The sequence below is a fragment of the Odocoileus virginianus genome, chromosome 29, assembly GCF_023699985.2.
Source record: "Odocoileus virginianus isolate 20LAN1187 ecotype Illinois chromosome 29, Ovbor_1.2, whole genome shotgun sequence".
Lineage (NCBI taxonomy): Eukaryota > Metazoa > Chordata > Mammalia > Artiodactyla > Cervidae > Odocoileus > Odocoileus virginianus.
Window position 1 is genome coordinate 24,038,469 of NC_069702.1, and position 1,063,598 is coordinate 25,102,066.

At 41.8% G+C, this 1,063,598-nt stretch overlaps 15 protein-coding genes, 4 long non-coding RNA genes, 4 other non-coding genes and 4 pseudogenes across 69 annotated transcripts; 17 read left to right on the forward strand and 10 right to left on the reverse strand.

The window, feature by feature from the left end:
• Positions 1–16,154: 16,154 nt before the first annotated feature.
• Positions 16,155–53,215, forward strand: CCNI (cyclin I). The gene is made up of 7 exons (XM_020894687.2): positions 16,155–16,586; positions 24,021–24,177; positions 40,115–40,243; positions 43,035–43,109; positions 43,260–43,400; positions 43,941–44,171; positions 51,580–53,215. The coding sequence occupies exons 2-7, from the start codon at positions 24,064–24,066 to the stop codon at positions 52,021–52,023; spliced, it is 1,134 nt and encodes a 377-aa protein (XP_020750346.1). The 5' UTR covers positions 16,155–16,586; positions 24,021–24,063; the 3' UTR covers positions 52,024–53,215.
• A 5,848-nt stretch (positions 53,216–59,063) lies between these two features.
• Positions 59,064–153,327, reverse strand: SEPTIN11 (septin 11). 8 transcript variants are annotated; one of them, XR_011484585.1, is made up of 11 exons: positions 153,209–153,327; positions 105,250–105,364; positions 94,606–94,801; positions 86,778–86,964; positions 82,709–82,870; positions 80,140–80,236; positions 78,603–78,771; positions 70,310–70,442; positions 68,392–68,579; positions 62,255–64,823; positions 59,064–59,503 (listed from the first exon to the last, which is right to left on the reverse strand). XR_011484585.1 is itself a non-coding variant. In XM_070458264.1 (11 exons), exons 1-10 carry the CDS (start codon positions 153,233–153,235, stop codon positions 62,298–62,300), a joined length of 1,296 nt encoding a protein of 431 aa, XP_070314365.1. In that variant the 5' UTR covers positions 153,236–153,327; the 3' UTR covers positions 59,064–59,503; positions 62,255–62,297. The 8 variants fall into 8 exon arrangements, 7 of the variants coding, with proteins under 7 accessions (XP_070314365.1, XP_070314364.1, XP_020750342.1 ...); XM_070458264.1 differs by having other exon boundaries at positions 62,255–62,319; XM_070458263.1 differs by having other exon boundaries at positions 59,064–60,153; positions 62,255–62,319.
• On the forward strand, positions 84,376–85,913 carry LOC110137944 (small ribosomal subunit protein eS24 pseudogene; annotated as a pseudogene).
• A 139-nt stretch (positions 153,328–153,466) lies between the features above and the next one.
• On the forward strand, positions 153,467–173,628 carry LOC139032039 (uncharacterized). The gene is made up of 2 exons (XR_011484586.1): positions 153,467–155,321; positions 167,052–173,628. It is a non-coding gene; the product is annotated as an uncharacterized lncRNA (long non-coding RNA).
• Positions 173,629–182,938: 9,310 nt separating this feature from the next.
• LOC139032040 (uncharacterized) lies at positions 182,939–186,647 on the reverse strand. The gene is made up of 2 exons (XR_011484587.1): positions 184,394–186,647; positions 182,939–183,415 (listed from the first exon to the last, which is right to left on the reverse strand). It is a non-coding gene; the product is annotated as an uncharacterized lncRNA (long non-coding RNA).
• A 3,545-nt stretch (positions 186,648–190,192) lies between these two features.
• Positions 190,193–194,156, forward strand: SOWAHB (sosondowah ankyrin repeat domain family member B). The gene has a single exon (XM_020894680.2). It carries the CDS (start codon positions 190,563–190,565, stop codon positions 192,888–192,890), a length of 2,328 nt encoding a protein of 775 aa, XP_020750339.2. The 5' UTR covers positions 190,193–190,562; the 3' UTR covers positions 192,891–194,156.
• Positions 194,157–197,167: 3,011 nt separating this feature from the next.
• Positions 197,168–197,240, forward strand: TRNAW-CCA (transfer RNA tryptophan (anticodon CCA)). The gene has a single exon. It is a non-coding gene; the product is annotated as a tRNA-Trp (tRNA).
• An 18,950-nt stretch (positions 197,241–216,190) lies between these two features.
• Positions 216,191–216,376, forward strand: LOC139032070 (U2 spliceosomal RNA). Its single transcript, XR_011484620.1, has one exon. It is a non-coding gene; the product is annotated as a U2 spliceosomal RNA (small nuclear RNA).
• Positions 216,377–219,839: 3,463 nt separating this feature from the next.
• On the reverse strand, positions 219,840–219,911 carry TRNAA-UGC (transfer RNA alanine (anticodon UGC)). The gene has a single exon. It is a non-coding gene; the product is annotated as a tRNA-Ala (tRNA).
• Positions 219,912–232,385: 12,474 nt separating this feature from the next.
• LOC110137957 (small ribosomal subunit protein eS28) lies at positions 232,386–232,790 on the forward strand. The gene has a single exon (XM_020894679.2). The coding sequence runs from the start codon at positions 232,401–232,403 to the stop codon at positions 232,695–232,697; it is 297 nt and encodes a 98-aa protein (XP_020750338.2). The 5' UTR covers positions 232,386–232,400; the 3' UTR covers positions 232,698–232,790.
• A 38,646-nt stretch (positions 232,791–271,436) lies between these two features.
• On the reverse strand, positions 271,437–275,705 carry LOC139032042 (uncharacterized). The gene is made up of 2 exons (XR_011484588.1): positions 275,180–275,705; positions 271,437–272,920 (listed from the first exon to the last, which is right to left on the reverse strand). It is a non-coding gene; the product is annotated as an uncharacterized lncRNA (long non-coding RNA).
• A 4,750-nt stretch (positions 275,706–280,455) lies between these two features.
• Positions 280,456–598,960, reverse strand: SHROOM3 (shroom family member 3). Of its 6 annotated transcripts, none has more exons than XM_020894678.2 (11): positions 598,166–598,960; positions 489,548–489,702; positions 339,102–339,233; positions 321,567–321,698; positions 311,948–315,137; positions 303,801–303,874; positions 299,410–300,204; positions 297,634–298,140; positions 295,442–295,592; positions 285,441–285,713; positions 280,456–281,453 (listed from the first exon to the last, which is right to left on the reverse strand). In XM_020894678.2, the coding sequence occupies exons 1-11, from the start codon at positions 598,331–598,333 to the stop codon at positions 281,085–281,087; spliced, it is 5,946 nt and encodes a 1,981-aa protein (XP_020750337.2). In that variant the 5' UTR covers positions 598,334–598,960; the 3' UTR covers positions 280,456–281,084. The 6 variants fall into 6 exon arrangements, with proteins under 6 accessions (XP_020750337.2, XP_070314366.1, XP_070314369.1 ...); XM_070458265.1 differs by lacking the exon at positions 598,166–598,960 and adding an exon at positions 549,397–549,771; XM_070458268.1 differs by lacking the exons at positions 489,548–489,702; positions 598,166–598,960 and adding an exon at positions 457,298–457,825.
• Positions 381,978–382,268, forward strand: LOC110137956 (large ribosomal subunit protein eL37 pseudogene; annotated as a pseudogene).
• On the forward strand, positions 433,295–435,560 carry LOC139032041 (succinate--CoA ligase [ADP-forming] subunit beta, mitochondrial pseudogene; annotated as a pseudogene).
• A 7,398-nt stretch (positions 598,961–606,358) lies between the features above and the next one.
• CCDC158 (coiled-coil domain containing 158) lies at positions 606,359–682,804 on the forward strand. 18 transcript variants are annotated; one of them, XM_070458270.1, is made up of 25 exons: positions 606,359–606,503; positions 612,551–612,593; positions 615,221–615,394; positions 621,263–621,406; positions 625,277–625,494; positions 630,017–630,126; positions 630,240–630,567; positions 630,923–630,999; positions 631,962–632,072; positions 633,174–633,288; positions 639,163–639,282; positions 640,187–640,384; positions 642,085–642,567; positions 644,484–644,673; positions 646,516–646,668; positions 648,698–648,810; positions 651,804–651,962; positions 653,111–653,203; positions 653,971–654,096; positions 665,405–665,562; positions 668,648–668,707; positions 671,448–671,515; positions 676,850–677,008; positions 680,043–680,142; positions 682,605–682,804. In XM_070458270.1, exons 4-25 carry the CDS (start codon positions 621,337–621,339, stop codon positions 682,723–682,725), a joined length of 3,330 nt encoding a protein of 1,109 aa, XP_070314371.1. In that variant the 5' UTR covers positions 606,359–606,503; positions 612,551–612,593; positions 615,221–615,394; positions 621,263–621,336; the 3' UTR covers positions 682,726–682,804. The 18 variants fall into 18 exon arrangements, with proteins under 18 accessions (XP_070314371.1, XP_070314372.1, XP_070314377.1 ...); XM_020894672.2 differs by lacking the exon at positions 606,359–606,503 and adding an exon at positions 606,764–606,975 and having other exon boundaries at positions 625,382–625,494; XM_020894669.2 differs by lacking the exon at positions 606,359–606,503 and adding an exon at positions 606,765–606,975 and having other exon boundaries at positions 680,035–680,142.
• Positions 647,328–647,434, forward strand: LOC139032094 (U6 spliceosomal RNA). Its single transcript, XR_011484640.1, has one exon. It is a non-coding gene; the product is annotated as a U6 spliceosomal RNA (small nuclear RNA).
• Positions 682,805–685,374: 2,570 nt separating the features above from the next.
• Positions 685,375–690,055, reverse strand: STBD1 (starch binding domain 1). Its single transcript, XM_020894662.2, has 2 exons — positions 689,761–690,055; positions 685,375–687,234 (listed from the first exon to the last, which is right to left on the reverse strand). Exons 1-2 carry the CDS (start codon positions 689,954–689,956, stop codon positions 686,414–686,416), a joined length of 1,017 nt encoding a protein of 338 aa, XP_020750321.2. The 5' UTR covers positions 689,957–690,055; the 3' UTR covers positions 685,375–686,413.
• Positions 690,056–704,103: 14,048 nt separating this feature from the next.
• LOC110137940 (small ribosomal subunit protein uS12-like) lies at positions 704,104–707,881 on the reverse strand (annotated as a pseudogene).
• Positions 707,882–708,814: 933 nt separating this feature from the next.
• Positions 708,815–742,374, reverse strand: FAM47E (family with sequence similarity 47 member E). 4 transcript variants are annotated; one of them, XM_020894661.2, is made up of 8 exons: positions 742,216–742,374; positions 732,507–732,858; positions 730,522–730,661; positions 725,678–725,828; positions 722,031–722,231; positions 716,781–716,936; positions 711,626–711,703; positions 708,815–709,211 (listed from the first exon to the last, which is right to left on the reverse strand). In XM_020894661.2, exons 1-8 carry the CDS (start codon positions 742,353–742,355, stop codon positions 709,146–709,148), a joined length of 1,284 nt encoding a protein of 427 aa, XP_020750320.2. In that variant the 5' UTR covers positions 742,356–742,374; the 3' UTR covers positions 708,815–709,145. The 4 variants fall into 4 exon arrangements, with proteins under 4 accessions (XP_020750320.2, XP_070314379.1, XP_070314380.1 ...); XM_070458278.1 differs by lacking the exon at positions 742,216–742,374 and adding an exon at positions 737,083–737,246; XM_070458279.1 differs by lacking the exon at positions 711,626–711,703.
• A 28,170-nt stretch (positions 742,375–770,544) lies between these two features.
• Positions 770,545–846,989, forward strand: SCARB2 (scavenger receptor class B member 2). Its single transcript, XM_020894657.2, has 12 exons — positions 770,545–771,036; positions 795,067–795,224; positions 811,558–811,705; positions 813,000–813,188; positions 819,434–819,525; positions 825,563–825,682; positions 829,619–829,788; positions 833,908–834,026; positions 837,644–837,717; positions 839,693–839,744; positions 842,706–842,864; positions 844,323–846,989. Exons 1-12 carry the CDS (start codon positions 770,920–770,922, stop codon positions 844,359–844,361), a joined length of 1,437 nt encoding a protein of 478 aa, XP_020750316.1. The 5' UTR covers positions 770,545–770,919; the 3' UTR covers positions 844,362–846,989.
• Positions 846,990–851,929: 4,940 nt separating this feature from the next.
• NUP54 (nucleoporin 54) lies at positions 851,930–882,084 on the forward strand. 2 transcript variants are annotated; one of them, XM_070458284.1, is made up of 13 exons: positions 851,930–852,179; positions 852,857–853,018; positions 855,746–855,829; positions 855,921–856,064; positions 863,904–864,130; positions 865,691–865,878; positions 866,584–866,780; positions 868,485–868,539; positions 868,960–869,053; positions 874,725–874,832; positions 878,956–879,075; positions 879,394–879,504; positions 881,458–882,084. In XM_070458284.1, exons 1-13 carry the CDS (start codon positions 852,113–852,115, stop codon positions 881,584–881,586), a joined length of 1,686 nt encoding a protein of 561 aa, XP_070314385.1. In that variant the 5' UTR covers positions 851,930–852,112; the 3' UTR covers positions 881,587–882,084. The 2 variants fall into 2 exon arrangements, with proteins under 2 accessions (XP_070314385.1, XP_020750315.1); XM_020894656.2 differs by lacking the exon at positions 852,857–853,018 and having other exon boundaries at positions 852,012–852,179.
• A 1,995-nt stretch (positions 882,085–884,079) lies between these two features.
• On the reverse strand, positions 884,080–1,023,080 carry ART3 (ADP-ribosyltransferase 3 (inactive)). 13 transcript variants are annotated; one of them, XM_070458294.1, is made up of 13 exons: positions 1,022,974–1,023,041; positions 1,017,698–1,017,832; positions 919,759–919,836; positions 914,603–915,314; positions 893,573–893,605; positions 892,633–892,659; positions 891,635–891,664; positions 889,454–889,486; positions 888,846–888,878; positions 888,178–888,210; positions 886,382–886,414; positions 885,077–885,106; positions 884,080–884,467 (listed from the first exon to the last, which is right to left on the reverse strand). In XM_070458294.1, the coding sequence occupies exons 2-13, from the start codon at positions 1,017,773–1,017,775 to the stop codon at positions 884,337–884,339; spliced, it is 1,251 nt and encodes a 416-aa protein (XP_070314395.1). In that variant the 5' UTR covers positions 1,017,776–1,017,832; positions 1,022,974–1,023,041; the 3' UTR covers positions 884,080–884,336. The 13 variants fall into 13 exon arrangements, with proteins under 13 accessions (XP_070314395.1, XP_070314386.1, XP_020750309.1 ...); XM_070458285.1 differs by lacking the exon at positions 1,022,974–1,023,041 and adding an exon at positions 1,022,213–1,022,521; XM_020894650.2 differs by lacking the exons at positions 1,017,698–1,017,832; positions 1,022,974–1,023,041 and adding exons at positions 921,000–921,108; positions 1,002,841–1,002,975.
• Positions 968,794–970,961, forward strand: CXCL11 (C-X-C motif chemokine ligand 11). The gene is made up of 4 exons (XM_020894653.2): positions 968,794–969,039; positions 969,624–969,750; positions 969,861–969,933; positions 970,171–970,961. The coding sequence occupies exons 1-4, from the start codon at positions 968,919–968,921 to the stop codon at positions 970,192–970,194; spliced, it is 345 nt and encodes a 114-aa protein (XP_020750312.1). The 5' UTR covers positions 968,794–968,918; the 3' UTR covers positions 970,195–970,961.
• On the forward strand, positions 985,475–987,839 carry CXCL10 (C-X-C motif chemokine ligand 10). The gene is made up of 4 exons (XM_020894655.2): positions 985,475–985,602; positions 986,112–986,238; positions 986,463–986,552; positions 986,996–987,839. The coding sequence occupies exons 1-4, from the start codon at positions 985,548–985,550 to the stop codon at positions 987,030–987,032; spliced, it is 309 nt and encodes a 102-aa protein (XP_020750314.2). The 5' UTR covers positions 985,475–985,547; the 3' UTR covers positions 987,033–987,839.
• CXCL9 (C-X-C motif chemokine ligand 9) lies at positions 1,005,218–1,009,935 on the forward strand. Its single transcript, XM_020894652.2, has 4 exons — positions 1,005,218–1,005,367; positions 1,006,720–1,006,846; positions 1,008,141–1,008,225; positions 1,009,647–1,009,935. Exons 1-4 carry the CDS (start codon positions 1,005,304–1,005,306, stop codon positions 1,009,749–1,009,751), a joined length of 381 nt encoding a protein of 126 aa, XP_020750311.2. The 5' UTR covers positions 1,005,218–1,005,303; the 3' UTR covers positions 1,009,752–1,009,935.
• A 982-nt stretch (positions 1,023,081–1,024,062) lies between the features above and the next one.
• Positions 1,024,063–1,058,827, forward strand: SDAD1 (SDA1 domain containing 1). Of its 2 annotated transcripts, none has more exons than XM_020894644.2 (22): positions 1,024,063–1,024,313; positions 1,027,688–1,027,792; positions 1,028,265–1,028,363; positions 1,031,047–1,031,157; positions 1,032,632–1,032,703; positions 1,032,792–1,032,892; positions 1,034,053–1,034,110; positions 1,034,649–1,034,723; positions 1,036,171–1,036,272; positions 1,037,080–1,037,149; positions 1,038,233–1,038,336; positions 1,040,459–1,040,516; positions 1,041,701–1,041,759; positions 1,042,360–1,042,436; positions 1,043,746–1,043,843; positions 1,043,947–1,044,023; positions 1,044,725–1,044,854; positions 1,046,331–1,046,425; positions 1,046,516–1,046,706; positions 1,046,815–1,046,899; positions 1,047,668–1,047,829; positions 1,051,740–1,058,827. In XM_020894644.2, the coding sequence occupies exons 1-22, from the start codon at positions 1,024,224–1,024,226 to the stop codon at positions 1,051,785–1,051,787; spliced, it is 2,067 nt and encodes a 688-aa protein (XP_020750303.2). In that variant the 5' UTR covers positions 1,024,063–1,024,223; the 3' UTR covers positions 1,051,788–1,058,827. The 2 variants fall into 2 exon arrangements, with proteins under 2 accessions (XP_020750303.2, XP_020750305.2); XM_020894646.2 differs by lacking the exon at positions 1,024,063–1,024,313 and adding an exon at positions 1,024,488–1,024,610.
• Positions 1,032,944–1,046,355, reverse strand: LOC139032045 (uncharacterized). Its single transcript, XR_011484592.1, has 2 exons — positions 1,046,270–1,046,355; positions 1,032,944–1,034,266 (listed from the first exon to the last, which is right to left on the reverse strand). It is a non-coding gene; the product is annotated as an uncharacterized lncRNA (long non-coding RNA).
• Positions 1,058,828–1,063,598: the final 4,771 nt, after the last annotated feature.

Genomic DNA, 1,063,598 nt, shown 5'->3' on the forward strand with positions numbered 1-1,063,598 from the left:
GACCCCGAACAGGAAGCCTCCCTACCTACAAAAAGTAAAGTGAAAGACATTCAAAAGTGTGGAGATTTTAGTTACATTAGCAAAGGGGCACATTCAGCATTAGAGTCTTACTTATATTGGTTATATCTTGAATATGTTATAATGTTAATGTACATTCAAGGTATAGTGGCTAAAGAGTCATAATCTGGCTCTTTGTGACAGTACAGAGGTTACACTTTTTTGCAGGGAAATCAGCTTGGTTAAAACTCAGTATTAAAAAAACTAAGATCATGTCATCTGGTCCCATCATTTCATGGCAAATAGAAGGGGAAAAGAGGGAAGCAGTGACAGATTTCCTTTTCTTGGGCCTTAAAATCACTTCAGATGGTGCCTGCAGCCATGAAATTTGAAGATGACTGCTTCTCAGTAGGAAAGCTATGACAAACCTAGACAGTATGTGGTCCATAGAGTCAAAGGTTATGGTCTTTCCAGTAGTCATGTATGGATGTGAGAACTGGACCATAAAGAAGGCAGAGTGCTAAAGAATTAATGCTTTTGAATTCTGGTGTTGGAGAAGACTCTTGAGAGTCCCTTGGATTTCAAGGAGATCAAATCAGTTAATCTTAAAGGAAACCAACCCTGAACACTCTTTGGGAGGACTGATGCTGAAGCTGGAGCTCCAATACTTTGGTCATCTGATGCAAACAGCCGACTCAATGGAAAAGACCTGATGCTGAGAAAGATGGAAGGCAGTAGGAGAAGGGGCGACAGAGGATGAGATGGTTGGATGGCATCATTGATTCAATAGACATGAACTTGGGCAAACTCTGGGAGATGGCAAGGGACAAGGAAACCTGGCTTGCTGCAGTCCACTGGGTTGCAAAGAGTCAGACACGGCTTGGCAACTGAACAACAACAATAGAATAGTTATGACTACTGCACCTTGGACTGAGATCAGATCAAAAAGTTTTGCTTTACTTTTTTCTTCCTACCTGCACCCCCACCTCACTCCAAATACTAGTAAGAATATCAGGGGAACTAGGATGGACATTATACATCTGCCAAAATGCCAACTGCTAGCTTTTTTTTTTTTTAATGTGTTTATATTTTAAATTTTATTTTGGGCTGTGCTGGGTCTTCGTTGCTGCCCTCAGGCTTTCTCTAGTTGTGGCGAGCAGGGGCTACTCTCTAGTTTCGGTGTGTGGGATTCTCATTGTGGAGGCTTCTCTTGCTGTAGCTCTTGGGCTCTAGATGCAGGCTCAGAAGTTGTGGCAATGAACGGGGTCAGCTGCCCCGAGCTATGTGGGATCTTCTCGGACCAGGGGTCATATGCAAGTCCCCTTGCATTGGTAGGTGGATTCTTAACCACTGGAACACCAGGGAAATCCAACTGTTGCTTTTTAAAAAACAATTTTTTAATAGATCTAGATCATATTAACGTGGGGCAGAGTTTGCTAATCATCTTCTCAATATCCTTTATCTCCCGTACGACTGATAACAGTTTAAGCTTGATCCAAACATACCTAAAGACTGCATAGGAGATAGAATGTAAGCCGAAGTAATATATGCAACTTCTGGGCCAGGTGCTTCTTCACTCTTTCCCCTCCAAATGGGATGGCTTCAGTATATGATTGTGAGCTAGCTAATTCTCAAGCACAAAAATGAAGCTAACTCCCAAACAATGGGAAAGCAACAAGATGGACAAGGTTCTATATGATAGGGCCTCTGGTGTTTGTATTTTTGAGTATGTTGTTTCAACAGCCTAACCACTGTCCTAAACAAGATCATCATTATGCAGGCCTTCAGATAATTCTCTCCATATATATTGGCACCTGACATAAACCCAGGAGACAAGCACAGAATATTTCTAGAGCGAGGATTGACATCCCACTCTACAGTGAACCTACACAAGGGCAGTAGACAGAGGTCTGGGAGGTGAGACAGATGCACTAAGCCCTCCGTAGGATCTTAGAATAAAAGAGTATTTAAGAGTCCTTAGGAAAGTGGGAACTCTAAGTATGTCCTAAGAATATTTCTGAAAGTGTGATAAGAGGTACAATTTTAAGTAAGTTCAATATGACTAAATAAGGGACTTCCCTGGTGGTCCAGTGTTTAAGACTGAATTCCCAGTGCAGAAGGCAGTTCAATCCAGTTCAATCCCTGGTTGGGGAACTAAGATCCCACATGGAAAAATAAAACAGGAAGACTAAATAAGGAGAATAAAAGCACAAAATAGTTGACAAGTTACATAGTTTCCTGATGATGATAATTTTTTTTTATGATAATGTTTTGATTTTTCCCTCAGGGAAGAAATAATTTGGGATCTCCAAAAATGTATAACCTAGTAAAGACTAGAGGCCAAGGTCCTATTAGAAAAGCAACAGGAAGCGTTTGCTTTACTTAGAAAAAATTCACACCAAGCCACTGGAAAATGGTAGACTTGCCTATGAGTTTGGGGCCACTTGCTTCCTTTCCATCTGGTCTACCTCCAATTCTGAAGAACAGTAAGTATAAGCCCAGTCCAACACTGGGCCAGATCAAAAATGCCTTCTGAATTAAGAGCTCAATGACTTCCTGGGTAATTTCATTCCAGAGGTATACAGAAATTTCTAGTTTTGTTGCACAAAATATTTGTATAGTTGTTTCCAACTTTCCCTTAAAATCATGATCACTGCATATTTCCCGAAAGGCACATACTTGTTTTTGCAACATTATCTCCTGGCTCTGTGGTCAGCTTGATATGTAGCCCAAGGCCTTGTAGAAGGGCTTCCCTGGTGGCTCAATGGCAAAGAATCTGCCTGCAATGCAGGAGATGTGGTTTGGATCCCTGGGTCAGGAAGATCTCCTGGAGAAGGAAATGGCAACCCTCTCCAGTATTCTTGCCTGGGAAATCCCATGGACAGAGGAGCCTGGTGGAACACAGTCCGTGGGGGTCACAAAGAGTCAGACACAACTTAGCCACTGAACAACAAGACCTTGTAGAGAGTTGACACTCAGTAAATATTCGGCTATTTGTTTATTGAGTCAAGAGAGTTTCCCATAACTCCAGCTTTTATTAGTAAATGTGGTTGGCAAAATCAGCTGAAACCAGCAACAGTCTATACCATGCTATGTTGTGTTTCAATTGTGCCTTTGAGAAATGACGGCATGCTGAGTCTCAAAGAATTTGAAAGCTACTTAAAATTCACTTTTTAAAATGCCTAGTCTCAGAAGAAGAAGAAACAGAGACTCTACTGAAATGACATCATTTCATCAACTTAACCAGCAAATACAACATGGAGTGGTGTTGTTCTGGCCAGGATACTTCACCCCAGGAAATAATTCTTCCAAGGAGCTCCTCTGAGGATCTAATTTAGAAAAGAGACTTGACAAAAAAGCTACTTTGTTGTTCAGTCGCTCAGTGAGGTCCCACTTACCCATGGACTGCTGCACACCAGGCTTCCTTATCCTTCACTATCTCCCAAAGCTTGCTCAAACTCATGTCCATTAAGCGGATGCTGCCGCTCCCATCTCATCCTCTGTCGCCCGCTTCTCCTCCTGCCCTCAATCTTCCCCAGCATCAGGGTCTTTCCCAATGAGTCAGCTCTTTGCATCAGGTGGCCACAGTAATGAAAGGACTAGAACACCAGCAAAAAGAGGGCCCCTTCTTCACTTCACACCCCCTTCACCTAGACCAACGTAGATGCTGACCACAAGGGACCTGATCCAGCATCAGCCAGCCACTGAGAAGGGACGATTGTTAAGTCCAAACTCTGAGACAGGGACCCCCAAAGTGTTGTTCCAAGGTCAGTACACATCTGAAGAGAGCCTGCTGGGCAGCTGAGCCAAAGGAACCAAGCAGATAACAAAGAGATGGGATTCTTTTAAAGACTGTCAAAGGGATCTAGTGAACTCCTCTAGGACCTGCCAAGAGAAAAGAAGAATTTGGAGTGCTGGAGGAATTGGGGTGCCTGCAATTACATAGGGGGAGCTCAAAGCCAGAAATTCCTGTTGTCATTACATTTACCCCCCCAAGCTGCTGTGGAAGATAAGGATACACACTAACTGCAGTGTACTTTCTGAATTTGTTTTACTGAAGTTTTAAATGTAAAACAGACTTTTACATTACATGTTTATAATAAATGTATACATTTACTCAATACAACAAATAAGAGTATTGAGTAGACACTCTACCCAATCTTTTGAGAACCTTTCCTATTGTTGGTTTTTGTACTAATTTAAGGCTTTGCCGGAGGCTCAGTGGTAAAGAATCCAGCAGCAAAGCAGGAGACGCAAGGAGAAGGATTCCATTCCTGAGAAGGGAAGATCCCCTGGAGGAGGGCATGGCAACCCACTCCAGTATTCTTGCCTGGAGAATCCCATGGACAGAGGAGCCTGGTGGACTACAGTCCATGGGGTCACAAAGAGTCAGACACGACTGAAGCGAATGACCATGTGTGCACTTTAACTCTTAATGTTAGGCATAATTTTAGTATTATGATAAAGGATCCTGGTATTGTTAGCATGGGGGATTACATTTTTGTCTCACTTCCTCTGTTTAATGTATACCTAACTTATTGTGACTCAGCTGGTAAAGAATCTGCCTGCAATGGGGGAGACCTGGGTTTGATCCCTGGGTTGGGAAGATCCCCTGGAGAAGGGAAAGGCCACCCACTCCAGTATTCTGGCCTAGAGAATTCCATGGACTCTATGGTCCATGGGGTCACAAAGAGTCAGACAAGACTGAGCAACTTTAACTTTCAACTTTCCTTTCAACTTATAAAAATCAACAATACTCCCTAACATCATTTTATAAATTCAATTTTAATTTGGTGACTAATGAGAACTTGGTGAATAATCCCTTGGCTTTTGAACAGTTTTAAAACTAAAGCAGTAACATATTTTAAAGTCAGGTAACAAGATACTGATACATACAAGATGTATAAATATAAAAACAATGTTATTAGTAACATGGGCTTGTTTTTTTTCATTTGGACAAGATTCCATTTCTATGACCTTAGCTGTAACTTTCTACAGTAGAGAATATGGTGCATATATTATAATGCATGTGGGAGTAGCTGTCAAAGGAAGCCTGTTCTATATTCAACAATTCTCTAAGTAGAAAAAAAAAAACCTGACTTGGCATTCAAATAAATCTTTTAATATTCATTACCAATTTGTATGTACACTGTAAATTCCTGATAGTGGTCAGGAGGCCAAGTTACAATGGACTTATAAAAATTGATCAGTGGGCCTCTCTGAAAGTCTTGATGGAAGAGTTCTGATATTGTGGGAGGAAGGGAAAGTCCATAGAAAACTGCAGTTTCTTTATTTAGCATAAAGCTTGATTTCTCTCACAATATTTCTCCTGCATTATTTTTCCTCCTTACCCAACATTATTCTTAAACATTCAGAAGACATTTTGGATTCAGGAATGGAAATTATCTTATGGAGTAGTGAATTTTGGGTATGTAATTTTTAACTCTAAAATGCAGGTGGTTATATGATTTATGTCAAAATAAGCTGATCATTTTCTAAGATTTAAGTCAAAATTAGCTGGGTTGATGCAAAGAGTACGTTGTATGCTTAGATCTTTGGGAGACCTGGGTTCGATCCCTGGGTTGGGAAGATCCCCTAGAGAAGGAAATGGCAATGCATTCCATTATCTTGCCTGGAGAACCCCATGGACAGAGGAGCCTAGCGGGCTACAGTCCATAGGGTCCAAGAGTCAAACACAACTGAGTAACTCATAGTTACTGAGTAACTAACACTTTCACTTTCACTTTGGATCTTAGTTTCCATTATCGTGGCTCAAATGAGCAATATATTAAAAATAACTTTCTGAAATATGCAAAGGAACATAACTAAAGGGGATCATTCCTTTGGAATGGAGTACTTAAGAGAATTTATAAATATACCTCCACTGGCAATCTTTCAAGGCAAAGTAAGAAAACTATCAATATTTTTCCAAGGTGGTTTAAGTATAACTTTATTAAAAATAGAATGATTACATAAACTATCAAAATCTCCTATCATTGACATATTTGTGTTGATATAAAAGAAAATGAAAGAAACTGATTTTGGTAAAACCTTTATTTGGTCTCTCATGCTATTAATGAAAGCCTTCTCTGAAGATGGAATTCACACTTGACTGAGTTTGTAGGATGATCAGTATAGCAACAGGAGATAGAGGAGAAAGAGAAGGAACACAGAGAAGCACTGATGCATTGAATTTTCCTTTTTTAGGAAACTAGCTTCTCCTCTGAATGGTGTTGATGTCTTCTTCACTCACACAAAATCTGCTCATCAGCTGGAACTCACCAAACCACCTAGTGGTGTTATCCACCCCCCTGGGTGTTTTGAAGCTCACAAATTATATCCTGCTGTCCTTAAGAAGGAAAGCTGAAAATGGGCTATTATCTAGAGTCCAAACTTTAGCTCCCAATCTCTCTTACTTTGCTTTATGTTTTACCAGCAGGTCTCAGCTCCTATGTATTTTGCAAATCTGGTTCTGCCTTCCTTGCCAACTTGTTGCACCCTTTGCTCTATGGGTGTTCTAGATTTTGCTCTCTCCCAGGTGGCACTAGTGGTAAAGAACCCGCCTGCTAATGCAGGTGACGCAAGAGATGTGGTCTTGATCCCTGGGTCAGGAAGATCCCCTGGAGGAGGCCATGGCCACCCACTCCAGTATTCTTGCCCGAGGAATCCCATGGACAGAGAAGCCTGTCAGGCTAGAGTCCATACGGTCGCACAGAGTCAGATACGACTAAAGCGAAGCATTCTTTTCTCCTGGTAGGCTGTATCCATAGATTGACACTCCATATCACTTTCAGATGCTTCATAACACTCCCCAGCCCACTCCTTATCTGTATAATGTCCTCAATGGGGACTCAGACTGGAGTAGGTCAAAAGAATAAGTTGGGACCGTTGCACTTTTAAATTCTGAGGCTCCACAATAAAGTTTCCTGCTCTATGTTAGTTACAAAGAGAAATATCTCCAGCAGCAAGATTGAAACAGTTTTTCTTATGCATCATCATCAAAGAAATGACACTTGAACAATATTTATACCTTTGGAATCACCAAGTCCAGCTGGTCTACAAACTGGTTTCTCACCCTCATTTTCGTCTTCTTTCCCAATTTCACATTTCACTCTGGTAGGAGGTATGACTAAAAGGAAACACTGATAGCTTCCCTTGTGGCTCAGTTTTGGGGAATCTGCCCACCCATGCCGGAGATGTGGGTTTGATCCCTGGTCCAGGAGGATCCCACATGCTGAGGAACGGCTGAGTCAATGCGCCACAACTGTTGAGCTTGCACTCTAGAGCTTGTGAACCACAACTATTGAGTTCATGCACCTCAACTACTGAAGCCCACACACCCGAGAGCTCATGCTCCACAACCAGAGAAGTCCGTGCACCGCAGCTAGAGATTGGCCCCTGCTTACTGCAACTAGACAAAAGCCTGTGCAGCAACAAAGACATATCACAGCCCAAAATAAATAAATTAATTTAAAAAATTTTTTAAAAAGGAAACCTTCAAATAAGGCATCAAAGGGAAGAAAAGAGAGAAAGGTCTAAACAGGGGAGAAAAATACTTCTCAAATGAAAGTCATTTCAAAATATGTGAAAGGCAGATTGAGGGCAGGAGGAGAAGGGGATGACAGAGTATGAGATGGTTGGATAGCATCACTGACTCGGTGGACATGAATTTGAGCAAACTGCGGAAGTTGGTGATAGACAGGGAAGCCTGGCATGCAGCAGTCCATGGGTAAGAAAGAGTCAGACACAACTGAGCAACTGAACTGAATTACTAAAAACACATGGACTGAAAAAGGAAAACACTGAAAGGAAAAAATATAATGTTAATAAAAACCATGTTTGTCATTTGTCAAAACATGATTGAAGATCAAGCATGACAGACAAATATTCCAACATACATTTCCTAAATGAATTACAGTTATTTCACGGGAATACCCCATCCAGTATCACACGTTCAAGGTTATATTGCTCACAGAGAGCTATTGGTTCATCTTTTTAAACTTTTTAATTTTCTTCTTTACCTTCTTATTTTATATAGAAGTAAAGCAAATTAACAATGTTGTGATAGTTTCAGGTGGACAGCAAAGGGACTCAGCCATACATACACATGTATCCATTCTCCCCCAAACTCCCCTCCTATCCAGGATGTCACATGACATTGAGCACAGTTCCCTGTGCTATACAGTAGGACCTTGTTGGTTATCCTCTTTAAATACAGCAGTGTGTATACATTGATCCCAAACTCCCTAACTACCCCTTCCTCCATCTGTTGCCCCTGGCAACCATAAGTTCTTTAAGTCTGTGTCTGTTTTGTAAATAAGTTCATTTGTATTATTTCTTTTTAGGTGCCAAATATAAGAATGTCAAACAGTATTTCTCCTCCTCCGACTTACTTCACTATGACAATCTCTAGATCCATCCACGTTGCGACAAATGGCATTATTTCATTCTTTTTAATGGCTGAGTGATATTCCATTTTATATATGTACCACATCATCTTTCTCCATGCCTCTGCCAACAGACATGTAGGTCTGGTTAATTTTCCTAAGTCCAAAAAACTGCTTAGTATGACATTCAGGGCCATTTGTGATCTGGACCCCAAGTTGTCATCTTTGTAGAGGGTAGTATAATTTCATGTGTTGATTTCATGTGTCATCTTGGGTCAGCCATGGTACCCAGATACTTGGTCAATGATCATTTTGGAAGTTTCTATGAAGAGTTTGTTTGTTTTGGGATGAGATTTAACAACTAAGTTGGTGGACTTTGGATAAAGCAGATTACCCTCCATAATGTGGGTGGGCCTTATCCAACCAGTTGAACATCTCAATATAACAAAGGCTGGGCAAGAAGGAATTCAGCTAGCAGACTACATTTGGACCTGAACTGCAGCTCCTCCAGAGAGCTGCAGTATTCCTCTGCAAATTTTGGACTTACCAAGCCTCTACAGTCATAAGCCAATTTCTTAAAATAAAGCTCTCTCTCAAAATCCCTCTATACACATAGAAAAAAGACACAGACGCAGCCTCTTGGTTCTCTATCTCTGAAGAACCCTGCCCAATATAGTTAGTGATAAGACTGTAGACTCTGTAATCGAAATTATATGGATTTAAGATCTGGCTCTGCCATTTACTAACTGCATAGTGTAAACTGGGAAAGTTACTTTACCTCTCTAAACCCATTTTCTCATAATAAAAACAGGAATAAAAACAGCCCGCTCAACTCTTTAGCCATGGCCAGATTACATGTCATGAAACTTAGTATCTCTCTACTCCTTTGTTTTTGGGGCTCCCTGGCCTTTATAAATGTGTTTCTGTGTAGGGAGCAAAATGGTTACTTTTCCTTCCATACCTGCAGTGGTTTTAAAACTATGCTCATAGATTCTTTGATACTCCTCCCTTCCAAGTTTAACTCCCCTGCTCTTTACTACAGGCTGGATTTATTGAGTTGCTATTGCTTTTTTTTTTTTTTTTTTTTTTAGAATTTCTTTCTTTAGTTGGCTGTGTTGGGTCTTAGTTGCATGTTGCATCATGTGAGATCTATCCCTGTGGCACATGGATTCTCTAGCTGTGGCGCAAAGGTTCAGTAGCTGTGATGCAAGGGCTTCGTTACTCCCGAGCATGTGGGAGTTTAGTTCTCCGGTCAGGGATCAAACCCACGTCTCCTGCATTGCGATACGGATTCCTAACCCCTGGGCCATCAGGGAGGTCCCTATTGACTTGCTTCTACTAAACAGAATATGGCAGAAGTGACAGTAGAACAGGTCCCAGATTAAGTTATAAAATGACTGCAGCTTCCATCTCGGTCTCACTCCGTCTCTCTCTCACCACCTGTGAGGGAGCGGTCACGGGTGACTGCGGTCACTACAGCGGCCCTATGGAAAGGTCCGGGGCGATGCCCGAAGCCTCCTGCCGACAGCCAGCACTGAACTTGACAGCAGGTTATCCGGTCCCATGATGACGTCAGCTCCTGTCAACAACTTCATTGCAGCCTTCTGAGAGATCCTAAATCATAACCACCTAGCTAAGGAACTCACAGTTCTTGAGCCTCAGAAATGGTGTGAGATACTACATACTTGCTGTTTTACACAGCTAAGTTTCAAGGTAATTTGATCAACAGCAAGTAATTAATGCCACATTCAAGTCTATAAAAGCCTTTCCTGACCAACAAAGAATTTCTCCTCTCTGTTTCTTGCTTTGTACAAGGCAGGGAGCTCATGGAGGGTAAGCCATTTGGGAACTAATAACCAAACTCAATCCTGGCACATAAAGGGTTAGAAAAGTTAAGCTAACAATGAGTGTTTTCTATAGTCCTATGCTGATCTAAGCCTATTGTAAACATTATCCCATTTAGTCCTCATAAAAACCTAGGAGATATACTATTATTATCCCATTTTACAGTTGATGAAATTGAGGTGAAGTTATAGAGAAGCTGGTTAACTTGCTCATGATCACACAGCTAATAAATATTGAATTAAGAAATCAATGAATACAAGTTTCTTACAAACAGGACCACACATGCCTCTCTGAATCTCATCTAGTTTCTAGCCCAAAATTCAACTGGGTCTCAAATATTTACTAAATCACTGTCTGCTAATAAAAGAAGTTGATGCATGTGAGAAAGAAGTCTTGGAAACCCTGAGTGTGGATAATTTAAATTTATTTCCCAAATATAATTCTTTTCCTTCAGTGAGAAGAAATAAGGATTATAGTAAATATATGTTGTGATGAAACTAAAAATACACTTTGGAAGATGTTTACCTATATCTCTCCACACCTCCCACAAAAATGCTTCAGAAGAAATCATCTGTATTGGCAGTTTGATTACATAAGATACACAAAAATATTTTTTGGTGGTTCAGGATTCAAAACAGTTTGTGAGAGTAAAACGGTGTTATTTTAATGGTGTATTTTCTTCCCAAGAACAACAAGGAAAGAATGTTTCTACTGAAGTCTTTTTGATTTACAAATTTCAAACAAGGCTTCTGGGGCTCCTTTTAAGAAAGCATGCAACCAATGGCCCCTGCTGGTGAAGGCTTTCTCAATAAGCACCTACATACCAAGAAACCTGAGCAAGTTTTTATTCAGAGTTGGTCAAAGACTGGAAAGCAGCTTGCAGCTTCCTATTTTAGAACTTTTGACTTGTTTTCTTTGAGCACTTTCTCCCCGGTTAATAGTAAGTAGGAGGTATAAATAAACAACAAGGACCTACTGCATAGCATAGGGAACTATATTCAATATCTTGTAATCACCTATAATGGAAGAGAATTTGGAAAAGAATATATATACATATATAAAACCAAATCACTTTGCTGTGTACCCGAAACTAACACAACATTGTAAATTAACTACACTTCAACTAAATAATAGTGAGTAGGTGGTCTTTTATATTATTTGGTGAATGTGGACTCCTTTTCTCTTAATGTCTATTTGACAGGTTTACTCCTCTTACATTGTCTGTGTAGAGATTAAAGAAAACAAGTAATTGGGAGGCTGTAAAACGGATCTTGAAGCTAAATGCTAAAGATAAGTGATTATAAGGACAATAAATCACTCCTTTTGCTCTTTTGCTCTTTCTCCCTCTCTTTTTTACTTTTTGGTGTTTCTCTTATAGGATAGTACCTTCATAAATTGTCTGCTGAAAACATTACCCTAAAATTTCATTTAAGACAAAGGAGACTAGAAATTTCTCTCTTTAAAGATTAAACAAAGCCTTATCTTCTATATTCACAAAAAGGTAAGCAGCCTGTTTCTAATTATTTTTCTTGAAAGATTATAGATAGCAAACGACTGTGCTCCTCAACTTGATTCCCCTCAAGTTGTCCTAGATTTCTGGAGGGGTCTCACTTCACGCTATGTTGCATTTCAGAACAGAGCTTTTATTTTGAGAGCACTCTGCTTCTCAGCTTCCTCCTTACTCTGTCACTCTGCATTGGAAGCAAGGCACGTTTCTATTTCAAGATCCCATATTTTAGTCATGAAATAAAACAAATGTAAGAAAATGTTAATAACCTGTTTTCAAGCAGAACTCAACTCTCTAGAAACACAAATATGAACTACTCACTAAAAACTTTTGTTTGAATATTTGTTTTAAGATTAAAGGCAAGGCAAAAATAACCAGAGGGTGAGTATTTTTGTTCAGACTTCCACGCAAGCCAGAAATACCCCATAGGGGAGGCAGTAAAGAGTGGTAACTAAAAACAATTCAGACTCGGGAGTCAGACAAGGTGGAATCCTGGCTGTGCCTCTTCAAGCTGTGTGACCCGTCTTGAGGATTTACTTTACCTCTTATTTTATTATTGTTGTTGTTTTTCACTTCTTTATCTTCTGAAAAATGGGGATGACAAAAATACCTATGGTAGAGGAGTGCTGTAGGAATAAACACGAGAGAATGCAATAAAAGTGCTCAGTGCAATGTCTGGTACACAAAGAGTAATCAATATATTTTATTTATTAGTACTTAACATGCAGAAGCTTCCCAGGTGGCTCAATGGTGAAGAATCTGCCTGCTAATGCAGGAGACTTGAGTTTGATCCTGGGTGGGGAAGATCCCCAAGAGAAGGAAATGGAACTCACTCCAGTATTCTTGCCTGGAAAATCTCATGGACAGAGGAGCCTGGTGGGCTACAGTCCGTGGGGTCGCAAAGAGTTGGATGCGACTGAGCACACATACACACACCAAGTGCAGAAAGGTAGTTCATTATTTGGGATAAAATATTCCTAAAATTTTTTAATGAAAAAATATGAATTCCCTATCAATACAGTAGTATTAAAGTTTTCTTTCTATGCCTTATTTTCTCACAGAATTTCAAAGACTTTTCATTTGTTATAACTGCAATTCATTTTTAAAAATGATTATTAGTTATTAATAAAAAAGTGGTGGTGATTAAACGTAAATTCTTGTGAATGCACAATGAAGAAAAAGAATGTACATATTTTTTGTTAGAACAACTGGAACTAGTTCCTTACTTACCAATTAATTACTTTTAACTATATTTATAGTATTTAGATTAAACTGTCACTGGCAATCTTACAGACAATAAGACAGTTTTATTAAAACTAAGCTTCAGAAAGGCTAAGTATGTAATGAAGTGAGAGCTCTTAAATACTCCAAGTTACATTTTAATTGAGTCAACTCTTCTGCCAAGCACTTTGGCAAACTGGTATTCATCAAAAGCCATAAAAATGCAAATAACCCAGAAAAGGTTACACTTGAAGATGTTAATTGTTCTTTTTGTTTTTTCCCTTCATTTTTTCGGTAACAGCTTTCTTGATATCTAATTCACATCTCAGATAATTCACCCATTTAATGTGTACCATTCAATAGCTTTTAGTAACTTACTTAAGAGTTTGCAACCATCACCTCAATCAACTGTAAAATATTTTCTTTTGAAACCCCAAAACTTTTACTCATCATTTCCCAATCACATCTCCATTCTTAATCTTAAGCAACCACTAATCTACTTTCTGAGGCTTCCCAGGTGGCACTAGTGGCAAAGAATCCGCCTGCCAATGCAGGAGAGGTAAGAGACATGAGTTTGATCCCTGGGTCAGGAAGATACCCTGGAGGAAGACATGGCAACCCACCCCAGTATTTGTGCCTGGAGGACACAGGATGGACAGAGGATCCTGGTGAGCCATGGTCCAGAGGGTCACAATGAGTCGGACATGACTGAAGCCACTTAGCAGCTGCACAATCTACTCTTGTCTATAGATTTGCCTATTCTGAACATTTCATATAAATAGAATCATTATGCTAAGTAAAAGCAGCCAGCCACACAAGACTGCGCATTGTTCACAACGGTCATCCACGTTACACCATATATCAGTACCTCCTTATGGCCAAGTGTCATTTCATTGTGTAGACATTTGACCACGCATTCAGCAGTTGTGTGTGTTGTCCGTGTGGTCTCCCTTTTCGGTCATTATGAATAATGCCCTTACAAACATTTACATACAAGTTTCTGCATGAACATGTTTACATTTCTTTTGACTACATACCTGGGAATGGAATTGGTATTATTCTTAGAGTAATTCTTAAGCAATTTCACTGTTCAACAAAGAAAGGTATTATGCAAAATAAAATGTTGCCTGTGTAGAAGGAAGACCATGCAGCCATACAGACCATGCAAGAAAAAGGATGCATGTGCGCTAAGCCGCTTCAGTTGTGTCCGACTCTGCGACCCTATGGACTATAGCCAGCCAGGCTCCTCTGTCCATAGGGATTCTCCAGGCAAGAATATTGTAGTGGGTTGCCATGCCCTCCTCCAGGGGATCTTCCCAATCCAGGGACTGAACCTGTCTCTTCTGTCTCCTGCATTGGCGGGGAGGGGTGGGGGTGGGGTGGGGTGGGGGAGTGTTCTTTTACCGATAGAGCCACCTGGGAAGTCCGGGGTTAAAAAAAAAAAAAAAGCAAAGTACGACCCTCTAAAAATCCTTTCAGGGTTTCCCTTCCCTGTTCTGTCATAGGGACCTGCCCTCTGCCTCTGACCTCAGAGCTCTCCCCCTCAATTGTCTGAAGACCAGCCACACTGCTTTTAGAGATTTTTTTTAATATCTGAGATCCAGAGTCTTTGCATTTGTTTCCTCTGCTTGTATCACACTTTCCCCACTTAGATGACCAGTGGTTTCAAGTATCATCTTAAATGTCTCTTCCTCACAGAAACCTTCTCTGATATCCCTAACTAGTCTAGGATTAGGTGTTTCCATAGCAGCCTGCAATTTTCCATCTTAATATTTCGTATTGTTTATTCAGTCAGTAATCAAGTATTGAGAGCCTTTTACGTGCAGGAATACCGGGAAAAAGAAAACATGCAAGACCCCAGCCATCCTATACTTTATATTCTACAAAGGGAATGCAACGTACAAGGAAACAAATCAACCTACTGAGTGAATTTAGTTAAAGATAATTAGCTCCACGGTTTCCCTCTGTGTTTGGATAGTAAACTCCACGAAGGTAGAAGTTATTTGTCTTAGTTACTTCCAGTTTGCTAGAGCTTATTAGCACCTAGCTGGCTGAATAAGCTCAAAACAAATTTAAGTGACTGTTAAAAACAGGCATATAAAAAACAGAAATGGAAAACACTAATGTGTAAACAGTTCAGTTTGAGGGGGTTTTTCCTCTTTCAAAACTTTCTGTAATTCTACTATTCTTTTTATAACTACAACAATTTAAAAACATAAGCAAAAAATTACCAAAGTCTGTAAAGAAACCCCAAATAAAACACATTTATATGTTATCACACACTCACTAACAGACGTGGTAGTTAACCTACTCTGAAATACTCAGATGCGTTGGTTAAGAGTACAGAATTTCCTTGGCGCTTTACTAAGTAGGTTCCCGGCTGCCAGCAATGTAATTTACTGTTTTAAAAGAAAAGGTGCTTAAGAATGTGCTCCCCGCAATTTCCCCGATCTCCAATACACTTTAGAATCTCCCTCCACCCACGACGTGGCAGCAAAAAAACCCTGCAATTCTATTTTTATGTCAACGATGAGAACACAGAACTTTTTGCGAGGTCAACAAAGAATGCAAGACTTTTACACAACAGATTGCCGGCTTTTCCCCAAAAGATCCTTTTACAAGCCCTAGAGACAAAGATGGGCTGGATAAAACCAGGTAGCTCTAGGTTTGGCCAGGACAGCATCCAGATAAAACCCCACCCCCTAGCAGAGCGCTCAGCCTTGTCTTTCTTTCCCCCGGGCGCATGCGCAGCGCACTCTCCTGCCTCCGCACGCCTTTTCCAGCGAGTCGAGGGGGCGCTTACGTCACCGTGCCGTCGATGGAAAACCCTTCCGCTGCTCCACGGGAACGAGTCCACGCACCTTTAGCTTTCCTTACCCCGCTCCTACCCCAGTGCCAAAGACTTTCCCGGCCCGTTGCCAACAGTCCAGATTTTCCCCGAACTTCTGAGTACGTCCGTTGGACGGAGAGGGAAAAGTGGGAGGGTGAGAGAACAGACCAGGGTTGTTTACAGGGAGTGAGCGAATCTAAGAATCGGTCCGCGAGGGCGGAGCCGAGGAAGCCGGCACTTCTTTCTCTCCTCCCCTCCCTCCCCAGCCTTCCCCGCGAGCGGACGCGGCATCGCCTCTGTCTCGCTTTTTTCTTATTTTTCTCCCCCCTTTCCCCTTCCTTTTTTTTTTTCATTTTTCCCTCTTCCCCCCCTTTCACCATTTCCCCTCGGAGGCGCTTCCCCTGGGCAGGGGCAGAGCCGGTCTCACCCCCCGCCTCTCCCCGGCCCCCGCCGCCCTATGGCGAGAGGGAACCCCCTCCCCACCCGGGCACAAGCGGCGGCGGTTGGAGGAGCGGGACCGGCGGCGGCGGCCTCAGGTCCGGGGGCGTCATGGAACTAATTCGCTGACCAACCCACCGGCTGCAGCCGTGTGTCCCGCTCGAGCGCCAGCGCCCGCGCCCTCCGGCCCGCTTCCCCCTCTTCTCCCTCCTCAGTCGGCCCGGTCCTGGTCCCGCGCGTCTCGTCGCCGCGCGCAGAGGAAAATGAGGTGGTAACGGGCCCCCGGATGACCCCTCGTCACCACTTTGAGGTCTACAGTTCTGCCGGGGAGGAGGAAGAGGAGGAAGAAGAGGAGGAGAAGGTGAGGGGCGGGGGCGGGGGGGCGGTCCCCGCCACCCGCGCGCGACCCCCTCCAGCGCCGCGCGACCCTTCGGGGAAACCTACGGGATAGCCCCCACCCCCCTCACCAACAACTCGGCCCCTGCCCAGTTTGGAAACAGCTCAGCTGGGTTCCTTTTCGGGCCAGTTTTTTCTGTGAGCGCGTAACTTTTTTTTGTAGCTGCAGCAAATCGCTTCCTAGGGCGCGTTCTAGGCTCCGCGAGCCCGGGGGATACACAAAGAACGGGACACACCCCCAACCCTAGACCTCAACGCCCCCAAGGGAGCCGGAGGAAGATAGTTCACTTTGCAAAGCGGGCGGTTCTGGGGACGGGGCAGGGGGGCGGAGCAGATGATGGGGAGAACCTGCGGGAAGGCGGGGGAGAGAAACGTTACCCGGGGTTTTGGGTGGGTGGGGAGATCTGCCGAAGAAGCTGAGCTTAGAGTTTGCAGCCTAAGGGCAGATAAGAAGACCGAAAATTTGAAGAGGGCGGAAGGCCCTCTGCCGAGCTAGTGATTCCACTGCAGATCATTTGGGTAGGAGTTGCGAATTAGGTAGCAAAGTAGTGGAAAGGTATCTTTCCGGAGGTAGGATGGCATCAGACTGGAGAACTTTGGATGTCAAAGTATTCAACTTTTAGTCTGTCGGTGGGAGCCACTCCGCGTTTGAACAACAGCAGTGTGACATTATGATGTTAATAATAACACTTGTTGAGGCATATTATTGGACAGGCATGGTTCTAAATGGTTTGCAACTTACTGAATCTTCACAGGGGTAGGTGGTTCAGAAACGTTTTACAGATGAGGGAAGCTGAGGCTCCTTAAAAGTCGTTTCTCCTGCTAGATGACAGCCAGGACACGGTGGCCAGAATTCCAGCCCAGGCAGTCTGACTGTGCTATACAGTCTGTATCTCGGAAAAAATTAAAGTAGTGTTATCAGCTTCTAGCTTTTCCAGGTCATTTGTGGCAGACAAAGTAGAAGGGAACAGACGAATAAGAATTGACAGGATTCAGATTTGCTAGTCTGGGACCAAACACATCAGAAATTCCAAGCTTCTGAACTGGAAGTTTCTTAATACTGATGAAGAGCAGACTAGTAGAATCAGCGTGTTTTGGGAAGGTGCACTTGGGTGGTTTGCAGTTAAACTGAGTTAAATGAATTTTCATGGCAGTGTGACATAACTAGAATAGAACTCAAATGTTTCTTGGTTAAGATTGGAAGCTTAACGTGTGTACATGCTTTATTTTGATTGTATGCTACAGTCAAAGGTGAAAAGTATTCACCTTTCTCTGCATGTTTCTTCATCTTTAAAAGAGGCTTAATAAGAATACAAACTTAATAATATGCTTCCCTGGTAGCTTAGTCCGTAAAGGATCTGCCTGCAGTGCAGGAGATCTGGGTTTGATCCCTGGGTCCGGAACATCCCCTGGAGAAGGAAATGGCAACCCTCTTCGGTATTCTTGCCCAGAAAATCCTGTGGACGGAGGAGCTAGGCAGGCTACAGCCCATGGGGTTGCAAGAGTTGGACCTGACTTGGTGACTAAACCCCCACCACCAAAAATACCTTCTTTGAGTTTGAGGAGTTAATATGGCAATATTTTGAACAATACCTGGCCAAGTAATAAATACTTAATGTTTTTTAGCTAAGCACTTAACACGTGTAAACTATTATTATTTATTTAGCACAGTGCTGAACTCTGGAGAGTGTTTGCCATCAAGGTTAATAGGAGAGACCATCCTACAGATAATCAGTTATCACAGTAAAGTTATCCACTTTAGTAACCTTAACATTGATACTTTTACTTTTGTCATATCTGTCGGAATTCTCATTATGTTAGTAGACCCGAAGTGACCCTCTCTACAGGATCCAGATATTGAATATATCTGATCTGCAATAGCCAGATCAGATACTGCAGTTTTACTTTTCTGTAGCTTGGAATATCTGGCACATCCCCACAGATGTCCTCCATTCTTGTATTATTTATATCCCATTTTTTTGAAGTTTAAGGAAATATGAGATCTTTATTATGTTTCCCTATTGTGTTTTTTGTTGTTTGTTTTTTCTGTTGATACGGTGTAGGGCTTCCCTTGTGGCTCAGCTGGTAAAGAATCCGCCTTCAATGCAGGAAACCTGGGTTCAATCCCTGAGTTGGGAAGATCCCCTGGAGAAGGTAAAGGCTGCCCACTCCAGTATTCTGGCCTGGAGAATTCCACGAACTGTATAGTCCATGGGGTTGCAAAGAGTCGGACACGACTGAGCGACTTACACTTCACTTCACTTCACTTCACTTCACTTCACTTCGTGGCGTGTTACATTGATTTCTGAATGTTAAACCAACTTTACATTCCTGGGCTAAATCCCGCTTGGTTATGGTGTATAATCCCCTTTTTATGTTTTCAGATACAGATTGCTAGTATTTTGTTGACAAATTCTGCATCTGTATTTAAAAGAGATATATATTGGTCTACAGTTTTCCTACTGTAGTCTTTGATTTTGGTAGCAGGATCATAACTGTCCTCATAAAATGAGTTGAGAAAGACTCCTCCTCTTTATTTTTTGAAAGAGTTTGTGAAGAATTTGTCTCAATGTTTCTGTAAATGTTTGGTAGAATTCACCAGTGACGCCATTTGGGCATGGGGTTTTCTTTTAGTTTGTCTTAGTAATTTTAGAATGCTGGCAGATCCTGGTGAGCCACCCTCGTGAGAGTAGCTAAAGGAATGAAATAAGTTTTGACAAGAGTTAATCAATTACTGATTAAAATTAGGTTTAGAAGAAGTCTTAGAACCTAAGGAGTTCAGTCTGCATCCAGTATAGGTATTTCTTCTAAATACCTCTTGACACATGATTATCTAGTTCACGCTCTTGTTTCTGAGGTTGATATTTATGTTTACTTTAAATGAAGTTATAGTAAGTCTGTTTATTTCAGATTGTGGAGAATTTGAGAAAAGTACCACGGCAACAAAATTGGAATCTCAGAACGTCTCAGCAGAATATAACAGTAAATGGAATTTAACAAGATGACTTTGTTTAAAGAAAGAATGCATTTAAGGTCCTGAACAAGGATGTAACGTCCTTCCCCACCCCCAAAAAAGGCACCAAAAGCCCACGCATGATGAGGCAGGGAGGTAGAGAAGTTTGCCTAAGAGTGTACTTTAGAAAGTCTTAGAGTTTTAGCTGAACATAAATTTTGTCTTGGTAATTAAATAGCCTCTTAAAAAAAGTAGCTCATGATCTTAGGGGGCATTAATAATTGGTGCTAATTTTGAAGAGCAAAAATCATGTCACGTGAGGAACTCTTGAATAGTCTTTCATTTCTGCAGAAGATAAACTGATGAGCATGCTAACAGCTTTCAAACATTTGAAGGCTTGCTCTTTGAAAGAGATCAGACTTGGGTTTGTTTTGGTTATAGTTTTTTGGTTTTGGCCCCAAGGGTTGAAATGAACTTTTGATTCTATCTCTGTTTCATCAGGACACTGCTGTGGGCCCTATGGGTTACAAAAACATGATATTGGTAGATATGAATGCAAAGGAATTTATAAGGAAGATAGTTCTTGGAAGAACTTACCTTTTAGATGGACTTTTCAGGATAGTTTCTATTTTCCACTCTCAAGTTATTTAACTTGTTTCTTAATATAAAAAGCACTTCATGCTTGATATAGGAAATTTGCAAAAACCCAGAAGTTTAAAGAAGCAAAAAGAAAAAAAATCACTGTCCTGTTCACTGGAGGTAGTTTGCAGTAGGTTAAGCAGTAAGTCAGTGAAATATGTGGGGTGATTCATAGGAAAAGAGGATATTAGCTAGAGTTGGGCCAGAGGGAACACAGAAATTGAAGATTAGCCTTGTATATTTTGTCTTTTCTAATTTTAATTTTTATAAAAAAGTGGGGACTTTTCTACTTCCTTTTTGTCTAGTGTGTTAAAACTAGACATTAAAACATTTTTTAAAAGAATCCCTGGGTATACAAGCAACTCCTCCAGCTCAACTCCAGAAAAATAAATGACCCAATCAAAAAATGGGCCAAAGAACTCAACAGACATTTCTCCAAGGAAGACATACAGATGGCTAACAAACACATGAAAAGATGCTCAACATCACTCATTATCAGAGAAATGCAGATCAAAACCACAATGAGGTACCATTATACGCCAGTCAGGATGGCTGCTATCCAAAAGTCTACAAGCAATAAATGCTGGAGAGGGTGTGGAGAAAAGGGAACCCTCTTACACTGTTGGTGGGAATGCAAATTAGTACAGCCACTATGGAAAACAGTGTGGAGATTTCTTAAAAAGCTGGAAATAGAACTGCCATATGACCCAGCAATCCCACTTCTGGGCATACACACCAAGGAAACCAGATCTGAAAGAGCCACATGCACCCCAATGTTCATCGCAGCACTGTTTATAATAGCCAGGACATGGAAGCAACCCAGATGCCCATCAGCAGACGAATGGATGAGGAAGCTGTGGTACATATACACCATGGAATATTACTCAGCCATTAAAAAGAATTCATTTGAATCAGTTCTAATGAGATGGATGAAACTGGAGCCCATTATACAGAGCGAAGTAAGCCAGAAAGATAAAGACCATTACAGTATACTAACACATATATATGGACTTTAGAAAGATGGTAACGATAACCCTATATGCAAAACAGAAAAAGAGACTCAGATGTATGGAACAGACTTGTGGACTCTGGGAGAAGGCAAGGGTGGGATGTTTCAGGAGAACAGCATTGAAACATGTGTATTATCTAGGGTGAAACGGATAACCAGCTCAGGTTGGGTACATGAGACAAGTGCTCGGGCCTGGTGCACTGGGAAGACCCAGAGGGATCGGGTGGAGAGAGAGGTGGGAGGGGGGACTGGGATGGGGAATACATGTAAATCCATGGCTGATTCATATCAATGTATAACAAAAACTACTGTAATGATGTAAAGTAATTAGCCTCCAACTAATAAAAATTTAAAAAAAAAAAAAAAAAAATCCCTGGGATCTGAAGCAGATAGGTAATACAGGTACATAGTTGATAAAATGGAATAGTTATTCGAGGTCTTCAATGAAAAACAGCATTCCCCTGATGCTTGACTTCCCCACGCTCTGCTCTTCTCATTCCCTAGAGGTTAACCACTCTTAGCTTTTTCTCTTGTTATTTAAAAATCATACTTTCAGATAACTACTACTGTTTTTTGATGTTTGAGTTTTAGATATTTATGTTTTCTTTTGAAATATAAAGATGAGGCTCTCATTCTGCCTTCTAACTCCCCTCATCCCACCAGTGTAGTTTTATCACAGTGTTTGTGTTGAAATCTCTATTCAGTATTTTCATTATTATTGCTTTGTAAATATTGTGGTATATTAATATGTTTCAGTTCAGTTGCTCAGTTGTGTCCGACTTTACGACCCCATGTACGGTAGCACGCCAGGCTTCCCTGTCGATCACCAGTTTCTGGGGCTTGGTCAAACTCATGTCCACTGAGTCATTGATGCCATCCAACCATCTCATCCTCTTTAGTCCTCTTCTGCTCCTGCCTTTAATCTTTCCCAGCATCAGGGTCTTTTCTAATGAGGCAGCTCTTTGTATCAGGTGGCCAAAGTATTGAGCTTCAGCTTCAACATAGTCCTTCCAATAACTATTCAGAACTGATTTCTTTTAGGATTGACTGGTTTGATCTCCTTGCAGTCCATGGGACTCTCAAGAGTCTTCTCCAACACCACAGTTCAAAAGCATCAATTCTTCGACTCTCAGCTTTCTTAATGGTCCATCTCTCACATCCATATATAACCACTGGAAAAACCATAGCTTTGACTATACGGACCTTTGTTGGCAAAGTAATGTCTCTGCTTTTTAATATGCTGTCCAGGTTTTCATAGCTTTTCTTATATTATTATATTTTCTTATATTTACTTTCTTGCATAATCTCTTTCTGAATTTAATAACCTTTTTAGTTGCTTTGTTGTTCAGTCACTGAGTTGTGTCTGACTTTTTGCAGTCCCATGGACTGCAGCATGCCATAGGGTTGCAGAATCTGAGCATGCATGCACATACATGTCCATTGAGTTGGTGATGCCATCCAACCATTTCGTCCTTTGTTGCCCCCGCCCCCTTCTCCTCCTGGCCTCAGTCTTTCCCAGCATCAGGGTCTCTTTCTGAGAGTTGGCTCTTCACATCAGGTGGCCAAAGTATTGAAGCTTTAGTATCAGTCCTTCCAATGAATGTTCAGAGTTGATTTCCTTTAGGATTGACTGGTTTGATCTCTTTGCTGTCCAGGGCACTCTCAAGAGTCTTCTCTAGCACCACAATTCAAAAGCATCAATTCTTTGGCACTTAACCGTCATCAAATCTAATTACGTTTTTTCACATCCTTCCACAGTGTCTCCAGTTTATTACACACAGTTAAATCTCTGGTTTCCTTTTTTTTTTTTAACTTTAATGTAGAAACATCTCTCAGACTCTCAGATGCTTTGCGCTGATCTAGACTTTGCTTTTTAGACTTGCTCATTTTAAGAGTGCCAGTTACCTTGCATCCTGAGTCACTTCAGCTGTGACCGACTCTTTGCAACCATGTGGACTGGGGCCTGCCAGGTCCCTCCGTCCATGGGATTCTCCAGGCAAGAATACTGCAGTGGGTTGCCATTTCCTCCTCCAGGGGATCGTCCCAACCCACGAATCAAACCCACATCTCTATGTCTCCTGCATTGGCAGGTGGATTCTTAACCACTAGCACCAGTTACCTTACTGTTGAGCTTTCTAGATCAGCATTGTCAAGTAGATGTTACTGCCTTGATAGAAATGTTCCTTTTCCGCACTGTCCAGTGCAGTATTCACTAGTCACATGTAGCAGCTCAGTACTTCAAATATGGCTAGTGTGACTGTGGAATTAGATTTTAACTTTACTCAGTTCTGATTTTAATAGCTGCATGTGTAGCTAGTGGACACTATTGGGAAGCAGAGTTCAAGATGGTTTCATACTTAAGGGGATAGTTTCGTACTAAGTGGAAATGGTTTGTTTTTTTTTTTAAATGAAGAGACTGCTTAGCCCTTATCTGATTAGATTTTAAACAGGAATATTTGGGACAACAACTTCTAAAAATGTCTAGTTTAAAAAGCGTATGACTTAGTTTAGACACATTGATGTTTTGATAAAAATCCAAAGATTCTGTCAATTATATGGTCATGTTTTTGTCTCTTTATAACTGAGTTTCAGATTTAAAGGAAGAATGTTTTAGATAACTAATGATTATTGTAAACATTTTAATATATGGTACTTTAAAGAGCTGTAAAATCCTATATTGCCTCATAACATTTTTATTTTATGAATTGCTTAATAAGTACCAACATATTTATACAGTGCTATACTTACTATATATGTGTAATTAAATACAGAACATTGTTTTATATTTGCTTTTATAGGTAGCTACATCAAGCTGGGTGGCAGGCAGATCCATAGGATATCATGAAGTTTCCAGGGCCTTTGGAAAACCAGAGATTGTCTTTCCTGTTGGAAAAGGCAATCTCTAGGGAAGCCCAGATGTGGAAAGTGAATGTGCCGAAAATACCTACAAATCAGGTAAAGATTTCTCTCTTCACTCTTAAGATAGGTGGCTTTTATTACCACTATCATATGTAACAGTACCTTGACACTGCATTGGAGAAATATGTACAATTAAAGATATTCTTTATATGAGAAAAAATGAACTGTTTGCTTCTTTGTGTTATCTGGGTTACACCTTTAGGAAGATAAGCATGCCCCTTCCCTTTCCTTGTAGCACAATGCTTAGAGTAGGAAGCCTTCTCTATTTCTAGATACATAGTTCACCATAGAGGCCAAACACAATCACACCCTTATCTGTAGTGGTCAAAAACTTGATCTTTCATAAATGTTAGTAAAGAATTACATAACCTACTAAGGTCGTGTCAATGTTGAAAGCTTCTAGGGAGATAATCAGCAGCTTACCTCTTAATTACTGTTGGCTATATGCCTTTTCTCTTAGAACTTTCATATAATTAGAGTTTTAATTTTTTTAACAAATAGCTGTGAATATGTCTACTCCCCAGAATTTACTGGTATAACATGTCTTTATACATCATTTATCCCTAGTACCTAACTCTGTGCTTGGGATAAAGAATAATGGCCAATAAATTTTCAGTATGTGTAAGCAAATGACAATATCTAAGCTTCCCTGGTAGCTTAACAGTGAAGAGTCCCCCCTGCAATGGAGGAGACTCGGGTTCAATCCCTGGGTTGGGAAGATCCCCTGGAATAGGAAATGGCTACCCACTCCGGTATTCTTGCCTGGAGAATTCCATGGACAGAATAGCCTAGTGGGCTGCAGTCCATGGGGTCACGAGTCGGACATGACTTAGCTCTGAACCACCACACCATAGGTTATTGATGTCTGTGCTTTTTCTAAATCCAGCCTACTTTTATCTTCTTTCCCACAAGCTGAAGACATACATGTTTTGCTTTTAGTGTTACTTAATTGTCATTTAGGGAATTGGAAAATTAGTTAATCTGATTGAAAGCCTTTTATACGAGGAGCATTTGCATGTGCTATCAAATACATTTAATATCTCACTTAATCCTCTGAGGGCTTCCCTTGTATAGTCCATAAGATCACACACTCTTGATCCTTTGAAAAAGACAATAGTCCCAAATTGCTCAGGATTTCAACTAGTAAGTAGTAAAGTTATAATTTTGAACCTGAGGCATTTTTTGTCCCATTATACTTTTAATTTTTGTATGCTTGTATGATTCAGTCATTCAGTAAATGTTAAGTGTGATATTCTGAGCACTATTCTAGCTTTGGGGATACAACTGTGAGAAAAATAGAAATTTTTTCTCTTATGTTCTGACATTCTAATAAGCCTCAAAGCTTTATTACATCTGCTTTTAGAACCATTTTTTTCCCCTATTATCTCAAGTCAGCATGCAACCAACATGCATGATAAACTTTTATAACATGGTCTTTGAAGGTGATTTCTATCAGGATTATGGTATATTGCTATATTATCACTTAATCTGACCTATTTTTATAGATATTTTAATGGATATTATTAAGGCATAATGCCAGAGAACAGGACACTATCAGAACCTCTAAGACGGATCTGTTTAAGGTTTTGTCTTTGGTAATGCCACGTAGAAGCCCTACTTAGTGTTACTCACTCAGTCGTGTCTGACTCTTTGTGACTTCATGGACTATAGCCCGCCAGGCCCCTCAGTCCACAGAATTCTCTAGGCAAGAATACCAGAGTAGGTTGCCATTCCCTTCTCCAGGGGATCTTCCCAATCTAGAAATTGAACCTGGGTCTCCAGCCTTGCAGGCAGATTCTTCACCATCTGAGCTACCAAGGAATCCTAGAAGCCCTACTTGTAAAATGTGGGTGGGCTTGGTCTGATGGTGTTAGGAAATAAGATAGAGATGGGAATGAAGGGCTTGAGCCACTTGACAGAAGAACCTCAAGGACACTTATCTGTTCTAATTCTTTTATTTTCTTCTGCAACTCTCAGGGACCAGTTTTTCTACTTCTCTTTTCACAATTTCTTGTAACCGTGATTTTCCTCCTTTTTCACTCTTTGCATAAGAAAAATAGTCTTGTCTGTAAACCAACTTTTTTATTTTAGGGCTTTTTTTTTTTTTGGTGCTGGTTAAAGCGGAAAAATAAAATACTTTCAACTTTTTCTCCTCTAGTTTTCTTCTCCCCACCTCTACTTTCACCTTAACACTACTATTACAAGGTCATTTTCTTAAAACTTGCACCTCCTGTCTTGCAGTTTAGGACAGAGTGGTCATGCAAGAATATTCCACATCTATAACTTCCCTTCAGTTTGCTTCTACAGCACTCTGTTCTTCATGTATGATAGCACACAATATTATTATTTCCTGATGATTTGACTTTAGTTTACTGGCATATAATTGGCTCACAGTAAATGTTTGTTAAATGAATGTTTATTATCATTTTTTAATCATTCAGGCTAGAGAAGTTCTTTTATATATTAAGTACTTTCAAGTACACAACAATTTTGTTACAAATTCAGGGGAAAAAATTGAAGACTGGTTAAAGTGACATGTACTTTCAGATGTACTTTTTTTATATACATACAAAGATAAATCTGCCTCAAGCTGTTTATATAAAGGTGATTTTCATTAGAATTTTGAAAATCTAAGGATCCTTAAACTTAAAGGCCATCTAATTTTGTGTTTCCAAATGTAGGATCTTGAACCACTGGGCTCCTAGGTGTATGAGAATCACCAGGAGGTGTCTTGCAGATTCCTCTCCCAGACCTTCTGGGCTTGTGGCAACTATGGGAATTTGTATTTTAAAAAACATCATAGTTTTGTTATAGCTCAGTTGGTAAAGAGTCCACCTGCAATGCAGGAGACCCCAGTTCGATTCCTGGGTAGGGAAGATCCCCTGGAGAAGGGATAGGCTACCCACTCCAGTATTCTTGGGCTTCCCTTGTGGCTCAGCTGGTAAAGAATCCGCCTGCAATGTGGGAGAGCTGGGTTCAATTCCTAGGTTGGGAAGATCCCCTGGAGAAGGGAAAGGCTGCCCACTCCAGTATTCTGGCCTGGAGAATTCCATGGACTTTGTAGTCCATGGGGTTGCAAAGAGTTGGACACAACTGAGCGACTTTAACTTCACTTTATTAATATGTGTTAGGTCTGGGAAATACTGATTTGGTCTAATCACACAATAAAAAAAAGTTTTGACATCTCTGATAAGTGATCCTTTACTTTGTCCATTCCATCGTAGAAAAGCTCTACCAGTTACTGGAGATTTTTTCCTGAATTGAACCTGAAAACTGCTTCTTTCTATTGGCTACCTGTTGGTTCTAATTCTGTACACTGAAGCAGTACAGAATAAGTTTGTTCTGTATTGTCTACTTAAAATCCTGTTAAGCTCGAAAGGTCCTCTCTTCCAATTATATATCCTTTGTTCTGGAACCAGTTTTCACTTGACAAGGCTTCCCCTTTTTACCATCTACTTTTTTCCCTCTGATGCACTCTTTTTACCATGTTTCTTAAATCATGACGTTTGAGTTGTGTGAGCAGTAGAGTGAAACTATCACCTCACTTTATCTTGGCTTGATAACTTCATTAATATAGCCCTAAATTAAAAAAAATTTTTTTTGGCAGCAATGTCTTCTTGTTGGCTTATTATACTGAACTTGTTTTTAAAACCTTGCTGTTTTGTTTCTCTGCTTTTAAGCAGAATTTCACTTATCCTAGATGTACTTTTTAAGTTTTTGACTTACTTGCACTGTTTCATATTTATTCTTGCTAAGTTTTAAATTGTTGATGTTTATCTGTTGATAAATTGATGCTGGCCCATTTTTCTAGCTTTAAAATTATTACCTAATATATTGGAGCTTTTCTGGTGGCTCAGCAGTAAAGAGTCCACCTGCAATGCAGGAGGTGTAGGTTGGATCCCTGGAGAAGGAAATGGCAACCCACTCCAGTATTCTTGCCTGGGAAATCTCATGGACAGAGGAGCCTGGTGGGCTACAGTTCTTGGGGTCACAAAGAGTCAGACACGATTTAGTGACTAAACAACATCATCATCTAATATATTCAGTTTAGTTCAGTTCAATCGCTCAGTCTTGTCTGACTCTTTGCAACCCCATGAACTATAGCACACCAGGCCTCCCTGCCCATCACCAACTCCCGGGAGTCCACCCAAACCCATGTCCATTGAGTCGGTGATGCCATCCAACTGTCTCATCCTCAGTAGTCCCCTCTCCTGCCTTCAGTCTTTCCCAGCCTCAGGGTCTTTTCAAATGAGTCAGCTCTTCACATCAGGTGGCCAAAGTATTGGAGTTTCAGCTTCAACATCAGTCCTTCTAATGAATATTCAGGACTGATTTCCTTTAGGATGGACTGGTTGGATCTCCAAGGGACTCTCAAGAGTCTTCTCCAACACCACAGTTCAAAAGCATCAATTCTTCAGTGCTCAGCTTGCTTTATAGTCCCACCCTTACGTCCATACATGACTACTAGAAAATGATCGACTTTTGTTGGCAAAGTAATGTCCCTGCTTTTTAATATACTGTCTAGGTTGGTTATAATTTTTCTTCCAAGGAGTAAGCATCTTTTAATTTGAAGGCTACAGTCACCATCTGCAGTGATTTTGGAGCCCCAAAAAATAGTCTGCCACTGTTTCCACTATTTCTCCATCTATTTGTCATGAAGTGCTGGGACCAGATGTCATGATCTTAGTTTTCTGAATGTTGAGCTTTATGCCAACTTTTTCACTCTCCTCCTTCACTTTCATCAAGATGCTCTTTAGTTCTTCTTCATTTTTTGCCATAAGGATGGTGCCATCTGCAAATCTGAGGTTTTTGATATTTTCCCAGCAATCTTTTGATTCCAGCTTGTGCTTCATCCAGCCCAGCGTTTCTCTTGATGTACTCTGCGTATAGGTTAAATAAGCACAGTGACAATGAACAGCCTTGACATACTCCTTTTCCTATTTGGAACCAGTCTGTTGTTCCATGTTCAGTTCTAACTGTTGCTTCCTGACCTGCATACAGATTTCTCAAGAGGCAGGTCAGGTGGTCTGGTATTCCATCTCTTTCAGAATTTTCCACAGTTTATTGTGATCCACAATAACAGTCAAAGGCTTTGGCATAGTCAATAAAGCAGATATAGATGTTTTTCTGGAACTCTTGCTCTTTTGATGATCCAGCAGATGTTGGCAATTTGATCTCTGGTTCCTCTGCCTTTTCTAAAACCAGCTTGAGTATCTGGAAGTTCATGGTTCACGTATTGTTGTATCCTGGCTTGGAGAATTTTGAGCATTACTTTGCTAGTGTGTGAGATGAGTGCAATTGTGTGGTTGTTTGAACATTCTTTAGCATTGCCTCTTAGGGATTGGAATGAAAACTGACCTTTTCCAGTCCTGTGGCCACTGATGAGTTTTGCAAATTTGCTGGCATATTGAGTGCAGCACTTTCACAGCATCATCTTTCAGGATTTGAAACAGCTCAACTGGAATTCCATCACCCCCACTAGCTTTGTTTGTAGTGATGCTTCCTAAGGCCCGCTTGACTTCTCATTCCAGGATATCTGGCTCTAATATACTAACTTTTTCATTTTTGTACTATCTGTAGATTTGGTAAATAAATACATCTGTTTTGCCCCTAGGTTGGTTTTTTCTTTTCCTTAAGTAAACAGTTTCTTAAAGTATATATAGATCATAGAGTGTACAACTCATAAATTTTCACAAAATGACACTAACCACATTACTAGCACTTTCAGAAGCTCTTGTGTCTTATATTTACCATCATCTATCTTTTCCTCATAAAGAAACATTATCCTGTTATCAGAGATTAGTTTTTCTTTGTTTTGAATTATATTTATATATGGAATAATAAAATATGTTCTGGGCTTCTTTGCTCAGTATTATTATTTACTTTATTTTTTTTGTTATAAGATCCCATCATAGGGATTCATTTATCCATTCTGCTATTGATGGTCATTAGAGTCATTTTTGTGTATGTCTTTTGGTGAACATACTTGTACATTGCTGTTGAGTATATTCTTAGAGGTGGAATTGCTAGAACCTAGAGTATGTGTATTCTCAGGTTTAGCAGATACCACCAAGGGTATGACTTACCGAGCTGTTACACCACTTTTACACCCCCCCTTTTTTTTTCTCTTTACCCTTGAGCAGAGCATGAAAGTCCCAGGTAGCTCTGCATCTTTGTGAACCTTGATATTGTCTGTCTTTTTCATTTTAGTTATTCTGGTGAGTGTGTTACAGTATCACATTGGGTTTTAATTTGCATTTCCTGGGTAGCTAATGAAATTCAGCTTTTCATGTGCTAATTGGCCATTGACTGTCTTTTTTGGTGAACTGTCTGTTCACATCTTTCCCCTGGGTTCTGTTGACTTCCTTTTTAAATTGTTAGAAGTTTTTGTTTTGCAGGCTCTGTGTATTATACATATCTTCAGCTCTGTATATGTTGACTTTTGATAAATAGAAGATCTTAATTTTTAATGGCCAAATATCAGAAATTTTTTCCTTTTTGCTTAGTCCTTTTAAAGAAATGTTTGCCTCACCCGGAGTAATAAATTTTTTTTCCCTTTGTTATATGATGTGAAGTAGGAGTCAAGAATAATTTTTCTCCATTTAGAAAACCAGCACTATTGAATAGAAATACAGTTTGTGCCACTGCCCCTGATGTATTTTTGTTATTAATGATGTGACTGCAGTGTATGAGTAAATACATTCGTGGGTCAGTTTCTTGCCTCTCTTCATTGATCTGTTCACTTCTCTCAAATATCATGCTGCCTCGGTTATTATAGCATAATAATGTCTTTGGTGGCATATACTTTGTTCTTTTTCTTTTTTCGTAACAGTTGTCTTGGCTGTTTTAAGCCCTTTGCTCTTCTGTATGTAACAATACTTCTAATGCAGTTGTCAGTTTTCAAGAAACAAAAAAATTGTGGGGTGTTGGTTTTACTGAATCTGTAGATTGATTTGGGGAAGAGTGAACATGTTTATAATGAGTCTTCTAATCCATGAACATGGAGTGTTTCTCTATTTTTCTTTAAAGATGGTCTTCAGTTTCTTTTAATAATGTTTAATAATGTAGGTTTATCCCTGGGTATTTGAGACTTGTTGAGGACTATTACAAATGGTATTATTTTAAATTTTTTATGTGCTTGCTTCTATATGCTGGTAGATTTTTATATAGACCATACTAAATTAACTTACTTAGTAGTTTGCAGAGTCTTTAGCATTTTCTGTGTATTATACTCTGGTCATGTCACATGTGAATAATCATGGTTTTATTTCGTTCTTTCCAGTCCTTACAACTTTGTTTTTTTCCTGTTTTTCAGAATTAGCTAGGGTTTCCAGAATACTGTTGAAGTCTCCATTTGAGGAGAAAGCTTTGAATATTTTACCATTAACTCTAATAGTTGCTATATATTTTTAAATCTTTATCAGATTAAGAAATTCCTTTCTCTGCCTTAGTTTGCTTGGAATTTTTTTCATGAATAAGTGTTGAATTTTTATACATCATTGGATTTTATTAACATTTATTAACATTTTGGCTAGGAGTCTTGCATCTAAGGTCATGGGTAAGATTGGTTTGTAATGCCTTTGTTAGATTTTCATTATAAAGTTATGCTGGCTTTGTAAAGTGAGTTGGGAATTATTCCTGCTTTTTTCCCCCCAGTTCTCTCCATTTGTTTAAATTGATACTATTCCTTTCTTAAATGTTGGATGGTTTCACTTCAAAGCCGCTGGGGCCTAGAGATTTATTTATGGGTAAAGTATTTACTAATTAATATCTTTGGTAAGTCTGAGACTAATCAGGTCTTCATTTAAATGTTGTCTCAGTTTTGGTGAGTTGTGTTTTTTAAGGAATTCATTTCATCTAAAGTTTCAAATTATTTGTATAAAGTTACTCAAAGTATTCTCTCTTTAACATTTAAAGGGTCCATAGTGGTGTTCCCTTTTTTATTTCTTAGTTGGCATGTAGTTTTTCTTGATCACTCTTTCTAGAGGTCTGTCAGTCTTTCAATTCTGTTGCTTTTTCCCTATTGTACATTCTTTTTTTTTTTAAGTTTTGCTCTTTTTTCATTATTTCTGTCTACTTTCTTTATATAATTTTCTGTTCTTTATCTTGAGATATAGATGCTTTATCTCAAGAGAATTGTTTTCTTTTTTAATTCGTTTAGCACTGTAAAGCATCGCTGTCTACTCTTGCTGAGTTTGTTGTTAGATTTCATATTAGGTTCTTAATTTGAGTTGTTACATGTCTCAGTTCTAAAATTTCCCTTTTGGATTTTTTATAGATTTCATATCTTTAGTGAACATTTTCATCTTCTCATCCGTCTTCTTTCCTCTCTGTTTGTGTATCAAGCCCTTTTCTGATAACGCAAAGACCAAGATCTTTTTGCTGTCCCCCGTTTTTTTCTCTCTTGATTTTTATTACTTGGTCCTTTTTATTGTCATGCCTGGTTATTTTTGATTGGTTGCTGAACATCATGAGAAATTGTAGAGGCTCTAGATGTTATTTTTCTGCAGGAGGGGTCAATCTTCCCAGTGGTGGACAAACTGAAGAAGCTTGAATCCGTTGAAGGACTGTGCTGATGGGAGGCTGGGTTGCTGTTGAGTATGGCTTCATCCATTTCTGGTTGCCCCCAGCTCCTAGAGTAGCCAAGGAGTCCAGCTGAGAGCTTGGAGTGTTTACTGGTGCCCTTACTCCTGCGGGGTGCTCCACTCTCCCCTGAGCTCATTCTTACTGTTAGAGACTTTCTGCTTAGCCACTTAGATCCTTGTCCTTCCCAACTTCAGAATTTTATTCAGAAAATTAATTAAGAGGAAAATCAGCTGAGTGTCACATTCAGATCTCTGAGCCTCCCACTTCCCGCTAGGTTCTTGGCTCTTCAAGTCACCTCTTGCCTTGTAAGACTCCCCAGAACTCTGTTGGTTTATTTGCTCATACTTTACACCTCTTGCCATGCTCAGAAGACGGGCAGGTGCCTGAGAGGGAAAGCTGTGCGAGTGTTGACTCATCTCTAGTTGTTACTGCCTCTCTGGAATCGCGGCTCCTCAAGGCCGGGCTGTCCTAGCAGTTCTGATGCCTTTCTGTCGTTGTCGGTGGCTTTTCTAGCTGTTCTCCGCTAGAGTGGAGGTTTGCTGCTACCTGCTCAGTCATAGCCAAAAGCTGTAAGGTAATTTTTTAAAAGGTGTTGAACAGTTGTGACAGGAGATGATCTGGGAACACAGGAAAGTACTTAGCCCAATTTGAGTAATCAGGAAGTGTCTGGTAGGGAGTGATGGTTGAAAAAGCTCTTAAAGGATAAAGAAAAAAGCAAGTAAAAGAGCGAGAAGTGTGTTTCAACCAGAGGGAGCAGTGATATAAAGTAGCATTACAGGAGCAAGGAAGAAACCATAGACTGAAGTACTGCTCTTACGCATTTTAAGGCAGGAAGTGATGGAAGGTGAGTGAGGCTGGAGAGGTAGGTCAGAGAGGGATTTGTATGCCCTGCCTGGGGGATTATGCTTCATCTTTTAGGTAATGGTGAACCTTTTAGAGTTTAAAGCTAGACAATTTATGTTTTAATAATCAGAATAGCAGAAAGCTCTGTGTTTTGCCATGTTGAATCAAAGCATTATAAATTCTCTTTGGGATTAGTTGTTCAGTCATCATACTGAATTCTCTTAATCCTACTTGAGCAATCCATATAAGAGAAAACACATCTCTTGATCAGGAAATAATGTTTGGGGTAGGCAGACCTCTTTCCTTCCTTTCTTCTTCCTTCTTTTCTCCTTTCCTCCCTCCTGAATGTTATTACTTATTGCACAGAACTTAATTTTTTAAAACTTCCAGTAATATTATTGTTCAGTATATGTTTGAATTGAGTTAAAAAAAATGATCTTAGAATCAGTATCACTTCATTTAAGAGTGAGTCTTTGCAGACTTATCTTCTGTGGGGGTTTTTTGGTTTCTGTTAGTTTTGGCTAGGAATGATAATACTAGCCATGCAAGAATGCTTTCTTGGCTCTATTCTCAAATATTTTAATACAAAATATGTTAAAGTCCAAAGAGTGTCATGTTTTCTTTCATAATTATTTGCATTATAATTGGTTTGAAAGAACTATTTATAAGTAATGTTTTGTAAATTTGTTTCCTCTGGCATCACAAAGCACTAGGTATTTTTAGAGGAAGGAAAGGACAAAACTAACATTTAACTGCCGATTGCATTCTGTGTTTCACACAAGTTAAATCACTTAGTTGTAATATGTAAATCTCTCGCTGTGTTCCCCTGTGTTATACCTCTCCTTATAGCACATTATGTCCATCTTCTTTGAGACTTCTTACAGTTACATGTTTGTGTTATTTGTTTAATGTCAAATACAGATAGTCACATTATGTAATGTAATCGGTTATTTAGGGATTTTTTCCCCCGTATATCTGACCTGAAGGTATTGAATTAATGCTGTTTTTGCTCCTTATTGCTTCTTAGATCATTGTTCCTTCACTTCCCTAAAAGCCTACCCACTTTCATCAGATTGTATCACCATCTGCCTCCCCTTGTATTAATTTATTTCATTGTCATTGAATTGTTCAGATGGCTTAATTAACATTGCTTTTTTTTCTTTGCATTTTTAGATAAAAGCTCCCCTTTGTAGAAATTTAATTTCTCTTGAATGTTTAATTATCTCCATCTAAAAGTTTTGTGGCTGCTTCAGTTGGTTCCCTGGGACCTTTAGGGGCTCCTGGTCCAGCTCTTAAAAGTAACACCTCACGGCTCTGTGGGAAATGGAATATTTTAAAACCAGTACCCAGGAACTAGCTGTAGGGCTGTGTCTACTTCCTCCTACCTCTGGAGAAGCCATAGATCCAGATAGTATTTTGTTGACTTTTTCAGACTCCTGTGAGAGTGAGGATCCAACTACTGGCTTTAATAGCGTAACTCCAGGTTCCTCTGTCAAGTTGGAAAGTTATTTTCCTGTTACCCTATACTCCAAGCATTTGAAGCCCACAACTTCAGTCCCATGAGCAACCTTATGTTTCTTTTCGATTCATTGAATTGTATCACTAGTTGTCAGAGTATCTGTTCTAGCTGTCTTTTCCATCCACCTTGCTTTTTATTTGCAAACCTGAGGAGCTTAACACTAGGTTATTGTGTTGACATTAGTCCTGTTGACATTAGTTGACTGCACGTTGACATCAGTCCTGTCCTTCAGAGTAAAGTTCACAGGTTTAAAATACTTGCTTCTTCTCCTTGCCTTGCGAGTGATCACCCCCTGCCCTCACTCTTAAGGGACAAGGTGGTTGCTGTCCTTGCTCAGAGCCTTGTGTCTTCCTCCCGCACTGGGCCAGGCGCCCTTCCAGTGTCCTCCCCGCACCCTGCGCATACCTCTGCTCTCGTGTTACTGTATTCTATTAATGATCTCTGATTGTTTGCCTCATCATGAGGCTTTGCTTTAAAGTTTAAACAGGGAGATTTTCATTCTTCATTGTATTCCCATGGCCTGTCTTATGATCCACACTTAATGTTCATTAATATGAACTCAGTTAAATGTCTTGAGTATCAGATGTTTTCAAATTATTGTTCATAGTCTTAACACCAGTTTGGTGGTGAGATATTAATATAAAAGGTTGTAAACCATCTTTGTCTCATTTTCTTGTCAGTGTTTCTCGTGTAGTATTCTAGAGTCAGTCTTTATATAACAAAAGGAATTGACCAGGAAGCAAATATATATGGCAGTTAACCATCATAAATACCAGTGATGACTGAGTTTAGAGCTAAATATAAAAATTATGTATGTGTGATTAGTTGGTTTGGCCGCAAAGAAATACTTTACTTTTTGGGCCAAAGCTGAAAATTGACAGACAGAGGAGCTGGAATAAAGGAAGCTGGCCAGTGCAATATCAGAGGTTATAAGGAGCACCTGGCACTGTTCCTTGCAGCTGTAAAGAAAACCAAGAGGAAGGAGAGAAGAAATTCTAGCTGAAATAGCTATTTGAGGAGATCCATTGTCAAGATGTACAGCCTTTCATACTTTAATAATTCTTAATGCATCTCTCTGTGATAGAGGAATTAATTTCATAAAGTTGACTCTGAGTGATCAGGAAAAAGGTTTAAGCTGTGGTCTCTATACTTTCGGAGGAATGAGATAAATAATACATTTTTAAAGAGATTTCCATCCAAAATGGTTATGATGGTGAATCCTGCAGTGCTCAAGTTAAACCTTTACTTGTCTGGAACCCTCACTTATTGAAAATTGTCTTTTCCTCTAATCACAGAGGCATTTCTGTACTTTTTTGTGTTTACCTGACAGTAGTACTTATATATATCTGTTCTGTTTATTAGTAAATTAAGTATTATTAGGTTTTTTTTTTTTTATGGTTCCTACAAAACTGGAGAGTAAATAAATACTGCTTTAAAGTATGTACCTTTTAAAAATTAAGCCTAATACCCAAAACTTAAAAATAATATGTAGGAAGATTAAAATGATAATAATCAGTGTTTGTGTAGTAATCTCTAATGATAAATTCAGATTAATTTCCCCTTCAGTATCCCTTCATCATCTTTAAATGTATATTCATCTTTTGTCCCTGGTATCTTTCATTTATTCCTGTTCAGTTTAGTTTTGTCTTTAATGGACTATCAATCTGCTATCATGGCCCATTTAAGATAGTTTAATGTCTGTTTGCTGCCTTAGAAAGAAATTCTCTTATTCATACTAAATTTTCTTATTCTCAGGAATTGAGAAAACTTAATTCCAAAATTACTATTAGTTTGTAACAGTGTTACCTAAATTTAAAACCTTAATTTGATTTTATAGATTTGTGGTGTGATGACATTGTGAAAATTTTGTTTAATAAATAAGAGAGTATTGGATATTGATATTAAATACTGTAACTAGTACACCAAGTTCAAAAGAATCAGTTCTTACGTGCTCAGCCTTCTTTATGGTCCTACTCTTAAACATCCATACATGACCACTGGAAAAACCTTAGCTTTGGCTATATGGACCTTTGTTGGCAAAGTAATGTCTCTGCATTTTAATACGCTGTCTTGGTTTCTCATAGATTTTCTTCCAGGGAGCAAGCGTCTTTTAATTTCATGGCTGTAGTCACCATCTGCAGTGATTCTGCAGCCCAAGAAAATCAGTCTGTCACTGTTTTCATTGTTTCCCCATCTATTTGCCATGAAGTGATGAATCCAGATACCGTAATCTTTGTTGAATATTGAGTTTTAAGCCAACTTTTTCACTCTCCTCTTTTCACTTTCATCAAGAGACTCTTCACTTCCCCTTTGCTTTCTGCCATTAGGGTGGTGTCTTCTACGTATCTGAGGTTATTGATATTTCTCCTGGCCATTTTGATTCCAGCTTGTGCTTTATCCAGCCTGGCATTTGGCATGATGTACTCTGCATATAAGTTAAATAAACAGGGTGAGTGACAGTAGCCTTGACATTCTCCTTTCCCACTTTGGAACAGTTGTTCCATGTCCGGTTCTAAGTGTTGCTTCTTAACCTGCATACAGGTTTCCCAGGAGGCATATAACCTGGTCTGGTATTCCCATCTCTAAGAATTTTCCACAGTTTGTTGTGATCCACACAGTCAAAGGCTTTGGCATATTCAATGAAGCAGAATTTAGGTGTTCTGGAATTCTCTTGCTTTTTCTATGATCCAGTGGATGTTGGCAATTTGATCTCTGGTTCCTCTGCCTTTTCTAAATCCAGCTTGAACATCTGGAAGTTCTCAGTTCACATACTGTTGAAGCCTAGCTTGGAGAATTTTGAGCATTACTTTGATAGCATGTGAAATGAATGCAATTGTGCAGTTTGAACTCTCTTTGGCATTGCCTTTGGGATTGGAGTGAAAACTGACTTTTTTCCAGTCCTGTGGCCACTGCTGAGTTTTCCAAATTTGCTGGCATATTGAGTGCAGCACTTTCACATCATCATTTAGGATTTGAAATGGCTCAGCTGGATTTCCATCACCTCCATGAGTTTTGTTCATAGTGATGCTTCCTAAGGCCCACTTGACTTTGCACTCCAAGATGTCTCGCTCTAGGTGAGTGATCACACCATCATGGTTATCTGGGTCATGAAGATCTTTTTTGTATAGTTCTTCTGTGTATTCTTGCCACCTCTTCTTAATATCTTTTGCTTCTGTTAGGTTCATACTGTTTCTGTCCTTTATTTTGCTCATCTCTATAGACTTGTGTACTCTGGACATTAAATATAAACATGATCATATAATATATGGTCTGTTGTGACTGTCTTCTTTCAGTTAACACATTATTTTCAAGAGTCTTCCATATTATGGCATGTCTGTACTTCATTCTGTTTTAAAACATTTATTTATTTAATTTGACTGCTCCAGGTCTTAGTTGTAGCATGTGAGATCTTAGTTCCAGCATGTGGGATCTAGTTCCCTGACCAGGAACTGAACTTGGGCTCTTGCATTGGGAGCCCAAAGTCTTAGCCACTGGACTACCAGGAAAATGCCAGCACTTCATTCTTTTTTCTTGATGAATAACATTTCATCGTATGATATATCACACTTTATTTATATCCATTCATCAGTTGATGGGCATTTGGGTTGTTTGTGCTTCTTAACTATTGTGGATAGTTACTACTGTAAACATTAGTGTACAAATACTTGTTTGAATACTTGTTTGAAATTCTTTTTGGTATATACCTAGGAGTGGAATTGCTGGGTCATATGATAATTCTGTGTTTAAACTTCTGAGGAGCTGCTAGATTGTTTTCTGAAGTAACCGTACTGTCTTTCATTCCTACCAGGTGAATGAATGAGAGTTCTAATTTCTTCATATCTTTGCCAGAATTTGTTATTATTAATTTTTTTGATTGTAGTCATTTTTGTGGGTGGGAGGAGATACTACCTTTTGATTTTGATTTGCATTTCCCTGATACGTAATAATGTTGAGCATCTTTTCAAGTGCTCATTGGCGAACTACATATTTTCTTTGGAGAAATATCTGTTTAGACCCTTTACTCATTTTAACATTTGGTTTCTGTCTCTATTAAACTGTAAGGAGTCTGCATATTCTAGATATAAGTACCTAATTAGATATATGATTTACAAACATTTTCTTCATTTTGTGAGGAACCATTTCACTCTTCCCCTCCTTTACATATTGTTTGCTTTTGAAAAGCTGAAGATCAGTAAAGATGTTTGCTTAGTTATGACTCTGACAATAACTAAGTCAGCTTTGTACTCCATAGCCAGGTTATATGAGTTTTATATTTTCTGTAGTTATACTGGAATGACCTAAGTGATAAGTTGAGAAGAGAAGTTCTTGGAACATTTTTAATTCTTTGATTTCACATTAAAAAAGAGCAATGCTTCATTTACCTTAAAAACTGCATGCATGGCTCAGTTATTTATTTACCAAAGTAGCAGAAGGGTATATTTGTAAAGCAATTTGAAGTGAGCTGTCTCGGGTATCAACTTTCGGGTGATAGCTTTTTTTTGCTGGTTGAAATATTTATTACTGTGTTCTATCAGGGTGGGGCTCTTAACTGGGGCCAGTTTTGCTCACCGGGCGACATTTGGAAATGTCTGGAGATATTTGGGTTGTTCTCCTGGAGAAGTATCTAGCATCTGCCTAGCTTTGCTGGTGGCTCAGACGGTAAAGAATCCACCTGCAGTGCAGGAGACCTGGGCTGGGAAGATCCCCTGGAGGAGGGCATGGCAACCCACTCCAGTATTCTGGCCTGGAGAATCCCAGGGACAAAGGAGCCTGGCTGGCTACAGTCCACGGGGTCCCAAAGAGTCAGACACGACTGAGCGACTAAACATAGCACAGCAACTAATACATAAGGTTTTATCTTCCTTTATCTCGTTTTTTAGATTTTGAATAAACTTAAAAACATTTTCTGACATGTAAACACATATTCCATAGCATTTGCTAACCTTTTATAAGTGAGAATTGCAAATATATCTTGATGATAACTTGAAACTTGTTCTCTTTTATTTTTTAATTGTTCCCTTATAGAATGTTTCTCCATCCCAGAGAGATGAAGTGATTCAGTGGTTGGCCAAACTCAAGTACCAATTCAACCTTTACCCAGAAACATTTGCTCTGGCTAGCAGTCTTTTGGACAGGTTCTTAGCTACTGTAAAGGTAAATATTCTAGAATATACTTACATACAACTTCTGTTCTAATGGTTTATATGCTGCACCAGGGGCAAATAGTAGAATATTCTTCAAGGTGGAAAGGAGTGAAAGACCTTCTTAAAGATAACATATATATCTGTAACAAGACATGATGTCTTCTGTTATTGCTTTAAGTCTTCAGAAATGTTTCTGATTATATTCTGTAATTCTCTTTTGGCTGTAAGTATTCGTAGCTTACACTTAACCAATGAAATTTTTGATCTCTTTCTTTTAATGCAAACCATATAGCATTGGTAGAAAGTTTAGTCATCTTTTTTAACACACTGAATACTAGTTGTGAATAGTGAATCAGACTAGAAAAGTATAATAAGCCTATTGTATACTTTTCTGTCATTATTTATTGAATATCTTTTTTGTCGTTTTCTGAACAGCATATAAGTACGTAGCAGCATACATTTGGAGTATAACAAGATGAAAACTGAACTGTTATACATAACTTTGGTGTATTTTTGTTCAGTGGCAGCATTACAGATAAGTTTTATGTTATCCCTATTGGTATAATATATCATTGGTTATGTGATGTGAAATCGGTCATGGTAGGCCCTTAGCAGATTTAAAGCAGAAAGTCAGCATTTATTCAATAGCCAGACATGAAACAGAAAAGCATTTCAGTTATTGTTTGTATCCCTAGGAATATATATGTTGCAGGAACTATAAGTTCAGTGCTGAGGGTACTGTATTTTTTGTTATTTGGTATAACAAATAGAAGCCAAAGAATTATGGAGTGGAAGAATTTGGATGGCCATTCAGTTACCTTTTTATGTTTCAGACTTCTACTTTTGAGAGACTTAAATTATGGTGATCCTAATCGCCTGAAGTGTGGGTTAACTGTGAGATGCCAACAGTTATTTCAGCATCAAGTCCTCCTCCCTTCTCCCTGTTCCCCTACTCTAGCTAAGTTCCCTTTCACAGAGAAAGATACCTTGGGTCCTGATGTTACTAGCATCAGATGCTTACTTAGAGATGGCTAATCTATATTGAAACAGTTCATCTAAAACGTATTCATAGTTTAAAGCAGACCATAAAAGGATTGCAACAGGAATGGAGCCCCAAGTCCAGCTATGAACTTCTTTAAAAGTACAGACCTTGGGCCCTATCCCAGACCTGCTAAATCTGAATCTCTAGTAGGTGAAATCTGGATGTCTTTATTTAAATCAAGAAACTACGTCGATGATTCTGATGTACATCCAGGATTGAAAATTACTGTTTGTTTAACCAAAAAAAACCCAACATATTTGCTGTTGGGATTCTTTGTAGTACTAAATTTATTATTGGTGCCCTTGATTTGGGGGTTTCATTGCCTTCCCAAAGTTGCTAACTGTTGGACTGTCTGTAATGAACTCTGATTTCCTCAAGGATTTGGGCTTGATATGTTGTTACACATGGAGAAATAAGAGAACCTGAAAAACTATCAGAGCCACAAGATATGACTTCACTTTCTAGATCACTTGTTGGTATCTCTGTTAACCTCTAAGACTGTTTTCTCATCTGTAAAGCAAGATATAACATTTATGGCAATGCTTTCTAAACCATAATATTCTGATTAATATTAATAATTACTTTATTGATAGAATTGAACTGGCTTTTATTTCTCATACGGGCTTCCTTGGTGGTTCAAACGGTAAAGAATCTGCCTGCAATGCAGGAGACCCGAGTTCTATCCCAGGTTGGGAAGCTCCCATAGAGAAGGGAATGGCAACCCACTCTAGTACTATTCTTCCCTGGAGAATTCCATGGACAGAGGATCCTGGTGGACTACGGTTCATGGGGTGCAAAGAGTCGGACACGACTGAGCAAGTAACACTTTATTCTTATACAGGAAGAGGAATGGAAGATTCCTAGGCTGTGTGCCACTTATACTGAGGCATTGGTTGTTGGCTGGCCTATTATTAAATAATTAATCAAGGCTAAACTATCATAATTATTCATTTGGCCACACCATACAGCTGTGGGATCTTAGTACCCCAACCAGGGATTGAACCCAGGACACAGCAGTGAAGGCGCCAAATCCTAATCACCGGACCTGCAGGAAAATCCCTGTCCTGATTATTTAAAACTAGATTGGCAAATTTTTACTCTGCCAGTAGGGTAAAAAGTTATTATAGATAAGGAAAACAGGCAAAAGCCCTCCTAAGGGTGTCAAATCCAAGAAAGATTTTTCCCCACCTTGATTGATTCTGTATATATTTACGAGCCTTTCATTCTTATCGTGGAATTTGAATAGATAATTTTTTTGGTGAACATTTAATTAGAAAATTTAATTTGCTAGCATGTTGTCATTTTGTAAAGTATGTAAAATATATTCATAGCCTTCATTTAATATTCCTTTCTTAATTCCCCTAACACCTCGTATGTTAATCTTAACTGATATGACAGATAAAGAGAATAAAACCAGCTTTAAAAATACCCAAATATATTCTTAATTGGGAGAATTTTATATGTAAAAAAAAAGTCTTCTAAAATCAAGCTCACCTCTGAGGGATAGAAATTAGCTTTGGCTAACCAGCATTGGTTGAACTTACAAGGGAATGATCTTAGTATTTCCGTAGAGTATGTAATATGGCTGGGGTTATAAGTTATCTCTGATCCTAGAAAGCGGTGAATGAGACCCAGATTAATTTGAATTCCATAGGGTTATGTGTATACTCTCCTCGTCTGCATATCTAGTTTCAAAAAATAAACTCTTTAACTTTTTGACAAATCACTGAAGTTGCTTTTTCTCTCTTCCCCGTTTTAGGCCCACCCAAAATACCTGAGTTGTATTGCAATCAGCTGTTTTTTCCTGGCTGCCAAGACTGTTGAGGAAGATGAGGTAACTATATTCAAGATTATTCGTGTCTCTTTGTTGAAAGTTTTATCTGTTTATTAGCTTGTTTTCTGTTTATCAAAACAAAAACTGAAAAAATGAGTTTATTTTTTTCTGTCCTGCCCTCCCTGCCTCCTCCTCTTTTGCTTTGTATAGAGAATCCCAGTACTGAAGGTGTTGGCAAGAGACAGTTTCTGTGGCTGTTCTTCATCTGAAATTCTGCGGATGGAGAGAATTATTCTGGATAAGTTGAATTGGGATCTTCACACAGCCACACCATTGGATTTTCTTCACATTGTAAATTCACCTGAAGTCTTTCTGTTTCCTACTTGAGTATATAGTCCTATTTTAGTACTGGAACAGTAGATTGCCCACTCTGTTGGTGGGGGCGGGGAGCTGCACTGAGTCTGTGGCTGTTCCGGCTTTGGGATGCAGAGCACGTGGGCTCAGTTGTTGCAGCTCCCGGGCTCCAGAGCACAGGCTCAGTAGTTCTGGCGCACGGGCTTAGGTGCTTCACAGCATGTGGGGTCTTCCCAGATCAGAGATCAAACCCATGTCTCCTGCACTGGCAGGCAGATTCTTTACCCCTGAGCTAGCAGGAAAATCCTTTTTTGTTGTTGTTCTGATTTTTAGGAAAAGGAAAATTACTGCAATTAGCCAAGAAAAAATTAGAAATTAAGATATATATCAAATCACTGAAGCTAAAATTGCAAACTTAGAAATTGAGTGATACCTGAGAAGGTTACATCAACTTCTGTACATAGCTTATCTAGACATTTAAGTAACTAGAATGATGTTCTTGTGATTTTAATTTTAATTTTTTTTATTTTTTTTTAGTTCCATGCCATTGCAGTGTCAACTAGGCCTCAGTTACTTTTTAGTTTGCCCAGTCTGAGCCCATCTCAACATTTGGCATTCCTTACCAAGCAGTTACTTCACTGTATGGCCTGCAGCCAACTTCTGCAGTTCAAAGGATCCATGCTTGCCCTGGCGATGGTTAGTCTGGAAATGGAGAAACTCATTCCTGATTGGCTTCCTCTTACAATTGAACTGCTTCAGAAAGCACAGGTAGGTGTCAGTCTAATAAAATGGCATTCATTTTTCTCTTACTGGGAAAATAGGGTTAGCAGATAGTTACAAAACTAAGAGATATTTTAATCTTGTAATGGCAGCTCATTTTTAAGGGCAGACAAAGTATTATTACACACTTTAAATGTATGGGTTAGATGTCTTTTTTTCTTTTTTAAAGCCTAGACAGTATTTTCTTGATTCTTTTCACTCCTCACTCTAGGTTGTTGTTTAGTCACTAAGTCATGTTCAGCTTTGTGACCCCATGGATTGCAGCACCAGGCTTTCCTGTCCTTCACTGTCTCCCGGAGTTTGCTCAGAATTCATGTCCACTGAGTCGGTGATGTAGTCTAACCATCTAACCTTCTAGGTTGCTGAAAATCTTAATCTTAAAAGGTTACTAAGATTCTTGCTAATATATTCTCCATTGGGTTTGTATGAAGAACCTTCCTAGCTATTAGGTTTCATTACAGTACTTTTGTAGTTTACTCGTTTTTTTAAAAAGATAAGGCAAAAACATAAACTGCAAGAAGTTGCTTTTTAGACAAGCAGATAATTTATTGTTGGCTAGAGAAGGAAGTATTTGGCAAATAGAAAGTATATTCCTGAAGTTCTAGGACTTTCTGAAGTAGTTGCCTAAGGTTGGTGAGTAGCTTTATCTGCAAATTGATATAAAATGTTTGAGGTTAGTTAGAATTTTATCAACTATCTATATAAAAACTAAAAATTTAGTGGAGAAAATTATCATTCAAATGAAAATTTGAAATTCAAATGAAAAGTTAGTAATGGTTACTCTGTTAGCAACTATTTGGAGAGGATCCTTACTGGTTCTGTTCATGTCACTAAATGGAACCTACGAGTTTGGATCTGCTGCAAACCATACCCCTTAGCCAGCTGAGTCCATAATAAGACTTATGAGCATAGTTTCCCTTTTATATGTCCCTGTTTATTCTCATTTGGCAATACTTATTTTGATTTATTAAATTTTATTTAGAGAAGAGGCTGCTAAATTCTGAGCTTAAAAATGTTATGTAATATAAAACCAACTTCAGCAAACAGCTGCAGTCTTTGAGCTGATAAAACTTATTAAAGAATTCCATAAAAGAAAAATGAGAATAATATTTGAATTTGGTATTTTGTAAGACAGTTATAGTTGATAGATAACAAGCCATAAAAGCTAACAGACAAAAAAAAAAGTTAGCAGATATATAAAACATATTTCAGGGCAGCATCTCGGCTCTGAGAATTTCATGCTTTCATTTGTGAGCAGAGAAGGGCTGTCTTTTCATAAAAAGAATGATGATGGTGGTCAGAGCAATATATCAACTATGTGTTTTATTCTGTTTTAGAATAGCTCAGTTTTCCTTCCCTGGACACAAGATGTTAGTGTAACACAGGCTATTTCTCCTTACAAGGAGATACCTTCTTTTACTTGCATATGTTAGATTGAAATAATTGAGAAATGTTTTTTTCTATTGAAATAATGCTACAGTGAAAATAAACCCTGGGAGATAGTTGCTATTTAGTGAGAATTTTTAGAAACTAACATCAAAAACTACCGCTTAAGTGAATAGTGTGACACAGAGCACTTACTCTGCCTCCCTTGAGTGTTGGGAAAGGAAGTTAAATGTTAATCATTTACATTAGACTGTGGAAGTGGGGAAACATTAAGAGAAACTCCTACATTTTCCATCTTTACTGGAATGAAGGACATATCTCTAAATGCCTCTGTGACTCTGTGCTGTTTCCAAGTTAGTGCAGAGAAGATTTGCTATATGAAGAATTACTAGCACTGAGAAAGGACAAGCTTTGAACTGTAAATAATAAGAATATTGTAAATAGCATGTATATTCTGTAGCTTTGATGGCTTGTTCTCTATTGAAGAACAGTAGAGAATCTGCTTATTCTCTATTATAAGCCTTCTGGTGCTGAAAGAAAGTGTTCACCAAACTGTTCTCCCCAGGTATTATAAGCTTGGAATTTGAAGGAACCTTCTTAAAAATCAGATCATTCAGCTCCTTTATCTTATAGCTGCAGCCCAAAGAACTTGGGACTTTCTCAGAGACACACAAAACTTAGTAGTAAAGAAAACTGGAAGAACCCCAGTGCTTTATCCATACCATAAAAATCTTGAAGATTGCAGTCCAGTGGTTTTCAGAGTTTTCTTTAGAAATAGAACTCTTCCTCACTCCCCTCCCCCCAAATCTTGTACACACACAATCCCAAAATCCTAGGTAGTAAACTGTTACTTTGTAATATGTGTTTGGGGCAGAAGCCTATCAGATGCAGTCCTATTCAACATGGCCTCTTCCCCTTTCATAAGCTGATTGGACATAGTTTGAAAATGACTGTTCCAGTCTCTTATATATGTATAAAGTTATGTTACATTTATTGAGAAATCTATGGTCAAGGCATTGGGGCTACAGTGATTCCAGAAAAAGTCTCTGCTCCATGTAGTAATCAAGTTATAATGAGGAAGACAGTTAAAAACACACGTAAGATCACAGAACTTCAGAGAGTTTGAGACCTGGTCTTAGCAATTCTCTGAAATCCTAGTGGCCCAAATCTGTGCTTAGTTGCTCAGTTGTCTCCAGCTCTTTGCAACCACATGGACTGTAGCCTGCCAGGCTCCTCTGTCCATGGGATTCTCCAGGCAAGAATACTGGAGTGGGCAGTCATTGCCTTCTCCAGGCCCAAATATGAGTGGCTCTTTATTCTTTTACACTCAGTTATCTTTGCTAAGTTCACCTCTGTTCACATAGGAACACCAAGTCTAGTATCTTTGTAATTAGACCTGTGACAAAGCCATAGTAGTATCAGATACTCCTCCTGGATTTCTGGTTGTTGTATAGGAAGTTCTTGCATCAGATTGGCAAGATGGTGCCAGAATTACTTCTGACGTGTTTCCCAGTGTCGTGGTTTGAGAGGACTGCTGTTGGTCCATCACAGGCATCCATGCTGTCAGGGGGCCCATTGTCACCAGCTCTGCCTATGTCCCCTCTGGACTTCAGACAAAGTACAGGGAGTGTTTCCTGGCTTGAAAGGCAAGCTTTCTCCTGTCTCTTCTGGTCCCCTCGTCCCGCGCTACTGCCTCCACCACCACCCTTCTTCTCTCTTGTGCTGCCTATTGGTCGTCATTCTGAGCTGGCTAACCCTTTCTTCTTACTCCTCTCATTGCTCTGCTTCTGTGGCTGTACTCATGTTCTCCTCTTTCTGATTGATGCAGTCTGCCTTTTATCTCAGGATGTTAAATCTCCCCAGATAGCATGGTGGTCTTCTTGTCCCTAAGCAAGTTCCCTAGTCAAAGTATACGTTTACCTCTGTGGTGCAGTGTAAGAGTATGGAGTTCAAGAAGCAGGCCCTCCCCACCAGGGTCTTCTAGTCCTTCTTGAAGGTACCTTGAGTCTGACTCCTTATGGCACTAGGTATTTACAGGGCTTTATGCTATCCACCGAACCTAATGGGTCCATCTGAATCAGTTCTATCATGCTATTTTGATGCCCCTTTTCCCATCAGTAACCTGTTGGGATGTCTGCTCTGTAAACGTTCAAGGCTATTTGCCTTACCTCCTTGGTGAGCTGAATTACAGTTCTGTTTCTTTTTCTAGCAAGGGATACTTTAAAATAGTTACCATATTTGAATTGGGGGAGATGGTCCTCTTGAAAAATAACAGTAAGTGTTCTCTTGACACTCTGCAAATAGAACTTGTTCATTTTAAATCATTCTATGACAGAGAACTTGTCTGGTGTCTAAAGTTGCAGTAATTCCAGTGTATATGCTTATTTTGTTTCCTCCACTGTATCTCAGCAAGGGCCATATTATTTTATTTTCTTAGAACAAACTCAGGTTGCAGTAAAAGGAATTTATGTTGATGTATTACTTTGGACAGAGGATTTAACTTGGGTGGACCATTATTAGCTGATCTCTGTGTGCGTGCATGCTCAGTCATGTCCAGCGCTTTCTGACCCCATGGATATAGCCTGCCAGGCTCTTTCTTCTGTCCATGGAACTTTCGAGGCAGTACTGAAGTTGGTTGCCATTTCCTACTCCAAGGGATCTTTCCGACCCAGGGATCAAACCTGCCTCTTGCATTGGCACTGGCAGGCGGATTCTTTACCACTGCCCCGCCTGCGAAGCTTCATTAGGTGCTATTAGTTTTCAAAACCTTCAGTGTCTTTCTAGCCCCATTTTCTGCCAGTCCTCACTAAATATAACTCCCTATTTACTTACTACTTCCACAGAGAAAGTTTTTAGTGACATAGTCTTTTTACTTGAAAAACATGTTTTTTTTTTTCAGGCTGCTTCTGTGGTACTATGCCCTGTGACTAAGGCATTAGAATATTTGTGTTATTTTTACTTTTCTAGGCCATTAAGTGTCATTCATTTGTTGAAGAACAACACAATAAACCGGGTACTTACTTTTTAGAAAATTTTGTTACACTGTAGTCTTCTTTCCATATCCGAATTCCTTTCTCCCTGTTGCCTCTCTTGTAGGCTACTTGAGGAAGTGGGGTCCTGGCCTAGGGTGCCAGGCGCCTTAAGAACTCGGAAGCCCCATCTCTTTCCTCTGCGCTTTGTTCCACTGTGTTTTTGGTTTTAATCTGGCTGCACCAGGGCTTATTTGCGGCATGTGGGATCTAATTCCTTCACCAGGGATCAAACCCAGGCCTCCTGCATTGGGAGCACAGAGTCTTTTTAGCCCCTGGACCACCAGGGAAGTTCCATTCCGCTATTTTTAGCATGGCTTAGCTCATTTCACATCCCTGGGACATGATAAGCCATAGCCTACAGTTATACTCTTGAAAGTTATTTTAAGAGAGGAAAAGAAATTCGAGTACTAGTTAATAATATCTTGCCTGTTAGGGTGTTAGCCTTTCAAACTAGGGGAAAAATTGGTGAACAAAATAGATATGAAAAATGGTCATTTTCATATATAGTTTCTGGTAACAAATAATGAGTTTCTTTTAATGCATTTTATGATTATTTTAAAATTTCTCGCCACACCACCCTGTGGCATATGGGACCTTAGTTCCCCAACCAGGGATTGAACTGTCACCCCCTGCATGGGAAGGTGGAGTCTTAACACTGGACTGCAGGGGAAGTTCCAGCAAGGAGTATATTTAGAGATAAAAATAGTTTTGACACCAAATATGTTCTTGCAGAGCATGTTATTTTCCTTTATTTTCTCTGTGGTTTTGCAAAGTCATACTGTGTGCTACAGGGTTTTTTTTAGGTGTGAATAAGAATTGGTTGAGAAATGTCCAATGATACCTATAGAATACATAAGCCTGGAGAGTGATCACTGGTAGTTAGTCAAGATAGACTTCTGGAGGTGATGGCAGTGAGCCAGACCTGGAAGGAATACATAATACAGTTTCAATGTGAGGATGAGCAAGGGTAAAGTAAGAAAGGGCAAGGTTTGTGCAGAGTAGAGAGCATGTTTGTTTGGCAGGAATACAGAGCACAAATTGGGATATGTTAGGAGGAAGTAAGACTGGAAAGGCTTCCCAGGTGGTGCAGTGGTAAAGAATATGCCTGCCAATACAGGAGACTCAGGTTCGATCCCTGAGTCAGGAAGATCCCCTGGAAAAGAAAATGGCAACCTACTCCAGTATTCTTGCCTGAAAAGTTCCGTGGACAGAGGAGCCTGGGGCCTACAGCCCATGGAGTTGCAAAGAGTCGGACATGACTGAGCACACAGCTCACACAAGACAGGAAAAGAAGGTTGGGTCAGATTGTGGAGAGCCTTCTTAATACCAAACTAAAGAAGTTAGATCATTTCTGGTAGGCCCTTGGGGTGCTGAGGAATTAATTTAAATAGGGAGAAATATATGCTGTAGAAGAATTTTGACTAAAGTTATAATTGTAGGGAAAGTAAGGCAGAATGAGACTTTATCACAAGATTTTGAAGGCCTTCCATGTACAGTCATTGGTGCTAGAAACAAAAGTGGATCTGATACAGTGGCTACCTCTTGGGATCTTGTAGTCTGTAGTAGAAAAGCATAAATGGTTAAATAGACTATTCTAATATAGTGTATTAAGTATGATAACAGATTGATACAAAAACAGATGATCCTGGGGTTTGGGAGGGATAAGGGAAGTCAGGGGTGGCTTCAAAAAGGACTGATACCTGAATTATCCTGAAGGATAAGAAGGAGTTAGTGAAACTTCCTCATTAAACAAAAATCTTAGCAAAAATGTTTTCTGCTAGTGCTGTCAAGCCTGCTGTTTGCGACAGAAATACAGCTTGTCAAATGTTCTCATTTACTCTGTTTAAAAAAAAGAAAGTTGTTCAAAATTCTTAAGCCAAACAGCTGTCCCTTATTTAAATTTTTTCTTGCCTCTGGCTGCTTCTCTAAATTCTAAATGGATTCTGTTTATCTATACACTGAAAGTGTTAGTCACTTAATTGTGTCTGACTCTTTGCGACCCCATGAACTGTAGCCCACCAGGCTCCTCTGTCCGTGGGATTCTCCAGGCAAGAATACTGGAGTGGGTTGCCATTTCCTTCTCCAGGGGATCTTCTTGACCCAGAGACTGAACCCGGGTCTTCTGCATTGTAGGCAGATTGTTTACTTTTAGAGCCCAAAGGGGGTATATGTGTGTGTGTATACACACACACACACACACATATACAGTATGTATCTTTATAATATATATAAAAGGGGGTATGTGTGTGTGTCTGTGTATACACACACACACATATATAGTATGTATCTTTATAATATATATAAAAGGGAGTATATGTGTGTGTGTATACACACACACCTATATAATATGTATCTTTATAATATATGTAAAAGGGAGTCTGTGTGTGTGTGTATACACACACACACCCCTATATAATATGTATCTTTTTAATATATATAAAAGGGGGTGTGTGTGTGTGTGTATACACACACACACATATATATAATATGTATCTTTATAATATATATAAAAGGGAGTATATGTGTGTGTATACACACACACATATATAATATGTATCTCTATAATATAAAAGGGAGTATATATGTAAATCTATTATCTGTATGTTGGTCTTCACTAAAGAGGTTGGAGGAGGCAAAGAGGGTGAGGTGAAAGGCCTTCTGGACAGGGGAGGTAGCCTGAACAAAAATCAGATGTTGGATATATATCAGTGAAAAAAAAGAGAGTAATTTCTGCTTTCATGAAGCTGTCCAGCATATAATTGCAAATACAGAATTCAAGTTCCAAAGTGGTTTATATTGTAAATACAGATCTGGACACAAATTCTAAAAACGATGGGTTAGGCTGGAGGAATTAGATGAGTTGGAGGTAAAAGATGTGAGGAGAGAAGCCTTGGGGGAGAGGGCATGAGGAGAAAAAGTGGCTACCAGAAATGACAGAGCCACCTCCACTGATAATTTTTTTTTCTCCCCTGGCTCAGATGGATAGCTCCCAGCTGATCCACTGTCGGGAGCTTGTGGCACATCACCTTTCTACTCTGCAGTCTTCCCTGCCTCTAAATTCCGTTTATGTCTACCGTCCCCTCAAGCACACCCTGGTGACCTGTGACAGAGGAGTGTTCAGATTACACCCCTCCTCTGTCCCAGGCCCAGACTTCTCCAAGGACAACAGCAAACCAGAAGTGCCAGTCAGAGGTCCAGCAGCCTTCTGCCACCATCTCCCAGCTGCCAATGGGTGCAAGTATGCCTCTGCTAAACGCAAAGTGGAGGAAATGGAAGTGGACGACTTCTATGATGGGATCAAACGGCTCTATAATGAAGAGAACGCTTCAGAAAGTGTGGGTTCTGTGTGTGGCACTGATCTATCACGGCAAGAGGGACAGGCTTCTCCTTGTCCGCCTCTGCAGCCTGTTTCTGTCATGTAGCAGCAAGGGTTAGCTTCAAGTGCAAACTAAGGTAGACGACTCTGGGGAGGGGAGCATGGAAAACCAGGATAGGCTATGTAATAAGGTATATATCTTTTCAGGCTGATTTGAAACGAGCCAGAGAAAAAAACCCAGTTGATTTGTATGACTAATTATAATTCAACAATATTTAAGCACTTAAAGACCAAAAAAAAAGTCTAAAATTAAGATCAAAAAAATTTTAAGTAAAAAATTCCTTTGTGGTATTTGTCAATTCTCCCCTTTTCTCTGCTAAACTGTAATGTGTAGGTTGCCTTGTGTCAGAAACTCACGTTCAGTGTTGTTTTTTTAATTCCAGAATTCCTAGCTAGCAAACCTTGTCCCAGAATCCTGATTTAATTTTCCTCTAGCTTTTTGCTTGCTTCTTTGAATACTAAATGAATTTTAATGCATGTTGATCTATAGCCTGACTTCCGCTGATGAGGAAACCCTCAAAATTTATTTTTAGCAATTTAGTGAACTTCAGTGTGACAGCCGTGTTTAATCCATGATTCAAATTTAAATTAATCTGGAAAAGGTACTTCAAAATTGCCCCATATGAATCAGGTGGTAAAAAGGACTCCTGTTACCATTGTTGATTTTTGTCTCCTTTCAATTTCTAGAGTTTGGAAATAAAATTATTTTCAGTTTTTGTTTATCTTTGAAGCTTAAAGTGGCACGTGCTTAATAAGACACTCTTAGGTTTGTTGAAAGCATTTTTGACATTTGTGTAAAAATTTGTGGTAAAGACTATATCCAGGTGCTCACCAAAGAAGCATGTAACAACTAAAGTTAGGTTTTTTAAACTGCTCAGTTCACTCATTTATAATCAGCAGGAGAGACTAGATGTTGGGGCAGCTCTGTGATTGGGATCTGTAACGTGTATTAACTGAATTCAGTGCCCTAGTTTTATGTTAAGCCATTATTAGGATTTTTCTTGATCAGTTAACCCCCTGCCTCCCCAGCCTACCTGTATTTCTTGATCATTTAATCCCCTTGTCTCCCCAGCCTACTTGTATTTCTTGATCAGTTAACCCCCTGCCTCTCCAGCCTATCTGTATTTCTCTTAATGACTTCTGGATTCTGAGCTCCCTGTGCAGTCTAAAGAAGGTATTGCAGTCAGAACCATGTACTGATGATAAAAGCCACTGGTAGCAATAAACGTTGTCCTTAACCTTTTTATCTTTTTTTTCTGCTTGTGAAGAGGTACAAATTCTTGATGGTTAAGCACTGCTATTTCAACTACAGAAGATGACAGAAATACTAATATGCTTGCAGAAAATAAAACATAAAGGGGGGGATTTAAATGTGACTGAGTTTAGGGTTTGACATAATTTTTCCTAACATTTTCTAACTGGTGGACTGTGACCTTCCAAATGGTAAATTCTTAGCTTAAGGAACTGTGAGGGCAGGCATTTCCTATGTCTAGATAACCTGTCTTTTTTAAACCCACTGATTTTGCTCTGGTTTAGCAGAGCACAAGTATTCTCCAGTCTGCATTTGGCTTAAATTCTTGTAGTAGGGTTGGCTACCTGCTACAGTCCAATCAAGGGGGAAATGTCTTCTGACATCGAAGTACAGAGAGTGAAGATAGCATGAGGCTGACTTTGCAAATACACATTAAAACAAAATCCCACTTTTCCTAGTATTCATCTGGTTCTGTTCCTTAATTCACCTCAGTTGTGGGAGCTTCAAGAAGTCTACAACTGCACATGCTCATCATTAAAATAAATGGCATTTAATCCCTCCATCCCCTCCTCCACTTAAATGAATATTTTTGTTACGTAGAAATCTATGGATAATATTGAGTCTAGAATCAGAATATTTCCTTTGTGGTCCAGTTGCTACAGATTGTACAGAAGTTAGAAACATTTTAATTTTTTGATCTTGAGGCTTTCTAATCAAAAACTGATGGTAAGTCAGTTTGGAAAAAGGTATTGTTTTTATGGGAAACTGAATTGCAATGGTCAGGCTGCCAGGTCTCGTGCCTCAAAGCTTATTTAACCCTTGTATCAATTAAACAATAGTACTTGGGAGACCAGACCCTTCTGAGCACGCACCCTTTCAGTTTTATGTCCCTGCCACCATCCCAGAGACCTCTTGCAGAACTTTGGTTCTCTGGGACCTGAACTTGTGGATTAAGGCAGAAAAAAGCAAAACATGCTTGAACAGTGAGGAACTGTTCAATAATCCTTCTCATTAAGGATTCCTACTGTTAGATCCTGTTTTACTGGAAACTGTTGTCACTAGCCTGTCCACAATACTTAAATTTTGGCATCACACAGTTCTCTTCCAATATTTGGAAACTTGAGCTTTAGGGATCACAATTGCCTGGTACCTCTTGGTGGTTAGAAAACTTGTTATTCCATGAAGGATCTGCAACAGCAAGGGAATAAACATGATGGGGTAAATTAGTTTAATTCTAATAAGTTACTCTCTAATCCTCCAACAGAAGTGAACATGCGTGCTCTAGCTCTTGAAGCTCATACTGGGAGAAGTCAGGTATTTACTTCATTCTCTTTTGCAGGATTGGTGGTGGTGGTGGTGATCTGTGAAGAACTTTTTTTTTTTTTTGTCTTAGTGTCGGGGGGAGGGCTAGGAAAGGAGAGTACTCTCAAATGCCAGTTAAAAAGACTAATTCCAATTCTGATTTGTCAGAAATGTCCCTGGCCCTGTACCTCTGGCTCTGAAAGCGACTATAATGTAGCTCCTTGCTTGGCCAAGCTGATGAGAATCTGAGCCTACATTCCTACTGTCGAGAGAGCTAAGACATTGGTGTCTGCCCCCAAAATATTCTTTCTTTTCTCCTATGTTGTTAGAACCAATACATATATGTGTGTGTGTGTGCTCCCTATTCTCTACCTGGGTTTTACTCATTTGGAATTCTTGAAACAAGAAAGTAAGTTGTCCTTGAGCATTACTGCCCAGAACAGCACAATGTGACTAAAGCCACTGATGCTCAGCCATCATCATGGGAAGCCTGTTTTCCACTGGAAAGGGATATAACTGGCCAGTGTCTTTATGACCATCCTGGGACACAGCAGGTTGAGGATTAGAAAACTGTCCAATGCCACAAGGCCAAGAATTTTTAACAAGGTTCAGCTTCTGACATATCAAATATAAATCTTTGTGATATGATGAAGTTTTATCTAACATGTAAGACTCAAATTATTGAAATTAGTCTATAAACTCTTAACAGGAGACTGTCTCCTAAGCTTATTAGTATTTTGAGCTTTGGCCACTAGATGGTGCTTTTAGAAAAACAACATCTCTAAGTTTCAGGGAGAAACTGGGCTTACTGTGAGGGAATGAGCAGTTTAAGCCCTCACCTCTTGTTGCTAAGCATCAGCATCATGTGCAGTTGTAAGTTCACATCACTTAAGCCATGGGAGGCCTGTGCATGTGGGACTGATTGGAAATTACCAAGATCTGCCATGTTGGGACTTACATGTGGCTAAAATGTCTCAACAACAACAAAATTCTACAAATTAAAGATCCTAATATTCGGTGAAGTTGTTTGGTCCTGCAACCTAGAAATTGACTGGGAATACTTGAAAATAGCCAAGTCCCAAAAGCTTGCTGCTTTCATTTTCAGTTGGATTTGACCGATCATAGGACAGAAGATGGAAGTATAGGCTTACATGGTAAAGCTAGGAACAAGGAGTTAAAATGAGAGCTTCCCCTCACCGTATTAATAAGTTTACAGACCTTCCTCTGTTTACAACAGAGTTACATCTTGATAAACTCATAAGTTGAAAATAACCTTAAATTGAAAATGCATTTTGTGCACTTAATCTACTAAACACCATAACTTACGAACCTAGTCCACCTGAAGTGCTCAGTACAGTTAACATTAACCTCCAGTTGGGCTGAATCCATTTAACACAAAGCCTGTTCTGTAACACAAGAATCAGATATCCTATGGAATTTGTTGAATCCTGCGCTTAAGTGGAAAACAATGGTTGTAAGTCTATCAGTTGTTTTCTTTCATGAGTGTGTGGCTGACTAGGAGCTGCAGCTTGCTGCTACTGCCCAGCAAAATGAGTATCCGTACTGCATGTGGCTAGCCTAAGACAAGATCCAAATCCAGAACTACAGTTTCTTCTTAATGTGTATCACTCACACCATCACAAGGTCAAACCATATTAAGTCAGGGACCTGCAGTGGTTTGCGTGATGTAAGACCCATGTGTAGTCAAGTCCCTGTGCCATCTCTGGATCATTGAAAAGCTGCTCTAAGAGGTAACCAAGAACATCTACCAGATGGAGAAGTTTAAAGACAGCACATAACTCTAGGTTTTTCAGTTTCCAGGAGGCTGAACCTCTCCATTTCTCTCAACTCAAAGTATGAGTTTCATGGCAGATCAAATGTCAAAACTTTGGACCTTACATTACGCAACAGTAGGCCAGTGAACTTAAACTACTGAAAAGCAAGCAGGAGTGGTTTTGCTTTTCAGAATACTCTCTCTTGCAGTTTAGCCCAGAAAGGGCTTGCCTCTTACTCCCAAAGTTTGCTGTATGAGGTATATACATGCAATTCATAGCGTGTGGCTACACAGCCAGTGCCTAATGTTAGCCTAGTGTAGTGTAAAAGTATTTGGGGAAAGGGAAGGGTGGGGGAAACGGATGGATATAAGAAAGGGCAAGGAGAGCTGGAGCTGCACCTCTTCAGCGTTCTAAAAGCCCTGTGGCAGAGAGGGCATGGTTATGCAGAGTTTGTAGAATGCTATTCTGCATCCTCCCCCTGCCATACACACAGAAAAATTTTTTTTGGACAGGAACCAACCTTAAAGTAATAGCTTCATGCCTCTTGGTGCCATAATTTGCCAAGAAAAAAGCTTTTCTTTGGTGCCAATAAAGTTCCCGTAGTGGACTGATAGGCCATTTCACCTTACAGTACTGCAAATAACTGATTTGAGGCAGACATGAAATCCTCATCTGTACCTCCCATGATGTTCCACTAATAACCAAAAGATCTCATTTATTTACAGCTACCTGTCAGAACAGGAAGGTTGGGAAAGGAGGTGAGCAGATACCCAGGCTTGCAATTAGTCTTTTCATGTCAACACATTCAGCCCTGAGGCTGCCACTTGTTGGCTAGAGACTGATCTGAAAGCTGCATGGTGTCAATCACAAGGACCAAATACCATGGTCTTAAGGATTCAAGTGCAAGGATCTCCTAAGTGAGCCACATTGCCAACACTGTCTCCAAGGTGGAAAGATGGCAGTCATCTGCAAAGCACAGGTTTTTCATAGAACTGTCATTTAAGTACAGTGAAAATTATGTACTTAGTTTTCAGATGTCCAGAACTGTTTACCCATACGGGACAATGATGAGCAGAAAAGTCAAAATAACTAAGAAGATTAGGTAAGGTTGATGGGGAAAAGTACAGTCAAGCCTATTGGCTTGATGACCTAATTTTATCTGACTTAGCTCAGTGCATACTAATTCAGAAGATCAGGTTTCTCCTTTATACATGTGCTGTGCCAATCTCAGAGACCATCTAGGATACACTTTCAGCAATAAGGCAGAGTCTGTATCTGAAGTGAGGTTTTTTTTTTTTTTTTTGAAGACTATGAAAAAAAAAAAGACTATGAAAAAGAAAAAGCCTGTTAACCAAAATAGGTTCAGCTGGTTCAGTTCTCCTTGCTTTTCAACAATCTAGCTTAGGAAAAGCGAATAATGTTTATTTTTCATCTCTCTTAGTTGGTCAGCCAAGAGAACTTGAGAACCTACCAGTTTTATCAACACTTGCGAAAAAGAACCACCTGAAGTAAAATGGAGGTTAGCTGTGTGCTTGACCTGGGCTGTCCGTTATCCACTCTTCCTAGATAACTGAACAGAAACCAACCTGGATGGAAGAGCCAGTTCCCTCACCCCTCCCACTACGCTGTCACCGTTACACTTCCTCTAGCCTGAGGACTAAAAGGGGAACAGCAGTAATAGATTACACATTTCTCTACTTAAGGACAAAAATACTGCCTAATTTGAGTTTTAAATATTGCTCAAAAAATGTCTTTACAATCTGATGCAAAATTTGTTTTCAAAATGAGTGACAGGGTAAAGTTGATATTAAAATATTTAAAGGAGCTTAAAAATAAATCCAGTTACTGTGCTGAGAAATTACAGTGGTTTCACACAATAGGCTGTCTGTGTTCAACTTACAAGACTGATAATATGTCATACTGTAGCATGTTAAGGAGTTGATACCCACCCATCCATCCGTCAAACCACTGATCACATCTTAGCAGATATCTATCCTTGCAGATTATAGTGTAATATGGAGGGGACGACTCTCGACTCATATTTTAACTATTTAATGGCTCAGATGAACTTGATTTTGTTGCATTTAATAACAGTGTCTAAGTAAAGGAAGCCTCTCGCCAGTATTATCCAATTGGACTAAATGACCTCTTTCCAAGAATCAAATGATTCAAGAAGCAGGCACTGTTGCTTCATCATTTCACCTTTCAACCAAAGCATATGTTTATCATTCTTAAATAAAGGGGGGAACTCTCTTAAGGATTTTTACCAAATACAACTCATGCAACCAATATCCATCTACTATGGGGCTGAAAAATGATGGAAGCAAAAACTATTGACAAGAAATGAAAAGGTAGCAAATTGCATGTTCATGCTTTAAAATAGAAATGAATTTGGAAATGGCACCTTGACTACAAAAATTGCCCCTAAGAGGTGACTGCTAACAGAATAACCTAGCCCTGAATCCAGCCCATCACAAATGAGTCAGCATGAGAAATCACTGACTCAACAGCCAGAAGTGTGTGTTTGCATGTGGGTGTACTTTTAAACAGTTTTCAGCAATTTTTTTTTTCTCTTTTGGCAACCAGAGTGGAGAAAGCCACCTGGCTGACTGGCAGGCGTGGATGAGAACCATTGTTAACAACGCTCCTGTTGTCTGGGACAGGATATGTCCTTGGGGGTTTGTTTCCATGGTCCAGGACACACAAACTCTGGACAAGTGGTAAAGAAGAGCTTCACAATAAACAAAAAGGCAAGGATGGGCCAGAAAGTTATTTTAACGTACCTTTAAATATAAATTGAGTCCCAGAGGCAGAAAAATCACCTACCCAACACTGGCACATTTTAAACATGATTAAGACTTGCAGGTCAAAATCCCAGTGACAGCACTGGGATTTGTTGCTGTATTTGAGATGAGGAGAGCATCTTAAACACAATTCTGTGGCTTAAATGTCACTTAACTTTCCCCTTGAGCTTAAAATTGGCATAATTTTGATACTAAAACAAAGTCTGAATAATCAATACATAAAAACAAACTGGCTAAGTAGAAAAAAAAAATTTTTCCCCCCAAAACAGAATCCCAAATCCCAAAAACTTATATATAGAATGCAGGTAACAGAAAGAGTCAAATAAAACAACAATGGTTCCTGAATTTAAAGGAAGGATGCCCACTTCTCTCTCTCAAGAGGCAGACGGTCAGCTGAAAAATAAAAATATTGTATCAATAGAACACTCCAAATTTAAAACTTGCAGCCATCTTTGTTCATGCAATATCAAATGTTTAGAAAAATACCCCAAACTTCAAAACAACCCATCAAGCTACCAAGAGGAAGGAAAATTGTTGCCCCAATCTTATGACCTGATGGATGGTTGAGGGTCCTGATGGGACTGTTCAGAAGGTCGCTCATGGGATAGAGGTCTGGAGTTTACATGAGATCAAGTTTGTGGACCCTCAGACTAAGGTCCAGGCTGTCTTCAGTCCGTGAGTTCTTGGGTCAGCAGCTTCAAGAACATGACAGCTAAGCAAGATCCCAACACATGGCTACTTTGGGTTTTGGCCCGAGTTCTCGGTTTCACTCAATTTCCTTTTAAGGAGTATTATTATTACTGTTTTTGGTGATGATTAAGTCATTTTAGTAACCACTATGGGCAGTGGTCTGTAAACAGACATTGACAAATACAAACAGCAGTGCAATATTTGACCCAGACTTTAAAAGAACAGGAGGCGATGGTGGAAATGAGGTAACTCTTCCCCAACACGTGTGAACAGACAGCTCCTGCTCTTCTAATGCTCTATGTCCATTAGGAGAGAGTAGGGCTTGTCAACAGGATGGTTACATAAAGAAGAAGCTACAGAAGAGAAAAAAGAAAGGTTCAGATTCAAAGTTGATTCTTAAAAGGCTTTTTCTTAAAAAAAAAAAAAAAAAAAGGAGCTTCTCTACAACAGACTGAAAGAACAGTGATGTGTCAGTAAAGGGATGATCAGTTGAGGTGGGGAACAGCAGCAGCAGAACTGGCACCAGAGGCCGAGGAAGCGGAGGCTGCCTCGGCCGGGGCAGTGGGGTGCTAATCGGGGTAGAAGGGGATGGGGATGGGGGACACAGGGTGGCAGAGACGGTGTATGAAGTACAGAACACCACGTGGCAAGCATCTTGGAGGAGCTGGTGCTGCCCAGATGGTAGCATTTGAAGTCCAGACAAAGCAGGAAAGCATGAGGCTCTTTCATCCCTATTTCTTTTATCCAGTATTATAAACATGTGTACATTTGTATATCAAACAGTGACTAAAAAGAACTCACAAAAGGGCACACAGTGTTTGGGTAAAAATATATTTTCCCCCACTTTATGTTCTTGGCACTAGTGATATATGCATAGATTACCTGTCCACCACGCTCCTACCTTCACAGACACCAAATGACTGAGCAAGTTTGCTACGGGATTACTTTCATACTTGAAAAAAATGATATGCTTCACACCAATACAATTGTTTTAGTTTTTTAAAAAAGACAAGTGTCTAACATGCAGTTTACATATATGACAATTCTGCATTAACACGGAAAGGAGATTACACAACAGTTTTAAAAACACATTGGTTATTTTCCAACAGCAAAATGACAATGATCTACAACTACAGTTTAAGGCATATCAGCATATTTTAAAATTAAGGAATAGACAAAGTTCTAATGCTGTTCACAGCTTAATCTTCCATTTATTTTAAAAATTCCCTTCATACCTACATACAATCTAGACTTTGTACGTCATCATTTCCCCCTAAAGAGTCGGCACATGTGTATCCTGTCAATGGAACCAAGACTTCCGGAAGTTGAGACTTGACAACTTCAGACACTTGCGAATGGCAAAGCAAAGGATCTCAATGCACAGTTTTGGTAGGACCACACAGAGACGGTATGACATGAGTCGTAACAGCTGGAAACCTGATTCAACAGTCTGTATTATGAAACACTGATGGATATGTCAAGAAAGTGAGGAAACCAAGTCTATTTGTTTGAGGTGCACAAGATATGAGGTGTTATTGCTGGTGAGATCACAAAGCAGGGAAGGAAGATGAGTAACCTGTGCCTGGCGTGATGTTTAATGTTCCCTGGTTGAGGCGTCCTTTCTGGACAAAACCTTCACCAATTAATAAAGAGCCTAAGCTGGGAAAAGGTAGTCTCTCAACTGCCCACGAATTCTCATAAGTGCTTTTCCATCACATCCTTCTTAAAACTGTTACAGGTATCTAAAGTCCAGAGGAAGTAAAAGCCTGGTCGTAATGGTTGAATGAAAGATCTGGGGAAGGGGCAGCAAGAGCTGTCCTGGCAAAAAGAAAAGAGGTGATCCCTGGTAGTAGTTAGCACAAGGCAAAGATCATTAAACCAGGATCGCCAAAAAACTAAGCCGTCATAAAGGCAGTGTAACAGGGAGAAAAACTTTCTCTCGTTTTTCTCTAGTGGAAGGTAGTAGTTTCTCATTGTAGCTTTACTTACACAGTCAGAACCAAGGACCCTCTGGGACTTCCCTGGGGGTCCAGTGGTTAAAACGTCATGCTCTCACTGCTGAGGACTCAGGTTCAATCCCTGGTCAGGGAACTGAAGTCCTGCAGGTCACATGGCACAACCAAAAACAACAACAAAAAAGAACCAAGGACCTTCTGTACTATCCAGTGAACCCACAATGCTATGCAGAACACAGACGAGGATTAGTAATTTCTGACTTCTACACTGTCACCAGGGAAAAGTCAAATCTCTGTGTTTCTTGTGAAAAAGAGATAAATGTGAGCCATTGAAAATATAGTTTTCTTTCTTTAAAAAAAAAGAAAACAAAGGCTACTCAAACCAATACCTCCCTACCCCCATCCAGGAAAAAAAAAAAAAAAGAATTCCACCTATCCCATTTGTTTCTCTAATTAAAAAGCCAAAGAGATCTCAAAGGTTTCTTACTACTGTACTTACATGCAGAGGCGAAAGCATATCCAATTAGATTTGAGGGCATCACTTACTCCGTGCAGAGCCATGGGCTACTGTGAAAAAAGGCAGATACAGGAAGGAGAGAGGGCAGCAATAACAAACCAGACAGGGCCAGGGAGCAGGGGCAGGAGAAAGTTCAGGAGCAGCGCAGTTTAAAAAAAAAAAAAAGCTTTTATAGGTGTCTTTTGACTTTTTATTCCCTGACTCTCCATGATTTGTTTTTCTGTGAAAAATTTAATGGGGGGAAAAAAAATCAATCAACAATCTTGGAATCAAAAAGTCAGCTGGATGCCTTTCATGGTTGGGCTCACTTTAAAAAGGCTTTAGCGATGCATGTAAAATGGTTATTTTCAAGAGACGCATTCTTAGGATTTAGAAGTGTATTTCCTGTTACAAGGCACAAAAATGCGCACACAAGCAATGGTTGGAACAAGCATACAGCACTAGTATTCAAGCTTCCGTCTGGGGCACAGCGTCTGAGCAAATTCAGCCCACGGTTAGAATCAGCATGCCACCTAACGTTTGGCTGCAGCACAGCTAGCTTCAGACTAGAATCATTCAAAAACAAAAGCAAAAACATTGATCCAGGAGCTTCTAAAGCCTGTCTTTATACCTCTATTGCTGCTTCTGGTGGGCAGTTTCTATCCTAGCTTAGTTTGAGCATCCATGAAAACTGATTCCTTGCTTTGCCTAATTAAGCCTAAATCAGTTCATGGAAGCTCATTCCTTCTTTCCCATAAAAGTGTCATTGAGGATAAAGAGAAGGTTGAAAAATTTACTGAAATCAACTAGAGGCTATTTAAAAAAAAAAAATTTTTTTTTAAGTGTGTGTGTGTGTTCTATTTACTTAATGTGTGACTTAACATATGACTTAATGAAGACCCTTCTCCAGGGGATCTTCCCGACCCAGGGATTGAACTTGGGTCTCCTGCATTACAGGTGGATCCTTTATCATCTGAGCCACTTGGGAAGCCCATCTAATGGATGACGAGGGAGAACCAAAAGGAAAACGCAGGGGTGAAGGGTCAGATTCATAAGAAATGTTACTCTTTCAAGTAAGAAGTTGGAGACTATGGAGTCAGAGAGAAGCTGGGAGTGTTTTGTTTTTATGGGGGGAGGGGGGTAATTAAGAAACGGAAAGGATAAGCCTCAAGAAGGAAAAGTATAGAAAAGAAATTAGGTATGCTCCTTTCCATATAAATCTGGCATATGTAGTCTATGTCCTGAAATGTGACTAATTCCTAATTCTTGTTGATGGGGCGATGGGTCTTAAACGAAGAGGGCAGTTGAGCGAGTCTTGGTGAGGCCATTCCTTCAAGACAACTGGATTTGAAAGACCAGATGTTCTATTCCTTCATCCCTCTTTTGGCCAAATATCAAAACATGCAAGGAAATTGGGAGATGAAGTTGGATTTCTGCTTTCTTGACTCATGGGTTTGTGTTATGTCCCTTCCCATTTCTATCTTAAAATGACAAAGTCTCCTCAAACTTGTGCTGCAAGATGATACAGTTTATAACAAATGTTCTATTTTAAATATTTCTGGAAAATTTCTAGGGCTTCCCTGGTGGCTCAGATGGTAAATATTTCTGGAAAATTTCTCCCCAGAATTATTGAAAAATGTTATTTGAAGCACTGATATCCCGGAGTCAGTCATTAGGCCTTCGCCCTCAGCCTACTGAGCAGATTTAGGTGTGTTTATGAAAAGATGGGGTATTGTTAGTAGCAAACAGGTTGCAGAAAGCCCATTAATCTTAGTAGAAGACTCTTCTACTAAGAATGCTGTATGATCAGCCTTGGAGAGGGCTATCTGTGACAGGACCAAGGCTGCCCTGACACAAGTAAATATAATCTGTTTTCTTATTACAGTCCAACTTGGCTAGGACTTAAGATAGGGGTTCAGACATGTTTTTAAACCCATAAGAGGAGACAAACCAGTCTGAACAGACCCACAATCCAGGCCAAATAATGTTATTATAGTAATAATAAAAAAAAAAATCCATGCCAGGGTAAAAGTCAGGTAAAGTTTATCACCCATCGTTCTGCCTACATAGAAAGCTACCTTGGTTTGGGGCAGGTGAGGAGAAGAATCAGAAGGGGTTCAGAGCCTTTCCATCATGGAGATGAATAATCAAGAAAAGCAAGTTGTCAGGGCCATTCAGGTTTACAGTTCAGCTGCTGAGGTGGTGAGAAGTTTCCTGTCAGACGTACATGGAGGAATTTAGCCTCCTTCCCTTGGTCCCAAGCAACACACGAGTCACAGGACAGGCATGCTTGCTGCCGCCACTCTGAACAGGCATAAACGGCAAGTCATTTGCGTTTCCAGAAACAAATTCCCACTGCACATAGCTTTTGCTGTGACTCCCTTGTTCTCTCATTTTCCACCACCCAACAACATTCAGCAAAATGAGTTAATAGTTATATGGTGTCTGGGGAAGGGGGAAAAATAAAAATAAAACAAAATAAAAGGACACAGATGGCAGAGATACAATATTACTGCAAAAGCAGGTGAATGCGGACCATCCTTGGCTTGCCAGGCTTTATGTGAAGCTTGCACTGCAAGTTAAAAAACAAAACAAAAAAGTTAGAAATAATAATAAATTAAAAGAAGGAAAATTAGGAGCGCCAGCACCAGCATTCAGTGATGGTGAATGCTCATGCAATGATTATGGAATCGACAGAAATTAAAACCAAAAATATTGAGTAAGCTATATACTACATGACAAGCAAAAGCAAAATTTTAATACTGAATTAAAGAACACATGGTTAGTTTCCATTTGCAGAATCATTCAGATTCACAAGTGACTTCTTGAAACCATGACATGTTCTACTGGAAAGATTTGCAGTTTGATTTTTCATTTTCTCAAATAACACAAAACCATGATCTATTAGAATTTGGGCATCACAGCAGTACTGAATAGGAGCTGAAAATTCCATTTCTGAGCTGCTAGAGTCAGAGAATAAATAAATATACAATAAACGTCTTTGAACAAATAATTTGGCAGTTGGAATATAGTGGATGGAGGACATGCTATCGATCTACTTGGGAGGGGAAAAAAGAAAGGACAATCATTATGTGGTTACAGCTACAGCAATGCCAGCAGCGTTCCCCCTCTTGGGTATAAAGCAACGCCAAGTTCAAGATCCACACGTCTAATTTTAGGCAAATCCAAAACATGCAACTTCATTCCTTAGCAAGAATCAAAATATGTTTTAAAAAAGAAAAAAAGTGAGTGGATGATTGTGTAAACTGTCATTATCAGATGCCAGGTACAGTTTTAAAATGAGATTTTAAAACTTTCTTTTTGGAATGGATGCGTCTTTAAACCCCCAAAACTGCCAGCTGGCAAAGTTTTCAGAAAAGATGAACACTGTCTACGGAACAACTTACCCTCGGGCACTCCCACCACTGAGGTGTAGCCGCGAGCAGGGAAAGTGACTTGGTGGCCAGAGATGGCAGGAGGTGGGGTCCAGTTAATGGCAGTACCAGGGTTAGTTCTACCTTGTCTGTAATCTTAGGACATGTTATGTGATCTCATGCCACTACAGGTCAAGGAAGAAGGACAAAGCCTTACCTACGTTAAAGAGGGAGCGTGTCATTAGAATAGAAAAAAAAAAAAGAATTTCAAACTATTAGAAAAACTTAGTTAAGCTCTGAGGTGGAAGCATAGCAGGCGAATAAACACGCATCTCTTTTTAAATTTTCTCCCTCAAACAGCTCCCATGAGGCATGTATGGCGACTCCAGCATCTCCGCCAGCTACACAAGGAGGAAAGAGCCTCCCATGTATTTTCAAAGTACTGTCCTCGTTACCCTGGTCACTGTCTGTCTGTGGTCCTCTCTAACCAACATTCCCACTGGCAGTAACAGAATTGATTCCCCCCTCCTCCACTTTTACCCTTCCAGCCTCCAACTGGCAATTGCTTTCACTGTTCAAATGGGAAAGTGGGAAAAGCTTAAGCGCCTAGAAGAAGTTACCAAAAAGTTCGTGCTGTCATCAGGCACAAAATCTGGTGACTGTTGCGCACCAAATTAAGTCTAACTCCATTAATAATAACTGAGAATGTATAAATAAGGCTAAAATAGAATTCACACACACTTCACATAAACTTGAAAAGCATTATACATGGCTAAGGCCCAAGGCTGGGAAGAAAATAACCTAAAACGTTCTAAAGGATAAGAAAAACCTCCTTACACGGAGAAGTCTGTTAATAGACTCCTCCATGTTAATGAACATGGAGGCACGATGCTGATCAGCTCTTGGAATATTTATTGCTTAAAGGCACATTCAGTATAAGTAAGATATCCTTGGAACGATGCTGGTCTTTTATAAACATTTTTAGTCCTAAAACGTGTACCTTTACGCACTTTGTGCTTCAGGGTAAGAAAACTTGACTTTGGGTTACCTAAACCATGAGTCAGCAGCTTTTTTCTATTTCATTCATGCCTATAGATGTGTACACACACACACACACACACACACACACACACACACACACACACACACACACACACAGCCTATTTTTATCCTGGGTTGGTTTGGATCAACAAGGGTATGATGCCAAATGGCTTTCATTGTGTCTTCCCTGAAGGAATCACTAATCTCTGACTCTGCATGGGGATCATCACCATTGGTGACCAACACCACCCCCAACGTGTAGAGCTACTACAAAGCACATTCTTCAACTGGATTATAATCTAGGCAGCTGTCAGGCTCAGAATTAATCCAGCATGACTCAATTTTCAGCCCCTGGAGTCCTTCCATCACTTGGGTCTGTACCAACCCCATTCAACGCCACAGCTCACCTGCACTACCTTCTATTGCTTAGAACATCTGCTTGCTCCCTGCTCCCTTCACACGCTTGCTGGCTCAGAGCGTGGAAAGTCAAGGTCTGCAGAGAACTGCAAACTCTCTCTGCACGTCATTGGAGCAGAGCATGTTGGTTTCTACCACAGGCAACATAACAATATTCCTTGGGGGCGCAAGTCTGCACATGGACCGAGATGAAGTGAACACCTCACTACCGTGCTCACTGTCCACTGATCAGACTCGATGACCATGCAGGCTCCAGCCTGTCTACCATATTACGTCTAAGAACCTAATTTTCTGCCTGCTCCAGTGTTTTGAGTGTTTACCTAGTTGTCAGCCTCTCCCCTGGCACCTCAGCATCTGAGGGTGGAGAGCAGGAATCCTGAAACACGCTCTGAGTTGTCTCCTTGCTGCCCTCAGAGGGCCGCGTGTTAAACAAAGGAGGGTGGTACCCATGGGCTCCCTACCCAGCCGCCACTAAGGTTTTCTTCTAAGGTAACTTACTGACCACTGTGCTTACTGTCAAGACTGACAATAATTGTCATAAAATGGCACTCTCGAGTCTTTCAGGTGATTTGCCATAATGCTTCAAAACACAGGAGAATTTCAAGGCAGGCCCAAATCTCCCACTGGCTTCAGGCCACTGCTGTTGGAATATCATAGGCAGTGACAACTCGGGAGCAGAGTCTGACCCCTCGGCACATTAAATCACGGCTATATTAAAAAAATCTTTTCTTTGTGTGTGTGGACACAGGTATGTCTTGAGAGCTGGTGGAAGTGTCTTAATGGGATGGGCATTTTGATTTCATTTTCACAATAAAACAATTCATCATCCTGTTCAGAGGAAAACTAGTGGCCCCTGGCAGTTCTTCTGAATCTTTCATTTTGGGAACAAGACTGTCAATAACTGGCTTCTCAGGCCTTACAAGAGAGAATAGAAAAATAATTCTAACAATCATAATTTTAGGATGCTCTTTCACCAAGAGCCAGGAGGATTGTCTCCAGAGAGTAGTGAAGAGAAATACACTGTCTTCTCGAGAGTCCTAGTGTGGGTGCAGAAGATGCTACTGGAGACGACAGGTGACTCCAGTCCTGATTGCTTGATCGTGTGGTCAAGTTTTAGAAATGAGCGTTTGTGTACCCTTTAGAAATACTTTAAAAACCTTTATCGTCTCCCCTGCATTGTAGAGAAAATACTTGCTTTTATCTTTCTGGTAACAGACCAGTTTCCAGTCTGTAAATGGGGAAAGTAGAGACATGCAAGTGGAATAAACTGTTAGAGAGCCCCGCTGCGTGGGGGTGACACCTGCTTACTTTTTCTTATCCTTGTCTTTCTTGGTTTGCTGGGCCCCAGACTGTTGGGCCTGGGACTGGAGCAACTGGGCGGCTGCCTTCTTCTTCTGGAAATTGTTCACCTCCTCCTCCAGCTCCTTCTTCTTGTCTTCCACTTTCTTCTTCTCTTCTTGGTGCGTCCGCTTGAGGAGGTCGAATTTCTCATGGAGCTGGAAAGGAGAGGAAGAGAACAAGCTTGAGGGAGGAGCTGGGATGCTTGCTGGTCTAAGGCTGCTTGCATCTATTCAGAAACACACACGTGATGCTGCCTGTGGTCCAGGTCCCAGAGGGTACCATCTAGGGCTGAGCCAGGCAGAGGTGTGAAGAGCATCCTGTGGAGCCCTGTGCTCTATTGAGACTTGGATCCTTTAGGACGAAGGGAAATCTCTGTGCAGTTTTTCAGATAATAAAATACATATTCATTGTAAAAAGCATAAGGAAGAAAATTAAAATCATCCATGCTCCTAGTAAGAAACTCACCTGATGTTAAGAGTAGTTCATTACTTCTCATCCTTTTCAAAATAGGTAATATATATTTACTTAGAGACTGACATAATGACTACAGATAGATGTATACATACTATTCAAATAGGAAGAGCATGTGGAGAAATTTCTGAACCTTGACAAATTGAATTTAGAAAATTATCATGATGCAGAAACAAAAACAGGGGGAGATAGGAGGGTTGGGGAGGCAGGAAGAGAAAGGGAAGAAGAGATGGAGGGAACTGTCCTTACTGAATGATTCTAGATTTTTTACCCAGCATTCACTTGATACTTAAAGCCAACAGCAAATAAGGCTCAACTTTTCTTTCTCTGCAGCAAAACTATGTTGAGTACTTAGCTACTTAAGTAAACTCTAGGTTTCTCATTATCTACCATCAAGGCAAACCTATTTCTTTCTCTCAGTGGGATAAGTGTTACTCAGAAATCCATGGGGCCCAATTCCAACTGATGTCCATGCAAACACTCTTATAAATTTTAATATACCTCAGTTTATCTTTTAACAGGAGAAAATGAGTAATATTCATTAAGCTATATCAGCTAAAGAACTGGATCATTTTAAAATCTGAAGAGAATTGATTCCTTCATTCTGAACTCTGTGAAAACTCTTACTGTAATGAAAATACTACTTAAGATGAAAACAAATGACCACTCATCACCATGTGGAATAATTTGTATGTCTGAAAATGTTCACTGTTATTTATTTTACAATATACTATGCACACATTTAGCAGTATATTTAGGGTATTATGTATAAGAAACAAATGTAAATAAAAAGGATACATTTACATTTAATTAAGTGATCTTAAAAGCTTCCACACTACATTAATCTAGTGGCAACTAAATTAAGTTCTTGGTTTAATTTAAATAATAGGGGCATATGTGGTTATATAATCAAATATATGTTTATCTGTGCAGTTTTAGGCAGATTTTGTGTGCTTAAACTATTTTAAAGTGGTAATGATTCAGTGTGTTTGCTTAATTATTAGAAAGAACTTCCATATCAACAGTGATAGACGAAAAGCTCTAATCTGTATTTTAAGAAACTTCTCAAAATAAAACTAATATAATTAATAAATACTGCTTAAAAAATTTTTTTAAAGAAATAAAAAAGAAATCTAGGAAGCAGTTACCCTGGCCTGGGTGGAACTACAAGGGCTTTGGGATCAGGCCTAGAGATCTAAGATCTAGCTTTAGTCTTGGCTTTGCTACTAAGCAGGTAAGTGACTGAATAAACCCCTTAATCTTTAGGACACTCAGCGTTACCATCTGTGAAATAGGAATGAGACTGACTGACCTACTCTTCATACCAAGCTGATAGGCCACCCCTCTGATACAATACATGTATCAAGTGCTTATTTCCTCTGTGTCTCCCCTGGACACAGGACAGACGGCTCACCTCTTTCTCCGCCTCTTTAAGTTCAGCTTCTTTCTCCTTCACCCTCATGACAAACATCTGTCTCATCTCTTCTTCTTTCTTCTGAAGTTCTCCCAGAAATTCATTCCTTTTTGCTTCATATGTCTCCTGAAGACTATTCAAAAGTCACAAACCAAGGACAGTGTTGTGAAGTTGCATGATAAGAAATTTCAGTTCAGACAATTTCTACCCAACTTCTTCCCCAAGACAGATACGGCTGCCACTTACCAGGTTCAGGGACACATAAAATGGCACCATCTTTTTTTTAAATTATGTGAGGATCAGAAAGACAAGCATATAGGAACCAGAGATGTGGCCGTAAGCACAGTATAGCACTAACGTTGATGTTGTTTAGTCACTATCCTTTTGTGACCCCAGGGACTGTATGTAGCCCGCCAGGCTCCTCTCTCCATGGGATTTCCCAGGTAAGAATACTGGAGCGGGTTGCCGTCTCCTTCTCCAGGGGATCTTCCCCACTCAGGGATCAAACCCGAGTCTCTTACATTGGAAGGCGGATTCTCTACCAGTGAGGCACCAGGGAAGCCCCTAGCACTAATGGGATGTCTCTTACTGACCAAGCTGTCTGCTGTGCATACTCACAGGGGCAGCCTGGGGGGGCCAGTGTCTCCCAGATCAGTACCAGGCGGACACGGAAGACATGATCAGAATTTTAGAAGGTGGAGGGGGTGTGGGGAGAGACATGCATGGGCGCTAGAGCCGACATCAGCCATCGGCTGATCTGGGGTTCACAGCAGTTTACTGACCGATCTGAGGAAGGGCACAGCCTCTCGACTCAATGTTCTCTACATAAATGTGGATACAATGCCTTCCGGGGATATGATTATGGGAGGTGAATGTGGGTAGACCGAGGAAAGCATCTGACATAACATTAGTGCTGGATAAATGTCATCTCCCCCACTCAGCTCCCTCCAACCCCCAGTTTAGAAAACAGACTCAGTGAACCATTTAAAGAGACAAGACTATGTTTAAAGATATTACAGAAAATTACTACTCTTCAAGTGATATTATGAATTGTAAATAGAGCAGGGAGGAGTTTTACTTTATTTTAAACCTCATCCACCTCCTGACTGTCTACAGAACTTAGGGCCCGATATTTTAAAGCAAATGCCATGGACTCAGTTTCACCTCCAAATCAGAACAAATATATTTACAGAAAAAGCACTGTTGGTGACACAACTTAGAAAAACAGACACCCACACAAACAGAGAAACATTTGTGGGTAAATTATTATTTCTAGCTCTCCCTTGAACTATCCCTAGAACAAGAGTAGTTATAAGTAACACAAGTCTGCAGAACTGTCCACCTTTACCCAGGGACCAATTTCATCCATAGAGCTGGTTCCAAAATGAAAAGCACCTGTGGATAACCCCAGGCTCCATGCAGAGCCACCCCAGCATTCACACTTGTCCATGTAGAAGGAGAAAAAGGACACACAGGTGAAGGATGGGAGGGGGAGAACAGCAACATACTTACAAATGTCTTAATTAGGATTGTTTCTATTTCCATAATCAGTGCTTTTACTGGCTGCTGAAAAATAAGTTCTCCTGCCTTCAAGAGTATCAACACTACCCAGTAAAGGACAACTACCAGTTTCAAGTTTCTAGAGATATATTTGGCTTTCACATTATCTTAGAACAAAAAAGTAAGCGTAGCCAACATTAACAGCAATATTTGAACTTGACATTTAAGCTATACAGCCACAGATAAGAGAAATGAATGGATAATAAAGGTACAAAATAATTTTAAAATTTGATTTTCTTTGCTAGCTTCCAATAGACTCAACACCATTACTTGGGGTAAGAATCGCCAAAGGCAGAGGATGACTTGTCCCTGCTGTTAAATTTTGGGAGGGAACCCAGTTTTTGTTGATTTTAAGATAATGAATACGTCTCCCTTTCCTAACAAGCAGTGGAACACCCACTGGGTTCGCTAAAGTTTCATTTGGGTTTTTCTGTTAAGATGTTAGGAAAAAATCCAGATGAACTTGTTGGCCAAGCCAATTTTACAGAAACACTACCAAGAAACATGACCCAAAATGTGTCCCAGAGACCACTAACTTCAAGAAATCTTCAAAAGAAGGGATCCCAGGTTGAAAGAACAAAAGGAAGGTGCCGTGTGTGACCCTGACCTCTCTTTAGGAGAGCCCCAGAGTGCAGGGGCTCCCAAGCCCTGCAGCACGTCAGCACTGCCTGGGCAGGTTTTATTGGACTTTCCTAAACTCCACTCCTGGAGGTGCTGGCTCAGGATGTCCAGTGAAGGCAAAGCGATCTCTGTACTTCTTAAATGGTTCCAGGTGACTGAACAGTAACTAGTCTGCCAACCACAGCTTGTCTTAAGTGCTCTGAAAAGGCCTTTAGTTTAAAAACAAAACAAAAACCTGTTTAAGCTGATTAACCTTAGAGCCCCCCAAATCTGTTTAATCATGGAAAGTTCTGTTAAGTGACCCACAAGGAGAATCTCCTTTGGGTAACACTACTCGGAATTCTGAGAACTCTAAGAATGACCCTGCCTTCGCCAGTCCCAGACACAGCCTAGCCTGTTTCAGGAGATCCATTTTCAAACTGAGTCATGACCCAGTCGAGAGTCTTAACCCATCTGTTAAAAGGTTTAGAGACTAGGACAGAAAAAAACAGAATGCAGCGCAAACATGAAGAGTAGATATTGTTTCATGAAATGTGTATATTGAATCATGACGCAGAACATATTTCATAGTGAAGTTTGCAGCCCCAAGTTGGAAAGTATCCCAGAGAAAGGATAGAATGATGCTACTACAGCCAGACGATCTGAACACCGGCTGCTTATGAGATGGCTGCATCCGGGGATGGGAAGTGGCTCTGGAGCTCTGACACTGGAAATGACAAGCAACATGTTGAAAGAGAAACCCCACTCCAAGGAGTCCAATGCAGTAAATTTCTTAGACATGCATCCACAGATGACACTCCCCAGGCACCTGCGGAAATCCATGTGTGACCGAGAGACATTGGACACCCTCCCCAATGCCTCCAGCCAGTGACCCCCAGTCTAGAAGGAACTGGCCCTATAGTATCCGCTCAGATACCTACGGGGATGACTTTTGCAGTTTTTAGCTCTTCTAACTTCCTTTGTAATTGTACTTACTAATACCCTTTTCCAAGGGGAGAAGTGAATAATATTTTCATGAGGCTTTAAGCCAGCTTGAAACCAGGCTTTTCTCATTTTCTCTCAGCAGCTCTGGGTAGAAGATGGCTCTGCCCACAGAGGTCCAGGCAGAGGAGAACAAGCGCTAACACTCCAGCCCATCCTTCACTCAGGAAAGTCACGCAGCACGGCTCTCACCTGCCACGCCTCGTGGACCAGCAGGGGAGGGCAGGCTGGAGGCCCACACGTCACCGGGGTTAGTGGAGGAAATTACACACGAAAATGTGTCATCCTAAGCACACAGTGAAGCGGGTATTATTATCACCACCCATTTCACAGACGGAGAAACTCAGACACAGAGGAGCTTAGTAATCTGTGCACAGAGCTGGGATGTGCATCTCGGCCACCTCGCTCGGGTGGGAGCTCACCCCCCATGGTCGGAGAAGCAAGGCCTTGATGCTCCTAAAAACAAGTCAGTCTCCGGGGACTGAAAACCATGTGACCTCGAGAGAAGGGCAGTAAAGAGCACTATATATGACCTGACAGGTAGAGGGAAGGAGAAGGTGGCGTTTGGAGGTGTGCAAGGAGTGCTGGGAAGAGGGCAGTGGCATCCCAGGAGACGAGCGGCAGGGACAGGACCCATCCCCTTCTGTGCAACATCCAGGGCCCACTTCCTCCCCAAATGCCAGCCAGAAAGGGGCCCGGGTATGGGGGACCCAAATTCTTCTGGGAAGGCACGGGTGCTCTGGCTGGAGTGAAGCATGTGCTCCAAGGCTGCAGGGCAGCGGTGGAAAAGATGCGCACCAGAACAAACAGGAAGGGACCTCTCTGGTGGTCTCCAAGCTCCCAATGCAGGGGGCCCAGGTTCGATCCCTGGTCAGGGAACTAGATCCCACATGCTGCAACTAAGACCCGGTGCAGCCAAAATAAACATTTTTTAAAAAAAAGAAAAAGCAGGTTGACACCTGGAGATGTGTATGCACAGTGATAGAAAGATTCTGCCACAAGACAAAAGATGCACAACTCTGAATGCGGGCAGGTTGAAGGACAGTACCGGGCAGAGACTTGGCTTTTGTGCCTGGGACTCACTTCCAAGGCTCAGATGTGGCCTGGCCCTGTGCTAGCCTGGCTCCTGGATTGGTGTAATACTCAGGGGAGCCGCCACTCATGGGCCTCAGCTTTACAGACCTCTGTTTTATGAACACATGGTACAAACACAAGGGGCGCCCAGAGGGGAGGATGGCCTTCACTGTACACCCGAGAAGGAATCCTCTACTTCGAGAACATAAAAGCCTGGAGTCCTTCACTGATACTCCTCCACCCTCACCCTAAATGCACAGGGAAAAAATGTCTTCTATGAGCATCCAGGCGTGATGACTTCGATGGTGAAATTCCAGGAAATCCCTCAAATTAACTGTGGCTTTTGCTTTTCCTTAACTGTGTCATTGTTCACGCAGCGAACCCTCAGGATCAGGCCCACGGGAAGGGCCCAGGAGGCTGGAAACTCCTCCAGGAGAGGCTGGGCACTTGGTAAAGTGGTGCTTTCCAAGGAGAGGAAAACCAAGTTCCTTACAACCTGCCAAGACTTGTGATTTCAGAGTTGACTTCTGCATTCCAAGGATCTTGCCTGTACGAAGAGGGCCACCTGAGGTAGAGTGGGTGGGTCTCTAAGAGGTGAAACTGCTTCCAGGGTTCCCAGGGACTGAGGTGGTAGGAGGTGTTTATTTTTAGAAGGTCTATTTCTATTTTTTATTTTCTTATACAGGGGAAAGAGTAATGGCCTTGGTGATACAGATATATTGGGTTGGCCAAAAAGTTCATTGGGATTTCCATACCATCTTACATAAACCCCAAATGTTTTGGCCAACCCAATATTATATATTTCCTGCTTTTTTGTCCTCAAAAAGGAAACCTCAGGCCAGTAGAAATGGAACCAAATAGGGAGGGGGAGATGTGTGAATAAAGCATGTTCTCTCCAAATCTCAAGGAACCTCCATCACCGGATTGGGAGGCTGGAGCAGTGGGCTGGACCCGGCTCTGCCAGGCCAGGCAAAGCCTGCTGGACCCACCCAGCAATGCTCCTCATGGCAGGCACTACCCTGACCTTGCAGGAGAAACTTGTTCAAATGCACAGACAGGGGCAACAGCAGGAAACCCTGACCATCCAGGGGCCTGCGTTACAGACTCCAAATTCCAGAGTTAAAAAGAACACAGCTGTGCTGAACGCTTAACATCTGGGGACATAAATTACCTCTAACAGATGGTCACATGCAGTCTAACTTCTGCAGGCAGCTCACTGGCTCCAAGTGATGATCTACTAGTCTAGAGGCTGCCAAATTAGAGCCTGAGGGGGAAATGTGGCCCCTCCTGTTTTTCTAACTACAGTTTTATTGGAATACAGCTGAGAAATGGAATGTTTCCTGCCATATCAGAAAACAAGGATGTCACAGTCATCAGCAATTACAGCCCTTCAAGGTGAGCTGGTGCGCCCTGAGGGAACTCAGGAAGAATACCTGCGATCCAGCAGCCATCAGACTGCAGCCACTCCCCACTGTGAGCCCCAAGGGAGCTCTGGATGTGAAAAACACAGGATACTGGCCTGGGACAGCCAAAATGCAAATGAGAGGGACGACTTCAGTGATTCCAGGCTCTTGCATCTTCCCATACACAGAGAAGCACTAAATTCCTTCACTTGGGTTATCTGGGTTTCCCTTAATAAACAATAATCAGTTCAGACTAGCTGCCCTTTGTGGCAAAACTTCCATATAACCTGATGGATCCTCCTCTGGTCTCCTCAGAGCAGTTCTCCCAGGGTTACTTGAGATGCTGTCTCCTGGGCTTGAAGTCTTAAAAAGTCCCACCAAACATTAAAACATAACCTTTCACTTTTAGGATGTGAATATCTTTTTTACAGCCACCCAACCACACCTGTTCTTTTAGTTAGGGTCGCTGGCTGCTTTCATCCTAAAAGGGTGGAACTGAATGATTGGACAGCGACTACACGGTTCATAGAACCTACCACATTTATTTCCTGGGTGGCACATTCTGGAAAGAGTACTCCTACTAGATCTTATTGTGCCCTGATCCAGCCCAATTCCTCATTTTACAGATAAAGAACCTGAGGCCCAGACAAGTTAAGAAGTCCGGTGGTAGCAGGACCAAGACCTGAACCCAGACTGATGCCCCCTCACCCTTCAACGCTGCCTAGGTTTGAATGAGGGTGGAGGCACATGGGTCCCCTTGTTCTGCGGTTCCTTCTGTTCCATGTCTATGGGGGTGGGCGGTGGGGAGGGATGAGCAGAGAAAACCTCTATGAAACATAAAGATGGCCTCTGCCACTATCAACTACCATTTTCTTCCAGCTTATTAAGCAGAGCAGACTTGACTGTGTTGAGGCTATTTTGGGGTCAAGTTTCTATAAAGGCAGCCTACTCCAGTACTCTTGCCTTGAAAATCCCATTGACAGGGGAGCATGGTAGGCTACAGTCCATGGGGTCGCAAAGACTCGGACACGACTGAGCGACTTCACTTTTCTATCAGCTGAACCTGTATACACAAAAAGGGGTCCTCTACACCGCCTCAGAAAGCACGTTCCGGTGGCTGAAGAGGGTCAGTTTCAGAAGCCCCCAGGGCAGGACTAAATGGTGCAAACCTGGCTAAAAGTGAACATCTCAGTTAGAAGTCCTTTGTCTGGGGTCTCCATTCATTCTCGCAGGATACACAGGAGCTGTGTGCCAGGAAACCAGCCCAGATCTCACAAAACTATCTCTAAAGCGATTCCAAAAAAATAACCTCCTCCCATCCGAAAGGCAGCTCAGATCCCAGGGACAGAGTCTGCCCACACGGCACGCAGGCTGCCTCGGGCACACTGTGGAAGGTAAATGTGTGGCCAGCCGGCTCCTAGACATCCAAGTGTGAGTTACAGGTCAGCCACAAAAGCAAAGGAAAACAGTCGTTGCCAAGGAACTGTGGCCCCCAATTGGTACAGCCACAGAGCAGACTCCTCGTATCACCTCAACTCAAATCCCCTTTGAGAAACTACAAGAGGGACTTCCCTGGAGGTCCAATGGCCGGCCAGTGCAGGGGACACAGGTTCAATCCCTGGTCTGGGACGATCCCACATGTGTCAGGCCAACAGGTCCTGAACCTGTTCAGGCAACTACTGAACGAGAGTGTCCCAACTGCTGAAGCCTGTGAGCCTGGAGCCCGTGCTCCAAAATAAGAGAAGCCACTGAAATGAGAAGGCTGTGAACTGCAAATCAAGAGCAGACCCCGCTCAACACAACTAGAGAAAGCTGGCGTGCAAGAACAAAGACCCAGCAGAGTCATAAGTCAGTAAGTAAATACAAATTTAAAAAGAAAAGAAACCGTATGAGTTTAGTATGGAAAAGTGATTCTCTCCTGTACCAGGAGGTGGCCAATCTAGCCCAGCAGCCCCACCTTCCTCTGCCTGGCTGACCCTTCCCCACCACTGGGTTCTGACTGGGCCTGGCCTTTGCTGGGTCACTAACTCTCTAGCACACCAAGCCTGGGACGCAGAAGCCCACGGGGCTGCAAAGTCAGACACGACTCAGCGACTGAACGACAACAACAAAACTCTACATTAAGCTCCACACTCTCCCCTTCACATTCTGCCTCTTCATCTCCATCCATCAGCGGTGTGGGGAAATACATAACAAACGTTCCATAAGTTATTCCCTTTCCTGCTCACTCGTGTTCTTAGACCTGTATGGATTCACTGAAATCTAACAGTGCTTCCAAAATAGGACTGCTGGCAAGGTTCAACCTTAAATCTGGCTGGCCAAAATGAACAGCAACACCTTTATGAACGCCTGGACCAGATTCTATGCTTGTGTGAGTATAACAGGGTTCAAAACTCATGCCCATCACTTTCAACTTGGGCAGGCTGCAGACACTTTCGGGGCCTAAGCTTCCTCGTCGGTAAAATGAGGATGCAGTATGACACCAGGTGCATCAGTTACTCGAGATGACTTAAAGTGGTTATCGCAATGCCTGGCAATACATGCTACTAATCTGCACTCACCTGCCCACCCCCCCGCATGTAGGTAGATATCTCAATCCAGTGAGTGCTTGTGAGACTGCTGCCGGGGGAGCTGACTGCTAGGTGCCCACGTACCTGAAGGGCTTGCTGTCAGGGTCGGTGTCCTTGAAGCCCATCTCCTCGAGCTTACAGCGCCGATACAGCTCATAATGGCGGGTATGTGTCTGTTCTCGTAAATCTTCCATGTTCACACGGATCAACATCTCTCGCAGCTTCACAAAGTCACAGTGGTTTTCATTCTCCACTGCGAGAGACGGGGAAGAAGGCAGGGAGGGTTCTCAGCAGCCATGTCATCAAGATCTGAAGTGATGCTTCTAAGATGTTGTTACCATGGCTACTGAACCCTCTGAGGTCTCAAGGTCATCCGAGGATCCTCTACTGGATCCTCCTTCCACCCCTAACACAGACAGGATTTCTGACATCGGTGATGACTGTGCCTGATGACGAGGGTGACCGCTGAGGGCAAGGCACCCTGGGAGGAGCTCCGCAAACACTGTCTAGACTCTGTAACAATTCTGCCAAGCAGGCTATGTGACTCCTGCCCCCCAGATGCAGAGCATGGTTCTGATGAGCAGGCTGACCTCCCAGACAGATGGAGTAGAGTCTACATCTAGACCTTGTCATATCTGGTGATTTCTACCCCTCCATGCTGTCAGGACCTGTACAGGGCAGCTTTTATGTACCAGCTCCTTTAATTTTACCAACAACAACTTCTTGCTGTTGTTCAGTCACTAAGTCGTGTCTGACTCTGTGCAACCACATGGACTACAGCCCACCAGGCTCACCTGTCCTTTACCATCTCCTGGATTTTGCTCAGATTCATGTCCACTGAGTCAGTGATGCCATCTAACCATCTCATCCTCTGCCACCCCCTTCTCCTTTTGCATCACCAATATGAAGAACGTCTTCTTATTGCAGAGAATTTAGGAAGATTCATAAACACTAGAATTTTCCTATACGTCTCAAAGGTACTGTGCTTTCTCAGTTCTCATAGATTTGCTGCCTTTATTCAGAACAAGAGGACTGATAAATCTTAAACAGATGAAGGAACTTTCTTTCTGCAGCCACCTGACTTAATCCATAGCACTGGATAACCTCCTTCACAACACACAAGGGCAGGCAACAGAATCAGAGACCTTGCCCAACAAAGTGACACAGGAAAAAATGTCTTCAGGTTAGAGACTGTGGTCATGTCCCCGAGTGCCAATTACAGGTCACTTATTCTCATAATTCTCAGATACTGACTGAGAAAACATTTCATTAGAAGACAATTTCTCAGGAGATAATGGAGAAACAAGTATCATCTTGTTTGCAAGAAACTTTTTGCAGCTTCCTGATACTTGGCTGATGAAACTGGTTCAGACTCCCAGGGAAGAACTCTCTTTGCTCAGGAATTTATAGTAAATTCCCCACACCACCCAGCATTCCTGACGGGCTGCCTCATGGGCACAAAGGCTCTGCAGACACTTCTATTGTGTTCCAGCCTCCTCATTTCTTTCTTTCCTCCACGACTGCCAGCGGCCCCCTTCCACCCTCCCATGTCGAGTCCCCGCATGGTCACTCTGGGGGTGACAGCTGAGGAGCGCCTTCCCCGTGATGCCCATGTACATACCCTGCACCACACCCCAGGGGTACTGCCTGGCCTTTGCCATCTTGTTGCCGATCTTCACCTCTTCGGTGCTGCCGACTACTGCAAAAGGGAGGTGGACCTGCCAGCACAGAGGACAGAGCGGTTACCCTCCCCAGGCGGCGAAGATGGACCCCCCGCTGCCTCCAGACGCCCACTCCTCCCCCAGGCGTCTCCTTGGGGCGAGAGAAAAGGCGGAATGAAGGCAGACGAGGGAGGGGGCTGACAGCCCAGTGGGGGGTAGGTGTCATGGATCCGACGCCCCTGCAACCAGCTACCGAGGCTCTGACGTGGGCGAGACTCCAGGGGAGACTGGAGTCTTTACAATTATATACACAGTAAGTCAGGGACCGCCAGTTCCTGACGGCAGCCGCTGATCTATGTGGTTACAGAGCACTTGCCAGGAGGCTGGTAAGATGAAGAAATTTTTAATTTGATTTACCTTTAATTCATTTACACTTAAAAGGAAGCAGTGTGAAACAGTTTTCCCTTAATTACAACTTTATGGTTTTGGTAGGACTGCACTTCATGTGGCATCAAATTTAAATCTTCTTAAAAAAAAAAAGAGGAAGAAGCAGTTATGTCAATGTGGACATAAACATGAAGGAAAATTATCTTTTTTGTACTTATTTCATATTGAAAAACTTTGAAGTATGTGAGGAGTCAGGTAGGTAGGTGTCCAAGTAGGGATGTATGAAACTGTAAAACGTGCGTTGGGGAATTCCCTGGTGCTCCTGTGGTTAGGACTCTGCGGTTTCATTGCCATGGCCTGGGTTCAATCCCTGGTCAGGAAACTAAGATCCTGCAAGACTCGCAGTGCAGGCAAAAAAAGACGAAAATAAAAGAAAATACACAAGCACACACAGAAATGATATTTTTTTATATACTAGGTTAAATAAGTTCTTAAATTTATCTTTTTACTTTTAAAAAATGTGGCTACTGGAAAATTTTAAATTCCTTGTGTGGCTCACTCTATATGTCTATTGAACAGCATTGCTTTTGACAGTTGATCACTGCACAAAACTCAAGTGAGAAAATTACTGGCTCAGGCCTTGCACCCAGACTTACCTTGAGCAGAGATGCTATATAAGACACCTGGCTGACCATGCTCTGTGCCACATTGATTTATTTGGTAACTATGGCTACATTCTGGGGAGAAAACAGTGATTCTTTTTCCTATTAGCAGGTAAGAGTAACATTTGAAATGGCTGCTCTGCGATTGATTGCTGATAAATAATTAATCAGCAACTATTTACTGATTTACTACTCCCTGATGCAGGGTCCTTCTGCTACAGATAAACTGAGAAAGATGATGTTTTTAAAGCTGAATCCTCTCCCAGAGAGAGCTTGGCAGAACCCTTGGCCCAGGCTGCCCACGTGCTCCTCTGTCTGGTGCTCATGGTACTTATATTTTCTAGTTGATTTCACACTGTGGACGAAGGAAGCACATCTTCTTCCCCAGCGTCCGGAACTGCAGAGCGTCCCTTGAGTTGAGGGCAGCAGGACCCTTGCAGCCCACACTATGATGTCACGACCTAGGAAACCACCTGCCCCATCGGCGCTGATGGACAGAAGCGGCCACTGTCCCCTAGGATAACCTTCCCTTCACACGCTCTCATGGCCGTTTCCCAGGAAGCATCTCTCCTGTGTTTCTTCCAAGGATTCCAGACCCTTTACTATTCTGGCCACAGAAGCACGACAGCCAGAGGGGCCCACACAACTCAGGGTGACCAGACCTGGGTGGAGCAGAGCTGACTAACCTCTGCAGGAATGAGATCCTTCAGTGCTAAAGGCAACAATTTTCCAGAGAAGGAAAACATTCTATTCCCTTCCAAAGTCCTGGTCATGGTGGGGATGACTGGAGGGAGATGCTCCTCCCTAAGTGATAACAGCCCTATCTAGAAGTGATGTGCTGAACAGACGGAGGAAGAAGCAGTTCTGAGGAATTACTCTCATCTCCTAACTATGATGGCAAACAGCACAAATCTGGTTGAAATTTCGGTTAGGTTGACATCTCAGTGTTACTATTCACTAGATGGCTTTTACCAAATTATTTAATTCTCTAGATAAGCTTCAGTATGACTTTCTTTGTATAAAATGTCCACAATACGCAAATCTACAGGGACAGGGAGGCATGGACTGGTGGTTTTCAATGTCTGTGTGTGTATGTGTACTAAGTCACGTCAGTCTTGTCCAACTCTTTGCAACACTATGGACTTTAGCCCGGCAGGCTTCTCTGTCCATGGGATTCTCCCGGCAAGAATACTGGAATGGGTTGCCATGCCCTCCTCTAGAGGATCTTTCCAACCCAGGGATCGAACCTGCATCTCTTACGTCTCCTGCATTGGCAGACAGGTTCTTTACCACTAGCGCCACCTGAGAAGCCCCTACCAATGGCTGGGATGGTTAGAAGGCTGACATCTGAAAGGTACACAGTTTCTTTCTGGGGTGATGAAAACGTTCTAAAATTGATTATGGTGATAGTCACACAATTCTGTGAATACTAAAAACCACGGCACCATCATCACTGGATGGTCCTTCCGTGAGGACTTACACTCATCGTTGCATTAATCTCTGCCACCGTTTCTTCATCGGTAGGGAACTGATAGATCTGGACTCCATTGCTGACTAGTTCACTCATGATCTTACTCTTGAATTTGTGCAATTCGTTCTTGGCAATGGTGTCAGCTTTTGCAATTATTGGAATGATGTTCACCTGTAAACCAAACACAGCCATTTTTATTTAATTCCAACAGAAGAAAAACAGACAAGTGAATAAAATATAGAAAACATAGAAATGGAAATTGTACAACTTCACTTATAAAATAGAGATGATATTAAAAATTGCACTTTCTACCTAGATGCAAAATTCAGAAGATATGTGATAATCTTTTAAGTCCATCTCTGAACATTTTACTTCCTCCCATCTGGCACTGAAAGACAGCATCCTTGTAATTTCCTCTTCTGTGCCACCTCATTCTTCCTTACGGTGTGAAAGGAAGTGTTACTCTATGACAAAGAACGATAACAAAGAAGCCTGTTCTTTCAGTAACCAACCACTCCACTGGGACTCCTCCCAACTCCTTTAGGAGCTTGATTTTGGCAAGTTTCTAACAGTCCAATACCAAGGTTTTCAGTAGTTAGAATAGTAGAACATGCAGCTCTATGAGGATGGCATCCTTTCTTTCTTCTGATGACCTGAAAACTGCTAGGAGCAGGGAGCCTAAACGTTAACCAAAACAAAATGGTTTCACCTACTTTTAAATTTTTCAAAATCACATCAACTAATTCTCTCGAGAACCAGCTTCTATCACATTACTCTGTGCCAGAATGAGACCTAGTGCCAAAGACAAAACTCACTTTCAGAGGATCGGATACAGAGAACTCAGGATTTGACAACAATGGCAGAAAGCCCAGGGCAAGGACTGAGGGCCCTCCAGTTCAAGCCCTAAAGCCCAAGGTGGGCCACTCTTCTCCCAGCTTGCCCCAGCACTGTCCATAAGGCACATTTTAAAAAATTCAGTTTTAAAAAACAACTTCCTTCCACTCCCTGCTTGGTACAAAGGCTTCAATAAGATGCTATTGACATCTGATACTGAAGACCATGTGCTTCACCCAGGTTAGCTGGAAAGGGAACAGAAAGTGGTCCCAGCCAGAGAAAAGAGAAACTTCTGGGAGGTTTTCCGGGTCATGTCCGCATTCCTTTGCTTCTCCTTTTATCCCAAGAGCCAAATCAAAAATAAACCAGAATGAGATGACCCACTGATGGAAAACACCTATTCTTCCCTATTCCTCAACCCACTCCTCACCTTATCATGCGTGGGCTTCCTCCAGCAAGTTGCAGGCCAAGGCAGACATCACTGAGGGTTAGTGAATGTCTGAATCAGGACCTGCGCAACAAATTCCCCTGTTTTTCATATTGGCTAACTTTTGTGCACATTTGGTATTCAGTTAATTAACATGCACAAAATGGCAGAGGTTCATATTTTCCTGGCCAATTTGATGAGAGTAGACAGAAGAACCAAGCAAATTTAGATTTAAAATCTCTCCTTCAGAGGCAGGTGCTTGGAAATCTTCTCTGAAATTATCATATGTTTGCCTTAATTCTTTACTTGACTTGTACCAACAAACCTTTGGCAAAATCATTTTCAACTTCTCTCCAGCATTCTATCTCTACAATAATATTAGTTCTTTGAAAGCAGCTGAATCTGCTTTATAGTGATGGCTTTGTTTTTATTAGCTGCTTCTGCCTTTCCTTTCCCCTTTGAAATCAACTCTACGAAGCATAATCCTATTGTTGGATATCACCCTGATGGGGTCTACAAGCTCTGCCTCAGTGAGGAAGCCACCACCCTCTGCCTGCCTCCCAGCCCTGCTTTCAAGGGCCTGACAGTGCAGGGAGCAGGGTCCCCATGCCCAGGACCCCGCACCCTTAATGGCTCACTGCAGCTGAGATGAGATGAGGGAAGGTTTCTCTTTATTCTCCCAAGAATACTCCAGCTACAGGAGTCTTTTCTGGCTGGTAGAATATGTTTGTGTAAAGCAGTGTGCCTGTGCAGGCTGGGGCCTGGGGAGCCTGGCATGGTATCAGCACGCGGGCCTCCTATGGGCTGGTTCAGGCAGAGGCCTTGGGGACATGTGGATCTTCTCGGCAGTCTCTATTATGTCCCTCCAGGGAGAAAGCATCCTTTAAACAGAGCTGTTGGGACAGAAAATAACACCCAACAAAGCCCCGTAAAGATACTAAGACTTGTTACTGATCTCAAAAGCAGGTTAGAATCTAAGAGGAAACACTAGAGTAGAATTCTGTGGTTGTTCTCACTGCCATTTGCTGCTTCTTTATTTCACAATGTATTGTCTTTCTACTTATTTCAAAATGGAAAATCAAATTAGTTGTCAAGTACGTCATCAAATGCAGTCAAACTTAGCAGCCCCTTCTCTCAAATGTTGTGAAGTAGCGAGGTTATACATGTGCAAAGATCAGGCGTCAAACGCAATCTGAGATAATACTTCTTCTGAACACAGGGTACACATCTGTTTTAAAATCTAAGAAGTTAGACCAACCTTATCACATAGATAAAAAAGTAACACGCTTTTAAAAAATCTTAAACTTTAAGTTAAAGCCAAGCCTATATAAACCCTTCAAAGAGAGGTTTCAAGCAAGTTTCTTTAAAAACATAAATCATGAATTGTTCAATCTCCCTAAATTGAACCCTTCCTATGACCCTTTAAGGTGTCTCCACTATACAATTCCCCAGCCCTCAACAGAGCACACACTAGTGCTAATTTAAGAACTGAAGAGCTCTTTTCCTCCTTGGCTGCTTGAAGATCAGCCGTCATCACAAATGACACAGCAACTATCCAGACCAGTAAGTTCACGACCAACCAGCTACTTCAGCGGAAATGATGTCCTTCACCCTGGAAAGGCAACAGTCCCCAAGACAGAAATTCGGGAAAAGCTGGCCAAAATGTCCAAGACCAAATGTCATCTTTGTATTTGGATTCAGAAGCCATTTTGGTGATGGTAAGAAACTGGCTTTGGCATGATGTACCATTCCTTGGATTATGCAAAGAAGAATGAGCCCAGACACAGGCTTGCAAGACATGGCCTGTATGAGAAGAACAAGACCTCAAGAAAACAGTGCAAGGAACACAAGAACGGAGTGAAGAAAGTCAGGGGGACTGCAAAGGCCAGTGTTGGCACTGGCAAAAAGCAAGCTGGAGATTGGACGACAGAAGGAGTAAAGATTCTGCAATGACTGTATCTGTGGTGATTGTACAGATTTTTCATGAAAGAGAAAATAAATGAAGACTTCTTACATGAAAAAAAAATCAAAAACAACCCACCAAAGATACTTCGTAATAAGTTACATGATTTTGCTTTGTCCTAATATCCAGAGGTTTTGAAACATTTTTTTTCATACTGTTAAACCTTATGGTTCTGTAAGCCAATGAAAAGAAATACAGGGTTAGGAAGTAGAGGTGGGGATGAACAGGTGGAGACTTCTAGGGCAGTGAAACTACTCTATTTGATACTCTAGTGATAATTACATGTCATTATAAATGTGTCCAAGCCCACAGAATGTACAATATGAAGAGTGAACTCTTGTGTAAACTATTGACTTGGGGTGACAGGGATGTGTCAATGTAGGTTTTTTTATTGTATTAGTAACAAATGCACCATCTTGGGGGGATATTGGTAATGGGGGGGCTATGCATGTGCAGAGCAGGGAATCTATGGAAAATATCTGCATCTTGCTCTTAATCTTGCTGTGAACCTAAAACAGCTTCCCTGGTGGCTCAGATGGTAAAGAATCTGCCTGCAATGTGGGAGACCTGGGTTTGATCCTTGGGTTGGGAAGATCCCCTGGAAAAGGACATGGCAACCCACTCCGGTACTCCTGCCTGGAAAATCCTCATGGACAGAGAAGCCTGGTGGGCCACAGTCAATGGGGTCGCCAAGAGTAGGACATGACTGAGTGACTAAGCACACACAAAACTACTGTAAAAAATAGTCTTTAAAATAAAACACCAAATTACACCGAAAGCAAAGGTCCCCTGGGGCCTCTGGATAAAGGTGATCTTAGGGGAGAGTGGGTGGCACCTAGAGCAGCAGTGAGTACCTTACTGTCCAGCTTCTTCATGGTGACCAGGTCCAGGGATTTGAGCGAATGGCCAGTGGGGGCGATGAAGTAGAGGCATGCATGGATCCTGGTGTCGTGGTAGTTGAAGAGAGAACGTTTGATCTTCAGTTCCTCTTGCAAGTAGGCCTCAAACTGGGCATCGATATATTCCACAATTGGCTTATAGCTAGAATGCAGAAGACGGTTATTAAAGCACATTTTTAAATCAGCATGTTGCTAGTCTCAAACCTCTTCATACAATCCTCCAGGAAAGCCCTTGGTGGTTCCCTGTTCCCTAAGAGCTAAAGCCCAAGCTCCTTACCTTGGCAGCCCAGGCCTTTGGCCATGTGGCCCCTAAACATCGCCCCAGGCCCCCCATCCTTCTCCTTCCTAGTTCATGCTTTCTGCCCCTCATGGCAAGCTCTTGCCTGCCTCCAGGCCTTTGCTCATGCTAGATCCCCACCTGGAATGGTCTTCTTCCTGTTAATCTCCTGGCTAACATTCATCCTTTAAAACAGTGATTAGAAACATGTAGGACACACTGTCACTGCCCCCATGGTGCCCAGGAAGGTTTTGCTAGGAGACTGTGGTATTCTTCCCTGCTGGGCCAAAACTGAGCCTCAAAATCTGTCCCCAAAAAGTGACTTTGACAGGCTCTCCCAACTGACTGGCATTGGTGCCCAGAGGGAAACTCCTCTGTGGTTTTAGGATGTGGCATGATCTCCGGCTGGCAGCCTCTCCCCGTTCCTCTGCCCAGTCCTTTAGGGATGAGGGCTAGCTACTCTGCTCTCAAAAAGCCCTGAGCTTGCCGTGACCTCATCTATAAACCGAAGTGCCTGGTCTATTAGGATCAAGAGTCCTTCCAACTCTCAATTTCATGATTTGAAGGTAAACTCTCTTCTCACCAAATCGTAATTCAAATCTGTTTTGAATAATTACGCATGACTCTCTGAATTGACCACAAACACTATCATTAATAGCATCTGCGGGATATATATTCAATAAACCACATGTTCTCCAGGGATGAAGTAGTTCATTAGGTCACTACGGAAAAGCCACGAACTCTTCCAGGTCTCCAGAGGGACTGCTCAGAAGCTAGTGTCAGCAGCAATGAGATGGGGAGAATAGGAATAAAATGGGTTAATCCTTCCCCAGACTTACTACCTTGCTGAGGAATGATTTAAGCTTTAAGAAAAATAAAGACCTCTCAACACTCAACCTGCAGACCCATAAATTAAACTGAAATCCCTGAAAGGGAACTATAAATACTTTATAATGAGGATGACAGCAGATGTCCTAAAAGAAAAAACAAAACAAAAATTTATGACCAAAACTGAAAACAGAAAAAAGTTTTTCCTCTATTTTCCTTTGGTGATTTACTATAATCCATTGATTCAATCTGAGCAAAGCCTCTAGAAGTTTAAAGAAAAAGTAGACTGTGCCTAAAAAATCCTAAACATAATAGAAATTCCAATAGAAAGGATGAACAACTACTAAGATTCTTCTACATGTTCCAATTTTTAAATATAGGCAGGTAGGGCTTCTCTGGTGGTTCAGTGGTTAAGAAGCAGTACAATGTGAGGGACACTGGTTCGATCTCAGGTCCGGGAAGATCCCACATGCCATGGACCAACTAAGCCCATAACCAAACTACTGAAACCCGCATGCCCTAGAGCCTGTGCTCGGCAACAAAGAGAGGCCACTGCATGATAAGCCCACACACAACTAGAGAAGTCCCCACTTGCAGCAACTAGGGAGAACTCACGTACAGCAACAAAGACCCATTGTAGCCAAAAAAATAAACAAATACATAAATTAAAAAAATTTTAATATAAGCAGGTATTACATAACAATATTCATAATCATTATTATGATAGGATAGTTATGTAAAATGGTGGCTAGAAGCATGGACTCAAGTCAGACCAACTAAGATCAAACTCCAAATCCACAACTTTCTAACTTGCTTTGGACACGTTCCTAAATCTCTCTGGGTTTCAATTTCCTCACAGGTAACATCAAGGACAAAAATATCACCTACATCGGAGCTAATGTGACAAATAAGTGAGCGAGTATATGCAAAAAACTAGCACATAAAAGTGTGAGATATAACTATTTCACAGTAAATTAATAAACCACAAATAAGAGAAAAGCAAGACTCAGTTTTCAAAAGACAGGGAAAAAAAGAAAAAGGAAATGTGTACTGACCCAGATCCACGGTAACTCTTCGGCCACCGGCTCATGCCCTGGAGGGCGGGGGCCCAGGCCATTCCAACGAGGCCACTCAGGCCCTGTGAGTCCAGGGCCAGACCTTCGGGTCCCCTGACACTGAGGCAAGTGCTTGGGGAACCAGCGATCTCCCCAGCACCCTCTGAGCCCAGAAGGGAGGAAAGCAACTCAAGGCAGTTGCTCCTTCCTGTCCCCCCAGTTCCTGATTTGCAGCTTCCTAGCACCTCCCCCAACAGTGGTCCAAGAATGCTTCTTCTTTCTAGTAATTTCCTTTTCACCTTTGGTTTTGATTCTGTTCCTCCAAAATTATGGGAAGCACAGCACCTCTCCTTTTCCAGTGAAGAATGCTTTCTGCCCTGGATTCAGCATCTCCAAAGCCATCTCTTCTTCTCCTCTAATGTTTCAGGCTTCCTGCCGCCTTCCCCTGTTTAGGAGTTTGGGCCAATCTTTTCAATCTCCTTCTTTTCCCTGTACGCGGTTTCCTTGGAAAATTACATTTCCTCTTGTGTTTTGCTTAACCAGATCTCTTACCTAAGTTTCAGACCACTCCATTCAACTGCTTACCAGATATTTCCACTTGCTCTTCTAGCTAATGTGCCCAGAATCACACCTCGTCTTGTCCCCAAACCCTACAAGCCCGTATTCCTTAGCTCAGCAGATGGCAGCTCCGTCCATACCGCTGGCCAAATCAGAACCCTAGGTTCAACCCAGAGCCTGCCCACACAGAGCCCACCTCCCACACAGAGCCCACCTCCCACACACACCCAAGCACAAGATCCCACCTGTTCTAGCCTCTATAGCATCATAAACAAACGTATTTCAGGAAAACTATTGACCAAAATCACCATTCCCTGTGTTCCAGATTTCATTGTGTTGATGAAACAGCCTCTCTTGATGTATATAGTAAGTCAGCCTAGTGGCTCTGTTCTCCCTTCACATCCTTCAAATAAACTCTGCCCTCGCTCCGTCTCCTGTCCACGTGTTATCTACACTCAAAGTCATAAAAATAAGAAAATTGCATCCTTATTTTTGCCTTTTGCCAGTTTCGATTCTAACAGCGAGGATACCTATTTATAATCTGGTTTTGCCAATTCAAACTTCTTTGGATTGTAGCCATATCAAGCAGAGGAAAGGGGGCAGGTAAACCAAATCAAGTTGTCCGTTTTCACATAATTTCCTTAATTTAAGGCATGGGGAGATCCCTTTTTATCCTCCACTCCCCCCCCCCATAAATATCCAGCCATTAAAAAGAAAAAATGACAGTTGGTTGACCCTAAAAGTGATGGGAAAAAATATTTTATACAACGTTTTCTAGCCACCCAAGATACCCATTGACCATGCTTGCAAAATAGCCTATGCCACTGTTCAGGGACTGACTCTCCATTTTGCATGTGAACACATAAACAGATACCTACCATATATTTTTCTCTGTCCTGCTATCTACTAGCCAAAGCTAATCTTCCTTATCTTTATCAACTACCTCGACCAGAAAGTATGACTAAGACAGAATTTAAAGATCAAACAGACACTCCATCAGCACTTTATAACTCTGATAAAGATTTGGTGAGTTTGAGGAGTCTCTCAATGGACTTCAACTAGCTCGGCTTTTTGTGCTATCACCATTGTAGTTTGTAATATGCTACTGACATTCTAGCTCCCATCTCCCTAAATAAGCAGCAAACGAACTCTTCTATTTCCAGCACTACAGCAGATTGCGATTTCCCTTCCTTCTCCTCTAGACCTCTTTCCTTCCTCACTGAATAGCAGAGACAGCAGACAAGGATGTTCTTAGACCACGAAGAGTTAATCATGCTATTAAACAAAACAGGAAACCTTACCAGACCTCTCTTCCTGCCTCCTTCTAGTTAGCCTGGTCCAAGGCAGATAGTGATGCAGGAATGCTGACATGTCCAAAGCCTACATAAACAAACTGGGACATTCTTGAAGTCTTGCATCGATGGCAGAAAAGCTTGCCTAATCCTCAAAGTAGTAAAAATAATCATGGGTTTGGAGAAACAACACATCCCTTCACATATGTTTACATACTGATACAAAAATGCATACCCCACTTCCAATTTTTTGATGAAAGCAGACCTTATCCGAATGACCTTTTTTTTTTTAAAACAGCAGGCATTTGGGTTTATAGTCAACAGTGTCAACAATCTTTCTGGAGCACAGTTCTAAATGCCACTCACAGAGGTTATGCAACAGCTGTCAAGAAATTTCAAAAGAAAAAAAAATATTTGGTATCTAGGTTAGGTTAATATCACACTTCCTCTCTTCTAAGTCTCCTTGGAAACTATTATTTGACCCAAATGAGTCAGAAATTTTCTTAAAGAGGCCTCCAGCTGCAAATGCGTGCATCAGCCTTGTACTGGCCACCTACTGCTCAGGGCTGGCGAGTGAAAACCCAGCAGAAGGGTGGAGTCACATTTAACGGAGAAGGATAAAATGCAGTGGCAGTGTTGGGGCGATGACGGAGCGGGAATATCTCAACGAATCTTAGCAGCAAGATGCAGGAGGATGGTTCTCATTCCCGCCAGAAGGCATCCTGAAAAAGTCCGGCCGCTGTCTGCCCATCAGGCAGCGCACACGCCCGGCATTCCGCAATCGCAGGGAGCAACCTGCACAGGTCAGAGACGGAGACCCGCCTTGTTGGATGGGTCCTCCTGACCACGAGAGGACCAGGAGCCCCCCGGCTTGCTTCCCAGCTCCCACAATGCACTTGGTGCTCTTCTGCTTGTCATCAGGGTTTTCTCTTCATCTGTTTCTCTGACCATCACACAGAGCATTCAGACAAGACCCTCTCCATCATTCCTTGGAATTGAAGTCATAAATCAAGAGCAACTGCTCAGCTGCAGGGGCTGTGCTTAGCTGTTCCCCACTCAACACAATGTACAGACAGTCCATTTTGACTGATGCAAAATAAAATCTTTCTTACTATGTCTAACAATTGCTCCTGTTATTCCAGGCCAACGTTTACTGAAGAGCATATAAACTGCTCTATAGATAAACTAGAGTTCAGTGCTCAGCTAGAGCATGCGTTAAATATTTCTCTGTCATTACTATGGGTACATCTTTATATCAGAGACAGTTAAAATGTATCTACACAATATACAACTCTAGATTTTTTAAAAATGGTTAAAATTCCTCTTTAGAAAACACACATATACCATACACAGTTCAGAGGAAAATGAAGCACACAAATAAACAAAACCTGGTATGATACAAATGAAGTGTCTGAGCCCTAAGCAAACAGACTGTAACTTAATGTTCTGGTTGTCTTCTTCCCATTAAGTTGTCACTGCACAAAAATGTCTCTGGAAGCCTCCTTCTAGAATTATCTTTGGGCCTGGGACAGTTTAGCTTTCTCAAACTTTTTTTAGAGAATGAACATAAATATTTAAAATAATCATAAGGGATTCAAAGATTAGTGAAGAAGATGAGTGATCTTGAGATGAATGCATGGGTGCACATCAGGAAGATTTAAAAACTTAAACGCTTCCCTCAAATAAGGACAAATAAGGACTCAGAGAAAAGAGTTGAATTTGCCTGGCTTTATCAATTGAATAGGTCTGTTTTATAAAAATAAAACACAGTACTAGTTTATAATTAGGTCAAGTTTATGTCAACTAGTGAATACATAAGATAGACTTAACAGGCTTCCCTGGTGGCTCAGATGGTAAAGAATCTTCCCACAAGGCAGGAGACCTGGGTTCATTCCCTGGGTTGGGAAGATCCCCTGGAGGAGGGCATGGCAACCCACTCTAGTATTCTTGCCTGGAGAATCCCTATGGACAGAGGAGCCTGGTGGGCTGCATGCAGTCCATGGGGTCAAATAGAGTCAGACATGACTGAATGACTAAGCCCAGCAAGACTGACTTATAACTAATACCTTCTGTCTACATACAAACTACAGGATCAAAATTTTGAAGAAGAAAAAAAAGACATTTTACTTCTTAAGCAGGTTAAACATGTCTGTTTGCTACACTGACAAAGTAGTTTGTTATATACACATTATCTGGTTAGCTTAACAAACCCTCACTGGATAGAGAATGATCTGAATTCTTCACTGGGCTCCACTGAAATCACACTCATTATTCAGACTCAATGTGGCCATTCTGCACCCAGCAGGCCACCCAACTGTGAGCAGCCTACAGGAAGACCCGGACAAAGAACAAAGGAGCCACAGTGCTCACACCACGGCTCTAGCATCAATATTAAGATCCTGTGCCGGCTAGAAATCAACTACGATATTTCCCATTGAGCTTTCACAAACATGTTTTCTTCACTTTGGGTTTTAAGAGCAGATACCCCTGATTGCCAAAGCCATCAAAATACAGGATTACCCCCTAAGATTTTCACACCCCTCCTCCAGGCTCAGCCAATCACAGCGCCCTTCCTTAGACCCCACCTGAAAAGAGGCTGTATGCAGATCCCACTGTAAGAGACCTGAGAGTATCTAGTGTCATTCTCTTAGAGTGAGATAAACTGCCAAGGACCCACAGCTGGTTATTGGCAGAATTCAGACCACAACCTGAGTCTACTAAATCCTGGGCTCTAGTTTCTTGGGCAAAATCATTACTGACTCCAAGTTTTCACTCAGTTCTGTAGGAATTTGGGGATTAAGTCAAATATCCCAATCTGCCTCGGTGACTAGGAGAGCATGAGGGTGTGCATGCATGCTAAGTCATTTCATGTTGTGTCCGACTCTTTACGACACTATGGACTGTAGCCCGCCAAGCTCCTCTGTCTATGGGATTTTCCAGGCAAGAATACTGGAGTGGGTTACCATTTCCTCCTCTAGGGGAGCTTCCCAACCCAGGGACCGAAACCGTGTCTCTTACACCTCCTGCATTGGCAGGCAGGGTCTTTACCACTAGTGCCACCTGGGAAGCCCTAGGAGAGCAGGGCAGATGCTCATTTCAAAATCTTCTTACTTTTTAATGCCTGGTTTTTGTTTTGTTTTCTTGGCAGAGTTAAAGCAACAACATCAACAACAAAAAAAACCAAACCAGAAGCCACATTTCCCAGACCCTCTTGCAGCTAGTGTTCAGATGGGGTCTACTTCCCACCAAGCAGCTGCAGCCATACAAGATCTGGAGGCAGGGGGCACGTCCCCCAAGGCAGAGGCCACACACAGGGAAAGGGGTCCTTCTTGCAAGTAGTGATGAAGGCATTCAGTTAACAGGGACAGATTCAATGGAGGTTCTAGAGACCTGTCCCCAGCAGCACAGGTACCAAATACATAAGGTAATTTGTGGCAGGAGTTCCATTAACCCTAGATGTTTCTCTAGATTGCTTTTCTAGGTGGGAAAGCCCCCAAACCTGGTTCCATGGCTTTTCCGGGAAAATATTATAAGCTAGCTTATTCCTTCTACCAAATCCCTCTTCTGCTCACACTAGCTGGAATCAATTACATCAGTTGATTCTGACCTAAAGAACAGTCTAAGAAAATTTATCAGAGGACAAGAATGTCTTCTCTTGTAGCTGACAGGAGTCCAAGCCCCACAATGAGCAAATATTTAGTCTTTGCATTTACCCAGGATGAGTCTTGTTACCTCCTCATTCATTTACATCCCCACAAAATCCCAAGATGTACCTGTCATCTTTATTGATCTGATCTCCAAATCCCACAGTGTCAACGATGGTTAACTTCAGCCGCACATTGCTCTCCTGAAGCTCATAACTTCTGGCTTTTAACCGGACACCTGGTTCATTGTGAGTTGCTGGGTCACTTTCAAATTTGGTGTTGAATAAAGTGTCCATTAACGTGGATTTGCCGATGCCCGTCTCGCCTGCATGACCACAAGAGAGAAATCAAAGGAGGTGTCAGTGCCTCTGAGACATCAGTTGACATCATCAGGAGTGTTTTTTTCTTTTTTAAAAAATCATTATGTTAGTAAAAATTTTTGAAAAGTCAGTCTCACCAGATATCCCACCACAAAAAAATAACTCTTTCCATGTATGATCTATGGAATACCTCCCTAGAAAAGGCTTAATGGATTTCAAAAACCATTTGGCAGAGAAGATCTTGAACTTATAGACCAAGACGCTCTTTTTACCTCTGAATAGAGAAACAGAATGTAAAAAGCTTGCCTGTGGTCAGTTTGTGGTCATTTCAAAGACATAAACTGTAGCTCTTCCTCACCTAAATGCTGGCGTGTAAAAGTATCAATATAGTACTTAAAAAAAAAAAAAAACTATATTGCTGAGTTTCTGTTACTAGGAAAATGGAAGAGATTGATTGCATTTATATTGCCTTATTTACCATCTAATGTTGTGGGAAAGAATTACATTTTTTCAAAACAACACTCTTAACAAATAACAACAAAAATAACAAACCCAGCTACAATTGCTGAGCACTTACTTTGTACCAGGTCCTGTGACAAGAGCTTCCGATGTACTGTCTCATTAAACCCTAGTACTAATTCCTGTGGAATAAGTGCTACTGTTTCCTCCCTTTTACAGATGAGGCATTAAGGCTTAGATAAGGTTTAAGTAACTTGTCTAAAGTCATATTGTTAAATGGTAAAGCCAGGTTTCTAACTCGGGTTTGTGTGGTTCTAACACCTACAGTCAACCAATTCTGACACTGTTACAGAGAAAACTGACTGCCTAATATTTTCAGGTATGGTTATGAATCTGTGAGAATCCTTTGTATTATCTCCGTTTGTATTTCCCTATTCAGTAGATGGCAAGCATTTGTTAGATGTCCTGGTATTCAGGCTGATGTTTGTGACAATGAAATTGAATGATGTTAAATGACCTGCAAAGATGGCCTTACTGGTTCACATTATAGTTCAGGTCATCAGTTTTCACTGAGCCTCTAATATATGCAAATCAGAGTGGCATGTATTATATGAAAGCAATCAAATGGTAAGACCCAAATGTAGAGCCATGGAGAACTTTAACCTGATCTTTAAAATAAAACCAAGAAAAACTTTCTCTTAATACTAATTCTTGAGTCAAAAATAGTTGTCAAAGAGAAAGAACCCACCCACTTCTGTGACCGTGGTTGAGTGTGTGATGGTAGAAATCAAGAAACATTATCTACAGGAATGCATTTTTTAAAACAAAATTTGGAAAATTTCCCCAATTAGATTTCCAGCTCAATTTAAACATACCAGTATACTGTAGCCCTTTCAACAAATCTCAATCCCACGATGTTCCTAGGGACAATATCTCTCTTCTGAAGGGTTGCTGTAATGCCTTTTAGGATGGTGACAATTCCATAGGAGAAAAAAAGAGCTCTGGGATTGGCAGCCTTAGGGCAACCTTCCCACTGAAAAGACAAAATCCACTTACTAATTAGAAGTTCTGTATTACTCATTGCTTTCCAACATAGTACAAAAATGAAGTAGAATGGAATCTCTCTGTAACTGAACTTTCTCTAATTAGAAGCCTTCTGTGGTTTGCCACTGACTACCATGATTCATTTGTAGGATAAAAGTTGGTCAAGAACATTTGCCCAACTCTTCAGCTTTACCTATTGGATCTGATACACCTAAGATCAAAGAACTTCCTCCTTCATCCGTCTTCATTCAGCCAGTCTCTTTTCCAGCTTTGTGCCAAGTGTTGGGAATACAACAGTGAACTGACTGGATATGGTATGCTCCCATAGCTTAGAATCTGATCTGGAACATGACTGAATACCAAGCAGACTCTGATTTACTATTATGGGAATGGTATTTACATGCCTGCCATAACCAACTTCCTCTCACAAACAAGACCATGGTTTATTCCTTGGACCTTGCTGATGACCACAGATAACTGGACCAGTGCTATGCCCCTGTTGCCCCCTGGGGCACCCCCAGAGCTGCACCCATGGACATGCAATTATTATGCTGTGAGAATGCTCCATATTCAACAGTGATCTGTGTATCTAATCACACTTGTCTCTTTGGGACTTTGAATCTCCACACAGCATGATGGCAGGAGAAAGAAAAGATATACTGAGAGAAGTGAATAAGCAGATGCCATGAGGCTATAAATAAACAGAAGACATGCTGTTGACAGACCATTAGCCAGGCATATAGGAGAAAGAGAGCAGACAGATATAGTAGACGTTAGTATCTGAAATTCATTCATTTATAATACTTTTGTATTTACTATGTAACAAACAAAGGTGCTGGGGATAAAATGGTAAACAATAGCAACTGAAACTTCTTGAATATCTGTAATATCCTGAATGTTGTTCAGAATCTCCATGCAGTCTGGCTGTGTAGCAGTTAAGACTGTTTCTTATCTTCCTTATTTTCCTTAATATTCTAACCAAAAAGACTCATCAATAAAAATAATCAAAAGTAGGCTCTGTTTCCTAATGCTCAACAAGCTCATAACCATGACTGGTAACTTAACAAAATAACTCTTGAGCAAAATAAAGTTACTAAGCAATGGATACAGAAAACAGGGTTTTCACTCCTAAGATACATAGAATCTGGACAGCGATTCAGTATCAAAGGTACGCCAGTCATCTTAAGTTAAATACATGAGTATCTTTCTCGATATAGTAAACTTCTTTTCAGAATTTACTGGAGTGGGTAGCCTTTCCCTTCTCCAGGGGATCTTCCCCACCAAGGGATCGAATCCAGGTCTCCCACACTGTGGGCAAGATTCTTAACCAGCTGAGCCACAAGGAAAGCCCAGAGTAACGATCAAGGAAGAACAACAGAGCTATTTTATAAAATTTCCTCTATAAGGTCAAGGTTCTGACAGTGGGAAAGTGACCCATCTTACTTCGATCTCTTTCCCTCAGAACAGCAATAAAAACTACAATTTACATGGCAAGAATTCTAGGTTACCTGGACAGCACTGAAATTACCATTTACTAAGTTGAGAATTAGTTAAGCATATGTGAATCAAGAATATGATGCTTTTTTTTTTAAGGCAACATAATTTTAATTATTATTTGCATTAAGGTGGACATTATGAACCATTAGCATTCCCGGCCCTACTTATAGCACAGGGTTAATCAACGGGTTGGAAAAACCACTGTTCCTCTAAATTTCAGAGTGCTTAGCTTTCCATTTCTATGCTCTGTGCTTTTAAGAGCCCTAATTAGACACCACTACCCTAGCAGCGGTGCAATTCACCAAAAGTATTTCACGAAGAAATGACAGTTTGGGGAATAAAAGGAATTCTAGAGAACTAGGAGAGCTTTTCAATGTGTTCGTTGCTGAGGTCAATCTCGAGCCTCAGAAAAGAAGGCATTTTCTATACCTTTGAGGACACGCAAGAGCAAAAAGGCTTCTTTTGAATTGAGTTAACTGAAAGCCTACCTGGCACAGGTTCCAACTCAAACCCAACAACTGCAACAATATTTCCAGACAATTAATGACTAACAGCAACTCTGCAACATCTCAGAACCCCTGGCTTCCATAAAAAGTAACTGAAAAGTGGTCACAGTGATCACTTATACTGGAGACTTGCCACTTTGGTAGATTTTTCTGAGTCTGTAGGTTATTCTGTGATAAGTTCATCTGCCCAAACAGCTGTTAGAGTAATGCGAGATTTACTCTTGAAGGGCTGTCTGGGGCTTCTGCTTCTCCTGCTCCTGCCACAGCACAGTGGAAAGCAGGTCTGCCTCTCCCATTGTGTTCTCAGGCTTACATAAATCTCAAGCTCTAAGCTGCTGCTGCGGCTAAGTAGCTTCAGTCGTGTCTGACTCTGTGCGACCCCATAGACGGCAGCCCACCAGGCTCCCCGACACCTGGGATTCTCCAGGCAAGAACACTGGAGTGGGTTGCCATTTCCGTCTCCAATCAAGCTCTAAGCTGGACACTGTTTAAAAGCTCTAAGCTGGACACTGTTTAAAAAGAAAACGAAGGAAAACAAAAAGAGCACAGAGCAATGTATTATTAATTAGAAGGTAATTAACTGTAAACTGAGCAAATAGTTGATCGGTGATGCAGCATTTTTTACTCTGACTGCCAAAACTGGCTACTTGGATAATTATTATTATACCTACTCAAATAGCTGTGAATGAAGGTCTGTCTGTCTCCTCTAAACAGTCGAGGTTTTATTCTTGGATGGAGCCAGATAATCAGAGAGTTATGTTGTGTTATTTTAACTCCTCATAGAATCCCGTTTGATGAAGCACACTTTGGCTAATACCACCAGGGACTTGGAAGACCTGCATGTGACTCTCAGCATCGCATGGCTCAATGATCCCCAAGTGGGGGAAGCTCAGGAACCCAGGTTTAAATGGAGGGACAGCCACAAATGTCTTTTCTGAAAATTTACAAGAGAGATTTTTCCAGATAAACTGTGTTTCATCTGAGCAACTCTTTTGTTTTTACTTTATAGTTCCTGTAAGTCTGTCTTCATTAAACGTTTAACTTGTGTTTGGCACATAATATGTGTTTAACAAATATCCATGGACTGAATGGGACCCCATGCTCTGACCACACTGGCTAAGAGGTTCCTGAGAGAATCAACTGCTACAGGCAGATCTGACGGCTTTGAGCTCTGACTCCAACCTTCACTTTGTTTTCTGGGGTTAATTTTATCTTTATTCATTTATTTATTCACTCCACCCTTACACCACTTACAGCCTTTCCTGGAAAAGCAAGCTGGGATAAAAATGTTTAAGATCTGATTGCAAAATTCCACAGCTAATGATGACACTGTTGCCTTAGCTAAAATGATCTTAAACTCGTCTGCTTGCTATTTCTCTTCTGCCATTCTCTCAAAATGATCAGTGAAATTTTTAAAAAAAATTCTACTCTCAAAATGTGTTATCAATTTATTTTGACCCGACTATTGAACTGGTTGCTCTTCAAAAGCCGGGATGTCCCAGTATTTTATCCCTCTGTGTAGATGTACAAAGAACCACATATAGCAGGATCAATGGTGTAGTTTGTCACAGAGCTGGTGTCATTTTGGAAAAAGAATGACAACGATCAATAAATCTTGAATTGTGAAAAAAGGCTGGGTACTAATTTAGAAATACAGTGTGGATAAGAAAGCAAAGTTTATTTAATAACGCCATTTGCAGCAGCATGGATGGACACAGTGTCATACTGGGTGAAGTCAGAAAGAGAAGAAATAGTGTATGACATCCCTTATATATGGAATCTAAAAAGAAATGATACAAATGAACTTAGTTACAAATCAGAGACTCACAGTCTTAGAAAACCAATTTATGGTTGCGGGAGGATGGGGGGGGAGGGAGAGTTAGGGAGTTTGGGAAGGTCATGTACACACCGCTATATTCAAAACAGATAACCAGCAAGGTTGTACCCACTGTATGGCACATGGAGCTCTACTCAATGTCACCTGCCAGCCGAGATGGGAGGGGTGTTGGAGGAGAATGGATACAAATATATGCACCGCTGAGTCCCTTTGCTATTTACCTACCACAATGGTTAATTGGCTATACCCCAATACAAAATAAAAAGTTTAAGAAACAAAGGCTTTATGGAACCTGAAGTATAGTTTGGGGGATGAACTGGTGTGTTACAGGCAAGATGGAGGGTAAGGGAACTATGAACCCTTGGCTGTCTGATACCCGATTTAGCATCAAGAATTCTCTTCCAGACTTCGGTGGTTGAGAATCTGCCTGCCAATGCAGGGGACATGGGTTTGATACTTGGTCAGGAAGAGTCCACGAAGCACATTCGCAGCAACTACTGAGCCCGCACATCCTAGAGGCTGTGCTCCACAACTAAAGAAGCCACCACAATGAGCAGCCCCCACTCACCCCAACTAGAGAAACCCACGAAGAGCTAGTGCAGCCAAAAAAAAAAAAAAAATTCTCTTCCCAGTTAAGTGAACACTACTCTCCTGCTCTCTATTACATTTCTCTCCAGGACTGAGAGAAGATAGGCTCTAACAGAATTTAATTCAGTGCCTCTAAAACTAAATTAAGTGCACACCAGGATTAATTTCTGTCCTGATTTGTTTCCTCTCTCTTTGCAACCTGTAGACTCTGCCACAAAACAAACTTACCATTCTAAGACCTTTTAGAAAAACATCAGCGTCCTCACTAGGATCATAACTCTTTTTTTCAGTCTTTAATTTCCTTCCATATCTTTCACCCAAAATAATGATGCTCTAAACACCACGGGTGCACAGGCCATGTAAAACACATAAATGCACAGTAGGAAGACAAGAAGAGAAAGTAGCATGGATACTCAACTTAAATACGACACCCACTTCTCTAAGTGGCTGTCAAAACATTTGGATCAACTAGAATGCTTTTCGTAGACTCTTACTTTAAAAATGGAGCATTAATTGACACTGAGAACTGTTTTCTTCTACAGATATTTTGCTGTAAAGTATGTGTGAAGGGATTTGATGTGTCTTATCCTCTGAGGATAAGTACATTTAACTTAATGCTGACACCCCCTGTTTCTCAAAGAACTAATGCTCGTTCCAACCGAAGGGCTCCAAAGTGCTGTGCAAAAGAACATGGATTGCTAGATATACAGGCAGAGAAGGAGGGGAAGGACTTACCATGAAGCAAAAAAAAGGAAAATGCGAAAAACAGAACAGAATGATCTCATTTGTATAAAATCAAAACAAAACAGCACTTATACAATCATGAGAGACCTGTTTATATCTGCCCAGTGTGTGTCTCTCCCGTGCTAAGACTCCCTTCCACCCACATCTCCCCTCCTAGGGGACCCTCGTGTGTTGCAGGGTAGATAAACCCTGGATGACTCAGGCCTGGTGGATCAGACAATCCTGTGATCAGGCAAGTTGTGTCAGGGATGGCTTCTTCTTCCCTCTGGGGTTGCTGAGCTGGCGACACTGCCAGCAGCCATACCACCTCAGTGAAGAAAAAGCCCAAACCCAGTAAAAGCCACACAGAAGCAAGCAGGATCGGAAACCGGAGACGGAGCCCTGGAAATGCTCTTTGAATTCCTAGACCAGGCTGTTCTTAATTACGCAACTCGGTATAGGACCTTTGCAGTGTGTTTTGGGGTTGAGGAAGAGCCTTAACTCAGTTTAAACTAGATTTCTGCAATTCTCTGTGGAAAATTTCCTAATCCAAGACCAGTCAGAGAAAGGTGCAATACTGCTGGCTTTGAGGATGGAGGAAAGGGTCCAAGCATCAAGGAATGTGGGCAGCCTCCAGCAGAGGGGAAAAAAGGAAGTGTCTTCACCCCTTGAATTCCAGAAAGGAGAACCGCCTTGCAGAGGCCTTGATTTTAGCCCTGCGAGACACATGTTGGACTTCAACAAAACTGACATGCTCAATGCTCTGTGGTGACCTAAATGGGGAGGAACTCCAAGAAAAACTGGATACATGTATACCTGTGGCTGATTCACTTTGGGGTACAGTAGAAACTAATAGCATTGTAAAGTAACTATACTCCAATAAAAATTAATTTTTAAAAATTCACTAATGAAAAAAGCTGTAAAATAATAACTGGTGTTGTTTTCAGCCTCTGAAAATAACTTCCAAGTGTAGGAAATTTCTAGAAGAATTCTACAGTTTTATCTCTGTGGAATGAAAATGGGGGGGGGGGGGAGTAGGGATATTTTATAAATTTTTAACTAGAAATATGCATTATATTAGGGCACCCCTTGTGGCTCAGATGGTAAAGAGTCCACCTGCAATGCAGGAGGCCCAGGTTCAATCCCTGGTGGGGAAGATCCCCTGGAGGAGGGTATGGCAATCCACTCCAGTATTCTTGCCTGGAGAATCCCGTGGACAGAGGAGCCTGGTGGGCTACAGACCATGGAGTCTCATAGAGTTGGACACAACTGAGTGACTAACACACACACATGCATTATAATGGACTTCCAAGATGGTGCTAGGGGTAAAGAACACGCCTGCCAATGCAGAAGACATAAGAGATGTGGGTTCGATTCCTGGGTCGGGAAGATCCTCTGGAGGAGGACACGGCAACCCACTCCACTATTCTTGCCTGGAGAATCCCATGGACAGAGAAGCCTGGCAGGCTACAGTCCATGGGGTCTCAAAAGAGTCAGACGCGACTGAAGCAATTTAGCACTCATAATATTCAGTAAATGAAAAACTAATTTTAAACGTGGTTAAGAAATAATAATAATAATAATAATAATAATAAATAAATAAATGAACGTGGTTAAGAATGGAGTCCAAGGGGTCTCAAAAAGAGTCTGACACAAATTAGTGACTAAACAACAACCAAGAATGGAACCAGAGTAAACACCTAAGAATCTCAGGAGTCATCAACCACCCAGGAGAATCAGAATACCAGCTGCTTCCCAAAGGCAACAGCACAGCATGGACGTGTCTTGTGCGGAATTCCGAGTATCATTAATTGCGCTAGTAACACAATGGTGAGCCAATGAGCTAACACTTGGCACACCACACCCCAGGTCAAACCAGATCCCCCCAGTCTGGTTCTGCTGGACCAGACAGCAGGGGCTGGACCATAACTCTCAAATGCACTCTAGAAACTGATTTTGAAGGCAGGGCTGGGGGAGACAGACAAGAGAAGCCAGAATAGTAATTGGCCTACAATTTAGCATACTTTTCAATAGAAAAATCAACAAATTGCCAACAAATCACTATGCTAATGAAGAATCGCTCTGCTCAGCAATGAGCATTTAGCAGAAGAGAAAAGACAACTCATTTATGCCACTCTGTAACGCAAGCTGCCATTCCAGGGGGTCCCCTGCTGAATTTTAATGTGGGGAAAACAGAAAAAAGGAGAGCTGGCGGCTCGTGATCCCCTCCCTCCCCTCCGGTGCTCGAGACAGAATGCCACACAGAGAGCTGGCTGGTGGGCAGGTTGCTTTCAACGCCCATGCAGATGCCACATTCAACATGCTCCTCTCGAAGATTTTCAGAAAGGAAAATATCTACCCCTTCCTCTCAACAACTGACTTCCACTGAACACACACCTTTCTCTGCTAAATTCACTTCATTTTACTTAGACAAGAGAAGTAAGTCAGGTACATTCTGCCAAGCTTATGGGGGGAGACATACAGAATATATATTGGCTATGGGCAGAATTCCTTTTAGTTTGTCTTGAAGTCTATGCCCAGAGGACAATGGCCATGAAACAGTGTAGCCCGAGCCACTTCACAGCTGGGCAGCCTGGTCCTCCATCAAGAGTGACAGAGAGGCTGAATAAGGCCATGGTCTATTTCAGGGACATGTCTGCTTCCAAACAACAGGAGAGTCCTGTTTCTACTTTCCTCTTTTTCTCCACCTTCTTTCCTACCTTCCTCCTCTTGGTTTAAAAAAGATAAGGCTAAAGAAGAAAAATACCGAGACCAGAAGCATAGGCCAATACATCACATTTAAAGGCTATGAATAAAACATATTGGAGATGCAAACACATAAGTCAGATCCCTTTGGCCTTTTCCGATTTATCTACGAGGAATAAACGGAGATCAATTTCAGATTTCAATTGAAAGACTAAAGGTTAATTCAATAATTCAGGTGGAAAATTTATTTCAAGTATAAAATAGGATTTAAGATTGTCTTTTACTCTAAAAATTTTCAAGTATTCTCAGTTTATCAAAGTGGTTAAAGTAATAGCAGATTTTACTTGCTGTAGACAGAAGCTTATCTTTAAAAAGATTTCAATGGAGATTACTACTGCACCATATTCAGAAACCCTGGAAACAAATTTTTTAAATGCTTTTGAATGATCTTCCTGTGTATGTGTATCTCAGTTCCTTCTTTCAACTTCCTACAGTCTAATTAGGGGCTTCCCAGGAGGCTCAGTGGTAAAGAATCCGCCTGCCGATGCAGGAGACACGAGAGATGTGGGTTCAGTTTCTGGGTCGGGAAGATCTCCTGGAGAAGGAAATGACAATCCACTCCAGTATTCTTGCCTGGAAAATTCCATGGACAGAGGAGCCAAGTGGGTTACAGTTCATGGGGGTGTAAAAAGTTGGACATGACTGACTACTCATTGTCTAGTTAGGGTCTAAGTCCCTCCTCTATGAAAAATTAAAATAAGTGATTCAACAGCAATATTAAACTGATCATTGCTCGACTATGTAACATAAACAAAGATAACAATTTAAGAAACACTACGAAACTTACAAAGCATTTTATCTAAATATGTCTTTATCTTTGGGTTGGCCAAAAAGTTTGTTCAGGATGAACTTCTTGGCCAACCTAAGAACTGTGCAACATACATGGAATGGAGATATTATTGTCTTGCTTTACAGATAACAAGAGAGTAAAAATATCATTCCCCTTATTTCCCAAAACATGCCCCTCTGACAGTCACCTGCCGACACCTAAGAGTCAGACTCGTTGCTCAGCAGCAAGCGATGAGTCACTTACCAACACACAGGATGTTGAAACAGAATCCTTGAGAAGTCGATTTGTTGACCAGCTGGTCGGGGAGACTGTCAAATCCAACATGGCCAGAAAGGGATAAGTTTCGAAGCTCTTCATTCTGGAATGTCAGAGGGGAAACGTTGGAGAACCCATGACGACACCACCTGGGTCCCCCTCCCTCTCCCGTCCTCTCTTCTGGGCACACGGGGAAAACGGCGACCCCTCTGCGCCCACCCCCTCCCTGGCTTCTACACAACTGAAATGACCAACTCTAGAGCCATGCTCCTTCCACAAAACCACACCGACTCCCGAAGTACACCATCTCCCTCCCAGGCAGCTCAAGTATGGTTACAGGTGCGCCGCCTCAGGGGAAATACGCTTTCCAGAGGTGGCTGATACCGACATGCTCTAAGTGACACTAAAACTCCAACCCTTCAGACAGCCTCAAGCACTCAAGAAAACTTTTCAACCCAGAGGGAAAAAATTAAGGACTCTCTTCTAGACACAGGAGGGAGCTTTCAGAAGCTCATAGTGGAGGATGCATTCCCGTTACTATGCAGAAATTCTGTAACCACCATATTGAACTTATTGAAAATGGCGCAACACAGGGCTTGGTTCCTTCTCTAGCATGAGCTGGACAGGCTTTGTGGGGCCTCCGTGCTCTCGCCAACAGGCTCTGCACTCCCCACACCTGCTCAAGAGTCTACTGAAAGAGAATGGGGCTAGGGTAGTTATCACATTTTAAAAGCTGGATGACTTAGGCTGTATTATTATATGGTGCTAACTTCCTCCACAATGCTGAATGCATTCTGTAGGTATTGGAGATCATTTGTAAAACCCTTTCTTCCCAGGAAAACAGAGGCTACCTATGGCCCTTCAATTAAGAACCACAGTTACAGTATGGGATTCCAGAAACTAGTTATTAAAAGTCTTTCTGGTGTCTAGCTATGTTGCCAATGAGTTTTACACTCAAGATACTGAATTGGGGGTAAGAAAATGAGCCTCAGAGTTCCATTTTTAAATAAAGACGCAAAAGCCTTGCACAGAATCAACTGGCCCATAGTTTTTAAAAGATGGGCCTTCGATATCCTCCTATATGTGTTAGACAATAATGAGAGTGATGTCTTTGAATACTCAAAGGCTGAAACTCCATTTCCAAATCACTTCAATTACTAAAGAGATGGAGAAACGTGACTCCCTAAATGTTGGGATTTTAGTGCAAGGTCTTTGTGGACAAAATGACGTCTGAGGGCCTTGCTAGCGCTCAAATTCTGATTCTGGGAAGTAAGGTTGGAAAACACCACCACTTTCCCTGAATACCATGGTGGCAGCTGCAGGTTTGAGGTCACTGGTGCAGAGAACAGATGCCAAGGCTATGAATAGCCTCCTTGAGACCTGCCAACAGTGAATATGAGACTCAAGAGTGGGCTCTTATCCTTGAGCAGGATGGCCTGGCCGACAGCGCACCCAGCAGCTTGGGGAGCGGCCCCCGGCGGCAGCCGCTCTGGTGCCTGGCCAGGCCTCCCAGCACCACCTCAAGGCCCCCAGGCTACCACCTGCCCTTTCCTCTTCAGATACCTCAAAGGTTCAGGCAGCAGGTATTTTTAGGGTGTTTACCACATCCGCCAAGACTGAAGGAGGAGATCTGAAATGAGTCTGGGTTATATTTAGAACTCTTTCCACCACAGCTGTGCAGTGCGTAGCCGGCGAGGAGACACCATCACACCAGCCTCTCTCCTGATGCGCCCCGGCCTTCAGCAGTCAGCAAGCAGCAAGAAAGGAGACCAGGCAAGGAAGAACTACCGCCCGACAGCCCCTCTCCTTTTCTGCCACAATAATTCTCTTAATTTCTGGGGTGGGGGAGGATGGAGTGGTTTATTGCTCTGGATTCTGGATGGTTGTTGGGTTTTTAGATTCAGATATTCACCCAGGAGCCAATCCGGGGAAAGAATCAGAGTTAGTAATTATAGCTCTCATCCCAGAACCCAATGCTCAGCATCTCATATTCTCACCATTTCCAAAACACGAGAAACCACCCACACACCCACTGAGTATTTTTATACCCACTGAAAACCACATACAAAATGAAAGGTTATAAAACAGTTTGGTCTTAAAATTTTTTTTTACTTTGAATTTATGTCTTCAACGTCTCTGTCTTCTTTGTCATATAAAATATGTAAATTTTATAATGCCACTTCAAAAGTCCATTAGAGGACTGCCCAGCATTAAAGGAATCCTGAGGGCTGTTGCCCAGCGGTGGGTGATGGGGCAGTGGGAAATGGGAGGCTCCTCCTTTGGTTCACGAACAGGCTTTCACACTAAAATCACTGCAGGATATATGAGAGGAGTCTATTTAATTCATACAGAGCAGGTGAAATGAATTCCTGCACTCTGCACCTCATAGTACCACGCCTGTAGCTTTATGCCTTAGCTGTCTCGACCCAAAGAATGTGTGTGGGGCTCGAGTCTAGATATGATCGCAGGGAATCTCAGATATTCTCCTTCTTTACTGCTATCATATATTAGCAACGACTCTCAGAATTTTCTGTCTGGTACTGAGCTCTGTCTGCATTCCAGTTCTGAATTTCTACCCCAGGGCCAGTTCTCCCAGGTTGTCCTACTTGTACCTTACATTGTTCATCAAACTTGAAATCATCTTCCTTGATTACAAACCCACCCCTACTCCAGGGTTTCCTACTTCTCTTAACGGCACTAATTTGTGCTTGAGACCCACCCGTCTCATTCATTTCAAAGTGTTATTAATGCTGCGCCCTCCTCGAATTTATTCTCACTAATTTAGCAGCCTTCCAACCAGATCCCACTCCCTCTAATCCTCCCTCACTCTACTTGGCTGCCAAAGGGATCTTGGTACTCAAAGGCCCTCAATCCAGACTTCTTACTCTGCCTTCTCAGGAGCTTCTGTAGGCTGATTCAAATCTCTATTGCTGTCGAATCTCCCACTCCTCCCAGAGGAGGACCTTCCACTGTAGTTAAATGGAATTACTTACAGTTCCTGGGAGAGCCCCCGGTTTCTCCTCATCAGACTTTATTCATATTGTGATATTTCCTCTATCTGGGAGGATCTTATAGCCTCCAACACATCCCAACCTTCCACATCCCATAGAAATTTTATCTCCAATCTTGTCTTTACTGGGCTTCCCTGGTGGCTTAATCGGTAAAGAATCTGCCTGCAATGCGGGAGACCTAGGTTTGAAATCTGGGTCAGGAAGATCCCTTGGGGAAGGGAATGGCTACCCACTCCAGTAGTCTTGCCTGGAGAATTCCATGGATACCGGAGCCTGGTGGGCTACAGTCCATGGGATCAAAAAGAGTCAGATGTGACTGAGCAACTAACACACACCCTTGTCTTGACTATGAAATCTCAAGGTGAATTTCAGTAAATGCTCCCTTTATCAATAAAAGGAAAAATGATGAGTGGATAAAGGTGGTTAGAGCAATCTGGCATTCTACCACCATATAACGGCTAGCATTTATTGATCAAGGTTCCAGAAAAGCTTTAAACATGAATGAACTAAAGAATTTTAACAGTTCTATGAGGTAGTTAACTACTGTTACCCAGTCTCAACTGCCAGATGAGAAAACTGAGCCCACAAAGTTTAGTAACTTGCCCAAGGTCATACAGTCAATAAGGTGAGAAGCTGAAATGTGGACCCAGGAGGTCAGATTCCAGAGTCTCTGTTAACCACATGAAGATCTAAGTTCCTAGGTAGACAATACAATGATTTAAGCCACTATTGAAAGCCAATATATTAAACTAGAAAGAAAAAAAAGTTCTCTAAAATAATTCTCTGGCAACCATAAGAGGTGGAAGTTGAAAATTAGAATTGGCAAGTAGCTCTTAAGTATATTTTCATGGGTCCTGGCAATGCTGAGACTTTGATTTTTGCATCTACGGCACATGAAGCCAATAATAAAAGGCTTATTTTGGACCATTTTTGAGATGCAAGTGCCAACTTGGAGCCACCAAGCAAGTAACTATAAGACCTTAATTGATTCAGTCCTCCATTTGCTAATCTACCTCGGGAGGGGCTGTACTTGGGATGATTTCTAGGCCCAATCCATCCTGAAATGAGTTATGACTAAATTCTATAGTGTAAAATAACCAGTCTTTAACATGACAACCTCATTTTTCTCTTCCCAGATCTCTTCACAGTCTTTCAAAAAAACACTGCTCAAAGCACTAAGGGAACAAAAATACATTACTTTTGTTATTCATTGACAAATGCTCCTCCTGCCCTTCAGAGGCTTACTGTGTAGCAGTAGAGATAGGACACAAGTAGTATTAAGGATGAGAGAGAGAAATGCTGTGGGATGACAAAGGAGGAGTGGGAGCTTTTGGCATCGGAAATTCAGGGGCTATCTTTCAGGAAGGCTGGAGTTTTCCAAACCTACCAGGAAAATAAAAGTCCAGCCTGCAGAACCTGCCAGATAAACACTATCTTCTGCCCAAAGGGTTACTTTATTAGGAAAGTGGGTACTCTTGAAGATTACAGTCAACAAGTTTTGCAGAAGATGTCTAGCTGACTTCATTATGGAAATAATTATAAAACAAATTACATAAGAATGTGCACCAACACCTACATTCTGAGTGCTGCTTTAAAATATGTTCCACATTTCCAAATCTTGCTTAGTCAAAAATTGGATGGCACAAAGCTTGGAGTCAGATAGCCATGGGTTTGAATCCCTACCCTTTTTAGTCCCCGTTCCTCCATCAGTAAAAATGGTCCACTTGGCAAGGTGGCTGGAAGCAACTAAGGGAATGGTACATATGGGAGCGCCAGCACTTAATAGGTCTTCAGGAAACCTGGGTTTCCTTTCCCCGAATTAGGTGGGATGAAGAGAGGAGCTCTCCTATTGCTGCTGGGCCCCCAAAGAGTCAGAGACGACTTAGCAACGTTCACATCACACTTCATGCTGGGAGACTCTGCGGATGGGCAAAGCCCTCAGACTACCCAGGGAGGAAGAACCACTAACGGTATGAACAAAGAGGGGGATAAAAGAACACGGAAGAAAGAATGGGACTCTAGCATGAAGAAAACCCACCCTAAACAGGATGCTCATTTACAAATCTGCGGGAAAAGCCACAGAATTCCATTCCTGTTTGCAGGCATCAACATCCTCCAGGGCTGGAAACCATTAAGGATTCCTCAGCTTCACTCTTCTTTCTATTTTAGCCCAGCCCACAGCCTCTTGAAATTAACAAACTGGCTGTACCCAGATGGATTCTATTCACCATATTCAAACTGAAGGGTTAACCCAAAGTTACTGGGTGCCTTTTAAAACCAAAGGCTTCCACAGATGTGGTTAGCAGGTCCTCTACATCTGCTGATCTTAATCAGCCAGTGGGAGTAGGGGAGCATGTTACCAAGGTGATATGTTGTATCTGTTTTCATGTTTGTTGAAAACAATTAGACTTCATTTTGGGGGTTTTTATGTTTTTGGGGTTTTGTTGCCTTTAAAGACAGAAATTACAATTGAAGTTTAGAAAGATTCTGCCTATTTTTTTTTAAATTTAAGAGATAAAACTTTATTATGTATTAGACAGCTGGAAATTACATTCTTCGCAAAGCCTCATTTTATGGAGAATGAATTATATTGATCCAAGTCAATCTGTAAAATGAGATTTAATCAAATGACCTCTAAACAATGCCTTTGGTTTGCTAATTCTAAGATTTCTTGAGTTTGGAAATCAGAGATGCATAAATCTAAATCTGTCCTTTTGCTTGAGGAAAGGCCAACACAGGGGAAAAACTTGGTAGTATATCTTCCCTTGTCAGATCTAAGATGGCTCAAGTTTTACATGACCCTTAAAAAAGGGAGTTTCTGTCAGTTACTCTAGTCAACTCCAAACATAACAGAAACCTGTGTGTATCCCAGTGTTTTCCACATATATTTTTCATTTTTGCTTGCTTAACTATGGACCCACTCCCTATAACTGTCCTGCTTAAAAACTACCTTTTTCTTCAGCTATATCTGCAGTCTCCCAGAAATTTTTCAAAAAGTAGATTTATAGCCTCAAGACAAAACACAGAAAAGTCTTCTATGTAAGTTAATCATCTGTCTTCACGAAGAGAAGCAAATCTTTTTTTCATGCTTTCATTCATGCAACAATTATTTATTGAATTCTAGCACATGCTAGATACTGCGATAAATGCTAAGGTGATGATGGTGAGAAAACAAAGCATAGGTAACTCATGGAACACATGAGACAGACAGCAATGTTAATCAAATAGTCACAGGGACTTCCCTGGTGGTCCAGTGGTTAAGACTGTGCACTTCCAATGCTGGGGGCACAGGTTCAATCCCTGCTCAGGGAAATAAGATCCTGAGCTTTGCAGCTCGGCTACTAAAAATCAAAAACAGTCACATATGTATACTCATAAGCTACTGAAACTGCAAGATGCAATGCAACCTTCCAACTCATATGATTAACTAGTTATCCATTCAGTGAATCCACCAGCTTCTAGGATATAAAAACATGTATTTGGTCTGCAGTACTTTTCAATATTAATTTAGTAGACAACTCCTAAGGTCAGTTGACTTGCAAGTCTTATGTATTCAGAAGAATACAAAGAGTCGTTTTGCCCAGCATTGCCTGATGGGAGGAGGTAGAAACAGTGAAGATTCGAGTCTTAAGAAAATGAATGTCCAATTTTAAACAGAGCTGAGATGAAACTGTGGGGCATACTCCCTTTACTCTGTCTTTTCCCATAAAGAAGATGCTCACTCAGAGGAGAGGTACATATCCCTTCATTATATTAGTCTTTTTTTTTTTCAGGCTCTGTTTTAATATAGATCCCACCCAGCTGGAAACAGTCAAAGAGAAGAACCTATTTTTCTTCACAAAAAACCCTTGACTGAGGGCTTCCTTGGTGGCTCAGTGGTAAAGAATCTGCCTGCCAATGTAGGGGATATGGGTTCAATCCCTGGTCTGGGAAGATCCCACATACCGTGGAGCAACCAAGCCCTGTGCCATATATAGCTATTGAGCCTGCTATCTAGAGGCCAGATGCCATAACTACTGAAGCCCACTGGCCTGGAGCTTCTCATGCTCTGCAATAAGAGAAGCCGGCACAATGAGAAACCCATGCATTACTGCTCTCTGCAACTAGAGAAAAGCCCATGCAGCAACGAAGACCCAGTACAGCCAAAAATTTAAAAATTAATAAATAAAATTATTTTTTAAAAAAATCTTGACTGAGCACCAGCCACCTCCCAGTATTTGGAGAAATCCTGGCCTCACAAACTGCCCAAGAAGTAGGTTCTACCCAAGTGCCTGACTGTTTATTTTTGTAAATACATACATTTATCTAAATACATTCTAGAGAGCATTCAACTGGTTTCATATTCTCTTGTAAAGACAGGAAAGTTAGTGGGAAGATGGGAAACGCCCTTAGTTCTCATGCAAAAAAGGAAAACACTGGAATGCAAAGTATCAACCCAAACCACAACTATGAAGCCTGCGTTGAGCTGTTTTGAGGGCTAGGCATGGCTAGGGTCACTTCCATAATATGAAATAATATAAAACATCTGAAGCATCTCATTACCAACGGGGATCGCGTTCTTTAAGGATGACTTGGACAACATTTGCTACTCCGCTTGTCATCTATACTACAAAATCCCAAAATCAGAGCCAAGAAAGCCCCCAAGGAAATTGTCTCACACTAGCAGCAGAAGAGACAGCCAGGAAGAAGAGCGGACTGTTCAGAGGAAAACCATATGAGGAAAGAACTTGAGTGCATCCAGCAAGAAGTCGGGACTGAGAAAAAAGGCATCCAGGGGCCAGTACCTAAGTCACAGAGCCAGGGACGTCAGCTTCAACTACCAACCCAGGAGCCACCCTTGAAAGAACACCAAATAACCAGAAAAGATCTTGATTAATATTGAGTAACTGCCCCAATATCAAGTACCGTCTCTAAGCAACTGTCTCCAAAAGACGCCCAGCGGAAGGACAAATTTTGCTTTTCCAAATCCTAACAAAACTAACGCAGTGGAAGGGTTTTCTTTGGGGATTTCAGGATTATAGGGAAATTTTACTGCTATGTTTCTGTTAACATTAGAATTATTATTTTAAAAAAACCTCACATTTTTATAGCAGAAAATAAATATTAGATTTTAAAAATCAGGAAATGTAACAATAATAAAAATCTTTTCAAAGGGGCTAAGACTATAATTTTATTGCAGCTAATAGGTGGGTGGTAAGATGAAATATGAGTATTTATTTTTTCTAATAACAGAACCAAGTCACATAGAAAGCAATGAAGAGTAAGCAAAAAAATCAGAATAAGACAGTAGAAGGTACTTGATACATGAAGTCGGGAGACTTGGGGCAACTCTCCATTGTTTATCTGGGTGACCTGGGGTAAGTCATTTAACTTCTCAGCTTTAGTTTTGCCAACTTTTTAAAAAACTGAAATACAGCTAACTCACAATGTTGTGATAGCTAAAGGTATACAGCACAATTGCTTCAATTATACACATACACACACATAAACAAGCACACTGACATATATATGTTCTTTTTCGGATTCTTTTCCATGAGAGATTACTATAAGACACTGAGTATAATGAAGGAAATGGCTTCAATTCTCTCCAGTATTTCTTGCCAGGGAAGTTCCAAGGACAGAGGAGCCTGGCGGGCTACAGTCCTTGGAAACACAAAAGAGCTGGACACAGCTCCGAGACTAAACCACTCCCTGTGCTACACAATAGGTCCTTGTTGTCTGTCTATTTTACACGCAGTAGTGTGTATCTATTAATCCCAAACTTCTAATTTATCCCTCCTGGCCCTTTGGTAACCATAAGTTTGTTCTCTATGTCCTATTTCTGTTTTGTAAATAAGCTCCTTTGTCTCACTTCTTTAGATTCCACACATGTGATATTATGTCCTTCTCTGTCGTATATCTTCACTTACTTCACTCAGTATGACAATCTCTAGGTCTACCCATGGTGTTGCAAATGGCATTATTTCCTTCCTTTTTATGGCTGAATAATATTCTATTGCAACATATATGCCATATCTTCCTTATCCATTCCTCTGCTGACAGACACTTAGGTTGCTTCCATGCCCTGGCTATTTTAAATAGTGCTGCCAGGAACACTAGGGAGCATGTATGTTTTTTAACTATGCTTTTATCCAGATATATGCCCAGGAGTGGGATTGCAGGATCATATGGTAGGTCTATTTTTAGCTTCTTAAGGAACCTCCACACTGTTCTCTATAGTGGCTATGCCAATTTTGTCAAGTCGAAAATAAACTAGCTCACCAAGCTGTTGCAAGAATTAATTAACATAATTCTCTATCCTCAGCTCTTTTGACACACTTTTCTTGGATGATCTCATCCTGCCCACGATGTTAGTGACCAATCACAGGCTAACAACTCCCTAGTCACAACCTGCAGCCCTGCCTCCTTCCTGGGCATCCACAGTCCAGGTACTTCAAAGCCAACATCGAAAGTGGAATGCACCCTACCCCCCATTCTCAATTCACATCTGTCCTTCCTCTCATTTTCTTGGCAACCTCATCTACTCCAAGGTAATTAGAGGCCTCCAGGATAACATCAATTTGTGTGCATATTGTTAAAAACCTACATAAATGTATAGGCCTCCACCCCCTTGCAGAAGAAAAAAGTCTACTTTTAATCGTCTTAAACCCTCCACTGTCCTCCGAATCAGACAGTGAAGACTTCGGGAAGCTGTCAGTGTCAGGTTAGATTTTCTCCTCTGAGCCTAGATGTAATAACCACCCATCGCCCTTTTTTGGCTGAACCTCTCGCACCCAGCACTCTTCACTGACAAGAGTGCATACATTCTACCAGCTGATTTCTCTTTCTGAGCCTGGAAATCCAGGACTCAGATAGCCCTTTTTTCCTAACATCACCCCTGTTAAACCTCACCCAGATTTGTATCCAGTGTGATGTCTCAAGGAAATTGTATTTTCCGACCTCCTCTTTCTTAGATGAGGCAGGTCCAGCGCAACACATGGGGCCGGGCAGAGGGGCAGGAACACCCACCGCCTGGCCCACCCCACCAGACTCCATGAGGCTTAGAAAGCACACTACTGCTGAGTGAAGCCTGAGGACACACAGCCCTCATCTTCCTCCACCCAGGCCTCTGTTCCTCTCTGTCTTTTCTACCTCCTCCTCTCAAAGACAACAGTCCTTGCCCACACTTCCTCCAACATCTTGCTGCCTTCTCTGTGATAAATGGTCTCACTTTTGTCCCATTAGATATCAGATCTCTCACCTTAACAACTGGGACATATACTGCTTGAAAGCAGACCCCAGAAATGGATATGTGAAGTCAACAAAGCCCCCAGCTGCTGCCCACAGCCCTGGGTCCTGGGGGGGTGGGGGGAAGGGCAGAAGGAGGGGGGTGGGGAGCTGGCTTATTAGTAAAACAGCCTTGCAGCCAGGAACTACCAAGTGTGATGATCCCCAAATTGTAAGAAGGGGCAGTATTTTTCTTTTCCTTACGATGTTTCTTTTCTATAAGTCCACGTAAATTCTGAAAGGCTAAACCTAATTGGATGCCAAAAATTAATGACAACAGCAAAAGACGTTTTCTGAAGTTTCCAAAGACCGATCTTTCTATTTGAGTCCAAGTGACTAATGCCTGTAAGAGCCTAATGTTACAAAGTGCTGATCAGCAGAAAGTCTCCTGTTTGGGAATGAAGGGGCCCACATGTGCATTCCAGGGACTCTCACAAATTCAGCAGTGCTGGGGGGGAGGTGGGGAGAGCAATGTGACAAGGCCAGAATACTCAGAAAGGCACGATCTGATTAGAAACACATGCTACAGCTGCTCCCTCATACCACTCTGTCTCCACTCTCGCCCCAAGATAAAGAGAAGCCCTTCGCTCAGCCAACACCAAGGAAAGCTAAAGAAAAAACCCTGGAGGAGAGTCACTAACCATCTCCAAACCCTCAGCTTTCCAGTGGGATCCCAGAGCCCACCACCCTCTCCCAACACATCACCTACCTTGCAGGGGAGAAAACCATGCAAATTTACACAGCTGTGTGGTACTTTTTTGGGCCTTCTGCCCTGCCTTTTTCACTTCCCAGGTAGCGCTAGGGCTAAAGAGCCCACCTCCCAATGCAGGAGATGTAAGAGACAGGGGTTCAATCCTTGGGTCAGGAAGATCCCCTGGAGGAGGGCAGAGCAACCCACTCCAGTATTCTTGCCTGGAGAATCCCATGGACAGAGGAGCCCAGCAGGCTACAGTCCATAGGGTTGCAGAGTCAGACACAACTGAAGCGACTGAGCACTCAGGCATGTCCTGCCTTTACAATATGCTAGATCTTCCAGACAAGCTTTCTCAAAACAGTGATGCACAGGAGGTCTAAGATATTTAAGGGTCCAGATCACTTGGAAGTTTCGTTCTCAACTCCGTATGCACAGTTCTCCTCCTCGTATTCATACATCAATTCCTCCATCCTTCCTGTCTGAGAAATCATGTGGCACGGTTCACATACTTCTATTCACTGAATGTATTCATCAGCAAAAAATGAAACATGGATGGGACACTTCCTTCCCTTTGCCACCATTTCTATCACCGGATATCAATTAGCCACTTCCTTTTTGAAAGACACCATTTATTTCTGTCCCTTTCTGATAAATGGAAGGGGTGTTCAGTGACTATAAGGACCACGTAATGGCAGTCTCTGAGAAAGAAAAAAACCACCCAAGCCTGTTCTACAGCAGTCATAAAAGCACCAAGGATCTCCTCCCAAAGCATCTTCATTCACTCATCCAGGCTGATCTGGAACATCTTTGCATGCCTGCCAAGTCACTTCAGTTGTGTCCAACTCTTTGTGACCCTATGGACCCTGTAGCCCACCAGGCTCTTCTGTCCATGGGATTCTCCAGGGAAGAATACTGGAGTGGGTTGCCATGCTCTGCTCCAAGGGATCTTCCTGACCCAGGGATCAAACCTGCATCTCCTGCACTGCATGCAGACTCTTTACCGTTGAGCCACTGGGAAAGTCTGGAACGTTCTTGAGGGAAAGGATTCATTTCCAGGCCCTGAAAATTGAGAGCCTGTACCAAAAATGACCCAAGAGCCAGTAAAGATGTTATTAGGAAATAAACATACAAATTAACATCTGATACCACTCTGCAATATTACTAAAAAATCCTGGCCAAAAACCTCAAGCCTTCCTAAGGTAAATGTAACATCTTAATCTCAGTGCTGGCTGAAATGTGATCAGGACGGAAGAGAGGTTGTCTGCATTCACCTGGGGTATATCTTAGTTTCTTATTGCCATGCAACAAATGACCACAAAGCTGGTGGCTGGGAACAACACCTATTCATCAGCTCTCGGTGCTGTAAGTCAGAAGCCTGGGTATGGCGTGGCTGGATCCCCTGAGCGGGTATCACTGAAATCAACACACTGGCCAGGCTGAGAAGCTTGGGGGGGGCGCGGGAGGGGGAGGGCGGGGGGGTATGGAATTCCACTTCCAATTTCATTTGGGTTGGGAGAATTCAATTCCTTGCAGGTAGAAGTGAGGGCTACCTCTCCTTGCTGACTGTCAGCTGGGGTTGCGCTCAGCTCTAAAATGTCATCCACAGTCACTAGCCATATGGCTGCCTGTTTTCCAAGGCAGCAACAGAAAGCCCCTCATGTCCCTCTCTTATTTCAAAACTCTTTTTTCAGAAAGAGTCCAGTCCCTTTTAAGGGACTGCTTGAGTCAGATCCCCCCCAGGATAACCTTTGTATCTTGAGTCAACTGTGCCTTAACATAAGCTCATCAAAGGAGTGACTACCCCCTCATACCTCAAATTCTGGAGGGATACAAGGCATGGAAACCGAGGGCTTGGATCGTGGGCCACCTTAAGATTCTGCCAAAACTTTTGTGCACTAAAATGTTCCTATGTTCTCCTGTGTCATTTTAAGATAGAATAAAATAGTGAACGTTAGCACTTCCCTAACTGAAAACACAACCAAGTCTCCAGGGAGGAAAAACACAGAAATTAGTTAAAAAAAAAAAAAAAAAAAAAAAAACAGTCACAGTAAACTAGATCTCTATCAGGTTACCAAGGCATTTCCACCCTCTTTTACAGCAAAAGTGATAAGGCAGCTAACAACGAACTAGCTGGAGAGTCACTTTGCCTTTGGAGGAAGTCTTCCCCAACAACAAAAGCAAACTCTGCAAACATTTAGGGGGGCTGCAACATCACAAGAATTCTAGGAAATGCAAAAGTTTTTTAAGGAACTTAAGCATTATTTGGGAGAAAAGTCGTTTAGACAAAACAGAAGATGACTGTGACCTGTTTGATGATGAAATACAGTACAAAGGTTATCAGGGTGAGCCAATGGAAAGCAACATGGACCACGGCAAGAAAGTAAAGCTTATCTTAGAGGGGTCAGACCTCATCTAGCTCATGATAAGATGAAATAGATATGGTCAGTTGCAGAGATAGTCAAAGCTATGGTTTTTCCAGTAGTCATGTATGGATGTGAGAGTTGGACTATAAAGAAAGCTGAGTGCCAAAAAATTGATGCTTTTGAACTGTGGTGTTGGAGAAGACTCTTGAGAGTCCCCTGGACTGCATGGAGATCCAACCAGTCCATCCTAAAGGAAATCAGTCCTGAATATTCACTGGAAGGACTGATGCTGAAGTTGAAGCTCCAATACTCTGGCCACCTGATGCAAAGAACTGACTCATTGGAAAAGACCCTGATGCTGGGAGTTTCAGCAAGCTCTGGGAGCTGGTGATGGACAGGGAAGCCTGGCGTGGTGCAGTCCATGGGGCGGCAAAGAGTCGGACACGACTGAGCAACTGAACTGAACTGAGCTGAGCTGCAGAGAAGGAATGCAGATGGGAGGAGAGAAAGAAATGGAGTCTGTCAGGGGAGGCAGCAGGAAAAGAAAGAGGTCCCATGGGCCTGGAAATCAATGAATTGGAAAAGGCAAAGAATAATTCAGTGTAGAGGATATAAGACTTTAAATAAATCTGGCTCACATTTTAGTCTATTGGAAATAACCCTTAAAGTGAAGCATTACAAACACACATCTAAGCAACATAACTATACACATGTCCAGGATCTGTCACTGGGTGTCCCAGTGCCGAGGGAGGAGTAACAAACACTAGACGATCACATCATGAGAGCAAGAAAGATTTTTCTGTTCCCTACCACCCAGTGCACTTTGAATAGATCTTCCCACGAGAGCAGCGGCCCAAGGGATCTTGGATACAGTACTGCCTGCTAGCCAAGGTTTTAACCCAGATTACCAGCCTGGGCAATCTTCCAGTGGTAAGCTATTTGATGCAAACGTCCTTCAGAACATTAAAAAAAAAAAAGTGTATCTTGCAGAAAAAGTAATAGACTGACTCCTTTAACTATGGCCACAATTTCTGCCATCCTAATCAAACTAAAGCTTTCTTATTTCTTCCTACCCTGCTCTCTTTCTCAAAAAATAGAACCAATTAATCCCTAAAATAAATAAATACTCCCACCAGCAGAAGACAATCTTCTGCCTTCTAGAAGACACACATCATAGAAGAGACCGCTTAGCTCTAAGAGAAAGCTGGTGCAAGGTTTTTTTCCCCACACCTATTGCTGCGCTTAGGAAAGCAGACCCAAGAGGCCACATTAAAATTATCCTCTACTCTCAAAAGTTTCCTCTTGTTGGATGGCTTTAGAGGCTGGCTTTCTAGTCTTGATCAGCTAATGCAAAACAAACCTTCTTTTCACAGGCTGTCCCAGAAGAATGTTCCCACAGTCCCCTCCGTCCCTCCAGAGCCTCTTAAAGAGCCATTTTCATTATCATCATCATCACGTTATTTCTGAAGAATCAACAAGAACCCAAGTCAGATACTGGGAAACCTCTGCTACATCCAACAATCTGTTACAAATTCCCATCAGCTTTCAAAACTAGATGATAAAATACATGCAACAGCGAAGGTTACGTTTCCTCGATGTTGTTCCCACAAAGCCCAAAGGGGTCGGGTCGACAACCCAGATTCATCACTGAGATGGGGTCCAGCCCCACTTCAATGCTCCTAGGTTAACAAATGAAGAGCTGTGGGATCCGTGAATGGGAACATGTTTCTGACAGTCTTTGATAGCATGATTACAGGGAAGCATTAAGCTGAAATCGAAACTTGAAAGACTGTAGCTTGGCAAGAGACCCTTGCTGTAATTCATACGTTCTGAAGGAAGAAGAAACTGAGAAAGTTCAATGAGACCGGCGGTGAAAGGCCAGAATTAGCAAAAGTCTTCGGCACTGATCCAAGTCACAGCCATTAACCTCTTCCAGAGCCTTAGTGGTTCATTAGAATAATTATTATTCACATAGTGAAAATGAAAGGCAGGCAGGGAAAATAAGTGATAATTACACTGGCAAAAACAAGAAGAGCAACTCTGGCCCTCTGGAGTTGAGAAAGATCCAAGCCTCAAATCCCTCCCACATAGAGAGGGTCAGACCATATATCTTACTGTAATCATGGCTACACAGAGTTAAGCCCCTTTGGCCACAATTGCACCAACTGGACATACTTAGGTTGGTTATTACCAGGAGTGGGTTTTGTGCAGTGCGGCAGCTGCAACCACAAATGTAAGGAAATAAGGCCTGAGAGCTCTACCCCAGGATTCCTTCTCAGTCCAACTTCCTACCTACTCTTTAGCCCAAATATTAATAATTCAGAAGGCAGTGTGACAGCCCCAAGTCATCTGGCTGCTGGCATGCCCAAATACTCAAGCAATACACACTGTAAAACCAGCTCTATCTGGACAGTGGCGTGAATGAAGGTTTAATCCTCAAGAAGATTAGAACACTAATAAATGCACCTCCTCTTTCATCTCCGTTTCTGGGATCAACATGGAAAAGTTGATTGATATCTTTTAAAAGTATGAATTCAAAGCTGCCTGGAATACCTGAATCTTTGTTGTTTAGTCGTTAAGTTGTGTCCGACTCTTTTGGGACCCCATGGACTGTAGCCCACCAGGCTCCTCTGTCCATGGAATCCTCCAGGCAAAAATACTGGAATGGGATGCCATTCCCTTCTCCAGGGGATCTTCCCAACCCAGGGTTGGAACCTGAGTCTCCTGCATTGGCAGGCAGATTCTTTACCACTGACCCACCAGGGAAGCCCAGAATACCTGAATAGTGAAGGTTAAAAATTCAGAGTAGGGTGCGGCAAAAACAGGCGCTTCTAGGGATGGCTTAGAGCCTGGGGGTGTCGAGGCAAGAGATGGTTATTTTGACTGGTCTCTCTCTCTTTAGTTTTTTTTTCCTTCCTTAGTTTTCGCTTTTCAGCGCTTGCGAAGTCTTAAAAAAAAAAAAAATTCAGAGTAGGAAAAGAGGAAACAGGCTCTACCACTTTTCTAGCCAGAGAACTACAAGAAAGTTCTAACATTTCCTTTGATCAATCAACCAAAACTCAATCACCAAACTCGTATACAAAGACCACCACAGTGTACAGTTGAGCAGAAATGAATGAGATACACCAAGGCTGCCATACTGGACTGCCCTTCAAGCTTTTCAATACCATCCTCCTTCCACTACAGCCTGGTGGTTTGAACACTAAAGAATCTGCCTGCAATGCAGGAGACCCAGGTTCAATCCCTGGGTCGGGAAGACTGCCTGGAGAAGGAATTGGCAACCCACTCCAGCACTCTTGTCTGGAGAATTCCATGGGCAGAGGAGCCTGTCCTCTAACTTTTCCCTTCTCTTTTCCACTGCAACCATCATTTACGTAATAATTTCCTGAGCAGTTCTCTGCCACACACCACACCTGGACCTTTAAAACATCTTCCCATTTATTTAATCCTCGTAACTCTGAGGTAGATACTGTTGGCTCCGTTTTATAGATGAGGAAACCACAGCTCAGCTGAAAAGCAGAGGCAGCATTCAGACCAGTTTTTCCAGATTTCAAGTCCACCACCACCTACCTAGACTTTAAACTGGACAGCTGACTCTTCTCAAATACACCCAACTCTGCACAGAGAATGTCTCATCCTCAGTTCCACCTGTCAAATCCTACTCATCCTTAAAGCCCCAGGCAAAATGCTACCTACTTTATTAAGCCTTCCCTGTTCCTTGAATGAGACGCCACTGCTCTCTATTCTACAAGCAGTCACTGTATCTGGGTCATCCTGGACCTAGCACTATACTTAGTCTTCCACTGGTCCAGGCCCCTGGAAGAATGCAAATTTCCTGAGGACAGGAGCCCCATCTTATGTGTCTTACTTTGAACTTCACTTACCATTATGTCACCCTTAGCCTGGTCTGTGTTTTAGGATGAACAAATGCAGAGAATCAGATCTCACGGAGTTAACAGTCTTCCCCTGTCTTTCCCAACCAAAATAACTGCCATGCAGGAAGGAGCATCATTTCAAGCTGGGGGATTCGTGATGGAGGGAGTGAGGTTGAAGATGGCCCTTGGTAATTAGAAAAGATAGACAGTAACACTCTGGCCACATGCGTCAGTTTGATCCCTTCCCAGCACTTTGAAGGCTTCCCTGATAGCTCAGTTGGTAAAGAATCTGCCTGCAATGCAGGAGACTCTGGTTTGATTCCTGGGTCAAGAAGATTCCACTGGAGAAGGAATAAACTACCCACTCCAGTATTTCATTGTGGCTCAGCTGGTAAAGAATCCACCTGCAATGAGGGAGACATGGGTTTGATCCCTGGGTTGGGAAGACGCCCTGGAGAAGGGAGAGGCTACCCACACCAGTATTATGGCCTGGAGAATTCCATGGACTACATAGTCCATGGGTCGCAACGAGTCGGACATGACTGACTGACTTTCACTTTCAGCACGAGGAAGTCACTCATTGTGCATGAAGCTAAACAGTATAGGACACTTGGTCTCAGGAAATATACATATTTATTTATATAAATATATGTGGGCTTCCCTGGTAGCTCAACAGTAAAGAACCATCCCGCCAATGCAGGAGATGTGGGTTTGATCCCTAGGTCGGGAAGATCCCCTGGAGGAGGAAATGGCTACCCATTCCAGTATTCTTGCCTGGAGAACCCCATGGACACAGGAGCCCGGCGGGCTACAGTCCATGGGGTCGCAAAAGAGTCAGACACAACTGAGCAACTAAACAACAACAGATAAACACATATACACACAGATAAATATATGTGTGTGTGCCAGGCACCATACTGGGCACTTTACGGTGATCTCACTGATCTTCATCATCGTCTCTGATATTATTCCCATCTTAGAGTTGAGGCAACTGATGCTCAGAGATTTAGCTGCTCAGGGACACACAGCAAGTAAGTGATGGTTTAAAGCCAGGCAGGCTGCTTCCAAAGCGCTCGCCACTGCATTAGCAAGGCCGGAGAGCCGACAAAAGCGACTTCTGGTCAACCGTTTTATAAACCGCAGAATGGAACGTGTGTGTTGGCCACTGGGGGACATCCATAGCCTCACATGAGCACATTACATTGCCATCTCCTGAGATCAGTAAAAGCCGGGGAGGCAGGCCCACAACACCTGTGCCTGAACCCACCCGGTGGGGCAGAGAGAGAAAGTGATGGGAAGACTCAGGGGCGGGGGGAAGCAGGCAGCAAGGGGAGAGAGGATCTGAGAAGAAATGCCTTTCCACCCCCAGCTGTTGAGCACATTCTTGTATTTCTCACACAGAAGGAACACATCCAATGGGAAGATTGTAAGTTAAAGTCAAGCAGCCTACAGCCATCACTCCCTTGCTCGCCCGAAAAGCAGCAAAGATTATCCAGCCTCCCTTCTTTGTTTTCTCTGGGGGTGCTACAAAAGCCAGCTGCAAAAAAAAAAAAAAAAAAAAAAAGCCAGCTGCAGAGAAAAAGCAACCGAAGCTCACACAGAAGATGCAAAGAAGATGCACTGGAGGCAGAGAGGAAAGACAGGATGCCGTCAGCAGTCCTGACAGATTAAAACCACACGGCTCACATGTCGGATAAGCTCCCATCACTTCCTTCTTAGCTTCTCAGAGAGCACTGAGGAACGTGCACACGTGTGGCTGGACTGCCACGAAGCTTTCAGGAACAGGGCACAGACAGTATTTTCTGGACCCCTACCACCATGTGCAAGGAACTGGCAAGACATCCACCTCACTATCCTCAAAAAAGATGCCCCTTTGGGGATGAGAGAACATTTCCAGATTCATTCCCTCACCCTGTCCAGAGGGGAAGGCTCATCGCCCAGGGATTTCAGATTAGACGAGAGAGAAAACGATTCTCTCCTGATTTATCAACGGAATGCCATTATCCACTTCGTCTGAGCTTATATTAAAAAATAAAACTTTTAAAACTAGTGATAATTTTACCCTCAGGGAAATGAACATGATTCTAACGCCTACCCCGAGCTAGCCATTCGTTGGCAATTCCACTTAAGATTTACTTCAACTCCCCATTCTGAAGACATTTTAATTGCACCCACATTCCTTGACACCCACTTGTCTGTAGCTCACAATTTGGAACACATGCTCAAACCACCAGCCACGGTGGTATCAACACAAGACACCTGCTTTTTGATTTCCCAACAATCCATGAGGTTATTACTAATATAGTATTAGTTAATACTAATAACAGACCCAAGGAAACCATACTCAAATGTCATATATTTAGACAGTAATATTTCTGGAAGTGCAACAAATGGCAAAGCATTCTAAAATCAAACATTAATAAATTCAAAGGCACATATTATTTAATACCATTTTCTCCCCCTCCAATAAAAGTTGTTGGTTGCTTTCTCTTAAGCTTTTTCTTATGATCTAAATTTCTGTCCCACCAAATATGCTTTCTTTACTTACAATACTATACTCTTCTCTCCACCTCATTCCACATTACATCATGAAGCTGGACTTAACCGACCTTAAAACAAGTAAGCACCCACACATAAAAAGCTACTTTAGCCATTACACCAAAAATCTATCAGGGTTTGCAACCATACGTGAGCTAGGAGCCACTTGAAATGACAGCAAGTACCATTTCTCTCTGCTTTGGTTTCATCTTCTGTAACACAGATGAGGGGACAGGGGCTGCTGGGGAAGGGTGCATGAACACTCTCTAGTTCTTAAATCATGGGCTTTTATCACTCACAATGGGGAAAGAAGAAAAGGATGCCAGCACCCACAGAGAGTAGATATCAGGCTCCAAAATAAAACCCAACTAGAAGCAATCAGTCATCAAAACAGAAGTAAACAATATGAAGCCAAAGGAGAAGACACAACAGACAGAGGAATGGATCCAAGTCCAAGTCAAACAGAGTGTTACCCTGTCCAAGAAGCACGACTTTAGTTTTTGAGACCACAAAACCAGTCTATTATCTAGCAGAAAGCAAAACAACCATCCAGCCCTGTGGGCCAAGATCAACATGACACAGAAGGCCATGGGGGCCACCGCCACCAGACCATTCGCACACCAAGAGCTCTCTCACAACTCTGGCCCCACAGTGAGCTTGAGAGTTTCTGATTTTCCTGATTCTTACAACAGTGAGGGAATCATAAGCCTTAGCCCTTAGGTGAACACAAGCGCAGGAAGTGAAAAGTAACTGTGATGGATAGAGTTACAACTCATGTATCCAAACAGGTGTTTTTTTAGACTTGGAAGGATTCAAACAGGCCAAGCCAAAAAAGCAGAAGAGACTGAATGAGGGAAAAAACAGTTTCATTGTTTCCCCAACTGCTAGAAACCAGAGCTCTCTTTAAATTATGTCTATAAAATATCCTTATCATGTAAAGATAATAGAACACACACCAACATATCTAATGCCCAGCCCAAGAGACAGAACACTATGGAAAGCTTTGAAGCCCCAGGGTCCCCCACATGAGATAGTATTCCTCTCCCTAATGCCCACCACTACAGGCAAACACTTATCTTGAACTGGCGTCAAATCATTTGCTTCTAGTTGCTGTTGTTTTAATAGCGTTACTTTATACACCACTATCAGCACACAGGAAGAATCCTAACTTTAACCATAAGAAAAGCGTCCATTTTCTTCTCCAAACCACCTATCAGGAAATTCAACACTCCTCCCTAGAGGGAAATGAATGAGGATACAGGGCAGGGAGAGTTACTTTAAAGTGGGGTGGGAGGAATTGGGAGGTTGCCATTGACCCACATACAGTTACTGACACTATGTATAAAACAGATTCCTAAAGAGAACATACCCTATAGCGCAGGTAACTTTACCTAATGCTCTGGGAGTGACCTGAATATGAAGAAAGTCCAAAAGGAAGCGGATGTATGTGTATGTATGGCTGATTCACTTTGCTGTACAGTGGAAGCTAACACAACAGTGTAAAGCAACTATATTCCAATAAAAATTAATTTTAAAAAAAGTTAAGTAGTTCTCCAAGTGTGGTCAGAGACTTTCTGGCAGCTTTCCAGGAAACTTATAAGGGTATACAAGTTCCTTCTTTTCAACCACATATCTGTGAAGCTGGAACTTCTTCATGTACTTCAACCAAAACAATATATTGCATCAGAGTAAATGAAAAGCAGACCTGAAGACTCAGCTGTCTTCTATTAAGTCAACATTAAAAAGAATTACAAAAGTGTAAAACAATGCATCTCATCGCACTGACTGGCTTGAAAAATTTACATTTCATAAAACCATTATTTATGTCAACGGGCAACACAATTATTGTCACATAAAATGAATTAGTAAGTAATTTTTTAACATGTAAAAAATTAAGTATATCAGTGGACTGAAGTTGCAACAAAGCCCTACGGTAATAGCTACGGGAAGAACTCTGCTTTGACATAAAGTATGCAACTAATAAAAAAAGAGCTCCCAAACTGCCACTGTCACAGTATGCACTTGGGATGGCAGAGAGCTTTCAGAGGGTGTCCTGTGTCGTCTGTAAGGCATTAGCTATTCTCCAGTCCATAGGCTGGAGGTGTGCACGCGTGCAGCGCCCGCAGGAACTCGAGCTGTGTTATGCAGTTGTATTATGTAAGTCATTCCCAAGGACTTGTTTTTTTTTTTTTTACAAAGGGTGACTCACCATAAATATTCAACTGCATTGAAGACCCAAGTTAAACTGGATTCATTGCATCTTTAGCTCCAAAACTGTTAAGGTTTTTTCCACCATAGTCAGTGACCAGGGTCCCAAACATGAGATCAGCAACTGGAAAGGGATTTGGGCTTTCCTCTGCTGGGTCATGGGAAACCACCCAAGAATTTGCCTACAAACTACCTATCTAGAACACCTCTGGTTCTGCTGTCCTTGGGTTTGTAGGATGAACAGAAGTCAGAGGATTTGGCTCCTGTTCTGAGTCTCTGGGCTGTAAGCAGGTCACTGACTCTCCTGGGTCTTGGCTCCCTTCTCTACACTGAAAGAGCTGGATGAGATGATTTCTTTCAAAGTCATTCCTGCTTGAACGCTCTCTGAAAACCCAAGCCACAAAAACCTGCAGTGGTGTTCAGTATGCCCTCCACAGGATCTAGGACAGGGCTTGGCGGAGAGTCAGTGCTCAACATGGGTCACTGAACTGTGAACAGGCTGTAACTACCACAGCTAAGGCGCAAGTTCAACAAGAGGAGGGCGGGAGAGTCCACAAAGACAGCCAGGATGCTTTAATCCTGATTTCTGCTGCTAGAGTAATAACTTAGGAAAACTGCAAGTGAAGTCGCTCAGTCGTGTCCAACTCTTTGCGACCCCATGGCCTGTAGCCTACCAGGCTTCTCTGTCCATGGGATTTTCTAGGCAAGAGTACTGGAGTGGGTTGCTATTTCCTTCTCCAGGAGATCTTCCCGACCCAGGGATTGAACCCAGGCTTCCCACATTGTAGGCAGACGCTTTACCGCCTGAGCCACCAGGAAGTCCTAACTTATGAACACACTGCCAATTCTAGACGGGGGAGAACCTATTCTTGAGGCTTAAATGGGGGACTACATCTGGGTGATCAAGGGGACATGGCCATGGTGAGAAAACATGACCGTAAAGCCAGCAGCCGTCTTCCTGGGGCTCAAATAAACTTTCCTATTTTTCTAGAGACCGCAGAGATGTCTTCATCTACAAGGGGAAGTAAAAGTGATATCAATTCACTGAAACCCTCAGAGATAAGAATGTAAGATTTCCCTGAGGCACAATGAAATAGTAACAGGACCACTGCCCTGGAAATAGTGACTTATTGCTTTAAATCTATAAAATAGCGAACATTCATAAGGTACCATCTATCCACCAGGCACTATTCTCAATGCTTTCCATGCATTAAAGTTTACATCCTCAGAACCCTGTAAGTTAGAAGACATTATCCTCATTTTACAGAGGTGGACATTAAGTCATAAGGATACAAAGAAACCTGGCCAAGGTCTCATACGAAATAAGCAACAAAACCTGGATTTTTAACCTGCTTTAACAGTAGGGAATTATATCAGTGATTCACCTCAACACTAGTTCCATATAAACAGATTGTAGTTTCCTGTTTGCTTGCTGTGTGTCACATGTTCACTAAAGTAGAAGATTATGGGACTCCCCTGGGGGTCCAGTGGTTAAGACTCCATGCTTCCACTGCAGGAGGCTCGGGTTCAACCCCTGGTCAGGGAACTAGGACCCGCGTGCTGTGTGGTGTGGACAAAAAAAAAAAAATGTTTTTAATTAAAATATAAACAAAGTAAAACAGTATGTTTGGGTCAGCCTGATGAAATACATGCCAAGGTGGGGAGCGGACTGTTGATGAGGAGCCCTGGGGAGATGGCCATGCTGAGTCTCCCCTCACGTGTGTGGGGGTCGTATGTTAACACACACACAGGGCTTCCCTGGTGGTCGAGTGGTTAAGAATCCTCCTGCAGTGCAGGGGACCAGGGTTCGATCCCTGGCCGGGGAAGATCCCACAGGCTGTGGAGCAACTGAGCCCATGAGCCACAACTACTGAACCCTCGAGCTCTAGAACCCAGGCACCTAACAAGAGACACCACCCTGATGAAAAGCCCATGCACCACAACTAGAGAAAGCCCACACACAGCAATGAAGATGCAGCACAGCCAAAAAATACATAAATCTTAAAAAAAAAAATACACACGCCGACAAGGTCCATCCAGTCCCCTTGCACCACAGCAGAATGTAGTTTACCCATGGCCAGTTTGAGTAAAGGGCTGCTGGAGAGCCAAGCCAGGGCTTGGAAGGAGAGAATAACCCATTCGTCACCTTGCAGACCCTTTAGTGATGTCAGTGGCACTAGCGGTACAGAACCTGCCTGCCTATACAGGGAGAGGTTAAGAGTTGCGGGTTCGATCCCTGGGTCGGGAAAGAACCCTGGAAAAGGAAATGGCAACCCACTCCTTGGGTTTCTTGCCTGGAGAATCCCATGGACAGAGGAGCCTGGTGGGCTACAGTCTATGGGGTTGCAAAGAGACACAACTGAAGTGACTTAGCACATAGACACACACACACACACACACACACACCCCCTTTGCAGAAGGTACCAAAACCTGCATAAAAGAGCAGGGTCCGCAGAAGGGAAGTGGCTTTTTTTTTTTTAAGGGTTTCCAGTGGAAAAGCCCTTCAGAAACTTCTCACTCCCACCGAGAACAACAAACGCCAGCCCTGCCAGCAGATGCTCTATAGAGCTCAATTTCACAGCAGAACAGCCACGGTCATCAACATCAAGGACTCATCATGCATCATCTTCACAAGTACTTTATTATTAAAAATGTGTAACAATCACATCTAGATGGTTCTGAGGTCAGAAAACACTGAATTCAAATCCTGGTCCCATTTACTTACTTACTTTGGGCAGGTTACTTATCCTTCTTGAGCCTTTTTCCTCATTCAGAAAATAGTACACCACCTGCTCAGGAGTTTATCGACGAAATGAGATAATGCATATAAAGTGCTTAGGCACAGTGCCTGCTGTGTACAGTGAGTGTTCAACATCATTACCCATTATTTTCAATAAAATACTTAGATCGATACAGTTGGAAATAACCCAAGTGAAATGAACGTTAAAATGGGATCTCTTCCCCCTCAAACAACACGTTTCTAACTCAAGAGACCCCATCCCTAACTCAAGGCCTCCCTTGTTTGTCCTCCATCTAGTCTAGCCTGTACTGAACTGCTAATGACAAGTTAGGTGTTAACTGTCTCATCGAAGTTTCTTCAAATCACAGAGCACTAAATGCTGGTGCCCCTCTAAAAGGCCTGGATCTTGAGTGCCTTGTCACATCTTAGGTTCCAAGCTCTTCCCTTTCTGCCTCCTCTTTGAGTTGTTTCTAATTTATTAGTTCAGGACATCTCCCACTGGATGAATGGGCTCTGTTGCTCCACAGTTGCTACATTCTTGTCCCCTTTAAATTACTGAGCAAAAGACAAAACAGTTGTTAAACATAATTAAATGAACTTCAGTGAAAAGGGAGCTCAAGATTTCCCAGACAAGACACTCAAATACAAACCAAAAAGAAGACGGTGCAATTGAAGCTTCTATATAACAAGACACCAGAAAGAAAAGTAAAGATACAAGGCAGCCTGAGAGAAGATTATTTTCACATATAAAAAGGATGAATGTCAACAGGACAGAGAGAAATAGCCCAAGTGGGGGGCAGAGGAGGGGAAGGCAAAGAGGTGAAGAGGTCATTCACAGGGAAATGAAAACAAACGCCCCATGGCCACACGAAAAGAGCTTCAACCTCACTACAACCACGGTAGTTAAATATTATAACCACATAGAGGTTGCTGTTGTATCTTGTGGAGCCACTGGACATCTTTATTCAGAATTACTTTAGAAAAGAAAGTATGTCCCCATATTTTAAAAGGCCCATTATTTACAGGGCTGCATGAAGCTGGACAGAAAAAAGGAACTCAGGTGGAAAGTGACGACCACTTGGCATTTCACACCCGGACCCTCACTGGCTCATTCTCTCTTTTTTTTTTTTTATGTGGACCATTTTTAAAGTCTTTATTGACTTTGTGACAATTTTGCTTCTGTTTTTTATGTTTTGGTTTTTTTGGCCACAAGGCATGTGGGATTTTAACTCCCTGACCAGGGATCAAACCTGCATCCTGTGCATTGGAAGAAGTCTTAATCACTGGACTATCAGGGAAGTCCCCCAATCTTCCTTTAAGATAAAGAGTGTGCCACTGAATAGCCCTGAAGTTGTCCATTTTCAGATGTTTTCCTTTTTCCCAAGTGAATACTACCCCTCTAAAAATCTCATAAAAGTCTCAGCATATTCCTAAGTGTTGCACGGCACCCAGCCAACATTTAAAAATCATAACTAAATAGCATTTAGGGGAAACAAATGCTTCAATATTTTGTTCCAGAACAATGCATAAAGTGATTTAAAGTTTGAAAATAATTAGTGTTATCTTTCACCCACATGTATCTTGGGCAGGTCTACATGAAATCGATAGTGCCTTTTTTTTTTTTTTTTGGATGGTGCCATTTTTTAATGGGCTTCCCAGGTGGTGCGAGTGGTAAAGAACCCACCTGCCAATGCAGGAAATGTAAGAGATGTGGGTTCAATCCCTGGGTCAGGAAGATCCCCTGTAGGAGGGCATGGCAACCCACTCCAATATCCTTAGTTGGAGAATCCCATGGACAGAGGAGCCTGGTGGGTTACAGTCCATGGGGTCACACAGAGTAGGACATGACTGAAACGACTTAGCAAGCAGGCACACGCTCATCTTAAATGTGTCAACTACAAACTGGCACCTGCCAAGAGCATTTGATAGCAATTGAACAAGAAGGGCATTTGCCATCTGCTTCTGCAGGGATTGAATGCTGTGCTGCTTGCTGCTGCAGCTGGTGACCCATCAACACCCCCGAAGGGAACTCAGGGTGGAAAGTGAGACACTGTGCTCCGGGGAAACTGGGGCTTTAGAGAGATATTTTCTGGAACTGATTTCATGATCCAAATCCTTGCATCTCTTCCAGATCTAGAAAAGCACCAAACCCCTTCATGGTGACATCAGCTCCTTGTGACTAGCAGGAAATCTTTGCAAAGTACTTGATTACATTGAACTCCTCCCTCACCAAAATCTTATATATTGACCTTTCCCCACTACTTCTTTGGGACTTCTCTGGTGGTTCAGTGGGGGAAAAAAAAAAAATCCGCCTGCCAGTGCAGCAGATGTGAGTTCAATCCCTGGGTCAGGAAGGTTTCCTGGAGAAGGAAATGGCCACCCACTCCAGTATTCCTGCTATGATAATCCCACGGAAAAAGGAGCCTGGGCTACAGTCTATGGGGTTGCAAAGAGCCGGACACGACTTAGCGACTGAACAACAACAATGCTACCTCTTTGGAGCAGTCTCCCAGGCTCCAGTCCTCATTTTGCCACAAATAAAACTTAACTTGCAACTCTCACATTGTGTATCTTTTTAGTCAACAAATGATAGACCCAAGAAAAAAACTCTCTGCAATTGATACAAAAAGTAAAACAGCATGGAAGAGTATCCTAATACTGGCTGCAACTGCAAGTCAGTCGGGAATAAAAATTCCAGCTCCTCCACTTCTGAGCTGAATGACTTTGGGGCAGATGACTTCTAGGTCTCTTTGCCTTTCATTGAAAAGTATGGATAGTGTGTACATCATAGGCTTGTGTGGAGAAGACAATGGCAACCCACTCCAGTGTTCTTACCTGGAAAATCCCATGGACAGAGGAGCCTGGTGGGCTGCCGTCTATGGGGTCGCACAGAGTCGGACACGACTGAAGCGACTCAGCAGCAGCAGCAGCATAGGCTTGTGATGGGGAGCCTGGCTCCTACATCAGAGCCCCAAAGAAGTCAGTGGGGAAAGGTCAATATATAAGATTTTGGTGAGGGGGGAGTTCAATGCAATCAATAGGAAGCGTCTGGTACAGTCTTGCCTACTGTAAGCAATTCCATTGTAAACAATATTCAAAATGTTTCCCCCTATCAATTCAATGTCAACTCCACTAGACACATTTAAGGATGTCTATATAAGAAACACATATAGATGTCATACACAAATTTTAAAAATGTAGGGATTTATTGCCCCAATGAATCCTGTAGTCTCCGTTCCACAGGATAAAGACAACTGTGAATAACCACTTCACGCTATTATTTCTAGAACTTTCACCAACCACACTGGCAGCTCTCTGGAAGGTAATAAGTAATGAACATGAAAAGACTGAAAGCAGCCCACCAATTTCCACACAGAAGCGCGTCAGGGATCACTGTATACATATAATTTCAATAATTAGGAAAAACACGCCCAGAGGAAGGCCCTGAATGCAATCCCGAAGAGAACCAGCTATACCATTGACGGAGGCTGCCTCACCCAGTCTCTCTGCAGTATTTTCTGATGGGCAGGAATAAATTAGATTACTCTGTCAATCCCAACTGGTATGGCCTGAGCAACCCAGGGCTGTGAAAAATTGAACGGAGACAAGAAACAGGTGAAGGGAAAATTAAAATCTTCAGCCCACTGCATCTGTGTTCACTTCCCAGCCCTCTGAAGCTCCCTACTGTCAGGAGCTCAACCGTTAAATAATGATGACTGAGAATTCCTGAGAAAAATCGAGTGGATCGTTAAATTCTTTGTTCCATCACCTCCTTTTAGGATGTTCTGCCACAGTAATTTTTACTGATTAAGTCCTTCTACGTTAAGCAGAAACCTAGGTCTGTTATGGCTGAATTTATTATAGGCCTGTTATGGCTGAATTATTTTGAAGTGTTTACTGAGGATCTCTTTTTGTGCCAGGTACTATTCTCTACTGTATTTAAGATACAAAAATGAAAAGGACATGAAAATTGTCATGGTACAACTAGGTATCTGCTTATTACAGGACCCCAAGATAAATGAGAAATGAGTCCTCCCAATTCTGCCCGGACAAGGGGAAAGTTAAGAGGCCTGGAGAGTCCTGAAGGACGAGAAGGTGCAGAGAGTGGAAGAGCCGGGGATAGGCATTCCCGTGATGTGCAAAGACCAAGTTGGCATGAAGATGCACCTAGGACCCACGAGCAGCCTCACAGGGATTAGGGGAGCAAACCCTGCACCCCGAAAAGAAGAGAGTGGCGAGGGCAGTTCTGCAGAGATAAAGTAAGAGATTCAGCCTCTCTCATACCTTTTCCCTTTGGAAAACCTTTTATACCAATAAAAGAAAAAAAAAAAAAAAAGAGTTAGTCGCTCAGTTTTGTCTGACTCTTTGCAACCCCAAGGACTGGAGCCCGCTAAGCTCCTCTGTCCATAGAATTCTCTAGGCAAGAATAGTCAGTGGGGGTGGGGCGGGGAGCCATTCCCTTCCCCAGGGAATCTTTCAGACCCAGGGATCGAACCCAGGTCCTCTGCATTATAGACAGATTCCTTACCACCTGAGCCACCGGGGAAGCCCTATACCAATAAACGGATCCCTTAGTTCTACAGCTCAGTGAGTTAAGAACTGAGTAAAGGTGTGGACTTTAAGAGTCAAAAACGAGCTGGGATGTCAGAAGTGAATTTCTAACTAGTCCTCTGGTTCAGAGGAGTACAGAAAAATCCCATTTCCAAGCTGCTCTTTGTGGTGCTCGCTCATATTTATGCAGCTGCAGGGCACGCTGACCTTTATGAGCCATGAATTTGGTAGAGTTTGGCTTTCTCCTATTGCCTGGTTCTAGGGTGGATTTCTTTTTTAAAATTTCTTAAGAAAAAGGAGTATACATTTTCAATTCCCTTGATGCCTGACGTCAAAAGATTTATTCTATTTTGTCAGAGGTCTGAAATATTATTGAGATCACAACATCTCTGAAGTAAAAATTTCAGAGTTAAGCTTAAATGTCTCATTTTATACTTATTTTCAGAATCTGCAAAATGCCAAGATGCCACTTCTTTTACAGAAGTTGGTTTGACAACGGCAAAATTCAGTGGATTCGATTTAGAAAACTAGAAGAAAAAGTCTAAAGTTTAGAACACTGCTTTCTGTGGGCCCACTCACCACCCCCCATCATCACTACCATGGCCAAATCGGAGTTAGAATTAAATTACAATAACAGGGCAATGTTTTCAAAAGTTTCAAATCCTCAGTACAAATTGTAACATTACTATGACTGCCTATCAAACTATGCTGCTGTGGATCAAGACTTCCATTTCAACTGGCTTCTGCTGGCCTGAAAACTTAGACAAATCTAGCATCTGACTTCAGCTGAACAGTCTTTTCTTCAAGGCAAGGGAGACTTTTCAAACCAAACATAACATGTGGAAGGAAGACTGTTCCACGTGTGCACGGGGAGCTTTCAACCCACATCTCTCAGTAAAACTGTCCCAGCAGAACAGTGCTTGAGCCGGATAAACCGAGAAGGGCTGAATGGTCACTGACCATGGAAAATGCTAAGGATGGTTTTAGAAGACTGGGAAGATAGCCCAGTATAAGCTGGCCCTTGAACAACCCAGGGGTTAATCCTCATATAATTTATAGCCAGCCCTCCATACCAGTGGTTTCTCTGCATCCTTGGATTCACCAACTACAGATGTATAGTGCTGTAGTGTTTACTACTGAAAAATATCCACTTCTAAGTGGACCTGTGCAGTTCAAACCCGTGTTGCTCAAGGGTCAACTGTACTTAATTACCCTTTAGTCAAGTTACTATCTCCACTCACAGGAAACTAGCATTTTCGTAGTTCAGAAACAGCTGAAATCAACTAGTTCATGTGGTTGAACCCACCAGCAGGAAATTGGACACAATTAAAGGTAATTAACTGCCACATTCTTCTTCAATTTTCTTTCTTTTTGGTTGCACTGGATCTTTGTTGCTTTGTGTGGGCTTTCTCTGGTTGCGGTAAAGGGTGGCTTCTCTTGTTGCGGGGCAGGGACTCTAGGGCACACAGGATTCAGGAGTCGTGTCACAAAGGCTTGAGAGATAAGGCTCAGGAGTTGCGGCACACAGGCTCTCGTTGCTTCTCAGCATGTGAGATCTTTCCAGACCAGGGATGGAACCCATCTGTGCCCTGCACTGGCAGGCAGATTCTTAGCCACCGTGCCACCAGGGAAGTCCTGCCACATTTTTCTGTTGATGATCTAACTAGATTTTTGCTTCTTATAACCACTGGGCTTCCCATGTGATGCAGTGGTAAAGAATCAGCCTGTCAATACAGAAGACGCAAGAGACTCAGCTTCAATCCCTGGATCAGGAAGATCCCCTGGAGCAGGAAATGGCAACCCATGCCAGTATTCTTGCCTGGAAAATTCCATCGACAGAGAAGCCTGGTGGGCTAGAGTCCATGAGGTTGCAAAGAGTCAGACACGACTGAGTAACTCAATACACACAACCATTAGGGAGACGTAGTCTTTTGGAAAGAAGGGAATCAAGATTCAAAAAAACCATCACAGAAATTTTTATCAATAAAAATCTTCTGACGATCAGAAGACTCGTAAGTTGTTTTCTAAGTATTCTGTTCACCAAACATCTGCTTTTGTTTATTTGCTTGTTTTCCAAGACTCTGAATGTCACAAATAAGTCCTAGAAAATACATTTTCCTTCAGGCAGGAAGAAGAGAAGAAGGGGGAGTGCTGGCTTCCTGCTGGGTGGGGAAGGGTAAATGAGAAACTTCAGTCTCAGCTGAACTCCCCAGAACTCAACTTCCCATCTCAAAGGCAGGCCCTGATGAGGTGACCTCTAAAGCCTCTCCTGGCTCTAGCACTAACAATTTCTTGGAATCTGGTAACAGACCTTATTCTACCTATATCCACTTGTGTTTTACATCATCTGACTGCCAAGCTCATAAATTATTTCACAGCCTGTAAGGAACAGCCATTAACTGTCACTGGACCTCAACCAAAATGAAAAAAAAAAAAAAAAAAAGGGAAAAAATCCAACCCTATTCACTATGTATAGCAAGTATTTTCGCAGAGGAGTATTATGCATCAGACACCACACTTGCAAGAAGGCCTCCCATTCCCTCTGCCGTGGATCCTGGTCACACCACACAACTCTGGTTCTATTTCTCCCAAATGGATCAAACCTGTCTGGAGAGATCCTGCGAAGAAAACAATCTACAAGTTTTGCTGCTGCCTTCAAACTATGCAGACATTTTCATATCAGAATTCAAGGAATTGCTTCTGTTTTAAAAACCAGCACATTTCCCACACAAAGTGCTTTAATTGCTCAAAAGTTAAAGCATTCGAAAAGACATACCAAAATTTAAAAACTTGAATGATTTCTTTATTCAAATACAAGAAAAATAAATGAATTATTTCCGATGGAAATCAGACTGCAAACTGGCAGGCACAGCCCATGAACATGTGTATGTGGCCCACACAGTATTTTAAAATATTTGATTCAGTTGCCAGCATTTTCAGATGGGAATATTTCACCTCAAAGTCTTAAATGTCCTTCTCTTGAAAAATTGAAAACTATGACACCTCTAACACCCTCATTTCAACAGCTAAAATCAAGAGGTGGCACATGCTTGTGCATTTATAGTAATTTAATTGAAGAATCATTAGCCTCCAACTAATAAAAATTAAAAAAAAAAAAAAAATAATTGAAGAATCAGTGTTGTCCCTTTTGGTACTTTTTTCTCTCAAATAAATGAACCAAACAATCAAGCTTACCATGGTCAAAGATGGTTTGATGCATCAGTATCTCTCCCTTACTATCTCACCATGTCTCCCTTACTATCTCACCATGCCATAAATAATTCACTCCAGAACAAAACTGAGGCCTGGTGGCTCAGATGGCAAAGAATCTACCTGCAATGCAGGAGACTCGGGTTCGAACTTTGGGTCAGGAAGATCGATCCCTTAGAGAAGGGAATGGCTACCCACTCCAGTATTCTTGCCTGGGAAATTCCATGGACAGAGGAGCCTAGCAGGCTACAGTCTATGGGGTGGCAAAGAGCCAGACACAACTGAGTGACTAACACTTTAAAGGCTGCTAGATTGCTAGTAAACCACAGTAAACCATGGCTCATAACTAGTTTAAAAGAGAACATGTAAGGTAAACTTCTATTTTTTATTAGTGTTATGGTTACATTAAGTTCGACATTTTTCTAATGGTAATTAAGTATAAGAATGCTTGAGATCTAGATTATATGAATTTATTTTCTTTTTCAGGGCATGTTATTGCTAGATATGTTTAGATCTAATATAAGAGTTTTTCAAAATCTATAAACTTAATAATACATGAAAAAAAAAGAAAAGAACCTGCTACTCTTGCTAATTTTATGTCCTCTTTACTGAAAATAGTTGCTATATTCTCCTAATCAGGTCACAGTCATTTTAAAAGCCTTAACAGTTTGTCTCTATCCTGCATGAAAAGGACAGAGCAACAGATTTGACAAACCATTTCCCTAAATCTTGCCCTACCATGGATTCAAGTATCTCTTGTCAAGTGGAGATAAGGAGGCTCATTTCATGGGAGTATTATGTGCAAAACGGCATAAATCTTGACTCCTGGCAACATTTATATGTAGGGTATTAACCAGCTATTCACTGTCTCCACAAACCATGAGATAAAACCTAACTGGACTAGAGATGTAGATGATGAGATCAGACAAAGCTCTTCCCTCCCTCCCAGGAATGTGGTTAACAAAAGACCAAGGGAACACAAAGGGCAGACTCAGGGACACGGAAAAGGAACAGCATCCTGTCGCAACTCTGGGCTTGTAGTTTTTCAGAATGTTGCTAACATCTTTCATAGCTCTTCTTCTAGAGCATATTATCTTTCTCCATCAAAGGACAGCTGAGCCAAGGCCTGGGAGCATTTCTGATGATACACGAGATCCTTTTACCATCACAAATTCATTCCCCTTGAATCCTGAGATCATAAGTATAGGATTCCAAATTTAGAATATACATATGCTGCACTCTATCCTAAGGAAGAAAATCATTATTAGCCCCTAAATTGAACTACAAAAGCAGAGCAACAATTGCTGCTTTATGTTGTGAAGGAAAAATGCACTTTTAAGTATCACTGATGCCAGCATTATTTCCTTCAGTGTGACCATATGACCAAAATGTGCTTGCTACAAGGGCTTCTTTTATAAACAGAAACATAAAAAACAAACAGGTATTTCCTGTAATGATCTCCACCAGTAACAGGCATCAATTTTCAGCCCCAAAGATAAGATTTTCATAACTGACTTCTTCATACTCTTATAGAAACATTTCCCTCCCACAAGGATATTTGCAAAACTGCAAGCAGATTGAGAAATAATGTATCTGCTCTAACAGAGATCATAAGAATCTGCCATTCTGAAAAGTAGGTAGGCATGACAGAGGTCTGTTTAATCAAAGCTATAGTTTTTCCAGTAGTTATGTAAGGATGTGAGAGTTGGACCATAAAGAAGTCTAAGGGCCTGTGGAGAAAAGGGAACCCTCTTACACTGTTGGTGGGAATGCAAATTAGTACAGCCACTATGGAAAACAGTGTGGAGATTTCTTAAAAAGCTGGAAATAGAACTGCCATATGACCCAGCAATCCCACTTCTGGGCATACACACCAAGGAAACCAGATCTGAAAGAGACACGTGCACCCCAATGTTCATCGCAGCACTGTTTATCATAGCCAGGACATGGAAGCAACCCAGATGCCCATCAGCAGACGAATGGATGAGGAAGCTGTGGTACATATACACCATGGAATATTACTCAGCCATTAAAAAGAATTCATTTGAATCAGTTCTAATGAGATGGATGAAACTGGAACCCATTATACAGAGCAAAGTAAGTCAGAAAGATAAAGACCATTACAGTATACTAACACATATATATGGACTTTAAAAAGATGTAAAAAAGATGTTAATGATAACCCTATATGCAAAACAGAAAAAGAGACTCAGATGTATAGAACAGACTTGTGGACTCTGGGAGAAGGCGAGGGTGGGATGTTTCAAGAGAACAGCATTGAAACATGTATATTATCTAGGGTGAAACAGATAACCAGCCCAGGTTGGGTACATGAGACAAGTGCTCGGGCCTGGTGCACTGGGAAGACCCAGAGGGATCGGGTGGAGAGGGAGGTGGGAGGGGGGACTGGGATGGGGAATACATGTAAATCCATGGCTAATTCATTTCAATGTATGACAAAAACTACTGTAATGATGTAAAGTAATTAGCCTCCAACTAATAAAAATAAATGGAAAAAAAAAAAAAAGAAGTCTAAGGGCCAAAGAACTGATGCTTTTGAACTGTGGAGCGAAGAAGATGCTTGAAGACTCCCGTGGACAAGGAGATCAAACCAGTCAATCCTATTGAATCCTATTGAATATTCCCTGAATATTCATTGGAAGGACTGATGCTGAAGCTCTAATACTTTGGCCACCTGAGGCGGAGAGTTGACTCACTGGAAAAGACCCTGATGCTGGGAAAGATTGAAGGCAAAAGGAAAAGAGGGCAGCAGAGAATGAGATGGTTAGACAGCATCACTGACTCAACAGACATGAATCTGAACAAACTCCAGGAGAGAGTGAAGGACAGGGAAGCCTCGTGTGCTGCAGCCCATGAGGTCAAGAAGAATCTGACATGACTTAGCAACTGAACAACACAAGGAGTGACTTAGTGCTGCCAGCTTTAACTTAGCAAATCAGTCCATCTGGCAAGTGTGACAGAGAGCTCTGGACTCAATGTGAGCCCCCATCAAGCTAGCACTCTCTGGAACCAAGTGATGGGAGGAGACTGGGCTAAAGAAAAAGATCCTCACCTTCCTTTCCACCTTTTCACAGATCCTATGACTCTATAGCACTGTTGGCATTCAATTAAGCTCAATGATAAACACCGTATGTGAATAATGTTTGTTTAAATTACCCATGAACTCAAAGTTCACAGTGAAAGTGAAAGTGAAGTCGCTCAGTCGTGTGTCCAACTCTTTGTGACCCTGTGGACTGTAGCCTATCAGGCTCCTCCGTTCATGGGATTCTCCAGGCAAGAATACTGGAGTGGGTTGCCATTTCCTCCTCCAGGGGATCTTCCCAACCCAGGGATCAAACCCGGGTCTCCCTCTTTGCGGGGCAGACACTTCACCCCCTGAGCCACCAGGGAAGGCCTAAGTTCTCAGTCAGCACAGGTAAGCAAGTCCTGGTACAGCGACTGTTCAAAGTCTGGGCTCAAGCTTGGCTTTTCTGAATATGATACTGATGAAATGTTTCAAGCATACACAACATATCACATCTGTATACTCAATACGTAGCTTCATCAAACCATAGCTTTTCCCACCCATATACTTCACATCTTTATTTTTAATCATAGATACATTTGAAGATCCCTGAGTACCTCGCTGATACCATTCCCCTACTTCCCCAGATCACCTTCTTAGTTTTTAAAACAAAATGAAAAAAAAAAAAAGGGAAAAAAAATAAAACAAAATGAGATTGGACTGTGCCTAGAATTTACTTCAAAATAGTTTGGGGGACTGATGGGTGGGGAAGAGAAGAGAAAAGGGGAACTAAGATGAACTAAGACTGGTCTGGGTGATGAGAGAACATTACAATGAACACTTCCATCCCTACTCTGTGTATGATAGTTTCCTCAACAAAAAAGATTTCTAAAAATTGAGACAGACATCAGGTTGTAAATATCTCTAGACTATACTCCTAAAGGTTCCCTATTCACAGTGCGATAGCCACTAGCCACATGTAGCTATTTAAAGCAAATGAATTAAACCAGACAAAAAATTTAATTCTGTAGTTGTACCAGTCATATTTCAAATGTTAAACAGCAACCTGTGGCTAGCAGCTACCATAACTGATCAATGTAGTAGGAGAATGTTTCCATTGTCATAGAAAGCTCTACCTGACTGCTCTGGTCTGCAGCCTAGGGTGGTATCTGGAACCTCTATTTGGAAAGAAGAGGTATAACCAATAGTCAGAAGACTTGGCCTTAAGAGCATCAAGTCTGAGTCCTGATCTGTCAAAATAGGGGCTGATGGGCTTGGATCAAGAATAATATCTAATCAAACTACCTCACAATGTTATTTCAAAAATCACCTTTTACCCATTGAAATCTTATCACAGGAAAAATGTACGCAATTGCACAACTTCAACTAGGACATCACTGCTGTCTGTGCAGTTGAGTTTAATGGTAAAGCCAATGTGCAAATTAGCAACATTTCAAATGTATATTTTGAAATATACATATATTTTGAAAAGACCAAAAAAAACCAACAAAACTGAAAAATGATTCCAGTTTTAGTTTGAAAAAAGGAGAAATCACACATTTCAGCTTCCAATTTATTAAGTTTCTCCTCCCACTACCTTTATTTTAGAACAGAAAAACAACTTTTTACTTTTTTAAAAAAACACTTCATTTTCTCATGGTTGGGATTAAAAATTAAATCAAATTGCTGATGGAAGATTACCTAAGGTCAGTGGGGGGAATGAATGCAAAAATCCAGGCTGATGACTGACTATGGGCCAAGCTTTCATCTATATCTAATGAGGTAATTTCTTCTTCCCAGACAGACTGAGTACATCTTTATTTTTATTTCTTTACTTTTTAATTGTGGATTATGCCATGTGGCAGGTGGGATTTTAGTTCCCAAACCAGGGATTGAACCCAGTGCCACGGCATTGAGAGCACCCAAGTCCTAACCACTGGGCCACCAGGGAATTCCTTTCAAGATTTTGAATCTTAGTGACAGGGAGCTCCATTTGCCAAAAAAGATTTTTGCTTCTGGCTTGGTTTAGTGGGAGAATGAGAAGGAATAAGGTTTTGACACTTCACTCATGCATGGTGCTGGCCCAGGTTCAGTGTCTATTGACTTAAAGAAACAGGGAAACAGGAAAGACCTTTGAGGAATAAGAAAACAAAATCTTTAAGAAAGAAGAAGTAACATTCAGCAGTATCCCTAACTCCGCAATATGCCTACATAAATGTTTGTTATAGAAAGTCCCTGAGAATTCTCATCTCTCTCACTCTCACCGGGTTATATAAAATCCAATTTAGACTAAGGTCTCTTTAGCTATAAAAGCCAACTTTGGAACAGCAGCTAGTGACAACAAATTAATTATCAGTCATTTCAATGGCTGATCTTAATTTCATACTCTGCCTTAAGTTCATAAAATACTTTAGCATTCTGTTTTCTGAATCAGGAAAATTTGATTACCAGCAACTAAAAGGCTTCTTCAGCGGGCCAAGAGATAAAACTGTGCTTCAGGACCAACCAATATCCCCCAAGGGAGAAGTGATTCAAAGGTTGACTAAGGATTGGAAGAGTCTTTGAAAACAAAGAAGTACCTAATAGGTGAACAATCAAACCATTCCAGCAGTGGTGGCATAGTCTGACTGCCCACCCACACAGAAAGTCAAACCAAATCTCAGAGAGGAGCAAAGGTGACAAGTTTGGTGGGATTTGGAGAATGAATCCATTTGGCTTCTGTTTTCAAATATCTCTTCCACATCAGAAACCACCCCTGAGCTAAACTTCTACAAAGAGCCAGGATGATTTGAACAATTATCCTAAGAACTCCCGGGTAGATACATAAATTAATCTGGGCCCTTAAAATCGCCCAACATTAGTTAAAGAAAAACTCTTTCAAGAATTGCTACCTCGTTTTTCCAATCTTTATGGACAGTGTAACTCCCAAATTTCTTTTTCAAAAAGGTTTAAGCTTTGGCCCAAGTTCATAGTCCAGGCATATATCAAAAACACTTTTCGTAGCTGAGTAATATTGTAAACTAGATAGCAAGTGGGAATTTGCTATGTGACAACGGGAGTTCAACCCAATGCTGACAACCTAGAAGGGTGGGATGGGGTGGGAGATGGGAGGGAGAATCACAAGGGACATATTAGGTATACCTGTGGCTGATTCATGTTGATGGATGGCAGAAATCAACACAATATCGTAAAGCAATTATCCTCCAATTAAAAACAATTTTCTTTAACTTTCTAAACGTATTTAAATAAAAAAAGGACATCACAAGAAAACACACACACACATACACATCTTCCCTCATACACTCTGTATCTAGTTTCTGGGTAACAAAATATGTCACTGACTTGAAATCAGCATGATAAACAAGTTACAGCACAAACTAGGCTCGATGCACTCAGAAAAAGCACCTGCAAACTGGGGAGGATGAGAATTCCATTCCAAGGATCTAAGGAGGAAAATCATAGAAAAGTTTAGGGGACAGAGAGGCCTTTTTCCTAAGACCAGTTTTTATAGAAGTCTGAAGTCTGACCTCTAGTAAATAGTAAAAATCTGATAAAAGATCAGTTTGTTGTGAACCTTTTTTTTTTTTTTTACATCCAGAGTGCTTTGTTATGTTACAAAAGTAACATGCAAGCTCCCTCATCTGCATAAGGCAAAAAAAGAGGCACAAACCAGGAAACAAGGTGTTTTCACCCAGTTTTCCCCAAAAGGCAGAAACCTGAGACAAGAGCGTGTGTACACACAGCTATTTTGAAAAGTGATCCCAAGGAACAGGAGTGGGGACCTGGAATAGTTTAACAGAGAAAGAGGAAAACCATGCTAAAGGATGGAGCCAGTCACCCCTGTGGGCTGGGGCCCACGTGGACCCTCTGAGGAGCCCTATCTATTGTGTTTCAGAATTGTACAACTTAGTAACAAAAGATAGGAGTACTTTTCTACCAGCTTCCATCCCCAGCAGTCAAAGGTGGGCCCACAGAATGGTAGCAACCTTGGATATCCAGATTTGCATATAGGTCAGAATAGCTAAGCAGAACCCAAGTGGCTATAGCAGAAAAACTTGGGGAAGAAAGCTGCAGAGATGAGGTCTGTGCCTGCCAGAGTTCAGCACAGCACAGCTGGAATTAAAGAGGACTACATCAGTGAAAGCACCAGGTGTACTAACTCATTTAATCCTGTAAACCTTTGAGCAAGGTACTGTAATTATCTGGGGGCTTCCCAGGCAGCCCAGTGGTAAAGGATCTGCCTGCCGATGCAGGAAACAGTGGTTTGATCCCTCGGTCCAGAAGATCCCCTGGAGAAGGCAATGCCAGAGCACTCCAGTATTCTTGCTTGGAAAATCCCATGGACAGAGGAGCCCAGTGGACTTCCACCGTGGGATCACAAAGAGTCAGACATGGCTGAGCACGCACTATAATTATTTTACATATGAGGACTGAGAGGTGGCCTGTCTAAGGTCATAAAGGAGGTCAAATGGCAGAGCTGATACCCAAGGACTCCTCCAGCAGTCTGGCTCTAGAGCCCACCTTCTTAACCAAAACGCTGCATACAGTCCTCCATCCAAGTGGTCTGCAGGGACAACATCGGCGGCTGGGTGAATCTAGATACAGAGCGCAGACCACACTAGGCCATTCTATATAAGGGGCTTGAGCATCTGCATATTTGGGGGTCCACGGGGATCCTGGAACCAGTCCCCATGGACACCGAGGGAAACAACTATACTAGTATCTCTCAGTAGAGAGAAAACAACACAAAGAAGAAGGGGGTCATAGATGTATCTGCATTTAGGAACAGACAGGCCTGGGGAAAAAAAGACTGATTTGGAAGCATCCTAAGGGAAATCAGCCTATCAAGCAGCTGGAAATCCTAATGGCCTCAAAACCAATTCCCAGAGAGCAGAGTCCCAGAGCTGGGGCCAGCACAGAAGGTCTTTGAGAAGGTCACCGCCCATCCCTTATCTGGTGGTGATGCTACTTGGAAGTTCACTGTGGAAGAACAGGAACAGTAACACTCTCAGCCCTCAGTTCGTCTCGGCTGAACACTTTCTCCCTCTCTCTTCAGTTTACAAAATCCAGCAGGAATCACAGAAATCAAACAGACCGAGAGAAATCACTACTGACAGGGAGACAATTTTACAAAATAAGGACACGTGGCTCTCCAGAAGACGCCCTGACTAGGAAGGGGAACGTGTTAGTCACTCAGTCGTGTCCGACTCCTTGCAACCCCATGGACTGTAGCCCGCCAGGCTCCTCCATCCATGGAATTCTCCAGGCAAGAATACTGGAGTGGGTTGCCATTTCCTTCTCCAGGGGATCTTCCCAACCCAGGGATCAAACCCGGTTTCCTACACTGCAGGTAGATTCTTCACTGTCTGAGCCACCAGGTATGGTGAAATCTTGCTATTGAACACCCTCCCCCATCCCATCCAGCCTGGCCACGTGACCAGCAGAGCCCCTCTCTGCAGAAGACTACCCACCTCCATCCTGCTGAATTTAGAAATGACCATTTATTTTGGCCAGTGAGCTTCACATTGGAAGTGACTCCTCCAAGAGCCTGGAAAGTCAGTTCAGGGTTCAGCCTGCCTCCTTCTCCTCTGGTACCAGACTGGCAACGTCCAGAGAAGAGGACAGGACACTCCCTCAGCTGGGTCCAAAGGTCAGCTCAGCATGGAGCAGATCTCAGAGGAAGGAACAGACAGGGACTCTGCGTGAGAAAACAAACCTCTCCTGGGTAAGCCACCAGATCTTAGGAGCAGTTTGTTACCTCAACAGAACTGAGTCTCCCTGACCAACATAAACGGTAGGTCCGTATGCACGTTGGTTAAGAGCCATGGGTTCCAAAGCCAAATTCTCCCAACTGGTTGTACCAGATCAGGTGAGTGATGACTTCTTTGTGCCTCAGTTTCCCTGCCTACATTACTTCTTAGGAATTGTGAGGATTAAGAGAGAACTGTCTTGACAGTAATTTAAACAGAAAAACACTTAAAAAGTCAAGATGCTACACAGGTTTCCTGTACAGAGAAGTTGTGAGTCAAGCCTCTTCCTTGCAACAGCAGGTCTGAGTAAATTTAATGGGCACCCTTAATGAGATTCATGAAGTTTATACTGGCATGAAAATGGTACACAAAGGGAGATGAATGAAAATGGATTAAGTCTTAGGAGGACCCTGGCTTTTAAGACGTTCCTCCTGTCTTCACAGGATCCAATGGGTTTTTAGTTTTCTTTATGGACAACACACAATCTGAGGCGGGAGGAGTCCTGGCATTCTCCCCACCCCACCCTTTAGGACTCAGCTGCTTCAGTGTCTAAGACTTTAGTTCTACCTTTTGAGGAAGAGCTCAATACAGATAACTAGACAGAGGAAGACCTGGTGATACTGGATCCCTCCTCCTCTCCCTGCCCTTCCCATTCTTCCTCTGTTCTTTAAGGGCTAAATTTGGCCATGAAAGGAATCAACTCCCCCGAACCTTCCCTGAAACCTGAAGAATTAGTGCTCTGAAGATTTTCAGTGTCTTCTATCAACCAAGTGCAAGAATCTGGGATATTGTAAGTTGCGGGGCGGCTGGACAGCATCGAAAATACTGAAAATGCTATGCAGTCAATACCCATGTCCCGAAGAATGCACCACAAAAGTGATGTGGTCTCTTTCCATCACCTCTCCAGCCTCCTATCTGTCTACCAATCCCCCATCTTGAATGCTGATGTCCCTGCTACGCTGGATTTCCTTAGGAGGCTCTGCCTCACCTCAGAGCTTTGCACACGCTGTTCCCTTGGCTTGGAACACTTCCCCATCTCGTTTTCCTTGCTAAATCCTAGTGCTTGCTCATCCTTTAGAGAAATTTGATGAGAGCAGCAGGAACAGCATCTCAAGTACCCACATCATAACCTCAGCACCTGCACAAAGAAACTGCACATGAAGTATCTGATAAAGCAGATGGATTAGCCAAGATGAAGCCAGATAAAGCCAAGAATGACTACTGATGCATTAGGGTGTTGAGAGTGGTTTTGTTTTTCCATTTTTAACCTATCTATATTACAGTGATTCTGCTTCTATGACCAAAAAAAAAAAAAAAAGGTTAGAAAGTAAAAAAATTCATAAATTCTTTCCAAAGGAATGTTAGTCATCAAAAGTAGACACATTCTATGTCTGTTTTCACAACAATCTTAACGTAATAATTTTTTTTAAAAAGGCAGAAACAAAACTGCCCCTTGTCAGACCCCAAAGATGCCCTTTTGGAGCGTGAAGTCATTCCTACTTCTCCAGTGCACCCTGTCCTGCCATTCTAGCCCAGCAGACAAAGTCCATCGACACAACTCAACCTCCTGCATCCTTTGACCCAAGTGACACGCTCACTCTCACCCACTGGCATGGATCCAGAAGAGGTGGCTCTGATGCCTGGTCATATCAGGCAACAGACCTGATTTCTACCTCAGGCCAGGCCTGAGATAATGCAAATTTGCTTCTTAGAGCACTAGCATTCTTTTTAGAAACTTGTCTGTTTCACCTTAGCGCCAGTTATGTTTCTCTGCTCAACAGAAGCTGCACTGATGGGCTGCCAAGAGGCCTGAGCGGGTAGAAGAGGTATTGTTTAGTTGGAAGGGAGTTTTCTGTCAATCTGGATTAAAACTAACAAACCCAAAACAGAGGGGGTATCAATTATATTGCAAAGTAGCTCTCCCTGGGAAAAAGGATAGAAGCTTTAGATCTACTGGGTCTTTGCTTCAATAATGGTTCAGCTTGGCTGACCCCGGGTGAGACGGTCTAACTAAGGCTATGAAAGACAGTTCCCCAAAAATGATAAAATCCAAGAGCGGTCCCTACCCTGCTCCTCCCCCAACCAAGTGCAGGCCCTGTGAAAAGAAAGAGAGGCACAGAAAACTGTAGCTGGCTCCACAAGGAGTCAAAACCCGAGCATCATTATCAGTTGTGGCATCATCAATGAGTGGTAACAGACACTGAGTCTTCTGGTAATTAATCAAAGCAGGCCATCCGAATCATTCATTCTTTTGTCTGGACACAAGACATATGGTGGCCCCTGTGAAAGCTAAGCATCTGTTTCCTTCATTATATGAATGTCCAATTAGTCACACAGGGTCTTCCCAGGCACATAGTTTGGTTTATTTATTTTCTACATATATCCCCTCTTTTTTGAATTTCCTTTCCATTTATGTCACCACAGAGCACTGAATAGAATGCTATACAGTAGGTTCACATTAGTTATCTATTTTACGGTTGTTGTGGTTTAGTTGCTCAGTCATGTCTGAGTCTTTTGTGACCCCATGGGCTGCAGCCTGCCAGGCTCCTCTGTCCATGGGATTTCCCAGGCAAGAACACTGGAGTGGGTTGCCATTCCTTTCCCCAAGGGATCTTCCCGACCCAGGGATCAAAAACATGTCCCTTGCACTGCAGGTAGATTCTCTACCACAGTGTATGTATGTTGATCCCAATCTCCCAATTCAACAGTCTGGTTTCTTAGTAACAATTTATATGGTACGGGTTATGCTTGCTGGTATAAACCTCAAAAACTGGATGAAAATAACACTCTAAGGACTGTTATATAAGGACAATGGGATTATGAGTAGCTTTGGTCTTTTAATCAACTACTTGGGTCGATTTTTCATTGTGATGTAGAGACATCATTTCTAAAGATATTTTAAAAGATAGAAAAATAATCCACAGCTTTCAAAAGATTTACTCCTTCTCCAGGTCCAACAACCAGAGACTTCCATGTAGGGGCCACATCCTCAAGTCATAAAAATGGCAATTTTACTACAAGGGAAAATAACTTTTCATTGCCAGTCCTCACCCTCTGGCTGAAGACAGACCATATCTTAGGAACTGCCTATAAAAACCCTCAAACAGATAATAACCCTCAAACAGATAAGATCCTTCACCTGCATCATAGCTATTCACTCAGCAACAGGCTCGTAATTTCCTTTCTCCCTAAATGGCTTACATACTCTGTTGAAGTTTGTTTCTGTAATACACACAGACACTAAATCTTTCAGAAAATAAAAGCTCCAGGTAAGAAGGAATTTCTCAGTTGTTCACTATTGTATCCTGAGCACCTAGAAGAGTACTGGCACAGAGGAGGTGTTTAACAGTGTTAAAGGAGCTAATGAACAAATGTGATTTTCTATTCCTTTGGGTACAGTGAATAAACAATAATTAAACGTGTTTCTTGAAAAAGTTTCTTGATATCACAGAAGACTCTCCACCACTGGAAAAGTTTAAACACTTCTATTAGGCATAACGCAGAAAATATTTCTGCATTGTGGAGGAGGCTGGACCAAATGACCTCTAAAACCCCTCTAAACCCCCCAGACCCTATAACTTGATGAACACCACTCCCTGAGAGGATCAGCTGCTTAAAGCCTGTTACCAGGTAGAGTGAATTACCATGCTCTGATTAAAATAAAGTTAATAGCTGCCCTGGGACTTGGATGCCAAAATACTAACTCATCCAAAATGCGGACATATCCCTAGGGAAAAAATGCTCTTGCTAATCACCAGTCACACTCAGGAAACAGCAGATGTGCCTGAGGGGCCTCTGAGAGCCAAATACAAAATCCATTCTTGGGAAAATGGCGCAGCTAGGGGTCGAGATCAAAATGGAAATAAACAGAATCCACCAGACTGAAGCTCCTGTCGCCCAGCCAACAACAAATCCACTTGAGACGTCTCAGTTTAGCCTTGAAATTAAAACGGTTATAACTGAATACAACCACTTCAGAAGACAGAAAATATTACCTCTGGATATGTAAAGATTTTTGCTCAGTAAAATGTCGTATTTACCTGGGATATCAGATTAAGATGTTCAAGTCCAAGAATATCAGTCTCAAGTTGAGGGCAACTTATTTTGACTGAACTTTTCTTCAATCTGAATGAGAGAGGCAGTCTATAGGGAAAGGAGATGTATTCATGGTTTCCTAAACAACTAAACAACAACAAAAACTAATTCTAAAGGACTAACTAGGGACATTCCATCCACAATCATAACTTTTAAGTAATTCTTTTTTCTCAACACACCCTTCCCTTCTTTTGCTCAAATCACAGACTAGGTAAGGGAAAAGGAGCGGGCATCGAATTCTATCATCAAGGACTCTGCATAGAAGCCTTGGGGCTGGGTTAGGAGAATCTTTTGGTTCACTGGGGTTGTTCTGAAGACATAAGTGCAAATACTACACTGAGACAGTAACCGAATGAACCAAGTGAAACCGTTCAACAATTCCTTGCAAGCTGCCTGAAAAGACTGTAACTTTGTAGTCAACTCCTGATCACCCCTACCACAACTTGATCCAAAAAAAGTCTTCTGTTTTCAAACTGTAAGTAATTTAATCTTAATTCTAGTGACAACAGGGAATGTGCAGAGAAAGCAGTCACCTCCTCTGTGCACATATACTTTGTAAAGTCACCTCTGTTTTTGAATGAGCAAGGTCTTACACAAGAATTCTGAGGGATTAAGTTCACATCTGGTTGGCAGACCTGGTGTTGGATATGATTACGGCCACACAACTGAGTCTTAAATCCACATACTGTTCCTATTTAGCTGACATATATGAACTAACTAATTTATAGAAAATGGGCAGCAAATTATTTCTTCCACCTCCCCCTTGCCCCAAGAATGCACCAGCAATAGGTGTCACTGAAAGGCATCCTCCCCCTACACACACAGAATATTTGCATTCCTAGCCACTGTCCAATTATCTTGTTATTTTAGTTATCTGAATCACTGCTCTGGAAATGAGAGAGAGAGAGAGAGAGAGAGAGAGAGAGAGAGAGAGAGAGAGAGAGAGAGAGTGTGTGTGTGTGTGTGTGTGTGTGTGTGTGTGTGTGTGTTGGGGAAGGGGGTAGGGTAGGCGGATGGGGGTGGTAATTTAACCAGATGAACTTGACCTCTCTGGACCTCAATTTTCTCACCAGCAAAATAAAGGGATCAGCCCAGAGACTTTGCAAATTCCCTCAGTAACAACAATCTATGACCACTAATTATCAAGAGGAGGCCTGAATTCTGAAGAGTATGTCATTAAATATTAGAGTTTAAAATGCCTAGAAGACCCACAGTTACGCTTCAATAGGACCACTGCGCATGTTCCGACGGTGGAGAATGCCTTCGAAAACACCTCTGGCAGCTGAACCACCAAACCTGGTTAGAACCCGGAGAGGGGCTCCGCTAAATGAAGAGGAAGAGGTGCAAAAAGAGAGGGTGTCTGGGGGAGGAGTTGCAAGAAGAACCGGGAGCGGGGGTGTCTGAGAGCAGAGTCTTGCGTTTGGCACTTCTGGGTTTTCAGAGCTTCCAGGATCTCCCGGAGACTTGGGTCTATACCTACAAACCCTCCGCAGCCACCACCTGCAGCTCCACAGCGGTGAGCAGGCGAAGAGGAAAGGAACCGGCGGTGACGGAGCGGGAAGAGCCTCTCTCAGAGAGCCCACAAAGCCCGTGGGACGAAAATGGACTTTAAAGAGCGACAAAGAAAGGGGGAAACAGAAAGAAAAAGGACGCCGCCTTCCCCACCCGGCTCTGCTCCTTTCAGTTTAAAAAAAAAAAAAAGGAAAAGGCCGCCGCCGCCCCTTCCCTTCGCCCTTCACCCGGGATGCGGAGCCCGGCTGAAGCCGCGCCCTTGAAGTCCCGCTGCCGTCCAGGCCGGCTCCTGAGTCGCCCACTGAGCCCTGCACCCCCGCCCCGCCCGCTAGCCCGCGGCCTGAGCATCCCCCTCCCTCCCTCCCCGGCTCCCTCGCCCCAGTCCCAGGGCACCCGATTCTCCACGCACCCGCCATCCCTTCCTCTTCCCGCGCCCCCGCCTCCGGCCTTCCAACCGCAGTAAGACTTCCACCCACCCGGACAAGGGGGCCCTTTGAAAACTTTGTGTGTGTATCCAGGGCTTTTGTCCACATCCTGGGCAGGGCCCGGTTACCGGCGTGGGTGCCGGAGGGTGTCCGGAATCTCACAAGGCACTGGGGAAGCCACCACGGAAATCCCTCTCCTTTATTTTTGAGCCGGTTTTTGCCACCCTAAGACACGGCGCTTGGACTAACAATTCCCACGCCCTGGTCGCCCCTCGGCGCGGGGGAGCCGGGAGGAAAGCCCCGCACCCGGCGCCTTTCTCCACCGCCACGAGAGAAAAGCTGTGCGCAGGGAGAGGGAGGCAGCCGAGAAACACCGTGGCCAAAACGACCCTGTTAAAAAATAAAAAAATAAAACAGGAAAGGGGTCCTTTTTCTCCCACATCCCCAGAACCTGGGCGATCCACTGTTGCATCACGTAGTAGCCCAGCCTCCCGGCTCCTCGCCCTCCCCTTCGCCCCAGACGCGCGCCCAAATTCATGCACACACCCAGAGCCACCGCCGCAGCCGTCCCGCGCCCCCGCCCCGGCCCCCGGGGTCCCCGCCGATACCCTCCCGCCCAGCGGCAACTCCCACCCCCACCAGCGCCGGAGGAGAGGCGGACGAGGAAAGCGAGGCCCCACTCACAGATGGTCTCCCCACGGCCACGGCCATCGCGGCGGCGGCGGCGGCTCTGGCTGCGCCCGGGTGCTCTCCGCCAACACTAGCGGCTGCTGCTCGGGCTCCGGCTCGCCACCCCCGCGCCTCCCTCGCGGCTGCGCTCTGCTAGCGCCCGAATCCCGCGCGCCACCAGCAGCATCTGCTGCCCCCACGCCGCCGCCCCTCCCGCTTTATTAGAGCAACATGGCCACCCGCCTGGAAGGGACCATTTGCTTCCCCAGGAAGGGGTGTGAGCAGGCGCGCCCTGGCTGAGGCGGTGGGAGGGAGGATGGTGGGCGGGTCTCCAGCCCGGGTCAGCCAGCCCCTGGCCGCCCGGCTCGCCCTGCCCGAAAGGAGCGATCGGCTCCGAAAGGACCCGCTCCGGTGCCACCGGGAGCGCCCCCCAAGCCTGTGCGCTGGCCGCCACCCCCCGTTCCACCACGTGCTGGAGTCCGAGTAAAAGCCTGGGCGCAGAGGTCCCAGCCCTGGGTCCCGCCACGCGCTTCCCCAAGCTGGTAGCTGGAGGGGCTGCGGAGAGGGAGACGGGGCCCTGGGGCGAGACAGGTCCACGCGGACAGCATCTCGCCGAGAGTTAGCCCCGGGCAAGCACGCTCCCCTCGGAGGAATCGGCTTGAAAGGGGAGCGGGTCACTAGGGAGAGCGGCGGGCGACCGAGGTGGGGCTGGGCAGACCCCCGCGAGGGGAGAGTTGCCCCTCCACAATTCTTCTCTCCTAAGGGAGAGACTCTAAGGCAGGCAGCTGGAAGCTGTCACTGTCGCGTGCGGCCGGGTAGGCGACCCCACCGGAGAGGAAGAGGCCGGAGGAGTTGCAGCGTGCACCGCTAACCACCGCCTGCCAGAGAGAAAGAAAAGGACTCTCCAGCCGGAGAACGAAAGCAGCTGCTGACTGCCCTAGAGCGTGGGGGCCGAGGCCTCCCCCGGGTGTAACCGGAGAGCTGGACACAAGTGACAGCGCGGCCGGCCTTTTTTGATCGCTGGAGACCCGACCCCACGACCCGGAGGCGGGCGCGCAGGGCGGCGGCGGCGCCAGGCGGGTGACCCTGGAGCGGGTGCGACTCTGAGCGCGTGGGACTGGAGACTGCTTTGCGGTGGGGAAGGGTTTTTCCGGGAGGTGTTGGGGCATTGCTGCGTGTCTGTGCTTCGGGAAGAAAGACCGAGTCCCGCTGCACGCGGGGTGGCGCGGCGCCTCGGCCAGGGCTGGGCGGCGAGGTGTGTTTGGAGTGCTGTAGATGTAGGGTCGCGCGGGGGCGGCCTGACGACTCGGTGATCGAGGATAGCGACCGGTCGGGCAGAGGGAAACCGCTGGATCCCAGCGCGGGGAAGGTGTGGTGAGGCGATGAAGGGCTGTCTGTGATCAGCCCACGGGATTGCGCCCTTGGGGAAATCCTGGGCCTATTGAATTAGGTGAAAAGACAAACCGCCTCTTCAGACTGGGGCGCCTCAGAGTCTGAGCTGAGACTTCAACTACCAGGGTTTCTCGCGACCTTGGGTCTGCCGCTCCAGCTGTCTCTGCCCCCAAGGGTGCAGGATTCAAACTCGCTGCGCCACCTTTGCCCAAGTGTTGAGTGGGCGTCCCGCTGCTGCGAGACAGACGCTGGGTTGCCCCGGGAGGGGTCGAGGGGCTAGAGGCAACCCAGGGTGAAGTCCACCCGCAGGGTGCCGATGGGACAGCCGGGAATGAGAATGCGATGAAAGAGCTCTCAGTGAAAGGACTTCCCAGGTGGTTCAAGTGATGAAGAAACCACCTGCCAATTCAGGAGCCCCTGTTCCATCCCGGGGTGGAGAAGATCCCTTGGAGGGAGAAATAGCAATCCCCTCCAGTATTCTTGCTGGAAAATCCCATGGACAGAGGAGCCTGGCTGGCGAGCGAAGGTGGGGTTGCAGAGAGTTGGACAGGACTGAACACACACTCGGTGAAAGAAAGATAAGCAGCTCCTCAGTCTGTAGCCCAGACCCTCAGAGCACTAACCTCTTCAGTTCTGACCTGTGTCTTCCCCTAGGCTTCAGATCTTTGGAAGACAAGACCACCGCTTTATGTCAAGCAGACTTGAGGCACCCTATGTACTGAGCTAGGATTACCAGGTACATGGGTGCTGTGCAAAGGGAGGGGGAAGAAATACTTGATCCACACTTTCTGTGGTATATGGACATTCGGTTCCTTCTCCTGGAGGAAGGTTTTAAGAGCAACACTGCCCTGGACCAGAGGTCTCAGGTGAACCCGATGAAAAGATGCTCCAGGAGCTGTCAACCCCATAAGGGCAGCTGCAAACCAGCTCTCCATTTTGTGTTATATTGACCAAACCAGACTGCAGGGTTTTATTAATTGTTTTTAATTTTATTGACTTATTTTGTTTGCTTATATTGAAAGGGGCCAAAGGTAGCTCAGATGGTAAGGCGTCTGCTACAATGCGGAAGACCCAGGTTTGCTCCCTGGGTTGGGAAGATCCCCTGGAGAAGGAAATAGCAACCCACTCCAGTATTCTTGCCTGGAAAATCCCTGGACCTAGGAGCCTGGTAGGCTAGTCCATGGGGTCACAAAGAGTCGGACACGACTGAGGGACTTCACGTTCTTTCACCTATACTGAAAACAACTGATTATGTGAACTCCCTGACTTTGTTAGTAGGTTATTTTATGCTCCTCACTAAAGCTCAAAGTCATTTATTCCAAAGTTTCATCTGTTTGAGGAAACTCTTTCAGGATAAAATCATCAGTTAACCCAGTTTCTGCCTGAATTTTTTCACTGATGAGGGCAGTGCCTTAAACTGCCCCCTCCTTGTTTTTTTGGCAGGTAGGCATAAATATATTTAATAAATGTACAACTTAAGTCCTTTCAACCAAGGAATGCTGTTTCAGAATTTCATTTCTTATTATGAAGTTATTTATGTATCATTCTACAATCAGACTGGGCTTCCCTGGTGGCTCAGATGGTAAAGAATCTGCCTGCAATGCAGGAGACCCAGGTTTGATCCCTGGGTTGAGAAGATCTCCTGGAGAAGGGAATGGCAACCCGCTCCAGTATTCCTGCCTGGAGAATTCCATGGACAGAGGAGCCTGGTGGGCTATAGTCCATGCAGTTGCAAAGAGTCAGACATGACTGGCAATCAAGCATAACAACAACTACAACCTGACTACCTAGATTCAAAATCCTGGCCTTACTGCTTGACAGAGCTGTGTGACCTTGGGCAAATTACTTAACATTTCAGTGCTTTAATTTTCTCATCTTTAAAACCTGTTTAGTGATCGTTCCTCCCTAGTAGAGTTGCTAAGGGCTTAGATTACCTTTTTAATTCATTCCCAGCACTGTGCTAGCAACTAAAAAACTATTTTTTAATAGGATGCCTCTCTGACTCTTAACCAGTACACAGTCTGCTGAGAGACAGATGTTGAAGAACTCTAATAAATAGGCCAAATCTTAGAAAAGATATACGAATTATGGGATTTCAAAGCACAGAAGGAGCCATTCACTCTGCCTGTCAGAACAGGAAAGGCTTCACCAAAGAGGTGGAGGGGAGAGGGCGAGGAAGACATTCCAAACAAGGGATGAGAATGAGCAAAGATTCAGTGGCTTAGGGGGAATGATGCTGTGGCAAGGACAGGTACTTTGGCATTTGCTAGTACGTAGGAGGGAGCCTGGTAGAGTGGGGAGCACACCACACTCCATATTATCACTTACCAGCTTTGTCACATTGAGCATGTTAGCCTTTCTTCATCTCATTTTTTTCCTATTGCAAAATAAGGCAGTAACAGTGAGTCCTGATACAGGATATCCATGTTCCTGCCCCCAAGAGAGCCGGAACGTAAAGGGCTTTCTTTCCCTTAGGTTCAGTTAGCTGAGTTTGGGCAATGGGGAGCAACAGCAATACAGCAGAGGAGTCTGGTTACTTATTGCCCTAGGCTCCCTTGCTATGGGATGACTGCAAGCTGGCTCCTTCTGAAGCTCACAGTGACTAGGTTTTTCTAGGGTAACCCAGGATAACCTGGAGGAGGGATGGCAATTCACTCCAGTATTCTTGCTATTATTGTTCAAACCTTTCTAGAAATTTTTGAGACTGAAAAACAGCATTGGTACCATTAGTAACTACACTAGGACAATAGGCAAAAACCAGGACTTATGGTCACCCTAGCTATTATTATAAGACGTTATTAATTGAAAGATGATCATACTAATACACATCTTTTACTGGAGTATGAGTGTCTCAAGGCAAGAGTGCTTATTTGTGTTACATGAAGTCTGATATATTCAGTAAACATTGAGCTGTATTGGAATAGAGATGAGACTATTCCTTCTCCACGGTATCTTCCTGACCCAGGGATCAAACCGCGTCCCTTACATCTCCTGCATTGGCAGGCAGATTCTTGACCGCTAGCACTACCTGGGAAGCCCGCAGACATAAAGTCTGATACATTCAATAAATGTTGAATTGCATTGGAATAGAGATGAGGCTAGGGGTTACAAAAGACCGTTATTGCCATGCTAAGGATTTAGAAAAGATTTCCTGATGCTGGGAATGATTGAGGGCAGGAGGAGAAGGGGTGACAGTTGGATGGCATCATCAACTCAGTGGACATGAGTTTGAGCAAACTCCGGGAGATAGTGAAGGACAGGGAAGCCTGGCGTGCTGCAGTCCATGGGGTCACAATGAGTCGGACACGACTGAGGGGCTGACCACCACCACAAATACAGACAGACGTAAATTAACAGTTACTCAGGACTGAGGTGGTAGAGAAGTCATAACTAAGTAATAACTAAGGGGTATGGGATTTCTTTTTGAAATGATCAAAATGTTTTAAAATGTAAGGTTCCAGTTGTTGTGTTCTGTATCAGCAGTAAGTATATTCAGTGTTTTAATTTTTAGTCATTCTAGTCATTTTTCAGTGGTACCTCAATGTTCCTTTTATTTGCATTTCCCCGGTGAATGATGGTGTTGACAGTCTTTCCATTTGCTCATTTGCCATGCATGTACCTTCTTGGACAGTAAAGAAACTGCCGACAATGTGGGAGGCCATGGTTTAATCCCTGGGTTGGGAAGATCCCCTGGAGAAGGGCAGGGCAACCCACTCCAGTATTCTTGCCTGGAGAATTCCGTGGATGGAGGAGCCTGGTGGGTTCCAGCCCATGGGGTCGCAAAGAGTCAGACAAGGACTGAGTGACTAACACTTTCGCTTTCATACCTTCTTTGGTTATGTGGGGGTTTTTTGCTGTTTTTATTAAACTGTGTTACTTTATTTTTTTATTCTTATGCTTGCTGTATGTTTTACACATATTTCTAAGGTTTGTCATTTCATTTTCTTAATAGAGCAGAAAATTTTATTTGATGAGTATAACTGGTTTTTTTTCTTTTGTGGATTATGCTCTTGGTGTTTAAAAAATCTGTCCAATCTTTGTTTTTTTCTAGAAGTCTGTAGTTTTCGTCTTTACATTTAAGTCTATGCACAGTTTTGAGTTAATTTTTGTATACGGTGTGAGATATGGATGATAGTTTATTTTCTCACATATGCAATTTTTCCAGCTTCACAAATTGGAAAGATTATCCTTTCTCCACTGAATTGCCTTTGTACCTTAGTCAAAAATTGACTCATCATATGTATGCTTGTCTAGACTAATTTCTATTCTGTGTATTGGTCAATGTATCTATCCTTCTGCCAACACCACGCTGCCTTGGTTTCTGTAGCTTTCTAATAAGTCTTGAAATGAGGAAATATGAACTCTCCAACTTTATTCTCTTTCAAAATCACTTTGGCTAATCTAAATTGTTTGCCTCTTTATATACATTTTATAATTTTGTAAAGTCATACCAAAAAATCATGGGATTTATTTCAGATTGCATTAAATCTATAGAATCACTTAGGAGAATTAACATCTTAATACTATAGAATCTTTCAATCCATGAACATGATATTTATTCCCCCTGCTTGCTTTTTTAAATATTTTGATTTCAGAATACAGGTTTTACATGTATTTTTTTGTTTTTTTCCCCAACAGTTTTATCAAAATACAATTCACATGCCAGCTTGTTATTGTTCAGTTGCTAAGTCATGTCTGACTCTCTGTGACCACATGGACTGCAGCACGCCAGGCTCCTCTGTCTTCCACCATCTCCCAGAGTTTGTTCAAACTCATGTCCATCGAGTCGGTAATGCCATCCAACCATCTCATCTTCTGTTGTCCCCTTCTCCTCCCGCCTTCAATCTTTCCCAGCATCAGGATCTTTTCCAATGAGTCAGTTCTTCCCATCAGGTGGCCAAAGTATTGGAGCTTCAGCTTCAGCATCAGTCCTTCCAATGAATATTCAGAGTTGATTTCCTTTAGGATTGACCGATTTGATCTTGCTGTCCAAGGGACTCTCAAGAGTCTTCTCCAGCACCACAACGCTCAGGCTTTTTTATGGTCCAACTCTCACATCTGTACATGCACATATCGTACAATTTACTCATTTAAAGTACGCAATTCAACATTTTTTAAAAATAGATTGACCAGTTCCAGTCTCACATATTTCCTCCCTTTGTTTTCCTTCAGTCCTAAGGGTGATAATGATTTCTTAATTTTATTACTCTTTGGGTGCCTTGCCATCCCTTATTTGTTTGACTTCAGTGCTTCTCAAATTTTAGTACATATGAATCACTTGGAGATCCTGTTAAAATGCAGATTCTAAAATCAGTAGGTCTGGTGTGGGACCTGATACTCTTTGGGTCTGTCAGCCTCCCAGGTGATGCTGATGCTGCTGATTTGGTGATTATACTAGACGAGGAAGTGTTTACAGTTCTACCTTTTATTTAAGAGGTTCTTCTTTATTTATTTTTTATTTGAAACATCTGCTGTAATGTTTTTTCCCCATGGAGACTTTGGTAGATATATAAGGAAACAAGAAAAAAATTGATATTGTTATTCGTAAGCTCAATTTCTTTCCCTGTTGTTAAAACAATTGGTTAAACATTCATTCTAGGCAATGTTAAATTTACCAGTAACTCAAACTCTGCCCTGCTCCTGTTGCCTTTTTACTATTTGAAAATCAGGACAATATTTGCCCTTCTTCAGTCCTTGGCATTTCTTATTTTTCTCCGGTTTTCCAAAGCTGACTGACACTAATCTACAATCACTTATGCAAAGTCTTTCATAGATAATTCATTGAGGCCTGGAAAGTTTAACTCACTTAAAGCAATTGGTTGCTCACTTACCACATTGGATTTCAGTAACCTTTTAATCACGTTAATACTACATTTTTCATTTAAAAATTATTCTCTTTGAGAGAGGAAACAGAATTAAACTTGGGTAGCTTTTACTATTCTGTGTCATCTGATAGCATTATATCATCAGCATCAACAGGTGACTTTATTCTTCCTTTTCATCCTCTTATGACAAGTATTACTTAAAAGCAAAAAACAATTTTTGAAAAATTCTTGATTTTCTTTTTAAAAGCAAAATTAAGTCTGCAAGTATCAATCCTTGTAGGCTTGTGCTACTGGTTAATACATGCTCCCTTTTAAAATCTGATCTTATTAAGGAGCATCCTGTGAAATGATCTGCTCCCTGGAGTATGATGACTTGGCCTGCTGGCCACTCTCTTTGGCAGTCAGCCCCAGAGCTGGGTCAGTTCCCATAGTTCTGGCATCTCTAATTCTCAGATAATTCCTTTCTCCCTGTAGTCATATATTGTAATATCACTTATTATTCCTTTTTTGTGAGCCTAAAAAATTTACATAGTTGAAGTCCTTTTAACCATTAGATATTGACACTGGATTAGAACAGATTCATACATACATACCTGTATATTCGAGCAGCAATATCACTTCTACATTTTCACCTTTTGTCTCAACCTGTTTGCTATCCATCATTCTACCATCATCAATTTCTACCAGCTGAATAACTCTCTAGCCCATGGGATTCCTCTGCACTGTCATCTCCCTTCTTGTCAACTCCTTCCTTTTGAATGAAGTAAAATTTTCTCTACCTATTTCAATCATCATCAATATCCTGATTCCTCATCTATCAATATCTATTGGATTGCTTTCATTTCCTTTTGTTAATTTATCTGGCTTGAGGGCATTGCTTATGAATAGGCTAAAGTTCAGTCATGTGGGAAGGGGAGAGGGTAGCACTGTACTCCTAAGATGCAGTTGACTGCAGTTTACGGAATGGAGGCAGTGTAGTTCAGCCACATGACATCATAAAATATGTTTGGCCAAATGCCCATGAAATGATACTGAACATCACTAGTCTTTAGGGAAATCCAAACTAAACCACAATTATATTCCACCTCCTTGAATGGTGAAAGTTAGGAAAAATTGGCAATACCAATTGTTAGGGAGGATGTGGAGTAACGAACTCTGATGTATTGTTAATGAGAATGTAAAATATCCAACTACTTTGGGAAACAACTTGGCAATTTCTTATAAACATTAAATAATAAGTCATATGATTCAACAATTTCATTCAGAGGTATTTACAAGAGAGACAGAACTTGTACCCACAAAAAGAATATTCACAGCAGCTTTATTCATAGTAGCCCTGAAATGGAAACAATCCAAGAGTCCCTCAGCAGTTTAATCGGTAAATAAATTGTGGGCTATCTGTACAATTGGATATTACTCAGCAATGAAATAGGGGCTTCTCCAGTGGCTCAGCAGTAAAGAATCCACCTATAATGCGGGAACTGCAGGAGACATGGGTTTGATCCCTGGGTCAAGAAGATCCCCTGGAAGAGGGCACGGCAACCCGCTCCAGTATTCTTGCCTGGAGAATCCCACGAACAGAGGAGCCTGGCAGGCTACAGTCCATTGGGTCCCAAAGAGTCAGACACAACTGAAGTGACTTAGCACAGCCCAGCAACAAGAAAATAATCCACAGATAATGCAAAATGTGGATAGGTCTCAAAAGCAGTATGCTGAATGAAACGAACCAGACACAGAAAAGTGCATACAATATGATTCCGTTTATATAAAATTCTAAAAACCCAAACCATACTTACAGAAAACAAAATAGTGGTGGCCTGGAGTCTCAGGTAGGGTGGATTAACTTGAAAGGGTACAAAAGGAATTTTTGAGGTGATAAAATATGTTTTAATTCTTTTCTTAGAGCCAAACTGATGGATCTTTTTTTATTTTTTTATTTTTTCATTTATTTTTATTAGTTGGAGGCTAATTACTTTACAATATTGCAGTGGTTTTTGCCATACATTGACATGAATCAGCCATGGATTTACATGTGTTCCCCATCCTGGATCTTTTTTTAAAATTAATTTATTTATTTTTGGCTGCGCTGGGTCTTCATTGCAAGAGTTGCAGCTAGAGGGGGCTACTCTTCACTGCAGTGGGAGGACTTCTCATCGCAGCTTCTCTTGTTCGAGAGCGTGGGCTCAATAGTTGTAGCCCACAGGCTTAGTTGCTCCGTGGCATGTGAGATCTCCCTGAGCCGGGATCAAACCCATGTCCCCTGCATGGCAGGTGGATTCTTAACCACTAAACCACCAGGGACGTCCCCAAAGTGTTCTTTATTGTGGCTGTGGTGGTGATTACATGAGTGAATTAATTTGTCAGTTTACTGATCTCTGTACTGAAAATGGACATGTATTATTGTCTATCAATTATACATAATAAAATTTATTTTTAAGGTTACTGTACCAAGGTAGCTATTGTTACATCAAAAACTATAAGAGTAGGTCTCTTTCTCTAGAAGTAATTACATACCATCAAATGCCTGTTTAGATTTATTGAATATCTACTCTGTTAGGCATCAGGCAAGGTATTTTGCATGCATATTTCATTTAGTCATCACAACGTGCTTAGTCACTCAGTCATGTCTCGCTCTTTGTGACACCTTGCCCTATAGCCTGCCAGGTTCCTCTGTGCATGGAGTTTTTCAGGCAAGAACACTTGAGTGGGTTGTCCTTTTCCTCCTCCAGGGGATCTTCCCCACCCAGGGATTGAACCTGCATCGCCTGTGTCTCCTGCATTGCAGACACATTCTTTACCCGCTGAGCCATGGGAGAAGCCCAAGTCATCACAACAGCCCTCTGATAACTGCTCTATTTCACAGCTGAAGATAATGAAGCACAGAGACTTTAAGAAAATTGCCTAATGTACATTTATCATTGTGACATTAGGAAGTGGCAGAGACTCCATCTCCACCTTAACACTCACATCATTCTTCATGCAGCTCTTTGGAATTTTACTTACCAAGTCTAAGAGAATCACCAGCATTACTGAAACACTAAGAAACATAAGGTTTAGCATTTGAAGGAGCATCTTCAGATATGAAGAGACAGTTGGGCAAACCTAACGTGGTGGTTACTGAGGGTATGTTTATCACAACTTGGATCACCTCCATACATGCACTCAACATGCCTCACTATTGTTGTTTTGTTACATTATTTCACTTGACCCTTGAGATTCCCTTCCTTCCTGCTGCCACTATCATATCACACCCAAGGTCTGCTGATCCCTTTTATTTTTTTATTTTATTTTTTTTTTTTGCTGATCCCTTTTAATACTCTGATCCCTATCCAGACAAAACCCCTCCTCCGTACCCCTTTGCGTGGATTTCTGTTTGTTTTTTTCCGTGTGTGCTTAGTTGCTCAGCCATGTCCAACTCTTTGCAACCCTTTGTAGCCTGCCAGGCTCCTCTGTCCTTGAGATTTTTCAGGCAAGAACACTAGAGTGGGTTGCTATTTCCTTCTCCAGGGAACCTTGCTGACCCAGGGATTGAACCTGCATCTCCTGTGTTTCCTGCATTGCAAGCAGATTCTTTACCCACTGAGCCATATTGTTCCCCTTTAGCCTAACAGAATTGAACAAAACTTAAAACAAAACAAACAAACAAACAAAAAAGACTTTAATGCTAGTAGAGTACAAAAGGCAAATAAGCAAAGTAGATAATTACGATTAAAATCATCTGACTTACAAAATAGTCTTACCATCTGTTAATTAAATGTTTATCAGTCATGTACTATGGGAAGAAGAAGTTATTCACTATAAGACATTTCTGTTAAAAGGAGGATAGAAAAAGAAAGGCTCCTAATGCAAATGTGCATGTCTTCAGAAGGAAGGATGCACAGGAAATTGCTAATAGTGTTTGCTTCTGTGAAAGGGCATATGGGGCAGGTGTGGGCCAAGTTAATAAACATTGTGGGTGCCTCAATCATATACAATTTACCCAAATGCATTTGGAAAACTGACTTTTTCTCCAGGGATATCTCTGCTTGATATAAATATGGTTCCATTTTCTTGACAGTAACCTGTTATATGTGACCCAATTTTGTCTGGTGAAATGAGAGGATAGTATTGCTGCAAGCTTCTGGAATTATGCTTTTTCACTCTTAGGAGAGATTAACATGATGCTTCCCTGGTGGTTCAGACAGCCAAGGATCTGCCTGCTAATGCAGGAGACCAGGGTTTGATTCCTGGGTCAGGAAGATCCCCTGGAGAAGGCAATGGCAACCTAATCTAGTATTCTAACCTGGAGAATTCCACAGACAGAGGAGCCTGGCAGGCTACAGTCCATGGGTTGCAAAGAGCTGGACATGACTGAGTGACAATCGCTTTCACTTTTCATCAGCTTTTCTCTTCTGCTGGACACAAACAAGGGAGAATGAAGCCAACTGTTTCCATTTTACAACTATGCAAGAAATCAGCCTCAGGCTGAAGCCCATGAACTAGAGAGCAAAGTAGACAGGAAAAATCTGGTCCTTGATGATACTGTTAAGCTGCTAACTCAACTAACTCTTGAAGCCTATCTCACATTTCTTTGATAAATGAACTAATACATTTCCCTGTCATTTAAGCCAGTTTTGGTCAAGTGTCAAGTTTCTGCTACACGTAGCTGAAAACAATTGATGGAGATGGAGACTGTTTCCCTTCTATATACTTTCTATCTTTTCCTTTTTAAATCATGTGCATGCACATCTATTTTAAAAGATTGTAAGACTTTACTGTGTTCCAGGCATTGAGAAATAAAGAGTATTCGAGTGCCCTTTAATCTTAAAATCTCCTTAAGAGATTTGCTTCTTTCTCCTCAGTGAGGTCAACCATCCCAACTCCTCTACAAGGAAGATATGGATTTACACTTCACAGAGTTAATACAGGTTGGACTATATGAAACTGACATTTTTGTAGGTCAAGATGGTCAAATATTGGCAATTTTACAGAATAAATCACTAAACACAGTGTTCACGAAGAAGAAATTACACATAAGTTACACACATTACTAGGCTCATCAGACTCCCATGCCAATGCCCCGAATAAGCTTGGCCATTAATCAACTTTCCCTTAGGCTTTCCCCAGTTGCTGGCTATTTTCATCATTTCTACCCCTAGATAACAGAGAATTGATGGCAAAAGACCAGATCAGTACACATTCATGCTGTCTATTTTTTTTTTTTTTTAATTTTCTAGTGTCTGTCATTCCCTCTAGCTGCTATTCCATGGTTTCTACTGACAGAGAAAACCAAATCTTCCCAGCAGGAGTGCCCTGAAAAAGTGAAATTGAAAGTCACTCAGTTGTGTCTGACTCTTTGACCCTATGGACCATACAGTCCATGGAATTCTCCAGGCCAGAATACTGGAATGGGTAGCCGCTCCCTTCTCCAGAGGATCTTCCCAACCCGAATCCAGGTCTCCCGCATTGCAGGCAGATTCTTTACCAGCTGAGCTACAGGGGAAACCCAGGAATGCCCTATCCCCGCTAATATACAAATTGGCACATGTATCTATAGCTCACAGCATCCCTTTTCCTTTCCGAAGATGCTGGTCCCAGACCCTGCCCTGTCAATGGTCTGATGGTGAAGCAGAAAGTAAAAGAAACAAAAAGATACTAATATATCATGACATAGAGTATTGGTTAGCTATTGCTGCATAAAAAATTACCTAAAATGTAGTGACTTAAAACAATAAACACTGATTATCTCACAGTCTCTGCAGGTCAGGAAGTCAGAAGCAGCATATCTGGGTGGTTCTGCCTCAGGGTCTCTCATGACATTACAGTCATATTGGTGTTGGTTGGGGCTGCAGTCATCTGAAGCCTTGGCAAGGGCAAAAAGGCTGCTCCCAAGGCAGCTCACTCAGATACCTGGCAAGTTGGCACTGGTTGTTGGTGAAATGATGCAGTTCTTTCCCATGTAGATGTCACCATAGGGCTGATTGAATATCCTTGTAACATGGTAGCTGACTTTCCCCAAATAAGTATCCAAAACAGAAAAATGAACCAAGTGGAAGTTATGAGGTAGACAGTTAGGTAAGTCACACACACACTCTGCAACATCCCATTTGTTATCAAGTTATCTCTATTCAATATAGGAGGTGACCACACAGGGGTTACCTAGAGGCAAGAATTGTAGGGACTATCTTGGTGGTTGATGTAGCTGTAATTGTCTCCATTTCACTGATGAGAAAACTGATGCTTGTAGGGTCTATAGATATGTCAAAGTCACACATTTCATAAGAATTTGGTAGACACTGATGGGAAGCCAATGCAGGCTGACTTTCAAGCCCAAGCACTGGTTTCTTTTTTTTTTTTTTTCCAAGCACTGGTTTCTATGTCATCCTGCCCCTGACATACTATCCCAGAACAACTTCACATTGCTTTGTCACTGTTAAATTAGTGTTTAATTATTTTGTAACTTTTCAGTTTTCTTATAAGGATATACATATGATAGACCTTAAGTGAACAGTTACTTACATGTAGTACATCCAATAAAGTAACTTTTAAAAGTAAAAGGATTAACACCCTTATTACAAAGTTTTGGCATGGCTATTATGCATGCCCAATTGATATTCTAGTTTCAGTAGCAAATTGTATTAATAATTGCTATCATTATTAAGGGAACTGGAAGAGTGATTGGACAAGAATTAGACTGACCCTCACGGAGAGGATTGAGGAAGAAAAAGAAGCTAAGTCCATCAATTCTTTTTAGGGTTAATCCAAAACTGAGTCTGATCACCTCTGTTTTTCTCTGATCCTTATTATCATCAGCCTTCCCTATCAGATAAAATAGATTAACCAGAATGTGACTGAATTTAAATGTGTAATCAATCCTCTGGTTCTATGCAATGACAAAGTTTATATTTGTGTTTCGATTGAAAACTTTTTTTTTTTACTTTTAATTTTTGTTTAGATAAATTACATATGTGTATACATACAATTTATTTATAAGAATCTTGAATAATCTAACCTCTCAGAGAAAAGCACATTACTACGCTGTTATGTTTTCTCCTAAAACAGTGAATTTTTTAAAAAATTGAAGTATAGTTGATTTGCAATGTTATGCCAGTCTTTGCTGTATAGCAGAGCAACTCATCGCTTGCCAACAAAGATCCGTCTAGTCAAAGCTCTGATTTTTCCAGTTGTCACATATGGATGTGAGAGCTGGACTATAAAGAAAGCTGAGCACCAAAGAATTGATGCTTTTGAACTCTGTTGTTGGAGAAGACTCTTGAGAGTCCCTTGGACTGCTAGGAGATCCAACCAGTCCACCCTAAAGGAAATCAGTCCTGAATATTCATTGAAAGGACTGATACTAAAGCTGAAACTCCAGTACTCTGGCCATCTAATGCAAAGAACTGACTCATTGGAAAAGACCCTGATGCTGGGAAAGATTGAAGGCAGGAGAAGGGGACGACAGAGGATGAGAGGGGTTGGATGGCATCACCCATTCAATGTACATGAGTTTGAGTAAGCTCCAGGAATTGGTGATGGACAGGGAAGCCTGGAGTGCTACAGTCCATGGGGTTGCAAAGAGTCAGACACGACTGAGTGACTGAACTGACTGATTGAAAGCGACTCAGTGATATACATACAGACATTCTTTTTTTGTACCCTTTCCATTATGGTTTATCACAGGATATGGAATATAGTTCCTTATGCTATACACTAGGACCTTGTTGCTTATCCTTCTATATGAAATAGTTTGTGTCTACCAACACCAAACTCCCAGTACATCCCTCTCCCTCCCCCTCCCCTTGGCAACAGCAAGTCTATTCTCTATGTCTAAGAGTCTGTTTCTGTTTTGCAAATAGGTTCACTGTGCCATATTTTAGATTCCACATATAAGTGATATCATGTATTTGTCTTTCTCTTTCTGACTTACTTCACTTAGTATGATAATCTCTAGTTGCATTAAAACAGTGAATGTCTTTATATAAAAAAGGTGATGCTAAAAATAGTACTTTATCCTTTTTTTTCTACTTGACATCTTTATATTGTTGAAGATTCAAGAACATTACTTTTATAATAGTCCCTTGATTATTTCTGATTGCAGAGGTACTATGACCTCTGCAAAAACTTGGAAATTTCTGAAAAATACAAAAACAAGGATCACTCACAATCCTACCATTCAGATAGCCATTGTCAGTATTTCTGTATATTCACTTCTAGATTTTTTTCTACAAATATTTACATATATAGATAAATATAGTGCTAAGCCGTGTCCGACTCTTGCGATCCCATGAACTGAAGCCTGCCAGGCTCCTCTGTCCATGGAATTCTCCAGGCAAGAATACTGGAGTGGGTTGCCATTTTATATAGATAAATATATATTTGTAAAAACAAAAGGGGTATTTTGTTTTATAGTCACCTTTTCACTTAAAAGTATATCAGAACAGCTTTCCATATTAATGCATACAAGCCTTCATTACATTTTTGATGAGCACAACTACCCATTGATATCTAGATTATACCTATATTTCACTTTTATAAATAAGCCTGTGGTCAATAATCTAGCACATAGATCTTTCACTACTCCTTTAGTTATTTCCTTAGGATATATTCCAAGTGGTGATGCTGATGAATTTTGCAGGAACTTGGGAAAACCCCTCATCTTTAGCCACCTCCCTCTGCCTTCAGTGCTTCGAAATGACTCCCTCTACATTTCAGGAGTGGTGTAGAAATACCCCTGGTGCTTCTGGGCGTTGCAAGACCCCGTGCTCCAGAGGAAGCCCAGGGGCAGGGAAGGAAATAGAGGCAGGCAGAAGTGGGCAGCTGACTGGTGTGAGCATTGCCCCTCCAGCTGCAGTGAGCTGAAAGGCTCTGGAGCATGGCCTCAGCAGTATCTGCTGTAGAGCTGCTAGCCTGGTTTCATGTTATGTTTTTGTTTTTAAGTTTTTGGCTACTTCCCTCGGCATGTGAGACCTTAGTTACCTGACCAGGGATCGAATTCCCATCCCCTGCATTGAAAGGTGGAGTCTTAACCACTGGACTGCCAGGGAAGTCCCTAACCTGGTTTTAAAGTTAAATAAACTGGAATTCAGGAAGGTTACCTGCCCAAAGTTACATTTCAAGTGAGCGGCAGAACTGGGGATCCATTCAGGTCGATTACAACCCCATACTTGTTGCTCTTGCTAAATCACCTTAATGTTGTAGGTACACTCTGGAGATTTTGGATTAATCCCAGAAATTTGGAGCTAAGAAATACATTAGACATTTTTGAGTCCATAGCCCAGGATGAGAACTCAGGAGTCAGGAAGGCTTATTAGCCTCTAAGTCTGAGATTATAGAGCTGGATGGTTTCAGAGTAGGATCAACTCCAGACTGCCATACACTCCTCCTTCCACAACAGTGCACAGCCCTGCTCTGTAAATATATTTAACTCATTAAGAAAATTAAAAGATACATATCTACTTTTGTTTCAAATCTAATACACATTTGAGAGTTAAAATTACTGAATGGCCTCTTTTCTTTCAAGTAGTATCAAGAGCCCTGTGTCTAATGAAATCTTAAAAATTATTCCACATTTGATTATTCCTCTTCTTGCTGCCTCATACTTTCTCCTAGGAAGTCATTTCCCAAATAAAAGTGTTATGGCTGAAATTAAATTAGCAATTAAAAATAAATGAACTTGCTATAGTCTCTCGGTGCCACTTTGTATGAACTAAAGTGTTATTCATTTAGCAAACTAAAAATCGCCTGCATAATTTTATGCACATTCACCATTTCCTCAGGTGCTATGAACAGGGACTTCTGTAGTTTTAAAATACGAGGAAAGTAATCCAAGATGTTTTCTCTAGTGCAAAAGCAATCTATAAAGACCCATCATAAGACTGTAATGGCCATCATTTAAAATGGGGGGAAAAAATGTCATTAGACCATCTTTATCATTCGATGAACTAAATGAAAGAAACACAGTGGGATTTCCCTGGTGGTCCAGTGGTTAAGAGTCTACTTGGCAACGCAGGGGACACGAGTTCAATCCCTGGTCTGGGAAGATTGCATGCCACGGAGCATTGAAGCCCGTGTGCCACAACTGCTGGGCCCATGTGCCCTGGAGTTCATGCTCCACAACAAAAAGCCACCACAAAGAGAGGCCTGCATACTGCAACCGGAGAGTAGCCCCTGCTCACCACAACGAGAGAAAGCCTGCAGGCAGCACTGAAGACCCAGTGCAGCCAAAAATTAACTATTTTTTTTTAAAAGGAAGCACAGTAATTCTTATCTAAAATTACACTAAAATTAGACACATTGCTTGTATCTAGGGGAAAACAAATCTTTTATTAAAATTTTAGCTTGAAAATCAATGCCATATGTGGGGATTCTGATTTAACGCGAAGTCACACAACACGATTCCCCATAAGGAATCCACACACACTGACTAGTTATTTTCTTTATTATTTTTGCAGGTTTTAAAAATCCTCATATTATTTTTATTCATTTTATAAGTATTTAGTATATGCTCTGCAACATGAATTGTTTTGAGGCTTCCTCCTCCTTTTCCCTGACCCAGTGCCACAAAGAGCAGGATGTAACATCCTTCATTCTTATCTTATTGGAGTGATATAATTTTTTCATAGTGGACTTTTTCCTGTCCCTGTATGCATGTGCGCTCAGTCACTTCACTCGTGTCCGACTCTTTGTGACCCCATGGACTGTAGCCTGCCAGGCTCTTCTGTCCATGGGATTCTCCAGGCAAGAATATTGGAATGGGTTGCCATTTCCTCCTCCAGGGGATCTTCCCGACCCAGGAATTGAACCCATATCTCTTCTGTCATCTCTCTTATGTCATATCTCTTATCTCTATGGCAGGTAGGTTCTTTACCACTAGCACCACCGGGGATGTCCCTGTATAGTCTTGAGTATTTCTACCATCATATATATGAATTTCCAGGAATGTCCTTCTTCCTATGTAGGAGAAGAGGGAACAAAAAAAGAAGACCCAACAGGAGAGGATTCTTTTTTCTAAAGAATTAATGTAGTAAAAATATTTAAAGAAATATAAATGTTACATTTATACATATTTGGAGAGCAGCAGCATCTTTGTTTCAAGATCCAGGGAGATTTTTCCCCTGATGGAAATACATAATACATAATCATATGGCTAAAAGAGAGCCTCTCATTTCATCTTTTCACCTTCAGACAGCCATATCCCTAAGTCATTTTGGATAGACGAGCTTCATTTTCTGTGAAAAGGTTGGTAAGAAGAGAAAGTATCTTTTGAAAAGTACACTTAGTAAACATTTGTATTGGAAAGTACAATTCAACTCTAAAAATGTTAACAGTTTTATCTCTCACTTTGAGAAGTGCCTCAAAGTAACACAGTTGCTACTTTCTATCTGTTGTCAAGATTCTGTACTAAGTACTGTTCTGCAGTGTTCTCAGACTTCATAGATAATGAATGTCCCGTTCAACAAATGCTCCCTTCCCCAGAGCTATCCAGCAAATCTTCAACACCAAATGCATGTTCAACAATTGCATTCAAATCTGACACTACACAGACACCACAGATTAAGGGCTCAGTCCCCAAAGACTGCCCCCACTTCAGACTCTAGCTATAAATTCAGGGGGTCATCTGCACTTATAAGCCAGCTCAACTACTAATTTGGGTGCTTCTATGACCCCTCTGCAAGTTTGACAATTGGATCAAATGACTCATAGCTTAACTTAAGTTTCATAACTTAGGAAAGCACTATACTTAGAATTCATATTTTATTATAAAGGATACAACTCAGAAATAGCCAAATGGAAGAGACACATAAGGCAAGGTCTGGAATGAAGGAAGCCTGGGGAGCTTGTGCCAGGCTCCTGGTACATTGATATACTCACCAATCAGGAAACTCTCTGAATCTCCTTAGAGTTTCTGTCAAGGTTTTATTACAGAGGCATTATTGATTAAATCATTGGTCATGTGGTTGGACTCAATCTCCCCATACCATTAGCAGTCACTCCTCATTCTCCGCTCCCCCCAACCACCAGTAATCTACTTTCTGTCTCTATGGATTTGCCCATACTGCCCATGACATATAAATGGAAACATACAGTACATGGCTGTGATTGGCTTCTTTCACTTAGCACAGTACTCTCAACTTTCATCCATGTTGTAGCACATTATCAGTAATCTATTCCTTTTTATTGCCAAATAATATTCCATTGTATAGATATACCACATTTTATTTATCCATTGATCAGTTGATGGACATGGGCTGTTTCTACTTTTTGACTACTGTGAATAATGCTGCTATGAACTTTCACATACAAGCTTTTATGTGAAATGTGTTTTTATTTCTCTTGGATATATACCCAGGAATAGAGTTGCTGTGTCATATGGTATTTCTATATTCAGTCTTTTGAAGAGATACAAGATTGTAACAGGAGCACCATTTTACATTCCCACCAGTGGTGCATGAAGGACACTAGATCTTGTATCTCCCTCCACCCATGAAGAAATTAAAACTCTTGCCCTAGGTCCAATTTTTTAAAACCTGGGAAGAGATTTTATTTGGCCTGGCCTGGGCCAGATGCTGACCTGTTTTCTCATCTCTGTTGTTAGAAAAGGGTCATGTAAAAAGTATGGTTATCCAGCTTATGGCCATGGGAAGGAGTGTTTCCCTGGAAAGGGATATACTGCTATATAGAAGGCCAGGACAAGGACTTCCCTGGTGGTCCAGTGACTAAGACTCTCTGCTCCCAATGCAGGGGGCCCACATTCAATCCCTGGTCAGGGAACTATATCACACATGCTGCAATTGAGACCCAGCACAAAAAAATAAATAGATACTTTTTTTTTTTTTAATGCCTGCACAGAAACCTAAGATATAAGAATAGTGCTATCCTGTAAGGGGAACTGTTACTGTGTGGGAGCATTGGGTTGATACAATGCCTGGGAAGATGCCTCTGACATTTCAGTGGCATCAGGGCCTGGAAGCATAAATCCCCTGAAACATACAAAATAGCCTCACTCAATAAAGAGTTGTCCTGCCCAAAGGCCAATAATGTTCCAGTTGATCACCTCAGTTCTGTAATAACAAACTCATCGTTTTGTTAGTTGGGACCATGCCTACTCAAAATAAAATTTAATTTGCCAGCCTGCCTTTGTAACTAGATGTGGCCATGTGATCAAGTTCTGGTCAGTGACATGGAAATGGAAGTGATGTGTGTGGCAGACAAGAAGAGCCCTGACAGAAAAGAATTATGCCCTCTCTTTGCCACTCTTCCTTCCTGCAAGCTGGGATGCAGATATGATGGCTGGTACTGGAACAACCAACAGACTATGGATTGGAAATCCCATTTTAAGAAACTATGGAACAAGATGGGAAGAAACGGATGATCAGAGATTGTCATACACACTCTGGGCTGAGTGTGGTTATATGGGAAGAAATATACTTCTATCTTAATAAGTCACTGTTTTCTGTCATTCTTAGCTGAACCAAAGCTTATCTAATATAACTGTGTTCTACATGCCAGGCACTTTCTCTGTGTACCAAGTATCATTCTGTGAAAACACTTTACAGCATTAACTTAATGTCTCCTCATGTCAAACCAATGAGATAAGCACTTCAACCTACAAGCCACATTTTGAGATGGAAAAACTGAGGCTCAGAAAAATTAAACCTTGCCCGAGTTCATCATACATTTTACATGGAAGACACGACCTCCAGAGCCCATGTCTGAAACTATCTCACTGAGAAACCAACAAATGAATGATTCCCAGAATACACTGATGATGAAAAAACACAAATAACAGCAATATATAATTAATAAGCAGGAGAAACTATAATCAGAACCTCAGCTACCTCAATATAACAGTGACCATGCATGATAAGAAATAGGCCTTTTGAATTTGGGGGGAATCCAACTATCTGCAAGTGTGCATTTGCCAAGCATTTTTGTGACTGCCAGACTTTTGAGTCGAATGCTAAATTAGAATCTTTAGCACTCTTTCAATATGTGGCAATTGCAGTTTATAAATATCAAATTTTAATAAGTCATTTAGTAGATTACTAAGCAGCCGTTAGTTGTATGTGAAAATGAAAATCTGTGGAATAACACATCCCTCACATATAATGAATGAAGATTGTGCATTTGTCAAATTTATAGTCTGTCAAGAGGACCTACATACCATACCTTGAGAATCATTCTTATAAAATGCTGTATGCAAAATTAAGCCTCTTGCTTGAAATTTGTAGCAGTCTGTTTCTTTATATCTCATAATCGTCTCATATATTCCTATATCTCTCAGATCAGTTTGAAATTTAGGACACGGAATTTTGTGAGAGGATTAAATTCAGTTAACATTTGCAACACCCCCTGCTTGCAGCCGCGGGGCACTGGGGATAAAATGATGAGTGAGAGTGATCCTTACTGTCTAGAAACTCACAATCTGCTAGGGGAGACACTAACAAGACAAGTGGAACCAAGGAAGGTGGACCCTGAAAGTATGCTCTAAAAGGAGAGAGGGAAAAGTGATTATTTGCGCCTTTCAACATTGGGGAAGGCTTGAATAATCCTTAGCATTCTGCCAAATGGAGAAGAGAGAAAACACACAGAGAAAAAAGTTTAAAAACAAAAAAAGCACAAAGCTGTAGGAAAAATGGAACAGGATTAGGGAGTGACAAGTAACTCAGGGCAATTTATTTATTTAAAGTTACATGCATGTACAGCCATACTAATGACATTGTAAAGAAAAGAAAGAAAGTGAAGTCACTCAGTCATGTCCAACTCTTTGAGACCCCGTGGACTATAGACCGCCAGGCTTCTCCATCCATGGGATTTTCCAGGCAAGAATACTAGAGTGGGTTGCTATTGCCTTCTCCAGGGGATCTTCCCAACCCAGGGATTGAACCCAAGTCTCGCGCATTGCAGGCAGACTCTTTACCATCTGAGCCAGCAGAGAATATGTAAAAACAAATATAAATAGAACTTCTAAGGAAAAAATAAACAATTATGAAGATACTGCTAATTACAAACATGGGCTTCTTAGGTGGCTCAAGCGGTAAAGAATCTGCCTGTCAATGCAGGAGACGCAAGAGACAAGCATTTGATCCCTGGGTCAGGAAGATACCCTGGAGTAGGCACTGGCAACTCACTCCAATATTCGTGCCAGGAAAATTCCATGGACAGAGGAACCTGTCAGGCTGCAGTCCGTGGGGTTGCAAACAGTTGGACATGACTGAGCACCCACACAATCATGAACATGGTAAAATTAAGTAGTTTAAAAAGAGTGAGAACTAAAAGCTCATTAATTTGTTTTCTAACTTTGCAATGTTTAACAATAAGAAACTGAGCGATTTATTTGTACTTGTCTGGGTGCTTTGTTTTTTCCAGGACAGAGATATACTAGGAAAGGTTGTGAGAACTAGTAAAAGCATAATACTCTACTTGGGAATTTTTATGAGCCATCCCTTTCATAAACACAAAAATTAGAGTCACATCAGATTCTATTTATCCTTTGCACACCCACACACATAAAAAGATATGGCTAATCATAATGGTATTACCAACTAAAACTTCAAACTCCAATATATGCTTAAGCAGGAACCTGTCATTAAAGATGGAGACTGTATATCTCTATTTCAAAGGTTCTTTACCATAATTTAAGTTTTGAGGGCCAATTTTTGTCATATGTGGTTAGGAGTTTATTGTCTTAAGTCTAACATTGCTGAAGGCTCACATTAGATGTAGCCCCAGTCCCTTGGGCTTACTGTATTATTTTCTTGGCTTAAAGTTTAGTATTGTCTTTAACTCATAGTTTCTTTGTGAGAATTACGATTATTTTTATTTATTTGGCTGCACTGGATCTTAGTTGCGGCTTGCAGGATCTTTAGTTGTGGTAAGCAGGATCTAGTTTCCCAACCAGAGATCAAATCCAGGCCCCCTGCATTGAGATTGTGGTGTCTTAGCCACTGTACCACCAGAGAAGGCCCAGTGAGAATTATTTAAAATTATTTTCCTTCTTGGTTAAGATAAATTTGAAACTGGATAAATATCATCTGTAAAGCTACTCCACAGGCATGAAAATAGCAATAAAGCAACAGTATAACCTGAAAGCAAACAGCAAGGATGCCACTCTCAGCCTCTTTCAGTTGTAGAATGTTCCTTAGGGTACTTCCCTTACTGCCTGTGACATGAGGTCAGCCAAGCAAAAACAGCTGTGTCCTTCTGTAGCTTGTGGGGCATCTCCCTCACCAGTACACGAATGCCATGAGCACAGTACCAGACACACAGTAGACATTCAAAACACATGTGTTGAGTGAAAGCAAAAGGAAAAAAAAAGAGTAGATCTTTGCAGTCAGGTCTTGTAGATCTTGATCTTAGAAGCAATTAAGAACCACTGCAGAATTGTTTTGGAGCTTTGTTTATTTATTTATCGTTTTAGCAAGGAAGTGAATGATCAGATCTGGTTTTTAGGCTTATAAAGTGAGCAGCAGGGTGGAGAATGGGCTGGCGTTGGAGAGGGAAGAGTAGAGGCCAGGAGACTGGTAAGGAGGCTAATGCAATGATCCAGGTGAAAGATACAAGAACCTGAACTATGGCAGAGGCCAAGGGAATGGATATGAGATAAACTTCAGGAGATGGGGTTGACAGCATTTGATGACTAATTAGAAGAGAGTCAGGGGATGAGGAAAGTGTTTGGGATTAATTCAGATTGTCTAGTTTGGATGCTTCTGAGCTCAATAACACAGGAGGAGTGAGTCTGGGGGAAGGATGATGACGGCTGGTCTGGACATGCTGAATTTGAGCCTGGAGAGACCCAGCAAGAAGCAGGCAGTGTGAGACGAGAGTTCAGGAGGAAAGCCCGGGGGAGTTGGTGATTTGGAGGTGATAATTAAAATAATGTTTGATAAGATTTCTCCCAAGAGGAGGATATATTTGAAAGAGGGATCCATCCTATCACTTCTTAGCTTTAAAATTGTTGGCCACCTGTGATCTAAAAGATGAAATCCAAATGTCTCTCTTTTTTTTTTTGGCCCTGCTGCATGGCTTGTGGGATCTTTAATTGCCTGACCACGGACTGAACCCAGGCTACAGCAATGAAAGTGTCGAGTCCTAACCACTGAAGGGCTAGGGAATTTCCCAACTCCAAATGTCTCAATCTGATAGTCAAAACCCTGTCCAGTCTAGTACCAGTGTATCTCTTGCTCAGTCATTTGTTCAACCCACCAGCCTTCATAGAGAGCCTGGATATACCATGGTATATGCTAGGGACAGAGAGATAATAAGTCTTGGCTGTTGCCTTGGCAGGAGGCAGGGGTCTACTGGGGAAGAGAGACACTAAAACAGACCATTAGACACTTAGTTGCTCAGCTGTGTCCAACTCTTTATAACCCCATGGACTGTAGCCTGCCAGGCTCCGCTGTGCATGGAATTCTCCAGGCAAGAATACTGGAGTGGGCTGCTATTCCCTTCTCCAGGGGATCTTCCCAATCCAGGGACTGAACTCAGGACCCCCACATTGCAGGCAGATTCTTTACCGTCTGAGCCAGACCAGGGAAGCCCAAAACAAAACCATTAGCTTTCAGTAAAATCAGGATAGGAATAGGGATGATCTCATAGGGGTGTGGCAAGAGTTAAGTGAGTTTATACACATAAAGCCTTTAAAATGGTGCTGAATATGCAGTAACAATTATTATTGTAGGAGAGGCATATACTAGGGCTGGTGGTGTGGCCCCCTTGACTGGGCAACCACTGTGCCGAATCTTGAGGGGAATTTAAGCTAACCAGGATAAGCAAAGACCTTCCTGAACATCCTCCTGTTTCCTTGTGTAGTGGGTTGAATAGTGGCTGCCCAAAATATATGTCCAAATCTCTGGAGTCTGTGACTGTCACTTTATTTGTAAAAAGGTAAGGATTTGCAAATGTAAGTAAATTCAGGTTCTTATGATCAGATCATCCTGGATTATCTGAGTGGGCCCTAAATCCTAAATCCAAATCTTGTAAGAGATGGAAGAGGAGAGACACAGAGAAGAAAGACCAGGTGAAGATGGAACCAGAGATGGAAGTGAGGTGGCCACAGGCCAAGGAATGCAGGCAGTTACCAATTGTGGTGCTGGAGAAGACTCTTGAGAGTCCCTTGGACAGCAAGGAGATCAAACCGGTCAACCTTAAAGGAAATCAACCCTGAATATTCACTGGAAGGACTGATGCTGAAGATGAAGCTCCAATACTTTGGCCATCTGATGTGAAGAGCTGACTCATTAGAAAAGACCCTGATGCTGGGAAAGATTGAGGGCAGGGGGAGAAAGGAGTGACAGAAGATGAGATGATTGAGTGGCATCATCAATTCAATGGACATGAGTTTGAGCAAACTTTTGGAGATGGTGAAGGACAGGAAAGCCTGGCATGTTGGAATACATGGGGTCTCAGAGTCGGACACAACTGAGTGCCTGAACAACAACCAGTAGCTGGAAGAGGGAAAGGAAGATTCTCTCCCAGAGTCTCTGGAGGGAGGGTGGCCCTGCCAGAACCTCGATTTCCAATGTCTCGGCCCCTGAGCTGTGACAGAATAAACCTGTTATTTCATGACACCCACACCCCAGTTTGTGATATGCATTCCAGCAGCCCCAGGAAATGAATAGATCTTGCTATTCTGGGTCCTCTCCACAACTAATTCTTTATCAGTGGTGAACACAGTCCTAGCTCTCACAGAACCCGTGTTCTTGTTGAGGGGACCATATGAAAATGAACAAATACAGAAGATATTGTTAATAGCAGAGTGTTGGGTGCTGTGCAAGTCAAGCGCCAGAACTGTATATCCAATTGCCCACTTGCCATCTCTACTTAAATGTCTAATGGGCATCTCAAACCGCACTTTTCCCAAACATAAGTGCCTGGAAGTGGAAGCTGATTTATCCACATGGTCAGGAAAGCCCTCTGGGAGGAGGTGATGTCTGTAGGAATGATGAGGGTGACCAAAGGTGGGCGGTTCAGAGCAAGGTGCTCATGTCTTGCTTTATTTTTGGAAGGAAAACAGCCCTTGGGGATGAAGAGAGGAAGAGGATGAAGATGCAAGGGAGGGGGGCAACAGAAGGAGTAAAGGTCCCCAGGAGGCAGGGGGGATGTGGGGCTAAGATGAGAGAGCAGATCAGGGATCAGGGTCTTTGAAGGGAAACAGTAAGAAGAGACCAGGGGCTAAATGATGCTGGCTCTACTCAAACTTTCAGGGTCTGAAGCCTGGCTCTGCCACTTACTGCTGACAATATAGTAGGAAATTACATTATTTGGATCTTGAAGCCCTCCACTATAAAATAAGGATACTACTAGCTCCTACCTCGTAGAAATCTGTTGGGAGAAATAAATATATTCATAGGAGTGAAGTATTTGGCTCCACGTCTGGCACAGAGCAATGAATATCATTATTACTCCTGAGATCATGAGAAGAAACATCAATTTAGAGTCAGAATGTGAGCACTGTAAAGAACTCCACAATTATCTGTTCTAATTTCCTCATGAAGAAAGGGAGGCCCAAAAAGTTTGTACATTGGCCAATTTAGAGATAGTTACATGGGACTTCCCTGGTGGTCTGGTGGTTAAGACTTTGCTCCCAATGTAGAGGCTACAGGTTCGATCCCTGGTTGGGGAACTAAGATCCCATTTGCCGCATGTGGCCATACATAAATAAATAAATAAAATTTAAAAATTAAGGCAGAGTCAAGACTACAGTAGCTACTTGAAAGTCTGTGCCTTTTCTAGGTGAGCATCACAGACAGATTTGGGAATCTTAAGAAAGTAGGTGGTAAGTGAGTCTGGGAAAATAGACAACATCCTTCAGGTAGAACCCAGACAACAAGCAAAGAACATGGAAAGGAAAAATGGAAAGAAGAGTTAACGAGGGAGACTCAGAGTTGGGTCTGGGAGGTAAGAGAAGAACCAGGAAAGAGTAAAGATTGTAGAAGCCGAGGCAGAGATTTCAAAGGGAGAAAATAGTCAACTGGGTCAAGTACTCCAGAGAGTTGAGGAAAGATTATGGCTCTGGCGCAAAATGCTAGATTTGATGTCAACTTGATGTGAGCACCAGTTCACAAGACACTGAGCTCTGAAACTTGATTTTCCCATACCCAGAAAATCAGAATATACATGGAAAATCTGCTGACTCCATTAACAAACGTTTAGCCTGTATCTTGTCAAGTTGGCAATGGAGGGAGACTTTCCAATCAGGGAGGGTTCAGTGGACCTTCCTCCAGACCCTGAAATTAAGCTTACCCTTGGGGTGTCTCACCCTAAGGTAAATTACAGCCACAACAGCAGACTGACCTTAGCAGGACAAACAAGGATTTTACAGTTCCTCTCATTGCTATAATATGGCTGAGATGGGTCAGATATTTAAGCAAGATACTGAAGATTAGATCTCTAATGCTGGGGCTAGTTATAGATCTATTTTCTTCTCTTTCTAGGCTCCCTCTGTGTGTATGTGTGTTAGTTGTTCCATCGTGTCCAACTCTTTGTGACCCCCATGGACTGTAGCCCACCAGGCTCCTCTGTCCATGGGATTCTCCAGGCAAAAATACTGGAGTGGGTTGCCACTCCCTTCTCCTGGGATCTTCCCGACCCAGGGATTGAACCCAGGCTTTGCAGACAGGTTCATTACCATCTGAGCCACCTGGGGAAGCCCAGGCTTCCTCCATAGGAAAATTCAAATAATCCCATAACTTTTAAACACCATTCAATGCCCAAGACTCTTAAATTTATATCTCCAGCTCTGACCCCATCCTTGAACAACTGTCTATTGTAGATCATTCCTTAGGTGGCTAATGTTCATCCCAGACTTAACCTTTCCAAAAGGGAATGCGTGACTTCCTGTCCCTGATAGTCCCAATCTTGGTGAATTTATATTCAACCCACCAGCACATTCTCTAGGCTTTATCTCCAGAATATTTTCCATATCTCAATCCTTCTCTGCACCCAATACCTTGCCATTCCAAGCTACCACCATCTCTTGCCTGGCCCTCTGCAACTGTCTCCCAATTTTCTGTTTCTACTTTGCATCCCTGATAACCTACCCTTAACACAGCAGGCAGATGTTTTGTTACACATAAATTACATGCAGCTCTCTTGATTATAAACCCCCGATAGTCTCCCATCACACTTAAACTAAAACCTAAAACCCACTAGGCCTTGCAAGACCCAGACCCTGCTCATGGCTAAGACTTCTTATCTCACACTTTGCTTTCTCAATGTGCTCTAGCTTAGCCTCTGGTTTTCTCTCTGTTCCTCAAATTTGTTGTTGTTCAGTTGCTCAGTCATGTCCAACTCTTTGAGACTCCATGGACTGAAGTACACCAGGCTTTCCTGTCCTTTACCTTCTCCTGGAGCTTGCTCAAACTCATGTCCATTGAGTCGGTGATGCCATCCAACCCTCTCATCCTCTGTCGTCCCCTTCTCCTCCTGCCTTCAATCTTTCCCAGCATCAGGGCCTTTTCCAATGAGTCAGCTCTTCACATCAGGTGGCCAAAGTATTGGAGCTTCATCTTCGGCATCAATCCTTCCAATGAATATTTAGGACCGATTTCCTTTAGGATTGACTGGTTTGATCTCCTTGCAGTCCAAGGGACTCTCAAGAGTCTTCTCCAGCATCACAGTTGGAAAGCATCAATTCTTTGGTGCTCAGCCTTCTTTATGGTCCAACTCTCACATTCATACAACATTACTAGAAAAACCATAGCTTTGACTATTCGGACCTTTGTTGGCAAAGTAATGTCTCTGCTTTTTAATATGCTGTCTAGGTTTTTCATAGCTATTCTTCCAAGGAGCAAGCATCTTTTAATTTAAAATATATATGTAATTTTTAATTTGTCAGTTATACCTCAATAAAGCTTGGGGAATATACTGAACACTTGGTGGGATTTTTCTGTTGGTCCAGTGGTTAAGAATCTGCCTTCAGTGCAGGGGATGCGGGTTTGATCCCTGGTCTGAGAACTAAGATCACACATGCCACAGAATAACTGAGCCTGAGCACTCTGGAGCCTGCACACCACAACTAGGGAATCCGTGTGCTGCAACAAAATATCCTGCATGATGCAACGAAGATCCCAACACAGCCAAATAGATAAATATTTTTTAAAACAGTGTATGCTTGGGCAACTCTCCCAATTTAAAAAAAAAAAAAAAAAACATTTCCTTGTTAGGAATATACTTGATAATAAAGCATAAACAATTATAAACACATTTTTTTTTCTTTTTTGATAAGAATTTTGTGAAATAAGACACAGAGAACAGACTTGTGGTTGCTGGGGGGACAGCAGGGAAGGGATGGATGGGGAATTTGGGATTAGCAAATGCAAACTATTATATATAGAATGGATAAACAACAAGACCTTATTGTACAGCACAGGAAACTATATATTCAATATCCTGTGATAAACCATAATGGAAAAGAATATGAAAAAGAATATATATATGTATATAACTGAGTCACTTGCCTGTACTGCAGAAATTAACATATTACAAATCAATATACATCAATAAAATAAATTTCAAAGAAGAGCTTTGTGAGATAAATGTATCAGAATTCTTGTGCTCATATGATAAAAATTTATAGCAGTTCTACAAACAACCAGCATTTTTGTGTGTGAAGTGATATACTTCAAGCATCCAAACTATCAATCATAAAGAGTAAATAAGAAAAGAAAAAGAATTATCTTTTCATTCTGAAAATTCTGATAAGATGATCAAGAGTGTATCAGTTCAGTTCAGTTCAGTTGCTCAGTCGTGTCCGACTCTTTGCAACCCCATGAACCGCAGCATGCCAGGCCTCTCTGTCCATCACCAACTCCCAGAGTCCACCCAAATCCAAGTCCATTGAGTTGGTGATGCCATCTAACCATCTCATCCTCTGTCGTCCCCTTCTCCTCCTGCCCTCAATCTTTCCCAGCATCAGGGTCTTTTCAAATGAGTCAGCTCTCCGCATCAGGTGGCCAAAGTATTGGAGTTTCAGCTTCAACATCAGTCCCTCCAATGAACACCCAGGACTGATCAAGAGTGTATACTAAATAGAAAAAGTTGTCATAGAAGTTTATTGGGCAATTAATTTATAAATACATCATGCTAATTTATATGGAATTCATGGCATTTTGCTAGCTTTCTATAATATCACATTCAGTTCTTGTTTCATTTTTAAAATCTTTTGGTCACACCCAGCAGCATGTGGGATCTTAGGCCTCTGATTAGAGATCGAACCCACACCCCTGCTTTGGAAGCGAACTCTTAACCACTGGGCCATCTGAGAAGTCCCACATCACACTCATTTCTGACATAACGTTAGTTAGTACCTCTATTTGAAATGCTTTCCCATCCTGCTCCCCTCTCCTCCACCTTCACCTGACTGTCTCCTCATCACTGAGGTCTCCATTGACTGATATCTTCAAAGAGAGACCTTCCTTGTCCATCCTGGCCGGAATAGCTCTCCAGTCAATATCTTATCACTTGGCTCTTGTACCTGATCACTGACAATTTCTTATTTATTTTTATGTTTATCTTCTGTCTTTTCCCTACTGGATCTAGGTTTCCTAAAAGAGAACCTGTCTGTCTGGTTTATCATTGCATTCCAGCCCCAGAAATGTGCACACATGGTAGGTCCTCGATAAATATTGACGAAAAAATTAACGACTAAAGGCTCAGGACAGGAGAAGGGAAACAAATGCAGCGAACCCTGTATCATTAGATCATCTGACTTGTAAGTTAGTGCCCTCCACCTCAGCTTGTCGTCCGGCATAAAAATGCTTTCCCCTGGCTATTTCAGAGCACCCTGTGGAGAACCCAGGCTTGTAGAAGTCCAAATCTGAGCGAGACAGAGGAGAAGGAGGAGAAAGGGTGGGGACAGTGGGGAGGAGAAGAGAGAGGAGAAGCAGGAGGGGGAGAAGGAGGAGAGAGAGAAAGAGGGAGGGTGGGCTAGCACCCTGGTTGTCTCTCCTGCCTTTTGTGGTGCACCTTAGCTCCAGCTTTACCTGGTGAGCTGTCCGCCTACCTGGAGAGTTGACACTGGGCAGCTCCACCCTTCTGGGCAGAGATTTCCACTCTATAGCCACAGTAGAACTTTGGACAGAAGGCAAAGAACAAGCCCATTAGTATACATCCTACAAAACATACATATATATTAATAGCAAGGAGAGCTACTTCCTGCAAGACAATGATTTCTGTCCTACACACTTCCCATACTTGTTCTGAGGATCAAATAAAGGAGAATAATCTGGAATGGGACACGTATTTGTGAGTCACTATACTACACTGTTAGCAAAGCGATTGCTCCTGGCAAAATGCCATTTGTGTTACTCATACCGTAGTACTGAAGATTTACGTAAGTGATTCCATGGTATCCTCTCACTCCTAGATGATGTCACTATCCTCATTCAACACCCCAAGTCACAGTTCTGTGATGGATCTCCTCCAAAGCCTCTCACTTCCACTACATATGGTCAGGCTCTTAATCTTGTCATCACTTCTAAATCATTTTAATTTGAAAGCCTTAAGCCTCAAGACCTAAGAATATTTGATGTCCTACTTACAGGAACCTAAACTTCTAGTTCCATATACACTTACTGCCTTGTACCTACTTTTCACCCCCACCAAGATGTCCTCAAATACCTCCTCCCAATCTCTTAGCCCCCTAATTAATGCAATAGCCATTTTTCTTCTTTCTGTTCTCAGTGGAGAGTGGCTCTCTATCCTCTCCCAGAGAATCTCTCCATGTGAACTCTGGACTCCAGCCCCACCCCCACACCCTGTTTCATCAATTATTTACCCTCTCCTCTAGGTCTTTCAACTTATCCTTTCTTGGCTTTTTTCCCTCAGCATGGAGACCCGATCATATCTCTTCTAACAACTACCAAAAACAAATCTTAGGTTACAAGATCTGATAGTCTCCAGATCTAGAATTCTTTCTCCTCCTTTTTTCAGGGTCAAATCTTTCTCCCCCCTAATCACTCCACACCCCTCCATAACCTGAGGTCTGTCCTCACCATTCTCCTGAAACTGCTCCAGACCTGGCCCCAGTGACCTAACAGGCTATGGTCACATTTCACCTCTTATCTAACTTGGCATCAACTCTAGAAGGCTGCTCCCCCTTCTAGTTCTGTGCTTCCTTGATACCACTCACTGGTGTTCCTCTGCCCCCTCTAACTGCTCCTTCTAAGTCCCCCAACAGGTTTATTTCCCTTTTTCACCCTCACCCCCTTCTCTGCCCACTGCTGGCATATCTCTTTCTAAGCAATTTTATCATCACCTGTGGCTTAAATGATGGCTTATATACACTAATGGCATACATTCTTGGAGCCTTCAATCTATATAGCCAACTGCCTTAGACATTCCCGTTTTTAAGGCCCATAGCCATTTCAAACTTATTAAGTCCCAAGCTGAGCTGAGCATCTTTCTTGTTTTCAAAACTGACTTTTTGTTCTACATTTACTGTTTGTGTATATGGTTAACACATCTATCCATCGAGTTGGCCAGATACGTGAGAGAAGCCAGCTTGTTCCTCACCTCCGACTCCTCTGGCTCCAGATCCTATTGACTTGGTCCCATCATTCCAATCGATCCATTTGTCTCTTTCTCTGATACTGTTGAATATAGACCTTTTGGCTCCCTTTTCTGGATTATCTCAGTCATTTCCAGACTGTTCTTCCTGCTGGCCTCCGTCTCCCTCTTTCAGCCTAAAGATTTGATATTGCTTTTTTCCCCCTTTGTCATTGTTATTCATTTATGTCTTTTTTTCCTTCAGTGTCTTTTTCAAACTAAAAAGTAGTATACTCTTATTGTAAAATAGCAAATCACTTATAAGGCTGTAGAGAAAAGGTTAAAGTTACCCTGATCTAGTCCTCAAATCTTACTCCCAAATACACTTGCATTTCTTCTACTTCAACTTTTTTTTTTTATCTAAAGGTTTTATAGGTTTTTCTTTCTATTTTTGGCTATACTGTGCAGCATGTGGGATCTTAGTTCCCCAAGCAGGGATCAAATCCACATCCCCTGCAGTGGAAGTGCAGATTCTTCACCAGTGGACCACCAGGGAAATCCTTCTTCTACTTTAAGAGGCACATTTTTTCCCCTTATATTTTAACATCTCTGAAATCAAACTGTATCATACAGTCAGTGATGTCTGAGATTTGATTAAATACATTATTGCTCTGCAATGTGCTATTTTTACTCATTAATATGGGTCAGGATTCCAAACCAGCACTTATCTCCAGGACAATCTTTCTAAACATCAAATCTGGTTGGGTCACTATCCTCCCCCAAATTCTTCAAAGTTTCCCCTCCTCACCCCACCTCCACTTCCGAGGCCCCTCATCATCTGACTCTCTCCTACTTTTGCAAGTTTTGTTTCCAGCACATCTTCACACATCCTCTTCCTTAAAAGTATATCTATTTGCAGTTAGTTCCCCAAATAGACTGCTGAGCCAGATCTTGGTGCTTTTGCGCCTGTGTTTCCTCTGCCTCTTCCTCACCTCTTCTACTCCAAGTTGCCTGTTGTTGGAAAACTGTCCCCAATCCCCCGCAAGCTAAGCCTGGGTTCTTTCTTTACGTACTCTCAGTTTCTCCAGCATCAGATGCATGTCTTTGTTAAGTTACTTAACACACAGTTTTAAGCCTCTTCTCTTACTGTTGCTTCCATAAATCATTAGCTCTCAAGTACATGTTCTTCTTTATACTCATTTCCAGCAGTGCCAGGGCAACAGAAAGTGTTAGTTGCTAGGTTGTGTCTAGTCTGTGCAACCCCATGGACTGCCCATGCCAGGCTCCTCTGTCTAAGGGATTCTCCAGGCAAGAATACTGGAGTGGGTTGCCATGCCCTTCTCCGGGGGATCTTCCTGACCCAGAGATCGAACGTGGGTCTTCTGCTTTGCAGGCAGATTCTTTACAGTGTGAGCCGCCAGAGAAGGCCTCTGAGCCACTAGGGCAGCCCAACATGACGCCCCAAAAATATTTCTAGAAATAATGAACTGTATATGAGGGAAGCATAAAAATGCTCCCTGAGATGTGGTGAAGAGCATTCTTATAGACCATCACCTTAACCTGGGACAAGAGAGAAAAAGGAGGCGAGAAGGGGGACTTCCCTGGTGGTCCAGGGGCTAGGACTCCATGCTCCCAATGCAGAGCGATCCCACATGCCTCAACTAAGAGTTTGCATGCCACAAATAAATAAGTAAATATTAAAAAAAAAAAGAGAAAAGAGCGAGGAGAGAAAGTCTGGACACTAAACCACCTGGGCACCCAGAAAGCTAAATAATGGGGTTTTTCTTCCTTCCCCCCATTTTCTACTCCTCCAGACCTAATTCCACCCTCAACTAAAGACAATCTGATTTCAACAACCATGACTTTGATGACCCCTTCCTTTCTTTCTAGCCTAAGTGCTTCAAGTTCAAATCTCTATGTCATCACCCTCTCTTGCCACAAGTACCCTATCCAGTTTCAAAAAGTACTAAAGGGGGATTCTTTCCACTTGCCACTCTTCAATGCCCATCTGACTTTTCCGTTTGGCTTCCCTCCTGTCCCAGGTGTGGATACACCTGGCAGGTCCATCAAGATTCCACCAGGAAAAAAAAAATGAAAGAAGCTAAAGTTTAAAACAAAACCTTTATTTTAATAACTATTCTAAAGGCTTGAATATCTGGGCTTCCCTGATAGCTCAGTTGGTAAAGAATACGCCTGCAATGCAGGAGACCTCAATTCGATTCCTGGGTCGGGAAGATCCGCTGGAGAGGGGGATAGGCTACCCCTCCAGTATACTTGGGATTCCCTGTGGCTCAGCTGGTAAAGAGTCTGCCTGCAATGTGGTAGACCTGGGTTTGATCCCTGGGTTGGGAAGATCCCCTGGAGAAGGGAATGGCTACCCACTCTAGTATTCTGGCCTGGAGAATCCCCATGGACAGAGGAGCCTGGCGGGCTACAGTCCACGGGGTCACAAAGAGTCAGACACAACTGAGTAACTTTCACTTTCAAAAGCTTGATATTAATTAGCCTCCAACTAATAAAAATAAATGGAAAAAAAAAAAGCTTGATATTAATGTGGAGACCTCAGTGGGAAACACTTACCCCCTCTTAACCCTGGTTTGGGTTCAGATTCAAGAAAATGCCAAAAATAGACAAAAATGTTTCCCCATTCTTCTTTCTGACCTAAATAATTTAAAGCCAAGGATTCCAATTCATTCATGGAAAAGTACCAGGGTATGTTGGCGACTTAAACCAAGCTCAGCTAATGTGACCTATGTGTCAGTCAGTAAAACTGGCCCATGCTAACACAAGTTGACAATTGTCAGGCCAAGATACTTTCAATACCTTCCCTCAGCAAAAAGGACAGGGGCTCATGAAACAATGAAAAATAGTAGAGCAAAAGAAGAAAAAGTGGAAAGATGAGGGGAGTTCAAGAAGGAAGACTGACACTGACATGGAGGAGAAAATAGGAAATACGGCCAACAGAGGATATAAAAAATTAGCATATTTGCTATTACAGTTGGGGTGAGGATAAACAGTCACAACAGAAGGAAATAAGAAGGCAGCTAAAGAAAAGAATGGGAGAGGGCGGGGAATCAGATCGGTAAGTAGATAAAACAAGAAAAGTATTTGGGGCCTGTGTATAGACTAATAAAGAAACAGAACAGGACCAGAAGGATTATTTTCAGATGAACATGTGGACAGGTAAAATGTAGAAGAAGCAACTGTTAGGAAGCATGCTGTAATTCTACTGTCTTGAAGAGGCCAAGATTTTCATACTAGAGTCTGTCAAACTGTAGTCTATAAATGGAACTTCTCTGGTGGCTCACTGGTAAAGAATCTGCCAATGCAGGAAATGCAGATTCTACCCCTGGGTCAGGAAGATCCCTTGAAGAAGGAAATGGCAACCCACTCCAGTATTCTTGCCTGGAGAATCCCCATGGACAGAGGAGCCTTGTGGGCTACAGTCCCTGGGTCGGTCACAAAGAGTTGGACACGATTTAACCACCACAAAGGCACACAGGCAGTCTACAAGTGCATGTGGAATTAGGCAGTTTACAGCCCCTCAGTGGAGAATGACAGTCAAGCTGAAAGCTGGGAACAACTTGGTCGAATCCAGCCAGCCTGTACTGCTTTCACATTCTGAATGCCTGGAGGAAATGTGACATTTGGAGGGAACCAACTTCACCACTTAAGCCAACACAAAAGAGACTGTACAAATCTCTTCTGTTCATAAATTTTAGAGTAAATAAGAGCAAATTCACACATCAAATCTGATTTTTTTCAGCAGCTTTGCGTGAGATTACTAGGAAGGAAAAAGTCCTTCCTGTAACCAACCTGTAACCTTCAGAGTGATTTCTCCTTTCAGTACAGACTTGGGCGTATTGGGACCCTTAGGAGCCAACGTCCGGAGGAGTCGCCCTGGGGGTTATCCCGAGATCCAGATGGGCTTGCTTTGGATGCGAAATTTGTCCCCCACCCCACCCCCCGCACCTCGATGATGCTGCCTCCGGGTATCTGAAATTACTAGCCTACAGCATTAAGTAATGTGTGTTTGGAGAGACCGCAAGACGCTGGTTAATTTGCACCTTTTTCCCCACCCAGCGACTTCAGCCCGGACTTAACGCTGAGAAAGGAGCGAGCGAAAACAGCTCTCCTATTGTTTTCGTTTCCTACGTGGCCGAAACCCAGAGGAGTGGCGGGTCGCCTACCTGCCTTCCATGCCCCGGGCCGGGAGCGGCTGCGCGGCTCGCCGGCCACCTCACCTATGGCACTTTCTTCCCGGTTCGGACCCGCCTGACTCATCGGGGATGGGTGGCAGGGGTGGGGGAGACCTCACAGGGCGGAGGGACAGGAGGAGGCGGGCCGGGCCCTTCCCCCAGAGCCGGGGAGGAGGCGTTGCCAGGGCGCAGGTGAAGCCGGCTCCGGCCGATCCCGGGAACTTTCGCCGCGGGGATTCGCGGCGCGCAGGGCCGGCCCAGGGAGCCGCCTTCTCCCACCTGGGCGGCGCGCGGGGCCTGTGGCCTGGGGGAGCCCTCCAGCCTCTCGGCACGTTCTGGGTCTGCCTGCAGGCCGCGGCTGATGGAGGCGGGTGGCGCCACTCTGGGCGCAGGTGACACACGCCAGGCCGGGGTTTCCGCCGGCGCGGGAGAGCGCCGGGAGGGCGAGACGCAGACACCTCGGGGCCGGGGGACGACGGGGCCGCGATGGCCCGGGAGCTGAGCCAGGAAGCGCTCCTGGACTTCCTGTGCCAGGCCGGGGGCCGGGTGACCAACGCCGCCTTGCTGAGCCACTTCAAGAGCTTCCTCCGCGACCCCGACGCGCCCCCCGGGCAGCAGCAGCGCCGCCGCGAGCTTTTCAAGGGTTTCGTCAACTCGGTCGCCGCAGTGCGCCAGGACCCCGACGGCACCAAGTTCGTGGTGCTCAAGAGGAGGTACCGGGACCTTGTGGGGGAGGAGGAGGGGCTGCGGCGACCCCGCGACCCGCCCGCGGCCGCCGCCCCTGCAGGGGGAGCTGCGCCCCGCTCCCCGCTCCCCGCGCGCCGAGGGGAGCAGCCGCCGCAACCGCAGCCGGGGAGGCGGATCCGGCGCGAGGAGGCGCCAGCAGGTGCCGCAGCCCCGGTCGCCGACGCAGGTTGCAATGGACTCCCCGCGGGCGGCGCCCGGGAGGTGGCGCGGGGAGGCGGCAGGCCGAGGGGCCGCTCCGGACATCGGGCGCCGGTGCCCGCGGCCGCGGTGGCCGCGGCTGCTCAGGACCGAGCCAGGTGCGCGGCGGCGGAGACGCAGGGCCGCTGCTGCTGGGAATGCCTCCAGAACGGCCTGGGGGGGCTCCCGGACCCTGCCAGCGCCAGCGCCGCGGAGAAGCCGGCCCAGGACGACCGCGGGGCTCCCAGGCCGCAGCGGGAAGGGGCGCCCGCGGAGCCCCCGCCAGGGCCTGCCGCGCCCCGCTCGCCACCTGCCACCGTCGAGGCTGCTGCAGCGCCCGCTGTCTTGTCCGGCCCCAGTCCCCCAGGAGATCCGCCCGCGCCGGTGACCCCGGGCCCCGTGCTCTACTCCACTCTGCAGCAGCAGCAGCAGCGCACTCGCGAGTGGGTAGCCAGACACCCCCAGGTACCCGAGGCCCGGGACCACGGCCCCGTCCGAGCCTGGTCGGTGCTGCCAGACGACTTCGCTCGGCTGCCCTCGGAGCAGGGCTCCTGGGTCCAGGAATCTGAGTCAGCGCCCCTGGACCCCCCTCCTCCCCCTCAGTCTCTCGTCGCTCCCACTGTTTCGGAAGCCTGGTCCGGGGATTCTCCGCTGGCAGTCTTTCGTAGCATTCGATGTCAGCTGTCCCTCCAGGACTTGGAGGACTTCGTGGAACAGGAGAGCCACGGCAGCGAGGAGAGCAGCAGCGGCCCCAAAGAGTCCCCTGGAGGTTCCGAAGACGGGCTGCGTCTGGCCCTGGGAGCCCCAGATGGGAGAAGGCTCAGGAATCCAGCTGGGGCCCCTTCTCCGAAGGAGGCCAGGCCCACCAGGAGCCCCCAGGGCCTCAGGAATGTAGGAGATGCTCACACCTCTCAGCCGATCTCCACAGGAGCTGACGGTCCTGCAGGCGACCCCCAACCTTTATCCTGGCCAGCTCTCAAACTAAGGAGATCCCGAAGGAGAAGCTCTAGGGCGGGGAGAGCCAGATTGTCCTCCTCTGAGGAAGAGTGCCTTGAGGAGGATTTGCTGAAAAGGAGCCGCCGCCCTCCCCGGGCCAGGAAACCCTCCAGAGTGGGAGCCATGTCCAGCCCAAGGGCGGATGCTGCATTGACACTAGCTAATGCAGACGTTAAGGCTGCCACCTCCGAGCGGGATCATCCACGCAGCTGGTGGGCCCCTGGAGGGGACAGGCCCACAGCCTTGGTCCCCCACAGATCTTCCGAGCACAAGTCATCCCTCGTCCCCCTTGATGCCAGGGAGCATGAATGGATCGTGAAGCTGGCCAGTGGCTCTTGGATTCGGGTGTTGAGTTTGTTCTGGGAGGACCCCCAGCTGGCTTTGCACAAAGACTTCTTGACCGGGTACACTGCCCTGCACTGGATAGCCAAACACGGTGCCCTCAGGGCCCTTCAGGACTTGGTCTCAAGTGCACAGAAAGCAGGGGTTGCTCTTGATGTGAATGTGAAGTCCAGCTGTGGGTACACCCCGCTGCACCTTGCGGCCATTCACGGCCACCAGGGGATCATCAAATTGCTTGTGCAAAGGCTGGCGTCTCGTGTAAACGTCCGAGACAGCAGTGGGAAGAAGCCTTGGCAGTATCTGACCAGTAATACCTCTGGGGAAGTATGGCAGCTGCTTGAAGCCCCACGGGGCAAGCCCATTTTCCCCGCCTATTCGTTGGTTCGTAGCTCTTCCCCCACCAGGAAGGCCAAGAGCCAGGAAGTATCTCGACATGTCACCCGAAAGACTTCCTTAGCTGCACTCCTCAAAGGTCAGCACGCCAAATGGAAGCTGGCCAACCAGTATGAGAAATGCCCCAATCTGAGGGAAAGAGAAGAGGACAGTGACTGAGGGGAGCCCCTGTCTCCAGCATGGCCTCCACACCCCCATCCTTGAGCTAGTCAGTGAGAGAATCCGGGGAGAGAGGGGAAATTGCCAAGAAGTTGGTTGCGAGGTCAAGTGAGATGGCCTGCTTGTTTACCTCCGTGGATTCTGTGTCAGAGCATCCTGGGCCTTCAAGGTCATCCAAGCTTTCTAACGGTGAATGTAGACAAGAGTCAGGTGCCTAAACCTGGGTGTTCTTCCCCTTCCTTTGCCACCTGGGCACAGGTGGCCACGCCATTCTCCCAAGCAGCTACCCCAGGCCTTGACTAGAGAGGGAACAGATGTCTAACAAGAAGAGAGGCAATTCAAGGAACTGAGAAGGTTCAAACAAAATCCTTTCTCTGGCTAGGAGCTCTCTGGCTTCCATTCATTTGGAGAATAAATCTTGGCTGAGGAAAAGCACCAGGTTTGAAATCAGATGGCTCCTCTTTTTTCCTCTCTCTCTCTCTCTCTTTTTTTTTTTTTTGCATTCAGATTGGTGCAATAAAATTATTACTGGAAAGTAGAAGTTGCGCTAAGAGATTCATCTACCCCATCCTCAGGTTTTCCTTTGAATGCAACCTTTGGTGGCCAGTGCAAGAAAAGATTCATTAATCTTTTCAGAGAAGCAGTTGGGTAAGATCCATTTGTGACTGACATTCAGGCCCTGCTTAAAAAAAAAAAAATTCAAAACCAAGGGGAAGTTTCCAAATGTAAAAACTGTATGGCTCATTTGCATAGTGACTGCAACCATCTTTTATGGAAATTCCTTCTGTGACAAATGGCAGAATTAGCATTAGTTTTTAGTGGGTCTGAATGGCCAATATTCATACTCATGAAAAGAGAAATGATTTTGTTTTGGGGATGCAATAAGGGTTGTGAGGTGAATGCATCTCCACCAGGAATTCTCTAAGCTGCTAAATATAATTTTATTTGTACTAAACTTGTTGCCAATTAAGATTAAATATTAGCCTTGAGTTAGTGCTGTGTCTCTAATGGAAAGTGCTCTTTTTATTTGTGATGAGACTGATCTCTGTGAATCCATGGAATAAGAGAATGGCTAGTTAATAAACTGCAGTAGGACATCAAGATTTCAGAATGTCAATTCAAAGAGTGCTGCAAGATTAAGTGTCCAAATCGAAATAGTTAATTTTTTATGGAGATATTTTTATGTGCTGGGGCAATGTTGTTGTATTTTTAACGTACTTTTGTGTTTCTTCTGGCTTCCCCCCCCCATTAAAATGTCAACAGATATTTGTAGTTTATTGTTCTTATGCTGATTACTGTTAACTTTCTTCTTTACAAAATTGTGTCTCAGTGAATGTCAAATATTTTTGTTTCTTTGTAGTTTTACTTTATAATTTTGCTGAAATAAATATCTTTCTGCTCTATTAGAAAACAAACAAAAACAGGCAGAATAAATCTAAGGATTACTTTTCTCCAAAAAGGCCTATACTAGGGATGAAACTTTAGCAAATCAAATCAAGAAAGCTATAGGCGCAGATGGTAGGTATATGGTTAGGAGAAATGAAATTTTAAAAAATAAAAGATAAATATTTATGTGACTACCTTAATAAACCTGGTGATCTCCAAGGGTGGAAAAATCACAAAAATGTCAACTTCTTTTAAAAGTCAAGGAAATGTTTTTATTTTACCATGTGTGTTATTACAATGTCAATTTATTCAGCAAGTATGTTTTCCTTAGTGCTGTGGGATTTATAAAGATGAGTGGGACAGGACTTCTCCCCTCTTGAACTTAAAAATCTAACAAGAATATTTGCTGATTGATTTATACCATACCTTTCTCCCAAAGTATCTTTTTAAAGTTGCATTATATTAGGTATAAGCTTTTGAAATGAGACAAAGGGAAAAACAAAAAGATGCTACCAGCAATGAGGACAAAACCACTGCAATGCAAGAAGAAATTTTTTTTTCAAAGTTTCCTAAGTACAAAATTAAGTGCTCCAGAGGATTTCTGAGGAGAGAGTCCTTTGGGCTAAGAAAATCAGGGTGGGCTGCTGGAAGGCCAGGCATCTTTAGGTGAATGATCTTGGCTTTCCACAGAAACCAGCTGTGTTGGTTCTACCACATTCTTGACTGGCTGCCACGTGTGATTTCATAGCGCAGCACTGACTGATTGCTCAATGGTTAGAACACAGTCCCAGGTTCATTCTTACGAGGATCCATCAGGTCTGTCTGTCCACATATCACACCTCTGATCAACTTTCTGACGTGGTTAGCATGTATTTGGGGAGAGGGTGGGGCAGAAGAGGGTTTTGAGAGCAGAGTAAAGCACAGACCTGATGGAGTCACTGTTTTGCTCAAAGCACAGACTAGGAGGGCCGCCCGAGCCAATCTCCTACCAGCCTCTCCCTTCCACCATCCCACACTGACGCCTCACCACAACTATCAGAGTGCAAATGCCCTTACCCTCAAAGTTTCCGTCCTGGTGCTGAATTCGTTCAGCTTAGAATTCCTTTTGCTCCTTTCCTGGAGATATTGTATGTTTCAGAGGACAGCTCAGAGGTCGACGCCTCCATGAAGGCAACTCTTAGGGATGTATTTGGGGGACACTTAGCTGCTCATGACTGTGGGGGGTATGTGGCATCGTCTGCGTGGCAGCCTGAGGTGCTGTGGACTGAGGTGAGGATGGAAAGGGAATTTAAGGTCAAGATGGAAAAGATCTTTTATGATGTGTGTGTATGTGCGCTTAGTCGCTCAGTCGTGTCCCAGCCTGTGACCCTTTGGACTGCAGCCCACCAGACTCCTCTCTGTCCATGGAGTGTTTCAGGCATGAATACTAGGGTGGGTTGCTATTTCCTCCTCCAGGGAATCTTCCCAACCCCGGGATTGAACCCAGGTCTCCTGCATTGCAGGCAGATTCTTTATTCACTGAGCCATCAGGCTTCCCCGATTTTATATGTCAAGACAAATAGTCATTTTAGAGAATTCCCTGATAGTTCAGCGGCTGAAACTCCATGTTCCCAATGCAGGGGGCCCAGGTTAGATCCCTGGTTGGGAACTAGACTCCACATGCCACAACTATAGATCCCACAAGCCACAGCTAGAGATTCCCACATGCCACAACTAGAGATTCCCACATGCCACAACTAAGACCTGGTGCAGCCAAGTAAGTAAATAAATAACTCTTTAAAAAAAAAAGCCTATTAAAGAGAAAAAGAAGAATAGGCATTTTCCAGAAAGCCAAGGATTGTCCAATCTCCTCCAGAAAACCTTAGTGTAATTCCAAGTATGGAAACTTTCCTAATGTCTTAATCTGAAAGCAAATAAGTAGAGACATAAATTGAAGTACTGTATAGGATGTACTAAATTTTGAAGTTTCCCTTTCAGGTTTTCCTTACCTTTGATGTTAACGCTGCTTTGCTGGCAAATAGGGGTAGGCAATAAAATAATTTAGCAAATAAAAATTTATTATTAGAGGCAAACATTAGAAACTGGTGATAATCTTAGCTCAACCACTTGCTCTTTTGTAGATAAAACTGTAAAGTCGTGAGTTTTATATGTAATGTCTACTATACTGTTATCTTCTGCTAGCAAAACTGCTTTTGGTTCAACATTTCAGGATGTTCCACACAGCATGCCATGACTTCCAGAAGATTTGATTTTCTTAATACATTTTTAAAGTAACAACTTTGATCTATATTTAATAGTTCACATACCATACAATTCACCTAATTAGAGTACACAGTTCAGTGGTTTTGAGTGTGTTCACAGAGTTGTACAAAAATTAGCACAATAAATTCCTGTATATGTTTCAGAACTACCGACCCAGGGAATGAGGAGCCACTGACAGTTTAATGCAGACACGTATAGACTGGGGTAAAAAACAAAAAAATTCCTCTTGCTGCAGCCAAGGAGACCAACTAGCAGCAGAGATGAGTTAAGCCATTGTAGGGTTTTAGTTCCATATCAGAAATAGGATTGTTGACTCCATCAGCTGGATGAGGTGAATGAGTTTGAACGTCAAAGATGAGGAAAGAAAATTTTAGTTGGAGGGGCTGCCTTAGTTGATTAAAATCAGAAAAAATTAGGTAGGCTCCAAAAGGATCTCTCCATTTCCTCTCATCTCAATGCCCTAGTTCAGTGAGTAGACCTCTTCATTCCTGTGATGATGGTCTAGGTTCAAGTTGGCACTGGCCTAAGAGTATAAATTCAGTCTCTATAGGCTGCTATAGCACTGCAGTATTAGTGTGTGCTTGTGTTTGCTGACATCAAACAAACAATTAAAAATGTGTGATGGAGCTTCCCTGGTGGTCCAGTGGCTAAGACTCCATGCTCCCAATGCAGGGGGCCCAGGTTCAATCCCTGGTCAGGGAACTAGATCCCACATGCTGCAACTAAAGATCCCGCATGCCATAACTAAGACCTGGTGCAGCCAAATAAATAAGTTTTAAAAAAATAAATAAATAAATAAAAATAAAATAAAAATGTGTGATGAAAGGGTAGATTGTGTAGTATTTAGGGTCGTGGCAATGAGCTAGGGTGCCTGGGTTCCTGTTCTGGCTTGGACAACCTTCAACTTCTTGGTTTTCTCATTTTTAAGATTTTTTTTTTTTAATTATTTAAAGATCAAGTGAGTGAACACAAAGTCTTTAGAAAATGTCTGGTACATGGTAAATCCTCAATAAATGTTAGCTATTATTATTTTAAACACCGTTCAAAATATACAGTTCACTTAAATTTTCCATCTATGCTAAAGACAAAGAATTCTCTAGTTGATTAAAAAGGTGCTACAAGAATAAGATTTACTGATAAAATCAGACACTTTTCCTTGTTTCAGATATAAAAAGAGCTTTTATGTCTCATTTCACATGAAAAAGACTGTTCAACTATCTCTTGTGTGTAACAATCATGAGCTATTATGGTATGTCATTAAACAAAATTAGGTTTTAATTGAAGTCATGTAAACTATTATTAGCACCAGTCAAATTAGCAGCTCTGCTTTAGTCTGGAATAGAAACCCAGGCAGAGGTCTGAAGGGGTGAGGCTTATGGGGAGTCAAGTGTGTGTCTATGTAAAGCTACCATCACTCAGGAAATCTGAAATATCTAAATTCAACCATGCAGTAAACTTTACCAAAATTCCACTAACTTGGTCAAGATGGAGTCTCACTGATTTGAATTAAAAATTATTGATGTATTGAAATATTCTTCCTCTTTACTCTAGCACTTCTTGCTTCCTAGCTCCCAAGTTGGCCTCCTCTTTTCTACTTTTAAGACTTTTCTTAAAGGCATTACTGTATGTCAATTATGCCTCAAACAAGAAAACGATAGGACAAATAAGGAGAAAGATATTTTTGAAGTTACATGTTGGCATCAAAGCCAGAATTCTGTTTTTAGAGGGTCTAATTCTTCCATGTATTCTATTTCTCCTTTTGAAAAGAATGAAGAGACAGTCACTCAGTGTCTCACTCTTTGCAACACTCTACACAGTCCATGAAATTCTCCAGGCCAGAATACTGGAGTGGGTAGCCTGTCCCTTTTCCAGCAGATCTTCCCATCCCAGGAATCGAACCAGGATCTCCTGCACTGCAGGTGGATTCTTTGCCCACTGAGCTACCAGGGAAGAGTGAATATTCCCAAACCTAGCAGCTATTAATAGGTATTTTAATGCCGTCACACTTTCTGAAGCCATAACTGTTACTCTTACAGAACTTTATTAATTTAAATAAAACCAATTCAGTTTATATTCTCACACCATAAGATTTATTGTTTTTGTTTGAAATGTATCCAAGATTCTTAATGAAGGAAGGCATCTGCATGAAGCAGCTGACCAAGTGACCATGAAAAGTAATCCTAGGAGCGATCTGTGACCCTTTGAGAAAAGGATTAGTTCTCCAAACACAGGACACAGACCGACGTTGTATCAGGTGCCACCTCACCATAGCTCTATGTCCTTTATGTGCGTGTCCCCTTACACGTTCTGTGGTCTCTTGGGTCCAGGTGTTTTCCTGCTAAAAGCTTCTTTAAGACCACCTGGAAAAGCAGAGTGAAAGGACAGGTGGACTAGCATCACCTGGCAAGCTCGGATCATGGGCACAGGACTGTTTTTATTCTACCAGAGTTAACGTTTTCTCTTTATTGTGGTAAGCATCTGACTCAAATTCCACTTTGAAGATACTTCCTCAGGTTCAAAATTCCTTATGTCTTTATTTTCTATGAGTTAAGAAAATCCTTATCCTTTATAAATTTAAAGCCACAGCATCCAGATACTGGCTTATGATGGAAATTGGATTTGCAGTAATGAACTGTTTGGTGTTCCTTAAAAAACAAAACAAAACCACAATAGGAAGTTTACATAAACATTGTTACATTTTGTGATGTGGCAAGGTACCACAATACTCCCATTATCTGGTAGGTATGGGAAATGGATTGCTTTGAATAATAAATTATTCTATTTCATAAGAATTTCTCACATGTATTTCACATAATTAATAGTTTAAGAAAATTGAACTACAATTAAATACACTCAACACTAAAACCGAACACAAAGTAATTTATGGTTTCAAAAAGTCATACAAGATCCATAATGCTTTGTGATTATTACTATAAATATCAATTATCTTTGCATTTAAATACACAGAACTAAAGTCAGTTGATGAAAGGTTGAGTTTGATAAATTTTACATCTATTTCATACTTTAAAGAATTTTAAAATCATATAAATGATACATGTTTATTGTAAAGAAAAAATCGGATAACACAGATAAAGAAAAGAGAACAAGAAAACCAAAACTTACCTAATTTTACTACGTAAGGGTAATCACTGGTGATATTTTGGTGTGTATTCTTCCAGAATATATAACAAAAATGAAGCTATACTGTGCATAGCAACTTCCAGCCTATTTTATTGCTTAATATGTTATTATTTTTCCATTTGAATTGGGTATTATATACTAAGTTCAAGGTCAAAGTTTAGCTCTTTAAATGGCTGAAACTGGGGCAGTTCAGAATTCATCTGTAGAACAGATTTTGCTTCAGTGTCATTTCCTTTTCCATATAGGACTAGATCCTAAAGGTATTAAGTTTTAAATTATTTTAAAAATCATTCTTTGCATTCATTTGACTTGAAGCAATGATTTTGTTTTTCAGGCAGGAGGTCCCCTCTCCAGGAAACTGGTTGCCTGCTCCTGTTCATGGCAGGAAAACAAGAGGGTATTCCTGTTACACCCATCTGAAACCTGTGATTGTTCCGTTTGCTTGTGGGATAGTGGAGACATAAGACAGGTGTGAGCCAGATATGACTGAAGAACATTTATCAATACTATGCTTGATTGTTACTTAAAGTGGGCTAGATCTACCAGTATCACTGGTCTGGGTTTTTTTGTTTTGATAGCTAGGGAGAATATTTTAGAATGACTTTATCATTCAACATAAGAATGGGGAAGGGAATATAGTTATCCAAAAAGCTTTTTTTTTCCTGATTGTATGCATCTTTTACTTAAAGAATTTCCTGAAGATGAAATTTGCTCCTAGTTTTATTTTCTATTAATAATAATTTAAAAAAAACATTCAAACATAGTTACAAAAGATATACTTTAGGGAGTAGTAAGTTCTAATCATTTTCAATCCCATCAATTACTTTTAATTTACTTTTAACTGACTAATGCTAACTAGCATGCGTATTTTATCTTCCACTGTTCTCATTAACAGCATACTCCATATATTAAAGCAATTTTCCTAGCTTACATTTTTAATGGCCAGGAGGTATATCACTATGTTAATATATAATAGTTTGCTTAGCTATTTCTCTACTTTTTGACATGCAGATCATTTCTCACTATAATAGTACTGATATATCTTTTTGAAAATAATTGTGAGGTCCTTTCGTTTCTTGGCTATTTTCCCAGGTGCAATTTAATAGCTTACATTTACATTTACCACTGTACTTCAAAGGGATTGAGTCAAATTAAAGTGACATGAGCAAGGAAGTAAAAACTAAGGAAATCTGAATAAACTATAGACTTCAGATAATAAATCAATGTTGGTTCATTAATTGTAATAAATGTACTATACCTATGTAATATGGAAAACTATGTTGGGGGATATTTTAACTCTATGTACTATCTGCTGAATTTTCCTATAAATCTAAAGCTATTCTTAAAAAGCTTATTAATCAAAAAAAAAAAAAAGAAAAGAAAGTACAGAGCAAAGATGGTAAAACCTTAACATGGAACAGGAGTAAAGGGTAAATAGTTCTTTATACAGTTCTTGCAGCTTTTCTCTGTTTAATTTATTTCAAACCACAAATTTAAAAATATAACTTATTATCCCTTTTTTGGAACCACATCTATCCTAGATGCTCACCAATAGTTAATCTTGCAATGTAATGGAGGGGTTGTTATTATTATTATTAAATAAAATTGGTCCCACCAATGGGAATCTCAAATGGCCTGTTAATAGGCAGAATCTGGGTTCTCCACAACTGGGAAGGGGACAGATCTGACCAAGGATAGCCAGAGGCTGATTGTCTCCTGGCCAGGTAAATAAAGGTGCAAGTGCCATCCAACAGGTATATCCCAGAAGCCATTTGAGTTTTAAAAATATATCTTGAGCCTCTGTCCCCTCTAGTATCAGTTTTCAAAGGACCTGGCATTCCCTATAGTTTGTTGCCCACCCCCTCCTCCCTAACAACCCCCCCACCTTACCAACTTTGTAGAGGTACTATCTGGGGCTGGGAAGAGGTGGACCTGCATGCATGGACCAATACTTTAGCTTGTGGTTAAAAAAAAAAAAGTATCAAGAACACCAAAAAAGATGAGACTTTCACCAGTGGTCCAGTAGCTAAGACTCCAGCCCCCAATGCAGGGGGCCTGGGTTCCATCCTTGTCAAGGAACTAGATCCCACATGCTGCAACTAAAGATCCGACATACCTCAAATAAAAATTTTAAAAAGATCCCACAATTAAGACCCAGTGCAGCCAAAAAAAAAAAAAAAAAAAAGCAACAAAGAGCAGTTAAGAGATTTAATAGTTAACTGCAGTAAACAGATTTTACTGAAGCCTTTTTATTCCCCCTTACAAGCTCTTCTTTGTGGGTCTAACATTTGACCAATCATTGCACTTGAATTACACGTCTGCTAGAGAAGTAGAACTCTGGGCTGGCTACAAATGCAGTGAAATTCCCTTTAGAATTAGGTGAGAGCTTCCAGCACAGATTTCCTTTTCCTTTCATCACCGACTCCAAGCAGTCGGACATGTACTTGGCCAGGGCTGGGATTGTGATCACATGGAATATTTGGATGTCCCTCTTTCTCACCTCTAGGGCATCTCTGGGAGAGAGGAGTCCCTGCCAGACAGCCAGATTCTCACTGCACTGTCCAAGTTTTAAGATGATAAAATTACACTGAAGTGGGGATGAGATATTATCATTGTTTATCCAAAGTCTAAGTCTAAACAGTGACTGAATAGCAAAATTTCTCAGAATTAGGAAAGAGGGTTTAAAGTAGTTCTTTAGCTTGTTTGTTTTTTTTGTTAAATTTATCAAAGGAGCCAGTTTAGAAATGATAAGTGACTGCTCACCTATTGTATCATTGTCACAAGATGACAAGATACAAGACATTTGTCTGAATTGAAAACATAGGCATTTTCTCTACTTTTTCCTCAATTAAGTTCTGTTCGGTAGCTCCGTCGTGTCCGACTCTTTGAGACCCCATGGACTGCAGCATGCCAGGCCTCCCTGTCCATCACCAACTCCCGGAGACCACTCAAACTCATGTTCATTGAGTCAGTGATGCCGTGCAACCATCTCATCCTCTGTCATCCCCTTCTCCTCCTGCCTTCAATCTTTCCCAGCATCAGGGTTTTTTCCAGTGAGTCGGTTCTTCACATCAGGTGGCCAAAATATTGGAGTTTCAGCTTCAGCATCAGTCCTTCCATTGAATATTCAGGACTGATTTCCTTTAGGATGGACTGGTTGGATCTCCTTGCAGTCCAAGGGACAGCAGACTAAGGTGACATGCTCTGTAAAACTTCCAATTTGGGCACGTTCCTGGTGGTCCAGTGATTAAAACGTCGTGCTTCCAATGCAGGGGATGAGGGTTATATCATTGATTAACCTTGATCAACTAGGGTTCCACATGCTGCAGGGCAACTAAATCTGCCCACTGCAACTACTGAGACCATACACTCACTCCAGAACCCCTTGTGTCACAGTTAGAGAGAAGGCCCCTTGGCCACAATGAAGTGTCCTGCACGACATAACGAAGATCCAGAATGCCCAGTGCTGAATGAAGACCCAAATCAGTCAAAAATAAAAAGTAAATTAATTAAAAAAAAAAATAACCTTCCAGTTTGGGGTCATTGATGTCCCCAAATTACAGTTTGGTGAATTTTGCAGAATTCATCTTTCACAGCAGAGCTCATTACAGCTGGCCGCTTCTGCATTAGAAGTAGGTCAAGACCTTGGAAGATGATGGAAAGCAGGTTTTCTCACATGTGGTCTGTGGCTCATCTGCATCATTACTTTGCTTGTTAGATAAAAATGATGGATGCCTGAACTCCACACCAGATTTAACAAAGGCCAATCTTTGGGGCCTGGTCTGGGAAATCTCTCTCAACCCAAAAGCTCTGATGATTATTATGCTCACTGAAGTTTGAAGAAGAACTTTGCTTTACATTCCTCAGGCACTGTATGATAATTAGAAGTGTGGAGAATTATAGTGGTAAAGAACCTGCCTGCTAATGCAGGAGACTCAAGAGACTTGGGTTCGATCCCTGGGCTGGGAAGATATCTTGGAGGAGGACATGGCAACCCACACCAGTATTCTTGCCTGAAGAATCCCATGGACAGAGGAGCCTGGCAGGCTACAGTCTATAGCGTATATTCTAGGTAGTAGTTTCTTATCAGATATATAAGTTCCAAATATTTTTTTCCATTCTGTTGTTATCTTTCACTTCTTAATAATATCATTTGAAACAAAACTGTTCTAAGTTTAAAGTGCAATCTATTTTTTCTTTGGTTGCTAAACTTTTAATATTGTATTTAAGAAACCATTGCTAGGAATTCTCTGGCAGTCCAGTGGTTAGGACTCCACATGTCCATTACTGGGGACCTGGGTTCAATCCCTTGTCAGGGAATTAATGTCCCACAAGCCGCATGGCATGGCCAGGAGAAAAAAGAAGAAGCCATTGCTCATGAAGGTTTACTCCTATATTTTCTTCTAAGAGTTTTATAGTTGAGATCTTACATTTAGGTCTTTGACTGACATTGAGTTAACTTTTGTATATGACATGATGGTGAATTTTATGTGTCAACTCGACTGGGCTAAGGGATGCCTAGATGGCTAGTACAACCTATCTGGGTGGAAATATCAGGGTTTATCCAGAAGAGATTAGTATTTCAATTGATACACTGAGGAAAGAAGATCTCCTTCACCAAAGCAGATGAGCATCTTTCAATCCACCGAGGCCCTGAATAGAACAACAAAAAAAGGGAAGGGCAAATTTACTCTTCTGTTCAAGCAGGCATGTCCATATTTTCATGCCCTTGGACATTGGCACTCCTAGTTCTTGGACCTTTGAAGTCAGATTGGACTTATACTGTCAGCCACTGCAGCTCTCAGATCTTTAGATTCTTAGAACATTAGCTTTCCTGGTTTTTAGTCCTTTAGGTTTGGACTAGAACTGCAGCACTGGCTTCCCTAGGCCTCCAGCTATCCTCCAGCTTGGCCTCCATAATCTTGTGAGCCAGTCCTTCATAATGAATCTCTTTCTATAGATCTGCGTATATCCTATTGGTTCTTTTTCTCTGGAGAATCCTGACTAACGTAAATAGGATTCCAACTTCATTCTTTTGCACACGAATATTCAGTTGTCCCAGTACCATTTATGTAAAAGACTATTCTTTTCTCCACTAAATTGTGTTGGCACCCTTGTGGAAATCAGCTGACCAGAAATGTAATAATTGATTTCTAGATTCGACATTCCGTTCCACTGATCTATATATCTATCTTTACACTAATACCTCACTGAATAGATTACTAGAGCTTTACAATAACTTCCAAAATTAGACAGTGTGATTCTAACTTTGTTCTTTTGCAAGAATGTTTTGGCTATTCTGGGTCCCTGGAATTTCCATATGAATTTTAGGAAGTTTGTAAATTTCTGCAAAGAAAACAAAAGGCACGTGGGGTAGGGGGGGCTTCCCTGGTGGTCCAGTGGTTAAGAATCCATCTGCCAGTGCAGGAGACAAGGGTTCAATCTGTGCTCCAGGAAGATCCTACAATCAACAAGGCACCCAAGCCTGTGGACAACTACTGAGCCAGTGCTCCAGAGTCCACAAGCTGCAACTACTGAAGCCCGTGCAACTTGCAGCCTAGTGCTCCACGACAGAGAGAAGCCCCCGTAATGAGAAGCCCAAACACCGAAACTGGAGAGTAGCTGCCACTCGCTGTGACTAGAGAAAGCCCACTCACAGCATTAAAGACTCTTCAAAGCCAAAAATAAAGTAAAAGCAAACAATAAAACCTTAAAAAAAAAAAAGGCATGTGAGATTTCAGTAGGATTGCATTATCTATTGATCGATTTGGAGAATATTGCCATCTTAACAACATTAAAATTTCCAATCTATGAACATAAGATGTCTTTCAGTTTATTTAGGTCTTTCCTGAAGCACAAGCCCAACCCTATCATTTGAATCCTTCTAGGTTTCTAGAAATATGTTGGACCTTTTCAAAGCTTCCCGTGGATATCTTATTCCCTAACTTTTCTGTCTAATTTTTGGGGTCAATTTCTTGTTTGTCTCAACTGTTATCACTACCTGAGGCAGCTGTGATGTTAAATAACTGCTGTTGACTGTTTTTGACAAGTGTTCCTGTGGAAAAAGCTGTTCTGAGTCAGATCAAATAAAGACAAGTCCTTAGAGTTTTCCAGGGAACTGCCTGACATGTCAAATAATGACAATTCTCCGAGAAAGGTTTTCTAGGGAGTTCCAACCCCCTTCCTCCCTTTCCAGTGGCTGCCAAGATGCTGGTTTTCACTGTGAATGTGGTGCCATTTGTTTTCAAGACTATTGTAGAGCTGGGGAAAAGGGGAAGGAATGAGGCAAGTTAAAATTCCACAAAGTTCACTGTGTTTACTGACATTCATCCATTTTTTATGAATCAATACTCCCCTTTGGCTAGTTTCCAGAGTTCTGTAAAAGTTGTCTTTGACACTTATTGCCAGCGTTCGTGCTCTTTTTATGGAAGAGCAACTTTTCAGAGGTCCTTCCCCCACCATCCCCTCTATTGTCACTGCCTCTCCACTTCTAACTTGCCATTTATTTTTGAGGAAATCACTTAATTTCTCTGAACCTCTATTTCTCCATTTGGAAAAAGATGAAGGAAATAATTGCCCAGAATATAATAAAGATCTAATTACACACGTACACACCAGTCCACTGACGAAGCTACAGAAAACCACAAACACATGAGTGTAATTGCTGTGTCCCTTGTTAGCGAGGATTCAAGTTCTCCACATTCTATCCCAGGTCAATCCCACCTCTTCAACCTTTCCTGGTGTGTGAGTCCTCTCATTGTTTCTGATTGTTCAAACAATGTATCACTTTAGATAGTATTGATATTGAGAGCTGTCTCTCTCACCCTAGAGTCTAGACTATAAGGAATCAGGAAAGCTCCTTTGTCTCCCTTTGCAGCAGAATGCGGAATGTGTATGTGCATGTGTAGTGTCCCGCCAGGCTCCTCTGGCCATAGGATTTCCCAGGCAAGAATATTGGATTGGGTTGCCGTTTCCTTCTCAGGGGATCTTCCCGACCCAGGGATTGAACCTGCATCTCTTGTGTCTCCTGCATTGGCAGGGAGATTCTTTACCACTAGTGTCACCTGGGAAGAATGAAGAATAAGTCAAGAATTGCTGAAGTAAAGAGAAGTAAAGTGATTTGTCTGAGGAAGGCATGGCAACCCACTCCAGTATTCTTGCCTGGAGAATTCCACGGACAGAGGAGCCTGACAGGTCACAGCCCACAGGGTTGAAAACAGTTGGACAAGACTGCAACTACTTAGCATGCACACAGCTAACAATTTGAAGACTCAGTACTGATTACCTGGCCTGAATGACCTGCTATTTCCATTATGTCATTTGGTATCCCCAAAGGTTAGGGAGTAGGATCGACAGAGTTCTTTTGATACAATTTCTTCTCCATCATATGTGTTATTTTTAGAAACAGTGGGGAAAGATGGGCAATCTGACCCAAAGCCATTAAGATAGAAGTAACATTTTATTTACAATTGAAGGACTATTAGTTTCAGCTTAGTAAATGTAAGTAAGAAACTGATTTGACTTCTTTAAATTCTTGATTACTGGGACTTCCCTGGTGGTCCAGTTGTTAAGACTCCATACTTCCAATGAAGGTGATGTGGGCTCGATCCCTGATCAGAAACTAAGATCCCACATGGCACAACCAAAAACAAACAATTCTTGACTACTTAGTTTATTGGCAATTGCCGATAAAGTTTACAAAGTAGACTAGGAAATTTTCCTGGAAGTCTATAGCTACTAAGTTGCTACGGATCACTATTACTTTCTTCCTTTCAATCCATAAAGTGTGCATCATTGCCCAAATAGCCCAGATAATAATTGCACAGTTACTTTTTGACCTCATGTGACACTTGTTTGGCCTTAATTCACTGGTCCCAATGTTCATCCCTGGTGCTTTTTATGCCACAATTTTTTCATTATTAAGTTTACTTTATTCCTCTGTTTGCTGAATGTGCCTTAGAGTAGTTTTTACAGAAATGATATAAAGGTGGTAGATCTTCTGGGCCCTTGAATAACTGAGAATGCATTTCTGTTGGCTTCTGGTATGAATACCTCAGCTGGACACTGATGCTTGGATCACAGGCCCTTCCCTTTCAAGGTGTGGATAAAGGCATAACATTCTGTTTATTAATGTAGAGCTGCAACATTTCACAAGTCCTAGAGGAAAAATCTGTGTAGATTACAAGAGGGATGGTGCAGAAAGCCTCAAGCTCTGGTTTAAGACTTTTAAATGCTTCTGAGGGTATTTATTGATGTCTTTGAAAGTCTATTAAGCAGTAGTGACTCAGACTGGAGGATGTGGACAGAAGGTTGGAACAGTGTTCAATTTCCATGGTAACAGGAGTAAAACATCCCCAAATAAACTGTCTTCCCTTTGTTGTAGTTGCAGGTTCAACGGTTCTCATATACAAAGATCTGATGTCTAGTCTCCTCCCAACAATGGAAAGGTAGGGACGCTGAGGTCTCCTCAGACCCAGTGGAAGACAGAGCCCAAAGTTCATTAACTCTTGCAGTGGATCCTCCAAGCAAGGCCAATAAATGCCAGGATAACAATTCGTATTCATTTCTATGACCTAAGCAATGCATATGGCTTAGCATATCACACTAATAATAATAAAAAATAATAGCTAGCATGTTCTAAATATATAGACATCTTAATTCATATAATTCTCATGACAACTTTAGGAGGCTACCAATCGCTATTTTTTTCCCCCCAATTATTTTTATTAGTTGGAGGCTAATTACTTTACAATATTGTAGTGGTTTTTGCCACACATTGACATGAACCAGCCATGGATTTACATGTGTTCCCCATCCTGAACCCCCCTCCCGCCTCCCTCCTCATCCCATCCCTCTGGGTCTTCCCAGTGCACCAGCCCTGAGCACTTGTCTCATGCATCCAACCTGGGCTGGTGATCTGTTTCACACTTGATAATATACATGTTTCAGTGCTGTTCTCTCAGATCATCCCACCCTCGCCTTCTCCCATAGAGTCCAAAAGTCTGCTCTATACATCTGTGTCTCTTTTTCTGTCTTGCATATAGGATTATCGTTACCATCTTTCTAAATTCCATATATATGCATTAGTATACTGTATTGGTGTTTATCTTTCTGGCTTACTTCACTCTGTAAAATGGGCTCCAGTTTTATCCATCTCATTAGAACTGATTCAAATGAATTCTTTTTAATGGCTGAGTAATATTCCATAGTGTATATGTACCACAGCTTTCTTATCCATTCGTCTGCTGATGGGCATCTAGGTTGTTTCCATGTCCTGGCTATTATAAACAGTGCTGCGATGAACATTGGGGTGCACGTGTCTCTTTCAGATCTGGTTTCCTCGGTGTGTATGCCCTGCAGTGGGATTTCTGGGTCAAACTGTTCTCCATAGTGGCTGTACTAGTTTGCATTCCCACCAACAGTGTAAGAGGGTTCCCTTTCCTTCACACCCTCTCCAGCATTTATTGCTTGTAGACTTTTGGATAGCAGCCATTCTGACTGGCATGAAATGGTACCTCATTGTGGTTTTGATTTGCATTTCTCTGATAATGAGTGATGTTGAGCATCTTTTCATGTGTTTGTTAGCCATTTGTATGTCTTCTTTGGAGAAATGTCTGTTTAGATCTTTGGCCCATTTTTTGACTGGGTCATTTATTTTTCTGGAATTGAGCTGGAGGAGTTGCTTGTGTATTTTTGACATTAATCCTTTGTCTGTTTCTTCATTTGCTATTATTTTTTCCCATTCTGAAGGCTGTCTTTTCACCTTGCTTATAGTTTCCTTTGTTGTGCAAAAGCTTTTAAGTTTCATTAGGTCCCATTTGTTTATTTTTGCTTTTATTTCCAATATTCTGGGAGGTGGGTCATAGAGGATCTTACTGCCAATTGCTCTTATATCATTCCCACTTTATGGTTGAAGACATTAAGACAAATAAAGGACAAATTGTTAGCTCAGAGTTATACCCTTAGCAAGCAGCAGAGCTGGCAATAAAATTGGTTGAGTCTGCTATCAAAGAATCTGATTCTCTCCACCACACTATATTAATATATTAATATAATGCATAATACAACTTTATCAATGTAAATATATTTTTAAACAATTTTTTAAAAAGAATCTTTGGCCTCACTGCACAGCATGTGGGATCTTAAGTTTCTAGAAGAGGGATCGAACCTGCACCCTTGCGTTGGAAGAATGGAGCCTTATCCACTGGAATGTCAGGGAAGTCCCAATATAACTGAAATCCTTTTTACCTGAGTTGAACTGCTTATTCTCCTTGCTGTTACATCACCCTTTTGTGACAACTTCTGTTACTTATAAACACATTTCTTAAAATTGTACATACTGTGAAGGGGTTTATATGAGATAATCAGGGTTCCTCTAACTAAAATCCTGTGATCCTGTGAGATTTGTTGTAAAGAAAGATGTTATGCCTATTACAGTCATCCAAATAAACTGAAGTGATAAAATATATTAGAAATGCCAAGGGGAAACAGGTGCACTCACAAATGACATAATTCATTCATTGCATTTCTTTTTTTTTTTTTTTCCATTTATTTTTATTAGTTGGAGGCTAATTACTTTACATCATTGCAGTGGTTTTTGTCATACATTGAAATGAATTAGCCGTGGATTTACATGTATTCCCCATCCCGGTCCCCCCTCCCACCTCCCTCTCCACCCGATCCCTCTGGGTCTTCCCAGTGCACCAGGCCCGAGCACTTGTCTCATGCATCCAACCTGGGCTGATGATCTGTTTCACCCTAGATAATATACATGTTTTGATGCTGTTCTCTTGAAACATCCCACCCTCGCCTTCTCCCAGAGTCCACAAGTCTGTTCTATACATCTGAGTCTCTTTTTCTGTTTTGCATATAGGGTTATCGTTACCATCTTTCTAAATTCCATATATATGCATTAGTATACTGTATTGGTGTTTATCTTTCTGGCTTACTTCACTCTGTAAAATGGGCTCCAGTTTTATCCATCTCATTAGAACTGGTTCAAATGAATTCTTTTTAATGGCTGAGTAATATTCCATAGTGTATATGTACCACAGCTTCCTCATCCATTCGTCTGCTGATGGGCATCTAGGTTGCTTCCATGTCCTGGCTATTATAAACAGTGCTGCGATGAACATTGGGGTGCACGTGTCTCTTTCAGATCTGGTTTCCTCGGTGTGTATGCCCAGCAGTGGGATTGCTGGGTCATATGGCAATTCTATTTCCAGCTTTTTAAGAAATCTCCACACTGTTTTCCATAGTGGCTGTACTAATTTGCATTCCCACCAACAGTGTAAGAGGGTTCCCTTTTCTCCACACCCTCTCCAGCATTTATTGCTTGTAGACTTTTGGATAGCAGCCATTCTGACTGGCATGAAATGGTACCTCATTGTGGTTTTGATTTGCATTTCTCTGATAATGAGTGATGTTGAGCATCTTTTCATGTGTTTTTTTGCCATCTGTATGTCTTCCTTGGAGAAATGTCTGTTTAGTTCTTTGGCCCATTTTTGGATTGGGTCATTCATTTTTCTGGAGTTGAGCTGGAGGAGTTGCTTGTATATTTTCGAGATTAATCCTTTGTCTGTTGCTTCGTTTGCTATTATTTTCTCCCAATCTGAGGGCTGTCTTTTCACCTTGCTTATAGTTTCCTTTGTTGTGCAAAAGCTTTTAAGTTTCATTAGGTCCCATTTGTTTATTTTTGCTTTTGTTTCTAAAATTCTGGGATGTGGGTCATAGAGGATCCTGCTGTGATTTATGTCGGAGAGTGTTTTGCCTATGTTCTCCTCTAGGAGTTTTATAGTTTCTGGTCTTACATATAGATCTTTAATCCATTTTGAGTTTATTTTTGTGTATGGTGTTAGAAAGTGTTCTAGTTTCATTCTTTTACAGGTGGTTGACCAGTTTTCCCAGCACCACTTGTTAAAGAGGTTGTCTTTTTTCCATTGTATATCCTTGCCTCCTTTGTCGAAGATAAGGTGACCATAGGTTCGTGGATTTATCTCTGGGCTTTCTATTCTGTTCCATTGATCTATATTTCTGTCTTTGTGCCAGTACCATACTGGCTTGATGACTGTGGCTTTGTAGTATAGTCTGAAGTCAGGCAGGTTGATTCCTCCAGTTCCATTCTTCTTTCTCAAGGTTACTTTGGCTATTCGAGGTTTTTTGTATTTCCATGCAAATTGTGAAATTATTTGTTCTAGTTCTGTGAAAAATACCGTTGGTAGTTTGATAGGGATTGCATTGAATCTATAGATTGCTTTGGGTAGTATAGCCATTTTGACAATATTGATTCTTCCAATCCATGAACACGGTATATTTCTCCATCTGTTTGTGTCCTCTTTGATTTCTTTCATCAGTGTTTCATAGTTTTCTATGTATAGGTCTTTTGTTTCTTTAGGTAGATATACTCCTAAGTATTTTATTCTTTTTGTTGCAATGGTGAATGGTATTGTTTCCTTAATTTCTCTTTCTGTTTTCTCATTGTTAGTGTATAGGAATGCAAGAGATTTCTGTGTGTTAATTTTATATCCTGCAACTTTACTGTATTCGTTGATTAGCTCTAGTAATTTTCTGGTAGAGTCTTTAGGGTTTTCTATGTAGAGGATCATGTCATCTGCAAACAGAGAGTTTCACTTCTTCTTTTCCTATCTGGATTCCTTTTACTTCTTTTTCTGCCCTGATTGCTGTGGCCAACACTTCCAAAACTATGTTGAATAGTAGTGGTGAGAGTGGGCACCCTTGTCTTGTTCCTGATTTCAGGGGAAATGCTTTCAATTTTTCACCATTGAGGGTGATGCTTGCTGTGGGTTTGTCATATATAGCTTTTATTATGTTGAGGTATGTTCCTTCTATTCCTGCTTTCTGGAGAGTTTTAATCATAAATGGATGTTGAATTTTGTCAAAGGCTTTTTCTGCATCTATTGAGATAATCATATGGTTTTTATCTTTCAATTTGTTAATGTGGTGTACTACATTGATTGATTTGTGGATATTAAAGAATCCTTGCATTCCTGGGATAAAGCCCACTTAGTCATGGTGTATGATTTTTTTAATATGTTGTTGGATTCTGTTTGCTAGAATTTTGTTAAGGATTTTTGCATCTATGTTCATCAGTGATATTGGCCTGTAGTTTTCTTTTTTTGTCGCATCTTTGTTTGGTTTTGGAATTAGGGTGATGGTGGCCTCCTAGAATGAGTTGGGAAGTTTACCTTCTTCTGCAATTTTCTGGAAGAGGTTGAGTAAGATAGGCGTTAGCTCTTCTCTAAATTTTTGGTAGAATTCAGCTGTGAAGCCATCTGGTCCTGGGCTTTTGTTTGCTGGAAGATTTCTGATTACAGTTTCGATTTCCTTGCTTGTGACGGGTTTGTTAAGATCTTCTATTTCTTCCTGGTTCAGTTTTGGAAAGTTACACTTCTCTAAGAACTTGTCCATTTCTTCCAAGTTGTCCATTTTATTGGCATAGAGCTCCTGGTAGTAGTTCTTATGATCCTTTGTATTTCAGTGTTGTCTGTTGTGATCTCTCCATTTTCATTTCTAATTTTGTTAATTTGGTTCTTCTCCCTTTGTTTCTTAATGAGTCTTGCTAATGGTTTGTCAATTTTGTTTATTTTTTCAAAAAACCAGCTTTTAGCTTTGTTGATTTTTGCTATGGTCTCTTTAGTTTCTTTTGCATTTATTTCTGCCCTAATTTTTAAGATTTCTTTCCTTCTACTAACCCTGGGGTTCTTCATTTCTTCCTTCTCTAGTTGCTTTAGGTGTAGAGTTAGGTTATTTATTTGACTTTTTTTCATTACATTTCTTTTAAGAGCAGTTTGAATGTGTGTCTGTGTGTGCATGCGTAGGTATAAAAATCTGGTATTTCCACTTTTGGAGGATTACGTCAGTTAGCAACGTTGTAGCCATAAATAACAAAACTCTTGATGGGGCTTATGATGGCTTAAATGTATAGGGGTTTATGTTTCTGGCCCAGCATGAGGTCTAGAGGTAGGGTTACTGACAAAGTGGTCCACAGTCCAGCCTTGTTCAGGTTGGACCTCTGGGACACTTTTGCTTTCTTGTCTGGTCACAGGAAGACTACCTTTGGCAGCCACAGAAGTCCACCATGCAGACCCCTTGGTATAGAAGGAGAATTCACTGCCAGCCTGTCTTTCTGGATTCCTGGGTGGTGTTTGTGCTGAGCAGGTTATAGTGCAGGTCCGTTTCTGCAAGATGCTTGTCAATAGGACATTAGGGGATGGGCAACAATTGAATAAGGTCTGTAGATTAGAATATAGTATAGTATGTCCTTTGGCCACCTGATGTGAAGAACTGACTCATTGGAAAAGACTGTGATGCTGGAAAAGACTGAAGGCAAAAGGAGAAGGGAGTGGCAGAGGATGATACAGTTAGATAGCATCACACACTCAATGGACATGAATCTGAGCAAACTCTGGGAGATAGTGAAGGACAGGGGAGCCTGATGTGCTACCGTCCATGGGGTCACAACAAGTTGGACATGAGGCTGAACAACAACAACGATGAATCAAAGTTAATTACTTGATTTTAATCATTGTCCTGTGGTTACATATATTAAAAAAAAAAGTCCTTGTTTTTATTTTTAATATTTTGGCTGCACCATATAGCTTGTGGGACTTTAGTTCTCTAGACAGGGATTGAACCCAGTCCCCTGCATGGGAATATAGATTCTTAACTCCTGGACCACCAGGGAAGTCCCCAAATGTCCTTGTTTTTAGGAAGTACATACAGAAATCTTTAGAGCCAAAGGAACATTATACCTACAACTCAATCGCAAATGGTTAAGGAACAAGTGTAGGAAAGAACGGTAAAGCAAACATGGTAAATGTTAACATTTGGGGAATCTGATATACAGAAATTCTCTTTTATTTGCAACTTCTCTGTAAGTTTGAAATTGTTTCAAAATAAAAAGTGAAATATATTTTAAAAATTACTCAGATTTAAACTTGGTCTCACAACACTTGTGAATTTGTCAGGGATAGTGAGCGGAAACATATGATACACTGTTAGTTTACCCTTACTTAGAAGTTTCTCTACTAATTGATATAATGCCAATAATAAATTGCTACTCCTCAACATAAATTAAAAACAAAAATCCGGTGGCTTCCCTGGGGGTGCAGTGGTTTAGAATCCGCTTTGCAATGCAAGGAACACCAGTTCGATCCCTAGTCTGGGAAGACCCCACAGGCCTTGGTGCAAGTAAGCCCTGTGTGCCACAACTACTGAGACTTCACACCTAGAGCCAGTGCTCTGCAACAAGACAGAGCACCGCAGTGAGAAGCCCGCACCCTGCAACTAGAGTGTAGTCTGCACTCACCACAACCAGAGAAAGCCCATGTGCAGCATCAAACATCTGCCACAGCCAGTTAAAAAAAAAAAAACCCAAATTCCATTTTTAAAGCCCTACTCTTACAAGGGGTTTCCTTGGTGGCTCAGATGGTAAAGAATCCGCCTGCAATGTGGGAGACCTGGGTTTGATCCCTGGGTTGGGAAGATCCCCTGGAGAGGAAATGGCAACCCACTCCAGTATTCTTGCCTGGAGAATCCCATGGACAGAGGAGCCTGGTGGGCTACAGTCCATGGGATCACAAAGAGTCAGACCATGACTGATCGACTTTCACTTACAAGGGGAAATTGGCAAGAAGCAGAATTTGTTCAGATGTACTCCTGCTGACGCACCTGTCTCCCTGTTTCCCTCTGCTCACCCATGGACCTTATGTCCACCCTCTGGGCTCCGTGGTCCCATCCTTAGCTCCTGTCCGCCAGCCCCTTTGGTCTTAGGGCTTTGTGTTTGCCCAGGTTGAGGACCTTGAATCTCCTCTACATTAAACTCCCATTCTGATTGTGTCTTTGCCAGATAGTTCTGAAATAAATTCCTTGCATAACCCTGGACCCTAGAAGCTACCACTCCCTCCTGTCCATTGGTTCAGCAAAGCTTCAGCCATCCTATCCTCCCATCCCCAACCTGGAGAGGAACAAAACCCTTGTATTCATCCCCCCAACAAATACTTACTAAAAGTCTACTGAGAACCAGGCACTGTTTTAGGCCAGATTAAAACAGACCAAAACTATGCCCTCATATAGAACCTAAATTCTCATGAAGGAAAGCAGAAAACAATATAAATAAGCCAATATGTAAGGAAATGGCAACCCACTCCGGTATTCTTGCCTGAGAAATCCCACGGAGAGAGGGGCCTGGGGTTATGCAGAGAGTCAGACATGACTTAGTGACTAAACAACAACAATAGTTTGATAGATGGGCATAGATTCCTACCGAGAAAAATAAAGCTTGCCTTTAGGAGCCTGAGGTAGAGAGAGGTTCATTGTGAATCTTGAGAGGTGACCAGAGAACACTTTTCTAGTAGGAGAAACAGAATACCTGTGCCCAAATCAAGCTGGTACAAGTGAGTAAGTTCTTTCCAGAAAGGAGAAGTGTAATTGGACCTTCTTGGAAAATAAGTGATAGGATCGTCTGATAGTAAAGATAAGTACCTCTCTGAATCACTTCTCGGCCTTTTGGCTAAGATCAAGTGTAGTACCTCTCTGAGAGCTGACTTCTGATTTCCCTCTGGGTGGCCTGTGCGCTGCTACTATTCAGATTCCAGGGATGGGAAGATCCAGGGTGTAACTTGCTGTCTTCACCAAGGTAGTCTGTGTTGCAGTTTACAAAGGCATTTACAACATTGCATAACTGTTCCAACCGGTTCTAATTGTCAGGCACATGATCAGTGTCAGGGTCGGGGCTGGTGTTTGGTGGAGTTTGGACAGAGCAACTGGCCTCAGGAATGGAAGGAATGGAGCTTCTCTGTCTAGGCCCCTCCTGCCCCACCCCTACTCCAGCCTCAGGCCCTAAATATTACAGAGCCATCCTTAGGTTTCCCTGGACCCCTCATCCGGCTCGACCTTCCCCCATAGCAGAGACAGTGGTCTGTTCCAAAACTGTATCCACTCCAATATGACCTTTCATTAAAAATAAAGTAAAATAAAATGCAGGGCTTCCCTGGTGGTTCAGTGGTAAAAAAAAAAAAAAAAAAAAAAAAACCCGCCTACCAATGGAAGAGACGGGTTTGATGCCTGGTCAGGGAAGGTCCTACTTGCGGTGGAGCAACCAAACTTGTATGCCACAACTTCTAAACCTGTGTTCTAGAGCCGGGGAGCCACAGCAAGAGACGCCACCACAGCGAGAAGCTGGAGCACCGCAAACAGAGAGTAGCCCCTGCTTGCTGCGGTAAGAGAAAGCCCCCGAAGCAACGAAGACCTAACACAGCCAAAAATAAATAATTAAAATAAAACTGAAAAATTCGGTCTTTCGTGGTAGGGAATTGCAGAAGCAAGATAATCTGCTGAAACTATCTCATTCTTGGCTGTTCTCAAAGTTGAGTGTCCACATCAGATACCTAGAGGGCATAAAATGGTGATTCCTGGTCCCCAGACCAGATCTACTTAGAATCTCTGCGGTGGATCCAAGGAGCTGGTGTGGTCATGAAGATGGAAAATCTCTGTCCTTTTCCGTATCTTGGATGTTCCGGTGGCTTTGTAAAGCAGGCATCCACTTTCTACACTGTTCTGGTGGCTCAGCGGTAAAGAATATGCCTGTGATACTGGAGACCAGGGTTCAGTCCCTGGGTAGGGAAGATCCCCTAGAGAAGGGAATGGCAATCCACTCCATATTCCTGCCTGGAGAATTGCATGGACAGAGGACCCTGGTGGGCTATCGTCCATAGGGTCACAGAATCAGATGTGACTGAGTGATTAACACATTCACTTTTCACTGAGAAGACACACCTGGAAATTTATTATACAGATTCATTTACAAGCCCCATTCAAATATCTGAATCAGTATCTCCAAGACAGAGAGACCTGGGAATTGGTCTTTTAAATCAGCTCCTTGTATTTTTTTTTTAATTAAAAATTTGAGCAAGCTCCTAGATGATTAAAAAAAAAAAAAGGACAGGGATGGAGAACACACATCGCAGATAAGCCATGAATGGCTACCTTTGGATTAAATATCCAATTCCAGTTCAGTCTGCTGTGGCCAGTTAGGATGGGGTCACATGGTGTAAAATATGACCATTTATACCTTGGAAAGAAACGTCAGGAGTTCTGGAACATAACAAGGACAACAAAAAGCAAAAGTAGGACTTGCCTGGTGGTCCAGTGGCTAAGACACCAAATGCAGTGGGGTGGGGTTCAATCTCTGGTCAGGGAATTACATCCTGCATGCCTCAACTAAAGATCTCTCATGTTGCAACTAAGACCCAGTGGAGTCGGGTAAATATATAAATATTTAGCAAAGGTGCAATCTAAGTAAAGGTTTGAGGGGTTTTCAGTTTATTGCAAATGAAATTGGCAATTCTAAGATGAATGAAGTAAGAAAGGATGTGGAATAACGGGCGTTTACGCTGGAAACTGAGAGTACTAGTAGAGATCGCAGGCTGAGTTCTCAGTGGAGGACTTCATGTTTCCCTTTGCTTGCACTGTCCCGAGTGGATCCATGACTTTTACAACTAATGGAGCTCTGCCCTAATGGGAAGAGCTGCTCAGAAGCAAAGGAAATGGATACATTATGGAAACTCTGATTCCACGCAGCTATCCCCATAAAATTCCTAAAGGTCTTGCCAATGATGAAATAAGCTCTGAATATAAAAGTAGAAGGCCACTTCAATCCAGTGATTACCTGCTACAATGCCAAACTATTTGGGCCCATGACGTGTCATATGCTCCTCTGGACCAACTTGTTGGTTTTAGGACCCTTCGCACTATTAAAAAATGAGAATTTAAGAGCTTTTTTGTGGGTTATATTTGTTGATATTTACTGTACCTGAAATTAAAGCAGAAATCGTTAACATTTTAATTTATTTATTCATTTTAAGTTAACAGTAATTAATGTGTATGTTGAGTGCCAAAGAATTGATGCTTTCAAATTGTGGGGCTGGAGAAGACTCTTGAGAGTTCCTTGGACTGCAAGGAGAACAAACCAGTCAATCCTAAAGGAAATGAACCCTGAATATTCATTGCAAGGATTGATGCTGAAGCTGAAGCTCCAATACTTCAGCAAAGAGCTGACTCATTGGAAAAGACCCTGACAGTGGCAAAGATTGAAGGCAACAGGAGAGAGGGGCGGCAGAGGGTGAGATAATTAGAAAGCATCATCCACTCAATGGAAACGAGTTTGAGCAAACTCCTGGACATAGTGAAGGACAGGGAAGCCTGGTGTGCTACAGTCCATGGGGTCTCAAATAGTCGGACATAACGACTTAACAACAACAGTGTTGACATAAATATTTTTCATAAAAATGAAGCAATAGAACTGTCATTGTTTTACATTTTTGGTGAGTATTGTTAATGTCTGGCTTAATAAAAGACAGCTGGATTTCTCCTATCTGCTTCTGTGTTCGTCAGGTGTGACATCATATATGTGTAAGCCTCTAGGAAATGCCAGGGAATGCGAGTGAAAAATGAGAGTGGAAAAAGGCCGTAGTGACTCCCTCAAAAGGTTTGGGGGATTCTCAGATGTCCCGACTACATTCTGTGAATTGCTGCCGTAGCTATTGCAGTGAATAGGAATATAGGCCCGGCCTTGGAAAAGCATTAATTATTTTTCCTTCTTAAACATAAAGTTTCTTCCTTGATTCTTAACCTTTGCCTTTAGCTTCATAACTCTTTCCATCCCCTCACCAAATTCATTCTCCACTGCTAACAGCATCTTAAAATAATGAGTTGACATTTATAGAGCAGTTTTTACATGCCAGAAAGAAAGAAAGATAGTCATGTCCAACTCTTGCGAATCCATGAACTATAGCCTGCCAGGCTCCTCTGTCCATGGAATTCTCCAGGCAAAAATAGTGGAGTGGGTTGCCATTTCCTTCTCCAGGGGAACTGCCTGACCCAGGAACTGAACTCAAGTCTCCCGCATTGCAGGCAGACGCTTTACCGACTAAGCTACAAAGGAAGCTTTGAAGTGAAAGTTGCTCAGAAGTGTCCAACTCTTTGCAACCCCATGGACTGTGGAATATTCCAGGCCAGAAAACTGGAGTGGGAAGCCTTTCCCCTCTCCAGGGGATCTTCCCAACCCAGGGATCGAACCCAGGTATCCTGCATTGCAGTTAGATTCTTTACCAGCTGAGTAACGAGGGAAGCCCCAAAATGTGGAGATGCCGGGGATTTAACCCGGGGCCTCATACATGCAAAGCATGTGCTCTACCACTGAGCTACATCCCCTATCCTCTACATGCCAGGTCCTAAACAAAGCACTCTACATTCATTGTTTCTTTTCATTTCAACCTGTGAGATGTAAATATATATTTGGTCTCTGTCTGTGGTTCCTGGCACAGAGCGCCTAAAACCATTGACATTTGCTAAGTGATAAGAGCACTGGGAGGAGCATCTTTTGTTTAATGCTGGTCCCTAAATCCCTTGGAATTTCCTGGGTAACAGGCCTGTCTTTTGTTCTAGTCAGGTGCCGCTGGGTGGGCTCCTGCTTGGGGCCTGGTCACCAGAAAGATCAAGACAGGATCAGAAGCTTGGAATTTTCAGCCTCATCCCCCATTCTCTAGAGAAGGAAGAGGGCTGGAAATGGGTTGATGATCAATCATGCCTACGTGATGAAACCGCCACAAAAATCCCCAAACAACTGGGTTCTGAGAAACTTCTACGTTGGTGAATACGTGGTGCTGGGGGAGGGCACACCCAGAGGGCAGGGAAGCCCCCACATATCTGGCCCTACACATTCCTTCCATCTGGACGTTCATCTGTTTAGCCTTTATCGTATCTTTTTACAATCCACTGGTCAACAGGGAGTGAACTGCTTTCTTGAGTTCTCTGAGCTGCTATAGGAAATGAATTGATCCTGAGTGGGGAGGGAGTTATGTATAGCTCATCAGTCAGAAGCACAGGAAACAACCTGGACTTATGATTATCATCTGAAGTGGGGTTGGACAGACTTGTAGGACTGAGCCCTTCACCTAGGAGCTGATAGTATCTCCAGGCAGAGTATCAGAACTGAGTTAGGTTGTAAGACACGGAGCTGGTGTCACAGAGAATTATTTGGTGTGGGAAAAACAGCCACTCATCTGGTATCAGAAGTTTTGAGGGACTTCCCCATTGGTACAGTGGATAAGAATCTGCCTTCCAGTGCAGGGAACACAGGTTCCATCCCTGGTTCGGGAAGATTCCACATCCCAGGGCCAATGGGGGTGAGGGTGGGGGCAGCAACTAAAATCTATGCACAACTCCTGAAGCCTGTGAGTCTAGAGCCTGTGCTCCACAAAAACAGAAGCCACTGCAATGAGAAGCCCAAGCTCCTCAACGAAGAATAGCTCACTGAAATTAGAGAAAGCCTGCTCACAGCAAGACCCAGCGCAACCAAAAATTAATCAATTAAAAGCAAAATATATTATTGTGAAATAAAGGAAAAACATTTAAAAAAAATGTTCTGAGCGTGGCAATAGTGTGAGAGTTAGGGAGACACACAGGAGGAAAACTGAGGGTTTTTGTTTTGTTTTGCACAACCCCAGAAGACAGTTTTATCCTAGAGATAATTATTATCCCTAAATTACTGATGGGGAAAACAGCCCTGGAGAAAGGCTCTGAATTACAGATCAAGTAAGTTAAGGAATCAGGAATCTAACCCAGGGAAGCCCCTGTCATGAAGGAAAGTGAAGTGTTTATTGCAGGGCACCAAGCAAGGAGTCCTGGCTTCCCTGGTGGCTCAGCTGGTAAAGAATCTGCCTGCAACGCAGGAGACCTGGGTTTGATCCCTGGGCCGGGAAGATCCCCTGGAACAGGAAATGGAAACCTGCTCTGATATCCTTGCCTAGAAAATTCCGCGGACAGAGGAGCCTACAGGCTACATACAGTTCATGGGGTCACGAAGAGTTGGACACAGTGGGGAGACCAACACTTTCACTTTGAGCAAGGAGTCAAGGACAGTTAGTGCTTAAAAGACTCTGAACTCCCCAAGGCTTGCAGGGAAAGGTTTTTAAAAACAAGATAAGGGAGGGGGGTGGTGTCAGCTCAAGGACATGCTTCTGACTGGGGGTGAGGTAATTGTGGGAGTCAACATCATCAACCTTCTGGTTCCAACTGGTCTGGGGTCTTCGTCCTTGTGGGCAGCAGACAGTTAACTTCTTCCATCTGGTAGGGGTTTCAGTATTTGCAAAACAGCTCAAAGGATGTGACTCAGAATATCATGTATAGCCCTCCAGGAGGAACTGAAGGTCCTTGACTTTGTTTAATGGCTGAACTGTTATTATTTTGTCTTGCCTGACTGTTTTCCTTGCTGGGTTTTCTCTTTCCTCTGATTAAACTCACTTTGTGGAACTCAGGGAAGGCCTACAAGGCTACAGTTTTTCTACAGGGCAGGCAGAGGACAAGGAGGTTGGGAGAGTCTGTTCCAGGAAGACCCCATAGAATCCTGCTCAATTACAATTTTATGCATTCCATGTGCATTTTAAATTGTTTGAAGTTTTCAGAAGTTCAGCTCAGGAGATCACATGTCTATTGGGAATCCTTCAATTTGAAGTTTTCTGTTTTCCTGTGTACTCATCAGGGTTGCTCTATAATCTAACTTCAGAAAGTTTTCAGTCTTTGGCTAAATATTGGTTTTGCGGAAACCTGTTCTTAAACTCACTTTGCATTTGGGAGGAATATTTTCGTCAATACTTTTTGTTTCTGGCCATACCATTGTAACAGGAGGGAAAGGGGCAAGGCACAGCTTTTGAAAGAATGACATAGCCCAAGGACACAGCATAAACCAGTTAGAATCAAGTGGGACAAAGATGGCAGACAAGACTAGACCTTGATCCTCAATCAGCAAGTGAAATGGCACAACCAGAGGTGCCATGAGAGTTCCAAGGGACTGTCAAAAGTTCAGGGAGTGGGTGGTGGCCCAAAACCTGGAAATCTCCACCCCTTCCCAAAAATAGTTGGAATAATCCTCCCACAGATCCTGAAATTGAAACTACAATCCTCTGGCCACCTGATGTGAAGAACTGACTCATTTGAAAAGACCCTGATGCTGGGAATGATTGAAGGCAGGAGGAGAAGGGGATGACAGAGGATGAGATGGTTGGATGGCATCACCAACTCAATGGACATGAGTTTGAGTAAGCGCCAGGAGTTGGTGATGGACAGGGAAGTCTGGTGTGCTGCAGTCTATGGGTCACAGAGTCAGACACGACTGAGCAACTGAACTGAACCGAATCCTCTCACTCATTAGCATATGAAATTCAGCTCAGTTCAGTTCAGTTGCTCAGTTGTGTCTGACTCTTTGCTTAGTCAAGCTCATGTCCATTGAATTGGCGATGCCATCCAACTATCTCATCCTCTGTCGTCTCCTTCTCTTCCCGCCTTCACTCTTTCCCAGCATCACGGTCTTTTTCAAATGAGTCAGTTCTTTGCATTGGGAGGCCAGAGAATTGGAATTTCGGCTCCAACATCAGTACTTCCAGTGAATATTCAGGACTGATTTCCTATGGTTTAGGATGGACTGGTTGTATCTCCTCGCAGTCCAAGAGACTTTCAAGAATCTTCTCCAACACCACAGTTCGAAATCATCAATTCTTCGGTGTTCAGTTTTCTTTATAGTGCAATTCTCACATCCTTACATGTCGACTAGAAAAACCATAGCTATGACTAGATGAACCTTTATTGGCAAAGTAATATCTCTGCTTTTTAATACGCTGTCTAGGTTGGTCATAGCTTTTCATCCAAGGAGCAAGCATCTTTTAAATTTCATGGCTGCAGTCAACCATCTGCAGTGATTTTGGAGCCCCCCAAAAATGAAGTCTCTCACTGTTTCCATTGTTTCTCCATCTATTTGACGTGAAGTGATGGGACCAGATGCCATGATCTTAGTTTTTTGAATGTTAAGTTTCAAGCCAGCTTTTCCACTCTCCTCTTTCACTTTCATCAAGAGGCTTTTTAGTTCCTCTTCACTTTCTGCCATAAGGGTGGTGTCATCTGCATATCTGAGGTTATTTGTATTTCTCCCGGCAATCTTGATTTCAGCTTGTGCTTCATCCAGCCCAGCATTTCTCACAATGTACCCTGCATATAAGTTAAATAAGTAGGGTGACAATATACAGCCTTGACGTACTACTTTCCTGATTTGGAACCAGTCTATGGTTCCATGTCCAGTTCTAACTGTTGCTTCTTGACCTGCATACAGGTTTCTCAGGAGGCAGGAAAGGTGGTCTGGTATTCCCATCTCTTGAAGAACTTCCCACAGTTTGTTGCTTTCCACACAGTCAAAGGCTTTGGTATAGTCAATAAAGCAGAAATAGATGTTTTTCAGGAACTCTCTTGCTTTTTTGATGATACAACAGATGTTGACAATTTGATCTCTGGTTCCTCTACCTTTTCTAAATCCAGCTTGAACATCTGGAAGTTCACAGTTCACATACTGTTGAAGTCTGACTTGGAGAATTTTGAGCATTACTTTACTAGTGTGTGAGATAAGTACAATTGTGCAGTAGTTTGAACATTCCTTGGCATTGTCTTTCTTTGGGATTGGAATGAAAACTGACCTTTTCCAGTCCTGTGGCCACTGCTGAGTTTTCCAAATTTTCTGGCATATTGAGTGTAATACTTTCTCAGAATAATCTTTTAGGATTTGAAATAGCTCAGCTGGAATTCAATCACCTCCACTAGCTTTGTTTGTAGTGATGCTTCCTAAGGCCCACTTGACTTTGCACTCCAGGATGTCTGGCTCTAGGTGAGTGATCACATCATCATGGTTATCTGGGTCATGAAGATCTTTTTTGTATAGTTCTTCTGTGTATTCTTGCCACCTCTTCTTAATATTTTCTGCTTCTGTTAGGTCCATACCATTTATGTCCTTTATTGTGCCCATCTTTATATGAAATGTTCCTTGGAATCTCTGATTTTCTTGAAGAAATCTCTAGTCTTTCCCATTCTATTGTTTTTCTCTATTTCTTTGCATTGATCACTGAGGATATGAAATTATCCAGCCTATAAAAACTAACTGCACCACATTTCATGGCACACTCGCTCTCCGCGATGGCCCACACTCTGTCTATGGAATGTGCTTCTCTCTGAATCTGAATAAATCTACTTCTTACCTATCACTTTGTCTCTCACTGAATTCTTTCTATGATGAGACATCAAGAACCTGAGCTTCGTTAGGTCCTGAAACCAGGTACCGTGCGTTTTGACTGGGTTTGCGACCCAGACACGTGGGTTCAAGTCCCAAGCAGAGTTTTGGCTGGGTTTGAGTCCCAATCTGAGGTACATGGTTTCACCATGAATCTTGCAGGAACCTGGTTCCCTGACCAGGGATTGAACCCATACCCCCTGCATTGGAAACACAGAGCCTTAACCACTGGACTGCCAGGGAAGTCCTTGTTGTTACTAGCGTTCTGCTCATTTGTAGTGGGTTGGATAGTGTCACTCAGAAACTCAGGTTGGGATGTGACCTTATTTGGAAATGGAGTCTTTTGCAGATGTACTTAAGATAATTAAAATAAGGCTTAAAATGGTATCATACTGGATTAGGGTGGGCCCTAAATCCAATGAATGTCCTTGGAAAAGACAGAAAAAGACACAGTAATGTTGGGAAGGTCCATCTAGTCAAAGCCATGGTTTTTCCAGTAGTCACGTGTGGATGTGAGAGTTAGACCAAAAAGAAAGCTGAGCACTGAAGAATTGGTGCTTTTGAACTGTCATATTGGAAAAAGCTCTTGAGAGTTCCTTGGACAGTGAGGAGATCAAAGCAGTCAATCCTAAAAGAAATCAGTCCTGAATATTCATTGCAAGGACTGATGCTGAAGCTCCAATAATTTCACCACCTGATGAGAAGAACTGACTCATTAGAAAAGACCCTGATGCTGGGAAAGATTGAAGGCAGGAGAAGGGGACAACAGAGGATGAGATGGTTGGATGGCATCACCGACTCAATGGACATGAGTTGGAGCAAGCTCTGGGAGTTGCTGATGGACAGGGGAGTCTGGTGTGCTGCAGTCCATGGGGACACAAAGAGTCGGACACGACTGAGCGACTGACCTGAACTGAACGTGGGGAAGGGGGCTTCCTCATTGGCTCCGGTGGTAAAGGACCTGCCTGCCAATGCAGGAGACATAAGAGAGGCCAGTTCAATCCCTGGGTTGGGAAGATCCCCGGGAGGAGGGCAGGGCCACCCACTCCAGTCTTCCTGCCTGGAGAATCCCATGGAATGAAGTGCCTGGTGGGCTATGGTCCATGGGGTCACAAAAGAGTTGGACACGACTAAATCTACTTAGCACACAACACAGGAAAGAAAAGAAGGACATGCAAAGACGGGGACAGAGATGAGAGTTGGCTGCCACTGCCAGGGAGCCACCAGTACTAGGCAGGAGCATGGAAGGATTCTCCTTCAGACTTCCGGACTCCAGAATGGTAAGAGAAATTTCTGTTCTTTCACATCTCCCAGCTTGTGGTACTTTGTTACAGCAGCCCTAAAGAACTAATATACTAGCCTTCAAGACCTGGCCCCAAATTGACCTCCTTTCTATGACCTTCCCTTGTCACTTAAGATATAAGTATTTCTCCCTCCTCCGAACCCCAAGAATCCTTGCTGTCTGCACTATTCCTGAGGATTCAGGGTTTTGTTGTGTGTGTGTCAGCTTCTCCGGAGGGAAAGTTTGTTTTTTAACCCTTCCTTGAGTCTCTGGTTATCTCCTAACTCAGTGATGTTGTTGCAGGAAAAGTGGAGAGCAAGAGAATGGTCATGGCCCAGGTCTCAGGCGAGTTCCTGGGATGGCTGCCAAGTGAGGGTCCTTGGCTTCATGCAGGAAGGAATTCCACAGTGAGCCGACGTAGATTGAAAGCATGTGTTTATTCGAGCAGATTCACACTCCACAGACAGAGGTGTGCACCGTCTCAGAAAGTGAGAGTGGACCTGAAATACAGCCTTGTCATGCTAAGTCACCCCAGTCGTGTCCAACTCTGTGAGATCCTGTGAACTGTAGCCCTCCAGGCTCCTGTATCCATGGGATTCTCCAGGCAAGAATACTGCAGTGGATTGCCATTCCCTTCTCCAGGGGATCTTCCTGACCCAGGGAAAGAACCAGCGTGTCTTATGTTTAACCTGCAGTGGCAGGCGGGTTCTTTACCACCAGCATACCTGGGAAGCCCGAAATATGGGGTGGTTTGTTTTTATGGGCTGGGCAATTTCACAAGCTAATGAGTAGGAGGTTTATTCCAACTATTTTGGGGCATGAAAGTGAAGTCGCTCAGTTGTGTATGACTCTTTGCAACCCCACGGACTGTAGCCTACCAGGCTCCTCTGTCCATGGGATTTTCCAGGCAAGAGTACTGGAGTGGGTTACCATTTCCTTCTCAGAGGATCTTCCTGGTCCAGGGATCAAACCCAGACCTCCCGCGTTGCAGGCAGACACTTTACCCTGTGAGCCACCAGGAAAGCCCTGAATTTGGGGAAGGGGTGAAGATTTCCTGGAGTTGGGTCTCTGTCCCTTTTTTGACCTTTAATAATCAACCTCTGAACTGCGAAGGCACCTGAGGGTATGATTTAGCTAATGTGTTATGATGAGCTCATACTGAGGCTCGTGGTCTAGTGGAAGTTGACTTGTCTGCCATCCTGGACCTAGTTGGTTCTAACCAGTTTATGTCATGCCCTCAGTGGCTGTCATTCTTTTAAAGGTTATGCCCAGCCTTCTTCCTGTGTCAAGATATATTAAGCACATATTTTAAGTCCTTAATATGTGATTGTTGAATATAGTTTCCCCAATACTTTCTTTTCATTTAATGAATCCATTCAACAAATAATTATTGAGTGCCTACATGGTGTCAAACATTTTTTCTTACCTCTGGGATAAATCTGTGAACCAAAAAGACAACATTCAGTCCTTGGAAAGCTTACTCTCTAATGAGAATGTAAGTTTCTGTGTTGAAATCCACGTGCCCTAGCTGCAGGTTTTAGACTAGTTTCTGTAGCTTTTCGTGTCTCTTTATTGTCCTGAGCCAGTTTCTAGTGCTGGGACTATCCTGGCATCCTTTCAGGTCTTCTACTTGACTGCCAAGGACAGAGAAGAGGGGGTGAAATGATTTGAAGAGCTCTCAGTTCACGCAGAAAGTTTCTCTCTCATAAGCCACTCTTGTGTCCTGAACTTCTCTTTGCCCACTGAAACATGCTTGTAAGCTGTGTTGGAGCCAGCTTGTGGAGACCTTTTTTGTAGTCTGGATACAAGCCGAGAGAACAGGAAGGCACATACAAATCTGGGCACAGTGTTAGCTTTGGTCTAGAATCAGACAGGCGGCTGGTGCCACTTTTGCCAGGATCTGTGGCTCATCAGCTGTCCTCCGTTGCTGCCAAAATAAGGGATTCTTGCCTTTCTAAGTGGGTACAAATTCTAGGCAGCAGGACCACAGGTGTGGGATAAGTAGGGTGTATTTTCTTTAGGAGAAATATGTAGAACAAAGAATGGTGTTGTTCTCTAGTCTTATTTTGATGTTCAGCTCCAAGTAAATCTGATGAGAGCCAGTCGCTCTGTAGCTAACTGAAGGGTGAGGGATGGTGACTGTACAGAGAGAATGACTGTGTCAATCAACCTTCCAGTAGGCAAATGCATGTTTAAAGATTCATGTGTGCATGCTCAGTCGCTCAGTTGTATCTGACTATTTGTGACCCCATGGACTGTAGCCCGCCAGGCTCCTCTGTCCATGGGATTCTCCAGCCAAGAATACTGGAGTGGGTTGCCATTTTCTTTTCCAGGGGGTCTTCCTGGACCCAGGGATCGAACCCGTGTCTCCTGCCTTGGAAGGTGGGTTCTTTACCACTGCGCCGTCTGGGAAGCCCCTTGTATAAAGATTAATGCTTAGTTATTTGAGAATGTGGTGAAATAGCACTCAGAAACTGTTATTGGGAGGAAGTAAGGTAAATTAACACAAACTTTCTAATATGCATTTTGTGAACATGTTTCAAAAGCCTTAAAATATTTATCCTCTTTAATCAAGTAATTTTATTTTTAGGAATTTATCCTGAGGAAATAATCTTATATTTGTGCCAAGACTTACTCAGAAAGATCTTTGCAGTGTTATTTACAATAGTGAGAAACAACACAAGGTTCCACAACAGAATCGGTTAAATTAAAAATGCTAATCTATGTGTTAGAATATGAGCCATTAAAAATTATATTCAAAGGTTGAAAAATGTTCATTTTAAAATTAAGTGAGAGTTATGTGTACAGGAGGATTAACTATGGTATTCTGTATTCCTTGGGGGTATGATGAAATTTGTGATAATAGAAACTAAAAATTCTTGTTCTCAAAGAATGTTTACATCTAATTTCCTCCTCCAGGGGATCTTCCCAACCCAGGGATCAAACCTGCATCCTTATATCTCCTGCATTGGCAGGCAGATTCTTTACCACTAGTGCCACCTGGGAAACCCTTACATCTAATAGAAAATGCTTATAAGGTATTATTGAGTGGAAAAGACAAATTATCAAGCAGTGTGTATTGAGATATAGTAGGATTCATAGGATTTTAGTTTTGTAAAACAAATTAACCTTTCTGTTCATTTTATATATTGTAAATATATATATATATATAAATGTTAACTGTGGCTGTCAATGGATGGTGCAAATACAGGACCTACAGATTTTTTCTCTCACATTTCTTTATATTTTAAAATGTCTATTTAAAAAGCATGTAATACTTTTTTATACAAAAAAAAAATATTAAAAGGGAGGAGAGCCTTTTAAAAGAAGAGGAGCAGAGAGTCCGACAGGTTTCTGAGTACTGTTTCATAACTTACCGGCTACATAAACTGGGGCAAGTTTCTTTGACTTCCTAAGCCTCAGTTTTATGTCTGTAATAAGGGAAAAAGTTGCCTACTTTATGGGGTTTATATGAAGATTATATAAAACAATGCAGATAAAGCTTTTATCTGATATCTAATAAAGAGAGGCTTGGTAAATGTTATTTTAATAAAACCTGTTTGACTTCTGCTGTGGTCATGATAGCATAACTGGTATTGGTTAGCCTCCCTGCAGTAAATAACTAGAAAACTGGACAAAATGTGTAAAACAACTGTCCTCAGACATTGAACAACAGGCATTCAGAACTCTGATTCCTGAGAAAAATAAAACACATTTGGTGAGCCCTCTGATTTCCCAGGCTATCTGGACAATAGTACAGAGAGAGAAGTTGCAAGCAGAACAAAGCAGCCTCACTGAGACGAGGAGATGGATATATAAACAGATCAGAGTTGTGCAGGTTGAGGCAACAGGAATTTGGAGGGCAAGTTTGCAGAGCAAAAGAAGGTTTAGAAAAAAAGGAATTTTTAAGTATATTCATTTGTTGTTGTTGTTTAGTTCCTAAGTCATGTCCAGCTCTTTGTGACCCTGTGGACTGTAGCCCGCCATCCTCCCCTGTCCATGGGATTCTCCAGGCAAGAATACTAAAGTGGGTTGCTATGCCCTCTTCCAAGGGATCTTCCTGACTCAGGGATGGAACTCGAGTCTCCTGCATTGGCAGGCGGATTCTTTATTACTGAGCCACCAGGGAAGCCTATAAGTGTTCATAGGATCCCCTTAAGCCTTTGCCCAAATATTAGTCTGTACACGTGTGAGACTCCATAAGCTGGGCACATAGAATAATTACCGGAGAAATAAAAATTACCAAGAACTTGCAAAATAAGCAATAACAGAAGCTTGGAGAGTGTTGAGAGACATTCTAGTTCCAATTAGTTGGAACTCAGTAGACTCCAGAGATGCCACACCTTAGGAGCAAGGCTAGAGTAGTCCTAAAATGAAGGGGACTTTAGATCTTCCTAAGAAGAGCTTGAAGATAAACCTCAAAAAGACCAAGCTGACCCCCAACCAAATTAACTGCCTCCAAGAATAAAGCTCAGCACTTTTTAATGGAAAGCAGCAAAAATCAGACACTCAACAACATGACACAAAATCTAGAATCTGGTAAAAAGATTACCAGATATGTGGGAAAACATGAAAATATGATCCTTAGCCAGGAAGAACAAGTCAGTCGAAACAGATACATAAATGACAGAAATGATGAAATTAGCAGACAAGGACTTAAAGAGAGCTATTGTAAATATGTTTAAGGATCTAAAGAAAAGCTCTACGAACACAATGAGCAAGTGTGTGTGAGTGTTTAGTCATGTTTGACTCTTTGCGACCCCGTGGAATTTTCCAGGCAAGAATACTGGAGTGGTTGCCATTCTCTTCTCCAGGGAATCTTCCCCATCCAGGGATCAAACTTGTATCTCCTGCATTGGCAGGCGGATTCTTAACCACTGAGCCACCTAGGAAGCTTGAGAAACACAATGAGAAACATGGAAAATTATAATGAAAGAAACAAATGTAACTTCTAGACCTAAAAATCAAAGATGCGTAATTCACTAGATGGGCTTAGCAGATGATGGCGCAGGACAGAAGAACAAAAAGGACTTGAAGATACAGGCCCTCCAAAAAAGTTCAAACTAAAACTCAGAAAGAAAAGGAGAAAGAAAATATGTGTGTGCATACTAACATACATACAGAAACAGAACTCCAGTGACCTGTGGATCAACATCAAGCAATCTAACATGTGTAAATTGAGTATGGGAGAGATATCTAAAAAATAATAACTGGAATTCCAGATTTAATTGTAAAAACATATACTTGCCAAGAGACGCAATAAGGTCAGCAAACTCCAAACAGAATAAATAGGTACAAAGAACCACATCTTGATATATTTTAATCAATATTCTGAAAACTAATGGTAAAGTACCTGTATTAAAAGCAGCAAGAGAAAGAAAGACACATTACATTCAGGGGAACAAAGATAAGATTTTCCACTGACTTTATATTAAAAATAATGTAAGCCAAAAGACACAGAGTAGCATAGAAAAAGAGAAAAAATTATCTGAGAACTCTAATATGCAATGAACATAACTTTTAAAAATGCAGATGAAACAAAGATGTTTCTAGACAAATAAAAACTAATAGTAATTCTTGCTTGCATTATAATAGCTAATGATTAACATAAAAAGCTAATTATTAGAAAGTAATTATTACCTATAATACAAGAGATAGAAAAGAAAGTTCTTTAGTGTATAAGGAAAAAATTCCAGCTCTACACAAAGGAATGACGGTCACTGAAAATTGTAAATATGTGGGTAAATTTTTCATTAAATTTTTCTTTAAAAATAATTGAGTATTTAAAGCAAAAGTAATATCAATATATTTGGGATCAATAACTTTATGCAGCAGTTCAATTTTATTTGATGGTAAACTGTGATAAGGTAAAGATGCAGACTGCAAACACTACAGCAACCATTATAAAATTTTTAAAAGGTGTACAAACTAAAAGAGAAGATTAAATGACATATTAAAAACACTCAGTTTAAAAGAAGGCAGGAAACATGAATAAAAAAGAACAAAGAAGAGATGGGACTATCAGAAAACAAATAACAATATAGTTCTTTTAAAAAAATGCAACATCATCAACATTTGCATTAAATACAAATGGACTAAGGGGCTTCTCTGGTTGCTCAGTGGTAAAGAATCTGCCTGCTTATGTAGGAGACACAGGTTCAATCCCTGACCTGGGAAGATCCCACATCTTGCCGAGCAAATAAGCCCATGCACCACAACTATTGAGCCTGTGTTCTGGAGCCTGGGAGCCACAACCGCTGAAGCCCACGTGCCCTAGAGAACCATCACAATGAGAAGTCCGCACACCACACCTATGGAGCAGCCCAGCTCTCCCCCCGACCGCCGCCGCGCCGCCATCATGGACACGAGCCGTGTGCAACCCATCAAGCTTGCCAGGGTCACCAAGGTGTTGGGCAGGACCGGTTCGCAGGGACAGTGCACGCAGGTGCGCGTAGAATTCATGGACGACACGAGCCGCTCCATCATCCGAAACGTGAAAGGCCCCGTGCGCGAGGGCGACGTGCTCACCCTGTTGGAGTCAGAGCGAGAGGCTCTCGGAGGCTGCGCTGAACTTGTGACTGGGTGCTGGATGTCTGGGTTGACGCCATAGCCCACCAGGATGATCTGCTGTTAATAAAGCGTTTATATCGTATGTAAAAAAAAAAAAAAAAAAAACTATGGAGCAGTCCCCACTCACCACAGGCAGAGAAAAGCCCTTGTAGCAACGAAAACCCAATACAGCCAAAAGTAAATAAGAGTATGGTTTTTTTTTTTAAGAATTTTTTTTTAAAAAACAAAAAAAATATATAAATGGACTAAATATATCAACTAAAAGCAGAAATTGTTATACTGGAAGAGGATAAGATTCACATAGGTTGTCTAAAAGAAACACCCTCTAAATATAAGGACAGAGTTTAAAAATAAAAGAATGAAGTAAAATATACCTTGCAAAATATTAATCAAAATAAGGCTATGTTAAGGGCTATATTTGAACTTCAGGACAGGGACCCGTATCAGTGACAGAGGGACATTTTATAATGATAAAATGGTCATTTCATTACAAAGACATAACAGTTCTAAATGTTTTTTCACTTAGCAATAAGAGCTTCAGAGTATGTGAATTAGGGACTTACCTGATAGTCCTGGGCTTCCCAGGTGGTGCTAGTGGTAAAGAACCCACCTGCTAATGCAGGAGACATAAGAGACTTGGGTTCGATCCCTGGGTTGGGAGGATCACCCGGAGGAGGGCACGGGAACCCATTCCAGTTTTCCTGCCTGTACAATCCCATGGACAGAGGATCCTGGTGGGCTATACACCATAGGGTCGCAAAGATTTGGACACGAATGAAGCGACTTGGCACATAGCACTGGTAGTCCAGTGGTTAAGACTTCACGCTCCCAAATCAAGGGGCCTGGGTTCCATTCCTGGTAGGGGAACTAAGATCCTGCATACTGCCCAGGCAAAAAAAAAAAAAGGCATGAGATGAAAACTGATAGGATTTAAAGAAGAAATAGACAAATCCACAATTATATTTAGAGGTTCTAATACTCCTCTCTATACAATTGATAAAATAAGTAGATAAACAATGGGTAAGGATATATAATTGATTTGAAAACACTATCAAGATGACTTAATTGGCATAGATAAAATGCTATACCCAATGGTGGCAGAATACATATTCTTTTTAAGTACACATAGAATACTCACTGAGACCATATGCTAGGTTGTAAAATGTCTCAGTAATTTAAAAATGAGTATATTTTTAATGATAATGTAATTAAATGAGAAAAGTATACTTGTAAAATCTCCAAATATTTGGAAATTAAAGAATACATTTCTAAGCAACCCATGGGTCAAAGAAGAAATTATAAAAGAAGCTAGGAAATATCTCAAGTTGAATGATGATGAAAGTACAAAATATTAGAATTTGTGGGATTCATTTAAAGCAGTGCTTAGAGGGAAATTCATACTGTTAAATGCTTATATTAGACCCAAAGAAAAATTCTAAAATCAATATCTAAGAATTCCACTTAAGAAAGTAACAAAGAAGATCAAATTAAACTCAAAGTTAAGTTAGAAGATAGGAAATAAAAAGAGCAGAGATCAAGGAAATGAAAATTGGGCAAAAATAGAAAAATCAAGTGAGACAAATGTTGGTTTATTTTAAGGATCAATACACTTGATAAACCTCTAGCTGGACTAAGGAGAGAACACAAGTTACCAGTATCAGAAATGAAGGAGGGGATTTAACTTCAGACATAGAGCATTTATGCCAGCGCATTTGACAATTAAGATGAAATTGAGAAATTCTTTAAAATATAAATACAGAGACTGCTATACAGAGTGAAGTAAGTCAGAAAGAGAAAAACAAATATATATATTAATGCCTCTATATGGAATCTAGAAATATGGTACAGATGAAACTATTCGCAAAGCAGAAATAGAGACACAGGCGTAGAGAACAAACATATGGACACCAAGAGGGAGAGGTGGGGTGGGATGAATTGGAAGATTGGGATTGATATATACACACTTCTATGTATAAAACAGGTAATGAGAACCTACTGTGTAGCACAAGGAACTTTCCTCAATGCTCTGTGGTGACCTAAATGGAAAGGAGATCCAATAAAGAGGGGACACACGGGAGATCCAACCAGTCCATCCTAAAGGAGATCAGTCCTGCGTGTTCATTGGAAGGACTGATGCTGAAGCTGAAACTCCAGTACTTTGGCCACCTCATGCAAAGGTTTGACTCATTGGAAAAGACCCTGATGCTGGGAAAGATTGAAGGCAGGAGGAAAAAGGGGCGACAGAGGATGAGATGGTTGGATGGCATCACCGACTCGATGGACATGGGTTTGAGTAAACTCCGGTAATTTGTGATGGACAGGGAGGCCTGGCGTGCTGCGATTCATGGGGTTGCAAATAGTCGCACACGACTGAGCGACTGAACTGAACTGAACTGGTATGTACACATATAGCTGATACCATTTGTTGTAAATCAGAAACGAATGCAATGTTGTAAAACAACTATACCCCAGTGAGACTAAAAATGAAATAAAATGCAAATAGCTGGAACATAACAAGAACTGGTATATTTTAGAGTCTGATTACGAGGATTCGCAACTCTACTCTTCCACTTAACAGCTGTGTGAATTTGGGCAAATCCCTTAATCATTCTGTGCCTCGGTTTCTTCCTCTGTAAAATCAGGGTAATAGGGTTTTTGTAAAGGTTAAATGAGTTATTTTGTAAAGTGCTGTGCATAGCACTATGGAAGTGTTAGCTTTGATCATTTCTTAAATCTTAAATGGTTTTTCTAGATTGAGACTTATAATTGGTTCTGATGGTTTGAGTGAGAATTGGAGATTTGGGGGTAGTGCTAGAGCTTTTTTTGGTCAATAAGATGGACTATTAATGAATACAGCTAGAAATTTCATATATGGAGTTCAAAAGTCTATTGGCAGTCTAAGCTCAACATAGGAAATCAATCAACTTCAAAAGCAAAGAAACCAATCCTGATGTAACATAGTCCCCTTTGCCATGATCCCCCTAGCCCCTGACATCACTCCCTTCCCCACATAATTCTTGAAAGCGAAAGGGTTGACCTCATGCTGTGTGGGGAGAGAGATGTGTGTTCAGCAGTCAAAGTGCAGCTAGAAGTGGCTGTTGGAAACTGGAGGGCTTCCTGGGTCAGCTGGCAGACGGAAGGAAATACAGTTTATCTTCTACAGTTTCCAATCAATTAGGAAGAGAGCTTCTCATCCTAGTTCTGAAATACTGGAAACGTTTTGCCCATCCAATTTCCTGCTTCCGATGAGCCCCAGAGTCTGAGCCAGGCCGTGCACAGTCTCAGGTCACAGCTGTGCAGTGGGCCTGCCAGCCTGCCCCCATCCATCATGCTGAAAGCCCTGGCCAGAGGCCCGGGGCTCTCCGCCAGCAGGACTGGCAGCCAACAACACGCCGATGGCTGAGGCCGGCTCCTCCTGAGAGCCTCTGCCTGCTGCCTGAGGAGCCAGAGGCGGTCTCTGCGCTGCCCTGCTCAGCAGGCTGTGATCCCCCTCCTTTGCTCTGTGGGGACTCAGTCTCCACCGACCATCAGTTGGGTGGCAGTGCCTCAGGCAGAGAGGTGAGCCAAGGAATTATCCGCCGCAAAGGACCATGAACCCAAGCTGAATTTGAACATCTGTTTCCTATGTAACGCCCTTCAGAAAGCATGGCATTGTTGGCTTTCCAAATCAGTTCCCGGCAATCCAGGAGGGAAAAAATAAAAGACATCAGTCTTTGCAGTAAGGCTGGGTCTTCTCCGAGAGGACAACAGGACTTCTCTTTGATCCTTGGGGTCCTGAGGTATCCCCAGATTGTTGATGGCTCAGCTGGTAAAGAATCCGCCTGCAACGTGGGAGACCTGGGTTCAATCCCTGGGTTGGGAAGATCCCCTGGAGAAGGGAAAGGCTACCCACTCCAGTATTCTGGCCTGGAGAATTCCATGGACTATACAGACTATGGGGTCGCAGAGTCGGACATGACCGAGCGACTTTTAAAAAAAAGGGATCACGCAGACAGTTGTCCTGGCAGGGTCTGTGAATGTCGCTCTTCATGAGAAGCCTGCTGAACTTTTCCAGGGAAGGGAGAGAAATAGGCAGGCACTTTAAATCCTCAGAGAGCTGGGGCAGGGACTAACTCCTTAAGGCAGAGTATAGCAGTCAGTCTAGAGTCTGGACCTGCTGACCTGGTGAACATCCCATGGCCAGAGATTCCACAGTCATAATGATCAGGGCACTGGCGTGGGGTTACACAGGCCCTGGAATTTACAAGCCATGTGACCTTGGGCAAGTAATATAACTTCAAGGAATTTTTAATGGTTAAACGGAAATAATAATGCTAATTTATGGGGATATTGTGTGAAATAATGACCTGGCACTTAACAAAGCATTTAGATAGCCTGGTGTTGAGTAGATGCTTAGTATTATCAGCTATTTTTATTATTATCATTGTTAGGTTTACATCATCAACAGTTAATCCTCATGAAACACATCCTGTTTGGCACCTTCATTTTTACAGTTCAGTTTAGGACTTTCCTGGTGGCTCAGATGGTAAAGCGTCTGCCTACAGTGTGGGAGATCCGGGTTCGATCCCTGGGTCAGGAAGATCCTCTGGAGAAGGAAATGGCAACCCACTCCAGTATTCTTGCCTGGAAAATCCTGTGAATGGAGGAGCCTGGTAGGCTATAGTCCATGGGGTCACAAAGAGAGACCCCATGACACAACTGCACGCCAGGCCTCCCTGTCCATCACCAACTCCCGGAGTCCCCCCAAACCCATGCCCATTGAGTAGGTGATGTCTTTCAACCATCTCATCCTCTGTCGTCCCCTTCTCCTTCTGCCCTCAATCTTTCCCAGCATCAGGGTCTTTTCCAATGAGTCAGCTCTTCGCATGAGAGTTTCAGCTTCGCACGGAGTTTCAGCTTCAAGATCAGTCCTTCCAGTGAACACCCAGAACTGATCTCCTTTAGGATGGACTGGTTGGATCTCCTTGTTGTCCAAGGGACTCTCAAGAGTCTTCTCCAACACCATAGTTCAAAAGCATCAATTCTTTGGCTCTCAGCTTTCTTCACAGTCCAACTCTCACATCCATACATGACCACTGGGAAAACCATAGCCTTGACTAGATGGACCTTTGTTGACAAAATAATGTCTCTGCTTTTTAATATGCTGTCTAGGTTGGTCATAACTTTCCTTCCAAGGAGTAAGCGTCTTTTAATTTCATGGCTTCAGTCACCATCTGCAGTGATTTTGGAGCCCCCCAAAATAAAATTTGACACTGTTACCACTGTTTCCCCATTTTTACAGGATACTATAGAAGTATACTGATATAGTCAGTCTTCTGCAAAACTCACGGTAGTTCAAAACTACTTGGAAAAGGGACCTCGTTGGAGGTCCAGTGGTTAAGACTCTGTGCTTCTACTGCAGGAGACACAAGTTTGATTTCTGGTCAGGGAGCTAAGATCCTGCATGCCACATGGTTCAGGGAGTTGGGGTGGGAGAACAACTTGAAAAAAGTTCCAGAAAGTTCCAAAACCCGAAACTGAAATTTCTGTGAGTTGGCAACTATTCACATAACATTTACATTGTATTTACAACTATTTATATAACATTCACATTGTATTAGGTATTATAAATAATCTAGGGATGATCTAAAGTACACAGGAGGATATGTGTTACATGCAAATACTATACTCTTTTATATCAGAAACTTAAGCATCTGTAGATTTTGGTATCTAAGGAGGCCCTGGAAGCAATTATCCATATCGGGGACAACTGTATATAATATTACAGAAATATTCAGAAATATTCTCCAATAGAACATTAAAATGCATGTCAGGTTTTCTGCATAACATAGAAATATGTAATTCTGCCTTGAAAGAATTTATATCCTAGGAGATTTACGATGATCTAACACAAAGAGTCACATTCACTAGTTTATAATGGTGGGAAGTCGATTGGGAGGGGAAAGTTTTAGGAAGGAAACTGGAGAGTAGGGCCTCAGTAATCGAAATGACCATTCTACAGCTTTCCAGTTCCATCCATTCGTTCACTTAAATCATCTAGTCATTTATTTACTCATCAAATGTGTTAACCAGTGTTTGCTAAGGGACTTTGTAGGCCTCAGCCATTAACTTGCAATATGAAAGGCCTGGGGTGTTGCTGTCAGGGTATGGAGTGGGAATTAGTGCATGGTGGTGAGATCTGAAATGAAACACTCTGGTCAGCAAACTTGTTCTTGCTGAGACAGTGGTAGCCCCCAAAGAAGTTTTGAGGAGGGTAAAAGCTGGCTACTTCTGGGACTTCCCTGGCGATCCAGTGGTTAGGATGCCACACTCCTAATTCCTGGGGCCAGGTTCCATCCTTGATTAGGGAGCTAGATCCCATATGCTGCAACCAAGAGTTCTCCTGCTATAACTGAAGATCCTGCCTGCTGCAACTAAGACCAGGTACAACCAAATAAATAAAAAAAAAATTTTTAAAGATTGGCTACTTTCCCGTATTTCACTACAAGGTTATAATGAAAGCAAGTTTCAGACCAAGTCCTGCCACATATACTGACATAATTAGATAACTATTTGCTAGTCAACACACACAACAGTTCTTCTAAACGTTCTTGGAGTTTAAGTCCAAGATCTCAGCCCTTGGTGTTTCCACTAGTTGCACGTGAAAGGTTTGTTCCAGGAAGGCATCCATTGTTCTAATGGGCATCAGACAATCAGAAATTCTCACAAATCAGTGGCTCATTATGGAACTGGTTAGCCTCAGACACCCTCAGTAAAGATCTGGGCGCAGGCCTTGCCAGATTTCTACACTTTATTTGTGGAAGGATAAGGATTACTTTTATTATTTTCTAGCCACTCTATCTACTTAGAATTCCTTTAATTTCACCACTGAAAGACCATTTCTAACATCAGTTATGTGCATTAAAATATCATTACTGGGAATTTCCTGGTGGTCCAGTGGTTAAGACTCTGTGCTTCCACTGCAGGGGACACACGTTCCATCCCTGATTGGGGAACTAAGATCCTGTGTGCCACATGGCATGGCCAAAAAAAAAAAAAAAAAGAAAGTCACTACCTTCCTAATAAAAATCCATTTCTGACACTGAGTATAACTTTTGGAAAATAATTGGTTGTTGATTGAAGTATAATAACGCAGAGACTGGCTCTAGAGAAGGGCACTTTGATGAAATGCCAGCTGACTGCCGCTTCACTGCACTTTCTTAGTTAGTCCAAGGATTTTGGCTTAAGAAACACACATGTAGTATCACGTTGTAAATGCTTGCATGGGTGCTAAGTCACTTTCATCGTGTCCGACTCTGCAGACTTACGGACTGTAGCTCAAGAGGCCCCTCTGTCCTTGGGATTTCCCAGGCAAGAACACTGGAGTGGGTTGGCATGCCCTCCTCCAGGTGATCTTCCTGACCCAGGGATCAAATCCACATCTCCTGCATTGGCAGGTGGGTTTTTGTGGGGGTTTTTTTTGTTTGTTTGTTTTTAACCACTAGGGTCACTTGGGAAGCCCTGTAAACACTTAAATGCTTTAGAATAAATTACAGACACTAGAACACCTGGGGCAAAGAGGACTCACAGGATGATCTCAACATCCTTTGAGAACTGACGATCAGTTTCCTGAGCTAGAAATTTTTGTCCTTGAAGCACAAGAGGAAAGCTCAAATTAATCATGCTTAGGGAGCCTGATGTATAAAACCAGAAAGGCAATGTATTTGCTTACGGTGAGATCTCAAATCATTGTGCAGCTTTAATTTTGATGGGATAAATGCATTTTCCCCCTGGGCACTATTTTAGAGGGAAGCTATCATCACAAAGTTATTTGTTGAATATTGCAATTTGAACTAGAGGCTGTGATTGGCTCATCCACAACAGGTGTAGATCTGCCGGAAGTACTTGAAGTCTCTGAGGGAGCAGGTTGGAATGTTTTATTTTTTATTTTTGGAATGTTTTATATCTGGGGCTGAGCTCACGTGAATTTCAGGACATCCTCCAAGCCCACGTTCAGCCGTACCTACCATTTTGATCCCTGAATTGGGAAGATCCCCTGGAGAAGGAAATGGCAACCCACTCCAGTTTTCTTTCCTAGAGAATTCCATGGACGGAGGAGCCTGGTGGGCCACAGTCCATAGGGTCGCAAAGAGTCGGACACGACTGAGTGATAAACACGGTTTTGACAGAAATACTCACTTCAAGTTACACTTTAAAACCCGTAACCCTGGGTCTTCCCTGATGATCCAGTCATTCAGAATCCAGCTCTGATGCAGGGGACTTGGGTTCTATCCCTGGCTGGGGAACTAAGATCCCACATGCCTTAGTGCAACTAAGCCCAAGGACCACAGCTAGAGAAAGACTTTGTGCTGCAACCAAGACCGGGTAAAGCCAAAACAAACAAACAAAAAGTCTATCCCTTCCAGACTGATTTCTCTGCCCTGCCCTGCCCTACATTTATGGCTTTGGCTGGAACCAGAGCTCGGGTGTCACAACCTCTGGGCTGAAGAGGGCAGCTGAGTTGGATCCAGGAAGAGGGCAGGGTACAGGCCTCTCTCGACCTTAAGGAAGAAAACAAGAGCCTTATCTGATCTACAGGACTGGCCAAGTGGTTCTTCCTGGGGGTGTGGGTACAGACCAAGAGGAAAGGATTTTAGATTTTGCTTGAAAAAACCCAGACTGCGTGACCTCTGTCAGCACTTAGTCTCTGCGGCAGGGAGTTCTGACAGGCACAAGCTGCAATTCTACGGCCTCCTAGTAGTAGGTAGGTTTACATTCCAGGTAAAAAACACACTTCTATTTAGCACACTTTGCCCTTAGCTATTATTTTTGCCTGCCACCCCAGTCTGCACTGGTTAGCCTGAGCATGATTGTTCTAAATCAAAGGCTGTTTCCCCTGGAGAAGGAGGTCTGGGCACACCCGTGGCCCTCTATAGCAGCTTTTCTGAGTTCCTGCTCCCCTTCTGTCCATCTTGGGAACTGTGTCAGCATTTGGGGTTAGACTAAGAGTGGACGGTGGGGAATTCCCTGGCAATCCAGTGGTTAGCATTTGGCATGTTCACTGGCTGGGTTGGATCACTGGTCAGCAAACTAAGATCCCACAAGCCGCCCAGTGTGACCCCAAAAAAAAAAAAAAAAGTGGACTGTGCTGTTTATATTATTTAAATTGAGTGACTAGCTCCCTTCTAAAGCTCTCCCGGAAGCGGAAGAGATGGAGCTAAAGGGCAGACAAACCCCCGTGAGCCTCTCCATTTTTTTCTCTGCCTATTAGTGCAATGCTTTCCCACGTGGTTTCCCTGCTGCTCCACCTTCTGCAGTCCTCCCACCTCTGCACACTCATCTCCACACTCCTTTTCCTCCCTCTTTAGAGTTGGGCTAAATTAGGAGAGCTGCCTGGAGTCCCCTTCCCAGGAACAGGGGCAGGAAGGGGGCACCCACGACTGCTTCCTACCTGCAGGGGAATCACCCAATGAGAGTGCCTTTCAAACTCTGACCTGGCCTTCCTCTATACCCCGGTGTCCTCCCTGGCCCCAGGTTCTTGCCACTTAGCTCAGGGAAGGCAAATTCAGGCTTTGGCTCCCCGACAACAATATTTGAGCCCAGGAGCTCCTGCCTCAATGCACTGACTCTCCTGGGCTTGAGATGCTCACTGTTTCTTTCCTGTAACTCTGCACACTTCCTCCTCCCAATTTCATTCAGTTCTCAGTTTCACTGTCTTTGGAAGAGAAGTGCGATTCTAATTCCTCTTGTGCGATGCTAGTACATGGATGGCTTCTTGCTTTCAGCTTCCTGGCTCTGCTGAAGTGACCTTTGGAATTTCATGGCTCCCTGCCACAGACCTCCCTTCTTCCCAGCATCTGTTTAAACACCACGCTTCCGGTGGCAATGCCCTTTGCCTTTCTAACATTTTTGTCATCTGGCTCCAAATTCCAAAGGGAATTTTACTGCCTGTCAGGTCAGAAACCATGCCCTGTGGCTGGAAGAAAAGCCTATACATTTTCCTTGGATACGGGGTTGCCAAAATCTTAAAGGCTAGCACTTGGGAAAACTTTAAGACGTCTCCTTACAAACTGAACAAAAAAACCACAGCCTGTAGCCCAACGTTCGATGCCTTCCCACATGAGGGCCAGTCTGCCTGCAAGCCTTTCCTCCAGTCCACCCTCCCTTCCATCAGCTAATACTTGAAATTTTATCCAGGACCCTGGCTTCCTGGACTTTGCTTAAGCTCTTACCTCTGCCTGGATCACCTTCCCCCACTCCATCTTCTATTTCTGCATGGCACAATTTCTACTATTTTCTTTTCTTTTTAAAACATATCTATTTGTGTAGTTGCACCAGGTTTTAGTTGGAGCATGGGGGATTTAGTTCCCTGCCCAGGGATCGAACCCTGGTCCCCTGCATTTGGAGTTTGGACTCTTAGCCACTGGACCACCAGGAAAGTTCCTCGACTATATTCTAAGTATTAATGCCCATGCCTAAAAGTTTTCTTTGGTCCCTTCACATCTGACTTATTCTCTCCCCAAAACCTCTGCCCTTCTATTGTGTTATTTTGAGCTATAGCTTTCTTGATACAGCTATTGAGATATAAGTCACATACCATCCACTTAAAGCATACAGTTCAATGGTTTTTAGCATAGTCACAGAATTGTGCCACCAACTCCACCATCAATTCTTGAGTATTTTCATCACCCACCTCCATTTCACACTTTAACTGTCACTCACCAATCCACTCCCCTAAACCTTTCCCAAATCTTCTCCAGCCTTAAGCAATCATGGTCTACTTTCTGTCTCCATAGAGTTGCCTATCAGGACATTTAATATAAATAGAATCATATTGCATGTGGTGTTTTGGAACTGACTTCTTTTAATTAGAATAGTGTTTTCAAGGTTCCTCCACGTTGTCACTTGTATTAGCACAACTTCACCCAAGAGGCATATTTCAAAGACATTCTAACATCTCTGAAATAAGGGTTCGTCTTCACATCAAGGCTGTGTGTAGGGTAATTAGCAGCAGTCTTTCTCTCTTAGTAATATCTAAAATAAGGATGCACCTTCTAATCAAGGGCATCAAATTCAATGCAACGTTTTTTATCTCTGGCTTACTGCCTATCACAGTCTACTTTACAGTGATCTCACTTGTTTATGAGCTTCCCTGGGGGCTCAGATGGTAAAGAATCTGCCTGTAATGCAGGAGACCCAGTTTCAATCCCTGGGTCAGGAAGATCCCCCGAAGAAGGGAATGGCAACCCACTCCAGTATTCTTACCTGGAGAATTCCATGGACAGAGGAGACTGGTGGACTATAGTCCATGGGGTCGCATAGTCAGACACAACTGAGTGACTAACTAACAGTTACTTATGTGTCTGTCTTGTCTTATAAACTATAGGCTCCAGAAGGACAGTATCCTTTAAAGGATGTAGCAGAGTATTTGGCTTTCAAGAAATGCTCAGTAAATATGAAAAAGAGCTGATGCTATGTTCAGAGACATAGTCTCCAATAACAAGAAAGGTACAAGATCTTCATGCATACTTGGTAAGAATGAAGTGTTCTTACTGTTGTAAAGTTTCTGGTGACTGATATCATCTGAGCACCTGTGTGCCAGTTCCTGTGTTCTGAGAAGAGAGTGTTACAAAGACGGTCATGTTCCCACTCCTAAGGAACTCATAATATGAAAAGATATTTATATACATGGTTATACAACAAGGAGGACAGATAAATGTGGTGTAGGGGCTGCCAGTGCTATGAGACAGAGGTGGAAGAGAGAGAGAGAGGGAGTCCCATCTGTATTTGAGGCAGGAGGCAGATGCCACCCCTCAAAGGGTAAAGCAATTACAGATTCATGAATGTCAAGACAATACAGGACAATTAAGGGAGGAGACTGGGCCCTGCCCAGACCACATAGTCTCCCTGAAGTCAGGAGTCTTCTCTGACCACACATAACCAGAAAAGGCTCCTTGCAGGCCAAAGGGGAGTATTGTCAAGGGATGTTCTACCCAGATGCCTTTTCAGTAAAATCCATCTTGGCTAAGAGATGCGTGCACACACACAGGAGGATCTTGAGATCTACCAACTATGGACTGTGAACCAGGAAAATCACAGTGATTGGCCAAAGGAAACCCGGAAGAAATACCCCATAAAAGTGATTCAAACAGCCATGAGGGCGTGACTCAGTGGCTCTCTCTCCCTGAGTCTGCCCGTGTGTCTGCCCACGTGGACTGTACTCTTTTCCCTTCTAATAAATATTCCACTAGCTTCACTTCTTTCTGTCTTTGTGGGAATTCTCTTCTGCAGAACCAAAGGACCACTGACCACTGGTGTAGTGGCTAAGATCTGGTGCTCTCACCACTGTGACTTGGCCTCAACCTCTGGCTGGGAATGCAAGCCCTGTTCCAAGCCTTTGGAGGTCAAGACCACCGGAGAGCTTACTTAACTCTTAAGCACCTAGAATATGGGCTTTATAGTCTGACCGTCCTGGGTTTTGCCATTTCTCTGTAAACTCGGCCATGATATTGAACTCTCCATGGGTCCATTTTTTTTTTTTTTAATGTATTGATTTATTTGGCTGTGCTGGGTCTTACCTGTGGCATGTAGGATCTAGTTCCCTGACCAGGGATTGAACTCAGGCCCATTGCACTGGGAGCTCAGAGTCTTAGCCACTGGACCACCAGGAAAGTCCCCACGGCTCCATTTCTTTATATAATGGACGTTAAGAAAGTATATATTTCTTACAGTCATTGTAAAAGAGTCAAATGAGACAATGAGTGTAAAATACCTGGCATATTAGTAAGTGCTCAGATAAATGATAATTATTCTTGTGAATTTTATTTATTTAATTACTTTTGGCTATGCTGCCAGATCTTAGTTTCTTGATCAGGGATTGAACCTGGGCCCCCGCATCAAAAGCACAGAGTCCCAACCACTGGACTGCCAGGGAATTCCCTCTTGTGAATTTTAGATCATTAAACTTTTGGGGGATTTTCGAAGTTATTTAATCAACCCTTCCCCTGCACACCTAACTTTATGCTATAGCATCAAAATACTAAGAGGTTTAGTATTGTGGAGGAGGAGGTAGGACCAGGCGTCCTGGACGGGAGACCCTGGAAGACAGAGATGTTAAAATGCGGAGAATTTTCACAAGTGAGATGGGCATTTTGAAGGTGAGTTTGAGGAGGCCTGTTCCTCTAGCCCAGCCCACTGGCCCTCCTTTTTTTCTCCCCATTTGCAGCTACTTAGTGTATTTTAATGGAGACTTTACATTTACATATGTAAACTCTGCCCCGTATTTGAGCAGTTCTTGGCAGGAAAGTCTCAGCCGCTTTTGATAAGCTCTGGTTCCTTCTTGTTGTCTATTATTTTTCCCTTCTCGACAAACCTTTCTCTGGACTGTCAGGGGCTGAGCTTGCTGCATTTTTATTCCTCAAGTGTCTAGCATGATGCGCAAAGGAGTCTTATGTAAGTGTTTTTGGTTTTCTTATTTTAACTTTTTCTTAATACTAACAAGAGTTGTTGAATGAAAGAATGACTATTGAAATATTAACAAGGGCTGTTGAAAGAATGAATGACTACTGAAATACTGACAAGAGTTGTTGAATGAAAACATGAGTAACTATATATTCTGAATAAATAATGAATGCATTAACAAACAAATAGTTACAGGGTGGCCTTTAACAATAGGCTCGCAAAAAAAATTACATTTATTTTCCCAGGGGAAAATCAGGTATAGAGGAAAGCTAAAAGAATTGCGCTCATTTATTAACATTTCTTTTGAGTTTTAGGAATAATATTTTATTCATATCACTGTTTACTCAATGGAGCTAGAATGATTCAGTTTATACAGTTAGCTTCTTTCCTAATAGGTGCCTGGGAAACAATGTTTTTTAATTTTTATTTATTTATTTTTCTGCTAGTATACAGACTAATAATGTTAGTCCTGTGGCTTCCAACCTATGTCTAAAAGAAGATGATGAAAGATACACCAGGCCAAGAAACACTTTTGGAAACTGCGTCTATGCTCTTTTCTCCCTCTGGGTGTAGAGCCAGGGGCTGGTGGTCTGGCTCCAGGACCTGCTTATGGAGTTTAGCCACAAGTGATAAGGCCTCCCAGGCAGCTCCCACCCGTCTTCTAATCTGTTTAAGATCTTGGTCAAAGGTTTGTAAATTTCACCAGGATCTGAACCTTTTGAAGGTCCCAACCCCTCCTGCCCTTCCCAGCCTTTGTAACTTTGGTCTCTTACAAAATCCTTTTCACTTGGGTTAATGATCAGTTATTCAACAAATATTTGTATCAAGAACCAGTCTTTGTCTCTTAAGAGTTGATAGTCTTTGTGGGGAGATAAGTTAAAAGACAATTAAACCGCGTGAGTCAGCAATTCTATTTCTGAGTATATACTCAAAAGAATTGAAAGCACGGACTTGAACAGGTAATCTGTACACCCACATTCATAGCAGCATTACTCACAATAGCCAAAGTGTATAAACAACCCAAGTGTCCACTGATGGATGAATGGATAGACAAAATGTGGTATATACAGGGACTTTCCTGGTCATCTGGTGGTTAAGAATCCACCTTGCAATGCAGGGCACACAGGTTCGATCCCTGGTTGGGGAGCTAAGTCCCGCAAGCCAAGGAACAACTAAGCCCGAGCTCTGCAACTGGAGCCCATGCACTGCGAGGAAAGATGCCACATGCCACAACTAAGACCCAAAGCAGCCAAATAAATAAAAACAAATAAAATGTGGTCTATAAATACAATGAAATACTATCCAACCTTAAAAAAGGAGGGCATTCTGATACATGGATGAATCTGGAAGGCATTATTCTTGGTGAAATGAGGTCAAAAGAAGAGGACACACAAGATTCCACTTCTATGAGGTACATAACAGTATTCAGATTCATAGAGACAGAGTAGAATTGGTTGCTAGGGGCTGGGGGAGAGAGAACAGGGAACTAATGCTAAACAGGCATGTGGTTTCAGTTTGGGAAGATCGAAAAGTTCTGGGGATGGATGGTGGTGCTGGTGGCAGAGGTATGTGACTGCATTAAGGCCACTGAACTGTACCCTTAAAGTGAAGTCACTCAGTTGTGTCCGACTCTTTGCGACGCTACGGACTGTAGCCCACCAGGCTCCTCCATTCATGGGATTTTCCAGGCAAGAATACTGGAGTGGGTTGCCATTTCCTTCTCCAGGAAGTCTTCCCAACCCAGGGATTGAACCCGGATCTCCTGCATTGTAAGCAGACACTTTACTGTCTGAGCCACCTACTAGAAATAATACCCTTAAAAAATAGCTGTAATTCCAAAGAAGGCCTTCCCTTTACCACTGGTGGCTCAGTGGTAAAGAACCTGCTTGACAACGCAGGAGACGTGGTTTGACCCTTGGGTTGGGAAGATCCCCCGGAGAAGGAAATGGCTACCCGCTCTAGTATTCTTGCCTGGAGAATTCCATGGCAGGCTACAGTCCACAGGGTCCCAAAGAGCTGGACATGACTGAGCAACTAAACAGTGACAATGTTGTGAGTAAGCCACATGACTTGAGCAACTCCATCTGCTCATCTGCTGAGTCCACTGATACCTTTGTCTCTTCAGCTCCTTTTCCCTGGCTGGTCTGGAAGCTTTCCTTTCCCTTGGCCCTCAGTGGTGGCCTCTGGGGACTGCTGGGGGGGTTAGCCTGGTAGGGTAGCTGGTTACTGCTCAGTGCTGTAGGGACCCTGCAGCCAGTGTGTGGGTTGCTGAGGTCTGTACTGGGACCTAGGCAAGGAGTCTAGGCATAGAGGCTGAGGCTTGAAGCCTTTAACGGCTGTCACTTAGCAATGCAGGTGGGAGAAGATGGGAGCCTGCATCGGATGTGGGGTTGAAGAGATGGAGGGAAGAGATTTGCAAGAGCTTAGTGGTCGCCGACCAGAAGAGCAGCATACGGAGAAAGAGCACTCGAGGCAGACACCAGGTTTCTGGTTTGGGTGACACAGTGGATGAGAAGGCTGCTGCTGAGAGGTGGCTACAGTGGGTCGAATGTTTTAGGGGAAACTAAGACGTCTGTTTTCTGTTTTTGGACATGCCGAGTTTAAGGGGCTTGCAAGATATCCAAGGAGCCAGTTATCCTAAAGGAAATAGCAGTTTTAATTTTATACAAAGAAGACTCAGAAGGATCCATTAGAAGAACAGATTGAGATTTAAAAAAAAGAGAGAGAGAGAGAGAAAAGTAATGTTCAGAAATCTTCCAAAGAGAATATAGGACCAGATGTGCAGCTTGAATACTTTTGGCATCTTCCAGTACAAGTCTGATTTCTGATTTATGTTTATTTTCAGCAAGTAACCCACAGTCAGTTTGCTTCTCTTGGTTCTCATTAACAAAATCACTGATTGGGATCCAGAACTAGTTCTGTGGGCTTGCTGATTGAAAGCCAAGCCGTGATTTTCAGGGCTTAAAAGCAAAGAATAAGACCCTTTAGTTTTTCCACATTATAAAATGCAACCCCCTAATTTTATCTCATTGTGAATGGTTTCTTTGTTCTAAGCCTGACTTGCCTTCAAAAGGATTTTCATTGAGGGGGTATTTCTATTATTTAATTTGCTTTGTTTTTAGATTATGCATACCTCCCATTTTACATCTATTATCACTGTGGCTGCAAACTTCTGACATTACTTCTGGGAACAGTGACTGGCCTTGATCTTTCCTGCCTGGCCCTGCTTTCTCAAGGTCCTTGCAGGCTTGAAGATTCAACCACATAAATCATCAAGCTCATACCTGAGACCTTCCTCCATCTGCCTAAACTTGGCTTAGTTTCTCTTCGCACTTTAGGCCAGCTGTCCTTCCTCTTTTGAGACCCAGTGTAGAGAACGCTGAAGATAGAACTTTTGGGTTTTGGATACTGTCTCACTGCTAGTCAGTCTGTGTGACAAGAAACAATCTTGCTTTTGTGTACTATGTTGCAATATACCAGGTACTTTCCTGTGTGTTCAATGGCCCAGTCCTGTCCAACTCTGCGACTCCATGGATTGTAGCCTGCCAGGCTCTTCTGTCCATGGAATTTTCCAGGCAAGAATACTGGAGTGGGTTGCCATTTCCTACTCCTGACCCAGGGATCCTCCTGACCCTGAGATCAAAACCACGCTTCTTGAGTCTCCTGCATTGGCAGGCAGATTCTTTACCACTAGTGCCACCTGGGAAGCCCAAGGTACTTTTACATTCGTTATTGCATCATCACCTCCTGGGCCTCAATTTCTTCATCTGTGAAATGGGGATAAACATATCTGCTTATCAGAACACTTGTAAAGATCATGACTGATGAGATACAGAGTCCATGGGAAGATATCAAACATGATTTTAAAATATATACAATATTAAATTTACAGCTCATGTTTCTGAAACTCCTCAACAGTTATTCTCCTGGTCTTCTCTCCAGCAAAAGTAACTGGCAGCTCCTATTCCAATGCTCTTTTTAATATTAGCTATAGTAAACCTGCCACTCATCAAGTTCTTACCAGGGTAGATAATAATTGCATAAAGAATCCCTGTTTAGGGACTTTCCTGGTGGTCCAGTGGCTAAGACTCCTCATTCCCAATGCAGGGGGCCCAGGTTCAATCCCTGATCAGAGAACTAGATCCCACATGCTGCAAATCCGGCCTGCCACAACTGAAAATTACACATATTGCAACTAAGGCCCAGCACAGCCAAATACATAAATATTAAATAATAGAATCCCCATTTAGTTCTCAGTCTTGAAAGTAGGTACAAACATGTCCATTTTGCAGATAAGGAAACAGAGGCTCAGCAAGGTGAAAAGAGCCAACCCTGTTTCACACAATGAACACGTGGCAAAGACAGGATTGTCAACCAGGTTGGATGTGAACCTGGACTTCTGCTCTTAATTGTTACCATTCACCGACTCACTCAGCTCTCCACTTTTCAAAGCAAACTCTTCTTTCCTTCTTCCTCCGCCTTCCTCTATCTCTTTCCTAAAAGTGACTTTACTTCCAGGCCTTGGAAACTCCTATTTTGGAAACCACAAGTACATAAAAGAAACCTGCTTGGATGTTCTTCACCGACTTGGGGCCAGAGGGAGGTGAGGGGGTTAATGGCCAAAGGGAAAGCACAATTGCTGTTTGCTGCACCCTGTGGTCTTTATCCGGACAAGAGACGCCAGAGCAGTGGACCAGGTCTCGAGAAGAGAAGTGGATCCTCCTCTGCCTTTCAGCTGCCCACTCCCTGGATGCCTCCCTTTTGACTTGCAGGCTTTCTACCCCAAATCTTGTATGACTTGGGGGCTGGCCAGAGGTGGGAGGGTTTGGGAACCCAGCCGGAAAGGGGGATGGGGAGAGGAGGAAGATTAAGGAAAGAAAAGCAGCTGGAACTCATCTCCTGGGGACTGGCCAAGAAGGAGGCCCAGACCCTGGGAAATCTGCCTGTCTCCTGTCTCCTGTTACACAACCCCCTCCCAGCCTCTTCTGCAGCCTGTGTGACACAGGACTTAGCCCACTGGTGGCGGCTCCCAACAGAAGGTGCTTCCGCTGTCCCGGCAGACGTGGAGAACCCCGCTGGGAGAGGAGACGTGCTTCCAGGCTGCAAGGAGCTCCTTGCCAAAAGGGGGAGACGACCTTCCAAGTGTCAACACTGCAAATCAGAAAATTAAACAAACCCCTGGGTGGGCAGGACTCCAGTCAGCAAGGCAGTGTGGTGAGCAAACATGTGGGTATTTAAGGATGGGAGGACAATAAAGGTACTGATCTCGATAGAAGGCGAAGTCTAAACCTTCAGTCTTTTCTGCAAGACTCTGGTCTCCAGAGGAGCCCAGCAGAGGGTAGAAGCTGGCACGTAAGGGAAAGAATCATGGAAGGAGTTTGCTGGAATGAATCTGGGGTGAGAAAGATCCTCTGGAGGATCTTAAAGTCATTCCAAGCTTGTTTTAAATTTAGAGAAAATTAGGTCATCCTGGAATTATCCTTGGTCCGTACATGAGGTCAGTAGAAACTATTTTTGAAAATAGATTATGTCATGTCACTTCCCTGCTTGAAGTCACTGGATCTTCCATCAGAATAAAAGTAAATCCCAAAGCTCCTGCCTTGGCCTGCAGACTTCATGACAGGTCTCTGCTGATCTTTAACAGCTCATTTCCCACCCAACAGGCTCCAGCCCTGCTGGCCTTCCTAGGTTCTGAGAGCTCCAAACTCAGAGCCTTTGTATCTCTATTCTCTTTACCTAGAAAAATGTCCCTGGCCCCTGCTTCAGATAGTACTTTTTAAACTACAGGTCATGACCCATTAGTGGGCAGTGAAATTAATTTAGTAGGTCATAACCAACTTAAAAAATATTGTATAAAATGGAAAATTCTTAAAGAGATGGGAATACCAGACCACCTTACCCACTTCCTGAGAAACCTATATGCAGGTCAAGAAGCAACAGTTAGAACTGGACATGGAACAACAGACTGGTTCCAAATTGGGAAAGGAGTACGTCAAGGCTGAATATTGTCACCCTGCTTATTTAACTTCTATGCAGAGTATATCATGAGAAATGCCAAGCTGGATGAAGCACAAGCTGGAATCAAGACTGCCAGGAGAAATATCAATAATCTCAGATATGTAGATGACACCACCCTTGTGGCAGAAAGTGAAGAGGAACTAAAGAACCTCTTGATGAAAGTGAAAGAGGAGAGTGAAAAAGTTGGCTTGAAACTCAACATTCAAAAATGAAGATCATGGAATCCAGTCCCATCACTTCATGGCAAATAGATGGGGAAACAATGGCAGCAGTGACAGCCTTGATTTTCTTGGGCTCCAAAATCACTGCAGATGGTGACTGTGGCCATGAAGTTAAAAGATACTTGCTCCTTGGAAGAAAAGCTATGACCAACCTGAAAGTGAAAGTCACTCAGTCATGTCAGACTCTTGCAACCCCATGGACTATACGGTCCATGGAATTCTCTAGGCCAGAATACTGGAGTGGGCAGCCTTTCACTTCTCCAGGGATCAAATCGAGGTCTCCTGCATTATAGGTAGATTCTTTACCAACTGGACTATCAGGGAAGCCCCATGACCAACCTAGAAAGCATAATAAAAAGCAGAGACATTACTTTGCCAACAAAGATCCATCTAAAGATCCATCCATCCAAAGATCCAAAAGCTATGGTTTTTCCAGTAGTCATGTATGGATGTGAAAGTTGGACCATAAAGAAGGCTGAATGCTGACGAATTGATTCTTTTGAACTGTGGTGTTAGAGAAGACTCTTGAGAGTAACTTGGACTGCACAAGGGATCAAACTAGTCCATCCTATTTCCTTTTCAGGAAATCAATCCTGAATATTCATTAGAAGAATTCGTGCTGAAGCTGAAGCTCCAATATTTTGGCCACCTGATTCGAAGAGCCGACTCCTTAGAAAAGACCCTGATGCTGGGAAAGATTGAAGGCAAGAGGAGAAGGGGATGACAAAGGATGGGATGGTTGGATGACTTCACTGACTCAATGGACATGAGTTTGAGCAAATTCTGGGAGATGGTGAGGGACAGGGAGGCCTGGTGTGCTGCAGTCCATGGGGTCACAAAGAGTCAGACACAACTGAGCGACTGAACAACCAGAAATATAATAGAAAATATATAATAAGGATTTGTCTTATGAAATCTATGTGGATACATGTATTCCAGATTATGATATAAAGTACAATTCTCACTAATGAGTCTGAGTCCATAAACTTTGACATTCACTGGCTCAGGAGTTGGTTGTACATAACTCAGGCTTTTATTTTCCTAACAGGGGTAACTTTGATTTACAAGAAGCTTTCTCACCTCTTTGGAGAGGCACTACTATGAATGTTTGATAGAAGTGAATTGATCCTGTCCTCAAAAATGAATAACCAACTTTAACAATTTTCATGTATACTTGGAAGTTAATTAGTGTCTTCATGTTTCCACGTTGCATGTCTCTGTGGTATTAATAGGGAAGTGGGATCTATGATTAAGTTCTATAGCAGGCTTTGCTGTTTAGCCAACCCAACTACCTCTCCCAGACTCCTGTCTGCTTGCCATATGCTACTACAGAGCCTGGTAAAGCTAAGTATTTCACTCTCCAGACTCCCTTGCAGCTAAGGATGGCCACATGACACAGACCTGGTCAATGAGCTGCAAAGGAAAGTCTGTTCAAACGTTGTTGGAAAAGTTTTTTTTTTTTTCTTTTCTAATAAAAGAAGCTCTAGTTGGCATTGTCTATACCGCTCCTTCCTGCTTTGAACGAAGATGTGATTCCTATAGCCGTTATGGATCTGCAGCTATATTTTGATGATGAGGAAAAGTCCTAGGGACTTCCTTCATGATCAGATGGCTAAGACTCCATGCTCCCAATGCATGGGGCTCAGGTTCTAGCCCTAGTCAGGGAACTAGGTCCATGTGTCACAACCGAGAGTTTGAATATGGCAACTAAAGATCCTGTGTGCTACAATGAAGAGTGAAGGTGCCACATGCCACAAGCAATATATATATATATATTTTTAAATAGAGAAAGTCCTAGAAAACCAGAGATGCTGGGTCTGATAATTGGGAGTTCTGCAAGCTTTGCTCATGTCACATTTGTTGATGTCCCAGTGGCTAAAGCCAAGCTCAGAGAACCATACAAGACTGAAGATACCAGGAAACATGATTCATTGGAGTTGTTACTGTAACAAGCTACCATTCAGTTTCTCAAGACACTTTATTTCCATCTGTTGGAAAATTGTTATAGTGTATTCATTTTATTGGAACAAGACAGTTCACTGTTATCTGTTTTAAAAAAATCATTGTAGTAAATATGTAAATGTGTGATATCTAAAATGGACATAGTACCCTTTTAAATGTGGCATCATGGGGCAGTGCACAACCTGTACAACTCTACCTAGTGGCCCTAATAAATCTTATTAGCACACTTTGATTGTATTTGAGGGTTAGGTTCAAGTTTTATGTGTCGTTGGTGCTTCACACCTAAAAGCATGCCTGACATTTTAGGAGTATTTGTCTTCTGTCACTTTCTCCAAATTCCTTTTGCCTACTACAGAGCTGCTAGGGTTAACTTTTTAAGCAAAATAACAATAGCAACTAATATATTTTGAGTTAATATATTTTCTAGTATTCCAGACACTGTGCTAAGTATCTCATTTATTACTCACAGCTACTTTAGGAAGCAAGCAGCTTTATTATTCCCATTTTATAGGTGAGAAAGTTGACATTTAGACATATTATGTGGTGGTGATGGTTTAGTTGCTAAGTCATGTCTGACTCTTGCAACCCCATGGACTGTAGTCTGCCAGGCTCCTCTGTCCATGGGATTCTCCAAACAAGAATACTGGAGTGGGTTGCCGTTTCCTTCTCCAGGGGTTCTTCCTGATCCAGGAATCGAACCCAGGTCTCCTGCGTTGCAGGCAGATTCCTGTAATCAGGTATATTATTAATATGTGCTTGAGGACCAAGGACCTCACTGGGGACCTTAGGGAGTATATATGCAGACCGTGGGTTACAGTTTCTCGTTGTCCTTCACTCTCTAAGTCGTGTCTGACTCTCTGCAATTGCCAGGCTCCTCTGTCCGTGGGATTTCCCAGGCAAGAATGCTGGAATGGGTTGCCATTTCCTTCTCCATATATATTATGTAGACTGCCACAAATTTGCCAGCTAGTACAAGGCAGAGTAAAACTGAAACTCAGGTATGTTTGCCTCCAAAGTACACTGGGCATCCTCTGAATAGTATTTCTTATAGTGAGCTCTTTGGACCACCTCCATCAAAATTATCTAAGGTTCCTGTTAAAATGCAGAATCTTGGGCCCCATCCTGGACTTACTAAAGCTTGAACTTTTTTTTAACTAAAAAAATTTTCCTTGAAAGATATTTGATTTACAATGTTGTGTTAGTGTCAGGTGTACGTACAGCAGTGATTCAGTTGAATATATATGTATATATTCTTTTATAGATATACATATATTCTTTTTTAGATTCTTTTCCATTATAGGTTATTACAAGATATTGACTATAGTTTCCTGTGCTATACAGGAGGTCCTTGTTGATTTTATTCTTCTCTAGCCACTAGGGAAGCCCCATTTTATACATAGTAGTGTGTACATATTAATCCCAAATTCCTAATTTATCCCTCCCCCCACCACCTTTAGTAATCATAACTTTGTTTTCTATGTCTGAGTCTATTTCTGCTTTGTAAATATATTTATTTGTGCTTTTTTTTATGTTCATATGAGTGATATCATATGGTATGTATCTTTCTTGTCTGATTTACTTCACCTAGTATGAAATCTCGGAGAAGGCAGTGGCACCCCACTCCAGTACTCTTGCCTGGAAAATCCCATGGACAGAGGAGCCTGGTAGGTTGCAGTCCATGGGGTTGCTAGGAGTCGGATACGACTGAGTAACTTCACTTTCACTTTTCACTTTCATGCATTGGAGAAGGAAATGGCAACCCACTCCAGTGTTCTTGCCTGGAGAATCCCAGGGACGGGGGAGCCTGGTGGGCTGCCGTCTATGGGGTCGCACAGAGTCAGACACGACTGAAGCAACTTAGCAGCAGCAGCAGTAGCATGAAATCTCCAGGTTCATCCATGTTGCTGCAAATGGTATTATTTCATTTTTTATAGCTGAGTAATATTCATACACACACATACACACACACACACACACACATATATCTTCTTTACCCATTTAACTGTAGATGGACATTTAGGTTGCTTCCATGTCTTGGGTATTGTAAATAGAGATGCTATGAACATTGGGCTGCATATGTCTTTTCAAATTACAGTTTTCTCCAGATATTTATCCAAGAGTGAGGTTGCTGGATCATATGTTAGTTCTATTTTCAGTTTTTTAAGGAACTTCCATACTGTTCTCCATAGTAGCTGCACCAATTTACATTCCTACCAACAGAGTAGGAGGGTTCCTTTTCTCCACTCTCTCCAGCATTTGTTTGTAGAGTTTTTGATGATGGCCATTCTGACAAGTATAAGGTGATGCCTCATTGTAGTTTTGATTTGCATTTCTCTAATAATTAACGATGTTGAGTATCTTTTCGTGTGAATGTTGGCCATCTGTATGTCTTCTTTGGATAAATGTGTATTTAAAGTTTCTGCCCAATTTTTTATTGGGTTGTTTGTTGTTTTGATATTGACCTGTGTGAACTGTTTGTATATTTTGGAACTTAATCTTTTTTTGGTGGCATCGTTTGAAAATATTTTCTCCCATTCTATAGGTTTTTGTTTTGACTCAATGGTAAAAGAATCTGCCTGCAATGCAGATGTAAGAGAAGCAAACTTGATCCCTGGGCCCGGAAGATCCCACGGAGGAGGAAATGGCAACCCACTCCAGTATTCTTGCCAGGGAAACCCTAGGAACAGGAGAGCCTGGCAGGCTTGGGGTCACAGAGTCAGGCAAAACTGAGCACACACGCACGTACAACATGATAATTTGACACTTGTATTCATCGTGAAATGATCACAATAAGTCTAGGTAACATCTGTCTCCACAGTTACAAAATAATTTTTTTCTTGTGATGAGGACTTTTAAGATATACTCTCTTAGCAACTTTTAAATATGCAATACGATATTATTAACTGTAGTCCCCATACTGTACACCGCTTCCTAACACTTGTTTTATAACCAATAGTTTATACCTTAATAAGTTTTAATAAAAGTTTTTCAGTAAGGTCAAGTGCTTTAAAACAATAATAGTTCTAATGTAAAAATCATAAATTAATAATAAATTAGACCTTATACTTCAGACCAAAAAAGCAAACAAAAACACACAGCCGAAAGACACTTAAATAAAAGACAGGAAATAGGATGGAGTAAAAAGTTATTTCTCAACTTATAAAAAAAAAATTCAAAATAATTTGTTCTAAATGCTAATGTTGAGAGTAAATATAGATTCAAGAAGAGTTACTTGTTTTTATTTTATTTTTGTTATAGAAAATCATACATACACAAAACTAGAGACTGGAACACTGATTGTCGATCATCCAATAATTACCAACATTCTGCTGTTTTTTCAAATGATGCCTGTTTTCAAACACTTTCATTAATTCATAACAAAGGGCTAAAAGCCCTTATTAGGTTGATTAAGGAATACCCTAGTGTGTGATATTGGAAAACCTTCCTTGGTTTGAAAAGAATGACCTTAGCAGCTAGTATCTAGTCATCAGTGAAAGTAAAGTTGCTGTTGTGTCCGAATCTTTGCGACCCCGTGGACTGTATCCCACCAGGCTTCTCTGTCCATGGGATTTTCCAGGCAAGTGTACTGGAGTGAGTTGCCATTTTCTTCTCCAGGGGATCTTCCCGTCCCAGGGAGCGAACCCAGGTCTCCCACATTGTAGGCAGACACTTTACCCTCTGAACCAGTCAGGAAGTCATCAGTGGTGATCACCTAAAGGCAAGAATCAACAGTTTCCCACTCTAAGCATCTTTTGGGGAGGTGTGAAGTGTGTGTGGGGGTGGGGAGGGGGGTGTCAGGGGAGATGTCTTAGACTGCCCTGGCCTGGGGGCTGGGCTGATAGTTGGAGGGAATCAAACACCCTTTACTCTTCTGCTCCAACTCATTAGTGGCTGGTTGAAAGCTAGATAAGAAGAGTAATGATAATTGGGCCAGAAGTTTCTCTGAAGGGAAATGGATGTCAAAGGTTTGGACTGGCTTTTGACAAATTCACAATGAGTCTTACATTTAGACTTCTGTGGATGTCTTCTGAAAGCAACTCAATTATATTGTTTTGTGAGTCTGTAATTTAATGTAAACATTAAAAATATTCTACAATTTGTAGCTATTTGGCATTTATCAATTTTAAAAAAATATTCTGGGAGTTTCAACAAATAGAAGAGTCCTGGGGTGCTTTTTTAAATTATTTTATTTTATTTTTTTCCCAATTATTTTTATTAGTTGGAGGCTAATTACTTTACAATATTGTAGTGGTTTTTGCCATACATTGACATGAATCAGCAATGGATTTACATGTGTTCCCCATCCTGGACCCCCTCCCACCTCCCTCCCCATCCCATCCCTCTGGGTCATCCCAGTGCACCAGCCCAGAGCACTTGTCTCATGCATCCCACCTGAACTGGCGATCTGTTTCACACTTGATAATATACATGTTTCGATGCTGTTCTCTCAGATCATCCCACCCTCGCCTTCTCCCCTAGAGTCCAAAAGTCTGTTCTATACATCTGTGTCTCTTTTTCTGTCTTGCATATACCGTTACCATCTTTCTAAATTCCACATATATGCGTTAGTATACTGTATTGGTGTTTTTCTCCTGGGGTGCTCTTGATCCCTGCAAGACTCTAGACGTTAGAAGAATTCAGAAAATGTTGCTCTATTCTATTCAGTGTTGACCCTGTGTGTAGGGGTTGGGGGGGGGGGTTGGTTCTTTACAGGCGGCTCCTGTCTGAAGCTGGTGGAGATAGTGCCAAAGTTAAAATTAGGTCCAGGAGTGACCAAAACAAGAAAAAAAGACCAAGAAGCCTTTGGGTAAGGAGGCAGAAGACATTTGGTTGGAGAAACAATATGGAAAAAAATAAAGTGAGAGATGGGGTGGACATACTAAGATCAGACCTAGGAGAAACAGGAGGAGTTCTGTGGTCTCTGGGTCTACAACAGGAAATCTGGACTTTAATTCCAATTTGTGTGTGTATATGTGTGTGTGCCTTTCTTAGAAAGGAGAGACCAGGGCAGAGAAAAAGCCAGGGGCTTATTAATTATTTTCTTTTCTTTTTTTTAACTTGAAAGGACGTCCCAGGGTGCCTGCCCTAGGCTCAGGGAGAGCCTGAGTTGCCTTGTTTTAGGAGAAAAGCCCTGTCGCTTCCTTCTCCGCTCACCCCAGGCAGGCAGCTCTGGTAGCTCTTAGATCCCTGGAAGTGATACCCAGCTTCACGGTCAGGGGAACAAGGAGAAGAATTCAGGGATTCCTGGTAGGTGCGTTGATCCGCGAGGGGAAGCAAGGAACAAGAATTGCTGGGAGGTTCACCCTCCCTCCCCAGAACGGGGGAGGGTTCTGGAGAGCTGGTGGTGTTCGGGAGAAAGGGCGGCCTTTGTGAAAAGTGCTAGGTCAGCAGGATGCTCGGAATGACTGCTCCCACCGCCCTTTCGAGTTCTCCTTCTGGAAAGGGAAGGATGCACAACTGGAGGACTCGCTCCGCGGGACACCGAGGGCCTGTTAATCTCGGCCGGTGAAGGCTGTTGGACGGAGGAAGAGGACTGGCGTCTGGGAGACCCGCCAATAGAAAAAGCCCCTGGGGCGGCCCGCTAACACGCTCATCCATCCAGGCAGGTTAAATGACCGGCAGCTGGGTCGCCCGGCGACACAGCTGAAGGTTAGAGAGCCAAACAATGTGTAACCGTAACCGTGATGGTTTCTTCTACCCGTGATTCACAGTGGGGAGGGCGGGAGAATAGACTTGCAGAGAGAATGCCTCTTTTTCTTTCTTTTCTAGTAGCGTGTGTGGAGAGCCTGAGCAGTGGCAAGTCAGAAATCTAAAAATAAAGTGTCACAGACTTAATTCTTAATATTTCAAAACAGTTTCTGACTTGCACCACCTGACTGATTTCATTGATTATAAGCCGGCAAGGCTCTTGTTAGTGAATGGACATATGGTCTTGAGGGTGTTCCCCCCCCCCCCCCCCCCCAATATAGGCAGAAAACAGAACGTTGGGATTTGCTCTCTGACAAGTATATTTGACCAGCGGCATCCTTTTTTTTTTTTTTTCCCCCGTTCATGCATTAACAGAGGCCACATGGAAACGTGGATGAGGCATGGCATTCCAAGCTGTCAATAAATACCAAACATGAAAACCTAAACTACTTGTTTGGGATGAATGCTGTTCTTTGCCTTTTGATTCCAGCTCAGGAAGGCTGGAAGGAAGGGAGAGAGAGAGCGGGGCAGAAAGGAAGCCTCTTCAGGAGGGCATCTTGTAATGTGGTTCCTGCTTTCCACTCCCACTCACTGGTGACTTTCTTCTTTAGAAGTTTTTTTATCTTTGTTCTCTTTACAGCCTTTTTTCAACACTTTTCAGCTTACAGATGGGTGATGAGGCATGAAGAAGGTGAAGTACTCAGTGTGGGTCCCCATAGGAACCTGGTTTCAAGGAGAGTTTCTTTAGCCCTTGGGTAAAGAATCCACCTGCCAATGCAGGAGACACAGGAAACATGAGTTCCATCCCTGGGTTGGGAAAATCTCCCGGAGACGCAAATGGCAACTCACTTCAGTATTCTTGTCTGGAAGATTCCATGGACAGAGGAGCCTGGTGGGCTACAGTCCACGGGGTTGCAGAGTGGAAAACGACTCAGCACGGGACCTTCACGCCTGGCACAGGTTTAATCCCCCTCACCCACCCCCGCAGGCTACTTCCTCTCCTATTCCTGGGCTTTTGCAAGCACAGAGCCCATCTTGAGGTGGGCAAGGAGCAGAAACACCATTTGTTGCTGGCCTCGTGGCCATCAAGAGCCTCACATACGGCCTTTGGCCCTCATCTCCAGATGAGTACCCACATGGGGTCATTGTATTTGTGCATGCATGTCAAGAGCATTGGTTTATAGAAGGATCTTTAAAATACACCACCATTCGAATTCTTGTAACTGTTTTGGCATGTCTTCATTTCAAAAATAGGTTCAGAGCACGCACTGAAGTAATTTAGGCCTCTTTCACCCTCTGAGAAGACTTTAGTGCCCTGCATTCATCTAACACACAGAAGCAGAGAGTGATCGTTCCTGCGCACAGCACTATCCTGGAAGAACTAGGGTGGGGGGTTGAAATTCTTCACCTGAGTGGTCGTCCCCACTTAGAAGCCAAGGGAAAGACGAGGGAGTCTCCGTCGTAGGCGCACCCTTGGTTTCCAGGAAGATTTTTCGCCCTCTGTTTTCACAGCCTTCTCCGGAGCCACCAGGGGAGTCTGTGGGTTCAGTGCCGAGGTGGCTGGTCCCCGCCAGGCTCCGTCCTCCCCGCGCCCAGCGACCCCTCACGCAGGCCGTTGCGGGGTCTCCTTATTCTATTCCCTCCTCCTTGAAGGACAGCCGCCCCACTAACCACAGACGGCCCTTGTTAAAAGGAAACACGGCTGTTTCCCCTTTGAGATGATGCCCACGCCCGGAGAGCTGCCCAACCTGGGGTGGGGAGGTCACAGAGGGAGTTAGATGGAGCCGGCGCTGGCGACCGCGTCCAAGCAGCCCAGAGGAAACGCGGGCTAGTTAGAAGAAGAAAACGAGGTTGGGGACCTTGAGGAGTGGCTTTTCATCTTTCGGATGTGGGAGAGCAGCCGAGGAGAGGGGAAGGGGTCCGGGGTGCCGCCGGGAGACTGCGGCCTGCGGAGGGGAGGGCAGGGTCACCTCCATCTCTGGTCAGTGCCGCACCCCCAGCCTTGCTCCTGCGGTCACGGTCACGGAGACTGTCCCGAGGGCCCGGGGACTGCCCGCTGCCAAGCCGCGCTAGGGCCCGGGGACCCAAAGGTAAGAACTTGGGGTCTCAGCATCCCAGGGCCCGCGGGCCTGGGAGGAGATGGGCGGTGGGAAGAGAATCACGCCAGGAGTAGGGGGAGATCTTTTAGACCTTGTCACAGAGGGCGGTTAGCGCACAGGAGTGTAAATCAGTGTTGCCACGGTTATTTGTCTAAAGATGATTATTTAGGAAGGCCAAGCACCTGAAGGAGGGCAGGGGGACAACTATGTTTTTCTCATTGCTCTCTTACTGCCATCTAGAATAACTGCTGGGAACTAGAATGAGAGCGTCCACTGACTAAGTGCCTATGAGATATATAATGTACATATGTACGGTATATATGTAACGTGTGTATATATAATGTGTGTATATACCTTATATATATATGTTCATATATATTCACATATATATGAAGTCATCTTACCCTCAGCATAATTGCATGTTAGCCCCATTTTACAGATGATCAAACTAAGGCATGGAGTGATAGAGTAGCTTGCACAAGGGCACGTAGTTAACCTGGGTTTGAATATAGGTTGTCTGGCTACAAAACCTGTGCGTTAAGTCTAGTTCTGTAAATAGATGAGAAGTAAATTTTGAAATGAGAAATTGATTTACCAGGGAGAGTGGAAAGCCTTCAGAGATTGGGGAGTGCTTGAGTTTTTCTTAGGATGAAGGATCTTTGCTTTTATGCTCACATTTCTGCTCTTCCAGCAGTTGAGAGTAGGACCCCTAAAATTCTCCCTTGTGTTTTGGATTCCTGGTTCCAGGAGAGTTGGGCCAATTGCCTGCCTGACTGAATTCTGGAGCAGGTGGCTCAGGTACCCTTTAAAAATATATATTTACTTATTTTATTTTTGGCTGCATTGGGTTTTAGTTTCCTGGGCTTCTCTCTAGTTGTAGCACGTGGACTTAAATTGCTACAAGGCATATGGGATCTTTGTTCCCCCACCATAGATCGAATAGGCATCCCCTGCATTGAAAGTTGGATCCTTAACCACTGGATTACCAGGAAAGTCCTGGCTCAGGGACTCTTGTTTATAGTACAGAGAAGCAGCCAGTGAATAAAAAGGAGAAAACTAAGTTCTAGTATCTTTGTACAGAGTGATATTCTGGGTGAAACAAAGAGGTTAGGCCAAATTCAGCTGGACAAATAAGAACTGAATGGAGTTTGTTTTTGCCCACAGTTGTTTACGTTTCCCCAGTAGACTTTTCTAATCTCTTAGATACCAAACTGCTTTCTTCCTCTTTGTCTAGATCTGTAGAAGGGAACGGCAGAGGATGAGATGGTTGGATGGCATCACTGAGTCTATGGACATGAGTTTGAGCAAGCTCTGGGAGCTGGTGATAGAAGGGAAGCCTGGCGTGCTGCAGTCCATGGGGTCACAAAGAGTTGGACATGACTGAGACTGAACTGAACTGTACATGAAAACAGAACCGTAACTCATTCATGCATGTGTGTGTGCTAAGTCTCTTCAGTCATGTCTGACCCTTTGTGACCCTATGAATTGTAGCCCGCTAGGCTCTTCTGTTTATGGGATTCTCCAGGCAAGAAATACTGGAGTGGGTTGCCATGCCCTCCTCAATTCATTCATACTAAGGTGCAAATAGCTAATAGCATTAAATTTTCAACAAGCATTTAATGAGTCTACTCTGCAAGATAGATAGGTGGATAGATGGAATGGGTAGATTAGTCATAGAACAAGAATAGGAAAATGTTAGTAGAATCCAGGTAGGGAGCATATTGTTTCACTGCAAAATTCTTTATTTTTTGTTGATTGTTCAAAATATTTCAAGGCCTTGACAACTATATGGGAATGGGGAGGAAGAAATACTGGTAAGGAAAGAAATAAGACAGACCTTTGTCTTCGACAAGCTTTTAGTCATTAGAGAAGATAAAGTGTTAATCACTCAGTTGTGTCAGATTCTTTGTGACCCCATAGACTGTAGCCTGCCAGATTCCTGTGTCTGTGGGATTTCCCAGGCAAGAATACTGGAGTGGGTAGACATTCCCTTCTCCAGGGGATATTCCTAACCCAGGGATCAAATCCTAGTCTCCGGTATTACAGGCAGATTTTTTACCATCTGAGCCACCAGGGAAGCCTAGAGGAGATAAAGCACATATACACAAAAAACCGAGCTCTAACGCTAAGATATTTTGAGATCAGAAGTCAGGTTTTTACCTTTCTCTATGTTCTCCCTCCCTGCCTGCCCCCATCCAAGGCAGTGTATATGGCAGATTGGGGAAAGTTGGAGGAGGCGGTAGCTCTTCTTGGCTTTGAAATTTTTCTTTTAATTTATTTTTGGTTGTGCTGGGTTTTCGTTACTGCTTTCTCTAATTGTGGCACGTGGGGGGCTGCTCTCTAGTTGCGGTGTTCAGGTTTCTCTTTGCAGGGGCTTCTCTTGTGGAGTCTGGAGCACGGGCTCAAGGCTCACAGGCTCCGCAGTTGTGGTTCGGGCTTAGTTCCTCCAGGGCATGTGGGAGCTTCGTTCCCAGACCAGGAATGGAAGCTATATCCCCTAGCATTGGCAGGCAGATTTGTAATCACTGGACCACCAGGAAAGTTCCTTGTTTTGGCTTTTATGTCAAAAAGTCCAGACTTTTTAGGAGCAGGAAAAGACCTAGAACAGAAAGTCACCCCTAAAAGAGCAGAGAAGGAGTATTACTTCCTAATCCCTTCGATTATTAATAGAAAGAGATTCAAGAAACAGAGTGGCTCTGCTGGCCTGCTGGTTCATGCTAAGTAGTAGTTAAGTACTCAGTTAGAAATGACTGTGTCTGCTTTAGGAGAAAGTAACCACCTGCTTCTAACTTATGGATCCAATTAGGACACATTTGACAGTGATCGGGGTGCTATCAATAACTATACCAGGGTGATAAGCATAAGGCCTCACTGGTGGCTCAGACTCTAAAGGATCTGCCTGCAATGCCGAAGACCCAGGTTTGACCCTTGGGTTGGGAACATCCCCTTGGGAAGGGAGAAGCCACACTCCGGTGTTCTTGCCTGCAGATTCCCATGGACAGAGGAGCCTGGAGGGCTACAGTTGCAAAGAGTCGGACATGACTGAGCAACTTTTCACTTTCACAATAAGCATGAATCAAAGCTGGCCTGGCCCAGGTAAACTGGGATGTATAAACTGGGAACAGAGGCTGCCTCAGGAAAGAACTGAATACCCTAAGCAGGGCACGGCGGCATCAAACCACTGGGCCTGAAGGGGCCCTGCAAACAGGAGTGATGGATGGAGTCCCAGTGGTATCCTGGGTAACAATTCATTGATGGTGTTCTCCCCTCCCTCTATGGCCTTTGCTTAAGTTCCCTGGACCCCTGGCACAGCTCAAAGTGATGCTGGGAGAGGAGTGGGCCTAGAAGTCATCAAGATAAAAATGAATATTACTCATCTATTCATTAAACTTGGAAGAAGAGAGAAGGGACAACTAGCTAGATGGTAATAAACAACAAGTCTCATAAGAGCAGGGATCATGTCTGTCTTGTTCAACATCTTCTAGCAAAAGCATTTCAAAGTCAACTTTAAAAACTATTTGCTGAATAAATGAATGAATGAGTGAATGAGGTAAATCTGTGCCCTGGGAAGAAAGGTAGTGCTAATAATAGAAAACAGAGACAGGAAGTGAAATGGGTTTAGGAAGGAAGATAGTTTTGGTTTGAAAGATAGTTTTGCTTTGAGGGGGCAGTGGTATAAGCCCAGTATCTAAGTGTGAATCAGCTGGGCAAGTGCAGATGGAGCTTTAAGACTGAGGTCAGTGTTGGGTTTGGGAGCCAACTACATGGTGGTAGTGGGTGTCATGGATAAATTCAATCATTTAGGAAAAAACAGAATAACACTGAGCTTTAGGGGTAGGGGGGCTTCCCTGCTGGCTCAGATAGTAAAGAATCTGTTTGCAATGTGGGAGACCCAAGTTCGATCCCTGGCTCAGGAAGATCTCCTGGAGAAGGGAATGGCTACCCACTCCACTATTCTAGAGAATTCCATGAACAGAGGAGTCTGGTGGGTACAGTCCATGGGGTTGCAAAGAGGTGGACACAGCTTAGGGGTAGGGGGAGTGATGGAAACAAAGTCAAAGGAGACAGAAAGGAACAGTCAAGCTATTTGAATTTCAACAAGGGTCAAATTTCAGTCAAAGGAGTGACTCTCTAAGAGTGGAATATAACTCCCAGGAAAGGTGGAATGGAAGGGAATAGGCCTCCTCAGTTAGCAAGTAAACATTAACCACTGAGGAATGCTGTTAATTGTCTCCAGTATCCATTTTTAATTTAAGTTTTAGTAATATAGGACCTTTGCCCTCGCTGACTTCTCCACCCCTCCTCCATGACAATTTATTTCAGAACACTTTAAACATAAAACAAAAAGAATTGTACAATGAACACACATAGACCCACTACCCAGATTCTACCACTAACATTTTACTCTTCTTGTTTTATCACTAATCTATCCATGCTATCTCTCTCCACCCATCCATTTGTCTATTTTAGTTTTTGACAGTTTCAAAGAAAATTGCAGACATCCCCTACATCCTTCAACATATCTATTATCAACCAGAATTCAGTATTTACTTTTTTTTTATGTAAAATTTGAATACAATAAAATGCACCAATCTTAAGAGTATATTCACTGAGTTGGCCCCAAACATTTATTATAGAGGTTTTCCAGATACACAGCAAAGTTGAAAACTTTTATAACGATCCCTTACTCATCAACTAGATTTTACCATTAATATTAATATATACTTGCTTTATCATACTCTGTCCATCAGTTTCTCTAAATCCATTAATCTACCTTATTAAAAAGTTTTGTTTGACATTCTACAGTTCTTATTTCATTCTGGTCACACAGAATGTGTTTCCTTGACCCCACATTTTTAGAAATGACATAAGGTTTCTTCTGACAAGCAGTATCACTATGATAAAAAGAGAGTAAAAGAGAATGTGTAAGATCCCTATGTCCTGGTTTTAATTGGAGGGTTGCTTCACCATGTTGTGTTAGTTTCTGCCATATAACAACTAGAATCAGTCATAATATGTATATCTCCACCCCCTTGAACCTCCCTCCCCTCCCCCATCCCACCCACATCACAGAGTGTCGGGCTGGGCTCTCTGGGTTGCATGGTAACTTCTCACCAGCTATCCAATTTTATATGTGATTGTGTATCTATGTCGATGCTACTTAATGCATTTGTCCCATCCTCTCCCTCCCCCACTGTGTCCACAGGTCCATTCTCTACATCTGCGTCTCCATTACTTCCCTGCAAATAGGTTCATCAATACCATTTTTCTCGAGTCTGTATAAATGCCTTAATATACGATCTTTGTTTTCCTCTTTCTGACTTCACTCTGTATGACAGTCTCTAGGTTCATTCACCTCACTAGAACTGATTCAGATTTGTTCTTTTTTATGACTGAGGATTATTCCATTGTATATGTGTGTGTGTGTATACCACATCCATTTTCATTCATTCATCTGTAAATGGACATCTAGGCTGCTTCCATGTCCTGGCTATTGTAAATAGTACTGCAATGAACATCAAGGTACATGTGTCTTTTAGAATTGTGGCTTTCTCAGAGTATATGCCCAGTGGTGGGAGTGCTGGGTCATATGGTAGATTTACTCCTAGTTTTTTAAGGACTCTCCATAACTGTTCTCCATAATGTCTGTATCGGTTTACATTCACATCAATAGTGTAGCAGGGTTCCCTTTTCTCCACACCCTCTCCAACATTTATTGCTTATGGATTTTTTGATGACTGATGTGATACCTCACTGTAGTTCTGATTTGCATTTCTCTAGTAATTAGTGATGTTGAGCATCTTTTCATGTGTTTACTGGCCATCTGTGTGTCTTTGGAGAAACGTCTGTTTAGGTCTTCTGCCTATTTTTTTAATTGAGCTATTTGTTTTTTTGATATCGTGCTGTATGAGCTACTTATATATTTTGGAGGTTAATCCTTTGTCAGTTTTTTCATTTGCAATTATTTTCTCCCATTCTGAGGGTTGTCTTTTCATCTTGTTTTAAGGTATGCAGAAGTCCCTCTTTCGGGGGAAGACTAGGAGATGGACATTTCTGCCTCTTCCCTTTGCACTGAGCCCTAGGGTGGTAGCTGTTAAGAACTGTTCCTTGTTTACGACTATCCTGTTGAACCCATGAGCAGACACCCTGCTGGTCAACAGAGCCACCATGGGATGTGTCCTCTGGGCAGCTGCCATGAAAGCCAGGATGCCAGGTGTGTGGACAACATCCTTTTTATGGAGACACTGGCAGCCTGGGGCAGGGTAGATGAAGAGCATGGAATGGTTCCCATTGGCCTCCCTGGTCTCTGGAGAGGATTGCGGTAGGCCCCCACATGTGTTGGATTAGAAGCCTGACCCTCAAGCTATAGCTTTTAAGATCTGCAAATAGGCCTCTTTCAGAGAAAGACGGGGCTTTTCTGTCTGCTGTCTCTGTGCTGTGCCCTGGGTAAGATAGCTAGTGAGTTTGTACAAGCGCCTTAAACACTGTTCTTCCTTCACGATAGCCTGATGAGTCTTAGGGACAGGAAGCCCCTGTTGGCTTTCAGAGGTAGATAAAATTTGAGGGGCCATAAAAGTTGGGGAAGAAGGTGTGTAATCCAAACCCTTTACTCTTCATGGAAGAGTTAGGAATCCCCCACCCCCAGTTGTTGTAACTACACCCAGGGTGGGGTTTGGTGAGATTGTGTTTCAACCTCTCTAGCTTCTTTCAATGTGTGTGTGTCTAAGAGTGGCTCAACTAGTTTCTTTTGTCTTTTTTTTCAGAGGGAATTGTTCTATGTGTAGCTGTAGATTCAGAGGGAGGAGGTAAATTCAGGAGACTCCTATGTTGCTGTTTTGAACTGGACTCAATTTTTAAAAATCTATTTGTTACAGCAGCTTGAGCTACACCCTTGCCATAATAAAAAATAATCCCTGGGAGTTTCTATCATTATGATCTTCAGTAATTGTATGAAGGATAAAAACCAGCTACCTATTTTGTTCTCATTCGCTGTTGTGTCAGACTCTTTGTGACCCCATGAACTATATAGCCTGCTATGCTCCTCTGTCCAAGGGATTTCCCAGGCAAGAATACTGGAGTGGTTTGCCATTTCCTCCTCCAGGGGATCTTCCTGGACCCGGATGGAACCCACATCTGCTGCATTGGCAGGAGGATTCTTTACCACCGAGCCACCCAGGGAAGCTCAGTTACCTATTTAGTCAGTATCAAATAACTAATCTGTCATAGTTTCTCACTTTTCCTCATCACTGTTTTTTAAACTGAGGTATAATTAATGATCAGTATTATGTATAAATCTTAAATGTTTAGTTGGATGAATTTTGACAATTTCATATACCAATATAACCGCAACTCAAGCAGTATACAGAATATATCTGTCATCTTCAATCTCTTTTGTTCAGTTTGAATACATCAACTTCTCTTCATCCCCAGGCAATCACTTTATCATTTCTACCATTACATATTAGTTGGGCCTTTTCTTGCTAGTTTTGCCTGAGTTTGATATGAATGGAATCATACAGTATATACTTCCTGTATAATTTCTTTTGCTTAACATAATGTTTTTCATCCACATGGTTACATGTACCAATATTTTTTTTTTTTTTAAAGAAATGGATTGGTACTATTCCATTGTATTAATATACTGCAGTTTGGTTATCTGTTTACCTGTTGATGGAGGTTTGAATTGTTTTCAGTTTTTTGACTATTGTGATTCAAGCTGCTATAAACATCTTTTTCGTGGAGATATACTTTAATTTCTCTAGAGTAACTACCTAAAAGTGGAACTGCTAGATCATGGGGTAAATGCACATATACACACACACACACATATATATATATATTTGTAAAGAACTACCAAACAGTTCTCTAAAGTGGGAAAAGAATGTGTAAGAATGCCATTTACCTCATACACTAACCTGATCTTAGTCATTTTAGTGAGTGGGCAATGGAATCTCATTGTGTTTTAAATGTCTGTTTCTCTGAGAATTTGAAGATGTCCATCACCTTTCTGGGTGCTTATTGGCCATTCATATATCTTCTTTTTTGAAATGTCTCATTACTTCTTTTTGGAGACTTATTTTATTTAGTTATTTTTGCTATTCTGGGTCTTCTTTGCTGCACTCAGGCCTTCTCTAGTTGCGGTGTGTGGGCTTCTCACTGAGGTGGGCTCTCTCATTGTGGAGCACAGGCTCCAGGGCATGTGGGCTTGAGTGGTTGTGGCTCCTGGGCCCTAGAGTGCTGGCTCAGTAGTGGTGGTGCGTGGGCTTAGTTACTCAGGCATATGAGATACTCCTGGACCAGGGATCTAACCTGTGTCTCCTGCAATGGCAGGCGGATTCTTTACCACCGAGCCACCAGGGAAACACCGCCAAACTTTTTATTTTATGTTGGGGTATAGCCGATTAACAATGTGATAGTTTCGGGTAGATAGCAAAGGGACTCAGCCATATGTATACATGTATCCATTCTCCCCCAAACTAACCTTTGCCAAGCTCTTTAAACTGGGTCATCTTTTTATTGCTGATTTATATTCATGTGTTATGCATATTTGTATTTGTGCAGGATGGACAGAAGTCCTTTTGTTAGCTACCTCCCAATGATTTTTTTAAAAATATGTATTGATTTTGCCATGCCAGGTCTTAGTCGGGGGGGATCTTGGATCTTCGCTGTAGCATGCAGGATCTTTATTTGCGGCATGTGGGATCTAGTTCTCTAACCAGGGATCGAACCTGGGCGCCCTGCACTGGGAGCAGGGAATCTTAGCCACTGGGCCACCAGGGAAGCTCCCCTCCCACTGATTTCTGATCAATTCGATCTGAAGAGCTGTGGTTCTGCCTTTGTTAGCAGGTACGTGATATATCTTCTCTGCCATGCCAAAGCATGTTTCCAGAATAATGGCCCACACTTCCTGCTGTACTTCTCAAAGATGCTATTCTCTTAGCTACCTGTGGAGGCACATTATTTAACCACATCTTGAAATCATTTCCTTAGTTACTTATTCCTAAGCACATTATTCTTTAGTTAGCTTTTAACTGACATTTGCAAGGAGGCCTTACAATTTGTTGTTCAGCCCTGTTAATATATCACCTTCAAGTTTTACTGTTCAAAACCAAGAAGTCTTTGGTAAGATTTGTAGAAAAGGTCAGGGAAAAAATGGAAGATGTGAAGGATCTGCATCCTTACTGTAAAGAATACGTTTCTATTCAGGGTTTCAAACATGGATTAAAGTCATTATTCCTTAATTTGAGGAAAGTTTCCTGAGAATATTAAACAATAATATCAAAACATGTCTAGTGATATAGTATTATTATGTTGGTACAAATTCAGACCATGAATTTTAAAGCATTATAATTAGGCTCACACACTTCTTTATTAAGCAAAATAGGAACCATTACAATCACACATTTTTTCCAATGAGAAATAAGTTGGTTTATTCCTGTAGCATAAAAATCTGTGCTTCGGGATTTGATGAACTCTTGGAAAGCATTTTCGGCTTCCTGCTGGTTGTGGAAGTGTTTTTCCTGCAAAAAGTTGTCGAGATGCCTGAAGAAGTGACGGTTGGTTGGCAAGAGATCAGGTGAATATGGCTGATGAGGCAAAACTTCGTAGCCCAATTCGTTTAACTTTTGAAGCATTGCTTGTATGATGTACGGTCAAGCATTTTCATGGAGAATAATTGGGCCCTTTCTATTGACCAATGCTGGCTGCAGGTACTGCAGTTTTTGGTGCATCTCATCAATTTGCTGAGCATACTTCTCAGATGTAATGGTTTCACTGGGATTCAGGAACCTGTAGTGGATCAGACTGGCAGCAGACCAACAGTGACCATGACCTTTTTTGGTGCAAATTTGGCTTTGGAAAGGGCTTTAAGCTTCTTCTCAGTGCAACCACTGAGCTGGTCATCGCCGGCTGTAGTATGAAATCCATTTTTTGTCACACATCACAATCCTATTGAGAAATAGTTCATTGTTGTTGCATAGAATAAGAGAAGGTGACACTTCAAAATCATGTTTTTTTTTTTTTTTTTTTTCAGTCAGCTCATGAGACACCCACTTATCAAGCTTTTTCACCTTTCCAATTTGCTTTAAATGCCGAACGACCATAGAATGGTTGACACTGAGTTCTTGGGCAACTTCTTTTATAACTGTAAGAGGGTCAGCTTTGATGATGGCTCTCAGTTGGTCATTGTCAACTTCAGATGGCCAGCCGCTGTGCTCCTCATTTTCAAGGCTCTCATTTCCTCTGCAAAACTTCTTACCACACTGTACATTTGTTAACAGTTCCTGGGTCAAATGCTTTGGTGATGTTGCAAGTGGTTTCCACTGCTTTAAGACCCATTTTGGACTTGAATAAGAAAATGGCTTGCATTTGCTTTTTGTCTAACATTTCCATTGTTGTTCAGTCACTCAGCTGTGTGTGACTCTTTGTGACCCCATGCACTGCAGCACGCCAGGTTTCCCTGTCTTTCACCATCTCCTGGAGTTTGCTCAAACTCATGTCCATTGAGTTGTTGATGCTATCCAACCACCTCATCCTCTGTCACTCATTTCTCCTCCTGCCCTCAATCTTTCCCGGCATTGAGGTCTTTTCCAGTGACTCAGCTCTTCACATCAGGTGGCCAGAGTATTAGAGCTTCAGCATCAGTGCTTTCAATGAATATTCAGGGTTTTTCCTTTAGGATTGACTGATTTGATCTCCTTGTAGACCAAGGGACTCTCAAGAGTCTTCTCCAACACCATAGTTCGAAAGCATCAGTTCTTCAGAGGTCAACCTTCTTTATGGTCCAGCTCTCACATCTGTACATGAGTACTCTCGCATCCATACATTTCCATAGTCTAAAATATATGTAAAATAAACAGCAAATATTACATCATCAATTAAAAAAAATAGAGTGAGAAATGTACATTAAAATGATGTATAACATAATCACACTTATTTAAGAATGTATCCAATATCAAATGGTAAATTTCAACAATGCAAAACCCCAATTACTTCTGCACCAGCCTAATAAACTGAGTTGATTATTAAAGTCATCATTAAGCTTTTTGAGTAAATTCGGGGAATGTCTATTGACATCCTAAGCTGAAATTTACTTTCTGCCCACCTACCTGCACAGAATCCTAACCCTGGAAGGGATGTCAGACCATCTTCTTGCCTTTTAATAAACCTGCTTCCAAATCATTTCATACCAGGTAGACCTATATTTTATTTTTTTAATTGTCAGGGAAGAAGATGAATGTTCTTTTCTCAGTCCAGTGCCTATGAGTCCTCTTTGTTGGGTTGTTCCTTCCTATCCCCTCCGTGCCTACTACTGAAAAATAAAGCCAATTCCTATATTCTCTTCTCATGAGAGAAGGGAAACAGCTCCCATTCACTCTTATACATATTACAGTCATGTAAAGTCATCCTGTACCTGTCTCTCTCTTTTTTGTATGAGCTTGAATGCAGTGAAAATTTTTTCCTAAACTGGAAAAAAGAAACTCATCCTTAACTTTACACTTGGGTCATCTTCCCTTCTAGCTGTTAACTCATTCACACTATCCTAAGTTATCCACCCCCCCAAAAAAGAAAATTGGAATCATTTGGGAAATGAAAGAGCAGAGAGACGACAACTGTAGAGTGAGGTGGACAAATACAGAGAAAGAAAGGTATCCATGTGGAGACACATCAGATGCAGAGACTCACAGAGGTGTTCGGAGGCAGAGACAGGGGCAGACAGATACAGAACTTCTGTGCATGCATGTTCAGTCGTGTCTGACTCTTTATGACCCCATGGACTGTAGCCCGCCAGGCTCCTCTGTCCATGGAATTCTCCAGCCAAGCATACTGGAGCAGGTCGCCATTTCCTCCTCCAGGGGATCTTCTGACCCTGGAATCGAACCCATGTCTCGTGTCTTCTGCATTAGCGGGTGGGTTCTTTACCAGCTGAGCCCTGGGGAGGTGCCCAAAACATAAACTAGTTCTCCAGGAAACAATCCATGCACAGCACAGTCTCCGTGCAATGTGAGGATTTTAATGTGTGGATCTAAACTTGATCCACAGTGCGTTCTTCATGACAGAACTTCCACATGCTTCTTAAACAGGCCTCAAAACACTTTAGGTGTTCTGAGGAATATGAATGTGTGTCACACATTTAAAGAAAGTAAATGAGAAACTGCTTTCCTTTTGATACCTTCTACAAAAGATAGAAATTGTCCATTGATGTTTTCTTATCATCAGACGAATAGTTCTTATAGAAACAACAGCTACAAAATTTATGTGATACCAGAAGATAATGTTAGGGGAATAATCTAGAAGAATAAATCTGTACCAGTTACCAGTTTATTGCCTCTTAGCCTCACAGTCGCCCATTGCTCTGAGTCAGTGGGCGGTCACTTGAATCACCTTCACAGTGAGTGTGATGCTGGGCTTTCTCAGTAGAGGGCGCTAGAGGGCAGGAGAGGACTACCCTGCCGTCTGGGCTGCTGCCTGGTGCCGGCGTGGCGTGGGTGTGAGGATATTTGATGGAGTTCTGCCCCATCCATGGGTCGCCTCAGTCTCAGCTCTGTGGACTAGAAACGACACCCCATGATGGATTTCTGCTTGCATCCATGTCCCAGAGGCATCCTGCCAGCACCCACCCCCAGACCCTGTGCAGATAACCTGACTCGAGGGCCACTGAACGGCCACGCCCTCTGTGGACACCCACTCTCGGTGCGTAGCTAAGCTGCGGGCTGCCTTCTGCCTGCCCAGGGACTGCAGACCGGCCTCTGTTCTGGGAAAACCAGCAAACTTCTCTGATATCAGTGGACTGAGCTCTCCAAGGAGCTCTGAATCCCGGCCTTTGTGAGGGAGGTGGCGGGGCTTTCCAAGTTTATCTTTCCTTGGGTGGTACTCCTTAGCTCAAGGGTATTTTACAGAATTTTGTTATATTCAATAGACCCTTGTTTATCAGAATTCAGTAATTTCTTAAACTTCCACAGGTAAAGCAATAGCAATACTGAGGTTTTAGCAAGAAATGCGGCTACTTTTCTACTCGCAGAAGATTTGAGAATAATTTTTAGAATGACATAGGGATAAGGGAACTGGTTTCTTCATTCACAACTTTTTCTTACCTACTTTTGATTTTAGGCTTTTGAAATCGGGTGACGGCATCTTTTACTTCTCAAAGGAAACGAACATGAAAGTGAAAAGTGAATTCGCTCAGTCGTGTCCGACTCTTTGCGACCCCATGGACTGTAGCCCATCAGGTTCCTCCGTCCATGGGATTCTCCAGGCAAGAACACTGGAGTGGGTTGCCATTTCCTTCTCCAGGAGATCTTCCCAACCCAGGGATTGAACCCTGGTCTCCTGCATTGTAGGAGACGCTTTACCGTCTGAGCCACCAGGGAAGTCATGAACATAGTTTTGTTTCATTGGCTTGACTGTCAGATTCAAGTCAAGAGAAATTCTAACTCATAGATAGCATGAAACTAGTGGTAAAGCAATAGAAATCTGAGTGTGGTTCCCACTGACATGGCAGTCATAATTTCAGGTTAGTATAGCTATCATGTATGTGCTTGGGAAGATGGCTCAGATGGTACAATCTGCCTGCAATGCAGGAGGCCTGGGTTCAATCCTTGGGTCAGCATGGTCCCTGGGAGGAGGGCATGGCAACCCATTCCAGTATCCTTGCCTGGAAAATCCTATAGACAGAGGAGCCTGGCGGGCTGTAGTCCATTGTTGCAAAGAGACATGGCTGAAGTGACTGAGCATGCATGCACAGGTATCATGACAGCACTTCAGATTAGCGACATTGTGTGATACGCTGATTCCTTCAGGTGAAAAATAATTCGTGCACTTAAGCCTGAATAAGAGCTTGTATGTGTGTGTGCTTAGTCTTTGTGACCCCGTGGACTGTAGCCCACCAGGCTCCTCTGTGCATGGGATTTCCCTGGCAAGAAAACTGGAGTGGGTTGCCATTTCCTACTCCAGGGGATCTTCCTGACCCTGGGATCAAACCAGCATCTCCTGCATTGGCAGACAGATTTACCACTGAGCCACTTGGGAAGCTCTTAGACTGTTTAAAACAAATCGAGGGGAGAGTGAGTATGGGGAGAAAACCCTACATCACAATCCTGAGGATGATATAGTCATGGGGACAATATTAACTCAATAATGTAATTCATGAGAGTAAATGTGACAGGACTTTGAATTTCTGGGATTTTTATGACATGTATTTATGCCAGTCTAATTGTGATCCTAAATGACAGGTGTAAGAGGCTCTTGGATGTTCGAATACCTTAGAATAAACTGGGGAACTTGTTCAGGAGCAGGTTCCCATACTACTTGGTTGTGTCCCAGTAACTGGCCTTTTTATCAAGTACCCCTTATTCTGATGAAGATGCTGATTGTACTTTGAGAAACCATGACTGACTTAGTGCTTGAATGAGCTCCCTTAAGAAAAGTGAAGTTTAATTTAAAAATATGAATAAACTGGAACACGGTTCGTGTGTCCCTGATACTAAAATGGCCTTTATCATTTTACTCTATGCTTCGTCCCAGAGTTCAGGCAGTAATACCCCATCCCCAATAACCTGTTTCTGTGTAGAAAGGCCCCTTCATGTTCGATTCGCCTGGCCATGTCTGGCTGGAGATGGAAAAGTTATTTATGGCTGAAGTTCTTCCTTTTTCTTCCCAGCAGGAAGGTGAATAAAACTCATTTGTTCCAAGAAAGGAAAATAATTCCAATCCAACTGATTAAAGCCAATAATATCATGGAAAATTAAAGGGAAAAGTTTGGAATCATGTTAAGAATAAAAAGCTAAAAAAAAGAAAAAAAGAATAAAAAACTTCCCTGGTGGTTCAGATGGTAAAGAATCTGCCTGTCCCTTAGGTGACCCAGGTTCGATCCCTGGGTCAGGAAGGTCCCCCTGGAGAAGGGCATGGCAACCCACTCCAGTATTCTTGACTGGAGGATTCCATGGACAGAGGAGCCTGGCAGGCTATAGTCCATGGGGTCACAAAGAGTTGGACATGACTGAGTGTGGTGTTGGATTGGAGAAGACTCTTGAGAGTCCCTTGGACTGCAAGATCCAACCAGTCCATCCTAAAGGAGATTAGTCCAGAGTGTTCATTGGAAGGAGATGCTGAAACTGAAAGTCCAATACTTTGGCCACCTTATGTGAAGAGCTGACTCATTTGAAAAGACCCTGATGCTTAGAAAGACGGTGGGAGGAGAAGGGGACGACAGAGGATGAGATGGTTGGATGGCATCACTGACTCAATGGACATGAGTTTGGGTGGATTCCGGGAGTTGGTGATGGACAGGGAGGCCTGGCGTGCTGCGGTTCACGGGGTCGCAAAGAGTTGGACATGACTGACTGAACTGAACTGAACTGAGTGACTAACACTTGAGTGAAGAATAAAAAGCCAGCATTTTTCAAGGTCTCCCAAAAAACAGCCCAATATCTTAATAAAACATGCCCAAATAAGCTGTATGTGTGCCAAGTCACTTCAGTCATGTCTGACTTTTTGAGACCCCATAGACTGTAGCCTGCCAGGTTCCTCTGTCCATGGGATTCTCCAGGCAAGAATACTGGAATGGGTTGTCATGCCCTCCTCCAGGGAATCTTTCTGACCCAAGGATCGAACCCGCGTCTCCTGCAGCTCCTGCATTGCAGGCAGATTCCTCACCACTGAGCCACCAGGGAAGATCCCAAATAAGGTAGAACTCGTATTAGGAATGACTGTGATCTACCCTTAAACTCAGAAGTGACTCTGGATCAGACAGTAATGATGGAGTAATAGGAAGACTGGGATGTCCCAGACTGGTTTCTGCTTTATATGCCCCAACGAACCTCAGTTAAGCCCTCATTCCTCACCTGAATAGACTCTTGGGAGCTGACCCAAACTGGCTAATGTTCAAGTCTGAAAACCAGTTGCGCAAAACAAAACCTAAAATGATCCCCTGGAGCAAAAGAAAAAAAAATATTTGGTTTCGACAGTGCCTCTGGGAGGAACTCCAGACACTTTCACTACGGACCCTCCCTGCATTCTTTGGGGTTAAGCAGCCACAAGAAGCAAAACAGCATGAGAAAAGGCTGAGTCAGATGACATGTAGCAGCAAGCCCAGGCACTTCTCCAAGGGCCCAGGACATCGGAGGCCTCCCAGTGTTGTCCTTTCTTGGAACTTTGAAGGCTTCTTGAGTTACCAGCAGCAAGGCCATCCTTGCTGATTCTTGATTCTCATGAGATTTGCTCTCTCTGAAAGGACTGCATCCACAGGGACAATTATTGACTGAACAAACATTCCTGATGATGTCATTTGTGCCCTGAGATCTTGACCAACAACTTGCTCATGGTTGCTGTGCTCATGATTTTGGCTGAGGATACTCTTTGGAGGGAAAATGTGGCTTCTACTGTAGATGGTTGTTTTTTTAATAGTGGAGAAAGAATGTGAAGTAGGAAAGGGATAAAGAATAGGCTGATTTTCTAGTTAAAGTTAATAATGAAACCTATGTTAGAGATTCCTTCTCATCAGAGCACAGAGGTCAAGTCCTGTTATAAATATCACATCCACTTGCAAGTTAATTTCATAGTCACACTCGGTTCCTCACTCCTGTCACATCACAGAACATTTCAGTGGAGCAAAAGAAGGGATACCACAGAGTGTCATCACTTTTGGGTGCTTGGGGCGCCTTGAAGCATCACCTGCTGCTCTTCTCTGGGGGGTCACTTCCTTTGACACGTGTCAGTTAGAGAAGTGATGAAAAAGACTGAATGTGTACGATGTTCCCAAATGCTTAAGGAGAATTTAGAAGAGTGTTGGGGACTTCCCTGGTGGCTCAAAGATAGGGAAGCCATCTGCGCGTGGGGGAGACAGGTTTGATCACTGGTCCAGGAGGATCTCGCATGCCACAGTGCAGCCGGGCCTGTGTACCCCAACTACTGAGCCTGTGCTCTAGAAGCCCTAGAGCTACAACTACTGAAGCCCTCATGCCCTAGAACCCGTGCTCCACAATGAGAAGCCGCCGTTGTGAGAAGGCTGCATGCTACAGCAGGGGAGTGACCCCGGATTGCTGAAACTAGAGAAAAGCCTGTGCCAGCGGTGAGGACCTAGCACAACCAAAAATAATAAATAATGAAATCGGGAATTTTAAAAAGTGATGGGAGTTGGGACACCCCCCCACCCCCCCCCCATCCCCTGGGGAATTCCACTAGTAGCTGCCGGAGACATTTGCTGGTTACCTTTAACCTGTTTTGACCTCAAGACACCACCAAGGGTCAGCGAGGCACACCGATTGGAGTTGCTCTCAGGCTCCTGTGTTGGCCTAATTCTGGTGAAAGGTCCATAAGAGGCACTGTTTTATACTTCAAAATGACCACACAGTGTGGCTGTGGCATGCTGTCCCCGGTTCTACTAATTTCCTGGGCTTCTGGAGCCTTGAGATGCAAGAGAAGCTTTTGAAAACATTCCTGGGAAACCAAGGAGCAGTCTTGTAATGCAGTCTGACAGTGTAAAACCCCCAAAGAATGTAGCAGTGGTTTTGTTATGGTTCACAAGAAATCTGTGGGTGGGCTATTGATTTTAAGTTCATCAAAATACACCTGTATCAGGGACCAAAACTAAACATTTTTGAAGTGCTTAACCAGAAAACTTTCATTAATTAAACTGTACCAAGATATTCTATGAATTTTACCCTCCCAGTTCTCTCGGACTGGCTACTATCATACCTGTAGCCCAGATCAGCACAGGTGGCCCCCAGCTGAGGATTCAACACAGAAGCACAGCTGGGGATGACTGTTGCCATCTCCAGCAGCTGACAATACAACCTGGTCCCTGGCCCATCACCCCTGTCCACCATCCAGTCTATCTTAATAGACTTACAGCTTGGGTTCGCAAGTGTCCTCTCAGATGTGGCTACTGAAGCAGAACAGTGCAAAATCAGTCTTCAGAGTTTGAGGAGGGGAGTTTTCATAAGTGTGGTTGATGAGTCTGACATTTCAGGAGAAGAAACTTTTGTGAAAAGCATGATTAAGACAGCCTGCTAATATCTCTCACTAAATAAGCTGGATTTAGCTCAAATCTCATAGCAGGACAGCATGAACTCAGTTTTGAATTGACTTGGGTTCTAGTCTCCTTGTCAACAGGTTGGAGAGTTGTCCTCATCAGTGGGATTTAGCGTTCTCTCTGCCCCAGTGATAATGACAAGAAGCACTAGGAAAGGATGTGATGACCATGCTGCATAAAGCCTTCCTGGGAAGGAGTGTGGTGGTCTGCTTGTTGCAGAGGTAAAGTGGTGAGCTGGCAGCAGTGGCGGCTGGGACTTCCCCATACTCAATTTAAAACAAGCGCTGAAGCTCAACTCACAAGTCAGGAGTTTAAGAAAAAAAGTCTCCACACTCAAGGTGACTGTCTTTGGAATTCTTCGTTTCATTAAGGTTCTCACAAAATACAAAGCTCAAACATAACTGTCTACATCCACCACAGAACAGAATCAAGTAAGTGGTTAGCACACAATGATCTTTTTCATTTTTAAAAATATAAATAACAGTGTTCAAGGCTGGACAATTTTCTCCCGGGTGTGTTTCTCTTTAAGGCGTTACGTCGCAGGCCCTTCACTGATAAGTACCCGTACTTGTCATCAGGAAGCACTGCCACAGGCAGGGAAGGCCACTGTGGATGCGGTCCTGAGGGTGATTCCCACGGATCCGTGTTGCCTCAGCCTGTGAAAAACTAAACGATCAATCAGACACCCTCCGATCTGTGCTCACAGTTCCATTAATTTTCTTTCTACTACGAAGTAACGATAGAAAGCGGGTCACCTCCCAGTGGCATTCAAGCCCTCGGGAGATCAATCATGAAGGGCGAGAAGGAGGAGGACAGGCTTTTTCCTGGATGGAATTTTTTCCTTTTATCCAGAAAAAAAAAAAACCAATAACCCACAGAGCTTAATGGGCGGCTCGTACTGAAACATTTTTCAGATTAAATAGTGTTGAGAGAAGGGGCAGTCTTTGGGGTGGGTACTGGAGAAGAGGTTAAAGTGGGGAGGTCACCGCTGGGAAAGCACCGCGGCCAGTCCAGCCCCCCACGGCAGTCACATCGCCGGTAAGGCCTGGGGGCAGAGCCAGGGCCCCCGCCTTGGGCACAAAGTCTGAGGGAAGGCTCTCCAGCAGGCACCTGACCTGCTCCTGGCCCAGCTTGATCTTGTCGTCCAGCTCCCGCTGCTCGATGAGGAGTGTCGACTTCATTTTCACGAAATGCCGGTAATCCTGGAGCTGCTCCTCGGAGAGGTAATTGGCCAGGATGTCCAGCACCACACGCTCCCTCCGATCCACATTCTCCTTGAGCTCCCGGGCATCCTCATGCTGAGCAGACAGGACCTTCCTCTTCTCGTTGAGTGAGCTCTGCCAGGGCGAGATGAGTGGGTCAGCAGAGGGGCAGTGTGGGGGGGAGAGAGAGCCAAGTGCCTGCAGAGATATTTTTTTATAGGACAGGACAATATCTAAGGTGCTATTTCAACTGTCACTCTAAAGTAGGGAGGCGCAAGTGTTTTGAAAATCAGCTTATTACTCTTACAGTGCCTATGTATGGTCCAGCTTTAATCCAAGAGGCATTACATTCAACTGGCCGGGGTAATGGCTTTACTTTAGGTTTCTAGTCTTAAAAAAACAATCAAGATTGCACTTGTAGGGGGTCCTTAGAGTAGTCAAAATCCTAACGGCACGAAGTAGGATGGTGACTGCCAGGGCCTGGTGGGAGGGGAGAGTGGAGGACTTGTTTCAATGGAGTTTTGCGAGATGAAAAAAGTTCTGGAGATCTGTTACACAGCAATGTAAATACACTTAACACTACTGAACTGTACAGCTAAAAGTGGTCAAGACAGCAAATTTTACATGTGGTGGTGATGGTTTAGTTGCTAAGTCGTGTCCAACTCTTGCGAGCCCGTGGGGAGGTAGCAAGCCAGGCTCCTCTGTCCACGATTCTCCAGGCAGGAATACTGGAGTGCGTTGCTACTTCCTCCTACAGGGGATCTTCTCATCCCAGGGACTGAACCCTCCTCCCCTGCATTGGCAGATGGATTCTTTTCCACTGAGCCACCAGGGAAGCCTATGTGCTGTGGGTTCAGTTGTGCCCGACTCTTTGCGACCCTGTGGACTGAAGCCCCCCAGGGTCCCCTGTCCATGGAATTTTCCAGGCAAGAGTACTGGAGTGGATTGCCATTTCCTTCTCCAGGAATTCAGGTTGGGATCATCCCAACCCAGGGATCGAACTCGTGTCTCTCGTGTCTCTTGCATTGGCAGGTGGATTTTTTTTTTTAAGCACTGCGTCACCTGGGAAGTCCTTTATGTAGTTTACCATAATTAAAAAATTGAAGGGGGGAAAAAAGGCCAATTATCAAGGAAGTCAAAGTTATGGTTTTTCCAGTAGTCATGTTCAGATATGAGTGCTGAACCATAAAAAAGGCTGAGTGCTGAAGAATTAATGCTTTTGAACTGTGGTGTTGGAGAAGACTCTTGAGAGTCCCTTGGACTGCAAGGAGATCAAACCAGTCAATCCTAAAGGAAATCAGTCCTGAATATTCATTGGAAGGACTGATGCTGAAGCTATAACACTTTGGCCACCTGATTCAAAGAGCTGACTCATTGGAAAAGACCCTGATGCTGGGAAGGACTGAAGGCAAAAGGAGAAGAAGGCAACAGAGGATGAGATGGTTAGATAGCATCATCAACTCAACAGACGTGAATTCGAGCAAACTCTGGGAGACAGTGGACAGAACAGCCTAGCACGCTGCAGTCCCTGGGGTTGCATAAAGTCAGACCTGACTTAGTGACTGAACAACAGTAACTATAAACACTAATCCTGATGTATTTTGCAAGTGAGCAAGCACTTATGTATACTTAAGAGTATAGATGGCATTAAGTGTTGAGTTGAGCTCAATTCTGGAACTCATCGTCTTGCTCTGAGTATCTCCAGTGTCCCCTATCTCACAGACCTGTGGCATCCAGCCAGGTGACCAAAGAGGACTTGGAATTACCTTCTGTTCTGTCCTTCCCATCATCTAACACGCCTTGCTGATTCAAACTTATGCTCTAACTCACTCCCTGTTCTTTATCCCCAAGACAATGGTCTAAATTAACAGCCTAAACCCATCTTTCTAGAAGTCTCCCCATGGTAACATCCTTCTCCCCACTCCCTAGGCCGATCATGTAATGAAATGAGTTCAGGGCTCTCTAGGGTAAACTCTACAGTACTGACCCATAGGTCTTGGTGATGATTTTCTGCACTGGATTCTACTACCCCTCCAGACCCACTCTCCCCAGCCTGACTCAATGTCTAGTGAAGCTGAACCCTGCTGGGTGCTGGGTTCGGCCAGTGGCAGCCACGGCAGGAGCCTGGGAGGTGGGAGAAAGGAGACGCTGAGGCCTGTATTCCTGGCGCTCTCCTTTCAGGTGGCGGCGGCTGCAACCTTTCCTCCAGAGCTATGGATGCAGTTCTGATAAGGGCCCCTTCCTTCTGCTGCTCTGGGTCCAGAGGTGGTAATGGCTGCTCCACTGATGCTAGCCCCATGGGGACGGAGCAGCTTCATTGTCCCTTCTTGCCTATGTGCCAAGTCGTGTCCGACTCTTGCAACCCTGTGGACTGTGAGCCTACCAGGCTCCTCTGTCCCTGGAATTCCCCAGGCAAGAATACTGGAGTGGGTTGCTATGCCCTCCTCCAGGGGATCTTCCTGACCCAGGGATTGAACCCATGTATCTTATGTCTCCTGAGTTGGCAGGCAGGTTCTTTACCACTAGCGCCACCTGGGAAGCCCTTCTTGGTCTCCCTTAAAAACAAGTAGTCAAGGAATCACTCACTCTATGCTCTAGACACACCAACCACATGTAACTCAGTTCCTAAACACGCCATGGTCTGCCTGGGCTTTGTCCATAACATCCCTTCTAAATGGTGAAGCTCTTCCCATTAGTCCGCCCGGCGTTAAGAAAGCCCTCTGGACGCCACTCGAGCGGCACTCGTGTGAAGTCCCTCCTGACCCCAGCACCACACGAAGAGTGCTCCCGTGGCCCCGAGTTTACTCTGTGCAGCCGCACGCTAGACACAATCACTGCTTCTACACTGGTCGCCCACACTGCTGAGTGCCTTCGGGGGGGCCTGTTTTTAGCCAGTGTCAGCCCTAGCACCGGAGCAGCTGGTAGTTGACACGTTCTTGTTCACTGCTCGTGGATGGAAGGCAGGCAGGAGGGACAACACTTTTGAGGCAAGAACAGTTAATTTCTACGGAAACTGTCTGGAGACAAAAAAGGCCCAACACATATACACAGGAGGGCACTGGTCCGGGGTGGGGGCTGGGGGTCCTGAGTGCTCAGAGTCCCACTCCTAAATGCTTACCGTCTAGATCTCTTCTTTCAAAAGTCTATTTGCCAAGACATACCTTTCCTTTTAAGGCAGTACATTCGGAGAAATGATTGGGAAATCCCTAATTTCCAGGAGCCAGGAAGCAAGAGAGCTGCCTCTTACTGGCTGGAGTGCTGGTCAGCCGGTGTGGACGTGAAGTTGCACCTCTGTTTCTTGTCTGACCTTCTTGGTAAGTGACTCCCATGCGGGCAGGGATCTGATTGCTTTATTCAGAGAATCCCAAGTGCCTCCACCAGAAGGTGGCCCACACCAGACACACAGGAAATATCTGCTGTACCGATGAGCAGGGGAAGAGTGCTCTATAGCTCTGCAGTGAAGTTCAAGGAGGTGGATAACACCTGTGGACCACAGCAGGACTCCTTTCCTGGCTGCGTCGCTTACTGGCCTCCAGTGAGAACTCTGAGGCTGTGTCTACAGCGTCTAAGCCCGCAGTGCCCGACCCAGAGGGCGCCCTGGGATTCTGTGTCACGTCAGCACCGCTGTGGTCACGTTCTTCCAGGGAGGGGTGCAGTGACGACAGCGGGTACGTCCCCCCTCGGTGTCCCTGGCCCCTCACCTGCAGCTTCCCTGGAGCCTGAGCTCACGTTCCTGGGCCCTCTCCTCGTCCCCAACAGCTCTGTCATTCCTCTCTGTTGCTTTATTTTTTATTTGTATTTTTTTCCTCTCTGTTTTTAATGTCCATCTTCATTCTGCCTTTTGCCTTCTTCTGGGACAGAAAGGGAGGAAAGAAACTCTGGCGCCCATGTTTGCTCTTTCCTAGTAAGTATCCCTGAGGCTGAGGTGTCACGACACAACATCCTGGCGTGGAAGCTGCCTTCCCCTCTGTATCCTGCTCATCTGTATGCCAGACCCCCCTCCCTGCCCCAGAGAGATGGTGGTCTTCTCTAGAAGGACTCCTGTCTCACCGTACTTCTCTGTGTACATGGGACTCAGGGGAGGTAGGGAGGAGACTTGAAGGGAACTGCTAGGCTGCCTACCCTTTCCTCGTTGCTGGCGTCTTCACCGAGGCCGCTGAGCACGTTCTCCACGCGGGCCAGGCGCCCCGAGAGCGACAGGAGCAGGTTCACCACCTTGTCCAAGTCCCCAATGAACATCTTGTACTTGTCGATCTCATTGGGCTTGCAGAACTCACTGATCCAGGCCTCCACCTCCTCCCCCAGGGCGTTATTGAGCTTGATGTCCATCAGCAGGCTCCCCTTGGCTTCCTGGAGGGTCTCAAGCTTGTGGGTGAGGCTTCCGATCAGCTCCGCCTGTCATGAGAGAGGAGACACACAGCAAAAGTTAGCCAGCCGAGTGGTCAGAGGGATAAGCTTCACTTCTAGTCACATCCTCCCTGTCTTTTTTTTTTGACGCTCAGCTGAAGGCCCTCCCATGCTCTCTATGGACTGCCCCCAACCTTAGACCTCTGTCTCCTTTCCTGTCTCAGAACCTATTCAGTCCTCACAGGCTACGCACGATCACACGTCGCCTTGGAATGCTGTCCAGTCATGTCGTGCTGTGCGCAACACTGCCTTCCCAACTGGTTTGATCATGGCTCACTTTTAAAAGCTTTCCAAGACATGTTCTCATTTGAGCCTCACAACAATACCGCAGGCAGGCAAGGTATATATTCTTCTTCAACAAATAGAGCAGCCGAGACTCAAAGGAACTAGGGATTTGCCTAAGATTACAGAGCTGAGTATTAATCACAGATACCACTTGTGGAGCAATTACTATGAGCCAGACATGGTGAGGAAGTCTACAGATTATCTCACTGAGCCGTCCCAGTGGTCTTGTAGGAGATACTCCCTCATCTGTGCAGCGCACTAGGTGAGGAAATTGGGACAGTGGAGTGTGCTGAGTTTTAATCGGCAAATGAGCATTAACCAGTAAGTCTGTCCTCAGATGTTGGGGGTGAGTGGTGAAGAGAAGGGAGAACTCTTCTTCTGAGATGCTACTGAGCTTGGCTCCCTAATTTTCTCAGGCTCCTTCAATTTAAGTAGGGTTCACGATGTCCTTGAAATGTCTAAGTTCTGGCTTGAATGAAAGGTGAAAGGTCAGCAGTACTAGAAGGGCAGTTACCAAGTGAGTGGGGTTCAGTGGGCAAGGATGGGTCAAAGAAGGCTGAATAGCCACCAGGGTCAGCATCTAGCCCACTCAGTCTTTCCTCTGCAGACCCTGCCTTTGGTTTCTTAGCTTTAATTTTATTACAGTATAGTTGATTTACAATGTTATGTTTTAGGTGTACAGCAAAGTGTTTCAGTTAAACATATTCATTTTTTAGACTCTTTTCTCATACAGGTTTTCACAGAATAGTAGTGAGTAGTGTTCCCTATGCTATACAGTAAATCCTTGTTAGTTACCTACTTTTTGGTAGTGTGTATATGTTAATCCCAGTTCCTGATCTATCCTTTCCCCCGTTTCCCCCTTGGTAACCATGCATTTGTTTTCCATATCTGTCAGTTTCTGTCCTCATTTCTGTTCTCTTTATTCTGTTTCATGGCAGCAATTTCTACCATTTTGTCTTCCAGCTCGCTTATCCATTCTTCTGCTTTAACAACAGAATAATTGACTCCTTCAAGCATATTTTTCATTCCAGTTGCTGTATTGTTCATCTCTGTTTACTTGTTCTTTAAATCTTCTACTCTCCGTTAAACATTCTCTGGTATCCTCTTGATTTGTGCCTCCATTCTTTTTTGGGAGATCTTGGATTATCTTTGCTATCAGTAGTCTAAATTCTTTTCCAGATAGGTTGCCTCTCTCTACTTCATTTAGTTGTGGGCTTTTATCTTGTTCCTTCATCTGGAACGTATTTCTCTGTCGTCTCATTTTGTCTAACTTTCTGTGTTTGTGGTCTCCACTTCTCAGGCTGCAGGATCATAGCTCCTCTTGCTGCTAGTGTTTGCTCCCTGGTGGGTGAGGCTGGTCCTGGGGCTTGTGCAGGCTTCTTGGCGGGAGGGACTGGTGTCTGCCTGCTGGTAGATGGAGCTGGGCCCTGTCCCTCCAGTGGCAGGGCTATATCAAGGGGTGTGTCCAGAGGTGGCTGTGAGCTCAGCCTGTCTGCTGATGGGTGGGGCTGTGTTCCTGCGGGTTGTTTGGCCTGAGTGTTCCAGCACTGGTCTGGAGGCTGCTGGGTGGGACCAGGTCATGATACAATGGCAGACCTCCAGGAGAGTTCACACTGATCAATAGTCTCTGGGGCCTCTGCCACCAGTATCCTTGCTCCCCAGTGAACCACAGCTGACCCCTGCTTCTCCAGGAGACCTTCCAGGACTCGTAGGTAGGTCCAGTTCAGGCTCCTATGGCATTCCTTTTTCATGGTGTGTCCCAGTTGTGCATGAAACCTTGTGCGTGCCCTCCAAGAGTGGAATCTCTGTTTCTCCCAGCCCTGTGGAACTCCTGAACTCAAGCCCCACTGGGGGTTCCTCCTCTGGATACCAGATCCTCAGGCTGGACAGCCTGCTGTGGGGCTCAGGACTCTTACTCTTGTGGGAGAATGTCTGTGATATCACTATTTTCCAGTTTGTGGGTTGCCCACCTGGCAGGTATGGGGTTTGATTATGTCGTGAAAGTGTCCCCCGCTTCTGTCTTACTGAGGCTTCTTCTTTGTCTTTGAATGTAAAATATCTTTTCTGGTGGATTCCAGTCTTTTTGGTCATTGGTTGCTCAGCAGTTAGTTGTGATTTTGGTGTTTTCGTGAGAGGCGGAGAGCTCAAGTCCTTCTACTCTGCCATCTTTCCCAGAACCAAGGGGCTGCTTTTAGTTTGGGCGCTGGCTGGCCTCTTTCCCCAGCATGTGCCGGCCACTGTCCCCTCGATACACGCTGTGCAGATGCCTGGCCCGTGCACACTCCTGGGACGGTGGGGACAGTGCTTGGCGCCTGCTCGCAGGGCTCAGGCAGGCAGCTGCTGTCTGCACCCTCTTGGGACCTCAGGGGCAGTGCTTGGCACTTGCTCTGTTTTGTTTTTCAAAGACGTCAATGCTGGCAGAAGAATCATAGGTCTGCCTGTACAGGAGCAGGAGCTGACATGAACTCTGGGCTTCATGAGACAAGGATGGACAGAACGAGAAGAAAATGCCTAGAAGTGATGCAGGGAGGCTTCTGAAGGAAGAACCATCTACATTTTGCATTTTGGTTTCTGAAAGCTATTGGTGGGGCTGTAATGTGATCCATCACAGCCCAGCCAGATTGGCTAATATCAGCATCACTGAGCAGCCACATCAACCACTCCTGACCCAAAGGTTGCACATTTGGATAGTACTTCAATTTTTCATTTTACCAAGCCCTTAACATATGGAGATTTGGATTTTAAAATGTAGTTAAAGAGGAATTTGAATAACTGAAGGTAGCAAGGGAAAGTTGGCTGTATTCAATAGCCATTTCTCTGCCAGGCAGATCTTTTCAAAAAAACCTACCAACTTATACCCATGAAATTCAATGGGGAGAGAGGGGAGAGGTGTTTTGATTTTTTAAAAATAACTTACTAGTCTCTCAGGAGCTAATTAATTTGCAAAATCATCGACATTTAACCACTTCTCATCTGGCATAAACTGTTAACTCACCCGCCTGAGCTGCTATTTATAAGAGTTCTCGCTGGAAACACAGTTTAACAGTCCCTCCCTCCCACCTTGCCATCTGCAGGCTGAAATCCTGTTGAGCCCTGTCCAGCTCCTCACGGTTCCAGAGCCAACTCGGACACTGGACCAGGAGTCAGGAGATCTGGCTATGACAGAAATTCATTCTCAGGCCAGTCACTGGACTTTTTGTATCTGTTTTTCTCATCCACAGCACAGGCATCCTGATGCCTGCCTGAAAATAATCATTCTGTTTCGTTACAGAGCTCTTTCTCTATGCCAGACATCATTTAGGCGTTTTCCTATTTTCAATCACTACTCACAACAATCCAGTGAGATGGGTGCTGTTATCCCCCTTTTACTGATGAGGAAAGTGAGGTGGACAGCGGTTATGTCATTTGCCCATGCTCAGGCAGACAGAAAGAGGCAGCTCTGGGCTTAGACCCAGGTCACCCAGCTGCAGGATTCAGGCTTTTTGTTGCTACGTTAAAACAGCTCAGAGGAAAGTTGTGAGGCTCAGGTAAGATGAAGCAAGCACTTTGGAAAATATAAAAAGTGTTAGACATTCAAGTTGTTCCTCTTCTGTGCTATGGTTAAGATTAGGCAGCCTCTTGAAGAACAGGTACCAGTCAGTCACTTGGGTAGATGACCCTAGGGGAATATAGCCAACCACTCCCCACCTCCAACACTGTTTTGCCTTCTGCTCAGCAGACTTGTGCTGACAGGGTTGCCAGTAATGTCACTACTCACACAGTCAGCCTCAACCAATGGCCTGTCTTTGTCTAAACAGAGTAATTTACGACTCTTAAGGCTTCCCAGGTGGTTCAGTGGTAAAGAATCCATCTGCCCATGTGGGAGACCTGGGTTCGATCCCTCAGTTGAGAAGATCCCCTGGAGGAGGGCATGGCTACCCACTCCAGTATCCCCGCCTGGAGAAGTCCATGGACAGAGGAGCCTGGCGCGCTGCAGTTCGCGGGATAGCAAAGAGTCGGACATGACTGAGCGACTAATACAGCCCCATGGCCAGGGTTTGAGGACAGAGAGAAATTCAGGCTCCTGCTGGTAAAAACTGGGACTAAAGACATTCAACTCGAGAGTCCCAGCAGCAGCACAGGCTGTTCTCTTTAGCTGCGCTTCACTGGGGAGAGAAGTCGGGGGCACTCTCTGTCCTGAGCAAGCCTCCATCCCATGTTGTGTGGCCTGCCAAAGCAGAAAGGTTGGGGGGTGCCCACTGCCAAGGCAGATATTCTCAGGCACGTTCTCTGTCAAGAGTGGTTCTCGTTTTCTCTCAGGAAGGCTTGTGACCAGAAAGCTCTCACATTTACCTAGTTCGATCTCTTGGTTCTGAGGTAACAGGAATCCCTGACACATAAGAAGAAACATGGTTAAATTCCTCAGAATTCAACGCAGCTCCTCCTCCTCCCTCCCTGTGTTTTCCTATTTCTGTTACAATAGTCACCTCAGCCAGGAACTCCGGAGTCAGCCCTCTTTCCCTCTCTTCCATGCTCTGTGTGTAATATTAATCTGCTACCAGGCTGTCCCTTTTACTTCCTCTTTTGAAAACTAAAATCCATCGGCTTCTCTCACTGCTCCTTCTGCACCCCACCTCTGACCCGTATCATCACGTTCCTGGGCGGCTGTAACCCTTCCAACTACCCTTTCTCACTACTGTCTGAGTCCGCAGGTAGCTGCTACAGAGACTTTCCCGGATGCAAATCCGCTGCGTCTCTCTCCCTGATGATAAACCCCGGGAGGGAGCTGTTGGTGGGCAGATGTCAGAAGCCCACGTCAGGCCCCCTCCTCCATTCTAACAGCTACCACCCTGAGCCCGCAGAGCGGTCTGCAAGGATAACTGGCGGCTCGCTGGGGAGGGAGCAAGCCTGGAGGATGACCCAGATGGGGGTGAGCTTCCCGTTTCTCCCCCTTTTGATGTTCTAGCTCTGCCCTGGGAATAGCCTTAACACTGAACTGCAGAGATGGTATGGGAGCAAGAATGCTGAAAGAAGCCCTGCCTACTATGGGATAAAGCTTGCGGTGGAAATCCTGCTCTTCCCCTTCCTTCTCATTTTTCCCCCCCTTTCCCAGCCCTGTTCCCCGAGCTGACTCTCCTTGTACAGCCACATGGCGTGAGCACTTAAAACTGCAAGAGAAAAACCCTTCTTTCTGTCTAAAGAACTGGGAAAATGACCCATGGACCAAAACTGTGAGGGGGGTCTCCCCACTATTTCTTTCTCTCATTGAGGGGAGTCCCATGCAGACAGTACGGCCATGCAGGCTGCAGTGATATCGCGAGAACTTGTCTATTTCTAGCAGAGGTCCAGGAAAAGGGGCCTCTGGGAGCCAGAGGCTGGAAGGGGATGGGAGGAGGCATGGGGATACTGGGCAGGAGAGAGCAGGGAAGGGAGACCCCCCCACCTCCGTGTCTGCACTGCCTGGGTCCTGGCTCACCCAGAAGCTGCACGTGTAGGGCAGACCCAGAGCAGCACGGCGGAGGCTTTCAGGACTGCACTGTGACAGAACTCACCCGAGCCGTCAGCTCGGCCCTGAAAGGTGCCCGTGGGGGACGGACACGCAGGAGACAGCAGAGATTCTGAAAACTGAACGGACTCTGGGACGATACCCAGGGTGGGACGGAACTTGCAGCCTGAACCTCACTCGGCTGACTGCTTGCTAAAACAAAACAAAGAATCCACATTCTCCAGGGCATTTTCATAGAACCCAGTCTCATAATACTCAAAATGTTCAGATACCATATTACCCCATATGAAAAGAACCAGTAAAATGTGAGCAGCTCTCAGGGGAAGACCACCAACAGGTGCTAACCCTGACATAAACAAAGGCTGGGACTACTGAAGCCTTTAAAATAACTTTTGTAACTATGCTCCGTGGTAGAAATAAACACTCCTGAAATGAACAGCCAGACACTACAAGACAGTAACTGAACGGAAATTTTACAACTGAAAGCTGTAATATTTGAAATAAAAAAAAAAAATCACTGGCAGAATGCAGGAAAGTCAGTGAAACTGAAGATCAATAGAAATAATCCAGTTTGAACAAACTGACAGAAAACATTAAAAACATGAACAAATAGTTTCAGACTTGCAGGGCCATATCAAAAGGTCTAATATTTGAGTACTGGAGTCCCAAAAGGATAAAAGGAAAAGATTAGCACATTAAAAAAAAAAAAAAATTGAAGACATACTGGCTAATAACATCCTGAATTTAGTGACAGACATAAATTTATAGAATTAAGAAGCTTAGCAAACCCCAAAAGGACAAATGAAAAAAATCAGGCCCATGCACATCATAACCAAACTGCTGAAAAATCAAAGAAAGAAAAACTTGAAAGCAGCCAGACAAAAACAACACGTTGCATATAGAAGGAACAAGTATTCAATGGTTGTGCATTTCTCATCAGAAACGAGGGAAGCAAGAAGAAATGGGACAACATTTTGGGCTTAAAGAAAAGAATAATCAACCCAGAATTCCATATCCAGTAAAAACTCTTTAGAAATGACAGTAGAATATGAACATTCCTAGATGAAGGAAAGCTAAAAGAATTTGTCACCAGCAGAAAAATGCTTAAAAACAGAAACACTAAAGGAAGTTTTTCAGGCTGAAAGGAAGACAGACCAGAAGGAAGCTTGGAACTTCAAGAATGAAGCAAGAGCAACAGAAACAGGCAGCTGAGAGTCATCTGGGTCACTAGTGGTCTCCTGGGGAAAGCCAGTTCTAAGGAACAACAGATTCTTTTTGAAATATTCTACCAAGTCTCTAAGCCAAAGTCTTCTAGCCTTCAGAACAGAGAATCATGGGATCTGGTTAAGCAGATCTTTGTCTAATAGATATGGCAGAGTTTAGCCAAACAGCTGAAAGTATTAAACTGTCCTTAGACTTTATGTCTGTCAGAAGTTTACACAGTGAGTGTTTTATATTTTAAGTAATACTTATATAAAGCATGTTAGTCTCCAAGTCCTGTCTGACCCCATGAACTGTAGCCTGCTGGGCTCCTCTGTCCATGGGATTTCCCAGACAAGAATACTGGAGTGTGTTGCCATTTCTTTCTCCAGGGGATCTTCCTGACCCAGGAATCGAACCCAGGTCTCCTGCACTGCAGGCAGATTCTTTACTGTCTGAGCAATATTATAATTCATCATCCAGGCTATATAAATAAAAAGTATGTTAAAGGAGAATGGATTGGAAATGCTAACTTTAAGTTTTAAAATATTAATAAATCAGGACCTTTGTTTCCATCGACTCTTAGTGAGTTCCATGCCGAGAAATACATCTTCAGTTATTACTAACTTTAAACATTATTGCTTTGCAGAAGTTGGTGGAAGGCTATACTTGGCCTTAAAACAATCTTGACCAAGCATCACGTTTTTAAAACCATCCTTAGAAAAGCTTGTTATATATCAGGAACTGCATTTCAACTTCATGCTGCATCTATTAATAAATGCCTTCAACAACATCAATTAAAGCCTACATATTTCCTGTTTCCAGACCAGATATATAAATGCAAGTGACACAGACATTCTATTACACATTAATAAACCTGTAGTTCATTAAAACAATCTCATAAGGTTCTCCACTGCCGCATGATAAAATCCAAACTTTAGCATTTCAGACAAAGCCCCATGTGACCTCCATGACCTCCTGCCCCCATGAATCCTCCCTGCCATTCACGGCCTTTCTTTGTTATCCTCTAAATTTGGTAAATTCTGATTTAATCACAAGACTATTTTACATCCCCAATATCAAGCCTCCTTGATACTTGAAGGTATCGCCCTTCAATACACACTAGCTCCCAATGCTTTTTCACACCTCCGCTTCTTCTCCTAGGCTATACCCTTTGTCTCGAATGCCCCTTTCTCTTCCTCTCCTGACTGACTCTGATTAATTCAGCCTAAAATGCGACAATACAGGCATCAGAGCAGTTTTGTGTAAATAAAGAAGGTAATAAAGCACTAAGTAAAAAAACCACAGCCCACATCTGGGACTAAGACTTGCTCGACAAATAGTACCTAATGTCATTTCCTGTGAGGATTAATCCCCTATTCCTTCAATTCTCAGTCTAAAAATACTTCTTGTCACATAATCCTTAGAGAGGGTGATGATAAAGTGATGAAAAAGCAGTGAAAAGAATTAAGATGGAGAGGAAAAAGCAACAAATAATTTGCCACACTGCTACTGCAGGGCAGGGTATGTCTACCCGCAAAAAACAAAACAACTGTAAAATATTCAGTTAAAGATGTTATGGCAACTTAGTATTTATAAGGGTGTTTATATAGCCCCCTCTTTGGGATAAATATAGCCAGACTACAGCGAGGTGGTTTCTCCCTCCAATCCCATTGAGTGGGGGCCAGGAGACATGCTATGGAGCAGGCGTGGACGTGGGGAGGCCTTGGGCTGGGAGAGCCTGTGTTACCAAAGCAGCTGCATCATGTCAGCACGTTAGCCACGCGCTGTGAGTCGGCAGAAGAGAGGATGTCACTGAAGGAGGTGTTTCTAAAACCCCCAAATCCTCCTGCCCCATTGCTGCTTGCTCCCACGGTCTATATCCTCTGGTCTCGTTCCAACACATAAACAAGAGGGCTTAGGACACATCCTATGGAATAAATGAGACAGAATCACGTGAGAAGGTTTCCTGGAACCGGCACCACTGAGAAACACATTCCTGGCTCGGCACGAGGTGAGGTTTTTAACAGAGAGCCCCTTTCAGCAGACTGGCCTGAGATGTACGAAGAGCTATGAGCACAGGGGCAGGCAGCCCCTCTGGGGCTGTGGGGAGAGCAGCTGGGCACAGCTGGGCTGAGATCTCCAGGGCGTGTGGGAAGACAGCAGTATCACGGTCATTCTGAAAGTGCTTTACATTTAAAATTTCTGTAGGAGCAGCAACTGCTAACAACTCAATTCCAACACTGTGCTTTCAAGCTTTTCCCTGTGGTACAGGGGAGCCGATCTAAAGAGCAACCCTTCCTTTTCTTGAAGTATCTTTTGACAATCAGTCTCTTTTTCCTTAAAAGTTTCTAGACTTCCTAGTTTTCCTTTTGACTATGAAATACGAGAAGAAAATGACACAGACCATTGGCATTGGTTGGTCAACTGTGGAGTTTCGGGGACCCTGTGTTGAACCAGGAAGCAGGTGACCTGGGTTCTAGTCCCAGCTGTGTGGCTTGTAGGAAATACACCTTAATCTCTCTAACCCTTCACTTTTGTCATTTGTAAAAAGGACAAAGGCAGGACAGCTGTGAGGCAACAGCTCCAAGGGCCTTGCACGTGGAGAATCTCTGATGGCTCAGGGAGGTTGGTGATGTCACAGGCCTTCCCCTGGCTCCCACCCGCCACTGCTATAAGGCACCAGTAAGCCTGCAAGAACTCTCCTTCTGGGGGAGCAGAGCAAAGGCCCCCATTCTTTCTTTACCTTCTTTTCGTTGATGTCTGCCTGCTCCTCTTCCTCATTCACCTCTTCCGGCATAGCCTTGATTTTGTTTAGAAGCTCGGCCTTGGGAGCAGACACGCTGTAGTAGGCAGGACAGTTGACCAACATGCCCACCGCTTCCTTGTCGTCACTCCTGGGTCAGAGAGAACAAAAGAGTACAGCTACATGCAGCTTCATTTCATCACACGTCTGTCCATTTGGAAACGTGTAAAAAAATTCTGTGTAATATCTTCCCGGGGTTAGGATGACCTAATAAATATTTATGATTGACTGATCACTATGTGTGGGGCTCTTGAAGCCAGAGTACTTGGGATGGAAAACCACAAAGGGCAATATTACGATGGGGAGTGGACTGTGGACATTTAACCTTTCTGCTTGGTTCTCCTCTTGTGATAAATATCAGAATGACACTGACTTCCTGTTTCACAGAGAGACAACAGGGAGCCAAGACTTGGTCAATGTGACAGTGTTTTCAAGGTGCTGCACCAAACTCAGTTTTTAGGTTACTTACTTCCTACTCCTCTTTAGTTTCCGTAGTGTTTCTGATGCCTACTATAATTGTTGCTTGGACATTTACCAGTTTTCCTTTTTCATGAACGCTTGAGGCTCCAGGTAAGCCTGAAAAACCTGGAGCCTGCTGGTCAACAATGAACGCATACAAAATGTAAAACCTACTCACTGGTTAAAACAGCAGGGGGGTTTTCAAGGATGGAGGACAATCTAGAAGTTGTGGACCTGATAACTAAGGTCTTCGTTTTATTACAATCAAGCTCTCCCTCACACTCTATAGGTAAGATTCTCAGTTGAGTTCAGTCGCTCAGTCGTGTCTGACTCTGCAACCCCATGGACTGCAGCATGCCAGGCTTCCCTGTCCATCACCAACTCCTGGAGCTTGCTCAAACTCATATGCCATCCAACCATCTTACTGTCTGTTGTCCCCTTCTCCTCCTGCCTTCAATCTTTCCCAGCATCAGGGCCTTTTCCAGGGAGTCAGTAGCTAAGACCCTACTCACTGAATAAAGGACTCTGTGGGCATAATTAGTTTTCTCGGACATAATCCTGTGACATCATTTAACATCTAAACCATCCGTTTACTATGGAATTCAGAACCACCAGAAGGCTGTTTTCACTAATTTCCCAATTGGTGAGGTTATTCCTCTAAAAAATATAGGTACATTATTCCAGTTAGTGGGGGGTGGGGAAAAAAAAAAACATGGTAAAAAGGTCTTCTGATATGCCCTGCCTCCCCACATATTCGTTGCCTTACAAATGGGCTTCTTGGGCGTCTTATCGGATCACCTGAAGCCCCCAGTGGCTATCTGCAGTCTCACACACGACAGGATGATGCTCACTCTAACCAGAAGATGGCGCACGTCATCCTCCTGAAATCTTTGAGGAAGCTCTCCATGCTGCCAAAGCCAAGTGAGGATTTCACTTCTTAACTTTTGTGCTCAGGGATAATGCCAGGAAATGCTTTTCTAAGAATGTGTGTCAACTACTCTGGTCTTCCTATCGCGAGTGGCTGGAAGACAACCACCCATGGTGAACCGACTGGCACATCCATAAAAATTCATCTCTGGGTCCACGGGGGACCCAGTGGACTGCCCTGCACATTGTGTGTGCTTAAGAAGTGTTTGCTAAGCACATGGCCCTGCATAAGTCACTTCCTGTTAGTCTCTGTAAGAGACTGAAAGAGGAGAGGCTGGACAAGGTTACTGTTGAGGGCTTGGATAAGGCGATCAGGCCTCTGATAACCCATCAGACAGCCTGGAAACACCACATAGTTCTTCCCTTTCTCCCCTCCCCACAACTCAAAACACAGCGTTCCTGTAATTTCGTTAGGATCAGTTGGAAATTTCTAAAATGCAAGCCCAAATTTAGATGAAATGCCCTCTGATTTGTTGGTGGTCTTGAAGCCACCAACTGTGGAGTTTCAGCCTGTTGATTCATATAGTTTTCATTGAAAACTTGTAATAAAATTAAAAAAAAAACCACTCTAAATCTCTCCCATAGTAGCTTCAAGGAAATCAAACATGCAAGGAAAATACTGCAGGAACTCAGGAGAAATCAAAAGAAGGAAAAAGACAAATTGCTCACGGCCCCCTCATCGGATCATCGCCCCCACGGAAGCAATTTAATTTGAAGTCTGTCTGGGGACATTGCCAGGGACTTACCTCTTGGTCTCACATCCTGGGAAGCTGATGGTTTTCTGCACGGCCTTCCTCTTTATGCTGTTTTCCTTCAGCAAATTAACATCTCGAGGAAACAAACCTTCCATCAGGTCCATAGTTGTCTTCATTCTGGAGTCTGGGTCCAAAATGTCTGCCAGAGATTTGTCTTGGTGGATAATTTCCTTGGCCAGGGTCTCTGTTCTGATGTCTTCTGAGGTCTTCTGAGGACCAGAACTGACATGCTTTTCTAAACCTGCAGTCCCACTGGCTGGCTCGTGGATGAGGCTGTGGGTCTGTGTGGGAGGTGGCTGGCCTGGGCTTGGCTGCTTGCTTAGGGACCCAGCAGGCTGGGACAGAGCACCCGTGGTGGAGGGCGGGTTGGTCTCCTTGGCCTCGAAACTCTTGCCTGATGTTTGCGATCTGGAACCCAGCAGCTGATTATCAACCAGAAGGGCTGCACCAGGCATGGACCTTTCCTTGGCAACTGTCACCTTGGCAAGTTTGCTGGAGCTGCCAGGGATATTAAAAAAAAGAGAGTGGGTGAGGGGAGTCAGCAGAGGGTGAAAGAAGACAGAAGAGAGATTGGCACAGGGGTGCAGCTTCCCACACACGTCAGGAGATTCTGAGGTTGTCATTCCCACAAACAGCAGGGCTCTAAAGGGTCACAGAGAGGCTTTTAAGGGGGATGTGAGCCTTTTAAGGGGGATGTGACTTGTTAAGGGGGATGGATTGAACAGGAGTTCAGTTTTGGTGAATGTTGCTCTCAGATTCCAGAGCTTTATGAAAAGTGAACAGAGGATTATAGTGGTGTTTACAGGAAGTTACCACAAAGGTGCAGATGTATCTTCAGTGTTGTCCTAGGGAGTTATGTGTTGGGAAATGCTCCTTCCCCATTCTTCTGGCTTCCAAGAAGAGGTTTTCCCTAAACATTACTGACCCTCAGCCTTCCTCTTCATTCCTCCCTATGCATACAGAGTGATTCTGCAAAGAGAAGCTGCCCACAGCCCATCCACAGCCTCTTTTTTTAGAGTAAGGCTGCCGCTAGACTCGCTCTGGCATGCTCACGTGTGCTCATTGCGTGTATGTGCGTCTAGCACAGCCTGTGACTTAGGTGGGCAACCCTTTTTAATTTGAGGTTCAGAGTCAGGAGACTCACTTATACTCAGACAGAAGCCATACTCTCTAGGATCAGCTCTCTCAGTAATAAGAGTGATTATTTTTGTCTCCTGTATGCCTTTTCCTTCTGTCTTATTTCTTAACTGATTCAGAACTCTCAGCAGGGAAGAGGGATGCTGTTTATTTAGACTCTCTGAGCCTGCCACGCCCACAGAAGTAAACCTGGCCTCTTGGGTTCTGGCTTCTATTTCCACTAGTCTCACTCCTCAGCGCTGAAAGACTGCTAGCATAATGACTTGTTGCTGTGCTTCGTTATGTCTGACTTTGCAACCCTGTGGGCTGGAGCCCACCAGGCTCCTCTGTCCATGGAATTTTTCAGGCAAGAACACTGGAGTGGGTTGCCGTTTCCTCCTCCAGGGAATCTTCCCCACCCAGGGATGGAACCCGCATCTCCTGTATCTCCTGCACTGTAGGTGGATTCCTCACCGCAGAGCCATTGCGGAAGCCCTGCATAAGGACTACCAAGGTCAACAGATGAAACAGTTCTGTCATCTTGTGAAACTGACATGGCTCTCCAGGGGCCAGCAGAAGCAGCTCAGGGCAGCCTGCAGCATGGAAATCTTACCAGGGGAAATCTCCCCTGGCAGAGGTCTGCGATCTCACCTGGCGCAGGGCTCCAGGTAGCCTTCCTCCCACTGGGCCGGGCACACAGCTTCGGGGGGAGGTGGAGGGAAGTGGTCCAGGCCCTGGGCCGGGGATGCCTGGCTGGTTGTTGGTGGCTGGGGCAGCGGCAGCAGGTCATCGCAGCGGGGGCTGGAAGTGATGGTGGGGCGTGGGTCCCTCACAAACACCTCGTCGTCCTCACAGTCCTCTCGAGGTGGCGGGGAAGCCAGCAAGGCCGACTCGGAGATCCGGAGGGAAAGCCTGCCCGGCATGCCTGGGGCCCTGAGAGGCGTATCCGGGTCAGAAGTGCTGCTCGAGCTGGGGGCATCCCGTGGCTTGGGATAGTGCTTCGGGGGGTCCTCGGAGAGGCTCTCCTCTCTGACCGTATAGGTCCGCTTCATCCAGGGCGGGGAGGCCCGCATCCCTGCGCGCTCTTCCATCCCACGCTCAGGGCTAGGAGGTTGGGCCGGGCTGTGGCCGCCACCGCTTCTGGGGGTCCCAGCTGGTGTGGAGGGCTGGGCTGCGGCCTGTGAGCAATAGCTCGAAGGGCCAGGGGCTGGCAGGACTGAGATCAGAGGTGCAGCCCTGGTGTCTGGAAGATGCCTGTGAGCTCCCGAGGACAGTGGCGGAGGGCAAGGCGTTCTGCTGGCCTGTCTCGGAGGGTCCAGTGGCCCCGGACCCCCGTTGGGCACAGAGGTACCACCACTACCTGCTTTGCAGCCCGAATCCCCCCAGTGAGGGCTGGGATGGTGTCTGAGCGCTGGCATCTCTTCACGGCTGGAACAGCTGAATGGCCTAGAGCAGGATACAGTAACGTGGGTTAGCACTGATGAAAAGGGGCAAACGCTGAGCCCAAGGTGCATTCCACAGATGGGAAAAGCCTCTGATGGGAGAAGGACCCTGGAGAAACTGCACACTGCTTCCCCCTGGCTGCTCAGACAAAGAACCTAAAACTTTAAATGCAACGGCGGGATAGCCATAAACTCCTGCAGGAAAATGTCACAGGGCAAGCCTGGGGTCACAGGGCATTTCTTTTATTAATTCTCTCTCATCCCCCTTCCTCCATGCAAGGCAGCATTTGAGGACAGGCTTCAGGACATTTCTTCTGCTCCTTTTAGACCAAGTTTGGGAACCAGCTCCTGACTTCTCAGGGAAAGGATGCTCCCTCATTCTCTTGCCAGTGAGCCCCCACAGGGGTGGTCTGTTTGGAAAGTATTTGCATGGGCTGCTGAAACAACTTTCTCTTGGATTTCCAGTGTTCTCATTTCTCCAAATGGAAAGAAAGAAAGAAAGAAAGAAAAGGAGTGTCTCATCTAAGGAGCTAATAAGCAGTTTCCTCTGGAGAAAGAGACAGACCGTAATGAGCAAACAGCATGCACGGTGGTTTAAACAGCTGTCTTCTGGGCTCCAAGGAAAAACCCAACAATTCCCAGTACTTTTGTTATTGTGTTTGAAAGGAAAAAAAGGAAAACAAAACAAAGAAAACACGTCTGCAGCACTGCCTGCCTGCCATGCAAGAGTTAATGTGAAGACTGAAAAGTCTCCAGCAAACATCCATAGTTCATAAATCCCACATCTGTAGCTCGCCGCCTAGTGTGCAAGTGAATCTGGAAAGCAGATGGCACTCTTCATTCCACAGACCCGCGTCCTGAGGGGGCTGTGGCTCGGGCCTAGGCAGTCAGCACAGTCCTGGCCACAAAATCGTCTAAGGCCAGATGAGGGTTAAAGCAGAATAAAGAAGGAAAAGACTCCAAAGAGCCCAACTAGCTCTTCTCCTGCCTGTTATTTTCTCTTTAATATAAAACGTAGTAAGGTATCCATCTTCCACTCAGATGCAAACCCTCCTTCCCACTATACATCTTTTCATTTATAGGCAGCTTCTTTATCAGGAACCTCTCAATATCCAAGAGTGGCTATTCTGTCGTCCTTGGCGGGTTCCCAAATGGGTACACCAGAAACCCAGGGGTGGGAGATTCACTGAGGGTGTTCTCTACTCCCACGTCTTATTCATGTTGGGACCCACAGCCCCCCCAATTCTGGCACAAAGCACCCTCTCAATAAATGTCTGTTTGAACAAACAATGTCTCTTTTGCCCGCTGCTATTTAGATCGTAGGCCATGAATTATTTTTGAACTTAGCATCCTCTAATAGGACATGGAATAACTGGAATCTGATGTTTTAAGGACTAATTCATGTTGTAATTTCATATTGCTTTCTAAAAAAGGGGAGACGTCACTAAAACACACAATAAAATAATGTGTATCTTTTAAAGATCCAGCCAAAATAAACTTTGATATAATGTTTTTAGTTTATGCTTAATCTTCTTAGTTTATAGAAACTACATTTAAACTGTATATTTTTGAAGATAGTAGTTTAGTTAAATGCTTAGTTTGATTGAGAATATGTCTTCCTGGTGATTGTTTTCCAAGAATAAAGACTAGTGTCATAAAGATTTTGTTTCAGTCTCTTATAATCGAGTGTGAGACAAGCATCTACTGATATGTATTCAGCAATCATAGTATTCATGAATGAAGTTTGATTAGTCTGATTTTCTTCCTCATAGCATTTTTAAAAATATGGTTATAAAAATCCTATAACATAAAATTTACTACTTTAAATTCATTTTAAAATGTTCAGTTAAGTATATCCATATTGTTGCAAAACAGACCTCCAGAACATTTTCATCTTGTGAATCTGAAACTAGGTAACTAGTAAGCAACAACTCTTTTCCCCACTCCTCCAGCCCTTGTAACCGCCATTCTATTTTTCTACAAATTTGACTACTTTAGATACCTCATACAAATGGAACCATCAAGAATTTATGACTGGTTTAACTGGCTTAGCATAACGTCCTCAAAGTTCATCCATGTTGTAGTCTGTGACAGCATTTCCTTCCTTTTAAAGGCTGAACAATATCCCAGTGTATGCACATACCTCATTTTGTTTATCCACTCAACCACCTGTGGACAACTGAGTTGCTTCCCCCTCTTTGCTATCATGAATAGTGTTGCTGCGAACATGGGTATAAAAATCTCCCTTCAAAACACTGCTTTCAATTCTTTGGATTTATACTCAGAGGTGGGATTGCTTGGTCATGACAGATTTTTAATTTTTTGAGGAACCTCCATACTGTTTCCTATAGCAGTTACATCATTTTGTAATCCTACCAACAGTGCACAGGGGTTCCAATGCCTCCACATCCTCACCAACACTTGTTCTTTTGTTTTTTTGATTGTAGCCATCCTAATGAGTGTGCTTTCGACTTGCATTTCTCTGTGGATTAGTGATGTGCAGTACCTTTCCGTGTGCCTGTTTGTTATTTGGAGGAATGTCTATTCAAGTCCTTTGTGTAATCGGGCAATTTGATTTTTTGTGGTTGACTTTAGTTTCACCTTAGACTTCAGAACAGTCCTCTTTTGGCAGAGCTCTAGTTCTAGTTAACCTTCTCTTCTTTCTAGCTTTGAATCAATGCACCCAAACTAACTAACGCCCTTAGCCTCACCTTGACTCCTTGCTTCACTTTGGGAAGAGCTACAGGAGCAAAAGCAACTATACAAGGCTGCCCTTGGCAGTGAAGGAGGTAACTTAAAACCCACTTCCTGACCATGCTGCAGTTACCAGGCTGAATTACTGAGATGATGAATACAGAAAAAGAGAAGCAACGACTGAGTGAAACGAAATAAATACTAAAGAACTGGCCTAAAAAAAACCATGAGAGATTAAGTATATTACCTTTAGTTATAACAGATTACAGCAGACAGTCCTACAATGCTGCATTAAAATTACGTACAGACACGTGGTTCAGAGGAAACTCTCTTTGGAAATTCTTACTCATTAAGCTCCAAATGAATAGTTCAAAGATCCTACTTCTAAAAATTATCCACTATATTTTTTCAAGGAGAAATGATTTTGAAGGCAATTAAAAAAAAAAAAAAGACTTTCTTGCTGTCTTCTAAGTGCCTACAATAATGATTTGTCTTGTTATGTGAAGCTGTTCATGAATGGTCATGCTTCCCCTAGTGCTTTATTCAGAGACCTGATCCTGCGGGTCCCAGCCAGAAGAGATCAGCCACACCAGAGAGGACCCACTTGAGAAAGTCAGAGGATATGCTGGAGAAAGGCACAGCCATCAACCATTCTGATGTGAACATACGAGAAATCACCCACTGCCTCAACAGCACATGTTCAAAACCTGTTCTGAAGAGTACCATTCTTAGACAAAGTCATCTGTAGATAAAGAAGTTTCCCATAGCCTAGACAAACCAAAAAGGCAGCATCAGACACCATGAAACATCATAACATCTTAATTCAATTTCTAGTAGAGACAAACAGAAGCATTTAACTCCAGCAGCATTCATGAGGCAGAGAGCATCATAACTATAGACACATACCTGGAACCTGGGCCAGCCAAGTAACACGGATCCTTCATGAGACCAAAGTCATTGTTTTCCCCCAAAAGCACATCCTTAAAACAGAAGAGAGGCACAGCGTTATTACCAACAAATGGGTGTCACAATTTACCAAGGGGGTGCAGGTATAAAGGAGATGGAACATTTATTGGTGGTCCACTCTTTATTGTCAGGCTCATGGCAGCATTGTTACTTACGAACCCAGGTTATCCTCAAAGCCTCAGGAGGTGCTGTGAACCCCACTGCACTGATGAGGACACAGGCCCAAGAGGTTAACTTTTCCAAGGTCACAAGCGGTAGAACCTCAGTCTGTCTCATGGGGTGCCCCTCTTAACCAAGACATTTTCTAAACAAGAGAGGTCTGATGACAATTACCTTCAGAGTTCAGAAACAACTGCTATACTTGAAGTATAAAGATGAAAATTAATTCAAAGGGCAAAGCTTTCAAAATAGCAACAGGGAAATATGGGAGATGACAAGAAAAGGAGAGTTATTAAATTTAGCAAAATCCCAAGAATCAGATAGGAATCTGACTTGTAATCAGGTTGATATACATTCTTTCTGGGAAAAACATCTCATCCACATGTCATATCAGTAACTCTGGGGACACTTCAAGGGTAGTCATTATTTGTTTCTGTTTTTTTTTTTTAAGGAGAATTTGAACTTTATTTTTCAAAATTAAGATCAAATAATTCACATGTATTGTTATTTAATCAAATGTTAATTGGAGAAGAAATGCCTTTCTTTTATCTATGTTTTAAGCAACTTTCCATCAACAATAAAAGGAAACATAAGTAGTATATAAATTTTTCTTTCATTAAACTTCTTAAAAAGGGGAAAAATCTTAATTACACAGCTTCAATATTATAAATGATAATAATTTGTGATTTGTTCTTTCCCTAATTAGGTAATAAGAGTTCAGTTCAGTCACTCAGTCGTGTCGGACTCTTTGCGATCCCATGGACTGCAGCATGCCAGGCTTCATTGTCCATTGCGAACTCCCAGAGCTTGCTCAGACTCATGTCCATCGAGTCAGTGACGCCATCCAACCACCTCATCCTCTGTCATCCCCTTCTTCTCCCGCCTTCAATCTTTCCCAGCATCATGGTCTTTTCCAATGAGTCAGTTCTTCGCATCAAGTGGCCAAAGTATTGGAGTTTCAGCTTCAGCATCAGTCCTAACGGATTAAGACTCTGCCTGCTGTTCTAGGAGGGTTCATAATTTTCATCAATTGAAAAATATGAAAGCATATATTCTTAGATTCCAACTGAATTTTCTCTTCATTCAGCTGCTCTGCTGCTCTCTGGATTTTCTCACGACATCTGTTTATTTCTGACCTTACTTCCCGCATCAAGCGGCGACTCTCCTCCGCCTGGTGCTCGGAGAATATGATGTGCTGGAACAAAGACTCCAGACTCATCTCAGGCTGCGCTCCTGCTGCTCCCGTCTTCGTCCTTAAAATATTTTATAACCGAGTCTGAGGATCCTGCAACAATATGGTGGGCTGGACACCTAGCAGAAGGCCTCACTTCGCGGGTCTCTGGGAACTGAGCCTACGGTGTCTCTTGTTTCTGTTTTTAATACGGGTATATACTGGTTTCTGGTGGGTTATAGGTCAGCTTTTGATAGTGTAAAATCAGTTCATATGTACAGGTTCCTGATGAAGACCATGATGTTGCTCTTCATAAAACTCTCAATTATTTATGATAACAGGAGTCAGGTAGAAAACAAGAAAATTAAATCCACAGGTAATCCATAAACTTAATTTCAGCATTTCCCCCTTTATTCTGTCCAAAGAGCTAATTGCTTTTCATCCCCTTTCTCTTTCTTTCCTGCCCCTTCCCCCTAGTCAGTGGTAGAGGTAATAATAAGCAAGAAGAGCCAGAGGTGGGTGGGAACAGGCCCAAAGAAGAAACAAGCCTGAATATTACTAATAACCACAGCTTCCCCTTACTATGTGCTGGACATTCTGCCAAGTTCCTTATGATCCTCAAGTGACGTGCTTGGAGTCATGTCAGGCATCTGACATTTCTTCTGTAATTTAATCTATAACAATGGGGAGTGGGGCAGAAACTGCAGCTCAGAGAGGGTGAGTATAGTACCGACAATTAAGTAAGGAGCTGGGATTCAAACCGTGATTTCCTTAAAGCCTAAAGGTGATCTTTAGAATCTTAAGTTGAGTGGTGGCTGAGTTGGATGCAATAAGACATCAGTACTTTGAGAAAAAAGAATTCCATGAGTCTCTGATTTGCTCAAGTATCACTAGAGGGAATGGGAATTCCTACTCTTCACAAAACTTTACAGGCCATTTATAACAAGCAAAGACCTACTGCACAGCACAGGAAATTCTGCTCAATATTCTGTAATAACCTAAATAGGAAGTGAAGTGCAAGTTGCTCAGTCGTGTCTGACTCTTTGCGACCTCACGGACTGCAGCCTGACAGACTTCTCTGACCACAGAATTCTGCAGGCAAGAACACTGGAGTGGGTAGTTGTTCTCTTCTCCGGGGGATCTTCCCAACCCAGGGATCGAACCCAGGTCTCCTGCATTGCAGGCGGACTCTTTACCAGCTGAGCTATCAGGGAAATCCAGGGCAATAAATAGAGAATTTGAAAAAGAATAGGTCCAAGACAAATCACCTTGCTACACACGTGAAATCAACACAATGTTGATAATCAACTATACTCCAATATAGAAAAAAAAATGTACACATTGTTCAATGAAAGAAAACAAAACTAAACCCTTATGGTCTCTTTTAAAGTCTTTCTCAAAAAAATAAAAAAATAAATAAAGTCTTTCTCTACTCCACTCCCTCGCTCACAAGAATATTCAGCTTCACCAGTTATTAAGTGGAAAAGCCTCTAGGTCCCCTCAAAGCTAATAATGTTCAAATATATACTTCCATTCTATTACTTCCTTTAAATTACAGCATGTGCTTGATATTTATGAGGATATGCATAAAATAAAGGAACTGAGAGCCAGTAATAGTCCACTGAGAGAAATTTCTACATCTCCTGTCAATGGAAATACCATTTGGACTGAAGGGAAATTCCTTCCCAACCCAGTAGAAAACCCAAGGAGGATTCATTCCTGCTGCACATATTTGCTGTGATTGGGCATGTATGCACTGTCAAAGACGACTTGATTTTCTGTAAACTGGTAAGCAGTATAAACTACTATGACAATTTAGGAAAAAGCAGTGGCTATGGGGGAAATACTGAGTAATACCAACACTCATTAAGTGTGTTTTTTTGTCTCTAACTTTGTTCGACTGACTTAGAAGCACACCAGTTCTTATTCTTTATTAGGCACACTACACTTAAAACTATAAACTTAAATCCTGACAAATTCTGATTCTCACTCTTACTTTGAGTTCTGAATTAAGATATCCTAATATTTCTATGACCAATAAAACATGAAGACAATATTCATCTACTTTGGAATATCAACTTCAAGTATCTACCAAAATGAATTCGAAATTTAAAAAAATATTGTTTAAGTAGCAGTAACTGATAAAAATGTTAAAATGAAGTCAATTCACTGGCTAGAGTTTTCAGATATAAGGTGTTAACTCTCATCTCTCAGTGTTTTTTTATACCAGGAGGCAGCACGTATAGTGACTTAAAATCTCTGGAGTCAAAACCTCACTTCTACCAGGTAGGGCAAATTTCTCAATTTTTCTATGCCTTCGTTTCCTCATCTGTAATATGGGAATAACAATAGTATCTTCTCCTTTGCATGGATGTAGGATTAGTTTTATGCTTATAAAACACAGTGACTAGCACATAGTGTATATTTAATTAATAGTAGCTATTTGCAACTTTACATTTTGTGGAAAGTGATTGTTATTCATCCCCAAGCTTGAATGGGTGCTTGTTGAGAAGTACTAAAAATGGTTGGCAAGCTGTATCCTACAGAATCGAGACTATAATCCGACACTGTGGTGTTCCATGCAAATTTCCTCAGCAATGAAATGTTTGTCACATCTTCACATGGTCAATGTGCCACATAACAAGAAATGAAGATCTTTGAAAACAGTGAGAACCAGAACATCTACTTCAACATCTGGGAGGAAAAAAAAAATTCCCCACCAGAAATCTCATTTCTCCAAAAGATTTCTTTTTATAGCTTCTGCTATATTTTAGATCTATGCATTGAATGGGTATAAATTTCCATCTTCAAGGCAAAAATGTTTGAATTTTTTCCAGCTGCTTTGCAGGGCCTACCTAATTTAAATCAGTTTAGTTTTCTAAAGTGTCTTAGAAAACAGAAAGCAGCCAAGAATTTGATGGGCACTTCGGCTCCATCAGTAATATTCATTTGTTCTGAAATTACACTTTTCAAATTAAGAGGAATTAAAGGAGAGGGAACAAGAGGCGGTTTGTTCAGAGACAACCACTGCTGGCTAAGGGAAGGCTGAGTGTCTGAGCAGGTCTTGGGCTACAAGTGGTGGCAGCGTTCTGCAGCCATCATTTCAGACCCAAGAATGACCAAGTTTTATAAACAGAGAAATCAATTTCTGCGCTGACCTTGTTTTGGAAACAGAAACTATCCTCACTAATAGACCTTTGAAACGGAGCTGAATCCTGGTCCAAAGCTTGCAAAATCCTGTGCTATTAGCATCTGGCTGGCAGGAGCAAGCAGCAGTTGTTTGGGAGGCCATTGACTGAGCTGGCACCAGAAATAGACTCCATATTTTTGGTTTAACTCAGGCAGATGGTTTACTTTCTACAGGGTCATTTAAATTCTCAGAGTTCTCTAAAGCTGAGATGAGAAAATCCTTATTTAACACCTTCACCAAAGCTTAATGATAATGGTAAAAGTTCCTGGACTTTATTCAAATAAATAATAGTATCTTGAAATAATAACCACAATAATTACGTGGAGACTAGTTTTGTTTTTAATTAGTTCTACAACCTAGGCAGACAATGGATATATGAAGATGTAAGGGGCGGATCTTGCCAGGGAACAGGTCTCAGGGCAGGCACGGTGAGGCTGCTCAGCAAGGGAATGCAGGAGGAAGCCTGAGAACAAGGTCTTGGCGTAGCTGCCGTCTAGGGGGTGATAAACTATGTTCAGAATCTCTAGGAGCAAAGCAGCAGTATTTCACGTTGAAATATTTCATTCCGCCATCACATCCCCCACTTTCTAAATACAGCAGTGGCTATATTTAAGAGAACATAAATAATGTCATGTATTTATGCTGTCTTTCTAGAAAGTTTTTCAAATAATACCCAAGAATTGGGATTTAATTGGGATCATTTTTCTATATGGCCTATGTTTGAGCTCTATTTCCCAGTTTATCAGGTTTGAGAAATATTTGGAAGGGAAGGCAAAATAACATTCGGAACCATCCAACCACTTTCTCAGGAGAGAATGATGACATGTAGTGGGGAATAAACAATAGAAGATGATCTGGTTTTCAGCTAAACATTTCTATTTCCTTTAGAACATGGGGAGAGAAATGAAAATGCTTGCTCTGCTATGTAGTGAGCCTCCGAAGCCCATCAAACTAGCTGAAATGGCATGCTACATAAATGGACTGTGTTTTCTCAGTTCCCGGACCGGGGATCGAAACCGTGTCCCCTGCAGCGGAAGCATGGAGTCTTAACCCCTCACTGGACCACCAGAGAGGACCCACATATATGGATTGTTAAAGTGTTTTTAGAGGTAGGATAAGCACTGGAAATTAGCTCTGTTCAACATTCCAAGGGGAGAAAAACAGCTATTGGAGGCTTATGGAGGATTGCTTCTATAGATTCTGTGCTTATGTGTGTGGGGGTGGTGGTGGTTTATATTGGGGAGAAAATATTTCTTAAGAGAAAGTGTCTGGACGGGAGTGGTCTTTTCCCTCAGAAGGCTGTGTGTATGTGTGTTTCAGAAGCAGTGAAGCAAACAGATCACTCAGGCAGTGATGGCTAACTGTGAAGCCGTTTCCTCCAACCTATAATGCCTCTGCACACAACCCGCAACCCTTTGTCAACATCTTGCCCGTTCTTTACCGCCTGGTTCAAATCCCTTCTCTTTCAAGAGATGCTCTCTCCGATCCCCTCAATTAAAACTAATCGGTGTCCCTCCCATAGCATGTTATTTATGATCACTCGCAAAGCACTCACCATTTGTGTTATCTGTAAATAAGTACATAGTCTTTGCTCAATTGTAAACCCCAGAAAGGCATGACCTTTATTTTCCTTTACGTTTCCTTCAAACCTATAATGCAGTCCTGTTCATAAAACATGGGCTCTACAAATGCTTGCTGAATCACTGCACTCTCTGCTGGAGAAGAGAGACTGAAGGGTCAGTGGAGGGGTGTTCTCCCCGTGTGGTAACATACAGGTGACTCCCTCGTATCTTCTGACCTGGGAAGGGAATCACGAAGGAGGCCAATGATCGGCAGCGCCAGCCGGGCTTGAAGACAGGCTATGAGCTAGGGCGACTAACAGAGTCCTGGGCGTCAGAGCGCTTGGACTTTATCCCCAGCTCTCCTAAAATTTCCAGGGGAAAGTTCCTCATGATCTATCCACAGTTTGGAGCCTTTATGAGAAAAATCCTTTAATGTGAGAATCTGAAAGTCTGACATTCTCCTATCTCACCAAGATAGTATAAGGAAAGAGGCAGAGATACAAATTTGATATGGATAATATGGGCTTCCCCGGTGGCTCAGACGGTAAAGAATCCTCTTACAATGGGTTCGATCCCTGGGCTGGGGAGATCCCCTGGAGGAGGGCATGACAACCCACTGCAGTGTTCTTGCCTGGAGAAGTCCCATGAACAGAGGAGCCTGGTGAGCTACAGTCCATAGGGTTGCAGAGAGTTGGACATGGCTGAGCGATTAAGCACAGCACAGCACATGGATAATATATTCTACTACACAGGATTATTTTGAGGATTAATGAGATAATAAATGTTAAAGTGGGGCTTCCCACGTGGTGCTAGTGGTGAAGGATCTGCCTGCCAGTGCAGAAGGTGCCAGAGATGTGGGTTCGATTCCTGGGTCAGGAAGATACCCTAGAGAAAGAAATGGCAACCCACTCCAGTATTTTTGCCTGGAAAATCCCATGGACACAGGACCCTGGTGGGCTACAGTCCATGGGGTTGCAAAGAGTGGGACAAGACTGTGCATGTATCCACACCTAAATGTAAAAGCATTCTTAGTTGAGGGCCTGGAACTCAATAACCATGATCAAAGTCAATAATAATACCTATTTTGCCAATGCAAAAGTCCAACAGAAACAAAGAGGGTATGAAAATAAAACTCTTTAAAATGCTAAGACACAGCTTCTATCACACAAACTTGAAAAAAAAAAAAATACATTAAATGATATGGTCAGTGTCAGCAGAATAAACGGGAATACATTAAACTTGAAAAAAAAAAAAAAGAAAAAAAAAAGCATGAAAGATAAAAAGATAATCCGTAACTTTTCCTAATCTAATTCTTACACTGGTAAGAGGATGACACTAAAATGTAATTTTTACACATACATACTGTAGTCCATGGGGTCACAAAGAGTCGGACACAACTGAGCAACTGAACAAACATAACATGCACGTACTATATAAACATGTGTGTGAATATATATTATACACAGTTGTCTTCCAGTGCAGTGCAGTGCTGTCTGCACCTTTGACTCCCTGCGGCTACAGGATCCCCTGGGATGGATACCAAAATCTGCCTGATGCTATGTAAAATGGCATAATATTTGCATATAACCTACTTATAATGCAAATACTATGTAAGTAGTTGCTGGTGTGTTGGCAAATTCAAGTTTTGCTTTTTGGAACTTTCTGGAATTTTCCCGAATATTTTCCATTCCAGTGCAAAATCAGAAATGAGGCCTACTATGTGTGTGTGTATATATATATATATCTATAGACACACATATATAGATATCTATATTGATATGTATGTTTCCACCTAAGACACAACTCTATAGATACCCATGAATATCTCTATTTCTGTAAGGACCCCAGATCAGATAGGGGCACTAAGAAAGACATCCCCTTATGAAAACAAATGCTACTCTCTTGCATGCTAAAGGAGAACAAAGGGTGAAGGAGGGGTTAGAGGAGTCACACTAAGGCTTGGCGGACTGAAGCGGTAGTGCTAGGATCCGCGGGCTGCACGTACCTGGCGCTTGTCTGCGGTGGGAGATGACCGTGACCTCACGTGGACAGGGGCAGTCTGGACATCCGAGCGCTCCAGCAGGTCCTCGGCCGACATGGACTTTGCGGCCCTCCCAGCCGTGGCCCCCCACGGGGAGGGCTCCCCTGGGGTCCCGTTCAGTCTCTGGGGGCCCTTTGATCCACTGTTAGCTCCACCGAGCAGTTCTCTTGGCGCTGGGTCGCCGCGGTGCCTTTCCCCAAGGTGGCGGCCGCCGGCAAAGGAGCTGCTGCGATCTCGGGAGGCCCGCTGGGTCTCCCCAGCACTCCCCACCGCAGTGGCTGGTAGAAGGGCGGTCTCCCTGCGGGGCGGCAGGCTGGGCTCCCGAAGCGAGCAGAAACTGGAAGCCGAGGCGAGGCCCGGGCCCTCGGGCAGGAGGTAGGTGCTCTGGGCGCGCTCCAGCAGCCGCCCGGGCTCCTGCAGGCCGCAGCCGGCGCCCGCGGGCCGCTTGCCGGTCTTGCGCTGAATGTAGTCGGCCAGCGCGCTCTGCTGGAACTGCTTTAGCTCGGGGCCCGACAGGCTGAGGGTCGAGCACGCTCTGCCCTCTCGCTCGAAGATGCGGCGCCGGTCGGTCACCGAGCCCTCCACAAAATGCGGCCCCTTCCTCGGCGGCCCAGGGGGCTCGGGTTCGGGTTCCTCCGAGACCCCCACCTCGTGCATCTTCTCGGGCTCCGAGTATGAGCGCTTCTTCTGCTCGGGGGTCAGATGCCGGCGCGGGCCCCTCCGGGCGGCGGGGGGCGCGAGCCGGGCCGGGTCCCCCTCGGCCGGGGTCACGCTGTGCCGCTCGCGCGGGGTGTGCGGGGAGGCGGAAATTGGCGCCTCCGGGCTGCGCAGCCCCACGTGGGCCGAGGCGGGTCGCAGGCGCCAGGGCCTGGAGGCCACGGGCGTCCCGGGCTCGAGGTCCCGGCGTCGGAAGGACGTGGCGCCCAGGACGCGGGACTGCGCATCCTTGATGCTGTTCCGGTAGGCGCGGCTGAAGGGGGCGTCCTGCACGGGCGACTCGGGCGTGCGGGGCCTGTCGTCCGACCACATGGCCTCCTTCTCGGCCTCGCTGAAGAGCTGGAAGGTGCTCTGGCTGCGGAGCAGACGGGCGTCCCGCCTCGGGGGCTCCCCGCCCCGGAGTGGGGCACCCCGGCCACCCTCCGCAGCCCGCCTCGGCTGTTGACCACACGGCTGCCAGGAAACCTCTTCTGACTTTGGCTCCCCGTTTTTGAAGTGCTGCTCTCCATTGCCTAGGGGTTCAGTGGGTTCGGAAAAATGTATACGGCCTTTAGTCTCCTCCGAGTCATTCCCCAAAGTACTGGAGGCTGGGAGTGTCCTGTGGGGCCTGTAGTTAAAGCCGTAAGTAGAGCCGCCGGCACTCGGGGGCCTCTGGCCAGCCTGCTCTCGCTGCTCGATCTTGGAAACTTTCTCCAGCACGGAGCAGTGGGGCTTCCCGTGAAAGCCCTGCAGAGCGGAGCTGCTGCTGGAACTCAGCCTCCTCCGGCCCAGACTGGAGGTCTCCTGTGGGGATGGGGAGGGCGGCTCTTCATACGTTGGGTCTGAACTGTGGAATGAGGCCAAGGTTCTCCCCTCAGGCCTTGGATAGGACACCGACCTGTCCAGCTGGCTCTTGTGATCAGCAACAGGAGTCCTCCCAGACTCTTCTCCCTTGGTATCGACTGCGCAGGCAGATGAGTCTTCCAGATAGACTTCCTGGGCTGCTCCTCCGAGATCCAGGCTGCTTTGCCTTCTTAGACTCTCAGGAATGTTCTGGAGGGAGGAGAAGGGAGCGGCAGTCTTGCTGAAGCTGCCTGGCACACTCTGGCCCAGGCTGCCTCTGTGGAACCTCCCCCAGAGGTTGGCATTGTGGTCTTCGTGGGAATCCCCCTCCCAAGGCTCTGAGGGCAGGAAGGGTCTCTTGTCTTCACCCACTTGCCACGCCTGAACCTGAGGGGATTGGAGGCTGTGGTAATTGGAATATTTGTTGCCCTGGGTGCTCTTTCTCTCGCTGGGACGTGGGCTGTGGCCTTCTAGAGGTGTGAGAAGTCTCTTCTGGGAGGTCTCCTCCTTCTCAGGCACTGAGGGAAAATGGACTTTATAGGTGACACATTTGGCTGACGTTTCAGGTTTCCTCTCTACTAGGGACACTGAGTCCCGTTCTAGGGGCTGGCAGAAGGCGAAGCCAGGCCTGCTAGATCCGTTCTGGTTCCCATTCTCATCAACGGCAGCCATTCTGTCGCACGCTCCCTGAGGAGGTGTGTACCCACCCTCCTTGGCCAGGGCAGGGTAAAGGGTACCATTTCCACTCACAGAAGGCCGGGGCACCTGGGCGAAGTGTGGCTCCAGGGAAGGTACCGGGTAGATGCCAGTCGGCAGCAGAGGTTGGCCGGGCTGGGCCTTCTGGGTGTAATTGTGCTTGGGCTTCACTGGAGGGCTGCTTTCTGGGCTCTTCTCTAGCACAGTATGCAGCTGTTCCTCTATGAAGGGAGATTTCAGGGTGCCTGCCGAGTTTGCCGGAGGCCGGCAGAACCGTTTCTGATCTAAGCTAGACCAGGAGCTGGGCCGCTCTCGCTGCCGGAAGGCTGCATAACTGTCACTTCGAGCTGGGGGCAGGGGCGCACCCACTTTAGGAGGCAAGTTGTCCACAGCGGTCTCTAAGGAACCGGAGCACTGCTGGCTCCAAGAAGAGGGTGGCGCGCCTTTGCCTCGAGGAACATTATGGAATTTATCGTAGCCCTGACCATCAGCCGAGGCACGAGTCTCCCTACCTTGGAGAAGCAGCCCTGAAGAGTTTACCTCATACTCTGCTGAGACCCCCCTCCGGGGGTCATAGACCGTCTTAACATAGCGAATATCTGCCTGCCTCATCCCTTCTAGGAGGCCACCTCGAGCAGAAGTGGTGTCCATGGAGCCCGAATGCTCCCGGCCAGAGACGCCAGGTGGATACTCGAGGATGCTAGAACTGGTGGAGAAGGAGCTGTAGGCCGAGTCTCTCTTGCTGTGGAGGTGGCTGAGCTGGTCAATGCTGCTGGTGGACTTGGCCGGGGAGAGAAGGTGGCAGGGTGGGTATCCCCTGCCGGGCTCCAGGCTCTCCATGCTCCCCTGGGAGCTGCACCGGTCGGGGCTCTGCCTCAGATACGCGTGGTCATAGCCAGAGAGGTCACTGGTCGAGGAGCTGGAAGACAGGGAGGCAGGGCAGTCAGCGATGAGCTCTGATTGTTCAGGAGACTTCCAGGCACAGGACTAGCTTATAAATGGACTGTTGTGCAAGATGTTTGGTTTCTGGAAGGGTGGGTGAAAGGGCCATATTTGGGCCTTGCTCGGCCTCCCTATGTGTCGTCACTAGGAGTAACTGCCCAACACCATAACCTATGTGTCTCTAATTAATCACCCAGGCTCGCCAGGGGAGAAGTGGGGAGCAGGAGGACACCATGTGGGCCTTACGGCTCAGGCAACACGATGATGCGCTGTGCTCCGTGCTGGAAGTGACATTCTGCACGTGCCCAAAAAATGAGAGAGGTGGGCGAGGAAAGCGGAGGGCGAGATGAGTTAGAAGGACAGAGACTGACATTTTCTATCTCTTGGGGCGTCTGTGGGAAGAAGGGGAAAGCTTAGTAAGAGACCAGGCACGCGGATGGGTGAGGGAGGCTGTGCACATGTCCATGGTTTTAGTTAATATCTTTCCTTTTTATGGAGTTGAAGGGCTACTCCCTGGCAATCTTCCTGGAATTTCCACTGTACAAGAGACAATTTGTTTGTGGTAAGAAAGCCAAACACAAAACTGAATGAGAAATACTGAGAGAAACTGAGAGCTAGAAAAAGTGGATGAGAGAGGAGGAGAGGCAGGCTGGATAAGAAGTCTTAATCACGGGAGGCTCTCAGGTGCTGGGAGACCATCACCCATGAAGGACTTTCCAGAGTCTGGGCAAAGCCTCATACACTGAACAGTAAGACTTTCTCCTTCACTAGCTCCTCCAAAAAGTTGCCATAAAACAGAATTACTCATAGCTAACTTTAATTATAACCCCCAAATATACTTCACCCAGCATGGTGGGCCAGAGAGAATAGAGATATAGGAAGGAATAAGTAGCTCAAAAATCAAACAGCAGTCTCATTAGTTCAAACATTTGTGATTCACTATTCTCTAAAGAGGGCTTCCCTGATGGCTCAGTGGTAAAGAATATGCCTGCAATGCAGGAGACACAGGTTTGATCCTTGGGTCAGGAAGATTCCCTGGAGGAGGAAATGGCAATCCACTCCAGGATTCTTGCCTGGAAAATCCCATGGACAGAGAAGCGTGGTGGGCTAGAGTCCACAGGGTCACAAAAAGAATAAAGAAGAAAGAAGAGTTCTTGCCTGAGGCTTTTCATTTTTAAATGAATAGGCATTTAAACACTATTAAAATCCATGGAGCCTATTATTATATTTCTAGATCTCGTGTAAGTAAATATGGTGTACGGCTGAGTAGGTGATAATGCTTTGCTGGACTGTCTCCAGAGTATACAGGAAGAGACTAGAAGGATCATATTCTGAGTCAAAACTGGAGCAGAATTCAAGGAAAAGAAGACTACATTTTCAGCAATTCCCCCCGCCCCCGCCCCCCAGAATAATATTTCTCTATCAGGGCAAGTAAACTTACTGAATGGAACATCTTGCTTTGGCAGGGGCAGGTATAAATTCAAGGAGGAAGGAAGGGTTGATTAGGGAAGCCAGTCCTGGCATTCCATGTCATGGCATATGTCACTGCCAGCATTTACCCCCCCACCTCCAAATGAAGAGGATGTGCTGGAAATGCACATGACGTGACTGAGGATAATCCCCTATGACCCACTTGTGCTCCCGTTTATCTCCTCTAACAGAAGACTCAGAGTTAATACTTCGAGGGGACACGGAAGCAGTCGATCCCACAGGGCTGTTTTTGCTCACCAGTTCCATGCCAGTGGTAGACACTACTTAATCCTCCTCCCTGCTGCTAAGAATTTTAGCAGTCTTTGACTAAAAGGATAATCCAGATCTAATTTAGGAACATGTGAAAAAAAAAAATCAAAGTGAATAAACTGATGGGTTAACTGAAACACTACTGAATGGGAGGAAATGCCATCGCAAAATACAGATGGATCTAGAAATATCAACTCACTGGTAAACATAACTCGAGCCAAGCAGAGCCAGGGTAGAGTGGGTTCCGTCTTGCAGCCAAAGGACACTTAACCCACCAATCCTCAGAGGGAATGCATCCCATGAGGACCATTCTTACTCTTCACTGCTACTCAGGGAGTAGCTCTGTCTCCCCAAATCCTCATTTCCAAGCTGAGTGGGGACTAAGACCCAGTGACCAATGTCATGCCATGGAGTGCCCTGACATCACCCTCTAGGAACAAGCTCTTCTACCACATTCTGGAAGCAGTCATGCTGATTACCCCTGCCATTCCTGCTTCCAAGACGGCACTCTTGCAGATGGCCGACAAGAACCTGACATGCAGGTCTCCAATCCCGCAGCAGTTCCAGCCCACACAGAGACATCCTTTCTCTCAAGATGAGGGCGTCGAGCATGTCAGAGTTCTCACCGTGGTCTGACGACTTCTCTACCCTCGTTTTCCATCGCTCTTTTCCATCCCCTTGCTCACTGCACTGTGGCATAATGGCTGTTGATGGCATCTCAAACCCATGCAATATGTTCCCACATCAGGGTCTCAGGGCCTTTGTACTCACTGTTCCCACCGTAAGGAATGCGCTTCACCTGGCTCACTCGCTTCCTTTATTCATGACTGCATCAGAGAAGACTTCTTGCTACTCACTATCTTAAAAGTACCTCTTCTTTCCTTATTTCCTGCTACTCTGCTTTATTAACTTCACAGCACTAGTTGACATTACTTCTGCTTAGAAGTATTTTCTAAATACTTAAAACACAACAAAGAGCACATTATATGAAAATGTTTCCTAAAGTGTACTCCCAGAACATTAATAATTCCTCAGATGATAAAATATGTCTGGAAAATACTGGGCTAGATAAGGCAAATAATTATAATTTAAGACTTCTGAGTCCTTAATAAATTTGTTCATGTGATATTCTTCAAGGCAAATATACTAAGCAGTGCTTTTTTGAAGTTTTTTTTTTTTTTTTTAATGTGGACCACTTTTAAAGTCTTTATTGAATTTGTTACAATATTGTTTCTGTTTTGTAGTTTGATTTTTTGGCCACAAGGCATGTGGGATATTCTCTGACCAGGGGTTAAACCCGCACTCTTGCACTGGCAGGCGAAGTCTTCACCCCTGGACCACCAGGGAAGTCCCAAGCAGTGATTTCTAAACTTACATGACCCTAGAAAGTTTTCCCCAAGGAGCATCTAATGGATTATTATTCCATGGAACACACCTGGGGAAACAATAAATACTACTTTTTGATGTCTTGCTCAGTCTTCTACTCTCAATAACTAAAAATTATCTGAGACACAGTAGGTATTCCATAAATATTTATTAAAGGAATGAATCAATGAGCATGTACTGGTTCTTAGTATTCTGATGGTGTTATTTCAGCTTCTCGGGAGGGGACTAGACTACAGGATTTTTTGGAGGTTTCTTCTAAAGTACTATACTTTAGAAGTTCTAATACTTTAGGACCATCGTGAGATTTCTGTAGGACAGCAGAAAGACAGTGACAAGGATCTGAGAGAAAGCAGCTGAAACACAGTTTCAGTGAAATTCCAGATCTGAGCCAGTTTGCAGGCAGTGAAAATTACATATCTTCTCTCTCTTTGAACGTCTCTCTCCCTCTCTCCTCAGTCCTGCCCCTCCCCATCCCTTGAGCTCCCTCTCCTTTTTCTGCTTCTTAATGAGAAACAGATCCACATATTGAGGACTGAGGCTGTGTGAAGGCTGGCACAGGGATGCTGCCCACCAGACCACTAGATGCCACTGTGCCCCTCAGAAATGTACCAGGAGAGCTTCTCCACCTACAGCTGCCTAAGGGCAGCCCCTATAAGCAGAACTCAGAGCTGCAGACCCGAGGCATGGAATGAACAGACCACAGGATGCTTTGAGCTGGGGTAGAAGAAAATCCAAATGTATGTGTCATTTTGGGGGTAACCCAAGCTTTCCTTTCTCCTCCTGTACCCCACCCAGATCTTTTGTGTTGATAGTCATTGTGTCAGGGGAGGCTGCTCTGAAGCTTGCGTTAGAGGGCAGGGTGGCAGGTACAGTGCAGGCTCCACCTGCCTAAACCCCTCTGGAGGTTGGGATGAGGAAGAAACAGCAGGTGGAAAAGCAGAGCCTGTAGAATATTGCACTTCTGATGTCAACACTGCCACTCTCCTGGGGCCTCTGGGAGCTCACCATAGTTACTGTGGGCAGTGATTCTAGGCACCAATTGCAGTTGTCTTATTTCTGCCTTCAGCCCAGTGTGTATTTAGGTCACAGTATGACTTCAGATTTAAGGGCCTCCTAAGGTTAATGGGCTTCCCTGCTGGCTCAGTGGTAAATAATCGCCTGCAATGAAGGAGACCAGGGTTTGATCCCTGGCTTGGGAAAATCCCTTGGAGAAGGGAATGGCTACCCACTCCAGAATGCTTGCCTGGAGAATTACATGGACAGAGGAGCTTGGCCGACTCCGATATGGGGTCTGCCATGCAGTCGCAAACAGTGGGACACAACTTAGCAACTGAACATCAACAAAGGTTAGTGGTTAGGAGGGGTACCCTGTTAATACACTCCTGCATTTTATAAATGTGTACTGGTTCATGCCATTAACCTAGTTCATTATTATGTCTCACTGTGTCTCTGACAAGTTTTCAGTCTTAATTATTATAATTACTTTTCATAATTACTGAGTGTTCACTATGTTCCAGGAACTACACTAAGTGTCTTACATATCTTACTTTGTTTAATCCTATGATCCAATGAGATATATATTATTAATTTCATTTTACAGGCAAAGAAACCAAGATCAAAGAGGTTAAGTGCTTTGCTCAAGCTTATGCAGTAGGTAATGAAATTAAGATTGAAACTGAGGTCTGATTTATAAGCCCAAGTACCTCACCATCTGGTGCCCCTTCACACTGTTGGGCCCCCGCATCTAACCTTCTAAAAGCCTGTAACACGGCCATGCCCACAGAGCCAAAGCACTGTGCCTGCAGGGCTCAGATGGTGAAATTTTTTCAGGGTTACGGGGAGGGCTGTGGCCAAGGGAAAGGAGTGTCTGTAACAAGGAGGGCGACCAAAAAGTACCCTAACAGGCCATGCCCACCAGTCAGAGCTCTAGGATTTATTTGGCCCTTGATCTGAGCAGACGTGCGTCGTGGGGGTTCTGAGTCTTGGCCTCGCCAAATGCGTGGCCACCATCTGTTTGTTAAGTGATCCTTCCAGCAACATCCTCCCCTCCCTGAGACTGACCAGCACTTTGTACCTGGCCACTGAGCTGTGTCTGACTCTTTATGACCCCATGGACTGCAGCCTGCCGAACTCCCTGTCCATGGAGTTCCCAGGCAAGAATACTGGAGTAGGTTGTCAGTTCCTTCTGCAGGGGGTCTTCCCAACCCAGGAACTGAATCCGCGTCCTGTGTGTCCTGCATTGGCAGGCGGATTCTTCATCACTGGCACCACCTGGGAAGCCCTCCTGCCTCCCTACTATAACCTATGTCCAAGTACTTCCAAAAGGTGGCAAGCGACTGGGCCTGCCTCCCTGGCATCAGGAGATGGACTCCAATTTGCACGGCTCCAAGCCTGTAGTAAATGCAGGGGTGTCCTGACTTCATTCTTTAATGTGTCTGGGGGTGTTGGGGGGGGGGGTCAAGCTTGGCTCCCTTTTCCTCAGTCCCCTTCAGTTGTGTCCGGTCTGATTATTGTAATAAACCCCTTCTCCTGCATCCCTCGTGATGGCTCTGCTTTTTCCTGACTGGACCTTAACTGCTGGAGTGATAAGAGGAAAGATGACTCGTATAGCTAGTATAGAGGAAGTGTAGGAGGTTACGGGCAATGGCTTTGTGAAACCTGGCTTGGATTTGATTCATGACTCAGGTACTGAGCAGATGTTTGAGCCTGGACAAACCCATCTCTCCAGCTTCAATGTCCTGTCCTATCAAATGGAGTCAGGAAGACTATCTGTTTCAAAGGTGCATACGAAGGACCACATGAGATGATGCACACCATGAACAGTCCTCAGTGTGTTAACTGCTTTGACTGGAACTAAGTTGGATAACTGGCTTTAACAGAGAGAGGAAAACCAAGTGGGAAGTTCAAATGCTGAATAAAACCATTCAGATAAAAAATAGATACATATTTGACTAAAAGAAAGGATGTGAAGCATCAAGGGAGGGAGCCGTCAGTTTTTCTGCTATAGTGTGTAATTGAGAAATTCTGACTGAGGATCAATAAACCCCATAAATATCTCAAATGGCTAGTCAGTGTTTAAAATAACCCTGGCCTCCCTCCACGCCAGTCTAGCCCAGGAGGTGATGACTCATATGCGCGTCAAGGCTTTTAAGAGGATGCGGATAGTGGGTAGAGAGACTTAATACTTGGGGTGAGTGAAAGAAAACAATCCTTTCTGGGAACAGGGCATTTGAAAGCAAACCCCACCCCCAGCACCCGGGTCTCAGCTGCGCTCACTTACCTGGAGTGGTAGCCCTGGGGCCAAGGCGTGCCAATCGCGCCCTGAGATATCTGCATCATGCTGGCATCAGGTTGGTTCTCCCCAAGTTTGGTCGAGTGCCAAGAGTGGGGCCGGCCTGCAGGTTCAGTGCGTCTGGGGAGACACAGCACGGGGACCCCCGCGTTAGGAGCAGTCTCCGCTGATCTCTTCACCAGTGAGATTTATGAACTTGGAAGCAGAGACTGCTGTATCTCAGAGATGGAACACAGTCGGGTAAATACTAGAAAACAGATCTTACTGTTCATTTCTCTTACTAAACATTGGTTTTTTTTTTTTTCTGCTTTATTATTATTTTTATTTTCCTTTTCATTTTGACATGATTTCAGTTACATACAAATAGGGCAAACTTAAAGCTTTAACTCCTGCATAAACCCCCGTGCACTGTGGAGAGTGCAAACTGGTACAGCCACTATGGAAAACGGTATGGCGTTTCCTTAAAAAAATTTAAAATAGAGCTATGATAGGATCTAGCAACCCCACGACTGGGTATTTATCCAAAGAAACGGAAATCAGGATCTTAAAGGGGTACCTGTACTCCCATGTTCATAGCAGCATTACTCACAATAGCCAAAATATGCCCTAAATACACACAGAACTGACAAAGCTGAAGGGGAAAAGTGGGTGTTCTTCAGACTGCAAGGCTGAAGGTTGAATTTGGTAGGGAGGATTACACTATTGTACAAGTTCTGAGTCAGAGAGTGGCTGAACTTTATTTTTGGCAAAAAAAAAGTGAGATAATGTTTACCATTGACTTCAGGGATTTCTAGACTGAAATCTAGAAATTTCAGTTTACATGTATTGTGTACATTACATTTATTGTGTACTTCGGAGGTGCCCTGAAGTAGCATGGAGCTGCCCAGGCTTAATATCAGCTAGTATACCTCCTTCAGGAAGGAGCAGACACCTTGCTGAAAGTTCTGAATCAGACTCTGAAGCAGGAAAGGAGGCTGTGCAGAGAACAATGAAATCAATGGAGCGGTCTTATCTAGATTAAGTGAAAAAAAAAATTCTCTTTGTGCTTTTAAAGACAACAGTAAGGCTCTCTTAAATCAGGGGTCCCAAACCCCCGAGCCATGGACTGGTTACTGGTTCGTGACCTGTTAGGAGCCAGGCCACGTGGCAAGTGGTGAGCGGCATGTGAACAAGCAAAGCTTCACCCGTGTTTACAGCGGCTCCCCACTGCTTGCATTACAGCCTGATTCTGCATTATGGTGAGCTGTGTAATTATTTCACTATATATCACAATGGAATAGTCATAGAAATAAAGCACACAATAAATGTAATATGCTGGAATCATCCTGAAACCATCCCCTAGCCCCAGTTATTTGGGGAAAAACTGTCTTCCACAAAACTGGTCCCTGGTGCCAAAAAGGTTGGGGGCTGCTGTTTTCAATGTAAGCTGTCCAGACGTCTCTTCAATTTCTTTCCCTTTTATTCAAGGGGCATCCATAGACACTTTCTACATGGCAGCCATTATGCTGGCACTCGGGATACAAGTATCATTAGACCCAAATAGTTCACAGTGGTAGAAGAGATGGCCAAGCAGACCACTGTAATACACTGAGATGGGGTCCATAATAGAAATGTGTATAAGGTGCTCGGTAAACTCCAAAGAGGGAGTCACTGGGGGTTTCACATTTAACTAAGCCATGAAAGACTTCTCCAGATGGAAGGGGATGGGAAACGGATGGGAAGCACATCCAGGTAGAAGAAACAGCATAGATGCATGAAAATACAGAAGAACGTGGTACAAACAGCTTACATAAGTGGAGACGAGATGATGAGTGAGGGGCAGCAGATGAAGATAAAGAGGTAGGAGGATCCAGATCTTAACCAGCCTCACTGAAGGCAACAGACAGTATCCTATGGAATTGGAGGCCACTGAAGAGCCTGGGCCAAGGAGGGCCACGTTCCAATTTGAGTTTCAGGAAGATACTGCCAATAACGAAAACAAATCTGAGAGAGAGAGAAGACTGGAGGCTACTGGACTGGCCAACGTGAGAGATTAAATAAAGACCCAGCACTAAGGCAGGAGTGGAACAGATCTAATGCCTAGCCTAGTGAGTACTTGGATGTGGCTGGCGCAGAAGACTGTGGTCCAGAAGGAAGGATGGCCTTTATGTCTGCAGCCTGAGCTAGAATGGTAATATTACTCACCTATATAAAGAACTGTGAGATGAGGGGTGGGAGCTGAGTGAGGAAGGAGGGAGACACAGTGGGGTGTGCAATGTGAGGTGCCTGTGGGGTTGCAGTGGGGGACACGAGGCAGTGGCAGCTACAGGACTGGTGTCTGGGCTAAAGGTAGAAACTGAGGAGTCACGAAACACATGGCCTTTGAGAAAAGATAAGCTGCTTGGGCAGAGCGCCTAGGAGACTGAAAGGAAGTCCTTTAAAGATAGGCCTCTGAGAACTGTCCCAATTTTGGAGTGGAAAGGGGCTGGAGGGAGCTATCAAAAGGCTTCCAGAGGAGCAGGAGGAAAACCAGGAGGGCATGGGAGTTTCACAGAATCCTCCAGGGAGAGGGTGGGGAGAGAACAAGGACAAGGAACTGCCAACCATTCCAGCTGCTACAGAGAGGTTAGTCTGATGCCGTACCTGCACAAATGCACTTGATTTGATGGCTGATAAGTCTCTGTCATAGAATGACAGGGAAGAGGCCTGATCAGGATCAGGTAAGAGGTGAGTGAAAGCGAAGTTGCTCGGTCGTGTCCGACTCTTTGCGACACCATGGACTGTAGCCTATCAGGCTTCTTCATCCATGGGATTTTCCAGGCAAGAGTACTGGAGTGGGTTGCCATTTCCTTCTGCAGCAGATCTTCCTGACCCAGGGATCAAACCCGGGTCTCCTGCATTGCAGGCAGATGCTTTACGCTCTGAGCCACCAGGGAAGCCCTGTGAACTTACAGATGTTCAAGGTGGTTTTAAAAAAGGCAGAGGAACCACAGATCAAATTGCCAACATCCTCTGGATCATCAAAAAAGCAAGGGAGTTCCAGAAAAACATCTATTTCTGCTCTATTGACTATGCCAAAGCCTTTGACTGTGTGGATCACAATAAACCGTGGAGCATTCTGAAAGAGATGGGCATACCAGACCACCTGACCTGCCTCTTGAAAAACCTGTATGCAGGTCAGGAGGCAACAGTAAGAACTGGACATGGAACAACAGACTGGTTCCAAATAGGAAAAGGAGTACGTCAAAGCTGTATATTGTCCCTGCTTATTTAACTTATATGCAGAGTACATCATGAGAAACGCTGGGCTGGAAGAAGCACAAGCTGGAATCAAGATAATCAAGATTGCTGGGAGAAATATCAATAACCTCAGATATGCAGATGACACCACCCTCATGGCAGAAAGTGAAGAGGAACTAAAACGTCTCTTGATGAAAGTGAAAGAGGAGAGTGAAAAAGTTGGCTTAAAGCTCAACATTCAGAAAACTAAGATCATGGCATCTGGTCCCATCACTTCATGGGAAATAGATGGGGAGACAGTGGAAACAGTGGCTGACTTTATTTTTTTGGGCTCCCAAATCACTGCAGATGGTGATTGCAGCCATGAAATTACAAGACGCTTACTCCTTGGAAGGAAACTTATGACCAACCTAGATAGCATATTAAAAAGCAAAGACATTTACTTTGCCAACAAAGGTCCGTCTAGTCAAGGGTATGGTTTTTCCAGTGGTCATGTATGGATGTGAGAGTTGGACTGTGAAGAAAGCTAAGTGCTGAAGAATTGGTGCTTTTGAACTATCGTGTTGGAGAAGACTCTTGAGAGTCCCTTGGACTGCAAGGAGAGCCAACCAGTCCATCCTAAAGGAGATCAGTCCTGGGTGTTCACTGGAAGGACTGATGCTGAAGCTGAAACTCCAATACTTTGGCCACCTCATGCTAAGAGTTGACTCATTGGAAAAAACCCTGATGCTGGGAGGGACTGGGGGAAGGAGGAGAAGGGGACGACAGAGGATGAGATGGTTGGATGGTATCACCAACTTGATGGACATGAGTTTGAGTAAACTCCGGGAGTTGGCAATGGACAGGGAGGCCTGGTGTGCTGCAATTCATGGGGTCGCAGAGTCAGACACGACTGAATGACTGAACTGAACTGAACAGGTGAGTGAGAGAGAAAACGGAGATAGCAAGGGGAGATAATTCTTTCAAGAACTTTGCTCTAAAGGAGATAGACAGGGTGGTAGCTAGAAGGCTGGGGCTTCCTTAGTGGCTCAGGGTCATTGCAAGAGACATGGGTTCGATCCATGGTCGGGAAGATCCCCTGGAGAAGGGAATGGCTACTCACTCCAGGATTCTTGCCTGGAGAATCCCACGGATAGAGGACCCTGGCAGGCTACAGTCCATGAGTTACAAAGGGTCAGACGTGACTGAATAGAACAGCTAGAAGGCTAGAGGGGGCTGGGGAGTGAAAAGGATTTGTTCTTGATGTTTTATTTTAAATGATGAGAAGTACGGGCAAGTCTATGTGAGACAGGGAATGGATGCATGTGCAGCTGAAGAGAGGCTGCCGATCCTTAAGACTAATGAGGAAATAGGAAAGGATGGCATTCCAGAGCACATGAAGGGCATGAAGTACATGAAAGGCATGACTTCATGTGGAAGAGAAGCCAGATCCACTGGGGTGAGAAAGGAGGAGGCAAGGTGGTGGTGCTCATATGAAAGAGGGTGGGAGGACAGCTGAAAGGACTTAACGTTACACCTATTGTCCTCTAGAGGGACCAGTGAGAGGCTCGATGTGGTGGGTGGGGATCAAGGGGCATGACAGGTGAGGAGTGAAGTGTTGAAACTAACGATATTGAAAAGATTTAATAACTAAGATATGTTCTCTGCTCTTAAGCTTACATTCTGGTGGGGGGGACCAAATGAAGTATTTCTCTAATAAAGAATAAACTATAAAGAAATAATTCTTACAGTAAAGATAAAGTGCCCAAGACCTGCAATGCCAAGACAGGACATTCAACTGGGGAAGATGCTTCTCCAGAGCAGACTGCAGAGGTTGACTGCTTGCCTTGGATAAGGGGTGGGAGTTTCCCTTGAGGCTCAGCTGGTAAAGAACCCACCTGCAGTGCAGGAGACCTGGATTCAATCCCTGGGTAGTGAAGATCACCTGGAGAAGGGGAAGGCTACCCACTCTAGTATTCTGGCCTGGAGAATGCCATGGACTACATAGTCCATGAGGTCACAAAGAGTTGGACAGGACTGAGCGACCTTCCCTTTCAGGGGTGGAAGTGTGTGTGGGGAGGGTGCATAGATTTCATCACAGTTGTAACACATTAAGAACAGGATGCTTGTGAAACAAACAAATCAATAAGTCCTGAAAAACACAGCCCTTTCATTTGGATGCAGAACATATGTTCGGAGGTTTCAGAGATAAATCTTTGTTTTACAATAGTCTTCCAAAATATGCAATTTAGAGATGACATGAGGAAAAAGAACAATGAAAAAGATGACCAAATTACAGCCCACCAACATTCAGAGTCTGAATAAAGAGCAATTTGGTAACATTCAACAAGATAATTTTTAACTAACATATTCATCAAAAGACTGAAACACAACCTAAATGCTTATCAACAGTAGACCAGTTAAGTCAGTGTGGTACCTCCAAACAATGGAATATGCATGCAGCCATTAAAAGAACTGAGTAGTTCTATACATGTTGACTTGGAAATATCTCCAAAATATATGGTAAAAGGACAAAATTAAGACACAAAACTGTGCATACAGTATGCTGCTGAACATGGGGGAAACATACTTCTGTTTACTAATGTAAAGAATATTTCTGGAAGAATTATTGAGAAACTAGAACCAATCAATGACTGCTTCTGGGGAGAGACATTTATTTTTCAGGTATTTCCTTTTGTAACTTTTGAATTGTATACCATGTACATGTGTTACCTATTAAAAAGCCAAGTATTAAAAACTCATTTTTAAAATAAAATTCACTGTACCTGGAGATAACCAAAAAAAGTCAAACAGCTGTTTATTGACCTTTTCAATGATGCAAGTAATTTAATAAGCATTCCTAAAGAGCAGAGCATGCTTTACCTTTTAGGATCACTTTGATCTTAAAGAAGATAAGGAAATATTTTCCTAAAGCACATTACATCATGAGCATATCAATAAGAGTCAGAGGACCATTTAATTTTAAAATTGAGCAAAGTGTTTTGTGTGTGGGTGTAATTCAAACAAAGCCCTTGTGTTGCATTCCTAACCACAAACAAGGAAGCTTCATTGCGTGGGATGGGTAGGCTGATGAAACTGGAACCAGGCAAGTGACATTATGTCCTTCTTAGATGATTTTGTCCTAACACACAGAGAGATTTGAATGCAAAGCATGTTCTGGAGAAATCTACAATAAATTAGTTCATGTCTTTCGAGCAGTATTCACTCATCTCCTACCATGTGCCTTCTACCTTGCTGTGATTGTGGTTTTCGTTCAATTTAATTCAGACTTAAATTGAAGAAAGTAGGGAAACCACTAGGCCATTCAGGTATGACCTAAATCAAATCCCTTACGATTATACAGTGGAAGTGACAAATAGATTCAAAAGATTAGATCTGATAGAGTGCCCGAAGAACTATGGACAGAGATTTGTAACACTATACAGGAGGCAGTGACCAAAACTATCCCAAAGAAAAAGAAATGCAAGAAGGCAAAGAGGTTGTTTGAGGAGGGCTTACAAATAGCTGAGAAAAGAAGAGAAGTGAAAGGCAAAGGAGAAAAGGAAAGAAATACTCAACTGAACGCAGAATTCCAAAGAACAGCAAGGAGAGATAAGAAAGCCTTCTTAAGTGAACAATGCAAAGAAATAGAAGAAAACAACAGAATGGGAAAGACTAGAGATCTCTTCAAGAAAATAAGATACACCAAGGGAACATTTCATGCAAAGATGGGCACAATAAAGGACAGAAACAGCAACGACCTAACAGAAGCAGAAGAGATTAAGAAGAGGTGGCAAGGATACATAGAAGAACTACTCAAAAAAAGAGCTTAATGACCCACATAACGACAATGGTGTGGTCATTCTGGAGTGTGAAGTCAAGTGGGCCTTAGGAAGCATTACTATGAACAAAGCTAGTTGAGATTATGGAATTCCAGCTGAGCTATTCAAATCCTAAAAGATGATGCTGTTAAAGTGCTGCACTCTATATGTCAGCAAATTTTAAAAACTCAGCAGTGGCCACAGGACTGGAAAAGGTCAATTTTCATTAAAATCGTGAAGAAGGGCAATGCCAAAGAATGTTCAAACTACTGCACAGTTTCCCTCATTTCATATGTTAGTGAGGTAATCTCAAAATCCTTCAAGTATGTGAACCGAGAACTTCCAGATGTACAAGCTGGATTTAGAAAAAGCAGAAGAACCAAAGATCACATTGCCAACATCCACTGGACCACAGAAAAAGCAAGAGAATTCCAGAAAAACATCTACTTCTGCTTCACTGACTGTGCTAAAGTCTTTGACTGTGTGGATCACAACAAACTGGAAGATTGTTAAAGAGATGGGAATACCAGACCACCTAACCTGCCTCCAGAGAAACCTATATGCTGGTCAAGAAGCAACAGTTAGAACCAGACATAAAACAATGGACTGGTTCCAAATTGGGAAAGGAGTACATCAAGGCTGTAAACTGTCACCCTGCATCTGCTTATTTAACTTATATGCAGAGTACATCATGCAAAATGCCAGCCTGGATGAAGCACAAGCTGGAATCAAGACTGCCAGGAGAAATATCAATAACCTCAGATACACAGATGGCAGAAAGTAAAGAGGAACTAAATAGTCTCTTGATGAAGGTGAAAGAGGAGAGTGAAAAAGCTGGCTTGAAACTTAACATTCAAAAAACTAAGATCATGGAATCGGTTCCATCACTTCATGGCAAATAGATGGGGAAACAATGGATACAGTGGCAGATTTTATTTTCTTGGGCTCCAAAATCATTGCAGATGGTGACTGCAGCCATGAGATTAAAAGACGACTGTTCCTTGGGAGAAAAGTTATGACAAACCTAGACAGTATATTCAAAAGCAGAGACATCACTTTGCTGACAAAGGTCTGTCTAGTCAAAGCTATGGTTTGATGCTTTCAAACTGTGGTGCTAGAGAAGACTCTTGAGTCCCTTGGACTGTGAGGAGAACAAACCAGTCAATCCTAAAGGAAAGGAACCCTGAATATTCATTGCAAGGACTGATGCTGAAGCTCCAAAACTTTGGCCACCTGATGTGAAGAGCCGACTCACTGGAAAATAACCCTGATGCTGGGAGAGATTGAGGACAGGCGAAGAGCGCGACAGAAGATGAGATGGTTGGATGGCATCGCCAACTCAGTGGACATGAATTTGAGCAAACTCTGGGAGACACTGAAGGACAGGGAAGACTGGCGTGCTGCAGACCCCTCTTTGGGGTCGCAAAGAGTTGGACACGACTGAGCAACTGAACACCACCACCAGCTTGATGTAGGACAACTGGACCTCAGGGAGGTCACAGATGGCCTCAAGGAATTATAACCCTATTGGGGGTGGAGCCCTGAATGGGAGAAAAAGTATTAAACAGCATCAGAGTATTACTCATCCACTCAAAAAATACTCCAGTGCCTACTGAGTGCCAAGTATCATTCTGGGCACTTGACATATTTTCTCACCTAACCTTTGCACTCTATGATGTAGGACACTTGTGAAGTCTTACCCTTCCTCCCAGCCCTCTCCACCGTTTCTCTCCTCCCTCCAGCTAATCTCTGTGGTTAACTTCTTATCTGTCTTTTCTAGTGATTTGTTATGCAGATACAAACAAATAGAAACAGATCTCTTTCACTCCCTTCACAACAGGGAAGTTATGTGGTGGTCTGCTGCTGCGGCTTTTTCGTTGCTCAGTCGTGCCGACTCTTTGCAACCCTATAGGCTGTAGCCCACCAGACCCCTCTGCCCATGGGATTCTCCAGGCAAGAATACTGGGGTGGGCTGCCATTTCCTACGCCAGTGGATCTTTCGGCCACAGGGATTGAACCTGTGTCTCCTGCAGCTCCTGCATTGGCACGTGGAGTCTTCACCACTGGGCCACTGCAATTTGGTAGTTATCGCTAAATTGGCCCTTTTCTGCTTTAAAGCAGAAAACAACATGAATAATTAAATGTCACTGTGCAAGTGATTCTTAGAGGAGATTATATCTTCTTTAGTATAGAAGAATACATTATTTGTATTTGAACAAAAATGTCTTTTCAGGCATTTCTAGTTTATGGGAAAATGATGTACCTCAAACACAAAACCCATCATTTTCCAAAATGTTAAAAAAGAAGAAGAAGAAAAAAAAGGTGGTAACTGTTCTTTGGCAAAGGCATTGCTTTTGAGATATCCTTTAGCCCTTTTCAGCATCCCTCACCTCTAGTTTCTGTGACTACTGGGCTCCTCAAAGCTAGACTTCAGATTTTTTGGATTCACAGAAAAATCTAACAAGCAAACATTTCCAAGGCTTTCATAATTGCCTAACCTCTGTGTCTTTAAAAAGTGGCTCAGTGGGTAGAAAGGTATGCGTTAGGTAATATAACCCCATAGCAACACACAGTCCTTTCTGGAAAGAGAAGTTCTTTTTAAATGTCACATCCTGATAATATGCCCTGGGGACTTTTGGCTTTGGCAACTGAATCACAAGTAAGAGTGAAGTCTAACATCTAAAATTTGCATAAAAAGTAAAAGCCAAATCTTCTCTTCTAAGAAGTTTTACCCCATTCTTCCACACCTGTTCCAGCATTCTTTCACTACTAGTTTATCTCCTCCTCACCCTTCATTTTGAAACATTTTTAAGCTTAAATTTTATTGATGACCACACAAAACTATTACCATAAAAAAGAGGGACTAGCCACAGGGGTGGGTGGGTGTTTTTCACTTAGTCACCAATGGGTGATAATGCTGAAATGTCTTTTCTCACTATGCCCTCTTTCTTTTTCCCTCCCTCAACTCTGACATCTACAGAGAAATCAGAACAGTCAACTCTCCTTCCCACACTTCACAGTCTGCCTATAAGTGATGGCAGAGGTTGACACCAACAGGATCTTTGTTCTGTAATAGCATTCGTCTTTGTTTTTGACTTTCAAATTCAACTACAATATAAGAGCATAGAATAAATAGATAAGCATAAGCTCTAATTAACAACAGTTTCTTCTTCTCAACTCTCAGTTTGGAATTAGACATTTTTTTTGCGGGAGGAAGGAAGGAGGGACTGGTTTTTACTGATTTCTTCAGGTATCAGACACTACAAGTTAAATTTTTTCTTCCCTATTACTTCTTTGTGCCAGAGTATGTAGAAAGGGTAACCTTTACATCAAATACCAACCAAGATATTTCAAAAGCAAGCTAATTAATTTTTATACAGTGCTAAAGTATGAATTAAATTTCATTTGCCAAAACAAGGAAAGAAAGGGTGTATGGTGTGAGGTAGAAGCCTTATCTTTTGGTAGTGATTTTTTCTAAACACCATTCAATTAAAAAAATAAAAGAAATAAATGCTCTGCAAATCTCCAACACTAAAGACATGATTCTCTTTTGGAGTAAGTGTTATGCATTGTATTAGGCATTGTATTATGTTTTTCTCTTCTCTATATCAGTTTCTCTTTCTTTAGAGGAAGAGGACACAAATGAGGAATTAAAGGCAACAGTAAAACAAACAAAAGAGTAGAAAGCATTAATTATAGATAAGAACCTTAATCAATGGTCAAAAGAAGGATCTATATTTTAAAATCATACCAGAAAAGAAGGTTCATTAAAATTTTCAAATATTATTGAAACTAGAAGGAAAAGAATAATGAAAGTTTTAAGGCAAAGAGGCTGAAAACTTTATGAACACTTGCTCCAGCCCCTCAGTTCCTACTTGCTAACATTTGCATGATAAATTTTACGGCAAGGAGGAATTTAATTGCTACCACCATTCACACATAACCTGACACTATGGGGAGAAAATAATAAAACTTGGAAGAATGCTCTCTTATTCACCTTTAAGTGAAAGAATGCCAAATAAAACTTGAAAAACCAGCCCTGGATCCTTCTCTCGATATACGTGCTTTATAATCTAAGCAGTTCATTTTCCTTTTTACCTTTTACATGGTACAATGATAAAAATAAATAAATATTCAAGTCACATTGAGATCCAGGACAAGACCACAACTGGTGCAGCCACCTATTCTTTGCCATATCATATTTTAAGTAGAGGCATCCCTGAGGCAAGCACTGGCACAGCTCTAAATAAAATTTTCAAATCAAAGACTGTATAAGGACACAAGCTGAATTTGAATTATTGTTAATAAACGAAAAGATAGTCAAATATTTAAGCCTTCCATTGTGATGGCCGTCAATAAGGTACACTCAGCAATCTCAAACACTTCTTTCATGCAAACTCAAAGACTACGCCTTTCTTTTAAGACTGAGACTACAGTTGCAGATTCCTTTTCTTTATACAAATGTTGGCAAAGAGAATAGAGAACTTGGTTACAAGTACATAGATAAGTAGCCATTCCTTGTGAGAAACAGAAATTATGACTCTGAAATTCCCTGGGGAAATGGGGAAGGAAAACCACGAAGTTACACAACCGCAAAGCAATTGCTAACTTGAAAAAGATAAAAGTCACTCTAAATGCATACATCATAAGAAATACAGTTGACTGTACATGTCGGAGAGAGAATGACTGAAAATTCCCACACAGGACTATTGATAGTACACAGAATAATCAGAGGTGCTCAAGTAATGAGAACTTACAGAACAATTTAGAGAAATGGGCTTAAACTTAATACAGTATAGCACAACATCAAATAGACACCCGTGAAAGGCTTGTCAGCTGAGAATCCTGCAATGCAAGATTCTAAATCTCACTCTAACATAACCGTGGGCTTACCTTGTGGCAAAGAGAAACATCCTAGATAACAACCCTCTGGCCAACTGCACATCATACTCAGGGGTGGGATAAAAAGCCATTGCATTCTGCTACTGCTCTTTCTGCTTCTTCTGGGGCTGCCAAGGCTCCTCAATGATGCCAGCATCTCCCATCAGACAGCCTGAACCACCCAGAACTCACTAAGCTTCATGCAAGTGGGAGGGACTCATTTCCAGCCACCTCTGTAAATTGCCAATTAAAACTCAATTCCTGCTCTCTAAGAGGGAAGAAGAGAAACTGACCCATAGCAACTTCTGAGAAGAACCAGCATCTCAGACAGCAGCACACAGCTTAGGAATGCCAGAATTCTATTCTGTGGGCAGGAGGAGGAGAGGAGGAAGAAAAACCATCTGCTGATAAAATGCATCACACTGTACTCAGGAAGTTTCCTTTTTAATTGATCTTCTCTGCTGAACCCGAGCCCTCCTCCACATCCAAAAATGCCACTGTCTGCACAAATGCGTGTTAATGGATTTAAGCTTCCCACAGTTTGGGAGACTACTGAAGGAGGTCCTATACCAAACATCCACCGAGATTTCCTGAGACACACTGTTGGGGACAGAACTCACTGCCAACGGAAGTGTAAAGTACCAGCTGAGCTAAACTTGCTGCCCAAATGAGACGGAATAAAGAGTCAAAGCCTGAGTTTCTATGGCCCATTCATCTCAACAGAGCACACATCACCATGTCTGGTAAGCACTTACTAATTAGATGAGACGGTCATTACAATGATGATGGTGACTGGTGGTGGAGGGTGAGGAGGGGACGAGACGTTTATGGAGAAAGCACTGGCTTGGAAAATCTTGAGTTTTAAGCTGGAACATTTTGTCTTTTGAACTAACTCACTGGACTAACTCTAGCCTGAGGCTTGACAGAATTTAGGTAGAAGTTCTGCCAAGATAAGTTAGATCATAGGATTCCTATTGACAGGTTGGACAAGAGAATTCGGGATCCAACCAGGAAAAGAATAGGACTGGATCTGTGAGAATATTAAGCCCTGGACCACTAACAGCTTCACCTCTTCTTTAACTTGATGATTTAGCGGGTCCCTATACATACCTGGGAGGAGGGAGTTTTTCTTTTTGTTCTTTTTCTTATAAATAAGCAAGAAAATCCTTTATATTTTCTCCATGAAAAAGGAGCTATATATATCCATGACCCCCTGGACTTGGAACTGGCTCATGACATGATCCCAACCCTCTTCAATTTCCAAATCGGTGTAGGCTTCCACGGCCTGTCATGAATTAGACTTGCTCACTGCCCACTACTAACCTTTCACCTCAAAACCTGTAGACTCCTAAGATAATAAACACATCATTTCTGCTCTCTCTAAAGACATCAGTGTTTCACCCCTTCCCCTGTTTCAAAACAGGACTTAGCAAGGAGATCAAACCAGTCAATCCTAAAAGGAATCAACCCTGAATATTCATTGGAAGGACTAATGCTGAAGCTGAAGCTCCAATACTCTGGCCACTTGATGTGAAGAGCCAACTCACTGAAAAAGGCCCTGATGCTGGCAAAGACTGAGGGCAGGAAGAGAAGCGGGTGGCAGAGGGTGAGATGGTTAGATAGCATCACTGACTCAATGGACATGAATTTGAGCAAACTCTGGGAGATAGTGAAGGACAGGGAAGCCCGGCGTGCTGCAGTCCCCGGGGTCACAAAGAGTCGGACACAGCGGAGTGACTGAACAACAGACCACAGCCAACTTGAAAGAACTCTTAATGGCCAAAGCTGGAACAATTTGACCAATAAAATAAATAACCCACAGAATAAAGTAATATGAAGGAGTTCTTACTTATACAGATAGCTGAATAAATAAACAGAGGAAAGAGAGAGCTCTTCCTTACAGAAGACATCTAATTAGTAAATGCAGAAGAAATGAGGGAAACAGACTCATCTTTAGAACATTATAGTAATAATTGTCACAGGCAACATCCATCGACAGATGCTAAAAATCAGTGGGAGATAGTCTGAGGAGAAATGATGTTTTGCAGAGCCTCAAAACTACCTCCCCCCTACCCAAGATATGTGTCAATTGCAAGGAGACTGACAATAACTTTACAGTGAGGAAACCTGGAGACCTCACCTTTAACCAGGTAATCAAGATTAACATCACCAGTAATAACACATATTGACACCACGTAACACTGGAAATGACCCACTAAAAAGGACACATCGTGTCTGTGGTATTCTTGCCAAAGAGGCTTAACCTCTATCCAACCATGAAATGATACCAGACAAACCGAAATACTGGACAAAATAACTGGTCCATACCCTTCAATAAGTGTCAAGGTCATAAAAGATGGGGAAAGACTGAGGAAGTATGATGGACTAGAGAAGACTAAGGGAACATGCCAGTTAAACACAGTGCATGATCCTGGAATGGAAAAAGGATACTGGGGGGATGGGTGGGGGGGGGGTGGTATCTGACTAAAGTCTATCAAGGGTTATAGTCTGTAGTTAGAAGTACTACACCAATACTAAGTCCTTAGTTTTGATATTTACACTGTGGTTTTAAAAGATATTAACATTACAGAAAGCTGGGTAATGGGTGGATAGAAAACCTCTGTACTATTTTCACAGCTTTCCTGTGAGTCTAAAATTATTTCAAAATGAAAAGTAAGAAGCAAAACAGGCAGGATTTGAGATCTGAATAAACTGGATGAGAACCAGACCAATTTCCAAGTTCAGTCCTACATCAGTAAAACCTGGGTTGCAGAGATCTAAGAACATAGGAAAGAATTATGGGTGGACTATTGTAGGGGCTTATGATATACCTGTGGAGATAAGATACACACATGTAAAATCCTTAGAGGATAGTACGGTAAAAATTCCGGCCAATAGGATATAAGCAGGTAGGACTTTTTCAAAAGGAAAAAGTCTAGCTGCTCCCTTACAGTCTCCCTTCATAGAAACCCAGCATCATGAGCCAGTTTTAACCATGAACATGATGAAGGCAACCTCAGCTTATTTCAAAGCTATCCCTTCATGGTTATAAGCACAATCTCTGCATGGTTAGGATACCACCTAGATATACATTTAGGTTTGTCTGTTTTATCCAGCTGTTAAGGGGATTTTTTTATGAAAAATTTTTTCATAAAATTTTTCATTGTTTTATGAAACATTTCAATTGTTTCAAACTCAAACCCAGGTCTGTGTGAGTCCACTGTTCACCTTCTCAGCCCCCAGTTAATCTCAGTTCTACCTGCCTTCATCTACCTGGTGAATGGGCCCCACAATTACCAGCAAGTGCCTTGTGGCAGAAACTTAGGAGTCACACTCTAATATCTTCTCCCGCCCTCACCTGTTCTTGATATGTCTCCTAAATTCATCTCAAATCTGTCTCATCTCTTGTCCCATCACCTCTTGCTAAGTTCAAGTCTTGATCATTGTCTGCTCAGGCCACTACACTAACTTCCTAACTACGACTTTCTGGCCTGAAGTCCTTTGGCACTGATGCTACATTAACCTACACAGCTCGTGGAGTCTCGTGAAATAAAAGGCTCTGATCCTCTACATTCTGAAGATCCTAGGAGGCTGAAGGGAAGAGAGATAACCTCGGGGCTTCTGTTTCTTTGGGCTGTCCCTGGGGTAACCTTATACCAGCAGCTTCTCTCACAGATGGAGGCCTCTGCACATCTCAGCCTATCCTCATCTGGTATGTTCAAACTGCTTTTGAATCTTTCTTTCAAATGAAACCTTACAAAGAATCCTAATATAGACATCAGATACAAATGTTTGATTACATAAAATGTATTTTATGTATAGTTGCATATTCATAAAATGGGTCACTGAATAAATCTAAATTTATGTTTATTTATAATCAAGCTCACATGTCTACATGAAAGGACTGCCCCCAAACTGAAATCAGGATAACTGACAACAATGATAACTGACATACTGAGTGCTTATGATGGGCTGGGTACCACTCTAAATGTTCTATGTGCATCAGCACTTTCAATTCCCTCAGCAACTGAATGGCGAAGATTAGTTATTAAACACACTTTACATGTTGGAAACAGAGCTTAAAGAACTTGCCTGCAGTTATATTATATATAGATGTATTTTTTTATTGCTTATGGTTGCTTTACAATGTGTTAGTTTCTGTTGTACAGCAAAGTGAATCAGCCATCAATTTAGTTCAGTTCAGTTCAGTCACTCAGTCGTGTCTGACTCCTTGCGACCCCATGAATCGCAGCACGCCAGGCCCCCCTGTCCATCACCAACTCCTGGAGTCTACCCAAACCCATGTCCATCGAGTCGGTGATGCCATCCAGCCATCTCATCGTCTGTCAGCTAGACACATATGTATATCCCATCTTTTTCGGATTTCCTTCCCATTTAGGTCACCAGAGAGCGCTGACTATAGTTCCTCATGTAGGTTCTCAATAGTTATCTATTTTATACATGTGTGCGTGCGTGCAAACTCACTTTAGTTGTGTCCGATTCTTTGTGACCCTATGGACTGTAGCCTACCAGGCTCCTCTGTCAATGGGGGTTCTCCAGGCAAGAATACTGGAGTGGGTTGCCATGCCCTCCTCCAGCGGATCTTCCCGACCCAGGTACTGAACCCACGTCTCTTATGTCTCCTTCATTGACAGGCAGGTTCTTTACCTCTAGGCACCACACCTGGGAAGCTCAATCTCCCAATCCATCCCACCCCATCCTTCTTGCCCCTGCATTATATATTAAATGGCAGAATTAAGATGTGAATTCTAGGTAGACTGATTCTATGGACCCCATCTTACTATATTATACTGCCTTTCATGCTGGCACACAGACTTACATGACAGTGATGAAAAGGATGATACTAATGAGAACCACATCATCAATATACCAGCACCTAATATTTACTTCCTAACATTTATATCTCATTCCCCATGAGCAGGCTCTGTGCTAAGTGCTTTGAATACCTCATCTCATTGAATCCCCACAACTGTCCTATGAAGTAGGCTGTTATGCTGATTGCTGAGTGGAGTGACTGTGAGCTCAAACTGTCTGAATTTGAACCCACCACCTCCTAACTAGATGCCTTTACACTAGTGCAAACCTCACAGCACTGGGGTGAGAATCTAATGAGGTACGCAAAGCCCTAGCACACAGGACGCTCAGATAAGTAGTTGCAAGCTTTCTTAGGCCAACTTTGTAATCTCAGGACATTTCTCAATTAGAGATGAGAAATTTTCAATGAGTATCAGCTCAAAGATGAATCCACCTTGTTGTACAGTGTAACACACGAGTCATTTCCAAAGTGTAGGACATTGGTACATCTCTTTGAGTGTTTTTAATTACAGTTTTAAAAATGGCTGTGAATGTATTTTTTAAAGAGATATTTGCATCAAATGATTTGAGGGACCCCTCAGATTACCTGCCAGGAAGCCGACGCTTCTTCAGAACCTAGTTTGGAAACTGTCATCAGGATGGCTATCCTTCTGAATTCTGAGCTTCCGCTTGACCTCCTCACCTCTCTCACTCGTCTGTATTCGTGACCAGCCTCGGCTCTCATCCCCTCTTCCCGCAGCCAAGTCCCTCTTGCAGACCACTCAACAAGGTCCTCCATGCCTCTTACCTGTGCTTCAGCCGAGGTTTAACCCCTCCTGACCATGCCACTTTCCTGTGCTGGGGGTCAGAGGTGAGGTGCTCTGGGCCGAAGGAGTCAGAGGTGCCAGTGTCTGCAGGGCCTGGGTCTGCACATGCATCTCTGGCGAAAAGAGGAAAACAAGAAGTTGAGTGTGGTGGTGTTCACAGGCAGGGTGGATGAACGAATCCAACATGGATAAGGTATGAGAATTCACCGTGGAGCTGGCTTAGAGCAGTGCAACTGAGCGCAGAGGTCTAAGCCTGCACCCACCCAGGCGCTCTGTACTGGTGGGGGCTGTCAGCTTCTCCTATCTGTGTTTCTACAATAAGCAATAAGGTGTACTTCCCAATCTCAGAATTCTAGATTTTTCCAACCAAGCGGGGAGAAAGAGCATTGACCATTATGAAGAAGAACCCGCCTATAACTTAGGATCTGTGGGTGAATAAGTGAAAAACTTGAACTCACTAAAGGAGGTGGTTTCCTGAGACAAGTTTCTGCTGCCTCCCGACCCAGGGTAGCTGGAAGGAGAGCAGCTCCCAGAGCACCAGCCAACGCTGGAGCCCGAGCTATTTCAGATGGTTTAGATTCCACTGCGCTGGAGGCAAGCCTTTTGTGTGTCCATTTAAATCCACCCTCCCGCCCCCAGTCCCTAACACCATCTCCCTAACGCTTTTCCTCCATACACCCAGGGAGCCAGAGAAAAATGTTAAGCCCCAAGTGGCCAGTGCAGTTTCCCATGGGAACAGATGCACTTCCTCTCCTGTGGAGAGTCTTGGCTTTTCAATTTCCAAACACCCTGACTGCACCTTCAAGGTCTCCTCTTGATCAGAGTCTGTCTGTTCCCTGCATCAGGCTCTGAGGCAGGTCTGCCATGCTGGGTACCAGTGATATGCTTTCATGTCTCTTTGAGAGCCCCCACACCACTTCCTATAAGCAGAAATCTGAAGAAGGTGCAAATGCCTGCGGTTTCTCTTCTACACAGGCCTTGGGTGAGAAGTGGTGGGATCAGGCATGGTATTGATTTCTTTGTATTTCAGGGCAGGGAGGGAGATGATCAGGCAGTCAGCAGGGAGTTTCCACTTCTAAGCTTTGGTCTTTAGTTTTATCTAAGTGTAATCGCCTCCTTTATTACCTTACTTTTTCTCAATGATTTGAGGATGCCTGACTTGGAATATATTCAAGTCTTGGAAGTCTGAAGCCTGGTTGAGGTTCTGTCACTTGTGAGCCGAATGACATCAGGCAAGTAAATGGTTAGCCTCGGGCTCCTCATGGGGGACCTGAGAATATGGCAGAACGCACAGTGCAGGAGGAGCCTGGCCCTGGAGTCTGAGTCAAGTCCTGGCCCCAGCCACTGAGCAAACTCTGTGACCGTGTCCTCTCTTGCCTCTGTTCTTGCATCTCTGAAACAGGTGCAAAGGAACAACAGCTTTCATAGCGTCGTTGAGAAGTGCTGTGTTAGTTGCTCAGTCATGTCGGACTCTTTGCAACCCCATGGGCTGCAGCCTTCATCCATGGAATTCTCCCGACAAGAATCCTGGAGTGGGTTGCCATGCCCTTCTCCAGGGAATCTTCCCAACCCAGGATCAAACCTGGGTCTCCCACATTGCAGGCTGATGCTTTATCCTCTGAGCCACCAGAGAGGCCCAATTCAGGTAAAGCACATAGAATAATGTCTGTACCTATTCAGCACTGGAAAATCCCACGGACGGAGGAGCATGGTAAGCTACAGCCCATGGGGTTGCGAAGAGTCGGACACAACTGAGCAACTTCACTTTCACTTATTCAGCACTCAGCAAATCAGCTCCTATAATTATATGTATCCTGCGGAGTTGCTATCAAGCTTCTAGATAATGTCTGTTAACTGTCCAGCATACTGCCTACACATGGGGTATCTGCTTAATTAATGAATCATTTTCATTATTGTCTTCAACCTTCATTTTAGAGCTCCTTTCAGCCAAGATCTTTATGTAAAATAGACACAACTAAAAGACCTAATTTATGCTGGAAGTAACAGCAAAAAGAGCCTTGTCCGGAGTTAGCACGTCAGAGCCTTTTGCAGAATTCATCATGTGGTCTCTAATTAGGATTTCTCCTACAGCCCTAAGCCACAAGAAAAAGCTGTGACGTGCTAACTCCAGACAAGGCTCCTTTTGCCCCAGTGGCCATCTGGTTTAAGCTGAGGTGGAAAGTAGACTCAAAGGCATCTTATCAAATCCATGAACGTAAAGATGACACAGCACATCCACAGCCAGCCATTGGTAGAATCCATTTGGACAGCAAGCTTGCCTTTCCGGCTCTCCTCTAGACCCTGCTGCTGTCCGTGGGAGAAAACAAGAAAGACCAGGCCTAAGCTTTCACAAAACCTTTGTGGCATTGAATAACTTCCTCATTTCTGGGCCGAAACCACAGTTGCTGGCTCTGCCCTCTCTGCACAATGGCTGAGCCCTTTTCTCTCTCCTTAGCCCCTACCCCTCCCTGGGAAGCACCAAGGGATGGAAGGTCCAAGGTGCAGGCTGTCTGGAGTGAAGGGCTGGAAGGAAGAGGAGGCAAATAGGAAACAGATGGAAGCAAGAACAGGAGGCTGTTTCATTCTTTTAAGGATTTTTCACGCAGGATTCTTTTCAACCCTAGCAGAGATCAGCACCCCAGCAATGACCTCTGGGGGACCAGGCTGAGGTTAACAACCAGGCGTGAGGGCTCAGAAAACCTAGGTTGCGTGTTGCTGACGGTGGCACCCAGGCTAAGTCACAGCACAGCCTCCCTGCCAATCTTCACCTCCCCCCACCCTGGGTTGGGCTGGCTACGAGGCTCCCGTGTGGGCCGCCTAGATGCTCGACACCAAGGAGGAAGCAAGGCTGAAAGGAAGGCAGGAAGGATGACCGGCACCCAGAACACACCTTCTCTGCCTTAAACTCTTTCTGGAATAATCGGGGCAACAAATAAACAACTTTTAAACTCACAAGCTCTAGTGAAAAGAAATTCCATAGTGAATCTTGCTGGCCAAACTGGTGAGATGTTTTTGAGGGTTGTTTTTAATATTATTTCTTACTACTGTCCGGTCTGAGTACCACAAACTATGAACGAGGAAACGGAAATCAGAGCTGACCTGAAAGATTTACCAAGGGGCTAAAACAAAATGATTGTGATGCACTAGTCCAGTGTCATCTTTCTCTGCCAGATAAGAAGCAAGAAATCCAGGCCAACCACCTACGTATTTCTACTTTCTATGATAAGTACATTCATATTCCCAGCCCCTACTGTTCATACATGAATGTGAGACTTGGACCATAAAGAAGGCTGAGTGCCAAAGAATTGATGCTTCCAAACTGCGGTGCTGGAGGAGACTCTTGAGAGTTCCCTGGACAGCAAGGAGATCAAACTAGTCAGTCCTAAAGGAAATCAACCCTGAAGAAGGACTGAAGCTGAAGCTCCAATACTTTGCCACCTGATGAGAAAAGCCTATTCATGAGACAAGACCCTGATGCTGGGAAAGACTGAGGGCAGGAGGAGAAGGGGAAGACAGAGGATGAGATGGTTGGATGGCATCACTGACTCAGTGGACTCAAAAGAGTTTGAGTGAACTCTGGGAGATGATGAAGGACAAGGAAGCCTGCTGTGATGCAGTCCATGGGGTCGCAAAGAGTCAAACACGACTTAGCTACTGAAAAACAGCACAATTCAAAATGTATGAATATGTACTAACTGCTCTACTATTTGGTATTTTAATAGAGTCCTTAACCACTTTCTGAACTGAGCTTCAGCCAATACTGAAGAAGCAGTTCCAGATCGCCCTGTTCCTGTAGCTCTCTTGAACACCAAGGGGAGGTGTCTGGGGAGGGTCTCTCCAGATCCCTTTAGCTCCTGATTTCTACTCCATTTCCATGAGGATGGGCAGAGGGGGCTCCAATCTCCTCCGTGTGGGCTGTTACAGCCTTAGGAAGAGCTCAGTTCTGACAATCAGCAGTTTTGTTCTCTTGCTAATGTTTTGCCTGGGGAAGCTTACTCGCCAGCCACCTCCACTCCAGTCTCACTCCAACCCAGGGGCCAGCGCCACCTTTAAAAAGAAAACTAAGTGGATTATGTCATCTCTAATAATAAAACTTGTGTAGCTTCCACATGCACTCTGGAGAAAATCCAAGTTCCTTAGCTTGACTGTGAGGCCTGAGTGACCTGGTTCCTGCCTGCTCTTTAACACCTCCCCTCTCGCTTGCCCAGTCCTTGCTGGCCTGTCCTGAGCGCCCCGAGCCTGCCAAGCTCTCCACTTCACACATGCAGTTCTCTTCGCCTGGAATAGTCTTCCTCCTGATTCTCTGCTTGGCCAGCTCATCCTCAGCCTTTTGGTCCAGGGAGCACACCGCCTCCTCAGAGACCACTGCATCTGCCTCATACAGTCTCTGCCCAGTACCTGGTCTTTCCTGTCATTGCACCTGGGGCCGCAGGTAAATGTTTATTTGCACACGGATTGCACTGGACAGAAAGTGCAGCCAATTCAGGGTCCACGGCTGGCTTTTCTTCAGTTTTGTGTTTTTAAACCACTATATACCCAGGGCCTCAGTGAGTGGCTCATGATAGGCAGACAATGCAGATTTATAGAAGCAATCACAGTTGACTGTAAAGGGAAGAATTCTGTGATGCATCCAAAATGGAGCTCTATGCCCTTCAGCTTTTAAAGGCATTAAATTGTTTACACATTTGGGAAAGGTGGGGACCTCTTTTAGTCACTTTCTATATAAAGTTGTGAGGGCCTCCCTGGTGGCTCACTAGTAAAGAATTCACCTGCCGATGCAGGACATGTGGGTTCGATCCCTGGGACGGGAAGATTCCCCTGGAGGAGGGCATGCAACCCACTCCAGTGTTCTTGCCTGGAGATTCCCATGGACGGAGGAGCATGGCGGGCTACAGCCCATGGGGTCACAAAGAGTCGGACTCGTCTGAGCTGTCAAACAACAACAGCATGTAAGGTTGTGAGTTGATTCCTTTATAAAGTAGAATTTGTCTCTAACTGTTGGACCCTGTCACAGCAGCTGGCTTTCATGGAGTAGACAGGAACAGTGCTGGAGGATCACTGACCATGCCCTTCGCCCAACCGTTGGCACAGTTCAGCACCATCTTGCTGCCTTATGTTTCGAAGCTGCCAGAATGCTTTTTGAGATTAAACAGACAGAAGTGCATTTATACAGGGCTAAGTTGTCCTCAGAGTTCCCTGGAGAAATTCCTTTAGATTTAGGCGGGGTGCTTGCATGTATTCATTTTCATAATTTGCTCTGTGAAGTTGCATTTGTGGGTGCCTGGGTCTCTATGTTCTCTTTCTGCTGCTCCAGGTCCATCATGCAGGAAGCTGCATGTCATCATCTCTGCATCCTGTTTCCAGGCCTCTCCTTGTATCGGAACCTCGGGTTCCCCAGCCCCTTGCTTCCCTTCAGTCTCTGGGAGGCAGAGAGGATCTGGATTCTCCGCCCCTTCAGTGTGTGGAGGAAGATGTTAAGAACCCATGCCCGCTGACTCAGATTTCTGCTCTTGGCCTAACGCAGCTGTTCTTTGTTGGCTGATGACTGGGCATCTATCAAAGGTGTCACAAATGTTCTCAATGAACTGCCCTCTCTTGAAAAGCCCCTTGTTCCTATTACTGATCTTTTGGTTCCTATGTATTTAGATGGAACCTTTGGGTCACTGTCCCTTCATTCTTCCCCTCTCTTGGGGCTTCCCTTGTGGCTCAGATGGTAAAGAATCCACCTGCAATGCTGGAGACCTGGGTTCAATCCCTGGGTTGGGAAGATCTCCTGGAGAAGGGAAAGGCTACACACTCCAGTATTCTGGCCTGGAGAATTCCATGGACTGTACAGTCCATGGGGTCGCAAAGAGTCAGACATGACTGAGAGACTTTCACTTCATTTGCTTTTTAAATTATTACTTACCATCTAAGAAGCTCACTCTGTTCCCTCAGGCCTGTATCCTATTCAGTGAGTTCCACTGTAAGTGGCCCTTTGCTGTGCTGTGCCTAGTCACCCAGTCATGTCTGACTCTTTGCGACCCCGTGAAGCCCACCAGGCTCCTCTGTCCGTGGGATTCTCCAGGCCAGAATACTGGAAGGGGTTGCCATGCTCTCCCCCAGGGGATCTTCTTCATCCAGGGACTGTACCTGGGTCTCCCGCATTGTAGGCAGATTCTCTGCCATCTGAGCCACCAGGAAGTCCAAGAATACTGGGGTGGGTAGCCTATCCCTTCTCCAGGGCATCTTCCTGACCCAGGAATTGAACTGGGCTCTCCTGCACTGCAGGTGGATTCTTTACCAGCTGAGCTACCAGGGACACTCCAGGCATGCCCTTTATTTGTCCTCAAAAAAACCTCTCCTTTCTGTTCACCCACCTTGGTTTGGCAGTATGGTTATTACAGGAGGCCATGCATAACCCTTTAGCCGTGCACAGAGGTGCTTTGTAGGTCTCGGCCCTGTGTCTACCTGTACCTCCTGCGCCTCGTGTTGACGCTTTTTCTCACTTGATTTCCCCTGAAACCTCCCAAATGGAACAAGTGTACAACTTACAACACCAACATTCAGCATATTTCTGACCCTTTCCGAAACCATAAGCCTAACTATCTCCAGATCTTAAGCCAGTGACCCTCAATGCCAAACTTGCATGAAGACTGGAAAAGGGTGGGTAGGGGAAAAAGCCAAATGATTAGCCAGATCTTTTAACCTACCTATTACATACTTAATCTGCTCCATATTTACTTTGGACTGCAATGCTACCACCTCCAGGGCCCTATGACCAGTCCAGGGCAAGGGCCCTCGCTTATATTAAACTGGTGACATCTTTACCACTGGAGCGTATTGCCCCAGCCACAAACACTCAAGAGTGTGACCTTAAATCAACACAGTAAGTGGCAGGCTGCATAACCTGTATGAACAATGTGGATTCTGCAGCCAGCTGCTTGGGTTCCTATTCTGGCTCTGTCACCTAGCAGGTGTCTGACTTTGGGCAGGTCACTCAGTCTCTTGCACCTCAGTTTCCTCCCCTATAAATATTATAATGCCCATATCAAATGGTAGTTGTGAGGCTTGAATGAATGTGTAACACACTCTTAGAAGAGTGCCTGGCAGTGTTTCCTTCTTACCAATGGAAAGGAGATTTACATTTCTTGGACACATGGTGTGTACCAGATACTGTGCTTTAATAGGTTATTAATCTTATCATTTGAGACAGCAATGATCCTCATATAGATAAAGAAAGCAAAAAGAAATAAGACAAGTAGAAAGTAGTCTGGCCGGAGACCACACCACTCCTCATGCAATGCCTGAGGGTCCCAAGACTGTGCATGCTTTTTTCTTAGGCATCAGCCACATGCCAATCCACATGACCATTTCTGCCACATGACCCTTTTGCCATTCATATATGATGGAAAGCTATGAATGAAGACAAAAGACCAGAAAAAGTACCAAAATGTTACTACTGGGTGATAGAATTAAGGGTGGTATTTTTCTTCTCTTTTTCTGTATCTTGCAGATTGTTTACAATTAACATTTATGATTATAGTTATCAGAAAAAGTAAAATCAGCCTTAATTTTTTTTCCTCACTAGAATGACTCTCAGTCTAATTTCTCTGTATTTTTAAAGGAAAATCTTTGTCGGGAAATGACAGTGGATGTACTACCCTAGGAGTAAGTTTGGGCAATGAAAAGACTTCATGCCACTATTCCATCTGAGCCCTAGGACCTCATTGTAAAAAGGGGACAGAGTATTATCTTCCTGGTGACACAGCTGTGGGATCTGGTAAGCCTGGCACGTGATAACCACCACAAGAAGGGAGCTATTATCACATGATCCAAGTGGCCTACATGAGAGAGATGAGTATGGGAAGGCACCCAAGGGGTGTGTAATAGGATGCAGGTATAACGATTGGCTCTTTCATTCCTTAAAGAGGGCAACTGCAAATGTCCAAAGCATCTGGTGAGAGATATAAATGTTTAAAGTCACAGTTCTCGCATATAAGAACAGGAAATGAAAGGCGTTCCCTGGGCCCCTTAGGAACAGACTGGGGCAGAAGGCCCAGCAACCAGTGTGAAAGAAATGCTTTTCTGGAGCATCAAGGCTGACAGCATCAGCCTGAGGATTCTTCTACAAGCCTCGTTTCAGCAGAGGGAGCTTCAGGCACTGAGCAGGGATGGGACTCAGCGAATGTGTCTGCATGGCTGTTTTCAAAACACGATGAGGTTGGGCCCAGGTCTTTTTAGCCTCTGGAGTCCTCTCACCTCAGGCTCTAGAAGTGAGACCCCCTATCCTCCTGCAAGTGGGAGTGGGTGACGGACCCTGGCTCTGGAAGGGAGGGGACTGCAGTCTGTGGGAGGTGGGGTTTCCTTCTCCCATGCGGGCGCAGTCGCTCAGTCATGTCCAATTCTGTGACCCCATGGACTGTAGCCCACCAGGCTCCTCTGTCCATGGGATTCTCCAGGCAACTGGAGTGGGTTGTCATTTCTTCCTCCAGGGGATCTTCCTGACCCAGGGATCGAACCCAGGTCTCCTGCATTGGCAGGCAGATTCTTTACCACTGAGCCATCAAGGAAGCCCTTCTCTCTTCTGTCTACATGCAAACAAGTTGCTCCTATCCTAGACCTGCCTGGAGAAGAGGGATGTACGTGCAAAATGTAAATGGAGGTGCTCATTCATTGCAAGAAAATAGGTCCCTGGCTAAATTTGGTAACAGCTGAGGGATATTAGCAAAATGGAACTCACCCCCTTGTTTGTGGGGGAGGCCTAATCCTTACTTTGCCCAAGAGGATTACCGGGTCTTAGAAAGAAGCTCACATGCACTTTTTTAAAGCTCATGCTAACTGCATTTGTGACCACAGTATCTAAGATTCGTTCTGCTTTTTGGTGTAGATAACAGACATTCCATGCTATTTACATCCCTCCAAATCTCAAACCTAAATGTTTCCAACCTCTGCTATCACCCAAAGTGGGACTCTGTCTCCCAAGCTTTGCCGCAGCTGTTGCTTTATATTCTTTGGAAGTACATTTTTTTAAAAAAATTTTTTCCATTTATTTTTATTAGTTGGAGGCTAATTACTTTACATCATTGCAGTGGTTTTTGTCATACATTGAAATGAATTAGCCATGGAAGTACATTTTAAATGGAAGGCAAGGTACCCAAACTGCAGTCAACTTGTAGAAAAGTAATGGTCTGTGGTTTATATCTTTTCAAGGTGTTTGTAATTATGTTTCCACTGGCTAAGTTTCTACTTGTCCCCATCATTTTTCCTTTCTTTCGGTAACCATGTGCAATGCTGTGCTAAGTTGCTTCAGTCGTGTCTGACTCTTTGCAATCCTATGGACTGTAGCCCTCTAGGTTCCTCTATCTGTGGAATTCTCCAGGCAAGAATACTGGAGTGGGTTGCCATGCCCTTCTCCAGGGGATTTTCCTGACCCAGGGATCAAACCTGTGCCTCTTTTGTCTCCTATACTAGCAGGCTGGTTCTTTACCACTAGCACCACCTGGGAAGCCCTTGGTTACTATAGGGTTAAAGTAATACAATCCAGGGTTCTCTTTTTCTTTTTTATAATCCTGGGTGTCCCCACTCACCCCAACACTACCCTATCGTCTCCAGGTAATTCTGGACCCACTGACACATGTAAACTATAAAGACTGACAAAAATCTGTCTTTAGCTTAGCATGGCACTCTCAGAACATCATTTAAAAATATTACAAATTGGCAACTGTGTGTGTGTGTGTGCTAAGCTTCAGTTGTGTCCGACTCTTTGTGACCCCATGGACTGTGGCCCTCTGTCCATGGAATTTTCCAGGTACGAATATTGGAGCTGGTTGCCATTTCCTATTCCAGGGGACCTTCCCAACCCAGGGATCAAACCCACGTCTCATGTGCTCTGGCACTGGCAGATGGGTTCTGTACCACGGTGCCACCTGGGAAGCCCAGCACCTGTGTAGGGCTTCACAAAGTATTTTTACACAACAAAGTCAATTCTCATAATAACCCTATGAAGTGTTCTCCCTCTTTCATAGAAAAGGGAAACTGAGGAATGGGTATTTTAAGTAAATTGCTCAAGATCACACGGAGAACGGCACCCCACTCCAGTACTCTTGTCTGAAAAATCCCATGGACAGAGGAGCCTGGTAGGCTGCGGTCCATGGGGTCGCAAAGAGTCGGACACGACTGAGTAACTTCACTTTCACTTTTCACTTTCACGCATTGGAGAAGGAAATGGCAACCCACTCCAGTGTTCTTGCCTGGAGAATCCCAGGGACGGGGGAGCCTGGTGGGCTGCCGTCTATGGGGTCGCACAGAGTCGGACACGACTGAAGCGACTTAGCAGCAGCAAGATCACAAAGACAGTGGTGAAGCCAAGACTCCACACATTATAAGGCTCGGAAGCATGCCCTTAACCTTGATCCGAACATCACCTAGGGGCTCAGATACCTGTAGGTGGAGTGGACTCTAGAAGAGCACTGCATGATCCCAGGAAAAGCATGACTATTCTTCCAGTACTGGCATCCTCAGGAGCCACGGTCTGTGGTGGCTTCTATAGGTAACTTCTCACTTTCACTATCAGGGCTGCTTAATTTCCACCTGCAGTTACAGTTCCTGTTTCTGGGGCCAATGGAACTCACTGAGTAGGAATCTAGGCCTCAAACAGCACCTGATTTGAAGCTTCAAGACAAACTCTGAGCTGGCTGTGCTCTCCTCTTGAACCTTGGGGCTGTCCATGATCCCCAGGTTTCCTGAGCCTGCCTGGTCCTCCAAGCTGGAGGAAAACCTGCCGTGGACGCCAATTCCTTCCAGACCAGAGCCTGGTCTTGTTAACGTCTACCAGGCATAAACAGGTGATACCGGGCACAAAAGCTAAAACAAAAGCAGGTGGGAAAGTGAGTGGTCATCTTCTTCCGAATGAGCACAGCAGGTCCGACCCCCTCGCCTGGGTACCAGCACACAGAAGGTGGTGGCAGCAGGCAGGGGCTTGGCAGGTCCACCCCGGGCTAGCTGAGAGCAGGAAATACCCTGTGAGCCGCACATCACCCCTCGTCTCCCCTCCCGCTAGAATGCCAGCACGCCAAGCCTGGGAAAAGTACAGAATCCATGACAAAGAGAAGGTACTGGACTGTGACCCCATGCCACGAACCAGGGGCGGATCAGCGGCCTCCGCCCCAGCCAGACCTGGCTCAGTGGGGAGGCGGCCTCCTCTCACTACTGAATTCCAGCTGCTGGTGGTGAAGAGGTAACCATGGGAACCAACACAAAGGGCTTAAGTTGAGTGAAAGAGGCTGGAGGCGATGGGGAAGAAGCAGAGAGGGACCTTCGAGTGACGATCCTGCAAGTCTCCTCGCTTTAGCCCAGCACAGTTACTGTGGATCAGAGTAAGAGACTAGTGGAAACTGAACAAAGCCAAGCAGCCTCCAGGGCTGGGAGACAACCAGAGAGCTGCAGGGTTTCTCTCCAGATTTCTTTTCTCCCCTTCAGAGTGATGCCCCCAAAGTTTCATCGGCCAGGACTTTTGCCCTGAGATAACATGGCTCACTTGGGTGGACAAAACTGGTACACGGTGACGTTCCTTTAAATACAAGCAGCACTCGGTAAACGGGCTCCTCCGTGCCCCCTGGCTTCAGCCCGTGGCCCCAGCAGCACCCACTCTGCTTGCTGCGGGGCTTCCCCGGTGGGTTCTACACAGACCTGGGTGGTTGAGAAACTGGTCCGGAGGTTGGCTGACAAGCTACACTACAGAAGACAGCCATGGATGCTGAGAACGTTAAGAGAGCATCTTGCATAAAAACCTATACTCTGGGGGGGGGCTGGGAATTCCGTGAAAAAGGCTCATATCTACATAGGGAATCATGTCCGTATACTTGTTTAACTACCTTCCCCTCAAGGCACCCACATATTATTTTAATTGGCCAATGTGACTTCATATGGTCTTCATTAACTCAGTAGGGTTCTCAATCTACCACTTGGGATTTTTTCTTTTATAAAGTTCTAGCTCAGGGTTCTCCAGAATCTGGCAGTTGAGGAAACACCATGAAAATGGGGAATATAAAATATCCTGGGGCAACAGTTTAATGTTCCTCTTAATTTTTAAAAAATATAGCTGATTTATAATGTATTAGATTTAGGTGTACATCAAAGAGATTCAGTCATATACATATTCTAACATACATATTGGAGCTAAAGCTCCAATGCTTTAGCCACCTGATGCAAAGAGCCAACTCACTGGAAAAGACCCTGATGTTGGGAAAGATTGAGGGCAGGAGGAAAAGGGGGCAACAGAGGATGAGATGGTTGGATGGCATCACTGACTCAAAGGACATGAGTTTGAGCAAGCTCTGGGAGATAGTGAAGGACAGGGAAGCCTGGCGTGCTGCAGTCCATGGGGTCAAACAACAATATTCTAACAGATACACGTGTGTGTGTGTGTGTAATAGATTACAACAAGGGGATCTACATTTCTCTTTCAGGGCTTGGGGTACATTTCTCACCTTGCCTTGCTGTTAGAGACCAAGATAATACTGCATCTATGTCAGCTCCTACTAGGGCTCTACAAAATCTCAACCAAATCCACATTCTTTGTTCACAAGTCAGAGAGGGCCGCTGACAGGAACACTTCTGAGGGGCTGGGGAAAGACCCTGACCATATTCACAAGCGTGTCTTCTTTGAGTCCCCCTCCACAAGGTAGAAAGTAGACACATCAAGTATTTAAGATACACCCACTCTCCATCACCGGTGCTTACCTGCCCACCGCCCAACATTGTAGCCTAAGCACCACTTATTGGTGTCACTTTCTACCTGCAGTAATTAAATCTTAAAAATAATTTCACCTAAAAGGGAAAGGCAAATTCTGGGAGATAGTGAAGGACAGGGAAGCCTGGCGTGCTACAGCCCATGCGGTCGCAAAGAGATGGACATGACTTAGCAACTGAACAACAGCAACAACAAGAAGGGAAAAGTAACTGACATCTATTAACAACCTCCTCAGTCGAGAGGCAAGATCTGTGGGGTTGCAACCCTGGCACCTCCATGCCCTCAGCAAGCTAGTTCATCTCTCCTGTGGTTTTGGAGTTTTCTCACCTTTAAAGGGCTCAATAAGAGTGCCTATACCTCATACAAGTATGAAGAAGATACAAGAAGAGTTGGAGACAGAGTCTAACTCTTAGCAACGAGGCGATACACATTAGATTTTAATACCCACTAGGTGCCAGGATAGTTATTTTTGTAGTTTAATCCTTAAAACAGCCTAATCTGATAATATATATTAACACTTCTTTTATCACCATTTTGCAGATCTGGAAACTCAGGCTTTAAGAATTTAAGGACTTACCCTAAATTACTAGGCAGTAAAGCTCAGATGTGGGCTTCCAGGTGACCATAGTGGTTAAGAATCTGCCTGCCAATGCAGGTAGACTTAAGAGATGCGGGTTTGATCTCTGGGTTGGGAAGATCCCCTCGAGGAGGGCACAGCCACCCACTCCACTCCAGTAATCTCGCCTGGGGAAGTCCATGGACAGAGGAGCCTGGAGGGCTGCAGAGGAGCCTGGAGGGCTGCAGTCCACAGTGTCACAAAGATTCGGACACGATTGAAGCAAGTGAGCACGCATGCACCGGAGATCAGATCCAAACCCAGGCTGCTCTGCTTTCATGGCCTAAGACCCTTCCACAATTCTATACTGCCTTTACAGAAGACCATTTTGTTGTGAATTTTAGTAAGGATAAGAAGAAATTCTGGTGTCTAAGAAAACAGCATTAAAAAAAAACAAACAGAATTTTAAATCTCCACCTTAAGCAAGAGGCTTTTTTTAAACTACTTAAAAAAATTTTTTTTAAAAATTATTTATTTGGCTACACTGGGTCTTAACTGCAGCATGTGGGATCTAGTTCCCTGACCAGGGATTGAACCCAGGCCCCCAGCATTGGGAGTGCGAGTCTTAGCCACGGGACCACCAGGGAAGTCCCCGAACTTTTTTTTTAAACTAATAAAACCACCCTAGAGAGTGCCTCTGCTCTGGAAAAAAAAAAAAAAGTCCATGAGAAATGGCACACATTCACACAATCAGAGCAGCTATGAACCTTTGGGTGTAAAATGTTTTATTATTCATCACTGAATTCCCAGGGGTTAATATGTTCTCCGTAAACGTTTGGTAAATGCTTAGTGAATGAATTAAATCATTCTAACAACAAAATGCTTCTGTTGGACTTGGCAAAGTTTACATTGTCTTTCCCAAACAAATTATGAGGGGACACTTACTGAGTTCTTAACTAAACTAAATACTTTGATTACCTAACATTTCTTAAAACAACCCTATGAAGGAGGTATTTTATTATTGTCCAATGCTTCCGGGTTCAGATGCATTTAATAACTTGCCCAAAGTAACATACACCTAGAGGCAGAGATGAGATATATACTCTTGTCTATCTCCAGGAACTAAGCCCTGCCTCTAATTGAGTTAATGCTTCAAATACAATAAAATACATGTTTCAAATGCTCAGTTCAATGGAGTTTGATAACTGTGTAACAATCATTCAAATCAAGACATACAACATTTCCATGGCTCCAAAAGTCACCTCTTTCCAGTCAAACTCTCTCGATTCCCACCCCCAAGTAACCACTAACATCCATGGTCATAGATTAGTTTTGCCTGTTCTAGAACGTCATAAATAGAACTGCTTATCTATTCTTTTGCGTCGGCCTCCTTTCAGTTTAACATAATGGTTGAGATTCACCCTGGTTCTTGTGTTTATCACAAGTTCACCCCTTTTGATTGCTGAGTGGTATTCCCTTGGTGCAGCTGTACCGCAGTTTCCTACCTGTTTTCTGGTTGGTGGACACAGGGTTGTTCTCAGTTGTTGGCAATTATGAATGACATCGCCATAGCCACCCAGTACAAGCCTCTTTGTGGGCATCTGTTTTTGTCAGTTTGGGTAAATAGCTGGGCGTGGATACGTTGAGTCATAAGGTTGATGTATGTTTAACTTTATAACAAACAAGTTCTTAACCCCTGGACTCTATTCCTTCAGAATGACATAGCTTACTGACATGTTTGATTTCTTCTCTTATACGACAAATTCCTTGAGGACAGAGGACCGATCTGCAGTTGCTGGGCCTCCCACATAGCAAATGTTTGTCGAACAAATGAATGATCATTGTTCACACTCCTATTCCTTCTCTGGGTGTTACCAAAGTGTAAGAAAACATGCTTGGCGTGCAGGGAGAAATAGGACAACTGAAGGGATGTGAGGTGGGGGTAAAAAACCAGCCAGCCAGGAGACTCCTGACTTGCCCCCCACCTTTTTTTTTTTTGACATGACCTTTCCTAGAAAGTAAATCCCTCCCAGTGATCCTGCAGGGAGGGCAAGGGAAGGCTATTCCTGATCAAGTGCCCACGGAAAGGGAGGAAGGTGTCACTGAAATTGAGGTCACATGGTGGTTAGGATTACAGGATACTTCTGTCAAACCGGAGGGCGGAGGAAGTAGCAACCTCTGAGATTCTACCGGCAGAGCAGGAGCTCAGGAGGACAGCCTCCAACACAAGTTACATACAGGAATGCTTGGTTTTGGGGAAAGTACCACACAGTTTCTACATTGGAAATGGAAAGTCAAGAATACATTTGGAGGGGAAAGTAAAACGTTGATGTAAAAATGTAACCAGACTTAACACATAAGATGTGAAAGGGTCAATTGCTCAGTTGTGTCCAACTCTTTGTGACCCTGTGTACTATATATAGCTCGCCAGGCTCCTCTGTCCATGGGATGCTCCAGGCAAGAGTACTGGAGTGGGTAGCCATTCCCTTCTCCAGGGGATCTTCCCAACCCAGGGATCGGACCCAGGTCTTCTGCACTGCAGGCAGATTATTTACCTTCTAAGTCTTGGGAGGCAGAACTTTTAATTTCCATGAATCTGCTCATTTACTTGAAATTACGGAACTTGTGCTATAGTCAACCTAGAATGTCTTAGAAAATAAATAAATCATTGTTGATTTTCTATCCATCAACAGAAAAGGACTGGCAAGTCCTGGGGGTAAATTTAAAATCCTGTTAACCAAAGGAGAATCTTTTTTTTTTTTAACATAAATCAAAACAGGGCTTTGCCACATCCTGGGCTCAGGTGCTTCTGAGGCAATCTTTATTTCCCTTGATTCCAGGTTGCTGAGGACTGAAATTTGTTTAGAATTCCTCAATTTGGGGGTTCGGAGAAGTGACCTTGCCTGCCTTTATCCAAACAGTATTGCACCAAAGCTATCCTAGCAGATGGATGTTTATCCTATTCTTAAAATCTCCAGGGAAGTAAATTCTCTACAACATCCCTTGGTAACCTTCTCCAGGGTTTTATCAAGTGTACAGCAAGGAAGTTCTGATGCAGAAACCAATAAAAATATTAACTCTATGAACCTAGTTACCAGCCCTGGAAAGGCATATGTGTTTGGGCACTTTGCCTTCATGGTAGAGATGTATTTACAAAACAGGCTATACAAACAGAAACCATTTGTCTGGAGCAGATGTGGGAAGTTGATTCAAGAGAAACTGCCACAATAAATTCCATCCCATGAACCATGTGAATAAGTTATTGTTGGTTATAACAGTTTTTAAAGTATAAATTTATTTCCTTGTCAATTCCTAAATCCCTAAACCAGGTTTGTTAGCAATTTTAAAAACTCCAATACAGCTGCAAAGTTTTCAAATAACTAGGCTTCCATGAAAAAACTAGGCCTTGACCAATAGAGCGTAAATGTTATTGTTAAGGACAGTTTACTTCTGTATATGCCACCTTTTCTGCCATGATCATCAAACACTTTTGTAATTAAAACAAAAATTTTTTAAAGACAAAAATTAACCATCGAAATTAATTAAAATGTAAACCAACTTCCGGTGAGATTATCTGAGGCAAGATTAAGCATATGTCTGACCAATGTGCTTTTAGCTGGAAATGATAATATAACTAGCTTTAAAATATTAACTAGTTAGAAATAGGAGAAGCACAGAACTATCATTAGAAGCCCCTGTGCTAAGATTTCCTGCCTGACCCTGACATCTCAGAGCAATTTCACCATGGAGATTATATACATGTGGGCTTCTATTCCCTTCCTCTCCAAAAGCCTCCATGCACAAAAGTGCACCACAACAATAACACGATTAAAAAAAAAGAATGCCAAAATACATCAGAGAGAAGAAAAAGCCGATCACACCTCCCCCACCGGATGCTGGATGTATTGAAATTTCATTACCTCTCCCCCACCCCTCAGCAAGGCACTTTTCTCTTTCTGGCAGCTCACAGCAAAGCGTGTGTCAGGTATCATTTCATTTTTATGATTTAATTCCTGCACCATGACAGTGGAACACACCTTTAAAAAGAAACTGCCTTAAGAGGTGGAACAAGTGGAAGGGGGGAGGGGCAGGCATGCGCCTCAAAAGCACTCTTGGGATCTTTCCTACAGAAACAAATCCAGTAAAACCAAGAAAGGCCAGTCGTTCTAAACTCAGCAGGAGCCCTCGTAAGAAGCAATTTATCAAAATTAAAATATTTCACAGATCATTTCTCCTGAAAAGTTTTCATGCTGTCAATAATCTGCAATTCTTTTCCTCTCGGAGTAGCAGTTTCTGCCTCCCTAATAAAATTGTTTAAAAAAAAAAAAGGCCAAGGTCCAGGAGTGTCAGGAGAACCCTCGGAGGGCGCCACCTACCCCGGCCGCCGGCAGAGAAAGCCCGCCCGAGGACTCATCCTTGCAGGGAGGCTTCTCCAGAGTCGCGGCGGGGACCGAAACAGACACCCTTTAGAAAGCAGACGGCGGGGTACCCGCCCTCCCTCCGCCCCGCCCGGGGAAAGCGGACCCGAGCCCCACACTCACCATCGCCGCTTGCCGGGCCGCGGTCGCCCCCCGCAGCCGCGCGGGGCTCGGGGCCGACGCCAAGTTCAAACCTCGCCGCCGCTCGGAGGAGGCGGCGCGGGGCATCGCCGGCGGGGCCGGGCCGCGCTTAACAATGGGAGGCTCGGCCGCGCCCTGCGCCCCGGCTACAGCGGCGAGCCCGGGGCGCGGGGCTGCTGGGGGTGAAGCGGGGCGCCGGCCCGGAAGGTGCGGGGGCGCCCGACCACCACGCCTACCGGGCCGCCGGGGCCGAGCCGGAGGGGCCGCGCTCGCTCCGCGCTCGCCACCAGGTAATCGCACAGGAAGCCTCGCCTATTGGCCCGGCCGCTCAGGACGGGATTTGCATTTCAATGGCAGCGCTGGCTCCCGAAGGTTTGAAAAAGGATTCCGGGCTGCAAGAGCCGGGCTCCGCTCGCCGTCCCCCCGCAGTCCACGTCCTCGGGTCCTCGTGGTATTCAGGGGGCCGACGCACACACTCAGGCGCTGTTTGATCGGTTCACAGTCAGAAAGGTGTCTTAACTCCACCTCCCCGCCCATTTTGAGATGAAGGGGGGAAATCCCAGAACAAAATATCCACTTCAAAAAGCCCGCGCTCGCTTTTCAGGGGCTATATAGTTAGTAATTGAGCAAATGAAGCATGAATGAACAAGGTAAAAAGTTCACTTCTTAAAAAAAAAAAGAAAAACAAAGCTCGCATTACAAGGAAAATAGCCATCCTTTTCCTCCGTGGGTCCTTTTCCAGTATAAATCAACTGGAGAGATTCGGGTTGTTTCTGATCGTTAATGCTGTTCAAACCTCCCTTCCCAGTTCTTTTGTTTGCTGAGCATCATCTCTAGATGAGGAACAGGTGATTATTAACAGGTTATGACTGTAATCTTAAAGGAAATTCTGGATTCAGCTTTGCAAACTTTGGGGTCTTAGGCAGTATACACACCTGCATTTATTTTGCATTGAGATAGAGGTACTCCAAAATTCTTAAGGAGGGTATGGTGCTATTTTCAGTTTCATCTTTCTTTAAAGGCTCGTCCAGCCTCTTGCAATAGAGGTGGAAAAAAAAATTTTTTTTTCTGTAAAAAGTACGTTTCTTAATGGCTTTCACATGCATCTCCAGAGATTAACAGTAAGGTTCGAAATTGGCTTTTTCTCCCTCAAGCAGCACGCCTGTTAAAATTTTATTTTATATGTAGTAATTTTTTTATATATATAGTAGTTTTTATATATTATTTTATATATATCAGGTTCTATATTTAGGATGATAAATACACATATAGACATAGAAAAGAGAATGTCTAATTAGGTAGGAACTAGAAACCTCAGTTCCCATAGAGTTAATATTATTTGCCTTTACTTGGCTGTGCTTTTTATAATATCCTGGCACAATGCAGAAGCGTTAGGGGCTACAGAAACTACTAAATAAACCTCTTTATCGATATCTTCATGGACAGGCTTCCCCCTCCCCCAAGGTATTACCCCCCCTTGAAGTTGTATTTTGTTTGCATCATAGTATCACAGGCATGTACAAATATATATACACCTGCCACACAGCCAGAGGGGTACCCACCCACATTGTTGCTAGGTGTTAGAAGCAGGGAGGCTAATGTTGCCTGTTCTGTGTCCTAATGTCCTGTGGGGATCTACTTTTAGGTGGAAGCAGATGATGCTCAGAACTTAAGCTTTAAACAAGGTGGTCAGTCCTTACTGCTTAGAAAGCACGTTGCTGCTGCCTCCATGTTGAGGAAGTAAGCACCTATTAGCCGAGGACACAGCCAGGAGCTCTGTAGGCAGAAGAGATAAGCTCTCCTCCGCTGCTGCTCCTCTATACCTTCTTTTCTAAGTGCTCAGGGTCAGGTGAAATCTTGTAAGGCTGGACCAGTTTCCTCTACTCCTGTGTTAAACATCACTTTAAATTGGTGATTCAAAACACACTTTGGCCACTGAAAATAAACGCATGGTTGCCAAAGGGAGGAAGGGGGGAAGGGATAAGTTAGGAGCTCGGAATTAGCAGATACCAACTACTATATATAAAATAAACAACAAGGTGCTGCTGAAAAGCATAGGGAACTATATTCAATATCTTGTAATAACCTATAATGGAAAGGCTATATACATATTTGAATCACTTTGGTTCACACTGGAAACTAACACAACATTGTAAATCACCTGGACTGCAATTTAAAGAAAATGTTTTAGAAACACTTTAGATCCAACTTTTACCTCCCACATAGACTGCATGACACCAGTGAAATCCATCACTATGACAGGAAGTCCTGGGCTTCCGCTGTACCACAGATTCTGGAAAAACACTTTTTAACTTCTACCTATAATTTAGATGTATCACCAGATACTTGTAGATAAAAAGAAAACAAATTGTCTCCTGGGATCAAAGGTGAGATTGGAAATGAAAAAATATACACAGCAATAGAAAAATTAGGCAGACTGCTCTCTGTATGAGCTAGGAGTAAGTTCCCTCACCTGGTCCTTCAGTTCCCCTTCAAAATGGCCCAACCCTTCCTCCCAAAGCATAAATGATAAATGACCGTGAAATAGTTACACATATCAGGTGTATATTTGGATAAATGCCAAGACGGTTTCTGTCAAGTCATGCTGCCTTTTCGTTCCTACATCAAGATCACTCCCAGAAATAATGCATCACACTAGAATCCAGAGCATTTTATTTCTTCTAGTGAAAACAGATATACTGATCAAGAAATAAAGCTTTAAAAATACTAAAATATTTTATGCGGGGGTAACAAATATGAAAAATACACAACCTAATCTTAGAGAAAGGGTTTGCTTGGCCAATCAGCAACCTGCTGTTTGCATACTTTTTCTTTTGTTTAAAGTTATGATTCTTTTAAACATCTTTATTATGATATAAGACTTCCCAGGTGGTGCTAGTGGTAAAGAATCTGCCTGCCAATGCAGGAGACGAGATGCAAGAGATGAGGGTTCAATCCTTGGGTCAGGAAGATCCCCTGGAGTAAGAAATTCTAATCCAGTATTCTTGCCTGGAAAACTGCATGGGCAGAGGAGCCTGCCAGGCTACAGTCCATGGGGCTGCAAAGAGTCAGACACAACTGAGTGACTCAGCATGCACACACACACGCATTATGACATAATTTACGTACCATATGATTTACACTTGGTAAGAGGCACATTTTTGCCCTTTCTTCCCCAAGCCTTCACCAATTCCTTTTCTTCCCAACTCTCTCTTAAAAAAAAAAAAAATATATATATATATATATGTATATATTTGATGTGGCCCATTTTTAAAGTCTTTATTGAATTTGTTCCAATATTTCTTCTGTTTTATGTTTTGGTTTTTTGTCCAGAAGTATGTGGGATCTTAGCTCCCCAACCAGGGATTGACCCCTCATCCCCTGCATTAGAAAGCAAAACCAATGGATCACCAGGGAAGTCCCTTCCCACTTCTCTTAATTAGTTTAACCTGCAAACCCAAATTTCAATTTGAGTTAAATATGATAACCTATGGCACCCCACTCCAGTAGTCTTGCCTGGAAAATCCCATGGATGGAGGAGCCTGGTGGGCTGCGGTCCATGGGGTCACCAAGAGTCGGACACGACTGAGCGACTTCACTTTCACTTTTCACTTTCACGCATTGGAGAAGGAAATGGCAACCCACTCCAGTGTTCTTGCCTGGAGAATCCCAGGGACGGGGGAGCCTGGTAGGCTGCCGTCTATGGGGTCGCACAGAGTCGGACACGACTGAAGTGACTTAGCAGATGATAACCTAAAAATATTTAAAATCACATTATATTAATCTATACTGATTAAGGATCTGACATAATTCGAATGGTCTGATTCATTCTGTATACACATTTAAAAGTTTGTTTTTCCACTACGATTATCAGGTCTTATTACTGAGGAGAAACCTGTGAGAATGAGTGTCTTTTTCAAACAAAAAGCTTAAGACAGTTAGGATTACTGCCATATGTCTCTAAATTCCAATCTCAGCAGTTATGCTTTGAATTTTTAAATTTTAATTAGTCTAATACATTTAGTTATATCTTTAAAGAAACGACATATAGAAATCATATATGTGATTTGGATTTTGAATTTATTTCACAAATTTAGCTTCTTTTCAATATTACAGTAATAAGTTTTTAATATATATTGTACTTTATTAAATGTCACTTAGAAATAGTCAACTATTCAGGTGGCGGTGGGGTTAGTCACTCAGTCATGTCCAACTCTTTGTGATCCCATGGACTATAGCCCGCCAGGCTCCTCTATCCATGGGATTTCCCAGGCAAAGATACTGAAGTGGGTTGCCATTTCCTTCCTTAGGGGATTTTCCCAGCCCAGGAACTGAATCCAGGTGTCCCACATTGTCGGCAGATTCTTTACCACCTGAACCACCAGGGAAGTCCAGTCAACCATTACTTCTTAGCAATTCAGTTTGGCCTTTTTCCATTATTCCAAGTAAATAAAGTTTTCATATGAAGAATATAAGTATTTGAAACATAAGAGTCTTTGCTAAATAATAATAGTAACAGCAACTGCAAGCTCTTGCATAACTATACAATAAATTCCCTGGTTCATCTGTGCTCTTCTTTTGGATGTTGAAACCTTAGAACAACTGTCAAAATCTGTTGAATATTGAAAATCAGTTCTAGGGATTGTTTAATGGTCAGTATAAACACAATCAAGAAAGAATACGCTTGATTGATTCAGAGAGAAAATATTAGGAAGAACATATAGGTCCTCCCTTCTCAAATGACTATTTATTTGGGTTTAAGGTGAATTTTTCATAACTTCTAATGTAATCTTCACTTTGACAAATATTTTTATTTTTTTGAACCACTCACAGAAAAATGTGAAAAACAAGTAAACAACCATCCTACTGAATAAAAGGTTAAAATGGATATTGAAAGTAAGGAAATACATTTAAGACTGTTTTAAACCTGGGAAAGACTTTATTTCATGAAGTGATGATTGTAACAGGAAAGGGGGAAACTCTATATGCTTTCAGCTTTTCAAAGTTAGTTACCCTCTATCACACAGACCTTTCTCATAAATAGCCCAGTAAGCCTGGAAGTTCTCGGAGCTGACAATCTCCTCACTCTCTTTCTTTGTTGAAGGCATCTTCTGCTGCTAGCAGCTGATTCATACTGACAAGGGCACCTCTGTGTTTCCTGCTGTTCTTTGTAGCCTCAGGACCAGGGCCCCAAGTAAAGACCTTTATGCAACCTAGTTATTACCAAGAAAGCTATTTAGAATCTTGCAAAGGTCAGAACCTGAGGAAAATAGGGAAAGACTAGGTAGGCCAAAGTTCAGTTACTATCTGCAACACTACAAATGCATGTCCGTACAGCATCCCTGGCGGCTCTGCCAGGTAAAGAATCCACCTGCAATGCAGGAGACGTGGGTTCAATCTCTGGGTCGGGAAGAGCCCCTGGAGAAGGAAATGGCAACCCACTCCAGTACTCTTGCCTGGAAAATCCCATGGACAGAGGAGCCTGGCGGGCTGCAGACCATGGGGTTGCAGAGAGTTGGACTCGACTGAGCAACTAAGCATACATACAGCACTCACCAGCAGTATGCATGGTTTTGTGGATCAGATGTGGGATCCACTATCAAATCCAGGTCTATCTAGGCTCCACTATCAAATCTAAACAGAAGCAAAATGAAGAACAGAACTAGCAGAAGGACAGTTTTTGTCGGTGAAGGAAGACAGCGAGTTTTTGTCTCATGGAAATATAAGAGATAAAGGCCATTTTCAATGTTACCAGGGGAGGTTGGTTCACTGATTAAGCAACAGGTCAGCAGCCTCAAGTGATACTGGAGACAAGAATTGACAGCATTCTTTCTGGAAAGTCTAGGTTGAAAGACTAGAAACACATCCTGGAGACTGGAAGCAACCTAAATGTACACGTAGAAAGTGGTTAAATTAATTGTGAAGCATATCGTGCAGCATTTAAAAGGAAAGAGGTAGACATATATGGAGTGACACAGAAAAGGCACAGTGATTAAGGAACGTGCCCGGGGTCATATGGGTACTAAGACAGAGAGCTAGGATTCAAACCAGGATGGAAGACAGCTCAGCTCGAAGTGTTAACCACAAATACCTACTTAACAGGCTCATGGGTGGATTCACAGCATGATGCAAGATTTGTACTGTCTCTTTGAAAGAATAGAGAAGCATTTCCCGTATTTGTTTATCTCATTATATTTACCTGCTCCAGTGTAAGGTGATCAGTATAGAGTACAATGTAAAATCTGTAATAGGATAACATGCTTTTTCTTTTTAAACATTGATTTTCCTAATTTAAAAAATGGTACTATAACAAAAACTACTGTAATGATGTAAAGTAATTAGCCTCCAACTAATAAAAATTAAAAAAAAAAAAAAAATGGTACTGATTCTCCAGTACTCTTGCCTGGAGAATCCCATGGAGGGAGGAGCCTGGTGGGCTACAGTCCACGGGGTCGCAAAGAGTCACTTTTTGCTTTTCCACCACAAGGGAGGTCTAGAGAGTGCTGGTGTTTTAGAGCTGTGGACTCAGGGAGGATGGTATCCATTATTAATGCAATCTTTTCCTCACTGAAATGTCATCACAATGGAAAGTGTATTATATGTTTTTTAAAAAAAAATGAAAAAAGTGTAGTTTTATATCCAAGATATACATAAATTATGGTCATTTGGTTGATCAGAATTAACTACTGTAATATGAAGTCACTGTATCTGCAATAAAATCCTTTTCTATTAAAAAATGGATAATATTCTTTTTTTTAATTTTTTTTATAATATTCTTTATAAACATTCAAGTATTACAGAAATAACTGAGTGAATATTCCATATAATCCTAAATTGCTCTCCAAATCATTATCCATTCTTGGGTGAAAATTCCTCCAGCTCTTCTCTTTTATGGACACTGACATGTTATCATTATGTATGTTAATATTAACATTTTTTCCAATAGATGATCCCACATCTAACATGCTTCTAACATGCATGTTTTCTAACATGCATTTTCATTTAATAATTTCAGACACCTCTCATAGTGAAGGTGAAAGAGGAGAGTGAAAAAGTTGACTTAAATCTCAACATTCAAAAAACTAAGATCATGACATCCAGTCCGATCACTTCATGGTAAATAGATGGGGAAACAATGGGAACAGCGACAGACTTTATTTTCTTGGGCTCCAAAATCACTGCAGATGGTAACTGCAGCCATGAAATTAAAAGATGCTTGCTCCTTGGAAGAAAAGCTATGACCAACCTAGACAGCATATTAAAAAGCAGAGACATTACTTTGCCAACAAAGGTCCGTATAGTCAAAGCCATGGTTTTCCCAGTAGTCATGTATGGATGTGACAGTTGGATTATAAAGAAAGTTGAGTGCCAAAGAATTGATGCTTTTGAACTGTGGTGTTGGAGAAGACTCTTGAGAGCCCCTTGGACTGCAAGGAGATCAAACCAGTCAATCCTAAAGGAAATCAACCCTGAATATTCACTGGAAGGACTGATGCTGAAACTGAAACTCCAATACTTTGGCCACCTGATGCAAAGAAGCTACTTGTTAGAAAAGACCCTGATACTGGGAAAGACTGAGGGCAGGAGCAGAAGGGGACAACAGAGGATGAGATGGTTGGCTGGCATCACTGACTCAATGGACATGAGTTTGAGGAAACTCTGGGAGATGGTGAAGGACAGAGAGGCCTGGCGTGCTGCAGTCCATGGGTTGGACATGACTGAGCAACTGAACAAACAACAACTCCATGTCAGAAAATACAGTTTCATTTTGTTTCCTTTAAAAGTTGTGTGGGATTCTCAGAACTTTCTAAACTCACAGAAGAGCTTAGATAAGGGAATTTTCCCATTTACCTTTTCCTCTCCTCCTCTGCCTTTTCCTTCTCTCTCCTTCATCCATTTCAGTTCAAATACCACTTCCTAAGTGCACCTGCTAACTGCAGGGTATGGAGCGTATCAGGATGGATGAGGTCCTAGCCCGGACTTCAACGAGTTCAATGTACTGGGAAACTCAGATATCTAAAGAAATTATTTCAGTACCACATGGTAAGGATACTTAGGTCTTATGGTCAAGAGCATGAATTGGATTCAAGAGCTTGCTAGCAGTGTACAAGGTTAGTTGATCTCACTAAGCCTTAGTTTTTCCTCTCTAAAATAAGAATAATTACACCTCCCATTGGTTTTTGCAAAGATTATATGAACTAATCATTCAGTGTGTGTCTCTGGGAGGCAGGAGTAACCATGAGATGTTAATGGTTCTTATTCCCTCCAATGGATTTCCTCATAGTCCTGTCTTTCCTCCCAGTTAGTGTCACTCACTGACCAAGGAAGGGATGACTCAGCAGAATTTTTATATCATAAAAGAATCCAGGCTTAAGATCTGAAAGAATACTCAGAAAGAATACTTCCTCCAAAAGACATTACAGCTTTCTAGAATGAATAAAGAAGGGCAAGGAGAGTCAGAAGGAAAGTGAAGGAGAGCTAGAAGCTGGAGCCAGTCTAAATCCTACGTGACACAAGATGGAAGCTCCAGGTAGGCTAAATGATTTGAGAGCAGAAACTATGGGGGTTCCGATCCCAAGCAAGAGCCTGGAGAATTGGCTCAGTCCAAGAGTTGCTGGGAACTCAGCACAGAGGAGGAATCAAAGAAATGTCTGTGCAGTATAGCTGGGCAGGAGAGAGGCTCAGGCTTTCACCAATCCTCCCAACCCAGAGTGGTCCAGGAGAGGCAGAAGGTTTCTGGTAAACCCAAGGAGGGCACAGGTGCCTAATGGATCTGAAGAGGCTGCAGACACCACTACCCCAACTATACCAGCATGGGGAGATGGTGACATGGAGACCAAAGGGACAACTTCATTCGACTTCCCTACAACACACACACACACACACACACACACACACACACACACACCTGGACTTTGCCTAAGCACCTCACAACTCAGCTACAACCTTAGGAGCTGGAAAAGATGGATTGACTGACATTACTTGTGTCTCCTTGCTGAATGAGGTCTCAAAACAGAAATTATAGTCTATTTTTTTTTTTTTTTTAAGAAATAGATACATTTCTCCCATAATTGTGTTTTTGGCTCAAGATTTGTAACCACTAACCATGCAAAATGCTCAGCCGTGTCCCGGTGCCTAGCATACAAGAGCTCAAACGTGGTAGCTCTTTTTATCTCACTAAATAGATGTTTGTGCTGGTAGCAAATAGAGGAGAGGAGATTTATGTCCGGGAAGGATGTAGAGAAGCTGTTTGAGACAGGTTCTGTAGGATGTGCATGAGCTCACGTGGGTAGGAAGAGAGGAGGAAAAGGTCAGGATGGAACACGTTTGCGGTCCCGAAGTATCAAATAGCACAGACCAATTGGGGAACCGGAAGAAACATGGCAGGAATGGGCAGGTGGCAAATAGCGTAGCTACAGAGGCAGATGGTAGCAGGGAAGGCTTTTGGATCACTTTCAGGATTTAGACTTTACCTTGTAGGCAGTGAGAAACACTTTCCACTAGTGTCATGACTGGATCTGCACCTTCAAGAAGTCATGCTGGTGGCATGTGAAGGATGAACTCAATGGGAGGTGATGGGCTCATTGATTTTTACCACTAGAGTGGACTCCCACTCCTGTGGGTCCAGTGTTGCATCATGGTTAATAGTGCAGTTTCTGGGAGGACAACACTCAGATTTGAATCCTGGCCATAGCACCTACTATGTGACCTCAGGCTGATCATTACCAGCTCCACTGAAGCAATGTTCTCTTCTGTAAAATGAGAGCTAAAAACTGAACCTGCATCATAGGCTTGCTGGACTTTTAAATGTAAAATTTTATAAGATACACTTAGAACAATGCCTGGCATAAAGTTAAGTGCCTATTCAATGTTCAGTCAGTTCAGTTCAGTTGATAAGTCATGTCCAACTCTTTGTGACTCCATGGACTGCAGCACGCCAGGCTTCCCTGTCTTTCACCATCTCCTGGAATTTGCTCCAACTCAGGTCCATTGAGTGGGTGATGCTATCCAACCATCTCATCTTCTGTTGTCCCCTTCTTCTCCTGCCTTCAATCTTTCCCAGCACCAGGGTCTTTTCCACTGAGTTGGCTCTTCGCATCAGGTGGCCAAAGTGTTACATCTTCAGCTTCAGCATCAGCCTTTCCAATGAATATTCAATGTTAGGCTGTACTTATAATCACAGTTAACTTTGCATAGAGGATAATGATAACCATGTCAGAGAATGATGGTAAAATCTTCAACTCTGGATATTCATTTCAATTTTGGCCCACATTTCATGGGAGAAAAGCCACTTTGTAAATTCACTTGTAAAACGTGCAGGTCAAGCACAATTCAAACAATGAAATCTCACTAGCTTAAAGCTGGCAAAAGGGTTTTCCCTTTTAAGTCCCAAAGCTCTGACCAGGATTGACGTGAACTGTGAACAGCTGCCACCTCCTATCAGCGGCAGCAACCTTCCGGAAGAAGGTGAAGTGTGCTTGGAATGTGAAGGGCAAAAAAAAAAAAAAAAAAAGACATGTGATCTAGGTGACAATGAGAACTGTCAGCCCAGAACCCTGAAAGTTAAAACTCCAGAAGTGATGGGTCCTTAAGAGCATGGGTTCAGCTGAAGTACTTTCAAATACCAGCATGTCCTTGTCACCAGGACACTGGGAGGTGAAGTGGACAAGGGCAATCAGGGCTGAGCCAGTCAGCATTCTCAGCCTAACCTGGGCCTGTGCACAAGCGTGAACATTGTTTTCTATCAAACGAGCTGAGTGTCTGCATTGATGGTGCCCAAGAAGCCTAAGAGCTGAGGATTGAAATCTTCTCTGGGACATAACCCAAAATGTTTTGATGAAAGCTGTAAACCATTTTTTTTTTTCTTTCTAGAAAAATATTGATAAGTTAACGAAGATATAGATGACAATAAATAAGGACTGGGGAAAGGTGTGAAGAAAGGGAGGCGTAATCAATTTAGGGATGGAATGCAGTGCAATTTCTGCCATTGGTCTGCACCTTGTATTTTAACAAGAACTGCTTTCTTGTCTGAGTGCCTGCATGGTGGCTGGGTGGGGAAAATCGCCACTGAGACAGTGCAGGAGATGAGAGAGGAAAAGGAAGAAAGACTGGGCAGAGTAAACTTGGGATGAAAACAGCTGCATGCCTAGGGGGCCATAGGAGGGGCGTTTTATGGTCTAGTTGAGTATCTGAATCTAATCATATGTAATATACAAGTATAAAGCACAATGGGAAATAAAGATAGGTGATGCTGTGATAAACCAGCATACATACTGAACAAATGGTTTCTAGAAATGTGACTTGGAGCTCCCCTGGTGGTCCAGTGGTCAAGAATCTGCCTTGCAATGGCAGAGGCCACCTGGTTCGATCCCTAGTCCAGGAAGATCCCACATGCCTCAGAGCAACTAAGCCCGTGAGCCGCAACTACTGGGCCAGTGCTCTAGAGACCTCAAGTCATGACTACTGAGCCCATGCACCGCAATTGCTGAAGCCCGGGCGCCTACAGCCTGTGCTCCACAACAAGAGAATTCACTGCAATGAGAAGCCGGAGCATGCAGCAAACAGTAGCCCCTGCTCACCACAACTAGAGAAAGCCTGCTTGTAGCAATGAAGACCCAGCACAGCCTCCCCCATCAAATAAAACAAATAAATCTTTAAAAAAAAAAAAAGAAATGTGTCTCCCCCCCCCCCCCAATTATTTTTATTAGTTGGAGGCTAATTACTTTACAATATTGTAGTGGTTTTTGCCATACATTGACATGAATCAGCCACGGATTTACATGTGTTCCCCATCCTGAACCCCCCTCCCACCTCCCCCCAACAAGGAAATGTGTCTTAATGTCTAAAGGCACCATGATATTCCACTGCTTACGAACTCTGACCTATTTATTGTAAAAAGCTCCTCCCCTGACCAAGAGAATTCATCAAAGACACCAATAATTATTTCTTCATAATGATACAAAACATCAACAAAACCAAATTACTTATTCTTTAATTGATTTGGTCTTTCTATCATATCAGAATTTTAGGCCTCTCAAAAAGGATATTTTATTCATAGCATCAAGACATCTATTCTACTGACTAGGTTTTCTTCCTAAGTTTGTATTATAGGAAGTCTTGAAAGTGAAAAGTGAAAGTGGAGGTTGCTCAGTCTGTCCAGCTCTTTGCGACCCCATGGACTACACAGTCCATGGAATTCTCCAGGCCAGAATACTGGAGTGGGTAGCCTTTCCCTTCTCCAGGGGATCTTCCCACCCAGGGCTCGAACCCAGGTCTCCCACATTGCAGGCAGATTCTTTACCAGCTGAGCCACAAGGGAAGCCCTAAATATACATAAGTATTTTAAATATTTAAATGACATCAACATTGCCAAACACTGCTTTAAGAACAACCCAAGGTGCTACAGTAATATAACTTCAAGAGATAAAAACAAGAAAGGCTGTTAGGGTAAAACCAACTGGAATTTTTAAAATGTAAATGACTTTCTTTGATGATTTACTGTTAATAAAATTTAGGCAGCATGATATTTAATGTCTACATATTTTTTTAAAGGGAGTTAAATCCCTTAGGTTTTTTTTTTTTAATTACCTTATCTTCATTTGTAAAATCATTTTTGAAAATAAAAGTTTTCCACTAGCTAGTTGGCAGCTTCATTGTTTTTGAAGTATTGGGGTCTCTAGCTCTCCAAATAAAAACAAAGAAATGTAGCTTCTGTTTACTTTTTTGGCAATTTCATCTTAACTACTGACTTAAGCCAATTTGTCTCCCCTTATTTTTTAAAAAAGCTACAATGTGCTTTAAAAAAAAGATTCTAGTCACCAAGCACCACGATTAATAGTTCATTTTCTAGGCTCTTTTTCATTTGCTTCAAGTCACACAGTTTTATTTTATACTTTCACATGTAGATTCCAGCAAGAGGAAAAATTTTCTCTGCTTTCCAGTTTATTTGCTTTTAAGCACAACTTTCTCCCAGCAGGTGTTCAGGAAACTGTTCTACTCCAAGCCGGATATCAGCATTATTCAGCATACTTTAGTACTCCTGCCTAGGAACCAGAAGATAAGATGGGGGAGAAAATTTATTTTTAAAGTTCTTGTAATCAGCACCTGTGGGAGGTGTCCAGAGGGTGGTTGATTGACCAAAGGCAATAAGATAGCAGAGTCCTGGGCAGGTCCTTGCAGGCTACTGGCTGCCATTTCTTAGTGGTAGACCAGAAAGAGCTGAGCGTAGCCTATGAGTAATAGTAACAGTCACCATCTATTTTGTGCCCAGGATTAGTTTTACTTCTGCCTCGGGATTTATATACCTTATTTCTAACTTTTACAATGATACCTCAGGGCAGCTATTTCTAGTCCTGTTTTACAGAAGACAAAAGGAAGCTCAGATTTTATGTAACTTGCTAAGGTCAAAGTGTAGAAGGAGCAGAAATGAAGAGTTGAAACAGTTGCCTGACTCTGAAACCTAGGCCTTGTTTTCACACCATTCTGCATGACCAAGAGAATGCAGGCTAAGCCACTTTGATCAGAGGACACGGTCTTGCGGTTTCCTAGAGCAGGGGTCACCAACCTCTGGGATCTAATGCCTGATGCCCTGAGGTGGAGCTGATGTCATAATGATCGAAATAAAGTACATAATAAATGTAATGCACTTGAATCATCCCGAAACCATTCCCTCCACTCCCATCCCATCTATAGAAAAACTGTCTTCCACAAAACCAGTCCCTGGTGCCAAAAGTGCTGGGGACCACTATCGTAGAGGATGAAGGAAAATGGGTACATTTATTCTCTGTAGGTAAAGACTTTAGCGCCATTCAGAGCACCAAGAAAGCTACTTAAAAATACTTTTTGCCTATATGTCTAGTGGAATATGAGGAAAGCCTCAGATCACTCCAGAATGTTCTTCTTTCCCTTGGGTAAACGGAAAATTACTATTTTCCCCTTAAAAATTGTGCTTTTTCCCAAAGGAAGGACATTTCACTTTGCTTGATTCCATCCATACTGACTCACAGACATTTTTGTCAATGAGTCCAGTAATTACCATTTTGCAAGCATGCCTTGGTTTCCCTCCTTAGCACTTGACTCACATTTTTCATTGTTTGGGTGGAGATTCCTTCTTCAACCCCAATTTCTACTAAGGAAACTCTTGCCAACCTCACAGGACCTGCAAAATATATTCTTTACTCAATGAAACTTCTCTTATTCTTAACCAAAAGCAATTTCTCCCTCCTCTGAATGTTCAAAAATACAGCATTGAATCATCTTCTATAGCTCTTATCACATTTTACCTTGAACAGAGCCACTGGTGACATTAAATAAAAATCTCCCCCCTAGATTAGGTGTGTTAGGAAAGGGATTATAACTCCTTCATCTTAGATGACCAAAGTGCATGACACATGCTGGTATTGGGTGAATTAATGCTTCCAAGTCATTACACCCATGCCCATCACCTTGTTTTTATGAGTCCATGTTGTTTTTGTTCTCTTTGTTTATGTTAAGTCCTAGTCTCTTAAAACCTTTCCCCAAACTGTCTAGCCTTCCCCTCCCAACTCTTGGAATTTATGGACTAAATTTTTGGAACTTATACACAGCTTGGAAGCATTATTTGTTTTAATACGTGTATGCTCTGTATTATATCTACTCCTGGAGCTAGTATCTATCTGGATGATGCTATTATTGATATTAATAATCTTTTTCACTTAACAAACACTATGGTCTCTCTGCTGAGTGCTTTACTTACCTTATCACATCCCCAACAGAACTCAAGGGTTGCCTGACTCTGTTTCTTAGCCTGTAACAGCCTTCTCTAGTGTAATATACTCCAGGGTTTTGACAACTAGATGGACAGTAAGATTCTAGAAGGCAGGGACCACAGCCTTCTTACTCATGTCTGTTGCAGGGCATGGTAGAGAATGCATGTGTGTATGCTCAATCACTTCAGTCCAGTCTTGTGTGACTCTTTGCAACTCTATGACTGTAGCCCACCAGGCTCCTCTGTCCATGGGATTCTGCAGGCAAGAATACTGGAGGGGGTAACCATTGCTCCCCTCCAGGGATCTTCCCAATCCAGGGCTCAAACTGGAGTTTCTTGCATCTTCTACATTATAGGTAGCTTCTTTACACTGAGCAACCAGGGAAGCCTCATGTAGAGAATAAATCCTCAATAAATGTTCCATCAGAGTTTTGGAACTCTAGTGAGCTAACAAAACAAACAGTGCTTTAAAACTTGTTTTTTAAAAAATACCAGTGGAAATTTCATATTACTAATTATCAAGTGAGAACACTCCCTCTATCAGTTCATTAAATGGATGAGCTTTAGGCAAAAGAATGAAAGCCAGTGCTAAGCATCTTGTCTTTAAGCTTCCCTCCAGCTCCCTGCCGGCACCCCGCCTTGTTTATCTCTGGTCTATATTCACATTTGTGTCTGAAGAGGGCATCGGTCTCCTCCTCATGAGCTGGAATGAATGAAAAGATCTGATGGGAACTTAAAAGCTCCCCCACAGGAAACTGTCCGAGCCGTGATTTACATCCTGGGTTTCTTATTAACTAACTGCCAGGCTTCAGAAAACTGGAGTCAACCCAAATGGGGACCCTGGCAGCTGGCATGAAGCGTGAGACCAGAAACCAGCGAGTCACAGTTGCTAGAGAGTGGAGGGAAAGGGGAGGATGGGAAGGGCAGGAGGACATGGCTTCTGGAAATTTACAGGTGCTCCTGATAAGGAGGAAGGTTCTTCGTGATTAGAGGACAACTCGCACCCTTGATCCCCATGTTAGGGGGAGAGTCAGAAAGGCCAGCCTGCTAAGCGTTCAAGAACAAGGTTTGCTTTCTCCCTCACCAGGGCTTCCCTGGTGGCCTGGCTGATACAGAATCTGCTGCCAGTACAGGAGATGCAAGAGACACAGGTTTGATCCTTGGGTCAGGAAGATCCCCTGGAAAAGGAAACGGCAATCCACCTGAGAGACTACAATCAGTCACCTATCTCAGAATGTGTAGGAGAGAAGAAAAGATGAGCAACCTAGAGAAGTGTAAACAAGGGATGACTGTTCACGGAAAACAGCTATCTTTCACATTACCCAAGAAACACTTGAAAATTTTGACTTCCTGACATACCAGGTAATGCAGACATCGTACAGAACCAGAAGGCTCCATCTGTTCAATTCCAATTTAAAAATAACAGTGGTGGTGGTGGCTTAGTCGCTAAGTTGGGTCCGACTCTTGGGACCACATGGACTGTAGCCCACCAGGCTCCTCTGTTCATGGGATTCTCCAGGCAAGAATACTGGAGTGCTTCACCATTTCCTTCTCCAGGGGATCTTCCTGACCTGGGGATCAAACTCACGTCTCCTGCATTACAGGCGGATTCTTTACCACTGAGGAACCAGGGAAGTCGGAAAAACAATAGTAAAAGGGAGAGATGGGAGTTGTCCCTTCATGGGTACAGAGTTCCAGTTTTGCAAGATGATATTCTGGAGAATTGCTGCACAATAATATGAATATATGTAACTACTGAACTGTACGTAATGGCTAAGGTGGTACATTTAAAAAATATATATATTTATTTTTATTTATTCACTTATTTGGCTATACCAGGTCTTAGTTGCAGCATGCAAACTCTTGGTTGCTGCATGTGGGATCTAGTTCCCCAACCAGGGATCGAACCCAGGCCCCCTGCACTAGGCGTGAAGAGTCAGCCACTGGACCACCAGGGAAGTCCCAAGATGGTAAATTTGATGTTATGTTTTTTTTAACCACAATTAAAAATCTTTGAAAACTTAAAAAAAAAAAAAAAGAACAAAAAGGGAAAAGAAGACAACCAAATATATCACAAACAGGAAAATATATTACAGCTCCTTTGGCTGTCTCATCCCCCTTTTTTTCTCTTAGCAAGCTGCCTGGTGAGTGAAAGTTGCTCAGTCATGTCTTTGTGACCCCATGGACCCCATGGAATTCTCCAGGTCAGAATACTGGAGTGGGTAGTCTTTCCCTTCTCCAGGGGATCTTCCCAACCCAGGGAGCGAAGCCAGGTCTCCTGCATTGCAGGTGGATTCTTTACCCACTGAGCTATCAGGGAAGCCTCATTGTTATACACAAATATTCTTTCTCTTTATGTGGACAAAAGCGGGAGGGGGAAGAGAAATATATAGGCATTTGCAGAAACAGAGATCTTCCTCTGTCTTTGGAGAATATCTCTTTTTGAACCACTGGGCAATAGGATAGTTTAAAAATTACATTATGTGTAATAGGGGATGGCAAAGAAGCTTTTGAGGTCCAAAGAACAGATGACATTAAGTCTTTACTCAACATGCTAAGTTGCTTCAGTCGTGTTTCTTTGCTACTCCATGGACTGTAGCCCACCAGGCTCCTCTGTCCATGGAATTTTCCAGGCAAGAATACTGGAGTTGGTTGTCATTTCCCACTCCAGGGGATCTTCCTGACCCAGGGATCAAACTTACATCTCTTATGTCTCTTGCATTGGCAGGGGGGTTGTTTATCATTAGCACCACCTGGGAAGCTCAGTCTCCATCAGACTTTGTTTTAGAATCAAGTCCTTACTACTCAATTTCTGGACAAAAGTCTGATGGAAACTCATAGAGCTAACAATTAAGGACAGACAGGCCAATAGGAAAAGTAAGGAATCGAAATTTCTTCCCTTCACGATTCTTATTCCTATCCCCCAACACCATCCCCCCCCCCCCCCCATTTTTTCCTCTTTCTTATCCAGTTGGGAGACTAAGCTGTTTATATTGACTGCTTTGACTTTGGGAACGGACTGTTTTTGAATCTGGCTTGGTTTGCAGTTTTTTTTCTTTTGGAGATGGGTGTTTGTTGATCAAAGCGACAAACAACAATGTTGTTTTAATTTATGCTTCCTTTAGTTCTGCAAATTTGGGGAGGAGGGCTTTTTTATAAGAGGTAATGAGGCAGAATCTTCTTAATGAAAAGGATATTTTCTCACCAAATTAAAACCCATGTATGCTTAAAAAAATAATGAAATAAAAGTAGCTTTTCTTTAGAGAGTAAATAAATCTTAAGGCAGGAAATTTCCCACACAGTTTGAGCTTGCTGTTCCTATCAATACAGGCTGGGGAAGGGGATAAACAGGACATTTTCTTTTCCTTTTTTTGTTCCTAACTTGAAGTAACAGAATGATTTACAGTAAGAAGAGTCTGATCAAAACATTTAAGATGTAATGCCAGAGAGGATTAAAGAGAAGGGTCAGTGGGGAGAACAGTTAGGAAATGGAGTGGATGGGCCTTGTTAATTTCGTGTGGACCCTTCTTTAAAATCTCTTTCCTGATATAAGCAGCCATGTTTCTTTGCATCCTACCCATAATAAATCTATTTGACTCAATACAAAATATCTAAGTTACTTTCCAAATAAGATGCTAACTTTATTGTTGTTGTTGTTCAGTTGTTAAGATATGTCCAGCTCTTTGTGATCCCATGGACTGTAGCCAGCCAGGCTTTCCTGGCTAACTTTTTGAAAGTGTATAAATCAGGGATTTTTAGAGAATCCACAGATTCTTGCAACCCTTGCCATAACCCAGTTTTAGGGTATCTTCATCACCTCAGAAAGTTCCCTTATGCCTAATCCCTGCTCTCACCCCCAGCGTCAGGCAACTCCTGATCTGTTGTTTGTCTCTATAGATTTGCTTTTCTAAATATTTCAAATAAATGGAATAATACAGTATGTAATTTTTTATGCCTGGTTTCTTTCTCTTACCATGATGTGTCTGAAGTTCTGCTACGAGCATCTGTATACGAGTCTTCGAGTGGACAGAGAGAGGCTCTGCTAGTTTGGATTAAATGTAGCAGCTGGTAAGAAAAATCAAGAGCTCAAGGAAGATGCCCAGATTTCAAGCTTAAGCAACTAGTTGGATGATGACATAATTCACTGAAATGGGGAAGGTACCTCAGTACTGCATATAAATTAAAAGTGAAAAGTGAAAGTGTTATTCATTCAGTTGTGGCCAACTCTTTGTGATCCCATGGAAGTGGAATCATAAAGTATTTGTTCTATTTGTGCCTGGCTTACTTCACCGAGCATAATGTTAAGTTATGCATACATACCACGTTTAACTTATCCATTCATCTGTTGATAGACACTTGCTTGAGTGGCTTCTACCTTTGGCTACTGTAAATAATAGCCCTAGGAATGTGGGTGTACATGTATGTCTTCCAGTCCCTGCTTGCTTGGCATTTACTTTCAAAAAATTTCAAGATATAAGAGTTGGAAAATCTTTGCCATACTGAATCAGGCGGGAAGTAGGCAGGGCACAGCCTTCAAAAGAATAACACAGCCCTGGCTTTCATGGTGGTTCAATGGTAAGAAATCTGTCTGCCATTGCAGGAGACATGGGTTCAATCCCTACTCTGGAAAGATCCCACATGCCCAGGAGCAACTAAACCCACAATTACTGAGCCTGTGCTCTAGGGCCTAGCCCAAGTGCCCTAGAGCCCACGCTCTGAAATGAGATAAGACGCTGCAATGAGAAGCCTGCAGGCTGCATACTGCAACTAGAGAGTAGACCCTGCTCACCACAACTAGAGAAAGCCTGTGTGCATCAATGAAGACTCATCACAGCCAAACAAACAAACAAAAAAGAATGACACAGACTGAGGAAAAACAACATAAACTGGTTAGAATCAGCTAGGTCCAAGACGGCAGACGAGCTGACTCCCACTAGACCTTGAGCCTCAGTATGAGCTCGTTGTAACACATCAGCAAAACTAAACGACACACCCCCAGGCGCCATGACAGTTCCAAGGCCAACAGTAAAGTGAACAAGTGAGAAGTGGCCCAATTCCTGGAAATCTCCACCCCCTCCCCCAAAGAGCTGGAATACTCCTCCCACTCATTAGCCTGTGAAATTACGCACTCCTATAAAAACTGACAACCCCATACCCTGGTGCCACTCTTACCTTCTAAGATGACCCACCCTCTGTCTGGAGTGTTTCTAAATTAATCCACGTTTTATCGATCCCCTTGTCTCCCTCTCACTGGATTCTTTCCTCGATGAGACATCAAGAACCTGAGCTTTTTTAAGCCCTGAGACCAGGTATGTGATCTCAGTTAAAAGACAGTGGGTTCAAATCCCATTCTGAGGTACACCTTTTCAGTACTTTAACTCAGGAAGGCTGTAATAGTGCATCATCACTTGAATCATAGGTGCTCATGTGATCAGGTTAAGATCGTAATTACAAATACCACCTGCACTGGGTGAGGCCAAAACTTTAAGAGATACTGAGTTTCACTGGATTTTTCTTAAACTCTAGACCTACAATTCAGCAAACTGTTCGTTTTTCCTTTTTTGAGATTTTGATGATACCACCTTGAATCAATCAAAACTTGAGGCTCAAGTTCCTTATAAAATGTTTCCGATAATCTATGGGATCTGGGGCTCAGTTGTGTCTGACTCTTCGTGACCCCATGGACTGTAGCCCACCAGGCTCTTCTGTCCATGGGATTTCTCAGGCAAGAATACTGGAGCAGGTTGCCATTTCCTTCTCCAGGGGATCCTCCCAACCCAGTGATCAAACCCATGTCCTTCTGCATCTCCTGCATTGGAGGTGAATTCTTTACCACTGAGTCACTTGGGAAATGTGGGGTCCTGAGAGTAACCCAGTTCTCTTTGCTTTTGTGATAAGTGTTCACTGGGCACTTCATAATGTGCTAAAGTTTTCTGTGGTTCATCAAGTCAGACCGGTCTGCAATGAGACAGTTGAATTTACCAAAACAGCACTTATCAGGGAATGAAGCTAAGACATGGGGTCAGGATGTCACACCTGATGGCAGAGAGAGAGATTAGACACACACCAGCAAACTGCAGGGAGAGGTTTTGAAGGAAAGGGTAAACACAGTCCTAGTTGCACTAACTTGTATTTTACTCTCAAAAACACCACTGTTCTCCGCACACAGAGTATGCAGCTCTTGGAAAATAACAGAACAGGGCAATGTTTTCATTCTACCTAGCTCGTGAGAGACCTCTGAGAATTGCTAGGAAGTAAGTTAATAAAATCAGCAAGCTTAGATAGCCACGAACGTCAGAAAACACCATTCTAATCGTAAGACATGTAGCAAAAAGCAGCAAAATCCACAGAACAGTCCAGCATGCCAGGAAAGGAGTCAATCTCACCATTGCTGGAGGGAAAACCACATGGGCCTGGGCCTCGGGAACATGCTCCCTGTAATGGCTGTTCCTTCTGTTCGATTCCAAGCTCTACGACCAGAGTGCAGAGGGAAAGCCACAACTTCCTGGAACGCCTTCCAGAATGCCCCACCCTCCACTGGAATGGGAGGTGGGACAAGAAATTAAACACAGGGTATCAGTGGCAGGGAGATAAGAGATTAAATAAAAAAAAACACCACCAAAACCTGTACCCTAGCCTAGCCACACACATGGATTAAGTGCCTCATAGGCAGAGCTGTGGCCACTTTCAGATTTGGGGGTTCTGATGTGAAGAGCCAGCTCACTGAAAAAGACCCTGATCCTGGAAAAGACTGAAGGCAAAAGGAAGGCGGCAGAGGATGAGATGGTTGGATGGCATCACCAACTCAATGGACATGAGTTTAAGCAAGCACCAGGAGATGATGAAGGTCAGAGCAGCATTGGCATGCTGCAGTCCATGGGGTCTCAAAGAGTCGGACACGACTAAGCAACAACAACTCTAATATGAGGCCCATGGGCAGAGGCTCATTTTCATTCAAAGCAATCAGAGGTCCTGTTATTTAGGCAGTAAATCTATACCGCCTACCTCTGGATGGCATGGTCAGGGGCGGACTCCCAGGGGAGAACTGCAGAAACCCAGGCCCTTCTTTAGGAGGGGGATCATTCCCTCTGAATCAGTTAATTCTCACTCTAGGCTGTACCTGCAAAACTCTTGGGAGGCTTATAAAACCAAAGGGCCAGGACCAACCCCAAACCAACAAGTCAGAATTTGGGGCGATGATCCCATAAGGTAAGGTAAGGTGAAGTCGTTCAGTCATGTCTGACTCTTTTCGACCCCACGGACTGTAGCCTACCAGGCTCTTCCATCCATGGGATTTTCCAGGCAAGAGTACTGGAGTGAGTTGCCATTTCCCATAGTTAATTTTAAAGGCTCCACAGATGATTCTTATGTGCAGCTAAGGAATCACAGCCATTAGTCAACTTGGGCTTCTAGCTGTATAAACTCAAGAGGAATTATCAATCAACAATGTCTTGCATACATTTCATAAGGTGAAACAGAGGTCCCTTTCAAGAAATACAACTTAGGAAGCTCTATTAGTTAGCTAGGGTTGCTGTAACAAAATACTTGTCTTAAGCAACAGAAATGAATATTCTCAGTTCTGGGCACTAGAGGTTCAAGAATAAGATGTCAACAGGTTTATTTTCTCCTGAGGCCTCTCTCCTTAGCTTGCAGGAGGCCACCTTTTCATTGTGTCCTCGTGTGGTCTTTCCTCTGTGTATATCCCTTAGTGCTTCTTTGCATGTCCAAATTTCTTCTTATAAGGACAGGAGTCAGGTTGGATTGAGACTCTCCTTAACGGTCTCATTTTAACTTAAGTATATATTTAAAGGCCCTATTGCCAAATATAGTCACATTCTGAGATACTGGGGGTTAGGACTTCAATATATGAATTTGGGGGGTAGGAGGGTGGAGCCACAATTCAGCCCATAACATAAGTTCTTCAGACGACAAGGTGGCTATCCTAAATAAATTCTTTGACTTCACAAGTACCAAATGTTTCATTTACTTAAGAAGTCAAAATTTCCTGATGACTAAGCAAACCCATTAGGAAAAGAGTAATTTTTGAAATTATGTGTATACTGAGCATCCCACATGGTAACGAAGGGCTTACAGAGAAAACAGTCTTTTAAATGGCCAGAATTAATGCCAGGAGGTAGCTCACCTATTTCAGAATCTGGCTCATTATTTTCAACTGCTAGGACACAAGTGCTAGATATATTTGGTACGTGTAACCCAGGTAAGAAATTGTTTGAACGGTCTGACAAGGTGTCTTAAATGGCAGCTTGGGTGAAACAGGTGTCATGACTCTGGTTCCAATAGAACCAAGAAGGCAAATGGACTAAACTGAACCTGGGGGATTGGAGTGCCTAGAAGGCTCACGCCCTGTCTCAAGGGCCTTGCAGAAAGTGGGCTCACTGTTCCTTGAGCTACAATCTAAAAAAAAATAAAGGACATCTGGATTTTTCACATGAAAATTTCCAGTTTTCAATATTGAAAATGAATTCAAGTAAAAAAACACCACCATTCTGTGGGCCAAATAAAACATAGCTTCAGGAGAGTCTGGGCTGCTTTGCTTTTGGTGTTAAGCCATAGGGTGACCAGGTTCTACTCTTGACTTGGAAGCCATGTGACTCTGCCATCAGTTCATCTGGAATTCATCTTGAAAAATATGAGATGCCTTATGAGAGTTTCATGAAAGTCAGGTACACGATTCTTTCATTCTCTGTTGGAAGAAATGCAGAGTCCCCAAGTCCAAAAAGATTTCAAGCACAGATTCAAGAACTCCTAAGACCCTAGCATCTGAACAGAAGCAGGTCAATTTCACTGGCCCCTTTCCTCCTTCAATTAGTTTCAAGCCAACTGAAGATAACCTTTCCTGGAATGGATTTAGCTAGTTGAAAAGTTTTGATTTGGAACTAATACTATATGCAAATGTGCATATTTGCATATATATACTATATGCAAATATATGTGCATATATACTATATGCAAATTCAGGGCTTCCCCAGTGGCTCAGACAATAAAAAGACTTCATGCAATGCAGGAGACCTGGGTTCAATCCCTGGGTCGGGAAGATCCCCTGGAGAAGGAATAGCAACCCACTCCAGTATTCTTGCCTGGAGAATCCCATGGACAGAGAAGTCTGGTGGGCTACAGTCCATGAAGTTGCAAAGAGTCAGACACAACTGAGCACACATGCAAATTTATTGAAATAATGTATTATTTCAATAAATACTTTCTAGAATTCCAGAGATTGATGCGTGTGTGCGTGTTAAGCCGCTTTAGTCATGTCTGATTCTCTGCAACCCTATACTGGAGAATACTGAAGTGAGTTGCCATGCCCTCCTCCAGGGATCTTCCCCACCCAGGGATCAAACCTGAATCTTTTATGTCTCCTGCATTGGCAGGTGGGTTCTTACCCGCCTGGGTTCTTTTCCCACGGGCGCCACCTGGGAAGCCCGACAGAGATTTATACAGTGATTTAAATTGGCCACCTGCTGCGAAGAGCTGACTCATTTGAAAAGACCCTGATGTTGGGAAAGATTGAAGGCAGGAGGAGAAGGGGGCGACAGAGGATGAAATGGTTAGATGGCATCACTGACTCAATGGACATGAGTTTGGGTAGACTCCAGGATTTGGTGATGGACAGGGAGGCCTGGCGTGCTGCGGTTCATGGGGTCACAAATAGTCGGACAAGACTGAGTGTCTGACTGAACTGAACTAAATCAACAAACCTCAAAGTCCTTTTTCAGGAGAAAATACCCATCAAGAAGCAAGGGTAACTATCCACTGCAGGACAGTTAACAGAGTTCTACCCAGGAACCTAGGGACATAGCTCTGGGCTCATTTCTGAATAACCAACTCTGAATCAATTTCTCTGACCTTCAGTTTGACTATAAAGTTCTTGGGACTTTTCATCCCTAAGATCCATTATTCTAGTTACCAAAATTAAACTATTAATTCTCAATTCTGCAACCAGCTATGAGGCCCTAGGAAATGACAAAAATCAACTTGGTTAAATCACTTTAACCTGTGTCTAAGTATTCCAGTCTTACTGTTGCCAGCTAGAGAACTTGATCATGTTGGATGGGTATCAGAACTCGATGTAGAAGCACTTAGATGTTTTCAAATGCAGGGAGTTTTATAAATGCATAGAACACAAGTGGCAAGGGACAATTCTTGAAGCCACAGTAAATACAATTCATTAGCAGGAAAATATTTTTGAAACCTCTGGCTTTAAAAGCAACTGGATAGCTCTTTGCTCTCAGCGGCAGAAGCAAGATGACAAATGGAACGTCACTGCTTGGAAAGCATCAGAATAAGACGCACACACTGCCACCGCTGTGGCTCTAAAGCCTACCACCTTCAGAAGTCAACCTGTGCAAGTGTGGCTACCCTGCCAAGCAAAAGAGAAAGTATAAGTGGAGTGCTAAAGCTAAAGGATGAAATACCACAGGGACTGGTTGAATGAGGCACCTAAAAATTGTATACCGCAGATTTAGGCATGGATTCTGTGAAGGAACAACACCTAAACCCAAGCGAGCAGCTGTTACAGCATTTAGTTCATCTTAAGGATTTCCACGATTAGTCCGGCAATAGATGTTCTGTTTTTGTTTTTTTTTTTTTCTAAAAGCAAATGGATAATTAAAAGTGATGCTGGTTTTAAAATTTCATCATGGACTGCTGTGATAGGCAGAATTCTAAAGATGGTCCCAAGATTTCTGCTTCCTGGTTACTCGATCAAGCGTTAATTTAGATAGTACTGGGAAGAGAGTATGCAGATGCAATTATGTTTCCAAGTTGAATGACCTTAAGATACAGTTATTTAGGTGAGTCTGACCCAATCAGATGAGTCTTTTTAAAGCAGTAAGGAAGACAGACAGATTTAAACCAAGGGGCATGGAAGTGTAGGGAAGGGGGTGAGAAATCGATGTGTTTTGCAAGCTTGAAGATAGAAGGGGCCATGTGAGAAAAAGATATAGGCTGCCCCTAGGTGCAGATGGGCTACCCAGCTGGCTCAGTGGTGAAGAATCTGCCTGCCAATGTAGGAGATGAAGGAGATACGAGTTCGATCCCTGGGTCAGGAAGATCTCCTGGAATAGGAAATGGCAACCTACTCCAGTATTCTTGCCTGGATGATTCCTTGGACAGAGGAGACTGGAAGGCTACAGTCCATGGGGTTGTAAAGAGTCAGATCCAGCTGAGCGACTGAGCAGGCACACCGTAGGAGCAGAGAACTGCTCTAAATGACAGCCAGGGAGGAAACCACAGGAACTGAATTGAACCAACAATCTGAATGAGTCTGAAAGTGGATTTTTCCAAGAGCCTCCAGATAAGAACCCAGCCCGGGTGATACTTCATTTCAACCTTAAGACCATCAGCATAGAACCCAGCTGAGTCATACAGGACTCCTGACCTGTAGAACTACGAGGTTAATATATTCTTGCTGCTCCAAGACGCCATGTTTGTAGTAATTTATTACACAGCAATAGAAAACTAACACATGTGTTGCCAGCAACAAATGTCAAGAAGGTTGTGAAGCTACTGAAACTGTATTGTAGGATGGTGCCACGGCTTTGGAAAACAGTATGAAAGTTTCTTATTAGGCAAACATACATCTACCCTATGATCCAGCATCTCATCTAAGAGGATGAGAACATATGGCTACAAAAGGGCTTGAACACTAGTATCCACAGTAGCTTTATTCATTGGATACAGCCCAAATGTCCATCAACAGGAGGATGGATAAACAATGAACACAGACAACACCATGGATGAAGTTTAAAAACATTATGTTGAGCAAAAAAATACCATACAGAAGGGTACATACTGTGTTATTTCATGTGTAAGCTTCACAAGAGGCAAATCTAATCTCTGGTGAAATAAATCAGAATACTGGATGCTTGGGGGTGGCGGATGGACTGGGATGGGGCCTGGAGTTTATGGGGGTGATGAAAATGGTCTGTCTTAACAGAGGCGTAGATTACACAGGTATATACATTTATCAGGCTCTGAAAATGGAACTGTAACACTGAAGCATACCTTTCAGCTTGTAAATGAGATCTCAATAAAAATATATTGAAAAATAAATTTTAAAAAATTTAATCCTGTAATGTTATAGACTGGTTATTACTAAGGTGTTAATTGGTGGATCAGATGGTAAAGAATCTGCCTGCAATGCATGAGACCCAGGTTCCATCCCTGGGTCGGGAAGATCCGCTGGAGGAGGGAATGGCTACCCGCTCCAGCATTCTTGCCTGGAGAATCCCATGAACAGAGGAACCTGGAGGGCTACAGTCCATGGCGTAGCAAAGAGTTGGACATGACTGGGCGACTAACACCAGGAGTATCCATTTAAAAGCACAGGGGGGAAGAATTAATCCAGAGGTGAGGGCATATGGCCCTCTGAGCAGCTGGATGAAAAATTGCTGGGCAGTGAGGACTATCTTCAGTTCAGTTCAGTTGCTCAATCATGTCCAACTCTTTGTGACCCCACAGACTACAGCACACCAGGCCTCCTGATGGCCTCAAACCACTCCAGAGACTCAAATTGTCCTGTAAAAACCTACTATAAGTTTATTTTACGCCCAGGTCCAAAATGCTAAAATGGGCTTCCCTGGTCGCTCAGATGGTAAAGAATCTGCTCACAATGCAGGAGACCTTGGTTCAATCCCTGGGTTGGGAAGATCCCCTGGAGGAGAGCATGGCAACACACTCCAATATTCTTGCCTGGAGAATCCGCATGGACCAGAGGAGCCTGGCAGGCTGCAGCCTGTAGGGGATGCAAAGAGTTGGATGCGACTGAGCGACTAAACATACACAAACAGCAAAGATGCCAATGGGGCTGCAGTGACCCAAGCAGGAAGGTCTTTGAAGGGAGCTGAGAGCTAAGGGACAAGTGGGAAGTGCCCTGAGACTCCCGTATGAGGGAGATGGAGCTTCAAGCTCTCAGATCTGATGGCCAAGGGTCAGCAACCCACAGGGGTGGCCTCCATGTGACACCCAGCACACTGACCTCAAAGGCCTCCGGGGATATTGCTGCACATCTGCATTCCTGGCTTCTTTAGTATTAACACACTGGGGAACACACAATATGCTGTGATGGGCTGCTACAGGTCTTCTTTTTACTGAAGTAGAGTTGATGGATCAATATAATACTGTATAAGTAACAAGGGAACAAGGTAGTGATTCAAAATTTTTAAAGGTCGTACTCCTATAGTTATTATAAAATATTGGCTATATTCCCCATGTTGTACAACATATCCATGCAGCTTATTTTATACTTAATTGTTTCTACTTCTTAACTCCCTACTTCTATTCGACCCTTCCTCCCTCCCCTGTCCTCACTGGTAACTGCTAGTTTGTTCTCTGTATCCGTGTAAACTCATCTTTTCTAAGTTGGTGGAGAGGCTTCTCAAAGCTCATAGAAATGTCACTGGAAGATTACATATATATTATGTATTATATAATCCCATTTTTGTAAAATAAAATGTGCAAAAATGACAAAAAAAAAAAAGAAATGTCACTGGATTCTGCAGACTTACACTTTGGTACTTGGGAAGGGACTTTAAACAGAGCCAACAATTGTAGGCTAAAATTTTCTCAGTTTGACTGACATGGGTTTAAACTAAAATGACCAACATGAGAAACTGTGTTTTAAAATGTGGGCTGCACTTTTTCTAGGGGGCTCTAATGGTTATACAGTGGTGTGTGTGTGTGTGTGTGTGTGTGTGTGTGTGTGTGTGTCTGGAGGAGGGACTGTAAAGTAGTAGAGCCACTTGATTGCCAAGGTGTCCTCGATCTGTTGGACTCTGTCCTTAACAACTGCCATGGGTATGTGGGAAGTGATCGGTACTCAGCCCTCTCCAGAGGGGAAGTCAGTAAGGTCACATGAGGAAGCTGTGCTAGGGAGAGGAGAGGTGAGCTAAAGGATGGGCCTTGAGAATTCACAATGAGAGTTAAAATGAGACCAGTTAGTAAGAGCAGGCACTGGAATCAAACTTTCAGGTAGTCAACTGGGGAAGGAAGAATGGAATCTCGATGATATTCTTTCTTAGGTGAGTCTTTCGTTTGTTCATTTAATCATAACAATGATTTGGAAAAACTTTACTAGTGAGTCAATAATGGGTTTGGCTACATATACCATAAATCAGGACTTTCCAGGTGGCGCTACTGGTAAAGAATCTGCCTGCCAATGCAGGAGACCCAAGAGGTATGGGTTCAATCCTGGGGTCAGGAAAATCCCCTGGAGGAGGGCATGGCAACCCACTCCAGTATTCTTGCCTGGAGAATCCCATGGACACAGGAGCCTGGTGGGCTACAGCCCATAGGGTCTCAAAGAATCAAAAATGACTAAAGCGACTGAGAACGCACACACTATAAACTAGTTACAATGCTCTAATTATTTCTAAAAAAATTTTTACCAGGAAATGATGCAAAGTAACACTGAATCCACAGTTTTTGTTCTTTTATGTAAGTGTTAGGTATCTGACTCATCAGTTTTGCAACCTGATTGATTTTGATACTAAGCAGTATTTGATATTTTGGCTTTGAGTGGAGCTGAGACTATTCACTCCTTTTTCCATCCAAAGGTGCCAACATTGGCCATTACTTGGATGGGTGTGTGCACACACACACACACGGGTTAGAAGGGGTTGCTGCAGGAACGCTTACTAAACTCTTAGTTAGAATTCATTGTTCCCAGCTTGTGTCCCTCACTTGAAAATGAGGTCTTTGGGTGAATGCAGTGGTTTGTCTTCTTTATCCTTTATTCTTAATACCTAACAGAATATCTGACACATAGTTGATGGAAGTATTTTTAGTCTTGCTATTTCCTGTTATGTTCTCTATGGAGATGAAAAAACAGCCCTGGTTTTTCTTTTTCTACATGAAGACACACATTCATGGCTCAATCTCAAATCCAGCCACATAACCTTTCCTTGGCTTTTCTATCTTTAGACCCTCCCCCTACCCAGTGTTCTTTCAGAAATGAAGCAAGAGTTTCTGAACAACCTGGTGAATTCCAATTAGGGCAGGGAACACAATCACCAATGCTTGGGGTTTGAACACCTGGCATTTGGGTGGCCAGCTCCCCTCCTTCACAATCTGGTAGGTGCCAAGCACATGTAATGTGCACTCTCCTAATTTTTACAACTGTTGTGTGACTGTGGGGATAGATTACTAAGTGTGCGGAAAAGCCCTTGGTCACTGCAAAACAGGTTATCAGCTTCACTTCATGTAGAAAAGGTTCAGAGGTGAAGGGAGATATCTGAATCGCAAACCAATGGTTTCCCAACAACCCCACGAATGTACTGAACTCTACAAAAACAGGACTGACTCCAGGACTGCCCCATGTGACCACAAGAAAAGACCCAGGTGGCCACAATCTGAGAACTCGAGTCCTTGGAAAGGGTCCTGAAACCAGTACAGTCTGCAGGGGACCAGGTGTAACTTGGTCTTGACTTACTGGTCAGGCTTGGCGACAGTCTGTTCTCTGTGTTTGCGCGTATCGGGAAACCCAATAGTTACAGAGCTGAGAAACAGGCTTCCTCTATAATTAGTGCAACAGGCCAATGGATGTCACTGTTGCACCATGGAAACAGAATCTCAACCCTGATGGGACGAGGGACAGCAAACAGCAATGCACTCACTGCTTGGTTACTTTAACAGAGCAGAGCGCACCTTGAACCAAAGGGAAAGTACTTTAAGTGGATGGTCAGATGTTGTGGTTTATACATATATTCGATCATTCAGGTCTTCACTTGCAGTTCCTGGCTCACAGCTCCTAAACTCTTGGAATTTCCTAAGTGATACGAGCTTACAGGTGTCTCTTATTAGGTTAACGAGGTCTGGTTGCCAAGGCAGACAACCTTGTGATGAGAGGGTTGTAACTTTCAGTCCCACGCCTAGACCCAGAGGGCCTGGAGGTTGACTTCAATCACCAATGGCCAGTGGTTTAGTCAATTGGGCCTATGCAATAAAGCCTCCATAAAAAAGGATGTGTGTGTATGTGTGTGGGGGGGTGGGGGGCAGGGAGGTTTCAGAGGGCTTCCAGGCTGGGGAACCCATGGGTCCTGGGGAGGGTGGAGCGCCGGGAGAGAGGATGGAAGCACATACCCTCCCCTGTAGCTTGCCCTGTGTGTTTCTTCCATCCAGCTGTCCTGAGTTACAGTCTTTCACAATAAACCAGTGATCTAACAAGCAAAATGTTTTTCTGAGTTCTGTGAGCCACTCTAGCAAATTCACTGAACCCAAAGAGGGGTCTGGGGGCAATGCAGGAAACCCCTGTTGAACCCCTGGGTTGGGAAGATCCCCTGGGGAAGGGAATGGCAACCCTTTCCAGTATTCTTGCTGGAAAATCCCATGGACAGAGGAGCCTGGCAGGCTACAGTCCTTGGGGTCGCAAAGAGTCGAACATGTCTGAGACTAACACACAGGTAACAACCTGGACTTGTGATTGTCATTCTGAGTGGGAAGGGATCACTACAACCTCCAATTTGTAGTGTATAGATCAGAAGCACAGGTAACCACCTGGGCTGCATCTAGTTCTGAAGTGTGTGTGTTTGTGTAGGAATGAACCCTTAACCTACAAAATCTGATGCCATCTCTGTGTAGTGTCAGAATTGAGTTGAATTCTCAGACTTCCTGCTGGTGACAAGGAATTGCTTCTTGGGGTGGAGAAATCCCTATCACACACACATGCACATATAGGAATTGGGGTCAGAATGCCAAAAGAGATGGTAATTAATTCCACTTTTAATTTTTAGAGCTAGCAATGAGCAGGTACATTTGGGTTAAGGCAAAACATTCAAGTTAAGGCAAATAGCTTTGAACAGAGTAGGGCCTTTGGATGAATGTATCTGTCATCTACTTATCAGGGGAAAAGCTGGAAAAATAAATCAAACCAAGTCCTTGGACTTCAAATATTGGGTTTCTTCCACTCCACATAACTGCCTTTCACAATTAAACAATGCACAAAATTATTTTTAAAATTTTTTAAATTTTTAAAATACATATTTAAAACACATACTTAGAGTGAGACCTCTCATCATATCAATGGCCTGGCATAAATATTTTGGAAGGAATCCTCAACCCATATAATGAAAGCCCCTTTTTTTCCGATGACCCGAGACAGAAATCCCAGTGGCATTTCCTGGCAGTTCTTAATGTCTTTAGAGCTGTCACAGGTCATAGGCTATAATCATTCTTGGGTTTTCTGATGATGAGACCTGTCACTGCTGTCAGACAGGCTTAACTGGCCTTTAGGGACACTTTCTTAAAATATAAGTAAATTGGGCAACTAATCCTATACTTGTGTCTTGGTTCTTCTAGGAGCCTTGAAGTCTAGATTTGGAGAAGGAAAGGTTAAGGGAGCAATCCTGGAGAGAAGTGACACGGGAATTTCTTTGTGTTTATCTTAAAGACATACCACTCAATATTTAGCCCAGTAACAATCACCCCCATTTCCTGGCCAATAGTCATTCTTGGTCTTGGGCACATTTAATATTTTCAGATAGAAATGATAGGAGATCCTCTTATTGACCCAGAATTTATATATATGTGTGTGTGTGTGTGTGTGTGTGTATGTATACACACACTATATTATACTATTATATATTTAGTGATTTAATTTATATATTTAATGATTACACATTTATAACTATAAATTTATTATATATATAAATTAACAAGTATGAGTTATACTCATGTCCCTGGCCATGAGTCTGAAGAGACTGACAATGGACTATGGGTCCCAAGACTTCACTTGTAGGTGCCAGGAATCTGAGATTAAAGCTGCACTTAGGTGGGTGCCACTTGCATGTAATACCTGGTAGGCTGTTTCTTTTTCCCTTAAACAATTTGGAATGCACGAAAATGATACACAGACATTGGTTTAATTTTCATTGACATCAGCCACTCCTCTATTTAGTTAGTACTAAGCACCCACTAAGCATAAAAGCCAATGGTAACAGAGTTCACTTCTTTCTGACTAAAGTCATTTTCACCAGTTTAATCCACACTTAGCCAAAGCCACACAGCAGGACAAGACAGAAGTTAAGACAGCCAAACAGAGCTCAGGTCACGAGCTGTGTGACTTGGGGTTAACCATTTTCCTCCTCTGGGTTTCAATTTTCTCATCTGCAAAACGGAGATAAGAAGCTGTTGATATGATAGCATGTGACAATGGTTACCTCTACTCGGTTATTTTCTACATGCTAGACCCTGAGAGTGGCACCTTAGAACAAATGTGACTGGCAGTCATCCCGACTTGCTCCCTCTTTCTCTACGCTCACACCTGAAGAGTCACCAAGTCATCGATCTTATCTCTGGAAGATTTATCAAATCCATCCCCTCCTTCCATGGCCCTAGTTCTAGCCCTCATTATCCCTTGGCGTCCTAAATTGGTCTCCCCCCTTTCACTCTTGTGCCCCTTAAATCCATTCTCTGAATATTGACCACAGCAATCAGTTTACACAAAAGCATGCTACTGCCTCACTAACAGCCCATCAGTGGCTCTCCACCTTCCTGACCATGAAATTCTCCAGGCAAGAATACTGGAGTAGGTTGCCATTCCCTTCCCCAAGGGATCTTCCTGACCCAGGGATCAAACCTGGGTTTCCTGCATTGCAAGCAGACTCTTTACCATCTGAGCCACCAGGAAGGCCCAGCATAAAGCATAAGCTCTTAGACTGGCAAACAAGGTCATCCTGTCTATCTAGCCTGGATTTAGCATCCCCTGCCCAATACACACACGCTCTCTAGGCTGCTTTTCATCTCTGTATCTTGTTTATGCTTCAGTGTTGCAACACTGAATTACACCTCTGTTCCTCTTTTAAGACTCAGCTCAGTTTAGGCAACTCAGGAAAGCCTTCTCTGATGCCTCTGCTTTCTCAGCATACCTCCCAAGCTGGGTCAGGGGGCTCTCTGCCCTGACCATTATCATGTGCTTGCAGCTCCTGTACGTGTCTATTTCACTGCATCCGTTTGGCAATTTATTTATTTATTAGTATTTCTCCCTTGCTAGACTCTTCTCCATAAGGACAAAAAGCATGTCTTCTTCGTCCTTCTATCCCCATCACCTGGCACTGTTCCTGGCACACAGCCAGGGCTCAGGAAACAAAGGGAATGCAGGAGTGAAAACAACAGTGTGACGCCAGGTCATGCTTTTTGTGTACACCATGCCCCATCTCAAATATGCCCTATGTCTGAGACACTGGGTCTCAACTAGCGGTAATTTTGCTCCCAGGGGGACATTTTTCAGTGCCTGGAAACCTTCAGGCTATCACAACGATGGGGGCGGGGGGCGGGGGGTGGCAGGGAGAGTGAATGTGCTTCTAGCATCCAGTGGATAGAGGCCACGGATGCTGCCTAACAGTGCCTAGAACAGCCCTACCACACAACCCACAACGAAGAATTATCCAGCCCCAACTGTTAATATTGATAAGAGCCAAAATCGAAAAATCCTGATCTAGAACAGGATCTGGAATGTGGAAGATCTCAATACAGGATTCCTGATGCGGGCACCAGGGGCAGGAATGATAATCATGATATGTATATATACATCACATAATTGGACAGCATACCATTTTCAGTTTATTGAGCAGTTCTGTGTGATATTCACTCACTTCATAGCATCAAACCTGAGGGAGTTCCATTCTACTTTTACAAACACACTTTACATAAGGCAAAGTCCAGTGGAATATGACACATGGCCCTCTCTTTCCTAACACATACATACACAACCCACCTGCTCCAGGCCTGCAACCCTGAACAACCAGCTAGAATGCCTGGACCATGTTGGTAAATCTGTTAGTTCACCAGCTATGGTGGTGTCAAAATACACATACACACACACACACTCAAAAGTATTTCACATCTTGCATGAACTCCTAACTTGAACACCCTCTCCAATAAGCCCTGGCCTCCCTGGGATCGCAAGGGAACTGTAACAATGAAAACTTGAAGCTGTTGGGTGAGTTTTTTTTATTAGCCATCTGACACAGCACAGGTGAGGCAGTAGCCTGTGACATGGGACACAGGCTGACCCACTTCTCCGGGATCGTCGTCTCATCAATGACACATATACTAGAATTACTTATTCATCTTGGGCAATTCTTTTCATCCACGTGCATTTCACTACTGAGAGTTTGGAGATGAGGTGCACGTTGAAGGAGGCTGCCTAGAGGTAGCAAAACCAGGATGTAAGTTCTCAATTCACCAGAGTGACCCCTGCTTATAATTCAGCTGCATGACCCCCTGTCCGAACCCTGAGGCAAATTTATGACCAGTTTCTCATGGCTATCTTCAGCTCCTCTTTCAGCTGTCCTCTTATCAGTCCAGATGTCTTTTTGCGTTTGAGACGAGCCATTTTTCTTGTCTTACCAACTCCCCTTTTTTCTTTATCTATTCAAATTATTAAACTGCTAAAACTGACTCCCAATGCTGGATATGTTTGCCCTTGCTTAATACACACTGGCATAGAAGCAACGGGGTCCATCTTTTTGGTAATTAAATTTAACACTCAACTCAGCCTAGAATTTCCAAGCTGAGATGAGGCATCCCCTTCTGCCAACACAAATCATATGGTGAAACCCTAACTTCCAATAAAGTAGCTTTGAGTCCTAGTATAAGCAGGAATGACTTGCTTTATTTTTGAAAACCCTTTAAATTCTGAAATAATGGTTTTGTTCACCATTAAAATCATACCCCGGTACAAGTTCAGGGGAGGTTAAGCTGGACTCTGCAAAGTTTCCCTTCCCAAGGACCTGATTTGCTGAATAGATAACCAACATCCTAAAATGATGTGGTGTGGTGGAAAATTTCCCCTTGGCTGCAGTACCATTAAACATTACCTTAAGGGAGTTCAAGTAAATGTGCAATGAAGAGGCTTTTGTTGGTTAAGCTGAGGATATGGTATTCCTTAGCTTGGAGAATTAACTCATTTAGAATTTAAACAGAAAATGCAGCACTAGCCTGCTGATAGGTTTCTGGATGGCTTGTGAGCTACCCATCCAACTATCCTCAAAGTGGCAAAGGTATTACCCACTGATGTGCAAGTGTGGTGGGAAGCCTTTTCCAGCTCAACAGTTCCCTAACCTCTTACTTATTAGTAGTAGTAGTTTCATCACTAAGTCACACCTGACTCTTGCAACTCCACAGACTGTAGCCTGCCAGGCTCCTCTGTCCATGGGATTCTCCAGGCACAAATACTGGAGTGGGTTGCCATTTCCTTACTTATTATGTGATGTGAAAGACTGAATGTTTGTGTCCCTTGCCAAATTCATGTCAAAACCCTAACCCCAATATGGTTGTACTTGGAGATAACAGCCTCTGAGAAAGTAAGGTTAAACAAGGTCATAAGGCTGAGGCCCTAATTTAAAAGGATTAGTGTCCTTATAAGAGGCACCAAGGGAAGACACAGGGAAATCGGTCGCACTGCAGTCCATGGGGTCACAAAGAGCCGGATGTGACTTAGCCACTGAATAACAACAACAAAAATAACAAGAGAACCAAAGAGCTCATTTCTCCTTTCTCTTTCTGCTACACTTTTGCATGTACCCAGGAAAGGCCACGTGGAGATACAGAAGGTGGCCATCTACAAACCAGGAAGAAAGCTCTCGCAAGAAGCCAAGACCTGCTGAAACCTTGATCTTCATCTTGGACTTTTCAGCTTCCAGAACGGTGAGAAAATAAGATTCTATTGTTCAAGCCATGCAGGCTATGGTATTCTGTTACGGCAGACTGAGCAGACTAATACAGATGGTTATTATGAACTGTATTAAGAAGTGAACAACCTACCAGGGTTGCAATAATTACCATCCACAGCAATCACCTAATGACTGTTATTGTGTACATCAGAGGTCATCAAAACACTAGATTTTAGAAATTAAGAAAATAATCCCACTTACAGTTGCATCAAGAAGAATAAAGTATCTAGCAATAAATTTAACCAAGGAGGTGAAAGACACATACACTGAAAACTGTATAGTCACTGATGAAAGAAATTATAGAAGACATAAATAAGTTGTAAGATATTCTGTACTCAGGTACTGGAAAAATTAATAAAATTAATATTGTAAAATGTCCATATTACCTAAAGCCACTGATAGATTCAATACAATCCCTATCAAAATTCAATTGGTATTTTTCATAGAAATAGAACAAATAATCCTAAAATTGTATGGAACCACAAAAGACCCCAAATAGACAAAGCAATCTTGAGAAGGACAAGCTGGAGGCATCACACTTCATGATTTTAAACTATACTACAAAGCTATTACCATAGCATAAACTATAATCAAAACAGCATGATATTGGCATAAAAACAGACACACAAAGGAACAAAGTAGAAAGCTCATAAATAAACCCACACATATATGGTCAATTAATTTGTGACAAAGAGCCATGAATATACACTGCAAAAGGAAAATCTCTTCCATAAATGATATTGAGAAAACTGGACAGGCACATGCAAAAGAATAAAACTGGACCAGTATCTTACACGGTACACAAAAATCAACTCAAAATGGACTAAAGACTTGAACATAAGACCTGAAATCATAAAACTCTGAGAAGAAAACATAAGGGTAAGCTCCTTCACATCAGTCTTGGCAATGATTTTTAGATTTGACACCCAAAGCAGAAAAAAACAAGCAGAACTACATCAAACTAAAAATCTATACAGCAAAGGAAGCCACCAACAAAATTAAATGATAACCTATGAAACGGGAGAAAATATTTGCAAATCACATATCAGATAAGTGGTTAATATCCAAAATATATGAAGAAATCATACAACTCAATAGTAAAAGTCCCAAACAATCCAGTTAAAAAATGGGCAGAGGGTCTTCCCTGGTTGTCCAGTGGCTAAGTCTCCATGCTTCCAATGGGGGGAAGGTTTGATCTAGGTTTGATCTCTGGTGAGGGTAGAAGTTCCCACATGCCACAACTAAAGATCCCACATGCCACAGTGAAGATGGAGGATCCTGCATGTAGCAACTAAGACCCAGCCCAGCCAAATATATAAATAAATATTTTTTTTAATACGGGCAGAGAAACTGAACAGACATTTTTCTAAAGACATACAGATTGCCAATAGTACATGAAGCAGTGCTCAGTATCACTAATTATCAGGAAAGTACAAATCAGAACCACAGTGAGATCTCTTCACACCTGTTAGAGTAACAGTGTGGGGGTCCCTTAAAAATTGTAAATAGAGCTACCATAGGATGCAGCAATTCTAGGTGTTTATCTGAAAGAGATGAAGGCACTAACTTGAAAAGATACCTGCATTTCCATGTTCATTGTAGCATTATTTACAAGAGTCAAAGGAGGAAAGCGATCTAGAATGAATGGATTAAGAAGTTGTGCACGTACACACAATGGAATATCACTCAGCCAGAAAAAAGGAGGAAAACCTGCCTTTTGTGACAACATGGATGAACCTTGAGGGAATTATGCTAAATGAAAGAAGTAAGACAGAGAAAAACAAATACTATATAATTATATAATCTCATGTATATGTGAAATCTTAAAAAAAAAAAAAACACCTCATAGATACAGAGAACAAATTGGTGATTGCTATACACAGGGAATAGGGGGTCTGGGATGAGCAAAATGGGTGAAAGTAGTCAAAAGGTACAAAATTTAAAATATAAAATAATTAAGTGCTGGAGATGTGATATACTGCATAGAGACATAGTTAACAATACTGTATTGTGTATTGGAAAGTTGCTAAGAGAAAAGTAAAACTTAAAAGTTCTCATCACAAGAAAAGAATTGTATCAATGTGTAGTGATGAATGTCAGCTAAACTTATTGTGATCATTTCATAAAATATACATATATCAAATTATTATGGTGTACACCTAAAACTAATACACTGTTATATGTCTATTATATTTAAATTTTTTAAAATGCTCACTTTTAACTCAGGATTTATTTTATGTCAGATGAGGAATCAATTGTCAATTAATCTTATATGTACACTACTTTTTATCATTATCATTTAAATATATTTATGGATCATTTTACCTAATTTGCAAGAAAAGTTAGTTTATCTTTCATGACATTGTCTTATATTTATGTAATACATTTTTCCCAAGAAGTTCAAAGGATTTTTCTCAAAACTTCTCACTGGTTTTGATTGAAGCCCCAGGATCTGGGCAAAAGGTTGATTTCCATTGCCCTAGTTTTCATTAAAAATAATTTTGCTTTCTCTTGGTATTTGATGAGAGAAGCAGCTCTTTGATTTGGGGATCTTTTTAAAATTGACTTTGTTCTTTTTTAATCCCAACTGCTCCAGGCATCATTAGCTCATCTTAATAGAAGTTTCAATTTCCTTTTATCCCTTTGAGCTTGGATTCCAATGTCCTCAAAGCAGCACCTTTTAATTGGCCTGGAAAAGGTCACCGTTTCAAGGAAAGGAAGCCATATCATACATTTTACAGAGTCAATGAGGGTCTCTGAGATCAGAAAGGGATGGTTGCAGAGGGTGGATTCACCCTCCAGCAAATGTCTAGGTGGCATGTGATTACCTCCTAAACATTTTCAATGTAATCTTCCACATAATTACATATACCCACTCTCATTTCAGCACATTCCCTGCTACAATTAATTGGCCTTTATTTATTTATTTATTTTTTGGCCTTCATTTAAAATTCATTTGTCTTTAAGATTTTGTTCTCCTTTTTTAGTTTAGCCAGTGGCGAAGGGGCAGTGTTAATTTGGACAGTGGTTTCCTTATATGTAATAACTTTCAGTGACACTCTCCTATACAGACACCCCAATCATACACTTTTTAGAAAATGATACAAGGACACCTGATGCATTATCCTAATAAAAGGGCATCTGATGTATATATCTGATGTATTCTCCACCTTCAGGGACTCCCTACCACATGTTGTCTTGTATATTCTAGCAGTAATTTCTCCAAAGTCTAAAATGTAATCAAACCTTACATATACATGGACACAGTTTACCATCAAAGAAAGTTTTTGAGGGAAGCCTCCCTGATTACTTTACTTTCTTCTAGTGTTACAAAAGCTAATCTGGATCTAGAGTGGGTACCTAAATCCTGCAGTGGAGGAGGAGGCAGTAAACCTTTCAAGGATCTGAAAGAATTCAGAAACTTGACTCCATCAGGGCAGCAGTAAGGAAGGGAGGGGGAGCTGCTGAAAAAAATCCTGGTCTTTAAGGGGCTAGCCTTCCACTTCAAAGACTCACCGACGTAAAGAAATACTCTACAATATTTCATCTCTTTAACTATCAAGACACTCTTAAGCCTCAATATTTGGTACCCCAGGAGTCATTACTCAGACACTTATGAAAAGTTAAGCATTATTATTTCCACAGAATTCCTATCTTACAGAAGGGATCATGGGTACATATTATGGAAAAGTAGTATATTAGAAGGATGATACAATACACAATATACCTACAATACATCTAAAAATGTAGGTCCACAGGTTTCTTTTTTCTATATTATTAAAAAAAATAAATTGAAAAAGTGATTTTTTTAAAACAAACTTTTCAGGATAAAGTTCCTTAGTTTCCCCTTCTTTTGAAGAATTGGGTGAGATTCTAAGTTGAATGAACCTAATAGAAGGAGACCATCAAGAACAAGATAAAAAACTGTCCTCATCTAGTTTTCGCGGAAGCACTGTGTTCTGTTACATTCACCCACACAAGAGACTGACATGGACATTTTGGAACACAATCGAGGAAGAGAGATCTTAACAGCCCAGATCTCTAGATCATGACATGGAAGTAACAGGTGAAGGAATTAAATACTAACTAACCTAAAAAAGATTTGGCAGAAAAATGTTAACTGTCCTCAAAAGGTCAGAAGATGGTGAAATGGAAAAACCATTCAATATCTTTTATTTGGTTCAAGAAGGATAAAAGGACTGAAGTTATAATAGAATTCGTATAAAGAAGAATACCACTGTAATTTGAAGTGGCCTGAAAATAAAATCATGTGCTTTGGTACTTAGGGGTTCACTTTCCCAGATGGTGTTCAAGCAGAGGCTGGCATACCACTCTAGTGAGCTGCTGTAAAATGCATGAGACAAGAAACTGAACCGCCTGGATTTTTAGTTTCCTTCTAACTGTCAAGATCTATGAAAACACCTGCCTTGGGGAAGATTATTTGATGCAACAAAATTAGGTACAGCCAAATAATTCAAATACTAATGGTTTCAGGTATCCAGGATGTAGGATTTATCCTGTGTAGGCTTTCCTACCACAAAGCTGAAGAGTTATTTTATTCCATTAAAATAGATTGTCTGTTAAACCAGTCTACTTGACTTGTGTGTGTGTGCTAAGTTGCTTCAGTCAAGTCCAACTCTGTGCAACTCTGTGGATCCTAGCCCACCAGGCTCCTCTGTCCCTTGGAATCTCCAGGCAAGAATACTGGAGTGGGTTGCCATGTCCTACTCCAGGGGATCTTCTCTACCCAGGGACTGAACTCCCATCTCTTATGTCTCCTGCATTGGTAGGTGGGTTCTTCACCACTAGTGCCACCTGGGAAGCCCGTACTTGACTTAGACAAGACAAAGCAAAACTACAAAGTCCTCTTAAGGATGTTCCACCGAGACTGTTTATCTACACTCATCTACTTCAATTGGCTCTTCTGAAATGTCCGGGTGGGTTCTGTTGGGAGGAGGGATGCAGGCTTTATGCAGCCGTCGTGTCACTCAGCTGGGATGTGGAGAAGATTCCTCCACTCCCCCGAAGAGCCTTCAGCAGCTCTTCCCTTGGGGCCTCCATCAGCAGAGGAGGAACTAAATGAGGCTTGAGCCCTGAGAAGCATCACCTGACTGTTGAGAGGCAGTGGGTCAAACCCAGACCACCTCGTGACCTACAGGGAGGGGATGAAGAGAGAAACCGCAGGGAGGGAGGTGTTTCTTCAACAACTCCCTGTTCGTGCTGGTATTTGTGAAGTGTTAGTCACTCAGTTGTGTCCAACTTCTGCGACACATGGGCTGTAGCCCGCCAGGCTCCTCTGTCCATGGGATTCTCCAGGCAAGAATACTGGAGTGGGTAGCCATTTCCCTTCTCCAGGGGATCTTCCCAACCCAGGGATCAAACCCAGGCCTTCTGTATTGCAGGCACATGCTTTACCGTCTGAGCCACCACCTCACAGGTACTTGTGAAGTGCATCATAAACTAACTCTTACTCCACAATAGACCTCCACATGAGGCTACAGAGACCACTTCATATTAATCCATTTAGTTAAAAGACCTGTTAAAGAGATAGAGATGGTGTGTTGCTAAAATACACTTGAAGAGCCGGGGTTCAAGTTCTGACTTTCTGGTTTCTAATCTTGAGCAAGTAAATTGCTTAGCCTCTCCAGGCCTCAGCTTCCTCATCTATAAAATGGGACTAGGAATAGTGGCTCGCTCTCCCTGAGTCCTAGATAAATGATAGCTCCTGTTACGTTCACAGAAACAGAAAATTGAGTCCCTCCTGAACTTGCCTCTCCTTCAGTCCTGTCCAAGACACAAAAGGAACAATAGCGGCATTGAGCTAAGAATCTAGGTCACATCAGACCTGTGGCTCTGCTGATTGGAAAATAACATGAACCCAGACTGGGGCATGCTGAAAGGGAAAGTGAATCCTGTACAACTTTTAAAGGAAAATAAGATGAAACTGTATTTCCTGACATGGAGAGGTGTCCAAAATTATTAAATGAAAATGCATGTTAGAAAACAGTGTGATCATCTACTGGAAAAAAGGATTAGTATTAAATACATAATGGTAACTCATCAGCATCTATAAAAGAGAAGAACTGGAGGAATTTCCACCCAACAATGGATAATGATTTGGGGAGCAATTCAGGATTACATGGGACATTCACTCTATATCTGTTATCTGCTACATCTTTTATAAAGAACATTATGTATTTTTAAATTAGGAAAATCAATGTTTAAAAAGAAAAGGCATACTATCCTATTACAGATTTTACATTGTACAGTATACTGATCACCTTACAATGGAACAGGTAATTATAATGAGATAAACAAGTACGGGAAATGGTTCTCTATTCTTTCAAAATGACAACACACGTGCATTTTAGAACCTCTTTCATCATACCATGAGTCCACCCCGAGCCTGTTAAGTAGGTATTTGTGGTTAACACTGTGGGCTGTGCTGCCTTCCATTCTGGTTTGAATCCTGGCTCTCTGTCTTAGTAACCATATGACCTTGAGCAAGTTCCTTAATCACCGTGCCTCGGTAACTTGACCTGTCAAATGGGCCAACTGTAGTATCTCAATGCGGTATTGTAGGTATGAATTGAGATACTCTAGGAAGCACTAAATAAAGAGCTTGGCTGTCATTATTTTCTTCCTCATTTAGAGAAAATTATGGATTCCAATGATACCTTTATCTCAAGCAAAACAGCAAGCCTCCCAGAATCCTGATACTCATCCCCAGTGGTGCCTCTGTAAGACTGGGATTTTATCACTTAATTCATAGAATGTTGCTGTTATCTTCCTATGTAGGCTTCTTACCCCAACATCTCTTTCCTGGAACGGATGGATTCAGCTCTTTTGAGCTTTCCTGCTATCTCTTACAGTTTGGCTTAAATGGCTTCAGTAGCTTTCCACTGTTGAAAGCTTAAATGTCAAACATCTTCATCTGTCCCTTCATACGCTGGCTTCATCCTACCTTACATACATATATTTATTTCTTTTTCAGATTCTTTTACACTATAGGTCATTATAAGATATAGGGTATAATTTCCCGTGTTATACAGTTGATCCTTGCTGTTTACCTATTTTGTAGATGTTAGTGTGTATCCAAATTCCAAGTGTTAATCCCAAATTCCTAATTTATCTCTCCACCTCACATCGTACCTTTCTTATCTGTGACACAGCATTTCAAACACAAACCCTCTGCTTCAGCCACACTGTTCCCCGAGAACCATAAGAGCACTCCTGATTCTGAGCCTTTGCCACAGGCCATTGTTAACCCCCTCACCTCTTAACCACCTCAGCTCAAGATTCCAGCCAGTAACACTAGATTCAAGAAAGCTGGCCTCTCACATCCACGGTTACCTCTATCTTGAAGTCCTAGAGCATCTGACATCCTGATCCACGTTCTCACTGGAAACTCAATTACAGTCAGTGAGGCAGGTATCATATGTAAATTCAACAAGCATTTATGGATCAGACTTTGGGAACTGAGAGATGAAGAACACAAAGTCCCTATCCTCACTGAGCCCATGTTCTGTTAGAGAAGATTAAAAAGTAAGCAAATGATTGCTTGGCCATGAGTGGCCATGTGCTTTGTCAGAGGCATATGCAAGGTACAATGGTGGCCCAAAGACTGAAGTAGTAATGTTAGTTGCTCCGTCATGTCCGACTCTTTGCGACCCCATGGGTTGCAGCCCGCCAAGCTTCTCTGTCCATGGAATTTTCCAGGAAAGAATACTGGAGTGGGTTGCCATTCCCAAAGACAGAGACGAGCACCAAAGAATGAGTCAACATTAAGGGCTTGAAGTGTGTGGCTTCTCTTTCTCTCTCCCAACCAAATTTGTCCTTCCTCTGATCAAAAGTACAAAGCTGGATCTGAAATGTGTGAAGATCCTGTCCTACTTAAGGTCCCAAAATGACAGGCTCTGACTGGTTTCTCCTCTCTGGTACCAGCCTCTCCCTGGAGTATATTTCCATCTTCCCTGCTGCTCAGTTCACCTCTGTCTGCCTATTTGTTTCTTTAAAATGTGAACCAACTGGTCAAGTACAGTAATCTAATTCTGCATTTGGTCTGAGGCCAATGCATTGAGGGCATTCAATAAATAATGGTGCTTGGTGTGCCTTTCCTAGATTCTGGCTATGTAGGTCTGAGACGGCGCTGGGATCCTAGGCGGCAAGCTCGAGAGATGGTGGATGAAGGGTGGTAGAAGTCTGGAGGCCATGAAGGCAAATTTGTTCTGACTGTCTAACCCAGAGATTATACACCTATGGGGCTTGCTGAAGTGAAACCTACACATGCAAATATTATTCTACTGAGTCGGTTAGGGTGTGACCTTCTTCCTGACATAATTTTCCCAGATTCAATCTGGGTAAAAGTACATCAAGGCCTTACTCCCTATGAGCACACAGACCAGTGTTTACTTGCCTTCATTAAGGGAATTCTCTTTCCTGTGAGTGGGTGGTTCTGGGAGGGGCAAGGCAGGAGCCTCTGTTGGATTATCTGGGCAGTCCCAAGGAAGGAAGAGCATGAAGAAGACAGGAAATCCTCAGAATAGAATTTCCTTGACAATGTGTGTCTGCCTAACCATCAATCCATTCATTCTTCTTATCTACCAAGGGATTGGTGGTGAAGCTATAAGGATGAATAACATGAGTCCTCCTGGTTCAAGGGAGATACTCAAGAAATATTTATGGAATTAATGATTTAAGAATATGCATAAGCTTTACTTTGATTACCATTTCCTACTGGAGAACATTCTGTACTTTCTGTATGCCGCATGTCATCAGCCCACAGTTAACAGAGGCATCATAGCCAGCACAAAAAGGATCTTCCAGCATATCCCCTACATTCTTGAATTGAGATCCCAAATTGCCTCATTTTTAATGTTCTTCCCTACTGTCTTCTCCTAATCTCCATTTATGATTCCACTGTCTCCTTCTCCAGGCTTCTGAATGATAATTCAAATACTGATTGCTTTCAGGCTACACTGGTGGTTTCAACTTCACCTCTAGCTCTCCCTTCTAAGCCCAATTGTCTCAGACAGCAGGGGGCTGGAGAGAAGTCAATGGAGTTAGCTCCCCATTCTATCTAGATCACCTGGCTTGAGGGCAGTCAGGCTTGTCTGGCTGCATCTCCCATTCTCCGCCTATAGAATGGTGATGAGGCCAACTGGCCCAGGGAACGAGCAAGGGTTGGTGAGCTCATAGCTGGAAGGGATGATGTATCCAAGAACAAAGCAATATCATGAGGTGAAATTCTGATTTTATGGTTCATCAATACCAAGTCTCATATTGTTTCTGGCTTTTCTGCTTCTGTGATTTTTGGCACGTGACTTCTAAGGAAAACGTCCGGATAACAAGCACAACTCGTCTTCTCAAGCACAGACTCCCATATATAGAACGGACTTGGCACAAATCAGAACACCCGGGTTAGCTGGCTGCTAATCAAACAACGCCAGTAGATGAACAAGAACAGCACCTGGTTTGGAGAAGCACTTCTGAGGTGGGAGAGCATTTTCTAAAGTGTCACTCAGAGCTGGATTCAATTAAACGACAAGTTTGAAAAGAACTCGTATGTTACAAAATGAGAAATCCCCCTTGATGCTTAAAGATGCAGAATCTGGGCAGATTACAGCTACCACAAAAAGAAAGACAAAAACCACACACACACATACAAAGACACCAATGAATTATTTTGTTTCCCCTGCAGAGTATACAAAACAAATTCTTTGATCATGAAATGTGGAAGTCCCTCTAAAAGAAAACTCCCTTTTCTAGCTGATTGTAATAATCTGGCAGCAGACAAATATGTTAGTGATGTACACAAAAGAGCAGCTAAAATCTAAAACAAATACTGCTCTCATAAGTGGAATAACAATTGGCAAAAATCAATGTCCCGTAGAGTATGGATAACCGTAGTTGTTCCTCTATTGCAATGTTTAAGCATAAGAAGGAACAAGCAGCTATTTCTATTTTAAAAAAAAAAGAAAATTTTCAGAAACAGAATTCTTCTAGAGGAAAGGCCATTTAACCTAAAATCATCCCCCACATTGCCGGAAGATGCATTCAACATCCACGATGGTTTTGTGTGCCACGCAATACTTTTGATTTACCTAATGGAAGAAGTAAGAGTACTTTCTGTTGTATTACTGCCTTCACATTTGCCACCTCTCCCCAGAAGCCCTCATGGAGGAAAGCTGGCTAACAGGAAACAGAGGCCAAGGACTGCTCTCACTTACGGATTTTGCCGCCTTCTCGAGTTTTGGGTCCCAAGCCTGGGGAACATCAGAGCCAGGCAGCCGCCCTTGCTTAGCACCATATCCGAAACAGGCCAGCAACAAGATTGGGATGGGAGAGGAGGACAGCCCAGAGGGAAGAGGAAGAGGCTCTTACTCACCATCCACTCAGCTGGCACTGGTTCTAAAAACAACAGCACTCCCCCACGCAGGAGCACCTCCCCTCCGCCTTGCCTCGGCTCCCATTTGCTGTAACAGGCTGTGCTGCGGGCAAGAGAGGAGATCTGGACGAGGGGAGATGGCCAACAGGTGGGAAACAAACCAGAGACCCCAAGCACATCTCAAAGAAATATTCATTTCCTCGGGGGGTGTGCTGATTCCAGGGGCTTTTCAACAAAATGTAAACCCCTCCAGAGCAGGGACCGGGAAGTTATCTGTGGATTGATCAGGTACTCAGTACAGGGCTATAGGCTTCTACTTAGAATGTCTCCCTACAACCAGAACCTCCTGCCAAAGGTGGGAGCAGTTCTTTGAGACCCAAGTTAAGGACGTTTCTGAGACCCCCTCCCTCAAAAATCTGGCTTCTTTGCTGCTTCAAGGGTGGTTGTTGTTTAGCTGTTGTGTCCCAACTCTTTGAGTTCCCAAGGACCGTAACCCACCAGGCTCCTCTGTGCCTGGGGGTTTTTCAGGCAAGAATACTGGAGTGGGTTGCCACTTCCTTCTCCAAGTGATCTTCTCGGATCAAGGATTGAGCCTGCATCTCCTGCATTGGTAGGCAGATACTTTACCACTGAGCCACCTGGGAAGCCCTGCTTCAAGGGACCTGCCTTATTCTTATTCACTCTGTTCCCCTAAAGCCCATTCCAGTTTCTACCGAGACAAGGGTTCCTAAGTTCATAGAGTTCTGGGTTGTCTGTGTTACTCATGGCCTAATACCCCTCCCTCCTCAAGAGGTTAGGTCACTTTGGGGATTGGCAAAAGCTGTAAAGTCTTCAGAAGAGGTAAATACACCATCTCTCTTGATCTGATCCATGGGGACTCATTCCTACAATCAGACTGCAGGGAAGAAGATTTGAAGGGATCATTTCATTTCTACCTTTTTAAATTTCCTTAAAAAAAAATTTTCAGTCATGTAACCTTATTTCCTCAAGGTAATTTTGAAGTTTTGCAGATGAAGACTCAAGAAATGAAATAGGATGGTCTTCATGGATGACTCATGATATTTAAAGTGTTGAACCTACCTGGCCTGGTCCCATTGCATGATAGACAATTAACCTTTAACTTGATCCCTTGAAAGAATATTTTGACTAAAAGAATTTTTAATTTCTTTAACACTTTTGCCCACAGTATGAAAGCAATCCAAGCACTAAATGTAACTAGTGGCCCAGCCATCCAACCAATGTCTCTTTTTAGGAGTAAATAGAACATGCGATATCAGACAATTCATTTCTGAAGTTTCTATAAATTCAGTGCTAGTAAAAAAAACTAGGATTGAGAAAAGTAGAGCTTGAAGTCTCTCGTTGACTCACCTAACAGGCTTGGCAAAAGCTTTCTCTGATGTTCCCAAGAAGACAACCTCTTAGGTGTCCAGGTCCCAGTCACTCCACTCAACCTCCAATCCCAGTGCAGGCTAGGGGGTGTTGCCTAGTTCCCCTGGGCTATTCAGATGCCACTCATTGCAGAGATTCAGAGTCATTAAATCCTGCCAGACCTGACCTGGAGACCTGGGAGGGGAAAGGCATTAGAAGAGGCACTGAGCCCAGAACCTTGCATACTCCTTTCAAGACTCAACAACACACACTGATTTAGCAAGGTTCCTCCGGTCCCTGGCTTTGATTCATGATCTCCAGGCTCCGTAATGAGGGTGTCTCCCCGGCACAATTGAAAGGGTTTTGAAAGGGACTTCCCACAACCTCTAAAGTTTGGAATCATCCTGGAAAACACAGGTTCATCATTTGGGGCAGAATTTCTACCTTCATAGTTGTTTCTTCTTTATCAAATCTCTCATTGGCCAGTGGAGTGAGTGACTGTGAGGTTGCATCAGCTTCTAAAGCCCTATTCTTCTTCATAAACTAACATCAACCTCTGCAGAGACCACATGGAGAAAGGAAACACTGAATTTCACACAAGAAAAAGAGAGAAGAGGACTTTCCTGGTGGCCTAGAGGATAAGAATCTGCCTGCCAACACAGGGTACGCAAGTTCGATCCCTGGTCCAGATAGAGTCCATATGCCTCGGGGTAACTAAGCCCATGCACCACAACTACTCAAGCCCGTGCACCTAGAACCTGTGCTCCACAACAAAAGAAGCCACAGCAATGCGAAGCCCATGCACTGCAACTAGAGAGGAGCTCCTACTCCTCACAACTAGAGGACAGAAGGCCCAACAACCAAAGAAAAAAATTTAAAAAAAATTATTTTTAAAAAGAGAGAGAGAAGGAGCCTGAGTTACTCAGAGTAGTCTCTCTTTCTTCAGATGTTTCCTTCCCCTAAACATAACGATACTTCTATTGTCCTCATTTTTGCTACCAAGGTCCCATTCCTGATTACATTACCAGAGTGAGGCTGAGACCTCAAACTTTATGTTTTCAATAGACTTAGACCCACATGCAAAACAGTGAGGCCTTCTTTATCATGTGCATGTGCAAGTGCTGGGGTTCAACCCTTCCAGGGACATTTTTCCATGACACAGGATGAAGTGAAAGTTGCTCAGTTATGTCTGACTCTTTGCGACCCCGTGGACTCTTCAGTCCATGGAATTCTCTAGGCCAGAATACTGGAGTGGGTAGGCCAGAATACTGGAGTGGGTAGCCTTTCCCTTCTCCAGGGGATCTTCCCAACCCAGGGATCAAACCCAGGTCTCCCACATTGCAGGCAGATTCTTTACCAGCTGAGCCACAAGGGAAGCCCATTCAGAAAAGCACTGTCATATCTTCTTTCTTGTGAAAACTACTGGTTACTTAAATAAAACTGTATATTATATAGAACTATCTTTTTCCCCATTCAGGAGTGAATACAAATACTATAATTCTAGGGAAATAATAGGTAAACGGGATTGCTAGGCAGATTAGGAAAAGTGACTTTAAATTAGTAGTAATTTCAGGGATGAAATAAAAGCCTGCTTTTGAGTCTCTACCTAGACTTTCTGTGAAAATAACTACACAGGATGTCCATTAAATACTTACTAACTTGATTCCCCTTGGGTTCCTAATGGTCAGAGTATTTGTTAAACAACAAATGAACTTGTCCTTCAGAGTCAAAATTAAATGTTGTACATCTACACTTTCCTTTTGGAAAGCTTTTGGTATTTTTTGACCTGACAGCTAGTAAATGCGATGATTGATGGATTGGTTGCTTTTATTACCTTCCAGACAGACTCTTATTTTAGGTGTGGTCAAAGTGAAAATATGAGGAGTAATAAGCTCATAGGAGTAGTCCTTATCCTCTAAATTAGAACAACCTAGCAGTCATTGGAAGTGCCCAAGACTGGAATTGTTATTGTTTTAATCTGAAAATGACAACATAGAACACAGCCAACAGGCATGCAGCATTTTATCATGGGTGATGCAGCTTTAATTGGTATGTAGAAGGCATACCTGGGGAATTAGTTCTTGGACTATAAGCCAATCAGATCACTTTCAATATTTCTCAATGTTTAGTTTCATCTTATAATTAAGTAACAATGATCATTTCCTGGCAGCTAATGACTGGCTAGAGGAGTCAGAAGCTTCATTAGGTTTATAATTTATTAAATTCTAAGCTCCTCCTCTGCAGTGTTTCAAAAAAAGAAAGCAACCTCAAATTCCAAAATGATTAAAGATAACCTCCAACCATATTTCATATATATAAGTGTTCACTTGTTCGTCAAAGGCCAACTTTATTATTTTCTGAGTTAAAAATACCCACAACTGTGTGTTATTATATAAGCAGGAAATAATGATGTTGATGTAAATTTGATAGAGATCTATTAAACTATGTTAACACACACATACATGCACACATGCTAAAACCAAAGTAGAGTGCATAGCTCATGCTTCCTTTAAGATTCTTTCTGTGACAATTTCAAACCCTTGACTATTCATTAATTTGAGCAGTAGCATACTCTTTTATTTCTTGCCCACGTTTTATGCATTATAACTTCTGCGCACTTTTGTACCAGCACTGGTTTTATCAAATGTCATCTGCTTTTCTTTTCTGGAATCTCCTTTCCACATGCCTTGTGATAAAGGATGTTGAAGAGCTGGTTTCTGGAGCTTTCAGGCTGCCTGAGTTCCAAACCCAAACTATTATGTAAATATGATTTTTGTTATTTGGGTGAAAAGGAGAGCTATAAAATTTGAAATTTTGCTGAAATACAAGCATTTCCCAACTTAAGTACAAACTGTGTTGCAAGATTTCAATGGTAAGTTAGTTACCTGGATTTTAAAGAATGCAGTGTGACCTTATTGAAAGCGGTTGGTTATGATAGTCCCTAATTTGTGAGGTAAGGATTCAGTGAGTTGTTATATTACAGCTCTAAAACCACATTCCGTGTGTGTGTGTGTGTGTGTGTGTGTGTGTTCAGTCACTCAGTTGTGTCCAACTCTTAGAGACCCCATGGACTATACCCCGCCAGGCTTCTATGTCCTTGGAATTTTCCAGGCAAGAATACTGGAGTGGGTTGTCATTTCCTCTTCCAGGCGATCTTCCTGACCCAGGGATCCAACCTGGATCTCCTGCATCTCCTGTATTGCAGGCGAATTCTTTACCACTGTCCCACCTGAGAAACTCAAGCAGCACACTAAATGCTCTGTACATGCTGGTTTTTCATTATTATTGCCTCATGTTCTACTTGGTTCTGCTATAGGAAGCAGACCCAAGAAACTAGTGAAAGTGAAAGTCGCTCAGTTGTGTCTGACTCTTTGCAACCCCAAGGGCTGTATAGTTGATGGAATTCTCTAGGCCAGAATTCTGGAGTGGGTAGCCTTTCCCTTCTCCAGGGGATCTTCCCAACCCAGGGATCGAACCCACGTCTCCCGCAATGCAGGCGGATTCTTTACCAGCTGAACCACCAGGGCAGCCCAAGGATAATTAGAAGTAGCATGGATAATATCAGGGTGACTCCATGAAAGCTTAATCCCCCCAAGCAGACACTGTAGGTCAAATTTCCTAGGAATGTATATTAGTTTTGATTCACCATTCTCAAACCTGAGACTAGGAGACTTTCTAGCAATCTTAGTAATGGTCCTGCCTCATGCCAAAATCCCCAGCTAAAATGGTCATAGAAACCATCCATGTTATACTGAGTGAAGTAAGTCAGACAGAGAAGGAGAAATATCATATGACGTCTGTTATATGTAGAATCTAAAACCAAATGATGCAAAATGAACTCACTTTCAAAACAGAAAGATACAGAGATCAAATTTATGGCTGCCAGAGGGAAGGACAGAGGGAAGGGATAGTTAGAAAGCTTCGGATGGACATGTACACACTGCTATATTTAAAATGGATAACCAACAAGGACCTACTGTATATATAACACAGGGAACTCTGCTCAATGTTATGTGGCAGCTGAGATGGGAAGGGAGTTTGGGGGAGAATGGATACATGTATATACATGGCTGAGTCCCTTCAGTGTTCACCTGAAACTATCACAACACTGTTAACTGGCTATACCCCAATATAAAATAAAAGCTTTATTAAAATGTGGCAAATTTTCAATAAATGTTGTGTGCGTGTGTGCTAAGTCGCTTCCGTCATGTCCAACTCTTGGCGACCCTATGGACCATAACCGTCCAGACTCCTCGGTCCACTGGATTCTCCAGGACTGGAGTGGGTTGCAATGCCTTCCTCCGGGTGATCTTCCCAATTCAGGGATAGAAGTTCCAGAAAAAAGAGAAAGAAAGAAACCATGCATGTGAAGACACTTATCACTGTATCATCTCCTGTTCTGTCTTCAGCCCGCTGCGGTCCAGCTTTCATCCTCAGCACTCCTTTGCCCTGCTCCTGTCACGGTCACATCGTTCTCTGTTTGCCGAGGTCAGTGCTTTGTGATCATCTCATGAGATTCCTTGGCAGCAGCATTCAACACACATGACTGTTCGCTCCTTGAGAAACATTGTCCTTTCTCGACTTCCACAACACCACACCCTACTGAGTTTTGCCTCCTTCCAACTTGCTGACAGTTGCTTCTCACTTGCCGTTGCTGAGCCTTCCTCCTCTCAAGCTTGCTGTGCCTCGGGGTTTGGTCTTCACATCTTTTCTCTAGTTACAGTCTCTCTGATGAGTGAATCAGGTCCTATGACTTTACATAAATACTTTTTATATGTGGATGACTTTCAACTTTCTCTTCCCAGCTCTGACCTCTCCCTTGGACTCCAAACTCTTCTAAACAACTACCTACCCAGATATCTGATTGACTTATAAAGCACTCTGTGTTTGAGAGGATTTCCCTGGGGGTCCAATGGCTAAGCCTCCACACTCCCAATGCAAGGGACCCAGGTTTGATCCCTTGTCAGGGAATTAGGTCCCATATGTCACAACTAAGAGTTCACATGCCACAACTAAAAGACCTTGAGTGCCACAGCTAAGACCCAGGACAGCCAAATAAATAAATATGTTAAAAAATATGTTTGAAATAGAACTCTTGCTTCTGCTATTCCCTGGCACCCCCACCCCTATCCTCCAAACCTGCTGCTTTCCACTTGTCTCCATCTTAATTCCTTCTTTTAACCTTTTATTCAGTCCCTCAGTAGGCTGTGTGCATGTGTGCATGCTAAGTCGCTTCAGTCGTGTCCAACTCTTGTAGCCCACCAAGCTCTTCTGTCCATGGGATTCTCCAGGCAGGAATACTGGAGTGGGTTGCCATGCCCTCCTCCAGGGGATCTTCCCGACCCTGGGATTGAACTCGCATCTCCTGTGGCTCCTGCATTGCAGGCAGATTCTTCTACCGCTGAGCCACCGGGGAAGCCCCTCCGCAGGTTAGGTGATGCTGCGTCTGGTCTGTCTTGCATCAGAAATCTATCTTCAATCTCAACACTTCAGCCATCTCCATGGCTACCCTCCTAGAACAAGCTACTACCACATCCTTAGATTAGCATAACAGCGTCCTCATTGGTCTCCCTGTGCCTACACGTGCCCTTACATAGTCTAATCCTCAGAAAGGAATCTCAGTGTTATTTGAAAGGAATCAATTAAAAAATTTGTTTCCTGGCATGTACACACTGCTGTGGGCTTCTCTGGGGACTCAGCGGTAAAGAATCTTCCTGCCAATGCAGAAGATGCAGTTTGATCTCTGGGTTGGGAAGATCCCCTTGAGAGGGAAATGGCAACCCACTCCAGTATTTTTGCCTGGGAAATCCCATGGACAGAGGAGCCTGGTGGGCTACAGCTCATGCGATTGCAAAGAGTCAGACATGACTGGGTGACTAAACAACACCAAACTGCTGCATGCATGCGTGCATGCTAAGTCATTTTAGTCATGTCTGACTCTTTGTGACCCCAGGGACTGTAGCCCACCAGGCTCCACCGACTCTCCAAGCGAGAATAATGGAGTGGGTTGCCATGCCCTTCTCCAGGGGACCTTCCTGACTCAGGGACTGAATCTCGATCTCCCTCATTGCAGGTAGATTCTGTACCATCCAAGCCACCAGGGAAGCCCTAATACACTGCTATATTTATTTATTTGTTTATTTTTGGCTGTGCTGAGTCTTCGTTGCTACATGCGGGTTTTCTCTAGAAATACCTTACCTATCTTATTTACCACTGCATTTCCCACACAGAGGAAATGCCTGGCTGGTGGTGGGTACTCTGTAAATATCTGTAGAATGAATGAATGATTCCTAAGTGTAAAAGCAGTTAGTGGGGGCAGCACTTTAGTTGCGGCATATGGGCCCAGTGGCTCCAAGGCCTGTGGAACCTTCCTGGACCAGGGATGGAACCCACGTCCCCTGCATTGGCAGGCGGTCTCATCCACTGGCCACCAGGGAAGTCCCTCAAAGAAATCAATTTGATAATATTGTTGCCCTGCATAAAATCCTCCAACGGCCTCCTGCTACACTTGCACCACAATTCAATTCCTTCCTGGGCCCTATGAGGCCCTTCACCATGTGGCCCTAGCCTACGTTGCTCACGATGCTTCAGCCATACTGGCCTTTCATTTCCTTCAACAACCTGAGATTATTCCCACCTTATGGCCCTTCGGAGAAGGCAATGGCACCCCACTCCAGTACTCTTGCCTGGAAAATCCCATGGATAGAGGAGCCTGGTGGGCTGCAGTCCATGGGGTCGCTAAGAGTCAGACGCAACTGAGCAACTTCACTTTCACTTTTCACTTTCATGCACTGGAGAAGGAAATGGCAACCCACTCCAGTGTTCTTGACTAGAGAATCCCAGGGACAGGGAAGCCTGGCAGGCTGCCGTCTATGGGGTCGCACAGAGTCAGACACGACTGAAGCGACTTAGCAGCAGCAGCAGCATCACGGCCCTCGCTCTTGAATTCTCCCCCTGCCTGGAATGCCCCACACCTCCATATGGCAGGTTCCTTCATCTTATTTAGGGTTTAGTTCAAAATTCACCTGACCTTCTCTGACCCTCATACCTCAAGTAGCCCACCAATCTCTATCGTATGACCCTGCTCTATTTTTTTCACAGCACAAATTACTATCTGGAATTATCTTCTCCACTTATTTGTTTACTTGTCTATTATCTATGTGATCCCATGAGAATGTAAGGTCTATGAAAACAAATGCCTTACCTATCTTATTTACCACTACATTTCCCATACAGAGGGAAACGCCTGCCTTGTGGTGGGTACTCTATAAATATCTGTTAAACGAATGAATGATCTCTAAGTGTAAAAGCAGTTTGCAAATTCTATATAATGACCCGCTGGAATTCAACAACCAATCCAAATAATTTAGGTATTCATCCTAAATCCTTGTTACTACCACCATCATCTACAGAATACAGACAATAGAGAATCCTACACTGGAAGGAACCTCTGCCCATAGGACATCTCATTGGCATGATTTTAAGACCTAAAACTTAGGTTTCTTAACATATTAGAACTAATTCATCTATAAGTCCCCAAAGACATGGCTATTGTGTTGATTCTTATTCTGGAGGGTCTGACTCAGGCCCCAGGTTTCAGACTGTTTTTAAGCTTTACATGAACCCCTCCTCTGCAGGCTGCTCTGCAGGAGCTCTTGATTTACCTCCTGGGACTGGTCAAGAAGCCAGAAGGAAGTCTGAGAAAAACGCAAGAGATAAAGCCATGCCAGCAATCCCCAAAGTGATGTGAGCCGAACAATAACAAACAGTATAGCATGGACAGACATGGACTATGTACTGCAAGAGGTCTATAGAGTTCTGAGAAACACAATCATAGACTCATCAGCTTGGAAATAACTCATCACTTGAGCTTTTTAGACAGACTCCCAACAGTCTGAATTAAAATCCCAAAGTTCTGTGCAGACTGTCTGTGATTACAAATTCAAGAAATGATGAGACTAGGCTGATGGTGGCCACAGCACATACAAAAGATAGTATTCTACAATGATAAGGGCAAACTTACAATGCCTGGGAAAATAATGAAGTTCTTATTATAAAGGAAAAGTATATAGCGAGAACAGGGGCTTTGGCGCAGACCAACCAAATTTCAAACCTCAGATCTGTCACGTACCATGTCATCTTGGAATCTAGGTGTTTCACCCCCTTCTTACTGGTAAAGAGGGACCAGTACCATCCACCTATCACGGTTGCTGAGATGATCAGAGATGAAGCAGAGTCTGACATCAACTCCGCATAAGTGGAAGTTATGTTATAATTCTACCTAACTTAAACTGAAGTTATATTTCTAAATTCCAACAATTTCTTTTTCTTTTTCTTTTTTTCCAACAATTTCTTAACTGCCATTTCTTAACTGCAAACACTGTTATCAGACATTTTTATTTTCAGTGCAACTTGGAGGTGAGTAAAAGTGAAGTCGCTCAGTCATGTCTGACTCTTTGAGACCCCATGGACTGTAGCCCACCAGACTCCTCCATCCATGGAATTTTCTAGGCAAGAGTACTGGAGTGGATTGCCATTTCCTTCTCCAGGGTATCTTGCAGTATTTAAAACAGGCAGTGAGTATGTACATTTAAGAAGGACTAGTTTAAGGAAGAACAGTTTAAAGTCACTTTTTCAGTGGAAATGAAGCAACAAGGAACATGTGTGGAACTCAAACTTCAATACCAACAATTAGTGTTCAGACAAGTTGGATTACTTTTAAGGGAACAGATAATCCAGTCACTAAAGAGGCAAATTTTAAAATAATCTCAACCTAGAGATGGAAAATCCCATGATCATTTTTACCACTGGAAGCACTGTTCACTTGGAGGCAGTGATTTTTCTTTCTTTGGATTTCCTAGTGCTGTGGGTTACATGACTAAGGATTAGCCCTACTGGGGGCTACTGTTAGCCCTACTACTTCCTCATCACAACTCTCTTATGCTTAGCCTGAAATCTACATAATGCCTTTTCTGCCCTCAAACTATAAGAAGTTGACTCCTGCACAGTTATGAAACACCCCTGAATACACTCTGCCCCTCTGCTCCATCTCCTTCATGAACAAAATGGAAGGCTGGACTTCCCTGGTGGCCCAGTGGTTAACAACCCACTTTGCAGGCCAGGGGATGTGGGTTCGATCCCCGGTCTGGGAAGATTCCACATGCCTTGGAGCAACTGAGCCCATGTGCCACTACTAGAGGGCCTACCCACTGCACCTGTGACCCAATGTAGCCAAATAAGTAAACTTAGTACAATGAAAGATCAAGGGATTTTTTCTGCAGGTAAAGCAATCTGAGTGACACCCAGACTCAATTGAGCCTTCAACAAAGATTTAGTGACACCTCCTCTGTCCAGTGGTCATGGATGGATGTGAGAGTTGGACTGTGAAGAAAGCTGAGCACCGAAAAATTGGTGCTTTTGAACTGTGGTGTTGGAGAAGACTCTTGAGAGTCCCTTGGACTGCAAGGAGATCCAACCAGTCCATCCTAAAGGAGATCAGCCCTGAATGTTCATTGGAAGGACTGATGCTGAAGCTGAAACTCCAGCACTTTGGCCACCTCATGCAAAGAGTTGACTCATTGGAAAAGACCCTAATGCTGGGAGGGATTGGGGGCAGGAGGAGAAGGGGACGACAGAGGATGAGATGGCTGGATGGCATCACCAACTTGATGGACATGAGTTTGAGTAAACTCTGGGAGTTGCTGATGGACAGGGAGGCCTGGCGTGCTGTGATTCACGGGGTTGCAAAGAGTCGGACACGACTGAGTGACAGAACTGAACTGAACTGAACTCTGTCCAAGCACTGTGCTAGGCTCTGAGGGGAAAAGGTGAACAAAACGAACAGTCCTTGCTCCCAAGTTGCTTAAAGTCTTTTGTTGCTGTTCAGCTGCTAAGTCATATCTGATTCTTCATAACACCATGGACTGCAGCAGGCCTAAGTTACAATATCATGTGGTTGGTTGTAGGTTAAACAAGGAGGAGAATACTCACCCACTTTAGAAAGGGAAGCACAAACCCTCTAGAGAAGTAACCTGTGCCAATGTAGGAGGAGAGAGGAAGCATGTATGCTCAGGCATTGGAAGTGGATTGGGATGTGAAGCTGGAAAGAAGCAGCTGGTCAGGTACCAGGCTGGAGAAGAAAGCCTTGAATACTGTGTGTAAATCTTGACTTTCATCCCAAAGGCAATGTGGAATAAGTTATTCAAGAGAGGGATACCCAAAAGGAAAGGGAGGAGGGGAACAAGAGAGGGAGGAAAGGGAGAGAGTTTATCATTGTTGATAACGGGAAGATCTGTCTCAGGTCCCTCAAAGAAGAATGCTCTCGTGTATTTCATTTTGGCATGGCTGAATAACCAAGTGGCAGGCTATCTAAGGTTATTTGGGCTTTGTTTTTTTGAAAACAAATAATTTAAGGCTTACAGTTTTTCATGGAATTTTAAACCATATGTTTGATAGCACTTGTGAGAGCTGGACCATAAAAAGGCAGAATGCCAAAAAACTGATGCCTTCGAACTGCGGTGCTGGAGAAGACTCCTGAAAGTCCCTTGGACAGCAAGGAGATAAAACCAGTCAATCTTAAGGGAGATCAACCCTGAATATTCACTGAAGCTGAAGCTCCAGTATTTTGGTCATCTGAGGTGAACAGACGACTCATTGGAAAAGTCCTTGATGCTGGGAAAGATGGAGGACAGAAGGAAAAGAGGATGAGATGACTGGATGGCATCACCAATGCAATGAACATGAACTAAGGCAAACTCCAGGAGGCCAGGTGTGCTGCAGTCTATGGGGTCGCAAAGACTTGGACATGACTGGGTGATTGAACAACAACAACAAATGAGAACTTACTGTGGGGTGAACTTACTGAACCTGTAACCTTACCACCACTGGAGTTTGCAAATTATTGTGGCTTCCTGGGAAGGCAAGGATTTGGCTGATCATCTCATTTAATACAGGAACTGTATCCCAGAGTCACTGAATGAACTAGAAAGGTGACATGAAAATATTTCTGCTCTCCCTACACAATGCAAGAATGCCTGAATTATTGAGCAAGGTTTCCATGTCAGCTTTGGTCAAGAGAACCTTTTCACTTCCAACAATGATGTGTTATGTAATATCACTGTACCAAGGTTAATGTGGAGACAATATCATAATGGGAGAAATTATAAAGCCTATACTATTATTGCTTGTAACTCAGAAAACAAATCCCTTACAGACTAGTTCAACATTTTTTTTTTTTTTGCAAATATACCAACTCTTACCTGGCTTTAATTTAAACAATCTTTCCAACATTCAATATTATTATTAAATCCAGAAAGGATGTGAGGCGGTTCTGAGACATGCAACAAATATACTTTATTCCATATTAGGTCAGATGTGCTTTTTAACACACTGATTCATGTCAAACACTTGGTTCACATTTCTGTCTAGCTTCTTCAAGCCCAGGCCAACTTAAGAAACACCCTCTAGAAAAATGTGACAGAGGAGGGACCCAGGACACCACATTTTATCAGGGAGTAGTAATGGCCCCTGTTGGGAATTCTCATGCCCCACATCCACTCTTGGAAACCTGAACAACAAAACAGACTCAAGGCTTTTCCGAAGTTACTCAGGCTGGAGCGAACGTGGCTCATGCTTAATCTCCTGGGAAACCCAGAAACTTCCCAAGAATGAAGTTATGGCAACAAAGCGGGCAGCCGAGTGAACCCTGGGGCTGTAATATCCTTTCTTTTGCAGACAACAGCGCTTCAGTGTCAAAGCCACAAGACCAAGGGCGGGCACAGCATCCAGAAGAAAGCCTCTCTCGGGGACTCTCGGAAACACATCACAGATGGGCGGGCCTGGACGAGAGGGCAGAAGCCCGCTGAGACCTCGAATGCAGGGCACTGTCTGTAATAGCTTATGCTTCTGGCAGTCTCATGAGACGTGAAAGGGATAAGTGAAGGTTTTATAATACTTTTATTTATGTATTAAAACTACCAGATAACTCTTTTAGAATATCCATTTCCCTCCTACATAAATGTGTATTTTAAAAATATTTGATTAGGGAAAACAGAAATTAGCTACCTTGGAACCCCATGTACATGAATTACAAATATTAACAGTCTGGGAATGAAAAGCAAAACAAAACTAAATAAGAGCTCCTCTCAGAACTGGACCTAAGCTTTCTCCACCCTAGAAAGAAAATGCAGACTCTTCAGAGAAGGTACCTCTGAGCATCCAGGGAAATTATATGCTCCCTTCCCGCCCACCTCCACCCCCAAAGTTCTCTTATTTCAAATTCCAGGGGTGTTCTCCCAGTTTCACACTCCCAGCTCACAGGGCCGAAAAACACTTTCTGTTTCATGCAAATCTGTAGCTAAATAGGAAAGAACGCAAATAAAAAGAAAAAAAAAATTTTAAAGCATAATTTAAAAGACCATAGCTCTGTGTCTTATTTGTCAGTTATCAGGAAAAAAAGGTCTTTATTTTAAAAATGTTCAACTGGATAATTTTTTAAATATCACTGTTCTTAAGAGAAACATTTGTGTCCGTTGCATGAGAAAATGTAGAATGTTCTTGCTAAGTCCTTGAAAGGTCCAGGTCATCATTTGGACTACATCGTATATGAGGAATTCTAAGCAGGACCCCAATGCTTTCCTTCCCCCTCCCTTCCCAATAAGCTCTGTAGCGAGGAGTTAAGCTTTATAAACTGCTAAGTGACCAGACAGACAGACTGGCTCTGCAAGGTAATGTTTCCAATTTGACTCATGCTTATGGTCTTTGACCTTAACAGTCATTTGTGGTCCAAGTACCATCAGACATTCTGAAGGATGGTATACTCAGTGATAAGCTTAGACATTCAGACTTGGGTTGACTTCTTGCCTGGCTGTCTGCAGACGTGGGAAAGCAGGAGATACGTGCTGTAGAAAAGGAAGGAAGGAAGAGGAAAGAGAAAGTAGAGAAGTAACCAAAATATATTTCTTGAAGACCAAGTATCACAAACTTGAGTCATTAAAGAAGTTAAAAGCAGAAAATACATCTTATATGGCACTCTTTCCACTAAAATAAGCAAATAGAGCACTAAGAGAGTAAGCAAAGGCAAACTGTGAATCAAAACCCTCTGCCTAATGCATTTCCCAGGTTTCTTTCAGAGAGCAAATGCCAGTGAGAAACGGGTATTCAGGAACCCAGACACCACAGAGGTGAGTCATTTTCGTTAGACAGATAAGATCACCTGGCCCTCTTCAGCAGTTTTAATAGCTGAAGGCCCTCCATCTGACTCTGATTCTCAAAACCATAAACTGAGAAGGGAAAACTCCTCTGCTTTTAGCCATCATTACCCACAATTTAAGCAAAGATAGCATTTGCTCAGTTGCTAAGTCGTATCTCACTCTGGGACCCCATGGACTGTGGCCCGCCAGGCTCCTCTGTCCATGGGATTTCCCAGGCAAGGATGCTGGAGTGGGTTGCCATTTCCTCCTCCAGGGGATCTTCCTGACCCATGGATTGAACCCCAGTCTCTTGCGTCTCCTGCATTGGCAGGCGTAATCTTTACCACTGCACCACCTAGGAAGACCAAAGACAGCACAGGGAATTATAAAAATATTCAGAGCCACCAATAAGATTCACCATCACATGCATTCTTTGCTGGCAGACTCAGTTCTCCACAGCTTCCTTGCCTCCACCAAGGGAAAAATATGCCTTCCAGGTCCCATCTTTTGGTTCCTTTGCAAACACTCTGGAATATAATTTCTATTTGCTTAGGGTTCTGGAGAGCTAGAGAAGCTTTATCTGCTTGTGGGAAAGGGAATTAGCTGAATACCTAACGGAAACTTTGGTAGGAGGGCTACGGTGAATGGTTAAATATTTACAACATAAGAACCAGTTCATCTGAAAACAAATGTACAAGTGTCTGGCTTCATTCCCCGTCTCAGGAATCAAGAATGTTCCCTTGCTGAGAGCCTGCCATTTTGTTGGCATTCAAGTAAGAATCAACTTCAGGAAAAGAGGGTGGGAGTGAGCACAGGAACAACAGTCTTGCAAAGCGTTATTGTACTAGCTGAGTTCATAGTGATGTAGCTACCCTTTAAATGACAAATTCCTAAAGAAGAAAGGTCCAGGAAAAACCATGGATAATTTTGACATTAACTACCAGAGTGCCCCCATGAAAACTCATTAGTCTACTCATCTAAATGTCCCTAACCAAATAGGATACAAAGAATGTAAGATCTAAATTATATCAGATCTAAATAAAATACTGAAACTATATTCTTTAGGCATCTGAAACTTGTATCCCACCTAGGGTGGAAGGAAAAAGAAATAACAGGGGGAAGAAAATAAAGCTTCACTCAAACCACTGTACAAATAAATAAACAACCCCCAAGACGCAACATCCCAAATCAGCTTTGGCGCAAAGGTGGTGGTTTGGAGGATTAGGAAAGTGTGCAAAATGCTTCTTATTAGAGATCCTTCTCTCTACTGTTGGTGGTTTGTCTCATTCAGTATAAGTCAGTTGAACTCTGAACTGAGATTTCGGGAGCATCAGTCAGACATCCTCAGGTATCTTGCCTGCAACAGCTCACATGAACTGGCATCTGCAGTTCCTAACTTACTGATGACAGGTGTAGGCCAAGTGTGAGGCTCTCCCGGGGTGCTAAGACCCTGCCCTTGATTGACAGGAGGCTTAAAACAAACAAACATGGCAATAGGAGGCTCTTGGAGATGCAAAATTGAATTGTTGTTTAGTCGCTGACTCTTTTTGTGACCCCATAGACTCTAGCCTGCCACGCTTCTCTGTCCATACTGGAGTGGGTTGCCATTTCCTGCTCCAGGGGATTTTCCCGACCCAGGGATGGAACATGCATCTCCTGCATTAGCAGGTGGATTCTCCACAGCTGAGCCACCAAGGAAGACCAAAAACCAAAGGAGAAAGTCACAAAAAAAATCCCATTGACATCAGCTTTACTTTTCTGGGCTTTCTCCATCCGAAGAGACTACCTGGTGACTTGCATTCCCTTTCAAGGGCTGAATTAAGGATTCTCCTTGGGGGTCACCCTAATCCCTTCACACCACACAATGGTGCAGATAAGGTGCTATGTGCTGGCAGAATCTTAGCTAAGAGGGCTGAGAATTGACCCAGGGAAGAGTGATCCTTCATTTAATCATCTGTTGTGGGACAGAAGTAACTGCTGAATGATTTCGAAGATTCATTAAAGATGGGGAAGTGCCTCCAGGTTATGATGAAGGACAGAGAGTTATGGGGTTCCTTAGCCTGGTGACCCCACACTCCCACCTTCTCACTGCTTCTGATGCTGAGCATCTCCAAAGAGTCTTCTGTCCTTTCAGCCCTGCCTCCTTCTCCACTTGCATCTATTAACCCCCTGCAGGCAGGCTTTGGAGTTCACATTGCTCAAACTGCTCTCTGTCAAGTGACAAACCCAGCTGCCTCTCCTCAGTGTCCCCCACCTCCTTCAAATGTGGGCACTGCTAACCACTTCCACCCCTTCAATTTTCTCCCTTGTCTTCCAAAAGAGCTTGTTCTCATTACTTCTCCTTGCGGCCTCCAAATCCCAAGGTACATGGCTCTCCTCTCTCCACTGCTTCTGCTCCCTTCTGCAGGATCTCATCATTCTCATCTGTAATGGGCACCTTTCTGTAGATAATTCCCAAATCTATATACATTGCTTCAGACTCTCTCCGGCTTTGTCCCAATTGCTTACTGGACATTTTCACAAGTAGAGCCTTACACCAGTTCAAGAGCAAATTCATCATCTATATCCAAATGAAAAAGCCACAGATCCCCCTCCTGAGTAGCCTATTAGTCGCTCAGTCGTGTCTAACTCTTTGTGACCCCAGGACTATACAGTTCACAGAATTCTCCAGGCTGGAATACTGGAGTGAGTAGCCTTTCCCTTCTCCAGCTATTTACTACACCTTAGAGAACTAAACTCTTTGATAAAGCAAACAGAAGACCCCAGATGGTTAAATTCCATTTCTGTAACACAGTGAGGTAGTCAAACATATTAGCACAGGTGTGTAAGGATGAAGCCTGAAAAATCTGACTGTGGTCAAAGGTAAATTTCCTTAGATAACAATAATTTTCTTTAATCCTTTTATCAATGTATTATTCTGACAAAGCATCCTTGCAATGTCACCAACTTGGACAGAAAAACATTCAGCTGAAATATTTAAATATCATAAAAACACCAACATGGGCTATTATTTGAAGCAAATAAATTATTTAGGGAAAAATAGTAAAATTCGCTCCACCGGGTCAGCTCTGTAAGCCAGCTCCATCCTGCTGTATTATAATAATAGCAGCTGCTGCCATTGTGAACCTCACACTGTGTGTTCTGCTCAGTTCTCAACGTCTCGCATGCCCTCAACCCTCTTACTCATCCCATAAATTCTATGAGGTGGGCACTAGCCTTCCCTCCCCTTCACAGATGATGACATCGAGGCATTTTGGTCAAGGTCTAGTCCAAAGCAGAGCTAGGTCTCAAACACCGTCAACTGGCTGCAGCGTCTGTGCTCTTACCCACTAGTTGTATTTATTTAGATAAAACAAAAACTGCTCTGATTCAACTGTGAAGGTGATTTTTAAATACACATTCACCTAGCTTTTACTTCCTGAGATTTCCTACCAGTTCATATTGTTTCTATTGCCTATTTAACTTTACTGTCGGTTGTAGGTTAATTTCTGCATTGCATGCATGCAAAGTCACCTCAGTCGTGTCTGACTCTTTGCGATCCTATGGGCTCTAGCCCACCAGTCTCCTATGTCCATAGGATTCTCCAGGCAAGAATACTGGAGTGGGTTGCCTTGCCATCCTCTAGGGGATCTTCCTGATCCAGGGATTGAGCCTCTTATGTCTCTTATATCTCTTGCATTGGCAGGTGAGTTCTTTACCACTAGCACCACCTGGGAAGCCCCAATTTCTGCATTAGGGAAACCCAGTTGGTAGGCAACTGGTGACTACAGATGGTGACGGCAGCCAAGAAATTAAAAGACGCTTACTCCTTGGAAGAAAAGCTATGATGAACCTAGACAGCATATTAAAAAGCAAAAACATTACTTTGCCAACAAAGGTCTGTCTAGTCAAAGCTGTGGTTTTTCCAGTAGTCATGTATGGATGTGAGAGTTAGACTATAAAGAAAGCTGAGTGCTGAAGAATTGATGCTTTTGAACTGTGGTGTTGAAGAAGACTCTTGAGAGCCCTTTGGACTGCAAGGAGTTCCAACCAGTCCATCCTAAAGGAAATCAGTCCTGAATATTCATTGGAAGGACTGATGCTGAAGCTGAAGCTCCATACTTTGGCAACCTGATGCGAAGAACTGACTCGTTGGAAAAGACCCTGATGCTGGGAAAAATTGAAGGTGGGAGGAGAAGGGGATGACAGAGAATAAAATGGTTGGATGGCATACCAACTAGATGGACATGAGTTTGAGCAAGCTCTGGGAGTTGGTGATGGACAGGGATACCTGGAGTGCTGCAGTCCATGGGGTTGCAAAGAGCTGGACATGACTGAGTTACTGAACCGAACTGAACTGAATTGGTAGGCAAAGAAACCAGATGATTGTTTTTAAAACAGGATTTATGATCCAGGAAGCAGGAAATGCAGGAGGGTTGATCCTTTCAGAATTCCAAGCCAGAATATTAGATTCATAAACTCTCACAGCCCCATGGGATGCCCAGGTTCCTTTTAGAACAAGCCACCAAGCCACTGTTTGACCCTGACTCAAGGCCTCTTCTATTTTCAAACAACTCGAATTATTGGAAAAGTCTTCTTAAGGTCAAACCTGATATCCATCTCCCTGTAGCTCCTGTCCATGGGTCCTTATTCTGCCCTCTGAAGTCTAGTCCTGCTTTTGCACAGTAATCCTTAATATATTAAAGAGAGGAACCACCCCTTTGAGTTTTCTCTATTTTAAGATAAATATGCCCAGCTGTGATGAAGTTGGAGCGTTAGATTAGCCTGAAGTTCACAAAGTGAAGGCTTTATCTTCCTCATTTGATGCAACCATTCACATTTTATTATCTTCTACTACTTTTCATTTTATTATCTTCTACTAGTTTTTATTCCAAGCCACATCACGTGGCTTATGGGATCTCAGTTCCCCAACCAGGGAATGGAAACCAGGTCCCAGCAGTGAAAGTCCTGAGTCCTAACCACTGGATTGCCAGGGAATTCTCACTACTCACATCTCACAGGTATTTGAGACTGAGGGACCAGACAGTTCTTTGAATCTACTGCTTGATCAAAACTTCAAATCCCAGCGAATCCTGCATTTTACAGATTCAACTTAGTTCAGGCTATATCTATCCAATATCTTTCAATTGACTGCATAATGATTGGAAGAAGAAGGTTTGGCCATGAACACCTTTCCTCGGTCAAGGATCCTCCATGCCAGGGTGCCTCCCCGTGGTCCCTTCCCTTCTCTCCTTCACATGGCGCCACCAGTGGGTTCATGCTCAATCCCCTCTAAAATTCTTAGCTGTAAAACAGCCTTGAAGCAGCAGAATGATGATTTATTTTCAACTTCAAGCAGGATTTGTAAACACCATGATAAACGAGGAGAGGCCCCAAAGCTGCATTCCTCTAGCGGGTCCTCTTAAATGGAAACACACTGCGTTTCAGCATCACTTGGCATAAATCATTTGTTTCAAAGCTGGGCTGAACTTCCCCAGCATTCCTGTTGATCACCTTTCTCATCTGAAGCCCTGAAGAGCACATATCAGTTGAAATTACAGGTAACTGACCTGAACCTGTGTCCTAGAAGATTGGACAGCATAGATTTCAAATCCACTATACTTTTGGTTGAAAGTTGTACTTGCAATATGCACTAAATAAAGGAAATTTTTTTAGGAAACAGGAGAGTTTAGACATGTCTTCAAATGTGCTTGACCTTCCTGCGGTCTTGATCTTTTCTCCCCTAATGGAGCATTCATTCCCCACATTGTTCCCCTTCTCAGCCAGTTTTCTCCTGAGCACCCTGATGAGGTCAGTTCATCTCAGGGCCAACAGGCATCCCTCTAGGGATGACACAGAGATGAACTCAATCTTTTCTGGAGAAGGGGAGGGATTGGCAGGGGTCAACTGCAAAAAAACCATCTGGATCCACTCACAACCCCACTTCTGAAGGCCCCCAGCTCAGGACACAACCCACCCATGAGCTTCCTAAACCCCAGACCAGCATCTGCAAACAGAATTTGGCTTGCAGCATGTTTCAGTTGGCCTGCGCTGTGTTAGTATACACGGTGCTTTCAGTTTGAACGCTTAATCATCATTTGGGATCTTTCACATAAAAATCCAGATTTCTGGCAACACTGGGTCTGCATTCCTTTATAATAATAAGCCATCAGAGTTGAGCACCCACTACTCCCCTTAGAGAGTGCATACTTGCCCTGGTCCTCACCATTCCCCACCGTGTTCTCAGGAAAAGGGCATTTTACATTTTGAACTGGCCCACTTCGTTCGCTTGTGTTTCTTCCCTGGTTGGTTCTAGAGCCATTTAAGTTTGCAAGCCTGGTAGATATTCTGTCAAAGACTATCAAACCTGCTCTCCTATCTGTAAAATACTGAGGTTGGCCTTCCACCTCCAAGATTATATAATTCAGTGGCTTGCTGAGCAAAAGTACTATCGTGTTGTTCTTGATCCCACTTCCTCAATGTATGAAGGAGGACACAGCATGACCAATGACAGCTGTGACTGAATGACCATCTCCTCCAGCCCTCTCTCAGATATGGCCTTTCCCTGAACCTCGGTGTGGCCCTCTCTTCCTCGCCATCATAACAAGAGGAGCCCAATGGAAGTTGAAGATGAAGTTCAGGTTTGAATGGTGACTTCCATCCAAGTCCTAGCTGATTATTCTAACTTCCATGCCAGTCTGCCCATCTGCAGTATGTTCCCTGGACCTTCTAAGGGCTTTTTAGCAAAGACAAGGAAGGAGACATTAGTGAAACAGAGAAAACACTTCTCATGCATTATTGCTGCATGAGAACTTGCAAGGTCACAATGTGCCGAAATAATAACAGCTGGTGGTAAATGCTTTATGTGAGATATGCACAAGTGTTCATAAAGCATAAAACAGCATTAAATAACTCTTTTCCTTGGCAAAGAGGATGGTCAGTGGTTATTCAGGGTAGAAAGTTGAGGACTTGGAGATTCAACTTTCTCACAATGAGAGCCACACAAGAAGGAATGAGGTGACTTGTCAAGCAAGTACTGACTTCCCTGACCCTGAAACTATGCAACGAGAGGCTGGATAAGCCTCTGTCCTGTAGGAGTGTCTTGCATTGGATGCCGTGGTGGGGTGGGGGCTGGGGTAGTGTGTGGGAGTCCCCTCCAACCCCACATGCTGGCAGTTTTCCCTCTGGGTGTGTGTTTTTTCCTTTTTCTTTCCTATAACTTAGAAGCCCACTGACTTAGTTTACACACCTCACTAGATGCTAGGATGATTGATATTACATGCAATAGGCTCAAACTTGGTCAGTTATCCAACAGTGTTTGTTTTAAGAAGAACCTAAATTTATAATTTTGTGCTTTTCAGAGTCTTTGTGACAAGGGACTAAATCTTGCCTGAAATAAATGGCCTTACCACATGGAATTATTTTTCAGTATAGAGAATTTAATAATAACAGCAACTGGTATAAAATGTGAAGCCCACTAAAGCAAAAAGAAGACATTTTAAAGCCTGACTCCAAACCCGTTAGAGGCTATTCCCAGGTGGTGCACGGCAGAGAATCTGCATGTCAGTGCAAGAAATGCTAGAGGCAGATTTGATCCCTGGGTTGGGAAGATCCTCTGGAGAAGGAAATGGCAACCCACTCCAGTATTCTTGCCAGAGAAATCCCATGGACAGCAGAGTCTGGTGGGTTATAATATAGTCCATGGGGTTGCAAAGAGTTGGACATGACTGAGCAACTGAGTATATATACACACACACAAGTTGCTCTTGGGCAAAATGCAATTAAATTGTCCCAAAAATATTCCAGGAAGAGGATGTATCTTATTTAACATGTGACTGGTTCAGCCTGTATTGTACAAACACATTTTCATGGCCGAGTATCTAGACACTGGGTAAAGAAAGTAATCATTCCTTCAGGTATTCCCTTGAAACTCCAGAAGGTGGGAGCAGCAAAGAGACACTGTAAGGAAATCCTCCTTCTTCAGGTGGAGCAAGACGCCGGGCACGTTTGTATATCTGCTGTAGACTTCCTGGTACACCGTGCCTGCTAAGTAAACATTAAAGAACTGCTCTCCACCCAGCTTAATGGGAACCCAAGGGCATTATGACCTTAAGCAGTGCTTATCAATGGAAAGCAAACAGAAAAACACGAAGCAGTTTGCCCTACGCAGAGCCAGGTCTCCTAGGCAAAAACTGGGGGTCTCGGTCCTTTGGAAGGGCCAACATGCCCTTTCAGTGCTCACAAAATATTTCCAGGGATGATTTAATGTTACCTCACTTCTCTCTTTTGCTAAATTGACTCACAGAAGAGGTCCTTCCCTTTTGCCCCTTCACCTCTGCCATCATTCTTAAGAAAAAATCTAGCATTCCCGATAAGAAATAATCCAAACAACAAGATCATTTGAATTCCTCTGAAACCAATTCATCATGTAATGTTAAAAAATAAATCCTTCCCACTCTCCAAGTAAAATAATCAGGACAGAAACACAGACTCAGAGAGAGAGACAGAGGGCAACAAAGTTAATTGGAATTAGGGAGTTGAGGCCAGGAAGGACTTCAAAAATCACATTGAATTTCTGGATACAGATAGCAGATAGCTGTGGTTGCACAGCAATGTAAACATGCTTAACAACAATAAATTGAACTCTTAAAAATGGTTCAAATGGCCGATTTTATGTTCTCTATATATATCAGCCTGTTTGGACTGCTATAACCAAATACCATAGATTCGATGGTTTATAAACAGGAGAAATTTATTTCTCACAGCCTGGAGGTCAGGAAGTCCAAGATGAAGGCACCAGCAGATTTTGTGTCTGATGGGAACTCACTTTCTGTATCACAGCTGGCTGTAATCTCACACGGCAGAAGGGCTGAGAGAACTCTCTGGGGTTTCTTTTATAAGGGCACTAATCCCATTCTTGAGGGCTTCACTCTCATGACCTTCTCACCTCCAAAGGCCCCACCTCCTAATACCATCACATTGAGGATTAGATTTCAAAATATTAATTTTGGAGGGGCACATATTCAGTCTATGTCAGGATACTTTACCATGATTTCTTTTTCACAATTTTGTTTTATTTTTATCTTTTTTACTATGTTCTGTTTTCTTTGGGTTAATGCTTTTTTTTTTTTTTGGCTGCCCAGCAGGTGGGATCTCAACTCCCAGCCTAAAGATGGAACCCAAACTCTCTGAATTGGGAGCACGATTCTTAACCACTGGACCATCTGGGAAGTCCCAATCATGATTTTTTTAATGGGGAAAAACTCACCCTCAGGAAAGTCCTTCTCCCATCTCCATCCATGGTGGAGGAACCATGGTTGAGGTGGTGAAACCTCTTAGCAAGAGCTACTTGTTTGATCTGAACAACAGCTACTGAACCTGGTGGGGAGCAACACCTCACATCACCAATCAACAGAATTTTAGCCCCACCTCAGCTAGGTTTGGAGTAGGCTTGTCTGCTCATGAGAAGTGGCTCACAGCCTCCCTAACTCACCGTACAACCTGGATCTCTCAGTCAACAAAGAGGGAGGTCATCTTGAGATGTGGCTTGGAGAGGAGTAGATCTGGATCCCTCTGCAGGGACACCAAGAGCATTTTATTTTTTAATGTATGGAATTTACCAGGCAAAAATACTGAGTGGATTGCCATTTCCTTCTCCAGGGGATCTTCCTGACCCAGGGATTAAACCCAGGTCTCCAGCATTGCAGGCAGACTCTTTACCATCTGAGCCACCAGGGGAACCCTAATGGTTAATTGATTTATTTGGCTGTGCTGAGTCTTAGCCACTGGACCACCAGGGAAGTCCCTACCAAGAGCATTTTAAAATAAAACCCCAGGTTACAGAGGATAACATGGTAACATCAAAGATGGGTTGGAGTGGGGGTGGATCCCTCTGGAAAAAAACACATGTGCAAAACAAGAGTCACTGTTAGAGTGTATCAAGATATATGGCTATTTGAGAAATATATGAAAATAGGTGACATAAAACAAGCGGGTGCAGTTATTTCTGCAAATAAGGATGTTTAATCTCCAAATTTCACATTAATACATATAATACTAACCAGTCTCATTCTCTGTTTTTTGATACTTCAATTTCCTCATCTTCAAAGCAGAAAAACCCTCAGAACCCATTGTCACCTCTTCAGAAAGCCAAAATTACCAAAAGTAAATACCTGAGGAATTGCTACACAAAAACAACCTTTCCACAAAACGCTGTAACCTCACTCATACCTTGATGGTTCATTACTCAATGAGAGCAGAAAAATAAACATTTTCTGAAGTGAGGGTGGTTTTCTTTGGCTAGACAACCACCATATGGCAGTTATTTTCTGTCCCCATTTTACAATAACGAAAGACTGCACTGGCTTATTTGCTTTGGTTTGACAGATGATGGTCAAGTGTAGTATTAGGATTATACCCTCAGTGCCCTGTGTGAAAGAAAACAATGCACCATCAATTTTCCTTGCAGAAAATGCTTCTCCTTCCTTCTCTGGGGGATTCTTCAAAGCCCTTTGCCCTCTGCCCTCTAAAAGATAAATAAAAATAAAGCCAAATGGGTACCAGGTGGCAAAAGCTGCCTGAAACAAGTTTGAGAATCTAAACTCAAGGCTAGTAAGATGTTCACAGCTCAGTATAAACTACTGAAAAAAAAAGAATTAATGCTGTCTCTTTTGTTGTTAACGTCAGACTCTTGAATGGTGTAGGTATATGAACATTCTAGACTCAGCCTATTTAGTTAAGCGTTAGAAAGTCATAGATGGACATAAAGCAGTGTTGCCTGCTAACACTGTTCCTGCCATTTATTCCAATCCTGATGAGGATACTTGCAAGGAAAGGAAGAGTTTACAACACTATCTGGCTTTGCACATATAAAAAAACAAAAGCTTGATGTGTTGTTAGTTTTCTGAGAGCTGGATGGAGGACAGTCATTTCATTTCTGGTGGGCGTGCTCAGCCTTAGTGAGCCAAGGAATCATTTTCCCAGGCTCTCAGGACCTTACAGCCCATATACACCGTTTCTAGAATTTGGTTCTGTCCATTAGTGTCCTCAGGATCACAGTCCTACCTTTTTAAAAAATATGTGCAAAGCCTGGCGTGCATGCCTCAGTCCACCAGGTCACAAAGAGTAGGACACAACTTAGCGACTGAACAACAGCAACATGATAATCCTGTATTTACTTTTTAAAGGAACTACCATACTGTTTTCCTTAGCAGCTGTACCATTTTGCAATTTCACCAACAGTGCACAGGGTCCTCTTATTTTGCTTTTTTGATAGCAGCCATCCTAATGGGTGTGAGGTGGTATCTCATCGTGGCTTTGATTTGCATTTCCCTGGGGTCACACAGAGTCGGATACGACTGAAGCAACTTAGCAGCAGCAGCAACAAATTAGTGATGTTGAGCATATTTTCATGTGTTTACTGACCATTTGGATTTCATCTTTGGAGAAGTCTTTTCAAGTCTTTTGCTCTTTAAAAAAAATCAGATTCTTTTGCTGTTGAGTTCTGGGAGTTTTATATATGTGTGTGTGTGTGTGTGTATGTGTGTGTGTGTGTGTGTGTGTGTATTCTGGTTAATAGCCACATATGTCCATATGATGTATATCCATATATTGTATATGGCTTCCCTGGTGGCTCAGAGGGTAAAGCATCTGCCTGTGATGCGGGAAACCCAGGTTCAATCCCTGGGTCGGGAAGATACCCTGCAGAAGGAAATGGCAACCCACTCCAGTACTCTTGCCTGGAGAATCCCATGGACAGAGGAGCCTGGTGGGCTACAGTCCATAGGGTCGCAAAGAGTCAGATATGCTGTTGAGTTCTGGGAGTTTTATATATATATATATATATATATATATATATATATATTCTGGTTAATAGCTACATATGTCCATATGATGTATATCCATATATCATATATATATATATATATATATATATATGAGGTATATCCATATATGATATATTCTGGATATTAACCCCTTATCAGATACATAATTTATAAATATTTTCTCTCACATCCCTGAGTTTTTTATTTGAGATCTGAGAACCTGCATCTCTAACAAGTTCCCCGGTAACACTGACAATCCAGGGGCCTATACTTTGGGAGTTACTGCTTCAAGGCAATATTGTGAAACATTTCACAACCTTACCTAAACATCACATTATCGTTTTTGTTTACAGAAGATGAAATGGATACTCAAAGAGGTAAAACTTGCTCAAGGTTATTCCAACAAGTGGGAAAGCAGGGACCATCACCCAGTCCTCCCGACCTAGCATCATGCTGCACCCATCTCTGCCACAGTAAGTCAAATCAGGTTCACCAGAGAATATATTCTAATGACCAGGACAATGGACTTGAGGGGACCGGTAATGCTTTGCAAGTTCTATCTCTCTTTGCTTAAGTCAGGACTAAATTTCTGGACATCTTTCCTTGGATGTTATGTTCAGGCTTCATTAAGATGAACTGATAAAGCAAAAGGAATCTGTTTTACAGGAAGGAGGAAAATAGTAGCGGTGGGAGATGGGGGTGGGACACCGGGGTCTAGTATGGCTAGACCAGACAGACCTGATGAATGAACTCCCTCAAGAGCCAGATGTTTGGCTTTGGTAGATTAGGCAAGTGTTGTGCCTTTCTCCCAAAGCTGTCTGTGTTTAGACAGTTCCCTGATTGCAGCCTTCAGCCAGGATCACCACTAGTTCAGAGGGGCCTTTCTTTGTGTATAGGGGGAAGAGGCACCCGAGTGCCTGGCCAGGTCTGCTGGGGTGGTGGGTTTCTGTCCCTGAGACCTCTTTGACTGGACACGACTCAGTGAGCAGACAGAGATAAAGCATGATAAAGAGAGACACCCCTGATAAAGGTTCACATTACTATTGCTTAAAAGGCCATATCAGTTTAAGGGTTAGTCACTCAGTCATGTCCAACTTTTAGCAACCCTACGGATTGTATGTAGCCCACCAGTCTCCTCTGTCCATGGGATTCTCCAGGCAAGAATACTGGAGTGGGTTGCCATTCCCTCCTCCAGGGGATCTTCCTGACTTAGGGACTGAACCCTGGTCTCCTGCATTGCAGGAGGATTCTTTACCATCTGAACCATCAGGGAGGCCCAAAAGGGAGTATCTATATGTATAATATGTGTATTTATTAATATATATAAAAGGGAATATCTATATTAATAAATAACATATAGAGAGAGGGAATATATGGACTCCTGATTACTCACTTCCATGGATAACCAAGGGCTGGTGGCAACCTTATATCCATGACAACTCTAAGTATTTTTTTTTTTCCATTTATTTTTATTAGTTGGAGGCTAACCACTTCACAACATTGCAGTGGTTTTTGTCATACATTGAAATGAATCAGCCATGGATTTACATGTATTCCCCATCCCGGTCCCCCCTCCCACCTCCCTCTCCACCCGATCCCTCTGGGTCTTCCCAGTGCACCAGGCCCGAGCACTTGTCTCATGCATCCAACCTGGGCTGGTGATCTGTTTCACCCTTGATAATATACATGTTTCAATGCTGTTCTCTTGAAACATCCCACCCTCGCCTTCTCCCACACAGTCCACAAGTCTGTTCTATACATCTGAGTCTCTTTTTCTGTTTTGCATATAGGGTTATCGTTACCATCTTTCTAAAGTCCATATATATGTGTTAGTATACTGTAATGGTCTTTATCTTTCTGGCTTACTTCACTCTGTATAATGGGCTCCAGTTTCATCCATCTCATTAGAACTGATTCAAATGAATTCTTTTTAATGGCTGAGTAATATTCCATGGTGTATATGTACCACAGCTTCCTCATCCATTTGTCTGCTGATGGGTAACTAGGTTGCTTCCATGTCCTGGCTATTATAAACAGTGCTGTGATGAACATTGGGGTGCACGTGTCTCTTTCAGATCTGGTTTCCTCGGTGTGTATGCCCAGAAGTGGGATTGCTGGGTCATATGGCAGCTCTATTTCCAGCTTTTTAAGAAATCTCCACACTGTTTTCCATAGCGGCTGTACTAATTTGCATTCCCACCAACAGTGTAAGAGGGTTCCCTTTTCTCCACACCCTCTCCAGCATTTATTGCTTGTAGACTTTTGGATAGCAGCCATCCTGACTGGCTTGTAATGGTACCTCATTGTGGTTTTGATTTGCATTTCTCTGATAATGAGTGATGTTGAGCATCTTTTCATGTGTTTGTTAGCCATCTGTATGTCTTCCTTGGAGAAATGTCTGTTTAGTTCTTTGGCCCATTTTTTGATTGGGTCATTTATTTTTCTGGAGTTGAGCTGGAGGAGTTGCTTGCATATTTTTGAGATTAATCCTTTGTCTGTTGCTTCATTTGCTGTTATTTTCTCCCAATCTGAGGGCTGTCTTTTCACCTTGCTTATAGTTTCCTTTGTTGTGCAAAAGCTTTTAAGTTTCATTAGGTCCCATTTGCTTATTTTTGTTTTTATTTCTAATATTCTGGGATGTGGGTCATAGAGGATCCTGCTGTGATTTATGTCGGAGAGTGTTTTGCCTATGTTCTCCTCTAGGAGTTTTATAGTTTCTGGTCTTACATTTAGATCTTTAATCCATTTTGAGTTTATTTTTGTGTATGGTGTTAGAAAGTGTTCTAGTTTCATTCTTTTACAGGTGGTTGACCAGTTTTCCCAGCACCACTTGTTAAAGAGGTTGTCTTTTTTCCATTGTATATCCTTGCCTGCTTTGTCAAAGATAAGGTGACCATAGGTTCGTGGATTTATCTCTGGGCTTTCTATTCTGTTCCATTGATCTATATTTCTGTCTTTGTGCCAGTACCATACTGTCTTGATGACTGTGGCTTTGTAGTATAGTCTGAAGTCAGGCAGGTTGATTCCTCCAGTTCCATTCTTCTTTCTCAAGGTTACTTTGGCTATTCGAGGTTTTTTGTATTTCCATACAAATTGTGAAATTATTTGTTCTAGTTCTGTGAAAAATACCGTTGGTAGGGGACTTGGTCGGGCTGAGAAATGGCGGCCTCCGTGTTCTACAGCCGGCTCTTGGCTGCCGCCACGCTGAGGAACCACCGACCCCGGACGGCGCTGCCGGCCGCAGCCCAGGTCCTGGGAAGCTCCGGATTGTTTAACAACCATGGAGTCCAAATACAGCATCAACAGCAAAGGAATCTCTCTCTGCATGAATACCTGAGTATGGAATTGTTGCAGGAAGCTGGCGTCTCCATTCCCAAAGGACACGTGGCTAAGTCACCAGATGAAGCTTATGCAATCGCCAAAAAATTAGGTTCAAAAGATGTTGTGATAAAGGCGCAAGTTTTGGCTGGTGGCAGAGGAAAAGGAACATTTGAAAGTGGCCTCAAAGGGGGAGTGAAGATAGTTTTCTCTCCAGAAGAAGCAAAAGCTGTTTCCTCACAAATGATTGGGAAAAAGTTGTTTACCAAGCAAACAGGAGAAAAGGGCAGGATATGCAATCAAGTATTGGTTTGTGAACGAAGATATCCCAGGAGAGAATACTACTTTGCAATCACAATGGAAAGGTCATTTCAAGGTCCTGTATTAATAGGAAGTTCTCACGGTGGTGTCAATATTGAAGACGTTGCTGCTGAGACTCCCGAGGCCATAGTTAAAGAGCCTATTGATATTGTAGAAGGCATCAAAAAGGAACAAGCTGTCCGGCTTGCACAGAAGATGGGATTTCCAGCCAGTATTGTGGATTCTGCAGCAGAAAACACGATCAAACTTTATGACCTTTTTCTGAAATATGATGCAACCATGGTAGAAATAAATCCAATGGTAGAGGATTCAGATGGAGCTGTGCTGTGTATGGATGCAAAGATCAATTTTGATTCTAATTCAGCTTATCGTCAGAAGAAAATCTTTGACCTGCAGGACTGGACCCAGGAAGATGAAAGGGACAAAGATGCAGCTAAGGCAGATCTCAACTACATTGGCCTTGATGGAAATATAGGCTGTCTAGTGAACGGTGCTGGTTTGGCTATGGCTACAATGGATATAATAAAACTTCATGGAGGGACTCCAGCCAACTTTCTTGATGTTGGTGGTGGTGCCACAGTCCATCAAGTAACAGAAGCGTTTAAACTTATCACTTCAGATAAAAAGGTACTGTCTATTTTGGTCAACATTTTTGGAGGAATCATGCGGTGTGACGTTATTGCACAGGGTATAGTCATGGCAGTAAAGGATTTGGAAATTAAAATACCTATTGTGGTACGGTTACAAGGTACACGAGTTGATGATGCTAAGGCACTGATAGCAGACAGTGGACTTAAAATTCTTGCTTGTGATGACTTGGACGAAGCTGCTAAAATGGTTGTGAAGCTTTCTGAGATAGTGACCTTAGCCAAGCAAGCCCAGGTGGATGTGAAATTTCAGTTGCCAATCTGATCTGAGAATCCAGTGGTTGACTGAGGATGTTAAATGTGTTATAATTGTTAAAAATACTGTGTTCTGTATTACTATTGTTCCTTTTCTCTTCAGCGTGTGAAGCTTTGTAATTACCACCTAGGCATAAAAACTAAAAGCGTTTGGTCTGCGTTTATTTCTGTTCGAAAGGGGCTGTTTGTATAAAGAATGTGTAAGGCAGTTATCTAGTTTGTTCTGTTGCAGCTTTCTTTTTCACTTTTACAGAATATGCCAGTTTATTATTGCAGTATGCCAGTTTATTATTGTTGGGTACAATATTCTTCATTGATAAGAGTCTTATGAATAAAATAAATATGAAGATAAAGCTTTATTCTTTAGTGTTAGAAATGTATTATATCTCATAAACTAGTTTCATCAGTAGAGCAATGTATTAAAACAATGTTTTATATAAGAAGTGTTTATCTTCAGCACCAAATACTTAACTAAGTATATCAGTCACTATTTATAAGCAGATCTTTCAAGCACTCCCCAGAATATTTTAAGTATTTCGGTGAAGTAACTTGTGAATTATTTGAACATTATTTTAATCATTACAATACTCTTGATAACTTCTAGTTGTCATGATGATCCTGTTTGAGAGCCTGTAAGTTTGTATCAAATAAGGGTATATTTACTAAGGACTTGGCAGACAAAATTAACAATGTCAATTTAAATTAATAAAGATCTCCCAATGTGATTTGGATTAATTTTTTTTTCCTTTTTAAGTAAACACAGTAAAAAGTGATGTGTTTATCGTTGCACTAAATACCTCTGAGGAACTGATTTGTAGATTGTTTACTAGGCATGATATTTGCATATAATAAAGCGATCTAAAGATATTTCACTTGAAAAAAAAAAAAAATACCGTTGGTAGTTTGATAGGGATTGCATTGAATCTATAGATTGCTTTGGGTAGTACAGCCATTTTGACAACATTGATTCTTCCAATCCATGAACATGGTATATTTCTCCATCTGTTTGTGTCCTCTTTGATTTCTTTCATCAGTGTTTTATAGTTTTCTATGTATAGGTCTTTTGTTTCTTTAGGTAGATATACTCCCAAGTATTTTATTCTTTTTGTTGCAATGGTGAATGGTATCGTTTCCTTAATTTCTCTTTCTGTTTTCTCATTGTTAGTGTATAGGAATGCAAGAGATTTCTGTCTGTTAATTTTATATCCTGCAACTTTACTGTATTCGTTGATTAGCTCTAGTAATTTTCTGGTAGAGTCTTTAGGGTTTTCTATGTAGAGGATCATGTCATCTGCAAACAGAGAGAGTTTCACTTCTTCTTTTCCTATCTGGATTCCTTTTACTTCTTTTTCTGCCCTGATTGCTGTGGCCAACACTTCCAAAACTATGTTAAATAGTAGTGGTGAGAGTGGGCACCCTTGTCTTGTTCCTGATTTCAGGGGAAATGCTTTCAATTTTTCACCATTGAGGGTGATGCTTGCTGTGGGTTTGTCATATATAGCTTTTATTATGTTGAGGTATGTTCCTTCTATTCCTGCTTTAACTCTAAGTATTGAGAGTAAAAACAATTCATAGTTTAGTGAATTAATCAACTTTGGTGTGTACTTCATGTCATTACTTACACCCAGACCAGTGACCTATTCTGATGTAAAGCTGGTTATTTAAGGCCAGCCTTGAAATTCTATCCCTTATTAAGCATGAGAGAAAAAAAAATCCACCCCTCATAGACACCAAGCCCAACATATTCTTGCAAAACTTGGTGCTTTGTGTTAGACTCCACAGCTGCAAAGCAAAAGTGTGGTGGTTTGCAGGCATTTCTAAAGAGAAAATGTGGGGGTCCTCGGATGAAGATGGGGGCTTTATTCGTCTTCAGATGTTGACATTCCCCAGAGCCAGCACAACAAAAACAGAATTAAGATGCAAAGGGAATTCAGAACCTTCCTTTGCTATCCCAAGCCTGAGAATCTTTTCAAATTTAAATGAATATCTGTCAAACTAATTAAGAGAAGATGCAATGCTCTCATTCTGCGCTCATTAGAGGACAACTTACAGGTCATAAATTCTTCAGGCAGTGGGAGTGAATAGGTCTCTGCTTTCTTGCTCAAGATTCCCGGCTTTGTTTATTTCCAGTTTAGCCTGTTCATCTCCTAGACTCAGAGAAACTACAAAACATGTCTTATATCAAGTTTTAATTCCGTAAGACAGAAATGGACAAGATTATGATGAGATGTTGCAACTGATGTTTTTTAGTCAAGAAAACTTGGAGGAAATGAAGAGAAATTATTTATATCTGAGTGGCATCCTTTGTTTCTCCCGAGACGTTTTTATATTTATGAGTAGATTTCAAAACACACATGCACAAAGAGTGTTTCCCCAATTCTTGCAGCTTCTGATACTGAGACTCAATAAACTGATTTGGTAAAATATACTCACACTGTGTCAGAGTCTGTCAGACTCTGGGTAGAGATCAACATTCCAAAACCACTTCCTGGATTTATCGGACTCTTGCCAGCTACCCAGTCCAATACTATGTATTTAATTTAATGCATACATATTTAATTAATAATGTGGGTAACTCTGCAGGCAAAGTTTTACAGATATGAAGATTCAGAGCAGTTATCTTGCACCACACTGGTAAGCAGCAGTCAGTAGAAAATGCTTTCTACTTAAATGCTTAAAAATATTTGGGACTTCCTTGGTGGTCCAGTGGTTAAGACTCCACCTGCCAATCTGCCTGCAGGTGACATGGGTTTGATCCCTGGTCCAGGAAGATTCCACATGCAGAGCAACTAAGCCCATGCACCACAACTATTGAAGCCCTCGAGCCCAAGAGCCTGTGCTCTGAAAAAAGAGAAGCCACCGCAATAAGAAATCCTCTCACTGCAACTAGAGAAAGCCTGGGTGTAGCAACAAAGACCCAACACAGGACAAAATGAATAAATTTAATTTTTAAATTACTTGCTTATTTAAAATATATAGTATGGTCCTTTTGAGAAATTCTTGGAAGTCTGAAATGATAAAGAATGAGTCTGCATCTAAACTGTTATTTATTAGAAAGAAATTTAACTGGAGCTATTAGAATTTCCACTGAATGTCTTTAAAGATGGGTTTCCCTGGTGGCTCAGATGGTAAAGAATCTGCCTGCAATGTGGGAGACCTAAGTTCCATCACTGGGTCGGGAAGATCCCCTGGAAGAGGAAACGGCAACCCACTCCAGTACTCTTGCCAGGAGAATTCCCAAGGCAAAAGAGCTTAGCGGGCTACAGTCCATGGGGTGGCAAAGAGTTGGACACAACTGTGTGACTAGGCACAGCACAGTCTTTAAAGATACTCTTCAGAAAACAAGGATTTCCCATTTATTTAAAAGCCTATGTGCTTTCCTTATTTTTTTCTATGCTCTGGGATTTATGCCACTAAAAACAAATTGTTCCCTTCTTCAGTAATTCCATTAGACTTTCTCACTGGTGTTACTTGGCTGAGTTGTACAATGCCTCAGCCATGTGGGCAGTTCTATTTGACCATTTCCTGATCATTTCTTCCTTTTTCTACTTATATCTTAAATCAGATTGTTATCATTTCTGCTTAACCAAGTTACAGAGATGTGTTACACGTACTAGCTTTCTGTCAACATAAACTAATAGTTTAATGGGATGCTCTGCTCATTTGCTCAGGCGTGTCTGACTTTTTGAGACCCCATGGACTGCAGCCCAGCAGGCTCCTCTGTCCAGGGGATTTTCCCGGCAAGAATACTAGTGTGGGTTGACCTTTTCTCCTCCAGGGGATCTTCCCAACCCAGGGAATCGAACCCAGGTCTCCTGCATTGGCAGGTGGATTCTTTACCGCTGAGTTGCCAGGGTAGCCTCATAGTTAATGAGATACAGAATTTGAGGCTATGATTCTGATCAAATTCAAATCTAATTTATGGTGTTCATTATTTTTCAAAGTCTTCTTAGAATTTCTATAAAGTGAAAGTCGCTCGGTCGTGTCCAACTCTTTGCAACCCCATGGACAGTATTCTCCAGGCCAGAATACTGAGGTGGGCAGCCTTTCCCTTCTCCAGGGGATCTTCCCAACCCAGGGAACGAACCCAGGTTTCCTGCATTGCAGGCGGATTCTTTACCAGCTGAGTCACAAAGGAAGCCCAAGAATACTGGATAAGGAGAATTATTCTCTCCCACCATCAGGCAATAAAATAGGGCTTCAAAAACCCCTTTTCTGAGCTGAATGTCACTGACACATTGTTGTTTTCGGGGTAAATCTCAGCTCTCCATCGCTCCATTCACGCTTTTAATTAAGGTTTACTCTGAGAATGCCACGCAGACCATCACCTCCACAGCAGCACCCACACTGCTGAAATCAGCATGAAACAGAGCCATGCCAGCTTCCTACAGCAATCCTTTCACACATTCCCTCATACTGATGCTCTTATCACCATGGGGACATGACTTTTACAGCCCATGTTTCAGTCGCAGAAGAGGGTACTTAAATCAAAATCAGTTTAATGTTTATTGGCAAAGCTTTGTTGAACACTGAATCAAATGTGTATATACTTTGCCCTTGGGGAATTCAACTCCAAAGCCACATTACATTGATTTTGACATTTTTAGAGACAAAATGTACCTGAGATGTCAACTAGTTCATATTTTAAATTTATAGATGTGTAAATCCATATCTTTACATTTGAAGTATTTAGTCATTAATTTGAAATTCAATCTAGAGCAAATAGAACAGAATTCTCAGATCTTTTATTTTGAATATAATATCACTTATGTCTTATAAAACTTACAATTTTAGTGTTTCTACATTCTATTCATCTCCCTTCCCACTATTACTTTTAGGTAGTTATGATTTCTTGTTTCAGAGACTGTCCAACAATTACTAACATTAATCCTTGAAAAATAATGACTACTAATATGTCCAAGTCATTCCTTAGATGAATCATTCTTATTTTAACATTTTAAGAAGAAAATTTAGACTTTTGAGAGGTCATTTTGATCAAGTGTCTCTGTTTATTGGAATAACACACAGGCAATGTAGATATTTCACTAATAAGGAAGTACGTACCAAAATGACATAGTCAGGCTCTAGAGCAATCATGTGTCTTTACGTAGGAGGGCAAATGAGATCTGTTTCTAGGAAATAAATGGAGAAACCAAAGTCCTCTGTTGAGAGGGGAAGGAAAAGTAGGCTGAGGAACTACGGAGCCTTCCCTGTCCCCAGCACCTGCCTTTCTCACTTCTTTCCTGGGGATGGTGGGAAACTCTCCCAGATCTCTCCGGGGAAGCACGTGATTCATTTTGGGGAGGGAAGGAATCTGTTGCACACTGGTAATAAAATTTATGAAGCCAAAAAAAATCCACCAAAGTGGTGAACTCATCTTCACTTGTTTATGCACAGCATTTTGATCCTATCCTGCTTTAGGGACAATAGATATAACATGTCAGGAACTTGGCACAAATAGAACCAGAATATATTTGATACCAACACCCCTTAGAGCACTGTCATCTGCAAGTATTGCACCAGCTAAAATTGTTGAAAGCATCCTCTTTCAAGGCAACTGGAAACTCAAATTCTAATGTGTGTCCCACGTTGCCTGAAGATCAGGATGCATCAGAGGCCTGGGAATCCAATTTGCTGATCTTATTCCAGCATTTCACATGGTCATACTGCATAGAAAACCAGAGGATTCGGTGATACATCAATAAAGCTCTGTCCTGATAATTACAAAATATGTGTCTTTAAAAGATGACTGTCTCAAGGAACATGAGGTGATCAAGATTAGGCACTTTCCCACCACATTAGATTAACGCAAGCTGCAGTGGCTCCAATCCATCAGTCTCAATCGGCTACCTGCCAATACAAAAAGTTCAGGAAAAAAAAAAACAACCCTACCATTTATCAAGCACTTGCTTTGTGCTAGTGACATGCATTGGCACATCTAATCCTCACCATCACCCTCTGAGGAAAAAACTATCATCCTCATCGTGAAGATCAGGAAACTGAGGTGCTGGAAGAGAAGTGATCTGTCGAAAGTTCGAGAATCACACAGAGCCAGAGACAGAGCCAGGATTTGAATCCAGCCAGTCTGGCTAAGTCCTCTCCAGGGACATCCCTGGTGGTCCAGTGGGTAAAGACTCAGAGCTCCCAATGCAGGGAGCCTGGGTTGGAGCCCTGCTTCGGGAATCAGATCCCACATGCCACAACTAATACCCAGTCAAATAAGTAAATAAATAAAAATCTTTTCTAAGAGTCTTCTCTCCAAACGCATATCACACTTGCGCAATGAGTTCCACTGACATAACTGAAGATGTGCTAACATTCATCACCATGAAAAGTAATTTGCTTTCCTGCAGCCTCACCAAGAGGGATTCAACTTAAAGACCATTTTGTATCATTGGTTGAGTTTATTTATTATAATTAAATTTACTTCTGCTTACTATTTACCAATTTACTGCCACTAGGAAGCCTACATACTAGTAGGTAATCTTTCAAAGACAAAGCAAAAATTTTTGACAGAGAACAAGAGCAGGAAAGCTGACACAGGGCTGTGGCAGTCATTTATCATGAATTTATATAACTTTATAGCCTTCAATAAACATAGTTAAATGCATAGCAAAATGTGGATTAACTTTATATCTTGCAATTTAGAAATGAATAAAATATGGCAGGGAAAGCCCTTTGTCCAACCTTTTCTTTTTGAGATGATATGATTCCTATAGCACTTTTTAATTTTCTTTGAGTTAATCTTAGACTCACTGAGGACTTTTTGTATCTTGAGCAGCACTTATCTCAGGAGTTGAATTGGAAAGTACTCAATCAATAGTTTGTGAAATAATGGGCTTCCCTGGTGGTTCAGTGGTAAGGGATCTACCTGCCAAATCAGGAAACACAGGTTCGATCCCTGATCTGGGAAGATCCCATGTGTCGAGGAGCAGCTAAGCCCGTGAGCCACAGCTACTGAAGCCCTCTCACCTTTGAGCCCTGGGGTTCGGGGCGCCCTGGAGCCAGCCCTCTCAAGCCACCGCAATGAGAAGCCTGGATATACCAACTAGAGAGTAGCCCCCATTTGCTGCTACTAGAAAAAAGCCCACACAGCAGGGAAGACCAAGCTCAGCCGAAAAGAAACAAATAAAACTATTACAAAATAGATAAAATAGTTTGTGAAATTAAGATAATCAAAGAAAACAGAGAGGAAGGAATAAAAGGAAAGCTCTATGATTACTCCTGGATGGCTCCACACTTGGCAAGAGTTGGAGATGCCAACCTTCCCTCTCCTTGAAGAAGAGTGTTGAAACGTGACGGCACTTGTTCACCCAGCCTCCCTCTTCGGCTCCTTCCCTTATCACCACAGAACAGCTGTGTGTCCACAGAGGGCTAAACCTCAGTTGAAAAATGAGCACATAGTCAATCCAGTGGTTGCTTTTTTTCCACCCACAATCTTCCAAGCCACTGGCCTGACGATCTTTTGGACTGAGGTGCCTGATAATTTGAGAGTTGTGCAGAAAAAAGACAGCCCAGACTAAACCTATTGAAAGGATTAGCAGTTGTTTCGCTACATAGGCAACGGAAAATAATTTCAGTTCTCAGAAAGCAATTGGAAGGCAAATTTCTCCCTGAGAGACAGTCCAGTATTGGATAATAATCACCTGATATTCCTAACAGCATTATTTAACTCAGGATTTCTCAACTTGTGTCACATAGGCCAGATAGTTCTGTGTCGTGGGGGCTATTCTGGGCACTGTAGGACCTGACCTCTCTCCACTAGAGCCAGCAGCACAACCTCCCCACCGTGACAACCAAAACTACCTCCAGACCTTGTTAAATGTCCAGATTGGGTGCTTTTGGGGGTGGGGTTGGCGGGGTGGGCATGCAACCGCCTCCAGGAGAGAATCGCTAAATTTGTGACTATCACTGAATTCTCTTCCTTCTCTGTCATAGCAAACAAATTATGGACGGTTCATTTTAAACATTTTAAAAACTTCTCTTGGACTTCCCCGGAGGTCCAGTGGTTAAGACTCTGCATTTCCACTTCAGGGGGTGTGGGTTTAATCCCTGGTCAGGGAACTAGAGTCCCACATGCTGTGTGGCCAAAAAGAGAATGAATAAATTTAATAAATAAAGTAATAAACAAAAGTAGTTTTTAAAAAAGCTTTTTCCTATCTTTTTCAAAGGCATAATAGATTTCAGAGTAGTACAAAAGACAGACTTTCCACTTTTCCTGGTCTCTGATTCTCATGGTTACTTAACAGGGATTCAGTGACAATCAAGGAGAATAAGGTATGGGTGTGCTAAGTTGCCTAAGTCGTGTCCAACTCTTTGCGACCCCATGGACTGTAGCCCGCCAGGCTCCTCTGTCTGTGGGATTCTCCAGGCAAGAATACTGGAGTGGGTTGCCATGCCCTCCTCCAGGGGATCTTCCCAACCCAGGGATTGAAGCGGCATCTTTTAGTCTCCTGGGTTGGCAGCCGGGTTCTTTACCACTAGTGCCACCTGGAAAGGCCCAAGAACAATAAGTGAAGTGAAGTGAAAGTCATTTAGTCATGTCCAACTCTTTGCAACCCCATGGACTGTATAGTCCATGGAATTCTCAAGGCCAGAATACTGGAGTGGGTAGCCTTTCCCTTCTCCAGGAGATCTTCCCAACCCAGGGATCGAACGCAGGTCTCCTGCATTGCAGGTGGATTCTTTACCAGCTGAGCCACAAGGGAAGCCCAATAAGAGCTCACACCTAAATGTGTATTTCTCATCCCAGGCACGGTAACAATGTTAACTCCTGAATTCTCACCACTCCCCTTTTTACAGGTGAGAGACAGAAGCACACTAGTTGTTTGTTTTCAGTTACAGGGCAGCATGAAACATTTTTAATTTGTGAAAGCATAGCATACAGGCATTTATAAAAATATCACACCTATGGGCAATGAAAACTGGCATGACCATCAGGAACATTCCCGAGCAATGACCAGAGTTACAATCACTATCTTATCAAGACCGTTTCTTGATAAGGAAAATGAAGCATACCTTCTTTGGGTGCAACTGGATGAGAAAACCACAGGCTTAGTAGGAAATATTCTTCATTGATTTAATAAATGTAAAATATCAAAGGTAGCTTCACTGGTTGATTGTATCCTAGAAAAACATCTCAGTCATGTGAAAACCAAGAGTACCACAGTGTTTGGCCTTCTTCCCAGTGGTTCCTATAGACTAAGGGTATGCTTCTCTATCCCCAGCGTGGTCACCCTCATCTCCCAAGACACCTCAGGAAGCAGCAGGGGTGTCTGGGACCATTCCTTCTGATTCACGTAGCACGCACCTTCCTCTCCTTGGGCCAATATCAGGAAGGCAATGTTGCATATATTCACCACCTAACAGATGCTAGCCCAAGGAATAATCAAAGTCTGTAAAAGCAAATAGTATCTTTTCTTAATGTCTGAACCCTGGCATTAACAACAAGGATGACAGCAGCAACAACGGCCACTTCTACCACCACGTGTGACCAGCGTGCTGCCTGCCAGGCTTTATATTCATCACCACTTAACCCTCACAACAGCTCTATGAGTTGAGTCATATTTCCCCCATTTTACAGATGAGATTTATAAAGGTAAGTATCCTGCCCAGTGTGATAGAAAATATTGACTTGGTATTCAAACTTAGGACCATTTAACTCCAAAGCCTGAGCTATTATCCCATGGTGACAAACCCAGGGAGACAGAAAGAACCCTGCTTGCCCATCCACTCTTAGGAACAGAACAAAAAATACTTCCTCCAAAAGAACGGGGAGGGACTTGCCTGGTGCTCCAGTGGCTAAGACTCTTGGCTCCCAATGCATGGGGTCTGGGTTCAATCCCTGGTCAAGACACTAGGTCCTATATGCCACCACTAAGCGTTTGCATGACACAACTAAAGATCCCACATGCTATAACTAAGACCTGGGCAGCCAAATAAAACAAACAAAAAAATAGAAAGAATGGAGAAAGGGTTTGAGATACCCTAGGTTTATATCATTGACTTTAGAAAGAATGTGTGTGTGCTTAGTCATGTCTGACTCTTTGCAAACCCATGGTCTGTAGCCCACCAGGCTCCTCTGTCCATGGGATTCCCCAGGCAAGAATACTGGAGTGGGTAGCCATTCCCTTCTCCAGGACATCCTCCCAACCCAGGGATTGAGCCCCGGTCTCCTGCACTGCAGGCAGATTCTTCTCCATCTGAGACACCAGGGAAGCCCCTTGAAAGAAAAAAAGTGATGAACTAGCTGTCTGCAGCTGGGCATTGTTATCATGTAAAGACTGACCATCCACTGCAGGAGGCTGTGCTGTACTTGAAACGGAAGGAACCATTTCCTCTGATGCCAGCTGATCATTCTCTGAAGGGACCCAGCTCAAGACCAGTATGTTCTCCCTCAATCGCAAAAGCAACTCTTAAAGCCCTCTTTTTAATCTTTAACTATAGGCTCCTATAAGGAACTTTTTATGGTTACTCAACACTTAACACCTTACTACACACTGTGTCAAAGTTCTTGAGTTTATCAGTCTTTGCTGGGAAGCCAGAACCTTCCGCTGAGCTGTTGAAGTTAAAAAGCTAGGAGTGATTCTGACCATCTCCTCCTCCGTCATCCAGAGAGCCAGCCTGCCACCAGATCTACCTGTTCTACCTTCTAGATGTCCATCCCGCCACTTCCTCCCCTCTACTTGCCATAGCCTTGGTGCAGGCCTTCACTATTTCTCACCTGGACCAGTCCTTGCCCACTAATTTCTACTCCTCTAGACTTGCCATCTTCAAAACTACACTCCAAACTGTAGCCAGAATGGCCCCTCCCAAACACAAATCTGATTTTGCCCCAATCTACCATTTTTTTAAAATTAAAACATAGTTGACTTACAATATTTCAGGTATATAGAAAAATGATAGTTATTTTCAGTTATATACACACATACATATATTCTTTTTCATATTCCTTTCCAATGTATATTATTACAAGATATTGAATACAGTTCCCTGTACTATATAGTCAGTCCTTGTTGTTTATCTATTTTATATACAGCAGTTTGTATCTGCTAATCCCAAATTCCCAATTTATCCCTCCTCCTGCCTTTTTCCCTTCGGTAAGCATCAATTTGCTTTTTAGGTCTGCCAGTCTGTTTCCATTTTGTATATAAGTTCATTTGCATCATTGTCTTAGATTCCACACATAAGTGACATCACATGATATTTATCTTTCTGCTAACTTCACTATGATCATCTCTAGGTCCATCCATGTTGCTGCAAATGACATTATTTCATCTCCCCTGATCTGCCTTTTAAATTCCTCATTAGATTCCCATCACCTTCAGGGTCCTGTTAAAACTTATGAGGATTCTCACGTATGTCCTTCAGTCAAAAGACAGCAAATACATCCAGACAGCCCAAAAGGCACTTTGTGCGAATTAGACAAAGTCCCTGCCAACTCCAGGGGGTGCAGCTTCTCCAGGGAGCAAAGCCCAGGTGGGATGTCAGCCCTGCTCCCACCCTATCTCTGCCCATCCCTTTCGTGGGTCACAAGTGCAGCCTTGACATAAGGGTCTCTTCAAGCACCTTTTGGTTTCCTTTGTTTAGAACACCTTTACCTACTAAATCTCTCTACCTACCTCCTGTTTGCCATTCTGATAATCAAGACAATTATCCTTTTCCAAGAAGTGTTCACCTATCCTATGCTACCAGGATAACTTTATCCTAGTGTGCCTGTAATAGACTTTCCTATCCATATCCTCCCATAGATGCTGCATTCTGTGAAGCCAGGACCCTATCTTTCAGATTTCGGTGCCTAGAAAGCCTAGCACCGTGCCTGGGAGACTGCAGACCAAGAGCTGCCAAATGTCAAATGAACAATGCCTCTTGTTTTCTTAGTCTTGTCACCAAGTAAGACCCTCAGCAATTTGGAGCTTAGGCTATAGGGGGAGTCTGCTTCCTCAAATTACATAATCCCTACTCAAATAACCAGAAGCCAGAACTCATTTAGCAATCATTTCATTAACCCATGATTAAGAAGAATCTTAGATTTCAACTTCCTGTCCCCTCTGTGGAGTAAACTAATACGTCTGTCTTTCACTATTGTGTCTTTTACTGAATTCTCCACCACCATCATCAAATCCACTTCCCAGACTTTGGGCTCCTCTGGTGGCTCAAGTGGTAAGGAATCTGCCAGCAATGCGGGAGACCTGGGTTTGATTCCTGGGTTGGGAAGATCCCCTGGATAAGGGAACAGCAACCCACTTCAGTATTCTTGCCTGGAAAATCCCAAGGACAGAGGAGCCTGGAGGGCTACAGTCCATAGGGTCACAAAAAGTCAGACACAACAGAGCAATTTTCCCTCCACTTTACTCCCAGACTTAACAAGAGCCATCCAGCTGGATGGCGGGTGGGTGTGCTGGAGGGTAGGGGAATTGGAATTTGTGGTACCTTCTATTTTCTCTAGTGTTTGGATGTTTTTGTAATAAAAGTGAGTGAAAAGAAATACTAAAAATTAAATAAAGAGGGACTTCCCTGGTAGTCCAGCAGCTGGGACTCCGAGTTTCCACTGCAGGTGGCGTAGGTTCTATCCTCGGTCAGGGAATTAGAATCCCACGTTGGGGGGGGGGGGGGGGGTGCAAAAAAAAAAAAAAAAAACAACAAACAAAGGAATCCCATGTGCCACATGATACGGCCAAAAAATAGCCATGCTCACTGAACCACCGGCTCAGATTCTTGTATTTCTGCCTTTCTTGGAATCTTTGCCACGGGCCCTGTATGGCGTTCCCCGTTGGCCTGTCCCTCATGGCCACACTGACTTCATGCATGACTCCGCTCAGTTCTCCTGCTCACGCCCTCCTCAAACCCCTCACGTGTCCCTTCCTGACACAAGTCCAGAATTCTCTTCTCTATTCAAGCCAGGCCACAGGAAGCAGAGCCTGGAGACTTAAAATGTCTGTCGAATGCCCTCCCTTGTATATCTGAAATCTAGCTATTCTATTTGTGGGAAACGTACTTTTCAATAAGGTGCGAGCCATTTTAAGAAGGACCGGGCAGATACCACACAGTTTTACTCCGAGGTGTCATTATTTTCCTGCTCACAACTCCTCTAGGGGAGCACGGCCCTGATCAAGCCCCTGCTGAAGGCGTGAGGCCAGACCCGCTCTTCCTTGCCCATGAAAGTGAAGTCGCTCAGTCATGTCCGACTCTTTGTAACCCCATGGACTGTAGCCTACCAGGCTTCTCCATCCATGGGATTTTCCAGGCAAGAGTACTGGAGTGGGTTGCCATAGCCATTCACGTGGTTGGCCGTGGAAGATGGAGCCAGGGCCCGGGGCCTGAGTTAGGAAGGTGATGAAAGCTGGAGAGCTGGAGGCCACTGGTGGAGGACCCCTCGCTGCATGGTGAGCGAGCACCACACATGAGCGGATACAGGAGGACAGACACCCAGAAGTTGGGGGAAATGCTTGCTGGACTTGGTGGTTGTCACTGCAAATGATACAAGTGACACTGAACCTACGGATGAATTTAAGCGAAAATGGGAATTTCTCGGGAAGGTCAAGGAGGGAGACAGTCCCAGGGATTGTAAATATTTTCAGGTTCTCCCTCAAGCTCATCTTTTTGGATGTGTGTATATCTGTGTATGTGTCTGTCTGTCTGTCTCCATTTCAATGTTTTTCTCTTTCTCTTTTTCATATATATACTTTTCTCTACACTAAATAGGACTCTTCTTCACTGTGTTTGTGTGTGTCAGTGTGTTTGTGTGTGTGTGCTAGGAGGGTGGATATGGATGCAGAAAGTAAGCATGGAGCAGAGAACTTCAGTTTTACTTCATCCCATATCAGTTCAGTCACTCAGCATGTCCAACTCTGCGACCCCATGGACTGTGGCACACCAGGCCTCCCTGGCCATCACCAAATCCTAGAGTTTACTCAAACTCACGTCCACCGAGTCAAAGAGCTGCCTACTTGCTGAATCATAATAAAGGCTGGTGGTTACACATCTTACTATGTGTCAGGCAGTGTTCTAAGTGCTTTATATGTATTACTTCATTTAATCTATGCAACAACCCACCAAAATATCAATAGATACTTTAATTATTCTCTACCTTTCAGATAGGTAAACAAGGGCCAGAAACATTGAGGAATTTGTCCAACATCACAAACCCAGCAATGCCAAGGTGGGAAAATCACTGACACTTTCGACTCCCCCAGACTTAATCATCACATTAAGTGATCAAACATCTTTTTTTGGAGCTGGTCTGAGTGGGTTTACCTTCACTGCACCCAAATATTCCCCCAGGCACCAGCATTGGCCAAACTGGGGCTTCTTTTCTCTGCCCCTTAATAACTCTGTGATTCTCAGGGTCCATTTGTTAAATGTACTGTTATATGTTAAATGATGGTGGTGGTTTAGTTCCTAAGCCGTGCCCGAGTCTTGAGACACCATGGACTTCAGCTTGCCAGGCTCCTCTGTCCATGGGATTTGCCAGGCAAGAATACTGGAGTGGGTTGCTATTTCCTTCTCCAGGGGATCTTCCCAACTCATGGACTGAACCCACATCTCCTGCATTGGCAGGAAGGTTCTTTACAGACTGAGCCACCAGGGAAGCCCCCTAAGTGTTAAGTGTAGAATGTTCAGTGTCCAAATCCCACTCTAAAAATCCTGACTTAGTGGGATTCATGGTTCCTTGGTTTGCTTCTTCCCTAATTGTCATGCGGCCAATATTAGTTTGAGGTCTTTTAGGGGCACTGTTTCTAGTGTGATAGGACTTATTAATTAAAATATTAATGAGACTTAACAAAAGATGCAGCTGTTGACACTGCCTCATTGTATCCTCACCTCTAATTTTATCTGGTTTGTAACTTTTCAAAGTTTTTGCTTTAAGTGGCATCCTGCATTCACATACATCTCTGTGCCTCTGTGAGATTAAGAAGGCATTTCTATGGCCCTACTACTATTTATTCAAGTCACACCCTCACTCCCTCACTTATTCAACAAATATTTGAGTATCCGCCATGCCCCAGGCACTATTCTAGGCACAGGTATCAACAGTTTTTGTTCTCTGCCCTTATAGAGGGCAATAAAGTGTAATGATATGCCAGATCATTTTTTTTTCCTCTAAATCAACAGGAGTGCTACCACAAATGAAAAAGGTTCATAGGACTAGATAAAGCAGTTTTGGGGCACATTCAAATAGGATTTAAGGGCACAGATCCTGCTGGCCAACTGCCTGGGTTCAAACTCTCTTTCTCTCAACTGCTCTCTCACCACATGACCTTGAATAGTTCCTGAACTGGTATCACAATTGTTTAATAACTTGGTAAATAGGGATTAAAACTGTAGCTTTGTCCGTAGGCTTTTTAGGAGTGCATGTTTATCAGTTATTTAAAACATAAATTCATACAAGCATTTGTTCAAAAGGAAAAGCAAGCTATAGTCTATCCTACCCACTGATTATGACTAAGCAACTCTGCATCAAGTAGCAGTGATATGACAACACCCTGATATTTGAATCTGTAAAATGGGAGCACAGGACTGTCGATGTTGGGAGAATAGGGGCTTCAGGCACCCAGACCAACGTCACCACTGCAGGACCAGGGTCACCACTGCAGGAGGATGACCCATCTGACCCCTAAGTTGAACAGAGTTTCCACAATCATCTGTTTCTTGCTCTCGGAATCCTTAATTTAAGATGTCGGTTAAAGAAAATTTACAGTGACTTTCCCCGCAGAATTTAGTTTTCAATAAGCGTATCTTGAAAGAAAGCAGAATCACAAATTTAGAAGAGAACTTAAGAAACCAAGCTGCCCTCCAAATGCTGGAGAACCCCTTTGCCCCGTGGTTACCTAGCCTCCACTGGAATGTTCCCACCATGGAGGGTATACATTTTTAGCCTCTTTCTTTACCTGTCATCTCTAGTTACCATCAAGAATTTCCTTTTATTGTCCCCAAAGCCACTTTTCCTGATTCTGGAGCAAGGATAAGATAACCCTGATTCTAAATGATGGCCTTCAAATGCTTGGAGAAGAAGATTCCCTCTCTTCTAGTTTCTGAGCTAGGCACTCCTTGACCTGAGCTCCTACCAAAATTCTTCAAAAGTTCAAAGGAGGAGACACAGAGGTGTGTCCAAGAAGATAATTTTGAAAGAGGGTTCTCAAAGCAGCCAGCAAAACCAGTCTTGCTTCTGGGCTCAGGGGAGAAGGAAAAGACATGGATTCCTTGTTTTAATTACATCTGCACTAAGTTCCTCCCCACGTGGGATCCCGTGGCCTGAAGGAGGGATCCATATCAAAACTCAAACATGAGTTCATTGAGAGAGCATGTGAATTCAGTGGAATTCAACAGGATTTTTATAGCTGAAACTTAAACCAAATGGATCCAAAGACACCTGTCCCTAGAGAGTATGAACTCAGTGCTTTCCTAAGAGAGACAATGCTATAATTTAAACAGGCTAGTTTTTAAAAAGTAAGCCCTCATATGTTTGAAGATATAGAATTGGGACCCCCTTAGATGATAAAATCGAACAGCTAAGGGGCTGAGCGTGGGAATTTAATTCTCATAGTGACGATCCGCTTTAATCAGAACAACACTCTCTTCTATGTGCTCACATTATCCTATCTTTAAATCCTAGGTGGTGGTAATAATAAACAAAGGAACAATGGCTAATAATTACAGAAGAATTGTTACATGGTAGGCACTTAAGGCTTCAAACAAATTATTTCATTTAAACCCTGCGACAGCTCTGTGAAGTAAGTCCTCTTAGGGTTCACTCAGAGAAAAAGTCAAATGCCTTGCGGTGGTAGAGGGCCCTGACCTTTGCCCCCACTGCAGTCATCTGGTTCTTCCTTTCACATGCCATCTATACTGCCCCCAGGGCCTTTGCACTTGCTTTTCTCTCGGGGTTCTATCTTCTTCCCCAGCTTATCCCAAGGCTTAGGTTCTCACCTCCTTCATGTATTACTTCGTCTTCCTTCATCACTTTCCTCGTAGGCCTTCTCTCACCACCCTTCAAAAAATGACAATATCCCCTCTGCTTATGTTCCTTGCTTAAGGTTTTTCCATAGCAGTTATTTTATAACCTAGTTATTTAGGGGTTTGTCTATCTTGACCAGAATGTATGCAAGGATTTTTGTCTACTTTTGTTCATGACCCTAAACCCCCAGCGTGTGGAACACGGCTGGCACGTGGTAGACACTGCATAAATACTTACTGGTTAAATTTTATACACGAGGCAATCAATACAGAAAGGGTAAGGGGTCATGCTTTTCATAGAAAGACTAAGTTAAACTCGGAGTATACATCCTTTCCCCACGAGTTGGTCACACTATTTTTGACCATCAGAGGCAATATGTTAGATCTGAATAATACTCCCAAACAATACTAGCAATCAAAAATGTAAAGAAGCATTCCACATGTGTACTATATTCATGATTCTATATATGTGTAGGAAAAATCACTTGTCAGAATACTTTCTGATACTATAGAAACATTTTATTGGACAAGATTTGAGGATATATATATATTTATATCCTCTCCAGGTTTTTAAATGAAAATATACTTAAGACATATATGTGGAATATAGAAAAATTATACAGATGATCTTATTTGCATAGCAGAAATAGAGACACAGATGTCAAGAAAACACGGCTACCAAAGGGAAAAGGGATAGGGTGGAATGAATTGGGAGATTGGGATTGACATACATACGCTACTGATAGTATGGATACAACAGATAACGAATGAGAACCTACTGTAAAGTACATAGAACGCCCAGGGCTCTGTAGGGATCTCAGTGGGAAAGAAATTAAAAAAGACGGGACACATGTGTATGTATAGCTGACTCACTTCGCTGTACAGCAGAGACTAACGCAATATTGTAAAGCAAGTATGCTCCCATAAAAATTAGGAAAAGAAAATATAAATGCTTAAATATACAAAGATTTGAAAATGTATATATATACATATATATATATAGTCATCCTCACGAAACCATTTTCCCAGAGTTGTACAATAGCAAGAATGGCAGCTTATTATAGATGCCATTCATTCGGGGATCATTTCCTGAGTTCCTTTCATGTGATTATATTTAAACTTCCTAATAATGCAGAAATCCAATTTGCAGATGAGGAACTATTCTCTACCAGGTTGTGCACCTTCCTAAAATAGCCCAGTACAGGGCAGAATTTAGAATGGAATAGAATTCTTTTGTCTCCATCTAGAACGCCCACCCCTGCACTCAACAGCTGCTGGTTAGGCTTCAGGTATTTCACATTTTACAGGCGCTTCTATCCTGAGGAAGGAACTCAGTGACTATGAATGGCTAACTGAGAGCCCACCGACTGGAAAACTAAAAGCTATATATATTACTTTCCTCTCTCTCTTTTTCCAAAGTCTACTCTTACACAGATTTTAGAGACTCATAGTGGAGCCCCTACATTCACAGTAAAAGTAGGGTCTTTGTCTAAAGTTCATTTCGCTCACTAAACATCCAGTTTTATAAGGCTCACATTATTACAGAGGGAAAAAAATGCAGCTGCTGACAGGATCACTAAGAGCAACAAATACCAGGAAAATCTCAAAAGTCTGACCACTTTTTTTTTATTCTTAACCGGAGTTTTGCCAATGATTTCGCCACAGCTTTGAAAGCTTGTTTTCACCTCTACCCTTTTCCAAAAGAGAATTCCACCCCAGGGGAGAGAAAAAAATTAAGACCTCAAACCAAGTACAAATTGCTCATTTAAAGAACAGGAATTAAGAATGTGGGGGCTTTTCTTCCTTAAAAGCTCATCACTCTGTAGAAAGAATTCAAACTCTGTCTTTCTGAGCAGTGGAGCCGGTTTTGGGGTTTTGTGTTAGTTAATTTTAATTAAAAGAAAAGGGGGGGCACCATTCTTGAGAAGCTGTTGCTATGAGACTTCTGGGCCTCAACAGATGGCCACAGAGCAGTTCTCAGCCCCAGCTCCGGCTCTGAAGCCCTCCACTCAGGCATACCATTAACATTCCTGAAATACTTTCGGAGGCAAATGCAGGCCAGCCGCCTTCAGACTAGCTCACCCGCAGCTCCTCGGCCGACCTCCCTGGCCACTGGGCCTGGGCTGAGATTTGTTATAAATAATGAATGATCAGGCCTCTCTAGGAAAAGGCCAGAGTACTGACATTGCCGTCAGCGGAGGCTTTGGACAAACTTTACTAATACACCCCTGGGGGTCTTGAATCCTTCAGGTTAAGCAGGTGGGCGCACACGAGTGTGCAGACATTCAAACATACACACACACACATACGCATACGCACCTCACTCCACACCCAATTCAGTTCATTGTTGGGAAGCCTCTGACCCCTCCCCATTACAGTGGTCCAGTTGAGAGCAGCAGAGTTTTGGACTGAAGCCTTCTTAGTACCCAGAGTTGCTGAGGAAGAGGCTTAAGCATTTCTGATTTATCCTTCGACAGAAAGGAAGGGAGAAAAGCAAGGTGGGGCAGATTCTACGTTCACACTTCTTGGTGCTACTGGACAAACCATTCCGCATCATCACTTTTCTCATTCTTCCAAACTGGGATAATAATATTGACCTACATGCATCAGAGAGAGGAACTGATGAACCCGATTAATAAACAACTGTGAAATCACTGCATAAATATCAGTGAATAAATATCATAGGACCAACCTCCAGTGCTGCCAGGGAAGAAGATAAGGAAGGAACTTAGAGACGGCACTTCGGGGTCTAATCGTAGGGGCCGCCCCCACCTGGAGGGCTGGTCTGGATTACTGACCACAGGTTTTGGTGGAAAAGGTCTGCCAGTACCTGCATGGGCCACTCAGGAGCTTTGGGACTTGGAAAAAAACAAGTGATTCTCAACAGTCACAGCTTTTCAGGGTGGGGCTCATTTAAATTCCATCTCCTGAGTTGTTGCCACAAAACCAGGTCTGGAGTGTCCAAGCAAAGTCCAACCGAAGTGTCTGATGCCAGGGTCACTGGATCACCTGACGGGACATCAGAGCCACCAGTTTCAGCTCACAGACGTTTGTTAAGAGCGATCCTCCCCATGATATCAGATGACAGGCCACGAACACCGCACCACCACCATCATCCGACGCTCATTTTTAAATCCAACCTGTGCAACTAGGAGCAAAACGACTTGAGACTGCTTGTGTTCCCACCTTCCAAAATCACCCATCTGTTCTGACTTAAAGCTTCCCTCTCATCTCCAAATTGTGAACATTAGGATTGCTGGGAGCAATTTAAAAACACAAAACAAAACATGCCTTTTAGAAGCTCAGCCTAACAGGAAACGCACCTCTCTCCTATTAACCAGGGACGTGTTCATGAAGCCATCTATAGTGGGGTGGAGATGAGGACTTTTCCCATTTGTCTAGGGCTGTGGAAGCCCATCCGGCAAAGGGAAGTCTGGCCCAGTTGTTCAGCTTCTGAGCTCACAGCGCCCTTCATCCTCACTCCCCCCTACCCCAGTCAGAAAAGTCTGGGGCAAAGGCTGGAATCTGGGACTCTTTTGAGGGAGGAGAGGAGGAGAGGGAGAGGGGAGGGGAGGGCAGAGTCTGACGTGGACGGCTTCATTTGCATAGCTGACCCATTCTTGAGCAGAGTCGCGGGGGCACAGGCAGTGTGTCCGGCGGGGCAACACTATTGTGCCTCATTGTGTGTTCTCCAGAACACTAGAGGGGTCCATCCCCATGGCCCCCCGTGGACGAGGGAGCCTGGCAGTCATTCCACAGCTCCAGAAAGGAGAGACTGGGGAAAAAAGATAAATATAAGATACTTAATCCCTATCCCAATCTAACTCCACCAACGCTGTTCTCGGGATGAAGTGTGTGTGTGTGTGTGTGTGTGTGTGTGTGTGTGTGTATTAGTTATTAACCACTGTGTTAAATCACACATTCAGGGGTCCCTTTATACTCTGTAGATAGGTACAGGGTTTTCTACACTCAATATGAAATGTGCGGTTTTTGTAACCTTACTTCCTTTTTAATTAGATAGAGGTTTTGAAACTAGCTCTCTCTTCCCCTCTGTTTCTTTTTAGGACTCTGAGGTTATTAAGGACAGTGAAATTTTTTTTTTTTAAGATAGTGATTAGGGTTGAGATGGCATTCATCCCTCCCTATAGAGCAATGACTTATCCTTAAACCAGGAAACCAACTTGGATTTATACATTCTCTAGACTGTAATTCATAGGTGAAGTTAACATTCTGAACTTGAACTCAATGCTAAATATTCAGTATTTATTTAGCTTTCCAACATTTACTTGTCCTTTAATTCCCTCAATATTTATAATTCACTTAATATCTACCTACCAACTGAAATAATTTTTCAATCACCAACATCTGTACTATGGGGCACATACATTATATTTTAAATGATTTCTGTAAACTTGCATGATGACCACATTTCAACCCGTGGGCAATGTCATTTCTGATGCTTCTATTCATCAGAGCAGGCATTTTTAGTATTTATATTTAGTATTACAAATACATTGATCTTATTACAGGAAAATGTCTTTATAAAGAATAGTTAGCTAACAGCTGAGAAAGATGGAGACTTCCGACTGTCTATAAATAATGAAAGAAAAAAACATATTTCAGGATGATTAGCATAGATCTTGAGTATATGGTTTCTGAATGTTTATTGCCTGCTTTTCACCACCTCTCTCTGTTCTATTCCAGCTTACTATTTAAATGGAATCATTTAGAGATGGGGAACATCTTCCTCAGAACCTCATTAGATTTATAAATGGATCTTTACCCATATTCAGAAAGTTTTCATTTCAAAAAAATAAAAATTTTCTTCTTTATCACAACAAGCAGGCAAGGGTGTAAGCATTTGCCCACACCACTAGTCGTTTTACCAACCTTGGATTACTAAACCCTACAATAAAAGTATGCTGACACCAATCCAAGAGGAAGACAGGATGGCCCCGAAGTATCTGTCGATCAGCTTAAAAGTACATAAAATGAAGTCATAGAAGAGCTTAAGCTTAATCAGAATCATGGCTTAATATTCCAAAGCATCTCACTGTGACTCAGAGTCCTTCCGTCTAGAATCTGACTTTCTCTGGAAAATAAAGGTGAGGGGAAGTGAGCCAAGCAGTACAATTAAACCCCATGCTGGAGTGAAAGTTACTAACTCCTCTGTGCTGAGCAAGCCTTAAAAAGAAAAACCGCTTTCCTATCACAAGAGGGAAAAAGTTAAAGACAGCTTTAAAAAGAAGTGGGAATGAGAATTAGATGATAGCTCCTGGGTTGCACAGTTGGGAAGGAGCCTATGGCACAAACATACAAATTTGTTGGCCTTGATGAAAAGTTCCTTTATTCTATCATCACTGGAGCTCCTCATCAAATAGGAAGAAGTGCGCAGTGAGGAGCCAGCTGCCTGCAAGGATGACAGTGGTTTGTCAAGTACCCGCCCCCCAGCATGTACATCTTTATTTCTGTCTTGGTATCATTTTGCCAGCACATCTGACACTCCAATCACTTACAAGTTTCATCATAAAAGCCTAAACTAAAACAACTCCCCAGACCTTCTTTAGTTTACCTGCCCGATACAAGCATTTCTGTCGAACTAAATGGAGAAATTCGGTCGAGAAATACCTGGTTTAAAAGGGACTTACCGTAAGGAAGTCTAAGCCGGCACTTCCACTGTCCTCGATTGTCTGTTGGACATCTTCGTCCAGCATGACAAGGGGCCAAGCTGGCGGCCCGAGGGCCGGGGGGAGGTGACACAGAGACACGAATCCGGCCCGGAAAGAATCCCGGGGAAGCAGCTCCGGGAAGGCGAGAGCTAAGACACAGGTGTCAGACACCACCCAGGCACCTCCGCTGGGAACCTGCAATCAGGCGGCTGCCCTGATTAGCCAAGTACAAAAGGCAGTTCGGATTACTGCCCTCCTCCCAGCCAATCGCCGGCCGGCCTGCCTGACAGCGGCGGGCACCCTGATGTAAGGGGAAGGACACGCGGCCAGAGACCAGAACCGGTTCCTGCAGTGGCCGCGGGCACGCCGGCCCCGCGCACTCCGGCGCCCCGCGCTCTGCAGAAGCCGGCTCGCTGCTGCAAGCAGAGCTCAGTGGCGACGGTAAGCCCTCTCCTGCGGGTCCCCAAAGGTCGCTCTAGGGTCCTTCGACTCGCAAAACCACGATGTGAAGACGGTTAAATGGAAGGGAAGGACGATGGAATGAATGGCGCTGGGGGCGTCACTCACAGGCGCCCCTGTCGGCTCTTCTCCCGCCCCTTGCCGCCCCCACTCGGGTTTCTGTGCAGCTAAATAAGTTCAATTTTTAATTAGCTATGGTTTTTGCGAGCAACAGTTTCTCACAGAAGCTAGGAGGAGCGGAAGGAGACTCAACAGAAAGGACTATCTTTCTATCGTCATTGTTTCAGAGGACCACGTTCAATGCTGTTCAACCCTGGCAGACGCAAAAATTTATAAAAGGCCGTTCTCATAAAAAAACAAAACAACAACAGTAAATGCAGTACACTGGAGTGCCACGCGGCTCACCCTTGCAATCTTGGCAAAAAGAATTTCACTTAAACAGACCATCTGAGCCTCTGAAGCAGCAGGCCTTTGCAGTTGTATGGAGAAGCAGAGCTTGATTCAAGTTTCGGTATTTGCCCCAGACTGTAGGGGTCAGCTTGACAGTAGCCACAGACACAGAGAGAGAAGGGATAGGGCAAGCAGAAAGAGAACGACTCCAAGTGTCTGCGTTCCTGGTTATGCAAATGCATTTTCATTAGTTTAGGGCCGCCATGGTGGGAAAAAACAAAACCATGGATCTACGTGTAATCTGTAAACCTCCTTGTTCCAGAAACTTTAAAAGACTTCCAGGGACTTCGGTGGTCCCGAGGCTGGGTCTCTGTGCTTCCAATGCAGGGGACCCAGGTTTGATCCCTGGCCAGGGAACTAGATCCCACATACTGCAACTAAGACCCAGTGCGGCCAAATAAATTATATAAAAAATAAATAAATAAAATGAAAGATTTCCAGATCATTTTTTAGATGTGGAAATAAAGAAGGAAAGGGAGCACACGCACACACACATACCATTCTGACATCATAGGGGGCGTTATACTCTAAATATAGTAGTCATCTCCACTCCAGACACCAAGAAAGTCTGAAGCATCCTTGAGGATGTCAGTACATTTCGAAGGTGAGACTAACTTTATTTAGAGATTGTTCTGTATTAACTAGCAGGACTGTCCCTCCAGAATGCTTCACTTGAATTCCAGAGCTATTTCTATTCCTACTATATGAAATCTAAGGAAACAGGGTTGAAGCCAGTATGAGATGGGAACAGAGGTGGGAGTGGGACAGAGAACCCTCTTTCAGGAGAGAAAGCTCCTCTAGATCTTGCACCCTGGATGCATTCCTTTAGAAGTAGCCTTCTTTCCTTTGCAGAAGGCAAAATTCTTTTTATTTTCTTTAAAAACTTTAATTTTATTTTGGACTATAGCCAATTAACAATGTTGTAATAGTCTCAGACGGACAGCAAAGGGACTCAGCCATACATATACATGTATCCATTCTTCCTCAGACTCACCTCTCACGTAACAGGCTGCCACATCACAGGGAGCAGAGTTCCCCGTGCTGGAAAGTAGGTCTTTGTTGGTTATCCATCTTAAATATAGCAGGGTGTACTTGTCCATCCCAAACTCCCTAACTGTCCCTTGCTTCCACACTCCCCCTCCTCCCCAGGAAGGCAAAATCCTTATCCCAGTTTCATGTTTTCCTCCTCGACCCCACAGCCTCCCCAGACACCACAACTAAGTTGTGGGTCCTCCTATCACAGCTACTCTCACCAAACCAGAGTTCAAGGGCAGCCAGGCCACAAAATTCATTTTGAATGTGTCCAATGTAACAACCTGCTACTGCCGGCCAGGCGCTGGTCTTTCCAGTGCACAAGACAAATGGTTCTGCCCGACACGTGTTTATCACAACCAGCCATTGAGTGTGGGAATGCCATTCCCTCCACCAGTGGAACATTCCCACTGGCTTAAAGGGGCCAGGAGTCTACCCCCTCTTCATTTCACCAGTCATTTTTTAGTCTAGTTCTACACAACCTAAGCTCACTTCAAATCTACTCCCATTCAAGCTGCCTGTGACAATATACTCAACAGATTAGTGGCTCCAGGAACTACGTCATTGCATATGTCCTCTTGGGTGATACGTTACATTAGGAGAGACGATGTCTTTACGTAGTTCTTTGGAGAAACTAAAAAGAGCAGGCAAGTAAAGAGGAAAGATTGTACTCAAGCAATCAAATCAACTGTCCGTTCACAAATTATGAGATGGATAAGGGAACCATTGTTATATTTACAAAGAATGAATACCTATGTAGTATTAGACTGAACCATACAAAACTGTTAGTATTTTGACAATTTTTGGTAGACTATGACAGCAATTTCATGTGATTCAACCTGTAGCTGAACTGTAGTCAAATACTATATAACCAGCAGTTAATTATGTGGCAATAGGTGCTATGTTGTATTCTCTAATCACTGCAATTCTATAATGTAACACTGTGATTATTGTTACACTTTTACAGATGAGGCAAGGGAGGCTAAGTAATGCATTGAACACCTCACAGCAAGCACTGGAGTGGGGATTCAAGGCAAAGAGGAAATCCTTCACGCAGGAATGTGCAGCAGCCCCCCACCACCCCCAGTCTGGAAGAAAGACTCTCCACGCCATGCTGCTCCCCCAGCTCTTACTCTCAGCCCCATCTTCTATTTCCTGCTCCCTCTACTTCAGATTACTAGAGAATCTGAAACACTTTCACCGACACCTTCAGTTCAGTTCAGTTCAGTCCAGCCCCACAGTGGTGTCCGACTCTTTGTGACCCCATGGACTGCAGCACGCCAGGCTTCCCTGTCCATCACCAACTCCCGGAGTTTACCCAAATTCATGTCCTTTGAGTCGATGATGCCACCCAGCCATCTCATCCTCTGTTGTCCCCTTCTTCTCCTGCCCCCAATCCCTCCCAGCATCAGGGTCTTTTCCAATGAGTCAGCTCTTCGCATCAGGTTGCCAAAGTACTGGAGTTTCAGCTTCAGCATCAGTCCTTCCAATGAACACCCAGGACTGATCTCCTTTAGGATGGACTGGTTGGAACTCCTTGCAGTCCAAGAGACTCTCAAGAGTCTTCTCCAACACCACAGTTCAAAAGCATCAATTCTTTGGTGCTCAGCTTTCTTTATAGTCCAACTCTCACATCCATACATGACCTCTGGAAAAACCATAGCCTTGACTAGACGGACCTTTGTTGGCAAAGTAATGTCTCTGCTTTTTAACATGCTATCTAGGTTGGTCATAAATTTCCTTCCAAGGAGTAAGTGTCTTTTAATACTGACACCTTAGACTTCTCATTTGTCCCCTCCTATCTTCTTTAGCAATCAGCGGTGGAGGGCTAGGCAATCCATGCTGAAGAAGTATTGATGATCTAACCTGAAGGTGGAGCTATAGAACCCACAGTACTGAACCGGGAGGCGGGGGAGCTTGGCTTTCTTGTGACTCTGCCACTGACCCGCTAAGTGACCCTGAGCAAGTCATTTATCATCTCTGGGCTCTAGTCTTCACTAACCTAGAACATCGCTAAGTTTCTTCCCAGTACTAATATCTGTGGTGAGGAGGAAGAAAGGAATATAGTAGATGAGTTTTTGAAGAAATGTGGGTTTTTCTTTCTCCTTTTCTCTAAGAGCTAATAGCTCATCTCCTCAGGTACATCCTGCTGATTACCTTTAAAACACCCACAGGCAGGAGGGTTTTCTGTCACTCTGTTGATAAACTGCAGGCCGAGATATTTAATAGATGGCCTTGATTTCAGAACACCAGACTGCCACGGTATTTGTCCTTAATGATTTGCACATGTCTTTGTAGGGTACTTGTTCGTGGTTAGAGATGGGGGGTCTATGGAGAGAAAGCCTCACTAAATAATGAAGAAAATGTAGTTTTCTTATTTTCAATTTCTTTGTGTTTGCATCTGTGCATAACAGTTACACTGTTCCCCAGCAGTTGCAAGGTAGACTCATCTACTATGTCAGATTTGATGCCTGTAGGGCACTTACTTGCCTGTACTTTTATGGCACAGCCCAGAAGCTCAAAGTTCTTTCACGGAGTATGATTTTTAAAATTGAATGTCTGTCCTCAATAGCCTGTGATAAGCCATAATGAAAAAGAATGTATACAAATGTATAATGGAATTATTATGCTATATAGCAGAAAGTAACACAACATTGTAAATGAACTATACTTCAACGAAAGATAATATGAAATAAATAATAAAGGCATTTTCCATAATCTACCCCCACCACCACAAAATTTATCCTCAATACTCCCAGGAGGAATTGAAAGGATTTTATGAATGGAAGAAATGAAAACAGCCCCTTGTCCTCTGGTCTGCTTTCTTTCCACAGAGCACTCACCACCTAACATACTGCATAATCTACATATGTATAATGTTCACTATCAGAGAAGGCAATGCCACCCCACTCCAGTACTCTTGCCTGGAAAACCCCATGGACGGAGGAGCCTGGTAGGCTGCAGTCCATGAGGTCGCAAAGAGTCGGACACAACTAAGCAACTTCACTTTCACTTTTCACTTTCACACACTGGAGAAGGAAATGGCAACCTACTCCAGTGTTCTTGCCTAAAGAATCCCAGGGACAGCGGAGCCCGTTGGGCTGCCATCTATGGGGTCGAACTGAGTTGGACACGTCTGAAGTGACTTAGCAGCAGCAGCAATGTTCACTATTCCTTTTCTCTGCTCACAAGGATGTCAACTCCATGAGGACAGAGGTATGTCAGACCATGGCTGAGTCCCAAGCACCTAGAGCAATGATTGGTCATATATTAGATGCTAAGTAAATAGATAAACTTTGTAAAATCATGTAAGTGATTCAGGTTAAACTGTACCCTATACATCTCACTTTTAGAAATCACACTGTGTCATCAGAAAGAACAGGCATTATACAAAATATCACAGCTAAGGCAAGAAAAGTGAACAAACATATGGGTTCAGAAATAGTTTAGTCCAATTCTGCAAATTCCCACATAGAGATTCCAAACTGAAAGGAAACTGGGCAGTGAGCCTAGGGAGAAACTTAATAAGCTCAGTTTCTTTCTTCTAGTCCATTTTCCTTCAATTTCATGGGAAATTGTATTTGGTGCAAAAAACTCCAAGTGTGTCTAAAGTAGTCAGATCTGGACACAGAGCAGCTGAGCCATGCTCACTTTGTGTTTAAGTGAACATTTTTCAACCCCAATGTTGACATCAAGGTTGATGAGTAATGCCCATAGGCCTCTGAGTGTCATAAAAGATGTCAGTTAAGTCCAAAGTGTTATAACGCAATACCTTTCCTGTGCAATAATTGCAGGACACAAATCATCTATGATACAGAAATCAGAAAGCATGATATTTTCTCATTGCTAACATGACTGATGAGAGTCACCTTTCTTGCATTTAAATCTCTCTCCCTCCTATTGTGCTGCCTCTGACCACAGAGACCAACAGGCCTGAAGTTATCCTTTCACTCTTAGTCTTTCTCCTCTCTTCACATTCTCTAATTCTTTGGGGGAAAACCAAGGTATTTCATCACAAGAACGTTAGTGATCAGAAGGTAGTAAATAAAGGTATTGGGTTTGGTCATCCCTTCAAAGTCCCAATATCCTCAGTGGGGAATCCCAAGCTACCATTTAGTGCTAAGAATAACAGGCAGATGAATTACATTTGGATTCACATTTTATCCTCGAGGATAAAAAGAAAACTCTGGAGAAAGAGCATGCTGAACACAAATTACAGTATTCTTTGTTTTTATTTTTTTTACTTTTTATTTTATATTGGAGTATAGCCAATTAACAATGTTGTGATAGCTTCACATGAACAGTAAAGGAACTCAGCCATATGTATACATGTATCCATGCTCCCCCAAATTCCCCTCCCATCCAGACTGGCATATAATATTGAGCAGAGTTCCCTTTACTATATAGTAGGTCCTTGTTGGTTTTCCATTTTAAATATATCAGTGTGTACATGCCCATCCCAAACTCCCTGACTATCCCTTCCTTGCATCCTTTCCCCCTGATAACCATAAGTTCATTCTCTAAATCCAAATTATGGTATCCTTAAAGACTCATTATAGGCTTCCCAGGTGGCTCAGTGGTAAAGAATCTGCCTGCCAGTGCAGGAGACACAGGTTTGATCCCTGGGTTGGGGAGATCCCCTGGAGAAGGAAATGGCAACCCACTCCAATATTCTTGCCTGGGAAATCCCACGGACAGAGGAGCCTGGCAGTCTATGGGGTCGCCAAGAATCAGACACAACTGATCCCACATGCATAATGACTCATTTAAATCTCTAGGAAAATTACACAGCTAAAATAAAAACAATGAGTAACAGGCAACAATACAGACATATACATATTTATCAACAGTTTCTTAGCAGGGTGCTTACTTTATATCAGGGAGAATACTAAGTACTTGACATATTTTACCTCTTCCAACAACCCTACTAGGGAGGTACTATTTTTATACCCACTTCATAAGTGAAGAATCTGAGGCACCAAGAGATTAAAAACTTGCCCAGGATCACAAAACAAACGAGAGGTAATAACAAGGTTTGAACCTGGGCAGCCTAATTTCAAGGAATATGCTCTTAAACACTACTGTCTACACTAGATCTGTTGTGACTTAGAAGTGCGATGTGGATGGCATGCACAATGTCGAGGAGCTTGGGGTATTTTTCCAGCTGCCAGATTTCTCCCTAGGGAGACTATGCCATACCGCCCCCAGCCACATATCAGCCGAGTATATCAGTTGAACGGCGCCAGCCAGCAGTAACGAGAGAGGCTGTCAAGCAATTAGCCTGATGATAATTTGGTATAATAAAACCTCCTTCAAATCATAATTTAAACAGACAGTGTGGGGAACATTCTTCCTTTCTCTTTCCTAACCCTCCATCTTGTCTACAGTCTCAAAAGGCAGTTTGAATCGCACTGGGGCTGGCAAACCCACCCTCCTGGAAAAAAGAAAAACAAAATGTGACAGGAGACATACAGGCAGGCAGTCAGCACAGTGTGTGGTCTAGTTGGGTACCTTTCCACTGGACCACATGGTCTCCTCATAAAAATTAGCAAACAACGTGCTTTCTTATTGTTTAATCTCTAAGTCATGTCCAACCCTTTCGGTCCCATGGACTGTAGCCCACCAGGCTCCTCTGTCCATGAAATTCTCCAGGCAAGAATACTGGAATGGGATGCCATTTCCTTCTCCAGGGGATCTTCCCAACCCTGAGATCAAACCCAAGTCTCCTGCATCAGCAAGCAGATTCTTTACCACTGAGTCACCAGGAAAGACTTCTTAATTCTTCCACAAGAACGTGATAAATTTCAGTTCTTAATCAGGAGCAAAATGAAACTTACTGAATTTAGTATCTGACTAGGAGTTCATGCTTCGCATTATACGGACTGGTGGTAGTGCTTTGAAGGCTGACATTAAGTATCTAAGTTCTTTGATTTTTAAAACAATTTAATGTTAAAAGAATCTGCCTGCAAGGCAGGAGCCACAGGAGATATGGGTTCGATTCCTGCGTCAGGAAGATCCCCTGGAGGAGGGCATGACAACCCACTCCAGTATTCTTGCCTGGAGAATCCCATGGACAGAGAAACCTGGCAGGCTACAGTCCATGGGGTAGCAAAGAGTTGGACATGACTGAGCAACTGACACTTTCACTTTATCTATCTTTATTTACCTAAACTAATTTCCTGGGCTTATGAGAACACTGTCATGTATGAATATAGTTCTGAGACAGGAGGCATATTTGGATGTTTGAATTTGGATTTTTTCTCTCTCCCTGGAAATTTGTGCAGCGTGGAAATGGGATTAGAACAGTTGGAGCTACAGAATTTGCTACAGGGGGGGCTCCCTGGTGGCAAATGGATTGTGTAGAGGTTTCAGGGAACTTGCCTTGAAGCTGCGCTCTGCATAGTAAATTCACTGTTTTCACTTACACCAAAGCCATTTTCTAAAGATCCTTTCATTCATCCTTAACAAGATTGCTGCTGCTGCTAAGTCACTTCAGTCGTGTCCGACTCTGTGCGACCCCATAGACGGCAGCCCACCAGGCTCCCCCGTCCCTGGGGTTCTCCAGGCAAGAACACTGGAGTGGGTTGCCATTTCCTTCTCCAGCTTATGAAAGTGAAAAGTGAAAGTGAAGTCGCTCAGTCGTGTCCAACTCTTAGCGACCCCATGGACTGCAGCCCACCAGGCTCCTCCGTCCATGGGATTTTCCAGGCAAGAGTGCTGGAATGGGGTGCCATTGCCTTCTCCGTTAACAAGATTGAGAAAACATCAATTGTTTGTAGCGAGGAATATTATTTTATTGGGTGGACAACTGATGCATATTATTGGGAGGTGGAAAGGGGGATTAAAGCTCCACTGTCTGCCAATACCACCCTCAAGTTGCCACCTCTAAAGAGGATGGGTTCATTCACCTTGTGCCAAATGGCTGGAAGAGTAGCAACAATAAAGGGAGCTAGGAGGCGACCGATTCAAACCACTAGACAAAGCTCTCCCAGTGCCTCATCTTCTCAGCAAATGGGGAAAAGCTGATGGCTTATCATTACTTCTCATATAGAATATTACATGCAAAAATTCCCAACACTACATGTATATATATAATCTTTTACCTCAATAGCCACAGTGAGACTGACTATCCTATTTAAACTCCAGAGTCAGATTGATTGGATCAGTCTCTTCATCTACTTCAGGTAGTTCAGAAACTCCACTAACATCTGGTAAAATACCCAAATTTACAAGGAACATCTGTTTCCAGATTGAGATCTGAACTCTAACATCCAATATTACATTCCACGGACAACCAGTTGAGTTAGGCATGTGACCTTTCCTCAAATCAGTACCTGTTACTTAAGAACTTAAGCCATTTTTAACTCTGTACAGTTCAGTGGTTTTAAGTGCAATCATGTTGCTATGCAACCGTCACCGGCACCCATGTCCAGAACTCCTCTTACCTTACAAAACTGAAACTCTGTACCCATAAAACAATAACTCCCCGTCTCCCTCCCCCAGGCCCTGGCAACCACCATTCTACTTTTCGTATCTCTGAACAGGACTACTCAAGGTACCTCACACAAATGCGATCACACAGTATCTGTCTTTTTGTGACTGGCTTATTTCACTTAGTGCAACATGCTCAAGATTCCTCAATGTTGTAGTATGTCCGAATTTCATTCCACAGTCCATAGGGTCGCAAAGAGTCGGACACAAATGAAGCGACATAGCACACACGCGTGTGTACATTTGGTCTGTTGAATAAGCCTTTAGGTTTGGAAACTGTAAGAGGGGGAATGAGATAATTTGCTGTAATCTTAAAGCTGTTATTCTTTAGGGTACATCAGAACCACCTGGAAAGCTTGATAAACCATCAGTTACTAGGTTAAAACCCCAGCATTTTGGAGGAGGGCCCCAGATTTTGCATTTCATAGCAGGTCCTGGCTAGTGACCACACTTTTGAGAACCACTGTAATCCACCCAGGGTTAAGCCTGAAGGATTCCAGTCACCAAAGACTTCCCATAGTACAAAGTAGCAGTGTCACATTACCTTAATCCATTCATCTGCTGATGGGCACTGGGTTGCCTCCATGTCATGGCTACTATAAACAGTGTTGCTACAAAATTGGGTACATGGATCTTTTTGAATAAGCATTTTCCTGCCTTAGACAGGAGGCTTGGAGTTACAGAAGGAAGGAAGCATAGAGCAGAGTAAAAATAGCAAGAAAGTCCAACCCTTGCCATTCCAGGGCATTGTGGGAACATGGGAGACTGGTGATAAGTCATACCATCAGAACCAAGTTCAGGTTTCACGTCTCTGGTCTCAGGGAGAACAGGGCATTCATGCGAAGAATGAGAGGGGAATGTCCAGGGTATGAAGGAATCTTGGCTCTGTTGCTCCACTAGAGACTCCAGGAGAAGGTCACTGTAAAGAGGGCCTGGCTCAGCTCAATTTAGATGGATGTTGGATGCCATTCCAGAAGACTTGGAATGAGGCAGCTATGATGGATGAAATGGGTGAGATGAAGCCGGGGTGGACCCCTGGGCTAGGGGATATTGTGATGGAGAACTTAACAGATGCCAAGGTGTTTGAAGCTAATGGAAGCAAGACTGACTATGCCAGTGGGAGGTTGCCTGGGCTCTCCAGGGGCAGTGCCCAGGCCAAAACTGACCGTGGATTCACCAGCTGCAGAATTCTGCCATGGAGTTCAGTAGTGACAGGGGAGACTGCAAACAGAGCCGAGTGGCCAGGCGACGGTGTGTGCAAAGATCGTACTTGCCACTGCCAACCCCCTAGACAGTATTTCAGTGAAACAGTTGGGCAGTGAAGACAGAGGATGGCATCTAAGAGAAGGAGCATTTTATGTTAAAGCCTGCACAGTACCTCAGTGGACTGACTATTCAAATGACTGGATCAGGACAACTTTTAACTTGACTAGGACTAAAATTTATTGTTGACCAGCAAGTGTGAGATTGTGAGGAACATCAGATTAAGTTTTGTCAGAATAAAAGGCAACCCTTGTACACTGTTGGTAGAAACGTAAATTGGTGCAGCTACTATGGAAAACAGTTCAGTTCAGTTCAGACACTCAGTAGTGTCCCACTCTTTGCGACCCCATGAACCACAGCACGCCAGGCCTCCCTGTCCATCACCAACTCCCGGAGTTTACCCAAACTCATGTCCTTTGAGTTGGTGATGCCATCCAACCATCTCATCCTCTGTTGTCCCCTTTTTCCTACTGCCCTCAATCTTTTCCAGCATCAAGTTCTTTTCAAATGAGTCAGCTCTTCGCATCAGGTGGCCAAAGTATTGGAGTTTCAGCTTCAGCATCAGTCCTTCTAATGAATATTCAGGACTGATTTCCTTTAGGATGGACTGGTTGGATCTCCTTGCAGTCAAGGGACTCTCAAGAGTCTTCTTCAACACCATAGTTCAAAAGCATCAATTCTTTGCCACTCAGCTTTCTTTATAGTCCGACTCTCACATCCATACATGATCACTGAAAAAACCATAGCCTTGACTAGACAGACCAGTAATGTCTCTGCTTTTTAATATGCTATCTAGGTTGGTCATAACTTTCCTTCCAAGGAGTAAGCGTCTTGTAATTTCATGGCTGCAATCACCATCTGCACTAATTTTGGAGCCCCAAAAAATAAAGTCAGCCACTGTTTCCCCATCTATTTCCCATGAAGTGATAGGACCGGATGCCATGATCTTAGTTTTCTGAATGTTGAGCCAACTTTTTCACTCTCCTCTTTCACTTTCATCAAGAGACTCTTTAATTCTTCTTCACTTTCTGCCATAAGGGTGGTGTCATCTGCATATCTGAGGTTATTGATATTTCTCCCGGCAATCTTAATTCCAGCTTGTGCTTCTGGCTCCAAATTGGGAAAGGAGTATGTCAAGGCTGTATATTGTCACCCTGCTTATTTAACTTATATGCAGAGTACATCATGAGAAATGCTGGGTGGATGAAGCACAAGCTTCGGACATGACTGAGCAACTGAACTGAACTGAATTGAATACCTATTTCAAGCACATTACATTTATTGTGCATTTTATTTCTATTATTACTACACCAGCTCCACCTCAGATCATCAGGCATTAGATCCTGGAGGTTGGGGACCCCTGGCTTAGAACATCCAAAGCTAACATGTGAGAGCTTGTAAGAATTATTTCTTTAGAGGTGGCAGGCTAACTAGTAAATCAAAATTGATTCCTAGAGATGACATTTTGCATTTGACACAAATTAACCCACTTCTTCAGAACCTACTAAGAATCTTACAAATGTGAAGGCTCAGTGGGCCAGTTCAGTCACCTCATGTATATTCAATGTCCCCATACTTTTATCCCATGTCCTTAATTTTAAAATGTTAACTCCAAGAAATTTTCATTCTAATACCACTCATGTCATCTGTGTTTAGGGGAAAGGATAGGGGTGCCATGAACTATTACACCAAAAAGAGCAGACCTCTCACTATTGCAAGACTGTTCCAAAAGAAAATCAAAGACAAGCCTTTTCTGGACATTCTACTGAAAGGTCTGGAAGTTTCATTTGCAACTCTGTGATGTCTTGTAAACTCACAAGTGTGCAGAGAGGAAAAGTGAAAGACAGATTAAACAAAGGAAAACACTGTGGGTCTTACATTCCTGAATGTGAGCTTATTTTTCTGTTTGTTAGGATCTTGTGGAATGACTTGGAGTTTCTGACCTCTGCCCCTGACTTTGAGACAGTGATGGAAAGGGGATGAGGAGTCACGAAGCAAAGGTTGAAAGGGCCCCGAATCCAAACACACTCATGGGGATGGTGCAGTCACCCAGAGTTCCCACAGACCCCCGCGGGCCCCCAGGCCTCATCCAGTCCGCATTGTTGTTACGAAGGAGTCAGACGGGAAAATGTGTAAACAGAGCGACGCAGAGGCCATTCCTGCTTACTGACCTGGGCCAGGAAGACCTATTTTTAGAAACTGCTGCAAGCCATCATGCCCTTGGACAGGACGCAGACCGAACACTATTGCTATTTTTGAACATTACTGTGCACTGGGGTTCAGTTCAAAAATGTTTGTGAAAGAGCTCCGAGAAGACAAAAATCATCTCCAGTCTCTACTTAAGGTTGAAAATCTGAATTCTGAATTTCACTTACATACCATGGCCAAGAAGAGGCGTGGAGCCAGTCTTTCATCTTGAGGAATAACCATGGAATCGCTCAAATTGACACTGATCCCATCATCTGAGGTTCAGTGTGGGCCAAACAGACAAAAAAAGATCCACAGGAATGACTTCACAGTCAGAGGAAGGCTGTGGTGCGTCTCCTAGCAGCGCAGGCTGCGTGCTTCAGTGGACGATAGAATCACTTGGCCAGCTTGCTACAAAATCAGGCTCTCCCCCTGCCCCAGACAGTCTAATCTGGGGGGTACAGGCATTTGCATGTTAAATAGGAACCACAGCTGATTTTGATGCAAGTTGTTTAAATGTGTTTTACATGTTGAGAAACTGTTACAGGAAGATGACATGATACATGAAAGATGATGAAGAGTGAGAGGGGAGAATCATCACATAAAACAGGAACACACCAAATTATCAGTTCCTGGCGCTGAGGAAGGAAAAGCCATAAGATGAAAGGAAAGAAGAGCCTGGCCTTGGAGTTGTCACAGGGGCCCTGACATGGCTGACTTGTGTCAGCAAGCTTGGCTTCTCTTTCTAATTCTGTGTCTCTGGTCCTGGGATTTAGGTGGTAAAGAATTCACCTGCAATACAGGAGACCCTGGTTCAATCCCTGGGTCGGGAAGATCCCCTGGAGAAGGGAATGGCAACCCACGCCAGTATTCTTGCCTGGAGAATTCCTGGGACAGACCATGGGGTTGTAAAGAGTCAGACAAGATTGAGTGATTTTCATACTCACTTCCATTTCTGGGTGCCTCAACTCCATAAAGCAGGCAGCAGTTTCTCCAGAAAGATCCCTCAGGGGGGTCAGGAGAGGGGCTTTGTCAGTGACCTCTGATCCCCACCATCGTAAAATTCTCTTCCATCTACAGTCAGCAGCAGGTCACCTTTTCCCCTTGCTTTCTTCTGACAAATCTGATTTCAGTCCAGTTTGGGTTTGACTTTCACTGGCAGGAAACATAAGCCCAGCCCTGCTCCCTGAATCACGCTCTTTCGCCACATTTTCTGGACTCGGGGGCAGGGAAACTTAGTGAAGGATGCAAACACCTCCTCTCAGCTACTGGCTCGCCGGCTAGCACCTGAGTAAAGGGAGGCGTGGCCAGCCCAGGGCCCAGGTTTTTCCTTCACACGTGTGGTCTTTATTATCCCAGGCTTCATACAAAGCAACAATGATCATCGTCACTTCCCAGAGGAAATAAAAGGAAATCGGGAGGTGTAGGCAATGGGCCCAGCCCTCCCAGTAAGGGGCAGGCTGCTGACCAAGTCCTGTTCAATTGGAAGCCAGTGCCCATAACCACTGAACAGCACTGCCATGGAAGAGGGGACTGAAAAAGGAGTCCCAGCCTCGGAGCGACAGGTGACAGCGGAGCCCCTGACTCTGCTGGGGCTTCACTGGGGACACAGTAACGGGCAGGCCCTGCCACAGGAAGCATCCCCAAAGCCGGGCTCCCAGGACCTAACCCCCCAGGGAGGGCTGGAGAGCTACCTCACCCAGAGAAGCACGGAGTCGGGGGTGCACTCAATCTCATTTTACAGAGAGGAGAAAGCCTTCAAACAGGACCCTTCTTTGGTGAAAGGTGTGGTCGGTTTGGTGATGAGACTCTTGACCGTAAGGGAACAGGGATGGCAGCAAGGAGGAGCTCAGCCTGCCCACTGCAGTGAGCTCTTTTCTTTTCTTTTTTCTCGATTTAAGCATGCGTGTGTACATGCTAAGTTGACCCAGTTGTGTCCAACTCTTTGTGACACTATGGACCATAGCCTACCAGGCTCCTCTGTCCATGAGATTCTCAAAGCAAGAATACTGGAGTGGTTGCCAGGCCCTTTTCCAGAGGATCTTCCTGACCCAGGGATCGAAGCGGCATCTCTTATGTCTCCTGCATTGGCAGAGTTCTTTACCACTAGTGCCATCTGGGAAGCCCCTTCTTTAAGTATAGAGGTTTATTGGGTCACACAACCGAAAAACACTAGGATCTGACTGGATCAGGGCTTCCCAGGTGGCTCAGGGGTAAAGAATCCACCTGCCAAGCAGGAGACGCCAGTTCAATCCCTGGGAGGGGAAGACCCCCTGGACAGGGAAATGGCAACCCACTCCAGTATTCTTGCCTGGAAAATGCTATGGACAGAGGAGCCTGGCGGGCTACAGTCCGTGGCGTTGCAGAGTCAGACACGACTGAAGCGACTGAACAGCAACAGCAGCAGCTGACTGGATCGGTCTGGATCCGAGGCTCAAACAAAGTCATGAGGAATCCATCTGCATCCTTGTTTTGGGCTCCCTCTGAGTTGCCCTGACACCCAGATAGGGAGTCACCATGTGATGGTAAAGGTGGTTCATGGCTGGCAAGCTTGCAGCTGACCAGCTTTAAAAACCTCCACTGGGGATTCCCCTGGCAGTCCAGGGATTAAGGCTCTGCCCTTCCATTGCAGTGGGCACAGGTTTGATCCTCGATCCGGCATGCTGCGAGGTGTGGCAAAAAAAGAAAAAAAGAAACCCTCAGTTGAGAGAGAGTGCACACCCTCTCCAGTGACAAGATCCAAGACAGTCAATGTTTATATAGCAGCTTACGACACCAGTGAGGGAGAGACTGCTGTTACATCCACTTTACTGATAATAAAACTGTCAGAGGTTAAGGCACTCGACCAGCAAATGCTAAAGCTGGGATTCAAAGTCTGGCAACCTGGCTCAGAGGCTGTGCTCACATCCACTGGGCCGCACAGCTGCTACTGGGAACACTTTTGCTTTCATTGGGTATGTTTTCCTCCACAAACATTCACAGAGCACGTATCATGTGCCAAGGACCACTCCTGGCACCGGGGACGCCACACGGAACAAAATCTCTGCCATTGAGTTTATCATCCAACGAGAGGAAATGAAATGAATAACTTTAGGAGTCTGTGTCTCGTAAGTGAAAATAAAAAGGGTTGGAGACATGTAGGAAGAAAGCTGCAGTTTGTTTTTGGGTTTTTTTGGCTGTGACATGCAGCATGCAGGATCTTAGTTCCTCGACCAGGGATTGAACCCATACCTGCTGCAGTAGAAGTGCAAATTTTAACCACTGGAATACCAAGTAAGTCCCCTTTTTTAATAATTTGGGGGCTGCTGCTGCAATTTTTTAACTGGCTATACAGGGAAGGCTGACATTTGAGCAAATACCTGAAGGAAGCAAGGGAATAAGTCAAAGAGTAAAATTGATTAAAAAATTTTAACTTATTTTTTTTAATGTAAATAATACTCAGCTGCTAGTGAAAAACAATGATTCTCTTTCATCTTTTGCTCCTTTAAAGTCATGAGGGTGAAGAACAGAAGGTTATAAAAACATCTCACTCCAGGGACAGCTCCACAAAAGAGGATTTTCCGTGTCAAAGGATTTGTCAACTTCGTTCATTCATAATCAATAAATACCAAAGGCTGATTCCCAAGAGACACCTTTAAGGAAAGATTCAAAAAATCCTTTCAAAATAGATAGCCAGTGGGAGTTTGCTATATGACGCAGGGAACCCAGGTGCTCTGTGACAACCTAGGGGGGTGGGAGGTGAGGGAGGTGGGAGGCGGGTAGGAGAGGGAGGGGACATATGTATACCTGTGGCAGATTCATGTTGATATATGGCAGAAACCATCACAATACTGTAAGGTAATTATCCTACAATCAAAAATAAAATATTTTTTAAAAAGGTCAGAGTCACACTCTTCACGAAAACAATGAAGCAACCCTCCCCCATAAACCATAAATACACTGATCAAGCAACCGTCCCAGGGATAATTTCACACATCCTGCTTGCTAAGCCAACACAGCATCAGACAGGAGTTTAACAGCAGAATGAGGGGGTCTGGAGAAATGGCATCTTTCAAATGCACGGATGAACTATACAGACAATCTGGCAGCAAGTGGAAAGGGTGACGGTGGGTTCTAGATCAGTGGGCCGCAGAACAAAAAATGCTAGTGACAGAAGCAGAAGCAGAGTGAGGCTGGTCTTCCAGCCTTTTACTAAGGACACACTAGGCTCCTCAAAACTGCCACATGCTAGGATGCCAGAGATTTAACAGAACCGTGAGATGACAGGTGGCCCAGTCGTGTCCAACTCTTTGCAACCCCACGGACTGTAGCCTCTGTCCATGGGGATTCTCCAGGCAAGAGTATTGGAGCAGGTAGCCATTCCCTTCTCCAAGGGATCTTCCCGACCCAGGGATCAAACCTGGGTCTCTTGCATTGCAGGCAAGTTCTTTAACATCTGAACCACCAGGGAAGCTTTACAGAAGAAAGAACCTTAGGCGTCATGTCTAGCCAGACAGACCCAGGGGTTCCCAGCCTTTGAAAGCTAAGCACCTGCGTGGGGTTTTTAGTGTTTCTAAACCTATACTTTAAACCTCTTGCCAGGACCTTACTAGGCCACATGTGATCTTGAAGCAGTTAGAATTAAATAAGACATAACATTATTTAATTCCCTAGCATTTGGGCTTCCCAGGTGGCACTAGTGGTAAAGAACTTGCCTGCCAATGCAGGGGACATAAGAGACATGGGTCTAACTGGTGCTAAGACTATACAAAGTGTGATTTTTAAAAACAGGGATGGATGAAATAAATAAAACAAGCTCAAGTGCTCGCTTCACTGAGGGCTTCTTTTCTAAAAATTTTATTATTGGAGTATAATTGCTTTACAATGTTGTGTTAGTTCTGCTGTACAACTAAACAAATCAGCCATTCAGTTTAGCTCAGTAGCTCAGTCGTGTCCGACTCTGCAACCCCATGAACCGCAGCATGCCAGGCCTCCCTGTCCATCACCAACTCCCGGAGTTTACTCAAACTCATTCCCATCGAGTCGGTGATGCCATCCAGCCATCTCATCCTCTGTCGTCCCTTTCTCCTCCTGCTCCTAATCCCTCCCAGCATCAGGGTCTTTTCCAATGAGTCAACTCTTCCCATGAGGTAGCCAAAGTATTGGGGTTTCAGCTTCAGCTTCTAAAGAATATTCAGGACTGATTTCCTTTAGGATGGACTGGTTGGATCTCCTTGCAGTCCAAGGGACTCTCGAGTCTTCTCCAACACTACAGTTCAAAAGCATCAATTTTTCAGCTCTCAGCTTTCTTCACAGTCCGACTCTCACATCCATACATGATCACTGGAAAAACCATAGCCTTGACCAGATGGACCTTTGTTGGCAAAGCAATGTCTCTGCTTTTTAATATGCTGTCTAGGTTGGTCATAACTTTCCTTCCAAGGAGTAAGCATCTTTTAATTTCATGGCTGCACTCACCATCTGCAGTGATTTTGGAGCCCACAAAAATAAAGTCTGACACTGTTTCCACTGTCTCCCCATCTCTTTCCCATGAGGTGATGGGACCAGATGCCATGATCTTAGTTTTCTGAATGTTAAGCTTTAAGTCAACTTTTTCACTCTCTTTCACTTTCATCAAGAGGCTTCTTAGTTCCTCTTCACTTTCTGCCATAAGGGTGGTGTCATCTGCATATCTGAGGTTATTGATATTTCTCCCAGCAATCTTCATTCCAGCTTGTGCTTCTTTCAGCCCAGCATTTCTCCTGATGTACTCTGCATATAAGTTAAATAAGCAGGGTGACAATATACAGCCTTGATGTAGTGATGCTTTCTAAGGCCCAGTTGACTTCACATTCCAGGATGTCTGGCTCTAGGTGAGTGATCACACCATTGTGATTATCTGGGTCTTGAAGATCTTTTTTGTACAGTTCTTCTGTGTATTCTTGCAAACAAATCAGCTATATGTACATATATAGTCTCTCTTTAGCCTCCCTCCTATCCCTCCCCCCATCCCACACCTCCAGGTCATCACAGAGCACCATCTCTAGGGACCTCTAGATGTTGTCTTCACACTGTACATCTCATTAGATTAAGTTCGATGGCATCAAACCATCTTTCATTCACGGTTGGTTTCACGGGGGCACCATTCAGAAATGGCATGTAGAGTGACCACAGCAACTGCAGTGTGATGGCTGTGGTGCCACCCCCTCAAAACAGCAGCCCCAACACCTGCCAGTAAAGATGAGCTCCCGGAGCAATGGCACGTGATAACAGCTTGGGCCACAGGTGTTCCCAGGAGGGCCAGACAAGTGTGCCCCTGCCCACGCCCACGTGTCACTTGATCAGCTTTTTAAGAAGTGGCACTCCATACAGCAGTCATGAGAAACAGATGTCATAGAAACGGGACGGCAAAAACCACTACTGGAGCAGCCAGTGCCCTGCAGGCCTCTCTGGGTCCTGGGAGGTCCGGAGGCCTCAGCAGGGGCTCTGTGTTTGCACCGTGTTGTTATTCAGTTGCTAAGTCATGTCCAACTCTTTGTGACCCGTGGACTGCAGCACACCTGGCTTTCCTGCCCTTCACCATCCCCTGGAGTTTGCTCCAACTTCCATCCTTTGAGTCGGTGATGCCATCCAGCCATCTCATCCTCTGTCACCCCTTTTTGCTGCCCTCATTCTTAAGGCTCTGCTCTACTTTTTGCCTTTCTTGATTTACTTCCCCCCCGCCCTTTTTTTGAAATCACTCTTGTTACGTTTTACCTCCAGCATTATTATTTGGCTGTGCTGGGTCTTAGTTGTGGCATGCGGGCTTCTCTTTAGTTGTAGCACATGGGCTTAGTTGCTCTGTGAAGCATGTGGAATCTTAACTCCCTGACCAGGGATTGAACCTGAATCCCCTGCACTGGAAGGCAGATTCTTAACCACTGGACCCCCAGAGAATCCCCTGATTTGCCTTCTTGATTCTCCTCCTGCTATTATTCTCATGACCCCCTCATATCTGCGTATCTTTCTTCTCCCTGTCAGTTTCTAGCTACTCATTGTTTCTCTTTATCACTTTGACTTACGGCTTAAACCAGTGGTTCTCAAACTTTACTGCCCATTAGAATCATGAGGGCAGCTATGAAAATGTCCAACGCCAGGCTACAGTCTCTTATCAATTAAATCAGAATCTTTGGGGGAGCCAGGCATCAGTTCATTTGCTATTAACTCCTTAGGTAATTTTAATATGTAGTAAAGTGTGAGATGGACTATTTAAGTCATTTTTTTTTTGTTGTTTGTTTGTTTTGCTTTTTGGTCATGCTGCCCATCCTGTGGGATCTTAGTTCCCTGACCAGGGATTGAACTCACGCCCCCTCCATTAGAAGCACAGACTCTTAACTACTGAACCACCAGGGAAGTCCCAACTTTAAGCCATTTTGATGCAAGGATGCAGAACTACAAATTGGCTCATATTCTAAACCAGGATCATCCAAACTGATTTGTGCTAACTAATGTCCCCACATTTAGAACTGGGAGAAAGGATTTCCGCCATAACTTTTGTGTGATCTCAGCCTGAGACTTCATACCCTTTACAAAGGTTCAGACAGATATTTGAGCACCAGTTGTTACTGGTTGGGCATGGAGGGGTGACTCCTGCTTGGAATACATTTGTCAGAAGTAAGACCATGTTATCCCAGGAATGAAACGCAGTCTTTTATCATCAAACCTCCTTCATAGGGAAAAATACAGCATTCCTTTGTACATGGCTAGTGTTCAGTGCATAGCCGGTGAGCATATGTAACCCAATGAATTAAAATAGCAGTTATCATTATGTGCCACAGGAAAAATGTCCCTTTTCTTATTACAGTAAGGGAGTCTTATTGCATACCTCTTAGGAAACCTAATAATGTGTTACATGAATTTTCCACGGGAAGGAACAACTGGTCAGGAAATCAAATACTAGACTTCTAGACAGTGACATTCAAAGCTAAGACTCCAGGCAAGCCAAAAACTGCTCTGAGTCTGGTCCCAGCAGGATTGAAATACCTCCTCAAAGCATACTGAGCGAATTCCCATGATGCCAGGCCTCCTGGAAAAGCTTCTGGGGGTCGGAGGCCACTTCAGCTGCCTCCTTCCCATCCTCTCAACCACTTGCTCAAGTGGAAAAAATGCTTAGAGGGTAAGTTACCACAGTTCTCAGTTCTCCTGACTCCCCCTCTGGGGAAGACTAGTCCTGGGTCCTCTGAGGGGATGCAAACCCTACTGCGGTTTGGGGTTTGTGTTCCTGTCCCAGGTATCTGCAGCCCTCGCCTGAGTGAAAAAGCGCAGAGAGTAAAAGAGCAAAAGGACGAGCAAAGTATGAGAGCGGGCAGCGGGCGAGAGGGTCACCGCAAGGGCTGGAGAGGCGGGGGGCTGGAGGTGCGTATAAGAAGCTCAGAGCTGTCCCTACTGCCCGGGGATGTCCTCAGGGGGCACTGGTTCTTGCAATCCCCCACCCCAACAGAAGACTCAGCCACAGAGCACAGCATGAGGCCCCTTTTATACCCCCAGAGACAATTCTAGGAACTTACAAGGGAGGAGGGAACGGCAACCCACTCCAGTATTCTCGCCTGGGAAATCCCATGGACAGAGGCGTTCATGGGGTTGCAAAGAGCTGGACATGACTGAGCAACTAATACAGGCACAAGGGACAAAAATCTTTCTCATGTGGCTTCTGGTCCAGGGGAGATTTATTTGCTGTCACCGAGTGCCTGCAGCTTTAGGAACAGCTGTGCAACTGTCTATCAAAGGAGTATTGTTCCTGGACGTCCCTGGTGGTCCAGTGGTAAAGAATCTGCCTGCCAAGGCAGGGGACACAGGTTTGATCCCTGGGTCCGGGAAGACCCCATAAGCCTTGGGGAAACTAAGCCTGTGTGCCAAAATAAGAGATGCCACCACAATGAGGAACCCACACATCGCAACTAGAGAATAGCCCCGCTCGCCACAAGTAGGGAAAGCCCGCTCACAGCAACAAAGACCCACTGTGGCCAAAAAATAAGTAAATAAATAATTCAATCAATTAATTTTTTAAAAAGGATTATTGTTCCTTTTCTATTTGTCCTCAACTCCTGCCTGTCTACCTGAGAGTTACCTTTTGACATCATGATTTTCCCTAAAGGCCCCATCTTATGCTCAAGAACACTACCTTTTCAAATGACTCAGCCTGTGCTACATACATGTGCCCATATAACCTAGCCATTTTTAAATTTCATACACCAGGAGATGAAAGACACTTGTCTCAGAGCTCCCTTCTGCAATCTGAGGGTCCTCTTCTGTGTTCAGCCTCCCACCAAGGAGCTCTGATGTGTTTCAGAATCAGAATGATTCCTACTCAATTTCTGCAGAGAATGTGGTCTTTTTCTTTGAATTCTCATTCCGAACTTGGGCCTAGTTGTACTGTCTTTCAAACTACATTTCCTCTGAGCAAAAAGGGTATAATCAGAAACTTAAAATCCCTATGCCCTCATTTACACAAACAAGTCAAATTAGTGCCTTAAATAGGACAATCATAAGAAAAGGCTTACCTGATGGCTCAGACAGTAAAGAATCTGCCTGCAATGCAGGAAACCCAGGTTTGATCCCTGGGTTGGGAAGATCCCCTGGAGAAGAGAATGGCAACCCACTCCAGTATGCCGACAGAGGAGCCTAGCGAGCTACAGTCCACGGGGTCGAAAAGAGTTGGACACGACTGAACGACTGACACACACAGGGAAACGCAGTCAGGGATTTCTCAGGTGGTCCACTGGCTGAGGATCCAGCTGCCGATGTGGGTCGTCCCTGGAAGACCCCACATTACCCAGACCAACTAAGCCTGTTTGCCACAACTACCGAGCCTATGCTTCAGAGCCTGAGAGCCACAATTACTGAAGCCCAGGTGCCTAGAGACTGTGTTCTGCAGCAAGAGAAACCACCACAATGAGAAGCCAGGGCAGCCAAAAATAAATAAATTAATTAATTTAAAAAAAGAAAGAAACCTAATCGCAGAGGGATTGATCTGAGCTCGCGGTACCATGACTAGTATACAGCAGAGCTGCGATTGGAATCCCCATGCCGTGGACTTCTCTTCCCAAGCTGTTTGTCATCTCATATCTGAGAACTGGCAGCTTGAGGTGGCACAGGCTGGCTTAAAGACAGCTAATATATAAGAAAAAACACACACAACAGATGTTTTTCATGCTCTGGAAAACTTTCCACCCTCTCTTCAAACTGTGTTGCTTTAAAAATAGGGATTTACTTTTCAATTTGCTTTTCAGGGCTCTTAAAGAACAATTTCTTTAAATTGTTTTAGTTTCAAAAAGATGTTAGGTGGTTAAGCAAAGTAAGACTAAGATGCTTTAAGAATATAGCCACTTTTTAAAGTGAAAAGAGTAAGGCAGGTGTTGGGGCAGGTAGGTGGCAAAAATGTGTGCAGAACATGGGGAGGGGATAGTGATAATATGGAAGAAAGTGTTTCTTTCTTTCTTTTTAAATAAAATGTAACCATGAGTTGGAAAAGGAACTGATCTGCAAAAATTCCTTTTTTAATGAATAATTATTGGAATTAATTTTGTATTCTTCAAGAGGACCTTTAAAGCATGGTGCTCATTACCAGATTCTTCTTACAAGATCACTGACTTGCAAATCCTTGGCGAGTTACAGTCTCACAGCTCAATCCAGACATAAAAAGGTCATGGAAACCTGACACGGAGGTAGCAGGTGTGGGAGCCACCCATCCCATTCCATTCCGATTAAGTCATCCGCCCGTTTATAAAAAGAATTATGCTGCTAACCCTCAGAAATGTGGGATGGTCTGCTCTGGGAAGCGTGGGCCAAGGGTGGTGGTGAACTTAATCTCATCACCATTTTTGTTCGGATGGAGGCAGCGGCTGTAAGGCAACAAATAGGTTTATTTTCAGAGGCTAATGGAGAGCCTCCCGCCAGCAGGGTGCACAGGGCGGTGAGATGCATTTCCTCTGAACTCCCCAGGAAGTTCAAGGTCAGTGGGGAATCTAGTTTTTCCTAGATGAGTTAAAAATCAGTTTATTTGTTTTTTCTGGGTTTGTTTTTTTGCCTTTTTTTTTTTTAATTTGAAACTTTTTAAAAAAAATCTTCAAAGGCTTTTATTTTACTTTTTATCTTTTGGTGGTGCCAAATGGCATCTTAATGCCTTGACCAGGGATCAAACCTGTGGCCTTGCATTGGCAAGGAGGAGCCTTAACCACTGGACCACCAGGGAAGTCCCATTGCCTCTTTTGTAAGCATCACAAATATTTCTAAGGGAAAAGGCAGCCGGGTGAAAAGCACTAGCTCACTGCTTGAGATGCCAAAAGTTCCAAAACCTACTTCTCAGAGACCTCCATGCTCCTTTAGGCTACTTGCATGTGGCCTTGGGCAAGTCCCTACACATCTTTGGATGCAGTTTCATCATGTCTACCTCCAGGCAATGCTCTGGGCTGAAAGGGACAAGACCCAGATTTTCACTCTGGCCCCTGCTAATTCTGATGATTCAATTCAGGACAGGAATCTGAGTCCAAACGCAAGGCACGAAGCCTAGGAGTACTTGTATTTTAGACAAATGATTATTGTTTGCTTGTGTTAACAAAGTCACCCTCCTTTCTCCTCAATCTCACTTTTCCATAAAATGTGATCTTCTTTTACTACTCCTTCTCCTCAAACATATGTATTCAGTCAAATAAAAAAATCAACAGTCCCAGGAGTTCCCTGGCCCAGGTTCAATCCCTGGTCAGGGAACTGAGATCCCACAGGTCACATGGCACAGCCAAAAAAAAAGTTCCCTTCTAACATGTAAGCTCATCAACTCAGTTCAGTTCAGTCACTCAGTCGTGTCTGACTCTTGGCGACCCCATGGACTGCAGCACGCCAGGCTTCCCTGTCCATCACCAACTCCCAGAGCTTATTCAAACTCATGTCCATTGAGTAGGTGATGCCATCCAACCATTTCATCCTCTATCGGCCCCTTCTCCTCCCACCTTCAATATTTCCCAGCATCAAGGTCTTTTCTAAGGTGTCAGTTCTTCGCATCAGGTGGCCAGAGTACTGGAATTTCAGCTTCAGCATCAGTCCTCCCAATGAATATTCAGGACTGATTTCCTTTAGGATGGACTGGTTGGATCTCTTTGCAGTCCAAGAAACTCTCAAGAGTCTTCTCCGACACCACAGTTCAAAAGCATCAATTCTTCAGCACTCAGCTTTCTTTATTGTCCAACTCTCACATCCATACATGACTACTGGAAAAACCACAGCTTTGACTAGATGGACCTTTGTTGGTAAAGTAATGTAAGCTCATAGACTAAGTGAATGGGAAGGGGAGAAGCTATTCCAAATTTGCAAGGATAGTGGGAAGATTCAGGAGTGAGATTTCATTTTAAAAGGGGCTCACTTTTCTCCACCCTCTGTCTACTGTTTCGAATCATACATGCTGCCCAGAAAGGGCACTTCCCCACACACCCTTCCCATTCAATGGAACCTCTAATCGTGTGCTATGTTCTAGACAGGAAAATGGGCTTCTTGTAACAGGCAGTGTATTGCAAAACAGAAACAGACTCACAGACCTAGAGGATGAACTTATGGTTGGCAGGAGGGAAGAATGGGGAGAAGGGAAAGTTAGGGACTTTGGGATGGACCAGTACACACTGCTGTATTTAAAATGGATAACCAACAAGGACCTGCTGTATAGCACAGGGAACTCTGCTCAATGTTATGTGGCAGCCTGGATAGATGAGGAGCTTGGAGGAGAATGGATACATGTATATATATGGCTCTCTGCTGTCCACCTGTACTGTCATAACATTGCTAATCAGCCATACTCCAATACAAAATAAAAAGTTTAATAATAATTTTTAAAAAGACATTGGGAGGCAGCAAAAAATATATATAAAAAAGAAGCAATTTATTTCACAAATACACAATTTCTTTTCAAGTGTTCATTCTTCAATCACCTACACTATATAGTGAACGTACATATTTCTCATTTAATTCTCACTACAATCCTTTGAGGTGAGAATCAAATAAATTAAATGACTCGTTTTCCAGGCAGCATCAAGCCCGCATCACCATCTCACATGTCCTTTCTCCTGGAAAGGATGCATTCTACTTCCCAATGGCTTACATGAGTCTTGCAAAAAAATTACAAAACATTTACCATGAAAAATATCCCCAAAACTTTTCTTTGCCAAACCAACCATGGATACCAAATTTAGGAGTAGGATAATATTTGGCCAAGTTAGCACCTCGATGCAGAAGTTTGGGGGGTTGGATTTGCCAAGAAAAATGGGGGTTGGGGGACATTCTACTGAGGTTACAAATCCACTGGTTACAAGGCCTTTCTGAGGATCTGATTCAGGACAGGAATCAGAGCTCCAACTCAGAATGAAAACATGAGATTAGATGCATCCCCAGCAGTTAACCCTAACAGTTTGTCCTGAAAGGGAAACATAGCCTCCGATTTTTTTAATTTAAAATGTAGGTTATTTGCAAACAGCAGTGAGTATTCCCTGTACTGAAAGAACCTTGAATCACCCCAGGGATTTAAATGAAACCAGAAGACCCTTTCCTCTGTCTTTGCTTTCCATTCATTCTAAACGTTAGTGGCTATAGGACATGCTTCACAGATATCTGCTAAATAAAGTCTCCGAAGATTTTAGAGAGGGTCTTGAGTACTGACCCTTATTTGTGTACCTGTCTGCTTTCCTAATTTACATCCTTTGTACTGTCCTTCCTTCTTCAGTTTCCCTTCAACTAGGAGATGTATGTTTTCCTTTTTGAAGATCTTTTCTTTGGCTCACTTCACATTGTATCATTTCTTCTCCATTTATCCACCACTAGCTGCAGACCTCTGTGTATTCAGCAGCAGACACATTCTCTGTCCTAGAACATCCATGTCACCCATTCACTCCCTCCTCCCAGAGGACTAAACCCTGCCTTCTTTATGGGTCAGCAGATCTCCTAAGGCCACTGACCCACAACTCACTTGAAATTCTGCATTTCTCTTGTCACTGTAGCCTTTTAAGAAGGTGGTTTTACTTTTGATTGTTTTTAGTCACTGGGTAAAACACTCTCAAAACTTATATAAACACCACTACCCTGATCTGCATTCTTGACATATTTATGATGGATGAGGAAGCCTGCCAACCTGAGGTGTTGCCCCTGTCCACCCAAAACTAACTTTAAGAGAAAAGGAGGCAGGTACAGATGGAAATGCTGATATATATACATTTTCACTATACAAATGATTTCTCCAGGAAACAGATTCCCTGATCATGTTTCCTGGAAGCCACATATATCTTTTTTCAAAAATACAAAGATCACTTAGGAAAAAAAGGAAAGCTAGTCAATAAAATGGGCTTCCTGGATAGCTTAAATGGTAAAGAATCTGTCTGCAATGTGAAAGGCCTGGATTTGATCCCTGGGTTGGGAGGATCCCCTGGAGAAGAAAGAGCAACCCACTTCAGTATTCTTGCCTGGAGAATTCCATGGACAGAGGAGCCTGGTAGGCTACAGTCCATGGGATCACAAAGAGTCAGACACAAGTAAATGAAATATCACAAGTGATTCTCTGTCAGAATCAAGTGAAAGGAAATGAAATGACATTTCTGGACATGACATGACATTTCTGGACATGACATGTGCCAAGATATAAAGGTAAGACCTCAAGAAAGCAACAGCTCTACTAAATACAAAGCCAGATTAATCCAGAGTATAAGGGCGTCTACCCAGTTCTCTGCAATGTAGGGGCGGAATGTCCATCCAACATCTACCAGAGCATGTTCATAAATCCCCATCTCTAAATATGTGCTTCCCTGGGAGCTCAGTTGGTAAAGATGTATGAGGAGTAAAGACTACCTTCTTTCGGAGAGTTCACCCAACACATAATAGACGAGATAAGACAAATTCAAAAGGGATCTTAGAGACAAAATGTTTCCCACAGCAAAAGCACAGAGTGCAAGGACTCTTTAGTAACTTTATCGATCCCATTAACATATCTAAAGAAAGAATGTGTCAATCAGAAAGGGGATTCCGAGCGGAGGGCAGAGAAGTCACCAGATGGGAGAGAAGCGCTTTGGCAGAATGCTTCCCTGCAGTCCAGAGGGGAAAGGGCCCTGATTCAACAGCGCGGGCATCTGGCCCGCCTGGCAGATGTGTTCCTCATGGAAAGATGGGCCACCTGACCAACAGCGGGGAGGCCAGCACATTCTGGCGCCTCAAACCCACTCTTCAGTCTGAGATCAGCACGCAACCTCCTGACCTAGTTATGGTCAGACTTCCTATTTCGTTTTCCTGTGGGGATAAAGTATACTGATTCTTGGTCACCTTGGGATATTTATTCCACTTAGAGTTGCATTCTTCAAAATGAGCTAATGTGTTGACATTCTGGTGTATGTCTTTCGATGATGTGAATTAACATTCCTAAATTCCACGAGAGGGTGAGGGTGGGGGCTTCTTGATAACCAGGCAACCAGCATGTTCGGCAATAGGACGATACTCCATATCGCTGTCTGCCTCTAACCCAATTCAGAATAATAATGAGCAAACAGTGCACATTTTCTATGTACTTAGACTTTGTACATTAAATCTTCACAATTCCCTTGTGAGGCAGGAATTATTATTTCCTATTATTACTTTATAAAAGAGAACCTGAGGTCACACAATTTGCAAACAACAAAGCCAGATTTCAATCCCAGGACTGTCTGTTGCCTGTTCTGCTAGACAAAATAATTCAAACCTCGTGTCACCATCAACTAGAAGGCATAACCGGAAGCCAGCATGACCACTGTTCATAGTGGGAACCAAGGCAGCCCTCTTCAGGGGCTAATCGATAACCAGAGTCCCGTCAAAACATTCTGAGTGTGGATTCTGCCATCAATCCTCAACAGATACATGCTAGAGCTCTCAAACTGGCTTTGGGTTCCAATATCAAAGTGAGTTCAAAGCTTTCAATACTCTTCAGGATACATGGAATAGGCCTAATGGTCCTGAGCCTTCCTTACCCATCTATTTGAGAAATCGGTCACTGTATTCAGGATGAATGCTTGCTTTGCTCAAATACTGACCCACATATAATGCCTAGAGTTGGCCCAAAATAATAAAAATAATAGCAGCAACATCTGTTGTTACCAAGAGTAACCATGTAGAGTATTTATGTCACTCTAATCACCTTGTAAAGTAGGTATTTTAATCCCTATTTAAAAATAAGGAAACTGAATCTTCAATTAGTTCAGTTCAGTTCAGTCGCTCAGTCGTGTCTGACTCTTTGCGACCCCATGAATCGCAGCACACCAGGCCTCCCTGTCCATCACCAACTCCCGGAGTTTACTCAAACTCATGTCCATCGAGTCGGTGATGCCATCCAACCATCTCATCCTCTGTCGTCCCCTTCTCCTCCTGCTCCCAATCCCTCCCAGGATCAGGGTCTTTTCACATGAGTCAGCTTTTCACATGAGGTGGCCAAAGTATTGGAGTTTCAGCTCAGCATCAGTCCTTCCAATGAACACCCAGGATCTCCTTTAGGATGGACAGGTTGGATCTCCTTGCAGTCCAAGGGACTCTCAAGAGTCTTCTCCAACACCATAATTCAAAAGCATCAATTTTTTGGTGCTCAGCTTTCTTCACAGCCCAACTCTCACATCCATACATGACCACTGGAAAAACCATAGCCTTGACTAGACGGACCTTTGTTGGCAAAGTAATGTCTCTGCTCTTTAATATGCTGTCTAGGTTGGTCATAACTTTCCTTCCAAGGAGTAAGCGTCTTTTAATTTCATGGCTGCACTCACCATCTGCACTGATTTTGGAGCCCAAAAAAATAGTCAGCCACTGTTTCCACTGTTTCCCCATCTATTTCCCATGAACTGATGGGACCAGATGCCATGATCTTAGTTTTCTGAATGTTGAGCTTTAAGCCAACTTTTTCACTCTCCTCTTTCACTTTCATCAAGAGGCTCTTTAGTTCCTCTTCACTTTCTGCCATAAGGGTGGTGTCATCTGCATATCTGAGGTTATTGATATTTCTCCCGGCAATCTTGATTCCAGCTTGTGCTTCTTTCAGCCCAGCGTTTCTCATGATGTACTCTGCATATAAGTTAAATAAGCAGGGTGACAATATACAGCCTGACATACTTCTTTTCCTATTTGGAACCAGTCTGTTGTTCCATGTCCAGTTCTCACTGTTGCTTCCTGACCTGCATATAGGTTTCTCAAGCGGCAGGTCAGGTGATCTGGTATTCCCATCTCTTTCAGAATTTTCCACAGTTTATTGTGATCCACATAGTCAAAGGCTTTGGCATAGTCAATAAAGCAGAAATAGATGTTTTTCTGGAACTCTCTTGCTTTGTTGATGATCCAGTGGATGTTGGCAATTTGATCTCTGGTTCTTCTGTCTTTTCTAAAACCAGGTTGGACATCTGGAAGTTCACGTTTCACGTATTGCTGAAGCCTGGCTTGGAGAATTTTGAGCATGACTTTACTAGCGTGTGAGATGAGTGCAATTGTGCGGTAGTTTGGGCATTCTTTGGCATCTTCAATCAAGCTAAGTAATTTCCCAAGATCACATGAGTAGAAGAGGACAGCCCTAGAATTTGAACCCAGGCCCAATCTGACTCTGGCGCCTACGCTTTGAGCCGCTCTGCATCACTGGCCACCAGAGAAGCAAGACCTAGTTAGAAGGCCCCGAAGAGAAACCAGACCCAGCCCGGCACACTGCGGGAGTCACTGGAGCCTGGGGACACGGTGGGACCACACCCACAGCTGTTATTTTTTTGTGGTTGGGAGGAGCAGTTTTTCTCCTCAGCACAGCCTCAGACAGTGAACTTAAAGGAATAAATGAATGCAGGAGTGAATGGAACTCTAGGACAGTGGTCCCCAACCTTCCTGGCACCAGGGACGAATTTCGTGAAAGACAATTTTTCCATGGACCAGAATGGATGGAGAAATGGTTTGGGGATGATTCAAGTGCACATTTACTGTGCACTTCATTTCTAATCTGGGCTTCCCTCATAGCTTAGTTGGTAAAGAATCCGCCTGCAATGCAGGAGACTCCAGCTTGATTCCTGGGTCGGGAAGATCTGCTGGAGAAGGGGTAGGCTACCCACTCCAGTATTCTTGGGCTTCCCTTGTGGCTCAGCTGGTAAAGAATCCTGCATTGCAGGAAACCTGGGTTCGATCCCAGGGTTGGGAAGATCCCCTGGAGAAAGGAAAGGCTACCCACTCCAGTATTCTGGCCTAGAGAATTCCATGGACTGTATAGTCCATGGGGTCACAAAGGGTCAGACACGACTGAGCGACTTTCACTTTCTTTCTAGTCTTATGCCTCTACTGACTGTTCAGAAGCCCAGAGACTGTAGACCTTTGACTTAAGAGACTATGTGAGGCCTGATGAGACCAGCTTACTGTTGACATCTGAAAAGTGGCATGGCTTGATTAATGACTCCTGAAGTTCCAGCCAACTTAAACATCCGCAAATATTATAACATTTAGTTGCCATGTGAGGTAGCCAAAACCTGATTAATGAAGAAATACCTAAATGAGTAAGCCCAGGACTTAGTAGGTCAGGGTAATAAGGCTCAAGTGGCCTGGGGAAGTGGGACCAGCAGCATCTAGACTCCTCTGTAGCTTGTCCACTTAACAGCTCCGAAACCTTCAGGGACCTGCTTAACCATCTTGCCTATACAATGAGGATAATGATAGCTATCTCACAGATTCTGCGCAGACTAAATGAACATAGTTATATATGTTAATGTAAAACATCTCCAGCAATGCTTGGTTTGTCAATAATGATGGCAAAAAAATGTTTTAACTCCTTCCACAGGTAATTCCCTCCACCAAGAGGTGTTCTCCTGGAACTAGGAAGCTAACTTTAAGGCATCATAAACCAATCACAAGGTAAATCTTTTCCAACAAAGGTAACATCACTATCACAACCAGAGAAACAAAACAACCCAAACCAAAGCAGGAATTCACTTGTTTTGACATCCCCTACCCCGGGGGTAGGTCAGGTAAGTGGAATGCGCTCCAAGTCTCCAAGCCTGAGGCTGTCTCTCTGGTCCCACAGGGAGGCAAACACCTCATAGAGCTCTGACCACATCGGGGATCAGGGTCACTTTCCATCAAGCCCAGAAATGTGGAAAGTACAGTGAACCCTGCCAAGCCAACACCTGCTGGGAAAACTAGGGTTTCACAAGACAGACATATCTAAAATGTTTTCACAGGCCACAAGATGGGCAAGAAACAAGGAAAGTTACGTGGGGATGGGGGTGGGGGGTGGGGTACCATAAAATCCACATGGTGAGGTTTAAAGAACAGGCTCTTTATGGGAGGGGGAGGCCCAGGAGGAACCTGGTGCCCACCCGTCCTGCCTACCTGCGCACCACCAGCCGCAGGGTCTTGTAGGATCCTTTCACCAAGGAAACGGCCTCCCTCCGGGAGCTGCTCAGTGCCACCTCGTTGATGTTCACCACCTCGTCTCCAGCCCGCAGTCTGGAGCTCACCAGGTCCGCTTTGCCCCCTTCTTTGATCTGCTCGAAGAGAGGAGAATCCACAAGTGAGCAGCCTGTTTCCCCCAGAGCCCGCCCACTGGCTGCGGCCACGCCCACCCCCAGCATCCACAAGGCAGGGATGATTTCTTATCTCCACACCTTCCAGCACCCAGCACCCAGCCAGCCACAGAAGGCACTCAGAAACAGAGGCTGAAGGGCTGAAAGAACTCGATTTCCATCCAAAAGCCACTCACGACCTCCATCTTCAGCACCCCCTCCAAGTACCTCAAAGCAACTGTTTTATTGCTTTAGAAATTGCTTTCTTCATTCCCTTTTTTTTTTTTTTTGCCTAAAATTAGATGCCCTCCTCTGCTATTTGGGGGCTTCCCAGGTGGGGCTAGTGGTAAAGAACCTGCCTGCCAATGCAAGAGATGTAAGAGACACAGTTTCAATCCCTGGGTGGGAAAGATCCCCTGGAGGAGGAAATGGCAACCCACTCCAGTATTCTTGCCTGGAGAATCTCATGAACAGAGGAGCCTGGAGGGCTACGGTCCATGGGGTCACAAAGAGTGGGACATGACTGAAGTGACTTAGCGCACACACACAAAATTATAACTCACTGGATAAATAAGTGGTGGTGCATCCAGACAATGGAATATTATTTAGCACTAAAAAGAAATGAACTCACCAGCCATGAAAAGGCATGGAAGAACTTTCAAAGCATGTTAATAAGTGAAAGAAGCCAGTATCAAAAGGTTACATTTAGGATGATTCCAACTCTATGACATTCTGGAAAAGACAAAATTATGGAAACAATAGAAAGATCAGTAATTAGATAGATGGGCAGAATAGACAGAGCACATAGGATGTTTAGAACCATGAAATTATTCTGTGATACTATAAGGTTGGATACATGACATTATACCATAGACTGTACAACACCAAGAGTGAACCCTAACGTCAACTATGGACTTTGGGTGATAAGGATATGTCATTGTAGGTTCATCAGTCATAACACATGCACCACTGTGACAAGAAGATTGGCAATGGGAGAGGCTATGCAAGCAATCAAGGAGCGGGGGTACACGGAAGCTCTATCTACTTTCTGCTCACCTTTGCTGTGAATTTTAAAACTGATGAAATTCTCCAGGCCAGAATACAGAAGCTGTTCCCTTCTCCAGGAGATCTTCCCAACCCAGGGATGGAACCCAGGTCTCACACATAGCAGGCAGATTCTTTACCAGCTGAGCCACCAGGAAAGCCCAAACAGAAAATTACCTCACTGCAGCAACTGAGTTAACAAGGGTAGTGTTAGCCAATCAGTCGTGTTTGACTCTCTTTGAGATCGCATAGACTGTAGCCTGCCAGACTACTCCATCCATGGGATTCTCCAGGCAAGAATACTGGAGTGGGTTGCCATTCCCTTCTCCAGGGGATCTTCCCAATCCAAGGATCAAACCCAGGTCTCCTGCATTGCATAGAGATTCCTTACCATCTGAGCCACCAGGGAAGCATTTTTTATTAAATAAATAAAGTCTACTAAAAATCCTAATTCATTCAAAAAAGCGATTCAACACTCGCTTTATGCCAGAAGTTGTTCCAGGAGCTAAGGCTGTAACATTGGGTAAGACATACAGAAACCCTTTCTCTTCTGGAGCTTAAGGCAGAGGCAGAGAGCATACACTAAACAGAATAAACAAGTAACTGATGTTAGAGGTTGATGAAGTGGTCTTCCCTGGTGGTCCGGGGGTTAAGGATCTGCCTGCCAATGAAGAAGACACAGGTTTGATCCCAGGTCCAGGAAGATTCCACATACCTTACAGCAACCAAGCTTGTGAGCCACCACTGCCAAAACCCACGCACCCTAGAGCTGGTGCTCCACAACAAAAGAAGACACCCCAGTGAGAAGCCCACACACCGCAACTAGAGAGAAGGGCCTGATTCCTGCAACTGGAGAAAAGCCCACACCACAATAAAGACCCCGCACAGCCACAAATTAAAAATAAAATAAATGATAGGCAGCTTTCCTTTTTTAATTGACAAAGTGCTTTGGAAACCAACAGAGCAAAATAATGCTTGATCCTATGGCATGTCAGTAATGACAAAATGGAATTAAAAGGGACAAAAATAAAACAAAAACAAGTAAACAAGCCTGACCCATATAGCATTCTTTTTTCAATAATTACTCTCCAGAATTGCCCACATGTTCAAAAACCTTCAGTAGGCCTTAATATGTATAAAATAATCCAAATTCCTATAAAAATTTTGTAAATTGCATCCTTGCTAACTTTTGTTTTAGCATAATGTATGCTAAAATTAATACTTTATTTTTAAGATAGTGTTCATTAATTTATTATTAAATCACTATATTCATTAATTATTATGAAGGATAAAAATAACACAGAAAGTATGTAAAGGGAAAAGTAAGTCATACCCTGGCTCATTCCATTTTACTTTGTAAAGGTAACCACCATCAGGGCTTCCCTGGTGGTCCAGTGGTTAAAAATCTGCCTTGCAATTCAAGAGACACCAGTTCGATCCCTGGTCCAGGAAGATTCCACATGCCAAGAGGCAGCTAAGCCCTGTGCCAAAACGAATGAGGCTGTGCTCTGGAGCCTGTGAGCCACAACCACACAGCCATGTGCTGCAGCTACCGAAAGCAAGCTGAGCACCCTAGATCCTGTGCTCCGCAACAAGAGAAGCCCCTGCAGTGAGAAGCCCGAGCAGGCCAAGAAGACTAGCTCCTGCTCACCGCAACTAGAGAAAGCCCTCTCAGAGCAGCAAAGACCCAGCATGGCCAAAAGTACAAATACATATTAATAAATATTGATTATTTAAAAAAAAATAAAGGCAACTACTATTTACAGTTTAGCTTACGAATGTCATATACAGATGGCCCCTGACTTAACGTGGTTCAATTTACAATTTTTCTACTTTACAGTGGTGTGAAAGTGATACTCATTCAGTAGGAACTGCACTTCCCATTTTGAGCTTTCCCTGGGCTAGCAGCATACTCTCTCATGATGCTGGGCGGTAGCAGCAGCCACAGCTTGCAGTCAGCTAAGCAATCACCGGGATAAAGACTGATAGACTTAAAGCCATTCTGTGTCCTTACTACCCTCCTGCTTTCACTTTCCAGTATAGCAGTCAGTAAATTACATGAAATATTCAGCACTATTATTAAACAGTCTTCATTTTAGATGATTTGCCCAACTGTAGGCTAATGTTAAGTGTTCAGAGCATGTTTACGGTGGGCTAAGCTAAGTTCAGTAGGTTAGATGTATCAAATGTATTTTCGATGTAATAATATTGTCAACTTACAATGAGGGTATTGGGATATAACCTCATTGTAAGTCAATGAAGACCTGTGTGTGTGTGTGTGTGTATGCATTTATGTGTGTGTATATTTCTTCTTTTCACGAAAATGACATCACACTATACCCACCCCATCGACCATCTTTTGGCTTTTAACAGAGAGGCATTAAGCTGAGGTGGTTAAGAGTTTGAGGCATCAAATAGGTAACTTAGTTAAGAGGAAGTCATATATTCTCTCGAGTCTTCAGACTCCCATCTTAACAGGAGATAGCAATAGCAGAACTGCTATTCAGGCGGCTTGAATGAGATAAGCCGCTTGAATTGGTGAATGCGGTTCCAGTTCCTGGATTATGGTAAGATTTTATAAGTAGTAGCCATTGTTTTCAAAAGTCATATATATCATGAAAATACTTCCTTTTATACCAGATTCTACTATAACATCTTGGTACAATTCATTTAGCCATCCTTTCTTGTTGGTCACTCCCCTCTGCCTTTCTACCCTTTTCATCCCACTAAACTTCCCTGCCAACCTCTTGTAAATTCACTTTCCCCCAAACACTCTGGGCACACTCTAACCTCAAGCCCTACCCCAGCGGCTCAGTCACCGTCTACCTGGATCACTCCCCACTACCCACAGCACCATGGTTGCCTATAATAACTGCAGTATTCCCTCATGGTGAAGAGCTGGAGCTCTGGAGCCAGATAGTCTGGCTCTGAGGCTTCCCAGCTGCGTGCCTTTGAGCAGCTTATTTAACCTTACGGAGCCTCCGTTTCCTCTTCTGTAAGATGATAGGGTTTATCACAGTCTGTCATGAGGATCAAGTGAGTTTATCAAGCAAAGGGCTTGGCACATGGTGTGTGTGTGTTAGTCTCTCGGTCATGTCTGACTCTTTGCATCTCCATGGATGGTAGCCCATCAGACTCTTCTGTCCATGAAATTCGCCAGGCAAGAATACTGGAGTGGGTTGCCATGCCCTGCTCCAGGGGATTTTCCCAGCCCAGGGGTTCACAGAGTATGTATTCAATAAAGTTGAAGTCTATTGACTATGCATCCTTTGAGGCCAAGTTCAAACCCCATCTCCTCTAAGCCTTTTCTGATCTCTCATATATATCTCCCCACTCCCGTGCACCTACAATCTGTCCTTTAAGAAGTGTCCGCCCCATTGTGGGAGAACCAAATGAATAAAATATTACATAAACTGTGAAATGATATTACAGCAATAATAAACTAAATAGATAATTTACTAAATAGATAGTTTATTATTGTTATACTACTTGAACAAATGCTTGTGGTTATCACACTGTCTTTCGGCACAGCTATTTAAGTCTGTGCCTGTTCCCTGCCCACACATCCCACCCATCCCCAGATTGGGCTGTGAACTCTGAAGAGGAACTGACTCCATCTTTACTTAGCCCAGAATGCCTCCCCAGAGGTTTGCACACAGCACCACCTCGAAGTGATTCGTTCATTCAGCCAAGATTCACCGAGCATCTACTGTGTGCCAGGTTTGGAGCTAAAAGCTGAGGGGACAATGATGAACACCACAGATACAACAGTCCTATTTAAGTCCCAGTTTGTAGAATTAAATCCCCTCTCTGCTGCTCTACTATTTGCCAATATTTTCAATAAGATGAGAATGGAATGAGGCCTAGGAAATAACCAATTTCTTATACTAAAAAGGAAGTCAAGAAAAGCTTGTCTGTATAGTTTATATCATGTTTTTCTCATGACTGATTTAACGTGAAAGTAAACATTACCAGAAAGAATGACCCAAAGAGTTTCATTGTTGTTCACTATTCTGATAAACTATTTCTATAACCCTTTGTATTTACAGAGTTTCTCATAATCTCTTGACTTTGAACAGAGCTTTGAGGCTTAAAAGTGCTTACATTTTTAAAAAATTTGTTTTTTAATTGAAGTATAATTGCTTTATAGAATTTTGCTTACTTTTAAAAAGTCAGTAAAGATAATTATGTATAAAACGGAAAAAAGTTGGGGCTGGGATGATTTTTTGGAATGGTATGGCTTCTCGTGGCTCGAATGGTAACAGAATCCACCCGCAATACAGAAGACATAAGAGACACGAGTTCAATGCCTGGTTTGAGAAGATCCCCTAGAGAAGGAAAGGCAACCCACTCCAGTTTTCTTGCCTGGGAAATCTGATGCACAGAAGAGCCTGGCAGGCTACAGTCCGTGTGGTTGCAAAGAGTTGGACGTGTGACTGAGGGACTAACGCTTTCACTTTCACTTTATTTACCAACCATTAGTTGCTGCACTCAATATGCCAGCAAATTTGGAAAACTCAGCAGTGGGCACAGGACTGGAAAAGGTCAGTTTTCATTCCAATCCCTAAGAAAGGCAATCCCAAAGATTGCTCAAACTACCGCACAATTGCACTCATCTCACATGCTAGTAAAGTCATGCTCAAAATTCTCCAAGCCAGACTTCAGCAATATGTGAACCGAGAACATCCAGATGTTCAAGCTGGTTTTAGAAAAGACAGAGGAACCAGAGATCAAATTGCCAATATTCGCTGGATCATCGAAAAAGCAAGAGAGTTCCAGAAAAACATCTATTTCTGCTTTATTGACTATGCCAAAGCCTTTGACTGTGTGGATCACAATAAACTGTGGAAAATTCTGAAAGAGATGGGAATACCAGATCACCTGACCTGCCTCTTGAGAAACCTATATGCAGGTCAGGAAGCAACAGCAAGAAGTGGACATGGAACAACAGACTGGTTCCAAATAGGAAAAGAAGTATGTCAAGGCTGTATATTGCCACCCTGCTTATTTAACTTATATGCAAAGTACATCATGAGAAACGCTGGGCTGAAAGAAGCACAAGCTGGAATCAAGATTGCCGGGAGAAATATCAATAACCTCAGATATGCAGATGACACCACCCTTATGGCAGAAAGTGAAGAGGAACTAAAAAGCCTCTTGATGAAAGTGAAAGAGGAGAGTGAAAAAGTTGGCTTAAAGCTCAACATTCAGAAAACTAAGATCATGGCATCTGGTCCCATCAGTTCATGGGAAATAGATGGGGAAACAGTGGAAACAGTGGCTGACTTTATTTTTTTGGGCTCCAAAATCACTGCAGATGGTGACTGCAGCCATGAAATTAAAAGATGCTTACTCCTTGGAAGGAAAGTTATGACCAACCTAGATAGCATATTAAAGAGCAGAGACATTACTTTGCCAACAAAGGTCCATCTGGTCAAGGCTATGGTTTTTCCAGAGGTCATGTATGGATGTGAGAGTTGGACTATAAAGAAAGCTGAGGGCCAAAGAATTGATGCTTTTGAACTATGGTGTTGGAGAAGACTCTTGAGAGTCCCTTGGACTGCAAGGAGATCCAACCTGTCCATCCTAAAGGAGATCAGTCCTGAGTGTTCATTGGAAGGACTGATGCTGAAGCTGAAACTCCAATACTTTGGCCACCTCATGCAAAGAGTTGACTCTTTGGAAAAGACTCTGATGCTGGGAGGGCTTTGGGGCAGGAGGAGAAGGGGACTACAGAGGATGAGATGGCTGGATGGCATCACCGACTCGATGGACATGCGTTTGAGCAAACTCCGGGAGTTGGTGATGGACAGGGAGGCCTGGCCTGCTGAGATTGATGGGGTCGCAAAGAGTCGGACACGACTGAGTGACTGAACTGAACTGAACTGAACTGCTTTGATTCTCAAATCTCTCCAAACTCTCTGATTGATTCATGCGCTCTTCAGATTTTCTCACTGGAGATGATTTTAGACCTTTCCTCTATCACTGATCTTTTGCCTAAGCCTTTACCCTATATTTTCAGTTTCTTTTTTCCTCTTCCTCATTTTTCCTTTAAATACCCCTCCTCCATCATGAAACTGCCTTATCAACCCAGATAGAATCTCTCTCTTTCTCCTCCACACCATTTCTGCCTGCCTGGAGCCAAGCCACAACACTGCCTTTGTCATAGGTATTTCTGACCATGCTCTCTCCCCTCTTCTGGGTTTTAAACTCCTGGAAGCCAGAAACTCTTCTGTTCACAGATATTTTTTGAGCATGTACCAAGTGTCAGGCACTGTTCTAGGCCTGGGGAAAAGTTAAGGAAAGAAGCATACTTTATGTTCTCCTTTCCTGGAGTTTACATTTTAGCATATTCTTTTCTTTTGTTAATCGAAGTATAATTGCTTTACAATATTGTGTTAGTTTCTGCTGCACAAGGAAGTGAATCAGCGATATGTATACCTATGTCCACCCACTCCCTCCTGAGCCTGCCTCCCACCTCACCCTCATCCCACCCTCTAGGTCATCACAGAGCACTGAGCTGAGTTCCCTGTGCTATAGAGCAGGTTCCCACTCGTTATCTATTTTACACATCTATTTTATGTTATCTATTTTACACATTTCTGTTTTACACATGGTGGTGTATATATATCAGTCCTAATCTCCCAATTCTTCCCACCTTCATCTTCCCCCCCACCCCACGTCCACATGTCTGATCTCTACATCTGTGTCTCTATTTCTGCCCTGCAAATAGGTTTATCTGTATCACTTTTCTATATTCCACATTATATGCATTCATATACGATATTTATTTTTCTCTGACTTACTTCACTCTATATGACAGACTCTAGGCCCATCCAGTTTTTAATATATTTCATATCTTTGCATTAAAAGCCTTACATCTTCACGTAGGCAGTTCAAAGAACATGATAGTAGTGGTGGTTTAGTCACTAAGTCATGTCTTGTGACCACATGGACTGTAGCCCACCAGGCTCCTCTGTCCATGGGATTTCCCAGGCAAGAATATTGGAGTGGGTTGCCATTTGCTTCTCCAGGGGATCTTCCCAACCCAGGCATCAAACCCAGGCCTCCTGCATTGCAGGCAGATTCTTTACTGCTGAACCACCAGAAAAGCCCCTTCAGAGAACATGCAGTGATCCAAACTGCATGTATCCAGACAAGGCTGAGTTCCTTCTGTTCTTTGGGTGCTTCAGTCCATCCACGTACACAACTCTCCCTGGAAGGTCAGGCAGTTTGCAGTGAGTCAATGGAGTTTAGGAAGTTCTGCTTGATGCACGGATTCACCCAGGGGTTCTATTCCAAAAAAAATCAAGTCCCGGTCGGTCCAAGTGAGGCTGGCATTGAGCCAGCTGGGCACCAAATGTAGACCCCACATCTAACACCTTTTGACTAACACTTTAAGGGCTGCCATATCAATTTGTGGATTACTTGGGACCCCCACGTTCCCCTCTTCCTCCTCTGCCGCTGGTTCTTCTGCCACCTTCCTATTTGGTAGCATCTGTGTCAGTGGATGTTCTACCTGTTGGTCACTCAGGTAGTAAGCCTGATGGCTAAGACAAGACTGTGAGTTACCTTAATCAATATGATTGTCTCCATTTATTATCACAAATGAGAAACTGAGATACTGAGATGCGTTTTCTGATGCACTAACAGCATAAGTGATTTCTCATCTACTGAGGCTGACTAAATGCATAAATCTTATATTTATATCAATTATTCACAGTTTTTTTTCAGGTATGTAAAAAACAAAACCTTATTTTTATAGAGTTCAATTTCTATGTCAAATACTAACTTTTGGGAAAAGTCAGTCAATTTTATCACTTTTTGTGCATTTTAATTAAAAACTGTCCTATTCAAAACTTCTCTTCTCCGCATAATTTTTTTTCAGGATGTGGCAACTGGTTCAAGGGAGGATCATTGTCATCTGACATCGGTGGACCACCTGGCCTCTTTTTTTAATTACTATTAACGTATAGTGGTTAATAGCATATTATTAAAGAATGTAATGCCGATCTGTGCTGTATAGCAAAATGACTCAGTTATACACATATATGCATTCTTTCTTTATATTCTTATCCATTATGGTTTATTGCAGGATATTGAATATAGTTCCCTGTGCTATACAGTAGGACCTTGTTGTCATACTGTTTATCTAAAATCATTATTATGACTTAAAAAAAAACTTATATTTACAAAAGGTTTAACAATAATTCTCTTGAACTATTCATCAAAGAGGATTATACTTCTAACCTCATGCCCTGCTGATACTGACTGTCAGCAAGACTCAGTGAAAAATGAAGCTTATTATTTTAAACCCTTGGACCAATACTGGAGCAGCTAAAGAGGTCACTGGCGTTGTTTGTTTAATTTCACCTGCAGGGACTTTACTTATTCCAAGAATGTGATGGTCAACAAGTTAAATGACTTCAGATAATGTACCTTGTGCAACTGGGTGGGAAATCCCAAAGCTAACAAGGGGAGAAGGTGATTATACATCTGGAAAATTAGTAGGCTTCTTTCCTTCTCAAATTCTAAATGCATCCACACCTTTGGGATTAAACTAATTTTCCTCCTATGACCGTGTAAGGAGTTGGTTTTTTAAACATTTATAGTCTTTTACATTTCAATACATTTAGCACCTGACATAGTGCCAATCAGGGCTTCCCAGGTGGTGCTAGAGGTAAAGAATCTGCCTGCCAACGCAAGAGACAAAAGAGACTTGTGTTTGATCCCTGGGTCAAGAAGACCTCCTGGAGGAGAGCATTGCAACACATTCCAGTATTCTTGCCTAGAGAATCCCATGGACAGAGGAGCCTGGTGGTCTACAGTCCGTCGGGTTGCAAAGAGTTGGACATGACTGAAGCAACTTAACACGCAGGCACATAGCACCAATCATATAAGTGATTAATAAGCCTTTGTTGAGCACATCTGGAGAAGCTGATTTTAAGTAAATACAATACCAGGTGATACATTCATACGTTCAAAACATGATACAGGCAAAATATAGGCAAAGGGGAGAGTTGTGTATCAGTGTCAGCAAGTGGATGTGGGCTGCAGAGGAGCAAGAAGTCAGACCTGGGGACTTCCCGTGGTGAAGAATTAGCTTTCCAGGGCTTCCCTGGCGACTTAGTGGTAAAGTATCCACCTGCCAGTGCAGGAGATACGGGTTTGATTCCTGATTCGAGAAGATTCCACATGCATCTAGGCCCACGTGCCACAACTATTGAGCCTGTGCTCTTCAACAAGAGAAGCCACCGCAATGAGAAGCCGGCGCACCACACCTAAAGAGCAGCCCCTGCTTGTTGCAACTAGAAAAAAGTCTGTTCAGCAACGAAGGCTCAGCACAGCCGAAAAAAATAGAGAGAGAAAATAAACAGATAGTAATGAAAAGGATTAGCCTGCTAATGTAGGAGACGCAGCTTTGATCCTTGGTCAGGGAGCTGGAATCCCACACACCCTGGAGCAACTAAGCCCATATGCCACAACTACTGAGCTCATGGGCCCTAGAACCCGTGCTCCACAGGAGAAGCCACTGCGATGGGAAAGAAGCCTGTGCACTGACACGAGAGAGCAGCCCCTGCCTGCCACAACTAGAGAGAAGCCCATGTAGCAACGGAGACCCAGTCCAGCCAAAAATCAATTAATTAAAGAAGAAAAGTCCGGCCCTTCCTTTCCCCTCTCCAAGACTAACCCCTGCAGCCCAGTCTAAATGCGCAAGCATGAAGCTGCCACTTGGGGATGGCTCCTGTGTTCAAATACGTCGACTCTCTGCTCCATCCCCCAGTCCTGCTCTCCATCTTAGGTCATCACAACAGCATCAGCTGCAGCATCACTAGGATCAGAAACGCATCATGGGCAGCCACCTGGTGATCCTCTTGCAACTTCAATTAGATCAGGTCACTCTCCTCTGTAAGACCCTCGGTCTCCACACTCGGAGCAGAAACCAGAGTTCTCCCAGTGCACCGCGGCCCCTGCTGGGTTTGGCCTCCTCGCCTCTCCACCTCCTGCTGTTCTCCCCGCTTACTCAACTCCAGCCCGAAGCCCCCTGAGACAGGTGGAGTTTGTCAGGCAAGCTCTGGCTCAGGCAGGCTCTTGTACCTATTGTTCTCTCAGCCTGGAATGCTCATCCCTCACTCAGCCCTCTCTCCTTCTCCAGGAATTTACATTAATTCAGCTTCTAGAGGAATTTCAGCCTCTTCTCTTCCTTCCCATCTTTCGTTTTTTTTTCTTCAGCACTTCGGTCATAATCCAACTCACTATACTTTTTACTTCTGTATCTTGTTAATCATCTGTCTCCCCCACATCGGCTGCATGGGGCAGGGACTTGGGTCTGTTTTGTTCACTGCCGTGTCCCCAGTGCTCAGGACTGCATGGGGCACATAGCATTTATTGTATGAGGGAACGTCAGCATTGCTATCAACTGTTGTTATGTCTTCTGTGTTTCGGTAACTTTATTGCATCATCCAAAAAGTCACAAAGATTCTGTAAGATACTATGATCTCCTTTTGCGAGAAATGCAAACAGTAAAGACTCAGAGGGGTCAGATGACCTGCTCAGGGTTGCAGAATCAGTTACACAGTGGAGCTGGAGCTGAAGTTCAGAGCCCACACTCGCCAGCCTGCTGCCAGGAGAATCCCCCAGGTCTCTATCCCCAAGCTAACACTCCTTCATTTGTCTGCCTGATCCTTCACTCGCCCAAGAAAATGACACCCCACACTCCTGTGTCCTGACCGTTCTCTTTCAGGGATCCTAAGATCTCTGGAGCTAGATGATATGAGCTCACAGTTTCACAGCTTCCACAGGAGAAAGAGTTTGCAGTGCCCTGGTGCAGGGAGATGGCCTGGCCAAGTGCAGCTGAATATGTAATGGTGTGCAGCTGAATATGTAATGGTGTCCGTTTACAATTCTATCTGGGGTTTTAATTAAAATCGAACTCTTCTAGTAGACATCTACCACAGTTGAATTTCACCTGCATTCTAATGTCTGAATTCTTGAGTGATTTCTTTTCCTCTCCTGACTACTTTCATTCCTGGATGATGCCAAAGAAGGAGGTTGAGGAGAACAGGGGACTTCAATAACTCACAGTCAACCCAGTAAGACATACAATTTGTTTGCTGTTTTGTGAGATTGATTTGAGAAGAAATAAACACTCTATAAGTGGAAAAATTGTATCGAAGGAAGAACAAACTACAGAAAGATTAACAAATAAGTAAAGAAATATTGTAAGGATCTTTCAGACAAAGCTATTGGAGTACTGCTTTTCATTCTCCCACCTCCCTCTCCGCCCGATCCCTCTGGGTCTTCCCAGTGCACCAGGCCCGAGCACTTGTCTCATGCATCCAACCTGGGCTGGTGATCTGTTTCACCCTTGATAACATACATGTTTTGATGCTGTTCTCTTGAAACATCCCACCCTCGCCTTCTCCCAGAGTCCACAAGTCTGTTCTATACATCTGAGTCTCTTTTTCTGTTTTGCATATAGGGTTATCGTTACCATCTTTCTAAAGTCCATATATATGTGTTAGTATACTGTAATGGTCTTTATCTTTCTGGCTTACTTCGCTCTGTATAATGGGCTCCAGTTTCATCCATCTCATTAGAACTGATTCAAATGAATTCTTTTTAATGGCTGAGTAATATTCCATGGTGTATATGTACCACAGCTTCCTCATCCATTCATCTGCTGATGGGCATCTGAGTTGCTTCCATGTCCTGGCTATTATAAACAGTGCTGCGATGAAGTGCTTTTCATCCACTTAGAATTATCAGTGCAACTTGGTGGGCATTCTTGGTTTTAGACTGTACATAGAGTAGGGACAATCAGATAAAGTGAAATTTTAAAAGTTTCTCCCAGGAACTGTATGGGGCTCTGAAATGAGCAAGCACTTCTTGGACCCCAGAACTAATCTGGGAACTTAAAGAAACATCCCCCTGAGTTGCCCTGAGTGACATGAGAGTACAGGTATGATGCTTCCCTTTCTCATCACCTGCTTCTCATCTAACCCCAAATCACTAGGTTTATACTGTTGAAAACTCCTTTTTCCAGTTATAAAATGATGTGTATGGTAGTAGAAGAAAGAACCCTGGGTCAAGAGTCAGGAATGTGCTCACTCAGTTGTGTCAGTCTCTTTTGTAACCCTATGGACTATAGCCTGTCAGGCTCTGATCCATGGGATTTCTCAGGCAAGAATACTGGAGCTGGGTACCCATTTCCTACTCCAGGGAATCTTTCCGACCTAGGGATTGAACCTGAATCTCTTGTGTCTCCTGCATTGGCAGGTGGATTCTTTACCACTGCGCCACTTGGGAAGCCCAAGAGTCAGGAATCCTGTGCCCTAATCCAGACTCTGGTCTTTTTTATCTGTGGGGCCCTGGATGAGCTTCTTGTCCATAGCATGACCTGTTGGTCATCTATTTCCACTTAAGATGACCAACAAGGAAAATTCCAGTTTTATTTTAAATTGGAATACAACAGCTTCCCAGGTAGATTCGTGGTAAAGAGTCTGCCTGCCAATGCAGGAACTGCAGGTTTGATCCCTGGGTTGGGAAGATTCCATGGAGAGGGAAAGGGCAACCCACTCCAGTATTCTTGCCTGGGAAATCCCATGGAGGGAAAAGACTAGTGGGCTACAGTCCATGAAGTCCCAAAGAGTCGGGCCCGACGGAGCACCCACAGATACAACAGCTACTACTTAAAATTATATAATCACTTTCTTCTGTTATTTTCTTTTTCTTTTTTTAAAAATGTATTTGGCTGCTCCGGGTCTTAGTGGCAGCATATGGGATCTTTGACCTTTAGTTGCAGCATGTGAGATATAGTTCCCTGACCAGGGATCAAACCCAGGCCCCTTGCATTGGGAGTGCAGAATCTTGGCCTCTGGACCACCAGGGAAGTCCCCGTGTTTTGTTATTTCCTAAATACAAGGTATATCATTTATTTTCTAAGGTTTATCACTTGGATGGGAGGAAGGTAGAAGCAGGGTGTGTAAGAACTGGGGGCTCAAGAGGTAGACCACGTGGGTATGTATCTTACCTCCTGATAACGGGCATTCTTAGGCAAAATATGCAGCATCGCTTTAGCCTCAAAATGGAAACAAGAAGACAAACCACACAGAGTTGGTGTGAGGATCACGCGAACTAACACAATGAAGTGTCCTTACACATAGCAAGGGCTCCATAAAAGTGTTTCCCGAATTACAGGGTTTTGACGTTCTATTTAATAAATTTAATACTTTCCTGATTGTTTCCACCACAAGAATATAATTACAACTGCCGAGACCAAGGGGAAGACATTTGCTGGGAGGAGGAGAGAAGTTATTTACTTAGAGTCAAAGAACAGGAGTCAACTTGATTTATAAGTGAAATAGGAGACAGTCTTTTCTTTGGAGGGAAGCTTTTATTTCAGAGAAGGGTCTTAGGGCAGGAAGTTACCCAGTGACACCTTATGAAGCATCCAAATGAGATGCAGCCCCTGAAAACTTAGATGTGCCCACAACTCTTGATTTACTGCTCACTGGGCGGAAAGAACTGATTTCTAAGTTAGGGTAGAAGTCAAGCTTCACTGAAGCCACCTGAACCACTCAAGGATCATTAACTTGCAGTTGTGGAGGTCAGAAGTCTAAAATGAGTCTCACTGCGCTAACACCAAGGTGTTGTCATCGCTGTGTTCTTTCAAGGGGTGGGGGCCTCTAGGGAAGAATCATTTTCTTGCCTTTTCTAGCTTCTAAAGGCTGCCTCGTGGCTCTTGGCCTCTCTTCCATTTTCCAAAGCCAGCATTGGCCAGTTGAGTCTTTCCCATGCTGTCTCGCTCTGACACTGACTCTCCTGCCTCCCCCTTTCATTGATGAGGACCCTTGTGATTACGCTGGGCCTACCCAGATAACCTGGGGCTTCCCAGGTAGCTCAGCAAGTAAAGAATCCGCCTGCAATGCAGGAGACCTGGGAGGAAATGGCAACCCACTCCAGCATTCTCGCCTGTAGAATCGCATGGACAGAGAAGCCTGGTCAGCTGCAGTCCATACGGTTGCAAAGAATCGGACACGACTGAAGCGACTTAGCAAGCACGCAGCACCCAGATAACCTAGGAGAATCTCCCCAGTCTCAAGTTCAGCTGAATAGTAACCTTAATGCCACTTGCAGTCTTTTTTTATTTGTCTGTGCTGGGTCTTCGTTGCTGCACTTGGACTTTCTCTAGTTACAATGCGCGGGGGCTACTCTCTAGCTACTCACAGGCTTCTCACTGCGGCGGCTCTAGGCGCACAGGCTTTAGGAGTGTGCAGGGTTCTTGGGCCTTCGAGCACAGGCTCAATAGTTGTGGCTCACAGGCTTAGCTGCTCTGTGGCATGTGGGATCCTCCTGCACCAGGGATCGAACCTGTGTCCCCTGCATTGGCAGGTGGATTCTTAAAGACTGGACCACCAGGAAAGTCCCACTGCCCGTAATCTTAAGCCCCCTTTGCCATGGAATATATCCCCTGGTTTAAGATGTAGACAACTCTGGGAAAGGGGCATTGTTCTGCCTATCAAAACCACTAACTAGCTGTGTGATGGTAGGCGAAATTATTCCTTTCCTCTAAATATCAGTTTACTTTCTGGAAAAATAGGGAAGGTAATGATGACAGCACCTACCCCTAGGAACTACTGAGAGTCCAAAAGTAAATTATGATAATGAGTGAAAAGGGATCCATAAACGTTAGCTTTTATCATCATCATCATCGTTTACGGGGGAAGTAGGTCAAGAGGTTATGCACACTCAGTCCTCCCCTCTTTATTGCGTGCAGTAGGATGAGCCACATCACAGAGGCCTGGCCTCCTGCCTCTCCCCCATCCTTCCTTCGCCCTCCCCCGGTTCAGGACAGTGAAACAAGAGCAAGCACCGCAAACACAATTGATAGACAAGAGACTACTACCCTCCAAGTGGAGCCCTTTGAACTTCTGGTGTTTGAACTAAGCTAGCTCTCACGTCTTAGAAAGAGACTTGTGAGATAGTTCTAGACCCATACTAGTTTCTCAGAGTCCCTTGAATGCATGGAGAAGCCCTGGGAATCCCTGGGCTGTAACAAGAGCAAAACTTGTTCCTGAAGGGGCTGGTGTCTGTGTGTCTCCGCGTGAATCCGGGCCTTCTCAGAAAGTGCGCTCGCTTCGTTTCCCCCTCAGTGAAGTCTCTGAGCCCCTTCAGTCATTCCGCGTCATGTACACCCCAGTGAACTCCAAGGAGCTTCAAAGAGTGGAGGCGCTGGGCCTGTCCAGCGAACAAGAGGCCAAGGCTAATTGGACCTCAGTCCCCTGTTTCTGCGCCACTCAGATCAAAGACTTGGGCAAGTCCTTTCTTAAACTTCAAGGCATTTATTTATATTTTACTTGATTTCTCAAATAGTATCAGGAATCTTAGCATGGTTATTCCATGTCCTTAAGAAAGATTCTTTTAATTGCCCCATTTGTTTATGTTCAACCTACAGTGTTTTCATTCATTGGACTGATTCTGCTGTATTTATTCATGGAAATATACTATATTGTATATAATATACACACATGTATAGAATATATATTAAAATGCACATATACAGAGAATGTTTATATAAACCACTTTACAAATGAGAGGAGAACTTTTCACATTAACCACACCAATGAGGAGCTTGGATCTTTGGAAAATAAGTAATATCTACAAATCACATGTGTATTTCATGTGTTAATATTTCATAAGTACACAGAGTAAGATCACTTCTTATCATCAATATGACAGGAATAAGAATCAAAGGCCAATAAACATATATACATGGACATACATATGAAGCATACAAGCTTTATCTCATTTTACTTTTGCTTTCTTTTTTCTTTTTCCATTTAATTTTGGAGGGGGCACCATGTGACATGTAGGTTCTTAGTTCCCTGACCAGGGATTGAACTGGCGCCCCCTGCAGTGGAAACTTGGAGTCTTAACCACCAGACCACCAGAGACGTTCCCTGTCTCATTTTAAATAACAATTTCCAACTATTCCTTTGTCAAGGTTATATCAAACTTTCTGACATACTAAAATGATCAAGCTTTAGTTTCATCTTTTTTCCCCTACTCCTGGCTCTGGGAGAAATTTTAGTGATCAAAAACTAGAATCAGGGGACTTCCCTGGTAGTCCTGTGGTTAAGAATCCACCTTTCCAAAAAAAAAAAACCAAAAAATCTATCTTCCAACCCATTCAATCCTTGGTCAGGGAACTAAGATCCTACATGCTGTGGGGCAGCTAAGCCCGAGAGCCACAACTACTGAGTCACTGCAACAAAATATCCCATGTGTCACAACTGAGACCTGATACAGCCAAATAAATATATTAATTTTTTTAAAAAAACTAGAATCTGTGGCAGCAAGAAGAAAAATGACTAATGTCTAGATGATTCGAATGTTTGAGAATCCATGCCTAAAAAAATGCCATACCTATCAAACCTGTAGCACTTAGTAAGAATGCCTTAGCTCTACTGTTTTAAGATGAGCTTCATGGGGATCTTAGGCCCCATGGTTCAACCTAAGGCCAGATATCCAGATAAAGCTTGTATGTTTCATATGTATGTCCATGTATATATGTTTATTACATAGAAATAAACATGTAGAGAAAAAGAAACATATAAAGAAGATTCCACCTGAACCAGAAAAACAGTTGTTATTCAGTCGCTAAGTCGTGTCTGACCCCTTGCAACCCCATGAATTGCAGCCCGTCAGGCTTCCCTGTCCTTCACTATCTCCCAGAGTTTGCTCAAACTTATGTCCATTGAGTTGGTGATGCCATCCAACCATCTCATCCTCTGTCACTCCCTTCTCCTCTTGCCTTCAATCTTTCCCAGCATCAAAATACAGTATTTAATCTATTTAAAACATTTAAATAAGTATTTAAAACCTTTAATTTAACCTCATGAACTTTGTTTCCCAAAGTTTTTCAAAGTTTCTCCTAGGTTTTAGATTTATGATATTAAGAAAACTTTAGCTTGCAACAAGCAGAAATGTAGTATGACCAGAGTGGCTATTCTTACTGCTATTATCTTTGAGGAATTGACTTCTCTGTCTCTGTAAAAGAATTCTCAGAAGTGGCTGATCTACAAGGACCCTGAGTTATAAAAATAATACAGGCTCACCTCTAGTACAAGATACTGATAATAATAATATTCTACTAGTCACTGCTGTGAACTACAAACATTTTCAAGCTGCATGACAGTCTGAGGGCAGAGAGATACCTGAACAGGAACCAGCCAAAGGATTTCTTCACCCAGGCGTTCTGAACAATGACTTATTTACTTATCTCCTACCACAGCCATATAGAGGTTAAGCTCTGGAACCAGACTGCCCAGGTTCAAATTCTGCCGCCATGCTTAGAAGCTATGTGACCTTCAACAAGTTATTTGACCTCTGTGCCTGTCTCCCCGTCTGTGAGATAATGTTGATAATACCTGTCACAGGATGGTTGTCAGGATTAAGTAAATGTTTAGAAAAATGCCATTTAGAAAAGCGCCATTTAGAAAACACCCAGTTATTCTTAGTTTCTCTCCATACCTTATATTCTCTTCCAAAATACTAGGAACACAAATACCTCCTTTATATGCCTCACAGGCATATTTAAAAGGTTAAGATTAGAAAAAGTTTATAAAACATTTGAGACACGGTACTCTGAACTATTAGAGTGACTCTATGCTGATCTGGAAGTTGGCGCAATAATTTTAACCATCCCTAAAAGAAAGCTTCTGATTAGAAGCCAGACACCAGAACTGCTAAAAGCTAGAAATAAAACAGAAGAAGCAGCATTAGCATAAAGGCAAAAGAAGGAAAAACAGAAAGAAGGAAAAGAACATCTTTGGTCTGCCTACTATCTGTTAGGAACTTGACCTGTATAATATTTAATGCTCACCAATACTTACGAGGTAGATACTTTGCTAACCACAAAACTAAGTCCCAGAAGTTAAAATAAGCTGCCCAAGGCCACAAAGTTTTAAATAGCAGAGCCCAAGTTCAAACCCAGATCTGTCCAAAGCCAAAACCCATTAAACATTCACCCACTCAACAATAAAACAGGTAGCACCCCCACCCTTTCAAAAAAAAAAAATAAAGCCACTTGTGTTCCTATAGCTAAACAACAGAGAAGGCCAGTGTGACATCAGTGGTTAAGGAGCGTGACATGCTGATCACTATAGCCCTCTACTCGACTAGTGAACAACAGACTCTGGGCAAAATCCTCGAAGGGGGACCACCGAAAAGCAGCTGGAGCAATGCCGCCCTCCCAGGAGTCAATCTACTGTGCTTTGCTGCATCCACAGAGATGGAAAGATAAATGGATAATGGTGCAGAAAAAATATAAATTTGTGTTGCTTGAGTGAAAGAAATGAATGAAGGATAAGTACAGAGAATTCCCTGGTGGTCCAGCAATTAGGACTCTGTGCTTCTAGGGCAGCAGACATGGGTTCAGCCCCTGGTCCAGGAGCTAAGATCCCGCATGCCACACTGTAAGATGCAACAAGTTATTTGACCTCTCTGGGCCTATCTCTCTGTCTGTGAGATAAGGTTAATACTACCCTTCATAGGATGGTTGGGAGAACTAAGTTAATGCATGTGCATGTTAAAAAAAAAAAAGAAAATAGGATATTTTGTTCTTCACAAAATACTCAAACTTCAGAACAGCCTTTCTAACCCTACCCTAGCCACTCCAGCTTTGAACTGCCTGCTACCAGATTCCCACCTGCTAGGATGCTGCCTTGTTGCAGTCATCTGCAAACCTCAGGTCCCTCCTCATCATCCCCTAGATCTTTAGCCCCTGGCTCACTGTCAGCCTCTCACCAACATCACTCCTGCCAGCACACATGATGCTTGCAACTTCAGATGATCCTTCGTCCTCCTTACTCCCTCCTCCAAGCCATCGTGGATACTTGCTTAGTCCCTAACTGTGTCATTACCTAACTGCAAACCCTCCATAACCCAATTCCAAGCAGCCCCCTCTCTGACCACCTCCTCCTTTCTTTCTTTCTTTTTTTGGTAACAGTTTTATTGAGACATCACTCATATACTATAAGATTCAGCCTTTTCAAGTGATTGGTTCAATGGTTTTAGTGTATTCATAGAGTTGTTCAACCATTACCGCCATCAACTTTAGAGTATTTTAATCACTACCCCCACAAAATACACCACACCTACTAGCCTTCATGCCCCCTCAGTTCTCCCATTGCTCCCAATATAGGCATCTCTGTGTAAATATTTAACTATTTTGAGTATTTCATATCATATAATACATGGCCTCTTGTGCCTTGTTTCTTTCCATTAGCGTGTTTTCAAGGTTTATCTAAATTGTGGCAGGATGAAGTACCAGAATTTTATTCTCTTTTATTGCCAAATAATGCTTTATTATATGGATATGTTAGTTTTTACCCATTTATTAGTTGATGGACATTGTGTATAAACATTTTATGTGTTGAAAGCTTTCCTTTCTCTTGGGTCTGTGCCTAGGAGTGGAATTGCTGGGTCATATGGTAACTTTAGGCATTCCCAGGTGGCTCAGTGGGTAAAGAACTTGCCTGCAATGCAGGAGATGCCGGAAATATGGAGTAGGGTATGGCAACCCACTCCAGTATTCTTGCCTGGAAAATTCCACTGACAGAGGGGCCTGGCAGGCTACAGTCCATACGTAGGTCACAAAGAGTCAGACGTGAATGGAGCGGCTGAGCACAACACAGCATGGTAACTTTACATGTTGACATTTTAAGAAACTGCCGGACAGCCTATTTCCTACTACCATTGTAAAATCCCCTCAACTGTGAATGAGAATTCTAGTTTCTCTACAGTCCGCCTCAACACTTGTTAGTGTCTTTCTCAGTTATTACAGGCATCCTGTTGGGTATGAAATGATGCCTCATTGTGGTTTCAATCTGCATTCCCTCCTCTCCCTTTTTAGCTTGTTTGTTCTAAAACTTTAACTCCAACTTTTTTTTTTTTTAATCCCATTCATTTTTCCTATGGTGCTTTCACTGCCTCTCTCCCATTTCAAAGAAGTGCTCACTTCCTTTCTTATCCATCTTAATGTCCATGAACCATTTATATAGTCAGTTATTTGCATAAACTCTCAGCTTTTTTGCTCTTCTCTTTTGTCCTCATACTTCTCTAGCAAAACCCCAGGCTTGGTTGAACCAAGCTCTCTATCAATGTCACACTTTAATTTGCACTGATGCAAGAAGATGGTCTCAATTTAAATCCATGACCTTCAACCTCAAGTCAGCCCTTAATGTTACTTGGCAATGCTCAATCCATTCACCTGTCAATCCCCAAAGTCACCCTTTCCTCTTCTTCCCTTGTTAATTTCATAGCTTTGTCAACTTCAACCCTGTGCCACCATCTTCACACTGACTTTGCTTCCTATTTCACCAAGAAAAGAGATGCAATCAGAAGACAATGCCCCCAAATTTTGCCACCACATGGACTTCTGTATTTATCATCCTTTCTGTTACTAGGGTTGGACTGGCAATAGTGATAGGCCCTTTTGTACCCCAAATCTCATCCTTTATTACCTACTCATGTACTCTATTCCAGCAACTGTTCCCTCTCAGCCATGATCACATTTTCCCACTCAATTGGATTATTTTCATTATTGAAAAAGTTTCTATTATTTCTCCCATCTTAAAAAAAAAGCAAACCTTCTAATCCTACATCTTCCTCCAACATTTCTAGAGGAAGATGTAGGATATTCACTTTTCTCTATATAGCTTGAACTTCGGGATCACATGTTTAATTTCCTGCTGTTAGATATTAATTTAGCACCTCAAATTTTATAAGCCTAAAACTGAACTCTCGGTGTTCCCCTGAACCAGCTCTTTTATGGAAAATAGCAGCAATGTCTTCCAATTTCTCAAACCAAGAATCTTAAGAAGTCTCTCTCACATTACTCACTGACTATCAGCAAAGCCTAAACTACTACCTCAAAAATATGTTCCCAATTTCATCACTTCTTGCCAGTGACTCTGCTCCTGACCAGCTCTGACATTTCACCATCTCCTATCTGGATATTTAGTGGAATCCTAACTGGTGTTCCTGCTTCTGCCCTTGTGCCCCATCTACTCATTCCACATCCCTATGACATAATGTATTTTCTTTCTTCCTATCTTTTTAATTTTTCCCAGCTTTATGGAGGTATTATTGACTTATATGTAAATTTAATGTGCATAATGCAATAATTTAATATATGGTGTCCCATAATGTTATTTTCAGCATAGCAGCTAGAGAGGTCACTTTAAAACTAAGTCAAACACATTACTGTTTGGCTTAGAACCATCTGATGCCTTCTCAGCCCACTTAGAGTAAAAGCTCATGTCCTCTTAAAGGCCTTCAAGGCCCTGCACAATCACACAATCTGCCCCTCTCTATCTCCTTGTCCTTTCTCCTGTCACTCTCCCTTGGGGTTACTCTACTTCAGCCACCCTGGCTTTGCTGAGGTACCCTGAATTGTCCAAGGACACATCTACTACATGGTCTTTGCACTTGATGGATTTTTGTTTGGAACACCTTCCCCCAGGCAGCCGTACGATTTACTCCCTCCCCTCCTTCAGGTCTCCTGTGTTTTTCAGAAGCTTAGCAAAGGCTGTTCCAAATCAGAAAATTTCTGGGGCAGCAAGAAGTTGGAATAGGAAGAAGAAGAGAACAGAAACTGGATATTGAAACTTTGAGGAAGTTCTCCTAAAGACCAAGGTCTTCTTACTTATTATTTGACTTAATATTTACAACCTGCAAGATGAAGATGGTTACATATCCATTTTACAGATGAACTAACAGAGACACAGAGGGATAAAGTCAGAATCCTAACAAATCTCTGGTCAACGGTGGGACTTGGTATCCAATCAAAAATCCAACCTCAAAACCTTTCCATGGCCCACGACATCACAGATATCCAGCTTCCTATTTAGTTGAGAACAAGTTGGGAATGGATGCCCATTATGGAATTCAAATATTTGCAATAGTAAGGAAATCAATATGGCTTATTTTCACAAATTCTTCACCTTGACTCTACCCTAAAATGAAACTTCTGTGTGCTCAACTGTGGGTTAATTAGATTCCAGAGATTCCTGGCAACTTCTCAACTAATCATCTAGGATCACTTTTGGATGATAAAAATTCCATCAAGTGGTTCACTGCATGAGGACTCCGGCCACAAATTTACTCCTTCCAGTTGCTGCTAAGGAGGCATAAATAGAAGGTCCTGTCAATGAAGGAAATGGAAGGAAAGTAATTTGTTAATGGCTTTACTCAATAACACCATTTCTAAAAGTCCATGCCGGGTGGCCCAAATATTTAGAAATCCATGCTCCATAGGCCTTTGAAGATGAGTGGTAACCCTGGGCCTCCTGCAGATGCCTGAGGAAGCTCGGGGTGTCTGGCTCCCCCGTAACTATGCTGCCATAACCCACCCCCACATTCATTATCTTTCAATTATCAGCTTGGCATTTCTTCCTCCCCTGGGCTTATTCTTCTCCCCTGACCTCTGACTTAAGTATTTGCTTTTCCCTGTCTGGAATCCTTGCTCAAACTAACTTCAATCACTCAAAACCTGCACTGTGAGGAGGGAGATGAATGTGGGAGAGCAGTGACAACTAAGAGACTTGCACGGAATTGTTTGCACCAAGCCTCCTGGTCAACCTCTCCCTCCTTATTTAACAGTGATGAGTTACTCATTAAATGACCATGAACCAGCAGCAAGAGGCTAGTTTCTCTTGTAGGCTGGTTTTCTATACACAGCAAATCAGCTCAATAGAAAGGCTAATTTAAAATGTCTTATCCATTCTGGTTTCTACTTCCTACAGTTGAAGTTTAGGGATTAAATGGCAGTCAGGATACTATGGAGCAGTCCCCTAAGTCCTATCAATTGCCATCAGTATAATGATAAATTCCAGCTGGAAACATTTCCCAGGTGCTAATTAGTCTTGAGATAATCAATTTAACGCCAATAAAAATCTTGAGAGGTCATTGAGTGTTGCATCCATTTTACAAAGGACAAATGTGAAATATTTGGACTTTGCCACAAAGTCCAATATTAATTATGGGGAATTTAGACTCAGCTTAAGGCCAAATCCATTAGGCAACACACCTTCCTATGGCTGGCAACATCCAATGAAAATATTAATTTCCTTCTACGTGTACTGGTATCGTCCATTGTCCACACCCTCCTGAAGCCAGCTGATTGAGGAGACTGAGAAGTGAAACCCGCAGGGGTCAGCCTCCTTGGGGAGGGACCAGGACTGGCCTTAGGGCCGTGATGACTGAGGACAATGGGCAGAGCACCCATCGGAGATTGCCTTTCTCTTGTGACCATGGTGAGAAGCTGCAGGTTGAAAATGCTGACCACCCCAGCAGTGCTGGGTGATGGTGACAAGTTGCCCTTGGGTGTCCTGTCACGGTCTAGGCTCCATGAGGACACCATTCTTCGGCCAACTTACTGTGTCTCCAGACAAGACTAAATCCACTTGCCTTGGGCTACATCTTTGTGTTTCTTTTTTTTTATCTTTGTGTTTCAATTAACAATGACAACAATAAAGACTTGTCGAGTGTCTGCTTTGCATCAGTCATTGTGCCAGGTCCCAGGGAGACAGGGCTCCAAAAGTGAGACACCCTATACGGCATGAAATTCTCAGTTGGGGGGAAACAGCTAAACTGACAATTCATCTGCTATGTACTAAGTGTTATGATCAGAATAAGCATATATATGTGAACCTGAGAGTTCCAATGGGGGTTGTGCTCCACCCCTAACAGCTTGGAAATGCAAGAAATATTTTATGAGTGTTTAATCTGTAAAAATCAATGCATAATGGGTCAGAGTAGAGACAAGTAAAGAAAAATGAAGGAAATGTAATAACCCCTAAAGCACCACCTAGGTCAGAAATTCTGGTTCAGATAGTAAAGAATCCACATGCAATGCAGGAGACTAGGGTTCGATCCCTGGGTTGGAAAGATTCCCTGGAGAAGGGAATGGCTACCTACTCCAGTATTCTGGCCTGGAGAATTCCATGGACAGAAGAGCCTGGTGAGCTAAAGTCCATGGGGTCGCAAAGAGTCAGATACAACAGAGTGACTAACACACACACACAACAACTAAACAAAACAAAACAGCCATCAAGACCGGCGATATGAAGAAAGATAAAGTTGGGCCCTAATGCTTCCTGTTTATGGAAAATCAACTGCAGGAGGCTCTCATATTTGAGGAAATTATTTTATTCCCAATGGACCTGGAGGTTGAAGTGTTTATACTTTCTAGCTACTTACTGTAAAAGAAGGAAGCCTTCAAGATCAAGTTGGCAGAGAGAACAGTGTTTGGTTCCAGTGGCCATCAACACTGACCTTCCTAGAAAAGAATGATTTCTTTGACAGCCTTGAAAATGGCTTTCAGGATTCTTTCTGTGCAGTGGAGTGGGAAGTAATTACCTTTCAAACATATTTCAAATGCTGGCTAAATTGGATAGCTGGAGAGGACCATGTGGTTAGGGCATGCTGACATTTGGTGATCACCTACTGAGTTCTCTACTGAACACTTTGGGGTGGTGGTGGGGGAAGATTGCCTGCATTTAATCCTTAAACTGACCCCATGAGGATAATATGGTTATGATGAACAGATGTGGAAGCTCAGATTATGGTGGTGTTTCCGAGCTTTTTTGCATCACAGCATCTCCTCCAGGGCTGAGAGGACCAATCTCTTGGCACACATGTACACTGTTTTTTTTTTTTTTAATGTTTATTTATTTGGCTGCATTGGGTCTTGGTTGCAGCATATGGGATCTTCATTGTGTTATGCAGGATGTTTCCTTGCAGTGCTCAGGCTCTCTAATTGTGGTGAGTGGGCTCCGAGCATGCAGGCTCAGTTGAGGCACATGGCTTAGTTGCTCTGTGGCATGTAGGATCTTAGGTCCCTGACCAGGGATTGAACCCGCGTCTTCTGCATTGCACAGTGGATTCTTAACCACTGGACCACCTGAGAAGTCCCACATGTACACTATTTGTGGTGCCCTGGAGGGAGAGCTTGAGTTGAACAGAGTTAAGTATCTTGCCTGGGGTAAGAAAGTGACTGAGCTGAGTTTCAAACCACAAGCTGTGACAACAAAAACTGGGCTCCTAATCGCTATCTTATACTACACTGTATCATAACATATGTACAGTATATTTCAAATTCTCACAAATATCTCCAAAGATGAATTATATTTATCTTTATCTTAAGAGTGAATATAGCTCAGTTCCTCTACAATGCCAGTGCTGGAACATTGGACACACCCTCATTTATTGGGTTATCCCAGTAGATTTTATTTTCTTCAGCTTCTAGGATTCATCTTGTGGGTGCTTATTGCTCATTCACCTAGAATGTCAGGTTCAATGTCAACTGAGAAACAAGGAAAAGCAACTATATTAAGGATAACAGAACAATACACAAGTTTCAATCCCACAGCAACTCCCCCCATTTCAGTGGTATTACCAGTTACAATGATGGAAGCAAGATGTGTACATCTATTAACAAGACCATGGAGGATGGAGAGTAAACTGTGGCTGTGAGCTGCCCATCACCACCACTGATCCAGGGTTTGTTCCAGGAGCCTAGAACTATTATGAAGCAGATTTCCCAGGGAAAAAAGGGGGAATGGACACAAAGTTGCAATATTACCTATTAAAACTATTTTACGCAGTGTTAACCCAACACTCGGACACGACTGAGCGACTGAAGACTGAGCGAATGAACTGAACCGAACTGAACCCAACACCTCTTTAATCTGTGCCTTAGAAAACCAGCCCATTACTGGCAGCTGAAACAATTCTCATTTACTACTAGATGCCTTCCCATTTGTTTTGCAAGCAGGAGTTTTTCAGACAAGACCTTTTGTTTTTGTTTTGTTTTTTTTCAATGTTAAAAATAAGGGGACTTCCCTGGTCATCCAGTGGTTAAGAATCTGCCTGCCAATGTAGGGGACATAGGTTCGATCCCTGGTCCAGGTGGATTCCACATGCTATAGAGCAACTAAATCTGTGCGCTACAACTACCAAACTCAAGTTATAGAGTCCAAGAGTCACAACTACTGAAGCTCACGTGCCCAAAAGCCTGTGCTCCACAACAAGAGAAACCACTGGAACGAGAAGCCTGTATACCGCAACTAGAAAGAAGCCCTCATTCACTGCAACTAGAGAAAAGCCCAAACACAGCAACAAATACCCAGCACAGCCAAAAACAAATAAAAGAAAAATAAATAATAAAAAAGAAAAGAAACGTGAATCTCTGAAGAACAAAGGGAGTCTTTGATCTCAATATATCATCACTCAACTCAAAAGAATTGGACCAGGAGCCCCAGTAAGAGAGAAATTGTGCCAAACATGTTTCCAAGAATAAAATCAATAAGAAATCCATTTGAGTGTATCGTCCTGTTTCATTTGTGAGAAAGTTTTATCTCAATATTAAAGTTGAGCAAATGGTTCCAAATCAGATGACGGTAGTCAATGCCCAGACCTAGATCAAAACTACTGAATAGTAAGGTTTATGCCATAGCCAAGAAATTTAAAAGAATGAAAATTATGTAAACTTTCCCCCTTCCTCCAAACCCAACAGAGAGGTGATTTAAAAAAAAAAAAAAAAAAAAGCTTTGCTTTTGCTGGACTGGAAGAAAAACAAGAAAAAGAGCAAAAGAGTAAGTCATTGGTCAGGATGGCTGATGCGAAGTCCAACCCTCGGGATAGAAGGGGAAGAAACCCCCAGAAGAACTGCGGATCCGGGAGCAGGAAGACTTGTCCCTCCATGCCCCTTGGAGAATCCTGAAAGGAAACCTTCTCACAGACTGTCCTGTGCCCGCATGCAGGGGTACACCAGAGTGTTAGTGACCACAGGGCAGGTCCAGCCAGAGAGACCCTCTGAGACAGACTCTCTATGTCCTGCTCCACATTTCCTGCCGCGTCAGAGCAGCACATTGTTTCCGTTTTCCCTTCCCTGAGGTGAGGCAAGAGTTTGGCAGAGAAAAAACCCAGTGGGCTGGCTTATAGTCTCATGGTGGATGGACTGGGAAGCCTCAGGACAGGGGTAGACCACAGACATCAGCTGAAGAAGACTCTTGAGAATCCCTTGGATTGCAAGGAGATCAAATTAATCAATCCCAAAGGATGTCAACCCTGAATGTTCATTGGAAGGACAGAGGCTGAAGCTGAATCTCCAATCTTTTGGCCACCTGATGTGAAGAGCTGACTCACTGGAAAAGACCCTGATGCTGAGAAAAATTGAAGGCAGATGAGAAGGGGGCATCTCAGAGGATGAGATGGTTGGATGGCATTACTGACTCAATAGAAATGAGTTTGAACAAGCTCCGGGAGATGGTGAAGGACAGGGAAGCCTGGGGCCCTGCAGTTCATAGGGTCTGGAGGGACTGATGCTGAAGCTGAAGCAACTGGGCTGGGAAGTGGGAGGGAGGTTTAAGAGGGAGGGGATATATGTATGCCTATGACTGATTCATGTTAATGTATAGCAGAAACTAACACAATATTGTAAAGCAATCATCCTCCAATTAAAAATAAATAAATTTTAAAAATTATAACCTGTGCTTTCCAGAAAATAACAATTTTAAAAAAAGGATCAGGATTTAAACCAAAAATAATTGAATTATCTTCAATTAGAAAAAAATTTTGATTTCTATTACCAAGTAGAAATTAGGGCTCATGAGTTAATTCAAGTATAGAGAAATAAAATGACTTCTCAGCTCACTGACATTTGTGTTAGTAAAAATTTTCTCTCTTGATACGTTTTAATGTAAATTCACTGTTACTATTTTGATTTTATCTCAAATTTCAGATTGAGAGGCTCAATGTTCTCTTAAAGGAGTTTTCATCCTCAGGACGGGAATCAGAGAAACCTTTGTCGGGAGATGTAGTGGTGGGCATCACAGTGGCCACCCCAGCATCCACTCCGTTCTTCCTTCAGGCAGCCATGGTGACTACATTTCCGAATGAGGCCACCTCCACGATGCAGGGACCGGGTCAGGAAAGCCAAGCTCCAGCTAGCCAGCCCTTGATGTTTCCCAAGTCTGAGGGTTGATTACGGGCTATCAGCCAGCGGTGGGGACTGGCCAAGTCTGAGGGTTGATTACGGGCTATCAGCCAGCGGTGGGGACTGGCCTCCTCTCTCTGCAGATGGACATTGAAACAGGGAGCTGGCCTAAGTTTGAAATTGACACCATAGCAGGTAAAGAAAAGATGCCTGGGCCTTCCCTGGTGGTTCAGTGGTAAAGGATCCACCTGCCGATGCAGGACCCAGGGTTCAATCCCTGATCCAGGCAGATCCCACATGCCTCAGAGTAACCAAGTCCCTGAGTCACAACTACTGAGCCCATGATCTAGAGCATGGGAGTCACAACTATTGAGCCTACAGGCCACAACCACTAAAGCCCGCAGGCCCTAGAGCCCACGCTCCACAGCAAGGAGAGCCACTGCAATGAGGAGCCTGTGTACCGCAACTAGAGAGTCGTCCCTGCTCACCGTGCCGCAACTAGAGAAAAAAGCCTGAGAGCAGTGAAGACCCAGCACAGCCGAAAATAAAGAAATACATAAAATTATTTTTTAAAAAGGAAAAGCTGTCTGACAAGTTACTAAATCAAATCATCTCTGAGCCCACTGCTTCCGACCTTCCAGTGCTGAGTCAATTATCTGTTTTTTTGTTTGACATGGTTTGAGTTGGGCCTTGGATCTCATGCAACCGAAGAACCCTTGAAATGTTGGCGGTTGGAGGGGGGACTTTCTCAGCTCCTAAATCTGAATGTGTGAGTAAACCAGAGCCTTGCAACAATTACCCCATACTTTCATGTCTTTTGTTTAGAAGCATATTCAGTGAGAAAAAACAACAAAGGAATACAAGCAAATTCTATGAAGTGAAAACCACAGTGTGTGTGTTTGTGAGTGTGTGTATTTGTATCGGCTGCTCTGTCCTGTCCGACTCTTTGCGACCCCGTGAACTGTAGCCCACCAGGCTCCTCTGTCCATGGAATTCTCCAAGAATACTCGAAGAATTCTCTGTCCAAGAATCTCGAGTGGGTAGCCATTTCTTACTCCAGGGGAGCTTCCTGACCCAGGGATTGAACCTGGGTCTCCTGCATTGCAGGCAAATTCTTTACTGTCTGGGCCACCGGGGAAGCCCTTGAAAACCCCAGGGTATCCCTTGATTTCCCGTATTCGTCTTCCCTCCAACCTGTGGCATCATTCTCCCAGGAACCTCTGCACAATGGATGTCTTGCTTACCCTTCCTCCCTCTTCTTTTCTTTCTTAAAGACAGGAGAAGAGGAAGAAGGGTGGGGTGGGGGTGGAGAAGGCAGAATGGGGAGGGGGAGAAGAAGGAGAAACAGAGAGAGGAGGAGGGCAGGCCAGCTGACAGTCAGGCACCAGCTTTCCGCTTCTGATTATGTGCATGGAACGTTCCTTATTAGCTCTTATGTAAAAGTAAGAATGTGAGCACCTATTGTTCAGAGGTATTGGGTAACTCCAAGGGAATAATCCATTCCACAAATTCCAGCGACAACTCATGACCAGGTGATGCAAGCAGGGCACAATGAGCACTGTTTGATCCTCAGGAATATCAGGGCTGGCGGCTACAGGATTATTATATCTCACTCACCCCTTTCCCTCTCACATACCACGCCTAGGCTCTTCCAGGCACCTCCCAGGCCAGAGCTTAGAACAAGCCACTGGACGGGACACTTATCAAAGTGCAAACATTGACTTTACAAGGTGGCAGTTAAAAATAACCTGCCAGAGGCCCCAAGTACGTCAGGGGAGGCCACTGTCCTGTGTGGTATGCCCAAGACTTCCTCCCTCAGGCCTTCTCTCCCACATTCTTCTCCTTCTCTATTGAAAAAAATATTCTGGCCGCACCCCACAGCACATGGGACCTTAGTCTCCCAACTACAAGCAGAAACTGTGCCCCCTGCATTGGAAGGCAGGGGTCTGAACCACGGGACTGCCAGGAAAGTCCCAGATTTTTTTAAATTGAAAATATATTTGACTTACTATGCTGTGTTAAAGTGTACAGCAAAATGATTCAATTATATATAATATATATATTATTTCTCATATTCTTTCCCACTATGGTTTATTACATGATATTGAATATAGTTCCCTGTGCCATACAGTAGACCCTGTTGTTTGTTTATCATTGTTTATAATACAGTATGTAATATTGTTTTTAATATAGCATATAATATGTAATTCAATTATACATATATAGTTTTCTAATCCCAAATTCCTAATAATTTCCGTATCCTCATTCCCCCTTTGGTAGCCAAAAATTTGTTTTCTATGACTGTGAGTCTGTTTGGTAATAAGTTTCTTAAAGTTTTATAAATAAGTTCAGTTTTCATTTCAATGTATGACAAAAACCACTGCAATGTTGTAAAGTAATTAGCCTCCAACTAATAAAAATAAATGGAAAAAAAAAGACAATGACAAAAAAAAAAATAAAATAAAAAAGCACTAATTAACCTGGAAAAAAATAAATAAATAAGTTCATTTGTGTCATGTTTTAGATTCCACATATAAGTGACATCTTATGATATTTGTCTTTTTCTTTCCAGCTTGTTTCACATGGTAGTATACATTCTTCCATTTCCTTTCTGTGGCTGCAAACTGACAATCTTCAAAGGGGGCCGCTGTCTTTAGGATGTCAGATTTTTAAGTTTCTGCCCTTTCCTATTATTCTTGGCTTTTCGGGATAGCAGATAAATCCCAAACTGTCTACTGCACAGAGTAGTAATGCACAGGAACCTACTAGCATTTATTGATTGATTGATTTCCTAGCATTTCTTTATTTTTACATCTAGAGGTCACCAAATCACTGTAGATGGTGACGGCAGCCATGATATTAAAAGATGTTTGCTCCTTGGAAGAAAAGCTATGACAAACCTAGACAGCATATTAAAAAGCAGAGACATTACATTGCCAACAAATGTCGGTATAGTCAAAGCTATGGTTCTTCCAGTATGGATGTGAGAGTTGGACCATAAAGAAGAATGAGCACTGAAGAATTGATGCTTTTGAAATATGGTGTTGGAGAAGACTCTTGAGAGTCCCTTGGACTGCAAGGAGATCAAACCAGCCATCCTAAAGGAAATCAGTGCTGAATATTTATTGGAGGGACTGATGCTGAAGCTGAAGCTCCAATACTTTGACTACCTGCTGCAAAGAGCTGACTCGTTAGAAAAGACCCTGATGCTGGGAAAGATTAAAGGCAGGAGGAGAATGGGGTGACAGAGGATAAGATGGTTAAATGGCATCACCGATTCAATGGACATGAGTTTGAGCAAGCTCTAGGAGTTGGTGAAGAACAGGGAAGCCTGTCATGCTGCAGTTTATGAGATTGCAAAGAGTCAGACACAACTGAGCAACTGAACAACAACTAAGAGGCATGTGGGTCCTGGAAAAAAGGTACAGTTGTCTAGACTTGGTTTCAGATCACAAAGCTGACAATGAGGTCAGGATGATGTCTGAGGCTAAAGCCAGGGCTGCTTGCTATGGCGGCAGCACTAGAATAAGGCTCAGGGCATGGCTGGCAGAAACAGCAGAAGATGCTCGAGAGTATTTTCAAAAGTGTTATGGGGAAAATGCCCCTGTTGAATAATAGAAGTTTGGATCATAGTATCTGTGTTGAAGCAAAGATGTTTAGAGTCAACACCCTGCTGGTTAGAGCTAAATTAGAATAGGCTCTGTGCTTGGAAAAATGATATTTAAGAACCTTGAAAAAGTGTACTGAGAAAACTCTCAAAACTCTACATTAAAAAAAAAAAATCCAATTGGAAAATGAACAAAAAACATAAAGAGACACTCAGACGAAGATGATATGTGATGGTAAATAAGCACATGATAAGGTGTTCAACATTGCTAGCCATTAGGGAAATGCAAATTGAGACCACAGTGAGACTGTTACATAACTAGCTAAAATAAAAAATAGTATTAATGCCAAATGCAGGTGAAGATATGGAGAAATATACACACATTGCTAGTGGGGTGAATCTAAAATGCTTCAGCCATGCTGGAAAATAGTCTGGTAGTTTCTTTTAAAACTGAGCATACACTTACCACATGACCCAGCAATTACACTCCTGGGCATCTATCCCAAAGTAATGATAACTATGTCCACATTATAACCTGTACACACAATTGTCCATGGAAGTTTTATTTGTAATAGCCCATAACTGGACTACTTATAGCACAGGGAACTATATTCAGTATACTGTGATAAATCATAGTGGGAAAGAGTATGAAAAAGAATATATAGGTATAACTGAGTCACTTTTCTACACAGCAAAGATTAAACACAATTTTGTAAATCAATTATACTGCAATAAAAACTTTAAAAAATAGCCCATAACTGGAAACAGCCAAAATACCCCTCCATAGCTGAGGGTTAAATAAACTGTGGTGCTACTCGCTAAATCACTTCAGTCATGTTCGACTCTTTGTGACCCTAAGAACCATAGCCTGCCAGGCTCATCTGTCCATGGAATTCTCCAGGCAAGAGTACCAGAGTTGTTTGCCAAGCCCTTCTTCAGGGGATCTTCCCCACCCAGAGATCGAACCCACATCTCATGTCTCTTGCATTGACAGGTGGGTTCTTTACCACTAGCGCCACCTGAGAACTACATCCTGTAAAAAAATTTCAGAAACGGAAATCTCAATCAGAGTCCAAAAGGGGGAGCGCTCATGCCTGGGACAACAACTGGGCCCAAAAGAAAGAAGGAAAACTCCTTTGTTTCCTGGCAAAAACTCTGTCAGTGAAAAGCCAGGGACTCTCTGTTTACTGTAGCCTTCCCAACTTCCTCTTCCTTCAGTGAAAGTGTTCTCCTTCCCTCGCCTGGGGACTTGCATGGGGCTCACCATGGTTGCAGACGTGGACATGCAATTTTTTTGCTTATACCAAATAAACCTATCTTTGCTGAAGAAATATCTGGCAGTCTATTTCTGCTAGGTCAACAATCCATACCATAAAATACCACTCAGCAACAAAAGGGAATGACTTGTATACAACATTCTCAAGATGACAGAATTAGCAATGGAAAACGTGAGTGGTTGCCGGGGTTAGGGGTGAGGGGAGTGATATGATAGAATGAGGCGGATCTTTGTGGTCATGAAATAGCCCTGTATCTTGACTGCACTGGTGATTACAGATTTTATATATGTGGTAAAATGTGATGGATTTATACTCATGCATTTGTACCAATGTTAAATTCCCAGATTTGATAACGTGCTATAATTATGTAGTTTGGGGCAATTGGGGGAAGAGTTCAATGGATCTCTTTGTACTATTTTCAGTAACTTCCTGTGAATCTACAATTTTTTTAAAATATATTTTTTAAAACCCTACCGCGATTTCTGGTGGCAGATGAGGCAGATGCTGTGAATTCTGTGGTTTGGGTTCCCCAACATCCATTCACCAACAGTCTCCTGTTCACCGTGCCCACATTTCCCTTTTGGCCACTCCCAGCCCAGGAAGTTCCCATGAAAACATGTGACCTGGGTCTGCGTGCTCCCCTGAGCCAGGCCAGTCTGTACTTATCCTGGCGCTGGGGTGGACATGGTTGCTCTTTGCACTGGACTCAGATCTGGAAAGTTGGAGGTCTGGAAACCACATCTTGAGGGGGCTGTCAAGGGCACTGCAGCCAGGGAAACGCCAGTGAGAAATGGAGAAAGAAATCATTTCTGAGGAAATTGTTTGAGCCTTGCATCTAGTCATGCCTGCCTTTGGACAGTTCCGTTTCTGAGCCAACATGTCTCATTAATTTGAGAGCAGGCAGCTCTTTGCGGCTCACCCTAACACCTGGATATTTCACAATTAATGGGATACAGGGAGGGAAACGCTTCCACCCTTTCATAAGCTAACAAACAAACTCTCAGGGGTTTCTGTTGTATCAGTGGAATTCCTGGAAATGGCTCTCTGGAAATCCTGGCCACAAATCTATTAAAACAACCATAATGCTGAGACCTCAGGCACCTAAACCCCCAACCTGGGTACCTGAGGGACAAGGGAGAGAGAGCTCATGTTTCATTAATTAAGGGAGAACCTTGATCCCTGAGTTAGTAACATGGAGGCCCTCATCTCCCGCTCCAAGACCACATTTCACTTTGACTTTTCACTTTCGTATTGTATTTGCTTATCATTTGGTTCCAAATTCCAAGGTGTATAGCTCTGCTTTCACCTCCGTTCAGTCACCTCCTCCCCTCTCCTCTCTCTCGTCTGCTCCAATCATGGTGTCTGGGGTTCTGATTGGGGCTGGCCTCCGTCTTCCTCTGCCTAGGAGCTCCTGGGGCCCACGCCTCTCCTCCAGCCCCAACCTCTCTGTCTCAGTGAAAATGGCGGCTTTCCGCCACCTGTGCCCCGGTCCGAGTCCTCGGGACGTCCGCTCTCTGCTATCTTCAGCCTGACCTCTCTGCTGGCTCCTTCTCCACTTACACACAGGCTCCAATATTCTTGCCTATTTGGCTCTGTGCTTCCTCCTCTTTAGATACATGCCTGGTCCTTGGCCCTCTGACCCGTGCCTTCCTGAAACTTCTGGGCCTTCCCAGGTGCAGAATGGAAGGGACCCGTGTCCATCATTGCCCTTAGGCCCTGTGTGCAGCCTCACGTTGCGGTCACTCCTCTGCACACACATCTTCCTCTGGGACTGGCGCCTAGCCTTCCTCCCACCTCTCCGTCCCCTTCTCTTCGGTTTCTTTGGCTGGCCTCCTGCTTTCTTTTGCCCTGCTTCTCAGGTTCTGCGCCTTGCCTTCTACTTGTCTCTTCACTCTAACTGGGAAATCTCAAAATCTGTGATTTCACTTAAGACCAGGATTCCCACGAGTCACCAGGCCAGGCCTGTTTCCTGGGCTTCAGACACTTCAACAAGGCCTCCCTCTGGCCCTTCAAGTTCAGTACGTCCAAACTGAGCAGAGCTTTATCCCCTCCACCACCCTCTGTCTGTCCTTCCTTCTCTGTCTCCTGTATGTCCTGCAGGGAAAAGTAGAACCAACCAGCCAGTCACCCTGGGCTCCCTCTTCCTCCTCGTTCCTTCCTTTCCTGCAAACTCCATCCGCTCAGCAGCCAAGCCCTTCAGCTTCTAGCTCTCATAGCTTCCCCAACACCCTCCCCTGATCTGACACCCTTGTTTGTTATCTGGTTGGTTCCACCAGTCTCCCAGCTGGTTTGTACCCAGGCTTCTCCACACTCCTAGCCTTGATCTGGTTATACTTACTGAAAATCTCGCCTAGGCTCCTCCTGGCCTTCCAAGTGAAAAACAGCTCTCTCGAGGTTGGGCTTGCTGCTCTCTCCTGGCTCCACTCCCACCATCTTCACACACGTGCCCCCTGCTCCAACCCTTCTGGCCCGCTGGCGGTTCCCCAAGTGCACCCTTAACTCTGCGGCTGACTCCTACACTGGCCTTCAAGCTCTGTTCTCTTGGGTGTCACTTCCCACGGAAACCCTTTTCAAGGTGTCCTGGCTGAGTTAGCACCATGTGTAATTATCTTGACCAACTTCACTATTATTGCTGTTGTTATTACTAAATTTGGAGGTAATGTCTGTTTTCCAAGATTTCTATGCTTGTTGTCTGTTTTAAATAAGAGGGTAGTTTACACACACACAGTAAATTTACCCTTCTCGGTGTATAGTTCTATAAGTTTTGACAAACACAGGCAGTTGTATACTTACCATTACAAGCAAGTTTTCGAGCAGTTTCCTCTCTCCCAAGAATCACTCTGTGCCCTTTGTAATCAACCCCTCCTTCCTGGCAACCATCGCTCTGTTTCCTGACAGTGTGGTTTGCTTCTTTTGTTGTTTAGTCGCTAAGTCATGTTTGACTCTTTGTGACTCCATGGACTGTAGCCTGCCAGGCTCCTTTGTCCATGGAATTTTCTAGGCAATACTGGTGTGGGTTGCCATTTCCTCCTCTAAGGGACCTTCCTGACCCAGGGATCGAACCCACATCTCCTGCATTGGCAGGTAGGTTCTTTACCATTAGCACCACCATATGTATATATACACACACATACTATTGCTATTAATATACCTATTAATATAAAATATAAAATCAATGTACAATAGAAAATATAAAATAGATATTAACATACCTATTAACAGACATACAAAATCTTTTTAATGAAACATTTGAACACTTTAGGCATCATGACATTTGTCTCTTAATAGATAGCATCACTGACTCAATGGACATGAATTTGAGCAAACTCTGGGAAATAATGAAGGGCAGAGGAGCCAGGCATGCTGCAGTCCTTAGCTATTGAACAATAAAACTTTAATAATATGTATCTCCTAAGAAAAAAGACATTCTTATATATATTACCATTCAATTCAGTTCAGTTCATTTCAGTTGCTCAGTCGTGTCCGACTCTTTGCGACCCCATGAATTGCAGCATGCCAGGCCTCCCTGTCCATCACCAACTCCCAAAGTTTACTCAAACTCATGTCCATCGAGTCAGTGATGCCATTCAGCCATCTCATCCTCTGTCATCCCCTTCCCCTCCTGCCCCCAATCCCTCCCAGCATCGGGGTCTTTTCAAATGAATCAGCTCTTTGAATGAGGTAGCCAAAGTATTGGAGTTTCAGCTTCAGCATCAGTCCTTCCAATGAACAGCCAGGACTGATCTCCTTTAGGATGGACTGTTTGGATCTCCTTGCAGTCCAAGGGACTCTCAAGAGTCTTCTCCAACACCACTCCAAAAATGTAACATTAATACAATAAATTATAGAGTACATATGATATAGAGTATGTTGTTATTCACTTGCAAAGTCCAACCCCGTTGACTGTAGCCTGCCAGGCTACTCTGTCCATGGAGTTTCCCAGGCAAGAATATAGGAGTGGGTAGCCATTTTCTTCTCCAGGGGATCTTCCCATCTCAGGGGTCAAACCTGCATCTCCTGCATTGTAGGAGGATTCTTTACTATTGAGCCACCTGGGAAGCCCATAGAGTATATGTAATATAATATGTAATAATATGATATAGAATAGATATTCAAACTTCCCAAACTTCCTAACAATGACATTTAAAGCTTTTTTAAAATTCAGGACTCAATCAGGTTTCACTCATTGCATTTAATTATCACATTTCTGTAATCTCTTGATCCTGCAAGAGTTCCCTGGCTTTTTCTTCCTTCTTTTCTTGATATTGACATTTTTAGAGTGTCCAGGTCAGTTTCATATATCGCCAGCATATCTGGATTTGTCTGACTATTTCCCCAATGATTAGATTCAAAGTCTGACAGGAACTAACAGGGTAATATTGTGTCCTTCCTCACGCATCACGTCAGGAGGTATATCGTGACATTTGATTTGATGACCAATGTCCACTATCACTTTGACACTTGGTTAAGGTAGAGGATTGTGACTTATTGGATTCCTGAAAGTTATCAATAGGCCTGTGAGCCCTTAGCTGTTAACTGAAGGAATGAATGAGACTTTTGAGTTACAGTGGTCTGTACTGAAACTAAAAAACTTGAAGGTTTGACAAAATATACAATTTCTTATCAACCATCTGTATCACCTTTTATTAATTGTGGTCATCCCCAGGGTGCAGTAACTCTGCCATCCCCACTTCTGCAATGTTGTGCTCTACACAAGAACATGCAACCTGTTGTGCAGGTGGAGTGGTATTGGCTTATCTAGAGCTCAGCTGTGAGCTTAGGAGCCTTGGAGCATAGCTCTCAGGACACTGTATGAGACACTCAAAAATAAAGCAAATGATGTCTTACAACTTGAGCAACATTATTTACTTCGAAGGTATTTTAAGTAGGTCCCAGCAATTCAGGCCAGTTTCCAGAGTTAGTTAATATGTTTGTAATAGCAACATTATACAATCTTAACTCTAAAAATTGTATGTTTATCTTTCAATACATACTTAGCCTTGCTTAAACTTCCAGGGCTTACTGCTATAAGTCAGTTTCTGTTCATTATATTTAATCATGGGTCACTATTTTTACAAAGATTCTCAACATTAATCAAATCCTAAAGGGAATGTCAGAGATTAGATCAGGAACGATTTAAAAAATAAAAGGCTCTTGTTATAGAACTAAATACTAATGAAGCCATGTGATGCCAACTCTTCTGAGTTGAACGGCAGCTACAGGAAGCTACCCCAGATCCCAAAGTGATGGACCCTGGCTGCTATATCAGAAGTGGTCAAGCCTCACATACAATGAGAACGCTCTCCTATCATTTGTGGTTCCTAGTTCCAGGTGCCCAGATACCAGGGGGACATCTGTAGTAATTTTTCTAATTGGCTTAGTCTGAGTCAACACCACACACTGGATGAGGCACAGCATATCCACACAGGTAAAAAGAGTTGATGAACTCCCCTGTGCTTCATTGTTTACAAGCTACCGCATCTCATGGACACTTGGGTGGCGTTAATAGAAATTTACTGAGTAGGAGACAGTCCATAGACAGCATCTGCAGCACTGCATCCACTACTAGACGTCCTTCTAACGGAGACTGCGGCCAGCCTGGATCGTGTTAGAGGCGTCTCCTCTCACCACGGTGTCAGGCCGGGCGTCTCAGGGGCCAAACCACCTGGTTCAAAGTCAGGCTTTGTTACTTACTAGCAAACTCTGGGCACATTATTTAATCTCTCTGTGGCTCATCTATAAAATGGGGATACTGCTCATTTCATAGGGTTGTTATGAGATTTATATGAGTTAATATATATAAGCTGCTTAAAATGACATTTGGCATAAAATATATATATATATATGTATATATATATAAACCAAAAAAATGTTGATTATTATTTCTAGTGCCATCATTATTATCACCATCATCTTCAGGAACAACTGGTGAGAAGAAAGCAGGGGACAATATAAAGGAGATGTGTAGGGACAAGACTGGTCTCTTCAAAGGCTTGAAATGCTGCCAAGAGGAAGAGGGATGAGATGATTTCCATGTGGCTCTGGGAGCACATACACTACATCAAAGGGTATAAGTTACGGGAGTTCAGGATTATTCTCAATACACAGGGAACATCGTTTTAGTGATTACAGTTGTCTGAAGATTAGAGGCTTGCTCTATCTGAGAGGTATCCTAGGTTACTGGGGTATTCAATCCTACCCCACATGGTCCTTCGGGATTTAAGAATTAACTGGAAGACTGAATGAGATGATCCAAAAGAACCTAGGCTTGTGGTCTATCCTTAAGTATACCATTAAAGCGTCAAGCAGAATTTTAAAGAATGAGTAAGATATAAGAAGCTCTACACAAATTAAAAACTGTCTCAGAGATCTCCCTGGTGGTCCAGGAGCCAAGACTCTTGAGCTCTCAATGCAGGGGGTCTGGGTTCAATCCCTGATCCAAGAACCAGAACCCACATGCCACAACTAAGACCCAGCACAGCCAAATAAATAAGTAAATATTTAAAAATAAGCTTCCTATGTAGCAATAATGTCACACCTGACATCTCCCAAATCTACTAATTAGTCATTCTTCCCATTTCTACCAGATACTCATACAAATGGGAAAGAGTTTCAGTAAAGAAATTTCAACTGAATAATACAATCAGATGCACCTACAAAAACATAAGAAGTACCCTATCTTATAGGAGTTTAATTTCTAAAATCTGTCTGTATATGTGGCAAAAATCACACACAGACAAAATTGTGCTGAGAAATCTAGGGATACACCACCTGAGCAACTGCCTCTTTGCAAGCCCAGCACAGTATCCCCTTGCTGTGCTGGAACTCGGCTCTGCTTTTCTGACTAAGCACTAAATAAAAGACTTGAATTCAAGTGCCAAGTTCTATGAAAAACACACGTACTTAAACAGTACACTTAGGGGGAAGAGATATTTGTTCTGTGGGGAGATGAGATCAATGAGATTCATGTCACCCACGCGCGCTCACGTTAGGACGTATAATCAGTGAGTGGAATGTCAAGCTGAATTTGTTGCACTGTTAATATTGCTCTTTTTTTCTTTGCCTTTTTTCTACTCATTCAAGTGCACAGCAGTTGCTGAAGGTAAGTGCATTCCTCTGAACATTTAGGAGCAAGTCAGGGCGTCTTAGTCAGCAGTCATTATCTTTCCGTCTACTCTCTGGCCCCTAGAAACAAACCTGACTGTTATCCAGCACCCTCTTCTTCCAGGAAAGGAATCCCTTTCTTAAAAAAAAAAAAAATTCTTTATTTACCTGACTGTACTGGGTCTTATTTGGGGCATGTGGGATCCAGTTCCCTGACCAGGGATTGAACCCTGGCCCCCTGCACTGGCAGTGTGAAGTCTTAGCCACTGAACCACCAGAGAAGTTCCAAGGCATCCCTGCTTCGAGGGGTGTCGCCCCTCCCTGACTGCAGTCAGTGATTATAGGGTGCCCCAGTCACAGTGCCTCACTGGCCACCCAACCAGCACATGATTTAAGTCAGTCCGGTCAGAAGCCTGCCCTGGGATTTCTGCAATTGCACTCATCTCACACGCTAGTAAAGTCATGCTCAAAATTCTCCAAGCCAGGCTTCAGCAATACGTGAACCGTGAACTTCCAGATATTCAAGCTGGTTTTAGAAAAGGCAGAAGAATCAGAGATCAAATTGACAACATCTACTGGATCATCAAAAAGCAAGAGAGTTCCAGAAAAACATCTATTTCTGCTTTATTGACTATGCCAAAGCCTTTGACTGTGTGGATAACAATAAACTGTGAAAAATTCTGAAGGACATGGGAATACCAGATCACCTGAACTGCCTCTTGAGAAACCTGTATGCAAGTCAGGAAGCAACAGTTAGAACTGGACATGGAACAACAGACTGGTTCCAAATAGGAAAAGGAGTACGTCAAGGCTGTATATTGTCACCCCGCTTATTTAACTTATATGCAGAGTACATCATGTGAAATGCTTGGCTGGATGAAGAACAAACTGGAATCAAGATTGTTGGGAGAAATATCAGTAACCTCAAATATGCAGATAAAACTACCCTTATGGAAGAAAGTGAAGAGGAAGTAAACAGCCTCTTGATGAAAGTGAAAGAGGAGAGTGAAAAAGCTGGCTTAAAACTCAACATTCAAAAAACTAAGATCATGGCATCCAGTCCCATCACTTCATGGCAAATAGACGGGGAAACAATGGAAACAGTGACAGACTTTATATTCTTGGGCTCCAAAATCAGTGCAGATGGTGACCTCAGCCATGAAATTAAAAGACTCTTCCTCCTTGGAAGAAAAGTTATGATGAACTAGACAGCATAAAAAGCAGAGACATTACTTTGCCGACAAAGGTCCATATAGTCAAAGCTATGGTTTTTCCAATAGTCATGTAGGGATGTGAGAGTTGGACCATAAACAAAGCTGAGTACCAAAGAATTGATGCTTTTGAACTGTGGTGTTGGAGAAGATTCTTGAGAGTCCCTTGAACTGCAAGGAGATCCAACCAGTCCATCCTAAAGGAAATCAGTCCTAGATATCCATTGGAGGGATTGATGCTGAAGCTTAAACTCCAATACTTTGGCCACCTGATGCAAAGAGTTGACTCATTGGGAAAGACCCTGATGCTGGGAAGGATTGAAGGCAGGAGGAGAAGAGGATGACAGAGGATGAGATGGTTGGATGGCATCACCGACTCAATGGATATGAGTTTGAATAAGCTCCAGGAAATAGTGATGGACAGGGAGGCCTGGAGTACTGCAGTCCATGGGGTCACAAAGAGTCGGACGCAACTGAGTGACTAAACTGAACTGAACCAAGCCCCTGCCCTCCCTGTGATGACCCAATAAAATCTTCATTTTGCTTAACTGGGTTTATATCACTTTCAATTAAAGTAATTTCAAAACAGCCCTCAGGAATTCGATTTCTTGATCTGCACTGATCTCAATGTTCTCTAGATAAATGAGAGAGTCTGCAGAAAGCGTCTTGGATGCCTGGTCTCACACTTGTCACTACAGGTTCAGAAATACGTTCACTTTCAGGCAGGATCCATGGAGCCCTGCCAAATATGAAGCATTGTTTCAAGTCCTTTCAAATTATTTAGATTATCTAATCCACAGAAGGAAGGAAAGTAGGAAGAGAAAAACAAAAGACACCCTGAGCATTAATGAAAATGCAGTCTGCCTTTGCCTCTGTCTTTTAAAGCCTTCAGAAAAAGGCTCTTGTTTAACAACAGCAAACGTTTCCCAGGTGCCTGCTCTGTGTAGATGCTCATGTGGGGTGGAGGAGACCATCTGCATGAATACACTCAGCCCCTACCCTCAAGAGACTCAGCACCCAAAGGATTCTTGAGTTTGAGCCTCTCCCAAATTTACTTCTAACAGGTTCATTGATTCTTTTTCTCCTATCAGAAATGGAGATAATTTGATATTTGATATGATTCCTAAGAGTCTAACTCTCACTCTTCAGTAGGAACACAGGTACACACAATAGCAAAATAACCATCTTGCAATTTCTGAAAATTATTCAAGTAGATATTTCCTTGTAACTTAAGTAAACCATTTTCAAAGTTGTCCTTCTGGATTTCAAAAACAAAAACCTGAATTAAGGAACTTTACTATCAACAGTTCACAGCATTTACTTTGGAAGGAAAAAGGCCTTCACATCCCCCTTCCTACATGTAGTGCAGTAGATCATTCAAGCCAACTCCTTTTACAGGCAGGTTGGGCTAGGAGGTCTTAGTTCCACCAGGGGTTCAAGGTCACATGGTGACAAGTGATGACCCAGGGTCCTACTCTGAAAACCCCTGATCTTTCCCTCCCTCTGCTAGCAAACGTTAGCCCCCATGAATCTGGGAATCAGCAGAACAAATCCCAAAATGTTGAAGAAATTTCCAACATCCTGGGATCTGTTGCAGCTGTAATATCTAAAAATAAACCCTGAAAACTCTCTAGTAAATCAGCAACTCAATCAAGAGAAATGCTTTCAATTTCATTTGCATGAATCAGAGTTCTAAGTCTTATCTTCTTATCTAGCGCATCATCTGAAACAATGACAAGTTTAGCCAGAGAGGAGTTCTAGAAGCCACCCAGTCAGGGCTTAAGACTAGTAGAGTTGAGAACAGTCAGCCAGGCACGTGGGGTTAGGGATGTTCTGTACTCGGGATGCAGTTTTCCTGCTGGGGCTGGGGGAGGGGAGGGGAGGGAGGGGTCCTCTCTGGACATCCTGTCTTTAATCCTGTCCAGGTAATTTGCCTACACCTGTTCAATGCCCACTGCGAGTAAACTGGGGTGACTTGCCAGTCCCTAGACAATAAGGGTGTGGTACAGAATAGGCAAACACACAAACTCTTCTCCACCTACACCTGTGGTAATTTTTCACTCATGGAAGCTCAGAATCCTTTCATAACAGGGAAGCATTGGTTGACATTTAGAAGAAACCTTGTTGATACAGTTGCAATGGCCCTTTGGGTACAAAATATCTAATCCCTTTATAAGATTGGGGGTGAGGAATCACCAGGAAACCTGTTTAAAGACAGTTGTATGCATTTTTTAAAATTAATTCTTATTGGAGTTTAGTTGCATTACAATGTTGTTTTGGTTTCTACTCTACAGCAAAGTGAATCAGTTATTGTATAGATATATCTGGGCTTTGCCAATGGCTCAGGGGTAAAGAATCCACCTGCAGTGCAGGAATTGCAGGTTTGATCCCTGGGTCTGGAACGTCCTCTGAAGGAAGGCATGGCAAACCCACTCCAGTCTTCTTGCCTGAAGAATACCAAGGACAAAGGAACCTGGCGGGCTATAATCCATAGGGTCGCAAAGAGTCAGATATGATTGAGTGACTAACACACACACAGCACACCAGAGTTCTCTGCGCTACACAGTAGGTTGTCATTTGTTATCTAATTTATACATAGTATCAATACTGTATATACCTCAATCTCAATCTCCCAATTCATCCCTCCCCTGAGGACAGTTACAATGATAATGAAATGAATAGAAGTCTCATGAGGGTGTAGGGGGCAGAGAATTTCCTCCAGTGGAGAACATCATTGAATTCTGGATATGATGACGGTTTGGCTGGAAATAAAACTCTGTGGTGGCTAGCTCAGAGAAGGTTCCAAGCCTCCCTGGAAAACTTTGTTTCATAGACTTTCCTTTCGTTTGCGGGGCTGGGACTGGCATTGGAGATAGCAGATGTAATTCATGAAAGGACCAGGGCCGGAAACTCAGAGAACCAGGACTAAAGATCAAACTCAAATGCATTTATCAACTGGACTTTCCCCAGGGACTGCCACTGGGAATGTGCAGTGGGGCCTTGTATTTCTGTGATGTGCTTGCTTCATAATGTCTATTGTTGTTTTTCAGTCGCTAAGTCGTATCCGACTCTGCAACCCTAAGGACGCCAGACTTCCCTGTCCTTCACCATCTCCTGGAATTTGCTCAAATTCCTGTCTATTAGCTGATGGTGTGGGTTTTCTTTTTTAAAAAATCATACTCCTTTTTTTTCATCTAGGGTAATCAAAGCACTGTTACCCAATAGTGTCAGTTGGCCCAGGCCATTCATTTCAGGGATCTCTTCCAATGCCCAGGTTTGGGCTCAGGTAAAGCAAAATCTGATGGCCTTGCAAAGTCCTTCACCCCTAAACATCTTGGCTTATAGCTTCATCTACTCTCAACACAGGGAAGCAATTGGGCAAGGACATAGCATGATGTAGACTTTAGAAATAACAGTTTCATTAAAGGAAGGATGGATTTTAGGGGAGCATGATTAGAGACTAGAAAATTTATTACAAAGCTATTGTATTTGACCAGGCTAGAGATTAAGAGAGAATGAGTGAGAGAAAAGATTGGTTCTCATTTTCTTTCTTTTGCCTAGTGTTTTCTTTTTTTTCTTTCCTTATGCTTTATTTTAATTGTAATTGGGTTATTTATTAAAGGTTTCCTGAATAAAATTTCATGCTTCATATTTTATTGTGATGTAATTTACATATCATAAAATTTTAAATACCACCCTTTTTAATTGCACAATTCAGTATACTTACATTGAATGCCATCATCATCACTACCTAATTTCAGAACATTTTCATCACCCCAAAAAGAGACCCAATATCCACTACTGGTCACTCCCCATGCTCCCCTACATCCACCCCTTGACGAACACTAATCTTTCTATCTCTTTGGATTTGCCTCTACTGAACATTTTACATAAATGGAGTCATACAATATGTGACCTTGGGTGTTCGGCTTCTTTCAATTAAAATAATGTATTTAAGGTTCATCTGTGTTGTGGCATGTATCAGTACTTCATTCCTTTTTATGGATGATTAACGTTCCGTTGTAAGGCCATGCAACCTTCGGTTATCCATCAACAGCTAATAGGCAATTGAGTCTCCCTCCCCACTTTTGGGGAATTATGAGTAATGCTGCTATAAATATTCATACAAACATCTGTGTGGATATATGTCTTAATTTCTTTTAGGTATTATTACCAAGAGTGGAATCCCTCATCTCTGGGTAACTCTATTAACTTTCTGAGGAACTTCCAAACAGTTTCACACAGTGGCTGCAAAATGCTATTATGCTTCATGCATGTGTGTGTGCTGAGTTGCTTCAGTCGTGCCCGACTCTTTGCCACCCTATGGACTGCAACCCTGAACCTCCTGGCTCCTCTGTCCATGGAATTCTCTGGGCAAGAATACTGGAATGGGTTGTCATTTCCTTCTCCAGAGGGTTTTCCCAACCCAGGAATCAAACCTGAGTCTCATGTCTTCTGCATTGGCAGGCGGGTTCTTTACCGCTAGCGCCACCTGGGAAGGTCACTATGCTTCATACTTCCCCCTTAAATACTTAGTCAGTGAATGGCTTTCAGAAATTTTTTTAAAAGTCAGTTAAGTTGCTTCTTGCTTTTGATTGACTTTTAATGTAGGTCATTGGTCCTCAATCCACTCAAGGATTCTCTCTGGCTCCAGAAGCTGCAGCAGCAGACCTTTGGAAATAATCAGTTAATGACCATACAGTAGTGGACCATTTTTCAAAGATCAATGTCTGACCCATATAAGAGAAAGCAAAGTCCCCAAGTCTTCCAAAATTTCCCCCTAATCCTCAGCACTTTTTCAGGGCCTACCAGGTAAGGTCAGAGATTTGTCTCTGGATGTTTGCTAAAGACAATGAAGTCATTTTCTTTTAAAGGTTTTACCTCACCAGCTCTCTTTTCCCCCCTGAAGTTACTGTTGTTCAGTTGCTAAGTCATGTCTGACTCTTTGCCATCCCATGGATATGCCAGGTTTCCTCGTCCTTCACTGTCTCCTGGAGTGGCTCAAATTCATGTCCATTGATTTATTTGGTGATGCTATCTAACCATTTCATCCATTGCCACTCTCTTCTTTTGCCTTCAATCTTTCCCAGCATCGGGGTCTTTTCCAATGAGTTGACTTCATATCAGGTGGCCAAAGTATTGGAGTTTCAGCTTCAGCATCAGTGCTTCCAATGAATATTCAGGGTTGATTTCCTTTAGGATTGACTGGTTGGATATGCTTGCAATCCAGGGGACTCTCCAGAATCTTCTCCAGCACCACAGTTCAAAAGCATCAATTCTTTGGCACTCAGCCTTCTTTATGGTCCAATTCTCATATCTGTACCTGACTCCTGGAAAAACCATAGCTTTGACTATATGGACCTTTGTTGGCAAAGTGATGTCTCTGCTTTTTAATATGCTCTCTAGGCTTGTCAGTTTTCCCTCCAAGGAGCAAGCATCTTTTAATTTCATGGATGCAGTCACCATCTGCAGTGATTTTAGAGCCCAGTAAAAGAGAATCTGTAACTGCTTCCACTCTTTCCCCATCTATTTGCCATGAAGTGATGGGACTGGATGCCATTATCTTAGTTTTTTGAATGTTGAGTTTTAAGCCAGCTTTTTCACTCTCCTCTCTCACCCTCATCAAGAGGCTCTTTAGTACCTCTTGAAGTAACCACCTGTAAATGTAATCAATGAAATAGAAATATTGTCTGTCCCTCAAATGTTAGAATTGGAATAGCAACCAGCTTCCCCTTCTCCCACAGCCCTCCAGCACAGCTTTCTCTTGTGTTTAGCTGGGGTTCTCTCCTTTCACAGCTACAGCACACATGAAAACATCTAGTAAGGAATCATGAAAGACCCAACAGTACAACAGTCCCACAGAGGGTCCTCTGAGGTCAATGGAAGTCCAGGATGAGCTTCTGATACCAAATCAACTCACCTGCTCCAGCTCCCCAGATGGCGGCTGGGGGCTCAGCATCGTTAAGGTAACAGAACCAGGCTGGACTGGGGAGGGTGACACTCTGCAAAGCATCACTATATTTCATAGGACTTGTTCACACTGATGTTTGGGTACTATGAAGGAAGTGCCAATGAAGTCAATTATGATCAATGCCCCTTCTTTCTTCCCTCCATTTTAGCCAAATATCAACTATTTCTCACCTTAGCCCCTCCATAAATTTCTCCCCAGTGAGTAACAATTCAGGTCTGTGATAGATCTTCACTGAATTTTCTGCTAATTCTCCCTCCCTGAAATGCCTCACCCACTTGTAAGAGAAACGTGTGACCCAGCATTCAAGGCAGCCTCCCTGGATCCAGTCCATTAGGCCACAGTAGAGTTTCTTTCCCTTCCCCATTTCCACTTATTTTAGAGGTAATCTGGATAGAGGCTCCCCCAAGGGCCACCAAATTCCAAGGTTAAGCATTTTCCCTCTTTGTCCCTTGATCCCCAAGCACCCTGCAAAGGGCATGACCATTAGAGCAAGCATGTGAAGATGGAAAACAAGGGAGTTTTGAGAAAATAACCCACATTCCAAATCTACCAGTTTCCAAAAAGCTGCTGTTTTCTTTCTTTATTCTGTTCCTACCACTTAGCAGGTAGCATAGGAAAGAAGGAAAAGGATTTTCTCTGAAAAAATCAAAACTCAGTTCAAGGCCTGCCTTCCTTTCTCTCGTCTGGAGACGCCCTCCCCAGGAGGAGCTGGAGCACCCCAAGCATCTGTGCAAGTTCACGGCCAACCCCACTTCAGTCACTGCTCACCGACGTGTAGAGCGCATCTCAGGAAACGAACTGGATGCCAGAGGGGAGGGTAAGCACAGCTTCCAGTTGCTCAAAGCATATGGCATATGCTTAAACCACTGAACAACTTCACCCTGGTATTTACGTGTCCACTTCTTTCTAGTACTACATGCCAACACTTTAGCTTGACCATACCTTTTAATTTTTTAATTTTTGTTTTTTTTAATTTATTTATTTGGCTGAGCCAGATCCTAGCAGCGGCACACAAGGTCTTAGATCTTGCATGCAGGATCTTTAGTTGTGGCATGTGGGATCTAGTTCCCTGACCAGGGATCGAACCCAGGCCCCACTGCATTGGGAGAGTGGAGTCTTAGCCACTGGACCACCAGGGAAGTCCCTTGACCCTAACTTTTTAGCCCTTCATTCTATGTCCACCTGCCCCACTTAGACTGCCTCTGTCGTGACGTCCTCCAGGTCCTTAGAGAATGGTGATCTTCCTATTTAGGCCTCACACTACCCCCCTAGGCCTAAGGGTGAAATTCCTCTGTTAAAGTTCATCCAACCTGCACCCGAAGCAGATCCTTGGCCTCTGCCCCTAGGGGTCCCGGGAGGAGCCTTATCTAGATTCTGAAGACAGATCTCTTATCCTGCTTCTGCAACTGGGTTGCATATCTCACTCCACCATCCACCTCCCATCTCCTTCCCACCCTTCCCCAGCCCGCCTGGCCGGGGGCCAGCAGCCAACCAAGGATTAGTATCCCAAGCTCCAGATCTGTCTCTCCTTCCACCATTTGTAAATAGGACACACTGGTACAGAATGGTAATAAAAGATGTTTTATTTGAAATGTATTTTCCTGGGTGAGCACTGCCAGGCCCCCCAGACCTCAAATCCTCTCAGACCCCAGAAGAAAGAAGTTTCTGTAAAGCACACAGCTGCCTTTCTGCCGTGAAGCCCTCAGCTTATCACAGGCAAGAACTTGGCAGGTATTCCTCTGAGAAGCTGTAGCCATGATAGATAACACCCTGGGGAAGGGTGGTGTGTGTGTGTGTGTGTGTGTGTGTGTGTGTGTGTGTGTGCATGCGCGCGTGACTGTGTCTATGTGGATAGTGGGTAAGGGGCCAGTGCTGAGGGGTGGGTCTATACCTTTTGTGTACATGTTGGAAAAATAGGAAAATCCTGATTATGGTGGCATAAGCATCATTCTAGGGATATTAAACCTTGGCTTCTTAGAAACCACTAGAAGCAGGGGTAATCGTAAGTCGTCTGCCTCCTTTATCTTGTAACACGGTGTAAACTGGGGGATATCAGCACATCCTACCTGGGGTAGCAAAAAGCAGCCAAGACTCTTGTCTTCTGCTGCCACCTGGTGTTTAAGACAAGAAAGTCTAAATTCATGGAGTCACCTTGGCAATGAGAAACCAGCGTTTTCTAGCAAGAAGAGACCTTGTGTGGATGAGTGCTAAGCTGCTTCAGTCATGTCCAACTCTTTGTGACCCTATGGACCGTATGTAGCCCACCAGGCTCCTCTGTCCGTGGGATTCTCCAGGCAAGAATACTGGAGTGGGTTGCCCTGCCCTCCTCCAGGAGACCTTCCCGACCCAGGGATCAGACCCATTTGTCTCATGACTCCTGCATCCGCAGGCCAGTTCTCGACCACTAGTGCCACGTGGGAAGCCCATAGAAATCTTCTAATCTGACTCCCTTCAATTCAGAGATAAGGAAGCTGAGATAAATTCAGTCTGAGGTAAGACTCAGACTGAAACAAGAACCCCTGGCTCCTTCCCTTTTGCCACCCCACTTCTCTGAACGATTACACTCACAGCACATGCATTCAGATCAAGTCCTCAACAACTCAGACCATTGGTGTACATGGCTGCAAAAACCAATGCGTCCAAACCTGCATGTCTCATCTATGAAAACATTCCCAAGGGACTGCAGTCACGTGTGACAGGGCCAGCACTGAAAGGGCGCTCACTATGGGTCAGGAGCTAAGTGAAGCCCCGTGCCTATGATCTCAAGCCTTCCAGTCACCCTACGAAGCCACAACCATCTTATCCCCATCTTACACTTAAGGAAACTGAGGTTAAGAAACTTGCCCAGTCACACAGCCACATCTGGCGGAGAGCGAATTCAAATTCAGATCTGTAGAGTACAAAATCTATGCTTTCAACTCTTTATCATTATCCATCACCTTGATGTCACCCCATATGCTTCACTTCACAAAAAAAGTTCAGACTAGGAGAGATTCCCCCCCTAAGGGCCCGTTTACTCATGACCTTTGCTTGTCTGCATCCTGTGGTCTTCCTTTAGCTCTCCCGTCCCGAGGTCCCCAGACCAGCAGCTTCCCCCTCACACACACACATGTTGAGTGTATGTGTTAGTTGCGCAGCTGTGTCTGACTCTTTGTGACCCCACGGATTGCAGCCCACCAGGCTCCTCTGTCCTTGGGAATCTCCAGGCAAGAATCCTCCTCCAGGTAATCTTCCCAACCCAGGGACTGAACCCGTGACTCCTGCATTGCAGGCAGATTCTTCACGCACAGGTTAGAAATGCTAATTCTCAGGCAGCACCTGTCCAACTGAATCAGAAACTCTAGAGGCTGGACCTGCCAGTGGAAACCTTAACACACCCTCAGGGTATCCTCATGGTTTCAGGTCTGTCCTTTAGTTTATTGTGGAGAAGGCAAAATATACAAATATCTGATTAAATTATTTTTACATAAATGGGATCATAAATGGAGAAGAGTACCATATGCACACAGAGAAGATGAAGAGTATGGCAGTACCATGAGAAAACTAAATCATCATATTGCGTAAGGTGGCTCCAGAGGTAAGGAACCTGCCTGCCAACGCAGGAGACATGGGAGGAGGGTTCGATCCCTCTTGCTCCTTGGAAGAAAAGCTGTGAACAACCTAGACAGCATATTAAAAAGCAGAGACATTACTTTGCCAACAAAGGTCCATCTAGTCAAAGCTATGGCTTTTCCATTAGTCATATATGGATGTAACAGTTTGACCATAAAGAAGGCGAGGGCTGAAGAACTGATGCTTTCAAACTGTGGTGTTGGAGAAGACTTTTGAGAGTCCCTTGGACTGCAAGGAGATCCAACCAGTCCATCCTAAAGGAAGTCAGTCCTGAATATTTATTGGAAGGACTGGTGCTGAAGCTGAAGCTCCAATATTTTCAACACCTCATGGGAAGAACTGACACCTTAGAAAATACCCTGATGCTGGGAAAGATTGAAGGCAGGAGGAGAAGGGAATGACAGAAGGTGAGTTGGTTGGATGGCATCACCGACTCGATGGACATGAGTTTGAACAAGCTCCGGGAGTTGGTGATGGACAGGAAGCCTGGCGTGCTGCAGTCCATGGGGACACAAAGAGTTGGACATGACAGTGACTGAACTGAACTGACTGACTGTGCTCAATAGCCTTAATAAGGTGGGCAGTATTAATATTGCCATTTATCAACTAAGGAATCTTAAGGTCATAGAGCTTGTAAATGGCGACGTATAGCCTGGCTTCACAACTTAAGAAGTCTTTATACCATCAGGGTCACCTTAGATTAATGGAACAAGACTATTATACTCTCATGTCCAGAAGAGGGCACTAGGGCTGATTTCAATTTGACTCCAGTGTTCAAAGAACAAAGCATTTGTATAGTATCAAACTATTTGAGTATTAGTAAAACTGGAAGTCCGTAAGTGTGTATTCTACAGCAGCGGTCCCCAACCTCGGTCCCCAACCTCTTTGGTACCAGGGACGGTTCACGGAAGACAATTTTTTCCACCGACCTAGGTGGGAGGATGGTTTCTGGATGATTCAAGCACATTACATTCATTGTGCCCTTTATTCTACTGATTCATCAGCTCCACCTCAGATCATCAGCCATTAGATCCCAGAGGTTGGGGACCCCTTTTCTACAGGGCACCCTGGGGTAGAATTGACCAGTTCTATACCTTTCTATGATAAAATATCATTGCTAATAGAGCCTTCATACAGTTCTCCCTACCCCAACCATCCAGGGCACTCAGAACATACTGAGGATAGACTGCATAATCAGCTGACTGGTACCACCTCTATGCAGTGATGTGTTATGGATGCTATTTTAATGATTTTCAACAGGAAGAGAGTGGTGAGAAAGAGCACTCTTCAAGGGAGAATGGATCAGACTTTGGGTATGGGGATTATTGGGTATAAAATTTGAAAAAAAATACAATCAATCAAACTTTATACTTGGAAAATTGCTTATTGTTTCTATAATACAAAGGTGAGGTTTCTTTTTCATGTTATCAAAAGGAATTTTGAAAATTGAGGTCTAAGGCTTCCCTGGTAAAGAACCCACCTGCCAAAACAGGAGACACATGTTTGATCCCTGATCCTGGAAGATCTCACATGCTGAAGAGCAACTAAACCCATGCATCCCAATTACCAAACCTGTGCTCTAGAGCTTGGGAGCTGCAACTACTGAAGAACCCATGTGCCCTGCACCAAGAAGAAACCACCACAGTGAGAAGCCTGGGTATCACAACCAGAGAGAAGCCCCTGCTTGCCGCAACCAGAGAAAAGCCCATGCAGCAACGAAGACCCAGCACAGCCGAAAGTAAATACATACAATTATCTATGTATATATATAAAATTTGTCCTCCACCTTTAAAAAAATTGAGGTCGGGCTCTATCTTACTTAAACCAGTTTGCTACTGTACACAATATTTTGCTACAGAGCATCAAGATTCCTCTCGTTCATCTCCTCCTTTCTGCATGTACTTCCACTCTCCTGGTACAAGTTCTTGTTCAACAGTTTCTATTCTGAATGTAGGATAGAGCCAAACCCAGGGAACAGACTTTTAGTACTGGGTTCTAAGCTGAGTCAGAACAGAAGTGAATGTCTTTAGAGATGCAGAAAAAGCACTTGGCAAAGGTCAGCACCCTTTTGGTTTTAAAGAAAATTTCAGGAAATTAGAAATAGAAAGGTACTTCCTTAAACTAATACAGGATATGTACAAAAATTCTTCTATAAATATCATGTGTGTGCTCTGTTGCTCAGCTGTGTCCGATTCTTTGTGACCACATGGACTGTAGCCTGCCAGGCTGCTCTGTCCATGGGATTCTCCAGGCAAGAATACTGGAGTGGGTTACCATGCCCTCCTCCAGGGGATCTTCCCAACCCAGGGTTTGAACCCGCATCTTTTAGTCTCCAGCATTGGCAGACGGGTTCTTTACCACTGGCACCACCTGGGAAGCCCTTATAAATTGCATACCTTATTGAATTTACAAGATCACTAGCTAAAGAGTCAATATACAAAAATCAATTATGTGTATAATATATAGATACATATATATAAGCTACAGAGAGTAATTTTTAATAATATGACTTGTTATAGCAAATCAAGCACCTAGAAATAAATCTAATGAAATATGTATAAGATCTCTAGACTGATTCCTACAAAATATGCAGATCATAACTACTATTTCCTGAGCACCTACTCTGTGCCAGAGCTTTATATATTATGTCATGTAATTCTTACAACCAGGCCATGAAGTAGGGACAGATGAGGGAAGAAAGTCTCAAAGATAATTTGCCCGAGGCCACAGCAGCTAGTAAGTGGTCAAGCTCTGATTTCTGCAGAGACCTCTGCAGTGACTGTGCTGTCTCTGTGATGGCACGTGGCTTCCTGCAATTAGTACAGACTGATGTCAGCGGTAAACAGGCATTTCTTGGCTTTACTTTGTTCATTTGTACAAAGAGGGAGGCTTGGATGCTTTCTCAGATTTCTTCCAGTTCTAAAATGTACGATTTTATTTATTTATTTTGGCCATGCCTTGAAGCCTGCAGGACCTTAGTTCCCTGACCAGGGATTGAACCTGTGCCCCTTTCATTGGAAAAGTAGAGTCTTAACCACTGGACTGTCAGAGAAGTCTTTAAAATGTATGATTTAAAAGAAGTAGCTTTGTCTGTTCATATCATGTGCCAGTGCTGATTAATGCCGGAGACATTTCTTTCTTCATAAAATTGGTTAGTAAATACAGGTGTTCTCAGTTTCCATCGCACAAATGCATGAGGTAGGTTTGGTGAAACTGCCTTCTATGGGACTCAGATTTCCCCTTCTTCAGTTTCATGGGTTGCGGTGAAGTCAACAAGAGTGTAATTTGTGTTTGCATAAAACCAGAACACAAAAGAAAAGATCCAGGCATTATTGAGCATTCCCATACCGAAAGGGCAAAGTTCAGTTTTGTTAGCTACTCTCATAATTCAGCAAATATGCCTCTTATCCACTTGTATCCCAGTGCCAAATCTCTCCAATGTTCCCTTTGCTTCCAGGAGATAAGCAGAAACCTAATTATTATTTGGTTAAATTAGAATATATTTGATTATTAAGGAGGTGAAATTAAGGGAACAATAATTCAACCATGCAATTTCCGAACTCTGTGTTTGTAATTCACAAAGAAGGAAAAAGTTCACCAGTCCTCCTTGAGTGCTGTCTAAACAAGGAAGTTTTCTCCTTACTCTTCCTCTCTACTATATATCTGTCTGTCTATCCATCCATCCACCTATCCCTCCATTCACCCATCCATCCATTTCCACACATATCTATCCATATTCCTTGAGCTATCTATCCATTTGAACCTTCAACAACATCAAAAAACAACGTAGGCATACAGCTGGAAATTGCCGTTAGTACAAAGCAGTCACCCCTATCTGTGTGAACTCCCTGGGAACTGAAAGTGCAAACACAATCTGTTGTTGTTTAGTTGGTAAGTTGTATCTGACTCTTTTGTGACCCCACGGACTGTAGCCTGCCAGGCTCCTCTGTCTATGGGATTCTCCAGGCAAGAATACTAGAGTGGATTGCTATTTTCTTCTCCAGGGGATCTTCTGGACCCAGGGATCGAACCTGCATCTGCTGCATTGGCAGGTGTATTCTTTACCACTTAGCCACCAGGGAATCCCACTAACTCAATGTACAAATGTGAAATAAAAACCTGCCCAAAGAAACAGCCTATCTCTGATCATATAAAATTAGATTGCTATATCTCATGACCCAGGGACACATCTGCATGACCAGAGTCAGGAGAACAAAGTAGAATTCAAACCAGAGGAAAGAACTGAAGACTGCAAATCATACTACTTTGTTCAAAATCCCTGAGAGGTTCCTCATCTCACTCAGAGGCAAAGTCCAAGTCCTTGAGTTGGCCACAGGTTCCAACGTGGTCTGGCTGCCCACCTCCATCCTCCTTGCTCACTCTGCTCCACCTACTCAGGGCCTCTTTCCTGATCTTCCGGCATGTCCTACTAGGGGACCCTGGAACTAACAGTATTTCTGCCTTGAATGTTCTTTCCTCAAACATCTGCATTATGCACTGCCTTATCTCTTGGTCTTTCTATGTCTATTTCATTGTTTGCTTGTGTTTTTTAAACTCTGGTCTTTACTCTTACCTTTCTTCCTACTTATTTTGAAATAATACATTATTGTTTAAGCCAGTGAACGTGGGACATATCTGTTACTTAGCAATAACTTACTGAAACACAAAAGAAAAACAGTTTCTTTACAAGTAAGCTACTTTGAGAAGTTTCAGGAGAAGTTTTAGTTAGCCCAAACATAGTGCCGGGGTTAAGAGTTGTTACGGTGTTTGACTGATAGGCTGTGAAATCAGAAATCAGAGTGCTAAAATGAGTCAAAACATATTTTACTCAGAAAGCTGAAATGACTTGTTAAAGATCATGGAGTAAGTAGGAACAGATCTAGGAACAGAATTGGAGCTTTTCTAACTGTCACCTCATCATATGTTTATTTATTTTCTCTATGAACACTTATTGAGTACATTCTTTATGTATGGTGCTGTGCCAGGAGCTAGGGACACAGAGATGGCCTTTGCCCTTAGAGAGGTTACGTTCCATCAGGCGACATAGACCTTAAGCAATGAATTACTTCATTTTTTGTTTGTTTGTTTCTTTAGTTACAACTGTGATAAGAGTCATGAAGGGGAATTAGGTGACTCTGAGAGTCTATCATGGCGAGGGGTTCTGAAACAGTCTGGGAAGAACAAAAAGAGACAGTTTAGAGATACCCAAAGGACGAGTGAAAATTCACTGAATGACGAAGGGAATAGGAACATTCCATGCAGAACTAGAGGCGTGAATCCTTTCCACTACAACTTCTTCTCAGGTATCGTGGTGTTCCCTATTCTTGAATGCCTGGGTCAACAACATAATTAGCTAAGAATAGCAAGTGAAAATACATAGAGAAAAAGAGAGAAATAAAGTAAGAGTGGAGTTTTCCCAACTGAGAGATTTCACAGCAAGGCCAATTAGTCCAAGAAGAGGTGGGACACCATGAACATCGAAAGATGGGAATTATTCAAGATGTTGACAAGTGGTTTGGGTTATAAACCACCAAGAGAAAGGGTCTCACTAGGAATTCCTGTGCCTCCAACACTCCAGTGTTGCCTTCACTGGCCAGTGTTTGTCCAGCGCCTTTATTAAGGACCCTTACTATACAAAGGCTCAAGTACAAAAAGTGGTGGTATTTCTGGGCCATGGGGCAGGTAAGAACATTGTGTATCTCTGGGGTCACTACCACACCTCATTGCTGACAATATCCCTGACAGTGGCTCATCCTGTGCTTTGATCTCTTCACCAGGAATCCACATGATTCAGACACTTGTGCCCATGGCAGATCTAGACCTGTTGTCCTATTGTTACATTGAAATGCTCTAACCCTTAAACCTTAAATTCTTGCATTCCAAACTCTGAACACACCCTCCTTGCCTCCTACTCTTGCCACATGTTCCCTATGTTGCTCATCACACATGTTCTTCAATCTTAACAATATCTTTGGCCCACTGACACCTCCATTTTCTCCCAAACTACTAGTTCCTTCCGCTCTCAAGTCCTTTCTTATCACACCTGGTCCACTATCTTCCAGTGGTCTCCATCTGTCAGCACTACGGCTGTGGGCCATGTGCCTCTGGTTTTGTATCTAGGCTGCTGAGTGCTGAAGACAGTGGTACCACAATATAGATGGTGCCGCAGAAATATGGTCTCTCACCTAAGCTGACAATCAATGCTGCTCCTATTCCTCATGTGAGCCCTACACGCCCACCATCAACATTCACCAATCTTCTCAACCACCTTGTCTACTGTGTCTCCCACATCTCAGAAAAGAAGAACCCACGATGCCAGAACCACATCAACTTCCTTCTTCTCCCCCAGCAGATGGATTTTTCCTAGATACAGAGCCAGAGATGAATTCAAGTGCAAGTGACTTATTGAGACTTGTTTTGGGGAGAAACCTGTAAGGGAGTGAGGGAGGCAGGATGGCACAAAAGTTAAGATGTGGTTCACTCTGACCTCTATGCTCAGCCTGATTCTTCAGGCTGAAAATGCCACTCCTGGGCATTTTCTGCTCCTTTCAGCAGAAGGCAATTTACCCTGGAAGAGTATAGCAGGGAGCCTGACAGTCAACGCTCCCAGCAGCTCAGGGTAGGGGAACATCAGTCCAGTCAAGGGGACCTGGCATAGGACCCACCACAGCTCCTCTGGCATCCAAGCCCACAACCTTACCTACATCTACTGTCTTCTTCTCGTTGCTGAATTCCTGTGTCACCCACCCCTCAACACAGGTCTAACCCAGGTGAACTGTCACCATAGCACTCGTTACATGGTCAAACTCTAGTTTAACCATCAGCTTACTCATTCGATGAGCTCCCAGACAGTGGGGGCCATCGATTATTCTCAGGATCCCTGGTGTCTAGTACATAGAAGAAAGCTGTCCCGAACAAAGGTTTTGGGCTCATTTGTGGTTCTAATGGGGCTTCTCTGGTGGCTCAGACAGTAAAGTGTCTGCCTACAATGCAGAAGACCCAGGTTCGATCCCTGGGTTGGGACGATCTCCTGGAGAAGGAAATGGCAACCCACTCCAGTACTCTTGCCTGGAAAATTCCATGGATGGAGGAGACTGGTAGGCTACAGTCCATGGGGTCGCAAAGAGTTGGACATGACTGAGCGACTTTAATGTCAATGTCATGTCATGTGGTTCTAATAATAGGCATTTTAATCAGGTAGGTAGGTAAGAGTTTGTTGTTTTGTTTTTTTTTTAAAAGAAGAGCCTTTCATCAATCAGATTGCATAAATGACAAACTTCAGCAGCCTCTTCAGATAGTTACAGACTTTGGGACGGACATGTACACTTTGCTCTATTTAAAATGGGTAATGAACAAGGACTTACTGTATAGCACAGGGAATTCTGTTCAATGTTATGCTGCAGCCTGGATTGGGAGGAGAGTTTGGGGTAGAATGGATACACGTATATGTATGGCTGAGTCCCTTTGTTATGCACCTGAACTATCACAACATTATTCATCAGCTATATTCCAAAATAAGATAAAAAGTTAATAAGAAAGAAGTGGTCTTGACCCATGACCTCCATTTGCCTAACTCCCTGTCTGGCATTTTGGGACTCAAGGACCACTGAGGGCACCACACAGAGGGCACCCCTAAGGGCCCCTCCCATTTATCCATCCTCGGGATAAATAACCAAGAAGCCAGGGTTTGTGGCTGCTCCCAATGTGCCATGGTGACCGACATCCCCTCATCATGAGACTCCCACCCCAGCCACTTCTAACACCACGTGTATGGCAGTCTCAGTATGTTCTTTTCCCTATTCATTCTCTTGCTACTTTTAACATTAGGGCCCTGAAATTCTTACCATCTAGGAGAAGACTCCTCCATTTCTCCAGTTCAGTGGTCCTCTCCCTTCATGGGAAAGCATGGTTACCTGACCCAGAGGTGTTACGTGATCTTGCTTGACAAACGGGAACACACTGGCAGTGTACAACGTTGATTATGCCTCCGCAGCGCTACAGGCAGCCAGCCACACGCAGGATCAAAACCCAAGTGCAGTGCTTACATCTCCCATCCAAGTCTCCCTGCTGCACTTCAGGAGGGGCTGAAGGCCCTCAGCTGGGACTAGGCACAGCCACGTGTGGAAAGGGGCAGTGCTGCCTACGGCCAGGGCCCCATCGTCACTGGAGTGGTGTTACTGTGCTGAGATGTACCTGGAAGTTTCCCACGTAGATCAGCAGACCTGCTGCAGACACTCAGTGGGACCCTGGCTCACATGTGCCTGAGTGTACATGTGTAGGGAGGGGGTGGGGTCTTCCCCTATTCCAGAGATGTCCTTGGACTTCCCCTGGCAAGGGTGCTGTGTTTCAGTAAAGAGTGACTGATTATCCATCTGTCAAAACCAAAACAAAACAAAACAAAAAATCCACCCCAGTTGCAATCCTCTTCCTCGATCTGTTGTTAAGAGACATGTCATGTGGGTAAAGGGTGTACAGATAACCGAAGGATGAATATGAATAAAATTCAAAAAGGCCCCAAAATTTAGAAGTGGGCTTGAGAAATTTGGCAATCATTTTTCTATTGAGAAAGAGCTAGTCCACAAGGGAGGAAAAAAATCAATCCGGGCCACACACCAGCAGAAATCAATTTAATTAGGGAGGGGGCAGTGAGCACAGAGAATGAGAAAAATAAACCAATGTCCACCCACACATTTCAAAAATTCAGAACAAGGACCATAAAAAGGATGACATGACTATAGCCTGTAACAAAAAAGTTAATAGTTTCATTTTCGTGAAAACCAATTAAGGGTGAAAAAGGGAAAGGAGGTTGCAGAGATGTTCAAGGTCAAGTGAAGAACCAGGAGAAGGAGGACATATATACCTCAGTCTTTTCACTCCCCTCCCCTTTGGCTGAACCCACTCAGTCCCTGGCCAGGACAGCAGATCTATCAAACCTACAAAACTCTCCTGGAGCTCTTTCTTTATCCTCTCCTGAGTAATTTAGGCTGATGTCATCACCATCAGTGACTTTTGCAGAATTCGGGTTGCCAGATTTAGACAATCCAAATACGATTCCCAGTTAAATTTGAATTTCAAATAAGATAATAGATGTATTTTTTAGCTGAAGTATGTCCCAAGTAATAGTTGGGACATACTTATACTAAAAAAATGAAATAAAATTCTTGTTTACCTGAAATTCAAACTTAAGTGTCTTGTATTTTATCTGGCATCTCCAGCCAGAATCCCACAATTAGAACCAAATATTATTGATATTATGCTTGCTAAGTTGCTTCAGGTATGTCCGACTCTTTGCAACCCTATGGACTGTGGCCCACCAGGTTCCTCTATCTATGGGGTTTTCCAGGCAATAATACTGGAGTGGATTGCCATTTCCTTCTCCAGGGGATCTTCCCGGCCCAGGGATCAAACTTGCATCTCTTACATCTCCCACACTGGCAGGCGAATTCTTTACCACTAGCGCCACCTGGGAAGTACTTTTAGCAAAATTCTTACATAGAATGTGACCTAAATAGTAGAAACGCTAAGCTCCTGTGGACAGGATCTTATACAAGATTTAATCAAATATTGGGTTGGCCAAAATGTTCGTACCATAAAACTCGAATGAACTTTTTGGCCAACCCAATATTTTCATTGACAAATATGGGAACTTGGAAACATTAAACAAGATTCCCTCATGGGAGGCAGAATCAAGACGAGAATCCATGTGGCCTGTTTTTCTCCCTCCTTCCTCTCTGACAAGAATTTTCTTTTCATAAACTTTATATATAACATACAAAGCTTCAGGGGCTAAATGGTGAAGTGGATTCTAAATTCTAAAATAATTTTGTAAAGTTGAAACAAATAAAATGAGTAAAAAGAAGAGTATAATAAAGAAAGGGTTAGGCCTTTGTGAAATCTAACTGTATAATGTACCTTTTGAATCTTACTTTGAAAGTCTGCAATCAATTACTTTTCAATCAGTCCGCCACCCAGACCTTCCGAATGCACACTTGGTCAATTCAAAAGCTCCACAAAACAGGCTGAGTCTCTTCAGCACATCCATCACTGGGCTGAACATGCCTGCCTGCCAGCAGACACCAGCCAACGCAAGGAAGGTGGGAGGAAGCGAATGAAAAGAGCAGCAGCTCTGAAAAAAGAAAATGCTTCCTTTGCCCAGTGTGTATCTAGGGGCAGGGGGAATGCTTCCATTTACTCAGGAGCCCTGTTGTCATTTGAGAAGCACATTTTAATGCTGAAACCTAACGGGGACTCTCACCTAGCAGCAAACTGGGTCCAAGATCTAGGCCAGGCTCTTTGATCTTTAGAGACCTTTTCGCTAAAAAGCCCTCATTTTTCAGAAATGAGATCTAAAGTACATTCCCCTTTTTAGGAACACCCATAGTTTTAAAGGCTTCAGTGGACAATTCTGATGTTCACTCTCCATATGGGGTTTTCCCAAAATTAATGTCCAAAGGAGAAAGTACAGCCAAGCTTGGATCTCAAGGTCATTCAGAACCTTCATAAAGTCTGTATCAGTTTGGGTGCTTGGCTACCAATAACAAAACACCCATTTAAAAGAGGCTTGAGGACTTCCCTGCTGGCCCAGTGGTTAAGACTCTGAGCTCCCAATGCAGGGGGCCCAGGTTCGATCCCTGGTCAGGGAACTAGATCCCACATGCTGCAACGAAGACCTGGTGCAGCCAAATAAATGGATAAATAAAAAAATATATAAAAAAAATAAAAGAGGCTTGAACGATGTTTTTGTTTTTTCCCACATGATAAGCCAAGAGATGGATGGTCCTAGTGTTGTTTCAGGAGCTCCCCAGTGTTGGGGCTCTGGGTCAACTTTCTTCCTATTTTCTCCACCTGTGCCTCAAGACTACAAGATGGCTGCAGCAGCTCCCTGGAAGATAACCTCGTGTTTGAAATCCAAAACAGAAAGAGATTTTCCTTACTAGATTTTTTTTATCATCAAAGAGAAAAATCTTTCTTCAAACCCCCCAGCAGGTATCCCCTTGTGTCCTGTGACCAAAGCTGGGTCACATGCAAGGGAGTCTAGGAAAACAAGAATCCAGAATTTTTGGCTTTTATGTAGGGTGATGAAGGCTCTGACATCATCAAGGAAAAACTGGTATACATTGCACACTCGTATCCTGCCATCACTGCCAGCCCAAAACATCACCATAGTCCTAAAAGTCTTTGCAAACTGCTTCATCTCCTGAGTTCCCTATATTTATTAATGATGCCAGCAATCTTTCTGTCACTGCTCTGGAGACCACTGATTCTTTGGGGTTCCTCCCTTTCCCTAATTCCCACAAGCAATCAGTCTCCATGTCTTAAGGATCATCCATCTCTTCACAAAGAGTCTTCTAGCTCTTCTCCTTTTGGTTCTAATACAGCATATTGACTCAGATGCTTATCACTTCACAGCAAGCTGCTGCTGCTGCTGCTAACTCACTTCAGTCGTGTCCAACTCTGTGCGACCCCATAGACAGCAGCCCACCAGGCTCCTCTGTCCCTGGGATTCTCCCAGCAAGACTAAAGTGCAAAAGCTACAAGAATATTCTGCCCTCATCCTATACACCACATTTAAAAAACTAAGTTTCTTGTTCAGAAAACTTTCAAGGAGTCCCTATTAACCACAGAAAATATTCCAAAGCATTTAACCTAATCATTAAGGTCAGCCACAATCAGTTGCGGTGGTTAAGAAAACTGACTCTGCAGTTAAATGACTTGTGTGAGATTTGGCTATTGACAGCTCTCTAAGTTTCTGTTTCTTCACTCATAAAACGAAGGTGATAATAATACACAGCATACACAGTAAGTGTCAAGCAATGGTAGCTATTATTTTTGCTCTTTTTTTTTTTGTTGTTACTGAGTAGCAGGCACTCTACTCTGAGTTAGGATGAATGGGCGGGTAATACACACATGGTGGCTGCCCACAGTGAGTCAATTTCAAATGCTGAAATAAAGTCCAACCCTTCCATTGGTTGGATGTACCTCTAATCCACCACTCAACAGCCATTTTATAAATGGATTCTTTGTCTTTCTCTACTTGACTAAGAAAAGTACCAAGGTTAGCACCATTTTGGGCCGAGCTCATTCTTCAAGAAAGCTTCTGCTAAAATCCCTAAACTGGGACTTCCCTGGTGGTCCAGTGGTTAAGAATCCATATTGCAGCGCAGGAAACATGTGTTCAATCCCCAGTCAGGGAACAAAAATCCCATATGCTATGGAGCAACTGGGCCTGAAGGCCACAACTACTGAGCCCTTGAGCTCCAGAGCCCACGTGCCACAACTAGGAGCTGATACAGCCAAATAAATAAATAAATTAAAAAAATAATTTCCTTCTCCCTGGAGAAGGAAATGGCAACCCACTCCAATATTCTTGCCTGGAAAACCCCATAGACAGAGGAGCCTGGTGGGCTACTGTCCAAGGGGTCACAAGAGTCAGGTTGACTTAGCGACTAAACTACCACCAAATAAAATGAAATCCCTAAACTTCAATTTGTCCTCAAGAAAAACTTCATTTGCTCTGAGGCCATAAACCCTAGCTCATATCTTGATTTATTCTTTCAAAGCAGTTTATGCTTCCACAGTATGTGGAAGTATGTATTTCATACTTCCTGAGTAATACTGAAGTATTAACAGTATGTATTTATCTTTATCCAATATCTATGCAACTTTGAAAAACTGAAATGAAAAGACACGGTGGCTCTTTATTTTATTAGGCCACAGTTAGCTTCCATACATTTTAAGCATCAGAGATTAAAAGTCACAGCAGGAATTAGAGGGACACACAAATTACACTCTTCTCTTTGTGATGGTCTCGTGACTTAGTATTTTCATCTTTACATTTCAACTCCTTTTTTTTTTCTGTTTTTTACTTATTTTTTTTTAAATGTTGCTTATTTATTTTTGGCTGTGCTGAGTCTTCATTGCCGTTTGCAGGCGTCTCACTGTAGTGGCTTCTCTTGCTGCAGAACCCGGGCTCCAGGGCGCTCGGGCTTCAGTAGTTTCCGCATGTGCCCTCGGTAGTTGTGATTCCAGGGCTCTAGGGCACAGGCTCAATAGTTGTGGCGCATGGGCTTGGTTGCTCTGTGGCATGTGGGATCTTCCCGGACCAGGGATCGAACCCATGTCTCCTACATTAACAGGTGGGCTCTTTACCACAGAGCTACCACGGAGGTCCCCTTTTTGTTTTTTAAATTTTTATTGGAGTATAGTTGCTTTACTATGTTGTATTCATTTCAACTGGACAGCAAAGTGAATCAGCTATACATATACATACATCCCCTCTTTTTTGGATTTCCTTCCCATTTAAGTCCCCACAGAACACCAACTAGAGCTCCCTGAGCTACACAGTAGGTTCTCATTAGTTATGTATTTTACACAAACCGTCAATCTCCCAATTTATCCCATCCCCCTCAGCTCCTCTTAATTTGACCTCTTTTGTCCTAAGAGCCATAAAAAAAGACAATATTGCATACAATAGCAACATGGCAGTCTCATTCACTGGTGGTGGTGTTTTTTTTCAAAGGTATATCTTTAAAGATAAATTGGACCTATGCCCTGCTGATACATTCTGGCCACTAAAAGAATTCCACACAATGAATGCTTCTTTTGCCCTCTGAAATGACCGAAGCAGTGGAAGGCCAGGAGAATGCCTCATTTCGCTAAGTTCATTAGTGGCAACGTGCTGGCAGGCACCCGAGGCCCTGCCTTTGCTCTCGCCTCCAGAGGCAGGCGAGTTTCTCTGTCTCTCCAGGCAGGAACACTTAGTGGTTAAGGACACTGACCCCGGAACTAGACCACCTGGGTTCAAACCATGGTTGTGTGACCTTGGGGAATTCTTTAACTTGTTTGTGCCTGAGTCCTTCATCTACATTGAGGATGAAAACTGACTGAGCTCAAAGGACTGCTATGAGAATCAAATGAGTTAGTATATGTAATGTGCTTGGGGAACTGCCTGACACATGATTAAGAGCTCCGTAAGTGTGAGCTGTTGTTATTACTAATACTCTTTCCCTTGGCTTGGCCACCTGTCAACAGTCTCGATGGCTTGCTGGAACACTTCCTAAACATTCCCCCAAAGCACTCTATTCAAAACCTCAGGCCAGCCTATGAATCAACCAATTTCATTCTGTAGAAAAGAGTCCCAGAAGAAAAATGGGGAATGCTGGATATAGTGGGGCTAATGCTTTATCAGGTTCTTCAGAAGGCTGGACAACAGAAATGCAAACTGCTTTGCTTAAAGGGAGTCCATATTTTATTTCTCTCCAGTGAAACAATGTTCTCCTTAAGAGTCAAGCAGCATTCCTCTCTCTGCCTACTCTTTATAACCTCCTACTCAAATATACATGCCACTAAGAAAACCGTACAAGTCTGCACAGTTCAAATAGCTTGGGCTCAATAAAAACCAGACTTCTGACAAGCTCATTAATCCAAAGATCTCAATCCTAAGGTAATGTTCACTTATCAAAGTCATAACTGGAACACTTATGTATAAATTTACTATTATGATGAAAATACAATTTATTATAAAAAGTCATTCTAGTGGTACTTTTTCTCACTTAGTGACCACTTAAAAGGTAAATACTATAATTTATACACTTAAGCACTTCCTTCACTATAAGTTCTTTTTACCATCTTTAATAATAAGTCTGACAGCCCAATACCAGAAACTAAGAATAGGTTGAAGGAAGCAGACTGTAACGTCTTCATAGTTTCAGGATAAACAATGCAATTTACAAGGCACATAAAATACATGATGACAAACCTATTAAAAGTTCTTTTCACCTAAAGACTATAAAAATACTTTGGCTCAGTTATCTGTGTCTCAGGTCTCTTAGTTTAGTAAGTGGCATTAATGAAAAGTAAAAAGACCAAAAGAAAGAAGGATGGCAAAGAACTAAGAAAGCACAGACCCTAGAATAATCTGAAATTGGCTCCAGCTATCCTTAGAGAGTTGGACCGATGGAAACAGGGAACCTCTGTTTCCACTCTATAGATCCAGTTCTTAATGAATCAGTATTCATTCTGTGTTCCAAGTGCAGTAGCAAAATAATAAATCAGAATGAATTCAATGTAGGTATGACCTATTCGAAGAGACTAAACATTTAGTGCATTCACTTTTCTGTGGTTCACAACATGTGTGGGTGCTGGGGCTGGAAGGTTGATGTGGGACCAAGAAGTACTACCATTGATGCTCCTACACTGTTGGTGGGAATGTAAACTGGTGTGGCCAGTATGGAAAACAGTATGGAGGTTCCTCTAAAAACTAAGGGTTACCACATGATCCAGCAATCCTACTCCTGGACATATATAGGAACAAAATTATAATTCAAAAGATACATGCAACCCTGTCCCTGTGTTCATAGCAGCACTATCGATAATAGCCAAGACATGGAAACAACCTAAATCCACCGGAAGATGAAAGATTCAAGAAGATGCGGGGCACACACACCTGGGAAGCCCATGTATGTATGCATATATATATGTGTGTATATACACTTACATATATGTGTGTATATATATTCACATACAGCATGAATGGATCTAGGGGTTATCTTACTAAGTGAAGTGAGACAAAAAGAGAAAGACAGATATCATACGCTATCACTTATATGTGAAATCTAAAATATGACCCAAATGAACTTACCTGGGAAACAAAAATAGACTCACAGCCATAGAGAATAGACTTGTGATTGCCAAGGGGGGCAAGGGACTGGGAGGGATAGATTGGGAGTTTGGGATTAACAGACGCAGACTATTATATATAGTACAGGGAACTATATTCAATATCCTAAAATAAAGCATAGTGGAAAAAATACATATGTATAACTGAGTTACTTTGCTCTATAGCAGGAAGAAACTCATTGTAAATCAACTATGCTTCAATAAAAAGACATATGATTAATATGATGGCTTTAATATAACACTTAATAATGGAGAGGTTTCTAAACAAAAACCTACCTTTCTCCCCAGCAATTCTACCCCTAGGGTACATATCCAAGAGAACTGAAAATATTTGTCCACACAAACATAGCCAAAAAGTGGAGATAACTTAGATATCCACGAACTGATGAATAGATAAATGAAATGTGGCATATCCATACAACAGAATATAATTTAACAGTAAAAAGAAATGAAGCAGCCATACATGCTAAAACATGGATGAACCTTGAAAACATCTTGCTAAGTGAAAGAAGCCAATCACAAAAGACCAAACTATGTATGATTCTCTTTATGTGAAATGTACAGAATAAGCAAATTTATAAGGATAGAAGGTAGATGAGTGGTTGCTAGGAGAAGAAGGGAACAGGGAAAGTCATAAGCAGAACTCCAGAAAAGGAAGTAACGGATAATGGGCATAGGATTTAGGGGAGAGAGTAATGAAATGTCTTAAAATTGATTATGGTGGTGGTTGTACTACTGCATGAATAAATTAAAGGGGTGGATTTTGTGATATGAAAATTATATTTCAGTAAATCTGTTCATTTAAAAAAATTTTTTATTGACGTATAACTGATTCACAATGTTGTGTTAGTTTCAGCTGCACAGCAAGGTAAATCCGTTTTTTTTTTTCCATTTATTTTTATTAGTTGGAGGCTAATTACTTTACATCATTGCAGTGGTTTTGTCATACATTGAAATGAATTAGCCATGGATTTACATGTATTCCCCATCCCGGTCCCCCCTCCTGGTAAATCAGTTTTATACGTAAATTGTTGTTGTTCGGTTGCTCAGTCATGTCTGACTCTTTGCGACCCCATGGACTGCAGCGTGCCAGGCTTCCCTGTCCTTCACCATTTCCTGGAAGTTTGCTCAAACTCATCTCCGTTGAGTCTATGATGCCATCCAGCCATCTGTTGTCCTCTGTTGTCCCCTTCTCCTCCAGCCTTCAATCTTTCCCAGCATCAGGGTCTTTTCTAATGAATCAGCTCTTCGCATCAAGTGGCCAAAGTACTGAAGCCTCAGCTTCAGCATCAGTCCTTCCAATGAATATTCAGGACTGATTTCCTTTGGGATTGACTGGTTGGATCTCCTTGAAGTCCAAGGGACTCTCAAGAGTCTTCTCCAACACCACAGTTCAAAAGCATCAGTTCTTCGGTGCTCAGCCTTTTTTATGGTCCAACTCTCACATCCATACATGACTACTGGAAAAACTATAGCTTTGACTAAACAGACCTTTGTTGGCAAAGTATTGTCTCTGTTTTTTTTTTTTTTTTGTCTCTGCTTTTTAATATGCTGTCTAGGTTTGTCATAGCTTTTTTTCCAAGGAGCATCTTTTAATTTCGTGGCTGTAGTCACCATCTGCAGTGATTTTGGAGCCCAAGAAAATAAAGTCTTTCACTGTTTCCACTGTTTCCCCATCTATTTGCCATGAAGTGATGGGACCAGATGCCATGATCTTAGTCTTCTGAATGTTGAGCTTTAAGCCAACTTTTTCCCTCTCCTCTTTCACTTTCATCAAGAGGCTCTTTAATTCCTCTTCAATTTCTGCCACGAGGGTTACATATAAATATATCCACTCTTTTTTAGATTCTTTTCCCATATAAGTCATTACAGAGTATTGAGTAGAGTTCCGTGTGCTATACATTAGGTCCTTATTTTTAAATTAAAATAAATTTCCCGGTTGACTTCTATCTATTTATTAATGACTGCGCTGGGTCTTTTCTTTTTGCTGCTGTGGACTTTCTCTAGTTGTCGCATGCAGGTCTCTCATTCTGGGGGCTCCTTTTGCTGCGGTGCACAGGCGCTAGGGTGCATGGGCTTCAGCAGTCGCGGCTCCTGGCCTCTAGAGCACAGGCCCAGTAGTTGTGGCACACAGGCTTCGTTGTCCTGCAGCATGGGGGACCTTCCTGGGGCAGGGATGGAACCCTTGTCCCCCGAACTGGGAGGCAGATTCTTGACCACTGGACCGCCAGGGAAGTCCTAGGTCCTTGTTACTTACCTATTTTATATATAGCAGTGTTATATCAACCTCCCAGTTTATCCCTCCTTGCTTTTCCCCTCTCATGGCTATAAGTTTGTTTTCTATGTCTGTGACTCTATTTCTGTTCCATAAATAAATTCATTTGCCACCCCCCCCTTTTTTAGGGCTGCTCTTTTAAAGCTGCTTTTCTCTCATTTTTCTTTTTTTTTTACCAAATAGATATTTATTACTAAATACAAGTGACAGGGTTAATAGTGAAGCATATATTAACTACATACACAGTATATAGCATACACAGTAGACCTTTGTCCTTCACAAGCGCTATTCTGGAAATATTTTCAAATCACCAGATAAATGATTACCACTAGGGCTGAGGTATTGCACTACAACAGGGAGTCGGGGGAGGGGTGTCATTCATTTTGGAATCTACATGAATTGCGACCCCAGGAGTCATGCAGAGCAAACTCTGCATGGCCATATATGGTGGTCCTAGCTACCATTAAGACACTAGCATGCGCTTTTATTTCCCTGGATCTCTGCCTGCCACCCCAGCACCACCACAGAAGCAATTCTTTTTCCTTTTTCCACTTTACAAGAATTATTGAATATGTGCCAATAGATTGGGATACAGATAGTGGTTGATCAGCCAGGCGATAATGGTTTATTCTTAACAGGCATCGCCAGCACTCATGAGGATCTTAGTTCCATGATCAGACTCCACCCCCGCCACCCCTTACCCCAGTCTTTATCCCATCTCATTCAAATATTTACAAAAGAGGTCCCAACATGTGGTTATGAACTGTCAATCTTATTTATAGGCAAATAATCTTTTTCTGCATATTTTAAATATCCTTTTCAAAATATACTAGCTGCTGTCTGCTCTGGCTTTTTTGAATTTCCAATTAAATATGCAACTTGATGTGCTTTTGCAGTAGATATAGTTAGCATTGCAAATACTTGCGCTTACTGAGCAAACACCTGTGTGCTCACTTCTACCATAACCCACAGAGATGGAAGCTGCTGACCTTTAAGCAAATGGCAGTGCATTCATATTTTCTTCTGTAAGTCACGGAGTGTGGGAAGTAACTAGTCACATCCAGAAAATTCCACTTGTGTTTGTTTAAGGGGTAGGAAAGCAGAAAAAATGGATATGGCCCAACTGCTGCTCTGTTAGAACCTATGCAAATGAATCATTTGACTATGTAGGACTAATTTCCCCAAACCATTTGTTCTATTTAGTTTCTTTTGTTTGTTTTATTTTGTTCTCTGACCACGAGGCATGTGTGATTTTAGTTTCCTGATCAGGGATCAAACACATGCCCCCCCTGCAGTGGAAGCACAGAGTCTTAACTACTGGACCCCCGGGGAAGTCCCTGTTCTATTTAGATTTTACAGTCATTTAATTATTATGATACATCTCAGACATATAAGGCATAAAGAATCGTGAAGCATCCCATTGCTTACTATTATCCCACATGAGCAATAAATGCACATGGAGCCCCTGACCACATTATTATCTCCACTCTTGACTTTCAAATGGTTGGGAAAGGACAAAAAAGTGATGCATAATTCAGAAACTGCAGAGCAAAACATGCGTGACAGCCAAACTGACACTCAATAAAGATACTGCCCTGAAGAGTCTGATACAAAGGGATTACCTGTCCAAAGTTAATCCCACTCCCTGGAATCCACACTGCCAGGATGGCGCAAATGCTCACTACTACGTTCTCTTTTAAGCTAAAACACCAAAGCTTCTATACAGAGATGAATGGTCATCCCTTCCCATTCATAGTGGATAGCTCCATGAAAACACCATGAGTGGCTCTCTCTGAATATTCATTTATGAAACGAAATGTTCCCAACGTACAATGCCTCTCTCCGAAATGGCCTATAAATTTTTCTACCTATTTTTAGGAACAAAATATTCATCTAGAAGTTCATCTACTTTCCAATCCATCTTACCAACTCAAGTGAAAGGAAGTTTTTTCTTAAAATATTTATTTATTTGGCCCTGCCAGGTGATAGTCATGGCCAGGGATCAAACTCGGGCCCCCTGCACTGACAGTGCAGAGTCTTAGCCACTGGACCACCAGGGAAGTCTCTCAAAGAGAGCTTAAATCATACTTTTCAATGGAAAAAACAAAAACAAAAAAAAAACCCCACATTTGCAGGAAAAAGAGAAGGATACAAGGTCAGGGGAGCAAGAGATGGTTGACTGCTAGTTCAACATAACTCCAAAATCCAGAAAACACACAGGACATTGAAACAATATGGAAAGTCAACCACAGTGGGTTTCCTGTGTGATCTGAGAGTTCTTCTATTATCCAATATTTACTGTGAATTCATTTATCACATTAGATTCTCTCTCCTAACAGACCTGAGGGAACAGGACACTGGATGGTTAGATTTTAGCCAGAATATAGAGAAGGGATCAAGGGCTTGAGTACTTTCTGGATACGACAGGCCTGGTGGAGCAGATGAGAACTTGGGTCCTAGAGGGGGACATGGGGGTGGGGGTGGTAAGGGAGGGAGACCAAAGCACTAGCCCTGCCTGTTTTCTCAAATGTCAGGCCCATCGCCCAGGCTCTGAAACTTCAGTTGTAACCATGGCCCCCTTACGTTCTGCTAACAGATGCTGAGTCTCCAAGTCACTACAGCTCAACCACATTTTTGCAATTTGAGTAAAACCCCTGGTAATACAAAGGAAAGTTGAAGGGCTGCTTGCTCGTGTTCAACCATAATCAACTCTCCCAAGAGCTGGGTTTTTTTTTTTTCTTTTTTTTGTTGGTTAGTTTGTTTGCTTTCCATTTGTTTCACCTTTCTATGTGTCCTGTTGATAATGAGTTCAGTGTTCCCTTGATGTAAAAGAACATGCTAACTAAAGGTCATGGACAGAAAAAGAATCATCCTTCACACCTCATGTGTTCTTTGCCATGCTTTCATTTCTCACTTCTTTCTAAAAACAGCTATAGATGATTTCATAAGAAAGAAAAAAGTATGTGCGCACACACACACACACACACACACACACACACACTCAGGCTTCCCTGGTGGCTCAGAGGGTAAAGCATCTGCCTGCAATGTGAGAGACCCAGGTTTGATCCCTGGGTTGGGAAGATCCCCCGGAGGAGGGCACGGCAACCCACTCCAGTATTCTTGCCTGGAGTATCCCAAGAACAGAGGAGCCTGGAGGGCTATATGCAGCCCATAGGGTCGCAAAGAGACACGACTGAGCGACTAAGCACAGCATAGCACACTACACATGCATTCATTTATATATCAATTATACCAACTACTTACACATATATGTTAAAGTAGGAAGATACAATAACGTTGAAAGAAAAGATCATGGCAATGATTTTAAAACTTCATACAGTCACTATTAAGTAAGCATTAAGAATAGTTTTGAACCTCCAGACAATTCAAGGCAAAGGCAGAAAAAGGTCAAGTAATGCATAGTCTTGCATCAAGTCTGAGTTTCCTAAGGGAGCTGTCCTTTCATTTTTCCACATACCAAGTCAAACCAAATCTTATTTAGTTTAGGAGATGACACTCCCAGTCTCTTCAGCCACATAAACTAGTTAAGATATATTTTATGAACATTCTCTTTTGTCCTTATCTTTTCAAACACACAGGAACTCCAGACTCAGAAACTATAGTAAAATCTATCCCAGCTCATCAGCAGTCATGCCAAAGAAACTCACAGCATGTTCCCAGAAGCATTATCTTGATGGAATAGATTATACATGGGGGATTAAGAGATGAAAGATGAGGCTACATATCCTAACTCTTAATCTTCTTCTATTTCTGCTTAAGAAAAAGAAAGACATCTCAGTAAAACGAAACAAAAATTACACACAGCAAATATCTGAGACAGGACAAAGGATTATATAGTTAGGTCTTTTGAAAGTTAGTAAAGTTGATAACCAAAAGTTCCATGGACTTATTTGCAGCTCATCTTTAACCCAGAAACAAAACAAAACAGAAGGGCTCAGTTAAAAAGGAAAAAAAACAACCCAATGTCTAGAGATGAAATGGATTTTGTTGCCACTAAGCTGTTTTACAAGAAATGCAGTAATCTGATGCTCCGAGGCAAGTCTCTTTAATAATGGATGGATCAGCATTTAGAAAACTATAGGAAACAGATCCTAGACCAGACCTCCCGCGTGTGTTGGAGGTCCTGTAACTGAAGGAAATGGCTTTGGGAGTCTAGGAAAAGACTAAAGAGATCATCTCTCCTTGTGTATGAAACACGTCTAATTAGGTAACTACTAACCTAATTGGTAACTGACTCCTTCAAAACCAAGTTTCCCGAAATACTCTAAGAAACTGCTGCCTTCAGATTCAGATCCCAGAGTCCCCACCAAAGTCTCATTCTCCTCCATTTGCTGGTGCTCAGCATACTGCCTCACTCTGCCAGCTCAGTGGCTCTAAGATTGTTTTGTATGCCCATGCAGTTCAACAGGTTTAAGTGAATATAATTGTAATACAAGCAAGATTGTTTCATGTGATTTCTAGAATGAGGATTTTGGTTTTTTAAAGACCAGTACTTTTTTGTGTTGATTAAACCACATGGATCCCAGGGAATATTGTAGAAAACACAAGGAAAATTCACTACTGAATGATTTCTCATTTATTATAAATTTTTCCCCACCATGCACTGTTAGATTAAAGAAGTCTGGGGTGAACAATGAATTTACAATTAACATACTTTACTGAATCTGTCCTGAAAAAGTTCATTGGGAAAGTTAAGTGCTATGTATAAGTTCAAGCGATTTGCTGAGGATCCCTTCACATTCTATTTCAGCTTGTAGTTTTTAATCGGAAAAGCTAATATTTACTTTATAAGCTTCTGAAACATCCAGTAAGCATATACTCAAAAAGTTATATGGTAAACAGATTTTATACACCTTCTGCATTTAATATTTTATTTTGCAATACATTTCTTAGAGTTTCCAAACACTAATTTGATTATATTTTTAAAAATTCTATAAATTGTTAACTCTTTCACAATTGACTATGGTAAAATGCAGAGTAAAAAAGTCCTTTGTCTTTGACCCAGGAGTCTTATGTCCTTGTGGTTTAGTTGCTAAGTCGAGTCCAATTCTAGCAACCTCATGGACAGAGGAGCCTGGCAGGCTACAGTCCATGGGATTCTCCAGGCAAGAATAGTGGAGTGGGTTGCCATTTCCTTCTCCAGGGGATCTTTCCAACCCAGGAATTGAATCCAGGTCTCCTGCATTGTAGGTAGATTCTTTACCAACACGCTGCAAGGGAAGCCTCACACCTATTAGGATAGCTTGTTAGTAGGGTAAATTCTCGGATCTTTCACAATTCTCAACAACTCTCACTAAATTATCATAATGCAAATGTCATGCTGAGACCTAGATTAATAGACTATTTTCCCTTTCCTGTTCTCCAAATGAGGTCTGTGTATTAGTGAACATGACAAAAATCTTGCTTTTGTCTTCTCTCTATCACTTCTTTCTTATGGGAGAAAGTCATGCTTTATATTTTATATATGTATATATCTATAATGCTTTATATTGTTACTATTACCACTATCTAATTCCATAATGTTTTTTATCACCCCCTCCAAAGAAATCCTGTACTCATCAGCAATCACTCCTTAGTCCCTTTCTTCCCTCATCGCCAGCAACCGCTAACCTGCTTTCTCTTTCTAATCTGGACCTTCCATATAAACGGAATCATACAAAGTGTGATCTTTTGTGATCAGTTTCATTCACTCAGCATCATACTTTCAACGTTCAGCCACATTGTAGCTGATATCAGTGCTTCATTCTTTTATATGATTGAATAATAATCAATTATATAAACATATCCTACTCTGTTTACCCATCAGTTGATGAACAGTTGAGTTTTTCCCCTGCTTTTTGGCTATGTTGAACAGTGCAGCTATAAAATTTCATGCACACGTTCTTGTGCAGATTTAGGTTTACATTTCTCCTGTGTAAATACCTATTGTTGTTGTTGTTCAGTTGCTCCATGTGTCCAACTCTGTGATCCCATGGACTTCAGCACACCAGACTTCCCTGTCCTTAACCACCTCGCGGAGTTTGCTCAAACTCAGGTCCATTGAGTCAGTGATGCTACGTAACCTTCTCATCCTCTGTTGTCCCCTTCTCCTCCTGCCTTCAATCTTTCCCAGCACTGGGGTCTTTTCCAATGAGTCAGCTCTTTGCATGAGGTGGCCTAAGTATTGAAGCTTCAGCTTCAGCATCAGTCCTTCCAATGACTAATGATTTCCCTTAGGAGTGACTGGTTTCATCTCCTTGCAGTCCAAGGGACTCTCAAGAGTCTTCTCCAATACCACAGTTCAAAAGCATCATTTCTTCAGCACTCAACCTTCTTAATGGTCTAACTCTCACATCCGCACATGACCACTGGAAATCTATAGCTTTGACTATACAGACCTTTGTCGGCAAAGCAATGTCTCTTCTTTTTAACATGATGTCTAGGTTTGTCATAGTTTTTCTTCCAAGGAGCAAACATCTATTAATTTCATGGCTGCAGTCACTGTCCACAGCATTTGGAGCCCAAGAAAGTAAAGTCTGTCACTGTTTCCATTGTTTCCCCATCTACTTGCCATGAAGTGATGGGCCCGGATACCTGATCTTAGTTTTTTTAATGTTATGTTTTAAGCCAGCTTTGGGTCATGTGGTAACTCTGTTTTTGAGGCACTATACCCAATTATTTTCCAAAGTAGCTACATAATTTTACAATCCCATCAACAATGTATGACTGTTTCAGTTTCTTCACATCCTTGTCAGCACTTGTTATTGTCTGCCTTTTTCATTACGGCCGTGCTGGTGGGTATGAAATGGTACCTTTGGGGGTTTGATTCGCATTTATCTGATAATTACTGGTGTTAAGCATTTTTTCATATGCTTATTGTCCATTTATATGTTTTTCTTGGAGAAATGTCTTTAAACATTTTGCTCATTTAAAAAAAAAAATCAATTTCGTCATTTTTGGCTGTGCTGGATCTTTATTGCTGCATGGGCTTTTCTTTAGTTTTGGTGTGCAGGCTTCTCATGTGGGATCTACCTGGACCAGGAATCAAGTCCATGTCTTCTGCACTGGCAGGCAGATTCTTTACCACTGAGCCACCAGGGAAGCCCAAATTTTTTGCTCAGTTTTAATGGGGTTATTTGTCCCTTTTCATTATTGAGGTTTTGGTTGTTTGTTTTTTTTCCCCCCTAGTTGCACTGGGTCTTCACTGTGGTACACTGGGCTCGCAGGCATAGATGTCCTGCAGCATGTGGGATCTTAGTTCCCAGACCAGGGATCGAACCCATGTCCCCTGCATTGACAGATGGATTCTTAACCACTGGGCCACCTGGGAAGCCCCCATTGTTGGGATTTAATAGTTCTTTTTTTTCTTCTTTCATCTTTTAATTTCAGCTTTATTGAGGTACACTTGACAGATATAATAGTTTTCTACATATTCTAGATACTAGACCCTTATCAGATACATGATTTGAAAATACTTCTCCCACTCTTTGGGTTGTCTTTTCAGATTCTTGATATTTTCTTGTGAAAGCAAAAGTTTTTAATTTTGGTTAAATGAATTTATCTATTTTTTTCCTTTTGCTCACTTGTGCTTTGGGTGCCCATCCAGGACAGCACCCTCTAATCCAAGGTCAGGAATATCTCATAATCTTTCTCTACTGCGATACAATTTACATACCATTTTAGGGACTCTTTTTTATTGTGAATTTAACAGGTACACCAAAAAGTGAAACATAAATGTGTAGTTTAATTATTATAGAACCATCCCCAGGTCAAGAAGCAGAATACTGCCAGCCCCCTAGAAGGCCTCCGAGTGACCCATCACTGCTTCCCAGTGCTAACACTGTGGCAACACTATAGTTCTTGAAGGCAAGTCCCAAATCAGATTCATCTTTGCATTCAAACAGAATTTATTATAGTGCTTGACAGCAAGTATTGTTGAGTAAGTTGGCAAAATATGGAAAGTCAGTTAACTTACCATCTAATAGCATCTCCTATAAAGTTTTGATCGATGAAGAGATTTAAATTATTGCACAAAGCTTTGTTTCTAAATCTGTTTTTGTCTTTTGTTTGTTTTGCCCCCAATTCATTTTAGGTACATGATACCTTTTGATCAATTAATGGCTGACTCTAGGTAGAGAAAGGAAAATAATAATAACAAAAATAGAATGGCTGAGACTTCCCTGGTGACCCAGTGGTTGAGAATCTGCCTGCCAATTCAGGAGGCACAGGTTCGATCCTTATCCAGGAAGATCCCACATGCTGTGGGGCAACAGAGCCTGAGTGCCACAACTACTAAGCCCTTGTGTGGCAGCTGAAAGCCTGGAGTCCACGCTCAGCAACAAGAGAAGCCCCCACACCACATCAAGTGAGCAGCCCCTGCTCGCTGCAACTAGGCCCAGGTGCCACAACAAAGACCCAGCACATCCCAAATAATAAAATAAAATAGTTACTGTTCAAGCTAGATTTAGAAAAGGCAGAGATCAAATTGCCAACATCTGCTGGATCATAGAAAAAGCAAGAGAATTCCAGAAAAACATTTACTTCTGCTTCATTGACTAAACTAAAGCCTTTGTGTAGATCACAAGCAGCTGTGGAAAATTCTTAAAGAGATGGGAATACCAGACCACCTTACCTCCTCCCTCCTTCAAAACCTGTATGCAGGTCAAGAAGCAACAGTTAGAACCAGAGGTGGAAAAATGGGCTGGTTCAAAATTAGGAAAAGAGTACCTCAAGGCTGTATATTGTCACCCTGCTTATTTAACATATATACAGAGTACATCATGAGAAATGCCAGGCTGGATGAAGCACAAGCTGGAATCAAGATTGCCAGGAGAAATATCAATAACCTCAGATATGAAGATGACACCACCTTTATGGCAGAAAGCAAAGAGAAATTAAAGAGCCTCTTGATAAAAGTGAAAGAGGAGAGTGAAAAAGCTGGCTTAAAACTCAACATTCAAAAAACTAAGATCATGGCATCTGGTCCCATCACTTCATGGGAAACGGATGGGGAAACAATGGAAACAGTGACAGACTTTATTTTCTTAGGCTCCAAAATCACTGCAGATGGTGACTGCAGCCATGAAATTAAAAGATGCTTGCTCCATGGAAGGAAAGTTATGACCAACCTAGTGAGCATGAGTGTGTTAGTCGCTCAGTTGTGTCCAACTCTTTGCAGTCCCATGGATTGGGGCCCTCCAGGCTTCTTCGTGCATGGGATTTTCCAGGCAAGAATACTGGAGTTGGTTACCATTCCCTTCTCTAGGGGATCTTCCCAACCCGGGGACTGAACCCAGGTCCCCCGAATTGCAGGCAGACTCTTTACTGTCTGAATCACTAGGGAAGACTAAGCCTCTACGCAGCATATGAAAAAGCAGAGACATTACTTTGCCAGCAAAGGTCTGTACAGTCAAAGCTATGGTTTTTCCAATAGCTGTGTATGGATGTAAGAATTGGACCATAAAGAAGGTTGAGCAAGGAAGAATTGATGCTTTCCAACTGTGGCGTTGGGGAGGACTCTTGAGAGTCCTTTGGACTGCAAGGGGATCAAACCAGTCAATTTTAAAGGAAATCAACCCTGCATATTCATTGAAAGGACTGATGCTGAAGGTGAAGCTCCAATATTTTGGCCACCTGATGCGAAGAGTCGACTCATTGGAAAAGAACCTGATGCTGGGAAGGATTAAAGGCAGGAGACGAGGATGACAGAGGATGAGAGGGTTGGATGGCATCACTGACTCAATGGAAATGAGTTCGAGCAAACTCTAGGAGATGGTGAAGGACAGGGAAGCCTAGCGTGCTGCAGTCAATGGGTCGCAGAGAGTCAGCCATGACTAAGCGACTGAACAACAACAGATAATTATTGTAGGCGTACCATATGCCTGAAGCCATGCCAAGCAACACCCTTAAATGAGATGTGTATTTTTCTCTCTCCCTGTGCCCCTGCCTATCTTTCACTCCCCATTCTTTTGTTTTTACCCACAGGAGCACCAGGTCTTACAATGACTAAGTAACCTGCCCCAGGTCACATAGCTATCAAACAGCAGAGAAAGAAAGCAAATCAAGGCAATGTGACTTCAGAGCCTACACAATACAACCCTCAATCCTTCCCAAGTAATTCTGATTCCCAAGGTACCTGAGAATTGCACTAAATCTGATAGGAAAAAATATGCTCACTGAATTCCTGGTGCCTTTCTCAGATTTTCTCTCCGATTTACAGCTCCTTGGAACAGGAAATGTTTGATAAATGGTGTGTATTGTAACACACTTTCTTATTGTGATCTTGGACCTACCCACATGTCACTTTGTGACTGGGATATCAGGCACTATGGGTGAAAAGTGAAAATGTTAGTTGCTCCATCGTGTCTGACTCTTTGCGACCCCATGGACTGTAGTCCACCAGGCTCCTCTGTCCATGGAATTCTCCAGACAAGGATACTGGAGTGGGTTGCCATTCCCTTCTCTTGGGGATCTTCCCTACTCAAGGATCAACCCCAGGTCTCCTGCGTTGCAGGCAAATGCTTTACCATCTGGGCCACCAGGGAAGCCCCCAACTTTGGATAACATTCCAATAATCCCTGCTTTTAGATTTGCTACTCAAGGGAAAGCATGTGGCCATAAAGAGAAAAGGAGCTAGTACTTATAAGAGATAGCTAGCTTCAGGCAACTTGAGAGCTGTGTGATTTAAAAAATATACCCATAGTAGATTAAGAGTCACTCAGCCGTGCTTTTTTGATAAAGATATTTACCCATTCTTTTTTTGGTTTGAAGATAAGTGATGTTCCATAACAAAGTAGCATACACACACACGTGCACGTGCGTGCGCGCGCGCGCACACACACACACACACACGCGCGCGCGCACATACTCTTCCACTTCTTCCTTGCAACCCCATGGATTGTAGCCCACCAGGCTGCTCTGTCCAAGGGATTTCCCAGGCAAGAATATTGGGAGTGGGTTGCCAGTTCCTGCTTCAGAGAATCTTCCTGACCCATGGATCGAACCCAGATCTCTTGCATCTCCTGCACTGGCAAGCTGATTCTTTACCACTGTGCCACCTGGGAAGCCCCTAAAAAGGCCCAGACACAGCCTTTTTAGACATGTTGCCTGTCAACATAGGACCTTGACAGCCTTGGCAAATTTTTAGACCAGCTTTTCATAGGTGGACAACCAAGACTTGACTGAAAACTCTCTATTAACATCACCACTTTCTGTTTATGGCATTCCTGACTGGTGGTCACCTGATCATAGGGTAAATTTGTCTCATTTTTGGCACACGAAAGTGAACATATTATTAGATGAATTAAATTTGGCTTGAAATGTGGCATGCTAAATTACACATGGTTGGCTTGGTGGCAGTGCTCTAACGAAATAATGAATTCAGTTGGGGCCTGGAGAACATATCCTTTAGCAAAAGGCTTCTTGGCATTTTCAGCCACGCTTGTTAAGCAGGGATACATTTTCTAAGAGCTTCAATAGCAGCTGAAGGTGGGAGCAATCTATTAGACCATGCAGTTACTTCTTATGGCCCAGTCAGACCTGTTCCAGAGACTGTTCTATACAATGTGGCAATGCAATCACATTGTTTAGCTCTGCAAAAAAATTCTCACTCCTTCAAAAAGGCCACTTTTTAAATTACAACTTATCTTGATTATATGTCCATTTTTTCTTTTTATCCTTGTGTTTTTCTTAACACTTACTTTGCCATCCAAAAGTGTTCCTCTAAACCATGGTTAATTTTATTTTAGTTTGGACAGTAACTTGCTAAGTATTGTATTAAAAGGATTGTTCCATAGAGAGAATAAGGTTTTCTATTTCTTGAAAACTGGCTTTTAAGTATCTGGTGCTTTGAGGATTTCAAAGCGCTTTCACACACAGAAACTCACTTGATTCTCACGGAAACCCTATGAAGGAGACAGAGAGACACAGTACAATAGGTAGCTTGGAGTCTGGGGTCAAATCACTTAATCTAAATCTCTTTCCTCCACTGGAAAATGGGGTTAATGATAGGAGCTACTGCATAGATGTGTTGTAAAGATGAGTTAATACTGAGCATTAGGTTTAGGTTCACATTAAATACTAATTACAAGTAAGTTATAATTTTTGTTTTTAAAAATGTTTTTAAATCTATGCGTGCCAATGAAGAGTGAAGTTTAAATAAGATCTTTTAAGAATTTTACCAGATGAAACTTAGCTAGTGATGTTGGTCCTCATGGAATGAGCTGAGAAGTGTTCCTTCCTCTGTGATTTTTTTTAAAAAATAGTTTGAGAAGGATAGGTGTTAACTCTTCTCTAAATGTTTGCTAGAAGTCACCTACAAAGCCATCCTGTCTTTGTCTTTTGTTTATTATTTGTTTATTGTTTAGTTGCTAAGTTTTGTCTGACTCTTTTGTGACCCCATGGACTGTAGCCCTCCAGGCTTGTCTGTCCATGGGGTTTCCCAGGCAAGAATCCTGGAATGAGTTGCCATTTCCCTCTCCAAGGGGTCTTCCCAACCCAGGGATTGAATCTACATCTCCTATAATGGCTTAGGACTTTTAAAATTACTGATTCAAAATTTCATTACTGGTAATTGGTCTGTTCATATTTTCTATTTCTTCCTGATTCTTGGGAGAGTACCTCTTTTTAAAAATTTATCCACTTCCTCTAGGTTGTCCGTTTTATTGGCATATAGTTTTTCATAGTAATCTCTTATGATCCTTTGTATTTCTCTGATGTTAGTCATAATGTCTCCTTTTTCAGTTTTTATTTTATTGATTTGGGCCCTTTCCCTTTTTTTCTTGATGAGTTCAGCTAAATTTTTATAAATTTTATTTATCTTCTCATAGAACCAGCTTTTATTTTCATTGATCTTTTTAATTCTTTTTTTAGTCTCTACTTCTGATTTTTATGATTTCTTTCCTCTACTAACTGTTGCTCTTCTTTCTCTAGTTCCTTTAAATAGAAGGTTAAGTTATTTATCAATATTCATATCAGTATTATTTAAATTGCCAAGATATGGAAGCAACTTAAGTGTTCATCAACAGATGGATGGATAAAGAAGATTTGGTTTATATACACAAGGGAATACTATTCTGCTATTAAAAAATAAAAATTTTGCCACTTGCAGGAGCACAGATAGACTTAGAGGGCATTATGTTAAGTGAAATAAGTCAGATAGAAAAAGACAAATACTGTGATATCATTTATATGTGGAATCTAAAAAATACAACAAACTAGTGATACAACAAAAAAGAAGCAGACTCATAGAGAACAAACTATGGTTATTCGTGAGGAGAGGGGGGAGGGGAGGGGCAATATAGGGGCAGGGAAATAAGAGGTACAAACTCTGCATACATGTGTTCTAAGTCGCTTCTGTTGTGTTCAACTCTTTGTGACTCTATGGACTATAGCCCGCCAGGCTCCTCCAAACTGGTGAGTATGAAATAAGCTACAAAGATATATTGTACAACATGGGGAATTTAGCCAATATTTTATGATAACTACACATGGAATACAACCTTTAAAATTGTGAATCATTATATTGTACACCTATAACATAATATTGTATGGCAGCTATATTCAATCAAAAAATATAAATAAATAATCTTAGCTGGCCAAAATATTAATAAATATATACGGGCTTCCCAGGTGGTGCTAGTGGTTAAGAATTCACCTGCCAATGCAGGAGATGCAAGAGATGAGGGTTCGATCCCTGGGTCAGGAAGATCCCCTGGGAGTAGGAAGCTGCACCCCACTCCAGTACTGTTGCCTGGAGAATCCCATGGACAGAGGAGGCTGGTGGGCTACAGCCTGTGGGGTCACAAAGAGTTGGACAGGACTGAGCGACTGAGTGTGTGTGTGTGTATATATATGTACAATTTAGCACAAAGGTTGGCACAAAGTAGAACTGCAACAGATAATTATTTCCTTCTATTACTCCCCCGGCAGAGAAGCAAAATACTGTTTTAACAGTATTTTATCTTCCTTTAAGCCTATGTTGTCATTGCCTCTATAGCCCCAAACATAGGCATTTCTTCCTTGTCTATTATTATTATTATTATTATTATTAAAATATGTAATTAAGCAAGCAAGCAAACAAAAAAGAGATTCTTTCAGTGCCTTTAGGACTTAGTTTTGGTTGCTGCTGTTCATTTTATTAAGTTTAATTATTTTTTGCAAGGCTTCTGCTGATTCTAGACTTGGGCTTATTGTTACTATCACAAAATCAATGTTTTAGATCTTTCCCAGGTGGCCCTAGTGGTAAAGAACCCACCTGCCAATGCAGGAGACGTAAGAGACGCAGGTTTGATCCCTGGATGGGGAAGATCCCCTAGAGGAGGGAATGGCAACCCACTCCAGTATTCTTGCCTGGAGAATCCCATGGACAGGGGAGCCGGGCAGGCTACGGTCCATGGGGTCACAAAAGTCAGACACATTTGAAGCAACTTAGCACAGCACAAGATTAAATGTGTCATCATCAACTGAAAGCCTGATGCATCCAGGAAACAACAGGGCCCACTTTTATGCATTAGGTGAAAAAATATTTCAGGCTTCATGGTGCTTAGGCTGCTCTGTTGCTGAGGAAGTCTGTCTACAAGGCGGAGGACAGTTGATTCCCAGAACTGCTGCTGTGACCAAAATCTCTGTCTCATTCCTAACAATCAATTGTACCGTGCCTTGAAAATTCACAGAGCAAGTTAGGCCAGACCATGAAAGAGGAAGAGCATGAAGGAGCAGATGCCATGGGAGAAGAGAAAAACAATTTTGCTTTCAGTTTATCTGCTTAGGCTGTGATAATACCCTCTACAGACCTGTCCATCACCGCCTCACTTAGGTCAGACAAGAGTCTGACCTGAATGTGGGGGTGACAGAGGGCAAACAATGCCAAATTCAACTTTCGCTGATCTTTGACAGAAGGAAAAAATGTTTTTCAAGGAGCCTGTTGAGAGTACCACATGAATCCCACATTTTTCATTTTTGACAAGTTAGATCTTAGGTTAACACTTTTTGATATAAAATAGAAAGCATAACACACAGCAGAGACAGACAGACATGTAAATGCTACCCAGGTTCCCAGTTTCTGCTCCCAATCTCTTCCCTGAATTCAATCTCTTCCCTGGATCCACTTTAAAAATTTATTTCCAAAAGCAACATTTTCTCACCTAAGGAATAGATTTTTTCTAGAAGAAAGAAACCAACTCTATTCAGGCATTTTAATATATGACATATTTAATTATTTAAAAATTTTTTTCAGTTATTAGGAAAAACTAAAATTATGCTCACCAAAGCCCAGGAGTCTTATACTTGTCAGCTATCTAATATTCAATGGACTTCAGGCTATTTTGCATGATTAGTTGATTTCTGTGTCAGCTCAGATCCTCTGAGAAACAGATGCCAAAGTGGAACAAGGAGTGATAGACACATATTGTGGGAAACATCTATGGAAGATAAAGGGGAGAAGGATCAGGAATAGGAGGGGAGAGGCTTCTGACCATAGTACAGGTCTGACCCCTGTGAAAGGAGACAGGGAAGGAAGGTGGCTGAGTAGGAGGAGCTTCAGCCTGCAGTGCAGTTCTGAGAATGTCTGATGGGGAGCCCCCAGAGCAGAGATCAACTGTCATAGCAGGCATCAAACAACAGGCATCAGCTAGTACATATACACATACTAGTTTGGATAAGCAAGTGATGTGGATCAACTCTGCTAATAAGATTTAAGTAAAGTCTTGACCTTTTATCAAGAGAAATGAAAGAATCTACAGATCTTTGAAATGTTCTAGATACTAGTTCTGAATGGATGCTAATTCCTGAAGACCCAAAACACCACTGGAGATCAGTATTCAAAGAGAAGACCTAAAGTAGTCAGGTGATACTTGAGGTTTGAGCTCAAGTCTACCTTACAGGACCTACCTGTAAGGAAATGGTTATTTCCTTAGATCTTGAGTGTATAATTGCTGCAAACACACTTGGAAACTGATCTAGTCTCCACACTGAAATGTGGGAAAATGCAGTAGTAAGGCCAAGTGGAAGCTCTAGGAATTCCTTCCACACTGTTCCTGACAGTGAACCAAAAGCAATACCACATGCCTAGGAGGACTGCCAAGATTAATGCCAATACCAGAGATTTAAAAGAAGCAGGTGTGGCAATTCCTAACATTTCCATTTAACTTTCCTGTTTGGCCTATGCAGAAGATGTACTCATGTTGGATAATGCTTATAGATTATTTTAAACTCTATCAGGTAATGCTGATTGTCATTGCTATTCCTGACAAGGTAAATTCACTTGAGCAAATTAACACAAGTATCTGGCATCTGGTACACAGCTCTTGATCTAATTTTTTCCCTTCAAACAGTTATCAAGGATCACAAGTCTCTTGCTTTCTACTAATGCTTTCTACTAAGAGGGACAAGAGTATACATTCACTGTCTTGCCTCAAGGCTATGTCAACCCTTCTGCTCTGTGCCACATCATCTCTGCCATGGTCCCCAGAAGTCTTGACCATCTTGACATCCCACAGAACATCCTGTGAATATCACATGTGACTCCCTCATGAGTGATCCCATGTTAAATTGCTTCTCAGGAGCAGAGAGTAGTAAATCTCTTAAGGTTTTCCCTCTATTAAATTTCCTCTGCTGACATAACCAGTGTAGATTCTATTCTCCTATCTGAGACAACTCCAAATCCCACTCCCCAAATCAAAAATTATGGACCAAATGCTTAAACCAAACAATTATTTATCCACAGAAGTCTGAGTTTCTCCATAAATGTCAGATATCTTTCATATGATTGATATAAGTATCACAAGAGATATTCAAACAAATTTTGCCACTGGTTTCACAACTCCCTTTGGCCCCCTTCTATGATTCTGAAATAAATTCTGGTCCTTTGACTAATTTCTTATTGTCTATGACACAAAAAGCATGTTGTGGGCTGAGTTGTACTGACCCCCATTCATAGTGAAGCTCTTAACTCCCAGTACTTCAGAGTATGAACATATTTGGATATAGAATCTTTAAAGAGGTGATTAAGTTAAAACGAGGTTGTTAGAATGGGTCCTAATCCAATATTGGATTGGAGAAGGGAATGGCAACCCACTCCAGTATTCTTGCCTGGAAAATCCCATGGACGGAGGAACCTGGTAGGCTACACCCTCCACGGGGTCGCAAAGAGTCGGACACGACTGAGCGACTTCACTTTCACTTAATCCAATATGCGTGCTTGTGTGTGTGCATGCTCAGTCATTTCCGTCATATCTGACTCTTTAAGACCCCATGGACAATAGCCCACCAGGCTCTTCTGTCCATGAGATTCTCTAGGTAAGAATATTGGAGTGGGTTGCCATGTCCTCCTCAGGGGATCTTCCCAATCCAAAGATCAAACTTGTATCTCCTGTATTGCAGGCAGATTCTTTACCATTGGGCCACCGAGGAAGCCCCCAGTACAATATGACTGATGCCTTATAAAGAGAGGAAATTTGGACACAGAAAGAGACTCTGGGGATGTGCACACACACACACACACACACACACACAGAAGACCACCCGAGGACACAGTGTGAAGACCACCCTCTGCAAACCAGGGAAGGTGGGGGGCCTCAAAGGAATCCAAACCTGCCACCACCTTGATGTTAGGCTTCTTGTCTCAGAACTGGTAGAAAAAACTCAGTTGTTCAAACCACCCAGTCTGTGTGTGGTATTTTGTTATGGTAGCCCTAGCAAACCAATATGCAGCTTATGGGGTAAAGATGTAATATGGTTTTTAAAACCTTCAATAGTAAGAGACAGAAGGTCACAAGACAAGGGTGACAGTGTCTTTCCTGTGTGTCCCTTTGGTCCCTTAGGGCATCTGTGTTTTTACTCCCTATTCCCCACTGTCTTTCCTTCTTTTGATGATTTCTGCTTTGTTTTGTTTTGTTGTGAAGGAGGGGGTTTTTATTTGACCCCCTCTTTCTCCTTCCTTCCCCCAAACTCTATTCCAATTAACTAGTTAATAGTAATGACATTTATATTTTATATCTTATACCTCAAGTCATTTTTAAATTTATATAGCCCTTAACACTTTCCTGAGGAGCCCTAGGTGATGCTAATAGTAAAAAGTCCATCTGCCATGCTGGAGACACAAGAGATGTGGTTTCAATCCCTCGGTTGGGAAAATCTCCTGGAGAAGGAAATGGCAACCCACTCCAGTATTCTTGCCTGGAAAATTCCATGGACAGAGGAGCCTAGCGGGTCATGGTCCATGGGGTCACAAAGAGTCAGACACAACTGAGCACACACAGATACACACAACACTTTTCCTTGGGTAATATTAAAAAACTTTTGGTAATGGCTGAAATCCACGCACACATAATCTGGAAGAGTTATACACACAACTTCTAACTCAAGTATAAAAATCCCAATGATAATGAATAAGAAGTATGCCTCCCTATGATAACAAACATACGAGTTAATCCTCTTTGGTCCTCACAGAAACCTTGTGAATTAGAAGGAGTAAGTGTATTATCCTTGCTTTACAGATAAGGAAATTGAGGCCAGGAGACATTGAGGACAAGCTAGGCTGTGAGACCATGAGGAGGAACCGTGGGTACCTGGCTCCAGGGCCCCCAGCTCCTTTCCACCGCTCTTAATGCCACTCAGAGAAGTAGTCAAGAAAGCTGAGACCCTAACGCTAGCATTTGTTGAACTGTCTCGACACAATGCAGTTAGGAGGAGATTTTACAGTTTTCTGTGCCATGGCCTCACGGCAGCATGACTCAGCAGCAGTGCAACGGAAAAGTGGATCATGGCACCGTATCTGACTTTGTGAGATTTTCCCCCATTGATTTTTTTTCTTCCATCCACTGCTCCAACTTGATCCTGTCTAGTGAATGAGGCCTGCCGGCAATCCCAAGCCTGCATAAAAAGCTCCCTGCTGCCCCACTGTCACAGCCGCTCAACCTAGGCTCGCAGGAACTTGGGCAAGCGGAAGAATCCTTTGTCTTCAGACTATGACAAGAGTGGAAAAAAATCCCAACTATTCGGCTGTGTAGCATCATTCAAGCATGCTTTAATGGGGAAGGTCTAATGAGGAATGCAGCCTTTGAAAAATCGAGCTTTAAAAACTCCCAGAGCATTCTCACTGTACAGTTCTACACCATTAACATTAATAGGATTCAAACTACAAACCAGAGATTATGTTACTATTTTACCCAGTTTGGAGGCTTCTTTTCTTTACTGGTTATGTTCAAAGAGATCTTGCCCTGTTATAATAATCAAATGTGCAGGAGAAAACATCCCTTATCTTCCTAGATTCTATAAAAGAATAAAAGAAAAGCCAATTTTAAAGTCCCAAATGAGACGCAGCTGCCCAGACTCCTCCATGCCCCCCTTCTTCGCCTGCTGTTGACCTATTAATAGATTTCTGCTCTTGAGTTTATCTCAGCTTTCCAAGGAGAGCTGGGCCTAAAACCAGTTTGAATAGTTTTTGAAAGTACCCAGAGGCCCTTTCCAAACACAGAGCACAGAGCTCTGGCAGGTAAAATTCACTTATATTTTTTTCGTCTACAGTTTCTTCCAAAGAAATTCAAGAGCATTAGGAATTGCATGTTCGTGTCCCTTGCCAGTTAGCTTTTGTATGGATTCTTTCCCCTATTTATATGTAATAGTTCTTTTATATTAAGAATCCTACCCGTATCATATCATTTATCATATCATTTTAGTTTACAGAGCTTTTGCCATATAAATATTTTCAAATTAAATGCATTATCTTTTCTTTCCCTTATAGTATTTGCCTTTTCTACCATGCTTTCCTTCCTCCAAATTATATAAATATTTATGTATATTTTATTTTAAAATATGACATCATAAAGGCCATATTCGAAAAACTCATAAGTTATGTCACACTCAATGGTGAAAGCCTGAAAGTTTTTTCTGTAAGATCAGGAATAAGACAAAGACACCCACTTTCAGGACTTCCCTGGTGGACTGGTGGTTAAGAATCCAGCTGCCAGTGCAGGGGACATGGGTTCCACCTCTGGTCAGGAAGATCCCACATGCCACAGGGCACCTAAGCCCATGTGCCACAACTACTGAAGTCTGCGTGCCTAGAGCCCATGCTCTGCGACAAGAGACGCCACCACGAGAAGCCCACACATCACAACGAAGACCTAGCACAGACTAAATAAATTAATAATTTTTTTAAAAGACACCAATTTTCACTGCCTCTGCTCAGCATAATATTGGAAGTTTTAGCCTGAGCAAGTAGGCAAGGAAAAGGAATAAAAAACATCCAAACTGGAAACAAAGACACAAAATTAGCTTTATTTGACCTGACCTTAGATGTAGAAAACCCTGAAAGTCTTTCTCTCTCTCTCTCTCTCTCTCTCTCACACACACACAGAATTAAAAAACAACTTCATCAAAACTACAGGATACAAAATTAACATATAAAAATTAGCTGTGTTTCTAAACCTAACAATGAACAACCCAAAAAGGAAATTAAGAAAACAATTCCAGTTACAACATCAAAAAGAAAAATTCTTTAGGAATAAACTTAACCAAGGAAGCTAAAGACTTTACACTGAAAACTGTAAAAAATTACTGAAAGATTAACAAAGATAAATAGAAAAACAGCCCATGTTTGTCTATTGAAAGACTTAGTCTGGTTAAAATGTCAATACAACCTGAAGAGATTGATACATTCAATGCAATATCTATCAAAATCCAATGAAATTTTTGCAGAAAAGTCTGACCTAAAATTTATATGTAATCTCAGGGAATCCCAAATAGCCAAAAAATCTTTCTTTTTTTTCCAAAAAAAGAACAAAATTATAGGTCACATATTTCTAGATTTCCAAACTTATTAAAAAACTATAGTAATCAAAATAGTGTTGTCTTGGCATACAGACAAACATATAGACCAGTGAAATAGAATAAACAGCCTAGAAATAGACTACAAATACAGTCAAATGATTTTCTGCAAGGGTCTAAGACCATTCAATATTCAAAAGGCAGTCTTTTCAAGATATAGTATTGGAAAAACTGAATATTCACATGCAAACGAATGATGTTGGGCCTTTACTTTACATTACACATGAAAGTTAACTCAAAATGAATCAAATAAATATAACAGCTAAAACTATAAAACTCTTAAAAGAAGATACAAAGGAAAAGCTTCATGACATTAACTTTGGTTGTGATTTTGTAGATAGAACACCTGAAGTGTAGGAAACAAAAGAAAAAATTGTGTGCTTCACCAAAATTAAAAACTTCTGTTCACCAAAGGACACTATCAACCGAGTGAAAAGGTAATCCACAGAATGGGAGAAAATATTTGCAAATCATACAGCTGATAAGGGATTAGTATTCAGAATATATAAGGGCTTCCCTGGTAGCTCAGCTGGTAAAGAATCCACCTGCAATGCAGGAGACCCTACATTGACCCTGGTTCAATCCCTGGGTTGGGAAGATCCCTTGGAGAAGGGAAAGGTTACCCAACCCACTCCAGTATTCTGGCCTGGAGAATTCCATGAACTGTATAGTCCGTAAAAAAACTATAGAAGAACAACAGCAAAACAACCTAATTTAAAAATGGGCAAAGAAGTTGAACAGACATTTCTCCAAAGAAGATATATAGATGGCTAACAAGCTCATGAAAAGATATTCAACATCACAAATCATTAAGGAAGGCAATCAAATTTACAATGAGACACAACTTAACATCAGTTAGTGAGCTGTTTTTTAAAAGAAGGAGGAGGAGAGAAGAAAAAGAAAAGTAGCAAGTCTTGGCAAGGATGTGGAGAAACTTATTTCATTATTTTTCATGTAAATTTTTAATTCACCAGGTTTTATTTTGGTATTACAAATGAAGTGGCACCAGTTATCTTTCCTGGTCACAGTATTATTATTAAATCATCCTTCCCACTGTTCTTGCTCCTGCTGATTTAAAGTTTCTCTTTCATCATATGCTAATTCTTTTTTTATGTAGTGAACCCATTTCTAAATTTTCTATTTTGTTCCATGGTGTCATCGCCCAGTCAATTTGTTCCTGCCTCATACTTCAAAGTATCTCACTTTAAGGAATAACTTATATGATATAAAATGCACAGATCTTCAGGATCCAATTTGATGAGTTTTGGCAAATACCTATAGATAACCCATACTACTGTTAAGATATAAATGTTTCAATCACCCAGAGAGATGCTTTGGGCTTCAGTCAGCCCCCAACCATTGAGTTTTGCCTGTTCTAAATATTCCTGAACATGGAATAATTCAGTATGCACTCCCCTGTACTCCACCTTCTTTCGTTCAGCACAGTGTTTCTGTACTTGATTTATGTTGCACATACCCATAGTTTATTCCTTTTTATTGCTGAGTGAATCCCATTGTGTGGATGTGGCATATTTCTTTACCCATTTCCTATTGTCACAGTTTGGAGCTATTATGAATACAACTGCTACAGACATTCCTGTGCAAGCCCTTTTTATAAACATATATTTTCATTTTACGTGGTGAACCAATGAATTAGAGATTTAAGATCCTGATATCTGACTACAAAGAAGGGCACTTTTCCTTTGGAGAAGATCCTAGAATCCACCGCCTAGGTTCTCTGAACACGCCATGTTAGGTCTCATTTCCTAAGCTGTCTCAAGAACAACTTTTTAGATTGTCCTGACTCCCTAAATAACTCGGGCAATGCAGTGTTTTCGTTAGAGCTTCATTTGTTAATCAGGTCAATACCGAGTGCTCAACATGGTAATATCTATTTTGTGATTCTTCTTTACTCTCTCCTTTTTTATTTCTTTTCCTTTCTATAACCAGAATAGAAGTGAGTTTTTTTTTTCTTTACAATTCAATGATTTTTTAATGCAAAGTTGTACACTCATCACTGCCATCTACTTTCAGAACAGCTAATCACCTCAAAAAGAAACTTTATACCATTTATAGTTACTCTCCATTCCATCTCTAGGCTTAGGCAATCATTAATCTCCTTTCTGTCTCTATAGATCTCCCTCTTCTGGATGTCTCACAAAAGTGGAATTATATAGTATGTGTTTTATTGTGCCTGGCTTCTTTAACTGAGCCTAATTTTTTTAAGTTAATCCAGTTGTAACATGTATCAATATTCAGTCCTTTTTGCTGCTAAATAGTATTTTATCATATAGCTATACCACATTTTGCTTATCCAATTCATGGGCATTTGGATTTTTTCCACTTAACAGCTGTTGCAAACAATGCAGCTATGAACATCTGAGTATGTCTTTTTTCAAAAATATATTTTATTTTTATTTATTGCATGCCAGGTCTTAGTTGCGACATGTGGAATCTTTTCAGCTGTAGAATGGGAAGTCCCTGAGTATGTCTTTGTACTGGCTTATGTTTTCATTTCTCCTGGGTATATACTGGGTTGGCCAAGAAGTTTGGGTTTTTCCATAACAGCTTACGGGAAAACTCGAACTAACCTTTTGGCCAATCCAATACTTAAACATCTAATTGTTGGGTGATACAGTAACTCCACGTTTAACATTTTAAGAACCTGCCATCTGTTTTTCCAAAGTGACTGAACCATTTTACATTCCTACCAGCAATAAAAGAAAAGGTATATTTTTAACCTCTATGAAGTGACAGCATAAACAGGACAAACCAAGGAATTCTGAGAAGAATGCATCTTTTCCCCTGCATGAGAGGTGGAAGGTTGGGAGTTGATTTTCTTCTGTACTACTTTCTAAATCTATTTTCTATTCCACAGGCTCCCTGGAGCTAGAGTGGGCATGCATGTGCTCAGCAATCAATGCCATGGGGTTAAAATGAACACTGACTTGCCAAGACCTCCTTCATTATGATGAAAAGGCCCTCCCTGTGTGCCCACACGCACGCGCACGCACACACAAACACAACTTTTTAAAATGCTTGTTAATTTCCACGACTACAAAGAAGGAAATTCTTATCTTCCTTACCTTCTCTCTCTCTCTCTCTTTTTTTTTTATAGATGATGTATTTATTGCTCTCGTACTCAGAGTTCAGACTACTATAAAAGTACTTTAGCTGATGGAAGTAATAACGCCTTTTGCATTATTATATTCAAATAGGAACACAGAGAAGACTGGAAGTATATTTAGTTGATCTTGAGCTGCCAATTTCCTATAGCTGACAACATGAATTATATGACATAAAATGCACTCATTATTCTATCCATTCAAGAGTTAAGTTGAGGTTTAAGGCAGATTAATGGCTGTCACATGAAGCCACTGTTTGTCAGTCTCCAGTGAACTCAAGCAAAAAACAAGGAAATTGGGAATGGACAACCTAGGGAGTCAAAGAATATTCATATGGTGGAGAAACAGCTCCAAAAGAAAAGCAGCTTCTGGTACTGAATTTGGCAGTGGTACAAGTTACACCAGGAAACGACATTTCAGTGTTGAAAAGTTATTCTGTTATTTTGGGGTTGGGGTGGGTTGGAAATTATATTTTATTGCTTGCTTAGGTGCCAAACTTCATACCACTGACAGATTATACTGTCAAATATTCTGGACTGAAAAATAGTATGTTGTTCACCTTGCTTCTTGTGCTGTGTGTATAGAATGAATTGAGAAAGAAAAGAAGCAACATAAGTAACATTCTAGAAAAGAAACTATGCTCAGAGACAAAAATCAGATCTAATTTTCTCTGTCTGTTCTGCTCAAGGAACCACATTTTCTTTAACCACTCACCTATAGAACCTGAAGAATAAAAGGACCTATGGAACAAAAGACAGACTGGATCCTCCTCTCAGAGGGGAGGGGAAAGTCTCTTGCGGCTTGATTGATACAGAAAATAGAAGCCAGGATGAAAACAGTGAGGCTCACCAACCCATTCAATGGAGAAAAATGAGAAAGGCAGGCCCATGGGGGAGCAGGCAGAAGATAAAGGGAGACTTGCAAAATATCACATCTAGGAATGAATTTCTCCTTTCCTTAGCACCCAAGAAAATCTTAGGTCTAAGGAAGTATGAGATTCCTCCTGCTTGAATTCCAGAGCAGAGTGGAAAGAGATTTACATTAAATTTCAAGTTCTGGCTTTTACATTAGTAAGCATTCCCTAAACAGTGGTTATTTTAGTTTAGGTTTCCCCAGTAGCAGACTCTGAGACAAGTATTCAAATGAGGGGCTTCCCTGGTGGTCCAGTGGTCCAGGGGTTAAGACTCTTCCAATGCAGGGGGCACAGGTTCGATCCCTGGTGGGGGAACTAAGATCCCATATGCCAGGAGGCATGGCCAAGAAACAAAAATAAATAAAAAATAAAATTGAAAAAAGAAGAATTCAAAAGCAAAGAGTTTCTCTGGGAAGTAAAGAAATCTCAGAGCAAAAGTGGGCAAAAGAGATAAGAGAAGGAAAGCAGTCCCATTTTCAAGCCAGCCATCACCATGGGCAACTCCAGTGGAAACATCACCTCCCTCTTACCTCATTCAAGGGAGGAAAAAGCTGAGCTGTTCATCTTCACTCAGTCATGGGTTGAGAGTTGCTCCCAGAGTCATTAACCAAAGGAGGCGGCAAAAGAAAGTCCACAGGCAAAGAAATCAAGATGCTGACAATAGGAAAGTGTTAGTCGTTCGGTCGCGTCCGAGTCTTTGCAACCCCATGGACTGCAGCCCGCCAGGCTTCTCTGTCCATGGGATTCTCCAGGCAAGAATATTGAAGTGGCAGCCATTCCCTTCTCCAGGGGATCTTCCTGACCCAGGGATTGAACCAGGTCTCCCACATGGCAGGCAGATTCTTTACCATCTGAGCCACCTTGTAGCTTCAACAGAGGGAAGTCCAGCATTTGTGCGGGGCAGTGAAAGGCTTGAGGGAATGTGAGTGGTGGCACCTGGGTCAGCTGCAAGTGACATGAAAGTAACCAGAGAACACATTCCCTCTTGGGGTGCAGGGACCTTGCTTGCTGTGGTTTCCTTGATCGTGTCACATTTTAGGCACTCAATAAATACCGTATTAGTAAATACATGATAATAACTTGGCTTTAATCCTAGCACCATCATCTGTGGAAAACCTCTTTCCTCACATGTAAGAACAAATCTCCTTCTATTATCAATAATAAATGACAGACCCTAACATAGAGCCTGACCCACAGCGGGAACCAAGTAAATAGAAATATTGTTATTATATATCCATTTCCTTTTTTCGTGGCCGTCCCTCCTTTGCTTTGCTTTTCTCTCACAGAAATGAAAGGCGGCTGGAGCACTTGCTAGTGCTTGAGTTTTGAAATCTGCAATGTATCTTGGCCCGTATGAATGGTTTCTTCCTAAATGTCTAATTCATTGACTTTCATATATAGGGGAAGCTATGATAGCAATTCTTTCAAGAGAGAACCAATGCTTGTTAGTTTTGAGCCAAGACCACCACTATGGAACGATGAATGCATTTTGAAGATTGAGGCTAACCCTTTTAACGTGACTGCTGCTTATCCTAAGGTCAATGGTTGCCTTTTTCTGACCTGCTGCTCATCACTAATTACTCCAAAGTAAAAACATGAAAAAAAAAATCAAGGAGTAAGAAGAAAGTGTCAGCTATCTTCTGCTTTCTTATTCCCAAAAGTTCACTCACTCTCATACTCTTTTAAGGTTTTATACACTCAACATGTATATTTCTTTCAAGTATCTAGTAAGATCCCAGGTCTGAATTCCAATAGCTCATTTCCCAGTACCATGAAACAAACCCTGAAAAATGTTAACTTCTCAGAGGATGATGGCACACAAGATGATAAAAAATTAAATTATACCCGTACAACTTCCTTCATAAAAAATTTAACTTCTCAAAAGAAAAGAGTAAGTCCATTTGTTGTAGAAGTTCAATCTTTCTTCTTACCTTCCAGCAGATGTATAACTCAGGATATAATTCAATACCCAAAGTGCTAGGCACTTAGTCCAACTAACCTGAAGAATGCTTATTTAACTTAACTAGCTTGTGTTTTGAGATCTTCTTAAAATGTTGAGATCTTTAGAGTTTAGGATCTGTCTAAACCAGGTTTCCAGGAGCCAAGAACAGAGGGTTAAGGCCCTTTGGGGGACACTCCTCCATGAAAGAGCATCTGTTGTGCTGCTGAGCTTATAACCAGGTCTGTTAACCAAGTTGCAGTGGCATGAACTTAAAACCTCCCAGAAACTCAGCACTCTACCAGTTTGAAACTCAAAACTGATCGTGATTCAAATGTAGGTGTTTTCACCAACCCGCCTGGGGTCAAACTGTTATCTTTCCTCCACCAGTTTTCACCCTTTGGGGCCTCTTTTCCCTCACTCAGTGTGATGTTTTTATCCTCTATGTTTCTGAAAAGAACAGTGGGCGAGATGACATAATAGTTTCTTATTGCCGCTTGTAACAAAGTGCCCCAGAATTGGTGGCTTCAAACAACAGAAATGTATCATCTAATAGCACAGGAGGTCCCAGCTCAAATGAGTTTTACTGGACTAAAGTAAGATTTCAGCAGAGTTGTGTTCTTTTTAGAAGCTCCAGAGGAGAGAGCTTGCTTGCTTTTTTCCAGCTTCTCAAGGTCACCTGCACTCCTTGGCTTGTGCCCCCCATCAGTCTGACCTCTGCTTGCATCTCTGTCCTCTCACCGACAGCCTGGGCTCCACAGCAGGAGAAGCTACCACGATGCGAAGCTGGAGCACACAACACAACAAAGAGCAGCCCCTGCTTGCCACGGCTAGAGGAAGCCTGTGCAAAGCAACCAAGACCCAGTGCAGCCAAAATAAACAAATGAAAGGGAAGAACGGAGTTTGGCACAAAAAAATCACCTGGAGTTTAATCAGATGCAATTGGCCCATCCCACCATAAGTAGAGACAGAATCATGGTGTGATATACCCTCCCTTCACACCTCATGTTTAAATTCCATCCAAGATCCTTTCTAGAACTTACAAGGTCCTCTATGATCTGTCCCTTGCCTTCTTTGCATTTTGATGTCACACTACTCTCTCTTGCCTCCTACTATATACTGAAACTGTGTCCCTTCCAAAATTCCTATGTTAAATCTATTTCCCCAATGTGATGGTATTTAGAGGCAGGTCCTTTGGGTGGTGATTAGGTCACGAGGGTAGAGCCCTCATGAATGGAGTTTGTGCTATTATAAAGGAGACCTCAGAGAGTTCCCTTGCCCTTTCTACCATATGAGGACACAGTGGGAAGATGCCATCTATGGACCAGGTAGTGGGCCCTCCCCAGATGCTGAATCTGCCAGTGCCTTGATTTTGGACCTCCCAGCCTCCAGAACTGTGAGAAATAAATTTGTTTGTAAGTCACCCAGTCTATGACATTCTGTTATAACAATCCAAACAGAATAAGACACCTACTCTACTCCTCAAATGCCTTTCTTCACGCTTCTGAAACATTCCAAGACTTTCCTTCCTCAACCTAATTTACAAACCTTTTTACATCTGATTTCTTGTATCTCATCCACCAGTCTTAACTCGTAAGTCATTTTATCAGAAAACACTTCTCTAATTACCCTATTTAAAGTAAACCTTGCTCCCCATACCTCTTTACCCAACAGATACTACCATTCTGGAACTCATCTTTTTCTTTTTTTGTAATAACACTTACCAACTCTGAAATTAAAATGTATAAACATGATTCCCACTAGTCTATTTCTACTAGATTATAAGCTCCACAGGGGCAGGGAATTATCTGTTCAGGTAGAAACTAACAACAATTATCCATTTAGGCCATGATACAGAAAGTCAGTCAAGTATCATCTTTGTTATGTGAGTTGCTAACTTTGGTATCTACTAGTCTCCCACCAGTCCATAATATCACATCATAACTAAACTTTGGATGTGCTTTGTCATTTCAAAGCACTGTTGTATAGTTTAATCCTTTGAACTCTTATAACAATTCCATTAGGTGAGAATTTCCATTTTTAAAGATGAGGACACAGGTTTAGGAAAACTATGTTACTTGCCACAGTGACACAGCCAGTTAAGACTATGAATGAAATGAAATGAAATTTGTTTATGTTCACTCCAAGCCCTATATTGTCTGGGATGTGTATTTTGCTATATTGGACAGCCTTGATTAAAATGAAAAGAAAAAAGATAACGTAGAAGTTATAACCTAAAGCAATACAGATATATTAAAGGGCATTGAAAAATAAAGACTTTAGTTAGAGCTCATAAACCTCTAAGGTAAAATGCAGTTCAAGTTTGAGAAGGATATAATGAATAGATGCATGAATGGCTGAGGAATAAAAAAAAGTACATGACGTAAGAGGAAATTCAGGCTCAGATGCCCAGGACAGAGAGTTCTTCACACTTGTCTGTGAAGTTAGAAAAGACTCTTTTGAAGGCAGGAAGGAACTGTCACTTCCGTTCTACAGGTGGAAATACGCAAGTTCTCTCTTGGGCTAGTCATTAGAAGAGGGGGAGAAAAAGCGCTCAGATATAGCAAAGCGTCTTTGCTTCACTTCCTTTTGTTGATAAGGGCCCAGGATGTCAGAGCACAGGAGATGGATGGGAAGAACGGAGAGGGAGAACAGTGACTGTAGCTCTTTAGATCAAGATGCTCGATGTTTGGAAGTACCTCAAGAGAGAAGTGGAAAAATCTGTCTGTTGGTTAGCTAAGATCCAGAATGTCCTTTGGGGTTTTGCTTTTTCAAAGATTGGTAGAAAGTCTCTCATTATGTGTTTCCAATCATATTGTGGATTTACTGAGACAGACAAGTATTTCTTAAATTGTGTTCCTAGCAAAGGAGGCAGTGCCTTGGGAAGCTATAGTTTTAAAGGAAAGCAGAGTTCTCATAGATGCAAAAAGCCATCTGTCACACCACCTCAGCGTACTACTTGAAGAGAAGTTATTTCCAACAACATTGACAGGATCACAAATTTGGTCTTTGTCTAACAATACATAACACCTTAAGCAGTTTAGATAGTTTATAAATGGTTAAATCAAAAATACAAATTTTCCCTTTTTCTCCCAGTCAATTCAATTCAACAGACATTGAACCAAACATTACATATGTGCAAGACATCATTAAATTGAAAGTCAAACTCAACCAATTTATCTTATACTTTAAAGCAGCATTTCCTAGTAGCATGTTTGCACATTGCCCTTGACATCTTTCTAACAAAGACTTTAAAGAAGATCCTTTTTAATATTCATTTGTCTTCTTCGTTATTTTCATTTTCATCATGGCTATGCATAGTTTAAACACTGTGGAGAAGAGAAAGAAAGAAGGAAGAAAAGGAGGGAGGAAAGAAAAGGAAAGAAATGTCCTTAGCTTCCAGAAGTGAGCAGCCTAACCAGAAGCACACACAATTTGTTTGCTATGGCAGAAACCATCTTGGCAAATAGATTAACTTTATTGTGTTTCAGTTTTCTCTCTGTATAATGAGGAAGTTGAATAAGATGATTGCTGAGATTCTTTACAGCTCTAACAACCTATAGGCCATTCAACATTTACTGAGCAATCGTTGCATGTGAAATGGGAAGTATTTTACTAGAAGAAACAAGATGTACAGTGTGAGTAAAACTCTTTTGACTTTAAAGTGATTACAATTTATTGGCCAAATGCAAACAACTAAACTGTACTAGAAGATGGCATGAATAAAGGTGCTGGGGACACAAGAGGAAGACTTGATACAAATTCAGGACAGAGGGGGATGGAACAATGAGGGACCAGACAAGCTGGTTTCAGGACAGCAGAGAGATGAGGCTACCCTATTGTGAAGGGTAAAGGGTGTTAAAGGAAAGAGCAAGAACAGTAGGGAAGGAAACTCAGAAAACACTGGCTATTTTAAAAGGTCAATAACAAGCTAATCAAGCTTGGTTCTTGGAAAAAGATGGAAAAGGTGACTTTGGGATGAACTAAATCAACCAGCTCAAGGTCCTGGGGGAACTGCCTAGAAGACAATTTCACATTGAACTCAGAAACCAGGGCTCATAAACTCATAAGATAATTCTTATTTTAATGCAGAAGAAATGGACCAAGAGAGATTGTCTGGCTGATATTGGTATGTTGAAACTGAGGATCACTAAGGAAGCTAGAAGGTGGTAGAGTGCTCAGTGTGGAAACATGGATATAGAAAAACCAGCAATGAGGAAATCTCAACATGTTCATCAAGACAATTTAAGTATGTTCCCAATGAATCATTTCCCAGCCTATGGACTGTTTCTATTTCCAAGGCTTCTCACAATGCAGTGAGGCAGTTCGTTTTATCTCAAAATGGCTGGTTGATTAGGGTGTTTCAGATGACTGTCTTCAGAGGAGGAATTATGAAGAGGATTCAGGGATGAGCTCATATCACTGAGGCTAGGAAAATCCAGTGAAAGAATCCATTTTAATATCTGAGTAGTGTCAGACACCAGGAAGCCAAGGGACATGTGTTTGAGGTTAACATCTGATGTCACCTAACAAACACACTCCCTTATACATCAAGAATGGAAAGATGGGGCTGAGCTGGGATAGTGAGCCAAGCCTTGGTAGAGGAAGGCTGTGACTTAGATTGAGAGGAAGAGAATGATGGTGATGTAGGTGGTAGAAGCAGTTTCAGAGAGGGAGGGGTAATGGTGTGGAAGACGGAACCAACAGCCAGCTGAAGTCTGTGTCATAGTCCACCTTGGCATTGGCACAACAAGCTCGCAAACACAGGTGGCAGGTGGCAGGGATGGAGGCCCCAGTAGCAGGGGCCCCACCCTCACCAAGGCTGATTTAGCTATCAGTGCTGCCAAAGGTTCAACTGGCCAGCAACAGAGATAAATGCTGAACTTACCTGTTTCAACATCCCTCATAGAAACCAATGACCTACTTGGTGGCTAGTTGATGACATTGGACCTTTTTACTCTGGAAGGGGCAGCTGTTCCTCTGGACTGGAACGGACACATATTCCTAACCATAAGCCTTCAGTCAGCATTGACATTTGGGGGCTTACAAGTGTTTGATCCCCTCAATAGGATCCTACATCACATCCCCTCTGATCAAGGGATACACTTATAGTAAAGGGGGTTGGCAATGGGCACATGTTGATGGGATCCCCTAGTTCTGTCACTCATGAGAGCTGCTGGCCTGGTAGAGTAACAGGGCCATTTTTTGAAGATCTACCTGTGGCTGGCACGTAGGAGAGTCCAGTCAGAGCAAAGACACCTCTCGGGGGTAGGAATCAGGAATGTGCTCCTCGTATCAGTGACATAAGATACAATGGCCAACCTTCAATCCTGAGGCCCAGGATTTTTTTAACACACACGGAAAAAAATGCCTTTCCTTTATTTGTTTTCTACAAGTGACATCAGAGGCTAAGAACAGAGGACCAGATAACAGGTGTTTAGCACCAGACTCCTGCCTGTGGCAGCTTTAGATACTCTGTCCTCCAGCCCAACCCTTCGAGGCGTCCAATTTTTCTGAACAAGTGCAATCATTTCCCACAACAGGACCATCCAGAAACACTTCATTTATCCACAAGCTCTTCTGAGAGGACCTCTGCTTGACTGGTTCAAGGAGCTCTCCGCTGGTGACAGCTTTCCTGGGTTTGTCGAAGGACAATCTAGTTGCCTTCAGGACAATCTGTTTCAGGGGCTCCCCAGGTGGTGCTAGTGGCAAAGAACCTGCCTGCCAATGCAGGAGATGTGAGAGACCAGTTTCCATCGCTGGGTTGAGAAGAACCCCTGAAGCAGAACATGGCAACCCACTCCAGTATTCTTGCCTAGAGAATCCAGTGGACTGGCAGGCTACAGTCTATAGGGTCACACAGAGTCAGACATGACTGAAGTGACTTAGCACACACAATCAGTTTCAGTCACCATTCAGTCACCATTCCTCCAGAAGACCCAAGGATCCATTGAAGTCAGGGTGTAAAACACACACTTTAGGATTTCCCCGCGTAACTAAAATAAGCTTCCTTCCCCCTCCTTTTCTTCCCCAAGGCTGAACTGGCGTGCTCATAGTTCCTTTTGGTTGGCATATATGTTTTTGCTTCTTAGACAGTCTTAGGCCATGTAAGCACATGAAGTACATTGGAGGTTTTAATCCTTTGTACAGTCCACGGGGTTGCAAAGAGTCAGAAACCACTGAGCTCTTGTCGGCAGCAGGAGCAGTGCACACACACAAAAATCTCTCTCTAGGTGAAGACACCCAACAATACTTTCTAAGAAGTGTCAAGTGACCCCTCCATTCAGGAGTCTGAAACTACTTACAGGAGTTCCTACACCTATTTTGTGCTTAGTTGTTCAGTCATGACCGACTCTTTGTGATCCCATGGACTGCAACTCACCAGGCTCCTCTGTCCATGGGGATTCCCCAGGCAAGAACATTGGCGTGGGTTGCCATGCCCTCCTTCAAGGGATCTTCCCAACTCAGGAATTGAACCTGGGTATCCCACATTGCGGGCAAATTCTTTACCATCTGAGCCACGAGGGAAGCCCAAGAATATTGGAGTGAGTAGCCTACCCCTTCTCCGGGGGAACTTCCTGACCAGGAATCGAATCAGGGCTTCTTGCATTACAGGTAGATTCTTTACCAGCTGAGCTACCAGGAAAGCCCATACCTATTTTTAGGGGACTTTTATATGGCTAACATTATATATAAAATTTTATTTATTTATTTTTGGCTATACTGGGTCTTCATTGCTTTGTGGGCTTTTCTCTAGTTGTGGTGAGTGGAGGCTACTCATTGCAGTGGCTTCCCTTGTTGAGAAGCACATGTGCTTCAGTAGCTGTGACATATTGGTTCTAGAGCACAGTTCCAAAAGTTGCGGCACACGGGCTTAGTAGCTCCATGGCATGTGGGACCTTCCTGGATCAGGGATGGAATCCGTGTCTCCTGCATTGGCAAGTGAATTCCTTAACACTAAGCCACCAGGGAAGCTCTAGGACTAAGATTTTTTAAGTTTGTTTTCCTCTAATAAATTTTAAAACATATATTTAACACTAAGCCACCAGGGAAGCTCTAGGACTAAGATTTTTTAAGTTTGTTAACACTAAGCCACCAGGGAAGCTCTAGGACTAAGATTTTTTAAGTTTGTTTTCCTCTAATAAATTTAAAAACATATATAGTAAAGAGATTAATCCCATATTTTACCCAGATCGTAGCTCTAGAATCTACAGAGCCAAATATTAATATTTGGTATCCATGGTGACTGAATAGTAGAGGACCCTGGAGAATCAGGATGTCTGGATTCAAATTCCAACTCTAGCACTTTCTACCAGTCATGAGAGCTTCAGAAAGCTGCTCAAATTCTGGGTCTCAGTCCTCATGTATAAAACTAACTTCATAATATCACCTTCCTCATGGAGCTGTGAAAATTAAATGAGTTAACACATGTGGATCTCTTGGAATAGACCTTGGCACCTAGTGGGCACTCAGTAAGTGCGAGCATTTACTGGTGATTGTTACTGGTTGTTGTTTGTTGTTGTCTAGTTGTTACTTGATTGATGAATCCTAGGGGCAGGTGCATCCCCACAGCAGGTGGAACCATTCTCAGCCACAATACTGCGTGAGTCATAATAAAATCATGCTGCCAACTTCCTGAACTATTGAATTACCTGAGCTTCTACATACAATCCTTTTTTTTTTTTTTAAAGCTACCCTTTCTTTTTGAAGTTCGAAGATTACAGAGGCTCTTTCCTCAACTCCACCTTTCCTTTTCAAGGACATTAAATCCCAAAGAAAGCAATTTGGAAATGATTTCTTTTATTGCCACCCTTGTGTAGCTCCTCTTCCCCCATTCATCCTTCCGTCTCATTTGTACCTGAAGAAAAATGATACTTCATTCATTATATTGTCATACGGTGCAGCTTATAACTGTTTTGTATAAGTGTACGTGTCTTTCATATCAAAGACTTAACGTGTACTATCCCTTCCCTTGATTTCCTTGGGTGGTACAGTAAAGAATCCGCCTACCAATGCAGGAGACTCAAGTTCGATCCCTATGTTGGGAAGATCCCCTGGAGGAGGGCATGGCAGCCCACTCCAGTATTCTTGCCTGGAGAATTCCATGGACAAAGGAGCCTGGCGAGCTACAATGCACAGGGTCACAAAGAATCGGACATAACTGAGCGGCTGAACAACATGGGAAACTGACATTCCATCTCCAGAGATGTGCCTAGCATCCTCACCTCACGGAACTCTGCCTCCCTGCTCACCCTGCTCCTTGCTCTGTTTTGTCTTTGATTAGTCATTCAGTAAAAGTTATTGAACACCTACTCTCTGCCAGCCACGTCTTGGAAATGCAAGATGAATAAGACATAGCCTTTTCATTTACTCAGCAAATATTTGTGTACCCAGGCTCTAAGTTAGATGTGGTAGAGATGGAAAAGGCTCTCAACAGGCTTTTAAACTTCTGAGAAGACAGTCAACATAAATTTTTTTAAAGTATGATTTGTTGTAATAAATGTACAGGAGTACAGAAGAGAGACCATCTAACCCAGCTTAATGAAGTCAGGAAAGCTTGAGAGAGAGGAAAAAATGAAGCTTGGATGAATATGAGTTTGCCAGACAGACAGGATAAAGAGAGAGATTCAAGAGCTTTGGAGCAATGTGGCCCTTGAAATCTGGCTAGTGTATATGAGAAACAGAATTTAAAACTGCATTTTATTTTAGGTGTGTGTGTTCAGTCATGTCTGATTCTTTGCTACCCCATAGACTGCAGCCTGCCAGACTCTTCTGTCTATGGGATTTCCCACTCAAGAATACTGGAGTGGGTTGCCATTTCTTTCTCCAAAGATTCTTCATGACCCAGCAATCTAACCCACATCTCCTGTGTCTCCTGCATTGGCAGGCAGATCCTTTACCACTGAGCCACCTGGGAAGCCCCATTTCATTTTAGTTCCTTTTAATTAAACTGGAAATAGCCACATGTGGCTCTTGGCTACCATGCTGGACATAGCGGATTGCACCAGACTATACCCCTGAAAAGGAAGGAGACTGTCTTCTCTTTACTCTTTTTCCACTTCTTACTGACTGGAAAGCAGATTCTGTGGCAAGTCACCTTGGACCAGCAGATGGGACATCACCCCAGGGATGGAAGTAAGACAGTGGAAAGGACCATCTTTCAGTTTAGCTTAAGCTCACATTGTCATGTGGAAGAGACATCAATTTCTATATTGCTTAAGCTATTGTTATTTCGGATCTTTATGCAGCAGATAAATTTGTATCCTAACACAATGTATCTTATAGTAATGAAAATCAACAGTCATAATCTTGCTAAGGTTTTTTTTGAGATTTTCCTGTGTACGAGCCCCTGTGCTAACTGTTCTAGGTGCTTGCATCCCGTTTAATCTCCGCACATATCGATAAGGGAGATAATTGTTAATTCCCATTCTGCAGATAAAATGAAGCCTTACCTAGCTCATTAGTGCTAGGATTAGATCTAACAGTTAATCATATTCTAGGGAACAGATAAATAATGTCATTTCTTTTTTAAGGTTCAAATTAGCTTTTATCAGCTTGACCTTTATTCCCTCTTTTTATTTTTTATTAAAAATAAACACTTTTGGTTTGTTTGTTTGTTTGGCTGAGCCAGGTCACAGAACACAGCATCTTCAAACTTCCTTGAGGCATGTGGGATCTAGTATCCTGACCAGGGATTGAACCTGGGCCCCTGCATTGCAAGTGCTGAGTTTGAGCCACTGGCCCACCAGGACAGTTCCATACATAATATCTTATCATTAAAGATCAGGAAAATAAGAGTGTAAATCAGAGTTTTGAAATGCAGAGATGACATTTATGTCCGTGGCAGACATTCTCAGCCGTCTACCCAGCACCTGTTACCTCCCTCTTCCTGAAAACAGAACCTCAATTTGTTCAACTAGTGGGTGGAGATACTTTGACATCAGGAAGAGTAGGTTTCCACTGCAGAACCCAGGAGAGAAATTCTGATTGGTTTAAACTAGTAATAGTAGTTTCATTCCCCTTGGCCAGTAATTGGTCTAAGGACAGGAAAGTGGCACAGTTCTGATCAATGAGATGTAACCACAAGTTTGATAGGGAGGGTGACCCTTTCCAAACCAAAAGCCACAAGTCTGCCCAGAATGGAGATGCAATGCTGGAAGTGTGGCATCCATTTTGCAACTTTAATGATAAAAGCCAACACTGAGGAAGGCAGAGTGGAGAGCCAAGTGAAGTTCTTGATGACATTATTGAGCTTCTCCCTGTCTGGACAACCTAACTCCAGACTTACTATAAGATGAAAAAAGCTAATCACAATTTACTTAGGTCACTATCAATCAGGTTTCTGCTTACTTATAGCTGTAAGCCTTCGTGATACACATATATGTACACCTATCTTTTGTTTTCTTAGGAAAGAAAAGGAAAAGTCACACAGCTTACTGTGCTATTTTGCACACTCCCGGCTGACTGCCGGAAGCTAATTCCACTGGCTCACCCACAGTAAGAATTGTTTTGTTGCTGTTGTTTAGTTGATCAGTTGTGTCTCACTCTTTCGTGACCCCATGGACTGCAGCCTGCCAGGCTCCTCTGTCCATGGCATTTCCCAGGCAAGAATACTAGAGTGGGTTGCCATTTCCTTCTCCTTTTCCTGACCTAGGGATCGAACCCACGGCTCCAGATTCTTTACTGCTGAGGAACTAGGGAAGCAAAAATCATTTTAGTCTCTCTCAAAACACCTATTTTGGTGAGATAAGAAAACAAACCTTAATAGGTATCAGAGATCAGGCAAAATGAGTATTTGTCTCTTTCCCACCCTTTAACTAAAAAGAAATTTCCCCTCAACTGGAAATATTTCTTCAGTAATGCTTTGATATGTAAAGCACTTATATTCTGCTGTTTTAGACTGTTAATACTCTGAAATTGTAAAATAAGTTTCTGTTATCTTTCTTTTTTCATTTATGTTTTAACTGAAGGAAATGTTTGGCAGAAACCAACAATATTCTGTAAAGCATCCTCTGTAATCCTTCTTAATCTCTGTAGTTGTAGAGAAAAGTAGAAGCACTATACCTAATGTATTAAAAGGATTCATTCAATGAGTATACCTTGCCACACCAAACATAAATGAAGAATTGAGGCATGTTACAGGATGACTAAAATTTAAAAATGGGCTTAAATCATAAATAAAGAGGCAGAAATGCTGTTTTGCCCTTGACTTGCTATACTGGAAGCTGATTTATTCTATAATTCTAAGTGTGCAAGAAAAATAAATAATTTTTATGCAATCAACTATCCAGAATTTCAAACAAATTCTAAAATCTTTTGGAATGCTAGATATAACACTTTTAGTTGAAAGGAGAAAGAGCAGGTGTATCTCTAGCCATATGTTAAATTTGTTGTTGTTGCCCAGTTGCTCAGCTGTATCCGACTCTGTGACGCTATGGACTGCAGCATGCCAGGCTTCCCTATCTCCTGGAGTTTGCTGTGTTACGTGTTAAATAAAGATGCACATATATAAATACATACCATGCCACCACCTTAACCAGGGGGTTAATCTTTAATCTGATTCACAACAGAAAAGATCATGTGGCAGCTGGTTTTACACTATTTCATTCACAAAAAGAGATTATCCATTAGACAAGCACATTTTCCCCTGGAATTTCACAGAATAAAGGCGCCAGACACATTTTTCTTTCAAACACCAAGCTATGCAAAATATTTCCAGATATAATCAGAAGGGTATGAAACAGCAAATTAAGCAACTGACAGACAATCTTCAGCATTATCTGTGTTTTTGAGAGATCTGACAAAAGTTGGAAAAGCAGTTTGATTAAAGAAAAAAATATTGGAAAAAGCAACATACCTTAGAGATGATTAATGGTTCTCCGTGCTCCAAACCACCTTTCAAAGTAAAACCCCAGGGAGCTCCTCCCTGCAGGAACGCTTCCAGATAAATGTACCGGCCCCTGGAGGTCCTGTTAGGGGTTAGTGTGGCTCTGGTCTCGTCGAAGTTCTCCGTAGTCCTCATCATGGCAAACACATGATGCTTCGAGTTAAATTTTAAACGCCTGAAGCAGTTTCAGGAGAATGGTGTTTAGCATTATGCCATCCTTCGCAATCCGCACTGGCCAAAAAAGATGTTTTCAGAAACTAATTCTCTCAGATGTAAAAGGTTCTTGTGAGCTTAACTCCAAGATGCTGAGCCAGGAGGATTTTTCACTTCAACGTTTCTGAATGCAACTCTTCTCCTGGAATTCCCGGTTCTCACTAAAGCCCCAGAGGGGTGTATATCTCTCCACTCCGTTAAAAAAAAAAGAAACAAACTTCTTTCACTGTCACTCTCCAGACTGCCTCTATTTCACACACACCCACACCAAAATTTTTCCAGCAGATTATGCAGAGAAACTTAAAGTCGTCTTATAATATAGTAAGAAAATTGCAAAAAGTCAACTGCATACCTCAATTTTGATTGATTATCAACCCTTTCTTCCTCTCTGAGTGAAATTTACCATTACAATAGCCTCCCATCTTCCCAGAAGTAGCTTTAAAAAAGAAAGAAAGCACTCACTATGCTTCAGCTAGCTTCAGAAGTTTCTAACTTGTTCCAAACAAGCTGTGCTGAAATTTATTTGTCTGTTTTTCAGCAATAAGTTCAATCTGTTTTTTTGGGGAAAAAAAAAAAAACAAAAAACAGCTTTTCCAGGATGTAGAGAAAAATGGGAAAAAGCACGGTGAATTAACCTTCCCTGGAAAAAATATCCAGGAGGCAGCTCGGTCCTTTCCTTGGTATTTTCAGTGATGAGCAGCCACTACTGCCGCCAAGGCTGTACTTGCCTTTTCTAAGAGAAAAGAGTAAGGAAGTGAGAGGAAAATGGGTTAAGGCAAACAGAGCGACCGCAACCTTTCTGCACTGTAAAGCGCTGCTATGCGGAATTCAGCTCCCACAAAGACCCGACCAATCGCAACAGTCTTTCACTTGATAAACCATAGACAGTTAAAAGTACGTACTCATTTCTAATTAGCAAGTAGTAAAATAGTTGATGGGCTAACCCCACCTTGTTAAAGGTGAATTAAAGCAGAATCCCTGGGAGTGAGACACAGGCATTGACACTTTTTAAAAAAAACCCCTGGGCAATTCTGCCCTGCGGCCAAGTTTGCAAAGCTTTTCGGTAAACATTTAAGTCTGTGTCAAGGTGGTAGCACAAGGACTTTATTTTGCTCATTTAGAAGAAAACGGCCAAGTAAAATTTATAACTGGCCTCTCATCTTGAAATAGGACTCTCAATCAAATTTCTCCTTGTTTCAGTACAAACAGGTCACAGACTTTCTTCTATATTGTAATTGTTATCTACTCCAAGGCTCTTTGTTATCCACTCTTTAAATGAAAAGAAATACTTAGTGTGTGGCAAGTAATAAGCACTCAAGGTGGAACGTTGTTCGGATTTCAGGTTAGCAATGGAATTTTGTAATAATGTTATATAAAATTTGACATGAAAACTTTCTATTAGAAACTTAAATAGTGCAAGATAACTGTATCTTTTAGCCAGAAGCCCCAGCTATTAAGCTGGAACAACTTAGAATTATTTCTAAGGGATATTTTGCTAAAAATTTTTTTTGTTTAAAAGTATGTGATGTGAATTCTGTTGGACGCTGACGTTTTGATATCAATTTAATTTTGGTGTTTGTACCTATCGTTAATGAAAAGTTAATATAATAAAGAAGCAGATATAATATGCAAAGAAGTCTCTATGATGTTTAATGTACAACAACACATGACAAGTGTTATTTGCTTTTCAGTAGTAACTTCATCTATAGAGCTCAAAGACAAAATACAGTAAAATCTCATTTTAACATAATGATAGTATTTTAGTGAAAACAAAAGGTGTACAAAATGAAAGTAAATGGTAAACATTGTTTGATTCTTAAGAGTAATTTATGCAATTTTTATTGGGGCTTCCTTTTACAACTTAATTTATAAATAAAGAATAGAAGGTGAAATCTAGGCTTTTCTTTCACTCCATTATTAAAACATATATGTATACAGAGAGAGGATATTTAAATAAAAACCAAGGTAAATGAAGTTTCTTTCTGAAAAGTACTTTTTTGTGTGTGGCATTTACAATCTTGCTCCTGATTCACTTTGTAAAACATGGGATTTCATAGAATCAACATTTAATATTAAAAGTTTATTACTTTTACCAAAAACAAAATGGAAAGAAAGTAAGAACACAGTAAGCAATGAAGAAAGAATTCAGGGCTTGTGGACAGATGAAACCTCTATTTTATATAATCACCAAAAATATTTGACATAAATATTTACTGAAAATTGATAAATAATTTGAAAAATAAACCATATAGAACTTGTTGGACACAGTGTAGCAACTGATTAGGATTAGAATAACTTTTAATAACTTTTTCCCCCTTTTTCCATTGATCACAATCAAACAGAGTATCCTTGTTTTAAAGGTGAGTGCATAGAGGCCATAAGAAGCCTAAATAATCTGACTGGAGTCATCCTGCAAGCAGCCTTCTTGTTGTTCAGTCACTAAGTCATGTCCGGCTCTTTGTGACCCCGTGGACACGGTTCCCTGTCCTTCACTCTATCCCAGAGTTTGCTCAAACTCATGTCCATTGGATCAATGATGCCATCCAACCATCTCATCCCCGGCCACCCCCTTTTTCTCCAGCCCTCAATCTTTCCCAGCCTCAGAGTCTTTTCCATTGAGTCTGCTCTTCACATCAGATGGCCAAAGTATTGGAGTTTCAGCTTCAGCATCAGTCCTTCCAGTGAATATTCAGGACTGATTTCCTTTAGGGTTGACTGGTTGGATCTCTTTGCTGTCCAAGGGACTCTCAAGAGTCCTCTCCAGCACTACAGTTTGAAAGCATAAGTGGGCATAAAATTAAAATCGTCAGACCCTTAGGAATGGACTCTCAGTTTAAGGTAGGTCTTTTGCACAATTTATGGCTAAAGGAAAATTGTTTATGTGGCCAGCACTGCTAATTCATAAGGATAACTTCTGTTAGGGCATGTGACTTGGACCCAAACTTTAATTTGAGAATGAATTGGACCCTCTCCCCTCTCTAGACAGAGAAAAACAACCCTATTGTCTCAAGGTCCTGACGGTAGAAGGAACCATGAATATGAATGTCTTTGACCTTGCAGACCCAAAAGGGTCTCAGGACTTCCCAGGATATCCAGACTACATTTTGAGAATTGCTGGCCTCAACCAGGTACAGCCATACCTGAAGCTATCCCATTTTTACCAGTTTGGTGAGCCTATAAACACATGTGTACTTTTTCCTTGAATAGCTGGAGTTGGGTTTCTGTTACTTGCAACTGAGAGTTTCAAGTAAACACAATGAAACCCTTCATGGCTTTTCCTAGTTTAGGAAAAGGTTTAGGGAAGCTTAGTGCTGTCTCGTGGGGAGCTTCCCAGGTGGCGCAGTGGTAAAAAATCCTCCTGCCAACGCAGGAGACTCAAGATTTGTGAGTTCAATTCCTGGGGTGGAAGATCCTCTGGAGTAGGAAATGACAAACCTGCTACAGTATTCTTGCCTGGAAAGTTCCATGGACAGGGGAGCTTGGCCGGCTACAGTCCATGGGGTCACAAAGAGCCGGACATGACTGAACACACACACACACACACACACACACACACACACTGCTGTCTCACAGAGGTAGCTTTGAATGTTGTTTTCTCTTTTTCTACTTCTTCCCTCCTTCTTTGTGCCTCTAAAGTAGAATTACTTTTGCTTTCTTATCAAGTTCTTCCTTTCTAATAAATAGATTCCACATACCTCACAACTTTTTATCTCTGTATGAAAGATTCCCAATGTTGTAATTGTTCATCTTGCTGTTACTGTGAATATGGCCCCAGAGCAAAAAACAGTTCAATCACTGTTGACTCAGTTCAAAAACAGTTGACTCTCCTGTCCTTCTGGAGTACCTATTCCAAATGTGCTTTTAAATGTCACTTGCCTAATCATCATTCCGATTTCTTAGAAATCATGCATCACTCTATTTGTTAACATTACTTCAGGAAAAATATGTTCTTTTCAAAATATTCACTCCTTGATTTTTTCATAGCAACCTGTGTGTCTTTCTCTTTTGTTTTAGCATTTTAAATGTGATTTTTAACTTATTGGGTGTTTTGAATGCCTTTAAATTTAGTATTTCAAAGATTGAAAATTCACTGGGTTGTCTCTGAAAATAAAAAAACTCAGAGTGACATCTAGTGGCTCTTCTGGCTTACTAAATAGTCATCAAAGGAAATGTACACAGTTGTTAAATTGTACCTTTGGAAGGTTATTTAGATTTTCTTAGAAAGAACATTTCAGAACCATCCCAAATAGACAAAAATCAACCTTATTTTAAACTTTGCACAGTCTCTCTAGGCAACTTTTCAGAGGCAAAAAAAAAACCAAAAAATTATCTCTTCATGTGCCTCTTTCTGAAGGGTGAGGAAAACTTCCAAGCCGACCTTCCCTCACGCTGAAATGCCAAGAAGCCTCACCTGAAGACAGTCGCTTGAAATGAGGACTGGAAGAGGACTGGAAGCCTGAAGATTAGTTAAAAATCATCAAGATGCACCTGCTAGAACTGCCCCTGAAGCAGTGTCCTAGCTCTATAGAATGTGGATACTCAAAGTGGGGCTCCCTGAGAAAGGAGGGGAGGGGCCATGGATGCTGGATTTGTGGTTTACAGCATCAGCTTCACTCACCATCCTGAGGGCTGTCACAAAACTGTCAGAGCACAATCAGTTCACATCTTTCAGGAATGATGAAAATGCCATGTCTTGATCAAAGCTGTAGTTTCACAGGTATACAGCTGGTCCTTGAACAACATGAAATTTAGGGGCATAGAATCCCCTCCCCCTGACCCTTGCAGTCAAAAATCAAAACAGTTAACTTTATGGTCAGCCCTCTCTTCCCCCAATTTTGTGTCGAGGAGTCAATCAACTGCAGACTGTGTAGTACTGTAGAATTTATTTATTGAAAAAAGAAATTCGAGTGTAAGTAGACTTGTGTATAAGTAGATCAAACCCTTATTGCTCAAGGGTTGAATGTGTATCTATGAAACCACATCAAATGGTACACTTTAAATAAATGCAGTTAAATGAACAGAAATTACACCTCAATAAGGTCAGTTTAAAAAAAACTCAAGGGACTTCCCTGGCGGTCCACTGGTGATTAAGATTCCACTGCAGGGGGCATGGGTTTAATCCCTGATTAGAAAACTAAGACCCCACATTCTGCCTGGCACTGTAAAAAAATAATAAATAAGATAGAATAAAATTTTAAAAATACAAGAATCCCATCAATGAATGAATGGATAAAATGTGAAGTTCACAAAATGTGAAGTTTTATACTATTATTATTATTTTATGTATATATATATCTCACATAATAGTGGAACATTAATTCAGTCTTTTTTTTTTTTTTCCATTTATTTTTATTAGTTGGAGGCTAATTACTTTACATCACTGCAGTGGTTTTTGTCATACATTGAAATGAATTAGCCATGGATTTACATGTATTCCCCGGACGGAAATTTTGATACATACACGGATGAAACTTGAGGACATTATACTAAGTGAAATAAGCCAGTCACGGTGGGACAAATGCTGTATTATTCCACTCATATGAGTTCTAAGAAGAGTCAAATTGGTAGAGGTAGAAAGTAGACTAGTAGTTGTCAGGGGCTGGAGGGAGGGTGAATGAAGAATTAGAATTTAATGAGTACAGAGTTCAGTTTGGGGAAATGTTCTAGAGATAGATGGTGGTGATGGTCACATAAGCAATGTGAATTTAACTGAACTAAACACTTAAAATGGTTAAAATGGTAACTTTTATGTTAATGTATTTTACCACAGTAAAAAAAAAAATTTTTAAGTACTTGTAACAGGTAAAGAAACGTTGTAAAATATGATGCTGTAATTAATCAGTTCACCCCTTCACCATGCTGCGCATGGTTGTGGGTGGATGTCATAGAAATTGTCAAATGCATAAAGAACCAAATAATAATAATAATACCTGATCACATATACTAAACATTAGATACCTGGTATAAAATTATAACTGTTACAGGAATTATTGTAGTAAATTATAATTCTAAAATCTGGTAGAAATATATCAATAAACTTATGAGAAGTAGAGGATTTTAATAAGAATATGGTTCAGCAGAACCGCAGTATTAAGATCTTAAACAATAGATAGTTTTGATAAAGCGCATAAGTTTAGTTTGGAAAAACCAGAGCCAGCTTCAAAGACATGGTGGTTGACCTCAATGACAGAAACAGCATAGAGGAGAAAAGGCAATCTGCTCAGGCCAATCTGGCCTTTTGGCTGAATTTTTTTCAATTATTATTATTTTTTTATTGGCGCATATTTGTGTTACACACACTGCTGTGTCTTATTCTTCAGTACCCCAAGCACATCCTTGGGAAGCTCTGTTCTACAACGTGGCTCCTCTCTCCAGTCCTCCAGACCTCTGCTCAGCGTCACTTTATCAATGCTGCAGCTGCTGCAAGGCCGCTTCCGTCGTGCCCGACTCTGTGCAGCCCCATAGACCGCAGCCCACCAGGCTCCCCCATCCCTGGGATTCTCCCGGCAAGAACCCTGGAGTGGGTTGCCATTTCCTTCTCCAATGCATGAAAGTGAAAAGTGAAAGTGAAGTCGCTCAGTCGTGTCCGACTCTTCTCGACCCCGTGGACTGCAGCCCACCCGGCTCCTCCATCCATGGGATTTTCCAGGCAAGAGTACTGGAGTGGGTTGCCATTGCCTTCTCCAACTTTATCAATGAGACCTTCTCAGACCACACATGAAATGGTACCTACTCTCTCTAACCTCCATACCCTACCTCATCTACACTTATCCCCATCTGATATATTTGAACTTGTCTTTCTGCTCATTGCTCATCTTCTACAAGAGTGTAAACTCCATGAGGACAGGAGTTTTTTTGGTTCATGGCTCTATTTTCAACACCTTTGCATGTTGCATGTCAGGTTTCTATGAATACACGTTCAAATGACTGGATGAATGGTATAGGAACTCTAGACCCCTTCCTTTATCTCTACATTTTTAATTTTAAAAGCTAAGAATCTCTTTTAAATTATCAGAAACATACTATGAAGTAAAACTGCAAGGCACTTCAAATGAAAAGAATTTTATAATAAAATTATAATGTTCACACATATATGTGGGTTTAAATAGTTTTATAGTGTTCCAATGAACATATTTCAGTTAACAACTTCAAAAAGAATAAAAAAAGGAACTTTCTTGGTTCTTAGGGTCCAAATATAAACATGACACATCAATGGAAATCACATATTAGGTAACTAAAGCATTTTCTTGCCCTAAGAACACAGTTGTGCTTTAACAGAATAAAAGTTTAGAACCAAAGAATTAAACATTGCTGTCTAGCCACAAAATTTAAACCATTCATCCTTCCATTTAATATTCTCATTCCCTATTAAAATACTTGACTCTATAGGCAAGATTATCCAGGTCAATAAATTTATATTATAGGTACAATAAAAAGCGATCATTAGTGGTATTTAATACTAATTTTATGAAAATTTAAAACTACATTATGCAATGTAGGATTTATTAATATTTCCAATCAACTCACACATAAAAAGTTATTCGCTGGAGATGTCCTTATAGTGCCACTGCTAATAGCATTAACGCTGACAGGTGGCATCCATCACACTCAGGCCCTTTCTGGATTTCTTCCATCTGAGCACTAATTTAGGCAGTCCGGAGAGGTCTAAGCGTGTAATCACAGTATATGATAAGTTCTATGTTACAGAGATGACGACAGACAGCAACTGAATCACAGCGGAAGAAAACTCTCCGGAGGCGAGAGGGTCAGCTATTCTGAGGGCACTTCTGAACCTTGCGAAACATTGCGGACAGAGGTTCAGGATAAGCAAAGGCAGATAGACAAAGGGGAATTGAGAGGTAGGTTGGGGTGGGAGGGGCCACTGTTAGAAGGCGGGCCGGGAGGCCTGACTAGCAACGCCAATATTGGCTTGATTCTTAGACTGTGAATACAGACAGGATTTATGCGGATCGGTAAAGAATTGGGGACGATCCTCTGCGGAGCAACTTGGAGCATAGCCTGGGGCGTTCCGGTGACGGAGGGCAAGAGCAGGACGTGGATACCGGTTAGGAGGCCGCAGATAAAGAGAATGGCCGTGAGTGGCAGAGAGTATAAATTGGAAGCCCGAATCGGGGTCGCTTGTGGAGTAGGGCTGGCAGGATTTGATGCCAAGCAGCCCCCTCAGTCAGGGCTCCTAGGATGGAGACGCTGGGCGGGCGAGGCGGGAGGGCGGAGGGAGGGCGGAAATAGCGCTCGGTTGCCCGGGCGACGGCGTCTAGGGGCGGAGTCTGCGGCCGGAGGTGGTCCCCACATGGTTAGTTCACCATCCCCCCAGCTCCCTCCCCACTCTCGGGCGAGATGCCCAACGGTTGCCCCCGAGGCTCGCTTGGAGCAGGCAAGGCGCGAGCCCGAGCGCACGGGGAGCTGGCGCACTGGTGGGCGGGGCTCGGTCCCGCGCCGCCGCCGCCGCCACCGCCGCCGCCCAGTCGACGCAGGTGCGGCCGCCGCGCCCGCCGGCGGCCCCGCGGGGATGGGGCCGGTCTCTTAGGATGAGGCGTTGGTAGCAGGTACAAGGGCGGGCGCGACCGGGGGACCGGGTGAGGAGGTGGGTCGTTCGCCAGAGGACCCGAGGCTGCACATCTTCCTTTCTGGAACCTTCCAGATCTTTGCGTTTGTTTTGCACATGATGGATGCCCAATAAATTGCTTCTTTACTAGGAGGGACTGCCGTTGTTTTCAGGAATCAAGGCTTCCGGGGACGGTGGCTGATCTGTAGGACTATAGTACTCCTTTTGGTAGAAACGATAGGATCCTGTTGTTCCAACATTACTGCTAACTCCTGTTTCTACCCAGCTTCTCTGGCAGACAAGGGGGGGAATAGGGAAGACAGAGACATAATGAGTAATGTGTAACCTTGGACAGTCTAATCCAAATGAGATTGTATTAAATGCTGTTCAAGGGCCCTCTCAGCTGGAACCCTGTCTGTTAAGTGGGAATCTGGTTCTGTATCATTATCGGTATCTATCAGAAACAGTGAGTTCTCAGATGAGTCCACCCTCTCCCACAAAACTCTGCTCCCAGTCCCCACTGAGGCTCTTGTTCCAGGTTGAGTTCATGCATCTTTATTTTTTTCTTTTTTAAATTGTGAAAGTATGATCACATATTTACAGGAGACGTGGACAATACAGAACAAAATTAATATATAGTTCCACTGTATATTATAATTATTTTTAAGTGGATAAATTACGATTTTTAGTCGGAGTTTCAGCATCAAGCTCTCAAAAATTAATAGAATGAATAGATAGAATAGCCAGAAAAGTAGGAGTATATAATAGACCTGAAGAGCCCTGTGGTGTTCATGCATCTTGGTGTACTTTAAGAGCAAGGGAAAGTAGAAGAAAAGTGAAGTTGGCTATTTCTCAGGGTCTTTTGACTGGCATCCACTTCTTGCTTCCTCCCCTGCCACCCATTCTGGAAAGGAAGGCTCAGCACCTTCCACTGTCCCTGAATGCAGCGGGGCAGGACTGTCTCTTTGTAAAGTCATGGGGTGAAGGTGGGGGAGCATAGGAGATGCCTGGTGCTCCCACCTATATTGTTTTTAGATTTATACAGTTATCTTTATTTGTCTTGTGGGTAAAATGGTTTTTATGCCCTGGAGACATTTTTATACTCCTGAATTGAGGGCAGACATTGACAGTTTATTTTGTATATGCAGACTCCTTACCATTGTGGTTTACAGGAGGACTCAGTGTTGTCTATTTAGTATATTAGGGCCATTCACATCCACAGTTCATTAAATAGGGCCTCTGCAAACCACCTGTTCCCACACTAGAAGCCCTCAGATGATTTGGTATAGTAGGCTAAATAAGGGCCACCCAAAAATGTCAGGTCCCAATCCCTGGAACCATAAATGTGATAAGCCAAGAAGGTCTTTGCATGTATGATTAAGTCAAGGATCTTGAACTAGAAAGGTTATCTGAGTGGATCCTAAATGCAAACAATAGAATCCTTGAGGGAGGCAGAGGAAATTAGACAGGGAAGAGGAGACTGCATTGTGAACACAGATTAGAGTGATGTGGCCACAAGCCAAGGAATGCCAGCAACTACCAGAGGCTGGTGGAGGCAAGAAATGGATTCTTTCTTTGAGCCTTTGAAGGGAGCACAGCCCTGCTAGTACTGAGATTTCAGCCCTGTGAGACTGATTTTGAACTTCTGGCACCAGATCTGTAAAAGAATGAATGGCTATGGTTTTAAACCACCAAGCTTTTGGTAACTTGTTACGGTGATTATATGAAACTAATACATACAATTATGCTTATAAGTCACATAGAATCAGGCCTGTATTGATGAATGTTTTAAACCTTTCCAGCTGGGGCAGTGGCAGGTGTTGTAGTGGAGACCATTGAGTATTTCCTGAACCCTGTACATCCTAAGGAAAAGATTTAAACAGAGAATTTGGTGAGAAGGGAAAATAAGTTGCATTAGAAAGAGATGGTCTAGCACTAAAGTAATTTTCTTTGAACTTTCTCTGTGTTTCTTTTAATATATCACTGCATTTGCTCTGGTTAAGAGAATGTAGGTACAAAATGACTTAGGTTTGGTCCTTAGCTAAGATGTTATTGGATATCTATCATGTGTATATCAAATAAGAGCTGCAGACACCTGGAAATTGAGTTCTGGGTTCAATCCAGGAGAAAAGAGGCAATGCTAAAGTGCTTCCATAAGGAAGTTAAAAGCAATCTTTAGTTATCTTGAAATTAAGACACTTAGCAATATTTAGGATTAGGATGCAGGGGAAAAAAAGTGTTCAGATTTAATTGATTGACTTCTGGGTCCCAAGCAGCTAATTTGCATCCCTATTCTTACTCCACAAAGCATTACAGAAATGTACAAAGAGTAGCCAGTCTGCTTTATTTTTGAACTGCTTTTTTGAGGTTTAATTTGCTTACCATAAAATTCATCAATGTTAAGTATATATGATTTTTATTAAGTCACCATGATTCAGTTTTAGAACATTTCCATCGCCCAAAAAAGATCGCTTGTACCCATTTGTCATCAGTCTCCATTCCCAACGCCAGCACCAGTCTGCTTTTGATCACTGGCCTACTTTAGAGTTAAGGTTTTAATCCCTCTGCAGAACTACTCCAGTGGCTTCAAAACTGACCGCTGTTTCTTCTCAGCCTATTTCCCACCCAGCCGCTGGAAGATTATCTGCCTCTGGTTAAAATGCTCCATGGCTTTCCGTTGCAATTAGAATAAACCTCCAAGTCCTTAGTGTAGCTTTTTCAAGGTCCGGTGAACTCTACAACCAGCCAGCTCACCAGCAACTTCTCAAGATAATTTAGGAAAGGAACTGCTAAAAAGCCCAGTGTTTCTTTGGACACAGTACACAACCGGCTGTCTATAAGCGGACCTCCCATTCTCCCCGGGCTATGTGCAGGCTCCACTAGCCTCCTCCCTGGCAGGCTGTGAACACGTAGTCTTTCTTATCTCCAGACCTTTTCGTGTGGTACTTCCTCTTAGGATCTTCCCCAGTTCTCTGCAGAGCTGACTTTTTGTCATTCAGCTCACATATCACTTCAGGAAGTCCTTCCCTGACCTACTAAGTAGCCTCAACTCCTCAACTCTATGTCACTACTCTATGTTATTCTCATCATTGCAATTGACCACTCTCCAAAACTATATTTTTGATTTATTTATTTATTTTTTTTCCATTTATTTTTATTAGTTGGAGGCTAATTACTTTACAACATTGCAGTGGTTTTTGTCATACATTGAAATGAATTAGCCATGGATTTACATGTATTCCCCATCCCGGTCCCCCCTCCCACCTCCCTCTGATTTATTTTGTTAATGTCTTTCTCTGTTAGAATATAAGATCCACAAGGGCAGAAACGTGATTGGTCATGATCTTACAAAAGCTCTCTCTCTAGTTATTTACAGAGGCACTATTCATAGTGGCAATACCCTGTAAACCATCAAAATGCTACTAACAGCAATTAATAATTACCAGAGGCTTACTGTGTAAGTGTTTTATATGCATGGATGATTTAATTAAATTTTACTACTTTTGATGTGGGAAGAGTGAGGAAAGCATGTCCTCCAAATACAGTTCCCCACATTAAATTATATCTTTCAGAGGCATTGGGTAGTGTTCTTTCCCTTATTATTAGAACCTTGATTTTAAGGCTGGATCAGTGTACATTGCTACCAGCTATGGTTTTGAACCTTTCTCTACTTCCCTGAAAACTAAACTGGAGACGGGTTTTCAGGGGAGAAAGGAGGAAGAAAAAGAGTGTAAATAAAGGAGGGTCCTGAAAGAGCAGGACTTGCTCAGGACACAGCTTTGAATGGACACAGTGTGTGTGTCAGGGGAGTGAAGACGAAGGCGATGAGGCTGAGAGGTTGGTTAGGCCAGATCGTAAAGGGCTTTGAGGGCTAGTCTTAGTTTAAGCTGTTGTTTTTGAGCAAGTTGTGGCAGAATAGCTCTGATGTTAAAGGAAGATTGTAAGAAACTGAAACTTAGAAGGATCATTGTAATGGATTTTGTAGCAGGTCTAGTAAGAGTTGGTTAAAGCATGAAAGAATACAGTAGGACTAAAAATAAGCTGCAAAGCCAGGATTCCTTCCTTATAACTTATGACCACATTTAAGTCTCCTTCACTGATTTAAAAGGTATTACTCAACAGAAGGTGGAGTTTGGATAAATGAATAACAGATGAAGACACTGAAATGTCTGACTTGGAAAGCTGGCTTTATGGTATCACTATCTGAGAACATCCTAGGAAATAGGTTAGGTAGGAATGCAGAGAGACCAGATTTGGGATAAAGATGAATCTAGAGCCCCCTCAATTTTTTTAACAACAAAGCATGAAATTTTCTGGAAGCAGTGGAATTATCCCTGTCTGGCTTTTCTGACTGGAATCGCCTGTGAGAAGTCATTGTATTTGGGGTCATCTTTTTGCTGAAGTTTCTCCATATGAAATCATAGAATGTCCAGATTGGAGAAGATTTTACAATTCTTCTAGTTCAACACTCTGCCACGAGAGGAAGGCCAGTGGCCGTTGTCATCCCAACAAATGCTCATCCACGTTCAGCTTGAACCCCTCACAAGGAGGTCCACTGTGTATATATTGAAGGTGCTTCAGTTTTTAGAATGCCCCTCTCTACTCTGAGCTCCCTTTACTTCTGTTCGTTAGTCCTCATTCTGCACGTGGAACACCATCATTCTTTTTTTCAATTGAGGTTAAATGATATATAACACTGGTTATTACATTATGATTTGATATTTGTGTTGTCATTCATTTTTCCAGAGAGGCAGCTGCTCACTTAGATGCCACTGAGATATTCCAAAATTCCTAGTTGTTTTTCTCAGCTCCATTGTTTAAGATTTATAGACCTATTGCTAATTTATAGATAGAATTTCCTCTACTCAGTAACTTTTCTAACCAAACACAAGAGCTGTTACCTGGTCACCTTGGTCATCTTGGTTACCATCACCAAGCAGTGAAAAGCAGCTTACATGGTCAGAAGATATTCAGGGGATCTATTTAAGTTAGTTTGGAAGTACCTGGAGAAAAGTTGCGTCTGGAATGTTGACATATACAAGATTAGCGTTGGACCAATAGCATGGGCTTCCCTGGTGGCTCAGATGGTAAAGAATCCACCTGCAATGCTGGAGATCTGGGTTCCATCCCTGGGCTGGGAAGATCCCCTGGAAGAGGACATGGCAACCCACTCCAGTGTTCTTGCCGGGAGAATCCCATGGACAGAGCCCGGCGGGCTACAGTCCCTGTGATCGCAAAGCGTCGTACACGACTGAGCCACTAAGTACAGCAAAATAGGGAGCATGTGGTTGACCGTGTTCTGTTGTGTAAACTTAGTGTAGATAAGTGCTGCAGGTGCCATTTTAAGTGCTGTAAATTTAAAATGGCAATACTTTCATATACAAGATAAACCCAAAGGAAGAAGAATTTGAACTTTCGTTGTTGCTATTGTATGTACATGTTAAGTTGAAGTATTGTCAAGATCTTAGGTGATGAAAATGAACTTGCAAGTTTAACTTTTTGAAAATAATAAATTTGAGATAATGAAGTACTGTATATATTAATAAGCAGATTTTTAAATATTTTCTGTTTTTCAGGTGTTGATAGGATAAGTGAAAATAAGAATATCCAGATTTTAAGGTATTTCTTGTTTTACTTTGGGTTATACTTAAGAATTGTGACTAAATAAAACTGATAACACTAATTTATTATATCTGCAACTAATTTTAGACCCTGAGGTCTTAAACTTGACCAATGCCTAGGCTAGAATATCTAAGATAATAAAGTTATAATGGGTTTATCTCTGTGGTTTTCAAACTTTGATCAGTGGAGCCTTCTGTATTCCATAAAGGTATTTGGAGGGCAGAGAGGAGGGTGTGTGTAGTCGGGTATCTGAAGATTCAACGAAAGGCTTCCACTCCTTAAAAAAATTTAGAAGACACACCCCAACCTCATTTAGTAACGGTGGGAATTGAGGCTCAGAGATGTGAATAGATTTGCTTATGCTTTCAAGGTGACCAAGGGCAGAATTACAATTCTAAGTTCTGTTTTTCTTCTGGGCTGCCTCCTTCCAAAATGGTCTCATGTACTGGTGATGTAGAATCTTACATAGTTTAATTCTGTATTACATTATAATGTTACCTGAGTTTATTTAGTGTATTCTGAACCCACTTTCTTTTCTATTAGAGGACATATATGAAACATACCTTCTTTCTAGATAAATAGAAAGATATAGCCATTTATTATGGGAAAGTGAGTTGGTATATACTGCTTAAATTTCAAAAACAGTATTGTTATTCTTGGTTTACTATTCCATTATGTAGCACTGCTGCTAAGTTGCGTCAGTCATGTCTGACTCTGTGTGACCCCATAGATGGCAGCCCACCAGTCTAGTTTCCTATAGATTGAGGCAACAGGATAGTAAGTCTGATGGGTTTCCTCAGGTAATTCTTATTCTTTTGAGGTGTATACTCCGTATCCATCTTATAGTCTTACAGAGGTTAAATATTGTTTTCAAGGTTACATAGGTGGTGGATCACAGAGCCGGAATTTGAACCCGTGAGTGATGTGAAGTTAGTAGTAAGAACAGTAACTCAGGCAATGAAGGTTTATTCAGCAGTAACTGCTCTCTTCATTGTTTCCCAGACTGTACTGGCCCAGGCATGTGCTATTTGGATTAGTCTTAGTAGTGAGACCTGGGTTCGATCCCTGGGGCAGGAAGATCCCCTGGAGAAGGCAATGGCACCCCACTCCAGTACTCGTGCCTAGAAAATCCCATGGATGGAAGAGCCTTGTAGGCTACAGTCCATGGGGTCGCAAAGAGTCGGACACGACTGAGCGATCTCACCTTCACCTTAGTAGTCTCCTCTGGTGGCCTGGGCTTCCCTGGTGGCTCAGAGGGTAAGGCGTCTGCCTGCAATGCAGGAACCCCAGGTTTGGTTCCTGGGTCGGGAAGATCCCCTGGAGAAGGAAATAGCAACCCCACTCCAGCACCCTTGCCTGGAAAATCCCAGGGATGAAGAAGCCTGGTAGACTACAGTCCATGGGGTCGCAAAGAGTCAGACACGACTGAGCGGCTTCACTTTCTTTCACTCTCACTTTCCCTGGTGGCTCGATGGTAAAGAGTTTTCCTGCAATACAGGAGACCTGGGTTCCATCCCTGGGTTGGGAAGATTTCCTGGAGAAGGAAATGGCAGTCCACTCCAGTATTCTTGCCTGGAGAATCCCATGGACAGAGGAGCCTGGCAGGCTGTAGTCCATGGGATTTCAAAGAGTCGGACATGACTGACTGACTAACACACCTTAGGATTTCCTGGGGAAAACATACCTGCAGACTGGTTCTGCAAGAGTATGAACTGGCTTTACAAAATCACCAATCTCAGGCTTCTGTGAAAGGTAGCATCCTAAAGGCTTGAGTCATTAATTTATGAATCCAGTAATCTAAATGTAACATACGTTGTAGGTGAAAGTGAAAGTTGCTCAGTCTTGTCCGACGCTTTGAGACCCCATGGACTATACAGTCCATGGAATTCTCCAGGCCAGAATACTGGAGTGAGTAGCCTTTCCCTTCTCCAGAGGATCTTCCTGACCCAGGAATCAAACCGGGGTCTCCTGCATTGCAGGTGGATTCTTTACCAGCTGAGCTATTGGGGATGCCCACATTGTAAGTAATCTTTCCAAATCAAAATAGATCATGGATTCTGAATCAGCTTACTATGGAGACAGTCACATTCTATCATAGTCACAGGAGAGGTCTACCTGGTATAGCCATACAGAAAGAAATCAAGGTGGGGACGGGTCACATTAGGGAAGGTATAGGTGTACAGTCACCACAGCTTTTAGGAGCCAAGGAGAAGAGGTGAAAACCCAGGAAATAGTTTTAAGTCCCTTGGCTCAACTGTGTAACAAAAACTAAAGCCTGTAACCTTATTTTCCTCCAAAAGTCTACTTTTTGTGGTCTGTAGTTTCTAAGGCCTTTTCTGCAACATTCCAATTAAATAACAAGAGTAGAATCCTTACCTAGCTATTACTTGTCAGAAATTTAGTCATCTTTCAGTGTGAACCTGTTCATAATTTTAAACCAGGCAGAATTGTTCTTAATAAATCTTGGGCATACTAGAAGAGGCCAAAATCTCATCTGTGTGCTTTTCTCAGAGATTTAAATCAAACACGTGTAAGTTCATGTTTTGATCTGCAAATCAACAAAGTACAGCATTTTCACAGTTTCATGACTTACTGAGACAAAAAAAATTTTTTTCTTTTTCCAGAAATCCTTAATAATTTAAGAAGTTTTATGCCTGAAAATAGGAATAAGGTTACAATTCTTACAATGCAGTGAAAATAAATACTGAATGATTTGACCAGTTTAATGACTTGGTCCGTCTAAAACAGTGAAAATCTAGATTACGAATAAGATTTAAGAGACATTTCATTACTCTAAGGTATGTACATAAAGTAACTAGCAGCACTGGCAAACAGATGTACCTGTCCTGCTTATCTTGCTTGTAGGTTCTGTTTCTTTCTTGATAGCCCAAAGTCTGCTTTCAAGCAGAGTGGATTAGTGTGTGTTCTCCTAATGCTGGGCTTTGATTCCACCTGCCCTACTCATCCCTTCATGCTTTGGATCTGTCTCTAATTTATGATAATAACACTACTCAATAAGTTACATTTTCTTACTTTTACCATCCTGAGGAATCACCAAATATATCATTTTAGTGTGTAAGCTAAGTTAAACAGCAAACATTCATGATAAAACTTGTTTAAATGAGAGGGTTTTTTCTTCCCCCCCAAATAGCAATTTCTTCTATTTAGAACATTTAAATTGCCTAGCAATCTTGAGTAACATTCCATTTGTTATAATTCTTTATGGAATGTTTCCCTACCTGCCACTTACTTCCTAAAAATGATAGTACAAACATATTAAGGTAGAATTTAATCATTGTTTTGACAGATGGCACCTCAGTAATCTAAAAGGCAAAACTGTGAGTGTAATAAAAACGAATTCTGTCAACAGCAAAAATTCTTTTTAGCTCAGAAGCTTTTAAAACTTACTTTTAATACAGTGCTTGCATTGTAAAAATGATGAGCAGTATGTTCTGTGTAATATTCCTCTTTCCATCATTTTGATAGTTCTTACCTACATCTATTTTTAAAGAATTAGGATTCTGATTCATTAATGTGATCTATTGTTTTTCTGTTTTCTTTTTTAAATTGTTTTTCTGTTTTGTTAATTTCTGCTTTTGTCTTTCGGAGAAGGCAATGGCAACCCACGCCAGTACTCTTGCCTGGAAAATCCCATGGATGGCGGAGCCTGGTAGGCTGCAGTCCATGGGGTCGCGAAGAGTCAGACACGACTGAGCGACTTCACTTTCACTTTTCACTTTCATGCATTGGAGAAGGAAATGGCAACCCACTCCAGTGTTCTTGCCTGGAGAATCCCAGGGACGGGGGAGCCTGGTGGGCTGCCGTCTATGGGGTCGCACAGAGTTGGACACGACTGCAGCGACTTAGCAGCACCAGCAGAGTCAGAGGTATTATATTGTTATTGTGGAATGAAGCTTTTAACTTAAGTGCCCTTTGTCTTATTTAATACCCTTTGGCTTGAAGACAGTTTGGTCTGGTTATCGGGATTTTAACCCATGCTTTTTTAAAAGAAAATTTACTGATGTATGTTTGATTTACAGTGTTGTGTTAATTTCTGCTGTGCAGCAAAATCATACATGTATGTATATTCATATTCTTTTCTATTATGGCTTATTATAGGATAGTGAATATAGCTGCTTGGGCTACACAATAGGGCCTCGTTGTTTATCCATTGACTACGTAATAGCGTGCACCTGCTAATCCCAAACTCCCGACCCTTTCCTCCCAGTGCTCTTCCGCCGGCCACAGTGAGTCTGTTCTCTATTTCTGTGAGTCTGCTTCTGTTTCGTTGATACAGACTCATTTGTGTCATATTTTAGATTTCACGTACAAGTGATATCATACGGTATTTGTCTTTTTCTTTCTGACTGACTTTGCTTACTGTGATAATCTCTAGGTCCATTCATGTTGCTGCAAATGGTATTAAATTGTATATATATATGTATACACACACACACACATACACATTCTTTATCCATTCATCTTCAGGTTTCCATGTCTTGGCTATTGTAAATAATGCTGCTACGAACACAGGGGTGCACATATCTTTTTGAATTAGTTTTGTCTGGGTATATGCCCAGGAATGGGATTGCTGCATCATATGGCTACTCTTATTTTTTGAGGAGCCTTCATACTGTTTTTTATCATGGCTGTACCAATATACATTCCCACCAACAGTGTAAAAGGGTTCCTTTTTCTTTGCATCCTCTCCAGCATTTATTATTTGTAGACTTTTTATTGATGGCTATTCTAATTGGTGTGTGGTGGTACCTCCTTGTAGTTTTTATTTGTAAATCTCTAATAATTATTGTGATGAGCATCTTTTCATATGCCTGTTGGCCATCTGTATGTCTTCTTTGGAGAAATGTCTATTTAGGTCTTCTGCCCATTTTTTGATTGGGTTGTTTGCTTTTTTGTTATTGAGTTGTATGAGCTCTTTATATATTTTGAAAATTAATCCTTTATCAGCCATATCATTTTCAAATATTTTCTCCCAGTCTGTAGTTTGTCTTTTCATTATGTTTATAGTTTAATTTGCTGTGCAAAAGCTTATAAGTTTGATTAGGGCCCATTTGTTTATTTTTGCTTTTATTTCTGTTGCTTTGGGAGATTAACCTAAGAAAACATTGGTATGACTTTTATTAGAAAATATTTTGTGTATGTTCTCTTCTAGGAGTTTTATGGTGTCATGTCTTATATTTAAGTCTTTAAGTCACTTCGAGTTTACTTTTGTGTCTAGTATGAGGATGTGTTCTAAATTTCATTTCATGTTCATTGATTTCATGAAATTTCATTTCATGTTCATTGATTCACATGCAGTTTCATTTCATGTTCATTGATTCACATGCAGTTGTCCAACTTTTTCAGCACTACTTGCTGAAGACACTTTTTCCAATTTTATATTTCTGTCTTCTTTGTCAAAGATTAATTGACCATAGGTGAGTGGGCTTATTTCTGGGCACTCTGTTCTGTCCCATTGATCCATATGTCTGTGGTGGGGGTGGGCAGCCAATACCATGTTGCTTTGACTCCTGTAGCTTTGTAATATTGTCTGAAGTCTGGGAGGGGTATGCCTCCTGCTTTGTTTTATTTTCCTCAGGATTGCTTTGGAAATTCTGGGTCTTTTATGGTTCTATATACATTTGAAATTATTTGTCCTAGTTCTGTGGAAAATGCCACAGGGAATTTTAATACGGATCACATTAAGTCTGCAGTTTGCTTTGGATAGTATGGCCACCCATGCTTTCTTATAGCATTCATTTGCCTAGCAGATCATGGTGTCACTTTATTTGAAGTTGGTTTTTTTTTTTCAAGCTAGTGCCTTTTAGTGTCCTCTTATGTACAGCACAGAGTTGAGTTTTTTTAAGAGCTAATTTGAAATTTCTTTGAATAGTCAAGTCCTTTTAGATTTACTGACATGACTGTTGTGTTGGTCTAAATTCTGTCTCATTGTTATTACATTATTATCTTATGGTATAATTACTGTGTGTATTATACTAATGTGTTTATTTGGTGTTCTTTTTTTAAAAAATTCTTTTGGCATTTAAGATTTTTATTTTTATTCTAGTTGCTACCTTTGCCTTAATGCTTTCTATACTACACCCATAACCCCTCCAACTTTTTTTCTTATTTAACCTTTTGCTTTTTGTCAATTTTAAATGGTATCTTTTACAACCAGTGGCCCTCTATTTCCCTTTTATTCTCTCTTCCCATCTTTAGTTGTATCTGTTCGCTATTGTCACACATATAATATTTATATATTATTTTTCAGTGTCATTAACCTTCTCATGTTTTAGTCTCAACTCTACAATTGAATATTTAAAATGTTCACATAAAGTGTTCCCAGTCATCTTTTTTTAAAACATAGTCCTCCCTTTTCCCAAATTTTATTTTGAAAAATTTTAAACCTGTGGAAAAACCAAAGATTTACACCAGCTGTTACCATGTTGCCACATTTGCTGGTCATTATTGGTTGGATGAAGCTTCACTCTGGTAGATTCCTCAGAAGAGGCACTTACGTACAGTGTTCTGGCACATTCAAAACTGCTTTTCCATGCTTTTGTGTCTTTTGACCTTGGCTGGATATAATAGGCTTGGTTTGTACTTTCTTTTTCCTTATATTTCTTGAAAATGCTGCTCTTCTGTTGCCTTGCTTTGTATGTTGTTTTTGAATAATCTAATGCCATTCTAATCTTTTTGCCTTTATAAATTACTTCATCTTTTTTGCCTGAAGGCCCCAAGGATTTTTTTCATAATCTTTAACATCTTAATGTTGTTTTGATAGAATGTATTTCAAAGTTAATCATTCTTGGCTGATTTTCCTTAGTATGAAAAACGTATAGATTTGGATCTTTATTTCTAGGAAGCTTCCTTGGATTATAGTTTTAAATAACAGTTCTATTTCATTTTTTGGACTTTTTTTCTTCAGGGACACCAATTATATTCAACCTCCTTTGCCTGTCTTTCATTTCTTTCACTTCTTCTCCAACCCTTTTTTCTTCTTTATCTCAGTTTTCATCCTCTTGGTTGTTTTCCTGATTTCCTTCAGTGCCTTTATTAAGTTTACATTGCAGTTTACCCTCTGGTCTTTGTAATTTGGTCTTCACTTCTGATATAATTCTGTGTTTTTCTTCTCTTTCCTTACCTCAGGCAACTCTCATCTCATTTCTTCCTGATGACTTGCTTGTTTTCTTTCTTTCTTGTCCACTTATGTTCCTACATTTTACGATTCTTACTCAAGGGTGACTTTTCATTATTCCCAAATGCTTGTTTGAGAATATTTAGTTCAGCTTGGAGTGTTGTGTTACAGCTTTCTTTGAGTTCATGGTTGTTGTCGGGGAGGGTTCGGGGGACTTTTCATGAGCAGAAAAGATTTTATCCACATTTTCTGATATTTTGTGGAAGTTTTGTATTGATGTGATCTATTTTTAACCGTTTCTGTTTATTTAGTGGACAGGACTGTTGGTCTGAGAGAGCTGTCTTCCGGGCATTCTCTTGGAAGGATGGTGGGGGAATATTAGGTGGGAAGGGTAGAAGGAACACTGGCATATCTTGCTTCTTTTTGCTTTTGCTGGTTCCTAAAATTTCCTGTCTCATTTCCTTCTTCCCTTTTCTGCGATGTCTCCAGGGGAGACCAGATCTCCCCCAGAAATACCCTGAGTCTCCCTCAGAAATACTCTCCTCTGAGGCAGACACTCCTGGTGCCCACGCACTTTCCAGCCCTAACTGCGCAGCTGGAGACTGTCTGTTCCAGCCTGTGCCCAGTGACCTGGCTCTTCCCGCTCACTTTCTGGGGGCGCCCCGTGCTTCCCCTGGGCCCTCTGCTCCTTTTCAGCCTCTCGTCTCCCGCTGTCCACACCCATAGGCCTGTAGTGCTGTTCCGTAGAGTATGGGAGCACTTTTGGGAAAAAATTTCCCTCTGCTGACAGATAATTTGAAGGCTGTGGCATTCTCTTCTGGGAATGCTGAGGGCTTGGAGCCCATGTGCTTCTATTTGGGTTTTTTCTGTTGTTGATTTTATGTACATTCAGAGGATAAGGAGATTTGGAATCAGGCCTCTACCAGTGTTTCAAACCCCAAAGTCCCCTCTTGGCCTAATCTAAAATTATGAGCACTGTCTGATATCCAGGAAGTTTTTACCATTTATTGTGCTCAGTCACTCAGTTTTGTCCAGCTGTTTGTGACCCCCTGGACTGTAGCCCACCAGGCTCCTCTGTCCATGGGGTTTTCCAGGAAAGAATATTGGAATGGGTTGCCATGCCCTCCTCCACTACCTTTTATTAATGATTTCTAATTTGAATTTTCTTCATAATTTGTGACTTTTTACTGAGGAAGTGCCTTCTTTCATTATTTGACAACATAACTTATGAGACGTAAGAAGAGAAAAAAGTCTGCCCAGATCAGAGTGCTAATAATCATAGTAATTAAAAGTGTTTCTTATTTTCGGGTTATCTTTAATAAACCACTTGGCCATTAAAATCAACAAGTTTTACAATAAGATTCTGTTCAGTTATTAATTTTATGTAATAATAGAATATTTCTGTGTAAATATTTTCCTGGTGAAAACTTGTTATTAAATTTCAAATGTAAATATAGTCATTTCCTCTTCTGTGAGCTTTTTTCACATAGTACCTTATTAATAAAGACTAAATCCCTGTCTTTTATAGATAAGAACTAAAAGAACTAAATAGGGAAGCATTCATATTTCACAATCTCTAAGAAGAGGTAGCAAATATTTAATATGGAACAAAAACCTTGTGAACCCAAAAATGAACATCTTTTGTCAAGCAGTGGCATCCCATCCAATGCAGGTATGTGTTTTTTATAAAACAAAAATGGGAGAAACTTAGAACTAAGCAGCCTTCATAATATTCATTCAAGCCACTGTTTTTTAGTATGTTTTAGTTTAACTGTGCAGGTCACAGACCTTGTTCATGAATGTTTACCAGATTATTTATAATTCTCCTTTATAAGGAAGAAGTTGTTTAATCTTTTAAAAATAGCATGTCTATATTTTAGCATGTGTTTACATTATTTTCTGGTTTGAAGACTGTTTCCATGTTGAGGCACTTCCGCACATGCCGTTTCTCTAAATGCCTTCTCTTCCTTGGTCTGCCCCAGGCCCCAATTACGCATCATTTTGACTTCTTTTCCCTTACATCTCTCCCCACCACATCCAATCAAGTACGACGCCCTGCTTTCTGTAGGTTCAGACATGTTTCTTGAGTGGAGACATTCCCACGGCTTCTGTTCTAGTTCAGGCCTCCCATTGACTCTGATGAAGATTATGTCAGTCAGCAGATAGCAGACAGGAAGACAGAAACAGGTGGAATAAATAGGCAGGACTTAACACAGGGAATTTGTGACAGGTGTTGGAAGAGCCGAGAAGGTTCTCGGAAGATGGAAGAACACAGAGCTCAACCACAGCAGGAAGCTGCTACCAGCCTCTGGGCCAAAAGGACCCTGAGAGTAGGAGCTGTTAGCAGGCGTGGGTAGAAGCAGGAGCTGGAACCACAGTCGGGGCTGCCTGCTGGAGACGGACCCACCACTCACTGCCAGAAGCCCGTCGGAGGCAGGAGAGAGGAGAGTCCCTCAGTTTCTCCCCGCCTACGGCCTTCTGGTCTTTCGCCAGCACCTTCCATCTTGAACCTACCAGGAAATGCGCTGGGAGTGGGGCGCTGGAAGGGTGGTCTCCACAGCACATGGCAGGGAGGCGGCTCTGTGGCGGTCAGGCAGGTGACTGCTTTCCCTTCTCGTCTCTGTCGTCTGAAAGAATGCAGCCAGAGCTCATTCTGAATTACAGGTCTGTTGTTCCACTGGTCTGCTTACAGACTTTTGTCTTCACACGCTTATTCCATAAAAATTCTGCTCCTTAGGATGCCCATGCTGTTGGCACCTCCATCATACTAGACCCATTCACCCTGCTCATTTCCATTGCTCACCTCCCCACTCGCATGATATCCCTCAGTCACTAGGGGCATGGGGGCTTAGCTCATGGACTGTCACTCCCGCCCCAGGCACACCATCATCCTGCAGTGTCCATGGATGATCCATCTAAGGTCTCAGACTCATGGCTTCTGTACTCTAGTTACTCAGTCATTTTGATGTACAGCAGAAGGCAAAGGAGAAAAGGAAAGGTATACCCATTTGATTGCTGAGTTCCAAAGAAATCCAGAGAGAGATAAGAAAGCCTTCCTCAATGATCAATGCAAAGAAATACAGGAAAACAATAGAATGGAAAAGACTAGAGATAATTTCAAGAAATTAGAGATACCAAGGGAACATTTCATGCAAAGATGGGCGCGATAAAGGACAGAAGTGCTGTGGACCTAACAGAAGCAGATGATACTAAGTAGAGTTGGCAAGAATACACAAGAGAACTATACAAAAAAGATCTTGATAACCCAGATAATCACGATGGTGTGATCACTCACCTAGAGTCAGGCATCCTGGAATGAGAAGTCAAGTGGGCCTTAGGAGGCATCACTACGAACACAGCTAGTAGAGGTGATGGAATTCCAGTTGAGCTATTTCAGATCCTAAAAGATGATGCTGTGAAAGGGCTGCACTTAATATGCCAGCAAATTTGGAAAACTCAGCAGTGGCCACAAACTGAAAAAGGTCAGTTTTCATTGAAATCCCAAAGAAAGGCAAAGCCAAAGAATGCTCAAACTACCATACAATTGCACTCATCTCACATGGAGGCAGAGTAATGCTCAAAATTCTCCAAGGCAGGCTTCAACAGTATGGGAACCAAGAATTTCCAGATGTTCAAACTGGATTTAGAAAAGGCAGAGGAACCCGAGATCAAATTGCCAACTTCTGCTGGATCATTGAAAAAGCAAGAGAATTCCAGAAAAACATCTATTTCTGCTTTATTGACTGTACCAAAGCCATTGACTGTGTGGATCACAGCAAACTGTGGAAAGTTCTTAAAGAGATGGGTATACTAGACCACCTTACCTGCCTCCTGAGAAATCTGTATGCAGGTCAAGAAGCAGCAGTTAGAACTGGACATGGAACAATGGACTGGTTCTAAATTGAGAAAGGAGTATGTCAAGGCTGTATATTGTCACCTTGCTTATTTAGCTTCTGTGCAGAGTACATCATGCAAAATGCCAGCCTGGATGAAGCGCATGCTGGAATCAAGATTGCCGGGAGAAGTATCAATAACCTCAAATATGCAGATGACACAACCCTTATGGCAGAAAGCAAAGAAGAACTAAAGAGCCTCTTGATGAAAGTGAAAGAGGAGTGTGAAAAGGCTGGCTTAAAACTCAATATTCAAAAAACTAAAATCATGGCATCTGGTCCCATCACTTCACGGTCAATAGATGGGGAAACAATGGAAACAGTGAGAGACTTTATTTTTGGGGGCTCCAAAATCACTGCGGATGGTGATTGCAGCCATGAAAATTAAAAGACGCTTGCTCCTTGGAAGAAAAGCTGTGACCAACCTAGACAGCATATTACAAAGCAGAGACATTACTTTGCCAACAAAGGTCTGTCTGGTCAAGGCTGTGGTTTTTCCAGTGGTCTTGTATGGACGTGAGAGTTGGACCATAAGACTCAGCACCAAAGAATTGATGCTTTTGAACTGTGGTGTTGGAGAAGACTCTTGAGAGTCCCTTGGACTGCAAGGAGATCCACCCAGTCCATCCTAAAGGAAATCAATCCTGAATATTCATTGGAAAGAGTGATGCTGAAGCTGAAACTCCAATACTTTGGCCACCTGAATGGAAGAACTGACTTCTTGGAAAAGACCCTGATGCTGGGAAAGATTGAAGGCAGGAGGTGAAGGGGACAACAGAGGATGAGATGGTTAGATGGTGTTACCGACTTGATGGACATGATTTTGAGCAAATTCCGGGAGTTGGTGATGGACAGGGAATCCTGGTGTGCTGCAGTTCTTGTGGTCTCAAAGAGTTGGTCACAACTGAGTGACTGAACTGCTAACAGCTACTCACTTTCCTATCTTGGATCTTATTGCCAAGAACAGTTGGGATTCTGGAATCCAGCCTGCTATCTTCTAGCACTCTCACTCTCTTATTCCTACAATACTTATTTTTTTTTTCTGCCTGACAAAGGTAGTGGTTCTTAATTGTGACTCACACTGTACTTTTCCTGTTCCACCAGACCTGGAATCAGCCATTTGCTAAGGAGCCCTGGTTCCTTTTAGTAGGAAATAGTAATCACACACCAGGATCTCGTGTGCCTATTGCTACTGAAGTGACACTGTGTTTGGGAGTGTTCAGTGTATTAAAACTTGGAATTAGATTTTTTTTTTTTTAAGTTCATACTGAAAACTCGAATTTAGATATAGTACCATAGAGTTACACTACAGACTAGTTACCACACATACTAGTTACTTCATACATACTGAGTTACAATACAGGCTAGTTACTTCATAGTCATAGCTGTTTCAGGGCTCATTCAACACAAATATCACTTGAGGTATCACGCAAGTATCAACGCAAGTAAAACTGCCCCCTCCTTCCTATCCTGCTCCTCCTTTGTACCTTGCGCCCTTCTCTCTCAGAGTGACTATCACTTGTGCCTTTCCCCATGAGACCTTGAGCTCCTTCAGGGCTCAATAAGGACATTACCTGGAATAATTGCTCGCCACAAAATTATTTAATTATTCAGTTAATTAACTGGTTGGTTAATTCTTTAATATTTAGGTTCTTCAAGTCCATTTTTTATGTCATCTATTCGTGGAACAATAATTGAAAACACATCTTCAACTGGGACTATAACACAAATTCCTTTTTTCCCTAAATATGAAGTGGAACTTGATTCTCATAGAAAAGTCATTCCTTACCCTGGAAAGGAACACATTGAGCGTGTTTTGGAAGAATATTCACATCAAGTCAAAGATTTGCAGAGAAGACTAAATGAAGTGAGTTGCAAATTGATTCTTTTGCTGTGCTCTTGGTGTAATCTTAGTGAAACTTGAATAGCTCAAAGTGTTATGCTTAATGTCATTCAGCTATAATTATAATTAATAGTTGGTTCAAGCCTGCTGTGCTGCTATCATGATAGCAGGTTTTTCTTTTCAAAGCACTGGTAGGGGATCGGATTTTAGATGTGTGTGTATACATGATAGCTAAATAGTGTTTAGAAATTAATCCATAAAAACTTCAAGTGGACCTTATGTAGAATCAAGCTGGATTTAGTCAGCTTTACAACTGCATGTTGGATCTGAGCAGTCTATAGCTTAGAGTCAAACTTGCACAGACGCCTTGGTAATCCAACTTTCCCCTGTGCATTTTAGCCTCTTCTGCTACCTGCTGTTTATATATATCCTCCATTCTAGCAGTATCAAGCTACATGCTCTTCCCTAGATGTACTATACAATTCTAGACCCTCACGCTTTTGCCCAGATCATTCCCCATCCTCTGTCTACCTGGCAGTTCTTACTCTCTATCAAGACTCAGCTTAAGCATTTTTCTCTGAAACCTTTCCTCTAGACACAGTAGGCGTGTCCTCTGTATAGTTACTGCTCCTTGTGCACACACTGTTTAGTGCTTTTTATTGTATTCACCTATGCATTGTTCTGTGTCATCAGACTGTGTAAACACTTAAGAATTCTGCAAGTTTATTAAGTGCTGAAAAAGATGTATCACTGTGTTATGTACAGAGGATGCAAAGATGAATAAGATAGGACTCATAAGTTCATAGTCTCAAAGGGAGGGGGCATATAAAATCAAACAGTGACAATACTTTTTGGTAAGTACACTAATAGAGATGAATTGATGATAGATAGATGGGTGAAGCACAGAAATACCAATGAGGAATAGAAATAATGCCTTAATTAATTTTCCACATCTGTCCTCTGGCAGAGTGTGTGACACTTGACTGGCTCCCAATAAATTATTAATAGTTATATCAGTAAGTAAATAGCAGGGTTATTTGGAGACATAATGTTTATCACAAACCTCCCATGTAACAGATACTATACTAAGTACTGTATGTATAGAGATGGAAAAGATGTCCTCCTTTTTATGTGCATGTGTACAATCTTATGACTGAGGTATTTAAAATACAAAATGATAGTAACAAGATATGCCACAGTAGAGTAAGCACTGATGCTAAATCTAATCAGTGCCTTACATACTTCTACTTGCCTCTTCCACAACATTTGACGCACATGACAATTCTTTTCATCTTGAAGCACTCTTCTCTGTTAGGTCTCTTGGAAGCACACTCTCCTAACTTCCCTCCAGCTCATTCTTTTTCAGTTTTCTTATTCCAACAAAACCCTCCATAGATTGTAATAGTGATTCCCATGGCTTCTGTTGCCATGTATATGTCAGTGCCTGTTCAGTTTACACATCTGGTCAGACCTCTTAACTGGTTGCCACACCCAGTTAGTGTCCCTGTGTTCCTCCTGGACATTTCTACTTGAAAGGTTTCTCAGGCTCCATAAACTCACCACTCCAATGACATCCCTGATTCCCCCAAGCCCTTCTTCTAGCTGTGGGTGGTGCTCCATTTACGCAGTTGCGGAGGGCAAAAACCTGATTCATTCTTGGTAGCTCTGCGTTTTCCCTGACATGCACTTTACTCCCAAGTCCGCCCAGTGGACCTCATATATGTTTCTCAAGTATGTTTTCATTTCCGCTGTTGCATTCCAAAGTTCAGACTACTCTAGCCATTCACCTGGACTGTTAGAGAAAAAGATAGAGGGTCCCACCTTATAGTGACTATATAAACATTGTGAACTGCAGAATTAGGTCGTAACCTTTTATATTTCCTTTGCTGTGTAGTTTTTGTTTTTCCTGTGGTTCCCAATTGCCTTTCTTTTTCCTTTATACTATTTACCTTTATCATATCCTTATTAAAAAAATTATCATATAGGTTTTCTATCATACCTTCCTTTAACCCAGGACTCTTTAGTTCTTTTGTCTAGTCTAGATAAGGTTTTTCTTAGGTCTGTTGTATAACTATAAAAAAAGTTAAAAAAATATTTTCTTGAGATTATTATCACTGCTTTCCTGGTCAGAGCCATGATTTCCAGGATTTATTATTTTCTTTTTTCTTCTTTCTTGATTTATTTCTTCATTTAGTCAGAACACAAAATCTTTAGAAACTTTAAGAAAAAGTCTATGGGACATACATTGTATGAATATTTTTCATTCTGAAAATGACTTACGCTGGATATAGTTGAAAGTTATTTTCTTTCAATCTGTTGAAAATATTGTATTCCCTTGCAGAGACTGAGAAGATGTCCATCTGATTCTTGTTCATTTGTAGCTGATATTTTTTTACTTAGTTGAGGTTCATCTTTGGAAACTTTATATCTGAAACTCCACTATAACTTAAATAGGTGTGGATTTTTGTTTTTCTCATTCACTGTGCTAGTCCCAGAAGGGACTCAGTGGACCCTTTTGGTATGTAGATTTGTGCCTTTCAGTTCAGTTCAGTCACTCAGTCACGTCCGACTCTTTGCAACCCCACAGACTGCAGCACACCAGGCTTCCCTTTCCATCACTAACTCCCGGAGCTTGCTCAAAAATCATGTCCATCAGGTTGGTGATGCCATCCAACCATCTCATCCTCTGTCATCCCCTTCTCTTCCTGCCTTCAGTTCTTCCCAGCATCAGGGTCTTTTCCAAGAGTCCATTCTTTGTATCAGGTGGCCAAAGTATTGGAGTTTCAGCTTCAGCATCAGTCCTTCCAATGAACATCCAGGACTGATCTCCTTTAGGATGGACTGGTTGGATCTCCTTACAGTCCAAGGGACTCTCAAGAGTCTTCTCCAACACCACAGTTCAAAAGCATCAATTTTTCGGCACTCAGCCTTCTTTACAGTCCAACTCTCACATCCATACGTGACCACTGGAAAAACCATAGCCTTGACTAGATGGACCTTTGTTGGCAAAGTAATGTCTCTGCTTTTTAGTATGCTGTCTGGGTTGGTCATAGCTTCTCTTCCGAGGATCACGCATCTTTAATTTCCGGGCTTTGAGGAATTCAGTTTGTTTTTTCCTTTGACAGTTTCTTTCTCTCTGTTCTCAGTTTTCTCTTTCTGAAGCTCCTGTTGTCTGGGCTGAACCTCTAAATCTCTTTTTCTTTCAAAAACTTTATCTACTTTTTCTACTTAAAGGAGCATTTCTTGACTTCCAACATTTCTATTGCAACTTTTTAGTTTGCAGCCATATTTTTAATTTCCAGGAACCCTTTCTTCTCCTATCTTCCCTGGTGGCTCAGAGGTTAAAGCGTCTGCCTGCGTCTGCCTGCAACACGGGAGACCTGGGTTCGATCCCTGGGTCAGGAAGATCCCCTGGAGAAGGAAACGCCAACCAACTCCAGTATTCTTGCCTGGAGAAGCCCATGGATGGAGGAGCCTGGTGGGCTCCAAGTCTACGGGGTCACTAAGAGTCACACACGACTGAGCGACTTCACTTTCACTTACTCTTACTTTATAGCAAAAATGTCTTACAAATTTCTCTCTAATACAAGTTTTGGGAAATGTCCTTCCACTGTTGCATTATCACTTTTTGTTTCTTTGGATCTTTTTTTATGGGTATTTTCTCATTTGTTTCATCTTACTCTCTCTTTTATATTGTAAACTTCCTTCAAGTGTTCAGTGGTTTTTGGATTTTTGTTCATACTCAAGAATGAACAGTAGAGAAAAAAGCACACAAACTGCTGGCAATCTGTCTACGGGCCGAACTTGCTGGCTTTACTTTGGGATAATTAGGTGGAGTGTCAGCTGTTTCTCTGGGAGACCTCTCAGTGCCTGATTTTAGAGATCTTTGTGAATTTCTCTGTAATAGAACACCTTGATTTTTGAATGGGTACTTGTCTGCTGCCAAGTTTTTTAAGTCAGCTGGAGGTGGGGGTTGACTTTTCTGTATACGCAATTTCAACCACTTCTATCCTCAGGAATAGAGTTTATTCCTATCTCTTTTCTTGAGCTATAAGTCAGATTTGTTCTAGAAATGATGTTTTGGTTATAAAGTAAGTGGATTGACAGAGGTATTCCAAAAATCTGTTAGAAATGATTAATTAGGCCCCAGACAGTGGTGAAGGGGGAAGGAAGTACACATAAGAAGAAATAATTGAGGGGCTTCCTGGTGATCCAGTGGTTAAGAATCCACCTTTTGGTGCAGGGCACGTGGGTTTGATCCTTAGTCAGAGAACTAAGATCCCACATGCTTTGGGGCAACTAAGCTGGCAAGCTGCAATTACTGAGGCCTCTGCTCTGGAGAGAAATTCACGCACCACCGTCAAGAGCCCATGTGCCACAACTAAGACTCAATGCAGCCAAATAAATATTAGTAATTTCTTTAAAAAGACACACAATTTTTTTTAAAAAGTAAATGATTGGTATATAGCTTTTTGGAAATTACTAGCTATAAGGAAATATGTTCCTCTGATGAAGACTAATTTGCAGGACACTTTTTTTTTTCCAGAGCAATGAATTGCATGAGAAACAAAAGTTTTACTTAAGGCAATCAGTCATTGATTTGCAAACAAAACTTCAAGAGATGCAGATGGAGAGAGATGCCATGGCTGACATCAGGTTGGGCTTCGCTACCTGAAATTACTTTAAAGTTTTACTTTTTCTAGAGTAAAATCACTTGTGTGAATCTGAGTTTTATCAATATTATTTCTTTTCTTTCATTTATTTCATAGACGAAGGGAGAGTCAATCCCAGGAGGATTTACGAAATCAGCTTCAAAATACAGTTCATGAACTTGAAGCTGCCAAATGCCTTAAGGACGATATGCTGAAAGATAGCAGCACACAGATAGAGCAGCTAAGAAAGATGATGCTAAGTCATGAGGGAGTGCTTCAAGAAATCCGATCGGTCCTAGTTGACTTTGAAGAAGCCTCAGGCAAGAAAGTATTTGAACATGACAGCATGTCTACCGTCCACTCCCGAAGCATGGCCTCAGCTATTAGTAAAATCCTAAGAGAATTAGACACAGAGATTTCTTATCTTAAAGGGAGGATATTTCCAGTAAGTGGTGAGAACACTATGTCAATTTTATATTAAAATTCATTAAGACAATAGTATAAGGCATGTAATTTTTTTAAACTCTTCAAAGTAAGCCAAGTTCTCATTTTTGTTCTCTAAAATAGCAGAAGTTACTTCCACAGTGATCTTTCCTAATAAAGGGAGCTAACTTGTCAGTATAGTTTCATGAGTATAACCATTGTAAAAGATTTAATAAAGTACAGTGATAGAATGTATCTGATTTTAGTATTGCTTCTATTTGCATCTTTCTAAAGCATTCCTTTAGTTAGAAAATCTCTGTATTTTTCAAGCTTTAGATTTACCAGTTCCTCAATCAATATTTCTTTTTTATAACCAGGTAGAGGATCAGCTTGAAGCACTGAAATCTGAATCACAGAACAAAATGGAACTACTTCTTCAGCAACATCAAGATAGGTAAGTTTCTGGCTGAGGTATAGAAGATCATAGTGAAACTATAGCACAAGTCTACAATCTCTCATCAGCAATTCCAATATCTAAAAAGCTCTAAAACACAGATTTTTTATTTTCCCATAGATTTGTAGCAAACTCATGTTAATGAAAAATTTATTCTGACACTTATTTGAAAAGTAGGGAAGATGTCATTCAAGACTGTTACAAAAGGTGTTTGAATTAGTGATGAGGTTCAACTCCCAGTCCAACATGGGCAAATGGGGATTCATAGCCAGGAAGTAGGGTGAGGGGGTCAGTGGGTGGAAAATTACTAGGAGGAGGCATGGGGTGGGAGGTTCTCACTGAACTGACTTAGCAAAATTCTTACCAAGCCTAGGCTTCTTTTTTTTTTTTTTTAAGCCTAGGCTTCTAAGTGCCAAGAGTCACCTTACTACAGTTTGGTCAAGGTTAGATACTGTGTCAGTTTTGTTGGCAAAACCTAATCTGAGCTAATGTAAAGCTTTTTATAGTCTTCATGATTTACTGTGAATATTTAAAAACCTACCGTTTCATTAGTGATGTCTGGCTTCTGAGACAGAGCTTACATAGATCTCTCTGGGGAAGTCACATGATACTTAGTACTATTCTTTATTACCATGATAACATTTTTTAAAAATTCTGAATTCCAAAGCCTGACTGGCTCCCAAAGGATTTGGGTAAAGGATTCTGTATCTAACTTAAATACTTGTCATCAGTTCAGTTCAGTTGCTCAGTCATGTCTGACTCCTTGCGACACCGTGGACTGCAGCACACGAGGCCTCCCTGTCCATCACCAACTCCCAGAGCTAGATACTTGTCATAAAAAGAATAATATAGACAAAGCTAAAACAAAATACCAAATGTGAGAGAGTTGAAAACCGTTAATTTGATAATTCATTATCAGGAAAAATCTGTATCAAATAACGATCACCACATTCTTTCTATAGGATTGAACAGTTAATAAGTGAACATGAAGCTGAAATAACAGGACTCACCGAGAAAGCTAGCAGTGCTCGGAGCCAAGCCAACAGTGTCCAGAGTCAATTGGAAATCATTCAGTATGTGTGTCCTGGTGGTTTGAAGTTGATAGCTGTTTATCTTCATTTTATTTTTTATTGATTTTTGCTCTAAGATCTTTTTTTAAAATGCTTAGTAGTTCACAAGAAAGTGAAACTTTTTAACATTTAAGTGAATGGAAAAGATTATTTAACATATGGATAATACTTTATAGCCATATCAGAAGTATTATGGCAAGTATTTGGGCCTCTTGGGGTTTGGATGTTTTAATTTTTGTCTACATTTCAACTGATTGGATAAAACAAACACACACACTATATATCTGTGTGTGTGTGTGTGTGTGTGTGTGTGTGTGTGTAGATAGGCTTCCCAGGTGGCTCAGTAGTAAAGAATCCACCTGCCAATGCAGGAGACACAGGAAACGTGGGTTCGATCCCTGGGTCAGGAAGATCCACTGGAGGAGGAAATGGCAAGCCATTCCAGTATTCTTGCCTGGAAAATCCCGTGGACAGAGGGTCCCAGAGGGCTGTAGTCTGTGGTATCACAAAGAGTCAGACATGACTGAGTGACTGAGCGTGAACATGTGTGTAAATACATATAAATTAAACAGTGGGTTTGCAGGGAGTCAGACATGACTCAGTGACTGACTAACAGCATACAAATAATTTTATAATTTGCATTCCCATGAAACTTTTTTTTTTTTGAAACTTTTTATATGGACATTTTCAGTCATACAGAGAGAAAATGGTAAAATGAAGTCCTGTGTATGCATCATCTATGTTTAACAGTTAACATTTTTGAACTTAAGCCTTTAGTAATCAATTTGAAAGATAAAAAGACTAGTGGTTATATTAAATAATTAGTGGAAGTACCTAAAAGCTAGAGCGCCCTTAGGTATCACACTTACTCTTAGTTTGCTATTTGCCCTTCTTGTTGTTCAGTTGCCAAGTCATGTCCAATTCTTTGTGACCCTGTGGACTGTAGCACACCAGGCCTCCCTGTCCCTCACCATCTCCCAGAGTTTACCCATGTTCATGTCCATTGAATCAGTGATGCCATCCAACCATCTCATCCTCTGTGATGCTCTTTTCCTTCTGCCTTAGATCTTATTTGCTCTTATTCCCTCTTTAAACCCTTCTTAGGGAGCAAGCAAGAAACCAAAATTCAATGTATATGCGCCAACTCAGTGAGCTGGAATCTACTGTTTCTCAACTACGTTCTGAATTAAGGGAAGCCAAAAGGACCTATGAAGACAAGGTGAGTTTAAATTTTGCTGTTCTGCTTCCAGAGACTAATATACACAAAATCAGTTAGATAATTTTTAATGGTTTATTTGAAAATGAGGAATCAAAGCAATCGTTTAAAATTAAAAGCAGTTTATAAGATCGGTGCTAAATATCTACATGTTAAATTATAAACAGTGTTTGGTCAAATCAGTTCATTCTTAGAAAAGTTTCCTGCATACTTCAAGCAAGTTTCTAAAAAATTAAAGGATAACATCATTTAAATTACTGCTACAAAGTTTAGCTTTTGCAAGTACTTGGAGCTGATCTCCCCCTCCCACTGAATACTTGAGGCTATTTCCTGTCTTACTTCAACTCCTCCTTATTAATCATTGTGAGGCTTACAAACTGAATTCACTTCAAGATTAGTCTGAATAAAAAATAATTAGCAAGCTAAATCTTCATCTCTTATCACACAGTTCCTATTAAAACTAGACATTAATTAATATTTACTACAGTATTCTATTCTCTCAGTTTCCATAGCTAAAAAGAAACCATTTTCATTATCAACCATTCTTTTGGAGCTTAGGTTTTTGTTGATTTCAAGGACACAGAATAGTATCCTGTTTTGTGAATGCCACCTTTTATCTCCAAAATGCCTTAGTTTGGAAAATAAATTCTTTTTAGATAATCAACCTACCTATAAGAGAACCTGCAGGTCTAACCACTTGTAGCCAATTTTTTTACTCCTTAGTTGATTGGGAAAAAATAGAGTATAAGAAAGCTGACAGATTTTCTTTATAACATAAGTTAGTTCTACAGGGTAGTAGTACAAGGAGAAAAGCTCCTTATTGGAAGAGGCAGTTGAAAAATCGCAGCACTAATTCTTCCAGATATTTCCTGCCTTTGGGCAACCCCTCCTTTCATTATCATTGTCAACCCTGTGCTGGTCACAGGAGGGGGCTCTTTCTCCTCGGTTCTCTAGTTCAAGACTTTGATTTTAGTTAGTTGTTTCACAGCTAAAAGAAAGATAGAAATTTTAGACATGATCTTACTATAAAGGTCTAAACAATAAAGAGTAACATGAAACTGTATAATCTCAGTTTTGAGATTTGCATCCTCTACCGGGGCTTTCAAACATTTTTGATCACTTCCCACACCAAGAAATCTAGTTTACCATATGATCTAGTACACACAGATACAATCGAAGTACGCTTCACAAAATAATACTATGACACTGGCTCTTTTTCTGCCCTTCAGACACTGACTTGATGCCCACTGAGTTGATTTCGCGTTTTCCTGGTGGGTTGCAGTGTGAACAGCACCGCTCTCGGAAACCTCTTCCTCAGCTCTTGGCCTTGATTCTTGTGTCCGGGTCATTTTAGCCACTGCCACCTAGAAGTAGCCTTTAGGAGCCTCAGACTTCTTAAAGGCTAAACCCAAGAAACAAAAGCCCAGAGAGAAATGTTTGTTCCTTCCTGCTTCTCTGAGGCCTGCCTTTTGTGTTCTAGTTCAGGATGCACTTTTCCCCTGAAGATGGATAGCAGGAATATCCACCCCATTCTGGGCAGATCAAGCCTATGCGACGACTGATATTCATCATACTCAGCCCATTCTGAAAAGATTTACTTTTCATTGTTTATTGACAAACCCTTTGAACAGCCACAAAATATTAGATACTAAGACTTGCCTCACCTGTCTGTCTTACATAATTTGAGATTAATATAGCTTTGCGTTTGTAATGTTGCTTGGAGACAGCCTCTTCGTAAGCTGTCACGCAGTTGTTTGCTAATCTGCATGTTATCCGATGTATAACACCATGCAGATCAACCTAAATTTGGGCATGGTAGGAAATTTTAACAAATATTGACATCTTGACAGTACAAAAATAGTTTTTGTTTTTATAAACACCTATCTCTTTAGCACTGTAGAAGCATTAGCCCCAGATAAATGACCGAAAAGCTTTTATATGAGGGTTTTGAGGTCACGTAGATACAAATGTAATACTAAAATCATTGTCTTACCTTGCTCTAATGTAAACAATTGATCATGAAGAATTTTTACAGTCTTAAACAGTTAACATTATTGGATAAAAGGGGACATATTAGTTTAATTTTAATCCAGATCACTGAGACTTTTAGTAAAGTGTATTGAGCCTAATCGAATTGCCACCTAGTTGATGGTTACCAAGGATCTGTATAGTAACTCCCTTTAGTCAGGGAACACTGAGAGATGATTATCCTGCCATGTAAATACAGATTTTAATGTACTCTGATCTGAAAAGCATTAAAAATACATGGTGTAAAAAAAAATACATGGTGTAACTAAGCAAAGAAGATGAAACACATTAACAAAAGTATTTTATTTTGTGTTCATGAAAATTCTGTTGTTATGAAATGTTTTTGTTGTGATAAATTGAATATAAAACTTAAAAAAAAACACAGATTCTTTTGTTCAATTTCTTTTCATTTACCTTGACATTGCTAAAGCCTACTAAAACCTTAAAATCTTAAAATTGAATAAATAAAATCTTAAAATTTTATTTTTCCACTGTTCCAGTACACATTTAATATATACAATATATACTGTCCAGATAACAATAAGGAAAAAATACAGCTATGATTAAAAGTGAGATTTGTGGGAAGAGAGACTTATGATTATTATTTAAGGGTTTGTTGATATTATACATCAACATATTTTATGAGAGGCAGGCAGTGTTAGTATTTTCTCCTGAAGGTTAGAATCCTTCAGAAAAAATATTTATTATTTTTAAAAATTGATTACATGACAGGTCTGAACAAAACTTTCCCAACTAGAATGCATAAGTATAGAGAAAACTTGTTTAGCCGGACAGGTGTCTCTTCAGATAAGCAAAAGTATTTTCATACTGATGAAAAGTGATGTTTCAAAGAAGACTGTAGACATAGCTTTCAGACATACAAAAGTGTTTTACTGTAATATTTTTTCTATTCTTCTCTTTCCATTTTAGGAGAACCTCCAGAATACCCCTTTACGAATTTGGACCAGTAGAAGCTGTCACTATTGGCTCTGTAGATTTGGCTTTACTCTTAACTTTCGCTTTTTGATAACAAAAATACCTCACAATCTTGATTCTAAGTTTACTTTTCCTACTTTGAAAGTATTTGGGGCTGAATTTCTTACTCAAAAAGTAAAGTTGTAGTAGCACTGGCTGGAGCTATACCCTGTGCAGGGAGATTCTATGCAAATCTCTGCATAGTTCTGCCAATGCACCTCCATGCTGACCGGCAGCATTTCTTATTATCGCAGAACTGTGTATTTTTGAGCACAGAAAACGAGATAACAATTTGGCACAATTGGTGATATCTGAAATCACTGTATGATTATAATGAGATCCCAGTACTTATTTGTCCAGTGATCCAAAACAAAAAGTAGATTCATAGATGGTGAAAGGGAAAACCAGTGCTGCTATTTAAAAAGAAACGAAAAAGAAAAAAACTAATACATCTCAGATGTCAGTGTTTATTCTGGACATTTTAAAAGGCTTTTCTTCATAGTGTTTTTTTACAGCTGTTTGTATCAGCTCAGCTGCTACTTCAATGGTTTTCCCTTTCACTCTCCATTTATCTTTTTGATTGATTAATTAATATAAATATTTTTACTTTTAAAAAGTGAAAGGTAAAAGCAGAGCTATAGCAGTTGAGTCAGTACTGACAACTACAAAACTAATGTTCCTGCAGGGGTCTGGAGGAGCCCTGTGATACTTAGATGGAAAGATACAAGTTGACTCTTTTTCTTTTTTCTTTTTTTCTTTGTAAAATTTGGTCTCATAGAATTTAACATTAAATGGTTATCCAGAATTTCTTAAAAAGTGAAAACAGATATAAAATAGCAAGTCTTAATTTAAGCTGTTAAACCACACAAATACTTTGCTCAAAGATAGAAATGGTTTTACACCAGACCAGGAGTCTAAAATATTTTAGTCATATGAGTAACTTTTAAAATTGAAAGCATTCTTGTTAAATTTAGAACTCAAATATGGTTCCTTTGAAAATATAGAATTTCAGCTTTATTAATATTGATCTTCAATGTGAAAAAATATTAGAAGCAGAAGTGAAAGGAATTTGAAAGATCATCTAGAATACTTTTTTCAAATTATAGCTGTATAATTTAGACTCAGATTACAGACTCAGAGAGCTTATATGACAGAAGCTGGTTCAGAACCAGGCTGTTTGACTCTCAGCCAGATCATATTGCTTTTCTGATCACCATTTACCTAACCAAAGTTGATATTTTTTTCCCTCAGTATTGGGAATGTCTTTACTATGTGTGCTGAGTTAGTCTTTCCTAATAATAGTAAAGCTGAAGAGATTGCTTCAGCTGATGGTATTCATTTGTCTTAGGAAGCTGCTCGTGTCCCTGAGGATGAATTGTTATAGGAGCACAAGAGTGAAAGCACTTTTTTATAGGATTATTAGAATCTATGAGCTCATTTCTATCAGTCACCTAATGTTTTATCTAATTCCTGTGAAGTACTTTTTTGTATAAAACATGGAATCAATTACAAAGTCAGTTTTGAAATATATCCAATGTAAATATTAAAATTTATATTCAAATTCCTGTAGGTTGTGATACTACTCTGTTGGTAAATGTGAAACTATTTGATAGTCCTGTATTAGTATGCTCTTAAGTCATGTATGTGTGTATGTAAATAAAGACATATATATGTATACATACCTATCTATATATTCATCCTTACCATTTATCAGAGATAGTTTCATATACATGTTTATATGTAATATAATTTAATATATATGTGCCGAATTAATAAATGAAGATCTTAAATGAACTTAGGTCAACTTAAGTATCACAAAATGTATACTTGTATACATACTTGCTTGTATGTTCTCTAAGAAGATTTAATCACAGTTCCATCCAAACCAGTCAGTAAGTTTTGTTCTTGACTGTGGATTTGGAAGCCTATTCAGTAGATGCCTTAGAAGTAAGAAGGAATATGTAGCATTTATGCAGACATGAAAGATTTGTTATTACTGGAAAGTGGTGATGAAATGTTGTTGTAGGTATCACATTAAAGATCAGGTATCACTATATAACACTATCAGTAGTTTTTCATTATTTTATTATCTGTGTCTAAGTAATGAGTTTATGTAGCTGTGCTCAGATATAAACTCAGAATCTCCATTGTCTGAGATCTTAACCTTGTAGCCTGCAGCCCCAGGTTAAGAGCAGTAGAGGTGCTGTTTACAGCCATGCCCTTCTGGCATATGTCATAGAAATGCATGGTCACACAGATCTGATAGCTGCCTGTCTGTAAGAGAGAACTACATCTATACAGTTCTTTAAAATTAGTATTCTTATCCCATTTGATAGTTAGAAAAAATGAGGATTGTATTATATATATTTATATAACTTTGTGTATCCTTTCAAAATAGGGTGACTAACAGTGACAGTAACTATAAACTTGTTACCATTCATTCTTTTATAGTCAGTGCCTTTATTTTTGAAACTGATGTTTTGAAATAAAATAGCACTTATAAGTATAATATAGTTAATTTGTGTGGGCTTTGTAGAATGTTGTTTATGCCACATAAAGCTTCCTTAAATACAAAATTATAGAACACATTTTCGCAGAAGATAGATTTTGAATAGTGTGACAATGAGAGTGACATATCACAGACAATGGCTAAATCTCACAGTACCAAATATTTCACTGTGGTCAATTTGTCTGGCTGAATTCCACATAGATTTAAGTTTAGAAAACTTTGCAAAATACATCACAAAATGAACTCTTTATTTTTGCCCCCCAAATGATACCATTGTCCCAAATAATACTGTTTGTTTTCCAAAGACTGTATTTGTTTTATGTTACTCATTGGCGTAGTCAGATTGATTTGTGCTTTCCTTGTAGATAGAAGAGCTGGAGAAGCAGTTAGTTCTTGCTAACTCAGAGCTGACTGAAGCACGGACGGAACGTGATCAGTTCAGTCAGGAATCTGGAAATCTGGATGACCAACTTCAAAAGCTCTTGGTAAGAAGGTGCTCTGAAAGATGAGTGAGATTAATTCTGGGAAATTTTACCACAGTATTTTACAAAACTAGTTTCAGATTCCAAATTTTACAACACATCTGTACATTTACACACAACACAGCACCCTGGACAGTATTCAGGTTTTACGTGTGAAATATAATATTGTACACGTTAAGCACAACTGTTAGGGCTTACTCGTTGGGCGAAGGTGATCTTTGAACAGCCATAGTCTTTCCGTTAGGTACTGTGTTCTGCTAAACTGAAGTAGGGTTGAGTGTTCATTTCAAAGCCAAACAACATTCAAAACACATACAAATCATGTATAAAGAAAAGTTCAATGCAAATTTAGGTAAAAAAAAATTTTTTTTAGGAAGAAAAGAGGATTCCGATAGTAGTGAAGCAGCTTCTGCCCTCCATTAGGGGTACTACAGGCTGAGAAATTTAGGAAAGGTGATGTTGGTACCCCTTCATGCGATATTTGTTAGGGTTCCTGTAGAATAGGATTCTCTCCCTGCCAAACCTTACCTCAGGCTACAGGGCTCTCAGCTGCCGGACTGTCCTTCACAGGCTAACTGGGGCTTGACACGCTCAAGGGAGGGCTGACTCTTAAACTGCGGGAGAATCCTCACTTCTCGCCCTCCTGTTGCATGTTTCCCAGCATCCTCATATCTCATCTGGGGTCTAGTCCATTGAAAGTTACTTGTAATGCTAGAAATTAGAAGTAAACAAAATGTTAGTTTTCTAGGAAATCATTGTTCTTTATCTAAAATCATTAACAAAGAATCCAATTCCAAGATCAAAGTCTTGTCAAATCGCATAGAAACTCCAAAGATGATGTAAGGAAAAAAAGAGTTTGCAAACAAACAGGTAAGACAAGGGGCAAGGCTGACGTCCCTTCTTGTAGGCCGACCTACATAAGCGAGAGAAGGAGCTGAGCCTGGAGAAGGAGCAGAACAAGAGGCTGTGGGACCGGGACACGGGCAACAGCATCACCATCGACCACCTGCGGCGGGAGCTGGACGACAGGAACATGGAGGTGCAGCGCCTGGAGGCCCTGCTCAAGGCCATGAAGAGCGAGTGCCAGGGCCAGATGGAGCGGCAGGTGAGGCGGGCGTCCCCGGGCAGAGCTGTGGGCTCTGAGATGCCAGGGCCAGATGGAGCGGCAGGTGAGGCGGGGCGTCCCCCGGGCAGAGCTGTGGGCTCTGAGATGCCAGGGTCAGATGGAGCGGCAGGTGAGGCGGGGCGCCCCCGGGCAGAGCTGTGGGCTCTGAGATGCCAGGGTCAGATGGAGCGGCAGGTGAGGCGGGGCGCCCCCGGGCAGAGCTGTGGGCTCTGAGATGCCAGGGTCAGATGGAGCGGCAGGTGAGGCGGGGCGCCCCCCGGGCAGAGCTGTGGGCTCTGAGATGCCAGGGCCAGATGGAGCGGCAGGTGAGGCAGGGCGCCCCCGGGCAGAGCTGTGGGCTCTGAGATGCCAGGGCCAGATGGAGCGGCAGGTGAGGCGGGGCGTCCCCCGGGCAGAGCTGTGGGCTCTGAGATGCCAGGGTCAGATGGAGCGGCAGGTGAGGCGGGGCGTCCCCCGGGCAGAGCTGTGGGCTCTGAGATGCCAGGGCCAGATGGAGCGGCAGGTGAGGCGGGGCGCCCCCGGGCAGAGCTGTGGGCTCTGAGATGCCAGGGTCAGATGGAGCGGCAGGTGAGGCGGGGCGCCCCCTGGGCAGAGCTGTGGGCTCTGAGATGCCAGGGTCAGATGGAGCGGCAGGTGAGGCGGGGCGTCCCCTGGGCGGAGCTGTGGGCTCTGAGAGCGAGATTTGTAAACTGGGTGTTTATATCTATGGTTCTGACCTCTCGTTAAATTTCAAATCTTAAACTTCATCTCGCTTTTGTCCAGTGTTGAGTAATGAAACTCCCATCCAGTTGCCTTTTCATTTCACCTAGAAATTGGCAACCTAATAATTCCTAATAATAGAAAAGCTTCATACCATCGGGAGATCTGGGCTTCCGTGGTGGCCCGGATGGTTAAGAATCTGCCTGCAATGTGGAAGACCTGAGTTCGATCCCTGGGTTGGGAAGATCCCCTGGAGGAGGGAAAGGCTACCCACTCCGGTATTCTTGCCTGGAAAATCCCCATGGACAGTGGAGCCTCGTGGACTACAGTTCGTGGGGATGCAAAGAGTCAGACACAACTGAACAACTAATGCAGTCTCCTGCATTGCGGGCAGATTCTTTACCATCTGAGCCACCAGGAAAGCCGGAGAATCCTAGAGTCGGTCACCTATCCATTTTCCAGGGGATCTTCCCAACCCAGGAATCGAACCAGGGTCTCCTGCGTGGCAGGCAGATTCTGTACTGTCCGAGCCTCCAGGGAAGCCCAGTTAGAATCTTACTCTGTTCCAAACAGGGACCAGAGACTGTGACTGTGCATTGGATAAAAGCCGTCATTCACTTTCCCCTCAAAGGTGCAATTAAGGAGGAGGGAAGCAGAAAGGATAGCTGCCTTCGCTCTTACCCCACTTTCCGCTGTTGCCAGTGTCCTCTTAATATAAATGGGTGTGGAAAACTTCCTCAGAGAACACTTGCCGAGCTAGTCCCCACCCAACACCGCCATTCTGGATGAGCATTATTATTTAATTAAGGCTTTACACCTTGATCTAATTAACACAAGTCAGTCTACTGTATGAAGTTCTGAGAGCAGAACAACGGGAGGCACTGTCATATTCATGATTTCACCTTCTTGAGCTAACTTGTCAGATCTCTTGAGACCTCTCCTGCCTGCCTAAATCCATGAAATTCTTCTTTAACAATCAGATGGCAGCCATTCAGGGAAAGAATGAAAGTCTAGAAAAAGTGTCCTCCTTGACTGCTCAGCTGGAATCCACCAAAGAGATGCTCCGCAAAGTGGTGGAAGAGTTGACAGCCAAGAAGATGACGCTGGAGAGCTCCGAGAGGACCGTGTCGGACCTGACAGCCTCCCTCCAGGAGAAGGAGCGAGCGATCGAGGCCACCAACGCGGAGATCACGAAGCTGCGCTCCCGGGTGGACCTGAAGCTGCAGGAGCTGCAGCACCTGAAGAACGAAGGGGATCACCTCCGAAGCGTGCAGACGGAGTGCGAGGCGCTCAGGCTGCAGATGGCCGAGAAGGACAAGGTGATCGAGATCCTGCGGCAGCAGATTGAGAACATGACGCAGCTGGTGGGCCAGCACGGGCGGACGGCCGGCGCCATGCAAGTGGAGAAAGCTCAGCTGGAGAAGGAGGTCAGCGACCGGAGGCTGGAGCTGCAGGAGGTTAAGGTCTGTGGGGTGTCCTGGCGCTTTTGCTTCTGAAATGTCTCTTTTTTCCCGTACGTCTGACCTGATTGACCAGAAGTAGGTTCTGTAAAGATAGTTACAGACACTCCGAAATTGTTTGCAAGTGTTTATGTCAGTGTGCATCTGGGCTTTTGTGAGAAAGTTTCCACACTTTTCTTAAATTCCGCAAGGCGTGGCCCCCAGTGGTTCAGAAGTGCTGATACAAAAGAGAAAAATCAGAAAACCCAGCTTTTTTATGAAGTCTGTCCTGATCCCGTAGTTTGAGAAAGCATTTTGTCCCCCTTCAGACAGACCTAAATTTGAACCCCATCTCACCACTCAGTAACTGTAAAACACTAGACTGTTTGCTGAATGTTGGCTTCTGTGTCTGTAAACCAAAATGCAAAACAGAACACCCCGAATCTTGTTGGGTTATTTGAGGCTTAAATGAGAAAGTATATATCAAGGATTTAGCTTGGTTCCTGCTCTGTGGAAGACGTTTAGACAATATTAGTTCCCTTCCCCCATTCCACTCTCCTCCTGAACCTTATCGTACTGCATTTGTACCTGTTACAGCCTGGGTCACGTTCTGTATTGCACCACGTGTGCATGCATATGTGTGTGTGTATAAATAGCAATTTCTCCTCTTCCCTGTAAGACTGACGACTTCTTTAAGCAGGGCACACATCTTCATCTTTGTACCCCTGCCCCTGACTTTGTGCCATGTACCCAGAGGTGCTCAGTAAATATTTATCAGAATTTAAAACTATTGAATGAATTTTTAAAAATTCAGTTTCCCAAGCTTTATATTACTTTTATCTGCCCTGGTAACTAGTAGGAAACAAATCACATATAATTTATTTTTTCTTTCAGTTTTGTTGAAATATAATTGACATACAATGCTGTATGAATTTAAGGTATACAGCATAATGGCTTAATTTACACATATTGTGCAATGATTACCACAATAAGTTAACATCTGTCAGCTCACATAGATACAAAAAAACAGTGTTTTTTCCCTTATGATGATTTATGACGAAGAAAGAATCTAAAAATCAGCAAAGGGGAGAATTCACCCAAAGGAAACCAGGCACAGGCTTCTTCTCCTGCAGCCAGGCAGGACATGCTTAACTCCACCAGGGATAAGTTGTGACAGCCGATGCTGCCGACCAGGGAGGTCCGTCAGAGGCTCAGTGGGCAGGCTTTATACTGGGAGTTGATCGCATAGGCTCTCCTTACCAGGGAGGGGAATACAGTCCTCTGACAGGAAAGCAGGGTTCAGCGTAAATTGTTTCCCTTGAAGAACAGTTTTTAGACGGAGCCGGTTAGACTGGTGGGACCCCTCCCCAAATCCAAGTTTTCAGAACATCCAGCAGCCGCCCTGACTGGAAGCTTTCATCAGGGCAGCGGTCAGGCTCCCTTCCACACACCGCCTGAGCTCCAGTAGCAGCTCCTCCCTGCCTTCATTCTCTACCCTCTCACCTTTTCAGTTCTTTTCCTGTCATTGTTGTCATCTGGCTGTTCAGTATTTGTTGCTGTCTGTCTCCTCTCATGAGAACGTAAAGGCCCACAAGGACAAGGACGTTGTTTATTTACTGCTGGGGCGGGGGCGCCTGCTGGGGGAGCTGCCACGGGAGTAAAACCTGAGTAGCTGCTCACCTAGGGCCTTACGTGCACACTATCCCCAACGTGTGAGATGGAGTCTGGCACAGTTAGGTGCCCAGTGCGGGGTTTGTTTTTTTTTTGAATGAATGAATATATAGAATGGGAATAATGAAGGGCTGTAGCCAGTGATACTGAGAATTGATATCTATGGTTAAAGAAAGGTAAAATACTCCTTTTGTTTTCACTTCTTATTGCTGCTTTATATCTTATTTTTTATTTCTTGCTCTGTCCTTTGTGTTTATCCCTACATTTAGATTCTGAAAGATAAAAAAGATGCAAAGATACGGGAGCTTGAAGCCAGGGTGAGTGACCTGGAATTGGAAAAGGTGAAGCTGGTGAACGCAGGCTCTGAGCGGCTCCGTGCAGTGAAGGACATCAAGCAAGAGAGAGACCGTTTACTAAGTGAGGTGAAAGCTAGTAGGAATGAGTTAAACAGCCTCACAGGTACGTTACTCCAGTCCAAACTCTGCCGAAAACAGGAGTGCTGTCAGTGGCGTCCCACAGGGATACTCGGACTGTTGTGACAGAATGGGCCCTTGTCCAGTGATACAGACATGGATAATTATTCTGTCCCTGTGCACACATCTCATCACCCGAAACCCTGACCCTTCTGCATGAAGTGCTCCCAGAGCGTGCGCTCGTTAACCATTAACGTCAGTCAGCCCTCAGTGTCTGTGAAATTCTGTACTGCATTTCCAAGGGGAGAGTGAGAGAAGTGGAAACCTTGACTCCTCTAAGTCAGATAGCTTGATGAGAGGTGTAATAATGAAGCCACACGTGTAAACAGACTTATGCAAATTTGGGAGGGAAAAATCCAAGGCTGTAAATTTTAAGATGAAAACACCCTCAGTTCACTGTTAGTACGGTACAGGCATTATCTACGTCACACACACACACACACACACACACACGCGCGCGCGCGCGCACATGAATATGTCAGTGATTCCTAAGCATTTACTACGCCAGATGCCAAGACAGGCCCTGGGAAAGCAGTGAGGCGCCACGTTAGTTGGAAGCCAGACCCGTGTAGAACGTGTCACGTGCGGTGGGTGAAGCACAGTGGCTGGGTGGTTGGTACAGATGCGGGAAAGGTGGGGAATCAGCCTCCTGTCACGGGTGACATCTGGGTTCGATGGAAGAATAGGAATCTGGCAGGTGAAAAGGAGGCAGAAGGCAATCCAGGCGGAGAGAACATAACGGGCAAATGCAGGAAGGCATGAAGTAACACAGTGCGGCCTCAGAAACACACAGGAGTAGACGTACAAAGGAACAAGGGCTAAGAAATGAGGCAGAGTGGGCAGGCAGAGCCAGACAGTGTGGAGCCGGCAAGAGATACCAAGTAAGAGATTCTTGTCACCAAATCTACGTTTTAGAAGGACAGAGCCAGCAGGTAAGAAGAGGAAGGCGAGTCTAAAGGAACAGAGGCCAGCCAGCTGAGGAGAATTTTGCAGTAGTCCCAGGGAAAGGTGGAGAACCTGAACTGAGGCAGTATAATGAGAATGAGAGGAGAGGGAAGAATTACGCAAGTTTTTGGAGATTGAATCAACAGTAAATGATCAGAGGGCTTGTGTGTGTGCTTCTGGTTTTAAATTTGTAGTATCGGGAGAACAGTGATACCAACATCTGAGAGAATGAAATCAAGAGGGGTTGACTTACAGGCAGGAGGGTGAAGCAGTCAGTGTGAGACCATTGGTCTGGAGGCACCAGGGCATCCGCATGGAAGTATCTGGAGAGATGGGGTGAGATCTCAGGAGAGAGGTCTTGACTCTGCTTGTTCCCTTTATAAGTAAATCTATCATATGTAAATAGACAGATGTAAATAAATGGATAGTTGAATGTGTGTGTGTATTCTTGTGTATGAATGATGAATGCCAGGTATTTTGATAGTTCTTGGAGATAAAAAATCAGGTAAAACACAGGGCAGCGTCAGGTTACTTACCGAGTCATGGAGATTCATCTGCCCCCAAATGGTGGCTAAATTTGTTGTGGTGGGTATGATTATCCAAGAAGGTTTAAGAGGAAATAGATGCGAGCCAATTACACCGGCTGGAAGAAAAGCAATGAATAATAAGAGTAAAAGGGGACAACCCACCCGAGCAGATTAAAAAGAGTTAGATCCTTGAAAACGTGTGTGTACATCTCATTTCTCTAACAACTGATGATGTAACTAAGTGGGGTCTCTTTCAGCTCCAAAATTCTGTGATCATTAATTACAAATAAAATAAGCTTTATAGCAATGGAGTAGAAAAAAATTAACCAACTATTATTGCTTATCATGTTGTACAGAGGACTATGAAGTCTTAAAAAGGAACTTTCGAAACAAAAGTGAAGAAATGGAAACTACTACAAATAAGCTGAAAATGCAATTAAAATCTGCACAGTCTGAGCTGGAGCAAACAAGAAATACTTTAAAGTCAATGGAAGGATCTGATGGTCATGGTATGCTTCGGTAGATCTTTTCCTTTTGTTTTTAATTCCCTTGGTGTAGATTTAATAAAACATAAACTGGATTCATTGCCTTCCGCTTCTTCACAGTGAAGCATGGTGTGAGAGACATACAACAGTAGATATCACTGATGGTTGTTATATAGCAGTTACAATTCCCAGTGTTTTTGAGGGAAATTGACATTTGCTTAATTTATTCCTTAAGCATCTGAATCTTTCTTTTTCTTTAGCTATTTCAGTAATTTCTAACAAACCTCAGTGTCCATAAATGCCAATTAATTGTTTTTGAGGAAATGTTGATATAAATACAGATCACCAATAATTTTCATTCATCAGCCTATTTTTCACATGTTCACTGTCTTCGTAAACTGTGTGCCTATGGCTATATGTCCATTCCTGACTCCTCCTCTGAGTCGAAGATGGGAGGGAGCCCTGGGGACTGAACTGCCAGGATGAGGGGTCCCCTCTCACCTCTTTACACCTGTTCCCTTTTCACCGTGCCGCCCGTATTCATTCAGAGGGAAGGTTAGTTGCTGTTTCATATTCCTATCATTGTTAGTATGGCTGTATTAGCTGAAAATAAGAATAATGCGTTAACTAAAGACTACACTTTCTATTTCTCAATATTTTTTCATGTCAAAAGATTTATGTTTGTGCTCACTTCAACAGCACATGTACCAAAATGGGGATGATACTGAAAAGATCACCATGGCCCATGCCCAAAGATGGCACAGAAATTCCTGAAGTGTGCACATTTTGTGCGGTCCTCAGAGATTCAGCTCTGTCTTTGCTGGCAAACATGAAGAAAATGGTGGGGCGTGGAGAGCTCACTCCAGAGGCCCATCTGGGGTCTGTTCCCTCCTCCCCATCCACTAGACAGTCTCCTCCTGTGTGCTCCAGGCCTCTCCACAGCTCCCCAGTTCCATTACAGTTGTTAAATTAACTAGGTAACCCTGTATTCACTCTCGAATTAGGATCATCTTAAAATAAAGAATTTATTAAGAAAATTACCTTTGAAGGCCAAGCATGATGCACTTAATCAGACCAGAATTCTTCAGAGTGGTGAGCAAATGATACCAGGCTTTTGCTCTATTAACAAACCAGTGAACTGTGCCTGTATTAACCCTGGTCTGGACAGTTTAGCTACAGGAACTATGTCTTGTTAGCAAGAAGTCGGACCTTTCATCCTCTAATAATTTGTTTTTAAAGAATGCCACATTTCCTTTTTCTTTTTAACCTCTAAGCTGGACCTAACTCAAAAGCAGTGGCATTTTCAAACCTCTTTTCTCATCTGGTTCTAAGAAACAACATAGGGTCTCAGACTTTGAATTTCCAAGCAATGGTGAGCTTTACTTACCTTTTCAGTGGCCTGCCATGTCTTAAGTATTCAGTGCCTTGCCTCCTGTCTAGAATATTCTCATCCTATCACCAGTTTCAGTAAAATAATCACATATATGCTTATACGGCCAGTTTGACTTTTGAAACAACAGTGACTTCTGAGTACATGGCAGTACCCATGACAATGGAAATGGAATGGTTTGTGTTATCACTGTGATCTTTTAAAAGATCAGTAATAGTAGATGTCTTGTGTGGTATTTTATATGAGTTTCTAGAAAGTTATTTTAATAAAAATACTATTTACATTTTTCATTATATGACTATATTTTGTGTATATATTTCCTACATGTGTAAGTATGAATTTGGTCAGTACTATTTATTACCATTGGAGATATGGCAAATTATGATGGCCAATGAAGTTAATTCTAGCAAGGAGTCACAGAACATCATCATTTACATATGTTTCTCAGCTCAAAACCCCTGAGTAATTGCTGAAAATTGTTACATCCCAATATTGTGAAATCTGAAGACATCTTTTGTGAACAGTTTCTTGAAACGGTCCAGGTGCCTTAGAGAAATCTTATCACCTTTTCATAGTGTTTGAACATCAAATTATAGTCACCTCTCAAAATTTAGAAACTTGAAAAACTAAGACACAGCTTAGTTCCTTTTGTTTTTTTTTCAGCTATGAAAGTGGCAATGGGGATGCAAAAACAAATTACAGCTAAAAGAGGTCAGATAGATGCCCTTCAGAGCAAGATACAATTTTTGGAAGAGGCAATGACAAATGCAAACAAGGTGAGCCCCTGTCCTGGGAGAGGGGGAGGCCGGTGTGTTCACTCGTTGGTAAACGACAGCACTGAGCAAGACACACAGGGATGCAGAGTTCAGTGGGGACAAGGCAGGCGGCTCTTCCTGACAGAATGAGGAGCAGGTTCCCGAAGGAACGTCTGAGCAGGGCCTTGAAAGAGCTAGTTTTTTGGGGTTTTGTTTTGTTTTTTAATAACTACTCTGGAATGAATTTTATTTTCTTTTATTATTTTCTCCCTTGGTCTTCTTTTGTTATTTTTTACATGCATCTATTCTTTTTCAAATTCTTTTTCCATGTAGATTATTACATAATACTGAGCAGCATTCACTATGCTATACAGTAGGTCTTGGTTGGTTGTCTATTTTAAATATATCAGTGAAAACAAACATATGGATTCCAAGGGGGAGGGGTGGGGGTAGGAAGAATTGGAAGGTTGGGATTGACATATATGCACTTTGATACCCTGCATGAAACAGGTAATGAGAACCTACTGTAGGGCACAGGGAACTCGACTCAGCGCTCTGTGGTGGCCTAAATGGGAAGGGAATCTGAGAAAGAGGGGATGTGTGTATACATGTGGCTGATTCACTTTGCTATACAGCAGAGACTAACACAACATTGTCAAGCAACTCTGCTCTAAAAAAAATTAATTTAAAAAGAAAGAAAAAAGAAAGTCGTATGTATATTCAATCTCAAATTTCCAATCTGTCCCTCCCCCCAACCCTTCCCACCAGCAACCATAAATTCGTTCTCTAAGTCTGTGCATCTGTTTCTGTTTTGTAAATAATTTCATTCATATCATTTTTTTATAATCCACATATAAGTAATATCATACAACATGTGTTTTTCTCTGACTTACTTCCCTTAGTATGATTATCTCCAGATCCATCCATGTTGCTGCAAATGGCATTATTTCATTCTTTTTAATTGCTGAGTAATATTCCATCACATATATATATATCACATCTTCTTTACCTGTCCATCTCTTGATGGATGTTTAGATTACTTCCGTATCTTTGCTATTGTAAATCAGTGCTGCAGTGAACAGAGTTCCGTGTATCCTTTCAAACCATGGTTTTCTCTGCATATATGCCCAGGAGTGGGATTGCTGAATCATGTGATAACTCTAATTTTAGTTTTTTAAGGAACCTCCATATTGTCTTCCATAGTGGCAATTACCAGTTTACACTCCCACCAAGAGTGTAGGTGGGTTCCCTTTTTTCCACACCTTCTAAGGCATTTATTGTTTGTGGATTTTTTGATGATGGCCAGTCTGACTGGTGTGAGGTGTTACATCATCATAGTTTTGATTTGCATTTCTCTATTAATTAGCGATGTTGAACATCTTTTCATGTGCCTCTTGCCACCTGTATGTCCTCTCTGGAGAAAAGTCTGTTTAGGTCTTCTGCCCATTTTTTGATTGGATTGTTTGTTTCTATGATATTAAGCTACATGAGCTATTTGTAAACTTTTGAGACTAATCTTTTCTCAGTTGCATCATTTGCAAATATTTTCTTCCATCCTGTGGGTTGTTTTTTCATTTTGTTTATGATTTCCTTTGCTGTGCAAAAACTTTTGGGTTTAATTAGGTCCCATTCATTTAATTCCATTGGAGTTTTAATTTGTTTTAATTTCCATTACTCTGGGAGATAGATGGAAAAGGATATTGCTGTAATTTATGTCAGAGTGTTCTGCTGATGTTTTATAGTGTCCAGTCTTACATTTAGGTCCTTAACCCATTCTGTATGTATTTTTATGTGTGCTGTTAAAGTGTTCTGATTTCATTTTCTTACATGTAGCTGTCCAAGAGCTAGTAATTTAACTGCAAGAAGATAGTCGTGGTAGAGACAGAGTGACTATAAGCAGAGCAGTTTCAGTTCCACTCTAATGTAACAGCTGTGTTCCTAAAATCACTCTATGCAAAATTGTGCAACAGAAACCACCACGGGACTTGTGGGAGTAGTGGGAGTAGGAGCGCGACACTGGCGGACTTCATCAGTGACAGAAGAAAACTAGGGACCTAATGAAAGTGGTAGCACAGTTTTACACGTTAAATGTTTAAGAGACACATAAATACTTCAGTTAGAATAGCCCTTTATCTTAAAAATGACCTGAAGTTTGCTTGTGAACGTGTGCATTGAAGAATTGCAGTGCGATAGTTGTTAAGAAGGGGTAGAAGGTAGGTCTTTCTGTGACATAGGATGTGGCTCATAACACAAGGTTAACCGAGGGAGCTAATTGTTTGAAGAGTGTGTATGTTTGCGACTCTCCTTAGCTGGGTGCTGTTTTCTGCACTGATCTAGTATTTCTCACAGAGGAAACCATGCATTAGTAAATGTGAAATCTGTGTTGTGCTCAAATATTCCCTGATACATCAACCACTTTGGAACAGACTTGCACTTTCAGAAGAATTATAATAGAACTGACCATGATGCCAAGGAGAAGGTAAACAGTATACTTAGAAAATGAGAGCAACTAAAGCAGTTGCTTTCCCCCTTCCCAAAATGCTGAAATGCTTTTTTAGAATGAGACTAAATACTGACAAATATACACATACATTTGTTATACCTCTCACCGGTCTTTCCTGGTAGCTTAGTGGTAAAGAATTTGCCTGCAGTGTAGGAGACACCAGATACTCGGATTCGATCCCTGGGTCAGGAAGATCCTGGGAGAAGGAGATGGCAGCCCACTCCAGTATTCTTGCTTGGGAAAATCACATGGTCAGAGGAGCCTGGCAGGCTACAGTCCATGGGGTCACAAAGAGTCAGACTTGACCGAATGCATGCACGTTCATCACATGAGCTTATTTCCTGTGTCTTTGTTCTTTCCCACTTTTTTCTCTGCTCTTGCCTTAAGTGCTAAATAGGCAAATAATGGAAGAATAAAAAAGAACAAATCTAGGATAAGAGAAGTGATGTGTGTGTGCTTTAGCATCCACATCACTGTATCATTTCTGATATTTGCTCCTGTATAATTGTAGGAAAAACATTTTCTAAAAGAAGAGAAGACAAAATTAAGCCAGGAATTGAGCACTGTTGCAACAGAGAAAAGCAAGATGGCTGGAGAACTGGAAGCCCTGCGATCTCAGGAGCGCCGGCTGAGGGAGAAGGTTGCTAATATGGAAGTTGCTCTTGATAAGGTGGTTATTAACTAAATACATGCAGTAGTTAACAACTAAAAAGGAAAGCTCCGTGTTGATAGACACCAAATCTGTCAAACTGGATTGTGTCCCAGTCACTCACACAAGGAAGAACTATATCCTATAGAGAAGGCTGAGCTTTAAGAACGAGTCATGATGCATACTTTTGACAAAATTATCTTTTTTTTTTGGCTAACATGAACATAAGCGCAGTAAGATACAAGATGTGAGATGCTTCTGATACCCTTTGTGACCTGAATAATTTAAAATACCACCAGTCTAATTTACCCTCAAAGAAGGACTTCAATACTTGGTAGAATACAGTCTGTTAATAATATCAATAAAAAGACGAAATAATGCTAATGTGTGGCACTTTGTGGAGTTCAGAAAGTGCAGGTAGAGAATGCAGCTAAATGACTGAGAAGATCGGTGATGACACTACATTTGTCCTTGCCATATATCTTAGAGGAGTATCTCTCTTTGTGTCACCTGAAAACTCTGGAAATCTGAAAATATACCGAAACTAGTCCTTGCTTCTTGAGACATCAGAGCCTCCGTGGTGACAGAACATGGTCTGTGTTCCCATCTGTGCAAACTTAGGTCTTAGAACATGATATATGGGCTCAATGAATTTCAGTTGTGGTTATCTTTATGCAAATACTTTTACCATTGCTAAAACTTTTTGCTCATTTCATCCTTAGTTCATTCATTCTTTTGTGGCTTTCCTGCTGGCTCAGAGGGTAAAGTGTCTGCCTACAGTGTGGGAGACCTGGGTTCGATCCCTGGGACAGGAAGATCCCCTGGAGAAGGAAATGGCAACCCACTCCAGTGCACTTGCTTGGAAAATCCCATGGACAGAGAAGCCTGGTAGGGTCCATGGGGTTGCAAAGAGTCAGACATGACTGAGCAACTTCACTTTCACTTTTACCTACTAAATGCCGTATGGATGCTGGGACTACAAAGACATGACCTCCAATAACTCTCAGTTTTCTGAATAAAACAGATAAGTAAATAGATAAATGTAATACACTATGCTAGGAATGGGGGTGCAGTTTCCTTGAAGAGATGGTGACTCTGCACGTATACATTAATAAAATAAAATCACACAAAGAATGGAGGATAAACCACATGTGGTTGCTTGATTGTAGGCATCTTTGCAGTTTGCAGAATGTCAAGATATAATACAGCGTCAGGAACAAGAATCTGTGCGCCTAAAACTTCAACACACGTTGGATGTCAAAGTAAGGTCTTTTGTTTTCATGAAATAGTAATTTAAACAAAACTTAAGCCTTGGTTTGATATACTTTTAGGTTTTCTTCATGTATCTTAAATGCTTTCAAGTGTACTTTTAACATTATCTGATATTAGCAATTATAAAATCTTTACATTGTACCTACTATACCTGTCCTTTTCCTATATAGTAACACGTTGAAGCATCATGCTTTATGTTAGGTTTATATTGAGTGAGGGAAACACAGAAGTACTTATCTTGGGGAGCCAGAGGTTTGCATACAGGAGGAGGTCAGACATGTTTGGCTTGTTTGGAGAATAGCAAAAATGAGGTAATTTGCATGACAAATCAGGTGTGCTTTAAAAATAATACATTTTCCACTGGAATATATTTGTTTTTTGAATATATTTTAAAATTGCAGACATACTTCAAAGTCGCAATACTGGATACCTTCCCATAGTTGGAGAGGAACCTTCTCAGTAGTATGTCAGAACTGGTGTGGAGTGTTTGGCAGGGTTAAAACCAATTGTAGTAGACTTTGGATGGAGATGCCATTTCCCACCTGGAATGCTTACATCATTCACAAGTGTGAAGGCCTCTTGCTAAGCCCAAGATTAGTCCCCAAAGAATAACATGCATCTTACTTAATACTTTGGCTTCAAACTTTGTAGGGGTTCAACATGAAAGATTGAAATTTATTTGCAAAAATACATTTTGATTTCACGATTCCAGCTGTAGGTTGACAGTTATTTTGCTCACATGTATACCATCTTCCAGGAACTGCAGGGCCCTGGATACACCTCAAATCCTGCTGTGAAACCGCGCCTTCTGCAGCCGTCGTCTGCTGCGCGTGCTCACTCCAATGCGCCATCATCCCAGTCTACAGCCAGCTTCCTGTCTCATGTAAGTCACTTGTCTTATAGTTTGTGATGCAAATGGCATAATACGTAAACAATTTTAAGTTGAGAAGAATTTCATTTTTTTAAAAATCTATAATTATGACATTTTCAGTTTTTAGAATTTAAATGTATACAGACCAGGTGAACAAAAAGATTTTTCTTTCTTGTTTGATATTTTCTCTGGGAAAAAACAAAACATGAAATACTCAGTTTTTATTAATGTAAATAGTAATTATTAAAGAAATAACCTGTGTGTGATTTTTTTCTATTATAAGTATTCAGTTTACAAAGCCAATGTTGAGATGGCTAAAATAAGCATCACTTCAAATGCCAAAGGCAAATTATTTGTATTGTAGTACTCTACTAAGATGAAAATGATTTGCTGTATATTGTCTCTTCGTGACCTATATGTGGGCTTATTTATAATCATAAAGATTTTATTAATGTTAAAATTGTTATTCTCTTTAGTTAAAATATTAGAGAGTTTGAAAATTTTTTAGTTTAACCTTTTGTACTATTAAAACTTAGGAAAAATATGCACAGTATAAAATGCAGATTTTCTCTTCTCTGAAGTTATATGTATTTGTTGTACCACTAATCCCTTGCAACCAGTATTCAATTCCAACTCTAAAGAAATGAGACATATTTCATAAATCACTCATGAAAATCTGTTTCATTAATTAATAGTCCTATTGTGTGTATAGCAATAAGGTCACTGGTAGCCTACCAGTTATTCTGCCTGTGCATTGAATATAAAACATGCACTTCAGAGTGAACAAGTTGAAATGGACTCCTTTCACATACACAAGGTATATGACTGATAAGCTGTCACACAATAACATTCTATCAAACAAAAGAATATTATTAATGGTGGTGGTGGTTGGTGGTTTAGTCACTAAGTCGTGTCCGCCTCTTGTGACCCCGTGGGCTCTAGCCTGCCAGGCTCCTCTGTCCATCAGACTCTCCAGGCAAGAGTACTAGAGTGGGTTGCCATTTCCTTTTCCAGGGGATCTTCCCAACCCAGGATTCGAACCTGGGTCTCCTGCATTGCAAGCAGATTCTTTACTGACTGAGCTACAAGGGAAGCCCAGTATTATTAATATTAGAAGTTAAACATGGTTCTCTCTGGAGACTGGAAATTGGAGGTGGGCAGAGGAAGGGAAGAAAATTGCTGCTTTTTGTTTTAAGTGTCATAAATCATTTTACTTTCAAAACTATATGCATGTTACATTAATAAAAATTAAATCCTTCTCTCCGTGAACTAAACAACAAACAAAGAACAGCAACAAAGCATATTTGACCAGGAGTAACTGGGACTTAAGATGTGTCTCTAACTTCTTTGTGTGACCTTGGAAATTGAGTTAAATAATACTGTGCCTTTTCATCTCTAATGAGGAGTCTGGACTATGGATCATCTCTAGGGTTTTCTAGAAGATCCACTCTAAAATTTCATGACTTTTTCACTACCTAAATCCAGCCTAGTAAGATAGGCTCTTTAATACATAGACTATACTTGATTATAAAGAATCTCATCCATCACTGAAAAAGTACTAGTCATGAGTCTATTAAATTAAAAACTTGAGTTATAATTCTAACAGCAATAATGAAGTATATTTTCTGAATAGATTGTTAAGCCTGTTTTATACAATTAATTTCTTCCTTTAAAAATGTTATTATAAATGTTTATTATATAATTTTATATATTAAATGTAATATACATTCTTTGTTCTGTTCACTGATGTGTTCTGAGTACCTAGAAAAGTATCTAGCATGTGGTAGATATTCAGTACATATTTGTCTAATGGATTAATGAAATCATTGTACTGATAAAATATTGGGTACAGGTTTTCATTGTTTCTACTGACAAGTCAGTTTTAACTCTTACTGTTGCTTTTTTGAAGGTAATTTTTTTCTCTGACCACTGTGAAGATTTTGGTTTAAGCAGTTTGACTATGATGTGCCTACCTGTATTCTTTATATCTCTTGTGGGTCACTGATCTCCCTGGATGTATGGATTGATATCTTTCATTGATTTGGGGAAATTTGTATCTTTTATATTTTTGATTATGTTTTTCTGCCCCATTCTCTTGTTTACTTCTGAAACTTGTACTATTAGATAACGTTACTTTTGTAATTGCTGTGTTATAGCTCCATTGTTTGAATCCCCTGTGGAATTGTAACCATTGTTTCTCTTGATTTCTAGTCATATTTTTGTCTGGTCTTTTGCTTCCTTTTTTTTCAAGACTTTATTTTTTAGAGCAGTTGTAGATTCACGCCAAATTTGAAAGGAGGATACAGAGATTGCCCATATACCTCTTGCCCTCACACATGCACAGCCTCCCCATTATCAGCATCACTCTCTGTAATGATACATGTGTTATCAAGGATGAACCTACATAGACACATCATAATCACCCCAAGTTCATGGTTTACCTTGGGGTTTGTTCTTGGTGTGGTACATGCTATGGATTTGTACCAGTGTTTATAAATGTGTCATTACTGATACATATCCATTATTATTAGATCATACACAGTATTTTCACTTTCCTATCCTAAAATTCTCTATGCTCTGCCTATTGATCCTTACCCTCCTTCCACCCCTGGCAACCACTGATCTTTTATTATCTCCTAGTTTTACCTTTTCCAGAATACCTATGAGTTGGAATCATACCATAGTTGTCTTTTCAGATTGGCTTCTTTCACTTAAGCGATGTGCATTTAAGCTTTCTCCATGTCTCTTCATGGCTTGATGGTCATTTATTTTTAGCATGGAATGGTGATTCATTGTGCCACAGTTTATGTGTTCATCTACTGGAGGATACTGTGGTTGCTTCCAAGGTTTGATAATTATTAATAGAACTGCTGTCAACATCCATGTGCAGTTTTTCGTCTAGATATGTTTTAAACTTCGCTGGGCAAGTACGGACTTCTTGTTTGTAGCTCAGTTGGTAAAGAATCTGCCTGCAGTGCAGGAAACCTGGGTTCGATCCCTGGGTCAGGAAAATCCTCTGGAGAAGGAAATGGCTACCCACTCCAGTATTCTTGCCTGGGAAATCTCATGGACAGAAGAGCCTAGTGGGCTGCAGTCCATGGGGTCACAAAGAGTCGGGCATGACTGGGCGACTAACACTTGCTCACTTACTTGGGCAAATATAGATAGCATGATTGCTGGGTCATATGGTAAGAATCTGTTTAGTTTTGTAAGAAATTACCAAACTGTTCCAGGGTGGTTGTACCATTTTACACTCCCACCAGCAGCGAGTGAGAGTTCCTCTTGTTCCACAGCCTCACCAGCATTTGGCAGAGATTGTATAAAGCAATAGTCTCCTGTGAAAGGGTGCATTTCATTCATTAAGTGTTTTAAAACCTTACATGTCTGAAAATACCTTTGTTCTTCATTGATTGATTGATTGATACACAAAATGCTGCTGCTATTGTGCTGTTTTGATTCCAGGGCCTGTGTATGTGACCTGTGTTTCTCAAGGCTTTTGGAGCCCTTTCTTTATCCCTAGTATTCATTTCAGGGTGATCTCTGCTGAGGATCTTTTTTTCCCCTTCACTGTATAGGCGCTCTTATGTTCTTTCCTTTCAGCAATTTTCTTGTATTATTTACTTGATCACTTTTCTCCCTCCATGTTTACAGTTCTTTCTGGAATTTCTGGTAAGTCACCTATTAGGCCTCCTGGATTTAGTCTCCAGTCTTCTTTAATTTTGGCTTTCAATTTCTATCTCCTTGTATTTTATTCCCAACTTTTGGGAAGGCTCCTCAACTCTGTCTTCCAAATACCTATTGAATTTTTTTTTCTGAATATCATTTTTTTTTAATTTTCAGGAGACTTTTTGTTTTTAAAATCTGCTCTTTATATAGTTTTATGTTCTCTAGTGGATGCAGTGGTACTTTCTCATTTCCATTTAAGGCTATTAATTTCAGTCTTTCAGTAATCTCTTCTGTTACCTGCATTATTGCTGTTTCTTCAAATTTATTTTTTTCTGTTTGTTTTTTTGCTGTTTCTGTTTTTTCTGTCTGTTCTGTCTTTCATGTTGGAGCTTTTTCCTTCACTGTCTGCTCATCACTAGCCATCCATTCATATTTAAAATTGAGGCCCTAAAAAACTAATTAAAAGCACTTGGTAAGGTTCACAGGATTTGTCAGCTAGCAGATGGTTAGGCATTACTTTTTAACTGAGGGACCCAAAAACTGTCTTACTTTTTTCTTGGTCCTGTCAATCCCACTACAGAGTGAATCTCTTATTACTGACTTGATATAGATCTGTCTGCTAGTGTTCTGAAGAGGTGAGTGGGCCAGGGAGCCTGGGGTACCTGTGTATCTATGCAGCCTTACGTTATTGTGCTTATAATTTCAGTTTGCAGCCTTCTGACATGCCAGATGTCCTCTTAGAGTTTAAATTCCTTTGGTCCAACCTCACCTCTAATTTTATTTAGAGGAAAAGAATGAATTATTACCCAGCATGGAGAGAGCATCTGGTATTCTCGCAGCTTCTGCCATAAGCGTTTAGCCAGTCCTCCCATTTTTGCTGCCCTGTGCCTTGCCCTGACCTTCAGAAATGCACGAGGCCTCCATCGCTTGAAGCTCTTGCTGGTATACTCTGATCCAGAGCAGGTCACTGTTTCTTGGCTACTTCTGTGCAGGTCCGTAATGTTTTAGCTTCTTTGCTGCACTGAATTAGCTGTGAATTACCCATTTGCTTTTCATCTCCCCAAATTTTATCACCATTACTCATCTAGTATTATCGCTTTTCCTCTTTATCCTTGTTAATTTCTTTAGTGTCATTTTAGTGACACTAAAATAAATGGAATAAATGCCAAGTCTAATGTTTAAAAGTAGATCAAAAGTAGAATATCACTGCATGAGTTGTTCTGAATTGCCCCTTTATATCACTTCATTTTAGTCTTCTTGTTCCATGAATCTAATAATAATCATTATTTATTGAACACCAGGCATTATATGATATTCTTTCTATAGATTATATAATTTATTCCTCATAACTACCCATATGAGGTAAATAATATTGTTATAACAATTTTTCAAAGAAAGAAACTAAGGCTTGGAGAAGCTAAATGAGTTATACAGAGTTCACACTCCAAAAACACAGTGTGCCAAAACTTAACCAAGATGGCCTGAGTCTAGAATTTGTCTTCTTAATTAGTTTGCTGTACTGATTATGTACACCACACTATTGAATGCTATTTATAAAAAAATAAATAGATGATGCTATAAATAAATACTCTACCTGAACTAATTGTGTATTTCATTAGGTCCTTGTGACTGAGGATTATACCCCTTCAGAGGTCCAAAGACATTAAAAATTATCCAATTGATTGCCCTAGTGTTATTAATAATAGAAGAGAAAATGGTAGAATTGGAAACATTTTATTATCTGATTGATCTAAGCTCAGAAACCAGGACCATGTGTGTATGTATTCATAGGTATATACATACATACACAGATACACAGACATAATTGGTAGCCTGACAGAAGTATTCTAGATTAAAGTTGTAGATAAGGATTATTTTAGCATTTAAAATAGAATAATTCCGGGATAATATCATTTATTTTATTTCTGTATCGGATTCCATACACACGCACTGTAATTTGTGCTAGCTGTGCTTGATCTTTGACTGAAGTATCCATGACGTGAGCAAGGTTTTCAGTAAGACTTTATATAACTTTGGTTTCCTATTCACCCATTTTTAATATACAATATAAATAATATATTTATATTCTAAATAGTATATTCATATTCCATTTTTATTACAATCTTCTGACAGGAATATAAGTATTATAGGAGATGGATTTGGTCAGGCATTCTTAAAATAGAATAGTCTAATTCAAACTGAATGAGATCAAGCTTTTATTTTTAGCTTTTTCATTTATCTTCTATCTTTGGAGAGTGGAGATAGAAGGTGTTGAGAAGCACACACTCTCCTAGACATTATTTATCTTAAGTTATAACTCATGTTTGCCTATAATGGACTCAAGTATTTGGAGAAGATGGAGGTGCATTTGAGATATAATTTGCAAGTTATTTTGGAAACAAGTCTGGCATAAGACAATTTCAAAGTCAAAATGTAATAGGAGGCTAATCAAATCACAAAATAAACCTTAAGTTTAACAATGACTGTATAAGCTCATACTCACCCCTTGAAGTCAAGAAGCTTGTATAAGTTTTAACCTGAAAATGTATGTCCCCTAGAAATAGCCTTAATGTGTATCCTAAGGGTCAAAGGATTGAAGTGAGGGAGAGCAAGATTCTTTGATGGGTTCCAGTATCCTCATGAAGAACTTGTATGTAGCTGTTTCTTTACCAGCCAGACAAGATAGTCATAACCAGCCATACATAACCAGCCAGTCATATGTAAAAAATGTTTTTAAATCATTCATCTCCTAGCTATTTTCTAATTTTTAAGTGTATTTTGTTCATGTTATAAATCAAAATTTGTTCCATAAGAATCAAACAATAAGGTGTTAAAAATAAACTTTTTAATGAAAAGTATTATGAGTGAAAGTATTATAAGATTTACAGACATGAAAAGGAATAATTGACTATTTTGAGTAAATGAAACTTAAATCAGAAGCCACCATAAACTAAAATGAAATCACAAACTAGAAAAATATTTCTAGTAAACAAAGGGTTAATATAAAATATAAAGAGTTTTTACATACCTGGATAAAGATAGCATATATTCTAAAAGAAAAGTATAGAAAAGACATGTATATAAAATTCATATAAGAAATGCATATGGTCCATAAACATGAAAAATGTTCAAGCTCATTTATAATCAGTTAATAATTATTACATATTAAAGCTAAAACAAGCAATTTTGTGTATAGAATGGTCAAATGGTAATGGGAAGGGTATGGTATAAGGGCCACGTTTCTATCACACCTTACTGATAAACAGATAAATTGATATGACTTTATGTTGTCATTTTTACTCTCAAAGTTCACAATTTCTTTTTGTTTTAAAATTAATAGACTTTTTTAGAGTGATTTTAGCCATACAGAACATTGAGCAGAAAATACAGAGAGCGCCCATAGATTCTCTTTGCTGTCCTCCTCTCTTCCCCCCAGCTTCCTCTATTACCAGCATGTTGCATTCATGTGGTACATTTGTTATCATTGTTAAACCAATATCGATACACTGTTATTAACTAAAGTCTATAATTTTCACTGGGGCTCACTCCTTATCCTGTGGGGCTTCCCTGAGGGCTCAGTGGGTGAAGAACCTGCCTGCAATGCAGGTGACACAGGAGACGTGAGTTTGATTCCTGGGTCGGGAAGATCCCCCGAAGTAGGAAATGGCTATCTGTGCCAGTATTCTTGCCTGAAAAATGCTATGGACAGAGGAGCCTGGCAGGCTACGCAAAGGAGCGCAAAGAGTCCGACACTACTGAACATCACGTGCACCTCATATTGTACATTTTGTGCATTTTGACATATGTATGATGATATATATCCACCATTACAGTATTATACAGAATAGTTTAATTGCTCAAAAAATGCCCTGTGCTTCGCCTTTTCATCTGTTGCTCCCTTCCCCTGAACCCCTGGCAACCAGTGATCTTTTTACTGTCTTCATATTTTTGTCTTTTCCAGAATGTCATATAACCAGAGTCATCTAGTTATAGTCTTTTCAGATTGGCTTCTTTCACTTAGCAATATGCTTGCAAGATTTTTTCACATCTTTTCATCCTTTAATAGTTAAATTTCTTTTTTTACTGAATAATATTTCATAGTATGGATGTACCACAGTTTGTCCAGTCACTTTTTGAAGGATATCTTGATTACTTCCAAGTTTTGGCAAGTTATGAATAAACCTGCTATAAACATCTGTGTGCAGGTTTTGCATAGACATAAGTTTTCAACTCTGTTAGGTAAATGCTACAGAGCATGGTTGCTGGATTTTATAGTATGAGCATGTTAACTTTGTAAGAAACTACCAAACTGTCTTTCAAAGTGGCTGTACCGTTTTGCAGTCTCACCAGCAGTGCATGAGAGTTCTGGTGCTCCCCATCCTTGTCAACCTTTGGTGGTGTCAGTGTTCGGATTTGAGCCATTCTAATTGGAGTGTAGTATGATATCTTATAGTTTTAATTTGAAATTCCTTAATGAAATATGATGTTGAGCATATTTTCTTATGCTTATTTGCCTTCTACATATTTTTTATAGTGACATGTCTGTTCCAAACGTTTGCCCGTTTTTTAATGGGTGTTTAAAATTTTTTCTTACTGTTGAGTTTTAAGAGGTTCTTTTTGGAGGTATATTTTAGCTACCAGTCTTTTGTCACTTATGTGTCTTGGAAAGATTTTCTGCCAGTCTGTGATTTTTGTTTCCATTTTTTTTTAAACTATCTTTTGCAAGGAAAAGTTTTTAAGGTTAAGAAGTCCAACTTACTGATGCTTTTCTTTTCTTTTCTTTTCTTTTATTTACTGATGCTTTTCTTTCATGGATCATACTTTTGATTTGTATCTAAAAAGTCATCATGAATCCCAAAATCATCTAAATTTTCTCCTGTATTATCCTCTATTTTATAGTCTGGAATTCTACATTTAGGTCCGTGATTCACTTTGAGTTAATTTTTGTAAAAGATATAAGGTCTGCATCTAGATTCATTTTTTTAATGCGTGTGAATGGCCAGTTGTTCCAGTACCATTTGTTGAAAATACTGCCTTTTCTCTACTGAAATACATTTGCTCCTTTGTTGAAAACCAGTTGACTATATTTGTATGGGGCTGTTCCTGGGATCTTTATTTTATTCTGCCCCATCAGTCTATTTGTCTGTTGTTTTACCAGTACCGCACTGTCTTACTACAGTAAATCTTGAACTTGGGATATGTCAGTTCTCCAATTTTGTTCACCTTCACTGTTGTCTTTCCTATTCTGAGGTTTTTGCCTTCCCATATACACTTTAGAATCAGTTTGTCAGTATATCAAGGGGACCTTTGTAGCTCGACTGCACAGCTAACCCTGATGACATCTTCATGACTCTGTCCTGCTAGTAACACACTATATACACTGTCACATTAACCTTTCTGGTTACTCTGAATCTGTAACTATGAAGCGTATAAGATACTTCATGTGTTTTTACACTGAGGGGAGAAGGAGGTGGAAACCAGCCTTTTTTGAATACTTACTTTGCATACATTAAGTACTTCTCATTCCTTATGCCATCCTTATAAAGTAAGAGTTATTTTCCCCATTTTTACAGATTAGGAAATGGAGACTGAAAGAGGCATTTCCCTTGTTATAATGAAATAAACTTTATGAATTTGTTTGTAGGTTATTACACTGATAATTTATAATAAGTGTCATGGGCTTAAAATTTTTTAATAACAAAACTTATTAAGTAAACTTTCTAGTGGGCAGAAGATATGAAGGCCCAGGTGTTATATTGAGATTTCAAGGTTAGAACTGAAATGACTGAATATTGCAATAGGATAAGTCTTCTGAAGTTTTATTCCACATCAGATATGAGGTCCACCAGGGCTAGGACAAGAACAAAGCCTGTGTTTGGTGAAACTGGATCTGCTTAGCAACAAATGCTTTTATTCATGATTAAGAAACTGGTTCAGCATGTGCGGTATATGGGAAATCTCTGTACCGTCTAACTAATTTTTGCTGTGAACCTAAAACTTCTCTAAAAAATAAAAGCTATAAAAAATGGTTCACATATTTGTATATTTTAAATCAATGAAATAAAATTTATTAGTTTAATAGAATCTTAATTTATGAAACTATGAACTCATCATGGTAATTTCTTGGTAAGATGACCATCAGTAAACTGGTAAAATCATACTTACCACACATTCAGTTAGTTAGAACTCTTGACATCGTCAACTGGATATTTTATGTGGTTTATCAGTGGGAATAGGAAGGGAAGCACAGTGTGAGGGTTATACCAGTAGCATCAACACTTGATTGGCACGGACCCTGGAAAAGTAAAGCCTAAAGAACAAAGATTTTGCAGTGTTTATCCTTCAACAACCAGTATGTCTGGCAGGTGTAACTCTACCTTGGGTCAGACACTTCTGGCTAAAATGCCTTTATGATGCTTGATGCCTCTCTAGCCATGAGTATCCTCCAACTAAGTCCACCTGCTCAGCAGGGAAAACTGATTATTATTAGGTTTCCTCTCTTTTTGTGCCTATTGAGAACATCTGTGCTTCTTTTTATATTATAAATATTCATTGAGGAACACTAGCTACCTGAAAAATCTTTTAATATTATTCTCTAACTAACATAGTTTGAAAATATTGAATGTCTCTTTCCTCATCAGTAAAGTGGTGATGGGGGGGCTAGATTCACTCATTGCTAGAGGATTCCTTACTTCTGAAATTCTTTAGCTTTATAAAATTAGTTCATCCCTTAACAAATTATTGAAATTATTTTACCTGGATATAGTTATAAATATTTAATGGCATGGTAAGATGTCCATACCATATTGTTAAAGTTAAAAAATTTTTTTTTAATGATTTCACTATGTTGTAAAAAAGAAAAAGGAGTTGCATTGAGTAGCTTCAGCTATATGCAACAAATTCTGGTAAATTCTCTTTTCATCTTTTTTCTGTTACAAATATTTTCTAGTTACAGCTTCTTAGATACACCCATTATTTAAAAGTGGACATTTAATTTCCACATGCACAGAGTTTTTGAAATATCTTTGAAATTAATTTCTCCTTTAAGTGCTTTCTTCGCTGTAATCACCTTTTGTGTTTTTTCAGTCTCTAACTTTATTGAGAGTAATAAAGGCTCAATCAATGGCTTTATTAAAGATCTAAATCAAAAGATCTCTCTTGGTAAATGTCACATTGCACTTGAAAATATGTGGGTTATTTTCAGATACCTTTTGATATTGATTTCTAACCATAATTCCACAGTGATAAGAGAACAGACTCTATAGTTTCAATACCTTTAGACCATGAAATTTTTCCACCTTGTTTTATGTCCCTGGATATGTTCCAGTGTCTCCTAGTTGATAGTCTATGGGAACTGATCTTCCTGACTCAGGAATTGAACCTGAAGCTCTTAAAGTCTCCTGCATTGGCAGACAGGTTCTTTACCACTAGCACCACCTGGGAAGCCCATAAATAGGTATATGCATTTATGAATTAGGTATAGCACTGTGTTGACTGGATATTACTGATTTATCTCTGAGCAGTAAGACTACAGGTTTTTTATTTCCTCTTTTTCTCCTCCATAATTTACCAGTTGAATTAATTTTATAGTAGGAAATGGCATTCAAACCTGAAAAAACGAAGTGTCCTTGTCTTGTAAATTGTTTTAATTCAGCACTCTGTGAAACCTACCGCAAAGGAAGATCCAACGAGGGACTTGAAACAGCTTCTCCAGGAGCTGAGAAGTGCGATCAACGAGCAGCCAGCCGTGCCTCTGGGCAAGAGCGAGGAGGACGGGAGAGCGCCGTCTCTGGGGGTCTCCTTGGTGGCTGTGTAAGACCCAGTGCGCTTCCGAGTGGGAAAGTCTCCCTCAGCAGTGGTTGGCCGTCACGGTGTCCTCATGGGAGGCTGAGGGTACATTAACTTTGAGGGCTATCTGGACCCTACCGGGAGAAATGATATGTTAGCAGAAGTGCAACTACTTGATATCGAGAGAAAATATTACTTGTTCTATTCAGAAATTAGTCAGTGCAAAGTGTGACCCAAAGTTACATTCACACAGTAATTTATAGTTCCCAGCAAATTTCACATCCATCATCTTACTTGATTATCACAGCCGCTGTTTGAGGCAAGACAGAGCAGGATTTATTTATCCCATTTTAAAAATAAGAAAAACACAAGTTCCAAAATGTTGACTTACCTACAGCCACATATGGTGGAGCCAAAACTTGAACCCTGAGAACTGCATACTCTTCAAATATAAACTTATTGGAAAACTTTGGCTCTCTAGGCATCCATGCCAGTGACTTAAATTAATATAAAGTCAGATCCAAAAAGTGATTCAACCAGTCTACCAGCCACTGCCTTCATGTACTTACAGAAATCAAATAGTGTTTTAAAATGTTAATGTGTGCTGTTATTAAATTAACTTAGAGCATTTTAGCACAGTATATATATTATTAGCATTACAGCATTAATTATATGTTGTTAGTATTATAACAACCCGCTTTTGTAACATTTGTTTTCTGGTTATATAGCATATCTCAAAATCATACCCTCTGACATAATAATTATATGTAAACAATCTCCAGTTTCTTTAAGATGTTCAGATAGTGTTTATTAACCTGAGGTAGCAAAATATTAATTGGATTTATCTATTTTACTAATAATACTTGTTAATAGTAGTAGTAAAGTATTAGTGATTGTCTGGTTACCTAACATAACATTGCATTCTCTGGATCACATCAGAAACATCCCCTTGTCACTCCATCCAAGAACACTTATATGTGCAGAGTACTTTTTAAAAAATGTTCTCATGCATTTTACTTATTTTTTTTCAATTTTTAAATTGAAGTATAGTTGATTTACAATGTTGTTTTAATTTCTGCTGTATAGCAAAGTGATTCACTTATAGACACATGTACATTCTTTCTTAAATATTCTTTTCCATTACGGTTTATCATGGGATATTGAATATAGTTCTCTATGCTATACAGTGGGGCCTTATTGTTTATGTATTTTATATATAAACACTTAGGTCTACTAACCCCAGGCTCACACTCCTTCCCTTTTCCACCCTCCTTCTCCCTCGGCAACCTCCCTTGGTCTGTTCTCTGTGTCCATCATTCTGCCTCTGTTTCATAGATAGGTTAATCTGTGTCATAGTTTAGATTACAAATACAGGTGGCATCGTGTGGTATTTGTCTTTCTCTTTCTGACTTGTTTCACTTAGTATCATCATCTCTGCCGCATCCATGTTGCTGCAGATGGCATTATTTCGTTCTTTGATGGCTGAGTAGTATTCCACTGTATGCATGTACCACATCTTCTTTATCCATTTGTCTGTCAAAGGACAGTTAAGTTGTTGCCATGTCTTGGCTATTGTGGATAACAGAGCAGTTTGGTTTTTGTTGTAACTCTATAATATGCTTCCTAAGCTAGGGCAGTATTTATTAAGCTCATTTGACCAATGATTATATTGACATAGATTGAGTTGCCGCCTCCTATGAGACAAAGAGACAAATTCAGAAGCAAACAAAGTAAACGTTAGAGCCCCTGGCTTCCGGAACTAATCATTCTACAAGATTACCATGACTTCCCTGATCAAATTCATCACTTCAACTGCAACTGATGTGTTTGACTATATTGGACTCTGTTGAACATGAATATATTTGGCCCCTGCCTTTAGAGAATTTATGTTAATTTGCTGTAATTCTACAGATTGCCTTGTCACCAAAGCCTAAACTCAGCCTCAAGTTTTTAAAGTTTCAGGAACAAAAGCATTTCTTGGTTGACAAAGTTCATGGGTAGCCCTTTGCAAAACTTGCTTGGAGACCTAAAATCTACTCTTGTGCATTAAAGAAGAGTTAAATACATATGAGCAATTGATTATTCTAAAAATAGAAATTAGAATCTGGAAATTATTCTTTGTATAATCAACTGAGAGTTACATTTATCTATACAGAGATGATAGAGTAAGAGATTGCATTACTGAATCAAGCCTGAGATTAGAGATATGCCGTAAGTAAGAGGAATCTGAGATTCTGAATCTTATTAATTGCCTAAGAATTGTACATGTGACCAGATAATTTGGGAAGTCTGGATAGTTTAGATGGGAATTGATGGAAAGCCTTAGTAGTGTTTAACTGAAACAAAAAAGGATTTCAGTGAAATATACTAAAGTAACTTACTTTCTAGAAGTCAACTTAATAGGCTTTTTTTTTTTTTTTTTTTTTTGCTGCTGTTCACCCAGATGAAGATATTTCTGTGGTATGCCATTCCAAAAATGGAATACTTTTCCTACAGTTACAGTAGCTTACATAACTTTTGAGAAGAAGGTGGTCTCAAAGGAAGTTGCAACAGCCTCAATATAGGGTTATAAGAACCTTACTGAAAACAGTCCTATTTTTATCAATAATCTAATAGCTGAATGTTTAAATGAAACCATTAAAAAGAGCATTAAAAAACCATTGAAAAGAAAGATGACATCCATAACCCCTAAACAAAAACAACTTCTGAGAGCTGTCTTTAGCCAATAAGGAGAAAAGCTAATGTTAGTTTGTTACTCAGTCACAGAAGCATGGCCTGCAGGTCTTCAGTAGCCCCCAGCATCTGCTGCATTCAACACATGGTTCTCAGACTGACACGGAAGCATCTCCCTAGCTGGTCGCCAGCCTGCTTTCCTCCTGTCCTGAGCTCTGACCAAGATGGACTACTCCTGATTCCCAGAAGAGTCCCTGTCCTTCTGTCTTCAAGCTTCTCTGCATACATTCTCTCTACTGGGAAGAGCCAGCACCCCAGTCTCACTCTTTTGAATCTGCATCTGTCTAAAAGCAGTATTCAGAGGAACGATTTGGTTTGGTCACTAAGTTAAAATAACATCACATAGTCTTTAACTTCTCCCACCCTCTGCCAACAGAAGCAACAACTCATTAAGGGAATCCACCGAAGGCAGCAAATCAAGTGAAACTTTTAGCAGGTAAGAAACCATCTGACCAGCCCCTGACTTTCCAGATGTCCTCTTTACTACTATTTTTCATTCATTCATTCATTCGAATATCGTTCACTGCCTGTGATGTGCCAAGTTCTGTGCTAGGCCTATGGGATGTAACAGCAGGTGAGACACACATGGGCCCTGTCCTCAAGTTGCTTATAGTTGCAGGGTCTATTTACTGACTGCCAGAAAAAACTTTTATCTTTCTGTTTTTACTGCTTATGAAAGAATAGAGATATTAGAGTCCTCTTTATATCATAGAATATGAAAATGAATTCTAGTGTTTAAATTCCAGTTAGGCAAAGAAAGGCCTATTCATTACTGTATCTTTAGCACCAAGCATTTTGCCTGCTTTTCAGTAAATATTTGTTCGTGAATGAATTAAAGCAGATACTTTCTTACTGTCCCTACTGTTTGGTCAATATTCAGTGAACTTGAATCTTTATAAATACTGCTTTCTGTTAGCCTAAAAGAAACAAGTTTTGATTGTCTTCTAACCTGCGTGTGTAACATTACACTCACTGATCCTGTTAATAATATCTGCAGCCATCTATTATCTGAGTGTTTTTGACTTATCTCATTTAGTCTATATAATCAAATCTATGATATAGGCATTATTATCCCCATATATAGGTTAGAAATGAAGACTCAGCTTGCCCAGCAATTTACCAAGGTCATACAACTTGTAAATAAAGGAACCAGAATTGAACTCAGTTCTAGCCTGCTTCTGAGCTCAGGCTTATAACCACTCCTGTGTTCTGCTTCTGGGTACCTGGACAATCAGGATGTTGGCAAGGTTACACTCCTTTTAGAAGCCCTTGGGTTTAATGCATTCCCTTCCCCTTCTCTTTTAGAGCTTCTGGGCCTCTAGCGCTTCATTCTTTGCACTCTTTGCCTTGTGGCTCCTTCCTCTGTCTTCATAGCCTCTGGCATGGCATCCTCAAGTCTTCTGCTGGGATGGTCACATCACCCTCTCTCTTCTGTCTGAAATCTTCCCCTGCCTTCCTCCTGTAAAGAGATTTGTGATGCCATTTGGATAATGTAGGTGTATCTCCACCTACTCCAGGACAGTCTCCCCATCTCAAGACCCTTGATGTAATCACATCTGCAATCTCTAGTGCCATGTAAGGTAACATTCATAGGCTGTTGGCATTTGGACAGATATATTTGACAGTCATTATTCATCCCACCACACTGCTTTTAAAGCCATTTTACCACTCATGTACCTTTGTGGTAGCCTCTACAGTGTTCAGTGTGGATGTTTTAAATCTCTAGTCTCTTGTAAGTTCCAATCACTTCTGTGCATCAGTTTCAAATTGTTCTGCCTAAAGCACACCTTGGACTATATTCCCAGCCCCCAAACCTTCAAAGGCTCCCTATTGCCTACTGCAGCAAGAACAGACCCCTTACTCTGATATTGAAGACGACACAACACAGCCATGACCTTTTCCAAGGCTTTCCTCCTAATATTCTCAAACTTTTTGGTCCCAGGACCCCTTTGCACTCACAGATATCACTGAGGATTCCAAAGAGCTTTTGTTTACATAGGTCATTTCTATTTTTAGTACTGGAAAATAAATTTTAAGCATTAAAAAATTAAAATATTTTGATACTTTAAAATAAGCAAAGTAAGTATATTAAATGCTACTGTAATAGAAGTTTATTATGAAAAATAACTTTTCAAGCAAAAAAATCACTAAGAAGACATCATTTTACAGTTAATGCATGGCTTAATAAAAGGTAGCTGTATTCTCATACCTGCCTCTGCATTTTTCTGGTATGATATCAGATATCATGGAGCCTCTGGGAAACTCCACTGTATACTTATGAGAGACTAAGAGTTAAAAAGAAAATAATATCTTAATATTCTAATAAAATTAGTGTTGACCTCACAAACCCCCTTTTCAAGGGCACCACTTTGAGAACTGCTGTCATATTTTCAGACTGGTATCCAACCCACAGAGAGCTATGTGGTTTAGTTCAACTTACTGATTTAAATAGGTCTGATAGTTTTGTAAAATGACACTATTATTGCTAAGAGAGGTTATTTTTTTCCTTGGTTTTTAAATTTTAAATGAGCCATTAAGAGTGCATCTCTTAGAATCCATGAGAGAAATACTGGGCTTTATAGCTATTATTACAAAAAAGAATTTTGCAACCAAGATTATATGTTATTACATTTTCATTCTGCAAAATGTTCATGGGCACTGAATACATAAGGATGACGTAACTCTGGTTCTCCCTCATAGAGTACTTTAGGACTTCTGCAGTTTAGGGTCATGGCTGCCATCTTGGGTTTATACATTAAGCCATGACTGTTGCCTTCACCAGCTTGTTCTTGTTTTTTTATTATTATTTTTTTCATTTATTTATATTAGTTGGAAGCTAATTACTTTACAATATTATAGTGGTTTTTGCCATACATTGATATGAATCAGCCATGGATTTCCATGTGTTCCCCATCCTGAACCCACCTCCCTCCCCATCCCATCTCTCTGGGTCATCCCAGTGCAGCAGCCCTGAGCACTTGTCTCGTGCATCCAACCTGGACTGGCGATCTGTTTCACAATTGATAATATACATGTCTCAATGCTATTCTCTCAGATCATCCCACCCTCGCCTTCTCCCACAGAGTCCAAAAGTCTGTTCTGTACAGCTTGTTGATGAATCTTAGCACTGAGTTTGGAAATGGAATGTTTTTGCATGACCATTCTTATGTTTCCAGAGAACCAGTCACGTTACACGTAGGAGAGTTGGAAGATCCACCTGGTTGCTTTGTATTCCCATCTGCAGGTGAGTTTTCAATGAAAGCCCAGAAATGGGGCCTGCTTAAACCCTACAGTGGCTTCCCTTTCACTCACTGCTAGTCCCCTCATTTTGTATACTATGTAACTTACTAATTATGTTGTTGATTGGGTGTCACCTCCTGCTAGACAGATCTGCACAAGGGCAGATGTCTTTAGTGGTTGGGATATACCCCAGTACCCAGAACCTTCCCGGGACATAGCAGGCCCATAAATAATTCAGTAAATTATTCAGTAAAAATATCCAGTAAATAATTGCTGAAAGAGATATGAGACAGATTGTTCTCCATACACTTTCCAAAGACAAATGTGCTCTATAAAACAAGATAAAGGAAGAAACTGAAAGATAGCAGAATCTATTGAAAAGCAAAATGGCACAACTCAAACGAGAAATGGAAAAAAAATAAAAATTAGGATAGGAACGGCTGAAATCATATTCAGGGACTTGACAAACCCCTAGAGAAAATTGCAGAAGAGGAATTTTTAACACTAAGAAATGTAAAAGGTAATGGTGGAGAATAGGTTGCATTTGGAAGGTGAAGGCAAACCAGCAGACATATAATCAGCCCTCCTAGGGAAGAAAACAAAATAAATGGAAAAGAACAAAACTGAAAGAAAATGATGGTTATTCAGCAAAAGTTTACTATAAATCTGGACAGTAATGAAAGTAGGGAAAATTGAGGTGTGAGGTGAAATAGAAGGAAAGTTTCCAGGTTTTCTTATCTTTTGTAGAAGAATGTAAATGTATATCTAACATCAAAGCACTATTCTTAAATAAATTCTTCTTAATTTTTAAATTTTTAACTTGTGAGGAATCTTTATGAACTAATATTATATTTTGAAGAAAAGAACATTTATTTGAAGTTGAACACTTTCCTTAGATTTTACTTCAGTTGTATGTTTATACTTTCGTTTTACCATTTACCCAACATATATCCTTGCTTTATTAGATTAATATAAGTGAATACTTTTACCTTTTTTCATAAATTGTGAGTACCTTAGAACATGTTAACTCCATTTACTTTCCTTCCAGCTTACACAGAATTGTTGCCACATATTTTAATTATAAATAAAATACCATTGTAAAATACCATTATAATTATAAAATTATAAGTAAAATACCATAAGGGGTCATTTCCATTGTGTTGTGCCATTAAAATTCATTTAGATGTGCACACATATTCACACTTTTATCTTGTATCTGCTGTCATTTTACTTATGCCTTTAATGTTTCCTTTAACATATTCTCCCAGTTTCTGTTTGTCTAAACTTGTCTTTATTTTATCCACACTTTTGAGGAGTAGTTTTGCTAAGTATAGAATTCTAGGTTAACATTTTTCTTTCATCTTGAGAGTTTTCCATTGTTTTCTGGCTTCCAGTGTCTCCACTAAGAAGTTAGCTCTAAATTTAATTATCCCTCATTTCAGTGTAACCTGTCATTTTGCCCTCCTGGAAGCTTTAAGATTGTTTTTTGTCTTTGGGTTTGGGTTTGTTTTATTTTCTGGCAGTTTTTACTGATACACCACGGTATGATTGTCTTTATATAAGAAGAACTTGTTTGTGGTTTGGAGTAAATGCTGTTGAATCTGTGGTAGTCTGTGCCTCCATCATCCAGACCTTGCAGGTCTGTGCCTGTTATCTGTATGTTTTTCTCTTGGTTTTCCGCCATGTCATTTTGACTCCTCATGTTGTTGTTCAGTCACTAATTTGTTTCTGACTCTTTGCAACCTCATGGACTGCAGCACACCAGGCTTGCCTGTCCTTCACCATCTACCAGACTTTGCTTAAATTCATGTCAATAGAGTCAGTGATGCCATCCAACCATCTCATCCCCTGCTGCTCACTTCTCCTCCTGTCCTCAACGTTCCCAGCATCAGGGTCTTTTCCAATAAGTCAGCTCTTCAAATCAGGTGGCCAAAGTATTGGAGCTTCAACTTCAGCATCAGTCCTTCCAATGAATCAGAGTTGATTTCCTTTGGGATTGACTGGTTTGATCTCCTTGCTGTTCAAGGGACTGTAAAGAGTCTTCCCTATACCACAATTTGAAAGCATCAATTATTCAGCACTCATTCTTCTTTATGGTCCAACTCTTACATCAGTACATGACTACTGGGGGGGAAACCATAGCTTTGACTATCCAGACATTTGTCGGCAAAGTGATGTCTCTGTTTTTTAATAAGCTGACTAGGTTTATCATAGCTTTCCTTCCAAAGAGCAAATGTCTTTTAATTTCATGGCTGCAGTCACTATCTGCAGTGATTTTGGAGCCCAAGAAAATAAAATCTGTCACTGTTTCCACTTTTCCCCCTTATATTTGCCAAGAAGTGCTGGGATTGAATACCGTGATCTTGGTTTTCTGAATGTTGGGTTTTAAGCCAACTTTTTCTCTCTCCTCTTTCACCCTCATCAGGAGGCTCTTTAGTTTCTTTTCCCTTTCTGCCACTTGAGTGGTATCATCTGCATAGCTGAGGTTGTTATATTTTCCCAGATATTTTGATTCCAGTTTGTGCTTCATCCAGCGTGGCATTTCATATGATGTACTCTGCATATAAGTTAAATAAGCACATTGGCAACATACAGCTTGTCATAGTCCTTTCCTAATTTTAAACCAGTCAGTTGTTCCATGTCCAGTTCTAACTGTTGCTTCTTTACCCGCATACAGGTTTCTCAGGAGAAAGGTAAGATGTTCTGGTATTCCCATCTCTTTAAGAATTTTCTACAGTTTATTATGATCCACACAGTCAAAGGCTTTAGTGTAGTCAGTGAAGCAGAAGTAAATGTTTTTATGGAATTCTCTTGCTTTCTCTGTGATTGAACAAATGTTGGCAATTTGATCTCTGATTCTTCTGCCTTTTCTAAACCCAGCTTGTACATCAAGAAGTTCTCGGTTCACATACTGCTGAAGCCTAACTTGGAGGATTTTGAGCATAACCTTACTAGCATGCGAAATGAGTGCAGTTGTGTGATACTTTGAATATTCTTTGACACTGCCCTTCTTTGGGATTGGAATGAAAACACTGACCTTTTCCAGTCCTGTGGCCACTGCTGAGTTTTCCAAACTTGCTGACATATTGAGTGTAGCACTTTTACAGCATCATCTTTTAGGATTTGAAACAGCTCAGTTGGAATTCCATCACCTCCACTATCATTGTTTGCAGTAATGCTTCCTAAGGCCCACTTGACTTCACACTCCAGGATGTCTGGCTCTAGGTGAGTGACCACACCATCATGATTATTCATGTCATTAAGACCTTTTTTGTATAGTTCTTCTGTGTATTCTTTCCACCTCTTCTTAATATCTTCTTCTTTTGTTAAGTTCTTATTGTTTCTGTCCTTTATCGTGCCGATCCTTGCATGAAATGTTCCCCTGATCTCTCTAATTTTCTTGACACGATCTCTAGCCTTTCCCATTCTATTATTTTTTTCTACTTCTTTGCATTGTTCACTGAGGAAGACCTTCTTATCTCTCCTTGCTATTCTCTGGCATGCTGCATTCAGTTGGATACATCTTTCCCTTTCTCCCTTGCTCTTTGTTTCTCTTCTTTCCTCAGCTATTTGTAAAGCCTCCTCAGACAACTACTTTGCCTTCTTGCATTTCTTCTTTTCGGGGGGATGATTTTGGTCACTGCCTCCTATACAGTGTTAACAAACCCCTGTCCATAGTTTTTCAGGCACTCTGTCTACCATATCTAATCCCTTGAGTCTGTTCATCTAGTCTACTGTAAGGGACAAAATCATAAGAGATTTGATTTAGGTCATACCTGAATAGACAAGTGGTTGCCCATATTTTCTTCAATTTAAGCCTGAATTTTGCAATAAGGAGCTCATGTTCTGAGCCACGGTCAGCTCCAGGTCTTGTTTTTGCTGACTATATAGAGCTTCTTCATCTTTGTCTGCAAAGAATATAATCATTCTGATTTTGGTATTGACCATCTGGTGATGTCCATGTGTAGAGTCTTCTCTTGTGTTGTTGGAACAAGGTGTTTGCTATGAGCAGTGTGTTCTCTTGTCAAAACTCTGTTAGCCTTTGCCCTGCTTCATTTTGTACTCCAAGGCCAAATTTGCCTGTTACTCCAGGTATCTCTTGATACCCCACTTTTGCATTCGAATCTCCTGTGATGAAAAGGACATCTTTTTTGGGGGGTTAGTTCTAGAAGGTCTTATAAGTCTTCATAAAACTAGTCAACTTCAGCTTCTTCGGCATCAGTGGTTGGGGTATAGACTTGGATTACTGTGATGTTGAATGGTTTGCCTTGGAGACGAACCAAGATCATTCTGTCATTTTTAAGATTACACCCAAGTACTGCATTTCGGACTCTTTTGTTGACTATGAGGGCTACTCCATTTCTCCTAAGGGATTGTTGCCCACAGTAGTAGATATATTGGTCATCTGAGTTAAATTTCCCCGTTCCAGTCCATTTTAGTTCACTGATTCCTAAAATGTCAGTGTTCACTCTTGACATCTCCTGCTTCACCGTGTCCAATTTACCTTGATTCACGGACCTAACACTCCAGGTTCCTTTGAGATATTGTTCTCTATAGCATCAGACTGTACTTCCATCACCAGACACATCTGCAACTGAGCATCATTTCCACTTTGGCCCAGCCACTTCATTCTTTCTGGAGCTATTAGTAATTGCCCTCTTCTCTTCCCCAGTAGCATATTGGACACCTTCAAACCTGAGGGCTTCATCTTCTGGTGTCTTATCTTTTTGTCTTTTCATACTGTTCCCAGGGTTCTCATGGCAAGAATACTGGAGTGGTTTGCCATTTCCTCCTCCAGTGGACCATGTTTGTCGAACTCTTCGCTATGACCCATCCGTCTTGGGTGGCCTGCACGGCTTGGCTCACAGCTTCACTGAGTTAGGCAAGCCCCTTTGCTCCAACAAGGCTGTGATTCATGAAGGGGGTCTCCTCATATGCTTGGTTATTTTTATTGTATGACAAACATATACAAACATATACGAAAAACTGTTTCAGACTTAGAAAATACTTTCAGACTTAGAATAAGATTGCCTTCTTCCACAGAAAATTCATGCTTGCCTCTGGTACTCAACCATACCAGCAATCCCAGATCAATTTAATCCAATCAGGAATTAAGATAATTTGAAGATGGACCTCAGGACCCACACAGGCAGGCTCAGTTCCTTATTCCTAGGATGTACCCCATTTCAGTTCCAATTCAAAGTCTTGGGTTTTACCAGAACACACCCAACCCACATGATTGGAAAAATTTTCTCATGAGAGTTTGATTTTTTGAGAGGTGTAGCATACTATTTTTAAATAATTCTATCCTTTTACTTTTGCTCTTATAAAATTTTAGGAAGTCCATCTGTGAAAAATTCAGCTTCCCGTTCATTCCATTCTTCTCCTAAGAAGTCTCCAGTTCACTCACTCCTAACTAGTTCGGTTGAGGATTCCATAGGTTCCTCGCCACAATATAGATCTACCAAACCTATTCATTCACCTGATTCTGTTAAAGGTAAGAATGACCTGATATCACTGATGAGATTAATTGTTTTCCTACTCTGGTGATTTAAAAGTTCTTTTACATAATTGGATTTATTTTTTAATTTTTTTTCATAATTGGATTTAATAAAGTTTCACATGGTGTTCTTATAGGTACACTCCAGTTGGTGCTATGTGGTGGGTGTGTGTTTAAGTGGGTCTTATTTATTTATTTATTTGACTTGGTTAAATAGAATAATTATTAATGCACACCTTAGTACATAAACATAGATATTATAGGTAAATATTTTCTCTTTCTCTGACATAAATAATGATCTTTTTCTCTATTTTATTATAAGATTTTGGGTCTTCTTGTAAATGCTGAGATGAATGACTTTTCTTACTTCAGTTCAGTCGCTCAGTCCTGTCCAACTCTTTGTGACCCCATGAACTGCAGCACACCAGGCCTCCCTGTCCATCACCAACTCCTGGAGTCCACCCAAACCCATATCCATCGAATCGGTGATGCGATCCAACCATCTCATCCTCTGTCGTCCCCTTCTCCTCCTGCCTTCAATCTTTCCCAGCACCAGGGTCTTTTCCAATGAGTCAACTCTTTGCATCAGGTGGCCAAAGTATTGGAGTTTCAGCTTCAGTATCAATCCTTCCAATGAACACCCAGGACTGATCTCCTTTAGGATGGACTGGTTGGATCTCCTTGAAGTCCAAGAGACTCTCGAGTCTTCTCTAACACCACAGTTCAAAAGCATCAATTCTTCAGGACTCAGCTTTCTTTATAGTCCAACTCTCACATCTATATATGACCACTGGAAAAACCATAGATGGACCTTTGTTGACAAAGTAATGTCTCTGCTTTTTAATATGCTTTCTAGGTTGGTCATAACTTTCCTTCCAAGGAGTAAGCATCTTTTAATTTCATGGCTGCACTCACCATCTGCAGTGATTTTGGAGCCCAGAAAAATAAAGTCTGCCACTGTTTCCACTGTCTCCCCATCTATTTGCCATGAAGTGATGGGACTGGATGCCGTGATCTTAGTTTTCTGAATGTTGAGCTTTAAGCCAACTTTTTCACTCTCCTCTTTCACTTCCATCAAGAGGCTCTTTAGTTCTTCTTCACTTTCTGCCATAAGGGTGGTGTCATCTGCATATCTGAGGTTATTGATATTTCTCCCAGCAATCTTGATTCCAGCTTGTGCTTCAAATTATGTCTGTTTTCTGTCTCTGTAAATGTAAGTATCTGTTATACAGACTTACCAAAATATCCTCATTTTTTAAATTTTGATTCATTTATTACTAATAAAGACAGGTAAAAAAAATGATTTGCTTTAGAATAAACCTGAAAAAATGAAAGTGGACATTAAATATATATAAATGCTGAATTGCGCTTGAAATGTTTTTCATCATATATGACTTCTGTGCTCTCTGGTATCATTCTCTTTGATAAGAGGTAAATTAGCCAAGTTGTTGCATCATTGTTCAGTCAGTTCCTGGTCTTTTGAAATTCTATGCCTAACATATTTTTAAATCCTAAAAAAAAAAATCAGGACTTAATATAGTTTTTAGCACATTTTCTTTTTTTGTCATCTTTTTCTGCATCTGGGTCCTCCTCCATCTCTTATACTTCTAAGTTCTTTAATTTTTTTAAAAAAATGTGCTGTGCTTAGTTGGTCAGTCTTGTCCAGCTCTCTGTGACCCCATAGACCGCAGCCTGGAGAAGGGCGTGGCAACCCACTCCAGCATTCTTGCCTGGAGAACCCCATGGACAGGGGAGCCTGGCGGACTACAGTCCATCATGGGTTCCCAAAGAGTCGGACACAGCTGAGCAAGTAAGCATAGCACAGCACAGCCTGCAGCCCGCCAGGCTCCTCTGTCTGTGGGCTTCTCCAGGCAAGCACACTGGAGTGGGTTGCCATGCCCTCCAGGGGATCTTCCCAACCCAGGGGTCACACCCAGGTCTCGCGCATTATAGGTGGGATTCTTTACCCTCTGAGCCACCAGGGAAGCCCAGTTACATCATGATGACAACAGTGATTATTGCAGAAGTAGAACAGTGCTGCTGGTCACCTCATTATTAGTTTGTGGCTACATAATGGAAGATGCCCTGAAGAAGGGAACGGCTACCCACTCCAGTATTCTGGCCTAGAGAATTCCATGGACTGTATAGTCCATGGGCTCGCAAAGAGTCGGACACGACTGAGCAACTTTCACTTTGACTTTCAATAGCATGGCATTTTCTTTTTTGTTCCCTGTTGTCAGATATGTGTCAAACATGTTTTACATTATATTTACGTTAAAAATCTCTCAAAGAGAAATTATTTTTTATTCTCTTGAACAAAAATAATTCCTAGATGGTTGCCTTTAAAATCATCTTTAAAAAGTAAAAGGGTGTTTTCTTGATAGGAAAATGAGGTATCAAAATATTTTCAAGATTATACAGCAAGTCAGAGACTAAGCTCGAAATTAAAATCTTGTGATTGACAGCCAGTATTTTTTGGAGGTTGACAAAGCATAGCGTACTTATTTGAGAATAATTCACCGGCTTCTAGCACCTCTTCAGTTGCTGCTGCCACATTTATTCTAGGTTCCTTGTGGCCGTGTCAGCGTCCATGCTGCTGTTGCAATATAATACTGTCCTCATTCAGGTGACAGCTGAAATGGGCACTTGGCCTCACACATTCAAAAATGTTTCCAGCGCCAGTATTAAATCTCAGTCTTCCAAACACTAAGTTACTGGAACTACACAGGTTTGGAATGAAAAGCTGTCATTTAAAATGTAGGACGTATCATTAAACTTGAAGTATTTTTCCCACTCATCCCACTTAATGCTGTGTGGTTACAAACTAGTAAATCAGATTGGTTTGAAACAAAATCATATAAGCCAGTATTGCAATATTTGGATACAATATTTCTTTATTTTAAAATAGTGGTTTAAAGCTTCCATTATTTTAAAAGAAAGGTTGCTTAACCCATAATTGGAAGATTTCTAAAATGAAATATCAAATAGACTTTTAATATCACATCTAAGCAATTTTCTAATAGCTTCACAGTCTCAGCCAATAGAAACAACCGGAAAGACATGCAGGAAGCTCCAAACAAGACTGGAAAGCTTGCAAACTCTGGTAGAAGATTTACAGTTGAAGAACCAAGGTACGGTGCACGCTTTTGGAGAGATCATCCTAGCTCAAAAGAATACTCAGTTTTCCTTGCAGGTTAAGCCTCTTATCTGTAGATCCACTGAAAAGGATACACAACAGGCAATTCAGAAACCTCAGTCAGAACATAAGAGTCTTCACTATGACTAATGCCTGGATTAACAGTGTGACCTTGGGCAGGTCGCTTTAGCCCTCCTTTCTTCTTTCATCTAAAAAGGATGATAATATTGCTGACCAGCCTTCGGCAGGACACGTGTTCTGAGTTCACATGACACTTTCCCATAGACTGTCTTTCTTGTCCTTTCAGGTCTGTAGATGAACATTTGTATGACAGTAGCCAGCATAAGGTGGCAGTTATTAGCCAGGAAACAAAACAATAGCATTTAGCCTTATAGACGATTTAAATTACTATGGGCAGACTGTGCCACCCAATGAATCACTAAATAAAAAGATAAACTATGTCTAAACATGGACTTATGTATGTCTATATAAACTAAAGCTATTTGAACAAGAAATTATTATATTCTGCAGATGATAGACAACTTTTGGGATGTGAATTCTAAGTGGATGTTCCCATGAATTCAGGAGGCTATCATGTTTCATGATTCCCTGACATAAATCCATGAATCCAGGAGACTTTGTCAGAGAGAAATTAATTTTGGAGTATACATGTTATTCTTATTTCATTTTTCCATCTCTAGAAAATAATACAATCTTGCCAGATGGAAGATATTAACTTTCAAAAAATAAATCATTTTAAAATAAATTTAACCTTATTATTAATAATAGGTGTTATTAGCATTTACTGAGCAATTATCACCTGTGTGCCAGGCCCTGTATGCAGTGTCTTGATTGTGAGCTTTACAACACTGGGAGGTGCGTGCTAATATCTTGTCATTTGGTAATGAGGAAGCTGAAGATCATAGTCAGTCAATAAGTTCTCAGTCACACAGCAAGTAGTGGAGCTAGGAATTGATCTCTGTAATTTCTGACTCCAAAATCTACATTTTTAATGTATTAAAAGTTAAATTGTTACTAAAGAAAATCAACAAATTCTTTTTGATAACTCCAGATGTCTGTGTATATAAACATAAAGAAAAACATTTAAGTTTATCATAACTTTTTAGAGGAAGATTCATTATCTTATTGGCCCCATTTTTATTCACACTTTGACTTATATTTCTGACTTTATCTGACTAATCCTACCATGTAATAATCCAATTGGAAAACATGTCATATTTGTTTAAAAAAAATTTTTTTAATCTTTTTATTGGGTGCATTGTCTGGATGAAATGTCTCTTGGAAATTATGAAACATATTTTGGAGAGAATGTGGGGAACATTTATCAAAATTTAAAGTACATGTATTCTCTGACCCAGAAACTCCACTTCTAGCAATTTATTCTGCCAGAAAAATTGCACATACAAAAATCTATTTACAGAAGTATTTCCTATAGCATTGTTTATATACAAAAATAAGGAAGCAACTTTAAAAAATTTATTTATCATGTTGGTACATCCACACGATGTAATACTGTGCTGTCATAACAAAACATGAGCTGAACTGGAAAGATACTGACATTTTAAGTGAATGAAAGCAAGCTGCAGAACGATTTATACCACATTTCCATTTTTGTAAAGAAGAAAACTCTGTGTGTGTGTATGTACTTGTGAAGATATTCACTGAAATGTTTATAGTGATGACCTAGGGAGGAGGAGATTCAATACACTGGAGGAATAAAAACAAAGAATGATTTTTATCTATGTACCCTTCTGAAGTGTTCAAATTATTTGCAATTAGTATGTATTACTTGGAGAAGGAAATGGCAACCCACTCCAGTACTCTTGCCTGGAAAATCCCATGGACAGAGGAGCCTGGTAGGTTGCAGTCCATGGGGTTGCTAAGAGTCAGACGCGACTGAGCGACTTCACTTTCACTTTTCACTTTCATGCATTGGAGAAGGAAATGGCAACCCACTCCAGTGTTCTTGCCTGGAGAATCCCAGGGATGGGGGAGCCTGGTGGGCTGCTGCCTATGGGATCGCACAGAGTCAGACATGACTGAAGTGACGCAGCAGCAACAGTATGTATTACTTCTGTAACAATAACTTCATGTTATTTAATTATTTATTTGGCCACACAGTGCTGCTTCCCTGACCAGGAATTGAACCCATAACCTTGGCAGTGAAAGCACAGCATCCTAATCACTGGACCATCAGGGAATTCCCTATCATGTTCATTGAAAACAACAAAAAGAGCAAAGATTTACTCTCAGCTCTGTTTCATAATTAAAGTCTTTTTTAAAAATATGCTACTTTGCACTTTTTAAGAACTTTTTGAGCTCAGCATATCTATTCTATGGTAGCAAGCTGACCTTTTAAGAAATACATAATAGAAGTATGTGTTTAAAGTCTGAGTATATGTTGCTTTTCTAACCTTGTTTTATCAATATTTTCAGCAATGTCTTCAATGATCAGAAATCAAGAAAAGAGAATACAGAAAGTGAAAGACCAGGAAAAAATGTTACTAAAGTGATACATTGCTTGCCTATTCTTTACAGAGAGATGATGCCCAATTAATTGTGGTATTACTTATAATTAATGCCCTGTGTACTTCTTTCTTTTTATGTGAAAATTTAATAAAAGATATCCTATCCTGTCCTGTAAGCTCTATTTTGAAATAAACTATTCTTGAATGCTCTCTTAGTAAAACTTAAAGCAGTACTAGCTAGATGTGAACGTAACTTACAGGTATCATTTCATGCTAATACCAGTGTGTTGGAATAATTGCGTGTTTTTTTTTTAATTGTTATCTTACAAGTGCTAAGGCAATAGTCGTTTTTTTTTTTTCAGCTTAAAAGTTTATTTTTACATGAAAGTAAAAGATGGGGTATAATGCCCAGACAGAAGGACAAACTCCAAGGCCTTGGCCAGATTCCTTCTGTGACCGTGAACTCGGTGTTCTGTCAATATCAGTGAGTGTTATCACAGAACAGAACACTGGGGCCTGTAATCAGAACTTTTGGAGAAGTTTCTCTTTTTGCATATTAATAACTAGAAGGAAAGAGAAAAAAGGCTCACTATTCTTCAGCCAGTGGGTAACTTCTGTAGATCAAATGAATTCAGTCTGCCCTAAGCAGTGTTTCATAAATGAGTGGGGTTTCTATGTGAAATATTTTCCAACACCAATACCCAGTTCTCTGTGGACACCAACTGGGTATCTGTGAGTCAATTCAATTCTGACACTAACCACCTAGAGTTAAGTGTCCAGTTCTACAGACTTAACAGCCCAGTCCCTCAAGACTAGGGCTTCCCAGGTGGCCCAGCAATAAAGAATCCGCCTGCCAGTGCAGGAGATGTGAGTTCGATCCCTGCGTCAGGAAGATCCCCTGGAGAAAGAAATGGCAACCCACTCCAGTATTCTTGCCTGGGAAATCCCATGGACAGAGGAGCCTGGTGGGCTACAGTCCATGGGGTTGCCAAAGAGTTGAACACAGCGACTAACCAACAACAACCCGCAAGACGGCCCCCACTTTATCGCAAGTCCTGGGCCACCTGTAGTTTTTGACTGGTTATAAATTGGGGAGTTCCCACATCCCCCTCAAAAGTTTCAGCAATTTGCTAGAACTGATCACAGAAGTCAGGAAAGTGCTTTACTTAACTATTATGGTTTATTATAAAGGATGTACTCAGGAGCAGGCCAGCGACAGGCGCCCAGACCAAGGCACCTCCACGCCCCCTCAGGGCTCCCAGGCCCTCGATGGATCCTCCCACCCAGAAGCTCATGAAGTGCCCTCATTCAAGAGTGTCTCCAGAGCCTCATCTCCAGCCCCCTCCCCAGCCTGCAGACTGGTGTGTGGGGCTGGGAGTGGCGAGCCTGCGATCCCACTTGGTCTTGCTGGTGGCCAGCCCTGACCTGAGGCTGTCTAGGGGCCCCACCTAAGTCACCTCACTAGCGGAAACTCAGGTATGGTCTAAGGGGCCTCAGAATGAATAACAGAAGACACTACCATCTCTTGGGCAATTGTCAGGAACAAAGACCAAATGTATTTATTGTACTACAGGATGGGAACCCAATGAAAGGAGACCAGAACAGATACAAAAATGTTTAAATTGTGTCAGAGACAACAGACAATTCACAGAAGCCAGCCCGCGTTCCCCTTCCCCAGTACAGGCGTCTGTGAGGAACTGCGGCCCTGCCATGGCTCAGTTCCCAGCAAACCCCCACCTCCCGGCTCCCGGCTACGTGGGGCCACCTGACTGGCTCTCACTAAGCCAGGGACACGGAGCCGTATGTGGCACCTTCTGGCCCCGAGTTTTGGTGGAGTCTTTTATTTCCCTTTCCACGGACTGGGCCCAGAGGAGAGGGAGGTCCTGGGGACAGGAGCCGAGGACAGGGCCTGGGTGCCGATCTGCAGGGAAAGCGGCCTTGCAGCCAGGAGCGCCCACTGCTGTTGAGTGAGCAGGGAGCAAGCGCCGTGGGGCCTGTGACCGCAGGTGACGCTCCGCCTCACAAGTGCGGGTGCCAAGCTGAGTAGGACAGACGTCCCCCCGCTTCTCCCTCTCAGCACATCTGATTTTACGTGAGTTTCAAAAGTGTAAAATTTAGTGTTACTATGTATCCCTTAAATCAACTGGCTTTACTGAAAGATTTTTACTTCATCAGATAATGATAAAATCGCTAGTGACAGAACTCTCAACAGGTTATTATAAATTGTTCTACCTTTAACTTGACCTAATAGAAATGCTTGGGTATTCTGTGTAGTAAAAGTCAGTGTCTTCTGAAGACCTGACTGGAAGGAATATAAAATTCCATTATGAAGTTTGTAAAAAATGGAAAAATATATATATTTATATGTGTGAATTAAAGCAAAAGTATTCTGAGCCCAAAAAAAAGTTACTGAAGCACTTTCTAACACTATTTTCAGTTGAGTTTATGCTCTTTTTAGCAAAGACCATCCAGGATTAAATGTTGTTTTGCCAATAAATATTACACTTAATAAAAAGTTGTTTTAACATACTATTTTCAAGTACAGGCATGCATAATATCCTCCCAAACAAAGCCCAAACAAATATTTTAAAAGAAATATATAAAACTTTAAAGGGAAGAGAATAGCCTATATGCCTCTTGATGTTTGCTTCTCTGTGTCATTAGTGAAGAAAAATATTAGTATTTTATCTTACATCTAAGTGGTTATGGTACTAAGACTTATACAAATAATTCAGACATTTAATAAAGATACTAAACTCAGGTTTTATTTTATTTTTTTCAGTTATCATGGCAAAGTTTAAAAGGTTATTTCTTCCCAGGGCAAAAATGTATTTCTGTATCACTCTCCTGTAACAGTTTTGTTACCCAAGATCGTCACTGACATGAAGAGGGAAGATAGTGAAATGATTGTTGTGGGACCATCCATCTGTGAGCCCAAATCTGCTGTGAGACGAGCAGCAGAGGGGCAAGATGGTCCTCCAAAGGCCCTTCCAGGAAATGATGGGGTGTCCCACCCTCCAGTGGGCTGTGCCGTAGCCCCCAGCCCTCTAAGAGGTATCAGTCAGGCCACCTTGCTCAGCATCCACCGTAACTCCCTTTCTGTTCTCTTTCCTCTTGGACTGCTGCCAGTAACAGACTCTGATCAGGCCCCTGCTTCTACACCGGCCTTTGATCATTAAGACAAAAACATACTCGCTACTTTCAAACCATACATGGCAAGTAAAATCAAGCGGGAAAAAAAAAAAAAAAAAAAGTGAAGTCTTAACGCGATGCTTCATATCCTGGCTAATCACATCTAGTGACCAGATATTTTCTCATCACAGTTCCATATGGTGCTAATGAGTTTTAAATATAAAATGTGTAAGAGAGCATTTCTCCAGCTGCACCAGTAGGAATAGGAAATCTGCTCTTTTTGAATAAGGCTTGTTTTACTCCCCTGGTCTAAGAATCACTGAAAGGCTCAAGTCTAAACCCTGCGCAGTTAGTTGGTTTCCGTGCTCCCTGACCACTGCGCACTTAGCCAAGCCACTCCCCAAGATGACCAAGCCCTAAAGTAATGATGGATCAGCATAAATCCATCCAGCAATGCCACAGGAAATGCCATGCTCACTGGAAGCACTATCTACACATTAGACAAAAGCCACTAGCAAATTTGAAACAAGTCTGAGGAGTTAGATTTGAAGTTACACTTCCTTTATCTTAAACTATTCCGGGTGCTCCACGACCTTAGCCCCTTGCATGCTCTCCCATAGCCTCTTGGCTGCTTGTCAAAGCAATTCAGTGAATTCCCCACCACCTGTGAACCACTTTATCCTCATGACCAGTCTCTAAGAATCTATTGCTGCATTCTTCCCAACGAGCAACTTTTCCGTTCTCTACCACCACAAACTTCCACTCCACCACCGTGTCTGCCGGCAGGGACACAGACCGAGACCAGAACCCATCCCTGTTACACTGGAGTGGGATGTAAGCATTCCATCTCCCAAGACTCTCGTGGTCTCCAGTTACAGCGATGAACTGCACGCCAGCACTTGTGATATAATGGACCTGGAACCTGACACTAACTTGACGACACTCTTTCTGACCTCTTGCTTCCACCGGCATGCTTCTGTCCCAATTCTTTCCCTGCTTAGCGCTTAACACTGGAGACCCAAGACCGTCACCCAAACCAGCATCTTCCCAGGACGAGTGCCGGGACACCATCTCCCAGTCCTCGTGGTCAGCCCGGGTCTGGCAGTCCAGCTGTGCGGGGTTCACTTCTTTCCCTCTGCCCAGGAGCAGGTTGCTAGAGGGAAACTTCTCTGCCAAACATGGAACTGCTTTGGAAGGTGTCTCTGCGCCTTTTTGCAATCCCCGTTCTCCCATAGGAGATCCAAGGCTTTCGTGTCTTGAAACGTCAGAGTAACTTCTAGAGTTACCAGTCTCAGAGGTAGTTAGAGATTCTGTGTCTGGAAACGGGCCAGAGGGAACATGCGCTCTTGAACTATCAGGGTTACCAGCTTCTCCAGAAGGACCCTGCCGTCTCCATGCTGCTCCGGAAAGGTCACCAGGACCTTTGGTCTCAGAAACCAAACATCCATTGCTTTCTTGAAGATGCTCTTAAAAAAACAAAAGAAAAATGTAATAGTGTTTGGGCAGTTCAATAAGCTAGGTTGAGGAAATAGGTTTAGTTATTAAAGACTCCACTACTAATCTATCTGCAATTCACACAATTTGTCTCTATTAAAATCAAGTACTTAGTTACCTGGTGCATTCCTAACACTGCTCTAAGAACACACATATCCAATAATAAGGGGCTTCCCTGGTGTCTCAGATAAAAGAATCTGCCTGCAATGCAGGAGACCCAGGTTCAATCCCTGGGTGAGGAAGATCTGGAGGAGGGCATGGCATCCCACTCCAGTATTCTTGCCTGGAGAATCCCTTGGACAGAGGAACCTGGCAGGCTACAGTCCACTGGGGTCACAAAGAATCAGACATGACTGAGCAATTAAGCAAAGCACATCCAATAATAACAGGCACATCCAGGAGGGCCAGGATGCCAGCACGAGAGTGTCAACAAGGCGGCAAGCTGTAGCAGCGGACGTGTAACCCTGTCATGGTCCTGGATCTCCGCAGTGCAGGCCATACTGGCATGCAATCAAGTCAAGTTGTTTGGCTCCTATCATCAAAAACTGCTGTCCAGCCTGTGTGACGAAAAGCTACACAGTTACCCTGCAAACCAGAAGAGCACACCTTCCGTCCCAGGAACTGTGTGTGGGTCAGGCATTGGTGGTCACAGTGTGGACAGGCCAGCAGCAGCTGTCACTGTGGCAGAATATGAAGGACAGCAGTGCATCCCTGGGCAAGGGGGGTGGGGTGGGGGGACAGGGCTGGATTCTCCTTGCCAACCCCATGTGCACTGGGAACCTCTTCAACAAAACACAGGCTATTTAGTTAGTTAAAGTAACTTCCCTGGTGGCTCAGAAGGTGAAGAATCTGCCTGCAATGTGGTAGCTGCTGCTGCTGCTGCTGCTAAGTTACTTCAGTCGTCTCGGACTCTGTGCGACCCCACAGACGGCAGCCCACCAGGCTCCTCTGTCCCTGGGATTCTCCAGGCAAGAACACTGGAGTGGGTTGCCATTTCCTTCTCCAATGCATGAAAGTGAAAAGTGAAAGTGAAAGCGCTCAGTTGTGCCCGACTCTTAGCGACCTCATGGACTGCAGCCTACCAGGCTCCTCCATCCATGGGATTTTCCAGGCAAGAGTACTGGAGTGGGTTGCCATTGCCTTCTCCAGCAATGTGGTAGACCCAGGTTCAATCCCTGGGTTGGGAAGATCCCTGGAGAAGGAAATGGCAACCCACTCTAGTATTCTTGCCTAGAAAATCCCATGGACAGAGAAGCCTGGCTGGTTACAGCCCATGGGTGTCACAAAGAGTCGGACACGACTAAGGGATAAAAACTTTAACCGAAAACTCAGCTTGTTGGCCACCTCATTGATAGTCCAAATAGCTCCCTACAAGGTCTCCAGAGCCATTCAATCAGTATAGAAGGGGATTGAGAGGGGGATGGGAGTGGGAAGAGGGCGATGTTGTTTAATTGTCTCTTTTTAATGGTGGGGTTGGAAGTGAGGCATAAACAAAAATTACTTTGAATTCCCAATCTCTCCACCTGAAACAGGAGGCTAGCTTTCAGGGAAAAGACGACCAACGAGCTCTCTGCAGGAAAGACAGAGAGGCAGATTTATCAAGAGGCTACACATGAACACCACTCCACTAAAAATAAAGTTTACAGATGTCATTTTCACTAGGCTGGAATCCCGGGATGGGCAGCTTGCCAAGGGAGGGCGCTGGAAGGTAAGTTTTTCTGCCTAGTCCCTTATTTGCCCAGCACACCGGGTCTAAAGCGCAGACGTCTAAACCTAGATGTCAATTCTGTTCCTCGGACTTGGGGCCGCTACGAAGTGTGCCTCTTCGCTGGGGTTTTAGACAACCGAGCCCTGCTCCGGTGAGCATGGGGGTGGGGCAACAGCTCCGAAACCGGCTGCCAGGGAGCCGCCCCAGGGTTTTAGCCGAGGCCTTCATGGCCAGACTCCAGCCTGAACTTTGCCTCCCTGACAGAGGCGTCCAGAGAGCAGGGGGTGGTCACTGCTCCGTGTTCCCAAACGCGGCTCTTCCCTGGGGTGAGGGATAGGAGGATATGAGGCTATGGGACTGGGACTGAGATGAGACAGTGTCCCAGCTCGGACAGACGCCGGAGGGTGGGAGGATCTCTCAACCTAAGCACCCCTTTCCGAAGGCCCGGAAGGGGCGCCGCCGCTGCAGCTGCCTGCACTGCACCAAGCGCCAGCGAGCGGAGGAGCCCATCCCCGCCCGAGGAGCAGGGGCAGGCGCCAAGGGCAGCGACTCGGCGGGGCGCGCCCCTTGACGAACCGTCTGGGCATCGGCGGGGGCGAGCACACCGCCGGGGGCGTGCGCAGCAGCCGGGGGAAATGCCGATCGCGGCGAGGGTCGCGTTCCGGCTAGAGGAAGCTGGTCCCCAGGAAAGGACTGCTAGGAAAGCTCCAGGTGGATCCCTCCCGCTCCCCCGAGGAAGTTCAAAGCCCCCCTGGCAGATCTGCCCAGGAGACACAGGGAGGAAGAATACCTGGTTTGGCAGAAGGTCCGGGGCTCAGTCCTCCGCCGCCACCGCCCTGATCTCCTCCCGCAGCCTCAGCCTCCCTTGGGGGGGCGTCCTTCCTCTGCTCCGCATTCCCCTCCTTTCCCGAGTCCCGAAGCAGCCAAACGAAAAGCGCTCCGGCCAGACCCCCTCCGACCAGCAGGGCGGACCAGACGGCGCCCATGACTGAGAGGCCGCGGCTGCGGGAGACGACGGCGACCGAGACGGGGGCTCAGGTCACGCAGGAAGAGCCACACCTCCCCAGCCCGCTCCAACCTTTTACGGTCCCCGCGGTGGCGGGCGCTGCCGCGCGGAGCCCAGCCCTCCGCCGCTAAGACTCAACTTTCCCAGCCCCGCCCCGCTCCCCGCCCCGGGGCTGCAGCCCAGGCTCCGGCCCGGCGGACCCGCGAGCGCCCTCCTTCTCCCTCCCTTTCGACCCGGCCAGTTGCCGGCGGCTGGGAGCACCCGGCGCCGAGTTCCAAGCGCCTCCTGCGTGCGCAAAGAACCCAAGGGCGCGCGGCTACAGCGCGCAAACCCGCTCCTGCCCGGCCGTTTTCCCTCCCGGCTCTCGCGGCAGTCAAGCCCGGCTCATCTCCTCACAAACAGTAGCAGTGCGGCCGCATAGAAGCCGGCGTTTCCAGGAACTTAGAATCGGAAGAGGCTGCATTATGTCGCGGACCAGCCGGGCTGGGGCTAGGATGGGAGAGGCAGCTTGGTCGGGTGGGTTGGGGAAGACCCGGAGCACAGCGGGCGCGGTGGAAGCTTCATTCCGCCTCCGGTTAGCTGCTGTGCTTCACCTCCCCGAGCCTCCGCCTCCCCACCTGTAAAAGGAAAGGGCTGGACTGACACCATTCCATCTATATATGCCCGTCACTTCTACCGCATCCAGTCATTTCTTCCCCGATTTCTTTTAGGGTGCGTGGTTGTCACAAAATGCGCGCTATCCTGGCCGGACGGGAGGCTGCCCAGAGGCAAGCCTCTACGGATGGCTTTATTAATTAAAAAAAAAAAAAAAAAATTGCAACCATCTTTGTTAAGTGCTGTCGGTGTCCCAGGTGTTTAATGTATGCATAGGCAAATGCATACAGAACACGGATCCCGGAACTAAACCACACACATTTCTTCCTAAATTCACACGTCTGCTGACCTGATGACTTCACACACCGACTACGAGCTATTGGTTCCCATGTTTGTATCTGCAGAGTGAGACTTTTCCTTGGCCTACACAAGTGTGGCTCAGCTGGCAAAGAATCTGCCTGCAGCGCGAAAGGCCTGGTTTGGGAAGATACCCTGGAGAAGGGAAAGGCTACCCACTCCAGTATTCTGGCCTGGAGAAATCCATGGACTATACAGTCCGTGGGGTCGCAAAGAGTCGAACAGGACAGGACTGAGCGACTTTCACTTTTCACACAAGTCCACACCCAACTGCCAAAGCCACAGCCGGCAGACATCCGCCTTGGAATAATTACTAACACGTGACTCTGATAAAACAGATCATTGAAATACACCCCAGGCCCTATATGCAAAACAGAAAAAGAGACACAGATGTACAGAACACACTTTTGGACTCTGTGGGAGAAGGCGAGGGTGGGATGTTTCAAGAGAACAGCATCGAAACATGTATATTATCAAGGGTGAAACAGATCACCAGTCCAGGTTGGATGCATGAGACAAGTGCTCGGGCCTGGTGCACTGGGAAGGCCCAGAGGGATCAGGTAGAGAGGGAGGTGGGAGGGGTGATGGGGATGGGGAATACATGTAAATCCATGGCTGATTCATGTCAGTGTATGACAAAAACCACTACAATAGTGTAAAGTAATTAGCCTCCAACTAATAAAAATAAATGGAAAAAAAAAATCCTACACAAATGCGCCCCAGGCTTAAGCCGATAGCAGCCCCTGACGGGCAGCGAGACTCAGCTAGTAGTTATAGGTGCTCGCGCCTTGCGACACGGGGGTCCCAGCCCCTGCCATCAAAACTGAGAGGGGAGAGGAAAGGTGGGGAGGGGGCCGCACCAACCCGAGCTCCTCGCTAGTGCTGCATGCTAAGTCGTTCAGTTGTGTCCGACCCCTTGCCACCCCGTGGACTGTAGCCTGCCAGGCTCCTCTGTCCATGGGATTTTCCAGTCAAGAATACTGGAGTGGGTTGCCACGCCCTCCTCCAGGGGGTCTTCCCGACCCAGGGATCGAAGCCGTGTCTCATGATTATGCCTCCTGCACTGGCAGACGGGTTCTTTACCACTAGGGCCATCTGGAGAGCCCCCTGGATGCTATACTAGTAGACATCTCAAACCTAGTTCAGTCAAATCTGACACCCCCAGGGCCCAGTACTTGCTCTGACTTCCTCATCTCGGTAAATGGCAACCACATCTCTCCTTTTTACCCCCTCTCAAAGTAGGCAATAGCAAAGTCTGCCTCTTTCTTCAAAATACCTTCAAAATTCTTCTCTCCAAAGTGAGTGCCACCCAGCCCTCCCCCCAAATTCTCCAAGCCAAGCTTCAGCAATACATGAACCACGAACTTCCTGATGTTCAAACTGGTTTTAGAAAAGGCAGAGGAAACAGAGATCAAATTGCCAATATCTGCTGGATCTCCAAAAAGGCAAGAGAGTTCCAGAAAAATATCTATTTCTGCTTCATTGACTATGCCAAAACCTTTGACCGTGTGGATCAAATAAACTGCAGGAAAATTCTGAAAGAGATGGGAATACCAGACCACCTGACCTGCCTCCTGAGAAATCTGTATGCAGGTCAGGAAGCAACAGTTAGAACTGGACATGGAACAACAGACTGGTTCCAAATCGGGAAAGGAGTACGTCAAGGCTGTATATCGTCACCCTGCTTATTCAACTTATACGCAGAGTACATCATGAGAAACGCTGGGCTGGATGAAGCACAAGCTGGAATCAAGATTGCCGGGAGAAATATCTATAACCTCAGATATGCAGATGACACCACCCTTATGGCAGAAAGTGAAGAAGAACTAAAGAGCCTCTTGAAAGTGAAAGAGGAGAGTGAAAAAATTGGCTTAAAGCTCAACATTCAGAAAACTAAGATCATGGCATCTGAGCCCATCACTTCATGGCAAATAGATGGGGAAACAGTGGAAAGAGTGGCTGACTTTATTTTGGGGGTGGGGCTCCAAAATCACTGCAGATGGTGATTGCAGCCATGAAATTAAAAGACACTCCTTGGAAGGAAAGTTATAACCAACCTAGACACCATTTTAAAAAGCAGAGACATTACATGTCAACAAAGGACCATTAGTCAAAGCTATGGTTTTTCTAGTAGTCATGTATGGATTTGAGAGTTGAATTACAAAGAAAGCTGAGTGCCGAAGAATTGATACTTTCGAACTGTGCTGTTGGAGAAGATTTTTGAGAGTCCTTTTTACTGCAAGGAGATCCAACCAGTCCATCCTAAAGGAGATCAGTCCTGAGTGTTCATCGGAAGGACCGATGTTGAAGCTGAAACGCCAATACTTTGGCCACCTTTTGCGAAGAGCTGACTGATTGGAAAAGATCCTGATTCTGGGAAAGATTGAAGGCAGGAGGAGAAGGGGACAACAGAGGATGAGATAGTTGGATGGCATCACCGATTCGATGGACATGGGTTTGGGTGGACTCCAGGAGTTGGTGATGGACAGGGAGGCCTGGTGTGCTGCAGTCCATAGGGTCACAAAGAGTCTGACCCAACTGAGCGACTGAACTGAACTGAACTGAACTCTTTATGGACTCTTACTAATTGCTTCTTATAAGACTATTATAGATCAAATTTTTAATAAAACTTTGCAGAATAATTTAGGATTATTTCATCTCCTTTTATCAAGGTGAAACATGTCATACATAGGCTGTTTTTAAATTTTATAAACTCAAGCCAATAGAGTGATTTTACAAATAATATGAAAATCCCTGAACATTTCTCTTTTTTTTCTCACCGATAACTTCAGCTACTGCTTCATCACTTAGTTTTTTTTATCAATGTGCTAATGAATGAAATTCCAGAAGATCTATAAAATCCTAGAATTCAAGGCCTGCTATTCAATTCTGATACATAGAAGGCTCTTAGTCAAGGTTGATTGTTGTCATCAATTACTATTTCACTTATTAAAAATATAAGGAAGAAAGACATAACTCTCCCCAACTTATCAGAATTCTATTTACATTGTAAAAAGAGTTGTATTAGGTTTATCATGCAGCATTTTTAGAGAATATTATTTATTTGGATTTCCTAAACTTAAATGTTGACTCATCGATTTCTGTGTTGCTGTTTTAAACAAAAATATTCCACGTGAGTGGAATCATATTTGTTAAAAGTCTACAGCCACATATTCTAAAAACATTCTTACAGCACTAACAGTACTGTATTTATCACTACACAATTTCAAAGTAATGCTCTTTGCTTCTACACAGATCTTGAAGCCTAGGAAGATGGAAAGAAAAAAGGATGGCAGATTCAGTAGAATGAGGGAGGAAGATGGTGAGTTCTGTTGAGCCAGGCTCAGTTTGAGGTACTGTCAGGACACTGGGACTCGGGGTCTGTAGTTTAAGAAGAGGGTCAGAGCTGGAGATTTTGGAAATTCCTCACAGGGAGGTGGCAATTAAATCATGGTAGACATTAATATTCCAGAGGGAAAACAAAAGAATGAGCCTAACTTCAGCCCTCAGCGTAATTGCAAGAAAGATTGAAAGGCTGCCTCCATACTGCTACTTATTTGCAATTATGTCTTGATGTTATGTTTTAGGGGCCATAATGAAGTGCCCATTTTCTAACTGATTATTATTCTATTACATGGAGTATAAATAGACATAGATATAGATGGACATTTTAAAGTTATTTATATATATTATATATTTAACTTTATATATATATATTTATATATAAACTCAGTTGTGTCCAACTCTTTGTGACCCTATGGATTGTAGCCCCACTAGGCTTCTCCATCCTTGGGATTTTTCATGCAAGAATACTGGAGTGGGTAGCCGTTTCTTTCTCCAGGGGATCGTCCTGACCCAGGGATTGAACTCAGGTCTCCCGCTTTACAGGCAAACTCTTTACCATCTGAGCCACCAGGGAATCCTTTATACATATAAATAAATCTTTAAGTTTATGTAAAATAAATATACTTGTCACCAGCAAAACCCCACTGGAGTCCCTAAGAAAAAGAAGATGGAATCTAGGTGATACGGTCTAACCTCTTCTTTAACTTAAGCTAGCTTAGTCTAGCTTCACTTGCCTATAGAAGGCCACAGGCAAAGAGCTTGCATCTGACACATAGGATGAGAGTGCACAGCCTGGAACCACTATGCATGATGGTGGCTGGGCTTGTACAGAAACACCATGTGAGCCCTGCAATCTGAAACAGCACCACCTTGCCTGCCTAATGAGAACACTATCCCTTCCCTTCCCCTCCACTCCCAGTGTCAGGACCCTATAAAACTGCCTTGCCCACAGGGAGAGCTGTGTTCTAGAGCAGAAGCCCTTACCTCCCCATGCCTGATCAAAGAATACAGTTTTCCTTTGCTTCTGAACTGAGCTCTCAATCTTGTTCTATGGGCCCATATCACATGCGGCAGGAGGATCCTAGCTGGGGCCTGAGTCCAGATGGTGGATAACATATACATATTTATATAAATTTTTTCTCCTTTAACTTGTACAGGAAAAGATTGCTCACTCCCAGTACCTTAGTTACAGGGCAGGAATAAAAGAGGGTGGGAAGGGGAAGCTGGGAAAAGAGAGGTTCAGGAGCGTTGCTTGCGAAGTCAGGTACAGAGAACAGTGGGGGAAGGTGGTGTGGGGAAAAGGGGGTTATCGCTCAGCAGAGCCTCGTGGATAGAGGGCTGAGAAAAAACTGTTGGATTCGGCCTCAAAGGGGTCCTTGGTGCCTCTGCAGTGTTTGTGGAGGTGGGGGCTTGCTTTGGAAGGCTGAGGGGTGAAGGTGGTGACGGCTGTGAAGATTGACTTGGAGGGAGCCCTCTCTGGAGAAACCTGGAGGCTTAGGGTAGGCGAGAAATTGAAGTATCACTTGAGAAGAGAACCAGACCCAAGGGAAGCTCTTCCAGCCTGAGAGACACCTGGCACATTTGTAAGCAGGAGTGAGCCAGGGGAGACCTGGAGGAAGAGGTGAGGATGAAGGACAGGAAGTCCTTGGCGGAGATTCCATGAGGAGGAAAGGCAGGGTCAAGAACTCCAGTAGAAGGGGTGGCCTCGGAGGGAAGGAGGGGAGGAAACAGGCAGGAAAAAAGAAAAGAAGGAACAAAAGAAACATTTTGGGATACAAAGGGGGCCATAAGTGAGGTTCTCTATCAGCTCGATGAGAGAAAGGAAATCTAGGTGTAGCTTTAAGGGAAGGAGAGCTGGTAGGAAGGAAGTGGCTGCTGGGGAAAAGGCTGCCTTGGGAGTCCTGTGGGTTCTTCCATCACAGGCCTGTTGCGCTGCTCCCTCCCTGTCCCCGCCAGTGCCCATGCCTCCACTCAGACCCCACCTAACCTGTCCAGGCCGTACTGTCCTCCCGCACCTCCCTCCCCTCTGGTTGCAATCTGCTCCTGTTTAATCCTCAACGCACAGCTCAGAGCAGAGCATCTTCTCTGTCTACCAGGTTAAATCCAACCCCATTTCAGCCTTCAAGGTCTCCATGACCCAACCCAACAGGCCTTGCTCTTACCCTTAATCTAGACTCTAGCTCCATGGGCACTCTCCTGCAGGAGCTCATTGGTCTAGACATTTCCCCAAAGCCAAGTCCTTCCATGAAACTTTGCCACAGCCCCTAATCCTAGTCCCAGACCCAGCCCCCAGGTTTATATGCCGTTCTTTTCTTTGAACTCTGATTACGTATTGTAATGCTCTTAGAGCAAACTTCTGGCTTTTCTCATATGGTATAATTATTTTTGTAGTTTATCTCATCCCTGTGTTAGATCATACTCCACTTGGGGGTCAGAGTTTGTTTATTCTTTGTATTCCCCAGAATGCAGAGTCTGCTATGTAATAGACATTTCTGTTGTCTTTGTTAATTGAATGCCTAATACATATTGGCCCTGAGCTAAGTGCTCTATAAGGATGATCTCATGTTAAATCCCTGAGAGGAATAATCTGCTCAAGGTCAAACAGCTGGTAAGCGACCAAGCCAGGATTTGAACCCAGTATTCTTGACCTCCCAGGACTCATGCTTGAAACTCTAGCTCCATTGCCCCCTAATGTTCTTAAATCATGTCCAAATTTCAAAGCTTACATTTTAGGAGTGTGCAAATTTGGATGTGTGATACTAGACAATCCCCCTGGTAGTATTCCAACATTTACGGTAAATTTCAGCCTTGCTCTTGGTTTATAAGTCCTCTCTGCAAGCCCTCACCTTGTCAGAGAAACATTCTCACCAGCAGCACCTGTCCGTTGCAATCAAGCCTCTGGCTCCAGCTACTCCACATAACATTAACCACAAGTCAAACCTTTCTGCAAAGCAGTCAACATTGGAGTTGCCCAGTTTCAGATTTCACAGGGACATTTTCTAAATGCAACTGTTTGCAAACCTCTGACTCATCTTGGTTCCCAGAATAGACTCAAGGCTGAGATCTCTTAGGTTGAATGATGAAACCCTGAGAGCAAAGGAAAACCTGTGTCAGGAGAACAAGTTCACTACATAGAGAAAAATAAAGTTTTTCTTTACTAGATTCTCTACTAGATTACTACTTTGTACCACATAAAATGGTGGACTCCAGATGGAATAAAGTCCTAAATGTAAATGCTAAACCTACTACTAATAGAACAAAATCCAAGAGACTGTCATTGTAATATTGCATAATGTGTGTGCGTGCTTGCTCAATTGTGTCTGACTTTTTGCAACCCCATGGAATGTAGCCTGCTAGGCTCCTCTGTCCGTGAGATTTTCCAGGCAAGAATACTGGAGTGGATTGCCATTTCCTTCTCCAGGAGATCTTAATGTGTGTGCCTGAGTGCTAATTCGCTTCAATCATGTCCAATTTTTTGCAACCCTATGGACAGTAGCCCTCCAGGCTCTTCTGTCCATGGACTCTCCAGGCAAGAATACTTGAATGGGTAGCCATGCTCTCTCCTCCAGGGGATCTTCCCGACCCAGGGATCAAACTTGAGGTTCTTATGTCTCCTACATTGGCAGGCAGATTCTTTACCACTAGTGCCACCTGGGAAGCCCAGGGGATCTTAATAGAAGAGGTCAAAAAATTTCTTGACCTCATCAAAAAAGGCTATCTGGTCAGCAAGGATGCTATGACAAAGACAGCAGATAGATTCATGTGGGGAGCAGATTTTTGTATTATTAAAACTGACAAGGCATTAGTATGTATATATATGATGAACTCATACAAACTGATCCAAGAAAAAGGCATGAGATCCAGTATAACATCAACAAGGGATGCTTTTACCTGGTGCCAGGAACATAATAGGCACTCAGGGTAATTTTTGGTTGAATAAATGAATGATCAGCAAAAAGACACAAAAACGCTCAAATGTATTAGTAGTCAGATAAATGCAAATTAAAGCAATGATGTTACACCATTTTACATCCCCCAGAAATGCAAGTATTAGAAAGATGTGATGCTACTGATGGGGCAGTGAAAGGGAAAGACGCTCAGTTGTGTTCAACTCTTTGTGACCCCATGGACTATAGAGTCCATGGAATTCTCCAGGCCAGAATACTGGAGTGGGTAGCCTTTTCCTTCTCCAGGGGATCTTCCCAACCCAGAGATCAAACCTAGCTCTCCCACATTGCAGGCGGATTCTTTACCAGCTCAGCCACCAGGGAAGCCCAGTGGCTACAGTAAACAGGGACAAATAATCTGGAGAACAATCTGGAAGAGTTTTGTGAAATTACATATATGTATACCCCAGGACCCAGCAATCCCACTCCTGAGCATGTATGGCCCAGAGAAACTTTGGACAAGACTGTAAGGGGTCACATGTGTTATTTGGGGTAATAGTAAGTTCAAGGCCACCTAGCTGCCCATCATGGGCTGCTGCTGCTGCTGCTAAGTCACTTCAGTTGTGTCCGACTCTTTGCGACCCCATAGACGGCAGCCCACCAGGCTCCCCCATCCCCGGGATTCTCCAGGCAAGAACACTGGAGTGGGTTGCCATTTCCTTATCCAGTGCATGAAAGTGAAAAGTGAAAGTGAAGTCGCTCAGTCGTGTCCGACTCTTAGCGACCTCATGGACTGCAGCCTACCAGGCTCCTCCATCCATGGGATTTTCCAGGCAAGAGTACTGGAGTGGGGTGCCATTGCCTTCTCCGGCCCATCATGGGCAAATAGTAAGTAAAACATGGTGGATGCTGATGAAATGCTATGAAGTCGTTAGGACAATGAACTTGATCTATACGGCAGTGTAATTAAATCTTAAATACATATTAGTGACTAAAATGTAGGAAGCAATAATATTTCTAGTACAATAACATTTATGTACATTGAAAATACATATATGCTCTCTTTTTTTTTTTATAATAGCACTCTTTAGGTTTAAAGGTGTAGTTTTAAGGCCAATTCTTTTTTTTAATTTTATTGAAGTGTAGTTGATTTACAATGTTGTGTTAATTTCTGTTGTACAGCAAAATATTCAGTTATACATATTCTTTTCCACCATGGTTTATCATAGGATATTGAGTATAGTTCCCTGTGCTATAGTTGGACCTTGTTGTTCATCTGTTAAGGCCAGTTCTTAAACAGATTAAAGGGAGTATCTCTGTTGGGTGAAAGGATAGGAATGGGCTTTGGATTAAAGGGGAATAAATAAGTAAATAACCGGAGAAGGGCCTTCACAGACCAACGAGAAGCATAGCTCTGAATGAGAATTTCTCAAACCTAAGTGAGTGGAGACGGCAGCTAAGTGCGGGTTCCTATTCAGCAAGTCTGGGATTCTGCCTTTGCAACAAGCTGCCAATTGATAATGGTGCTGCTGGTGTGTGGACATCACTTCAAGCAGCAAAGAGACTAAGGAGTAAGGTCAATTCAGAAGGTTTAAAGAGGAAGAGAGGCGATCAGGAAGGGAAAAACAGAAACCATTAAGTGTGGTGGTGGGGGGGGGGTGCACCTGGGCTTCCCAGGCGGCTCAGATGGTAAACAATCTGCCCACAATTGCAGGAGACCCAGGTTTGATCCCCAGGTTGGGAAGACCCCCTAGCGAAGGAAATGGCTACCAAGAGGAGCCTGGCAGGCTATAGTCCATAGGCTCGAAAAGACACCACTGAGCTACTAACATTTTCACTTTCACTGGGGGCTCCCAGAGCAGGGTAGTGGGTCCAGAACACAAAAAGAGGAAGAGCTAGTAGGCACTCTCTATTACTTCTAATCAGTCATGTCAAGCCATGCCACACATGCCGACCCTCCACCCAACTGGGAACAATTCAAATAATTGTAGTAAGGAATGGAAGATGCTCACTCCCACCAGGTGCCAACTGTTAAGAAAGTAAATATAGATCAGAATCTTCCTCAGCCTCCCCCTCCAAAGCCATGCCTACACCACCAGCCGAGCAGGACTACTGTTGATTATTTTCAGTTCTGGAATCTCACTGATCACCGTTATCCATCACTCACCATGTTATCTTCTTTGATTACTTGTTAATGGTGTGTCTCCCACACTAGAGAATAGGCTCATGAGAGCAGGGAATATATAGGTTTTTCCCTAAAGAGTCCTACAGAGTACCTAAAGTCCTACATAGTCAGGCCTCAAACTATACATTTATTGAATGAATGAATATCAGGAACAGTGAAACAACAAGAATGTATTGTCAAAATACAAGAGATGAATGTCCTGAAAAAATACTTTTAAAGAATTAACAGTTATATTCTTGGGAGAGAGAGAGGTAGATTAGAAAAGGGTGTGTGTGTGTGTGTGTGTGTGTGTGTGTGTGTGCTAGAGAGAGAGAGAGAGCTGCTCACTCGTGTCTGACTCTTTGCGACCCCATGGACTGTAACCCGCCAGGCACCTCTGTCCATGGGGATTCTCCAGGCAAAATTACTGGAATGGGTTGCTATGCCCTCCTCCAGGGGATCTTCCCAACCCAGGGATTGAACCCACGTCTCCTGCCTTGTAGGCAGATTCTTTACCGTCTCCCCAGGGAAGCCCTAGAAAAAAATATACCTAAGCAAAACTATGATTAGGGCAAAGTTTGAAGTGACCATTATCCCATTTCTTGCCTTCTTCCTCTTTTCAGTATTTTTCTTTAACTGCCTCCTGGTCTCACCCAACCGTGGCACTGTTTACATGTTGGTATCTGATAAAATGTGTCAAAAAGAAAGTTGATGTATCACCAATACCAGACAGTGGATTTGCTTGGTATTTTAAAATCTAGAGGGAGAACAAACTAAAGGAATAAATTTTTAAGGGGAGAATTGTGTACACTGGGCATCTGCCTAGAAGGGGTAGTGAGGGAAGGGGGGCTTCTCCAGCCCTCCTCATCAAAATATGCAGAACTGCTTGCCCTAGGAAGCAGGTCCTCCTACCATACAGCACAAGGAAGTCTGCTCAATGTTGTGTGACAGCCCGGATGGGAGGAGAGTTTGGGAGGATGAATACATATATACGTATGGAGGAGTTGCTCTGTTGTGTACCTGAAACTATTACAACATTGCTAATCGGCTATACTCCAATAAAATAAAAAGCTCAAAAATGAAGGTAAGTCCTATGTTTTTGCTCATGCACAAGGAAAAAAAATGGGCTAAGTCACAAAGAAATACAACAGACCAAAGTCTTTTCTTAAATGGTCAAATTCACCAATAACGAAAAAAAGTTAAAACAAGATACCAATTTTTGACTATTCTATTGGCAAAGAGTTCTGAAAGACAAAACTAATACTGGCAAACAATGCTTTAAAATAAAAAAAAAAAAGGTCTACAGATTCAACTTGTGAAAGTGGGAAAAGATACAAACTTTCTAAAGGGCAATTCGGGTTTACAAAGCCTTACCAAAAAAAAAAAAAAAAAAACAAACAAACACACAACAGAATAAATAAGGAAATTTGAGTGTGTGTGTGTATGTGTATGTACATTTGTATATAAACTTTGACCAAACAATTCACCTTAGAGGACTTTTGAATAGTAGAGATCAGAGATGCTGCTAAACATCCTATAATGCACAAGCAGCCCCTCACAACAAAAAATAATCATGTCCAAAACATCAGTTGAGCTGAGGTTGAAAAAACGGACCTATGACATGTGATGCAAGAGAAGGCAGGGAGGAGGAACAATGCCTTTTATAATCTCATCTTGGAAATCACACTTTGCCACTTCTGACACATTTTATTCATTAGCAGCTAGGGACTTTTCTGGTGGTTAAGAACCCGCCTTCCAATGCAGGGGACACGGGTTCCATCCCTGGTTGGGGAACTAAGATCCCACTTGCCGAGAGACAATTAAGCCTGCAAACCACAACTAGTGAGCCCACATAATGCTGAGATGACACAGCCAAAAGTAAGCAGCTTAGTACAACCCACCTTCAAGAAGAGAGCTAAACTCCTCCAAATTTCCTTTGCAGGAAAGAAAATCAAATAACTTGTGGACAGAATCTAAGACCAGCATAGCCTGTCCTTCAGATACAAATTATGTATGTTGCTCTCATGTGCAAAATACACTCATCCCTTTTCAGACACAACCCCTCTTTTAGTCCAAGCTGGCAGTGTTTATTCCAATCCAGTTCTTCAAAAAACTTTGCAGGTCTCCTTTGAATCTTATTGGGTCCACATCATTATTCAAGAGCCAAACCCATATATCTCTTTACAATAAGCCATTCTCAACCTTGAGAGTCTGCTGAAGAACAACACCCACCAATTTCTTAGATGCTCCATTGTTTGATTAAAACTGTGAGGCACACTAAAAATTTAAGTAGAGTTTTGCCTGCCTAAATGTCCTCTGAATCATCATCTTTGATCTTTATGAGGTCTTAACAAGGGATTTGATAATAACATCCTTGGATTTATCTTTAGACCATGTTTTCCTGGCTGTGTCCTTTATGTGTCCTTTTGGGTTTAATCTTTGCTACAAATCACTTCTTAAAGACCAGTTGTCATGTGAGAGGCCAGGAGTTTTCAAAACCATGAAGTCCTGATTGTTTTTAACTGTCCTTTCGGCTTAACTTGCATTTTACTATAAGCAGCAAGAGACCAAGGAATACCTTCAACACTCTGTATAAAAATTGCCTTAGTTACATCCCCAGTTCATCAGGGGCTATTCTACTTTGCATGTTATTTCAGATGACAGTGTGGATAAACTTCCTGCTACTGCATTACAAGGGGCTTCCCAGGTGGCTCAGTGGTAGAGAACCCACCTGCCAAGCAGGAGACACGGGTCTGATCCTTGGGTCAGGAAGATCCTCTTGAGAAGGAAATGGCAACCCACTCCAGTATTCTTGCCTGGGAAATTCCTTGGACAGAGGAGCCTGGTGGGCTACAGTCCATGGGGTCACAAGGAGTCAGGCACAACTTGGTGATTAAACCACCACTGCAGAAAAATGAGACCAGTTCTCCCAATTTCCAGTTATATTTGCCTCATTTTCCTGTAAGTCTTCACCCACAGCCTCCCCAAAGTCTGTGGGGCTTCTGCTAACAGTTTCTTGAAAATTCTTCTAGCTTCAACCTATTTCTCAATTCTTCTCCCTTCCACATTTTATATTCTTGTTGTAGCATCCTACTTCCAGGGATAAAAATCTGCTAGTTATCTATTGCTGCATAACAAATAATCCCTAAGTTTAATGGTTTAAAACAACAAGCATTAGAGTCATTTTTACGGGTTATAAATTCAGAAACCTCTTGACTGGGTGATTCTGGCTCAGTATCTCTCAGATGGTTGCAGTCAGGGTGTCAGAAGGGGTTACAGTCTCATCCAAAGGCTTAATGGGGCTGGAGGACCCTCTTCCAAGATGGCTATTTGCAAAAGGCTTCATTTCCTTGCTGTGTGGGCCTTTCCTCACAACATGGTAGCTGGTTTCTCCTAGAGCAAATGACTCAAGGGAGAACAAGAAGAAAGCCACAGTGTCTTTTATGATTTAGTCTCAGAAGCGACAATTGATCACTTCTCCCACATTCTAGTCCTTAAAATCAAGGCTAGGTACAGCCCACACTCAAGGGAAAAGAAATTAGACAATGCATTTTGAAGAGAGGGTATCAAGTAATTAGTGGACCTTTTTTGAAACAGACACAATCCCCCCAAATCAGAGTCCTTGGGATTTTTCTATAGAAATCTTATGTCTTAGAGCTGATGAACTGAAAGAAAAGAAATGATCCTTTAATTTGCTGAATTAAAATACCATTTGTTGCTAAGACTGATGAAACCAGGCAATGATTTATGAGCAAACTTTTACATTTCATTTTTTTTTCTTGGTATATGAAACTTGATTACTATCGTTCTTTCATCATCAAAATTTATGATCTTGGTCTTTCCTTCTTGCCTTTGTATAAAGCCAAAAGAGAGACATTGTCTACTTTGACAACCTTAAAGTGGACTCCAGGAATGTCACCAACAGCATGACCTTTGCGTCCAAATCCAGCAACCAGAAGTTCATCATTTTCCTCAATAAAATTCAAACCAACATCATTGGGTACAAAAGGAGTGATTTCTTTGCCATTCTCGATTAGCTGAACCCTGACACATTTCCTGATGGCAGAATTTGGCTGTTTGGCTTCAACTCCTATTTTTTCCAGCACAATACCCTTGGCATGAGAAGCACCACCAAAAGAGCTGGCCTCCAGGGCTGTGCCCAAATGGGCTTTCTTATACTCTTTATCATGCCACTTCTGGTCTCAACAGCGGCTACGGAGCTTCCTGGCAGTACGTAGACTGCGACACTTGCCCGTCCTGCCGGTGCCACGGGCCTGAGCGAAAGAGCCACGTTTCTCTATATATTCTGGGATGCTGAAATAATCTTGTAATAAAGAATAACTAATAGCCATAGAAAGACAGAGATCAGGGTTGAAGGAAAGGAGTGAGAGGGAACCTTTAATGTTGTTAGAAATATTCTGTATTTTGATGGTGGTGGTGGTGGTCACATGATTTCATATATTGTTAAATATAGAAGAATTATACACTTAACACGGATGACTTTTATTATATGTAAACTGTATCTTCATAAAGCAAATTTAAAAAAAAAATTTTTTTAAATACCATTTGAATTTACAGCTTTGCAAAGTCTCTTATGTGAAGGCAGAGTATTGATGGGAAACAGTGAGACCCTAAATGCTGAACTGTGACCATATGGGAATGTTCAGATGGTTTCACGTTCTCTCGTCTCCCAACCCTATGAAAATATGTTGCTTGGATCACCTGTTGCAGGGAGTACAAGTGACTGATGGACCCAGCTGCTACCCCTCAGGATCTTTTACCCCCTCACCAGGGTCGTGCTCTCTTGGGCTGCTCCCAGCCAATGACTGAGCATGCAGACCTACCAAGGCAGGCCTGTTTTAGCAAAATGTGAGACGCCTCCTCTTGTCAACCTTGACTTGAGGTCTCCCCATTGGTCTGGCCAAACCTTTACTTGAATTGTGCTGGAGTCAAAATTCTTCCAACTCAAGTCTTCTTTTTCCTTCCCTCTTTCCTTCCACGGGGAACTCACATGGATCAGAATCTAAAGACTCTTCCTATGCTCTCCTACTCCCAACCCCAGTAAATCTCTCAGACGTCTGATGCCATTTTGTCATTTGCTCCTTGGTAGACCCAATGGACACGGCTTTGAGCAAACCCTGGGAGATGGTGAAGGACAGGGAAGCCTGGTGTGCTGCAGTCCACGGGGTCGCAAAGAGTCGGACACTATTTGGGGACTGAACAGCAATAAAGGCCCAAATGAGTGCAGCCTTCCTTGTCAGAGAATTTACCCCTACTCCCCTCTGTGGTGAGGTTTTTCCCACATTTCATGAAGACTCCTAAAATGGTTTTTGTGGAAATAACCCAAAAGGAGGTTGGGGTAGACAATTCTTTTTATTGTTCGCCCCTAACACCCTCCCCCCACCCCTGGCCACTGACTTGAATCCTACCATCAGTAATGTGCTAGAGACAGTTTATCCCAGCTCACAAAAGCCAATTATTAACTTTTCAAGAATTTAGTGAGCTGGTTGCTAAACACAGTCATTATTAAGACTTAAGGGGACTGCCCTGGTGGTCCAGTGGTTAAGAATCCACCTTGCAATGCAAGGGACTCGGGTTCCATCCCTGGTCAGGGAACTAAGATTCCCACATTGGGCAGAGTGACTAAGCTCAGATGCCACAACTAGGGAGTTCATGGGCAAAGATGAAAGTTCTGCATGATGCAACAAAGATGCTGCAACTAAGACCCAACACAGTCAAAAATAAATTTAAAAAACTTAAATATACTTACAATTAAAATGAATTATATTAAAGCCAAATGGAATAAAACTCAAAAATTCATCACTTCCTGGCTATTGACCCCTTCTTTGTTAGTATCTACACTCCTGAGGTTATTTACATCTATTACACTTGGGAGTTGGAAATAACATATAATGATGTGCTACACGCACTACTCTTTGGATTTTGGAGGCCAGATTTAGATGTGCTGTTTCAGCTCATGTCTTTAGTAATCTGAGAGGCTGCCAGCTTGGAGGGTGGCCTGAAGTGAGAGGAGGCTTTCAGATGCTCCAGAAATCTCTGCCCTCTGATCCAGCAAAGGCAGAATGCCTGAAGCACCTGTGGCCCAGAGAGCGGCTGAATGGAGCTTTGGCACGGCCAGAAAGGCGAATCAGGGCTCGGGCCCCAGGGCTTTGCAACTGAGCTGTGAGCTCTGGGGCGTGGAACCGCTCTCCTTTAGAAGAACCAATCTCAGCTTGTTGCTTGGCACCGGCTCATACACCAGCCTGATCATGAGACCTTAGGTAACCAAGCGACTGGTGCTCATCGTCAACTGGGGGTCATCTGATCCCCTAAGCCATAAAGTCAGCTAACATGCAGTGCGTGCACATGGGTGCCAGGCTCCGCTCTAAGCACTTTACTGCTAACATTCCTTTTAATCCCCACCCCAATTCTGGGAGATGGTACTGTTATTATTGCTACCATCCCTATGTTAGATAAGAACACTGAAGCAGAGAGGGGATAAGCAATTTGCTCCACAGTCATACAGCTAATAAGGAGTGAACTGGGTTTGAATCGAGGCTCTCCAGCTCCAAAGTCCACAGATTTAATTATCAAGTTATATTGCTTCTTGTAATCAGGTGACAGTTTTCTATTTAGGACTGGGTTTGACCAGAAATTGAAGACACGGTGTGCCCACTCCTTGCCACACTGCCATCTTCCTCAGCCTATACGCCTCACCTGGGGATGTTCTTTAAGTCTGGGTAATGAAACAGACAGCCTCCACAATATGATGGCAGCAGCCACGAGTGGACTGCCTTGACACTCTAGCCCAACTCAAGGGTGGCCCTGAAGAATAGCTGAGAAGAGGACTTTTCGAGCAGGCAGAAATGCAAGCGTTTCATCCTGTTGACCACTTTGTCTGAAAGGAGAAATGACCTGAGGAGCATGTGTCACCAATTAATGGTCAGCAGCTGATGGCTTAGCTTCAAAGCCAGAGACTTGGAAGGATCATGAATGCAGGGCTGGTGACAAGGAGGTTTGGGAGAAGAGGTATACAGGGGATTGCACAGAATGGATCCAGAGTATGAGGGGATTTGGTTCTTTGTGAATATGTACCCAAAGGACTCCACTATAGAGGAAGCACTTAATAATTAAGGGAAATTTTAACCTAGCCTCTGCATGCCAGCCCCCTTCTTTCTCCAGGAGCACCAATATTGCCCAGAGATGTCATAAGCTAAGTGGGCATGGAGGCAGAAATGCAGGCTCCACATGCAATATCTTGAATTCCATTCACTAAGGTTGATCTAGCTAAGGCTTCTGCAGAATAGTTGTCTGGCAATGAAAACCAAACTTGAGTCCCTGATATAAATTAGGCTTGAATGTAACAAAGCCAAGAACAATGTGTGCAGGGAAGTAAGTGAATTCTTTCCAGACCACCCCCAACACCTCCTCCACTCAACACTTGAAAGTCAGAATTACCGGCCTGAATGCCCAAATCCTGCCCCAGTTTGCCTAGTACAACTGGATGCCTCCTCCTCTGGGCTTGCAGACTGAGCAGCTCTCCCTTCGTGGCTCCCATGGGCTACGAAGTGGGAATGTACCATGAGCTGAAACATCAAGGGAGTCTGGGGAAAATGGCCTTACTAGAATAGCAACTAATTCTGGAGTTGGACTTGCTTTCCTGCTTAACAAACTTCTGCCTACACTAACGTTCACAGACTTCCTGAATGCTTATTCACCACTGTGGTATCCCAGTCGACACTGAAACTCATTTCACAGCAGTGGGCTGACACTATGGCTTCACTGCTTCTCTCGTGTACTCCATCACCCTAACATGTCTGGACACATAAAGACTCATTCACAGCTACGGGTTATTGAAATGGGACCATGACAGTCCCACAGGATGAAAGGTCATCCATCAGCCAGAGATTCTGGATTTGAAGACACATACAGTAACTGACAAAACTTGGGAACCAATATCCTTTTTGTGTCTTTATTTTTTTGACTGTACCACATGGCTTGCAGGAGACTCCTAACCAGGGATCAAACTCAAGCCCCCTGTATTGGAAATGTGGAGTCAACCACCACTAGATCACCAGGGAACTCCCCAATATCCCTTTAATAAACTCCTTTTGATTAAATTATCTAGAAAGATGCATTCCAATGACTAAAGAGTGGTTATTGCAGACTCTACAGAAATTCTTTGTATTTTTTAATGTTCTTTTTGCTAGTCTATATTTCCTAATTTTCCTAACATAAGCATGAACATTTTTAATAAAAATGTTTTTTAAATTTAACTTTAAAAATGTTATCTTGAGTTTCCATTAAACTTTATGATCCATGACCTTATGTTATGAGTACACATTTATTATCAAGGCTAACATGCCAAAAAATGGGGAAAAATCCTCAGTAAGCTGAATTCAAAATGAAAGATTATATTGTAAAGAAAAAGTAAAGGAGGTATTCATTCAAAGCAGGGAAAACAGTACTCTGGAAAAATGCAAGAAACTAATTCAGCTTTTTAAAGGTTTTATTTATTTATTTTTACAAATAGTTGATATAACTATGTTATATTGACAATGCTACAAAAGTGTTAGAACACCAAATATGAATATTGATCTCATAGTTGATAAGATATATAAAAATATTGATTACCTGAAACAGAAGACCATTCTGAAAAGTTTACAAGTATTAGTTACAAATTTTATGGATGTTGCCAAGTCAAAGTTGTACATTTGTGGGGGGACATTCATCATAAATTTTGTTTAATGTTTAACAAGAGAGAAATAGCTAAGTAAATGAAAACTGTCTAATCATCTTCCCAAGATTCTTCTATGCTCGAGTTATTTTATAGGACTCTGGTTACACTCACGTTTACATTCCTTCTTCATATACATCTTCTCAAGGAACTAAAAAAAGAAAAAAGATCAGAGAAGCTAAAACTGGCAAATGAAAATTGTACAGTCTGGTCAGAACCACTACCATACCTGAATTCACAATCTCATACTCTACTGTGTATCCTTATAGTACTTAGCATCAGATGTTGATGACTAGACCATGCTAGATGGTGGACTTTGGAAGCTAGTTGCATATCATCAGAAATGCCTAGATTAATTCACACTCATTTTATGGCTAAGTCCAGCTCAGCCCAGCTTAGCACAGCCTTGTACTGCTCATCTCTGCTACTAAAGGCCTGGACCTCTGTGTAGCTGAGGGAATGAAGCTGTCAGTAATGCACAGAGCAGTTAATCCAGAAGCAGACACTGGAATGTGTAAGTACCTATGCTCATGTAACAAATATAAATGTGTATATACACAGTGTACATAGAAACTAGGGGAGTGAAAGAGAATAAAGCTCATATATAAAGTTAAACAAGTAATGACTAAAGGACTATATATATATAATTTACCATAATAGAGTTCCTCCTCTCTTTTAGTTGAAATGTTATTGATAAAATCAAGGATATAAGATATAAGAAAGGGAGAAAATATTCCAGGGTTTGGACTTGCAGGTGTTCGCATGGGACTCAACTGTAGCCAGGGGCATCATCTCATCTCTCTTCAGTTGATGCAGCTAAAAGAGTAGCCAGTGATTCAGGCATGCTTCTTTTTGCCCAAATTGAATTAAATGTTCATCAACAGAATGGATTAAATGAATAGGAGACAAAGCAAAATGAAAAAACAAATCTCTTGCCACTAAGAAAATTCAGAAAAACTATGCGTCATTGTAATATCAAGATACCCAATTACAACATATATATGTATATGCATATACATACACACAAACATACAATCTCCTTGGCAAGAATATATATTAATATGTCTGCATGTATATATATATACACACATAATTATATTTAAGCTAAGTATAAGTTTGCATGTTTTATATAATCATCTATACAATTATATAATCACATAAAATATATAAGCATATTTTATATATTATACATATAATACAGTTATGTAGGCTATATATGAAAATGAGGTAGTTATTATAAATACATAAATGTGTGTGAGTACATTACTACATCTAATGGGCCTATAGTTGATGCTCAGAGCTAAAGGATAGATTTCATTCCTAGTTCTATAACAGAGTCTTTTAGCCCATTGGTCTATGTCACACACTAGACTTTCCCCTCACATTGCCTGATTTAACCCTGAATCAGTCTGTATCTGAGTTGATCAAAATACCTATTTGCCAGTGTGATGTTGTTAGTCGCTCAGAGGTGTCTGACTCTTCTGCGACCCTATGGATTGTGGCCCGCCAGGCTCCTCTGTCTATGGAATTTCCCAGGCAAGAATACTGGAGTGGGTTGCCATTTCCTTCTCCGCCATTTGACAGTCAGTATAAGTTTTTATTCATTCTACCCCTCTTGGAAAAAAGAAATCCAGTATCCGAGTTCCAGGAAAGTCTGCCATCTCGGCTGCATGGCCTCCTAAAGACTCCTCGGGCCGAGTGCACACGGAGGACGCTGGACACACTCAGAACCTATCAGCCGTGACTCGGGCCCCAGGTCGGCCTGGCTTCCTGCCGTGGGGACAGGCTGGTCTGGGGACAGAGCTCCAGGCTGCCGGCCCTCCTGCTCAACGGTCTGCTCTGCCAGCCTCCCGCCCCACTCTTGTCATCTCCGGGGGAGTCTCCACATGGGAGGCAGCAGGGCCAGCTGCCCAGGCTCACGGAGGGGGCAACACAAAGTGAGAAAAAGACAGAAGGGCCCTCAGGGGTGCCCTGGGAAGTGACTTTTGGTCTAGTCTGCATCCTCCTGCATCCTGCACAGGAGGATGTTGTTCAGTCGCTCAGTCGTGTCTGACTCTGCAGCCCCATGGACTGCAGCATACCAGGCTTCCCTGTCCTTCACCATCTCCCGGAGCTTGCTCAAACTCATGTCCATTGCATCGGTGATGCCATCCTACCCTCTCACCCTCTTCTCCTCCTGCCCGCATATAGCACAATAGCACTACTGTGATACCCAGCTTCACTTGGTCCTGACCCCAGCACGGCTCCTTGACCTTAGAAGTGGAAGTGAGAGAGACGGATTCAGTGTTTTAGCAGCAGCCTCTCGCCCTGCACACAGATCCCTTTCATTTGGTCCCATTAAGGCCAAACCCAAAGGTGAGTCAACAGGAAGCAAACAGGCAGAATGAAAAGGGCAAAACAACAAACGCCATCTGTGGGCCCCTGTCTGGGGTAAGCACACCCTTTCTCCGGGGCTGAGCCCTGGTGTGCGCCTGGAAAAGAAGTATTTCATCAGGGCACTGACCCCTTTCCCATTAGCAACTGTGAGCCCCTAAGCGGGTCTCTCCGAAATGACCCTTTACTCACACTCGGCATCCTGTAGCCCTTGCTCAGAATAAAATCCTTAAAGGCAACAGTTCCATGAAGGTCCGCAAGTAACTCCTCCTGAAAGAGGGTCCACAGTTTAAAAGAGAGTCAGCTGTCAGAAGCTTAATGTCATCCTTGTCCTAATTAAAAGCACTGAGCCCTTTATCAAGTACCTCATTTTAAACTACTTCCTTCTCATGTGGGAATATGTGTATAAATAATGTTCAGAAGTTGATGACTACAAAGGTTTTCAAAAGATACCCAACTTTCTTTTCCCTGGTCTTTTTCTTACTTCTGTATTAAGGATAAGCAACACATTTTATCAATTAGATAATTATTGACCTAGGATGTCTAGACTCTATTTGAGATTAATAATTGTGATACTGTGATTTATAATGTGCTATGCTGTGCTTAGTCACTCAGTCATGTCTGGCTCTTTGCGGCCTCATGGACTGTAGCCCACCAGGCTCCTCTGTCCATAAGGATTCTCCAGGCAAGAATACTGGAGTGTGTTGCCATGCCCTCCTCCAGGGGACCTTCCCAACCCAGGGATCGAACCCAGGTCTTCTGCATTGCAGGTGGATTCTTCACTGTCTGAGCCACCAGGAAAGCCCGTGATTTATAATAAGAAATATGTATTTGGTCTTCTTCCCATTCTTGGCACAGAGCTCCTAAAAGCCTTGAAATTTCTTAAGTAATAAAAGCCACAGAGGTGAGTTTTTCCTTAACAAGCACCTTTTAGCCACATCAGAGTTTATCTTAATGAGGTCTTTTTGGAAACTCCCTAGATAGCTAGAAGATTGGGATGGGTTGCCAGGGAAACCAACCATGTAATTAAAGGGTTGGCACTTTCAGCTCCAACCCCAACCTCCTGGGAGGAGAGAAGAGTTGGAGTTGAATTAATCAGGAATGGCCAGTGATGTAATCAATTAAAATCGCTCAGTCATGTTCGACTCTTTGTGACCTCATGGACTGTAGCTCAACAGACTCCTCTGTCCATGGAATTCTCCAGGCAAGAATACTAGAGTGGGTTGCCATGCCCTCCTCCAGGGGATTTTCCCAACCCAGTTGACTGAACCTGGCTCTCCTGCATTGGAGGCAGACTCTTGACCATCTGAGCCACCAGGGAAGCCCAGTATAATGAAGCCTCTGTACAAATCTAAAGAAGGGGATTTGGCAAGCTTTCAGGTTGGTAAGGATGTGAAGGTACCTGGGGAAGGTAAGGAGTTCTGAGTCCTGCCCACATACCTTTCCCTGTGCATCTCTTCCATTTGGCTGCTTTTGAAAGTACCTCTCTAAGAAGATCCAACCAGTCCATCCTAAAAGAGATCAATCTTGGGTGTTCATTGGAAGGACTGATGTTGAAGCTGAAACTCCAATACTTTAGCCGCCTCATGCAAAGAGTTGACTCATTGGAAAAGACCCTAATGCTGGGAAGGATTGGGGGCAGGAGGAGAAGGGGATGACAGAGAATGAGACGGCTGGATGGCATCATCAACTCGATGGACACGGGTTTGGGTAGACTCCAGGTGTTGGTGATAGACAGGGAGGCCTGGTGTGCTGCGATTCATGGGGTCGCAAAAAGTCGGACATGACTGAGCAACTGAATTGAACTGAACTGAACATTATAATAAATGGTAATCTTACTAGATAGTAAGTAAATTGTTTCCCTGAGTTCTGTGAGCTGTTCTTACAGACGATCAAACCCAAGGAGGGTGTCATGGGAACCTTTGATTTATAGCCACTCAACCAGAAGCATGGGTGACAACCTGGACTTGAGGCTGGCATTTGCAGTGGGGGCAGTCTTGGGGTCTGAGCCTTTAAACTGTGGGATCTGATGCTGTCTCCATATAGGCAGTGTCATAACTGAGTACAATCGTAAGACATCCAGCTGCTGTTGGAGAATCAGAAAACTGCTTGGTGTGGGGGAAAAAAAACCTCAGCACATTTGCCAACCAGAATTGAGAGTGGTAGAGGAAGAAATGGGAGTGTTTTCCTACTCAGTATATATCTGCAAATTTTAGAATTAACTCCAAAGGGCATGATAATAAAAAATAAAAAAAAAAGATTTAATGAGTCCCAATGTCTTTAGAGTATTCATGCATTCATTTGGTTTTTCTTCAATTTATGTGAATTTAAAATCTTGATGTAGAAGTTTCTATCATTGTAATTCAGTTCTTTAAGGCCATTTCACTCTCCAAATGAATTCAATCAAGAATAGTCAAAACTCGTGTTTCCAGCAAGACAGCCATGTGCTTATGGTGACTGGCCCTAACCAGCACATAACTGCATACATGTCTTGTGAACTGAGGTGCATAGCCAAGTGGCATCACTTAAAGTACACAAGATATTCAGTCTTCAGGTATTACAAAAGTGTGATTTACAAAAATCATTACAGAAAAATTCCATTGCTTTGAGTCCTTCCTGTGTCTAAACCGCCTGATAAGCAGTCTTTTACTGTAATAGCTCTATAAACCACATTTCCAAAATTTAAGTATTATTTCTTTTTCATGAGTTGACTGTAACTGTTATGACAAATGTCTTTACTGGCTTTCACCATTAAGATAAATCTTTTTGTAAAATTATTCAAGTCTTTAAGAATATGTTTCTTGGCACTTCCCTGGTGGTCCAGTGGTTAAAACTGGACCACCTTTCAATGCAGGGGGGTAAGGGTTCAATCCCTGGCCAGAGAGTTAAGATCCCACATGACTTGGGGCCAAAAAACCAAAACATAAAACAAAAGCAATATTGTAACAAATTCAATAAAGATTTAAAAAATGGTCCACATTAAAAAAAATCTTAAAAAAAAGAATATGTTTCTTAAAAGAGAACTTCTAGACACCGGAACCAAAAGTTTTATAACTGTTTTTGGTTTTAAATATTTAACTCATTGAGGATGTTCAGTTATTTTTTGCAAGTGGGCTGGAACTGTTTTATGTCATATGTTCAGTCAGTCAGTTCAGTCGCTCAGTCGTGTCCAACTCTTTGCAACCCCAGGGACTGCAGCATGCCAGACTTCCCTGTCCATCACCAACTCCTGAAACTTGCTCAAACTCATGTCCATCAAGTCGGTGATGTCATCCAACCATCTCACCCTCTGCTGTTCCCTTCTCCTCCTGCCTTCAGTCTTTCCCAGCATCAGGGTCTTTTCCAGTGAGCCAGTTCTTCGCATCAAGTGGCCAAAGTATTGGAGTTTCAGCTTCAGCATCAGTCCTTCCAATGAATGTTCAGGACTGATTTCCTTTAGGATTGACTGGTTGGATCTCCTTGCCGTCCAAGGCTCTCAAGAGTCTTCTCCAACACCACAGGTCAAAAGCATAAGTTCTTCAGCACTTAGCTTTCTTTCTAGTCCAACTCTCACATCCGTACATGACTACTGGAAAAACCATAGCTTTGACTAGATGGACCTTTGTTAGCAAAGTAATATCTCTGCTTTGTAAAACACTGTCTAGGTTGGTCATAGCTTTTCTTCCAAGGAGCAAATGTCTTTTAATTTTATGGCTTCAGTCACCATCTGCAGTGATTTTGGAGCCCAAAAAATAAAGTCTGTCACTGTTTCCATTGTTTCCCCATCTATTTGCCATGAAGTGATGGGCTCGGATGCCATGATCTTAGTTTTCTGAATGTTGGGCTTTAAGCCAACTTTTTCACTCTCCTCTTTCACTTTCATCAAGAGGCTCTTTAGTTCTTCTTTGCTTTCTGCCATAAGGGTGGTGTCATCTGCATATCTGAGGTTACTGATATTTCTCCTGGCAATCTTGATTCCAGCTTGTGCTTCATCCAGCCTGGCATTTCGCATGATATACTGTGCATATAAGTTAAATAAGAAGGATGACAATATACAGTCCTGACCTACTCCTTTCCTGATTGGAACCAGTCTGTCGTTCCATATACAGTTCTAACTATTGCTTCTTGACCTGAATACAGATTTCTCAGGAGGCAGGTCAGGTGGTCTGGTATTCCCATCTCTTGAAGAATTTTCCAGTTTGTTGTGATCCACACAGTCAAAGGCTTTGGTGTAGTCAATAAAGCAGAAGTAGATGTTTTTCTGGAACTCTCTTGCTTTTTCTATGATCCAGTGGATGTTGGCAATTTGATCTCTGGTTCCTCTGCCTTTTCTAAATCAGCTTGCACATCTGGAAGTTCTTGGTTCACATACTGTTAAAGCCTGGCTTGGAGAATTTTGAGCATTACTTTGCTAGCGTGTCATGTGTTAAACCACATAAATTTAGATAGGCAGCCCCCAAAACTGTATGATGAGAAACTCTGCCTAATATTATTTATTTTGAAGCTTATATATAAGCATCTTGGGCTCATAAATTCATTTCATACCCAGTTCTAGAAAAGATAAAATACTTTCTGCCTCAGCTTTCCAAGCGAAAGGAGGCAGTTGATGAGTGACTTTTGAATGAATGAGTAGCCAAACTTTTATAGCATTTTACTTTTTTGAAATGTTTTCACGATGTTATCTGGGAGAAGTTTTGAATCTTCTGATCCAGAGAAGAGGATCACAAATATTCTCAGCAGAGTCCTGTATAAGCATTGCATCAAAATTTCCAAAATTTCAGGACGATAGTGAGCATCTTCTTCCATTAGGTACTTGCTCACAAGAGATGGGCAGGCACAAAACTTATCTACAGTAAAACCAGAACATATCCTCGTTGTGTGTGTTTGTTGCTTTGTAACATCAAACAGTGATTAACCTTTGTCCCTTTTCTCTCAGAGAGATCCTGCAACTCTGCTGAATGGCATAAAAGTAGTTTTTTTTTTTTAAATCACAATTTTAACATTCATTCATTGCTGATTAAAAAAAAACTCACATTTTCACTCAAAGAGAACTCATGACATATCCATTCTCAACTGAGATGGTCCTACCAAGTCACACCACCCTTTGAACAACTAATTTATCCATGGACTCAAGAAGAGTAGGAGGACAAGGAGTGGTTGCCCCATTTTTAGAGACATTGTGTCTACCATGATGCTAGTCTTACTTATTACATATTCCCCATAAAGTGACTTGGCTTTCTCATTGTCAAATTCAATATGCAAGTTATAAGACTTTCAGCAGCCTCTGAATTACTCCAGAGACTCTGACTTCAATAAGAGGAGGCAGTTACACCAGGTCAGATGAGCAAGTCTCAGCATACACACATACCTGCTTCTGTAGCTCCTTTTCAAAATTCTCATCTTGAGCTGTACATAAGACCTTGGGGTCAACCAAAGGTTCATCAGCTCTTTGCTTTTTCCACAACTTGGGGTTCAGATACCATGCTCCATATCTCATCTTCACCCACTTTGGTTTATGAGGTTTCTGTACAAGTAACATAATTCCCAATTTCATTAGTTTGTTTGGTTTGTCATTTCAATAAATCTAAAATTAGACTTGTGAAAGTGGTAGCATTTATTTTTAATTTATGCTTACTCCTTTCCAAGGCATTTTATGAAGTGTCAGTAGGCTTTGATTTGACAAACATGAAAAGTTTACAACTGAGAAAATAATGCGGTAACAAACATGAAAAGTTTACGACTGAGAAAATAATGTGGTAGGGTAAGCACGGCCTTCGATTTAGACAAACCTGGGCTCAAATCCCACCCTCTCCAGCTTAGTAGCTATGAGTCCACAGACAAGTTACTCAAATTCTTCATTTGTAAAATAGAGATAATAGTTATCTACCCCATAGGGTTATTGAGAAAAAAAAAGGAAAGAATTATGTAAAACAGCTAGAAATCAAATATTTCAATGAAGGGTAATGACCTTCAACAATAACTTACTATTATGAGTCCAGCTCTGTGCTCAGTTTTGTAAATGGTACACTACTTTTGATCCAAATGCTATCCAACACCAATCTCTTGTCTCTTTAATTGAAAGAGAGAAAGAGCTGGGAGAAGAGATGTCATGTCTTTCCTTCTCCCATGACTCAGTGTTATAACAAAAAGAGAAACTTTTCCGGACAAATACAAAGAAAAGAAAGTAGATCTGCCTGGAGCAGACTGTAGGAAAGAGGATTTCCTGGAAATGAGCTTGAAAGATCTGTGGGTTGATGGAAATGTCCTAACATAGGATTGCAGTGATGGCTGCACAATTCTTTAAATGTAAAATCATTGAATTGTGCAATAAAATGGGTGAATACCTCAAAAAATACATGTGTTATGTAAAATGTTGACTATTTCAGTGTTATGAAATAAAGTCTTCATGCTGTTAAAAAAAAAAAAAAGAAATGAAACTTTTATTTCCTACTAACAAGCAAGAGAAACAAAGGAGTTAATAGTCACAGAAACAGCAAACCAAGTCCCTAAAGTTAAGCAATTGAAGTTTTGACTGTTACTAATCTGTAGAATATGCAACTAGATTTGTCCTTCACAAAGTTCATTCCTTAATCACTTTCTGACTTGATGTGAACTGTATCCTTTATGTGAATTGTATCCTGCATCTGGCATTTTCTCCTCCACACACTCTTGTAACACTCCCCTGTAGCATTCTTCATTTTAGGAAGAAGGTCACCAGTCGATAACTCTGGAGGAGAACAGACCCAGTTACTGAGCTTCCTGATGCCAGCTGTGGCCCTTTTGAAATTTTTGCAGAAGAAAGAAAAATATGAGACCTTCACTGTTTTCATCCTTATCACCTACCCTGGCTACAAGTCCTGATTCTAAGACCTCTCCCTATTCCCCAGGAAGGAGGGCACGGCTTCTGAGGCACTTGCCTCTCATGTTCCCTCTTTGCTTGGCAAAGAAATAAAGCTACTCTCTTTCCTCCAAAACTCTGTCTCCATATTTCTGTTTGGAATTGGTGCACAGAGGGCCAGTGCTGTGATGCAATACCCACTCACTGTCTCATCATGAAAGGTCTAATGTTTGCACAGGACTAAGAGATACGAAACAAAGATCCTGCTCCTCCCACTTCTCAGGCTTCCCTGGTGCCTCACATGGTAAAGAATCTGCCTGCAGTGCAGGAGACTCGGGTTCAATCCCTGGGTTAGGGAGATCCCCTGAAGAAGGAATGGGTACCCACTCCTGTATTCTTGCCTGGAGAATTCCATGGACTGAGTCCCTGGGGTCACTCATATCTATAAACTATGAGGTGGGATGTGTGGGCCATTCCAGAGTCAAGCCAGAAACACCTGCTTGAAGAAGACAGGAAGGGACTAAATACAGGGGTGGGAAATCCCTTCTCAGAGCTGGATTCAGCATTATGATCTCCGTTCCAAGCCTTCTGACCACTTTGCTGTTTCTAGAGCACCTGTCGCCCCAGTGTCTTTGCATTCACTGTTCCCTCTCCATAATGCTTTTCCCCAAGATACCCACATAGCTCACCCCTTACCTATTTCAGGTCATCTATTCAGTTGTGTCTTCCCTGACCACCCGGTTCAAGAACTGTAACCCCCCTCACAATACTGCTTGTCATCTTTCCCTGACTCATTTTTCTTAACAGCAGTTATTACCACTTGATATGCTAAATATTTTCTTTTTTCTTTGTGGCTGTGCTGGGTCTTTGTTGCTCTGAGTGGGGTTTCTCTAGTTGCAGCGAGCAGGGGTTACTCTACTAGAGGTCTGCAGGCTTCTCATTGCAGTGGCATCTCTCGTTCAGAGAACAGGCTCTAGGGCATGCTCAGGCTTCAGTAGTTGAGGTTTGCGGGTTCAGTAATTGCAGCTCTAAAGTGTAGACTCAGTAGTTTTGATGCATGGCCTTATTTATCCCACGATATGTGGGATGCTCCAGGATCAGGGATCAAACCCATGTCCTCTGCATTAGCAGGTGGATTCTTCACCACTGGACCACCAGGCAAGTCCTAAATATTTTTCTTGATTGCTTGTCTCACCTCCCACCTTCTAAAATGTAAGCATCTGAGACTGGCATCTAAACAATAGGACACAATTGGACACTTAAACACTTAGGACACTTTAAACACTTAAACACAATTGGACACATCTAAACACTTAGGACACAATTGGTGCTCATTTAAACATTTGTCCAATTAAAATTAGGTCTCTTAACTTAGGCATTATTGACATTTTGAGCTGGATAATTCTTTGTTGAGGGTGGGGGAGGATGTTGTCTTATGCACTGCAAGAGCTTCAGCAGCATTCCTGGTCTCTACCCACTAGATGTCTCTTCAGTCACTACGTCCTGTCTGACTGTCTGTGACCCCGTGGACTGCAGCACACCAGGCTTCCCTGTCCTTCACAATCTCCCCAAGTTTGCTCAAACTCATGTCCGTTGAGGCAGTGACGCCATCCAAGCATCTCATCCTCTGTCACTCCTTTCTCCTCTTACCCTCCATCTTTTGCAGGAAAAAAAATAGAGAATTTAAAGACATAGCAATAGAAACACAGAGAGAAAAGAGAATCAAAACTGAACAGGGCAGCTGTGATCTATGAGACAACTTCATGCAACCTAATTTACATGTGATTGGAGTCCTGGGAGGGGGTTGAGGGAAAAAACATTTGACCATGTAATGGCCAAAATTTCCCCCAATAGTTGAAAACTATAAACTCATAGATCAAAGGGGCTTAGTAAACCCCAAGCATAAAAAACATGAAGAAACAAATACCAATGTGTATAATAATCACAGTACTCAAAATCAGTGACAAAGATAAGAATGACATAAGATTTAAACAACACAATCAAGAAGACAGTGGGGCATCTTTAAAGTACTGAAAACAAACAAAAAACTTTTGAACCTAGAATTCTATACCCACAAAAATACCTTTTAAAATGAAGGGAGGATAAGGATAGCTTCAGACCTAGAAAAGCTGGGAGAATTCATTGCCAGCAGATCTACACTGGTAGAGTGTGACATGTGTATAAAGTGTTAGTCACTCTGTAGTGTCTATTTGTGATCCCACGGACTGTAGCCCGCCAGGCTCCTCTGTCCATGGGAACCTCCAGGCAAGAATACTAGAGTGGGATGCCATTCCCTTCTCCAGGGGATCTTCCTGACGCAGGGATTGAACCTGGGTCTCCTGCATTGCAGGCAAATTCTTTACTTTCGAGCACCAGGGAAACCCAGGTAGAGAGGAGATATCAAAGGAAGGTATTAAAGGAAGTCCCTCAAGCTGAAGGAAAATGATACCATGTGGAAATCTATTTGAACTTTTGCACAGTGATCCTCCAGCTGCCAGTCAAAAGCTCGATTTTGGCAATAACCACCATGCTTTATAAAGCAGCATTTGTGCAATTATTTGTAAGTCCAGGGACTCGAGCAATTCATTCAGCCCAGATTCAGAACCAGCAGTGGTTCAGGCCCCATGTGCCTGAACCATGTGGATATGATTTGCCTGTCCAGGATCATTTTACACTTTACACTTTAGAAAGAGGAGTGGAAAATGGGAAATTTGAAGTGCTGATATTAGTGACAGAATGCACAGTTTTCATAAATTTTATGCAACAGAGTCAAGGGCGGAAAACATCATGAGTGTAGAACTAGGTCAGCTGGTTATGTTCAATTATAAATGGCAAAGTTTTTGTGTCAAAAATATTGGAAAAATAGTATCAAACCTGGAGCAGGGAATGGCAACCCACTCCAGTATTCTTGCCTAGAGAATTCCTGGACAGAGGAGCCTGGTGGGCTACAGTCCATGAGGTTCGCAAAGAGTCGGACACAACTGAGCAACTGAACATGCACTTAGTATAAAACACAGAGGTAATTATTATCTTCACTTTCAGAGAAACAAACTGTATAACCTCCTCATTCCACAACTCCCACATAGGCACTGCAATCTGTTGTTGGACTGGCACAATTTGACTTGTATATATACAGCTGCACCAACATATTGTATAGAAAAGTTCTTAGGGTTTCACAGTACTTCCTTTTGGAACAGAGCCTGTTTTTTCTACTGTTTCCTTGTTCTGTCTTCACAGGAAACTGGTGCTGGGAAACTGAGCGATTTGTTAATTATCAGGCAAGCATGTGGTCAAGAATGATGGTTTGTGGTCAAAAACACCACCATAAAAATTCAAGAATTCTTTGGACTGGAACACTGTCCCCAGTCATTGACCGCAGCATTTTACTCTTATAAGTGTAAACATACATGTATAGTTCTACTGACTACTGGAATTTCAACATGTAAAACGCATGAGATAAGTTTCAACATACAAAACAAACCGATTGTTTCAACATATAAAACACATAAAAAGAACTAATGACTCTTCAGATATCACCAATAATGCTAAAAGGTATGCCTTGTTTGTATAACTGACTTCGTTAGATGTATTAAATATTCACTCACTCAACAAATGTTTATTTATTAGATTTTTTAACAAATATTAAACATCAAAGAATTTTTCAAGAATTTTATTGAAAAAGGTCAGTGCCTTCTGAGGTACCAGAATTCAAGAACATTTAATATTTTGATATAATTTACTTTTATTTGACTCTCAGTCTTCCCCCTTTTTTGCAATTACCTGTGGCTTCCGAAGTCTCTGCTCACAGTCTAGTTTCTGGAAAAACTGTGGTTCCTGCAGTTTATTTAGCCCACTCCTTTTCTTTAGCTCCAGAGGAACCTGGCTGGGTCTCATTGCGTGGAGCACATAATAGCATGGTTTGCTCTGATAGTTAGTGTCAAACTGTCTCAGGATAAACTCCTCATCAATGTTCAGGCTCCCCTGGAAGAATGCCACAGGACATGAGTCAAGGACAAATGGTGCAATGTTCCTGCTTCTTTCTTTAATCTAAAGGAGGTGTTTGGCCATGACTAGAGAAGAGAGAGGTAGTTTAAAAAAGAGGTGGAAAACGCTCAGTCACCATTTGTAGGAGACAAGAAGGATTTGGGGTCTGGAGAGATTTATGAGTGCACTGAAACAACTTAGGACCTATAAGAAGCAGGGAGTCCTGAGGAAAATAATGGGGCTGTGGAAAATTCAGTCTGTTTGATCAAAAACATCTGTAACACATTATAAGAGTGACATCTCTAGAGGTGTTTTCCAGACACGTCTATAAATGGATCTGCCCACAGATGTTATAAGATTATAAGGAAAGCTGCTCTGTTTGGGATTCCTACTGAAGCCACATTCTGTGCACAGAACAAACCTCCTTCTCTTCCCTCAGCCAAAACTGGGAGGAGCAGAGATAGGCACATTTAGAGCGCCTAATCATCCATAGGGGCTTCCTAGCTGGCTCAGTGATTAAGAAAAAAAACCAAAACAAAAACCCGCCTGCCAATGCAGGACCCACAGAAGACTTGGGTTCAATCCCTGGGTCAGGAAGATCCGCTGAAGGAAGAAATGGCAACTCACTTCAGCATTCTTGCCTGGAAAATCCCATGGACAGAGGAGCCTGTCCATGGCTACAGTCCATGGGTTGCAAAGAGTCAGACACAACCGAGCACTCATGCAGCACGCAAACATCTGTAGGCTGATCATCATGACGTGGCTCAAAGACAGATTACATTTGAAGGATAGTAGAATACAGCATCCCAAAATATGCCTCTGGCCCAAGGGTTATTTTGAGCTGCTGATTTTGAGAAACAGCAGACAACACAGGAAACAATCTAGAAACAGAGGAGAAGTCACCCTTCAAGTGAAATTTACATTAATTTTTTTAAAAAAATCTCTATTTGTATGGGTGTCTCCATCTCCATTCTAGGAGGAAAAGGCAGACTCTAAATCATATTATCAACAGAGAAGGCACTCATTTAAATCTGCACAACAAATCACAATCCTGTTCTCCTGTTTTTCCTGGTCAACTCCCCAGTTAGACTCCCCACACTTTTTCTCTTTTGTCTTTGGCTGAAGACAGTGTTCGAGCCTGAATTCTAGCCCACCTAGAGTTACTCATTTTCTCCTGGGTATCTCCCATGTATACATGAAGTATACTTGTTAATAAGCTTCTGTTTGTTTTTTAGTTGTTAATCTGTCTTTGGTTGTAGAGATCCTGGAGAGAACTTAGAAGAGTAAATGGAAAATTATTCTTCCCTCCCCTACAGAGTCAACAAAATCCCACTTTGGAATATATAAGTTGGGGAACATAAAGGATGAGGTCATTAGCAACTGAAGCTGATGTTGAAGTGAAACTTGCAGAGAGGGATCATTAAATAGAGTTAGGGGTGTAAACTCGGCTGAAATAATATTGAAACAGAAATAGAGCAAGCAGAATCAATAAGGTAAAAAAAAAAAAAAAACATGGAAGGAAAGTATAAACAAGTGCTATGGAGAAAATACCACAAAGTGATGTGATAGGGACCAAAGTAGTTTGACAGATAAAGATGCAACCTTGGTCATAAGGGACTGAAGATGAAGCTGGTCACCAGAGCACCTAAATTATTATTCTAGGGTTCCTTAAATTTCCTGCTGAAAGAGGAATAGTCTCCAGCAGTAGGAATGGGAGAAGTGGAAGAGCTGGAAATCAGGCAATCCCATCCAGCCTGACTGTAGACAAGCAGTGGTAAGTGGGCATCAGTGGGCAGAGTGCTTTCTTGTCCAGCATCCCTAGTCCAGTCACCCTCTGGGAAGCCTGCCTCCACCACTCTCAGTCAATCTGTTGCAGAAGGCTGGACATGCCCATCTTTTGATCTCAGGGTAAGACATGTGACCTGGACTAGCCAATAATCATATTCCACCTCCTTACTCATAGTGGATAATTCATGTGTAGGTGTGACCCAGGTTAGTCCAGTAAATGTAAGCCCTGGATTTTCCCCTATGAGATAAAGGTTAGAGTGGTGGGGTTTAAGTTTTGAAAATTTAGTGACTACTTTGGCATGTCTTAGGGAAAGACTATAGGAAAGTGTAGGCAGATAGAGGGGAGCAGCCAAGTGATAGGGGGAGCGCCTAAAAACATTTTAACACCCAGATACAGCTGTGCCTGAAGGTCCTAAGACTTCTGGATGATTCCCTTTTCTCCCTTAATCTAGTCTGAATTATACCATTTGTCAAAGAAGTAGTCCTAAGTAATACATTGACTAAAACTGACTAATGCACTCAAAAAAATGAGGGTGGGGGATGTAAAATTCTAGAAGGTCTTAAATCTAGGAAACAGCATCAGGAATCTAGACATCTAAGGGGACTCAAGGACAGGAATAGGTACTAAGAAGGCAAGAAAAGAACTTGATAACTGAGTCAAAAGTCTCTTCATGTCAAATACTTTTTGTAATGACTGTAGTCAAACATAGCTTCCAAAGTACTTAAAGATAAATATAACCAAGAAAGATTTATACGATCTGAAGAGAAACCTGAGTATGCTGGCAAAGATTGAAGGCAGAAGGAGAAGGGGATGACAGAGGATGAGATGGTTGGACAGCATCATTAACTCAATGGACATGAGCTTGAGCAAGCTCCGGGAGATGGTAAAGGACAGGGAAGCCTGGCGTGCTGCAGGCCATGTGGTCGCAAAGAGTAGGACATGACTAAGCAACCGAACAACAACATAACCAAGAGAAATGAGTTGAAGAAGGAGTGAAGGATACAAACCTCCAGTTATATGATGAATAAGTTCTGGGGAATCTAATGTAAAGCATAATGACTACAGGTAACAATACTGGATTACATACTTGAATGTAAGTATGTACATTCTTATAGTTACAGTGTTAGTTGCTCAGTCGTGTCTGATTCTTTGCCACCCCATGGACTATCGCCTGCCAGTCCCCTTGTCCATGGGATTTTCCAGGCAAGAATACTGGAGTGGGTAGCCATTCCCTTCTCCAGGGGATCTTCCTGACCCAGGGTTTGAACATGGGTCTTCAGCATTGCACTATACCCATGTATAAAATCATCACACTGTACACCTTAAACTTATACAATGTTATATGTCAATTATATCTCAATAAAGTTGAGGGAAAAAAAGGGCCACTTTAAATAATACATGAAACAACAGCAATATGACATATAAACATTTACACATTGGCTGCAAGCTTGCAAACTTTCCAGAAATTTCACCTACAAGAAACGTTTTTATTTCACATGGTGGGAGAGTCAAAAGATGCCTTTATGACTTTGTCTACTTGACAGATTTATCCAAATGCTGAGCAACTAACAAACAGTTTTGCTTTTTTTTTTTAACAAAAGCAACTTTGAGTTCAGATTGTAAGAGTAGGTTGAAAGTATTACTAGTAACTTACAAAGGCAGCAGCCCAGTTGCAGAAGTCGCTAACTCCTTGGCGTATGTTTTTGTGAAGAAGCAGACCATCCTTTTGGAGCAAACCTGTTTCACTCGGCTTCCTTTTTTCATAAAGCCATTGGCATGGATGTGACACAGGAGTCTTCTTGGGACTAAAGATAATGAAATCATCAAAGAATTATTGTATAAGATGCCATGAGTCCAAGTGGATTTCAAATAGTATCTTGGGGAGGAATTCATAATTGCATGTATTTTTAACAGTCTCTTGCAAGTTCATGCAAATTATGTGTTAACATTTTCAAAGATCATATTCTCATTATCAATATCATAAAGACAAGTATATCATGTTATTCAGAACAATTAAAGTTGATATAGAATTTTATCATTGCAAGTTAATTTTTTTTTTAAATTATGAGTACTATTTATTAAGACCTATATCAGGTAAAAATGCAAATTATAGTGATTGGAATCTTCTGAAGTCTTAGACAATTTTGACAACCTGGAGACATCCTGGCTTCTCTCTTCAGCCTTAAAATTCAGTCTATTAGTAAATCTGTTAGATTTTAATTCTGTCCCCTTCTCTGGCCTGTCACAAAATGTATCTCTGCGTCTTTCTTAAGGCCCAACTGCCAATTCCTAATCCATTCTCTAAATTGTAGCCAAAACTGTCCTTTCAATACATAAATTCAGTCTTATCAAATGCAGCTACATTTCATCCTGGATTAAGTCTTTTCAATAGCTTCTTATTAAAAACTGAGATATAATTCATACATCAAAATATTTACCATTTCAAAGTATACGTATACAATTCAGTTGCTTTCGTATATTTACAAAGTTGCAAGACCATCACCACTAATTTTGGAACATCTTCATCACCCCGAAAGAGAAGCCCCATAGCCATTAACAGTCACTATTTGTCTTCCCTTCTCTACCATTCTCCTTGCTTTTAAACCACTAATTTACTTTCTGTCTCTGTGGATTTGCCTACTCTGTATATTTCATCTGAATGGAACCATATATAATCTTTTTTGTCTGGCTTCTTTCACTTAGCGTAATGTTTTCGTTTCATAGATGCTATAGCATGTATCAGTAGTTTATTCCTTTCTACACTTGAATAATATTCCACTGTATAGATAGACCACATTTTGTTTATCCATCAGCAGATAGTTGATGGATATTTGACTTGTTACTACTTTTGGCTATAATGAGTAATGCTGCTATGGATATTCAGGTACAAGATTTTGTGTTCAATAGCTTCTTTTACTTCTCCAATAAAGATCTAAGTCTTAACTCAGCTTTCAAGACTCTTCATGGCCTGCTCCTTGCCCATCTCTCCAGGTTCTTCCGGAATTACCACCCTTTCACACTCTCTGAGCTCCAGCCATAGTGGCCTCTCCTCAGTTCCATGAATTCATCATGCTTTCAGCCAGCCACAGGGCCTCTGGACATGTTATTCTATCTGACTGCGAGGCTCTCTCCAACCCCTTACCCCCCTTACGTCTCAACATACTTTCCCTTCCTCAGAGAGGTCGCACAGTCTGTCACCAGAACCCATACTTTTTATTCAAGGCATCCTATACCTTTCATTCATAGCACTCATATATTAATTCATCCACTCAACAAATACTTATTAGGCAACAAGTATGGCTTCCTTGCTGGCTCAGATGGTAAAGAATCTGCCTGCAATGCAGGAGACTGGGGTTTGATCCCTGGGTTGGGAAGATCCCCTGGAGAAGGAAATGGCAACACACTCCAGAATTCTTGACTGGAGAATTCCATGGACAGAGGAGCCTGGTAGGCTACAGCCCGTGGGGTCAAAAAGAGTCAGGCTGAGCGACTAACACTTTCACTTTCATGTGCCAGGTACTATTCTAGGCATTAGGATTCAGCTGTAAATAAAGTTAAGAACTGGGACTTCCCTGGTGGTCTAGGGGTTAAGAATCTGCCTGCCAGTGCAGGGGACACGGGTTTGATCCCTAATCCATAAATATCCCACATGCTGGGCAACAACTAAGTCCATGTGCCATAACTATTGAGCTTGTGCTCCAGAGCCCAAGAGCCACAACTACTGAGACCCAAGCACGCAGAGACTATGTTCCGCAGTGAGAGAAGCCAAAGCTCTGCACGGAGTAGCCCTTACTTGCTGCAACTACAGAAAGTCTGTGCAAAGCAATGAAGACCCAGTGCAGCCAAAAGTAAAGTTAAATATGAAAAAATATTTTCAAAAATAAATAAAGTTAAGACCCTGTCCTCAGTTGTGTCTGACTCTTTGCAACCCCATGGACTATACAGTCCATGGAATTCTCCAGGCCAGAATTCCTAGAGTGGGTAGCCTTTCCCTTCTCCAGGAGATCTTCCCAGCCCAGGGATCAAACCCAGGTCTTCTGTATAGCAGGGGGATTCTTTACCAGCTGAATCACCAGAGAAGTTCTTACAATTGATAGGGAGACACAGCAAAGAGGTAAAAAAGTAAGTGTGCGTGGTGTGCGCTGCATTGGTTCAGTCGTGTCTCTTTGCAATACCATGGACTGTAGCCCGCCAGGCTCCTCTGTCCATGGGATTCTCCAGGCAAGAATACTGGAGTGGGTTGCCAGGGGATCTTCCAGACCCAGGGACTGATCCCTTGTCTCTTAAGTCTCCTGCATTGACAAGTGGGTTCTTTACCACTAGCGCCACCTGGGAAGCCCCAAACATAAATTACCAGGTGATTGTAAGTGATTTAAAGAAAAATAAACCAGGGCAGGAGGAATGGAGAGTGATGACAGGGGGCTCTTTATACAGAAAAGGCCTCTCTACTAAAGTAATATTTGAGCAGACCCAGAAGAAGAAAGGGACCAACCCATGTAGATAAAAAACATGCCACTACTAGGCTGATAAGAACAGCATTGCAAAGTCCCCAAGGTCAGAGCTGAGAATATATGGGAAATACAAAAAGGCTACTGTGACTGGAGAGGCATGATTAAAGGATACAATAGTAGAGGATGAGGGCTAAGAGACAACCAGAACCTGATCATGAGGGAGGCAAGACTTTGGATTTTACTCTGAATAAGTAAGTACAGGATTGAGCACAGGATTGATATTGCACGACTTAAGTTTCTTGGTTTTTGTTTTACAGAATCACTTTAGCTACAGTGCAACAAATAAAACAGGGCATGGGTTGGTGGCTGGCTGTAGGCCATGAGACTAATTAGTAAGCCATTCCAATGATCCAGGCAAGAGATGATTGCACCTCAGAACAGACTGACTATAGTAAAACAGACAAGATTCCAGATATATTTCAAAGGCACAGGTATTAGGATTTTTTTGGCAGATTGCAACCACTGTTTCAAAAGTCACTGAAAGAATGGAGTTACTGCTTACTGATCTGGAGGAAACAGAAGGGGGAGTAGGTTTGGGGAAGAAATTAAGATTTCAGCTTGGACTTGCCAAGTCTCAGATGCCAGTTATATGTTCAAAGGAAAATGTTAAACAGTTTCTTGTTTTAACCTTTTTTTGTTTGTTTGGTTGAATTCACCAAACTACTGGTCTCAATCATGATGAATAAAAGGGCTTCTACCATAAATAATTTTAAAAGCCATTGTGGGCTAATCAAAACCATTCAGGTTTCCAGCAGTTTTCTTTTCCCACAGCTCTACTAGAGTAGTGTAGACACAGCTGAATTCCCTCCATTGCTGATAATTTGCATCCGTTTAACAAAATAAGGGGCTTTCCTGGTGGCTCAGATGGTAAAGAATCTGCCTGCAACACAGGAGATCCAGGTTCAATCCCTGGGTTGGGAAGATCGCCTGGAGAAGGGCATGGCTACCCACTCCAGTATTCTGGCCTAGAGAATTCCAAGGACAGAGGAGCCTGGCAGGCTATAGTCCACGGGGTGGCAGAGAGCTGGACATGACTAAGTAACTAACACTTTCACTTTCAATGAGATAAAGCCTTCCCTGGTGGCTCAGAGCAAAGAATCTGCCTGCCAATGCAGGAGAAGGGGTGTGATCCCTGGGTCGGGAAGATCCCCTGGAGAAGGAAGTGGCAACCCACTCCAGTATTCTTGCCCAGGGAAATTGCATGGACAGAGGAGCCTGGTGGGCTACAGTCCATGGGGCCGCAAAAAGAGTCGGACACAACTGAGCAATTAGACAACAACAGACTAAACACTACTCAGAGCAGGACCCGAGGATCCTTTCCCTCCTTCTCAGGAACTTAATTACTATTGATTCTCTTAATTATTGTAAAGATTCTTAATTAGTCCTAAAGTATTCTAAAGATGAGAAACTTTGAGAAGGTAACTACAGAGAGTCACTGACTTAATGATAGTTCGTCTTAGAATTTTTCCACTTCACGATAGTGCAAAACAATATTCATTCAGAAGAAAATGTACTTTGAATCTGGATTTTTTTTCCTGAGCTGGTGATATGCAGTGATGACCCTGTCTGCTGATGCTGGGCAGCAGCAGTGACCCATAGTTCCCCACCAGCCAAGTGATCACGGGGGACAACAGCCCATCCACTTACGACCACCCTGTACCCACACAACCAACATTTTCCTCACCTTCAGTACTGTAGTCTGTCTATAAATTTTGTGAGAGAGTCAATACTTTATTATACAATAGGCTTTGTGTTAGATGATTTTGCCAAACTGTAGGCTAATGTAAGTGTCCTGAGCATATTTAAGGTGGGCCAGGCTAAGCTGTGATATTTGGTAGGTTAAATGTATTGCATGCATTTTCGACTGATGGTATTTTTCATTTATTATGGGCTTATCAAGACAATCCCACTGTTAATCGAGGAAGATTTGTACCAGAACATTTCATCAGGGGACAGGAATGAGCAAGAGGCTAAGAATCATACTTACGGTCCCAAGTAGACTTGGGTCGAATGTTTTTTAAAAAGTTTTGTGGGTTTTTTCATTTTTTTCCTGATGCCCTGACAATAAGCCCATGTGTCTTCCAGCTTCTTGTCAGGATCCAGAACTTCCAGCACCTTTAATAAGAGCTACAAATGGAAAACAACTTAGGAGAAAAGAAAGATGTACTGCAAAGGGGGGCTCTCTGATTCTCAAACACAACAGACCAACAAATCCCTTTGCTTTGCCTTTCTAGTTGGTCAATACCATTCATCAGTTCCAGTGCAAACATAGTGTTGTGTGCTGCCGTGGTCATTAGCTGGGCAGCCTTTTTCCTGAAGTTTCCATCTCCTCTAAATAGAACAGTGACTCTGGGCCCACCTGGACCCCAGTGCCTCACTGAGAAAAGTACCTCTAGAGGGTGTCTGTGGTTTTGGACTGCCTATCATCCATTCAGGGCTTCCCTGGTGGCTCAAAGAGTAAAGAATCTGCCTGCAATGCGGGAGACCCAGGTTTGATCCCTGGGTCAGGAATATCCCCTGGAGAAGGAAATGCAATCCACTCCAGTATTCTCTCCTGGGAAATCCCATGGACAGAGGAGCCTGATGGGCTATAGCCTGTAGGGTCTCAAAGAGTCAGACACGACTGAGCAACTAACACTTTCACTTTCACCATCCATTCATCCTCCAATGAGTAGCAGTATCCAGACTTTTCTTTGGAAAATCACCTCTCCCTCCATTTTCTGTCCCTGTGGTCTGAGACTGGCCTGACAGCTCTTCACACTGCAGCCTGGCCTGGCCAATCAGGCCTACGGTGACTGGCTGACCCAGTGAGACCCAGGGAAAGTAGGTCATGAAATTTTCCTGGAACTATGCAAAGATGTATTGTTTTCCAAAGTAAAGTTGACATCTAGAGTTGCTGGTGGCAATCACGGCACCACAAGAAGAGATCGTGCTTCAGAAGGAAGACAACACATCTATTTGAGGTCAGATATGAGAATAAAAACCACAGTTCCCTGTGCCCTCTAAGGATGCATGCAAAGGATTTCTTTGTCACAGACTCAGAAGCTCTGGTCCACGGGAGGGTAGTGAAGGAAAGCCCGGGGGGCAAACCACTGATTGGAAATTCCAGTTGTAAAGAGAACCTACTGTAGACCACAGGGAAGCCTACTCAGGGCCCTGTGGTGACCTATATGGGAAGGGAATCCAAAAAAGAGGGGATATATGTAGGCATACAGCTGATTCACTTTGCTGTGCTGCAGAAACTAACATTGTAAAGCAACTATGCATGCGTGCATGCTCAGTCATTATGTTGTATCCGACTCTTTGCGACCCTACAGACCATAGCCCTCCAGGCTCCTCTGTCCATGGGATTCTCCAGGCAAGAATACTGGGGCGGGTTGCCACTTCCTTCTCCAGGGGATCTTCCTGACCCAGGGATTGAACCCGTGTCTCCTGCACCTCCTGCGCTGCAGGCAGATTCTTTACCACTGAGCCACCAGGGAAGCCCACACTAAGTGCATAGGAGCTGATTGGAGCTGAAAGCCAGAGAATCCTGGGACATTGATGACACATGGCAGCTGCCGCCCAGCTCTGGTCCTGGCAATCTGGTGAGTTTCCCTGTGACTTTTCAGGTGCCCACCCATTAATAACTTCTTAAGAACACCTCCCAAGACCAGGCTAAAATGACAGAAGACTGAACAATTCCTCCACTGTTTTCTCCCCCAAAAGAGTCACAAACAAAACTGACTGGTAGAGCTTCAGAGGTAAACAAGTCAAACATTTCCGGGTTGCTGAGCCTTTCTAAGTTGGCTGGCTTCTTGGCGGTATGGTGCTGTCATCGGCATTTCCTGAAAGGCTGCTCCACACCCCAGAACTCTCCCCAGGGAGACAGTCATCATCCTCACTCCTGGAGGGAACTCCCCAGGCATCTAAGGAGCAACATTCTCCAGGCCCCACTGAAGGCCCACCCATAACCCTGGGACAGGAGGTCACCTCGGCAGGCATGTCTTCTCCAAGGTCTGGGTAAAGAGCCAAGGGGTGCAGGGTCAGCTGGGCCTCAATGTCTGCCAGGAATGCCTTCCGTGCCTGCTGGGCCGGTGAGAGCTTGGAACACAGGGCTGCATGCCTCTTCTTAGGGGCAGGTTGGGGATCTCTGTGATCAATTTGGGGGAGAAAGCCCTCCCTGGGGCCCAGAGCGGTCAGACCATCACAAGGCAGGCAGCCTCTCCTGAAGTCATCCTGTCCCGTGCTCACGAATCTCCACCGCCGGCTGTCCAGGGAGGTGGGACCCGGCAGCCGGCCCTTGTGCTCCATGAAGCACTTGGAAGGCGGATTCTCTCTGTACCTGCAAGACATCAGGGCAGTAGTCTGACCACAAGGGTGCGGGTGGGAGGAGTTTGCGAGGAGGCTGGCCTCTACCTGTGTTAGGGGAGAGTTGGAAGAAGGCAGGGTCACTTGAGAAGGCGGGGTTACCATACTCCTGGTCCAGGGCACATCATCACCGGTTTGTATGACCCTCTCTCCTGTTTCTTTATTCGACGTTATTCCCATATTCCATCCTCACGGCCTTCTCTCCACAGGCACAACCACTCTAACAGATCTGGAATGTACGCTTCTGTTTGCAGGGGCTTTCCTGGTGGCTGACAGTAAATACTCTGCCTGCAATGCAAGAGACCTGAGTTCGATCCCTGGGTGGGGAAGATCCCCTGGAGAAGGGAATGGCTACACACTCCAGTATTCTTGCCTGAGAAATCCCATGGATAGAGGAGCCTGGCAGGCTACAGTCCATGAGGTCACAAAGAGTCAGACAGAACTGAGTGACTAAGCATAGCACAGCACCCCCAACCAGCTGAATGACCTTCACCCTTCATTTAATCTTTGTGGGCCTTGATTTCTCCTCTCAACTCAATGGGGTCAAGGGCAGCAAACTAACCGTTCATGGGCTGTATCAGGCCCACGAACCCATCATTTGATCCCCTTTGTGTTTTAATAAGAATCACAAGAGTTCACATGTAAGGAGAACTTTCTATATAACACGTGCTGGGCTCAATGCTTTACACAAATTCATCTCATAACAATCCTATGAAGTAGGTACTAACATTATTCCAGGTAAGGAAACTGAGGCACAAAGAAGTTGAAAAACAAAACAAACACTTGTCAAAGTTCCCACAGTTAATAAGAGGGAGAGCTGGGATTTTAATAAGTTAGGGTGACTCTGGAGAAAGGTAAGAAAGGTGTTTATACGTTAGAGCTTCTGATATACGAAAAAGCTCATGTAAATAATGTGGAACAAAAATCAGGAGCTCTGGGAACGCTAGGTCCACCTTTCCATGGAGCCCCTATTGGAATAGTGGCTGCCGTCTTTAGACACGTCCTGTTCTCTCTTAATCACAGTCTCCACTGTTCCCTACGACCTCATATGCAATCTGCTTCACTCTGTTTCTTTACCCATCAGACAGTTATTTGCACTGAGTTTTTAGGTCAGGAAGCTAAGATGGAAGAGATCGATGGACAAATAGAAAGGAAAAAGAGATCTGGATAATCTAATATATCCAGCCAGCGCCAAAATCAGGACTTGGCATTCGAGCAGCTTAATGGCAGGTCTCTCATTATCTTAATATATCACATGGCGCTAGTCAGATATTTCTATATTATTGGTGTCTTTCCTTGAAGTCTCCTCCACTTCCAGGCCCCTTTCATCTATAATGACCCATTACAGTAAATCTACTTCTTGTCACACTCATCTTTATAGGCACAAAACATGTTACGAGATTCCAGCTTTATCCTTATTCTTTTCTTGTGAGTCCTGGAAATTTCTTGCTTGCTGTACATGCATGTGTATGTTTTAAGGGTTTAATCCATCTCTGCTGTGAAAATGTAGATGAGAGAATACAAAAATATGAGTTTACAAGTTGCTCTTTGCAATTAATAAATCACTCCGAAATAGCTAAGTGGTAGGGGATGTTGAAATTCTATCTAACCTTGAGATTTGATGACTCATTCAGCATGACTTGTCAGCAAGTTACCCCCTATAGTACCAAAGTTCTTCCCGACCCAGGAATCAAACTGGGGTCTCCTGCGTTGCAGTCAGATTCTTTACCAGCTGAGCTACCAGGGAAGCCCTGTTTTCCACATATGTACAACTAATTCAAACATCCAAATGCATCATAAAATCAAATCTGATGACCAATGTTTTTACTCAAGCACAGTCATACAACTCAAAATGGGGAAAGTGTGGCAGCTAGCTCAAGCTTGATAGAACATTAGAGCTAGCACAGACTTTGAAAGAAATCTAGTCTAACTTCCTCACTTTTCAACGAGGAGACAAAGTTCCAAAGAGGTGAAGAAGGGAACCAGTCTGGCTGGAGGACTTACCTCACTTTGCCTGTCGTAGCTGATAAACTTGCCTCTCTGCATTCTGTTAAGTTCATGAAAAATTTTGCTTAACCCAGAAAATAAAGCAAGAACATTTTTCTAAGCATTTACTATTTTCACAGTCACTATATGATACTCGGATATTTCCATCTTTAAGAACTGCAAAAGAGTATTGGGCATTTACCCTAAAGAAACAAAAACTTATCTTCACAACAAAATCTGTACACAAATGTTTATAACAGCTTTATATATAGTAGCTTAAATCCAGAAACAACCTGAATGTCCTTCAACAGGGAAATGGAAAAACGATGGATAAACATCTGTGCCATGAAATATGACTCAGCAGCAAAAATGAACTATTGATGAACACAACATCCGGGATGGGTCTCAAGGGCTTCTGCTTAATGAAAAGCAACCAATCTCAAAAGGTCTTGTATCTTTTACAAAAGTATTATTCTATTTATCTAACATCCTCAAAAGAACAGAATTCTAGAAATGGAGACCAAATTAGTGGTTGCCAAGTGGTGTGAGTGGTAAAATGAGTGAAAACTAAAGCATAGCATGAAGTGGCTCCCTTGCGGTAAGGAAACAGTTTTGTATCTTGATATATAGATATGACAATATCTTACTGAACTACACACACACACACACAAGTACAAGTGAACACTGGTGAAATTCAAGTAAAGTTTACCATCTAATTCATACATACACACAGTGCTGATTTCCTGCTTTGGTAATGTACTAAGGTTATGCAGATGGTACCACTGGAAGCATCTGGAGGAAGGGTACATGGGACCTCTGCACTATATTTGCAACTTCTTGTGAGCCTATAGTTATTTCAAAACAAAAAGTTTGAAACTGGCAGTGGGAGAGATTCTCAGAAGAGTCCATAATCTCTAACATGTATACAGTGCATAAATGTGGCAGTAACTGTTTTACAAGTGCTAAGTCACTAAATCCTCACAGAGTTTTGTGTGTTAGTCGCTCAGTCATGTCCAACTCTTTGCAACCCCATGGACTGTAGCCTATGAGGCTCTTCTGCCCATGGCATTCTCTGGGCAAGAACACTGGAGTGGGTTGCCATTTAGCAATCCTAGAAAGCTCATTCCTTTTATTGTTCCCATTTTAAAGTTAAGAAAACTGAGCCCAGAAAGAGCAACTAATTGTCTAAGGTCACCAGTCAAAAGAGGAAAACTGGCTTTCAACTCCAGCCTTGCTGACTGTAGACTTTGGAAACTTCACCACCACATGGCTGCTGCCTCCAAGAGCGCTGAATTCCGTTCTCAGAAACAGCTCAAGGAACCAGCCAAGGCAAAAAGCCTCGGGTTCCTGCCAACCATTTACAATGACAACTGACCACCCCAGGGTCTGAGGCAACCCCCGAAACACCAGCTCGGCTTGGCCACAGTCACCTGCTGGGCAGGGAAAGACTTCTGGTGGGACCCCTCAAACATCCAGACCTCTCCCACTGGATGTAGGATGCAGGAGGCTAACCCTGAGAAGAGTGGGTTGCAGGCTAAACCATTCTCCGCAGAGGACTCTTGCGCCATCAGTTTCCCATCTGGAGGTGTGTTACTAGCTCAGTTTTGTCCAACTCTTTGCGACTGCAAGGACTGCAGCCCGCCAGGCTCCTCTGTCCATGGGATTCTCCAGGCAAGAATACTGGAGTGGGTTACCAAGCCTTTCTCCAGGGGGTCTTCCAGACCTAGGTATCGAACCCAGGTCTCCCGCATTGCAGGCAGAATCTTTAGCAGCTCAGCCAGCAGGGAAGCCCTCCCATCTAGAAAGGGTATACTAATTTACACCCTCTGGTGGTGTTTTAGTCGCTCAGTCGTGCCTGACTCTGTGCGACCCCATGAAATGATGAAGCCTGCCAGGCTCCTCCGTCCATGGGATTCTCCAGGCAAGAATGCTGGAGTGGGTTGCCATTTCCTTCTCCAGGGGATCTTCCTGACCCCGGAAACGAACCCGTGTCTCCTGCATTGCAGATAAGGAATCTGCCTCTAGGAGACAGTAAAGAGCGTGGCACGAGCTGGTCCTGTTCTTTTACGATCATTTAGGTGCGGGAGACCTAACGGAAGGAAGGAGGCCGGGTCCTCCGCCGCCACCCCCACCCCCTACCCCAGCAAGCACGGAGCGCAGGCGCCCCCACGCGGCACCCACGGGATGCGCCCTCGCTCGAGCGCGCGCTTACCCGGGCCTGCAGTTCCTGCCCACCCGCATCCCGGCCCGCGGCGCCGGCGGGAACAGCCGCCTGTGGTCAGCCATGGTGCCTCGGCTGCCCACCCGGCCTCCGGTGGTGTGTGTTCCCCGCCGCTCGGGTCGCTAAGAGACCCGCCGAGCTGTGCGCTGCCCAGACTCGCCCGGGGCGCGGAGCAGCCCAGGCGCCCCCTGCTGCTACCCGGGAACGAGCGACCCCGAGGCGTCCCTGCGCCCCCCACCCCCACCCCAACCCCTCCTTCGACGCCTGGAGGCGTGGACAGTGGCAGGGGAAGCTCGAAGAATCAGGTTCTTGGTTTAATGGTTTTGTTTTTTTTAATCTGTTGTGATTAAATCTATCGGGATTTAATCTGTTGGGGTCAGTGTTCATGCTTTTCTTGCACACCACCGGTTCAAAAAAATGTGTTGAAGAAAAAGAAGAAAGCAGCTGGGCAGAGAACAAAAGAAAGAATAGAAAGAGAGCGAAAGGAATAGACTGACTTGTAACGGTGGGAAGGCCTTTTAGCACGGAATGTTTTTCCGGAAGTCCTGGAAAATCCGTGAGCCTCACCGCCTCTGTACATCGGGGGCTGCGCATTGGTAACTAACTAGTCACCAGCTGGTTCCCAGAGTCCCTCCCAGCTCTTGTGTTATTTGCTCCTTCTGCCTGGACACATAAAGCAGTGAAAATGCCATCCAATTGGCCCTGGTAGGCAGATGCCCTCGTAAATAATGGATTGCATGAGGATGTATTTTGGGTTTGCTAAGTTCTCTTGATATTTCTGAGTGTTCCTGATTTAAATAGTAAGCCTTGCTTCTAGAGGAAATAGCAAAACATTCTCTTCCAAAATTATTGCAATAGTTAAATTGTGTCTGTTATGGTAGGATATTTTTTGCGGCCATTTAAAGATGAGTCTTCTCTTCAAACTCTCCGGAATAAATTAGCATCATGTTTGGACACCTGTTAAATATCTGGATGGTAGTAAAGGTGCCTGGGCTGTCTCTCATTTCAACATCTTCACCTGCTATGTGTGTTCAGCTGCCTTTTCTGGGCACAGTGGAATGCCTTGGAGTCTCACCACTTGAGATAACCCATGACTCTGCTGCTTAATAATTATGCACACAAGGAGCCCCCCCCACCACCCCCCAGGGCTAAGACTCTGCACATCCAACACAGAGGGCCCAGTTTGCATCCCTGGTCAGGGAACTAGATCCCACATGATTCAACTAAGATCCAGAGCAACCAAATAAATAAACAAATATTTTTAAATGAGTTCTTTAAAAAAATTATGCACACACGTACACCACTCACTCCCTGGCACAGTTACTTATATTTGTTTTAGCTTCATTGATTTTCTTGCCTGAAAATGGGTAAAATAAGAGGATATAAGAAGTAATAACTTACAGGGTTATTGGGTAATTCAATGAGATGATGAATGTAAAGCATTTAATGCAGTGCTGGCAGGTAGGAATCCCTAGAGAATTACTGAGCAGAGGATATTAAGAAGAGGTGGCAAAAACACACAGAAGAACTGGACAAAAAAGATCTTCATGACTCAGATAATCACGATGGTGTGATCACTCACCTAGAGCCAGACATCCTGGAATGCAAAGTCAAGTGGGCCTTAGGAAGCTTCACTATGAACAAAGCTAGTGGAGGTGATGGAATTCCAGTTGAGCTATTACAAATCCTAAAAGATGATGCTGTCAAAGTGCTGCACTCAATATGCCAGCAAATCTGGAAAACTCAGCAGTGGCCACAGGACTGGAAAAGGTCAGTTTTCATTCCAATCCCAAAGAAAGGCAATGTCAAAGAATGCTCAAACTACCACACAATTGCACTCATCTCACATGCTAGCAAAGTAATGCTCAAAATTCTCAAAGTCAGGCATCAAGAGTACATGAACCGTGAACTTCCAGATGTTCAAGCTGTATTTATAAAAGGCAGAGGAACCAGAGATCAAACTGCCAACATCCACTGGATCATAGAAAAACCAAGAGAGCTCCAGAAAAGCATCTATTTCTGCTTTATTGACTATGCCAAAGCCTTTGAGTGTGTGGATCACAACAAACTGTGGAAAATTCTTCAAGAGATGGGAATACCAGACCACCTTACCTGCCTCTTGAGATATCTGTATGCAGGTCAAGAAGCAACAGTTAGAACTTCATGGAACAACAGACTGGTTCCAAATCAGGAAAGGAGTACATCAAGGCTGTATATTGTCACCCTGCTTATTTAACTTATATGCAGAGTACACATGCAAAATGCCATGCTGGAGGAAGCACAAGCTGGAATCAAGATTGCTGGGAGAAATATCAATAATAGATGGGGAAACAGTGGAAACAGGGACAGACTTTATTTTCTTGGGCTCCAAAATCACTGCAAAATCACTGCAGCCATGAAATTATAAGACGCTTATTCCTTGGAGGGAAAGTTATGACCAAACTAGACAGCATATTAAAAAGCAGAGACATTACTTTGCCAACAAAGGTCTGTCTAGTCAGAGTTATGGTTTTTCCAGTAGTCATGTATGAATGTGAGAGTTGGACTATAAAGAAAGCTGAGCACTGAAGAATTGATGCTTTTGAACTGTGATGTTGGAGAAGACTCTTGAGAGTCCCTTGGACTGCAAGGAGATCCAACCAGTCCATCCTAAAGGAAATCAGTCCTGAATATTCATTGAAAGGACTGATCCTGAAGCTGAGGCTTCAATACTTTGGCCTCCTGATGCGAAGAACCGACTCATTGGAAAAGCCCGTGATGCTGGGAAAGATTGAAGGCAGGAGGAGAAGGGGATAACAGAGGATGAGATGGTTGGATGGCATCACCAATGCGATGGACATGAGTTTGTGTAAGCTCCGGGAGTTGGCGATGGACAGGGAAGCCTGGCGTGCTGCAGTCCACGGGGTCGAAAAGAGTCAGACACGACTGAGCGACTGAACTGAACTGAACTGATTATTTTCTCTGGGCTTCCCTGGTGGCTCAGATGGTGTGAACTGGGGATGATAATATTTGCCCAGCCATTTCACAGGGTTGTTATAAGAGTTAATGCAGAAAGCTACAAATATAATCATGATAAGGGGTCCTCTTAGTTGTTTTTATCTTTGATAATACCTTTAATATTCAAATGTTTATTACTTTGAGGAAGTAAGATTTCTCCCTAGGACTGAGGATTAGGGTCATGCCCACCTTGCCTGTTGTAGTGTGCATGGCACACAGTAGGTCATCATTCAACAAATATTGTCTATCATGGCCATGCTAGCACTGGGGATGCAATGGGGAATAAAACAGACTTGGTGTTTGTCGTATTGTTACTTAGTTTGTAGTATTGTGTGAAAATGTGTTACACATAGTAGTCTAACAAGTAGATGTTTTTTAAGAGAAAGGATGGGGATTCCCTGGTGGTCCAATGGTCAGGACTCCTTGGTGTCAGTGCAGGAGGGCCAAGTTCAATCCCTGGTCAGAGAACTAGATCCCCATGCCACAACTTAGATCCTGCCTGGACTTCCCTGGTGGTCCAGTGGTTAAGAATCCTCCTGCCAGTGTAAGGGTCACAGGCTCCATCCCTGGTTTAGGAAGGTGCCACATGCTGTGGAACAACTCAGCTCCACAGCTACTGAGTCTATACTCGAGAGCCCCCACGCCCACTGCAACTACTGAGGCTTGTGAGCCTAGAGCCTGGGCTCTGCAACCAGAAGCCATGGCAATGAGAAGTCCATGCACCACAACTCGAGAATAGCCCCCACTCGTTGCAACAGCAACAAAGACCCAGTGCAGCTACAATAAGTACAAACATAAACAGATAAATAAAATTTTTAAAAATAGTTAAAAATGGGAATTTGGAAATAAAATGATCACACTATCTGCCAATAAGGCAAGAAAAAAACACCATCATCCTCACTTTTTTTTAAAATTTGGCTCCACCAGATCTTCATTGCCGCATGTACAGGTAATCAAGAGAGAAAACAATCCACAGAATGGGAGACAATATTTACAAATTATATATCTGATAAGAATATAACATCCAGAATATTTTTTTTACTGTCATTCTTTTAATGATGAAAATGTCACAGAGTAATAAGGGGTTTTTATTTCAATATAGGGTACAAGAAACATGTGTCAACAGAATATATTTTTACAGCCTCCAAATAGATTACTTACAAATATTTGCAAAGTTTATTCTTATGTGATTCATGTAGTTTTGTACTTGATGGAAGTTTACAGAGATGAAAAATTAAAATAGAGCTTCTTATTAGAAAGACAACAGTATACAATTTAGCCCCTGCTAAAGGTATTCAAGAAAAAAGTGGAGATATTTATTCTCAGTTAACCGTTGCATGTTTAAGTCTCTACTCTCTACTTCTGCTCCATTCTTTTGGCGTCACTCTAGTATATTTATCTCCCGATAATGCTCACTATGCACTTTCCCTCCTCTGTACGCATCCGTGCCACGGCATCTGGTGTCACTTCTTCTGTCCCACTCTTCACTTGGACTGCGCCGCGGCCGTTTCCTTATTTCTCTCAGCTTGTAACTGCCGTGACTTCTGCTTCGGCTTCTCCTACTCTCATCCCTGCTCTGGCTCCTGCTGCTCCTCTCCTTTCTTCCAGATCCTCTCTCCTCTGGACTCTGGTCATGGCTTCTGGGCTTTCTGTCAGAATCAGAATGGCTCCATTTGCTGTTCTCTCCAGAATGCTCTTGTTTTAAAAACTTAGGCTTTTCCTTGTTACTGTAACTGCAAGAACGTTCTTCATCCCGTTTTCTCTTCTTAGACTTGTCTGTCTCTTCAGAATCACTGTTGTGATTAAAAAAAAAAAAAACTCCTACCACTCAATAGCAAAAAGACAAATTAAAAAATAGGCAAAGGACATGAATAGATATTTTCCCAAAGATACACAAATGGCCAGAAAGCACATTAAAAGATGCTCAAAATCATTAGTCATTGGTGAAATACAAATCAAAGCTACAATGAGATACAACTTCCTGCCAACTAGGATGGCTATAAAAGCATAGAAAATTACATAGATTAGCAATGATGTAGAGAAATTGGAACATTTGTGATTACAACTAGGAATGTAAAATGATGCAACCAATTTGAAAACAGTTGGACAGTTCTAACTTAGACTTACCATGGGCTTCCCAGGTGGTGCAGTGATAAAGAATCCACCTGCCAATGCCTGAGGCTCAAGAGATGCTGGTTTGATCCCTGGGTCAGGAATATCCTGGAGGAGGAAATGGCAATCTCCTGTTCTGGCCTAGAAAATTCCATGGACAATGTAGCCTGACGGGCTACAGCCCATGAGGTCACAAAGAGCGGGACACAACTGAGTGACTGAGCATGCACCACCCACATGACTTACCATATGACCCAGCAACTCCACACCTGGGTATATGCCCCAAAGAGTTAAAAACAGGGACTCAGATATTTGTGTAAAATGTTTATAGTACCATTAATCACAGTAACCGAAAGATAGAAACATCTCAAGTGTCCATCAACAAGTAAGTGAATAAATAAAATGTGATATATACATGCCATGGGATACTATAAAGCCCCCAAAAGAAGGAAATTCTGATACTGCTACAACATGCATGAACCTTGAAAACATCATATTATGTGAAACAAGCCAAGTGCAAAAGGACACATATTGTATAACTCCACTTATATGAAATATCTGGAATAAGTAAATTCCCTGAGGCAGGAACTAAGTTAGAGGTTACAAGAATTCAAGGGGAAGAGGAATGGGGAGTTATCCCTTAACGAATATGAAATTTCTGTTCGGGGGTGAGGAAAAATTTTGGAAATAATCTTGATGGTTGTACATTATGAATGTAATTAATGCCACTGAATTATACAGTTTAAAATGGTTAAAATGGTAAATTTTATGTTGTATGTATTTTGCCACAATTTTTAAAAATTGTTTTAAAAATGCAAATAGAAGAAAGGTTGAAATTAGTGAGCTAAGACTCCAATTTAACAATTTGGGGAAATAGCCAAATAAAATATAAAAGTAGTACATTTTTCACACTGAGAAAAAGGAACCAGACTCAAAAGAGTATGTACTCTATGCTTCCATTTACGGGAAGTTTTATAACAGGCGGAATTAAATTATAGTGATAGATGTTGGCATTGTGGTTATTTGGGGTAATTGATGGAAAGGAGACAGAAGGGAGCCTGCTGGGAGGTTGAAAATGTTCTGTATCTTGATCTGGTGGAAGATACATGGGTGCACACATTAAAAATTCAATGAGCTGTACACTGCAGCTGTGTGCACTTTATTGTGTATGCTGTAAATGACTAGAAAGCAAAAAAGGTGGAGTGTTTTCTATCAGGAGTATAATCCTGGAGAATTCTCTCTGCCATCATCATGCATAGAAGCCAGGATCTTGGGAGTCATAGAACACACAATTCGGGGGAGGGTATTTAAAATATTTAACAACCAGTAAGGCTTCCCAGGTGGCACTTGTGGTAAAGAACCCACCTGCCAATGCAGGAGACATAAGAGATGGGGGTTCGATCCCTGGGTCGGGAAGATCCCCTGGAGGAGGGCATGGTAGCTTGTTCCAGTGTTCTTGCCTGGAGAATCCCCATGGACAGAGGAGCCTGGCAGGCTGCAGCCCATGGGGTCACAGAGACATAACAGTGCGCACACGCACACATACACAAAGGAAATGCAAGAACCAATCAGGGGACTTCCCTGGCAGTTAAGACTTTGCCTTCCAGGGCAGGGGCTGTGGGTTCAACCCCTGGTCTGGGAGCTGAGATCCCACATTCCTCCTGGCCAAAAACCAGCATATAAAACAGAAGCAAAATTGTGACAAGTTCAATAAAGACTTTTAAAAAATGGTCCACATCAAAAAAAAAAAAAGAAAGACAAAAGAACCTATCGGGAAAGTGGCAGCCAGGTTGCAACAGCAGGGTTCTAGAGTCCCTGGCCAGGCCAGGCATATACATCCCTTTAGTTGTTGATTTTGGATGGAGGGATGGCTCTGAGGAAATGGCTGAGGCAGTCAGGGCACATTGGTTACTACGCATGGCTCAGAGCAGAGACTATTGACCAACCAACTCAGCGCTTTGACAACCATCATTGTCTTTAACTGTGTTTGCTGGCTGAGTGTCAATTCTCTCCTTCACCCACAGGATCTCCCTTGAGATTTCCCTCCACAATTTCACAAGTGGTTTCTTGAAAATTGCCACCAATTGAGTCTGCAAGCCAAATCATAATAAAAAGGAGTAACATGCATGACTAAACCACAAGTTTGTTTATCACTTGGTCAGTGGCGTTGAGTATAATGACAAGCAGGAGCTTACAAATAAAACAGATGAGGTTGCTGCCCTCAAGAGGCTATGGCTCAAATATAAAGTCAAAAAGAAGCCATGGCCAGATGGATGGATGGCCTCCCGAGCTCCAGGAGGATGCTAGATTTAAGGAGATATCTGAGGCATCTACAATAGGCTAGACACATTCAAAGGAAGATGGAAGAGATGTCTACTTTTTGGAGTATGGAGAAGGAAATGGTAACTCACTCCAGTATTCTTGCCTGGGAATTCCCACGGACAGAGGAGTCTGGCAGGCGAGAGTCCATGGGGCCGCAAAGGAGTCAGACACAACTTAGCAACTAAACATCAACAGCAGCAGACCATAAAGGGCAGATGGTACCTGGGGACATGTTGCTGGAGGATGTAGCTGGTACTAGTTATTACGGAGAGCAGTCTAGCACAGCTTAGTCAAATCAAATGTATGGTGTGCTTACAACCCTCTGCATATTTGTTCCTCACCTGCCCCTGCTCTGCCCTGAGAGCTGCAGGATGCGTTTGGGAATGCAGCAGACAGTGCTGACAGGGATGGGGGAAGGGGAAAGTTCGGCTATTTCTCTTTCCCTCTGTCTTCAAGAGGTTACAGTATCTGTATATTTTTTTCCTCCTTTTTCAGCTTCCACTGGGCAGCCCTGATGTGATTCCAGCTTCCTTCAAACTCTGGCTCCTACGCAAGTAATTCCTGCAGTTTGGATGTGGCAGGAGCCTTCCTGCTTTTGCTAATGTCTCAGTTACCTCATCGTCTCTGTGACATGTTCTTTGCATTAAAGTCCCTTGGTTTTACATGCTTAGAGTAGCTTCTGTTTTCCTGGTGGGACCAAGACTGATACATATATTACCTATACTCTAGCATTTCTGCAGCCAGGTATTACTATTCTGTAGGAATCCAGAGAGATTCTTGCCCATAAGGGAAAATGTATGAGGACGTTTGTCACAGCATAATTAGCAGTATCAGTGAGTTGAGGGCAACACGCATGTCCATTTCTGTGATATGGATGGGTAAAATGGATGGATAACTAGGTCCCAGATGCAACAGTGTAGATTTTACTCAACTATCTGGTTAGACTTCTAAAAAATGCATTACTGGGTAAAGAAAGAGAGATTTTTTTTTTTTTACTACAAGATGATTTATATAAATTAAAAATGTATGCATACAGGACCTCCCTGGTGGTACAGTGGATGAGAACCTGCCTGCCAATGCAGGGGACACGGATTTGATCCCTGGTCCGGGAGGATTCCACATGCCACAGGGCAGCTAAAGCCCTGTGCCACAGCTACTGAAGCCATGAGCACGAGAGCCCAGGAGCCACAACTAATCAGCTGAGAGCTGCAACGACTGAAGCCCGTGTGCCCAGGGCCTGTGCTCACAAGAGAAGCCTCTGCAGTGAGAAGCCCGTGGACCGCAACAAAGAGCAGCCACAGCTCGCCATGACTAGAGAAAGCCCAAGAGCAGCAATGAAGACCCAGTACAACTAAAAATAAATAAAAATTAAAAATTAGAGTTAGTACAAAAAAATGTATGCATACAAAACAAAGTAGACATTTTACAGAACGCACATAGTGAGCAGGATATACTTTAAATACTCAAGAATGATTGCTTATGGAGAGGGCAGAGGAATAGTGGAAAATGGAGAAGAAAAGGAGTATATGAATGAATGATTAAGAGAGGGCCTTGTACACCCAGTTTCTAATTGAATACCATGAATTAAAGATTAACCAATGTGCTGTACCTGAAGCTGAAAAGAAGTTGCCAGAAAATAGTTACTAGGTGACACTAAGATATAGTTTCCAAGAACACACTGTGACTTGTGGAATGCTGAAACAAAATCTGCTCCAAAGCCAAGTCAGCTTCAGTAATAAGAACAAAACAGGACAGATGGTGAAGCAAAGAGATAGTGACAAGTACTGGAGAAAGTGGGGGTGCTGTCAAATTTCCGCGATAAATTAATGCAAGCCTAGCTCGAAGAGAATTCTAGGTCTGAAATTTTTGTCAGCTGTACTCAAGCATGAGCAGAGATTATGACTTGGAGTCTCGCAGCTAAATATAAACGATACCAAAAATTTCTCCTTCCTGGTTTTTAAAATTTTTTTATTTACTTATTTGGCTGTGATTTATCTTAGTTGTGGCACACAAGATTTTCATCGCAGCACACCGGATCTTTTAGTTGTGGCATATGAACCCTTACTTGTAACTTACTTGCGGGATCTAGTCCCCTGACCAGGGAGCAAACCCAGGCACCCTGAATTGGGAGCATGGAGTCTTAGCCACTGGACCACCAAGGAAGCCCCTTTCTGACATGCTTTTAAGGATCAACTATGGCCTTGAAGAGTGAGCGGCTTTCTCAAATGGGGCTCAGATTATGATCAATATATGCACTAAAAAATTGGAAACAAGAAACATTTGGAGTGTCTTACAGAGAACATGAAATCTCACCAATGTAATTAAAATCTGGGATTTCCCAGGTGGCTCAGGGGTAAAGAATCTGCCTGCTAATGCAGGAGATGCGGGTTTGATCTCTGGGTGGGAAAGATTCCTTGGAGGTGGAAATGGCAACCCACTCCAGTATTTTTGCCTGGGAAATCCCATGGACAGAGGAGTCTGGTGGACCACAGTCCATGGGGTCGCAAAGAGTCGGCCACAACTGAAGCGATTTGGCACACACCAGTCCCCTCCGTTCTGGATCTCCTCCCCATTTAGGTCACCACAGAGCATTGAGTGGAATCCCCTGAGCTCTACAGTAGGGTCAATCCCAGTCTCCCAAATCAACCCACCATGCCCCCTCGGCCTCTTGTTCTCCAGACACTTTTTCTTTAGGTCTTTGTTTCTGCTTTGCAAATAAGTAACTGGAAAAGTTAAAGTGTATTTTGCTCCTTCATTCTGGTGTTACTCCAAACATAATTAACTCCCTCTCAGGAATTAACATATTTGATGGTGTTTCTTTGGGCTTTTACACAATTGCACATAGTGATGCTAAGAAGATGTTTGTTAAGCTGAACTGAATCTTTGTTTCCATAGACTGTGAAGCCAAAGAAGTGATTCAAATAAAACAATAATGCATTATGGACTTATTAGATTTATTAGGCTCATGGCTAATGACATGAAGAGTTGAAGATAATCACTCAAGCTCATGCAAGCAATTAGTGGGGGCAACCACATCCTAAACTAGAGTTCTACACTTGAGACACCCAGAAAATTATTGACTCATAAAGCAAGCTGAAGAGGCAATTTAATATAGTGACTAAGACCAACCCGGGTTTGAATCACAACTCCACCACGTAACCATGCTGGGCAAGTCTCTTGCAGTTTCTATGCCTCAACAGTTTCTGCTTCAATAAATAGATCTAGTAATAGCCTATGTTTTAAGGCTGTTGTGGGGATGCAGAATGGAAATGATCTAAAGCTGTGCTCTCCAATAGAAATACAATGCAAGCCACAAAAGTGAGCCGGTTGTGTAAATAAATTTTCTAGTAGTCATATTTTATTTTTTAATTTTTATTTTTCTTTTTTTGTTTAGTAGTCATATTTTAAAGTAAAAAAAATAAACATAAAATTAACTTGAATAACACATCTTATTTATTCCAGTGTATCAAAATATTATTTTAACAGGAAATCAGTGTAAAAATATTAATGAGATATTTTACATTCTTTTTTTTCATACTGTCTTTGAAATTTAAGCACATCTCAGTTTGAACCAGCCACATTTCAATTGCTCAGGAGCCACATGTGGCTGGTGACTATCCTATTGGGAAAGACAAATATTAAAGCTGTATCAATCTCTCAGTCATGTCCTACACTTTGTGATCCCAGGGACTATAGCCCTCCAGGTTTCTCTGTCCATGGGGATTCTCCAGGCAAGAATACTGAAGTGGGTAGTCATTCCCTTCTCCAGGGGATCTTCCCAAGCCAGGGATCAAACCTGGGTCTCCTGAATTGCAGGCGGGTTCTTTACCATCTTAGCCACCAGGGAAGCCCAAGACAAATACTGAGTATGTAGCCAAGTTCCTGGTACAGAGGCAGCATTCAGAGTACTGACTCAGAAACATTCCCCAGGCTTATCCACAGATTGGTTGCATTCCTTACTCTATTATAAGCATAGGAAAATATTTCTTAGTCACATAAGCTTGAAATCATGTACTTCCTCCATTTCCGCTATTCTTGTACTGTTTACTCCAGGGAATGTTTCTTTTTCTCCCTTCTGACGTGAGCAGAGGGTGGTTAGCTCTGTTAGCTTTTTCAGATTAGGGACTTTCCCTGAGAACCATGAGTAAGAGTGCAGCCTCCATAAAGGACTTCACAGGACTTTGTCCTATTAAACAAACGGCATTCAGCCTGGTAGATATTTAATGTGCTTTTATTACCATTTATTTATTTATTAGAGTCAAAATTATATTATAAAATTTATTTCTTTGAACCTGACATGGGTAAACACCTTCCTTTTATCCTTCTCATTACATTTCTCCTAGACTCTCTTGGTAATCTAGCCCCAAAAGCTACAATTAATTCATCTGAAATGCCTCTTTTATGTCCGCTTGTGGTGTTGTTTAAAGAGGAGGGCATGGCAATCCACTCCACTATTCTTGCCTGGAGAATCCCATCAGCAGAGGAGCCTGGCAAGATACAGTCCATAGAATCACACAAAGTCAGACACAATTGAAACAACTCAGCACATAGTGTCATTGCTGCCTTCACCTGCTGAATGCCTTCACCACCTGGTGATCAGTAGGCTGAGCTAGGAACCCTCCCTTTCTGCTAGTGACTAGCCCAAAGATAAATGTGGGATGAGGAGCCAAACTCCCCATAACCCTGGCCAGATCTCTTAGAAAACCCACAAGGCAGTATTCAGCTGTCTTAGAAAGATAGCACTTGTATTTGTAGAATGGTAGAAACAGATTCCCCAGGCAAGATCAAAATGGGACAGCAAAGGAAACCCTGTCCCTAGTCCCTTAAGGCTGAGTCAGGCTTGGAAACACCAGGGTTTCCAACAGCCAGGGTGACCTGGAGACCCTCAGCCTGAGCTAGGTCCACCTGGATACAGGAAAATCTTCAGTCTTGGCAAGCACAGACTAATAATGCCATAACCTTCAGGCTTCTCAGGTTGACAGTCAAAACCTTCCAAACCCAGCCTGCTCACACCCTTCCCTTACGTCCCACTGCTTCTCCCTCCAATTACCTTGTTCTACTTTCTGTTTTTCCCTTCCACCTTCTCTCTTATGTTCATGTTGCGCATGAGCCCATGCTCAGTTGTTCAATCATGTCTGACTTTTTTCGACCCCATGGACTGCAGCCCTCCAGGCTCCTCTGTCCATGGAATTCTCCAGGCAAGAATACTGGAGTGTGTTGCCATTTCCTACTCCAGAGAATCTTCCCAACCCAGGGATCAAACTCGTGTCTCCTGCATTGACTGGAGAATTCTTTACCAACTATGCCACTTGAGAAGCCCCTGTTCTTATGGTACCCTTTACCTAAAAATCCCTCAGTAGTTGGTCTCCACCACTATCTTTGAAATCCCAACTCTAACCATACATATTTCCAGAAACGGAATCTTTCCTTCCCACTTTTACCTCCAGTAGAGCTCCCCTGATACCCCCTTCTATTGAGTATCAAGCATTTAGCGTTTTTAGTGGACACTACACAAACTACCCCTTCCCTGTTATGTAGCAGTCACTCATTTGCAGAGAATGACTGCACCCAGCTCTAATGATTGATGGGTTGCTAGGAACTACTTTAATTGAAGTTTAATTAAGATAGATTGCTAGGAACTACTGTAATTGAATTTGACCTATGACTGGTTCAGATATGGACAGCTACCCAGCCCAAGTCCATCAGCACATGGCATTCCGTCGGGGTCTGGTTCAGCTTGATCCAGTATCTGATGTAAATTCAATGGCTGGGGGAAAAAAAGACTTTTCTCACATCCTCAGTGGTGTTTATCATTATAATTTTTTATAGAAGTATAGTTGACTTACAATATTGTATTAGTTTCAGATGCGTATCAAAGTAGTCCAGTTATATTTTTTTTCAGATTATTTTCCATTGTAGATTATTATAAGATACTGAATATTATTCACTACGTTATATATAGAGTAAATCCTTGCTGCTTATCTCTTTATAATTTCTACCCTTAGAATGACTGGACTTTACTTTCTGTGATACTGACAGTATATGAAGAAAGATTGAGTCAGAGAGGCATCTAAAGGACGAAAGTTAACCCTGAGTCATACACCCCTTCGCTGTTCTTCGTACTAGGTCAAGCCAACTTCTAACTAAATGTGGACTCTACCAGGCTTAGCAGTTCCTGTGTTCTCACTTCACCTTTGATCATCTAATTACATGAAATAAAGATAATGGAGCAAAGGTCCAGACTTGGTCAGGTCAAGGTCCCAACACATCTGATTGCTACAGACAATAAGGAATATTTATAATTGTGTTTACACTGGGGTGAATCATCTAAGTTCTGTTTGCTGTCACTATTTTCCTTTAGAATCCTTGTGAAAGCTAGAAAGTGACTTCACCTGAATAACCAGCCTGACGGGTTTCTGTCAGTTTACCACTTTATATGTGTACAAAATTCAAACTGACTATTCCATTCTGTCTCGGTGTCAGAGCTTATATAGAATTGTGCTGAGAGCATGAACACGAGTGCCAGGCTCAACAGTTTCCTAGCTGTCCAGTTTCGGGAAAAGTTACCTAAACTCGCTATTCCTCAGTGTCGGCCTCTGTAAAAATGAGACTAGTACCAGCACCGACCTCCCTGGGTTTTTTCGAGGATTAAAGGCATTATTATGTATAAAATGCCTGAGGACTTCGCTGGTGGTGTAGTGGTTAAACTCCACCTGCCAGTGCGGGGGAACACAAGTTCGATCCCTGGCCCCGGAAGACCCCACATGCCACGTGGCGACTGAGCCCACGCTCTGGAGCCCCAGTTCCCCGACAGGAGCAGCCCCTACCCCGCAACCGGAGAGCAGCAGCCTGGCTCGCCCAAACTGGAGGAAGCCCACACACAGCAATGGGGACCCAGTGCAGCCACAACTTAATTCATTGATATTTTTTAATTGCCTGAAACAGCGCCTAGTGTGTAATTAAGCTTCCAGTAAATATTAGGGCTGTAATTCAGAGGATTTCTGAAACAGGGACTTCAAACAGAACTAACCAGTAAATTGCAGTGATCTGTGAATCTGGAGAACCCCAGGGCAGCGTTATTAAACAGCAGGACATGGTAACAAAGGGGGACATGAAAATCAAAACAGCTTTCTTTTCCCTCAAGAGGCTGACGGGCTCTCTTGAGCCCTTTGCTGGGAATCCATAACTGTGCCCAGTGACTATCTTCATAGTCTTGGGCAGATTCTTTAATCTCTCTGAGACTTCCCTGGCCTTTTTTCAAATTTAAAATTGGGATAGAATTGCTCCCTCACAGGAGTACTAAAAAGGAAATGAAACTATGGAGACTGCCTCCCACTGTCCCTGGAACACAGCAGAGACCTCAGTCCTCCTCATGCCCACCTTAAACTTATCAAGGATCAATAGCTTGAAATTATATTTTAAAACTATTTCCCCAAAATGAAATTGTTCTTCATTTAATTTTACTATTTGAATCAGCCACAAGACAATTCTAAAGAAAGACTAACATTAAGCCAAATGAAATAATGATGGGGAATCATTTAAACAATTTCCAGTGGTTTTAAATAATAATTTAGTAATTGTTAATAATAATTGTAAATAATAATTAATTAAATAGCAATTTAAACAAATTCCAGTGGTTCATGGGAGTTTTCACCATGTGAAAACTATTTATACAGATACACACAAAGATTTGGACTATTGTTTAATTGACTTTATAATTTAACATTTTAAAAGAAAGTTTCTAAGTTATTTCACTTGTACCTATTCAGCATTCCTGTGTGTTAACTTTTTAAGGAGGCATAAAAACAATTTGTCTGGGACTTCTTGGTGGGCCAGTGGTTAAGACTCTACACTTCCCTGTAGGGGAATTAGGATCCCATGTGCCATGTGATCATGGCATCTGATCCTGTCACTTCATGGCGAACAGAGGGGAAAAAGTGGAAACAATCACAGACTTTATTTTCTTGGGCTCCAAAATCACAGTGGACAGTGACTGAAGCCATGGAATTAAAAGACACTTTCTCCTTGGAAGAAAAGCTGTGACAAACCTAGACTGCATATTAAAAAGCAGAAACATCACTTTGCCAACAAAGGTCCATATAGTCAAAGCTATGTTTTTTCCAGTCATCATGTATGGATGTGAGTTGGACCATAAAGAAGGCTGAGCGCCAAAGAATTGCTGCTTTTGAATTGTGGTGTTGGAGAAGACTCTCGAGAGTCCCTTGGACTGCAAGGAGATCCAACCTGTCAATCTTAAAGGTAATCAGTCCTGAATATTCATTGGAAGGACTGTTGCTGAAGCTCCAATACCTTGGCTGCCTGATGAGAAGAGCCAACTCATCGAAAAAGATCTTCATGCTGGGAAAGACTGAAGGCAAAAGAAGAAAGAGGAGGCAGAAGATGTGAATCTGAGCAAACTCAGATAGTGGAGGACACGGGAGTCTGGCATGCTACAGTCCTTGAGGTCACAAAGAGTTGGACACAACTCAGCAACTCAACAACAATGACAACAACAGTACTGCATGGCATGGCCCAAAAAACCAAAACAAAACAAACAGAAAAACAATTTGTCTTATCTGAGTGAAGCCTCTTGACTTTTATAAAGTTTCAGATGAGAGCATCAGCAAGTTTTATCCCTCCTTGTAAACCTAATTTATTTTTTTATTTTTTTGTAAACCTAATTTCTATCCTGTATAGAATACTTTAGAATAGTGATATAACATTTACTGAACACTTATATAGGACCAGGAACTTTATATGCTTCATCTCATTTAATCCATAAAACATCTCCATCAGGTAAGTACTATATATTATTCCATTTTATAGATGGCACACAGAGAGGGTCAGTAATTTACTTAAGGTCACGGGGCTACTAAACAATGAAAGTAGAATTCAAACATAAATGGCCTTCGGTGTCTACTGACCCTGTTGAACTTTATCTGAGCCCTGTGTTCCCAAAAAGCAATTGAGATATCTCCTGGCCTTTCTGCATTCCAGCTAATCTCAAAGTATCACTCTGCCAATGGGAAATAAGATTTATCATCACCCTTCCTCAGGACTCTCTTGTTTACCTGCCTCTACAAAACTCCAGACCTTCTTTCTTTTTTGAGACATTAATCTGTCCTTAATGAGCATTTCCCCCCTTACAATAGCCTAAAGAAGATGATATCTTTACTTTTCCTGTGTGTTTTGTCTTCACATCACAAATCTACCCACTCAGGACAAGACCCCCAATACTAAGAAAATAAAATCCAGTTTGGAGAGTCCTCAACTGCAGTTAGGTAGGTAATACTTTTTCTGGCAAAGTGGCCCACACACATTTCATCCAGCCTGTCATAATCAATTCAGAATTCTTTACCAAAGGAAGAGAAGACAGATCCCTGGGAAGATAGGAGGTAAGCTTACTTTATAGAAAACTAAGACTGCTCAAGTTGTCCGCTGTTGTTAAAAGACAATATAAACAGATTTGAGGTTTTGAAATCAGATCTCCTTTTCCCAAATCACTTTCTCTCCCCTGCCCTTTTCTCCCTTCCAAAATGTCACCCAAATGCACAAGTTCTCAGTAGAAAGCTTTAGTAAAATTCTTGAGCAGCATTTACTAGCATCCATTATGTACCACTGTACTACATTCTTCCCTGGGGGCTTAGAGGTTAAAACGTCTGCCCGCAATGTGGGACACCCAGGTTTGATCCCTGGGTCAGAAAGATCCCCTGGAGAAGGAAATGGCAACCCACTCCAGTCCACTCCAGGACTCTTGCCTGGAGAATCCCATGGACAGAGGAGTCTGGTGGGCTACAGTCCACGGGGTCGCAAAGAGTCGGACACGACTGAGCGGTTTCAGTTTCTTTCACTTTCACTACATCCTAGGGTGCAGAAATAAGTAAAATCTTGCTCTCATAGAGTTCACACAGAAACAGTTCCAGGGGGACTTCTCTGATGGTCCTGTGTTTAAGACTCCGTGCTCCCAATGCAAGAGGTACAGGTTTGATCCCTGGTCAGGGAGCTAAGACTCCACATGCCATGTGATGTGGCTAAAAAGTATTTTGAAGAAAGAAAAGAAATAGAGTTCTGACTTGGGTATATTCCATCCTAAAGCTCTCTCTATAGGATTGATTATTGATTATTGAAAACACATTGGATGAGGACCGCTATAGAGGGAGTGTTTTAGAATAATGAATAATACCAAGTACAGAGATGACTGAGACAAAAGAAGTTTTCATCTTCCCTAAACTAGAACCCTGAGATTCCTCCCACCTTAGTCAAAAGTTTGACATTCAACTTTCAGCAGATACTAAGAACCTTATATGTTCCAGGAACTTTCCCAGGCACTGCAGAAATAATCACAGGGTTGAAACTTTCTGTGCCTCGATTTCTCCATTCTTATAACATGTTGAGAGTAAGGCACATGTGTAACACAATGAAGAGTCCTATCTTCTCTTCCAAATAACATTTGCTTTCCATTTCCAGGAGAGAAAACTTCAGGACATACAGCAAAGACCTCCATCTCATTCCCAGAGGTCTAGCATATCTGGTACTGTTACACTTTTTTACTTCCTCAAGATCCAGAAAAAAAAAAAAAAACTTTCCTTTTTCTTCTAATATTACCGTAGGTGGTAAACAAAAACAAAAAAAATTATTTTTTACAATATTCTTTGGGACAATCTTTTTTTTTAAATTTAGTTTATCATTGCTCTCTTGTTTAAGTTTTTCTCTTTTTTTAAATTGAATGATAATTACTTTATTTATTTTTTTTTTAATTTTTTCTTGGTGAGGTGGTTTGTAGTGAAGTGAAGTGAAGTCTCTCAGTCGTGTCCGACTCTTTGCGACCCCGTGGACTGGTAGCCTACCAGGCTCCTCCATCCATGGGATTCTCCAGGCGAGACTACTGGAGTGGTTTGCCATTTCCTCCTCTGGATAATTACTTTTTAATATTGTGTTGGCTTCTGCTATACATCAGCATGAATCAGCCATAGACATACCTATGTCCCCGCCCTCCTGATCCCCTCTCCCACCTCCCACCCCCTCCCACCCCTCTAGGTTGTCACAGATCACTGAGTTGAGCTCCCTGTCACACAGAGAATTCCCACTTGCTATCTATTTTACATATGATAATGTATATGTTTCCATGCTATTCTCTCAATTCATCCCACCTTCTCCTTCCCCCACTGTGTCTATAAGTCCATCCTCTATGTCTATGTGTCCATTGCTGCCCTGCAAACAGGCTTATCAGTACCATCTTTCTAGATTCCATATGTATGCTAGTGTACAATATTTGTCTTTCTCTTTTTGACTTACTTTCACTATGTATAATAGACTCTACGTTCATCCACCTCATTAGGACTGACTCAAATGCATTCGTTTTTATAGCTGAGTGATATTCCGCTGTACATATCTACCATGATTTCTGTATCCATTCATCCGTTGATGAACATCTAGGTTGCTTCCATGTCCTACTATTGAAAAAAGTGCTGTAATGAACATTGGGGTATATGCATCTCTTTAACTTAAGGTTTTCTTAGGGTATATGCCCAGTAGTGGGATTTGGGGATCAAATGGTAGTTCTATTCCTAATTTTTAAAGGAATCTCCATACTGTTCTCCATGGTGGCTGTATCAATTTACATTTCCACCAACAGTGCAAGAATGTTCCCTTTTCTCCATATCCTTCCCAGCATTTACTGTTTGTAGACTTTTTAATGATGGCCATTCTGACAGGTGTGAGGTGATACCTCATTGTAGTTTTGACTTGCATTTCTACAAAAATGAGCAATGTTGAGCATCTTTTCATGTGTTTGTTGGCCATCTGTATGTCTTCTTTGGAGAAATGTCTGTTTAGGTCTTCCACTCATTTTTTGATTGGGTTCTTTGTTTTTCTGGTGTTGAGCTGCATGAGTTTTTGGAGATCAATCCTTTGTCAGTTGTTTCATTTGCAATTATTTTCTCCCACTCTGAGGGTTGTCTTTTAATCTTGTTTATTGTTTCCTTTGCTGTGCAAAGGTTTTTAAGTTTAATTAAGGGGGCAATCTTGGCTGAGGCAATAAAGAATCCACTTGCAATGACCCAGGTTTGATCCCTGGATCAGGAAGATCCCCTGGATAAGGGAATGGCAACCCAATCCAGTATTCTTGCCTGGGAAATCCCATGGACAGAGGAGCCTGGTGGACTATAGTCTATGGGGTCACGAAGAGTCAGAGACAATTGAATGACTATTACACACACACAAGTGGGGCAATTGTAATAAAGCTCTTAGTTAAGATAAATTGGGGAAATGTCTAGAGGGGAACAGATATTGCAAGGTCATTCATCAGCATAGTTATGTCATCGACAACAGTTATCTAGGTTTTGGGCACTGCTGTTTCTCCTTTATTACAGAAATTATGGCCCATTAACAGGACACATGTCATTTCTTAGCAAGGGCTTTAGCTACACTCAGCATTGTTATAGATGTAATAGCAGGTAATATTTAACTTTTGGTGAAACAGTAAATAGAGAATTTGAGAGGCCTTCAACATTAGCACGAAAAGTCTGGGTTTATGCTGTTGACCCCCTCGAGATTCTGGTGCTTACACAGGACCCGAGAGGCCCATCCTTGACAAAGCTGGGGTGCAGTGCAGGGGGAAAGAGGAAAGCTAAGGAGATGATCAGAGAAATACCCCCTGACGTCAACAAGCTGATGCTGTTTGGAAGGACTGGAGGCTCAATTTAAAAAGTGGTATTTTGGACCATCTAATATTAAGATTTTATTTCAGGTAAAGGATTAGGCCTTCTCAGTCTCCTGAAGGCATTATATTTGCTTAGGACCCTCATTCCTCTTTTAAAAACCACTTTATTAAAAAAAAAAAAAAAAAAAAAAAAAACCACTTTATTGAGGTATCATCAACCTATGAAAAGCTGTACATATTCAATGCATACAACTTGATGAGCATGGAGATAAATATACACCCACAATTAGTATGATCTGTGCCACAAACACATCCATCTTCTCCAGAAGTTTCCTCCCACCCTCTTCATTATTTTATTTTCTGTGTATCATAACATAATATCTGTCCTCTTAAGAAATGTTTAAGTATACAGTACAACAATATTAACTATAGGCTCTATGTTCTACGGTAAATATCTAGGACTTATTTATCTTATGTGGCTGAAACTTTGTACCCTTGTGTTAATACCTCCTAGTAACCACTATTATACTTCCTGGTTGTATAAGTTTAACAATATTAGATTCTTCATACAAGTAGTATCACATCGTGTTTGTCTTTCTGTGACTGGCATATTTCAAGTAGCCCAGTACCCTCCAGGTTCATCCATGTTGTCTCAAATGTCCTTTTTTAAAGACAATAATATGTGCACACCACATTTTCTTATCCATCCAGCCATCAATGGACTCTTAGCTTGTTTTCATGTCTTGGCTATTGTGAATAGTGCTACAGTAAACATGCGAGTCCAGATACCTCTTTGAGAGCCTGATTTCAGTTCTTTCGTTTATAATCCAGAGGTGTGGATCTTGGATCACACAGTAGTTTTATTTTTAATATTTTGAGTAATATCTATACTGTTTTCTTTAGTGGCTGCACCAATTTGCATTCCCACCAACAGTGTAGGAGGCGTCCCTTTTCCACATACTCTCCAACACTTGTTATTTGTAGGCTTTTTGATGATGGCCATTTTGACCAGTGTGAGGTGGTACTTCATTGTAGTTTTGATTTTCATTTCTCTATTAGCAATGATTAGATGCTCTAATAATTAGGCATCTTTTCATGTGCTTCTTGACAATCTGTATGTCTTCTTTGAAGAAATGTCTGTTTAGGTCTTCTGTCCTTTTGTGGATTGGGTTGTTTGTTTATTTTGCTTTTGAGTTGTATTAGCTATTTGTATATTTTGGAAATCAAGTCCTTGTCATTCACATCATTTGCAAATATTTTATCCCATTTAGAGGGTTGTCTTTTCATTTTGTTTATGGTTTCTTTCACTGTGCAAAAGCTTATGAGTTTGACTAGGTCCCATTTGTTTTTGTTTTTATTTTTTGGTTTTATTTCTATTGCCTTGAGAGACTTACCTAAAAAAACATTGGTACAATTTATGTCAGACAACATTTTGCCTATGTTCTCTCCTAGGAATTTTATGATGTTATGTCTTATATTTATGTCTTTAAGTCATTTTGAGTTTATGTTTGTGTATGGTGTGAGGATGTATTCTAACTTCATTGATTTGCATGCAGCTGTTCAACTCTCCCAATACCACTTGCTGAAAAGACTGTCTTTTCCCCATTGTATATTCTTGCCAAGATTAATTGACTGCCGGTGTGTGGGTTTGTTTCTGGGCTCTGTAGTCTGTTCCATTGATCCACATGTCTGTTTTGTGTCGATACCATGCTGTTTTGATTGCTGTAGTTTTGTAGTATAGTCTGAAGTCTGGGACAATTATGCCTCCTACTTTGTTCTTTTCCCTCAGGATTGCTTTGGTAATTCGGGGTCCTTTAAGGTTTCATATGAATTTTAAGATTATTTTGTTCCAGTTTGGTGAAAAATGTCATGGATAATTTGATAGTAGTGTAGTGTTAGTCACTCAGTCGTGTCTGACTCTTTGCAAACCCACAGACTGTAAGATCACCAGGCTCCTCTGTCCATAGAATTCTCCAGGCAAGAATACTGGAGTGGATTGCCATTACCTTCTCCAGAGGATCTTCCCGACCCAGAGATTGAACCTGGGTCTCCTGAATTGCAGGCAGATTCTTTACTATTTGAGCTACAGGTAAGACCTATGGGTAATTTGATAGGGATTTTATTAAATTTGTATATTGCTTTGGATAATATGGCCATTTTAACAATGTTAATTCTTCCAATCTAAGAACTTGGGATATCTTTCCATTTCTTTGAATTATCTCCAATTTCCTTTATTAATGGTTTATAGTTCTCAGCATTTAAGTTTGTTACCTTCTTGGTCAGGTTTATTCCTAAGTATTTTTTAATGGAATTTTAAAATGTATTATTTTTTTACATTCCCTTTGTGATACTTCACCATTAATGTAAAGACATGCAATCGATACAAGATTAACATACAGAAATCGGTTGCATGTCTTTGCACTAATGGTGAAGTTCTAGTAGTTTTTGTGTGGCATCTTCAGAGTTTTCTATATACAGTAGAATTTGGGTACTTTTATTTTTTTCCTTGCCTGATTACTGAGGCTACAATTTCCAGTACTGTGTTGAATAGAAGTTTTAAGAGAGAGCATCTTGTCTTAAGGACCCTCATTGGTTTGGTTTGGTATTGTTCCTATACCATGGTGGCTTGGGGAATCTCAGTTCCCTGATTAGGGATTGAACCTGGGCCCTGGCAGTGAAAGCCCCAAATCCTAATCACTGGGCCTCCAGGGAAGTCCCAAGGACTCTCACTGTCAAGGCTATGGTTTTTCCTGTGGTCATGTATGGATGTGACAGTTGGACTGTGAAGAAAGCTGAATGCCGAAAAATTGATGTTTTTGAACTGTGGTGTTGGAGAAGACTCTTGAGAATCCCTTGGACTGCAAGGAGATCCAACCAGGCCATCCTAAAGGAAATCAGTCCTGGGTGTTCATTGGAAGGACTGATGCTGAAGCTAAAACTCCAGTACTTTGGCCACCTCATGCGAAGAGTTGACTTATTGGAAAAGACTCTGATGGTGGGAGGAATTAGGGGCAGGAGGAGAAGGAGACAACAGAGGATGAGATGGCTGGATGGCATCACTGACTCGATGGGCATGAGTTTGAGTAAACTCCGGGAGCTGGTGATGGACAGGGAGGCCTGGCATGCTGCGATTCATGGGGTTGCAAAAAGTCGGACACGACTGAGCGACTGAACTGAACTGAACTCATTGTTAAATGATCAGTTTCTTTTTATGGTTTCACACATAGATATTAGCATGCCAGGTAGATCCCTTCAGGCGTCGCCCACTGTTAAAGAGTCTGGAACTAATTCCACAGTATCACCCAGCATAGGTTAAGGAGTAGGCTTTGTTGATGAAAAGGAAAACTCACAACACCAGGGTCAAAGCTGCTGGGTAGCTTCTCCCTGCCACCCTCTCTCATATAGCCCCCTCCCCACAATGGATATCTCCCTTCCAGTAGGGCAAGTGTGAGAAAGCAACCTTTATTCCCTGTAAGGGAATAAATGGATTGCTCAGTGCCAGGTAGGCCGGGTTTAGGGCATAGGTTCTCTACTTAAATTGATTAGGAATGCCAGTCATCCTGCAGGCTTCCCTGGTAGCTCAGCTGGTAAAGAATCCACCTGCAATGCAGGAGACCACAAATTCATTCCTGGGTTGGAAAGATCCCCTGGAGAAGGGATAGGCTACCCACTCCAGTATTCTTGGGCTTCCCTGGTGGCTCAGATGGTAAAGAATCTGCTTGCAATGCGGGAGACCTGGGTTTGATCCCTGGATTGGGAAGATCCCCTGCAGGACAGTATGGCAACCCACTCCAGTATACTTGCCTGGAGAATCCCCCTGGAAAGAGGAGCCTGGCGGGCTGTAGTACATAGCGTCACAAAGATTCAGACATGACTGAACTAAGCACAACTCCATCCTGCACCTGGGGACTTTGGGATGTACATACCTGTGGGATATGCAGATACGCAGAGTCCCATGAGGAAGTAAGGAAGGCTTGGAGCAAGTCACAGTCCCATGGGAAGTAGACTGTTGAGTGCCATCTCCCTGCTGAGAGAATGAGGGAGCTCCTTTTTGTTTTCTCCCTGAAGAAAAAGATGCTAGACTTCCCTCCCATAACTGAATTTTCAAATATTATATTCCAAGAGTGATTATCACTCAAATCAGAAATGGGATATGAGGAAGAAAAAAAAGTCCTTGGAAGTAGTAGTTCATATCTAAACATCTCCTTCTTATACTCTGCCATCGCCTTATAAAATTCCCCTGTGATTTGCACTTTTATTAAAGTGAAATCCACATACCATAAAACTAACCGTTTTAAAGCGCACAATTCAGTGACAGTTGTGTAATTGCCTTGTTGTATAACTACCATCTCTAGCTCCAAAACATTTTATCAGCCCCAAAGAAAACCTCATGTTATGCATTAAGCAGTCATTCCTTATTCCCTCTTACCCTTTCCCTGGCAACCACTGATCTATTCTCTGTCTCTAAGGATTTACTTACTCTGGATATTTTACATAAATGGAATCATCCAATATGTGACCTTTAATGTCTGTCAACGTTTACCTGGCATACTGTTTATAAGATTCATCCTTGTTGCTGCATGTGTCAGTGCTTCATTCCTTGCTGTGCCTGAATAATGGTCCATTGTACATATTCCTACATTTTTGTTTATCCATTTACTGGCTGATAGACATTTGGCTTGTTTCCACCCTTGGCAATTCTGCATAGTATTGCTATGAACATTTGCATACAAAGATTAGTTTCAGCACCAAGTTTCATTCCTTTTGGGTACATAGCTACACATGAAGTTTCTGCAACATATGGTCTATGTTCAACTTTTTGGAGAATGGTGGTGAGATCTCTGTCTCCTCTGGTTTAATTAGAAATGCAGAAAAACAATGCTGCTCAAGATAGCTTGTAATGCAGTTGAAGCAATCCCTTATGAATATTCTGAAACATTCTTCACTGAGGCTAAAAAGAGAGAGTGTTTGCTATTTAGCAGAGAATTGGAGATGTTTCTAAACTGATAGCTAACAGTCTTCTTTGAAGTTGGACCTTTACAGGAGGCTTCTGATTGATAATGTCAGAGACTCAGGAAATGTGATCAGTGTGGTGGTGGCCAGAAGTCCTGCGGGCACTAGGCTAGAGGTGAAAAACAGCTCTTATACTTATCCTTTCTATAGGCTAATACCTTGACCCCCCACCCCTACCTTTAGCACAATCTGTACCCAGCCAAATGCTTCCTCCCTGATACTCATGAAGCCCCCTCTTCACTGCCCATTGGCTGGTCCTACTCCTACCCAGAGACAGATACTGAGTACACTTGACTTTCTCATTTAAAACAACTTCTAACCATGGAATACATCATTAAGGAATAACTGTCAACTCATCAGTGGTTTACTTAGCGCTGATTTCATAATGTGCAGGAATCAAACATATTTCACAATATTCTGGCTTTGCCACACCAAGAGTTGAAGAACTATCTAAACACACACCCCAAGTCTCATTTGCTTCTGGAAAATACCTCCAGACTACCTCGTGACATCAGATTAGAATGCTTTTCATATGACAGCATGCATTGAGGATTGTGTTTTTAGCCAGCTTGTAGTTGAGGGGAACCTGGAGCTCATCCCTGGCCTGCAGTTCTAGTCCATCAAGTCCAGGCAAGCAGAAGGACTCTGTCTCTCAAACAATGAATTCTGATCTCACTGCCCGTCCTGGTTGCCCATGTGACTGAGAATGTTGGTACTGCCACAGCTTTTTCACCAATTTTCACTGTTTCCGTTTAGCTCTCAATAAATGCGAAGCCAGAAGTTCCAAGCCACGGTTATGTGGCTAAGAGCTTAAGTGTCTGATAGATTCAGATTTCAAAACTAGTTTGCTTTTTACAAGCCATGTGACTTTGGACCACTTTGTCAACCTCTCTCTGCCTCAGCTCCCACATTCTCAAAAAAAGAGATAAAGTATCTGCTTCATGGGACTTTATGAGGGCTAAATGAAATAACATAGGTCCAGGATCTAGCACAGTGCTTGGTATATGTCCAAGCAGCAGATAGAACTGTTGACATATTAATCATTTTTTCCCCCAAAGAATCCATACATTTTCTTTTTTTAAGTTACTTATTTACTTTTGGCTGTGCTGGGTCTTCACAGTTGCACAGGCTTTTCTCTAGTTGTGGCAAGCAGGGACTGCTTTCTAGTTGCCGAGCCCGGGCTTCTCGTTGCAGTGTCTTCTCTTTGAGGCCGAGCACGGGCTCCAGCAAGCTCAGGTATCCTAGTTGCAGCACATGGGCTCAGCAGTCGCGGCTTCTGGGCTCCAGAGCACAGGCTCAATAGTTTTGCCCGTGGGAGCTTAGTTGCTCTGTGGGCTGAGTTGCTTAGCGGCGTGTGGGAATCATCCCGGATTAGGGATCAAACCCATGTTTCCTACATCGGCAGGTGGATTCTTTACCCCTGAGCCACCAGAGAAGCCCCATGGTAACCATTTTTCCCCAGAATTTCTTTTTCCCTCCTTTGCTCCTCTGCGTCCACTTACTGCCCACCCCCCACCCCAGTCTCAGTTAGAAGCGACTCTGCTTGTGGCTTCAGGGAAGGGAAGGGAATAAGACAAAAATGTTTCCTTTTCCTAGTTGTGTTTCAAATACTCTGCAGCTTTAGAGCAACAAAGAAAAGAAACAGGCAAGAAAGAAACATTTGAAGAGGGAGAATCTCATTTTCCCATAAGCCCCAAAAGAATAAAACCAAAACCTAAACCAAACAAACTAGAAAAGATTCTCCTCACTTGGGGCACAAAGATGATAACAGGGAAGCCATACAGTTTCCTGGCTGGAGGAGGCAGCCGACAGACCACAGACAACGTCCCGGCTTCCCCCTGCCCTGGTTTGCTATGAGTGTGATAGCGTAAAAATGACAAAGAAGCTCTAAAGCACGAGCCTGTAACTTGTCTCAAAAGAAGTTGTGTACATGTGAGAAGTTTGGGATCTGGTGAGGGGAAAGGGAGGAGGCAGAAAATCTGAATTATGGATCCCACATTGCTCTGGGTTAAGGATGCTCCACAAACATTTAGAAATAAAAATATCAGATCACTAGGGTGTGACGGTACATTTTCTAGATCACTTTCAGATTGCAGTAAGAAAGCTAAGAGTTTTAGAAACCTCTTGGAGCTGGGCCAGTCACAAAGTAAGCAAGGCCTGGGGCCACTTCCATTCTTTTCCAAGCTCTTAGAATAATTAATAAATAACAAAATAGGATGTTTCAGTTATGCATTATGGCATAACAAACCACCCCATAATGTAGTTGCTTAATACACAGCCATGCATTTGGCCACATCCCAATTCTGCAATGTGGGCGGTGTATCATCTCGGTTCCCTGTGGCACATGTTGTGGTCATCTGGAAGCTTAGATGGACTGTGAATCCTCTCTCCTTCCCCAGAGTCTCCAGCGACTTCTCATCACCAGCAGTGTAATCTGAGCTTCTAACATGAGAGTTAGGGGACTTCCCTGGTGGTCCAATGGCTAAGACTCTGAGCTCCCAATTCAGGGGGCCTTGGTTTGATCCCTGGTCCGGTAACTAGATCCCATGTGCTGCAGCTAAGAGTGCTCAGGCTACAACTAAAGATCCCACATGCCACAACAACGATCGAAGGTCCCATGTGTGTGACAACTAAGACCCAGTGCAGCCAAATAAATTAAAACACAAAAGGAACAGAAAACAGATGGCAGTTAGCCCCAAAAATGTAAAGAAAGGAGCTACCTAGACCTGGAATGGACGCTCCCATCAGTTCCACCACCCATTATACTGGTCAGAGCAGGGTGCAAGCCAGCCCAGATTTAAGGGGAGGGCAATAAACACCACTTTTAACTGGAGGAGCTGCAGGAACCTATAAAGAAAGGAAGAGTTGCTGACAGTCACATTTAGAAATTATCTTCCACACAAGGTTGTAAAAACTGCGGTGCATTTTAAATGCTTACATTTAACACATCAACACTTTTCACATAGCCATATACAGTTGACTATATAATTAACCTTCTTTGAGTATAATAACAATATTTTAAATTTAAGGTGGGGCCTTAGTCAGGTGCTTCCTGACTAAGAGTCTGTTGTTCTGGAGCCTGTCTTACACTCTTTGCAGGAAATTCTTTTTCCTTCTGAGTCCTGAGTGATTGTGTAATTTGCAGCAGGCACCAATGATCATTCATTCACAAGGGCGCTTGTTCTCAAGTTCTTGTTCTTCTGATTTTAGGTATATAGGGGTCTCTGGGAAAATTTCTGACTATCTCCCTAACAAAGCATCAGTCTCCCTACTCAACCAGTTGCAGCAATAACCCTCCTCCACCATCTGACCCTCCAGAGTGTGGGAGCAGCTTAATAGTCTGTGTATGTGCCATGCAGCACCCACTCCTTGTAAGCAGAGATAGAGGCTCATCTGGAGAGGAAGATGATTCAACAGCTCAAAAAAAAAAAAAAAAACTAATGAGACCAGTGAACAGAGAAGGTGACCCATCCTACAGATCAGAAATGAAGAAGATCTCCCAAGGGGCTTTGGAAGCTTATATGAGAATTTGGGAGGCTGTGGGCAAAGTCTCCATCAGTAGTTACCATGGGATGGAGAAGAGGAAGCCGAACAGAAAGACGGCTGAGCCAGGAGCTCAGAAGTCCTCCGCTCTTTATAATAGGAAAGAAATTGCTGTGGGATCACAGATGGCTATTCTGGGAATATGAGTCCTTTTTTTTTTTAAGCTGTTTATATATTTTCTGTAATTTAGGTCCTTTTTGTTCTCTCTTAGTGTTTAGTACATTTTTTAAATGCTAGTCTGGTCAGCTGTGCTAAGAGGAACCAAGAAAGAGGTTTTTGTCCAGTTTGGACCAGAGTTTTAAAGGGGAAGCGGCTTAGCGGCCGCCTGACAAGGTGAAACGCTCTTGTCCAGTGAGAGCACCTCAAAGGGAAGGTGAACCGAGAGTAGCTGAGTTGGAAACCCTGGTTCAGACGCCGTGTTTATAAAATCTGGAGCCATCTCTCCATCCCCACTGTTTGTTACTCCCCAGTGGCCCAGACAAGAGGCAAGAAGGGGCCTCAGTGAACAATGAGAAGGAGCTGTGCCCTGAGGCTGGTGGCCCAGGGCTGAGAAGGTGGCTGACTGTGGCATTTGCCTAGTCAATGGAACCTGCAAATAGAAAACTGGTCTTAGTCTGAGGATGGAGGAGGGGGATTCAACGTGAACTTGGACCACGGGGTGCAGAACACTCAAGCAAGCAGGTTACTGAAACTTTTTTCTAGTTAATGCAGGAGAGGACGCACAGGCTCAGGCTGCTGAGGAAAGGGATAAGTGAGGGCTACTAGGCTGGCACAGCCCCTGAAGCAAACTGGGGCACAGGACGGAGCCCAGGTGGATAGCTAGAATCCAAAGCAGAGATGAGGAAAGAACAGGCCGTTAGCATGCCAGGACTGGAGGTAGGGGAAGGCTGCTGGTGGTGTCAGGATGACTGGGGACCACCCAGACATCCTGGCCGTGAGGTTTGGAGGAGCTGAATCATTCCAGAGCCCACCCAGGCCTGGTTCTCTAGGGCAGCTGCTGCTGACCTTTGGCAGCTATAGATGGGTAGACCTGGGAACGGAGGTGGCCACTGTCATTGCCACAGTCTAGGCTCAGACCTGTCCTCACAGTCTGCTCCGCTTATCTGAAACCCAGGAACATGTCAAAACCTGGTGGCTTCAAACAGCAATAGTGGTTTATTTTGCATTTCAGGCAGGGCGGGGCAAGGCAGGGACCACTCTGCTCCATATCTCTGGGGCCCAAGACTCAAACGGCTGGGGACAGCAGGAGACTGGGGGCAGCAAGAGGCTGGCAGGGCATCACCCCATGGTCTGTTCACTCCAGCTTGGAGGCCTCAGGTTAGCTGGGCTTACTGATGGCTCCAGCACCAAGAGCTACTACTTCCAGAAACTGCAAGTGTTTATGATCTATCTTCAGAAGTTCCAGGACATGGTGATTTAGTGCTTTCTATCCCTAAATCCAGCCCAAGTTCAAGGCAAACGGTATAGACCCCTCCTCTCAATAGTGCTGTGTATGTTGCCCTAAATTGCTTCAGTCATGTGCAACTCTTTGCAACCCCACGGGTTGTAGCCTGCTAGGCTCCTCTGTCCATGGGATTCTCCAGGCAGGAATACTCAACAGAAGGCGTATCAAAGTTTTTGCCACCATTTTTAATGCATTATAGCATCTCACCAAGTGGTCAGCAGTTTCCGAGCTGAACCTCCAGGTCCCAGATTCTCATTGATGGCAGCTGGGAGGCAGCAATGCACAGGGCAGAGAAGGGAAGGGCTTTGGAAGTCACCAGGCCTGCATTCTGGTTCAGGCAGAATTCTGGTTCTACCACCCAGCAACCGGTTGGGCTTGTTAGGTTACTCACCCCTAAGAGCCCTGTGGTTTCCTTGTGTATAGAAGAGGGCTAATACTACCATAGCGGCCAAGAAAATGTACTTCTCAGATGGTGCACAAGTGGCCAATGGCCCCAGCTGCCGAGCCCTAAAATCTGTCATCTGGTTCTCATCCCCAGCTTGGTGCAGAGAGACCATTTCCTAGTGCTGCTCCCAGCCCATGACTAAATACAAGAAGCCTATTCCTGAGAGGTGCTGGGCTCCTGGGACAGGGCAGCTTGGCTTGAGGACTCCTCAAGGCCTTGTTGAACTTTCTTACTGCTTCACTGTAGCATAAGATGCTTCCTGCAGCTCAACCTTCCTTCCTCACCTCTCTCCTTCACAAAGGCCACACATGCACTCCAGGTCCAACTCTCCGGCCCTGTTCCCTCATAAATCTCTATAGCAGTGCTCCCCTCCAGATGCTTGGGGTGGGGGGTGGAGGGTCAGGCCAAAGAGCCACCAGGCTGCTGCAGGTATTAAATAGGTGTGTGAGCACCTAGTCAAGGCCTGGGGTATGGTTGATGTTCATTCAGCTGATATTTATTGAGTCTCTGCTGAGTGAGGACTTTAGCTGGGGTGACTGGAACACACTGGTGAGCAAAGCAGATGAGAATATGAGGGCCCCCTGCTTGAAGCTTCTTGCTGACCCCAATGCTGACAGATAAAGTCCCAACTCTCCTACGGGACACAAGAGTCCCTCAAAGTCTGACCCCAAGGGACCTCCATACCCTCACCCCACACTGCACACCAGAGCCTAGAGTCAAAAACGACTTTCCTCCGGCAATCTCGGATTTTTCACCCCCAATGTCTTTTTTTTTTTTAAGTTTTAAAAAACTTATTATTAATTATTAAATCTTAATTATTCTATAGAATAATTCAGTTCAGTTCAGTTCAGTTGCTCAGTTGTGTCCGACTCTTTGTGATCCCATGAATCGCAGCACACCAGGCCTCCCTATCCATCACCAACTCTCGGAATTTACTCAAACTCATGTACATCAAGTCGGTGATGCCATCCAGCCATCTCATCCTCTGTCGTCCCCTTCTCCTCCTGCCCCCAAGCCCTCCCAGCATCAGGGTCTTTTCCAATGACTCAACTCTTCGCATGAGGTGGCCAAAGTACTGGAGTCTCAGCTTCAGCATCAGTCCTTCCAATGAACACCCAGGACTGATCTCCTTTAGGATGGACTGGTTGGATCTCCTTGCAGTCCAAGGGACTCTCAAGAGTCTTCTCCAACACCACAGTTCAAAAGCATCAATTTTTCAGCACTCAGCTTTCTTCATAGTCCAACTCTCACATCCATACATGACCACTGGAAAAACCACAGCCTTGACTAGATGGACCTTTGTTGGTAAAGTAATCTCTCTGCTTTTTAATATGCTATCTAGGTTGGTCATAACTTTCCTTCCAAGGAGTAAGCGTCTTTTAATTTCATGGCTGCAATCACCATCTGCAGTGATTTTGGAGCCCCCAAAAATAAAGTCTGACACTGTTTCCACTACTTCCCCATCTATTTCCCATGAAGTGATGGGACCAGATTCTATGATCTTAGTTTTCTGAATGTTGAGCTTTAAGCCAACCTTTTCACTCTCCTCTTTCACTTTCATCAAGAGGGTTTTTAGCTCCTCTTCACTTTCTGCCATAAGGGTGATGTCATCTGCATATCTGAGGTTATTGATATTTTTCCCGGCAATCTTGATTCCAGCTTGTGCTTCTTCCAGCCCAGCATTTCTCATGATGTACTCTGCGTATAAGTTAAATAAACAGGGTGACAATATACAACCTTGACGTACTCCTTTTCCTATTTGGAACCAGTCTGTTGTTCCATGTCCTGTTCTAACTGTTGCTTCCTGACCTGCATACAGGTTTCTCAAGAGGCATGTCAGGTGGTCTGGTATTCCCGTCTCTTTCAGAATTTTCCACAGTTTATTGTGATCCACACAGTCAAAGGCTTTGGCATAGTCAATAAAGCATAAATAGATGCTTTTCTGGAACTCTCTTGCTTTTTTGATGATCCAGTGGATGTTGGCGATTTGATCTCTGGTTCTTCTGCCTTTTCTAAAACCAGCTTGAACATCTGGAAATTCACTGTTCATGTATTGCTGAAGTCTGGCTTGGAGAATTTTGAGCATTACTTTACTAGCGTGTGAGATGAGTGCAATTGTGTGGTATTTTGCGCATTCTTTGACATTGCCTTTCTTTGGGATTGGAATGAAAAGCTGACCTTTTCCAGTACTGTGGCCACTGCTGAGTTTTCCAAATTTGCTGGCATATTGAGTGCAGCACTTTCATAGCATCATCTTTCAGGATTTGAAATAGCTCAACTGGAATTCCATCACCTCCACTAGCTTTATTCCTAGTGATGCTTTCTAAGGCCCACTTGACTTCACATTCCAGGATGTCTGGCTCTAGAATAATTATGTCTATACAAACAATTTTTTCTATAGAAATAATGGAGAGACCTCTAGCATGGTTGATCAATACAATTCTTTTTTTCCACCCCCAATATCTTAACACAGCGCTTTCTTCTCCAAAAGCTTGCCCCCTCCTTTGTGCACACACTTCACATGACAAACCCTTACCCAGCCCCTACGACCAGTTTAGTCGTGGGGAGCTAGATCACCCGGGTAGAGGTGCTTGCTGGCACAGATCTCCTCATGCACCTTGTAAAAGCACTAGTTACATTGTGCTTTAATTGCTGTTAACAGTGTCCGGCTAACTTGTGAGCTCGCATAGGTAGCAGGGGCAGCGTGTATCCATCCTGAATTCCCGCAGTTCGTATCTGGGGAGAGGGGAGAGACGCGGAGAGCAGGCGATTTTCCCGCGGTAACCGCGGGGCCTGCAGCGAGAGGGCGGGGGCGTCGCCGGGCGAGGGTCAGGGAGCCGCCGGTGCTGGGCGGACCCCGGGAACGGCCGCGGGGCGCTCGGGCCGAATCGCGGCCGCCGCCGCGGGGCACATGACTGCGGGTTCAGCCTCCGCCCCGCCCGCTTCCCCGCGCAGCTGCCGCCTGTCGCCTCCCGGGGCTGCGGTGTGCCGGGCCGGCGAGCGTCTCCGCGCTGCGCGCTCCCTCTGCCTCGCGAGCTGCGCCAGGCGGGCGCCGCGGCGGCCCCGGCCGGAGAAAGCGAAACCAAAGCGGGACTCCCACTCCCCTCCGGCCGGCCGGGTGCAGGCGGGGCCGCGATCGCCCAGTCGCAGAGCCGGGAGCCGGGCCCCTCGGCTGGGCCGCGGGCGTCCGAGGGTCCCGGGTCTTCCGGCCGCTCCGGCGGAGCCCCTCCGTCTCTCCCTCCTTCCTTCTCATCCGGTCGGCGACCGCCCGGCCCCGGAGCGGTGCGCGGAATGGGTAGGTGCTGCTTCTACGCGGTGGGGACGCTGTCCCTGCTATTGCTGGTGACCAGCATCACGCTGCTGGTGGCCCGAGTCTTCCAGAAGGCCGTGGACCAGACGATCGAGAAGGTGAGGCGTGGCGGGCTGTGTGTGTGTGTGTGTGTGTGTGTGTGTGTGTGTGTGAACGCGCGCGCGGGGGAGCGCGTCGAGCGGGCTTGGGGGGACACTTCCAGCCCACCCTCCCGCTGCTGAGCCTTGTGCAGGGTGGATCTGCACCCCTTATAACCCTAGTCCAGAGGCTAGGGCCCTGCTTTCTTCCTTGTCTTCTTGGGCTGGGTGGGTAAGAGTTAAAGAAGGCTGGAGAGAAATAATTCTGTTCCTTTTAGAGTAATAAACAAGACTGTGGGTCTGGACTTTGAAAGAAGGTTTTCACTTCCATTCTGTCATTTGTTTTCTGGGCCCTCCCCGCGCCCCAATCTCTGTTGGGCCCAAACTCATTTCCCTCCCACTTTATGAAGAAACAAACTAAATGAAAGACACTGCAACCCCGCAGGTGTGTTGGCTGCTTGCCCTGGCCTTTGAAGTGGTGTGAGGTGGGGATGAGAGGCGGGTGCCTCGCCTGTGTGCCTGCCTCCCTGGGCTGAGCCCCGCACTTGGTAGCCAGGCCAGGCCTCTGGGCCGGGTGACATTTCAGTTCATCAGAGCCTGTGCTGACTAGCTGACTTAGCAGCCTGGTGTCTTGTACCAGAAGTCTGTGTTCCTTTGTCTCACCATGGATTTCTTGCTCTTCTCAAACAACCCTAAGCTTAGGCAAAGCTGCATTTAAATTTTTAATCTGAGCCCATCTCTTCCTCTCAGATGAGTGGGCTGGAGAGCTGGTCACTTCAGGCCTCTCCATCCTATGATTTCACCAGCGGTCATTTCTCCTGCCCTTTCACCGACATTCACCAATCTGTGTGGAAAGAGGAACCAGAGAGAGTTACTGAAGTCATTTTTTCCTTTTAAAAAAGTTGTCGGAGAAGCCTTTCTTGTTAGCACCCATCACCGCCTGGTTTCTCCCACTTGTTTACACTTGCCGCTGGCCAGATAATAAAAGCTGGGGCCTCCTCCAAAATTGATCCAGTTAGCATAATTGTTTCATTCCGGGTGGCAACAGACCTATTTTTTAAATAGAGGTTTCTAAAAGCCATCAATTACTTGAAATCTGAAGCAACTTAAAAAAAAAAATGCCATGGCAAAGCATAGTTTAATTTTTTAAAAGTTCACTTTGCCAAGGGGTGACAGGACCCACTGTCTGAGCTTCTCAAAGGCCATTGTTCAAAGCATGTTCAGAGAAAAAACTAAATCGAATCTCTCCACTCTTGTCCACCTGCAAATCCATGGCAAGGTAGTTTAAGGATGTAACCTCTTTAAGGATGTAACCTCTTGTGTGGGTGTCTAGAGTTAAGCAATCCAATGATAGTTGGATTTTCTTGAGTGGCTTTGAAAGGCTGTTTCAGGAGAGGTCTGTGAGATGGGTGATGTCCCCACCCTGTGCCTCAGGTATTGTCAGCCTTTGGATGCTCTGTGGGTCTGCATTCATGGGCAGTGGGTCGGGAGGTGGCGGGGGTGGAGGGCAGTTGTAAGGCAGCTGGGCTGGGGCTTAAGTTTGCACTGATATTTGATGATTGGCTTTTAAAGGTGGTTTTCTCCATGAAGAATGGACTCTGATCTGATTGTTAAATGAAAGTACAGGAGAAGTGACCTTTCAGAATGGCCTCACCCTGTTAAGGGACACTGCACCAGGTGGTATGTGAAACGGAACGACAGGGCTAGGTGTGGACAGGTGTGGAAATATGGGAAGGCAACCAGAGGTCACGCATTGCCTGTATTACCACTCCGCTTTCCTGGGTCGCCTGTAGGGGGCGTAGCATGAGATGGTGGAAAGGCTTCGCAGGTCAATTCACAGTCATGAATCCGGCTCCACCGTGTACTAGCTGGGTAACCTTAGGCTAGTACTTAACCTTTCTTAATTCTAGGCTTTTCCATCTGTAAATGAGGATAACAACTATTCATGTAAATAGAAGAATTATAAGAATTACTAGAGAAAATGGTTGTACTTCTCATGGGATACAATAGAACGTATAGTTATTTGTAGGGCTTCCCTGGTGACTCAGCAGTAAAGAATCCGCCTGCAATGCAGGAGACATGGTTTCAATCCCTGGGTGGGCAAGATCCCCTGGAGAAAGGAATGGCAACCCACTCCAGTGTTCTTGGCTCGGAAATTCCATGGACACAGGAGCCTGGAGGGCTCCAGTTCATGGGGATGCAAGAGTCAGACACGGCTTAGCGACTAAACCACCATCACCACCACCATAGTTATTTGTAAATGATAGCAGTTTTATTTTTGTTAGAAGCAAATAAAAAATACATGAGACTGGAGATTAGACACCCTATGTTCAAATCCTAACCCTGACATTTCTAGGCTCTTTGCCTTTGGGCAAGTTACGTAACTTCTCTGAACCTCAGTTTCATTCCTGAGAGAAATGAGGATGTTAGCCATCCTGGGGGTGCATTTACCATGAAACTCACAAAGCTTACACTTTGGGTCCCTCACTTGCACGGGCCCTTCCAAGGCCCTCCACCTAATTCTGTATCCAGCGTTTTCTTAGGGACAGCCTCCATACCTTGTATGAGCTTCACACAGACCTAGGATCTGCCTGTGTGTGTGCTGTTGTGAAAATGAGTGAGGTCACCTGTGTAAAGCACTAAGCATAGTGTTAGGCTTGGAATAGGTGGCCAATTATAGCTGCCATCATTATTTCCATTAATGTTGTTATGGAAAATTCATTCATAACTTACTTTAATATACTTGTAATACAATCTGATATTCCTAGTTCTTAATTTTTTTCCTTTGAAGATTGTCCATGTCCTGCTTTGTCTACATCAAAAAGTGGAGAGAGAAAAAGGATGAAAATCAAATGAGTAGGTTGGGCTAATTGTGAGCAGCTTAGTAACATAATTCCTATTAGAAGACTCTGGCTCATTTGATAATTGTCTGTGAGCCCCACAACAGCCAGTGATGACTGAAGGGAGATTTTGATCTCAGCTGTTGAGTAGCGTGGAAGGAACCAAGACAGTCTGGTCCCATTCTTGGCTTGTTATAGTATGCCGTACATTGAGAAAGCCCTGTAATTGTTTCTGTTTGTTGTTGTGAAGTCACTCAGTCATGTCTGACTCTTTGTGACCCCATGGACTTAACCAACCAGGCTCCTCTGTCCATGGGGTTTTCCAGGCAAGAATACTGGAGTGGGTTGCCATTTCTTTCTCCAGGGAATCTTCCCAACCCAGGGATCAAACCTTCATTTACTGCATTGGCAGGTGGATTGTTTACCACTGAGCCTCCAGGGAAGCCCAATTGTTGTTCTTTACTTTTCTCAATCGCAGAAGAGGCAGAGAAATTTTTCCCATCTTGGCTACTCACACCCACATCCTGGAGGGTACTCTGAGCATGGGCCAGGCCCTCTTTGTTGAGCATTTTGACCTCCCTGAAGACAGAGCTTTGCAGGGACCCAGCAATCTATTTTTCTGTCTAGAACCTGGAAGGGCAGGGTTTTATGTTACATTTCATCTGGTAACTCCGCTAATTGTTCTGGCAACTAGGGCAGTGCCTGGTACGTGGTGGGTGCCTGCTGCTTCACTTCTAATTGTTTTAGTTGAAAGAAGAGTGTCCTAAGAATCCGCAGAGCTTGGTGAAAACTCCTTTTTTTGGTCACTAACAAATACTTGGATTAAATTGGACAAGCCAAGTAGCAAATTATTGAACCCCTCAAAACCTCAGGTTCCTCATCTTGAAAATGGGGATCATAAGAATACCTACCTTTGAGTTGTTGCAAGAATGAAATGAAAGGATCGATGTAAAGCATATAGTACAGTCCCTTCCTGGTGCCTGAATTTGTTATCCTTATTTGTATAGGCAACATATTTGCACAGCCGGCAATAAACATTTGTTATTGTTTCCAGCTGTTCTTTTCACAGACAGGAACTAAAGAGTAGATAAAGGTCCTTCTAGCTCCAAAATTCTGAGATTCTATGACACAGGTACGTGACCTGTGCCCGAGAGCAACTCTGCAGCGCAGGATATTAAATTTGCCTTTCAGCTTGCTGACAGTTTGAATATCTCCCAGAAATGAGGGCGCAAGCTGGCCAAGGGCAAAGTTGGCTAATAAGAGATGGGCTGGCAGGGGAAGCGGCAAGAGGGCAAGAGACTGTTGACACTTTGCTTCCTATTCATAGACCGAGGAAGGACGACAGCCTTAGGGTTCAGGGATGAGAGGAACATGACGGAGTCACCTACCGTTCACTGGAAACCTGAGGCCCTGGGCAAATTCCAGCTGGCCTGCTCAGGGAGTGAGAGCAACCTTGGAGCTCGAAGAGATAAAATATAATCCCTGACAGTTTAACCAAATAACACTGATTGGTGAAGCTATGTGATGTTTTTAAAGAGTCAAATGAGGAAAACATCTTCATTTTTGTTTCTATAAAGACAATCAGCTATATATAATCTTCAAGGGCTCCTTCTTGCCTAGCAACCCCATTTCCTGATTTGCCTCTCTTCAGGGTTATAAAGACATAGAATCTTAGAGTAGACATCACTTAATCTGTTATTTTCTAGTCAAGGAAACTGAGACTGTAAATTCAAATATGGATAGTGGTGGGTATCAAATTAGGAGCTTCCAGGAAGCGCTAGTGGTAAAGAATCTGCCTGCAATGAAGTAATCTAAGAGATACAGTTTCGATCCCTGGGTCAGGATGATCCCCTGGAGGAGAGCATGGCAGCCCATTCCAGTATTCTTGCCTGGAGAACCCCATGGACAGAGGAGCCTGGCGGGCTACAGCCTAGAGTCGCGAAGAATTGGACATGAATGAAACGACTTAGCATGCATACACATATTAGGGTGTTGAGTTACCTTTATGCCTATATGACCCTGGAAACGTAGAGAAGTGACTTATCAAAGACCACATGATGAAGTTAGGTGCACAAACTGGGTCTTCTAGTTCACTTTTCCCATCCTGAAGGTGATCATACATCCCCACTGCCTGTGACAGTTCTGGCTTATTTACACCTGCTATCCTGGAGCAATTACTAGCGCCTTCTTCCCTTTCAAAAAATTCCTGGTGACCATAAATTCTACCCTCACGCATCACGTTGTCCTCCACTTCTTGGCGTTAAAGAGGAGCAGTGCTCTCGGAGGAAACGAGGCATCCTCACGCTAGCTCAAGAAAGAGGATTTTTTTCTTTTCTCTAAGGTTGGAAGAGGAAGCTGGTAGAAATCAAAGGGTGAGAACCACAGCACAGTTAGGCCTGCGAATCCAGTAGAAACTGGACAGTCAGCAGGATCCAGGCCCAGTGTGTCTCTCATCTCTTCCTCTGCCTTCCCCACCAGCTTCCTCTGTGTCCTTGGGCCCAGGCTGGTTCCTCATCTGGGGCTTCCATAGCCCTGACCTTCTGTGATGCTCAAGCTGCTGAGGCTCCTATGAACATGCTTCATCTCAGTTTCTTCCTTCCAAATTCATGACAGAGTCATGTGATTGGCTCCGCATCAGCAGAAACCGTAGCTCTATAAACAGAGGCCATATCCTTGCCGGAGTCTTTAACTCCTCAACAAAATCATCCAACTTCTCCCTGGCTTTTAGAAATGTGATCTGGTGATATCAAAATCTTATGATGTTCCTTTCAGCATCTTACTAATTCATGGGGACTGTGGGTGTATGCATTACTAAAGGTTAAGGCAAGGGAGTAAGTCAGTAGTTCTCAGTGTTTTTCCTGGACTCTAGGGAACCACATCAGAATCACTTATGGAAAAAACCCAGACCCCACCAGCCGTGTGAATCAGAGTCCTTGGGACTAGCACCCAGGTCAAGACCGAGACTGATTCTGTTAACCCATGTCTTCACTCCTTGAGATGGCAGTTCTTTTCTCTTTGTGTTTTATTGTTTAAAAAAGGTTATTTATTTATTTTTGGCGGCACTGGGTCTTCATTGCTATGTGTGGGCATTCTCTAATTGTGGTGTGTGGGAGGCTACTCTTCATTGTGCTGTGCAGGCTTCTCATTACAGTGTCTTCTTTTATTGCGGAGCACCGGCTCTAGGGCACGCGGGCTTGATAGTTGTGGCACATGGGTTTAGTTGGTCCATGGTGTGCGGAATCCTCCTGGACCAGGGATGGAACCCGTGTCTTCTGTATTGCAGGGCAGGTTCTTAACCACTGGACCACCAGGGACGTCCCTGTATTTTATTCTTTATTTTTGCCTGTTTTTCTGGTAAAGAGAAATATATGCCATTGTAAAAAGTCAGAGACAACAAAGAAAAAAAAGTCAGAGAAACAAAGAAACCACTGTTGAATATATTGTTGATTAATCCACATTTTTTCTTTGTGCATTATAGTAGCACATATACTTTACAGAAATGGGGTGCTTCTGTTCCCACCCTGTATTTATTTTTAATTTCAGCTGGTATAACTAGCATACAAAAGAGTTGATAATTCTAGTTGGGGTTATTATTCTTAGTAATTACTACTATTCTGCAGGTTTACATCAAAGAAAATATCTTTTGGGAGGGAGGGGAAGGTCTTTGCTTATGAGAACTGTTTTTTGCTTTCTTGTTTCACTGTCAAGCCACAGTGAAGGGGCCATCTGTTCTGCCAGACACTTGCTTGTTTCCCAGGGAAGAATCAGCAGGTGGGATTTTAAAATCATTAATGAAAACACATGATACTGGCCAAGAGGCTAGGCATTTATGGTCTATATCATCAAGATACATAGTCTATATCCAAGATATGTTACATGAAGCAACCATTTTTTATCAAAGCTGGTAACTAGTCAAAAGCAACTGAGAAAAATAAAGGCTACTTTCAGTGTTTGCTCTCTATATCCAAAAGCACTTTTAGGTGTATTCTTTGGCAGTCATCCATTTATTTAGGAAATATTTACTGAGTATGAATCATTTGTGAGGCAGTGTGCTGAGACCTATGGGTACAATAGTAAATGAGACACAGTCCCTATCCTTTTGGAATTTATAATCTAATTCAGAATTCTGGGACTCAGATGCCTTTATTCTCTTAAGGATTATTGAAGACACCAAAGAACTTATGTTTCTATTGGTTAAATCTATCAATATTTATGATATTAGAAATTAAAACGGATACATTTTTAAAACACAAGTATGTGCATGCTAAGTCGCTTTGGTTGTATCCAACTCTGTGACCCCATGAACTGTAGCCCACCAGGCTCCTCTGTCCATGGGATTCTCCAGGCAAGAACACTGGAGTGGGATACCATGCCCTCCTCCAGGGGATCTTCCCAACCCAAGGTTCAAACCCCCATCTCTTTCGTCTCCTGCATTGACAGGCAGGTTCTTTACCATTAGCCCCTCCTGAGAAGCCAAAACACAAGCATACATGAGCACATATTTCATTAGCTGTCAGAGCAATGACATCATTACAACCTGTGTAACCTCTAGAAAGTTCCACTACACGCTCATGAAAAAAATGGGAGTGAAAAGGGCAGATAATGTCTTGGTGTTATTACAGAAACAGTTTTGACCATGAGGAATCCCCTGAGAGGGTCTTGGGGCCTCTCAGACCACCCCTTGAGAGCTATTGATCTGGTTTTCATTTAATTAATTTTGTTGACTTTTAGGATTTTTAAAATAACATAATAGACCTGCTCTATTTCTGTAAGGCCACTTCGGGAACTATGTTATTAATGTTTTCAAACCACCAGGGTCTTGTTTACTTTGTTATATATTTATATGTCTGTTTGATGTTTTCCTTATGAGAACTGTTTTTTGCTTTCTTTGTTTCTTTGTCCTTCTTTGTTTTTGTTTTGTCTTTCTTTGTCTAGCGTGAAGGACAGTGGATTGGGCCATCAGTGATGCAGGTTTAGGGAATCTCCTGTCTTTTCCTGTGTGTTAATCAAACCAGACCAGAACATTAGCAGCTCCATAATTGAATTCTTCAATAATTCCCCTCTAGCTTCAGCCCTGCCAGAGATTCTCTATCCAGTAATAATTCAGTATTTAAAGTTAGCCCCAAAGCTCTCTTTGAAGGTAGGGGTCCGGCCGTATGTAGCTTTGTTATCATCTTCTCAACCTGTTAAATGAATGTCATACAAAATAGATAGTTATTAAACATCACGTGGATGAATGGAGAGATGAGAACTTAACATCTTCAGGATGATTTTGGTTGTATATTGTTATTCTGCTACACATTTTTGTTCCAGTGGTCACGTTTGCCCCACTAACCTTTATACCTTTAAAATCTGGAAATTTCACTGAATAATCCAGCTTTCCAACTTCTCTGGGAACCTGTGACTGTTTGGGGTTTTTCTTGTTGTTCATTTTGATTAATTTTTGTTGGACTGTAGTTGCTTTTGTGGGATTCCCCAGTGGCTCAGCGATAAAGAATCTGCCTGCAATGCAGGAGATATGGGTTTGATCCCTGAGTCAGGAAGATCCCCTGGAAAAGGAAATGGCAACCACTCCAGTATTCTTGCCTGGAGAACCCCATGGACAGAGGAGCCTGGCGGGCTATAGTCCACGGGATCAGACAGTCGGACCCAAGTTAGTGACTCAACAACAGCATAGTTGCTTTACAATGTTAAGTTAGTGTCTACTGGACGGCAAAGTGAATCTGCTGTATGTACACATCTAGCCCCTCTTTTTTGAATTTCCCAAATGTGCCTCTTTTGCAGTACTGGCCCCGTCACAGTCTGTGTGACAGCAGCTGGGGCAGAATGGAGGCTGCCCTTCAGACAGGACCTCACGCCCTGTCCCCACCGCCGTCAGACTCCTGTGTTCCCCACCCCCGGGTCCAGGGAAGGTGCCCTTTGTCATGGGGTTTGTTCTGCTGTCTTTCACAGAGTGGAGAAATACCTGTTTGTATCTGATGCTGTTTACCACAAGAAGGAAAATGAAAAGATAGCCTGAAGAGGTCATTTGTTGTTCAGTTACTCGGTTGTGTCTGACTCTTTGTGACCCTGTGGACTGCAGCACACCAGACTTCCCTGTCCTTCACCACCTCCTGGAATTTGCTCAAACTCATGTAGTCAGTGATGCTATCCAACCAGCTCATTCTCCGCCACCCCCTTCTCTTCCTGCCTTCAATCTTTCCCAGCTTCAGGGTCTTTTCTAATGAGTCGGCTCTTTGCCACAGGTGGCCAAAGTATTGGAGCTTCAGCTTCAGCATCAGTCCTTCCAATGAATATTCAGGGTTGATTCTTTCAGTATTGAAGAATTTAACGTGCATTTAACAAAAATGGGAGAGGGCATATTTCTGTGTAGAAGTGAGTATTAATGCTAGGGTTTGGCATGCAAACATGCACAGACCTGTGCCTGCTTCATTCCTTGACCTTCCCCACATGGCTCCTTTAGCTTCAGAATTTTACATTCTTTCTAAAGAAAGCAAGACAGAATGCCTTGCTTCCTTGTTACAGGAATGTCATCATTACTCTTGCAAGTCCCATTTTAAGAATATTGCTTCTAATAAGATTCTTCTGATAATCCACAATAATGGAAGGAATAGGAGATGTAGATATAAACAGGTTAGGGAAACATCCCTTATTTCATCTTTGAGAGATAAACTCACAACCAAACAGGTTGTAAAATAATAAGACTGGCTCCACAGGTTATACAGAGAACCTGGCATTATTGCCATGGCCACACTTATTTATTCACATCTTGAAATCCTGCTTTTCATCCACTCATTCAACTGTTCCTACATCCCCCCATCCCCTGCCAGCATCCACATATATCTCCCCACTCTTCACCTGGTCCTTTTGATTAAGTTTCTATCTGGTGGCTGATTTTTCTCCCTTTGGGCTGGCAGTTCTCGACCTTGGGTTCACATTTGAAATTACCTGGAAGTATTTAGAAATAATTCTACTGGGTGTTTTGTAGCAGGAGCTTTTTCAGGATAACTGTGCTACCCTCTTGTCCTATATGTGATTTATAGACAGCAGCAGCTGACACATAAACTCACATTGGAGCCTCAACCGTCAGATCTCATTAGCTGAAATTATTGGAGTTGCAATTAAAGCAAAATGAGTTCAATAACAGTGACATTAAAAAAAAAAAGAAAACCAATGCTTTTGTTCCTAAGTTAAAATAAGGTCAGAGAATAAGGGTAAAATGTTAATGGCAGCATATTTCTTTTACCTCAATAGAGTATTTAGAAAGGTAAATAGTACAAACTACTTACATTACTCCAAGAATCTGCACTGGGTTTGCTTGATTTCAGGGAGAAATTTTTAAAATAATGTAAACCAACTGGTATTTTGATATTTGGTGAGTTTTATTGATGTGGAATCCAATGAGAATGCTCCACACACTATTAGATCAGGTTTTCTCAAAGTTGGTCTGCATTATCTCTGGGTAAATTTAGACCCTGTAGATGGCAATGTGGATGCTGAGTTTGTGTTTAATTATTAAGTAGCACTTTGTTGAACTAAAAGTATAGGCAGCAGTTCTCCTGAGGCCTGCAAGTTTCTGAAAATATTAACTTACTTGCATTAAAGCCCAATGCAGTTCCCTGAGGGCTTATTCTCATCATCTGCATGTGGCTTTTATCAGGACAGCTGGTTCCTCAGCCATCCTTGTGCTGCTTTCCCGAAAGATCTCCCTCAGGCTGGTGTGGATGTGGTGTGTCTCGTGGCTGTACCAAGTCATGGGCTTCCCTGGTGGCCTAGACAGTAAAGAATCTGCCTGCAATGCAGGGGACCCAGGTTCAATCCCTGGGTTGGAAAGATCCCCTGAAGAAGGAAATGGCAACCCACTCCAGTATTCTTGCCTGGAGAATTCCATGGACAGAGGATCCTGGCGGGCTACAGTCCATGGGGTTGCAGAGTCAGACATGACTGAGCAACTAACACCTCTCAGCAGAAGCAGCTAATCCAGTCATACCTGGGAAGAAGGTGGAACACTCCATGTTGCTGGTTCTTAAAGGGCCTGTTGGGATGGCAGGTGATGGGCTGAGTCAGGTCCCATGAATTGACGTCTTGGGCTGCATCAGGACCTCAGAGTTTATCTTGTTAGCAGTGGGGAGAGTTTCTGCCCTGATAGGCACTTTTGATGGAACTCTCTGGAAGTTGATGTAGATAATACCTTTGAAAGGGGCAAAGCTGGAGAAAAGGATACCAGTTTGGAGACTACCTAACACTGAACCATATTGCCACAGTCCTTGCCAGTAATGAGATGAAAGTGAAAGTGTTAGTTGCTCCATCATGTCCAACTCTTTGCAACCCAATGGGCTATAGCCCACCAGGCTCCCGTGTCCATGAAATTCTCCAGGCCAGAATACCAGAGTGGGTTGCCATGTCCTTCTCCAGGGAAACTGCCCAACTCAGGGATCGAACCTGCATTACAGGCAGATTCTTTACTGTCTGAGGCACCAGGGAAGCCCAGTGATGAGATAGGCACAGGAAAAGAAATGGAGAAGAGGAGGAGGTAGGACTCCTCTCATTACTAGGACTGAGTGATTAGGGGAGAAATCATGAGCCCCTTTTTTGGTTATGTTGATGTTGAGCAGCCCACGAGGTATCCAGATGGGAATTTTAGGGTGAAAGTGTAGGTCCCTCAGTCATGTCCAACTCTTTGTGACCCCATGGACTGTAGCCCACCAGGCTCCTCTGTCCATGGAATTTTCCAGGCAAGAATACTGGAGTGGGTTGCCATGCCCTCCTCCAGGGGATCTTCCCAACCCAGGGATTGAACCTGGGTCCCCGGCATTGCAGGCGGATTCTTGCCTATGTGAGCCATCAGGGAAACCCATGGATCCATATAATTGATATTATCCCAGTAATTTCAGGCATAGCCCTTCTTTGGGCCTTGCACATGAACGTTCACTGTTACATGCATGTCAGTGTTACGTCCTTAGCTAAAAGTCTTCTTGAAACAGGGCCTATGCTTGTTGGGCACAGAGAAAGCTCTCAGTATATACATATTGGCAAATTAACTGAAAGGTAGGTTTTTCAGTCCAGATGATTAACCTGGCTTTCACATTGCAGATTGACCACATAACTCAATCATCTTTACAATATTTCTCTTTTTTATTTTATTTTTTTACAATGTTTCTCTTTTTAAAAATACTTGTTCATGCATTTTGTTTTTGGCTGCTTTGGGTTTTTGTTGCTGCATGCTGGCATGCCCTAGGTGCTGTGAGTGGGGGCTACTCTCTAGTTGCAGTGTGCAGGCTTCTCACTGCAGTGGCTTCTCTTGTTGCATAACACGGGCTCTAGGGCCCGTGGGCTCAGTAGTTGTGGTATACAGGCTGAGTTGCTCTGAGGCATGTGGGATCTTAATTCCCAGACCAGGGATCAAACCCATGTCCCCAGCATTGGCAAGTGTGTTCTTAACTACTGGACCACCAGGGAAGTCCCTCCAATATTTCTTTTGATGGTAGTATTACCGCATTACACCTGGAAAAATTCGTCATGCTCTGCACTATCCAAAGTCACATGGTAAAACTGATTTGGGATCTTATGCAGACTTTTAATTTAGCATACATGGAAGACTCTGCTGGTTGCAGGGTTATCTAGTGGCCCTGGGAGGTCTTGGAGCCCAAGTGATGGTTTCTCCACAGTTTCACGGTCTTTCGGGGGTAGGTTGCCAGATAAAATTCAGGATGCCTAGTTAAATTTGAATTTCAGATAAACTTCAAGTAATATTTTAGTGAGTATGTCTATGCAATATTTTGATTCTCTTCAGTTTATCAGTTGTTAGCATCCTGCTGTAGTGACTTCATCTTTCTCTTATATACTCTTTCTTGAATTTTTTGAATGCAAGTTGCAGATATTACACTTCGCCCCTGAATCCTTCAGCATTGCATTCTAAGAATTAAAGCATTTTTGACACAGCCTATGCAATATTTTGGGCTTTCCAGGTGGCATTAGTGGTAAAGAACCCACCTGCCAATGCAGGAACCATAAGAGGTGTGGATTCTATCCCTGGGTCAGGACGATGCCCTGGAGGAGGGCATGGCAACCCACTCCAGTATTCTTGCCTGGGAAATCCCATGGACAGAGGAGCCTGGCAGGTTACAGCCCATAGTGTCGCACAGAGTTGGACACAACTGAAGCTTAGCACGCATGCATGCAATATTTGAGATATCCTTGGGCATCCTGTATTTTTATTCACCAAATCTGGCAGCTGTACTCTGGAAGTGTGATGGGGTAGCAGCTCCTAGAGTGGTCAAGTATGGACTTTGCAAACCCACAGACCTAGACTTGGTGGGATTTGACTTGATTCAACTGTCTTTGTGACTCTGGGAAAGCTGGTGCCCCCATTTCCTTACCCACAAAATGGGAATTCTTACCTTGTGAGGCCAATGGAAGGCTTAAAGTGTCCATAAGGCCCAGCAGAGCACCTGACTCGTGGAGACTTTGAGTCAGTAGCAGCCTGGTAGGAATGGTAATTGTCCTTCTCTGAATTGAACATCAGGGAAGGAGATAAAAATAAAGAAGCAACTGTTTTAGAAACGTTGGCAGCTGTATTTATAAACTCCCTTCTGTTCTCTGAGTCCTCTTCTCTACGTGGGGTGTACACACACACCCCCTCCCACACCATCTACTCTGGGATTTATAGTGTACACTAGGTTGCTTGAGGGCCATTGTGAGTGGGGAGGTGGGGCGCCAGGGGACACATTGAAGGTGCAGGAGGGAATTCCCCGGAGGTCTAGTGGTTAGGACTCTCCACTTTCACTGCTGAGGGCATGGCCAAAAAAAAAAAAAAGTACAGGAAAAACCGATACTCTTGGGAGCAAAATTTGAGTGGGTTCAAAGTCAAAGATGGTGTGAGGCTTGTAAGGATGTTGACTCAGCTAAGAGTGACCGGGGAGAGACCAGGGGTGGGGGTGGAGGCCTACAGTGAGAAGTCCCGATTGTAACAGCACCTGCATTGGTGTTGTTCTTGTTGTTGTTAGGTTTTTATTTGGTTTGCTTAGCGAAGGACTCCGGTCGACCAGATGTTTATTTCCATCCTGAAACTTTGTCAACTTGAAATGGAGAAGTTAAGTTCAAGTCAGACTGTCATGAGAATAGCCAGTTTTACCCTCCCTCGGGGAACGATTTCGCCGGCCTTCTTTCTGGGAACTCTTCCTCTTGTTTTCGGACGGTATTGTTTTGTTTTTTACCTAAACTGGATACAAACCCGGCAAGGTAAACTCAGGCAGTTTACCATCTGTTCACTCACACTGACTGGCTCTTTGGGGATGGATAATTCTAAGATGATTTTCTTTACTTTAATAAATAAATGAGGCTGCAAATCCTTTCTTTTTTTTTCTGTTGAAGTGTAGTTGATTTATAGTATCGTGTTAGTCTCAGGTGTACGGCAGAGTGATTCAGTATGTGTGTATATACATACACATATTCTTTTTTCAGTTCCTTTCCATTATAGCTTATTACAAAATATTGAATATAGTTCCTGTGCTAAACAGTTAGTCCTCCTTGTTTATGTATTTTATATAGACAAGTGGACATCTGTTAATCCTATACTTCCAGTTTATCCTTCTCCAGTCACGCCCTGCTCTTTGCTAACCATAAATTTCTATTTCTGTGAGTCCACTTTTGTTTTATAAATAGGTTCATTTGTATTACTTTTTATATTCCATGTATAAGTGAAATCATATAATGTTTATCTTTCTCTGACTTAATTCACTTAGTGTGATAATCTCTACATCTGTCCATGTTGCCGCAGCAAGTCCTTTCTCACTCTGGAGTGAGTGAGCATCCACACACTGTGATGCTTGTCAGAAAAAGCTGGCCAGGAATACAGAGTGTTACATCAACTATCCTGACAACAGTAGGAGAAGCAGTACTGCAGAGCCCAGTGTGGGGGAAGGAGGCCCTTGGCCCTGGTGAGGGAGAGCTGACCACAGCTGATGAGGCATCAGCCTCGCCTTTGTTTTGCAAGGACAGAGGCAGAGCTGGATGAAATTAGTCCTCTGTATCCACTTCTGCCTTCCCTTGGGGGTCTAATTAATATATTTTATAGAACTGAGTTCCTTAGATTTTCACTTTAAAAAATATGTATAAGGGAGCAGTTATTTTTTCTGCTATGGAAGTAGTTTATTTTTGTTGTTTTAAAAAAAAATCCAACCAGTGCAGAAAAACATCGCAGAGAGAATGGAACACCCCCCCAACCCTGCTCTATAGAGATGAATGCTATTAGACACCTAGTGAAGGCTTATTGATTTTGAGGATAGCTAAAAGATTGAAATTGTAACATTATCTATACATCACCCCCCTAATGTTTTCATGTTTGCATTTTATCTGCTGGTTTTGTCCACACTTATACATATTTTGCATTGTCTGTTTTTACCAGTTAACATACATCATGAGCATGTTTCTTATTTCTATGTAGTAGTTTTTATAATCCTAATGATTGCTTTCTACTCTAGTCTGTGAATTATTATAATTTACTAAGTCGTTCTTGTCCTGTTCAACATTTTAGTTATTTCCAATTTTATGCTAATTCCTTGTTATTTCAACCTTAACTGAATCTTATGTAGGATATTTTATGAAGATAGTGACTAAAAACTTTTTTTTCTTTCTTTTCTCTCTTGTTTAACATTTGTTGGGTTGTCTATATTTGAGGAAACTCATGGAAGTGACATGGTCCCTTTCTTTCTTCAGACAAAATCCTGGAACCCTCTCATCCCCAATCTGAAGATGGTGATAATCAACCTCACAGTCAGCATTTATTGAGTATTTCGAGTGTGACTTGAGATAAGCACTCGGCTTAAGCCTCATTTAGTCCTTATAACAATCTTAGCCAAGCCCTCCTTCCAGTGTTAGTTCAGTTAGTTCCGTTGCTCGGTCATGTCCAACCCTTTGCGACCCCATGGACTGCGGCACGCCAGGCTTCCCTGTCCATCACCAACTCCCGAAGCTTGCTCAAACTCATGCCCATCAAGTCGGTGATGCCATCCAACCATCTCATCCTCTGTCATCCCCTTCTCCTCCTGCCTTAAATCCTTCCCAGCACCAGGGTCTTTTCCAATGAGTCAGTTCTTTGCATCACGTGGCCAAAGTATTGGAGTGTCAGCTTTAACATCAGTCCTTTCAATGAATATTCAGGACTGATTTCCTTTAGGATTGATTGGTTGGATCTCCTTGCAGTCCAAGGGACTCTCAACAGTCTTCTCCAACACCACAGTTCAAAAGCATCAATTCTTCAGTGCTAAGCTTTCTTTATGGTCCAACTTTCACATCCATACATGACTTCTGGAAAAACCATAGCTTTGACTAGATGGGCCTTTGTCGGTAAAGCAATGCCTCTGCTTTTTAATATGCTGTCTAGGTTGCTCATAGCTTTTCTTCCAAGGAGCAACCATCTTTTAATTTCATGGCTGCAGTCACCATCTGCAGTTATTTTGGAGCCAAAAAAATAAAGTCTGTCACTGTTTCCATTGTTTCCCCATCTATTTACCATGAAGTGCCAGTGTAAGCTTCCAAAATACCTCTCACCTATATCAATGCAAAATAGGCAGCCTGGCACAATAGGAGTGTCAGATAAAAAACAAATCTGATTTGATAAGGAGAGGCTGTTTAGAAGGATTATTGTAAAGGAGAAAGGACCTGGTGGGAGGGGGAGGGGATCTTGCATTTGGGAGTGCCTCTGACTGTCTGATCTTCAGGGCCCTGAGGGTTAATCAGAAGGCTTTTCCTTTTATAAGGAGTTCATGGGGCTGGAAAGGAGAGAAACCTGAAGTTTGATTAACAAGCATTTTTTTACCCAGCTTTATTGAGGTGAGTGTGTGCGAGTGCTCAGTTGTGTCCGACTCTTTGCGACCCCATGCATTGTAGCCCACCAGGCTCCTCTGTCCATAGGATTTTCCAGGCAAGAATACTGGAGTGGGTTGCCATTCCCTTCTCCAGGGGATCTTCACAACCCAGGGATCGAATCCAGGTCTCCAGCATTTGCAGGCAGATTCTTTACCACTGAGCCACCAGGGAAGCCCTAAGTGTACAACACGGCGTTATTAACTGTAATCACCGTGCAGGCATTTGGCTCCCATTGATCAGTGGGGTCAGGCTGTCCAGCTAATTGATTATGAGGCAAAAAATGGGAATCTGGAGGGTCAGCGTCTGGCCTTGTCTTAGGTAAACAAGAGAGACATCTGTGATTCTAAGTCATACAGGGAAGGGTGTTTCTTTCAAGTCAGCTATTTCCCGGAACAGAGGAGCAAGGATTCTAGAACCATTGCTGTTTTCCAGGGGTACAAGGCTCTGGTAAAATTCAGCACAGGTTTGCAGTGAGTCCTGGCCTGGGAGGCAGGCTGCACCCTCTACTAGTACAGTAGATGTCAGGCATTCACCTAACCTCTTTGAGCTTTGGTCTCCTGAGATGTAAAACGGGGAAGATGATTTTCCTTTTGAAGACTACTAAGAGGATTGTTGTTGTTCAGTCACTAAGTCATGTCCAGCTACTCCTTGTGACCCCATGGACTTCAACACACCAGGCTTCCCTGTCCCTCACTGTCTCCCTGAGTTTGCTTAAACTCGACCCGTTGAGTCGATCATGCCATCCAACCATCTCCTCCTCTGTCACCCCCTTCTCCCCCTGCCTTCAATCTTTCCCAGCATCAGAGTCTTTTCCAATGAGTTGGGTCTTCACATCAGGTGACCAAAGTATTGGAGCTTCAGCTTCAACATCAGTCCTTCTAATGAATATTCAGGGTTGATTTCCTTCAGGATTGACTGGTTTGATCTCCTTGCTGTCCAAGGGACTCTCAAGAGTCTTCTCCAGCACCACCATTAAGAAGATTGGATGAGATAAAGTGACAACACAACCCTTGGTTCGTGATAGTATTCTGCAGCTCAGAAACCTTCCATACTCCTTCCTTATACATCAGACAAAATCTAGACTTCTGTGACCTCAATGTACCTCTCTAAATGACTCTCCCCGCTCCCTATAAAACCCACGCCCAGTCATACCTAATACCATCACTCCTCTGGATCTTTTACTGTCTCATTCTCCATATCCACTCTTTCTGATTAAAGGGAGGGCTCCAGGAGAGATGGACATCGATCGAGCACAGAGGAAGAGCTCCCTCTGTCAGCCAGACAGGATAGTGGAATCAATGCCAGCTGTCCAGAAGGCATCCACCCCCATGACCTTCTCTGCTTGCCAAGTTTTCATTCCTTCTTCCTGGCTCACATTAAGCCCTACCCTTCTCCATCTCAGTTTATAGAATTCATTGTCTGAACACTACAGAGACCACTGCCTGGTGTGACCATTGGCCATTTATTACCTGCTACTTTACATTGTTAATCATCTTGCATGTGTACATCCCCATCACCCAAATTGAAGGTAAACTCCTGGAACACAGAAACCACACCTGTGTTGCTAGGGATCCCCCACCTGCAATGCCTGGCACATACACATACAGTGTTTGGATGCATTGCATGCATAGTTCTATACTTTGCAAGAAAACCATGGTTATAGCATAGCTTTAAATAATTGTTCTGAAAAGAGATCATGGAGGGACACAGATTTTTTTTTTCCCCCACCCACAAAAGGAACTGGCTGCGTTTAGATCTTTGTTTGTGTGTGCTGAGTCACTTAAGTCATGTCCGACTCTTTTCAAGTCTATGGACTGTAGCCTGCCAGGCTCCTCTGTCGATGGGATTCTCCAGGCAAGAATATTGGAGTGGGTTGCCATGCCCTCCTCCAGAGGATCTTCCTGACCCAGGAATTGAACCCGTGTCTCTTACATCTCCTGGCTTGGCAGGCAGGTTCTTTACCGCTAGTGCCACCTGGGAAGCCCCTTAGCTCTTTAGGGTGCTGAAAAAAGTCAAAGTGAAGTTGTTCAGTTGCGTCTGACTCTTTGCGACCCCATGGACTGTAGCCTACCAGGCTCCTCTGTCCATGGAATTTTTCAGGCAAGAGTACTGGAGGGGGTTGCCATTTCCTTCTCCAGGGGATCTTCCCGACCTAGGGATCGAACCTGGGCCTCCCACAGTACAGCAGGTAGACGCTGTACCCTCTGAGCCACCAGGGAAGCCCAGATTAGGGTGCTGGATTACCAGTAAGATCCAGAAACTAATAGGTACTAGATCTGTGTGTTTCTGAGTCTAATGGATCTGTATGTGAATTGCTTTCTCGTATCTGAGTGTGCTTCCCTGGTGGCTCAGATGGTAAAAGCGTCTGCCTACAATACGGGAGACCCGGGTTCGATCCCTGGGTCAGGAAGATCCCCTGGAGAAGGAAATGGCAACCTACTCCAGTACACTTGCCTGGAAAATCCCATGGATGGAGAAGCCTGGTAGGCTACAAACCATGGGGTCACAAAGAGTCGGACATGACTGAGTGACTTCGCTTGCTTGCTTGCTTGCTTTTTCTTTCTTGTCTGATGTGGCTGAAATGGCAGGGGGCACCCGCTTCCTCTGAGTACCCTTTAAGGGCTCCTTGGACTTGTAGCTGTCAAGCTGCTGTCACAGGACCTTGGCTGTGGCTTTGGCTGTGACCGTTCATGCCTCTCTTCTGCTCTTCTCTGGTTGCCCCACATCATGGTCTTCTCTCCCAGCATCTTATAAGCAAAGCTGATGGAAAATATAGTTGTCTTCTACTATGTTTTGTTGACTGAGCCAATATTTCTCCAAAACCTGCCTTGTCCTGGAGGAGTGGGGAGGATTAAAGAAAAAACAAAACCCTACTCTTTTTCTGTAGGTGAACACCAGCAGATAACCTAATATGTTCCAATATTGAGTAGCTGCACTTCTTGTTTTTGGCTGCTAATATCACCTGCGTCATGTTGCTTCTGATTAACCTCAGTTTTTTAGAAGATGTTTTCCACCCTGAGCACTTTTTTTCCCTAAGAAATTCCTATATAATGTGTTATGAGATTCAAAAAATGGATGACTCATCCAGTTAAGGGGGATTCTCAAGGACTTCACAAAGGAGGAGAAATTATTGCCCTGCATTTTTCTGGAAATTTCTGGGTAGGAAAAAGAGGTTTTTATTTGAATGGAAGCAGATAACTTCACAGGTATCTATGGGAGACACGGCACAGGATGCCAAAGTTTTTAGTAGTCCAGGCCTCCGATTCAAAATCCTCTAGGAGACAATTATTATTTCCGTGTTACACTTCTCATAGTTAACATACTAGTTTTAGGTAGGTTTCGTTCAGTGTTAACTGAGCTGTTTCTAGGGGCTGTGTGTGCACTTTATACCAGAGAAACTCTACCACATAGAGTTACCGTATAGAGCCCGGCTCTGCCACGAAGAGACACAGACCTTTCCTTGTCCTTCCATGGCCTCTGGGTTCCATGTGGTCAGCCTCTGTCAGCTGCTGTCCTCTCCTCTCTCTCTCTGGGCCTGACTCTCTCCCTTGCTCCTCTCAGATAACTAAGACTCTTGTTTAGAAGATAAGATAAAACACCACAAAGCTCTTAAAAAAAAAAAAACAGCCTAAAATGATCAATTATGCTGCTCTATGGCTGGGGTGGGGAGAGATTAATGTGTGTGTGGCCAGGGTAGGGGGGAAGGGAAGGGGGGTGTTTCCCCAACAAGTGAGTCTGAGCCGGATCCCAAGCTTGGAAGGAAAGGGGTTTTGTGGTTTCTCTTTATATTTTTCCATCTCACCAATCTGACCTCAAATTGGTAAATCAGTACCGATAGTAAAGGCCAAGAATATTTCACTAATGTGCTGTTTGGGTAAAAATCTGATGATTAGATGTTCTGGCTGGTGCCAAACCACAAGGAGCCCCCAGTCCTATGACATGGCCAACTCACGGATAGGAATTGATTTCCAGCCCTCCAGACAACTGTGTTTGCTCTGACAAGCTTGGGTTTTCTGCATGCATTTTATTTCAGCACCTCTTTGTTTTCCCCTGCAGAGAGTCTTGAGATATTTCCCACTGAATACTAGAGTCATATCATTAAGTTACCTTACAACTCTGCTTCTGTTAAATTGGAGGCCTGGACTACTAAAAACTTGGCATCCTGTGGTGTGCTGTGTCACAGGGCGTGGTTTCCATCCTGTTTTGAAGCCTATGCCTCTGTTTATCACGATTCAGATTCTCACCGCTAGAGGGGTTTCAGGTGATGTCATTAGCTGCTTCTTATGCAATCTAGTTACCGTTTCATTAGTGGACTTACACTCTCTTTATCCGTAGATCTCCTTTTCCTCTCTTCTTTTTTAAATTTTTCTCAGTGTGGGGAATTCCCTAGCTGTCCAGTGGTTGGGACTCCATACTTCCACTGCTGTGGGCACAGGTTCAATCCCTGGTTGGGGAAGTAAGATCCCACATGCTGTGTGGCACACCACCCCCCAATTTTTTTCCCTCAATGTTAAGTTTTTTTTTTTATTCATTATAAAAATTTGGAAAATACATAATCTTATCAAGGAGAAAATAATAGTGATCCAGATCCCAACAGCTATCAGATCAAAATAACAGCTGTTGGATCCCTGATAGCTCAGTTGGTAAAGAATCTGCCTGCAATGCAGGAGACCCTGGTTCGATTCCTGGGTTGGGATGATCCACTGGAGAAGGGTTAGGCTACCCACTCCAGTACTCTTGGGCTTCCCTTGTGGCTCAGCTGGTAAAGAATCTGCCTGCAATGGGGGGGGCCTGGGTTCGATCCCTGGGTTGGGAAGATACCCTGGAGAAGGGAACAGGTACTCACTCCATTATTCTGGCCTGAAGAATTCAAAGAGTTGGACATGACTGAACAGCTTTCACTTTCAGATCCCAACATGCAGAGTTAGTTGCTGTTTGCATTCTGGTTTATTTATTCTCAGTCTCTGATCTTATCTTTCTTAAGCACCTCAATGATCTTAACTTTTTTAAAAATTAATTTATTTTTAATTGAAGGATAATTGCTGTACGAAATTGTTTTGGTTTCTGCCAAACATCAACATGAATCAACCATAGGTATACATATGTCCCCTCAATGATCTTAACTTTAAAAAAGCAGTTTTTCAAAAAAATACCATGACAATACCCAGATCGAGTTCAATTGAGCAGTAGTTATTTAATTCACTTCAGTTTAACAGTACTTCCTTCTCAACTTTAACTATGCCTTATCTCTGTTGTTCACTTGCTAAGCTGTGTCCGACTCTTTGAGATCCCATGGACTGCAGCACGGTAGGCTTCCCTGTTCTTCACTATCTCCCAGAGTTGGCTGAAACTCATGTCCATTGGTTCAGATGATGACATTCAACCATCTCTTGTCTTAGCTCAATATTAAACTTAATTAGCTAAATCTTTAAAAAAAATGCAGTTTTTCTTTAATAACAAGTTTACTAGATATTAGGTTTATGTGTACTAACCTGGGTGCAGTATTAATCAGGCTTCTCTTGTAATGCTGGATAACAAGCAAACCCCCAAACTCAGCAGCTTATACATGTTAGGAAGTAACATGCACTTCCTACTCCTTATGGCCAGGTTGGCTGCAATTTGAGCTGAGCTATGTCAGCTGACTTACGCTGGACTCCTGGCACCATAGCTGGTCTACACAGGACCATTTTAGGGCCTTGGCTGAAGGGTCACCAACTTCTGGGACAGGGAGCAGAGGGCGGCTGGTGGAAACTTGCCATGCCTTTAAGGCCTCAGCTCGAAGCTGGGGCATTCCCATTCCACCTACATTCAGTTAATTAAGTCAAGTCACTTGGCGATACCTGAAGTCTGCAGGGTGGCCAGGTTACTCCTTGTGTAGAGGAGCCAAAGTGTATTAGTTTGGGACTGTGCTCTATTTGTGAGGGGTGTCATAACAATTACCGCAGACTGGGTGACTTAAGCAACGGAAATGTATTGTCTCACAGTCTTGGATACTAGAAGTCTTAAGATCAAGGTGTCAGCAAGGTTGATTTCTTCTGCGGCCTCTCTCCTTGGCTTCTATGTGGCTGTCTTCTTCCTGTGTCTTCACATGATCCTTATTTTGTGCGTGCTTATATCCTAATCTCTTCTTCTTATAAGGACATCCTTTATACTGAATCACAGCCCACCCTAATGAGTTCTTTAACCTTTCATTTCTCTTTAAAGACCCTGTATCCAGGGACTCTCTGCTGGTCCAGAGGTTAAGAACCCATCGTCCAGTGCAGGGGATGTGGGTTCAACCCCTGGTTGGGGAACTAAGATCCCATATGATCTGGGGCAACTGAGCCCCAACACTCCAGCGCCTGAGTGCCACAACTAGACAGAGGTCTGGGCAACACAACAGTGACCCGACACAGCCAAATAAATAGATAAATATTTTAAAAAGTAAAAGACCCCGTCTCCAAATACAGTCACATTCTGAGGTACTAGGGGTTAGGACTTCAATATACAAATTTGTGGGGTGGGGGGACACACACAGTTTAAACCATAAGACATAATAAGGGTGGGAAACAAAGGAAGGATTGTAAACAAAGAATAGCCTAAGCAGTAGACCTCAGTGCAGCTTAGCTTTCTCATCTTTAAATCAGGGATAGGCAAATCTATGTGAGGGGTCTGCTGGGGAGTGGATGAGAAAATGCATCTAAAGTCCCTAGTGGTGGAAGTGGTAGGGGTGGTTGTGTTAGTCAGTCATGTCCAACTCTTTGTGACCGCATGGACCATAACCCGCCGGGCTCCTCTGTGCATGAAATTTTTCAGGCAAGAATACTGGAGTGGGTTGTCATTTCCTTCTCCAGGGGATCTTCCTGACCCAGCGGATCAAGCCTGGGTCTCCTGCATTACAGGCAGATTCTTTAAAGTCTGCGCTGCCAGGGAAGCCCCAGGCATGGGTGTGGTTCTACCTCAAATGGAAGGACAGCTTTCTGGCCCCCAGCCCCTGTTCCCTCACACCAGCGAGCTGGGAATGCACTCTGACTTCCATGGAAGCTGTCCAACCACTAAACTCTTGGTAACAAAGCAAATAAGGCCTTTTGGCACTCAACCTGTGGGCGTGGTTTTGCTGACACCATGTCTCCACCCATGAGCTGTGGCTCTAGCTTGCACCTTTTCTTCACCACACGTATTTACTGAACACCTGTTATGGCTTATAAGCACTGTGGGCTTCATATGGGCACAAGGCGTGGCCCTGCTCTCAAGGGACTGCAGCCTGTGCAAAAAATGAGCTGGGAAGCCAAAGGAGGTGTCCCTCTCCCTGCCTCTGTGTTCAAAGCCTTATGCTGTATAAATCTCTTTTGTCCTCCCATAGAATATCGTGTTAAGGAACGGTTCCGAGACCTTTGACTCCTGGAAGAAGCCCCCTCTGCCCGTGTACACCCAGTTCTATTTCTTCAATGTCACCAATCCAGAGGAGATCCTCAATGGGGAGACCCCTTGGTTGGAAGAAGTGGGGCCATACACCTACAGGTGAGTCCTCAGCACCTGCCTGCCCTGCCAGAAAACGGAGCGTCCCCCACCCCTGCCCCTGTGGACTGAGCCCCTGTCTCCTCCCATGGGCATCCTCAGTGAGCTGCATGGGAAGCATAGGTTCTGACTGCATCTGTCCGAAGTGCTGCTGATGGTGGGCACACAGCTGTGAATGAATGGCTTTGTGGGTGGGCCAGTCCCAGCCTATTGTGTTTAGAAGTGCACCTGCTTCTTCCTGAGCTGGAGAATACGGTTACTAAGCCAGGAATAGCTGCTTCCTTTCCCTACCCTTTGAAGGTGGCCCCGTGATTTTCTGTGGGCTTCCCAGTTGGCTTAGTGGGTACAGAATCTGCCTGCAATTCAGGAGATGTGGGTGGACATGAGTTCGATCCCCAGCTCGGGAAGATCCCCTGGAGGAGGACATGGCAGCCCACTCCAACATTCTTGCCAGGAGAATCCCATGGACAGAGGAGCCTGGCAGGCTACTGTCCATGGGGTGACAAAGAGTTGGGCACGACTGAAGCGACTAAGCATACAGGCACGTGATCTTCTATAGTGACCTTTAGGGTCTTTCCCTCGTTCTTTCCCCACATACTGAGTCTTACCCAGTTCCTAGAATTCATTGTTAGTCTAAAGACAGGCCTTTCTGTCTCTTTTTTCTTTTTCACTTGAAGTATAGTTGATTTATAGCTTCCCTGGTGGCTCAGTGGTAAAGAATCCGCCTGCCAACGCAGGAGACCCAGGTTTGATCCCTGGGTAGGGAAGATCCCCTTGGAGAAGGAAATGGCCACCCACTCCAGTATTCCTGTCTGGAAAATTCCATGGACAGAGGAGTCTGGTGGGTTACAGCCCATGGGTTTGTGAAAGAGTCAGACATGACTGAGCATGCACAGATGAGATGATAGTTGATTTAACATGTACTAATTTCTGCTGTACGGCAAAGCAATTCAGTTATACCGAATGTATATGTGTATATTCTTTTTTATATTCCTTTCCATTGTGGTTTATCATGGGATATTGAATATAGTTCCCTGTGTTATATAGTAGGACCTTGTTTTTCTCTCTCTTCTTATTTACTTCTTTCTCCTCCCTTCCTGAATACAAGAGATAACCAGGTGGCAGGGTGGGTTAGAATCGTTGGCAGTGACCACTGATTCCAAGCATTGGGGAGTTAGAATTTCTTTAATCATTTTTTAGAAAGATTAGTAGAGGCAGGTGCTTGGGGATCTTATGGTCAGAGTATTTTCCCCACTGTTGCAGTATTTCCCACACCTCCAAGACAGTAACCTTCCCCACAACCTTTGCAAACATCTTTCCAACAAAGTTTCTCCTTACCAAGTTTAAAAAAAATAATAGGAAGCAGACAGTGAGATCTTTCTTATTCAGAACTGCTGTGTGGTCAGAATGCCTCGAGATTCCATCGTAACCGATTGCTCAATAAATGGTTGCTGACTGATTCAATCATTGTGAGTCAGGACTGTTTCTGTACTGGAATTCAGAGATAAAAGTTCCCTGTCCCTGCCGCAGGTGCAAAGGGTTTGACTCTGGAGTCAAATGGCCTGTTGTCAGTCTCATCTCGGCCACTTACCAGTTCTCTGTGTTTCTGTTTCCTTATCTATAAAGTGGGGATAAAAATAGGACTTCCACCATGGGACTGTTATGAAGACCGAGTCAGTGGGTCAGTATTTATAAAGTACTTAGACTAGTGTCTGGCATGGAATTAGTGCTAGTTAAGTGTTTCATGTTATTATTAGTCTCAGTGGATTGTCTTAGTCTGTGCAAATCAATGCCCAGAATTGTAAAGAGGAGCTTTATCATTATGAAGTGAAGTGAGGTGTAAGTCACTCAGTCGTGTCCAACTCTTTGCGGACTCCATGGACTATACAGTCCATGGAATTCTCCAGGCCAGAATACTGGAGTGGGTAGCCTTTCCCTTCTCCAGGGGATCTTCCCAACCCAGGGATCTAACCCAGGTCTTCTGCATTGAAGGCAGATTCTTTACCAGCTGAGCCACAAGGGAAAGCCTGTATTATCATTGTATAGTAGAATTTGATAAAAAAACAAAAAAAAAGACAACACTTGGGTCCTCATTTTAAAAAGCATTTTTGTACATTTAATGCCTCAAGAAACGCCATGGACTAGGTTGAGTCAGGCCTGCATTTGCGGGTGTACAGCCAGGGGACCGAAGTTGAGCCAGAATTAAGATTTTTGAGTATCCTGTTTGTTTTGCAGTTTTAACCATTTTTTAATGGTGATTTAAAAAAATAATAGAAAATATACCATCTTTACCATTTTGAAGTGCAATTCAATAGTTTTAAATATGTTCATATTGTTGTAAAAACAGACCTGCAGAACTTTTTCCTCTTGCAGACCTGAAGCTGTTATAGCCATTATATCACACCCCTTCCTCCTTTCCCCTCAGCCCCTAGGAACCCCCATTCTGCTTTGTTTCTGTGAATTTGACCATCGTAGATACCTCATATAAGTGGAATCATAACAGTATCTGTCTTTTGCTATGTTTAACTAAATTCCTTTGAGTGGGGAGGTTGACTGACTCCCTGCAAGAATAAACTCACCTGAGAACTAAACAAAAGCCCCAACAGTCTTCCCTCTGGGTCTTCTGGGCCTGTTCCCATGATCGTTATCCTCATCTGAAAAAAAGACATAGGTTCTAATCATAACCCAAAGAAATCCAGTACTTCATGAAGACACCTTGTGGGCCATGGCATCTGCTGCCTTCATGTGCTGTTATAGATGTGGTCATGGGGGTAAATAAATCCTAGAAGTGAAATATTGTCCAACTGTCACCATACTCCCTAACGCTCCCATCTTAGAGGGACCTAAACTGACTCTGGAGGGAAGCCTGGGAACATCTCACAGGAGTCCTTAACCCATGATTCAAAGATCCCCAGAGGTTAGTGCATAGCACTCAAGGTGGTCTGTGACTTGGGGAGAGATATTTCCGTTCATTTTCATTGGTAGTGGTTTAGTCGCTAGGTCATATCCAGCTCTTGCGACCCCATGTACTGTAGCCCTGCAACGTGCTGTGTCCATGGGATTTCCTAGGCAAGAACACTGGAGTGGCAATTTCCTTCTCCAGGGGATCTTCCCGACTCAGGAATTGAACCCAAGTCTCCTGCATTGCAGGCAGATTCTTTACCAACTGAGCCACCGAAGAATAACCCCGTTTTCATTAACCACTCACTAAAATTTAGCATTTCCTTTGAGTGTGAATGTAGGCAACAAATCCCAGCAGTATTACATTACCATGGCTTCACCACTAAGGAAACACAGATACTGTTATGTCTCATGATAGCTGTTGCTCAAAATATCATTCATGTTCATAAATACTTCAAAATTACAGTACTTGTTAGACCTGATGCTCCATCTTGTTTAAAGTGTCAATAAAGAGGCACACAGTGGGACTTTCCTGGCATCCTGTGGTTCATTTTAGGAAATCTTCTTGAAGATTTTAATTTTTGTAAAAGCATCAGAGTACAACAGTGGCTGTCTATAAATGACAAAAGACTTAACATGGTTAAAGATTTGATTACAGTACAGTTGACAAATTTGGTTATTTCTGTGACAATACAACATTTTAAGAAATAAGTAGAGTCATAACTGAAAACATTATACCAGGACATACAGGACATACTAGATTTTTAAGAATTCCATTGATTTTCTAGACTAAGTTAATGACATTTACCCTGCAATATAGCCGCTTAATTGACAATGTTTCCCATGTAATTTAACATATCAGATAGACCTAACTAGTTTAATACCTCTTTTGAAGATGTTTTGGGGTTCCTCTTGTTGTAGCCATGCTTTCCGGGAAACAAACTCATTCAGAAGGACAATGCAGATAGTGGAGTGAACTTTATTACACCAGTGGGCCCAAGGCAGAGTCTCCTCTTAGCCAAGGACCTGAACCAGTTTTTGTGAAAACCTTGTATACCTTAAGTGTATGTACCCAAACCCACCTCCCCAGATTCCCTGAAACTAGTCTGAACAAAGGAAAAAGAAAGATACAATCAAAGTGGTTCACATGTCTTAAGCCTGGGTAGTTAACAGTGGACAATTATCAATAGGCCTGTGGTCATACCCCAATAAGCATAATAGAATGTATGATTTTATTCGGTTGTGCGGATAATTAGGGTATTCTTTTAGGCAACTGAGAGTCTAGGTATGAGCCCTGGGGCTCTTCCTTCGGGGTCTGGTTTTCCAGTTGGCGTGTTGTTTCCATAGATACTGGGCCTAGAGCTCAAAGTCCACAGTCCAGCCTAAGATGGAGACCTGCTTTCAAGATGGAGCCTGTTCTGTCTGTTTCCTCCTTCACTCTAAGGCATTTGAATGTTAGCTACAGGTCAAAAGAATTTCATTTAGAATTGACTTGGGGAAGTTTGTCAAAGATATCAAAAGTTTACAACACTTGGTCGAATAGGTCACTGTGAAACAACTCTTATTTACTTAACCAAAATGACAATTACAAAGGACAAATACAGACTGTTACACACATCACTAAAAAGGTAGAGAAACTTTTTTAAAACTGTTATCAAAAGCAAATGAATAGTCCAAGAAAACTTTGTTCTCTTAACACAGAGAAAAAAAACAAATCCCAATTTTGTACTAACTTACCTTTTTTTTTTCTCACTTACTTTTAATGTTGAAATTTGTTTACTCAGTTAAATTTTATTTTCATCTTAGCCAGTCTCGACCATGTATGAAACTCTTTCTTTTCAGGGTTCCTTTCCCACAATGCTTTTAAAATTTTCCTTTTTGTCTTCAGGTTTTGTCCTATGCTTTCCTTTTCTTTCTCTCTCTCCAGGACAAAATACCTTCTTTTCCCTTAACAAAATGCATTTCTATTTCTTATACTTTTTTCCCTTTCATACAAAGATGTTTTCCTTATTAATTTTTGTAGTTTTAATTACATATATTAATTAGAATTCTTAACCTTTAAAACCTTAATTTCTTTCTCCAAGAATATATACAGATGGCCAACAGGCACATGAAAAGATGCTCAGCATTGCTATAATTAGAGAAATGCACATCAAAACTACAATGAGGTCAGGGTGTCCATCATCAAAAAGTCTGTAAATAATAAATGCTGGAGAAGGTGTGGAGAAGAGGGTACCTATTTTCACTGTTGATGAGAATGTAAATTGGTACAGCAACTAGGGAGAATCATAAGGAAGTTCCTTAAAAAGCTAAAAATAGAACTACTGTATGATCCAGCAATCCCAAAATCCTGGGCATGTATCCAAAAAAGATGAAAAATCTAATTCAAAAACATACATGTACCCCAGTGTTCATAGCAGCACTATTTACAATAGTTAAGTCATGGAAGCGACTTAAACATCCATTGGCAGATGAATGGATAAAGATGATGATGTGTGTGTGTGTGTGTGTGGTAGAATACTACTCATCAATAAAAAGGAATGAAATATTACCATTTGCAGCAACACAGATGAACCTAGAGATTATCATACTAACTGAAGTAAGTCAAAGTCAAATATTATATGATACCACATACATGTACTATTTAAAAAAAAATACAAATTATCTTATTTATGAAACAGAAACTCACAGACATAGAAAACAAACTATGATTACCAAAGGGGAAAGGGGGTAGGGAGGAATAAATTAGGAGTATGAGATGAACAGATACACACTACTGTATTTAAAATAGATAAACAATAAGGACTTACTGTATAGCATAGGAAATTATATTCAGTATCTTGTAATAACCTATAAAGGATAAGAATCTGAAAAAGGATATTTATATCCACACATATCTACATATATACATGTATATTTCTATCTATCTAAATTACTTTGCCATATACCTGAAACTAGCACAATATTGTAAAATCAAGTACACCTCAGTAAAAAATGTTAAAACCTTATTTCTAGTGAAAACTAAGAAGTAAGCAATTATGAACTTCTGCATTAGCATTCTGTAGATTGACAAACATAAAATACCACTTATACTTTTTAAAAACGTGCCTTTTTATGGAAAAAGTTTCAGTGTGGCACAAAACATATTTATTAATGGTCCTCAATATCTTTATGGGATTCCCTGGTGGCTCAGCTGGGAAAGCATCCACCCACAGTGCGGGAGACCTGGGTTCGACCCCTGGGTTGGGAAGATCCCCTGCAGAAGGGAAAGGCTACCCACTCCAATATTCTGGCCTGGAGAATTCCACAGACTGGTTGCAGAGTCGGAGACGACTGAGCGACTTTCACTTTCTAATATCTTTAATTTCTCTGTAAAAGGAAACCTAGTTTTAGTAAGTAATGTTTTAATAGCTTACTTTATTTGGGAATGATCTAGATATTTAGTACATTTCCATCATTTAGCTTAACTTAGCAAAACTAAAAGTTTCAGGTTACCAAAAATCTGGAGAAACTTATTTAAGTAGATATACCGTAAAACATAATAATTCTTAAAGAGTTCACTAAAGGCTGTTATCCCATTTGCATCTATTGAATTCATTTGTTCTCAACAATCATATTTATTTTACCCGTGAAAACTTCAGGAGACATCAGACCAAATTAGCCATCATTCCAAGCTATTTTTCTTGCTGATAAATTTTATAAGAGAAATAATATGAACATATTTGACTAGGTACAATAAAAGTAAGTCATGTCTGTATTAATTAAACCAACAAACTTAAACTTTAAACCAAGTATTAATGTTGAATATTTCCCAGGTCACACGAACCTGAAATTCATTTGGGTTATTTTTAATACAGTTAGAAATACTTAATTTCTAAGCGCTTACTTTTAAATCAATTAACCAGAGCTCCTTTATAAATTAATATTGATGATACTGTCTGGAGGTAGAGACATATCTATAATGTACACACAGACATGTAACAGACATAATCAGAGATCTCATAACTTCTTTTTATAACTTAGTCATAAATCAGGTATTACAAGTTTATAAAGAACAGTTGGAATAAGTTAAATTTATTTGCTTAGATGACTTTTTACCGGGACAGTTGCTTTCAGTTCCCCAGAGAACTGTTCTACTGCCTAAATGGTAACACATGATTCATTCATCCAACTACATTTTCCTTAATTTGCTTCTTTGTTTAATCAGTGGGAAGATTTCCAACTACTGGAAATCAGGAGTTCTGTGTTCTAGAACTCTAGGGTTCATTTTATCATGCCTACAAAAGTTTGCACAAGGCATTCCACAAAGGTCCTCTTTCTGAGGGCACAAGTCAAACCCAGAGCACTTTACCATAGGGGGAAAAATGGGAAAATCTCCACTATTCCTTTATTAACCCCTGGATATTAGCCCCAGGTTTTGTTTCATATTGTGTGGACTCAGGTAAACTCTACTGGTTTCCTCTAATATGTTTAACTAGTATTACCTTCAGTTCAGTTCAATTCAGTCGCTCAGTCGTGTCCAACTCTTTGCGACCCCATGAATTGCAGCACGCCAGGCCTCCCTGTCCATCACCAACTCCCGGAGTTTACTCAAACTCATGCCCATCGAGTCGGTGATGCCATCCAGCCATCTCATCCTCTGTCGTCCCCTTCTCCTCGTGCCCCCAATCCCTCCCAGCATCAGGGTATTTTCCAGTGAGTCAACTCTTCACATGAGGTGGCCAAAGTACTGGAGTTTCAGCTTCAGCATCAGTCCTTCCAGTGAACACCTAGGACTGATCTCCTTTAGGATGGACTGGTTGGATCTCCTTGCAGTCCAAGGGACTCTCAAGAGTCTTCTCCAGCACCACAGTTCCAAAGCATCAATTTTTCGGTGCTCAGCAAGTATTACCTTAGGGGCAGATATATATGCTCTGTGATATAATGCCAGGCAGGGAATGAGACATAATGTTTATCTCACAATATAATCAGGCAAAAGAGATGTAACCATCTCACATAAAGCCCATTCAAATAGGCCAACTTTTAAAAAATAAAACTTTATCTCATTTTTAGCAATTCTTACACCTTTAACTTTAGCCAAGGGATACCCTTTTGTCAATCCTTGCTTGTGCGTGCTTGCCCAGTCATGTCCAAATCTTTTGGCCCCATGGACTGTAGTACTCCAGGCTCCTCTGTCCATGGGATTCTCCAGGCAAGAATACTGGAGTGGGTTGCCATTTCCTCCTCCAGGGAATCTTCCCAACCCAGGGATCAGACCTGAGTCTTCTGCGGTTCCCACGTTGGCAGGCAGATTCTTTACCACTTTGCCACCTGAGAAGCCCCAACTTGATTAACTGTCCCAAATGTTACCCCAAGCAACTGCTAGTCAGGTATCTTGGTATAATTTTCTTCCAACATTAAAAAAAATTTTTTTAACTGGGGTAAATAAATCAGACTTGTTTGGGGCCCCTTTAATGTTGGGGGGCCAATAGGGGCCTTTTTGGCCCATTTAACTTCAGGTAGTGTTGGTTCAGAGCCTTTGGTTTTTGTTTTTGTTTGGCTGTGCCATGTGGTTTGTGAGATCTTACTTCCCTGATCAGAGATTGAATCCAGGACATTGGCAGTGAAAGCCCACAATCCTAACCACCTAATCCTTAGACCACCAGGGAATTCCCTAAAGCCTTTGTTTTAATCTCATCAAGTCCATTTTCTTAATCCCATCTTTAAATCACCATCTAAAGATTTCTATCCTGTTGGGATGATTTCTATCTGGTTGGGATGAGTCCCTATAAAATTTCCACCTTATTGGGAACCAGTCTTTTGACTTTCTTCTCAGCATTTCCTATTCCCTTGTTAATTAACCTGGTTAATGTTAATTAACCTAATGTTTTTATTTGTGCCCTAAAGACCCATCAAGGGAAAGCCATGACCACAAATAAGGCTTTCCAAATAGTTTTGTTTTAAAATACGGGAATTCCTAAGTTATATTTTTTTATATCTGCCTTTTAATTTGCTCTTTTCATGGGCACCAAGAAAACAGCTGTTTATAATATGGGCTCCCTAAAAATTTACCAATTTAGAAGTTTCATCAATTTAAAGGACCACTGTCTGGCACTGATAAGTAATATCTTAATAGGGATAACGAGTAAGACTTGGCGGTGCTCAGCAGCTTCAGTCTTTGTGACGCCATGGACTGTAGCCCGCCAGGCTCCTCTGCCCGCGGGATTCTCCAGGCAGGAATACTGGAGGGGTTGCCGTGGGTTCGCCTACAGGGAATCTTCCCCACCGAGGGATTGAACCTGAATCTCTTATGTCTCCTGCATTGGCAGGCAGCTTCTTTACCACTAGCACCACCTGGGAAGCCCTAAGACACAACCGACGCCCCCAGTGAGACTGCAAGGGATGCGTCTTCAGCCCCTCTGATGGGTTTTTGTTATCCTTTAGTGGATCTGATCTCTGTCGCTTGTGAATCTGCCATTGTTTCCCTACACAGGAAAGACAACTTTCCGGAAGGTCTGCCCAAACCCACCCCTCCGCCCCCCACTCCCAGCCAGTTGATAGTCTCACAGGTTCCCTCCTGACTGAGTCAGCTGTGTGTCTGCAGAGAAGGGGCGGCCTTGTGGTCCCCCACTGGTCACTGTGGGCTGGTCTGGGGGCGGGAGTCCTTGCGGTGGGGAAGACCACGCTGGGCAGTGCTGGACTTGACTGATCACAGTTTATGGTGTTATGTTTCCCAACGTTGTCACATCGTCATGAGTCCAGAATATTAATGTTTGTGGGAAAATATGGTGGAAGTTCTGCACGTAGATAAAAAAAAACCGGTCAGTCTGGTTTAAGGAATGTAGGTGTTTTTTACATTTTTATTAAGCTGTGGATTGAGCAGTCCTGGGACAGGTCTGTTGACACAAACTTAATTTGCCTCGTGATCCTATTGCTTAGTGACCTAGTTGCCTAAATTTGTGTCTTCAGTGACTTTTGCATGCTTTTTGAGGTTTTTCATTTTGTCAGGTTTCTGTTTGTATTTTGCCTACTCTTTGCTATTTCAAGCATTTAAAAAATTAATTTGTCCAAAGGCCCTCTCAAGTCATGTTCATGTTTCTAAGATGTAGTTGCTAAATTTACAATATCCAGATAAGTATCTCCTTTTTTTACTTTCTGAGTTTTGCTGTTTGGATTGTTAATTTCTTTTATAAGGTCATATTACTGCTTTGATAATAAGGAAAAAGATGTGAGGGATAAGGATTTCATAAGTGTTTTTTTTTTAATTCACTGACCATTAAGTTATACTGGATTATAAAGTAATCAACATGTACAGTATCATATACAGCTGCTGCTAAGTCGCTTCAGTCATGTCTGACCCCATAGACGGCAGCCCACCAGGCTCCCCCGTCCCTGGGATTCTCCAGGCATCATATACAGCATTACCTTTGAAAGTGTAAATATACTTTATATTATAAAAATAATATATATAAGTAGCAAAGATAAGGTTCAAAGCACAGTAAATTAAAAAACTACTGCTATCCTCCATGGTTTCACTGTCTCAAAGATAACCAGTGCTAATGGATATATTCTCGTTTTCCCATGAATGGGTTTCACTTTTACATGGTTATACTGTATATACTTATTTATGTTCATGTGAGTGTTTGCATGCTCAGTCACTCAGCTGTGTCCGACTCTTTGTGACCTCATGGACTGTAGCCCATCAGGCTTCTCTGACCATGGAATTTCCGAGGCAAGAATACCGGAGTGGTTGCCATTTCCTATTCCAGGAAATCTTCCCAACCCAGGGATCAAACCTAAGTTGCCCGCATTTAACTGCATTGGCAGGCAGATTCTTTACCACTGCACCACCTGGGAAGCATGTTCATATACAAACGTCTATATTTTACTCACTTAATATTAGGTGATAGGCATTTTCCCATGTATGTCTTTGTCTTGTTTATACAAATACATTTTTGTGATAATATTCAAGAGATGGAAGGAATATATTACTGCACTTCCCCACTCACTTCTTAGACATGTTGGTCAGTTCTTATTCCATCCTTTGATTACCACGTGGATTGAATGTTCTCCTCATGTTTGCCAACCAGTTGTGTTTCCACTTTGTTAGTTCTTGTCCTTTCCCAGTTTTCCTATCTGGGAAACTGGGTGTGTTCATGGGACTTATAAACTTTTTATATAATAATGATATTAATACTTTGTTATAATTGTGGCAAATGTTTCTCTATTGTTTGTCTTTTAAAAAGTTACATGTAACCAAATCTCTTCTTTAATGAACATTTCTATCATTTCTGAGCTTGAAAAGTCATACTTCCTTCAAAGGTTTAAGTCTATTTTCTTGTATTCGCCCGCCCCCCCCCAACCCCGCCCCGGGCCATTTATTTTCTTATGGTTTTGTTTCCTCGCAATTTAGCCAAGGTAGGAATTCTATTTAAAGTTTCAAATGCTGTTCTGTTATTCCTTTGGTTTTTACCTCAACTCTGAGCCAAACTATGTAAATGCCAAAGAGATGATAGAAAAAATTTAAATGCCATGGTTATTGTTTCCATTATTTTAAGAGAATGCTTATCTCTTTTTTATAAACACGACTGGCTCTTTTCTGATTTTTTTTTTCTCAAAATAGAAATAGAAATAGTTTAGCTAAATCAGATTTTTTAAAAAATCAAAAGGAAGAAAAATATCTGCATTTTTATCCTGTACAAAAAGGAAGTGACCAGGTGGGCTTTAAATGCACGTACAGTCCTGATGAGCCAGCCAAATCAGGGCAGCACTTGGAGGATGGGGGAACCATTTCCATCTTCAAGAGTAAAGCTGTTTCTCGTACACCGCTAACAAACATGGGCTACCCCACCCTGGATCCAGTGCGTTTTCTCTTTGTCCTGCTCTGGGCTCTGGTTTCCAGTCTTTAACCCGGCCGACCGAGGCAGTGGGGCCGGAAGGTTCGATCCGCGAGGCCCAGACCCGGACTCGGCCTGCCTCCCCGCTCCGCCGTGTCTTGGGGGCCCGCCCCTCGACCCTTCCCAGCCACGCCCCCAAGCGGCGGGCTGCTCTTTCTAAACCGCCTCCGCCGTGTGTAACCTTCCGCCCCACTGCAGTTTTCTCGCGCTCCACTTAAGAAACGCATCCTGTGCGGTTGTGTGGCGCCGCCTGCCTCGCTCTCGCTCTGCTGCTCTGTTCGGGAGCCCTTCATCCCCCCACCTGGGGGAGCTGACTCCTTGCAGAGCTGAGTGCGCTCTTGCCCGCGTCCCCCCGGTGCTCTGGCCTGACACCTTGGGGTCAGAGCTCTTCCTACCTGTGAGGTAGCCCTGTCAACAGCAGCCTGCTCCGCTCTGCCTTGATGTTGAGGACAGGACCCAGGTCTTAACATCTCTGCATCTGGAGAACTTAGCACAAACCCCCCTCCCATTCGATGCTAGAAGCTAATGTTTCCTAAAGCACTTAGTATGTGCTCAGTAGTGTTCTGACTGGATGACAAGCTTCTGTGGATTTACTCCTCATGGCAGCCCTACAAGGAAAGTGAGAGTGTTAGTCACTCAGTCATGTCCAACGCTTAGCGACGCCATGGACTGTGTCCCCTCCCGCCACCCCGCCCCGGCTGCTCTGTCCATGGAATTCTCCGGGCAAGGATACTGGAGTGGGTCGTCATTCCCTTCTCCAGGGGATCTTCCTGACCCAGGGATCAAATCCCGGTCTCCTGCATTGCAGGCGGATTCTTTACCGTCTGAGCCACCAGGAAAGCCTGCCTTACAAGGAAGGGATGCTATTATTTCCACTTGATAGATGAGGAAACCAAGGCATGAAGCTAGTAACAGACGAAGCCCGGATTAAATGCAAAGCCTGGCAGTCAGATCTCAACCCGCATTTACCCAGTGTGTTCAGCCACTTCTTACGGGAATCCTCAACAGAGAGCCTTGGGTGAATGGAGGACAGAAACGACAAGGGAGATAGGATTATGTGGTGATATTGAATGTATCTAATTTATCCCACACCTCTGAGAAATTAGATACCGCAGAGGTGTTAGTTTTTCAACTGATTAAAATGATTCCTTTTGATTTCCTGATCTCAGGCATTATTGTTGGCCTTTTGTGAGGTGAGGTTTTTGCCCGAACCTTCAGGAGTTAAAAAAAATTTTTTTGTTTGTTTGTTTTAAAAAGTAAAAACTTCTTTAAAAATGATTTTAAATGAAGCAATCTCAAATCAATCATTTATTTTCCTGCCATATTAAAATAACTCATGGGGCATAACTCAACCTTCTCTGAGTGACTAGGACCATCATTGTGATTAGCAAATAGTAAACTGTATTCTGAACCTGTGCTGTACTGGACCCTTGACATCAGTAGGATTTATTATCAGCTTGTAAGTAGCAGGGACCATACCAGGTAGTTTTGTTACTGTTCAGTCGTTCAGTTGTGTCCGAAGCTTTTCAACCCCACAAACTGCAGCCTGCCAGGCTTCCCTGTCCTTCACTATTTCCCCGAGTTTGCTCAAACTCATGTCCATTGAGTCGATGATCCCGTCCAACCGTCTCATTCTCTGTCGTCTCGTTCTCCTCCTGCCTTCAATCTTTCCCAGCATCAGGGGTTTTTCCAGTGAGTTGGCTCTTCCTATCAGGTTGCCAAAGTATTGGAGCTTCAGCTTCAGCATCAGCCCTTCCAATGAATATTCACGGTTGATTTCCTTTTGGGTTGACTGGTTTGATCTCCTTGCTGTCCAAGGGACTCTCAAGAGTCCTCTGTGAAATCAAAAAGCATAGTGTGGTTAAACCTTTGGAAGAGCTGTGCAGTCTGAGATATTTATATTACTGTGCATAACTTACTGTTCAGTACTAGAGAAAAACAGAGACTTGTCTACTTTCATGCACATGTAGGTAAGCATTTGTTTCTTGTTTGCGTATCTCTTTATTTTAAAATCTAGAACAGGTTTAAGAGGCATACTGGTTTTCTTTTCCTTCCCACCCCCCTCTTTTTTTAAATTGTAGTATAATTGCTTTACAGTGTTGGGTTCATTTCTGTTGTACAACTATGTGAGTCAGCTGTATATATACATAGATCCCTCCCCTTTGAATCTCTCTTCCAGCCCCCATCCCACCCCTCTAGGTCATCACAGAGCTGGATTTTTGTCTTTTTATTTATTTATTTTGGTTGTGCTGGGTCTTCATTGCTACGAGGGCTTTTCTCTGGTTGCAGTAAGCGGGGGCTGCTCTCTAGTTGTACGCTGGCTTCTCCTTGCCGTGGCTTCTCTTGTTTCTAAGAACAAGCTGTAGGCCTGTTCAGTAGTTGTGACTCCTGGCCACTGGAGTACAAGTTCACTAGCTGTGGTGCACGGGCTTAGCTGCTCCAAGGCAGGGAGCAACTTCTGGATCTTCCTTATGGATTGGGGATCAAGCCTGCATCTCCTGCACTGGCAGGCGGATTCTTTACCAGCTGAGCCACCAGAGAAACCCCACAGAGCTGTTTCTGATCAATGACTATATTAGGTGATGAAATGATTATATTTGAGGGCCTTCAAAAGAGTTTTCAGATTTATATTACAGCATTAAAATTATCCAGATACCCTTTTCCAAGGAGGGGGGGACTTACTTACAATCTACCTGAGATGTTAAGATTATTTATTTACGTTCTAAATGAGGTCATTAAACAGTTTATGACTGAGTGCCAGAGGCGTGGTATAGAGATGAGAAGCCCAACTTGTGACTGTGGTCAGGAAAGGCCTCCGGAGGAGGTGGTGAGTAACCCCGTTGCCCAATGCCTGTGTCAGAATTATAAACTCTAAATTAGTTCTGTTCAGTGGAACAGATGTGAATCACAATGTGAATCACATATGCATTTCAAATTTTTCTAGTAGCCACATTAGTAGTAGCATTTTTCTAGTAGCATTTTTCTAGTAGCCACATTCAAAAAAGTAAAAAGAAACATGCAATTAATTTTAATAGTATATGTTTATTTTACTCATTCTGAAATAGTGTCATTTCTGAATGGATAAAAATGTGATAGGTATACGCACACACAAACATACACATATACAATTGAGTACTATTCAGCTGTAAAAAAAAAAACAAAATTTTGTCATTTGCAATAACTTAGATGTACTTAAAGGGCATTATGCTAAGTGAAATAAGTCAGAGCAAGGTAAATTACTGTATGATATCACTTCTATGTGGAATCTGAAAAATACAGCAAAGTAGTGACTATAACAAAGAAGAGGTAGACTCACAGATATAGAGAACAAACTAGTGGTTACCAGTGGGGCGGGAGCAAGGGCCAGTCTTAAGGGTAGGGTAGTAACAGGTACACACTATTAGGTATAAAATAAGCTACCAGGTTATATTATACAACACAGGGAATGTAGCCAATACTTTATAATCATTATAAATTAATTTTTAAAATTGTGAATCACTATATTGTAAACCTGTAACTTACGTTGCACAGCAATTGTACTTCAATTTAAAAATAAACAGAATAAAATAGTATCTTTTCAACATGTAATCGATATTAAAACACTGAGATATTTTGCATTCTTTTTTTTTTGACTGTTTTTGAAATCTGATGTGTATATCACCCTTACAACACATTTCAGTTCCAATTAGCCCCAGTTCAAAGGTTCAGCAGACACAGGCCGACCAGGTAAGACAGCACAGCCCTAGATGGAACAGGAAGAATAGTACGCAGCCATGGGAGAGAAGGAAAAACATGGGCATTTAATGACCATCTTCTGTGGACCAGGCAGGTTCACGACTGACATGAGGCATTTAATGAACAGAACATCAGTCCTGTTTTTATGTAAAATTCTGATATTTTGTTCATCATGAATTTTTGGCATTAATTTTGATTTTTTAAATTGCATTAAAATATTATTTATTTTGATTACGGAGTGTTTGGGCCCCTCTTACATTTTGTACCCAAGACAGGTGCATCATTTCCCTCACCTTAATCTCAGGCCTGGCAATAGGCACTTCCTACTAACTTTGCCAATACCTCATTTGGGGGCACTCTCCTGAACCAGGCTGAACTGGATATCAAAACCAGGAGTGAACTCCTCTAATTGACTAAGCCTTGGACATTCATTTTGTTAAATTAATTTTCAGTTGAATTCAACTTAGAAATAAAAAGACACTGGTAGACATATTGAAATGGAAACTGAATCTATGAACTGAAAAATCTGAAAATGTTTTGGAACCAAACTATAACCTCGGAGAGAGTTATTGGCTTTGATTGCCTAATCAAAGTAACCCCAGATTGCTTTTCCAAATTATGGGGAAAAGAAGGAAAGCAACAGGTTTTTGACTCTCTCTGGGGTCTTATTTCCTTCCCACATTAAGCTGGAATCTCCAGTATTTGCAGTTTCTCCCAGTTTACTGAGAATGTGTGGAAATAACTTTGATGATGAAAGAAATGAAAAGTGTATTACTTAACAAAATGTTGCCTATTTTCAAACAAGATCCTTTTCTTTCTTTTAGGGAACTCAGAAACAAGGACGATATTCAATTTGGAGATAATGGAACAACAATATCTGCTGTGAGCAACAAGGCCTATGTTTTTGAACGAGACAAATCTGTTGGAGACCCGAAAATTGACTTACTTAGAACATTAAATATTCCTGCGTTGGTAAGTAGGCATTTTAAATCTCATTATTGTGGATTTTAGAAGAAAGGAAAAAGCTAAGTCCATTACAATTTTACCTTTAGGAGCTATTAAGTTATATATATGGGTGTATATATATATATATATATATATATTAAAATATGTATATATTTTAATGTTTTATATATATATATGTATATATGTGTGTGTGTATATATATATTTCCCCTTCCGTTCTTTAAAGTTCATTTTAGACTTTGAGGTCTTTCAAATGTGGTCTCTTCAAATGGTAACAAAGTGCAAATTTTAAGATTTTTTTTTCAGTTTCTTCCTATGTGTTCAGGATGAGACTTGTGCAAATAAGCGTGTCTCTAGGATTTTGGAGGGTAGCTGATCATATTTAAAGTGTTTATTTTCCCTCTTGTTTTGGTTCAGAAACTCTAGCAATAGAATTTGCTTGCTACTTTTTTTTTTAGCTTCTTATTTTGTATTGAGGTACAGCAGGTTAATAGTGTTGTGATAGTTTCAGGTGAATGGTGAAGGGACTCAGCCATATACAGACATGTATCCATTCTCCAAACTCCCCTCCCGTCCAGGCTGGCACAATATAACACTGAATAGAGTTCCACACAAGGTCCTTGTTGGTTATCCATTTTAAATATAGTAGTGTGTACATATTTAGCTTCCTATAATGGATTTTTTTAAATCCTCAAAATATGTATTGACTTTCCCCCACCTCCTTTTAAATAGCAGAGACTGGGCTGTTGAAGACAGCCCTAGACCTAGTATGAAGATCTAGTATGATTTATTGGGCTCTGTTTTTAACGGCAATTATAGCTAATAAAAATACATGAGACCCAAGAAACTTCTACTCATTCCCTCGGAGGCTCCCATCCTACTTCCTAGGTGACCACTACATATGCACCTAGACAATTATGGTGGACCCAGGACCTGGAAAGTATTAGACCCCAGATCAAGCCTAGCCCAGCTGCCTAATAGGGCAGTTTATGGGGGCGCCCCCAGCCTCTAGCCCTGATCAGGAGGAAGATGGTGCCACCTTGTGGCAAAGATGCCAGTGCGTTGCAAGAGTTGTTCCCTTTCTGCGGTTCCTGGGTTGCAAGTGAGGATCACATTTACCAAATGTACTGCTGAGAAAGAAGAGATTTATTCTTCACATTCAGCCACAGAGGCGCTCACTGGCTGATTTTTCAGCTGTTTGATCTCAACACTTATATTTAGGTCTGCAGCCCCCTTTGCTGAAGGGGCAGTAGGTGGGTGGGGTGCAGACACAGCTGTCTGAATTTGCCTATGCTCCTCAGACCGCCATGGAATGGACCCAGCTGCCCTTACTCCGGGATCTCATCGAGGCCCTGCTGAAGGCCTATCGGCAGAAGCTCTTTGTGACCCACACAGTGGATGAACTGCTCTGGGGTTACAAAGATGAAATCTTATCTCTCATCAGTGCTTTCAAACACGACATCTCTCCTTATTTTGGCCTGTTTTATGGGGTAAGTCGATTTTTCTTTTCAGAAACTGTGTGTTCAGCTCAAGAGGAGGGCATTCCAAGGCAGATTATATCTTCACTTTGGGTGAATCGCTTGTAGAGTATGTGAAAAATAAGAAAGTGCTTTAGTAGGGGAAGAAAAACTTCTCCCACAATTTCAACATGCTGCCATCACTGACTTTGAATGAGTGTGAAAAAATGTATGAAGTGGGGCTGTGCCATTAATCTTTCAAAGTGTCATAAATATGAGTGATCAGTGTCAAGTCTTGTTTTGATGGCTTAGAGACTAAACCCATGGATCAGCCTGACAAAGGCAAACGAGAAACTAAATAGGGATGTGATAGTACATTAGGGATGGGAAGTACTTATTATATTTTCAGACATCTCATTTGTGAAAGATGTTGGATAATTTGAAACTCCATGTGCCCCTCACCTATGATTTATTTAGCTTATAAGTGTAATTTTGCGTCATTTCTTTGCAGATTTCATTTACTTTGATTTGCAACCAAAAAATGGGCTTCCCTGGTAGCTCAGCTGGTAAAGAATCCACCTCCAGTGTAGGAGATCCTGGTTCGATTCCTGGGTCGGGAAGATCCACTGGAGAAGGGATAGGCTCCCCACTTTGGTATTCTTGGGCTTCCTTGGTGGCTCAGCTGGTAAAGAATCTGCCTGCAATGGGTTCAGTCCCTGAGTTGGGAAGATCTCCTGGAGAAGGGAAAGGCTACGCACTTAAGTATTCTAGCCTGGAGAATCCTATGGACTGTGTAATCCATGGGGTCGCAAAGAGATGGACACAACTGAGCAAACCAAAAATACCAGCATTCAAGTAATTATTACTTGAAGTATATGTTATTAACTGCCTGAATTTGAAATAAACTAAAAGTGAAAGTGTTAGTTGCTCAGTCCTGTCCAGCTCATGGCAACCCCATGGACTGTAGCCCTCCAGGCTCCTTTGTCCATGGAATTCTCCAGGCAAGGATACTGGAGTGGGTTGCTGTTCTCTTCTCTAGGGGATCTTCCCCACCCAGGGATCGAACCCGCGTGTCTCACATCTGCGTTGGCAAGTGGGTTCTTTACTGCTAGTGCCACCTAAAATCAATTAAAGTCTGTATCCCCCTGTCCACCCCCCGCCCACCCACCCAGAAAAACTTAAGTAAAATGGATAGTTGAAAGGTTGGTAAATGACAAACTTAAACTCAGGAAGAGAGGGTAGGTTCAGGGCAGGATATGTAATTGTGATTAATTTCCCCATCTTTAAATTTGTGGTTATTCTCTGGCTCTAACTACTTAAGAATATCACCTCACTCTGTAATCTCTTAGCATTTCAGTTGGTAAATGGTGGTAACACAGCCCCTGTACCATCAGGGATATATAACACTTAAAAACTATTCAAACAAAATGGTAAACAACTTTTAGATATTACCTTCACAAGAGGGGGAGGGTCCTAAGACTATGGTCCCACCAACCCTAAATCCTTCACTCTGGGCAAGCAGACTCAATCGATGTTCCCTGCAAAGTTCCATCTGACAGGAGCCCAGCTTCCATGGGACAAGAGGAAGCACTGATTTCTTGTTAAATTGTGACTAATCTCCTGTCTAGAAATAATTTCAGGGAAACTCCCTACAGAAAGATACAAAGGCTACCACCCATCTGCCAAGTAGATTCTGTTCCTCATACTTCGGTATTTCTTTGATAATTTTCATTGTATAGCTTGCTTTTTGTTTTTACACTGACCTCATCAGACTGAGCAACTCACTTTGACTTTTCACTTTCATGCATTGGAGAAGGAAATGGCAACCCACTCCAGTGTTCTTGCCTGGAAAATCCCAGGGACGGGGAGCCTGGTAGGCTGCTGTCTATGGGGTCACACAGAGTCGGGCACGACTGAAACGACTCAGCAGCAGCAGCAGCAGCAGACTTATGGGGCTTCCCAGGTGTTGCTAGTGGTAAAGAACCCACCTGCCAACGCAGGAGACATAAGAGATGTGGGTTCGATCCCTGGGTCAGGAAGATCCCCTGGAGGAGGGCATGGCAACCTACTCCAGTATTCTTGCCTGGAGAATCCTGTAGACAGAGGAGCCTGGTGGGCTATAGTCCATGAGGTCACAAAGAGGCGGACATGATTGAGGCAACTTAGCATGCATGCATGCCTCCGACTTATAACTAATACCCTTAAATACCTGTTAAAAATGTAACTCACATTTACAAGCTGATTTAAGAAATTGGTACTTTTGCTTTCCCACGGGAAGAATGTGTTGATTTACTTTATTTTTTTTTCTTTCTCTGCCCCCACTGTAACCCTACAAAACCCCATTAATGAAAAAAACCCTAGCATTGCTCAGTTGGATTAGTACCTGGCATGGATTTCCCACATTCAGGAAAAGAGCACGAGACATCGACTCAGAGGGTCTGGATCCACGTCCTGACTGTTTAGTTTAATAACCAAGGGACTTTTCTGAGCCTCGGTTTCATCATTTGTAACTTGAGACTAAAGGTATCCACACTTCAAAGCTTGTTTGAAATAGCCAAAATGAGAGTCCACAAAAGTGCTTTGCAAACTATAGATTGCAACACACATTTCAGGAAACTGTTTTTTCTTTTCTGTGACTCACTTGGAAAAGAAGACCTTGAATTACTAATAATATGAACGACTGGTATATGTTTCCATTTCGGAGCCAAATAAACTCTCTCTACTGTTGTTTTTAAAAAGGCAAAGGTGTTTTTTGTTCAGTTTTTTTTCTGCTCTAGCCAAATACTGACTCAATCTCCAGCAGTACAGAGGTCCACCCTTGGGCTGCCATTCATTCAAGACTGGGACAGACCGTGGGCTTGTGTACTTTGCTGGCACCTACTGCTCTGCACCTGTCTGAGCCTGGCCTCCAGTCTTTCCTTCATCCCAGGGATATCTACCACATTACCCTCTGATCCTCTGGACCATTCCACCTGCTCCCCTGCACCTTGTGACTAAAGAAGAAAACCTTAGTTAAGGCCATCGAACATTTTTTTCCTTCAAAGACTTTAATGGTGAAACAATCAAATGATTTGGTTGTTTTATCTTTAAATGGCGGGACAGAAGGTGAGAGTAAGTAGGAAGAGATGATACAGGCAGTGTGTTGGCACAGAGCTCTTGAGAGCAAGAGACCTGGCTGAATGACTCTTAGTTGCATACCGGAAAGCCAGTCAGGATATCCGTACCTGTTGATTTTAAGGCACCTCTGTTTTCCTTGGCATAAAAGAGTTCAAGCACCTCCCAGAGAGTGTGGATTCTTGGATGTGTTATATAAAATGATGGTGGCTGGGAAGTATCTTCGAGAGGTCAGCCAGTCCTATTGCATGGATGCATTATGCATGTATTCTGCTAACAGTATGAATGATGTCTTATTCTCAGAACATTTCTCAACTTCCTGCAGTAATATGTTCCTTGTATCCAGCCCACATCCCTACTGCAATTACACAAAACCTATTTATTCCTATTTGTCCTCCAATAACAAAAGTTCTAGTGAGTAACAAGGAAGCATTGATATTCTGTGTCTGACTCTTAGGCCACTAACAGTTGGGGAGGACTCTTTGAGTGACTCTGAAATATTTAAATGCTTACCCACTTAGCTTCGCCTACATTCAAGTTAGTTGGGGGACTGCAAGAAGTAACACATATGTCTTTTTAAAGTTTGGTAGTTCAGCATTCTTTTGTGTGAATATGCTTCTAAGTTATTGTATGTTCACATTGTTGCTCTCAAAGAGAGGTCCCTTCTCATACCTTAAAGTCATATAAAACTTAATATGTGGAACACAATGTGACTATTGTGTATGTGGCTAGTGTTGACATAGTGACATAGTTGGTGAAATAATATTGTGACAAAAAGAACCCAAGTAGACAAAAAAAAAAAAAATTGAAAAGAGAATTCATAGAGGGTATGAATGTTCTTTAAGGCAAATGATTGAATGGAAAAAGAATTCAACCTCACTGAATACAGAAATGCAAAAAGAAATAAGGAACCCTTTTTTTGTTGACCCAATAAGCAAAGTTTAACAAAAGGCATCTGAGGAATGTAAATTAATGTATCTTACTCTTTCCACTGAGTGATCTTGAGCAACTTGGTAATATGTTTCAAAAGCTTTAAAAATGTTAATGTTCTCTTATCACTTTTAGTTGGTCTATTTAGAAAATAAAAGCACAGAAAAGTTTTTAGTCATAAAGATATGCATACATTATTCATAGTAGCAAAAATTTTTAAACTAGATATTCAGTAATAAGAAAGTGGTCCACCTAATATGAAGTCATTAGGTTGTACCTGGGAAGAACTTTTAATAATACAGGAAATATGTTATATGCATAACTAAAGAAATTGTATATATGTATAAAAATTGTGTATAGCCTATGCTGCACATATGTATATTACATATATATGTATATATGTATAAGTTCTATAAACACAGTTTCTGTAGAGAAAAGACTGAAAAGAAACAGACCAAAATACTGAAAAAAAAAAGTGTATGTTGCTTCTTGAGGTCCTCTACTTAACTCAAATGTGGTCTAAGCTAAGTGGTTAAACATTTAAATGTTTCAGAGTAACCACTGCTATTTCCCAGAAATCAAAACTCCATCCCAGGTGAAGAGCTCGTAAGAATGTACAGAGTATCTGTGCCATTAAGAAGTGTAACTTGGGAAGAACATTCAACTCAAGAAAATTTTGGTTGAAGAATGGAATTATATTAATACCACTTTCTTCTATTCAAGTATAGTCAGGTCCTGGCCCTGGATTTATGCTTTTTTATTTTTTAATTGAGTTATAATTCACTTAACATAAAATTCAGCATTGAAAAGTATACAATTCAGTGGCTTTTATTATATTCACACAGTTATGCAACTGCCTCCACTGTGTAATTCCAGAACATTTTTATCACCTACCCCAAAACCCACAGACTGTTAGCAGTCTCTTCCATTCCTCATTCCCACCAGTTCCTGGTAACTTGAATATACTCTCTCTCTATAGATATGCCGATTGTGGACATACATATAAATGGAATGGAATTTATATGAAATCACATAAATGATTTCACACCCATGTTGTAGCATATATCAGCACCTCATTCTTTTTCGTGGCCGAGTAATATTCCATTTTATGGATATACCACACTTTGTTTATCCATTTTTCAGTTGATGTATATTTGATTTATTTATACTTATGGCAATTAAGAATAATGCTGCTATGAACATTTGTGTACAGGTTTTTGTATGACCACTAGATATAAATTTTAGAGTAGAATTCTCTTGGGGATATTATAGAAGTGGAATTTTGGAGTTTTATGGCAGCATTATGTATAACTTTTTGACCAGCTGACAAACTGTTTTCCATAGCAGCTGCCACATTTTACATTCACACCATCAGTGTAGAAAGGCTCTAGTTTCTCCACATCTGCTCCAACACTTGGTCTTTTCTTTTTTTAAAAAATTGCCATCCTCATGGGTATGAAGTTGTATCTCATTGTGGTTTTGATTTGCATTTTTCTAATAACTGATGATATTGAGCATCTTTTCATGTTTTTATTGGTTATTTGGATAATTTCTTTGGAGAAATGCCTCTTCAAATCCTCTGTCCATTATTTAATTGGGCTCATAACTTTTTAAAACCATAAAGTAATAATAGAGCCAATATGGGATTTAACAAATAGTCACTCTATTCCCTACTTCTGGTTCAGTCTCATGAGGCATGTAGGTTCCACTGGGGCAGTTTCATAAAGATTAAATGTACTAGTTACTGTATCATTTAGGGTTCTCTAGAAAAACAGAATCAGTAGAGATTTGTATATTTATTGAGGGATTTACGTTGGGTTGGCCAGAAAATTCATTTTGCTTTTCCCCTAGGATGTTATGGAAAAACCCAGATGAACTTCTGGCAAACCCAGGATTAAGGAATTGGCTTATATGATTGTGGGGGCTGCCAAGTGGCAAGTCTGAAATCTGTGGGACAGGCAGGGTTTCTATGCTGTAGTCTTGAGGAGAGAATTCTTTTTCCTCTGGGAAACCTCAGATTTTGCTTATAAAGCTTTCAGCTGATTAAATGAACCTATGTACATTCATTATCAACAGTAATCTCCTTTACTAAAGCTGAACTGATCACATCTACAGTATATAGCAACATCTAGAGTATTGTTTGGCCAAACAACTAGGCACCATAGCCTAGCCAAGTTAACACATAAAATGAACTATCACAGTTATCTTAAATAACAATATTTACTTATTTTCAGAAAAATGGGACTAATGATGGAGACTATGTTTTTCTAACTGGAGAAGACAATTACCTTAACTTTTCCAAGATTGTGGAATGGAATGGAAAAACGTAAGTCCAATGGCTTATCAGTATAATTATTTTTTCAATTTTCATTTAAATTGAATGTCCACTTCTTTATTTTTTTTTAATTGGCACAATCATTTTTTGATTAAAAAATCTATCAATTAAAAATCTATAATTATGTAAGATATCCTATAATATAAATAGTATAGTCTAAACATGTAAAATTATTATTTTGTAAATCAGGATTGGGGTAAGGTACTCCACAGATTAAATACTAATAATCTGTAGGTTTCTCGAGGTTAAAGCATGAATCACAAGCCAGTGAAAAGTTTCACTCTTCCACTTGTTACTCTTTGTTGTTGTTTAGTCGCTCAGTCATGTCCGACTCTTTTGCAGCCCCATGGACTGTCCTCTGTCCATGGGATTTCCCAGGCTATAATACTGGAGTGGGTTGCCATTTCCTCCTCCAACAGATCTTCCTGACCCAGGGATTGAACCCACATTGAGTGATGTGTGGCTGCTGGGCAGATATTTTTCAAATTGCTGCCTGTTTGGGGGGAAGGAAAGAGATTATTTTTTTAAATTTAATTTAGTGATTGTGCATTGTTTGTGTATCTTTCTTTTATGATGAAATACATTTCAGTTCAGTGCTATAGAATTTAAAAATTATTTCACATTTATAATTTATAAACAAAGTACCTCCAAAATCAAATTTCTCCAGATAGGAACTGAGGCAGCTTGCAATTAAGTCACACATGAAGTAAAATAATTTTTTTAGGTCATAGAAATTAGAAATCTTCAAGAAAAAAGGAGGCTAATTATTCAGGGACTGTGGTAAGAGGCGTTTTCTTCTTGAACATTAAATTTACTTTAAAGCTTCCCAGAAATACAGGCAAGAAAACTGGTGTGGAATATTATCTTTACAATTTTCTATAAAGCAAAAACTTTTTAAATTTTTAATTTGTTATAATACATATATCCTGGTATACAGGATATATACACATATACACACTCATTCCCAAGGATATAAGAACCTTGAAAGAATATAAGAAACTGGCAACAGTGTTGCCTTTGGAGGCATAACTAGATGACTGGATACTGGGCTGAGAGAGAAATTTATTTGTAAACATAATATAGCTGGATTTTGTTTTAAAGCCAATCTGTCGTTTTCTTTTCAGTTTTTTAATAGGAGAGTTTAATCCTTTTATATATGTGTTGTAGCTACTGATACAATTACCATATAATAATATATTATTTCATATATTTACACTTATTTCAACATTCTTTTTCACCCTTAGCTTGTTATGTCTATTCTACCCTTAGATTATACTTAATAGTTTTTTTTTCCTAACAGAATCTAAAGTTAGCTATTATCTTTCTTCTTCCAATGAAACAATACCTTTACGCATTTCTTAACACAGCTTCTGTGTTCTTCTCTGCAACTTGTTTCACCTTTTTAGGAAGCCAAATATAACCTAAAAGTTCATTATTTTTTTTTCATTATTTTTATAGTAAATTAAAATAGCAATGTATTTTATTAATTTATTAGTACTTTTCTTCTCACATCTTCCCTTTGGGTTTAGTTTTCTTATTGCTGAAGATCATTAGTACAGTGGTTCTCAAACAGCGGCAGTTTTGCTCCCCAGAGGACACTGCGTGATGTCTGGACACATATCATCACAACTGGAGGTCGCCACTGGCATCTACTGGGTAGAGACCTGGGATGCTGCTAAACATCCTGCAGTGTACAAGACAGTCCCCTACAGAGAATTCCGTCAGTTCAGTCGCTCAGTCGTGTCTGACTCTTTGCGACCCCATGACTGCAGCACGCCAGGCCTCCCTGTTCACCACCAACTCCCGGAGTCTACCCAAATTCATGTCCATTGAGTCAGTGATGCCATCCAACCATCTCCTCCTCTGTCATCCCCTTCTCCTCCTGCCCTCAATCTTTCCCAGCATTAGGGTCTTTTCAAATGAGTCAGCTCTTCGCATCAGGTGGCCAAAGTACTAGAGTTTCAGTTTCAACATCAGTTCTTCCAATGAACACTCAGGACTGATCTCCTTTAGGATGGACTGGTTGGATCTCCCTGTAGTCCAAAGGATTCTTAAGAGTCTTCTCTAACACCACAGTTCAAAAGAGTCAGTTCTTCAGTGCTCAGCTTTCTCTATAATCCAGCTCTCACATCTATACATCAGGCTCAAAATGTTACTGGGTTGTTTGTTGTTGTTGAGTTGCTAAGTTGTGTCTGACTTTTTGCAACCCCATGGACTGCAGCACCCCAGGTTTCCCTGTCCTTCATCATTTCCCAGAGTTTACTCAAGCTCATGTCCGTTGAGTCATTGATGCCATCCAACCATCTCATCCTCTGTCGTCCCCTTCTCCTGCCTTCAGTCTTTCCCAGCATCAGGGTCTTTTGTGATGAGTTGGCTCTTCACATCAGTTGGCCAAAGTTCTGGAGCTTCAACTTTAGCATCATTGCTTCCAATGAATATTTAGTGTAGATTTCCTCTAGGATTGACTGGTTTGATCTCCTTGGCACTCTCAAGAGTCTTCTCTATCACCACAATTCAAAAGCATCAATAATTCTGCATTCTGCCTTCTTTATGGTTCAACTCTCACATCCATACACAACTATTGGAAAAACCGAAGCTTGGCTATACTAGGTTGGGAAACCCTCTATTAGTTGTTTCAGTAAGGATCTGTGGGTGGTAAACTTTCTTAGACTTTGCATATTTAAAAATATCTTTATTTCACATTCAGTTTTTAATGATTTTAGTTTGGTATAGAATTCTAGTTTGCCAGTTCAAAATTATAAAGATACTACTCCATTTACTTTTGATTATCTTTTTCCTCAATTTTTTTGCAGTTTTCCTACAACATAATCCAAATTTGAATTTATTTTATTTATTCTGTTCAGCCGTTGGCACATACTTTAAATGTAAGGCCTCCTATCTTTCTTAAAATTTGGAAAACTTTCAACAATTATCTCTTAAATTATTGCTTCTCTGTTATTCACTCTATTCTCACTACCCTCCCCCAAACTCCCACTAAATATTTATTGAAGCCTCTTGATATAGTCTCTGTATCTTGATCCTTTCATTTTTAGTCTTCCTAAGATTATATCTGTGTAAATTCTTTGAAGTAATGTTTCATTTAGTCTGTTCTTTCCAACTATGTACAGTCTAGAGTTTATCCCAATAGAGAGTTTTTCTTTTAGAAACTGTTTCTATTCTGAAGATTTCTACTTTTTACTCTTTGGGTCTCTCTACTCTTAGTTTATTCTTCCCTTTTTATTTGTTAGTAGTTTACTGTTCCTTTTGAAGGATGCTGTTCTTTCATTTGTTTCTTTGAGGATACTAAACAGCCTATTTATTAGCCAGATTGCTCAATTACTTTAATTTCTTCAAAAGTGAATTCATCTTATTATTGTTGATTTGGATGCCTATCTCTTAGCATAAGTTGCTTTCATTAAAAAAATGTTAACTTGCAGAATTATTTTCATTGGTAAATCTGTCATCTATCTGCTCATCCATCCAACTATCCATCCTTCCTCTCATGTCTCCCTAGATAGCAGGTATGCAGTAGTCCACCCAGTAACCCCCAAACCAGTATACATGGTGGACCTCCACCTCACAATGCAGAGCATGAGAAAGTTAGATACCATCACCGACTCTAGTGAACATTGAGTTTGAGCAAACTCTGGAAGAGAGTGAAGGACAGGGAAGCCTGGCGTGCTGCAGTCCATGGGATTGCAAATAGGTGGACACAACTTAGAGACTGAACAACGTCACAGATCTGGCCAAAAAATCAGCAGGCATCTTGGCCCAGGTTCTGGTTATAAGGTGTCTAGGGCTTTCCGCCTCCCTGCGACTCAGCTTTGCTTTCTTCAGCCTCTCTTGCTGAGCAGAAAAAAATCCCTGCCCTAGATCCTGGTTTCAAGCCCTTGATGGACCACCTTTAATCCTCACCAACCTCAGAATCTAGACTTGCAGATCTTTCTCTTGGCTTCCATACCTGCAGCCCAGTAGGCCAGCAGCTTTAGCCTTCTCACTACTTGGCATTTATCACCTTTCATTGTTGAAAAAGATGCTTGTGCTTGAGTAGAGCATAAACCTTTTAAATGTTCCCATTTATGGTTTATCAACCATTGCTCTGTGATTTTACTTGGAAGAGACCCTTAATACATGAATTTAGAATTTCACCTTGACCAGAAGTTGGAAGAATTCCTGTTTTTTGCCCATTCCTTCCTATCTTTTGCATTTTATACCATTATTCAAGGAATTAAGTTTTAAAAACCTGCTATCTCAACTGTGCTCTTAGTGAGTATAAAATCGATTCAAAAATAAGCTTTCTTGTGACCCAGGAGAAGTCTTCTGTTAATTTTGGATCAGAGAGCTGTTTGGAGGGGAGATAGTTAATGATCTGTTGTGAATATTATCGTCCTAAACATGTCTGTCCAGAGTTCATCTGACTGTGGGCTGGCTGTGAACACGGCTTTTGTGAATGGCAAATTGGATCACTGCTTAAAGCACGTGGATATTTTTAAACCTTTACAGGAGATCCTCAGTTTTGAAGGAAGGGAAGAAGGATGTTTGATTGTTGTCTCTGTCAGAATTGATATTTGGAAATCAGGGCCCTGCTTTTCCCCCTCTTGATCCAATTCCCAACCAACATCACCCTGGTGTCTGCGTGTGAACAAGGTTCTGTGAGTAGCCAGCTCCCAGTTAGGTCTTGAGAAGTCCAGACCATTAAAAAAAAAAAAAAGCCTAGGGACTTTGCTGGTGGTCCAGTGGTTAGGAATCCTCCTTCCAATACAGGGGCTCTGTGTTCGATCCCTGGTCTGGGAAACTAAGACCCCACATGCCTCGGAGCTACTATGCCCGTGCACTACAACTAGAGACCCCACGTGCCACAACAAAGGGTCCTTGCACTACAGCTAAGACCCGACAAAACCAAAAATACATAAATAGATAAATGCATCTTTAAAATAGATTAATCTCAAAAAGGTACAAGCAACTCCTGCAGCTCAATTCCAGAAAAATAAATGACCCAATCAAAAAATGGGCCAAAGAACTAAACAGACATTTCTCCAAAGAAGACATACAGATGGCTAACAAACACATGAAAAGATGCTCAACATCACTCATTATCAGAGAAATGTAAATCAAAACCACAATGAGGTACCATTACACGCCAGTCAGGATGGCTGCTATCCAAAAGTCTACAAGCAATAAATGCTGGAGAGGGTGTGGAGAAAAGGGAACCCTCTTACACTGTTGGTGGGAATGCAAACTAGTACAGCCATATGGAAAACAGTGTGGAGATTTCTTAAAAAACTGGAAATAGAACTGCTATATGACCCAGCAATACCACTTCTGGACATACACACTGAGGAAACCAGATTTGAAAGAGACACATGCACCCCAATGTTCATCGCAGCACTGTTTATAATGGCCAGGACATGGAAGCAACCTAGATGCCCATCAGCAGATGAATGGATAAGGAAGCTGTGGTACATATACACCATGGAATATTACTCAGCCATTAAAAAGAATTCATTTGAATCAGTTCTAATGAGATGGATGAAACTGGAGCCCATTATACAGAGTGAAGTAAGCCAGAAAGATAAAGACCAATACAGTATACTAATGCATATATATGGAATTTAGAAACATGGTATCAATAACCCTATATGCAAAACAGAAAAAGAGACACACATGTACAGAACAGACTTTTGGACTCTGTGGGAGAAGGCGAGGGTGGGATGTTTTGAGAGAACAGCATCAAAACATGTATATTATCAAGGGTGAAGCAGATCACCAGCCCAGGTTGGATGCATGAGAAAAGTGCTCAGGCCCGGTGCACTGGGAAGACCCAGAGGGATCGGGTAGAGAGGGAGGTGGGAGGGGGGATTGGGATGGGGAATACATGTAAATCCATGGCTGATTCATGTTAATATATGGCAAAAACCACTACAATATTGTAAAGTGATTAGCCTCCAACTAATACAAATAAATGGAAAAAAAAATAGCCTAAAATCCAATGTGACCATCTGGACTCTTCTTTGTTTCCCTGTGACAGGTCGCTTGACTGGTGGACAGCAGATGAGTGCAATATGATCAACGGAACAGATGGAGACTCTTTTCACCCATTAATCACCAAAGATGAAATCCTTTATGTCTTCCCATCTGATTTTTGCAGGTAAGAATTTGAAATGTGAGTTCTTTGATTACAAGGCCGCCAAAAATATGAGGGATGTATATAATTACACTTATTTGATGAGGATATGTATGCTTAATGAGTGACCAGTGATAACGGCATATTGAGAAACAAGAGAAAGTGTAGCCGTTCACAGACTAGCTGTGTTGGTTTGAATACCAGCTCCACCACATACAGCTGTGTGACCTTGGGAATGTTACTTAACCACTCTGTGCCTCACTGTCCTCATTTGTAAAGTAAGGATAGAAATAGTTGCCTAGCTTGGGAGTTGTTTTGAGGATAAATGAGTTACTTTAATAAAATACTTAGCCCAGGGCCTGTCACACAGTAAATAATATTAGCTCTTCGTTATTATGATATCCTCTATCAGGTGTGAAATTTGCTCTGGTCTTCTTCCAGTTGCTGCATAGAAGATAAATCATACCGTGGTCCACACTGCAGAGTTCATAGGTCTTTGCTGAGTGCTAACCTTCCCGTTGAGCGTATCCGCTCACACTTGCCCGCATCTATCCCTCTCTCCTACCTGCTGTTTCTCTCCAGACACCATGACGAACTCTCCTCCGTGGGAGGAAGGCATCCTGTTCCACACCCTGACTCCCATCTCCCCGTCGTTACCTCTCCTGCTCCGCCCTTCACCATCACACTGCTCAGATGAGTAGCTGATCACACAGCCTCCCTTTCCTCTCCCGCGCAGTCCGGCAAGGCTTTTTATGAGACTTCTCCTCAATTGGAGGTCAGCTAATTACTTTGACTCTGTGGAGTCTACATTCTCAAGAATGGCTGTTCTTCCGGCTTTCATTTATTGTTGTTTAGTCACCAAGGCGTGTCCAAGACCTCATGGACTGCAGCACGCCAGCCTTCCATGTCCCTCACCATCTCCGAGAGTTTGCCCAAGTTCACGTCTATTGAATAGGAGATGCCATCCAACCATCTCATCCTCTGTCTCCCCCTTCGCCTTCTGCCCTCAATCTTTCCCAACATTAGAGTCTTTTCCAGTGAGTTGGCTCTTCGCATCAGGTGGCCAAAGTATTGGAGCTTCAGCATCAGTCTCTCCAAAGAGTATTCAGGGTTGATTTCCTTTAGGATTGACTGGTGTGATCTCCTTGCTGTCCAAGGGACTCTCATATCTCACGCAGTTGAGCACCTCCCCAGCCAGCCCTGTCAGAATCACTGTAAATCTCCCTCATCTCTTGCACTCAATTAGCCGCAAGTGCTAGTCATCCTCCTCAGACAGAGCTTTTCTTTCACTCCCCTCTCCGTCCCCAGTCTCTGCACCACAGCACAGACCCTTGCCAGCTCTGGAGCGGACTATTGGCCACCTTCCAGCCAGCTGTTCTACCTGGTCAGTATTTGTGGAAGGACCGAAGAGAGAACATGTTTGAGTGCAATGAGCAAGACAAGGAAACCTAGGAGGCCAGGAGGGGCTTATTAAAGATTTGCCACAGAGGAAACTTATTCTTGTCTGGTACCACCACTTGTGAAGAGCCCCTTGGCAGCACTTAGTAACGCCAAAGACATCCGAACCCATGGTTTCACACGTCTCTCCAACATGGGTTCCCTGGCCTGGAGAACTTGGGTACCTATGTGAAGGAGACTTACCCATCGATTGTAGTGAGGAAAACACTGGAAGTGTTGACAGAAATAATCAATAAATGATCTATAACTGGAATAGAAAAGTTTGCTTGGGTCAAACTGAGGGCTGTAGCCCAGGAGATGCTACTTCAGAGAGCACTTGAATTGTATTTTGTCAGACTACAAAATGTGGGAGGCGTACAAGGCAAAAACCTCAAGGTTACGGTTAGTTACATGAGTTGTTTATCAAGAAACATAACTGGACCTGTCAAGAAGTAAGGGTGCTTGTTAAACAAGGGTTGGCTGGGATCTGAAATGTTTGCCTAGTTGCAAGGGAAGACCTTGACCCTGAAAAGTTTCAGCTGACCACCCCTAGGAGATACTGTTTTGAGAACAGCTAGTGGTGTCCTTGAGTTTAATGCAGTTCAGAAAGTTCAGGTTTTCAGTGATGCAGGAATGTGTCTGAAACCACATCCACAGTGGTCACCCAATTCCCTCCTGGATGCCTGAATCACAGCTACTCCATTTTGGCTTTTAAATACGTTCTCTTCTTTAATGGTTAAAGCAGATGTACCAGGCATGTTTGACAGGCCATGAGACAGGCTGTTCTCGTTAGCATAAAGTTTAAGTTAATTCTTGTATAAGCCAAAGTCACTTCCCCATATCTCAATATGTAAAAATTTCCTCCATCCAAAGCAATCTGACTGCCTATGAAAAGGAGAGCATAAATAAATAAGTGGGATCTTTGTATGATAGAATTATATAAAAAGTAAAATATAGCAACCAGAGCCATGTACTTTAATGCAAGAAATCTTAAAAATATAATGTTGAAGGAAGAAGCAAATTACAGAAAGACACTATGGTATACTATTATAATAACATTTAGAGATATCAAACAGTGCCACATGTTGTTTATGAGTACATATGTAGGTAAAAGTATAAAGGCCTGGGGACTTCCCTGTGGTCAGTGGCTAAGATGCTGTGCTCCCAATGCAGGGGGCTCTGGTTCGATCCCTGGTCAGGGAACCAGATCCCACATGTCACAACTAAAAATGCAAAGATCCTGCATGCCAACTTCGACCTGGCACAGCCAAATTAATTAATTTTTTTAAAAAGGCATAGAGGTCTGCATGGGAATGATAAACCCCAAATTCAGGATAGTGGTTACCTCTGGGGATGCAGAGAAAGATCAGAATCAGAAGTATTACATAGAGAACTTCAGCTGTAGCCATAAATATACATTTTATTTATCTGAGTGGTGTTTGTTATAAAATGTATTTATTATAATATTTTTCTCTATTTTTCTGTTTGCTTAAAATTTTCACTAAGAAATGCTGCAGGGGTGAGATGTATAGTGGAAGGCAACTCCTACGTTACTCACAACCCAGTGAGAGATGTGTCCCACCCGTGGTCAGGTGATGAAAAGTGAGGCCCCCCTCAGCCTTCAGACACCCTCAGATGCAGGGATGAAGGCTCTAAGACAATGCATGTGAAAGTGCCTTGGCTGTCACTCAGAGTGAAAGTGAAAGTCCCAGGGACTATAGAGCCCATGGAATTCTCCAGGCCAGAATACTGGAGTGGGTAGCCTTTCCCTTCTCCAGGGGATCTTCCCAACCCAGGGATCGAACCCAGGTCTCCTGCATTGCAAGCAGATTCTTTACGAGCTGAGTCACAGGGGAAGTCCAGCTGTCACTCAGGTGCTATGCAGATAACTGGGGGGTTTGTGTCAAAAGGAACCACTGATACTGATTGAAATTCTAAATCTCTGAGGGTAGAATTGATGTTCTATTCTGCTGAAATAAATAATGAGGGCAAAATATGGAAACTATTTTTTACTTGGGGGAAATGGGTATCAGAGTACATCTAATCAAGTATCTGTCTAATGGGGCACTTGTCCAGGCCTTTGGGAATCTGCGGGGCCCACCTTTTGTCACCTCCTGTTTCTGCTTTGTCTCGGCTTCTCCCTGGCTTCCTTCCTTTGCTTCTGCTTCGTCCACACTGGCACGTGCCCGTGCTGGTCTGGACAGCTCTTCTTTCTTTTAGCGATAAGCACCCATTCTAACTCATTTTCTTGGTTTTCTACCACACATTATGTCTTTTTCTCAGTCTCGTTGGGATGTTAGCACAGTTGCTGCCTCTTAAACATCTTTCACTGAGTTCATCTCCTATTTTATTATACACTGAGTGGGTTGAGCTCCTCTCAGTCTTTATTTGGCCTCTTCATTTCCCGTGTATCCTGTAAATGTTTAGCCGGATTACACCTGATAACAGTTGGCTGACTTACTGATGCATGCAGACCATGCTGATGGGGACCCACGCTGACTTTTTATCCTTACTTCCTAACAGGTCAGTGTATATAACTTTCAGTGACTTTGAGAGTGTCCAGGGGCTGCCTGCCTTGAGGTATAAGGTGCCTGCAGAAATATTAGCCAATACCTCAGACAACGCTGGCTTCTGTATACCTAAAGGAAACTGCCTGGGCTCAGGAGTTTTGAATGTCAGCGTCTGCAAGAATGGTAAGAACTCAGAGAGGGGACACGGGGGTCTGGATGTACGGTCGATGTTCTTCAACAAAGAAGGTTGTCAGCACAATAGAAAGCGCAATTCTGACCTCTCGGGAATAATGTTTTGTTAGAGACAGATTCACAGACATAGAAAACAGACTTATGGTTACCAAGGGGAAGCAGAGTGAGGTGACAGCAGACACAAATTGCTATATATAAAATAGATAAAGAACAAGGTCCTACTGTACAGCACAGGGAACTATATTCAATATCTTGAATATATAGATGTATAGCTGAATCATTTTTCTGTACATCAGAAATGAACACAACATTGTAAATTAACTACAATTTTTAAAAAGTTTTGTAATATGGCTATAGCATAGTTTTTTTTAAAAAGCATTGGCTTTCCTGTAATGCTTTTATTGCTAGGATGCCGTGTTGGCTTTTTCCTGGGCAGTCGTTCAGGAGCTGTTTTGGTTTTGCTTTTTGGTTTAAACTGGTCCTGGGCTAGGAGTGGCTGGTGGCTGGCTGTGCTCTGTGGGTCTCCTTGGTATAAGGCGCTGACCTGGGGAGCTGGACTCCACCGTACCCCGGGTCTCCCGCGCATGTGATGGAGCAGGTGCAGCGCGCCTCCAAAGGGGCAGGGCCGTGGCTTAGGAGTCCTTCTTTTTTCCCCTTCGGCCCTTCAGTTGAACACATTTGTGTTTTGTTTTGTTTTTTAGTTTTTTTGTTGGAGTTGATTTACAATGTTATGTTAGTTTCTGCTGTATACAAAGTGAATCAGTGACACATATACATGTATGCACTCTCAGATCCTTTTCCCTTATACATTTTTACAGAATATTACATAGAGTCCCCTGTGCTATGCAGTAGGTCCTTACTAGTTATCTATCTTATATATAGTAGTGTGTATATGTTAATCCAGCCTCCTAATTTATTTCTCCCTCTACCCTTTTCCCCTTTGGTAGCCATAAGATCATTTTCTTCATGTTACACTATTCCTGTTTTGGGGATAAGTTAATTTGTGCCATTTTTTAAGACTCCATATATAAGGGATATCATGTGATGGTTGTATTTCTCTGACTTACTTCACTCGGTATGACAATCTCTAGGCCCATCCATGTTACTGCAGATGGTATTATTTCATTCTTTTTTTTTTTTTAATGGCTGAGGATAGTCTATTGTAGATATATACCACATCTTCTTTATCTGTTCATCTGTTGGAGGCCATTTAAGTTGCTTCCATGCCCTGGTTGTTGTGAATAGTGCTGCTATGAATACTGGGGTGCATGTATCTTTTCCAATTACAGTTTTAATAGAAATAATAGTTCATGTTAGTACCAGTCACTGTTGTAAGTGCTTCCCATATTTACATGTAGTTAATACATGTAAAGTATTAACTGGTTTTATGTTCAAAACAAGGCTGAAACAGAAAGTAAAGAATCAGGTAATAGGAAAGTTCACACCTTGGTAATGATTCTCATTACTCTTAAAACTAAGAGTTAATTTTAAGCAGACTTAGTTTTAAACCCTGACCACAAAGTTCCCGGTGTTTCTTAAAAACATCTGGGCTAACCTGCTTCTTTCTGTGAAAGGTGAAACGACCAGCAGTGCAGTTAACAAAGCATTTTCTGCATCACAAGGATACTTTTCGCAATCATATGCTGCAAAAATAGCCTTGTTAGATAGACAACCAGTGGCCTCTTTTTATAATTGTGGAAACCAAGGCTCAGAGAAGGAATAGGATTCTTATAAAATCTTTTATCTCTGAGCAAATTCCTGCTAGAATTGAGGGTCTTTTCATATTTGTACTGTGATGTTCCTCAGGCTTCAATTCTTTAGTTTCTGTTGAAAAACTTGGTAACCCCTTTCTCTTGATTAAAAACAAATTTTTTTTTTTTTCCCTGAGTAATGTGCTGACTTTCACCCCCTTGTCCATGTAGTTTGGAAGTTCCCTTTGGGCTAATCCTCCCTTTCCTTGTCTGTTGAGGTCATGGCTTGTAAGACTGGTCATACATCAGAATGATCTGGAGAATCATTAAGAGCATCTGTCCCAGAGCCCACATACTAGGCCCCAGAATCAGTATTTTTTAACGGGATGCAGATGATTCTCATGAAGATGGTACCTGCGCGATTGGGAATGACTGTTCTGGGGAGCACACACCCCTACCCAGAGATCAGACCTCTCCTGCAGACACAGGGGGCAGTCCTGAAGCAGCGCGTGCCTGATCAGCCCATGGTTCTGTGGTTCAAGGCACACATCAGTACCTTCCGCTTCCTCAAGAAGTTGATGTCAGAACCCACAGAAGGACTCTATTTTGCAACAGACATCCTGCTTTAGTCCTTTTCCTCTTGCCTCTTCTGTGTTCCCAGATGTGGACTAAAATGTTAGCCTCCAGGACTGTCCTCCAGGGTTTTGAATTCCTCAGGGGAACATTTTGGCTAGTGGGATGACTCCTCTGGAGTCAGAGGAATCTGGGTTTGAATCCTATTCTGTTCATTAGTGAATTGGCCATGTTGCTGAAGGAGGGTTCCAGACAGCAGTTTTCTCATCTGTAAAATGGGAATGGTTATAACTTCCTTGGAATGCTGTGTGAAGGTGAGAGATAAATGCACGCACAAGACTCAGGACAGTGTCTGGCCCTTATTATCTTCAGCGGATCTTTAAAAATACATTTTAAAGCTCAGCGTCCTTTAAAGAAGGAAATCGTGTCTTTGTGAAACTGTGTAGCAATAGAGAACAAAACTCTGTATTTGTGACAAGTGAGATGTCTGAGCCATGGACTCAGACTTAAATTACTTGCCATTAGGTAGTTCAGATGGTAAAGAACCTGCCTGCAATGCAAGAGACTCGGGTTCGATCCCTGGGTCAGGAAGATCCCCTGGAAAAGGGAATGACAACCCACTCCAGTATTCTTGCCTGGGAAATCCCATGGACAGAGGAGCCTGGTGGGCTGCAGTCCATGGGGTTGCAAAGAGTCAGACACGACTGAGCAGCTGACACACAGGCTAATTTTTCCCCAAATATATTTTCCTGGCAGGAGTGACTGGGTCCTACTCTTCTTTTCAAGAGCAAAACCTAGAATAGTTTTCCTTTATTAATTTGCTTCTTTATTTATTTCTTGAATGGAAAATATTTTTAAAAAAAGAAGGAAAGAAAACCAGTGTCTTCCTGTGGGCAGACCTTGATCTAGTCAGAGGCTGGGCTGATGGCAGGACCAGGCAAAGTCTTAAAAAAGTTCTGCATAGGGAATTCTCTGGTGGTAGAGTGGGTTAGGACTCCATGCTTTCACTGCTGAGGGAGCAGGTTCAACCCCTGGTTGGGGAACTAAGATCCCACAAGACACGAAACACAGCCCCCCCCCCCCAAAAAAAAAAATTCTGTATCGACACATGGAGAACAAAGCCTATCTTGGGTAAAACAAATACAGAAAAGCAAGCAGGGGTGGAGAGCAGTGGGGAAAGTCCACTTACTGATAGAGAATTATAGGTGAAACAAATGCTTTAAGATGAGCCGACCCTCGATCAGAATTCTGTCTCCATCACCTGATAGCTGGATGTCCTCAGGAGGTTTTGTAACTTCTCTCAACCTCCATTTCCTCAAATGCAAATGGAAGGTAATAGTTCTAACTTCACAGGGTTTCTGGGAATGTCAACTAAAATAATATGTATAAAGCATTTGTACTTTTTAAGTACAGCACATGTTAGTTGAAAAATAAATAATTCAGCTAGTAGTAGTAGTGTTAGTCACTCAGTCGTATCGAACTCTTTGCTACTCTGTGGACTAAGCCTGTCAGGTTCCTCTGTCCATGGAATTTTCCAGGCAAAAATACTAGAGTGGGTTGCCATTCCCCTCTCTAGGAGATCTTCTTGGCCCAGGGGTCAAATCCGGGTCTCCTGCATTGCAGGCAGATTCCTGGTATAAAATAATATAGGGGTAAATGACATGTCAGAAATTGAAGTATAAGAATCCCAAGCTAGGACTTTTAGCCTGACCCTCTCCTCCACTCAAGTTTTCTGTATCCAGCTTTCCACCCCTCACTGAAGAACTGGATTTGTGGTCAGGAACTGTATATTCAACTTAGACTTGAAAGAACCACATCATTCATTTCTGTTTTCCTCACACTGCAGGTGCACCTATTATTATGTCTTTCCCACACTTCTACCAGGCAGATGAAAAGTTTGTCTCTGCCATTGAAGGCATGCATCCAAATAAGGAATATCATGAGACGTTTGTGGACATCAATCCTGTGAGTACACCTGGTTAAAAAGCAGACATTTTATTCTTTCTATACGGTTTTCACCAGTTTAGCCCTGAGCATTCTTGAGAAATATATTGTCTTCCTTTCATTTACATATTCAAGTGGAGGGAACTCGGCTCAGTGCAATGTGATGCATAGTCTCATAACCCAGCCATTAGAAGGCTAAGTTCTATGAAGCTAATATGCAGAAATATCAGCAAATCCCCTTTAACACAAAAGCAACAATGAAAGTTCCATCATTGGAAACCACTGGAATCAAACAAGGTAACCTGGATCTTCTTCTGTTGCCAAAAGTGTGGACCTGAACATATATATGCATTTCTCCCACTGGGCCACAGATCAGCAGGGTGAAGATATTCCTCTGCTTACTTGCTGCCAGGAATGTTTTAGTTGAAATTTAAATATATATATATATAAGCTTTAGTCGCTTTTGGCAAAACACTTTATACAGGTGTTTTTGAGAGTTATTATATGACAACATTAATTTAAAGGGCATCAGATATACATACACTCTAATCCCATGTTCATAGAGGAGAAAAACTAAAAACCATGTTAAAAGGATATAAGTATCATTTCATAGCATGAGAGCCTCTCACTGTAGGAACTGAATGTGATATTGTCTTTCCTGGGATTCTGAACACATGCATCGGACGGTCACCCAAGACCAAACACATTCTTTGAGCACAGCAATTTATGGGCATTTCACTCATAACTACTCATTGCATTTACATTTGAGAAACTGGTGCCCTTATCTTCTTATGAGGGCTTCTCAGGTGGCTCAGTGGTAAAGAATCCACCTGCCAGTGAAGAAGAAGATGAGGGTTTGATCCCTGGGTTGGGAAGATCCCCTGGAAAAGGAAATGGCAACCCACTCCAGTATTCTTGCCTGGACAATCCCATGGACAGGGGAGACTGGCAGGCTGCAGTCCACGGGATCACAAAGAGTCAGACATGACTAAGCTCCTGAGCACACACAGTACATCTTACGAATAAGATCCGGTGTGGTTTTCTCCCTTTTCTCTCTCAGCCATCAGTCAGGTCCTTTTCAGCAACCAAACTGTTCGCAGGTGCTTGTCACCAGGGCAAGGCACAGCCCCACACCCTTGGTGCAAAGGTGGAGTGGCCATGGGGGCTGATGCTGCATCTGCCCTCTGGGCTCTGTGGGGTGGGCCTGGCTGTGCATGGGCACCGTTCTCTGGCTGTGACCACACCCTACTCATAGTGGTCCGACCGACCCTCTGCCCGCATACCCAGGCCCGACAGTCCAGCTCAGCCCAGTCACTCAGTAATATCTGACTCTTTGTGACCCCGTGGACTGTAGTACACCAGTACACCAGCTGCCCATCAGCAGCTCCTGGAGCTTGCTCAAACTCATGTCCACTGAGTCGGTGATGCCATCCAGCCATCTCATCCTCTGTTGTCCCCTTCTCCTCCTGCCTTCAATCTTTGCCAGCATCAGGGTCTTTTCCAAGGAGTCAGTTCTTCACATCAGGTGGCCAAAGTATTGGAGTTTCAGCTTCAGTATCAGTCCTTCCAATGAATATTCAGGACTGATTTCCTTTAGGATGGACTGGTTGGATCTCCTTGCAGTCCAAGGGACTCTCAAGAGTCTTCTCCAACACAGTTTACCTACATTTGAAATAATTGCTCTCATTTCATACATGGGACCCTCATGCACATGTACGCATATCCCATAACCCATCCATCAATGCCTAAGTCTTGAGCTAACCATGCCGAGCAATATCATCGGTAACCCAACCAAGGCAGAATGAAGTTTTCATTAAACCACTGAATAAAGTACCATCTTTCAAATGTGGTCTGCATAAATCATTCCTCCCCTGGCCTCCCAGAGTCACAAGGGTGAAGATTTCTTTACATCTGCAGATTCTTTATTGTTTTAATATATAGGTTATCAGCTTACCTTTTCTAAAACCTTTATACATGTTTGAGTTATAATAACTTAATTTAAGCTTCAGTATACTTACAGCTCTTAAATGCCCATTTCATCAACTCCATTAGGAATAGAATTTCAAATGAAGCCTTATTAAAGCTGAATGTGATATTCCATTGGTGTCTAATGTACCACCAGCTCCTACATCACATTCTTCTGTGAGCAATTTGGTTGCTTCCCATTCCTTGGGCATTAATTAAACTGTGCTTATCTCTATGAAGCATTTCAGGTTCAGTGTAAGATCCACCTCCAGTGAGAATGGTTTTCCTGGTGTGGTATCCCTGAAAGGTGGATTGCTGTCTATGGCGTGCAATTCCCATGAAGGGAAATCACTGCCACACTGGATCACAAAAGTAGCTGACTAATTAGCATTCACCAACAGTTGTAAGATCGTGTGTTTCCCTTTTCCTCTCACACATCCTCCTTCAAAACAATGTTGCAGTGCTTGTACCCATTGGCAAGCACAGCCCCACATCCTTGTGCTAATAATGGCCCATGGTGGTCTGATTTGCATTTCTCTGGTCGTGGGTGGTGTGTGAGGCATCCGTTTCATTGCTTGTACCACGTATCCTACCTGAAATGGTCCTGTACCGATCTCTTGCCCATTTTTGTCATTTATTTCCTAGTTGCGCTGACAGTTGCTTAGCCCATCACTCGAGAATTAAATCCAGTTCAAAAGCATCAATTCTTTGGTGCTCAACTTTGTTTATAGTCCAACTCTCACATCCATACATGACTACTGGAAAAACCATAGCTTTAACTATACAGAGCTTTGTTGGCAAAGTAATGTCTCTGCTTTTTAATATGCTGTCTAGGTTGGTCATAGCTTTTCTACCAAGGAGCAAGCGTCTTTTAATTTCAGGGCTGCAGTCACCATCTGCAGTGACTTTGGAGCTGAGACCCAACAGGGTATCTGTTAAATCTCCTTCCTGCCCAGGTCCTGTAGCACTTTGCTATTCAAAGTGACAGCATCCTGGGCTTCCCAGTTGGCTCAGTGGTAAAGAAGCTGCCTGCTAAAGTAGGAGACGCGGGTTCCATCCCTGGGTCAGTAAGATCCCACATGCTGTGGAGCAGCTAGGTACCCACAGGGGTACCACAACTACTGAACCTGTGCTCCATAGTCCGAGAGTTACAACTACTGAGCTCACAGGCTGCCGCCACGGAAGCTTATGCACTCTAGAGCCCGTGCTCAACAGCAAGAGAAGCTGCGATAATGAGAAACCCATGCACCGCAACTGGAGAGTAGCCCCAGCTTGCTGCAACTAGAGAAAGTCTGTGCAGCCACGAAGGCCCAGCACAGCCAAAAATAAGTAAATAAAATTATTTAAAAAAAAACCCCAAAGTGACAGCATCCTGCCCAATCTCAAGCCCCAACCCAGACCTACCAAAATCAGAGCCTGCATTTTAACAAGGTCCCCAAGAACTCACATGCATAGTAGAGTGTGAGAAACATTGGTCTCCCAGGCTCCTCACCCAATCCGCAGTTCTCATTCTGTCCTGGGGAATAGTTGTCGCTTGTCCCACTGCCTAGCAAACATAGTGGTCGCTGCCCTGTTTATCAGAACCGCACAGAAACGGTGCTCTATTGAAAAAAAAACTGCGTGTGTGGTTTTAATAAATCCTAATGTTTTCTTTCTGCTTTTCTGATTTGCAGTTGACTGGAATTATCCTAAGAGCAGCCAAGAGGTTCCAAATCAACGTTTATGTCAGAAAATTAGATGACTTCATGTGAGTTTTGCTTCTTTCTGCAGAGGCAGAGGGTGGTTTTGCTACATTCACTTTCTGGTGGGGTTGCTGTTGGGAGGGGTACTGAGCACTTTTAAGTCTTTTCACCCTTGTCCTTCAGGGATGAGGCACCATCAACTTTTTCATGGGCTGCCTTGGTCTCGGAATTTACTTATCTTATTTAAGCAAACATGTATAGAATTCTTTCCATGAATCAGCCATTGTTCTAAGTTCTTTACATACATTAACTTATAGATTCCTCACAATAACCCTGTGGGGCTTCCCTGGTGGCTCAGATGGTAAAGAATCCGCTTGCCAATGCAGAAGACCCAGGTTCAATCCCTGGGTCAGGAAGATACCCTGGAGAAGGGAATGTCTACCCACTCCAGTGTTCTTGCCTGGATAATCCCATGGACAGAGGAGCCTGGCCATGGGGGTCACAAAGAGTTGGGCATGACTGAGTGACTAACTTTAGTTCACTTCATTCCCATTTTACAGATAAGAAAACTGAGGCACAGAGAGGTTTAATAACCTGCTAGAACTAGAATTCACACAGCTAGTGAAGCTACAGAGGCTGTTCTTACCCATCTACTAAGCATTTTCCATGGGCTTCCCTGGTAGCTCAGCTGGTAAAAAAAAATCCACCTGCAATGCAGGAGACCCTGATTTGACTCCTGGGTCGGGAAGATCCTCTGGAGAAGGGATAGGCTACCCACTCCAGTATTCACGGGGTTCCCTGGTAGCTCAGGGAAGGCTAGATAAGGCATATCTACTATATGGATACCATATAGATATGGTAAAGAATCCACCTGCAATGCAGGAGACCTGGGTTCCATCCCAGGGTTGGGAAGATCCCCGGAGGAGGGCATGGCAACCCACTCCAGTATTCTCACCTAGAGAATCCCTATGGACAGAGGTGCCTGGAGGGCTGCAGTCCATGGGGTGACAAAGAGTCAGACGTGACTGACTGACTAAGCAGAGGAGACAGCAAACATTTCCCACACCATGACTCTGGTTCCCTTCCTCCTTTCCTTTCTTTCCACTGCTCCCACCCAGGGCCAGCCATGAGCTCTCCTGTGGGTGATTTAAAACTCTATGGGGTTCAGTGTCCCCCCACACCATCTAAAAACCACTACTTAGTTAGGATTCCTGAGTACAATCTCCTGCTGAGACTTTTCAGTGGAAACTGAGAAAATGCTAATTATGATTTAATGGCGAATGAAAAAACTGGATCCAAAACTGTAGTATGTATCTATAGTATCATATTTATCAATTTTTTCTGTCTGCCTGACTGACAGACTTGGTTAGTTTCCTCCATTGAATTTGCCAGATTTAAGCCTAGGTGTTTTGCATCTTTTTAGGAAGCAAGTGTGGTTTGTAAGAATGTATTTTGTGTGTGTATATAATTTAGTAGTTATGATCTAGAGCCTTAGAATCAAAATGGAACTACAGTCCTGGCTCCAGCACTTCTTCATGGTGGTTCCGGGCAGCTTACTGTGAGCCATCATTTCCTCATCTTAAACCTGGGGCAGTAACACCTCTGCATGTGAGAATTAAGATGTGTTCCCAAGATGCCCGCTACAGAGCTGGTGCTTAGTAAGTTGCTCACTAGCTGATTGCTCCAGGCTCTTGGAAAGACAATTCTTGGTAGCCTGGTTATAAAACATTCTGAGGAATGACAGCATTGTTCTGCTGGAGCCTCCCCTCCCATAACTCTTGGGAGTATAGTTATCATTTTGATGAATTTGCTTTCAGCATCTTGTGCTTAGGTGAAGACACTTTCCATAAACATGCAACACTTCACATTGCTAGACTGTGATCTGATTGATATGTGTTTGCAAAGGTAAGAAGGCTGCATAAATTCTGGGTAATTTAATGAATAAGTGTGCTGGAATTTTCATATATACTTGTCTTATCAGGCCAGCGTGCCATTGTAATGAGGATGTCTATAAAATAATCTTTTGTGTTGTTTTTATAGTGAAACAGGAAACATTCAAACCCTGGTTTTCCCAGTGATGTATATCAATGAGGTGAGTCCTGGGAGGGAGCCACGGGTATGTTTCACCTGTGGAAGCTTGGGGACCTTGCATTATGGTGTCTGTGATTGTAGCTATGTGTAATTTTAGATGTGAGAAAGGGCAAAGGTGATTTTTTAAAAACCTGTTTGTCCTCAGAAAAATACATGAATCTGTCTGTGAGATTTGGAAACGACAGAAAGAAGTTTCCCTTGTCAAGAACATTATGTGGGTGAAACTTCTTTCTGGAAGCTGGTTGTGTAAGAACCAAAATGTAAAGGTGATCAGTTTACCATTCATTACTTGAGAAAAAGTGAAAAAGTGTGAGCTGGTTGAGAAATGGTTAAATAAAATGGGACACTTGCCCACTGATTGCAGTGATACGTGGTTGCCTTATCCTTCATCACAGCATAGAAGTCTTTTCTACTTTCTGATAAACAAGCATACATCATGAATTATAGGAAACAGATCCTGTTCAAACAAAGGAGTTTCTCTGAAGAAATTTCTTTGACAGTGTACCCAGAGAAATACTATCCCTAATTGTTAGGCATAAATTGAAGTTTTGTAAATAAAGCATATTCTGAAGGCTCAGAAGACACCTACCCATTATGTAAAACACCTGTGATAAATTCTTCTCTAAATCATATATCACACTTACTATAGGGATATCTCCTCAATTTCCCTTCTCTCTCACCCAGTTTTGAGGGAAAAGTTGCAGGATTTTCCTCCTCAAATTCTTGACTGAACTGGCTTCCAGTGTTAACAGCAACATTTTTTAAAGTTTTGTGATTTTTCTGTCTTCCATAAAAATATTTTTTTCTTTGCAGAAGATTTAGTAACAGAGCTTAGCAAGAAAAGACATATTAAAAATGATTTCTCACAAGACCTGAGCCAGACTGATAAACTGTTTTTAACTTGCTTTATTTTCCTCAACAATGTGTTATAAAAATTGTTTTCCAAAACAGCTTTGTAAAAATAATTTGATGTTTTGCATTTTGTAAAAATAACACATGCTCTTTCTGGAACTCTTGGGGAATTAAAAATAACATTTAAAAAGTGAACTGCTTAATACGCAAGTCCCTCCCTCAGAGAAAAATGCAGGTGACATCTGCTTACGTTGCCTCATATTTTTCTGGTTTTGATATTACAAACTTGAGACCATACAGTAGATTGAGTTTGATATCCTTTTTTTTTTTCCACTTAGCATTGTATTGGTAGCCACACTGATAAACTTTTGAAGGGTTTGTGATTACAGTTCTAAGACAAGGCTTTTATCGTTTCATAGGAAAAATTCAGGCAATATTTACCATTTATAGGACCTATTTGCTGTTTCTCCTGGGTCATTACTGTTATTGTTTGTGGGGAGTGCCTTGGAAGTAGGTCTTTGTGAGAGTGTGGAAGGGCCCTGTTCTGCCAAGTTGCAGCATATCTGAAGTCCCCTCCACCTGAACCTTTGCTTTGACTTTTTGCTAAAGACTGGATTGCATCCAGGGAATGATGGCGTGAAACCTTGTGCTTTTGCTCCCTCCCAGAAAGAACTTGACTTTTCTCTAGAAAAGTAAAGCGTTAGATCTGGAAGTGACCTTGGAGATTGCTCTCTCACCCTTTTTTCCAGAAGAGACTCTGATGGGCCTTCACCTGCAAATTGAGCCTAAATGAAACCTAAACTCCCAGTTGTTGCTAATAATTGTTATAGCATTAAGCTCTTCAGATACCTCAGCCATGACAATTTAAGGTGATAATACCTTTGCTTTTCATCCAGAAAGTGTTATTCTAGAATAATTCCTTATTTATCAATACCCTGTGCTGAGCACTGAAGAATTGATGCCTTTAAACTGTGGTGTTGGAGAAGACTCTTGAGAGTCCCCTGGACTGCAAGGAGATCCAACCAGTCCATTCTAAAGGAGATCAGTCCTGGGTGTTCATTGGAAGGATTGATACTGAAGCTGAAACTCCAATACTTTGGCCACCTGATGCGAAGAGCTGACTCATTGGAAAAGACCCTGATGCTAGGAAAGATTGAGGGCAGGAGGAGAAGGGGACAACAGAGGATGAGATGGTTGGATGGCATCATCGACTCGATGGACATGGGTTTGGGTGGACTCCGAGAGTTGGTGATGGACAGGGAGGCCTGGTGTGCTGTGGTTCATGGGGTCGCAAAGAGTCGGACACGACTTAGCGACTGAGCTGAACTGAACTGTGCGATTCTGGTTAGCCTCAAGACTTCTCCAAACACTCTCTGTTGAGACCTCTGGTCCTGATAAGTATAGCTAACTAAGAGAGAAATGATACTTTGCACATGCCATTTGTTGGAGTATTTCATTCATTTATTCATCTAATCAACTGACATTAATTGAGCACCTACTGTGTATGGGGTGCTATATCCACCTTTTAGTTGACTGAAATAAAAGTCTTGACTTTAGGAATACTTCACAGTCAAGAGGAGACAAATAGGTAAATAGACAGAAGGCAGAATGCAGACAATGCAGAATGTTACAATGCAGAATGTGAAGACAGTGATGGCGGATTTTAGAATGTGAGATGGAAGCTCAGAAAAGGGGCCTTGAATGAGGCCTGATGTGGCCAGAGAAGACTTCTGGAAGGAAGTTATGCTGAGCTGGACTTTGAAGGATGAGCTGGAGTCTGATACAAAAGAAAAGCTGGTATCATGCCAATATTTCCCCTGCCTTTTTCAGGAGGAGGAAATACCTCCTGGTATTATCTGAATATTTTCTCCCTCCTTTTCCCCACCAATTTGGAGTAAAACATGCCTTCAGGAGAAAAGAGGAAACATTGATGACTAAGTGCCCCCTCTGGCTATTCTGACTTATAAATGGATTTTCAGTATCTCTGGTTTGCTGACAGGAGGACATACCCAGATTTTGTTTAATAATCTGGAAGAAAGAGCCAAAAGCTTTACCCCCTGGATATTCATTAGTAATCAAGGGAATACTATTTTCTTGCCCCCCTCCGCAGAGTGTTCTCATTGATAAAGAGACTGCAAGTCGACTGAAGTCTGTGATTAACACTACTCTGATTGTCACCAGCATACCTTATATTATCATGGCGCTGGGTGTGTTTTTTGGTCTGATCTTCACCTGGCTTGCGTGCAGAGGACAGAGGTCCACGGATGAGGTGAGCAGTGGCTGGAGGAATGTCTGCCTTACTAGATTATGTTCCCTGAGGACTTCAGCTGTGCTTCATTGAAGGGGTGTCCGTGGGCTCATGAGGGTGGACTCTGAGGTTTGAGGCTGGGCACAGTGATTTCATGGTTGTGTTACTGCTGAGCCAAATTAGGGGCAAGGGAAGTGTGTCAAAGATGGAGGGGTGATGGGATAATACTGTTCAGCGTTTCAGACTCTCTTGTTGGGACTAGAACCCCTGGGAGTAAGGATTACATCTTTGAAAAGAAGAATATATAACAGCTGAGCACCCAGACTTTGGCGTCAGAGTGTCCAGGTTCAAATCCCAGTTTTGACTCTTAATAGCTATGTGACCCTAGAAATCGTGCCTCAGCTTCTCCATCTGTAAGATGGGATAACTGAGCCTCACTTAGGAAGTTTTTTGTGAGGACTTGATGATACTTTAAACATAAAGCACTTGGCCCAGTGTAAATATTTAGTAAGAGCTCAATAAATATTAGTTACAGGACAAAACAGCTCCGTAATTACAGAGCAAGGCAGCCAGGGATCTGCTTGGGAAGAATCCCTGGTGTATCAGGAGATACCTACCACTGACTCGTTACTGCACAATAAATGGTGGGCACGGGGGAGTGGTTCCTTTTCTGGAGGGATGGGAACATCCCCCACATGGATGGGATAACGGTCAGGCTGGCTTCCCGAAGTGACCAACAGGCCAACCCAGGGGTCTAAACACCTTCAATGAGCCTTTCTTAAATTCTCACCAGCTTTCCAGTTGGCAACAGAGGCTTTTTCCCCTTCTCTCTTCACCGCCTCCATTAAGTGTCTGAGGCAAATATGAAGTAGGAAATGAAATAGGCTGAAACCATCTAAATCACGTTAGCTCAGATTTCCGTCTTCCACATGCTTCCAGTATGCCTCTGGACCCACACCCATCACATTAGCGTGAATTAGGGGTGAGGCAGCATCTTTCCATTTCTATCTATGGATTTTAAAGTCACTGTAAAATGGATCTTACTGCTACAGACACAGATGAAAGCCCACATAAATGTCATGACTGCTCCTACAGTTAACCATCTTCACATATTCAACAAGCAAACAGTTATTGATCACCCACCACCTCTAAGACATGGTTCTCTGATGGGTTTCCACTTGAAGGAGGCACATTAAATAATGTGTGATGAGGATTATGTTTCACGTGGACACCGGGAAGGGTACCTGCTCCAGGGGCAGTGTGAGGGTGTTAGAGCAGGCCTCCTGGAGAGGATTAGAGCTGAAAAAGACGGAACACAAGGAAGCAGGCCAAGAGAAGAGAAGGTGAGTGGGACGACATCCTTCCTATCGTTTTCTCCTCTTTCCACCTTCCTCCACCCCCTCCCCACACCTTTCCTATCTGGGGAGAAGCCAATGACGTGACTGCCTGACCCCACTGTCCTCTCTCTTCTGGTCTCAGGGAACTGCAGATGAAAGAGCGCCCCTCATACGAACCTAATCCAACCGTGAGCCGTGCCTGGGGAAGGAAGCATGCGCACTGTTGTGACCTGGGCCATGATGACGTGGGGTGACCGTCTGTGTCCTCACGGGCTTGTCGCCTGCTGAGACAGGAGGAGGACACCCCGTGCCGGCGTGTGATGAGCCCCTTCCATCAGAGGTTCAGAAACAGGCTGACTTGGTTGGCCGTTAGGATCCTGTGGTCCCTGACAGATTGTTTTGTTTTTCATGTGTCTAGCAAGTATTTAATAAACGCTTGTAATTTTTTGTTATTGTTGGGTGCTGGTAGCTCCAGAATTTTGTGACCACTGTCGTGGTTATAATGTCTTTGCATCACTTGTTAATGCTACTTGGTCTAACCTTATTCAGTACTCTTCATTCACCAGACTTTGTGCTCAGAATACATAAATATTACTTTAGGTTGTATTCCTCCATTCATTTCATCCACCAAACCGAAGTAAATAAGAGCTCGGAATGCAGGGTAAAATGGTAAACATCATTCAGTAGTATTCAAAGGCATTTAATTTCCTCTTTTGAAAAAGTACATATTGCCTTTCTTGTGAATCTTCAGTTCATAATTCCTCCAGGATGATAATTCAGTCTTCTGACCAACTTTTACCCAAGATAGGAATCAGGCGGGGAAGGGGTTGGTGGGGTGGTCCCCAGGAGTTGAGAGTAATAAGCACCTGAGGATTTTTGACTTGTACTTTTGTGAATCGAGAGAATGCATAAATAATGTTGCTGAAGACAAGTACAGATATTTCATATAGAATAGAGTGCTAGTTATGACCTTCGTGGGTAGTTTTTTTTTATTAGAATGATCTTGATGTGGAAAGATGTTTCTGGGAAAATGTAATCAGTAAATGATTTTTTCCCCCCGAACCACCCTTGCCAAATACAACTGTATTAACTACAGTACTATTGAGTGATTATTTGTAAAATTATTTATCAATATAGGAAATCTATCTATCCACAACCTAACTTACACTTAAATTTCAGGAAGTCTTACTGCACTAAATACACATTTCTTCTGGGGCAGTCTTCTTGGGAACTCTGAAATTGTTTTTATGAGTTGTTCTCTCCTCAGATTCAGTTCCTTCTGGTGTTTTGTGGCTCACTATCACTCACTGAATAGAGAAAAATGTGCCCTGCGCTTCCTGTGACAGTCGTTTTGCTGACAGATTGATGGAAGTACTTTTAAGAAAGGTCGCTTGGTGTCAAAAGCAGACCCACCTGTCTGCAGAAGACCTCTTGACTCTCAACGTAACCTGAGTTAGAATTGAGAACCATCCATTGTCACAGAATTCAAACATATTTAAGGGCAGTTTCTCTGATTCTTAATGCTCACCATTCATTTTGGATTGAGAAACTTGTACAGTTAAACTGGCAGACCACACAGAGAACTTCTTAACAATTGAATCATTCTGCAGGATTTTTTTTGTTTAAAACGGGATTTCAGTTTAAGCAAACGAGGGGAAAAAGCCACAGATTTCACAAATATAGCTTATGATCCCGGTATGGAGGCAATAAGTCATTTCCTTGCCCCAATTTTCCTACTCTCTACACTAAAGCAATATGTAATGTTTCCCTTTTTTGAAGGAGCAATTCATTAAACTCTCAGTTTCTCTATAAATTAAGATAGAACCTATAGATACCCCAAATCACCAAAATGTGAGATGCTAAATTGAAGTTGTCTTTAGTAGTGCCAAATATCTAGATGTTTTAATTCATCAACATTTAACTAGATAATTGAGACATCTTACTGTTATGCACCCACTTATTCACACAAATAAAACTGATAAGTCAATGCATACCTGTTGATTCATTCTATTATCAAGATATAATCATCTGAGAGGAGGAAATTTTTAAATACTATGATAACAGTTAAAGATGTACACATTTTGACTGAATCTCACACAGCCAAGGACCCCAAAACATTATTTTCATATGATTCTTAATAGTTACTTGGCTTAAAAAAATCACATTTGATATTTTCCTCCTAAAAAATCTGTGGCAAACCCATACGCTGCAGTCAAGATTATGGACTGGTTAAGAACGAATGTACCTATTTGGTTTTCGGTTGAAAATAACAAACCGTTCCTCATGATCATTTTTGTGGAGCTGTTATCCTAGACAGGCTCCCAAAATCTTTGTGACTGTCACAATCAAAGAATACCATGTCCTGTACTATGATGCTCAATTTACAGAGAAACCCAACACAGGTTACCTCCCTTCTCTCGGGGAAAACTGGGAGTTGAACACAGGACAGGAAGTGGGCTTTGCCACTTTTCCACTCCAGGCTTCTCCCACTAGACTTTATTCCAGAAAGATCACTAATGGTCAAGCAGGGCAGGTACTACACAACTAACTTCTATTGGGGTTTTTACTTAAGAGAGACTAATTCTTTATTTCAATTGCTTGAAATGACAGTTCTGTAAAAGGTGACCTCCATCCTCGGCCCTCTGAGTACTATCACTGGGATTAATTGCTTGTGACTATTTAAGAGAATGCTGCCCAGAATGTCCTTCCTGTAGTTTATACTGCTGGTTCCTTTCATGTGATTCTTGACATGTGTATTTCTACCCTTAATGCAATGGAATATTTCACTAATAAAAAACTTTCTATGAAATTGCACTGGAAACTGTATGTTATGTCATCAGGTGTTCAGTAGTCTATGGAGTTTCATTTGAAAGGTGCTCTTCGCCCTGTGGATGGAATCAGGCCTGAGTCATACCCCTTAGGCCACCTCCAATTTGAGCTCAAACTATGATGGACAGTTTATAGGCAGCCTGACAAGCCTCCCTTCAAGTAGGTCCGATGCTGTGCGTTTTTGCCTCAAGTCTTTCTCCGGAGCCCTGGAAGCCCCCCAGGAATATGGGGGTTAATACTCCCAATTACTCATGCTCTGGGGCTTCCCAGGTGGCTCAGTGGTAAAGAATCCGCCTGCCAATGCAGGAGATGCAAGAGATGCAAGAGACGTGGGTTTGATCCCTGGGTTGGGAAGATCCCCTGGAGAAGGAAATGGCAACCCACTCCAGTATTCTTGCCTGGAGAATCCCATGGACAGAGGAGCCTGATGAGCTGCAGTCCTTGGCGTCGCAAAGAGTTGGACAGGACTTAGTGACTGAATAGCAACAATAGTTGATGCTCAACTAGAGCGGGCAGGAGTCAGCTGATAAGGGCTCCATCCTCAGAGGGCCAGTTCTCAGGCTCACTCTACGTGGTTCCTCAGCCAGGGCTGCCCAGACCAGAAACTGCCCCTGTTATCATTCCTTCATCCCTGGCCTCATGGTCCTTACCCTCGCACGGCTGCTTCCAACCAAATAATCTACCTGTTTTAACTATCCCTATTCAGGTCTGTTTCCAGGTAAATGCAAACTGAAATACAGACAAATCCACCCAGAGTGCTCAGCAAGATCAGAGAGCTGTTGGAGAAATACTAGACCTTTGTGTCTGCAGATGTTTGGACTGAAGTTGTTAGCCCCCAAATTTAGATTATCTTTAAAACCTTTCCCATGCCAATAATACTGCAACTTATTTCTGAAGTCAGAGCCAATCCAGATCAACCATAACATTTAGCTCAGTGTTACAAACATTCTTATATTATTAAGGATACTTGAAAACCTCAGCATATGTGCTTCCTAGGGACTCCCAAAGCTACTGGCTTAAGTCACAGGAGAAGTGGTGGGATCATAAATGTAAACTTTCAATGAAGTTTCATGATGTTCTGGGAACCTGACTTGGAGCTGAGGGAAGGCTTGACTAAGGAAGCAACATTTGATTGAGACTGAAGAACAGGCAAAGGGAAGCATTGCAGACAAAGGTAACTGGGCGTGTGCAGGAGCTGGAAGGAACATGTTACATGTGACTGAGATAATATTTGGCTAGAATTCAGAGAAGAAAGAATAGTGGGAGATTAGCCTGGAAAGAAAGGCAGTCTTATTGTGCCATGTTAAAGATTTTGTTACATATTGTATGATTCTACTTGCACCTGGTACTTAGAATAGATTCACAGAGACAGAGTTTGTAAAGAGTGGTTACCGGGGGCTGAGAGAGTGGGGTTATTGGGTGCCCCCGTTGTGTCTCTTTGTGACCCTACTGACTTATAGTCCAGCAGGCTGCTCTGTCCTTGAGATTGTTCAGGCAAGAATACTGGAGTGGGTTGCCGTTTTCTCCTCCAAGGGATCTTTCTAGCTCAGGGCTCAAACTTGCAACTCTTGCATGGGCAGGCGGATTCTTTACCTACTAGCGCCACTATTGCTAAGGCCAACAGGAAGCCATCAAAGGGTTGTGAACTGGGCTGTTGGCCGGTGCAGGACAGGGAGAAGAATGGGAGATATGACAGGTTTGCTTAGGAAAAACTCACTCTAGCTGCAAGGTGAATAAACTGAAAGAGTCAACCTGGATACAGGGAGGTCAGTTACAAGGCTGTTGTGTTAGGTGGTTTCTTTGGGGTCCCCACTGACGTTTAAGATGGATTTTGTCTAGGTATCATGAACCAGCTGGCAGGGTGAATTCCACAAAGTTGCAGAGCATGGATTAAGTAATGGGTTTAATATAGAAAAAAAAAATTACAGGAAAAGGAAAGCAGAGGCCCTCCATCTTCCTGTCATCCCATGGAGAGGCAAGCTGAGGGTCAGAGCTCTGTTTGTTTCAGTGCAGAGAGCATATTTACCTCTTTATAGGACGAGTGTGAAAAAGCAGTCTTGTCGATGGAGGAATACACAAGCAAGTGAACAACAGGCAGTTTGGCCTTGGGCTGCCTACAGAATGTTACAGTCTCCACTGCTGGGGTGAACACACCAGTTACATGGGACCCACCAATGGGTGCAGCCCTTCCCCTCCCCGAGGAGAAGGGGGAACCCCCAGTCACAGCTCGCTCATTCACCAGGCAACCTAGAATGAACAGCCAAGGTCATAGTCCGACTGTCCTGCTCATTACACAGTACGGGCTGCTGCAGTAGTCTAGGCAGGAGCTGGCAAACATTGTTTTTTTTTTGTAAAAAGCCACTTAGAAAATAGTTTAGGCTTTGCAAGCCTCTCTGTCACAACTACTGACCTCTGTTCTTAAAGCATGAAAGCAGTCATAGACACCACGTAAGTGAATATGTCTGCCACCCAAAGAAACTGTGTTTATAAAAATAGCAGCCCACGTTTGGCCCGTGGGCTGGCATTTGCTGATCCCTGGTCTGGGCAAGAGGTTACAGAAATTTGAATCAGGGAGATGGCAGTGGAAATGAAGTATTTTTGAAATATTTAAAAGATAAAATATGTAAGTTGTTGTTGTTCAGTTGCTAAGTCGTGTCCGGCTCTTTGCAATCAAAATAATGGGACTTGGAGATAGAAATGGGAAAGGCAAGGGAGAGAAGCATATCAAGGCAATCATTCACCCCACAGTACTGAATAAGAGCCTGTCGTGTGGATGGGCACTCTGTTAGCACTAGGAACACAACCAGTAAACAAAGCAAAGTTTTCTGTCCTTACAGCACTAAGATTAAGAGCAAGTGTGCTAAGTCACTTCAGTCGTGTCCGAATCTGTGCGACCCGATGGACTGTAGCCCGCCAGGCTCCTCTGTCCATGGGATTCTCTAGGCAAGAGTACTGGAGTGGGTTGCCAGGCTCTCGTCTAGGGCATCTTCCCAACCCAGGGATGGAACTTGCATCTCTTATGTCTCCTGCATTGGCAGGTGTGTTCTTTGGTGGTGGTAACTGCTAAGGATATTAAAGTAGCCAGTGACAGGAGTGGAATCAGGGGAGGCTTTGTATTGAAGAAATGCTCAGCCATTCTTTTCCATCTGAGATGGTTCTCATTTTCCTACCCATAATTTCTGTGATTTGGCTCGGCTGGTTCTTCTGTCTCTTGGGCTCTGCTCTGGTCATATTACTGGTGCTCAGCTGTAACCTCTTCTCACTTGATCCTCTCTCCCTGACAATCCCATTGGCTCCCAGCCTTCAATAACAACCTAAACCTCATGGACCTCTCAGTTTAACCTCAATCCCACATATCCAAGCACCTGCTGGATATCCTCAACCAGCTTGTGCTCAAATCCAGTAAATAAAGCAAGGAACTCATTTTTTAATTTTTCCTTATCTTCCTCCCAAGTTCCAATGTCATCACAGTGTAGCTGGCTGTACAAGCCAGGAACCAGGGGCTCCTGCTAGACTCCTGCTTGCCTGCCTCTCCACACCCATCAGTCATTAAGCCCACCTGCTCTTCGGTCTCCATTCCTGTTGTCCTCATCCATATACTAGTGTTCTCACCGAGACTCCTGGAATGACCACTTTTACAATTATTTAATTACTCACATTTTCAAAACCTGTAATGGGTTTAATATGGCAAAGTTTTCCTCCACCCCATCTCCTTGCCACTCAATTCATCTTCTCAGAAAACCAAAGTTACTCATTTTTAAACACGTATCTTTCCAGGTATATTTTATACAAATATGTGTAATTACATATTCTAGCCCCCTTTTTCTCCACCGAAATTGTAGCATACCATAGTCAAGGTATTGTGTTTACGTAATTTATCTTTGAGATCTTTCTTTTCAGTACACAGCTTTACTGTTCCTATTGCATCGCTGAATAGTATTCCTTTGTATGAATGCAACTATTTAGGCAAAACAGTTTCCAATCATTTGTTATTATAAACTGTTGTAACAGATAACCTTGTATTCCATTAATTTTGCCAAATAATTTACAAGATAAATTCCTGGAAGTAGCATTGCTAGATCCAAAGACAATTTTAGTAGACATATGGAATTTTTGTTGATTTTATTTGTATTAAAGTTACAAAAGCACATAGATTTAAGAATCACATAATTCTACAAAGTCTCCACCAAGAATTCTTTTCTCCCTCTATTCTCTTTTTCTAATTTAAATTTATTTTTAATTGGAGGGTAACTGCCTTACAATGTTGTGGTTTCTGCCATACATCAACATGAATCAGTCATAAGTACCACTATGTTCCCTCCCTCTTGAACTTTTCTCCCACCCTACCTGCCAAGAATTCTACAAAACAAAAAAAACTAAATTCTCAGAGGCACTTCTTTCTGCCTTTTTATCCCCCCGCCCCACCCCCAGTTTTACCCCATAACTTTAAGTGAGCTGGTGCTTGGTGAATGTTCCATTGCCTCTCCAAGGGCGTCCTGGGTAGCTCAAATGGTAAAGAATCTGCCTGCAATGCCGAAGACGTGGGTTCGATCCCTGGGTCCGATCTCTGGGTCGGGAATCCCCTGGAGAAGGGCATGGCAACCCACTCCAGTATTCTTGCCTGGAGAATTCCACGGGTTGAGGAGCCTAGCGGCCTACAGTCCACGGGGTCGCAGAGTCGGATGCGACTTTCACTTTCACATTGACTTTCCACTACAGAAAAGGACGATTTAGCTTTCTTTCCTACCCTGTCTTCATTAGACACTGGCATTCAGCCTGCTTGCACATCGTTCCCAAGGGGCCTCCCTAGAGCCGTTTTTTTAAAGGCTCTCGGGCGACAGGTCTCAGCAAGCTTCCCTGCATCTCAGCTAGGCTGTGCAGCTCCCCGCCACGTGAAGCCACAGGGCCCCCGGAAGCTAGCCGGGCCGGGGGCGTTCCCTCTCCAGCCTCCACCCCCTACGCCTTTCCAGCATTCAGGCCTGTACGGCTAGGCCAGAAAAGAGGCGGAACTCCCTGATCTGGAGGCAGTTTCCTCGCCGGATTGAAAAGCGGAGTGCACCGAGTGTCGCGGGAGCAGCACCTTGGTCCCCGTGCTCCCGCGACATGGCCTTCAACTTTGGCACTCCGTCTGGCACTTCAGGTACCGCTGCAGCCACCGCGGCTCCCGCGGGTGAGTGACTTCCCCGGACCTTCTCCGGGCGAGGAGGGGAGGTCTTTGGTCCGGCCCTTCGGTCCGAGACTGTTCGGCTTGGGGATCCTGGGGTCTCCTGCCCGCGCGGAGACTTTGGGGGCTTCGGAAAAGGGCGGGCGGCAGCCGAGCGGGCGCCAGCGGCTCCTGAGGAGGCCGCGGGAGGAATGGGGGCCCAACCCGGTGCTCGCGCGCGCGGGGCCCCGCAGGCCCTTCTCCTCCTAGGGTGCGTTTCCCGCCATCCGGGAGTCGGGCTCAGAGAGACCCGAGGCGGCTTCTGTCACCCTTTGCCAGAGACCCGTTCTCCCTCCCTTCCCCGCCTCAGCCTCCAGGACTTGCGCGAACTCTTCCCCGGTTTCCCGCTGCTGGGTTCGGCGAGGATCCGGCTGGGGAGACTGAAGCGCTGCCCTGCGCTCCCTCGGCCCTGGCCCTTTAGCTTCTCGCTGCGGGACTGCAGGCTCCTGCCCCTTCCTCCTGTCCCCGCCTCCTCCTCGGCTTTCTTAACTCAGGTTGGAGCAAAGTCAGGGTTTGTCTTTGTTCACTTCTGTGAAACCTCCTGCAGACTCTTCTAATCCTTATCTTGCTTTCTTTTTCTTCTTTTTTCTTCCCCCTCTCCCCTTTTAAAATTCTGTTTGTTTCTTTGCCTGCACGCCTATCAGGATTTGGTGGGCTTGAGACTGCCAACTCCACCGCCAGTGGGTTTAATTTTGGGGGTTTCGGATTAACTGCTAATCCTGCAGTGAACTTTAATATTGGGAATTTCGGTGTTTCTACCACCTCGGCGACTCCGTTCAATTTTGGTAACAGTCTGGCAAGTGCAGGTAGATATGCGGGTCGTCTGTGTAACGAATGTTGGGAGCTGGAGTCCAAGAATATTTTGTGGTTCCAGAGTTTGAGAAAGAACAGAGACTTGTCTAATAAGGAAAGAAAAATCATTTCCTAACGTCTAACCAAAAACATTTGTATTAAGTTTTGACTCTTAAAAGATTTGGAAGTTTTGCAAGTTATTATATAATATTCCTTTGTTAAATTTGCATTTGATTGAGTAGATTTGAGTGATTTGAAATTGGAGTGGATTTTTATTTTGAGTGGAATACGTCTTCCAAAGTATTAAATATCTCTTTTCAAAATATAAGTTCAACAGTCAGGCCCATTTTCCTGGAATTCTTGGACTCCTGCGGTCATTTTTTTTCCATTTTTCCTGCATCTTTCATTGGAAATTTCATTTGATTGTCTTTGTGTTTCCTGAGAGAAACAAATCTTATACGAACAGCAGCAACCTGTCTTGTTTTTTTAATCTGTATAATAATAATAATGTCTTTCTTTAATAAACTGAGCAGATTAGGATACATTTCTGTAAGATACTGTAATTATAGTAAGAATCCCCAGTTCTTTACTGGATTTTTTGAGAAATGACCAGAGCAGTTTAATTTATCTTCAGATAGCACTGACTTCTAAAATGTAGGCTAGACATCTTTGCACTAAAAAAGATAATTATGAATATTTTGTATCTATATGGATCATTTGAAGCTCATTGAAAATTCTGCAAAACACAAACTGTGTGTGTCTATATATATATATATATGAAAAAATTTTAAGTAGGTCTCTGTACCTAGCATATAATGACCCTATAGAAAAGTCTTGTTCTTCAGCTGCTCGTATATGAATTTATTGTTCATATTCTCTAACATATGCCACTTATGCCCATGCCAATTATATGCATTTGGTAAGCATGATTTATTCCCTAAGACCTATTTGGAAGTCTGGCATTTTGTGCAGTCACTTGTTACTGCAATGTGAATATGACCTTGGCATTTGATTTGAAAACATTTTGAAGAATACTTGAGTATTCCAAAGATTAAGCAATCTGTTATCATTAAGGTATATTTAAAGTGGTCACATATCACTGTTTTTGGTATGTTTACTTTTCCTTCTTTGCTTAAAATTGGCACTGGGTAAAACAGAAACATTATTCTGAAATTTGTGTTTCCAAACAAACCCACCCAGCTCGTAACTCAACAATAAATAAACCAGTTGGTATTTGCTTGATTTCGTGTTCATTTGGAGTTGTCACTGTTAAGTTTTGAGTTGTGATAACTGTTTTAACTACTTCTACGTATCTTCATTAACTTAGTCTTCAGCAAAGGATTGGTTGAAATTCTTGTATACTTTTTAAATTTTATATCCTAGCAGATCCATTATTATTAATAAATATTTTTCATATTACGGAGCATGTTAAGATACCAGTGCTTTTATTGTATAGCCAATTCAGAGTAGTTTTTCTGTGACAGACGTAATGAAAAAAATTAGGAACAATATTTAGTATATTAGTACTTTACGTGATTTTTATCAAAATGTTTGCAGTTTGCAGTACCACAGTAGAATCTACAAGTAAATAGAGTATTTGGTTGTGCCTGGATGCAACATGTAGTCTACTCTTGAATAATTTTCCCAGTCAGAATCATGTAATGACTATCAATGGGCTGTGGGTTTTTTTCCTTTTTGTATCTCTTACATTACAATATTAATGAATCTCTGTCTCTTATGCCAGAAATATATGAGATTGAAAGTTAGAATCCCAGAAAGTCTGCAGTATAACTCAGAGGACTAATGGTTCAAACATCTGTCTTAAAAGTCTTTTTCAGCATCTCTTTGGTAATCAAAGACTGACAGTAAGGGGAGAAAAAGCAATTTTATATTGGCTAGCATTCTACTCCACTCATATGTCAAGTTGCATTGGTAAAGATTAATCTTGTCTTTAGATTTATCTGAAAATGAAATTTGTGTATCTGTCAGTTCCCAAACTGTGGTGCAGGGTCTGGTGATGGCTCTGCTCTCCTTTGAGGCCACTACAGCCTTTGATTTTTTTTTTTTTTCCTTATCTCTTCAAGAAGTAACATTCTTGTCGTATAAAAGTCATTATATTGGTATGTTTAATTTGAAAAGTTGCTTAGTCTTGATGGAGACTAAGTAGAAATGTAAGTTAGAATATAAATTAATTCACCAAAACCAAGGTTGCAAACTGGCAAACACAGTCTGCTGATATGTTTATCACACTGTCTTAAAAATATTTGAATTAGTTGCAAAAAGTCAGTTGAATTCGGGTTTTAAATTATGTAAATTTTACATTAAAAGATCTAAATTTTTCTATTTCTCTTGGGGAAAATGGGAACATATATAACATACTCAACTACCATTCTCCTGTAGCAGTCATCTGCTGGAATTTAGGAACTGCTGCCATTTAAAAAAACTGCCCACATTGATCAGTTCCACCAGTCAGTAAACACCTAGCCTGTTTCATTAATATTAACAGCCTGTGTCTTGTAGACATTTGTTCCTGCTCTAAAAGTACATAGTCATTTTAGTGTTTGTTACACAAACATTAACTAAATAGGCTTAACATGTTTTCTCAGCCATAACTTAATCACCTCTTTAGTTGAAAGGTATATATTGCCTTGTGGCAAATACTTACATAAATTAAAAAAGAAATTACCTCGTATGTATTCAAAAATTCTTCATTTCTATTTTATTTATGCTTTTTTAATTAGGTGGGTTTGGAGGATTTGGGACAACGTCTACCACAGCGGGTTCTGCATTCAGCTTTTCTACTCCAGCTAACACAGGCACTACTGGTAAGAAGATATCGTATGTCATTTGTAGAAGAAAATGAGCTACAGATCAGATATCTTTTTTAACTTAAAATTGCTAATTTTTCATTCAAAGGATTCTTTGGTAGTACTCAGAACAAAGGTTTTGGATTTGGGACTGGTTTTGGCACGACAACTGGAACTAGTACTGGCTTAGGTACTGGTCTGGGGACCGGACTTGGATTTGGAGGATTTAATACGCAGCAGCAGCAACAGACTAGTAAGTACAAGAGGTTTTCATTTTCAGATATGAAACCATGACCATGTAGGTAATATCATTTAGTGCACTGTTCAAAACATTTGAGTAGATACCTTTTTTTTTTTTTTGGAGGAGTTATAAATATCATATTCCACAGGATCCCAAAAGCTATTTCTCATGTTCAAATATAGTGATAGCAACTGGGGAAAAGACAGATTGGCATGATTATGATTATAAGACCTCTGTTGAGTGTCATTCTATTAAAGTTTTTGTTGTTGGTAAAAACATATGTATGTAAAGCTGCACAGAAATACAGCTTCACGAATTGTATATAAGATGAATGCCCTTGTAGCCACTGGCCCATGTCAGGAGGTGGACCGCTAACCAGCCACTTCAGAAACCCTCCACATTCTCCTCCTAGTCATTTCCCCATCAAAGGAAATAGTTTTGCTTTTTATGTTGATCACTTCCTTACTTTTCTTTATGGTTTTGTTACTCAAGTGTGTGAACAGTAGTGTTCACTTTCATTTGTCTTAAATTTCTTTAAGTCCCCCTTTTTAGTTTTCTTTTTTATTTTTCAATTTGTTGATGAGGGAAGTTGACACTTAGGACTTTATGATTGCATTCCTTTTGTATAGATAACATACCTTTGTCCTCTGTATTTCTTGTAAATTGGGTTGGATCTAAGGGGTTATTTATATTGATCACTCAGTTTTTTATTTGTTTGCAAGACTACTTTATAAATAGTGTTTTTTTTTTTTTATCAAGAGGCATATAATATCTGATTGTCTCTATTTTTTGTGATGTTACCAGTGACCATTGGTGATGATTACCAAGGTCCATTAATTCATTAGGGGTTGTCAAATGGTATTATTCCAACTGTGTGCTTCCTTTTCCATTTATTTGTTGAAATAACTTCTGTAAAGAGAAACTTCTCCTCATCTACTATTTGAATAATTCTCCTTTATTCTTAGCTTTCAAAATAAAGATTTGGTTCCCTAGCCTTCTTCAGAGGTAATCTTTTTTTTAAATGTCAGGTACTGAAGTATTTAAATTATTTGATATTTTTCAGTCCATTGCTGTTTTCCATATAGATGTTTAAATTGTTCCATCTTTAGCCAGTGTAAGCCTCTTCAGGTTGGTTCCCAAGTCATGCTGGTACACAAGTGTAGAATTAGACTTTGATAGCTTCCTTACTAGCTGATGTGGCAGTATGTTCCAGGGTTATCTTGTATGTATGTATGCTTATATGCTTAGTCGCTTGGTTGTGTCCACCAGAGCCTGATGGGCTACAGTCCATGGGGTCGCAAAGAGTTGGACACATTCCTTTCTCCAGGAAATCTTCCTGACCCAGGGATTGAACCTGGGTCTCCTGCATTGTGGGCAGATTCTTGACAGCTGAGCCACCAGGGAAACCCTTTGTCTTGTATGGATTAGTATATTTAATTATCACAAGAACTCTATGAAATAGAACTCTTATTACCTCCATTTTATAGATGGAGGTAACTGAGAGAATCGTGCCTTGTCCATACGTCTTCTGAGATGCACAGGAAAACAGATTCAGGTTCCTTGACTTCCTCTGTAATGCTCCTTTTGCTTTTCTGCAGTTTGCTACCTCCTAAAATTACTTCCGTTTCATTTTTCTTAGATGACTTGATTGATTGGCTAGAATTCACCTACTCAGTCATTGAAGCTTAGTAACTTATTAAACATGAATTTCAACAATTATTAACCAATAAAATGAAGAAAATAGAATTTTTCATTCTTGCGTTACAAGAAATTAATATATCTTTATTACTCTCCTCCTGCAACAATATGAAGTTAGATGGAAATCCAAATAGTTAAGAAAAAGAAAGGAAAAATGAAGGTTTTTCTTTCTTGACATGAAGTCTCTTCAACTATATTACACTTAGTTTTCTTTGGAAAAAGGGGAGTTTGAATCTGGTGTTGTTCATTTTCAGAATGAAAAGGGTTCATTCTCCTTTAAATGTGTGTTGTTATGTCAAGACTCTGGGTATATAAGGTATATATCCTGGGTTTATAAGGTTGCTCATAATCTATAAGGAGATAGAATAGCAAAGTTTCAATTAGATTGTCTAATAAACATTCAGTTATAAAAAATAGATGTGTGAAAGCACTAAACTACACCATACACAGTGCTTTGGAATGTAGAGGAAAAGTCGAATCTTAAGGGACTTAGGTGGTTGGATCAAGTCAGAAAAGGATATTCTAGGCAGAGGGACTAACACAACAACGGCATGAATGCCTGGCACAGTGTGGTGAATTTGGGACCTGCTGTTGTAAGGAGTTTGAGTTTACTCCGCAAAGATTGTGAAGCTTTTGCGTCATTTTTAAAAACTCCTGTTTGTACGAGGCACTTGCTGTCTGATGCACCTAATCTCGGTTATCTGCTGACTTCCTGGACAGGACCTCTTATTCACTGAACACCTTGGCAGTTGATTCTGAGTTTTGCTGCGTGGCTCAGTCAGTAAAGCATCTGCCTGCAGTCCAGGAGATCTGGGTTCAATTCCTGGATCGGGAAGTTCCCCTGGAGAAGGAAATGGCAACCCACTCCACTATTCTTGCCTGGAGAATCCCATGAACCGAGGAGTCTGGCAGGCTATAATTTATGGCATTGCAAGAGTTGGATACGGCTTAGCGCTATCTTCTTCTTCTGAGTTTTGCTTTTTGACTTGTGCTGTCAATCTGAGTTATTTTAGCATTCACATACCTATGTACTCAAGACAGTCATGCCATCTACCTTTTATTCTGAAGACCTTCATTTCACTTTAGCCACAGATCTTACCTTGGACTTTGGCAACATCTGCTGCTGCTGCTGCTGCTAAGTTGCTTCAGTCGTGTCTGACTCTGTGCAACCCCATAGACGGCAGCCCACCAGGCTCCCCGTCCCTGGGATTCTCCAGGCAAGAACACTGGAGTGGGTTGCCATTTCCTTCTCCAGTGTGTGAAAGTGAAGTCGCTCAGTTGTGTCCGACTCGTAGCAACCCCATGGACTGCAGCCTCCCAGACTTCTCCATCCATGGGATTTTTCAGGCAAGAGTACTGGAGTGGGGTGCCATTGCCTTCTCTGTTGGCAACATCTGAAACTGTTCTAATTCCGTAATTCACTAATGTAAACATCCCACAACCTTTGCTTTTTAAGCCTACCTTTTCAACTACTTTCAACATAGCTGTTCTTAGAGCTTGTTTTGATTTTTAGACCACTGACACTTTCTACACTTCAGTCAGCTCCTTCACTGTTCTAACTAGCTTAAGAGTCCTTGTCCTTCCATTTCAGTCACTCTTACCAAGACGCTAAACTTCCTTATCCTTGTATCATGTTTCCTGGAAAGAACAACCTGAAGCCTGTGTAAGCCCGGTATCTATTTAGATACCGCTTGAGAAAATCATACAGTACAGGAGATTGAATAGTACCTCCAGATTCTTAATCGCCAACCCAAGTTGGGCCCTCAACATTGCTTGGCAATCCTGTGAAGTTTCTATTTTCAAATTATTCTCCTGCTTTCTATAAGTTATTTTAAGCCTTTATTCTCTTCAAATCTCAAATTTCTCTGTTCTCACTGTTAACAGATGGCCTTGACCTCTACTTCAAAGAGAAAATAGAAGCCCTCATTGTAATTCCTTCAGCTGCCCATTGCCAGACCTAGTTTATCTATCTCCCTCTGTATCCATTCTTTTCTCTTTTTGCCTGTGCTTTGGATCTCATATCCTCCCACCTTCTGGGGCCGCTTGTGCTGTGGATTATTTTTCCCAGCAGCCCCTTGCCCCATTCCACCTTTTACTCCCCACCAAAAAAGTCTTCAGCTTCTCTATCCAAGGATTATTCTCATCCATATGTAAAGAGTCTGCAGTTTCTTTTTTCTTTAAACAAAACAAAAAAACAAAACAACTTTTATTTCACATCTCTCTTCGGCTATTGCTGCCTATCACTCTCTTCTCCCCTTCATAATCTACTTGGAACAGATGTAAAAGAATGGGATCCCCTGCTGCTATCTTTAGTTACCTCTTAGACTACACTGTTTGGTTTCTAAATTCTTTCTTTACCCAATCAAGTGTGTGTGTAAGTTGATCAGTTGTGTCTGACTGTTTGCAGCCTCCTGGACTGTAACCCACCAGGTTCCTCTGTCCATGGAACTTTTTAGGCAATAATGCTGGAGTGGGTATTATATCCCCTTCTCCAGGGGATCTTCCTGACCCAGGGATCGAACCCTGGTCTCCCACATTGCAAGCAGATTCTTCGCCATCTGAGCCATCAGGGAAGCCCAATCAAGTAATTAAGGTCATTAATCTCTCAAATCCACTGAACATCCACTGTTCTTGAACTGTGAAAAAGTCTAACATATAAAAATAGAATAGTAAAATGACCCCATAGTCTACCAAATAGATTGAACAAAAATCAGAATCTACCACATTTGCTCTCTCTCCTCCTTCCTCGTCTGTTTTTTTTTTTTTAATTGCTGAAGTACTTTAAAGCAAACCTCAAACATCTCGCTTCACGCTTATTTTACTGCTTTACTGTACTTTTCTCTTTAAAACCATGGAGTCATTCCAACTCACAGCTCCTTGGTATCATCTAATACCCAGCCTTAATCAGATTCCCCATATGTCTCAGTAAAGTTTTCCTCAGTTGGCTTGTTCAAATCATGATCGAAACAGAGCCACACATTTACATTCTTGTTATGTCTGCTAGTATAGAGAATTCTTTTCAGTACAGATAGTTTCTTACTTAAGGTTTCTTTTTTTTTTTTTAACCTGGCTCGTGAATTGTTGAAGAAATCGAACCAGTTGTGCTGTGAAATATCCCTTATTCTAGATTTCTTGGTTTCCTTGTAGAATCATTTAACTCTATGCCTCAAATTTCTGGTGAATGACGTTAGCTTTTAGGTACTTTATTAGACTTAAGTTTGACTTTTTAGCATGAATACTCTGCAGGTGGTGCTGTGTGCTTCCTGTTAAGAGGCTGTCTCCTTTAAGAGATGCTAAGATTGACCAGTTGGTTCAGGTGGTGAGGCTAACCTATAAAGTTCCCCATCATTCTTTAACCTAATGGTTTTGTTAACTGATAGCCATTGCCTCAATCAGTTACTTTATGAGGAGTTGCAGAATGGTGACTTTCTAATTGTGCCCTGTCTTCCACACTGTAATTCTTTTACTGAAATTTTACTGAATTTTACTGAAATTCTTCTGTAAAAGGAGTTTTTCTTCATCCCTTTCCCCCCCAAGACTGCTTGGTCACCCTGAAATAGAATTTGTATAGGAAAGGCATAATAAATTCTTTCTTTTTAATTGATAGTATTTGTAAGAAGTTTTTGGTTCCTGATTATTTCCAGTGGTATCCAAGGAGTTGAGAGTTTTCTAAATTTTTGACTTTTACTTTTAAAAATTATCATTTTGAATGCATGAGATTAATAAATTGAATATGTTTGAATTGGTTACATTCATTATTCTTTTTGATGCTGAGATTGTCACATTTTTGGCCAGTGTGAGCCCTCAGCTTCAGTGATGGTCTGGTCTTTTTTTCCCTCCTACCCTGTTGTTTAGTAGTCCATATTCCTTTTGCCAGCTCATCTTCCCCTCCTCTTTGACACAGAGATTTGCACACGCTGTTATTCTTTGCTGCTGCCCCTGGCCTGGCTGACCACTTCTTTTAGACCGTAGCTGAAGAGTAGCCTCTCTTGACCCTCCTGCCCCAGTCTTGATTAGCTCCCTCATTTAGACTCTCAGAGCCTCTGCTTCTTTGAGGCACTTATCACAACTGCGAATATTTGTTTGATATGCTCAGCTTGTGTAAAGAATCAGTCTTGTTTACCACCATATCCTTAGTTTTTGCCTCTCTGTCTGGCACTTAGGAACTATTCAATAAATATCTGTTGAATGAATACATGGTGCAACAATGAATGAAAGTATGTATTAACATATATGTATGATATATAAAAGCAGGAGAGATTGTATTGTCAGGAAATCTAAGGGAGAATAGTTTTCAAGGAGGATATGTATTCCATGAAAGGTGGAAGATTTTCAATAGCATGGGGCCCTGCCCTGAAAAGATAGAATGGTGTGAGAAGTCTAGTATGGTAAGGCTTTGAAAGAATCTATTAGATTTTGTTATTTGTGTTTCTCAGATGCCTGCTTGAGTAGACTAATGTGGTTGGAATCCAATGTGAAGTGTAAATTAGTAAAGATGATAGTTTGCTAATCTTACTTAAAAACTGAAGATGATAAAGCATGGGAATTTTTTGTTGGAGGCTACAAAGTGAGCTTATAGTAAATCAATATTCAGGTCTTCTGGCTTCTAGTCCACTTCTTTACCATTTTCATAAATGCCCATTTGGGAATTAATAATACTCATGTGGAGGGTAACAGCAGCCTCTCTTTAGCCCTATAGAAGCCCCATTGGCCTTGTGGTACTTACAGTCTTTAGAGCTGAAAAAAAACTTAAATGTCATCCAATATAGTGGTCCTAAAACTTGGGCCATTTTGGTATTCATAATTTTTCTTTTCTCTAATACTATTTGTATTATTGTTAAATAATTTTCTTTAAATCAATTTACTTTTAAACATTAAATGTGTTTATTTTGAAAGAAAAGTTAATACTACTGCTATAAATGGAAAACCTGTATCACTTGCTATAAAGAAATAATAATTGAACTTATGTCCACAGAAAATATAACAGTGTTAATTCTAGCTTGATACCTTTGCTTAAGCTCTTGAGTCTTAGATTTGTTCTCCCTTTTGTTAAAAAGTGAGATAAGCAGATGACATGAGATGACAATTATATATATATAATCAATTAAAAGAGAAGTTTCTGTTATATGATTTGCTGCATTTAGTGATTCAACTATTGCTTGACATCTGTAGTTTCATGTACCAAGGTTATTTACTTACCTAGCACTTTGGAAATTTAACAACTCAGCCCTTCTTTAAATTGTAACACGGGATAAGTGACTTGTCCAAAGTTACAGAGCCAACTAAAGCTTTAGCTTAGGATTTGTCCATTTGTTGATTTTTTTCACTATATATTTATTTGCACTAAGAAAAGGAAATTGTTTATTAAGCTGATATTACATAACATTGATATAATATTCTTTTTGCTTATTTTGTGTCCTCCAATTTATATATATTGTGTAAATATAACAGTAGTAAATGTCATTTAAAAAATAATTCTGCAGCTTCACAGACTTTAACCTTTTTTTGGTGTGGGTCTAGTATTAATATCGTGAATCTAATTTGTGTCTAATGGAACTGGCTGCATTAAGATGATATTAGATATGCCAGTTTGACATTATAAAGATTGTCCTAGCCTATTAGTTTTCTATTATTGCCGTAGCTAAGTGTCACAAACTTTGTAACTTAGAACATAAAGTAGTATGTTAAAACATAAAGTAGCTCTGGAGATCAGAAAACCAGAAATAAGTTTCATTGAGAAAAAATCAAGGCACTGAAAAGACTGCCTTACTTCTGGAGGCTCTCGGGGAGAATCCATTCCCTTGCCTTGTCCAGCTTCTGGAGTCCACATTTCTTGGCTTATAGCCCCTTTCCCCATCTTCGAAGCTAGCAGCATAGCATCTGCAAATCTCACTTTGACTCTGACCTTCCTCTTCCCTTTTAAGGACGCTTATATTATGTTGAACTCACTCTGATAATCCAGGATAGTCTCAGCTTAATTAATTGAATCATATCTGCAAAGTCTCTTTCTCTGTGCAAGGTAACATATTTACAGGTTCTGGGGATTAAGATGTGGATCTTTGGGGGCAAGGTGGCGGGGTTTATTCTGTTAACTGTATCTAGGATCTGAATTGATTGATTTAAAAAAAAACTAATTTGGGGGTAAATTTTTAGCATTAGGTGGTCTCTTCAGTCAGCCTGCACAAGCTCCTGCCCAGTCCAACCAGCTAATAAATACTGCCAGTGCCCTTTCTGCTCCAACACTACTGGGAGATGAGAGAGATGCTATTTTGGCAAAATGGAATCAACTACAAGCCTTTTGGGGAACAGGAAAAGGATATTTCAACAATAACATTCCACCCGTGGAATTCACACTAGAAAATCCCTTTTGCCGGTTTAAGGTATTGATATTGCTTTTGATCATCACTTGAAGAGTGTATGAGAGAATGTGATAGTTGGATTAAAATAATACTAAGGAAACAATTGCTTGGTTTTTTTTTAGTATTCATTGAACATGGTACAGTAACACTTTTGTTTTAAAAGTACAGAAATATAAGATTGAGATAAAATTGAGTAATTTCTTACATATGTGTGATTGAGATGACTAGGATATGACTGAAGAAAACTGTGACTAGAGAGTCATTTTTAACAGGAAAAGTTGTTAAATGGTCTGCTTGGCACTTACAAAGGGGAGACCCAAAACTAGAATTTAGCTGGATGCAAAAGCCGTTACAACAATATGGTCCGTTTTCTTTGTTCTGATTCCATGCCTACCAAACAACTTTTTTGTTTGAGTTTAACTTCTTAGACATTCTGCTCATCAGTCAATGAGAGTATTTAGGTCCGCTTGGTGAGGTGTTTTTCATAAAAATTAACGTATTCAGTTTATGTGGCAATCCAGAGGAAATTTTAATTTCACTCTCTAGGTTTATGTTGTTCCTGGGTAAGAAAGTTTCTGTTTATAATTATGTGACCTTATGGCACAAATTGGTGGAAGGAATCATTACATATTCCCATATTCTTCAAGTTTTGTTGGCCTATGTCAGCCTCTTAAACCTAATCATTGTGTGTATAAGCCGGTGTTTGGAATTACAAGGCTGAAAATTAGACCTTTGAACATGGGTAAACAACAAAAAGGGACCAACCTATCTTGTTAGAGAATCTATCTCATCACTTTGCAAAAAGAAAGTATGTCTTTTAAGTGTATATAGTTGAAATTTTAATACTAAGAAATATATAGTAGACATAGGTTGAATATAACAATTTTTTTCTTTTATAATTGCTATATTAATATACATATGGTAAATGCATAATGAAGTAATCTAAAGTGAGTTTAGATTCTTTTTTAAAAATTGCATTATAAATGATGACAAAAGACTTCTGCCTAAAAGAATAATTCTTTAGAAAGATATAGTTTGTCATATTTAATGTTATGTAAACAGCTAACCTGTTCTATATTACATGAAACCATAAAATAACATAGACATTCTTTGTAGCATTTATAAGTTGACGGTGTTATTATGGTACTTTAAAAGTATTATTTAGTAAATCATTTCTTTATATATCTTTAAACTTTAAGATTCCATGAGTCAGATAAGACAGTAAAAAGTAAGTTACATTTTGATCTATGACTTTGGCAGTCATTTTTATCTCATGCAGAATTGTTTCCACAGTGTTCAGAACACCCAACAATGGGTTTCAGTTTTTCAGAGGAGAAAGCTATTTAGTTACTCTGTAGGAGACAAAATTTTGATTTCTCTATGTTATTCTTGGGTAAGAAAGTTTCTCTTTGTAATCTTGTGACCTCTTAGGGCACAGAGTGGCGGAAAGAATCATTACATAGTTCCTTCATTACTAGACATTAAGCTATTTTTCCCATTTTAGCAGATAGTAAGCTGTTAATATTAAACACTTGATTTGAGATCTGTACATGTTTTTGATAATGTTTTGTTATTCCACAGGCTGTAGGTTATAGTTGCATGCCCAATAATAAAGATGAAGATGGGCTAGTGGTTTTAGTTTTCAACAAAAAAGAAACAGATATTCGAAGCCAGCAGCAGCAATTGGTAGAATCATTGCATAAAGTTTTGGGAGGAAACCAGACCCTTACTGTAAATGTAGAGGGTATTAAAACATTGCCAGATGATCAGTAAGTATACATTAAATGTACTCTATGTTTCTGTGTACCTTGGTTTAAAGAGAGTGTCAACACAACAAAAACAGTTTTTGTTGTTAAAGCACAAATTAAATCTCAAAACAGAATGTTATTTCTCAGCTAGTGATTCTTTAGTATTTATAAAAACATTTACTTAAAAGTCTTTTTCTTAATCTTGGGTTTCTTAACTTATTAGATGCTAATAATTTCTTAGATTTTTCATTTAGAAACAGGAGGAAACATTAATCGTGGCTGTGCAAATCAGGGGCCACAAAGATGTTATTGCAATGCTTTAACTGATTACTGTTTGTGTTCATTCATGGATAAATACTATTAACTTCCCTTGTCCTGTGTATAATTGTCATATTTAGTGGCAAGACATTTGCTTTAGAACATTTTGGGTTAGAAGAATTATTAGTGAGATATAGTAACTGAAATCAGATTTTACTTTTTGTTCTGTAAACTGCAATGAAGCAACCTGTTAAGGTTCAGCAGAATCTCCAAAGTACTTCTTGATTTTGGTGGGGAAAAAAAATTAAAATAGGACTTGCACCTAAGCATACCTTTATAGATAATATCTTATTTGTCTGTCTCATTTCTGAATTCAGCTAGCACCTTTCTAAAATCACATACTGTGTTAATATTTGTGACTGTGAGTTATATGCTCTGTATTTTATAACTTGGTTATATTTTCCCCAGGACAGAAGTTGTCATTTATGTTGTTGAGCGTTCTCCAAATGGTACTTCAAGAAGAGTTCCAGCTACAACACTATATGCCCATTTTGAACAAACCAATATTAAAACACAATTGCAGCAACTTGGTGTAACCCTTTCTATGACTAGAACAGAGCTTTCTCCTGCACAGATCAAACAGCTTTTACAGAATCCTCCTGCTGGTATGTCTCCAGAGTCATGGAGTTGAGGAAATGAAAAGTTTGGAAATACATGCCTTCTCTATTTTGGGAGCTGTTGCTTGGTTATTAATGAAACCAGTGTCAGCCTATCACATTTGCTTATTTGGAACACAGGTTTGAATGTTCTTATTGTACTTCTTCATTTATTTAATTTTTTGTATTGTATAGCTAATTATGTTTGTTAGAAATTTTGTTGGGCAATGATGAACTAAAGAAAAATAGCCCATAATCCATCTACCCAAAGATAATTCAGTCTTAATATTTTATTTTTGTCTAGCTTATCTCTTACTTTAACTGAGTATTCAAGTAAAACCTGATTGTGTTCTCACCGTAAAAGATTCCAGATGGCGTATCTTAGTTGACTGAGTGACATATCTTTACCTCTTTTCCACAGAAGTAACTACTACTAATAATTTATTGAACTTTATCAATCCTTTATCTGTGATTTTAATGTAAGCATTTCTGTCTATATTTATAATAAAGTCCTTTAAAAAGGAATTCTGAACTACACATTTATTACAGCCTGCCTTTTTGTTTATAGTATTCTTTAATGCTTTCCATGGCAGTACATAAAGATAAATCTTACTCTTTTTAAAAAACTGCATGGAATACCATGGATATACCTTACTGTATTTAACCTCTAGGCTGTTTCTACCTTTGCACTATTATGAACTATGTAACAGTTAATCTCCTTGTATAGTTGTCTTAAAACACACAGGAATGTATTTTTTTTTAGAATAGATCCCCAGTAGTGAAATTTTCAAGTCAAGATTATGTCTACAGTCAGCCCTCTGTATCCGGGGGCTCCCATCTGCAGGTTCCACATCTGCACCTTCAACTAACCACAGGTCCAAAACAGGAAATAAATTTTAGGAAGTTCCAAAAAACAAAACCTGAATTGCTGCACCTTGGCAGCTATTTTCATAGCATTTCATTGTATTAGGTATTATAAGTAACCCACAAGTGATTTAAAGTGTATGGTAGGATGGGTGTAGGTTATATGCAAATATTATTAATACTATACCCTTTCTTACAAGGGACTTGAGCATCCCCAGGGAGTGGGGTGGGTCCTGAACCCCACCCTCTGCAGATGCCAGAGGGTCGGCAGTACTTCTATGTATTGTTGTTAGGTACTGCCAAATTGTCCTCCAGAGCAAGTTCAGCCCTTTACATTCATAATAGGAATGTGTTACTTCTTCTCACATTTTTTATTTTTCTGATGTTTTCTCATTCTGCTCTATTTTTGCCAATAATGGAGATAATCAGTCTTTTAAATTTTTCCACTCTGTTGGCAAAAAGTTAATACTTAATTTCATTTGCATTTCCTATTACTAAAGTTGACCAGCTTTTTGTATACTAGCCACATTTATAATATTTGTGAATTACCTATTCATGTTCTTTGCCCATTTTCTATTAAATTTTTTGTCTTTGTGATTTAGAGGAGCTCTTCCTATATTCTGGAGATTAATCTATTATCCTATTATAGATACTTGCTTTTGAGGTACTTTGTTTTTTTTAAGCTTTATCCTACAAAACAATTTTTTGTTCTTGTTACGGTCATATTTGACAATCATTTTTCATTAGAGATTTTAGGTTTTGTGTCTCACTTTAGGAGGGCCTTTCATAAAAATTTTATAAAAATGGGAAATAGTTCCTTTTAGAAAAAACATTTCTTTTTTATGGTAGGTGTTGATCCTATTATCTGGGAACAAGCCAAGGTGGATAACCCTGATTCCGAAAAGTAAGTGTATCTTCATCTTGTTTTTATATACAAACTAATATTTACTACCAGGGAAGCAGATGCAAGCTGTTAACTATAATTCTTACATTTAAAGTGAGTTTATCTTCATTTTCATCCCTTTTTAAAGAATGTTGATTATAATCAGACTGCATCATGTGGTGAAAAGATTAAAATCTGAGTCACAGTGCCCTAATTATATATTTGCATTTAGTACTGCAGTTTTTGACCACACTGTATTTCCTCACTCATAAAATTAGGTTGGATGAAATCTCTGTGGTTGTAACACTTGATTTCATAGTCATAGATCTGCCTTTTAACCCTAGAAATGTGAATTACAGCAATGTTATTATGAAAACCTTACCTTGTATTTTGTAATAATATAGGCTTTGATCTGAAAATTGACCATTTGTGTTTCTTCAGGTTAATTCCTGTACCAATGGTGGGTTTCAAAGAACTTCTTCGAAGACTGAAGGTTCAAGATCAGATGACTAAGCAGCATCAGACCAGATTAGATGTAAGAATCTAGCTTCGTTCTCAGGCCCTGCAAGTAATAGAGGGGTTACAGACCTTTGTTCTTACCATGCATTTCAGTGACTGTTTTGTCTTACGAGAAACAATGCAGTGTGTACTGAAAATTAGCAACTATACTTTTATACAACCTATTTATTTATAGAGCCTCCAAAAATCATGTAAATCTGATTTAACAATGAGTTTAGAATTGTTGACTTTAGCAAATAAATTAGACTTATGGGTTCTCTGGCTGGAATTGAAAAGATTATTTTATTAAACACTTATTTATGGGGCCTTATGAAAATGAGGGCTACAATTATGATTGTGTTGTCATAGTGCATTATAATGGTAGGTTAATGAAGCAAATTTTAAGTTACTAAATGCTTAAATCTTAACATTTTATAAAGTAGACTTTTGTAATCAAATGCCTAAAGGTTCTAGAGGTCACCTCCAAGTCCTCTTATGTGGAACTCCTAATTAGATATTCATTCAGACTCTATTTGAGTAATGAAACACTTCTGTTTTTTGAAGCAACCCATTTCTTTGTCAGCTCACTCTGATTGATGCTGGTCTCTTTCTTACATTGACTCAAAATCTGTCTTATTATAATTTATATCCATTTTCTCAGGCATGCTTTGTACGTAACCACTATGTTCCTGTAACATCCCTATAGATATTTGAAAATCATGATCATTTTTTCTTCTTGGTATTTTCTCTGGCTAAAAATTCCAACATGGTTTTTGAATGTTACATGATACCCAGGCCTTATCTTAGACTAGGTACACTGAATTTATTGGCATCACTTTTTTTTTTTCATTTATTTTTATTAGTTGGAGGCTAATTACTTCACAACATTGCAGTGGGTTTTGTCATACATTGACATGAATCAGCCATGGAGTTAACATGTATTCCCCATCCCGATCCCCCCTCCCACCTCCCTCTCCACCCGATCCCTCTGGGTCTCCCCAGTGCATCAGGCCCGAGCACTTGTCTCATGCATCCCACCTGGGCTGGTGATCTGTTTCACTGTAGATAATATGCTTGCTGTTCTCTCGAAACATCCCACCCTCGCCTTCTCCCAGAGAGTCCAAAAGTCTGTTCTGTACATCTGTGTCTCTTTTTCTGTTTTGCGTGTAGGGTTATCATTACCATCTTTCTAAATTCCATATATATGTGTTAGTATGCTATAATGTTCTTTATCTTTCTGGCTTACTTCACTCTGTATAATGGGCTCCAGTTTCATCCATCTCATTAGAACTGATTCAAATGAATTCTTTTTAACGGCTGAGTAATATTCCATGGTGTATATGTACCACAGCTGCCTTATCCATTCATCTGCTGTGGCATCACTTTTAAAATGAGTTGTGCATAGTACTATAAATGGGGTGTGACCAAAGTTCTTGAAAGTAAGGACAAAGATGCTGTTATTTGTGCTTATTTTTGTCAGTTTTGCTAGAAGTTTGTCAATTTTATTGATCTTTTCAAAGAATAAGTTCTTGGTTTTATTGATTTTTTTTTTCTAGTTTTGTTTACAGTTTCATAAATTTTGGCTCTTAACCATTTCCTTTATTCTACTGCTTTGGGTTTATTTTTCTCTTTTTCTAGTTTCTTAAGTTAGCTTAGGGTATTGAGACTTCTAATAAAGACATTTGATGCTATTAATTTTCTTCTAAGTACTGCTTTACCTGAATCCCCCAAATTTTGATAATGTTGTATTTGTCACCTTTGATTCATTAAAAAAATTTTTTTTAATTTAATTTGTCTGTGTTGGGCCCTAGTTGTGGCACACAGGATCTTCCATCTTCCTCAAGGCATGCGTGATCTTTAGTTGTGGCATGTGAACTCTTAGTTGCATCATGTGGGACCTAGTTCCCTGACCAGGGATCGAACCCAGGCCTCCTGCATGGGGAGCTTGGAGTCTTAACTGCTGGACCACCAGGGATGTGCCATTGAAAATATTTTTTTATTTCCCTTGATGGTTCTATTTGAGTATTGTGGGTTTTGACTAATAGATTATTTAGAAGTATGTTTCATTTTCAAATGTTTGGAGATTTTCCTTTTATTCTGTTGTTATCTAGTCTAACTCTGTTATGGTCAGAGAACTTTGTATGATTTCAGTTAACTTTGTAAAGGGTTTAACCCATAGGCCTATGAAAAGAATGTGTATTCTGCCATTCTAGGGGTCTTCTGTTGGTGTCAGTGAGATCCAGTTGATAGATTGCTCAGTTCTTCTAAGTTCTTGTTGATTTTTCTAATTATGTTTTTTTTTTAACTAATTTACTTTTGGTTGTGCTGTCTTCACTGCCACATGGGCTTCTCCAGTTGCAGAGAGCGAGGGCTGCTCTCTAGCTTTGCGGGATGTGGCCTTCTCCTGGCAGTGCCTTCTCTTGTGCGCAGGCTCCAGTAGCTGCAGCACGTGGGCTCAGTAGTTGCGGCCCCTGGGCTCTCAAGCACAGGCTTAACAGCTGTGGGGCACAGGCTTGGTTGCTCCGTGGAAGGTGGGATCCTTTCAGATCAGGGATGAAACCCATATCTCTTGCATTGGCAAGTGGATTCTTAACCACTGAACCACCAGGGAAGCCCTACAAGTTCTATTTTACGAGGAGAGTTGGTCTCCAGCTGTAGTTGTAGATTTGTCTTTTTTCCTTTCACATATTTTAGAAGGTTTGCTGTTAGGTACATATGTATCTAGGATTGTTATATTTTCTTGGCATATACCATAATGTTGTTCTTTATGCTTAGCAGTTATCTTTGCTTGGAAGTAAGCTTTCTCGGATATCAAATAAAGCCACTCTAGCTTTCTTTTGATTAGTGATTTTGTATCTTTTCCATCCTTTTAACTTACCTTTATCATGTTTGAAGTAAGTTTTTTGTAGATGGCATAAAATTTAGATTTAGGCCTACAATCTTACTGTTAACTGTTCGCTCTGCTTTTCTTTCCTCTCTTTCCTCTTTTTTGTTTTCTTCTGGGTTATTTGGACATTTTTTAATATTGTTTTTAATTTACTGTCATTTCACCTATCATTTGTTTTAGTGATTGGTTGAGTGTAGATCTCACTGGGGTGTGTGGTGATGATTTTGTCCCCCAGGACCCATTGGGCAGTATCTGGAGACTTGTTTGGTTGGTACAGCTGCCCTAGGGTGGTGGCTGTGGTGGTGGTGGGTGCTACAGTTATCTAGCAGGTAGAAGCCAGGATTCTGATCAGCATCCTGCAGTGTACAACAGTACCACTGCAATGAAGAATTACCTGGCCCAAATTAATAGTGTTAAAAGTGAGAAACTCTTCTCTATATACCATAATGTATCTCCTTGCACCAGAGGTAATAGGTTTTTCTTGGAGTTATCAGCATGATGCCCACTTCTAGGTTTTGGGCTGTGCTGAAACCAAACTGACTGCAAAATAATGGTAAACTCACTGCTAGTTCAGTGGTACTTTACATTCAGAGTCCTCAGATGGTTGCCCATGTATCCTGTTCATTTTACATCTGTCTTCAGCAGGAAAGAGAGAGCGGCACGTATCTAGTCATTTGGTCTAGAATCAAGATTGTTCATATCATTTGCCAGTTTTTCTGATGGATTGCGTATCTTTTCTTTTTGAATTTCAGGAGTTCATCTTTTATTCCAGATTTTAATCCGTCATCTGACATTTAAAAAATCTCCTACTTGTCTTATTTCTCTGCTGATTCTGTAGTGTCCATAGTCGAAGACTTATATTTTTTTGTTGTTTACAGTGCTGTGTTAATTTCTCCTGTACAGCAAAGTGATTGTTTTTTATATATATATTTTTATATATATATACTTTTTCATATTCTTTTCCATTTTGGTGTAAAACAGGATATTAAATACAGTTCCCTGTGCCATAAGTAGGGTCTTGTTGTTTAAGAAAACCTTAACGTAATGATAGCCATTGTTTTTTTGGCCTTGTGTCTTCTTTTGGGGGAATTATCTTAAGAAATCATTCCTCATCCAAGGTCTTTAGAGTCTACAGTTTTTTTTCTATAATAGAATTTAACCTTTCACAGTTGAGTCTTCTTTCCTCATGGAATTCACTTTATATATACTATATGATATGAACTTTCTCTAGATAATAGCTTTTTTCTAGTGTTATCCACAAAAAAGATAGTTTCCTCAATGATTTATCATTTACCAAACCAAGTTCCCATATATATGTGATATAGTCTGTTCTTAAATCAGTTTCACTTTTTTTTTTACTCTTACAGCTTTGCAGTATATTTTAAAGATATGTGGTGGACTGAAGCTCCAGCCTTTGTTCTTTTCACACTTTTAAAGCTCTTTATGGATCTTCATTCTTCTGTGACAGTTTTAGAATTAAGTTTGTCAAAATGCTAGAATTTTAGTTGGAATTGCATTAAATATATAATTGAGTCTTAATAATATTAAATTATTCCATCATGAACATGTTCCTTTTCTCATTGAAGTCTCTTGTGTCTTTTGTAACAGTTTTAAAATAAATTTTAAAAATTGTAGGCATTTTTTCCTGGTTAATTTCTAGATTGTTTTAGTGTTTGTCAATAAATACTGTGAGTGAGAACATTTCTATTTTTTCTTACTATTGCTGCTATAGAATAATAATTACTCTTGTTGTCTAGAAGCCCTGCAAACTTTTCAAAATTGGGATAGAGAGGGTTACATACCCTGCCTGGGTAACATAATAGAAAATTTGGTCACCTGATTGTGTCCCTTCAACATGGCCTGGCATTGAAGTTTCTTTAAAAGGTGACATGTGTAGGTAAACATGCTAAATTATGTCTTGTACAATCTTCTTACCTTCTTACTTAGAACATCTCAATATAGGCCAGTGTCACAGAATGATTAATTATGATAGGAACAGTCATAACAGGGTTAATTTTGATCAGGAAGCTTTAATGAACTAGGATTTTAACTCATTCTGTAAGGTTAATAAGACTTTCATAAGATAGAACAGTAGGATTTTAGGCCAAGCAAAGAACAAATTAAATATCTGCAGACATAAAAATGTCTCATTTGTGTAATTAATATTCTTCCTTTCTCCCGCCACTCTAAGAGCGTATCTCTCCATAGCATTCTGTTAAACTTACTATTGGACTGTAGGGCTTCCCTGGGGGCTCAGACGGTAAAGAACCCACCTGCAATGCAGGAGACTTGGGTTCAATCCCTGGGTTGGGAAGATGCCCTGGAGGAGGGCATGGCAACCCACTCCAGTACTCTTGCCTGGAGAATCCCCATGGACAGAGGTGCCTGGCGGGCTACAGTCCATAGTGTTGCAAACAGTTGGACACGACTGAGCGACTAAGCACAGTGTATTCTATATTTTCTTCAAGTAGTTAGATTTAATTGTCTCTTCAGGCTCCTGCATGTCACTTTATAGGTCTTAGCTTTTATCCTTTCATGGCCTGGTTGTTGGCTCTGTTCCATAATATTCAAATTCCTTAATTCCTTCTGAAGAATATGTTTTATTATTCTATACATTTTGCCTCATCACTAAAGTTCTTGGAGCTCTAAAGAAATTTTTGAATGGTACATTTTAACTTTTAGATGTACAAAAGTGGAAGAAATACAAAAGTAGATTTAAGGGAGTTTATATTTTGAGAGATGAATCTCAGGCTCATCTTTTGCATGTAGTGAACTTAATAAATAGTTGTGATACTTTACCTTAAAAAATTGTTTTAAACAGATAATATCTGAAGATATTGGTGAATTACAGAAGAATCAAACTACAACCATGGCCAAAATTGCACAATACAAGAGGAAACTTATGGACCTTTCCCACAGAACTTTACAGGTAGTGATTTCAACGTTTATAAGACTGTCTACATGATGGAAGTGCTAAATATGGATTTTTGCAATGGGGGGAAAAAAAAGACTAAAAGGAAATAGTAATAGTCTTGAAAGTACCAAGCTTTCTCATTAAAGCTTAGAACTCTGAGGTGAGATCTCTGGAGAGGATTGGGTAAAGAAAGTGAAAATATTCTAAAATTTGTATTTTATTGAGAGGGTAGGAGGAAAGCAGTGAGAAAATGAATCATCTTTATGATGTAGCAGAAGTATGCATCAGATCATTAATATCTAGTTTTCATAAAAATAGAAAAATCCAGATTTTGAGTGCTAGGAAAGGGAGTATAACCATTAATGAATGAAAAGCAACAAATGAAATTGCAAATTAACAAGAAAATAAAAGAATGAATATCAACTTGAAATTATCATGAAATTGAAATTAAACAAAAAACTTCATTTTTTAAAGATACAAGATGCAAAAATTAGAGTACTTAGTACTCAAGTTAGAAAAATATTATCAAGATAAGCCAAAAGGAACCAATAAGAGGGAAATAAAGATGATGTGGAATGAGTGAAGCAGAAAAAAATTAATCATAGTAGAAAGAATAAGTTGAAGAGCTGTTTCTTTAAAAAGACCATTAAAATGGCTAAATATGAATCTGAAGAAGGAAAAAAAGACTCATCTTATGAGCCTAAAGACAGAAAAGAAAAATTAGAAGAAAGGAGATAATACCACATACATACACAAGAGAATAAGAAAATACTACAGTGGAATTCAGGGCAATAAATTTAGATGTTAGATGAGTTTCTAGCAAAATGGAAATTATTAAAATTGACTTACAGAAAAAAAATCTTAAATAGACAAACACCATAGAAGCAATTGGGAAAGTTTTAAAGATCCAACAGCAGAAAAAGCACAAAGTTTAAATAGATTCATTTGTCTAACTATTAATGAGCTAATTCTAAAGTTATTTTATTTCAGACAAAAAAAATATAGCTGGTGTGTTTTTTTTTTAACAGTTTGAGATATAATTCATATACCATATAATTCACCTATTTAATTGATTTTTATTATATTCACAACTTTGTACAACCATCACCACAATCAGTTTTAGAACATTTGCATCACTCTAAATTAAAAAAAAAAAACGCCACAGCCATAAGCAGCAACTCCCCATTTCCTCCTAAATCCCCTAGCCATAGGCAACAACTTTGCATTTCTGTGGATTTGCCTATTTTTGAACACTTCTTGAAAATGAAATCATAAAATATGTGGTATTTTTTGACTGGCTATCTCAGCATATTTTCAGTGTTCATTCATGTTGTAGCATGTAACAGCACTTCCTTTTTATTGCTGAATAATATTTCATTGTATGATTAACAGATTTTATGTCTTCATCAATCAGTGAACATTTTGGTTGTTTCCACTTTTTGGCTATTCTGAATAATGTTACTATTAACCCTTGTGTACAAGCGTTTGTGTGGATATATGCTTTTGTTTCTGTTGGGATACCTAAACCTAGGATAGCAATTACTTGGTAATGTGTACCTCTGTGTTCCACATTTTGAATAACCAAATTATTTTTCCAGAGCAGCTGCAGCATTTTACATCAGTTTTTAGTACCCCAAAATAAAAATTTATAAAGATAATTCTAATAGAGGTGCAGATTGTGCTAAGTAAAACAAACCAGACTGAAAAAGGCTATATATGATATAATTCCATTTATATGATATCATGCAAAAGGAACAGCAAGAGGTATGTAATAGATCAATAGTTGCTAGGAGCAGGAGGTAAGGGAGAGGAGATTATAAGGAGCAGGAGGGAACTTTATGGGTGATAGAAATGTTCTTCGTCTTGATTGTGGTGATGGTAACCTGTGTTCATCCAAATACATAGAGCTGTACTCCTAGAAAGGGTGAATTTTATGTGGATTATACCTCAGTAAATCTGACCATAGAAAACAAGTGCAGCAAATCATAGAAAACAAGTGCAGCAAATCTAAGTGAAATATAAGAGAATCCAGCTATTATCAAATTCTAAAGGAATAGAATTTTTTTCTTAAAGGAAAATACTTTGACTAAGGTTAATTTCAGGAATGGAAAGTTGGTTCTTTAACAGGATCTATGAACATAATTTATCCTAGCAACACATGGAAGGAAAATATGTAAATTTTTGTAACTAAGCAGGGTAATTAAACTAGTATAAAACAATAAAAAGAGATTATCTCTTTGCTGATATGACTGTTATCTAGAAAACCCAAGGAAATAAACAACAGAATTAATGTGGTAAGATGGCTAAATACAAGGTTTTTAGTGTTTATACTAAATCAGTGTTAAGTGTTTTAAAATCAGTGTTTCTTTATACTATTAATGGAAATAAAGAGTATTTCATTCATTATCATGAAAAAACTATAAAATACTTAGGAATAAATTTGTGAGGAAAGTATATAATCTGAATTAAAGTTTTCACAGATAAACCATATTCTTAGATGAGAAAACAGTGTCTACTTTATAAATTTTAAAAGTGAATTACAGCTTTAAAAAATTGATTGAAATCTTTCAGTACATAAGTAAGGATAACATTTGAGAACAGATTCAGGAAAACAAAAAAGAAATAGTGTAGGGGACTTGCTTTATTAAGTTTTAGAAAAAAACTATATCAAATTTTAAGTTCTTCTAATCAAATTAGCATGGACTTGGTGTAAGATTGGACATGAAGATCCACAGAACAAAATAAAGAATCCAGAAATAGATGTACATTGTATCTTAATATGAAAAAAATATTTCAATTCAGTGGGTTAATAAATAATGCTAAGAGTAATTGTCTATCCATCTGGAAAATCTGACCACTGTATCACACCATATACCAATTAGCTCCAGGTTCTTCCGTCCACGGGGATTCTCCAGGCAAGAATACTGGAGGGGATTGCTACGCCATCCTCTAGGGAATCCTCCCAACCCAGGGATCAAACCCAGGTCTCCCACATTGCAGGCAGATTCTTTACCATCTGAGCCACCAGGGAAAGCCCATGTACAAAAACAAGGGTATTAAAGACTTAACTCTTAAGAAATTTATGAAGCTACATGAACCACCTAGGGATTGAAGAGATGTGTAGCAAGAAAACCAGAAACTGTAAAACAAAGTTGGCTAGCAAAAATTTTGTATAGCAAAAGAAAACAGAAGCCATTTGTCAGTAGTCGTGATTTTAGAAAAAGAAAACTGTGAATTTGCAAACAGCACTGATTTTAGTGTTAATATTTGTATCTTACAAAGAGGTGCTACATTTTGACCCCTAAGACCCCAGTTGAAATACAGGCAAAGAATGTGTAAAGGCAATTCACAGAAGGGCAGCTGCAGAGTAGTTCTTAACTGGTGGAAGATGGTCCTTCAGCATTCAAGGTGGGGGTGTAAATCCCCTGCTGGTCCAGTGGTTAAAGCTCCCCACTTCCACTGCAGGGAGTCTGGGTTCAATCCCTGGTCAAGGAACTAAGATCCTAACTGATCCCAGAAGCCAAGTGGCCAAGAAAGAAAAAACAATCAAGGGGATGCAGATTTTAAAAAAGAAAAATTGTGTGATGCTTTAGTACTCATCAGATTGGAAAAAATTTAAATGTCATTACCTATTGCTGACACTAATGTGTGGAAAAGGGTAATCTTGTGTGTTTTATGAATATATAAGTTGCTAGGATATCTGGCAAAGCAATTTAGCAGCCTCTGAAGACTGAACACACCTACCTTTAAACCCAGCAATCTTGAATTCATGGCAGTCTATACCAGTAAATAAAGATGTAAAACATATATATATGTGTGTGTGTGTATATATATATATACACAAAACTGATTATAGCATTGTTCAGAGGGTCCAAACTAGAAACAATATATCCCCCTCAATATAAGAATACTTAAGTAAATTATTGGCTAATTATGAAAATTATGTAGTCATTAAAAGTAAATTCATGTTATTTGCCTAATAAGAGTGGGCTACATAATTCAAATCTTGAACTGTTATGATTCTAGCTATTGTGAGTGTATTTAGCTAATTTCTTTCAACCGTTGATGTGTAATAAAATTACCTGCATAACTGAAGAGAGGTAATTCTATTGTTCTTGTTGGGCTTTTCTTTGTGTAGGTCCTAATCAAACAGGAAATTCAGAGGAAGAGTGGGTATGCCATCCAAGCTGATGAAGAGCAGTTGCGAGTTCAGCTAGATACAATTCAGGGTGAACTAAATGCCCCTACTCAGTTTAAGGTAAGACCATAAAGCTAGAATTTGTTTCAGGTGCCTCAGCAGAGAAATGTTACTTGGTCTTCAGAAAGACCAAGTACGTGTTCTTTATTAAATACGTGTTGTTTTTTTTTTTAATTAAAACTTCCTTTCTAAAGTAGACTCTTAAATCATGATATTCTGGGCTTATATTAATTGTATGATTGTATTAATGTTTCAAATAAGGTACAAAAGGAGAATTAAAACACCTTTAATTAGAGTACTATCCATCCTTTTAAAACAATCTCTTAGAAACGGTTGCTGTTGTGAGCAGTTATAATTCAACTCAGTATTATTTTTAAGGGCCGACTAAATGAACTGATGTCCCAAATCAGGATGCAGAATCACTTTGGAGCAGTCAAATCTGAAGAAAGATATTACATAGATGCGGATCTGTTACGAGAAATCAAGCAGGTAAGTTTTCCACTAGAGTGCACTCTTTAAAAGGTGAATTCATATCCATAAGGATGGCTATTATCCAAAACAAAACACCCTCCAGAAAGTCACACATTTAGAGGATGTGAAGAAAATGGCACTGTTGTGCATGCTAGTGGCAATGTACAGTGATACAAGCAGGCGCTGTGAAAAGTGCTTCCTTAAAATATAAACACAGAATTACAATACAGTCCCGCAGTTCTCCTTCTGGGTATGCACCTGTAAGAATTGAATGCAGTCACTCAAATATTTGCATGCCCATGTTCATAGAAGCATTATTCACAGTAGCCAAAGTGGAAGCAATCCAGGTGTCCACAGATGGGTAAGTAGACAAATATGGTTATATGTACACAATGGAATATAAACCTTAAAATGGCAGGCAGTTTATACACACACACATACACATCATGGATGAACTTTGAAGACATTATGTGAAGTAAGCCAGTTATTTGAAAGGACAGAAGTTGTATGATTCCATTTATATGGTGTACCCAAGAGTAGACTGGTAGTTGCTGAGGGGAGGGTTACTGATCCCATCAGCTTTCAGGGGACCTGGGTGGAGGCTGCAGGAGCCAAGACCTCAGAGCACTTGTCTAAGGCTCACTTCTATGAAAACATTAGGAAGTACTACTTTGGCTTACTTTCACGAGTATAAATACAGATTGGTTTAATGAAAACTGTCCATCCATCCAGCAACCATCTAAAAAAATATATTAAGATGGCAAACTTTGTGGAACATATTAGATAGGACTAATTGGCATGGCCTGAGGATTTTAGGTAATTATAAATGTCGTTATTTATCTAATTTTATTATGTGCATTAGAATGAATATTGCTGTTTTATGCAACTAAAAACTAGTTTGTCTCCTGGGTTCTCAAAAAGTATCAGATCAGTTCAGTCACTCCGTTGTGTGATTCTTTGCGACCCCATGATCTGCAGCACGCCAGGCCTCCCTGTCTATCAACAACTCCCGGAGTTCACCCAAACTCATGTCTGTTGAGTCAGTGATGCCATCCAACCATCCCATCCTCTGTCGTCCCCTTCTCCTCCTGCCTTCAGTCTTTCCCAACATCAGGGTCTTTTCAGATGAGTCAGCTCTTCACATCAGGTGGCCAAAGTATTGGAGTTTCAGCTTCAACATCAGTCTTTCCAATGAACACTCAGGACTGATCTCCTTTAGCATGGACTGGTTGGATCTCCTTGTTGTCCAAGGGACTCTCAAGAGTCTTCTCCAACACCCCAGTTCAAAAGCATCAATTCTTTGGCGCTCAGCTTTCTTTATAGTCCAACTCTCACATCCACACATAACCACTGGGAAAACCATAGCTTTGACTAGACCTTTGTTGGCAAAGTAATGTCTCTCCTTTTTAATACGCTGTCTAGGTTGGTCATAACTTTCCTTCCAAGGAGTAAGCGTCTTTTAATTTATACATATACCTGATTATATTCATAATTAACTTGAGAACAATTCCAACATATCAGAATAACTATATGAGTTTATGTATGCAATAAAATTGGGAATAATATAAACACCTGAAATGTTAGCAATAGTAGTTACCACCATTATCATCAGTTTGTACTTTAAAATATGGAAATCCTCAGTTTTCAGAATGATTATTTTGTTAATCTATATTTGAGTACCTTCTTGAATTGTTTTAATATAACTAGTTTTTTATCAAAGGTTGATAAAAGGAATCTTTAAAATCTGCATCTTTTGTAAAATTTGCTATATTACATATTTGATTTTGCTTTTCACAGTATTTAACTGTATTTAAAAGTGTTAGCAAAAGATACAGTACAGATTTTTAAAACATGCATATGAGAGCGACTGAGTCCTGTGTTGCTAGTAAAATAATGAAAAATAGCCTTTTTCCTGTAAGTAGCTTGCAGTTTAAGAGAGAAATACATTGATATTTTTTTGATTCCTTCTAGCATTTGAAACAACAACAGGAAGGCCTTAGCCACTTGATTAGCATCATAAAAGATGACTTAGAAGATATCAAGTTGGTAGAACACGGATTGAATGAAACCATCCATATCAGAGGTGGTGTCTTCAGTTGACAGCTCACAAACTTGTGTTAAAAGTTTGTGAAATACATCTTCCTGTTACATCAGGCCTTCTTTAAAAATGAAACTGACCACGTGGAGGGGTAAAAAAACAATCCTCTCTCCTGACTTGGATTTTGAGAAGGTTACTGAAAATTATTCATCAAATCTAAAATAACAGTCACTTCACTGCTCTTCAGAGACAGTCTTTGAAAGATTTATATCTAAAAGCTGTAATTACTTTAAAAGAGAAATACATAATTACCAAAAATATTTACTATTGTACATTTTTACAATAGCATTGTTCTTAAAAATAATCAGTGTTTAATGATTATTCTCCATTGAGCCTGTACTCTGCTTTCCATAGCAAGTAAATACGAAATGTCTACTTTGCACATAACAAAATAAACTGTATAATTACTTGGCTGCTGGAGATTTGTACTTCAGAATGTAAATGTCAGTTTTTATATTTGTGAATTCATCTGTGGGAGGAGTAAAGAAAATCCAAGAGTATTTAATGATTAATGTGGTTTTCTTTTCATTCTATAAAGATTTGAAGATATATTTTTATATTATTTTACTTATTTGGAATTTGCAGAACACACGTAAGCAATTAGGATATAACAGAAGAATTACATTTTATCATTTTTGCACCTTTTTTTGTTTTTTAAACCTCTTTATTTCTAAAAAATATGAAAACATAAATAAATTCTTGATTATAATTACTTTTTATATAATTCTGTCTGATGCTTTGTTTATTTGGTTCTGGGAGAAAGATGATTGATGTTCATACAAGTATTAAATCATAATCACAACTCAAGTATTTCAGTTTTAACCTGGTTTTAAGTCTGACTTCACCCTCAAGGTGAAGGGCTTCCCTTGTGGCTCAGCTGGTAAAGAATCTGCCTATAATGCAGGAGACCTGGGTTTGATTGGGTTAAGAAGGTCCCCTGGAAAAAGGAAAAGCTACCCCCTCCAGTATTCTGGCCTGGAGAATTCCAAGGACTACAGTTCATAGGATCGCAAACAGCTGAACACGACTGACAGACTTTCACTTCACCCTTAATACTGATGTATTCTGACCAGTGTACAGCAAATAGAATACATCATATATCATCTAGGATAAAGAATTCTCTAATACATCATTAGCATCTGAAAACACTGGAAAATCTAAATTAGACATGGTAATGTGCAGTAGTAATTCTTTAAAACCAGAGAATTTAAGCAATTTCTCTGACTACACATGGCACATCTCACTGCATCATGTTAGCCCCTCTTGGAATGCTTTCCCTCTGCATTTCTGCATCATGCTTTGGCTTATGGTGAGAGGTGTCATCAACAGCCTATGAACCCTGCCACTGTGTTACCATGAGGATGGCGAGGAGTGTGGTGTGCTGTGTATCCAGAAGCCCCCTCTGAGATACCACTGGAGGAATCTGTCCAGATGCAGACTAGCTAACAGTTGTGTAGCAGACACAAACAAGGCTCATGGGCTGTTTCTTCTAACACCTGTCTTTCTCATCCTTGTAGCCAAAGGTGACAGGCGTTTGCCCCTCTGCACGCCCTCTTACTGCAGGAAGAATTGGTGATTTAACAAATGAGAACTGCTCCTCAGAGCAACATCTCTGTTGGACAGATGGCTAACCATGCTCACCTCTAGCCTGTAATTTTCCGTGCTGTCATATTCTTAATTTCTAATTTCACAAGCCCTAAATAGGGCTCAGGGTCTGCCTTTTAAAGACAGGTCCATTTAGCCTCCTAAGTTTCAATTCTGCTGGTGACTGCATGTGTAAGGCAGGCTACAGGCCTTGTTCATGAAGCTGGTTAGATAGATAAGTGGCCCTGGTCTGTACCTGACTTGTGTGCCAAGCAAATGATAACCAAATTCTAGATTTGGATGGAAATCAGACTAACTTTGGCCTCAGGACGAAGTTGTGCTCTCCAGCACAATTTATAAAAGTTCTGTGAACTGGATAATGGTTCTTGTGGATAGTTCACTCAAAATTCTCAACATGGAGAGAGGTGAATGGTAGAATTAAAGCACGCTGAACCCTTAACACCTAGTTTAGACTTCATGAAGTTTTTCTGGATCTCTGAAAATGGCCTTCAGTTCTTTTTGAAACACTGGCAGTGTAAACAAGTGTCCCTTATCAAAGCCCACGCCTAAACCAGTTACCATTCAGCCAGTCTTTCTGGGGAAAAGAGCGCCTTACTGTACTTACCTCACTCTCCTTTCTTACTGAGCCCACACATTCATTTAGTACTGTCTGCTTTCCTAGGTTAATATGAGGTTCAAGTTAGGGACTATGTATGTGAAATACTTAGTCAAATGTTGTGTTTGTAAAAATACAAAGTGTTCATATATAGAAGGAAAAGAGACTGAAAAAACATACTATTTGAAGTCAAAGTTTGATCCTTTAAAGATGAGTAAAACACCTTTAAAATTCTAATTCAGGAATTCATGTTAATCACTAGCATTATTGATATTTTAGTATCTGGCAATTCTACTGAAATTAAAGGTCTTTTATTGAATTTAAAGTATACAGTTTTTTTACAATCAAAATTAATATAGAAATAAGTGAAAAACAAATTCTATGATATCTGGGTTTACTACCAGATTTGCTAAGTGAATAACAAATTCACGTTTCATTAACTGAATGTTGACCAACAAGTGAAAAATACATCATTCCTTTTGATGATTTCTGTGGGATGCCTGTAGTTGTATTTCAAGTACAATGTAAAGTACAAGTAAAGAATGTATCAGACTACAGAGCGACTGAGATAGCAGAAGCACTGATTAAAATGATGAATGTCCCACACCAGGGAAGGAGCATTTTGCCAGAAGATGCAGAGGGATGGCTTTTGGGACCTGGAACAGGAACCGCTGGGCCTGGAGCTGTTAATGAGAACACACAGTCACTGACACACGTTGAGTATCACATTTCATCCACTGACACCATATTTCCTGAATATGTGAACAGACAAGTTAGATCAGAAACATACATCAAGTACTTCTAACCAGGACAACTTTGAAATAAATACAGTTCATTACAGACTGGGGGCTATATTTTCATATATATCATCAAGGTGTGCTGATCTAGGTTTTATCCAGGTTTCCACAGCCTTTTTAGTATTTAAGTAGACAGAAGTGATTTTTTGTTATATCATTAGGACATCATTTGATTTTTTTATGTGTGCAAGTGGGTCTTATCTAAGAATTTTATTTCAGAATACCGTTATAAAATATTTGTTTTAAAAGAAATGGGTTGATAGAGTTGAGAACCATTGCTTGAAAAAGTAGTCTCTATATACAGTTGAAAATCACTGCCTAAGAAACAAAATCAAGTTGCCCCCACCATTCACACATACAAGTATTTGGATGTGACATTATATTCTGTTAGGATGCTTCAAACTCGAGATTGGTGTCTTTTTTTGAAAAACTTTCTCAGTTTTTGTATATTGTAGAAACAGACATTATCAACTAAGGAAAAGAAATAGTTCTTACTAGGCTGGTTGATATCTTGGCTTTTGTCTTCTAAAATAGAAACAGATGTTCAGTTAATTGCATTGTACATCAAAGAGAAAAAAAATCTCAATAAATGATTAAGCAAACTTGGTTATCTCTGGGTGTGGGACTAAAGGGCAGGATATTAGACTTACAGGTATTGGGGGGAAGGTCTAAGTTTACTTATTTGCATGCTTTGAAATTTCTTTACAATGTGTGTATTTCCATTTTAAAAAGTTAAAATTTTGTTTATAGTAAAGTTTTTTTTATATATTAAACTCAGATTCCGAAGTGCAACTATAGCACCTACCATTTACTCAGTGCTTACTGTGTCACACATTGACCAAATACTTAATGTACATTAACACTTTTACTTCTTACAGTCCTAGTAGGTAGTAGAGTTATCCATATTAATACAGATGTTTGTTCCCCAAAAGTTGCATAAAATCACAACTTTTATGCTTGGTAATCAGTGGGAGCAATACCTGCGTTCAAAGCCTCTGCTCTTAATTACTATGCTATTCCAACTCCAAGTGTATTAAAATTAAAATATTGCAATATTGCCATATTTTGATGTCTCTGAAGCCAAATGCCAATTCTAGAAGCCCAGATTAGAGGTGGATTTTCTGTAACTACATCCAGCTGGGAGACAAGGGTCATGCAACAGAAAATGAACAAAACTTGAGAAGTCTGGGTCTTGATTGTCTCATTCTAGCCTTTTACAGGTTCCTTAACTTCTCTACATTCCATGTTTTCATCTCTTATTGGATTGTATGAGATTCTGTGTACATGTTTTGACATCACCTTTAAAAAAGCCTGCACTAGACAGTTTTCTAAGAAAGGGCACACACAATACAAAACAGTCCCAGGAAAACCGAGTGGCTTATTGTTGGAGGACATGGAGAGTGCAGTAAGGGAGTGCAGAAAGCATGTCCCACGCTGAGCAGGGCACACACATCCCTCCTTGACACTGCCATTCCTGTGACTACAGATTCCCTCAGTGGCCTGCTCACCTGGAGAAACCTGTCCCTTCTGGGACAGGCGCAGCGGGAGGCAACCTGTCCTAGCTTCAGGTCAGCTGCCTTTGTCTCTGCCCGACCCATGGAGCCCTGCGAGCAGTCTGCCTGCACAATGAAGGGGTCCTCAGCGCCTCCCTGGGGCGTGCAGGCTGGATGTCAAGCTGCGCAGCTTGAGTGTCCCCTCTCCAGACCCTCAGATGGAGCTCAGCGATTACAGTGAGGGACTCAGAGCCCCGTGGTGCCTCCACCCCCACACACATAAAAGAATTTTAGAAAAAGAACTTACCAGGTTTTTCATCTGGTTGTAACATTTTTATTCCTAAATGAGAAAAAGATTTATTATTTAGATAATAATAAAGGAAACTACCATTTACTATTTTAACCCACCACTTGTTTTCACAGTGCTTTATCTCATTAGGACTTTAATCCTAAATTAGGACTTTAGTCCTGCAAGACAGAAGCTTTCATCATTTTACAGATGCAGAAGCAGAGGTCCAGAAAAAGTGAAATAACTTACACAAAGTTACCAAGAGGAAAATGGCAGAGGAGAGACTTCATGAAATTGGATCTGTCTTCACAGACCATGTGCATCCCCCATACCTGGCTAAGCAACTGCCTTTCAAAACCCAGCGTGCCTAGTAAGGTGCCAATGAGAGTACTATGTCAACTCAGGTCCAGGGAGCTGAACGAAGACAGACAAAGTGTGCGATAAGTGTCATTAGAGGCTCACTTCAAAGCTGCGGCCAAGTCAATTCACTCACTCAAATCTGGGCGAATATAAACGTGTTGCTGGAACCTCTCCCTGGGTCAGTCAGGTTTTAGGTTGTGAACTGTGAACGGCTGGTTCCTGCACACAGCACATAGTACCCAAAGGTAGCAACGTTAAGCGAAGCTCAGTGCTGTGTGGACAGATGTCATTTAGCAGATGCCAGAAATCTAATTTCCTTAACAGATGATCATTCCATAAGAACAAAACCTACCAAAAATTATTTTCAAAACACCTTATGAATTCAAAAGAAAGGGTTAAGCACTGAATAGGGGCTTGCACCCTGAGATTTTGTGTTTTTATAGTCCTTACAGGTATCTCCATAAGGCAACATATGTGTGTTAGCCACATTTGAAAGATGACAATTCTTAGGCATAAAGAAGTTTTATTACAGTCCATAGCTCTCTGGTAAAATACTAGATTATGTCTTTATTTTTTCTTAACATTCTCCCTGTCTCAGAGATAAAAATTAAGTTTGAGAGTCTTTTAATATTTTTTCCTACCCTGTTAGCATAAGTTCTGAGGTCCTTTTGACTTGACAGGAGTCACACTGTTCAATTTCTCTGGCCACAGAAAATCAAGGCCCGTCAGAAGCCTTGCCTTCAGCAACAGCCTCACACTTTTTAAAATACTTGTTTTCATGGTTATATCTTAAAGGTAGGTTAAATATGCATGATAAGTATACTGGAAAAACACTTGAGGAATCATAAATTTTAAGAAACTGGTTCTTGATCACAGGGGCTTTCCTGGTGGCTCAGACAGTAAAGAATCTGCCTGTAATGCAGGAGACCGCAGTTTGATCCCTGGGCCAGGAAGATTCCCTGGAGAAGGGAACAGCTACCCACTTGAGACTCCCTCAGACTGCAAGGAAGTCAAACCAGTCAATCCTAAAGGAAATCAACCCTGAACATTCATTGGAAGGGCTGATGCTGAAGCTGAAGCTCCAATACTTTGGCCACCTGATCTGGAGCTGACTCACTGGAAAAGACCCTGATGCTGGGAAAGATTAAGAGCAGGAGAAGGGGGTAACAGAGGATGAGATGGTTAGATGGCATCACCAACTTGATGGACATGAGTTTGAGCAAACTCTAGGAGATACTGGAGGATAGAGAAGCCTGGCATAATGTAATTCACAGGGTCACAAAGAGTAGGATATGACTTAGCAACTGAACAACAATTTGGTTATAAGAACCTAGATCTTTCACTCATGTGATCTTGCGCAAAGTACTTAGCCTCCCTGCATATCTAATTGTGACAATTATATCTATACTTCCCAGACTGGCAGTCTCCTCTCCAGCATGCCTAAAAGTGCTTACCAGGTAGTGAAAAAGATTCTGGAATTTTCATTCCTAAATGAGAAAGAAATTTTCAGTGACTTGCAGTTTATTCCAGTAAGTACAATTTTCAAACAGCTTCTTGTCTCACGAACTCAAGTGATACAAGCACCAGAGATCGCACCCGCACTGCAGCTTCTGGCTTTTACTTACAAAGTTCTGGCTACCCGAACCCTCACTGTGCAAATCCATGCCAGACTCAGAAAGGCCTTCTGTCATGGCGCCTCACTAAGTCTGCCTCTGCGCCAGGAGAACACTATGCTTAGTTACCGGCAGATCCTAGATGCTGAGATGCTTTTATTAATAGCCAAAGCTAACAATCAGCTTTGGCATAAAGTCGAAGTTTCTACTAAATACCTTTAGCTGTGGAATCTAAGACTTGACTGCATGCATCCAGGTTGCAGCAGCCTGCCTTCCGCCTGCCCCCAACAGAGCTAACTGTCCTGCTCCAAGAACGCACACACACATTAGGGAGGAAAGGCACCTTCCTACTCTCTTCTCCAGCTAAAATTTTGTAGAATGACAGGTAGGAAGGAGGCTGTAAGGGAAATATTAATGACTAGTTTCCTCATAACAATATTCTCTTTAATACCCAGAGGAATCCTTCTCTTCTCATACTTGGACCAAGAGTGTAAATAAAGCTGTCTTACCAGGTATCTGGGTGGCTTCCTGGCTTTTCATACCTGAAGACAGAAATGAATCTGGTTAATGTTAATCAACTATCTAGAGTTGTTAATGCTCCCTTTTGTGTATACCAGCCCCCATCTCCAAGCCTTAAAAAGGGGGGAGTGGGGGTAGGGAACAGTAACAATAAAAACACCTTTTAATTGCTCTTCACTCTCAGACTGGACAAAGCCCAAACTCCTGATGCCGGACTTCAAGGACTTCATGATCTAGCCAACCTTATCTTCATAAGGCAGTCTGAATACACCAGTTTTTTAATGAAACAGTACTGGGTCTAAAACTCTGCTTGGTTTAGTTCTATTGTCATTACAGTTATTAGCTCTCTCTCTCCCTTATTTATGCAAAAAAAAAAAAAAAAAAACACCTTGCACGTTTGTAGTAAGTGATGATTATAAAAGTGCTAAATATATTATTACATGGAACATAAGCAGCTCTCAATAACTAGAGTTCCTCTGTTTTGGCTTAACTTATTCCTCAAACTCTACATGTCCAATAATGTCCTTAGTTCTAGGAGTCCTCACATCTCCTCCTATCCTTGCAGTTAGTCTCAGAGAGTAAATAAAGGATCACTTACCAGGAAAGACAGTGGATTCCTGGCTTTTCATTTCTAAAGATGAGAACAGGAACTATTTCATGATAAATGCAGTAAGCTTGAAAATTAACCTTATGTAACTATTTACAAGTGCAAGATGACCCATTCCCAAAGTTTTTAGAGTTTTGGGTAAAAAGGAAAGAGATTTAGCACACTGGTGCCTAACTTACAGAGAGAACTATGGCCAGTGATCTAGGCACATTCTAGATTACGTGAAATATCTCTTATTGATTTATATTTTTTAGACTCTGACCTATATTTGTCATGATTTATTTTTTAAAAATAAAATTTCTTGATTATTTAAGTAATTATAGATAATCTAGAAAAATACAGGAATTTATTAAAAATTACTCATAATCCCAGATATCAGAGCTATTCATCCTTAATACTGGTACATTTCCTTCTTGTCTCTTTGCTATAATATATGTATGTGTATATGCTACATACATTTTCAATCCTTTTTCAATTTTACTGAGATACAGCTGACATAACACTGCAAAGTTTAAGGTGTGCAACATAATGGCCTTAGTTACATATATTGTGGCATGACTGCCACAAGAAGTTTAGTTTAACATCCAGCATCTCATATAAATGCCAAAAAAGAATTTTTTTTTCCCTTGTAATGAGAACTCTTAGGATCTACTCTTTTAACAACTTTCAAATACACCATACAACTGTTAACTATAGTCATGTTGTACATTATAATTCCTTGTACTTATTTATCTTATAAAGGGAAGTTTGTTCCTTTTGACACTGTAAAGTAAATTTGACATTATATTCCATATGCTGTTTTTATCCTTTTTAAAAATTTTTATTGGGAGTATAACTGACTTACAGTGTGTTAGCTTCAGAAGTACAGTGAAGTGAATCTGTTATACATATACATATGTCCACTCTTTCATAGATTATTTTCCCATAAAGGCCATTGCAGACTATTGAGTAGAGTTTGTTTTTATCCTGTGGTTTTTACTGTCACTGTATTATAAGTACTTTCTTATCTTTGGGCTTCCCTGGTGGCACAGTGGTAAAGAATCTGCCTGCTAAGGCAGGAGACATGAGTTAGATCCATGGGTCAGGAAGATCCCCTGGAGAAAGAAATGACAACCCACTCCAGGTATTCTTGCTTGGGAAATCCCATGGACAGAGGAGAATGGTGGGCTGCATCCATGGGGTGACAAAGAATGGGACACAACTCAGTGATTAAACAACAGCAACATATCTTCAGATATTTTTTGAAAACACGATTTTTAAATTGGTTAGTGTTTCATAATAAGAATGTAACTTATTTAACAATGTCTAACTGTTGGATACGAAGTTTATTTATAAATTTTTGCTACTATAACACCGTACAAACATTTCTATACATATTTTGTACACAAACTTTTATGTTTATTTCCTTAGGACAAATACCTAAAAGTGTTACAGCTAGATTAAAACATACAGACATTTTAAGACTAGTGATACAAATTATTGGAATTGTCCTCCAGAGAAGTTTGAATTTATAATCTCACCAGTAATTTATGAGCATGTTTTTGCATCCCAGCACCCTTGAAGAATATTATTTTTAAAAAGACCAAAAAACTTGGGAATGAGTTATACTTTAGAATTTACTAAATATTAAATGGATACAGCTAATAGCAACTATCTATATAAATGATTATATATATACTCACATATATACACATGTATATTTTGGCATATATATAAATATGTGTGTGTATATATATATAATCATTTTAATTTAGGAAAAAATGTCATTTTTATGCCCCTGATGAACACCCTAGGTTACAAGAGTTCGTGAAACAATTAATCACACCTTCCTCTATCCATGTAACAGCTGCTGCTGCTGCTGCTAAGTCACTTCAGTTGTACTAGTATAAAGCAAAAAATAATAGGTTCTCTAGAACTAGTTCCACATGTCATGTCTCTAACTGTTCTACTGGGATGATGTTAGTTAGGAGACAGAGAGAGCTGCTGCACCATCCTTATAAAGAAGGGTACCTGGAACTCAGGAGGGCCTCTGATACATCAAACTTGTAAGCTAAAGGTGGGTTCTGCCTTCTTCCCACTTTTCCTTACCATTCCATGTCCACCTGCTCCCACACCTAAGGAAGTTGCCCTGCGAATCTAAGTAAGCTTCCAGAGTTTAGGAAAATGTCTTACCAGGGTTTTCCAGCTTCTGGTTTTCCTCACCTAAGTTACAAAAAGAAACTCATCAGTTTCAAAAATAGACCAAAGTAACTGGGAGTTATCATAGTTACAGCACAACTACTTTAAAGTAAAATGGCCATAAAGATCCACTTGATATCCAGTAAACTAATGCTACTAAATTTAAGTGTCAGCTACAAACTAAACACAGTTGGCTAAAAGGGCTGAACCAGTCCTCTGGCCCCTTCTACCAAGAAAAACTGTTACATATAGCAAGTCTTCTAGCAATCGCCACAAGCTAGAAAAACATCTGTCTTGAAGAGGTAGCTGAAGTCTCTGTGAAGTGACCAGTAAAACTTGGGGCTGCCTGAGCCAATAAGTGTTACTAAGCAAGTCCTCAGATGCATGAAATGCTTCACACAAGGACAGGAAATACCTTCCAAACATCAAGTAAACTGCATACTTAAGAAAAGACTAAAAACTTTTCTCTTCACACTGTAGCCACATGGACCAAACATGTAATAAGGAACTTAGATAAAAAGAAGTGACCCAAGCCATATCACCATACGTGGAAACTTAGCGAGGGCAGAGGGAAGCATCTACACCCAGACGTTTTAGTCAAATGATACCAAACACCAGCTTATTTAAGAAAGGCAAAAATACTAACTTTTTATACTTTCATCTGGATGTCTGGTGTCACACAGGCTAACCTCAATGACTTAATATAGAGCTCTAGCTATTAAGAGACCTCGGACCTGTCAAGAGCACCTAGCTCTTTGGGTCCCACCAACCTGACTCCCACATTGTTCAGACCTCCAGAGAGCCCACCCTCTCATTTGAAGGGAGGTAAATTTCCCCAGAATAGATTCTTTTCCTCCCTTCATATTTGCCAAGTTACTCCTTCATAAGTGCAAAGTACTCCTTTTCTCCAGCTAAGAACGGAATCTGCTGAACAGGAAAGAGCTATTAAACACCCATGTAGAGGCTATTTTTAAAAATTAGAGCATACTTACCAGGGTTGTAGACAGGTTGAAAATAGTCTAAAATACAAACATGCTTTCATTACATAGTACTATACTCAGAAGTGAATGTCAGGTTCAGTCTATTTTTACATGCTTATTAATTATAAAGATTTGGGTTGACTTACATTCAAGATACAAACAAAATATGGCAATATGAGAAATATAAAATTTCAGTCTTGAAAACAAATGGTTACAGATTCATTTTAATTACGTGAAGAAGAATTCACAGAAAAACTAGCCAGGAAGACAGGTAGAAATGGACCCTTATTTTTCAAACTTTTTAAACAAAGAAATCTTCAAATAGGATCCATCCAAAGTATGCACCAGCCCAAGGCACTTCCTGGCGACTTCAGTTCAAATCTGTTGAATCTAATTTGATGATGTTGTTCCTGAACATTCTTAGAATTCCTATTTACCTTTCCAAATCTTTCCCATGGTCCTCTAAGAAAGATTATTTTTGTTATATTCTCCTATTTTCCTCTGAGGAAGCAGACCAAGTTATCATTTTGTCCCCCCTCCCCCCCGAGTCTTTCCCTTTGAGCTATATTCACTCCACTCCTCCTTCAGTCTCCCAAATATCACTTCCCAAGATGCCAGAACACAGGAATGGGTCTAACTCTGTGCACAGGAGTCATGTAGGGGTTCTCAGGAGCCCTGAAGCTCCTGTAGTGATGCTCTGGGGTCAGAGTGGGCATGCCCGAGGCAAATGCAGTGTTTGAGAGAACAGCCACAGGCAAAGCTGGGGCAGGGTTAAGGTGGATCCCTGCACTCCCCCCCTCCCCGAGAAGGTAAGAGAGGCAGCACAACTCAGCCTTGAGAAAGCAAGGGCTGACAGTGTGACAGTATAGTAGGGTGGCTCTGACCTATTCCAGGGAGAAACAACACTGATAAAATTCCCATTACAGAGATAATACTTCAGAGCATATCTTACCCATGTTCTCAACACAACTTTCAGTTTTTAGTCCTGAAACACAAAGATAAAGTTTTATTAGTTAGACACAACTCACCCTATTAAAAACTTTAAATTGGTCTGTTGCTACTATAATCTGTAAGCTCTGAGTCTATCAGACTTATAACTGAGTGGGAAGTAAATTACATTTTTGTTTCATAGTATAGTCACTAGAGAGCAGCAGATCTAGATACAACACCTATCTTTTCTGGAATTCAGTTTCCTCATTTATGTCTTTTTTGGGAGATTACTTCAAATAACCTCCAGAATCCCATCCAAACGGACTGATTAGTCTGAAAAAATTAGCAGAAAATTTATCTGTTTAACTAACCCTCTCTTCAGATACTAAATATCATCAACAGGTAATCTACCCCTTTACTATGACAATTTATACCCACTGGAGGAAAAGAATCTCAATCAGAGCTTCAAGACCCTAGAACACATGAACAAACACCCTTTGCATTCATATAGAGAAATGAAGCTGACGGGTCCTAGAACACTGATCTGTGCGTAAGGAAATGCACCGTTTCTTGAGAACAGGAACATGACATTGAACGGTATATGTGTACAAGGCCCGTGATCCTCCTGCTTGTGAGGCCCTAGAAAGTCATCAGTGAGTGCCACAGTGACTCCTCTGAGGTTTGACATAAAGGGGGAATCTGCTAGCTTGCCCAACAAAGGGTAAACCAAGAAATTCGGCGAGAGGGTGTTTCGTTTTAGTGCCAGCATGAGTCATGGAGGGATTCCCAGACACCAGAGGAAGGTCCAGATGTCATATGTTCTCTTCTGTTCTCTTCTCTTAGTCTGGTTAGCTCACACACCTCATCTAGAACTTCAACTCCCTGAGGATGAACCTCTCAATCTAAGAAGTGGGTGTGAAACACCCAGCTTCACTATGAGACATGCTCATCTATAACTGCTCTCAGATCCTGCTCCATTTATGGAGTTTCAACAAGAATCCAGGTGACTTGGTCCAGTTTCTACTGGCCAGGAAATCTGTAAGAATCTGGATGGTACCCTGAGGCCAACCTTGGTGTTTGGCTATACAAGTTTTTTTTGAAAGTTCTAGAGACTACTAGAAAATGTTGTCTCAGCAGGTGATGAGTGGGTGCAAGCCTTACCCAGAAATTTTAGTTGAGGGAAGGGTGAAGGTGAGGGGAACTGTGGATGAAAAAGCTACAAACATGATAGATTCAGCCTGGGTACAAGCACTGGGGAATTTTAAAAGCCTTCATCTTTTTTCTATAGCACAAATTAAGAGCAGGTTTCTCAAAGTATCAGGAAGATCCCCTGGAAAAGGAAATGGCAACCCACTCCAGTATTCTTGCCTGGAGAATCCCATGGACAGAGGAGGCTGGCAGGCTACAGTCCATGGGGTCACAGAGAGTCAGACACAACTGAGTGACTAACACTTTCATGTTCTCAAAATATAGTCTTCCAATCACATACCTCAGGACCACATGGGCACTCATTAAAATTGTGAATTCTAAGACTCTAGCCGGGACTACTGATACATAGTTTCTGGGAAAGATAACTTTATTGCATTCTCACTGCATTAAAATCTGCATTTTAAACAAGCATGCTAAGTGATTTTTAGGCAAAAAAATTTGAGAGCCTCATCCTTAGTAGATTGTTGTTGTTTACCTAAGTCAGAGACCCCACTGAATGTAGTCTGCTAGGCTCCTCTGTCCGTGCGATTTCCCAGGCAAGAATACTGAAGTGGGGTGCCATTTTTTTCTCCAGGCGACCTCTCTGACCCAGGGATCAAACCCCATCTCATGCACTGGCACTGGATTCTTCACCACTGAGCCACCAGGGAATCCCGTAGTAGAAAACAGGTATCTCTTAATGTTTAACACAGATCCATTTATATGAGACTGCATTTCTCCTCTCTTTTTGAGCCTAGGTTTAATTTGCCATTAGGGTTTTCAGCAGCAGGAATCAAACTATTTTGGGTTTCTAAAGAAGTAGCAGGGTTGGAGGAGAGATCAAGACGATGAGTTGGAGGACATGGAGCTCGCTTCATCCCAACGAATGCATCAAAAATACATATGTAGAACAATTCCCACAAAAAACCAACTGGAAGCTGTCTGAAGAGCTCTTACACAACCAAAGCGGTGAAAAAGATCCCCACGGATGGAATGAAAAAAAAATAAAGGGCATCAGGATGGGATAGGCAGCCTGGGGAGGGATCTGTGAAGCAGGGAGGGTCTCCAAAGGCAGGCCCTCACTCTGCAAAGGTAGGCCCTCACTCTGCAAAGGTAGGCCCTCACTCTGCGAAGGCCTGCTGTCTGCTGGGAGGTCAGAGGAGCTGCAGGGCTTGGGCTCTGATTGTGAGGTGTGCAAACCTGCTGGCTTGCTAGGCATCAAGGTGGAGAGAGATGCGCTGACAGCTTCCTCCTCACAGCCCTTCTCAGCCTGAAAGACATGCCGGGTGGCCCATTAGTATGTAGAGTAGTCAGGCGGTGAAACTCCAGGAGGTGGATCCTGAGGGAGGACTCTCTTTTTTATTTATTTATTTATTTTATTATTTTCTTTCCATTTATTTTTATTAGTTGGAGGCTAATTACTTTACATCATTACAGTAGTTTTTGTCATACATTGAAATGAATTAGCCATGGATTTACATGTATTCCCCATCCCAGTCCCCCCTCCCACCTCCCTCTCCACCCGATCCCTCTGGGTCTTCCCAGTGCACCAGGCCCGAGCACTTGTCTCATGCATCCAACCTGGGCTGGTGATCTGTTTCACCCTAGATAATATACATGTTTCAATGCTGTTCTCTTGAAACATCCCACCCTCGCCTTCTCCCAGAGTCCACAAGTCTGTTCTATACATCTGAGTCTCTTTTTCTGTTTTGCATATAGGGTTATCGTTACCATCTTTCTAAAGTCCATATATATGTGTTAGTATACTGTAATGGTCTTTATCTTTCTGGCTTACTTCACTCTGTATAATGGGCTCCAGTTTCATCCATCTCATTAGAACTGATTCAAATGAATTCTTTTTAATGGCTGAGTAATATTCCATGGTGTATATGTACCACAGCTTCCTCATCCATTCGTCTGCTGATGGGCATCTGGGTTGCTTCCATGTCCTGGCTATTATAAACAGTGCTGCGATGAACATTGGGGTGCACGTGTCTCTTTCAGATCTGGTTTCCTCGGTGTGTATGCCCAGAAGTGGGATTGCTGGGTCATATGGCAGTTCTATTTCCAGCTTTTTAAGAAATCTCCACACTGTTTTCCATAGTGGCTGTACTAATTTGCATTCCCACCAACAGTGTAAGAGGGTTCCCTTTTCTCCACACCCTCTCCAGCATTTATTGCTTGTAGACTTTTGGATAGCAGCCATCCTGACTGGCGTGTAATGGTACCTCACTGTGGTTTTGATTTGCATTTCTCTGATAATGAGTGATGTTGAGCATCTTTTCATGTGTTTGTTAGCCATCTGTATGTCTTCCTTGGAGAAATGTCTGTTTAGTTCTTTGGCCCATTTTTTGATTGGGTCATTTATTTTTCTGGAGTTGAGCTGGAGGAGTTGCTTGTATATTTTTGAGATTAATCCTTTGTCTGTTGCTTCATTTGCTATTCTTTTCTCCCAATCTGAGGGCTGTCTTTTCACCTTGCTTATAGTTTCCTTTGTTGTGCAAAAGCTTTTAAGTTTCATTAGGTCCCATTTGTTTATTTTTGCTTTTATTTCTAAAATTCTGGGATGTGAGTCATAGAGGATCCTGCTGTGATTTATGTCGGAGAGTGTTTTGCCTATGTTCTCCTCTAGGAGTTTGATAGTTTCTGGTCTTACATTTAGATCTTTAATCCATTTTGAGTTTATTTTTGTGTATGGTGTTAGAAAGTGTTCTAGTTTCATTCTTTTACAGGTGGTTGACCAGTTTTCCCAGCACCACTTGTTAAAGAGGTTATCTTTTTTCCATTGTATATCCTTGCCTCCTTTGTCGAAGATAAGGTGACCACAGGTTCATGGATTTATCTCTGGGCTTTCTATTCTGTTCCATTGATCTATATTTCTGTCTTTGTGCCAGTACCATACTGTCTTGATGACTGTGGCTTTGTAGTAGAGTCTGAAGTCAGGCAGATTGATTCTGAGGGAGGACTCTCTTAAGCCAGGGGGAGACAGCCTGAAGGGCCTGTGGTGTTAGTTCAGTTCAGTTGCTCAGTCATATCTGACTCTTTGCAACTCCATGGATTGCAGCACGCCAGGCTCCCCTGTTCATCACCAACTCCCAGAGTTTACTCAAACTCATGTCCATTGTGTCGGGGACGCCATCTAGCCATCTCATCCTCTGTCGTCCCCTCTCCTCCTGTCCCCAATCCCTTCCAGCATCAGGGTCTTTTCCAAGTAGTCAGTTCTTTGCATCAGGTGGCTGAAGTACTGGGGCTTCAGCTTCAGCATCAGTCCTTCCAATGAATGTTCAGGACTGATTTCCTTTAGGATTGACTGGTTTGATCTCCTTGCAGTCCAAGGGACTCTCAAGAGTCTTCTCCAATAACACAATTCAAAACCATCAATTCTTCAGTGCTAAGCTTTCTTTATGGTCCAACTCTCACATCCATACATAGCCAGTGGAAAAACCATAGCTTTGACTAGATGGACCTTTGTCGGCAATATCTCTGCTTTTTAATATGCTGTCTAGGTTGGTCATAGTTTTTCTTCCAAGGAGCAAGTATCTTTTAATTTCATGGCTACAATCACCATCTGCAGTGATTTTGGAGCCAAAAAAAAATAAAGTCTGACACGATTTCCACTGTTTCCCCATCTATTTGCCATGAAGTGATGGAACCAGATGCCATGATCTTAGTTTTCTGAATGCTGAGTTTTAAGCCAACTTTTTCACTCTCCTCTTTCACTTTCATCAGAGGCTCTTTAGTTGTTCTTCGCTTTCTGCCATAAAGGTAGTGTCATCTGCATATCTGAGGTCAATGATATTTCTCCCGGCAATCTTGATTCCAGCCCAGCATTTTGCATGATGTACCCTGCATATAAGTTAAATAAGCAGGGGGACAATATACAGCCTTGATTTACTTCTTTCCCAATTTGGAACCAGTCTGCTGTTCCATGTCCAGTTCTAACTGTTGCTTCTTGACTTGCCTACAGATTTCTCAGGAGGCAGGTAAGGTGGTCCAGTATTCCCATCTCTTTAAGAATTTTCCACAGTTTGTTGTGATCCACACAGTCAAATGCTTTGGCATAGTCAATAAAGCAAAAGTAGATGTTTTTTCTGGAACTCTCTTGCTTTTTTGATGACTCATTCAGCGGATGTTGACAATTTGATCTCTGTTTCCTCTGCCTTTTCTAAACCCAGCCTGAACACCTGGAAGTTCACGGTTCACGTATTGCTGAAGCCTGGCTTGGAGAATTTTGAGCATTACTTTACTAGCGTGTGAGATGAGTGCAATTCTGTGGTAGTTTGAACGGTTTTTGTCATTGCCTTTCTTTGGGACTGGAATGAAAACTGACCTTTTCCAGTCCTGTGGCCACTGATGAGTTTTCGAAATTTGCTGGCATATTGAGTGCAGCACTTTCCCAGCATCATCATTTAGGATTTGAAATAGTTCAGCTGAAATTCTATCACCTCCACTAGCTTTGTTCGCAGTGATGCTTCCTAAGGCCCACTTGACTTCGCATTCCAGGATGTCTGGCTCTAGGTGAGTGATCACACTATTGTGGTTATCTGGGACATGAAGATCTTTTTTGCATAGTTCTTCTGTGTGATTCTTGCCACCTCTTCTTAATCTCTTCTGCTTCTGTTAGGTCCATACTATTTCTGTTCTTTATTGTGCTCATCTTTGCGTGAAATGTTCCCTTTGTGTCTCTAATTTTCTTGAAGAGATCTCTATAGTCTTTCCCATTCTATTATTTTCCTCTATTTCTTTGCATTGATCATTGAGGAAGGCATTCTTATCTCTCCTTGCTATTCTCTGGAACTGTGCATTCAGATGGTCTGGGCCAAACCAGAGCCCACTGCCAGCATTCATGGAGGGGCTGGACTCCAGCAGGGGACTCTGTCGGTGGGCACCGCGGGTAGCAGGCAAGGCAGACAGTCCCCTTGGGAGGAGTACTCAGCTGTTCCTTTCCTGGCAGGGGTGTTCCAGCTCTGCCCATGTCACACAGCAACTTAGAGCTGGATCTGGGGTAGAGAGATCCTGGGGAGAACCCTATCACAGAGGCAGCTCCAATGCCAGGTAGCAACACAACCACCTCACTTCCTGCAGCCACAATGCCCCAGCCTCCAGCACCAGCTGAACACTAGGGAAGAAATGCATGAGACCTTGGACTACTTCTGGGCAGAACTGTGGGGGCCTGCTTGGACAGATTCACTATGACCACATGGGCCTCACCTGATTCAGTGTTCACCTCCTTGGGGACAGATCACATACTTAAGGGCAATGGAGCTTTATAGAACTGACCCTAGGATTTCTAATGGGGAGCAGATCCCACCCCATGACAGGCTGTGACAGCCCCGGAGCAAAAAGGAGGCCCCGCCCAACATCCGGTGCAGGCTGTGGTCACCACAACACCAGTCACCCCTTATCAAGGGGATAACAGTTAGCACACTTTGAAGGAAAGATGCCATGCCAAAAGAAGCCCTCATACCAAAATTACTGGACCCACAGTCTACTCAGGATGCTCCCACATAAAAACCAGCCCTTCCTTCAAGACCACAGAAGACAACTGTTTCTCCTAAAGTTAAAGAGACAGGTAAATGTAAGTTAAATTTAAAAAGCACAGGAACCACTCCCAGTTAAAAGAATAAGAGAAATCCTCTGAAAGAACAAACAATGAAACAGACCTCTCCAGTCTACCTGACTCTGAGTTCAAAAAGGAGGTTAAAAAAAAATGCTAAAGGAATGAAGATTATTGACAGAAATGCAGAATTGCTATAACAAGGAACTAGAAACTATAAAGAGGATCCAATCAAAATTAAACAACTCAATTGCCAAGATAAAAATCAAACTAGAAGCAAAGAATACGGACTAAATAATGCAGAAGAACAAATAAGTGATCTGCAACATAGTATAATGGAAATCATCCAATCAGAACAAAAGACAGATTTTTTAAAATGATAGCATTAAAGAAGGTCTATGAGATAAGATAAAAGTATGCTAATCTACACATAATAGGGGTTCCAGAAGAAGAGGAAGAAGGGTATTAAAAATGTATTTCAGGGGATTCTCTGGTGGTCCAATGGTTAAGACTCAGCGCTTGCACTGCCATGGGCCCGGGTTCAATCACTAGTCAGGGAACTAAGATCCCGCAAGTTGCACGGTGTAGCCAAAAAAAAAAAAAAAAAAATTGAAGAAATTATGGCTGAAAATTTACCAAACCTAACAAAGGAAACAGATATCTAGGTACAGAAAGCACAGAGGGTCCCAAATAAGATGTACCTAAACAGACCAACACTACCACATACTGTGATTAAAATGGACGCAGTTCAAGAGAGGAATCTAAAGGCAGCAAAAGAGAAACAAAGAGTCAGTTACAAAGGAACCCCCAAAAGGCTATCAGTTAATTTCTCTGCAGAAACTTTGCAGTCAGAAGGAAGTGGCAAGATATATTCAAAGTCATGAAAGCGAAAGGTCTGCAACCTAGGTTATCCAACCTGGGTTGGATGCAACCCAACCCTTGCTAGGTAGAGGTTTATGCAACCTCTACCCAGCAAGTTTGTCCTTTAGACTAGAAGAAGAGATAAAGAATTTCTTAGACAAGCAAAAACCAGAAAACAGCAATACCAAACCTAACCTAAAAGAAATATTGAAAGGTCTCTCTAACTAGAAAAAAATCAAGAATCTAAAGAAAAGGGAAAATCACAATAGGAAAGGCAAATATATGAAAGAATTGAAGATCACTTAAATAAGCCAGGTCACAGATTAAAAAACAGTCAAAAATTTTTGTAAAAGTGATTATAACTACAATTAATAGCAAAAAGATAAACATTATGATGTAAAACAGGTCATCAAAATAAAAAATATGAGGGAGGGCAGGAAAAAATGTGTATCTTTTAGAATGTGTCTGAACTTACATAACTACTAGTCTAATGCAAGTAGATACAATTACAGGTTAATATACTTGAAAACCAAGGTAACCACAAATCAAAATCATACAACAGTCACAAAAATAAAACGAAAGCAACTCAAGCATAAAACAAAAGAAAACCATCAAACAACAAAAAGAAGAAATGAACAAGCAAGAATTAAAAAATCATCTGGAAAACAAGGTTTTAAAATGGCAATAAACATATACTTGTTAATAAGTAGTTTAAATGTTGATAGACTAAATGCTCCAATCAAAAGAACAAAATGGCAGTTTAAAAAAAAAAAACTATAGTACGTTGTTAACAAGAGACTCACATTAGGGCAAAAGAGATACACAGATTGAAAGTGAGGGGATGGAAAAGGGTATTTCATTCAAATGAAAACAGTAATAAAGCAGGGGTAGCAATATTCATATTAGGCAATACAAACTTTAAAACAAAGTCCATAAAGAAAGACAAAGACGAAAACTATATAATGATAATGGTTCAACACTAAGTAAATCAATGTGATACTCCACATTAACCAAAGGAAAGACAAAATCACATGACCATCTCAACAGATATAGAAAGAGCATTTGAAAAATTCAATATCCATTCATGATAAAAACTCTCACCAAGGTGGGCACAGAAGGAACATAGCTCAACACAATAAAAGCCATTTACAATAAACCCATAGCCAACATCATACTCAACAGTGAAAAGCTGAAAGCCTTCCTGCTCATTCAGGAATAAGACAAGCATGCCAACTCTCACCACTACTATCTAATATAGTCTTAGAAATTTTAGCAAAGGAATCAGATTAGAAAAACAAAAGGTATCCAAATTTGAAGGGAAGAGGTAAAACTGTCACTATTTGCAGATGACATGATACTCGATACAGAGAGTCCTACAGACTTCACACAAAAACTATTAGAACTAATAAATGAATTCAATAAGTTAGCAGGATATAAGGTTAATATACAGAAATCTGTTGCATTTCTTTACACTAACAACAAAAATACCAGAAAGTAAAAAAGCAATCCTGTTTATAACCATGTCCAAAAAATACCCAGGAATAAACTTTTATCTATGAGCATGAAAGAGCTATACACTGAAAACTATAAAATACTGAAGGAAATTGATAATGTTCTTCAAGTAAACTGAAGATGATTCAAAGAAATGGAAAGGTGTCCCATGCTCTTAGACTGGGATTATTATTAAAATGGCCACACTACCAAAAGCAATCTATAGATTTAAATCTATAGATTTGCAAACCCTTTCAAAATATCCATATTAACAATACTAGAATTAATAATCCTAAAATTTATATGGAACCATAAAAGACCCAGAACTGCCAAAGTAATACTGAAGAAAAGAACAAAGTTGGAGGCATATGACTCCCAGACTTCAGACAATACTGCAAAGCTACAGTAATCAAAGGGCATGGAATTGCCACAAAAACTTATGTCAATGGAACAGAATAGACAGCCCAGAAATAAAGCAACACACCTACAGCCAATTAACCTACAATAAAGGAGGCAAGAACACATAATAGAGAAAGTCTCTTCAAGAAGTACTACTGGGAAAGCTGGACAGTTACACAAAAATCAATGAAATCAGAACACTCCCCCACACCATATACAAAAATAAACTCAAATGGTATAAAGAACTAAATATAAGACATAATACCATATAACTGAAAGTGAAAGCTGCTCAGTTCTGTCCAACTCTTTGCAACCGCATGGACAGCCCATGGAATTTTCTAGGCCAGAATACTGGAGTGGGTAGCCTTTCCCTTCGCCAGGGGATCTTCCCAACCACCCAGGGATCAAACCCAGGTCTCCTGCACTGCAGGCGGACTCTTTACCAGCTAAGCCACAAGGGAAGCCCAAGAATACTGGAGTGGGTAGCCTATCCCTTTTCCAGAGGATCATCACAACCCAGGAATCGAACTGGGGTCTCCTGCATTGCAGGCAGATTCTTTACCAACTGAGCTATCATTGATCCTCAGTGATCAATGCAAAGAAATAGAGAAAAACAACAGAAATAGGTAAGACTAGAGATCTGTTCAAGAAAATCAGAGATACCAAAGGAACATTTCATGAAAAGATGGGCAAATAAACGACAAAATGGAATGGACCTAACAGAAACAGACCATATTATGAAAAGGTGCCAAGGCTACACAGAAAAGTGAAGTCACTCAGTCGTGTCCGACTCAGTCCCATGGACTGTAGCCTACAAGGCTCCTCTGTCCATGGGATTTTCCAGGCAAAAATACTGGAGTGGGCTGCCACTTCCTTCTTCAGGGGATCTTGCCGACCCAGGGATTGAACCCAGGTTTCCTGCATTGTAGCCAGACACTTTACCATCCGAGCCACCAGGGAATACACAGAAGAACTATACAAAAAAGATGTTAACGACCCAGATAACCACGATGGTGTGATCACTCACCTAGAGCCAGACATCATGGAGTCCAAAGTGAAGAGGGCCTTAGGAAGAATCACTGCGAACAAAGCTAGTGGAGGTGATGGAATTTCAGCTGAACTATTTCAAATCCTAAATGATGATGCTGGGAAAGTGCTGCACTCAATATGCCAGCAAATTTCGAAAACTCATCTGTGGCCACAGGACTGGAAAAGGTCAGTTTTCATTCCAATCCCAAAGAAAGACAATGGCAAAGAATGTTCAAACTACCGCACAATTGCCCTTATCTCACACGCTAGCAAAGCAATGCTCAAAATTCTCCAAGCCAGGCTTCAACAGTATGTGAACCGAGAACTTCCAGGTGTTCAAGCTGGGTTTAGAAAAGGCAGAGAAACTAGAGATCAAATTGTCAACATTTGCTGGATCATCGAAAAAGTGAGAGAGTTCCAGAAAAAAGACCTACTTCTGCTTTATTGATTACGCCAAAGCCTTTGACTGTGTGGATCACAACAAACGGTGAAAAATTCTTAAAGAGATGGGAATACCAGACCACCTTACCTGCCTCCTGAGAAATCTGTATGCAGGTCAAGAAGCAAGTTAGAATTGGACATGGAACAACAGACTGGTTCCAAATTGGGAAAGGAGTACTTCAAGGCTGTATATTGTCACCCTGCTTACTTAATTTATATGCAGAGCACATCATGTGAAATACCAGGCTGGATGAAGCACAAGCTGGAATCAAGATTGCTGGGAGAAATATCAATAACTTCAGATATGCAGATGACATCACCCTTATGACAGAAAGTGAAGAGGAATCAAAAAGCCTTGTGATGAGTGAGAGGAGAGCGAAAAGTTGGCTTAAAACTCAACATTCAAGAAACTAAGATCATGGCATTCGGTCCTATCACTTCATGGGAAATAGATGGGGAAACAGTGGCAACAGTGTTTTTGGGCTCCAAAATCACTGCAGATGGTGATTGCAGCCATGAAATTAAAAGACGCTTACTCCTTAGAAGGAAAGTTATGACCAACCTAGATAGCATATTAAAAAGCAGAGACATTACTTTGTCAACAAAGGTCCGTCTAGTCAAGGCTATGGTTTTTCCAGTAGTCATGTATGGATGTGAGAGTTGGACTTATAAAGAAAGCTTAGTACAGAAGAACTCATGCTTTTGAACTGTGGTGTTAGAGAAGACTCTCTAGAGTCCCTTGGACTAGAAGGAGATCCAACCAGTTCATCCTAAAGGAAATCAGTCCTGAAAATTCACTGGAAGGACTGATGCTAAAGCTGAAGCTCCAGTACTTTGGCCACCTGATGAGAACTGACTCACTGGAAAAGACCCTGATGCTGGGAAAGACTGAAGGCAGGAGGAGAAGGGAATGACAGAAAATGAGATGGTTGCCCGACTTGATGGAGCTAAGTATGAGCAAGCTCCCAGAGTTGTTGATGGACCTGGAAGCCTGGTGTGCTGCAGTCCATGGGGTCGCAGAGTCAGACATGACTGAGCAACTGAACTGAACTGAACCATACAACTCCTAGAAAAGAACATAAGCAAAACATTCTTTGGCATAAATTGCAGCAAAATGTTGTTAGATCAGTCTCCCAAGGCAAATGAAATAAGGCAAAAATAGACAAATTGGACCTAATCAAAGTTAAAAGCTTTTCCATAGCAAAGGAAACCATCAACAAAATGAAAAGACAACCTGAAGAAAGCAACTCACAAGGAGTTAATATCCAAAATATACAAATAGCTCATACAACTCAATGTTTATGTTCATGTGCAAGTCGCTCAGTCGTGTCCGACTCTTTGCAACCCCATGGACTTTGGAATTCTCCAGGCCAGAATACTGGAGTGGGTAGCCTTTCCCTTCTCCAGGGGATTGTCCCAACCCAGGGATTGAACTGGGGTCTCCCGCATTGCAGGCGGATTCTTTACCAACTGAGCCACAAGGGAAGCCCAAGCAATTCAATAGCAAGGGGAAAAAAAAAATGGAAAGAAGGCTTCAAAAGAAATTTTTCCAAAGACAACACTCATATAGCCAACAGGTACATGAAAAGATGCTCAATATCATAATTATTAGAGAAAGGCAAATCAAAACCACAATGAGGTATCACCTCACAACCTGTCAGAACAGCTATTATCAAAAAGTCTGCAAATAATAAATACTGGAGAGAAATGTGGAGAAAAGGAAACTCTCTTACATAATGTAAATTGATACAGCCACTACGGAAAACAGTATAGAAGTTCCTGAAGAAAATAAAAACTGAAATACCATATGATCCAGCAATCCTACTCCTGAGCATATAACTGGATAAAATTCTAATTTGAAAAATACATGCACCCCAGTGTTCACAGGAGCACTACACAGAATGACCAAGACATGGAAACAATTTAAGTGACCACCAATTGACTGGATGTTTTGAGAGAACAGCATTGAAACATGTATATTATCTAGGGGGAAACAGATCACCAGCCCAGGCTGGATGCATGAGACAAGTGCTCAGGCCTGGTGCACTGGGAAGACCCAGAGGGATCGGGTAGAGAGGGAGGTGGGAGGGGGGATAGGGATAGGGAATACATGTAAATCCATGGCTGATTCATGTCAATGTATGACAAAAACCACTACAATATTGTAAAGTAATTAGCCTCCAACTAAAAAAAATAAATGGGGAAAAATAAAGATGATGATGTGTGTGTGGGGGGTGGTGTGTGTGTATACATACACATACACTACACACACACACACACAATGGAATATTACTCAGTCACAAGAAGGAATGAAATAAAAGACAAAAAACTGCAACACAGAAGGACCTACAGAATATCATACTAAGTGAAGTAAAGTCTAAGCAATAAGGATTTACCATGTAAAACACCATGAGCTATATACATAATGTCCTGTATAACCTATAATGGAAAATAATCTGAAAAAACACATCAAACTGAATCATTCTGTACACTTGAAACTAACACAATAATGTAAATCAACTTTACTTGAATAAAAAAGTAGCAGGGTTAAAAATGGATAAGAGATTGATTCAGAAATAAACAGGGTAAGACACAAATATATATAGGGACTGAAAAAGGGAATATAACTACAGATTCAACAGGTGTAAATAGACGTGAGATTATAATGATTAGCTTTATGCCAATAAATTTGCAATCTAAGGCAAATGGACAATTCCTAGGAAAATGTAGCTTATAAAAAATAACTCAAAAATAAATAGAAAACTCAAAACAGTATTTTAACTGTGAAGTCATTTTTGCACAAAGGAAAATACCAGGATAGTCTGGTTTTTACAGAGTACTAAAGAGAAAGGAGCTGCATAGAGAACCCCAGATATCTTTAGGCTTTCCAGTACTCACCAAAGTACTGATCAGTTTACTTGTGTAAGGACTCTACCCAAGGCCCAGTGAAAGAACTCAGAAGATGAATAATAGTGCCTATTCCTACCTGCCTCACTGGAAACCTTGTAAGTTGACATTTTAGTAAGAAGCTCTACAGTAAGAAGCCTTAGAAGCAGTTCAGACAATAGTAAATAAAACCCTCCCTTGGGTTTCCATCTCCTTCAGATCTCAAACAATTACAGACGTTTGTGACCAAACTCACAGCTGACTGGAATTTCTGGCAACAAGAGTAAAGTCACTGGGCTTTTCGACACAAGGACTTCTTCCCTTTGCCAGGGCTACTGCTACTAGCCTGTTACTGGGCCTAATAATATAGACTATCTCACAGAAAAAGAAGCCATGACTCCCCAGTCCAATATCTCATTGTGCAAAGGGTTCTCTTTGAACCACATTCCCATGAAGTAGGACAAACTCCCAAAAGTTGCCTTGTCATATAGAAATTTAACAGCCAAACCTGGCTCCTAAAGCCTCAGCCATTTTCATAAATAAATGGCTGCCCATCCATTAGACCTGCAGTTCCCAAACAGTGGTAGAAGTGTTCCTGAATGCTCTAGCAAATTTACAGGGACACCAAAGGATATTTAAAAAATTTCAAGACAAACAGAGCCATATTTGATATCACTCAGAAACTGCATGAACTATCAGCTTTAGGTAGAACAGTTTCAAAGTTACATTACATTACATTCAGTTCAATAGCATCATATATTTGCAAAGCTGGGTTTTTAGCAATTGTGATAAAAAGCAAATACATGTGAAAATCGATCAAGAAATAAGGTAGTATTTACTCTGATACCAAGGTTTGAGAAGCTGTGCAGTGTCCAACAGGCACAGACATCACATTAGCAAGTCACTATGGTAAAGAATGAAATAACAGCACTTAAAATTTATATATATATATAACGTAAAACATCTACTAAGATGTTAAGACATAAATACTGAGATGTTTGATTTGATTTTACTTAATAAATAGACCTTTTAGGTATTTATTTCAGATTAGAGACGCTGTGAAAAATTAAGAGCACTAAGAACAGCATGAACCGAGAAACTCTGAGAACGTCTGCATTAGACAACACGAAGTCCTACCTACTGCTTTATCCAAACTACACTCCACGCGCCCCTTCCCTGTAAGACATCACACCTGAAAAGACAGCACAGTTCTCTAACAAAACAGCCTATTGCAACACTGGGCAAATCCAATGAAATGCTGCATTAATCCATCATAAGGATGGGCACAATAAAAGGACAGAAATGGTAAGGACCTAACAGAAGCAGAAGAGATCAAGAAGTGGCAAGAATACACAGGACAGCTGTACAGAAAAAGATCTTAATGACCTGGATAACTGTAATGGTGTGGTCACTCACCTAGAGCCAGACATCCTGGAGTATGAAGTCAAGTGGGTCTTAGGAAGCATTACTACGAACAAAGCTAGTGGAGGTGATGGAATTCCAGCTGAACTATTTCAAATCCTAAATGATGATGCTGTTACAGTGCTGCGCTCAATGTGAGCAAATTTGGAAAATAAGCAGTGGCCACAGGACTGGAAAAGGTCAGTTTTCATTCCAATCCCAAAGGGTAATGCCAAAGAATGTTCAAACTACCATACAATTTTGTTCATTGCATATGCTAGCAAGGTTATGCTCAAAATACTTTAAGCTAGAATTCAATAGTCCTTAAACCAAGAACTTCCAGTCCTTAAACAAGCTGGGTTTAGAAAAGGCGGAAGAACCAGACATCAAATTGCCAACATATACTGGGTCACAGAGAAAACAAGGAAATTCCAGAAAAACATCTACTTCTGCTTCACTGACTACGCTAAAGCCTTTGACTAGATCACAGCAAACTGTGAAAAATTCTTAAAGAGATGGGAATACTGGACCACCTTACCTGCCTCCTGAGAAACCTATATGCAGGTCAAGAAACAACAGTTAGAACCAGATATGGAACAATGGACTGGGTCAAAACTGGGAAAGGAGTAAGTTAATAAGGCTGCATATTGTCAACCTTCTTAATTAACTTATATGCAGAGTACATCATGTGAAATGCTGGGCTGAATGAAGCACAAGCTGGATGAATCACAAGCTGGAATCAACACTGCCAGGAGAAATATCAACAACCTCAGATACGCAGAAGATACCACTCTAATGGCAGAAAGTGAAGAACTAAAGAGCCCTTCGTGAGGGTCAAAGAGGGGAGTAAAAAAGCTAACTTGAAACTCAAAATTAAAAAAACTAAGATTATGGTATCCAGTCCCATCACTTCATGGCAAATAGAAAGGGGAAAAGTGGGAACAGTGAGATTTTATTTTCTTGGGCTCCAAAATCACTGCAGACGGTGACTGCAGCCATGAAATTAAAAGACACTTGCTCCTTGGAAGAAAAGCTATGACAAACCTAGACAGCATATTAAAAAAGCAGAGACATTACTTTGCTTACAAAGATCCATGGTGTGTAAGCATCCATCCAGTCAAAGCCATGGTTTTTCCAGTAGCCATGTATGGATGTGAGTTGGACCACAAAGAAGGCTGAATGCCGAAGAATTGATGCTTTCGAATTGTGGTAATGGAGAAGACTGACTCTTGAGAGTCCCTTGGACTGCAAGAAGTCCATCCTAAAGGAAATCAGTCCTGTATATTCATTGGAAGGACTGATGCTGAAGCTGAAGCTCCAATACTTCGGCCACCTGATGCTGAGAAGGATTGAGGGCAGGAGGAGAAGGGGTGACAGAGGATGAGATGGTTAGATACCATCAATGATTCAATGGACATAATTTCAGAAAACCCTGGGAGATAATGGAGAAAAGAAAAGCCTAGCATGCTGTAGTCCGTGGGGTCACAAAGAGCTGAAAACCAGTTAGTGACAAAGATGATGATTAATGAGTTGTTCACTGTCTTGGGTGCTCTGTGTGAGAAGGTGAACTTCAAATGGTGATCCTGGTAGGGAGCACACCCACTGGGGTACCGACTGAAATCTGCCAATACTAATGTTCTAGTTGTATAATCAGGTCATTAAGACACTCAGAACTGGACTAATAAACTTCTACACAATCTCTCACTATGGAAAAAAAATGCAGTAAATACAACTCATAAGCCCAGTCTTTATGTTAACCACATACAGGCTCATATTAAGTGATTGTATCTAAAGAAAAGCATCTGGAAACCAACAAAGGAAATCAAGTGTATGTGGTCATTATCTCTATTACAGCTCTGGCTCTATACACAAAACTACTACACTAAGGAAATCACTTGTAAAGATGAGGACTACAAATTAAAAAGTCTAACAGCCTCCCCAATGAAGATCTCTATAGGGCTGACTGGATGGCTGTCTTCAGCTTTTTATAAGCTGCACACAATCATGTTAATTTCTGCTTCAGTCAAGTTCCCAAGCACCAAGGATATGCTTGTGTGGGTGTTACTTGCTCTGACCTCAGTGGACAGATGAACATTCATATAGCATCTGTTCTTATTTCAGTAAATGAACATATATTTCATATGACCTCAGCAAAAAGATAATTCTGATTAGATTAAAATCACCAGTATATGAAACAAGATGATGACAGGTGGGGAGCCGTCGGGTTGATCCAGAATGAGCCAGGACTCAGACCTACATGGGCTGGTGTGTTACTAGCCCAGTGTGAGGAAAGGGGAGGAGAATGGGCAAACTTCTGAGGGCCTGCCCAGAAAGTTAGGCAGAGGCCGCGCAGCAGGTTAATCTTCATACCAGCCTACAAGGGAAAACCTTTTTGGAGGCTCACGTGTATACTGTTTGGAGAGCTCTGACAAAGGCAGGCCACTGCGTTTGATTGTGTTGCTTTACCTTCCCTGGTGGCCCAGAACCCACCTGCAGTGTGGGAGACCTGGGTTCTGTCCTTGGATTGGGAAGATGCCCTGGAGGAGGGCGTGGCCACCCACTCCAGTACTCCTGCATGGAGAACCCCATGGACAGAGGAGCCTGGCGGGCTGCAGTCCGTGGGGTCGCGAGGAGTCGGACACGGCTAAGCAGCTTCATGCCCACCCCTAAACTGGAGCCTCAGCTGGTGCCCTCTGCTGCCGTCTGGAGATAACTAATGGAAACTCAGGACCGAACACAGCCTGGCGTGATCGTTAAAGCTCGGCTGAAACACCAGGAAGGATGATAAATGGGCACTTTTCCTCGCAACATAAATTTGCTCACTCCAGCCTTCATCTGTCCGTCACAGAGAACAGTTAGTCTTACTTCCAACTTAGGATTAGGACTACAGTGAGGCAAAAATGGTATGTAAAGTGCAAAATTTAAGGAAGCACTCACTTTCTGGATCATGCAGGTGCAAATGGTGCATGTATATGACCCTAAGCATGAAGACTTCCTTAAAGTCTTCCTTTTGTGCCCCAGGAATCTCAATGGTTACACAGCTTCTGCCATTAAATCAAAAGTGGACTGGCTCCCCTCCCCACTCCATCCTCCAGGTATAATGTCTCATCAGCACTTCTCTGTCTGTTCTCTTTTTATCTCATAATGTGCTGGCACATTTGAGTTTTGGTCTAAACTTCTATCCCACTTTCACGGCCCTACTTCAGTACCTTCTCTGCTTGACAAGCAGCCATGGTTTTGGGTTCAGCTAGACAATCACATTCATGAGACCCCAAAGGCATCCCCTCACCAGTACTTGGTTTTGTCGGCAGAGAACAGAGCATACTACTTCGGAGTGACATGGGATATAAACCTTCAACACAAGTCCTCACAGCAGTCCAGGGCTGTTGTTCTTCAGTCCCCAGAACGAGATCTCCGGTAGAAGACAACAAGATTACACAGGTGGGTACAGGACCCATTCCGGCTTAGGATCCTCATGCCACACACAGAAGACAACATCTCATACATCAGTCAGTCCATGAGTACACTCCAGCACTCAGCAAGAAGTACATCACACCACATCCAGGAATGCCCAAGGTCATGGCTTCCCTCCGGTTGTTTATTCTTCATTCACAATCTCTCAGCTCATGCACTCTAGCGATCAAGGCTTACATTTACCTCTAGGCAGCATTGCATTGTTACAGATTTGTCATTCCCTCTGTAGTGGATTACAGAGAAACAGTGCTAGAATAGCAACAAGAGGCTATTTTCATAGGACGAAGGAGAAAGGGTTTTGCTAACCCTTTACTCATATACAACAAGGTACAGTATCATAAAATTTCAGAATGCTGGGGATAAGAAAATATCCTAGAACCTCCCAGAGGAAAAAAACGGGTCTCACTCAAAGTTTCAGTGATGAGAATGGCTTCACATTCTTTAACAACATCAGAAAGTAAAAGATAGTGGAGGAATACCTCCGAAATTCCAAGAAAAATAATTCCCAAAACAGAAATACAAATCTACAAACTGTTATTCAAGTCTTTAAATGTAGATTTTTCAGATGTACAAAGTCTTAGAAAATTTGCCTCACTGTCTCTTTCCTCAGAAAGCTTCTGAAGAATCTCTACCCCTTCCAAAGTAAGGAGTAATTCAAGAAAGAGGAACAAATTCAAGATATAGGAGATTCCTCATAGGGAAGAAACAAAAGAAAGTCTCAGAACAGCAGTGAGGAGAGATTTCAGGATATTTTCACAAAGCAGGACGATGGAGTACAAGGAGGGTGAGGGGCGGGGGAGAGTATCTGATAAGCCTAAATGTATTAAGAGAAGATGTGCATTTCTAACGGTTCAGGGGGTGAATTACTGATGGCATATAAAAAAACTAAGGAAACAGAAAATCATACAACTAATAACTCTGGAGTAAAAGAAAAACTTAAGAAGAAAAGGCAGCAGTCTTTACTACACTGGGAGAATGGGAAGGGAAAATGCACAAATATTGAGGACGGAGATGTTTATCAGATAGTTTTAATTTACTGACCTAACAGCTATTTCTTATTACCTTCTCCCCTGCCTCCTTACATGATAGAGGCTGTAAAAGCTAATTACCCTCTTTGCAAGATTTTCTGGTAGTTCAGTTCAGTCAGTCATGTCCAACTCTTTGAGACCCCATGAACCACAGCACACCAGGCCTCCCTGTCCATAACCAACTCCCAGAGTTTACCCAAACTCATGTCCATTGAGTCGGTGATGCCATCCAACCATCTCATCCTCTGTCGTCCCCTTCTCCTCCTGCCCTCAAATTTTCCCAGCATCAAGGTCTTTTCAAATGAGCCAGCAGATGACCAAGTAGCTGTTCCGGTCAATAACACACAATCTGGTGAAATCTACCTGGAGTTTCTGGGGAAGCTTTACCCTCTTGGTTAAACAGGCAGATCTGGCTGCCATCCTCCTTTCCCTTCATTTCATCTTGGACATGGATTGATGCCTATACCTGCCAAAAGTCACACTAAAAACACGAATCAACAAACTCAATATGCTAAAGTTAGTGGGCAGGAAACAGAGAGTCTGAGTTACTCATGATGTAGCTGAGGTCCTGTACCAACTCTGGACAGCCCACCAGTAGTTTTTTGATTAAATGAGAGCCACCAGGCAGGTTTTCTGTTACAACTGAATGCAATAAAGAACTCCTAACTAATGTAGGGTATATTAGAGCTAAATGCTTACTCTCTATCAGTACTGGGAAGTCAATAAATAATGTCTAACATTTTTAAATCAAGAAAAACATGCCGAAGCATGTTATTTACTTAGGAACATGCAGTAAGTATCTAAAAAATAGTTAAAAAACAAAAAGGATGCCACTGAGGAGTAGGAATTGGTGCCAGAAAGGGGTAGGGCTATTTTTCACTGTAAGCCTCATACGAAGGGTTCTGAACCAGATACTTCTTTATTATGGGGGCCGTCTGTGAACAGTTTGGCAGTGTTCTTTGGCCTATACCCACTAGATGGTACTAGCACAGGGAGATGGTATAACAATTAAAAATGTTTCCAACTACTGTCAACTGATCCTACCAGACAAAACCGCTCCTGGTTAAGAACTATTACCTTACATTACTATTTTATTTTTTTAATTTTAAATAATACTGTATGATTTTGATAAAACTAAATTATGGAAAAAGAAACTAATGGTATGAAAAAAGCTAGACAGGAGACCACCAATGACTTTTCTCCCTTCAAAACCTCCCACTTTCCTTCCTGACTTCTCCCTGGGCCTAAGAGACTCCCTCCTCCCCTCCCCACACACAGAGACAGAACAGACACTTACCACCTAGAAACGCACACTCATAGTGGCTGCAGGTCCTGTTTGTGCTCTGAAGGATAAGGTTATTGCTAGCCTCATCCTGTGACACATGAAAAACTTCATTCAGAGGTATTAAAACAATTCTTTCACTTTCTTTATCAAGAAATTTTTCAACGGCCACTCCAAAACATGTTTTGATGGTTAACAGAACATGCTGGTCATCAGCAGCTTGAGGTTTGGATGAATATGCCAAGGTGAAATGGCCAAGTCGGGCTTGGTTCAGCCCTCCAAATGTAAATGAACTATTCAGCCTTACGCTGTACACCACGTTTTTGTAACTGTTCTCACAAGATCTTCTCAGCAACTGCAGAGCTTTTGTCAGGTAAAAATGGAAAGCTTTGAACTGGAAGCCATAGACATAATCTTTTCGAGACTGGCCAGCCATTTCCATAGCTTCATTGAACAGACGGTAAAAGGAAGACTGCTCTTGAGCTGCAGAAATATAGGCCATTAGGGCTACACCATAGTTATCCTTGAAATTCACAGGGAGAAAGAGCTGAGGCTTCTGAGCTTCCCACTTGGCTTCTGCATTTCCCCATACGTCTTCTAAGAGCTGGAGGCTTGCTTTTTCCTCCTTGAACAGTTGAGGAACATATTTGATTTCCATCCGGTTAGCACATTTCAGGTATTCATCATCAAATGCATTATCTGCCATATCTAACATTTCAGCTTTTACCTGCAAAGGAAAAGGAAATTAGTACTCTTGAAATAAAAATATTTAGTGTATACCATTTTCTCTCAATTTTCTGCAAAGAATCCTGCATCCTCTCAAACCCTGCCAAGACTCTCTTCCTTGCTCACAATGAACTTCTGATATCTTTTTATATAGAAAGTATATTCCACTGTTAGTGATAACTTCTCCCAGCTGTGACGTATTTATATGAAAGAGTAAATGGGAAGTATGAGCATGACCATGCCGATAAGTCATTCATCTGAACCCTGTAGTACAGAGGAAAGAAAATCAGTGTGAAACAAAAGAAATGGGTGGCAGTCCTGCCTCTGAACGATATTCTTAGCTAGATTTCCTCAACCGCTCAAGACTATTGAGTGAATCTGAAATACTTTGTATGAAATACTTTACTAGATGGATAAACAGATAAAGGCAAATATTACCCCTTTTTCTTTGAGGACACCCATCCCTTTTCTGTAATGTTTGGCTAGGACTAATTCTGCATCTTCAGCCCCTATGATAAGCAATGATGTGGGCTTAAAAGCCAGAGCACTCCCAGATAAACAAAAGGCTTTCTTTTCCTTCAACCATAAGCTCTAAGGATAATAACGGCTTGGGTAAGCCAATAGTTATCCTTTTAGTCCCTTGAAGAATCCTGTCTGCAAATAGAGCCAACAAAGAAAGGTTTGTAGAGCTTACAGGTGAAGAAAGATGAGGTCCTGATAACATTACTTAAGGTCCCAGTCTACCATTACCTGAAAGCTGTATTTTGCTTCAGTTGTTTGAAACAGTAAATTCCCTATTCATCTGGGCTTTCTGTTCTATGCAACTGGAAAAGGACTAAGCCAGATAGATCTGGGTTCAAATTCCATTTCTGTTACTAACTAGGTACTAATTACTTATGGGACTTGACATTTCTGAGCTTCAACAGCTCTCACTAAGGGAACACTTCTTAGACGCCTTTGCACATCCAGCATATTCCAACTGGCCATTAAAGGTCGCAGTTTCTCAAGGCTATTTATTTTTCCAAATCTTAAGTCTACCCTTAGGCAGATGTAAGACCCACAGTTTCAACGATCATCTGAATATCTCTGACCTGTTGTGTAAGTGCAAGATCTATATATCAACTGCATAATTAATAACTCCATTTGAGTTCTGTATATCAACTGCCTACTTAATAATTTCACTTGAGGTACTCAAAGATCCTCAAACAAAACAATCTAAGAGCAAGGCCAAACTTACAACCCTACTGTCTACAGCTAGCATCAACCTAGTCCTTATAAAAAACCTTCCATTCATTTGTGAAACTTCCTTAGATTTCTCCTTCTCACTCATGTCCTGCACTCCTAAGGCCTAAAAAACTTCTCCAGAGTGCTTTCTGTGTGTGCAGCACTAAGTGTTCATATATACTAACTCATTTAATCTTCGTGGTAACCCTGTGAGGTAGGTTCAGTTCAGTTCAGTCACTCAGTCATGTCCAATTCTTTGCGAACCCATGGACTGCAGCATGCCAAGCTTCCCTGTCCACCACTAATTCCTGGAGCTTACTCAAACTCATGCCCATCAAGTCAATGATCCCATCCAACCATTTTATCCTCTGCTGTCCCCTTCTCCTCCTGCCTTCAATCTTTCCCAGCATCAGTGAGTTAGTTCTTCGCATTAGGTGGCCAAAGTATTGGAATTTCAGCTTCAGCATCAGTCCTTCCAATGATTCAGGACCGATTTCCTTTAGGATAGACTGGTTGGCTCTCCCTGCAGTCCAAGCGACTCTCAAGAGTATTCTTCAACACCACAGTTCAAAAGCATCAATTCAAAAAAAAAAAAAGCATCAATTCTTCAGCACTCAGCTTTCTTTATAGTCCAACTTCACATCCATAGGTAGGTAGGTACTATTATTAGTCCCTCTTTTAAAGATGAGGAAACTAAGGCAGGGAGATTAACTTGTATGCAATTCAGATTTGAACCCAGGCACTCTGGCTCCAGAGTCTATTTCTTAACTAAAATGTGTTTCTGATGATAAAGACCACTGACATTTATATAGCACTTAAAAAAAAAAGTTTAACTTTGTCCTTGTAACAACACTTATGAAAGGTCTGGAATAAAACTCACAACACCATCTTACAAGTAGTGCTAGTAGGAACTGTACTGGCATCAGAACCTGTCTGATTACCAGCCACGAAATATTCTGTTGGGAAAGTCACTGAGACCCCTGAAATTCTAGGTCCATAGGTCGGTTTCTTTAAGTGGGAATTTGAGCTTTACTAGATCAAATCATTGCCATCTCCTAGCCAAGAAATGCACTTTCCTCCACAGCACAGAATGTACCAGAGTGCATCTTGGGCACCAATGTCCAATTTATCTTCAAGACTTCAACATATTACAAGACATCACGCCCTGAAAACACCTCCCACATTCCTCACATCATATCCAAGAGTTGATCCACTATGTTCCTGTCTTTCCCCTGTGCCTCTAGCCAGTCTCCACATGTCTAATTTTAGACCTCAAGTCTTTCTGGCCCAAGGCCACAGATGATTGTGTGTTCTGAACAGTGAGTACCTTGTGCAGTGAAAAAGCCCACAAATGCCACCACCATTCAGGGAAAACTGAATGGACACTAAGGAACAGGTACAAAAGCTAGGTGAACCCACTAATTATATTTTCTTCCTGAGTTATCCACTGAAACAAGGCTATATGGATGAAGCTTAATTACCAAAAATTTATTACAAAAATGTAAAAGTGATTTAAAAAGGTATCAGTTAAATTATGAAACATTCATAAATATATCAAAATTATGTTGCAGAAAAATATTAAAAAGGCAAATCAAAATCACAGTGAGATACCACCTCATATCCATTAGGATGGATATAAAAATAAGGAAAAAAGGGAAAATAGCAAATGTAGGCAATGATATAGACAAACAGAATCCTCATACACTGCTGTGTAATATAAAATGTGGAAAACAATTTGGCAGTTCCTCACAATGTTAAACATTGAGCCACCATATGACCCAACAATTATATACTTCTGGTATAAACCAAAGCAAACTGAAAACATATGTTCACACAAACAAAAATCTGCACGCAAGTTTGTGGCAGGACTATTCATTAGTAAGTCCTGAATGAGGAAATGGCAACTCACTCCAGCAGTCTTGCCTAGAAAATCCCATGGACAGAGGAGTCTGGGAACTCCAGTCTATGGAGTCACAAAGAGTTGGACATGACTCAGCATGCATGCTCGAATCCATTCATAAGAACCAAAAAGTGGGGCCAACCCAAATGCCCAACAATTAGTGAATTGATAAAATGTGGCATAACTATGCAATGAAATATAAAAAAGAACAAAGTACTAATATACACTGCAACGTGTATGAAGCTTGAAAATGTTACGCCAAAAGAAGCCACAGAGAAGGCCAGATATTGTATGATTCCATTCAGATGAAATGTCCAGAATCTAAAAATTCATACAGACAAAGCAGATTAGTGGATCTCAGGGGACACAGGGAAGAGGGAACTTGAATTGACTGCTAACAGCTACAGGGCTTCTTCTGGGGGTGACAGGAACCCTATAATGAGATAAAGTGATGATGGTTGCACAACATAGAGAATATATGACAATCACTGAACTATACACTTTAAAATGGTGTATTTTTTATATGGGAATTACACTTCAGTTTAAAAGTCACACTGCAAAACAGGTAACAGAATATACAGTGATTCTATAAACAATATTTCAGAATATTAAACTCAAAATGGATGAAGTTTTTAAGAATTTAACACATTTTAAAGAACGCGCTTCAAATCAGTGGACAAATACTCAGTAGTGATGTGAGAGCTAACAATGTGGGGGAAAAAAATCAAATGAGATACCTGGCTCATATTTTACATAAAAACATGTTATAAAATGATTAAAGATTCAATTGTAAAAAATAAAGGCATGAAAGTTCTATCAGAATAAAAAGAATACTGAACGTGAGAAAATAGCCACTATATAAAACATGGGAAACAAGTAGACATTGTATTGTCAACGTATATGAAGAAAAATACATGTTTTTAAACTATCCGATGCCACGGACAGACACCTATAGCACAGTATTAACTTAAAAAGGTAAAAAAAAAGAATATGATATGTAGTGTGAATCTATCTTGTAAATTACAAACATAAATACATAGAAAAAAGGTGAGACGCCTACACACCAACAGATTAAGACTCATTGCCTTTGGGTGGAAAACTGTGGATGATTTACTTTCCTCCCTTTGTCTACTTTTAATTTTTAATTTTCTACAGTTAACATGTATCAGTGTGTAAAAGGTAAGATCTACATCTAAAAAAACTAACTTATACCTATTCTATCTGTCCTCATTTCTATCATCAACCCAAACACATGCCTCAGGCAACTTTATACCAAGAGTTCCCGTTCCAGTGACCACATGCTTCCCATTCCTAACATTACCTGGAGGATGTCCATTAGAATCATAGGTGCCAACAGCACGGTGACCATTTCAAAATGTCCTGTCTTCATTTTTCTCTTCTAAATTAAAAAGGAATTCCAATTTAGTAGACTTAAAAAAAAAGTTTAGAGAAGTAAAATGGGATGACACACAGGATATACATTTTTTCATTCTGGGTAAGAGTGGATATCATGATGGTTAGGAAGTGATTATGAATAAATCCCCAATGGCTGAAAGGGTCATTAGATTTTGTCTGGTGATCTAACACCTTCATTCTACACATGAGGAAACAAAAGCTCAGAAAACTTCAGATATTTGCTCAGGATTAAGTATGTGAATTTCCATTCTCCTGTAGACATGTTGTCTCTCCCACCAATAGTCACTGATAGTCAATTATTCTTCCTCCCACTCTTATCTCCCCTCATCATACACAGAAAATCACAAACTAATAAAAAAAGGAAAGAAACAGATAGGTCTCCTAGCTCCCAGTCTCCAAGAATTCTCCAGGAGTTAGTATCTACACACATCATCCATTCTTTATCCTCTCTGCAAACCAAGTGACGCCCATTTGGTAGGATGGAGACAGGTAGTGGTAAAAACTGGAAGGTTATCCGGGGTGTTCTCTTTCTCCCAAATATTCACATTTAAGAGAAACCAAGGATAAAACGAGCATCCTGAATAACTTGCTGAAAGCAGGAATGAGAATAAGAAGGAGGTGAACAGGAAGCAACTCTGGTAAGATTATATAACTCTACTGGCTGTGTGCCCAATATTCATCCCAACATTCATGAGACAGAAGCAGGTAAACAGGAAGGTAAGAGTCCATCAAGGGCTGAAGCCGTCCCAGAATCACTAACTGATTCAATTAATTAAAGACTGCTTTACGGCTTTTTTCCACATACCTAAAACAAAGTTGACATGACTGGAACTGAATTAAAATCTTTTTTTCATCCTACCAATCACCATATTCTGGCACCTGAAAGTGGGGATAAACAGCACAGGGGAAAGAAGATAGTCTTCCCTTTGGCCCCAGATTGCCATCTTTATTCACGAGCAGTTTCTTTCATTAAAGATATTGAAAGATAGCACAAAAATGCCACTTCTGTGTTAATCGTCCCTTTAGAAAAGAGATTTTGAAAATAACACTTGACAGATTAACTGTCACAAGGCAAGCTCTGAATGAGGATTTTCTTGAAAAATCTTCACTTCCGTAGTCTGAATGTAAATAAGTCAAAATGTTTACCTGGCTTTTCTGCCTGTGGAGTTTTAAATGATGCTAGGTCTCACTGTTTCCCCACTCTCTCAGCTGTGGTGAGGGTGTCTTCAGGATAGGAGGTTGTTGACGCTGAGAGCTGAAACGGGAATGCTCTTCTTTTTATAAACATCCCCAGCAGTAGCTTGGCAGTGGCACATTACCTCATTTGTGTTCTGCTATTTATATCTGGTCCCCACACTATCCCTTGGAATCACCACCGTTAACACATGAAATCTCCAAGAGGCTTGTAAAGCCACAGCACTTCCCTCCAACCACACAGCATGTTCAGTCTGAGCCCTCAGTTCTGGGCTTCTCAGAGAGTGATCACACTTCCCATTCCTAACCTTTTGACCCTTTGATTCTGAGATGTCAAACTAAAGCAAGGATTTTAACCTCGCTAGATGGTTCACATAACTCAGGGGACTTCCTGTGTTAATCACCGGCTACGGTGATGGCTATCACCATTCACTCAACTGGCTTACTGTATTTTAGGTACTGTGCCAGGTGCTGGGATGCACAAGGAAAACAAATCTGAAAAGCACTCAAACTAGCAAAAGATATGAAACTTATCCAGAATACATGTTAAGAATCTTAAGTACAAAGCCCAGTGAGTGCACTAAGGAGGGAAGGATTTGGCGGCATCTGCGACTATAGCTCTCATTTGAGTCAAGTACACCTGGCAAATACATTGACTAGTAAATACAATGTTGAAGACCGTATGTTATTTGTTTTTCTCTCCCTGACTTATTTCTTGGCATAATGCCCTCAAGAGCCATCCACGTTGTTACAAATGGTATTTTTTCATTCTTTTTATGGCTGAGTAATATTACATTATATATGTACCACATCTTCTTTATCCACCTAACTGTTCATGGACACTTAGGTTGCTTCCATATCTTCTTGTTCACTCAGTCGTGTCCGGCTCTTTGAGACCCCATGGACTGCAGCACACCAGTCCTTCACCATTTCCCAGAGCATGCTCAAACTCACGTCCATTGAGTTGGTGATACCATCCAACCATCTCGTCCACTGTTGTCCCCTTCTCCTCCTGCCTTCAATCTTTCCTAGCATGTAAATAATGCTATCAAGAACATGAAAGTACAGAAATCTTTTCAACTGTTTTCATTTTCTTTGGGTCAATACTCAGAAGTAGAACCGTTAGATCATTTGTTGTTACTGGTGCTGTTCAGTCACTAAGTCATGTTCAACTCTTTGTGACCCCATGGATTACAGCACACCAAGCTCCTCTGTCCTCCAATATCTCCCAGAGTTTGCTCAAACTCATGTCCACTGAGTTGATGATGATATCTAACCATCTCATCCTCTGTCACTCTCTTCTCTTTTTGCTTTCAGTCTTTCCCAGCATCAGGGTCGTTTCCAATGAGTTGGCTCTTGCATCAGGTGGCCAAACTATCAAGAGTTTCAGCTTCAGCATCAGTCCTTCTAGTGAATATTCAGGGTTGATTTCCTTTAGGATTGACTGGTTTGATCTCCTTGCTGTCCAAGGGAATCTCAAGAATCTTATCCAGCACCACAATTCAAAAGCATCAGTTCTCTGGTGTTCAGTCTTCTTTATGGTCCAACTCTCATATCCATACATGACTACTGGAAAAACCACAGCTTTAACTATATAGACCTTTGTCAGCAAAGTGATATTTCTGCTTTTTAATACGCTATCTAGGTTTATCATAGCTTTCCTTCCAAGGAGCAAGCATCTTTGAATTTCACAGCTGCAGTCACCCTCCACCTTCGATTTTGGAACCGAAGAAAACACAATTCTGTTTTTAACTTTTTGAAGAACTCCCCATATTTTTCATAGTGAATGCACCAATTTACATTCCCACCAAGAGTACATAAGTATTTCTTTTTCTTCACATTCTCCAACATTTGTTGTCTTTTTTAATAAGAGCCATTCTAACAGGTGTGAGGTGATACTTCATTGTGGTTTTGATGTGCATTTCCAAAATGATTAGTGATACTGATCTTTCCATGTGTCTGCTGGCCATCTGTGTATATTATTTGAAAAAATACCTCTTCAGGTCTTCTGTTCATTTTTATATGTATTATTTCTGATTGAGTTTTTATGAGTTTTTTACATAGTTTGGGTACTAACCCTTTATCATATGTATGATTTGCAAATATTTTCCACCATTCAGGTTGTATTTTTATTTTTAGATGGTTTCCTTTACTGAGCAGAAACTCCTTAGTTCAGTTGAGTACCATTTTTTGATTTTTGCTTTTAATGCCTTTGCTTTTTGTGTCAAATTCAAAAAATCACTGCTAAGACCAATGCCAAGGAGCTTACCACTTATGTTTCCACTAGTTTTATGGTTCAGGTTTTACATTCACGTCTTTAATACATTTTGAGTTAATTTTTGTGTGATGTGAGAGAGTGGTCTGATTTCATTCTTTTACATGTGCCTGTTCAGTTTTTCCAATACCATTACTGAACACCATTCCCAACACCATTTACTGAAGAGGTTCCTTTCCCCATTGTATATTGGCTCCTTTGTTATAAGTTAATTGACCATATATGCATGGGTTTATTTCTGGGCTTGCCTTTCTAGTTCACTGATCTATGTGTCTGTTTTTATGCCAATACCACACTGTTTTGATTACTATGCATGTGTGTTAGTCACTCAGTCACGCCCAACTCTGTGCGACCCCATGGACTGCAGCCCGCCAGGCTCCTCTGTCCATGGGATTCTCCAGGCAAGTACACTGGAGTGGGTTGCCATTTCCTTCTCCATTTGGTTACTATAGCTTTGTAATAAAGTCTGAAATCATGGCACACATACCTTCAGCTTTGCTCTTCCTTCTCAAGATTGCTCTGGCTGTTTGGAGGTTTACGTGGCCCCAAACAAGTTGTGGGCTTCACTGGTGGCTCAGATAGTAACGAGTCCACTTGCAATGCAAGAGACCTGGGTTCGATCCCTGAGTCAGGAAGATCCTCTGGAAAAGGGAATGGCAACCCGCTCCAGTGTCCCTGGCTGGAGAATTCCATGGACCGAGGAGGCTGGCGGGCTGCAGTCCCTGGGATCACAGAGTCACACAAGACCGAGCAACTAACGCTTCCTTACTAAGCAAGTTTTAGAATTTTTTTTGGTCCTATTTTGTGGAAAATAACATTGGAATTTTGAAACAGATTGCACTGAATCTAATATTGCTTTGGGTAGTATAGACATTTTAACAATATGGATTCTTCTAGTTCCTGAGCATGGACTATCTTTCTATTCATCTGAGTCTTCTTTACCTTCTTTCATCGCCTTGATTAAATTTATTCACAGATACTTTATTATTTTTGGTGAACTGTAAATGAGATTATTTTTCTTTATTTCTCTTTCTGATAGTTCATTATCAGTGCATTGATACCTAAGAGATTTCTGTGTATTGATTCTGTATCCTGCAACTTCACTGAATTTATTAATTCTAGTTTTTGGAGGAATTTTAGGATTTTCTGTATATAGTTTCATGTCACCTGCAAACAGAGACAGTTTTACTTCTTCCTTTCCAATTCAGATGATTTAATTTCTTTTTCTTGCTGGGCTGCTCTGATTAGGACTCCCAGTACAATGCTGAGTAAGTGTCTAAAGTGGCCATCCTGGTCTTGCACCTGATTTTAGATGAAAAGCTTTCAGCTTTTTATCACTGAGCATATTAGCTGTAGATCCATCACAGACAACCCTTATTATGTGGAGGTACATTCCCTCTATACTGACTTTGTTGAGAATTTTTTTTTTTAATAAAAAATGGGTGTTAAATTTTGTCAAGTGCTTTTTCTACATCTGTTGTGATGATCACGTGATTTTTATCTTTCATTTTGTTAATCTGCCGTGTTTCACTGATTGATTTGTGACTCTGAACTATCCCTGCATCCCTGGAATAAATTCCACTTGATAATGGTGTATAATACTTTTTAATGCAGTTTGCTAATAATTTGTTAAGGATTTTTACATCTATGTTCATCAGGGATATTGGCCTGAAATTTTCATTTTTTGTAGTGTCTTTGTCTGGATTTAGTATCAGGCTAAGAATGGTCTTATAAAATGAGTTATGAACTCAGACGTGTTTCCTCCTCTTTCTTGGAAAAGTCTGAGGAGGACTGGTGTTAATTCTTTTTCAAATACTTGGTAGAATTTGTCATTGAAACCATCTGGACTTTTATTTGGGGCAAGTTTTTAATTATTGATTCAATCTGCTTACTAGTAATCTGTCTGTTCTGATTTTTTGTTTCTTCCTGATTCACTGCTGGAAGGTTGTTACTAGGGATTTATCCATTTCCTCTAAGTTGCCCAAATTATTAGCATATACTTTATTTGAAGCAGTTTCTCACAATTCAGTTCAGTCACTCAGTCGTATCTGATTCTTTGAAACCCCATGGACTGCAGCACACCAGGCTTCCCTGTCCATCACCAACTCCCGGCGCTTACTCAAACTCAAGTCCATCGAATCGGTGACGCCATCCAAACATCTCATCCTCTCTCGTCCCCTTTTCTCCCTGCCTTCAATTTTTCCCAGCATCAGGGTCTTTTCCCATGAGTCAATTCTTCGCATCAAGTGGCCAAACTATTGGAGTTTCAGCTTCAGCATCAGTCCTTCCAATGAATATTCAGGACTGATTTCCTTTAGGATTGACTGGTTTGATCTCCCTGCAGTCCAAGGGACTCTCAAGAGTCTTCTCCAACACCACAGTTCAAAAGCGTCAATTCTTCAGTGTTCAGCTTTCTTTATGGTCCAATTCTCATATCCATACACAACTACTGGAAAAACCACAGCTTTGACTAGACGGACCTTTGTTGGCAAAGTAATGTCTCTTCTTTTTAATATGCTGTCTAGGTTGGTCATGGCTTTTTTAAGGAAAAGCTTTTCTTCCAAGTCTCTTATGATCCATTATATTTCTGTGATATCATCTGTAATGTCTTCTCTTTTGTTTCTGGTTTTGAGTTCTCTCTTTTCAGTGAGTCTAGCTAAAGATTTATCCATTTTGCTTATTTAACAAAACAGCTTTTGATTTCATTCATCTTCTCTATTGTCTTTTTTTTTTCATTTATTTCTAGTATGAATTTTGCTATTTCCTTTTTTCTAACTTTGGGCTTTATTTATTTTCCTCTTTCTATAGAACTTCTATATGCACTGGGAAATCAAAAATTCATGTGACTTGCTTTATTGTGGTAACTTGGAATCAAGTCAACAGCATCTCTGAGGTACGCCAGTATATTTACCTTTAGCAGTGAGTTTTATATTTTCATATGTGTTGTTGTTATTAATTAGCATCCTTTCTTTTCAGCTTCAGGAAGTCCCTGTAACATTTCTTGCAACATCAGTTCAGTGAGCGATGCACTCCTGTGGCTTTTGCTTGTCTGGGAAACTCTCTCCTTCAGCTCCGAATGGTAACTTTGCAGGCAGAGTATTCTTGGTTGTAGGTTTTTTCCTTTCCTTGCCACTCCTTTCTGGTCTGCAAAGTCACTGCTGGAGAAAATTTTCCGCTGGTGTTATGGAGGTTCCCTTATACATAACAAGTTGTTTTGCTCTTGCTGCTTTTAAGATTCTCTCCTTGTCTTTAACTTTTGACATTTTAAATATAATGAGTCTTGTGGGTCTCTTTAGATACATCTTATTTGGAACTCTTTTAGCTTCCTGGATCTAGATGTCTGCGTCCTTCCCCAGGTTAGGGAAGTTTCAATCTTCATTTATCCAAATAAGTTTTCTCCTTTTTTTCTCTCTCCTGTCCTTCTGGCGCTCCTGTAATACAAATGGTAGGCACTTGATGTTGCCCCAAAGTTCTTTATGCCATCTTCACTTTTTTACTACTTTGATTTGGTGAGTTCTTCTATCCTGTCTTTGAGTTCACTCACCCTTTCTTCTGTTTCACCTAATCTTCTGTTGAATCCCACTAATGTCTTTTCCAGTTCAGTTACCATACTCTTCAGCTCTGTGACTTCTGTTTGGAATTTTTTAATATTTTCTAATCTCTTTGATAAAGTTCTCACTGTGTTCATCCACTCCTGAGTTCAGGGATCATTTTTCTGATTATCACTTTGAACTTTCTATCATGTTAATTACTTATCTCTATTTTACTAAGATTTTTCTGAGGTTTTATCTTGTTCATTTGGAACATGCTTCTTTGTTTCTTCACTTTGCTTGACCTTCTGTCAGTTCCTATGCATTAGACGAAACAGCTGCCTCTGCCAGTCCTGCAGGGTTGGCCCTGTATAGGAGACAAACCTTATCATTCAGCCCTGCCCTAACACTCTTGGTTGTTTCTCAACACCACTGTGATTATCCAAGCAGCTTATTTTATTTTTAATAGCTGAGGGAGAACCAAGATCAGTTAGTGTTCCAAAGGGAAAGATCTCACTCAGCATCTAAGTTTAAACTGATTAGAAGCCAGACCCCCACGCAGCAGCTTTTATAAATACAAATAAACATTTTTGTGAGACCACAAGTACAAGCCCTGCTGGCCCCCAGAGCCAAGTGATCTGGAGGTATCCTCTAGGCAGCTGTCATAAAGATCAGGGCTCCAGATGAGTATGTAAGCTCCTTTCAGTGAGAAACCAGCTAAGCTGTGGCATGGTAAAGGGAGGGAAGAAAGATGGTATTCCCCAGCCCACATCACCTGAGAGCATCTCTGTAGCCTCTGGAAGTGCTTCATACCTAGACTTGTCCTATGGCCAAAGCTCCAGGACTGGAAAGCAGGACTCTTTCACAGAAAGACTAGGGGAAAGTTTTAGTCCACTGTCTGTGCAGTGACCTGGGAGTGGTAGCCTTGTAAGAACTGTATCTCTGATAGTTACAGTCCTGGGGGATCCAGGAATGTCCCTGGCTACCAGACAATCAAGGGATATTCCCTGGGCAGCAGCTACAAACACCAGAGTGCCAGATGCAAAAACTGGGATATCAGATATTTATCAGTGCTCCCTTTTTTAATTTTTATATTTTTTTCATTTATTTTTATTAGTTGGAGGCTAATTACTTCACAACATTTCAGTGGGTTTTGTCATACATTGACATGAATCAGCCATGGAGTTACATGTATTCCCCATCCCGATCCCCCCTCCCACTTCCCTCTCCACCCAATTCCTCTGGGTCTTCCCAGTGCACCAGGCCTGAGCACTTGTCTCATGCATCCCACCTGGGCTGGTGATCTGTTTCACTATAGATAATATACATGCTGTTCTCTCGAAACATCCCTCCCTCGCCTTCTCCCACAGAGTCCAAAAGTCTGTTCTGTACATCTGTGTCTCTTTTTCTGTTTTTAAGCACTCCCTTTCAAGAGATGCTGACACTCAGGAGTCTAGCAGAAGGGAAAGATAACGCCTCCCCTTCAAGGTCTCAGGTTTACAGTTAGCTTATATATGTTTAATTAGAAACCCGTCCCTCGGGTTGCAGCAATAATAAGCTAATATTCGCCCTTTTCACACAAAGATTGAGCTCCTAAGTCTGCTACCTCCTGCTTTGCCCTGGGGGTGATTACTGCTTAAGAACTGTTTCTCTTTGGTTACAGTCTCATGGAGCCTACAAGCTAAGCCTGGCTGGCCACTGGAACCAGGTGAGTAGAGGTGTCCCCTGGCAGCATCTGAAAAAATTAGGGCACTAGAGAAGGGTATAAGCTTCTTTCTGAAAGATACTAGCAAGCTGGAACAAGGTAGAGGGAGAGTGCAAAGATGTAATCCACCTGCCTCCATACTCTGAAAACAGCTCTATAAGCCACTATGCTGCTACTGCTGCTGCTAAGTCACTTCAGTCGTGTCCAACTCTGTGTGACCCCATAGACGGCAGCCCACCAGGCTCCCCCATCCCTGGGATTCTCCAGGCAAGAAACTGGAGTGGGTTGCCATTTCCTTCTCCAATGCATGAAAGTGAAAAGTGAAAGTGAAGTCGCTCAGTCATGTCCGGCTCTTAGTTACCCCATCGACTGCAGCCTACCAGGCTCCTCCGTCCATGGGATTCTCCAGGTAAGAGTGCTGGACTGGGTTGCCATTGCCTTCTCCAATAAGCCCCTATAAAGTATGCCAAATCAGAAGTCTGTCCCTCCAGCCAAAGCTCCTGGACAAGCGAACAGATCTCTCTCTCAGAAGTACCAGAAGTGTGTTTCAGTCTACCCTCCGTGTAGTGCCATAGGAGTGGTAGTCTTTCAAGAAATCAATCTCCAACTACAGTCTCATGAAACCCAGGAACACAAGTCTTCTTGGCCTCCAAAGCCAGGTGATCCCCCAAGTGGCAGCTGCAAAAACTGGGTCACCAGATATAAAAATGGAGCAGCAGATGTGTACAGAAGCTCCTGAGAAATACTGGTGCTCTGGAGTGCATCAAAGTGAGAGCACAAAGATGGCACCCACTGGCTAGAGAGATTGCTGTTGTCTAGTCACTAAGTCATGTCCAGCTCTTTGTGACCCCATGGACTGTAACCCACCAGGCTCCTCTGTCCATGGGATTTTCTAGGCAAGAATATTGAAGTGGGTTGCATATCCTTCTCCAGGCGATCTTCCCAACCCAGGGATTGAACTTAAGTCTCCTGCATTGTCAGGCTGTTTCTTTACCATTGAATACCAGGGAAGGCCAGCTACAGTGAAGCAGAGTATAAGAATGGAACATACCAAAGAGATAAAGATACTTTTTTTTTTAAGAGTTGGGGAAGGAAGTTCTAGCAGTCCAGTGGTTAAGACCTCACCTTCCAATGCAGGGGGTACGGGTTTGATCCCTGATCAGGGAGCTAAGATCCCACAGGCTTTGCAGTCAAAAACCCAAAACAGAAACAATACTGTAACAGATTCAAAAAAAGACTTTAAAAACAATGGTCCACATAAAAAAATCTTTAAAGAAAAAAGATTTGGGGGAGATGGTACTCACTGGTTTTAGGAAGGCAAAAAGGGATTGTGAAAAACGGTACTCAGTGACTACAGCATAAAGATGACACCCATTGAAAGCAGGAAAGTAAAGAAATAATGGACCTGTGGGTTTTAGCAAGGCAGAGCGAGGGCATGATGACAGCACACATTAGCCTCCTTCCCAGGAGAATACTCCAGCAGGCCTTTGCCCCTCAGACCAATTGCTCTAAAATTAACAAACAAGTCATTTATACATAAACCTGGACGCTTTTCAAAGGGCTCCTCTGCACTGCTCCCCAGAGCAGACGAGTCTGCATACAGGCCCTTCAAGACTGTACCTCAGTTTGTCACAGCCCCACCAGTCTTGTATGTGAGCCCTGCTAGTCTTTAAACCCAAGTGTTTTGAGGGCTTGTCTCTCAGGTGACTGTCTTTAAAGCTGGGGTGCCCAATGTGAAGTAAGAACCCTTTACTCCCCAGGGCAAAATTCCAAGTTATGAGCTACCTTCCAATTGTGGGCTGCAGTACCAGAGTTGGGAGTTTATGGCAAGATTGTGCCAGTCTTTCCTACCCATTTAGAAGTGGCTTCCTTCACATTTGTCTGATGTGAAGAATTGTCCCACCAGTTTTTAGTTTTTCCCTAGAAGCAACTATTCCATACATGACTGTAGATTTGATATGCCCCTGGGAGGAGGTGAGTTCAGGATCTTCTTATATCACCATCTTGAACCAGAATCTCCAATTTTTGACCCTATTTCATTCATCCATCCATTCATTCAACAAAATATGAGTCTTCACAATGTTCCAGGCACTGATTTAAGTACTGCAGGTATATCAGTGAACAAAATAGACATTATGCCCTTGTCAAATTCATATTCTTATGGGAGGGGACAAACAACAACTAAAATAAATAATTATGTAAGTGTGTTAGAATATAGTAACTTATTTTTTTTTTTAAGTAATACAAAAGAGACTGGTTTGCATGGGGAGTCTGCCATTAAAGCAGATGGTTTGGGAGATGAAAACACGACATATAAGCAAAGACTTGTAGGAGATGAGGGAGGTCAGCCACCAAGACTGTGGTGGAGGAGTGGTCAGGAGGAAGAAATACAAGAGACTGATATGGCTGGAATAGGAGTCGTAGGTAAGGAAGAGCTGTGGAGAGAAGGCCAGCAGGGTAAGGGTGGTAGTGGGAAGGTAGGAGTTTGTAGGCTCTTCTAAGAATCTCAGACTTTATTCTAAGAGAAAGGGAGTAAATTGCAAGGTTTGAATGGAAGTATGACAAGATTTGACTTATTTTTTAAGATGATGACCCCCTGGCTGTTCTGCTAAGAACAGTCTGTAGGGTGAAAGCCAACCAGTTTACCGGTTATTATGATAATGAAGGCTTCCCTTGTAGCTCAGTGGGTAGAGTATCTGCCTGCAATGCAGGAGACCTGGGTTCGATCCCTGGGTCGGGAAGATCCTCTGGAGAAGGAAATGGCAACCCACTCCAGTATCCTTGCCTGGAAAATCTCATGGACAGAGGAGCCTGGTGGGCTGCAGTACATGGGGTCGCAAAGAGTCGGGTATGACTGAGCAACTAACACACTCACACATGATAATGAAGGCAGAGACTGTGGTGGCGTGAACCAAGATGATAGGAGTAAAGGTGGTGAGGTTGTGACCGAATTCTTAGCATAATGCTGTGAAATCCATCCATGTTGTTGGATCAATAGCTCTAAAACTAACTACAGTGATGGTTCCACAATTCTGTGACTAAACCAAAGACCACTGAATTATATATTTTATCTTATTTTATATTTTATTATTATTATTTTGGCTGCACTATGCATCACCGGGACGTTAGTTCCTTGAAAATGGACTGAACCTGGGCTGCCAGCAGTGAGACTGCGAAGTCCTAACCACTGACCCACCAGGGAACTCCCTCCTTACTTTAAACACATGACGTTATTAATATATGGTATCTGAAGTGAATCTCAGCAAAGCTGTTCTTTAAAAGAGGAATGACTTACTGATACATACAACATGGATGAATCTCAAAAGCACTATGCTAAGAAGTTAGTCACAGAAAGCTACATACTGTATGATAACATTTAGATGACATTCTAGAAAACATAGAAATGTAGTGACAGAAAGCAGAGACTGCCGAGAGCCTTGGACAAGGAGACTGACTACAAACTTGTTGGGGTGATGAAATGTTTTATATCATGATAGTACTTGTCGTTACATGATAATATATACATTTGTTGCGGGTCATAGAATTGTACATTTAAAGTTGATGAATTTTATTTAAAAAATCATATATAAACAGTTGATTTTAAAAATAGCAACAACCTCAGCCACATACTCCTTGGAATCTCTTCATGCACCTCCAGAGTTGTATGTATCCCAATCTGAAGACTACTACCAGAAAGCACCTAAATGATGCAATAGTCAAAGGAAGAGGCTTGAAAGAGAGCTAGGAAATCCAAAGGAGCTCAGGGTTGTGATCAGATAATGCAAAGTACATGTATCTCAGAGACTGGAGGCCAACGCATGATATTACAGCAGAGAACAGAAATTATCAGCATCCAAAGACCAGCAGGATAAGACACGTCAGGAAAGGTCAGAGACCACTAGAGGGCAGCAACAGAACAAGTTACCGCTACCTACACTGGCGGGACTTCGCTTGCTCTTGGGAAGGACGAAGAGTTTCCCAGGTGGTGCCAGTGGTAAAGAACCCACTGCCAATGCAGGGGACATAAGAGACACGGGGTCCACCCGGAAGATTCTCTGTAGGAGGACATGGCAACCCACTCCAGTATTCTCACCTGGAGAATCCCAAGGACAGAGGGGCCTGGCAGGCTACAGTCCAGAGGGTCACAAAGAGTCTGACACGACTGAAGTGACTTAGCAAAGCATGTGAAAGACAAACGGGAGAAAGAGAAAAAAAGAATTCTGAATTTAATTTTTTTACTTAAAGAAGACTGCTTCAACTCACAAGTAACTCAGTTTTTGTTGTTTTTTTTTTTTACAAGTTACTCAATTTTAACTGGCAAGATTAATGTTCTACCATTAATGGACATAAAAGTGAAAGTCACTCAGTTGTCAAGAATAGTGGAAAGAGTAGCCATTCCCTTCTCCAGGAGACCTTCCCAACCCAGGGACTGAACCCAGGTCTCTCGAACTGCAGGTGGATTCTTTCCCGTCTGAGTCACCAGGGAAGCCTCAATGGACAGGAGAGTTTGTAAATTACATGTATTTCCAATATAGAGAAATATAGTTTCCTTTTTGCACATGGTCCCCACCTACATTGTGGCACCCTGCTACTGGGGAAAACTTGAGCCTGTTCTCTGCTAGCTCAAGCTGTTGGTATGGTCTCCAGAAATGATGACATTTAACTGCTGGTTTAATGAGTTAGTATGTTCTACAGACTGTTGGGTGCCCTGTTGGCAAACCCCCCCATTGATACAGTATACCCCTCCCAGTACAGTCTCCTGGCACTGGGGATACTAAAGAACAATCTCTATGTCCTCTCACCTGTGCTGAATGTTCCTACCACAAACTCTAGATGAGCTTCCTTGGCCTTGTTGGGCATCTTCTTATAAAAGACTAGAGCTGGTTTGTGCCTCAGTTACCTTTATAGGCCCCAAGGGAAGCCTAGGAACTCCATCACAACCTTGACTTTGTAGGAAACTGGAGAGAAGGAATCTTCGTCTGCTCCCAGCCCATGCTGTTCCTTTGCTGTTACCAACTTGTTGCTTGGGTGGTCTCATGTTATGCACGATGCTTTTCTAAAGGGCCTTGAAAACAGCCCAGTTTGCCCAAGGAGAGGCAAAAGAAAACAATCACCACTGTGCTAGGATCCCAGAAACTTATTTCTAAACTCTGACACCAGCCCTCTCCAGAGTTTCAGTCAGAGGAGCCAAGACACAGGAGTCCAATCTTTTCCCCTTCTTCTATGTTTTACTCTTCTACTCCCAATTCCTATTAGGGGTACTTCGTGCATGCTGTTTCTTCCTCCTTTATCCTATGAACCTCTCTCTTCTGGCGTTTTCTGCCTTTTCCTTCCCTTGGACTATTAATGACTTAAAGGTGTTTGGAGAACAGACAGAACATAACTTAGGGAATAAAAGCATATTTAAAAGTATTTTCAAAACAATCCAAAACATTACCCCATAACATTCACTATTAAATGATTAAAATACATTATTCTATTTGTAGACATGTCTCTGTTGGTAAATTTTAGGTCTCTAGGCTTTAATTCTCAACTTTTTTTCCTACTACAATGAGAGACCCATTCTTATCAAGGAAAATGGGTTTCTATGACAATGATCTCAAAGTGTTTGTATTTATGTGTGGAGTACGTTTAATTACATTTTTTCAAATGCCTTCAGAAATCTTTCACATGTCCCTCATGATGCTATAACTTATCTTTGAATCTCTTAGCATGCTCCTAGTATACGTCTTTTACACTATGAGTATTTCAAAATGTTTATGAAACAAGGAAAGAGAGGGAGCAGGAAAGAGAGGGAGGAAAGAATCAGTAGCCTTACTGAGCTTAAGATTTCCAGGATAAACATTAGTACAAACAGTATTAGCATCGACAGACACTAAGGGCAACAATTTAGCTTCTGCAACAAAATTTAAGGTACCCACTTCCTTGGGGAAGAAGTTTTACTCATTGGGACTTTCCAGTAAAAGTAGTAAGATGTCTTGGTTTTGGTAACCCAGGCTTTCAATTTCAGCTTCAATGAACAATTAGACGAACTATGACTTGAAACCATATACTTCATCAGTTCAGTTCAGTCATTCACTCATTTCCAACTCTTTGCGACCCCATGAACCACAGCACGCCAGGCCTCCCTGTCCATCACCAACTCCAGGAGTTTACTCAAACTCATGTCCATTGAGCCGGTGATGCCATCCAACCATCTCATCCTCTGTCGTCCCCTTCTCCTCCTGCTTTCAATCCTTCCCAGCATCAGGGTCTTTTCAAATGAGCTGGTCTGTATAGTCCAACTCTCACATCCATACATGACTACCGGAAAAACCATAGCTTTGACTAGATGGACCTTTGTTGGCAAAGTAATCTCTCTGCTTTTTAATACACTGTCTAGGTTGGTCATAACTTTTCTTCCAAGGAGCAAGCATCTTTTAATTTCATGGCTGCAGTTACCATCTGCAGTGATTTTGGAGTCCAAAAAAATAAAGTCTGTCACTGATTCCACTGTTGCCACATCTATTTGCTATGAAGTTATGGGACCAGATGCCATGATCTTAGTTTTCTGAATGTTGAGACTGAAGCCAGCTTTTTCACTCTCCTCTTTCACTTTCATCAAGAGATTCTTCAGTTCTTCTTTGCTTTCTGCCATAGTGTTGTGTTATCTGCATATCTCAGGTTATTGATATTTCTCCCAGCAAACTTGATTCCAGCTTGCGCTTCATCCAGTCCAGCATTTCTCATGATGTACTCTGCATATAAATTAAAGAAGCAGGGTGACAATATACAGCCTTGATGTACTCCTTTCCCAATTTGGAACCAGTCTGTTGTTCCTTGTCCGGTTCTGTCTGTTGCTTCTTGACCTGCATACAGATTTCTCAGGAGGCAGGTCAGGTGGTCTGGTATTCCCATATCTTGAAGAATTTTCCACAGTTTGTTGTGATCCACACAGTCAAAGGCTTTGGCATAGTCAATAAAGCAGAAATAGATGTTTTCCTGAAATTCTCTTGCTTTTTTGATGATCCAGCCATGTTGGCAGACTGATCTCTGGTGGGTCTGCCTTTTCTAAATCCAGCTTTAACATCTGGAAGTTCTCGGTTCACGTACTGTTGAAGCCTCACTTGAAAAATTTTGAGCATTACTTTGCTAGCATGTGAGCTGAAAGCGATTGTGCGGTAGTGTGAGCATTCTTTGGCATTGCTTTCTTTGGCACTGGAATGAAAAGTGACCTTTTCCAGTCCTGTGGCCACTGGTGAGTTTTCCAAATTTGCTGGCATATTGAGTGCAGCACTTTCACAGCATCATCTTTTACGATTTGAAATAGCTCAACTGGAATTCCATCACCTCCACTAGCTTTGTTCGTAGTAATGCTTCCCTAAGGCCCACCTGACTTTGCATTCCAGGATGTCTGGATCTATACTTCATTAGTTTTGTACTATTTATCGATACCTGCTACACAGACAAACTCAGTCACAAGTTCACATACAACACTATGTTCCAGACCACAGAGTTCAATGTCATGCTCTAATAGTAGTAAAATTAACTTTATTTTCTTCACTATTATTATAGGCATACTTCCAAGTTGGAAACACTAAGCTATACGGTGAGCATTTTCCTACATGCTAGAAGGAGGCTAAAGCCAAGTGAAACTGTGATTGCTGTTAGTTAACCTGTTATCAGTTCAGTCACTCAGTCATCTCCGTCTCTTTGCCACCCCATGGACTGCAGCACACCAGGCTTTCCTGTCCATCACCAACTCCCGAACTTTCTCAAACTCATGTCCAGTGAGTCGGTGATGCCATCCAACCATTTCATGCTCTGTCATCCCATTCTCCCACCTTCAATCTTTCCCAGCTTCAGGGTCTTTTCCAATGAGTCAGTTCTCTGTATCAGGTGGCCAAAGTATTAGAGCTTCAGCTTCAGCATCAGTCCTTCCAATGAATATTCAGGACTGATTTGCTTTAGGATTGACAGGTTTGATCTCCTTGCTGTCCAAGGGACTCTCAAGAGTCTTCTCCAACACCACAGTCCAAAAGCATCAGTTCTTTGGCGCTCAGCTTTCTTTATGGTCCAACTCATACCCACACATGACTACTGGAAAAACCATAGCTTTGACTAAATGGACCTTTGTTGGCCAAGTAATGTCTCTTCTTTTTAATATGCTGTCTAGTTTGGTCATAACTTTTCTTCCAAGGAGCAAGCGTCTTTTAACCTGTTATAGTCTTACAAATCTCTTTTGCAGTACTAGTTTTCACCCAAGGAATTTTTTTTACTAGACTGAATTTTTTTTTTACTATAAGCAGTAATTATTTGATTATTTAAATATAATAATTTTGTTGGTGTCAAAATATCTAGACCAAAAATATGAAGTTATTAGCAATTCTCTATTACGTGGAATATAGTCCAACCCACAATCACCATGGAAACAGAGTATCTGACACTACTGTGGCATAATTTTTTTAAAAAAATCTATTTAGAGAATCATTTTATTGAGTACCCCAAATGTTCTAGGCAGACAATCACTAAACCAAGTATGAATGAACACATGGTAACTCTTTAGGATTTGCTTTCTCATATACCAACCTCTGATTTGGATAGTAAAGCAGCTCTGAGGAAAATAAAAAAGACGTATGACAATTCCCCCTTGCATTCCTTTTAGAAGATGTCCAACCCTTGCAAATCAAGATTCTGGGGCAATGAACTATAAATGGAACTTTTAAGAACAATGTTGACACTAAGGCAGAAACACAAAAACTGAAACATAATATTAGTAACATTGCAGATTCCCTTGAGCTCATGAAGCACTTTAAAAGAATAAGAAAAGGTGTGGTTTAGCTGATAAAGAGTCCACCTGCAATGCCGGAGACCTGGGCTCAATCCCTGGGTTGGGAAGATCCCCTGAAGAAGGGAAAGGCTACCTACTCTAGTATTCTGGCCTGGAGAATTCCATGGTGTTGAAAAGAGTCGGACACGACTGAGCAACTTTCACTTCACATAAATAATCTAAGAAATGACACTCAAAAGAAACTCTAGAAAAAGGAGATATAAGAACACAGCACACAAGAGTCAACTATAACAGAATTCTTCTCCAGAGAAGGGTCCATTCCTGAGTAACTGACTGATTACATTGGCAATCCAGAGATTATATTATTGTGGGGTTCTCTGTATCCATATGATTCAGCAAAAGTAGTCATTCATTTATTCATCCACTTAAATACTTACTCAAAAAAAACCTGAGGTGTCACCATGTGCCAAACTACAGAATTCAATGTCAATGTTCTAATACTTGTAAATTAACTTAATTTTCTCCACCATGGTGAGAGAAACATTTGTAAGTGGGAAGCACTGAGTTAACTGATGACTATTTGCCTAGGAGCTGGACGGGAACTAAGGCCAAGTGAACGCGACACCTCTGTACCTCACTCTGCCTCTGACTGGGGAACCTGAACCTTAAAGTGAACATAAGTTTACACAAACAAGTGACTCATATTCATTGTGTACTATGACTGGAAAAGGTCAGTTTTCATTCCAATCCCAAAGAAAGGCATTGCCAAAGAATGCGCAAAATACCGCATGATTGCACTCATCTCACACGCTAGTAAAGTAATGCTCAAAATTCTCAAAGCCAGGCTTCAGCAATATATGAACCGAGAGCTTCCAGATGTTCAAGCTGGTTTTAGAAAAGGCAGAGGAACCAGAGATCAATCTGCCAACATCTGCTGGATCATCGAAAAAGCAAGAGAGTTCCAGAAAAACATCTATTTCTGCTTTATTGACTATGCCAAAGCCTTTGACTGTGTGGATCACAATAAACTGTGGAAAATTCTTCAAGATATGGGAATACCAGACCACCTGACCTGCCTCTTGAGAAACCTGTATACAGGTCAGGAAGCAACAGTTAGAACTTGACATGGAACAACAGACTGGTTCCAAATAGGAAAAGGAGTACGTCAAGGCTGTATATTGTCACCCGGCTTATTTAACTTGTATGCAGAGTACATCATGAGAAATGCTGGGCTGGAAGAAGCACAAGCTGGAATCAAGATTGCCGGGAGAAATATCAATAACCTCAGATATGCAGATGGCACCACCCTTATGGCAGAAAGTGAAGAACTAAAAAGCCTCTTGATGAAAGTGAAAGAGGAGAATGAAAAAGTTGGCTTAAAGCTCAACATTCAGAAAACTAAGATCATGGCATCTGGTCCCATCACTTCATGGCAAATAGGTGGGGAAACAGTGTCAGACTTTATTTGTTTGGGCTCCAAAATCATTGTAGACGGTGATTGCAGCCATGAAATTAAAAGATGCTTAACTCCTTGGAAGCAAAGTTATGACCAAGCTAGATAGCATATTAAAAAGCAGAGACATTACTTTGCCAACAAAGGTCCATCTGGTCAAGGCTATGGTTTTTCCTGTGGTCATGTATGGATGTGAGAGTTGGACTGTGAAGAAAGCTGAGTGCTGAATAATTGATGCTTTTGGACTGTGGTGTTGGAGAAGACTCTTGACAGTCCCTTGGACTGCAAGGAGATCCAACCAGTCCATCCTAAAGGAGATCAGTCCTGGGTTCATTGGAAGGATTGATGCTGAAGCTGAAACTCCAATACTTTGGCCACCTCATGAGAAGAACTGACTCATTGGAAAAGATCCTGATGCTGGGAGGGATTGGGGGCAGGAGGAGAAGGGGACGACAGAGGATAAGATGACTGGATGGCATCACTGACTCAATGGACATGAGTTTGAGTAAACTCTGGGAGTTGGTGATGGACAGGGAGGTCTGGCGTGCTGCGATTCATGGGGTTGCAAAGAGTCGGACACGACTGAGCGACTGAACTGAACTGAATTGATGTGTTAAGTCAGGTGATGGATATTGAAATTTTTAAGAGAGTCCTTGGCCTCAAGACACTCTTTGGGGATGGTAACAGATTTTAGATGAAGAAATTTGGGGACACAATTATCACTAGGAAGGAAAAGAGAGTTTTGATAGGAAGAGTTTTTCTTACAAATATATAATATGGTTTCCCTCCAAAGGATATCCTTATAACTATACTTTCTTCTGACACATCAATTTCAAAGTGTCTATTACTGAAGGCCTTATAGAGTTAAATTTTATGCAAGTAGTACTTACATATAATTTAAACATCAAATATTTCAGAGGGTGTGTAATGATGAACAGCAGCCTGTGTGTCATTTGTTCCCAGAAATAAACACTTCTGTATCCAGTTCTTCTGTTTATACTATTAGCATGTGCCTATACCACTTCCATGGCTTCCCTGATAGCTCAGTTGGAAAAGAATCCGCTTGCAGTGCAGGAGATCCCAGCTCAATTCCTGGGTCGGGAAGATCCCCCGGAGAAGGGATAGGCTCCCACTCCGGTATTCTTGGGCTTCTCTTATGGCTCAGGTGGTAAAGAAATGGCCCACAATGTGGGAGACCTGGGTTCAATCCCTGCGTTAGGAAGATTCCCTGGAGAAGGGAAAGGCTACCCCACTCCAGTATTCTGGCCTGGAGAATTCCATGGACTGTGTAGTCCATGGCGTTTCAAAGAGTCGGACACGACTGAGTGACTTTCACATACCACTTCTATACCACTAGCATATTAACTCAAAAATACAGTACATACAAACTTTTAAGTTGTGAACTTTCAAAGATGTGAACATGCATTTGCATGACCAGTCACATAAATCAGCTCATGTGTCTGGCATACACTGTTAAGTGCATGCATCCTCTACAAACGCGTGGGATTTTGTGGACTTTACAGTACTCTGTGGGGTTTCCCAAGTGGGGCAGTGGTAAAGAAACTGCTTGCCAATGCAGGAGACACAGGCTCAATCCCTGGGTCAGGAAGAGCCCCTGGAGTAGGAAACGGCATCCCACTCCAGAATTCTTGCCTGGAAAATTCCATGGACAGAGGAGCCTGGAGGGCTACAGTCCATGGGTTCACAAAGAGTCAGACATGACTGAATGACTAAGCATGCATGAACAGTACTGTATAGAGTACAGTAATTTTATTTCAAGCCCGGAATGTCCAGAAGCAAATGTAAAAGCAGCAGTGATACAGCTGGTATTGCTAAACACACACACACACACACACAAACACACACACCAAGAGATAACAATGGAAACAAAAGTGAAAATAATTGAGAGTGAAAAGATGGTAGATGTCTTTCTACCATCTATATGAATTGTCCAACCATCAGTATGAGTCTAAAGAACAGGACAAGATCATGAACATATGAAGTCAGCAATGCTGATGATGTCAACAATAATATCAAAGCATACAAAAGTGAGGAGGAGACAGAGAAACTTTTCAATGTGTGGATGTAGGATCAGCATCAGCATTGAGTCCTACTCAGCTTAATGCTGATTCAAGAGAAAGCTAAAAGCCTTTTTGAAGACTTGAAGAAGAAACATGGTAAAGAACCAGAAGATGCATCTTTTAATGCTAGCCATGGCCCAGGTGGCACTAGTGGTTTAAAAAAAAAAAAACACCCACTTGCCAATGCAGGAGATAAAAGAGAAAGTGGGCTCAATCCCCAGATTGGGAAGATCCCTTGGAGGAGGGCATGGCAACCAACCCCAGTATTCTTGCCTGGAGAATCCCATGGACAAAGGAAACTGGCAGGCTATAGTCCACAGGGTCGCAAAGAGTCAGACATGACTGAAGTGATTTAGCATGCATGCACGGCTGGTTTTATCAGTTCAAGGCTAGAGCCAACCTTCACAGTGTGGAAGTGGTAAGTGACAGGAACAATCCTGTGACAATTCTGAAAGGACTATGACATCTACAAAGCCATAAAAAACATTGACTTTGCTTGGCATGAGGTTATGGCCATCACTGCAATGGGGTTTGGAAGAATCTGAGCTTGCAGTCTGTTCCCAATTTTCGTGGATGTGAGAAGACAATGAGGAATCCAAAGAGGTCTTTATCAATTTAGTGACCCTCAGCTGGAGCCAGATCTGCCAAAGGACAACTTCACTGAATGCCCTGCTGTGCAACACAAGGAGTTTGCTAACGAAGACCTGATGGGATTGGAGGCCCAGAGAGAGAACAAAGAGCGACAAGAGGAAGAACTAACTGAGAAACTGAAGAAATGCATGACACAGGAAACGGCCAGGGTATGTTCTTTATCTGAGGAGGCACTGTTAGTTTTTGAGGCATGGGGCCTGAACACAGAACAGTACACGAAGGTTGCAGAAGCTGTTCAGAATGCAATCCAGTGCAATCATGTCATCTGTGATGAGGAAAAAGAGCTGCTCCCCAGACATCACTGGATTGTTTATTCAAGAGGGTAGTAGTGTTAGTTGCTCAGCCGTGTCCAACTCTTTGCTACCCCATGGACTGTAGCCCTCGAGTCTCCTGTGTCTATGGGTTTCTCCAGGTAAGAACAGTGGAGTGGATTGCCATTCCCTTCTCCAGAGGATCTTCCCAACCCAGGGATCGAACCATGGTCTCCTGCATTGCAGGCAAACTCTTTACCATTTGAGCTACAGAGAAGACCATTCAAGAGGGTAGACAGAATTGAATCCAGCAGGGAACCATAACCTGTGCATCAGTGTCAGGTGTGAGTGAAACTGCAGCATCGGACTTTACTTCCATCACCAGTCACATCCACAACTAGGTGTTGTTTTCATTTTGGCTCAGGCTCTTCATTCTTTCTGGAGCTATTTCTCCACTCTTCTCTAATAGCATATTGGGCACATATCAACTTGAGGAGTTCATCTTTCAGTGTCATATCTTTTTGCCTTTTCATACTGTTCATGGGATTCTGAAAGCAAGAATGCTGAAGTGGTTTGCCACAGCCTTCTCCAGTGGACCACATTTTGTCAGAACTCGCCACTATGCCCATCCACCTTGGGTCATACACATCTTAAGCCCACACATGGCATGGCTCATAGTTTCATTGAGTTAGATAAGGCTATGATCCAAGATCTTAATGACCCAGATAATCATGATGGTGTGGTCACTCACCTAGAGACAGACATCCTGGAGTGGGAAGTCAACTGGGTCTTAGGAAGCATTACTACGAACAAAGCTAGTGGAGGTGATGGAATTCCAGTTGAGCTATTTCAAATCGTAAAAGATGATGCTATGAAAGTGCTGCACTCAATATGCCAGCAAATTTGGAAAACTCACCAGTGGCCACAGGACTGGAAAAGGTCACTTTTCATTCCAGTGCCAAAGAAAGGCAATGCCAAAGAATGCTCAAACTACCACACAATTGCACTCATCTCAAATGCTAGCAAAGTAATACTGAAAACTTTCCAAGTGAGGCTTCAACAGTACATGAACCATGAACTTCCAGATGTTCAAGCTGGATTTAGAAAAGGCAGACCCACCAGAGATCAAATTGCCAACATCCATTGGACCATCGAAAAAGCAAGAGAATTTCAGAAAAACATCTACTTCTGCTTCACTGACTATGCTAAAGTCTTTGACTGTGAATCACAACAAACTGTGGAAAATTCTTCAAGAGATGGGAATACCAGACCACTTTACCTGCCTCCTGAGAAATCTGTATGCAGGTCAAGAAGCAACAGACAGAACCGGACAAGGAACAACAGACTGGTTCCAAATTGGGAAAGGAGTATGTCAAGGCTATATATTGTCACCCTGTTTATTTAACTTACATGCAGGGTACATCATGCGAAATGTCAGACTGGATGAAGCACAAGCTGGACTCAAGATTGCTGGGAGAAATATCAATAAGCTCAGATATGCAAATGATACCACTCTTATGGCAGAAAGTGAAGACGAACTGAAGAGCCTCTTGATGAAAGTGAGAGAGGAGAGTGATAAAGCTGACTTAAAACTCAACACTCAGAAAACTAAGATCATGGCATCCAGTCCCATCACTTCATGGCAAACAGATGGGGAATCAATGGAAACAGTGAGAGATTTTATTTTTTTGGACTCCAAAATCACTGCAGATGGTGACTGCAGCCATGAAATTAAAAGATGCTTGCTCCTTGGAATAAAAGCTATGACCAACCTAGACAGCATGTTAAAAAGCAGAGATATTACTTGGCAGACAAAGGTCTGTATAGTCAAAGCTATGGTTTCTCCTGCTGGACCATAAAGAAAGTTAAGTGCCAAAGAATTGGTGCTTTTGAACTGTGGCATTGAAGAAGACTCTTGAGAGTTCCCTGGACAGCAAGGATATCAAATCAGTCAATTCTAAAGGAATCAGCCTGAATATTCACTGCAAGGACTGATGCCGAAGGTGAAGTTCCAATTCTTTGACCACCTGATGTGAAGAACTGACTCATTAGAAAAGACCAAGATGCTGGGAAAGACTGAAGGCAGGAGAAGGGGACGACAGAGGATGAGATGGTTGGATGATCACCGTCTCAAAGGACATGAGTTTAAGCAAGCTCTGGGAGTTGGTGATGGAGAGGGAAGCCTGGTGTGCTGCAGCCCATGTGATCACAAAGAGTCAGACACAACTGAGCAACTGAAGTGAACTGAAATTAAAAAAATTTTGAGAAGCTGAAGCAGTAGCTATATTTTCCATCTACATTTTTATCCATACAATACAAAATTGATTAAAGATTTAGAAAGAAAAAAGCTTTTAAATTAGATGGGAAAAAAGCTATTCTCCTTCACTTATCAGCTGTAAGATGTCCAAAATGGCACAATGCCTTGTGGATTCAGGACAGAAACAAGGGTAAATTAGATCTGATTTACTGACTGGAAAATCCTGTGGAAGCTATACATTCCTAAATAAGAAGAGGTAAAAGGAATAATAATTTTTACTTTCAGTCCTATACATTTCTTTTTTAAATGCATAGAAGAACACAATTTTAAAAGCTGAATATTTTATGTAACACAAAGAACACAGAAAAATTCTGTCCCTAGGCATGGCTAATGTTGTAATCAAGAGTTTAGTTAATAACTTTTTTTTTCTCAAAGCTGGAAACTCCCATAAAGCAACTACTGTTGGAAAATCATTTAAACTTAAAAGAAAACTGAAGATAACTTACCACTTTTTAATTTACACTTCCTCTCTTCTGGAAGAGAAAATCTTTTTTTTTTTTTTAAAAAAGGGAATCAAAATTAAAAGGGGTATTCCCTTAGGAAGACAAGAGAGTTTATGATTACACGAATAGGTCTGGTAGCTTTCTTCTATGTGACTCATCATCCTTTTTAGAGGCTCCAGGGGAGAACCCATTTCTTTTCTCATTCAGATTGTTGGCAGATTTCCATTCCTTGCAGATGTAGGACTGAAATCCCTGTTTCCATGGCTGCAAGTTGAGAGCTATTCCCAGTTTCTAGAGGATATCACACTCCTTGGCTAGTGGCCCCCTTCCTCCATTTCCAAAGCCAGCAACAGGAGATGGAGTCCCTCACACACTCAAGTCCCTGCTTCTTCTTTTGTTCTATCTTTCTGACTGACTGTTCTGTCTTCCTCTCTTAAGCACCCGTATCATTACACTGGTTCCACTTAATGAATGTCTGTATATATTTTAAGGTCCATAACTTTAATTCCAATTGCAACTTTCCTTTTGGGAAGTAATGTAAAACATTCACAGGTTCAAAAGTTTAGAGCATGGACATTCGTGGGGTGCATGGGGCATTATTCTGTTTATCATATTAGCCAAAAGGTGTGGCAGACTTGAATGCAGGGGAGAGTGCCCTGGAAAACACTCATTTTTAGATGCAGCTGGAGACAAGGTTCAAGATGGAAATTCAGTAGGAGACTAAGCAGAAGTTTCAAGAAAAGAGATTTTTTAGAGCTACTGTATGATTCAGCAATCCCAATTCTGAGCAAATATCAGGAAAAGATAAAAACTCTAACTCAAAAAGATACACACATCCCAATATTGATAACATCACTATTTACAATAACCAAGATGTGAAAGCAACATAAGTGTTCATCAACAAATGGATAAAGATGTGCAATGAAGTATTACTCAGTTATACAAATGAATGAAATAGTGCCATTTGCAACAACATGGATGACCTAGACAATATCATACTAAGTCAGTCAAAGACAAATATATATCACTTACATGTGGAATCTAAAAAATAATACAAATGAATCTATTTATAAAACAGAAACAGACTCACAGAAATAGAAAACAAACTTACAGTTAACAAAAGGAAGGAGGAGGAGAGACAAATTAGGAATATGGGATTAAGAGATATACATTACTATATATAAAATATGTAAGCAATAAGGATTTACTATGTAACACAGGGAGCAATATTCATTATTTATAACAACTTATAGTGGAAAATAATCTGAAAATATATATACATAACTGAATCACTCTGCTGTATACCTGAAACTAACAAAATATTGTAATGCACTCTATGTTGCTGTTGATTAGTCCCTAAATCATGTTGGACTCTTTTAGGACTCCACGGACTGTCGCAGGCCAGGCTCCTCTGTCTATGGGATTACCCAGGCAAGAATACTGGAGTGGGTTGCCATTTCCTTCTCCAGGAGATCTTCCTGACTCAGGGATCAAACCCACATCTCCTGCATTGGCAGGAGGATTCTTTACAACTGAGCCATACTTCAATTAAAAAAAAAAAAAGAAGAGAGATTTTTAAGAAAGAGAAAACAGTTGACTTTCAAGGACCACCAAGAAGTCAAGTTACATAAGACATAAAGAGAATCTTTTGAACTTGTTATATAAGAATAACCAATACCTCATGACAGCTCCACCAGAGAAAGAACTTGACATCAGTAGGTTAAAGAGAAAATGGGAAAAAGGATGGGATCCTTACTAAAAGGACGAAATGACAATGATGGTAATGTTGGTGGTGGTTAGCCCACTAGTGCTGCCGTAACAGATGGTACACACTGGGTGGCCTAAACAACAGAAACTCATTTTCTCAAAGTCCTGGAGGCTGGAAGTTCAAGATGTCAACAGGTTTTGTTTCCTTTGAGGCCTCTCTCCTTGGCTTGCAGATGGCCATTTTTTTTCCTCTGCATCCTCCCGGGGTCTTTTTCTTTGTGCACTTGCCCCTGGTGTCTCTCTCTTTTCTTGCAAGGACACTGTTCCCATTGGATTAGGGCCTCCACCCTCATAACCTCATTTAACCTCAATTATCTCCCTAAAGGCCTGATCTCCAAATACAGTCACAATGGGGTTTAGGGCTTCAAGCTTTGATATAAATTATGAGGGGACGCAACTCAGCTTATAACTATGAAGATGACAATGATGACAATGATTGCTGCTGACATTTATGAAGTGCTAACTGTATGCCAGGTATAATACTAAACACTTCACATGCATTGTCATTTGATTCTCAAAGGAACCCTATAAGGGGCCATTATTTCTTTCATTTTATCATGTGAAAAGCTGAAGCAAAATCATTCAAGGGGCAGAGCTTAAACTTGAACCTTAGTCTTTCAGCTTAAACCCATGTTTTCAAACATGATGCTATGTCTACTTTTTACATAGCTGTAATAGAAAGGAAACAAATAAGACAGCACCCAGGTAAGAATATGAAAATGAGGAAGGTTTTGGTTTTTTCCTTTGCTTTTGTCTTGTTTTTACTAGCCCAAAGCTAAGAATAGCTTGAAAAACAAGGTAATATACTAAATAGAAAAAAGTCCAGAGAAAAAGGGAGCAGTTGAAGACAGAGTCTACTGTTCCACTTTTAGCTTCTGCCCTGATCCTGATAAAAACTGAAAAATAAAACTTATATTACACAGCTAGTTAAATCATTCTACAAATAAATCTTAACTACCTATCATGTGACAGGCACTGTACAAGAATCTCGTAATAGTGAGCAAAATCCAGAAATTGTCCTTGTCCTTATATACTTACAGTTTAGTGGAGAAGAGAGTACTAATTAAATCATCAGAAAAGGTTATATAATAATAAACTGAGATAAGTGCTATGAGTGAAAAGAACATACTCCTAAGGGAACACATAATAAAAGAACCTGTTATAGATTCTATATAGAGGATGTACTACTAAAGGCTACTCTAAAAAGAGAGCTAATACTGGGCTCAAAGCAGAAGGATGAGTAACATGTGCAATGGGGAAGGGGCCGGGTAATATTCTGGGCACACGGAAGAGCAGGCCCTGAGGGATGTGTGGGAGGACTCCGGCATACTTGAGGAACTGAAAGGAGGTTAGCACTGAAAGGAGGTTAGCACGGCAGGTGCTGAACTAACAAAGGGCAGAACAGCGGAAGATGAAGCTGGGAAGGCATGCAGGGCTATAACAACAGATTTGGTCTTAATCTTAAAGGCTGCTGGAGTATTTTAAGAGTATCACAGAGACACAAGATTAGGTCTGGCTTTAAAAAGTCCCTCTGGCTCCACAAACCAGATCAGGAAGAATAGAAAACGGATGCAGGTTGATCAATTGAGAGACTGCTGCAGATTCCCACGTTTCCAGCTTGCACAGCTGGTTGTTAACTGATGGCTGACGGTGCCATACGCTCAGACTAGGTGCACTGTAGAAGGAAAGATTTCAGGAGTTTTGTTTGGGATACATTTAGTTTGAGGTGCCTCTTAATTACTCAAATACAGGTGGCTGAATAGGCAGTTTATATACAGGTAAAAACTGAGAGGTCTAGATTAGAAACATAATCTGGGAACAACTGATGTATATATGCATAATTACTGAAGCATGACCATTGACTACAATGCTTAAGATACAGCTAGTGATACAGAAGATACAGGATAGAAAGTGATAAAGGCTTGCCTAGGTCTTAATCTTGAAGATATACACATTTAATTAACAGGGAGAAGACAACAAGCCTGCAAAGAAGGAATAGCAAGAGAGACAGGAGGAAAATCATGAGTACCGGATCACAGAAACCAAAGGAAGACAGTATCAAGGAGGAGGGGTTCAAAAGTATGAATGCTGCTGACAGACACCAATTCACAGATTACCAGAGCGGAAAGGGAACTTAGAAATTGTCCGGTGCCCCATTATCTCCCAAATTATGGAATTAAGATTCAGATAATATGCTAGCTAACCAGTAGAATCTAGATTAAACCCTTAATTCCTAATGCGTGGGCCAATACTCTTTTCATACACTTATTTGCCTGATGACTATTACTTGACGCAGCTTTTCTTTTTTAATTAAATCACCTCTACTACTTTAGTCTTTCACCAAACCTCTGGCTACTTCTGAAGCTTCTCTACATCAATAAACCATAATCCATTCTAAAAGAAGCCTTCACTAAACATTAAATTAGAACATTGATCTGGCTCTGCAACCAGAAAATAAGTCACCACCCACTCCTTTACTCCTCCCCCATTCACTCACTCCTGCCACTGCTACTAAAGCACTGACACACCAGTGTCTCAGCATAGCATCCTACACTCTTTGCATTCAAAGGAAAGACTGATTAACTGGGAAACTATTGGAAGAGAGAACTGGAACATAACACTTTGACTATCAAGTTAGCATACTCAGTCATCCTCTCTTGTCCAGGTAAAATGAAAACTTCAGCCCAGGAGAAATGAAAGGAAGGGGAAAAAAGGAAGGTAAGGATACAAAACAATAATAATACTGTTTTGCATATTTGCAATTTGCTAAGAAAGCTGCTAAGTGAGTAGGCCAAACAACTAACAGGGAGGGAGCACAGCTCCACCCATCAGCAGAAAATTGGATTAAAGACTTACTGAGTATGGCCCTGCCCACCAAAGCCAAGACCCAGTTTTTCCCACACAGCCAGTCCCTCCCATCAGGAAGCTTGCACAAGCTTCTTATCCTCATTTATCAGAGGACAGACAGAAGAAGCAAGAACTACAGTCCCATGGCCTCCAGAACAAAAACCACAATGACAGAAAACTAACCAAAATGATACCATGGATCCCAGCTTTGTGTAACTCAATGAAACTATGAGCCATACCATACACACCCACGCAAGACTGACAGGTCATGCTGGAGAGTTCTGACAAGATGTAGCCTGCTGGAGAAGGAAATGGCAAACCACTTCAGTATTCTTTCCTTGAGAATCCCATGAACAGTATGAAAGGGCAAAAAGATATGACACTGGAAGATGAGCCCCCAGTACAATAGGTGTCCAATATGCTACTTGGGAAGAGCAGAGAAACAGCTCCAGAAAGAATGAAGAGGTTGAGCCAAAACAGAAACAACAGCCAGTTGTGGATATGTCTGGTAGTGAAAGTAAAGTCCGATACTGTAAAGAACACTGTATAGGAACCTGGAATGTTAGGTCCATAAATCAAGGTAAAGTGGATGAAGTCAAGCAGGAGATGGCAAGGGTGAACATCGACATCTGAGCAATCAGTGAAAAGGTGAATTTAATTCAGAAGACCACTGTATCTACTACTGTGGGCAAGAATCCCTTAGAATCTAAGAAATGGAGTAGCCCTCACAGTCAACAAAAGAGTCCAAAATGCAGCACTTTGGTGCAATCTCAAAAACAACAGTATGATCTCAGTTTATTTCCAAGGCAAACCAGTCAACATCACAGTAGTCCAAGTCTATGCCCCAACCACCAATGCTGAAGCAGCTGAAGTAGAATGGCTCTATGAAGACTCCCAACACCTTCTAGAACTAACACCAAAAAAAGATGTCCTTTTCATGATAGGGGACTGGAATGCAAAAGTAGGAAGTCAGGAGATACGTGGAGCAACAGGAAAGTTAGGACTTGGAGTACAAAATGAAGCATGACAAAGGCTAACAGAGTTTTGCCAAAAGAACACACTGGTCATAGCAAACACCCTTTCAAACAACACATAAGACAACTCTACACATGGAAAACACCAGATGGTCAATACCAAAGTCAGACTGATTATATTCTTTGCCGCCGAAGATGGAGAAGCTCTACAGAGTCAGCAAAAACAAGACCAGGAGCTGACTATGGCTCAGATCATGAACTCTTTGTCGCAAAATTCAGACTTAAACTGAAGAAAGTAGGGAAAACCACTAGACCATTCAGGTATGACCCTAAATCAAATCCCTTATGATTATACAGTGGAAGTGACAAATAGATTCAAGAGATTAGATCTGATAGACAGAGTGCCTGAAAAACTATGGACAGAGGATTGTGACATTGTACAGCAGGTAGTAACCAAAATCATTTCCCCCCAAAAAGAAATGCAACAAGGCAAAATGGTTGTCTGAGGAGGCCTTACACAACAGCTGAGAAAAGAAGAGAAGGTAAAGACAAAGGAGAAAAGGAAAGATATACCCATTTGAATGCAGAGTTCCAAAGAATAACACGGACATATAAAAAAGCCTTCCTCAGTAATCAATGCAAAGAAATAGAGGAAAACAACAGAATGGGAAAGACTAGCGTTCTCTTCAAGGAAATTAGAAATACCAAGGGAATGTTTCATGCAAAGATGGGCACAATAAAGGACAGAAATGATATGGACCTAACAGAATCAGTAAGATATTAACAAGAGGTAGCAAGAATACACAGAAGAACTGTACAAAAAAGGTCTTAATGACTCAGATAACCACGATGGTGTGATCACTCACCTAGAGACAGACATCTTGGAATGTGAAGTCAAGTGGGCCTTAGGAAGCCTCATTACGAACAAAGCTAATGGAGATGATGGAATTCCAGTTGAACTATTTTAAATCCTAAAAGATGATGCTGTGAAAGTGCTGCACTCAATATGCCAGCAAATTTGGAAAACTTACCAGTGACCACAGGACTGGAAAATGTCAGTTTTCATTCCAATCCCAAAGAAAGACGATGCCAAAGAATGCTCAAACTACCGTACAATTTCACATGCTAGCGATGTAATTGCTCAAAATCTTCCAGCTAGGATTCAACAGTACATGAACCAAGAACTTCCAGATGCACAAGTTTGATTTAGAAAAGGCAGAGGAACCAAAGATCAAATTGCTGACATCCGTTGGATCACAGAAAAAGTAAGACAATTCCAGAAAAACATCTACTTCGGCTTCACTGACTACACTAAAGCCTTTGACTGTGTATATCACAACAAACTGAAAAATTCTTAACAAGATGGGAATAACAGGCCACACTACCTAGTCCTGAGAAACTTGTACACAGGTCAAGAAGCAACAATCAGAACCAGACACAGAACAATGGACTGTTTCAACATTGAGAAAGGAATACATCAAAGTTGTATGTTGTCACCCTGCTTGTTTAACAGGGTGTATGTATGAACTGAACTGTATGTATGCATATGTATGATGTATACACACATGATGCATATGCAGAGTACATCATTCAAAATGCCAGGCTGGATGACTCACAAGCTGGAATCAAGACTGCTGGGAGAAACATCAACAACCTTAGATATGCAAATGATACCACTCTAACGGCAGAAAGTGAAGAGGAAATAAAGAGCCCTTCATAAGGGCGAAAAGAGGAGATGAAAAAGCTAACTTGAAACTCAACATTAAAAAAACAAAGATCATAACACCCAGTCCCATCACTTCATGGCAAATAGATGGGGAAAAGATGGAAAGTGACACACTTTATTTTCTTGGGCTCCAAAATCACTGCAGACAGTGACTGCAGCCATGAAATTAAAAGACGCTTGCTTCTTGGAAGGAAAGCTGTAACAAACCAAGACAATGTATTAAAAAGCAAAGACATCACTTTGCCGACAAAGGACCATATAGTCAAAGCTACGGTTTTTCCAGTAGTCATGTATCGTTCGATGTGAGAGCTGGACCATAAAGAAGCCTGAAAGCTGAAGAAGTGATGCTTTCAAACTAGTGCTGGAGAAGGCTCTTGACAGTCCTTTAGACAGCAAGGAGATCAAACTAGTCAATCCTAAAGGAAATCAACCCTGAATATTTATTGGAAGGACTGGAGTGGAAGCTCCAATACTTTGGCCATCTGATACGAAGAACTGACTCATTGGTAAAAACCGTGATGCTGGAAAAGATTGAGGGCAGGTGGAGAAGGGGACGACAGAGGATGAGATGGTTGGATGGCACCACTGACTCAAAGGATATGAGTTTGATCAAACTCCAGGAGATAGTGAAGGATGGGGAAGCCTGGCATGCTTCAATCCATGGGGTCACAAAGAGTCAGACATAACCTAGCGAATGAACAAGAGTATATCTTAAAATTTTTCATTGCAAGGAAAAAAAACTATATATTGTGGCAATATTTACTAGACTTATTTTGGTGATCATTTTGCAATGTGTATAAATACCAAATCATTATGTCTTATACTTCAAATCTCGACTTATTCTCACACACACACTTTATGCAAGGCAAATAAATAGAATATAAAAGATAAATCAGACAAGGTTCTTGTCTCAGATAAAACCTCTCAAATTTAACAATCACCATCATCATTTTAACATCTATAGGAAAGTAGGTTCTGATTTCCTAACCAATGTTACATCAACAATCCTTTTGCTAATTTTATAAATGTTAGTGATACACACTTAACATATTTAGCCATCAGTTTATTCTGTATCCCTCGCCCCTCTCTGTCAGACATGCACAAACATAGTAGTTCTCCACTTCATATTTATATAGTTTACTTGTTTATTCTCTTAAGTATGTCCCTTTGCCCTTAATGCTACTGAACTTCACACTAATCCATTTCTCTAAATTGCCACAGTCACTGAGTAGTTTAGTTATCCACACAATCTGGAATGTCCTGAATATGTAATGAGTATACTGAATGGCAAATAAAAGACATTTCTTTTTCCCTAAAAAAAGGAAAAAAATCAATTGAGAACAACTGAGAATATAAACAAAAAGCCACTTAATTCTAAGTTTTGAGAGAAACAAGAAAGGTGCAATTCACAATCTTTAAATTTCAAACCAAGAAATGTCAAAGTAACTTTTTAAAAACAAATTTTACAAATATTTTAAAAAATTCAATTCCATATTACAATAAAAATTAAAGAGGATAGAGGAAGATGGAGAGATGAATAAATTCTGAAATAAAAACAAGAGAAAGAGAAGGGAAGATAGTTCAAAAATTAAAAGAACTTTGGACTTTCCAAAGCAAATATCTGCTATGAGGTTCTTCCCTTGCACCGTGAGCACAAAGCTAACAGGAAAAAGTCACTATTGCTGTTGTTTACAAATTTTAATTCAAAACGTAGGGGGAAAGTTACTTCTGCAGCAAAGACTATGTGCCTGCTGCGTTTGTGTGTGTACATTAATAGGCAGGAAGTTCCTACTCTTTTTTCATCTTTTAAATACTTTCTCTTGGCCCAAGGTGAAAGACAGAGATGAATTTCTTTAAACATATACATCAGCAATGATTAATTCTTAGAATTATGAAACTCAGAAAAACCGTAAGTATTAACATATATATTTTACCAACTTTCTATTTCACTCAAAGATAAAATCTTTCTTCAAAGCAGTAATGTTCCCTGTGGAAACCTCCACCTCTAGCAGTTACAGGAAGCTCTACCTTATCTGGTAACCAGACTCAAGTAATTCACTCATTAAAGGTCCTATCTACAGTACTCCACATGTCATAATCTTTCTTTTTTAAGAATACAAACAGAAATTTACAATACCATGTGTAAAATAGATAGCCAATGGGAATTTGTTGTATGACTCAGGAAACTCAAACAGGGACTTTGTGACAATCTAGAAGGGTGGGATGGGAGGGAAATGGGAGGGAGGTTTGGGAGGGAGGGGACATGGGTGTACCTATGGCTGATTCTTGTTGATGTATGACAGAAAACCACAACATTCTGTAACACAACTACCGTTCAATTAAAAGATTACAAACAAAGCCATCGTTATTACAAGTTTGGGTTTTTAAAATATAAATAACTTCAACTCTAAGATGAAAAGGCATTTATACTAACTAAAGCATTCATGACAGCCACAGCAGAAGCTCTTGGCTAAATTCTAAATGAAATTTGGTTCAACTTAATCTTATGGTACAGAATGCACCTTGTTCTTATGAGCAATTAGCATCCTGTTCATAAAGGTGTCCTGTCCAACTATCTCAGAAGGGATTCCTTAATTTTCCAACACAGCTGTTATCCATAATTGTCAGCATACCACAAGAAGCTTCTGAAGAGAGAAAAGAACACTGCCACAGAACAGCTTTGAATATTATGGATAAAAACCTAAATGGGCTGTTATCAATGTTCAAGAAGAAACTTCTTTCTGAAGGTTTAAAACAAACAAACAAACAAAAAACCTTAAGTAGCAGAGGCTGCCTCAGGCGAAGATACTGTGGGTTTTTTTGCATGTCTGAATTATTTTTAAACCACATGTGTATATACACACATGCATGTATATCACAATGAAAGCCAGTATAACACAATGGATTTCTGGATCCAGAATACCTCAGGTCAAATGCCATCTCATCCACCTTCTAGCTATGTGACCACTTACTAACCATGTGACACTGGATGTATTTCTTACTTCTCTGTATCCAATTTCATCACCTGCAAACAGTGATAATAATAGTTTCCCCTCACTGGGTTGAGAAGAATCAATGAGCTAATAGATAAGAGTCTGGTGCACAGTAGGCACCATGGAAACATTAGATGTCACTATTTTTAACCTTTGGAGTTAATTTCAGACTTACAGAAAGTTGCAAAAATATTCTTAGGATAAGGATAAGGAAAGGTATCCTTATCTCTTCACTTCCCTCTCCCTAATGCTAACATCTTATATTACCATAACACAATTTTCAAGAACAGGAAACAAACATTGGTACAATTTTGTTGAGAAAATAACACACTTTAAATTCCACCAATTTTTCCACTAACTGTCCAGGACCCATACTAATTCAGTTATTTCTACTTAGTTTCCAAGTGTGACAGCTTCTCCTTGCAGACACAAACTTAACCAATGATCAAAGTAAATATCACTAGTCATAAAACATATCAACAACATAAGCTCCTTGATATGATACACTAAAAAGGATATAACAGCATTTGGTTGTTTTCTTGCCAAAAATGCATAACTTCATTCCAGTTATGAGAAACTAGAAGATAAGCCAAAATTGAGACACATTCTATAAAATAACTGATAAGTATGCTTCACAAGTATCACTATTATTTAACTTTTTAAAAATTAAAAGTAAATTATCTTTTTAAATCAGTATCTGTATGTCATGATAACATCCCAAAGTTTGGGTAACTTTTCTTTAATTCTAATTTGCAGGTAGTTTCCCACTGATCTATGGAACCTAAATCAAAATTCATCCGAAGACCCACTATTTTTCACCAAGATGATTTTCTTCATGACAGAGCCTGTATTTCAAGTTTATTAAGAGGTAACTCTATTTTAGCAGGCTACCTTATAAACCTAACTAACCTAATATATATCATTTTTCTAGGGAGAAATGTATTATACGTCTCAACTAGAAATGTCAGGAATACATCTCTTTCCTTTATTCACTCTGTCCCCAACATGATGGGCAACAGAACTCTGCCTCTTTCCTGGTCTATCTGAATACATCCAGCACACCCTTGGTGGTGCTGGTTTAGTTGCTCGGTTAGGACTGACTCCTGCGACCCCAAGGACTGTAGCCCACCAGGCTCCTATGTCCATGGGATTTCCCTTTACTCTACCGCTACTAAACAACAATGCTGGCTCTTGGCAATTCCCAGGACCACTCCCCTTTTACTCTAAAACTGCTTCTCTTTTCCCTTTCCCTAATCCTTGGACTTCTAGCAATTTAAGACCTATTTCTGGAGCCCTCAGTTTTGGCAATATGTTCACATACCTCTCTTCTGAGGCTTTCCAGACTCAGACCTGGACTCTGCACATTCCTCAGATTTTGAGAAGATGCCACAGGTGTAAGTAAAGTCTGCCTCCACTAGTTTAACTCTTACAAAGTTTCATCTACTAGCTGGGCTGATCCTTGGTATTCTCCCAAATAGGTAAATTCAGACTGAGAGATTCCGGAAGGGACCTGGGATGAGGACAGGTACCAACTAGCACTCTAGAAAGGATTAAGAATGTAGGCTAGAGAAAAAAATGTTAGTGGAATGGAGGGATGGGAATAAGAGAGCAGGACTGTAATAGCACCAGTGTCCTAAAGTAGTTTCCTTGCCCTATTCCATCCTTCCCTGTTTTTCCCAGAAGACTCTAAGGTCTTCATATGGCACAAATTCCCAGGGACAAGGACTGCTGGCTGCCTGGTGCACTGACGTCAACTATTGCCTCCAACCAGAGTTTCTGTCCATCTCAACTAATTGTAAAAAAGAATACAGACTCCTCGGAAGCAGGAGGCTTAACTCCAAAACCTGAAACATCAGAGAACTCCTGGGAACTCCAGGGAACATTAATAGACAAGAGCTCATCCAAAATCCTCCATATCTACACTGAAACCAACCTCCACCGAAGAGCCAACAAGTTCCAGAGCAAGACATACCATGCTAATTCTCCAGCAAAGCAGGAATACAGCCCTGAGCATTAAAAGACAGGCTGCCCAAAGCCATACCAAACCCACAGACACCCAAAACTCACTACTGGACACTTCACTGCACTCCAGACAGAAGAGATCCAGCTCCACCCACCAAAACACCAATGCAAGCTCCCCTAACCAGGAAACCTTGACAAACCATTCATCCAACCCCACCCCAAAGAGAGCAGGCTCCACAATAAAGAGGAACTACAAACTTCCAGCTTATAGAAAGGGCACCCCAAACACAGCAATCTAAACAAAATGAAAAGGCAGAGAAATATTCAGCAGGTATAGGAACATGATAAATGCCCATCAAACCAAACAAAAGAGAAGGAGATAGGGAGTCCACCTGAAAAAGAATTCAAAATAATGATAGTAAAGATGATGCAAAATCTTGAAAACAAAATAAGAGTTACAGATAAATAGATTAGAGACAAGGATTGAGAAGATGCAAGAAATGAATACTGCAATAACTGAGACCAAAAGCACACTGGAGGGAGCCAACAGTAGAATAACTGAGGGAGAAGACAAGTGCGGTGGAAGAGAGAATGGTGGAAATAAATGAAGCCAAGAGGAAGAAAAAAAGAATTAAAATAAATTAGGACAACCTCAGAGACCTCTGGGACAATGTTAAATGCCCCAACATTTGAATCATAGGAGTCCCAGAAGAAGACAAAAAGAAAGGGCATGAAAAAACACCTGAGGAGATTACAGTTGAAAACTTCCTTAAAATGGGGAAGGAAATAGCCACCCAAGTCCAAGAAACCCAGAGAGTCCCAAACAGGATAAACTCAAGGTGAAACACCCCAAGACACATATTAACCAAACTAACGAAGAACAAACACAAACAGCAAATATGAAAAGCAGCAAGGGAAAAGCAACAAATAACACACAAAGGGATCCCCATAAAGCTAACAACTCATCTTTCAATAGAAATTCTTCAGGCCAGAAGGGAATGGCAGGACATACTTAAAGTGATGAAAGAGAAAAACCTACAACCCAGATTACCATACCCAGCAAGGATCTCATTCAAATATGAAGGAGAAATCAAAAGCTTTACAGACAAGCAAAACCTGAGAGAATTCAGCACCACCAAACCAGCTCTTCAACAAATGCTAAAGGATCATCTCTAGACAGGAAGCACAGAAAAGGTTTATAAACTCAAACCCAAAACAACAAAGTAAATGGCAATGTGATCATACTTATCAATAATTACCTTAAATGTAAATTGGTTGAATGTCCCAACCAAAAGACAAAGACTGACTTAACGGATACAAAAACAAGACCCCTACATACTCTGTCTGCAAGAGACCCACCTCAAAAGGGACACATACAGACTGAAAGTGAAGGGGTGGAAAAAGATATTTCATGTAAATGGAAACCAAAAGAAAGCAGGAGTAGAATACTCAAATCAGATAAAATAGACTTTGAAATAAAGGCCATGAAAAGAGACAAAGAAGGGCACTACATAATGATCAAAGGATCAATCCAAGAAGAAGATGTAACAATTTTAAATATATAATACACCCAACATAGGAGCACCTCAATTCATAATGCAAATGTGAACAGTATGAAAGGGGAAATTAACAGTAACACAATAATAGTGGGAGACTTTAATAACCCACTCACACCTATGGATAGATCAACCAAATAGAAAATTAGCAAGGAAACACAAACTTTAAATGATACAATGGCCCAGTTAGACCTAATTGATATCCATAGGACATTTGACCCCAAAACAGTGAATTTCACCTTTTTCTCAAGTGCACACGGAACATTTTCCAGAACAGATCACATCCTGGGCCATAAATCTAGCCTTAGTAAATTCAAAAAAACTGAAATCATTTCAAGCATCTTTTCTGATCACAATGCAGTAAGATTAGATGTCAATTACAGGAAAAAAACTATTAAAAATACAAACATATGGAGGCTAAATAACACGCTTCTGAATAACCAACAAATCATGGAAGAGATCAGAAAGGAAATCAAAATAAGCCTAGAAACAAATGAAAATGAAAATACGACAACCCAAAACCTATGGGATTCACTAAAAGCAGTGCTAAGGGGAAGGTTCACAGCATTACAAGCTTACCTCAAGAAACAAGAGAAAAATCAAATAAATAACCTAACTTTACACCTAAAGCAACTTGAGGAAGAAGAAATGAAGAATCCCAAGGTTAGTAGAAGGAAAGAAATCATAAAAATTAAGGCAGAAATAAATGAAAAAGAACAAAGGAGACCATAGCAAAAATCAACAAAACTAAAAGCTGGTTCTTTGAGAAGATAAATAAAATAAACCATTAGCCAGACTCATCAAGAAAAAAAGGGAGAAAAACCAACAAAATTAGAATTTAAAATGGAGAAATCACAACAGACAACACAGAAATACAAAGGATCATAAGAGACTACTATCAGCAACTATATGCCAATAAAATGGACAACTTGGAAGAAATGAGTGAATTCTTAGAAAAGCCTAACCTTCCAAAACTGAGCCAGAAAGAAATAGAAAATCTTAACAGTCCCATCACAAGCACAGAAATTGAAACTGTAATAAAAAATCTTACAACAAACAAAAGCCCAGGACCAGATGGCTTCATGGCTGAATTCTACCAAAAATTTACAGAAGAGCTAACACCTATCCAACTCAAACTCTTCCAGAAAATTGCAGAGGAAGGTAAACTGCCAAACTCATTCTATGAGCCCACCATCACCCTAATACCAAAACCAGACAAAGATGCCACCAAAAAAGAAAACTACAGGCCAATATCACTGATGAACATAGATGCAAAAATCTTCAACAAAATTCTAGCAAACAGAATCCAACAACATATTGAAAAGATCATACATCATGACCAAGTGCATCCCACGGATGCAAGGATTCTTCAATATTTGCAAATCAATCAATGTGATACACCACATTAACAAATTGAAAGGTAAAAACCATATGATTATCTCAATAGATGCAGAAAAAGCCTTCGACAAAATTCAACATCCATTCAAGAACTCTCCATAAAGCAGGCATAGAAGGAACACACCTCAACATAATAAAAGCTATATATGATAAACCCACAGCAAACATTACCCTCAATGGTGAAAAATTGAAAGCATTTCCCCTAAAGTCAGGAACAAGACAAGGGTGCCCACTCTCACCACTACTACTCAACATAGTTTTGGAAGTTTTAGCCAGAGCAATCAGAGAAAAAGAAATAAAAGGAATCCAGATTTGAAAAGAAGAAGTAAAACTATCACTGTTTGCAGATTATATGATTCTCTACATAGAAAACTCTAAAGACACCACCAGAAAATTACTAGAGCTAATCAGTGAATATAGTAAAGTTGCAGGATATAACATTAATACAGAGAAATCCCTTGCCTTCCCATACACTAACAATGAGAAAACATAAAGAGAAATTAAGGAAACAATCCCACTCACCATTCCAACAAAAAGAATAAAATAATTAGGAATAAATCTACCTAAAGAAACAAAAGACCTATATATAGAAAAGAATAATTAGGAATAAATCTACCTAAAGAAACAAAAGACCTATATATAGAAAACAATAAAACACTGATGAAATAAATCAAAGATGACACAAATAGATGGAGAAATATACCGTGTTCATGGATCAGTAAGAATCAACATAGTGAAAAATGAGTATACTACCCAAAGCAATCTATAGATTCAGTGCAATCCCTATCAAGCTACCAATGGTATTTTTCACAGAACTAGAACAAATAATTTCACAGGCTGTATGGAAATACAAAAAACCTCAAATAGCCAAAGAAACCTTGAGAAAGAACAATGGAACTGGAGGAATCAACCTGCCTGACTTCAGACTATACTACAAAGCTACAGTCATTAAGACAGTATGGTACTGGCACAAAGAATGAAATATAAATCAATGGAACAAAATAGAAAGCCCAGAGATAAACACATGTACCTATGGACACCTTATCTTTGACAAAGGAAGCAAAATATATAAAGAAAAGACGATCTCTTTAACAAGTGGTGCTGGAGAAAATGATCAACCACCTGTAAAAGAATGAAACTAGAACACTTTCTAACACCATATACACAAATAAACTCAAAATGGATTAAAGATCTAAACGTAAGACCAGAAACTATAAAATTCCTAGAGGAAAACATAGGCAAAACACTGTCTGACATAAATCACAGCAAGATCCTCTATGATCCACCTCCCAGAGTAATGGAAATAAAAGCAAAAATAAACAAATGGGACCTAATTAAACTTAAAAGCTTTTGCATAACAAAGGAAACTATAATCAAGGAAACCCCACTTCTGGGCATACACACTGAGGAAACCAGAACTGAAAGAGATGTGTACCCCAGTGTTCATCACAGCACTGTTTACAATAGCTAAGACATGGAAGCAACCTAGATGTCTATCGGCAGATGAGTGGATAAGAAAGTTGTAGTACTTATACACAATGGAATATTACTCAGCTATTAAAAAAACACATTTGAATCTGTTCTAATGAAGTGGATGAAACTGGAGCCTATTATACAGAGTGAAGTAAGTCAGAAAGAAAAACACCAATACAGTATATTAACTCATATATATGGAATTTAGAAATATGGTAATGACAACCCTATATGCAAGGCAGCAAAAGAGACACAGATATAAAGAACAGACTTTTGGACTCTGTGGGAGAAGGTGAGGGTGGAATGATTTGAGAGAATAGCACTGAAACATGTATATTACCATATGTGAAACAGATCACCAGTCCAAGTTTGATGCATGAAACAGGGCACTCAAAGCTGGTGCACTGGGACAACCCAGAGGGATGGGATGGGGAGGGAGGTGGGAGTGGGGTTTAGGATGGGGGACACATGTACACCCGTGGCTGATTAATGTCAATGTATGGCAAAAGCCACCACAATATTGTAAAGCAATTAATCTCCAATTAAAATTAATTAATTAATGAAAAAAAAACAGGCTTTTTTCTCTTTCCTTATAATAAGCCAAGTTTTCTAATGGTTACTACTAGTAGTCATGATGGGAAAATAAGAGTAAAAACATTACTAACAAAGGTTAAGTTTTAAGAAGTCACAATAATCATTCTCCTGATATTCAATGAAATATAAATTAAATGGGATTCTAGACTTTGTCAAGGTTTTCTGATTTCTCTCACCAGAAACCTCAGATTCTATTTATATCCTGAATTGTTCCATATTTAGTCCTCTACTTCAATACTCTTGAGCTTTCTATTTTCTAGGGAGGTCTGGATCTGGAGTTAACAGTCAAACCTCTGAGACTGCCTTTCACTTCCCTGTTTCATCACAGAAGAAGGAATTAGAGTAGGGCTTTTCACTGCTGCTGCCCTCTGACTCTAGTACTTATTAAATGTGTTAAATGACTCAGGAAGTGTTACATAATTTATAGAATGTAACTCTTTCTGCATACCTTTAAAAAGAAGATACTGGTGCTCTTACAGAATTGCTGCAAGGACTAGTGAGACACTAGGTGCAATACCTGGCACATGGCAGGCACCCAACAAATGATGACAATTATCATGGTCTCCATCACCACCCTGCTACCTCCAGCTGGCACAGGTGCAAGGTTGAGAGGGAGGAAACCAGAGCTGAGGAGTGAGCTGTTTCCCTGACCACACCTCTTACTGCTCACCTACACACACGTTAAAAGACTACAGAAGCAAGAATCATGGAAAGTAAGCTAGATTACTTTTGTTGGCTTTTTATTAAAAAGGGAAATAGCATTCAACATAATCTATAAAATAAAAACAATACACAGCCTATCTAAATATTTTTAAGTGTTGTTCTTGCTTTGACTCCAAGACATTCATTTATTCTAAGTATCAAGATAATATAGGAAATAAAATATCTGCACTAAAAAAGGTCCTTCCAGTTCTTTTCTTCACATTCCTCATTCTATCTTCTATTTTAAAACATTACATTTTAAGTTTAAATTGGCAAGCCATGTGTACTGAAATGCTTCTTACAGATCACCATTTTAGATGTCCTATTTCTAAACAACACAAACAAATCCAGTGCAACTTCATACCTTACATACATAGCTCCTCTAACATTCACATGCAGGACTCATCTCTCCATGCAAGATCTTTTGGTGCACACTCTTTCCAACTAGCTCTGAAACAGTATCTGCCAGATCTATTATTTCCTCTCCTTCAGCTTTTCTGAGTAGCAGAAAACCTGAATTAATAATAAGGGAGATTACTGCACAATTTTTCTTCCTTTTATTGAATCAAGCTTCTTTCAGTTAGCTGTTTGTAAAGTTGCTCATAGCTAATCTCTCACATGTTTCTATCCCCTAACAATAAGCATGTTGTTTTCCAACTTGGAAAATTAACATGAACGTCCACATTGACCTGGCAGTTGTAGATTGCAGTCATTTTCCAGGCGACCAATTTAAGGCCATGAATAGAGATGCCTTTGTTGTGAGAAAAATGATGTCTTTGAAGTTTATGGTGATGCTGAAGCTGCTTTATACAACCCACTGCTCCTGGCTCAAATAGAAGCAAACATTCTGTGAGGAATACAGAGGACATGGAAAAGAGGGTTGATAATCTGTTCAGTGAGATAACAGAACTGAGATAATAGAACTTCTGTCTTCTAAATTTTAACATATGAGGTCTTAAAATCATACCTAAAATTCTAAAGGAAAGCAATTCACTTTCAAACCCATGTTCTTTGTTTCCTTCTGAATTATTGTGAAAACAAATTAAGTAGCTTCTCTTTGACACTTCTTAACTGTACTTTAATAAAATCAACTTGGCAAAAAGTAACATTCCAAGGCAAATAAGTTTGGTTCCACATAAAACAAACAGGTTGAAAACAGTGAATAACGGCTGTAAAACATTAAATTTCCTTTTCAGAAGAATGGTAGATTGAAATCTTATTTCCAAGAAAATCAAAGAGTTACAGTTTAATAAATCACCTGTAGCTTAGCTGTTCCAGGAAACCCTCTCCTTTGCAATAAATTTAATTAAGACAATGGGAAGCCATCCAACTTCAGGAACAAGATACAGGTAGCCTGTGTCTGACTAGCACAAAAAGGCACAGATAAAAAGTAAAATAAACTGAACTGACAGTAACTTTGAAATCTTCAATCACTGAAAGCTAAAAACTCATTTTTTTCTTTCTGTGCTCATCTTTCAGAGTACCAATAACTGTCTCTCCTTTGACATCAGAAATTTGGTAGAATTCAGTCATCTTTCATGCAAGGTGCATCAGGTTCTGATTCCTTCTATCATTCTGAAAAGTAGAGGAAAAGTATATGGCTAGCAGTGGGTCAGTTGGGTCAGTATGGAGATGGAGGCCACTGAAAACTGGCCCTTCTTTTGTGCATGTATTTGAGACTGCAATGTTTGGGGCAGTGCATATCACAGATGAAATCATCCTTATGAAATGTGAGTTCTTGTACATCTCATTTACAAATGCCAGATTACATTACACTACATTTTGAAAACATCTTATGCCAAAGTCCCAGAAGGAGACTAAGTATAACTCAGAAAAAATTCATTATCTCTGTGGAATGCTTTCAAATAGCAATAAAATATACACTACTCCTTAATGCCATAATGATTTTTTTATTGTTTATACCATTTTTCCCCAAATTTATTTTGGAAAAAATACAGCCTTGCCCAGTGCCTAATAGCTGCCTTGAATATAGCTGGCAGGATCTTCTGATTTCTGGAAAAGGTATTTATTAATGTTAAAGGAAAATCACAGAAGTAGAATTACATTAAGGGTTTCTGAAAAACTCCACTGGCAGCTCCCTAAAAGCCTTAATCCCTCTATAAAAGAGCATCAGGTTTTGTACTAGTGTACTTTTAAAAGTTAAGGACTACATCAATCTGTTCAACCTGTTCACATTATTTTAGGTGCTTATACATGTGTGGCAAACTCTACCCCAGGAGTGAGTCATCTGCCTTCTATAAACTCAAAACAACAGGATTCTGTTATATTATGCATGCATGGTAAGTCACTTCAGTCGTGTCTGACTCTGTGCGACCCTATGGACTGCAGCCAGCCAGGCTCCACTGTGCATGGGATTCTCAGGCAAGAACACTGGAGTGGGTTGCTGTGCCATCCTCCAGGGATCTTCCTGATCCAGGGATGGAACCTGAGTCTAACCTGCACTGGCAGGTGGGTCCTTTACCACTAGCGCCACCTGGGAAGCCCTCTGCTACATTATACTGCTTTATAATAAATGAGAACTGTTTCATTTCTAACCCACTTTTCATTAATTTAACTACCAAAACACTCTTAATTTTTTCTGCAAACAATATATTATTCAAAGACTTGATAAATGATGAGTTGGGAACTATTTTTAACTGCCTTACACAAATCTCTCCCCATTTGAAAACACTTTAAAACTCTGTATTAATTGCATAATTGAGAATCATAACTAAAACTTCATATGAATCAGATTATAGAAATGTAAAGTTGCAAAGGTTTTTGGCAATTAATCATAAGAACTACATACATGGGATTCTCCTTCAAAGGGAAACTTGTTTGAATGGATGAACTTAGAGTAGTTCAATTCCAGAAACAACAACAAAAAAGGCAAACACTACTAAAAAGAAAGAGAATGAAGTTTAATCTTTGTCTTGCTTAATCAAAGAGAAGACGCAATGAGACATAACAACTTAGTGAAGAGAGAAAGAACAAAAGGACTAGGAAGATTTAGAAAAGTTTCTAAAACAAACTAAAAAAAATAAAAAAACATAGTATCTATTCTTTCCTCCATCCCCATCTTTATTTAAAATATAGTATCAAGGTAGTATAATATGCTAAATGAATAACTAGACAAGTACTGTCTGATATGGTAGTCACTAAACACATGTGGCTACTAAGCATCTGAAACGTGGCTAGTCTAATTTAAAAGTGTAGTACTGAAAAAAAATTAAAATCTCACTTAATGATTTTATAATGGTTACACCTTGAAATGGCCTGAGTTTGAGTAAATTCTGGGAGTTGGTGACGGACAGGGAGGCCTGGCGTGCTGCGATTCATGGGGTCGCAAAGAGTCAGACACGACTGAGCGACAACTGAACTGAACACCTTGAAATGATAATCTTTCATGTTTTAAACCAAATAAAAACATTATTAAAATTAATGTCACCTATTTATTTTAACTTCTTAAATGTAGCTACTAAAGATAATTTCCTGGCAGTCCAGTGGTTCAGTGAATAAAGAATCTGTCTGTAATGCAGGAGACACCAGAGATATGGGTTCAATTCCTGAGTCGGGAAGCTCCCCTGGAGAAGGGCATGGCAAGCCACTTCAGTATCCTTGCCTGGAGAATCGCATGGACGGGGGAGCCTAGCGGGCTACAGTCCACGGTCGCAAGGAGTCGGCCACGACAGAAGCAGTGAGCACAGCACCAGCGGCTGGGACTCTGCACTCCCACTGGAGGAGGCCTGAGTTCAAGCCCTGGTCAGAGGACTAGGACCACAGAAGCTGCACTACAAGGCCAAATAATGAAGACAAAAAATGTCTTAAATGTGGCTGCTAGAATATTTAAACTTAAGTGTGTGGTTAATCATTATACTTCTTCTAGATACAGCTAGACAGACAGTAAATGCTATAAGGAAAGCCAGAAGAAATCAAGGTATTAAAGAAAACTTTATGAAGGTATCAAAACTTAAAAGAAGGAAAGGATTCAGGAAAGCTGAGGAAAGTGCATTCCATCTTAAAGGAACCATATTATATGATAGAAATAAGAGGGAATCTCTCAAACTCACTAGAGAAGGGGATGTTCTCAAAGAATTAATCCTCCTCATGTGATAATAGTGTTTAGGTCAGAAGAAGTCATAGGGCTAAAGACACACATTTACAGAACATGTTTGAAATGAGGCAGACTGCCTTTTGCAATAAATTAGAACACTGAAAACCTTTAAATACACAAGAAGGAACTTGGTTGGCTTAGTCCACTGCTCTGTTTTTGATACTCAAAAGAGTGCTAGGCATGTAATAAAATAAATATTTGTCCAATAAATGAATGAACAATGAACTACTGATACTACAGAATGGGGTGGTGCTTTCCAGTAATCTTTAAGGCAGGGACCCTGGGAGGAAAAGGTAGTAAAAAGAGAAGGAGTGTGAAGGAAGGAGAAAGCATCCATATTAGTACCTGCCAGAGACTAATTAAGTTTACTTTTTGTATAGCTCAAAAAAAGAAGTAAAAAGATTAAAGCACAAAACCAACTCTGCATAATTTTGGTTCTACATATTATCTAAGAACTTGAAGAAAAAATAATCAATAAGGATTTATGAAATCCAAGAACATATTCCTTTTACTGTATTTGTTTTCCTGTGAGAAAAATGTTGAATGAGAAAGAGAAATAATATTCCAACTACTTTGAGATTAATTAAAATAAAGACTAAGAGGTTTTAAAGACTTGAATGATTGATAACTGTAGGACCTGGTGGCTCAGATGGTACAGAATCCACCTGCAATGCATGATAACTAACTGGGTTTGATCCCTGGGTTGGGAAGATCCCTTGGAGAAGGGAACGGCAACCCACTCCAGTATTCTTGCCTGGAGAATTCCATGGACACAGCAACCTGGTAGGCTACAGTCCATGGGGTCACAAAGAGTTGGACATGACTGAGTGACTTAAGACACACACATCTAAATAAGTATGTGATTTCAGAATAAAATGTAATGATAATCCTCAAATAAGAAGTTAAGTAATGTGAAATAATCATATGAAAATACAAAACTAGGAAACAGGAAGAAAGGTTTTAATACAGATATTTTTCTCATCTTACAAAGGGAGGAACCAGATTCTATTTATAGTTGATGTAAATTACCAGAAAAAGTCAAGTTAAAAAAAATTAAGATTACTAGCAGAGCACAAAACACTGTATTCTGTTCAGATCACATAAGAAAATGTTAAAAAATATAAAGTTAGAAAGAAATCACAGGAAACATAAAGACAGAAAAGAAACACCAAGAAAGCATTTTATAAAGCTTACAGATTACCAATTACATAGTAAATAATTACATTCACCTATTAAAAATCCCTTTGATATGATTTTTGAAGTGTTTGCAAAAGACATTTACAACAAATAGACTTAGAAAGCTTAAGAGGAACATGAAGTCAAAGTGAAAGTCACTCAGTCAGGTCCAACTCTTTACTACCACATGGACTATACAAGTCCATGTAATTCTCCAGGCCAGAATACTAGAGTAGGTAACTGTTCCCTTCTCCAGGGGATCTTCCCAACCCAGAATCTTCAAACCAGGGTCTTCTGCATTGCAGGTGGACTCTTCACCAGCTAAGCTACCAGGGAAGCCCCTTAACAGGAAACGGTAAAGATAAAAAGAAAACGGGATTATATCAAAGTAGAATCCAAGAAATAAAAACACAGCATGAGAAAGAACTGTTTTTTAAAAATCCACAATTCACACAACTTTATGTACTAAATAATAATGCTTGAGAAATACATATATGTAAAAACTGTTAAACATGCAAAAGTAAATGGATATAAATTCGGAAGTACAGGTCTTTAGAAGACTTCTTCAGACATACAATTACAGTCAGAAAATATAAATAAGTTGAAATAAAAGGTCATTTGATGTCAAACAAAATAGGCCTCCCATGCAAGAGTTTGGACTTAAAAGCAAAAATGTAATTTGTTATTTTTTGTTTATTTGTTTGTTTGTTGTTTTTGTATAATTTATTATAAAGAATGTTCTTTTATATAGTTCTGTGAAGGATGGAAGGTGAAAGGGCTGAAAATTGGAAGACAATCTTCCTGAAAGGAAGAATGAATGGCAATCAGAATTTCACTGCCCAGGGTAGTCCAATTAAACAAATACATTTCTAGGAAATGCTACTGGAAGGCTGGTTCCCAGCTGGGAATACTCTATATAGCTCTTTACTGTCTACAGAGTGCTTTCACATTCATATTACTTTCAATACTGTAACAAAAGGAAGAACAGTAGATGAGAATAAAACAGAATCTCTTGGAAGAAAGGAACATGACTCAAGGAGGGAAATTCCTGTTGCCATAAGAGGACTGCTGGTATATAAAGTGCCTTACATATGCCAGTAAGAATTCTCTTCCATGATCTGCTTTTCTACTCCCCCCAAGAAGAATATCAAAGCCAAAGCAGCAGCAACAAGCATGAGTGTGAGGGTCATGGCTACAGTCCTGGCTGTGATATTATGTGCTGCAATTGTTCAAGGTATATGGTATCTTTTATTTCTCAACCTATAAATGTCTTTTCTAAAGCTTCAAATATCTTTTCTAATGCTTCAAATGTCTTTTCTTTCACTTTTATCTCAAAATATACAATGAATTTTTATTTATCCTAAAACATTAGCAGTTGCTACAGATTTGGCAGAGAATATTGGAAATGTTTAACTGAAACTAGAGATGATAAGTTTAACAGAATTTATTTAGCTACAAAATCTGACAAGAGCCTTTAGGAATAGTTTTAAACGTCTGTCAAGAAGATTTTAAGAGATAATGTTATTAGCTTTCTGGAAAAGTTCTTGAGCATAAAAGCAACAGGCAAATAAGCTTGATCTCTAATAAACTTTCATTTTTCCCTTTATTCTTTAATGGTATGCTTACAAATTTAAAGAGAAAACTGTCAACTTCTTACTTAAGTTCTTTTCCTTCTAACAGCAGTGTTGAGTGCTATTTGACAAATTACTATCTCAAGCATCACTAAAAACTTGGCTCACATTCTTCATCAAGATTATAAAACAGAGCCCACTGCTGCAAATTAAATGTATTAGTAACTGATGCTATAATCTGTTCTAGGCTTCCCTATGTTCAAAGGGGGACGGTGTCTTTGCATAGGCCCTGGAGTAAATGCAGTGAAAGTGGCAGATATTGAGAAAGTCTCTATAATTTACCCAACTAATAACTGTGACAAAACAGAAGTGATGTAAGTCATGGACTTGGTGAAGGGAATAGTTGGGGGGGTGCTTTTTTGTGTTGTTTTTCTTATGTTTTCCCATTGAAAATTTAAGACTGTTTTGGACCTTCCCTTAACAGTATCACCCTGAAAACAAATAAAGGACAAAGATGCCTAAATCCCAAGTCAAAGCAAGCAAAAGCTATTATCAAGGTAGGTTACCAGATTACTTCCATTTTATAATCTGCTTTAACCTAGACAAATTTTGGGGGGAAAAAAATTGACAACTGCAGAATGGTTTTGTTATGATTTTGTGTAAAGTATTCTGATAAGGGATCTCTGGTTATGATCAACTTTCCTTTCCTGCTACACATTTTTGCACGTCAACTCTTAAATCACTAGGAAACAAGAACAGTCCAAGTCTGTAAAATTCTCATTTTCTCATTACAGAAAATTCAAAGAAAGAATTCTTAAAAATATCAAAACATATGAAGTCCTGGAAAAGAGGATATGAAAACCTAGAACAAGTACAACTGTGACTACTGAAAAGATAAGAACTCTGCAGTAAGGAAACTGACTTTCTCCTCCGGCTGCAATGAACATTCACGCATTTCTAGGTTAGGAAACTCTCTAGGAGATTTGATACTCATAACTATTTTGCTGTGGCTATGAAAGCATTTCTGTCTCCAGAAGTTATCTGTCTGTACTTGACCTATATTTCATATTACAATATTATTATTACTAGAATTAAGACCATGACTCATAAGTCAAAGCATCCATGAGTATAATAATCATTCCTTAAATAATTTTTATGTCAATTAATATTCCTTTCCCCAAAAGTTATATATATATACATATATATATATATATATATATATATATAGAGAGAGAGAGAGAGAGAGAGAGAGAGAGAGAAAGTCCTTAAACATCATCTTGTTTTATAAAGAAGGCTGTAATTCATGAAATGTACCATGAAGACAATTATAAACAAATGGTAACTGGTAACAGTGCAAATATTTAATAACAAAATGAGTAGCTCTGGTGTTTTAAATTTTTTAAATAACCATTTTTTCATTGATATATTTGAAGCAATTAGGATGTATGTGTTAACCATGAATTTTGGTTTTATCCATTCTTACAAAGTATAGTAATACTTCGGACACATTTCAAATATGAAATATTTTTGTCTACCAAAGAAAAATACTGAAAAATAAATAATATGTGCATATCTGGCAATCACATTTACTTTCTGTGATTCTTTGTCTTAGAAAAATACCCATCTATTTTTCAGTCATGCCTGTACTATAAAATTTAGAGATATCTAAGATAGTTTCACTTTGGAAAAAGTCAAGTAATTTTTCTCTAATAAGCTACCACAACTCTCCTTAAAACAGAAACAAATATATGTTTTCCAGAAACATAAGATACCATAAACAACTTTACCTTGTAATTCAAGAAATACACAGCTACCTGTCATCAGAAAAGAATTGTTCTGAAATATATTTTAATGAGTAGTTGCAAAGGACAACTATCTCTTTCATTTTTTTTAAAGGATCTTCCTACACTCAAACTGCTTTCCTACTCAGGGCAAATTTCTTATTATGTGAGATTTGGCAGGAGGCCAAAAAGAAAAAGCCAAAGAAAGGAGTTCCCTGGTGGCCAGAACAAGGTCTCAGCAAAGCCACTCCGACCCTAGACTTTGAACTCCAGCAGGCACCACAAAGATGCTATCAGTAAGATATATTTAAGGCAGCAGTAGCAACAGTGTAAGTCTGATAGTGGTGACTTCCTAACATGTTCCTGTAGCATGACTGTGGCTATAATCCTTCCTGCCACCTAGCACCCTTAGGTTTTTACATTTTCCAAATCCAATTCTTCAGTCTTCCTGTGAATTCTTCAACTACCAATTAAATTCCTTTCCACTGAAGTGAGCCAGAGCTGGTTTCTCTGTGTGGATCCAAAAACCCTAGCTGTTACAGCACTCTTTATATAGACATCTATACACTGGGAAAACTAAAATATTTATAGAATTACCAAAAATCAGGTTATTTTTGTTTATTCGAAAACAAAAGAACAATTTAAATGCATCTTTTGCATATCCTTATTATCAATATCAAAGAGCCTACCATAAAACAGATCAGAGAATGAACAGAAAAGTAAAGAGCAGAGTAGGGTGGAACCCCTGGAGCCCAACAGTTCTACTGACTAACTTTTGACTGGTGCCTACAAGCAATAATGAGAAGCCAAAATGTTATCCAGGAGATCTGTATATAAATAAACACATGAATCATATGTTTATTATATGGTATATTATATAGATATACAGTATAAATGTGTGTATATATCATAAATCTACATAAATTTCTATATAGATATAGGACTTCTATAAGAATTTCCTGGATAGGTTTAAAACTTGGATCTATCATTTGACTATTTACAGTGATTTTTTTAAATACCTTTAAAAATAAAAAAATTCACTGAGTAAGAACTACAGTATAAATTTGATATTTTTTAAAGTAAAGTAGCATAGATCAGTTGGAGAAGGCAATGGCAACCCAGTCCAGTACTCTTGGCTGGAAAATCCCATGGACATGGACAGAGGAGCCTGGTAGGCTGCAGTCCATGCGGTCTCGAAGAGTCAGACACAACTGAGTGACTTCAGTTTCACTTTTCACTTCTGTGCATTGGAGAAGGAAATGGAAACCCACTCCAGTTTTCTTGCCTGGAGAATCCCAGGGACAGAGGAGCCTGGTGGGCTGCTGTCTATGGGGTCGCACAGAGTCGGACACAACTGATGCAACTTAGCAGCAGCAGCATAGATTCAGTATATTATCATTGAGAAACAATATAATACTTAAATTTCTTCACAGAAAAATAAGACATAAAAGAATTAATGCTGTTGTTCTGTTGCTAAGTTGTGTCCGACTCTTTGTGACCCCATGGACTACAGCACACCACGCCTCCCTATCCTTCACTACCTCCCAGACTTTGCTCAAACTCATGCTCATTGAGTCTGTGATGTCATCCCAACCATCTCATCCTCTGTCGCCTCTATCTCCTCCTGCCCTCAATCTTTCTCAGCGTCATAATTAAAATACTTGGGTCAAAAATCCTTCCCACCTCAGTACCTTTACACATACTATTCCCTTAGCCCGTTTCTTCATTAAACTAATTCCTACTTGCCACTTACATCTCAGCTTAAATGACATTTCTTCCCTATTTGTCTTCAGAACACTCTATTTTTTCATGACACTATTTGTTGCAAATAAAGAAGTATTTTTGTGCTTAATATATGCTCTTCCACAAGTGCAAGCTCAGTAAGAAAGTTACTATAATCCTAGCCCATAGTACACTGTCTAGCAGATATCGGATTCTTGATAAATATTTAAGAATGGAATAACTAAATGGCAATAGAAACTAAGGGAAAGGAACTTACATCAAGGAATATCATGAAGGAATGCATAATGGTAGAAAAGTATAAGTAGAGTTTTTAAAATAATAATTAAATTAGTTTGGTTGAAGTGAGGATGAAGGATATCAAATGTCTAACTGAACAACCTTGAATTTTACTATCTATAAAATGGGGATTCATTAAATGTTCATGAATAAGATAAGTACCCTAACTATTTCCTAGTTATTCTAAATAATTCTGGGGATGGCTTAGAAGATTGACTGGAACTAGGAAAGCTTGGGAAAAGGAGTATGGTGCCATAGCTCAGGTCTGTATTTGCCAAACTTCAAGTCATTCTCATACCATCATCACAAAATTTTTTTTTACCATATTTCTGATCAATCTTCATTATTCTCAGCAACTTCTTAACACTTTTATTTTGCTTCCATGTGCATTAAAAGCAAACTTTCACTACTGTACAAGTGAAATCAACATCACTTCCTATAGAAATAAAATGTAACGATAAAAGGAAACAAGACAAATTTTTAGAAAGGTACCACCTCCCAAGACTGAACCAGGAGAAAATAGAAAATATGAACAGACCAATTACAAGTACTGAAGTTGAAACTGATTTAAAAACTCCCAAAAAACAAGTGTCTAGGACCTGATGATTTCACAGCAATTTCTATCAAACATTTAGAGAAGAGCTAACACCTATCCATCTGAAACTATTCCAAAAACCTGCAAAAGAACATTCTCAAACTCATGCTATGAGGCTGCCATCATCTTTAATACCAAAATCAGACAGAGATACCACAAAAAAGAAAACTACAGACCAGTATCACTGATGAACACAGACACAAAAGTCCTCAACATAGTAATAGCAATCAGAATCCAACAAGACAGTAAAAGGATCAGACACCACAATCAAGTGGAATTTATGCCAGAGATGCAAGGATTTTTCAATGTCCACAAAGCAGTACGATACACAACACTGGAAAAAACTGATGAATAAAAACTATATGATCATCTCAATAGATGTAGAAAAAACATTTTGACAAAATTCAACACCCATTTATGAAAAAAATTCTCCAGAAAGTGGGCACAGAGTGCAAACTACCTCATCATAATAAAGGCCATATATGACAAACCCACAGCTAACATCGCACTCAATGGTAAAAAGCGGAAAGCCTTTCCTCAAGATCAGGAAGAAGAGGATGTCCACTCTCACCACTTCTGTTCAACATAGTTTTAGAAGTCCTAGCCACAGAAATCAGAGAAGAAAAAGAAAATAAAAGGAATCAAACTGGAAAGAAGCAAACTGTCACTATTTGCAGATGACATGATACTATACATAAAATAATCCTAAAGATGCTACTAGAAAACTACTAGAGCTCATCAATGAATTCAATAAAGTTGCAGGATACAAAATTAATATATAAGTCTGTTGCATATCTATATACTAACAACAAAAGATCACAAACAGAAATTAAGGAAACAGTCCTATTTACCATCACATCAAAAAGGATAAAATATCTATGAACAAACCTACCTAAGAGGGCAAAAGACGTTTACTCCAAAAACTATAGAAACTGAAAATGACACAAACAGATGGAAAGATATACCATGTTTCTGGACTGAAGAATCAGTATTATCAAAATGACTACACTACCCAAGGCAATTTACAGATTCAATGCAATCCCTAACAAAACACCAGTGACATTTTTCAAAGAATTTTTAAATCTATATGGAAACACTAAAGACCCCGAATAGACAAAGCAATCTTGAGAAAGAAAATGGAGCTGGAGGAACCAGGCTCCCTGACTTCAGACTATACTACAAAGCTATAGTAATCAAAACACTATGGTACCATAAACCATAACAGAAATATAAAAACAGAAATACAGATCAATAGGATAGGACAGAAAGTCCAGAATACAGTCACACACCTATGGACAATTTACGCAAAGGAAGCAAGACTATACAATGGAGAAAAGACAGTCTCCTCAATAAGTGGTTCTGAGAAAACTGGACAGCTTAAAATATGAAATTAGAATATCCTCTAATACTACACACAAAAAGAAATTCAAAATGGATTAAAGACCTAAATATAAGACCAGACTATAAAACTCTTAGAATAAAACACAGAACACATTTTGGCATAAGTTGCAGCAGTATCTTTTTGGATCTACCTCCTAGAGTAATAAAAAATAAAGGCAATAGTAAACAAATGAGACCTAATTAAACTTAAAAGCTTTCTGCATAGCAAAGGAAACATAAACAAAACAAAAAGTCACCCCACAGAATGAGAAAAAATTTGCAAACAAAGCAATTGACAAGGGATTAGTCTACAAAATACACAGTTCATGCAACTCAACATATTAATAAAAGAAAGAAAAACAACTCAATCCAAAGACAGACAGAAGACCTTCCTCCAAAGAAAAATCTTTGGAGAAAAGACATTTCTCAAAGAAAACAAACAAAGAGCCAAAAAGCACATGAAAAGACGCTCAGCATTGCTAATTATTAGAATGCAGGTGAAAACTACAAAGAGGTATCACCTCTCACCAGTCAGAATGGTCATCATCAAAAAATCTACAAAGAGTAAATGCTGGAGAGGATGGAGAAAAGGGAACCCTCTTGCACTCTTGGTGGGAATGTAAACTGGTACAGTCACTGCAGGAAACGTATGGAGGTTCCTTAAGAAACTAAAAACAGAACCACCACATGGTCCAGCAATCCCACCCCTGGGCATATAGCCAGAGAAAACTCTAATTTAAAAGGATACACACTCCCCAGTGTTCACAGCAGTACTATTTTCAATAGCCAAGACATGGAAGCAACCTAAATGACCATCAACAGATGAATGGATAAAGATGTGATCTCGGGCTTCCCTGGAAGAATTGATGCTTCTGAACTGTGATGCTGGAGAAGACTCTTGAGAATCCCTTGGACAGCAAGGATATCAAACTAGTCAATCCTAAAGGAAATCAACCCTGAATTCACTGGAAGGACTGATGCTGAAGCTGAAGCTCTAATACTTTGGCCACCCGAAGTGAAGAGCCAACTCACTGGAAAAGATTCACAAAGAGTCAGATACTACTTAGCGACTGAACAAGTCCCTTTCTGAACAGCACAATGATTTAAATCCATCAGTCACTCTGTTAAGCCAAAATATTGCTACAATTGAGATTCTTAGAAACTTCCAATTTTCAATGTATGAAATAACTCAGAAAAGCAGCAACATAATTATACCACATTTCTTCTGCTCTTCTCCAGAGGAACCAGGAATAAAAACTTATTTTCACACTTTCTCTGAAATGAGAACTTTACAGTCAATTAATTTTTCAGTGGACCACTGGTATATAGACTTGGATTAATCACTGTAGTTGATGACACATACATTGTCACCTCTGAGGCATATATATATCATAAAATGAAGACCCATGAACACACCACCCAAATCAAGAACTAGAACATTAATAGCAATATAACCATGTGCTTCTTCCCTATCCTAATCCCTTGCTTCTTCCAACCCCAAGACAATCACTATTCTGAACTCTGTTTCTTCCCTTGCTTTTTTAAAACCTGTGGTAAAATACACATAACCTAACATTTTACTACCTTAAACACTTTTAAGTGTTCAGCTCAGCAGTATTAAATACATTCATGTTATTGTGCAATCATCACTGCCTTGCTTTTTAAAATCGTGTGTGTGTTCTGCTGCTTAGCTGTGTCTAACTCTTTGCGACTGCAGCCTACTAGGCTCCTCTGGCCATGGGATTCTCCAGGCAAGAATACTGGAGTGATTTGTCATTTGCTCCTCCAGGGGATCTTCCCAACCCAGAGATCGAATCCATGTCTCTTGTATCTCCTGCCTTAGCAGGCAGAGTCTTTACCACTGCACCACCTGGGAAGCCTTTTTAAAATTAGTTTTATTTATACACACACAGTTAAACAAAAATATTATTTACCTTTAGTTTTGCTTAACTTTATCAAAAGGGTAATCTTTCTGTATTTAATCTCAACATTATTTTAGAAAAATTCACCTACATTTTCTACAAACAAGTCTTGCTTGCCTTTTGTTAGTTTCACTCCTAATATTCATGTTAAGAATTTGTTGCTTCTGTAAATTTTTATAAAATAACATTAAACTTATTTTATTTCTGACGGAGAAAGCGTAGTACACTGATCTTATAGCCACCTACGTTGATAAATTCAATCATTTCTAAATTTGAAGGGGTGGTTCCTATGCAAAAAATATTCTATGGAAAATTTTATTTCTTCCTTATCAATACTTCTGGCTTCAATGTTTTTCTTTTAAATTTTTCAGGCTATGGCCTACCGCACAAAGAAGAAAAGTAAAAAATGAGCATCTGTGTCTTGTTTAGTAAATTCATGGTGTATTCTTACGCACTAAAGGTAAGACAGGTTACCTAAGTAAGCACTTTCCTAAGACTAAATGCTGCATGATTCCAGCAGGAGAGGTATGCTATGGCTGGTAAGTGCTGTAGACCAACAGACACATCTGATCACACGAATTACTACATCATCTAGAGAGAGAATACTACCTGCTGCACCTAGGAGATAAGCTGAAACCTGGACAGAGACCTGGCTATATTTTTGAAATGCTGGCCAGTTAAAACTTCATTTAGACTTGTTAAAGTACCTTTTTAATAACCTGTCATCTTTAGAACAATATGAAAGGTATATTTTATAACATATATTTGAAAATGAGAAAACTGAAGCACAGACCTACCTAACAGTTTGTCCAAGTTCACAGAGCAAGTGAGAGACCAAACTATACACTGCTATCTGTAGAGACCCAGACCACCTAATCATCCCATTAAGTGTGAGAAAAGCAAAGCACTGCATGGTTTCAGTATGCATACGAACAGAAGTTATTTATTTGCAGGCTTTCCCAAGCATGCTCATTTTAAGTATATGTCACCAACTTTGCCCTGGCTGTGAATGATGAGACACACTGGTAACTCAAAAGTGTATAACCAGTATTACCAGACACTGTTAGCTAGGAGAATCTTTTGACAACTCAGTCAAAACTTTGAAGGGCAAAGCTTTACCCTCCTCTCCCAGACTTTCCAAGGTGTACGGTAAATCAGCTGACAGGATTTTCAGCCTTTGGAAATCACTGAACTGCTCCTGCTCACTTTTTAGGAAGTTTCTTCTAAGCACGTTAGTTTCTCGGAAAGCATTTTTTTTTTTCCGGGTCTGTAACGAGCCTGTTAGGGCAGACACTTTGTTTTGGCCTGAAGCCACAGTTAATCTTAAACCAACAGCAAATGAAACTGACATCACAGATGTACTTTTTCCCTTAATTCTTTCCTTTAAAAAACTAGACTCACATCAGTGAATACTAAGACAGTGAATATATAAAAAGCCGTGCAAAAATTAAAATATAAAATTTTAAAGTTATTATTTAGATTTTTTTTATTTAGATTTTTATTCACATGATTCATGTAAGGTTGCCAGTGGATGTAACAAGTAATAGTTGGCTTACTATTGTCTCTAAAGTCTGATTTTTTTTTTTTTCCAAGTTCTCCACACTGATCACACTGATAAAGATTTCTCTCCTGAGCAGAGCCCCAATCAAAACAAGCAGAAAACAGTCCTTTGTTTTCATTCTATTTTTACAAGAAAACAACCTGATAACTAATTCAACTTCTCAGGTACTCTGACACTAGGAAAGGGTGAATTGGTTATCAGACTCAATCATTCTGGTCACTGAAGGTCTTCATATAAATGAATAAACTGTCTTTAATTTTCATCTTATGTTCTTGTATATCTGGTTTGCAGAATAACTCTTTAAGAGCATGTTTACCCTGAATGATTAGAAAAAAATGAGAGTTTCCAGACCGGTAAACCTCAGGACCAGATCCTACAGAATCCTAACAAGATATTACCAACCCTACGAGACTGAAGTAAGCTGCCTGATTGGCTGGTTAGCATCTCTCTATACCATTTTTGGTGACGGTTCTCTAATTGTGTATGCTTCCCTTCCTGGCCACTTGTCTAAATACAATCCACACTTTAAGGTTCATCTATTACTGGTCTTAATAAATAGAATCACCCATAACCCCTCCCCATATCATATATTATCTATACCTAACTCATTTGTCATTGATCATACAGTTTTTTTTTAATTGATATTTACTGCTTCATATTTGTGGCCTTTCCAATTAGAATGCAAATCCATCAAGGACAGACACTGTATCTTATCCTAGTATCCCATGAGACTAGCTTGATTACCTTCATAAAGCAAAGAGACAATAATGAAAACAAGTACAATCCTCCTCATTCTTCTGCTTCCAAAACCATCAATGAACACGTTAAGCAATATGCACTGAAAAGACCTGCATTCCTTCATTCATTCAGTACAGAACTGCAGAGAACCTCCAAAGAATAATTTAAAGTTTTAGTGTACCACCTTTTACTGATTTACCCCATTGTCTTAGAAATAAACATTTTGACCTATAGTTAGCTGAGAATACGTGTATTGATTCTATTTATCTGAATCTATGCCAACTTCTGGGGAAATTATAGCTTTCTTAGGTTAAACATGGATTCTAAAGCTAGGAAACAGTAATATTCATGTCTTAATATAGACATGTGATGAGTCAATGGAAATTCTTTTTGAAGATACATAACTCTTATTTGCATCATTGCTTAAAGTCTGGAAAGATGTATACATCTATCCATCCATCCAGTATTTATTAAATACCCTCCATATGTCAGGTAACATGCGAGGTGATAGGTATGAGCTTTGAAAAAGACTGATATAGTCCCTGTTCTTTGAGGGTTTATAACTGAATGAGACAAAACAGACATTAAAAAGTAAACTAAGCAAGTATCAGAGAGTGAGAAGTGCCAGAGAATTAAAATAAGGTCATGGATATTCTAGATTGATAAGAGAGAAGGTACTATTTAGATAAAACCCAAACGTCCAGAAGGAACGACCAATGCAAAGAACAGGGGGGAAAACATTCCAAATGAAGAAAACTGCTAGTATAAAAGACTCTGTGACTGGAGTACAGTGGCTGAGAGGGAAAATGTGAGATGAGGCTGGAGAAATCAGCAGCAACCAGACTATAGAGAACTCAGTAAAACAAGACACAGAACTGGACTTAATTCTCAATGTGACTAAGTTATTGAAAGGTCCTAAGCAGAAGAATGACATGACAACTTACGGTTTGTTTTTTTAATTTTATATTGGAGCGTAGTTGATCAACAATATTGTGTTAGTTCCAGGTATACAGTGATGGGATTCAGTTATACATGTATGTGTGTCTATTCTTTTTCAAATTCTTTTCCTAGTTAAATTATTACAGAATATTGAGGCCTGTTCCCTGTGCTATACTGTAGGTCCTTGTTGATTATCTGGTTTACATACAGTGGCTGGAGACTTCCCTGGTGGTTCAGTGGTTAAGACTTTGCACTCCTACTGCAGGGGGCGCAGGTTCGACATAGAGAGCAGTGTATACATGTCAGTCCTGAACCTCGCATCTATCCCTTTCCCCTGGTAACCATAAGTTCCCATAAGTTTGTTCTCTAAGTCTGTGAGTCTGTTTCTCTCTGGTAAATAAGTTCACTTGCATCTTTTTAAGATTCTGCATATAAGCAATATCATATGATATTTGCCTTTGTCTGATACACTTCACTTAGTATGATTATCTCCAGGTCTATCCATGTTGCAGCAAACAGCATTATTTCACTCTTTTTTTGTGGCTGAGTAATACTCCATTGTTATGTATGTACATCTTCTTTATCCATTCATCTATCAATGGACATTTAAGTTGCTTCCTTGTTTAGGCTATTGTAAACAGTGCTATAGTGAACATTGGGGGTACATGTATCATTCCAAATTAAGAGTTTTCTCCAGATATATGCCCAGGAATGGGACTACTGGATCATATGGTAGTTCTCTTTTTAGTTTTCTAATGAACCTCCATACTGTTCTCCATAGTGGCTATCCCAATTTACATTCCCACCAACCATGTAGGAGGGTTCCCTTCCCTCAACTCTCTCCACCATTTATTGTTTGTAGATTTTTTGATAACGGCCATTCTGACTGGTGTAAGGTGATATCTCACTGTAGTCTTCATTTGCATTTCTCTAATAATTAGCAAAGTTAAACATCTTTTCTTGTGCCTCTTGCCCATTTGCATGTCTTCTTTGGAGAAATTTAGGCCTTCTGCCCATCTGTGGATTGAGTTATTCATTTTGGGGGGATTTTTGGGGGGGGGGCTATTGAGCTACATGAGATGTTTGCATATTTTAGAAATTAATTCTTTGTCAGTTGCTTTGTTTGCTAATATTTTCTCTCATTCTATGGGTTGTCTTTTTATTTCATTTATGGCTTCCTTTGATGTGCTGAAGTTTTTAAGTTTAATTATGTCCCATTTATTTTTTGTTTTTATTTCAATCACTCTAAGAGATGTGTGGAAAAAATATTGCTGTAATTTATGTCAAAGAGTGTTTTGGCTCATGTTTTTCTCTAAGAGTTTTATAGTATCCAGTCTTACATTTAGGTCTCTAAGCCATTTTGAATTTATTTTTGTGTGTGGTGTTAAAGAATGCTCTAATTTCATGTTTTTACATGCAGCTGCCCAGTTTTCCCAACATCATTTGTTTGAAGAGACTGTCTTTTGTCTACTGTATAATCTTGGCTCCTTTACTGCAGATTAACTGATCACAGGTGCGTAAGTTTATTTCTGGGCTTTCTGTCCTGTTCCATAGATCTGTATTTCTGTTTTTTCCTGATGGTTAACATACTGTTTTGATTACTGTACCATTGTAGTATAGTCTGAAGTCAGGGAACCTGATTCCTACAGCTCTGTTTTCCCTTTTCAAGATTGCTTTGGCTATTTGAAATCTTTTGTGTTGGAGCTCAGAACTCTCACTTTTAAGGGAGAACCTCTGCAATATAATTACTCTCTGGCTTGTGGGTTGCATTCCCAGGGCAATGGAATTTGATTTTTATCACAAATCCGCCCTTCTTACTCATCTTGTTATGATTCCATCGTTACACCCTTGTTGTAGAAGATATTTTCTGGCAGGTTCCAGTCTTTTTCATTGATGGTTGTTTTGCAGATAGTTGTGATCTTTAGTGTGCTCATAAAAGGAGGTGAGCTCAGGATCTGTCTACTCCACCATCTTGGCCACTATCCTCCAGAACGGATTTTTAAAAACATGATCTAACTGTACAGTTTTTACAAAGATGTAATTTATATTCAATGACATAAACACATTAAAAGTTAAATAACAGAAAAAGATATTTCATGTTAACAGTAACCAAAAGAGAGCTGAATAGCTGTAGCTACACTTAACAGACCAGACAAAACAGTGTTAGCAGAGGCAAAGAAAGATAATCTGTAATGATTCATTAAGTCACAACAGTTAAACACAAGAATATAAAAAACTTTGGGAGGTGTCTATATTTCTGATGAAAAAAAGTTGAGCAGGCTCATGAATATAGCTGAGGAATTATCTAGCTGAATAAATGACAAGATGCTGAATGATAAAATCTATCGGTAGTATTTTTAAAACCGCAATAAAACTGAGCTCTTAAATAAAATTTACATATTTTAACAGAATTAAAATGCAAATATCAGAACTAGGAAGAAATGTGTCTTTTTCCCCCAGTCACAAAAATCCCAGGATATACAATGTTCAACATATTCTAACACAAATCCAATAGAGTACGATCTGTTTCAGGAAAGGAAACTACCATATAAAATACTATAAGTAAATAAATGTGTATCTATGTGATTGTTTACTGGCTAACATGTGTTTATCTAAATATATGTGTCTAACATACATATACTCTACAGCATTTTTCATTTCAGTATGAGACTCACTGTAAGACAGACCCATCTTAAACCCTAGGTGTTTAATTATTGAGGCACCAAAATAACCTCAATGATGTCTTCAGCTAATGAAGACAGAGAGAACAGAAACCAGAAATCCAAATCAAGGAAAATGTTCTCTCTGGAGAGACAACACCACAAAGTTGTCAGAAAAGGGACCCCAGAACTAATGATTAAGTCAGTATCACAAAGCACTTCAAACAATGCCTGGCATATAAATTAATGTTACGTAATATTTAACTAAAAATCAATTAAATGGGTAATAAATATTTTCTCACTAATAACAGGCCACTAACAGGCATCTCTATCTCAACTCTCCTACTTTGCTATATAGATAGCATCTTATTTGTGAAATTAGATACTAACAAAAATAAAATTATCACCATGTATCTTTTCACTGTTTGATGATGAACTGTCCAGTGCCTCTTCCATCTGTAACGTGAAGACATTTCCCCAAAAATGTTTGGCATTTTCACTCACAGTCCCATTTTTATTCTACACAAACAGCCATGGGAGGGCTCCTCCATGTCACTCTCTCTCACACACCTTTCCCTTATCAGAAGAAGGCCTTTTTGCTGGGTAAAAGTCTTTCCAGTTCTATCAGTCTCTGCCTCACTTCCTTCTCCTTTTGACTTTCCAGTTTCCCCACAGCTAAGTCTACTGACTTACCCACTTGCAAGCTTAGCTCTACCCCAGTCCTAAGAATAGACCAACTCGAGATTCAACAATCCAGAAATTTCTGTATCCCGAAGCAACAACTCACTCACTGTTCTGATGACCGAGTTCCTGCATATGAGGTTCCAAGTTTTACATGTGTTCAGTTTACAAATATGTGTTTTTAGCCTCTATGCCAACTTTTAGGCCAGTACCTGCCAGGTACACTAGTCTAACCCTAGTGTGGAAGCCCTACCTTTCCCTGGACCATCCCTACATTACTGCAGCCAGGATGACTATGAAAAGAGCCCCCAGATATTTTCCTAGGTTCCAAGTATCACCTGCATCTGGATGCCTGCATTTAGAATAGTATTTCATCTTGTATCTCCTGTTGTCAATCACTTGCCAAGAATACAACCAGACTATTTGTCCTTTGAATACTGGTGAATTTCTAACACGTGTTATATAAAAGCATATTACCTACTTCTTACTGATAATGTCTGCTGTGAATAATCAGACAAGCATTACTGAATGCTAAAATAAGAAACCAAGTTTTGACCCTATTTGCCCAGCTGAAATTGAGCTTATTTTAGTTATCAATGCTACCAGCTCTAAGGCTACCACATTTTTCCCTCTGCTTTGCATGTGACATTCTCTTAGAGCTGTACCCATCTTAAATCACTCTGTTTCCATTCTGTTCTCCTAAGGTCTGTCTTTATTTATGCCCCTATTTTAAATTTATTTCCTCAAAAAGCTTTTTTTTTTTTTGCAATAACCCTACTATAGCTACAAATCCTTTTCTTACTCCATTCTGGATCCTATGATGTTTTCATTCAGGGATGGACTGTAATACATGAAACTTGTTTACTAACATACAAGAAATGAGATATCCAAATGCACAGTGTTTAACCTAGAAATAATTATGTTGGAGGTTATTCACTTATTTTAGTGATGTTATGAATAATCAGAGCAGTTCTAGAATTCCTTGAAACTTGCCAGTTCCATGTCTTTGACCTCCAGAAGACCAAACCTATTACTTGGTACTATTTGATCAAATACTCTGATATTTGATCAAATACTGCAGTGCTTGGTGAAATTATTGTTTCCAAAAATTAAATTTACCTTCAAAGGAGGGGAGATTGCTATTACTGAGGAATTTTTTAAAATTGCCAAGCCTCTAAAAGCATTACCAAAATTTAAAATGTTGAGAGAAAAGCATCATAGTTAAAATAAATGCATGACAACCTAATACAATTATCTAACCTTTAAAATTACTCTTCCACATATAAAATAATTTCCTAACTTCTTACAGGATTACTATAGAAATAAAATGAGAACATATATGACATCGCTGAAACCCATTAAAGTGTAAACCCATAAAAAGTGTAAAAAGTGGATAAATGTAAGATTTCCTATTTATGCCTTACTGATGCAAATTTAAATGGATTTGAAACAAATATTAAGGCTTATTCATTTTAAAACTGTATTTAGGACTCTGATTTAAGTTGACATTTTTATTTTGCAGGAAGTGCAAGAATATAAGTTCCTTTTTAAAAAGTAATTCTACTTGCAATAAAGTTACGTTTTTCAAGAAACCATTAATGTTTTAGAAAGTGAAACCTAACTCACCCTTATTGAAACAAAGGCGGGAGAGGGAAATTCCGTACCTCAGAAGCCACAATAAATATAAACAATATCTTCGATTCTGCAACATGGGACTTCCCCAAGCAACTGACTGCAGGTTTTGCCGAGTCAACTGTAATGTCATCCAATCAGAGTTAGAGAGGGAAAGTGCCTTTGCAAATAAATACTGCATCTGAGATCGATGTTTTCTGAGACACTCCTCAACTGTTCAGGCAGTCTGAGCCTACGGCAGAAGTACCTTCAGTTGCAGCACCATGAACAAAAGTGGTTTTCTTATTTTCTGCCTTATCCTTCTGACTCTGAGTCAAGGTAAGGAACATCAAGGGATACTTAATTTATAAGAACAGAAATAGGACTAGGGTATAGATTTTATAAGTACAGAAATAATGTATTTGCAAAAGTTTTACAGTCTGCCTAAAAATGAAGGGTAAATGGACAGAGATTGCTTCGGATCAGAGCTTATTATCAGAGAAGCAAGTGGAATAAAAGAGAGGAGGAGGAAGGTGTGAGTGGAAAAGAAAGAGGGATATACAGAGAAAATATGAGGGAAGGAAGAGAAAGAGGAAGAGACAGGTATTTCCTTAGTTAAGTGTAATTAACTATATGACTGGGGCTCAATGCATCTTACAATCAACGAGTTACAATTGCATTCTTTCAGGGAGTCAACTAATTAAATCAAACAGAGCTGTATGATCACAGATTGACCATGTGATTACACATGGAGGCAGAGGTTCTGCTAAGTACTACCCAACCCACATTAAGTGCCCAAAATGAAAACTGTGCTAATTCCTCTGCTACACCTGTTTCTTTTCCTGCAGGCATACCTCTCTCTAGGAACACACGCTGTACCTGCATCAACATCAGTAACGGACCTGTTAATCCAAGGTCCTTAGAAAAACTTGAAGTGATTCCTGCAAGTCAGTCCTGCCCACGTGTCGAGATTATGTGAGTAAAACCTAATGATCATCTCCCTGGCTGTAATCAAACATTAAATATGTGATGATGATTCCAAAAATCAGTAAAGGGTTTATGATGATCCTAAGACTTCCATAGAGCAAAGAGAAACATCTAAAGTGAAACCTAAATGCCTGACTTTAAAACTATATATTCCATCTGTTTTATTGGCCCAACATTGTTTTAAATAATTTCACTCTTTTTCACTCCTACAGAGCCACAATGAAAAAGAATGGGGAGAAAAGATGTCTGAATCCAGAATCAAAGACCATCAAGAATTTACTTAAAGCAATTAACAAACAAAGGTAAGTTTGCTATTGCTTTCAGAAGAACAGCTTTTTAAGAAATGTCGATCTTGCGAAGTTAGAAATATTTGCATTGGGCTTTCCGGTGGAATTCTTGGCTTAAAACGGTGTTACCACCATACTTCCACTACCTTCATCTGCTTCTATACTTCAGGTATCATCTTTTGTGGTATCAAAAGTTACCCTAATTACCTGTCTGGAAGTGTCATTAGTCCACTTCAACCTTGAAGCAGAGCTATAACAATGCAAGCAAAAATGCCAAATTTCCCATAAGCTTTTCCTGGCCTTAAAAAAAAAGCATCCTCTGTAACCCACAATGATTGTGTAGGAGCAGGAAAGCTCACCACACTTCATCTAAGGACTTAGGATTACCTATGAACTATGTTCCTAGCAGAATTAAGACTGGACTCAGAGTCTCTTACACCCTCTTTCTCTTCTTACAGGACTGAAAGATCTCCTCGAACACAGAGAGAGGGATAATCACTGCACTACTGATACGGATGGGCCAGAGAGAAGCTACCTCTACAATTGTTTCCCTATGTACAGTATATGTCAGGCCCTAATTGTCCGCAGACTTCAGTTCTCCTAAAAGGTGACCACGCCAGTCACCAAATCAGCTGCTGCTACTCCTGCAGGGGAGAGGGGGGCTCATCACCCTGAGCTGTTCAGTAGTAACCCTGCCCTGGCACTACAACTGTAAGCTACACTGAGGCGCTACGTTCTCAGTCAATGTGCTAAGTCCAAGCCTTGCTACTGACAGTTTCCTCCCCTTTTCAATCTTTCTAGGTTATTAAGGGATCTTTCCAGCTCTGGGTTTATTAGAGACCTTAGGATCTCAAATAACTAAGAGATATTCAAAGTAATAATACAATCTGCTTTTTAAAGAAAGATCTTTACTCCATGGGCTTCTATTTTACTCCATGGCCATCCCTCCAAGGGGCCCATATTCTTTCAGGTGTTATGTACATAGTTCCAAATATACAGAAGCAGCCAGAAATATCTAGAAATGTAGGTGAAAATAGCAGTATTTAGTCAAAAACTATACAAAGCAGTATTCTTAAAGATATATGTTTTTATATGATTTTTAGTGTTCATGGAATAACTTGTATACAACTATTAATTTGTGCAGTTATTGCAATGGAATAAATTTTATACATGTTCTGCATGCTATGTAAGACAAATATGCTAAATGCTTTCCAAAATAAAAGTAATGTTCTCTCCTAGAAATATTAAGAAAGATTATTTAATTGTTTAGAGGCCAAAAACATAATAAATAATTATAGCTAAGATGAAGTGTCTGCTGGATCATTTGACTGGGACATTTATTTCATAAAAAGCATACGCTGGAGAATCCACAGCCAAAGAAGCAAGGGTGGGTGGAGGGCAAATTAGTTTGAGGATTACCACATTCCTTCCAACTATAGTCTCTAAAGGCCCATCATACAGGATTCTTCCAGGGCTTATGTGGCAAAGCAGAGCTTGGCCTGAGCTTCAGATCCTTAAGAGTCAACTTTCTATGAGACATTTGCAACCTGATAACAACTCCAAAATATCTTAAATTAATTCCTCTTCCCCCTGCACCCAGATCTATTTCTCCTCCTCTATTTTACAACCTAGATGAACAGCAGCAGCATCCATTCAGCTCCCAAAATCAGAATTTTCTGAGTACTTCTACACTCCTTCTCCTTCACCTCCCATATCCAATCAGTCACTAAGAAGGTATCTGCAAAGCATTTAGTTGGCAAATTACTACTTTCTTAAAAGGAAAGTATAGACAACTAGCTGAAAAACAGGAAACAAATGAACAGGAATTCCAGAAAGGAAACAAGCATAACCCCTTAATATATGAAAAGATGCTCAATTTCATTAGTAATCAGGGACACATACATTCAAATCATTATGGTATACCATTTCATGCCACCAGATTAGACAAAAACATTATGTTGGATAATGTCAAGTATCAGGAAGGTATCTAGAGTAATGAGACACCTCCACTTTTGATGAAAGAGAAAACAGCTATGACTACCCTGAAAACCAGCTTGGTATTATTTCATACAATTTAACATGTGCACACTCTATGCTCTAGCAATTCAAGTACTTTGTAGACACCACAGATAAATTCTTATATAGGATATACAGAGAGAATGTTACAGTAACACTGTTTACAATAGTAAAACTCTGTATATAAAGCCACATGTTCATAAATAGAATGGATAAGTAAATAGAGTATTTTAATTCAACGGAATATTATACAGTGTGAAAATAAATAAAGTACTAATAAATAAATAAAATAAATAAAGTATCAACATGGATGAATTTCAAAAACAATCTTGCACAAAAGATTAGCTTGCCACAGAAAAGTGTATGCAGCATGGTTCCATTTACTATATAAAGTTTTAGAATAGGGAAAGTAAACACTGACAAAGACTCTTGAACACACAGGTTTGAACTATGTGGATCCACTTACATCAAAAATTTTTTCAATGCGTACTATAGTACTACATGATTTGCAGTTGGTTAAATCCCCAGATGTGGAACCACATATACGGAGGTGGTGGTGGTGGTGGTTTAGTTGCTAAGTTGTGTCTGACTCTTGCAACCCCATGCCAGGCTGCTCTGTCCATGGGATTCTCCAGGAAAGAATACAGGAGTGAGCTGCCATTTCCTTCCCCAACAGATATGAAGAGTCAACTATAAAGTTACACATAGATTTTTGACTAGGTGGAGGGAGGGTCTGTGCCCCAATTCCTATGTTGCGCAAGAGTCAGCTGAGATTCATATACGATGAAAACAAAAACAAAGGAACAATCTTCATAAAGTTCAGGATGGTGATTATTTCAGGAGGTGAGAAGGAAATGAAACCAGGGAATAGCACATAAGGGGCTTCTGCACAATAGTAAAGTTCTATGTTTTCACCTAAATAATGGGTACAGGAGAATTTGTTCTTTAATCTGTACCTACACATTTTAATTTTTAAACACATGCTCTATTTTACACTTAAAAAGGCAAAACAAACTAGCAAAGAAACAACTTCAGAATATTACCAACTCTGAGATGTCTTCACAAACATCAAGCAACTTCACATAGCAAAAATGACAGAATAAGAGCGCTATCACTGGGGATGTGATGTACAGCATAATGACTGTAGTTAATAATGCCGTATTACATATGTGAAAGTTATGCAAGAGAATAAATTGTAAAAATTCTCATCACAAGGAAAAAAAACTAACCATGTGACAGATGCTAACTAGACTTATTGTGATGACATGATGATCATTTCACAATACATACAAATACTGAACCATTAGGTCCTAAACCTGAAACTAATAGTATCAGTTCAGTATGTCAACTGTACCCCAATGGAGGAAACTGAAAAGACAGATGAAAACCTAACGCAGAGAGAGAAAGCACGAACACTGACGCCACATCTTAGGGCCCTTACCGTGAAACCTTAAGGGGATCACAGCAAAACTGAAGTGGCAGAATTTCTCCTTCCTGCCCTCTCATTTGCTCCTTCTTCCTGACCCCATGAATTTATACAAAAGATCACCTATTTTATTCTTAACCAACTGCCAGCTACTTTTCAAGAGAGCTTTAAACTGTTCTCTGTTCAAAGGCAGGGCCTTCATTTAACAAACATTTATCCCTATTATACACCCAGGTTAAAGGAAATTACCACACTGTGAGTTTATAATTTACTATTAATGACAGAAACAAACGTAAATAAATATGAACTGAAAAAACTCCAAATGCACAAAGAAAATAGAGAAAATCAGGGAAGCCTTTCCCGGGAGAGTGATGGCAATCTGAAAGGCACGTATATATCTGATAGGGAGAAAAATAAAAGTGAACTCCAGTAAAGGAAAGAGCATGTACAAAAACACAGGTGTGAAACAGCCTAGTGTATCCAGTCTGGAAGAATGGAAGTTTAAACGGGTATTGTGAGAAATGATTTTGAGAAGACAGACAGGAATTAGATCAGGAAAAATTCTTTCTATTCTAAGTATGCCATTATCATTACATATTTATAAACTATATACATATTATAAAACATACATGACAAAATGTACAAGACTGCTAGACTATGTCGCAGCGACAAAGCTCTCAAAATATTAAAGATGCACCACAATAAAGATTTATTTCTTGCTCACAACAAGCTCCATGCAGGGGGCAGGGCCTCTACACCAACTCAAGAACAGTCTCCCTCCATCTCAGCTGAGGGTCGCCATGACAGGAAGAGAGGGGCAAAGTGGCATCTTGGCTCTTAAATGCTATATAGTCTACACCGCCTTGTCCAGAAAAAGGGACTGCTTTACTTAATTGCCACAAGGGATATAAATTTGGAAGGGAATATGTACTTGCCTCTTACACAAATAGAAAAAAATTTAATGAGATTTTTAAAAATTATAAGCCAGAAAACAAGGCTCATGCAGAAATCTAGTTCAGGAAGAGAAATCTAAGATATTTTAAAAAATAAAAGTCTCTGTTCTTAGGGAAGTTAAGAGGTGAAAAAGAACGTCTTTTCTAAGCAGAAAGTTGATGTAAGTAAAATTTGATGTACACAGTGAACAAAATGGACGTATCTACTGTATTACAGTCATGTTGTAAATCTCAGGAGGAGAACCTCTTTTTTTGGCTGGGGGAGGGAATATATGGCCTACAACACCCAATATGTTGCAACCTGATTTAAGAACACTGGCTTCCTATAAAGAAAGGGAAATGGGAAAGGGAAAAGTAATTGTAATTTTGTCTCAATTTTCTTTGTCAAACCATACTTGGTTAATTCATGTCCCATATCTAGACCTTGATAACTGAATAACACTGTTCTCCCTCCATTCAGAGACTGGCTGAGAACCTCAATAAAGCAGTAAGAAAACAATATTTAGTTAGTAATTAAAGCTTGTATGGGCCTCTGTTTTCTCAAATAAAAGAGAAATAGAAATCCTCCATAAATGTAGCTAACACAAAAAACTATCAATAGCTAATTAAAATACTATTTCTACATTACTTTGCTGACAAAAGTCTGTCTCGTCAAAGCTACGGTTTTTCCAGTAATAATGAATGTGAGAGTTGGACCATAAAGAAAACTGAACGCTGAAGAATTGATGCTTTTGAACTGTGGTGTTGGAGAAGACTCTTGAGAGTCCTATGAACTGTAAGAAGATCAAACCAGTCAATCCTAAAAGAAATCAGTCCTGACTATTCACTGGAATGACTGATGTTGAAGCTCCAATACCATAGTCACCTGATGCAAAGAACTGACTCCTTCGAAAAGACCCTGATGCTGGGAAAGATTGAAAGCAGGAGGAGAAGGGGACAACAGAGGATGAGATGGTTGGATGGCATCACTGACTCCGATGGACATGAGTTTGAGCAAGCTCCAGGAGATGGTGAAGAACAGGGAAGCCTGGTGTGCTGCAGTCCATGGGGTCACAAAGAGTCAGGCACAACTGAGTGACTGAACAACATGATAGGATTATATATGATTTTTTAAATTTTATTTTCCAAGTTTCCTATAAGAACATTTTTACTGTTTTTTTTCTTAATTATAATAGAAGGGAAAAAGTTAAGCAATTTCCAAAGACACTGAATTTTAAGTGTCGGTCTTAAAGGACTAAGATTTATGTTCTCAGGGACCTTTATGAAACTAATCATCTCTGAAAAAAGATCTAAACTGAGAACAGAGTCATCCAGATACCAGAACTTCTTTCTCCATGATAGACTAAAACTTAATGCCTCGTGTTAAAAATCACTGACCTATTAGTGTATGTATTTTGGATCACCATATAATAATGTATAGTGATCCAAATGTATTTGTTATCAGTCTCTTTGCTTAACCTCTTGCCTGCTACAGGTTATTCACTATACAAGTCATTCCAATATTTATAAAACATAATTATATTTTCCCCCTGGTTTCATCCTTCCAATATCATTCCACCACACTTGACATGAAATCCAAAATTCATCATAGTCTGTAAGGCTCTGCATAACTCTCCTACCTCATTCCTACCACTTCCCACCTCTACCTTTCTACTTTAGCCATACCAGCCTCCTATTACTTCTCAAATACAGCAAACATATTCCCATCACTTCTACAGCATTCCACAAGTATTCCACAACAACACTGGAGTGGGTTGCCATGCCCTCCTCCAGGGGATCTTCCCAACCCACAGATCAAACCCAGGTCTCCTGCACTGCAGGCAGATTCTTTACCACTAGCGCCACCTGGGAAGCCCCAAATAGAGGAGTATCCTTGGGCGGGACACTCTTAAACCTTAAGAAAAGTAAACTTGGAAATAAAGAGAAGCTTATTAGTTTTGTTAAATCATCACAGGCACAGAAGGCATGACAACCTTCTCCCATTACAATATCCACTATGTGTACTGGCAAACTGTTTACTAAACTATGAGAGGCCCCTACTGGAAATCAAGGTTAGGTTTTAAGCAGGAGCTTCCATGACTTTCAAAAACAAATGTGCTTTAAAACTAAATTTAATGCTGTAACAGCACCAAAAGCTGTTAAGAGTAGGGGAAATCCATGCTCCTCACAGGGTTTCATTCTGAGAGACACTTATTTCAAAATCAAAAGTAACTTGTCTTATTCTCACTTGTGATAGAGACAAGCATATTGTTTACATATTATGCAACATTTTCCCAGTTCATTCAAATTGAATTAGAGCCAGAATATGGCCATCTCATTTCCTAGGCTCAGATGCAAGAGAGAAACTCCCTTACTTTTAGTTACTACAGAATAGGAAAAGAGGACAAAAGGAGAAATTGAAAAAAGTTTAACATCAATCTCATCTTAAGGCGAGTTAGAGTGTCTGTCCAACTCCATCAAGGCTCAACGATCTCCTAAAATTATAAGCAAAACATACAAATGCACACATATAGGTAGCCTTTACCAGACTGTCAGAGAGCTCAACAACCTCCAAATGGCTAAAAACCATGACTCTGTACTAATTCTTTTGAGACCTTGAACAGACCATTTCAGTTTGCAGAAAATTCACTTCAGGCCACAGGGACATCAATATACACACTTCAATCTGGGTAATCTTACATGCAAATGACTCTGGACATATTTGGCTAGTCTGGGGATTTAGAAACCTGAGCTGACTTAAAGATCTGGCCCTAAAGGAGATATTAATAGTCATTATTTCCAAGGTATTTCTAGAATTTCAAGACTATCTCAACTATTTTATTAACCATAATACCACCTCTTTTTAAAACTTCTAGAACCACTGAGGGCACAAACTTGCTCTGTCAGAAATTAAAGACATCCTTTAGATTACTATATGAGACTAAAGTGATTCCTGGCATATTCTCAACTCAAATTCAACTTAGTACATATTAATTGTGCACCTACTATCTTCAAGATCCAATGAGGCAAACAAAGACAACATGGTATCTGACCTTAAATTTTTTATACTCCAGTGGGAAAAAAGCACATATATAAACCAAATATCACCAGCAATCAAAGGTAGGAAACACTAATGTTTAGGTAACTGGTATTGTGAGTAACGCTGATCAAAAAAAGAAATTTATTCTGTTGGAAGTGATAAACATTTTAGATACAGTTAGAAGAAATACCCTGTGTTAAATTCAAAGGAACATGTAAGTATCACTAAAACACTACAGGGATACAAATTAATTTTCCTCAAGATAAAAGAATGCTTATATCCTTATAACCACATGAGATATAAAGAGATCAAAGTCATATTTTGACTTAACGGAATAAGGGTAAAATTGAGACTAAATCATGAATGTGCCATTCTAAATTGTGCAGGTAACTGGACTTCCCATCTTGTTAATTTTGTTTTATTAAGAAAAGCCCACACAGTAACAAAGTCAACCATAAAGAGAGGCAGAACAACATGTAGTCTAGCTTGGTTTTTGTTTAGTCGCTAAGTCATGTCAGACTCATTAGTGACTCCCTGGACAGTAGCCTGTCAGGCTCCTCTTTCCATGGAATTCTGGAGTGGGTTGCCAGGCAAGAATACTGGAGTGGGTTGCCATTTCCTTCTTCAGGGGATCTTCCTGACTAAGGGATCAAACCCACATCTCCTGCAATGACAGGTGGATTCTTTACCACTCAGCCACCTGGGAAGCCTAGCCAGATCCACCTTAATAGCGGTACCTGGAAGGCGTCTGGGAAGCTTCTGTACAATGAGCAAAGAAAGTCTTGTTAAAAGGGAAACTGAGGCACACACATTGATATTTTTCAAAAGTTTATTTGAGGAAACATTAATTCAAATCAAGCAGCGCCAAACCAAAGCTGGTTAGAAACACTCCACTGACAGGAGCTAGGGCTGAGGTTTTATCGAGAAGATGCAGAAGCAAAGGAAGGAAATTATTCGACTGACTACAGCTTAAATAGCTGCCTTACTTGGGAAAGCCTAGTTGATTGGTTTTCATTTTTTCAGATTCAGGTGCACTGACTCTGGTTTTAGTTTGCTTGTGTAGGCTACCAAGGCACTAAATCCACCTCAATCGAATGGTTTCCTTGTTTAATTACCTTAACGATTCATTTTAAAAAATCTGATTACAGTCATAAGGAATTATAGTAAGTACATACGTTATTGAATTTAGATCATGCAGATCAATTATACCTCTTGATGACTAACAGGTACAAAAAAATGCAATGCATGTGGATCTACACTGTCTCACTCTAGCTGATACGCATTATCACGCAGAAGGAATACTAATGGGCGCAGGATAATACAGTCAACATAATAAATTCTAAACTAAGTTTAAGAGCTACTGAGGAAAAGGAAAGACGAACTAGGGCTCTGGTGTACTCAGGGAAGATTTGACAAAGAAAACGGAATTCTAAGTGAAATTCTTATTGAGGGGCTTGCTGAAGTTTAGCTGGCCAAGAAGCAAGAATCACAGCATTAGCACTGTAGACAGACACCATTCATATACACACAAGGACCTCTGAAAATAGCTCACCATACTTTGGGACTAAGTAAAACAATTACTTAGCTTGCAGGAAAAGAATGGATTGAGATGGAAAATAAAATCCCAAGTCAAAGACCATCATTTTCTGAAGTATCTCATCTGTGTTTTAGAACATAAAAACAGAACCTAACTAAATTGGAATTACACATTTTGGTAGAAACAGAATTATGAGTAATAACACGATGCATTACACCTAATTAAATCACTCAAAAATTCACCTAACACAAAATTGTGAAGTAACTATACTTCAATAAAAAAATTCACAATTAAAGTAACAAATGAATTTTCACAAATTACACATCAGTAACCACAAAGCCTGACTAACAAATACCACAAAAACCAGAGGAGAAAGACAGGCAAGATATAGTCACAATGGGAGAAATATATCTGAATCTTGGAATGAGTAGCAAATATAGTTTGAAGCATCCAATTTTGTAATTTGGAAAACAGTAACATTATTTTTGTAATAAAAACTACAAAAAAATTAAGTTTATACAATCCTCTTGGCTTGCTGTAGGAATTCTCAGAAGATAGGATAAGAAAGTTTTCAGAGTAAGCCTTAGTATAAATGCCATATATTAACATTTGCTTGCTACAAACATAACAGGCATTTTTTGTTTCAACAGAAGCATATGTTTTATTTTAAAATCAAGTTTGAAATTTTGGGTACTATAGTACAAAACAAAAGGTGCTCTTAGTTCCCAAAAGCTAACTTTTGTCACATCTGCTACTTCCTCTATTTCAAGACTTCCAGATCCTCTTGATTCTGCAAGATGTAAACCAAGAACATTTTCAAAATTATACCATTTAGATTCCGACTTGAGGTACCAACAAGTGATGGAATCAAAAGGGATGATTTTAGGTTATAGGCACTGACATGCAAAAGAGATAAAATATTCACTTATTCCCATATAAATTTAGTATATACTGCAAAGGATACAATCTAATCTCATTTTGAGAAAAGAAATCCAAAAGTAATATCTGGAATTCAACTTTAATTCAGATCTCTAAGGTAACTTCCTGAAATTCGTTTTGAATAAAATTTACCCTAACATACATGAGCAGACTTTGTGTGTCATTCTACTTGTCCTGACCTACATTTATAAAGCCATGTCAGGTCACTGGTTGACCACAACACAAGTAAACAAATTTCAGTGACCACACATAACAAAGAATATCCACTTTGCAAAAATACTTGGTAAAGAAACAAATGGATGGTTTCAGTCATCAAGTGAGAGAATTAGATTTCCAGAGTTCCTACTATACTCAGAATGTCTAGTTTTCAACAACAAGAAAGGCATACAAAGAAACACAAAAGTACAGCCCTTTCAGAAAGGAAGAGCTGACGAAACCCAGACATTCATGGGACTTACTAGACAAAGATGTTAAATCAACCATCTTAAAATATGCTCAAAGAGCTAAAGGAAATCATGTACAAAGAACAAAAGGAAACTGGGAAAAATGCTGTGTGAAGAAAACGAGTGTATCAATAAAGACAGAAATGACAGAAAGGAGCCAAATACAAATTCTGTAGCTGAAAAGTAAAAAACTGAAATGAAAAATTCACTAGAGGGGTTTACCAGTATTTTGAGCCAACAGAAGAAAGAATCAGCAAATTTGAAAATAAGTCAATTGAAATTACTGCATCTGAGGAGCAAGGAAAAAAAAAAAAGAATGGAAAAAAGTGAACAGAGCCTAAGGGACCTATGGAATACCATAAAATAAAGTAATATAATGCAAGCCCCAGAAGGAGAAAAGAGAAAGGGATAGAAAGAATATTCACAGAAATAATGACCAAAAATTTCCCAAGTCTAGCGGAACACACGAGTCTACACCCAAGAAGTTCAGTGAACTTCAAGCAGGATAAACTGAAAGAGAGAGATAATAATCAAATCCTCACCAACGAGAGACAGAGAATCTTGAAAGCACTGAGAGAGAAGTGATTCATCATATACAAAGGATCATTAATAAGATTAATAGTCAATTTCTCATCAAAAGCCATGGAGACGAGAAGGCTGAGAGGTGACATATTTTAAATTCTGAAAGAAAAAATATTCTGTCAATCAAAAATTCTAAATCTGGCAAAACTATCTTTTAAGAATGAAGGAGAAACAAAAGCATTTCCAGATAACAGAAACTAAGGGAGTTCACTGCCATTAGACTTGCCTTACAAGAAATGCTAAAGGAGTCCTTCAGACTAAAGAGAAAGGACACTAGACAATAAGCTGAAACTATGAAAAAATAGAGAGCACTAGCAAAAGTAATTACATAGTGAAGAACAAAGAGGAGGAAGAAAGTGGAGTCACCACCACCTAAACTATATTGCTGGAGAGGCAAGCCACATGGAGGAGTCTTCAGGAGCCATTTAACAGCTGGGACTATATTGCTGAAGAAAGAAGTTACATGGATAAGACCTGCGATGCCATTTTGGACATCCAGTCCAGTAAAGCCTTCTTATGACTCTAGCCCCAGTTGCTGCTCGCAAGAGAAAAATCACTAACAAACTTCAGTGGAAAGTTAGGTATTAATTTAGAGATAAGTAACTTAAATTCACACTTTATTTCAGGCAATAATTCATAGTTTGAAATAATTAATTATGGACAATCTCTATTTTATAGAAATAAAAGTATTATAATAATGAAAATCCTCTAAATCATTAAAAGCAAAAAAACTAAGAAGAAAACACTGAGCCTGATGAAATGAAATATATATGAGGATGGAGGGTCAATGAAACTCTCATTCACTCACTAACAGTGGAAGCATAAATTGGTATAACTTCTTAAATTGAATCTATACACACTCTACGAACCAGCAATTCCACTCTCAATGATACACTCAAGAGAAATGCATATACGTGTGGACCAAAAGATGCACACAAGAACACTCATAACACCAAATGGGAAACAATCAAAATGTCCATCAACTGGATGTATACACCACTGTAAGTCATACAACAGAATATTATAAGAAAAATTAAAATGAACAAACAACTCCTCCACACATAACATGGATGAATCTCAAAAATATAATCCTTAGAGAAAGAAATAAGACACTAAATAAAACATATTGTATAAAGACATTTATATAGTTCAAAAATAGACAAAACTCATCTAAGATACAAGTTACCTTTGGGAAAGTGGGGAAGGGTACTGTCATGCCACTGACGCTTGGTTAAAATTCACTGAGCCATACTGGTACACTCTTCTATATGTATACATGTTCCTCCAGTATATATGTTGTATTATGCAGCCAGAGCTGTCCTAACAAAAGATCACACACTGAACAGCTTAAGCAACAGAAATTTATTTTCTCACAATTCTGGATACTGGAAGTCCAAGCCCAAGGAGTCAGCAGGGTTGGTTTCTTCTGAAATCTCTCTCCATGGCTTGCTGATAGCCATCTCCTCCCTGCATCTTCACGTGGTCTTCTCTGTACCTCTCTGCATCCTAATCTCTTCTAATAAGGACACCAATCATAATGGTTTAGGAACCATCCTAATGATCCCATTTTAAATTAATTATCTCTTTAAAGATCCTATCTCTAAATAAAGTCACATTCTGAGGTATTGGCAGTTAGAACTTCAACATATGAAGTTTGCGGGACACAATTCAGCTCATATAACATGACATACTTTGAAAAAATTATGCAAGAAATGAAGGCAACAAAATATAAAAAGCAAGTATTTTAACTGAAAATGGATTAGATCTTCCTATTCAATGTCTGTAAAGAAATGACATATACTTATAATGTCAATATCCTGACTCCACTTGACAAGTGTTCCTCACAAGGTAGATGATGCAGAGATTAAGCCAATACAAACTAAAACGTCAGTAAGTTAAAAAAAACAAAACAAAACGGAAATAAGCTCTGTTTCATACATTAACAAAAGTAAAAGGAAAATGACAAGGGAATTGGGAAACTGGTACATCTACACACTGATGAAGGTATTACAAAATCAGTCCAGTCTTACTGTCAAATTGTTTCAAAAGATATAAAAATGTTTTTAATCTTTGTGTCTAAGCTTCTAAAGAAGGAAAAATATCCCAAGAAAGTAAAATCTCTGAAAAAAATAAGAGTACTCCTACTATATCTTCTTCTACTTCACTGACTACGCTAGAGTCTTTGACTGTGTGGATCACAACAAACTGGAAAATTCTTCAAGAGATGGGACTACCAGACCACTTTACCTGCCTCCTGAGAAATCTGTATGCAGGTCAACAAACAACAGTCAGAACCGGACATGGCATAACACTGGTTCCAAATTGGGAAAGAAGTATGTCAAGGCTGTATATTGTCACCCTGCTTATTTAACTTACATGCAGAGTGTATCATGCAAAATGTTGGGTTGGATGAAGCACAAGCTGGAATCAAGATTGCCGAGAGAAATATCAATAACCTCAGATATGCAGATGACACCACCCTTATGGCAGAAAGCAAAGAGGAATTGAACAGCCTCTTGCTGAAGGTGAAAGAAGAGTGAAAAAGCTGGCTTAAAACTCAACACTCAGAAAACTAAGATCATGGCATCCGGTCCCATCACTTTATGGCAAATAGACGGGGAAACAATGGAAAGAGTGACAGACTTTATTTTCCTGGGCTCCAAAATCACTGCAGATGGTGACTGCAGCCATGAAATTAAAAGACACTTGCTCCTTGGAAGAAAAGCTATAACCAACCTAGACAGCATATTAAAAAGCAGAGACATTACTTTGCCGACAAAGGTCTATACAGTCAAAGCTATGGTCTTTCCACTAGCCATGTATGGATGTGAGAGTTGGACCATAAAGAAAGCTGAGTGCTGAAGAATTGATGCCTTTGAACTGTGGTGTTGGAGAAGACTCTTGAGAGTTCCCTGGACAGCAAGGAGATCAAACCAGTCAACCCCAAAGGAACTCAGTCCTGGATATTCATTGGAAGGACTGATGCTGAAATTCCAATAGTTTGGCCACCTTATGCAAAGAACTAACTCACTGGAAAAGAACCTAATGCTGGGAAAGACTGAAGGCAGGAGGAGAAGGGGATGACAGAGAATGAGATGGTTGGATGGCATCACCAACTCAATGGACATGAGTCTGAGCAAGCTCCAGGAGTTGGTGATCAACAGGGAAGCCTGGCGTGCTGCAGTCCATGAGGTCGCAAAGAGTTGGACGTGACTGAACTGAATACAAAAACAATAGAAACAGCTCAGTCCAGCACGGAGAATAAACAGACAACAAATAAGGAAGCATTTTAAAGCATATAAACTACATAGATACTGGGAAATACTTACGTAAAATAAATGATATTGTTTAGTGACAAGAGTCAGATGTAGACATAGGTGTATGTGCATGTGTTTGTGAATGTTCTCATGTCACTTCCCTGGGTAAAATCCTTCAACTCATCCTCACCACAAGGATTTACAAGGGCCTTCATCCTCTGGATCCTGCTACATTTCTAGACTCACTGCTCATCACTCCCCTGTTAGCACTCTACCCTTCACCCTTATCAAAGTTCTTGGAAGTTTTTCCAGTTTCTAAAACTTAGCATACTTTTTCATGCCTCCCACCTTCTCTGAGTACCTAATTCCAACCAAAGCTCTCTTCCAGACCTAATTTAAACAGTTGTGATGTGAAGCCATGAGCCAAAGTTGTGACCTTCTCTGCACTTCCAATAACTTGTGTACAATCCTTTATCATACCACTTCTACAGTAATTGCTAGTTTACATGCTGCTTTCTTTCACTAAACTGAGTTCTTTGAGGGCAGAGATTATTGTTCATATTTGTGTCCTAGAATAATCATAATAAAAGCTTGATAAAATAAACGATGAACAGCAAACGAAGGGTTTCCAAGAACACGGATTGTTTTTCTCTTCTGAAGTTACTTAGATAAGCAATCTTAATGTAAATCACTTTAAAGAAATATGGTTATTTTAAACAAAAATATTTTCTTCCTTTTCAGGATAACTTTTTTTCAACTCAGGCAGCAGCTTCAACCACTGTGGTTATGTTTTAGCAGACTATAAGCTTACTTGCCAAAAGTCATAGAGCAAAAATGTTACGTTACTGCCAGCATTCATCTGCAGCTGTCCTTTAAATGATGCACTTACATTCCATCTCAGGACAGTTTATTCTCATATTTAATCCAGTCTGTAAACTTTAGATAAAACGTATAAACCAGGAGGCCAGATATTAAGAGGTAAAGGAAGTACGTGTTCCTTTCTGTTAACCTGAGAATGCAGACAGGACTTGAATCCCACCCCAGCCCCAGCGACTATGATGTGCTTGCAGGCATACTACAATATTTTAGAAGGAATGACTCCCTGCATAGGGAGGAAAGAAGGAAAAATCAGAATGCTAAGTAGGGGCTGCAGAGACTTTCAAGAAATAAACTCTTTTCAAGTAAGCATCCTTTAATCTAAAAGCTGCAGAAAGGAGGGGAAGTCCACACTGAGAAAAATTCAAAAAGGCCTGGGGAGTTTCACTATGAGAGAAACTTGCTTCTCCTTTCAAAGCAAAAGGGAAGACTCAGATTTTCACTCCGGACGGTCACGCTGGGCATATAATTAAACAGACCGCAGTGACCCCATAACCAAACAGACGGAAGCAGGAGGCGGTCTCACATGTGAAGACAAAATCCTGCTCTGCTAGGGAGGGTGATACAGCACTTGGTTCCCCCTGGGACAGGAACTGGAGGTTTTTTCCGACTCAAAGGAGGTTAAAACTCTATCCAAAGGGAAACTGGGAATTATCTATCGGTTTCGAAGGCTTTGAAAATCCTTGGCTCCCTTCCCAAGGCTGTGAGAACTGCCAGCAAGGTCCTCTTCTGGGTTTCTGTTTCTCCTAAATACCCCATCGAGCCATAAACGCCGCTTCGCTGGGGTTTTTCAGTCAGAAACATGTTTTCTTTCCAAATTTTCAGGACAATTTCCCACAGGAGGCCTGGGAAACAAGGGAGGTACGGGCATACTCTGAGGGCGGCGAGTCCAGCCCTCAGGCCAAACATGGTAAAGCCCCGGAGAAAGTTCACCACCTCCGGATTAAAAAAAAAAAAAATATGACGGGGCGGCCTCGAGTGACTCCTCACTGACCCCAACGCCCCCTCCTCTTATTCAGAAGTCTTCTGCCCCAGTCACCAAGGCCCAAGGCCGAACGACCCTCCTAGGCTTCCGCCCCGTGACCAGGCCCCTCCGAGGCCAACGTTCCCTGCGGCCTCAGCCGAAGCCACGCGCCGAAGCTACTAACCGGACCCCACTCCCGGCGTCAGCCGGGGAAGCGTGGGCACCTCGGGTTGGAAAAGGGATGATACACGAGGGGGGTCAAGGCAGACAACCGAGGCGTACAACCACTACCTTTCCCCTCGACGACGTGCCTCTCGGCGGGAGCAGCGGAAGCAGCAGAAACACCCAACACGGCCACAAGCGGCGCAAGACGCTCCGGCTGTGACTGCAGCTTCCCCACTGAAGGTTCTGGAAGCGGACTGGCTGGGCATGCGCAGTGCGCTCACGCTGCTAGAGCCCGGCTGCACCGCGCAGGCAGGCGCAGTATGGAGCCAGGGCCGGAGCCTCGGTTTGCTCTCTGGTTCCTTCGTAGCTGCGCGCTGGTTAACTGGCTGCCTACGGGCACTGTGCTCCACACTGCACGCAGGTGTGGGCCCTCGCAAGCCTTCCTTGTTCTAGTGGTGGTGTGTGTTAAGTCGCTTCAGTGGTGTCTGACTCTTTGCGACGCTATGGACTGGAGTCCACCAGGCTCATCTGTCCATAGGAGTCTCCAGTCAAGAATACTGGAGTGGGTTTTACCATGCCCTCCTCCAGGGGATCTTCCTGACCCAGGGTTTGAACTCGCGTCTTTTAGTCTCCCGCATTGGCAGGCTGGTTCTTTACCACTAGCGCCACGTGGGAAGGGAGATGTTAACCATAGGATGGCTGATAACGTATTAATAACATTACCTCGCATGGCATTTGAATGAGAAGAAGCACGTAGTGCCATGAAATGGCATGGTAGGGGACCCGACCAAGTCTGGGGATAAGGGAAGTCTCCCCGGGGGAAATGCCAACCTGAGAATCTAAGGTGGGTAAGCAGCAGGGTAGGGAGGTAGATGCCAGGCATCTGTTCACGTCCCAGGCAGGGAACAGCATGAGTAAAAACCGTGTGATAGGAAAGGAGCATTGCGCCTCAGGAAATGAGGGAAGAAAAGGAGAGTTGGAGTAGAGAGTGATGCAAGAAGAGACCTGGGCATGGGCAGACCACCTGGGCCTTGATCTTTATTCTAAGAAGTTTCCACCTAACTTTCCTTGCTAGAAAGAAATGGCCACTAGCTCTGTGATATTTTGCAGTTGAAATTCCTTGTTGCCATTCATTTCACCAGCCTGTGAGATCAGTAACAGTTTTCTCAACTGAGGGAAGTGAAGCTCACAAACTTTGTCACACATACTTCAAGTAGCAAAGCTGGGACCACAACCCAGCTCCACCCTACCCATGTCACAGTTATTACCAAAATTAAGCAAAACCAAATGAGTAAGCTGTGTCAAAGTTCACCACAAGTTTTCTTCGAAAAGAATTCTTAATATTGTATTTAAGCACAATAATCCGTCTAGAAACCAGCTCAAAAATGTGCATCATGTAACAGAAAATGCTGATATCTGTTCCCCTCACACTCTACAGCATGCATTTTCAATGTGGGGGAGGAAGTGTTGCCCTCAGGGGGACAATAATTGGTTCTTGGGGTGCTAAAAATTCCTATATATTAACAATGACTCGTGACATGATAAAAGAATCTGCCTGAAATTCAGGAGACCCAGGTTTTGATCCCTGAGTGAGGAAGAACCCCCCCAAGAAGGTAATGGCTACCCACTCCAGTATTGTCGCCTGGAGAATTCCATGGACAGAGGAGTCTGGCGGGCTACAGTCCGTGGAGTCACAATGAAGTTGGACAGGAGTGAGCAACTAGCACTTTATCTTTCAATTAGTAATGTTGAACTTTATACATGTATTAATTGGCTATTTGTGTATCTTCTTTATAAACTCCTTATCAGGTATATGATTTGCAATTGTTTGCTCCCATTCCATAGGTTGCCTTTTCACCCTGTTGATTCTTTTCTTTGATACACAGAGGTTTTTAAGTTCAATGTAGTACCAACTGTCTATTTTCAAATGATCCATTATTCTAACTAATCTAACCATTAAAAAATAATAATAGTCTGTAGCAGCAATCGTATAAAAACAAAATGAACTTACCAAAGTAGAAAATTACCTAGTCCCTGAGTTAATACATTAAAATGTATTTTGATAGTTTAAGATTGTTGGGTAGGCAATATTAGAAAAAATAAATATGGCCATATATTATACATAAAGATATTCTACAAATAGCAAGAAAATTTGAAGAGTGTTTTACTTATCTTGACTTTCATGTTTTCCATCTGGAAACATTTCCAACCCTTTTTGTATAATTTTATTATACTCATTATATAAATTATCCTTCATCCAGGTGAGCCACTGTGTGTGCTGAAGGCTGCTAATGTTGATGGTTTCACATCTCTTATTATAAACTACCCATTTATGTGAAATGGAAAGAAATAAAGTATGCAGAAATTCCCTTGGATAGGAGAGTAGGGTTTCCCCTAACACAGTTAAGTTTGTAGCCAGTTTAGCTGGATCAGCTGAGACCACCAGCCAATCAGATTTTAGGAGGGAAATGGATTTCCTAAATAAATATGATTTCAAACAGCATGTTCTCTAAAGACTTTCTCAGGCTTAAAATCTAATAAAGGAGTGACTCACTAGAACAAATACAGGAGTTATTTCACTCTACCAATATGAAGAAAAGGTGTGCTCATCTCCTTTTGGGTGTCATCTTCCTGACTCTGACTGGAGTTCAAGGTAAGGGATTATAAATTATATTAAGTTGGTAAAGTCAGAGATGTAAATTGCTATAAAAGCCTTTTGATTTGCATTGCTTTGCATGCATCAGAAAGTGATGTAAGTCACTTGTGGGCAGTTATCCAAAGTTCATATCTTGAATGGACCTGCCAGGTCAAATACAAATCTCAGTTTGTGTGTGTGAATTCCTGGCATGCAGTAGGTGTTCAGTAAATGTTTGTTGCACTGTTTGGTAATGAGACGGGAGACTTTGTCTCCTCAATAATTTTTGCCAGCCTGACAGAGTTTGTTGATAAGTATGTCTGTGATTAACCAATTAAGTATCTGATAATCAGAGAGCTTGTTCCTCAGGAATAACCTTTACTAACTACCTTTGTTATTTGTGGCAAATTAATGAGCTTTTCTGCTTCCCTGGTGGCTCAGAGTAAAGCGTCTGCCTGAAATGTAGGAGACCTGGGTTCGATCCCTGGGCGGGGAAGATCCCCTAGAGAAGGAAATGGCAACCCACTCCAGTATTCTTGCCTGGAGAATCCCATGGACAGAGGAGCCTGGTGGGCTACAGTCCATGGGGTCTCAAAGAGTCGGACACAGTGGAGCGATTTCACTTTCTTTCTTTCTAATGAGCTTTTCTAGACTTCAGTTTCCTCAGCTGTAAAATGGAGATTGTATAGTTATGCTTTTTCTACCATGCATTTCTACTAAATGCATTTCTATGCATTTCTACTAAATGAAAAAATTAAGGAATGAAAATAGTGTATTTTAAAGAGTTTTTGAAAGTTTAAAGCACTACTGAAAACCAAGGCAGTGGGGAAGATTGGGATTAGTGGTAAATAGTTACTATAAGTAGATCTTTTTACTGAAACCAACACCAACTCCATTTCACTAAGGTCTGATTAAAAAATGGCTTTGGGAGGTGTTTGAGAAGCTATGGTCTGCATAGCACACATGAATTAGGTATACATGTGTCTGACCTATGATAGGCATTTATTGAACATTTTTAAAAATCTCTTTTCCTAAGGTTGTAAAATATGACATGAAGTGGAAGTGTTAGTCCCTCAGTCATGTCCAACTCTTTGAGACCCGATGGACTGTAGCCCACCAGGCTCCTCTGTCCATGGGATTCTCCCAGTAAGAAGAACCCTTGGAGAAGGGAATGGCTACCCACTTCAGTATTCTTGCCTGGAGAATCTCATGGATATAACACCAACTTGAAAATCTTGTGGTAATGATTGAAAGACACTCAGTAAATGATAGTAATAGTCATTACTAAGTCAAATGTATCATTTTAGTGTATCACCTAAATGAAGACATAACTTTCGATTGATGTTTTCTACCCTCTGTTTTTCCCTTAGGAATCCCAGCAGTAAAGAATGGACGCTGTTCCTGTATCAACACCAGCCAAGGGATGATCCATCCAAAATCCTTAAAGGACCTTCAACAATTTGCTCCAAGCCCTTCTTGTGAGAAAATTGAAATCATGTAAGTAAAAACTCATTCAACACATGTCCAGCATTAAATTTAATGTGAGTACTACCCTGGGAATACTTGCCCATTCAGACAGTTAAAATGCAGATGATTGCCCCTCCGTAAATCTGATATACTTTTCTTTTATTCTAAAAAAATAAGCAATTTCTGGTAGAGATAAGGAACCAAGGATGATATATTACCAAAGTATTATGTGTTCATTGAAGAAAATGTTTAATATAAATTACCGAAAAGAAGAAATTAAAAATTCTCATAAATTCTACCATCCAGTCATAAGTAGTGTCATTCTTTTGGTATTTATACACATTTTTGTTTTGTGTGTACATATATAGATACAAAACATATACATACATATACATATATTTATATACACAATATATATACACAAAAACAAAATCACATACCATATACATTTTCGTAAGCTGCTTTTTCATTAGCACTATATCATGAACTTTTCCTGTCAGTAAGTCTTGTGTAATGACATCATTTTTCCTAATGTCATTTTTAATGACCAAATTTTATTCTATTATATGGACATACCATAATCTATATGACCAATACCTAAATGTAAGTTATTTCCAATTTTTTTGCTATTAAAAACAAAACTGTTACTGTATCAATATTATGTCTTTAATTCTCTCCTATATTAATATCTTTCTAGAGATTAGAATTGTTAGGTTAAAGACGTGTGTGTTATTCACTCAGTTGTGTCTGAGTCTTTGTGACCCCATGGACAGTACCTCACTAGACTCCTCTGCCTCCTCCTCCTTTTATTCTTAGATTAGACAGAAATTAAAGAAAAAAGTCCTTAAATTATTCCTAGAGAGTCTGATGTAATTTTAAAGATTCAACCAGTCCATTAATCTTGTCTTAGGGAAACATTTTATTATGTTTTAAGTTGTTTTACTAGAAAATTTAGTAAAATTCATGCTCATTTTCATTGTTTGGGGAGGAAAGTAGGTATATTGGCAACTTTTCTATTTTATGTTTTCACTTAAACATAAATAGCTTTTTCCAGCATAAGAGAACCAATATTATCTTTAGATATAAGTTCTCCCATTGCATATACCTGTTGGATTTTTTTAAAATTTAGAGTTATGTGCTATCCTAGAAATGTGTCTAAGTCCCCTCAGTCACTTAAAAAAATGAAAAGACAGGAAAAAGACTGAAGTCCCAGATGCTACAAATATATTTTAATTGGGGAATTGAATTCTGTGGATAAGAGAAAGCATTTGAATCATTAAAACTAAAAGAAAAAGCCAAAAACTTGTTGCTGTTTCTTTGGTAGTGCTACAATGAAGAATGGGGATCAAGCCTGCCTAAACCCAGATTTACCAGAAGTGAAAGAACTGATTAAAAAGTGGGAGAAACAGGTGGGTGAAAAAGGGACAAGATTTGCTTTCTTTTAGAAACTAACTTTGGAAGTCAAAGAATTATGGAGCACCTTTAAGGTTACATTTTTCACTCATGTTATTGTGCTACCATTTTTTCCCCTAGAATGTGGAATTGTATTCCTGCTTATGGTATCACTTGTCTGTCTGTCCCACTAGAATATGTGTCCCATGTGGGTAGGGAGTTTGTCTTTCTTATCCAATATAGTACATGCATATTGAATGGTAGATCATGAGGATAGGGAATTCGCTGGTGGTCCAGTGGTTAGGACTCAACACTTTCACTGCCAGGGCCCAGGTTCAATCCCTGGTCAGGGAACTATCTCATGACATAGCCTCCCCCCGCCCCCCAAAAAAATAGGTAATGAGATAAAAGTCATTTCCTGCTGTAGCAGATTAGCTAACAATTAATTACAGTACAATGTGGAAAATATAAAATAAAGATAAGTACAAGAATCTTGAAGATAATAGAGGAAAGAGTAATTAACTTTGCCAGAGGAGGGGGACAAGGAGAAGGTGTTAAGGAAGACTTTTCATATCAGGTGATTTGATCTGGATCTTGAAGGATAAGTATTTCACTGGGAGGGTAAGGAGAGCATGAAAAAAAAAAAGACTAGGATCATGAGAGAGCTCACTGTGCTTGGGGAACCTTGAATAATATGGCTTGAGTTTGTGTGGAGGAAATGAAGGGCCTGAGGTAGAAAAGTAGACCAGGACAAAGCCAGAGGAATCCTGTTTGAAATGCCGAGGGGTTAAGTTGGAAGAGGACCACAGCATATGTAGTTGGGAGCTTGATTCTGGACGCTGACAGAGGAGCCGTTCTGGCACATACCAGCTGTGCAACTTTGGCCAAGTCACCCGCTCCGAGCCTCCATCTCCTTGTCTGTAAAAACCGGATGATAATCCAGCCTCTCAGGAAATGATAGTCATTCAGTCGTGTCTGACTCTTTGCAACCCCATGGACTGTAGCCCGCCAGGCTTCTCTGTCCATGGAATTTTCCAGGCAAGAATACTGGAGTGGGTTGCCATTTCCTACCCCAGGGGATCTTCCCGACCCAGAGACTGAACCCAGGTTTCTTGCATCTCCTGCATTGGCAGGTGGATTCTTTACCACTGTGCCACCTGGGAAGCCCCACAGTTGGTAGAGGTGGGTCATGAGCAAGATTGGAGTGGGGATAGCCAAGAAAATAGGCAAAAGAAAACCAGTTAGAAGGCTATTGCTTCTTCATCAAAGTAACTGAAATAGAATCAAAAGGAGCCTCTCCGAGAGTGATGCAACTTTAAACTGGTTATGAGGATAAATAAAGACCACAGTCTAGAGAGCCCAAATATAATATAAGGAAGGAAAAATGGTAAGATAGAGAAACACTACCCCCACCTTTTTTTTTGCTATCTCCTCACAGGTCAACCAAAAGAAAAAGCAAAAGAAAGGGAAAAAATATAAAAAAACCAAGAAAGTTCCAAAAGTTAAAAGATCTCAACGTTCTTCTCAAAAGAAGACTACATGAGCTCCCACTTCACCAACCACTATCTTGTGTTAAACAGGTTCTTTTAAACTAACTGAAATAAATCCTGAAAGGGATGGCATCTTAATACAAAAGCTTGTTGATCTGACTAGAAAATTTACAACATTATTTTGTACTTGTAATTAAATCTAGAAAATTGCTTTTCAAAATCCAAATGTGAACAGTTGTTAGAGGCTATAGTTTGTCTTTGTTCTTCTACCTCCGACCAACTGAATTTCCTCATGCTTAAGCCCACAGTTTTAGCAACACCCACATCTGGACAAATGTCCTCACAGCTACAGCCCACACACAACAGCTGCCTGGGAGAGCAGCTGCAGGCTTCCCAGGCCTCCAGAGAACATCCTGAGGCCCAGGTCAGCAGGCCCGCCAGCCTGGCAGTGTGCTGACAAGCAAAGCAGTTTGGAGTCGAGCTGGGCCTTGCCAAGCTGCTGTAGCTGTCAGCATCTGTATTTGCATCAGCCTGTGGGCCTCATATACAGTGTATCTGAGAGATTCATGCCAGTTATTCCTCTGGGGAGGGGGAGGGGGGCCAGGGGCGTCACCACTGAAGTCCCCTAGCACTTGGCTTTCAGAACCTTCCATCTGGTGTTGAGGCCGTGGGACTCCATCTTGCCTGCCCACGCCGACTGCTTCATTCCTTCCTGTTCCGTTTTCTTCAGTCAAGCCAGCTCCCCACCATCCTCCCACGGTTCAGTGTCCGCCCTCTCTACCACACAGGTCACATCCTGCCTCACCTGGGTCTACAGTTTTCTCACTCTTCCCCCAACACCCCATGGAAATATCTCCTTCCCCTCACACGCACTCACTTGATCCAGTCTTCAAGGGTCATTTTCATCCTGCCTCTGCCAACAAAATCTTTCCACTTGGATTTTTTTAAGACTCCTATTTCACTGGGGTCCAACACCATAGAGGGGAGCACTTCATTACTTTCTGTTTTTTGCTTGTTCATGTTAATTCTCCAACAAGGTTGTCAGCTCCTTGAGGGTAAGGGGCACAGTTTATTTCCCTGAATCTGCCACCAAGCCTAATATACTGTGGAATTAGGCTTCGAATCATTTTGCAGCTGTTACAGGTAAGAGAACAATAGACTGTCTCCTCAAAGCAGGAGGAGTTAATTGACTACTCCATGTAGTCTAACCCTGGTAACACTTTTTATTCATTATCTTCAGGCCGTTATCACTTCAAGGACTGAGGGTGATGCAACATCCTTGTTTTTCTTTTTTCTTTTTTGAGTGTGTGTTAAACAGCTTTAATCTCGGTCATTGCGGCTTCTCAACACAGTAAGAGATATTGCACATGATCAACATGTTTTGCTCTGGGGATGCATCCTTGTTTTATTGTGACAGGATGTCAACTTGGCCTCTCCAACGGATAAGAAGGAAACGTTTAAATCATTTGTGGATATTCTAAACTGTTTTCAATTAAATATACAGGATGCCTGGAATCATAGAATCTTACCAATGGAAAGGCAAAGGCACTTTGGAGACCAACCGGTGTCTAACCTTTTCCCACAGAATATAAAAATTCCTTCAGTACCGTTCCTGACAAGCCTCAGTTTTCCAAGATCTGACAAGAAAGTCACCAAGGTCCTTTTGAAAACTGATTTTAGGAAAATGTGAATCTCACTGTCAGTTTGACTTGTTTCCGAGTTTGTGAATATTGTGATTATCAATCACCACACCAGCTATCATGAAGAGTGTATTAAGTCACCAAGTGCTAGAGGGACCAGTGAACCCTGTTAGTGGAGGCATGGATAGTGCCCAGTGAACCTCTGCAGGGCTTGGAAACCCTCTTAAAGAGGGAGTTTCAAGCACTGCATAAGAGAGGATGTCAGGCCAGAATTTAACCCCTGTCTAGTTTCTCAAATTTTGTCAGTCCTTACACTGCAGTGCTGCCCAGTGGTGATTCCCAAACAGCGTCTTAACTAGTCATGAGACTCTTAGCTCCTTTCATGTAACTCCCCTGAAAAATCGAAATGTTCCATAATCTGAGAGTTTGACCCAGTTACCTTGCATCTTACTACTAAACTGGTCAGTGTATCACTAATACCCAAAGACTACATGTTTTGACTAAGTTAGCTGTGACTTATATATACCATATATATGTATACATATATGCTCTAAGCAAATATTAATTCAAAGCGGTATTGACATCTATACTCTGTACTTTGAAATATTTTCTTTGTTAAGACAATGCTATCAGCAGCTATACTCTATTATTAATTTTTGAAAATTTTTAAAAAGAAAATGCTATCAATAAATGAACCATTGATCAGAAAAAAGTCTTGATTTTTTTAGTGTCATGAATATGTGCCTCAACTATTACATGTTTAACAGTAATTCTCATGTGTCCTTATTCATTTGCTTTCATCTCAAATAAGGTGTAATTGAGATAAATACATGGAAGCTCTTTAAAGGGCTCTTTGGAGACAATAACTTCACAGAAAATTTGACACTATACCTTATAACAACATTGACCTACAAGAGTTATATGGAATGCAATTTATTTCCTAATCCTCAAGGTCAATACCATTCGAATAAGACATATATCCAAGAGACCATAAGTGTCCCAACTCTTTTCCATACCCTAAAACTATATATGTTTAAATTTTATAAAGCCTCAAGAAGACCCAAATATAGGATAGGTTATTCTAGAGTCCAGGAAATTTGGGCTAGAAGTATTATGCAGTGTGGAGTCTTTAGAAAGTTGGCAGTGGACAGAGACTATCAGCTTTGTATATTTGAGGTCCTCTTGATAGACCAGACAGGTGTGATGTTTGGGCAGCTAGCAGCTGCTGATGGTGACAGGACAAAGCCCTCAAAGGCTACTGTGAAAAGAGAGAAGATTGCGGCTTCTGAGATATCTGGGTTAAGGTCAGAAGCCCACCATTTATTAGCTGTATGACCTTGGTCCAAGTGCACTTTTGCCCTCCCTGTGCACCAGGATCCTCCTCCAGGAATGTTTGAGAAACAGGCCCAGCCTAGATCTTGATGCATAGAAAGTCCCCACTGCCAGTCCCAACCGTTTACCTCTGCTCCCTTTCTTCACAACAGAATGTGTTTCACATCTCATGCACACAGAGAGATGTTTCCAGGACTGAAGAAACAGGTTGGAGAAACGAAACCAAAAGCCCACCTAACCAGTTTTCTTTATCTGTATTTTAATTCCATCGTCCGGGCCATCATTGTCTCCTTCCTAGGCCACCTCGATAGCTTCCTCTTTTCTGCTTCTTTTTCTCAACTTTTCTCTTGCTCCTTTCAAAGCATAAGTCACAGAAGACCACCACCTTACTTAATACCCTGTCATTTCCCTTACTCCCCTTAGTGAAATGACATCCTCTCCCCAGGCTCTCTGTTGTAATGCTTTCTAAAGTGGGGTGTGTGCATCCTATGGGGTAGATGTAATGAGAGTATTTATAACATATTTCGTCTGAAAAATAAGAAAGAACTGAAGAGGTACTATAAACCCGAAGTCAGCAATTGATACAGTCAGCTTCACTCAATGCACTTGTCAGGTCACGCTGTGTCACATCCTGATTTCCTGTGGAAAAAGTGAGACTTCCTCACCTGGGAGGGATGGACACGTGCCCTCATTCAGTCATCACTTTCTGCAACAGTTGGTCGCCACTTATGTGGGCACAGTCCTCTATGGTGTTATTGTTTGCTTGCTCAGTCATATCTAACTGGTGACCCTATGTACCATAACCTAGCAGGCTCCTCTATCCTTGGGATTTCCCAGGCATGAATACTGGAGTTGGTTGCCATTTCCTCCTTCAGGGGATAATATGGTCAATTTGGTGGGGTTTTTTTTGTTGTTTTTTTTTTTTTTGCTGGTATAGAGAGGATGAAATTAGGTGAGAAAGGAAAACAAGCAAGCTTCCTTACAAAGAGTTAATTAGCTCCTAGGCAGTCACCGGGCTAAAAGATCTCCTGAGGCACTTTGCACCAAGTTTCCAGGCTGCAGTTTGACCCTGTACTTTAGGGAGGAAAGTGAATCACAAATGAGTAATCAAGTCAAGGTCTGTGAATGAGATTGCTAACTGGGACAAATTGGTAAAGGATTAGAGGGAAAGGTATCAGGTAATACTATACAAAATTTGTAATGCTATAAAATTTGCTATATAATTTTTAAAATTTTAGCCTTTAAATATGCTATTTCACTTAACTGCTTCAAGCAGACTGTTTTCATAAGGAATTTGTTTTACAAAAAAAAAAAAAACAACAACAACCAAAAGGAAAATTTGCTGGTACCTCTATCTCCAGGGAATGAGGCCTTCTGTGTAGTGTGTGGGACCAAGTAGGCCCAGCCACCTACAATCAGCTTCCCTTCACCATTTGAGTAGACTTCCTCCAGAAAAGGGAACTAGTATCACAATCTGCTCATGTGAAAGGAGAAATGTCAAGGTAAATCATTAACAGAGAGGAAATAACATGTTACTTAAAAAGAGAGATGCCAGCAATCACTTCTACCATATTAAAACCATCAGAACATATCTCCTAGCAGATGTCTCTGGTATGGGGCTTTTGATTAGGGCAAGACTGGCTGGGGGTTTTTATGGAATGGAATTTAAAGTGAAAGTCAGCTAAATTTCCCCAAATAATAAGGAAACAGAAATTACCTCTGACAAGCAGGGAGGGGGTTGGGAATCCTAGAACAGCAAAAAGAGAGGCCAAAGGAGATGGGCGTCAAAGCCTGCTGTAAAAAGGATACCAGGGGGACTTCCCTGGCGGTCCAGTGGTTAAGACTTTGCCTTCCAATGCAGGGGGTGCAGGCTCAATCCCTGGTTAGGGAGATCCCACATGCTTTGCAGCCAAAAAAGCAAAACATAAAGCAGAAGCAATATTGTAACAAATTTAATAAAGACTTTTAGAAAATGGTCCACATCAAAAAAGAAAATCTTAAAAAAAAAATGACAGCAGGTTGCAATAATAAAGGTATAGAACATCAGTGAGAAATCTCCTATAGTGGGATCAGTTCCATTCAGTCGTGTCCGACTCTTTGCAACCCCATGAACCGCAGCACGCCAGGCCTCCCTCTCCATCACCAACTCCCGGAGTCCACCCAAACCCATGTCCATTGAGTTGGTGATGCCATCCAACCATCTCATCCTCTGTTGTCCCCTTCTCCTCCTGCCCTCAATCTTTCCCAGCATCAGGGTCTTTTCAGTTAAGTCAGCTCTTTGCATCAGATGGCCAAAGTATTGGAGTTTCAGCTTCAACATCAGTCCTTCCAATGAACACCCAGGACTGATAGTCAGCTTTAAATCACTGGTGTGTAACACTCAGTTTTAAATGCCAGCCTGCCTGGGACTCTAAAATTAGATTTTAAACTTTTTGTAATTGAGGGAACCAGGACTTAGGTCACTTTATTTGGATATTGAAGGTAACTCCAGAAAACAGATCTTTGGGGCCACCTGGGTTATATGGCAGCCATGGAGGTGTGCTGCTTGGGTTACCCTTCAACAGAGAACTTGCAGGACTTTCCTGGTGGTCCAAGGGTTAAGACTCCATGCTTCCAATGCAGGGGGCGCAGGTTTGATCCCTGATCGGAAACTATGATCCCACATGCTAAGCAGCACAGCCAAGGAAAAGAACCAACAACAATGAAGAACTTGCTATTTAGCCCCAGTAAGCGTGGTTAGCTGACCACCTCCAGCTGCAGAACTGTGGACTTACCCCAGATTTTGAGCTGAGGCCATGCTCTCACCGGGCAGCCTCCAGCTGATGACTGAGTATAGAAGGAATACTAGAACCCTGTCATTTCCGCCAGATGGGCAGCTTTCATCAGGAGCTCCCCAATGGATTGATTAAAACTTTGGCAGATCTGCATCCCAGTCTGAGACAGTCTCTCCCCAATTCTGTTCCCTCCCACTTTTATTCTTATAAAGGTCACCAACAATATATCTCTTGCACATCTGATTCTGTCTCAGTGCCTGCCAGAGAACCCAAATGATGTAAGTTACATATACTTTTTAAATCTCAATCAATAAGTATTAGCTGCTATTATCTTTATGATTATCTCCTATATCCCCCAACACAGACTTTTAACACTAGGAGAAAACTTTCAGATGGAAGGACAACCAAGACCCTCAAAATCAAGAGACTAGAAGAAATTTCTGGTCCTGCCACTCATGGACTGTGGAGCTAAGTCTCATGGCTTCTTCCTTAACCGCTGAAGCATAAGAGATTATGATCTCTAAGGGCTCCCCAAACACTGGGACTTGCCTGGTGGCTCAGACAGTAAAGAATCTGCCTACAAGGCAGGAGACCTGGGTTCAATCTCTGGGTCAAGAAGATCCCCTGGAGAAGGAAATGGCAGCCCACTCTAGTATTCTTGCCTGGAGAATTCCATGGACAGAGGAGCCTGGAAGGCTACAGTCCATACAGTCAATGGGCTCCCAAAGAGTCAGAGATGACTGAATGACTCACACACACCAAACACTATCCCTTTTTAGCTTTCTGCCCAGTACACCACAGTTTTTGCTTAATGGATATCTCAAACAGGTCACCTTTTACATTGATGCCCCCTGGACTGCTTTAAAAAATGTATTTGTATTTTAAGATAAACCACGGAACTAGTTTACGACTGCTGAAATATAAGAAGCGCATTTCTCTGGGCTTCTCATAATTTTGGTAACGTGAGGTGAAAATTGGAAGACTTCAAAAAAGTTTCATTCTTTCTTTATTCTCCATCAAGTGTGATGCCAAGTAATGTCCAGGTAGTTCTCACATTACTCCATCTTTCAGCCTGAAAGTGGAAATTTCCAATTGTCTGGTTACCCCTGTGGGTCCCTCAGGTTGGGGACAGACAAAAGAGGGAATGTTATTCCATTTGTAACTGAGTCTAAGAGAATATAATCAGGAGAACATTCCAGGGGAGCAGAGAGAAGTATTTTCATCATTTTCATTTATTTTCTGAAAAAAATAGAATCCTTGATGTTGTGGATGCTCAAGGACATCCCTCCACAAAGGTTATATCATTTGGGTCACAGAGGAACAGTTTTCTCCCTAAAAATTTATGGAAAGTTTTAAAAAGCAAGCAAGTGTAATTTATAAGCAAAGAAAGAAATAGGGAATTTATATATATCACATGATTTCTCTCCTTACTGTAACTTGTCTTCTGAAAAAGGACTCCAAAATCTTATACCTTGCGTAAGCACTTTAAAAATACTATCCACAGCCTACCCTATCTCCCATAAAATGGAAAAATTACATAGTGGTAATAGGAGATTTGGGGACCCAAAAGGAAAAATTTCCTAATGGAGTCCAATAACAGTGAAAATCAGAATCATCCAAACTCAATTAGATAAATAGTCTTACACAGACTAAATTAATCCAGCAGTAACAGTAGATTTTTACAGAATTAGGCAGTGAACAACATCAGGTTTAGCTGGCACACCCAAGAAGTCTGGCAAAAGAATAAAAGCAAATCTTTGTTTCAGGTACCCATAATGAGATTAATTTATTTGTTATTTATTTGCTATTTTTAATATTACATTTTTATACATTTATTTTTGATCACACGGCATGTAAGATCTTAGCTCACTGACCAAGAATGGAACTCGGGTCCCCGTCAGTGGAAGTGCAGAGTCTTAACCAGTGGACTGCATTAAATGATGATACGATGTGCAGTGGTCTATCTACAAAGGAGCTGGTTACTCTCTTCTCTATACGCAAAATCATTCACTCCAAGAAAGCTGAAATGTTACCTTGCCTTGAGGTTTTAGGTGTAACCACATAGAACATAAAAACCATTAGCTGGTTTCTGAGAAATACTTTGACTTTCTGAACTTGGTTACTGTGGTTTAAGAGAAAAAAATTCAAGAAAGATGGTGGAACTAGTCCCTGTTGAGCCTGGGATTGATAGATATGCCTAAAGGCCAACCCAACAAGGAGGAAAGGATAGATGGAATTGTGGATAAAACTCACAATAAAGCTGGAAATAATCTGAATTTGAGCAAACTCTGGGAGAGTGGGAACAGAAGAGCCTGGCATGCTGCAGTCCATGGGGTCACAAAAAGTCAAACACGACCTCCCGACTGAACAACAGCAACAACAACAAATCTGGAAAGAGAGGAGGGAAAAGAAAAATCAATAAAAAAATTAAAAGAACCAATGAAAATATGAAAACTAAAATTTCTTCCAATACCAGTTTCCTATTGTGTATGTATTTAGTCAAATAGTATAATCTTCTTGTTAAAAAGAAAAGCAAGAGCTCCCTCCAGTGGCCAATCTAACAATTAAAAATATTTTAATTAGAAAAGGACTGACAGGTACCTGGCTTTTCTGAACATACTCACCATCACTGGTTTCTAATGAGAGAAACAATATGTAGAATTTGCATGTTAGTCACTCACTGATTTTGAGGAAATTTTTGCTCAGTTCTTACTTTAATAAATCACACAAACGAAGAACTGGAAGACTGGAAACGATTTACTCATTCCTTCAACAAATATTAACTGATTACCTACTATGGTCCACGCATTGCTCCGAGTGTGGAGGATGGAGCAGTGAATAAGACAGGGTCCTTATTAAACTCATCTATGCAGAAAGACACAAAAACAAACAATTAAGCTAGTGAATACATATTATGCCAGAGGCTTATAAGGGTAAAAGAGGAGACAGCAGGAGGAAGGAGTGTGGGTGGGAGGCAGGATGGGGGGGTCAGGGAAAGCCTCCCTAAAAAGATGTCACTTGAGCAGAGAACTGAGGAAAATAAGGGAGCCAGACGTGTGGTGCTTACGAGAGAGGAAACAGAAAGCGTGAAGCCCTGAGGCCTTAAACCATGAAGGCAGCTACAAGGCCATTTTCCAGGGCAGAGTGGACAAAGTGGAGCGTGATGGGAGGGGAGCCCAGAAAGGTAAGGTAGGGTCAGGTTATACACCATCTCCTATATTCCTGAAAGACTTGCTTTAGCTTTAAATCTGAGCGAGAAGGGGAGCTAGAAAAGTAACTGAACCTATTTAAGGATCCCTCTGGTCACCAACACAAGATACATGATACCAATCCGAGAGACCAATACCAATACACGATTGTGGGGCAAGGGAAGAAGCGGAGAGACCATGTAAAGGACAGTTAATTACCAAATATGTTTCCAGAAGGAGGGAGAGACCAACTGTACACCCAGTGTTGCAGGTAAGACAGTGAATGAAAACTGACCTTTGGACTTGGCAACATTAAGGTGATCATTGATAAAAACAGTTTGGGTGGAATGGTGGAAACAAAAGACTAACTGGCATTTAAGTTAAATACAAACCTGTCATGGTCTAGCATTCCACTCTTAGGCACTCACCAAGAGAAAAGAAAATACATATTCATATAAAGAGCTGAACACAAATATTGATAATGCCAAATTGGACACAACCCAAAGATTCAACAACAGGTGAATAGATAAACAAATTGCAGTATATCCATACCATGGAAGGCTACCTAAAAATAAAAGGAGTGAACTATTCACACACACAACACGGACACATTTTTAAATATTTAAAAGTGAAAGAAGTCTGACACAAAAGAACAGATACCGTAGGATTCCTTTTGTATAAAATTTCTGCAAGTGCAAACTTATGGTGACAGAAAGCAGATGTGTGCTTGTCTGGGATGGTGCAGCAAAAGAAAACTTGGATAATGAATATCCTCATTATCCTGATTGTAATGATGGTTTCATGGGTGCAAACATATATCAAAACTTATCACATTGTATACTTTGTGGCCTGTTTCTTATACATTAATTAGCTTTTTTTTCATTAATATCTTTTTAAAAAATTTTTATTTATTTATTTGTGGCTGCACCGTGTCTTCATTGCTTTGCTCAGGTTTTCTCTAGTTGCAGCGAGCAGGGACTGCTCATTGCTGCAGTGCATGGGCTTCTCAATGCGGTGGCTTCTCTTGTTGAGGATCACAGACTCTAGGACGTGCAGGCTTCAGTTGTTGCAGCTACCGGGCTCGAGAGCACAGAGTCAATAGATGCGGCACACATGCTTCCTCTCTCCACGGCATGTGGAACCTTCCCAGACCAGGGATTGAACCTGTGCCCCTTGCATTGGCAAGCGGATTCTTTACCACTAGCACCACCTGGTAAGTCCTGTATCCTTTCAAATCAAAACCCTATGCATGTTTCAAGACTTCTCTCAAATATATCATCCATCCTCATGAAACCTTTCTTCAGTCATCAAAATAAACATGACCTCTGCTTCCTTTAGTTAGAGCCTCATTGTACCCAGGAAAGACTCGCTTGTAGTACTATTCATCTCACCACATTCTGACCCAGGAGATAGATGCAAAAATATCACATTGTTTGGGGAAGAGTTCCCTGGTGGCATAGTGGTTAGGGTTCTTGGCTTTCACTGCTGTGGCCCCAGTTCAACATCTGGTCAGGGAACTGAGATCCCACAAACTGTGTGACACAGATTTTTTAAAAAGCATTATATTGTTTGGAACTGACATAAGTAGGACTAATTCAGCTGGGAGGTGTGCCATTTTGCCCTCCCTCACCTCCCTCCTTCCTATTATTGTACTTGTAATAGAGATTTAATGGCTCAAGAATGGTGCTCAAGCTGCTGTCTGGACTATCGCAAAATAAGGCACCCCAAATAGAGATATAAGTCAAAAGAGTGTTCTTCTTTTGGAAAAAAATTTAAAATAGCCCTCTAGTCTATTCTCTCTAGCCCCTCTAGTCCCAAATCAGGAAAGGAGTACATCAAGGCTGTATATTGTCACCCTGATTACTTAACTTATATGCAGAGTACATCATGAAAAATGCTGGGCTGGATGAAGCACAAGCTGGAATCAAGACTCCTGGGAGAAATACCAATAACCTCAGATATTCAGATAATACCACCCTTATGGCAGAAAGCAAAGAGGAATTGAAGAGCCTCTTGATGAAAGTGAGAGAACAGTGAAAAGTTGGCTTAAAGCTCAATATTCAAAAACTAAAATCATGACATCCAGTCTTCATGGCAAATAGATGGGGAAACAGTGACAGACTTTATTTTCTTGGGCTCCAAAATCACTGCAGATGGTGATGACAGCCATGAAATTAAAAGACGCTTGCTCCTTGGAAGAATAGTTATGACCAAACTAGACAGCATATTAAAAAGCAGAGGCATTACTTGGCCAACAAAGGTCCCTCTGGTCAAGGCTATGGTGTTTCCAGTAGTAATGTATGGATGTGAGAGTTGGACCATAAAGAAAGCTGAGCACCAAAGAACTGATGCTTTTGAACTGTGGTGTTGGAGAAGACTCTTAAGAGTCCCTTGGACTGCAAGATCAAACCAGTCCATCCTAAAGAAATCAGTCCTGAATATTCACTGGAAGGACTGATGTTGAAGCTGAAACTCCAATACCTTGGCCACCTGATGCAAAGAACTGACTTATTTGAAAAGACCTAGATGTTGGGAAAGATTGAAGGCAGAAGGAGAAGGGGACGACAGAGGATGAGATGGTTGGATGGTATCCCCGATACAATGGACATGGGTTTGGGTAGACTCCCAGGAGTTGGTGATGGACAGGGAGGCCTGGTGTGCTGCAGCTCATGCAGTCGCAAAGAGTTGGACACGACTGAGCAGCTGAACTGAACTGAACTGAGTCTAGGCTCCTTCAAATAAGATATTTTTTAAGTCATTTGAATCCACATATTATGATCCATTTTATAATTATAATAGAGTCTCTTTTTACAAAGATATAAAGATGTTCTCTTCTAGAATAATTCACTTTAGGTTAAAAATCATTTGGGGATCACAAAAAGATGGAACGTTCCTTTGCCAATTCAAGATTAAGTTCAGAAGTGAACATGGAGTTTTTTCAGTGTTGATCTGGCTAACATTACACTAAACATATGTACACTGTATTACACTTAAATTATTTGTGTTGAAGCTATTATCTGGGGCTTTCCTGGTGGCTCAGCAGTAAAGAATCCGCCTGAAATGCAGGAGCCACAGGAGACCTGGGTTAGATCCCCCGACTGGGAAGATCCCCTGGAGAAGGGCATAGCAACCCACTTCAAGATTCTTGCCTAGAGAATCCCATGGACAGAGGAGTCTGGCAGGCTACAGTCCATTGGGTCGAAAAGAGTCAGATACAACTGAAGCAACTTTGCAAGCAGCCATTATTTAACGCTTAAAAAATACATATTTAGTTAGCCATTCAAATTACATATTCAGACTTATCTGGTGGTCCAGTGGTTAAGAATCTAATTTGCAAGGCAAAGGATGTGGGTTCAGATCCCTGGTTGGGTAACTGAGACTCCACATGTGGACAAAAAAGAAGAAAAAGAAAATACACACTCAATTAAACACTCTCAGTCTTAACCTTCTCATCTAACAACAACAACAACAACAACAACAAAGTCCAGCTTCAGGTTGTTTGGGGGTAAAATGAGCAGACTCATGTGCCCTCCTTAGATTGGCATGTAAAACCTTCACCATCAGGACTGCATAGACTCACCGAACTCATTTTCCTCAGCTCCTTCCCTGCTGCACACCTCCTCCCAACCATGAGTCACATCCAGACTTCTGGTCATCCTTTAATTCCACCAGAGTTTGCCAAGCCTTCACACCTTTATGCTGGCTATTTTCTTTCTGTAGAAAATCTTTCTTTCCCTTCTCCAAAAAAACTCCTCATCATCAAAAATTTCAATCAAATAGTGTGAAACATATTTCACAACTGTAAAACATGCTAATTCTTCTGAGCTAGCTTGTCTTCTTTATTGCTTCCATCGCTCTGTTATTCATTGTAAGAATGTGTTTTCTATTTTTCTCTCATTAGTCTGTGAATATCCTGAGGGTGAAATTTATTTTTGTATTCAAAACACTTGCCCTAGGGAATTCCCTGTGGCCCAGTGGCTAGAACTCTTTCACCTCTGGCCTGGGTTTGATCCCTGTTTGGAAAACTAAAATTCTGAAAGCCAAGAGGCATGTCCAAAAACAAAACAAAAACAAACACTTACCCTAGTGCCTGATGTACAGACTATGAATAAAAGCTGGTGACATGGCCTGAGTGTTTAACTTATAAGTCATATTTTAGTGACTTAAATATTCATAGTACATAAGCTTTTAATTTAGATAGGAATTAAATTATTTCAATATATTTTGTTTTTCCCTCACTAATCCAGCCAACAAAAACAACATTTTTAATTCAAATCTGTGAAAGCACTTTTAAAAAAATATTTATTGTTTACATTTACTTCTTAATAATTTCACAAGTACCTGGTTCAATGATAGGTAGAATAGTCCTTCTCCAAGTGTAGCTGAAAAACTGCAAGTGGTTTGCACAGAGTTCTTGAACTTGTTTGTGCCTAGATGTGATTACAGAGTTGTCTTGTTTTTTGGCTCATTCAGACATGGCTGCAGATGACCTGGACTGAAGCCAGTGTTCTGTGAAACTGCTTACATTAAGCAGGGGAATACCACTGTCCACCTATTGATGCCAGACCAGCTATCCAGCTGACAGCTATCAGGCTACATTTTTCTTTCTCATCTAGTTATGATCACGACTGCCTGGACTGAAGTCCCAGCTTCCTCACCTGCTATGAACTTAGGCAGTCAACTTGTCCAAGCCTGTTTCCTCATCTACAAAGTAGGGGTAATTTTAGCACCTATTTTAGAGAGCTCTTCTCAGGATTCAATACAAGTGAAGTGCTTGGAACGGGGGGAAGGATTAATTCATTCTACACATATTTATTTTTGCACACTTCGCTTCTAACTTTCAGTTCAGTTCAGTCGCTCAGTCTTGTCCGACTCTTTGTGACCCCGTGGACTGCAGCACGCCAGGCCTCCCTATCCATCACCAACTCCCGGAGTTTACTCAAATGCATGTCCATCGAGTGGATGATGCCATCCAACCATCTCACCCTCTGTCGTCCCTTTCTTCTCCTGCCCTCGATCTTGCTCAGTGAGTCACTTCTTCGCATTAGGTGGCCAAAGTATTGGAGTTTCAGCTACAGCATCAGTCCTTCCAATGAATATTCAAGACTGATTTCCTTTAGGATGGACTGGTTTGATCTCCATTCAGTCCAAGGGACTCTCAAGTCTTCTCAGCTTTCTTTAAAACTTTAGGCTGTGAGGGTTTTTGTTTCCGTAACTATAAATTTTCATCTGTCTGTTTCATGAGAGTGTCGGGATAGTGAAAGAAACAATTGTGTGTGGGGCGGGGAGAGTCTTTGCATTTCAGATTATTTCAGCATCGCTAGGTAGTAGCAGGGTTGGTCGAGGGAGGGAAAAATAATCAGTAAACCGTTGGCAGAGCAGGTCGGCCGCGAGAGTAAGTTTGACACTTTGAGGCTCCCGTAGTTGAGCTAGCTTTAAGAAGCAAGATGGCGCCGCCCGCCGAGCTACCCATGTGCTGTTTCCGGTCACACACGGAAGCACGACTCCGAACGGCCGCTGAGACGGTTGGAAGTTGCCAGCGTTGTGGGTTTTCTTAAAACTGCTCGTCGCGGAGCCAGTCAGCAGCCAACATGTCTAGCAGAAACAATAACAAGCTGCCCAGCAACCTTCCGCAGTTACAGAATTTGATCAAGAGGGACCCGCCGGCCTACGTGGAGGAGGTGGGAATGCGGCGCGGTGACGCTGGAAAACCGGGTTGAGACGCTGGCTATAGCGAGGCGTAGGATGTAGCTGGGATTCTGTCTTGCCGCGTGTTCGTCTCTTAAGTTCAGGGGTTCCCCGCGAGGAGAAAAGAGGTTAAAGGAGACATATGCCTCAGGGTTCTTTTCCCACCTCTTGAAATCTGCTGCCTGTTTGGATTTTCTGCTTGCTCGGTAGACCCCGCTGCCACAGAAACACCTTTTAAAAGACCTCATTTTGCTTTATCTCCGGACCTTATTGAGGTGGAGAGACAAATGGTCAGCCTCCTAACCCCCGACTTACAGAAAATTTTCTCAAGCCTTTTGTTTCCTGAAACCCCTAAATTGAGTTAGTCATTAACACTTGAAACTTTTGTTAGAATACTTTAGATCTAGGTCTGTTTCCGGGAGCCGGCCTTCTGTGCCAGGGACTGTGTTGGGAAGGAGGGCGGATTCTCAAGTATAGGGGACTGACACAGAAGCTTGGTTGATCATGGTGTTGTTCAGTAGTTCAGTCGTGTCCACTCTTTGCGAAACCATGTACTCCAACATGCCAGGCTTCCCTGTCCTTCACCATCTCCCGGAGCTTGCTCAAACTCACGTCCGTTGAGTCGGTGATGCCATCCAACCATCTCATCCTATCGTCCCGTTCTCCTCCTGCCTTCAGTCTTTCCCAGCATCAGGGTCTTTTCTAGCTTGGTATATATATTTAATATATATACTCTTCCCTGGTGGCTCAGAAGGTAAAGCGTCTGCCTGCAGTGCTGGACACCCGGGGTTCGATCCCTGGCTTGGGAAGATCCCCTGGAGGAGGGCGTGGCAACCCATTCCAGTATTCTTGCCTGGAGAATCCCCATGTACAGAAGAGCCTGGTGGGCTACAGTCCATGGGGTTGCGAAGAATTGGACATGACTGAGCTACTAAGCACAGCCCAGCATAAACCATTAGACAAAGCATAGTTGAGAGTCTATACAGTGCTGTATTTAAAAGCACTGGTTTCAGCACTAACTCTGTACTCTGGGCCTACTATTGACCCGTTATAACCGGAGATTTAACCACCTGAGCCTATGTGTATTTGAATGTGCAAGGAGATAATACCTACCTCAGAGGATTACCCATCCATTCACTTAAGAAATTCTTATACAAATTCACACATATTGTATCTCCTGTGTGTTAGTATTTATAATTCTAAGCACTCAGGGTACTGGGCTTCCCAGGTGGTTTAGTGGTAAAGAATCCACCTGCCAAGCAGAAGACACAAGAGACACAGGTTTGATCCCTGGGTTGGGAATATCCCCTGGAAAAGGAAATGGCAACCCATTCTAGTGTTCTTGCCTGGACAATTGTAATTTCCAGGAGCCTGGCACACTGCAGGCCATGGGGTTGCAAAAAGTCAGACACGACTTACCAACTCAGTCACCACCACCAAGCACTCAGGATGCAGGGATAAATAAGATATGAGAGCCTTCTTCTCTTGGATTTACATTCTAATGATAGTAAGATTCCAATGATGGAAGACATAGAGTGATAAGAGTTATGAGGAAAGTAAAACTGGATATGAGTATATTAGGATTGGAGGCTGTTGATTTGGCTCCCATAAACAGGGAAGGCTTTTCTGCTATGATATTGAGGCAGCATTCTAGATAGGGAGAATAGGAAGTGTAGAGGCTTTCAGTGGAGAAGAGGTGGAGAGGTGGCCGGTGTGGCTAACATGTAGTGAGCACAGAAAAGGGTAGTGTAAAATGACATGGGAAATGCAGGCAGACAGAGATTGGGTCATGTGGGGCCCTTGAAAACATGGTAGTGTTAAGATTTTACTCTTGGTGTGTTAGGGAGCCATTGAAGAGTTTTAAGCAGAGGTGTGATGTGATCTGATTTATATTATTAAAAATTTACTCTGGAGGTTATAGGTTGTAGAGCAGCAAGATTGCAAGCAGGGTAACTAATGTAACAGCTGTCAGAATGGCCTAGGTGAGGGTTGGTGGTACCACCAACCTCTGTTGGAATTATCAACAAGTGGAGGGAAGTGAACAGATGGAGGCTAGCTCTCATGGAAATGGAGACCTGGAGCTAGTAGAACTTCCAGGTGGAGTGGACCTGGGGGAGAAGGAAAAAGGAAGGAAGAATGATTCAGGTGTTTCTATTTCTGCTTCTGGGTATGTGACAAGTACTATTTAGTACCTGTTGTGTACTAGGTACTGGGACTATGGTAGTGAGCTATACAGATAAAAATACCTTTTTAATTTAATTATTTTCTAGTCCTCTAGGGGAAGAAGTGGGATAAGGATCTTGCCAAGAGCGCTCTGAGTAATGGGCCCTCTCTTCACTTGTCAGTGGCATTGTGGAGTCCAGAGAAGTAGGGTCTTAACTGAGCCACGTAGGGACTGCAGGTCTCCCTCTTTGATTCCTACTCTTGGAGAAAACTGGAGGCCTAGCAGTTTTGGAGGGAAATCAGGGGTCATGTTTTTTGACCAAGCTAAGTTTAAGATGTCAGTTAGACAGCTCAGCAGGCAATTGGATATGTGAATTTGGAGTTCACTGAACCAGTCAGGGATGGTAATACAAAGAAATATTCATTCTGTTTCTAAGTATCCCTCTCTCTCTCCTCCCCTTCCCTTCCCTCTCTTCTCCATTCTCTCCCTTTCTCTCTCACAGAAACACACATAGTTTGAAGCCATGACCTAGGCATGGAAAGTGGGTGTAGGGCATAGAACAGCTTGGGAGTTCCAGCATTAGATTATTGTCTTATTATTAGAATTAAACATAATTAAATGAAGTAATGTACATGATAAGTTTGGCACATAGCAAGTACCAAATAAAGGGGAGCTATTATCAGTATTATTTCTTTTGTATCATTGCTTTTGTCTGTTAACACATCTTATCTAGAACTCCAGGGTAAAATCATAATTATTATTTAAAGGAAGAAGGAAATTTTGACTGGAGAGCTTTGTGTGCTTGAGGTGTAATTTTATATTTTATTGCCCATTTTCTGACTCATATATATTTTTGCAGGTATTGGGGCTCCATATCATAGATAATACAATAGAGGATCATTTAGATAGTAAATGGCAGTATAGAGCCGGATCTGACTCTTTGACTCTTGTTTCACTGTTCTTCATACCTTTATACCTAGATTTCTAATGCTAAGGGAAAGGCTCTTTAGATTACCTGTGATGTGCACAGATTTTTCAAAACTTGTTTTGAAGAATACTGATAAAGGAAAACAGTGTTTTTATATACCTTTACTACATCTTTTTCTCAATGCCACTGTCAAAGATTTCTAAGTAACTTTTTTATTCTGTACTGAGAAAGTCTTGTAATAGAAGGTGACCAGTTTAAATTTTATTTTTTTGCAGTTTCTACAGCAGTATAATCACTACAAATCCAATGTGGAAATTTTCAAATTACAACCAAATAAACCCAGCAAAGAACTGGCAGAGCTGGTGATGTTTATGGCTCAGGTAAGATTTTTTTCGGAGGTGGGGGGTAAATCACAGTATAGTTGTTACACACAGCTTGCAGAATATTTTCCCACTTATACCCAATCTCATTTCATCTGTAAGTGGAAGCTAATTAAAAAAAAATTTTTTTTTTACTTTCCCTTTTTGCAAATTTTATTTTTCTCCTATGTTAGAGGATTTCACTAGAACTTTTCACAAAACCAACCAGAGCAAAGAAAGCTTTCAAACTATTTGTTTTCTTCAAATTCATCATGAAAGCAGATTCTGAATCATGTCATATAATTTACTAAGACTAGAAGAAATATGAAAGGAGTCAAGAGAGATTAGTGTGTAGAAGAGAAAGAGATGACTTGGAGCATCTACTTTTATGAAACATAGCCTTTTACTCTCCTTTTGCAGAACATCCTTAATCTGTGCATATGAGTTATAGGAGAGAAAGGAAAACTTCAGAAGAGCCTTTGCTTTGTTACAGATTAGTCACTGTTATCTGGAACATTTAAGTAACTTTCCCCAAGAGCTGAAAGATCTTCTCTCCTACAACCACACTGTCTTGGATCCAGATCTCCGAATGGTAGGGCCAGTACTTGGGTTGATAATTTGTGCTGTGGTCATGTATGCGTATAATGTGTATGGATATTTGAATGAGAACCGTCTGTCATCTAAACATCTTCCTAAACTGTTGATCAGTGTATCACCCATTCATTAAAATTCTGTGCTTCTCATTTACACAGAAAACAGCTCAGACGTACTTAGCCTGTAAATCCTTACGTGATCTGCTTGCTGCCTGTGTTTCTGACCTCATCTCCTTCTCTGCTACACTCCCCTCTGATCTCTCCATTCTGCCAGCCTGCTAACCCTGCCAGGATGTTCTTTTCCCCATTTTGAGTAGGTGATTCCTCTTAGTCATTCAAATCTCATATGCATGAAGAACCCTAATTACAACTTAGAGTTTTTATAAAGCTGAATTGAGACATTTATCCATTAAGTAGCCAGTTTGTGCATTTGTAAACACTGTTACCCGGGTGACTGACATTGGGTCCCTTTTACCTGGCCAGTGCTCCCACCTGCGGAGAATGTCAGGTGTAAAGGCGCCCAGCGGCCCTTTCTCTAGAGCACTGCTGCTGCTGCTAAGTCACTTCCGTCATGTCCGACTCTGTGCGACCCCATGGACGGCAGCCCACCTGGCTCCGCCGTCCCTGGGATTCTCCAGGCAAGAACACTGGAGTGGGCTGCCATTTCCTTCTCCAATGCGTGAAAGTGAAAAGTGAAAGTGAAGACGCTCAGTCGTGTCCGACTCTTAGTGCCCCCATGGACCGCAGCCCACCAGGCTCCTCCGTGCATGGGATTTTCCAGGCAAGAGGACTGGAGTGGGGTGCCATGGCCTTCTCCCCTCTAGAGCGCTGTCTTTAGCTAAATAGGAGCCCTAGCCCCTGAGAGGTGGCCCTTCCAGCCCACAGGTGATGTCTGACTAACCCAGAGGTTCAAAAGCCCACCCTTCCCACAGGGTGGATCCAACTCCAGGGCTTCTCTGTGATCAAACTAAAGCTTGTCTCCAGCCACGGATGTATCCTTGCCCAGCTTTTCTGTGCCTCCTGCTTTCTTTCCTTCCCTTCTAGAAAAGAGCACACACTGGACAAACCTCTGTAATGAATTGCGCTCTGAGGCTAGGGAACCCAGGCAGAGGCATTATTTAAATCTCATGCATCAACTTTTCAAACATCTTTATAGCTGGTAGAACTTACACAGAAATTATGGTCACAAAACATTCTAATATCCTTTACTAAAGCTTATAAAAATGCTAAGTCTGTAGATTCAACTTTGTTTCTTATTCTTTCATTTTCCCAAGCTTTCTGTAATTCTATTTTTATACTTCTCTAGGATTATCTTAATTTGGTTAGGCCCCAAAGAAAAAGAATACCATCTCAGCACAGCCTGAAAGGCTTCAGACTTGAACCATTATGGAAGACTTTTACTTACGTCATGGATTTTTCAAGCCCATGTGGACCATACAGATTTTGAGCGTAGAGACTTACTGTCTTTCCAAGTAATTAGGTTTTCTTTGTTTTGTGTGCTAACAGTATCCAACCAAATTGGTCTACAGGCATTATTAAATAAATATGTATATTATTTCTTTGCAGTGTTTTATGATGATTAGTAGGTTTTTTAAAATAATTAGGAGATTGCTAGGAAACAAGGGATTGAATCAGTGTAATTAGCATTCCTCTTTAGAGGAATCATTAGAACACAATGGTGAATCCTGTTTTTAATTAGCTGTAGTGATAACCACCAATCCTTTTCAACTCCTGGACTTTTTCTTCCTAGCCTATTTGCTATTTTTCCAGGACTTTTATCATTCCCAAATTTTTGTTCACTCCTTCCTCTTAAATAGGTATAAACAACTGTGTTTTTTAGTGGAAGAAACAAAATATTCACGTATATTAACATTTACTTAATTAAACCATGGTTTTTTAATTATTTATTTGTTATGTTATTTTTAAATAACATTTACATATTTAATAAAATTTCTATTTCTCTATCTTTGACATCATAGGTACCTATTATTAAAGTTCAAATTGTCACAACCTGGCCAGTCCTTTTAACAATGCCCATGATGTGTTTGAAAGCATCCTTGCATTCTGGCAGAAATAGTTCCAAATCCTTTCTTACTGTTTTGTCTGCCCCAAGACTTGAAATCAACTGTTCGCCAAGGATCGCTTATTCCATCTAATGGAGAATTGTATTAGAGGCCAAAATTTGGGGGGATTAAGGGTTCTCATGGAAGTTGGTGGTGAGAGTGCTGCAACTGCCATTGGGCTGTTCTTACTGCGAACAGTACTTCAAAAAAAAAAAGCCTTGTAAAGTCACAAATTCAGCTTGATTATTCCAGTTTAGTGTGTTATGTGATTGTTACCCAGCTTTCTTATGTCTGTGGATTCACTGATCACTAGTATTTTATGTTGATACTTCCTTGACCTCCTGTGTAAAGGAGCCCTGCCTCAGTCACTGTGTAGTAATTGTACCACCCTGTTTTAAATTCCTTCCTGAGATTCACCTGTTTATATGCTTACTTGCTTGTCTGTCCCCTCTGCTGCTCCACCCCCGGTTTAAGATCCACAAGGGCAGAGACTTTCTGTTCTGTTTCAATGCCTGGAAAACACCTAGTTAGTAGAAGATACTAAGCAATTTGGGGATATTCCACCTCCATTTTGTCATCGTTATCATTGTCTTATAGTATGTTTTTTTCCCTTCCTGAGACATTTTGCAAAGCTTTGATCTTGCTGAGAAATAAGAATCTCATCAATCCATCAAGTTTGCTGGAACTCTTCTTTGAACTTCTACGTTGCCATGATAAGCTTCTGCGAAAGGTAAAGAACTAAACCACTCCCTACTCCCATATGTCATTTTTCCTTGCAGTGACATAAAACTTACAGAGTTTGGAGTCTCTTGAATTCTTGAGGCTTTGTATCATTGGAAACAGCTAAGAAATAATTCTAATAGGAAAAAATTGAGCATTGTGTACAGGGCAATATAGTAGTAATAGCTAATGTTCATTGTTTACTTTTTGCTGGGTTACCATTTTCAGAGCATTTTACATGTTTTTTTACTCACAAAGTGCTGTGAGATAGGGCTTATTATTGTTATTATTTCACAGATGAAAAATTTGAGGCACAGAGAGAGAGAGGAACGTGCCCCGGGTCACACAGCTCCTGCAGGAGCATAAAGCCAAGCAGCCTGGCTCCAGAACCCAGTCCCTTTTCCACTGCACAATACTGACCAGCTAAAACTGACCTTTTTTGTTCTTTATATTTCCCTGTGACTTTATGTTTGCTTTATATAAAGTCACTTTATGTGACTTTCTATATAAGTAAGACCAGGAGCTGAAGGTTTGTGAAAGAATTTTCAGAAAGAGAAACTAAAGTTTACATTCATTAACTTAAATTTTTTCTTTTCAAAGTGTTAAGAGACTGTATTCATTTGATTTTAGCAATTATACTTCTTGATCTAACTTGTGGAATAAAAGTGGTCCATATTTTGGGTACCAATGATATCTGCATGCGTTTACGGGAGTAACTTTCCCGTTTAAAAAAAAATAATGATTTTATTCAGATAATATAATTCATATACAGTTCATCCATTTAAAGTGTACAATTCATTGGTGTTTAGTACATTCACAGAGTTTTGCAGCCATCACCACAGTCAATTTTAGAACACTCATAACCTCCTGAAAAGAAACCTCGTTCCCATTAGCAGTTACTCCCACCCTCCCGTCCTCCCCCCATCTATCCCAGCCCTAGGCAACCACCAATGTACTTTTGGTCTCTATAGATTTGCCTACTCTTCATGTTTCTTATAAATGGAATCATATAATGTGTGATTTTTTGTGACTGGCTTCTTTCACCTAGCGTAATATTTCAGAGTACCTCCATGTTGTAACTTGTGTCATCACCTCATTCCTTTTTGTTGCCAAATAATGTTTCATTCTCTGGTTATACCACTTCCTGTTTATTCACTCATCAGTTAATGAACATTTACGTTGTTTTCACTTTCTGGCTGTTAGGAATAATGCTGCTATGAATATTTGTGTGAACATTGGAAATATATGTTCATATCTCTTGGGAATTTAGCCAGGAGTGGATTTGCTGGTCATATAACTCTATATTTAACCTTTTGAGGGTAACTTTCCTTTAACTGCTTTTTTTGTTTTGTTTGTTTTTGGTCTCTTTTGTAATAGAATGAAAAATGGGTAAGCTAAATCCTCTTGTACATTTGTATGTCTCTCCAAATAAAGTGAGATTAGGAATGTCAGTTAATGTACATGTTTTTGTTTCTTTTCCACAGACTTTATACACTCATATTGTGACTGATATCAAGAATATAAATGCAAAACATAAGAACAATAAAGTGAATATAGTAAGTACCCTTTTGTTTTCCATGTTTGCAGCATTGTATTGCAGTATTGTGCAATATATTAAGCCTTCTTTCCCCACTTTTCCTTCAGGTATTGCAGAATTTCATGTATACCATGTTAAGAGATAGCAATGCAACTGCAGCCAAAATATCTTTGGATGTCATGATTGAACTCTACAGAAGAAACATCTGGTAATATATATGTACTTATCTCTTAACAAATAGGCTTATATACGCCTGTAATTACCACAGAACATATACACAAATATATTTCTTGATTTTGAGCTCTTTAATATATCACTGATATAGATTAAGTTGGAAGTAAACATACAGAGGCAATCCAAAATGACTAATGATAACACTGGCTACCATTTCTTGAGCACCTGCACTATGCCTTACCCTGTTCAACCTGCAGAACAGTGTAATGTAGCTTATCTGGGATTATTCCCATCTTACAGGTAATGAGACCTGTAGGTTCATGAGCTTAAGTGTAGTAGCTAATAAAAGGTAGAGTTGAAATTCAAACCCTGATCTGTCAAAACTCTGAAGTGTAGGCTATTCCTAGCCTCTGTGACCTCTGAAGATTTTCAAATCAATTTATTCTCTTTACTTAAATAAACTTCAGCTTGTTGGTACAGTGCCCCCAACTCATGTCTTTTGCTTTTCTTATTCACTAATTTTTTAAAAAGTATAAAAGTGATATTTGTTGCAGCAGAAAAGCTGGAAAGTTGGCTTTTTTTTTTTTTTTAATTTATTGGTAGTCCTACTACCTGTATGCTTTCCATGTGGCACTAGTAGTAAAGAACCCGCCTGCCAGTGCCAGAGACAGAGAGATGCAGGTTCAATCCTTGGGTTGGGAAGATCCTCTGGAGAAGGAAATGGCAACCCATTCCAGTATTTTTGCTTGGGAAATCCCATGGACAGAGGAGCTTGGTGTGCTAAGGTCCATAGGGTCACAAAGAGACAATCACAGTTAATATGATATTTCCTCTTGTCTTTTCTTTAATGTGAATGTTAAAGTATGGTTGGAATTTTGCTGTATTTTAGTTTTTTTAAATTTTTTCCCCCCAATGTATCTTGAGTAGGGTTTATATGTCATTTAAAATCCTTCAAAAAAAACCCACTTTTTAATGTCTGCATAGCTTTCTGACAGAAGACTGAGCTAGAATTGAACTGGGCTAGAAATGTTCACCTGTAGTTGGCTATTTAGCAACCCATGACTTTTTGAAATAGTGCAAACTATAAATTTTAACATGTCAGAAGTATTTATTATTTATTTTGTGCCATTGTCTATGCTATCAAGTACAATAGAATGAAAATTTACTTTAAAACACTCAACTGTCTTCCCCCAGGAACGATGCCAAAACTGTCAATGTGATCACAACGGCCTGTTTCTCTAAGGTCACCAAGGTGAGCTCCTGCAGGGCTGTGTGGAGGCACCATCAGTAGGTAGTCCCCTCTCTAGCCGAAAGGTGAAGGAGAGGAGTGGGTGTGCAAGGAAGCGCTGGCATGCAGACACACACTGTCCATCCTGTGCTCAGGCTGCTTCCCTGCTTTATCTGTGCTCTGGAACAGGCAAACAAAATAAGAGTTTTTAAAATGCTCTCTATTAAACGATAGCCTTAGCATTTATTTTATGTTTTCCCCTGTAATTCTTGACTGTTCTTTTATTGGGTTCGGACAAAGCTGAAAGAAATTTAAGGGTGTGTTTGACTTTCTGTTAGAAGGGCTATGATATCCCTTTTCTTATGGGGGATGTAGAAGTTCTTGACTTGCCGCTTGAAGGATAACAGCTGGCTAAGAAAGATGAGCCCAAATCCTACCACTCTTTTTTTTTTTTTTCTGCTTCAGATCCTGGTTCATATGCATGTATAAAATATAGACAGAAGTATTTATTGTTTGTTGTAAGCTGGGATGAGTAATTGACTTTGTCTGAACTGCTCTTTAGATATTAGTTGCTGCTTTGACATTCTTCCTTGGGAAAGATGAAGAGGAGAAACAAGCCAGTGACTCAGAGTCTGAGGTTAGTTTAACCACGGATACTTTTGAACTTTACAGTTTATCAGATTTTATTATTGCTCTCAGAGTAGATTGTTAAAGTTAGAAACTTCTATGCTACCTTTATCCTTTATTGAGTTCTGCCATGCAGAGATTTTGTTCTATTTCGATTTTGTCCCATTCAGTAAGATTGGTTAAATAACTAATAAAACTTAGATTCATTCAATCTTGTTCTTTCTAAAGCTATACCTATATAGCACTGTTTAAACCTAGAATAAAAATTACTGCCAATATATTTTTGAGGTTAAACATCATGGAGGTTTATAGAGTGGAGAAAGGAAGTCGTGTGTGTGTGTGTGTGTGTTCTAAGTCTCTTGAGTCTTGTCCGACTCTGTGACCCTAAAGACTATAGCCTGCCAGGTTCCTCTGTCCATGGAATTCTCCAGGCAAGAATACTGAAGTGGGTTGCCAAGCCCTTCTTCAGTGGATCTTCCCAACCCAGGGATCAAACTCACATCTCTTATATCTCCTGCATTGGCAAGCAGGTTCTTTACCATTAGCACCACCTGGGAAGCCCTGGTGGTGTAGCATCTTTAAAAGGAAGAATCAGGATTTATGATGTCATGAAATTTTCTTTGTTAAAAATACTTTTATTAAGATGAAAAATAAATTCTGAAAAAATGTCCCTTCTCATTTTTGCATTTTGATAATAATAGCGGAATATGAAATAACATCTTATAATTTGTTTTGTTATTATTAAATAACATATGAACAATAGATTCCTATTGTAAAAATTTCAGATATTATAGATATAATAAAATAAAAGTTTTCTCAATCCTTTCTTCTTTCCCACCTCCCTTTTCATAGATAACCATTTCGTTTCTCATGCATTTATATGTGGACCTATATATATTGTCTTATGTGTGTAGTTTGTTTTTAAAATATGTGTAAACAATGTATTTTATTTTGCACCGTGTTTTCTTTGTGATGACATATATATAATAGAGATAGATGTATCAGTGCATTTGGATAGTCTTCTACTTGTACATATAGATCTACACATGATCTTAGCCAAAAGGCCGAGAAGCGATGTACATATAGATCTATCTCAGTATTTTAACCTCCACATAATGTTTCAGAATATGAAATGTAGTGTAGATTAAGTATTTCCCTATTGATAAACACTTGTTTCCAGGTTTTTTTTTCCTTCAAATAAAAACATAGTTGCCTTCTGTCTATATATTATACTTCAATAAAAACTAAAGCAGAAAAACAAGTTAGTGCTGTAGTGGAAATCTTGTATGTGCCTGTTTCTGCACATGGGCAAACATTTTATTGAATTTTTAAAGTTGTGTTTATTTTTAATCGCATCATGCAAAGAGTACAAATACAAAGAAGTGACTGAAAGGGTTATTCTCTGCTCTTATGCAGTTTTCCTTGTTTATGGTTTTACAAAGTAGTTTTTTCTTCAGGATGAAGGACCAACAGCAAGAGACCTGCTTGTGCAGTATGCCACTGGGAAGAAAAGCTCTAAAAACAAAAAAAAGTTGGAAAAGGCTATGAAAGTCCTCACGGTGAGACTTACACCTAGGAAAGGAGATGGGATTCATTAAAACTCAGAATATGTGGTCTTTAGCAAAAGCTTTTAGGCATTTGAAATAAAGTAGCATTTTTGTTAAAGACTTAGAAATGTGTGATGAATTTTTAAGCCCTGATTTTTTAATTTATTTTTTTATTTTTTTCCCCCATTTATTTTTATTAGTTGGAGGCTAATTACTTTACAGTATTATAGTGGTTTTTGCCATACATTGACATGAATCAGCCATGGATTTACATGTGTCCCCCATCCTGAACCCCCCTCCCACCTCCCTCTCCATCCCATCCCTCTGGGTCTTCCCAGTGCACCAGCCCTGAGCCCTTGTCTCATGCATCCAACCTGGGCTGGAGATCTTAAGCCCTGATTTTTTTTAGATGAATAATTGTTCTCAGCTGTGGCAAAATCTGTGACTTGAATAAATTAATTTGATTAAATTCATTTTTATTTGTTTTGATCATGTCTTCTCAGAAGAGAATGCAAACGAAGTAAATCTTATATTTTGTAGTGATTATTTGAAGTCATTAATTTGGCCCTAGTTTGTTTTTTAATGTTTATATTTCCAGATCCCTGTAAGTCTCACAGGTGCTAATAGCTGAAACATTCCCAAGCCGACTCTTAGAAGACGTAAACCACCTTTAGGTCTTCCAGTTGAAAGAAAGTTTTTTGGAACAAAGTTTGTTTTTGTTTTTTTTTTCTTTTTAAATAGTGTGACAGACTTGGTAACAGCCTAGGGCCTCTTCACTATAATTCAGAATGTAAATATTTTCCTCTCCTTTTCTTTCAGAAACATAAAAAGAAGAAAAAACCAGAGGTGTTTAACTTTTCAGCTATTCACTTGATTCATGATCCCCAAGGTACTATAGTATGACCTCCTAAGTTCGTTGTTGGCTTTATCTGCCTATTTAGCTTCCTAACTTTCAGGTTATCAAAGAATATAAAATCCCTGGCACTTAATAGACAATAAATGCTAAATTGTTGCCTGTTGGTCGTGGCCTAGAGAATTACATTCTAAAGCAGTGATTCCCAGCCCACAGCAAAATAAGAAAAATGTGGGGGAACAGCTCTCTTCACAATTCATGTCTTTCATAATGTAGTTAATAGTAAGACATTGTACTTGACCAAATGAAAAATTAACAATCTCTTCTTATTCCCATTGTTTTGTTTTGTTTTAAAAACCGGTGGGTAGAAACCTAAAATTTGGGAAACTGTTCTAGAACACTAGTTCTCACACTAGATTGCACATGGAATCAGTTGGGGAATCTTATGAAACTATACTGGTACTTAGGTCCTGTTATTCCCAGACTGATTAGTTGATATGGGATATGACTGGACAATGGGGTGGTTGTTTGGTTTGTGTGTTTTAATCCCTGTTGGTTATCTATTTTAAACATAACAGTGTGTACATGTCAAGCCCAGACCCCGAATCTATCCCTGCCCTGGCAATGGGGCTTTTAAATGCTTTCTGTACTCCAGTTTACTGACCCTTCCTCTTGGTCAGTGTTCCTCAAACTTTAAGGCATACACAAATCACTGTGGGATCCTATTAAAGTACAAATTCTGATTTTCAGTAGGTCTGGGGGTAGGTCCTGGGTTTCAGTATTTGTAATAAGCTACATGGTGGACAGCTGCGGGTGTTCTGCAGACCACACTTTAAGAAGCAAGGTCTTAGAGTGTTTGTCAGTCACTCATTGTTGATGCTGAAAATCTTGGGAATCCTTAGGACTTAACTTTGGGCACCATCGAAGGTATATTTGCTTGTGTATAAGTCTTTTCACCTGTCCTGTCACTGTTTTCACCATCCTGGTTCTGCAGAGTGATTTCAGGCACAGTCACCCTAGAGTCAATGATCAAACCACCATTTTCTCTACACTTGTTGGATAACATTGTGCAGACCGTGGGCCCACAGTATACGTCTCTGATTATTTTCTTCTTTCCAGATTTTGCAGAAAAGCTACTGAAGCAGCTGGAGAGCTCCAAGGAGAGGTTTGAAGTGAAGATGATGCTCATGAACCTCATCTCCAGATTGGTGGGAATTCATGAGGTTTGCATTGCATTGTGTTTCTCTTGATGAATATTATAAGTAAATTATTCTTGGTAAAAGGACACTAAGGTAGATCCTCGCATACCATTTCAACCCATATAGTTTACAAAAGGATAAAATCTTTCACTGGAAAACAGCTGTTTTTGTCACTTTTTCTTACCAGTAAGTATGAATGTTGAATTGTACATGTATTCAGTTTATAGACAGTTTTTTTTTTTTTTAACTTCATTTACCTTTGTTTCACTTATACTTTTTTCTGAGCCAACATAGCGCATATATTTTTATCAACTGTTACTATGTTTCACCATTTACCCCTTCATAGCTTTCCTGACTTCTGGCTTACTCACTTAACAAAGCTGAATTCTCTGATTATTCATTTAATATTAAATTAGATTGCAAGAACTCTTTGGTGGTATAATGTATGTATATTGTGTATACACATGGAAACCTTAAACATACTCAGACTATCTGCCTTTATAGAAGAAGGAGGAATTCCCAAAAATTCAGGTGAGGAAGAAATGACCGTTGAGGTTGTTCCTGTCATTTTGCTCTTGTGACTAGTTCTGATCTGATTGTCATTGAATATGTTGCTTTCTTCAAAAAACAAAAAGTAAAACAGGCTTCTTTATTGAATATCATGCAGTATAGACAGGTACCAAGATAAAAATGAAAGTAGACATGAGTGAATATATTTACTCCATTTCTAAAAGAAAAATTCAGCATTTTAAGAAAAAATTGCTTTTTCTCCATGGGCTACAGTTCTAAAGCAGGATCATCCAGTCAATTCTTGTCACATTTGTGCAGTAATTTCAAGTCAACCTGAATTTAAGCTCAGCAGAAAAGCAAAAGTGATTTATAATTGAAGTCTGATTTGATGGAACTGAAAACTGGAGTTTCACAACTGACTGCAATTAAATATCCATCTCTATATCAAACACAAGTCTTGCCATTTAGTTTTCTGGTTCTCCTGGTCCTACTTTTGCTCTGTGACTAAAATAGAAAAAAATTTATTCTCACATGATGAGCTTTGAAAAAGACTAAGCCATCTCCAAAGTTTTTCTTCTTGAAGTTAAAGATTACAGTTGCTTTAATAACGGGATCCTAATCACTTTCATCTAGGTAGTTCAGTTCAATTCAGTCGCTCAGTTGTGTCCCAACTCTTTGTGACCTCATGGACTGAAGCATGCCAGGCCTCCCTGTCCATCACCAACTCCCAGAGTTTACTCAAACTCATGTCCATTGAGTCAGTGATGCCATCCAACCATCTCATCCTCTGTCATACCCTTCTCCTCCCGCCTTCAATCTTTCCCAGCATCAGGGTCTTTTCAAATAAGTATTGGAATTTCAGCTTCAACATCAGTTCTTCCAATGAATATTCAGGACTGATCTCCTTTAGGATGGACTGGTTGAATCGCCTTGCAGTCCAAGGGACTCTAAAGAGTCTTCTCCAACACCACAGTTCAAAAGCATCCATTCTTCAATGCTCAGCTTTGGATGAGAGTCCAAATCCATACATGACTACTGGAAAAACCATAGCCTTGGCTAGATGGACCTTTGTTGGCAAAGTAATGTCTCTTTTCAATATGCTGTCTAGGTTCGTCTTAACTTTCCTTCCAAGGAGCAAGCACCTTTTAATTTCATGGCTGCAGTCACCATCTGCGGTGATTTTGGAGCGCACATCTAGGTGAAGCTCAGAGTAATTTCTCCAGTGTGGTTCGATTGTTATCCAATAACAAAACTAGACTGTGGGTTTTTTGGTGATCAGATTACACTACGTACTATTCAGGTTTGAATTACTATTACCTTTGAAGACTAAAAAGTTGCTTCTGTAGCCACACCAATTAAAAGTAGAATATTGCATTTTGACTGCTTTTCCTCCCTTGGTTTATTCTGTGTACTTTCTGCCTTGACATAATGAGGATAGGAACATAGCCTTCCTGTCCTTGGTTAATACAGTGCATTGAATCATCCTGGATCATTCATACTTGTTGAGGAGGGGCGGGGAATGAAAGTAAAAAATGACCCCCAGTTAGGTAAGCTTGGTGACATAGATCATGGAGCAGTGAAACTCTGCAGCCCAGCGGAGTTTACATATTAAGTCTGCGCATTCTTCTCTCCACAGCTTTTCCTCTTCAACTTCTACCCCTTTGTGCAGAGGTTTCTACAGCCTCACCAGAGAGGTAAGGCTTCCACTTGCTGTGTTCCTTTGGTGGCCTTGGGGTTAGAATAACCATTTTTGTTATGGAATTGCAGTTATTTGGAGAGGAAAAACAACAAAATATTTGGTTCCTCAAAGCAAGTCTTTTTGTAATACCATGCTCATACGGAAAATTCTTAAAAAGACTTTTGACTATTTACTGTAACTTGGTAATAGATACCAGGGTTTGTCTTACTGCTTTCATTGCCCTTATTTGTATTCTTAATTAAAAACATCAATATTGTTAATAGACTATACCTCAATACAAAATAAAAAGTTTATAAAGTTTGGGGAAAAAGAAAAACAACATAAAAGCAAGAAGAAAGTAATGGTTGTTTTTGCCTTTGAACTTGTACCAAAGTAGGAAAGAAGTGAACATTTATTGAACATTCAGCATGTGCCAAATGCTGTGCTAAACGATTCACATGTAGTCATCTCATTTCATCCTCACTTCAGTCCTATGAGGTATAGAAAGAAAAAAGACCAAGATCCCTCTGTTCATTTGCTAAAGGCCTCGTTCTTTATGTATGGTTGGTTTAGTTGCTAAGTTGTGTCTGACCCTTGCGACCCCATGGACTGTACCCATCTGTCCATGGCATTCTCCAGGCAAGAATACTGGAGTGGATTGCCATTTCCTTCTTCAGGGGATCTTCCTGACCCAGGAATCAAACCTGGGCCCCCTGCATTGCAGGCAGATTTTTTATATATACTGCTTCTTTAAAGGGAGAGTGTGTGTATATATGTATGTTTATATTTTTTCATTTATTTAGTGATTCCTAGTCTGAGCACTGCACTAGACATCAGTGAATATAAAGTATTGCTCTTACCTTCATAGAGCTTACATTCTAGAGGGAGATCCACAGAGTGTTGTATATAATATGTCCAGATGAAGATAAGTATTTTGAGAAAAAAGGAAGCAGGTAAGGAGAACAGAAAGTGCCAGGGTGGGTTCTGTTTGAATTATGTGGTCAGGAGAGACATTTTGATGAGGCAGCAGTTGAGCAGGAAGCAAGGCAGTGAGCCATGCAGACGTCTGAGAGTTGGGTGTTCCAGGCTGAGTAATCAGGAGCAGTAAGGCCGGTGTGTGTGCTCACCATGTTTGCTGTGGTCCTGAGACAGGGCTGTAAACTGACTGACCGTGGCCTTTCTCATCTCTTACATTGTTAGAAGTAACGAAGATCCTTCTGTTTGCTGCACAGGCGTCTCATCACTTAGTACCTCCAGAGGTGAGAACTCTTAAACTTTACTTCTGTCAGGATCTAGTGAGTACATAGCAGTGCCACTGAGTAATCCCGCAGAGATTACTGTCCTCCCCGCCTTCTTAACCTGAGTAGAAGAGACACTAGCTCTTAAGGACACTTATATAGAGAAGTTTACTTATAGAAATAAAAACATTTTACTATAGAAAATATAGTTTGTTTTGAACCAGGGGTTGAGAGTTCTTGTTTTGTTGAGTGGCCAGATTTTATCCTGGAGAAGGCAAGAATATCAGTGAATTTATATAGTGATTATTTTTCAAAGCTGGTAGTTCCTTTCTTTGATTAAAACAGTGTTGGATAAACCTGGGTCAAAGAAAATTTTTAACCAGTGTTGAAAACTTATATTAAAGGAGAGCCAGATTTAATCTCAGAATAGCCAAGAAGACAGCTGAAACCCAAAGTAGAGTACTTTTCTGTCTTCCTCAGTCTTGATCCTTCCACCTCCCAAACCGAAGGTGGAGGGCTGTTTATCCACTATGATAGTCTATCGTCCCTTCATCGTCAAAGCGTTTGAGTAGGTGGAGACATGTTACTAATACTCATATCCTTTCTTTCCATCCCATTCAGATCATCCAGTCATTGCTCATGACTGTGGCCAACAATTTTGTTACTGACAAGAACTCTGGAGAAGTCATGACAGTAGGGTATGTAGAACATGGCTGGAGGCAGTGGCTGTGGTTTTCACCTACTGGCTTTGCTTTCCATTACCAGGATATGAAATTTCAGCTAAAATGTGCCCTCTGAGAAAAACTTAAATATACTTCAGCCTTCTCAGTATTTTGCTTCTCTTGATAATTTTTTAATTTATTGGTTAGAATTTTGAGCCAGAGAAAAGATTTCTTTGCTTCTAATTAACATTTTGTTTTTAACTAGCTTTTTACTCTTTCAAATGAATGCTTGTGTGCAGTCTAAGTATTTTTTCCCTGTCTGCTACCCTGAATTCCTGTCGTCCCTGGAACAAATGATTCATTATTAAATGATCCTTTAATCCTAGAGCAGTTCAGTGACCTTTTTGATTAATTCAAAAACAGTTAAGTGTGAGCACGTTTAGGGTGTCCAGTCTGTCCTGATAACTAAGCAGTATGCTGAGCAACTGCTTTTTATCTCACTTGGAAAACATTGCTGGGAGATAACAGCCCTAAAGACTAACTTCTTGGGTGGAATGGGGGGGTGGGGGATGTATAAGTAATTGTGACTGATTCGTGTTGATGTACGGTAGAAACCAACAAAACATTGTAAAGCAGTTATCCTCCAATTAAAAAAAAAAACTTTACTTGACCTAATAGTTTCCCTTAGAGTTGGCGAATAAATGCTGCCAACATATACAAGCCCACCTCCTTTTATTGCCCTTTGCTTTACACATTGAAGGTCTGTGGCAACTTTGTGTGGGGCAAGTCTAATGGTGACATCTTTCCAACAACATTTGCTCATTCCATGTCTGTGTGTAATGTTTTGGTAATCCACCAGCATAAAGATTATGCCTCACTGAAGGCTCAGATGAAGGTTAGCATTTTTAGCAGTAAAGTATGTTTTAATTAAGGGTATGTACATTTTTTCTTAAACATAATGCTGTTCACATTTAATAGACTACAGTATAGTTGAAACATAACTTTTGTATATACACTGGGAAACCAAAAAATATGTGTGACTTGCTTTATTGCATTGTTCTGGAACCAGACCTGCACTGTGTCTGAGGCATGCCTATATTTTACAGAGGTGACAATGTTGCTTATTCTTCTAATAGAGGAAATAGCAGTAAACTGTGTGGAATCAAACCCCTCTGAGGCTGCCCACTCACTCCCACATTCCACCATGCTGAAGTTTTAGAGACCTCAGCACTATAAAACTGACCTTATATTCCTTGTGATTTAGTCTTTTTAGAAAATTTTCTTAGGTTGAATCACATGAAACTCCTGTTTATTTATTTTTTTATTTCATTTTTTCCTTTTTTAGAATCAATGCTATAAAAGAGATAACAGCTCGATGTCCTCTGGCCATGACTGAGGAACTTCTGCAAGACCTGGCTCAGTATAAGACACACAAAGATAAGAGTAAGTGCTGTATTACTCTCAGTAGATGGAGTATAGAGTATCTCATTTTTGTCTCAATAGACTCTTTGCTCTGAAGTTTCTAGTTAAAGCTGTTATTTTCCAGATGTGATGATGTCTGCTAGAACCTTGATTCAGCTCTTCCGAACACTGAATCCTCAGATGTTACAAAAAAAATTCCGGGTAGGTGAAGCATACATATGTTGATCAAGGATTTGGTCTCAGAAAGTGAGAGTAATTCCCTACAATTTGAGTTTGAGTACTTCTGGTGCTTGGAGGAGGAAATGGCAGCCCACTCCAGTATTCTTGCCTGGGAAATCCCATGGACAGAGGAACCTGGGGGCTACAGTCAGGCTGTCAGTGCTAGACTAGATGGGGTTGCAAAGAGTTGGGCGCAGCTGAGCACATATCTGATGCTTCCATTCAGAGTGTTGGTGATACATGTAGTTTTATTCTTTAAACGCAGAATAAAGTTGAATACTGTTCCTTAACTATTTTATAGTTGGTATATGCTCTTCGATACTGAATGAGTCTTATAGACCTCTTCAGATGTACGGCTGATGACAGCATTTAACAGGCTATTCCTTAATCAGATACTACCTCTGTTGAGGTGGGAGGAAATGAGATGTATGTATGTAACAGAAGAAGCAGAGATCTCAAGACTTAAGAATCAAAGTTTCCTGGGCTAGTTCAGAGGAAAGCAAGGAAACAGTGGGCAAAGTTTTGAGAGGGAATTTACTTTGACCCAAGACATTGGTGAACTGTTTTTGTCATTGATTTGCTTCCATTTTTTGTGATTCTCCTGAGTTCATAATCCTAGAGAATCCTTTTCATGAATAATGTTTTGCTGTCTAAGCAATTTAAAACTAGTTCCTTTCCTTTAGGGTAAACCTACAGAAGCCTCCATAGAAGCAAGAGTGCAAGAATACGGAGAACTGGATGCTAAAGATTACATTCCAGGAGCAGAAATTCTGGAAGTTGAAAACGGAGAAGAAAATGCTGAAGGCGACGAAGGTTTGTTCTTATTGCACCATTATTCAGGACAGAATCACTCCTGCTATGTCTGTATCGACCTTGAAATCTTTATACTGTGTGGACATTCATTCAGCTGATGTTAACTGAGTAATAACTACTGCTGCGGGCATTGCAGGTATTAATGGGCGTTGATGGGCATGGTTCCTGCCCTGAGGGAGCTGACATTCTAGTGTAGGAAACGCTTTTTGTGTCCTTCAGATTGGCTGCCCCTTGTCAAGGGCATGCTGTTTGATACTTGGGAAAGATAATGGGGTTTTGTTGTTGTTATTGCCTAGAAAAAATGGTGAGGATTACAGTCTCTAGCAATCCTCCCATTGAAGGAGAAAACTTGTTGAACTTGTTGAGGAATGCTTGAGGAACCCCGTTCTGATTTCCAAGGTTAGCATTTATTGCTTTGGTTACTAGAGTCCTATCTTCTTCCTGTTTTTTAATTATTTCAACAAAACTTTTGTAAACATTAGCTATGAGCCAGCCATTGTCAAAGCAAAGATGAATGACATTGTTCCTGTCCTTGAGAATTTTTCATAAACAGCTAATAAAGCATTAACAGGATTTATGATTAGAGTCAGGTATAAGGGCTGGAGAGAGGTCAGTTATGCCTCAGAGTTTCAATAAAAGCTTCAAGAAAATGGTAAGCCATGAGTCATACTTTGAATGCTGAGTGAGCAGTTGTAGAATAGTGGAGACTTTGCAGGCAAAGGATTTAGGAAACTTTTAGAATGTAGGATACAAGGTGATGCACAGAAAGCTGAGACTGGAGATGGAGTTGGGGCCTTCTCGTGAGTGGTGGTGTGAGCTCTTAGCCATGCCTAAGAGCTGGGACACTGTCTTACAGAATGTGGGTGTCCACAGGGAACTGCAGGTGCCCTTGACTTGGAAAACTCTCTGTGGTAGCTCCATTAGGAACTCTGATGCCTTTTTAATGAGATGTCTACAAGGTTCTTGCACAACCAGAATTTTCTGCCTTGGTTCCCTGAACGATTTGTTTCTAACTAATTTCTCAAACATTTAAATATGCTTAGAAAGTTAAATAACTCTTATGCAGTCACTGTAAATATACAGGTACAGTTTTGATGGACATGATTGGTTTGGTGGAAAGAACACGGACTCTGGAGTCATATGTGATTTTCCTAATTTCAGCATAGCCTGCATTTCTAGCAGTCTTTTGACCTGGGGCAGGTTATGTAACTTGAGAATCTACTCCTCTTTTGTTGAGTCATAACAGTCAGAGAAAGACTGTCGGATTTTGGCTCATGGTGGATGCTTAATCAGTGCTTATTTTCTATTCCTTGACTTAGTTAAATTGATGTGACTTATTTAACAATACTATTACTCCACTCTTGGTGAGCACCTACTTGAGATTCATTACCTAAGTTTTCTTTTGCTTGATTTACCTCAGTGTACCGGGAGCGCCGAACAGAGGGCGGGGTTGCTGACACGCTCTTTTTCATGCAGATGGCTGGGAGAGTGCCAGTCTCAGTGACGAGGCAGATTCTGATGGCGAATGGGTTGACGTGCCCCATTCTTCTGACGAAGAACAGAAAGAGATCGTAAGTCCTAAAAGTTCTGTCCCGACTATTGAGGGGCTACCCTCTCAGCAGAGCTAATGGCCGTTTAAGCCCGTGTTGTGTTCTCTCAAGTCTGAGAAACTGAACAGCATGCCGCTGGAGGAGCGGAAGGCCAAGGCGGCGGCTGTCAGCACTAGCCGAGTGTTAAGTCAGGAAGACTTCCAGAAAATCCGAATGGCCCAAATGAGGAAAGAGCTCGACGCTGCCCCTGGGAAAGCCCAGAAGAGGAAATACATTGAAATAGACAGCGATGAGGAGCGCAGGTAAGACGGCGCATGCACCAGGTCCTCAGTCGGCTCACGTGATTATGAAAGTTATAGGAAAAGGAATTCTATCCTTGTCTGATACTATGGTTTTTCTCTTCACCCCAGGGGTGAGTTACTTTCTCTTCGGGACATTGAACGCCTTCATAAAAAGCCGAAGTCTGACAAGGAGACAAGACTAGCAACTGCAATGGTGAGTGAGGCATGTCATTGCCTGGGTCTTTAAACAGACAGATACAGTGAAGTGAAATACGACTCAAAACTTGTATAGGCACAGAAAAGCTGTAATTAGAATAGAAGCCATAGATGGGAAGTTAGGTGAGTTTTAGCAACTTGATAGCCACATAACCACCATCCAAGACATGATGTGGAGCACAGAAAGGCACCAGGACATTTTCACAACTTAAAGGAGGCCCAGTCCACTTATCAAAGCTATGAGAAAAGCAGTGAAATGTTTATAGTCATTAAAGAAAAGCCAGAGACAGTTGGAGCCTGCCTACCTTTCCAGCTTGATTTTCTCTGCCTTTATTGTGTCAGACACCATTCAAAACGCTCTCCACATCACCCTCTGTTCCATTGGTACTGACACCTCTTTAGATAAGTTTGAAAACCCTTGTTTCTTCCCCACAGCTGTGCATAAACTATTCCTACTTCCTGAAATGCTCTACCCTTCCCACCTTTCCTCACCAGAAAGGCCTTCACCCTGCAATGAACAGCTCACGAGGTCTTCCTTTCTCAGAGACTCCTCTGATCTCTTGGAAGCCATTTGTTCCACTGTGCTCCCCAGCCCCATTACAGTACATCACAGTCGTGTCTCCCCCGGACTGAACTGTCACCAGGGAGCAGGGACTGGGTTCCACCCACCTTCATGTCCTTGGCTTCCAGTGGAACTGCCCCAAAGAAGATGTGTATGTTGACGGTAGCTCCTGCTGTGGTATTTTTTGTGCGTGTGTGCTAATAGGCTGGAAAAACAGACCGAAAAGAATTTGTGAGGAAGAAAACCAAAATGAATCCATTTTCCAGTTCCACCAATAAAGAGAAGAAAAAGCAGAAGAACTTCATGATGATGCGGTATAGTCATAATGTCCGGTCAAAAAATAAGCGTTCCTTCCGAGAAAAGCAGGTGAGTTCAGCCGGAAGCTTGACGAGGCAGAGTGGTGGTGGTGGTCTGCGACTTCTCTACGTGTGAGTGGAACTGTGCCCTCTAAGACCTTGTGTAATGTGTGTCTCAGGATTAACGGGCTGCATTCTTAGAGAGCATGGAGAGGTGGAGAGCAGTCAGGGCGTATAAATCCTATACCTAACTTGGTTGAGATTCAGCTGTGTGATCTTTGGGTCTTTTTTCTTCTCTCTAAGTAAAGGAGTTTAGGCTAAATGATTGCTAAGGTCCATTCCTATGCTGAGTCTCTTGGTGTTGCATCTATGAAATATAATATCAAACTGAACTGAAGGATAATTTTTGAGTATTTGTTATATGCCTGGTGCTTTTCTCCAAAAAGCATTATTATGTGTGGTAATATCTCAGAAAAGGCTTCCCAGATGGCTCAGTGGTAAAGAACCTGCCTGCCAATGCAGGAGACGCGTGTTCGATCTCTGGGTCAGGAAGATCCCCGGCAGAAGGAAATGACAACGCACTCCAGTGTTGTAGCCTGGGAAATTCCATGAATTTCCAGAGAATCTGCCAGAGAAGCCTGGCAGACTACAGTCCACAGGGTCGCAAAGCGTGGAACAAGACTGAGCGACTAAGCAATGACAGTATCTTAGAAACAGCATCAGGAGAGCAGTGCAGACTAAACAGTCTGTCCCTGGCATGGTCATTCCTCTGTGTGCCCTTAGAGGCCTTTGGCCTTTTATTTTACCCATTTTCTGTCTTGGGCGAGTAGCCTTGTTATTGTAGTAAAACAGATTTTTGTTTTTATATCCTTGTCTCCTGCGTGTACCAGAGTATATATCTAAATGTACCCAGAAGAATCTCTAGGAAATCAGGTTAAGTAAATGTTAGTGCCACATCCTGAACGAGCGTTCCTAAATTGCAAGCCAGTTATGAACCTCCCAGTTCCGAATGTGAGAGCCAGCTCTCCAGGGCAGGGCTCCGTCTGTGTGGGAACCGAGTCAGAATGAACTAAATTAAGGTACCCCTTAACGCCTGCCTACCTATTTAAACTTTCTAGTTCTCAACTGTTTAGCTGCTGCTGCTGCTAAGTCGCATCAGTCATGTCTGACTCTGTGTGACCCCGTAGATGGCAGGCCACCAGGCTCCCCCGTCCCAAGGATTCTCCAGGCAAGAACACTGGAGTGGGTTGCCATTTCCTTCTCCAATGCGTGAAAGTAAAAAGTGAAAGTGAAGTTGCTCAGTCATGTCCAACTCTTTGCAACCCCATGAACTGTAGCCTACCAGGCACCTCCGTCCATGGGATTTTCCAGGCAAGAACACTGGAGTGGGTTGCCATCGCCTTCTCTAATGTGTGAAAGTGAAGTCTCTCAGTCATGTCCAACTCTTTGCAACCCCATGAACTGTAGCCCACCAGGCTCCCCCGTCCCTGGGATTCTCCAGGCAAGAACACCAGAGTGGGTTGCCATTTCCTTCTCTAATGCGTGAAAGTGAAGTCGCTCAGTCATGTCCAACTCTTTGCAACCCTATGGACTATAGCCTACCAGGCACCTCCGTCCATGGGATTCTCTAGGCAAGAGTACTGGAGTGGGTTGCCATTGCCTTCTCTGCAACTGTTTAGCAGCATTGTATAAGTAATAAAACGACAATATTCTGAATAGAAGTTGTTGAAAGCTGAAGTGAAAGATGCCATTAAAGATTTTAAATAGTCTCGGACTTCCCTGGTGGTCCAGTGGGTAAGAATCCACCTGCCAGTGCCGGGGTCGGGGGTTCAGTCCCCGGTCCAGGAAGATCACACTTGCTGAGGAGCGGCTAAGCCCGTGTGCCACAACTGTGGAGCCCACGTCCTGTACGATGTGCTCCACAAGAGAAGCTGCTGCAATGGGAAGCCCGTGCGCCCCAGCTAGGGAGTGGTCCCTGCTCAGGGCAGCTAGAGAAGGCCAGCGACGAAGACCCAGTGCAGCCAGAAATTAATTAATTTTAAAAGATTTTAAATTGAATTTTCCCAGTTCCATTTAAATTCATGGTTGAATTGATTAAATCCATTAATTGATCCTTCCCTGCTTCTTGTACAATTTTACAGTTGAGGAAATAGTTGGCAGGCCTTGCCTTATTTTGAGATGTTTGTAATCTTGCTACACTTAGCTAGGAGCGTTCCCTTCCCCACTTCCTCTATTTTTAGCAGCTTTTTTTGGCATGATAGAGAAGCCTTGCATTGTTCCCATCAGCACCTCTGGAAGTATCAAATATTTGTCTTAAAGAATTTTTTAAGAGAAAGTTAAGAGTTCATTGGACATGCGCACACGTTGGTTCAAGAATGCTTTTTCCTCCTCCGGTTTTCTTGCCATGACCAGAACTTCTTTGTTTGTTTCCTTGTCCTATATTTTCTTTAGGGTCTCTTCATTATGAAGCTTGACTCTGGGTTCCTAATTTTCTCTATTCTGTCCTTTCCTCTAGGCCAGCAGAGTAATCAAAATGAAAATTATTACATGAGATATTTTACACTCTTGTTTTTGAGCAATTGAAACCCAGTGTGTTTTACACTTGTGCTCTGTGCTGTGTTCAGTCACTCAGTCATGTCTTCCTCTTTGTGACCCCATGGACTGTAGCCCGCCAGGCTCCTCTGTCTATGGGGATTCTCCAGGCAAGAATTGCAGAGTGGGTTGCCATGCCCTCCCCCAGGGGATCTTCCCAAACCAGGGATCGAACCCAGGTCTCCCGCATTGCAGGTGGATTCTTTACCATCTGAGCCACCAGGGAAGCCCATGAATACTGGAGTGGGTAGCCTGTCCCTTCTTCAGGGGATCTTCCCGACCCAGGAATTGAACCAGGGTCTCCTGCATTGAAGGCGGATTCTTTACCAGCTGAGCTACTGGGGAATATTTGGACTAGCCATGTTTCATTGCCCAATAGCCATGTGTAGCTAGTGGCCACTGTATTGGATGGTGCAGTTATAGAGCATCTCCAAAAAGAGGCGAGACCAGAGAAGGAAGGTAAAGCACAGAGAAGACGAGAGGAGAGGACCTTGCAGTGTGTTCAGATGGCGGGCTGTGAACGGGGAAGGGACCTGATATGTGTGAGAGTAGCCTGTGCTTTGTTACAGAGTTTAGTGAGTGGAATTAAATCTGTGTAACCTGAGCTGTAACATTGTTAGCTGATTGTTGTTCAGTTGCCCAGTCGTGTCCAACTCTTTACGACTCCATGGACTGCAGTATGCCAGGCCTCTCTGTCCCTCACCGTCTCCTGCAGTTTGCCCAAGTTCATGTCCATTGCATTGGTGATATATTATTAGCTAATATATCGTTCTTAACCACATGTATGACTATTCCACAGCTTTCCAGTTTTGAACTTATTTAATCAATATATAACAATATGAACGGATACTATATTTAAACTGACTTTACAGATATGAAAATAATACATATATGGCTAACTCAGAAATACCTTCTTAGCCATGCAACTTGGTTGAAAGTTGGTTGAAAGAAACTTGTTAATTTTTTTCTACCATAAGTGTCCCAGTTATTCTGCCTGTCTACACAGACATACTAAGACCCAGGCCTGAGTTAAAGGCAAGAAGTCAATAACTTAAAATCATAAAATTCAAAAAGTGTGAATATGTAGATGTAGAGCCAGGCAACCTCCACCCCCACAAAATGCTTTAAAGTGTCTAGGACTCAAAAGGTGATGGGTGCTTGGGGAATTAATGGAATAATATTCATCACAAACTTAAAAGGTACACATTGGCCTTGATTATCTTTTTTTAATTTAGGTTTATTCTTCATAATCTTTTACTTAATATTCCATTTATTTTCTTTTGGGAACTGTAAAACTTTATGAGGGTATTTACAGGTTCACTTTGAACATTGGCCCAGTGGTCTTCTTCTCTAGATCGTGTTTACCTCATTTTTTCTTTATCTTCCAGCTGGCATTACGAGATGCACTCTTGAAAAAGAGAAAAAGAATGAAGTAACTTCCAAGCAAGTCTTCCATTCCAAGGAGAATGCTAAATTTGTATCATCACTCTGAAAACTTGCAAATTAAGAATATTTGTTTATATTTAAAAGTCCAGAAGCACTATGTTGTGAAAACCACAGTAAACTTGGTAGCTTTTGGTGTTCTTATTTTAGAGATGAGTAATGGTGGGAATGTTTGAAATGTAAATAGCCGTGGTATAAACTTATTTTCATTTAGTATACATGCAAGAAAATAATTATATACATATGTATAGAGAAAGAGTTAGAGTGCCTATTAATTGTCACTGAAGATATAAAAATGAATAAGCCATAACTTCTCATTCAAGATATTTATAACCTGTTTGTAGGATGGGGCGAGGGGCAAGTGTGTTTATATGTATTTACACTGCTGTATAAATAATTCTATAGTAGAGACAGTTTTATACTTCTGTGGAGTCACAGAGGCCTTATGGACTAACTCTGCAGAGGATGGGTATTATATATTTTCTTAAAACAGGACAATGTTACAAGAGTAAGAGGATCTTACTTGTAAATAGGCTTACCTGCTGAAAACAGGTTCCTGCTGTACAGATTTTGAGTAGACAGTTTAGCCTTTTTAGTCCATCCATCCAAAAGATGTAATTTTTTTTTTATGCCATGTATAGGCTTTTTGGCTAAGATCTCATTTTTTAAATTGCCTTAAGTAGTAATCTCGGAGTGGCTTCTGTTCATTATTTGGGCTGCCCGCTCTTCCACAGAGGAGAAAGAAGTCAGATTAGTTTCCTCAGTCTTCCTTGACCCTGTAATATGTCCAGCCCTCTGTTGGCCTTGTCTCAGTAAAAGGCTTCTAATGTCAGACAGGTACTCTGTGTGCTGAGTGGTGTGTGTTATCTCCCGCCCCTATGCATACTTGAGTGGATTCCAAGGTTCACAAGAGCCATGGTCAGCTGTTTGCAAGTTTCTGCATTTGGAAATAGTTTGGTGCCCTTTGTCTCAAATTTCCTAGATAATATTGTGATAGTTGGAAAAATTGCTTCAAACTAGAGTAAAAGGCAATTTTCTGCCCACTCAGCAGCTTGTAAAACCACTTCTCTTATTCCTTTTCTAGCATCATCTGTTTACTTTCTGAGTTCAACTTCCGTTTTACTTCAGTGAAACTTTGTGACTTTTTCTAAGACACCCCATACCACTGGGGATTAGTTATGAAGACCTCAATGATTAATGATTACTTTGCAGTGACCTGGGGAAAGGAACCCTCCATCAACCCCCAGCAGCTTTAGTGTTTCACAGGAAGTGCATATTTGAATGTTTCAGTCCTGAAGCTGCTCTTTGCTCTTTGCATTTTTCAGCTGTCTCCCTGTGTATGTGTCTAGCTCCAGAAAGAAGTAAATAAAACTCAAAACGGCCTTGGGTCTGTAGCTTTGCTCTTTGAATTGTGATGATGCTGGGTACTTTCATCCTTCCCCTAGACTTTTCCACCCCTCTGAGCTGCCGAGAGGCCAGAGTCCATTCTGTAGTCTCCCCTCTGTTCTGCTACTCTTAACTGAAGTTTGTATGGCAGCTAAATTTCTGGCTTTAAAAGTTATAGCTTTAACTTTTATTTCTTTAATCCCATAGTATCAGTTCAGTTCCGTCGTGTCCAACTCTTTGCAACCCCATGGACTGCAGCACGCCAGGCTTCCCTGTCCATCCCCAACTCCTGGAGCTTGCTCAAATTCCTGTTCATCAAGTCGGTGATGCCATCCAACCATCTCTTCCTGTCATCCCCTTCTGCCTTCAATCTTTCCCAGAGTCAGGGTCGTTTCCAGTTAGTCAGTTTTTTGCATCAGGTGGCCAAAGTTGGAGCTTCCTCATCAGTCCTTCCAATGAATATTCAGGACTGATTCCTTTAGAATTGGTTTGATCTCCTTGCTGTCCAATGGACTCTTACAGCATATAATTCCTTTTATTATTTTATAAGTCTTCTATTGAGAATATTTTCTGCTTACTGTAAGTTTGGAACTCAGATCCTCACAAGATTGGATGCTGTCAACAAGGGTAGAGTGACCTTCAAGGTGACTTCTTGAAGAAGTCACCAGGGCTTGAACTTTAGCTCTTGAGTCTCAAATTTTTGTCAACAGTGAGAATGGGGCCATTTCAGAGATGAACACTCAACCGTCCAAACTCATAACATATAAAGTATAAATCTAGAACACTGATACATATATGTGATCTTAGCAAGTTCTGGTAGAAAATAGGCTCCACAGAAGGCAGCGAGTGTTCTGTGCTAGTTCAGTGCCCAATAAGTATAAGTGCTCAACAAATACTCGAGTACCTCATAAAAGCCCCTATCTGTCAGTCTTCTCTCCATAAATAAAATACCACCTACCTCATCGATTGTTTTGAGAGTTTTGAGAACTAAGCACTTAGCATGGTATTTGCCACCAGGAAAGCATGCAGTAAATTTCTCATCAAAGATTAGATACCTGTTAAGTTTTTTTGTTTTAGTTTTGGGTTTTTTGCTTAATTTATTTGAAACAATGGTTGAAGTTGCTATAAATATTTGCTTTACTCCTTATCCATTTAGGGGGAACTAGTTTGAAACATAAAAATGTATCTTGGGGGAGTTACCTGGCAGTCTAGTGGTTGAGACTTTGTGGTCTCACTGCCAGTGGCCCGGGTTCAGTCCCTGTTCGGGGAACTAAGATCCTACAAGCCACATGGTGTGGCCAAAACAATTTTTTTGAATGTATATTGAATGCTCAAGCACGTGCTAGAAGCTGTTGGGTTACAAACACAGTGTTCCTTCCATGTAGAAACTTTAATCCTTTGAAGGAAATAGACTTACAAAGTGATTATATAAAAAAGGCACATCACAGGGCTAGGGACAGCCTAGGGAGGAACAGTTAAACTAGCAGAAAGGTAGAATGCCTGATCGCTAATACAATGATAGTTAGGAACAGAACAGCAGTAGGAGATGAACTCCCAAATCATAAAAGTTTAGGGTTCAGAAGTTGGTATAATTTTTTGAAGATTTTGATTAATATATATTTTGTTGTCATGATCTCATATCCTAATTCTTTGAAAATGTGTAATCTCTGTCATGTTACACGGCAACTTAGTGTTGACCACAGTGTTCAATCAGTCGGAATGTTGTGTTCTTCACTCTCTTCCAACAACACAAGACTCTACACTTGGACATCATCAGATGGTCAATACCGAAATCAGATTGATTATATTCTTTGCAGCCAAAGATGGAGAAGCTCTATACAGTCAGGAAAAACAAGACCAGGAGCTGACTGTGGCTCAGATCATGAACTCCTTATTCAGACTTAAATTGAAAAAAATAGGGAAAACCACTGAACCATTCAGGTATGACCTAAATCAAATCCCTAACGATTATACAGTGGAAGTGACAAATAGACTCAAGACATTAGATCTGATAGAGTGCCTGAAGAATTGTGGATGGAAGTTCATGATATTGTACAGGAGACAGGGGGCAAGACCATCCCCAAGAAAAAGAAATGCAAAAAGGCAAAATGGTTATCTGAGGAGTCCTTACAAGTAGCTGTGAAAAGATGAGAAGCAAAAGGCAAAGGAGAAAAGGAAAGATACACCCATTTGAATGCAGAGTTCCAAAGAATGGTAAGGAGAGATAAGAAAGCCTTCCTCAGTGATCGATGCAAAGAAATAGAGGAAAACAACAGAATGCGAAAGACTAGAGATCTCTTCAAGAAAATTAGAGATACCAAGGGAACATTTCATGCAAAGATGGGCACAATAAAGGACAGAAATGGTATGGACCTAACAGAAACAAGATATTAAGAAGAAGTGGCAAGAATACACAGAACTATACAGAAAAGATCTTCATGACACAGATAATCACGATGGTGTGATCGCTCACCTAGAACCAGACATCTTGGAATATGAAGTCAAGTGGGCCTTAGGAAGCATCACTACAAACAAAGCTAGTGGAGGTAATGGAATTCCAGTTGAGCTATTTCAAATCCTGAAAGATGATGCTGTGAAAGTGCTGCACTCACTATGCCAGCAAATTTGGAAAACTCAGCAGTGGCCCCTGGAAAAAGTCAGTTTTCATTCCAGTCCCAAAGAATGGCAATGCCAAAGAATGCTCAAAGTACCACACAACTACACTCATCTCACCCACTAGCAAAGTAATGCTCAAAATTCTCCAAGCCAGGTTTCAACAGTACCTGAACCGTGAACTTCCAGATGTTCAAGCTAGATTTAGAAAAGGCAGAACCAGAGATCAAATTGTCAACATCTGCTGGATCATCGAAAAAGCAAGAGAGTTCCAGAAAAACATCTGCTTTATTGACTATGCCAAAGCCTTTGACTCTGTGGATCACAAGAAACTGGAAAATTCTGAAAGAGATGGGAATGCCAGATCACCTGACCTGCCTCCTGAGAAACCTGTATGCAGGTCAAGAAGCAACAGTTAGAACTGGACATGGAACAACAGATGGTTCTAAATCAGGAAAGGAATACGTCAAGGCTGTATACTGTCACCCTACTTATTTAACTTATATGCAGAGTACATAATGAAAAATACCAGGCTGGAAGAAGTACAAGCTGGAATCAAGATTGCTGGGAGAAATATCAATAACCTCAGATGTGCAGATGATACCACACTTATGGCAGAAAGTGAAGAGGAATTGAAAAGTCTCTTGATGAAAGTGAGAGGAGAGTGAAAACGCTGGCTTAAAACTCAACATTCAGAAAACTAAGACCATGGCATCTGGTCCCATCATTTCATGACAAATATATGGGGAAACAGTGGAAACAGTGGCTGACTTTATTTGGGGGGAATCCAAAATCACTGCAGATGGTGACTGCAGCCATGAAATTAAAAGACGCTTACTCCTTGGAAGGAAAGTTATGACCAACCTAGACAGCATATTAAAAAGCAGAGACATTACTTTGCCAACAAAGTTCCGTCTAGTCAAAGCTATGGTTTTTCCAGTGGTCATGTATGGATGTGAGAGTTGGACTATAAAGAAAGCTGGAAAAAAAAAAAGCTGAGCATTGAAGAATTGATGCTTTTGAACTATGGTGTTGGAGAAGACTCTTGAGAGTTCCTTGGACTGCGAGGAGATCCGACCAGTCCATCCTAAAGGAATTCAGTCCTGAATATTCATGTGAAGGAATGAAGCTGAAGTGCCAATATTTTGCCCACCTGATGTGAAGAACCAACTCATTGGGAAAGACCCTGATGCTGGGAAAGATTGAGGGCAGGAGAAGGGGATGACAGAGGATGATGGTTGAATGGCATCACAGGCTCAATGGATATGAGTTTGACAGACTCCAGGAGATGATGAAGGACAGGGAGGCCTGGCATGCTTCAGTCCCTAGGGTCACAAAGAGACACAACTAAGCAACTGAACAACAACAACAAGCTCAGTGAATTTACACAAATGGAATATGTCCTGGATATCAGCACCCAGATCAAGAAACAATATTACCAATATCTAGGAAGCCCAGTTTTTGAGTGGAGAACTCAAGAAATGCTGCACTACCAAAATCCTTAATGGCACAAGAGTCATGTGGAAAAATATGGGCATCTAGGATACTGACTCAAAGGGAGATTCTCCAGAGTCTGATTTTGAATGCAAAGAAGCTTATGCAATATGTTAATGAATTTGCTTCACTTTTTCAAACATGTTGGTATTTGCTGTTTAAATGTCTGTGCCAAGACAGAGAACTCTTTCAACACATACACATTTTTATCTAATAAGAAAGTATCGTGTTGTAGTTTAAATGTTAGCAAGTTCCTCTTTAAGATATATAGAATAATGCTGGTTCTTACAACTTACAATTTTGTAAGTGTAATATACTATGAAAATAGTGTGGGGACTTCCTGGGAGTCCAGTGGCTGGGCCTCCACACTCTCAATGCAGAGGGCCCCAGTTCCATCCCTGGTCAGGGAAATCAACCCCATGTGCCATAACTTAAAGATCCTACATGCCATAATCAAGAACTGGCACAGCAGATAAATAAATATACAGATTTTTTTTTTTAATAAAATTTTTTGTTGCTGTTGTCTGGGGACTTCCCCTGTAGTCCAGTGATTGAGACTGAGGTCAGAGATAGGTGGCCACCTGGGCCGGACACCTGGTGTTTGTCAAGTGGAGTAAAATTCAAGCTTTGTTCTCTCACCCAGACACTCCAGGGACAAAGCTAGTGGCAAAAGCTGAGTTCTGCTGGAGTAGAGAGGTAAAGGGCCAGCCCCCTTGAGGTCAAGGAGGACTTCCCCTTCTGCACTTTCACAGGAAGGCTTCTGGGGGTCAGAAAAGGAGGGGGCCCCACCCCATAAGAAGTCTGGACGTGCACCCACCAGACTCTAGGGTGGAGTCCATCTTAGAAAAAAGTTGCACATGCATCTTGGGGAGGATCCTAGGACCAGTCAGGTGTGGAGAAAGAAAGAAGTTAATTGGCCATATGTAAACAAAGTAAGAGTTGGACTACAAAGAAAGCTGAGCGCCGAAGAATTGATGCTTTTGAACTGTGGTGTTGGAGAAGACTCTTGAGAGAGTCCCTTGGACTGCAAGGAGAGCCAACCAATCCATCCTAAAGGAGATCAGTCCTGGGTGTTCATTGGAAGGACTGAGGTTAAAGCTGAAACTCCAATACTTTGGCCACCTGATGCGAAGAGCTGACTCACTGGAAAAGACTCTGATGCTGGAAAGATTGAGGGCAGGAGGAGAAGGGGACAACAGAGGATGAGATGGTTGGATGGCATCACCGACTCAATGGACATGGGTTTGGGTGGACTCCGGGACTTGGTGATGGACAGGGAGGCCTGGCATGCTGTGGTTCATGGGGTCGCAAAGAGTCGGACATGACTGAGCAACTGAACTCAATGAAACAAAGACCCAGAAGGACTGTCCTATAAAAGTGAGGTAAACCAGCTCGTTACTGTACTCCTCACTCCTGACCCCCACACTCCTCTCCAGGTGTGTATCTCTGCCTTTCCTCTGACATAAATAAATAGTTTCTCTGTGTGCTCTCCCATACACCATACTGTGTCTCTAGTAATAAACTTTGTACCTGTTTTGCAGTTTTTGCCTCCTTGAAACATTCTTGGTATCAGACAGGGTAAGAATCCGGGAACTTCACTTCTAGCCTGTGGCCCCTGGTGGACTGGTGGAAAATCCGCTTAATCCCTGGAAAGGGAAATAAGATCCTGCTTCAAGACTATTGTCTCTCTGAGAAAGAGACTCTGCTTTCCAATATGTGGGTGCAGGGCGTGGGCTCGAGCCTTGGTCAGGGAACTGAGGTTCCACTTGCCATGGAATGTGACCAAAAAAAAAAAAGTAAACTGTGGTTCAAATATAGCTGGTTGGATTTTCTTTTTCTCTACATATTAAGTATGTATGTATGCATGCATGCTCAGTCATATCAGACTCTTGGTGACCCCATGGACTGTAGCCTGCTAGGTTCCTCTGTCCATGAGATTTCCCAGGCAAGAATACTAGAGTGGGTTGCCATTTCCTTTTCCAGGGGATCTTCCTGACCCAGGGATTGATCCCGCATCTCCTGGGTCTCTTACATTGTAGGCAGATTATTTACCACTGAACTTTCACATAGGATTTATCTTTAAATATATCTTATATATCCTATCTAAATGAGATTGATTATCAGAATTGTCTTAGGTGATTATGGAGGCTGAAAAATCCTGCAATCTGCTGTCTGCAAGCTGGAGAACTGGGGAAGCTGGTGGTGTAATTCAGTTCAAGTCTGAAGTCCTGAGAATCAGGAGTGCCAATGGCCTCTCCCCACACCCTCCCTCTCTTTTTAGTATAAAACACCTCTAGTTCCATTCTTATAGCAAGATCCAGTTTTGGTGTACCTAGTATTCTTGTTATTTAGATATTAAGATCAGATCCAGGAATGCTTTAAGAGGGCATTTGGCCAAGGGGTAAGGAAAAATTAAGACAACATGGGAACCTGACTCTAGAAAGTGTTACAAAAGGGGAAGCATAAAAGAATTACATGGAAGCTAAAAATGTGATCTTTCACAACTTCTTATTTTAAGGATACTTGAATCTTCCTCTTTTTAAAAATTTTAGAAACATTTTACCATTTTAACTATAGTATTTTTAAACATATAGAAAATAATGAAACATGTCCATCTTCTAAATCATTCAATATTAATTTTTACCATATATTTTTGTTTTAAAGAAATAGAATGTTAAGACTATAGCTAAAGCCCCATTCAATTTTCTCCCTTTCTCAGGGATAACCACTATTTTGCAGCTGATGCCTATTATTCTTTTAAGTATTTTTTCTTTTACTACATTTGTGCGTGTATGTGTATTGATAGGGCTTCCATGGTGGCTCAGATGGTAAAGAATCTCCCTGCAATGTGGGAGACTCAGGTTCGATCCGTGAGTCAGAAAGACCCCCTGGAGAGGGGAATGGCAACCCACTCTAGTATTCTTACCTGGAGAATTCCATGGACAGTGGAACCAGGGAAGTTCATGGGGTCACAGAGAGTCAGACACGACTGAGTGACTAACACACACACATGTATTGATATATATGTGTGTATGTCTAACACACACACATGTATTGATATATGTGTGTATATATAATAAAAGTATCATTTAGTCTCTTAAAATTTTACATAAATACTATCATTGTATATATATTTTTGCTGACTATGTAACTTAACATTAAATTCTGGATAAATGAAGATTCTATCATTTTAACTGATGCACTAGTTTTCCATTATTTACCCATAAGTCCAAAATTTTATCATTACCCTACTGAAGAGCATTTAGTTTTTTCTCACCTTTTCACTGTTTAAAAATCCTGCCCCAATTAGTGTTTTTGTACATGTCTCCCTGGCATATGACTTAAATTTTTTTTTTTTTATCCAAAGGTTACATAGAAGCCTAGAAAGGGAATTCCTCCTGTGTTATGGAGCTCACAAGTCTTCCGCTTTTTTTTTCCCCATGAGTTTTCAACTTTACTAGGCAACACTGAGTTGCACATTCCTAGCAAGAACTCATATGCATTTCTATTTTAGCACATCCGTGTCAACACTTGATGTTATTAGACTCTAAAATTTTAGATAATCTGTCACTGATAAAATCATATTGTTTTAATTTGCAATCCAGTGATTACTAGTAAAGCTGTGATTGCTTCATGTGGATTTTGTCGTTTGATTTTCCTCTTTCTGCAGCCCTTTACTTTTGTTTTTTCTTATTGATCTTTATATATTCTGGATACCAATTCTTTGTCAATTACTTATGTTGCACGTAACTCTACAGATAAGAAATGCGATCTCAGTGATAAACTAAGTTCCCTATATACTTTGGATATGGGAATTAAATAAAAAAAGTCCTGGATTCTTTTTTTTTTTTTTTAAACACACTACTTTTTAAAGCAGTTTTAGGTTCACAGCAAAACTGAGCAGAATATACAGAGCTCCCAATACTTCTGCTTTCCCCCACCCCCGCCCCACCCATAGCTTCCGCCATTATTAATACCCTCCACCAGAGTGATGCATTTGTTACAACTGATGTTCCCACACTGACACATTATCACAAGTACTTTGCTTATATAAGGGTTCACTCTTGATGTGTACACTCCCTGGGTTTGGACAAATGTATGACATGTATCCACTATTATAATATCATACAGGTAGTTTCACCACCCTATAAATCATCTCTGTTCTGCTATTCATCTCTCTATTCCCCCTAACCCTTGTTAATCCCTGATCTTTTCACTAACTTTGCCTTTTCCAGAATATCCTAGAATTGGAATTTTAATGGTATGTAGCCTTTTCAGATTAGCTTCTTTCACCTGGGACTATATATTACATTTCCTCCATGTCTTTTTATAGTTCTCTAAAAGTGAAAAGTGAAGTGAAGTGGCTCAGTCGTGTCCAACTCTTTGCGACCCCGTGGACGGTAGCCTACCAGGCTCCTCCATCCATGGGATTCTCCAGGCAAGAATACTGGAGTGGGTTACCATTTCCTTCTCCAGGGGATCTTCCCAACTCAGGGATGGAACCCGGATCTCCCACATTGGAGGCAGACGCTTTAACCTCTGAGCCACCAGGGAAGCCCTAGTTCTCTAGTTCATCACTTTTTAGTGGTAAGCAATGTTCCATTGTTTGGATGTACTACAGTTTATCCAATCACCTATTGAAGAACATCCTGATTACTTACAAGTTCTGGCAGTTATGATTAAAGCTGAGATTAACAGCCATTTGCATTTTTTAATGGACCTAAGTTTTCCACTCCTTGGGTAAATATCAAAGAGAGTGTTTGCTGGATTATATGGTAAGAATATGTTTAGTTTTGTAAGAAATCATCAAACTATCTTCCTTCTAGCTTCCACTTACCCAGTTCCAAAGCCACACCCACAGTTTTAGGTATTCAATACCACTCCACTTGCATGACCCAGATCTGTGTTAGTTATCTATTGGTGTGTAACAAATTACCACAAAATTTAGTGGCTTAAAGCAATGACCATCATTTCACAGTTTCTGTGGGTCAGGAATTTTGGGTGGCGTATCTGGGGCTTCCCAGGCGGCTCTAGTGGTAAAGAAGGCAGGAGACATAAAAGACTCGGGTTCAGTTCCTAGGTCAGGAAGACCCCTGGAGTAGGAAATGGCAACTCACTCCATATTCTTACCTGAAAAATTACATGGACAGAGGAGCCTGGCAGGCTACAGTCCATGGCGTTGCAAAGAATCAGTCACAACTGAGCACATGGAGCAGGTATATAACCTATGGTCTCTCTCTCTCTCTCTCTCAATGGGGCTAGAGGATCCACTCCCCAAATGACTTATTCATACAGCTGTTAGCAAGAAGTCTCAGTTCCTTGTTGACTCTTGGTAGAAGGTCTCAGTTCCTTAGATTAGGGACTTTTTCATGAGATTTCTTTACCGTCCTCAGAACATGACAACTGGCTTCTTTCAGAGTGAGCAATCCAAGAGAAAGTGCAAGGAATTAAAAATGTCTTGTGACCCAGTTTAGGAAGTCAGACACCATGATTTCTTTGGCTCTATTCTATACGTGAGAAGCAAGTCACTAAATATAACCCACAATCAAGAGGAAGGGAACTAAGCTCCACCATTGGAACAGAGGAGTATTGAAGAACATATAGGTCTACTTTAAGACTGCCACACTACTTGTCAGCTGAACAAAACGAGATGCCAGCTACAAAAGCATTAGATCCCGTGTTTCCTATGTATCTACTTTTTTTAATTCTCCACAGAAGTAATTTTTAAACTGTAGATTCTGGCATAGATAAGCCATGAAATTAGCATATAACATCTGAAATCTGCAGAGCAGAGAAGCAACAGAAAACAGAGGGCTGATAGTTTTTTAATTCCAGATATCCCTTTAATCTGTTTTTAATTGTCCCATAAACCTATGTGTAACTGTTTAATACAAGAGGAATAGATTATATGAAATTGTTTAATTGTAAATAATACCTATTTTACCACACTATAGATCTGTTCATTCAATACATTCATGGTTGTTTTAAAAATTTGTATTTAATTTTTTTTTAATATCACTCCTGAAGTGACAGGAAATCACTTTTTTTTTTTTTTTTTAAATGCAAGTGCATTTCTTTGAACCCAGCTACCCTGCTGGCTCCCTTGATTTTTCTCTCAATGCACCTTTGGCTAAAACTGGCAACTGCTGTTACTCAGGCTTTGTAAATGAGCAAATTAACGTCTGGGTCTTGACTTAAATTGTATAGAAAGACTAGGAAGAAACAGGAACAGAGGCTTGAAACTTAAGCCCAGTGACACGGAAACCATAAAAATGGAGGAAATCAGTGAATATATGACATAAAATGAAACT

Excerpts from the sequence above, each read along its gene's own strand:
- SHROOM3 (XM_020894678.2), bottom strand. The coding sequence starts at position 598,333 with ATGATGAGGACTACGGAGAACTTCGACGAGACCAGAGCCACACTAACC. Across the intron at positions 321,699-339,101 it reads AAACCTCGGCTGAAGCACAG|ACGCACTGAACCTGCAGGCC; the intron begins GTAAGAGGCATG and ends GTGTCTCCCCAG. Across the intron at positions 285,714-295,441 it reads CAGACATCAACGAAAAGAAG|GCGGAGCTGATCGGAAGCCT; the intron begins GTAAAGAAAGAA and ends CTCTCATGACAG.
- CXCL9 (XM_020894652.2), top strand. The coding sequence starts at position 1,005,304 with ATGAAGAAAAGGTGTGCTCATCTCCTTTTGGGTGTCATCTTCCTGACT. Across the intron at positions 1,005,368-1,006,719 it reads GACTCTGACTGGAGTTCAAG|GAATCCCAGCAGTAAAGAAT; the intron begins GTAAGGGATTAT and ends TTTTTCCCTTAG. Across the intron at positions 1,006,847-1,008,140 it reads TGTGAGAAAATTGAAATCAT|TGCTACAATGAAGAATGGGG; the intron begins GTAAGTAAAAAC and ends TTTCTTTGGTAG.
- CXCL10 (XM_020894655.2), top strand. The coding sequence starts at position 985,548 with ATGAACAAAAGTGGTTTTCTTATTTTCTGCCTTATCCTTCTGACTCTG. Across the intron at positions 985,603-986,111 it reads CCTTCTGACTCTGAGTCAAG|GCATACCTCTCTCTAGGAAC; the intron begins GTAAGGAACATC and ends CTTTTCCTGCAG. Across the intron at positions 986,553-986,995 it reads AAAGCAATTAACAAACAAAG|GACTGAAAGATCTCCTCGAA; the intron begins GTAAGTTTGCTA and ends CTCTTCTTACAG.
- SDAD1 (XM_020894644.2), top strand. The coding sequence starts at position 1,024,224 with ATGTCTAGCAGAAACAATAACAAGCTGCCCAGCAACCTTCCGCAGTTA. Across the intron at positions 1,038,337-1,040,458 it reads GATTGGTGGGAATTCATGAG|CTTTTCCTCTTCAACTTCTA; the intron begins GTTTGCATTGCA and ends TTCTCTCCACAG. Across the intron at positions 1,046,900-1,047,667 it reads CAAGACTAGCAACTGCAATG|GCTGGAAAAACAGACCGAAA; the intron begins GTGAGTGAGGCA and ends GTGTGCTAATAG.
- CCNI (XM_020894687.2), top strand. The coding sequence starts at position 24,064 with ATGAAGTTTCCAGGGCCTTTGGAAAACCAGAGATTGTCTTTCCTGTTG. Across the intron at positions 24,178-40,114 it reads CGAAAATACCTACAAATCAG|AATGTTTCTCCATCCCAGAG; the intron begins GTAAAGATTTCT and ends GTTCCCTTATAG. Across the intron at positions 43,401-43,940 it reads CATTGGATTTTCTTCACATT|TTCCATGCCATTGCAGTGTC; the intron begins GTAAATTCACCT and ends ATTTTTTTTTAG.
- FAM47E (XM_020894661.2), bottom strand. The coding sequence starts at position 742,355 with ATGGAATTTTCTAGGCCAGAACAGGAGATTGCCATTTCCTCCTCCAGG. Across the intron at positions 730,662-732,506 it reads GAGAAGACATGCCTGCCGAG|CTCTTATTAAAGGTGCTGGA; the intron begins GTGACCTCCTGT and ends TTCCATTTGTAG. Across the intron at positions 711,704-716,780 it reads AAAAGGAGCTACAGAAGCAG|GAGGAGTTACTTGCGGACCT; the intron begins GTATGTGTGTAT and ends ACCCTCTTTCAG.
- LOC110137957 (XM_020894679.2), top strand. The coding sequence starts at position 232,401 with ATGGAGCAGCCCAGCTCTCCCCCCGACCGCCGCCGCGCCGCCATCATG.
- SOWAHB (XM_020894680.2), top strand. The coding sequence starts at position 190,563 with ATGGCCCGGGAGCTGAGCCAGGAAGCGCTCCTGGACTTCCTGTGCCAG.
- CCDC158 (XM_070458270.1), top strand. The coding sequence starts at position 621,337 with ATGGAACAAAAACCTTGTGAACCCAAAAATGAACATCTTTTGTCAAGC. Across the intron at positions 644,674-646,515 it reads TGAGTTAAACAGCCTCACAG|AGGACTATGAAGTCTTAAAA; the intron begins GTACGTTACTCC and ends CATGTTGTACAG. Across the intron at positions 653,204-653,970 it reads AACACACGTTGGATGTCAAA|GAACTGCAGGGCCCTGGATA; the intron begins GTAAGGTCTTTT and ends ACCATCTTCCAG.
- ART3 (XM_070458285.1), bottom strand. The coding sequence starts at position 1,022,263 with ATGGTTGGGAGGAGGTGTGCAGCAGGGAAGGAGCTGAGGAAAATGAGT. Across the intron at positions 1,017,833-1,022,212 it reads AGCTGAGGAAAATGAGTTCG|ATTTGTTGTTGTTGCTGTTG; the intron begins GTGAGTCTATGC and ends CTCTCTTTCCAG. Across the intron at positions 885,107-886,381 it reads ACAACCAGATGAAAAACCTG|AAGACAAAAGCCAAGATATC; the intron begins GTAAGTTCTTTT and ends TTTCTATTTTAG.
- SCARB2 (XM_020894657.2), top strand. The coding sequence starts at position 770,920 with ATGGGTAGGTGCTGCTTCTACGCGGTGGGGACGCTGTCCCTGCTATTG. Across the intron at positions 795,225-811,557 it reads GTGGGGCCATACACCTACAG|GGAACTCAGAAACAAGGACG; the intron begins GTGAGTCCTCAG and ends TCTTTCTTTTAG. Across the intron at positions 837,718-839,692 it reads AGAAAATTAGATGACTTCAT|TGAAACAGGAAACATTCAAA; the intron begins GTGAGTTTTGCT and ends TTGTTTTTATAG.
- STBD1 (XM_020894662.2), bottom strand. The coding sequence starts at position 689,956 with ATGGGCGCCGTCTGGTCCGCCCTGCTGGTCGGAGGGGGTCTGGCCGGA. Across the intron at positions 687,235-689,760 it reads CGGACCTTCTGCCAAACCAG|AGCATCTTCAAGAAAGCAAT; the intron begins GTATTCTTCCTC and ends TGTTTTTTTAAG.
- CXCL11 (XM_020894653.2), top strand. The coding sequence starts at position 968,919 with ATGATCTGCTTTTCTACTCCCCCCAAGAAGAATATCAAAGCCAAAGCA. Across the intron at positions 969,040-969,623 it reads ATGTGCTGCAATTGTTCAAG|GCTTCCCTATGTTCAAAGGG; the intron begins GTATATGGTATC and ends AATCTGTTCTAG. Across the intron at positions 969,751-969,860 it reads TGTGACAAAACAGAAGTGAT|TATCACCCTGAAAACAAATA; the intron begins GTAAGTCATGGA and ends TTCCCTTAACAG.
- SEPTIN11 (XM_020894683.2), bottom strand. The coding sequence starts at position 153,235 with ATGGCCGTGGCCGTGGGGAGACCATCT. Across the intron at positions 94,802-105,249 it reads TTTCAACATCCTGTGTGTTG|GCGAGACGGGCATCGGCAAA; the intron begins GTAAGTGACTCA and ends GTGGTCATGCAG. Across the intron at positions 70,443-78,602 it reads CCTGACAGCAAGCCCTTCAG|TCTTCAGGAGACATATGAAG; the intron begins GTACGTGGGCAC and ends ACTTTTGAATAG.
- NUP54 (XM_070458284.1), top strand. The coding sequence starts at position 852,113 with ATGGCCTTCAACTTTGGCACTCCGTCTGGCACTTCAGGTACCGCTGCA. Across the intron at positions 865,879-866,583 it reads AAAACATTGCCAGATGATCA|GACAGAAGTTGTCATTTATG; the intron begins GTAAGTATACAT and ends TATTTTCCCCAG. Across the intron at positions 868,540-868,959 it reads GATAACCCTGATTCCGAAAA|GTTAATTCCTGTACCAATGG; the intron begins GTAAGTGTATCT and ends GTGTTTCTTCAG.